Source organism: Pteronotus mesoamericanus, unplaced genomic scaffold (genome assembly GCF_021234165.1).
Source record: "Pteronotus mesoamericanus isolate MK-2021 breed Mesoamerican mustached bat unplaced genomic scaffold, CSHL_Meso_final contig_116, whole genome shotgun sequence".
Lineage (NCBI taxonomy): Eukaryota > Metazoa > Chordata > Mammalia > Chiroptera > Mormoopidae > Pteronotus > Pteronotus mesoamericanus.
In genome coordinates, this window is record NW_026555027.1 from 6698025 (window position 1) to 7851457 (window position 1153433).

The 1153433-nt window shown below is 47.5% G+C and overlaps 9 protein-coding genes across 15 annotated transcripts; 7 read left to right on the forward strand and 2 right to left on the reverse strand.

Moving 5' to 3' along the window:
• The first annotated feature begins 3993 nt into the window (after nucleotides 1–3993).
• Nucleotides 3994–55799, forward strand: PCP4 (Purkinje cell protein 4). Its single transcript, XM_054578494.1, has 3 exons — nucleotides 3994–4105; nucleotides 29218–29269; nucleotides 55401–55799. The coding sequence occupies exons 1-3, from the start codon at nucleotides 4097–4099 to the stop codon at nucleotides 55526–55528; spliced, it is 189 nt and encodes a 62-aa protein (XP_054434469.1). The 5' UTR covers nucleotides 3994–4096; the 3' UTR covers nucleotides 55529–55799.
• Nucleotides 55800–123309: 67510 nt separating this feature from the next.
• DSCAM (DS cell adhesion molecule) lies at nucleotides 123310–648213 on the reverse strand. Its single transcript, XM_054578507.1, has 34 exons — nucleotides 648171–648213; nucleotides 544927–545244; nucleotides 537455–537601; nucleotides 345088–345234; nucleotides 337218–337496; nucleotides 333381–333656; nucleotides 326662–326958; nucleotides 325660–325935; nucleotides 308575–308853; nucleotides 296661–296780; nucleotides 281046–281219; nucleotides 242484–242680; nucleotides 241373–241469; nucleotides 240439–240567; nucleotides 233951–234118; nucleotides 226894–226964; nucleotides 210038–210278; nucleotides 208327–208473; nucleotides 202122–202277; nucleotides 195770–195903; nucleotides 181472–181625; nucleotides 176756–176873; nucleotides 175250–175413; nucleotides 173351–173449; nucleotides 170123–170311; nucleotides 168710–169000; nucleotides 165236–165412; nucleotides 155670–155700; nucleotides 149527–149642; nucleotides 146222–146371; nucleotides 145923–145943; nucleotides 138252–138449; nucleotides 136614–136916; nucleotides 123310–123662 (listed from the first exon to the last, which is right to left on the reverse strand). Exons 1-34 carry the CDS (start codon nucleotides 648211–648213, stop codon nucleotides 123310–123312), a joined length of 6060 nt encoding a protein of 2019 aa, XP_054434482.1.
• Nucleotides 648214–823976: 175763 nt separating this feature from the next.
• On the forward strand, nucleotides 823977–891117 carry BACE2 (beta-secretase 2). The gene is made up of 9 exons (XM_054578518.1): nucleotides 823977–824276; nucleotides 851264–851352; nucleotides 857610–857826; nucleotides 861136–861264; nucleotides 862348–862482; nucleotides 864064–864165; nucleotides 868322–868471; nucleotides 873657–873825; nucleotides 890663–891117. The coding sequence occupies exons 1-9, from the start codon at nucleotides 823977–823979 to the stop codon at nucleotides 890914–890916; spliced, it is 1545 nt and encodes a 514-aa protein (XP_054434493.1). The 3' UTR covers nucleotides 890917–891117.
• Nucleotides 891118–913568: 22451 nt separating this feature from the next.
• Nucleotides 913569–928988, forward strand: FAM3B (FAM3 metabolism regulating signaling molecule B). Of its 2 annotated transcripts, none has more exons than XM_054576165.1 (8): nucleotides 913569–913704; nucleotides 918402–918545; nucleotides 919599–919722; nucleotides 919993–920051; nucleotides 920972–921022; nucleotides 922295–922382; nucleotides 923770–923902; nucleotides 928887–928988. In XM_054576165.1, the coding sequence occupies exons 1-8, from the start codon at nucleotides 913686–913688 to the stop codon at nucleotides 928974–928976; spliced, it is 708 nt and encodes a 235-aa protein (XP_054432140.1). In that variant the 5' UTR covers nucleotides 913569–913685; the 3' UTR covers nucleotides 928977–928988. The 2 variants fall into 2 exon arrangements, with proteins under 2 accessions (XP_054432140.1, XP_054432144.1); XM_054576169.1 differs by having other exon boundaries at nucleotides 920972–921019.
• Nucleotides 928989–933210: 4222 nt separating this feature from the next.
• Nucleotides 933211–965158, forward strand: MX2 (MX dynamin like GTPase 2). Of its 3 annotated transcripts, none has more exons than XM_054578528.1 (15): nucleotides 933211–933375; nucleotides 935435–935567; nucleotides 941046–941365; nucleotides 941922–942114; nucleotides 943431–943571; nucleotides 947821–947975; nucleotides 950508–950646; nucleotides 952150–952348; nucleotides 955821–955899; nucleotides 958384–958506; nucleotides 958772–958913; nucleotides 959747–959905; nucleotides 960372–960448; nucleotides 962162–962389; nucleotides 963396–965158. In XM_054578528.1, exons 3-15 carry the CDS (start codon nucleotides 941117–941119, stop codon nucleotides 963624–963626), a joined length of 2115 nt encoding a protein of 704 aa, XP_054434503.1. In that variant the 5' UTR covers nucleotides 933211–933375; nucleotides 935435–935567; nucleotides 941046–941116; the 3' UTR covers nucleotides 963627–965158. The 3 variants fall into 3 exon arrangements, with proteins under 3 accessions (XP_054434503.1, XP_054434512.1, XP_054434520.1); XM_054578537.1 differs by having other exon boundaries at nucleotides 933211–933367; XM_054578545.1 differs by lacking the exon at nucleotides 933211–933375 and adding an exon at nucleotides 935002–935063.
• An 8761-nt stretch (nucleotides 965159–973919) lies between these two features.
• MX1 (MX dynamin like GTPase 1) lies at nucleotides 973920–1002665 on the forward strand. 2 transcript variants are annotated; one of them, XM_054578558.1, is made up of 14 exons: nucleotides 973920–974055; nucleotides 975796–975922; nucleotides 980554–980746; nucleotides 981755–981892; nucleotides 982655–982809; nucleotides 983487–983625; nucleotides 984329–984527; nucleotides 986901–986979; nucleotides 988611–988733; nucleotides 989030–989171; nucleotides 992482–992640; nucleotides 995242–995318; nucleotides 996345–996578; nucleotides 1002070–1002665. In XM_054578558.1, the coding sequence occupies exons 2-14, from the start codon at nucleotides 975818–975820 to the stop codon at nucleotides 1002298–1002300; spliced, it is 1974 nt and encodes a 657-aa protein (XP_054434533.1). In that variant the 5' UTR covers nucleotides 973920–974055; nucleotides 975796–975817; the 3' UTR covers nucleotides 1002301–1002665. The 2 variants fall into 2 exon arrangements, with proteins under 2 accessions (XP_054434533.1, XP_054434542.1); XM_054578567.1 differs by having other exon boundaries at nucleotides 975796–975886.
• Nucleotides 1002666–1005705: 3040 nt separating this feature from the next.
• TMPRSS2 (transmembrane serine protease 2) lies at nucleotides 1005706–1039908 on the reverse strand. Of its 3 annotated transcripts, none has more exons than XM_054578598.1 (14): nucleotides 1039816–1039908; nucleotides 1031044–1031114; nucleotides 1028599–1028821; nucleotides 1023545–1023631; nucleotides 1022704–1022823; nucleotides 1018649–1018775; nucleotides 1017309–1017419; nucleotides 1014095–1014138; nucleotides 1013116–1013287; nucleotides 1011710–1011885; nucleotides 1011225–1011320; nucleotides 1009079–1009221; nucleotides 1008463–1008615; nucleotides 1005706–1007142 (listed from the first exon to the last, which is right to left on the reverse strand). In XM_054578598.1, exons 2-14 carry the CDS (start codon nucleotides 1031056–1031058, stop codon nucleotides 1007131–1007133), a joined length of 1479 nt encoding a protein of 492 aa, XP_054434573.1. In that variant the 5' UTR covers nucleotides 1031059–1031114; nucleotides 1039816–1039908; the 3' UTR covers nucleotides 1005706–1007130. The 3 variants fall into 3 exon arrangements, with proteins under 3 accessions (XP_054434573.1, XP_054434555.1, XP_054434566.1); XM_054578580.1 differs by lacking the exon at nucleotides 1039816–1039908 and adding an exon at nucleotides 1038865–1038886; XM_054578591.1 differs by lacking the exon at nucleotides 1022704–1022823 and having other exon boundaries at nucleotides 1039816–1039835.
• A 61986-nt stretch (nucleotides 1039909–1101894) lies between these two features.
• Nucleotides 1101895–1102591, forward strand: LOC129072662 (keratin-associated protein 10-8-like). Its single transcript, XM_054576174.1, is given in 2 exon segments — nucleotides 1101895–1102530; nucleotides 1102532–1102591. Coding segments are annotated over 2 exon segments (696 nt in total).
• A 1701-nt stretch (nucleotides 1102592–1104292) lies between these two features.
• Nucleotides 1104293–1104727, forward strand: LOC129072674 (keratin-associated protein 12-2-like). The gene has a single exon (XM_054576178.1). It carries the CDS (start codon nucleotides 1104293–1104295, stop codon nucleotides 1104725–1104727), a length of 435 nt encoding a protein of 144 aa, XP_054432153.1.
• The last annotated feature ends 48706 nt before the right edge of the window (nucleotides 1104728–1153433 follow it).

A 1153433-nucleotide genomic window follows, 5' to 3' on the forward strand; every position in this document is an offset into this window, starting at 1 on the left:
AGTGTGCAATAGCATTATGTCTTAAAAATGTAATCTATTAAGTGTATAATAACTAGCATTATGTCTAAAAAAACCCCTACCCGACCCTACCTTAATCAAAAATACTCCGTTGATAAGAAATGCCGACCATCATCAGCTCCTTCTGTGAATCCCAATCATTTTGCTGGGGTAGGGTCTTGCCTCCACATTGGTCAAAACTCAGTATCTGTGAAGTGCAATAAAGCAAGATGTGCCCATGTAGGAATTTGGGGGATACAAGTTGGCCCTTGATGTCACTCATTCTCTCTTCCGTCTCCTTTATAACCCCCTGATTTGTCCCGAACAATCGGACACTCTACTCAGCAAAGCCTTAGCCCAGCTTCGGTACCTCCACTCTTGTCCCCACCCCTGGAAACCCCGGCGATTGTTCACTACTTCTCACACCTCAAGCCGTTGCAAATGGGCACGTGCATCTGGGTTATGAGAAAGTTCACGTTTGCACCCGAGCCAGACGAGCGGAGCACAGGGTGGTCCTCTGTGTCCCGTCCACTTGTCCCTTCTGCCGGAGCGCAGCCTGCAGAACCCCATGTGGGGGCCTGTGTTGTGCTGGAGGTCCCATTCTCCACCCCCAGGGCCCCAACCAGACAGGTGTCCCTGGGGAGGGCGTGGCTCTGCTCCCACGTGGAAATCGAGCCCTGCTCCTCTTCCTTTTGGACGTCTGCACCCCCCTTTCCTTCCTCCGTTTCCATTCACCTGGGGAACCCTGAAGGCACCCTGCCTGGGCCTCCCAAGTATGAACTTGGAGGCCGGGAGGGGAGGGGGTAAATAGATAAGGAGGACGCTGTCAGTAGGTGCTGACCGGCAGACCCTTCCTTAGTTTGCAAATGATTCATGTGGTCAGGATACCTGAGTATATATAGATATGTATAAATATATGTAGCCCGTTTCCGTCGCTCTGTGAAATGTGAGTTATTATAACAAATGTACCAATCTTCCCATCGGAAGGGGCCTTGCTACAGACAATTTCCTGTGTAAAGTGGATGTAAATTAAGAAGCTCAGCTCCCACGAGCTGTAGAGACTGGTGTTTCTTGCTGCTTCAGGCTTGTGTTCACTCACGTCCAAGCAGCACATACAAGGGCTCCCGGCCTCGGCCTCTGCAGGCAACCCGTGGGCCCTAGAGCCCATCTGGGGACGTGTGGGCTTTCTGTCACTCACTGAGGTGGCCCTGAGGAATGTGGTTGTCCTGGAGGGGACGGCGACTGGAGGACAGAAGGTCGGGGGAGGAGGTCATAGTGAGTGGAGCTGAGTCAGGCCGAGACGAGGACTAACCGAAGTCGGGGTGTGGCGCCTGGCTCTGTACAGGGCGCAGGGGGTGTGAGGGGAGACGGTGCCAGCAGACCCTTGCCAGGCACATTAGCTCCCACCCCAGGACCGGCCAGGCAGTAAGACCCCCCTGTTCCTCGAGTCTCCCATTCTGCCACCTCCACTCTCAAAGCACTTTTCTCAAGTGCCCGCCCTCTTGAGAAGCTGTCGACTGCTCAGTGTCCCGGGAGCGAAGCCGGATCCCCGGCAATAACCACCCTGGGGGAAGTTGGAAGTTTCAAACCAAGTGCCCTCCCTGTGGGGTGTGTTTATCTCTCCTGGCTCCATCCTGAAACATACTCTCCTGCTAGAACGCCCTCAACAAAGAACGGTGCTCATGGCCTCTTCTTTGATGGTGATCAGAAGGGCTCCCGCTGTCTCTTTCCCACACTTTCATTCTTCAGTATGAAGCTCATCCACCCTGTTCTGGGGACTGGGGAGCAGGGCCGGGACCAGGGCGGCACAACCCTGGCACACGGGGCACGCTGGGAAGCAGGTGCCGACTCTCACATTTGAGCAGCAGCGCCAGCTTTTGCATGAACCTTGTTTTGCATATGCTCTGTACTCACCATTTCCTATCCTGCTCCAAACTCAAGGGAGTAGCTTCTGTGCGTCCAACTCGTCAGCTTGAAGAGTAGGCGACGCAAATATTCACAGGTCCCTCTAGGGCATTTCTATGTCAAGGTGGCTGCAAGGCAGATGTCTTGGGACTCCGCTGGGAGCAGTGATAGTAAGTCATTCCCTGGCAGCGAGGAAGGAGAGTAAGGTCAGAGCCTGGAGAGAATGGGAATTGCCACGATTGCTGGGGTGGAGAGGTGGTGGTGGGGGGGGGCGCCGGCAACAGAAAGCCTGGCACAGGGAGGCGTGGAGGTGGGGTGAAAACTCCATGGGGTGTGAAGTGAGAGAAGGGGGAGGTCAGGGTGCGGCCGCCCCCTGGCCATATGGAAGCCGGTGGAGGACATCCAGAGACGGGCTGTGTGTAGCACTGAGTCCACACGTAGCTGTGGACTGAGTCTCTCCATGGCAGGGTGGTGGCTGAGGCCCTATGAGGCATCTGAGGATTGTAACAACTACCCTGTTTCTCATTTATTTACCTACATGAGATATTTGGTAGCCATCATGTGGCTGTGCCTGTACCTCTAGCTGCCCTTGGCACCTCGCCCTTTGGGGTGTTTGCATGACACAGCATCGTTGTTCTTGTGCTGAGGCTCTGCTGGAATCTGGGACCAGCTGAAGTTGGCAAGTTGCGGGGGTCACCTGACCAACGATGGGCTGAGATGGGCAGCAACGTGCACCTCAGTTCTGTGCAGCGGCCACATTCCCCAGTCTGTGGCACCTGCTTTGTGAAAGTCAAGGTTCCACCTGGATGCTGCTACGATTCTTCAGGGTCTCACAATCCCAGGGCTGGGCATGGAGACTAAACCTCTTCATAGAGACACTGGGCGGGATGAGGCTCTCAGGCCTTCCACAGGCTCCAGAGTCAAAGCGGAGTCTTCTCAATGCCGGTGAAGTTATGAGCCACAGACAAAGCGAGGGGTGCTCCTCTCCTCTCTTGTCACAGTGAGACTCTCCAAGGCCACGTGCCGGTCCTGCCCATGCCCTCCCACCAGGGGTGAAGGGAGTGCCCGGGGCATGAGCAGGCTGGAGGGTTTGGGGGTGGGGGGAAGGAGTGGAACTGTGCAACTCTACCGACTGAGGTTTGTGCTGCAAAGGGCAGGGGACGCTGCAGGCACCCAGGAAACAGGGATGAGACAGCGCACACAGTAGTGCTTCAGCACTGCTTTCCCTTCGAAAAACAACCTTTCTAATAGCAAGACATGGAAGCACCCCAAGTGCCCATCAATAGCCTAGTGGATAAAGAAGATGTGGTACATGTATACAATGCAATATTACTTGGCCCTAAAGAAGAATGAAGTCTTACCATTTGTGACAGTATGGAGGGACCTCGAGGGTATTGTGCTAAGTGAAGTAAGTCAGACAGAGAAAGACAAATTCCATATGATTTCACTCATATGTGGAATCTAAAGAACAAAATGAATGAATAAAGGAAGCGGAAACAGACTCATAGATACAGAGAACCGACTGATGGCTGCCAGATAGGAGAGGGAGTCGGGGGCTGAGGGAAGAGGGCGAAGGGATTGGAAGCAGGCGTTGGTAGTTATAAGACAGCCATGCGGTTGTGAAGCAGAGCACAGGGAATAGAGCTGAGGCTCCTGTTGAACTGTGGGTCTTGCCAGGTGGGCACTGGAGCTATTGGGGGATCACTTTGTAAATTATGTAAAAGTCTAACCATTGTGCTGTATCCCTGAAAACTAATATTGTATTGAATGTCAACTGTAATTGAAAAGTAAAATAAAAAAAGAAAAACAAACCTCCTTTTCACTGACATTGACAAGTGTGTTTTCATGTGTTGAAATCCTGCTCCCCTGGAATGAACAGTGAGAAACCTGTAATATATCTCTGTGCTTCTGACTTTGACTTTCTAATTAAAAAAACCGGTCATTTCCTTCCCTCCCTCACGGAACCCGGAGCAGCGACTTGATGTGTGTTCCATCTTTGCTCCACTAGGTGGCTCTTGGTGCTCTCAGATATCTGCCAGGCCTTCAGACAGGTGAATGTATCTCATTGGCTCACGAGAGGCATGATGCCACCGGGCAGCCCTTTTTAAGAGAAAAGCCAGGACCGGTGGAATAGCAACCCCTCAGCAGTGCTCTCTGTGCTGGGCGGCAGGACCAGAGCTGCAGTTAAGGCACCATGAGCGAGGTGAGTGGTATTTCTACGGGAGGAGGGAAACCCCCGGCGGGGAGGGGGACCTCCGTTGTCTCAGAAAATGTGAAGAGGAACACACGAGCCCTGCCCCTATTGGCTTTGAGGACCAACACTATTTACAGCTTGCTTTGCCGGGCAAGTGCAGAAACTGGTTCAGTGTGCAACTTTTAAAATTTGCCTCAGAAAGCGAAAGGGATGCATCGTGTGCTTCCGATTTAATTGTGACTTTGGAAAGTGCTTTGGGTTTTAGCCCTCAGGAGAGAAAGCCGACTGTTGGAGTGTTTCACAAAGATCTGTGCTACTTCCCCTGTGTGTCTGCCTAGGGGACACCTTTCAGAGGGCTAGCAGGCAGGCAATGCAGGGGAAGCCGGCTTCTTGGGAAGAGCAGTGGGGAACGGTGTCCCCGCATGGCGCGGGGACACACAGGCTGTGCACACGACGTCTGCAGTTACTCTGAGTAGCAGGGAAGGACATGCAACTCGGTTGGACTGTGAACAATCTGTGTATCTGTGTGTCCAGGTCTATGGCTCTAAGACGGGAGAGACTTGGCAGAGGAGGAGTGACAATTTTAAATTGAAAGTCACTTCTCCGAATGTGTTTATACAGAATATATTTTGTTGGGGCACACTGACAGCTCACATTATCTTTTTAAAAGATCGTATTCCCTTTCTTTCAAATGGGGCAGATTTGGATCTAATTTGACTCTGCAACCGAGACAGTCCATTTTCACTTCCTTTTGGTTGGCACTTAAATAATTACTTTTTAAGATCTTTTATCTCCTCTGTTTTTTTTCCTTTGGCAGACGGGAGATCCTTTTTTTGGAAGTCCAGAGTAAAATTAACAACTTCAGAACTAAAATGTCTCCTCACTGCTTTTATCTCTATGATGGGTGACTTTTGATATAAACATGACAGAGAGAAACAGCAGGCAAAGCCCGATAAAATTTAGGAATGGGGTTTGGGAAGGAGCCAAAGGCTTGAGCGGGGGGCTGGGGGCGGAGGGCAAGCCTTGTGGGGGAGGTGGAAAGGCTGACACCCTTCCAACAACCACAGTTGCGTCCCCAACAGCAGCTCCACGGGTCCCGCGGTCTCACCTACCGTATTCAAGCCTCCCCACAACTCCGTGCGGTGGGTGCTTGTATTATTCTCACTTGACAGATGAGGAAACTGAGGCACGGAATTCAAGGTCAACTGGTTCAAAGCCACCAGGGGGTGGCAGAGCCAGGACTTGGGCTGCAATGCTGGGCAGCTGACTGCCAGGTGGATATTGATGTCCAAGTGCACAAGGAATTCTCTGCACAGCAGGTGCCGGAAAGGAGGAGGAGGAGCAGGGGCGGGTGGGAGCCGAGGAGAAGGCGGCGGGGGCCCCGAAGTGCGCACAGGGGAATGAGTTCCAGGCCTCCACTTCCCGCGCGCCTGGGTCGGGGGCTTCCTGCTGGGTCCTGGAGATTCCAGGACCTCGTCTATTTGTGTGAGGAGCTCACCTTGCTTGCAACGAGAAGGGACGGCTGTGTGCGGCAGGTTTTTATACACGACCTGTTAGTTTCACATGGCAGAAGGACTTGGCGTCCCGCACAGCCCTGGGGCCCCCTCGCTTTGATCAAGTCAGCTGCCAGGGGTTCCCCCGGAGCGGGGCCGCCGCCAGCGCTCCTCCTCGCCGGCTCAGCCGCCCCTCTCCCGCCGGGCCCCTCCCTGCCCAGCCTTGTGCCACAGTTCCGAGGTGCTCCCTTAATAGCGGGTCACCCTGGGACTTCAGCCAGTGTCCCAGACTCCCATGGCCAGGGTCACAAGCTTGTTTCTGTTGGACATGGAATTAGGGCAGCCCGGCCCCGGCATTCCACCAGACGAGCGGCAGGCAGGTGTAAGAATTCTCTGCCTTTGCCCTGCGAATCTTCAAAAAATCCCACAGGACGCTCGGTCTCCCCCTCAGCCGCCCACCAGCCCCTCCTGCAGCCGCCTCCCCCTCGCAGCACGTGCAGCCCCACCCTCCGGCCGCCTTCGGAGTGACCAGCTCTCTGGCTGATCTCCCAGTTTCGGGGAGTGTGCTCCTTGGAGAGTGAGAATTTGTCCTTTGACTAAAACTTAATCTGTTTAAAACATTTAATAAAGTTGAACAGAAGCTCCTTTCTGGCAAGAGAGTGAGAACCCTCCCCCTCTTCTCTCAAGTTTTTCTTCAGTTGGACGAATAACACGCGGCTTCTGGTTTTACGAAGTCAGGCAGGGATGGGTTTCAGATGATCTTTGTTGACTCGTGGACCTCATTACTGCACGGGCCAGAGCAAAGGATTTCGTCAGACGTCCCCTGACCTCAGGACGTATTTGAGTCTGGTGGGCGAGTAGTTCCTGCCCCACTGCCCGTCCTCAGCACCCGGGGCAGAATCCCCGAGCTCACAGCTGCCCGCTTGGGCCAGCGCATGAGCCCGGCTGGGTGGACGGGCCCTCCGAGGGCCACATGCCCCCGGGGGTGGGCGCCCCTCCTCCAGGCCCTCCAGCCTTGCCGGGGACGGAGGGTGGGGGAAACTGAGCCTGGAGCTGGCGGCTCCCTGGGTGGTTTTACAACACAATATCTTCTTTGTCCCCTGTGACAATGCTCTTTTAGGGGGAATGACATGTGATTGAAAAGAGCAGCTCAAGCATGGCAAGGAAAGTCAAGTCCAAATTTAGGGCAGTGCGAGAGCGCGGAGGCGGTCTGTGGGGGTGTCTAATTTACATTCCGGTGTTAAAGTACGTCAGACGTGCGGGGAGCAACCTGGGAGATAAGTTGGGAGATAATTTAGCAGGGATCAGAATGCAGGCCTCTGTGTATTAGCCCGGTCGGACACCCTGGCCAAGTGGAAGTGTACACAGCGTGTCCAATCTGCTCCCGCTGGACCCCCAGGCGCAGGAAGGGCAGAAAGGTCCCCTTTGTTTAGCCACCTGACATGATTTGGGCGGGGGGGGGGGGGGGGGGGAAAGAGTCCCATGGACAACAACAATCAGACTCATTTTCTTAGCCAGGTGTGTGGTTTTAGGTTGCTTTGCAAAAGAAGTTATTTAGAAGAGCCAGCAGCAAAATTTTAAGGCACAAAGGGAAACAGTTGGAGAGTTGATTTAACAATGTTGCACCACCACCGCCCTGTGAGTGAGGGGGTGGGGCTGGGGGAGCTCCCCGTTGCCCCACGTCAGCTGACAGCTATTAATTAGAGTGGGGACCCCTTTGGGACAGCATCCTTGCCAGCCTTGGGTTTGGCCGTCGCGGGCGCCTTTCCTCCATCGGCTTGGACGGGATGTTGCGACTCCGTGCCAGGGTTATGGCCGTTTCTTCCATCCAGACTTTGGCCACAAGAACAGGACTGTCTGTCAGAGGCGTGGCTTGATCACACCAAGGACATTTAAGGGCAAATCTTCAGACCCACATGTCTGTCCTCAGCACAGAACCAGAATCCACTGCCTTATATATCAAGTCTCTAAAGAAAGAAGAAAGCAGCGATACCGTGCTGGACAGAGATGGCAAAGGGAGGCTGCTCCCACTTAAATCCTGGGGAGGGAGCATAAAAAAGATACAATTTTTCCTTTGTCAAAAGCAGCCATGGGCCACAAAATATCATGTGACACTGGAGTGGGGCTTAGCTGGTGTAGCCGTCAGGGCACCACGCTGGTGAGACACTTAGTGAGATGAAACTGAGCTAAAGGGAGGAGGGTTCTGGTTTTAGCCCGGCGATGTGACGGTGAACTAAACACCTGCGAAGGGACGGGTGGTTAGGTTTGCAGGGAACCGTGCAATTCAGAGCAGTTAGGCCCAGATTCCGAGGGTGACCACGTAACACGTGGGCTTTGCAGCTAGCCCCCAAGGCCTCGTGGCAGAGGGTCAAATGACGATGCAATTTCTCGCGCAGCTTTGGCCTCGTCTGGGCGTGTAATGCAGTGAAGGTGTGGGAAGATCCAGCAAGGCCCACATGGTTTTGCTGAATCACAGTGATAGACTCCCTGCTCTAACTGGAGACAGCAGGTCTAGAAAAACACCGATTACTGCTTGGCTTCGAAGTTCGGCTTTTTCTACCTGGGAAGAGGCCACAGTCAAGCCTGCAACTGTGTCTGCGGGGCTGATGAATGCGGGGTAGGGGGGTGGGAGGGGGCTGCCCCCCAATTCGTTCCCTGGTCCTGCGTGTCACTAAGGAATGCGGCGGCGCTAAGAGCTCTCACTGTTTTTCTCTTTTGAATTCTAAGAACGACAGAGTACGAGATGTATTATTATTATTATTATTTTTCAGATAGAAAGGTTGAATAAATGAGTCACAATTGATTTTATTAAAGGCTTGGGGGAATAGTGTGATCAAGATGACAAGGGCTTTTGTGGTGGAAGGTGCCTTGAATTTATGATGAGCCCTTTCTCTGTGTTATTTTTTAAAATTCTGATTTCTGCTCTTGTGCTTTATTAGCGGCGCCCTCTTAGGTGGGCGGTGTTTGCAAGTTGTCTGCGGCCCCGCTCTCCTCCACCGGGCACGCTGTCCTCTTGGAACACAGGAATGCTGTCGTGAGCCCAAGCCGGGGGCTTTTCGTTAATTTAGAACAACTCTGGAAAGGGCTCCCTGCTGGGTGCAAAGAAGGCTTCTTGGGGATGCATGGGCACAGGTTTATATTAAGTTGGAGTGATATTTTAATAAAACACAGCATTAAAGACCATGCTGTAAAAGGGTTGCCTTACTCTCTTCGGGCTGCTAGAGCAAAATACCATAGCTGGGTGATCTGTAAACCGCAGAAATTTATTGCTCGCAGTCCGGAAGCTGGAAGTCCAAGACCAGGGTGGAGCATGGTCAGGCGCGGGCTCACTTCTGGGGCACAGACCTCTCGCTGTGTCTTCCCCTGGAGGGAAGGGGCGAGGGGGCTCCTGGGGTCTCCTTCATCAGGACACGGATCCTGTTCCTGGGGGACCCCACTGTCACCTCCTACTCAGCTGCCAAAGGCCGCACCTCCTAATGCCCTTACCTCTGGGTGTCAGGGTTTCAGCATAGCAATTTTGGAAAAACACAAACATCCAGTCCATAGCAAGTGTTATGGGCTGCATTTTGTTTATTAGAATTATCCTACCTAGGTGGTGAACTTCCTGAGGACAGGGACCACTTTACGGTGTCCACAGGCCTGGCTCCTGGTTTGGCATTGGGTGATGTTCAGCTGCTGGGTGAAGGAATGGATTTCAGGATATGGATTTGTCAGTGAATGTGACCAAGAGACCAGAGCCTCTTTTCTAAATGTTAAGATTTGTGGCCCAGGTAGGTTTAGAGAGGAAACATTCTGTCATTTTTCTTTGCTCCTGGTTTGAAACCTGTGTTTGCCCACTTAAATCCTTCTACATTGGAAATGAACGCATTGATATATATGCAGAACAAATGCTTTCACGGCAGGCAAAGGAAATGAGAAAAACAGCAGAGGATCTCAATAGAAAAACCCTTGATATTTTGGAAAATGTAAAGGAAAATAGGAGAGCCGAAGGAGGGATGGAGGATTTTAATATCTTGTAGTTCAGGGCTGTCCCCACTGAGACCACTTCATTTCAGATAAGTTCTATGAAATTCAAACAAAGGAGATTGTAGTGAGGAAGGCAGAGCCCCTGAACCCCTTGGAAAACATTGACTGTGTCGAAATAGAAAACCGCTCCGGCTGCGCTGAGCGAGCGGGGAAGCCGCGGGAGCGAGGCAGGCCTTGGGTCAGGTCGCTCCCCCTGCTGAGCCGCCTTCGGCCAAACGGCAAACTGACCCGTTGACAGCAGGATCTACCTGGGATGCAGGAAGCAAGTGGCATAGTTAAATATGCTAATTAGTCATTAAACATGAACCCTCAGTGTGAATATTAATTAAGACACATTTTAATTATGGTGGCATATTTAAATATTTTAAATTAATTTATATTTGAGACAGGGGTATATGACAACTCCTATGCAAAGGAAGACTGATTCGCACTTGTGCTCCTGGGAACTCGGACGTGGAGCCATGTACCCACGCCCCGTGCGGTCTGCCAGGGTCTGTCTCCACCTCCCTGCCTTCTCCAGGCACAGGCGCCACTGTTCTTCTCCCGGTCAGCGGAACGAAGTGAAGTGTAAATATGAACAGGGAACCATTTTCCATTCAATTTGGTGCAGGTGCCCTTTGGGTGTGGGTATGAGAATGTGCTATAGGTTTCTGTTTTGTATCATAAGCCAAGCCGCCTCGCCATGCCTGTTCATGGCCCAAACCTGGAAACTAGCATTCATTTCTGGGGCTGCTTTACATGAACGATTCGGATTCAGCATAAGTTATGCATTCCAGGCATCAATCTGCTTGAATATTGTTTGTGCCTTGCAAATAGCCTTAAATTTATGCTTCAGAATCTCACTGAATCACTTCTCGTTCCATTTCTGAGAGGGAAAGGCTTGGCCATATTTATAACGGTGCCAGCGGGAAAATCAATCACCCGCTAAATGCCGTTATTTTATATTATACTCTTCAACTGCCACCTTATAAATAAAAGGAAGACAAATTAGGATCATAGAGCAGGAAGGTAATCATCCACAAATGGAAAGCTCCCTTGCAAAACAACTAAGGGGAAGAAGCCGAAAAAGTGTGAGCTATTCAAATGAGGCAATTTTCCTATGGCAACGGAACTAGAACAGAGAAGAGAGGAGGTCATGTCTCAGGAAGGTTTCTGTCCCCGGTGTGAGGACGTCGTGGATTTTGCCAAGACTAAAATCTCCCAGGTCATGCATACTTCAGTCCTTCCCTCAGTGGTCTGGGATGTCCTCTGAATGCCGGTTTTTAAACACTAGTTTATGATGATCCGATAGCTGAGCTTGAACCGGGGCTGGTTTGAGGCTCTGCTTTTCCGGGTATTGCAATCTGGTCGTCTGCGGCGTGGCACGACAGAAGAATGGTCATCGGTCCCCGTAATGCCACTTCTGTGCCTCGACCAAGATCTAACAGGGTGACTAGTTATTTTAACGTTACACGAAACCTGAAAAGAGGTCCCCGGAGGTTGACAATCCTCATTAGCATTTGTCTTAACAGAATAAGAAAGTAAAAATATAACAAGGAAATAGGCGCTCTCTTTCTCCCAAGGTCTGTAGTTAAGCCAATATACTTCTCTATTCATCATGTGGCTAAGTTCCAATATTTAAAAATGAATTAAGAAATTACACTTGCTTTAAAATATAAGATTCTTACATATATAATTTCCTTATTAAGTAATATTCACGGATGGGTCAGAAGTTGTTAGGAAAGCATAACATTTTTCCTTGAGCGTGACAAATGGCTTATCGTACCTGAGCTTTTCTTTCTCACGTTTCCTTGCGCTGGTTTGACGCGCAGAGAAATAAATCCCCACCCATCAGCCGGTCCACCCTTGAGCCTACAGGTAATCACGTTGGAGCATCCAGGGTGCCGGTCTCTTCACCCCGTGGCATGAAGGGTCATCAGCAGACACGAGTGTCGACACAAACCGGCCCACATCCAAGGTGGGCGAGGGCATTGAGCCCGCCTTTAAAATTCCTCATCTCTTTATTTGTTTCAAAGAATTGTAGGTGGGGCCTGCAGCCGACAAAACATGAAGCCATTATGCTCGAGGACACCTTCTCGCCCGACAGGTCAGGGCGACCCCATAGGATCCCGCCCTCCCTTCGTGAGATCACGCTCCTGCCCGTTCTTGCCTTTGACATTTCCACAGTTAGCTGTCACTGTTGTACCAATGACCATCAGCGGGGACTCCACAACTGACATTCGCAGCTTATCGACTCTTTGGGAACCGGTCTGTCATCAGTCCCCCCGCCACAGCTCCAGGCCAGAGCGGTGGGTGGCTGTCCACAGTGGCCTTGCCTGTCACTCGCACAGCTGTCTCCACAGTTTTGAGTGGTGCCCCCTTTCAGAAAAAAATGATGAGCATGTATATACACAATATATTTTTTAAACTTCATGAAAGTTATGTATACGCGCTAATATATGAAGTGTGGGTATGAAACATACAAAAATAGATATTAAAAAGATAAATTTTTGAGCATGTAGACACAGTTTTTTAAAAATTATTTTGAAATTTGAAGTGCTGATATGCTAATATATGAAAGATAGTTACAAAACATACAAAAAATAAATATTAACAACATGAGAGAATGACGACGCAAACCATACTGTTAGATGGCTTGCTAATTGTAACGGCTTTATTATCCGTCACCAAAGTTTCAAGGTATAACACACACTTGCGAAGGCTAAAGGTAAATGGAAAAGCATGGAAATCTATCATTCCCGTGGTCTTGGTACCTGCGCCCCTTTTCGAGGCTGATATGACGATGGGTTTTTAAGCTCCTGTCGGTGCACAGGAAGCCATTCTCACAGTAAGAGGCCAGTCCGCGCTTCCCTTTTTCTGTTCTTGCTTTGCTGCCAGTATTGGTACTGTTTTCAGTCTGTGAACGTTTTATGCAGGAATTTTTTTATTGTGGTAAAAACAGATAGAGTGTACCACCTTGCCCATTTTTCAGTGTCGAATTCAGGAGTGTTAAGTTTATTGCCATGGTTGAGAAATAGGTGTCCACAGCCTTTTCATCCTGTGCAACCGAAACTCTACAACCCCCTCCCGGCTGCCCCCTGGTCCACGCCGTGTGGTTTACTTTGTGTTTTCATGAAGGTGATGACTCTAGTCACCGCGTGTAAGTGGAATCACACAGTGTTTTGTTTTTTTGCAACTGGCTTACTTACCTTTGCACAACGTCCCCACGGTTCATCCATGTTGCAGCATGTGACTGTGCAGGGATTTTTTAAAGCCACTTACCGACTGTGAGGAGATTAGTTTAGTTAAAGGAAGATCATAGGATCTGCAAAGCCTCTTACGGGAGCCCCGGGAACCACGCGCAGCAGCCCTTGGGGCTTCGCTGGGAGCAAGCCAAGAGGGAGGGGGTCCTGGGACTCCTACTCTTCCCTACTCACCAGGTGGCAATGGCAGCGCAACCCAGAGAGGAGCTATTGATTAAACCTAATTTTTTGCTTACTGATGTGAGATCTTAAACAGATATAAGTAGATATAAATAGAAATGCTAATGTTCTGCTCCCCAGGCACGGTTGCGAGAATTAAGCACCTTTCAACCCCGGAGGTGCTGTCACACTGTGATTTGGGCCATCAGAGCCCCGCTGGGGGTGTGCTGGGTACAGGGGCACCTGAACACAACGGCCCTGCCCCTCCCTGGCGTGCAGCCAGCCCGCCTGAAGGCCACTGACCTAGAGAAAGGCTGCCATTTCCAGGGTCCTACTTCGAATTCAGGGAACCAAAGGAGGCCAGAGTTGTCATTTCGTTCAAAGCAGTCATTTTAAAATAGAGAAGTGAGTGCCCAAAGGCTAATCTTGTTCAAAATCACAGAGCTTCTGAGGAAAAGCCAGTCCAGGTTTCACGTATACATTTCCTATCCTATTAAATTTCTCATTTTCTGTCATAGCCTCTATTCAACCCAATTTTTTTTCCACTTGTCCCAATTCCATTTAAGACTTGAACATGACATATATTAAAAATAATATTGTCCTGGATTTTTTTCTTAATAGTCTCCGGTAAAAAAGGACGACGACAGAAGCCTGGACAATGTCATTCTTTCCTCCACCAGGTCTTCCACTTTATTTTCAGAGTTAGGTGTCCACTCTGACCGCCTGACCCTCCCCTCCAGTCACAGAGGGAGAGGCCGGTGCTTGTCGGCCTCGTGGCTCCTGGGAACCGCCGCCCGGGTCCGAGGCCCCTGCCCGAGGCCCCTGTTGACCACGTTCTCTTCTGCCCTGCCCAGCAGGGTGGCCCTGACTTTGCATTTACACAAGTCTCCCCATTCCTTGCCTCACCCTCCAGGGCTCTATTGGCCTAAGAAAGAGCACCCTGAACCTCCAAACGAAACTCTTTGAAAACATTTCCTCAGGGAGTTGTGGCCCCTTCTGTGGTCAAAAGCATTGCGTGTATAATCGGTAATCACTTATTTTCTCAGCCATGTTTCTTTCCACCTTCTAAGTTATGAGACTTTAAGGGAAAGGGACTGTGTCTCCTGGTCCTGTTCATGTCCCCAGCAGATACCATGGAACCCACACTGATGGAGAAACCACTTTGTGTTGGGGTTTGTGTTGGCGAATGACTAACACATGGTTCTTCCCCTGCAGAGAACTTGTAGGGTGGCAGGGGGTGACAGAGCCACGTAAGGTTACCTGGGCTACAAGGTCCATACAGAAGACAGCTCTACTCACTGCTAGGACCAAGTGCCGGGGAAGCACGGGTAAGGGCCCTGGGCAGGCCTGGGCAGGGGCAGAAGGAAGTGGTCAGGAAAGTCTCCCCAGTGGAATCAATGCTTACAAACGTAGTGGCGCAGTATGATCTCAGTGGAACAATAGCCACATAACAAAGGGTTAATCTTGGAAGTCATGGATTTTAGAACCACATGAGAATTCAGCGATCTTCTGGATCAGTGCATGGATACATTCTATTAGGATGCCATGGCTGATTTCTAACTCCTGCCTAGTGATATCATTTGCTTTAGGCACGCCGGACATTTTCCCATGCTTATCAATGAATGTTGGGGGTCTATTGACTTCTCATACGTTCCTTTAAAAGTGGTAAGGGAAAATTCTGTTCAGTGCATTGGAAGCAGATTACATGAGGAGAGTCAATAAGATTTTTGGAATTGTGTGTATTGTTTTATCTTAAAAGTTCTATGTTCTAATTGTGAGAAATGTCTAAGTGAATTTAGCTATGCCTGTCATCTATAATCTGTGTGAATGTTAGTGTTTGTCCATAGCAGGAGATCATTGCACAGGTTGTATCTCAGAGCCCACGATGGCTTCTGCACTATTATTATTATTTTCTTCTCTCTGGATCTTGTTCAAAGCATGGGCTTATCTTATATTTATAGCTCTGTTCTCACATATGCATACGTCCTGTCAAAATAGCGAGATAACACAGTGCCAGGATGCAAATATTATTTCTGGCAATGTTCCATGCCTCCGAAATGGGGGCTATTTTACCTCTTTCCTGAAGATAACTGCTTAAAATAGATGTAGCAATTTGTCAAGTGCTTCTCCCAAAGACCTCCTGCAGGTTCATTGTTATTTTTTCATCTGGAGTCAATCTTTCTGATCCTCACAGCAGATTCGTCTCATTTTCTGGGCACTGTTCTGTGAATTTCCATGTCATCATTTTTTTTTGCTGAGTTCTTACCGAGAGCCAGATTTGGCTGGAATTCAGGCGAGAGCTCCCCTACACTTGAATTTTGGATGAGGATTTTGAATTCGCATGTGACAAAAATGTAAATGCAGCGTAATGTGATTTCCGAGCTACAAGCGGTGCCCTCAGGGGACCCTGCTCCGGCTCCTGTGTCCCTTTAGTATTACAACAAGGAGGCGGACACGAACTGAAAGGCGAAGCAGATCTCCTCAGACACAAGGCAATTTAAAAACAAGCAACAGTTCTGAAGCCGTGTGCTCTGTCGTCTGCCTCTGCAATAGATTTCTGGTGAGGCGACAGAACTGGGAGGTGTGAGTGAGCGTGCGACTGGGCCGCAGGGGCCGAGCCAGATGCAACGTGTGGGGCCCAGTGAAAGCAGACACGTGGGGCTCCATGTTAAACATTAGTAAGGATATCGTGGCAATGACAGAGCACTCAACCAAGCCTGGGGGCGGGGGGGCGTTCTAAGCTTGGAGGGGTTCTAGGCACAACTCACGCAGCTCTGAGAGTGGCCTTTCTTCTCCTGCACGCCTGGGTGAGGGTGGGGCTGTCTGGTTGCTGTTAGTGAAAAAAAGAGATGGGCAGATAGATAGACAGACAGATAGACAGACAGGTAGCCCACCTAGCAGGACGCTTGGACAAGAAACCAGACGATGGTGGCTGACCCTGCAGGTCTGCTCTGAGGATGAGTAAAAAAGTTGATTCAAAAACACTTGGAAAGTCTGTAACTTTCAAAGATCATATACATGCTAAACTATAACCCCCATGTGAAAATTCGCCCCCATTCCTATCTCAAAAGTCTTTACCGAGCGTCGGTTGCTTACGCAGGTGAACGCCTCAGCGGCCTGCTTCGTCCTGAGGTCTGCGTCCTACACTTGTCTCCAGTCCTCACCTTCTCTCCTTGAGTCTGCCATGTCAGGGGACACAGAGGGCAGATGTCTTAGGCTTGTTCCATTAAAGAAACTGTTTTGTGCTTGGGATGCAAAGAGTCCTCATCATAGGAAGAGCCAAGGTCAATGTGTGCAGATAGGAAGCACGAGCTTCCGCCGTCCCTAGCAGGTAGCCTTTAGCCAAATTACAACAGGAGTTATTTTCTAGCAAATTATGTTGCCCTGGATTTTGGAGCGATTTGAAGATAAACTCTGGTCAACATCAGCCGTGAAGGAGACAGAGCAGTGGGACCGAGTTGGAAGGTGGCGTTGGTGGCGTTGGTGGCGTTGGTGGTGCTGGTGGCGCTGGTGGCGGGGGCGGGGGGGGGGATTGTGCATTTCGTTTGCAGGGGGTGACGGCTAGAATGTAACCCTCCCCAGGGAGGGGCTGATCAAAGGATCCACGGAGGTTTTACCCCTGACTTCTAAGCTGGGCCTCAATTGGCTTGAGCTCCGACAGCTGACTGAGGACAAAGCATTCCCCTTTCCTCTAAGAGTACACAGCCTCAGGCTTCTGCCATGTCCTGAAGCTATTTTCGTTTCAGCTGAGTGCGGGAGGGGACCCCGGCTGCTTCTTTATTACCAAAAAAGAAAGTCTGTAGCTCGAGAAGCCTTGGAACACCCCGTCTTGGAGAAGCGCACTGGGTAGCCCACATGCCAGGGCAACATCTGCTCTCCGTCATAAGCAGGCGGTGCAGGGACTGGGCCCTAGTTTCCATAGGAGGAGTGTACGCGCCCACGAAGCTGGTTGAACGTGTGAAACAGAAACCAGGGGACCCAGGCAGGGGGATCGCTGAGCGGGAGCCGTCTGCATGCTCCTGGAGTCGTGACCTCGCAGGTGCGGGACACATGTCTGCAGGTGTGGTGTCAGGTGTCAGAGTGGATGCTGAACCCTGCGAGTGCAGTTGGTACCAGGCTCCCTGACAACCTTGTGATGTGTGTGTGCCCCGTCTTTTTCCCTTCAGCTGTCCACACATTCTTACGCACAGAATGTTGCATGATGTGAATTTCCACAGTGAGGAGGGTCAGGAAGCACAAGGGAGTGAGGCATGAACGTCTGTGCTGTTGGTGGCAGAGAGGGTTGTCCAAGTCCGGTCTTCCCTCCTCCAAGCTGGCGGCAAACGTGCAGATGCCCCGAGCCGGCCTGCCCAGATTCAAACTCCATCCCCTCCGCTTGGCTGCCCGACATCCTTGGGTGTGTTACAAGGCCTCTCTGTGTCTTAACTTTTGTCTCTACCACATTGAAATAGTTGTCGTATCCACCTCACAGTGTTGCTGCTGTCAAGTGTTAGGCTGTTTGCACGTGCAAAGACAGAGCCTGCTGTCTTGGTGCAAAGACAGGAAACATCTTTGCCAAGACTGGAAGCATCATTGTTCACTCAGCCCCATACGCGGCTCCTGTTTCACGGTGGTTTGGTTGTGTCCATTCTTCTGCTCGTCACTTTGTTCCCACGGTAAGGAAGTTGCGTTCAGTAGATCATAATCAGCTCAGCCGTGGTGGAGCCACGTGGCCGCGGGACGTGACCTCCCATGCCCAGCATGGCTGGCTGTGTAGGGGCCGCCGGCAGGGCAAGATTCTCCTGGCCACGGGGACATTGTCATTCTGTGGTCTTTGGCCACCCTTTGCCTTCATTTGATTCCACCCAGCACTGCGCTTCACTCGCTGTGTTGGGGACGGGGTGGGGGGAACGGAATGCTGATGTTACTGTTGAAAACAAAGCAAAGATGTGTCTTTCTCTGAGTCCAGTTTTCGTAATCCGGAGAAGCCACGTGTGGATTTTCTGACCTCACGTCAGCTTCCCTGGCCTTTGAAATACAAAAATTCCCACAAAACCATGTGATTCCAGAGGGGACAGGTAGGGTTGGTATTTTCACAAAGTTACACTACAGGTCCACTTAGTTCTAGAAGACTGGCCATTTGTATTGGTTTTTCCCTCACCATTTGTATAAGTTGTCTTTAAATTAGGTAGTTTAAGGTAGTTTATTGGCACATTTTGGTTTCTGCTTTTGCATTTATCTTTTATTGACAGCTTTCTATTTCCCTTTTTTCTCTTGGCATTTGGCTGGTCAGCTGTAAGTTCTCAGGATAGAGTGAAAGTAAATCTCTTCTGCCGTTTTCTGTCCAGCTTGCATCTGCTACCTTCTGCATCCACCGTGAGAAAAGACAGCCGGGGTCTGTGTGTCTTTGTCTGCGAGACTATTGTCTTCCGTTGAACCACAGCAGCCGCTCTCGAAAGCATCTGGCTTTTATACCAACAGCCTTTTTATTTTGAGCATAATCTAAGGAAGGACTGACAAGGAAGGTGGTTAGATGGAGAAGTGTTTCTTTGGAGAGTCTGTGGATGGAGTTAGACACACACACATGGTTGCAGGTCCCCTAGGTTCCCCAGGCCCCTTCCCCCTTTCTCTTCTGGTCATCATTCTACTCTCCTCCTGCATCTCCTCTTTCTAGAAAAAAAAAAATCACAAGCTGTGATTGGTACCAACCAAACCCATGAAACACATCCATGCCAGGGTCAGAGGCCTGGGAAACATCCATTGAAATTAATAACTGAGTAGCTAACAGGTAGACGCTGCTTACTTGGTGAAAAAAAAAAGATGACAAATACTAATATTCTCTCTTTGGATTCTCATAATAGCCATGTGAGCTGATACACATGTGATTTATTATCATCCCTGAAGAAGAAAAGCTGAGCAGGTGAGGAAGCCCAGGCGCGAGCCCTGAGATCGCTCGTTCGCGGTCATCCGGCCCCTCTGGGGCTCCTCCTGGTCCTCCACCTGCTGAGCCCCCTGTGCTTTCATCGCCTGGACTGATGGCGAGTGGAATGTAGGGGAAAAGGAAAGGCAGACCTCTCTTAAGCCTCTTTTCCCACTGCTTTGCAGTCAGGCTCCTTTTAGGGACCAGATCTGTGCAATGTGACTGGTTTTAAACTCAGTGAAGTCTCACAACCGGATGAGGTAGGTGCACTGCTACTCCCATTTTACAGAAGCAGCAACTGAGGCTCAGGAAAGTTAAGCAGCCAGCACAGGGTCATACAGCTCCTCAGTAACAGGGCTGGGACAGCCTGGACAGGCTGATTGCGGGACACTCTTTTCTTTTTTGGGTCAGGTTTATTGAGGTGTAATTTATGCATCATAGAAGTTACCTTTTTAGTTGCGTAGTTGATAAGATTAGACACATATAGATTACTGCACCACCCCCAAAAGTTCTTTTGTGCCTCTTTAAAGTCAGCTCCCCGCCCCCCGCCCCCCAGCCCCAGAGCCTGCATTCTTCGCCACTACGCCCTGAACAAAAACAGACCCAACCCATGATGCCAGGTGTTTACACTGTCATGAGAATTGCACGATCTCATAGGCTTGCAAATAAATTGCATCCTATGGCGACCATTTTCAAACCATGCTAACAGCTGCAGCAGTAGAACTGTTAGAAAATGACGGAGGGGGGACGATGGCATTTCCAGTCCTCGGCCCTTGTAAATCACTCCAAGGTCTCGAACAGCGGAGACGGCCTTCGGCGAGCGGGGAAGCCTCAGCTTCCGCAGAGCAGCCTCCGCGCCAGCCTTGAAGTGGATTTCTGACCTGCTCCTTGAGCCAACATTCAACTTCACCACCGGCTCCCCCCGGTCTGGGAACGAGGGTTGTGGCGAGGCTCTGGGGGTCCCACAGCTGCCAGCTGAGACCCCTGGGCCAGCAAGGGTCCTTTGTGCCACTGCTCTGCCCTGCCCCCCATGGATGGGCACCACGGAGGATGAGCTCTCACTCGGTGGGTTAGATGTAGTTTTTTGGTTTCCTCCTTGTGCCTTTATCTTCTAAGGTTTTCAGAATGACGAGATCCTCCTTTTATAAATAGAAATTTTAAAAAGAATGTGGGCACAAAGACATTTTTTAGGGTAGAAAATACTCATTTACAAAATATGATTGTAGGATAAAATATTGAGTTTTAAATCCCTAAACAGAAGGGTCCTTTTCATAAAGGGTCTCACAAAACTAGAGTGAAGCTAGTTGTTTCTATTACCATAAAGGTCAGGACAAAAATACCGGGAGCGGAGCGTGGGGTTCAAGGCAGGATCCATCCTTCGGCCAGCGGGGAGAATTAGAAGGAAGCGTAAAGGTTAATGCCCTTGTCGTTGAAGAGCCCCATCCATTTTTTTTAAACACTTTTTTTAAAAAAAGAAAAGGCAGCTAAAGTTCTCTTTTGACATTTGTGTCTACACCTTTAGGGATTAGTGAGTTTTTAATGTTCAATTTTTGAAATGTTATTAGGAGAATTATAGACGATTTAAAACTATCAGAGGCAAGAAACTAAATCTATCCTTTCCTTATCACAAAATGTTGGCAGGAAAGTGTCTTCTGCTTTTCAGAAAAATTCAGGGACTCTGATTTGGGAGAGGCCTTGAATGATGTGCCTTTGATGTATCCGTGAAGCCACCAGCCTAATGACTGCGCTGGCCCCCGGCGACCACCTGGGCCTGCTGGCCGCCTGGCTGTTTCTCTCGGTTCACTGTGCGTTCACTGTGGTTTCCTTCCTCTGCTCATTTAAAGCCTGACATTTCAGCTGAGAGACTCATGAGTCTTGTCTGTAAAGCATGAAACATAAAACCATAGAAACTTTTTTCTCCCCGGGCATCAAAAGAAAGCACAGGAAAATGCTTATCAGGATGCACTGAGGTCTTCGGGGACCGGTCTCCATCTTGATGTCTCTCCTGTGCTGGGTGTTGATTTTGCAAAGAATTTGCAATACACGGACCAGTCTACGCCAAAGACATGCAGCTTTGTGCTTTTCCTCTTATTTATGAGCCATTGGAGGAGCTGCTTATCACGATGCTACCATTTTGGGGGTGCTAGAAACACCGAAGTCATTAGAAATGTGAATATCAGATGCAACAGCATGAAAGGAAGATGGTACCGTGGAGAAAAATTACTTAGGAAAAAATGCATCACCAGAGGCTAGATGGCATTAAGTAGCGTTTGCTAACAAGAGCCTCTGAGCCACCGTGGAAATGAGATGGATTTTTCTTTCCATCTTTGCCAAATCTCTGCAACTACTTGGTAGACAGAATCCAATAGAGGGCAGGTGTTGGGAACAGAGGGCGAAATGCTCAAAGGTGCCTTGAAGCAAGTACTCCTGACACACAGAGGCTGTCAACTTGTTATTACCAAATCACACCTTTCTGGAGAACACGGTCACAGACGGACGGGTGGGGAGCACATGCCTCCTGGGAGCCTGGTCCCTGCCTGTGGCCAGTGGGAGCCAGAGGTTACGCTCTGTCCTCAGAGGGAGGGAACAGAGGTCAGATGACGGGTTTCCCCAGCAGTCCCCAGCTGGTGGGGGTGTTATCGCACATACTTCTTCTCAGAAGGTGGAAAGGCCCCCTTGACCCCACTGAGGTCCCTCTGACACCGATCTTAGAGCCCTCTTGAGTCAAGCTCTTACCCACAACATTGAGATGGTTGGTTTAGTCTCTGTCTGTCCCTCTGGGTTGTGAGCCATCAGGGAGAGAACAGGCCTTTCTTTGGGGGACCCTTAGGGCTCCGCCCAGCGCCTGGTGTTTTGGAGGAAAAGCAAACAGTCCATGCAGAGAGTCACCTCCCCACCTCCACCCCCAACCACGGGTGGAGTCTGCGCCTCTGACACTGAATCCGTGACCTTCACTGCCTGCCCATGGTTTTGCACGTGGGCAAAAGTACCTACTTTTGAAGATCTGCTTTTGAGGAGAATCTTACATTTCTTAGCATGGGAGAGGACCCAAGGCCTCTCACCGGGGACCTGCCCTGTGCTGCCGCAGTGAGGGGCTGACCCCAGGACTCAGGGGACCCCTCTCTTCCTCCCCTGAGGACTCAGTTACAGGCTGAACAGAAATGCCTCTGGGAGCCAGAGGCTGCGGGGGTCCCTTTGTTCTTTGTCCCCTTGGACCTGGCTCCATGAGGCTTGTGGACTTTTCTCCAGTGCGGCCAAAGCGAACACATGCATAGAGAAAGCTCTTCCCAATATGTGGTGGCAAAACGAGCTAGTGTCTCAGGGAGATGCGGGAAGAAAGGGTGGAGGGTGGGGGGTGGACCCTGGGGGCCCTGGGGATGACCTGGGGTCCTTACTGCTTCAGGAGGCCCTTTGTTCCCCAACCCTAATGAGCTGTTGAAGTGGCAACTTTTTAGGCAAGTCATATCTCACCAAATGACATATCAAGCCAAGTTCTTGGAAAAAAAATACAGATTTCTCCACTTCAAGGCTATAGGTATAGATTCAAAAAATGTTCTTGGACTGTCATTTCTACCCCAGATTGAACTGTCTGGAATTCATTGTATGTTTATTCTCTTCAAATTCCTGAAATAAAAAAATAAGCATCTTTCACTGGGAGCTTGCATGTCACACACACACTGGCGTCCTCCACAAGACGGACACTACAGCCCTGGGGCTCGTGGAATAAAAACTCTGAGAGGGGCAGTGCAGATCCCTAGCCTGCGATCGCAGTCCGCGAGGAAGTGGCGGGTGAAAGGCTTCAGAGATTGTGTTAGAATAATTTTCTAAAGCCTTGAAACCGCTCCACTGCTGGAATCTTTTCCTTGTGCCTGCCTCGAGCCTGGCGGAGCCACCCAGGAGCTTGAGGTGAAAGGAAATGTCAGTGATCCTGATGGATTTGGTCTTTCTGTTACATGTTGCTCTTTGCTTGTAATGGTTTTTGGCAGTATTTTTAGTGTTTCTAAAATATTGAATTAAGCTATTATCCTTTTTGGCTTCATTGAGGTGTCTATTGGTAAATAAAAATTTAATGTCCTTCCACAGTACAATGTGATGATTTGATACACATATAAACTGTGAAAGACTCCCACCATCACGTTGATTGCCACATCTGTCACCTCGCATATTTATCTTCCTTGTGTGTGAGGACATTGAAGCCCCACCGTCCTAGCACATTTCAATGACATGACCGCGTTATCAGCTGGAGCCATAATGTTCGATATCAGCTCTTCGGTCCTTGTCACCTTAGAGCTGAAAGTCTGTAACATCTCACCAGCCTCTCCGTATGTCTCCCACCCCAGACCCTTGCAGCCACCATTCTACTCTCTGTTTCTTTTGGTTTGACTTATTTTTTCAAATTCCACATATAAGGGATCCCGTGCAGCCTTGGTCTCGATTAGTAAGTTTCTTAGTGCTCCCCCACCCCCGACAGGGCTGAGCAAAAGCTGGGTTACAGTTGTTTGCATGGAAAAAGGCATGTGGGTATGACTATTCCAATAGCTTTAGTAACGCAAAAGGACGTAGGATGGCACAGTGCACTGAGGGGCTCAGATCACTGGCCTTCATTAGTTACACTTTCTCGTCGTCTTTGAAAGTCAGGGAACAAACCTGGATTTCAGGGACCTGCCTGGGTGAGTTCCGCTGCCTCTGAGGTGGTTGAACTCCATCCCGCTTGGCCCGCCCCTGTATTTTTGCCTAGAAATGCCTCACTCACCCGATCCAACCGTGACAGCTCCGAGAACAGTAAGATTTTGTGTGGCTTTCACAAGGGACCATCGTGGGCGGGGGAGTAATCAAGTCGCTCATTTTCTAAGGAAACCTAGGTCTTGTGCCCCACGCAGGCAGGCTGCTTTTGCGTCTGTTGGTGAAGGTCAGGAAAATGGCACGCTTTCTCGCTGAAGCGATGGTGTTAAGGCTGTGCCTACTGATGTGTGTGGTCAGACATGCCTTCATAGCCACCCCGAGCTCAAGGTTCAGGGAGAAGCGGATCTGAAGTCACGTATTCACTGCAACATTGGCATGGCCTGTCCCACGAGTGGAGCACCTCATGCAACGGGAATTGTCCGTGATTTTGCAACTTGCTTGTGAAGAGTCATCCAGCCAAATTTATGTGCTGAGTCATGCACCCATCACTGGGCCTATCCGTGAGCACCCCTGTGGGTGGCCAGCTCGGCGTGGGCTCCACAGACTCTTGCAGGTGGGAAGGGACAGCATGTCCCCTCCCGCGCATGGTGCACTGCGGGTCTCCACCTCTCCTCCTCCTGTCCTGGGGCTTCCTCTCTGTCCCTGTGCCGGTGCTCGGTTTGAGACGTTGTTCAGTTTCGAAGCATCGGGCATTGACGCTCTGTGATGCCTGTCTTGGACCAGAGGGAGGCAGGGCCAGGTGTCAATTCATTTGCCTTTTTCCCACCGGGGTCTGTCCTCTGACACAGGCCACACAGCCTGGAAGGGCACAAGACCAGCGTCAGCATGCCCCTGGCAGTGCCAGCTGGGTGGTGGACCCTCCTGTTGCTCTCTCTTCCCTCTTCCCAGCCTCCCTCCCTCCCTCCTTCCAGGCTCCCCATCCCCCATCTGCGGCACCAACGGCGTTTGTCTCAGACTCTGCTCAAAGCGAAACCGAACACATGCTCTTTGTTATTTTCCTGCAGTCCCTGCTGCAACGGGACTGTCAGGCAAAATGACTTCAGAAATTACACCTTCTTAACACCACTCCTGCCTTTTTATAGTTACTTGGCACCTACTAGATTATCAGAAGGAGCTATCGTATACTCACTCTCTATTTAGGTTCCTTTTAATTGGGAGCTTATTAAATTTTGAAATGCTACCTTGTTATTAGTTAACATCACCGAGGAAGGACGTGAGGCGTGCGTTGCCTGGCGCGCGCCTGAGAGGTCCCCCTCAGCTGTGACCTTTGCTCAGCAGACCCCCGGCTTGTGCTGGAGAGAGGGCTCCTGGAGCGCTGTGACTTTAACTTCCCATGCCGCGTCCTTAGGTCGGTATTTGGCATTTCCTAGAGGTGACATGGGGATAATATAAAAAGAGGTAGTTTTGATGAAAATGTGCTTGTGTTCTAACAAGCCAAGGGGTTTTTTATTTGTGATTCTCAGGGTGAATTGAGTGGAGTGCATTTCCTCACCCAAGACCCGGGATCCTTACAGAGGTCCTGAGTGTGATGTCTTGGTATCGCTGACGAGGGAATGCCAGTGGGCACAGAGCTGGCTTGAGCAGTAGGGACTCGGATTTCAGGCAGCCGACGAAGGAAGGGACTGTTATTCTCCTAGGCCCTCAGGAGCATGTGGAAGAAGGTGCTGGGTCTGGGTGGGGCAAGGTGACTCCGAGGGTCCCACACAGGAGTATTTCACGAATGTGAAGTCATTACGGTGGCAGTGGAGTGCAAGTCGACCAGAAGACCTCAATGAGAGCATCCATGTCAAGTGCCATGACAAGGGGCAGACAACAAGGAGCACAGCGAGATTCTTCTGGAAGCAGAATTGTAAGGAGAGCTCCTGTCTCTGGTTTTGCTGGGTTGAAACCATGCTGATTTTTTGCCTCCACTTGCTCCCCCACCAAAGAAAAAATAAGCAAAACCCTCTGTATCTCAACCACTGCTGTTCTCAGTGGCCATGTTGAAGGGCTCTCTAGATCAGTCTGAGCACGTGGATGCAAAGTCTGCTGATAAAAGGGTATGGAAGGCCCCATGTAGGATGCTCTCGATACACATGTGCTTGGTTTTCTAGATAATTTGGACAGTATATTCTACATATTTGCTTTAATCTGGTGATTGTGACGGTATATTTGGTCAGGGAGCATTTTCCTGCCTTCTGCATACCCTGAAATACTAAGCTGGGTTGATATGTAAACTGAATGACACCGTTGTGGTATTCATGATATCACTGAATCATTTCTGAAGTTCCTAGAACAGAGCTCGATACTCAGAATCTCTTATCAGGGTTTGCCCTGAAGACAGTATATCATGCCATTTCCGTTTAACATTTCATCTTATTTATTAGTCCCATTGAAATAGATGATATTCTTGAGATGTGGCTACTTCTGTTCAGTAGGTAACACGGGTTCTCAGGATGCTGAGCTCACAATGGGGCTAATGGATAGAGGAGGCGGGGTCTTCTCTCAGTTGCTGATAAGAGTAGGTGGGGGGAAGAGGCAGCCTCCCCCCTCAGTGCACTAACTTCTATCACCTTGTGAAAAAGAGCCTTTTCGGTACTGGACATTTGGAGAATGACATCCATCCATCCATCCACCCATCCACCTACCCGTCTGTCCATCCATCCACCCATCCACCCACCCGTCTGTCCATTCATCCATTCGTCCATCCATCCATCCATCCATCCATCCATCCATCCATCCATCCATCCACCCACCCATCCATCCATTTCAGCACAGCCTAGCTATGGGTTCCCATGTTACTTAAATTTAATGGAAGACCTCACAGCAATTCTACCATTGATCCTGGACTGTGGGTTTGACTCTGCTTCTTTGTATAAGTCAAGTGTTCTTAAAATTCTCTGTGGGCGCTCATGAAGTCTCCCTGACCCTCACACGGGACTCTCCCTACCTGCCGAGGGAGGCGCCCGGGCGATACTGGGAGGTGCTCAGGCTCCAGGGTTCCGAGGGAGGACTTCGAAGCCGGGGCCCCTGGCTTGGAATTATGAGTCTGCCACTTCCCAGCTGCAGGACCTCGGACAAGTCCTCTCCGTGCTCTAGGACGCGGTCTGTGAGGTGAGGCTGCTGGGGAGGACGGTGGTGTGTATCCCGTCAGGGGCGCTGTCAGAATTTTATGAGTCAGTGATGCGTGGGGGCCCTTGGAGCACGTCTGGCCGTGTCACGCGTGAGCTAGGACCACGCCAGCGCCAGCCTGACTTGGGCTCTCTTCATTTACTGATTCAGGGGAATTTCAACTGCCTCACCTGGTGATAAAACGATCATGTGTGATGACCGCCAAGACCCCGGGGACAGGAAAGCGCTCGGATGACTCCCCCATGCTCTCAGCCTTGCCTCAAAAATGTCATGAGGCCTCTAAGAATTCTGGAAAGAAGATGCTTTCAGTGACTAGTTCTTTTTTGTCAGGACCATTCTCTGATCTGAGATGCCACCCCCTCATGACACCCATCAGCTGCGTTCCGCACCATCAGATGAGACCTGATACAAAAACCCCATCTTAGAAACCCTGAAAAAAGGACTCCTTTTTCTCCCCTGTGTGCATTCCACTTTGGTTTTCTTCAGAGGTTTCTAAAAAGTGATCTTTTATGAAATGAAGTATTCAAGACTTTTTGAAAGGTGTCGATGTTTAAGGTATTTAAAGACAGTGGGGTTGGGTGCACACCTATTTTGCACTTGTAAGCTGTTAGGACATTATTCAGCTCTAGAACATGGTACTTTTAATTTGTGGAAACTGATTTTTTTTTTTTTAAATGAGGCATCTATGCATAATGTGGGGAAGGGTGGAGGGTCTGAATGCCGCCGACAGCTGCTATACTGCTGCTTGATCCTCCCCAGTGGTGATCAGACTTCCATCGAGCGCAGTGAACTTGAACTTACTGCTTTGTGTTTGAAAAAAGGAGTTATCAAAATAGGCGCAGGCAAGGAGAAAGGGGCATTTCCACTCGCGCATCTCCTCTCTAAGAAGAGTGATTTGGTTAGAATGGAGGTGGCCGTGGCGTAGGTTGCAGGCCGAGCACTTTAGGGAATGGTGTCCTGGCGTGGGGACCTCGCTGGGGTGCACTGAGGAGCAGCTGAGGTTTGGCGCAGAACTGCAACCTTCTCCCTCCATGGGAACATGGGAAAGATCTGGCATTCTGACGATTTAAGGTGTTCCAACCTAACTATGGAGAAGGGACCCACATTGATGTAAACTTTCCATCTTGTCACCTTTTCTTTCACTTCCTGCCACAGAGAAGTGGTTCCGCCCTTTCAGAATCAGACAGACTGGGGGCACATTTATGCTTCACATTGGCTAGGATTGAGGGGGTGCGCATGCCTGGGCGCTGGGGTTGTTAATAAACAGGAGACTTGCCTTTGCCTCTCTCGGGTTATCATCTGCGCAAGGCAATGAGCAAACACAGGAGGGTTCGCTTCATTAACATTAATCATTCACCCTATTTATTTCCACAATCAGAACCTGAGAGCAATATTTTCCCAGTCACGGTCGACTAAGGGACCTGGGAATTTCTCATGACGACACCACACTAATGGGAACTGATTAACTGATTGTTATGTCTTTGATATTATTTTTAGGCTGAAGTCTTGGACCAAAATACAAATTTTGAGTGCACTTTTATCTCTTAGTGGGAGTCACCTCCAGCGGTTTTCTCCCTGTCTGGTCCTCTGCCGTGCTTTCCAAGGTCCCGTGCAGGGAGTTACGTAACAAGGACAATTCCTACACAACACTGACCTCTGGGCAAGGAAGCCCCGTCTCCAGTCTTGACTGTGACCTTGGACAAATCAGTCTCCCTACCCAGTTTCATTTTATTTTTTCACCTCAAAGTTAGAGACGTTATATCTCTTCAATCCTTTTCACCTGAAAGCATATTTTCTGATCGTTACTGGAAAATTTGTTCGATAAGCTACTTTTCTCTCCCTGGCCTAGAACGATTAGCAGCATCAAGTTATTAAAAACAGTAGCTAAATAGCCTTGAGGGACATGCTTACACGTTTGCCTGTGTAATGCCTTTCACACAGCTCCTCACACGCGGACCGCCCTGCTTAAACCTTCAAGTTTAACCGTGAAATTGCTACACTTCCTGTCAGCCAGGTAAAACACGCAAGCGCAGAAGAGGCACAAACAATGGCAGAGAAATAACTCCACAGTAGGAGAAAGTGTGGCTATCAACATCATTTTTTTAGTTGACTAACGTTTATTTAAATAAGATGCTGGTGCTGTGATTGGAACGAAACTACAGCCAGCTGATGGCCTCCGTGGATCAAGGCAACAGCTCTGATCTTCGCACGGTTGGCACAGACCCTCGGCTGTTTCCCTCCTATTCCCAGTGAGGTTACGCTCTGCCAACAAGTCTGTCATCTGCTGTCCCTTGGTATGGACGAGGGAGGCTGGCCTGTGCCACTTCATTAAGTCATTTCTGGAGTTGCTCCTTTCATGGTCTATAAGCCCCTGGCTTTCAGCACCTGAGCAAAGGCAATACAGCACTTGATATAATGAAAGAGATTTGTGAAACAATAAGAGACAAAATAATTCTGAGTATATTTGATAACATTTTCTTTCCTTTTTTTTTTTTTTTATGCCTTTAGCGACAAGGTGCTGGGGCAACCAATGGAAAAGACAAGACATCCGGCGAAAATGGTAAGATGACATGAGTCGTTCATCTACTTATTGTTTTCCCCCTTCAGCCCTGGGCACACGACAGGCGTGGGTCACGCCTCCCACAGAAATCAGCTCCCTCTACGTCTGTGCTCCGGCTTGGAGCGGGCTCTAGCAGGTCTCTGTGAGCAGCATGGCCTGCTTTTACCGAGGGAGCGGAGCTGGCTAAATGCAGTGGCGGGAACAGTTCCCTCCACACAGCATGGCTCCCATTTGGGGCAACATGGTAATTACAATGCAAATATAGCTCTCTGCTTTCTTCATTAGGGCTGGTGAGAACCATCCCAGTTGTTGTGAGGATAAAATAAGATCAAATGAGATAGATGCTCTGAAAACTGTGAAGTGCTTGACTCCTGAAAGGAGGCTCTGAAGTCTGCTTCAGGCCTCCCCGCGCGCGGAGACCAGCGCTGGTCCCAGGGGAGGGGCAGTCACCAGAAACTGGAAGTGTGCAGTCAAGACCGGAGTCCCGGGACTCCCGTCCCCACCTGGGCTTTAAACTGTAGGGATGATCCTATCTTGTGGGAGAGGACACCGAGGAGCTGGGGTGTGACCAGCAATGGGCAGAACGGGGACTTGGGAGGAGACAGAGCTGGGAGAGTGCGGTTGTCCAGGAGGTGACTCGCAATAATGAAGAATGCCCGAGAGGCACTGGGGGCTTCAGTCACGGTTCCCGTGAGGCTGGAGTCTGGGCGTTCTCGCCTTCCATTCCTCGCAAAATGAACTCAAGCTTGGCGGAAAACTGGCCCTGCTTCCCCCTGGAAAGGCTCAGGCCTGTGCCGGCGCATCCAGCGGCGGGAAGTCCGGTCTCCCGTGTGAGCTGTGAGGCTCCCCGGGGGCCTGCAGCCCACTTTGGACGCCCCGTCATGAGTCCGAGCAACACTCAGGCACTAGAATGGTCCTCTGCACTGTACTCGCCTGCACCCTGCTGACTCGCCCAGCTGGTCTGGGCCATCCCGTTAGATAGGGCCGGGGCGGGGGGGGGGGACCCCTGGGGTGAAAGGTCATTATATCAATAAGGCGAGGGTTTGGCGCCCAAGAATGCCTTGATCAGAGGTGGCAGGGACGGCGGGGCAGGGAGTGAATTCTTTCACGAGCCTTTCCTGGTGCTCAGGGCTCTTCCTTTCCGCTCGCTCGATGTGACTTGGGGAAGGATGGACCCCCCGCCGCGTAGGAGCTTCCCGATTTCCCTGGTTCACAGAGTCCTGTCCATCTCTTCATTGGGGTTCATTTCCACAGACCCTCACAGCCTGGAATCGTGGGACTTCATAGGCAAAAGACTTCTCAGAGCCCCCCTACGGCACCCATTCTCAAACCTTTTGTTCTCACAATTTCCTTTTAATTCTTAAACATTCTTGAGGACCCCAAAGAATTTTTGTTTATACTGGTTATATCCATGGGTGGCTCCCATATTCGAAATTAAAATGGAAAAATTTAAAAAAGGTTTACTCGTTCAGTCATTAAAAATAAAGCGAGAAGCCTGTGGCATGTTACCATAAGCAACATTTAAAAATGAAGAATAATTATATTTTCCAAAACAGAAAAAAATGTCTAGTGAGAGAGTGGCAACGGTTGACATGTTTGCCAATATCTTCAATGTCCCTCTGCCTTCAGTTCATCGTAATGTCACGGGTCATGAAGCCGGAAAATTCCATGGCGCACTCAGGAGAGAATGGGATTTAGAAAAGCAAAATAAAAAAAAAAATAGCTTAGGAGTATAAAAGATAACTTTGATTTTGAGCACTCCCTCAAAGGAGGAGGCAGTCTCAGAGTGCCTGGTCCGCACTTCGAGAACTGATGCTTTAGAGGAGCTCCCGCACCGCCCTGGGGAGCCCGGAGTCTGAAGGTCCGGCACAGGAGTGCCCGACACAGGACGGGGTCCCTTGAGTTGGATGCCTCTGTTCCTCGGCTTTACCCTGGTGTAACATATGTCCTTCGAAGCACGTCTTTGTGCTCAGTGCTTTGCACCAAAGGGAATTGTCAGCAGTTACAGGAAGCATTACTTTCTGCCATTCCAAGGTATGAAATTTCTCTCAGCCAAAAATTGATCTGTTCTAGTGAAAACTCAGTGTGTCTTTTCTGGGGGTATAAAAATAAATTGAAAGGAATAATTCAAGATGCTATTTAAGCTCTTCTTTCTATAACTCTAGATATCAGAGGATATTAATTTCTGAGTAGAATAGGGAAATTTAGAATTAGAGATTATTTGATAGTTATAGAATAATCATGCTACATAAATTCAATTTATTATTAACATGTGCCATAATTTCAGACAAAACTGCTCATGTATGATGTAGGTACATGATATTTTATGATAATGTTAAGTTTGTGCTTTTTCCTCTAAAAATGAACAAAGACAGTAGTCATTGACAATCCAACAAACACGGGGGTAAAGACTTCTAGAAGTGGCCTAAGAGACATTTTTCTAAAAATATATTGCTTAATTTCCTAGTCTTAAATTCATCATATGAGAAGATTATCTTGGAATTCCTGTGCTAACCTAATATTACATCCCGCCGAAAATCAAATTATTTTACTCTGTTGCCACGGGTGTCTAGAAAGCTCGTTCGTCTTAATGTATATTTCCTACTCATACAGACGGGGCTGCCTACACGTGTTGAGAGCAGGGACCCATGAGAATAGCACTGTGAGGCAGCGCACATTAAAATGTTACGAGCCTCGGATGGCAGTCAGTTAATCGTAAGCAGTCAATTAGTCCCAAATTTCATTAGTCATCTGCAAGGCGAAGTGTTCTTATTTCAAATATAAATTTAATTTCGGTCTCCGTTTAACACTGAAAGCATGAAGATCAAGGAGTGAATTATGAGCGCCTTAAAACTATAATTTGGATCACGGAAGACACAAGTCAGGTACGTTAAAACTCCAGAGGGAGCTCAATTTTGAGGCTCTGCTGGAATTTTGTTAGAGTAAATATACCTCAACAAGACCATTGGCTGGGAACGTGGATTCTCATTTTTGTTGCCATGGTACTTACTGATGTGAAATACAGTGTGTATCCACTCCCATTCCAGGGTGCCCCCGACATGTGACATTTATCCTCTCTGAGCGCCTTTCACTTTCCGGAGCACAACCTCTGGAGACACAGCCCAGCAAATTCAGATGTTTTCCATTTCATCTGAGGTTTGGAGATAGGTTTTTCAGAAATATTAGGGTTATTATTATTTTTTTAATTAAAAAACAAATTCATTAGAATCTGTGGTTCAGAGATTTCCGTTCCCTTATGAACAAAGCACCTCCACTCCCTGATTAGTTTAAGCCAAGAACTTCATTTGTTTCTGACATAATGTCCTACGTGAGTGAAACGATCATAGCTGCAGTCATAGCTCCTCTGCTGCGTTAAAATCGAACATGTTCATAGATACAGACACAACTTTCTGAGTCTAGATTATGCCCCACCCATTATCCATTTAGAGACATTCAAAAGACTTGTTTGCATGACAGTAATTTTGCTGGATATCTTGCTCTTGAAACTTATCACCCAGAGAGACCCCAGAGTTAAATTTTTTTATTGACAGAAAAAAATAGAAAAACGCTGGAGGAAGAGTGGCTGCTGGGAGGCTGCCAATCCGAAGGGAAGGTTTCTGAATAATAAACCTCCAACAGAGCCTGCTTTCGGAGCCTGGAGGCTCGCCCCAGCTAAACTGAATTTCTAAAATGGGAACGTGTGTTTTTCCTGCCTTACTGAGCTGTGATACATGTGTTTCCAAAAGACTATGCCTTTGGAGGTGACCTGCAAACATGCACCTGATTTCAGTAAAAGGATCCCCTCCAATCCCAGCTGTCAGTAAATGCCTGGGAGGTGGCATTATTCTGAGCCGCCTGTGTGGCTGACTGCCGTTGTCGTTTCTTGGAGGTGTGAAGAGTTGATCAAACTCTCAGGGACCGTGCCTATTGTTTTGGAGAACAGACTGTGGCCTGAAAAGTTACCAGCAGGTGTGGGGACATGCTAGGAGTGCATAGATTTACTTCGCATCGATATAATTATGTGAAAGCAAAAAATGAACAGTCTGAAATGTTGTACTGGGTACCCTCCTCTCCTTGTTTTGAATAAAACCCAAACCATAGAAGTTTATTTCAACTTTAGATTGGAGCGCACACACATGTACACACGTCATGAATTTATTTCTCTGCTGTTGAATAGGTGGAGAGAGAGATTGATTGAGAGGGACCAGATTTGTAGACAGATAGATACGTTACTATTAATCTGAGCATGGTTTTTCAAATAAGAAACAAAATCCAATATTTATTCCCAAACCACTTTACACCCTCCCCTTGGCTCTGGATCACCCAGTAGATACTACCATTCTCCTCTTTGGTGTTCTGGGTGCCTGATGGTCAGTCAGCGCCTACAAACTGACTTGGGCAGCTTTTGGCCTGGGATCCACGACCACTGCTTCTTGGCTTGGGGACGTGTGCGGGTGAGGTTTCGTGTGGAAGGGCGAGATTGGCCTGGAGTAGGGAGACCCAATGAGGGGGTCCAGGACCAAGAAGCGATGCAGCACCAACCACCGCACTGGAGAGAGGTCAATTCTGGTGGAGGCTCGGCCAGGCTACGCTTGCTCCTGAGCATGGAACTCTGGGATGGAAGGCAAGAGGAGGAATGCAATCTTGAGAAAGGCTACATGCAGAGGGCTCATGCCCTGTATCTGTCTATAGCGCTGACATGACTTGGTTCTGCTGCAGATGGGAGCCCACAGCCGGCCCTGCAGATCCACGGCTTTTCTACAGGCTGTGTGCGGGTGTCTGGGAGCCCGGGGTCTGTGAGCCTCTGCTCCACGCGGAGCATCTAAGACACCAGCTCTGCATCAATCGCAGTAGGAGTTTAGTAGGATCTTGCTGTCCTAAGCTTTCTTGGAAAAGAAGAAAATGCAACTTAGAAGGCGGAGAGGCAACGTTATCGGAAACGTGCTGCTTAAAATGTGCACAATTGCACCTGGCTGTGGGAAAAGCACCTCCCTGAAGAGACTGGTGTTTAAGGTGGGCCACGTGCCCAAGCCAGAGAGCCTTCCATCTGCTCCTGCAGCTGTAACAGAACTGTGAGGCTCCGGAAGCCCAGGCCTCACCCGGCTGGTGCAGTGTGAGCACTGCCGTGAATACCGCAGACACGTGACGCCTTCAAGGCAATAAGTCAAAGGATTCTGATGCCCATCTGGGCCTCTTGGTCTTTTCTCTCCTTCTTTTTCCACATTTGAAGCGACCAGAAAGAAAAGTCAAAACAACAGTGGCTGAGATGCTAATGCGACTTTCAGGTATTATCGGTGGGATGTGTCCCTTGCGCTGTGGGCTCGGAACACTGAAGACTCTGTATTCCAGAGGGAAGATATGGTGCCCGCGTCACTTCTGGCTATTGATCCAGGTGGGAAAAAAAATAAAATTGTACTTGCTTATTAAAGCCAGCCCTTTAAACCATCAGGGTCTCCCCACAAAGCTGGTCAATGGTGATACTGTTCAAGTGAGAGGATTCTGTCGGGGGCGGGGGTCAGTTTAGGAATCAGTGTTGACAAGGACTTTATTACCCTCAATGTCAGTCACAAGAGTGAGTTCTCTCTTCATCCTTTAAGTTGAGCAGTGTAATAGCTTCAGCGTGTAATACCTTGGATAAACACAGTGCTTCTAACTCACCCAACATGCTTGACATGTTGTCAGCAGGAGGGGAGATTTGTGCCTGCTCCTCCTTATAATGCTCCCAATCTGTGTACATTGCACAACTGAAAATGCTCTTGCCCACCATCTTCTGTTTGATTCCATTGCAGACTTGGAGAGTGGGTAGGGAGGCCATGCCAGGCAAAATTTCTCAGGAAATCATGTGATTTTCTCAAGGTCACATCAATCGCAGGGGGAGAGCTTTGGTTGTCCGGCTTGCGGTCCAAATGCACCAGGTCGCCTTCATTTACACTCTGTCCAGAGCTCCCCCTTCACTGGGGGTCTTGGTTGTAAACTGGCAACTAGGCTGGCCTGTTGTCTGAGTCCGTGGATCAGAACAGCGTCAACAGGCTCACATCTTGGCCAAGCTGAAAATGGAGTCTATGCAACACCATAATCTCGTCAGTTTAGTTACCTAGCCTTGGGCAAGCACGTGTGATCTCAGAGTTATTACGGGGACAGCCATGTTAATTTTTAGGACTAAAACATTAAAGCGATATGTTAATTTTGGGGCATATCCATATTTTCCCTTCCTTCCTTCCTTCCTTCTTTCTTTTTGAGATTAAACACTGGATAACTTTAGACCAACTGAAGATAGAATTTTGTTCCATGTCACATGGAGAAGTCCCATATGCTTTAGTGAGAAACTGAAATTATAAATTATGCTAAAGACTTGTTGTTTAAGATTTGTTAAGCCTATGAAGCAGATTTACCGGAAAATGACAATCCTACCCTGAGGAATCCTGCCCCAGTCAGGAGATTTGGAACGTTTCATATTCTGCCTATCAATTATTAGTATGGAAATAATATTTTTCAAGGGCTTGAAAACATTTTACTTTTTGTAAGTAAGTGAAACACTGTTTTATTTATAGAATTCATTTGCACAGCGAGCAACTTTTCAGAACAGAGAACCAACTTGAATTTCAGCCTGGGCTGTGTGGTAAAATGGCTTCAACGTGGGTTTCCTACCGGTGGGCTCATCTGCGATTACAAAGGCATGTGGAAATGCTGATGCCTTTGGGAAAGGGTGCTCCTGGTCCGTGGAGCGGGCCCGATTGTCTTCAGAAACTGGACTCCCTTCCGACAAGTGGGACCTGCTCTCCCGTCTGAGCTGCGTGGGGCCAAAGGGGCCTTAGGGTCCCTGTGACTGTCCCTGGGACATCTTTCTGGCCACCACGGACTTGCATCTGTCCGGCTCCTGTCTCCCAGAGCACGCCGGGTGCCCCACGGCCGCTTCCTTCCCTTGTCTGTCCTCTGCTCCGAGCCTGTGATAAACAGGTGTCAGGCCCAGCGGGGATCCAGCCTGGGCCTTCCGCGTGGGCCCCTGCCCATGTCGCCAGCTGCGAGGGACCAGTGACGGGCGTCACACTCCAGCCTCTCTTTTCAAAAGCAAATATGCATCCTTTCTGTCCCAATGCGCCATCTCCCCCACTACTTTCCAAACTGCATCCCGGTTTACACACAGCAGATAGGTCACTGGAAACTGCCTGGTATGAAGATTAATTTGAATCTGATTTTCCAAATAAGGGGCATAAAACTCCCTTGCCCTCTTGGGTTTTCTGTACTTTTTAATGGACTTGGTGAACATTCCTGGATCGCTTTGTATATTGGTTGTAATTTTGTATGATTTCTGGTTTGGGGGCTTACTTTGTAGGGGATTAAAGATGGCCACTGAGCCTTTGACCCCTGGGGCTTCAGAGTCCCCTCCAGCTTTGTCGGGGCAGCCTGTGACCCCTCGGGCCAACAGCACAACGCAGAGAGGGGGCGTGTGACTTCCTGGTCCAGACCTTAAGAAGCTGGCAGCTTCCCCTTTTTCCCTCGGTGGGAGGAGACAGTTGCCACTTGAGAAGTCTGACCACTTTGAAGCCCTCGTGCCTGAAGGAAGCCTGAGCTAGCCGCCCAGAGCAGCTTCCGGAGAGATGCCCAGCCAGCCAGCCACCGTGCTGCTACCGCGGCCCGGCTGGCTGGCAGCGGGGAGAAGGTCCCCCAGGTGACTCCAGCCCCAGAGCCATCTGGCTGCAACCGCATGGGAGAGGCCAGCAAAGAGTGCCTGGCTGAGCCCACCAACCTACAGACTTGGAGGGGAGAATATTCACTTGTGTTTAAGCCGCTAAGTGTTGGGATAATACTTTCCACAGCAACGGTTAACAGCAACGTGCCGACACCGCTCATCCTTGCTCACACGGGCCGGTCCCGCGCCTCTCACTCCCTTCAGGTACATCTTCAATTGTGTTTCTCTTCTTTGCTGGTTAGAATATAATCTCTTCAGGATGCAGACCTTTAGGTCCTTAATAGCCAGAAAAGAGAAGTTGCAAAATAGTATGGACTCCAGCTTTGTTTTGCTTATTCATTCAATCAAGAAATATTTGCTAAGCACCTGCGCGGGGCTAGAGGTTGTAATAAGAGCTGGCGATGGAATATGTCAAAGAGCAGTGCAGGCAGAGTGGCGTTGGGCGTCCTCAGCAGAGAAGGTATCAGTCACAGTCCTGGGAGGAAATAGAGGCGCAGACCACCCGAACCCTTTGGGTGGCATTAACCACAAAACGGACTGTTTGCGAAGGTGTGTGCGGGGCTTAGGAAAGCCTTCCAAGGACGGTGTAGCACCGCAGCCTAGCAGCGGCCAGGCCGAAGGGAGGCGCCAGAGCCCAGAGAGGGCGCTGCGTGGGGGGGCGGCCCCACGGGGCTGCTTTCTTCCCTCCAAGGACACACCTGAGTTTCGGGCCATCTTGTAGACGTTCGGGGTTGCCAGATTTAGCAAATAAAAATATAGGATGCGCAGTTAAATTTCAGTGTCAGAGAAGCAAAAACCAATTTTTTTATAGTATAAATTTGTTCTGGAAATATTTGGAGCGTACTTTCACTATATTTTTTTTCCCATTTTTTAATCTGAAATTCACGTTTAACTGAACAGTTTGTATTTTATCTGGCAACCCTAGTGGAAAAGGAGGCAAGGGAATAAATTCCCAGACCTCCCTCCTTCTGTCGTCCGATTGCTTCTAGCATCTCCCCACCATTGGACAAATGCGACAAAGCCGCCGCAGCGTGGCTAGGAAGAGTGGGGGGCCCGTGGCAGGGGCTTGGGTGGGGCGGAGTTGAAAATTGCCCTGGTTCTTGTTCTGGGGCCTTGGGGCCAGGTCACCTGAGACCTCTCTCGGTCTTCCCTAATTAAAAAAATGTAGCCTCTTATGCTATAACGTTGCAGCTTTACAATGACAAAGCAGGAATGATTTTTGCAAACGAATTCTGGATTGCTTTCAGGAAAAAAAAAAAGAGAGAGAGAGAGAGAGAAAACAGAAAGTGCTCCACCAATGCCATCCTTTTATTTTAACTATGTAGTATCATCGTTTGGCTTAACATTTTTCAAGAAAGGAAAACTGTCAGAGCTATTTTTGAAAGATGATGTAGTTGACATTCTTAGAGCAATTAGACCGTCTCTGTGAAGATTAATGTGTGCGTGAGGCCCTCAGAAAGCCCCCCAGCCCCCTGCAGGGGGCGTTTGGAAAGAAAGGGAGGGGCCAAAGACAGGGGTGGGGGTCCTTCATAGGAATGTAGCCTGGACGGATGCTGCTCCGCATGGTCCCCAGCCAGCGGTGCAGACAGGAGGCGGGTAGAAGGTGCTGCCATGGGCCTGCGCTCCCCTGGAGAGGCATCGAGGACCGGATCTGCGGTCACTTAGGCCCCTCACCGAGTCCTCAGTTTCAGAACCTTGAGTTAAACTTCAAACTTGTGACTGCAACAGCAGCTGCTTAAAACCGGGAGCAAAGAGCATCTCTTTCTCCTCAGTCAGGTCTGGCCAGAACCCCCCTCTTCAGCCCTCTCCTTCCCCACGCAGCCAGGGACAGTGTTCTCTTGGGAACCTCAGGGGGGAAAACCCCCTAAAGAAATGAGCATTTGAGCCCCTTTAATGTAAACCATACTTTGGACATTCAGGAGGGAAAAAGGATAATTATTATTGTGGAATCTCTGAGTTTAGAATATAACTATTTATAAACTTCGCTTTTTCCAGCATTCATGTGACATTTTTATGATTACTGTTTTTTTTAAATAGAAATTGCCCCTTGTCATGAGCAAAAAGGTTAATTACTTGCACATTACTAGATTTAATTTCATGAGACAATAAAAATTCTATTCCCCTTGAAGGTTCCCCACCTCCTCCCCAAAATGATCAGAAGAGCTTCCTACCCTCCCCCTGGGAGCCCTTTGGGGTCTGACCATAGTCATCCAGTTCCGGCTGCCATGTCCCTTTTTCCTATTGGGACCCAGAATTGAGTGACCATTGATCAGCTGAAATATGTATTGGTTCCACAGATCCAGGTCGGGGCAGGGGCGGGGGTTGGGCAGGCAGCAATATGGCTGCCTTCACAGCGTTTACGAGAACACTCCAGTCCTGCACCATCATGGGAAACAGACGCCTGCCGCTATTTTTGTGCTCGGCAAGCGGCGCTTCAGTATTTCTAAAGCATGTGGCCTCTCTCTACCATTCAGTCATCTCAGCCCCCGAAGATAACTGAAAGCTGAACGGTGCTCGGCATTCACTTAGAACACGCAGTCTCCTTGGACGGCAGAGGGATGTTTCATGGCCAGGGGCTGATGTTGCCTCATCAGCCTCCTCCAGTGACCGCTCACTCAGGAACCGAGAGCCCCAGGCCCCGCTTTGGTACCGCAGAACTCACTGCGGCACGCAGAATTGCTGATGGTGCTGATTCCAACGAGACTGTGCGTCTCGTGCCTCCGGCTTCCTTAGACTTAGGGTTTGGGCGTTTTAAAGCCAAAAGCAGCCTGAATGGATGTGCACGCACCAAAACCCCAATTTCCCACCGGCCTATAAAGAAAGCGTTTTTACCGTGCGCCTTGACAATGGGTGGGTTGCCAGAGACGGCCCTCGAAGATGCCTGTGGTAGGTGACAGCACCTTGCCTGGCCATGACAAGTGCCCAGAATGTGCCTCCCAGTTAGTCACCTTCAAGAATCGTTTCTTAGGAATTTCGGGAGAAAATCAGGAAACGTGTAGCAGCAAATTTTTGCTGCGTTTATCCACGGATTAGCTGCCAGCACGCCACCGCCTCCTCTCCAGCCTCACTTGGGCATCTTAGTCGATTGCTTGTAGGACCTTCATTTTTAGGCCATTCCGCTGATGGCAGGACCTCTGAGCCTGCCTGGCCGCTCAGGCAAGGAGCCCCGCCCCAGCCGATTCTGTTTGCTGTGGAGGGTGGGGGAAGCGTGATTCCCCAGGGTTCCTCCTCCCTGGGGTCCTTCGGTTTGGCCAAAGGCTAACCCTGGGCTGAATCACCTCATCTCTTTGGGTCCCAGTTCCTCATGTGGGATGATGTTGTCTTTAGGCTCTTGCCTGATTTTGACACGTGATGATCCTGCGGCTGTCTGTGTTCTGGATGCTGTAAGATGTCTGACATCTTTTGAGTTTATTTTCTGACAACATTGAGGAAATATAGCCCGAATCCAAAGGAGAAATCCCCTGCTGATTTTGGTGCAGGCAGTAGAGGGGAAAGAAGGTTCAATGAATCAGATCGTCACTGGCCGTGAACATGTGATAACAACGAATATAACTATTTCAACAAAATGTGGGAAAATGAGAAAATTTGGTCGTTTATCTGGACAAGCCGCATTTTGATGACATGCATTCAGTTTGGCAATGAGGCTGCCTCCAGGGGAGGATCGGTATGGACAGCGGCTCACTCATCGCAAGAACGAGAAGAGTAGGGGTTCCCAAGGCCGAAACGGACCCTTCTGAGTGCGCAAAGAGGCTGCTGCCAGCGCTCCTGACACCGCTGAGGTCAGGCCCCTGCGGTTTTGCAGCCGGAGGCAGTCCGACCTTCTTTGAGAACCCGGACACCACTTCACGTGCCGACCTGGGCGGTGCCGTGGGGTGCCACATGTTACGGGGACTGTGCGTGGTGTCGCCAGCATGCGCCCTGTCCCATCACACGGCAATTGCACCTGGAGTTCCAGCTACTTCTTGAAAGGTCTCACTTGCCTTTTCTGTGAATCCAGCCCGTCGACGCCTTAAGTTATGGCAATATATGGAGGAGTTGAACTATAATTTTGAAATTATGAGCCAGGCTAATTTGTGCGAGGCTAGAATTGGGTCCTAGAAAGACATCGTGAGCTACCTGAAGACAAAATGTCCGGCGTTAGTCTGTTCACACATCTCAAAGTAGAACAAAACCATAAAATACTGGCAGGACGTGTGTGGGCTGGAAGGAGCCTGTTGGTCACCCTGGCCCTTCGCAGCGGGCAAAATGTAACCCCGGTGTATCCTCCTTCAGTTCAGCTGCAGATGGCTTCCGCAGAAGGTCAGGGCTACTGCCCTGCCATTGCTTCCCTTCCCTCATGGCTGATGGTGGGCATCTCCCCTAACGTTCCATCTGCATGCGCTTTGCCATCCGTGTTTTGACATTGGCCTCTATTAGTGTTCCCTTGAGCTGCAGTCACCAAAAATGGGTATATGTATTTTTTTAATCATTGCTTAAATTTTTGATCTAAACAGGAATATTTTTATAACTTCTATTAATAGAATGCTTCCAGGGATGATATGACAATGCCATTCCTTTGAAAAATTATGTTTTTTACAAAGCTGTTTCAAAATGGGATAATTTAGAGCATGTTGTCTGACACTGGCAGCTTCTCTCTCTTTGAAATTCTTGAGATAAAAATCCTTGGCTTTGTGTTTGGTCTGTCAGAACTTCTGGTCGGGCTGGCGTCGACGGGCTGCCCAAAGGGCAGGTGCCTGGCTCTCCTGACACAGTGTCACACGAGAGAGCAGGTTTGGCAGTGGTGGTGGCTCACAGACCAAACACAGCTCTCATCTGGATTTTTCTGAGCTCTACAACTTTTCTACTTCCTCGGAAAGCACTTCTTATTCCATTTCTTCTTGGAATCCGTTGTCAGAACATTATACTTGAATAATGCAAAAACTGAAGCCAAACTCTGCTGTTAGCTGGGCTTGAGCAGCTGGGGTACCCCATGTGGTTCAGCTTCCTGGTTCAGAACTGCACAACTTTAGTCCTCTGATGGGTGCTTGATTTGATTCTCTCTTTACAAATATGCGAACCTGGTTCTCCTGCTAAGTACAATAACAAAGTCCAAAGCTTAAAATGACTCATCCCCTAAAAAGCTATTTCCAACAAATCAGTAAGTACTTGGCCCTGAGCTCTTAAAATAGTGTCTGTAAAAAACAAAACAAAACAAAAAACAGAAGCGATGCATCTTTGCCTTAAACACATGGAGAGGGATGTGTAAACCGAGGCCATAGGAGGAGGAAACCAGGGCGCATACATCTTCATTTGCACAAAAATACATGCTTACAAACAGGCGCCCGCCTCTGTGCAGAACCCATCCCTGTCCTTAGGACGTTCCGGCTCATACCCTTGGCCACGTGCAGAACATTTGAATGAACTTTAAAATATGGAAGGCAGGAGCGTCTGTAGTCTTGTCTATTTCTGCTCCTTTTTCTTTTTGCACATGAAAAGCGTAGAGAGTGAAGTGAAGCACGGGACGCGGGACCGGGTGGGGTGCCCCAGCTGGTGGCAGCCTGGAGTTGGGGCTTTGGGTGGAGCGAGCGTGACTCAGCCTGGCTGCAGCGGGAGTTGGCATGGGTGCGGCTCTTTCAAGGCGCCACTCAGAGATGTGTACCCAAAGTCATGTTCTATACACAAGGGGCACACCTGCCTTATAGTCTTGTGCTTCTGAGAAAGCTTGTCATCCCTGAAAATCTGCAAAGGGAAGCACTAGTCGCCCTGGATGGGAGGCACAGGGCTGTGGGGCCAGGTGGGAATGCGTCTGTGAGGTAGCACAGCCCCTCGGCTTGGCTGCCTGCCGGCAGGGGTCCCGGAAGGATGCAGAGCCACCTGCCGGGCCGAAGCCCGATGCTGGTGCACCCCTGGAGACAGGCAGCTTCTGTGGGGCAGGACGCAGACGGCAAAGGAGCGGGGGAGCCCAGGTTCCCGGAGTCTGAAAACAGCGTTGGTCCTACTCCTTTTCCCATGTGTGTGTCTCGGTCGCGGTCCACGCTGCTCTCTGCAGCCCTCAGTCCCAGAACTGGACCAGGCACTGCACCAGAGCCCAGGTCTCATCTGGCCTTTAGTCTCACCGGTTTTCTCCTTCTTTTGCACTGAGCCCTAAAATGACTTCCATTGCCTTAGCTCCCTCTTTTCCCTGTGAAAGTCAAAGTCTCAAAGTGAGGCGGAGAGGTGAGTTCAAAACTTGGGCTCACATCGGGTTAACCAGGTAAACTAATGCCCCCTGCGGCAACTGGAAGATGTCCTGGAACTGTGATTGCATCTGACCTTTCTTTCTAATAAAAATGGAGGAATTTTATAAAATTCTCTACGGTGGTGAAATTTGCAGAGTTCAGTTCTTTAAAATGAGCGTTTCAAAGATTAGAAGCTGGTGCAGAAGTGAGTCCGAGGCGTTTGCTTCCTCTGCAATGGTGAAAAGCAGGCAATGCAAAAGAAAGAAGGAAACTCAAGTTATTCCAAAGCTTTAAAGGAAGAATCGAGTAGACCTGGGGCAGCGTGAAGGGTGGGCCCACACCTGCTCAGGGTAACGCTTACCTAGGAGCCACCTCTTGCTCACATTTGCTTCTAGATGTTCGAGCACTTGGAAGGTTTTCTACTTTCACAAGCCAGAAGGGGCAGATGTGGAGGGAGAAGCTGATGCCTTACAAGGAGAGAGGGTAATGCCAGTTAGGGAAGCCTGAGAGTGATGGTTGGCAAAGGTTACCAAGCGTGCAGGAAATATTTCTGTAAAACGTGGAGATTTTAAAAACTAAGTGCTATAAAGAAACAGCCACCCACATCAGAAGCTGGACAGGTGTACATATCAGAAGAAAAAGCATAGAGCTGTGAATCTAAAAATAGAAGGACTTTAAAAAAAAAGATTTTATTTATTTATTTTTAGAGAGGGGAAGGGAGGGAGAAAAAGAGGGAGAGAAACATCAATGTGTTTGCCTCTCGCGTGCCCCTACCTGGGGACCTGGTCTGCAACCCTGGCATGTGCTCTGACTGGGAATCGAACTGGCGACCCTTCGGTTTGCAGCCTGGTGCTCCATCCACTGAGCCGCACCAGCCAGGGCTAAAAATAAAAGGACTTTCAATGTGAGAGGTCACTAGCATTATGTGAGCTCAGCGAATAGCTGTTTGGGAAGCAGTGATTCAGGCAGAAGGCCAAACAGTGTTCCCTTCACCACACACACACCAGGGGCATTTATGAAAACAGGAAGGGGAACAACTGCCTCCGTAGAAGGAAGGCATTTCTGTTGGTGCAGATAACGTAATGTAGTGACGCTAATTCTGAACAATGTTTCTGGTTTTCGGTTCAGTAGTCATTGGTCCCCTAGTCATCACATCTGCTTTCTTGTTATCTTTGCAAACAGTTCCTTGGGGCGCAGTGTTGCTTTAGGCCCAGGCAGAGGCTATTTTGTCCTGTTATAACATTCCAAAGGTCTGAGACGTGAGATGTGGGACGTGCGGGGCAGCTCCTCCGGGAGGGCAGCTCCAGCTCCATTTTAAAAGGGCCGGTTTATTATTTTTTACATAGCCAAGGGAGGAAAACGAAGCCATACTATGTGCCTATGCACAGTGATGTAGCATTCAATTTCTGTTATCAGCTTGAAATGTAATGTTTTCAAATGAATTATACACTTATAACATATGGGTAAGTAGATGAGGTTCATCTATAAGAAGTAAAAATCCTAAAATGACAACAACTTAAGAACAAAGTTTATTTCTCTTTCATGTAAAAGGAATCTGAAGTTAGGTAGCTGAGGGAAGTCAGGGTAGTTTCAAGGAACATTAAACATCTATATTAACGTTTTTCCATCCTTGGTGTAAGACTTCCAACTTATGGTCCATTATGGCTGCTTGAGCACCAGCCATTACACCTGCATTCCAGCCAGCAGGAAACAGATGGAAACAAGAAATAAGGGCAAAGGGTGTCTGTTAGCTTTCTTTTAAGGAGGTTTCTTTTTACCTATATTATACTGACCAGAACCTAGTTGTGTGGCTACAACCAACAACAACAAGTCTGGAAACTTTGTTGTTGGTACCATGTGCTCGGTCCCAAATCAGGGGTTTTATAACTAAAACAAAAAAGGAGGTAAATGGAAGCTATGAGCAGACTCAGCCACGACATATTTCTGCTCATGGAGTTTCTTGAGCACCTACCATACTTGGCTGGCTTGCCTGGGGGGCTGATCTGCCGTGCTGGATGGCTCTTTGGTTCTCATTCCCCATTCAGCTTGACTTTGTTTTCTTGGTCAGAGCTGTGAAGGGCACACAGTGGTTTTTGTGAGTGGTTTGCTGCTAGGGTTAAGTTAGCTGCTGATTTTTGAGAAGGATTTTCCATCCTTTTTTCCACGTGTTCAGAGGAGGAAGGAAACATTTAGTATATTATTCTCCCCCTGAGAGGGGTCTCATTTACCAACTTTCATTCAAGTTATTCTCCAGTGAGTACAGCCTGCGATCAGGTCCCTAAAGACTTGGGGTCGCGCCTTTCCTTACATATTGCAGCCTGCCTGCCTGCCATAGCCCCCTGAGAAGAAGGTGTGCCTGGAAGAGATGGTGGTGCTGACAGCAGAATCCGCTCTGGCTCAGGTCTGGAGGAAGAGGTTTCCAGGCTATCAGCACCGCGCAGAATTTCCTGAAGGCAGAGGACCCAGCCTGGGCTGTGCACAGCCAAGGACGGTGCACATGGGAAACACTCCACTGCCCCTCAGGTCTTTGCTGCAGAAGTCACTGCCGCTGTCGCTGACTGGCACGCGGCATCTGGCACGAGACAGAGGATATCCCTGCAGCTGCCTCAGGGAAACCCAGCGCCTCTGCCTTTGAGCCACTGGGATCTTCCTGTCCTTGGCCAGCCTCCCCGGGGCTCACTTCTGCCTTTTTATGATCCTGCCTCAGTGCTCCTGCTTGGCCCTAAGCCCCAGAGGCTGAACTCTACTCCCGGGACCACCGGGGAGTGAATTTCCTCCAGGCTCCCAGCCTCTGCGCTGGAGGAGGAGCTGGAGGGAGAGCGTGGGGCAAGCCAGCCTGCACGCCAGCATCTCAGGAGATAACCCTGCCCTTGTAATTGCCCTCTACGCATGGCAATGTGGGCCGGGGTGTTTCCTCCCCATGCCCCTCTGAATACCTCAAGAGACAGACAAACCGAGATGCGTTATCATCCCTATTGCAAACACAGGGGAAGGACGTGAACCTCAGAAAGGCAAATCGGACCGCACTCAAGCGGCAGAACCTGAATTCGAGCTCTCCTTAGTGCGCCTGTTTCTATCATGCCTCACCTGCCTAGAAAAGGTAGATGTTTTGCCTAGTGTTATGTGCCGAACTGTGTCCCCCCTAAAATGTATGGGTAGAAGCCCTGACTGTGCAGTATTTCAGAATGTGACTCGATTTGGAGATTGGGTCTTCACAGATGTGATTCAGTTAAATGAGGCTGTTAGGGTGGGTTCAAATTTAATATAACTGGGTCCTCATTAGAAGAGGAGATTAGGATACAGACACGTGCAGAGAGAGGACCATATGAGGACGCAGGGAGTGACAGCCAGCTGGGCGCCAGGGTGAGAGGGCTGTCGGAAAGAACCAACCCTGCTGATCTTGGGCTTCCAGCCTCCAGAACTTAGAGAAAAACATTTCTGTTGTTTGAGCTGCCCAGCCTGCAGGGTGTTGTTACGGCACCTTGAGCTGACGAATACAACTAGGAACCGATTTTGTTTTTCTAATAGAAAAATTCTGGGCAGGTGCTCAGGCAGCCATATTGGACCACACGCAGGAAGTCTAACACCAGGGATGGAAACACCATCCATATGGCCATTGTCTTCTTTGTTCTCTTAATGAATTTGAGGAAAAGGCTGATCTTATCAGTGCTCATTCTTTTCCATGGATTCATTTAATGATCTAAATACCACGGCTGGGGAGTCATTTTATAAAAGTGAGGGGCATGTAGGGTAGGAACAAGAGAAATGGGATAATGAGAAGCAAGGGACCCAGCAGAGCTGGAAGTAAGCTCTCGTCATCAGCTGACCAAACCAGGCTTTGTGTTAACCAAAGGCCGGTGTGGACAGAAGAGACGGGTTCAGGGTGCCTCTCTGTTAGGGCAAAAGAGAATTTCTCTCAGAAAAAGCTGTGAGTACCAGAGAAAGTGCAAACCTGATAAATGGAAAGTTAGCAGAAATGGGAATTGCATTTTTATTTAATGCAGGAACACTTTAGATGCAGAAGGCCTCCTTGCCGGCTGCTGCTAATGTCTGACCCAGGCTGTTAATCTCTGCTGCTTAGCAAAGACCTGGAAAATTGCAATTCTCCGCACCAGCAGCCCCCATCTGATAAACCCCGGGCCAGCTGGCAGGAGCAGAGGCCGCTGGGAGGTGGAGCCCTGGGCCACTTGCTGGACACCCACCCTCCTCTGCCCAGCCGGGGAGGGATTGTGGAACCCAGGAACAACGGGCAGAGAAACTGTGTCCTCCTTCATTTGCTGGTTCTTAAAAGGACGTGCTGTCTTTGTTTTTTTCCTGGCATTTCATAAAGTAGATGCTCTATGCCAGCATCGTTAGATACCAGGCCTATAAATTTATTTTTATGATATTTTTCTCTTGGGAGGGATTGGCCTTTTCTCTCACACTAGAGGCCTTGTTCTCTGAGTATATTTTGATCCAATGTGAGGCTTAAGGGATAAACATTCCAATCCTTACTTGATTTTCTTACTTGTCTCTTGGCTTTCTTTGCCTCAAGGCCTGGGGTTGGGTCTCTCTGAAGGAAGTCCCGCCGGCTCTCCTGGGCCCTACCCGGCCCTGGTGCCGAGAGGGTGGGAGCCCTCAGAGGCTGGGAGGCAGGCGCTGAGTCCATACCTTACCTACATCAATAGCAACACCAACGACAGCTATTCACTCCTTCCAAGTTAATATTGCACTTGGGAAGAAGGCAGGACATTCTGAGAACCTGGCATTCCGATGCCCCATTGGCAAGGCGTACTTAAGTTAAATGATTGTTATTTCTTGATGGCGTGCGGACACATAGGTCCTTTTATAGGACACTCTGTGCCGCACCTCCTAATCAGGCGACTCCTGCTGAGGACAATTATATCTCAATTTACTGCTTAGGCGCAAATTTCTGATCTAAGGGTTAGACCTCAGGAGGTAATTTGTTTCCATAAAATAAACCTTAAAATACGGAGAGTTACAAATACATAAACGAAAGCCTTTACTGCTGTGGCTGGGTGGGTGGGTGGGTGCGTGTGTGTACGAGCGCCTGTGTTCACGACTTCTTGCTCTAGGTAAGGCCTTCGCATCATCATAGACTCAGTGACATATATATCTGCGTTCCTTTGATCAGCGTGGCGGTTAGTGATATATTTTGGAGTGATGTGAGTTTCAAACTTTTTTATCGTGCTTGGGCTGCTCAGGATCCACAAATATCTCTGTTTTGCCTTGGATGACTGTGTGTCTGTTAATTTCTAAAGAGTTTATGCTAATTACTTAGAGCCTGCCACTTAGATTGTGAATACATAAATCAAGAATAATTTTTTTCAAGAAGGGAAGACTAATTTTTCAAACAGTGTTGCTTCTTGCCGATGATGGGCTCCTGGTGCCCCTCCCTCCTGGGCAGGTGGGTGGTAGGCTGGCTTTGGGGACAGGTCTCCTCACATGCCCTACCCGACTGCTTTACCACATACTCTGCTGCTCATCAGTCCACTTTCTTTTTGGAATTTTTGAAATTCCATTACGTATTGGTGCGTGTGTCTTGTCATTTTTTATTTCCCCCTGGGGGGTGGGGGCAGGGGCTTGGGTTTGCTCGCTGCTCCCTCCTGACCCCTAGCTGGGCCACGGGCTTCGGCAGGCATTCCAGACCATTTACCAAATGGTGGGATTGGGTGGCAATTCTCCTGGAACGCCTGGTGAACAAGCAGATTTTGCAAACTGGTTGACCACATCATGGACTTAGACTTGGATCACTTAAGAGATTTTTTCCACCCTGAGCAACACGAGCGGGTCCACACGGAAGGCTGTCATCTTGGCCAATGTCTAAGGAGCTGAAAGTGACAAGATTTAGAACATGCCCTGGATCCCCGATCAGTCCTTGGCTAACACCCACTGGTGGAATCTAGGGTGACCCATGTTGTCATCTATGTACCTTTCTAAAATAGGGACAAAGGACATTCCTGGCAGCTCTCATGAATGGTTGCAGAAGCCAGACAAGGCAAAGAATACAGTGACTTAAAAGTCTATAGATCCCCAGTGTTAGGTTAGGTGCTGTTATGTGTCCCTCCAAATTCCCAGGCAAAAGCTTTGACCCACAGTCCCTTAGAATGTGGCCGAATTTGGAGACAAAGCCTTTAAAGAGGTGAGTCAGTTAAAAATGAGGTCATTAGACTGAGCCCTAATCCAATCTGACTGGTGTCCTTATAAGAAGATGAAAAGACACCAGACCATGGGAGGACAAAGCAAGAGGACGGCTGTCCACAAGCCAAGGAGAGAGCCCCAGGAGAAACCAACCCTGCCCACCTGTTGACCTTGGACTTCCCACCTCCAGACTGTGAAAGAATCAGTGTCTGTCGGTTAAGCCTCTCGCCTGCGGTACTTTGCAGACAAACACAGCTGCTCACTAGGAACAGGCTGATGGGTGTGGGGCTGATGTGGCAACTACCGTCCCTGTGCAAGACTCCGCGTTCCTCAGAATAGACGCCCGCATACGGGGTCTGAGGGCGGCAACCCATTCCCATCTGATGGGGGTTCGTGACAACGTCAGAGGCTCGTAATATTCATCGGGAATCGTCTTCAGCTGGTAGTAGTTCCTTCCCTTCCTGTGGATGGTCCCTTATGTTACATTTGCCATGAAATGATCTGTAAAAGAAAATCCACTGACGTCTATGAGGGAGGATGGATGCAACGCTCAGTAGAAGGTGGCTGTTATTACAGTGGCATCCTCAGGAGGGGCCACCTGAACTTTCTCTTGCAACGGAATAAAATACAAGACAGCAGGGCCCCGTCCTGGCTCGGTTTCTGCAAGGAAAACAACACAATATTCAGGAAAAGAGCATAAGAAATATCTGCAGTAAATCTGAACAGGACTGGCTTCCTTTCTGGAGGGGAGGGTGTGGCAGAACCGGACCATGAGATGTTCTGAGCTTGGGGGACCTCATTTCTCCATTGTGCCGGGCTCGCTGGCAGAGCCTGCGCTGGGTGTTTGTTGTTGGATGAAGTTTCTGCCCAGGGAGTGAAGTCTAATTGCTTGGGTACGTTTTGCAGCTGTGCTCTTCGTTCTGAGAGAGAGAGAGGCGGGGAGAGGAGACAGATGGGCACACGGAGGGTGGGTAAGGGGCGGGTGGATGATGTCAGCGGCCCAGCCTGATGGATCTCCAGCCTCCGTTCCTCAGACCGCCCCCTATCTTTGAGAACAGGTATTTCAGGGAATGGAGCTGGCCGAGTCTGGGTGAACTCTGAAAGGCTCAGGGCAGGTCCTGGCTCCTGCGGCACACAGGGCTTTATAGTTATGGGCCACTTCTCACCCCTGAGCTCTGTGGCCAGGACATCGGGTTTCCTCTTTCTCCAGGGGAGTTGGCGATCGCTCTCTGTTCGTTTTAAACCTGCTAATGGGTATGAAGAATCTCCTGGTCAGCTTCAGAATTTCTTCAAGGAGGGTCACACAGCAATGATGCAATTCCAGAGCCCTGGACAGAAACAAATAACAACGACTGTGTAATACTGGTCAGTTTATGAAGCGCTCTGGTGAAATACTCTTGTTTGCTCAGGCCGACAAATGGCCGCCTTTGGGAGCAGGGTGCCTATGCAGTTTGCTCACTTTAGGCAGCAGAATCCTAAATCAAAATGTCAGGGGGAGCCCACGCAGACCGCTTGATGAAGCCACAAGGAGAAGGATGAGGACAGGGCTGCACGGCCACCTGGAGGAGGCTGCTCACCGAGACCTTCTGTCCCTCTGACGGAGAAGCTGTGCGGGGCCCCCGTGCCTGCCGGCTACAGAGACTGGGCCCTGCTCTGTGCACTGTCCCAGGTTTACAATCATGGGGCCTCTGAGTCCTGCGCTGCCCGGGTCTTTAGGTACAGCCTTTGGGTACAGTCTCCGCGCTCTGTGCTCCTGAGCGCGGACCCCTGTCTCACTCCAACGATTGCCTGGGGGCGGGGGGCTGGCACAGGGGCCTGACTCGGCGCCCTCCCGTGTTTGAGGGACACGTGGCCGGCCCTGCTGGGAAGCCCTCCCTCCCCTCGCGTCTGGGCCCCGGGCATCCATGAACCTTGCCACCGAGCGGACGCAGGGCCCCGAGGCTGGAGGGCCAGGTGACTGCCACGTCCCCTCAGCTGCTTCGCAGTCTCTGCATGACCTTCCTGCCCTGCACCACTCCGCCTGAGGTTTGATTTACAAATGGCCTTGATCTGCTTGTGATGCTGGCACCTAGGTGGACGCAGGTGCCTAGGAGGGTCAGGCTTTTTTCATAAAGGATTTGACTTCTCCATTGACAAGATGAACCCACCAAGAGCCAGAGAAGTGGCTCAGCTTCCCGAGAGTCACAGAGACTCAGAGACGGCCCCAAAGCTGCTCTCCCCCCTCCACCGCTGCCTCCCCTCCTCCGGGGCGGGGCAGGGGTCTGCGGTGGGAAGGGAGTGGGCCTCGTTCCAGGGGCGGCTGGAAGGCACGGTCTGCCGGACGCCAGGCCTGCCTTACCCTCACGCCCTGGCCAGGCGCGGGTGGCCCGCACTGATCTGCACGGGGGCGCGAGAGCCCCCCCGCCGAGCTCCCTGGCATGAGAACCCGCATTGGTGGGGTTTCTCAGGAGCCCGCCCCTGGACACCTGTGCCCCGGCTCCCCGCCCAGGCCCTGACCACTTCCTGCCAGTCTCCCCCATTAAACGCCTCCTTATGTCGTTCTGACATGGCCGTGTCATCCATCGAGGGGAGGAATCTCCCGTTGCCTTCACCATGTTGTCTGTGGACAGCGCCCCAAGGAGGCTCTGCCACAGCACCTCCCAGCCCCCTCCTTTGAAGGCGTGGTGCTGGCAGTGAGGGTGAGGGACCCTTCCACAGGGAGCTGCCCCGGTCACCACTGCGGACGACTGGCTGGGTTTAGTTGTCCAGATAAAGGCATGCACTGGGCAGCTGCCTAGCGCGTTAATTAATGCACTCACTCGCAATGACCGTTACTAATTGAGCATCCAGTATGTGCTGGGCCCTGTGTGTGGGAGCTGCTGGGACAAAGCAGGTGACGTCTCCCCCTCCTGGAGCTCATACCCTGGTGCGGTGACAGACCCCAGACCAGGAAGCAGAGGGAGAAGTATTGTAAGGTAGTGACTGCCCCACGAAGAACCATGATGTGGGGTGAGGGGACGGGGTGCACCCCGTAGGAAGCACCCCATCCCAGCGCCCTTCCTGTTCCCAGCAGACACGGCCCAGGTCTCCTCTCTGGGCTTCAGCAGCAGAAAGGGCCCTTGGTGCTGTTGGGGGCACCCTGCCTCTGTCGCGGAGTGACAGTGGGGTGCGGAGGCTCTCAGAGGGCCACCCTGAGCCCTTCTGTTGGTGCCACCACCGCCGTCACAGACGGGGAGCCTTGGCAGGCAACTCGATGACTCGAATTTGCGCAGGGCCTGAGGCACCGCAGAGTGGCTCTGAGGACTGGGGCCTGGCTGCTGTCCCTCCAGGCCACATCCTTTGTCGTCCCTTCGCTCCTGCTGAGTCTGGGCGCTCAGAGCCGTGCTTTTCCAGCTCCCAGGATGCCCGTGCCACCGAATCTGATTACTTGTCCTTCGCCGCCGCCATCCGGTCCCCCTCCTCTGCCTTACATGTCCCCAGCTGGCTCACATCCCCAGCTGGCTCGGAGGAACGAGCGACAACGCTCAGCTTCCCCGGGAACGGTCGGTCTCAAAGTCGACGGAAAGTAACGATTCTTGAAATATTAGTGGTTTGTTTTTTAAACACTGTAATATTCTTCAAATGAGGCAGGAATCTATACATCACTTTTGGCTGAAGATATTAGTTTAAGATATAATTGTGAAATTTATTTTTATGACCTGTCCTTACTGTCTCATTATATAATCCCTAAATATACATAATTTTCTGCATTTTCATTTATCATTTGTCAAGAAAAAAATTGCTGGTTTTTTTTTTTGTTGTTGTTGTTATTCTAAAAGGAAAAAGATGAATCAGGCCCTTCAGAAAACCTCAGGCTGCTGCAACGTTTTAAATCTCTAAGAGGAATCGCCTGTTTCTTTTTGAATCAGTGAGTTTGTCTGCTTTGTGAGCCTGATCCAGCAGACACAAGGGTTCCTCAGAGGGGAAGGGACTGGGGATGCTAAATCACCTCATGAAAACGACAGTTCCCAGCGTGAAGGCGCCCCTACACAGATGTGACTGGTACGAAAGGGTCCGTTCCTGTTTCAGGTTTGCTGGACCCTTGCTCAGCGCTGTTGCCCAAGGGACGCTTCCAAGCATTGACTTGAGCCTCCAGAATCTCCTGCCCCTCCCGGGGGTCCTGCCCCAGAGGAGGACCCCGAAGAAAGGGGTCCTGAAGTGCCAATCAGAGAACGAATGGCTCCCAGATGCAGGAGACTATCCCGTGCATCCCCGGGGCGCTCATGGGTTAAAATAATGCCCCCCCGCCACCCGCCCCAAAGTCCTGGAACACTGATGCACTCAAAATCTCTGCTTTTATGGGCACCGGCAGCAAATCGGGGATAGAGGGAAACAATTCTGCTGATTTGGGTCACGGAGCGATCGGTCGGCAATGCTTACAAAGCCGCGTCCTCCCTCCCGGGTGCCGGTGTGATTGCAGAGCTCCCGGCAGGACCTGCTTAGGTCTAGGAGAGCGAGAGGAGGGAATGTGCCACGCAACCAGACATCTGCGATAAGGGCATATATACGTGTGTATAGATGTATGTATCAAAGTGTAAGATAGGTAAGAATTCCTGTCTTCTATGATCTTTTTATTTATCTAACCTATCATTTATCTCTTACTGACCTCTTATCTATCTGCCTCTGAGGCAGAGACAGAGAACAGAGCAAGCAGGAGAGAACAGCCTGCTTCACTCTGCAGCCCCCGCAGCACCCTGTGCCCCTTGGGTTGCGCAAACACTGTCATTTCCCACCACCAAGAGAGGCAGGGGACAAATGGGCCACCTGTGGGTTAAATGGCACACTCAGGTCACCTGGTGACAAAACCAGGAATAGAGCCCTGTCCCTGCCCTCCTGCCACGGCTTTCTGTCCAGCCTCAGGGTCCCTGAATCTCCTGTCCTCAACCTGGATGTGCCCCTCACACTGCCAGGCTCCGGGTGCCAGCCCAGGCGGCAGGGAGGCTCTTGCCCCAGGTGCCAAGGGGTGGCCCTGTCCCCAACTCTGCCGTGAGCTACCTCCAGACTCCTGTTTGTCACTTCATCCGTAGACAGAGTAGCTGAATTCAACTCGGACTGCGCTGTAGAACCACTGGAGAGCCCTTTGGAAAAGCGGGCTGCCCGGGCCCACCCTCAGGGACGGGACTAGTGAACCCCGTCTTGCTCTCAGGAGCCCTTCCCGCTGTGGCTGTGTGAAGAGGGAGCCCCGAGTCTGGGGTGGGCCCCGGGTCTGTATTTAAAAAATACAAGGGTGCCTTTGGTGACTCTCATGATTAGCTTCCACTGGGCTGAGGAGCTTTGAAGATTCTTCCCTTCTCTGACTGGAGCATTTTATTTATTTGTTTTTAGTGTTTGGCAAGAAGCTGGCCAGTGCTCGGTTAGGTGCATGGCACACGTTTTTTCCTTTTGGTTTTTCACGTTTTTTTTCACGTTTTTCCTTTGGTTTGGCTCCTATTGTGTTTTCTCCTGTCACTTGCACTGTGAAGTAGTCAAGTCTTTCTGCCTCAGCAAACAAGTTGCTGAGCCTACCTCGCTGGAATCAAGCGTTAAGACTTGGGAAGGTTCAGCCTAACTGTGAAGGTCAAAGGGCGACATCCATTTGTGACAGTGATACAAACAGAAGCCTTAATTCAATAAGAAAATCTCATTGGCTGTGGAAGTTTGCACGGAGACTCAATGATTTTAACTCAGAGCTGCTGTGAATATCAGCTACCATTGGGTTAATATCTGTTTAAACCGTAGCTCCACGAAATACCAGGAGAAAATAATAGCCCAGCTGATACGTTTAACACTATATGCAATATATGAACATGAGAAACAGAAAACCCTGCACAGAAAATGTCTGAGATGTTGAGACTGGGCCTTTGAGCTTCGTCGTCCCGGGCAGGTGTAGAGGTCACGCAGCCAGTGGCCAGCCATTTTGGGTGGGGTCAGGACACGCGCCCCTGGACTTCACTGTGAGGACTCAGTCTTGTGCTGGGGGTAGTGAGAGCCACGTGGGGGGCGGGGGCCGGGGGCCGGGGGGCCGGGCTCTTCCGCGGCTGCTGTCTGCCTTCCTGCTTGCTTTCAGCGCGGGGGTTGTCTTATGTCTGTGTTTCTCTTGCTACAGATGGGCAGAAGAAAGTTCAAGAAGAGTTTGACATCGACATGGACGCGCCAGAAACAGAGCGCGCGGCGGTGGCCATTCAGTCTCAGTTCAGAAAATTCCAGAAGAAAAAGGCGGGGTCCCAGTCCTAGCAGGGGAGCCCCCTCCTCGTCAGCCAGAAGACACCGAGCGCAACCATCATCTGTGGAGAAATTAGAGAAAACGCCCTAGAGAGAGATCACCTGCCCACAGCCCACACGCACAGAGGCCCCACGTTGCATGTACAGAGACCCCACCACTCTCCCCCTCTTAGCCAGGCATAGTAGACGAGGCAGCTGTGAGCGGCTTTATGTCTGTGTTCCTCTCCGATACCATCCCCTGCAACTGCTCCCCCTGACGTTGTAATAAATGGAGTGAAGATGCCTGATGCAAGCGTCTGCCTCTGTCTCTCCCTTGATTAACTGGGACGTGCCTCCCGTTAAAGGCCTGCGAACCAGGTGTCTCCTTTCTCCTTCCCTTAGGGTTGGAGCCGAAGCAGGTGCCTCCGGGAGGCGCTCTTCTGTTGAGGCCGAGAGGCCTGTTCTTAAACCAGTGGTCTCCTTGGGGAAATCCTAACTGCCCACTGGCGATCGCAGAGCATTTCCTGCGTTTGATGGGACTAAAGCGCTGTCCCCTGGGGTGCCAAAGTTCAGGAGCTTTACTGGGGGGGGGGTTATGACTCATGCAGGAGAGCGAGGAGGGGGAGGATGATGCATCGGCGTTTGGCACGTGTCACTCAGGTTTCTCAGCAGGCGCCTTTCAGGCCTTCGCACGGGGTGTCGCACCGATGAGGGCCTCTCTGCCACTTACCTGCGGGGCTCCTTCCGGCGGGGCTCCAGGGGGAGGCCATGCTCCTGTCTCCCCACCTCCCTGAGCTCCTCACACCTATTTGCTCCCTGTTGGGGCTCTTTGCCACCACCTGTGATTTGGAGAAGCTGCCAGCTTCCCTCCAACCCCACCTCTGCCCCTGCAGACCTCACAGGTAAGTTGCTTCGCACACCTTGCCTTGGAGGGCTCCACACACTGCCGGGAGAGGTCCATCATGTAGGGAGGACACAGTCGGGAGCCCGGGGCGGTGGGGGCGGGGGGCGCGCCTGCCTTGGGGCCGCGGTGGCAGGATCCCCCAGCCCCCACCTCCGGCTGTTGTTTGAGCTCTGCCACATGCGGACCTGTGTGGAGGTTGCATCTCGTCCTCGGCACCCCGAGGGGCTCCGTGACAGTGCGCTATACCCCTGTGGGGAATCCGATTTGTTCCCTTTGCCAGCTCCTCAATCAAGGATCCAGGTGGCATGGGAAAAGGGGTGGGAAGAGGAGGGCGGGGCCCCGTGTGTGTGTGCCTTGGTCACACACGCGTGCCTGGGGTGCAGGCGAACAGCATGGCGGAAGCCACGGCAGCGTGCAAGGCGGCAACCAGGGCGGAGGCGGGGCTGCTCCTGGCCGAGCCCTGTTTGCCATCCTGAGGGTGCGGATGCAGAAAGACGGGTGCGCTTGGGAGGATTAACTGTCTCAAAAAATCCATCTGAAAGTGTGTTTACTGTTTGGTGTCGGGATTTGTCCACCTGGATAACTCTCTGTTAGTGATCGGGGTGGGGGCGGAGCTCTGGGTTCTTCCGCTGGGTCTTTAACGAGAGAAAGACTAAATAGGATCGTTATGGCACGAAGAATGGCTTCAGCAGGATGGACCAGCCAGCCAGGGCTCCCTGCGCACCTGGTGGCCTGCGGTGCCCCCTGAAAGAAGGACAGCAGGTTGAGGGGACACTCCATAGAAAGCTTCCCGAGATGCAGATGGTACAAATGCCACACAAATTAGAAAGGCTCTGATGTAGTGTTCTCTGGAGTTCCCTAAAGTACCGATGGAAAGGAAGCTGGGAACAAACAAGAGCCTGTGTAATTCGGATGAACTCCCTCCCCACCCTGTGTTCCCAGCACCCCCATTGTTCCCTCAGCCTCTGAATACTTCACAGAAAGGAAGTAGGGCCTCCCCTACGGGGCGCGTCTGGCCCTGATGGCCCAATCTCCTGCTCGGACCCCTCGGGAAGCACGTCTGGTTTTACAGGGAGGTTGCTCCCCCTAGGGGGGCCGTCCCTGCCAAGCAGGAGGTCCTGGGCCCCCAAATTCTCAGAGGACAGGAAGCACTGCCTCAGCAGCGCTGGCCCATCGGTGCAGAAGGAGAGTGGGGCGGAGTGGGGGGAGGGCTGCAATGGTCCGAGAGGCCCCTCAACGGTTCTGATACATGCTTCTCATTCCGATCTCAGGTCAAGGGTACTTCGGGCCCCCTTTGAACCACAGGGACGAGTTTAATTTATTGCTTCTCAGCTGGGCACTGGGTATACTGAGCCTATGACCTCGTGGAGCCCGAGGCAAGAGGAGTGGCTTCAGCTCCCGGCCCCGGAGGGCCCTTCGGTCCCTTGGGCGGCAGTGCTCATCCTAGAAGGAAGAGGGAGTGTCCGCAGGGGGCGCCCGAGCAAGTTGGAACATCACTAATTGAATTTTGCTTCACGTGTGTTTATTGAACTTCACTCCGTGTATGTACCTGGTGCTGCGGCCACCCCTCACCGAGCCGCTGGCAGGCAGATGGGGCGAGGCCCAGACAGACAGACACGAAAATGGAGCAGTGCTGCGGTGGTTTGGATGGGGAGGCGGCTCAGCCGGGCTCAGCCGAGCTCGCAGAATCACCCAGGTCTCCCTGAGGAGGCGCCGCCCTCAGCGGTCCCTCGGAAAGATGGTGGGAGTCACCGGGCAGATGCAGGTGGGCACCGGGGCCAGGCCCAGGAGGAGGAGAGGCTCAGATGTGCAGGTCCAGAGGCTGATTTGTTAGCACACCCCAGCCTGGGGGGAGGGCCCCTGCAACCCCAACTTGGGCAGGGAGGACCCCAACAGCTGAGACTTACAATTGCATTTGTCTTTGACTTACAAGCCAGTTGGCCAAGTGGCTGCAGAGAAGTCAGTTACCTTGGAAGGCGGTTTACTTACTGCCAAGGTGATGATGGAATCTGCTTGGCGAGGCGGATGGAGACATGGTAGGAGTGAAAATGAGACGAAATCCCCGAGTGCCTGGCTCAGGGCAGGCGTCGGATAAACGGAAGCCACTAGCCACGGCAGACCTATGAGACAGAGTCAGTCTTTGCTTCTCTCCCCAACACCCTTTTCCTGGCTCAACCCAGCCCCGAGTTCCCGGGCCTCTGCTCCTCTGGCTGCAGGCTGGTGCGTCAGTGGTGGAAACCTGACCTGAGGGGCGCGCTCAGCCAATCAGAATCCTCCTCCTGTGAGTCTGCACTAATGGTCATGGGACACGAGCCAGGTAATGGCGAGAAGTTGTTGGACCGGGGCCAAAGCTGGCACTGTGTCCGGTCAAAACTGCAAAAAGCAAAGCAAAACAAACTTTTTTTTTCCCCCCAGGAAGTTTCAAAAGCCCATTTGGAGAGAAATACAAGAGGACGGATGAGAGGATGTGGGCTCCAAGCTCTACGGGCCCCCAGGAGGCAGAGGGCAGAGTAGGCTGAGCCAGTCGATTGGTTGCAAGGAGCAGAAACCCACTCACAGGGGCCAGAAAGAGAGAAGTATCCGGGGCTCACAGGCACCCAGGAATAGCACACCTCAGACACCTACAGAAGAAGAGAGCGCCACGCGCAGGTGTGGGGTTACACTAAATTCATAAATAAGTTGGGGCACAGTGGGGGAAGAACTGGTGTCTTTATAGCACTTTACGACTTTCAGTAAAGTTTTATAATTGTCTTCATATAGGTCTTTTTGTTCTCTTTCTCCGTATTTCATGGTTTTATTGTGCTTCCCGAGAGGGGGACTCTGAGTACAGTCTCTCCCCAACGCCTTCGCTAATGGGTTTGCTGTTACCTAGGAAAATTACTGGTATCGGTACACTTAATTCAATAACCACTCCCCTCACTGAACTACACACTATCTGATCAGTTTTTGGTGGATGCTTTAGGATTCCCAGGTTGATAGTCCTACCATCTGCAAACAACAATAATTTTGTCTCTTTTTTTCCCACTATTTTTAGCTACTTTTACTGTTCTTGCCTTGTCTTCCTTTCAGTCTATCCCTTTGTTTTGAAAGGGGCTTAGGGGTTGTTTCAGTCCCAAGTGACAATGGCAGACCATCTCATAAAGGGGTCCTCTTCATAGGTCCCCTCTTTGGGGTTGAGTGATTTTAACTTCAGAGGGTCATCTATTTTCTTGCAGTCTGTTTATTGTAACTTTGAATGAAAAAAATTGACATACCTTGCAGATCACCTTAGATACATTAGTATAATGGTAAGGGAAGATTGGAGAGAAAGAGTTTAGGATTGGAGCTTATTTCAGATTTACGTTTAAGATGAAGAGTCTCATTAATGGCATATTTAGGAGATTTCACTTGACTCCAATTCCCAGCATCGATCATTGTGGTGGGGTGTCTTGGTCAGGTTTCAATGTCTAGTGTCTTAGTCCAGGCTGCTATGAGAAAATACCATAGACTGAGCAGCTTAGACAATAGACATTTATTTCTCACAGTTCTGCAGGCGGATAGTCCAGGATTGAAGTGTCGGCAAATTCTGTTCCCCATGAGGGCTCTCCTTCTTGCTGGGGCCTCAGATGGTGGAAAAAGAGAGAGCTTGGTATCTTTCTCTTTTTTTAAAAAGTATTTTATTTATTTATTTTTAGACAGAGGGAAAGAGAGGGAGAGAAACATCAATGTGTGGTTGCCTCTCATGCACCGCTTACTGGGGACCTGGTCTGCCACCCAGGCATGTGCCCTGGCTGGGAATTGAACCATGACTCTTTGGTTCACAGGCTGGTGCTCAACCCACTGAGCCACACCAGCCAGGGCCTGGTGTCTTTTTTTCTTATAAGGACACTAATCCCATCATAGGCCCCACCCTCATGACCTCCCCTAACCCTAGTCACCTCCCAAATGCCTCTCCTCCTCTTACCAACACGTTGGGAATTAGGGCTTTGTCACGTGAATCCCTGGGGGGCAGACGTTCAGCCCAACATCCACCTTGGCAGGACCAGGGCTTCCATTTCTCCTGATGTCATCTGCTGTCATGTGATCTGCCTGAATAACACCTTGGACTCCATTCCCTGCCCAGGTGACACACTGTGCGGCTCAGATTCGCACCCACTGCCTGTCACCCCGTCCTCACAGTTGCGGCTTTACCGTTGGCTCCGTGTTCCTCGTGGCTGTGGCCGCAGACTCCGTTCAGTGCCACGCTGCCCTTTTGGAAGCAGCGTTCTTTCTGAACAGATATTTAATGGAATAAGAATTGCAGGGTGAATGACATGTTGCTATGCCGTGTTGGACCTCCCTGGGAGTTAGGGGCCCACAGGGCAGGGATAATAATGGATAAAGCAACCAGAGAAATGTCAAATGTCAGAGAAAGGGGAGCCACCCTGCTCCGGGTCCTGCAAAGCTGATCTGAATGTGGAGATCCTGAACTCCCGAAGCTCACCATTTTCAAGATTTCTCACTGCCTGTGCTTCGGGGTCTCTGTCACCTGAATGTTTAAGGAGATGCCAGCACATGAGTCACGGTTGCTCCCAAGGCTTGGAGGATTGCTCTCTGGTTAAGCTTCCCGAGCTTCAGTCTTTTTCACGGCCCCGCAGCCCAAGGGCCTTTTGCCGGCCTGGCTGTGAAGTCAGTCGAGGAACTTCGGTTAGCTGTCTTGTCCAAACACAGGCCGAGTCTTTGGCCTGGAAGATGGATTCCTGCACAAAAACACCCAGACACAGGGGCAATCACACAGCCCTCAGTCACACACCTCCCAGCCCTGACCAGTGTGGCTCAGTGAGCTGGGCGTCGTCCCACAAAGTGAAAGGTCGTCGGTTCGATTCCCAGTCAGGGCATGAGCTTGGGTTATGGGTTCGGTCCCTGGTTGGGGCAAAACCAATCAATGTTTCTCTCTCACAGAGATGTTTTTCTCCCTGTCTTCCCCTCTCTCTAAAAATAAATAAATACAATCTTAAAAAAAGAATGACCTTTAATCACACACCTTCTAGATGGGAGGTATCCAGGCCTCCCTGAGGCTGAAAATATGACCCTGATGCACGTTTCGCTCTGGTGCAGCCACAGCCCCGTGTCCCTGCCCTTAACCAACCACTGTGGTCCGGAAGCCACACATGGAGTGTCCAGCCCAAGACAGGAGAGCTTGTGGCCGACTCTCTGTCAACTGGTCCAAAGGCCTAGTTAGAGCTAATAACAGAGACAGCTAACTCCACTGAGCACCCAGTCACTTCAGCGGTCTCTCCTCTGATTTCTTTTTTTTTTTTCTTTAAAGAAAACAAGTTTTATTCTTATAATCTTATCATTCTAATAAAAAATATTATAACATTAGCTGCCTGTATTTCGGGGGCCTGGACTCCCTCAGGTGGGCCGCCAAGCGCCGCCTGCGGCCGCCAGCCCTGAGGCCTCCTGCTGCCCTGAGGTGGGTCTGAAGGCACACCCCCAGGGCCCCCCAACATCCTGCCCTCGCCCCCAAGCCCCTCAGCCAGGCTGCGCCTCATCTCACCTGCCCGCCCCCTCCTAAGGCCGGGCGGGCCCCAGGAGCCCCCTCTGCGCGCTGGGTTTGCCTCCCTGCACCCCCGCGCCCCCACGGCAGCCTGGTCTCGGCTCCGGCCGGAGGACAGCAGGGCAAGCTGAGGAGGGGGTGGGGACGCTGTGCCTGGCACCTCCGCCAGCATCACCTAGGGCCCTGCTCTCTCTGCCCCCTGCCAGGGTTGCAGAGGTGGGGACCAGCTTCCGAGGCAACTTACTGTCGCTGAGAAACACCTCCGATCTGGTGACGTCCGCCCTCCGAGGGGCTCCTGGTGCTTGGGCGACAACATGCTTTTTCAAAGAGAAATGCTGTCCCTGTCCCCTTGGGCAGAGCCATGGACAGGAGTGAGCATCTCAAAGACAAACCCAGGTTCTAGTTTCTTGGGGGCAGGAGCCTCCATTGAAAAAAATAAACAAATTCTGAATCATCTTAGTAGCAAAACAATGACAGTGAGAAAAAAGGTTGCAGTGCTTTGAGGGCCAGGGGCCAGGCCGTGGCTGGCGGCCCTGCTGCCCCGGGGGCTGGCGGAAGCTACCCCTGCGCCCTGGCCGGGGACGAGAATTCCAAGAGGTGGTGGTCTCCACACACATTCTCTTGCTTGTGCCGGTGGAGTGACAGCAAACAGTCAATTCACGTCACTTGTTCGGTTTCCCTGGAGTAAGGCATCTCTGAACAGGACACGGTTTCTGCAGAGCCCCAGGGAGCCGGATGCTGGGGAGGCAGATGCTGGGGGACCGGCCAGGGGCACGTCAGCCCGGCGCTGGGGCAGGTGAAGAGGGAGGCGGGCTGTGGGTGCGGGGAGGTCTGGCTTGCATCTTCTGGAGCTCTCGCTCCGTCCTTCTCTCAAAGCCTCTGATTTCTCCACTTCTCACCCATTCATCTCTTTCTAGTACATTCCTCTGTGGCAGCCAGAGCCATCTTTTAAGAATACGAATCGGACCATGTCCTTGTGTTCGTGCCCTCCTGTCCCGAAACTTGAAACTCTTCCACGACTTCCCTGGGCTCGTGTGGCCTGTGACCCCCTGCGTGGAGCCCCCTTCCCTCACTATCCAGATGGCTCTGTTCTTTGGATGCCCTGTCCTCCCCTCGCATCAGCTCATATGAGTCTGGCCTTCTGCCTTGGCATCTGCTTACATCCTCGCAGCCTCTGGTCCTGAGCTCCAGGCTACTTCCTGGAGCCGCTGAGATGAAGCTCACTGCTGGGAAAGGTATACCCCCAAGACCCGCAGGCCGCGCCCAGTAGAATTTTATCTCTTACCCACTGCAAGGCCCGATACTGGGGTCCTGAGTCATGGTCATTCTCCACGTGGAAGACGGCATCAAAGGAATGTAATGGGCGAGCCCAGAAGTGACTTAGGTCAGTGCCGCCGGTGGGAACGCAGGCCTGTGGACACACCCAGTTTCACAGGAAGCCGGAAGTGCAGTCTACGTGTGTGCCCAGGAGGTCGAGGCAACAGCTCGTGGTGAACACACTGCAGTTTCCGCCCCAACCCTCGCCTCCTCCCACTCCACACGGGAGGTCCCACAGCGCCTGCTACAGCTTTAATTTCACACGCGTGCATGTGATTCTTCCATTAACACTCTTCTCCTCCATTCAGCCCCTGAGGTCAGGCACATCCATTTAACATGGGGCTCAGCAGCTCGGCACATCCTTGCCGTGAGAGTGAACAAGCACAGATGTGCCCAAGCTTGTTGTGTGCACTTGGCGGAAAGCGTCTCCTCCAACGTATTTGAGGGCAGAGGGATGTAAAAGAATCCCGTGTTTTTATTCATAAACGGCCAAGAAAGGTCCTGATTAGGTCAGAGTTTGAAGCTGGCCTTTTCATTTTCCTTTTTAAGGAGGGTCTTCAAAAGCCAGCCATGTTGCGGATTTTCCTGTCACCCCGGTTTATGATGGATAGGCGTACAGTGGCGTTCAGGAGGGAGGGGCACCAAGGGCAGGTACCATTCTAGGCCACTTCCCTCCTAAGTGCCCCCCACCCCGCCTTAGTCTGTGGTGGCCTCAAGGACAGCAGGTGTCTAAACTCTACAAATCCAGGATCCTGCTGATCACAGTTGTTTTTTTTTTTCATATAAAACATTGCTTCCCCTCTCACCACCTACCCTCCTCGCTCGGGGAGCCCCTTGGACCTGCGGCCCGTAGAGCCAGGCTTTGGCCCGACTCAGTCACTACAGCGGTGATGTCCTGTGTCAGAACCAGAGCTTCCCCTGGCCTCAGTCTCCTCCTCTGTAACGTGGGTGTGTAATAAGCTCCCCAGGGTGGTAGGAGGATCTTTTTCTGTGCCACGTCTCCTGCGCCTTACTTAACACTTGGCGTGGTCCTGAAACTTAACAGTTATGCACATCTTAAATGATCACCCAAATTAACAGAGAAGCCTTTGACGTGGGTACCGGTGGGGGTTTTCTGCTGCCCGCCCGGGAGTTATGCACATCTTAAATGATCACCCAAATTAACAGAGAAGCCTTTGACGTGGGTGAGGGGACCCTGGATTTTCCTCCTCCCTAAGGGCAGTGCAGACATCTATGCCTGGTTGTGTAGAAACTGGTTGGGGTCCAAAACCCTTGTCCAGTGGTAAGGTCATTGAGGTGACTGGCAGATCACTGTGTCACCAGACATGGCCTCTAGGGATGGAAGCCACACAACACCCTCACACCCCCCATCTCGGTGGGGCCCTCTCACGCAGGGAGGTGTTGACGGCTGAAACCAGGGGGCAGCGTTATGGCATCTGCAGCGGCCGCCGAGTGGACAGCTGTGGGCGAACGCCACACAGGGAGGCGCCCTGCCTTGGAGGCTGGCCTGGGCAGCACTGGCTGTCACTGCCGCTTGTCTCACGGTTCAGGTGTAGCTCAGGCTCTTCCGCGTGATTTGATGGCTACCCGGCCAGCAGCCTCTGCAGCACTGGGCACCGAGCCAGGCTGACGGGCACAGCAGCCGTGGGAATGGCCTCGCCACTGCAGAGCGGCGAGCGGAGGCGGGGTGGGTGCCAGGCAGGCTCTGCACCGTTGTCACGTCCCCGCAGCCTCGCGGCCCCACAGTGCAGCCAGGCTCCAAGCAGAGGAAGATGTGCGTCTCTGTCATCCTCCTGGTGGAGGTGAAGGGAGGGGAGGGTAAATCAGGGAGCGAGATACTTGATTAATTCGATGGCCTCCCAGGTGAGCCTGGGAGGTGAGGGAACTCCAGGGTGCTGTCCGGAGTGGCTGGGCTCCGCTTTGGGATTGTTTGCATCTACATGGACTATTAGCCTAAAGTAAAAAGGCCTTTCAAAGCGAGAGGCAAACAAGCGTTTACTTGAGATCAATGAGAAGAGCTCTTCAGCAATCACTGATTCAGGCAGAAGCCCAAAGAATATTCCACTTAGGAGACAAAGACAAGGGGTATTGACGCAAAGGGGAAGGGCAACAATTACATCGATAGCAGGAAGGCACTTCCATGGGGGCGAACAACAGAGTGATGCCAGTCCTAAATAACGCTATCAACCTTCGTTCGGTCGTCACCGGTCCAGGAGCCATCACATCTGCTTTCTTGTGAGCCTTGCAGACAGTTCCCTGGGACACGAGGCCGCTCAGGCCGGGTCAAAGGCGATCGATCTTGCCCTGGTCTAACGTTCCGAGGTTCGAGGCATCAGACGTGCGGGGCAGCTCCTCCCTCCGGGACGGCAGCCCCAGCCCCCTTTGAAAGCGGCTCGTTTATATTTCTGGTTACAGAACACCGGCATTTTCCAGTTCCCCCGTGAGCCATCGGGCTCTCGATCCAGCTCTCATTACTGGGTATTCTCACTCTCACCCACGGCCTCCTTAGGGGCCTCGCATTCATAAACCAGAGAACGTTCCGGGCTGTAAGTCGCTGCAGGGAGCTCGTCCACCTGCTTCATATAAACAAGCAAAGCAAGGCTCGGGGAGACAGGAGGTTTGTCCGTGGCCACGCGGCCAGGCCCGCGCCCAGAGCTCTTCAGGGCCAGTGTGTCTCCTATAAAACTCAACCCACAAACAGGGCTAAGGCCACCCACCCCCCCCACCCCCATCAGAGACCAGAGGCTGAGCCTTTCCCCGGCCAGGTCTCAAGCGGCCCCTCGCTGGGCAGGTGGTGCAACTTTTTGCTAAAATTCCCCAGGCATGGAAGCGGCAGAAGAGCAGAAGCAAATCAACCGTGGGTCACTGGTAGCTATTTTAGTCCAAGTCTTAGAGGAGTGGAGGGGAGGAAGCGTGGCGGTGAGGACTGAAGCGCAGTGGCAGCTTCAACCAGCCGCCCAAACACTAGTGGCTCCCACCGGGGCCGCCTCCCCTGCGACAGTCTGGACCGGGCATTTCCAGGGCTGCGCGAGCAGCTCTTGGCGTTGGGACCAGGGCCCCTCCCACCTGGTCGCTCTGCCCTCCTTAGGCCTCAGGCCTCCCTCCTGGGCTAAGACGGATCTCCACAGTGTCCCCGCTCCAGTCCCAGGAAGAGGACGCGGGGCGGATGACTGGGAGGATGGATGAAGTGGGATCGTGCACAGTCCCTGCCGCATGGGTCACCTTCTGTGGCCTAAACTTGTGGACACGGGCATGGGCATGGCCCAAGCTCCCCAGGCAGTTAGCATCTGTCCTGGGGACGTGGGGCGCCTGTGCTGAAGCAGATGCTCTCTGTGCCTGCCCCTCTCCTCCCAGCACTGGTCATTCCAGGGGATGCCGTGTGACCTCGCGGGGGGTTCTCCCAGCCTGCACTCAGGGGATCCGGGAGCCCAGTGCTGGTGGGGGTTGACGGTCGCTGTCCCAGCTCCCTTGCCTTCCAGGCCAGGCCGCTCCACTCAAAGGCTGTTCCCTCCTGCCCCCCAGAGCTCCCTGGAGGGGCATCCCTGCACGTGTGCTCTGTAAGTAACCTGCTCCTCGATGCGCCCCTTGTTGGCTTTGCTCCCTTCCCGTACCCTGTGCCCACTTTCCTTCCCCTGCTTTCTTGGATAACCTCCCTGACAAACCACTTCCGTTCACATCTTTGCCTGGAACTTTTCTTCAAGGGGAGCCTAACCCCAGACATATGGCAAGGGAGATGTGTGGGCATTTTTAGCTAAACTCCAGGTTCCAAGGATTCTGGACCATATGGATCGTATGTTTTGTTTACATCATATTTTTCACAACCTTCCTTTATTAAGAAGCCAGCCTCTTAAGATGAAATTGGCTGAGAATTGACTCCGTTTTTCTCCATCCAGGGTGGTTTTGGGCCCTTCCTTGACAGAAGCACTGACCTGTAAGGGTGGAGGGAGGTGGAGTCGGACAGGGTAACCCATCTGCTTAGTGTCGGGTTCTGGCTGAATCTTGCGGGCACAAAAGAGAGACAGCACAGCCTCTGTTTCCCCTGGAAGGCTCACTCCACTGGGAGATTCCAGATGTAAGTATAGGAGAAGGCAAATAAGAGAGATCGGTGCAAGACCTTGACCCAGTGGAGTTCATATTTACATGAAAGCAAGGGTGTCCTTGAGAAATGACAAGGACCCCATGGGCAGGCTGGGAAGTCAGAGGCTTCTGGGACTGGAGAGGTGGGCAGGAGGGGGAAGGACATTCCAAGGACGAGGGTGACAACGCCCATAACAAGACCACACGTTTCTGCATTGGCCTCAGTTCCTTGGTCACAGGAAGTCCAGCCACGAAATCTTCCCTTCCAGCTTCGTGGGGAACCGCATACACATCTTCTTTGCTTTTTTCACATTAGCAGAATGTGAATTTCAGGTCACTTCGGGGACACCGCTTTCTTTGTTGATTTGCTATGACTTAGTGGTCAGGGTTCTGGGATGCGTTTGGATCCGCTTCTGCATCTCGGGTGAGACAGCGATGGTGTCCTCTCCACAAGTACAGCCCCTTGCCTTCCACACCCCAGAGATGTTACACACTGCTCACTCTGTTTATCCCAGGTACCACTTACTTGTTCTTTGCTGAAGCTCTCAGGGCCCCCTTGTCCTTCAGACCATTCTCAGAATGGTCCCTGCTCCCTGAGAACAACTCCTAGAGCCTGGTCCTGTCTTAGTCACCTTCAGGCTCTCTGCCTGGGGGGTCATTGCTTCCCAGGAGGCTCCCTGACACCTGGTGACAATACTTTGGTGGGGACACAAGCTCTCAGAGGTCCTGGCCACAGAGAATCGTGAGGCTGTGGTTTGTACAGAGCTGAGACCCTCTTAGCACCTACGCTGTTTATGAAGCACTAGTCCGGTTGAAATCAGTTCCATGTGGGATGAGACTGATTGTGGCCCTGTGGCCCTTCAGAACTTCCTGAGCCCTGTCTCTCCTCTTTTCCTGTGGTTTCTGAGCCCCAGGCGGACTCCCCAGTTCTCTTAATGGGCGACCGGGCAAGCTGAGTCGGTCTTCCTGAAGGCTATGTCTTCATTATCTTGCTTTAAAGTGGAAGCCTAATCTGGATGGACTCGGTCCTAGACATGGCTCCGGGTTTCCTCTGGCCCAGGACCACACTGCTCCTCAGCCTGGGGCATTGTCTCTCTGTGGGGTTCATGGACTTCACAGCGCTGCTTTGTAACAAGCGTGGGCTGACTTAGGCTCAGGGCCCCAGCAGGTGTTAGGGGTAAGGTGGGGTGAGCAGGGTGTGTGTGGGTCATTCTGTCTGGGACCCATATCCCAGAAGGATCCAGAACTTGATATACCATTGAGGATGAGGAGGTGAAACTCTTACCTCCTCCGTTTTCTACCTTTCCTACCATTCAGGTGGCTCTTCCCTTCTGTCTCATCTACATTCCGATCCTAGATCTCTGAATAATAATTATACTGCTGAGGATAATTAATGCTAGTGTAGCACCACCCCGCTTCTCAATGGCTGAATAGACAAGGAACATGTTTCTCCCTCCCATGAAGTCCACTGAGCATCGAAGCTCTCCTAGGCTGCTTTCTGCCCAGGGTCTGGCTCAGGGCTTCAGGCTTCATCTCTGGGGAGACTCTGCTTCCTTTGGGACATTTGCTACTGAGAGACAGAGCTGGAGGGGTTGCATGGTATATTAGTTTCTTAAAACATTTTTCTATTTATTGATTTTAGAGTGATGGGGGAGGATAAAGAGAAAGAGAACCATCAGTTTGTTGCTCTACTTATTTACACATTCGTTGGTTGCCTCCTGTATGTGCTCTGGCCAGGGATTGAACCTGCACCCTTGGCACATTGGAATGATGCTCCAACCAACTAAGCTACTTGACCAGGGCCTAGTGTATCCATTTTTTAGGACTTTTATTATAACAAATTGTCATTAACTGGGTGGTTTCAAACAACAGAAATTTATTATCTCACAATCGTGGAGGCCAATGTCCAAAATGAAGGTGTTAGCAGGGTCGGCGGCGGTGGAGAGGCTGAGGGAGACCTTCCGTCCTTCCTCCTGATGTCTGCGCTCCTGGCCACCATCGAGTCCCGCAGACACGCAGCTCTAGTCTCTGCCTCCACATTCCCTTGGCCCTCTTGCCTGTGTTTCTGTGTCTTTGCTCTCTCTCTTTTCCTCTTGAAAGACATCTGTCACTTGATTCAGGGCCTGCCCCAAACCCAAGATGATCTCATTATGAGATCCTGGACGTAATTACATCTGCAAAGACTTTTTTCTTTTTCCTTTTTCTGTAAGGTCACTTTCACTGATACCGATACGGGGCGTTAGGATTTGAGTATATCCTTTGGAGGCCCTGATGCAACGAGTTGCCCGTGGTTCGTTTCACTGCCAGACCTTGAGCAGCACACACGGGCGGCCACAATACTCCACTGGCCAGACGGGTCCCCCACACAGCTATCATCGCCAGGGGGTCTGGGAAATGGAGGCGGAGGGCACCTGGCCAGTCTCCGACACTGGGGAATGATCAAGAAGCATTTACCCTTTGCCCGGTGCCCTGTAAGGACTTTGCAAGGGCAGTCTTATTGTAATCATCTTCCTCCTCACAAGGGAACTTCCAGGTGGATATTCTTAGTTCTCCAACTTTCAGATAAGTAAGCAAAGGAAACACAAATCATTTTTGAACGATTTTGAAACCAAGGTCGTTTATAGGAGGCAGAACCACTGTTTTCACGGAGCAGGCTGTTTTCAGAGCCCACGTCTTTGGCTCCTGTGTGATGGGGACCCCAGCTGGATGGACTCCGGGCTATTTGTTCTCATGGGACGGCACTAACCTCCTTCCTCACGCGCCTACAGGCCTGTGCTCGGACCTGCCTTCCCCATCGCTGGGCCTGACCTGCCCGGAGCAAAGTGCTCGCTGGGCGCTGCCCTGAGATGCTCTCTCCTTCACTCTGCGAACAGTCTCAGTGTTCTTTTCTCCACAACAGCTTGTTCAAGGACACCTTGATGGACGCTGTAATACAGTCCAAGTTCCTACTTTCCAGTCTAGCAACTGTTTGACACCAATTGGCAGGAATGGCAAGGCGGATGTCCCCGGTTACTGAAGAAATGGCAAGAGGAGGAGCTGGCTGGTGGAGTCTGATGTGTGTAGGTCCTGCACAGCTACTGATGGCCTCCGAGTGAGAGGATACTGCGAATTCCCTCCTACTAGGGATGCCCATGGAGCTGCATTTCTAGCACAGTCTACCTCAAGCTGCAAAACATCAATCGGCAGCTTGTTTGAAGTGGATCCAAACTGCCTTGTCAGAAGAGAGCAATGCAGCTCATTGCGAGTCCCAGGCCCTTGCAGTCCGGCCACCAGGGAGAAGGGCACAGGGGTTCCTGCTGTCCCTTCTGCCTGGAAGACTTCCTGTGGGCTTGTGGCTGTGCAAAGAAGTTACAAAAGGATGCTCATGTGATTTTGTGCTTCATCACTGGCTATTGATCCAAACCTGTCTTGTACACACAGTAGAGAATAAAAGTACTTTTTTTTTTTTAAGAAATAAAGCCCAGAAGAGGAGTGAGGTCAGAAGAAGGGCAAGAAGAAGGAAGAAAAGACTTAAAGCAGGAGAAGAAGAAGAAGAAGGAAGAGGAGGAGGAGGAGGAGGAGGAGGAGAAAGTCAGGAAGGGAAAAGAAAAAAGGAAGAGAGAATAATTTTCCTTTAGTTTGGTTTGGGGGTGAAAGGAGACATTTTTCCTCACGCCCTTGACAAGTGTGTAGCTGGAGGGTGTCCTTGTCTGCTAGCAGCTCTGTCCCACCTGCCCTCGGTTTCTGCAGATGCGGCCCATTTCAGTATGGCAGCTGGAGAGCTGTGGTCAGTCCATGTGGGGGCACCTGAGGGCATGAGCCAGCGCCAGTTCAGTGGGTACCTGCTGAGTAGAAGACATGGTATCAGTTCTATAGGAACACAGAGCGAAGGATGCAATTGGCACACATAGTTCCTGCAGTCTGCTTGGGTTAGGCACAATGTGAAGGCATGACCATCTGTCTGCAAGAAGGCTGCTTTATAATGGAGGTGATAGACATGCTCACAAATCAGGCAGAAGTGTCAAGTCCTTTGGCAGACAGATAGATGAAGAATGGGAAGGGATTGAGAGAATAATTCATGGAGAGGTATGCATGGGTCTTGAGGAAAGCAAAGAACTTTGACCCATGGAGACAGGGAAAGGGAAATTTCAGGGAGGAGGCAGCCACAGGGCCGGGAAGACACTCTGCTGGGAGAATAGCAGCTGTTCCAATGTGGGAAATACGTGGGGAGTTTGGAGTGCTGTGCTGGCATCAAAGCCTGGAGACGTAGGGGGAGGCCAGGCCAGGTTACAGACGGCCACTCTGCAGAGATGGCTAGCGGTTCACCAGCCTGTCTTCTCCTTGTCTTGGAAACACATCCAGCCTACTCTTCCCAGCCTTCCTCTCAGTGAGATGTGGCCATGTGACCAGATACCGACCATGAAACAGGAACAGAAGCCATCTGCCAGGAAAAAGAAGCAGACACCGTGGTGAGTGGAAGGTGGGTTTGTGCAGCTTTGCAACTACTTCTTACCAGGCCAGCTACCGCCTGCGCCACCAGCGCCACCGTGAACACCGCCACCACCATCCCCGCCACCCCTGCCGTTATTGCAGGCAAGAGCACTGAGCGCACGTGTTGTGCTAGGTGTTGTCCCAAGGACTCTCACGTTTTACCTTGTTTCACTCTGACATCGACCCTATGAGGCGGGCACGATGGTGAGCTCCATTTTGAAGACGGTTGTTTACTCACTGGTGGTTTCCTAGGCTGCAGGGCTTTTAGCCTACCTATGCTTTTGCAGTTCTTGTAAGTCAATTCTCAAATCATTGTATTCAGGTAATGATTGAGGCTTTATTTTCCTAATCATGTTCGTCAAAAGTGTTGTAAGCCTTTAGTTAGTGTGGAATCGTAGACCAGTGTCTTTGAAGATGAGCACGTTCTCCTGCCGGTGGAAGTGGTTCTGGCAAAGTGCTACAACTTGTAGTTACTTAGCGTCCTATGACTCTAAAACTGGGGCACTAATAGCTGTTGCTTTTATAACTGTTCTTCACGATTATGACTCTTACTTTACGGATAAAATTGTACAGACTAGAACAAAAGGAACATTTTGTTTGAGAAATAAAATGAGGTGCTCAGAGACTTGACCTACAAAGGAAAGGAAAATTGATGAAGATGGGTTTCCAAACAAAATGTTCTGACCTGCGTGCCGAATCTCTTTGCCACTTCCATTAATTCCTTCCCCATCTCTGCGGTCACATCACTGATTGACCTTGCTCTTCACGCACGGACCCATGGCCTGTGTCTCTAATCTCTTTCTCCCTTCCTTCCAACCATTTCCATTTTACCTTCATTTTTATTCAGCTCTGCCTCCATCTCAACCACTTATCAGAGTACACATTCCTCCCCTTTTTGGATGCATTACCTGTGTGTTTTGGATAAATTTGACTTTAAAAAATGTTACATAGTTCTAGAAGGCTTAGAACAAAGGCAGCGATGCTCTGCGCCGCCCTTCCCACCTGCAGGTTCTGTCTAACAAAGGAATCGTCTTTCAGCTTTTTCAGATGTTTCTCTGAGGATTTACCACCGTATTTCTGAAACACATTTATAGGACAACTCTTAATCTTTCAGTTTCAGACATTATATAGGGACTCCTAAATGAAATATGGAAATTTACCTCCCTCTTGACCTTCTCTTCTGCTGTTCTATCTATATAATTATGTTCCAATCAATTTTGGTATTTTCATTATGTCCATGTTCATATAATACAGAGCTGAGTCATTTAATGTACTGTTGCTACATTTTCTTTCCCCAGAGTTAATATGTTTCATTTTTTCTTTGCGTAGGTGTTATAAATCTGCCACTATTTTAACCCCAAACTTTCCACCCAAAGTGTACCTGGTACTCAATATATCCAAATACCTCAAGTCATCTGTAGTTTTCTTCAATATTTTATTTTCCTGACATGTTCCTCCATCCTCTTGCTCCAGCAGGACTGCTGCACAGCTTTCAGCCTGGAGTGTCTGTCTGTCCCTCTCTCCTTTAGGCAACCACGTAGCCTTTCTCCTGTCTTCTGGCTGTGCTGTGTTTCTCCTCCTTGATTAACTTTCACATTCATGAAATATGTCTTTGGGTTTCCGCTATAAAAGAGTATCTGGAATGTGTATTTTTTGAGACTGTGCATTTTTAAAGATGTGTTTTTTTAACTTTGACAATTGAAGGATAGCTTGACTAGGTATAAAATTCTAGGCTGCGAATAATTATTTTCACACTTCTTATATTGTTTCTTCCCCTGCCTGTACTGATTCATTATTTACAGACAAATTCATTTATTAAGAGTATCACATTTTGTGATTTTGGTAATTACATATAACTGTGTAATCATAAGATATAGATAGTTCTAGCGCTCTAAAAAGTTGCCCCTCTACAGTTAGTCCTCAGGCTACCAATGCTCTGATTTGTATTACTATAATTTTTCCTTTTCCACAATTTTGTATAAATGGAATCCTATAGTTTTTAGACTCCTGTGTTTGTCCTTTGTCACTTATGATAATGTTTTTGAGATATAACCATATTATTATACGAATTAATATCATATTCTTTTTTATGGCTGAAAAGTATCCCATAGTGTAATATCCTGCCTTTTTCCTTCATTAATTGATGAACATTCAGTTTGTATCAATTTTAGGATCTTACTAATAAGTCTGCAATAAGCTTTACAAAGAAGTCTTAGTGTGGATATATGTTTTTATTTCATTTCTTTTTTTTTTTTTTTAGAATCAGTTACAATTTTTTTAAATTTATTTTTTCAAATACATTTGTCTCTTCCTACCCCCCACCACTTTCCCTTGCCCCCTCTCTCCCTCCTGTTTCATTTCTTTATCTATGAGTATGTGGGATTTCTGGGCTATGTGGTGAGTTTATATTTAGATTTGTAAGAAATGGCCAAACTGTTTCCCAAAGTGGCTGTGTGATTTTACATTTCTACCTGCAACTTGTACTAATTCTGCTTCCTTGGCAACGCTTGGTATTGTTTTCTAAGATTTTTGAAGGTGTTCTTTATTATGTTATTAGCTCCATTCTGAAGAAGAAAAATCAAATGCCGTTCTGATTTCCCATCTTTTTCTGTGCCCTGTAGGTTTTTCTCTTTATCCCAGTTTTCTGAATATTTATAGTGATGTGCTTTGAAGTAAGTTTCTTTCATCCTCTTGTACCAAATGTTTAAAGCAAACTTCCCAACTGGAGTCTCATATCCTTCAGTTCATGGAAATTTTCTTAAATTATTTATTTAGTAACTTATTCTACTGTATTTTTCTTTGAATTGCCTTTCAAAAACATCTGTTGTTTGGATGTTAGCTTTCTGGAATGATCATTTCACTTTGTTTATTTTTTCTTTCTCAATTTTCATTTCTCTTTAATTTTGTCTTATTAGATGAAAGATTTTTTCAATTTTTCATTGCTTTTATTGCATTTTCCATTTTCATCTCACATTTATAGTTTCTAAGCTCTATTTTTTTGTTGACTGAATGTATTTGCTTTTAATAACTCTCTATTTTGGTTTTATTAAAACAGTGTTTACCAGGATATTAACTATAGCTTTTCCCCCAAAGACATATTATTCTCCTTGTATCACCCTTGTTTCCTTTTCCTCATTTGTTTGGTTCAGAATTTATCTTTTCTTTAATGCTAGATCAGTGATTCTCAATCGGGCAGGTGGGCAAGCAAAGAGGAGAAGGCGGATTTTACCCTCAGAGGATATTTGGCAATGTCAAAAGATATTTTTGGATGTCATAACTGAAGAGTGTAGGGGCTGGGTCTGTTGCTAAGTGTTTCACAAATCACAAAATACCCTCACCCCAACAAAGAACTTTCCAGTCCAAAATATCAATAGGGGAGAGATTGAGAAACCTGCGCTACTAGATGCTTTGGTCAAATGTCTGCCAGTCCTTGGCTGTCTGTTCTTATGCAATGTGTGTTAAAAATGATCTGTGGGCAGAGCTCGTGGACTGGTGGGTTCAATGCAGAGCAATTTGGCTAGGTTTTCTCATGGCTCTTTGGAGGTCATTGTCAGAGCTTCAGAGAAACCCTAAACTTGCTAGTGTGAGTGTGTAGGAGGGAGAGTCTAAGCCGGGCGGCCTGTGTGTCTCAAGCAGAAGAGGAAATGGCTCGGGGGCCTCACCGTTGAGGACGCAGACTTTAATTCTCTTGATTGGCCCAGGCCATGACATCGGCTCTGCCCAGTCTGCCTCTGCGGTAGTCTCTCCAGGGAATAAACATCGGCTTCTGCCCAGTCGCGATGGGTAACCCAGGATGTGATGCCCTCGCCCGGACTTTTATCGATGCTCCCACTTCCAGCGACACCAGTCCCCTTAGTGCTCACCCGGGCTCCGGACTCGGCCCGTCCTCCTGGGGGATCACTGCCTCTTCCAGAGTTGACTTTGCTGCTTTCCCACAGCAGCTGCCCTTGAAACTCTCCCTTCAATGCCGATTCTACGGATGGCTGTCCCCTAAACCCTTAGTGATCGATCTCACCTCCCACCATAATATGAAGATCTCACCTCCCATTCCCACGCATACTGCAGACCCCTCTCCTTTTAGGGATGACATTTCTCAGCCCCTCTTCTTCCCCTGCTCCTGTTCATGAAGGCACGTCAGTCCTGGAGAAGGTGCACCATTGCACCTGTGTGGGATCAGCTCCTTCCAGTCTCTTTAGGAAAAGCACGCCATGATTTTATTCTTTTTCTTGAAGTTTTAGTTTCTCTCTCCTCATAGCCCTCCTTTTCCCTGTAAAAATATGGTTATGTCTACTCTGTCTTTAAAAACAAAAGCATCCTGTGACCCTGGTATTTCCTAGGACTCCTCTCCTTCGCGTTAGAGCCAAATTTCTGTTTAAAAGTTGTTGGCACTTCTCAAAAGCACTTACCCACCTGGCATTTGTAGCCTCCCCCCACCCCGTTCATCCTTCCACATGTCGCTGAGAGTAGTTTCACCTTGCACCCTCTCAGAGATAATCCCGCGCTTCCCTGCTCTCCTGTCCCTGCTCTGTCTCTTCCTCTCTCCCCCGTCCTGGGTCTTCCTCTTACTCCCGCCCACTGCCAAATGGAGGCATCATTTCAAGCTCTGCACTCAGCTTTCATCCTTTCTCCCCAGGACAATCTTATTTATACCCATGGCTTCTATTGGTTGGCTACGCAATCTTCATCATCAGCTTCCTAGTTTTCAAAGCTCAAGCTCCATATAAGACACACCCGAGGGAAGTAACCATTTTTTAAAAAAGATTTCGCAGAGGGAAAAAAAGATGGTAGCCCAAATATTGTTACAATGGCTAGATACGTGGTGGAGGGTGGCATGCTATCTGCCTCCTGCAGGTCCTGGGCGGTCTCCCATCATCCAGCGTGGGAAACAGCTTCCCACCTCAGCGAAAGACTCAGTATTTGAGCCCTTTTTCCACAGTAAATCCTTCCTTATTCTGCCTTAATTTGGGACCTTTTTAAACTTCTAAACTATTCACATATTCCTGTTTCCCAAATTACTTTGAAATTACATGTTACAGTCCATCTGTAGCTCGACCAAACAAATGTGGTCTTTTATTCTTTTTAAGTTCCAAGTGAAGGCACAGTTTCGTTAACTCTGTGACTTGGAGAACAAAGGAGCGAGGCCAACCTCTTCTGAAAGCCCCATTTGCTTGCACGCTCATTATGCTCCCAGCGTTAGGTCTTGTGGTTTCGATTCTTGGCCCTCGATCGCACTATAGTCACCCGGGGTGCTTTCAAAAAACACCAGCCCTTGGGCTCTGCCCCTTGACCAATTATGGGGCTCAGGCAGCCGTACTTCTAGCGGGCTTTTCATGTGAGCCCTGTGCGCAGTCAGAGCTGAGAGCCACGGCTCCCGTGGTTTTCCTTCTTTGTCCGACTTTCTTTCTCTTTGGGCCAAGACTCAAATCTTATCTAGTGGTTCTCAAATTTTTGCGTATCTTAGGGTGACCTGGAACACTATTATTAAGATAGATTTATGAGCCTCGCCCTTAAAATGTCTTCTTCAGCAGGCCTGGGATGGGGCCCCAGAACTTGTATTTCTAAGGGGTTCCCCGGTGCTGTTGCTGGCCCGGGAACCGCGCTGGGAGAGCCACTGCCTCGCTCTGCTGAGGGCGCTCGCCGTCGGGAGCCGTTTCCTCGGAGTGAGCGTGACCCGCCCGTCTTCACGTCGGCACCAACGATCCCTTGTCTTGGGCAACCGCTCCGTCTCAGTAAAACAGGGACCGTTGGTCGCCAAAAAGATATGTCCCTGTCCTAATGCCCAGAATCTGTGAATGTGATCTTACTTGGAAAATGGGGAGGATGAGGAGGGTAAAGGGGGTCAAATATGTGGTGATGGAGGAAGAGCAGGCCTTGACTGGCGAGCACACAATGCAACAAACAGATGATGTATTCTACAGTTGCACCCTGAAACTTACATAATGGTATTAAGCAGTGTCACCCCAATACATTTATTTATTTTTTTTAAAGAAAAGCATCTTTGTATATGTAATTAAGTGAAGGATCTTGAGGTGTGGAGATCATCACTGGATTATGTGGGTGGGCGCCAAAGCAGATAACAACCATTTTTTAAAAAAGGCGACACAGCCGAGGGAGACTGTGTGCACAGGAGAGGAAGCCACGTGCCCCCTGAGGCAGAGAGCAGAGTGATCGAGTCACAAGCCGAGGAGCGCCGGAGCCGCCCGAAGCTGGACGAGGCACGGTGTGGAGTCTCCCCTGCGTGCTCAGAGGCGGGGCGCCCCGGCGGGCACCGCGGCTTTGGACTGCTCCGGGACCCTGAGAGCAGGCATTTCTCCTGTTTTCAAGCTGCTGAGTTTGTAGTAATTTATCACCACAGCCACAGGAAATTAATACAGTGGCAGTCCTCCTACCCATTGCTCTCCTGTGGGGGGCCTTTCTTGTCTCTGGTGCCTCTCAAACGTGCAGTATTTTGGAAACACACACTGCCTCCCCTAGGACTGGCTGGCTGACTTCTGAGTCTATGACAATGCTTTCCAGGAAGAACAGGCCAGAAACCAATGGAGTACAGCTAATTGGATATATTAAAAGTTCTGAAGGTGATCTACCGTAGGTCATTAAGCAGCAAATGATGTAAATAAAAAAATCTATTAATATGAAACGGGACGCTTTGTTATGCAGGAGATGGCAGGCCAACAGTTGTGGATGGCCTGGCTGACTTTTTATGGAGCAGTTGTGCTCTGGGTACAAACACGGGACCGCATGGAGAAACCTGGGGCGTGTGCGCACGTCCTCGGCCGCGGGGGAAGGACTCCGACCCTCGACTCTGGGGCTGGAGGGCTTTCTGTGTTCTGAGAAGGTGTCGGCGCCTTCATGTCTTTGGGCCACAGGGCGCCAGGGCCCAGGTGAAGGGGCCGTGTCATCCCCCGGGGCTCACATGGTCAACTCCAGGTCCCCCTGAGCCTGTGGCCAAAATGCTTGGAAAAAGAAGGTTGGGATACATACAGAAGCTCCAGAAAGGGCAGGCTGCCCGGAGACAGTCACTGAATTCTGTGCCCTGGGCCAGCCCGGCCTTGGAACACCGGGCGTGGGTCTATAGGGCGCCCTGACAGGCGCTCTCTGCTTTCTCCACCTCTTCTGGGTGTTCTGCTGTCAACTCCTGGGGGGCTCTGGGTCCTCCATCCTTGCTGAGGTCCGAGCCATGGTTTCCTCTGGACACTCAGCTTCTGGACTAGTCTCTGAGTGCACCGCTGTGTGAACTACCCAGTGCGGGCTGCCCATACGTAGCCTATGTCCTGCGTATACTGAGCCTTGTTATACTTCTTCTTCTGCGGTTCATCAACTGTCTCATGTCCACTCTCCCGCATGCTGAGATTATGAATTATTTAAAGACAAGAATCTGGCCACTTGCTTTTTTCTAACTTTCAAAGCACCCAGGCCTGGCACCAGCACACAGGAGGATTTTCTCTGGTACAGACATTGTCACGGTTCCCCACCATTTGTTATTATTATTGACACTAAATAATAATAACAGTTCAGCTGGGAATTGAATGGGGACCCGTGAACGGGTCTCAAAAGCTGGTCCAGCATTCTGGAACAGGAGAGAGAGGACCAACACAGAGGGTGGCAGAGCCAGCGGCCCAGCTCAACACCTGGCACTGTTGTAGACATTCTGCTGAGTGATTGTTGCCAAGGGAATAGCCACGCCCGCCGACTTGTGATGGAAACCCCTGGAGGTTGTTGTGCGGCAGAGAGAATCTATTTTGAAACTCAAGTTCTGCAATGGCTGTTCTTATTGGGCCGACTTCGTTTCTGAGAACATGGAGGAAAAACTCTTAAATTATATGTTATGTCATGTCCAGTCCAAGACATGACCAGCCCGAAGGCCCCCAGTGTGTTTGAAAACCAGTGGTTTAGCCTAACAATTCACACACGAGTTCAGTCTATTCTCCAGTGTTTGCGAGTTCAGTATATTCTCCAGTGTTTGCTTTGGAAATTACCCCAGGGGGATGAGGTTGGTCTTCAGGGAAGATGCATCGTGGGTGTTGTGTTACCTTTCCCCCTTCTCCTCTTGAATCCTGGGACTTAGAGTCCTCCCGTGTGGCCCTCAGACATGACTGGCCCAGAATGCAACAGTGGGGAGTGGTGTTAAAATAGTGGTTTTTAAAGAGGGAGTGATTAACATAGTTTATAAAATGTAAGCATGTAAGATCTGATACTTAGTTCTCCCAGCTACATCTCCAGCCAGCTGTGGAGGATGAGCTTAGAGAAAAGCTAAAGTGCTATTGCTAAAAATAGAAACAACCTGTCAAGATGCGATGCGCAGGTGTTAACAGGCTCTGCAACCTTTTGCCTGTAAAGTAGAATTGTTAGTAAGCTAACATGCAGTGGGATTGTAACACACAGATTTACTGTTGAAACTTTTAATTTGGGAAGGCTAACATAAAAAATGCTTTGCTTGCAAAGCTATCAATAATTTAGATGATGGTTTGTCTGGAATTTATTTGCTGATTTTACTGAGGTTTTGGGGGAGAGTGACTGTTTTTGGAATATTGTTGAAGTTATGCTACATAAAGTCTCTAAATTGCAGAAAGGAAAGCTCAAAGGAAAAATAAAACAAATTAACTCCTATCAATGGAAAGACAATGATTTTAAATACTATAAATCTTGTATGTATTAGTCACATTGGCGCAAACTTAGGAAAACACTCATGTTGTTGATTCCTTATAAATTTCATTTGAACTTTATTACTTAGTTCCAAGTCCAAAGCAAATTTTGTACAATGTATTTATTATACTAAAAAAGTAAAAGTGTACTCAGGCTTCCTGCTAATAAAAACTGGCCATGTTCCCTTGGCTATTGTTCCAGGAAACTATTTCTAGAAGCTTACTAATATCTTTAAAGCTTAGAAGTACAAGCCAATGTCACGTAAATGAAATTAAGCTGATGACAAATTAGTTTCTTTCTAGTCTTAGCACTCTCAGTAAACACCACACAATAGATTTTTAAAAATAAATTCTGACCTTGGGGAGTTACAGTGCACGGTAGAATAAAACTACACAGAAATCGTATTTTAAAAAATTATGCGAGCTCACTAACTCTGACTTTGCTATTACGGATGGATACTGGCCTCTAAGCACTCAATTTAAAAAAAGCCTTAATGGTAAGAAAACTAAGTTTTTTGAAAAGAAGTGGATCTTCTGAGGGTCTCAAAGTTCAGTTTATCCGAGGATGAAGACGGTTCCATGACATGGGATTAAGCCATGGAGACGCATTTTAAGAGGCATCTAACCGTTCTTCGGTAAACTGACTCTCCAGGTGCCTTATATCTGCGCCCCCACCAAACCCTTCCCCCCGAACTTTTCACAAGTGTTCGTCCTCGCTGCCCAAGGTAGAGGTAACAGCAGTAGGGATGGATCACATGAGGCTTCTTTGACTGTTAAGGCAGGGTCATTACAAGGGGCAGCTGTGGGTGGGGCCGCGGTCACTACACAGGCGTCCTCGTTGCATTTTCCAAGTTACTTTTCTCTAAGTTGTCCCAGCAACTTGCCTCTCCCGGCTGATATTTTACAGATAAGCTGTGCTGTCAGGTTGAGCTGGATGTTCCTAACTTGCTTCTGTTTTGGAAACGTGCTGACCTGATGTTTTCTGCCTCGAATTTCAGGAGCGAGACGGATTTATTGGGAAGTTCAAATTCTGTAAGTTTTTGTTATCTTTAGCTGGGGCTTGGAAAGAAAATAGGCAAGCATTTATAAAAGGTGACTCTTCAAAGAATGTTATTTCTATATTTTTATTTTTAACAGTTTGAGGAGACCTTTTGAAAGACTGTTTTATGTCAGCAAGGAAGCTTACAGAATGAAACTCTTCTTAAAAATTAGAATGTAACTTAAAATCCCAGGGAAACGCATCCCCCCGCCCCCCCACCCCGCCCCGCCCGACCCCCCAGCATTTTAGCTGATGTAGGGAAACGGAGGAGAGGAGATAAAGTGTAGGACAAAGCGCAAGGACCGGGCCTGAGTTCTTTCCTCAGATTAGAAAAATGAAATAGCTTTTGGCTTTACAGTTTTTTAGAAAACCATTTTTACATCAAAAATCTTCACTTCCATTACATTTCAGAAATTGTCATGCGTGACCTTTTCTTGTACCTTGTAACTACCCAGAGTTCCCGGCCTTCAAGGAGGGCAGCTCCCTCACCATGGCTATGACCTTTGGTCTCTTCCACGGTCTCCCCCTGAATGTTTGCTTTTCACCTTCATGCACCCAGTTGCCCTGGCACCTCGCTCCGTGCCCCTCGTCCACCAGCCCTCCCTTATCTTAATTTCCCCGCTCGGTCTGGGTTAGACGAGCAGCCGTTTTAACCGTCCCTGTCTGGCGTCCTGAATGTCAGGACCCGCTTCAACGTCCTCATCCCCCGCTGTGTTTATTGCCTAACATCGATGTCATGGCCGTGTGCGTGTGAGCATGCGCAGTTGTGTGTGTATGTGTGAGTGGGGGCACGCGTGTGCCTTGAACACATCCGTGTTCCTATCATCTTGATGTTGAAACTTAGAGAAGAGTAGAGAAAGATACTCCATTACGTGGATTACTCTCAGCACCAAATTATTTTCTGTAACCTCAGCTGCAAACTCCTTGCTGCTCGACATTGCTCATCGTTTATTCTAGTTAATTCCCTAGCAAATTGCCCACAGGGGCTGATCTGTCCCTTTTTTGTTCTCTTCAAGTTTCAAACTTACTTCCTTAAGCTGCCTCCTTCTCTCAAGCTGTACCGTGTCCCTACTTCCCTAGGAAAATATAAAGCCTCCCTCACTCTTGGCCTCTTATATCTCGATATCTGAAATTCTTTTCATGCTCTAATATTTCAGAAGATAAAGTAATTTTCTTCCTTTTTCATCACTGGAAAATTCTCCACCATTCTCTCTTTGGCTATTCTGCCCAATTTTTTCTCTTTCTTCTCTTTGGGACACCAAATATATGCAGGTTGGACCTTCTGAGGGTATGTTATATATCATTTATGTTCTTAATTGCTTTTCCCACTATATTGTTTTCTCACTGCAATTTTGGTGGTTCCTACTATTTTTCTTCCACTTGGCTAACACTGTGTTCTGCGTGTCCAATGTGCTGTTAAATCTGTCCACTATTATCTCAACTTGAGAATTACACGTTTTTCAACTTTTAGATGTTTAGATGTTTATGATGTTTTAGATGAACAAAATTCTTCATCTTTTTGTCTATATTATAATCTTTACATTCATTTGAAAAACAATGTATGAATCAAGTTAAAATCCTTGTTTTTTATCTTCAATATCTAGTTTACCTGTATTTCTACTTCTGTGGAATGTTTTTGCTACTGATTATTGGCCATATGGTCTTTCCTCTTGGCACATCTAACTTTTAAAAATTTATATCATGGATAACAGAACAATAGAGACTGCAGTTGCCGGGAGAGGGTAAGAGACCGATCACCTCAGTACAATCAGGGTTGAGCTGAGTTGAGATCGAGCTGCAAATTTAGGGAGTCTCAGTTCACACCTGGTTCACCACTGCTTTAGGCTTTTGATGGAGAGCCCAGCACATCTTTATCTCAGCCTTGAAAGACCCAGAAAGTTCAGTCCTGCCCTTCAGAGGTTTTTAATTTAGCTTTATAACTGGACACATATATTAGTTATCTCTTTCTGTGTAACAAATTACCCCTAACTTGGAGGCCTACGAAAACAAACATTATTATCTCAGTTTCTGCAGGCCAAGAGTTTAGGAGCAGCTTAGCTGGGTGGTTTGGCTGAGGGTCACTCCTAAAGGTGCAGTCCAGATGCTGGCTGGGGCACGCATGGGCCTAGAGGGTATTATGCTAAGTGACATGTTGGTCTGAGAAAGACAAATACCATATGACTTCACTTACCTGTGGAATCTAAAGAACAATATAAATAAACAAAGAAAATGGAACAGACTCACAGATACAAAGAGCAGACTGATGGTTGCCAGAGGGGAGGGAGGATGCAGGGCTGGGTGAAAGAGGGGAAGGGATTGAGAAGCACAGGTTGGTAGTTACAGAATAGTCACGGGGATGTGAAGTACAGCAGAGGGAATAGAGCCAATGGTATTGTAATGACTGTGTGTGGTGTCAGTGGGCATTGGAAATATCAGCGGGGGGCGGGGCACTTAGTTAAGTATATGATCGTCTAACCACTGTGCTGTACACCTGAAAGTAGAACAAAATAATTGAGTGTCAACTGTTAAAAAAAGTAAAATGGACACAAGACATTCAATAATTATGAATGTTGGACATGGAATATGAACATTTGAGCCTGTAATAATAATAACAACTTGTAATAAGAAGCTGAAAAAATAAAAAAGATGTTGGCTGGGGCTGCCATCAAGCTGAAGATGGACCGGAGCTGGAAGGTCTGCTTGTCAGCTTCGTCACTCGCCTGTCACCTGTGCTCCTTTGTCCTCCCTGGCTGTTGGCCAGTGGCCTCATTTCTTCACTACATGGCCCATCTATAGGGCACTTGTACGTCCTAATGACTCAGCAGGTGGTTTTCCCCAGAATGAGTGATTCAAGAGAGAGAGCAAGGTGGATGTGACAATGTCTTTGTGACCTTGACCTCATGGCCTCCTGAGTCACGTTCCATCCTGTTTCCACATTCTAGTCCTTAGAGGTGAGTCGCTGTGTAGGACCCACCCTCAAGGAAAGGGGACTTAGCTCCACTGAAGGGAAGAGTACAGAAGCAATTGTGAACATATTTCCTATTGCCACACCTCCACAAACATTTTTCAAAATCTGGCAAACGTCTTCAGGTAAGATCTGCTCTGTGTAGGGGGTAGACCTTCTTGTCAGGCCGTGGTTTTTAAGCACCAAGAGAATGGAGGAGCGTTGTTTCCTGTTCTTGACCTTCCTCCTCAGTCTCCCACGTGGCTCCAGAGCTCAGAGAATATCTCCACGCCCTTCTTGTTTCTTGGTCTCAGGCACCTCATTTGCTGCAGGAAGCTTTTCTTGTTCTCTCAACAGAAGCTCTCTGCTTGTCCTGATCCTCTGCAGCCACCAGGAATAGAAAGTTCCCCAGGGAAAAGTGGACGGTCATCATCCCAGAATGGTTTTCCCATATTTGGAATCTCAGTTCACCTAGTCCTAATTGCTTCCCCAGTCATCTGATGCTTTAAAAATATAACTTTGCTCTTGATCCACCTTTCAGTGGTTGTTGCAGGGGGAGCGCTGGCCGGCCGTGACGGCAGCGTCCCACCCGACGCAGACGCAGATGTCTCTTTCTTTGGAAAGGAAAAACGTCCCCGTTTGCTCTCCTGTTGCTGAGTCCTTGGTGGGCCTGCTCGGTGGAGCAGATGCCTTTCCCTGGAATCCCCTTTGGCTCCTGGTCTTCTCTTCTGGCTTATCAACAGCCTTATGTCTTTGCTTTTGAACCAAATCTGACACCTTCCCAACCCTGACGCCTTCCCAAAGCTGCCCACGCTCTCCCCTTCCACTCGGGCTCACAGCTGTCTGTGCCTCATCTCCCACGTCTGTCCTTCCCGCTCTGGCTTCTGAGAGTTCCCTGGAGAGTCCTCAGCTGACCTCTCGACAAACTCTAGAGGCTTCTTCTCAGTGTCCCCCAGACCCAAACCTCTAGCCACTTTCACAAAGTCTCCCCTTGGCTCTCCCTTTCGGCATTTCCCTTGAGGTGCTCTTGTTAGCACGGCTGTCGCCCCTTCCTGGCTGCTCTCTCTTAATTTCACAACAACACAGGACTTCAACGTCCACTTGTATCTGAGTGACCCCAAATTCTCACCTGTAGCCTGTTACCTTTGCCTTGGGTAACAAGCTAGATTTCAAGGGCTCCTCAGATAGCTCCATAGAGTTGGACCATTATTATCTTAAAACCAATATTGGGATCTGAAATTTTATTTTCATCATCTCTATTCATTCTTCAAGACTCAGGCCACACTGCCTTTCCACCTGGCTTTGATCTCTGGCCCCCCAGGCTGCCCGGTGCAGGGTGGGGCGTGTCTCTCTGTGCGCCCCGTGCGTCTCCATCATGACGTTCGCCACCCTGCATTGCATCATCTGCTCTCTTGCTATCTTAGAATGGTAGTTCCTATCCAGGGGGGTTTGCACACCGCCCCCCCAAACCAGGGGAATTCGACAATGCCTGGGGACATTTTATGTTGTGACTGTTTGGGCACAGCTGCTGGTATCTAGTGAGTAGAGGCCAGGGATGCTGCAGAATATAACACGTGGCCCGCACAGCAAAGAATTATCCAGTTCCCAATCTGGTTGCCAGTGCTGAGAAAATTTGCTAGACTACGAGTCTTTCAGAGAAGATTCACATGTGTTCCTGGTCTGTGAGACAGAGGGCTTGATTCACTGCATGCGCCCAACAGATGTCTGTTCAAGTCCTGAAACGATAGAAACTCATTGGATACGAGGCCCTGTCTCAGCTTCTTTCCTACATTCTGCAATAACTTCGTTCCTTTTTGCTTACTAAAATCTCATCCATTCTCTATGATTCAGCTAAAACACTGGTCACACTCCCCGAGGTCCTGCATGACCCCTCTGGAGTTCCCCTCTGTCCCCTGGGCTCCCCCAGAAGCCTGCAGCCTTTGTCACTTCTTCCAGAGCAGTATATTCATCCGCTTCCACGGTCACCTCCTAAGTAGTCATCGGTCTCTTGGTTCTCAGTCTCTCCTCATCCAGAGGATTTTCTGGGTAGTTACTTGGATCCCCTAACAGGATGCAGAAACCAGTGGATAATGTCAGCTTTCTGTCTGGTGCCATTTGTTATCGATGATAAAAGGCCTCACTGAGAACTCCTGGTGTGCTAGTGAAGCCCTGTAGTATTTGTTATGTAAATTTCAACAAAAGGACTTCCAAAACCAACTTGTTCAACAACAACATCGCTGCAATTAACATATATCTTTCCATAATGATAAACAATTTTTATTTCAGTGGATAAATACCAGTATGTTTGCAAAACAAAAACAAAACTCAAGCATATCACTAAATTGCTCAATTTGGCTTACAGCACTGAAGGGTAGCAGAACATGTCGCTCTAAACTGTGGCCCTTTGACATAAGGATTATTTTGAGCTGAAGACAGAGCAGATGAAACAAAGCTCTCTGGCCCTGACGGGTGTGGCTCAGTTTGTGGTTCCCACAAAGGGAAAGGTCGCTGAGGCAACTGGTCATGTTTCTCTCCCTCTTTTTCTCCCTCCCTTCCCCCGCTCTCAAATAAATAAATAAATAAAATCTTTTTAAAAAAGAGAAGAGAGAGAAGCTCTCTCTTCTCCTGTTTGCCTAAAAGCGAGACATCAATTTGTAAAAAGTGCCCCCCTTCCCCTTGCTTCCAGGAAGGCTAGATGCTAATCCCTGGAGACAACCCTAGGTCTTTACCAGCCCAGAAAGGGTCTCAGAAGCCCCTTCGTAACCAACTGCGTTCACTAGCCCTTACCTTCCCCTGGCTCCCCCAAGTAGTTACATTCCCAGGATGTGCTGCCCTTGGAAACTCAAAGTCCTTTTCCCAGGTCTTAACGCTTCTCTAAAAATACGTTGGTCTTTTGGTTGAGATGCTGTATTCACCCAAGTTCTAACCACCCTTTCTGGTCACTCGTCACTGAGGATTCCCGTATGTGCACACACTGCACGTGTGAATAAACTTTTTTCTCTTGCTAATCTGTCCTTTGTCAGCCTGATTTATGGGGTTCCAGCCAATGAACCTAAGGTGGGTAGAGAAGAAAGTGGTTTTTCCTCCCCTGCAGCACACCTCTGAGCCTTTACGGACAAGTTTAGAAACACGGCCACACATTTAAACAAGCCCTGCGGGCTGGAGCGAGGAACACAGGGACCAACAACGGCTTCTTCCAAACAGGCCCGTCCTTCTCGCTGCTGCCAAATCCCTGCTCTTTGATGGTGGATTCGAATTTTTTGAAATTGACTAAAATCATTCAGAGTTGAGAATAGAGAGTAAAGGGGATTAGGCCTAGGCCTTCCCTGCAAACTAAGAATAGGGTTTAAATAAATAATTTAAACCTGTGTTTCTTGAATCACTTACATGCAAGTTAAGAAAGCCATTCCAACGTGGCTTTATATGGTTCAGCATCGCTGAGACAGCCCCCAGAGATACAAGGTGAGGCCTCTGAGAGCATCAGACTCACATTGGTACATATATTCTGTCACGGTCTCATTACCTTTTATTCATGCTTTGTTTAGAAAGTGTGTTTAAACACCTTGTGAAGAGGCAATGGTTCCTACTCTAATAGGAAAGACTAGAATCTTCAGAAGACTGGAGGGTAAAAAGAACATTCAACCTCTCTCTTGTGAATGACCTACAAAGTATTTCCATTGCTTTAAATCACAGTGTCGCTTTCCTGCCTCTGGTGAGGAACCTTCTAGGCATCATCGATTAGATTTCCCATGCTTCCAACACAAACGTATCATTGGGGAGATAAATTACATTTAGAAGCTGCATTTTTATTTCGATGATGCATTGCTGATTGACTTTACACTCAATTTAATAGAGTCATTATTTTGCTTCCCAGTGACTATGATGCGCTTCGTGCCCCAGGCCACAAGCCAGGATCAAGGTCCCCTCTAGTTATCAAGCTCTTTCATGGAGAAAAGAAAGATAATAGGTTCCCTATCCACGCCTTCGAGCCCCACCAGCTGTTTTGAACTCATTTTCATTTGTGCGCCACAATTAATGAGTTGTCTTTTCCAAAATAGCAACACCACTTTATACAAATTAGGTGTTTGTTTTTCAGCAGGAAAGAAATGGGCTTCCATGATTATGGTTTTAATGTTAGATGTTTAGTTTTACTTTACCTGTCAACACACACACACACACACACACACACAAATGGCCAACTACAATTCAAGTTCCTAGCACATCTAATTCTACAGTGCTGGGCTTGGATTATGTGGGCAATACAGTTACATATGGCCTCATGATTTACACCATTCATTTTGTGTTTTAATTTCTTTAATTTCTGAAACCATCCCTAGAGGTGAAGTAACTCACCAGAGATGAGAGAGTAGCTGAACCAGGAAATGAGAACAAGCCTTTTGACCTGGGTCCTCCTCCCTCTTCAATATGAATGGTTCTCAAACTTGAGTATCAGACAGATCCTTCTGAAAAAGGAAAGTCTTTATGTGGATCTCTGAGAGAAATACAAGGGTAAAATGCTGCCATATTGGTGATCACGTGGTCTAAGAACATTGAAAATCCAGAGGCACACATGAGCAACAAGGCTTTCAGAATATGCTCATGCTCTTCAAGGTTAACATCAAGGAGAAAACATAATAGAAAAGATAGTCTAATTTAGAACTTGAGGGCTCCCTCAAATTTATAAACTCTAGGCTGAAAAAAAAAAAACACCATGACTTACAACTTTCCTGAGTGAAGATGTAGAATTTACCCTCTTAATACTCAAGCTTCTTCAGAGAGCGTGAACCTCAATCTTCAAATCCAAGCACATAAAAACGCAACCTCATTTTTATGTGTATATCCTAAGCCCCCACTGAATGGTGGAAATGGGAAGCGTTCTCGTTCATGAATCATAGGCCCGGCCAGTTCAGGGATTCCTCTGGAGATCCAGGGTCTCCTCCCCTCTTCTCTATAATGGGGGGTACATCCGGGATGGCGGACTCAGAAAGTGCCTCAGCCTGAGTGGGAGGGGCAGCTTGTCCTTGGACGTCATTGCCAAATATTAAGAACTCCTGGGATATTCATGTTTCCATTTAATCAGGGGTCACTGGTCCACCCAGATCTTTCTACCCAGAGCCTTTGGCAGGTGTTCTTATCTTCCCCTTTGTCATCCACTGAGCAATTCGCAGCAAGGAAGGTGCTATGGTTAATTTTTTGTGTCAACTTGATGCCCGGACAATGTTATTTCTGGGTGTGTCTGCCTGGGTGTTTTCAGAAGAGATTAACACTTGAGTCAGTAGACCAAGTAAAAGTTCGCACTCCCAGGTAGTTGGGCCTGACCCAGTCCACATAGATCAAACAGGTAGAGGAAGGGTAAATCCTCTCTCTTCTTGAGCTGGATGTCCCTCTTGTCCTGCCCTCGGACATCAGCTCCCCTGTTTCTCTGGCCTTTGGACACTGGAACTTACCTCAGTGTCCTCTCCCCCATCTGGATCAGCCTTAGACTGATTGTCTCACTGGCTTTCCTGGTTCCCCAGCTTACAGACAGCAGGCTCTGGGGCTTCTCGGCCTCCATAACCATGGGAGCCAATTCCCATCATCAACCTCTTCTTATGTATGTCCCTACATATTCTATTGGTTTGTTTCTCTGGAGCCCTCAGGTTGCCACAGAAGGGACGCTCTCTGGAGAGTGAAGAAATTTATGGGGCTGTCCCTGCTGTCACTTCTGCATCAGACCACCTGGGGTGGGTGAAAATCTTCAAACGTTGGTCCCCAGTTAAGAAGCAAGGCACAGGTCACCTCTGCACTGGGTCCTCAAACTTCTCCAGGTGGGGAGGGGGAGGTTGTCATTTCCATTGTCATTAGCCAGGGCTCTTCAACAAAACAGATTAACTTTAAGGGCTTGCTTGGCTCATGCGATTGCGTGAATGTGAGAACCAACAAGTCCGAAATCTGTAGGTCAGGCCAACGGGCTCGACATTCAGGTGGAAATGGATGTTACAGTCCTGGTTCGAGCTGTAGAAGGCAGCGGTCTGGAGTCTCGGGCAGGATTTCTATGTTGCAGTCTCAAGTGTGAATTTCTTCCTCTCGGGGAAAGCTTAGTTCAACTGATTGGATGAGGCCCATCAACATTATGGAGGGTAATCTGCTTTACTCAAAGCCCAGCGCTAGAAATGATATTCACATCTACAAAATAGCTTTGCAGCAACATCCAGCCTGGTGTCTGACCACACAACTGAGCACCATGACCCAGCTAAGTTGACACATAATGTCAATCATCACACCCTCCCTGCATGACTTGGCTCTAGAGGATAGACCAGCCTGGGTATGGGGCCCCTTCTCAGGATACCCGATGACCACTAACTGCCAAGTATCTTTTCTTGTGCTCCTTCATCCAAGCTTGGGGACATAAATTCTGTCATAGTCTCATTATCTGTTATTCATTCCTTGTATGAATCCTTGCATGAGGTAAGAAAAACCAGTTCTCACTTTATCTTATGTTCTTCCAAATCAGTTGTTTATGGTATGAAATGTGTTCCTGTAGCTCCTATGGGATTGTGGCTTCTGTGACTCAAACAGCTGTTCTTGTACACTATGGTTTTCCAGTGAGTTGCAAAAGCTTATTTTTAAACTCAGAAGCTGCGAGCTGACGCCTTGGCTCTGCTATGTCATTGCCGCAGGAAGGGACCGTGGACAGGAAAGGATGCTGGGATGCCTGGGCAGCTGCCTGACCCGGCGGAGGCAGGACAGGGCACAGGGAGAGTCCCCGGGGATGAAGATGCTGAAGTTAACCAGTCACCACATCCGCGCTGCATTTCTGTGACATCAGACTGACTGCTGCTGTGCACCTGGACCAGAACCTTCTCCGTGGCCACCTTGGCCTCTTGGTCATCCCACGCCTACTGAGGTTAGATCTCACTGACAGGAGGTTGAATGGAACAGAAGGGAGCTCCCAATTTCCCCCTACACTTGATGACTCTCTGAGACAGGCTAGGGAATAAAGCAATACATTTCTTTAAATTAGAAGGAGAATTTCCTCATCCTCTCTAGCTGGCACTGTTCTCACAACCGCTGAGACCAAGGGCTTAATGAATTGGCACCTCTCCCCCCATAAATCCCTCTCCTACGGCTAGATTACAAACCCAAAGCCATGTATTTTTATCACTCATATCAATTATTATAATTATGTTTTGAAAAATGAGACTTCTGAAGCCCTGATATAGAATGAAGATCTAATCGTGTTGCTTAGAGTTAGTCCTCTGTGTCCCTCAGTGACTTTCTGGTTTGTCTCAGAACAAGCTGGCTGTGAAATATGGCATGTCTTTAATTGCTGATTAAAACTACCTAAGAATGAGGCTCTATTTCTTTGTTCAAAGACGTACCGTATTATAAAACTGGCATCTAAGGAGGCTCTCAATATTATTTGTTGAATAAACAAATACAAGTTAATAATTTAGATGCTCATATAAAATGTAAATTAGCCACTGAGTCACAGAGGGATGCTTGTCTCTATGGCTTGAACCGCTTGGCAATGCTGGCCCAGATATTGCCATATCCATTTCCCCCTCTTCAGGGCCATTTGTCCATGAGTGGGTCATCAAAACATCTAGGGTTGGGCAGGAATGAATTCACTGGAAGCTCACAGAACCAAAGGAAAGGCTGGAGGATCTGGTTCAGAGAAAGGACAGGGACTACAGTCGACTCAGCAGTGGGGCTGGAGCCAGGGGTCTCCCCGGTGTGGACAGCGTGGCCAACCCTCTGGCCACTCATTCCTGGACACCCAATGCCAATACTGACATGCCCTGGGGACAGAGGTCACTTGGACAGCTCCCTCTGTGTGGCAGCCACTGTGAGCAATTTTCTCCATCACCCCGGCATATTTGGGTCACACTCCTGGAAGCTGGGGCAGGGCCTTCTTCTTTGGCCAAGTGGGAGGCCCATGCCCACTCAGCAGCAGGCAGGGCGGCACACCCAGCCTTACTGTCCACCAAGATTCGCACAATGTGGGGCTTCCCCCCAAAGAATGCTCAGAACCCCAGGGAAGGAACCCCTGATGATATTTACTGCTGTGTTACAACTGAGTCTTGAACAAGTTTTAGGGGAAAGAACTCAGCCGAACCCCAAGGAATGCGACATTATGTTCACCTGGAGCCACCGACTGGGAGTTGGGGTTGTTATAAACACTTGACAAACATCGTTTATTATTGTCATTTTATTATCACCATTATTGATAATAAATCATGGAACTGCCTAGATTTTTAAAATAGTAGGTGATAACTAATTAATTGTGCCTGGGCTGGCCTTTGATAAAATTGTGAAGCAGGAATTTTGTCTCAGACATCCATCTCTGCATTTTCAACACTCTCCTGCCTGCTTCCTTACTATCATTACAAATTATTTGGTAATAATTATATATTACCAAATATATGGGCACTTGTGGCCTAGTCAATTTGACACATAAAAGTGAACATCATAAGCCCTACTTTTAAAAGGTGTTTTGAGTTCCTTGAGGCCAAAGGCTAATTTTTACTCTTTGAAATTTTTTTTTTGTTATTTGTTAATATTCTGCACCCAGTTCATTGATTGGATGAACCTGCACCAGGCTTAGTTTCAGTGCATGGGGACAAACTCAGTGTCTCTAGTGAAGAATCCTGTGCCCAGTGAGCCCAGGGTGCAGAAGCCAGAAGAGTCTGGTTTCAAGTCTTGTTTCTGCAATGAGGCAAGTGATTGACTGTCTCCATGTTTCATGGTTTTCTCTGTAGAATGGGAGATAACACTGTTACCATAGGTAGTTAGCTAATTATTAATAAGAAGGGGGAGCAAAGGGAATTCGATATTGCTCTTAATAAACTGGGGAGCATGAGCCTGTTTGTTTCACCAGGAAGCTACAGCTTCATCACATTTCTCTGCCAAGGAGATTAACACTCCTCCCTTTCCCCCTCCAATGCTGGATTGTTGGGGGGCTACAGAGGAAGGAGCTTGACCACTGAGGCCTGTCAGTCTAACTAGGAGGTGTGGATCTATCAAAAAAGCTTGTGAAAGTGTAGGAAGTTGATTGGTTCTTTTGGAAAAGCAGCTGGTCCGTCTCAAACCCAAGCAAATTTAATCCCAAGGGAACAAAGAATTTCTCTCTCTTTCTCTCTCTGTCCCCTACCCTGCAACACACTTGCCCCCAGCAGCATGTGACCATATGAGTTTAGCAGCTACAGGGGCCTGCAGCAGATGGTACGGGCTCCAGAGGTCCAAGCCTTAATACGAAGCAGAAACGGGACACTGGCCTACGCTTTGTCCTTGTTGAGGACAAGATTGGGCTTTTTCCATGGTGAAAGAGAGGGAGGTAGGTCATTGGAGACCCAGAGGGTGGCCTCTGTCTACACCTGAATAACCCGTCCGTCATTCTAGAATCTCCCGTGCATGGGGCCTCAGAATGCTTTCCTCGCGACCTAGTGGAAGAGCGTGATTTCCACTGACAATGACATTATCTATTTCCTGGGGTTGCTGTGAAGATGAGAGGGCAGGCAGGGGAAGGCCAGGCACATAGTAGGTCGTGGCAAGTGAGTAGGAGTAGGCAGATGCCTATGTAGTTAAGAGAGGAGGAAACCAAAATTGCTTTTCCTGGCAATGATCAAAAGTGGCAACTTTTTACACCCACTTTTTGGGAGCCCTGGTTGTGCCCCAAGCAGTATAGGGAAAGGGTCTTGCCCAAGTCACTGTCCATCAACCAGTCATTTAAAGGTTTTCTCACCATTTATCCTGGATGGCTTCCTTTAAAAGACACCCAGCATGCCTCCTTTAAAAGGATGAATCACTGAAAAGATGACCTTTGTGTTCTAAAGCAGCTTTTATCTGGTACAAACAAAATATTTGAAGTGCTAAGAAAGCCTTTTAAGTGAAGACACTCACTGCAGACTGGCATAGCCAAGGTGGACGACCTTTTAATTGCTGGCCTACTGACCTCTCAAAAATCAAGCCTAAAGTTAATTTGTTGAACAGTGTTCCTTTAAAGAGTTAGAAGCCATGCTGTATTTCTTTTTTATAACACATAGGGTTTTACTTGTTTAGTAAAATATTTGTTCCCTCCTTTAACACCCCCTTCCCCCCAGCATCCCTGGGGCTTGGATGTGGAAGTTAATTCTCTGGGGGTCAGGGCCTCTGCTGAGCTAACTCGGGGAAACAGATTAGCCTCTGAGACTGACAAAGTCTCCGAAGAAGCCGAAGGACACATGTTGGGTTTGAGGTTGCAGGTCACTAAAAGCCGCATTGGAGTTAGGGTGCTGTCATGTCTTCCTGCTAAGTTTCCCCTGGCTGAGTATTTCTGCAAGGCAACAGGAGATCATGGCTGTCTTGGGGGACACGTGCCCCTGGTTCTCACAAAGCAAACCGAATAGTCATTTAGGTGCAGTGGCTTTACAGGTATTTCATTGACCTTGAAATAGACTTTCACTTCCTTAAATTACTTCGTGAAGACACCCACTGATATTCTTTCATTTGACAAGTGGCCTTTCAGCTCTGAATGTCCCGGGGTCCCACGGCTGCTCCACAGCCTTGTCTGTGACCTTAATTCCAAGTATCTCTTTGGATGGAAATTTTCTGTTTCTCTCAGTCACCAATATCTATGCAAATATTCAGATTTGTCTAGCTTTTTCTAGTGTGTGGCTTTCAAAAAATTCAATAGACTGTTTGGCTGGTTGGGTTTCTCGAATTTTCCATTTATGGATGAGTTTGTTATCTACTTCCACTTTCTGGGAGTCCTGGTTGGCTCGAACACACCAAAGTCTTGAGCACAGATGGCCCGAGGTTTGGCCAGCAATCCCATGTCTGTCCAAAAGCACGAACCCTAGAATGTTTGCCATTCGACATCATCTCTACCCTGGAGCGACCCCTTTACTAAGTTCCAGACACACATACCACCTCTTGCAGGAGAGGGTCAGCTTCTTTTTCAGCTTGAATCTCCCTCCTCCTGGGATGACCCGCTCAGTCAGGACACACAGCTGCTCGCGGTGCCGCCGTCCCTTCACACAAAGCGCTGTGGACCCAGGAGGCCATTCCCCAGGGTCCTGCCATCCCTCGAAAGCATGAACAGTCAACTTCAAATGGAAGGAAATTGCTGCAGCCCTACATATTTTTGGCTCAAACTAGCTAAGGGCCATGAAATGCTGATTTTTAATATGTATATTTTTGCCAGAAGCACAGAACTGCCTCTTTACATTATTTCAGCTAACTTCCGTTGACGGTCTGTGGAAAGTGCCAGCTGACCTGAGTTTGTGGAGTGGCTTCACAGAAAGGGGCGAGCATGGTGAGCGGGAGATCTCTACTCGAGAGCATCTAATTAGGAAGCACCTAACCATGGCCTCGGTAAATTCTCCCGGGGAGCCTGCAGCGGGCTCAGGGCATCACTTTCCTAGTAAAGATTCAGAGCTTTGGTGAGTCATTAAAACTATGTCATAATCCTAAAGTCACATTTAGCTCTTGGGGAGAACGGAAGGCATGGTTTGGGGTTTAAAAGCCATTTGTCTTCTTAAGTGTGCATGTGTGTGTGAGACACAAAAATGTTTGGTAGGTGACCTGTGTCAGATGCCTCCTGCCTTGGCCTCTGCCCTGTAGTCTGCTTCCCCCCTACAGACATGTGCATGGGGTTTCATGCCTATAGGTTATTGTTTTGCTAGCTGACATGCTCGGAAAATTAATATCCCCTAAGCTTTTTAAAAAAACATTTTAAGCAAACATTTTAATAGGCAGCTTCTGAAAAGTGACAAAATTTCAAGACCCACAAGGATCTATGTTAAATAATGGCATGTGGGCTTCCTGAAGAGTTGATGGCAAGATGGTCGTGTCAGAGGGGTCTTCCCACCCCATCTGGTAGTTTCCTAGGGACACCATAGCAAATCACCGCAAACTGGATGGCTTACAACTTCAGAAACACATTCTCTCAAGTCTGGAGAAGAACGTTCAAAGTCAAGGCATCTGCACAGCTGTGACACCTCTGAGGACTGCAGGGGAGGGGCCTTCATCCTCTTCCAGCTTCTGGTGGCTCCAGCATTCCTTTGCCTGTGGCCACATCACTCCGATCTCTGCCTCTATGGTCACAGGGCCTCTCTTCTGTTTGTATAATCTCTCTCTTTCCCTTGTAAGGGCACTTACCACTGGATTTAGGGCCCATCTGGATAATCCAGGATAACCTTATCTTGAGATCCTTAACTTAATTATACTTGCAAAGATCTCCCCCGGCCCCGCCCCACAAATAAAGGAACCATGGTTCCAAGTGGACAGGTCTTTTGGGGAGGACACTCATCAACCCACTACTCCTCTAAAACCACAGCCCACAACAAAGGGGAAGGCCATCATACTGTTGTAACTCGATTTCTAGGATTTATCGATTAGCAAGTCAAAGCTTGTACCAGCAGAAACCTCACTCTGTATGGATTCTGCCTCCTTTCTTTTCCCCGAGATATTGTTTGGAAAGTCCCTGCCTAGGTTGCAGGTTGTGGAGGGTGACCGTGGGCACAGCTCTGGAATTTTTAGTATTTGCATTCAAACACTGGGATTTGAGGTAAATCCTTGAGTTAGGTAGTACTTCTCAAGACAATTTCTCATTCCAAACAAGGGGTTTTGTGAGTAAACATCCAAAATAATTAGTCTCAAATAATGGCATGTTGGCTCCCTCAAGAGTTAATGGAGGAGATCTTTGTGGTCTGAAGTGACTTCTGCTTGCCCCTCAAGCCATAGTGCGTGGTCCTCCCAGTGCGGCCCCTCAGGCAGCCCTGCTGTTGATCCTGCGGGGAGGGAAGGGTGGTAGGGCAGCCCACGTTCCCACGATGAGCGGGTCGGGCTCAGCAGGAAGAGATGAGGAGATGTGGACCAGGACGTGCGCAGCAGTGGCTGTACAGAGCAGGGCAAGGGTGGAGAGGCTGAAAGGAAAGCGTAGAAACCACAAGATGGCAGAACACAGGGAATGAGCCCGACCAAGGGAGGGAATGGAGGCTTTGGGACAAAATATTGCAAGGATGCAAACTCTCCCTCAGTATGTATGACATTCCAGAGTTTTCCTATTCCTGGCTATCAATAAATATGATAGGTCCAGTTGGAAGCCATGCTGGTCTTCCATGGTCCTGTAATTGTGGCTTTGGGAATCCTTACCTTGCTTGGCTTGTGAGGTGATCCAGCGAGTTGCCATAAAGCTCAAGCAGGACCTTAAATCAAGATACATGTTTTCTTGCTCGCCATCTTCCTTATGAGAATAAAGGCTCCGTGAGCACGGGGAGCTCATCTGTCATGCTCACTGTTGGGGATGGGATACCCAGTTCCTATTCTCAGTGCCTGACACGTAGAAGCTACTCAATCACTGGGCAATAAACGAAAGAATGAGTGGGGACCACCATGTTTTGTTTGTATTTTATTCAAATTTGAATGTTTGATTCTTTTTTGACTCTTACCACACAGTCTTTCCCCGTGTTTTAATTGTCTCCTGTCCATCCCATTAGTGAGGGGGTGGAGTCTCACCCCAAATCACACCCAGCTCACATTACCCACGGAGCTCATGTGTTATTTTATTCACATGGGTTCCATCTTCCCTGGTAAGAAACAACTTGATAATATTAATATAATATCATCATTATTTTCACTTGTTAGGACATTAGATTTGCTAAGAAAAGAGACTGTTGTCTTCAGAGTGATACTGTCACAGGTGGGCACAGGTAACCAGGTTCTTGGTGATCACGGACAAAAAATTGAACCGAACACACAGAGTTTAGAGCAGAAAGTGAGAAAAAGCAGATTTATGAAGCCACACAGAGCATGGGAGCAGGCCGACTCGGAGCAGAGTGGAGCAGAGAAGAAAGGAGAAGAGCCTACCAGCCGCAGCAGCCGCAGCAGGAGCAGGAGCAGCAGCAGCAGCAGGGCCGAACTCAGGGGCTAGAGGACTTTTATTCCTTAGGGTGGGTCTCCCATGATTTCCTTGATTGGCTACTGGGAAGAGGGTCCCACAATGCTAATTAATTATGATGAAGCAGGGGTCAGGTAGCATCTTCTGCGCAGGGGCAGTCCTGATTCACTAGGATTCAATGCTTCTCCAGATGCAGAAACTACCAGACTTAGGACGGGGTCTCTGCCCTTTATCCATGTTCTTTATCTCCTGGGGCACCTCTGGAGTTTCCTCCTTCCTGACTGTCTCCTGCCTCAATACTAAGTGAAGTTGAACACCAGCTGAGTCATTTTCTAGCTGCACTTGACCTGGGGAAAGTCACTTGACTTCTAATCTTAGCCTCAGTTTTTCATCTGTTAAGTATGAAGAGCAACATTGTTTACACAGATCGAATGTAAGGCAACGGCTTGTGTAGACTCTTAGCATGGTGCCTGGGGCACACTCGATGCTCCATAATCATGATTATTATCATGGCTATTGTGTGCCTGGTTCCTCTGAGATGTCTTAGCATAAAGCATCTATGGCTGTTCTTGAGAACATACTAGTTTATTTGTATGCATTTGAGAAGACGAGAAAGTCTACTGGGGATGGAGGAGCAGGTGTCTCGGCCATATTCCAAATCATAATGGCGTGCTCCTCTGAAAAAGAAGTTTTAAGCATTGCTTTGTCCTCCATAATTATGCATGCATACCTTCATAATTGCTTGAGAAGAAGGACTCAAGTCCCATGTCTTTTATTAGTCCACATATTGGCCATAAAGAATGGAGCAAACCCTTCTTACTGGCTGCCCCAGGGCCCCTTTCCTTCCTTCTTTCTCCCCGCCTTTCCTTGGCAGGCTCCTCCTCTAGTAGGCAGGTCGCATCTGTGAGAGGAAAGAGGAAGTCAGGGGCGATGGCCTTACAGCCCACTCGGGAAATCCGTGTCCTTTCTCTGGGGTTTTCAAGTTTAATTTTTCTTACTCAATCTTTTTACATTCTGAGCTCGCTGGCAGGGAGTGAATCACCTTCAAGATTATTATAGCATGAGGCTTCTGTTGGCAGAAATAATTTTTTGGAGCTATAAAAATCTTGGCAGAGTTTGAGAAACACACGGGTGGTCCCAGCCCATTCCAAGTGAACATTCTCCTACATCTCAGGAAGCAAACAATTTCATCCAGCCTCTGCTCGCTACTTCGTGACGTTGGAATCCATGGTACTGTTCGGAAGTCTAAGGATCCTGGGAAATCCACAACAACGAGAGGTCAAATTCCCAGTGAAATAGCCTAACTCTTCCAGTAAATGGATCCAACCCTGCCTTTTATTGTGAACACGAGAGACTGACTTTGAAGATCGGGAGATTTCTCTTGTGGATGCTGCTTGAAAGAGCATGTTTCCAAAATAGTCAAGTGCTTTGTTTGTGGAACAAATGGAGTTTTAATGGCCTGTAGTGTTTCTTGAATATTTAAGCTAATTGGTATTTTCCATTAAGGAAATAAGTACGTAGTAACCAAGAATTAATTCCAACAGCTGACCATTGGTATAGGCAGTTAATTTACACTGATTCTTGAGTAGAAGAAACAAATTGTCTTATCCATTTAGGGAATTAAAGGAGACCATTGTGTTTCTTTCACTTGTACCCACCAGAAGACACACTCCCCCTGCAGGCATCTGCTGAGCATCCATATGTCTTCCCAAGGTGTTTTCCAATTTTATTCCAACCATTAAGTGCTCTGCTCTCCATTTACTGTTACGCAGTTAGCGATAAAGTTACCCAATATGAAAAGTTTAGATTAAGTATGAAGAGTTGGATATTTATGACACATTGACTAGGTCCTTCAAGTAAGAACAAGGTCTTGCAGATGGCATGATAAACCCTGTAGGTCGCTATCATGTAGGTCAGAACTACTGTCACTAAGCCCAATTGAGTATGTAGATTTCAACATGTGTAGTAGGACTGACTGGGTGAGGGAGACAGATTTTTTTTCCTTGCACAATTGGACAAGGCAAAAGTAAAGGATTCTTAAGAAAGGAAAGGAGAGTTGATTTATTCTTCAGTCAGGACCATAAGAATCATGACTTGACCTCCTAGCTGGCTCCCTCAGAAACAACATGTTAGATATCATAGTTTCTGTTTACAGAGCTTGTCTGAAAATAGTGATTATTTTGCGGGGGGAGGGGTGCTATTCCTCAAGTGTTCCCTGCTTTCTGTTTTTCTTTGTAACCAGGAGTTACAATCTTAATAAGACGATCTGGACTGACAAGAGAGTCCAGCTACCTGCGTCTTGGATCTGGTTGGGCCGCCAACTAGTTTGGTGACCTGCTGAAAGTGCTCTGACAACTCTGAGCCTCAAGTCCTCATATTTGAGTGTCTACACATTGGACCAGATCATTTTCAGGGCCTAGTTTTTAAAATTTAATTCTCTCTCAGACAATAGCAATCCCTTCCTTCTTTCCTTCCCTCCTTCCTCCCCTTCTTCCTTCTTCCCTCCCTTTCCTTCCTTCCTTCCTTCCTTCCTTCCTTCCTTCCTTCCTTCCTTCCTTCCTTCCTTCCTTCCTTCCTTCCTTCCTTCCTTCCTTCTTTGTTCTTAGCAACTGAGGTCAAAATGTGGGAAAAGACACTAACACGTCTTGGGCTGCTGCTCTCTGCCCAGCACTGGTATCCTCTGGAATCTCTGCTAACCTCTCCAAACTTGCATAAGATTTTCCAGAATCCCTGTGGTTTCCATGTAATTTTGTTCCTTCCAATAAAGTCATTTTGCTAAAAGTAGATAGCTAAGTCCTATTTTTGTATCCTTGTAAAACTCCTCATAAGTAAATTTATAAATCATATAAATAATATTATTTCTAAATGTGTACCATGATTTTGGTTTGGGAAATATAATTTTTAGAGAGGACACAAAAGGACAGATTTAAATTGAACAGCCAGAGAAATAAGCTAAAAAAATTCAGCCTCTGAATAAGACAGAAAGATTTGATGAGGACTTGGAGTTCAATGACATTTGAAATGATTGCACGTGTGAGCTTTTGCTGTGGTCCGTTTGAGGGGCCCAGGTGTTTGTAATTCTCTGCCATTGGGGCACCTTCTTGTTCACTTTGCTGACCCCTCTCCAGCCCACCTCTTGCCTGTGGAGGGTGCTTACTGTCCTCTCATTCCCTGGGGCATGTCTCCTGTGCCCGAAAATATGTCACTGCCACCCAAGTGTACCACTCTTCCTGCCTGGTCTCTGGGAGCCCAGATCTAAATTTTCAAATGCCTGGATTGTGTTCTCCTGTGTCTTAAGTAAAAATGTATAGTTTGGCCCTCTCTAACACCATCCCCCCAAAGCCTTCCCACACCCCACACTCTAACCTCTGGCTTCTCTGAGGCCTGGAACATCTTCCTGATTCTCCGAGACAGCGACAGTGCCTGCCTCACCTCCTGTGGGGGGAATGGGAACCCCCAGACCCCCTGGCCAGAGGGAGGTCAGTGTCCCGGATGGTCCCCAGTTCTTGGCCCTCCTCGGAATGCAGGAGGCGGAAGGCAGGGGATGGGGTCTCAACCCCCTGACCCACGGGGACGTTGCTCCCCCACTGTGCCCACTAACTCCTGGGTGCTGGGCTGGGCTTCTCAGTTTGCAACCTGGATGGGGTCCGTTGAGCTGCGCTGTTTGATGGGATGAAATGCCCCTCCTCTTGCAGTTCCTCCAGATCCTCAAGCCGAATGTCAACATCTGTGTGGGGCAGAGCTGGCGCTGTTAGACCTCCCGACCCCCCAACCCCGCTCCAGCAAGCCCATGTGCCAGAAGGGTGGGGCTTTGCCTGGAAGTCAGGGCCCCTGACCCCAGAGCCACTGCCTCTGTGTCTCCCATCTCTGCGTCCCTGAACAAGTTCTTTCCAGGCCTCAGTTCCCGGACCCACAGCCGAGAGACGCTGATACGAACGCCTGCCCGTACTGCCCGTGGCGGTAACCCGCAGGGTCCGTGGCGACATTCCCGAAACGCTCGGACGAGTGCCTGCTCGAATCAGCACTACGCGTGAAAATAAAGAGCCAGTCGGCGACGCTGACTTGTCTTCTTAAGATTTGTTTTTCCTCCTAAAAGCATCAGGCAGGAAAACAATTCTGGTCAAGAGAATTCATTGAGGGTGTTGGAGATGACATTTGTGTTAGTTTGCTGACAAAGCCCAACTGTGGTAGCAAAGTACCACACACTGAGGAGCTTAAACGACAGAAATATATTATTGTCTTACAGTCTAGAGACCAAAAGTCCAAAATGAAGGCGTGGGCAGGGCTGGTTCCTTCTGAGGCTGCGGGTAGGGTGGAGGGACTCTGCCAAGGCCGCTGTCCTCGGCTTTTGGACGGCCGTCCTCTCCCTGTGTCCTCGCCTCATTCCCCGCTATGTGTGCCTGTGTCCACATTTCCCTTCTACCAGGACACTGGTCTCCTTGGACTAAGGTTACCCTAATGGCCTCAATTGACCCTGATTACCTCTGTAAAGACCCACTCTCTAAGTGAAGTTTATTGTGAAGTTTTGGGGGCTAGGGCTCCAACATAGCATTTTGGGGGGACCCACAATTCAGCCCGTAACATGTGACCATTGTTCTGGTTTCTGTGATTGTCTGGGGCTGTCAGGAATGAGCCCCCAGAGGGTTATCTTTCTCACCAGCACTTCCTTCTCCAACATGGACGGTTTGCATTTGCACCTGTGCCCTGGCAGCCTTTGGTCTTCCGCCACTTTGAATCTAAATGAGATCAGGGGTTTTTACAGGAGAGCTGTACTCTTGGTTTTGAGGTCATCTCAGAGTGGTGTTGCTTTAGTGGATTTATTTTTTTCTTGTCCAGCCAGATTGCTACAAGGGCTTGGCTTTCTGGATGAGGTTTTTGAGATGCTCAGATGTGCACAGTAGGCCGGAATCTGGCCCGTGTGAAGGCTGCTACAGAGTTGGAGAACAATCATGACTATTAATAATTATCACAGGGTGACTGCTCGGAGTCAATGCCATAGGCAGATTCATTACTCCTCTCAGCATCTGCTCACTAGAAATACAGGCATAAGGTCTTAAACGGACCAGATATTCAGACTATGCCTTTCTTCTTCCCTCCAAACCTCCCGAAGAACTCGAATCACTTTGTTGTTGTCCCTAGTGGGACTCCCTGCTTTTCATAAGCCGCTCATGATAATGTGGTCACTTAATGTATCAGGGAGTCAGGCAATACATTAGTCAGGCAATAGTTATTTGGGGGTTACTGGAGTCCAGAGAGGCGAGGGTGATTCACAGATAGAAGCAGCAAGGAGGCAGAAGTAGGGCTGTCTGCGTCGTTGACTCTGGGCTCCGTGTTCTGACCTCTAATTATACTCCATGCAAGTTGGCCATATTTACAAACTTCTGTCACTGAAGTTTTGGCGAATGTGCTCTCATGCACGTCTCTGCAAGGGCTTCAAGGAATCCTGCTGGACGTGCTTTTCCACGCTGCCCTGAGGCACGTACGTGCTGGGTGCTCAAAACCCTGACACTTTTGGGTGGTTCTCCTGTTGGCCAAACAATTGCCAGGGATGCTCAGTGGCCAGGATCCAGGCGTGTGGTGAGCCTGGCTGCCGTCTCTCTACCCGGGCGAGACCCACTGCAGCCTTGAGCTGAGGAGCATGAAGTGCGGAGGTCACGGGATCCCATTTTCCCCGTCACCTGTGAGCTTCAGCAAGGGAGCAGTGGACATGTCAGGGAGGTTCGCCTCCTCTGTCAGATGTGCTTTTTAATGAGTGAAATTACAAAACAAACAACACAACAGACGCAGACTCATAGATACAGAAAATGGACTGAGGGCTGCCAGAGGGGCAGGGGGTTTGGGGACTGGATGAAAAAGGTAAAGGGATTGAGAAGTACAAGTTGGCAGTTACAAGACAGTCTCAGGGAGGGAAAGTACAGAACAGGAAATATGGCCAATAATATTGTAATAACTGTGGATGGTGTCAGGTGGGCGCTGGCAATACCGGGGGGGTAGGCACCTTGTACAGTATAGGATTGTGTAACCGCTATGCTGTGCTCCTGAAACTAATAGAAAATAATACAGAATGTAAACTGTAATTGAACACAGATAGACAGACAGGCAAACAAACAATAAACAATAACCCAGAGCCCTGCGCTAATTTCCTAGGGCTGTGGAAACAAAGAACCACAAACTGGCTGAAGGAGGGAAGTCTGCAGCCGAGGTGCTGGGAGGGTGAGCTCCTCTGAGAGCCCGGGGAGAACTTTTCTGGCCTCTCAGCTACTCGTGCTATCTGTTGACCTTCGGTGGTCTTTGGTTTGTAGCCACGCCACTCCAATCTCTGCCTCTGTCATTCCATGACATTCCCCTGCGTGTCACTGTGTTCAAATTTTACTTTCCTTATAAGGACACCAGTTTTTGGAATTAGGACCCTAAATCAGTCTGATTGAATCTTAACTTGATTACATCTGCAAAGACCCTATTTCCAAGTAAGGCCACATTCCCAGGTTGGGGGTGGAGTTGGGACTTCAACACATCGTTTTGGAGGACACAGTTCAACCCAGGATGCCCTGTGTCATTTTCACGTGTACTCATTTGCTCTGCTTGGCTTTCAGAAGTTTTGTTACAACATGTAAAGTCCTAGAAAATATTGTCAATGATCTGACCTTGGGATTTTAAGGTTGGCTTTACAGTGGTCGATCATGTGCCCTTGTTGAGAGGGATGATGAAATAAAATTTGAAATGGGCTTTGTTTTGTAGGGATCATGTTAGTTGCCCAGAATATAGCTACCAAGTTGGCTGAACTCTAGACCTCGGCCATCAGGACTGGCCAACACCAGCTTCCTCAGGCCACACTCACTCAGGCCCACTCAGGCCCACTCAGACACACAGCAGTGTTTCATAGTATCGGTGCCAAAAATGTCCTGATACTTCCGTGTGTAGGGAGGGAGTGTGGGCAGGAGCACCCCTGAAGTTAAACAGTTAAGCAAGAAGCACTGAAGTTTTGTTAACAATTTTCTTTAAATTTTAGTGAGAGTTAGAAACTTTCATAAAGAAAGAACTAAGGAACTTTGGCAGGGGCTGACATCTTACCACTTTTAGGAAGTGACTACTGCCCAAAGTCACAACCCAGGGAAGCAGACTCTGTCTTCAGGGCTTCTCAACACTCTTGCCATTGGAAGAGTAGAAGTGACAGACCCTAGTGGTCCTGTTCAGCCATCCAGGTGGACATGGGACTGGCAAGAAGACCAAGAGAATATCCATTTCATCTTTTGATGCACTTGCTCTATGACCTTGGACAAAGCAATTTGATTCCCCCTTTTTTATTTTTCCCATACATTTGGCCCCCTGTACCCTGAACTACCTCCCCACCCCCTTCCCTCTGATAAGCACCATACTGTTGTCTATGTCTGAGTTTCAGTTTTATATCCCAATATAAGTGAAATTTTATGGTTCTTAGCTTTTTTCTGGCTGACTTATCTCACTTAGCATAATATTCTCAAGGTCCATCCATGTTGTCGCACATGGCAGCATTTCATCCTTTCCTAGGGCTGCGCAGTATTCCGGAGTATATATGCACCACATCTTCTTTATCCGGTCCTGTCTTGACTCCCTCTACTTCATGGAACTCATGAGAAGAAAGCTCACATCAGAAAGGCCCCCTTTGATGTTTGCCAGAAATATATAGCAAGACCCTTCAAGCAGTTTAGTGAGGTCTAGAGTGAATGGCCTTCTAGGCGCTCACAATGAGCCTTTGAAAATGCTCATTAGTGTCATCAGGGCCCCAGGGCATTGTTGAGTAAATGACAACTTTAGAAATAAAAAATAAAATACAACAAAAAATGATTATAAAGATCAAAATTTTATGTTAGCTTTTTAAAAATAGGTACCTGGGACTTTCTGAATACTTGGGCTGTAACGTCTCCCCTGTGCAAGCAATTCTCGCACAATCCACGTAACTGAAATGGCAGGTCCTGACACCGGCCTTGTAGCAAGTGGTCTGGACTACTGGGTGCTTCTTTATGTAAATATGTGTTTTGGGGCATATACAGTTAATGTCTCTGTGAGGTAAAAGTAGTGTTCACCAAAACAACCAATTTTTGGAGAATTTTCTCTCAATTAAAAATAAGGTTGCTGTGAATGAGGAAAAATGGCTTTTGTTATCACCTTAGAACTTACTTAGGGTCACAGCTGGGAGAAAAAAGAAAAGAGCTTCACGAATTGTGGGTCTTATGCTCCTACTATTGAGCCAATGACTTGCTATTTATTCTTTTGTGTTTTTTGATAAGAAGCACCCATGAAGGTGGCCTCAGCTTGAGCCCTAGGTTTACGTCCAAGTTTACAATCTCACATTTGGAAACTTGAACATATTCATTTACCCACATTTGCAACGCCGCTGCGCTCTTGCGAAGTGTCCGCTCATCGAGATGCTGACCAAGAAGGAAGCCTACAGTTTGATTTTCTCCCGCATCCGTCCTTCCCCGGCCTGCTAGGGTGAGCCCCTTTCCGCAGGTGGCAGCTTCCTGAGGGGCTTCGCGCTCAGGGCCGGCCTTCTGGCTCCGCCCTGTCAGTTTTTAGAACCCCCTCACCCAGGGAACTCAACACTCAGACCCTGGGCAGCACTGCTCTCACGCTGGGTTTGTAACTGGCCAGTCCTCTCCCAGAGCAGGTGACACCTCCTCCCCATTTGCCTCCTCCTCCTCACTCTTCAGGGCTCGGCACGGTGACTTGAGATTTTCCCCAGTGGCAATTCTGGTCTCTATACACATGGGTCCTTTCCTTTGCACACTGGGAAAGGGTTGGAATGACTTCAGCCTACAGAGCCAGTTGTTATGAAAGTTACACAGAGAAAGCATGTCCCTGTTACATGGACCCGTTGTGGGAGGCCCAGATATTATTACCAGAAAAATGTCCCCCCCATTTCCCCGGGGTCTCTCTGTTTTAGGTCCTTTGCCCGCGGCCCTTAAAAATTATGGCTCTCAATGGCAGAGTTTGGTGAAAAGGAAAGGAAGTATTTATTCAAAAGTTATACAGGTTTTGATTAATGGCTAAATGTTGCCGTTAAATCTCAAAATCCCTTTAGAACACCCACCAACACACACAGTCCTGCCTTCCCCACTTTGCCCAGTTAGGCCGGTCAGGGGCACCGTCCTTCAGAAGAAAAAGAACAGAAGTCCGAGGCTCGGCTAGGCAGGCCTCTCGCGGTTCCCAGCACCATCTGTTGTCTTGCTGCGATCTCCAGTTCTTAATTCAGAACCAAGTGGTACCTTCTCAGGCCCACGAGCAAGAGTCCTTTCTCCCCTTTCCTTCCTGCATGGTCTTTGCATTGTTCCCTCGTGGCGTGGAGCGAACCCCCTTGGAGCTCTCATGCACACGAACTGTAACCAGGGGTGGCGGCAGCCGCCTTCATGGCTGCTACATCTTGCTTTCTTGCTTCCTAAGCCACAGGCTCAAGGGAATCTCCATTCTGCTTCCAAAACTGCATGGTCAAAAGCCTCTAGTATGGCTGCTGGGCCTGGGTTTAAACCCAGGTGCAAATCCTCCCCGGCGCCCCCCCCCCCCCCCCCCCCCCATCTCCCCCATCTCCCCCGTCTCTGACTCCTTCGGCAGGTGCTACCACCGGCAGAGCTGCTTGCCCAGGTACATCCTGGGTTAAATTTATGCAAACCTTCCTGGTTAGCCTTGTTGACATGCAAAATAACCATCTTTGCATATGAGGTGGAAGCTGTCCAGCGTGAAGCCAGCCTGTCATTGGTATTCAGAGTAACCCTCAGGGGCCCGGCTCCCTGTCTCCCATCCCCCCTGGCCATCCTCCTTGGGTGGGGGAAGAATATCCTATATTTTTCTTGGACACCCCAATTTCTGGACCCCGTTACAAATCCCCTTTGAGGGGTGCTAGCTGTACCCTGCTATAGTTCCCACCCTCAGGCAGCTGAGGGCTGGGGCAGGGCCGAGACAGCTGGGTGGGGCTCACAGCCTCCAGCTACTTCCTCCTCACACCGCCTCTCCTGAGACGCGTTTCTTCACCTAGAAAGCGGGGATGATAATGCTCGCGTCCTGGGCCCCTGGGAAGGTTGGAGGGAACGTATGGCAAGCCCTGGCAAGCGGCGGCTTCTCTGCCATCATTAGGGGAGATGAGAGGTAATCACCAATAGTTATCTAGCAACAGGTGAGGAGCGCCGTTAGAGAAAGAGAAGGCATTTTTGGAGGTTCAGAGGAGGGGCTGTTTTCAGCGGGGATGGTCAGGAAAGCCTCCCCTGCAGGAAGTGGAACTTGCTCTGGGTCTGGAAGAAAGGTGGGGACCGTGGTAGCTACACCTTATTGCCTTGCTGGAACTACCTGTCCCAGAATTCCTCTCCCTGCCTGGGCTGAGTTAGGGGCCACAGGGTATTTGTATGAGGTTTTCATGGAGATGGAGAGGGTCCTTCAGCCCTTGGGAGGTCAATGCACAGGGTCCAGGCACGATCCTGGCTGCGCACGTCGTCCCCATCTGCTGGCTCTGATGTGCTGGTTTCTGCTGAATGTCCCCTCTGCTCCTCCAACTCCTGGACGGGGGGCGGGGCTTAGCTCCACGGAAAGGAATGCCAGCTTCTCCGCAGGACACCGCCCCGTCAGTGAAGTGGGAGGCGTAGAGGGGTTAGAGACGAGTGTAAGACCTCGAGGATGTGTGCCTTCACACCTGGGGAACCGCGGGAGGGCCTCACCTGCACGCTCGCCTCCCTGTTACGCTCTTGTGGCTCAATTCCCTGGGCTAAACCACGCCTTTGGGCACGGGGACCGGGCACAGGGTCTGCGTGCTGCTGGAAGCAGGCTTCCCCGTCCTCTGCCAGCCACAGAGCTCTTCAGGCAAGCGGCCACCATCCTCCGGTGGGAACCCGGGCCCCTCACCCTCTTGTCACTACCGGGCCTGCCACCCACATCGCTTCTCATTCAGTCTGTTCCTGAGTATCACCCGCATGTGGCCCTGCATGTGGCCCTGCATGTGGTGCCCTGTGCTGTGAGCATCTGTGATTAACAAGCCGCTCTCAGTCTTCTGTGTGCTGCGTCCAGGGCTGTGAGCCTGACCATGCCCGGAACGCTGTGGTGGGAAGGCCTCCCTCCCAAACAAGGTGACGAGGCGGTTTTCAAAGCAGAGCCCACACGGGTTTCAGCCTGTTCTCACAGGTTCTGGTTCCAGCTCGTGGGTTCCGCCGGCCTCGCTCTCCCCGATGTGTACCCGTTGTCCCTTCCCCGTGGCCTCCTCCGTGGACCTTAAGCACCAGGTCCACACATGAAGCCCACAGTCTGGCAGGGACCGTTTAGCCAGCCTCCAGAATTGCACGGGTAGAGGCTTGGACAGGCACTAAGCCTCTCTGAGCTTCACTGTCTTCATTTGTATAATTTCTGGGGATGGCAAGTTTATAGCACAGCCTTGTCTGAAATGTTTCTACTATTAAATGAAAAAAGACTTTGCGTAATATGTCACTACTTCCATAAACAGGGACACAGACACAGTGCTCACAGAGGCCCTGTCCCCCACAATGAGGTATATTAGTTCACTTACTTGTATGTACGGAATGTCTTTCAATTCACTTAATATTCCAAGCAACACTGTGAGGTCATTTCTTGTATTACCTCTTTGTTACCAATGAGTCACAGAGCGTTTAATAACTCACCCAAGAACTCAGAGCTAATGGCTGGTGGGGGCACTGGCTCAAGAATCCGGGCTTCTAGTCACTAGGCAATACTCTCTCAGGCTGAGTGAGCTTTCAGGAAAAAGGTGATGATGTGGTTGATTGATTGGCTGATTGATTGCTGGAAAACAAAAGCAAAGGAGGAATCCAATGGCAGGATCCATAGCCCAAGTGGAGACTTTGAAGGATGAAGAATAAGGGGCGAGAAGACAAAGTTGCGAGGGGACAGGACCGCTCTCTGAGCACCTGTATCCAGCTGTACCTGCAGCCGATCGGTCCTGTTCCCACACTTCTGCTTGAGTCAACACAATATCTTTCTTGCCTTAATCAAGATAGGCCGGGTATTGGCCCTCTTGCACCTGGAGACTGATAACTGACCTGCTCATGGCTTTTGAGTCCGGTGGGGAAGGAAGGAGCAACAGGCTGTCATTTTATGGTAGCGACCAGTCCCTATCTAGCTATCTGTATTCATCCTCTGAGGCTGCCATATGAGTTATAGCAAACAATGAGGATTTATCCTCTCATGGTTCTGGAGGGTAGAAGTCTAAAATCAACGTGTCCTCCTGAAGCCTCCGAGGGAGACTCTGTCCCTTGTCTGTCCCAGCTTCCGATGATTCTGGTAACACTTGCTGCTTCTCGACGTGCAGGCCCATCACTGTATCTGTGTCTCTGGCACTGCATTGCCATTTCCCTGTGTGTCTGGGTCTTTTCTCCTCTTGTAAGGAATGAGTCATGTTGGAGCAGAGCCCACCCTAATCGAGTATGACTTCATCTTAATTTGACTGCAGCTGCAAAGAGTCTATTTTGAAATAAGGTCACCTTTATAGGTGCCGGGGTTAGACTTCAACATATTCCGGGGGGAGGGCATAATCTTCCCTCTGTATCCTCATAGCTTGTTACTCGTGGCATGTGTGGCAGGGGACCACCTTGATATTTTCCCCTCATTTCCTCCTACATTTCCACAAGTGTTCAGGCAGCTTTCTCTCTCCCCGGTCCCATGGAAAAGGATGACAATGTCTAGAATAAACGCAAAATTCTTAACTTTGAGTTTCAAACTGGCTCCTGAATTCTGCTGTAAAGGTAGCAGTCTAAAAAACAAGGGATTTTTGTTTTGATTTATGAGAGCCGGGGTTTGTTGAGTGACAAAGGATCTGTGAGTTTTGACAGGAAAGCTTGGAGGGCAGAGCGTAGAAAGTATAAAATAAACCCAAATCCTGGAGAGGACACAAAGTATAATACAAGGGCAGCTTTCCAACTAGTTGCAAAAACAAAAAGCAAAAACCTGCACAGATTTGACAAGCAAGATGTTTTAGAGGCAAGGAGGTTAGAACTGAGCTCTGGGAAGTTATCTGAGAAGATCCCCACAGTCTTCCTCCTCCCAGAATTAAATCTCTAAAGAGGCAAAAATCCTGAGTGAGATTCGAGGAACCCCCTACGTGTAATCTGGGAACACTGCAAGCCTGTCAGGATGGGTAACCGATGACCTAAGATTGAGGGAGGCCTTTAGTGGAAGAGGCCCCAAGGCAAGGCGCTCAGGTGGACCAGAAGACCCATAAAGTCAGAATGGTGGACTGCAGAGACCCTGGCAGGGGCCACGGACTTGAACAGCAGCTGTCAGCATGGAATACCCAAGGATCATGAGGGACAGCTTCTCCGAGATGGAGGCCCATCCTCGCCCCAAGCAGCCTGTCCTCTGTCCCGAATCCTGTGTATATTCTCCCCACCCCTTTCCCCGCTCCCAGACTTAGGTTGCCACAAAGGCAAGGAGAAGGGAAGGGCAGGGGGGAATCCTCCAGTTAGAAAACCTACAATACCTACCTCCGCGGGCTGAGTTCTAAATTGAAAACAGCCAATTATTTGAACTGAATTTTTGTTTTCAATCATCAATTGCAATGGAGGTGGAGCTCAGTTATGGAGAAATAGAACTATTACATCTTTACAGACCTGACTCTTGAATATGTATATTAGTTTATCTATTGCTGTGTAACAAATTACTACACATGTAGTGGCTGAAAATGGTATATTTTGATGCTCTCAGCTTGTCAGCCAGGATTTGGGGTATGACGTGGCTGGTTCTCTGCTTTGGGGTCTCACCAGGCTGCAGTGAAGGTGTTGGTGGGGCCTGAGTCTCATCTGAACACTCCAGAGGAAAAACTCCACTTTCAGGCTGTCTCCGGCTTTCAGCAGAATTCTTTCGCTTGTTCTTGCAAGACCAAGGGCTAAAGGCTGCCCGCAGTTTGTAGGAGCCACCCACCGTTCCCCATCCCAAGGTCTTCTCCACCACACGGCACATTCCTTCTCGAAGGTCAGCTGGAGAGTGGGAGCGAGGCAGAGCGTAACGTGACCGTGGAAGTGACGTCCCGTCACCCTTGCCATGGTCTATTTGTGAGAAGCAAGTAACGGATCCTGCCCACACGCCAAGGAAGGGGATCACACACAGGGGCGAATGTCAGGAGGCAGGGATCGCCGGCGGTCACGCCCGGGACTCTCTGCTACAATCTGTGACGTTTTGAGCTTGCTGTGTGCAGTGGCTGCATGCAGTTTCCATTTCAGGGTGTGGGTTCAGCTGTTTCAACGACATCTTCTGTCAATTTCATCAAGTTCTGCTAAAGACTGTGTTAGTTAAAGAACCTCTCTATGGAATTTTATACAGCAGACAGGCAATTCCTGTCTAACTGTTGGGGGATGGAGAGGTTGAAGAAGCAGGGCCCCGTCGTGACTGAGAGAAGGGATGACTCCAAGGGTGTGTCATAGTACCACACCCCACTGGGGTCCACATTGAGTGTTGTTGTTGTTGTTGTTGTTGTTGTTTTTTAATTTACTGAAGTGCTATTCAATATCAGCTGGCCAATAAAAAAAGTCCAACACTTGAGAAACAAGGACTTGCTTTTATTACTTTTATTAAGTTGAATAAATAAGAAATAAGTGAGAACATGTAGCTACCTGACATTAATGACTAGTTAGAAATTTTAAACATGTGTCTTTAAGGGAGATAGCAGAACAGTTTCTTCCAAAATTTAAGCTATAAGTGCCATGATTTATATATTTTTGGTAGGTATTCTTTAAGAAGTGGCTTTAATTAGCTCTCCATTTATCTCCCTCCCCTTCCCCTTTCCTCTTCTTTAATATTTGTTAATATAATTAGTTTTATGAACCAAACTGGATCAAATAAGCAGAAGACATGATGTAAAATGGAAAAAAACTGCATGGAAAGGAAAACTGCATATTCACATACAAGCTGTTGGTCTAGAAACTGATTTCAGTATCACGGGCATTAACCCAATCAAAGGCCCCATGGTAGTGTTACCTTATGCCAATATATACATATATAACAGCCCAAATATTGAACCAGAGCTTGGCGTGACTGAAAGGGATGTTTGCTGGGACATAATCCATTGACAGGTGTTCCTTGGTATCCATGGCATTAGTAAGTGGGTCCAAAGGAATAGCTAATCACAACTGTTGCCATTTATTGAGAATTTATGTGCCAGGCACTGTCCTGAGCTTTTGGATGCATTAAGTTATTTCATACTCACCACATCCCTAAAAGGAGTTACTCTTATTTCCCCTGCTTCACAAGTAAGGAAACTGGGACTAGGGGAGCGACTGGCTCAAGGTCACAGGCGTACTCACCGTGGAGCCCAGATCTGGAACCAGCATTCTGATGGCAGAGCTCACGCTTCTAACCACTTTGTGTTAAGTTTCCTGCGGGGTTAGTGTAGGTGGGTAAGTCAGTGCAAAAGTGTTTGGAGTTGGTTAAAGACAAGCAAGGAAGGTCTCTTTGCACCTTTCCATTAAGTCTTGGTTCATCGCTTGACCGGAACACCCAGGTGTGGTTTGCGTTGGGGTGGTGGAGCGGTTTCCATCTGTACAATGAGATTGTAATGAACTACATTGTCCCACATGTACTGTTTTTGGTCCGGAGACTAGGTCGTGTTAACTTTGTGTGAACTGCCATCTTTTTGGGGGCCCTCTTTTGAAACATTATGCTCAGCTCATGTCAACAGTCTCTTGCCCCAGGTGATGGAGACGTGGGGCTCCTTTTGGCAGAGAGCTGGGGGATGAATCAGCACGAAGTTTCCCATCACGAAGGAGCCCTAAAAGGAAGCCAAACTCAAATTTCTGGAAAACCGATGTTAACGGTTCCACAGGTATTGCAAAACTATAAATATCTCATCGTCTGTCTTTGAAAGCCTTCCCTGCTAGTCCGTACGTTGGTCGCGTTAGGTTGTAAACCTGGGAAGGGTTTTACCATCAAAGATAGTGCTGACTTGGGCGTCTCCTGGCTGGGTGCGACCCCACTGAAAAACCAAACAGCCTCCCCTCCTTGGTGTCAAAGCCCTGCTTCTTTGACCCCTTCCCCAGCCTGTCAACCCAGGCGGAGGTGTCCTTTGCCGAGTGTCTGCTCTGGCAGTGTCCTGCCAGTTCTTCACGTGCGAGAGGCCCTGGGAGAGAAGGGTAAACCCAAAACAAACCTCTGCCTTGCTGGCCGCCATACACAGTAGTGGGGGCTCTCATGCTGACCCCCCTTGGCCTTCACCTTGGCTTGCGGGCAGCTACGGGGCAGACTCCCGAGGCTGGCCCCCGATCCTGCAAGGCTGCAGCAGAGCAGTTTGCCTTTCAAGGCGGTTTGCCCTTACACTTTCTCCCTTACTTCTGGCCATGATCGCTGTGAGCTGTACGCTGAGGAGTTCAGATAGTATTTATTCAGTCAACACCTCCCCCAAAGAAACCTTAATAAGATTAACAAGGAGAATAAGAACATTCCTGAATGAGAAGAATAACAATGGAGACATTAACATTTGCAATGCTACCTACTCTTATTTATTGTCAAATAGTTCTTGACCACCTAATACATACTAGACACTGGGATAGGAACAGGAGTAGGATGAAGAATAAGACCTCACGTGAGGTAGGGCTCCCGAGAAATAGAACTTGAGATGTAAATTTATATGCAAATAATTTATTAAAGTGCAAGCAGGAGAGAGCAGAAGGAGTGGAGGAAGAAGCAAGCTTGTGCTCTCTGGCAAAGACCCAGCTATGGACTACGTAATCCTTCTGGGAAGTCTGGGGCGTAAGTGGCAGCTCAGATTTTCCTGCATATTGAGGCAGCCGGGCTTCCCTGCAGTGGCTCAGCTCTCTCCGGGGGCGGGGCGTCCACTCCCAGGCACGTTGGCTCTCTCTTCTGGGAAATGCAATCCCAGGAGCTCAGGAGCAGTCCCCTGAAGAACGTCATTGGGGCTGCCTTTGGAGAAAAGCGCACAGACGCTGGGGAATGGGCACGTGGAAAGGAGAGCAAGAGACTGGAGGGATCTGGGTGGCGCACCAACGAGGTCCACGGCAGGCCACCCTTTGCTCACTTCATCCTGTCACGGCTTCCTCCATATTGTGGCCGATGTCATTTTCTGTGGAAAACTCGATAGGGGAAAAGTGAGTGGGACAAAATATAGCCCCTGATGCTACAGGGAAGGCCAAGGCAGGGTGCGTAGTCATCGCCTCTCCCCTGGCACCTGTGCCCGTCGCCATCAGCGAGAACCGCGGCTGGCCTAGGCGGCTTGTGGGGCAAGGCCACCCAGACCCTCATTCCTGAGAGGATGGAGCCCTTGGTGGCTGTGTCCATTTAAGGCCACGGTTGCTGTAACTGCCTGGGCACAGTTAAAAATAAAATCAAGGAGAACTAGCCCAACGAGTAAAAGAACAGGAAATCAGGAAGAAGGCAGTTTCCCTGGGGCTGCAGAAGAGGCCGACCGAAACGAGGGCTGCGAAGAGGCGATGGGACTGGCTGCAAGGGTGTCAGCGGGGCCTCCAGGACAGCAGCTGCAGAGGACGGAGAAGGTGGGAGGAAAACAGGGGCGAGGGGGTGGGGCCCCAGGGGGAGGAGCAAAGAGGAGGCCCAGGACAGTGTGTCTAGTGCGGGGAGGGTGGAAGGAGAGATTTCTCTTGATGGAAAAGACTTCAATATGTTTACATACAAATATGAGAGGATGTGCATGTGAGGGGGGGCATGAAGGTCTTTCCAAGGTGGGAGAGGTCAGGATCCAGAGACCAGACGGAGAGGTGGCCTGTGAGTAGGAGGGGGGCACTTTTTCTGCTGCCCCAAGAGGCAGGAATAAGGAAGGTGCAGCTCAGAGGAGTCTGGGGGTGAATGCAGGAAAAGGAGACACGCCTTCCGAGGTCCCCTGTGTTCTGGGTCGTCTGTCTGCTCCCGGTGTGGAGAGGAGATGGGCGTGGGTTTGCAAAGGGTCTTGAAGGGTTAGCCTGACCCTTGGAGACCCAGGTCAGCATCAGAAGCGCTGGCCTCACCGGAGCCTCGGAAGCAGCGCTGGCTCACAGAGCCGAGAGAAGTAAGCTACCTGCTGACCTGGGTGTCGTGGCGGGGCAGTGGGTGGGCCAGCGTGAGTGACAGGGGCGTACCCACCAAGAAGAGGCTTCCAGCCCTTTCCCCAATGATGGCAACTGCAACACACATCACTCTTCTGCAGACCATTACACAAGGCTTACCAGCACAGACTCAGACGTCTGCTAAATAGGATGTTTGGCTAGTGCCTTCCTAAAGAGGGGCTTTTATTTCCAAGGGACTGAAGGAAGGTTCATTTTGTCAATGCTGACTTGTGAGATTTTATGCAACATGCAGTGAAGTCTCTGTGACCTGACACCTTCAAATAATCAAGTTTCTTTAAGTTCCCGTCCCCTCCCAGGATAAAGAGCAAACACACAATACTTCGCTAAATTTAGGAGTTTATTAAAAAATGTTAAAATCTGTCCTAGACCCTGGGCTCCTGGACATTTAGAGCATCCTTTTTACATTTTACAAAACGTACGAATACTGACATGCACTTCGTGAGCATCACTTAAAAACATTGACCAGTTTTGGCTGATGTCTCTGCTGGGTGTAGAGATACAGAAAAGAAAAGAAAAGTGAGTAAAATGTAGCCCTTGCCCCTCACACACACGTCCAAGGAGCTCAAATATTTGCCCAATGAGATTGACATCACACCAGGAGGGACTTAGAGATCTTCTGGGCCAATCAGATGGCCAAGCACGTGATCTCCAGGCGAATTCCTGAAATTGTTGGTGCTAGACCTGAGCTTTACCGTGCAGTGTTCTTACTGTTACACCATGTACCTGGCCACCCCCCAATCCTCTTATAATCTGGCATCATTAAACAAACAAAATTTTTCATATTTGGCACAACGGGCACATGAGGTAGGCAGGTGGGCGAACACCTCTGGGGAAGAGTCATTGACAAGGATGGAGCCTGGGAGGTTTCCACGGCCCCGTGAGTGTTCCCCGCCTGCACGCCCCGATGAACTTCGTTGGGCGCATCTTCATTACCCCTGGTTTGATGCAGAAGACTCTACTGCCCCTAATGGAAACACCAGCACCTGATGTTGAGGATCTGCTCTTGCCACATGACTGTGCTGAATGCCAGCTGCTAAGGTCCACTACGTTGAAGCTCATAAAGAATTTTAAGAGAACCGGACGTTTTCATGGACAGCAGCGGACCTCATCCTGCGGCCAAACAGTCAGAGACGTAGGTGGAGTGTGGGGCGAACATCACGTTGAAATAAAGTCAATCCGAACTGCGCGTCTTTCCCTGGCTTGTGCTTTGCTTCACGGCTGCAGAGTGCGTCCCCCGGGCCTGTCGTCAGGTCGCCTTCCTGGGCAATGGCAGAGCAGGCTCTCACCGTGGGTGAGAAATGGATGCTGGAGGGCCGATGGCGTCGTAGGTGTTTGCTTCGTGTGTGACCACGTTGGGGCAGGGCGGAAGCATCAAGGACAGCGCTCCCGCTCAGGGCAAGGGACCTTGTTTCCCACATACCTGGGGGTTGAATGCCCGGTCAGCACCCCAGGACCATCATCACCCCATCTCAGAAATTGCACCTTCATAAGACACTTAAAATTCTGCATCTAGAAACAGGAAACAGCTTTTTCATAAAGTGCTCAAGTATTTCCCCACCGAGTGGCAGGAGGAGGTCTCTCCTGCACAGTGAGTCACTCAGCCCTTAGAGGGACCTCAGAGGATGCAGGACCGAGGCCATCACTGAATTAACTCTTTGAGAACGTACCCACGGGCAGCAGGGCTGGAAATGCTCTCTCCCCTCTGATTGCAATGCCAGGTGGACAGGGTAGGCAGCCAGGCGGGGGTCTGGCTCCAGGCCCTGCTGGTGCTAAGGACCCTTCTGAGCACCTTCCCCCCAACACACACATCAATGGGTGTTCCAGTCATTGTTTTCTGCGTGGAAGGGCTATCTCTTTGAGGCAGAACACAGCTTTTTCTGGCAGGCATGATGCCAGAGATTATAAACACTGCCTTTTCTTCTTGCAGTTGCTTTGAAGTTTCTGGGATACGAAGAGCTTTCTTTCTTTGCCAAGTGTTTCTTGGGCGATGAAATAGGTGCCCCTTGCCATGTGCTCAGAGCTACTTTCTCCAAGTTTTTTCTTTCTGAAAGTGAAAGACTGAAAAGAGGAAAAGACTAAAAACAGTATGCCCACTAAATTGCAAAAACTGTGAGCGAGTGGATCACACCCAGACGTCTAAGCTGCAGCGAGTCCTGGTACAGAGTGGAGAGTGGGGTTGGGGCTGCCCGTGCCTAGCTGGTTATTGTGGCGAAGCACAGAGGGTCTCACACCCTTCCCATATGCGTGACAAGTCGGCCTGCCACGATTCCGAACAATCAGGACTCCCGAGTCAGGGACTAAGTGTGTGATGACTCACCACCCAGCAATTGGCATGAGTTTCCCGGTGCCCCCAAGGCCCACAGAGTAATGCAAGCCCGCCCTGGTGGCCCTGTGCACACAGTAGGCTTGTGTCCCAGCTGAGAAACTCTGGTCTTAGAAAACCCCCAACTTTTTCCAACTCTACAAATATTGATCGAATGCCTACTGTGAGCCAAGTTCTGTTCTAGGAACTGGGGACACAAGTGAACAAAACAAAGAATCCTGTCCTCAAGGAGCTGCCATTATAGTGGCAGAAGACAGAGAATGAAAAGTAAGTTAATTATATAGTAAATTAGAGATGATCAGGGTAGGGACAGGGAGCTAGAGAAGACATGGGGGGCTGGCAGGAACCCCAGGAGCGGTAGAATGTGGTATTAAATAGGGTGTCCAGGGAGACTTCTCTGAGATCCAAGTGGTACGAAGATCTAAGAGGGCGGAGGGGCTGGTCCGAGACCACCCAGATGGACAGGGGAAATGAGGGTTGGAATGTCTGAGGCCAAGAAGCCCCACACATATAAAGAGGGGCTGTGGGCAAGTCTGCCAGCTTTTGCAGCAGAGGAAACCTTACGTTTATGACCCTGGTCAGCCGTCATGTCTGCCTCTGCCCAGCAGAGGCGGATCTCCATGTTCCAAGGCTACCTGTTCCGCAAACATCCTTGAAAAGATGGTGCAGGACAGAATCTGTCAACGGCTCAGCTCAGAAGACGCACACACACGTTAAAGACGCATGAAGGATAGCCTCTTAATGGTCATTCCCCACTCCCATGCTTGATGACACTTGAGTGACACCAGGAACCCTGAAGTCCATCTAGTCTTTAGCCCCAACTCACCAGGATAAGGGGCTCAGCCAGGCTCCTGCCCTTGTTTATCATCTAATTCTTCCCCAGATTGGGCTCATCTGGCTCAGACATTCCTTAGGCTACTCAGGAGCCTGAAACACGCGCGCGTGCGAGCGCGCACACACACGCACGCACGTACACACGCACAAACAAACCCAGTTTTCCTCAGGCCTGAAGACTTCTTCTTGACTGGAGCCCTTGTTAAGGGTTGCAAACTAAGGGATGCAGAGACCTTTCCTACACTCCAGTCTCATTCCTTTGGCTCTCTGTTTGCTGGGTCATTTTGGGCCCATGGGGTGGAGAAGTCACATGGGGCTCAGGACCCCTGGATATTCAATTGTTGACACCTAGTTTTCCCAAGTGGCCTTCAGAGAGCTGATGATACCCTCTGGGCCATGTTCTTTATGGCATTAAAAAAGGCTCTTGAGTGTGGACATACTGTTAAGTTCCTCTCCAGGGGTGTCCAACCTGTGGCACTCGGGCCGCATGCAGCTCAGGATGGCTGTGAATGTGGCCCAACACAAAATCATGCATTTACTTAAAACATTATGAGATTTTTTTGGTGATTACATGTTGCAATGTATTTAATGTGTGGCCCAAGACAATTCTACTTCCAGTGTGGCCCAGAGACGCCAAGAGGTTGGACACCCCGGCAACCTTCCTGCATAGATGACCTATAACAAACCAGTCCCTGGATTCCCAACCCCAGTCCAGTCCCTGGAGGCCGTCTGCACTCTTTCCCATCGCTGGAAATAGGTTCACAGAGTCCACACCTGCTCGGGAAGGCCTTGGTTTTTTCCTTACAAATCTCATGATGTTTTTGGCATATGGCCTGAGGTCCCAGGCCAGAGGGACCTTAATGGCGTGGTGGTCTCCTGCTTACAGCGTGGGGCAAAAGTAGGTCTGCAGGTGTTCGTATGGAAAGTACAATAATTAATAAATATTAATACAAGGCTAAAGTCTGTGTTTCCCATACTCGGACTGTAAACCTACTTTGGCCCTACCCTGTACTTAAAGGGCAGTTTAAGCAGAGGTATGTTTTCTGCGTCTTAACAGAGTATCGAGATGGGTAGCAAGGGCCCAAAGATGATGGGATTGGAGCTTGTCCAGTCCGGCCTGCGACCACTTTGTAACATCTCACTTCCATCTTTGCCCACCTCCACTTCTCCACCCTCTTTTCTTCACGGACAGTCATGGCCAATGTGGATACATGCAGACACACGAACTGATTGGAGGCATTTGGCTACCTGTAGCTGTATGAGCACTGAGTGCTGTGGCTTACCGGCCATGCATGAAGACCTTGCTCATTTCAGAAAGCGGGCATTTTTCAGGCCATCAGCCAGATGGATGCCTCAGAGGAAGCCCGGTCCATTGACCCAAAAGCTATTGTCTACTGACCCTAGACTTATTGGACAGAGGATGAAGAATTTATCTGAGCTTTGCCAAGCTAAGGTGAAGCAATCTGGCTACAGACCTTAGGTTAATAGGAAGATTCCTCCGAGACGCTATAAATCAAACTGGAGACAGACAGAGGTCCAGAGGAAACTTAACTATTATTACTGTCAAGAATGGTTCTTAAATGCACAGGGCCCCTTTAATCCACAGATCTGGACCTCTTAGTAGATGCAAGCGCTGCTGGGCCCCTACCTGAAAGGCAGGGAGGTGAACTTTTTGATACAGTGTTTACATGTCAAATCCATTTTAATGAGCATTTTCAAGGCGAAATTCTTAAAAGCAATCCATTCCAGAGGCAGACATGATGTAGAATTTTTTATTTTTGCACAGCTTGAGAGAAAAATAAAAAAAAAAAAGAGTAAACTTCTAAGTTGGGGGAATATAGAAGTTTTAGATTGAAGAAAGATAGAGCTTTAATTTTTCTCAGAAAGTAGCATTTCATTTCATTTGCATAAAAAAGCAGTCTTTGAGGGTGCAAATAATCAGCTCTCAACATGGATTAAATTCTGAAACTGTAGCAAGGAAAAAAAAACCCCCACATCCGTGGGGCCACCTAATGTTAGTAACAGCAGGCAGTCCTGACATGGTCCTGGGCCCACGACGCGGGCACTCAGCGTCACTGCATGTAAGTAGGCACACGGGCCTGCCTGGGAAATAAACAAAAGTAAGAAAAAGTGGAAAAGGGGGAAAGAAGGAGGGGAGGAGGAAACTATAATAGACAGGAAGGGGAGACGAGGGAAGAAATATCCCAACATGTTCCCAGATGGTGATACCTAGAACCAACCTATGCTTCAGAGCAGAAGGTATGTGTGCAGCCTGTTACCTGGGTGACTGAGCAGCCGCGGGTGTTTATTTGGTCACATTTTCTGTTCCGAGCCAAACCTCTGATGTAGAGTCCTGGCTATCTCTCCCTTTCAGGGAAGAGAGTCTGGAATGGTTGTTTGGGAGGATTACGTCCTCTTCCTAAAGCACACTGTGCAAGGGTCACACACGAAGAATGCAGTTCATGCTGTTCACGGGGAAGTTTTCTGTTAGGATGAGCCCCGTGGCAAATGATTTAAACTGAGAGGAAGGAAAATTAGTCAGATCTCAGAGGAACACAGCTTATGATTGACTGGTTTTCCTCTGGGTACAGGGGAGTGAATCGGAGGCGGCAACTACTAAGGTGGTCTACTGCAAACGGAGACACCAGTCACAGAGCAGCTGGACAGGTCCTGGGAGTAGGACACATGGATGCCCCCTGGCCTTCCCTTCCTGTCTCTGGCAAGCTGGGGCTAAACAGGGCTCTAGAGCAGCGGTTGGCAAACTTTTTTGTAGTGGGCCAGATGGTGAACATTTTCAGCCTTGCAGGCCATGCCATCTCTGCTGCAACTAGGTACTCGACGCGGCACCATGACATGAAACAGGCAAAATGCAAGCAGTGTGTGTGGCCGTGTTCCAATAAGACTGTATTTATAAACTCAGCCGTGAGCTGGATTTGGCTCATGGGACATAGTTGGCTGACCTCTGGTCTAGCTAGAGGGCCAGCAGGCAAAGAGCATCGCATTTGTGAGGCTGAGAATACCTAGCCAGCCCCTTGAGTGACTGAGACCAGCTGCATCTTCTGCGCTTTTCCCAGAAATTCCCAAGCAGTTCGGAGTGCGGGCAACCTCTCTGGTTAATCAAACTGGGTCCTGGGGTCGGCCCTGGTGTTTGCAAACACCAGCATCCATGGGAAGGAGGACCCAGTAATTGGGAGGAGACGAGAGAAGTAGACATCGAAATAAAGGCAGACGACCTTTTCTTCTTTATTTCGCTTAGACAAAATGCAAAGAGTGTCTCTTTAAATTAAAAAATAAACAAAAAAGAAAACCAAATCGATTCCCCCCTCCCCTTCACTGACGGCACTCATCCTAATTAACAACAGAAGCAGGTCAGATTGAGGACCCAGTTTCTAATGGGAAAGAAAGGTGTGCAAATGTGACTAAAGTTTCCCCTTGCCCATGAATCAACGTTCCCTGTAAATTCACAAAGAGCGTCGTTGTTTTTCCTGTTTTCTTTCTTGACTCGCATGTGACAGAACTTCCAGTTAGAAGGTTTCATTAGTCCCCCATGCACTGTGTAGAAAATCAGTAAAAATGCAATAGCCTGTGAAGATCATAAAACTGGACTTCTTTCCCAAAAAATCAGATGCCCAGGCGGATGGAGCTCACACTCAGACAGAAAAAAAGCAGGAGAGTCTTTGCACTGTCTGTGGTTTCAGTAGTTTCTTTTTTTTTTTTAATATATTTTGGCAATTTTCTTTAATTATAAATATTGGAATTCCGTAAAAAAAAGGTAGCTTTGATTGAATTTTTTTAAACCATATTTACAACCGCTGTCCAGTCATGCTGTTTGTTATACCAGGGTGTACGATTTTGCGTACGGATTGTTTCCTTTCAAATGGCCCCGGGAGTCGAGCAGCGATTCTTGGGAGCTGCTCATTTTAGCTGCCTGTCCCAGCTCTGCCCCTTCTCGCTGAGGTAATGTGGCCACGGCCCCCTGCTGCCACTGCTGTCCCTCTCGGGTGGAGGACGTGGAGGAGGAGGCTTCCATAGGAATGGGCTCGAGGACCGTGGGGCGCTTCAGGGTCCGGCTTTTCTGAGGCTCCAAGCATGCCTGCCCTAAACTCAGGTCCCTGCTGGTGCCTGGACCGCTTCGGTTCAACAAAAAGTCCATTCTAAGGTATGGAGGCAAGTGTATGAGGTCACCTGTAAAGAAACACAAAGAGCAGTTAGCTGGTTTCCTCACTTGGGAAGTGGGTGCCGAGGGCCCCTGTGTGCCCGTGAAAAGCCATTCAGGGTTCAGAGATGGAAATGTCACCGCACCTGGGTGAGTTTGCCAAGGCCCCTCGTCAGAGCTCGCTGCAAAGGCAGGTGGATTCATCCTCACCTCTAAAGGGCTGGCCTTTCTGCGGCATGTGAACTTGGGCTCTTCAACAGCACACTTTAGCCAGACAAATAGAGGTAGCAAGATTCTTCCAGAGCCCACAACAGAAAGAAAAACTACATCCAAGGCGACTGTGCACACTAGGGATGAAATGTGCTCAACCAAGTCCCATGCGCGATGGGAAAGGCTTGGGGAGCACAGGGCGTGGGGAGGGAGGCAGGGGCAACAAGGAAAAAGCAACGGGGTCCTGGGTTGAGTCTTGGCAGTTTCGCAAAACTGTATGACCTTGAAGCCACTGGGTCTCTCTGACAGCTTTTGGTGAAAATGGCCCGAGTGGCACTTTGGATGTGGCTCAGTGGAATCAAAGGTCCTTTAATTCAATGTGGCTTCATACAGTGCACTGGATCAAAGGATCAAAGCAAAGCCCAGTAACAAATGCCTTGATGATAAATTGGCATAAGGCTCTTAGGGAAAGGAATGCCGTAATTTGGCATTCTTGGGAAAAGGGTTTTTGTAACTTGCTGTATCGGATTCAGGCTCCGAAGCAACAAGGACATGAAGTCTGCCATGACAGACGCTGAGCTGGAAGGTCTAGGTGTGTCTTGTGACATGCATGAGTCTTGTTCCTGAAAAACGAAAGTATTTAATGTAAAAAAAAAAAAAAAAAGGAACCCTTGTGTCCCAAATGCCTTTTATGATGACATTGAAAATTCTGTTCCCTTATGATAGTGGATGTATTAATTCATTTTCTCTATTGGAGGTTAATTATTTGCAAACAAATACGAATCATAAAAGCATTAACAGCTGTCATTAAAAAATAAACTGGAAAATTCCTTGGTAGTGTGAAGAACATTTTACTTAAGAATCAGCATACTCTAATTTACCAAATTTGGAAATTTGTGACTTTTTAGATATCCAATTTCTCAAAGTGACTGTATTCCTAAGAGCCTAATAAGCAAATTATATTAATTTGCCCTTTTATTTATTAATACAACTTTTTTTTTAAATACTTGACTAAATGTGGAATTCATTTACCTCCAGGGTCATTTAAAAATGTAGGTCAAGAATTCCTTGTACTATTTCTGAGACCCAACAAAATCTCAAACACTTAATGTGTTTATAATGTGTGGTCACAGATTTGGGAATGAGTTTCTACCCCAGCAGCTCCCGTGGAATGAACAGGGCTTATTAAACCCCTGCAAAGCAGTCACATTTTGGTCCCAGCTGGATTACAGGATTGCTCAGGTCCTAGATTACATGGAACAAATGTGTGTGAAATCGAAAGACAAAGCCCACAATAGCTGCCCGCTGTCCACAGGGGTTCCCACTTTAGATTTAATGACCGAGAGGGCCAGGGTAGCTGGAAAAGATAGATGAGAACTGGAAGTCTCGAATAATGGCAGCAGCTGAGTGCCACCTTTTTCTACAAGGGCTGCATGTGCTTGCTACGCAGGTCTGCCAGGTACCCCCGAATACCCACGATCTCTGGGTGATCCAGTTTTTCAGGGGAAGCTTTATTAGGTCGTATGATGCTCTAATTAGCTCTTTTGACAGAGTGTGTTTCCTATTAGCACCCAAAGCAGCCCTTTCAACCGTGTGAATGCTGCAAATGAGCTCTCTTAATCATTTATGCACTTAGAAGAAAGCAGCAGTGTAATCGGTGGTGAGCATTGCTTATAAAAGGCATTTTGCATCCATTGAAATCCCACCCAGTGTGCTAGTCCAAGGACCACTTGGGAAACCAGTTTTCTAATCATCCATCCATTTTGTATGTTCATCAGACACCTACAGATAGAGACAACCCATGCACGAGTTACTCCAGAAACAGAGACGTGAAACAGGCAACTTGCATATTGGCACCTGCTTTTCTTAACCTCCCTGCTCTCCATCTGCCTGTTTCACACACGGGAGACCAAACAATGGTTCTAACAGTGGCGATAAAGAGTAGAGCCCTGGATGATGTTCCCAGCATCCATGTGCTATAAATCGGGGCTCAGTTTCCTCATTCATAAAATGGGACCAAGAGCAGACTCTGCACATAGAGCTACAGCGAGGACGGAATTAGACGATGCAGGTGAAAGTATACTGCCAGGTGTCTTTCCTCCTCGGAGGGACTGAGGTTATGGGCTGGAGATCTGCCAGGGAAATGAGCTGGGAACTCTTTTTTATACCTTTGTTTCTGTCTTTAGTAGGTGGATTAGTGTTTACCGAAAAGATATGTCCAGGTCGCAACTCTCAGAATCTGTGATTGTGACCTTATTTGGAGAAAGAGTCTTTGCAGATGTGATTAAGTTAAGGACTTTGAGGTGACAGAATCAGGATTTAAGGTGGGCCCTGAATCCAACGACTTGCATCTTCATAAGACACCACAGTGGGAGATTTGAGACACAGAGAAGAGGGAGGACGCCCTTTGAGTTGTATGCAGAGGTTGAAGGGGTGTGGCCACAAGCCAAAGAATGCCTGGGGCTACCAGGACCCAGAAGAGGCATGAAGGATCCTTTCTTAGAGTTCTAGGATGACACAGGGCTCTGCTGACACTTGATTTTGGGCTTCTGGCCTCCAGAACCTTGAGAGAAAAAATTTGTATTGATTTAAGCCAGCAAGTTTATGGTACTTTGTTACAGCAGCCACAGGACAGGAACGCAGACGTTCTTGGCTGGGGTGGGCTGGGGAACATCCTGCCAAGTCTCGCTGACAGTTCTCCTGTAGGGTGACAGTCCCTGCTTCCATCGACCACGGGAAAGGAGGAGGTTTCTCTTTAAGGACCTATTACAGAAGCCCACATGGTTGTGGCTTATGGGCTTCCCTCCTGCACTCTGAGCTCATAGGAGCCCCTCTGTGGGTAACCTGTTACGCACCCTTCCTTCCCCGCCGAGGCCAAGCCAGAGTCACTTCTCCTGGTTTCCCTGCTCCCTGGGGAAGCAGATGCTTGCCCAGCTGACCCCCCAAGACCCCTCAGGGTTAGATTGGAAGTGGCTCTCCTGGAGTCTTCACCAAGAGGGATCAGAAGCCTCTTCGAAGGCCCGTGTCTGATGGGCCCAGGCCTCTCCGCCCTCTGCGTGCTCTGTGGGGCACCACATGCGTAGCTAATTAGCCAGGACCCTCATTGAGCCCTTCCATGTGTTTGAAAGCAGAAGTGACCCAGGGGTTCAGGATCTCTTCCGCTTTGAATTCCGAAGTCCCCTCTCTCTGGTGCACGGGCCCCTTGCATGCAAACCTGCCATGGCTGCAAATTTGGGCAGAGCCAAAGCCTGGCCTTAGGGCAGTCTCCAGTGAGATCCATCATAGTGAAGTTCACGTCTGTTTTTCAGCCAAGATTTATAACATCTCTTATTTAACTTCCTCCTCCTTGTTTGTGTCCAGCTTTCCTCTCCACAGTCTCTCTGAGCTTAGAGATCAGTGAGATGGAAACACAAATACACGCACAAACACGGAAGCAGAGGGAAGAAACATGGAGGCAGGTCAAGGGAGAGATGGAAACAAGAGACAAAGAGCCACCCACAGAGAAAAGCAGATGGGAAAGGGGACAAGTGTCCTGAAGCACGGAACATGGCAGAGAGGAGTGGAAGCTATGAGAACAGATGTAGCTTAAGGTGACGAGAGGGCCCTGTCCCCAGGCCTGACAAGGATGGACACCTCCCCTGGGGCAGCTGGGTTACGGAAGCATCTCTCCACTTGTCCTGATTGGCCCCCCAGACCGCAGGCTGGGCCCCTTACCCCGTGCCAGTTGGGGGCCACATGCTCCTTGACTCACGTCTGGGGGAATGAGGGACGAGTTAGCCATTATTTCAATATTGTGCCTTTTTATGTGACATAATGGGCCACTTCTCAGCCTCCTGTCACTGCCCTCTGGGGGCCTTCGAGACCACTAATATTTCCAAAAGTTCAGACTAAATAAGTCAGCATCGATTTCTCCCTCTGCCTCTAACCGTCTTGCTCACTGGTGTTGCAACAACTCATCGCCTCTGGCCCCGAACCAGCAGAGATTGCCCTGGGGGTGCCGCCTCCGCCCACTCCCCCCCGCCCCCCGCCACCAGATACATGCTTGAATCTCGCCGTTCCCTGCGAGGGGGGCCTTCAGGCCAAGGGGGGCCTGACGGTGCGAGCGCTGCTGTATTAAAATCTTTCTCTCTTCAGTCAAAAACCAGGAGACCCCCCCTTCCTATCAGGAAAGCAAAGCTTCCTGTACTTTCCCAATATCGTCAGACGCACACACAAAGTTTGAATGCCTCTCAGCTTTGGAAGAAGGGCAAAATCAATACCAAAACAGAACAGGAATTAATCGATTCAGAAAATCTATAATGGGTGTACATTCCATGAATCTATTCTCAGACAATGGTTCCTGCCACTCACCCTGCGCACACCCGCGGAAAATGTCTGCAGCCTGGATCGATGGTTCCCAGCCATGGGTGGTTTCGCCCCCCAGGAGGTACGTGGTTATGACTGAGGACAAATGGGGTTGTCACAGTTGGAGGGCAGGGCTAGCTACTGGCTCCTACTGGACAGAGGCCAGCGACGCTGCTCAATATCCTCCTATGCACAGGACAGCCCACCAGGGGGGATGCTGCTGCTGTGGAGAAACTCTCATTGAGATGTCAGAGTTCATGTTTCCAAGTGGGTCCTTCTTTCACTGGAAAACATTGAACATCCCTCAGTCTCATCTAGTCCCCCAAGAGCTATGGCCTCAGCCCCTTATGGGAAAAAGTGAGGGATGGGACCCATGGATAGCAGGTGGGCGGCGGAAGGGGCGTGCGTTAGAGAGTTCTGAGCTCTGGTTCAAAATCCTGCCTTACCCTCTGCCTAGCTCTGCGACCCCTTCCACTTTTCATTCTTATCGTTGGTCAGTTGAAGGGGGCAGGTTAATTTCTAAGAGTTCCTTTAAGTCTAAAGGAAGCTTTCTTATGTTCTGAGCTAACTCACCTGTGCAAACCAGCTAAGCATATCTGAAGGAGGAATTTGGGGATAAGTAGGGAACCAATGAATGTGTTTCTGGGAGCCTCAAATTCCCAGATGCATTGCAATAGCCTGCTTTCCTCTTTATTAGCGACTGTGAAACATGCATAGGCTTTCCCAGCCAATTCCTGGGGGAATGAAAGCGACTCAGAGTCTCTAGCTAGGGGCTTACATCCCCCTCTGGGGCCACCTAAAAAGGAACTTTCATCAGTTTCTAACAAGGTTTGATATCTATCCTTGGATGAAGCTTGTTATTAATGCAAAATAAGGAGCACAAAATGCTAATCTTGAGTTCTAGCAATTTCAGTGAAAATCACACACATCAGACGTGCACTCACACTACAGCGTCAGAGCTGGTTGCAAAGGGAGCGTGCAGCCCGCCCAACCCAGATGCAGGCGAGACCTAACACTTCTTTAGTTTAATATTGATGAGACAGCATGGTAATGAAAACCTGTAAACCAACCTCTCTTGGTAAATGAAGCTTCACTCCCAAACAGCAACCAGGAAAAGCCCTAAATAAATAATGTGAGGAGGATATCAGAGGTCCACAGGCGCGGATCCTATTCCCACTCTTGGCTTGTACTTATAAGACTTCATGCATTTTTAAGAGTGCATCGGTACTGCCGTCCTCCTACTCACTGGTGAACTTTAAAAACCAAACTTGCATACAGAGCGGGGCTTAGAGTTTGTGGCTGCTCACAGTTCTTCAGAATTAAAGTCGTTTTGAACAAAAAGCAGGATGGGAAAATCTGCCCCAACTTTTAGGCAAGCTTGGGACTCATGAACAGGGACTTGGAAGGGCCCAGGGAGGAAGGGGCCACGAGGTTCAAAGATAGCTCCCAGGCGAGGCCCATGGGGACCCATACACTGGGGTCCCCTGAGGAGGAACCCTGGCTCAGACCATGAGGGGGCGGACCCTTCTCAACAACCCTGTGCATCTTGCATCATCCCACAGAAGGGAAGAATTAGCTTGGCAATGAGTAAATTCCAGATGGAGGAAATACACATTTGTAGAGTTTAGGAGGCCGGAGAGTTGGAGCCTAGAGACTAGGGGTCATGGCTGGTGAGGAGGATGAGCCCGCTGTCGCCGGTGTGGCTCAGTGGACGGGGCATCGCCCCACAGACCAAAAGGTAGTTGGTATGATTCCCTGTCAGGGCACATGCCTGGGTTGCAGGCCAGATCTCCAGTTGGGGGTGTGTGAGAGGCAACCAAAAGAGGTTTCTCTTGCACGTGGATGTTTTTCTCCTTCTCTTTCTCCCTCTCTTCCCTTCTCCCTAAAAACAAATAAGTAAAAAGTAAAAAAAAAAAAAAAAAAAAAAAAAAAAAGACAAAGCTGGCCTCTCAGAAGCTCAGAGGTCTTTACCCTGAGAACAGCAGGAGGCCGTGCAAGGGGGGTTTGACCATGAGAACTTGGCTACCTCACTTAAGTGAATGGCTTGTGGCTACGCAGTTTGGGAAGTAGGATGCTTTAGAACTGGGTGCCGGCCGTATCTGCACGGGACCACAGCCAAAGGCAAAGGTCTTTGATGTCTGCTTCTCACCCCATTGTGTGTTCCCAGACCTTCAGGTTGCTCCCGACTCGCCACAGCATCTCACTGGGCTGGGTAGAGTCCACGCGCGTGTGCGCGCGCGTGTGTGTGTGTGTGTGTGTAGGAGGGGTGGTGTCTGACTTCCATGAGCTGGCTGTTACCTTGCTGCTTCAATCCCCTCGTTGATCAGTTTGGGTCCTGAAGACTAAGGCCTGCTGCCTATGATCCTACATGCTATTCTGCTCAGCTGAGGAGACTATGGGAAGTATTAACACTTTTATGCCTTTGAGTAATACCAGTGCAACGTCTTTCTCCAGAGAAGACAGTCAATAAACACGCGATGCATAAATGGATGCAATTTGTGTTTCTGCAGAGGCAACCACTGTGGTGAGCCTCTGCCATCTGCAGCGCCAGAAGCGAGACGCTTCCTGCTGCTCACGCTGCAGGACACAGGGGCCCTCCTGCCTCTCCATCACAGGGCTGTTAGGCACAGACCTCTTCTGCGTCTTCCACCATCTGTGGGCTTCCCAACAACTACAGCTGAGCCCCAATAAGACAGCCAAGGAAAACAGCGAGCTGCCTAAGGGGCTCAGAAGTCAGAGAAAAGGCCGTGGGAACAAAAGAACACAGACTCCAAGCTGGAGGACACACACAGCAGCGGCTGTCGTAAGTCAGCACCTGGAGAGGCAGCAGGCTCGGGCCTGGGCGACCAGTGCAGGATGGGGCGGACGCGGCCGCAAACGCCCGTGGGCTGAGGGTTCCAAGCTGGGGACCCTTTGGAATAAGTCCTACTGTCACTTTGTGTCCAAGGGAAATCAGACTAAAACAAAAGCAGGGGCCTTAAAAGACAAAATTGCAAATATACATCAGAGAGATTTGTGTTTCTAACAGGGAACCGAGATGAGCACATTTGTGTATTTCAGTCCACCCAGAGCGAGCAGCGAAGAGCGATGCGCAGAGGTGTTGCTGCTGGCCCGGGGGGCTTCTAGCTTTAATTCTTGGGAGAGACTGAACATTTGAGAGATTGTGCGTTTGGCAGCTCAGAGGGAAGCCTTGCTGTCAAAGTCATTCCAGTCTCCCAGCCTTTATCTCCCTGCTTCCCTCTGGACCACTGCTCCCTGAGGACGTCTTCCCTGCTCTCTCTGCCCCACCCATCACTTAGATCTCAGCTCCTGTCTCATTGTCTCCAGGAGGCCTTCCCTGATCATCTTCCCCAAAATAACCCACTGAGGGCTTTCCCTCCTTCCTCAGATTTTCTTCCCTTCCCAGCGCTTACCATGATCTGTAACTATAGTACTGGTCTCCTTGATTAGGGTCTGTCTCCCCCAGGGAGGGGAGTGCCTTGAAGGTGGGGTCTTTGGGATCTTGTCTACTGCTGTATCCCCAGCTCCTAAAACAGGGCCAATCATTGAGTGAGCCCTCAACAGCTCTGCTGAAGGAAGGCAAGGAAGGCGAGAGCCCCGGGGAGGGGAGAGGCAGGGCTGTCCCTAGAAGGGCGAAGGGCAGAGCAGCAGTGTGCACGGGCACGGCGCCTGTGCGTGATGTGTGTGGTATGTGTGTGTTGCTCAGGGGTGTACATACATGTGTGAATGTGTGCATGCCTGTGTGTGCATAAATGTGTGCATGTGTGTGTGCAAGGGCATGGTGCCTGTGAGTGCATATGTATATTGCTTGGGTGTGTGCACACATGTGTGCATGCATTGTGTGTGCATGTATGTGTACACATGTTTAGGCATCAAAATTACACTGGGAAGGAGACCCTTTCCACAGCCCTTGGATAACATTCATGATAGACATTTCAAAACCGAATTTCAGTGATGTGTAAACCCTCAGGGGAGAATGCAAGCCCCAGTCCTGGGTCCCCAACTGCCTGATGCAAAGGTGAACAGGGAGGAGGGAACATACTTGTTTGAGAGCACTGGGCATGGCCTCGGGTCATGAGGGGGTCTGCAGAGCCCAGGGCCTCCGGTGGTGAGGGCGATGCAGGGATGGCGAGGTGGGGCAGGGGCTGCTTCAGCAGGGAAGACCTCTGGAGTCTAATTTTAATGCCAGAGACAGCATGAGACCCGCAGAGGGGACAGCAGCGTGATCCCAGGGAGGACTGAGAACGAGAAGGCCGGTGGAGGCAGCGGGCACTGCCTAAGCGGAGACCACTTGCCTGCCTTTCGCTCTGCACGCTCTTCTCTTTGGTTAAACACCCTCGCCCAGGAGAGGGTGAGGGCTTGGAGGACTGGATCCTAAAATTAAAAACCCCAACCTGTTCCAAATAATCGAACCGGTCATTTGGAGAACCAACCTGCTGGCAGCAGGCAGTGGTCATTTCCGATGGGAAACGTTAACTGCTTTCATCATGGAGTGGCTGGCATGCATAGAGCCCCCTCCAGGGTCCCAGGGCATATGTGACAGCTGAGCTCCATGGGGGTGACACTTCCCCTGCTGCCAGTGGGGCCAGGCCATATCAGGTTGCATATCTGGAGCTTTAACTTGATTTAAGTCGCTCTGTGCAATGACCATCTCTTGATGGCACAGGGTAAACATCATGAATAAAGAAGCAGTCATCCAAGAATGTTAGAAACTGGCTCAAGGTGCCACCTGAAACCAAGACGAGGCACTGTAATCAAAGGCTTGGAAGCCACCTTGACCGAGGGGAAAAGAAGCTATCAAACTTTCCAGCTATTTCTCAGAGGAACAGAGAGTATTGTTGGTTTGCTTTGTTTTCTTTTTTTTCATTTGCTTTGTTTTCTTTTTTTTCATTTGCTTTGTTTTCTTTTGTTTTTAAAGATGGAAACAGCCATCTCTTATTGAAGAAAACAGAACAATTGCACACATGGCATTTTACTTAAAAAAGACAAGTCCTAACAATGCAGCAAATTTAAAATTTAGGCATCCTTACAAATCTAAAGCTAGATTCTGTTGTCTGCCTCAGGTGTGGGTTGCCCGTATTTCACAGGGACCCCCCTTAACTGAGGAAGAGATTTCCTTTGGTTAAGACCAAGAACAGAAAATAAATCACTTTGTTTAAAGTTAGGCTAGAAGGTGACGTGCACTTGAATGTCCTCGGTATTTTACAAATAATTCCTAATAATTGCAGTGTTTTAACCAATTGGCCAGGCTTATAATTGCCACATCTATTTTCATTCACTTGATAATGTTTATTAAGCATCAACTCTATGCCAGACACACCGTTAGGAGTATATATTCAATTCCACTAAATTATTTAAACATACCTCTTGAATAGCTACTCTGTTGCCTGATAATCTGCTAGACATTGGGAGAGAAATATAAGACATGTTTCTTATCTTCCTGGATGCACAGTTTGGCCAAGTTCATTTAACTTGATCTGGATTTGTAGAGATTTGGGATTTAAATAATCACCAAAAAAGAGAAACTGATGACAAGAAGAAAGATGTTCAGAGATTCTGATGACCGCCGGAAGCCCACCCAGCCCATGAGGGGACACAGGTACGCAGCCCAAGGAGCTGCTGATTCTGACACAGCCTAGAGTCAACAGGCTGATCCACGGTCACCGTGGGTTTCATGCCCAGTGTCGAATTTAGCTCTATTATAAAGGAGCAACAGAAAGGCTTCCGGAAGGATGAATTATCTTTTTTTTTTTTTTTCTGAAAAGCCTCTTAAATGTTAACAATATAGTCATCAACAATGGATTAAAGTTTGTAGACATTAGGCCTCGCCTTGTGTTAAAAAAATTATTCCTACATAAGGTTATGAAACCATCGTAGTCTAAAAAGTATATTAAGATGATAGCAATGTACCCGACTTAGGTGTGGTCTTTCCATTGCTCTGCTAGAGGCAGGCGACTACATTGACTATATCGTGGAAAAGGCTTAAACTTGTTTCCAATATTAATCCAACAATATGAAGAAGTCACCAGAAAGAAACTCAAGCCTTTACTTATTTCAAGGCTGGCATAGACAGGACAGCCCCATGATGCAGGAGCTCACTGATGAAGGGCAAATGCTGGCTGTGTGTCTTGGATGGAAGCAAAGGAAGGAAGGCATGAACGAAGGAAGGAAGGAAGGAGGAAGGGAGGGAGGGAGGGAGGGAGAGAGGGAGGAAGGAGGGAAGGAAGGAAGGAGCCAGCACAGGTGAAGGTCTCCAGGTGAGCCAGCAGCATGTCTGGAGCCCACCACTGGAGCTCTAACAACATCAACAGGCAACAACAGAAACAACTGCTAACCACTTGACCTGCGTATGTTCCATCCATCCTACACGAACCCCACAGGGTAGGCACCGAAGTTGAAACCACAGAACCAGCTCAAAATGGTCCTCTTCTGTTTCTAACAAGGCCCAGAACCAAGTTTAAACCTTGGACGCACCACTCAGGAGTGACACTTGTGAATCCTTAACTCCCCCACCCCCACCTGAGAACCAAAGGACCAAGACATGCTTAGAACCTGACAGGACCCAGAGCCCTTTCAGAAGCAAAGGGCCTGCTGTCTGGGAAGATTCAGTGCTGAAACTCCTTAACTCTTGCTCTGAACCCTGGACGGGGGAGGTGGACGTGAACCTTGCTTCTTGTCTCCTTGCCATGCGACCTCGCAATCGGAGCTTTTTTCTTTTCTCAAAAGCCAGTGCCACAGTATAGGCTTCTACACGCGTCGGGCAGCAAGTGCTTGCTGGGTAATAACGTTTTGCCCATTTCCTCGATGCGGCAACTGAAGCCCAGCAAGGCTAAGAACATGACCACAGGTACACTTTTCTCGCCTCCCGTCCTCCTCACCCTCAGGCCGGACAGCCACAGAAAGTCATGGCATTTGTCCTATGTTTTTCTGCATTCCCCTTGCGCATAAATGTCAACAACAAAAAAAATTTGAAATAAAAACAGCCATAAATAACAACTCATTGTCTCCCTGAGGAGGTGGCTGGGATGAGAATAAATGAAGCCATCAGTCTTGACTGTCTGCTGGCATGGGTCTCTGACGCTATTTGGAAGATTAGTTGCTGGATAGACAATCCTTATTTTATGTATTTTTATGCATTTATAAGGCTCATTTCAGCTGGGCCGTAGGCCATAAAACCCAAAGGAATCACAGTAATTTAAAAGTGAAGATAAATTTTTGAAATAGAACCAGTATAGTGGCTTGGAAAATGGGAGAAAGAGAAATAAAACGGAAACTGGATTCAACAAGAAGGGATAGGTCAGTCTGTGAAGGAAAAGCGACATGCACTTGTTTTAGGGTGAAAAAGAAGTGATTTTTCAGAGAATATTTACAACTGGCTGCCTTGGTTTGGGCTCAGTCTAGGCCTGTGTCTTATTTGCCCTGTATGTTTGTTTGTAAACATATGAGTTGATGCTTAAAAACTGTTGAGTGTCCATATAAAGCTAGCATGTCTGGCTCCTGCTGAGGAACTGGCTCACACCAGGTCCCCATTTCTAGTCGGGATCAGTTGGGGGGAGTTCGTTAGGGTCATTTTCCTCTAGATGGTCACTGAGCTCTTAGCTCTTGAATCGTTCACGTCCCCCACTCCCTCTTCCCTGCCTCCTAGTCTCTTCGTTCGTCCGTTTACATGACCTGCCAGGCCCTGCACGCATTTGGAGCTGTGGATGTGCACCTCCATCCACAAACCCAGACCAGTCTTTCATGCTCGAGGCAGAGAACGTAACATGAGCCCGTTCCTGTCCCGCTGGGTAACTCAGTAAAGCCAAAGCCCAAATGCTGGCACACCGTAGGAGCGCTCTCCTCTGAATCCCTCAGTATGGAAGTCTTAAAACACAGCCCCGTGTTTTTGATGCTCCTCCCATTAAGTAGGGGGTGGGGGTCTCCCTCTCCAGAATCTGGGCTCTTTGAACAATAGAATATGGCTGAAGTGACGTGTCACTTTCTGGCCCGAGCCTTAAGAAATTGGCTGTTTCCGTGGTCCATCTTTAGGCACACTGGCCCTCAGAACACAGTCACCGTGATATGAGGAAGCCCAGGACACTTTGCGGTGCAGAAACCCACATAGGGCGGATGCAGCTCGCCCTCGCCCTCCCGCAGAGGGAGCCGCTTTGCAGCGGGCTCCTCCAGCCCTAATCGAGCGTCTCTGCCCCGTCTGACGCCTCTGGAACAGAGATGAGCGGCCTCCACGAGGCACTGAGCAGATTTCAGACTCATTAACAGGATAAGTGATTGTTGTTGTTGTAAGTTAAAAGCTTTGGGGTGGTTCACTGCACAGGAGTCAATAAACAGAACACCCAGTCCAAACACCAAGAGGGCTCTCCAGGCAGATGAGTGTGGATGGGAAGAGGCGCTTCCCTGTACAGTGGTGCGCGCATTTCTTTGCTCACCTGGCCGATGTGCCTTTGGAACCGCCATGTTCGCCACTCGTCCTCCATCCTGAGGTTTGGGGGGAGACGCAGTGAACCTGCAGATCCCCGATTCTGAAGGGGTGCTGGAGGTCAGACTGTCTGTGTACTCATTTGTCCCTGCCGTCAACTGTTCGGACGATGTGTCCGAGATGAAGCACTCGGTGATGGTGAACTTGGCGTGCCGCAGCTGCTCCTCCATCTTGGCGTGCTCGTAGGCCCTGGCCAGCTCTTCGTATGTGGAGGAAGCACTTTCCGTAGAGACCATGCTGCTCCGAGCGCGATCTGGGCCGGGGGCAGAGGGAACAAGACACGGGAGTTATCACCTTGGGTTTGCACAGCCTGGCCACCTTCTCGGGTCCGTGGCTGCTTCTCCCAGGTGGCAGCACGACAGTGCAGGAGCCCTGGGTCCTTGTCTGAGGACTGCCTTGTCACCTGGATGCCGGCATCCTGGGCTCAGAGAACACTGTTTCTCTGTCCTCCGGTGCCCCCAGCCTGGGACATTTCCATAAATCAGTAGTGCTTTCCCCTTAAAAACCTCTGCTTTTCATGAAAACAATTGGGACCATGCATAAATGACCTGCAGCGCCCCCTCCCTGTGACTGACGGCAAATGCGTCTGTGCCGCAGAGACGTCAAGCTCGTGGGTGACTGCTGCTCTGAGGGCCGGCTCCTCCAGCCCCGGCCTGGCCGGGGAGATGCGGCACATGGTAGAAAGGGAGCTGTGACTTTGTACGGAAACTGGCCACTCGGCGGAATGACTCCTGGTCTCCGGGACTCATTCTTTGTGTCTGCCACCCTTTATGGGGACAAGAACACCACCAGGTCAGAAAGTGGCACATCTGGCCAGAAGAATCTCTGCCTTTTAAGCCCGCAAGTTTCAAAGTTTGGAAGTTGCCTCTGTGGAACTCTGAGACTCTTCCAGAAGAACTAACAGCCATAAAAATAAAGCTACACGGTGACACTCCTCCCCTGGAGCACTATTTTTGCAGGCTATCATGCAGAACAAAAGAAAATGGGTCTTAAAATTGGCTACAGTTATTAGGTTTTGATATAATTTCTTTTCAAAATTTAAGATGGGGGAGGGGGCGGGTAGGCAACCCAGTGCTATTTTTAGGCCCTGACTTCCCTCAGAAGTAAAACCTTGGTGGTTGACGGCCTTGACTAGGTAACCTACCTTATAATCGACCTCGGCTTAAGTGTCAAATGGAGCGCCCTAGAGGGTGCTCTGCCCTCGTCATGCAACTCCAAGTGCAGCCTCTTAATCCTGGAGATGGCTGTGGGTCAGACGCCCTCAGAGTATAATCAGAAATTCCTGCAATCGTGTGGGTGGAAATGTAAAATGTCTGTTTCTGTCAGTGGGGTGGGAATGAAGAGGAGAACACAGAGTGAACCTGAGGTTTGGGACGCCTGCAAAATAGAGGCCCACAGTTCTGTGCTGCAGAAGTCACTGGGCCCTGGGTGTTGTCTGCGCTGCACAGCGTTTTGGTGTCTGTCAGATACATGGTCCAACAGTTTGAAAGTGACCTTGAAAGCGAGGAAGCAGGAGCCTGTGAAGAACCCTGGTGTGGGCTGGGCTCGTCCCAGGGTTGAGGAGCCGGGGGTGGGGGGCAGGCCCTACCTGTGTCCTGTGAGGGGCTGACGCTGTAACTGTCGCTCTCCTTATCCATCGATCCCGCCGCCCTGGGCGTGGGCAGCCTCCAGTCCGTGGTGAGGGTGTGTGCTGAAATGGTGGGGTGGGGTCTGTTGAGGGTCCACTGGCTGGCGTACCGGTTTCTCGCTGTGGGCCCAGCCTTCGCATTCCTCCTGGTGGTGGGATCTGGGAAGAGTCAAGAACAACGTCTGTATTGGTCTCTGGAGGTGTGTGGCCAGCTGTGATAAAGGTGCTGAGTGCAGTGCTCCTGACTGAGCCCCTGGCCCGCCCTGCAGACTCCTGCCTCCAGGAAGCCCTCCCTGACTACCTTTGTCCAGAGCACTCATTTCCTCTCGCCCATGGTCTGAGACTTTCATGCGATTCTTAAGCACTTAAATGAGCCCTGTAAGGGAAGAACGTTAGAACTGGACTTGATTGTTATGGATTGGAGCCCTGCTTTCAGCTCTGAAGAGTTTCATGATCTAATGGACATCACCTCAACGTTCTGAGAATCACCGACTTCTCTGATAGGAGGGAGCTCGGCCAAATACGTTCTAACGGGGCTTCCTTTCCACAGTTCTGCTGCCTTCAGGTGCTGTTGCGGGTTGAATTATGTACGCCTAAAAGATTTGTCCGCATCCTAATCCCCAGGACCTCAAACATGATCTTATCTGGAAAAACGGTCACTGCAGATCGATGCAATTAGTTCGGATGAGATCAGATGTGACTCCAACATGACTGGTGTCCTTATAAGAAGAGGAGACAGACGCAGGAGGGGAGAAGGCCATGGGACGATGGAGGCAGAGACTGTTGTCATAAGCTGAGGAACAAATGTCAGCAACCCTCAGAAACTAGGAGGAGGCAAGGAGGGATCACCTTGCAGGTTTTAGAGAAAGCACGACATTTTTTTTTGGACTTCTGGCCTCCAGAACTGTGAGACCGTAATTTCTGTTCTAAGCCACCCAGTCTGTGGTCCGTTGTTGCCAGAGCCCCAGGAAACTCATATGGCCGGGCGTCTCCCCCGGCATTGTTTTCTTATATTGACTCACTGTCTTGAGTATGACTTTTGTATTCATTAATTAAATTGCAAGTTCCCAGAGCAGAGGGATGATACTTTTTTTGTGCGAACACCTTTGGGCCTTTGCACGCACAGCAGCTTAACTCTTCAGTGACATTGTCTGAACTAGACAAAGACTTGGATATTCAATGTGCAGACCAAATGGTTAATGAGTATCTGGATTTCACTGTCTACCATCTTGTACAGCTGCTGCCACATGGATTTCACTTTCTCTAAATCCAGAACCAAAGGCAACCAGTCAATGCGGGGACCAAGTTCCTTGCTTGACTCTTTGGTGAGCTAAGGCAAAGCTGTTCTAACAGCACACACCGTTGCACACTGGAGTGGACCATGCATTGCCTTTTCTGGAATCCTGTGGAAAAGCGGAGAGGCTCAGTTGCCTACAATGATTTTTCTGGGCTCTAGCCAGAAGGCAGGATAAGATGCTGCATGGGCCTTTTCTATCTTTGATTCTCTGCTTCTCAAAGAAGAATTTTATGCAGTTACCTTTCAAAATGGTCTGGTCACTTCTCAACACAGCAGTCTATATTCACTGCTCAACACCAGTGAAGTATTTTAGAGAGAACAAAACCAGGAGGGTCAAGCTGCCACATGATTACACTGACCTGCTGACATGCCCCCCCGCCCCGAGCCTGGCTGGCTGTCCAGGGTCGGGGCTGGATGTCTCCAGGGGGCCCTCTGCAGAGCTCGCTCTAATGCCTGCCACACCGAGGTCCTCAGATGAAGACACACTGCCCAGGATCACTTTACGGATGAAGCAATGGAAGCTCAGAAGGAAGTGGCACAGCCAATAAGTGATAGAAATGGAGACCCTCCCTTTTGGTGCAGAGGTTGCCCATTACGTGACCGCCATGTCCCCAGCCTGCACACCCAAGTGCTCTGATACGGTGTCCGCATGACACCGGCTCATTTATAACTCCATGCTGGGTCCTGGCTGGCAGACACTTGGAAGTGGGGAAATGACTTTCTTTTTAAACGGAGGATTTTCCTCTTTGCAAGTCTCTAGTTATTGGACTTTGTCCCTAATCCATCATTCTACAGTGCTGGGGAGAGGAATTAACACAGCAGCTGAATCAATAGGTTTTAAGATTTCCTGGGTTATTAATAGGCTCTGTCTTGGTGCATATTCTCTGGGGCATTGATCTGAAGGCACATTTCATCCCTTACTTGCAGGATTTCATGGAAGACTTTATTGGAAAATTCTTTTTTGTTTTTTGCCTTGATTAGAATGTGAGTGAGTTATGCTAGAGTGACAAAGCCTCTGGACAGCAAGGTGTGAATGATGGTGGTATCTCTCCCCTAAAATGCCAGGGGAGAGGTTCTCAAAGAGACAGAAAAATGTTCTCATGGGCAGGAGGCTAAATGTCTTCCGGGCACTATCTACTTGATAAGTGGAGCTTAAATAAGTGGAACTTGTTATTTAAATGCTAATGAATCTTTTCCAGAAAATTACCCAGTCCCTTACATAAATTTTGAAAGTTCTCATTTTTATTATTCTTCGTTTCTTGCAACTATGGCTGTGGATCAGGTTCATTCCTGGTATGCATGCTTTTTGGGGAGGGGGTCAGCCTAACAGTCCCATTTCAAGGATGCTATTTCCATAAGCCCCCCAAAACCCTCACCTGCGTTTCCTCTCTGGTCAAGCCCACCCACCAGCGGTCAGGCAGAAACTTCACCCCCACGGCCCCTTTCCCCACTGAGCTCGCCCTGTGTGGAAAGTTCCATGGTTAAACAGTATATGTCAGCTTCTATACAAAGCTGGAACTCTTTTCACGTTAATGTGCTTCATTTCCCCTTTTTTTCTATAGATGAGGACAGCCTTACAGTGTCCTGAAAATGTTGGAAATATAGGTCATGATATTTATTTCTTTCAACCACAGCCTACAGCTCTCTTCTGCCCTGGGTAAAATCCTCTTAGTATACAGAATACTGGGGTCGTTGACACATTTTTTTTAATAATCAGGTTTTTGGAGCTGTTTAGTACTTGAACTGAACTCTTCTCTCTGATAGCTCCTGAGATAGCAGCTACAATAAAAATTTAACTTGATTCCACATGGAAGCTTCCTTTGTCTATTTCCTTAGCTAATCTACTACCCAAATACATGTTGGAATTTACTGTCCCCAAATAGAAAGTATTCTATTTGGCTCCCCAACATTGCAACATAAATACAACTCAGTGATGAGGCATCCTGCTTGCTGAACAGCTAGTGAATTAGAGGGTAAGTGATATACATAATTCTTGGCCTTTCAATATCAGGTCTGAACCTGAGTTCAGCTTCTGCCCATTGAATCACATCATTCTGATGATTCTGAACTTGGGATAAGAGGGTCTCTTATGGATAACAGGGTTACAAAAAAACATGTCATGTGTGCTAGGATAGTGGTATTAACCAGTTTTTATTCCCTGCTGTTATAGATGCCTAGGTCTCAGCTTTTTGTGGTCAATTTCCCAGCTATCTCAGGGGGAGGATGAAACTAACAGGACTGACCATTCCTGTCACTTAATAAACCAACGGCCATCATGAGATTATACATTGGACAATCCTCTCACTACATGTGTTTTTCTGCAGTGCTTTGTCTAATACCATGCTGGGTGAGAGAATACGTATCTTCAAAGTCTCAAAAAGAGATTCGATCCATGTTGTGAACGCTCCTTACTTAATAGATATTGGGATCTATTTGGTTCCTGGATGTCCTCTAAGCAGCAGCATCTCTACCTAAAGGCAACCCGGCAGGGTTGAGAGTGGGCGGGGGCTTTGGAGTTAGGCGGCCTCCGCTTGATCCAGGTTCACCGCTCCCTGGCCGTGAGCTCAGGGCACGCGCCTGCCTCCCTCACATCGGACGGACGTCTGCGGAGCCTTCGTGGGGCGTGGCGAGGTGAACGTGTGAGAGCGCTACAGGCACAGGGGAGGGCTCAGCAAATGCCAGGGCCTGGCCCATGATTCCTGAGTGACAAACACAAGGCGAGGAGCGATGGGACATGTCCTGTTCCTGGGAAGGTGCTGGCAGGCCATTTGACAGGCGGCTCGGGGCAGCCAGAAGCTCCATGCAGAGGGTCTGGCAGGAGGCAATGCCCATTTCCAATCATCCTAGGAGACGCCGGAGGACGAGGAGCCCGTCAGCAGTGCTGGTGGGACAGGAGCTGTGTCCCGTTCCTTTCCCGGGCCCAGCCCGGGTATATCCGGGGGCTCGGGCACTGCTCCTTGCCTGAGGGAATGAATGATGCATGAACGGCATGGATGAACAATTTAAGTTCTGGGCAGCAACCTTCTTGGTGAGTCTCTGCAAACTGTTTTGGGGGAACTGTGTACATAGTAAAAGGGGCACTTCTAACGGGGGGCGGAGATACACGCACTCGGCTGATCTGATGTCTTAGAAAATGGAGACCAGAGAGGGAAAGAACAGACTGCCCATGTCCGGTTTGCAATGCTAAACGTGCTTTCTTTTCATCCCTTTTACTCTGACTTCAGACCGGGACGGTCGGTGAATATTTCGGCGTGTGGACCTGAATGTTTATTCTGCGCCGAAGCCTGTGAGTGGAGCAGGGGCTGCTGACATGCACGGAGTCCCAGCTTTCGAGCGTGTCTGACCCACGTGGCCGACAGGGAAGGAAACGGGCCATGGACCCAGCCCAGGCCATGTGTTTCACAGGCCGAAAGAGAGAAACAGCCGATTGTGCGATTTCTCCCAGCCTTGTAATAAGAATTTGTTGCGACTCTTTGGCAAACTAATGAAATGCTTAGAAACATCACTTCCAAGAGGCTGTCACAGTCTAGTTTGCAAACAGTGTATTTTAGATGCTCTTCTTAAAAATAAAGCGTTCCCACAATGACAACACAGTCCTACCATAACTGGAATAGAACAATAATGTCCTTTGTAATTGAGGAAATAGACTGTAAATGAATCCCTGCAAATATGCCAGACTGCAGTGAGAAGCACCTGTTCCAGGGGCCTGAGGTGACACAGGCGTCACATCTGGGCAGAGGTGACAGGTTCAGTGGTGCAAGAAGCAGCCAGAGAACAGGGCTTCAGAAGGTGCACGGCTTTGGGTTCCGGGGGCAATTCTCTGGGTTGGGGGCAGCTGCCCACTGTCTCTATTTCTAAATAAAAAATGGGTGCCCTTAGTCCCTCCCTCACAATGTGGTTTGGGAGAGGATATTTAATAAAAAATGACTCCAAAGATCTTTTACTAATAGAGAATGTTCTGCAGACGCTGAATGAATAACTCCATTTTTGTTTTGAACTCGAGACGGATGCGTGAACTTGAGTAGATGCGCCTGCCGTTTGTCAGCATTATTTAGTGAAGTTCATCGCAGAGGGAAGGAATGTTGTTCTAAAAGCTGTCGCTGCTTCCATGGGACACGACCCTCAAGTGAAACCGCAACATGCTCAGAATGAAACGCAGCGGATCACGCTGGCCGAGAGGCCTCCCGAGGCCGGGCCCACCATCTCTCTGGCTCATCCCTTGCTGCCTTCCCTGTCACTCAATGCATTTCAGTGCCACTTCTGTCCCCAACATAACTTAGGAGCTTTCCCTCCTGCTCCCGCACCCTGGCAGGTCAGACCCTGGCCGTGACCTGGGTCGTGACTCCCACCATCACCTCAGGGGAGATCTTCCCAAAAGTCTCCCACCGACGTAGCCTCCCCACGTGTCCCCACACCCCTCAGCTGACTCACCATCGCATTGTTCTGTTCTATTTTTTCCTAGAACATATGGATATATGAAAAATGCATTAGGACTTTGTTTAATGTCTAACTTCCTCCACTAGAGTGAAACGAATGTCTTTTTTGCGTCTTACAATGATCCCTTACCACTGTGCACTGGGCCAAATGTAAAGTGAACCTTTAATAAATATTTTTGAGTCTGAATGAAGGGGTTCTTGAAGCTCCCCAGCCATGCTTACAATGTGATAGCCATGAGAGATGGGGACATGCCCGTCCCGTGTGCCCCCTCCTGCCACTCACGGCTCAATGGTTATAGCTTCTGCTTGCGACTCATATTCATGTCTCTGTGGATGCTCTGAATGTCTTCAGATCAACTTTCTCATTATCCTGGGGCCTACAGTGCAGTCAGAAGTTTCCCTGCTTTATTGCACCCCCTCCCAACTTGTCTGCTTACCACAAACCTCTGGGCACGTCTCTGCCAATCAAACACTGAAAGGGAGCCGAAAATGCACACGCCTTTCACCGAGCAGCGGGAACAGCTGTGCTGTGCACACGGCACGCTTGCAGGACCCTGCGTTCCTGTGCTGACACTTAGAGGAGTGTTCCTCCATGAAGGGGGTCCAGACCCCAGGCACCGGAATCATCCGGGATGGCTGCTACAATGCAGGGTCCTGGGCCCCGCCCTAGACCAGGCGTGCCACAGTCCCGGGGCGGAACCCTGTACCCAGGGGTCGGCACTGCGCGCAGGCATCGTGCGCGATTCTGATGCACACAGAACAGTGGAAGCCACTCCCTGCTCAGGTGTCCTGTTTTCTCTGCCTCTTTCCTATTCTTCTAATGTCTCTATTAACCACCATACTGACTGGGACAAGGGAAGGCTGAAATCCAGGGGCCATCGATCCAAGTCCCCTGGGATGTATAACCTGCCCCTGACTGAAGGGAAATAAGAGGCTCAACAATGCATCTGAGTGGTCCTGAAGTGGCCGGAGGCCGGGCAGGCGGATCATGATGGACAGCTGATCGCAGGAGAGCATGGTGAGGACCTTGAAGTAACTTTTAAGAGCAAGGCTCTCTAGCACACACACCCCTTTGCTAAGCTAATTCTCACTCTTACCCTACGCACGTCTCTAGAATGTACTGATGTCATCGAAGAAGAAAGGAGGTGAGGTTAGACAGGAAGGAGAAAGAAAAGGATTCCACAGCATGTGCTTGAAAACCAGTGTTCCAATGAATTTCATTACAGCTAAAACGATTTTCCTGCACGTTACTCTGTTACACACGAACCAACCGGTTTGCTTCATGAAGCTCAGGGCATTCCACAAATGCCTCGCACGTCCGAAATTATAAAGAATAGCTTTTAACACTATAATATTTATTTTTCTAACTGTAACACTTTAAGAGTGTAAATTTTTGCAAAGAGGGTGATTAGAAATTTAAAAGCTAGACATCAAAGCTTCCAAAATGATAATAATCAGGACCTCCATTTCTCAGCCTTTAAAGAGATTTAGGAACAATTTCAATTATGAAGGAACAAGAATATCTAATTAATAAGCTCTAGATACATATTAGGGAATTTAATTTAATTGAGGAATTAATTTCCATATATTATGTATGCAAATATTAATGACTTCACTGAGCAGAGTCCCCAGGTTCCCAGAACTCTATTTTCCTCAAATGGGGTGTTCAGGACAAAAGCAAGAGCTTTGAGGGCAGACAGACTGAGAGCTGAATCTTGGTTTCACTGCAGATTATGTGGACAACTTTGGGCGGTTTACCTAACTCCCTCGAGACGCAGTTTCCTCTCTGTAAAATGGTGAAATCGGGGCCACAGTATCTACCATATAAGTAGGTTCCTTGCAGGGTTGTTGCAAAGATAGCAGATGTGACATCCCAACCCTGGCACTAATAGTAATTACCTTTTTCTTTTCCTGCGTTGTCTAAATATAACAAATACACTTGATCTGAAATTTCTAGCACTTTCATAGTTAACCAGTACAAGAGTTATTGGTTATAACTGACACAATTTTAATAACAGCTTAGACGAAGCAACGAAATCTCAACGCCCCGATTAAAGATGTTCTCATACCCCCTGGTTTCTCAGGCATAGGGCCCAGCAGACTCCCCTACATTTTTGCTTCACAGGAATGAGGCAGTTACTGCATTGTCAGCATTGGTAACACCCACGTAAAAAAGTTTGTGTTGTTGGACCACTCACTCGTTCCTGGCCGAGCATCCGAAACGTCCACTAAGGGCCCGGTGGCTTGTGACACCGACTGGTAATGGACCGTGTGTGTCACCGTCAGGGACTTCTGTTTGGCTGCCTCTCCAAAGTCGGCATCCGTCAACAGGACGGTGGAGCGATCGTCTACAGAACAGCGAGGGACACAGAAAGCTGAACGTTCATCCCCCTTTAAATAACTCGTTGGCCTTCCCTGAATCCCAACAACAATAACAACCTCATCTAAAGCAACAAAAGCAACTGAAAATTCAAGCACTATGGTAGAATGGTCTAGAACTCCAGACGTTAGGGTTTTGCCTTGGAGCATGGCAAAGAGAATGTGTGCAGGGAAGGTGCTCCTCTCCCGGGACTCAGTCTTTTCGTCAAGGAATTATTGATTGGTAGGGCTGGGGCGGGGCGGCGGGGGGTGCTTTTGTCGCCGCTGCCTGTTTAATAGAGTTTGGGATTGATGTGTTTGTCAAAAGCTCAGCTGGGACATTGCCAGCGATGTCAGCTGCACCTGGTCTTGGGGCTGCCGTTTGAAGGACGCGCTGTTTGAGTGCTAGGAAACTCCCCTGCAGGGGTCTATCCTGGGGTGGCTCTCACCCAGCACTTGGCAAATGTTTGGGGTGGGGTAGGGGAAGGGAAGAGAATGGCCAGTCTTCAGAGTTCAGAATGCCTCTATTTTAATGGTTTTGAAATGTTCCGTTTCTTCCCACCTCTTCTGAACCCTATTGACTCTAGAACTTCCCTTAACTAACTTCTCAGAATGACTCACTAGACAGATTTCCCAGGTCCCACTGGTGTAGGTACAGAAAGGTTCGAGAGGTGGCGTCTGGGTTCAGATGAATGGGGAGCATCTTGGCGCTTGGAGGAGCAGTTGGTTGGGCTCAAGATTTTCGTTACTTTGTTGTGACAGTCTTCACACTTTCTTAAGAGCTTTTTCACTCCGAGGGAAACTCTGGTTAGGATATAGGGATTTTTCACGAATTCGGGCGCTGCGGCCTTGGAGGACACTAGTCTGAGCGACCGTTCAGCCGGGACCTAGCTACAGCGTGCCTTGACACGGAGTGGCGAGGTAGAAGTCACAAACAACACAGCGAGACTTCTGTGCCCAAAAAAGGCTCTGAACAGAACGAACCTTCCAAAACCCAGTAACTCAGGCTCTGGCAGGAGGGGAAAGCCTCTTGAAGTCAGAATAAAATTTCTTGGCACAGAAAGAGAGGGAAGGCTGCCAAGGTGTCTGCTGGCATCCCAGCTGGTGGCCCAGCAGAGGATGGTCCCCAGGCAGGCGCAGGGCTGCGCTTGGGGGGCTGGCCCGCAGCCTCCACTCACCCCTTGAATAGGGCGACCTTTCTACAGAGACAGCTCCTAACACTCGGACCCAGCACCACGGGCTGACCTCTACATTCCGTTCTCGTCCAGAATACGGCTGTGTAGTGGTTTCTCATGTGCAGCCCTGCTAGGAGCAGTGCCAATTATCTGCAGGGCTAGGTTACAAACTTTTAATGGAAAAATTCAGGTGCCTGTCAGTTTGCGAGGTTAACAATTCGTTCCGGGCAGAAATTAATGGTGCTTTCATATTGGATTCTTGCAGTCTGAGCCCAGAGCATTTTAAAGCATCGTATTTCTACTTCCCCAGTAATTAGAAAATGCCATCGACCAACTGTCAGCATCACCAGGAGGTAAGTGACTCTTGGTGACAGATGATCCTGTGAGGGATGTGAAGTGTATAGAGGAACGACGGACAGCGCGCTCTCTGGTTTGGGCTGGCGGGGACTCGCCACTGGGAGAAGAGGCCCCTCCCAGGCTCCATCCCGCTGCCTATTTTAACAGTCAGAGGTGGGATTATTAACAAAAGAAATATGGTGCCTTGTCCTGTTGTGAGCAAATTAATAAAATGTTGTGTGTTTCAGGAGGGGCAGTGCCCACTCACCCAACATGGGTAGTATTTAACTACACCTGGTTGATCGAGAGCCATGCTGGACGTGACCAGCCTTCTCCAGGGGCTGGAGTGCCTGGACCAAACTTGACTCCACCCAGGGCAGCCCAGGCCGCAGAACCCATGAGCCGTTAGGTCCAGATGCCTCTGCTCTTGTATAAGAACATAATAAAGCAGGACGGGCTCGAGGGGCAATATAGGTGCCCTGCCGACCTGGCCATTTACCAAGGCATTCCTGGCAGGAGGGGCTCGAGGGTAGGTGCCAGGACTTGAGGAGTCTCAGCCAAGCCACAGGAAAGGGTTGCCCTGGGAGCGAGTGCCGGCAAACACTTTCCAGAACAAACACAGAGGGAAGTTTGAAAAGAAGCAGCCTCCCTAACCTGCCTTAGATTCTGTTTCCATGGCTACTGGGAAGCTCCGTGATACGTCTAAGGCAAGGGGTTCTGGGAAGTAGCCTGTGGATATGGAAGCAGGCGGCTGGCGGGGGCCTCACCCTGCTTCTGCTCCTACCCATCTGCGTGACCTCGCAAGCTTTGTAACCTCTCGATGTCCCAGTTACTGAGTAGTACCTATTTCCTGTGTTGTTTGGGAGGGTTAAATTAAATAACGCCCGTAAAGTGCTTGTAAAAGTACATGACATTTAGAGAGCCCTCAATAAATAGGAACTATTCTTCCGATCATTATTCTGCGTGGAAACAGAGTCTCGGATTCTGGAGCAAATACAACCATCGGGGCAGGCAGCACGGGAAGGCGGACTTGGAGTGGGAACAGTCCTGAAGGACTCAAGGCCCCTGGGTTCTGGGCGAACAAGTCTCAAATGCTTTCCAGGTGTCCGTTTTGTAATTGTGGGACAAGGGACCTGGGTGATCTCCAAAGCACTGTGAAGAAACCTTCTAGAACATCTATGGGGTGCTGGGGGGTGGAGCAAAGAGGCCCGGTGCAAGGACGTGTTTGTGAGGCATAGAGTTTAAACATTTTCTTTAATGAAGGCCTTCATGGGGTTGATGAGGAGAGCATAGGCTGGGTCGTGTGGCCGTTCCAGGCTTATTTGGCCACAGGTGTTTGTCTTACAGAGAGGCACCAATAGCTCCCCGCCAGCCCCCGCCCAGGAAGGACCCAGAGTGCACCAGACTGGGGGAACTCCTCTCTCGGGTGACCTCTGAGGTGCACATAAGCTCACTTCCCCCCACATTTGCTGGTGCTTATTATTCTCCTCGGTAACAGTTCTCTGCCTTTTAACTTCTTTGCTCATGTCGCATTCGAGGTGGTCTCATATCTAACACGCCCCACCCCCCGCTGTGCGGGCTGAGAGCGCGGCTGTGGCAGCCGCACGGCACTGAGTCGTGAACATGCCCCTTACCGATGGTCTCCATTGTGTCTCTCTCTTCAATCAGAAGCTGAGCCCTGGGGATGTCGATGTGCATCCTCAGGGTCTGCTGCTGCTTGCTCAAGGTGTCTGAGGTCCGGGTGTTCTTGCTGGGGACAGAGTAGAGGGGAGGCATCAGCAATTCCAGGTCAGTGCCACATTATGCCGACGCGTACTTGTGCACAAACTTGGTTTCTTATCTAATTATGGGAATGCCTTGTGGCGGGGGGAAGGGGAGAAGCACAGGACAGAAGAATTTTCCCTTCATTCAAACTGTATTTGTTCATGTTAAATTTCAGCAGTCAGTTGTGAGGTTCAGAAATTACAAATTGTCAATAGAGACTGGTTCTCTAGCTATCAGTAGAACCTTTTACATTTCCCTTTTCTCGTGTAAAAGTCACCAACAACATTTTTATTTGTCAGATGTGAGCTCCTCCACTGAAGGCAAGAGGGGAAGCCTGGAACCAGCTGTTCACTGGGTGGGGTGTTTTGCTAATGGATTTGTAGCTGGTAGGGTTTGATTTTTGTTCTAGTAACCAATCATAAACCTTGTTAGCTTCCCTGCCATGGGTTTGGTGTTCCTAACCAATATTGCATTTTAGGATAGAAAAAAAATGCAATTACTGTAAGAATTTTGTCTCAAAATTTGTGTACCAGAAAATTACTCTTCAAGTGAGCTGCCTGTTGAAAGTAAATGAAAACAGGTAGTAAAACATTATAATCAAATTCAGTTACAGCTTGGGGCAAAACAGAAAAAACAAAGAAACAAAAAACCAACCCTGCGTGTTACACAAAAATACAAAAAAGTTGATAAAGGCTTTAATTAGCAATCTGCATTAGGAGAATAGGTGCTTAGTTCTTGGAGATTTGTCAGAATCAGGCCGATTATTAAAATGATGTTTACTAAAACGCCCTCCAGAAGCAATGGTCGTTCAGGTGATTCTGTCAGTGTGATGATCCATGGCATCCGGATCGATAATTGTCAAGGCCTGTTCTGAGGAAGACGTCAGGAGCCTGGTCCCCGCCGTGATGAGTTAGTGACAGCTAATGGAGAACAAAGGGGAGCCCCGTCTGCACCTCGCGTGCTTTTTGCTCTAAGCAAGCCTTCCCCAGGAGCCCGAGACCCTTCCTCGTCTCCGAGGACTCTCGCGCCCTCTGGCTGAAGGAATAGCCATCCCCTGAAGGTCAAGGTCACTCAAGAGGCCCTTTAGACCTTCCCACGGCCAAGTCCGTGTTCATATCCTGAATGTTTTATAATGGCCCTTTTGATCACTTGTGTACGAACAAACCAGCCCCTGGAAACGACGGCTTCTGCAAGGTGCAGGATTCCTACCTTGATCTTGAACCAGATTTCCTGCGCCACAGAGGAGTAACTGGGTTATGTAGCTAGATTATGCTAATTACGTGGAGCCCAGATTCAAACATTTTGGCCTGAATTTTTTGCAAGGCCTGTATGCTCTTTTAAGTTATCTACTTAACTAGGTTCCCACTTTATTTGCAGGTGTGTTTTTTTAAAACAAAGATTCAAATACTTGTATAAAAGGCAGGGCACTTGGGTGGCCCGGGGGAGGCCATTATGTGAGGCCCAGACAAGCTCTATTTCCCCCCAAACATACCGGAACTACTCCCCTGTGAATATCGGAAGGATCTGTTTAGAAACTTCACTAGGGACTTGAGCTTGTCCTTGTACCAAAAATAGAAGCGTGAGTCCTTTCCTCCTGCTCATCTTGAATAGTTATGAGGCAGCCAGCGGCTGCCCGACTAACCAGCGATGGGCCCAGGCGCAGGCTGCACTTCACAGTGAGGGGTCCGCTGTCAGACTGACGCAGGAAGCGGCTAAATGTGCTGCGATTGACACAGACTCAGCCTACGACTACGCTTTATGAACAAGGACAATCAAAGGCGGAGGCAGGCCCCTCCTCCCGGGACTGTTGCTTCAAAGCCCCGCAGGCTAGGGGCAAAAAAGAAACCCCCAAAACCAAAAAACCAACAAACCCCCCCCCCCAAACGAAAAACACACCAATAAACCTGGAGATTCAGGGGCTAATTGTTCCTCCCTCCCTTTGCATTTGCTGTCCGTTTGCTGAGAACACTCTGGACCCCACCCTCACCCCAGTACCCGTGTGGCTGGCTCCCTCCCTCCCTCCTGACAGGTTGGCCCCGTGGGGCAACTCAGGTTTCCTCTCTCTGCAGTCCTCCCCGTTCTCTGCTTATTCTGGTCTCCTCAGCACTCAGTACTCCTCAGCATGCATTTAATTGACTTCTCTAGTCCCTGTCTTTCCCATTGGAATGAATGTAAACTGTACAAGGGATGTTTTCATCTGTTCTGGTCCCTGTATCTTCCTAGACCTTAGAACAGGATGTAGCCAAAGTAGGTGCTCGACAAATACTTATGGGAGGTAATTGATAAATCATGTCGTTTCGAGGGTACAATGTGAGCTGAGTGCAGGTCTCAGAAGCTTGGCTTAAGGACAATAACATTTTCATTCTAAGTGAGTTATTAGGTCCCGACTACAGTGTTTCTTTAATCTTTGCTGCCATATTTTATAATCTATTGTTGTATGAAGGCTGATTCTACAAAAATTACAATAATTAGTCATTAAAACAATAGCCAACTTAAAAAACCTGCTGTTTGAAGAATTCTCATTTGTGACCTACGACACGATCCTGAATATTTTCATTGTGGTAACAAAAATGTTCCTTTTATATAATACAGGCTCATGCTAAATAGATTAGTTATTATTGAACCCTAATCTTCCACCACGCGTTTGCCACCTGGCGGGCTGACGGCAGTCACGGAGAACCCATGCTCGTCCACAGGGAGTGGCATTGCTGGGCTGAGCCAATAAACTACTAGCAGTTGCTATGACTCTTTAAAGTTTTACTATTTCCTTAAGCTCTGTGGAGAAAAAACCTAATGAATATGTCTGCACATCCTCCCCCCAACATGATATGGAAAAATCTGTAAATATACCAGAGTCAGACGTCATTGCAATAGTTGGGTGGGTTTTTTTCAGTACGATGTATAAAATGTATTTCGATGTGTATAAAAATACGAACATTGAAATCACTAAACTAATGTACACTTTCCATTTGAACCTTCTCTGCTTACAACTAGCCCACACTGGTATTGGTCCTAGGACAATAATCATGTGTTGGTTAGTGTCTTAAGGTTGGCTACTCTCCCTCTCAGAAGACTGAGATTTTGCAAAAAATGACTTCTGCCCTAATCATATAGAAGGAAAGCCCCTTCCATCTGGGCATGGTGGGTGAGTGGCTGGGGCGGAATGGACGCGTGTCGCGCGGCACGGACAGGGATGGGAGACCGCGCCACGTCGGGGAGCCCCGAGAGGCCGTCGGGTGGTCTGTGTTTGTCCCACACTTGCCTTGGCCTACCTGACCTGGGGGCAGCTAGCCCCACTGAACTAAACAGAGACTTCTTTGTGGAACTTGTTTGGGAGGTTCGTGTTACCTTCCTTAAGAGCAGAGGTGACGAAGCTAAGAGAAATTTCCAACTGTTATTTTTAGGTGAGGGAAGTTGGGCACAGAGAAGGAAAACGACATACCCAAGATCACCAAAACAGCTGGCGGCAGGGTCAGGCCTAGAAGGCAGGCGTGTGGTTCTGTGTTCTTACTGCACCAGCTTGCTAAATCCCCAGCTTTCTAAGAAAGCAGCAGCAAAACATTGGGGACAGCAACCTTATGGCCTCCTCTGTACCAATGTATGTGACTTGCCGAGATTCCACAGCCACCTTTGAAATATAGTTGGCCCTAGACTCACCAGGTAGGTGACAAGCCTGTTGTTGCTTGGTCTGTGAACCTGCCTAGTTCAGGCTCAACTAACTCTCCATGATTAAAAGCATTGCTTTTCCTTCTAAATCAATCCCATAAAAATCCCCCTATTTGGGGAGCTTGGAAGTTCTCTTCCTTTTAAGTCACTTTTACCCTTTGGAGGAAACCCACCTCAACTACCTAAATTGGGAGTAATTACTAGTTTCAACGTTCCTAATTTTATGTTGGCAATGGTCAGCTGGGAATACCATGATTAAGTCCCGCTCACACCAACAGGTGGTCTTTCAACCAAGTAATTGCCCTATTAACGAAGAAGGTGATGTCTTTCTAATATCTTGCTTGGGGCTAACGAGAAGGGGGAGGGATGCATTCTAGGACAGCAGAGGAGCTAATAAATACCAGACCATCCTAACTGAAACTTTTGTGGAACATGTCAGAAAACAGACGCCAGTGTCTCGGGCTTTGGACAGAGGCGTGCTCTGTGGTTTGGAACTGGATGGAGGAAGTGGCCAGGAGCTGCCTGCGAGGGCTGCAGGAGCCAGGCTGGGACACAAGTCAGTCAAGTGGACAGGAGTAGGGAGAGGAACAGGGCCCCGCTGGGCTGAGCAAAAGCCCTGCATGGTCTAAAGGGGGCACAGGACAGAGCTCCAGTCAGCCATTATCAGCTAGGCTGTGCCCCGTGTGGCCAGAGCATTTCCAAAAGTCAGGAAGCCAAAATTTTGTGTGAAATCTCTTGAGTTCTGAATGTCATCAATAAATGTACATTTCTAAGTCTACATGAGAACATTTCTTTTATTAAGTAGATAAGTTGTTTGAATCAAATGGCTGGGGCTTGTTTGTTTGTTGTCCAGATGCTTTGTCAGATTGGCTCAACGGAAGTTCACACGTGTCTGGGTGCTTCCCTGTAACCACAGAAATGTCCTAATACTCACTTAGCGAGCAAGTGCAGACTTTCACAAGAGCAGGGATTCAAGGTACATGGACATTTTCATAATCTTCTCATGCAAGTCAGAGCTCGTGTAATGTGATTGGATACCCGTTATGAAGGAGATAGTTTACAGGCCATTGGAATTTCTGAATTCTCCTCTGAACTCCAGATTCTGGCTACCAGCCACCTGACACTTTCACTGGATGCTTAAGAAGCATCTCAGATTCAACACGACCCATACAGACCTTTTCATTACTTCTAATTGACAACTTCCCTCCCCCACCCTACAAAAAAAGTCCATACTCTGCCTCCATCTTCCTAATCTTGGCAAATAGTACCAATGTTCATCTTCTTGCTCACACCAAATATTTCAGAATTACCTTTGATTCCTCCATATCCTTTATCTATAGCTCACATTGCTTTAATACATGGTGTGGCCAAGCAGAGATGTCTGCAGGAAATGTAATCCATGGGCCAGTGCTGGTCCACCTTGACCTTAGGTCTTCAAAGATACAGTGATTTGGGGCAAGGGCTCTTTGTGAATAACAACGAAGTACTAATTTTATATGCAAAGATGGGGGAGAAAATGAAAGCCAGCTGTGGTGGGGTTGGAGTGGGAAGAGACCCCACACCCCACTCTCTTCCTCTCCTACATGAGACATCCTAAAGTGGCAACATCAAGTTCACCCTCAGGGCCCCTGACATTGTTCTTACTTGGTTCCTAGACTTTGAGTATCCTTTTCCACTTCTGGTTTAATCATTACCATGTAAAAGGTTTATAAGGCAAATACTGGGATGTGTTCCATAGTTGTGAATGTTTACTTACTCAGCTAGCCCTAGTCACTCATCTTCTTAACAGAAATGACGGGGGGCAAGTAAAGCGCTGGGCACTGCGGACTTGAGGGTGACATAGGCCATGACCTCCCGGACAGGGCACGACTAGACATTTGCAGCAGAAGTTGGTGAGTGCTCCAGTGTGGGAGGGTGGAGGGGGGGCGCTGAAGGTGCCGTGGGAGTTGAGGCCCAGGAGAATCTTCCTCGATCAGCCTATTGCCTTGGAAGAGCACAGGGTCCCAGAAATTTCCTTCTGTAGTTTGCTCTTCACTGTTGTCTTGCTAACTCTCTCAGGAAGAAGGCTTGACCTCAAATGTGGCATATTTGGGTAGGAGCAAAACCAAAGCTACTCATTCACTAGGTGGCATTTTTAGTCCCAGTTTAATGGGAAACATGCTAATGGTTGAGTCCAATAAGCAGACAACTACCTGCGGCAGGTGTAAAAGTATAGTACTTGCTATGTTTTGGTGCATAAAATGGAGATTATCTGTCAAAAAGTATACATCATTAAAAAACCCCATTAAGGCAAGTTGTAAATTGTTCTTTTAAACATGATATCCAGAATGCTAGGTTTCATGCTTACCTCATGAGCATTTCAGCTAAGCTCTTTGCATCTGGGGAAAGAAAGTTAATGTTAGTACATGATAAACAACTCATTAACATTCACTTAGGCATTTATGATCAATATTCTACAGAGTCACATGACAATAGTCATTTTGAAAAATAATCACATACCCATATCACTACTAATTACCAAAAGGTTAGTGGGTTTTTTCTTTCTTTTACATGGGATCTATCTATCTATCTATCTATCTATCTATCTATCATCTAAATTACTATATATACTTTTAAATCACAAAAAGAACACCCTGGGGCCATAAAAATTCTCAGACCCCTATTAGAGGTTTTATTACAATCTACTTATTTGCCACTTTTACAAAACCCAACCTTATTTTTGGTAGTCAGAAAATTAACATTTCAAAAGTAATTCATTTATATAATGTAAACAGTACTATTTTTCTTATCAAAATATGAAAGTTAAAAAGCTTCTGGCACCATAGGTCATTTTAAAAGGCATTATTCTATAGTGCTGAGTCCCTTAGGTTGAATAAAGACTTGTATAATTGGCCTATCACTGTCTGGAAACTTAGATGCTATTTTAAACTCAGAAATAAATTTTTTCTTTATACTTTTTTCTCTGAGGACATTGTTTACCAAGATCTCATTACCACTCCTGACAAAAGTAATCCTGCCTAAAAATGATGTGGAAAAACAATTACACTTTTTTGATGACAACGCTTTGAAATTTTCATTCCCCTTAAAATATAATTAGTTCTTTTTACATATTTTGTCCTGTGAAACATGAATTTTTTTTCTTCAAACACAAAAGCCTTCTTTTTTTTTTCTCTCTCTCACTGCTTTCCAAAAAGTCATGATGCTAACCATAGTGTTCAATGGACAGAAGTTTCTGGAAAAGCATCTAGCTGACTGTGCAACTGGCTGTACACTGAAGAAATCCGTATGTTGGAGCATTTTTACCTTTCGTCTTTTGGGGGCTGACATCTAAATGCAATCATTTTCATGTGGGGGAACAGCGTGCTGTCCTGAGAGGTGAGGACAGTCACGGGGGCACCACGTGTGCTGGCACGCCCAGGGGCCGGAGCCCCGTTCTTCGAGCCAGCCGTGCCAGCTCCCACCGCAACCTCACGCCCGGGCCCCGGGTGTATGCACAGATGGGCTCAGTCTGGGAAAGGAAGCAGCTCTCTTCCACCCGACCCATATGGCGAAGCAAAGGAAGCAAAACAGCATTGAATTTCCCAGCTCATGTCTTTATATTTATCCGCAAAGACAAAGTAAATATGATGAGTTTCTTCTCTTCCTGAATGATTTAACACTTGCAAAGTAAATATATAGATGCAAAATGCCAGAAGCGTGGGAATAATTAGTTCTATGTAACCACCAAGCAGTGGCTAGTTCAATACTCTAAAAAAGAGGGGGAAATCCCAAGATGTAAACATTGTACTTCTGCTCCTGATTTGAAGGTAACTCAGACCCACGTCTTCAAAAGGGACCTGCTTTCTTGAATTTGCTCATCTTTTTTTTTTTTTTTTCTGTCCCTGTGATTTTTTTCATATCGGCATGCTAAGGAACTGCTGTGTCCGACAGGTGAGGACAGAGCCCCCCTCAAGTACTGAGGGGCCGTACCTGCAAGTCTTCTTTGCCTATGGCATCTTTGTTGAGGTTAACCTGGTCCACAGGTGTAGGTGCCCAAAGCCATTTTGATCTACCCTTCCCCATGCTTATCCTCTTAGAGCACATCCCTTCTTTTTAAGTCTTAGCTACTCTTTCTGATTTCACCTGATAATGTGAGAAAAATTGTATCAACGGGAATCTACTTCTTCCATGAGTTCACCTTGGAGAAGCTCTGGTGGAGTTTGAAGCACCAGTTGCCTTCAGGGACCATGTGTGAATGGCTTCCGGAGAGCAGGCCAGGCTGGGCTCCCAGTTAAGCACGCACTAGGAATCCGCATTGTGCCAGTTACTTTAGGACTGCTAGCGTGTGTCCCCTTGTATCAGTCTCTGCCTGGGAACTGTGTCCTTATTCAGCAACCAGGAAACTGGGACCCAGATATGTTCAGTCATTAGCTGCAGCTGAGCGGGAATTCGCAAACCACGTCTGTTGGTTGAAACTCCTTTTTCAGCACTATCCTTAAGGCCCTTTATACACAGAGTGGGATATGTGTCATAAGTTCAAGGACACAGAGGAGCCGAGGCCAAGTGCCAGCTGACTGATGGAAGCGAGCCCAGGAGAGCAACGTCTCAGGCTGAGTGAGCCTGGAAGGATGCAAGAGTGTCCCCACCTTAAGGGGAGCATGAAGCTCGGGGAGCACAGACTGGAATGGGGCGAGTGCCCCATGGCCCCGGGTCAGCATGCATTCCAAGGGCTGTGCAGCAAGGGGTCGGTCGGTTGGACAGGACAGAGCAGTTTCCGGGTGTGGCTGAGTTGGGGATGGTGACGACATTGCGGAGCTAAGGGGATGTGACTGTTTATTGCTGAACATAACCTGGAAGCTTTAAACTGGCCCGAAGGGAGGAGTGGAAGGCGGGCAGAGGTGGTGGGGGGTGGGGGCCGGTGCTATAAACCAGCACAAATCAGGCCATCAGAGAGCTTAGAGGGGGGATTTGTTGGCAAAGGTGACAGGCCGTGAGGGTCGGATTAGAGGACTGCAGATGACATCACGGCAGACAGAGGGCATCTTCATGGATTAGGGGCACTCGGGGTGCGGGGGCAGGGGGACGGCAGAGGGCCCGGGAGAACGGCAAGATCTGGCATATGCAGGGCAGGGTGCGAGGCTACACGGTCTATAAGGCTGTGTATAGGGTGCGAGGACAATAGTCTAGAAGTGGAAGCAGAAGCGTGGGTTCAAACGTACTGGAGCACTTAGCATATTAAAGCAAGATGCGGCCGTGAGGCAAAGCTGTCGGAGGCAGATTTGGAATCAAGTTTGGGACAGGTGTCAGGGCTGAGATGAGGCTCAGGGCCTTATTCATGTTCATGCAGGGACAGTGGGAAGCGACGCCAGACTCTTGGTCCCACCCCTACAGAGGGGTAAGAAGAGAATCTGTGGCAAGTTAGACAATTAAAAAAGAAATCATGGAATCAGAGAGTCTTATGAGCATTAAAGAACTTTCCAATCAGCCTCCTAATCAATGTTTGCATCGCTTCCCCAGTGCCTTGGATAGAAGTTAAAGTGAGCCGGGCCACCAGAGCCCCAGCAAGGGGTCCACGCAGTCACGGTGGGTACGGCACCCCACCTCTCGCTCCCAGAATTGACCCGCCTGTCAAGTCTGTTGGTCTCGCCCACCTCCACTGGTCTCCATGGGACTGTCACTTTATTCTGGCTCCTTAGCCCAAGTCTCATTTACTAGTCAACAGCTCCCTCCCTCGCCTCCCCAACGTCAGACTCTCAGCTCTCGAAGTGACGTCCACACTGCCAGAAGGGTGATGGATCTGAGACACCCCCTTTACTGTGTCACACCGGAGCTTTGAAACTCTCAGAGGGACTTCCCTGCCATGGAGACGCCTCAGCACAGAGGACCAGCCTTTGCATGATGGTCCCAGCTCTCTGTCCAGCTCTGCTGCCTCTCACTTCTGACCCCAGCCCTCTCTCTGAGCTCCTTACTCTTGCCTTTTCTGCAGAGAGCCCCTACACTGTGTTCCTCTGAGGCCATCCACACCTTCTGGAACCATCTGCAAGGCACTTGAATATGTCCCCATAGCTGCCATGTCTGCTTATTTGTGTCTACTTTCTCTTTTCTAGGTTGAAATCCCTAATTTTTCCCAAACACTCCTCAGATGGCATCTTTTCTAGGTACTTCTCTACCTGGGACTCTTCTCTGTGAAAGACCTGTGACATGTTATTGTCCTTTATTAAATGAGGCTGCGCCCAGAAACTGGTGATTTTTTTTTGAGATCCTCCTCTTCATACACCAGGGAGAACACGATGTTCATTACATGTGTTGCAAATGAATTTTCACAACATATATAGGAGACTTTATAAATATCCCTATTAATTTTATCTCCTTGGCTCCAGCCTTTCCAAATCTTTTACAATTTGGAGTCTCTCCCACGTGGATTCGTGCCAACTCAGGATGGGCCCAGCCTGCCTTTATTCCAGCCACAGCCTGGCGCGCCTTATCAGTCAGCCCTGCCAAAATGAAAATTGGGTTTGTCCGGGCCTCGGCGACCCCTGTCATTTCCTGGCTGTTCGCAAACTCTCCTTTCTATGACCTAAACTAATTTATTTCCATATCTAATCTCTAGAATTTATTGTCTTTGAAAATGGGTATGGAGTAGGACTATTTTCTAGTGCCTCTGATTATTCCAAGATTCTCTACAAAGGCCTTAGGATTATGTCTGGAAAAATCTCATTCACAATCCTAAAACATTAGGATTTGGGGGTCTACAGACCAGAACTCTAAGACACCTTCCTTAATCTTTCCAGTGGGGGACAAAAATCTTTCCCTTCAGTGGATTACCATAGCGGTGATTGGTGTCCATGGTATCCTGCTTACATTTGGCAATTGTGTTATAGTTCATTGTAAACATACTTTGCCTCCCTTACCACCAAGGGCTTAGAACTATTGTCTTATGCACCATCCCTTCTCCTCCCTCTATAATGACTAGAACATAGTAGGATTTGAAAAAAATCAATTTAAATAATTAGGGACTCTGATTATTTTTTTAAGCAATCCGAGTTTCCCCTTGCCCTCTTCCCTCCCTCCCTTCCTTTCTTTGTGATTCTGGTCCCCATTTTCTGGCTCGACTGGCCCTCCTCCTGGTGCACATCAAAACAGAGCAAATATTGCTACCTCCCATCTGTGCATATGAGAAAGTCATCTGAAGCCCCTTCTTGCCCAGCATAGCTAAACAGCCTTTTGTGTTGCCTGTCACATTTTTTTTTCCCCCACAAATTTCAGCTCAATATGAGATTTAGACTTGGTGACACCTTTCTCCAAGCTCCTTGCTGCTCCTGTATATCCATCCTTGGCTCCAGCCTCCCAATCTCCTGGGTTGGGAAATGATGCAGAAATACCACCAGGAGAATCTGTCTAGGGATGCCGAGACGAGGAAGGAAGGAGTTTCAAAAGTACAATTTGCTAACACTTGGAATGCACAAAGAGGGCGAGAAAATTATATCCAAAAGAGGAAGCTGGTGATCAGAAGGTGACTGGTCATCTGCCTTCAGGAAAGCAGTTTCATTTGGGGGTGGGAGTCACGGAGATTTAATAAGAAATTTAAGGCAAGGAAAAAAAAAAAGAATGGAAGGAAGAAGGAAGAAAACACAAGCACAGCACTAACGAGGTTCAGAGTACATGGTTCTGACCCCATCTAAGCCACACTTAGGCCATTCATCAGTTTGGTGATAAAGTCTCCAGCGTGCACACACCCAGTTTCCTCACTAACGAATGCAGGGTTGGCAAAAGTAACTTTATAGTTGTGAGTACATGAAATAGAGTTTATTCTTGTATTATTATTTATTAACTACCATATTACTTTCCATACTCACAACTGTAAACCCGCCTCTACCTGCCCTGTACTGGGAATGTCTTGCATACATGGCAACTCTACAGATCTGTGCCCTGGTCATGCCTACTTACTTTAAGTCCACTCAAGCCCTCATGTCTTTGGACTCCTAAGTGCATACTCCTCTCCCTTTAGGTTGTTAAAGTTCAGGCCAGTTTTTGGTCTTACAGATAAGGAGAGTTTTCACCTCATTTGCAGAGCAGATAAAAGCCATGTTAGAACAAAGAAAAGGATAAAGATGCCTCATGGCCCTCTCCTGAACCTCGAAACCACATTCTCTCTGGGAATGGCCTTCTGGACCAATTGGCTTTATAATATGAACCCATTTTGAAACAGGTTTAAAATAATAAAGGGAATAAAGGCACTTTGCCACAGAAGCATGGTCCCATTTTATATTATCCATTGATTTTTGTCTTTAGCTAATTTGAAGCCTTAGAAGTAGCTTTTTGGCTCGGTACATGCTGGCTGGTGCCAGCATAACTTTGCACCCTCTTGGGTAATCTCCTTAAAGGAGGAAGCTTTTAGTGATCCTGGAGTTTATTACATGACAACTTTTTTCAAAAAATGGGAATCCACTTTTTATAAGACTGGGGCTGCTGGGATCCTTGACCCAGCCAGTGACTCATCTGCTAACCTTGCACTTCAAAGATATAGAAGTGGGTAAATCAGGGCATGATTAAAAGCAAAATGCGGCTTCTGAACTCCTGGATAAGGTTATAGATTGAAAAAAAGTGTAGCACTTACAGACAATTTAGACTTTAGGAGGCTGCTGTGCTCTAAAATTAGTAAAGCACTCAGGAAGAGAGAATATAGGTTAGCTAAATTGCTTGAGTCCCATTTTCTCTCTTTCTTTCTTTCTCTCCCTTCCTTCTTTTCTATCTTTCTAAGAACATATTGTTGTATTCACCTAACTAGTTTGCTTGTTTATATGGTAAAACATACCCTGCTTATAAATATTTAGTCATTTCTGGCAATCAAAGTCAACAATTTGAAGTTGACCTTATGTAATAACTTGAACAATGCCTATTAGGAACACCTACAATATTTTTCTGTAATCCAAATTTTCTTATTTCTATTTTTGGTCCTGATCAGTGGTTGCTAAGTCAACATTTGTCATATTATTAGAAATGGCCTTACTTTGGACAATAAAAAATATTGTAAGAAGCAACTCTTTCCGTAGACTCTGTAGATACATTTGAACTCATTCTAAGCCAGGCCCAGAATTTGTGTCTTATGTGGGTCAGGTTGTAATTGGGCGATTCCACTAATGAACTCTGTTTAATAGAGAGGCACCTACGGCATTAAACTCTGTGCCTGCAATTTCCCTTTGTGTTGTTAATTAACATTTCAGGGCTCCTGCGGGGCTAACAAAGGTCTTTCTGGGGCAAGGCCTGGCCTTTCATTTACTCTGTCCTCTTATGGGACACTTCCCACGGTCATAGGAAGATGATCTTGTCCCTGATGAGCGTTTTCACTGCCTTGAGGGTGAGAGTCCCTAGTTCTGGGACAGAGTCTTGGTAATATTTTCTCTCCAGGACCTAGTCAGATTCTTATGATCAATGGAAATGGTTAAGAAGGTTCTACTATTGGGTTTTAAAAATATTACATCTGGCAGACAGTAGATAATCCATAGTGGCTTGGTGAATTGAATGTGTTTCCACGGATCCCCATTAAAACCTGCCCTTAGGCAGCAGACGTGCTTGGATACCGGCCTTTTGTGTTCTGGCTGCCCTCCTCTCAGACCCTTCACATGGAGTCTTTGCTAAGCTCGTGCAAAATGCAAGTGTGCAAAGGGATGCCTTTGTCCCAGGCAAGCTATTGCACTGGACTAGCTCCTCAGTGTCCCTCACGAATGCCTCCTCTTTGCCACAGCAGTAATTTCCTTCCTCCCAAAACCTTGGTGTAGGCTCTATCTTAACTCCAGCACATAAAAAACCAGAACCATTTCTGGGGAACGAAAGCCCATGGTCTCTGATGTGAGGTATTGCTTTCCTTCCAAAGACCCGCTACAAAACACGGTGTCCGAAAGTAGAGGCACCTACAAGATAAATGTCAGTCTTGGTACATTTTCTGGACAGAGCCCTTGCAAAGAGATAACTAAATTACAGGAATTATTAAGAGGGAAAATAAAGGAGGCGTGGCCCGCCATGAGTCTGATGTTTCAGCAAGAATCAGTGACAGCAATAGCTTCTTTCTTTGCTCTTGGTGAGGAAAAGTGAGGTTGGGGCACTGGCGTCGTAAGCCTAACAGGAACATAAAACGATAGCTGGGAAGGAAGGAGGAAGCAACAGAGGTGGGGGTGGGAGAAAAGGAAAGCTGAATTTGGCAGAGGGCGGTACAATGTTGGGAAGGATTGCTTCTATGTTTAGCCCATTTGCCACCACACCCTTGTGGTAAAATAAAAATGATTAATAAGAAAATTTTACTGTTGGTTTAAAAAAATAAAATATGGGCAATCTATAGTCTTCTAAATGCAACTAGGCTATCCACATGCCGCAAGGACCGACCCCCTTCTTGGTCTGTCTGTCATTGGTATCTCAATGATAATGTCCCTAGTGTCCAGGCTATGAGATTCTGTTTTCTGTAAAAAGGGGCTATTAAAATGTCCCTCTGGTATTTCAGTGCTGAACACGGTAAATGAAATCCAGCCCGGCTCACTTTATACTGAATTTCTCAACATATTAGGCAACATTATATTTTTGCAGGGCTGTATTATGTCGCTCTTTTTTTGGCCTCTCCTTTTCTCCCCAGTGGGGAGAATAATCACCTCCATCTTGTGTTTATGTAGAATTTGAAGACCAGTTTTAGCATTCGTGATGTTTATTTTGTTCTTTTCCTGGTAGATGCTAACGTGTCTCCCCGCTGTACTAAAGCTAGAGTTCAGTGACTCTTTCTTTCCATCCGTGCACATCAAACACCTGGTGCCGGTTAGGGTGTGGGGCTCACTCAAGGAGGGTCTGTGATTTCACAAGGTAAGTGGTTAATGTGTTAGAAAGGCTATTTCAATGGGATGGATGGTGCATGGGAATTATTGGGCTGCAGGAGATTTAAACGGAAGCACTGCTGACGTGTACAGATGGAGTGCAGGGCACTTCAGATATTTTAATTTGTTGGCAAAGTGGGAGCAAATTGAGAGTAAGATGTGTTAGAGTCACATGAAGAGGAGAGCTTTGGTAAGTGGAAACAGGCGGAAATGTCACCGTGTCCTGCTGCTCTAACTGGATTGTGGTCAAGTTAAGTTTTGACAGAGGAGTCGATGCTTTTCACGAATATCCGTGAGGTTCCGGGTATCACAGATGTGTTTGGGGCGGGGGGTGATCCCAGATTTGTTCCTTAAATGTCACTTTGGAGAATATACAGAATGCTGCATGATGCTGCTCCAAAGCGTGGGACAACTCATACATGCATCTTACCGAATGATGGCTCTGTTACATGCCCTGAAAAGGTGAAAAGAAAAGGACTTGGATACTTGTCCTGCATCGAGTTTCGTGTCTGGAGGAATGTGTTGTCCTCACACTGCAGAGCAAGGGCAAGTTAAGGGCTGTTGGCCAGACCAGACACCGTCTCGTCCCCGGAGCTCCGCAGAGCAGGGTGCTACCATCGTGGGGCCGGCCGACAGTGGACTCACCCGGCCTCCGCGCCTATTGTCCGGGATTGTTTTCTTAGTTAGAGTGAAACTCCTCCCCTGGCCTTTGGCTCACATTTCTATTCAGGAAAGTGTGTGTTTTCTGCTCAGTAATGCTTTACCAGAACCATCAGCCCTCAATTTCTGCTTCCTGCCAATCAACTAGTTCTCATTTCCGGAACACATCCGCTCGGTCTTCTGAAAGGGGGTCTAATTTGTGACATGACTGGACTGAAAATTAAAGAAAGTGGAGGTGGAAAACTCTTGGGAAAGTCACTTTCTTTGCCTACGGATACCCAGGATTTGGACTGACTCTTCCCTGAAGGCTCTGCCGTCTTGCTGAGGGGACATCGCAGGGGCAGGCAGTGGGAGGACCTGGCGCAGGGAGTGACAGCAGTGGACCCGGTGGGCGGGCGACAGCCCAGCCTCGACTCACCTCTCAGCCGCTTCAGCCTCTGTTCCCGCCTCCTCCTCCGCACCACCAGCAAGAGCACAAACAGCAGCAGGACCCCCACCAGGATGCAGGAGATAGTCACCAGCATCTTGAGCCCCTCGTTGGTCGTCAGCCCTTCTTCGCTTTGGACAACTGACTTAATGAGTGGAGGGATTGTACCTGAAAGCAGGGCCATGATGTTAGATGGCTCTTAATGAGGACGGCATGGCGGAGTTTTAGGGATGACGGGTTACGACAGTTGCGCCATGCGATCCCGGGTGTCCACGGTGATGGGGAATGAAAGGAGGTCCTTGTCTAGGTTCTCGCTAACTCATCTACGTGCTTCCTCCCTTCCTTCTGCCCAACTTTGAACTTGGTCTGCGGCACATCAGATCAGGATCTGCACCAAGGGTAAAGCACATTTCTTTGAAAGAGACTTCACTTTGCAACGTACTTCTGGGTATAGGCACTTTGGAAGCTTCAACTCTGGGCAAGATGCTTAAAAAAGCCACGTGCATTTACTTGGACTCAAATGTTACCCGCAGCACAATGGATAGAGGTTGTTTGAAAAATTGCATCAAAGAAGGAACAATAGTTTTGCCAAGTGGACAGAAGGGAGTCTGCAGGGAGACTGTACCAGACACCCTGGCTCAAAAAAGCTTAACGTCCCTTTTTGTCGGTTATACACTTGCTTTTAATCACAGGTATAAGACCGAATATACTTTAGAAACTCTCCTTTTAGGCTATAAGAGCTACAAACAACTTTTCAGAGGGGAACCATCCAGGTACCCAAAGCAAGCTGTCCTGGGAGCAGACACTGTTACACGGTGCTACGAAATTCAGATTACTTAGTATTCCAAGGAAACACCTAAGCGCACTGATCTCCGAGCCGCTGTAAGCTGCCTCTATGCAGGAGCTCAGTACAATGGTGCAGAGGTTCAAACACAGACATCCACATCCTGTGGGGCAGGCCCTTTCGCATCCTCCTTTATGTAAGACGCTCCATCCTACTCTATTTTCCATGTAAAACAAGGGCCAGGATGCCAGTGATGTAGGAAAAAAATGCAAAAATAATACCCTTTCCCTTGAACAAGCATGACTGTTGTCCTGCATTTGGGAAGCAGAGCAGGGATAACAGAATCCCAGTTCTCTGTGTGATCTGCTAAGGCCAAACAGAGAGTCCTTCCAACTTTGTAGTGTTTTTGACTGGAAACCAGAGTGTGCAAATGCCCAGAGCCCACATACGGGATGCAGGTGAGGATGGGTCTGCAAAACCAAGACTATACAGGGACAAGCAGGCATGTGGCTAAGGAAATGGCAGAGGAAAGAATCAAATAATGATGTGGAAGAATCTGAAATCTGACTGGTATAGATGTGAGGCTAATTGTTAATATTCGTTTTCCCCAAAATGAAGAAAATCTTTCAAGCAGATGTATCACAAGAGATATTAAAGCTCTATATCTACAGAACTGGTTCAAAGAGGCCTATCACTGCTTGGAAGGAAAATATAAATGTGTGCTCTCATTTCTTAGTGGAATAAAACCACTTCAGGTTTCAGAAAATTAAACGCAGCTCACAGGGCCTTGTCATGATTATAATCTACAGTCCTGGATAAAGTGAGAGCGTTACATTTTTTATTTTTAGATGACAAACATTTAAAATCTGTAGAGCACTTTCTGAGTTCAAGCCAGAGTTTCAAATTCTGCATGTGAGTGGTTCCTCAGTAAATGATTAGCTATAAACATATCAGCAACATAGCACACCGACTGCTCTGGCGTCTACGCAGACTTTAGAGACACCGCCAGTCAGAGTGTGATTACTGGAAGTCAATTAAAGTTAAGTCAATAATCTTAAGTGAGAAATCTACTTGCTACCAAACGGGTCCCTGCTAGCAAAGGACTTTGGGAGAGCCGTAAATACGAAATCAAGTGTGTGGTAAGGTCGGAGTCCTTTATTTTGTAAGACCAAAGTGCAAAACATGTTGGGGAGGAAGCACGTGGGAAGCAGCACTCTGCCTGTGTGTGAGGCATCGCTGAATGATGTCACGTGTAACTGAGGGCCAGAAAGCATCAGCCCAGGAGGAGAACCGTTACTGTCCTGGAGCTGGGCAGGTGCCCCAGGGCCACGGGGCACGTGCATTGCCTAGGGGACCCAGGCAGGTGTGACCGATACCTGGACAGCTTCCACCTGAGGACTGTCCTCCATGCACGAGCCCAGGCCTGACATGCTGGAGGCAAGCCTGCACCCTGGCTGAGGGGGGCTCTGCGGAGAAATGGCCACAGACAGGAAATTCGGGTGGTTTCCACAGTGGGCCAGAGGGGGACAGTCCAGGAGCAGATGTCCAGATGAGGACCCAGGCCACTGCATCCCATTAATGTCCTTTGAGTGTTTCTGAGGGTCCTTGGGTGTGTGGACCTTTTTTTCTTAGGACAGTATGACCCGCGCCCCAAGCAAGCTCCAGGGCTTTAATTAATGTCCCAAGTGCCCATAAGTAGAGGAGAAAACACCCTTTTGCCTGCCTGGTGGTAAATAAAATATTGGGGTGCTTGCTTAGCTACAGACCTTCTAGGCTAAGGCGTCCACCACTGTGGTCTGGTCTGATCCATGAGGGTGGGGCAGAAGGTGCTGAGGGGAGCTAAGCCGGGAGCCCCAAACCCTCTGACAAAGTGCAGCTGGTTTTGGCCTGTGATTAAAGCCCTGATTCAGTCACTGCCAGGCTGCCAGAATCGGCACCCACACACGGGTCCTGGGGGCTTTCTAAAGACCCCTCAACACATGCCCTCCAGTGACACCCTATCCTTCAGCTTCATTGGGTTGGACACTTGTTCAACTATCCCTACATGGCCCCTGAATAGTAGTGGTAGAAAACGAGGATAAAAATCGATCATTAGTTTTTGGTCACTAAACATCATGAGACCCCTCACCTGGGTTTCAAAAGGCCTGTGCGAACTCCCCACATGTGTGTGCGTGTGTGCACGCACCAACACCCTGTGACGTGATTCTACTCCCACCTGTGCCTCTATTTCTGCTCAGAGACTAATGTAAGCTCTTTTATCATGAAAAACTGGTTTTGCACATGCAGTTTGAGGGCTTAATGAGAGCAAAACAGAAAGTTGTTATGTGGGTTGCGATGGGGTGGGGAGGGGTGGGAGACAACAAAAGCAATGTTAGCTCACAGTCATCGACAAGGTACAGAACCACGTGGTGAAGAATCCTTCAACCCAAAGAGAATCGCTCCTGTACCAACACTCCCTAAGGACAGTCCCGTTGGCCCTCAGTCCCTTATTTCTGGGAGACAGCCCTGGTCACGTGGGTACAGTGAACTAGGGAGCCCTGGAGGGGGTGGCAGCGAAGCCCAGTGGAATCTGTGGGCAGCGGTCGCTCTGTGCCAAGGATGGATGTTAGATGGGAAAGAGAAAGTGAGCACGTGCACAGGTCCCGAGACACACATGGGGGGCACAAAGCCAGCCAGCTTACTGCCGTCGTAGTTGAGCGTGGCGAAGTTGGCCTGCTTCTCCGCACAGCCGGCGCTGTTGCACACCCTCATCTGGAGCTCGTACCACGTGGCTTCCTGCAGGTCGTACAGAATGTACGACTTGGAGAGAGAGGTCCGCTGGGCCGTGGTCCAGACCGTGGTCCCGAAGGGTCTGTACTCGAGCGTGAAAGAGGTGATGGGGCAGCCGCCGTCGTTCCAGCCGATGAGGTTCAGCCTCACGCGTGTGGTGTTGATGCTGGCAAAGAGGTCTTGCTCCTTCGAGAACTGGGGCTCTGTGGGAGAACGCACAATGGGGATCAGCTCATGGGATACATGAGTGAGATCCGCTGAAGGCGTCACACGTTCACCGCAGGCTCCCGTCTCCACCTAGGCAGGGAGCTCCGTCCAAGTTGGGGTCACTATTGATCGAGTCCTTATGGACCAGTGCCCTGTCTCCTACATAATGACTTAGGTGTGAGAGGAAAATTGGGTGGGCAGAGGTTACTTTTGTTCCCTGAAGAACAAAGCCATTTTCATGCATGCATATCCTTGAAGGGTCCTGAAGGATCCACTGGGCTCCCCTGTTTCTGGGGGTGGACTTGACTCAAGAAGACAGAGCCGGATTTGGGAATTAACAACAGGTATCCCTCATGATCTGAATGCCCCATACTAGAGCCCAGAGACCTCATGGAGGTATTTCTGCATAAATCAATCCCTCATCATCTGAACCCCTGCCACATGTTACCCGAAACTCAGCTGCCGGACCCAAATAACACCTCTGCCATCCAGCCCACCACACTGGTAAAAATTCAGATATGAGGGAAGCCTACAAAGACCCTCCCTTTACCTCCTCGCTTACACTCACCTACAGTTTTGACCCACCCTCTTCCTGGTGTCCCAGGGCTGCAAATTTTGCAGCTAAACACAATTCCCTCTTGGGTTCATCTCCTTAAAAGTCCATGTTTCAGATAAAGAGAGCCACGTCATGTTAAAAGTTAACAATCTATCCCAGTCAATTCCCACCTGAAGGCCAGGGTCTATGAGGCAACATGAAAGTTAAAGACAGAGGGGACCTGGGGTGAGAAAGGGAGAAGGTCACAGGAGAAGGTCAGAGGGTATATGTCATTTCTTGGCTGCCCAGCCTGGACAATTTATGTTGGTACAAAAGGCCTTGGTTTTCAAATAACACTCTTCTTTTTGACTGCCAATGAGAAATTGGGAAAGAAAAAGAACCAGAGTCCTCTGTAAGGACTGACCATCCCTCGCATTTTGCTGTAACACAACCAAACCCATTTTGGGAACAACAGAGTTCAAACACACAAACAAACTCTGTGACAGAGTTTGTAATTCCAACCCTTCCTCACTTTGACCTGGAAAACAGAGGTAATCTAGAAACAAGACGGAGGCATACATACCTTTCCCTAATGTTTTTGCTTCAATGATTTCACTTATGCGCCCGGGTCCCACTCCATTTTGTGCGGTGAGAGTGAACTTATACCAAGTACCACATTTCAGGTTTTCCAGGCGATAAGAGCGTTCGCTTGGGCTGATTGGAAAACTTCCCCACTGCTCACTGTTATCCTCCGAGTACTGCAATATGTAGCCTTCAGAAGACAAGAAATATTCAAAAGGGCATTATTTGCTTTCTACCAGGAGTTGGCCGATGCATTTTGTACAGATGGGAATCCTCAGAACTCTCAGGTCTTTGGAAGAGAACATCAGCCCTTTTCCTGGTTCCAGAAAAGTTAACCCAGGCTGGGGGAAGTGCCGCGATGACATATTGATTGGATAGGGAGGTCACACCGGGTATTACTGTGGCGGCCTTGCTGGGTGGTGTGGCGAGGGAAAAACCCTTGTTTGTCCATTCCATTTGGGAAGGTGTCCCAGGCAGAGGGAAGTGGACACTCAGTCTCTAAACATGGGCTCAGATCCTTGGGCGTGAGCATGGTTTAAAGCTGAACTATTTTGAAGAGAACCAAAGCTCCCGTAGAGGGACATATTATCAATGGCGGTAGGAATCTTCTCAATCACTGTCTGCTCAGTTCACAACCACGCAGAGAATCCACTTCACACCCTACAGCCTTCCCCACGTGGAAACGGGAGCCTGGCTTTGACTTTGGTTTGAAAAATCCCTCCGACACTTCATTTCTGCACATGACCTTGTCACCTCTGCTCCCACTACCACGGACAGCAACTGTCCATGTTTCAAGCTCTCATTACGTGCTGAGCGCTGTCCTCGGTCAGTTACTCACATTACCTCACGTGACCTATGTACCTCTTTTCTCCAAGGTGCAGGTGAAGACACTGAGGTCCAGGGAGGTTAGGTGACCATCCTACGGTCCCTTGAGATTCAAGTCCCAATGTCAGGATGTAAAGACCATGCCCCTCAGCCCTGTGGTCACCGAGACATCCTTCCCTGTTGCAACCTTCATCCCTGTTACCCCAACCACCTTCCTGGAGACAAGAAGACCCTGTCTGCTCCGTCCCTGTCTCCTACGCGGCCACACCCAGGTGACCCAGGACTGCCTGTCTGCTGCATGGGGTCCTTCCACCAATGGACTCGCATCTTCTCTCTCGCCCATGAACTCCATTTTCAACACTGGCAAAGTGCTTGTCCCCTCCACACTGCAGAGACTCCTAAACCCAAGCTGGCAGCATTCAGCTTTGTCCCAACCTCTCGCAAGGAGATCGTCCTTCTCTGATTCCTGCTTCCATAGTCACGGTCAGTATCTCCTCTGCTCCCTCTCCTCCTCCCCTCCCCTCTTTAGCCTTGGGGTCCCTCCTCCCTCCTGAGCCTCATTTTCTCTTCTGCGTCCCCGATCGTTGCTCCTTGTAGCTCCTTTAATACCTGACAGGTGCACGCTGGATCTGTGGGCTCCCTGCTCCCACTCATATCCTGACTTCCACACCAGCTCTGCCCAAACTGCCCCCTTGGTGCCCTGAACATCATGGGGATGGTGTTCTCATCCTAATCACCTCCATCGAAGCCACTTCTAGGAAGCTTTTCTAACCCTCGGTGACAGGAAGCCCCACGCTAGTGGCTCTGGCCACCGCCATGTTTCAGGGATCCCTGGTTGCCTTTGGAAACTTTTCCTTACCAAGATTGGCTTCATCTCCGAGTCCCTGAGCTCTGACACCCTTCCTGTATTACCCCTTCCGCACTCTAACCACCTGCAGAGCCAAAACTTCATTTCATTTCAGCCTAGAGCGCTGGGGCCCCTTGAACTCTTCCCTCGGGGCCCCATTTTTTTTTCCTCTATCAAAAGGTTCTCTAACCAGCCTAGAGCCTCTGGCAGATCATTTTAACAAGGAGCCCGGTCTCACTCAATTTCTGGCTTCCCGGCATACTTATCCCACTAGGCACCAACTCTGGTCACCTGTGATCCACCTTTCTTCCCAGCTGTCCTGCATCACTTGAGAAAGTCCTTAAACTGTGATAACAATGACCACTACAATTTGTGCTGTTTATCTGCAGCTGAGGCCTCCCTCCCACTTGGCAATGTCTATTAATGACTCCTTGTGCATTCACATGACAGCTGTTACAAATCTTGCCCACACTCTTCAAACCCACAAATGCATCCTCACCCCTAATCATCCACCTATTTTTAAATAATAATCTCACCTCTTTCTTTCCTAAAAAAGAGAAGATCCTCCCCTTCAGCCAGTGGAATGCCAAAAAATGTTGAACAACTGACTCTCGGGAAAACAAGAGCCTTGAATGGTAGCATTTCTGATTTCTCTGTAAATGCCCCCAGGCTGGCTGCAGACACCGAGTGCAAAGCTGGAAAGGGACAGAGCAGCTTGCTCTCATGGGCTGGAAGGAGCTGGAAGGAGCTGGAAGGAGGGGTTCGAGCACCCAATGGCTCCCTGCTAAAATGCCCCTGTGTTTCCAGTTAAGTTCTCACCCTTCCTCCTTCTCAAAGAAGGGATATCGTCTGCCTTTGGAAATCTAAGCCTTCCACCCACCCACCCTCATCCGCTCAAGGGCCTCTTTTGGCCACTCAACCCCTCGTGCCTGTGCATTTTCAGTCTCTTCGTCTGTAAGGACTCTTTTTCCTTGGTCTACAACTTGCTCAGAATGAAGTTTTCCCAGCTCCGCTTATGCTAGAGTTATCATGCTCTCTCATTCCTTCAGTGTAAACTTTTTGATTCCTTTATTCTATTCTGCTATATACTCATTACAAAAGCTCTGTGCAAATAGATTGTTTTCTATTTAAATTCTAAGTTCTCCACCTTTTAATACTTCATAAGAACAGTAACTAAGGTTACTTGCATGAATGATTGAGAACATGAATGAACAAATGAATGGATGAATGATATAATGACACCATGGGGAAGAAACAGAATGTAAAATCTTGGGGGAGAGGTTACCAAGTTTGCTCTTTGTTTTCTTTTTTCGCATTTGTTACTCTTTCCCTCAGGTCAGAGACACAATAATAATAATTTTGTGAACGGGATTCTTTGGATGAACAATGCATTTGCACAAATACCCTAAAAACTGATGTTTAGGTGATGGAAGAATTAATTATAGGATGTATTTTTTGGAGGAATATACTAACATAAAGTTATTGGGTGAAGATGTGTCCCTTATCGGCCGGTGGGATAGTGACAATCCATTATTGCGGACCCCCATCCCTTATTACCTCGGATGGAGCTGCCCCCATTGTCTCCAGGGAGCCAGGAGAGGGTAATGGAAGAAGATGTCGTTTTGGACACCGTGAGCCGAGGCTGATCTGGCGGCACTAGATAGGAAACAGTTGTTAGAAAACAAGAATTAGTTTTTCACATCGTTAATCTTCTTTAACAGTCATTTACCCAATCACTTTTAACAGCCATTTATTAAATAAGTGTTTAAGGATGCCAAAATATGCAATTCACTTCTGTCAAAATGTCTATTTAGTTGATATCCTGGGCTAAAGAGATAGAACAGAGTGAATCTATTATTTAAAGAAAACTCAACCACATGTCTACTTGGATTTCTATCTCACTCATTTCCTCGCCGATGTTTTGAATTTCTGAGTTGTCCATCACTAATTAAAATCTTCCTTAAACCTTCTAAGGGCGCATGCAGTCATTTACCCCGAATTTCAACCATGATTCAAATGAGGAAGGTAAGTGGCACCCACTTAGCTGCTCTGTTCTCAGAAGGAGGGAGGAGGAGAATGAGGGAAGAGGAGAGGAGCTTGTGGGGAGAATAATTGTGAAAGTTCCCACTTTTTGTAGCTACTCCCCCAAGACACAATGCACACACACAGACACTGAGCCCCGAAAATCGAAGATGCTCGCTGAGCAGCAGCACCTGAATTTCAGTGCTCATGAGGTGTGAAGAATACCTGCTTCTAACCGCTGAACCTTGACATTGTTTTGGATTAGCTCCAAGACAGAAACAGCAAAGAGATTCAGAATCAGGTTATCCAAATTATAGAGAAAAATCCCCATAAAATATCCTTCTCTTTTTCTGAAAGAAGCCTGATATATTAACCCAAAAGCATAAAAAATGGACCCATCTCTTTTGAGTTATGTTATAGTGTCTATCTTCTAAAGTATTTTGGAATTCTGACTTCAATCAACTTGAAATTTCAGATCAATTTTGCATTTTTTTAAAAAATAGAGTTTTTCTCCTCCTCTCTCCTTCCACTGAGGACAATATTAATTTTATTTTTACTTGCTGTGATTATGAATGTGATAACAGTTAAATCCACAGAAGCACACACTTTGATTTCTCTACTAATAACATATCAGTGTGCATCCAAATATGAACCCGATCAGCGGCCCTTTGCGATTTTACCCTGGATTTTAATTCACAGCCTTAGGTTTGTTGTGCCCTTTTTGTGTATGCTACTCAGATAACAGCTTGGTATTTAGCAGAGGGAAAAGGGGATGGGGGAGGTAGCAGAGGGTAAAGGGGGGTAAGTGGTCATGGAGAGGCTTGGCTTGGGGTGGTGAGCACACAATACAATATACTTGTATTGTATAGATGTGTTACAGAATTGTGCACCTGAAAACTATATAATGTTATTAACCAATGTCACCCCAATAAATTCCATAAATGTTTAAAAGAGAAAAATTTCATATGCTAGATTAAATATGCAATTAAATATTATAACAATACTAGAGTTTCAGTGTCCTTTTTAAATACTGCATGTAAGAATTTAGTTAATTGGCAGACATAAAAGACCTTGGTTCAGACTTTTTTGTGTGAGTATTTTCTGGGTTATTCTTATACATATGCAGAATGAACTGCACAATTAGGGAAGTTATTAAGACGGACTTTTACAATGATGCTCACAGGAAGGAAAATGAGACTAGCTCTCTGTATGCAAAAATGTAACCAGACTTATCTCTGGGATTAAGAATGCTTTCTCTTTTCTTTGCTTTGCTTAATTATATTTTCCAAAGTGAATATATATATATACTTTGCAACATGAAAATAGCAATTAGCTCTTTACAAAGGCTGATTTTTAACTTTGCTTGACTTCACTCTTTGCCTATAAGCAGGTGTACAAAAAATATGATTACAAATAGTCCCAAAAATTTTGTACCTTGTACTTGTAAGTTTAAAATGATTTCATCGGACCCCCAGTTGTTATTGGCGATGCAGCTGTAGTAGCCGGAATCTTCCGCCTTCACGGTGCGGATGACGAAGCTCCCGTTGCTGAAGACGCTCCTCCGCCCATCAATCGTTACCAGGCTGGGTGTCCCGTTACTGCCTCACAGGAAGAAAAAGGCACAGATTAAAGAAATTACAATCCAAATTAGCTCAGGTTGGGGTAGAGCATAAAGACTCTCTTTGAAGCAAACAATGCATTTGGAAGCTTGTATTCATAAGAAATAAAGCATGTTTGTATCATGAGACCAATCAAATGGAGGAGCTGTGGTCTTTGTAAGCAATGCTCTGTTGAAGTGAGGTCCACGTCGAGGGCCGGGATTCTGGCTCCTCACATGCGTCCACGCCTGTCACGTCCCCAGTGGGCCTCTCCCTCTTCCACCATGCAGGTACCCGGGCCTCCCTCTTTCTGGGGATTCCTTTTGTGGGGAGAAGTGCCATTTCGATCAAGTCATATATGGACAACTGAATTTTGGAATCTGTCCTAGATTCACTTCAAGCTGCCATTGTTAATGACTTTGAAATGGATTGTGGTACATCAAGGGGTGATGCGCTGAGTCTAGCATGAAGAGAGTTCCATCATCATGATAACCAAGGCCGAGGCCACGGTGGCAACTGTCCAGTCACGTGGGGCCATCCCGTCTTCTGAGAGAATGCCACCTGACCTTGGGAGCTAACGCCCTTCCTTTGGATTAACTGACTTTAAAAGGGATGAGAAGAATGGTCCCTGGACCAAGCCCATTATGTCTACCATTTATGTATTTAAGTGCTTTTCTCAGAAAATAGGTATTCTTCTGCATCCATTTTATATCAAATCTTGATGCTAACTAGTGAATTCTCAGCCCTTTCTATCTTAAATTCTTCCTCTGAATAGAGATGAAGCACTTGAAAAAGTTACACAGACACAATGCATCTCACCCACCTTCTCCCTTCTGTCTTTGCTGCTATTATTTTAATAATCACTACTGAATATGGAAAACCAGATTTTACATTAGCACAGTCCTAATGTATTCCATGTCTCACAGTGGTTTCTCAGAGCGTTTGAGTTAGGATTGGTTGATCCATTATCTCAGAAGAGATGGGTGCTAAGTCTTATATGACCTTGGGCGCATTCCTCTCAGTCATAGGAGAAATTTACATGATAAGGCACAGAAAACTTCCACAGAGAATATTGGGTTGGTTAGACACTTTTCCTTGCAACCCTTCTGTTATGAATTTAAAGGCTCTGAATTATAGAGGATTTATATAGTACATCAGCTCCTTTTAACGTTAAAGCCGAGATCCCTTCCCTCCCCCACCCTCTCTATCTGAGAAGAGTTGGTAGGTTTCCTAGCTTTCATGAGGGTAAGTGAATACAAAATTAGACCACGGGACCCAACACAGTGTGTCTGATATAATCCCTTAGGGCTTCAGGACAGGCATACATTGGGTTACTGGTTACCTGTCTTTCATCCATTTTACTGCAGGAGAAGGGTCCCCAACAGCTTTGCAAGGCAAGGCGATGTCTTTCATCCATGGAGTAGTAACGGTGCCACTGAAGGTCAGGATTCGGGCTGGAGCTGGGGCACCAAACAGAGAAGAATCCCAATGAATGAATTCCCAGGCTTGTCTACATGGGGGTCAAAATGGCTTTCCCCAATACAGCAACGCCCCCCAAAGGGGAGCACAGCCCTGCCTGCCAGCAACCCCCCGTCAACGCTACTCGCCTGCATCAGGACTCGCGTAAGGGATTTTCATTGAAAGAACATACAAATGGCCGACAGTCCCCGCTGTGGCATTTCCCCTCTTCTCTTGACTAAATGCAAGAGTCCAAATTAAATATTTGGGGCTTCATGAGCCCAGCAGCTCCCAGCTGCGTCTTCTACGAGCCCAATTATTTTTCAAAACACTTTATTAAACAATTTATCTCAACACCCCAAACTGCACATTAAAATATACCTTTAATATCAAAGAGAAGAGACAGTACAAAACATAAAGCTCCAAATGACAGGAAGAAGTAGAACTGAAACAACCCCCATTGATCAATTTTGTGGTACTTCCCTGATGTTATTACATGAACTTGATCTGCAGCCCAAGTGTTAAGGAAACTGTTTCAGAGTGGCCTCTCTTGAGGAACAACCATTTGCTTGGGACAGTGATTCAGATGCTAGGACAGGAGCATCTGCTGGGGCCACTGGCCCTTGCACTGCTCCAAAGTAGTAGGCGGCCCCAGAAGGCAGAGGGGAGAATACCCGGAGTGGGCTTGTGGGCCCAGCACGGGCAGGAACCCGGGCCACCTGCTGAAGTGAGACACAAAAGCTGACAGAGGCACCAAGACACCAGCCTGCCAGAGGCCAAGCTATTGGCCGACCTCTGTCCTGCACTGGGACATGGCTTTCAGAGACGCTTCCACCAGAGGCGCAGCCTGGCCAGGTGCATAGACGTGAAGACTGCAGGTGGAATGTGGCCCCGGTCTGATTCTGGGCCCCTGAAGATGGAAGCGGTGTTGGGGTCCCTGCACCATTTTGGGTTTGGGAGTTTGGGCTGGCCAATATGCGTAAGAAGGAGACTCCCCAGGAGAGCCCTGGAATTCTGGGAAAGGTGGGGCTCCCGAAGCCCACTCACTATGTGGTAGAAGGCTTGTCATGGAAGTCTACCAAACAGCTCTGACCTTTGTTGTTCTGAGCGCTGCGGGCAAGACCAGAGAGACAGGGAAATGCCAGTGGGCCCAGGAGCTGGGCCTGTTTTGTGCAGCCGATGTTACAGCCAAGCCCAACCACATGCTTGAAGCGTTGCTCCCTGATGGAGGGGAAAACTCAAGCTCTTCCTCTTTAGCACAGGGTGTTCAGAGACGGCGGGTGGATGGCGCCCTTCACCATTGAATAGGATGTTCTGGGGCAGAGATCACTGTATACACACATCTCTGGTTCTTCATCACAGTAACAAAAATATCCTGGTTAGGTAGCATCGGATTTCTGGCATTGGTGGTTTGGCATTTTCCCTTTCAAACCCTTCACATGGCCCTTTTATAGAATGAGGAATGTTCTCCAAGAAAAATGGGGACGGTTAGAGAAACCCAGTTAGAGTTAGGGGCTTTCAAACTTTGTAACAGCCCTCTCCTCACTGGGAGAAATAGACAGTAGTTTACACTGAAAAGCAGAAGTTGTACACCTATTGGGACGTGTGTGTGAGGGAAGACAAAGTTCCACAAAGTAATGTTTACTGTGTATTGTGCACATTCTGATATTTTCTACACTTTTGAAGTCTAGTCTAGCCTATTTGACTCTTTCCTTTTCTACTCCACTTCAGTTCTTTAATATGCAGGCTAGAACCCCTAGAATGAACTCCAGGACTTACAAATGATTTCCCATCAGCATTTTGAGAAATCCTGGCTAGAACTTCATCTTCGAATTCAACACACCCAGTTTCTAGAATTCCTGCCCATTTGTGGCAGTTGGAATTTGAAGGGTCTTGCTCCGAAATTCCAAAATAAGCAGCGGAACACGCCCAACCTGGTTTGTGAACTGGAGCGGGGAAGAGAATCACCTAGAACCTTTGTTAGAAATGCAGATCCCTCCTCTGGCCCTGTGGTTCAGTGACTCTCTGGTGGGCTCGGGGAGTCCATTTGTAACAAGCTCCTCAGGAGACTTTGATGGGAAACTACAGTCCACCTGCAAGCAGGACGTGCTTTCTGGTTCCTGTACTGCTCTCGGCCCCTTGGCAGAGGCCCTGGGCCTCTTCCCAGGACGGCGGCCCCCCAGGGTTGGGTCCAAGGTTCCCTCTGCCACTCTCTCCACAATAGCATGTGTCCTCTTGTTGAACCTAACTCTGGAGTTCGGACCCTGCTACCTGTCGGCAGGTTTGCCCCTGCTGGCCATCTGCCTGGATCCGCCCGCAATGACAGACAGACTACTCCGGTCCCTCGGCCGGGGGCAGCCCCGCCCCTCCAGCTTGGACCTTTCAGCTTTTCTGGTTTGCCAGGCCTGGAGCACCTGAGTGGTGCCGCCAGCCAACTGAGGTAAGATGGCAATGACTGGGATACCAGGTGCAAGGTGTGTGGCCACTCCCTCCCGTGCAGCTTCACTAAAGTTGTTCTAAAAAACCAAGTTTGTTACACACACACACACGATTGTGTCCCTCCTCTGGTTAAAACTCTACCATGTCTTCCCATTCCACCCGAAGCCCCTAACACGGCCTTGAAAGCCCAGCATGGCCAGACCCTGGCCTTCCTCCCTGGCTCAACTGAGACCCTCCCCCTTCCCAGCACACTGGGGTCCCGCACCCCTGACCTCCAACAACATGCTGAGCTCTTGCTAGGCTGGTGGCCGTCTAACTCAGGGACCACATCGTCTCCGCTTGCCATGCATTTACTCATCCTTGCGTGGCCAATCCACCTGCCACCTCCAATGATCTAAGTGATGTCTTCACATGTGTTTCTTCATAGCACTTAAAGCCATCTGCTGTTTACACATGTTTTTGTGATGCTTTGTTTGTTGACTGTCTTCCCACCCAGTTTTGAGCTCCACAAGGTCCTTAGCAGGGAGACTCCTGTGTGCTCAGCGAGCCCTGTCTCCTTTTCCGCGGGACTCTCTGCCTGGCTTCATTTCCCAGCTCTGCTTGGAAAACAGGTGGGGCCTGTGCCTTCACTCCACACAGCGGAGCACAGGTAAAATAATGCTCACATTTCCACAGGGCTGGCCTGTGCAAACGCTGCTCCAGCCCTGATGCCTTCTCTTTCTCTATCTACACGGCTGGAAATGAAGGATCCCAGGACTTCAAATCCTAAAAGAGGCCTGGATCCCCGAGTCACCACATGGAACAAGCCCCCCAGGAGAGCCCACCTGCCTGGCAATATCTGTGTTGGACTGTGTTATTACGTTGAGCGACTAAAATGTTCGCGGTGTTTGCTTCTGCAGTCAGGGGCCCCTGTACCCCTAGCATAGTGCCTGACATGCAGCAGACACCCAAAATCATTTACTAAATGACGAAATGGCATTTCACATCCCCACACAATTCCTGCTCCTGTGGAAGTGGCCGGTTGTTTGTTGTGACTCCTTTGAGTACGTCACATCCTAATATATTAGCCAGGCCATCTCTGGCTATGTCTGGAGATATAACACTGGACACACAGAAGGAGTGAAGAGGTAGAGCTAGTGCTAATCCTACGTCTATGTTGCAGTTCCTTTTTATCCCCATGGATGGTCATTGTTTTCTATATGTTAGGGGAGGCTGGCCATCATGACCAAAGAGTATAACTGACAAAAAAAATGCACTAATTAATTTTCTTACCAACTGTATGCTTATTTTCTAGCCGTATTCAAAATGTCCCCCTCACTGTTTCATTCTGCCTCTTTTGTGGCTATCGCGACTATAAGCACAAGAGCTTGTAGAGGTAACATTGGAACCTTGGAATGTTTATTTTCTCTTTCAGGCACCTGTACACCTTATTAGAAATAAATTGCCAATGTGGTATATTCCAAAGTCAGGGTGCCTCTCCTGCTGGCCTGGAATTGTGATGTAAATACATTTACTTATGATGAGTGGTAATTTAGGGGGAACCTAAACACCAGATAGTAGCATGACCAGAAGCAGAATAAGAATATTCTTCACCTGTACCTATGTGGTTTTGAGAATCAGTATAACACCTCACTGTGAAGCTATCCTATTGACTTACAGGAATTCTTTAATGACTTCAACTGCCCACTGTTAAGATCTTTGTTTATAGCATTCTATCAGCAGAAGAACATATGATTTTCTCATATTTGGGAGGTTCCAAATTCCATAGATGAAAATATAGACATTCCCCTTTAAAAAGTGTGACACGTGATTTTGAGGGAAGGAGAGTGTCTTCCGGAAGTTGCTGAAACAGGCACGCTTTTTCACCTGTGCAAAGGGGTGAGCGGGGGCTCCTTCTTCTGCTTTTCCCAAAGACACATCGCGTTGTAAAGCCACTCACCCTTAGCGCTGTGTTCACCTCTAGGAGGATTCTTTTCTGATTTTCACAAAAGCCCAGTGCCAGCTAGCAGCAACACTATCTCTTGGGCTGAAATGCGATAACATGTGATATTCTGGTTTACTTGATTTTTTTAGGGCACGGCAAGCTTCATTTCAGATACAACAGAGACTTAAAAACAGCCACATTGCAAGGGGAGCCGAGGTCCTAACCGCGGCAGCGCACCTTTAGCCAGTGGCTCCACCGTGATGATCTCGCTGCTGTTGCCTCTCCCGGCGGAGGTCACGGCCACGACCCAGACGCTGTACTGCCGGTTCCGGCTCAGGTTGGGAATTCTGTAGGAAAACGAGTCAGGAGAGGCTTCAAACTCGCTGATCACCTGTGAGAGGAGACATAAACATTCCCACATTCAAGGAGGCAAACGGCACAGGTGGATGTCCTAAAAGAAGGGTTATTCACGTGATCTCTGTCATAAGAAACAAAACCCACTTCTGATCCTTTTCTAAAAGGTTGGGTTTGCTATATACTATATAGAGGTATCACCCCATGGTCTACATTTCACTATGAAGTGGCTTTGGCAGCCACTGATGAGTAATTGAACCCTTCAAATTATGAAAACAGCCCACACATGTGTTTTTAGCGGAGCTGGCGTAGCAAGGACCAGGTTGATCCTCCTACCTGAAACAACCAAAAAACACCTGTTTTAAAGGCATTGCACACTGGGTAACAAAGGGCAGTGGTTTGTGAAATACGGAAACAAAGGCAGTAAGGTCTGTGGTGCAGGGATTGCATGTTTCTGGGTGTTTCTAGACCAAGGCACAGGGAAGAGAGCCCAGGAGGAGCCCAGCAGCGTCCCTCTGTGTTGAAGAGACAGAACAGAGAGACTGGGAAGGAGCTTGGTTCCCAGGACAGAGGGTTGCAAAGAGGGGAGCTGCAGAGAAAGAGGATTCTGGAGACCTGAAGAGGGTCCCACTCCCGCACTCAGCTGAGCAGATCTGTGCATGTGTATGGGGAGCTATCTGAGGCCAGAAGAGAATGACCTGGAAGGACTGCAGGTCCCAGAACTTGGCATTCACACAGGGCTGGGAATAGTGCCTGCTCCCACCAGCCAGACTGAAAACCCTAAAGATTCACAGGCATTGCATAGAGTGTAAGAGGGTCTTACGTCAGTGGTAGGGAATAACTAGTACTAGGTTAAGTCACACTGGTATTGCCTGACAAATATTAAAAGTAAGGTTTATAAAAATCAAATATTCATTAAGTAACTTAACCACATCCCAGAACAAAAGTAAAAAACATTTACAGGAATAAAAATGTGCAGTACTCGGCAAAGTAAAATTCATAATGTTTGACATCCAATAAAATGTTTTCAGGTATAAATCACCCAAATAGCCACCGACCAATGAATAGATAAACAAAATGTGTCGTATCCATACAATGGAGTATTATCCAACAAAAGAAGAGAATGACATGCCCATCCACGCTTAACGTGGATAAATTATGAAAACACATGAAGTGTATCATATCACTTGAAAGTAGAATGCGACAAATGAAACTTACATGCTATCAGGAAACCACTGAAATTACAAAATAAATTACAAAAGAGCAAAGCAGAGCTAATGAGCCAAAAAAAGAAGTAAAACAGAATTATAAAAACATTTAATGCATCCAAAGAAGGCAGAAAAGCTGTAAAAAGAAAGCAAATAGGACATAAAAAGCTGAGTGGTGAGATATGGACTTAAATCTGTACCAAAATACCAATAATTATATTAAGTATAAATGATTTAAAATCCTAATTAAAGGCAGAGATTGTGAAGATGGATATAAAAGCAATACTCAACTATATGCTGCCTACAAGACATGTTGTTCAAGTATAAAAATGCAAGTAGGTTAAAAGTAAAAGGACAGCAGCGCTATCCCGTACTAGCACCAATTTAAAAAGCCGGAGTGGCTATACTAATTTAGACAAAGTTGATTGAGGACTAAAGGATATTACCAGTGATGAAGAAGGTAATTTCATAATGATAAAGGGATCAAGTCATCGAGAAGACATAGCAATCCTAAACGTTTATGAACTTAATGACAAAGCTTCAAAATACACGAAGTAAAAACGGATGGAACAGAAGACAGACTGAGACAGGTCACGTCCTCTGTAAAGAAGCCGGCCGATACTAGGTCCATTTAACAGGTGAGGAATGCGTTGGACTGAGAGTTTGTGTTCCCCTCAAAATGTGTAAGTTGAAGTCCTGCTCCCTAACGGGTTGGTGTTCGGAGGTGGGGCCTTCGGGAGGTAATTAGATGGGTGCCCTTGTAAGGGGATAAACTGACCAGAGCGCTCCTCTCTCTCTCTCTCTCTCTCTCTCTCTCTCTCTCTCTCTCTCTCTCTCTCTCTCTGCCTTGTAAGGATATAACAAAAAACCCGGTAGCGGATCCTTACCAGACAGGGGATCTCAGACTTCCCAGCCTCCTGAACCATGGGGAATAAATATCTGTTGTGTAAGCCACCCAGTGTGGTATTTTTAAGAACTCAAATCTGACTAAAGCAAGAAGACGGAGGTGTAGTAAGTGACTCGCGGAGGCCACAGAGCCAGGCAAGGGCGAGCAGAGGCTCCAGCTCAGCCCTTCTGGTTCCCGGGCCAGAGCTGTTTCCCCACTCTCCACGCTGCCCATTGCAAGTGGCCACACATGGGAGGGACTTCTTTTTACCTTTCCGAGCTGCTCAGTGGACCTCTGAAGGTCAGTAAGTTGTGTAACCTACAATATCAGCTTGCAATTAAACAGGGGATGTGACTGTTAACTACATCTTTAATTGCCATAAATTCTAAGCTCCCTCAACAAAAAATGTCAGGGAACTGCCCACTGTCATGTGATTAAAGGGAGATAATAGAGCCCTTGCCCAGGTTCTCAGATGTCCATATGCGCTCAAGTGCGCATGCGTGCGCGTGTGCACGTGTGGGCATCTGCGCTCCATCTGCCCTGGGGCCCCCGCCCCCTGACACACTCCAGTCCCGTCTTGTCTTCAGAAAATCATGAGAAAAAACAATCCCTCTGGAAGTTCAGAGGGAATTTGGCTTGTTTCCTGGCAAAACGAGGCGATAATCCCAAGACTGTGTGTACTTGTATTCCATGACGTTCCAAGGCTATATTGTTGCCAAATTAATTTCACAAAGGTTAATGATGTGCCAGTTATAACAATCGCTCTTATTGAATGCTAAGCATCAACAGGGCATTAAAATATATTTACACAATGAAGGATTTCCTGTGACGACATCGATTTTAGTCAAAACTCAGGAAGTATCCCATTAGATACGATTCATCCTTAACTACCTCCAAAATAAGCATTTTAATTGATGTTTAATTTTTACCTGCGACGCAAGGCATGGCTAAAATCTATGATAAAGTGTGATTTCTTGTGCAGCAATATTTGTTTCACCATTTATTTAGAAGGTGGACCCAAAGCTAAGGGGAAAAAAATGTTTATTTAACATTTCCTTCTGGGTTCAGATGGAAAGTCACAGTCGAGCTGTTCTGAGGGCCCCTGTGGTTATTTGGGAGGGTCTGTTGCCTGGTCTTGCCACCTTTGATGCCACCACATCCCCTGGTGACTGCCATAATACGCACCATTTCTTCGGTCTGAGTAGAAGAATGAGGAGAAGGTTGCCAACTGCACAATTTAAACAACTAAAGTTTTATTAGTAATTTGTTTACTTCATAACTTATGTAACTGTATATTAAATGTGACTTTTGCTGTTGTCTTGAAGTTTTCGCTATGGCCTTCAAAGGTGAGGATGGTCCTGAATGAAGAACAAGAAATGTGAGACCCTGTCTTCAGGGTTTGCCCACCATCCACCTCTGGGTCCTATAAGAGGCTGAGTCAGACGGAGGATATTCTTACTGAGAGAGATATACACCTATATAACATGCCTTCTCTCTAGCTGCTTTTTAGGTTTTCTTTTTATTACCTAGGTGGGGGAGGGGGATTTGAACGCCAAGGAAACCGCTCAGAGAACTTGGAGTCTGGAAGGACACAGGGATTGGTGAGTCACAGCTGAGAAGGCTGAAGGCTAGTTGGAGCCCTGCTCACAACAGGAGAGAAGGCTGCGCTGGGACCGGCTGCCACTCCCCGTGTGGCAGGGGAGGGACGCTCACATGTGGATCCTGTAGGAGAGGGCGAGACTGGATGTCTCAGGAGAGATGCTCCCGGGCATGAGGTGCCTCCAGAACAGGAGTGTACTGCCCATTATCTATGATTTATTTTAAACCACGTCACTTATCTATAAATGGTGCATAATTCAACCATTGTTAACAATGGTTCAAGAGGTGGCCACAGGTAAGAGGAAAAGGATAAAGTGGGGGAAACAATTAATCAGAAGCTCACTCGGGGTAGTAAAGCAAACCTGATTAAATCCTTCTTAGTGCTCAGCCAAAAATGCTTGTTCTGCTAAAGAGGACTGATGCCTGTTGCTTCCTCAAGAAACCTTCCTCAGTATTTTCATATGAGCTATAGCAGCCTTGGTTATATTGACATTTCATTAACTCTCTGTTTATTGGGTACCAGATTTTCCCATGCATTAATAACCATGAGCTGTGTTTAGGCTGACTTGCTAATTTCTACACGCATTTCCTGATGTGACCCTCCCTTCCACATACTGGGAATGTTCAATGAGAAGAGATCAAGTTGATTTCTGGGATTCTCCTGCTACTTCAGCAAGGTGGGGACATCCGAGACCTTGACGCATTACACAAGCACGGGGGCGGCGGCGGGGAGGCGGCGGGGAGGGCGGGGCAGAAGGAAGCCGAGCAGAGCTGGACTCTCAAAGGCCACAGCACAGAGGATGGTGGCTTATAGAAAAGCAAACTCCCAACGGTTCTTACGGATTAATGAATCAGATACGGCAGGAGGAGACATTTGTGGGTGGGGAAGAAGACACTTTTCTCAATATTTAAATATACAAATATTTAAATTTCTTCTAGTAGATTCTGGACTCTCTAGATGTAGCATCTTCAGAGTTGACAGGGGTATCAGCCATTCTAGAAGATTTTATTATGCCCCAAATGTGAATTAATCTTGAATGCATGACTGTAATTGGGCTACGCTTTTGTTGTGAGGGCAGACTTAAGCGTCAGCTCCGGCCTCTGCAAATACAGGAACCATCAGCATGATGGAAGCTTTGGTGCCAGGCCTGTGATGCGCGGAGCCGCAGTTTCTGACGGGAATTCTGCCCTACAGCTCATTACGGCGCTGCTCTGCTGGGCGGTGATGAAGGAGATGGGACAGCTGTGGACGGAGGGGGGGGGGGCAATTAGCCCGTGCCTATCACGCCTGCTGGCCGCTGGAGGAAAAGCCGGTTCTTTCTCATCTAAAAAGTATTTAAACATGTTAATTCTATCAGAATCCAGAGTTAACCTAACATTTATTAATTAGCCACTCTCAATGGAAATGGTTCTAAGTGGCAGCCACATTCCTTATTTCTTGGTCTATCAGAGATCACGGAGTAAGGAGAGCAGGTTTTTCTCTTTGGCTGATGTCACATAACAGGAACAATCCACAATGTTCTTGAGGGAAGGCTTTGGTGCTCTTTTGGAGACACATTTAAAATATAAAACATTTATGTAGTCTGTCTCCTGAGCTATTCCCGATACTGTACTCACAAAGTTCTGTTCATGGCTTTTGCGGTTCGGTATCATGCCAACAGTGCCCCACTGGACGCATGGAGGCCGTGGCCGGTGAGGGACGGCCAGAGGCACAGGACACCTGGGCCTGCCACCCAGACTTTCTGTCCGGCGCATCTCCACTTCGGGGGCTGGTAAGAAAATTTACGGGAGAGCTCTTAGTGTCAGGCTTGGTAATAGTAAGAGCTCCTGAGTCCGTGCTCAGTGTGAATGCATGGAGTTCAAGTCCAGTGTGTGAATTATAAGGTAGGCGCGTGTCCCAAGGGAACAAGAAATGGCCATGGCTCGGCAAATGGAGGGTTAATTAAAATGAGGCAAAGCAGGATTCTGACACATTTCTGCCAAAATGAAATAAAATCATTTGAATTCTCTTTATAAAACTATTCCTGTTATAGTTGAGGACATGATTAATATTGGCAAAATGCCTAGGAAAATAAATGAAAACTTTATGAGTTTGATTAAAAAATATTTATAGCAAGTTTAAAAAAAAAGAAAAGACTTCTGACATGTTTGCCTCCCTAAAATTGTACCCAGAGTGGAACACGCAGCGTATGTATAAAAGGCTGCAATACCCGAGCCAGGCAGCTTACATCCCGGTGGCCTGCCTGTCTGCCTCATTGCGGCAGGTCTGGCGGGTGCAGGCGCGGGCGTCTACGGAACGTGACAGTGTATTCCTCAAGGAAGGTCAGGGTTTGCCGGAAGGTTCTCCTGCCTCAGTGTCACCCCAGGAGAAGCCTGGGAACAGTATCTCTGAGACCTGCTTTCCCTCCACGTTCACTTTGCCTCAGGGCTTTTGGTGAGGCCTTTCTCCTTACCAGTCTAAACCAGTAAACAAGATAAAATTAGCCGCCACGCGTTACTTTAAAGGCTCTTTGGTAATTTCTGTAAAACTGGATGTTTCCCCAATAATTGCTGAATTCATTCCCACATTCTACACACTATTTAGCCCAACAGATGAGCTTGTCAAGCCTCGTAAGCCTTCTCTAATCCCCTCGGTCCAGCGCCCTATGTGCCTCTGGTTCTCTGCCTCTTATGAGATCCTTATCTTTATTCCACTTTGGACAGTGGCCCTGCAAGTTCTCCGTCGGGGGGTGGTGCTCGCCTCCCCCCACCTCCACGTGCCCGCAGGGCCCTGGGCCAGAGCCCCGCACAGTTGGGACCCACTAACTGCTACCTGAGATGAACTCAGGAAATGTGTATTGTATTGAGAGCAGGTTGCTCAGATCTAATTATTCAGTGTGTCTGATGGATATTAAAAAGTCCACTTAAAATTTAATTAATTTTTTAATAAAAAACTAATTCTATCAAAGAACTATGGTGCTTTAAAAAGCTCTACATCTACTTATTAACATGCAGTTTAAAAGAAAAAACTCGAATGCCCTGATTTCGTAGATAGAATGTGCACAGCAGTGATTTTTGGAAAAACCTCTCCCAAAGCAGAATAAACAAAATGGATAGCTCTATTAATTATTGGGCAACAGCACTTTCAAAACATATAAAATCTTTCTTTTTAGTGGCAGAAAAATGGCCTGGCTTACCTTAAGAACAGGCAGTTAGCCATATCAATTTAAGATTTGCCTGTTTTTAAAATTCTTTACATTTTGACTCAATTTATTTTTATTTTATTTCACTATTTTCATCTCTAAAAGCAGATAATGACATAGCACAAAGATCTTCCTAAAGGTATCAGCAGGTGTTCAGCGCTTATGGAAAAAATAGTATATTAAAAATACTTGCTTTATCTGAGTCAGTTTGGGTGGTTTCCACTGCACTTTACTGAGATCCCTATAGTTGTTATTATTTATATGTGTGTGTGTGTGTGTGTGTGTGTGTATCTTCCCAAATATAACATATTTCACTTTTTTGCCTTTCAAAATAAAATCACAAGTGAATGAAAGTTGATATCCAGAAAAAGCATGAAAGAAACTAGTCTCTCCGTGTCACTGTTGAGATCGGGGCGCTGCCCTGTTAGCAGAGTGACATTCGGGAGCCTTGTATTTCCTAGGCTCTTTCTAACAAAGTCGCCTCATTTCCTTCGGTTTTCCTCATCCCTTCTCTGTTGTCGTGCCTTCTGCCACGCTGACGACCTATCTGTGAAGGTTCTTTATTGTCTCCACTAGATTGCTGTCACCTATTCAATATACTTGGCAAAAAGACCTAGTTTAGCATCCTCTAGCTTCTCACACGGAAGAAAGGAATTAGTGAGACTGGCTATTCGTGGTGACAAAAGGAATATAGCACAATATACAGTGCTGGTAAAAATAGCTATTTTCCTTAAGTCTTAACTGTAAAATATTTGAAGCCAGTTTAGTTCCTTAAATAGTGCCACATGTCTATGTCAGGCCAAATAAAAAAGATAAGATGTTTTCAAAGCCAGACTCCTTCAAAGCAGGTTGACCCAAAGGACGTTTTCCTCTGTGGCTCCGGGGAAGCAGCAGCAGCAGCAGCGGGGGAGGGGAGCTCATTCAGGGTGACGTACTCTGGTGTCCGGCCCGAATGAGTGCCATCGTCGCAAAGCCAGGAGACTTATTGGCAATTTATCTGCAAAATTGGGCAGGCTCTCTTGTGAGACCGAGCTCCAAATGAGATTCTCAGGGCTCGTTTCTTTTTTCTTGTGCTCCATAAAATACGGAATTGGGCTCAGGATTTTAAAGGCCAAGGTTTCTCTCAACTTCAGAGTGCATGTCACCTGCGTTTTGATCCATTAAAACGTCTGGACAGTTTCACTTGATGGCCAATAAATTTGACCACTACAACAAAAAAAGGAAATTAAAATACAGATTCCACAGAAAGATTGAGCATTTATGGGCTGGTTTGTTGAAAATGAGTTAAAGCGGGGGAGAAAGACCATTTTTAGAGGCCTAGATTATAAAAGATAACATGCAATTTCTCCCACTCCCTGAAAGAATCAAAGTCCAATAGAGCTATGTAAATTACAACATGAAAAATGCACAGACTATTTAGAACCATTTCCATCAGAATTGGCCATGAAATACTGAGGTTATTTCCAGGGAAACTTCCCGAGAGTTTTTATAAAACCAGAATTGGTTTTCATAGGTCTGGGGTGCTCAGAAGCAGCTCTCTCTCCGGGAAGCTTGTCTGGTTCTCTTCCCCCAGCCGCAGGAGGGCACACTCAGATGCTGAGCGCCAGAGCAAGATCTGGTTGGTCACAAGGGCGCCAAGAGCCCAGCACGCGCCTGCCACACAGAGGCACTCAGCCAAGCCAGATGTCCATGGACCGTGGCCACCTTCTTAGGCCAGCTTCTGGCATCTCCCTAATTCCTAGCTTGGAAATTACAGGAAAAAAGCCACCCTTATGAGGACATTTAGACAGAACCATGAAGAATGGTTTCCATGTCAGTGATTTAAAAGCACAGGCATTGTATCGAACGCCTTCTGAGAGAGAACACATCCCAAAGATTATCACACACTTTCCTGCCTTATTAAGCAGAAATTTCATTATACAGTTTAATTGGATGACTCACAGCCACAACCCATAAAATGTGGCTCAAAGCCACGTTTGCTGAACACCATTTCAGGATGACGTCGGGCCTTTTCTAAGGAGGGGCAGTGACTAAGCAGGTATGAGAAGAGGAAGAGGAGTAAAGAGACTATCTGGCCTCTGTGCTGACACCTGACATGGATACAAAATCATCTGAAATGTAAGCTGCCATTTTAAAAATTAAAAAAATAAAACAGATATTGTAGAGAGAGAATCCTCATGACCCAGTGTCACGGTGGGGATGCCATTTCCTCTGGTCACAACACCCTTTAATCAGGTAAAATCCTCCCCCTCCTGTAAGCCAGGGCTGTCCATGCGTCCCAAGACACAGCCTCTGACCCTAGAGCTGGTGCTCCTGTGCCACCCTGTGCTGTGCCTACCACTGCAGTGTCCTTTGTCACATCACACAGAATGGTGACCGCGTCTGGTACCGTCTCCCTCCCTCACACGAGAAACTCTAGAAAGGTGCCCTGTGCTTTCCCGCTGCAGCCCCCGGTTGTTGCTGGGGTGGCTCTCCAGACATTCTGGTTTCCTGTCCTGGGGGTACCCGCAAGGGCGGCACTTCCGGCCGGGAGCCCCTGTGACTGGGGAGGTCCTATGGTGACTTCTGGCCAATGTCTGTGTCAGACCCTCCAGAGATTTCTGTCCCTCTGCCAGGAACCCTGCCTGGGTCCTCCCCCAGCATGAAGATCACATGGGACAGAGTAATCACCTGCTCATGATGGACGTGAATGGGAAAGAAAAATAACTGTGGGTATAAGTCACTGAAATTGCGGGCTTGTCCGTTACATGTCTAACTCAGCTTCTCTGGACTGGAGGCCCAGAGTCTGCTCAGCCCTGCACCTCGAGGAGCGCTCTGCACCACTGTGGTGTGCGCAGAAGGGAATGATGCAGTTCTTGAGTGACCAGAGGGCGGGGGGGGGGTGAAGAGAGAGGGGGTCAAAGGTGACTCTCAGGCTTCTGGTTGGAAGGAAAAGGATACGGCTGGACCACTAGCTTATGAGGAAACTGAAGAGAACGGGGCGAGAATGCAGTTGGTTGAGGACGTGCGGGATGGGGCTGGGCCTCCATGAAGACAAGGAGAGCAGGAAGATGACAATACGAGACTGAGGGGCTCTCCGAGATGGTCAGGGTTAGAGATAAGAGTTTTGAACTCCTTAACTTCAGACAGTTGTTGAGTTATGAGAATAGGTTCAAGGATTCACAGAGACAGAAAGGACTACGGAAAGAGGATAAAGGAAGAGGATGGAAACTGCCTACGTTTAAGGGTGGGGTGTCCAGGGAGAGACGGCAGCCAAGAGAAAGCATAAAAGAATAACAGGAGGTAAGAGAGAAAGAATGGAAAAATAAATCTCTATGTAACCACATGCTATGCTAAGACTGAACATAGGAAGACCATTACCTCTTCCTAAGAGGTGGTGGGATTTTACAGCGGGGTGTCCACGTGACTTCTGAGAGGGAACAATGAGCAAAGCAACGAATGTCATTAATGTCAGTATACACGGTCAAGTCCGACGCAGCTTGATTCATTCCATTACTGCACCGCTTTTTGACTTGAGATTCCTGAACACTTCTGCTTCCCTGAAGCCCCTCTCTCTTGGCCTCCGCCCCACGACTTTATTAAGTGCAGCATTGGGAGGGTTAGGAAGCAGACGGACACCTGCTCCCTCGGACCAGAAGCCGTCTGGCCCTGGTGAAGGTCACTTTCCTTGATTCCCAGAAGACTTGTTAATCCTAAATTGTGGGCTATGTCAGGAGACTTAATTGCTGATAGGCTTCTGGATACGAAGGATACTGGTATATCCTCATTTGCTCACTAAGCAGCATCTACTGAGCACCTACTACGTGCAGGAACTGGGTAACGTTATCATCTGAAATGAGAACATCTGATGTGGACTCCAACTCATCACTACAATTGTTTTAGGCCTTCTCATTGTATTCTTCACCAGTGAGAAGTCTGCGCTATCTGACCTAACATGTCTGAGCTCGGTGCAAATCAGCTTAGCATTGTAAAAGAGACCATTTCGATACCCTAGTGCTTATTTAACATGTGATACTTCTCACAACCTGCTTTTACGTAGAAAGGAATAACACTTTCTTAAAGAGAAAATCCAGCTTAGCTACTGTTTACCCAGGACCCAACAAGGTTAGTTCATCTTTTTTTGGATTTCTGTTGCTCATCATAGTGTGTAAACCGATCATTCAAACAGTTACATGTTCAACTAATAGCCATGGTCCAGCATGTATGTGGATGCATCCGTGAATCAAATGAAGTTGAGTTTTTTCTGTTTGAATCTCTGACTGGGGAGGCTGACGTCTCCTTGCACTTGCTGGTCCCTCATGCTGGGACCAGTGTTTACCTGGTTCCACTTCCGGACAACCAGTCGTGGCAGGAATGTACAGTCTCTTGTCTGGCCACATACATGTTCCAAATTCTAACATCTTTCACTGAGCTGAACGGAGAAAACACCATGAAGCAAATGCATGTGATTCGACTCGGTATTTTACACGTTAGAGAAAAGGGCCTGTGTCTTTTAACAAAGTCCTTTTCCAAGAAAGGACCATGAATTGGGGACCTTGAGGGAAAATTTACATCAGCAAGGAGGTTACCTGAGGACTCTAATAAAGAAGATGAAATGACAGGGTGTGCTGTGTCTTGGGTTACCCTCCCACGTTCTACCTTCAGCTGTGAAGTCATGTCAGAGAAAACGCATTTTCAGATACAGGAGCGAGGAAAATCCATACGCAGAGCTAAGACTGCCCCCTGGTGGTCACCCTGGCACATAGGCAGACGTGGAAAAGAGAAGCCTCGGAAAATGGGTAGATCCAGTGCTCCAACTTAAAATTACAGAAACTAAACATGGGCGGGGGGCGGGGGGTTCTTTCTATAGGAACTTATAATTTCTTCTTAACTCCATGGGAAGAAGATAGAATAATAGATTGGATTTTCACATGTCCATCTCTGAAGAGAAGGGTATTAGTTCCCTCTGACCTTGACCTATAATGGTATTTTTTATTTAAAAATAGGCCTTGTATGGGAAATCTCTGTACCTCTCACTCAATTTTGTTGTCGACTAAAACTGCGAAAGCAAGTGAAGCCTATAAGGAGAACAGGCTTTGTGTTCTTAGATGGCGTTTGAGGTTGATGAGGAGCAACATGACTCTAGAGAGGGTATAAAGCCACCTTGGGGCCCCCTCACTTTACCAAGGCCGCCCAGAAGGCCACAGGCCCCTGTGACGTTCGCTGCCCGAGGCCCACCATCATCTTTAATGTGGTCAGAAGCCAGCACAGAGGCGCCCTGCTGGAAGCTGGAAGACATCAGCGGGGTGAGACATTCAGTTGTTACGTTCCAGCATTTCTAATGGACTTCATCCCATTACGTGTCATTTTTAGGAAGGGTCTTGTTGAGAAGGTACTGGGTTGCCCAAGCCCAGTTTTCCCTGCACATGGAGAGACTGGAAATCCCTGGGCAAGTAATTTCTGTTTAATTCCAAACGCTGTTTGATCGTGATTTCAGGATAGTAACTTTTCCTTTTCTTCTTTTTTTAAATTGTATGGCATTCATAGGCTGGTAGTCTGGGGACTAATATGCCCACAGCAGCCACCAAGGGGCTTGGTCATCTTGCCCCTCTAAGCCTCAGTCACTAAGGACTAACTTCAGATCAGCCAGGGTGTAGTTGTTAGCTTAGAGGTCAAGGCCAGACTGGGAAGCCTGACACAGTGAGACGCAGGTGCTCTCCATACCCTTCCTAGCCTGTTGGCGTCAAAATAGCAAATGTGAGTCCTACAGCAAATAGATCATTGGGTGAATGAAGAAAAGCAAAGAAGCATTTCACATTCTCGTGGAGTACGGGCATTCTTTACTTAGCAATGATGTTGTCTCTCTGTGGTGAAATGGTGACAATAATCTTGTCTCTCTCAGGGCTGATGAGAGGGGCCCTCGGGGAATCGGCTGTCTGGCTAGAGGAAGACAACCGCCCAGCGGTTCACCTGGGCTTCTCCATGGCCTTGCGTCTCTAGGCGGAGCAGGTGAGAATCAACAGCATGTTTGAAACCAAATAAGGAACCCCCCCAAAAGCTCTGGAACACACCTCTGACCATCTCACATTTAAATCTACTTCAACTCCAGACACGGCACTGCTGACATAGGAACAGAGGACATTCAACTTGGTATTTTCAGCAGACAGTTGGGCCTTGGTGAGCTGCCCACACACTCGCCCCCTGTGTCCCCCTGTTAGTTGTGGCCACTGTCTACAGTGCCACCAGGCCTTGGGGACCCCTACAGACTCTAGACTTGGGAAAACATGTCACTTTAATCAAAAGATCAATTAATAAATTAGTTTGGGAATGTTCTTCAGCCTTGAAAATGAAGGAAGTTCTGAAACATGCTACACCAAGGATGAATCTTGAACACATTATGTTGCAGGGATGTGAATGCACTTAATGCCACTGAACTGTGCACTGGAAATAGTAAAAATGGTAAATTTTATGTTACGATATTTATCAGAACAAAACCAAAATTAATTCACATATACCCCACAAATACTTATCGAATGGCTACACAAGTCAAATTCTATGCTGAGCACAGGGAGATGTAAAGATGGATCACGCATGGTACCTACCTCAAAATAAGTCACAGAAATTTCCATGAAAACATCATACATTTTGATGAACCATTTTTCTTTTCTTGTCTCTGAAATTCCCCTTTTGTATTTGGTCCAAGAAACACGTGAACTGTATAGGCGTTCTTCAGTGGTAATAATATTAATGATAATAAATATTGCACTTTGAAATATTCCGTACTCAAATTTTTAATTCCTTTATGAAGAGCTAAGTGGACTCTTGTCACTGTAGGGGTCCTAGTCCCTCTAGTACAATAGGGTTTGTGTGTGGCTTCTTCTTAGTGGAGGATGAGGCAGGGGAGGGTGTCGGGGGGGGGGGTGTGGGGGAAAACGGGGAGAGAGGAGGGAGGGGGAGAGAAGACAGGAAGTGTATTCCATGACAAGCCCAACAGCAAAATCAATAGGTGCTGTCCGCTGACTCTCAATTAAGGCACAATTAAGGCCTCCAGGTTTTGATTTTGATAAGCCAGCTGGCAGTTTTGTGGGAAGTCACCAAATAAACAATGATTCTAGACAATTGTATCCCTTATAATGATTCAGACATGTGTTTTCAAATGAGGTGTAAATGAGGATGCTACTTTGTGTGTGGAGACAAGAGGGGGAAAAATAAAGCTACAGGGAACACCCAAGTAGGCGAGAAACAAAGGGATGGAACTGTCCCCGGTGAGCCCTCGTGGCTTGTGGCCGAAGACGCGGGACAGGCCCCTGGCTATTTACCAACTTACTGTAGGGTAGGGGTGGGAGCAGAACACAGTGTACTTCCGGATGATGCCGTTCAGCTTGAGCGGGGGCAGCCAGGACACGAAGACCATGGAGGCAGAGGCCGCGGCTGCCTTGACGCCCGCGGGGGGACCTGGAACTGGACACAAGAGCCGCGAGTTTAGTTGTCACGGAGATGGAGCCTCCACCTGCCCTCGGGCCCCCTGCCGCCTGACATGACCCCCCAGCCAGCTGGGCCCCGACACGCTCCGCTCAGCTTTCCACGGGTCAGTGTTGTGGGCTGAATGGTGTCCCTTCAAAATCCTCATGGTGAGCCTCTAATGCCCAGGACCCCAGCACGGGGCCTCTTTTGGAGATTAGGTCTGTATAGGGATGACCAAGTGAAAATGTGGGCATTAGAGTGGGCCCTGGTCCAAAGTGACGGGTGTCCTTCTTAATAACAGGGAAAAATGGACGCAGACATGCGCAGAGAGGAGGTGATGTGCAGAGGGGAGGACGCAGGGAGAAGACGGCGGGGAGGGAGGCCTGGAGCCGGCTCTCCTTCCGGTGCCAGCGGAACCCGACCCTGCCCACACCCTGATTTGGGACTTCTGGCCACCAGAACCGTGAGACAATACATTTCTGTTGTTGACGCCGCCTGGTCTGCAACACTCCACTCAGTTACAGCAGCCTTAGGAACCAACAAAGATCATACTCTGAGCCCCGTGGAGCCCTGTCCTTGGTCATGGCCTCCAAGAGCCCATTTTTAGCAAGAGCCCTGTGAAATGCCATGGTGGACGGCAGTCTGCTGGGGGCGTGTTTTCTTGAGGCGCCCCCTGTCATTGGATTACGTTCTGGTAATGGCTTTTTTCCCACGAAGGTATAGGCAAGCTGGGGTGGTTTTCAGGAACCCATACCCTTTGTGGAGTGAATTTCTGACTCCAGAGCCAACTGGCTGTGGTAACGAAGGCAGCTGCAGGCAACCATCTCTTCTATGTCCCCGGCTGGGCTGGCCTTCCCTCTGCATTGCCGATCTGAGAGCTCACAGTCCAATTGCCAAGGGCATCTCCACTCGGCTTCACAGGCACCTTGGACCCACCACGCCCTGCGCTGGGCTCACCACCTTCTCTCCCGAGCCTGGCCCCCTCTCGTCCCCCACTGCGGGGAATGCCACTGCTGTGTCGTGTTTGCCAAAGCCAGGGCCCAGGCTTCTCTTCCCGCCTCTCCTCCGTCCCCATCAGCGGATGTGCAAGGTCCGCGTGCCCCTGAGCCCTCCTCGCTGACAGGCCGGGTCAGTGGTCGGGCTTCCCTTCTGGCTCAGTGTTGTTCCATCACATTGGGCCCCTTTTGAGGTCCCTGGGGGTGTCACGCTTCTCCCTCCCGCAGGACCTTGTTACATGATGGTTTGGCGTTTAGGATTCTTTCTGTCTGGCCTTGAAGGAGCCAAGTGCCAGGCTGGAGAGGGGTCACGTGGCAGGGACCGGAGGGCAGCCTCTGGGAGCTCAGGCGATGATGGCCGCCCCAAAGCCACAGTGAGCTTGGAAGAGGACCTGAGCCCAGATGAGGCCACAGCCCTGCCGACACCTTGGTTTCAGCCAGTGAGACCCTGCAGGGCAGGGACCCAGTTAACCCTAACGTGCACCCTGACCCACAAGAATGGGTATTATATTGTTTTAAGGAGCTGAGTTCGTGGTAATTTGTTATAGAACATAGAACATGAATCTATACAGTTAAGGCCTCTAATAATGGATTGCAACGTCCAACATCAAAGTTGGCATTCTGAAAATTATTGCCTTGGTTTGAAGAATGGCAGTCTATTAAGTACTGTATGGACACTTCATTCAGCTTCCTGTTTGTCATGATCATTTTTCTGGTCTTGGTGATTAAGCATAGGCAGTTGTGACTGTGTGCCTGTGCATGTATGGTGTGTGTTTGCGGCATGCGCAGTGTGCATGTGTCTGTGTCTCTCTGTGAGTGTGTTTATGGCGTCTCTGTATTTATGGTGTGTGTGTGAGTGTGGGTCTATATGTGTGGTGTGTGTATGTGTTTAGGGCATGTGTGTATGTATGTGTATTTTATGTGTTTAGAGTATGCGTGTATTGTGTGTGGTGTGTTATATGTGTTTAAGGGCATGTGTGTATTGTGTATATGTGTGTTGTGTCGTATGTGTTTAGGGCATGTGTGTATGTGTATATGTGTGGTGTGTTGTATGCATTTAGGGCATGTGTGTAGTGTGTATGAGTGGTGTGCTGTGTGCACATATGTGTGTGCAGATGTGAGCGACCACAGGATCCCCGCGAGCCTCAAATGCTATAGTGGCCTCTCTGAGCCGTAGGCTGATGCTATTGGAGGGACGTGTCCACTTTACAGTCACCGTAGGCAGGCAATGCATCCACGTCCCTTTGATTCCCATCTCCATGAGACCCGGAATTTCTGGCCCTCGCTCTTACTAGAGCAGTGGTTTCCCGACGTTCTTGAAAGCAGACAACTCTTTCAACTAGAGTATCCTGTGGGAAACCGCTATATAATTCCAGTGAAGCAGAGCGGGGAGCCCGGAGCCCGCCACCGGGCCCCTTGCTGACCCCGGAGCACCCCTGAGGCCCCGGATCCCGTGGACTTCAGAGGGACCCGGGCGGGCATCACTGTGGTGGAGGGGGCTCTGGAGTTCAGGGGAGAGGACCTGCTGGGACGCCGGGTGGGCTGTGCCGGCAGTGCACCTGCGATGGCCCGGAGCCCCACACAGCACGGCCACGCGCCCTAGGACTCTGCGCTCCTCAGCGGTGCTGACGGATCCATTAGAGGGCGCAGAGACATCCTGATGTCTGTTTGTTTTGCACTCACTCAGCTCTGCTTCCAGATGTCCCACCAAAGAGATTGTTAATCCCGGGGGACAGAGCACCGATCCCCTGGGACCCCTCCCACTGGCCTCTTCCCACGGACGGCCCTGCAGAGTCACGTGCAGCAGCGGCTCGCTCAGGAAACCTTGGAACATAAACGCGACCACCTCAGTTTACACACGTACAGCGTTCAGTCTGGAGGGAGAGGGTGAGGACGGGAGCTACCCTTTGCCACACGATGAAAGTAACACCTGCAAATGTAATAGACGGTTCGTGCTTCCTTTCCCCACAGCTTTGCTCAGATTACAGCCTTCGCAAATAAAATGGTCCGAGGATTACACGAATGCTTTAGAGTTCAGAATCAGTGGTCTTGTGTTCCAAACCAGAAAGCCAGATCAGCACTTATTCTTTTGTGTTCTTGTAGGAGCACATTCTTGTCATCTGGGCAGTCCTGGGAAGGGAGCCTGAAATTCGAGAAATTCTCATAGACGCTGAGAGTGTGTCCAGGGATTTGAGGCTGCGTTGATGGATCTGGGGCAGGCCACGTCTGTGGGCCCAAGGATACATCCAGGGACTGAGGAGTATGTCTATTGACCAAGAGTCCTTACAGAGGCTGAGAAACTGCTTAGAGTTCAGAACACTTGTCCTCTAACCAAATATTTCAATAGTAAATTATCTCCTGCAGAAGTAAAGTTTTTGTCTTATTTTTGACTCTATTTATTTTGTTCCATTTATTTATTTTTATACTCTTTTTTTTTGTATGGTTTACTAGCAAGTGATATATTTTTCCTTTTTAAGGTGATCCGTGACCTCACAATTTAAAACTCTAGGCCTCCTGATGCTTAGGGGTTAGAAACCCTAGTTTAAGTAATATATTGAGCACAGAGGATGAAACTGAGTGTTTGCTCTTAATATGCTCATACTTCTTCACTTGTGAGAACATCAATAAACTCTGAAATTTCAACCTGTGCCTAAAATAGTGCCTGATTGAGGAAGAACTTAATAAATGTTGGAAGTTATTATTTTACGGGAATTTTATCCACATTTTTATATAATTTAATTGAAGTTGGCAGTGTATTCCAAACTTCCAAACTGTAAGGCATCATAGCAGAATAAAAAACAGGATCCACATTCTCAATTTTATTATGCATTCCTTCTATGGTAATTAACTTTTGTCCCTTCTTTCCATCAGACACAAAAGTGCATTCGGTCCTAGAAACTGCCCAGTTGTCTATATCAGATTCAGGGTCTCGAAGGGTGGCTGGCACAATGTCTCCCCTTTTGTAAACTAGTGAATTTTTCATGTGAATCTGGGAGATCATTTCATTATTGCACTAGCTTTTCTGTCTTTCCACCCAATCTCTGCTCTGTTTCCTTTGCACAAATGCTGCTGATTTACCCCCCATAAACGCTGACACCCAGCCCTGCACCCCTCCTTGCCCCACACCCCTTCCCTCGGGCCGCTGGTGCACCCAAGGCAGGCCCCTCCACAATCAGCCACCTCTCCACACGCCATCAGCACTACCTGCGGAAGCAGAGAATTACTGGTTGACGAATTAGACTCTGGGTCCCAGGGTCAAGTTTTGAGGCAGAACTCTATGATTTCGAAAGATGGAGGATAAATTAAAAATTGATCCAAAATGACCAGTCAATAAGGAGCTGAGGAGAGCCTTCCCTTCTTATTAGATTTTGTACACTCTTCTGAAAAAAAATGCAGGTGTCAAAATTCATGTTGCCGATCACTTTGCTCTTTAAATAATAATTCCAGTGACATTCGTGTTATTGCTCAGCAATGCAAAAGAGTGATCCGCCCCTGCTCTGAAGGCGTTGAGATCAAATAATCAAATATCTAGTGTCAAGAACCATCCCACAATGTGTCAGATGAGGTGTTTGCACACATCACTTCACTTTTTATATCTTAATTCTGTCTGATCGTTATGGAAATCTTGTACGTGAAGACAGAGAAGGTGAGGCAAGGTGCCCGAAGCCCCACGGGCAGCATCTAGACAGGGCTCTTCATCTGTTACTTTTTAAAAATTAAATCACAGCCATCATCATTCAGGACATCGCTTTGTCGAACTCTCTTTAATGTATGACTTTCTCATGCATTGCGTTTTGACCAGAAATTTCTCTAAATAACCCAATTCCTTTAAGCAGAGTTGGCCGACACCTGCACATTCCTGGGAGAAATTGCTTCCATGTTCTCAAAGAAGAAAGCCCATGAGGCTTAATTTGTACGCAGGCCCTATGGCACGGGAAGGGCTAGAGAGCCTGGGAAAATATGAGTGAGGTGGATGGATGGGCTGCTCAGGGGAGCAGGGTCTGGTTTGCTGAGGTCAGAGCAGAGTGAGGCAGGAGGTGGAAGGCTGTGAGTGTCAGGGACGCGCTGTCAGGGGACAGAGACGCTGACAAGAAGAGCCTACTGAGGCCTCCGGGCATGAGTCCCTGGTTTTGCTGCCACAGGACAGACAGGGGCTGGAGCAATGGCATGTTTGACGTTCGATGTAGTGAACAGGTTCCACAGATATCAAACCTGCCAATATATGGCAGGTCCCGGGCGATGGGTGACAGCGCTCTTACCACCCCACCCACCCCCGTCCCCCAGCTTCCTGGGGAACAGAGTCCTGGAAAGAAGACAGACACATGCAGAGCCAAATCGGCCCGGAGCCCAGGTGTCCTGGTCTCACCTCAACACTTATCTCTGGCATAACTCTATGCTCTGCTTTGGAGGGTCCCACAAGGGGATCAATTTGACATCAGCTGCTCCTCCCTTTATTAAGGTGGAGACTGCTTTTCTCATTATTCCTATACTATTTATTAGACCTTGAACTCTTCTCCAAACCGGCTGGGATGAGGCCCCTCAGAGCTTCCCTTAAAATAACACAAAAAACTGTTCGTCATGTAGCTTTGGGAAATAGCCATTTAACCAAGTCCAGATTATGTGAAATGGCAAGAATTAATGGTCTGGCACAAAATGCACTGTGACTTAAAGTTTTACTAAGTCATCATGAATTCTTGTAAGAACTTAAACAATTAACATGAAGCTCTCAAATTAAGGGCTTATTCTCAAGTGATTCTAAAGCTGGCACACAATCACGTGACTCAGACCATTACATAATTTTCAAGAAGAAGGGCAGAAATAATTGGAGCTTACACTTAATGGCTGAAGAGTCACTACAATTATCCCAACAGCATACAAAACAGGTATGGCAACAGCTCTGGGATAAAAGGCATTCTTGCTTAAAATAATACTGGGCCCCCTAAAAAAAATTCTAGGGGAAGAGAAAAACAATGGATAACTCAAACCAAGGTGATAAGGAGGTGATGGTCTGAATCACAGCCGTGTATTTTGGAAGGGCAATGAAGAGGTTTGCATGGAGCGAAGTCAAGAATTAGGCTGGCGAACGAAGGCAGGCTTTGGGACCCAGGCTTCCCGACGATGGCTCCAGCTGGGAAGGCCGCCACCTGGCAGAAGCCCCTGGGTCCCCTGGCGTTTCAGGCAGGAACCGAGCTTTCCCCCCGACACCCGCCCATTTCTCACCATCCTCTTTGGTCCGGGTAAAGATCTGCTCGCTTCGGACGCCGTCTCCGGCGCGGGTAAATGCCAGCACCTGGATGCTGTAGTTGGTGTATTTTTCCAGCCCGTCCAGCTCCAGGGAAGGCTGTGTGGTGGTGACGTTTTTAATCTCGCCCAGCTCTGGAGGACAAGAAAACATGGCCTGGTTATCGTGGCTGTGGGCACACACCTTCCCCGGTGCTGTCCTTGATGGCCAGCACCAGGCCAAGTGCCTCCATGTGTCACACACCCCAAAATTACTCAAAGGAACAGTGCACATCCTTTCCATTTGGAAAAGCTCAGTCGTACCAAACTGCCATGGAACCCTGGGTGCCACATCAGGATGAAATCAGAGCAAGTCACTCCAAGTTCAGTGTGACAAACCCAACGTCGGCACCACGGTGGCCTCTCATAAAGTCCTCCGGCCGCAGCTGATCACACACGTCCCTCGCGCCGCAACCCCAGGAAGCTTAGGACCGCATATCGCTCACTCCGTAGACACATCTCTGCCTGCTCATTTAGAAGCTTCCGTGTAATAACTACGTGGGGGGACAGGTGGCCGCTGGACTGATGTGCTGATCGTTTCGTAAGGTGTGTAAGTGTCTAACCACTGTGTTGTACACCTGGAACTAATACGATACTGTATGTCAATTGTCATTAAAAATAAATTAAAAAAACTGCATATATTTAATGTGTACGTTTTAATGAGTCGGACACAAGCATACACTTTGGATACCATCAGGATAATCAAGATAGTAAACATAGCATCACCATAAAAGATAAAAAAGACTCTGCAAGTCGAGCTTCATTTTTTGTTTTTGTTTTTAAAACCTACTGTCCCTCATCGCGTATGTGCCATTAAAGGACCTCGGTTGGTCTCCAATCTCTGAGTTGAGGTGGATAAGCAACTCCCTTTACCAGGAGCGAACCTGCTCAGCGCCCTCACTGAGGTGACATGCTGCTGTGTCAGAAACGTGGCGTTTGCTAAAAATGCTTCATTCTCTGGAGGGGGATCAGCTAATAATATTCAAAGGTGGAACATTATGCTCTCTCCTCTCAGGCACATTACACGCGGCACTTTGAGAAAACTTACAATGAAGTGTTCATACCTCCACGAGTGTTCAGATTTTGAAACGAGCCACCTACGGAGGAGCCAGAGCAGGGGAGAGAGGCCTGAGGGACGGCTCACCCCTAGGGCAAGCAGCCGTTCGTGGGGGGTTGGGGACCGCCCGCATCCCTGCGTGGCCGGTTACCATGAGACCAGTGCGGGAGGTGGCGGTCCGGAGGGACTCCCCCTTGGTGGCTGGCTGTAATGAAGGCTGACTTGGCACGTGCTGAGAAAGCGAGAAGGCTGCCTGTTGTTTCTCCTGCTCTTTCTTGCCTTAGTAAGGATAACTGATGTGCTGCGCATCCTTACATAGGTGCTGGCACTGTTCTGGGCAAAAACTTAACTCATTTAACCGTTAAGAGAATTCTATTATTTCTACATTTTACAGGAGAGGAAACAGACAGAGGATCGATACCTTGGTCAAGGTCACAGAGCCTAGCACAGCGGCCAAGCACATGGGCTGTGGAACCACAGTGCGTAGCCAAAGGCACAGTCCACAGTCTCAGCCACTCGGCCATTGTCACCCCATGAAACTGTCACAGTGGCCGGATTAAATGGGCTTTTGGCCCCCTGGTTTTCTCCCTCTGACCTTTGTCTTTCTTTTCTCCATCCTTCTAGAGTATTGCACAGAAGTTCAGACATAAACGACCACCTATTTGCACTTATGGTGACCGTGGAGTCTCTTTTTTAATTTTTGTTTTTGGTTGTCACTGAAAAGATCAGCGTTGAAGTGTGCACAGGGGAAACGGCGAATTTAAAATAATGCAGGGGGTCGCTGAGGCTTGTCATCCACATGCCGGGGCCCTTGTGTGTGGCGAGGGCTGAAAGAGGAGTGGAGAAATGGGGCCCAGAGAGATGGGAGGGGGGTGCAGACACAGCCTGGGACTTGACATGGGCTAGAGGCCTGTTAGTACTGTGAGCAGGACGTAGACGAGTTCCGGGGGCAGGGTGCTTTGCTGGGGGGAGAAGGCAGGGCAAGGAAGGCAGCCCCCGCAAAGACATCTCTAGCCCAGTAGCCCAGTGTTCTGGGGAGGCCAGAGGGATGCAGGTTTTTAGGGGTCACAATTTGAAAGCTTCCACAGATGCTTATGAAAATGAGAAAACTATCCGCTCACGTGTGTGTCACTGTGTGTTCAAAAAGCCAACAACTTGCAGACCGAGGAGGGCTGGAAATGCTCCCCTCCAAAGGTAGGGTCCATCCTGGGTGATCATCAGATCTCTTCCTGCTATATTATTCATTTGTAATTTCCATTTTCCTGAACATGTTTGATACATGCCAATAGGATTAGCGTAAAACCCCCAAATGTTAGTGAAAAAAAGGGTGAGTATAGGTACCATAAGATCTTTTCAGATTTAGAAACTTCTACATTATGGCAAAGATCACATATACACGTGCACAGACACACACCTGCACACACATGCACACCGCATGCCTTCACACAGGGCACACACACAAACACACATACCAGCACAGACATGCATGCACACAGGCATGCATGCTGGCACACATGTGTCACACATGTATGACACACCTGCCCACAAAACATGCACACACACACGCCCACACACCCCACACACATGCATGATGCAAATATACACCTGCAGATACCCGCACGTGCACAGACACAGAGGCCTGTGTATACAGTGAACATGCACAGCACACGACACACAATGCATGATACATACACGCACAGATGCACGTGCATGCACACACATGCTTGCACACACAAACATGCACACACTGCACATGCATGCACACGTGCACAATGCATGCCTGTGCAGATACACACACTTATGCACACACACACACTCAGGGCAAACGCATCTAAGGGGACAGAGGGGTGGCACAGGGCTGTGCCAGGAGCTTGTTATGAGACCTGGACTAATTCATCGGCCTCTGGAGGCCTCTGTGTTTCTTCTCTTGTTTGCTTTTTCTTGAAAAGAGGCCCGGGGGTCTCCGCCTCACAGAGCAGGGGGCCCTGTGCCTGGACAGGACAGTGAGGAGAGGAGAGCAGTAAGGGGAGAAGGCAAATGGGTGCCCGGCCTTTCTAAAGAGCAGCTGTTGAACCAAAGAGTCACATCTGCTTGTGAACTACTACGCTAATTAGAATTAATATTTGGATGTTCACTCATCTTGGGGTTCATATTGTTTTGATGAACTCATTTGTCATGAACCAGGAATATGACTGCAGTCAAAACTCCCATCCCAAATTATCTCCAAAGACTTCTAAATCCACACGGCAGCCCGAACCAGCTGTGCGCACAACGCCCCTCCCGGCCTATTGGCCGGTACTCCCACGGCGGGCCCTCCACAACCGCAGGCGCGGGGGAGTAGGGAGGGCCACGGGCGAGGCCCACGCGGAGCGGCGCGCCGCCTCTACCACTGCGTGAGCCCTGGCGCTTTCTGCACGGCTCAAACACTGCCTCCTACCACCTACCCCTCGCAGCCCCGATAGGGTTTAAAAAAAAATAGGAAGTACAAAAAAGTGTACTCAGTTGGGCCCAGTGAAATAATATAAAATGAATATGTAAAATAAATGCAGACAGAAGACTACTCCTTTTACAAAGAGCTTTTAAAAATATTATCTGTTAGAACAAAACCGTTTTATGGATTGGTTTATATCCTCCCTCATCTCAAAGTGTTTTAAGGCAGAAAACAAAGTAGGAGTGGAAATGACCGTTCAGGCGCCGCCCACCCCTGGAGCAAACGCCCGGCTGGCGTCTAAAGGTTGCTTCGTACCAGCGTCCACCGTTCTGTCTTGAAGGAAGGCCAAAGGGATGAGAAGCAGCTTAGACTCAGAGGGCAGGGGTAACTTTTCAAGGCGTGCAATTTTCCTGGCCATCTCAGGCGAACTGCTTCTGTCAGGTCTAAAAAATTATTTAACTTTCTGATGATGATAAGATACTCAGAAATTTCACTGATGTATTGTATATTTAATCTATGCTATCAAAGGTCTATTAACCAATATTATTTCTATCAGATCACATTAACAATAACAAATTGCTTTCTTATACCTATTTTTGAAAATATTTGGGTCAATTGCTAGTCACAGTGGTAGTAACAACCTTTGCCTCTCCCGGCCCGTATGAGTGTGTGCGAGCGTGCGGATGTACGTGCGAGAGTGAGTGTGTGTGACTGAGAGTATATCTCGTTGTGAGGGTAGTATGTTTAAGTGTGTGCGAGTCTGTGAGTGGGAGTCAGTGTGCGTGTGTGCCTATGTGTGTATGTGTGAATGCAAAAGCATGTGTGTGCTTGTGGGCGTGTGTACATGAGAGCTTAGGCGTGTGTGAGGATTAGCAAGTGTGTGTATGGTGTATGAGTGTATACGTGAGTGGGAGTGTGTGTTTGTGAGAGTGTGTTTTAGTGTGTGTGAGTGAAAGTGTGAATGTGTGTGAGTTGTGCATGTGAAAGTGGAAGTTTGTGTGTGAGTGTGAGTGTGGGTGAGTGCATGTGAGTAGATTAATGTGCATGTGTGTGCAGCATGTCCTCAAGGATCATGGGCACCATTCTGTACACACTCACTACGTGCCGTGCGTCTGTGGAAGCTTCAGGCCCACAGCCTGGGGAGCCTGTGCGGAAGCACCCAGGGATTCCACGGGATTGCCTGCTACTTCACACGCCTCGTGTCTCAGAGGCGACAGGTGGGGCCTGGCTGCTCCTAAGCAGGCTTCCCTCTGAGGAAAGGAGCGTGGAGGACTTCTACACAGACATTGAGAACATCACATCGATCTTAGTACGGTGAGAAAAAGAGTCTTTGGGAACGCGCTGCATCTCCCAGCATTATTCATCTAAGTTCATGCGTTTGAATGTCTAAGTTGTGAAAGCTTTAAGAGTGTAGAGCTGAGTGAACCATGTAAACGTCCCCCTCCATCGCAGAACCAAGATGCTAACGGGCCGTATTAGCAAATACGAGTGATATGTGAACATGTGAAAGAAGAGTCACCACTGGATTCTGGAAAGACTTCTGATAAGAATAAGAATGGAATAATTTTAGTGTTAACATTGTCTTTAGGTGAATGTTAAAGGGTTCGATTTTATCTTGTTCAAGTTGAGGTGTAGAGACCAGAACGCATATATGCAATGATATCTTACTGTATTATGTCAATAACATAGATACTTTGGCAAATTTTTGTTGTTTTACACTTTACATCTACAGGATTTTCAGCGGCTATTTTTGGCAGGAGAGAGAGATGTTGTGAAAGAATCATCTGTTTAAAGGTGTCCCCCTGGGGGCTGCCTGTGCCCTGCTGGGCTTGTGGCCCTGCATTCAGGAGGCCCTCCGTCGCGCACGAGTCTAGAACGTCCACCCGGCAGATGCTGCAGCCTGCAGTCAGCAGGAGTCCAGCGCGGACAGATGCTCTGGGAACCTGTCTGCTGCAGGGTGGAGCGGCTGACTGTCCACAGGACATTTTCAGGGCCCCGTGCTGTGCAGAGTGCTACGCTGGACAGCGAGAGGAGGCGGGTCTGGTCCTCAGCCCAGAGAGGCGCGTCTGGTTACAGACATAAATGGCTAAGGCGTGGACACTGCTCCTTATGCAGCACATTATGGTAATGTTGCTAATGTGTCTTCTTTCCTCTCTTCCAGCATTGATAGCAGAGATCCCTGCAGCCCCCAAGGCCACTGACCTTCTTGGCAGAGCACACCCGGGGGCCCCGAGCAGGAGTGGGGCATATCTGGGGGCTCCGGCTGCGTGTGCTCACACTCAGAGGTGACTGTGTGCAAGGAGGCCACACCCACTCAGAGGGGCTGAAACCCCCAGGCCAGAGGGCAGGCAGGACCCAGGGGCAGTGGAGCAGGAGGATGTATAATTAGGAAAACACACCCATGCCTAGATTTTGCAAGCGCCACCCCCTCCTACACCTCCAACTGCTTGTTGGAAGGAGGTGATGCCTTAAACAGCTGCATACACCTGTTAAAATGCTGGATGAGAGATAAGCATTAAATGACGTGGGGAAAAGGGGAAACTATTCATTGATAAAGAAATGCCCGCCATGTCCTGAGCCCATATTAGGATGAGGGTCTGCAAATTCCATCACGTATCCTTTGGGGCAAACTCAAAGCCCTAGTTTAATCCTCTTACCTCCGTCCATGAGGTTGGCCCAGTAAATGACTCTGAACCCCTGGAGAATTCCATTCAGCGCTTCCTTGGAAAGTGTGGACCAGGATATTGATATGCTTTCTGGTGATGTTGCTATGGCTTGGACATTTTCAGGGGGGTAACTGGGCACTGAAATTAAATAATTAGAATCTGTAATAACGGTGGGTGGTTTTAGTAGTAGAACAATACTGAATGAGCAACATTAGTTTAATATTTCAGCGTGCAAGCAAAAGAAAAAAAATTGCACTCAATTCCCAAAATTAAGGAAAGATGAGTACCATGGCCCTTACACAGAGATTATGGTAACTCAGTAAAATATCACGCGTTCATGCACATGTCCTGATAGACCTCCCTAGTCTCTCTTTCCAGATGAACCCCTTTGCTCCTAAGGAGGCTGCCCCAGGCTTGAGGAGTGGAGAACGCTTCTGATCATACTACGTGAGTGAAGACCAGCGCTTGTCTGGTTTACTTTACCATAACTCTTGTAAATTGCTGCTTTAAGTTGCATTTACTTTGTGCAATACATTCCCTCCATTTGGTAATATCTGGCATGTGAATTGGAAGCCTAGCTATTGAAAAGTATTAAAAAGCAGACATGTAACCATAGCTTGTTCACACCTCCCCCCGCTCTCCCCAGTCCCCGCTCCCTTTCAATATAAAACATTCTGTCAGAGGAAAGAGAGGAAATGGACTAACATACAGGTTAGGAAAATATTGGAGGTATTTTATATGGAATTTGTACAAATCTTAAACGCTGCAACTAGGTGAAGGGACAGAATATTGACTGAAACACATGAAAAGTGAGCATTGAAGGGCAAACCGAGGGGCATATATATTTAATCACTAGGGCAGAGATTGTGAAGGTATAAAGTGAACCTCAGTCTTCAAGTTTCTAGTTATTTCAGACTTCTCTTTCAGTAAAAATTTTCAAAAATCCTAGATGTAAGTCATCTGCTTCCTCAAACCTATGGTCAAGTGGGTAATTGCACAAGAGATACTTTACAGTACAAGCTTTTTGCCTCAGTATCTACTATGGATTGCTGAAACTAACTCCATATCCTATCTCTGCACCTGAAACACTGCCTTTGGACCCCAGGATTCTCTCTGTCTTATCAAGCACTACCATAAACTGGAGTCTTTGCGGTATCTTCGCTACGTTGTTAACAGCGATAATTAATTCTTATGGTCACTAGGTGGCGCTCCAGCACCGTGAGATTTTCTCCAGGAAGTCCACTCCCTGTTCTCTGGTCTCAGATGCTTGAAAATAGAAAGCCATCATAAAAAAGGAAAAAAAAAAAAAAAAAAAAAAAAATCCTCCTTAACAATGATTTGGAAGAAATTCTTAGAAAATCGGATTTCTGCGTTCTGGTCAGACCTCTGCAGTCAGAGAGAGAGGGTAGGTTCACTAGGGAAAAGCCCAATTCTTGTTTTGAAATGAATGAGAAAGTTGCTGGAAAGGAAATGGATTTTGGCTTTTCAGTCAAGATGTGTCAGGGGCAGGAGCCAATCGATGCAGCCCTAGCGTGAATAAGGGCAAGCTTTCCCACCGGAGACCCGTCCCCACAGGCCCAGCGACCTGCCTCTGGCCCTGCAACGCCAGCAGGGGCCGGGCTGCGTGTGGGGGCCCCAGCGCCCCGACCCGAGGCAGCCCTGGAGGAAGGAACGCCGCACGCACCCGTCCGGGGGAACCTACCGTCCTCGAGGGTGGTGGTGATGATTTCCTGAGAAGAAGGTCCCGTCCCGGCCCGGTTGCACGCCTGCACCACCAGGCCGTACTGGGTGAACTTGTTGAGGTTGTCCAGGGTGTAAATCTCGCTGTCCCCAGTGGTGTCAATACTGATGATGTTGAACTGGAAGTTGCCTCCGGTGCTGTACTCGCGGTAACCTATCTGGTAGCCTCGGATAATCCCATTCTGCAAATGTTTCTTGGGAGCCTGAACAGGAGAGAAAAGGTTACACTCAAGAATACTCGACAGGAGGGAAACCAGCACCCACCCATTCGCTAGGGGACCAGAAATAAAACCCAATAACCACAGGAATAGCAAAAGGGAGGAATAACGGCAATGGCGTTATTCAAAGCCACTGCATGGAGCGCTTGCTCCTGGGCAGGTGCTCTTCCGTTTCCTGGACGAAGACAGCAGCTCTCGCCACGACCCTGCGACATAGTGCTGCCCCGCCCCCCCACGCTCCCCCTGTGACACAGGAGGTCCCACAAACATGGGGGACAGAGGGGGCTCTGGCGCTGGGTCCTGTGCTCTCTGCCCCCTGTCAGGAGGCCATGGCCGACTTCTCCGGTTGGTGGGGACGTGTTGTGAGAAGTGGGTTGTGTTTGTGGCGTCTCAGCGTCCACCAGCCATCACTCGGTCACCTGGCACAGTACACGGAGCCGGCATTTCGGCCAGATGGTTCTCAGCACCAGGGGAAAGAACTGATTTTTTTTTTTTAAAGGTCCCTGCCCCCTTGGAGCTTATACTCTGAGGGAATATTCCAGAATAAAAGTGCTTCCAGGTTGAGAGCTGGATGTGGAGAGGAGTCCACTGTTGATAGGAAGACTGCACTCTTTCATGAAGGCGTAAGTCACCCTGGAATCACTTTCTGGTGACTTAAACTGGGCAGGGAGAGGCTAGGCTTTGCTTTTTTTTTTTGCTAATGACAAAGGGTCTGCTGAATCAATGACAGAACAGTGCTGGCTGACTTGTTGGCCTTTTAAGAGAAACCAGACTCTTCAAATTTTCTGTAAGAACTACACCAAAGAGATGTTGTAAAGTAATGAAGTTTTACAGACTTTTAGGCAGTCAATAGCTATGTGTGTGTGCTTAAGTGTGCATGTGTGTATCTGTGTTACGTCTGTATGTGCTTATGTGTGAGTATGCATGCATGTGTGTGTGTATGTGAGTGCATGTGTGTCTGTATATGTATATTTCAGTTCAAACTGTGGATTTAGATCTCTCGGGGCTCTGAAATGCTTTCTTTGCCGGGAAGATGTTTAACAATTCGGCTGGAGAGAAGAAATAAACACTCAGGGAGCAATCGCGGAATCTGAAGTGTCCAGGTGTGTGCTGCCGGGCGGTGAGGGCTAGCAGGCTTCCAGGAGCCGAGAAATGAGAGTGGTTGGAGCAGGCCGAGAGGCAGACCCCAGCTGGGCATGGAATAGTGGCCCGCAGCTGTGGAAAGGGAGGGAGGGTGTGTGGGTGGGGCCTTCAGAAAGGGGCGGGGCTAGAGGGAGGGGCACGTGCCCTCGGCCAAGCAGCTGGCAGGCACCCAGGGGAGCTGCCTGGGAGGGCTAGTCTCAGCCACCTGCAAAATGTGAACGGCGGAGTCCACAGTGAGGAGGCAGAGGAAGGTCGCGAGCAGATAGCAGCGTTAATAAATTCAGCAAATACCTATGGGTTGGCCTGATACGCCCACCTCCCAGTGGAGTAGGCGTCTCCAGTTGTCTTTGGGTGTGAGCGTGAGCTACATGAGACAGAAGTGTAAAATCACATTTCTCTTTAGAGGAAGTTTTCTTGTTTACGGTTTTCTTGGATTCCGGTTGCTTTTCTCAACTGGTGTCATTTCCTGCATTAACACGGCGCTAACTGCTGTCAATGAAACAGCCCGTGACCTGCCCCACACTCAGAGCTCACGCCTTTGTTACCATAAGCCACTGCATCTGCGACCCCGATTCCACACGATTAACTCTAACTTTTCACTCTGATTTGACATCGGATATAAGGATTTTAGGTTTTGAGAATTTGGTTACCTGGAACTTGCTTTACCTAAACCACTGAATTGCATTTGTATCGTTTAATTAATACAATTAATTTTCCTTCAAAAGTCATCTGAAAGTGAAATTTAAAACAAAAATACTTCCGTTTCACATAGTTTTTAAATATTAAATTCAGTGATCCCAATATAAAGGCTATGTTTTCAAAATTTTAGGTTTATACCCATTAAGTATTCTTATTTTTCAACAGGCTCCCTATGAGGCTTTTAGCCCCCCTAAGACACCAAGTCAAGGTCTCTGCATGGGGTCTGCAGAGTCCTGGCCAGGGAGGAAGCCCCAGGGGAGAGAATGGAAACACCCACCAGGCAGTGTTTGCATCCAGCAACCAGTGTGGCAAGGCCTCCAGCAAGGAAAGGGACTTGCTGGATGACAGTTAGCGTCGGGCTTGTGGGGATTAACCTCGCCTGTGATCTATTTGCACAGGTAGGTGGAGAAATCTCCTTCCCCACCCCCTCCATGGGTAAAAATAAACATTCTAACTAGCTAAGCGGGATGGGCAACACCGGGGGTTTTGTTCTCTTTGGTTTCAATATTGTGTTAAAAATACATAAAACACTCCTTACATTTTCCTTAGAACTAAATTTTAATCCTGCTAGTTCTGGAAGGAGATAAAGGTTATTTTTGCTTGCTAGATTCTTTTGAGCCAGTAATTTGGACCATGTCATCCATTTTGTCTTTTCTTCCTAAAAAAAAATGAGAATTCCAGAGAGTTTGTTTGCGTGATCAACAAACAGGTGGGTCATGTGTCTTCAGTAGGGATCATTTGTGACAGACCCACAGATTTATAGCAAATCTCACCTTCTAGCCAGTCCTCTTACTACACATGAAAGGAAGACGTTGGAAAGTACGTGAATGGGAAAAAAATAGACCTAAACCCTTCACACGACAGTCAAGAATCCAACAATCTGACTCCCTTTCTCCACAGGAATAGAGGGTTTTCCCAGGCAGCGGGGATAGCCGAGGACTGCGTGCACCTTCTCTCAAACCCACACTTCTGAGACCTCACCTGCTCGCTGCTATGTTCCTCAGGCAAGGATTGCGGCTTTCCATGCGGAATTTCCCCCTTCCTTTCATGTACCTTTGGGCCCAGTAATGATCCCGACTTTTATGTGCCTCTGCTATCTGTCCTCTGCGGCCTTCTCGCTCCCCTCTGCAGCCTCCTATTTTTCCCCCTGTAGTCTCTCCAAATAGCCTCTTTCATCCTTCCTGGCGCCCTTTCGCCAGTCTCCAAATCCCTCCCAACCCCCACTTCCTTTGAGAAAAGGTCTCCTTTGATCTCCATGACAACAGTAGCACCTGTATTTTACCCGTCCGTCCAAACCAGCCTGCAAGCCGCCCGTGGCAGAGCCTTCGCGCTGCAGAGCGATGGTGAAGGCAGGAGTGTGCGAAGGCGCCCAGCCCTGTCACGGATGTGAGTGATTAGAACGGGCGTCTCTTCTCTGGAAAGCCGCCAGCCAGGGCCTGTTTCCTGCACGCTCCCTGCTCCCCTCCCCCTTCCCACTGCAGGCGACTGGGCTTTGCTCAAAGCCAAGATGCACCTGCCCACTGAGAGCTACAAGCCTCCACTGCGGAGCCTGGCATTCCAAGAGCACAGCATCACTCCTGCGTGTTGAGTAGTTCAGTTGAAAAATGCATGGCGAATTCCTTTTAGATTCCTCCAAACTCACGTAAAATGTAACCTGTCCCATTTCCCTTTGATTATGGGTGGGGGCCTGCCCTTGCATCTTTGTGTACTTCTTCCGGGCTCTGTCTTCCCTGCTCTTCAACATGAACAGCAGGAACGGAGCCCGTTCTGCACAGGGCACGGTGTGTAGGGGCGCCCCATGGGGCTCTGTGAGTCAAGTACAGGCGGTGCTTGCAGAGCTGAAGATTTGTGCATCATATTAGGAAAGGGATACGGGAAAGATGCCCTTTTCAAACAGAGCAGAGGCATCCCAGAGAAGGGGACATGTGCTCTGAGCCTGAAGGGAGACCTGCCATTGCTGAAGACAGAGCGACAAAAGCAATCAGCATCATGGCCATGCCCAGGAACCAGAGACGACCCAGACGTCGGGAGAGAAGCTCAGGATGACCTGGCAGGGAGGGGCTGCGGGACTTGTGGGGGGCAAGCTGGGGTGGCAGGCTCTGAAACCAGTGGGATCCCACCCTGACCTTCAGAGTCAGAAATGCAGGCTGGGCCAGGGGGCAGGCGACCTGTGTTTTAACAAGCCCTCCCGGGCATTCCCGCGCGTGCTGGAGTCTGGGCACCTCCCTCGTCACTGGGGAGTCATTAACAGGGTTAGAATCGGCCTCATTTGGGGTGGGCAATTTAGTTAAAAAGCAATGACTCTGCAGTCCCTGATTTTTCAGGTCACCAATAACCCAATTTCCTGGTCTCCCTCTGCAGAAACAAAGAGAATGCATGCAAACAGGAGCAGAGCCCTTCCCCGACCTGCAAAGGGACTCTTTGGCACACAGGGCTTGTTTCAGCAGGGACAGGTGCCTTGCTGGATAGAGCAGGGCTGCGGCCCTGCCGCGGACTCCCGGCGCGGCCTCGCTGGTGGGAGGGACCGCAGCTTTTGACGGAGCGATGTCAGAGAAAGCAGGCAGCTTGCATCATGGCTTCAGGGTGGGTTTTCACTTCCATCTCCTCTTAGAATTGCATTACAGTGACCCAGGGACATCCAACGTTGGCCCGAGGGCCACATGCTACCCAGGATGGCTGAGTAGTAGATTTACTTAAAACTCTATGAGTTTTCTTCTTTTCTTTCTTTTTTCTTTTTTTGTGATTACATGTCACAATGTATTTACTATGTGGCCCAAGACAACTCTTCTTCCAGTGTGGCGCAGAGACTCCAAAAGGTGGGCCACTCCTGCTTACACTGCATCCCGTGTTCATATCATAGGCCTTATACAGGGTATGTATGGCCACGTGGCCCCCTTCCCGAGTGTTGTTGTCCATTGAGGGCTGGAAAGGGAGAAGGGAGTGACATGTGAAATAAAAGGTGAACATGTGATCTGACAACGAGATGTGCTCAGTGCATCAGAGCTGCCTGATTCAGGTTTGAGGAATAATGATGAATGACTGAAGATTTGAAGTGCGCACTGTCTGCAGAGGCCAAGAACTTGGACTTGTAGCAAATAGTCAATAAATGCAAGTCAGACTTGGAAGCTGAGGCGAAGGTGGCAGCCAGGGGTGCGTGTGGGCTTGGAACACAGGTGTAGTATTTTCAAAACAGGGTCTTAGAAGGTTACGGGATGCAATTGAGGTTCAGTATTGAAAAACAGGACTCCATTTATTCCGTTTCTAAACTGTAGGGTGGCTCCCATTTCATTCATTCGTTCATCCGTTCATTCATCCAATCGACAAACATTTGTTGAATAGCTTCGCTTGCTGGGTCCCTCCTTTCTGTGAACTTTGCTGTCGTGTGCCCGTCACACTGTCCAGCAGCCACAGAAGGCCTTTCTCACCAGCCATAAAGGCTTATCCAGTGAGTGGCATCTGCCAATGGCCTCGCAGAGGAATCGGGGCACATTGCGGACCAGGCTTTGTTTTCTATGGAGCCGCGCTGAGAGCTGGACTCTGGGAAGAGGCCCCGCTGAACCCCAGGCCCTCCAGGGGTGCCGACTCCTTTTGTAGGTTCTGTTGCCAACTCAGGTAGCTCGCGAGGAGAAGGGGTGGCTGCTGCAGCTTAGAGAAGCTAGAAAGAACTTCTGAGTCAGCCGAAGTGTCCCAGAGGCTGGGAAGGAAGTGAGTCAGAGATGGCGCAGGATGAGGGGAGGTGCCCTGAGTTCAGAGCAGGAAAGAAAGGTGGAGGGAGGGGTCAGCAGGAGAAGTTTCTTAGGGCCAATGAAAGGTGTAGCGAGGGCCCAGCTAGGAGAGAATCCACCAGGAGACTGTGAGGTTTGGGGAGACAGGCCCAGCCTGCACGCCTAAGACTGTAAGCAGAGGATATTTCAAGAGAAAAGGGTTTTGGATTAGATGTCCAGACGGAGTGTGTACTAGTCCTGGAGCCTAAGGATGGGGCCCCAACTAGTTAGTGGTAGGTGAGTGGTCACAGGGCTTGGCCTCTCCCATGCAGGTTGGCGGGGGGTGGTGTCCAACCTAGAGGGGCTTCCTGTAGGTCAAGGGAACTCTTGGGGGTGGCGGCATGGCCAAGGAGGAAGGGAATAACTCAGCAAAGGGCCACAGAGATTTGGTGGGGAGACTGTTGACTCAGATCTGCTGAGCACGTGCAAAAGGCAGGGTGTTCAAAGGCGGGGAGGCTTTGTAAATGAATAACATGCCTCAACCTTGTGCCACATTGCTGCTTCATGGTCTTTGTCACTTTTGCTAAGTAGGGTCTGCCCGGGAGACCCGAAGAAGACATGAGGCACAGAAGGACCACTGAATGAACCAGAAGTGTCAGCGTCACACCTGGAGAGAGCTCCCCAGTGCTTTACACCTCTGCCTAATGGACAGGAAGCTACTTGTGACGTATTTCAGTGACACGTGGCTGCTCCCCGGTATCACCTCAGTTTAATAAAGCACGGTTGACACATTATGGTCCCAGAGCCAAGTCTGTTTGGCCACCTGTTTTAGTGTGGCTCTTAGCTAAGAAGGTCTATGTTTTTTATATTTCCAAATGGTTGCAAAAAATAAAAAGAGAGAGAATATTTTGCTCTATGTGAAAATCAGATGAGCTTCAAATGTCGGCGTGGCCATGTGATGACTTAACTGGGGCCTGGCCGTGCTCACTCGCCGGTGTAGGAGCTCTGTCTGCTTTTCTGCTATCATGGCTGAGCTGATTAGTAAAGACACAGACCTATGACCCACAAAGCTGAAAGAATCTACTCTCTGGCCCTTGGCAGAAACTGTATGCCAATCCCTTAGGACACAGTGTTTTGGCCCAAAGACACATGAGGGGTAGAACTCAGTGGGTAGGCAGAGGTGGAGGTGCAAGAAAGGCCAGAGTTTGGGCTGAGTGTTTAATAGAATTGGGTACCCTCTTCACTGGGACGGACAAGTCCTAACTTAGGTTCTAGCAGGAGAAAAAGTAAGGCTTTTATCAACAGTGGACATTTGGCCATGGACTTGATATCTGTCTGTCATTTAAAGCTTAGTGATGATGTAAGCATCAGATGGCGTTGCTCCAGTGCAGCTATTTACCTCTGTCTCTTATCTGTACGTGGGTAATGAAAGGCATTGGCCTCATCAACATGCACGAATGGTAAGGGGAGAGAAGAACATTGGACAAGTGTCTAGGAGACTACTCTGCCCATCGGGAACATGCTAGAAGCATTTGGACAAGGGAGCGTTCAAAGTAGGGGATGCCTCTCACACGTGCCCAAATCGGATGGAGCCACAGAGTCTGGACAGAGTCTGACATGTTCCCCAAATCACACTTTCCTTCTTGGGGAACTCTCACTTCTAAAAGTCAATAAGAATATGCCTCCTGAATTCTTCTGTTCTTTGCATAAAAACAGGACTTATTTCCAACTTTAGATTGTGACTGGCAGGGAAAACGAGAATGATGATATACTTTCAAAAGGTAGGATTGTTTTATTTCCAATGTTTCTGTGATTACTGATGGCTTCAACTTCAGCCTCAACTTAAACTTTTCAAAAGAATGTCCTAATGGGAGGGCTCCATCACAGGTGTTGAAAGAATGTAAAATCAGTTTTCAAAGTGTTTAATACAAAGAAGAGTTCAGCCTTTAAAAAAATTACAGGTTTCCTTGAAATAGAGTTGATTACATCTGGGAGCATGAGGTTAACTGTGTTTGGATTAAGGCCATGAACCTGAGGCATATATTGTGCTTTTCTCATTCTGCTCCACATTACCGTCCACATGGAATGTGGAAATTGATGCAGAGCAGTCTTGTAGGGCAGCAGGCTCAGGCTGTCCTGGCTGGAGCTCCTCCTGCAACAGGTGCTGAAGAACTTGGTCCCGCCCGTTTTAAATGATGAAAGTAACATCAGGTTGTTTGCCTTGCCCAGGAGAAATGTCTGCGACATAGCAGATGCCATTTGATGTCTATGGAATTCTTGATTAGATGTAGGTATTCCTTCATTTTCTTTGATTCTTTCATTCTAGACCTGTGCTCTAAGTATTAACTTATCTACCTCATTTGATTTCTCTGATAAAATGAGAAAAGTCATCAGCAGGTTGGCTTCATGACAGCTAAGAAAGCGAAGCACGTTAAATAATGTGTATTCATGCATTCACTCACTCTCTGGATACCATTCAATTTAGTTATCATCATGCACAGCTTAATGATGGGGACATGTTCTGCGAAATGTGCCATTAGGTGATGTCATTGCTGTGTGAACATCACAGAATACACTACCACAAACCTAGATGGGACAGCCCACTGCACACCTAGGCCATATGGATTATCACCTTTGTGTGTGTGCTTCATCATTGACTGAAGCAACAATAGGAACAGAATCACAGAAATGTAGATCACATGGAAGGTTATCAATGGGGAGGGGGAGAGGGGAGAATGGGGGAAAAGGTACAGGGAATAAGAAGCATAATTGGAAGGTACAAAATAGACAGGGGGAGGTTAAGAATAGTATAGGAAATGGAGAAGCCAAAGAACTTATATGTATGATCCACGGACATGAACTAAGAGGGGGGGATGCTGGAGAGAGCGGGGTGCAGGGTGGAGGGGGATAAAGGGGAGGAAAAAAATGGGACAACTGTAATAGCATAATCAATAAAATACACTTAAAAAAAAAGAACCAGTAAAACTATATATGCGGCAGTCTTTTAAATGTTTTTTAAAAATTACTACCTATCCATTCGTTATTTGATTATTTAAGATTAAAAATTGTATTTGTATGTCAGGTAAATTTCATACTATTTGCATTTACTTGGGCATCTTTGTTATCAGCTGCCCGGAGCTTAGAGGGTCAAACAGGAGGGTGAGGATCAAAACCAACCTACATGGTCTAAACTGATCTCTTGTCCTTTGTCCTCATGGGTATCAAGTCTGTGCTATGAGCTGAGTAGAAAGAGAATATACCATTTAGAAGTGTTTTTTATTGTCTATGACATAGTGAATAGGGTTCAAGTTTCAGCAATGACAAATACCATGACTTGCTCAAGGTCATTCTTATTAGATGTGGAGATCAGAGTAATATCTAATTTTCTTGAAGTTTAATCCTGAGTCCTTTTTATACAGTGTCAAAGTATTCTTATATGCAATTTACTTGCTGTAGATGCATTTAAATTATGCTAATCCTACTTTATACATAATGTAATGACATAGTGTCGAGTTATCTTTTTATATATACTCTTCATTTTTCACTGTAAATATTACATAGTCATACATATATGACTCTAAGTTTTCATAGCTAAAATTACTTACAGTATATTTAATAGATGATTAAGTAATTTTTAATATTATCCTGATGATAAGTAATTTTTACCCTACTGTCCTAACTGTAGAACTTAATAACCTTGTGAAATGTGACGTTGATATACTAATCCAGGAAAAACCTACAGCTGGTCATCACTAAAAGTCCCGAGTGGTCTTATAATAGCAGCCTCATAGTTCCTACTCATGACTCTTATTTGCATTTCCGGTAATATGTTCCCTAAGGAGAGGAAAAAAAATACCATCCTTGCCCCCTAACTTATTGTAATCTATTTATCACCCAACCACCTAGAACAGAACGATGACAAGTGCCTGCCCTACGATGTCTGACACCGGGCCAGGTTCACCCCGGCTCAATGTAAAGCTTTCAGAAGAAGCCACCTGAAAGGATTGCCAGCGGATGAATGTAGATGGCCTTGGTCCTAGTTTTTAGTCCAAGTTCAATTTATGTCCTGTCAGGGTTGATTAGCTGGAGAGGTACAGCCTCTCTACTGGGACTGAATGGAGACACGCTTCCTAGGCTGAGTCCCAGCCAACATCTCTTCCCAGCACGTCCGAGTGTCAGACCTGGATCCCGCACTCTTGGCAGCTGAGCTGCTTTTGCAAAGGTGGGCAGCATCTTCTCAGTGCACGCTGTGTCAGGGAACCAAGAGAACTGCCCGCTGAGGGTGGGAGGCCAGCCAGGGCCCTTGCGCAGCAGGCTGTTGGCTCTGCTCTGGGAGAGATAACTGGGTCCCTGGAGAAGGCCAATCACATGGCGAACCCAAGGAGGCTGATTCAATGGGCAGATGGACAGAGGTGCAGAATCTATTCTAAATGAGGCAGATAAGCAATGAATAGTTTCATTAAAGGTCTCTGTATATTTTACATATGCCCAAAAAACTAAGATGTAAATATAGTCAGGTAAGGCTTTCCAAGGAGTCCAGAGGTGTCAAAGGAAAAGCCCTTCTGGGTGTGAATAATTGAACATGAAATTGAACGCTGGGAGTGATTCACGTGTCTACTGAACAAAATTCACTGTGCTCGGACTGCAGATGTGGTGAACAAACTAACTGTTCCCTCCACCTTCACAGAGCATGCAGGAGAGTCACGGGCAAGAAGCTGGGAGAGAAGGATCCGACGCCCTATGCATGACCAAAAGATTTTGCCATTTTGGTTTTCTAGAGTCCCCTGTTACAGGAGAAATAGATCAGACTCGTTAAGATAAGAAGGTCTGAGAATTCCTTAAATCCTTGTAAGGCATGTTGGTCGTGAGGCTTTTTAATAAAGGTGCCATAAATTTCACCCTAGAACCAGCTGATTCATTCATAAAAGAAATGTAAACTTGCATAATTTTTCATAGCCTAAGGATTAAAGTGAGAGTTAAAAATTTAAGCAAAATTAACTCAAAGCAGCCCTTTCAAATTTCAACTGATGTAGAAACACAGGGTGTTGACATATTCAAGGTACCCTATGGTTATACTAATAATTTGGAGAGAAAATCATAGTAGGTAAACACGTAAATTTTGCCTGTTTTCTCTAACGTTAATGGGGCTGGGGAAATTTATAACATGAGGTTGGAAGGACTAGGAACAGAAACCAGTATTTGTTGACTCTTGCTATGCATGAGCACACACATCTCAGCTTATCAGTTGCTTAGAAGCCCACAAGGCAGAGTCAGACAGGCGGGGTGGGGGTCGTCACTCTGACAGCCCTAAGATCTTAGGCGAGTCCTTCCAGCCTCAGGACCCCCCTCTGTCCAAAACAGGGTTCGCCCAGTACAGAGGCCTAATGACGCAGTGCAAGCGAGGGAGAGGCACACCGCTTGGCAGAGGGGTGTTTCCACCTTTCCCGGGAACCCCAGGACACACCAGTGCTAGATAGAAGGTGCTCCTTTTCCAATGTGCATGCCATTTCTCGGACATGGACGGATCCAAATGTAGGAGTCAAGTGGAGCCTACTGCTTATGAAATCATTACGACGAAGGCCACTGGTTTTAAATGGCAGACTCAGTGTCTTCCCCACGGTTAGAACCCATTTCCAAAGCACACACATGACTGCCATCATATCTCAGCCGGCATTCCTGGGGGTTGTGGAGATACGGTGTTCCAGTTAAGAGTGTCCTGCAGGTTGCTGATATTTGATGACGTTCCTAAATACTCCATATTCATACGTTATGCAAGTTGTGGGTCTCTTCTGTAACATTGCTTATTTGAAATAAAATCTCAGCCAGAGGGTGGGATGCTGAGGTACAAGAAAGTGGTAAAATTATTGTCAGGATTTTTATCCTCAGTCATCAGCTTCACAATTGTTTTCAGCACTGCAATATTTAAGCAATTGAAAATTTCATATTCTGGGGGACAGTCTGTGGCTCTAAAAAATTCCTCATTTAAAACAAAATATTTATATCAATAGGAAAAAAAATCCCTGCCTAATATCTCTCTGGAAAAATGTTTTTGAGTTATCTAGAATAATTAAATATTCCAAAAACTGAGGGTTTTATTTTATAAGCCCATGGAAACAGCAGGCAAACTGTCTTTAATGTGCATCAACCTGGAAGAGGTGATTCTGAGACTGAGCAGAAGAGGCACCGCCAAGACTTGTTCAGAAGACTTAAATATAAGTCATGAAGCCAAAAAGTCCTAGAGGAAAACACAGGCAGGAAAAGTTCAGATATCCCACATGGCAATGTTTTTGTCGATATATCTCCTAGGGCAAGGGAAATACAGGAAAAAAAATAAACAAATGGCACTACATCAAATTAAAAAGCTTCTGCCTGGCTAATATAACCATCACCAAAATGCTAAGGGAGCCGACACTATGGAAGGACATATTTGCCAATGATACATTGGACAAAGGTTTGATCTCTAAGATGTATAAAGAACTCACTGAGTACATACCAGGAAGACAAACAGGCCAATCAAAAAATGGGCAAAGGACACAAATAGACACTTCTCCAAGGAGGACATACAGAAGGTCCATAGACGTATGAAAAGATGCTCAACATCATTAGCCCTCAGAGATGCAAATTAAAACAACAATGAACTATCACCTCATACTTTTCAGAATGGCCATCATTAATAAATCATCCAATAGGTGCTGGCGAGGCTGTGGAGAAAAGGGAACCCTAGTGCACTCTTGGTGGTAATGCAGACTGGTGTAGTCACTGTGGAAAACAGTATGGGATTTCCTCAAAAAACGAAAAACGGAACTGCCTTTTGACCCAGTGATTCCACCGCTGGGATTATATCTTAAGAATTCTGAAACACCAATTCAAAAAAACTTAAATGCCCCTATGTTTATAGCAGTGCTATTTACAATACAAGTGCTGGAAACAGCCTAAGTGCCCATCAGCAAGTGAGTGGATCAAAAAATTGCAGTACATTTATATAACGGAATACTAGGCAGCAGAAAGAAAGGAGGAACTCCGACCTTCTGCGACAGCATGGATAGAGCTGGAGAGCATTATGCTAAGTGAAATAAGGCAGGTGGTGAAAGACAAACACTACATGATCTCACCGATAAGAGGAATCTAATGAACAAAATAAACTAATGAGCAAACTAGAACCAGAGACGACGTGGAGACATGGAACAGACTGACAGTGACCAGAGGGGAGGCGGGAGGGGGACAATGGTGGAAAGAAGGGGATGGGACCAGTTAAAGAAATATAAAGGGCCCATGAATATGGACAACAGTGTGGGAATTGACTGTGGGAGTGGGTGGGGGGATGGGCAGAGAAGGGCAAAGGGGGAAAAATTGGGCAACTGTAATAGGATAACAATAAAAATGATAAAAAAAAATAAAGCCACAAAAACCCTAAAAAAAAGAGACATGCTCTGTCAGTATTCTTACACCTAGAAGATAGATTAGAATCAGAATTTTCTCTAAAATCACAATATTCTGTGAAAACCAAAGAATTCCTCAGTTTTACAATTTTCAGGTACTTAATCAAATATATTATTGTCAATAATGTGTAACTTCGAATATTCTTTCTGATTTTGAATAACCCTAGCAAGAGCATGCAGTAAATTGTCTTTGCTTGTGCAGAACCTTCTCTTTTTCAAAGGGTGTGGAGTAAGAACAAGAAAATGATTTCTTGGCTATCATTGTCTTCATTTTTATTTTATTTAGAACCACTCACATTATTTCTCGAATTCCTATTAAGGCACTGTTTAGCACTTTTACTTAACTCAAAATATGTAAAAGTAATTAAGAGCCCTTTCTGAGCCTTCATGTTGCATAACAATATCGGCAATTAAATATGGTGCCGGTTCTTGACATCTCCCTGTAGGCTTACATCCAAAGGGACGCGCAGGTGGCCTTTGTCTCTAGAATTTACCACAAACTGATTGGACCATTGCTGTTATTTTCTTTTCAGTAAATTATAGCAGAAACCCATACGCAAGTGGCCTGCCTGGCATGCTGCGCGTGCGTCTCGTGCCTGGGTGTCCACCACTGTATGATCGCGGGATTTCGCTGCCTATGAATGAGACCCACACTGTCTCACAGCCTGGTATTTGGAGGTCCTGACAGCACGGAGGGCTTGTCCCTGGCAGTTTCTGAAAGATGTGCTTCAGAGGCTGTGTGATAGGGAAGCCTTGTACTACAGGCCTCAAGGAAGGATGTCGCTCCTGACTCATACATGAACTCACTCATTTGTTCATTCGTTCATTCATTCATTCATTCATGCAAATGTGTCAGCCACAGGAAATCGAAGATGAGTGACTCTAAGGAGTGCACAGACAGCAGAGAGACGCAACCAAATGGACTGCAGAAACCACGGTAACACAGAGGATTAAGAGACTAACTCCACTTCACGCATGTTCACCGAGAGGGTCACGCGGGGCCAGAGTGCTGAGGAAGCAGGACTGGACAGGTGAGGGCAGGATGTCACGGACAGTGTGTAGCGGCAGAGGAGAAGGAGAGAAGATGCCAGCCGTGAGGATGGGCGCAGTCCCCTGTAGCTGGGGGAAGGACAGAGTGACAAACGAGAAACAGGGTGCTTCTGCCCGATGTCGAGTGACCTAGAGTGTCTTTGGGTTTTGGCCTCTGCTCAGTAGGCCACGGGCCAGAGTTGATAATTTCAAAATTGGAAACTTTTCTTTGTTGAAAGGAAATAACTGAAATATTTAAGAAGGGACAGCTGTTCATTTTGTTCAACAGAAGGTATACATTACAGAAGTGTTGCTGGTACAACGATAGTTACACAAATCTAACATCTACCTCCCGTGGTATAGAAGGCCACCCTCTGACCATTAAGAGGTTTAGCATCTAAAGTGGCTACTTCCCACCCAAACCTCAGGGCTCTTCTCCTTCTATCGCGCGCCTCTCCATCAAGCACATCTTTTACTTCTGATCAGTTGCCCCATGACCCTGAATGAATGAGTTTCCACCTTAGATGTCTTACTAAAAATTCCTGATATTTCCATCCTGGCTGCCTGAGGTGGGACTCTGTCCTTGGGATAATGCTATTTCTCCTTTTTTTTTTTCCTCCCTTCTTTTCCTTTCCTGCCACCTCCTTGCCCAAAATGTAAATCTGGGACGTTTATACATGAAGTAAATGCGTACTTTCTGCACCAGAGCAGACCCTACTTTACATATACTTTATGATGGATAAGAGCACGCAATTTGGTTGAATCAATGACACCCTTTCCTCACATAATCAGGCCAATGAATGGGCAGCCCTTATGTCATTTGGTGGTGAGATCCGCCACGTATCCGTCTCTGAAATCAGTCACTGTTCCGTGAACAGCATCTTAACAAATGGCTCATGATCTAATGGAAGCAAGTCTTCCTTTTAATGGCCCATGCCATGTTCATCCTTTTGACATTAAGAAGAAATTTAACTGCAATTTACTGACTTGGCTGCTGGTGTTTTTTTGTTTTGTTTTGTTTTGTTTTTAAATGGAGACAGGATGTAAAGCCTTTTAAAGCCTGCAAAGTTTCCATGTTTACTTATAAGAACTCTGAGGACAGACACCTCTCTCCAGCAGGTCCCTAAAAGCTTTAGGGGCCAGAGCAATTGCTGGTCTTTTTCGGGGCAAATGCACAAAGGAATGAGGAAGGCACGTGGGTGGAACTTCAGAGGTTCTTTCATTTAAGCTGGAGTGAGTCAGCGTTTCCTGTGTGGAGTGGCTGGGATGTGAGTAGGGTTAGGGCTTGCTGAGTGCCTTTTATGACACGGTGTGTGATGCTCACAGCTGGCAGAAGTGCTCACAAAGATGAATGGCAAGGCCTTCCCCCACCGCGGCCGCACTTGTCTGAGCTGCCGAACCGGCACACCGCGCTGCGCGCTGGAATGGCAGCTCACCGCCACAGAGGGGCTTGCTGCAGGTGCGTGTGTTAGCCCCAGAGGGGGAGCCCGCCCCACAACAAAAATCCTGCCTCAGAGAGACATTGGTCACTCAGTGACAGAGCTGATGCTCCAAGGAAAAACCCAAGGATAGGGTTGGTTTACAATGGTTATAAGAGGTGTGCGCCTGGAAAACCTCACTGGGGTCTGCCCCCTGCCCCCTCCTCTGAGTGAGAGCACAGGAAAAGGGGGAGGAATGAGGCAAGAAGAAAACACCTGCGATGAGGAAATCCAGAATTGGATCAATAAGTCTAACATCACGGATGTTTTGACCCGACAACACGCTCCAGGTAAAATGGCACTTGGCCCTTGGTAGTTGTCTCCAAGAGGACATTCAGGGACGACTAGTTCCCAAGGCAGGTGTGCCCACCAGGTGAGTGACACCAGGTAAGCTTCCTGGGGCAGTGACACCCAACGTGCTGGTCTGTGATGAGCTGGCACTGGAATAGGAATCAACGGCTTTCTTTATCGGGACTGTTTTGCTATGATACGAAATATCGGCTGGACAAAGCTGCAGGCTGCTTACTGTCATCGTCTGCATGCGGCCCGAGCTTCCTTTCTCTCCCAGCGACAGCCAACAAGCCCTTAGGGGCGAGTCTGCGCCTGTGGGCCACACTTGGGGACCACCGCCTGGGCTGCTGCAGCCTCCACAGCGCAGTCCCTGGTGAGGAAATGGAGGGCGTGCTCAAGGACACAGCTGGCCCGTGGCACAGGGAGGACTTCCCTCCTTCCTGCCAGCTCAGTTGGCTCGCTATGGCCCCGAGATCTGCCACTTAGGACAAGCGATTAGAAATGTCACCCCTGGGGTGGAGTCAGCGCTGCAGCCAGGCCCAGCCTTCCCACTGTTTGTCTGGAGACCAGCACTGAGAGATCAGTCAGGATCCAGAGAATAAAAACAAGCCACAACCACCTCACTGTCTGTGGAAGGAGAATTTGCTGTGAAAGTATTCGAAAGGTAGAAACAAATATTGGACTTCAAGAAAAGGGTTTTAACTCTAATTTTGCAAAACTGAATGTTAACGTCTTGGCATCGTAACACTTAACATGAGTGAAGTGCTCACACCCCAACAGAACACGTGCCAGGAAAGCAACAGTTTGCTCGGTTTACCTTCCAGGTGACCCTGATGCTCTGGGACGATATGGGCTCCAGGTGGACTTCCTGAGGTGGGCCATCGGGAGCTGAAAGACCAAAACCCACAGGCCGGTTAGAAGCGAGTTCCGCCGTGGACTGAAGCGCTCCCGGCAAGACGCGGCCCAGGAGCCAGGCCGTCTGAGCAGAGAGGTGCGTGTGGGCAGAGACTGTATTTTGCTGCGTATAATGAGCACCCATGGTTTTGTGCATGTTATACATGGGATTATTATGCCCATTATTATATCTATGGCATGTAATCATTTTACCCATGTATAATACGCACACTTCTTTTTCCCTCAAAAATCTGGGCAAGAAGTGCGCATTGTACATGACAAAACATGGTACGTCTGGCAGAGTTGCTGTGCACTAAGTTTACCCGGGCCTTCCTTGCTCCCGGGAAGGATGCCTCTCAGGCCGTCCTTGCATGCTTCCCCGCCTTGCCTTTGGCAACTTGGTTAATAAACTCAGGTGTGAACAAGTTAATGGGTAAAACAGAAAGTTTCTTTTTATAAAACTCTGCCTGTGGTGGCTGTTGAAGACCCTTCTCTTTACCTTAGAAATGTTTTTTAGTAACATGGCTTTGGGGTCAGCCAGGTGGCTCAGAGCTACTGAGGCAAAAAAAAAAAAAAAGGAAATCAAGGTTCTTCTGCTTGAGTCTCTTTGATCTCATTGGTTGTTTATATTTACCAATTAAAAATACTTGTTAATCAGAGGCTGCGGCCACAGATGAAAAAAAGCAAAGTTAAAAAAGGAAGTGTGTAACACACACACACCTATTTCTATTGGTTGTGTGGGTTCCCATTACATCCAATTATAATCAATTAACACATATTAGAAATGTACCGTGTGCTAAGTACATAGTGCAAAACTAAGGGGTGTAGAACATTCTTGTCCACCCAGAGCTCCTGACCTAACCAGGACGACTGGATGCACACACAGAGACCATGACAGCACACAGTCAAATGTCCTCTGAGAAGTGGAAGCAAACGGTGACCCAGTGGTCAGCAGAGAGAGACCCCTGTGGGTGAAAACGTGTTGTTGAATTGATGATTTTGCAATCACAGCAGCACAAAGCTCATTTCTGGGGACATGGATGCCCCTTTGCAGAAGTGCGAGGAGCACATGGGAGCTAAGAAAGCAGAAGTAGTGAATGTAGACACATTTTGAAGAATTTGCAAGTGAAAGAAAGGTTAGAGCTAAAGGTCCAATTGGATCTAGAGGCAAGGGCAAGGGAAATGTCTTTCTGTTTTCAGAGGAAGAAATGTTGACTAATGACATGATGTTCAAAAATGCTCCTCAACTGCACTGGCTGGTATGACTCAGTGGATTGAACACTGGCTTGCGAACCAAAAGGTCGCCAGTTCGATTCCCAGACTAGGGCACATGCCTGGGGTTGAGGGCCAGATCCCCAGTAAGGGGAGCACGAGAGGCAACCACATACTAATGTTTCTCTCCCTCACCTTCTGCCCCATCCTCTCTCTAAAAATAAATAAATAAATAAAAATCTTTAAAAAAGTGCTCCTTGACGTATGAGAGGTTTGTGTCCTGGTGAACCCCATGAAAGAGTAAAGTTTCATACGAAAATGTACTTCACACCATACCGTAGACTCTAATTGCTCACCGTGGTGACTGCGGTGGCTCTCTGGGAGCTGGGCTCCCTGCATCTGCCCAGCATGACCAGAGGGACGTATAGCACATCGCTAGCCCGGGCAAAGGACAAAATTCAAACCTGGAAGTACGGTTCCTACCGAATGCACGTTGCTTTCATACCATCATAAAGTCAAAAAATCGTAAGTCAAGCCATGAGTCAGAGAGCGCCTGTGGTTGCTAAGTTGATGGGTGTTTCGGTCTTTCTCCCTGAGTTCAAATTCTGAGTCTACCACTTGGAGCTTTTTTTACATTTTTTTGTTTGTTTTTGCAGATTACTTAACGTCTCTGTACCTCAGTTTCCTTCTCAATTTATATCATAATGTTATGAAAATAACCTATAGACACATGTTGGAGCTGTGGCCAATATAATTAGGAAGAAGTTTTTTTTTTTTTGCACTGAATTTTCTAAAATATTATAAGAAAAACTTTAAATTATGAACAAATTAGTCTGCTTTCACAATTTTAGCCTTTCCTTACAGCTCCAAACTATAATTTTTTCATGGGTCCTCACCTCATTGCAAACGATTTCTGTACAATTACAATTTAAGGCAGGTTGAATGTCTAATGCTGCAAGTATTGAAGATCAACTATTAGGTGCCCATTTATTTAACTTAACTTGAAAATTCTGTTGACACTGACATTTGAGAATTTATATACATGTTCTCGAAGGGAAACCGTAATATATATATATATAGAGAGAGAGAGAGAGAGAGAGAGAGAGAGAGAGAGAGAGTACTTTCTTCCTTTTAAAAACAAAACAGAATATTTAGCTTTTTCCTATGGGAGGGAAAGGCTGGAAATAACTATTAACGATGAATGTGATTTTCCAAAATAAATAATCAGTGCAATTCTACAGATGCCCAAACTGTTCAATCGGTAAAACAGTAACAAGTGAAAACTATATTTACAGTTCCTAGTGCTTTTACTAGACAAAGAAACTTACGAATTCTCTTTGGCTGAGACTACTGCGATGACTGACCCTCGTAATCGCTGGACCCACAGGCCTCTGCTCTTGTTTCCTCTTCAGGTCACCCAGGCTGTCCCCACGTCCCTCCCACCTGAGCTGCTCCTCAGTTTCCTGCTTCCCTGACAGCTCTTGGTGGCTCTCAGTGGACTGTCTTCTCTCTCTCTTCCAATCAATGACACCAAGTCTAGGCCTCAGCACTCCCTTCTGCGCTCAAAGTATTCTCCCCTCCGCGGATTGATCTCCTGGCTTCACCCAGAACGGGGAAGTTGGTCTGGGGAGAGGGTCCGCTGTGCGTGGGACATGCCGATCTGTGTCACAGAAACCTGGCAAGTCCGTTCACTTCTCGTCCATTAGGAGGCGATCTCATGAACTCCTGACAGTGTCTCCATTTTATCTCTCGGCTTCTCCTCTTTGGGGGGCTAAGGGCTGCGGAGGGGAGGCGGGAAGAGTGTGCTAGACGGTGCGATCTCTGCTTTCTGGCTGTGCCCTGAGGTCAAGTGCATTGGAGCATATGACATTGCATTTGTATACATTCTTATGAAAATAAGCTCGGTGTTGCAGAGCTGGAACAGTGCTACTTTCAAGTGTTAGGCAGGAAGACTGTGGAAATGGCAGCGATTCCTTCTGCACTAAGCTTTGCAGTGGACGATACAGTGGGAATCCTAAGCCCAAATGCCCTCCGTGGCAAGGCCTAAGTGAAGGATCTGTATACCTTTTCTGTACAGGGACAGGTAGTGAATATGTTTAGTTTTTGTGAGCTGCATGCGGTCTCTGTCACATGTTCCTCTTTTCCTTCTTCTTTTTAAAATGTAAAAACTATTCTTAGCTCAAGAATTTTAAGCGGACTTCAGTCCATGGGATCTAGTTTGCTGATCCCTTATGTTGAAGGGGGGGTGATGGTTAACTGGGGTGTAGGGCTGCCCTAAAATAGAACCACTATATACTTAGCTCCAGTGGATTCTTGCCCAACAGGCATTCAAGAGAAATTCAAAATTTAGAATTTTGACCCCAAATCTCCAGATTTTAAAAACTGACACCTAATTGGAAAGCCTTGTACAACAATAGCAGACCCAACCCAAACACCCACAGGCCCGGCCTGCTGTGTGTGCAGAGGTTCTGACCCCGGGTGCGTTCCACCCATCAGGACGGGGGTGGGGCACCTCCGCACAGGCCCGGGTGCTTCCCAGGGCCCCTGCCGGAGCTTTGATGGGTGCGCCGCCTTCTTTCTCCCAGCTTCTCCACCCCTCCACCTTCCAGCCTCACCTTTGCCTTTCCCTACTTTTCTTTCTTTATAAGGTCCTTCAAAATTTCCATGCGGGTTTAAGGCACCACATATTTTTTTCTCAACACACACACACATACAGTGCTCATTGTTACACCGATTCTGAGACGACTCTGTAAGGCACATTTATAAATACCCTCCCACGAATACTGAACAATCTCCTTTGTGTCAGCCACGCACGAGGGGTAGAAACATAAGTAGCACAAACGCTGTGGAGAAATGCCAATATGGCTCAAGGGCCACGGTCAGAAAGATTCCTACTCCGCGCTAGGGGCAGGGGCGTGAACGTCATCCAGGAAGACGAGTAGTTATCGCACTCACTGGGGGACATCCTTGACCAGGCTTTTCAAGGAAGAGTTCAGAAACGGAGACTCAGACCTTGGAGGGCCTCCCAGACAGGGGACACAGCCCCCATGCAGAGGAGGGGGCAGGAAAGGGCAGGCTGGCACTGTCTGGGGCCAAGGAAGTCCCGTGCAGCTTCAGATAGTAGGATGGGGGGCACCCAGACCTAAACACCTTGCAGATCTCATTTCTCCAGCCAGGGGGTGGGGAGTGAGAGGTGTCCTCAGGTTGCCCAGACTTGGGCACTATATTACCATGAAAATGGGTGGGATTCCAGAAGCTTCCACCCAATGATTTTCACTGCTTGAGAGATGAGCACCTCATTTGTTTGTTTTTTTGTTTTTTTTTTTTCTTTAGGGAAGGGGGACAGTTGGGCTGGGGAACGGTCATCTCAAGGTGGTTCCACCGCTGGGCGTCCCTGCCGCGGAGTGGCAGGAGCGGCCTGCGGCCACTGTGGGTGATTCTTGTGAGGGCCTCCTTGGTCAGGGTGTAGTTGCCCGCTGTTCTTTGTGAGTCACACAAGGGAAAATGGCTTTTGGATGTCAGCCACGCAAACCTACACACCAAGGCCCAGCCAGGTTCTGTTCTGGAGCTTTCTTTCACTCAGGCCTGCCCCCGCGCCCCTCACGTTTCCCCTTGGCTCATCTGCATGGGGAACGAGGGGCTCTGCGGGGCCAGACCGGCTCCCGCACCCGAGCAGGGGCTTCCCGCCAGCCTGTCTGCAGAGACGTGGGCAGCTGGCTGCGGACCTCCGCCAGGAGTGGCTGTTCACCTGGCCTCCTGGCTGGGGAAGAGAAACGCCGCCATGGCAACCGCCGGCTGCTGCAGAGGTCGCCCAGGAAACAAAGGAGAAAGCAACACCACCAGCATTCATGATGGCAGAAGGCGGCCACCAAACCTGGTTCCCTGGAGAAGGTCATTGGGATGGGCAGACGTAGAGCAGGGGTGAAGAGGAAGAAGGAGGGGCTGAGCCCTGACTTAGGTTCTGTTTTGGGGGCAGTGTATTGCCCCTAAATATCCAGCATGATGAAATTCTGGCGAGCTAGTGGGGTGTTTATATAAATATTTACATAAGATTCCATTTTTGTAGGAACATGCAAACATTGATTTCCTACATATCTGAGAAATGCAAAGTACTTTAAAAGCTTGGAATTTTGTTCACTTATCCAGTCTGTTTGTGGTGAGGACGAGAAAGCCACTGTTAAGCCCATTTTGCCGGTAAGAAATCACGTCGAGAATCCAAGTCTTAGAAGCGGCTCATCCCCAGACACTGAGGCATAACACTGTGCTATCACCCTCCCTTAAAAACAGTTTCCAAGAACAGATACATTCCAGGATTGAGAAATGAATGTTCATCTGCTGTTCAGGGAGAATTGTGAAGTTTAACCTATTTTCTTGAGGACCGTATTAACTACACATATTAAAAGAGTTAAGTTTTACATTTGTTTTGATCCAGAACTCCTACTTCTTGCTATTTAACCTAAGGAAATAATCTTGGAAATGGCAGAAGACATGCTGCAAGGATGTTCATCACAGTGGTGTTTATAATGAAAAATTGAACACAACTGGCATGCCTAACAACATGGGATTGGTTAAACCAATGGCCAAGGTACCAGTGCAAATTGCAGAGAAGCACCTAAGAGATATGGGAGAGCAATGTCTATATGCAATGCCATTGGCGAGGGCAACAACCGAGAAGCAGGTGGTGAAAAGGAAGCCAAGGACAGCGCTGCCAGATGAAACGAACCTCGTGTTGGACTCCCGGTCATCTAGGAATGATCATCCTAAAGGTTTTGCTGGAGAACTGAGGATCTGAGACTAAGGTTCCAATTTCTCCACAGCAGCGGGTAGTGAGTGGCTGATTAGCTCTGATTGTTGGTGGTGGTTGAGGGGGAAGCTAGCTCTGGGGATCAGACACTATTTGCACCTCAAGAGATGAGCCAGGCTGTGGTTCCTTACCTTTCCTTCCCCAGGAAAACCCAAGGGCAGCTTGCCTCCTCCTCTCCTTCTAGCAGGTGGGTTGTCAATCAGCTTTCATTGCCACTGCCTGATGGCTCAGTCCTCTACAAGCCAGTTAATTCCACCCCCTGGTAGCCGTGGGCAGACCACGGTGTTGAAGGGGGTGTACACATTTGTGTGTGCCTGCATGTGTGTAGGGGGTGAGCGTGCATGCATATGTGTGTGGGTGATGAAATGGGTTACAAAATTGACTTCTTAGGTGATCTCAACATGCTCATAGAGAGCTCTAGTGGCAGGATTACGGAACCTGATTTGCCTCCTTCAAAATGCTTATATAACTATCATCTAAGTTTTCAATAGTGACTATGACATACTTTGTAATAGGAAAAACAGCAATAAGGTTTCTGACAGCAAATACTGACATTTCCAGCCAAGGAAATAGCCTGGACGACCATCTCCCCCACTCCCCACACTGAGCACAGTCTCGCCATTTCCTAGTTCAGCCTCCCCTCTCCCCAGACAGCTCAGGGTCTTGGGCAAGACATCCACTCATGGCTCTTCTGCCAACCTGGATTTGTGCATCCAAACAAAGGAATTGTAAGAATGGCAAGGTTTTCTTTAACTCTGACTAGACGGCTGGTGGCACATGTCTTTCTTTTAAGTCTTAGGTGCAACAAGCTCTTTGAAGAGCATGCCTTCCAAGCAGGAGAGCACCATGTGCGTCTGTAGAGTGTGGAGCCCCGGGGAGCTCTCACCGAACGCCTGGTTCTGCATTAACCCTCGGAGCCCCAGAGCCAGCCCGGGATCCCGGGCCCCCAGCGTGGCACACGCACCTGCCTCGTCCGCAGTGATGGACAGCTCGTTGCTGGGCTCACTCTTGCCAATCCGGTTCTTGGCGTACATGCGGATGCTGTAGGTGGAGGAAGGGTGGATATCAATGATGGTGGCCGAGTTCAGCTGAGGGGAAACATCTTTGGTTCTCTGAGCAGAATCCCAGGAGTCTTTTGGGTTTTGTTTTTCAAAAAAGAAGAGATAGAGATGTGAGTTTTTTTCCTCTGCCTTTGAAAGTTCACAAGTAGGAATTAAAAACAAAGTTTAAAAAAAGAAAGGAAGGTCACAACTCAAAGTGAAATTCTCAATGCTTTGCTCCCAGTGTTCTGGTAGGAGGGCTGTTAGCGGCGGGGGTGGGGGTGGGGAGCAATGCACACACTCATTGTCTACACAGAGAGGGACAAGGGCCACTGGCACCCACGTCCAGGGACCTCTGAGGCAACACACCAGGTCTACACACCAGGTAGAGACCACAGAGGGCCACAGAGGTCTACAGGCATGACGTGCTGGGAGCTGACGCCAGTGACATAGAAAACAATAGGCCCAAGCAGTCATCACACAAGATAACAAAAGGAATTAGGGGTTGGACACTCCTCCACCAAAAAGAAGAAGTATTTGAAAACCAACAAAACCTTCAGCCATGTCAGATTGTTTTCTCCAAATGAAGAATGGTCAAAACAAAACACATATGAAAAATTAACCTCAGTGTCCAGTATAAACACTGCTTACCAAATGCCTTTCTCAATTCTAGCTTTTGAAATCATTTAGTCTTGGATCCTTTATTGGAGGCATGATTTTTCAACCACAGCTAATTTGAAAGGCAGAGCACGCCTCCTAGGAAGAGTTATTATTGAATACGCGACAATATGTACCTGCTGATTTTAGGGCTTCCACCAATCATGAGAATGTCAGGAAATAGGTCTTATTTCAGAAAGAGTCTGGGCAGGTGCTGATTGGGGGAGGGTGGTCAAGAGATGTCATTGATTATAGAGAATGAGAACCCCCTGAGATGGAGGACAGAGAGGGTGCTCACCCTCCCCCCATCCCAGGGTCCTCTGGCGTGGTGCTCAACACACTTGTAAGAATTTCATTGAGATTTTGTGTTCCCTGCTGGATTTTAAGCCCCAGGAGAGCAGAGAGAACACTTGCCATGTATAATGCCATGTCCCCAGGGGACACAAACAGAGCCTGACCCATAATAAATGAATGTTTAATAGACGAATAAGTAAACAGCAAACACACAGGCCTCTCAGCCCTGGGAGCGACCCCGCAGCCCTTCCCACATGGATGGTGGCTATGCGGTTCAGAGGGCTACTCTGCGCACAGGGAACCTTAAACACAAGAGCTTTTCTGGACTTGTAGGAAAAATACGTGGCCTCAGCCGACCTTTGCTTTAACTTATCAGGGAATAGAATGTAATAGAAACTAACAGTTAGTATTCCTGTAAAAGATAAAGTATTATTTGGGTCAAGAGGATTGGAGGTGGAAGAATATGACGTAAAAAGAGAAGATGCTGCAAAAAGTCAGCGGAAGAGGAAGACAAGGTGACTCCATAGAGGACAAATGAGGGGGAGAGATGTTTGTACCAGTGAAATGGCACGTAAATAGGAGCCCTTGTCCAAAGGCTAGAAAACCAGACCTTCTGGAGAAGACGTCAGAGACGAGAGAGGAAGGTCAGACCGACGTTGCAAGATGCAGAGAAAGTTGCTAATTAGCCCTACAAGGCTCATCACTTGTTGTGGGTGATGGTTCTGCCCAGGGCAACGTGGAGGTCTCTGGACCAGGCGAGGCCAATAAAGACACAGTCATCTTACTGGAGGATGTGTCTGGGAGGTGGCTGAGAGCCTGGAGAGTAAACATATGACCGGCTACTGATCACCTTCTCCCGTCAATCAGCTCATAGGATAGCCCATGGGGAGGTGGCTAAGGTGGGGAGTGCGGGGCAAGGAGGGGAAGATCCTTAGAGAACGGGCTGTGTTTTCAACTTCTTCCTTGACGTGATTGCACTTTGAAAGAAAGAGCTGATTTCAATGATCATAATGACAGAATATGGTTCAAAGCAACACAGAGTGAATTTTTAGCTGGAGGGCAGGGAGGTGAGAAAGAATGTGTTACCCTGAAGGATTTTACAATTACTGAATGGAGAAGGAGAATCTAGTGAAAATCCCCAAACGCACTCCGGCAAACTATGTGGCGTCAAAGGAGGGATAAAGACAGGGCAGCGGCTACGCAGAAGAGTCGGGAAAGGGCCATCTCAGACGCTGGCGTGCAAAGAGGGCGGCTGCGGGGAATTAACAGTGCACTTCAGACTGCAACGTGGGGCATGAGACACAGTCCCAGGGAGGTCCTGATGCTTTGGAGGATGGAGTCGCAAATCGAAATACAAATATAACTAGCAAGAATTTGCCACAGGCAATATAAAGATTTCACAGGAGGAAGTCCCACATGGAAACGCATACTCAGAAATTTAAGAGCAAGGATGCAGGCCCCAGCGGGGAGGGCTTGGGTGAGGACATGTATGGGGGAGCGAGGCGTGCATCGCTACTGGGCCTTCATGGAAGGTCTCCTTGCCCAGTGGGGAAGGAGAGGAAGCTTTTGAGATGCAGAGAGCGCACGCAGCATCAAGGAGGGTATAGAAGGCCCACCAGATGATGTCTGGGGATGGGGGTGCAGGCTAGGCTGAAGGGGAGGCTGAGGCTCCTAGCACCATGCAAGAGTGGGAAGCCGCTCCCTCTCAGGGCCTGGAGCCCCAAGGGAAGGGACCGCGTTGCTAGGGCAGACCAGGCGGGAAGCTCCAGGAAGCTGTGCGCACAGAACACAGCCTCTGCCAGGATTCTTGTCCGAATCCCCCTCTCTGTCTGCCGCTGGGGGAAGCTAACTGGAAGTCAGAGGGGAGAGGAATCTTCATGGTGCAGCCTACAGGATTCAGCCTCCCGGAAAAGGGCAGACCGTGGGTTCGTGGTGGAGGTCAAGGCAGCCGTCAGGGAAAAACGAGCAGCAAAGGGAACTCACGCTTGTGGAGTCGCCTCTGTTTGCTCAGCGCTGTGCGAGGCATGACAGTAGTGGGACATCTGTGGTCCCCAAATCTGTGGGCACACAGGAAACACCTTGGAGCTCTGACAACTGCATCCTGAGACCTACTGATTCTCTGGGGGATGGTGCCCGGGACCTGTGTCTTAAAAAAGTGTCACCGTCGAGGTCATTCTGGGGCGCAGCCAGAGTTTGGACAGGCTGCTTTATTTGACGGAATTCCTACAGCACCCAGTGAGGTAAGGATTTTGACTTTCACGGTGAAGGTCAACAAACTCAGATCCTGCGACATAGCTGGTGCGGACTGTGACCTCAGCTGTGTTGTCCCCGCAATCCAGGTCATTTTCCTGTATCATGTGGCCTTCAGGTGTTCTCTGCACGATGCCTAATAGGAACGAATGTCAGTTTTCCATGCATGTGCTGAAAGCCTCATAGGCTCAGATGAAGACTTCCTGACAAGCTCCTCACTTGGCTTACTGAGGAGGAGGAGCGACGCAGAGAGTTTGGCCAAGGGCAAGGGTCGGGGGGAGCTCCGGCCAGGAGCTGCGGTGACCCCCACGGGTGCGCAGGAACTCAGCGTGGGAGAGCGGTGTGCGGTCGGGTGTGCTCTTCGGTTTAGAAAGGAGGTCAGAGCGTTTGCTGAAAAGGTCCGCAGGACTCCCTGAATGCCCCAGAGAGATGGGGGCATAAAAGGATGGGGACATTCAGAATTACACTCCTGCCCCTGAAATGCCAAGTAACCCCTGTGGGAAAGGACTGGGGAGCCCACAGGAGCCAGCGTGGATCGTACTGGGTGCTCCCTGGTGAGCTCAGCTTGGGGGCCGGATAGCCTGAGTCAGGAGGATGGCAGACCATCAAGGGCTAATGTAAGGGGGTGAACGTGACCTGAAGCAGTGCCGGCAGAGGCCGGAGTGGGTGAGAGTGACCAGAAGGTCTAGAGACAAAATGTACAAAGGTAAGAGCAAGTAGATAAATCCTCCCCTCCCCCACCGCAATCCCACAGTGGCCGTATGCATACGAGAGCTTGTGCTTCCTGGCCTAGAAGTTTCTACCCCAGGATGCGGGAGACACTGAGGATTCTGAGAGGGGGAAGGAGTAGTTTAAGGAGCACAGAGGGTTTTAGATGCATTTTATATAGAAGCACTTTCGTGTGTGCTTGAGTGATACACTAGAAGCTGCCATTTCTTAGATGTTTACTCTGTGCCAGACGGCAGGTAACATGCTTTAAATGCATTCCCTCCTTAAAGAGAATTCGCCAAGTAGCCACTGAGTGCTGACCATGTGTTAGGTGCCGTGTTAGGTGCCGGAGAAATGGCCAAAACTAGACCTAAACGGCACAGGGAGCCCCAAGGGGCCTCCAGTCTGGTGGGGGCGCCGTGTGAATCAGCCATCACAGCAGCGACCCTCTTCCCAAATGGTCACATTCTGTGCTGTTTTTTCAGTGGACACGATTCAATCCACATCATAAAAATGTCAGTGCCCCCGGAGTGAATGAACAAACGTGATGCAACTCCAGTGTAAATAACAAAAAAGCCTTTGTGGAGCTAGACAGGTTTATCCTAAAATTATATATGGAAAACCAAGAAAACCCTGAAAAGAAAGCTATAAGGGTGAACTAGCTCTACCAGATGTGTCTAGCAGACTCGCTGAGCCATGTGGGTAATGATATGTTATTAATATGTGGGTACCCATTTGGGAGAAGATGAATTAGATCTGCATCTCCCAGAATACACACGAATGAAGTCATGGAAAGGAGATGTCAACTTCAAAGAGGGAGAGAAAGAAAGCACACAAGTACCAGAAGAAAACAGGGTGAACCATTTCATGGCCCCAATGTAGAGAACAGCTTTGTTAACGTGCCTCAAAATCCAGATGCAGTAAAAGAAAATGTTGAAAATTTTGAAAAAAGAAAACAAAAAGAAACAATCACAGAAATAAGGATGTGATTGCACATGGTGTCTTATGCTAGGAAGACAGGAGAGATGTTGGAGGAGAAGGTGAGAGGGCGGCATGGCCTCCAGGGTGGGCCAAGGAGGGGTCTGAGAAGGAGGCAGAGTAACCATAGTAACCGACTGGTCCAGGGAACAGGGCCTTCCAGCCAGAAGGCAGCCTGTGGCCTTTGAGGGACCCTTGTCACAGAGATGCTCTGGTGTCCCATTTCACAGAGGAGAATGGTGAGCGAAGCTAACCAGCGAAGGTGCACCACGGGTAAGACACAGGGCCAGCAGCAGAGCCAGGTCAGGCTGACGCAAGGCTCCCTGTGGAACCACCGATAGTCACCTGCACCTGGGAAGGACGGCTCTCCCTCAAGACAGGGAGGCACCAAGCTCCCTGGGAGATGACCTGGGCTGTCGCTCCAACAGCAGGGAGGCCGGTGATCCTGTGGTCAGTGCTCAGCCACAGTGATCGCGGGCCCATCCCTCGCTCTGGGGACTCTGTGGAACCCCCCCCCCCGCCAATTCGCATCTGCATTTCTCTGAGCTCTTTTGCTACCATCGGTTTCCAGGTCGTCCCCTGCTAGAACGTGCCTGCCTCGCCCAAGAAATACTCCCTTTCCTTCAAGACCTGAACCTCGGACCTTCCGCCTTTGGCTCATCCAGCCTTGTTTCCCTAGAACGGAGGCAGGGCCTCCTCCCATTGGCCCCCCTGGGATGCCCCTTGGCCTAGTTCCTGCAAGATCCCCGTCTGTCTGGGTCAGCGCTCTCCTCAGCCTGCCTGTCGGGGTCGCTGCTCCCCATCTCCCAGCCTACACCGGCTGTGTCACACTTCCCGGTGGCAGGGTGACAGTGTGACTCCCCTCAGGAGGCATCCTGGGGCCATGCATAGGCATCGCCTCACTCCTGGGTCTCCAGCCGCATCTGAGATGAGCCAGCTGAGCTACCCCATGCTTTCTACATGCATTTCCGGTCTGGCCAGTTACTTCCAGTCCGGCCAGTTGCTTCCAGTCCCAAATACCATTCGCAAAGGCACTATTCTTGGGCAAACTTGGTCTGGACCGTGCCCGCAAGGTGAAAAATAAGGCTACGATGTGGCCTCTGAGAACTCCGTTAACCCTTCACATGCTGAGGATGGGTGCAAATTCCTGTCTCTTTTTATGAGACAGTAAAAGGCCAAATGGGAAGTGAAAGGGCAGCAAGGGACACAGCAGACACGATGACCATGGCTGGGACCTGTCAGCAGCTGCCCCCTTGCTGGTCAGTGGCAAGAGTGCCAAAGCGGCCATCACGAAGCAAGACTGAGGCTCAAGGAGAGAGCGGGTAGAGCTGGGCCAACGAGGGGCACCTCCCCACAAAAGCACCACAAAAGGAAGCATGGCAGACTTTGAGCCAGAAAAGAGACAAATTGGGAAAAAGAGCCCCTCTGAGTTTCCTTGAATCCAGATTGGCTCTTACAGGGAAAATAAATGAAAATAAAAAGGTGTTAGAAGCGGACCTAAAGCAGGAGGAAATAAAGGACTTACCTGATTTGTTTTTGCATTCGATATCGTAGCCTGTGATGGGGCTGTTCCCGTCAAACCCCATGGTCCACCTGAGGGTGATTGTGCGTGCTTTCACGTCTTTGATCTCGATTTCGGGAGGGTCGGGCGGCTCTGTGCAGTCAACAGGACACCAGGGTTAGTCCAGACCCCAGAGGCAGTGGGATCGCTGAGTGTGGCTCACAGAAGCTTTCTGAGCATGCTGCATTGGAAGGTGCTTTTAATCTAGAAGCATTTACCCCCCCCCCGCCCCAATCTCATTTTAGGGAGGAAAAATCCCACTTTTCCCAGACTGCCAATCATCATAGCATTTGCAGAGCTGGGCTAAACGTGGAGGATATATTTTCTTTAAGATTTCATTTATTTATCTTTAGAGAGTGGGAGAGAAACATCAATGCATAAGAAAACCATGATTGGTGGCCTCTCTCATGCCCCCAGCTGGGGACCTCGCCTGTAAACCAGGCACATGCCCTGACTGGGAATCAATTTTGTGACCTTTCAGTTGGCAAGATGATGCCCAGCCCACTGAGCCACATCAGTCAGGGCAAACCTGGAGGATTTAAATGCCACCCTTCTAGTTTGGAATCTATAATTCAAAAACTATGTTGAGTTAAACTCCAAATGTTAAACTTCCCTTTTTTATTCACATCATCCAGGGTAGGGTTTCCCAAAATTGAGCAGAGAAGGAACGTGACGGCTGACTCCTCTGACCCAGTTCCTTTAAGGACTCTGTTCTGTGTTTGGGGCTGCCCCCTGACGTGTTCACGGGCACCGCGAAACACTGCTTCGGTGTATTCAATCTTTTTGGAGAATTAGGAGGTGCTACACAGCAACTGAGCCCATTCAGGTGCCTGAGCCTGGGTGTACACCTACGTTCTAAAACAGCCATGTTTCCCGCCCTCCGCTGTCTCCTTCCTACCTTGCACTGTGAGCTGAATTATTCCACGGTCCTCCCCATAAGAATTGATAGCATGACAGGAGAAGAAGCCAGAATCTTCTCGTACTGTCGGCAAAATCTACATGGAAAGCAGAAGGAAATCCATCTTATCCAGTAGCAAGGACTGAGAGAGCAACTGGAAGGGCTTTGGCTGTAAAAATCTCTCCACTCCCAGCACACACATGCATACATGGACACACACACACACCTGACATCAAATCATTTCAGCGCAACTGTAACAGTGCAGATGGATGTGTTCAATGTACATTAGTGACATCAGCTGCCAGCTTGTTAAATTGGATGCATACTTTATGTAGGATGTCAAGGTCAAGTTGATATATATTCCACATATACTTCCACCCACCCCTCCCTCCATGGTCTGCCTTTAAAGCATCCAAAGCAACCCTGCCTAAGGAAACAGATCTATAAATACTGCAATAAAGCCCCGATCTCATGGGATCCTTTTTAGAGGCGCGCCTGAGGACTGCTGGGTTGGACCTCGTGAGTGAATCGATATCCACGTTTCCAACACTCGGCTTTTTCCCCATGTGTGCACTTGGCATCGCCTCTTCCCCACGCTGAAGCATCACCCTGTTAACTACCAACTGTGCTAAATCATATGAGACAATAATACTTTTTCCCCAGCTTTTGTGATTCCATCTGAAGGACAGGATTTGGTTTCTCTGGATTTTTCCAAAGCAGCAAAGCCTTTTTCCTGGTAATATTTCCATCCCAATGCCCATCTAGCTTCTCTTTTTGTAGGAAGTGAAAACCTGGGACAGCATAGGTTGTCTCTCCTCCATGATTAACTGTCAGTAAGGGACTCTGTTTCTCACATTTTTTATTACATTTGGGTTCCACGCTGTGTTCATAATAATTTTACTCTGAATAACACTTAGGATACAGCAGCATTTTTGCAGGCTACTCACTAAGTTTCCTGCATGCAGGGCAGGAGGAATGGCGCTTCATGAATAGGCTCTGAAAGACGGTTTGCTGTTTATTTATCCCCCACACGTACCCACCTACATGGAAAGCCAGGCTCCCTCTGCCCATGAACTTAGACTCTGATCCGCGGTGTTTGCCATGCTTTTACCTGCAGAGTAGAAATCACCTCCTCTCCCACCTCCTTGGTGGACACAAGGTAGCGGGCCATTTCGGGGTTAATGATCCGGTCCTCCTTCTCCCAGCGCACGATGATGGGCTTCTCCCCGTGGGCTGTGCAGCTCATCTCCTTCTTCTGGCCCTGAGTGGCCAGGGTCGTGTTCGGGTAGGACGTGATCATCGCAGGAACTGCAAGCCCAAAAGGGACACACACTCACTCAGTGGCCGAGGCTCCCTGATTTTCCCCATGGTAATTTTCCCCTCAGCTAAATCGCGTTCAAGAGGTGTTTCTTCAAAATGAAATCTCTTCAAGAAACTGCTGAGCAAGGGTCATGGGGAAGATAGAGAGAAGGTGGCACAAAAACGACACTTGACTCAATGAGCCCTAAGTGGGCGTTGCCACGTGGCTTCGTGTGCAGAGGACGTTGCTCTCCTCCAGTCCCGTTGAGGGCAAACGCGGGCCACAGGCATGGCCCATGTTCCCTAGGACACAGAGGAAAATGACGGCACTTGATGATTCGGCTGGGGAGGGGGCTTCCACTGAGAAGTACGTTCCTCGTGCTGTTATCATATATGGTTCTAACTCTCACTGTCAACCATGGACAGGAAATCGTACTCAGCTTAGGTGGAGCCCTGATTATTGCTGACCCATCCCTGTAGTTACTTCCAGGTGTTCCCATTTCCCACAGCTCTTAGAGCCTTGGATAGTCGCTCAGAGACGTCAGACCCCCGTCTCCTCCTACGACTCAGGGCAGGAAGCCTCATCCCCAATTCACGAGAAAACAGGAGCCTGGATTTGGGACACATCTCAAGTTCCCTCTCCCCCACCTCAAAGTTCACCTCTAGACTTCCAGTCTTGGCAACAGGCGGCATGACATGAGGCTGCGCTCTCAGTCCACATATGACCTAGACATGCTGGACAACGTATAACAACCATCTTTTTAAATGCAGACTGTTTACAAGGACGTAAGAGAAAACCCAGGAGCCAGAAACCAAACGGGATGCTGGAAGGTGAGAGATATCATGGTGCTGATGCTTTGACTCCCAGAGGGCAAGGAGTTCAACGTGAGACCTCCAATCCAGCCTCCTCAAAGGGCTTGATCTTCAGAGCAAGAATATGACACATGTCCCCTGCCCTCCACCCCCAAATCCGCAATGACAAAGGGAGAAGGAAATGCACTGGCTTATGTTATGAATGAAAAAAAAGGGTCTCCCCTGGGCATTTGTAGCTGGTCTGACTCTACATAGGTTTGGAGTTAAATTCATGCTTAAAGGGTTAACCTGAGGCGATCTTAGCTTGGTAAGAGGCCAAAGAACCCAGCACCAGCAAGCACAAACACATCCACAGGGGTGTCCGACCTTTTGGCATCTCTGGGCCACACTGGAAGAAGAGTTGTCTTGGGCCACACATTAAAAACACAAACACTAATAAAAACTGATGAGCAAAAACAAGGTTTTAAGTAAATTTACAGTTTTGCTTTAGGCCACATTCATAGCCATCCTGGGCTGCATGCGGCCTGCAGGCTGTGGGTTGGACACGCCTGCAAGGACGCGGCCTCTGTGCAGACCCTCTGGAATTCTCCCGGATAAGCTTCTGCTGGACATGAGCTCCCAAACCAAAAGTAGAAAACACAAAGAAACAACGCACTGGAGAACGAGCACTAGCCCCTCCACCCCAAGGACTTCAGATGCTAGAATGAGCAGATACAGACCCTAAAATAGTTACGTACAAAATGTTAAAAGATATTTTAAAAACATGAGAAAGGAACAAGATGCTATAAAAAAAGAAAACAAGGAAGAATTGAAAAAGGGCCAAAGTCTATATTTTCGCCTGCTTTTTGCCTTATTTTCCCAGGGGAAGATAGACCCTTATTTCTAAGGTCAGGTTCATACTGGTACTCTTTAATGCCCACCTCAGCGACCCTCCAACGTTCCTGGGGCACCTGACCGTAGAAACCCCACGCTTTCCTCTAAGACTGGTACGCACTAGGGCATGTCTTCCCATGGCCTACCACAGTGGTTTGGGATAGCTATACCTTTCTTATAGCTAGGTGTTGCCATATGACTGAGCTTAAGGCAATGATATATCTGGGACTTTTGGGAGGCATGCTTAGCTGGCCAGACTCCCATTAGGCTGCCTCTACTTCCTCCTGTGCCAGCCTGTGATCAGGACCTGTTAGCTGGAGCACCAGCAGCCATCTTGGGCCATGAGGCGACTTGGACGATGGGAGCCTGGCTCCTTGGTGACACCCGGAAGTGACCCTCCTAAACCTGGCCTGCCTCATGACATGAGAAAGAAAGAAACCATTTTATTTATCCATTATTATTTTGAATATTTCTATAATAGGAGGCTGAGAATTGTTTTGAGCTGACCTTAATCATAGGTCTAGATACTTTGGGGAAATATGGCATATGTTCTATATTGAAAAAAACCAATTTTTATTTGATAGCTCTGCAGAGAAGACTATAAGGACATCGTTTCCAAAGCAATACCCAGTTGCATACTTGTCATTTTGGGTTGGGTGGTCAGCAGCCTATAGGACACGGTAGTCACTTATTTTGAAGCCTTACGTATGCCACTGGCTCACTGTGCCGCCTTAGACAGCCACTTAATCACGCTGTGCCTCAGTGTATCTTTTGTCAAATGGGGATAATAGTTGTTGAGAGAGTAAAAGAAGCCCGCCCACAGCGCGGAGTCAGTGCTATGAGAGCATACGTCGGTGGTGGCCTCACGGACTGGATCGCAGGGATTCCTTCGTGCCCCGGGAACGTGGGGCCTTCAGACAAGGAATGAACGTGGGCTTTGACTTGAGGCTCCTTTACTAAAGACATCTTCAGTTTGGGCTCAAATTCACTAACCAAATTTTTTTTCTCATAATGTCTGAGGGTTAAGTCCTGATAACGAAAGGTCCCAAAGCCACCACTAGTGACCTCAATTGCAAAGCCGTGACTAGATCTGCCACTGTAAGCACAAATTTTCTTCTCATTCTCCTTTTCAAAGCTGGGAAATGTGCATCAGAAACTCACATACATCTTAGCTTTGAAATGTGGCCCCAGGTCGCTCCAGGAAGCAGCTGGATTTCTGCAACCCCTCTTTTGGGCACAGAACAGGGACATTCTCGTTGCAAAGCTGTGTTCTGGAGACCAGTCTGGGCTAATGCCTCACAGTGTCATGGGAATCTAAAGGCCACAGAGAGGATTCCCTGTGGTCTGGTGTTGGCAAAATGGAAAAAGAAATTTGGAAAATGGCAGGGCATGAACAAATACTGATTTCCTGTGAGGACATGTCACGTGGCATGACTTCCCCGGGCCAGGGTATTTGATCTCCCTCTCCTCTGTGTTCTAATGAGAGTAAACCAATGCCAAAGTGAGCTCCTGTCCTACCTTAGGAGCTGCTGTGCAGGGGAGCAGATGCATTGTGAAGGCTGGTGTTCACCTGGCATGTAATTTCCTATTATTTTAAAACAACCAGCTAGAAGAAGGCATTGTTGCTCTCCAGGATAACACAGAATTGCTTTGAGGACTTGTTTTCTGCCCTTTTCTGTTCTTAATAATGAAAAACTTTGTTGCATTCTCCATGGGGGAAATGCCTTGACTTACTCATGGACGTTTGGTTTAGGTTTGCCCATCTTACTCTGCAGAAAATGCTTCTTTTTTTTTTTTTTCTCTTATATTTCTCCCTTGGAAGAGGGCCCCGCCAACATGAGCATATTCGTTCTGGTTAATACTTCCTGTATTTGGTCAGAAATATTCCGGCAAGCCCACGTCCCCTTACCCAAGCCAAGTATCTTCAGCCCTTTAAAAGAATGGTCAAAGGATTTGTGAAAAATGGATCTTTATCAGGGCTCTTCACAGTGCTGACATCAGAGGCTCGGCCTTTTCACTTGTCACAGCTGTGGATGCTGAGAGATGTCAACATATCAGCAGAGCAGTGCTTTCTGCATGGATTTCTGAAGTATAACACATGGAAGGGGTATGTAACCGGACCAGCACCTAGGACAGGCTGTACCCACCCTGCTAGCAGGAACAAAGGAACCCCAGACCAACAGGGCTCTGTTCAAAGGCTGTGTGCTGTGTGCTTTGCCTGCAAAATTGCCCCGAAGGAGGGCGCTGTGTGACTTTGTTACATATGAATTTATAAATCTCCTTCATAATCAGGATATCATCGAACAGTCTGCAGTCTTGTGGCAGAAGTAGGCCTCATATGACCTACTTTCAGGCAGCAGAAAGATGCAGCGACGCGGTGGCTCTGTTGGGACCAGCCAAGGAGAGCCGACTGTGCACACTGCAGCCCGGCCCCGCAGTCCAGGGACAGGACCTAGTCAGCCTGAAATTGGAGACGGAGGATTTACACCACTGAAATTGGCCAATGCTAGAAACCAGGACTACTTCCTCCCTCCATCCCCACGGCTTGTTGTCTGTCATTGACCAGCCCCCCGCAGAGAAGGTCACGTCCCAGTCCCATCACACCAAGGGCACTGAGAAGTGGGCGGGTGCACCAAGAGTAATAACGAACCTTATTCATAACAGTAAACCTACGTATACGAACAGTGCATCACTACGTCCGTGGACAGGTAATTCAACAATAAATCGACACATGCATCGATTTTTCAACACAAGGCTACAGAGAGAATGACAATTGATGCTAATTAATCATGGATATTAAAGATGAGTTCCAAAATATACTGTCCTGTTTTAATGGCTTCACCCATAATACAAAACTGGTTCAAACGCACTTTAATTTTATTCTCCCTCTCCAGCTCTGCTTAAAATACCACTGAAAAAGGAAGGAAAGGAAATACCAAGCACCCTGGCTAGACAGCCTGCCTGTCACGGTCATCTGGTTCATCCCTTCATGTTACAGAGAAGAAAAGGAGAAACCAGAGAAGAGGAATGAGCATCGAAGGCCCAGGTACAAGAGTCAACCAGGATCTGACTTAGTGACTCCTGCTCCAACACCATCCTCCTCCTCAACAACGACTCCCAATATAGAGGGCCACCTGCCTTCTGGATGCCCTGGACTTCCCATGTGTGAGCAGGAAGTCTCTCAGTCCCTCCGAAAGGTCAGAACAGAGGTGGGAGACAAGGGCGTGGGACCAAGAACAAGACTGTCCCAATACCCAAGCTGGACAACAGAGGCAGGGACACGTGGGCTTCCAGCTGGGAGGGTTAGGGAGGGAGACGTTCTGACACATGAACACTTGAAACTGCTCCTTCAGCTGCTTTATTTTTTAAATACCCCAGAACGTTTGACTAGGAAATATTCCAAACAAACAGAAAGGCGAGCGGCCACACGCCCACTGCCGGGCTTCCACAGGAAACGTTTCATGGGCACACCTGAACTGAAATGATTTTCGCCATTCTCTCCTCGGTCAATCAAAGTTCACTGAACACACGCTTTTCTTCATTCTATTTAATGTAGATGTAGGTGAGACATGACCCAGGGAGTGTCTCAAATGACAGGTGCTGAGTTGGCAGCCCTGTCCCTGAACCTGCTGCTCAGGGTGAGGCCCCGGGGGACTGGAGGCTGGACTCTGACTTGGGATCTGGTGGCCTTGGGTCAGAGCAGTGTCCCTGTGACACTCGCCATATCAGAAGAGGAGCTGAAGAAGCACTAGGAGCGAGCAGCTGGGCTGCGGCCTCACGCCATCTGGGGACACGCTGCCATGCACGGGCAAGGCCGCTGGCTGCCCCGCACCTCAGTTTTCTCACCTGCCACCTGGGGGAGCCGGGGTGGGGTTCAGGAATGATTGATGCAAAGCTCCCCAAACTACCCCAGCATGAAGCCCGGGCAACCCCGAGGCCTGTCCCAGCTCCGGTTCCCCTCGTCTGTCCCTCTTTAATCCTGACCCCACTTTCTTCACTTCCCTTTCTTCCTTCTCTCTTTCCTCCACCGTTTTAACCTCTCCAGCTCTCTCTCCTCCTCACACAATTCCACCGTAACAACAATAGCTAACGTGCATGCACGCTGTGTGCCAGGGACTTTCCCACATACCATGCGTGTGTTTACTCCATACGACAACCAGATGGGATAGCAATTGTGGCCCTAGAAATGGCCCAAGACATACTTACAAGTACCATTTTAAGTAGATTCTGAATTAAGCTGTAGTATGTGTGAGAGGTATAGAAATAACATTCCTAGCAGAGTCATCGCTTGTAAATTGATATTAACAGATATGTCTATGCACATCATCAGAGAGAGCCAGACACCAAACAACCATTTTCAAGGGGGAAAAAATGAAGATAAAACACAAGAGCATGTCAGCATTCATTTCAAACTTGACGTCTTATCTCCTCCCCCCTTTATTTATAAATAAAGAAGCAGAGAACTGGAGGGTTTAAAATTGGCTAAACTAGAACCTATTCCCCCTAGGCCCCTCTCCTGCTCCTAATCAAAAGCTCTATTTCATCTGATTTTTTAAAACATCAATATCACCATAAAAGTAATGCAGCTTCTTTAATCTCTGGGATGACGAGTCTCCCTCCCCCTTCTCCCTTTCTTCTTCCAGGTTCTGGGGAGGCTAAGCGGGTCTGAGCCAAGCCCCTCGTAGTAAATAATACATCTGTGCTGCCGCATCCTTTCTAGCCTCAGACCCCTTTTACTAAAATACGTGTCGTCCCAGCAGCGCACGTGTCCTCAGTAGAGAAGGGGACTCTACCATTAGGTCACTCTATGGTAGGATCGGGGAGGCAGGCAGCTAGCACACAACTTGTAAATGGAAAATCTAGGAGGGACCCAGGTCTTCCGAATCCAAGTGCAAAGGCTTCTTGCCTATTCACAGAGGAGGACCCAAGCATGGTCCCCAGGGAACAGGACCTCTGACTGCAGGGGCGGGGGGCAGCCGGAGCCCCCTTGGCAGCCCCTCCATCTGGGGCCGAGTCCATTCAGGAAGACCCTCCCCCACCATGACGTCCTGCAAAGCTCCATTCCCTCAGCTGAGAGACAGGCCCCCAGCATCCCTCCCGCAAGCCTGCCGCACATTTGGGAGATGACATTGCCGGGACTGACCGCGGTGCTCGTAGAACCCAGAGCAGGACGACAACATGGAGCCCTTTGTTCAAGCAGCAGGAAAAGGGTGCCATTCCAGTTCTGAAGTAGGAAGCTTTGCCTTTCTTCTGAGGCCTCTATTTCCACATGTCACAATGATTAATGGTTTCTATTTCACATCCTGCTCCCTTGGGCTTGGGGCGGGGTTAAGTGCTGACCCTCCCGGGCACCCAGGTCCTGACCTGAGACGTGGCTGTCAGGTACGTACGTGGGTCCCACCAGCTGCCAGGGCTCCCACCAGGTGACTGCCACACCCAGCGTTTGGATGGATGACCCCCAAGGTTCCCCGAGTCGCCCTCTGAAAGCTCTGTGACACTGCGGCCTCTGGGCGGGGAAGGCTGCCACCGTATGCCCTCATGGAGCCCAATCCCGACTTGCCGCCTCACACCCGTGGGTGAAGAACCCCAGAGATTTCGGGGTGGGAGCAGAGAGGTGGAGGCCCGGGGCCCGGGGACAGGCGAGATTCTATTCTGGGGTGGGGGCGCTGGCAGGAGGTGGCCAGGGCTGGGGTGGCATGGGAACTAAGGCTCCAGGTCCCCAGTTCATGCCCCACTGTTCCACTGGACTTCACTCATAAACACAGATTTAAAGACAAAATTATTAAAAATTTCAAGATGGCAGCCAAAGACCATTCGACTCCCAGTGCAGCGCCCTTAGAGGCTCAGCAACCCATGACACTGTGCTGGTCACATAGCCAGGACACTGGCCCTGGAAGCTGGTGAGGACCCAGCCTCCTAGGCAGCCGCCGCTGGTCCTGGTGGAGCAGAGCAGACTGGGTGCCCGAGGGCGGGAGGTCAAGAAGCCGAAAGGGAGCCGGTCTCCAGGGCAGGCCTTGGGCACGGCCAACCGCATCACGAGGACGGAACAGGGACCCGGGGGCCTCTTCTTTCTCTAGTGCTACGACAAAGGAAGGCTGTGCATGCAAAGACAGACCCCAACAAGATTAGCCCTCAGCCCCCTTTCTAACGTGGTGCTGCCTATCAACACAATCCGTTACTGTAACTGCGATCTGATCCGTACATCGCCTGGGGCTGCCAAGGAACTCACAGCTGCATTTCCCAGTCACAGCAACCGTGTTCTGCTCAGCAAACCTAACATGAAATTCACTGTTTTAACCACTTTTAAGTGGACTGTTCGGTGGCATTCATGTATTTCCGCTGTCATCTCCCCCAACTCAACCTCTGCAGCCATTAGACACTTACTGCCCATGCCCTGCACCCCGCGTCCCCCCATGCCTTCTGTCCCCGTGAATCTGACCACTCTAGGGCCTCATAAAGAGGAATCTCACAGTATTTGTCCTTTTGCAACTGGCTCGTCTCACAGAGCATAATGTTGTCAAGGTTCATCCACACTATGGCACGCGTTGGGATTTTATTCCCTTTTATGCTGCATTTGATTTATCCACTCATCCAGCGGCGGACTCTTGGGTTGCCTTCACCTTGTGGCTATTGTGACTGATGCTTCTACGCTCACTGGTGCACAAGCGTGAGTCTTGGAAATGTCTGCAGCAATTTGCTAGAGAAAACGGTTTGCCGTTCTGCGCCTGCTTCTTCATGGGCCTTCCCGGGCCCAGCGACTTTTCCTCCTTTGGGGTCTCTGCCTCCCAGCCTCATCTGCTTTCCTCATCTGGAAGAACAATGAGACCTGCCGCCCTCTCCCCGCCAGGCTCTGATGAGGATCAATGAGATTACGGTCGCGGGACCGCTGAGTGTGTCGGAAGGAAGACCCCCGCAGAAACACAAAGCGCTATTACCGCTGCTGCCGAATCAGAAATTCCTCCTGTCTACGTACTTACTGTTCATAAAAGTTTGAGCAAGTGAGGCTGCCTACTGGGCAGCTCTAATCCCCATAAAGAAAATGAGTTCTGCAGCCAGAAATTAATAAGTTCTTAGCACATACTAAAATATCTCCTTGGCTGCGTTACTGTGCTTACATAATGAAGTTACTTTGATTATAACCATTAATCAAATATGTGTTTCCAGGCTACTGTGGGCTGTGTTTGATGTTAAACTTTAACAAGATTGACAGCATCTCCACTTCCTGGCAGCTTTGCCAGGGCCTTGTGACATGATTAATTGTGTCAGCAGCATAAACATTTAAGTTTTGTATTATATTCGTTCTGAACTTGTTCCAAGTCACATTATTGGAAGAAAGTTGATTTATTTTGCGTGACAAGTATGAATATTAACCCCAAAATATTAAAAACAGTATTCACATAGATATAGGCAGGTCATTTCTTTCTTTTTTTTTTTTTTCTTGTCTGGTTATGTACAGAGATGCTGCATTTGGCTAATAAAACTTGTTAATAATTAGGTTAAAAAACTGTAAGTAAACTTTGATTTTCTGCCATCAGTGACAGTAAGAAATAAATTTAAAAATGTATGAATATAGATTATGTTGTTATGAAAAAGTGGACGAGGCCCAGAATATTAATTTGAAAAAATAATTATCAGGGGTGTGTTAGCCATCCTGCAAGACAGTCCCCCGAGGTCCTCGAGTCCCAGTGTGCAAACCACTCTGGAGCCCTCTTCTTCATCTTACTGGAGTCGTTGGTCTTTGTGACCAACGGACACGGCAGGGGCGGTGGTCAGTCACCGCGAGGTTAGGCAATGAAAGGACTGCAGCTTCCCTCGGGGCACTGAAGTTCTTTCTCTTTCTTTGATCACTGGCTCGAGGGAAGCCTGTCACCATGTCACCAGGACACCACGTGGCCCATGGACAACACCGCGAGGCATGCGTGTGTCTGGCCAATAGCCGGCAAGGATCCAAGGATGGCCAGCAGCTCCACGCTGGAGCTCAGACGTGCCAAGCCTTCTGCCTTCTAGAGCAGCCAGTCCCCAGCCTTTTTGGCAGCAGGGGCTGGTTTTGTGGAAGACGTGGAGGCGGGGGGGTGGGGGGCGGTGCGTGGGTGGAGCTCATTCATCTGCTGTGTGTGGGTCTGGCAGGAGTGGGGAGGTAGGAGGTGGAGCTCAGGCAACCTTCCCTCCAAGCGGGGGGCGGGGGGGGGGGTTGGGGACCCCTGTTCTAAAGGATTCGGATACAGTTCTTAGAAGGCAAGAAGTTTCCGTGGAAACAGAATCAGCAGTTTCCAGTGGTTTGGGGATGGATATACAGAATAGTTAGGTCGAAAGCCATGTTCTAACTTTCGAGCAGGCGCTCTGTGTTCAGCTGTTTAGCACAGACAAGTGAGGAAAGAGGAGGTAAATCACATCCCTTTAATGCTCCTGGTGCTGACCAGTCTCACGATCCGTTGATAGCAGCTCCCTGGTACTCAGGGCTGTCTCGTGGCAGGTCTGCTCAAGCCACCTCCCTCTTTAGGGCATTCCAGAAGCTTCTTCCACCTGAAGATTCTTGTGCAAGATGGACCAGTCCCAGGATTTTGGTCCTGCAATCCCCACCGTATTTTTAATTTCTGACATTTTCTCTTTTCTTGGAGGCCATGTTGACCCCTTGGTCCTCATTCCACATCAACATCCACTCCCCACTGACCCCTCTTCGTCTGGCCGCCGTTGCTACGTCGCCCTTGCTGGCGTACGCTGCACACGTGCTTTTGTTAATTCGGTCATCTATATTTGGTGGTATATTTAATATCGTTATCACTTTTTCCTGCATGTCTTTATCATTTGATTATGCTAGCATCAAGTCCTTTTAAAGGCACCTGGTGTACTAATGATGATGATAATTATAGCTAACATGAATTAAGTCCTCTGCTGAGAATTTTATGAGCTTTTAATCTTTACAGCAATCCTAGGAGGTAGGTGCTATTATTAACCCAATTTTAAAAGTGCAGTAATTGAGTGAGGCACAGACAGGCTCAATGTCTCAGCGAAGGTCACACAGGTAGTAGTAAGTGAGGGAGCTAGAAAATGCAGGCAGCCTGTGTTTTCCCACCGAGGCCGGCCTCTGCACGCAACTGGGGCGTCTCGCCTGTCTTCGAATTGTGTGTACGACACAGTCTTACTGTGTGTATTGTTTTGTGCTTCTTTCATTCTGTATTATGTCTGTGTGACAGCTACATTTATAATACATAGACATTATATATAATTTATATATTTATATTAATATTTATTATGTTATATAATTAATGTTAATTATAATCATATAGAATATGTAATTATAATATATGTAATTATATTTTATATTAATATATTATATATATACGGTGCCTCTGGTGTTTTCATGGCAGTCTACTACTTCCTTGCAGAAATATTTAACTATTTATTCATGAGGTTTCAGACTTTGGCCATCGCAAACAATGCAATGAGATTGTGAACACTTTTGCATGTGAACCCTGGACACTTATGCGTGGATTCCTCTATGGAGCATTTAGAGGGGGCAATTTCTAGTCAAGGCGTCTGCGTAGCTTTAAACTTACGAGGCAATGCTGAGTGGCTTTAGCGGTGGTTGTCCGATTGCGCAGTCTCCCCATTTACCTTTGCTGCTAATTTGCCTCCAGCAGTGTTTCCTCAAGAGTGGTCCCAACAGACGTATCACCCGGGAACTGGCCAGAAATGCACATTCCAGGGCCGGGAATCTGTTTGCACAGCACTCCAGGTGAGAGCCATCTTGGCAGTGGTCTTTACCTCCCCCTCCCCCACCCCTAACACACCCAGAGCCTTTTTGGAGCCCCCTCGCGAAAGGGCGCTGTGGGACTAGTGCAGGATTCCCAATGCGCAGAGCCGACTCCACGTTTTGGCTCTGCCAAGTCACGTGCTGTGAACTCGGGGGAGTGCGAGCCCTGAGCCGGTTCCTCAGTGGGTACCATGGTGACGCTCCCTCAGAACAGCAGCTGCGGAGATCAGATGCACGGCAAGGCCTCTGTAGATGGCCCAGGGTTTATATTATCCGTTGTTTTTTCTCTAGCTAATATTTGCCTCCGCAAGTTGTTTTCTAAAGTAGCTTTACATTCCGCCAAGACTGAAGGTATGTGCACGCAGGCAGGAACCAGAAGGGAAAACCAGAAGCGGCGCTGGGGTGATGGTGCCGTAGAGACTGCGAAGACGTAAATGCGATGGTGGTTTTTATGAAGCTGGGGCAATAGACGTAATACATTTAAAAGTAAATTACACTTTCGTAGGTTTTAAATGAAGTATTGATAGATTTGGTAGATAATATTTAATGGCTATATCCATCATATTATCTAGAAAATCGATGGCACAGGTTTAAAAAAATAAGAAGTTTCTTTTTAAGTGCTAAATTTTGGTACCTTGGTGTGAAAAGAATGGGGTGATGGTCGGCTTACTTTCCAAGAAGGGGGTTTTGAGTGGCATTTTCAAAGGGATTATCGCCACAGATCCATACAAGCTCTGTATGTGCATGTGTGTGCCTGGTGCCTGTGTGCATCTGTATGCATTTTCTATATGTGCATGGCATGTACTCACACATGCATGCTTGTGTGCACATACATGTGCATGGGCATGCAAATGTGAGCACATGTATGTGTGTTGGAGGCTTCGATGACAATTTCTGAGCCTCTAGAGCATTTGAATTATTTTAAATTCTTTCCTCCCAAATTTTATATGAAAGCCAAGACGGCGTGCATTTTTAATGCTATTTGTTAGAATACAAATAGACCACTATCTATTTTTTTCTTTTCAAAGAGCTTTCTCTCTCAAAAAGGAAAAAATTCAAAGCACCCGCGTGGTCTCAGGCCCTATTTTCCAGGTTTGCTAGAGCAGTGGCTTGTTGAGAGAGAAACTATGGAGACAAAAAGCGATGGCAATGATTTTGCAGAGGCGAAAACACCTCTTCTGGAAACACAAACACCACCAGGAAAGGCAGCTGGCGGGAGCTCAGTCCATGGCCTTTTCCTTCTGAATTCAGGGGAGAGGGGATTCTCCTCACGTGCTGAATCGTAAGATTAATGGCCCTAGGGATGGAGACGGTGTCCGAGCTCAGAAGCAAATACACCAGCACGAGTGAGTGCCACTGCGCACACGCTGGCATGCCTGCACACACACGCACCGGCACATGTGCACATGCACAGACACACATGCACACAGGCACACCAGCATGGCTGCACACGGGCACACATGCACAGATGGTTACACATGCACATGCAGTAGCACGGCCACATGTGTGCATGTACAGGCACACACTGGCACACACATGCACACACATGTGCACAAATAGCATGGCTGCACACATGTGTACACACACACACTGAAAATCAGCTCTTCCTCCTGCTTTGTGCTGTAGGCTTATGAGCTTCAGATCCAGGTGTACAATCAGTAGAGCCTCCCTTGGTACATTTGCGGGGTATTTTCCATGTACATGCTGGCAGGCGGCGACTCTTGGTGCCTTCTCTTTGTGGCAGTTGATAAATCTTAGCAGGAAGAGGTAGAAAGGAGCGAAGGACGTCTGGCAAAAAGCACTGTTAATCAGGACGTATTTTATGACCGAGCAGCGCGGGGGGTTTTAGATTTCAGAGGCTTGTGAAGCGACATGTGTAACTGTCCCTCCCCGGGGAGGCGAGCAGCCACTAATTGAGGCGGTGATGGCTCTAAATGAAGCAGGAGCCCGCCAGGAAGACTGAGCCCGGCGAGGGGAGCGGTGCCAGCAGCGCACGCGGGTGGCGCCCGCGGTTCTCCTGGAGCGCAGTTCCCACCGAACCGCCTCTGCCCAGAGACTGCCCCCGCGGCCTGTGTCTGAGTGAGCAGCCAGCGAACGACCTGCGATAGCGTCCCGCGGAAATCATCTCCTTCGGGTTATAGTGAGCTGTAACCGAAACCCCTCCCCTGAGTGGGTGTGTCCCTCACGACAAGTAGGGATGGAAGATTTCTGTCACTGCGAGTTGCTCCAGGGAACCGATGTGAAGTCAGGGAGCAGCTGTCTGCAGTCACCAAGAGTGGGGCTTTCAGACTGGAGCCTGCTTCAGAGCCACCTGGCGGCGTGCTAGGGCGCAGGTGGCTCGACCCACTGAGCATCTACCTGGTTCAGCGCGTCTAGGGAGCCACCCTGGAGTCCGCGTGTCTATGAAGGTTCTGTGACGGGACCCTGCTGCTGCTCTCTGGGCACCACACTTTGAGACCCACGGGCTCAGAGCAGTGGGAACTCCAGCTCTTAACAGCCTCTGACTCACGTGAACGTTGCTCTGTGGGTGTCTTGTATCAAAAAGTGTAAACAGTGGTTTTTAAAAAAATTCCAGCTAATGTCTGTAGCAAACTTTCTCAACTCTTGCTTCTCCCCTGATATTTACAACATTATTTAAAAGTAATTCAGGCGACTACTTAGAGGAAGAGAAGGAAGGAGATTGTGTGTATGATGTCCGAGCCAGAAACTCTAAGGTCAAGCTTACATAACAATTGGAAAATAGTGTATGGCAATAAACAAGCAGATAAATAAAACAAAATTAAAATAAAAATGGCAAACGGATAAAGTTATTGTTGCATACAACACAGAAAGGATTATCTTGCGATAGGGGAGCTTCTAAATATTAAAAATAACAAAACAGCTCAGAAGAAAGGAAACAGAGGTTATTTTAAAAATAGAAATAAAATTTCAATAATGAAATATCAAGAAACTCAATTTCTTTTGTGATGAAGTCACATGTTCATTTTTGCCTGCTGATGCAGGGCAGGCTGAAGACTGAAAGTGTTCAGTTTGGTAGGAGGTGGGGCCGCCGAGACTTGCAAAAGGAAAGGACAATGGGCAGTCTTTTGCCAAGTCAGTTTGGTCACGTGTGACACCATTTTGCGTGAGCACACCTTTCGACCCTGCAAAATTCCGTTCCTATAATTTATCCTAAGAAATATATTAGGTACAGTTTATGTGTAAGGATGCTCATGGCAACCTTGTTTGCAATATGAAACCTTTAGGCACAACATAAATGTTCACGATTGTTTGAATAACTACAGAGTTGTAGAATGCAACGTCATTCTGCCATTGAAACCCTGAAAACTATATTTCAAGTCCCTTAAAGCGGTATGCGCCAGTTAGCTCAGGCTGCCGTAATGACACAGACTGAGTGGCTTAAACAACAGGCATTTAGTTTCTCTCAGATCTGGAGACTAGAAGTCCAAGGCCAAGGGACCAGCGGGTCTGGTTCCCCCGAGACCTCTCTCCCGGGCCGGCAGAGGGCGGCCTTCGCACTGTGTCCTGTCCTCACATGGCCTCTTCTCTGCGCACACACAACCTAGTGTCTTATAAGGACGCCGGTCCTACTGGATGAGGGCCTCACCCTCATGACCTCATTTGACCTTTGTTACCTTTTCAAATCTCTGTCTCTAAATACAGTCACACTGGGGTTAGGGCTGCAACATACGGACGTCAGAAGGGACATGAGTTAGTCCATAAAGGTACTTATATTATTGATTGAATAAAAAAGGCCTATAGGCAAAATTACTTTTTTTAAAAAAAAGTGTATTTATGAACACCTTTCTCTCTCTTTGCATATAAATAGCTTTATATATAGGAATAAAAATTAAAATCTCTTAGAAGATAGTAATTATGTTACTAGTGGTGAATAATGGGTAATGCTCACTTTCTACTTTACTCCTTGTGATTTGTCTGAATATCCAATAATAAGTGCACTTTTCTAAGCAGGATAAATAAAACGTATTTTGTTTTTGACCTAACAAAACAAGCTTCGTGGCTCAAGCTTAAGGTCCCGTTATAAGAGCCCAGATTCCAGTATGAGCAGCCCAAGGGGCACCTGAGAAAAGGGCGGGCCTTTCCTGTCTAAAGGTCAATGTCGTTAAGCTGTGGCTGAAGCTACTTCCAGAGGCTGCACTGGAGGGCCAGCAATTTCAAGATCGAAGCCGATGGCCGCAACCCCACAAGGTTCCCGGCAGATCCCTGGGCGTCCCCGCTGGGCTGGCGCTCTCATGTGCAGCGCACTTTTCCCCATGAGCTCACACTGCGCATGCCCGCAGGTCCTGCGGGGAGAAGCTAGGAAGGAAGCGCCCTTTCCTAACGGGGTCATTGTTTGTCTGGTGTTGAGCTGCCTGAGTTCTTCATCTATTTTGGATATTAACCCTTGTCAGGTATATCATTGGTGAATATCTTCTCCCATTCAGGGGGTTGTCTTTCCGTTTTGTTGATTGTTTCCTTTGCTGTGAAAACCTTTTTAGCTGGTGTAGTTCCATTTGTTAATTTTTCTCTTGTTTCCTTGGAGAATATAGTCAATAATGTTGAGATAACTGGGTGCGGGGCCAGGGGGGTGCAGAGCGGGGACCGTTCTGCAGAGGGCAGGGTTGTCTGGCCACGTTGCTCTACACCCGAAACGGGTGCCGAATGGTGCTGAATGTAAACTGTGGTTCAAAAATTTAAAAAATAAATAAAAAAGAAGCACCCTTCTCTTCCACATGAAGGAACATTTGGAGCAAGGTGAGAACACAGGGAAGGTTCTCCTTCAACAGCTATTCTCCATACAAAGGCCCAATTCAGCACCAAAAGAAATTCCCTTGGGTTGCGCAGCGCAGACACGGAAAGGCAGCTGTCACCTCTCCTGGAAAATTTCCCATGAGCCCACTCTTGCCTCTTCTTCTCACCCTCGTATTAAAAACCAAACAGCATCCTGGCCGGCCTGGCCCAGGTGGCTGGAGCATTGTCCCATAAACCAAAAGGCTGCAAGTTCTATTCCCAGTCAGGGCACATGCCTGGGTTGTAGGTTCAGTCCCTGGTGGGAGTGTGTATGAGAGGCAACCGATCAATGTTTCTCTTTCACATCAATGTTTCTCTCCCTCCTTCCCCCTCTCTCCAATCAATCAGCATGTCCTTGGGTGTGCATTAAAAAAAAAAATTTCCATAAAGCAGGCTGATCTGACCCTCTTGGGCGACCTGAGAAACGTTTGCTGCGGGCAGTCATCAGCCCTCCACTTCCAACTAGGGAAGAAGCCCTCAAAACAAACAGCCCTCCAAAATAAGGTCTGACTGTTGCGATGGCTTTCTGGAAGCTCTAAGTGCAAGGTGGCAGACAGCTAAATGAAGGGGCACACTTTTGAGATCTTGCAATCAGCACTAATTGTAGAGACAAGGTCTGAGGGCTTGGAGAGGCTGCCTGGAGCCCCCGGGACAATGAGTGATTGTCCCCTTACGTCTGGAATGAGGGACTCTCGGAGCTGGTTGCTAGGGCTGATGAAGCCCACCGGCTTCCGCAGCGACAGCAGCAGCCTGTGGCAGGAGCTTGTTAAGGGAGTGGTGGGGGAGGGTGAGTGGAGGGTCATGCCTGGACCCATCTAGGATGGTGTCAGGCTTTGAACAAAATGACAAGGGGAAGGGGTGAGTGAGGAGCTGGTTCTTATTTTTTAGACTCTGTATAAGGAATGTCTTCCCATATTGGCACTTCTCTGCCCCTCTCCTTCAGTGTCCAGTCTTCCCCGGCAGGTCCCATCTGTGTGGGCTGCTCTGATGATTTATTATAAAGCCCCAAACCCCCTATTTTTAGCTGCAGTCCGACGTCTCGGGAAGTCAGCCAGGTATTTCCCACTAGATGGCCGTTGTCTCAACAGCGCAAAATGGAAGGTGGCAACTTTCCTTCCAGTGTCCCTCCCTGTCCCTGTTCCTGCATTGCAGGCTCAACCTTGGACTGATTCCAGGTCCCCAGGGCCACTCAGGGGCTTAGTCCCTTCAGTCAATGTTCATGGCATCTTTCAAACCAGAGGCGTTCTTTCTAGTCCCCTAGCTCAAGCCTTCACTGGGATGCCCGTGCTGGGCTGCGGTGAGTCCCTTGTCCGCCCCTCCCTTCCTTTCCCCCCATTCCACTCTCTTCTAACCTCGGCCAGGGTCAGCTTCTGGAGGTGCCTTTTTCAGTATGATAGTCTCTCACCTGCAGTTTACAGTGGCTTCTCACGACCTGTTGTACCATCGATTTTCATGGCTTAAAATCTGAGACATGGTATGGTCTTACTGCAGCCTGTTTCCAGTTACCAACTCCTTCTTTAACCAAATATTCTACTTTCCAATTTGAGTCTACCTTGTGGGCTCCTCCCCCACCCCACTGCCATCAATATGGTCTGGGAACATGCTTCTCCTTTCCACCCTGGCTGGTGGGCACTGCGTTGTCTTTCTGAAAGTTACCTCCGTCTCTATGGTCCAATTTCTACCCGCCCTCCCCTGGGAAGCCCCCACTGAGCCCACCCCCCAGCCCATAAAGCCTTTCCTGACCTCACATCTCCAAGATGAGCTCTGTTCTCTGAACTCTCATACCATACTCATGTCTCTATCGCCTATATTTTACATATATGTCCACTTTCTTTTTGTCCCTTGGTGTTAGTTTTTGGCATTACTTATTAAAAATTATTTATGTGGAACTACAGAACCACAGGGAGTGGCAGAAAGAGTACGGAGGCCTGAGAGCCTCTCGTCCGGCTCCTCCCAAAGTTGAGATTTTATGTGGTTGTGTGCACATCAAAGCCAGCAAACACTGGGACGTGCCTGTTAACTAGACTATACACCTCCCTTGGTTTTCAGGCTTGTTAAATCCATGTTCGCGTGTGTACGCATGTGTAGTTCTGCATAGTTTTATCTGGTTAGAGCTTTGTGCACCCACCACCACAGTCAAGACACAAAACCGTTCCTTTACCACAAAGGAGGCCCCTGTGGCTACCTCGGTGCCTTTGCCCCCGCCCCCACCCCACCTCTTTCCCTGTCCCTCAGCAGCCAGGACACCGCGCTCCATCTCCGCAGTTTTGTCATTTGAGAATGTTATACAAACAGAACCTTTGAGATCAAGTAGTTCTATTAAGTGTACCACCCGTCGGGTCCACGCAAGTTGCTGGGTGTATCAACTTGCTCATTCCTTTTCATCTCTGAGTAGTAATCCATCGTGTGGATGGACAAGGGATTTCCAACCATTCACCCGGCGAAGGGTTTTCCCCAGGGTTTGGCTATCATGAATAAAGCTGTGCTGAACATTCACATACATGGATTGTTAGGAACATACATTTTCGTGTCTCTGGGGAAAGTGCTTAAGAGTGCAAAGGCTGGATCGTGTTGTAAACGCATGTTTAGTTTTATAAGAAGCTCCCAAACTATTTGCCAGAGGGGTCGCCCTTTTTACACCTGCAACAGCGACAGGCCCGTGGCTCGTGGCCCAGGCGGTGGGTGGAAGGTTTCCAAGGGCAGCGTGTGTCCTCCGGAGCCCGCGGCGCCGACCCAGCAGCTCTGGGCCGCTTCCTGCAGCCCCTGCCCCGCCTCCCAGCGCACCCCTGTCACGTGAGCTCGTTTCCCCACGCCTCACGCCTCTCCTTTCCCCTCTCTCCTCCAGACGGCCAACTCCTTGGGGTCGAAGATTCTGTCTCAGCTCTGTAGACTCCAATTATTGGCATGTAGCAGGCGCTGCGTGAATATAGATATGTGTTGTGTAAGAATAAAATTCCGTTACATTTGTCCAAAGCAGGAAGAGAGGGCAGTGCGTTCGAAGGCCCAGAGGAGTGGTCGCGTGGCCCGTCTGAGCCCCTCAAAGCAGCTCCCGGGGAACGGGCTGCCGAGTGAAGGCCAGGAAGGGGCAAGACTGAAGCCTGGGACAGACCGCGAGAAGCCTCCTGAGACCGGCCAAGGAACTTAGACTTAACATGACGACATGGAGTAATTAGAAACCCAGGCACATCCACCTCTCTGTTGAAATGGAGTTGTTCCCATTTTCAGTCACCAAGCATGGCCGTCAGCATGGCCTCACAAAATACCTAGGCAGTTTTTCAGTGTGACATTTAAAAAGTCAGAACGTTAGGAATAGGTTGCTCTCACACATAAAGGTGAGAAGGGTTTCCAGATGTGAAAGCGACAGCATCGCCGGGAACACGCTTTGAGGCCTCCCTACCATAGGGGGCACTCAGAAAAGCCATATTCGCCCTTCCCAGCTGCTCGGACCGGTCAGGAACGGAGGACAGAGCCCCTGCCCCCTGCCCTGCTCCCGCACTGGGGTCCTGGGGAACTGCACAGGCATTTCCTAGACTTCTGATAAGAAGAAATGACATCTGGGGGAAGCAAAATGGATGCTCAAAATGATCCACAGAGTCATAGCAACATCCGGGCTAGGTAACTGAGAAGGCATTTGGCTAAGTACAAATATGGTGGGGGTATTTTTAAATTGGAAATGAAAATCTCTTTAAATATCCTACAATCCAGTTTACTTCTCTCCCCAAGAAACTGAGGCATCTAATCTTTCATATACAAATTGCTGATGTGCTGTAACCAACACTGTTTCAGACAAGATTTGGTTCAGGTACCATTGAGAATACATCTGGAGACCGTGAAACATCTTGGCAGTTTTGGACGTAGTCAACGGTTTAAGAGAGCGCTAAGGAAACAGGGCAAATCAATTTGATCCTCTATGAACACAGTCACAGTTATTTTGCAATGTTTTTTGTCTTTTCTAAGAACATTCCATCAGAAATGCGAGGTGTCAAGACACAGGCCATGTCACCCTTGGGGAGATCCTGTGACAGGAACCCAGGGTCCTAGCTCTCTGCTATACACACTAAGATCGTCCGCAGCACTGATAAATGAGTTTATCTCCATAAATAAACACTGATGCTTAAATAGGCCAAGTGCAGTAACTGGCAAGAAAAAAATCTAGAACTCTAACTTGAAGTTCTGATGTAGTGACAGATTACAAAGTTAAAAACTGGCTTTCACATTTTCTACAATGAGTACCTGAGATTTCATATCACTTCAAGGACACTAAGTAGGATAACTGTCTCAGAGGTTAGACACACACACACACACACACACACACACACCCCCCAGAGAATTTCCAAACTAAAAATGCCACCTATTTCTGAAAGATAACATGTCATTGTTTCTTGTCCTAAGTTGATTGATCAGTCACTTAAATATTCAATCCCAAATGTAGTTGACCATGGGCTCTTGATATATATAAATTGGATTGAATTACAGACTACCTTTTAAAAGCAGGTACAGTGTGTGCTAGGAACTGATGGCACATAACACACACGCAGTGTGCACATAACACACACTCAGGTAGTTTATTGGTAAGTGAGGAAAATCCCAGTCTGAGACAGGCCAAGTGCATGAAAGACATTGCTAGTTCTCAAGCCAACAACGCCCATAAATCATTAAAGTGCATACATGGCCATATGTGTTTTTCTCTCCTGTTACTGCCTGTATTCCGGCTTGTAAACCTGCCTTGACCACTGGCCCCCCGCCATGGTCTGGCGGCCCTGTGCTTCAAGCCCAGCACATCTGCTTTGTGTTTGGAAGCTCATCTCCACCTCAACCCTGTCCCTCCAGTCTCTAGCCACTCCCAATCCCACCCTCAGATATTCTACACATTGCCTTTTGCTCCCCTCCCTGATGCCTCCTTCTCATGTATTTCAAATGGCTAAAGTTTACCAGGTGTGAGAGAAGTTGTGGCATCTTCTTTTCCATCCCTGGGGTGTGTGGACTTGACAGCTCCCCTCCTGGAGCGCTCGGTTCAGTGGACATCCCATCAACCCTGAGACAGCACAGCCTTGGTGATGAAAATCTCTGTCGCCCAGGGGGCAAACGGCTTCTCCCTCCCCATCCCTAGCCCTGTCCTCCCTGGGGAACACCTAATCTTCATGGGGACCGCGGAGAGAGGACAAAGATGGCAGTCCCTTCATCAGCCTCCAGGCTGTGTTTGTGCCACCTGAGGGGAGAAGGAAGTAGAGGTCAGGGACATGGCTCCACTTCCCTGGCACCTTTTTGGAATCAAATACAAGTAGATTGGTGCTGCTCCACCGCCCACGAAACCCAGCGCCGTCGCTGTGTCCACGAATTCTAAGTGAAGCACGATGATTCCAACATGGAAGTACACCCAACCTTTTATGGATTTACATGTAGGATAACCTCCTACATGTAAATAGAACTTATACACTAAACACTTTACATGGATTCTCTCTTCTGCATCCACTCAATCTGAAGAGGTGGTTTCTCTTGTTACCCTGTTGTATAGTTGAGGAAACTGAGGCTGAGATAAAATTAGTATGTGGTAGACCTGAGATGCAAACCTATGTAGTTTGGCCCCTGGAATCTGTGCTCTTGACCTTATCTCAAAATGGTGGCTACTCCTGAAATAAAGAATACAAGTGACATGCACAGGGAATTTGGGGGAAAAGTGTGGATATAAATGTGAAACACATCATTTTATTTATTTATCATTCACTGCATTGTCAATATTTCCTTGGGCTGAAACAAAAATTTCTTGAATGGTGACTTTAGAATAGCTCAGTTCACTGTCTTGTACATATTTCGGGAGCCATGTTCATTGCTGAGAGAGATACCAAGCAACAGAAAAGATTTTACATGAACATAATGCAGATTCATATGTTTATGAAAGGAAAGAAAGCCAGATACAGCCAAGAGCTGGGGGAGGAGGCCGGAGGCAACAAAATGTCCCCAACCCCTGCAGTCCTCCACAACGACCTCACTGTGCCCAGTTGTGACACATGAACCCCGATCATACTCAAGTATTCAGATGCCTCTTTGAAGTGTAGCATTGTATATAAAAAACTTAACTGGCCAGTTTTGTTTTTCATATTTAAGCAATCTCTTAGGCTTGGGCAGGGAGGGGGAGAATCACTTCAAGGTCAAAGAGCCATCAATGCTCGGATGAAGTGTGTGAAGAAGTGCGCATTGACTCCATGGGCCACGTCTTCTTGGAGACTCAGCACTTGTGTTTAGAGGGCCCCAGGTTTCAAAGACGGCGGATACATCACTGGAGAACCACAGTGGAATCACGAGGTCCCCCCAGTCCTACTTTCTTGCACATAGAGGAAGGCAGCTCCTTTCAGGGAAAACACTACCTTACTAATTCCAGACAACATTTAGGGCGCCTTGTTTTTTAAACGGTGGCCATTGCCTCAGTTCATCCCATCCCATTTCTCCGCCTCGGAAATGCTTTGTGCTCTTTTGCAAGCACACAGTGAACAGAACAAACGAGCAAAATGGAACCAGAGACATGGAAATAAGGAACAAACTGACAGTGACCGGGGGGGAGGGGGGAGAGGGATAACGGGGGGAAGAAGGGGACGGGTCTAGTCAAGGACCACGTATAAAGGACGCATGGGAATGGACAATGGGGTGGGGACTGACTGAGGGAGTGGGGGTGGGGGGGCGGGGGAGAGCAACGGGGGAAAAACCGGGACAACTGCCATGGAACAACAATACAAAAAAAAATCATCGAGGGAAGGAAAGAAAACACCCACAAACAATTGTAGAAAGTAAACTTAAAAAAGGTGTTCTGAAGTCTGTGCTGTACAGCTCTACCTCCTCCCCCCACCTCTGCCCTCACTCACCCACCTGGGCACAGGGCCTCCTTGTCTTTCCTGCTTTTGTAAAGAACAAACTTCACAGTTTAGACACAGAGACTTTCTCATAGGCACCACCCGGTTCCCCCTGTTACACACGTCTCCCATGAATCACTCAGCGGACCGATACGGACACATTATTATTCAGATTCCCTTAGTTTTCACCTCACTTACATTTTCCCTTCCAGGATCTCACCTAGGACGCCACAGTGCATTCCCTCACCACGCCTCCCTGGGCTCCTCTCGCCTGCGACAGTTTCGCAGATTTTCCTTGTTTTTGGTGACCGGTGGTTTTGAAGCATGGTATTTTGTACAATGCCCCTCAGCTGGGATTTTTCTGAGGTCTTACTCATTATTAGGCTGAAATTATGAGTTTTTCTGAGGGGAAGGCTATAGAGGTAAGATGCCATTCCTGTCACATGCGATCAAGGTCCCACGCTATTAGGGTGACCTCCCTGTGGGAGCTGACCTTGGTCGCCGGGCCGATGTCCCGCGTGTCCGGTTTCCCCACTGCAAGCTGCTCCCCCCACCCCCTTGCTGTGTTCACTCTGTGGGGGAAGTCGCTGTGCACAGCCCACACTTACGGATGGGAGTTTTCCGACACCTCTTTGAGGCTGTATCTACATAAATTATTTAAATTCTTTTGCCAGGGAAATTTGTTATTTCTATTTATTTATTCAGTCACCTATTCATCTCAGAATGGACTCATGGACATTTATTTCGTACTTTGGATTATAATCCCATATTAGCTTATTGATTTCCTTGCTCCAATGCTTCTGGATTTAGCCACGAAAAGCTCTTTCATTCGGCTCCAGTGTCCCTTGACATACCACCATCACAGTTTTTCCTTTTTTCTTTCTTGTTTTCTCCTTTCTTCCTCCCTCCTTTCCTTCCTCCCCTCACTAGTGACAGCTGCAGCACATGGCGCCGGTGTGACGTCCCCCCTGTGCGTCAGCAGACCTACTACACCCTGACCGTGAGTCGGACAAAACCATGCCCCGTGGACTAGGGTCGCTAATTAGATATCTGTTGTTACAGCCCTAAAGACAGGAGGAATATGGAAAGGAGTCAAACCTAATGGAGCCCGAAATGCATTTGCTGAATCAAGTCAAGAGGCTCAGCCCCCCAAGGAACGCAGGCTTCTGGAGGAGCCACCAGGTCAGGCAGCGGGCTGCATGGCCGGGGCGCCGCGAGGGACGGGGCCCCTCACAGAGCTCTTACGCAGCAGCCACAGAGCAGAGGGGCTGAGTTTCAGAAACAAGAAGCCAGTCACTGTCCCTGCAGGGGGCTTCCCTGGCCACCACAAACCTCAATCCAATGAGACAATGCCCCGGAAGGGCCTGAGGAAGTGGCCCTCAAATGTTTCCATATCATTTTCCTCGGCAGGTAAGCGCCCTCTGGCCACACAGGGTGAGAGTTCAGTACAGAAATGTTTTAGGGAAGAAAATCCAAATTCTATCACTTCTTTGATAAAATAGTTTTTGCAGGGTAAATGTTTGTGAGCTATATGAGTGTTTCACATCAGATCTGTAATTCTAATTTTAATGTATAATTGAGTAATTGACTTAGGTGATAATGAGTAGAACTCTTACTGAGGTTAGACGCAATAATGTAACATTTAAAAAATTATAGTAATAACTAAATTTACTTGTAAGTTTAATTTACTTGATTTATAAAAGTTATTTGTATTCCTAGAAAGCTTTTGTCAGTGAGATAATTGGAGTACCTAAAAAAGGAAATCAAATATATTTAATTTATAAATACAGTTTAATCTGCCAAGATGAAAAATGAACTAAATTCATAGATGGGACTAATCATTACTCAGAAATCCCTTAAAAGAACTTGTTCAGATTTGCTAGATACATCTGGAGAATAATAAAATTTATGAGCCGAACTAAAAGTTAAGGGAATATACAGGGTTTCTATACTTATGACCTAAATAAATGGCCATATTCATTTTTAATGTCAGAGCAGTATTTAAAATAACTTGTTCTTTACTCAAAAGTAGCTGAGGGCACCAAGAAAATTAAGCACTTAAATCTAAGGAAGAAAATAAAGGTCATCTGTGATTCAGCGGCTGGAGGCAACCCCAGTCCGATGTTTGCCGACCGTGTTTGTAATGGCACTCTCTGTGGACACAGGCCTGCATGTCCGCATGCACACACATGTATTTTTATAGAAACGGAAACCCACGACATGTGCTTTTTTAAAATTATGGACATTCCTGCCCCTGGGTCCTGTGTTTCTCCGTCTCCCTGGCACATGTGCACAGCCTCCCTCGTCCCTGGGCGAGGAGACTTGGAAGCAGACTCTGTTATATCCTGATGCGTGGCCCTTCCCGTTTTTCCCTGTAACCATATAACCCTGCACACACGTGTACACATACACACATGTGCACAGTGTATGGTGTTCTGGTCACAATTTATTTAACAAGGGAGTAGTATTTCCTACACACATTTCTCTGCATATTACTTTTCTCATGTAACAATAACTCAGGGCAATTGCAAGTATAGCTGGGTTTTTTTTTTGTTTTATTTTGTTTTTGGTTTAGTTTCGTTTCTCCATTGACAAATCAATCAGTTACCATAAAAAAGGAAAAAATAACTGGTTGGACTGGCTTTTGTTTATTTATTTTTTGAGTCTGATTTCTCCGTTGAGGAGTCAAGTGCCTCTGGCTGACTTAAGGAACTAAAGTTGTCAGTTTGGTTTCATTTCTCCATTGACCAAGTTCGCACAGTGACCCCCCACTTTAATGTTATATGCAAATCTCAGCCAGCCCTCATAATGGTCTCCCAGTGCTGAGTCGGCGTCGGGGTGGGGGTGGACCTAAAATAATTAGCATTTCTTCCAGTTGACAATTTGTCCCAAGAGTCAGTTTCTTATTTTGGAACAAACTGCAGTGGAGGAGAAAGCCAGGCAGAGGGCGCTCTTTGAGGGCAGAGAGCTGAATCTTCTCTCTAAGCAAAGACACGTGCTTGTACAAGCAACACAATAAAATCAGTTATTTTCTCAGTATTGCCATGAATCTGCATGCATTTTAAATGTAGTCAAATAGTTTGTACTTCGCAATAAAGTCTTCAATTTTATGTCTTTTTTAATGACCCTCTTCTATCTTTTTGTGATTTTATCTTTCTTTATAGCACAATTGCCTTACGGCCAATTTGCTGTGTGGCAAAAATGCTTGTGACAAAGATGTCTATGGCGAAGATGCTTATGGTGAAAATACTGAACGTCTCTCTCTCCCCCTCTATCTTTGTCTGTCTCTATCTCTAGTTCTATCTCTACACCTATCTCCTATTGGATCTGTTTCACTAGAGAACAAAAACACAGCCCCTGACTCTGTTCACACAGGTTTTGGTAACGGTCATTGGGCTCTGAAGGGTCAGCACTACCCGTAACTGCTCCCTCTTGGTAAAAACTAAGAGCAGTGCCTGCTCAGCGCTGGCCCTGGGCTGGACGTAGCGTGCCCTGCCCAGGAGGGACCTGCTCTCTTTCCTCTCCCTGTCCAGTCGCTGTCAGGCCTACTGACACTCCTCGCTGACAGCGCTTGCCCTCCCCATCCCACTCCCCCTTTACCTGTGGTTAGTGGTGTTTATCACCCTGCATCTAGACTATTGCAACAGCCTCCTTTCTGGCTTTTTGTCTCCATTTCTATTCTACTCACTCCACCCGTTCCAATCCATCTTGTATATGGATCGATGTTAACTACTTTTCTGTAAACACCTCTCTGGTTATATTTTCTCTGCTTTCAATAGCATTCCATATCTTCCATAATTTGACAGTAAATTATATGTGCTTCTTCTCCAGCTAAAATATCACACGCTTTCTGGCCTCTGGGTTTTTGTTCAAGCTGTTCCCAACGCCAGGAATACCTTCCCCATCCCCCTCCGTATTTCTGCTTACTGCTACCGCACACGTTCTTAACGTGCAGCTCCAGTGCCACCTCCTCTCTGCAGCGTCCTTTGGTTGCCTCAGGTAAAAACATGGGCTTCCTCCCCTAAACTTTCATAGCAGATTGCCAGCATGATAGGCATGCCATCTGTGACACATGTCACGGCTCCCCTTTTAACAAGGTATTGGTAGCTCTCCCAACAGATCTGAGCTCTTCTCAGATCCGAGAGTGCAGGGGCATGGATGACTCCATCAAGACTTGCACATCTCGCACACAGTACGTGACTCCCTGTTAGAGGGATTCCCGAGTTGGGGGTTGCTCGTCACTGGGCACAGCCTCTTTGTCTGAATTGGTCCAGGCCCTCTCGGTCTCTTCCTCGAGGCTCGCTTTTTCTCTGCCCCACCCTTCCGGCCATAACCAAGTGCCTCTCCCCTGCCTCTGTCCTTGATGGTGATGCTGTATCACCAGTCTTGCTGTCGTAACCCGACCGAACACCCGGGCCTGAGGCTCGCCACTGGGCTGTCTGCTCCAGCCTGGGGTCATCCTGTGTTTGAATGTCCTCGCGTGTTCACGCCGAGTTGGGACACTGAAGTTCAAGAAGAAAGATCTTCCTGCAACAGTCCTGTTTTATTTCACCGTTTAGACGTCAGGAAATGAACAAATCATAGAGAAAGAGGGGAAAAAATGTGGGTTTTTTTTTTCTTCAGTAAAATAAAGTCTTTAGGGGAGCAGATGTGGGGGTTGAACACTGAGTTGGCTTGTTTTGCTTCGGTAAAGGGACCTGGGGCCCAAAGGCACATGCCCAATTTGGAATGTACTTCCTGTTCTTTTCTAACAAGTCAAAGGTAGTGAAGAAGAAAAGAAACAAGCATGTTTAACAAGGCTAGTTTCACATATATTACCTGCAAAAAGTCTACAAAAGCCAAGAATTTGCAGGGCTCAATGTAAAATGAAAATGCCGCGTTCCCCTGCCCCTGCCCGCATGCAGAACTGACGACGAGTTTCCAGACTGTGCCAGCACAGCAGGAATTCAAGCGTGCGCCTTCCTGGCACCAGGACGGCTGTGGCCGCACTGGTTGTCCCCCTGGGAAGCTGCCCTGCCTGTAACAAGAAGGCCTTTCAAGGTTCTAGAAGCTGCGTTGCTCTTGTGCCCTTTGTTCCTGCATTGCATTCTGGGACCGTGAAGAGGGCGGGGCTAAGGGCAGCTGAACCAGACCAGCATCTCTGGGGGAGAAGGAGCACTGCAAAGAAAGAGAGGAATTTGCTTCCCAGGAGCCACCATTACTTGTCATCCTGTGAATTTTTCCCGTGTCACAGAGAGGGCCTGCTGGGACAGTGACCCAGCTGGCCAGCAGGGAGGGAGCCCTGGGAAGCCTCCCTTGCATTTCGCTTCTGCGATGCTCATTCCAGACCCGCCAACCCCAGACTACACAGCTAATGGGAAGCAGGAAACACACACCTCCATGCCCCAAGGGATTCTTCTCTTCACATTTAGGCAACTCACGGAAGGGACCGATTCTCAGCTGCCGTCCGGACACTGCCCACTCCCTCGCAACCATCCAGTAGCCTGCGTCTTTTATCATACAGGCTCCGGCCCAACAGTTAGTGAAATTCACAATTGCGCCGCCTTCAACTATTCCATTTCGTGATTATTTAAGATCCTGTGCCTGTTTTGCATTTTTTTATGATGCAGACCTAAGAGGTCTCTGAGATAAATTCCAAAAGGATGGGGTGCTGGGTGAAAGCCTCTGACGCTGTTCTCCATCAGAGCTGGGTGAGCAGGAGCCGGAGGCAGGAGCGGTGCTCAGGGTGGGGGGCGGGTGCTGGGGGTGGGAGAGGCGAGGCAGGAAAGCCACAGAAGGGGCCGGACGTGCTTCATTTTTCTCCAGCAGCTAAGGCTGGGTGGACAGAAGTGATGTTTCAAAAGGCAAGGAAGCTCAGCGCTGCCATGATTTGCACATACAAGCGATGACATTCAGTGCTGGTAATTATTGAACAAGGCAGAGCTCATTTCCACTGATTGATGGCCAAGGGCTTGACCTCATGGAGAGCCTGATGAGAGCTAAGAATCCAGAGGATGGAAACTAAGAGGAAGGAGGAGGGTTGAACTGAGTCCCACCAGCTCCCTGGAAGCTGCTCCGTCCACCCTGCTGCAACAGGTGCAGCGTTGTTCTCATGACAGGAAGCTGCCACAGAATAGCTGGGAGAGGAAATCGACAAAGGACTGCTCCAGTGACTTTCAGAGCAATTTATCGGTGCTGTGTCTTGTGGCTGCCGCCGCCTATCGGGGTAATGACACATGACAGGGGATGAAAGTGCACGGACTCATATCCAAGCTGTGCTGATGGTCCAAGAGGCAGCAAACCGCCCTGGGAGCTTGCTCGTCCCTCTGAGCTGGGGGGTCTCATTAGGACAAAAAGGGGACTGTTATTCTAACAAGAACGAGTCCTTGCATCTGGGATCTTCTCATGTTTGCAGGATTCACCCAAACTCCTCCCGGATGCGTGGGAAAAAGCGTGGCCCCTGAGGACCCTCCACGTCCTCCCGTCATGCAGGGACACCCCTGGGGTGTCAGGCAGGCAGGGAGCCGACGCCTCCACAGGAGGAGGGGACTGGGTGAGGTCCCTTCCCACTGGGGCGTCAAGACTTCCGGGATGCAGGGTCCACAGCTTTGTGAACAAAGACACACAGGGAGCCAACCTTCCAGGAGGTTCCAGGAGGTGGTCCTCGAAGCAGCTGTTCTGAGAAGAGCAGAGTTGCGGGGCGTCCAGGGGTGGAGTGAGACGGGAACCCTCTTGGCTTCCTGGGTGCTGGGAATTGAGTTAGGGAAGCCCAGATTCGAGGAAGCCATGATCTCATAGGGACACCAGAGGGGAAGAAGGGCACCGCCTCTGCCACCACACAGGGACAGGGGCAGGAGGTGGGCAGCCCCAGGAGGAAAGAGTCCTCGAGGCACATTGCCTGCCCTGGTGCACGAACCCCACATTGGCGCTGGCTCCTGAGCGGGCGACCCGTGTGCCTGTGTCAGGGGGAGGCCCTTTCTGAGCCAGGCAGCTGAGCGCTGTCCCTGGAGGCCTGGACGCCCCCACAACGGACACAGGTTGCAGGCCTGGTGGAGCTGTGGTCTCCTTGTGGACCTTCTCCCTGCGCTGTGTTTGCAGAGCTTCTGCTCACAGTGACCTTGGCTTCACGGCCGTTGACTTGCCATTGGAGGCTGCACATGTTCTGGGCTGGGGACTGTGATTCCAGGGCTCAGGCAGGCGGACCAGTCTATGAGAGGCCGGGTGTTGCTGGGGCCTGCTGTGGGCTTCCTCTATGCTCCACCCGGGAGCCCCGACGTTCATCCTGGGCTCTGCGATATCGCTGGAAACTCCCTGCGTGGCCGGGGAGTTTTGGTGTTGTAAAGGGGAGTCGGAGGTGGGAATCTGGAGTGTGGGAAAAGGGGGGCATGGTTACTGCACTCCAGGATGTGTGGGGGAGGAATAAAAAATGCAAAGAGAGGGTAGGTATATGGCGCTGCACACGCTGGAAATAATTTTAAGTGAGCTTACCGCACTTTCTGCAGTTTGCTCATCATTGTTTTAAAATTCCAAGCTCATGGTGGATGTCGGTGATAGATGGCCTGCTAATGGAGTGCAAAATGCAGGCATTTTGCATTTCCTTGGGAAGATCCAACCCAGAATTTCTGAGTCCCCAGACAGCCTCACCGGGCCCCCCTTGATCTCCATTGCTAATCAGTGAAAGGGCAAGGCTCACACGAAGACAGCGCTGGAGGGCCGGCGAGGGCTCGGTGATGGCTGCTGTGCGGCTCTGGGCCGGGCTGCCGTCCTGCCCTCCTGCTAATGAGAGCGTTCGGAAGATTGCTGACATGCTCTGTCCCTGCCGCTGCCAGGGGTCATTAAATGTCGCTTCAAGGAAGGGCTACGTGGGCACATCCAAGACTTGGACGGTAAATGAGTGAGGGGCTGGGTGGGGAGCGAGCGTTACCTGCCCCAGTGCCTCCCAAACCCTCTCCTCCCTGCACCCTCCCCTGCGTCCCCGGCCAGCTGCAGGGATGGCTGAGACTCCTGATCCGCACCCTGGGACACCCTGCAAAGGCAGTGCCGGGCTCTCTGCAGGCCCCTGGGCTCCCACATCCTCGCCCTGGACCATCTCATTGTCCTTGGTTCTGTTGTCAGTGAAATACAGTGCAGAAGCTAGGCTGTGGGGGCCACTTGGTGGTGATTGCAAGGGACCAGAAGACAAAACTGGCTGCTGTGGAGAGGGCTGGCCATGGGATGGAGGTTTGGACCCCTAAAAAGCAGGTAGCAGACAAACACTGAGTGATAGAAAAATGTGGACAACAGGTAGATCAGAATAAAGGGTGGGTTATTCAAGAGTGAGTTCAGATGTTTCTAGTCATAGACAAGTGTGTGGGCACATATAAGCAGCGAGAGAAAACAGACCCCAGGAGATTACCAATATGTTTGTATCTTTTTCTTTTTTTTTTTTTTTTGGCAGGGAGAGATGTTTCCCGTCAATCCCGATGTGTCCTTCCTCATCCTCACGGGGTCAGCTCCGCCGGAGTAGCACTCCTTACCTCTTCCTCCTGCTGCCCTTGTTTCAACTCGTGGGACAGGGAGTGATTTACACTTGATGGCGAGCTTTGGAAGAGGCATATGCTGCTCTGCCCTTTCCTCTACTTTTCGGGGGGAGGTGGCAGCCCTAAGAAGCACGTGACTCGTGGCAGGCAGCCTTGCGGGCAATCTTGCCTCTGGTACCCATGCCCTCGTGGAACCCTTCCCCTCCAGTGTGAGCAGCACGTGGCACACGGGGCGGGCTGTCATTCCCACGATTAGGCTACACGGAAGCCTAGCATCCACCCTGCAGCCCTCCCTCCTGCCTTCTCCACCTGCGTGTGCGGTGAAGCAAGTGGGCAGGGCGGAGTCCCCCTCATTGCAAGGATCAGGGTGCCGCTTCCAGGCAGGGTAGGGAATGAAAAGAGATGGGCAACTCTGGCAGATCTTCCTCTTAAGAATAAAATCTATTCTAAAAATATCACTGGAGAGCTCCTCTTCCATGCTGAGGTCCAAAATTGCGTCTCATGCCCATCCTTAAATCAGTCACATTGGAAGGGTACAGGCTGCCCTTGGTTGGTTCAGACTGGAGTTCACCTCCGCTGGTTGAGACAGGTTAGGCTTCACCTGCTTGGCCAGGTGAGCCAGCTTGTGGGGAGCCTCCGTCAAACACAAGGCTCTGCGGAAGATCCCCGTTATCACGTGGTGTTCTAGGGCCACTGTGACAACGCACAACTGACTGGGTTCAAACAACAAACAACAGAAATGTATTGCGTCACAGTTTTGGAGGCCAGAAGTCTAGAATCCAAGCGTTGGCAGGACCGTGCTCCCTCTGAAGACTCCAGAGTCGCGTCCTTCCTGGCCTCTTCCAGCTGCCCCTGGCTTGTGGCAGTATGACTCCAATCTCCATCTACATGTGGCTGTATTCCCTCTGTTTGTGTCCAAATTTTCCCTTTTTCTAAGGACACGTGCCATATTGGATGATGGGCCACCTAGCCCAGTAAAACCTCATCTTTATTATATCTGCAAGGACATGAGTTCCAAATAAGGTCAAACTCTGAGATGCTCGTGTTAGAACTTTAACATACGAATCCTGGGGGGCATACGATGTAACAGCGAACACTAAGAGAAGGGGGAGATTGGGACTGGAGTCGGTGACACATCGCAGTCGCTAGATCAGCCTTCCCATTTCACAAATTCCTTACTAACCCCAAAGAATCTCTAGCTGCTGGAATTTCAGGCTCAGGGAAGAAGTAAAATGCGAATGTTTAGATGGAATATAAGATACTCTACAGGAAGGAGCCATGAGACAGCAGCCTCCAGCCACCAACCACCATCACCATCCATCATATACCAGCCACGAGCCATCACGCATGGACCGCTGTCCGCCATGCACCATCCGCAGGCACCACCCGCCAGCCACCAGCCATCACGCACCAACAGCGCTACCACCTTTGGCGGGGGGGTGGAGGGTCTTCCACCAGCTGACAGTTGCTGCTTACAGTTTTCTATGCTTAGTTTTCCAAGCTTCTTCCCATCCTCTACTTACACACCCATCCAGACATCCCATGGAAGCTACAGATATTTTTGACACTGGACTTCCGGGCGGAATGGTGAGGGCTATGGGGGTGTGTATAGGAAAAAACTCAGTGGGGGCTGGCGGACCCTACAGTTATGAAAATGCGTAAACTGGATGCTTTGACTCGGGAACACCTCATATTCTATTATAGGCACTGATTTGTCTTGTTGAGGAGTCTTAACCTGTAATCTGGAAATAATGATGGTGATAATAACAACCACCTCAGCCTCATCAATAGCTGCTTTTGGTCTGTACCTGCCATAAGTCGGGTGTTTTGCTAAGCGATTAGATGCAGTGGCCAAATACACGTGCAGGAGCAGAGCTGCCCTGGTAGCTGGAGGCGAGGGATGGGTGCGTGAGATGCCAAGAGTAACCGCCCCAGGAAAGCACCTGCTCCCGCCTGCTGAGGGATGCTTTTTTATGCTGCAGGCGGGGCTCACAAAGGCAGGGCAGCTGACCAAGGGAGAGCTGCTTGTGCACCACGGGCCATGGAGCCCTACAGGAATCAGTGTTCCTAGGAAGACCCAAGCGCAGATCAGCCATGGCAGAAAGTGGCTTGTCGGGGGGAAGGATGCAGTTTTGGCAGCTGGGAGAAGCATCGGGGAAGGCTCATCACTTGAGAGATGCAGCCGTTTGGGTAACTATCTTCTTACCACAAAATACATGCTCCCCAAACCCCAAGTGGCCCCTGGTCTGTGGGAGAAAGGCTGCGGCAGCCCGTGGGGGCCTGCGCTGAGGGGTGCAGCGTTACCCACCGGAGGCCAAATTTCCTCAAAAGCCAAAGTCAGTCCCCCGGTCTTTTCTGTCAAGTGTCCTTGACATTGTATGATGGTTGCATCCCTATTCCTGTGATAATTTTTGGTAAGAAATAAAATGGAATTGAGATAACAAGTACAATCAGAAATAAGACTACCAATAAAGCTAGAAGGATTGGTTCTGATTAGTTGTCTATCCCACTGATGGCTTGGCCTGACCATTCACTTCTAACTTGATTGCTTGATCTTTTCTCGGCCTACAGCCTCCTCCTGTCTGATTCCAAAAATGTTAAATTGCTCTGTTATTGGAGTAGTGGGTTTTGAGAACATTGGAGTAACGGTGAGGAAAATTCCCACATGGGAGCCTCAACGCGCAGTGCCCAGCTTCCCCAGTGAGCCCCCGGCAGCATGCCCTGCGGGTTGAGCAAGGTGCAGAACCCCGCACCGACCCGCCTGGGAGTTCAGAGTCTCATCTGAGAAGCTGCCTTCGTTTCCTGGAGTTACGCAATCAGGCAGAAAGTTCTCTACTACTGAACTGAGAAATATTTGTAGCCTATTTTATTTTTTGAAATGACTTCTAGAAAAGGGAGCCTACTTAACATTTTTACTTAACACAGTGCCATTTCCTTTCTGTCAATTTCTTCTTTCAGTTTGAAATTCCCAAGCACATCATTGATTTTCTTAAACAACCAGGACCTGGAAATGACACTGGCCATCAAGACTTCCTTCCCAAAGGCGCCGCACGTGTGCGCCCGCAGCGCACGGGCGATGCCCGTGCCTCCCTGTGGCTCTGCAAAGTCACGTCTCCTCTCCCTTCCTCCTGTCCTCTGGCCTTTTCATTTCCTTCCTCAGAATGGTTTTCTGGGAATGTTCCCTGTGCGTCGCGCCATCAGCATTTATGTTTTCTCTTCCTCTCCGGCCGCCAGGCCCGCGCTCCGGTTGTGTGCTGGAACGCACATGCACAGAGCTTTCTAGGTTATGGTGTCTTTTCCCACGTGGTATGCATTTGACGTTCATGATTCCCTGTGAGGAAGGCACGATTCTTCTCATTTCACAGGCTCCCAAGGGAAAGCAATCTGTTCCCAATCAGAGTGACCGGAAGTGGTGTGACCGGGAGCACCAGGTTCCTTGGGGCCACCCCAGAGGCCTTTTCCCCAGAGCCTGGGCCCCCTGTTGACTGCACACCCCTCACCCCTCTCCATGTCTGTCCATTTAGTTAGAGGACACTGTTGGTTTTCACGTGGAAAGGTACGGTTCCTTCCCCCCACCACCCAACGGGTGTTTTGTTTGGAGGCTACCACTTAAAGGTTGTTGAAATAGTGGTAACCACGTCAAAGTAGCCTTGTTACCATTTTTATGTAATAAACTTCAGCAATAGGGAGAAATTCTCTGAGAGGTAAAGGACTGTTATCAACTCTGAGGGGACGAAGCGGGGAATCACTGTCCCTTTTTAGTGATCCCATGCAATGTTTTCCTCTGTCGTGGGCCAGGTGTCCACGTTTTGCTGTCGTCCTGCCCGTTGCATTTTGAATAGGTAGTTTTTGTTGGTTTGTGACGGTTTCTGTGTTTGTGTGGAATGAGGTAAGTGTGTGCACATGAGTGTGGGTACGGTGATTTTTAGGGCCATTGAGAGGTCACAATAAAAGGAAAATGAGATGATCGTTCTTTCTCTTCCTGCTACTACCAGGAAGGCAGGTGGGCTTGGTGTGTGCTCACTGTGAGTGCATCGTATGCGTGGAGACACGTGTTGATCTACCACAGTGCAACAAACCCCCTCTGGTATCTGTATAGAAACAATAAAACATTAAAGATATCGTGCCTCATGTGCACTTGGTTCACGGCAGGCAAGAGCCCCGCGCCTTCCTGGCTGCAGTGCCAGGTATAATCCTGGTGGCACTTACAGGGGCGCGGATCCCCTGGGTCCGCTGCCAGGGGACAGCTCAGCGCAGCCAGGGCATGGGCTGTGCCCCATCCGGCTCCGAGCTCCGCCCCGCTGCCTAGGAGCACAATCGCTGCCCCCAGCAGCTGCTCTCGCGTCACTCCTTGCGCTACCTCGGTGAGTCCCTTTGGACCCACCTATCGGCTCAACAGACACACACAGGACAAGTGCAAGTTATCCCCGTGTTTGTATGTTGTTTTTTTAAAGTGATGCCGTTAAAGCAACAGATATATTCACTGTATATCTGCCTTCATGCTTCTATATCTCTTACTTAAGTTGTCTTTTAGTTTTCAGAATTTAACTATTATCAATTTAAAGGGTTAAAAATACCAGGTGCTTGAAGATGAAATAATCCATAAAGCCATCCCAGGGGTATGAATAACTGGTATAATTGTCACTTAACAGTGCCTCTCAGCTAATAGTTGGTATGGTTTGAGAAGACCTAAAATTGGCCAACTTAAGGACCATTTCTCTTTGACCTACACTCAATTTACACGTTTCCCTCCTGACCATTCACGTGTCAGGTACCACTTTCCCCCAGAGTGCCCTCCTGCCTCAGGCCTTTTAACTCCTCCTATCTGCTCCCTCTGTCCCCTCACTGAAGTGCCTCATTCTGCCTGTGACACTTCTACCTTCTGAAAAGCACCCACCGCTTCCCTTAGCACTGAACTTGGAGGCCACGGGTTTTCACTCTGAAGCCACCGATTCTACAAGCAGGTAGAAAGGCACCCTCATCATGCAGCCTCGGTGCGCTGCTCTGCATTCCGACACGGGGGCATCCTGCTGGACAGCAGCTGTCCCCACCCACGCTGACTGCCCAGCAGCCGAGAAAGCTCGCTGAAGGCGGGGATGCCTTGGGGGTCCTCCTGCATGCTCCGCTACCAGCACCGAAGCCATGGAGACGGCACGTGTGCGGAAAATCTCCCATGTCTACCATTTTAAGTTCTACTCTTCAAGGGTTGTTTTTCCATGAAGCTTTTCGTAATCCCTTCAAGCTGGAAGTTCTTTTCCCTTCTGAAAAGTGTACCTATGAACCATGGTTTATAGATACCTTCAATGTTGGTATCTATGCACTGTTGAATGCTTCACCCAGCATTCAGATGAGCAGCCTCTGTGTTCTTCCTTGTTATCTCCCCTTCCAAACATAAGCTCTTTAGTTTATGAATGCAAATGCCATGGTTGAGTGTATTTACATTTTTATAGTGTCTTGTATCTATTGGAATATATGTTTACATGTTTATACGGGATAGGAAAATGTTTTATACATTTAAAATACATTGAAGCAACTGCAAATTGTATGCCTTTTGTGGGGAAAAGATAGATCAACCTTGGCTCTCAGCTTTTGGGCTTTTGCAATAGTTTGGTCAATTTATTATTTTTTAAAATTACCATTTTAACTTGGGGTGTAAGTGATATAACAACTTGTCTTCAGATTCTTGCAATCAGTTCCTCCAGCGTATAAAATGTAGAAGTCAAAATGATGCAGTGGATATGTGCAAAATGTATTTTGGAGCAACTCTGTTTCAGAACTGTATTTTTTTCCATAATATAAAAGCACAGAAAATAGATAACTTGATATTTTCATTGTTCTGTTGGAAATAATAGACCAACTAGAATAAATTATTAATGAAATGTGTTACTAGCCTTTAAGTAACACACACACACACACACACACACACACACACACACACACACACCAGTAAAACTGACTTCTAAATACCATGCCCCTAATCAATGATATGTGAGAAATCCTTTCTAGCCTATCAATAGCACAATTGAAATAAAAGAGGGAGGTGATCAAAGCCTTGTAGTTGGCAAGAAATCACAATGTATCCGGTATAAAATTATATACATGGAGAAAGACCGAAGCCATTCACTGGAAACTCGATGCACAACCATCTGCTAATAATCAGTGCTCAGTAAACGTTGGTTCACTTTATGTCCTTTCTTTGGTGGTTTAGTTACCAAAGTATGAAAATCATTTCATTAGAGGGGGCCTTTTCTCTGAAGTGGGTCAGCACCAGGCACCCTAAGCATTGTGCTACACATTTCTGTCTTACAGTTGTGCATTTTTTGGTAAGGAGGTTTCTGGTTGCTTGATTTCGTAAGGAACCTAAAAAGGAAACCCATGGACAAGCCAGCTTGCAAATAATAAAATGCAGAAAATAGGCGTCTGCAACGAACACAGCTGAGGCCACGCATCGGGCATCCCTACGATAACACCAACAGGACAGAAATGCAGGCGTTATAGGCAAAGAGCCACTCATCTGTGAGGTTGCCCAGACCCTGCACCAATGACCATGGGGACAGAACGGAGAGAAGCAAGTGACTCCACGCCCCAGACACGAGGGGATGCGGGCACGCTGTTGACAACGGGCTGGAATTTGACTCTCCTCTTCCACTGCGTTTCTAGGAGGGCAAAACGTCAAAAACAGTTCTAGCCAACCGACATTTTGTTTTTGTCTGGTTTTCAACTAACTTTATATGGATACAATTGAAAATTGAAGCCCCCAAAGACCTAGTTAGGTAAAACAAAGCATTCGTCTTCCTTACTTTTCACTGTGAGGTACATGGACTTGCTGACGTCCGCGCCCACGTCGTTGCTGACCTTGCAGAGGTAGTAGCCACTGTCTTCCTCCACCACGTGCTTGATCAGCAGAGACCCGTTGCTGAGGACCTGAATTCGGCCATTCAGGGCAATGGGTTGGAACTGGGGAACCCCAGCACCTGGAACGAAAGGAAAAAGACGAACAGTGATATAAATGTGAATGCACATGGGGGAGGCAGGCAGTGAGCTCAAGTTCACCCAGAATAATAAAGAGAAGTGATTGATGTTTAACATAGAGCACAAACATCAGTCAGGGGGTCCACTATGTTTCTATTGGGTTTTCTTCCCTCCAACGTTGAAATTCTTGTTTGGAGAGAGATGCATGTAGTTAAAATGACAACATTTATTTCAAACTCTGAGATAAAGTGTAAGAAACCTTATGGATAGTTTCTACATAAAAAGACAAATTTAATGAGTGTTAAATAGTGTAGCTGATAAATTATTCTAAGACATCACAGTATAATGACTACAGAGGTAGACATCTGTCATGGCACTAAATAAACCGTGTCCCCAGGGACTTCACATGAATGCAAACACGGAGTGCTCCAGGGACATGACATGTGAAGACCTTGCTTGCTGTACAACATCTGAGTCTATAAAGAGAATGCGATAATTGCAGGTTTCTCTTCTAAGTGTGGTCACATTCCATTCTAGAAACACATGCACTGTTAATACCGCTTGATGCTATTTAATTAAATAAGTCGGCTCATTGTGCTAAAGCACCCCTCTCCTCAGAGTGCCCATACTCAAGGGGAAGATGGCACAGGTGTGATCTAATGTAAATGACAGATGCACATAAAACTATTTTGAAAAACATATTTTAGAAATAATGTAACAGAAGATTGATGCCTTGAGAGCCTTCTGGGGAAACGGTGATTGGGGTTAAATTGCTGCGCCGCTTGCCCCTCTGCTGGGGGCGGGGTCTGAACCTTAAAGGGCTGATAGGGTTTCTCTCGTCTCTGAGCCGAGACTGAGGTTTTGGGGAAAGGGCCTGGGGCGAGGGGGAATTCCACCTTCTGGAGAAAGCCCAAAGCGTGGGCCAAGGGCGTGTCCCGGAGAGGAGCCTCGGGTCTCCGTGGCCCAGGAACCTCCATGGGACCGAGCAAGTGAGTGGTCAGCACACTCCTCATGAGGGACACTCCATGCATTGCATCTGGGGACATGAGACAGGCAGACACTGCCTCCTGATGTCTCCCACCAAACCGGCTCTTTAGCTCTTGGTGCCCCCCTGGCTCCTAGGGACAGAGGCTGTGGCTGTGCCTTCCTTCCCTTATTTCTGCTCCGCCAAAGAGTTGAAGGGAATGAATAATGTCTGGAAGGGGATCTTTCATACAGAATAAGGAGGACAAGCGGAATCCTCATAACAGGTGGTTTCTACCAAAATAAATCTGCTAGTGAGGACAGAGGGAAAGGAGAGCTTCATTTCTGTTCAGGATGAAGACACAAAAGAATGTCACTTCCATTCTAACAACAAAAAAGAGACCATTAATCTAGAGCATTATACTTTTCTTTGAATGAATCAGAAATTTGAAGCCAGGGGCCACGAGGTAAAACTTAGTTGCAAAGAATTAAAAGGCCTGCCAGTAAATATGGGTTATATAAACAACTTCATCTTTGGCTCAGGATGGGAGTAGCAGGTAAAAACTAAAGATCTAGAAATAACTGTAATCTACCTCAGTCTCTACCCTGATATGCACCATGGCCAGAATTCTATAAACTATCATAAGCACACACACACACACACACACAAAAGCAAAAGAAACCCGCCCCCCAAGACAAAACCCCCCAACAATAACTAACAAACCAGAGAAGAAAATGTTAACAGAACTTTGGTATGGAACTCTAAGGCAGGAAGTTTATAATAATTATGATTAGCATTCAGAAACAGGTGGGGATTCAGAAAGAACATTAAAATTATGTAAAAGAAACAGGTACACAAAGAAAATGATAGACACAAGAAACACAATGGTAGATACAAAGAATTCCTTAAACAAGCTAATAAGCAGGTTGGACACAGCAGCGGGAATAATTTGTGAATACAAAGTGAGGTCAATAGAAATTGTCCAAAGTGGAACAAAAAGTGAAAAAGAGTGAAAAATATAGAACAAATTGTCCTAGAGCTCTGGAACAATGTAAAATATTCTAATGGTTATAGTAATTGTAGTCTCAAAAGAAAAAAGAAAGGCACAGAAGAAATATTTTAAATATAGAAAATTTTAATACCACTATCAATTAATTTAACTGACATTTATAGACCTCTGCACCCTACAATAACTGAATATATATCAGTTTGAGTGGACACAGAACAGCTATTAAAAAAGACAATGTTTTGGGCCATAATACACATTCCAATATATTTTATAATATAAAAATACAATAAATTGTGTTCTATTTTCACAGCAAAACTAAAATTAGAAATCAGTAACACAAATATATCTGGAAAACTCTCAAATATTTTTGTGTTATTGCTTATTTTTTAAAGTAGCTTATTATTTGCTACTTAAAATTGTTTAATCACTTTGTGATTAATTGACTTTCTGTCTTTCCTACTCCACAAAAATAAGGACCATCTTGCAACGAACCACTTTACTGTCAACCAGTCCATCAATGGCGAGGAAGATACAGCGCCAGCCAATCTCCTGGGTTCGCCCTTGGCATGGAAATCTGCACATTTACATGTTAAGATGTATTCCTAAGTTGCTTACTAAAAAACGTGCCCATTTTATTTCCAATAGTGCTCGCTGGGGTGTTTTTCCTCTTCCGCATACACTACTAATCATTTGAATCTTCATCATTACGGTACACGACTCGTTATTTTAATTTGTGTAATTCAGCTATTTTGTTGGTCTTTTTTCCTTGTTTGTTTTGCTTCTACCTAAACCTGAGCATCTTTTCACGAATTGCTCACGTGCGCCTGTCCTTTGGTGAACTGTCGTCCATCCTTATTCTTCGGCCATGAATTTTTCGGACTCTTTGTCTTTTTCTTCTTCAATTTCCAAAGCACTTTGGGTCTTAAAAGTGTTTCTATGTGCCTATTTTACAAAACTTTATTTTTGTTCTTGCTCTTTCAATCAGGATTGAATGGTGACTGTTTTTGGCCAACTTTTTGTCATCTATTGAGATGACCATATGATTTTTCTCCTATAGGAGTTGATTGTATGTTTTAAGGATCTGGTTTTATAAATCATAAAATTCCTTCTTATGCATGATATGTATTTTGGAACTTTAAAATAAAATAAAAAAAAGAAGGCTGTAATTTTTATTTAAGTGTTTAAATTGGGTACACAGTTTGAAAATCTGTAAAGGCTGCTGATGCCTCCCTTCAAGGTAACAGCTAACTGGGAGCTCGGTCTTGTTTAAAAGACACAAACTGAAAACTCAGAGGAATGTGACATTTAAAAAATATACCCATAAGGCAGCAAACGAGAGATTTCAAAGTGCTGTGGGATTTATAAATTATGTAAAACTGCGTTCCCAATTTTTAAAACTTTAAAAATCTAATAAAATGCTGATAGAATGTGAGAAAGTTACAAGACTGTTCATGTAAAAAAACCCACCTTTTCCTTTTCTCAAAGAATTTTCACCAGAAAAACACTTATAATATTTGACACATATATACTAAAAAATTGCAGTGTGAAATTCAACATTGTTAAGCTGCTTCCAACAGCTGAAAGTCTTATTTACTGGTATCTATCTGCAGAGAGAGGCTGCCTCATTATTAAAAGGTCCTAATGAGGACAGAAATAAAGTATAAATGCATTTGGAAAACATTAAGTTTTTTGTTTTTGTTTTTGTTTTTTTACCAGAAAATGAACCTAACACAAAGGTTAGCACCATTTATAAATTTGCTCCTGCTTTTGCTAAACAGAATAAGAATGAGCCCCTTCTTCCGCCGTCAGGACTGCAGGCCCAAGAATAGGGCGTGTTTCATTCGAGGGACATAGATTTCACCGTGAATGGACAGAATTATCCACTGTCCATTTTAAATTCGTCCTTTCTTGTAAAGAGCAAATCTTAACAGAGTGCATACAATATTCACAATTCTGTAATCTTGTTAGCATAAGGGAAGCACTTTGGGTAATTAGCTAGAAGATACACTATCACAACCAGAAGTCATTAATTAAAAAGCTGTCAATTTTCTGTGGACAGCTGGGGTCAAGTGGGGACAATTTTAATGCTCTACTACATGAAAAGAAAATGTTAAAGCATTATGTAAGGCACTTACCGAATTACTGGTTATGCTAATATTGCGTGACCTTTCTTAGTTATTGAAAAGCTATGCCTAGTTGTGTTCTCAAGGACTGGAGCAGAGCGAAGAGCAGGAAAGAATAGCCTAGTGTCACCAAGGGCACCCGCTTTGAAGGCAAGAGCACGCACCGTTCCATCTTGTCTTCCACTCTTCAGGCTTTGCTGATCTGCAGCAAGAGCCCTTGGCTAAGAGTCAGAAAAACAGGGTTCTGATGCAGTTCCTAAAACTGACGGACTATGTCCTTGAGCAAGCAAGGAGCTTGCTCTCTCTGCATCCTTGATTCCATCATATGTGAAGATAGAAGAAAATCTGCTTCCATACTATAAAGATTGTTGCTCACATCAAAGGAAACAAGATTTATCAACGCGAGTGTTAATGCCCATGTGCGAGGACCCGCAGCTGGTCAAGGAGCACCCCCAGAGTCCCTCTAGGAGATGGAATGAGCTGATTTCAAGTAGAATAGGCATACAAGAAGAGAGCTCCCTAAGCTCCCTGGATGGTACCCAAGTGGTCAGGCTGTAAGTTATTCTTTCTCTTCACCAAGGACCAGAAACCACCGTCCCTTTTATCCTCAGGGAGAGAATGGCGTTCTCCTGAGGATGGAGTTTGTTTTTCTCATGCAGGGGGAGGCTCTCCTTTCTCTGAGCAGAGCTGGGTTCCAGGGACTGAGCAGGTACAAAGACCGAGGTGGAGACTGGGGGAGGAGAGAACAAGTAGCAGTAGCAACAGCAGCTGTACCTGTTTCCGGTTTAGCAGCTGGAAATGGAACCCCAGCTCAGGGACGGAGTGCTGAGTTCTGAGCGTCCTGTCGTGGAGAAGCACCCAGAAGGGGACAGAGGCACCGTCCTGAGACACTGGCCCAGTTCTAGGCAGGAAAGCTACACCCAAGCCCTGAGAAAGAAGCTTCCATGTGCACAACACGTGCGTGTCACATTCGCCCGAATGTTTGCATCGGACATTGACTGCTGGCTCTCGGCACTACTGCTTCTCACTAAACTCTTCCCTAAATTGTAGGGGCTGGAAGCCTGGAAAAGCATTGCCCCCTGGTTCTGGTTTCTATTTCACCAGCGAGAGGCACTGAAGTACGATTTGGAAGGGGCAAGGAAGGAGTAACCGATGCCTCCTTTGGGAGCAGTGAGTCTGTGGAGGGGCAGACACCACACATCCAATGCCCAGAGGACAGATCGCTGCTTCAGGGCCTCAGGCAGCGGGAACCACAGGTGGGAGCCACTTCTCCGGGGTCCCCAGTCGCTCAACTTCCTGAAAGGCAGCTCAGTTCCCACCATCCCTCCCAAAGCTTTGCATACATCCAATTCCCTTAAAACCCTTCTTGATTAAACACCACGCCCTAAGCACGACAGCACAGAGGTTACTTCTTTAATAAATCTGAGTGTCATTCTGTTCACTGTGCGATGCAGTTTTCTCCCCTTCATTTCTTTATGTTTATACTCAAGAAGACTACTCAGCGGAAACAATGAACTTAGGCAGACCGGCGCAGTACCTGCCTGGGGTTTCTTACGAGTCGGTAGACCACTAATTGAGCACTCCGATTTCATGACTTTACCTCTGCACTGAATCTGCAAGGATCCTTTATTCTCATCAAGAGGATCTATCGGTACCTCACTCACATCTCAGAAAATGAAACCCTGAGTTGACATGATTCAGCACTTATCCATGGAACGTGTGATACTGGAGGCAGTTTAAGTGGCTCGTTCATGCTGACGTCACCCTGGCTTTGTATAGGGACTGTGAGCCCAGAGTATCCCCTGCAGCGCTGTCCATCACGCAGGCCTTCAGCCACCACTTCCCTGGAGCAAGGGATCCCCAAACATTTGCCCTCAGCGTGGCTGCCTCTGTCTACAAGAGTACAGTTAGAAAGTTCCCAAGGAAAGGCAATGAGAAAGAGGAAAGATGGAGGAGTGGACGGAGGGCAAGATGGGCCCCAGGGTCTGTCGTCCTGGTGATCCTACTAAGGATCAGGGAAACTGCAGCCTTCTTGGGTGGCAGTGTGTCCACAGTGGTCTTGGAGCAGCTCGCAGGACCACTGAGACTCCATTTATTTTATCCCAGAGGAAGGCAGAAGTTTTCCATCCCTGGTGAGTCTAAGGAAGAAATGAAAACAACATGTCAAACACTCATCCTCTCTGTTCTGCTCACCATCCTTTTCCAGGGACTCATTGCTGCTCAGTGAGACCCACTGTCCCCGCTTATGGAACCCAGGGCAGGGCTGCTGATGTTGTACATGATGGAGCCCCCTTCGGCACTGAGGTGGAGTTTGTTTTCAGTTTGTGCCACAACAAGGTGCTGCCTTATTGTCCTTTTTGGATTCTTTGAGATCTTTCCACTGTTAATTCAAGATTTGTATCCTGACGCATATTTGCATGCTAGTGGGGACAAGGATCACTGGTTAACAGCTGGGGCCCAATAGCCTGGGCAAGGTTGACGTATGAGTTTGGAGCAGATGTTGCTGGAAAGATCTAAGGGGAAAGCTGCAGGTCCAGGAACTCAGTGGCACAAAGAGGGCGAGCCCACGGGGCTGGAGGCTTGGGGCATATTATCAGCCACACAGGGCAGGACGAGAGGCGAGTCCAGGAGCAGAGATCTGGGTGGTACCTGGACAGGCAGGCAGGGAGGTGAAACTGGGTGGGTAGGACCAGGATTAGAGGACTGGTCCCAAGGAGATGACTCAGGCAGAGATCCAGTTTCCAGAACAGAGGTGTGGAGAAGACACTTGTTCTGAGCAAAGACTGAGCTTGCATTCAAGGACAATGTGAGTGGTCATGAGGGTGAAGAAATGAGGCCAAATGCTCTGGACTGTCAACCCAGGGGAAGACTCAGGCCTGGGGTTGGGGGCAAAGTGCAACCTGCAAGGATGTAGGGAGCAGGATTCAGGGATCGGAATGGGAAGGAGCTTTGGAGGACAGAGGACCAAGGACCACCCTGGCTGTGCTATGTGAACCTCTCATAGTTATTCCAGTGGGAAGCCTCCACTTTCCTAGAGGAGAAGCAGAGGACAATCTGAGTAAAGGGAGAACTTGTCTCTTGATTGTTTGCCCCCCTTGAGACTTATCATTTGAATGCAAAGCTGGAGATATGCGACACAGGCCCTCTCTTGACTGCTGAGGAAGAGGCAGCCTCAGTCACCTCACTAGGCAGGTCTGCAATTGGTGTTGGGAGAAAATGTGTCCTATAGTGAGACTGCTCAATGGACTTTGGCTTGTCCTATGCTGAGTGTTCTCCATAGCATTCCAAGACATAGGTCTTAGGACTGTAGAGGATCCAGGAGGTCAACTTGACCTTGGGAAAGAAGGGGTGCAGAGCCAAGGTGAGCCTCTCAAAGGCTAGCCCTTGAAGTAAGAGGGGGCTCCAGAAGGGTCACCTGAGCAGCTTGACCTGGTATTGAGCACAGTGTTTGTTTCTCAGTCTGGAACTGGGCACACTGCACAGAAACACCCAGAGAACTGTTGTGCTTCTAAACAAAAGATCCAAGTTCTATTGGCCCTCATCGAGCCTATACCAAGAGGGCAGGACTTTGGCAGGCAGGTTCATAACAAGCAGAAGAGGACACTTCTGGGACCCTAGTGGTAAGGGACAGCTAGACCCTCTGGTAGACTGCACCTTGTGGGGACAGAAACCTCCAATAGCTTTCTGGGGACAGCAGAAGATAGCTGGGCACCAAGCAAAACTGTTGTGCACCACGAACGAGCGATGGATTCTCTGCAGCCTCCAGAGAAAAAATGGAGTTGGGCGCTTTGGTCTTACGTGAGTATGCTACAACTAAGAGCAGGAATGACTAGGAGGAGGGCTGGGAAGAAAGTCAATCGAGAGAGCAAGAGGCAGGAGGAGGGTCCCATCCCAAGTGCAGCCCTATATATGGACTAGAGAGTGGAGGAAAATAGGGACTACGCCAAGCTAAGGACAACCTCCCTCTTTTTGGGAGAAGAAAGACGCGTGGACAGCTGCAGAGGCTCAACCAGCCCTGGTGGTAGGTGTAATGGCTGTCCACCAGGACACCAGAGAGAACCGAAGAAAATTGTAAGCAGGAGCTTATAAACACTCAATGCCACAAATACACAGAAAGAAAGCACTAGAGTTATAATGCCCACACAACAGGTCTGGATAAACGGAGACACTGTCTATTGACATTGGCTGGCAGGCCTCAGCATCGTCATCATGTTGTTCTCCTCCATGCTGCCATTTAAATTTATTACAACCCCCCAAACTTATCAGAATAATTTTTTGAGGAAACGCGATAAAATTATCCTCACGTTCATGTGGAAACCAAGTAAACAAAAATCCAGGTGCAACGTCTATGGCGGTTTTGAAAGGCAGAAGTAATGAGGCGAGTATTACTTTCCTAGACATTAAAATACATTAGGAAGAGACCAACCTCTGACTTGGCCACGATGCCAGGACAGACGGATCGGTGTCACAGTGGGAGGGACAATGCAAACACATGTATTTTCACAGAATATAAGGCAACTCAAGCCAGTGGGAAAAGGCTGGGCTAGTCAATGAATGGATTTAGGACACTTGTCTAACCACGTGAGCTGATGATGATGAGGATAACAGCTAATGCGTATTGACTAATGGCTAGGTGCCAAGGACCACAGTAAATGCTTCCTATGAGTCCTCTTACTAAATCATCAGGTTAATCCCCTGGTTCTCTCTGCTTCACATGTGGGAGAGCTCCGGTTCATGCAGATTCCGTAATTTTCCTGCAGGGACCCAGCAAGATGCTGTTGTGTGTGTCTGAACTTAGTCCCCTCTCTTAACTGATAATTTCTCCTGGATTCCTACTTACTTATTTTTCTAAAATAAAGTCCAAACTTAATAAAGCTTAATGTATAAACAATAGGATTTAAGGTTTAATGGTGGGAGCATAAAAACCAGCTTTTCTTCTCCTGGAAACCATACAGAAGCAAATGGAAAATATAAACTCCATTTGGTATGAAATTAGGCAGCATAATAGCTAAAATGTCACCCCTAAAACAGGGAAATGGGAAACCAACAGTGGACGCTGAGCAGTGTACATACAGAAAGACAAGGTGAGATGACCCATGCCTCATGACCCGTGACTCTGAACTCCTCAGCAGAACACGTGGTGTGTATGTGAGGGTGCAGCTAGGGGACAGCTTCAGCATCAGTGACCACGGTGTGCAGTCTGGGTGGGGTGGAGGCTTTCCTGGACCTACTGCGGGTGTGAGAAGTGGAGAAGGAGAGTTCAGAGGGGAGCCAGATGTTAGCACAAAGCAATCTCTTTCTGGTGGCAGGAGTTCTCTTCAAATGTGAATTCTCAAAAGGAAGCCAGGCTCTAGCAAAGATACTATGGGAAAATTGGAAAAAAAAAAAAGCAGACAAAGAATTCAGGTAATGAAGTTTCACCAGGAAAAGGTTCCTATGATTTAGATAAAAGCTTGGTGCAGCCACTGTGCAAAACAGTATGAAGGTTCCTCCAAAAATTAATGAAGACGCAGCAATTCTACTTCTCGGTACATACATGAAGAAACCTCAAATAATAATTTGCAAGAATATATGCACTCTATGTTCATCCCAGTGTTATTTACAATAGCAAAGATATGGAAACAACCCAAGTGCCCATTGATAGATGAGTGGATAAAGAAGCTATGATACATGCATACAATGCAATATTACGTGGCCATAATAAAGAATGAAATCTTACCATTTGTGACAGCATGGACTAGAGGGTATTACTCTCAATAAAATAAGTCAGCCTGAGAAAGACAAATACCACGCAATTTCACTTACACGTGGAATCTAAAGAATAGAACAAACACACCAAACTAAAATGGACTCATAGGTGGTGGACAGGGTGAAAAAGGCGAAGGCATGAAGGGATGCAACTACAAACAGGTGGTTACAGTATAGTCACTGGGATGTAAGTACAGCACGGAGAATGGAGTCACTGACATTGTGGTGACTGCCTATGGCGGGCGCTCGGGATAACATGGAAGCACTTTGTAGGGTACGTGATCGTCAGGCCACTAAACTGCACACCTGAAACCAGTACCAAATAGTATGGAATGTAAACTGGAATTGAAAAATAAATAAATAGAACCAGGAAACTTAAAAAAAAAAGTCACTCTATGAAGCAAGAGCTCAGAAAGGAATGAAATGGGAGCTGGCAGAACTGGAGAAAAATAAGAGAAAAATATAAACACAAAATGAAGGCAAAATTGGAGAGGACAATGGACAACAGAATTTGCTGGGGAAAAAATACATATGGACTCGACGTGAAAAAATGATAAACAAATCAAAGCGGGAGGACATGAGTTAAAACGTCAGGAAAAATGACACCTACAGAGAACGGGCGAAAGGGGTCCCCTGACGCCATGATTGGAGACCCTGCAGAAGAAACGAAAAGCACGGAAGAGAACAGACACTGACAGACACATCAAAAGATCATTTTTCTTAGAGAGAAGATGATTTGAATTCACCTACTGAATAGGCACGCCACTTCTGTGGGAAAACTGAGCCCCGGTGAATAACATCAAGGCACCGGCTGCAGATTTACTGGACTTCAGAGTCAGCTCTTGGGTGCACAAAGCATGATGAAGTCCCCTCTGACGGGCGTCCAGGCAGCCGGGCAGCCTCTGTTCCCTCCCGGGGAACCCTGTGCGCCCCTGATCTCCCACCAACTAAACTGACTTCATACGCAAAGAAGTAACAGACAAGCCACTGTGAACAAAGGAGAAGCTGGAATATGCCTCCGTGGGAAAAGTGCGGCTGAAGGGCCGGTGGTGGGCGCGTGGCTGCCTGGCAGAGGCCGAGGTGAAACTGAGGCAGGCAGGTGGTGGCAGACCGGAACGTGGAAGCCCCGACAGTGGAGAAAGCAGTTATCAAGAAAAATTAGAGTGTTTAGAAAACTGATCATTGCTTATACCGGAAATTGCTGGTTGTGTCTGCAGAGAGAGAGGCTCAGACTACGACCCTGATTCTAGCCTGTGTGGCTCTCCTGGAGTTTCTGCATTTTGGTAAGTGGCACCTCCACTCTCCCCAAAGACCTGGGCCTCCCCTTTGTGCCCTTTCTCTCATACCTGCATCTAGTCCATCAGCTAAATGGATTCAGAATCCAGCTCCTTGTCCCTCCTTCACTGCTGTGCCCCTGATCCAAGCCCCATGAGAGTCCTGGCCTCCCGGCAGGGCTCGCTCTGCAATTACTGTCCCGCACGCGGTCTGCTCGCAGCGCAGCAGGGCCGATGGGGTCCTTGGGAAAAGCAAGGTGGGTCGCACGCGTCGCTTGGACCACGAGAGCATCGCTGCCCTGACTCTGACCTCCACCCACCCCACCCTGGCAAAGCCACATCCCTGTGGTAATTGATAAGGAATTGGGTCTCCTGGGACCTCTAGCATCTGCTTCCTTCCCTCCTCCCCAGCTTCAGTGTTTTCCTTGTCATTTCCAGAACATTCCAGGCATAAAGCCCCAGCTTTGGCCCTGGTTGCTCCCTTGACCCGCAGTGTTCCCTCTGCAGACGTGCACACCGCACATCTCCCACCTCTTTTAAGTCTTTGCTCAGCCCTTACCTTCTCCTGGCCCGGCCCTGCCCTGCCAACCCCATCTTAAATGCAAAGTATTTCCCACTCCTCCCCCCACCCCAAAGCCCAGGCACGCTCTGCGTCTCCTCCTTGGAGTTCCCGTGACCAAAGCTTCCTCGGAGGTCGGAAGCGGCCCTGCCTGTGGGCAGCCAGGGAGCCAGGGATGGCCAAGCAGGCCGTGGGCCTGAGCGCGGGTGATCTCTGACGTCGGCAGCCTGCTACGGAGGAGGCTTGGTCCCCGAGACGCGGACTGAAAGCTGCTCCCTCTGCCATTAATGACACACATGTGCTCTGCTCTGGGTTTTGGGGGGCACAGATGAGGCCCACCATAGTATGAAGCCATGATTTAAAAAAAAAATTTTTTTTTCAGATAAGAGGCCTCGTTTGTTCATGTAAAAGGAAAAAAAATCAGGAGACAGAATTGAATGTCTTGGAATTCATGTACCCAGATCCAAGGTCAAAAAGGTAATCACATTATTTTCAGCAAAGATTGTTTCATTTCTGCAGTAGCTGCCCGAGAATCGCTGCGATTTACTCAGAAACGCTGCGGGCGCAGGAGTCAGTGGCTGCGTTTCTCAGAGAAACGGCTGAGTCTGTTCTGTCTGAATCGTTTCGTCCCGTGTGAAGGAGCTGCACCTATGCATGGTATTTGTTTACTGGAAAAATGGTCATTTTTCTTAAGAAATATCTTTATTACTTGCATAATTCTATAATATAAACTATCCTTATATTCTATTGGGAAAAATTAAAAAAACAAGCATAAATCTTGGTATTTTCTTGGTTGTAGGAAGCAGGCAATGCAGTAAACAGGGGGAGAGTGTGTCAACTAAAATCCCAGCCAGTGGTCCGTGCAGATGGAGGGCCATAGACATGGCTAACTCTTTTAGGCAGTAATTCTATGCATAGAAAAGTATCCCCAGGGGAAAAAAATGGCCACATGCACAAAGATCAATGAGAGAGAAGTCATTGCGACATTTTTATAACAGCAAAAAACTGGAAAAAACAAACAGTGAATTTGATCCTAACAAAGGCAATGTCCACCAATAGTGTTGGACACACCTAATTGCCACGCGTCCATCCTCCCCTCTTACTCAGTGGCGGAGCACAAGTTGTGGTTATGAGGGCAGCATGCTCAGTGACAACACAGCCTGCAGACCCCTGTGGCTCGGGGTGACTCAGCCAGGGAGATTCTAGCGGAATTGCTACACAGTGCATTCTGGAAAGATCCTACGAGGGAGCTGACTCAGGTGGGAGCAGCAGCCCTCGCCCTTCGCCGCCCCTCCCCCGTGGGGATGTGGAACTGGCCGCTGGAGCTCGGTGGCCATTTTCTGACGGTAGGAGATGCTCGCGGGAAGGAGCAGGACAGAGAAAGGCAGGCAGCGGGGGCCTCTGATGGCTTAGGGGGAAAAACAAACTGGTCCCGAACTACCTATGTCCAGACTCCTTGTGGCTTTAAGTCACTGAATTTGATACTAGTTAGATATACTTATTGATGTATTAATATAAACTCTACACAGACACCAAAAAGTCATATTGAACACCCATATTTGTTGCCATGGAAAGACATTCATAGTGTATTGTTAACTGAAAAAAGAAGATTATAAGTTAGGAATACACATGTGTATATGTACAGGTATATATACATACATGCACATACCTGTGTGTATATATATTTGGTTATTTATATTTGCTTGGGGACAGGCTGGAAAGGCTAAGCAAAAATGTTTGCAATCATCCCCTTTGGTTATCTTTGAATGATGTTATTTGAGGGGAACTTTTTAGAATTTAATTTGTTGCAGTTTACAATTTTTTCTTTGATTTTATATAACATATGAAATCTAAAGATAATAAGGCTACTGTAGCATAATGTGCACATCAGTATTGGGAAGGAATAAAAGGTATGCACTATCCATGACAGACAAAGCATTATTTAATCTATGAAAAACATCCTCACAAATAAATAATACATAGAGATGTGGGCAGGTGACATGGTTCGGACATTTTCCCACAGGGAGACAGAAGCGGTCAGTTATCATTGGACAAAACATTTTTAACATCATTAGTGGTCTGACTACACAAACTGAAACAGAAAACCATTTCACTCATCACATTGTGAAGGTTGAGAATAAAATGATCTTACGTAATTGGCAAAAATGCAGGGATACACACAGCCTCATATGGCTGGTGTGTGTGATAATTACTCTAATATTTTCCAAAGGGCCCTGGGCCCATACAGACAAACATCCTTAGTGTAGTCATGCTATTTTGCCGCTAGGAGTTTAGCTGGAGAAAGCAATCACACACACGCACGTTGCATTCACGGACACGAATGTTCACTGCTGTGGTGTTCACAGCAGTGAGAAACTGGACACGGTCTAAGGGAGAGACAGGGAACACCCACAGTGGCAAACCTCAGAAATAATTTTGAAGAATAAAAACACCATGGAAAATGCTTATGCTAATCACACATGCACATCTATATAAACTGAATTCCATGTATGATGTTCATTCGTTCCTGTGTAACACAATGTGGGACTTCACAGGCAGCCTAAATAAGCAGTCACAGGGGCAGATACCCCGAATGAATAACAGGCCTCCATTTGAGAATCAAGTGCTTTTCACACGGACAATGTTTGGGGTGTGCCACAGGGGAGCAGCCTCAGGAATGCCTAAAACTTCCCATTGATTCCGCCTTGCTCTTCAGTGGTGTCTCACACCTCCCCCCTTCCCCCTCCTCTTTTTCCCTGAAAGGAAATACACTGGAAGGGATTGTGGTAAGTGTGCTGCTTGTTTTTCTTCCATTGTTGTTATTTTTATAATAATAAAATAAAGCACGGTATTTTAAAAAGAAGTATCCAGAATATACATCATGATTAAACAAACAAATAAGTGCGCTCATAACAATTAAACATATATAGTGGGTCTCAATTTATTACAAAAATAGTAAATTTATTTATTTGTTTATCCCACTGGTATATATTTGGTCCTCAACTGTTTGATAAATTATTAAATGAGAAAAAAAGAACTTCCAATATGCCCGTATGCACTGTTCCGGAACCTTCCCTGAAGAAGGTGATGGGGTGGACGTAAATCATTTTTATAGCGTCTAGAATGGTTTCCCCATTAGTTTACACCTCACACATTTCTACTCATGCCATGTTTACAGTGCTGCCTCAGAAGGGAAATGATGCTTCGCCTTTGAAGGGAAAGCTTACTTAGGAATGCAAGTTCCAGACAGACTAGGGATGCATTTGTTTCTGCGTGTAACTTGCATATTCTAAGAAAACCAGCTAAATAAAACAATCCACAATTTTATATTTAACCTTCTAAAGCTTCTCAATCTCCTATGTGTAACTACTGGGGAAGTACTTCTCCAAAAGGAATAATTCTGATGATTTATACTTCTACTTTCACTCGTAGGGTTTCCCATGGTCTCCACACAGATCATGGTTATACAAATTTGGTAGGTAGCACAGAACTTTCCCAGGTGCTGCAGTAACTTACCTGAGTAACCTGCCTCCCCGTTCATGATCTTTCCCAGGGTTTGTTGTTATACCAGAACCGACACCTTTGTGGTCTGGATAAAAGCATGCAGGCTGACAGCTAGTTGTGTGCGTGAGACAAAGATAGACTTGGTGGGGCTGGAAGCATATCTACTTACAGGAAACATCTCTGAAAGGACTAGAGCCTCTCATTTAATCCTCTGGAATGTACACATGCTTGGCACATCACAAGCAAACAAGGAACTCCATACCTTTGGAGAATTTCCACACTATTGTGGGCACAGGGTAACCCTCGGCCGAGCAATTGAGGATGACGGCTTTGCCATAAATCCCATCCTGGTCTCGTGGCTGCACCACAAACTTGGGAGGAACTGAAAAGAGAGAAATGTCACCAGTGATTCAGGCAGGACCACAACTTACCAAAAGTGGGATTTTAAGAAATCTAAAACTTTAATGAACATTAAAATACAAAGATGGTTTTACATATATGGGAAATTGAAAAAAAACATGGTTTGCAATTTGGGACAAATTAGGGAAGCCGCCTCATTGCAGGCAACTTCTCTTATTTATATCAATGAGCTTCTGCGACAAAAGTTCCGTGGCACTGACGGAAACTAGACTCTCGAGTAGGGGAGTTGGACTAAGCCAAGGGAATGCGACGTTCTGTTTTTTGATTTGTGTTTTGGAAGATCTTCAGGAATCTACTCCATGGAAAAAGAATCAGAATCACAATTTCAAGAACAGATGGAACATATTTGCTCATCAAAGAGTAATTATCAAAAGTAAGTGTTCCTCTTGGTGTGAACTACTCAAAGCACTTGATATCATTTCTTCCCAAAACAGGAGATGAAGGAAGAATGGAAAGGCATTCCCTACAGGAAATAAAGAACACAGAATGCTCTGGTGCTTCTCCGGAAAATCTGACGAAGACACACAGACCGTTATCCCTGAGGTCAGCACCCTTGTGGGCCAAAGGGCGACGATGGAGGCTAGTTGAAGAGAGGTACCATGGTGCCTTTATAGTGTAGCTGTTTAAAAAAGCAGATTAAGTAGCCGCTTCTTTGGTAAATTTTGTCTGGTGCTGAAATAATTCCATCCCTATGTGAAACATACACACAGACTCTGTTGAAAACACGGCTGTCAAGAGAAAGCAAATGCTTTGAGTTAAGGTATTGTGATTTTAAGAGTATTCAAGTCTTCTCTTAAAGAGAAGATAGAGTCTTCTAGGAAAGGTAGCATCTGAAGGTGTTAGAATCTCATAATCTTTTCCAGCAGATCAATGATTAATTACGGGATGGGTTTTCTGCGAGGGAGGATTATGTGAGAGAAAATGGATTATATCATACATCTTACACCCTTGGCAAATATGGGTGCTCTCCCTCTCCTTTCCATAATTCCTTGGAGAGCTAACCTCGTCTGCCTTGCAATTTCTAGGTTCTTTACTCTGAAACAGAAACATGGACCTGTATGTACACATGGCAGGGGGCTTAGGAGCATATTGAAATTATATGAGCCACAGTGGAGATCACTCTGGCCATAAAACAAGCCAAGGAAGAGACAACAAACCAAGGCACAAGCAGCAGCCAGGGTTGGAACCCACTGCTGTATTTCTGGAAGAGACAATGAAGGCCAAGGGTGTAGAGCCAAGGGGTTGGATCTCCACTTCTGCGACTTCCAGTTGGATGCTCTTGTACACGTTATCAAATTATTTTGTAACTTCAATATCCTTATATGTAAATGGGGGACAATTATATCACTTATAGGATTGATGGATTAAGATTATACATGTTCTCAGAACAGTGCTGGCAAGTTATTAGGTGCTGTGGAAGTGCTGGTTAATTTAGGAAATGCAGGTATGTCCTGACTGAACAGTTTCAAGTTTGCAAATTAAATAAGTCACAAAGTCAGTGCATCTCTTCAATATTACTTAACCAGTAAGCAGTTTCACTCTGTTTAGATGGTATTCTGAGACAAGCATATTCAATAAATGTACATATATTTAAAATAAGGTGAGCAGGGATGACTATCTCATACAGAGAAAATTATTTCTAGGAAAAATGCTAGAGAATTTGTAGAGCAAAGCTTTCTAGTAAAAAATATCCATCAACCTCAAGGGTAAATCACAAAGTTTAAGACATGCCAGATAAATTCTGCCCAGGTGGAAGGAAAATATGCAGTCATCTACATTCTATGCTCTACTTGGCTCAAATTCTGCTAAGAGTAAGGAACCCCTTGTCAAATGCGCAGGTAACTAATCTCTTGTATTTCCCCTGGAAGAATGTCTAATTATAATTGATCCATGACCACTCCCCTTAATTTGGTTCTAATCCAAAGGGATGTCACTTAAGAACTGATCAAAGAAGTTTGCATGGGAAATAACCATTGACATATTTTAAGTGTAAGGTAATTACAGATGGAAATGGCCCATAAAATTGAGAATTATCTTTCATATCCCTCTCTTTCATCTCTTTGTGTCAGGTGCTAATGATTCCTGGAAAATACATCACAGATCCTCAGATTCTGTGTATTTCACTGCCATGCCCCAGTCACGGTGGGTACAGGGAGTGTGTGGGGAGGTACCGCACACCCTTTGCCTGTCTGGTTTTAGCACCCCTGGGCTGAGCAGTTCCTCACACTTTCCCAGGTTACTACACCAAGCCCACAAGTGTCTCTTTGCTGTCTCAGGGCCTCCTCTGAAGTCCTAAATGCTTATACACCTTCTCTGATGCAGCCCTGAAATGTGGGAGACAATCGTGCATCATGGAAGGACAGGAAATGAGGCGAATGCCCCATCTCTCCATCCTGCAATCCATGGGACAACTCTAGGACATATCTATGCCTGTGCTTCTCAAATATTAGGGAGCATGAGAATCACCCAAAGAGCCGGTTAAACGACAAATTGCTGAATCCCATCCCCAGAAATTCTGACTCGGTAGATCTGAGGTGGGATCCAAGATTCTGCCTTTCTAATCAGCTTCCAGGGGATGCTGATACTGCTGGCCCAGAACCCACGCTTGGAGAGCCACCATTCTTGGGGATTCCTTGGAGGGTTTCCACCCACCACAAATGAGCCTGTTGCCCACAGCGGCAATCAGCTTATTAAAACAACTTGGATGGACTTCTCCTCCTTTCTGGTCTCATTTTTCCATATTCTCTCGCTCTGAGATCCTCAGCCTGTGACAAGGCTGGTGACGGCGGACGGCGCTTATCTGGGCTACTGAAACAGCCTCCAAACTGGCCCACCTGCCACCTACCGCCCGCTTGAATCCATTCGCACAGCGACCTGAGGATCCTTCTAAGACCCAAACTGGATGGCTGTGCCTTCCCTGTTTAAAATTATCAGTGCATTTCCATTGTTTCTTGAGACAACCCAGACTCTTACAATATTTTAAATCTCTTTATGGCCAGGGTCCTTGGTCTCCAGCATTCTCTCTTGATGTTCCCCCGCTTCCAGGCTCTGCACCAGCTATTCTGAAATCTCCTCTGTTGTCTGGTCCCCATGATCACTCTTGCTGCTGGGTTTTCACACATGTTGCTGCAGTTCTCGGTTTAATGAATCCTCATTTTTTTATTACTATTAGCAATACTATTATTTTCATCTCAGATCAAAGCCTGCTTAGTCTGGGACACCTTTTCTGGTGCTGTGGATGAGCCTCAGTGTCTCCGCAGAACCCTGCACTATCCTAACACAGCCTTTACCACACTTGTTTTGAATGGGCGGTTTAACTGGCCGTCTCCCGCATCGGGCTGTGTGCTCTGAGAGAAGAACCACTCTTTTCTCATAAGCCATTATGTCCCCGGTATGGAGCCTTCTACTAGGACATAGAAAGCATCCTGCAAATACTTGTTGAGTGGACAAATAAGTAAACTGATATTATTATTCTAGTTTATGAAATAGGGAAATAGACCTTGTCCAAAGTGGCACGGCTCAGTTAATAACTCAGGGCAAAGTGACCCCAGTCCTCAAAAGTCCCAGAAGCACCGTTGAGAGAGGAAAGCAAAGCACCGTGGGGATTCTGGCCACAGCGGCACAGGGCCGGGGGGCGGAAGGCTGCCGAGCCTTCGGGACAGTCACAGTTTGGGCCAAAACTTATGATAAGACCAACTTCTAAATTCTCCGTATTGTCTGGATGCATAATTCCCCAGAGTTGCTGGCTTCCTCTTTTTAAAATTGCATTTTGGTTGCCTTTTGTCTTTGTAACAATCTGTCTGGTGTGTTATAGTGAGCATATTTGCTGATATAGACAGCTTTCTAATAGATAGACGTTTCCAGTGGGGATGAGGGTGATTAAAGAGAAGGAAGGGATATGTTCAATCAAGTAATTATGTCCCAAGAGGCAAAGTATATGTCATTTTTGACATACACTTATCTGAAGCACATAGGTAGATGATAGAGATAAATATTCTAAAACACACAAATCCTGTCATGAGACCCACATATTCTGATAGTAGCTGAAACCTCAGAGGGATCGCTTTGAGGAAGATTCCTGCTCATCTTGCTTAAAATGAGGTTTGTTTAAAATACAGTGACCTTTGACTTCATTTGTTTATTCAAGAGGGAATAATACATTTACAATAGGACAGGCATTTTCAATCTTAGATGCAGTCTAAGTAGCTGTATATTTTCAAAGAATGACTGTAGGGGTCCCTAGCTATGAACTGGGATGAGGATTCCATTTTGTTTAAGGCAAAACAACTGAAAGCTATTTGGTGGTGGCAGCTGGGGGCAGCATAAATAAATATTGCCATGGTCTACGGGATGGCATTTAGTCAAGATGGTGATTGGTCAAAGTCTAGGTAAGATTTGATTTCTGACACTGGAAACTAAAATCCCATGACTCCCATCACACCCAGAACAGAGGACCTCGCCCTGCCTTTAGAACTTACGGAACAGGGAGCGCGTTGGTCTCCGGTTGTCCTGGAAACACACAAAGCTCACTCTTGACCCAGGGTCTTTGTACTTATTGGTCTGCCTGCCTGGGAGTTGCTCCTGGCAGAGAACTCTGTGACTGACCCCCTCACTTCGGTGGAGTCTCTCCTCAAACTCCCTGGAATGGCTCTCCCTGTCCATTCTGTAACTCTCTGCCCTCTTGCCAAGCTTCATTTCTCATAGGACATGTAGAAAGATACCTGACATGGTTGGTTGGTTTCTTGCGAGCTCTACTGGAATGTGAGCTCTATGGGCGCAGGACTTGGTCCATCTCTTTTGATCACCGCTGTACCCCTAACACTCAGAATATCTATTCTAAAGTAAATGGTAATATACATTTGTTGGCAGAATGAATAGGTAAGTAAAATGATAGCATGGAAATAGTATCAGAAATTAGATCAATAAACATAGCAACAAGATAGTAGACTTGTATACTCTTTAGTTTCTTTGCTAGATAAAGGCCAATAAATGCCTTTTAGATAGTGTATTTGTTTTTCTTTGTGTTAACTCATCACTAAAAGCCAGAAACAACAGATGCATCATAGGACATAAAGAAGTGTGAGAAAAATCACTGATAAAAAATCCTCATGTTGGCAGCTTTCCTGTTGTGCAGAGCCAATAATATGAACCAAGGGGCAGGTGGCCCTGTCATTAAGTCCTGTCCTTTCCCTCCAAATGGCTTCATTAGTGCGCAGGTCACCCAACTGAGCATGACATTAGGGAGATCATTGGTCCCCTGTCAAGGTAAGCCACAGGGCACACACATGAGAGCTGAGAGTTCTTTTCTTTTTTTAAAATATACCTTCTAACAGTTAATTTATTTTAAATTAAGTCTGTATAAATCTTCCCAATGATCCAGGCTATAAAAAATGTGCTAAGCTTTATAATGACCCAAGGCCATGTAACCGCGACTTAAGAAATAACTGGGAATTGGGCCCCAAGTTCCATTTCTATCACACCCATTTATTCGACACCTCAGCTCAAATGTCTTAGTTAGGAACTCCATTTCCCATATGTAATTTATTCCCAAATGCTGTAGTTTCTTCAAAAAGGATTGACTGTGGGAGCAGGGGGGTGGGTGGGGCAGGGAGGGCAAAGCGGGGGAAATGGGACAACTGTAATAGAATAACAATAAAAAAATAATGTGCTTTTACCTTCTGGCCATGTTCCCAAGACCATCCTTCTAATTAATTGCCTGAGACTTGGCTTACCCTGTGGCCTCTCTTATGTGATGTGTTCTCAATCATGCCCCAAAGTCACAGCTGCGAGGTGTTGAAATCAAGATAAGGGGTAAAAGGAAAGCCAGAGAGACTAGGAAGGAAGCAGGGAAAGGGCTAGGAGCTGGGTGTACAGCCAGCAGACCTTCCCGTGGCTCTTTTGTTTGCAGAGCCACAGCCTATCAGCTGCCACCAGATGGGTCCTCCGCCCTGAAGGCAATGGGTTCAAGGAAACGTGCAATTCCCTGCCACTTCCTATAGCAAGTGTGAATGGGTTCGAGGCCACAAGCAGAGGAGCAAACTCTGACAGCGGCGGCCTCTGTGCCCTCGCTGGTGCTATTGATCTCTCACTGACTTTAGGAGATACGGCTGCACACCTCTGCCCTGTCTTTGTTCATTCTTCAAATGAGGAATAATTGGAGGGCCCTGCTGCCAGCTGGGTGATAGGGCCATACCTTCGTGCTGAAAGTGTGATTGCGTGTCCTTGAATCTTGCTTAGTAATTAAGCCTGATGATCTTTGCCTTATAATAGGTATTCTTAGTGCATTTATACTTAATGCAAGTATTTTTTCATCTACTTGTTTTCCATTTTTTTCTTTCTCTTTTTTGTTACCTTTTCCTAACTTTTTATGCTTTATTGAATATATTTTAATGTTCTCTTTTACCTGTTCTATTAATAGCTATTCCTGTTTGTTTCACTTTTGGTAGTTGCTCAAAGTTTACAATGTACTTATACAATTAACTAGCAATATGTCCAGAGATATTATACCACTCTATGTATAATGTAGGAAGAATTTTACAACAGTAAAATTCCATTTTCCTTCTTCTTGTCCTTAGTGATATTGTAGTTGAATATTTTATTTTGTATGTTATAAATCACACAATAAAATATTATTGTTTAAACATTTAAGTAATTTTAAAAGACATAAAAATAATAAAATGTCTTTAATATTTAGTCACACATTTATTATATCCTGAGATCTTCACTTCTCTTGTAGATCAGTTCCCATATCTGGATTTGTTTTCTTTTAGTTTCAAGAACATTTTTTAGTATTTATTGTTGTGAAATTTTGTTGGAGTTCAGTTCTTTCAACCTTTAGTTTGTGCAGAATTTCTTCATTTCTCCTTGTTTTTTTGAAGAATATATTTTGCTAGTTACAGATCCCTAGATTGACAACATTTTTCCTCCTCTGTCCCTTCCTTTCAGCACTTTAAAGATACTGTTGCTTTCTCTTCTGGCTTAATTTTTTTTCTGATGAATAGTCTGAGGTTTTCTTAATTGGTTCTTCTTCAATGGGTCTATTTTTTCTGTTAGCTTTTAATATTTTATCATTAGTTTTTAACAATTTTATTATGATGTGCCAGGGCATGATTTTTCTTTTTGCTTACTCTTCCAGGGTTTCATTGATTGTTTTTATATGTTGACATGTATTTTCATCACAACTGGAAATTTTCCAGTCAGTTATTACTCAGATACACATTTTCCCTTCCTCTTCTTCTGAGACTCTTACTACGCATAAGCTGTGCTGCTTCACATCGTCCCAAATTCACTGAGGCCACTGTTGGAAGACATGTTTTGGTCTTCCAACTCTCTGTGAAAAAATTGGGATATTTTTCTTGACCTCTTTTAAGTCTCAGTAATTTCTTGTTCTGTAGTATCCAATACCCTATTAAATAGAAGCAGTGAATTTCTCATTTTAGATATTGTGTTCAGATCTAGAATTTTCTTTTGGTACATTTTTCAAAAAATTATGCTCCCTCCTTGCATTTCCCCCTTCGCTCACTGCAGGCAGCTTTTCATTGGAATTCTGGAATACGGTAACTGCTTCAAAACCTTGCTTACTAATTCTGACATCTGTGTGTCCATTAGTCAACTGAAAAAAATCCTTTATTTATGGCTCATATCCCCCTGTTTCTTCCCACATTTAGTAATTGTGTGCAAGACAGTGTTGATATTCTATGCTATTGAGAGTGTGGGTTTTGTCATTTTGTTTTTAAGAGTGTTGAATGTTGTCCTTGAAGAAAGGTAATTTCATGGTGGGGAAGTTTATTTTGCCAAGGTTTTCTCCAGGCTTTTTAAGGACTGGTCTACAGCGGCCTTTATCCTTGGGCTAGATTAGCCCTACTCTTCGTATGTGGCCTCTCTGAGATTTCAGCCGAATTCCTCATGTGTTCTCTACCTTCATTAGTCAGAATCCCAACACTTTCAGCACTGTGTAACCTCTGAAATCTTTATTCATCTCACCTACTCCTGGTTTTTGTTCTCTGCTAGATTTCATGGAATCTCATCATATGCATGGGAAGCATGATGACCAGCTAAAGACTCTAAGGAAGCCGTATACAAAGATTTTAGGAATTGATTTTTAGATAGTTCCTTACTCCCCAGTACTCTGCCCTGTCAAACCCGGAGCCTCAATAGTTCTAAGTTCCCACCTCTGTTTTCCCCACACGGCAAGATCACTCTTACCCATTTAGTCTGTGCATCCCCTGCCATGGTTTGGAAAGTGCTGCAGATAGAAATCTGCAGTGAATTTGGAGTTCAACTCATAGAGTTCTCTTCTCTTATGGATCATAGCCCTGTGCTGCCTGTTCCACTGCCTGAAAATTATTGTTTTATGAATTTTTGTCCAATTTTATAGTTGTGTTCGGTAGGAAAATAAATGCATTACCTATTACTATCTGAGGGCCCCATTCAACAATTTTTTAAATGTGTATTCCAAATTAGTTGACCCAAAATTGCCTCCCTGAGATTTCCCACCATTTCTGTTGGTTCTACCTTCTGGCCCCTCCCCCACTATGGTTATTACTAGACCAGTTTGAACATGCTCTACTAATGCAAAGAATTCAATCCCAATTCACGAATTCAATGACTTTGATACTATGATTATCTCTTTATCCTGCCACACATTTTTTCCTCTCCGTTGATTCATTCCCATCAGTGTACCCTTGCCCCACATCCATCTTTCACCCCCACTTTCTGCCTCCTGTCACAGCACAGCACCTGAAAGTATGAGGATAGCTGTCTTTTCTTGAGTTTGCACACACTCATTCATCCGCCTTAAGCCCCATTAATCAGGCACTTCCTGTGGCCATGCCACTCTTCAAGGTCACGAGTAATATCCGTCTTTCTAAACTCAATGACCAATTATTGGTTTTTCTCTTCTGCTTTCAGTGGGATTTGAAATACTTTATTACCTTCCTCTCTTGATACATTTCCCATTTTGTTTTCTGGACCCCACAGTCCCTCCTTTTCCTCCTTTTTTTTGCTGGCTGATCCTCTCTGTCTCCTTTGCTGATTCTTTCTCTTACTCTGGAGCCTTAAAGGTTGGAATGCCTTGGGTTTGGACCCTCTCGTGTCTGCCACATCTCAGGGAAGGAGTTGTTTCCCTTCTCACAATTGCTACTCCTTGCATCTTCTCCACTTATGTTGAAGACAATTCCATTTACCTTCATTATAAATTCCTTTTTTCCCTCCTTTGCCACATTCACTTGAAAAACGTGCCTTGTTTGCTTTGCCTCCAATACATATTGCAAATGCAACTACTTCTCACTACCTAACCATCGCCACCTTCATTCAAAGCCCTTTCTATCTTGCCTGAACTTCAGAAATAGCCTCTTACCTATGATCCTTGTGTTCTGGACCAGTCCATTCATCACACAGCTGTTGGTGTGATCATTAGAAAGATAAATCGGGCCATGTGACTGACCTGGTTAAAGTCACCACTGACTGATGTGCACCTTTAGAAAAAAATATCCAGACTTATAAAATAGCGACATATTCAAATTACCCAGGGTGCTAGGGCTCAAACTTGGCTGTATATTAGAACTAACTTGGGGATTTTACAAATTATGGAAGTCTGGGTTTCACTTCCAAAGATGATTATTTTATTAGTATGATTGTAGTCTGGATGTCAGGAATTATTTTAAAGCTCTCCATATAATTCTGATGTGTGACAAAATTTAAGGACTACTTATGGGTGATTTTTGAAAAAAAAATGCTCCATAGAGCTGAGAGATGGACCTACTGCCAAAGATTATGATTTAATTGGGGTTTGCTGGCACCAGAAAACAGCCAGCAGAGATTTCTTGACTCTCCCAGGAGAGCCCACGGCGAGGTCCAGACTGGCCGCTGCCCCAGACCACCTTGCCCTCGGCTACTTCTCCAGTCACCGAGCTGCTTGTGAAGCGCATTGCTTTTCTCAGGGTTCTAGCCACAAAATGGGGCCTTAATGCTAATTTTACAGAAGCTTATTGAGCATATGTGGAGAACAACCGCACAAAGCCATCAATTAGATCGCGATCAACTGTATTATCCTAAATGGCTAGGCTCCATCGCAGTTTATCTGACCTTTGCCTGGGTCTAAAAGCCTCGCTGCCTTTCCTGCAAGGGGAAGTGATACAAAGGACACCCGTGCACCTTTTTATCTGGCATTTCTGTCCTCTGACCTGGATCCTTCAGAGCAGGTTGCATAGAGGACAGTCTGATGTACTGCTTCGTCCCTTGCAGGTCATGCAGCAGGAATCGATTCTTATAAGAAAACACTTAGTCTAGTCCCTTCCCCTTCTTTCCACTCATAGACACAGGCCACAGTGTGGGAGTTGACCGTGGGATTGCGGGGGTGGGATGGGTGAAGGAGGGCAAAGGGGGAAAATTGGGGCAACTATTATAGAATAACAATAAAAAAATGATCAAAAAAAGAAAAACACTTAGGAAATGGATCTTAAAAATGGGAAATAATTCAGGTATCCCAATTCTTATAATCAAAAGTGTAAGGTATGAAGAGAAAAATGTCATTTCTATCTTTAGTTTGTCTCTAACTGAAGACATTTTTCTTACTCATTTACTTGTGGACAATCTCTTTTACAAAAACAAAGTTGATTACTTCATATGAGTCTATGTGCTTCAGTTTCTTTTGCTGGCAAATAGGTAGAAAGCACATTGCTTTTCTGTCAGAAAGGAAGAGGTGTCATGGGGACAGGTTTAAGGACTAAGGAAGAACGCAGGCATCTACAACTCAGGAAAGAATCTGCCCAGATCTCTTACTTCTGAAGATGATGAAAATCATCCCCTCCTGGGAATTACACAGAGAGCCCAACGTTTGGGGACTTTTAAATACAAATAACCAATAACATAAATCTTTAAATTCATGCAGTTACTTTGGCAACGGGGGTGAATGTTGTACTGGTAGGTGAAAGCACACAACCCTTGGAGAACCATCACATCACAGACTATCCATGCGCAAGAGACTCCACGGAACACCAGCAGCTCGCCTTCCAGATGAGGAGTGTGAACTCTAACGGGAATGTGGTGTTTGAATGGAGATTTGAAATAAGACTGATACTTACATTCTAGGTATACTGAGACCCCCGCCAATGTTTTCCGCAAGTTAGACTATCCAATTTTAACTTTTGCATAACCATGATCACAGTTTGCTTAATTAAATGAATGTTGCAATAGCCTCCCAAAATTATGACAGATTTAATGCTAAACTGAAGAAGGAACAAAGAAAACCACATTTCTAAAACTGAAACAACAAATATAAAAAGCTATTCTTTTTTCACTCTTTAGGAAAACTGTGATATATGGCTTTGACAAATGTTTTTAAAAACCACCAAACTAAATAATATTATAAAAAGCACTACATGAAACAAACACAACACAGCAAGAGCTCACGGACTTTGGTCCTCAAAATCATTGGGTTAGTTTAGTAGGAAAGTCCTATTTCATGAATTAAACCCTACAGCTCCCATGTTTCCATTCACATATTTCTTTTTTCTTGAGTTCTACTCTTGAAACCTGTACACTTTTGTTAACCAATATCACTCCAATAAATTCAATAAAAAAGAAACTTCATTTTTTTAGGTAGATAAAACTTTGGCTTGGAGTTTGGGGGAGCTCACAGTTAGTTTCTATAGTTGTGTAATTTTTTAGTGGGATGACAGCAAAGTCTATGAATTCTAGGCGCACTTCCATAATAGTTCAAGCAAACACTGCAGCTGGGCTGCTCAGTCACTCACCTCTCACTATCAGCTGGCTCTGGTGCTCCACAGCCGCGGCCTCATTCCGGGCTATGCAGGTGTAATTCCCATTGTGCATCAGGGAGAGGTTGGAAATCCTTAAGGAGCTGGTGAAGTCAATGTTGTCAATGGTCACCCCAAGGCTCGCTGGGATTGGCCGGCCATCCTTCTGCCAGGTGATTGTGATAGGCAGGTCCCCTGAGACCACAACACAGGGGATGAAGACCCGCTGTCCAATGGAGAATCTTGGAAACTCAAAAGGTTGGATAAAAGGCGGAACTGAAAGAAGAGGGGAAAGGGTAATGGAGAAAAGATCATAGTGAGTTGTGTAAATATTCTACATTCTCTTGTCCTTTACTCCTTTTGCGTGACATTGAGAGAGGAATTTGGTCACTGCTACTATATATATATGAACCATAAGCAGATACAAAACTGTGTTCTCCTGTTATTTGAATTTTCTCATTGTTCTAAATAAAAGCATGGCTTGATCTGTACTTCAGCAACTATGCTTAATGTAATTCATTTTAATAAACTGTTTTTTAAATTCAATAATCATTTTGGAATGAAAACATCTCAGCGTCTGTTTTCTTCAGTGTAAATTCTGTGAATTTGGGTTTGGTTTTCCCTGAGGAACCTTATAAAATGATGTGTCCTGCTTGGCTGTTATCAGCACTACGGTACTGTCCCCACCAGCCCGTCCCCGGCCTTGGCCACAGGTCTACTTTAAACTTGTGGAAGAAGCAGAGATTCCTATTTTTGTTAAACATTTTCTTATGTCCAATGCCCAACTAACAGCAGATGTTAGTTAAAAATAGGCATTTTATGTTAAGATCATCACATCTTTATTCTGATCCCCTCAGTTTTACACATCCCATGCACATGATCTTAAGTTATGAGCTAAATCATCCAGGGGGCGTTTTCTGAGTGTGGAGACGAGACCAAGGTTCTAGCCTTCGGCCGCTTATAGACACGGTTGAGCTCACTCTGGAAAACCTTTTCCTGATTTAGTTTCCCTGACAAACTCCCAATTACTCTTCTTGTCTCAGGACTGTTCTCCCTCAGTACCTTGCTAGATGGCCTCACAGCATCAGAAAATGGTTTAAATGGAGCCAGAGGAGCCAGGTTTGAATCCTGCCGCGGTTATTTCGTAGCTCTGGGATCGTGGGCAAGCTCTCAGTGTGCTCCCGCTCCGTCTTATGGGGTAGCTCCTGACAGCCTCACCTCACAACGAGGGAACTGAAACTCAAAGTGTTGCTTTGCCCTTCATTATGGAGCTATTGTACTTCACTGTACAGTAAGGGCTCAGATCTTGTTGGGTTTTTTGTTTTTGTTTTTGTTTTTGCAGGGACTTAAAAATAACCAAGGGGCCAAACTAAGGTTATTAAGCATGCAATAGCCAATATGAACCAGTATATTATACTAGGTGATTTCACAGAATGAAGTTATTAAATAGCAGGATGTTTGTTCATTAAACCAATTGTAGTTTCACTGCAATTATCAACTTGGCGGAGATGTAAGAGATCCAGCTGAGAAACATCTGAATAGAAACCACTTATTCATTCGTTTGCTTAAGAAGTGCTTATTGTGCCCCTGGTATATGACTGGCAGCACTGTGTGAGCTGGGCATACAGCAATGAACTTAATGTAGTATCTCTGTCCAGTGGAGCCTTTGTGCATTGACCTGGGCTGTGGATATTGGTAGAGCACAGCTGTGGTTATTCTATCGTTTAATATTGCTGTTATTATTATTATCACTATTACTACTACATGCTTTCATAAGCAGCTGGGAGCCAGAACTCACAATTGCAAATACAGCCAGAGTTAGAAGGACTAGATGGGTCAAGTTAGATCTTACCAGAGAAGCAAACAAGCAAGCAAACAAAAATAGCATAAGGTAGACAAGTGCAACGTCAACACTGCTGTGGATTCTCAGTGTAAAGTGTGAGCTTTGGGTCTGTGAAGAGCTGACCCGATGTGCAGAGAGAAGGAGCTCAGGAGGACGTCCTACCGGGCTCTGGCAGGAGAGGCAAGCTGGCCCGCCCTGGGCTTACTCAGAGCTGACAGCAGGCAGAGGGAGCAGCAAAGGGGCCCCCATTTCTCTAAATCTTGATCCGAGTAGCATAAACGTTTACTCCATATGTAACTATCAGGAACACTTCATAATCTTCCCTTTGTAAATAAAAAAAACAACTACATTTCCTTCCTCCCCCCCCCCCCCCCCCCCCACAGAAATCTGGTTGTCCATCTACTTAGACAAACCCGGGCACCCAATGTTGGCTTGGGGCTCGTTATCTGAAATGCAGGTGATTTTTTAAAGATAAGAACTTTGGAGCCAGGCTACCTGAGTTTAAGCCTAGCTGTGCTCCTGAGTAAAGTTATCAGTGCCTCTCTGTGCCTCAGTTTCCTTACTTGTAACACAGGAAGTGCTGCTGTGAGGAGTGAATGAGGGAGCAGAGGCACTTGCAGACTTTCACACACGTTTGAATCAGTTTATTAGCACTGGTTCTAGTCCAAAGTCTTTAAGATGAGGAAAAAACAAAACTGTTACGTTGTAAGGTTACTGGGCAAGGGAAAGAACTCAATTTCTCTTATCAGTTGTAACAGGGAGAATGATCTTTTAAGGACTTACTTTCTACTTCCCAGATTAAAAAAAGACGGTAGGACATAGCATATTTTTCTCCTATCTACTTAGTAAGAAAACAATATGTAGGGCATAGGCTGCCAATAATTAGTACATATAGGAATATCCTCTTAGAGAAGAAGATAGTTATAGGATACAGAAAGGGCATGTAGGTACTGTTATTCAGGAACAAAGGCAAGAAGTAGCTACAGAAAAATCAGAGTTAAAAAATAAAATAAAAAGCCATGCTTTCTACAATTGCAAAATATCTGTAATGTATTGGCTTATAGAATTCTAAGGAATATCATTATAGGTTCAGAAGCAAATTTGAAAATGGAGAAGCATGGCTCGCACACAGGGAAAACACAGATCAGGCGGTTGACCCACTAACCCTACGCCTGCCACTCCCAGGGAAGGCCCTGGTTTGCACATATTTTAAACCTTTACAACACGCCTGCTTACCTCATTTCTTCCTCTAAACCAGATGCTGAGGATTCGGGCCTACGGATGAGGGCTCATGGATGGCATATCACAGGGAGCAAGAAACTAAGTGTAAAGTATCAAGAGCAGACTTGAGTTGTAACATGCACAGAAGTGGGGGAACATTCTATGCTGGGGCCCTTGAATACTCAGCTTTTATGCACTTAAAACAAAATCACAGTACTACGTAATTAAGACTCTGAATCTTAAGTTATAGTTAATGTATTAAATGGGAAAAAGATACGGCTAAAATATTTGAAAACATAAAAAAAACTTTTTCAAATAGTGACGAATTTCATGATGAAAGGAAGAATTTAATTGGAGGGAAAAGCCATTTTCCCAGAATAATATCAAAATCAGGTTTGTTACTTGTTGCTTTGCTGCCAACATTATATCAGGATGCACTTTTTAAAATGCAAATTAAATCTAGAGACCGATTTGTCAGTCCTATCACTTCGCTCCTCACTACAAATATCTCCCTCGCTTCAGCCATGAATCACAAGCCCGTTGTAGAAAACGCTTAAAAAAGTTTGGAAAGGGTCCCAAATCTTATATTTTACACTCATAAAATATAAAGATTGGAGGCAAAAAGTAAACCGAGTGATTCAAAAAACTCTTATCATGATTTTGGCAAAGCCACATCGCCCCTTGGAGACACATTGCTTGCTTCGTCTGGTTCATTATACCACCTTTTACAGAAAATTCTCTAAGACTTGTTGACAGCGAAAACTTGTGGTGCTACAGGAGCAGAGATTCCTCCGAATGGGACCTGCAACAGGTTTTGACATGCCCTTCCTACATGACGTGTGTGTACCTGCTAACTGTCACTTACTACCAGGCTAGTAGATCCCATTCCCTACAGAGGTCAGAGGTCCTTTTTCCGAGACAGCTCAGCGCCATCGAAGGCTGCCAAATGGTAACTCAGACTCTTCCTTTTTGTTTGTCAATTAAATATTCTTGTTCTTAATACTGTATAACTCCTCGGTTCCCTGCCTCCCTGCTTCCCTGCTTAATACCATGTAACCCCTTCCTCTGCTTCCCTGATGTACTCATCTACATCTTTGTTCCAGGCATCACCTCAGTGCCATTATTCCATGATCCATATTTCCACCAAAAACTCCTTCTCCAGCTTCCTGTCTGTTTGTGCAGTTGCCTGCCGATGCCTTCATCTGGCTGTCCCAGAAGCACCTAGGATTCCAAACCAAATGTATCATGTTCCCTTAAACGAGGCACCATCTTCAATTCTCTATTCCCATCTGTGCTACCCAAATGCCCAGATGAAAGAATAGTGCTCAGAATAATAGAAGTGTTCCCACTTGTTCATGTCTCTCTATCTCTAACCACCTTCAGGTGTTGCTATGTCCTGTCTACCCCACTTCTCAACATCTCCTGTGCCTGGCTGCTTTTCTTTCCCAATCACAAAATCCTCACCTTGTATTAAAACTTTTTCCATCGTATCCTAGTGTTTAAAGTCTTTCTGCACTTGCAATCATTTTATATGCCTCAACCAGATTAAGTATCCCCAAACTCTGGGGACCATGTCCCTCCGCTTCAACCACACCACTGCCTTTAGGATCAGGCAGGAGAGAAATGCTACGAGACCTGATACCTGTCTCTCTGCTGCCGCATAACGTTGTCCTACAACGTGTGAGAATCCTTTGTTTCAGCAGCGTTGACTCTGAGTGTGAGGGATCACGCCTCTCCTTATTTCTGTCCCATTCTCACCCCTCTCATCTTTATTCACTTGTTACCTGCTTTTGGAGGCCTTCGCAGGCCCTATGTCCCTTTGAGACTCCACTCCATTTCTTCTGGAAAGCTCTTTTTGACTCCAGACTTCCAATTCCACCTCACCCCCAGAACTGGTTAGATGTCCATCTTCTCTGCTTCTAACACCCCTCATGCATATATCTTTGACGGTGTTTCTTGAAATCAGTGCATTTCTCATTTGTTCTCCCTGTTCTCCCACAGCCAGCTGACAGTTTCCATTTCTCACCCGACACTGTTTCTCTCTCAAGCCATCTGCTACCTCCTGCCATGCATTAAAGTTGTTTGTCTGTAGGTCCTCCCACTCACCCCAACCTCTTGTTGGCAGACATCCTGTAATTACTTGATCTCATTAATAGTAGATGCACAGATACTACCTGAATAAATTAAAGAAATCATAGAAATAAAAAAGAAACCCTAGACATTCTTTGAGTTAAAAATTGTTTTGATGACAAAGATAGAGTCCAATCATATGCTGTGATTGTTTTCATTTCTTATTTGAAATATTGGACTAATGTCATTCTAGAAAGCAGAAACAATTTAATGAAACTATTTTAGCAAAAGGTGTTTAAAATGCACATCTACAGCTGTCTGACATCTGTGGAGCTGGTAGGAGTTGATGTACATGGAGACACGTGGCCCAGAGTCCTTTTTAAGAAAAGGTGTGCGCTCCAGATTCTGGGGGTGATGTCAGGTGGCATTCTTCAATAATCAGCCACTTCAAAAATGGCCCCTACAGAAAGCCACCTCACCAAGGACAGGTCCTTTTTAGGGTGGCCTACACCCAATGATTGACTGAGGAGGGCAATTATTCCCTGACTCAGGATAGGTCTAAGGGGCCGCTCTTGCTCCAGAGCTGGCTGTGGGGTTGGACAAGCCTGTCATTCATCTGCATTATAGCTCAACTTCAGCCCGGGCCCAGCCCCTCTTTCCTGCCCTGCTTCCACAGGTGTTACTCAATAGCACCTCCTTGATAACCACCTTGTATTCTCACCTCCACCCCCTTGAGACCATTCCCTGGAGAAGCCAACCTGTAAGAGTTTGCTTTACCTAAAGCAGGGGTGTCCAACCTTTTGTCATCCCTGGGCCACCCTGGAAGAAAAAGAGTTCTCTTGGGCCACACATTAAACACACAAACTCTAAGGAAAATTGATGGGCAAAAAAAGATTTTAAGTAAATTTACAGTTTTGTGTTGGGCTGCATTCATAGCCATCCTGGGGCACGTGTAGCTCATGGGCTGCAGGTTGGACGCCCCTGGCTAAAGTAAAAAAAATTGATCTACAATTAATAATAAAACTAGGTCTGCTTGAAAGCCTGCTTCTGTGTGCTCTATCCGTCCATTCACGCATCTGTCCATCCATCCACCTCACATTTATTCATTTTGAACTATGGTCCAGGATGAAGTGTCATGTGTACTGGGCTCCCTTTTAATAAGACTCATTGTAGATGGTTAGCAATAACTTCTTATTCTCCTGCAGAACAGAAGAGGGATGATAACAGAAGAAGGTGAAAACAGTGTAAAAGTTTAATTTTAAGATTGCTGCTCATGACCTATAAAAAGTCAGTGTTTGTTTTTACTCATTTTACTGTCTCAAATTCTGCCAGTGGTCAGTTCAGTTCAGAACTGAAATTCTGTCTTTATTTTTAATATAGGGTTATGCCTATTCATAAGTTCAGTAAGTATATGTCACATATAACTAAAATGAAGAAGAATTCATTGCTAATATTGGAATTAGCTTTCAAAAAATCCTAATGTATCAACTCAGAACAACAAGAGAGCATGGCAAAAATAAATCAAGACACATGTATAAATATTCAAGTGCATACAGGCCACACATACACAGAATAAAGGATTCCCAGAAGGGGAGGCCTGAGAAATAGGGTTCAACCAACAGGCCTAAAAACTTGGGCACACTTGAGATATAAGGAGGGGCTAACTCTTCTACAATAATTTTGAACAAGGCATTTTGGACTGTCAGATGGGTGATAACTGTAGAGTCATCAATATAACAACGTAAGTAGAAAGGTAAGCAAAACAACCTTTTTTCCAAAAATTTTTCAAAATTGCTAATTAAGCTCATGTGAGAAAATATAATAGAAATCTTTGGGGGGAAAATCCTTAAGGCATAATTTAGAATTATAAGGAAGAGAAACAAACGGTTATTTTCATCAGCTGAAAAGATATTATACAAATTAGACATAAGAAAAAAGACAAACTGTTTGGAATTTGGGGGTGTAAAAACACTAAAACTGACTCTGAGAAAGAGGACAGTATCTTCTTCCAAAGCACTTTCAAGAAACTAGGTCAACCAGATGCCTGCAGTGGGGTATGGTGGAAGGCATCACATGGTTTCTTGGGGTGATTCTAGTTCTTAGTCACAGGAGATGTTTCTTCAAGGTTTTTAATGGAAGGAGTTTTATAGCCATAATCATATTATGTTGAAATAAACAATTCTTTAACATTTAAAAAATAATGAACAACTTTAGAATTCTTGACAATTTCTGAATTTAATAATTAGGGTCAGCTTGGACTGAGGAGAATGGTTGTATTTCTCCTAATTGAAGACAATGATACATTTAACAGAAGAACTGGTAATAAAACTGAGTGGTTTTCTGATGAACCCAAACTAACCCATATCTCTAGTGTTTAAAGAAAAGCCACTTGAATCATCATAACATCAAGGAAATGAAACATAGCTCATGTTTTACTAATCCAAGTGGAGAATGGCTCATCTAGATGGGTTGTGATTATATTAATTTTGTTCCTATGGACTGCTGATGAAAGCAAAGCCATGTGACCACAAGCCCAGGTGATGACAGCCAGGCTACATGACAGGGACAACCAAATCACCAGCATGCGTTTTAAAACTTAGCTTCTTTTCCATTGACTTTCTTAAAATAAAGATTGTTAGTAATAGCAGGTTATTTACTTGAGGAGTGTTTTCCATTAATTTGACTTAGAAAAGGTCATCCTTCTTTAGAAGCGTGGTTATTAATAATAACTGACTTGGTGTGGCTGCATTTTGAGCACAATGATAAAATATGTCATGGTGAAGATGGGTATAAAAAGGTAGGTATGACTTTTAAACAAGGCTTTGTCAATTATTTTAACAAATTTCAGGACATTGAATTGGTGATATAGTGATTGAGAAATACTGTTAAATGCCTGAAAATAGACCAATAAAATATTCGCCTCTGTGTGTTCCATCCACACAATAGTCACATCAGCATAAATCAGCAAAACCAATTCCACAGACTGGCTCTCTAGCCTTCCAGGTCAGTGGTATGCCCCTGCCTCAGTCTCCTTCACTCTCTTGGTCTCAATGAAGCAAGATAGCTTTCAGCACTGACATGTACTGATTTTTTAAATGAAAGGGAGAGAGTGAAATCTTCCAGGTATTTTTATCACTTGTAAATAACTTGAAAAATTCAGGATCCATGGTATTTTGTTCCCATGTCTAGATCAATACCATACCAAGCAATTGGTTCTTTCTTGAATAAACTAGCAAATTCTTTGACTAAATTGAATAGTTAGTTCAAGGAAATGTATGTGCATGGAGATATGATTACAACATATTCATAACAGATTTCATTATAAAGCTAATTATCAGTACTTGAGTGAGTCTATCTAATGCAGAGTAAAGAAAGAGAACAGAAAATAGAGAGTAAATGAAAAATATGAACTACTAATAAGTAAAATCTAAAATTACTAACATAATTTTTCATATATGATTAAAGTAAGTTGATATAAGCTTAATTAAAATAAACATACGTGTTAAACATACATCAAAAGTCATATACACAAAGAAGATTAACAATGGGATTCCTACATCATAAAGGCCCCAGAAAAGCAAGAGTTCAAGAAATGAGAAAAGATCTACCAGGGAAATGTAAAACAAAAGGGGCAAGAAGAGTAATTTTTCAAACAGATGATAGATAACTAAAGTCCAAAAAATCAGAGGTAAATCAACAACTCTATCTGGTAATGTTAATAGTCTAATAACTGATCAATGAAGGGAATTTTAAAAAGATGTGATTATTAAATTTACTCCAATGCATAGAAAATTATGCCTAGCGACATAAGAAAAACAAATACTTAAAAAAAGAAACTTGCATAGAGAAAGCTTCAGCACAATGCACAGAGCTAAAATAGCCTCTGACCATACCACCATGGTATCTTGTTATATGGAGAAGAGTGTTGGCCATTCAACAAATGCTATGAGGAAAACTAACTCAATATATAGAGAAAGAAGAAATCGGACACCCATTTATACTATATTTACAATGCTCAGTGTAGATTAAAGACCTAAATGAGGACAGTGGAAATATAAACAGAGCAAATATTGAAGAACATGTAGAAATGTATCTTCCATGAGCTCAGAAACTCCTTAGTCAAGATCCCAAAAAAGACAATCAAAGACAAAGTTAAGAGACAACAGGCTTGGAAAAGATAAGACTTACGATAAGCAATTTGAGATATTATTTCTAAAAAATTAATAGTTTTCTTGAAGAAAGGTACCAGCTTCATTTTCTAGAATAAGAGAGGCATTACACAGCATTCTACCTGCAGGACAAACCTGCCTGGAAGAGAGGGTGCAAGCAGAGGTTGGAGCTCAATTCTGACATCCTTGTGAAAAGTAAAGAATGTCTCTTCTGTGGATGCTTGAGAGCACAGATCCTCAGCTCAGGAGAGCGAAGCCAGCTGTCTGAGCACATTTAAACAAGAGTTCTTCAGTCATTTAAAAAGGAGGGAGAGTGAAAGTTCCCCACTTTATCGGGCTTCTTTTTTCACATCAGGACATTAAATTAACACAGAGCATTTAAATTCCCAATTGAAATAACAAATTGCCACCAAAGAAATACATCTTTGATGTTTCACCTTTATGGTCCCCTACCAGGTCTATTTTCTCCCATAATATTCATAATAGAAACCATGCATGCCCTAAGTAGTTGTTGAAAATCAATATAATAATTTTGTGAATGACTAAAATTTATGGCAACACAACACCCTAGCAAATAGGACCCTAAATTAAACATTGCTCAACTTTAATAGGGCACCTACAGGTGCCCTATTTAATCTCTTTCTGAGACTTCTGGGTTCTCAATTTCTCCTCACTTCAGCCTTGGTTTCCCGCTGCAATGTAAATTACTTTTCTGAAAACTCCCTGTGGACTTGTATTGAAACCCAAAGATGTGTATTCGAGTCTTGAATATGTTACTGGAAAACTTTGAGCAAGTCTCCTGCTCTTTCTTACTCTGTTTCTTTGATTATGTTTCATCTACATTACAGAGTCACTGTGAGGATTAATTAAGGTTACACATATAAAGGTGTTTTGTAAATGATAAAGTTTAATATAAATATAAATAGAAGGTGACATTTTATCTAGCAGCCAATTAACTTCTGGCAGTGTTGGTCCCTAGCAATTAGAACACTCAATTAGTCACTGTTCAAGTTCAATGTGGCACCTAAAATGAGAAAGAAAAAGCTTTGAAATGTGTTAAATGTAACACTGCTTGTTAAACTGAAGTGAAAGAAAGGATTTTGACTTTCCCCCTACATGTTTGAAGGCAGCAAAACTGGACTTCTGGTTAGTCAATGCATTTCAGAACTGCTTACGTTTCAGACATTATTGATAATTAACATGTTATTTATTTTGATCTTTCAGTTTTTTTTCCAAGATTTCCAAGTCATGATAGAAAAAAAAGAAAAAAAAAAAAGAAAAAAGAAGGCAAAGGGCCATGATGACTATTACCAAAAAAGACATGACTAGAAAATAGGATTGTTTTGAAATGTCATCTAAATGCACACATGCACACACACACCTCTATTCAGTGTTGGAGATGAGCCTCCTAGAAACAAGATAAAAATTGTTTGGCCTCACCTTGCAGCAAACAAATGGGCCCGCTTTCGAAGGATGTTAACTTTCAAGGCATCATAACTTCACTTCTAAAATTATCTGAAAAAAGTATTCACTGTGTAGGCTAACAGCAAAGGTAATGGAACTGTATTTATTTATGTTAATAAAATAAGAAAGACTGCTTTTCAATCCTGATTTGAGGGAGAGTCAAAATCTCAGTTTTTTCCTGTAATTCAGTTGATTCCTTATCTTTTCCCCATAATTCTTATCATAATTGAAAACAGTAAAGATTATTAATTTTTTAAAAAAGTTTTGATGGACTACAATTTTGACCACCAGAGTGTGACTTAATTTAGACATTTCATTTCAAATTTCAGTGTTCAGAAGTCAATTTGGTTATGACCTTTCTCATGACATCTGAGTAAAGGCTAAGCTTGTTAATGGTATATAATTGTTACTATTTAATGAAAGTCAGAGGTTATTGTAAGCAAGACATGCAAGTGGTATCTTAAACAGAATTATTTGCAATATCTTTGCTAGGGTTCAATGCATATGAATATAACAAAAAATGCCCTAAGCTGACATATAAGAATCCAGAAGTTATTATTTTTTATTTGGGAAGTGCTGTGCAGGCTTAAACAGGCTGAACCCTACCCAATCAGCTTACAATTTCCTCTTTCAATATGTAGTTTCATTTGTCTCAAAAAGATAAAAAGATGAAATTAAATAAAAGTAAAGTAGGATATCTTGCAGTATTACTAGCCAACAATTGTGTTTAGTTTAGAAAATGCTCCTTAAAATGGAAGAAAATGTGTTTTGAAGCAATGATTAACAAAAAGCATATGTTCTCTCCTCTGCCCAGGCATTCACAAAAAACTAATTTACATCTAATGAATACCAACTGAACACTTATTTTTAGAGCAAGTTTTGTATTTCCACTTCTTGGCAAACCCATTGTTAAAGCTTTTCTAATCAAATGTTTGTAAGTGTGTGACATTCTCATAAGCTGGGGTTCATGGAGTGATGTGATATGTCACCTAGAAGGCCATTATCAGACACTTGCTTTGTTGTAAGTTCTGTTGGTGGTTGTAAGTTTCATGGAGATCTTTTGGTTTTACCATAATCTTGCTTCCATTGGGCATTCTGCTCTTTGTCTAATTTGGCGGCCAGGGGACACCTGACATCCTCCCTCCATCTGGCCCCCTCCCCCACCCTCCCTATCAGTAGTCTTTGCTTGGCTTCCAATACCTAATAAGGTTCTTATCTCTGGGCTTGGTTTATTTTAGGGAGAACACTCAGACATTGGATGCAACTCATTTTCTGAGGTATTGACCTGCGTAGGACCCTTCTTTACTTAGCACATCGTAATAAATAAAGTGAACACACATTCTTGAAGTCACTATCAGGCTTGGTTGTATTTTAATTCACTATCTCAATGTCTGTTGTTTTAATTTTTCTTCCCATCTTGGTAAGTCGATCTTGTCCCAAGCATGAAGTTGTGGGTGCAGGCCAGCAGCTTACCCAAGAACCTCACAGTTTTGGCCACTGTGATTGGTCCAGGACTGGGCTGGAGGCCTACAGGGAGCCAACCGAGTCCCTCCCCCAAATCTCCCTACGCAGAATTGTCAGGGCAGGGCTCTCTTCTCTCCTGCAGTAGGCTGTGGGCATGTGAGTCCAGAGATAGCCAGGACCAATTTACCCCCCATATATGAAGTTACTCTGAGGGGACTGACTGAGCCCATGTGCTGAGAGAAGCACAAAAGAGACAGAGAGAAGGTTCAGGTGCTCATTCCAGGTCTAGATCTGGTCTGCCCTGAGGCATAAACTATTTCAGCTCTTCCCAAAGATGGATTTAATACTTCCTAGAGGCTCCAGCCCTAGCTCCCCAACACACTGTTGGAATTCCTTTTAAGCTAGCTTCATCCAGCTTCCTGTACTTGGCAATCAATAAGGTCATGGTCAATACACGGACTTTCTAGATTAATCTAGAAAATTTAAAAAGATAAATTTAAATTTCAAGAAGTCCTTGCTTGAATTTTTGTCAGACCTTATCTTCAGATATTTGGTGAATCGGTTTTAATGTGAATCTGACTAAGGAAGTTATAAGTCTGTTTAAGGTGTTTTTTTGTTTTGTTTTGTTTTAATGGATTTTAGAGAGAGAAAGGAAAGAGGAGAGAGAGAGAGAAAGAAGACATTGATTTGTTGCTTCACCCATTCATGCATTCATTGGTTGATTCTTGTATGTGCCCTGACCAGGGATTGAACCCACAACCTTGGTGCATTAAAACAATGCTCCAACCCACTGAACTACCCGGTCAGGGCCATACATCTGTTTATATGATGTCAAAACCTGGAGTGAGGTATACAAAGTCCCTTGGTGGTCACACCTAGACCTGTGGCCTCAGCCATTATCTGTAACTTTACCCATTCTCTATTCCTGATGTCTCCAAATCTACAGCCCAGATCCCTAAATTTCACTTCCCCATATATTCCACTTCCTAAACGGATCCACTGGTTTGTCTACTGTATATCTCAACCTCAATACATCAACAACTTGACTTCCAATTTCTTCCCTTAAACTTCTCCGCTGCCTCTCTTGCCAGCTCTGCTGCTGGCAGCCCTGTTCCTTCCATTACTCAGGCCAAAACTTGGGCCTTATCCTTCCATCTTTATTTCCCTCATGCCCACATCCAATCTATCAGGAGTCTGATTGAATAGGCCTTAAAAATGTGTCCATTATCTGTCTTCTACTCGCCACCTCCACTTCTGTCTCCCTGGTCCACGCCTCCCCACCTCTCACCTGAATCAGCTTTCTAACGGGTCACCTTGCTTGTCCCTTCTTGCCCCTTAGTGTGATTCTCAGCACAGGAGTCAGAGTAGGATTTTGAAATCTAAGACAGGCCACGTGACTTCTGTTTAACATCATCCAATAACTCCCCCAACTCACTTAAAGGAAAAGCTCAAGTCCTTCTACCCCACGCCCTGATGTACCAGGTCGCACCTGAAATGACCCTGCTAATTCTGACCTCGTCCCCGATTCATATCCCCCTGTTCACTCCGGTCCAGGTTCACTGGCCTCCCCTGCCATTCCTTAAGCTTTTCAGTAACACTTCTGACTGTTTTGTTCAACTGTTCCCTCTTTCTAGGATGTTCTTTCCCCAGATATACGTTCGGCTATTGAGAACTCCTTTATACCTTTTCTTAAATCTCACCTTCTCAAAGAAGCCTTTCCTGACCACTGTGTTAAATACTGCAAATCCTGAATTCCCAAACCATCCCTCTCACCAGCCATTTCTGGCCTGATAACTATAATGAAAGACAGCACTAAATGATCTCATCATTTATTTGGCCGTCCTTGCAAAGGAGCTGCAAATGTATATACTGTATAATACATGCCTAAAAGAAAAAACTCCTGAAAACAAAAACTATTTGATTAAATTACATCCTTAAATCATAGCTATATCGGTGATAAGAGCCAATAACTTCTCCTTTGAGGCATCAGCTGGCCTGAGTTGGTTTCCATCACTTCAAACCAAAAGGATTAAGATTAATACAGCAATTTATGTTTGCCTGCAAAATTTTAAGAATAAGTTAATGATTCAAATGGCTTTTGTTTATGTTTTATGTCCTTTAAAAAATTGAAGTTAAAATATTTATGTCTCTCCAACGGCCATACTTCTGAAGATTTTTCTGAAAGAATTAATCTTAAATATAGACAAAGGCCAATGCATAAAGAAATTCATATGATGCATCATCCATCATGGTTAAATATTAGAAATAAACTAAATATTTAGCACTGGAATATATATTTTCAAAATGTAGTTTGCAGAGACCTAGGGGTCTCTTTAGGGGTTTTACAAGAGGGCGGCCACTTTCATAATAACACTAAGATGTTACTTGCCTTTCTCACTGTGTCAATATTTGCATAGACGTGCAAAAGTAATAGGAAGTGAGGCCGCTGGGGCCTTAGCACAAGTCACAGTTTTGACATCGAAATGTATGAGTAGTCAGGTATTGTTTACTGCCACACACTCCCAAATGTCTTTTTAAACCAGCTTAATTTAAGAACATTTGACAAAGCCGTAAAAATAATAATTTTAATAAATCTTGATCCCGGAGGTCACATCATTTGTAACGTTCTCTGTTCTGTGTTAACAAAATGGGGAAAACGCACAAAGCATGTCTGTTGCTTATGGAGTCAGAGTATTGACTTGGAGCAAAACATCTGTGTACTTGTTTGAGCTACAAACTCATCCAGCAGCCATTTTTCTTTTTCACAGAATTTCATCTGTTCTTTAGAAGAAGGTTGTCTGAAAACATGTTATTCATGCCCTGGGCAGGTGGCTTAGTCGGTTGGAACATCGTCCTGTACACCAAAAAATGTTGTGGGTTCGATCCTCGGTCAGAGCACATACCTAGGTTGCAGGTTTGATCCTTGGTCAGAGCACCTATGGGATGCAACTGATCAATGCTCCTCTCTCTCTCTCTCTTTCTCTCCTTTCCCTTTCCTGTCTCTCTTTAAAATCAGTAAACATATCCTTGGGTGAAGCTTAAAAAAACTATAGTTATTCAGTCTTATATAATTGGCAGACATTTTTCTGTAAAAGAAAAAAAATGAGTTTGTTGGTCCTATGATTGTAACCAATCCTGTTTGTTGCAAATAATAAAATTCAAATGTTCAATTAAAAAAATAGAATTTTGGAAAGCCTGTATCTGTCCCCATAAGCTCGACAGCTGCCCAATAGTTGAAACCCTGTCTAATGAGATCATGGTAAAATTCTGATATTGTATTTGACTTGTGTTGACATCTGGAAGGCCTGTAGAACTCGGCGAACAAATAATTTTCAAATGATCAACTTACTATGTTACAAAACCATATGTGGGTGAAAGATTCATTCAAAGGGCATAATAGACCAGTAATTTTAAGGTAAGAGTACCAAAAATTCATCGACAGGACTTCTCCTTTTCATTGCAGCTAACCTTGAAGATACTGCCATGGTATAATTTGCTACATGGTATTGAGGTCTATAAAGTGTTTTTATGGTTTATTCACTTGTTTTATCTGGTGATGGTTTTTCCTTCCCGATTAGAAGCAGAACTCCGAGAGAAAAACAGGCCTTGTCTACCTTCCTCATTACTGTTTTTCTAATGTCTAGAGTAATGCGTGGCATAGAGCAGATATTCCATAAAGGATGGTTGAAGAAATAAATACAACCACAAAACAAGCTTCCATGCGCTATGACCAGTCTGGTTTGTCAAAAATTTCTAATTATTTGAGAAAAGTCCTAAGATATGTGATTATTAAGAGATTCAAAATCAGCTATGTGCAGGTATATTTAATATATAATACATAATTCTTGTTACATAACATGTAACATATAATAAATTACCTAGTGTGTTGTGTGTCTATAGGCATTCTGAAAAAGACAACTAATAGGGTTTGTGCGCTAAGAAGGTCCGGAAAGACCATGATCAACCCATGCAACTTTGCAACCAGACCCTGACAGACAACTGTCGGGACCGAGGGAGAAGCCTGGACCTCCCGGGAAGGTAGCTTAGCAGGTCAGGAGGCTGCTTCCACACACTTTTGAATCTGTTTTCATAATACATTAAAGCTATTTTTCATGACCTACTTCAGGCAGATAGTTTACATAATTGAAATTTTTCATTTTATGTTCTGCTGAGGAAACTAAATTCAGGAATGGAAGAAACGGTTTCCCTGAAGCATCTGCCACGACAAAAGCTTGTGTCCTGAGTCTTGTCATTTCATTTGTCTTTACTCACAGTGGGACTGGAGGTGAGCCGCATGATCTCCTAAGTTTATCCTGAAGGTTAGGTTCCATGCCAGTCTATGCCATGATGTAAAGAATAAGTTAAAAGTCAGGAATATTTTCTGTGCGGTCCTTTAATCATGTCATTCCTACACTGCTGCTTTGCCCTGATCCTGTCCTCAGTAGAAGTTTACTTGCAGCCCTCACCCCTCCAGTTGGATTCTAAAAGGACTCACTTTTGAGAGTTTTTAGGAAAAGGAAGATTTAAAATTATCTGTCAAATAGCTGCATAACCAGGCCAATGATATGTTTCTTTTTTCCTAGGGTCACATTAAGTACACATCCCCTCTGGACCACCAAGCCAGATGTTCAAGTGAAAGGAAAGCTCTATCGACCGTGGGTCTGGTGACAATGCAGTAGCAGAGAAAACAGAGAGCCTAATGTAATCAATCATTCCTCCATCTTTATAACTGAGGAATATTAACTGTCTTATTTTACACGTGCAGGTTCTTAGATTATCATGCTCCTAACTGTTGAAACAGTTGAGCTAAGTAGCAGTGCATGGGGACAGAGAGGGGAAGGCCAGCCTTACCTTTGACTGTCACGTGGACGCTCTGGCTAGTGGAGAGTTGTGGCTGAACCAGCACGTTGCACGTATACTCTCCCTCGTCAACTTCCTTCTGCACATCTGAGAGTTTCAGAGTTCCATTGTTCTCAAACGCCACTTGGCGGTGGTTAAAAGGAAGCAGATTAGAGTTCTTATACCACTTGATGGAGTAGTACGGATAGCCAATCACACGACAGTGAATGTATGTGTCGCGCCCTGCTATTGCTGTGATATTTTTCATTGGCCGAATACTTGCGGGCCCTGGAGAGACACAAAGAAACTCTTGAAAATAATTTAAGGGCACCTCTTATGTGCAGAAATGGGTAAACTCTTCCTTGGGTTAAACACATAGATTGTTTTCATGTAAGGATAACTTTCTCAATTAGATTTTTCTGCATTTGGCATTCTCTCTAAGACGGCTTCATTTCCTTTTATTGTCATTACGTTAAAATGAACTAAAGGAGTGATAAGTACTTTGTTGTCTACTTCTATTAAAATGTTTTGAATTATATGAGAGGGGGCAATTTCACCCATAAAGAGTAACTAGTCTGCACTGAACAAGCATGCTCTTTTCGTGAGAACGCTGGTAGCGACTTCACGATTTAACTCTCTATAGTTATGAAGATGGAGGTTATGCCACGTTGCACTATGAATGTAAGTTAAATACCATGAAGGTTTCCCATGAATGTCATAGAACAGAAGAAGAGTGGGAAGGAACAAGCATGCAGAGCATAAACCAGGAAAGGATCGATCAAGTGAACACATTGAAGACTAAAACTGCAGAACAAGCTGACTAAAGAAACTGAAATGCCATTTCCGACATTGTCCCAGTCGGTGCCATTCCTGAGCAGGAAGGAAGGGATAGGAAATGGGGCGGGACAGCTACTCCGTTTCGGCATTCCAAGACCCAGGTCGGGGCATGCAGAAACCTTCTTTTCCACTACGATGAGTTATGTGTGTTTTTTGAGGAGCTGATTTGACAAGCACCTCTTACGTTTATTCGAGCCTGGTACAGGACGACGCCGGCCGAATTGTTGGCGGTGCAGCGGTAGACGCCCCCGTCTCGGACCTGAGAGCTGGAGATGTTCAGGTAGCTGACCACGTTGCCCTCCGACGTGATCATCTGGCTGATGCGGTGGCTGCCGCCTTTGAGAATTGGGTCGTCGTCCAGGGTCCACGTGATCGTGGGCAACGGAGTGCCCTTCACATTGCACATGAGGGAAACCGGTTCTGCCGGACTCACCACTTTTTCACTAAAGGCAGAAATAATTTTGGGAGTTCCATCTGCAGGAAGACAAATTATGGAAGCAAGTGGCACATACAGATATTTAAACAACTTCCAAATCTGCTTATTTAATGACTGGGAGGTAGATGTAATGCTTATTAACACTACAACAAACTCTGGTTTTAGTGATAAAGCTAAATTCCAATCAGAACTAGATTTCATTTTCAAAAGAGGTCAACACAGCAGTAGCAAGCTTTAATCAATCACTTGTATGTTTCCTTATTTTCATAATAAGAAGAACGACAACCCAGATAGTTACGTTAAACAACATCAACTCCCACGGTCTCCGATTCAAAACTGGACACCCCCCTCCCCCCACAATTGGAAGTAAATCCACACTCCCAAACCCCTCCCTTCAGCTTCCCATGTCTCCTCAGTTACTTAGGGATTGCTCACTGGGGAATTGGAAAGGATTAAAGGAGAGAGGGAGGGAGAGAGAGAGAGAGAGAGAGAGAGAGAGACTGTGATGATCTCATCTTCATTTTCTTATAAGAAATCATCTTTTATAGTTTCATTGACATGATAAGTGCATGTAAATTTCCATGAATTGTCCGTGAATGGGTGGAAAATAAAGTTTGACCCTTTCAGCATGTATTAAATATCTCTCTAAGTATCTTAAAGGAGGTGGCCATATACTTTATCATCCAACCTGGGACACGGTTGAGAATGAAATGGGTCTATGAATGATTATGCCAGGAGAGCAGGCACAACCCAAGACTGTCCCAGACAAACCAGGAGCATAAGCAGAGGGAAGTTTCCATGGGAACATCCCATATTTTCAACAATGACCACATTTTCAGATTCCATTATTCTTCTATTGTATATAAGGACTATTTCCCTCATATTGTATGGTAGTAATCACAAATGTATGTTTTTGTATATGGCTCTCCATGAAAAAAAGGGAAACACATGCATATTAAAGAGAAATGTATGAGTGGAAAGAAGAAAAAGTTACCAATAGGCCTACCAGCCTCAGGCACATAAATTAACATAGAGACACCTTTCTTTTCCCCTGGGTGTAAAGTGGGGCATTTTGACATAACTGTGATCATATGAAACAGGATTTCTGAGTCTGGTAATGACCGTTGCTGGAGGAAATTTTTAAAATTGGATTCATTTTCAGTGTTTATCCATAGTGAAAGATGATAATGAACAGATTTTATTTTTTAGTTTTTTTAATTTTTACTTTAAAACTTACATCTATTACTTGTTGAAAAATATAAGCAAAATACATGTGGGAAACAAAACTGAAGCTAGCTTGAAATTCCAGCACAGAAAAACAATTGCTAACACCTCCAAAAACCCTGGAAGCAAGAAGTACTCGTCACCCCAAATCTTGCAGCCTATCTGTGCGGCCAGCTGGGCAGGTTGCCGGGCGGACAGAGCGGTGTGGGGCGGGGCTTCCCTACAGCCCTCTGCCATCTTTTCACTGGCAAATTCCTGACTCTCAACTTCATTCCAGCTCATGTTTTGGGTGGCTGGAGAAGGCCCTGAGGTACGTGTTTCCCAGGAGTGTCCATACATACATGGCATCTTTCGGTGTCCTTGGATTGCAGACATCTGCTTTAACGGTCAAAGGCGAGAAAAAGGGCTTCCCAGTGTTACAACGAAGAACTTGGGGAACAATGCAGACCCTACCTCACCGCGCTCTGCATTTAGCTGGCAGAGACGCTAGGCGTCATCACATTTGTTAGCCTCTGTACATAATGAGCTCTTGGGAAGGTTGACGTTATCTTATTGGACCTTAGAATTCAATGTTTTGTTTTACAGATGTCTCTAGCTATAAATATCTTTGCACTAACTGGTACCCTAAGCACTGAAAACTCATCTTCTGAAATCTGTTTGGGAAAGTTTATACTATTTTTTGTAGATAAAGTTTACATGCAGAGACATGGACAGAGCATAAGTGTACAGAGTACGTTTAATAAAACGGGTACACCTATAACGACCAAAGCGATCAAGATGCGACACTTTCCCATGATTCCCAATGTGGCTGGGCCTCCACCCACCGTACGCAAGCCCTGTCTGATTTCTATCGCCATGTATTAGTTTTGCCTGTTTTTGAGCTTCAAAACTATGTAATCCTAGAGTGCGTAGTCTTTCTGGAGGCATATATTCTATCATAACTACAGCACAGTTAGCAAAATTAGCAGGGCTAACGTTGAGGCAGCACTATAATCTAATGTATAGTCCCTACCGAAAGTCTGCCAACTGACCAATACTGTCCCTTGTAGCTATTTTTTCCAGTCTGATCAGTGTCACACTTACCCATTATTTGTCATGTCTCTTTATTGTCTTTTAATCTGGAGCATTTTTTGGTGTCTTCTGTGTTTCTTCACTTTGACATTTTTGAAACTAGTTACTTGGTAGCCAGTTGATCAAACTCCGTTTGTTTGATATTTCTTTGTGATTAGATGCAGGTTGTGCATTTCTGGCAAATACTATGCAGGCGATGTTGTTTTCATGTGCTTATTGGCCATTTGTGTGTTTCCTTTTGTAAAATGTCTCCTCAAATTTTTTGTGTATTTTTATGTTAGACTGTCTTTGTTATTAATTTGTAGGAGTTGTTTATGTATACTGAATACCATTATATATGTACAAACACACACATGCACACATATAAGTCTGTACAAGTTTACCTGTACATATATATGTCTGCTATCTTAAAATGGTTAAGATATATTTGTCAGATATCTTACAAAAATTATATATAAGGTTTGTCAGACATATACATAGTATATGTTACATATAAATGTATGCGTAAAATATTTTCTAAGTGACCATAGTTACATCTATTTCATCTATATTTTATCTACATATATATATGTGTATATATAAATATATAGGTACACATGATTTCAACTTCAATCACATCTAGAAGTTAAAATAGTTGTTCTTCATGTGAAATATTAGAGCATTGCAACAAATAATTTCAAATAATTTATATTCTGTCCTTTGTGTTATTATATCTATTTATGTTATAAACTATATAATAGTGTTGTAATGTTATAATTTGTCAACTCTTTGAAGAAATTGAAAGAGAAAAAACTATTTTGCTAAATGTTTACTAAAATATTTATCATTTCTCACGCTCTTTATTCCTATAGATCTGAGTTTCTATTTTAAGCCATTTTCTTCACCCAGAATGAGGTCATTTACTATTTCTTAATATCCAGGTCTTTTGACATCATATTCTTTGAGTTTTTGTTTATTGAAAATATATAAAAGTCTAGGTTGACAGTTTTTAAAAAATCTTTTTCACTATTATAAGATCTCACTCCATTGTCTTCTGTTCTCCAAAGTATCTGATGAGAAGTCCTCCACCATTTATACTGATATCCCCCTTTATGGAGTATTTTTCCTCCCTTAGAACTATATCATGTTCTATTTATCTTTGGTTTTGAGCAACTTGACTCTGATGTGCCTGCATGTGATTCTCTTTGTATTTATTCTTCTTGGGGTCTGCTGAGTTTCTTGGCTCTGTAATGTTATTTTTTTATACAAAATTTTTGGAAACGATGGACGTTATTTCTTCAAATATTTTTCTTCTTCATTCTCTGACTCCTATTTTTCTGGGCATCTAATTATATGTATATCGGGTCCTCCGATTAATGTCTCACATGTCACTGAGGCTCTGCTAACAACATCTGGAGTCCCCTTTCTCTCTGTGCTTCAGATTAGAGCATTTATTTTACTGTCTTCAAGCTCACTAGTACTTTATTCCTCCTTCTTCAATCTTCCATTAAAGCCAACACAGCAAGTTTTTTCCTTTCTATTTGTTCCATTTTATAGTTTCTATTTCTCTGCTGGTCTTTCCCATATGTCCATTCATTATGCCAAAATTTTCCTTTAACTTACTGAACACATTTTAAATAGCTTCAAAGTCCTTGTCTGTTAATTCTAGTATCTGGATCTTCTCAGGATCTGTTTCTATTCCCAGTTTGTCTTTTGACCTCTGGTCACAGTATCCTATTTTTTTTTCTTTGTTTTGGATATCTAGTTATTTTTATCCTATACCTGGATTCTCCTTCAGTTTTTTTGAGCTCAACTATCAACCAAGTTTTTCAAGGAACTTCATTTTCATATTTCAAGACCTACCACTGTTATTTCCTCCTCCTTAGAATCTCCACTCACCACTCTCAATTTTCAGGTGATTCAACAGCTCCGACCTCTGTCCTTCTACACCTTAATTCCATAAGACTGCACTTTTCTGCCTTCTCTCTTGTGTTCTAGTCACCACCTCATAGGACTGGAGAATATCTTCAGAGGAAATGTGGTATCATCGTAGATATCACCTAATCTTTTTGCCTTCTTTTAAAGGCTGCATCCTTTCTGCCCACCTTTGGCTACCTTCTTCAGTGTCTGCACCTAGTTTTGCTTTTCCTATTTTTTACCTTCTTGGAGGTTTGTTAGTCTGATACAAACTATTCTATCATTTCAATAAATAGAACCTTTTCTCATTCTTTTTTTTTTTGTTGTTCTTCCATTTTCCAGTTATTCTGTTTTGATCTTGAATGTGTAAATATTGGATCCCAGTTTTCTTAGAGTTCCATTCCAGTTTCTTTGTCCTCATAGGAAATACTCCTCAATTCTTAATAATATCAATGGCCATCCTTAGTTCAGAGTATCATGAATTTTTACATTTATGCTAATCCATAGTATTTCATTGGTAATAATAGGAGGTTATATCTGAAGATACTAGTTAGACAGCATTTTAAGGCAGATACTAGATATGTGTTTGTAGTTCCATTTCTGCTTTCTGCCTCCTTTGCTACATTAGCACTGTCATCTCTCAAAAGAGAAAAATAAATTGAAGCTTCTTGTCCTGAATGGAAGCTGACATACGGCAAATAAGTCCATGAGTACGCTCAGTGTGCTACTCTACCTCCTTTTTTTTCATTCAAGTGACAGGCTTTTTTGGAGATGAAAGCAGACATTAATTTCCCAGAGAGACCTGAGTGTCTTTGAAATCTTTCTTGCTGTCACTCTGTGATAACCTGAACCCTTTCGACATCATTATGGATTATCAATACGCTCTTTAGGTTTTCTTAGGCACATGAGATGGTTGCCACGGTAACTAGGCCTGGTAAGGTAATCTCTCCCTTTTCTACAAAGAATCTAAAAATAGGGACTATGTAAGGACTACAGTGCATCATCATTAACAATCCAGCTCTGTACAAATTGATTACTTTCTGCACTTAATTATTATGTGGAACACAGTGTCGGGCATTTAATATGAGTTCCGTGCCTTTAGCTAATTTCATCTCTGCTTTGAAAAACTCATTGCCTGCAAGTAAATGCTTGAATCAAAATAAGAATGTCATTCTAAGCCTATTTATTCTTAAAAATTGACTAAGGTTAAAAAGGAAATTACAGAAATATCCTTTTAGCATCAAGACATATTTAAACTTATTTTCATACATAAAAGGATTTTATTTTTTTCTCCCTTTAGAATACATGAAAGTCATGTAATTATTTTATAAATTCATGACAGAAAAATTTTAAATTATATAGAAAGACACAGTTAAGACACACAAATATAAAGATGAAAGCTAGTTCAATTATGTGGTGATAAACATATGTCTCATTTGAATGTTACTTTACTAGCTTCTTTCCCTGGCTGATCAATAAGCTTGAAGACGCAAGTAGGCTGTAGACAGTTAAACAACAACAACAACAACAAAACATACCTAAAACCTCTTATTATACCACAACGTAATCCCTCAGAAACTGCATTCACCTAAATCTTGGAATATTTGGGCCCGACCAGGGGCAACCCTCTAAGCCAGATGGCATTTTTCAGCCCATCAAGCACGATATTGAAATACTGCCTTGCTTTTGGCCCTAGAGTTGTGCTTCTCGGCAAGGGGCTATTTTGCACACCTGGGGAGATCCAGCAAAGTCTGGAGGGATTTTTGGCTGTCACGGTTTGTAGAAAGGTGCTACTGGCATCGAGTATGTAGAGGCCAGAGGGGTCGCAAAAATTTAACAGCCCTCCCCCCAAAGAGCATTATTGATAAACTCTGGCCTAGAGGATGGTGAAGTGTCAGCCGAACCATAAATTTCAAAGTTTCAGAGGTCTGTATTGTGACAAGGAAGTTTAAACATGTGAGCGGGCAACACTTACGTTAATTAGCTTATGTTAAATGACATTACTTGTGTGACTTCTACCATGCACAGTTTTCATTTCATCAGAACTGATTCTTTCATTTGCCTGACCTATCTTGAAAAATTATACAGAGTTATTAGCTGGCCATATAGATAGAAAGGTATAGATAGGTATAAAGGTCAGACAGGTAAAGAAAGGTCAGAGAGGTATAGAACTGGGAGTTCTCAGGCCTGTTTCACCCTTTATTCTCCTCTCTGAGTGCTCTGGGTTGGGGCTCTTTTGCAGCCGAACTCCATTACGAGGCCCACTGACCTTCAAGGACCACCTGCACAAAGTCTTGAGCGGAGAGCTTATCCTTGCGCACAAAGCACTGGTACGCGCCCCCGTCACTTTTGACCATGTGATCCATTATAAGGTTTTCGTGGTTGATCCCTGTGATCCTCACATTTTTTCCAGGGTTGAGGATTTCACCGTTTCGGTACCAGGAGAGTTCCTGGTCCTCACTTCCTGTCACGCTGCAGGACAAGGAAACCTGGCTACCCACGCTGCTTTTAACTTTCCTGGGGCTGATGGTAGCTTTCAGTGGCTCTGGAGGTTTTGGGTAAGAGAAAACAAACAAACAAACAAAAAAAAGGTAAAAATATCACACATGTAGATAGCATTTCAAGAACAAGCTGGGCTTTTGACAAGGCGAGTCCCTCATTGCACACCCGCCCCGTAAGTTCTTGTGCTCAGGATTGCATTAGGGTGCGGCGGTGTGAGCAGACGCACCTCTTTGCAATATTTTACCTGGACTTATCTCTCTATGTAGCAAATGGACTAAGGTTGGTCAAATTGCTTTCTCACTGAATATGTGTGAGTATGAGCCCACTGACAATAAGAAATGCAATGTGCTGGTTACCAGGAGAGACAGAAATATTTGAGTATTTAAATCCTATCTGCCTTGTCTCGAGGTGAAGTGGGAGGGTTTGCTCTGGACCATTCTCACACACACATATACCCACTCGCATCCCTTATGTGGCTTAACCAGGACTCAACACAGCTGTAAGGAGACAGGCTGACATTAGAATTCGTGACCATGGAGCCGGGTTTGGTTCTGTTTGTTTGTTCGAAAGGAGGCTCACTGGTTTGCACAGGGTTGGAAACCTCACCCTTGAATTCCTATGTTTTCATTCAACAAACTCAATTCAGTGTAGCAAGCTTTTATCGAACATCTGTATACCAAAGATGGGTCTAAAAATCATAGATAAGACAAAAGTGAATAACATTTGTGGTGCAACCAGCATGTGCCATGAAGTTAGCAAACCTCTTTTGTACATTATTTAAGTCAGTCTTCCCATAATCCTGCAAGTTTTGTGTTTTCTCCATTTTGCAGAAGAGGAAATGGTTATTCAGGAAAATTAATTAACCAAATCCATTCAATAGGTAAATGGCAAAAGCCAGTTTTGTTTTCTGTTGTGTTTTTTCTTTTTTTTTACCCGTTATTTCTACTGCTCACATCGCCACACTGTGAAGTCTTTGGTTCCAAGGAGTTTAGATTTCTAGGTGGATAAGACAAATATGAGAATGAATTTAATAACCAGAAAAGTCTAACAGAGACATATGGTATGTGGCGGGGGATCACCAGAAAGTCCTCAGGAAGCAAGCACACATAAAGCTGCATCCCAGAGGCATCGCAGAGACTGGGGACTGCTGAACTGGGACATGGAGCACAGCCACGGCGCAGGAGGGGCTCCCGGTCAGTGTGGATGCCACACTGTGTCTCCGCAGGGGAGGAGCGGGAGAAAAGTGACAAAGACCTCCCGGGACAAGGCTGCAAAGAGCCTCCACGTATTGGAATTAGTTCAGAGGAAACGAAAGAAAACTTGCTAGAACTTTCAGAAGTGAGAGCTACAGTCAAGCATAGTTTTAGGAGAATGGATTGCTCACATTGTGTGGGGCAAACGGGAGTGGAGACATCGATCGTGGAGAGGCACTGCAAACAAGGAGACAAGGCTCCACCTGAGACAGGGCAGAGGTGGAGGGCAGAGCTGAGAAACACCAAGATTCAATCTCTAGGACCTGGCAGGACTTGGACATAGTTAGAAAAGCTTTAAAGAGGACCTTCACCTTTGGAGGGGGCTTGAGGGGGGAAGATGTCTGGAATAATGAGGAGAGCCATTTACAAGGTAGAGATGGGTGGAGAGTTTGGTTGGGACATTGCTCTTTGGATGTGCCAGCTACACATCAGATAGAGAGTCGGGAGACATGCTCCACTGGCATGCAAAGGAAAAAAAAGAGCGCAGGCTCAATGTTTATACTCATGGCTCTTTCCAGAGGGGAGGAATTTGAAGCCAGAAGAATAAAAGAGAGCACCAATGGCAAAGAAGAGATCACACAGAGATCTGGAACCCAAGAGAAGGCTTTTTGTCAAGAGAAGAAAGCAAGCAAGCAAAGGAGCAGTCAGAAGGGAGGATGGGAACGTTCCTAAGCCTTTGAGAATCTGTCCAAATGTGGCCGAAGAGTACAAGGATGAAAACGTACACTCAGAATGAAGACTTCTCCACAAATGACTTTATAAAAGTAGAGAGCGGTAAATGGTTTTACAGAGAAAGCAGTAAAATACTCTCAGTTGAGCAGAGATGGGGGAGGGGGATGGGGAATGGCTTTGGGGAAGGGCGTTGCATTGAACTTAGAAAGGTGGGAAGTTTCATACATAAAAGTATTTGAAGCCCACCTTCGAGGTGGAGGGGGCAACGTGACTTGCAATCAGGAAAAGAACGGGTTTGTACAGGGAGTAGGAAGAGTGGGGATGTAGCAGGTATAGATTTTTTTGAAGCAAAATGATGGGATGGATGACCAGGCAGGTTCACTCGGGATGCTTTCAATACCTCCAAAGATATAAGCGTTATTCAACAGAAAATAGGGAGCCATAAAACGTGTTTTCCACAGAGGAGATTTTGCCCCTGTGGGAATAATTCTCACTAGCTGTCCGATGCTTCATTATTTCCTGCACAAGTTTCCTCAGCAATAGAAACAGAACCGTGCCAGCATGATGCTCCGTCTCTTTCTAACCCCGGCCTAAGCGAGCTGGAGTGCTATTTGTGGGTCTCACCCGGGGCCACTGGCTCCAGACAGTCACTGGGATATTTACTTTAAGTATATTCTCCTGGGCTGGGATTGTGCTAAAGCAGTCTACACTCAGGGTGGCACTGAGGGGCACTGCCCTAACCAGGCAGAGGCTAGGGAAAAGCCAGGGTAAGGAAATGCCCCCATTTCAGTATCAGACTCTTGTGGTTTAGTTTGTTCAGTTTAGGTCAGTGAAATATATCTGTATCTATCTCTACCTATATCATCTCTATCTCTATCTCTGTGACACCATATATATAACATTTTATATTGGCAACTAAGAGCCATCTATTTTGACCAAAGTTCTGCTGCTCCATTTTGCCCAGGTGGCGCTGGGCACCTTATTGTGGTTTGGTTTCCGTGGGAGCCAAACTGAGGCTGTGCAGCGGGGTTAGAGCGCTGCCCCCCCGTGCTCACCTCCCTCGTTCCTCCGAGTCTGCCTCCAGCGTCCTTCGCCACACGGTCCTCAAGACGGTCCGTGCACGTCACCTGGGGATTCAATAGATCCACTATACTTGGGCTAAATGATCTATAATATTGAGTCCACGTCCAATATTTGAGTAATTTACAGCCTGATATTTCTGCTACATAAATAAATTTCTGCTAACTTACAGCCCCCGTTAGCAATTTAAAGTAGTGTCTGGAAGCAGGCCAAGGACCGCCACTGGGACCTGACTATGTAACAGCACAATCCCGCCCCTCTTCCTCTGTGAATTTTCAGAGAGCCCGGCCCTTCTTAATTCAACAGCTAAGTAATGTGATTCTGGGCATGCATCCTGGGGCCGAATGGGGATCTTGGAATTTTGGGAATGGGAATCAAACAGACCTGAATTCAATCCTAAACTCCAAACTCTCCAGCTGTGTAACCTTGAGTAATTTGAGTGTCAATTTCCTCATCTGCAAAATGGGGCTAATATCAGTCTCAGTAGGACTGTTGTGACGATTAATGGAATGCTACAAAGAAAGCCCGGAGGTCAGCTTGTCACAAGAGCTCCACCAGCGGCAGCCAACATCACCGTTGCAAGTTACCGTCCAACTTACGTTTCACGTACAGGCGGCCTATCACCTTAGCAGTTCCATATCTGTTGGACACTTCACACACATAGCTGCCTGAGTCCGAGGGACGAGTGTTCTCAATGAGCAGCCCCGTCACGGTCTTCTGGAACCTTCCAGAAAGTTCCAGGGGCATATTGTCTTTCAGCCAGCGGTAATCTGGCTCAGGGTGCCCAAGCGCTTTGCAAGGTAGCTCCACACGCTGCCCTGCCATGGCTTTGCGATGATCAAACCCATCCAGTATGGATGGGGCTGAGTTCGCTGGGTCTGCGGAAGGAAGAAACACTCTTAGAGACAGTGAAGGAGAAGCTGAAGTGGTCAGTTAGAGTCAGAAGGCCTCATGTATGATTGAAAGTATATATGCCATACCAACTATTGATATAGGACTTCAAGGTTTTGTATAGGAACAGAAAAAAAAATCTTATCTATGTAAATTTCTTCTGCTCAAAATTTGTAAGAGTTTGAAGTGGTAAAGTTTCTACTTTTTATCCCCTACCAAATACTAAGAACTTCAGAATCAGCATGCCTCCAGAGGAGCTGCCCTCTCAGGCCAAGAAATGGGTGATTTTGTAACCAGAGAACACTGGACTTCCCCTTTCAAGAGAGTGACAGTAACAGAAAGAGTTGTTTAACGTTAGTATATTTTATGTCACAAAACAGATTTTTACACATAGTTATTAAATCTGGAAGTGTTTCATTCATATATTTATTTCACAAATACTGTGGGAACCCTAAGTCCGGAACCAGCCCAGAGTGAGGCACTGGAGACACAGCGGTGAGCACGACAGGCAGGGATGCCCTCACGGAGCTTAAGCCCCAGACGGGCGGTGTGTGTGAGGCCCGCAGGAAACGTATTAGTAAACAATACGTGAAGATTATTTGGCTTGTAGTAAGTGCAATGAAGGAAACGAATGGGACCACAGAGTGAGCGATGGTGAATGCACTGGGGGTGGCGTGAGGGGCTTTAGAAGCGGCCTTCGCGGGCAAGCTCTCTGAGGGGATCATATCTGAGGTGAGAGGAAGGAGTCAAGGCATGGCAAAAATCAAGTGGTTAAATCAATAAAACAGCTTCCAGACTGTCAATGCTAATACTGCCCTCTTATTAGAAACTTACAATACATGATTAGCTATTCTACGAAATGACGTTCGGCCTGCATTTTGTAGCCTTGAGCCAAATATGGGAAAGGACAAAACCTTCTCAAGATCCGGGGTATGGAGACCGTTCAGCTCGATGTCCGAGCTTGCTTGGGGAAAGGGATGTTCTCAGGGATAGTCACGAAGAATGTAACATAGAGATGTTTAAAAGAAAACTCAATGATCTTGCCTTGCTCTCTCTCCTAATTCTCCCTGTTCAGAACAGCTCACACAGCCTCACCGGTCTCCACAAGGACATTACAAAACAGATGTGGACTCCTGACACTTAATTATCTTTGTCTCAGTCAGGAAAGAGGTATGACCGTTTGGTCCACCTGTAGTAAACCGCAAAGCAAAGAACTGGATTTCCTCTTACTTATCCAGTAAGAATCTCCTAGAAAGATCTCTTTAAGATGCTGTGATTCCATAGTCAGCCACCAGGGGCAGACAGCAAGCATGGATGAAAACGGGAAGGAATCCACTACAACTGTGGCTTTCCAAGGCGACCCCAGAGACAGAGATCCTTGACCAACTGGCAGCTCCTTTCACTTCTCTGGTGACTTAGGAGAGCAACGTGAATGTTCCATGGGATATGATGAGGGGACCTAAATCATCCCCCAAGGATCTGTGAGGGAGTTTCCAGGACTCTCCTGAAGTTCCATCCTTCGTTAATGGAAGGATTCTGTATTCCATAATTACATTCATGCACTTGTTAGACTGCGAGGCTCCGGAGGGATTAGAGGCACAAAAGGCCGCAATACCCGCTATGGAGCCCTTGTCCATACAGACCTTATGCTTCATTCTCAATGCTTAAGACAGGCTCTTGTGGTGATATTTGGTTATATATAGAATTAGTACAACCAAACAGCAGCACGGTATTTAATTTTCATCACTTAGTCTTCAGACATTTTATTTATATTTTAAATAGCTTTTTGTCACAAAAATTTGCAAGCTCACACAAAAGTAGTAAAAAACAATATAATGCACCTCATATATACATCACCCAGACTCAACAGGCATCAATATTTTCTTATCCTTCATCTATTTCTATATAGCCTTTGCTTTTGGTGCTAACACACTTGCGTCAAATCATAGGACCTGTGTTACCGCTATATGTTTCTCTAATAAAAATGAATTTCCTTATGTAATCACAATGCCAATATTATACTACAGTAATAATTCTTGGTATTATCTTTTCTATATTTTATATTCCTTTTTTTCCTAATGAGTGAAAAAAACCTTATGATTATTACAATTAAGTTAATTAAATCAGGATTGTTCTACAGTTAACATTTTGTTGCTATTTGTCTTGAGTCTCTTTAATCCAGAGCAGATTCACCTTCTTTTTTGTTTCATGTCTTTGACTTATTGAAGAAACCAGGTGAGTTATCCACAGAAAATCCCACATTCTGAATTTGTTTCTTCAGAGAATCATTTAACTTGTGCCTCTATTGCCATTTTTCTCATAAACTGGAGTTTACTTCCAATGGATTGATTAGATCAAATTCAACCTTTTTTTCTTTCTCTTTGCATCCATACAATGTGTGGCTTTCCTAAACTTAGGGGTGATGAATTGACCCACAAGTTCATGTGATAAGGTGTGTCTGAATTAGTTAATTTATTAGGGTTTGAAACGGTGATTTTCTAATTTTCTTTTTTTCCTTCATCATATTCAGTAGGTATACATATTCTGTAAATAAGAACTTAGCTTCCTGAACTAGAGTTATTTGGTTATCTTGAAACACAGTAGCTACTGGAAAGATGGGAGAATTTTTAGCTGGTGCCCTAGTTACCACTATGTAGACAAAAGAGATTCTTATTATCACTTTTGTTATTAGTAAATGTATATGTGTATATGGAAGTATATACTGTATGTGCATGTTGGTACATACATATTTCAAAAAGTACATATTTAAAATCATACATATTTACATACATATTTTTAAAAGTACATATATAAAATCGTAGTACACTCAAGAGATTTTTACATATTTAATGCTTATCAGTAAAATATAATCTTTTTTAATATTCAACTCAACACAAAAGTAGTCAAAAAATATAATGCACCTCATATATCAATATGATCAATATTGATATATGCTTTTGATCAATAAGAGTTCTTTTGAAAATTGGCTCCCCTATCATCTTGAGGAGACTTCATGAGTGTTTCAGACTCATCTTAAACATTACCTGTCCCAGATCTATGACCTACCATTTTTCCAAGGAGCCAGAGTCCCTGTTAGTGGAGAATGATATTTAAAGGATATTATAATTTAGGTGTTAGAGGGGCTGTGGCTATTGGTTGCCCATCATTTCTGGTTCTTAAATACATATTCAAAAAAAAAAAACCCAAAACAGAAAAACAAGTGTGCACTGATAGTTGAATTGAAGTGTGACATTTCAACAATTTTACTTTAATTTTTTGATTTTAAGCTTTATTCTTACACTAAAGATCTTGGTTTCAAATAAAAATAAAACAAATATGATTATTTTCCACCTTTCCTATTTACCTCTCACTAGAAATATAAATATAATTTTCAAAAATAATAACAATATTTTTATAAATAAATATTTTTTAGAAAAGAATTGTACTATTTTTAAAAATAATGTAAGTGAATTTTAACAATTTAAGTTGTATTTATCTTTAAAATACATTTGTCATAGATTTATGGTTAATATTATAAAGTTACTTTAAATAATTTTCCGTGTTTGGTTATCTCAACAACTTGTTATACATTTAGATTCATTTGCTTCAGAGTATTTCCCATTTTTAACATTAAATTTTTAATTGAATATTTCAAAACATTAAACATACACATGATTTTAAAGTTGAAACTATCTAACAAGATATATTCAAGTAAGTCTTCTTTACATCTATGTCCCCTCTATTATTTCTCCTAGAGGCAAACTGTTTTATTAGTTTTTAGTTTACCTTTCCAATATAGCTTTTCACAATTATAAGTAGATGCATACATACATTCCTCTATTTTTCTTAGGAAACAAACGGTATATATACTGTCCTTACCTTCCTTTTTTCACTTAACAATATACCCCAGAGATGACTCCACTTAGAGATCATCCTCATTCTTTTTTGTGTCTGTATGTTGCTTCATTCAGTGTCTGCACCATAATTTATGTAATTATCCCCTATTGACAAATATTAACCTTCTTATTTGTTTCATGTCTTTGACTTATTGAAGAAACCAGGTGAGTTATCCACAGAAAATCCCACATTCTGAATTTGTTTCTTCAGAGGATCATTTAACTTGTGCCTCTATTGCCATTTTTGGTTGCTTCCAAGGTTTTGCCAGCCTAAGAAATTCTTCAGATAGTAACTTTGTGCATAAGGCATTCTTTTGCCACTCCATCATTGGGAGTAGAAAATGTTATTAATATGATAATTATCCTGCATGGGGGAAGGTGTATTAATTTTAAAATGCTCAGAAAGACTGATCAAGAAGGTGAGGGGCAGGGGTTGAGAGGGCAAAAATCACCAAAGTAAGACATGCACAAGGGATGTCACTACGAAACTAGTAATCCAAGGTCACCTTGACCAATCTTAATTCCCGAATGATGTGAAGCTGAGCATTAGTCCTGGGAGGAGAGTCCTATTTCTGGTTTTCTCTTATTCTCATAGTCCTTTGACAGCTAACCCAAAGCATGGGGTGTTTATCATGCTCTACTTTGATGGGACCTAGACTACAATTTTTACCCTCCTAACACTTGTAAGCTTTCAAAAGAGTGTCTCATCATCTCAGGCTTTCATCTGTTCTCTAGAATTGTCCCCATTGGAAAAGCAGCCCTCAGCACCAGACTGCCTTCTAGCCACAGTTTTCTTCTGGATTTTAACCCTGTAATTGTTCACATTAGCTTCTAACAACTTTGAGATTCTTTTTTCACAAACGGCCTTTTTAGTTATCCTCAGAGAAAAAATGATTTGTCCAAATAATCTAGTCCTAGTATAGGAATGTCCACTTTTTTCTTCTTTTTTGAAATTAGATTACTTTGTTTTATCATTTTTTTAAAAGAAGAAGACGTGTTTATTATTTCTGTTACTGTTTTTTAATCTGTTTTCTATTTCATTAATATCTTTACATTTTCCCCTTAGAAGAAACTTGAATTTATTCCTTGGATGCTCAAATGATTTAGTCTCAATATTTACAGCTCATAAGTTTTATTAGAATATGTTGCATGTTGACCATTCTGGGTCCATTTCCTCAGGCCTCAGTGTATCACCTCAATATGTAGTAATATGTACTCTTCAATTACAGGAAATGTTCTTGAATTATTGCTTTAAATACATATTTGGACTTACAGTTTGGTTTTCCTCTTAAAGGACTCTAATTATACATGTGTTTTACCATCTTTTCCTGTCATCTATATATTTTTCCACCAATCCTTTTTATCTCTAGTTGTCTGATTTTCTACACATGCTTGCTTATGGGTTTTATTCCCACATAATGCTTTCCATTGTGTGTATTTGCTGATATATTCCTTTTAATTTAATTTTAATTTTATAACTACATTTTTTATATTTTATCTTAAATTATGCCATTTCATTGTTTCACTGGTTCATGTTTTTAGCCATTTTATTTGTGAACTTTATTTCTGAATTATGTTGTTTCAAAGTGTTAAATTATTTTCAAATACTAAATATTAGTTTTTATATGATTTGCAGATAATCTTTAAAATAACTTCTGATTGTTAAAACACTATTTGATCCATATTCATCTTTCACCTTGTAATAAAGTTGTGGAAGATTAAATCTTTTTTCCTTTTGTTCCATTTTAAAATGAGATAGGGTTCTTTATTAATTGGGAGAAGCTTCTTGTAGGAGAGGATAAAAAACATTTCTGGCTTTTCCCCTTGATATTACCACTAAAAGAACTCAAAATTTAGCCTATTTCTCAAAGCTCTACCTGCTTTGGGAGGGTTCCCACCTTTACTTATGTGTTTCCTAGATCACTATGTTACTTGCCTTCTGAGGCGCTAACCTCACCTTTTCATGATACATTTTTCTTTTATAACATTATATAAGATGGAATTCCTCTAGGGCATCCATGCTGCCTGAGCCTTCTCTCTTGTTATTGTTAGCGTTCTCTCTGGCTACCTTGATTTCTAAATCTAGCAGTTTCCCTCAGGGTGGGTATCTGTTCTTTGAAAAGGAGTCTTTTCTGAATACCTCCAGTATTTCTGAGGCCTTAGATCGCCACTGAACTGTGTGATCACTACCAATTACAGCCATTGTACTCCTCCTCAGCTCAGAGTTCATGCAGGACTATTTACAGGTTGTGATTGTTCGTAGAGGCATTTTCTCATTCTACTCCGCTGTCGCCCCTGGTCTTGTTGCTGTCAGCAGTTTGTCCATACCTACCCAAGAGTTTCTGGGGATTTCTATCACCCAGTTTTGTTGAAGGTGTCATACATGTGCTTTTCTTTTTTTCATTTAGTTTGTTCTGTTTTAATTTCAGTAGAATTTTGGAACCATTAAAAATTTTGTTATTAATATGTCTCCACCATGACCATGGGTATACCAGCCGTGCAATTTTTAAAATAAATGTAACTCTAATCTAAAATGAAATTCATTTACCTTTTCTTTCAAAGCTTAGAATTCTAGAAAAGTAATCTGCACTCTGTTCTCATTGTTCAGCATTAACAATTTCCCTTAATAGAAGCAACAAGACATAATAACTATAACAAAGGGGAAAGGAACAATTAACATGAAAAAACAGGTCAGAAAAAATATTTTCAAGTTCAATGGAGAAATCACTTACTTCTGTCATTTTTGGTGCAGTACCTTAAAAAACAGGTGAGCTATGGCTACTCTGAGGGGAAGGGAATCCAAGCAGACAATTATCAGGGATGATCAGGTGTCTAGGAGGCAATGGCTTTAATTATCCCCCAATGCTGAACAACTTTCCATCACTTCTCTCTCACAAAGCATCACTACCATCAAAATTAAGATATTCATCATACGGAGGAATTTTACATTGGCTAGGGCAAAGGTCAGATGTTTGGCACTTGATTTTCTAACTCTGAGATGGACTTTTCACACACCTAGATTGCTCCACGAAGGGCCAACACATCACCACATGCTTATTTGCTTGACAGATGGGCCAATAACAAGCCAATTATGAAGATGATGCAAAAGACTGGTATTCCTCAAAGGGTAAATCCCATCAAAGAGAGGACAAAACTGGCATGTTTATCATAGTGGAATCAACTGCTCCCAGATTTCCTTCACTCGAGAATGATACTGGGTGGGCTGGGAGGGCATGGATATCCCTTTACTTTTAGATACAGACAACCCCCAACACTGTAGACATCATCTGTGGGCCAAGAGGTGAGCTCCCTGCAACCCTGCTCCGCTCCCTAAGCTCTGCGGGGTGGGAGGCACCGTGGTGCTGGCGGGCAGTGTCAATGACAGGCCACATGAATACGTGCGGCAAGACAGTGTTGACTTCCAGAGAGAACTCAAATTGGGCCAGAAGAATTTGGAATGGTGCAAGAATGTGAAATAACTGCACTTGGAGTATCTATATTTGTACCGTATTGTATTAGTATTGATTAAAGGAAAAAAAAACAACAACCTGAGGTTGATAAAATATTTTGGGGAAAAACCCGAAGGCTTCATTGGAGCCATGAGTGTCACAATGCGAGCTGAGCCATCGTGGGGCATGAATGAAGAGCAGAAACGGGCAGCGCAGGCCCGGCCTCTTCTCACCTGACACAAAGAGTCGGGCGCTGTTGCTCTGCCTCGTCTCCCCGGTGTACCTGTGTCGCGTGATGCAGCGGTAGTTATACAATCCATCTTCGTTCTGTACATCTTTAATATACAAGGCTCCCGTGGATGTGATGAGAAATCTAGATCCTGAAACAGGGCAACAAAAGCAACCCAGTCACATAAACAAAGTCACTGAAGCACTGCTTTCACATGAAGACACCTCAGGATGGCTAATAATAGACGTGCGTGTTCATGTAAGGATCCAGCCAATTTTAAATTTTCAGTGGCCTCATTAGGAGTTTTTAGTATGTTGTTACATAATAAATATATACTTAGAAAATTGAATGCCATAAATTTTTTTAGGTCTATGTCATGTATTTACATTGCATCAACAGAGTGGGCATATAATCGGTATGTAACAAATTTAGCAAATTTTCTTTGATCATCACTTTTCTCTTAGCATGTGACAGATTATTTCTTTTGCAAATTTTTACCTCATATAAGTATAAACTTTGCCTCAGTTTAAAGTGTTTCAGTAAATGCACAAAAATAAAGCAATAAAGTATTCCACAAACTTCTCAGAAAAGGCAATCTGATTTCCCCATAACAATAATGAACACTTACTGCTGCATTTTAAGACAGAGATCAATTCCTCTCATAATCAGTGTTTTACAGTACTTTGCTATTTTGGTTGTTATTGGATAATAAAATTCTAAAGGTTTCATGCTATTTCTTAATTACAACTCCAATAATTAACAAGAACTATTGTTATTGTCATATTCAGTCATATTCCTTCTTATCGGCATGGGACACAGTGTTCTCTTACATGTGACCTGTGATTTTCGTAACCACAGAGAGCGTCATTCTCTTTAATCTGACCTTTTCTCCTTCTTTCCTTTTGCTTCACACCTAGCTCTTCCAGCCTAGCTCCCTGACTCGCCTGCCTTCCTCTCCCTTGCACATCCACTCCCTTAATCATTAAGCCCTTGGGAAAAGCAGGTTGTGATCTGTGCCAAACACTCTCAGGGACAAAGCCTGGGATCCGCTGAACGCAGAGGAAGATAACATCCAGCTTCGGTTGTGTTTGAGCTCCAGACCCAGGAAGCAGAATGACCCCACGACAGAACAACGGTCCCATGGCTGGCATGAGGACTGGAGGCAATGGTCAACCATCCTGCGCTCTAGTACAGACCATGACCCTAATGACGATTAAAACTCTTTTTCTCACCACGACGAATGATTTCCCCACTATAGAGCCCATCCCCTGAAAGCCATTGGGAGCCAGGTCTTTTGGCATGAGCTCGCCGGCATGACGCCATTTCCTTAAAAGTAAACCATTTCTTTCTTGGCTGCTGACTCCTGTTCGCATTTGATTGGGATTTAATGTGTGCAGGTGAACAAACCCTTCTAGTTCAGCAACAATTTCTGCTTGTATAACTCTAGTTGTACAGCAATGGTCAACATTCAGCCATAAATACCAGCGTTGCGTTAAGAAGGATGAGGATGATTTGTTTCTTTTGAAAGTGTAACTAATATTTACTGTACAGTTATAATTTGATGATAAACCAAAACACAGCAAAAGAATGAACCTCAAAGTGAGCTGTTGCCCCTACACAGTGGGTTCCTCAGTACACATTCTGCCACTGTTAGACTCTTTTCTGTGGAATATTTCTGCATCTGATACAATTTTAATTGAAAGAGAATGTGATTTTGTCTCTTTGGGAAAAGACTAACATGCCAGCAATTCATCGTCTTTCATTGTTTGTTTTCCCTAGGTTCATTTGAAACATCCTTGGGCTTATTTTAACCAGAATTTACCAGGGATCTTGACTTCGTTGATTTTAGGTCTCAAATATTTACATTGTGAACACAAATCCTGCAGTCCTTGGTTATTTCTTGTAAAGACTATACCTTATTCATAGATCAGTTGCTCAAATAAAATAAAAAGGGCTTATGATTTCTTACGTAAGAGCAACGTGAAAGGAATTGGAAAAGAAAAAATCATAAGACAAATACTGATCTAGCATGAGCTTTTCAAAAGAACACAAATTAAACATTGTATCAAGTATGTTTAAGCAATAAATTCACTTTTTAAACAATTCTGTATAGTTGTTTATTTTAAAATATGTTATAAATACACTAAATATAAGAATAGCTGGAAAAGCTAATGCTATATATACATTGCAGATATTTTCGCCTTACCCTCCACACAAAAGAAAGCAACTAAAAATACCTCTTACCAGTTGTCATATGTCATCACACACCAAGCACTTCTTACCAGTATATATTATGTATAACTGAAAAATTTTCCCTTTCAATATATTTTACATACTTACATAATGCTTTAATAACCAGATCCTTTAAGGTACAGAGTGACAGAAAAGAAGGACAAAACATATTATGCATGTGATTTCTGTCACCTTTCTAAGATGGAGTATTTTCATTAGAATTGACAAGCCATCGGCGGTGGCAAACGTGAGTGGAAGGCACTCTGCGGACCGTGGCGCAGAAGTGCCGCGAGAGGCGCAGGACGCGGGAGCGGTGCGCGTTTATTAACCCGCCGGTTCCTGCGAGGGCCCTGTTCTCCAGGCGCATTTAATTTCATTACTCACGTTGCTTCTGTAATAGCTAACGTTTTTAAAAACTCACTTAGCACGCAAATAAGACTCCCTGGAGACGTGTTGTTTGAGAAAAACATGAACCTTGTCTGTCTGAAACATTTTCTGAGACAATCGCATGAAGGGAGAAGACGTTGACTGAGTTATTGTACCTAATTCAAACTATGTCTGTCTAGCCCCTCACTCTCCCTGAAACCCTTCTCAAAAGTGATCAACATATTAAAACAAGAAATTAGGGTGAAAAATAGAAGCCTTTGGTTAGGGGAGGGCCACAAAGGCCCAGGGTCCTTGGGTAAAGTTGGAATTCCCGAGATCCATGAAACCTTCAGGGGACCATGAGGACACAGCAAAGCAGCTTGGCTCCATGGTGACCAGGAATACTTGTCACTGCACCCAGCTTCCTGCTTTACATCATAAAGGTTTTTGTATCATTTGAATTAAATGATCTCTTAAATGGGACTGACGAATGTGCTTTCATTAAAATAGAAAAATATTAAGATATAAAATATTGATTTAACATTAATACTAATAAACTGTACCCATGCACTCTGTCTCTCCATTACACACACACACACACACACACACACCCCTTTACTACTCAGAACCGTCGGACAACGTATAACTGTGCAAACCCAAAATTGTACAGGTAATTTTATTTCCCTCAGAGAACTATTATCACTTCAGATGAGAACATTTTTAAATTATAGCACATACTTTGTGTCATGTTAAACACATTGCCCATCCATCACCTGAACAACAGTGAGTGATTTGTGGGTTCAGGGTCATCACTGGGGACATTGATTACTGAGCTACCCTGCTCGGTTATTAGAGGAATGGCTTCTCAGCCTACCCTAAATGGTCCCCAGGTGTTCAAGTCCCTGGGTCTGCCTTTCACGGTTGGCCTACCCCCTCTTTCACTCCCAAGCTAGTTGCCATTGTTTCTGTCTGCTGTCAAAATCGCTGTCAACATACCCATGATGCAACGCATTCGGGATGCTGAGAGGTAGAAAGTAGACAGACCGAAGAAGCTGTCAGAACTTTACATAAACTGAGAGTAAATGGATTATGAGTAAACACTGAAGTGGTTCTCCAATGTTAGTTGACAGGAGTTTGTATGTTAGAGCCACTGAAATTAACCCCCAGCTTAGTACCAGTTCAGCCAGTCTGGCTAAGCTCAGCCCAGGGACTTTGGGGGTATGCCTATCTAGAAACATAAAATGACCAAAGAAAATGGGACATTGGCACAGTTAGGAATGTTGGGTGCCCTCAAGGTTAAAGTCTACAGCCACTTCCCTCAGGCTGTGGCAGGACCACGTCAGGGAGGGCTCCGTGAGCTGTGGCTCCTGAGGTTCGGAATCTTTGCTCAGTGAGGGGCTGTGGGGAGAGGCGCCACACAGGCATTATTTTCACATCCTTTCTGCAGTAGAAAGGGATATTCCCAGAAACTCGGGGACTTCCTCCATAAGTATGATCCCATCGTTTGAATGAAAATATTACCTGGTATTGAGTTGTGACACTTCTTTACATAGTTTGGGTGTTAACCCCTTGTCAGAGCTGTTGTTTGCCAATATCTTCTCCCATTGGGTTGGTTGCCTTTTTTGTTTTGTTGGTGGTTTTTATGCTCTGCAGAAGCTTTCTAGTTTGATATAGTCCCTTTTGTTTATTTTTGCCTTTACTTCCCTTGCCTTTGCAAATTCGTAATATCTTCTCTAAGACCAAGGTCCACAAGTTTAGCGCCTATGTTTTCTTCTATGTAATTTATTGTTTCAAATCTTATATTTATATCTTTGATCCATTTTGAATTAACTTTTGTGCATGGGGACAAACTGTAATCTAGTTTCCTTCTTTTGCATGTGGTTTTCCAATTTTCCCAGCACCATTTATTAAAGAGGCTTTCTTTTTTCCCTTGTATGTTTTTTACTCTTTTGTTAAAAATTATTTGCCTAAATACATGTGGGTTTACAGGCTCTTAATTCTGTTCCATTGGTTTGTGTGTCTTTTTCTGCTGATGCCATGTTATTTTGATGATCGTTACTTTGAAGTATAATTTGAAGTGGGGGAGTGTAATATGTCCAGCTTCATTCTTTTTTTCTCAGGATTATTTTGGCTCTTCAGGGTCTTTTGCGGTTTCACACAAATCTGACGATTTTTTGTTCTAGCTTTTAAAAATATCATTGGGATTTTGATGATGATTTCATTGAATTGGTATATTGCTTTGGGAAATATGTACACTTGAAACCTACGTAATCTTATTAACCAACAGCACTCCAATAAATTTAATAATAAAAAAAGAATACCCCATCATATTTGTCAGTATCCAAACATCAGATATGTAATCCGAAGTTTTCTGAATTAAATCATTCCTCATCCCTCATAGTTCATCCAACAGAAGGTCCTCCTGTTCTTTCTACTAAAATATATCCTGATCACCCACTTCCCCCTCTCTCCAGTGCACCACCGAGGGCCAAGGATCCAGCCTCCCTACATCCCCTCTCCTCTCCTGCTTCTCTCAACCCATCCTCCACTCAACATCCATGGTCTTTTAACACAGTGAATTGTTTAGAACATTTAGTGTCAAACAGAGATGCTACACCAAATCATTCATGGTGGACTATGCGATTCAGGCTTTGACCAGAGCTCTGCGAGCTGTTCCTTTACTCTCTCCCTCTTCCTCTGTGCCCCGCTGCACTGTCTCTTTAATTACTTTACCTGGAAGGCCCTGAACCCAGATCCCTACCTGGCTGGCTCCTTCCCATTATTCTGGCCTCAGTGCCTAAGTCAATTGTCCAGTGATGTCGGTCGACACTAACCACATTCATGGTCATGCTCAGTGTACTTGATTTGATACATCGATGTGAAGTTATCTTCTGTGTGTTGGAGTGGTTTCATATTTCTCTCCTGCACCTGAAATATCAGGAACTTGATTTGTCTTGTTCAACTTTTCTCCTCCATCACACAGAAAAGTGCTGGGCTAGGCCATCCGAAAATAGTTAAAGAGGTGGGTGGATAAAACAGTCTATCATCGCTCACATTCAGAAGGTCTCTTCTTAAGTTTGGGTAAAAAGAAAGCAAACTAAAATACCTCTTTTTAGGTTTCAACATGAACTTCCTCATGTATAATACATAAAGAGACTAATTTCCTCTCTTGGGGTGACTATAATATATTCTTACATAAAACTGAGCATATTTAAAGATTTTGGTGTTAATTATTCTCCCACTAGGTTCTCTGTCCTTTTCCTGTACAGCCAGGCTGTTTGACCTTCAATAGGGACAATACTATTTTCAGGGAGATTTTTAAAAGGATATTTGATTTTTCACTTAGTCAAAAATATATCGTAGGGTTTTTATTTGCTATTGCAATCTGAACTGAGTTAATAGTAATTAAAACAACAAATGGTTCTTCTAATTAGATGCCAAATGGTAGTACAACTCCATGGATCTTTCATCAGCTGTGCCTGCCGCCTCCGACAGCCGGCCATGCTGTGTAATGAAGCTGAGCTTCTCCTGAGCAGTTTTCATAACAGTTTCTGAAACATTAGAGGAACACAAGGTTCAAATCTAAGTTCTAAGTACGTAACACTAGAAATGAATTTCAGAATGGTTATCTTACATGTTTTAGTTTGAAAGTTAAAGTAGCATTAACTAAAATAAAAATGAAAATAGAAAAAATACGTAATCTATGCTAACTTTAAAGTGACCAGTTTCTCTTAATTCAGATGTGGATTGGAACGAAATTTATCAGCAACTCAGTTTGGTTCTGAGTTACGTCCATTCTGTGATGTGATGAGTGGGTGTCAGGCGATGTTTAGGCGCAGGCCTAAGGAAACTAGGCCCTTCTTGAGCGATTGAGTGACCTGGTAAAAATGGCTGCTGAAAGACAGTTACATCAAAACCTGTGTTGAAGAGAGAAAAAGAAGTAGTTTCTTAAGATAAGATGTCTAAACTGGTGTTATAGGTTGAATTTGGTTCCCTACAAAATTTGTAAGTTGACTACTAACCCTCGGTACATCAGCATGTGATCTTATTTCTATATATGGTCATTGCAGATGTAATGAGTTAAGACGAGGTCATACTGGAGAAGGGTGAGCCCCTAAGCTAATCCAATGTGATGGTTTTCCTTGTAAAGAGCAGAAATTTGTACACAGAGGCACCTGGGCCTTAATACTAATCCTAATCAGTGCCAGTAGATACCGCATGCTTAACATGAGCCATCAGTGCTCTACACATCACATGCTTTGGCCCATTTCATTCTCACAATGTCCCCAGAAGCCAGGTACTGTCATTAGTCCCATCTTTACAGATAAAAACGTGAGAAGAGAGGGTAAGTGACTGTGTCCTCATCACTAGAAGTAGCCCAGCCAGCACGATGCCCTGGGGTTGCGGCTGGGAGCTCAGACCCTCACCCACTGAGCCCCTGGCTCTGGGTCAGGGCCGGAGTGTGAGATAGCAAGGCCAGGCCGGGTGGGGGACAGTGGGGTGGGACAGCAGCGATGAACACGGAAATACACTCAAACTGAAGAACCAACGGACTTGGCTGGGGAGGAGAGTCCCCGCAGCACGGGGTCCGCGGGCCCCATGGGACTGACGGCGCGGACGGAGCAGGGAAGTGGGGCCGGGGTGCGCGCCTCTGTTTTAGGAAAGACAGGACTTCAGCCCTGCCCAGGCTGGGCCACCTATAGTAGGAGATTAAAGACAAGCTGTAGGCAGAGTTGTGGGGGCTCGGCATGTCAGGAGCCCTTTATGGGGATGGGTGCCAGGAATCCCCAGGGAGGAGAGAGGGCAGAGGGCCAGCAAAAGACAAAACAAGATGGGATAGAAAGCAGAAAGGTGTGAAATTATGAAAGTGGAGGAAGGAGAATGTCCAAAAAAGAATGTGCAAAAATCTCAGCTCTGCGCTTTCCTACCATTGTAACCTGGAATAGAAATAAAAACTAAAAGAGTCTCAGTTTCCTCTTCTGTACAGAATTCTGTACAGGTTCTGTACAATGGGGCAATATTACCTTCTTGGGGAAACTGTGGTGTTAAATGAGAATGTCCATGTAAGTGCCTGCCAGTGAAAGACACTCTAGGATGTTTATAATGTGCAATAAATAATGATGATAAAACATCTCACTTGCTAGATCAATAAACATAGTAAATACCTACCCAGACAACTTGTAATACATAAAATGAACTCAAAGAACATTATATATTATTGCCAAATGACATAATAGAATACCTGGATGGATGGAGAGGCATATAAAATTCCAGGATTAGGCAACTCAATATTGCAAAGATGTCTACTTGCCACAAATGAAATTAATTGCATGTTACTTGATTCCTGAACAGAATTTATTTAGACTTGGCCAAGTCAATGCAGATTAAACAAGATGCTAGTTTCATCCAGGAGATTAAAAATAATTCAAATACATATTTAAGCCCTGGCTGGGTAGCTCATTTGGTTAGAGCATCATCCCAATACGCCAAGGTTGCATATTCCATTCCCAGTCAAGACATACACAAGAAGCAACCAATGAATGTATCAACAAGTGGAACAACAAACCAATGTTTCTCTAAAATCAATCAATAAATTTTGTTTTTAAAATGCGTATTTAATAATACATAGTCTTGGCCAGGGCGTGGGCACAAGAGCACTTATGTGTTAAGTGTAAATTTGTGAAGCCATTTGTTTTTTTGCGCAATCTGCTAGCATATTCCACACATAAGAAATGAATATATTTCGATCCAATGTGCCCCCTTCACAGACTCGACCCTAAGGAAATACTTATACACATGCACACATCACTGTACGTGCAGGAAATGCACTGCAGCATTGTTTAAAAAATTAAAAATTGGAAACAAACCTACCTGCCAGTCCAAGGGTGATTTATATAAATGGGTACATTAGGGTGCATCCACACCATGCAGCCAGAGTTAGGTAACTGTATATGTACCTCGTGGAGCGATCTCTAAGGCGTCGCATAAAGTAACTACAGGACAGTATACAACATTATGTGTAAAAGACAAGGAATGTGTGTATGTGCGTATAAATTTGGGTATGTACATGAACAGAGAGGAAGGTGTCATCAGACATCTACCAAAATGTTAGCTGTAGTTACTTCTGAAGCCATGAGTAGATCAGGGGAAGGGGAGGGAGAATTCTGTTCATTTCACGGGCTCCTGGGTCTGGATCTCTTAAAAGGAGGCTCTATTAGTGAACTGCTTGTGCAGCTGAAGCTTATTTGGAAGAATGCTTCGGTGGGCGGTGAGCATATGGGCACGGCAGGCGGCGCAGCGGGGGCAGGTGGGAAACCTAGGGAAATATTTATGTTGGGAGTAAATGTGTCAAAATGGCCTTTTGTTTTGCTTGCTGTTCAATCTGATCACTTCTATGCATGCTTAAAAATGGGAGGGAGGGCTTTCAATATGCACCTTGGTCTTTGTCATCCTTCCTCTCCAAACTCCTAACCCCAAAATCCAATGCATCATGGATCGGTTCCCGCGATCATCCTGAACTGCCTCGCCAACACACAATTCATACCTAACTGCATACTGTCTGGTTGGCTTGCATGCGCTGGCCCTGCCTTCCCCAAGAGACAACGGCCTCTCTGGGGACAAAGTGATTCCTGTCCACCTTAATTACCTGCTCTTTCTGTATGTCCCCCTCCCCCACAGTGCTGCATTAAATGCTTGTTTAGATCTTGTTGACAGATGTATTCTGAATTTTCCCCCCAAATTGGCTCAGTATAATAAGGCATCCTATCGTTGGGGCCTGTTATATTTATCAAGTATCATCAAAGTATCCAAGGATCAAGAGGCCTCTGCCCGAACCTTGAGCAGCCTGGAAGAGGTCACTTGACCAGACAGGGTACATGACCTCTGCACCCAAATCAGCGAGCAATCCAGGGCTGGGGTTGATAAGGAGCAATTTGGTAGCTATATGTTTAGATTCTCTCAAAGCAATCACACTTAGACGTGTCTCTTATGTAAATAAAATTCTCTCAGTGAAATTCTCCTGCAGTTTAATGAGGCCCAATTACACACTGCTAATTTAAGCCCGCACACTGCGTTCCGACTGTACACCTAATTACCCTACTTAGGCTGCTAATGATCAGATCTTCGCTCTCGAGCAGATATTCGAGTCTGCCATTAATCTTTCCTCTAGTTAGATTTCTAGTTATTTAAAAGAGCAAATCCTTAGAAAAAAGAAAATTATGTTTTTAAATAAATTATGTTAAGGACTTAATAATAAAGAGCCACAGAACTTTATAAAACTTAAATTAAATTTATTCATTTACATGATGAACAAGACAGTTTCGCCCCTGACCTCTAGGACCCAATATTTTAATCTGGGAAAAAGACAAACACAGTAAGTAGACAAAGAAAACAATCACTAGCTATGAACTATGCTCTTAAGGGAATTAAGACAGGGAGGTTGAACTAGATAAAGAGGGGCTATTTAGACAGGGGTCACAAGTGTAAGGGTTTCTGTGGAGGGTGTATTTCAGATGAGGCACAGAGGATGTTTGAAACAGTAGGGCTGAGAACAAAAATGTAGAGAAAGCATGTGCAGAAGTCCTGAGGTGGTTCAAGGGACTGAAATAAGGCACATTTAAAAAATAGACTTGACTGTTACAGAACTGGCCCGAATGCTGGAGTGGGGCAGAGGATGCGGTCAGAGAGGAAGAAGAGGTGAGTTACACATTCTTCCTTGAAGACAGGGAGAGGAAGGGAGGGTGAGACCACTCAGCAGGACAGTGTAACAAGAGGGTGGCAGGTCATCTGCATGCAAAACCTCCCGTGTTGCTCTAGACAAATCTGGACTCATAGAAGGCCAGGCCAGGAGCAAAGGGGATGACCCTGGGGTGACCTTGATGGAGGATCCCTGTGCATTAGACCATAGAAGCCATGAACAGTAAAAAGGGGTTCTGGAAGGTCAAGGGGTCCGTGCCAGGACAGTGGTGGACAATTTTCAGATTGTGAGGCAAGAGGTAGACTCAAGAGAGGGAGGGGTCAAATTGCGGTGGTTTCAGGGAATGCAGCTGAGAGCTGAGTGGGGAAGACCTGAAAGGCCAAGGACAGATGACCCGCCCTGCCCTGGAGGAAAGCCGGCCCGCCCAGCAGTGAGGCGCCACGGCAGGGACCCTGGGGAGAAAAGGCTCAGTTTCCCAGCAAGAGGTCGCTCAGGTTTGTACTGGATCGCTCCGTGAGAGGATGTTCTGGCCTCTTGATGACCTATGTTCTTCCATCTTGTCCTTCCTGGTCCTCTCCTTTTTCCTCTGCCCCTCCCCTTCCTTCCCTTTTAAATTTAATTACAAACCACACACACAGACATACAAAGCTCCTCTGTGTACCCATTGCTCAGAATCAATCACTGTTAACACTTAACTTATTTTAATAAAAGAAAGAAAACTGTACAGAAGAAGGTAAATTTCTCCCTTTGATCCCTGCCCTATCCTATCTTTTTCTTCTAAAAAAGCCTCTCATCAGGAAGTAAGCGGTTGTCTCCCCGCACTACAGGTTTTGTTCTGTCAAACACATACATGCATGTATGAACTATATACATCATATGCTATACTTTTTTTCTTTTTTCAAATGTACATGAATAGCTTATTATTGAGCATGGAAAAACTTGCTTTTTCTGCCCAACATTATGTTTCTTTAGGCTCTGTCCATGTCGACACAGAGACCCCCAGTGCATCCTTTCTAAAGGGAACACGCTCTTATGTTGTATAACCCGTCATAACCACTGCAATGGACCTCGGCCAAGGTATGGACATTTTTCTTTTTGTTCGGTTCTGTAGCCCCAGCACCTAGAACAGTGCAAGACGCACATATACTAGGTGCTCATTAAATATCCGTCCAATGAATGAATAAATTCACTTATTCCACTTTAAGGTCGATGTCAATAGTCCACTATTTCAAAAAAAACAACTCTCATCAGGCAAACTCAGACAAGGTTTCCTCGGCAGGCATGTGAGAGTCTCACTGACAAATACCTGGATATGTAATCACTGGGTTGACAGGGGCTGTGTTTCCAGTTTTCCTGGGTCCCTTCAGGGCCACGTGACTACGGAAAGGCGTACTTGGGACACCGTGGGTCGCTGCTGTGGCCCAGCTGGGCGGTGCTCACGAGACCTCGGGACACGGGGTGGGGGTGTGTGTGCGGGGTTTTCAGAGCCTGTTTATTCCCAACTGCACCCTGAATAATGCTTTGTTTTTCCTTCAAAAGCATTATAGCCATTTAAAAAAAAGATAAACCTCTGTCAGAAAGAAGAGGTGGAGTCAGTCCAAGTAATAAAATGACCCTCAATGTGAAATAGTTGGGTAAATGATCCACGGCCAGGGCAGCGGTCCTTCCGGTTGCTGCCGTAATCACTGGCAACCTCAGCCTCTGCTTCAAAGCGCCTGGCCCAGGGTGTCCATGGTAACAGGAGGCCCGGGCTGGATCCCACCGCCCCGTGAGCGCCCTGCACAAACGCTGACGCACAGCGCTGTGAAGGCAACGCGGGCTCACGAATCCCACCCCGCGCCACCCGCGCCGTGGTAGCCTGCGGACCTTAACACAGTGCTTTATTCTTTTTTTGCCGCGGGTCACCTCCCAGGCAAATGTAAATGAAATAAAGCCTTTAAAAGGGAATAAACACTTGAATAAACATACGTGTTCTTTTGTTGTTTTTTTTTTTTAATTGCAATGTAATGCTCAATGGGCTTTTTAACCTCCTTGGAAAAATTAGAAGGAAAACTCTTAGAGGACCCTAGGTCTCTCCGCAGACTATCAGAATCTGAGCCTTGAAGCTGAAGGTACGAGGCTGTTCTTGACACCTACTGTGACCACGACTGAGTGCTCTGTGCTGCAGACGGCCTGGCGTTTATTTCAGAAGCTGGCTCTGCCCTGTCCCTGCGTGGAGAGCACCGGGTGCCCCTAGTGGTGTGTCTGAAGCACTGCAGCTTGGCCTGCACTCGCCGGGGAGCACAGGACTGAATGCCCGCGAGGTGTAGGAAACGCAGGGTGGAAAGTGCTCTCAGAAATGACGTAAGTGGGTTCCTGTGCATTTTGCAGTCCCTTAATGCTTCCTCATTAACAACAGACAATTTTTGTTTTATTTATCTATAGCCAATTCCTATGTTTACTCCTGCTTAGGCTCTGCTAGAAACTGGTGAGCAGCAAAATTCTATTTTTCAGTGGGTACCCTGTCAAATGCCTATTTAATATAATATGTGAGCACTTATTATTTTCAGTTGTCCATGTATTCTTATTAATTTAAATTGCATTTTGTTATACAACCATCTAATGAATCTTCTTTTAGAATATTGAGATAAAATTCTTCCTTGGATTGACTTTTGGTCATTTCTGTCAGGGAAATGTGTTATGTTATTTGGAATCTTAGTTTCCCACTTTTTTCAAATACTTTATTATGGCCAATAAGTTAAATATTATTTGGGGCAACTCTGATTTCTGACGATATAAAAATTACTGACTATGAAAAACTGGTATTTCTTGGTATTTGAAACTTAGAATGCTGGATAAATATAATAAACATCCATTTAAGTGAACAGCAGAGTTCTTAGGTAAGGAAAATCCTTAGGGATCTATCAATGAAGAGGGAACTCAACCCTCTAGGACAAGATCCCATGGATGAGATAGGTACTGTAGGACATTTGCTTTCCTCCTCAGCAATCAGAACAGAGAAGAGACAGCTTTAGTCCTCTGCAAGTTGAGGAAGCTTCTGCAGAATGATGCAACCTTGCTAAATAAGTGGACTGAAAAAAAATTTTTAGCTGACCTTGCCTGTCCCGGCCGGAGCCTTGGGTAGGAAACATGTCTCCGTCTCACTGTGGCTCCAGCCTTGCTCAGGTTTGGGGTTTGGACTCAGACGACCTCCAGGGTCTAGGAAGCCTCAGGATAAGAAATTAACAAGTGGGAATCCAGTTTCCAAGAACAATGACAGAAGCAAAGGCAAGTCTTCCCTGAAGGACTGAGCCACCAGGAATGTTTGCAGGTTAAGTCTAACTCCTCCTTCCAAAGCTGGGCTGCCAACCCCAAACTGCTGTACACATCAGAGATCAATTTACCATAAGAATCAGAAGAAACAACGGATACCTCAGGAAATGGAGTGGCTGTACATAGATTACTCAATAAATATTTTTGAAATGTTTGCAGAAATATAAAATTGAATCAAGAATAAGAGAAAGAAAAAAGATGTCAAAAAACCCCCCCCAAACAACACAACAAAACCCAGATATGTTAAACAATGAAATAGAATGCCTAGAAGTAAAAAACAATATAATTTTTGATAAAAATATTTAGCTTCATCACAGTTGGGGAGATGAGTGCACCGTGAAATAAATCTAAAGAAATTACCCAGAATATTGCCTACAGAGAAAAATAAATAGAGGTATGAAAGAGAGATGAACACTTGGAAGAGGGATGGGGATCTATACAGATAATTACAATTCCAGAAAGAGAAAATAGGGGAAAAAATGCAGACAAGCAATGGCTGGAGAAAGCAATCTGAAATTTTCCCAGCATTGATAAGAAATCAGTTTGCCAAAAGGATCATGATAATGATGACTAGTATGGTAGATCTAAAAATACGACGTGCCTAGGACAGCACAGTCGTCTTTCAGGTCGGGGGGATGTCAAAGGAAGCAGGGCGTTCAGCACGAGGCAGGTCAGTGACACACTCTCTGTACCTGAAGGGAAGCAGTCTCTTTAGCACCTTGTGAAACTGACCCACAAATTCCACTCCACTCTCGTCTCGACCTTGCAAGGCACCTACTTGCTGCCTGAGAAGCCAGACCATGTGCTTTGTGGTTTACAAAGGAGTTTTAAGATCATTACTTTATTATTCAATCTTCATAGCAAAACTATGGGAATAAAGGCCACTTGAACACCCCACCCCCAATCCACCACTAATGAGTCAGGCTGTGTTCTTTGAAAATATTTGATAAAAACATAAACATTGTCAACTTTATATTTTGAGAAATGTGTCCAATCTTACTAAAATCTGCTAGACTGCATTCCCATGCAAATGACCTACTGGCGTATGATTGTATAAATTCACCATCTACAGTAAGTGAGTCTTGCTTTTTAAAAATGTTTCCTACATTTTCTTCCCACATTTTGCCATGTAGTTGTTTACAAATCCATGTAGAACATGTTCATTTTATATTGGCTTATATATGCAATTTCCCCAGTAATGTAGTGTAGAATGTAACCATTCAGAAATCCATGAAGTACAACATGGTAAATTTGCTCTTTCTTTCAATCTAATTCAACATGTGTTTAATAAAAGTAGCACATTCCTTTATAAAGGATCAATAAAAATTCCTTGGGTTTTAAGATAATTTGCTCTTTTCTTGAAAGAGAGGCAAAAGGGTTTTCTCCAACATCCATTTTACTCATTTTGATATTTTCTGATAAATTATTCTCAGGTCAGGCTGAGAAAACTTCAACGTGTCATTTGAGCAAGGATATAATGAAGTCATTATAAATGTCTAGCACTGAAGCCACATTTCTTTCATTTCTCGATATTAAATTTTAATTAGAGAATATCTTTTAAATAACCAGCATTTTGTGGAGAAAAATAGCATAAATGAGGATATTAAGGAAAAAGCTAATGTTATAAAAAAGACATCTAATTCACAGACACTACTTTTTTCTGGCCCATTCTAAAGACAGTCCACTAAGTATAACAAATACCACAAAGGATTACACAAAACCAATGTTGAATCTCATCATAGAGCTCTTAGCATTAATACTTTCCAGGTACATTAACAAAATTTTTTGTTAAATTTTCCAAATCATTTTAACCATATGAACCAGTGGACAATGATGTTACCATCAAAACTGTAGTTGAAGTACAGCAGATACCTGGATTACGACAACATGAATCTTCACTTCTTTATCTCTCTTTCTTATTCCCCTCATTTTCTCTGTGGTTAGTCTACGTATCCTCACCGAACCTTCTGTAGACTTCTCAAACCTCATCCTAGAACAGTGACTAAAGAAAAGGAAATCCTGCATATTTCCCCCTCCATGTTTCCTGAACTTGTAATTATGTGAATACTATTTTTCAAATGTCTGCAAGTGATAAATAGATATATATATATATTTATTGAGATTCTAAAAATAATTTATTATCCTAGTGTGAGTAAAAGAGAATCAACATTTAATAAGTATATATAACATTTGATAAGTATATGCAAACAGCTATCAGACAGCCCTCAGGTGACCAGGTCAGAGGTTTGTCTATAGGCCATGCCATTTCTAAAATACAGTGTTTTAAAATAGGTACAGAACAAGAGTGGATTAGAAAATAATGCTCCTGTACAGAACAAACTAGCAAATATTATCTAAGAAATTATCCCAATAAAACTGAGAGAGTCACGATTGCATGAATTTATTTTACGTATCCTCCAGAGTCACAAATAAGGACAGAACACACGTTTTTATAATACCCCCATTCCAGGATGGAGCATAGTTATGTGTGGGTCACTCCAAACACTGAGCTCCCTCCCGGGGCTCCCACGGCCCCCTGTGAGAGGCAGCTGAAGAGGCACTTCACCGAAGGACCCCACAGCAACATCACAGCCGCTGCAGCCTCGGAAGCAACGGTTAGGACTCAGTGGGATTCTAAAACATGTGACAGGGGTGAAAAGACCAAGCACATCCACACCGGGCCCTGCCAGAAGCTTTAGTTCTTGGGATGCTATCAGTCACAGGTGAGCCACCAGGTCAAGGTTTAATCATGAATAACATTTTTAAAATACAAGATTCAAAAGGTAATAAAGCCTAACATCAAAAGCCAGCATTAGACGGGGCCATGAGATGATAAATATGCACAGAAGTGAACACGAGTGCGTCAGTTAGAAACCGCTCCAACCCGGCCCGCTTTATGTCAAGCGCAGGCCGCACGCAGTGCCTGCTGTGCGCGCATTCATGCGCCCCGTGTGGTTCTCCAACGCTCACTTCAGACTGAGGCCATCAAGGCCTTCTCAGATGAAAGGTTTAGAATGCCTTCCTATCTAGAGTCCAAGTTCAGAGAAATACAGCCTAGCGAATGAACTGGCCTTTCAAATCTCATTCACTTCGAAAAGCCCCACCTAGGAGCCTGGCGTGCGCCCTCACCAGACACGCCTGGGAGCCTCTCGTGGCCGGTCCACCGCGCCTGGCAGAGAAGGGCATTCAGTAAATACCACTTGCAAGAAAAGCGAAAGATGAATAAATTTCCACCAAGAAGTGAGTTGGGATTTAAACATGAAAAACACTTCTTGGGAGCTTATATTTTTTAGGAGGAGAAAATACAAAGAAAAGCCTAGCTTATGTTATTAAATTTATGTTACTGAGTATATATTTAAAAGGTATATAGCATCCATATTTTCATGGTTACAGGTTTTTTAAAATTTAAAATTATATTTTTAATACAAATATAATATAGCCACACTGAGAAAACTCCAAAAAAGAAAGAAATGATACAGAATATAATATAAATTCCTCCTAATTCCTCTAGCAAGGCAGGATAGCGGACCGAGAGCTGATCATAATTAATGTTTGTGTGTACTTCCTTCTACATTTTTTTCCTGCATATAGGTATGCAAATTCTGATAATGGAGATTATATTGTTATTTAGACAGTTTTGCATTTAGTTTATTTTACTTGATCTTTTTATTATGTGGGTACTCAGCGGATATTGTACAAACATTGCTAAATCATGAATGACTTCCTGTCATGAAAAAGTTTTAATATATCATTTTTATACAGTGTCATAATCCATTGGGTGGATATACAATAATTTAATTAACATCCCTACTCTTGGGTACTTCTAATATTTCACTATTATAATTAAAATAAAATAAAACTCTCCACATAGATCCTTATCTGTGTTATCCTAATTATTTCTTTAACTAGATCCCTTAAGTGAAGTTTCTGGTGCCAATCCTATCCTTTTTTAAAGAAAGATATTCAACTGGTGGATTTCTAGAATAGTTAAGGAATCAGTCCGACACCATGGTCGTGGAGTGGTTTGACACAGTGGCAGTCTGCTTGGGGTCTGAATACAGCCGTGGCCACTCTTGACGTCACTCAGAATGTTTGTGGATGCGGCTGGGTACAGAGAAGAACAGCGACCGGTATTGGTTACCGTGTTCCAGGCATTTCGCGCATTACGTCATTCAATCCCCTCACCCCTTACGAGTTGAATGAGGAATCTGAGGTTCAGGAAGGCCATGGCTGTCACTTGAAGACTAACGTTATATAATCCAGACTGCCCGACTCCTGGTGCCACACGCCCAAGGCTACAGTTAAGATGACCGAGGAGAGAAAAGGGGCCTCCACTGCCCTCTGTGCCTCTGGCTGCACCCTACCCCTGTCGGGAGCCCAGCCTGTAAAGCAGGCCTCCGGGTAGGGAGCTTTTCCCTTCCTGAGCCTGACCCCAGTGGGCACGGGGAGTCCCCCAAACCCCTTGCTCAGACAGAAGTCTGTACAGAAGAGAAAGACAGAGGAGGACAAAGCCATCTCTTCCCCAGAGGAGGAGAGGGTGGGAGATGCTATCTTGTGCTCAGTTTTGAAAATGGATGAATTTCACCCCACAGCCAGGGAAGAGGAGGATTTTCAACATAGAACTGCAGGAACAAAGGCGCACAAGCTCAATTTGTTTTTTGGGTGTAACTGGGGAGTCTCGGGAGATACTAGGATAAAGGTAGAGAAATAGGCTGTTCTAGATGAGAGAGGGGTTTAAAAATCAGTAAGTCCCGCCATCTTTAATGTGTATTACTTATTTCCCAAGGAGACCCACAGGCACATTTAAAAGAAAGGAAAGGTAGAAAGAGGTAATTTTGCATAGGGGGAGGCGGCGTCAAAAGATGCTCATTATTATAGTCAGCCTAAGTGTACTAAGTCTAGTTCATCTAATTCTCCAAAAGACTTGCAAGATTTTTGTGGCAACGCCAGCTCCAGTGAGAAATGGTAACATGTTATATTTGAACTTCCTCCTCCCTTTCTTTTCCTGGCTGGTTCCAAAAATAATTTGATGTGGCTCTATATTTTTAACTTGAGAAGAGGCTATTCCCGATATTTTACTTTATTTTTATTTTTGTTCTAATGAAAGTCACACTTGAAGACAGGAAATTTCTCTTTTCAAAGATCAGGTCTATTTTTACTTTCAGAATTTGTTTTTGGATGAAAAATTCAGTCTCTTGGTTATGAAGCTTTAAAATGAAGCAAGGCTTTCTCCCTAGAAATTGTTAACATTTTCCTCTATTTTAGGTTGGAACAATTGAGAGTAATTTGTAAGGTCATATTTTAGGACAACTAAAATTAGTGATAATTGGTTTAATAATACAATTTGGAGATTTCTGTACCGATTTCATTGTTGCCTTTGCAAGAAATTTCTCTTCTCTTTCTTTTTTCTTAATTAAATCACAAAACTTAGAAACAAAATAACTCAGAAATATGGAGACTTTGCCCTCAGTTTTATTGGACAAGCACTTGTTTAAACAAAGTAGTGAAAAGTATGTTCTAGGTATGTTACAAACATGGACTCACATAAAATAATTATACTTTGTGATGTGACATGGCAAGTGAAACAAGGTAACAATTTTTTTCTGTCTCTGAATGTCTCTGCTACGGGCATCCGTTTCTCAGGTTTCCATAGATGCGCCATGAACTCGTCCCACGGGGTTTCGCACAGGGGGCCGGGGGACAGGCGGTCCCCGGTCCGGGCGCTGGGATCAAAGCAGGCTCTGTGTCACAGAGACACCCCATCACCCCTTCCTCCCCGCGTCACAGAGGCATCTTCCTTCAATGTCTTCCTGCAGCGAGTCTGAAACTCTCAGATCTCAGGACCCCTGGGTACACGCTTACAAATCGTCAAGGACCCCAAAGGGCTTTTGATTATGTGATTTATAACTCTTGATACTTAGTGTGACAGACATGTAAAAGGACTGTGGACTATTTATTAATTCTTATAAAAATGAAATAGTAGCCATTGCATGTTAATATATTTTTTATTATTAACTTATATTTAACTTATATATGTTAATATTTTTTATTATATTAACATGCAATAGTAGCCATTGCATGTTAATATAAATATTTTTTGATAAATAACTGTATTTTCTAAAACAAAAAAAAAATGGTGAGAAGAGTGACGTTGTTTTCAGTTTTGTAAATCTTTGTAATATCTGCCTTGAGAGAAGACTATGCAATTATCACACCTGCCTATGTCTCTTACGCTGTGTTGTTTGGCAGGAAGGTAGGCAGCACAGATACGTGGTTAAAGAAAGGATTGTTTTAATAGCCTTTAGAGACAATTGTGGATCCTTTTCTTTGGTCTTGGAGGTTAGTTGCAATTGTCTTTTCTTACTCTGTTCCATCAAAACCCAGTGTTCAAAATTCTGCTTGAACACCGACAGATCTGTCACCGATGTATGACTGTTGCAATGCCGTGCATTAGCCATTTATAAAATACGGGTTCCCTGCATTATGCAAATCTTCTACATGGTGACACATTTCCAGATACAATGTAAAAGTCATATTTGTGAGTGTCATCACTGATCTCAGAGAAGTCTTTAAGTATTGGGAGGCTATCAAACAGGAAACGGTGGATAAAAGTTTGCCTAAATTTTAATTCTTTGCTTGAAAGTTCAACCGTTATCATTGAGCTCTCAGTTGTTTTCCTTGGAGTGACAGGCTCACCTTGGTTTGTTTTTAAGGAAAGGCTTGCTAAGTACATATAGTCTGATTAATCATCATTGCTCCAGCCATTGTTCTCTTAAGCATCGATGGCGTTCCATGACAGACGTGAGCAAGTAATTCAATTTGCAACTCAGCTGCACTGAAGCTTGTCCTGGCCATACCCAGCCTTCTCGTGCATGTTGCTGAAGTCATTTATGTAGGCTTCCCATACCTTCATATGGGATATGAGGAAGTCTTGTTCACAAGGGTGGAGACAATAAAATTAATAGTTTTAGGGTCGCATAAGGGACATTCTTATCTTTTTCTCCTGTGGGTGTGTGGCTGTGAGGATAGGATTCAATCCCTGCACAGTGTGAGCACAACTGGGCCCAGATGCTGGTTCGTGGTGAACATGGCGGTGCTCCCCAGCCTTGCAAATACCAAAACAGGGGAAAAGGAAGAGAATGTGTTAGTATGATTCTGAATATGCCTTTGACCTTGCAGGTCTCTACAAGTGTCTTGGAGACACTCGGGGGCCCAGGGCCATAGCCTGAGAGCTGCTGCTCTCCATCACTGTGGTCCAAGGGTGCTGTGAAGCGAAGTGGTCCCCTGGAGTGGCTCAGGGTGAGCAGGCATGATAGTGTCCTCGTAGCTATGTGCACATCAGCATTGCGTGTGGAAAGCGAAGCCTGGCCCTTCCCAAGGCTAAGCTGCACCATTTTGCCCATCTCCACCTCTGCAGAAAGCTGATCTGGTGACTTTCCAAGGGCCAGTTTTGCTAGATCTTCTTCTAGTTCTTTCTACAGAAGCCCACCCAGCGTTGCAGGCAGTGTTTCACACAGACAGATGAAGCAGTGCTGGAAAAGAAGCAAACTCCTTGTTCAACTCCCGGCACAAGTTGATAGGGAACTGCTATGATTTCTGAAGGTCATATAAATTTTATACTTTCTGGGACACATGATATCTGCTTTAGGAAAAAGAAAACTTCTAGAGCACATAATATGAGATGATTTCTAAGTGGAGAAAAGACCATTTTTCCAAACAGAGTAACATACCTGTGAATTTCCAAATGATATTGTTTTTGTTTACCTGAGGTTAAGCAGACTATGGTTCCCTGCAGGTAAATGAGATAAAAAAAAAAATGGGAAGACCTCAAAATCGATACTTTGTCCATTTGTTTTTAGCAACTATTTCTTAAGGGGAAAGTTCTAAATTCAATTTATTTTAAAATGTATATTTTAATTTTAGGAAAACAGGTCATCACTTTATTAACTTTTTTTAATCTCTTGAAGCACAAAAATTTAAGGCTGGATTTTAATGAAATGCTAAAACTCCGAGTAATATAGCAGGTAGCAATAAATCATCCCTTTACAGCACCAACAGAGACAAGAAAAAAATGAATTAGCAAATTTGAGAAAATTTGGAAGACATACGAGTCTTCCCTCCCCTGCATCTGAGTAATCCGCTATCCCAGCCCACTTAGTCACCTGTCCGCCTCCTCCATGACGCTCCCCAAGCAGGTGTTCACGCGCCCCCTCATGGGGTCATTTCCATAAAGCACACATCTGATACACAATGGGTGGTTGTGCACCCAACGAAGAAGACCTCAGTGATGCAGGATGATCAGGACGGATGTCAATATGAAACTTACCAATGTATATTACCCATGACCTTTTAAAATACCCCCAAGGAAATGTACCCGTGAGCTAGCCTACTTTAACAGAGAATGTTTGTTCAATGTTTTACGTATACATGGTTATAAATGTATTTTCCAAAGGAGAAATTAAAGACAGAGCTCCCTGGAATTGGATCCCTTGAAAGTCAGGTTTGTAGTTCACCTAACTCCACCCCCTGGGACCCTCCTGCCATGTGGGCGGTGTGCCAGGCTGATGCTGTTGACACATAGGAAGGTGTGGGTAAGAGAGGGCTGCCTGCAGGATGGCAGGGACGCCTCCCTGGGACGGTCTGCCTTCCTCAGGGCCATCTGCTTCACGTTGAGACACGGACACCATTGTTCTCATTGTCACAGATGTATGTGTACAAGGACAGCAGACACATGCACACACTCACGCTTTTCTACTCTCACGGGGATCCCGGATTTTGTCACAACGATACCAATCACCAAACCAGGTGATATCCACCCGAGCCTAAAATGTGGGTGGGGGCCCCAGCGTTGGCAGCCGATGAAGAGGTTATGCTCTGTAATAAAGCTCGTGTATTGATGGTCTCTTGAATATTTTTCGATGGTGCAGCAGTTATAGTTTTAAGTGCTCAGAAAATTTGATTAATAAAATATTTCAGAAAATAATATGAAATTCAGGCATTTCTGTTTTCATGACATTAATCATCATCATCATCATCACTGGGGCTACAATTTATTGAACCACCAGCTAAGCAGATGCCAACTAATGTGCATAGATTATTTAATTCCATCCCCGATGGCTCAGTCCCTTTAAGCTGCTATAACAAAAATACCACAGTTTGGGTGGCTTATAAAAAAAAAACACGACTTAATTCCTCCCCGTTCTGGGGGCTACAAGTCCAAGATCAAGGTGTCCACAGATTCAGTGTCTGGTGAGGTCCTGGTTTCTGGTTCATAGGCAGGCATCTTCTTGCTGCATGCGCACATGGCGGAAGGCATGACAGAGGTCTTTCTGGTCTTTTTTGGAAAGGCACTGATCCCATTCATAAGGGGGCCGCCCTCATGACCTCATGACTTCCCCAAAGCCACCCCTCCCAATCCTATCACTTGGGGGGTTATGTTTCAGTGTAAGAATTTTAGTGGGTCCCACATATTTAGTCTCTAGTACCTCACAAACTTGAGTAGAAGAGCTCTGAGAGGGACTTTAGTTTCACATGTTGACTCCCTCTGAGCTCAGACCTCCCCTTTTCTCTCCTCTTCTGTAAACACACATCAGTAACACCTCCCCGACAACTGTCTCACTAAGGGTTAATTTCAAAGAGATGTGTCTGTGGTATAAAGGAGGTGCTGTTGCAATCACTTCCCATTTGCAATGTTCTGAAAATCCACATGAATAGCAAAAGGGAAAGGATTCAGAAACCAAACTTAGCACAATCTTTCAGATTCCGTAAACAAGGAGAAGGTTGGAGATCTGTTAAATCAACAATTTTAGAGAAAGTGTGTGACATTGGATAAAATTGTGCAAATGAGTTCCTGAGGCCCACTCTTCCCAGTGGTTAGAAGGACTGTGTGCTCACGTGGCCTTCTGAGGCCTGGAGACTGGAGGTTGAGCACAGGCTGAGCGTTTCCTTGGAAACAAGGTGCTTCTTCAATACAGCTCAGGTCCCCTCGGATGTCACATTTTACGCGCGCTTGCTCAGTGTCTAGAAATCTGCTCTATGGATTGCACTTCACTTAAATGAATAAATATGGGGAAGAATGCAGCTGTTATTTATATATCCTCTTTTGAAAGTTTTACCATTGCTTAAACTCTGTTTAACAAATAAGGTTCCTCACCCACGCGGCTTATGCCCGTGGCTGTGAACAGAAGAATGAGTAGAGGAAGGTGTGCTCTTTCCTTGATTGGAGCTTATCACGCTGTCACTGTCGAGAAAGGCTCTTCAGTGTGTACACCTGACATTGCTTGATTTGTATTCATTCCCATTTGATTTAATGAATGGGCCCTCCTTCCCAGAATGGCTGATTTCCATGAGGTCTGCAGGCATACCCAGTGCACACAATCACACTTATTTTATGTGGCAGAATAAAACCACTGAATGGAGTGTTATTTCAGCCCCGGCTGTCATTTAGATCAAGAGGAAGCTTGCAAGAGCAGTGAGTCACAGGCGGAGACAAGCAGCCCTCTGTGTGCTATGGAGGAAGTGGGACCAACTCGGAGCTGCATCTGAAACATTTTTCACCCACGCATCAGGTTCCTCGACATAGATGATCTAGCGCCCAGGGGATATGAAATATAATCAAATGGGGACATGGCAAAAAAATGAATTTTGTTCCATAACAAAATACGTAATGTTAAAGTAGAATTATTTATTTTCACTCCATGAACAGATAGCTCCTTTATAATAGGACTCATGGCAAGCATGGGAGATACACAGAAGAATAGGACACGGTCCCCAGGAACTAAGAGTCTAGCAGAGAAGACAATCAGGTAGAAAGATGCTTTTCCTCCTGAGAGACACTGATGTTCTGAGGGCAGTGAGCAAAAGGGACTCTGGGAAAATATCATGGGGCACCTGGGTCAGCTAAGTGGGGGGTCAGAGGAGCCCCTTATCACTTCAGCCTTCTGAGACCACACCCTGTATAATAATAATGTTTAAATTTAGAATTTGTGCTATTTACCGTGACCTAGAATTATTAGCACTGGTGCAGTCTTGGGATAAGCCTTAGGGAGACATGTTAAAAATGGTCCCCGATAAATCAGGCCTCTCTGTGTCAATATTTCCTTTATGACCTGACTTTGTCTTGAAACCTAGATTCAAGGGGTGGAGTCTATGAGCCCCGTCCCTTGTATCTGGACTGGTCTTGTGACTCGCTTTGTCCAAAGAATGCCATGTAGGTGACATCATAGAAGTATCAAGGCCATCCTTTTAAAGGTACTGTATAGCTTTTGTCTTGGTTCAAGTAAGTGGTGGCAGCCATATGAAGGAGTCTAAACAATGGCGGTGGAAAGAGGCACATTCCATGTGGAAGGCAGACCTTGGAGAATGAGATGCTCCTTACAAAACCAAGGTCACCTGAAGGAGAGGTGAGGCTCCAGCAGCAGTGAGACCAGCCACTGGAGCTGGCAGCTGAGGACCTAGACAGGTGAGACTCTGCCTTTGATACTTCAGCCCCAGTCTGCGTGATGCCATGAGGAATAGGGACAAGCAGAAAACCATCCTGCAAAGTTTCCTGTCCCCAAGAATCATGAACTACGAAATCATGTTCATCTTAGGCATGACTAGTGAGTTTCAGGGTGACTTGTTATACATCTACGAATAACTTAAAACACACGTCCTTTCCGTGTGTGGACCAGATCCGATCAAGCCACCGGTGGTGCAGTGCTGTCTCTCAGGGATCCCATTAAAGGAACCCAGTTCTTTATAAGGCTCTCCAGCTACTTGATGGGTCTGTGTCCACTGAGTTGTTAACAACAACAACATTAACAACCATAAGAGACACTGGGCATCTTTGCTTAAAAGTAGGCTTGTACCGCTACTAAGGACCCAGCACAACATAAGCCCTGGGCTGCCTGACTACCCATCATGAGAGCACCATATGATTTCACTCATATGTGGAAACTAATGAAGAAACTGAACCGAAGGATTGATTCACATACTTTAGTGTGGAGTTAAATACTACATCTCAAATGTGCATTCATATAAAAACTTCACGGTGGAGACCAGCCATACCTCTGGCTATTGGATCTTGAGAGGCTTTAGCATTAAAAAGTTTCATGAGAAAGTTGTTGGTACTTTGAAAATTTTAGATTACATACTAATCACATCCACGGTCAGGCATGATAGAGTAATAAGGCCCACATGCACCCTTTCCTCTTAACTGGAGAAACGAACAAGGCATATGAAAGAACGGTTTACGAAACTAGAAAACCAGCTAGGTGGTCTGTGTGCTTTGCCCTCGTCTGTCGCCCAGGGAGAAGTCCCCAGCCACAAAGCAGGGCAGGTGGGGAGAACCCAATCAACCTGAGGGTCTCTCTTCAGAGTAAAGGGCACATAGACTCAAGTTGGAGGAGCGGGAGGCAACTAGAACACACGGGAAAAAATATCAGGTTGTTCATATACTCTAGTGATGTCAGTTTAAGTGCCCAACAATTAGCTTTTTTATTGTAATATAAGTGCCTGACATTAAAATTTTGGTTGCCAAGGTGTCCACTTCAAAGACATCCATCCCAGATAAACTCGGTGCCAGCTATACCACCAGATGGGGCACCAGGCAGTCCTGTGCATGAAGCTCCCCTCTGAGAAAGTCCTGGGTGACTAGTTAACTGACCCCTGTAGTGACCCACTTCTCCCTTCCCATGCCCTAACTCCCACGCTTGTTCTTGTTCTGGATTCTTCGCTAAGACTGCCAACATATTAATAGGATAATAAAGAAGTAACATGGACATTCTGCATATAAATTCAACAAATTAAATGAAAAGAATCAATTTCTCAAAAAAAAAGCCCCATGAGCTACCAATACTCATCCAATATGAAATAGATAACCTGTGAATAGTCCTGTGACTATTAAAGTAATTAAATTTACAGTTACACACCTTCCGCAAACATACCCAGGCAAAGATGGCTTCACTGAATGATGCATTCTACCAAACGTTTAAAAAAGAAATAGCAATTGTATATCATGCATTTCATTAAATAGGAAAGAAGGAAAGACTTCCTAACTTTATGAGGCCTGCATTAGCCTTGTTCCAAAACCAAAGATATTAAGGGGAAAAATATCCTCAAAAAACATCTGCAAGTTGAAGATAACACTAGACACCAGGAATGACACACTTGGCCAAGTGTGATTTTTCTTGGTTAGAGAATATTGGTTTAACATCTGGAAATCAAACAGTGTGATTTGCTAGATTTGCAGACTCTGACGGCACTGGAGATGAGGTGTGTCTGTCAGGTCCCTCTTCAGCAGAGTCCGCTGCGGCTGACGCGTTGGCTGGCTGCCGCCACCTGCCAAGACTTCAACCCACTACGGAATCAATGCCAAAACCACACTGTGACCAGATTGCTCACAGAGGATTACTGGGTACAATGTGGGTACTAAATAAGCCACTTCTGCTAGATGTAGGACACTTCTAACCAGCCACGATTGTTCTGGGTTCCTCACCTGCCTGGCTGAGAATTTCTCAGAAATGCACTGTAGTCAGTCTCCTCCCTGCGCCCCCCACTCCCCCGTCCTTTTCCAGGTATGTATGATTTACCCAGTGGTCTGAGAGCTCTCTCTACCTATGCCTGCTCCTGTAAGCCCTTCTTCCTTAACAAGCATTTTTCTCTAATACATTTTTTGCACATCTCTTCTGTTTCGGCAGCTTTTAGAAGATCCCAAATGATACACAGTCTGAAGGAGAAAAAAAAATATGATCATCTCAACACATGCAAAAGAAGAAAGACCAAATGCCATTCCCTTAAGATCAGAGACAAGGCAAAGATATCTGCTCTCAGAACTTTTGCAGTAGAGATCCCAGTCAATGTAGTAAGAAAAGAAAAAGAAATAAAATGCATGCAAATTGGAAGGCAACAAATAAAACTATATTCATAGGTGCCATGAAGCAATTTACCAGAGATACAAGAACTAAAATTTGAGCTTAACACGGTTACAGAATCAATATACTAAAAAATGAAATTGTATTTTTATACATTGGCAACAAAGAGTGAGAGATTAAATTTTTAAAAAGACCATTTGTAATAAGCATTAAAATCTATAAAATATTGATGAAATACAAGAGGACTTAGATAAATGGAGAGATACATCATGATCATGTCTTAGATGACTCAATATTGTCAAGGTATCAATTCTTTCTAAATTTATCCTTAGATTCAACAGAGTCCCAATTATAATTCTAGCAGCTACTGACAAGCTAATACTAAAATGTGTAAAACAAATTCAAAAGATAGAGAATAGCTAAAATGACTTTTAATAAAAACAAAGGTAAAGGACTTAGACTACTTGGTTTCAGTCTAATTATAGAGTTATGCAATCAAAATAGTAACTATGGGCATAAAAATACACATATAGGTCAATGGAACTGAATAGAGTCCAGAAATAGACCTACACATATAAGATCAATTGATTTGGACTGTGTACCTCAGTAATTCAAGGGGAAAGATTTTTTAAAATAAATTTGTGCTAGAAGATGTGGTTGTTCATATACAAAATAACTTAGATATGCATATGCCAAAAACTGGCCTCAATTATCACCTCAAACCATATACAGAATTTAACTTAAGTTGATTGCGGGCCTAAATATAAGGGCTAAAACTATAACACTTCTAGAAGAGAACATTGGAGAAAACTGAAGTGACCTTGGGCTATGCACAGATGTTTTATCTATGACACAAAAATAAACTAGAAAAGAAAAATATTGATAAAATAAATTTTATCACAATGAAAACCCTTTGCTCTTCCAAAATTAAGAAAATGAGAAGTTGACTTGCAGTTTAAGACTGCATACATACAAAGCATAATTCTGATAAAAAATGTGTATCTAGAATATGCAAAGAATTCTTAGAATTCAATGGTAAGAAGGCAAACACCCCCATTAAAAATGTCCAAAGTATTTAAACAGACACTTCATCAAAGAAGACACATGAATAGCCAATGAGTGTATGGCAAAGTGCTTAATATCATTATCAGGGAACTGTGAATTAAAATCACAATTAGATACCACTCACTACATCACTCCTAGAAAAACTATAATTAAAATGTGCTGCTGAGGAAGTGAGACAATTGGACTTCTCTTACATTACCTGAGGGAATGCAAAATGTTTGTAAATAACCTACTTTTTCTATATGAGATACACACTGAGATTTCCAGTCTATTCTTTCTTCTCTCTCCTGAATCTTTTTTTTAATGCTGGTCCTGAAATATAAACTAATTTTATAACCCAGCAATGGGTTGCATCCTGCAGTTTAAAATAAACTAATTGAGTAAGCCATATAGGTTTCTCCTGAAAATCACAGATTATTATAATCAAAGTGCAGAAAAGGTCTCAAACAAGTTACCCACATGCTAACATGAACCTGCCTAAGGCTACAAAGTGTTCTGATGAAGCAGCAGGTGAATCTTGAGGCCGAAAAGCTAGAGAGATTTGTCAAGGGATAGGAGGAAGGCAGGAAGAGATATTGAAAAGTTCCACTTTATTCAGCATATTTATGAGCGTTCATGAATAACTGAAAGAAAATTTTATTATCCTTAATAAAATATAACCACTTACATATAGCAGGACTTGTGATATACAAGGTCTGCCTGGAAAAAGTTCAGCCATTGTTAATATAATAAGATCCATTTGTGCAACATGGGTGTAACCTGGCAGCCAAGGAGAGGAGACTGGAATGCACATGCATAAACAATGATGACTTCGCTGGACTAGTCAGTGGGGGCAGTAGACGCCATTGAGTGGGCATGTGTACTGTGGCTATTGCATTCAAAATTACTGAGGGAGTGGAGCAATGAATCTGCATCAGATTTTGCATTAAGTTTAAACATTCCCCCATGAAAACTATTTGGACAATTGAAAGGCCACAGCTATGAGCAAGCAGCTTTTGGCAGCCTCATCACAACAGCATGCCTGCCTCATGCATCACATCTTGTGCAGTTTTTTAGCAAAACATCAAATCACCCAGGTGACTCAGCACCCTTCCTCCACCCCCAACAACCCAGACTGGTGCTCTGCGACTTCTGGCTTCTCCCAAAACTGAAAGCACCTTGGAAAAGGAAGGGATTTCAGACCAGTGATGAGATTCAGGAAAATACGACGGGCAGCTGATGGCAATTGGGAGAACTATGTGAGGTCCCAAGATGCCTACTTTGAATGGGGCTGAGGCGTCATTGTCCCCTGTACAGTGGTTCTTGTATCTTCTTCAATAAATGCCTCTCTTTTTCATATCACATGGCTGGATACCTTCTGTACAGACCTCACATTCCTGAAACTTTTTCCAAGATCAAGTCTATAGATACAAGGTGGGATTAGTGGAAGCAAAGGAAGAAACTACTCAGGAGAAAGGAAAACACCTAAAATTTGACTTGGGCATGTTTTATATGTGTTAGGCAATCAATAAAACTTACTAATATTAACACTAAAAATTATTTTTTAAAAGATTTTTCCAACCAAAGACTTTGTAGTTATAATTAAATGAAAAAGTCATTATTTTATAAGTTATAAAAAATAGTTATTATAAAAAAGAAAAGCAAATGGAGTTGACCTAAAGTCTAGTACAAATCGCAGCATGACACGCCTAATGTAGAAGCGTATTGTCATCTCTGTTTTCTACAACTCTCTGAGACAGTAACACCACTGTTGGACTGTTTGTACTGCAAATTCTGTTAGTATACTAACTTCTGGACGTATTTGAAGAGGAAATGGATAAACAGTGGAGAAACCAAAGAATTGCCCAGGACTCAATATTTACCGTGCAAGACACTGGAGAGACAGACCAGGTGTTCTTAAGGAGCCCAGTGCAGTGCGGTGCATTGATTTGGAGACTTTTTCTGGACTGCGCTGCTTGGCTTTAACTCTCCAATTCTGACCAGTCCTTCAAGTCTGGGTTCCCTCTGACTTCCCTGCTTCTTCCTGGTGCCTTCACCCTCCTCTACACTGGCTTCTTCCCTGTCCCAACTTCCTGCTCTGCGCCAATCTCTTCACCTACTGCGTCCCACCCAAGGTTATGCTTCCTGTGCCTGTGTGTGCTTTAGCAATTTAGAAGGGGAAGAGCCTTGCAATTGTTTGCAGAGCTATGCTAATTAGCACTCTGTGCCTATTAGGGTCTTGTGTTTAATAGGTGCATGTTGAATTCCTGTCTCATAAACAAAACAGACATCTCTTTGATTGCATAAATGTTATTGTTTTGCCAAAATGAGCAGGCAAATAGTATGGAGACAGGAATGAAACCTACTCTTTCTATTTTAAGACAAAGTCATGCCAAAATGAAAAATAATAGTTTTCAAGATTTAAGGGTAAAATCATGATCAGTAATTTGCAAGGAAAATTAAAGTGATTTATATTAAGGTAAATTTAATTGCTTTAATTAATAAAATCAAATAAAATAATAAAGATACTGTATTTAAAAAGCACAATACTATTTCATGACTGATGGTGTCTAGGCATAGTATTACAGTACTCTCTAGTGGTCGGATTCTAGAGTAAGATGATAAATCCAAGATTTTTTTGAAAGGCAAAGAGTTCAGTGTACATAACATTTCAAATATCATTATTTAATGAAAATTCTGTGGAAAAAAATCTGTATAATTTAAAAATTCAAGAACATCTCCTGTAACTAACAGCTATTGTATGCACGAATCAAAGGACTCGGAAATGCTAAATGCTTCTTCAAGTTTCTCTCTTTTTTAATATTTTTATTGTATTTTTTTCTATTACCATTTAGTCCCCTTGTACCTCTCTATCCCCCACCCCACAGTCACCACACTGTCATCCACGTCCATGAGTCCTTTTCTCTTTTTGCTCAGTCTAACCTTCTGTCACCTGACAAAGTGACATTCATCTGATGGGACAGAGTCACGATGGTGTTTATATTTTCCTTTCCTACATGGCCACTCCTAACTGAGTAGGAAATTTCTCAGTTACTCTTTTAGCAGTGTTGTAAATCTGTAGGTATAAGTAGATAGCTATCTTCATTTTAATTTTGCTTTCATTTTTATTGTCAATATATAATATTTCATACAGATTTTGTTCTTTTTTATCAAATGTCACTTTCAAGACATAACACAGGATAAATGATTGATTTCTAAATAATCAGAAAGATTTTGCAAAGAAAGTGAATTTCTGGATATAGCAGAAAACACATTAGAATTCATTTCAGAAATATGAACCTAAGTTAATTATGTCTAATACATTGAATTTGATACTTGAAGATAACAAAAATAGATAGCTTTATAGATATATAGGCATGTATACATGTACATATATGTATGTATGTATATATGTATCTCCATGTTAGACCGTAAATAACTCAAATTTTTCTTACTATTGTAGAGTAAAATTAAGCTACAGTAGTCACCAGAGATTTCTGGTATGGTTCTAGGTTAATTCAATTTAACTCAGCAAATAATAATCACTGTGCTTAATAAATCATAGCTCCAAGAAAAATGCAAAGAATTTGAAGAAAAATCCCTGTCAGACAGTTAAGTTTTCTTAGGAAATAGGCATGGATGACCACAATAAAACATAACAAGCTTTGTCATATATATCATCTCATTTATTCTTAAGCAGAACACTTGCCCTCTGTTATGATCCCCATGTATGAAAAATGACAGTGAGGATACAAATGGTTAAATCTCTTTCCTAAAACAACTCAGTGAATGAATAACTCAGCAGATGCAAGCCTAGATCTTTTGCTTGACTATGTGTTCTCTTTCTGCCACACATAGGCTTCTCAACAAAAGATGGGATAGCGTCCCTGGGACTAACCACTGATGTGCTACGGGGCTTTAAAGAGAGTAAAAATTTCCATGCCAGCCACCTCAGACTCTGGCAAACTGTCCACTTGGGAAGATAGGAAAATAGTGTAGGCTAGAGAGAGGTATTCAATGAAATTACTCTAAAGCCTCACATGCCACCTGAGCCAGACACCCTGTATAAAAAAGCTCATGTTTTAATCAACCAGTTTTGATTGAAGCTCAAATTCAAGGTTAAGATGCTGAAGCAAACAAACTATGAGTCTAATTCTTAAGGTTCTGTAGCTGGGAATAGGAGAATTCTGTAACATTCTGGGGAAGATATTTAGGTGAAGTGTGATTAGAGCCGCACAAACATGGGATTTATTTCCAGTGAAGGCAATCCCTCTCTTGCGCAGGCCCTCCAGTACTGGTGGGCAAACGTATGAATGTTTTAGCAGAGTACAAACAGTAGATGGCTTTAGAAACATCTGATTAATTATCCCAATGTAAAGAAGACACTGCATACATAAAAACTAGAACAATCTGCTAAAATGAAAGAATAAGCTGAGATGAGAACAAACTGGGTAGGCATGAGAAAACATGATTATTAAATTAAAAACTTGAAATAGAAGATGAAATATTACATAAAGTTGAATAAGTGGGACAAAACAAAAACCTTAAAAATCAAGAGTAAAAAATTAAAACACTAATGTAATTTAAGACATAAGAACTGAGCATGAAGAGCCAACCCATTTTGGCTATAAATCATAATAACTGAAAATTTTAAAAAGGGGGAAATAAATAGTAAAAAAAAAAGTATTTAGGGGCTCACAAAATCCTGTGCTTTCAGATAGAAAGAACTCATGAATTAGCAGGTGATTTTATTCAAAATAAAGGAGTCCTTAAACATATGGAAGACATTTTGAAATATAGGATTAAAAAATCTTCCAATTATATAGGCTGATATAACAGATTATCTATAAATGGAGCAGTGTATAGAGCTCTCTGATCAAAATTTGATACCCATCCATATTATCCTTCATGCATGAGAGCAAAGAGGTTTATTTACATTCAAAGTCTCACCAGTTTTACCGCCCATGTGCTTTTCCTGGAAATACATTATCATATCTTAACCTATCAAAGGACTAAATAGAGAACTCAAGAATGTACTGCATGTCTTACAATAATGCAGCTAAATATAAAATACATCAAAATATGTATTATTGATATGCTCATGAAACTTCATAAAATAACCAATCAATTCTACCATCACTTCCACCCCCACCACCACCATTGCCATTACCATCATCGCCTTGTCAAGTTCCAGACTCTTCGCACTGAATCAAAGCACTAGCAAGAAAAGAGTAACTAAATTAAAAGGACACTAATTTACTCACCTTCCTCTTGAGCAACACAGATCTTTTATTCTTAGTTTTTAAAACTAGAAAAATATGTTTGTATATGTTTATATAAATATGTAGAAGTAATCATGAGTAGACTAAAAAGTGAATGCATGCCTTTCAAAACTCTAGCAAAAAAGCAGTAATGAAAACAAGCTCATATAGAAAATTTTAAGAAAAAAAGGATGTATTAAATATATTAAGAGAATGAAAAAAGGACACGATGAAAACATTAAGCACAAAACAAAATAACAGGGACCAATTGCGATGACTTTATAGCTCAATGAAACTCATGTTTTCAAGAAGATTGAATAATATGAAATAATTGCAATATAAAAATTCATAAAATAACCTGGGATATTTCCTGATATATAAGATATTACATATAACCAATCCCAATTTTCACTTTAAAATAAGTCTGCATGTATATAAAAGTCTAAAAGGAAACAAACATGCGTAGGGGCTGGACTGTGTCTCAAGACCTGTGATTGGTGGTCTGTGATTTTATTTACTTTATCCCTTTCAAATGTAAATTTGCTAAAATGAGAATGTATTAAATTTATAACCAAGAATATGTATGTGTATGTTTTTCCAGGACGGTAACAATGGAAATCCTGAGGAAAACTGAAGGAATGACGTTGAACTTCACGGCACAAGGAGAAAGATCAGAAATCTGTAGATTGGAGGAACAGAAAAAAATCACAAGGTCTGAATCTCATGCACGTTGTTACGGGTTGAATTGTGTTCCCCATAAACTCCCATGATGAAGCCCTCAGCCCCAGTCCCAAGAAAGTGACCCTATTTGGGAGTAAGGTCTTGGCAGGTTTAAGGAGCTGAGAGGAGCTCATCAGGGTGAGCAATAATCCAGTACGACTGCCTGGGGAACTGATTAACACGGGGCATCTGACACAGACTCACACGCAGGGAGAACACCATGTGATGATGAAGGCCAAGATCGGGTGATGTTTCCACGAGCCAAGGCGCCCAACGATGGCCCAAAACACTAGAAGCTGGGGAGAGGATGAGACAGGTTCTCCCTCACAGCCTCAGAGAACGCCAACCCAGCCCACACCTTGATCTTTGACTTCCAGCATCCAGAACTGTGCAACGGTACATTTCTGTGGACTAAGCCGGCTTGTGGTATTTTTTTTTTATGGAAGACTGGTGCAGAAGTTTAATTAGGAGAGACCCCGGGAACTACTAAACCCTCAGGCACAATATCAGAAGCGTCGCCTCACCAATTTTTAAGGTCATCTGCGAGCCTGACAATTAACACGGCTATAAAGAAAGACAGAGGAAGCTGCGTCTTTCAAAGCCTCAAGAAAGCTGGAGAAGAGCTCGCTCCACCACTGCCTCCAGAGAGGCCTCTCACCTGCACCCTTTGCCCTGCCCTTCCTCGCCTGGTTGGCCTCACTGCGCACCTGCATGTAGAGTCTGAGCTTGCCCCTAGGCCTGCTGAGGCTGAGGCGAGAAACCAGGTGAACAGTCCCTGCCCACGCCGGTCAAGGGGAAGACTGGCCTTCAGGCAGCTCCGGCAGCTGGCTCAGACGGCAGCCCGCGCCCTCCGTCTGCCACCTCTGCCTGCCTTCGCGGGCGCCTTCACGCAGAATTGCCCTGTGCTTGGGGCATTGGTGTGGGCCCTTTACGATGTCTCTCAAGTAGAAAAACTTTGATTTCAAATAGAACTGTCCTCATCGGGGCTGCCGAGCCTGTGTGATTTTGAGGGGTACTAGGAACCACAGTCATGTGCCCAGATCCTTCTCCCAAAGGCCCTCAGCTTTGGAATTTTCCCCAGGGAGGGTCCTATCTTTGGGTGTCAGGAGTGATAAACTCAGGCTCCCGCCACTTACTGCTTCAGCAGAATTAGCACCCGAGGAGGTGAAACCAAAGTGGGGAAGGGAAATGAGAAGCATGTGGGTTTTAACGATCAAGGCGTCCATAATTCTGGCGGTGATACTGCCCCAGCAGCTCTGTGGAGAGGCCACCTCTTTTCGTGGGCGCCCTGCCGAAGGGAGGCTGATGGGAAATCCGCAGGGCCCCCTGCTTTCCGTGCGCCCCCAACCCCGCGACAGAGCTCCCGAGGCTGTGGCTTCCCCGCCTGGGAACAATGGCCGATGAGGAGGCTCTGAGCGGAATCCCACACGGACGAGATAGACGGGTCCTGTGACGCTGCGCCATTAATGGCCCACGCCATTATCTGTCTCTGTCTTCGGTGTCATACCGGGGGTGGTAATCGGGGGGTGTCCACTGCCTCGAGCCCTGCTCACGCCCGTGGCAGGCATTACTAATCCACTTCCATACTCCTTCCTGGCGGGCCCAGGAAGGCCGTCAGGGCGCCCCGCAGCCCTGCACCCTAGGCAGCCCCTCCCAACCCCACGGGGCTGGCCCTTGAACTGCAACTCATTTCCAGTCTTGGCTTAGAAGGCACATCCCCTAAATGCCCAAAGGGTGTGTGACATGTCTGGTTATATTAATTGCATGGATAAAAAGCCTTATTTTAACAGCCTTCATGCAAAGCCTAATTTTTAGGATTTTCAGTAACAACTGGCAGAACGCACACTTTTTATTTTATTTTTTCCCACACGAGACAGCCACAGAACCAAAATCTCGTTGCTGCAGGTTTTCTCAATAGTTAAAGGTTGTGCAGGAAAAAACCCGCCTTTTAGGTATGCTATCATTATAATATGTAATAAACCTCAAAAATATGCATCTATAGACATAGAATACTGTTGTCTAATAATGTCTTTTACTAAGTAATTATGATCACACAATTTTATCAGTAAAGGTTAAGTATCTTTATCTGGGCTGAAACCGATGAAATTAGTCCTGATGTAATAAGTACCATTTGTCACTGTTGGAGCAGGAGGCGTTGACAGGACAGGGATGTCTCCGTGGCAACCCCAGGCTTCCATTTCTCTTTCCTGTAACCTTAGACACTAACAAGGCATCAAAGTCCGGGAGGCACTGAAGGTATTGCCAGGGTAATTTGTTTACCCTTTTCTGACTTTGCCAGGCAGTGGCTGCGGGGAGAATCTGGAAGCATTTTGCATGAAAGGGTGCCTGCTCCCGGTGTTGACTCGCCTGATGAAAATTTTGAACAGAAACGGTGTACGTGCAGTGGCAGGAACAAGGAAAATCACTAATTTTTAATTGACTCGTTATCCCTAAAGCTTGAGAGAGAGAGAGAGAAAAAACACATAGGCGAACAGAATATAGATTTCTCCGCTTCAGAATTTACAAAAATAAATATCCCGAAGCAACGCTGTAGGTTCCAGTAAAAGTGAGCAGTTTTAAGGAAGTGTTAGCTCCAGCCCACGGCTCCGAGGAGGACACTGGGGGAACAGAGCGCCTCATGGGGGCGCCTTCGCAGCTGCGCGTGAAGGGGCGGAAAACTGCTCCGAGTCTCGGCTCCGCGCCAGGGCCCCAGGGTTCGGCCTCACAGCTGAGGCCCTGCAGCCCCCGAATCAGCGGGAGCTCATTTTCCAGCCAGAATCACACGGAAAACAGGGGCGCACCATTTGAGGGCTTCATTTGGACCCCGATCGGTGGTAAAGCACAATCAATAATGGCACTTTATAAATGTTCCTGCTACCAGTCTTACTGGGCGAAGACCCAAGAGTGGAGGATTGTGGGCAAGAGAGGAGGCGGGTGCTGGGATACAAATTTAGAGGAAAACTGCCAACAAAAATTTGTATTTTCTTTCCCATTGCCCTTTATCTTTTTATAAATATCAAATACCAGATTTCCCATTTAGATAAACTAATCTAAAAATAACAATTTACTTCCAAAAATATGAAGTTAAAATGTAATTACTCTATTTTTAAAATTTGTATGCATGCATAGCTCGACGTGGAACATTGTTCGGGAGCAGATACCTTGGTAGCATGACATGCCTTTAAAAACGTATGTTTTTGATTTTTCCATTTAGATTTTACGTTATAGATTGAATTGCATCCCTTCCTTCCAAAAATGTGTTGAGGGTCTAATCCCAGCACCTCATCGAGTGGCCTTCCTTGGCGACAGGGTTCTTACAGAGGTGATCCAGGTAGGACGAGGCCGCCAGTGCTGGCTCTGCTCCAGTGTGACTGGCTGGCATCCTTATAAAAAGGGGACATGTGGGCACAGGGCCAGACAGGCAGAGAGGGAACGGGTGTGAAGACCCAGGGAGAAGGCGGTGGCCGTGCGCCTGCGGAGCGATGCCGCTCCGAGCCCAGCGGTGTCCCGGACGGCAGACGGCTGGCCTCCCCACGGCGGCGCCGAACGTTTCTGCTGTTTCAAACCGCGTGGTTTTGGGTAATTTTCTCTGGCAGCCTCAGAAAGCTAATACAGTTTACCTTGGATTACAGTTAACTATCTACTTCTGGAGTGCCATGCCAATTCAACCTCAACAATAACGCCATCCTACCATGTAGTAAATGACGGAACTGAGGTCGGAGTCACTTAAATGAATGTGAGGGACAAAAAGTTAATGCTATACTGAGATTAAAATTCTCTTTCCCTACGTTTCTTGTTCATTTCACAAACAGATTAAATTGGATTACAGCCATTTTTCTGCTCTAATAAATTCTGAGGTATATATTTACTTCAAATCCTGTAGTTACTAATCAACATTTTGTACATATACATACATGTATATACATATACACCAACACACATACATATACATATATGCACACATAGATGTGTTAATGTGCACGTGTGTGTATATATGAACACACATATACACAGGAATATGTTTATAGAAGTTACATATGTTCAACATATGTTATATATGTATATATGTATGTTTTCATATATATTTAGGATGGGGCAAAAGTAGGTTTACAGTTGTGAGTATATAAGAAAAGTTTACTCTTGTATTATTATTTGTTAATTTTTGTATTATTTTCCATATGAACAGTTGCAAACCTACTTTTGTCCCACTCTGTATGTGGCATTTTGTTTGGAAAAGGGGAAGATAAGGAAAATAAAATTCATCCAAGCCCAACTTCAGACGTTATTAGATGACATCAGCGGACAATTATTTCATTGCAATCAATACCGCAGCTTTGCAAGTGTTTGCAAAATACCAGTCACAGTGTTACATTGAGAGACTTCAGAAAAGCAGTACAGCACCTAATTTAAAAGTGCAAACTCTGGACCCATGCACACTGGGCTCTCCTCCCAGGCAGCATTCACAGGTTCCTAGAATTGGGGGTGTGGGCCTATTTTGGGGGGTCATTATTCAGTTTACCAGGTAGGGCAGAGCTAATTATCTTACCCTAATGTCAAATGCCCCTTTTCATTGTGGATCCAGAAAACGAGCGATGAGTAGCTATAGTAAAGAAAGAGAATACTAAGTAACCTTCATTCTGCCTCACATCAACTTATCAAACCTCAAGGCAACCTTCTCGCCTACATGTGACCCTCTCTGTTACACAGATGAGGAAACTGAGGCCCAGAGGGTCACACCACTGCACAGGTTCCAGAACTGGTGAGCTGGGGTTCACGTCCAGGCCACCTGAGCCTGAAGCATCTTCTTGTAACCAGAACCACACATGGCCCCCCTTGTTTATTCTTTTTCCCTCGTATGCAAGGCAGATTTCTGCTGTAACTGCTGCACAGTTTCTGTGCCTCAAGTTCCCAGTACCCTCCAGGTACAACAATCAGTCACGCATCCATCAGAAACAGCTTGAGGGCGGGGACACGCACGCATCAGCATCAGCCGTTTGAGGTGATGCAAGGGGCTGGTGGGCCGAGGCTGGCGCCAGCCTGTTCCCACGATGCCGCTGCTTAGACGGCCCTCCAATCCTTGCACACAATGCATTTTCCTTGGAAAACTGCTTTCCTAAAATCCAAGTATCAATGAAGGAAAATGGGAGCTTGGAGGGGGCTGGTTCTGTTCGCACTGGTGGCTGGTGGCAAAACCAGCATTCACCGTTCCCGCTGTCCTCCTGCCTAGGTAAGTGATTAGCAAAGGCAGGACAGTGTCCTCTGAGGCAAAGCCACAGGGTTTTACCCGGAAGGGGCTAGTGGCTTTCGGGCCCCTCACTGCTTCCTAACTAGATCTTCCCCTTTTTTAAACTATTTTTATCTCTCAATTACAGTCGTCACACAATGTTATATTAGTTGCAGGTGTACAACATAGTGATTAGATATTGCTATCACTTATGAAGTGGTCACCTGATAAGCCCAGTACCCGCCCGACACCACACGTCTGACTGGCCTTCCGTCCTGGCCTTCCCCCTGGGACCGTGGCCTTGCATCTAAGTCGCTTAGCTCAGGCAATTCCACAACTTTCCTGACCAACCACTTGTCCCTACTTTCCTTCTCCAGGGTGTTTGCACACATCTGGTAACTCAGGGATAGGTCACACCTATTCTCTAACATCAATGCCACACAAACTCCACCAGGAGATGATATATTTGTGGTTCTACTAACGGGTACGTGTAGGAGAAATGTCCGCCCTGTCCACTGGCACAGCCAGAGCCGGTGCGGACACACGGCTCGTACGCAGGGGGAGAACACCGACGTGCCTAAAACAGGGATGCAAAAACGGTAAGTCATGAGCACATGTAAAACAATACCTCAGCTTCCCACCAAAGTCCCAGGCGTAGCCCTAATACCTATCTTGAAAAATAGCAATAAATACATATCTATGAACAATTGACTCTAAAATAAATGAACAAGCAGAACAGGAACAGACTCACAGATATGGAGAATATTTTGAAAGTGGCCCGATGGGAGGAGCATTGGGGGCGAATGGGTCAAAAAGCTGAAGGGATCATGAAGTGCAAGTTGGTAGTTACACATGATTACAGGGATATAAAGTGCGGCACAGTTAATACTGTTCTAGTAATTGTATGGCGTCAGATGGGTACAAGACTTATCAGGATGCTCGCTCAGTAAGTTATATAATGTCTAATCACTGGGGTGTGTGCCTGACACTAAGAGAAGGCGAAGGGATTAGCCAAAGAACAGACACGCATAACTCATAGATACAGACAGCAGTGTGGTGACGGCCAGAGGGAAGGGGTGGCGGGGCGGGCCGAAGTGGGCAGAGGGGGAAATGGGGCCATCTGTCACAGTGTCGACAATAAAAATAAAGGAAGAAAACAAAATGAAAAAAAAATAAAGCAATTGAGAGATTGTCCATATATATATAATATACATATTATATATATAATAGTGTCAACTGTAATTTAAAAAATTAAAAAATGGTGATAAAAAAAAACAGATTACGTGACCTTCGAGGCTCACATAAGCAGCTGAGCTCAGAGCCCTACTGGACACTGGCAAGGCCAGGTTCTCTCTGGGATGGAGGCTCAGGGCATACGCTCTTCAGTAATGGGTCCTTGTAAGGGCATGTTATGCAAGAAAAACAAAGTGAGCAATTTCCCTAATCAGGCCATCAAGTGGGAATAATTAACAAAGTAACAGAGCAGCACCTCCATTATGATTACAGAAAGCAATCCCAACACGCCCTGCGTGAGGAGGAGCGGACGGCCCTTTGGGTGTGCGACTCCATGGTTCTAACGCCTGTGCTCTGCCAATGCTGAGGGCCTGCTTCATCTGCAGGGGCCGGCAGGAGGCAGGTGGCTTCTGCGTGGTTGCTAAGGTAATAGTATGTGTGTAATACTTTATAGTTGTAAGCTGAACATTTCACCTAAAATGCCATATGCTGTGCTTAAGTGTGCTATTGTCATGTTACAGAATTATATGCTTATGATTTTGTAATAAAATATTTTGTAATAAAAAAGCGGTGTTATTTGAGCCGGACCGTGTATTTTATGCCATTTTTTTCTGGAGGCTGGTCATGTGTTCTAATAAAACCAGTGTATCCTGCAGATGAAAGCGAGGTATCCTGAAACAGAAATACCTTTTTCTCTTTGCACAAAGTTGCCAGGTGGACTAGCAACAACCCTTTTCACCAGGCATTAGCTCTGTGTCGTCAGGGAAATTGCTTAACCTCTCTGGCCCTCAGTCTTCTCATTTCTACATTGGGGATGGATATTAATATTACCTCCTGCATTGTGGGGCCAGTTTGAGAATTCATTTAGAATAGGCATTAAGGCACCTGTGATAATGTCTGCAGAATAGTAGCTCTTCTGATTACTAGTTCTTACTAGCACCACCAACATATACTCAGGTAAAACAGAATCTGAACGTAGACGATCACTTCTCAAAGATCCCTGCGAGAGAATATCAGCCAGCCCAGCCCAGGCCTGGATTAGACTGTTCAGCTGCTAACACAAATGGACTAGTGTTGAGTCTGCCGGAAAGCTCAAGTTCAAAGTAGAAAAGCTCAAGTTCACATTCAGAGAAAGATACGTTTGAGAAGGCAGGACTAGCACTACCTCAGAGGTTTGAACAGGAAGAATTCAGTGCTGAGCACCCAGTGAGCACGTGCCGGGGACCTCCGAGAGACGCTGGCTCTGAGTGCCCTGCACCCAGCAGAGCCACTGAGCCCTCCTCACGCATGTCTCCTTCTGCACCTTGTCCCGACACTGAATGTCTCAGCCTGCACCAGGCACGATCATCGACCTGGCCCATTAACTTTCACTGAGGCCGAGTCCTTGGAAAAGGACTCTGAGCTCCAAGCCCTTCCAAGTCTTCTCTCGTGTGCTGGCAGGAGGTGGAGAAAAGAGAGACAAGGCCCAGCAGCTGGCGTCAGCAAGGACTCCTGCTCTCCCCAAAGCCGTGGACTCTGAGGGCCTCTTACAGCATTGGCCTTTGACCTTTGACATAGACACTTGCTCCCTCTGACCATATGGGACCCCAGCAAAGGCTACCTCATCAACAAGCTTAAAGCTTAGGAAAGTCAGGTGGGGTGAATATTATAATATGTCTTGTTTAGGGAAACCCAAATTAAGTGTGGAGGAAAAAAAACCAGTATTTGATTGTAAGGCCATCTGGCTACAAGGTAAAAAATATTCTATAAACATAAGTTGTTGGGACATGGCCCTGGCTGCTGTGGCTCAGTGGATTGAGCACCAGCCTGTGAACCAAAAGGTAACCAGTTCAATTCCCAGTCAGAGCACATGCCTGGGTTGCGGGCCAGGTCGCCGGTAGGGGGTGTGCAAGAGGCAACCACATACTGATGTTTCTCTCCCTTTCTTCCTCCTTTCCCCTCTGTCTAAAAATAAATAAATAAAATCTTTAAAAAATTTATTGTTGGGGCACGTAGCTGTCACATTACTGACATTATGAGTCATGACATTAAAGGCAATGATGAGACTGGACTCCTAAATTCCAATTCTTTGAGCATTTGACCCATTGTTCAACTCAATGAAGGATCTCAAGGGAGACACATGGAGGAAAGTGATATAATAAAGGATTAATGGCAAATGTTACAGGCTCTTGAGTCCAGAAGGCCCAGGGCAGAGTCCTTGCTCAGCCTCTCTGAGTCCCAGTGCCCCCCGACTGGATGAGACTACCCCGTAAGGTTGCAAAGAGGACTGAGTGAGTTGACGTGGGGGAATTCTGTGTGAGCCATTCCTCTTACTAACAGTTGCCATTCCTGTTCTTAGACTGGGTGGGCCACCTGGGGCCTTGAAGACACTCTTCTGGCTGAGGTCTGGGGCCTAGAATGGGAGCTGGCTCAGGGCCTCCTCGGTCCTAACCCTCACACCGGCCTGCCGCAACCGGACAGTCCGTGCCTGCCAATCGGGGGCCAGAGATGGTGAACCCAGGGGACCACCCAGATATGAGGAAGATGAGTCTGCCTGAGTTCTAAGTAGACCAGGTCTAGGCCCTGACCCGAGGGATTCCAAGGAAGAGACAGCAGCGGGGCCCTCTTCCCTGAAGCCCACCCCGGGAAGGCCGAGCCCCAGCTGTGTGTTTATTCCCCTGGAAGTCCCCTCCTTGGTCCACTGTTCATCCTCAGCCTTCCCCTTTGTCTGGCGACTGGAGGCTTAGAGTCCCCAGCCTGTAGTTGTCCTGTACCTTGAACAGGTGGGTTCACCAATCATGACTTAGTTACCCAAGCGACGAAGAAGTTTGTCTTTTTTCTTTTTCCAGTTCTGTTTTGGTAATAAAGACAGTAGATGCTAACTGCTCCACTTATGGAGAAGGGTGAAATACATAAGGGCAGACTTACAACTGTAAATTTAGGAGGCCATTTACAACTTAACTGCTTCCAGAAGCATCCTCCTCTGACCACGTCCCCCGAACTTCCTCAGTGAGCTTCATATTCCAAAACACAAATCACCCCCCGTCCCTAGCCTAAAAGATAGGACTCGATGACAGGATAATAAAATTTAAACTCCTTGCCCTGATTTGCAAAGTCTCGTGTGAACAGCCTCAGCCTTTGGTTCACCGCGCTCACCCACGCCTCCTCCCTCTCCCGTACCAGCCTCTCTCCTGCTTCATGTCCTTGCACATGTGGGTCCCTCCACTGAACTGGTCCCGAGCTCTCTGGCAACATCCCAGGCGTCGGTTCGCTACACCCTCCCGCCCTACCATAGTTCTCTTTCACTGTGCCCTGTTTATGTTGCTTTCCTAACATGTCTCAGAATTTGTCGTATTTATTTGTTTAGTTACCAATGGCTGTCTTCTCCCCTGGATTCGGGGTCCACAGGGTAGATGGAGGGATGAACACAGCTGAATAATCTCACCTACCCGAGAGAGGGTGCATGGAAAGGGACCAAAACATATTTGCAGAGAAAGGGGATTGCTATATGAATATATTTGTCAATAGAGAAAGGGGATTCATAGTATATTGTTGAGTTAAAAAAAAAAAGGTCATTATTAAAAAGTTACATATCATGTGATCTCTTTAACAATATTCGCGTAAAATATCCACGTGTAGAGCTTTTAATGCACTAGACATGTATAAGAAAAGGCCAGTCTGAGCATAGAGGCCAAAGCAGTCACAGCACCCATCGGAGTTTGGGGACATTGGAGTGACTTGATTCTGTTTTTAAAACTTACTCATCTGTATCTCCTACTGGTTTTTCAATAATGGGCATGTACAGCTTGTGCATTACATGTTTTAAAGCATAAAGAGCAATTTAGAATCCCGGAGTTATTCGAGTGTTGATTAATGTCTAGACTCCCCAGATGGACTATGTCCTTTTGATGAAAGAGACCCCACACGTGCTACACTGGTGAATCTCTTTTTCCGTCCCTCCCCGCTGCAGTGTGGTGTGTGTGTGAGTCCATGGAACAAAAACACGTGAACTAGCCGAGGAGACAGCACCATCCCCGTTTCTGGCCCACCAGCACTCTTCTGGGTTATTTCCTCCTGTACGTCGCTCACAAACCCGTGGGTCGCATAGTGCTATTGACCATAGGCATCTATATCTGTCTCAGGAAGGCCAGGCTTTCGTGAGTCCTGGCTTATTTATGGACCTCACTAAATCTGCTTTTTATACCAGTATAACACACCAACTCATTCTAAAATAAAAATTTTAAGAAAGGTTTTCATTAAAATTTGCATTGGGCCTATACCCCCATCCTATTCCTTCCTTGGTCTATGGATCTATACCGTAATAGAGGATTGGTAAAACTATTGCCCCCCAAATCCACTTTGGGGGGCAATATTTTACAATCTGGCAATACTCTTTCATCTTCCCACGGCCTCACTGTACGTTAGAGAGGGTTGAGGCCGCAGGTGGGTTGGGGGGGCCACTCCTGCGGGTCTGTGTTTGCAAGTGTGCCCCTGCTGGGGGGGCTGGCTCCCCATGGCCCAGCCTCCCCTGATGAGAATTCTCCGTTATCACAGTAAAATCCGGGCATCGTCCACTACTTGTAAGTCCAAACAAAGAGCACCATTATTTCTAAAAAGGAAAACCACAGTAGCAGCCTGTGACTTTTCACTTTGGTCGACCTAATCCCACTGACAAAAATCACGAACAAGAAAAGGCAAGGTCCTAATAACGATACTGGACGGAAGACGGGCACTGTTTCTCTCTGGTTTTGTGTCAGTCTTCCTGTCACAGTGATTACAGGTGACAATGGCATGAAATATTTTAGTGTTTTAATTACTAAAGCTCCACATGATGCTTATATTCCCATTCACTTTACAAAGGTAGCAAATGGCATTTGTGCCAAGCTTCCTGGCTGTTAATCCAGTATTTTCAATGAAAATTTAGAAGAAGCAAAGGGAAAAAACACTTCAATACCTTCACTTTGTGTTCATTGAGGATTCTCTTAAAACAAGAACTAGTGTACAATACTAGAGAAAACTACTGCTTTTTCTCTGCTTTTTTCCCTCTTGCCTTTGCAATATCAACATGAGCTACTCATTTCTTCGTCAGCTTTAAAATACGTCCAAGCCAGCTCGTGGGAGGATCCGCAGTGAGACTGGGAGGCCAGGCACACGAGATTGCAGCCCCTCGATAATTACTGTTTCTGCTGAAAGTTACCAATAATATTACTGAGACAAGGACGTCCTGAGCGGCCCTCATGCAGGCAAACTTCAAAAATGAAATTTGTTTTTACCTCTCTATACCAAAATCAAGGTGATTAAAATATGGAGAAAAATGCATGACAGATGTAGATATAGAGCAGTGAATATTGGATCGGCCAGAAAGTCTGTTTGGTTTTTTTCCATACACTAAAAGATGCATTTTTCATTTTCACCAATAACTTTATTGATTTGGGTATCTTGTATGGTGGCTATCTCTTGCTCTTGGCTTCCAGTGGGGAGAGGCCAGGGGTGCTGCTAAATACCTTCCAATGCATAAGACAGCCCCACAGCAAAGAATTATTTGGCCAAAATGTCCACAATACCAAGAAACTTTGCAAACCAATTTTGACATATTTAATCAGTCACAGCACCTTTTCTATACACTGTACAAATCTTTTTTGTTTGCATTTCAGTTGCATTTTTGCCTTTCTTGAAATAATAAAGCATAGTTCACCAAAAATGTTGCATATTTTCTTCCATCTTCAGTTATAAAATGGCTGCACAAAAACTCACCAATTTGGTACATTTTTTTAACGCAAGGTGAAAGGACAGCTGTCAGAATACAATCTAACAAAATTGTTTCAAATCACATTAAAAACCACTAAGTACTACTAGAGCTATCTTATGGAAAAAAACTAACCAAACTTTTTGGCCGACCCAACAGCTATACAAGAGTTATCTAGAAAGAGAGGTACCCTGGGAAATACCCTGTAAACACATCAATCTGACTTGGAAAATAAAAATTTGAAGTTCAGTTATTATCCGATACAAGCTGGTTTGGGAGATGTGGGCACACAGGTGTCAGTGAGGTTAGGTTATTTTTGGGAAGCTAAGAAACTAAAGCGATAGCGCCTGCAGCTCTTGTTTGCTGTGTAGACGTGTATTTACAATAAACATGAGTTTCAATAGTTTTTATAATAACCTATAGTATTATACAAAGTATGAAATACATTATCTGGCTATGGGTGTTGAGCAAGACTTTGTATTTTGTTACATCGAGCACACGATAGGGGACTGAGGTTCAGGTGAGCAGCGAGCAGGGCCAGGCTGCGGACGACAGCGTGTGTGAGTTCTTTACCAGGAGAAAAAAGAAATGGGATGTGGCAGGACTGAAAATGTTTCTTGATGCACGATGCGAATAATTTTCTCTCAAGACTAACACCTACTAATGCGACTGCAAAAAATGGTTTGATCTAGATTGGTGCCAAATGCTGTATTCTATACAGGAACATGGGGCAAGTCTGCAAAATTCTGGCTGGGGCTGAAATTAGTAGTTTATGTCTCGGTTGTTCAATTAGATATAACTAGATAATTCCATATTAAATTCAGAATGACATTAAAATAAGTTCTGGTATTTCCAATCTTTCCTTTCCTACTACAAGACGGAAAGATGGCTGCCCGTTTCTGAACTGTCAGGGTTGTGGGTGTGCATGTGAGTGTGTGAGTGTGTGTGCGCATGATTGTACACTTATGCACACAAGTAATATCACACACTCATGCATAGAATTGTATAAAATAAAGCTTAGTTAATGTATAAACTTCCTACCTGTGTTCTGAGCTCATGGGATTGTTATGTGATGAATATGCTCTTTTTCTCTTTTGGACTGTATTCTTTCTTGCGAAGATAGGGGGATGGGAAGACTTCTTGAAAAAGCAATGCAGAGTTCTGTCATATTGTCTTATGTGTGACATGAAATTCCATGGCATATGACACCAGGAAAGGTCATGCTGACAAGCTGACAGCTGCAGTTCCAGTGGATTTTGTAGTACAGCTGGAAAATGACTTTATGTCCTCCCTACACAAAATGCCTGCAACAACAAAATGCGTGTTTTCCTCTGCATTTTTTTTTCTTTTATTGATTCCAGAGAGAGAGAGGAAGGGCGAGAGAAAGAGAGGGAAATATACATCAATGCAAGGGAGAAACATTGATTGGTTGCCCCTTGCACACATTCCGAATAGGGACTGAACCCACAACCCAGGCATGCATCCTGACTGGGAGTCAAACCTTTCGGTTTCTGGGACAGTGCCCAACCAGCTGAGTCATTCTGGCCAGTGCTTCCTCTGCATTTTCACAAATGCTTCAGAGAGCTTCCCTTCCCACACCGTCCTCCAGCCATCTTTGGAGACCATTGCCCATCTCCTGATCCAGGAAGTTAGGAGGAGAAATCTAACATCCATCTGAGCACAATGTTAGAACAATGTCAGTAAGTGCCTATTATTGTTCCTGGGGATGAGAGATAAATACAAGCAGGACCTCTGAAGTGCTACATCTCTTCCCGTAGAAATGGATAATAATCAATTGAGAAACATTTATAGAGCAACTTCAAATGTCTGAAGCCCTGAGGCGGGAGGCCGAGCAAACAGCCCTTGCCCTGCTGTAAATGATGCCGACTGAAAACACGAGGGGGGGAGCTGATCACTCACTAATAAGACTGAAAAAGAAGTGACAGCCTTGGTTCTGGACTAGCGAAGACTGGTGTCTAAGTGCAAAAAAAGGGAGGGACGAGCCGTAAGAGAGAGGGATGAGCCCTTGGCTGGGACTGTTCATAAAATGTGAAAGCCATTCCACGCGCCCACAGGGCCCCGATGTGGGAACAATGTCTGTACGTGGCCCCAAATCCCCACCCAACTGGGATGAAGAGAACGGCATACTAATCAGTGAATAATATACTAAATGGAAAAGTCAAGCCATTGTTAATATAATGAGAACAGTTTGAGCGACATCGATGTACCCTGACAGCCAAGGAGAGTGGAGTGGAATGCGCATGCGTGAATCATAAGGTCCTCACTGTACTCGTCAGTAGAAGCAGTAGATGCCATTGAATGAGCCTGTGTACTACCAGGCCATCACATTCAAAATGATTGAGGGAATAGAGAAATGAATCTGCACCAAATTTTGTGTGAAGCTTGAACATTCCTCTGCAGAAACTATTTGGATGACTCAGAGGCCACAGCTGTGGGCAACTGGTGATTGGCAGCTTCATCACAACAACACGCCTGCTCATGCATCACATCTCATGAAGAGTTTTTTGTTGAAATATCAAATCACTCAGGTGACTCGGTCCCCCTACAACCCATATTTGACACCCTGCGACTTCTGGCTTTTCCCAAAACTAAAATCATCTTTGAAAGGGAAGAGATTTCATACCATCGATGAGACTCAGGAAAATACTATGGGGCAGCTGATGGTGACTGGGAGACCTGTGTGAGGTGCCAAGGGGCCTGATTTGAAGGAGACTGAGGCGTCATTGTCTTATGTACAATGTTTCTTATATCTTGTATCTTCTTCAATAAATGTCTTTATTTTTCATGTTACATGGCTAGATACCTTCTGGATAGACCTCATATTTCAAGGCTGTGGCAGTGTACATGAATAGGCAGACAAATGGAATAGAAAGGAGAGACTGAGAAGACAAGTATAAATGTTTAGCACGTGATAAAAATGGTATTGCATATCAGTGGAGAGTAAAACAATTATTCAATAAATGGTCTAGAGCAGCGGTCCCCAGCCCCCTGGCCATGGACTGCACTGGTCCAGGGCCTGTTAGGAACTGGGCTGTGAGTGAAGTTCACCTAAGCTCTGCCTCTTGCGCCCCCACCCCACCCCTCGGTCCTATCCCTGTTGCCCAAAAGTTTGGGGACTGCTAGGTTGGAACGTCTAGAAAAAATGGAAATTGCATCCCTACTTAACTCATCAAGTCAAAACAAGTTCCAGAGATTTAAACAACACAAATGAAAAATGAAATTATTAGAGGAAAAAGGGGAACTTTCTGTTATATAACCTAAGATAAGAAATGTCTCTCGAAGTATGGCACTAAACTGTAACATCCTAATCAATTTATAAATCCAACCGCATTAAAAAATACTTCTCTAAGGCAAAACTGAAAGCAAACAGAGAAAAGGTTTTATAATTCCTATTTTACAAAAGAGAGAGTTTCTTAAACTGTGATGAAATCCTAGAAATTAATCAGTAAGGCTAAAAGCAACCATCTAAATGAAACATGAAGGAGGGACATAACTTGATGGTTAATTGAAAAGGAACTATGATTGCAAAGAAGTATATGAAAAGATGCTGGACTCGTTCATAATGAGAGCTGTTATTCAAGTGTATGAAATACTGTTTTCACCCGTCACAATGTCAGAAATACAGATTCTTGGTGACATCAGCCAGCCAAGGATGTGTGGACACTCACATACGGCACCAATGGGAATGAAAATGGATAAAAGATCTCAAGAGACAAATCTGGCAATATATATCAAATTTTAAAATGTATAATACTTTTGATTCAGGAGGTTCACATCAAGGAATTCATATAACAGGGACAAGGGCTATGTACAAACTTACTAATTTATAAGAATATGAGTTACAGCCCTGTCTGTAACTGCAAGAGAACTGAACACTAAATATTCATTATTAAAGAATGGCTAAATGAACTGAAGTACATTCATAAGATAGAAACTATACTGCTATTTAAAAGACTGAGAAAACCAATGTGAATTAAAATATTATTCAGAAAGTCGTGAGTTAGAGTCTACCACTTGTTCAAATAAGTTACATATTTGCATATGTTTGTAAAGCCATGGAATCTCGCTGAAAGGACACCAGAGGACTACCTCTGACGTGGCGTACCGGGCGACTCTGGCAGAGCGTGTAACAATAATTAAAACTTGAGGATAAAGATCAATTAAATAATAAGTAATTATAGATTAAATCTGTGTGTGAATGTATATATGAGTAAGAGATAGACCATGTCTTGCGGTTAAGACAAATCAAATTGGTTTTTAAAAAAATTTTTGACATATCTTTGTGTCCTATGACAATTTTATGTGAAAGAGTGAATGCTCTGTTTTCAGGAATATAGGAGGCTTCTGGAGGCACATATTCAGAAGTGTGGACAAGGACATGAAATTAGTAAGCCTATCAAGTTGAAAGTGATTGAAGAAGCCTTGCGTCCTATGATTTATGCCTTGGTCAGGCTTACAAGAATGTCACACCAAAGCCATCCGTGTTGTCCAATACTTCCCTCACCTGGGCGAGGGTTAGTGGCTGAAGGTGGCTCATGCAGTCCAGAGCTCAGGGCCACCTGTGTGGGCGGGGTCAACTGCAAAGTGACGCCCTAGGTCAGTTCCCCATCTACCCTTCCTAAGCGTCCCTCATTCGCAGCCCAGCATTAAGGTTTCTCTCAGTCATGAGGCTGGCGCTGTTTTTTTTAAAAATTAACGTTATTAATTCAAGGCTAATAAATAACCCATAATCTAAAATCAGCAGTCTTGCAATGCCACATTACAAGGAAAATTATAATGAATTCTTTGGTTCTGTTCAGTCACTTTATTTTCATTGTGGACATTGTACGGTTTTCCCTCCCCAGACTCTGGCTGCCATGTTCAATTTTGTGTAGCCATTTCTTTTCTGGTAGTTCCTCCCTTTAACGCATCAGAGGGGGCAAAATATAATTGGAAAGATCTGTAAACGGCAACTTTCTTTTTGGAGGTTTAACATAATTGGCATGAACTCTGACCCAATTTGCAGCATATTATCCCATCAACGCAAACTCTTCTAAAGTTCTGGCCTCATGTGTCAAAAAAAAAAAAAAAAAAAGTGGACTGTTCATGTGTCACAGAAACAAGCTCCTGTCAATGCTGTGAGACCACTTCGCACAAGGGGAAGGGACCAGCAACGGACCGCATACCTGGTTTCCATTCTGTTCTAGGTGCAGGCATTAAATAATTCACTCCTCCACGGCAAGCGGGCCAGCTGGGTCCTATTTTCCTTGCTGCAATAATGGAGAAGCCGAGCACGTGTAAGCCACCTGCCCAAGGACCCAGACCTGACAAGGTGTGGAGTCAGCCTTCGCTCCCCGGTCCCCTGGCTGCCTGCCCCCTGAAGCTGTCACCACATCAGATCCTGCACTCAGGGGGTGATGTCCTGTCCCATCATTTTGCTGGAAGGGATAGTTCTGAGGAGCTGAGAGACAGTCCAGAGTCCTGGGTGCTTGTGCGGGGACAGAGCTGGACTGAGCCCCCTTTGCCGACCTTTAGTCACGTTGTAGAAGCTTTGTGTTCTGTTATGTCACTTCGACACGTCACAGTGACGAGTGTGTCTGTGCATAAATATGGGGAATGTGGACACTTTGCCTCTCAATTCTTAAATTTAGAACACAAGATTACTTCACAGTTGAAAACATATGTTTCTGAGCTGATGGGTGTGAATTTTTTTTCATAATGAATCATATTTTAAATTCATGGAGAGCTATATAAAGCAATCCCACAGTAATCTTTTTTTTTTTTAAACTGAAGAAAACTTCTGGGAAGTAATCATCTTCTAATCCTATCGGCTACCAGATCTAACTTCCATAAATTTGTTTCAGTTAATTGGAGGTACGCATGCATCTTTTTGCATTGGATATATTGTTTTTTAAGTGAAAGAAAAAGAGTGGTAAACTTCATTTTGAAATGATTTTATCTTGGGTTTTTCATTACTAGGTCTGTGGGAACTTGAACATTTGAGATGATATTGCAAATATGTCCAAATCCAACACAGGAACAGGGGATTTGGTTTGTTTCTTTTGTATATGTTTTTCAGACGGGATGGTTTATTTTTAACTTCTGTATGTTAATGTGTTTTTGGTTTGGAAAAAAAAAAAGCCCCTAGTCCTCATATCTCAAAACAATGACGTAATGTGTGACCTCTTCTGACCCCTTCTGGAACGCCCCCTCTCCCCAGAGGGGCGCCCAGCGCAGAACAGGGCTGCAGGCTCCCAGGGCCCCAGGACAGAGGCCGGCGGGAGAGAAGGTGCGCGGCTCCCCACAGCTCGTTCGCCCGAACGCACCGGGGCACCGGGGCCCCAGGTGTTGGAGTTGCTAAGGTCGTGCAGCTCAGCCTCTTGGTGGGCTGTGAACCTGTTTCCCCGCAAATAAGACATTCCATTTGGAACACTGATTTATTTGAGCAGAAGTATCAGTCAGTCCGGGAGCATGAAAGACTGGTTCCCCAATCCGGCAGAGACTGTGCTCAGAGCAGCCGTAGTAACTCGGCTTCCCTGCCGGCAAGAATGCCCAGCTCATCTCAGTCAGCGGCCATGAGCTCATCAGCTAGACTGATATACAAGAACAGACTGACCTGCGTTCGTGGAAGAGAAACACATTCTTATTGGACCCACAGATGATGAAAGGTATAGTGAATGTGCAGTTTGAATATAGTGAGACCAGTGTTGGAACGCATTAGGAAGCTCGCTGAGAATCCACTACTGAAATGAGTGACTAAAGGGGAGGATGCAGGAGAAGCCATTCTCCTAAGGACAGCCATGCCTTCCAACAGGCGGCAAGGTGACATGTGGCCACCAAAGAGGGCTCTGTGGGGCTGGGGTCATCTATAATGTGCATTGTACAGGTCCCACAAGATCCAGGTACGCACGTCCTATTTCTTCAGCTTATGGGCCGAGCTGTGTCCCCCAAACCATATGTTGAAGCCCCTAAGCCCCCACTCCTCAGAATGCAACTATGAGCCTTTAGATGGAGATAGGCCTTTAAAAAGGTCATTAAAATGAGGTCGTGTGGGTGACCCTTAACCCAGTGACTGGTGTCCTTCTAAGAAGGAGAGATTAGGATACAGACACACACACACACACACACACACACACACAGAATTGACATGTGAGCACACAGGCAGAAGATAGCCATCCACAAACCAAGGAGAGAGGCCTCAGAAAAATCCAGCCCTGCCAACACTTTGATCTTGGATTTCTGCCCTCCGGTACCGTGTGATAATAAGTTTCTGTTGTTTAAGCTGCCCAGCCTGTGGTACTTTGTTTTGGCAGCCTTAGCAAACAACTGCAGATGATCCTTGAAACACACACACACACACACACACACACACACACACACACACAGGTCTAGAAAATTCCAGAAAATGGTCCAAGAGTTGCTCTTGTGCAGCTCAGAATATTCCATCCTATTGTTTTCTAATTGTTTTTGTAGGCAACACTCACTTATCTTCATCTGAAATATTAACAAGAAAGATATACAAATAATCCCATAAAGAAGCTAAAAATTCAGCAGCAGCCGCAGGAACTCCCACCCTCTCCAGCCCCTCCCCCACTGAGCCAGCTCTGCCCCTGGGGCTCCGGCAGAGCAGAGTTTGAAAAATGCTCCTTCCATTCTGGTGCCCGGCGAAGATCTAATATGTCAGCAAATTACCTCAGCTTTGCACACTGTCATTAATCACGGTTGTCACGGGGGCTAGCGGCACTCCCCCAGACATAATAAATAATGATGACCGTAGGCTTGTGCAGGCAGACCATGTATGCGTGTGTGTGCATTTGTGCATATGTGTAGGGGGAGAGGTCCAAGTCCATTAAAGACAGAGGGAAACGTTGCTTTTGCCACATCCTCTGACAGTCCCTGCCAGGAGTCCCCCAAACCCCACCCCCTGCCCAGGAAGCGTGGCTCCTGCAGACATGGGGACATCAGATCAAGAGGGCCTGGTGACCTTCAAAGGCGTCTCAAGGGCGGCTGAAGATTTGCATACCTCCAGAGAAAAAGAATGCCCGCCCCTGGCCGGACCATCCTCCGTTCTGGGGTCTGAGGACCTGAGCTTTCAGAAGCTCCTCCGAAAGCGCGGGGCTCCGCCGTGCCGCTGAGTTTATTGTGGCTGAGCCTTCAAACTCTGCCTGGATCTCAGTCTCCACATTCAGACCTGTGCCCTTTGGAAGGACGGGACCGGGGCACACCCTGTGTGTGAGGGCTGCCTGGGCCAGGGATTCCCTCTCCTGCAGACTCTGGATTAGACGGGGTAGGCAGGCTTCTCCCGGACTGGACCCCAGGCCGCCCTCCATGGCTGCAGATTACAGTCGGGGTGGGGAGGCTCTTTCTGTCTCCTTCGTCCCAGCCAAGGCTTTGGGACCCTGCTATCCTCAGTGGCATTATCAACCTGCTTCCTACTGGGTGCTTGCTTTTGCACGCAGAATGGTCTGCCTATTCATTTCAAGTAGTTTCAAGTTTCCTTGGCCTTTCATTTCATTGATTTTGTCGGAGATACAAACTAGTTGTTATGTTATTAATTATCCAACACCATAGGCCACTTTATTCCATACCATGTTTTGTCTGTGTGTGGATACTACTTCACTCCCCAGCTGTACTGTGGGCCTCCTGGGAGAAGGAACTTTATCTGAAATGTGGTTGTACTTCTACTGAAACATCTCCACTTGAAGACACTGTGCCCAGATTCATTGATAATTTTAAGAGAGCAGTACAGCGTTGAGAAGGCCAACTGATGCTGAGTCTGAACTCCCTCTAAGCCATTCATTTCTGCTGTGAACTTGCACCATTCCTTAGCTTTAACTTTCCTGAAACTCAGTTTCCTCCTTCGTTAGACGGGGCTGATGCCACCCTCTGGGTTGTTATGAGGTTTAAATATTTAGGCTGCAGAAAGCACAGCTACGTGGCTGGCACACAGGAATGGATTTATAATAATAATATTGATGACGGCAAGGATAATGCTGGGCATTGCAAATATTTAGTAAAATGTAAATTTAAGATAGAGTTCGCTCGCAACTTTGTCAGCTGAAGTGTTTGTGGCCTTAACTAACCAACCAAAGAGATTTTGAGTGTGTTTATGCAATTTGAATCAATATGATCAATGCAGTTAACCACACACCAGGAAGCAAGCTCGAGGGGAAGTTCAGAGGAAGGAGTTAGAAGGTTTACTTCCTCACCTTAGCCCAGTGACCGTAGTTTTGACAAACCTAGACCTTTCGACCTCATGAAAATAATATTATTTTTTAAAGTATGTATTTTTATGTTTAAATGACAAAGTATATATTTTCATAACATAAAATTGGAAGATTTGGAAGAGCCCCCAAAAGAAAACAACAGTTATAGAGTACTGTGGAAAGGTTATAAGTACATTTTTAAAATATATATCACCCACATAATACCCACGAATTAAGAGGAATATGAAAATAATCTATTTTCACTGAATAGTCTAGGAAAATAAAACAGTTCTTTATCTGCCACAGAAAACTCAAACTTGATCTAATAAAAGTTAAGAACCAAAGAAAGGAATGGGAGAAAAGAGACCTCATTCTTAAAAAAAATAATTTAAAAAAGGAGAGAGTAAAACAAAAAAATGATAATGGCTAAAATACTACTTATCTGCTAGTCTTTTCTATAGCAGAATGTTGTCATTTCTCTGATGTTCAGCACTGGAATTTCAAAGGGATGTTTCATTTCTGTTGATTTATATGAATCACCTATAATTATTTCCACCATATGTACTTACATCCTCTCCAGTGAACCTACCCATTAGAAGGAGGATTCAAACCCAATGTTTCACTTTCTTCTGTTTTGGAAGAAAAATGAAAACCTGCAGTACTTGATGTGCTCAATTACAGATAGTGTCTATCAATCCTCAGAGGGAGGTTCTTAATTTGAACACACGTTTACAATTATTTTGGAATTTTACTGAAATTATATATTTGATTTAAAATCCAGACATGTACTCCCATTTAATTTGTTAAAATTGTGCTCTGTATTTTATGAGGCAGAGATGATACACTTTCCACAGTGACATTTTTTTCTGCCTACTTAAAAAAAAACTTCCAGTAGCGTAAAATACTTAGAGAAGAGTACATTTGTTTTAAGTGAACGGTCCGATTGAGTTTTCACCAGTTGACCCTACCCAGGTAACCAACAATTACATGGAGACCCCATAAATGACCAGCTCCCCTGAAGGGACCCCCCGGGCCCCGCCCCCCCGGGCCCTGCCCCCCGCCCCCCACCCCGTGTGTCTGTTGTCATCACTCAGCCTCTCAAGCCAGCCGCTCTCCAGCAGCACAGGTTAGTTTTGCCTGTTTTTGAACTTTGTATAAATAGAGCCACACACTACATACTCATTCATGTCTGGCTCCTTTTGCTTAACACTGCCTTTGTAAAATTCACCCACCTTGTATGAACTTGCTGGGGGTTCGTTCCCATTTCCTTGTAGCAGTATATATTAGGTGACCGTATGTCAATTTATCTCTCCGTTTAGCTGTCGGGGGAAATTTGGGTAGCTTCCTGTTCAGAGCTGTTTTAAAGAGTGCTGTTAAGAGCATTCAAGTACCTGTGCCCCATGAACAAAGGTAAATATTTCTGTTGGGAACACACCTGGGTATGGAATGGCCTTGTCACAGAACAGGCACGTGACCACTTCCTAAGATAGTGGTAGTTTTCCACAGTGGTTGCACTTGCCTGTCTTTTTATATGCCAAGTGAAGTAGTAAATTATAAAAATACTGATATACTAAAATTATGGTCATTTCTTCATTATACACAATCTTCCCTATACGTGGAACATCCTAAAAAATCAATTCTTGGCAACAGAGAGCATTTATAATTTCAAGCGAACAAAAAATTATCAGTCTAACAATGTTGACTACTGCTAATACCACCATGACACCACAACTACAACAACATAACAAGTCACAACCATACCCCTTCTCTGCGCCAGGCCCGGGGCTAAGTGCGTTACGGCAGCAACGCATTTAATCTTCTCCATAATCTTGTAGAGTCTATGACTGTCCCCAGTTATCCATGATAAAACCAGAGGCATAAACTATGGGTGATGACCAAGATCCCAAAGCTCCCTGGCAGGCCAGTTGGATGCTAAACCCAGCTCTTTGAAGCCCAAAGCTCCTGATTCCGCTCCTGGAAGCACGTGGGGTGGGTTGTTAACACCAGATAAAGGGAGGGGGTAATTAACATATGTTCTTCTGGGATCCCTCATGTGGTTATTTTGGTAGTCCAAAAAAACATCTCACACGGGACTCTGAAATGGGTTGTCATAAATGTTTCTCTTTTAACTGTAAAATTTTGTATTCTGGCAATGAAGAGACTGAAATGAAAATGTAGGTTGCTAACATTTTAGATTTTATTTTCATATGTGCAAGCGCACATGCCCCTTCACACAGACATACACACATATCTAACGGTCCTTTGTAGCAGGTAAATGATAGCGATGTGTGTGAGCTAAAACGAAAATACGCACATGCATCGGGCTTCCTCTTGCTGCGCTGTTTAACTTAGCAAAGACAAATGCTGTGCACTTACACACTCCCCTCACACTGGGTGGCAGAGACAAACTGCCCGCACACAACATGAAGAAGCTAGAAGCTGAGTCGTGGGGCCAGATACAAGGTCGGAGGTCACGTCTGCATGAGTTGTGTCCGGAGCCTGCTCTGGCCTCAGGGTCCTGTGTAGAAGAGGGGTTGTTCGCTTTCTGTGCGTGCAGCTTGGCCAGTACAAGTCACAGAACTATGAAAGCCTGAGATGAGCCATTTCCCAAAGCCTTCAGGGGAGGGTAATACATTCTCTCCCTCAAGGTCCCTACCTTTAAACATTTAAATCCTGTTGAATAAACAGCATGTCAGAGGCTGATGTGGTCAGTTTGTGGGCTCACATACAGGAAGTTGAATTCTGCGCATTACAAACTGAGGGGACTCTTAGAAACATCACAGACTTCACTTTCTTAACACCTGAAATATGGTCAAGATGAATTTTCAGCCATCATGGAAATCACATACATTCCATATTAAAACACGTCAAATATGTAATGTATACGATTTTGATGTTACAAAGTTGGCACTGTTGTTGTTGAGAGTTATTAATTCAGGGCTCATGACTAGACTATGTTACTATTACAGGATGAGGGGCCAGACATTGTGAGCGCAAAAAGTTTAAGTGGGAATCTGTGCGAATGTGTACCCTAGAAACAGACTTCCGATAACTTGACCTGAAAGATAGTATTGGTTCAAAGACAAAAGACACTCTAGACAAGAATGTTTATGTATTTTCTCTCTGATGCAATCGAAAAACTTTTTAGTCGATCTATGAATTATATTGATTTGGAAAAGAATAATGTCTATTCATTTGGGGGGTGAGAAACACTTCTTTTTTAATCCTCACCTGAGGATTTATCCATTAGTTCCAGGGAGAGAGGAAGGGGGAGAGAAAAGGGGAGAGAGAGAGACAGAGACAGAGAGAGAAACACTGATATGAGAGAAACATGAATTGGTTGCCTCCCGAACATGCACCAACAGGAGACTAAACCCACTACCTAGGCAAGTGCCCTGACCAGGAATTGAACCTGCAAACTTTCAGTTTAAGGGATGATGCTCCAACCAATAAGCAACACTGGCCAGGGCAAAGAAACAAACAAACAAACAGACAGACAGACAACCTTTTAAAACTATCAAATTCATTTTAACTCCTCCCACAGAAGCCCCTGCAAGAGAAGCTACTACAGAAAACTCATGGGAGCAAAGGGCAGCCTTGCTCAGGAATATGAAATGTACTCAATGTCCAGCATTATTCAGTACTGGTGGAAACGCCAAAAAAACTCAACAAAACTACAAAAGTACAATTTTCTTCTACCTTTTTAGAAAATGTACAATTAAGCCAGAACAGTAAATTATGACAATAAAAAGCATTGTCTAGCTCACATGCACGGATGCCTAGTTACTTCATTAGAATTGGGGTTGGGGTCTCCATTATTAACTCTCCTGGGAGGATGGGTATCAGGTACCTTGGAGGAAGGAGGCAGCTGAGTGTGTGACAGCAATTTCCCGAAGCCACGAGCAAACAAATGAATGACTGAGCAAGAATCAGAAACAAAAACCATTGTTAGTGACACAAGGCTATTCCCTCACCCCACAGGGTCCATGCAAGGTCCCCAGCAGAGCATGAAACAAGATGTCTCCAACGTTGCTGAAGCCACTTTAACTGAAGTCACTCGCAGAGCAACACAACTCCATGGGAAGGACAAGAGTGGTCTTCTTCCTTCCTGTGAACTCGTTTCTCATTTATGCACACATGGAAATGGCTCCACAGTGCCCTTCTGCGGGATTCTGGCACAGAGAAGCACATCACTCCTAGCCTCTTTATTCACAGAAGCAGATTTCTTCCCTACATGTCATAATTTTTGATACGGCCGTGCTAACCACCATTCTGAACAGAACTACTGTACACTTACCTACTCTGTGAAGCACCTTCTCGAACAGGTATTAATCTTATGCCCTTATAGCTATGGAATAGCATAACTAAGTTGGGCATGTTTCCTTTGCACCCATTAAAAACCCACGCCTAGCCCCCCAAATAATAAAACCAACAACTGCTTCGGTTATATGTAAATATTACACACTGGCCTTTCCTCCTTTGTCCTTTCTAGGTACAAGGTCTCCCCTTGCCTTGCCTTGCCTTCCCTTCCCTTCCCTTCCCTTCCCTTCCCTTCCCTTCCCTTCTCCCTTCCCTTCCCTTCCCTTCCCTTCCCTTCTCTTTTCTTTTCTTGTAGAGAATTTCTCAAAGTTTTTCCTTGCTACAACACAGATATCATTTGAAGCAACTTCAGGTTTTTGAAACTGGACTAAAGGGCAACTTTTTCGGTTTTGAGAATCAAGGCCGGGGAAATCATAACATTTTGCCACTCCCGGGAGTTACTTCAGAAAGAATTAGAGCAAAAGGTAACACAGCTTCCCACAGGCTGGGCCCTAAAAGGGGAGGGCGATAAATGCTGTGATTCTAGAATTTTTGATTCCCATAGGCCCCAGTATTTATTGCCCAAAGAATTTCAGCAAAACAGTGTCTAACTTCGCACCGGGGCTCTGCATCTGCAGGGGTGCAGAGCCAAGCAGCCTGGAGACTAGCGGGTGGGGTGGCTGACTTCCCACAGCTGTGCGCTTGCAAATGAGGCGATAATTTGCGAAATGCTACCGGGGACACTAATGACACACAGCCTGCCTAACTGTGAAGTGTCATTAAGGCAGTCTTGCTGTGCTACGGATGTACTGGTTTTCAAAAATACATCTGATTTGCTTTTTCTATATTGACCAACTGTGTCAAAGACAGCTCATCAGAATCGAGAGCAAATTAGTTGTGACTAATTTTTTTAAAAAGACACACGATTCTTCTTAATTTCTGGTAGGTTAAGAACATATAATAAAATTACCTTTGATGTGTGTCCATTAATTTCAGAAGTTATCTTTCTTTCAAGCCGTGCCACAGGTGACCAGCGACATGTCACCTCACCATCCACAGGGGACAGGGAACCTCGAACCTGCACAGGTCAGGGTTTCCCAAGTCGGTCCATTTTAGATGGTTGGACAGATTTCTCAGATCCACAGAAGAACAGCAAAGAAGCATAAAGGAGGGAACCGTGGCAGCAAAATCTCGACTGGGGGATCTCGTGGCCCGAAGGTAACAGTGAATGTTTTCATTGGTAGGCGACCACATCCTTTACACAGGGGCACGTCAGGGGCACTGAACGGTGGACTTCCACCTGGTCATTCTGCAGCAAGCACTTAACTAATCTACTCTCCGTGACTGAGCGGACATGAATGATTCAGACCATGCTTTCAAAATGTGCTACCACTGGCATTTATTGTATACGTCACTCTTCTCTCAACAAAAATTCATCACTGTCCACTTGTGCTCTAAGAACTCAGATGGAAAGATAATTTGGCTATTTGCTGTCCATGAAAAAAAATAGGAGTATACATTTGCATAGTTTCGTGTCCGCTAAATGGAAGCTTGTTTCTAACTTGCATTTCTAGCTAATGTTGGAAAAATGCTGACATGATCTTTCGAAGTGCTATAAGTTTTCAAACCACTGTAGTTGTGAAATATAAAGAACCTGATTCCTGAAGGATGGTGTCCTCCTCGGTGTGTCGTCCAATGTCCTCATAAAGCTGAGCACACGGTAGCCTGCACAGCACAGGGTTGAGAATGTGAGCCTTGGCATTAGAGCTGGGTCTGAATTCTGCAAGGGGTTCAATCTTGCTTGCCTTGTTTCCTTGTTTGTAAGATGGGAATAACAGTAACATTTGCTTATTATTGGGTTGCCTAAATACTCAGCACCGTGCCTGCTTCACCAGTAGGTGTTCAGGAAATATTGGCTATTGTTATCACCAGATTGCCATTGTCATTTTTATACGAGTGTCTGATGCCACCATTTCTAGCTCAGTGAGCTTGGAAAGTTTAGTCTACGTCAGTGAGCCTCAGCTGGCTTATCAAAAAATGGGTAAGACCACCTGCTCTGCAATGCTGCTGTGAGGACCAAACAAAGTATGGAAAGCGTTGGACCTAGTGACTGACCCAGAGACATAGGGTCCTGAGTTCTACGTCCTGTGTAGAAGGGTATTTTGGACAAAATTTCTGAAAGACCGGAAAACTGGAGATATTGTTTGACTTCTACATAAGTCATTGAGCTATCATGAAAGAGATGTTTACCATTGTTTAGAATCTATAAGAAATTACATTTTAGGATTACATGTATATATTACAATATGCAATCTTTTATTTATGTATCCATCATTTATATATGACAAAGTTAGATTATAAAAGGAGAGTAAACACCATTGCAGTTTTCAAACAGAACTTTAGAATCCACAGAATGCCCACAACTGTCTAAGAGGGACGGCTAATTAGAACACAAGAGAGTTTCTCATCACAATGTGATATGCGGTCCACTCCTCATCTAAGAAGGGAGTTGGAGCTTTTCCTACCATCATGGTGGATGGGAAATATTCCTGGGAACAAAACACATTGGTAATTTGCTATTAAGTGAAATCTTCTAAATTTACCAAAGCTGGAAAACAGACTACATTGAAATAAATGTATGAACACTTACTATTTAAAAATTAAGAAGAAATCATTAGATCTGTTTCTGTGGTCATCTAGAGTAAACAGAGCGAGTCACAGTATGTCTGGCATGTAGTCAGCTGCTGAGGGGTCCCATCTCAACAGTACAACTAATTCCAGCCACAAAATTGGTCAGGGTTGAAGAGCTTTGACAAGAACAGCCAATATCTTCGCTGCCTGCTCTCATGCCCTCCTTGCTCAGATATTCTGATTAAAGCAAACAAAAAACCAGGACTCTACTACAGACAGGATGAGAGTAACGAGAACCTTCCAGTTTGGGCCAGCCTCTAGACCAAAGGTCTCAGGTCTTGATTAAGAATCCAACCACTGGCAAGGATGTGACTTCGGTACCACATTGGATGAGCCTTGTATCCATATGCCCGGTAATTGATGGGAAAGTTTAGAGAAACAATTAGAGAATTTAACTTGATTTCTCCATTGTTTTTCCCCAACCAGATCTAAGACAATTGGGCCAAAGGAGCAGAAATGTAATTAAGTTCAGTAAAGAGTGCTTAACACCTACCAGGCGCAGAGGAAGGAGTTACACCAGGGCCTGAGTTGGAGGTGCAGGCGGGCCCATCAGCTGCGGGGAGCAGCCCAGGAGCCCTGGGGGGGTTGGGGCCGAAGGCGCTAGAGGTTGCAGGGAGGAATGTTTCAAGGCAAGATGTTGCTTGTTTGTTACTTTCTGCCTTTTTACTTACTAAATATTTTGATTTTTAAAATTTCTGAAACCCTCTTAAGTTCAAATGTTTTCTAATCACAAAATGCATGGTCTTGTTTCATGGGAGACATGGGCTTTCTGGGGATAAATTGCTTATTTTGGTAGAAGTTATTTTTTATATCTTTTGGTTGATTGACACTCATTCCTACTCATCCTTCTAGGAACCTTTCAGAGCAGATACACATTTTATAGGGGGCAGTAAGTGCCCCTGAAGGCTTCATCGTTTGAATGGCACAGCCAGCATGCCAGCTCTGCCATTTTATTTTTCAATTTTTTTTTTGCAAGTCACATTTTCATGGTAGTAGATACAACCCTTAACCTTGGCTATCTATCCCATATCCTTTATCACAAAAGGATTCCAGAAGGGTAAAATAGCACCCTCACACCTAGTAATTTGCAGAGAATTAACAACAACAGTAAAAAAAAAAGACCTACCAATTAATAAAGTTCGTGTAGTCCCCAGAGACTTATAGCAGCTCAAAGCTGTCACCTCCCCAGGAACCAAAGGGCCAATAAGGTCCAACAAGAGCCACAGCTTAGCAGGGAAGGAACCGTCTTCTCCTGCTATCCAGTCTCCGTTGGTGCCTCCCATTAGTTGAGCCCAACAGGAAGCCAGCTGTCAGGGGACCCCCCGGACTCCTGCCCCCCGCCGGGGCCCAGAGCAGGGTGCAGGTGGGTGAAAGAACAGACCTAGGAAGGAGTATGGGAGACGGGTGGCCAACAGTGCTCTTCCCAAGCAGAGCAAGTCAAAAGCAATGGTGGCTGCAAGGAGGCTCACAGAACCTCTGGCCATCAATGCAAAGACGGATCGCTTCACACAGCCTGCAGATGAGGAGCCGCCGCGTCTCCTGTGTGGGGCTGCCCAATTTAGCTGCCAGAAATGCAGGACGCCAGTGAAATCTGGATTTCTGATAAATGGTATGGGATTTCAGTGTAATTATGAAATGCATGAGACTTGGGATATGCTTGTACTGACATTATTTATTGTTTATCAGAATCAAATTTAAGTGGCACTCTGTATTTAATCTGACAGCCCTGTCTCTTTGTATGACGTTATTACTTTTGTCCCAAAGGACAAGAGCAAACCACGAGTTTCCACCAAGTGTGTTATATTTAGTATTTATCCCGTGAGTTTCCCATTTTGGCTTCCTTCTCCAATTTAATTCTTGGGCCCTCCCTTTTTAAAAAATAATGCTCTCTATTTTTATTCATTGCAATATATAGAGATTGTCTCCATTGAGAAGGTACTGATTCTATTCCCATTGAGGTCACCCATAAATTGCCTCTTTTCTCATGAGAATATATCTTTTTTTAAAAAAAGGCATTAGGCTTAGTATTCCGTCACAAGGCACTGAAGTTTTGTGTCTTCTGTGTATGAATGGGAAATGCAAACTTTTAAAAAAGCCCTCATTTAGGAGTGCTCAGTACACAAATTTATAAAAACAATACAAAAAGCAAGCAAGACTGCAGTCCCACAGCTTGAAAGGAGTCCAGAGGTTTGATGAAGGAAAGGGGATCTCTGGGATGAGGTCTAATCCTCACTTAGACCATGAACATCCTGGGAACCCTGCTTTCATGGTGCCTACACTGTGTGGCTCGCCATGTCCACGGTGGCAGAGGCTGAGGAGAGGGCCCATCATGGCCAGATTGTCCATCGCTTTTTCATTCATTTGATTTCACCCTTAAAATATCATATGGCTCCTTTAGAGCTTTGCTGATGGTCTTGCTGGTTCTTCAACAACACAAACCCACAGCATGCTTGGGAGACAACCGGTCATACTGCCAGATATTGAAAAATGCATTTGACATCTGTTTGCCCCTTTATGTACAGGTCTCTGAGCTACCTCTGTCTTACCATATAGTTGCTCTTATTTTCCCTGAAAATGTTTACATTAATTGAAGCCTTAAGAATCTTGTTCTCGGTGTCTCATCCTCCTAGTTTAAGTTCATCATGAACTAAATTGGCCCTGAGCACAAGGCAGATCAACCCCCCAGGGATCCTCCTCTGTGCCTTTTGGGCCCATTTAGAAATGTGCCAAATAATTCATGACCCTCAAGCAGCCTTTCAGAATTCATAAAAATGTTCGATGATGCGCACTGTCTTGCTCAGGCTTCACAGTAGACCCGCGGTGGACTGTTTCCCCGGTTTTACAGAAGAGAAAACCTGCCAGGTTGATAGCAAGGGGGGCAAGCAGGGCCGACGGCAATGCCAAGTCCAAGGGCAGCTCTTCCCTTGCAGGGGTGCCGAGGCCATGCACGATGGCCTTGGTTTTAAGTGACCTGGTCACAAATTACTTCAGTGGAGAAAGCGGTAGCCTATGATTACAGAATCTAATTTGAGGCCTTTTTCCTGGCTGTCATCAGTTCTCATACACAAAATGAAAGGACGCCTTAAGCAATTTGCCGTGATCAAAGCGCCCCACCAGGGAGCGGCCCAACAGACGCATGCACCACTTAGGCACATAATTTTCATACAATCCAGTGAAATAGTTTTAACGAGTGGTCTTTTAATTTTATATTAACTCATTCTGGAAGTGCACATTTTGGCATCCACAGAGTTATCTGGGGGACCCACACACAGACACACAATCTGGTCCTTAATGATGCAACTCATATACCAAGAAGCCCTGGAGCCCAGGCTGTTAGGGCTGGAAGGGACCAGAGACAATGCAGCCCGCAGATCTCAGGCAGAGGTCTTGGCGGCCGGGTCATGTGCACATGAGTCCAGAGGTTTGATGAAGGAAAGGGGATCTCTGGGATGGGGTCTAATCCTCACTTAGACCATGAACATCCTGGGAACCCTGCTTTCATGGTGCCTACACTGTGTGGCTCGCCATGTCCAGGGTGGTATAAGGATAGCGCACAATACCAATGGCTCAGAGTTACTTAATGGTAAGCAATCTCACATCTTACTTAATATTAAATCAAACACATATAATGCTGCCAAGAATGAAAATCCACATGAATTTTTAAGACTGAATACAGGTTTCACAGATGGTTTAAGCTGGCAGCTGGCTGCTTTGGGCAAATCCCAAATCCTCGGGTTTTACGTCACACTGCCCTTAGGGGTTGGCGAATGGAAAGGTGCAAGAGAAACGCAGCCTACTCAATTAGCAGATGAAAAAGCCTTCAGACCCAGACACGCTCTGCCTAAGAGAGATGTTAGAATGAGCCGTTTCTCGGGATGCCAGGCCTCCCCTCTTTTTGTACGATGATGTGCCTGGTGTCCGAATGGTCGAGTACCGGTAGATTTCTTCTGGCTACAGCGTGTGAAGGGGGCGATGTTCGCATGCTGGGAATTTCATAACAACACCGAAAACTAGGGGGCTTAACTGATGGTTCTAGAGACTAGAAGTCAGACCAAGATGTCATGGGGCTATGATCCTTCTGAAGGTGCTGGGGGAGGATCTGTTTCCGTCTTTTCTCCTAACTTCTGGTAGTCCTTGGCTTCACGTAGCATTTGCACTGTGTGTGTATGTGTGTGCGTGTGCGTGTGTCCAAATTTTCCCTTTTAATAAGGACACCAGTCATATTGGCCTAGCGGTCCACCCTACTCTAATATGACCTCATCTTAACATAGCTAGTTACATCTGCAATGACAATTTCTGCATAAGGTCACATTCTGACATGCTAGGGGAGAGGACTCCAATGTAGGAATTTGCTGGGCAGACAGAACTCAACCCAAGTCTATCTGGGCCCAGACTTGATGAACCAGGTGGTCCTGAGACATGGTAGCCAGTTTCAAAGACCAAGATGAACCCTTCACTCAGACTGCCTTAAAATTCTCTGCAAAATTCACTGTGACCATAAAGTATAAGGTTTTCAACGTGATATCCATGCAATCCTGAAGAGTCTATAATTATTTAATTTTGCCAGTCTCAGGTCAAAATATGCAGGAGAAAAAGTAATAAAGGCTTGTGCGAGCTGCCCATAAAAGAGCACCGATCCGACCTGTTGGCACCGTGTCATCTCCTTTTGAGATCCCTGCCTAGTCATCAAGTGATGAGCAAGAGACAGAAAGTTCCCTTCACTCTGGAGTTAACTCATCTCTTATTTGAGGGGTTTAGGTTTAGATTTATTCCTATTGTCTGTGCTTTCCTGCATTTTTGTTGAAGCGTCAGCTAAATCACTGTAACTGGACGCTCAGCACCTGGTCTGCAGGAAGCATAACGCCTGTGCAGTGTGTTCTGGCTTCAGTGAGATTTCAGCCTCTGCCCATCTTCATGCCTGACAATGACACTCGACTGTCCTTCCTGGCCTCCCCTTAACCATCTTCCACTGCTGGAGTCATGAGGGTTCTCTAACAATGACGATTTTTTAATCTTTTGTGAAACTTTTCTCCTTTCATTGAAAGGGAGGTTTATACTGAGTAGAATGTGAAAAATGCGATTTCTACTGCTGAGCACAATTAGCACATTTTCCCTCACAATAAACATGCCACCAAGAAATAAGCGTTGTGATTTCAAAGCAGTAACTTACACCCATTAGATGTCAACTCAGTTCTGTTCCTATGGTTCTAGGAAATGAGACTTTGAAAAATCATCACTTAAAATAGACTTTAATGTCACATTGGAATATTTAAATTAACAAAGACTCAACAAAGACCATCTTTCAGAGCAAAAAAAAAAAAAAGATTTTTTTGACTCAGCAAGATTGAGATATTCACAGATATTCCAGGGTGAACTTTTCACATCAAGGTGAGCTGATTAGTAGCCCTGATTTTCTCTGCATCTCTCCATGTAACATAGCATATCCACAGGTTCTGGGCATTAGGACCCAGATATCTTTGGGAGTCACTATTCTGCCTATCACATATAAATAAACATTTGATAAATGGCTCCCTTTATGATGCTGTATATTTTGTATGCATTTGGAAACACCGCTCTGAGGAGGGCCCCACAGGCTGCGTGGGGTTGCCAAGGAGCTCCCGGTACCCCACGGGTTACGGGCCCCTGACACAGGTGAGTGAGGCTGAGGACTGGACGTCTAATGAAGCATCGGCCACAAAGGCGCTTACCCATATTCACTGTAAGCCCCACTTCCAGCACCTTCCACAATAAGAGGATTTATTATATTACCTTAATAGATGAGGAAACCAGGGTCTGGAGAGTGATTTGCCAAAGGCCACCCCTCTGACGAGTCGCAGAGCTAATTCAAAGAGTGCTCCACTGTCCGCTGAGCGGAGGTCCCCTCTCAGGTCCCTTTCCATCACAGTGTGCCCGCTTCCTGTCTGACATGCTTAGACTAACAAAAAATTAGTATTAACCTCAGCCCACATATGCCCCCCTCATACACATGCACCTGACCAGAGTAGAAAAATATTTTTGGAAAAAAGAATAACAACCGCCAGTCACTTCTGTTGCTAGCTTTCTTGCATTATCAAAAGAGACCTTATTAATATGCATCTATGATGAGGGTACACATTTCTCTTGCTGCCACAGTGGCCAGAATGAACTAGTTAGCCAACGCTGAGGCTCTCAAGGTGCAGGTGGGACTGACCGCGCTACCCACACACGTGGCTTTGTCAGCCTATTACCTTCTTCAGGCGGCTGTAAGATCGCGCAAATGAAAATGCACTGAAGAGCTGGAAGCTGGATCTTTAAGTCTCTGCCATCGGTCTCTTTATTTGAAGGATACAGTCAGGATTTTATTTCCTCTGGGTTTGTCAAGTCACAGAGATCTTGTGACTTGATCTCTTGTGACTTGTGACAAGGCCTGTTTCTGTTTTCAAGCTGATAGCATCACCACTGGAGGGCGTGGAACCCTAGCGGGTACACTAAACTGCAACCCTGACTTCAACCCTGATTTATGGCCATTGTGGATTGATTAGCATTGATTATCTCAGTAGTTTATCAGTGCCACTGGTCCATGGACTAGCAGGGCTTCTCTTCCAGGTTTTCAAAGGGAAGGTGCCATGGGATATTTTATAACAACTCAAGTTTCTCCTTGGCAGCTAAAGGGTCTGGTAGAACTGACCCAAGGGACAAAGACATGTCACCTCACTGTTCCATCGGCCAACCCGAGGGTATCACGTGCGCCAGGTCTGAAACAGCGCGGGAAGGAGAGAGAAGAGGAGGAAGGAGGAGAGGGGAGGAAAATGAAAGAGGGTTTTGCAGTCATGGAAACCACACCTATACTGGGAGGGAGGCTGGCTCCTAGGCCAGGTGGCCATCAGACTCAAATCATGACCCCAGTAATGGCCCCAAGGACGCCGAGCTGGGCCGGAGGCCTGCAGCCCTGCCTCAGGGGAGCAGTGCCCCTCTCGCTGCGAGCAGAGGTCTCTGTGCAGGGTGCTCTGCTTTGCCGGCCTGCATGAAGCTGCCCAGGATAAAAGCAGGCTTTCCACTGTCCGTACAGTTTGCTGCCCGGTTTTGTAAAGCAAAGGATAACCGCAGAGGCTACAGAAGCTACTCCAACATCGAGCATAAAGCCCTGGCTGAGGTGTCAGGTCCCCGAGCGGCACAGCTTCGGGGCCACCATCCACGCTGGGCTCCGGGTGAATGCAGGGCACCCCTGCTTGGAACAGCGCGCCCCACCTCATTATTTCTCTGGAGGTGAAACCCTTTTCACGGCTTGGTTTGGGGTTGGAACTGCATCCCACAACCTGTGTAGCCATCTCACAGGCGGTTGCTAGGTGGGGGAAGCTTTGAAGCACCTCGAGGGGAAAGGTGAGAGGGCGCAGGTGCAGCGCGCTACTGCGCAGGAAGTACAACTCGGCCCTGGCCTTCGGAACCCAGGGGCTGTCAGAAAGTCAACGCAGTTTCACAGGGCAGTGCTGTGCCATTTCACCTGGCAAACGTCAGCAGAGGGACAAAGCTCTTGTTGTAGAGGTGAATGTCCTCACAGGCTAACAGGTTCTTCCAGTTATTTTTAACTTGTTTATTTGGAAAGTCTAGTGATGTTATAATTCACTCATAATATTCTAAAAAAAAAAAAAAAGAGTGGAGCAGTCTAAGGAAAAATTCATTTCTCGGACCTGAATCCTTTTCACTAGGGCTTGTTGCTTCCTTACGCTCCGCTCATGGAATTCCAGAGACCACCTCTAATGGCGAATGCCGTAATGAGGTTTCTACACTTGATGAAGCCTGGGAGTCCCTTGATTTCCTCACCTGTTTACAGGAGCGCTTGAGTTACTAAGAGAACATGCTGTTGCTATGATATGAGGCGGCTGTCAGAAACTTCTAGCTGTAAAGATGCCCATTAAATTGCTCTTTGGGGAATCTTGGCTCATCACATCCCAGCACTCGGGGAGTTGCTTAATGATCGTGACAGGCAGGGCCCCTCATTTAAAATCCCACCGCGCATCCCGTGCCCTGTCCCAGCGTATGCGGTGATAACAGCGCTCCTGACCTTTAACACTTCACCAAAAACTCCATTCATCAACGTGGATAACTATGAAATGAGCAAACTCTCTATGCTGGGCTCTTTTTCATTCAGAGAGATGTTTCATATGATGCCAAGAACCGTTAAACGAAAATGCCGCGATAGAAAACCATCCACAGTGAAATCAGGACTGAACACAATCCTCTTGAACTAACTCGTGCTTCCTTGGACTAAAAGCTGTCCTAGGAAAGCTCTGTTACTGATCTCGGGCATGCTTGCATTTCAAACATACGTAACCCATTTCCTAAGCTACCCTGGAAATCTCAAAGACAACTGAGCCTTGTCAAGGTCACCTTGCCACTGGTCACCACCAGGCTTGCCCGTACCTGGAGAGTGACAACCCTGTCACCTCTGGTTTTCCAGCCAGGCAATAAAGAAGGAGTTGCCCAGCTAATGAGAGCGGCAGTTCGAAGGTTGGACGCCACATTCCCGAACCCACCACTGCCTGCAGCTTCCCTGATAAACATGGGAAATGGCAGGGGGAGCAGCTGGCCCGCCGTCAGACAGGAAAGATGGACAAATTCAAGGGGGTGCGGCTAGTTATTCACACCATCTCGCTTCCCAGGCAAAACGGAGGGGTTGGAACAAGGTCTGCCTCCTTCAAAGATGAGGTATAAATGGCGTCTGAGCACAACTACCAATGGGAAGCAGGAGAGGAAGGGTTAGCAGCCCTTCCTGCACTTGTACTCCCCAAACGTTGAATCTGGAGATGGCCAAAAAATGGTGGTTATCTATAACAGAAGGAAAACAAAATGTTTTTGCCGTGCTGTGTCACTAAAATATTCACTCCAAATATAATACGGAAGACATTGATCTGGCGGTAATCAAAGGAGGGAACAGGTATTTGACCCTCCTGTTACTAAGACATTCACCTCAAATTGAAAGCGTGTCATCAGAGAAGTCACACTTTGATTTGAAAATAAACTTACAATAACAGTGACCATTATCAAATGCCAGGGCCTGGCATGAGAAAACCGCCTCACACAGCATGAGATCCTGCAGCTCTTCCGCGTGACGGCGGAGCGACAGCGGCAGCTCTCACACGGGGACACCTATGCTGCCGTCTGCACACAGGAGCTGTGTCAAGCACTGCTCACATACGTGTCCCGTCTTTTCATACAGCTGGCATGTGTAGGAGCTGGTCAGATCTGCCCGTTAGAGAGGCTGGCCCATGGCGGCTTCCTCGGCATCCGGGATCCCTTCCCCTACTGCGCCCCACCTTCGCGCGATGCCTCCTTATGGCGCTGCCCCAGAAAAGCACCAGTCCCTGGGCCTTTATCACCAAAAGGCCACAGCTCTTCTCAGTGGGGTTGTGGGGAAATAGGTAGGTTTAAAGATGAATTTTTTGGTTTTTGTCTTTGTTTATGTTTTTCTTTCTTCTTCTTCTTTTTTTAAAAAAAATTTTAATCCTCCCCCGAGGATGTGCTTATTGATTTTGGAGAGAGGGGTAAGAGGGGCGAGAACTGATTGGGTGTCTCTTGCACACGTCCCTGCAGGGGGACCGATCACGCAACTCAAGCATGTGCCCTCACCGGGAATCAAACCTGTGCCCTTTCGGTTTGAGACAACGCTCCAACCAACTGAGCCTTGTCGGCCCAGGGCTTGTTTCTGTTTCTCTTAAAGTGGAACAACCTGAAATCAAGAGGGCATATTTAATCAAATTGTAGGGAATTGCAGGAAGAGATGTATCACACTATCAGCTGGGGAAGGAGACTGGTAGCTTTGGGTACTTACCATTCTGAATCACTGAACTTACCAGAGCAAAAGACATGGCTTTTGTAACTTTTGGAAAATCAACTAAATAAATCAATAATGAAATTAATAAGTTAAAACATGTTGAGGCTCACACTTCATCCATATTTTAAATGGGAAATGACATGCTATGTATAGCCCAAAAGGAAAAGGTAAAAGATCCCGAAAGTTTATTTTTGATTATTAGAGTAACTCAGTTAATTGTTAAGTGCAAACGAGCAACGGTAAAAAGATCCCGAGCGTAGGGTAATTTAAATCAAATTTAAAAGACCCTAACTAAAAAGTTGGGCATGTGAACATGCAGAAAGCAGCATTTTGACAGGAAGAATAATGGCAACATGATGTGAAGGGCTGGTTACTGACTGTTACGGATTTGGTAAAAACGAGACCAGCACACGGGAGAGCAGCGGAGTGTCCGATGCGCACAGCTCCCCTCACTTCCTCTTCAAACTGCAACTTGTCCTCATTGAAAAAAGCTGTCGTTCCCCTCCCCACCGGCCCCACCAAATTCTGCCTGTTTTTGGACATCAGTATCGGTGGTTAGTGTGTGTCCCGTAAGAAAGGGAAAAGCTTTCACCGGAGCCTCAGGCCCCGGAAGCACAGTCATTTGCAGCCAGAGATTCCAAGAAAAGAAAACACTAAGCAGAATGTAAAAGGCATGTGGTCAGTAACCCTGAGTGCCCAAGAGGACACCAAAATTCTCCACTGTTTCCCAGTAACCTCCTGATGAGCAGAAGGCCTTTTTCCCAGATGGTCTCCCTTTTACATCAGTGGGTGGAGATATGGTGGGCAGAGCCTCGTTGGCTGAATAGGCCTATGGAGATGAGATTTTCTTCTCTTCAGAGGGGGTCATAGGCGGCCTGGTGCAGGGGTGATATCTCCCCCTTGTTCATCTCGTCAGAGCCGAGGGCCTGTCCCTGATTCCCCACGGGGCCTGTGCACATTCACCCCAAAGGCAAATGTCACTACGAGGTGGGCCCCGATTGACAAGGAAGGCCAGGCACAGACCTGATCAATAAGCAGAGCTTCCAATACAGCAGCTCGCCAGTGAGAATTCTGCGAAAGAGTCACGCGGAATTGCATCAAAAGGCAGGAGTAAGGCCCAAGAACAACGACTTCATACTTGGTGAAGATATCAAAATTTCATGCATGCATGGTGAAGCAAAATGAAACTGGAATAGAAGGAGAATTTTATAAGAAATGCGCAGAATATTTTTTTTATGTAAGACTTCAAAACTGCCCCTAAAATATTCCAAAGTAAATTTTAAAACAATCACTATGGTATCACTATATTATAGCTAAATCTAATATAGAAACAAACTCTATCTGGGCTATACTTCAATAAAAGGCAACCGAATTGAGGGCAGAATTTCTTAATTTCATTAAAGCTAGTATTTTTATCACTGATATCTAATATCTGCATAGTCAGAAATGACTAGTGTGCCTTCTAATAAATCCTTCTTTTAGGAACTAAAATATATTTTTTAAATATCAAGTTTTCAAGACATTAGAGTCATGCTTATTTACATATCAGAAAAAAACCCAAGAAATTTATGTTTGAGAAAGTCATTTCATGCCTGCTCTATAGTTCAAAAACTCCATAAAATCCCCAGCTTTTAAAAAATGTCAGAACTGTCTTATGTTGTACACACATATTAATAATAAAAACTAGATTTATTTGGGAAGATTTCTATTCATTTGTGTAATTCTATTCATAACATGTTGCTTCACAGTTCATAAGGTGCTTTCCCCCATTTGAGGCACTGTTGGGAGAGGAGAGGCGAGGAGAGGAGAGGACAGATATGCTATACCCATTTTACAGATAAAGAAATAGAAATTCCATAACAGCGCCCAAGGAAGCACAGCTGACGAGGAGTGATGTTAAAATATATTTATACATGATACAATTAAAAATAAATTGAGGTTAATGTAAGTTATTCCATAAATTTCTTTATTACAGTAACATATGACTTCCCACTGAAAAAGAAATATACATTCAATGCATGTTACTTAATCACAAAAATAATCAAAATGAACATGATCTTGCTTATGTAACTTTACCACTTCAAAGAAAAGGCATCTTCAACTAAAAAGATAGAAAGAGAGAGACCAGAATTAGGTCACGAATGTCCCTCCCAGTTCCAACATTCCGTGAGTCTGTGAAGTCTATAATTCTCACTGAATAAAGTTATGAGCGTGTACTTCCTCCCAAAAGCCCCCTGCACATCTGACTGTGCATCAGCCCCCTTTTGCCAACCTGAAAGGTATCAGATTGCAGGAAAAGGCCTGCTTGCAGAAAGAATTCTCTAGAATGAGGACAGTGAGGGAGACAGTTGCACAGGTATGCAATACGAGGGGCTGAGTTTGTCTGGGCAAAGGGATCAACCAAACAACAGTCTCCCTCCCATTAAATTCCATTCAGTGACTGCAAATGAGAAGAAATCTGTCTGTCCATTCTATCCTGACTGAGCCCTGTTCTGTCTCACAAAATGACTGAGTGTATTTTCCTTCATAACTGTCATGTCACAAGAAACAATGAGACGCCTACTCCATTTGGTTACCCTATTGCTATTGGGGATACAATGGCAAGTGAACAGGCCTATTCACTACCCTTCTGAATCTTACATCTATTAGTCAAACTGTTGGAAATAGCAGGCACACGGTGATGTTGGGGGATCTAAACTGTCAGAGTCAATGGAATTTAAGGATCCTCAAAGCCTGTAGAAGGTGCAGAGGAGAGAGTGTAAGGCCGTCTTCATGTGGCCTCCGTTATCCCATGTCCACCTTCGTCCAAGGACGGGGGCCTCCTATAATTGGACATCCTTCAGAAAGCATCCACTTCCTGACTACTTGGTCCATCGATAATGGGAACGGTCGTCCATTTGTACTTTTCCACGTCATCTTTAAATGTTACTGCACATTTTATCTTTATACCACAAGTATATACCTTTTTGTAGTTACGTGCTTTGACCCCCTGTTCGCAGAGGGCGGTCGCCCCTCCATTAGAGCAGTTAGCACACAACTCTGTCCCTGGTGGCTGCTCTCGGAACTGCAGGGAAGGACCGCCTAGTTCCAGCTTCCAGGCCGGCCTGTTTCCTTCTCAACCTAACCTGTGTCTCAATGGTGCATTAAATGGGGCTCTCGTGCTCCTCTCCTCCACCTTTTTGTTATCACCCCTTTCTTTTTTCTCTTATTCCTGCTTCTCTTCCTGGCATCCTTGGGTCCTTTGTTACTACCTACCGTACTCAGTCTGCCCTCTCTTTTTGACTTCTCCCTGCCATGAGTAGTACTGAATTTTACCACGTGCAGGGAGGAGTAATTATCTAAACAACAAACACGGATCGTAGCAGGAGGCTCTCATCGGGGTCACTTATCATCTCTGAAGAGAGGCCATTTGCCCCTAGACAGGAAGAGGTGGGTACTTCAAGGTCTCTTGCCAAGATAAAAGGAGACTACAGTCCCAAACGTGTGTGCACGCTCCTTACATAGGAGCGCAGAAAGCACAGCGGGTAAGAGAATAGAATCCATCTTGAAAACAAACAAAAATCTAAGAACAAAAAACATGCATATGGGTGTTGAATAAATGGAGGGAGTACAAGAAAAATAACATATTTAGAAGTAGAATTTTAAAATCAGAAGACGTATGTTAACAATGAAAAAAAAAACGTAACGCAGTGAAATATGGCCTCACTCTTTTCAGGAACTACATCGCAGACTGGAGGAGGGAACAGAAAGGCACTTCATAAATTCCGTAGCCTTGGGTCTCAAGACTGCCAGGTAAACAATGCCGTGATAGATTGCGCACAGAATGCACAAGTCCGAGGCCATCTGCGTGCGCGGGGACAGGTGTCAGCTGCGTGTAAACTGGCAGGCATATGTTCTTCTTCAAAAATTTGCTTTTCGAAAACTAAAAGCAACCTCCTGAAGTAATTTAAGGGAAACAGTGACAAGTACAAAGAAAATCCAACACACATGGGAAACTGTACTCCCTCCTCCGAAAGGGCTGGAGTAGAGCCGCCGCTTTGGTCCTGCGAGCTCCGTTAACAATTCCTGAATTGCCTTCCCCACCCTGCCAGGGTCCCACGTGATGCCTCTTCATCCCAGGGAAACCGGACGAGTTTGTCTTACTAACTCTATTACTTCATACATACTCCTCTTAAAACACAGCTCATTGCTAGGACTCTGAATTAGTAAGAAAATGCCCCAGCCTCCAACTCAACACATTAGAATATTCAGAATTTGAGTTAGAAGTTTACCTTCTCATTCAAAATCAACCACGGGCCTCCAGGATCTGTTTTCTTTCTTGTCATGGCCGAAAACCGATAGATTTCAATAGACAAGAGTCAGACAGGTTGTAACAATGTATGTGCTAATGCTCTGAAGCAATATTTAATGGTGTAAATATGATGAAAAATACTGACACCATTTAAATATGAAAGCAGATTTTTCTTTCTTTATCGGACATAGTGGGAGCGTGCGCAAATGGACACTGCAGAACAATTTGCTTTCGTTCCTTGTTTTCTCTCTTGCACTAGTAAATGTGATGTGTGTAAAATAATAGTGGTTACTAAATCCTTACTATTACTGGTTTATTTACAGAGCTGAGGAAACCCCAGCTCTCGTCTCCAATGAGAGATATGAAGGTGCTGAGTGGGTCACCTGATCATCCGATCCCAGAAGAGTGGTAAGGGCGTGGCCTGGGAAGGAGGAGGAAAACGAGGGGTGTGCAGAATTTGTTTCTATTTCTCCTTAAAGAATGAGGTCCGAGCCTTTATTAAAATCTAGAGTTTCAATACTTATAGGTTCATCACTTCTCTAGTTCTCAAAATAGAGTGGAACAAAAATCATGAGCCTGTGAGTACTGAAGATCTAGATTTTAATAAGGGCTCGGAACTCATCCTTTAAGGAAAAATCAAAACAAATTCTGCACACTGCCTCTTCTTAAGAACACTATTCTCTGCACCTTTCTGAATGTATCCAAGCTTTTGAAGTAGTACCATTTCTAAAGCAATAGTTTCTTAACTTTATTTCTAGAAATTATTGTTTCATCAAGAAGTATATACTCAAAGCCCTGGCTGGTGTGGCTCGGTGGACTGAGTGCCAGCCTGAGAACCCAAGGGTCACAGATTAGGTTCCCAGTCAGGGCACACACGTGGGTTGCAGGCCAGGTCCCCAGCAGGGGGCGAGCAAGAGGCAATCACACATTGATGGTTCTCTCCATCTCTTTTTTCCTCCCTTCCCCTCTGTCTAAAAATAAAAATTAAAAAGAAAGTATATACTTCAGCCCTGACTGGTGGGGCTCAGCTATTTGGGTGTTGCTCCACAAAGTGAAAGATCACTTGATTTCCAGGGCACATGCCTTGGTTGCAGGTTCGATCCCCAGTCAGGGCACATATGAGAGGCAGCTGATCAATGTTTTCTCTCTCACATTGATGCTTCTCTTCCTTTCTTTCTCTCTCCCTTCCCCCTCTCTAAAAATAATCTTTTTTAAAAAGCATATACTCCATTAATGTTTTACTTATAATTTTAAAAAGGAACAGTTACCAAAAGGCCACGATCACTGACAGCATAGCTTTCGCTTAGCCTGGCCACTGGGTAGCAGCTTGTCACTTTCCTCCATCACTTTCCGCTTTTCCCTAATAACAGCAATTCTTCTTCTCGCTGCTGCATCCTGATCTGAGACTAACTTGCATACCTGGTTCCTCTCTGCCCTCAAATATTTCCAAATTATCTTCTAAGACTCTAAGGGCAGGCTTTTATGTAACTATGGCACAAAATGATCGATTTTAGAAAATGAATATTTAACTGGAAATGTCTTTGAATTTAGTAACTTACAAATGCTATTGCTATAACACTTCAGTCAAATGTAAAATCACTTTTCCTTATGTATACAGCCTCTTCTGACTCCGCACTGCAAGGAACTAAACAGAGTGAAGTCTTTTGGAGGGAAAAGATTGGCCCCTCCTCATTCCCACGGGCTCAGGGGCCCCTAGGAGAACCTCATACCCACCACATCCAGAGACGGTGTCTGCTGATCTCCAACGTTACTCGTCCGACCATAAAGTATCGTGTGTGTCTAGAACAATACAGGGTGGGGCAAAAGTAGGTTTACTGTTGTTGATATGGACAACAATATAGTAATTAGTAACCATAATACAAGAAGAAAACTGTTTCACTCACAACTGTAAACCTCCTTTTGCCGCACCTTATATATGAAGTGATTCTCAGTTACGTTTCCTGTCAAGAAGGCTGATATGACCCATGTACTTGGGAGCATATTTTTAAAGAATTATACTAAACTTCCCCTGACACCCCATGCACGAATAAACCTGAAATGTTACCCCCAACTCGGTTTATTTTGAAAAATGTTTGACATTTGTGCCATTGATTTGGATTTTAAATATCCAGTGCTAACATCCAGGGACATGTCAGGTTGATCATGGGATCCCCGAATCATGTAATCCTTTTACCTCCCCCCGACCCGTGTCAAATAGAAAAAAAAAATCTTCAAAAGGAAAACAAGACTCTCCAAATTGACTTCTATTAAAATTAATTTTTTAATAACTGCTTGGTTTTATCACTACTTCCCAAAATTCTAATTAATTCTAACTCTAAACTACGTAATTATAATCTTTCTGCTGAAATACAAATTATCTGGTGCCCTGGGGTGAACAAGTTAGAATGTAGCTTGTGTTCCATTCAGCTGTTTCTGAGACCATGGAAACCTTACCACAGCCCCGGGGGCTCCCCGCCCCCTAACACAGGCTGTTCCTGTTTCTTCCTCTTTAGCAAGGAGACAGCACCAGAGCTGACAGTTGGCATCCGGGCGGTTTAGTGCCTCTCTCCGCAGGGCTGGGAGGGGCGGTGGCACGCCAGGTTATTTTTGGCCAGGCGCTGCGACACACAGAACCTTCAGGAAGCTTCATTTAGTCAGTGGTCTAAGTGGCGGCTGATGTACCTGCAGAATGTGAATTAACGTTGCCGTGGAAACAGAACAACTCTCCCTGGCCCTGTCAGAATCCATCTCTCTGGGCGACTAGGCAGGGGTCAGAGAGGAAGGAAAGGCCAGGTCCTGGGAGCCAGGGAGCGAGGGGAGCGGCTCTGCCATGCCCAGCCGGGGTGGAGGAACCCAGCGGGCTTTTTCTGTGTTCACACACGTTGTTGCCTTTATTTATTATGTTTTAATAACAATAAAATAATTGGGATAGGCCTCAGAGATACAAGTTGATATCCATATGTGGAGTCTAAGAAAACAAGAGAAACGAAATGCTCTACTTTAGGAACTAAGTCAGTACTTGTGAATTGCTGTTACCCCCAGACTCTCAGCCTTCAGGAGCCCCTTCAGCCCCTGCAGGCACACAGGGATGGGACCAGCGGCTGAGGTCACCAACCTTCCGGTCGCCTAAGGCCCAGTCTGCCCTGACTACTTTGGGGGACAATAGGATATGACCATTTGCTTTCTGCTTGTGCAAAGGGAATTGTCGAGACTCAGTGTGATCAGCAGATTGGCAATCTCTTTTTTTTTTTGTTTTGTTTGTTTTGTTTTTTAGGGACTAGAATCTTATCCAGCTTCACATATGATTTGTTTTTTTCCTGAATGGGAAATAATTGTTTAGTTGTCTGCTCTGGTGGCCTTTTTTTAATCTCAACATGATATCTCGGTGTTCCCACATGTCTGAGATAGGAAGGGCTTAAGTTAAGTCCATGTTTCCCAATGTTATCATTTAGAAGAAAACAACAATAAAACCTGAAAACCCAGAGAGACTGGGCGACTTCAAGGTCACAGAATTAGTGAGATGGCCAAGGCCGGACTCTAGGGCTCTGATCCAACGGGTGCCTACGCTGTCAGAGCACGGTCGCCCTGGCGCCACCGTGCGCTGCCCACGTGTCCGTGAGCAAGCTGATCGCCTTCCCTGTGCCCCCGTGTTCTGATCTGTTGAACAGGGACAAAATTAGCACCTCTATCTGGGTTCATCTGAGGATCAAATCAGATAATTCATGGGAAATGCCTAGCACAGTGTCTGGCTGTTGGTAAATATTCAAAAACCAGAACTCTCAGTATTACTACTAATGTTCTTGTCAACATTTGCATCTTACATGTGAAGACTAAGTGATAAAGGCTCGAAAAGACTTCACAGGAGACAAAATTCTGCCCCTTCCTTTTTTTACCTTTTGACTCTTTTACCCACTTCTCAACCCCCCAACCCACTGTCTCTGGCAACCACCAATCTGTACTTTGTTTGTTGGTGGTAGTGGTTTGCTTGTTTTTGTTTTTAATTCCACTAATAAGAACGTTTCTATGGTATTTCTCTTTCTCTGACTTATCTCACTTAGCATATTGCTCTTGAGGTCTACCAATGTCCTAACTGATAAAATTTCATCCATTTCTCTGGCTGAATATAATATTCTAGTGTGTAACATAGATCTAGGTATAAATATAGGTATAGGTCTATCACAATTGCTGTATCCATTCATCCCCTGATGGGCACCTACGCTGCTTCCACATCTTGGCTATTGTAAACAATGCTGCAACGAAAGTGGAGTTGCTGGCTCCTACGGTAATTGTATTTTATTTTTTTAAAGAAACCTACATACTATTTTCCATAATGGCTGCCTCAGTCTACATTCCCACCAAAGAGGGTTCCATTTTCTTTACATTCTTGACAACACTCTGTATTTTCTGATAATAGCCATTCTAATAGGCTTGAGGTGATATCTCATTATGGTTTTGATTCGCTTTTCCCTGATGATTAATGATGTCGAGCATCTTTTCATGTGCCTCCTGGCCATCTGTATGCCTTCTTTGGGAACACATCTGTTGAGATCTTCTCCCCACATTTTAATTGGATTGTTTCTTTGCTATGGAGTTGTGTAAGTTATTTATATGTTTTGAATATTAACCCCTTTTCAGATACATACTGTGCAAGTATTTTCTCCTGTTCAGTAGGTTGCCTTTTCATTTTGTTGATGGTTTCCTTTGCTGTGCAGAGGCTTTTTGGTTTGATGCAGTCCAACTTATTTATTTTTGTTACTTTTGCTCTTGCTTTTGGTGTGAGATTAAAAAAAATCATTGTCAGGACCAATGTCAAGGAGCTTACTGCCTATGTTTTCTTCCAGGAGTTTTATGGTTTCATGCCTTAAGTTCAAGTCTTTCATCCATTTTGAGTTAATTTATGTGTGTGCTATAAAGTAGTGGCCTGGCTTCATTCTTTTGCACGTGGTTGCCCAGTTTTCCCGATACCATTTATTGAAGAGACTATCTTTTCCCAATTATATATTGTTGGCCCCTCTGTCATAAATTAATGGACCATATATGTGTGGGTTTATTTCTGGACTCTATTCTGTTTCATTGATCTAAGTGTCTATTTTTGTGCTAACAGAGCCGTCTCCTGTTATTCAAGGGGGTACGTCGTAAGACCCGAAACGTCACCAAGTACTGAACCCTGTGGGTGGTAATTTTTTTCCCATAGATACACAGCCTTTACAACCTCTCTTCGGCATATCCAAATTGCCAGTATCACTGCTCTTGCCCTTTGGGGCCACTATTAACGAAAACGAGGGTTCCTTGAACTCAAGCACTGCGACACCGTGACAGTCCGTCTGATAAGCAAGGGAGCTGTAGCGACTGATGAGCATGCGCAGTGGGCATACGCTAGACAAAGGGCGACCCACGTTCTGGGCAGAACAGAGCCGAGCTGAACGGCACAGGGTTCCATCACGCTACTCGGAATGGCTCACACTTGAACACTTAAGAATTATTTCTGGAATTTTCCCTTTAATATTTTTAGACTATGATTTACTGTGAGAAAACATGGAAAGCAAAACCAGGGGTAAGAGGGAATGACTATGCCATACTTGTTTTAATTGCTTTAGAATGCAAATCTCTGTTTGCTTTTTTTAAATTGGACAGTAGCAGATCCAAGTACTCTCTTTCTTTTCCCTAGAACCTAAAACCTGCCTTTCAAGGCTGCTGTGTAAGATCTTTAGGGGCCCATTTCCTCCACCGACTCACGGGGAGGCTGACCCACAGGATCACTAAGCTGTCCCAGGTATTTCTAGGATGTCGTTTCACATTCAGTTTTTAGTCTTAATATGTGTTCGTTAGCCCCTTCCACCCAGAACCTTACGCATTACAATTCAAGCACGTGGAGATAGGGCTGTGCATATAAGAACAGTCATTAAATAGGAGCCAGCGTGATGTCTCTCTGCTTCCCTCTATGTCACATGACTTGGTGGTGTTTCTGGGGGCTGCCAGCCTGTGTTCTTGTCATGGCAAAAAAGAAGGTCACGGATATGTTATCCTTGCCGACAGGGCCCAGGCTTCCAGTTCTTTGTCACTGGGGATTTGCAGCTGCAGCCTGTCCCTGCTTTAGCCTGGATCCGGCCCACGGGTCTCACCTGGAATCACCTGTTAGACTCTGCACGGGACTCTAAACCTCAGCTTGCAGTCCCGGCCCCGGGGCCCCACGGTCTGCTGGCTGTACCCAGAGCTGACAAACCCTCGGTTCACAAGGACATTGGTACTTAATGCAGAGGGAGGGCAGACGCCGGGTCCAGTGGGGCAGGGGCCCGGAAGGGATGGGGAACCTTGTTAACGGTATTACTGGCTACGGCGGCAGCAACGGCCTCCCCGTATGAGCAGGAATCTGTGTGTGCGTTCTAACGGGCCTGTAGCTTAGAAGGACGTCACCCTTGTGTTCTGACCATTCGCAGGAGACCCCAAAGGCCGGAGACCTGCCCGGCTTTGCTACTTAGATGAAGCACAGGCTCCAGCATCACTGATGTGGCAGCCAGTTGGTTAAAGAGTCCTATAGACCATCTCGCACATATTGTCAATGAGGATGAATTTTAGGAGGCAAATCCATTCATCATAGCACTTAAGAACCTGGTAATGTCCAAGGAGCCTTCTATTTTATTCCTCCTAGATGTGTGCATATACTCCTATCTGTGGTTAGTTTTACATGTCAACATGGTTGACTATCGTACCTGGTGATTTAATCAAACACTAATCTAGATGTTGTTGTGACGGTATTTTGAAGACGTGGTTAACATCTACAATACGTTGACTTTATGTGAAGAAGATTATTGTTGACAATAGAGATGGGCTCAGCTGGTCAGTGGAAGGCTCTTAAGAGTAAACACCGCTTCTTGGAGAAGGAGAAATTCTGACTCAGGGCAGTGACATACCTCTCTGGCCTGACTTGTCAGCCCTACGCAACAATGAAGCAGAATTGTCACATAGGCATGAAGGTAATAAATCAATAATATGAAAATATTCGATGAGCAGTGAACACAGGTAAGTTTATGTTTCAATTATGCAGGCTGTAAAGAGCTTTGAACCTGAAAATAAGAAACCAAAACTCTGATGAAGGCTTTATATTTATTAATTTTGCTGACCTTGGAGAAGTAACTGATAGAGGGAGATACATAGATAGGTAGGTAGAGATAGAATATGCACATATATACATATGTGTATGTGCATATAGCGTGTGTGTATAAATGTGTACACATATACATCCTATTGGTTTTATTTCTCTGGAAAACCCTAATGCAATGTATTTTTGACTAATGTTTGAATTAAAAAAACAAGAAACAACAAAAACAGGCACCGTCGAAACTTAAATCACCTGGGCAACTTAAATCCAATCATAAAACACGCAACTTGCCTCCTTGCATCGTTCTAGACTCCAAAATTTGTAGCCCTTGCCTCCTAATATAAGCAAGTAATTACCTTCTTTTGGGTCTATCAGCTATTGGAAGGCATTTAACTCCTTGGAACTGGTGAATTTCCTGAGTGACATTAGCCACTTGTCTGTCCTGCACTATGCATGAAGTAGATGAGCTGGCCACACAGAGCCTTCTTGTTTCCATTGGAAGAAATTCTGTGAGCCACAAGCCTGTAAACTTCAAGTTGAGTTTCAGCGATGCCCTGAAATTCAGGAGCCCTGCGTGTCACCAGCTCTGCCTGACTTCAGCTGACTTTCTTTTTCACGAGAAAGTGATTCTTTATAACAATTACAGCAGGTCAATCAAGGGGGCAGGAATAAATGCGATGCTGCTGCATTCCAGCAAATATGTTTTCCATTACAGTGTCTCACATCCAAGATTGCTGTCAACAATTTAACTGCCTTAAATATGTTCACGCTTTTATAAGTTCTTGAGGACAAAAAATAAAATCACCAACATTAAACTGAGAATGAATGAAAAAAAATTCAGGAGTAGTCCAAAGTAGGTTTACAGTTGTGAATATGCAATTTTTTTTCTTATATTATTAATTATTGTATTACTTTCCATATGAACAACTGTAAGCCTACTTTTGCCTACCCCTGTATAGAGTGTGTATATAAGGCATCACAAGTAATTATATTTGAGTTAGCACATGGTAACTGAGCAGAATGGGCTTTGTTTGCTTAGCTGCTAATAGACTCTAACATAATAAGATTTCAAGAGGTTCTAGAAGCTTTTTCTTTCTCTGTGCTTTCACAATCATACAATCCCTACAGTATCTACAACAGTGGTTCTCAACTGGGGCCAATTTGCCCTTCTGGGGACATTTGGTAAACATCTGGAGATAGTTTTGGTCACAGCTGAGAGTAGGAGGGTGGCTGATACTGACATCTAGTGGGTAGAGGCCAGGGATGCTGCTAAATAGCTTAAAATACACAGGACAGCTCTGCTTTCCCCAGAACAAAGAATTACTGGCCCCAAATGGCACACTACGGCTGAGGCTGAGAAATCCAACCTCAACCCTGAGGTCGAGAAATGCCCTAGAACAAAATTAGGCACAAAGGATGTGCTTTCCATCAGTGTGCATTATAATTAAACTGAAGAGGAAGGTAGACCTCTTGACTGATGTAAGAGTGATCCTGGGCGATTAGTCGAGAGAAAACCGGTATCAATTCACCGTGCAAAATGGCACGCTGTTCTCCTTAGGAGAGGAGCTATGCAAACAAAGCCCGTCTCAGCTCAGTTGCCACGTGCTAACTCCAATCCACACAGAGGGAAAACAGTGATGCAATTTGTTCCACTTGATTATCGTTCATTTTGCTCAACAGCGAAGTCAGATTTGATGTTCACGATCACCAGGCACAAGTCCTACAAAATGTATCTAATAAGAATGCAATGTCGTTCTAAATGCCTTCATTAATTTGATTTTTCCCCTTTTAAAACAATAAATATTGATAACGAAATCTGAGTCACATTGTCTCTTTGGGCTTCGGTTCCTCAGTTTTAAAGATGGAGCAGGCTACATGGTGAGTCTTTTCAAACTGGAGCTTTGAACCCTGGCTGGAACACAACAGACATTTTCCCTGGAAAAGGAAGCAAAACTGGCCAGCTAGTATCTACGGTTGCTCATGAGCAAAGCAAATTTTACTTTAGGAAGGTATTAAATCTCTCTCTATGGGGGGGTGGGGTGGGTTTTGGTCAAGGGTTTGTGGGACTCAGATATCAAAGGCTGGCAGTGGGGAAAATGCCCCGGTCCTCCTTCCGCCGCTTGCAGTTCTATAGCGCCGCCTTGGTACCAGGGTTGGGGACAGCCTGGGGTTCAGGGATGAGGTCGGTGAGTCAATGGTATGAAGACGCTTAATGAAGAATGAACGCTGAAGGGCCAGGAGGAGGTTGGTTTTATGATCGGATCGCATGTAGCTTTTGACCAGGAATAAGAGACCAAGATTCAGATAATGGCTATGTATTTATTAATTCTGTTGACCTTGGAGAAGTAACTTTACTCCTGTTTGAATTTTCTAATGAGCTAATGCTGACAAACACCCAAATACTTTTGAACTTTTAAAAACTCATTATTTCTCAAGAACTTTAATGAATGGTGAGAACTTGATCAGATAAAAGGAGTTCAATTTACCCCAACGTTGCCAGCATACACTTCTAAAAAACAAACAAACAAAAAAACTTTCAGTGACAGTTTGGTCCCTAAGAAAATTTAGATCAAGAATACCTTAGAATTTTCATGGGCACTTTTTTTTAAAAAAAGTAAGCTTTATTTTTACGATGTTTTCAAATATTCTTTCACATAAAAATATCAAATTTGGAAAAGTGACAAGAAGATATTCCAAAACTTTTACTGTTATTTTGGTTATGGGAGAATTCTACACATAAGCATTACCTTTCTCCCTTTCCTTTTCTATGTCTGTTTCTAAACTTGTACATCAATTTTGCTATTGCAGATACACTAATGCACAGAAGTAACATAAAAAGGATTTGTGAAGTCTTCTTTTTCGGCTTTGATTGGTAAAGGAATTCAAAATATTAGATATTTCACCAAAGTTTATGTAATGGTAAAAACTGTACTACGTATAATCTTAAATGTATATTATTTAAGATCATACATATAAAATGATACACACACACACACATAGATATATGTATTTTGCCTAGAGTGGAGGTTTTTTTCAGCATTTTTTGTTCCCATTCTTTGTATGCAATATGTAAGCTCAACACAGAACTTGGGCTAGTAAACTAACTCATTCTGGGTTTTTTGTTTGTTTGGTTGGTTTTTTGCTCAAGTTTTCTCATGAAGGATGACTTGTTAGGCTCAGGGAAAGCTTTTTCTAAAAATAGGTGAAAGGGGCATTTTTTAAAGAAATGCATTATTAAAAAGGCCCCCAAATGACACGAAATGAACATTATTTAGGTAACAAGAGCAATGATACATTGCCAACAAACCTGTCCCTGAATGAATCCGTGGTTTGCTAAAATCTTAAAACAATAATTTTTCAGAGCGCATTTGGTTTTCAACACCGGGCCTTCTGCGCACCAATGAAATGTCCGGCCTCAGTGTCTTGGATCTGAACAACTATTTTTAACACCATTTCCTCTTTTCTCCTGCTTTGTTTATTTGTTTTCTGACAGGTCTATATGTCCAGCTGGTCTACCATGAGGGACCTTCCAAGCTCACTGCCCCTTCCTTCCCCAGGACGCTTTGTTCCTCCGGTCTTCTCTTTCCCTTCGGGGCATGGCCCGCTCTGGGGTGGGCGTGGTGTCTCACCCGGTAAAAAAGAACAAGGACTAGAAAGTCAGGCAGATTCAGCTCCTGGCTGGGCAACCTCACAAAGTTCTCTCAATGCTTTGAGGCACCGTGTTCCAGTTCCAGCCGAGAGGGGACTTCCCGCAAGCACCTGAGAGCCTTCTCAAGCCAACAAACAGGACTGGGAGCGCTGGGGGTCAAAGCCGCGGGAGCAGCCCTCAGCCACAAGTACACAGGTTCCCCGCCCCTCAGGCAAGACCGTTCTGAAGGATGCCCTACCAGGGCCCTCGGCGTTCCCAGGTGGGACTGAGCCCCAGTTATGGTAGGCAGTGACCCACGGGACGCCACTCCTTTCACTGGCTTCTTCTCTTCCCATCTCCTGTCCCCAGGCCCTTCGCATCTGTTCTGATGCTGCCTCTGAAATTAACTCAGTTTCACGCTCAGTTTCTTGTCTCAGGGTCTCTCTGCTTTGGGGGATCCGAGCCTCAGGGAGACCCCATCCGCAGCTCAGATGGGGAACAGCCTCCAGATGCAGAGCTGTGACTTTCCGAGGTTTAGGGGACACTCGCCTTGAGCCCTCTGAGCCCTGGGCAGGGACTATGCTTTTTCAGGAGGGTCCTGAGTATAAGGCAAAGGGCGAGGACATTGTTCACACCTCGCTGGCGACTGACCACTGGGGCCACTGCTCAGTCACTCCCACTCTGCTTTGGCTTGCTCGGGCCCCTGGGGGGAGCTGGGAGGGCTACTCAGGGGACACTGGTCCTGTGCTGAGAATATCCAACAGCTGGTCCATTGTCGTCTGCTTTCCAGCGGCTTGGAAGACAAGGCATCTGCCAGGAGAGGGCTGGGGTTAGCGCTGGCCCGGGGGGCGGGTAGGGTTGGTGCTTAGAAGACCACAAGATCATTCTGAGCACCTGCAGGGGGGCGGGGAACTCTGCAGACCAGATTTGGAGGCAGCTTGGAGAGAATCACATGGGGTGGCTCTGTATCTTGCATTGGCCTAAAGAACATGGTAGGTAAAAGTCACTGCAGCCGCTGAAGGTTCAAGAGCCTGAGGTGCCTCGGCACTCCCTCTCTCCCCCCCATCTCTCTCTCTCTCTCCCCCGCTCCATCTTTTTCTCTCTCCCCTGCCCCCCCTGTTTCTCTATCTCTGACCTCTGCCGAGATGCCCTGTGGACGAGCCCAGGTGAGGCTGCTGGGTGACAAGAGACAGCTGGCCCAGTCCCTCCCACCACCATGACACACCTTCCTGACCAGCAGCTGATCCCAAACTCACGCCTACGTCCAGCTGGGCCCAGCCCAAATTACCAGCCTCCAGAACCGTGAGCTAAATAAGCAGCTCCTGTTTTAAACCACCGAGGGGGAGTGATGTGAGGTGGGGGCGAGCACTGTCCTATTCTGGAGCGAATCCAGTGTGGCCGTCTTGGGAGGCCTGATTTGGCTCTCATCGCTCCTGGTGCACAGGAAACAGGAAGCCACTGCCTCTAAAGGAGGAATGTCTCTCCTTTCTCCCTGACAACTGCACGCGGCAGAGCTGAGGGAGCGAGAGCGAGCCTCTAGTCCGGTCACCTCCGACACTGCCACAGCGTGAAGTGACGCCTGCCGCCAGCCGTTCTCCATCTTTGTGTCCCCAAACGTCACAACCCCACTTTAAAACTCTGAGTTCTTCCATGGCAAAAGCCATAGTATTCCTGCAAAGTCCCCATGATAAATTATTGCTTTCACTGCACAGAAATCTGCATCACAGGAGCATGGCCAGAGCTGACAGGTCCTGGGTCCCAGTGAATGGGTGAAATTCCAGAACTCCATTATACGCCGGAGCTCTCCTCTTTCGTCCATGTGGCTCAAATAAGATGTGACAGACACAAGGCAAGACTCACCATATAAAGTGCTAAAGCGGGTCCTCTAAGAACATGATGGGCCCATTCCGTTACATTAATTCCTGGCCTCTGTTATTTTATTAACACATGTTTTACGTGTTTAAAAATAAATGTTTTTTACAAATAGAATATGCATAAACATTTGTCCTAGATTTTCTAGGACAACCTTGATTTAAAATATCCCTTCCCTGCATATACTGCATCACGGTCTTCCTTGAACTAAAAGAAAGAAGTGTTTGGACTGTAACTGTCGTGTTCTGACGTCGCTGACACCGTTGTCTACATTACTGACAAACTGTGTGTGCTTGTGTCTCATCATTCTAATGAAATGGTCAGCTCCTTAAGGTTACAAGGACTTGAAGGGTCCCATGGTTGTTTAAGGATGTGGTAAACACAGTGGTATCTCATTATTTTGGCTTCGTAATGATCAAAACTCCCCTCATCTCCGCCTGCATGTGTGACTGGATCCATGTATGAATGTATGTAAAAATTATTGTCTTTGTGTTGTCCTATATGCATATAGACACACAATATTTTAAATATTCCAAACATATTTAAAAATTGGTTCTATTTCCCCAGTTTTCAAATTAAAGATCTGAAGCACAAAAACCAATGTAAAAGCACATAATAGGAAACGAATCCACCTACCTATCCATTTCCCATCTTTTCATTCATCACCCCCCATCCCCCCACCCCCCACCCATCCACCCATCGGTGTGTCCATCATTCTGTCTATCCGTCCATCCATCCCTCTATCTGCCCACCAACTCACCACCCGTTCACCCATTCACCCGTCCATCCATCCATCCCCCCACCCATTCACCCAAACATCCACCCACCTGACTATCCACGGCTCCCTTATCCACCTTGGTTTGTTATTTCTTTACGCTACTTCAGCATGCCATCCCCCACCGTATTCTAGCTGCTCAGGAGATAACTTCTTGGAGCGAGTTCTCTAAAATGAGTCCTTCTGATTGTTTTTGATAAATCCTCTGTAAAATCTATCTAGTGTGTTATAAGCTTGATCTAACTTTCATGTGGTTTGATATTTTAAAATTCACTCAAGTGACTTCATGCCTATGTCATTCTTATGGGAGATCAAAAGTTTATACAATAGAGGGTAAACGCAAGACCAGTGCTCTGTATTAAAATAAAAATTTAAACAGGCAGCTGCATGAGTTTTTTTATCCATTGAAATTAGGATATTCCCAAGTTGTAGTATGTAAAATTTTTTAATAAAAATTGACTTCTTATAACCAGATGAAGAAATTTGACCCCAGGTGGCAAAATCAATTCAGATTCCTTTTGACATTTTCTAATCTTTGGATTTTTCTAGGAGCAAAGTAGTTGTACAAAGATTATATTCTTGGATATTAATTATTTTGAGTAGTTTCCACAGGGAAAAAAGTAAATGTCATTTGTGACAGTTCAGGAGAAAGTCAAGGTTTTACTTTCTTTCATTCATAAGAAAAATTGAAAAATAGAGCAACTAGAAAACACACCATCTCAACCGTACGTCGCCACAGGGGACCTTCCACGTTAAGAGAAGAACCAGGTGATCAGATGCGCAGGCCCAGCTTCCGGATGTGGCCTGGAGCTCCTGCCGGTGTCACCAGCTCTGTCATTTCACTGTGTAGGCCAATGGCATCTGTCACTGTGTTCATATGTGTGAACGTAACTCATGAAGTGCTACCTTGACCAACATCCTTTCCATCTAAAGTGCATATATCCTGCCTATTACCTCGGATAATTATTTAAGGGTGATATACATTTTTAAAATTTACTCTATATTGTTTATTTTCTCTATTATTCCTTAGCTTTTGATTTGAATTAACGGCTGGAACTGTATCAAATAATAGGCAGCCGTAATGATCTCTCCCAGCATTACCTCTGGACTCATCGTAGCATTTTAATTGAGTCTTTGAATTTATGTTCAGCCATCTAATAGAGAACAAGGAAAAGAGAGAGCTGCCGTGTGAGGGGGGATGGCAGGCTTTTGTGATAGACGTACCTCGGTGGGGTCTGGTTACCCGACAGCTGGTCAGGGTTAAGTGCAACCTTTGACACCAAGTCCCTGGCTTTTAATCCTGTTCTGCCGCTTATCCCTAAATAACCTGCATATTTCCTTATATTCTCTGTGCCTAATTGTCCTTATGTGTAAAATGGATATAAGGATACTTCCTATCCCAATGGTTTTGGGGAGAATTAAATGAGATAATACACATTTCAAACAGAGCTACATGCAGAATAATAAAACAATGTTTACTCATCTTACTACAGCATGTAGGAACTTGGGTAAATAATTTCCCTGATGTATATCCTCCTCCATAAAGTCAGGCAGGAATAGGATCAGAAAACTAACTGTGGTAACATGTGGAGTTTTGGGCAAATATGTCTCAAGGGGCATAAGTCTCCTTAGAGCCTTTGGTCTGTGTTTACTAGACAGGACATGAGATTTAGGATGTTTTATGGGGTCAAAAGTTAAATTATCAGTATCAGGCTGTGAAGATTCGATCAACTTTAGATGAGTATATATTTTTAAAAGCATATTCCTCTTAATTCTTACCAGACATTAACTGAACATCTACTATGTACCAGTCACTGTCCTGGGAGCAGAAGGATGTATAAGGAGAGTCAGCTTCTGCCTTTGAGAAGCTCAGAGTCCAGTGGGAATGACAGGCAGGAAAATACGTAAGATGCCCAGGGCTGGCAGCTGTGCCATGGAGGAGTTGCGGGCAGATAGACTCTGCCTTCGTCTGACACAGAATTCCATGGTGGCAGACTTGGATGTGGTTTTAAAGACATTTATCAGAAAATGATAATGTAGTGCCATGGAGGCAGCCCAGAGCAGGAGATCTATAACTGAAGTTGGACACTTGTCATTTACTTCAGCTACCTTCTAGTGACATGATTTGGGGAAAAAGTCTGAGCCTCAGATTCCACATTATTATCATTATTTTATTATTTTCAGAGAGAGAGAAGGAGGGAGAGAGAGAGAAAAAAATCAATGTTGTTCCACTTATTTATGCCTTGGTTGATTCCTATCTGATCCCCTGACCAGGGATCGAACCCACAACCTTGGCATATCAGAATCATGCTCTAACCAACTGAGCCAACTTGGCCAAATTCCACATTATTAATATCCAAAGTGTATAATGTCCCCTCAGGATGGTTTTTGAGGATCAAAGGATTTTTCAAAAGAACTTATAAATTGGGAAATAAGATGAGCTTTTGTGGAACAGGGAGTACAATCTATTGTCATGTGACACACTGTTATCTTGTTGTGGGGGAAGCTGCAGCAGACCCAGGATCCACAGCATGTTGTGTCTTTGTGACAAAGTGCCCTGGCGCAAACCTGATCCCAGAGCCAAGCTCCTGGGCACCAACATTTAACCCAGACACCATATAATTGTTATTACCTTCTTTGTTTTTTTTAAATGTTGCTTAAAAAAAATTCCAATCATAAAGGTAATTCAAATTCACAACAGAAAACTTCAAAAGACAGAGTAAGGGAATAAAGATGTTAAAATGTATTAAGTTAGCTGTTCTCACTAAATACAGGTGCTGGTCTAGAGCTTTACAATATTAACTTAAAAAAAATTTTTTTTAATCCTTACCTGAAGACATTTTGTCATTGCTTTTAGAGAGGGAGGTGAGAGAGAGACATTAATTGGTTGCCTTCGCTTACGCTCCCCAACCAGGGATTGAACTCGCAACCTAGGCATGTGCCCTGACCAGGAATCAAACCTGCAGCCTTTCAGCCTACGGGAGGATGCTCCAGCCCACTGAGCCACACCGGTGAGGGCACACAATATTAACAACTGAACTCTCCAGGTCACCCCAAGAGGTAGGTGCCATTATTGTCCCCATTTTTCAGCTGAAGAAACTGAAGCTCGGAGAAATTAACTAATTAATTTCTCCCAGGGGCCGTCACAGTCTGCAAGCTGACACACATCCTTCGGGTTTCTAAGGCCTTTGAGCACAGTCCCACAGCCGGGGGCAGACTGGCCCGTGAAACAGTCGATGGAACAGTGTAGCTCTGAGGTGGGTGTGGTGGATAACAAACAAAGAAGATTATGATGTGCCATATGCTGTTAAGGTCATGGGAAGTCAGAGGTGAGGAGGCATGTTTCAATGTAAACCAGGGCAGTTAGGGAACTTTCTAGAACTTTGGGTTTTCCCCTAATGTAAGAGAAGGCCACCAGAGGGTTGTGAGCAGAAAGTAAGATCTGACTTATATTTGTTAAAAAAAAATCCATCCATCCACCCATCCTACTGAACAAGGTACTGAAGGGGAACAAGGGGCGGGGGGGGGGGAGGCAGGACTTATTCTCACAGGTGAATCTGGGGGGAGGGACACAATTCAGTCCTTAACAGGTAGCATTTTCTTTTGTTTATTTCTTCTTGTGATGTTAGATCTGCCACATGTGAAAGGACAATTTTTTGTTTCCCCACAGTTAATCAAAATTACTGCCCATTTCTGGAAATACTTGCGAGGATAGGTGGTATGATAGTCCAAGTCTGTCCTCCGTCGGTCTGTCTGTCTCTTCCTCCCGGCCTCCCACCTTCCTTTCCTTTCTTGTAACACAGATGGACCAAACCATGCTGAGCAGACTTGGTATATCCAACCTCCAGTACTTCGGGCCCTGAACTGAAAACAGGCTCGCCATCGCTGTGATTGGTAGTATGAGGTCACACTGGAGTAGCGTGGGCCCCGCTCCCCGTAAAGATGCAGGCAGAGATGGGGTGATGCTTCTACTAGCCCAGGGACGTCAGAGATGGCCAGCAACTGCCAGAAGCTGGGGAGAGGGCGGACCAGGCCCTCCCTCACAGCTGCAGGAGGAGCCAGCTCGCCCACAGCTTGATCTTGGACTTCCAGCCTCCAGACGGTGACATGACACATCCTTGTTAAGCCACCCAATTTGCGGTACATTGTCATAGCAACCCCAGCGGACTGGCACCCTCCCGAGCCCCTCCTGCATTTGACAAAGCCCCCTTCTTTCTTGCATGTGGCCTTACAGCCCTCTGCGGAGGGCCCAGAGGTGTTCATCTGTGGACCTCAGCGTGTTCAACACATGCTAAGTGGTAGGTGAGTGGCTGAGCTCGTGGGAAGGGGTGGCTGAAGGAACAGATGTAGAGTCTGGCCAACACCAAGGCTGGGTAAAGAAAGTCTGCTTGACGGGTAAGCAAATAATGCAGGTTACCCTCACCTTCGGTCACTGGCCCCAACAAGGTTTTATGCCCCGTCATTTCCAGTTGAGAGGGATGAGAGGATCCTTGTTTAATGCAGAGCACATCACAAGGAATGGGGGAGCATGGGGCACCCAACGCAGAAGGATCAGCCCCCCACCCCAGCCCGATGCCATCCTATGGGACCAAGGGCTGTTGGCTATACCAAGGTGGGCGGCTTCCTCAACATGTGACTTAGGATAACAACGCCAAACTATACAGTGTCCATGTTTAAAATCCCCCTCGGAAATGATATCATCTTTAAAATGAACTCTCATTTCTCTATTTTAGTGCTAAATAGAACTTGACCCCAATTAAAAAGGACGCCATCTCTCAGCACGAGGCAAAATTGGGCATTGATGCTGGGTCTATTTTCCGTGTGTGCCATGCATGGATTCGAGAGCCATGGTTAATTTTTCTGTCTTGTGTTTTCCTCTAAGTGTGCTCTCTGGACCACCCGCCGGGAAAAGCATCAGGGATGTTGTTTTCAAATCAGATCTAAAGGCCCCTCAGACTGACTTGTTCCATGAGACAGGGGGTGGGGGGGGGCGGTGGACCCAGGGTGCTCAGGGGGAGGGAGAAGCAGGACAGTGCTGTGCATGTGAATTAGCCACCCAGCTGGTTCCCAAAGGTCAGGATGCATTTCTCCAGGTCCCCTCCTTCTTACACAGGCACAGTCAGTCATAGGGGGTGGAGGCGGTAGGGTAATTAACTCATATACTAAAGACAAAGACTTGCTCGCTCTTCATAGAATGAAAAAGAAACACAAAAGCACTTTTCACAGGTTAGGCTCTGGGATGGGAGAGACCCTCATGACCGTAGCCCAGGGGTTGTTTGGGGATCGCCCCCCCCCCCATACACAACAGGAGTCCAGGTTTGTCAGAGCAGCGCTGGGGTGCCAGGGGGACAGCACAGGGGCTGGGAGGGTGGGCCAGGGGGCTGAACTGCAGCCGCCCCCTTGGAGCCAACCGGAGCGTCTGAGGTGGCTCACCTGCTAGAAATACGGAATTTCGAATGAGTTTTATTTAAAACAAGGATTTTATTGCTTAAAGACAAGCTTGAAAGTCTATGATCACTTGCAAAGCAAACAGAGCCACGGCGAGAAGGACCGTGGCTGAAATCACCTATAATTAGTGACAGAGCGAGCACTCTGTTTTCCTTCCGGTGTATGTCTGCTTTTCACAGGATGCGCGAGGATGTTGAGGTCGGTCAACTGAAAAGAAAATCTGATTCCTGAGTTTTTGACCAAGGCAAACCTGGCCTAGGTGTCTACATTCAGTTTTAAAGCACATTCTCTATATGTGGAAGTCACCCAGATAATTCCTGATAGGTCTCATTTTACCTAATGGCTTTTTTTAGTGAAAAACATTTTTCACAAATAGTTATTTACAAATATTTTTATGTTTCTACATTGTCTGAGGTGCTATGGAAGAAATATGATTTAAAAAAGAAAGATAACTGTCCTTATGTGCCTAGTACCTATTATTGCAGTATAAACAACTTTTTTTTTAACATTTTTATATTTAGTTGCATTATGCATGTAGAGTGCTTTATTCTCAAGCGTGATCATCCTCAACATCCTCATTAGAATTCAGGAATTCTTTAAAAATATTGACTGATTGTCAGCTGTTGGACTTACAGGTCTTCCCTTCTACCTGTGAGGCCAGTGCACCGCCCCCTCCCATGTACAACCAAAACGGAGAGAAAACAAAACATTCTCTAGTCGCCATTTCTTTCACTGAACGCTAATTAAGGTCCATTTAGATTCTTGAGAAGATAAAGGACAGATCAGACAGTTCCTCTAAGAAGCCTCCAATGATTTTCCAGATTCAACCAATCCCCCTCTCCCCTGCCTCCCGAGGGCTCAGAGATTCTGCCCCGACACGAGCCATGGGCTTCTACCCGTCAATCTGAGGAACCCAAGTCTCCCTTCCACCACCCTGCGTAGTGCCGGGGCTGTGAGAACTGTGCTTCATTTCCTTGGCGTGCATGTCCCACCCTCACTAAATGTGGCCCTAACTCTTCCGAAGTGTAAGAAGCAGCTTGGTAAGGAGCGAACAAATAAAATCCTCTAGGACACAAAGGCTCAAAAATGTAAATCCGGAAATGATTGATACTAAGCAAACATTTACAAAAAGAACCCCTCATCTACCCTTCCATCTACCATCCATTTGTTCTCTTTTGCTTTATGTCAAATGTCCCCATAGAGCTGGCCATCCTTTCTGAACACCTGTTCCCACCTGGATCGATTCCAGCCTGGTTTGGGCCACATTGCTCCCTCCACAGGTGATCCCGAGCCAACCGCCTTCCCATGGACAGTGCATATTATATTTAAAAAATTATATTAAAAGACGAAATGTCAAAAGTGAAACTATGGGAGAGCTGAGAGAAAATGCAGTTACATAGCAATATACTCTACTCCAGGAGAGGGCTTTCTCTACGTAAAAACAGTAATGAATGCCATTAGTTTTACAGGCCATCATCATCTTTATTTTGATTATCTGTGTTGTCTACATATTACAGAAAGACATGTATACATTTTCAATAAGAAAAAAGCAATTCACATTAGTGCCCTGAACTAACCCAGGAGTTTCTGTGGCGGAACCTATTTTAATATTTACCTCACGCCATGTTTTAGTAATAGATTGCAGGTAAACTTTTCTTTGAAATTGGACCTGTGCAGAGGTGAATTTATAAACAATATAAGATCCATGCTAATAAGCATCAGATGACAGAGGTTGTAAATACATAATAAATGACAGAGCCTAAATTCAAGCATTTCTAGGGAAGAATCCCCACAGGAGCTGTCTTCACAAACTGCTGTTCACACCTTCCCTTTTGGTTTCGTTTACTTCATAAATTAGAAGTTACTGTCTCCCTCATTAGGTGAAGAGAAGCCGTTCCTGAGCTGAAATTTTAGCGTGTTGACTAGAGGGCGTTTTAGTGTGTGCTCGCCGTCCTCCAGCAGGGGATTCATAATTCACAGGTGTGGGTTTCCCTTTCGGACAAGGTCTCACATCTGAGGCGCTCTGCATGTATGAATTTTGAAACCTAGTGCAAAGTAAGAGACTACAGGCAGCCAGACAGACACTTAAAAAGTCAAGATACAGTTAAGGCAAAGACACTTTGGACTAACATGTGCCATCCTGTGGGTTTTCAGGTCTAGATGTACATATGCATATGTGTGCACATCAACATATATATTATAAGACCTAAGTCCAACTTTTGGCAAATTGTGGTGTCATTATAACTATTGATAGGAGCCTTAATATGGAAAAAAATAAGACTATCTTGAAAGAAAAATCATTTTCCAGTCTATTGACGTCCACAAAGACTTTGAAGAAGAGCACCTAAATTTAGCCACATAGACGGCCTTCAAAGTAATATGAAGTAGGCATTTTGGGTAAATTTAATGTATCTTTGCTTTGGACCTGGTCAGTGTCACACTGGACGGCGGCAGTGTTTGGTGGTGGCCTTCAGCATGTCTCTGAGAACAGGAGGAATCTGATTAGAACAACGTGGTAGCCATGATACTCAGGAAGGATGTCCCCTGCGCACGTCAGTGGCTGGGAACAAAGAGCGAGCCAAGGAGAACACGCAAAAGAAGACGGAGAGAACGGCACTGCGGCTCGGAGATCCCACCAGGGCCCGCCCCTCTGAAGGCACGGGGCGTCCGGGGCTCCTCGGGCTGCTCACTGAGACCGTCTCTCCGGGGTCCCCCCAGGCACTCATTCCCATTGCAAGAGGTGCTTGATGATTCCAAATCTGAGAGAGTTTCAAAAATAAGCACTTAATCTCCAAAGAGGAAAGTTAAAATGTCCTTTATAGGCATGGTTGGAAATGTCCTACTCACCGTGAATTGGAAGTTGGAATAGAAGAAAACTTCAGGGTTAAGAATGTCACAAGGACAAATGTGTTGGCCTGGGGTCTTCTGCCACACAATGCAGAAGTCAGATGGATGGATTTCAAAATGTGGCCACTGGATTCTCAGGGCTGTGGGGATGGGGCCTCGGGCCGTTGGGGGTGGGGGGCTGTGGCAGGGAAATGTCATTTTCTTTCAGCCAGAGCAGTCTTAGTTTTAACATTGTATATATTTGGTGTTCATTTAAGAAAACAAGAAGGTCTCCTGTGACTTTAGATTTGTGGGTTATTTTTAACCCTTTGGATGAAGGTCATTCACTTAAAAGCATGATTGATTTAGCACAAGTCTGTATAAGACTACGAGACTTTTGCAGAGATGGCTGGTGCGGTGGCAGCGTTGTTGTGGCGGCCGGGGCTGGCCTGGGGGCCTGGAGGATGGTTTACGAAGGCTGACACCCTGAGGGGGAGCATTTCTGCGTCAGGCCCCGGCCAACCCCCTCCACATTCCCCTGGAAGGCCAAGCAGAGAAACCAAAATGGAGCCACGCGCAGCCCACTCCCCGTCAGGGGATCTGTGCCACCCTCTCTGTCCCCAGCCCCGCCCACCCCTGGGAGGCTGGGACGTGGCCTCCCTCTCCTGTGGAGAAGGCCCAGCATCCCCAGGAACACAGCTGCTGCCTCTCCATCGTCCCTTCCCCCGCACACACCACGCCCGCCGCAGCCTGTCTTTTCCTCCTCAAGCATCGGCTGTGACAAAGGTCTTAGCCCGGCTGACCAAGGGAGACATGAAACGGTGGCTCAAATTCACATCAGCCAAGGAGCCGCCCTGCACCAAACCTGTCTCCTGGAGGACCTCAAAGCAAATTCTTCAAAAGCCTAGTGCAGCCGTCTCCTTCCCAAAAGCCTGCATTCAGCTGTCAGGCCACGTGAAAACCGCTCTCCTCAAGGTCACCGTTTTAGTGTGTTGTTTACACATGGAAGCAAAAGAGGTTTGCACACCCGACAGAGCACGGAATGTGGAGAGACAAGACACAAAGTCTGTCCTAAAGGGAAAATAGGCTGCAGAGGAGGAGGAAGGGCCTCCTGCCCCATCCGCACAGCCACGCGAGGATCAGAGGATCGGGAGGGAGCGCAGGTGCCCCTCCTGTGCTGAAGGGCGAAGCCTTGCCCCTCAGGGGACCGCGTCCCCAAAGCTGCCTGCCACCCAAGCGCGGGCTCAGGAAAGGGAAGGAACCGAGTGCCGGGCCAGTTTCCAGGGGGACCAAAGCTTCCTCCATCCTTCACCTGAACATCAAATTGTCTGAGTGAGCTCACAGGGCCTCAGCCCCATTTCCAGGAACAACGGGACGTCCTTGTCCCCACCAGGAGCAGCCGGGAGAGGAGTGTGAGCAGGGGCGTGCACACAGCACCCCGTACCCCCGCCCCGGCATCGGGGAGGAATCCTCGCTGTGTCATCAGCAAGGGGCGCCTGGCAGAGGCAGCCTGGCATATGGCGTCTCCAATTTTTTAGTGACAAGTGGCGGCGTGTAGCACAGAGCCGCACAGGAGCAGAGAAAGAGCCGGTTCCTAATCACTCCCCGTTGCCCGCACCCTCAGGCAGAATCATATTGCTTTATGCAGATGAGTTCATAACAGTTTCTTCAATTTGGCTTTTATATATATATAAAAAAAAAGCCAGCTCCTCACACTGTGTCAACAGCCACCCGAGGGCCTACCGCTTTACAACGCGAGTGTATTACTATTTAAAGACAAGCTTTTAGCTGAACATCGGAGCTGCCTTCAGAGTTTAATTACCGCCCTCCCCATGGGGCCCAATGAGCCAGCGACTCCTCCCAAGGGGGTTCTGCTTGGTGATGATCTTTAACTAAGTAAGTAAATGCCAAACCAGCTCAGCTTAAAGTGCCCGCGTCAAATTTCCCGCACGGCTGCAAGGCTGTAGGTGACTGGTAATGAGCCGTGAGCAATTTAGGACCCTGGGTGATTAATTTCCAATTAAAAAAGAGTAGTAGAACATATATATAATAACCTAGTAGAATAGAATGTACATTATATATGATACATACTATCATACTACATAGGATATATGAAAATACATATTACATTTTTATTTCCTCTTCAGAATTACCAGGGAAAGAGCTTAATGGCAGAAGCACACTCCTGAAACCATTTCCAATTTTATTAAAGCAGTCATTCAATTCCGACACCAAAAGAGAGGCTTCTTCTCTTGAAATCTTGCCTCAATTTACTGAGTTGGATGAAGCAGGGTTGAAAGGCAAAGGTCACGGTTTCTTCACATCTTGACTCAGTAGTGATCATTCAGCGGGCGCTTTCTTCCCAAGTCCCAGAAAGCAGACATGATTTTGGGGTATAGAATTGTCTTTTAAAAGACAAATTAACATGCCAAGAGTAGTACACATTGAAATTTTATCTGAACATGGTCCAGAGAGTTAAAATCTAGTGCATTTCCCAAAAGCCATCCAAGTGTTGAAATAAGGTAAAATATAAAGAATGGCTTTTATCTTCTTGTTTTGAGAAAACACAAAAACAAATTAGAGAAGAATTAAGGCATAAATTCAATCTTTAACTAAACCCAGTGTGGCAGAACATTCCTAAGGTATTGACTGAGTGGCAAAGAGGCCAAGATATTTAGTTTTCATTCCAGAACATTCCAGAAGGTTCTTTGGTCATCCGTTTTGAAATTTGAAAAAAAAAAAACCCACACACACTCTCAAGGTTGTAAAGCTATGAGGATGAAGAGAATGGCTAAGAAGGATAAGTAGTCGTCATTGTCTGATGGTCTCTCAGCATTTGTGTAACTAAACAAAATAAAATAAAGCTCCCAGAAGTGTTTACTTATGGTGCTGAGTCAGATAAATTATGTGTTTATTTAATATGGATGAGGAGTGAGAGAGCTCATCCTTGGGAATGGAAGACCCAGGATCTCATCCTGCCTCTTCTAAATAATGTGTTACATTTTGGGACAAGTCATACTCTAGCTTCCCATCCCTCCTTTTTGAACTAAAGGACTGTATCTGTTATATTGAGCTAAGCAAATGGAGAGAAGGGGGAGGCAATGGGCACAGGGCAAGCTACTTGGAGGCACATCCTGTAAAAAGCTGCGGAAAACTCCTGCTCAATGAGCTGACAAAGTGTGGCAGCTGAGTCAATACTTCCCTGAATCCTCTCAGTGTGGTACATGCAGTAAGTCCTCACTTGACATCGTAGATAGGTTCTGCGACTTGAAGCAAAACAATATATAATGCATCAATTGTACCACAGGCTCATTGATATACAAGTAAATGTTAAGTTCCTATGGCATTTCATCAATGCTATAACAAAACAATGTTGAATGAAATGCTGTTACTCAAGGACCTGCAGTATAAAAGTAAATAAGTGAAATGTTGAATTAAATGACATGGAAATATATGAAATAATGAAAAGTTAAGTAAAGAACCTGGCTTTACTGAATGTCTAAAAAGTATCAAACACTGTGGTTGGTCTCACTGACGAATGAACTGAGCCCTATCAGAAGGCCAGTCCTATCCTAGAGGAAATGTCCAATGCCATCCAGCTGGGAGTTGGTCATTGATCCCAGCTCCAAACCAACCGTTTAGCCCCAGGTTTGACACTCAACTTGACTCAACCCATACTCTTTCTCTGAGCTGACCCCCAGGGCCTTCTGTCCCTCAGTTCCTGCGTTAGACATGTTTTACTAAAACCTCAGTGAAACTTTGCACAGTCTTTGGAAAACCCCTGGCATATAAAAATTTGTTTCTCATCAGAATCACGGTCAAGAGACTCTAAACCCTTGTCACTCTGCTCACAATATCCCCTTCCTCCTGCTCAACAAGATATTCCAGACGAACACACCACACTCTCCGTGGAGTGCTTTTGTAGAGTACCAGGTGCCCAGCTGGCCTCACGGCTGTACCAGAGGCTTGGTCCAGGACAGCTGGTCAGGGGCCTCGGGTGAGTGATGGGGAGGGGGCGCGGCAGGTGGACAGAGGGCTACCCTGCATTCTGCTCCGGGGTTAATAAATTATGCAGAAAGTGCTAAGAGTCCCTGAAGCAAGACCACAGGCTGAGTGTTCATCAGAGTCCACAGTTCCTAAAAGAGGGAGTGTCCCAATAAACTCATCCTCTGATTGGCTGATCATCAGGTCAAGGTGGGGCTGGAGTCAGCTGACTCTGAGAAGGGCATGCTCCTTGGGTTCAGGGTATATAAGGTTGTTCTGCTGGCCCACCAACCTCTCCCCAGCCCCCCTTACCCAGGGAGGGCTGCATTTGTCTTCAGCCTACAAAACACTCTATAGAAGGGGTGGCAGCTGGGGGCGTGGGATCCAGAAATGCCAAAGCCATCTCTTCAAAAGGGAGCTGGTCTCCCCAAAAGGGAGCTTCTGGCCACCCCATGGAGAGTCAGGGGTGAAGAGTCAGGATCAAGTAAGGAAAACAGAAATCCCTTCTTAACAGAGAGAATAAGGACTGTTAACCAGATACAGGAGATGGGAAAAGGCCCAAAGGAGACCCTGCAGCCCCGGAGTTGGGAAATGCAGGGCTGAGAGAAGAAAAGGGAACAGGTCGCCTACTGGAACCTAGAGACTGGAAGAAAGGGGCCCTGGAGCTGGACTTGGACCTACCAGGGACTTACTAGGTGACATCTTGGTGACTGGCAGATGCTGGACTTCAGGAGCCCAGAAGAGAAACCTTGTCAATTCTGACCGCAGTCGAGGATGCTATTGGCTGACCTTTGCACCTTGAGAGGGTGCGATGAGGCTGGCTTTGCAAGTGCAGACGCGACAACCTCTGCAAACTAAAACTGGATGAGACTCCAGGGGCCTGCGGCCCCTGCAGGGCAAAGCTGACGTGCTACTGATAGAAACAGGGGTCCGTGAGCGGGACTCCGCCCCTTCTCTCTACACCAGCCTTACAGACAACCCCAGTAGCCCCTGCCGTCAGAGCCAGGAGGAGAAGCGGTGGCGAAGGGACAGGCAGGGTGCAGAGCCCGAGGCCAGGCATGCCAGTGCAGAGGGGAGAGGGTGGGTTGGAGCAGAAATACTTAATCACACAATGAAAGGGTCCGACTGACTAGCGATGAGCTTATGTATTGGTTGTCTATTCTATGGACAAATCCCCACTGGTCTGCAGCTGAAAATCACAGCCCTTCATTTGCTCACAGATCTGTGCATCACAGAGGACTGTGGCCGGGTTCTCTGCTCGGGATGTCACAGGCTGAAACACAGGCGTCGCCAGCCTGGGTTCCCTTTGGGGGCTCTGGGGAAAACTCTGCTCCCAAGCGTATTCTTGTTGCTAGAACTCAGTCCCTTGTGGTTTGGGGACTGAGGTCCCTATTTTCTTGCAGGCTGTCAGTTACGGCCTGTTCTCAGTTCCTGGCCACGTGGCCCCCTCCTCCCAACTTCTTCTCATTTGCTGACCTCTGACCCCGGTTTAAAAGGGATCACGTGATTAGATCAGGCTCACCCTGATAATCTTCCTATTTTAAGGTTGGCTCATTGGGGACTTGGATCAGACCTGCAGAGCCAGGCCCTGTGGGTCATGTAACATCATCACAGGAATGAGGCCTCAGCATACTCTCAGGTTCCTGCCGCACTCGATGGGAGAAAGCCAGACACGCGCGAGGTCTTCGGGGTTCATGTTAGAATTCTGCCTTCCACGCCCAACACATAGGAAATGCCCTCTGTTCTTTTAATGTGAAGGATGAGGATTCACAGAGAATTACACCACGCATACAAGATAGCCCCAAGCTAAGTTCTGGTAAAAGTTGAAGCTAAATTCTTAGAAGAAACACACTCTGATCAAAACATTGACCTCTTAGAATACGGTGAATAAGAAGTTAAACTGTGGGGCAGGAGCCGCTCTGTGGTCCTGCTGGTAGCCTCCCAATCAGGGCCGCCTGACGTCCACGGCGTGCAAGCCGGTGTGTGGGGGCAAGCGGCAAGTGGGCCGTCCATGGCTTCTCTGCCCGTGAAACGGCATCGTTGAGCTGATCTAGGTCAGGTTTTCGAGGACGGTTTAGCTGTTTTTCTAGACTGAGAGGCAAGGCTGAAAAGGAGGAGGCGCAGCGCCACAGGGCATCAGGAGCTGGCTGCCACCACCCGTCCTTGAAGGAGCACCAGGGTTCCCGAAGCAGAGTAAAAACCAGCCCGATAGAAAGGGTAAAGATCCAGAGTGAGAAAGCCAGAAAAATGCCCGCAGCCATTAGGTCGTTCCTCGCCTCATCCACAAATGACAGGAGGCCTTCAGCTCTGCAGTGACAATCGGGTGACGGCCTTCAGCTCACGGCGTCTCCCAATGCAGACTCAACCGGGGACCCCCACAGGGGGATACGGTGGTTCTCCAAGGACCCTGTGTGCGCCCACCCACTGGGCTCCTGGAGTGAGCAACGTCTAGCACCTGCCACGCTGCCCCGGGATCCTCTGGTGGTAGAAAGGCCATCTTCTTCAACCACCTGATAAACCACCTGATATCCCACCTGAGCGATTCCACTTGCCCGGTGCTGCCCAAGGTTGGCTGCCTCAGGCGCTTTCACCCTGAACCACATTTTGAACTGCACTGGAATCTAATACAGCCGACCAAGCCCGGGGGAAAATTCTTTTGTTCCTTTTATCGACAGAAACTGGCACTTACACAATCTTTATGCATTTGCACCGTTCGCCCGCCTTTGCGAACTGATTTCACTATGGTTTGTGTCCCCTAAGCAGTTTGGAGACCACAGTTGTAGGTTGTGTCCTTAAAAAGCTTACTTTATACACAGTGGCATAAGGGGCATTGGGTCCTACGAGTAAGGACTCCTGATGTATTACTGTGATTGTCGTAAAAGAACATTACAGATCATCTGGAAATGGTTTTCTAACTTTTTTTAGCCTAGGATTAGGAGGCAAATCCAACCCGGAAATTGAACCATCCCTAAATCGCATCGTTGTTTATCGGATTACTGCTCAAAACCATCTGCACTTAATTGTTAGACAACAAACCATTTAACAATCAGCTTGTTTAAGGGTCCAAGCCTCATAGAAACAGTCTCAACTGGTGGATAGTTAAGAATATCCCTCCATTTCTTTCTAGATTCTAAAGCTCCCACAAGGGTTTTGTTGATGCATTCGAGCAGGGCTGTTCTGAATGTACTGGGAGGCTTATCCTTGATGTCTCAGAAAGGGCACCTGTACTAGCTGAGGATCATCTACTCCCTTCTGAGAACTTCCAGTGAATTCTAGAGACCCACACAATTTGTCTCATTTGAATGAGCATTTCTCACAGAAGGGCCGGGCGGTGGCCTGGAAGGCAGTCCTCCCGGGCTCCTGAGAGACCATTCTGTGTGGAAGGCGCCTCCTGAGCTGTACGTGGAGGGAAGGCCCTGCTTTAGAACATGCGACGCAGGAAAATACAGATGTTCCTTTTCTTAATTCTTTGCAAACAAATAAGATATGTTTATATTATTAAACCAAATACATATTCGACTCTTTCCTAACCAATCCTTCCTCTGCCAACCAAAAACTGTGATACAAAGAGAAGTGCAAAACACTTCTCTTCATTCTCAAGATAGCATATCGGTTTGCACCCAAAAGCACATCGCAAACACTTGCCAGCAATTCCTGTTTCTGTTCTCCAGTTCAGTTCAATTTGTCATTTTCTCCTGGGTTATTTCTTGGAACATCCTATCACTGAAATAAGACTATTAGAAATGGAAGGTTCCTGAGAAACCACTTAATTCAGTTTGCTCCTTCGATATGATAAACGGAGGCCCAAGGGGCTACCTGATTTGTCTGGGTCGCAGCACGAGGCGGAGCCAAGCGTGTGAGAAAACCAAGACACCCGGATCCTGTAGCGGGTGCTCTCTGTCTTGTCAATTGTACAAGTTTGGGTTGTTGGGTGTTTTGCTTTGCTTCTTAATTTGATTGTTTGGTTTTTTATGCTGTTACAAATTGTTATAGTGAACCAATTTAGAAAGGTGAAGAACCTGATTACGAGCTGAACACAACTGGAGCATGTCCTGGTGAGGTCATATTAAGGGAGAAGATCCAGAGGCAGGGGTAGCTACCGTTCCTGTAACAGCAGAAACAATGAAGTATTTTTTAAAAAAGAACTTAAAATTGTTTCTTCATTCAGAAGTTTGCATTAAGCTTTCTCATATGATGTTTTCCATGAAGTTTTAAAACTTATCATCTTATGTTCACTTCATGTGGAATATAATTAAATTAAGAGCAGAACTCTGAAAAAAAAAAAAGAGTGAACACAAGACGGGTGGAGGCACCCTGGAAATGTCTGTCTCCGTGGGAACGTTCACTCCTGGCCAGTCCCGGGGGGGTGGTGCTGTGCGAAGCCAGCCCCTCAGGACCCCTCACGTGTCTCACCGTGTGGGCAATTCTGCGGAAATCAACCAATGTTGACAGTTTAACAGCCATCCAGTCAGCTGTCACCAGGTTTCCACTGTGTATGGAGCAGAGTGTTGAGCAAAGAGTGAGGACAGTAACCCTCACTCAGAAAAGTATCCAGAGATGATCACTTCAGCCACAGAGACACGTACCTCCTCAGAGGATGTCTTCCACTGGATTATGGCTTTAAAAATTACAGAGATGAATCTCGTTTTTAGGTGTTCTTGGAAGATGGCAGGCCAGGCTCTATGTGAAATAGAAAGTGCACTTTGGGACCCTTCTGTAGGACACTGAGCATAATTTCTCTACTCTCATGATATCTCATAGCTTTTTTGTAACCATTAGCACATTGTCCTAGGACTTATCATTAACACACTGTGTTAGAATTGTTTATTTATTTTCAGTTCTCTCCTTTACACTGTGAGCTCCTTAAAGAGAATGTCTCATTTATTTTTCAATATCTAGCAACAAGCCCAGATCTTAGCAAATAGAAGGCATTCCATTATTGTCGGCAAATGAATGGATTGATGAATAAATCAACTAATGAATCAATGAGCAAATCAATGTGTGAATGAATAACATGATAAATACCTATATTCCAAAACACTTTATAAATTATTAATGTGTGTATTTTAAGATTAAGTATTCAGACATCGCTATCTCTACTTTTCAGACGACAATGAGGTTGAGTGACTAGCTCTAGTTTGTACAGCCTTTAGATGAGAAAGCCAAATCTAGAATCCAGGTAGCATGCCATCCGCTCAGGGAACCCAGGGAAGGTAAAAGGCGCACGTTATCTTGAGTGCTTAAAACACATATACCTTTCCTCAAGCGGATATTTTATAGATGTGTATAAAAATGTTTTAATGGTAAAACCCCAAAAGCAATAACCATTCCTTACTACCAGAAACCTATCACATATTATCTCTACAAGACTGACATATTGAAGACACCATTAAATTGGCTTATGAAATTTATTTAAAATTAAGATTCCATTGCAATAGTACTTTTTAATGATGCCAAAATAAGAATCAGAATGAAAATTTCATCATCAATTCAAATAATATTCTATTCAGTTACAGAAATAACATTAATTTAACTTTCTCATATAAAATTATTACTATAATTGTGAATACAGGACACTGACAAGTTTGTAGCCAACTCTTGTTCTCACAGTAAAACATTTATTACTTTACTTGGGAGAGAGAGGAACCGATTGAAAAATACCATTAGGTATTGAAGAAACATTACTGTAAGTAAAAGAAAAAAGAATGCATAGACTAAAAATGACATTAATATTTTCTTACTTGCTCTAAACTTTTTTCTGCCTCAAAATCAAGATCATTAGATAAAATCACCACTTCAAGGGAAAAGGTGTGTTTGACGTTAATGGTGATATAACATTTAGAAATGAGATTATATATACGTGGATATCTTGCCAGAACATGTCAGAAAGATCCACCAGGCACTGGATCAACAGAGTTTGCCTGTACGGATTAGGAATGCCAGCTTCGTAATCTGTGGTTTGATTTATGGAGGCATTTAACATCTGTGCTCTTAGGTATGTGCCCACAGACAGTATTGTAAAAAGACCCCGTGTCTTTCCACGGGTGACACAAGTCTACCTAAGTGACTAAGAACCGCAGATCATCCAGAGGACACCCAGCCCTTCCTCCGCTTCAGGAACTTTGCGTCACAGACTTCTCTCACTGAGAAAAAGATGCCATCACCTGATTGTATCTTCCTCAGCTGTCTCTAAAATAACCTAAGTTGCTGTCATTTATAAAGTACAGGCTCCTGTCTGGTAGGTCACAAGTAGCTCGAGATGGTGACTGCGTTTGCACATAAAGAGAAACCAGATGGCACACCTACAAGCGATTAACTGAAGCCCCACTACACACATAACTCACAGCAAGACAGAAACACTGAGTGTTCGCTCCGTGACTTAACATCCACAAGAACAAACATTAGAACATCTCCTCTTCACATTGACTGTAGAAGCGGTGATCTTCTTTCTCTAAATGGTGAGACATCGGATGCTATTTTTACCAAGTTTTCATCCCTTTTCACATACCATCCTGGTTATTTCATCACCTTTGGAAATAGTTTTAAACCTTGATTGTTCCTGGCGTACAATCAAGTACACGGAGAAATGTCCTTCACGAGGGTTTGCCGCAACACAGGAATTTATGAGCTCACACGTAGATCTGATAAAGAGGCAGAAATCATTTTTATTATGCACATAAAACAGCTCCCAGTTAAAGGACAGCCACATTGCCCCCTGACAACCTGCCTATGTCATTCCAGAAAATAGCTTTCTTTTTAAAGGTAACCTTAGAAGAAATGTAAAGTTTTAAGATGGAAACTCTTACAACACAAAGGTAAGGAATGTGATTAAACAAAGCCAACAAAAGCACCAATGGGAATATCCTAGCGAAGGACAATGCAAATGTAGACAAATGATTATAAACAGAATAAGAACTTAGGAGAAATGTCCTCTTGTATTGCAAAGGCCTCACGGGACCCACAGTCTTGTCAGTTTTTAAAAGTGAGTGTATACCTTCCTGAGCGACACAGAGCCGCAGGAGGTCTAGAGTGCAAAGCCACGTTGAAAATTTGAGACTCGTCTTAATTATAAAGAAATACCTCAACCCTAACTATAAACTAATGACTAAATAAGACCACATTTTATGGGAGACAACCAAGGTGAGTGGTTCCCTCAGTGCCTTTTACTGTAGGAGGAGAAGAGGAAGAAAAAAGAATGAGACACATGTTGTGCCGTGTTTCATTTCTTTGAGGAATGAAGAAAATCCATGATTAGAAAAAAGCTATGTTAAAGCCAACAATTACCAAGAAGAGAAAAAAAGGAAGATGATTGTGTGTGGATGACAACACCGAAGAGGAAGATAAGGGAGAAGAATGATTTGCTCGAAAGCTGATGGCGACCAAGTGAACATGTGCGTTGCAAGGCTTTTTGGTAAGGTGTTTAAAAAGCAAGTATTACTACCACCTCACTGCTTGTATTTCAAAAAATCCTGTATATGCCTCTTTGAGAAATATGTTTATGTATGTACATAAACATGCACAAGCATTACACATGTGCTTATTTTTTAAATGGTCAACCAGACAGAATCCCTGAAAAGAGAAATCAAGTCCTAACTAGCAGAAGGGCAGAGTCTCCATTTTTGCTGGGGAGCTTGACCCCATAGTCCTTGCCCTTTTCCAAGACTTTCTGATTGTGTGCGTGTGTGTGTGTGTGCTGGGAGGTCAGCAGACATCTAGGCATCTGCATTTTTAGGGTTCTCTGTGTGATTACTATGCACTTTGAAAAATCAATGTTTTGAGGATGTCAAAAGCTCTGTCTGAATGTTGCTAAGACTTAAGCACCCAGCAACTTTCCCTTTGGAAGCACAAAGTTCCCCCCGACCAGGCAGGTCTGGACAACGCCCCCCAAGCTGCCTTCTACTCCCTTCCAATGAGAAATAGTGCATCTGGCAAGGAATCCCTGCAAGTGATGTTGGGGAGGGTCACTCCATCAGGAAAGTAATTCTGGCGACCACCTGAGCAGACCTGAACAGGTACTTGCAGTGCATCGGAGCGCCGTCGGCTTGGGGCTGGGGCTGGGGACCGGGGAGCCCCGTGTGCAGCTGCTGCCCAGGATTGCCTGGCATCCTCTCCGACCCTTCCGTGGCACTGATTAGAAACGAGCTGGTTTCCGACTCGCACTGGTCACTTTTTGAGACTTCCCACTGCGACCCTCTCTCTGCGGTAGTTGTTTCCCAGTGGTATTGTAGGGGAACAACCCTTTATTTCTCTTTCTGCCCAGCAGTTAAGCCAACTTGAATATTAGAACTGGTCTCAATTTTGTTTAACAAAGCCAACAGCTGACAATCTATTACCCTTTGGTGCCTCTTGGCTATCAGTCTATGGTCAAGAAGAGAAAAATATTTATCTGTTCCTTCATGCCACCAAAATAAATCAGAATTGCTTTAGCTAACAGCTTTTGAAAACCATACTAAAAATTCTTCTTAATATTATTTTTGTTATTTCTCCCAAGGCCCATTTGACAAATTGTTTCATTGCTAACAAAATGAGAAAAAATATTTAAGAATTTTCATTGAAATTTTTGATTCTTGTTCTTTCCATTTGCCATACAATGTAGATAGCTCTGTAATTTGATAACTTTTCCCCTCGTGGGTGTCAGTAGAAAGTATAAAAGAAAATGATGAAAATTTTCCCCACATGAGTATAGAAACAGAACCCATTAGAAAGACGTTCATTGAAGTTTGTGTTGTAGTTCTGGGGCCTGATGGTCTCATTTACACAACAGACAAATATTGGCAGGCATAAAATATCACTGACTGAGGACCTACAAGTCATACCAAAGCCCTCTTATTACACTATCTATTGAAATGGAGCAGGACAAAGATACCCGAGTACTTTGTGGCTCTATAAAGTCTTTTGTGTTTTTCAGAATTGTCTGTTTTTCAAACTCAGTGCTTGCCAAATGCTCATCCCCCATTAAGGAAGATGAGGCGATGTCAGACTTGAGTGGCAAGATTCTCAGGGAGTCCACACATGTTGCCTCAACCCAAGGAAGGGTCCTTCCTGTCCCTGTGACCGAGGAGGTGTCCAGACAAGCTCGGAGTGAGGCTGGAGGCCCAGCAGCCAGGTAGGCAAGGCCACTGCCTGGGGATGCCTGTGGTGGGTGGGGAATTGGAGGGTGTGATCTGGAAATTCCTGGCCATCTCCAGATTCCATGACCCCATGTTCCTGTCAATATCCTCAAGCACCTTACGGTTGACCTTGACCCCATGTTGAACCAGGTGAGGACATGGTGTCTCCAGGTTCTCTGTTCTTAATATTACATCAACACTGGGTCATCTTTATTTATTCGGATTACGCAAGGAGTCATGAAGAAAAATCTGAAATGGCCATCTCTGATATTGCCAACCTCAGATGGGACAGTACAGTATAATAGTTAAAGGCTCAGGTTGCATTGATAAAGAACTTGGCTGGAGTCTGCACTGCAGCGTGACCTCCATGTCCACACCTGACCCTGTAGAGACCCAGTCCCTCAGACTAAATGTGCAAGGACCCACCGCTCCCTGGTGCAAGTATAACTGACAAAAAACAAGTTCACGTGCATTCGTTGAATATTCGTCATTTCATCATCTCTCCAAGGAGAAAGGCCTTAGGAAGAGTGTAAAAGGCCTTGTTTTCATTGAAGTCTGTTTCCACTATTTCCACAGAGACAGAGCACTGTGTTAAGGCTGCTGTTTGAGACAATCTATTGGGTGGCCCATCAGCTTTTGTTGGGTGAAAAGAAACTCTTTTCCTCTATTTTCCTCTGGCTCTTCTTAAAATGGTTTACATCTTAAGAAAATATGGGATTCATGAAGGCTTGTCACCATGAGATGGTTTTCTTTCTCTTTCTTTTTTGTTTCAATCTTAGTTCAGATCCCCGCTCTCCAGGTGACACCATGAAACAGAATGGTGACAAAAGCAAGCAGGCCAGGCGGTTGTTTCCACTTGGGGTGGGGGAACGGGAGGGCAGGTTGGATTAGTTGCTGAAACTGGTTAAGGAGAAAGATGAAGGGAGCCTGAACTGGGGCCCTTTGCACACATTTCAACTCTTCATAACAACTGGGTATATTTCATTTTTTAAAACTGTTCAATTCACATGCTCTCCATTATTTAAAAAGGACTTCGGTCATAATTGGCCAAACTTGAAAGCAATCAAGTTATCTCAGAGCTGAATGGATTAAAAAAACAAACAAACAAACTACAACAACAAAAGAAAACTGTGGTCGAGACAATGGAATATTATTCAGTGATACAAAGAAATGAGCTATCAAGCCCTGAAAAGATGTCAAGGAAACGTGAATGCCCCTCATGACGTGAAAGAAGCCATGCGAAAGGGCTGTCCACTGTATGCTTCCCGCTCTATGACATGGCAAGAGAGGCGACGCTGCGGAGACGGTAGAAGGGCCAGGGTTGCCAGGGGGTGGGAGGGAAGGGGCACAGAGGATGCTAGGGCAGTGAAAGTACGGTGCACAACTGTACACAGGTCGCTATACATTTCTCCACGCCCACAGCGTGCACACCACCAAGAACGGATCCTTACGTAAACCACGGGCTCTGAGGGGTCATGGCCTGTCAGTGGAGGTCTCACCGATTGTAACGAATGTACCCTGTGGTGGAGGGAGCGGATGGTGGGGGAGGCTGTGGCTGTGTAGGTCAGGGGGCATATGGGGAAATCTGTGTGCCATCCCTTCTATTTTGCTGTGAACCTAAAATACTTTAAAATATAAAGTATTTAAATTTAAAAAAAAAAAGAGTGTTCGCTGACTTTTTCAAAGACAACACCAACCTAGCCGCCTGTCTATTTTACTGACTTTGCCCGCATCCTGGCCCCTCCCTGGGAGACGTGGATGTACCCTGGTAACATGCTCGTTTGAACTCCTACATCCTCCCCACATCGCACCGCGAGCCCCTCCTTGGGGAAAGCTGAACTGTTTACCTCTAACTCCTCCTCGCCAGTCACTTCCCTATTTATCCCCTCTCATCATCTTCTCTTCCTGAACGGATTCGCTACCACCCCTGGAAATAACAGCTCATTAGAAAGTGATCAGAGACTGAGCGAGCAATTGAATAAAACTACACAAAATTATACAGATCCTAAACCCGGTGGCCCAGGATGGATCTGAGCATGGGATGCTGACGTCCCGTATTCACTATGGTGCGGCCGGAAGTCACCTGGGCGGCCTTCAACAGGGAAAGGAAACGACTCTCATCACACCAGCTACACATAGAACCTCCCTCTTGACCACACAGTGCCCCGAGAAAATGACCATTAGAGGCAACGCTGGTGGACCTTCAGCAGCCCACACGCAAAAACCGACAGAGAGGAGAGAGAGATGTTAAAATGAAGCAGGTGAAGCCTCTAGCTGCTGGAGACCATGGCGGAGGAAGCAAGGCTGACTTCTCCCTGAGAAAAGCTTCCACAAAGGTGGGAGAGAGCCCACTGTTAAGGACAGTGACACCGTCTCAATTGACAGGACTGCCAGGGTGCTGCTCAAATGGAAACCACTCAGAGCATGATCTATTTGCCTAGAATGGTCTGGCCATGTGTCCTGGTTACCTCCTCTGTCCCTGGTTAATCCGGGGCAGAACGGTAGTCACCCTGCTGCTGTGAGACCCACTAACACACAGCAGAGAAGCAAAGGAAACGCAATCCAGGAGTTGACAAACTTCTACTAGATCAAAAAGATCACCTGGATTTTGAGGGGGGAAAATATATAATGAGGTCTGTCCAGGAAGTATCCAGCCGCATGCTGTGACTAATAGAGACATATTTGTTGAAGAAGATACAAGATTGTGCATAGGACAATGTTGCCTCTGTCCCCTTCAAAGTAGGCACCTTGGGACCTCACACAGTTGTCCCAATCACCATCAGCTGCACTGCCATATTTTCTGAATCTCATTGATGGTCTGAAATATCTTCTCTTTCAAAGATGATTTTACTTTTGGGAAAAGCCAGAAGTCGCAGGGCACCAAATCTGGGCTGTAGCAGGACTGAGTCACCTGGGTGATTTGGTATTTCACCAAAAAACTCTGCACAAGACGTGATGCGTGAGTAGGCACGTTGTCTTCACGAAGCTGCCAACCACCAGTTGCCCATAGCTGTGCCCTTCTGAATTACCTGAATAGTTTCCACTGAGGAATGTTCAAGCTTAATGCAAAATTTGATGCAGATTTGTTGCTTTACTTGCTTGGTCATTTTGAATGCAATGGCCACACAGTACACACGCTCACTCAGTGGCATCTACCACCCCCACTGACTGGTACAGTGAAGTCCTCATTGTTCACCATGTGCATTCCAGTCCACTCTTCTTGGCTGCCAGGCTACATGAATGTCGTGTAAACCCTCACTGTTATATTGGCAATGGCTGGACTTTTTCCATTCAGACCTCACATATATTTAAAACTTCCTAGTGGATGATCCCCTCTTGTTTATTTAGTAATTCATGGTTTTTAGTTGCATGTTTAGAAGCAAAGCTATAAAAACACAAAACACAACAAAAAGCCTCCTGAACGAGCGCATTCCAGTGGGGAAATCTGGAGGTGGGATGAAGAGGAGGCGGCGGCAGTGGCTGCGGCTCCCTGGCTCAGCCTTTCTGTCTATCAGCAATGCCCACCCTCTGCCCTGCCCTCTGTTTCAAATATCAGACCCTTAATGAATACCACATTCACGGCACTTCCAGGCTTCTAAGGTATGGAAACAAAAACCCCCATAAAACATCTTGGGCAGTTCTTCCCCCTCAAAACTTGCGTTAGAAGAAAACACAGATACCGGGGGAAACAACATGCTCTAGGGTACTCTTCAAAGCAGACCATCTACGGAAAAAAATAATGATCCTACAGCATGAATTTCCCCGTGAGGAAGAGAAATGAAAACAGTGGTAAGTTTGCCTCACCGAAGTTCTCTGCGCAGGATGGGTAATTCATCTTCAGAGTGAATGGAGGAAACAGTTCCAATATTTACACAGGAATGAGCCAGGGTAAGGGAGGCAGGGCTGCTGTATTTTTTTTAAAGATTTTATTTATTTATTTTTAGAGAGAGGGGAAGGGAGGGAGAAAGAGAGGGAGAGAAACGTCGATGTGTGAGAGACACATGGATCGGTGGCCTCTCACATACTGCCAGCGGGGGACCCAGCCTGCAACCCTGGCATGTGCCCTGACTGGGAATTGAACCCACAACCTTTCAGTTTACAGGACGATGCCCAACCCACTGAGCCACGCCAGTCAGGGCAGGGCTGCTGTATTTATTCAGTGCCCTCCTCCCACCTGCTTCCTCCTGTTTCTATCACCACTCCTGGGTTTCCTATGTCCTATTTAATGCCCATACTTGGAGACAGCAGCCTCCTTCCTATAAAGTGGGTTAGAATCACAAAGCTCCTCTCTCTAAGCCAGCCCTCCTTCATGGGATTCTTGTCAAGGCAAAATGATGGAGACTGCAAGACATGAGCACGCATATCAGCACTTTATCAACAGTCTGCAAAGGTCCACCCCTATGGGTTCCATTATAGTGCCATTTCAATGGGCTGGTACCAGCCTGGAAACCTATGGGACCTGGTGTTTCCATTACAATGGGGGCTCTGCTGGGCCTGCAGGTGAGGGTGGAGCTGAGGTTCAAACGCCCTCTGTGTGAGGACCAAGCCTACGTGGGGAATAACGGCACCAAGTTTCCCAAGTCTTTAAATATCCTGTTGTGTTGATATAGATGAGACACCTGTTCATTATTATCAGATTCCAAAATCTAACTCTATTTAGCTTATAACCATGAATATTTTGTACCCAGTCTAAGTGCAGACTGAATTTTTCAAGAATGTGATTACAGTGTAATCGTGACATAAATGAAAGGAAGTTTGTCTTTTTCAGCTCAGAACTTTTCTGAGAATTTCACTCTTTCAAAGGCGACAATGGCACTACTGAAAATAATAGACAGTACTGCCTTCTTACCCAAGTGACGTTTAAACACGTTTGAAAAAGACTCGTATACAAGTCCTCCTAGCAACACAGTTTATACCTCATGAACGCGTAAGGAAAACGTGGTGTGTCCCCACACTGGGGTACCATTTCACAGGAAGGAGGAGCAACGTAGATACAACCTCAGAAACGCTATAGGTGAAAACAACAAACATAGAAGACCACCAATGCAATATGAGTCCAATTGCATGAAATGTCCAAAGAAGACAGATTTAGGGGACAGAAAGATTAGTGGCTGCCGAAAGCTGGGCGTGGCATGGGGAGCGAATGCTGCTGGGTGTGTAATTCCTTTTGGAGGGGTGGATGGAAATGTTCTAAAATTAGGTTTTGGTTATGGTTTCACTAAATATACTAAACATTACATTACTATAATATACTAAACATTATAAATATACTAAATACACTAAACATTAGCAAATTGTGCATGTAAAATGGGTGAATTTTTGATGGTATGTAAATCATGCCTGAATAAAGGTATTAAAACTCAAGGTAATGAATGAATTATAATCTAAAGAGAACACTTGTAATAAAAATGGGTTTCCCTGCGTGCATGCGCAGACCCAAGGGGCCAGAAGCTGGCCCCTCTGCACTGACTCACTCCGAAAGTGACGTCTCGGAGTGCAGACCCTGGGGGTAGGGAGGCAGGTAACATTACTTACAAATTTCACTTCCAGAAGTAAAGGGTTATTCCAATGTATGTGCTATCCAAATGGAGTTTGGATTTATTTTTATTTTTTTAGAGATTAAAAATGTTTATTAAATTATTAAATAAATAACAATATAAAAAAAAGGCAGAAAGGGGCAAACAAATGTAAATTCCTAGCATACTCAGGAAAGTGGTAAAAGTCATAAACCATATTAGAATGTAATAAGCCCAAAACACATGTCATAACTTGTAATGCAACTTTTATACAGCTTGCAAAAGAAGTAAACGAATGTGCAAATGAGGGAATGACACATTTATAAAGATTTGACTCATTCAAAAGGAGGAGGGAAAGTGGAACATAAAATACACAGGCCAACTACAAAACAAATAGCAAGATGATAAACATACCAGCATAAACCCAAATATGTAAGTAATCACATCAGATGGAAATGGACTTCATACCCCAATTAAAAGACTGAGAAGGACACTTAATAACGGGGGTGGGGGGGGGGAACAGAAATTAAAACTCAAATAACCCTGTCTGGTGTGGCAGTATCGCTGGTTCGATTCCCAATTAGGGCACCAGCTTGGGCTGCAGGCCAAGAGTTTGGATTCAAGAGGAGTAGAAACCAGTGGTATTTTTATTTGGCACACATTCTTGCAAAGTTTTGGTCTCTATTTTAGAAATCTTGGGGCGAATAAGTCACCCAAGATCATGCCAATGGTGGAAGGCAGACCTGGACCCATTCCTGGCTCACCTGCTCCCCATGGCCAGTCTCACAGCACCGGGCTGTCCCCAGCCTCCCACGGTGCCTCCACTCAAGGACACACCTTAAAGCTCTCACATCTCCTCAAGCACTTTCCTGCTTTTCAGGTTGAACAAATGCATTTGGCTCTTAAGACCTACTGGACGAGACCCTTAGCCTACATTGGCAGATGAAAGGGGTATTAAAAATTACACAAAACGGGGCAGGGGGGAGAGAAATGGTCCCTGGGAAGGGCAAGGGGGATCTGAATGGAACCCAAAGTTGTAGGGGTCAGACTGTGCAGTGGGGTGCAGAGCTCCCCAACCCAGCTGAGAAATTCTGAAAGGCTCCCTCGCGTCCCCAGCCCCCAGGATTTCCTTCCAAAGGGTCAGGCTTTGCACCTCCTTGGCCACAGATGTTTGGACCCAAGGCTGACCATCGGGGGAGGGGTGTGCCCTGTGTGGCATGTTGAATAGCAGACCCTCCCCCTGGGGGGTATGGATAGGTGACTTACGAAGGCCATCTATGACACACAGAGGGCAGAAGCCAAAAGGCAGGCAGACAGAGCCCTGAAACAGGATGAAAAGAATCGAGCTGCCTTTGGGAGGTGGAGGCAAAGAGATCACAAGGAGGCATAAAAAAGCCAAGGCACCGTGACGGGTTCACAGAGCCCTAAGACAGAGGTGAGGACCTCCCAAGGACAGGGTCCCAGTGTCTGTCATGGGCTCCAAATGTCTTGAAGTTTTTTTGTCTTGACTCAAAAATGCACAAGACTACATTTTTTACATAATATGTCCAAACTTTCTTTAAGGCAGAATTAGGGTGAACAGTACTTGGCATTAAGGAAAATGGGCGTGCCTATAAGATGTGCCTCCAAGGTGAGCATCTGGAAGCTGGAGGGGAGGGAGGCAGGGCCGGGTAGAGAACAGGGAGAATGCTGCTTCCCCGAACGCATTACCCCAAAGTGGTGTCTTTTCCATAGTATTCTAAGGTGATATGCTGTTAAGACTATGAAGTGAAGGCACAAGGTGGAAAGCAAGGAGTGTAGCCTTGTCCACGTGCACTCTCGTCTGCTGGCCAAGGGACCAGCCACACCTGTTCTCGTCTCCCAGGGTTGCTGGGCACCCGTGACTGAATGACCGATGTGGCCCGGGAGACTTACGTCCCTTGACAGCTTACCTGCCATCCAGGGCAACTGGATGAGAAGACACTAACTTGGAGAAGAGAACAAAGAGGAGCTTCTGCTCTTGTGGAAAGGAAGCTCCCTGGAGCTGCATGAACTCCCGGGTCAGGGTGGCGATCAGGGCCTTTGAGCTGACTCCAGGCTGGCCGGGACTTCAGCCCTGATGGGTGTCGGTCCCCACAAAGGAACGCTGAGATGCAAACGTGCTCATGATTCCGTCCTCACAGAGGTAAGTCCCCCACAAGGAACGCCCAGGCATAACTAACGTATCAGATTTAAGCTGGAATTTATTTGCATAAAACTCAATTGCTGTCCCCACATTGTAAATGGATTCTGAATTATCACCAACAGCCACACGTTCGCCATCAGTGCCTTGGAGACTTCAAGATGGACAGAAACGGCAGCTGCATTTCCCTATCTGGGGATGGGCTCCTGGTTCCGGTCCACACTCATTTTGAACATCCCATAAAAAGGCAAGATTTAACTTGAAGAGAGGGAAAATATGGCCTATGTATCACTCCCAGCCACATGTAGGGAAGCACAAAGGTCTTCCTCCCACACCTCATGCTGGGAAATGCATTTATTACAGCTCCCGCCCATTCCCCACATGCAGGGCCCTCACCCCTGACTCACACCTGCAACAGGCGAACCTTCCTCTATGAACTTCGCACACTAGCTAATAGAAGCTTCATGAAGAAGGGCACATACATAAAGCTAAAATGTGAATTCTCACACTGAAAGGGGAAACATTCCCCTTTTGGGGAATTTAAACCCAGTCTTCACCCTCCACCCCCGCCCCCAATGAAATGGATCGTTTAGCTTTGTCCTTTCCACATGTTATTGTCCTAAAATTCATGGGTCAGGGTTTCCCAATTAGCTTGCCGTCAGCACGTGCTTCAGGACTGCGCAGAGCACTTGGCACGGTGACGCGGGGAACTGCAGCTGGGACAGCCAGTCATTCCTGGGCCTGGATCTTAAGATGCTGGCAGGATGCCACGCCCTCACATCTTCCCCAACACTCCATCACACAGAGGAGAAGAAAGACTAAAGTCATACAGAAACCTTACCAACATCAAGGGAACCCATGGAACCTGCTCCTCATTGAAAGACAGCTACGACTAACCCTTTGACCTCCAACTGTACCCAAGTCGTTTAAAGCCCTCCGCGAGCCCTGATGCCCTAGGCTCGGGTTCAGCCCAGTCTGGCTTTCCACATTGCTGCTCACCACCCAATATGCTCTCCACGGCTCAAAAGTCGTTTCAATTTATCATGGGCTGGATTTAGCAAATTTATATTTAACTGAGTTCCCAATTATTTTTAATTCTCCCTGTAGCGCAAAGCAGTCTACATGATGTGGCAGAGAATGCTTTCAAAACGACCTTATTGTCCGCAACATTTGGTGGGTTGATGCTGTGTTTTCTCTGAAAACAAGTCCGTCAGCCAGGAAGAAAGGGAAGTAGCACCACCACCACCTGCGCTGGCGCTGAGGGCTTCATTCTGCCCCTTACTCTCTTATGCATTCATTCTTTCACTCATCCCTTCGCTTCAGAACCCATTCACTTATTCACTTCATTCATTCATTCAAGCATTACTCATTCATAATTTACTTAAAATTTATTCATGTAGTGCTCATTCACTCACTGAGGCATTCCTTTAAGAATTCACTCACTTAAGTAGTCTATCAATCATTCAAGATTCATTCATTCATTCATTCATTCACTCATTTACTCATTCACTCAGTTATTCATTTATAAACTCATTCACTCAGTTGCTCAGTCCTTCCATTACTCCTTCATTCATTCAGTGAAACATCCATTCCCTAAGTATCCATTCACCAGTTTCTCATTTACGCACTCGTTTGACAGATATGCATCATACGACCACATAGAGCTGGGCGCTGTGCAAGGTGACAATCTTGGCCTCATCTCTCCTCCACACGGGTCTCTATGGCAAACAACGAGGGTGGACAGGAGCACAGGTTGAAGGTGCCCACATTCCATACATAAGCATCTTTTCTTCAGTGTGAAGGAGAAACGTCAAACAACAATAAAACAGCAGGAAAGGTGTCGGCAGTAGTGCTGGGAAGGGCATGAGGCTGTGGGAAGGGCTGTGTTAGGACATTCGCTGTCCTTCCTACATAAAAAATGATTAAAGATTACAGTTTCTGACTGCATCCATCAGTATAAAGACAAATATAACCTGGGATGGGTTATGTGCATTTTTTGCTTCTGATTTTAAAAGAAATTAAAAGATTTTCATAGGCTCCCAAAATCGTCACAGTCCTAGACACTTTGCCTACCATGCGGGAAATAACTGGATTTGGCAGAGTCCCTCGTACCAATGGGCTGATCTTCCAACATCTGTTAACTGCATTGCCTTGCATGAGCAGCTCACTTCTTCTTCTTTTTTTTTTTAATTGATTTTTAGAAATAGAGGGAGGGAGAGGGGGAGAGAAAGAGAGAGAGAGAGAGAGAGAGAGAACACCACATCGATGTAAGAGAGAAAGAGCAATTGGTTGGTTGCCTCTCATGTGTGTCCTGTTTAGGGATCAAACCTGCAACCTAGGTGTGCAGCCTGACTGGGGACTGAACCCACAACCTTTTGGTGCATGGGACAGTGCTCCAACCAACTGGGCCACCTGTCCAGGGCAAGGAAACACCACATGCCTTTGTTGCTAGGATGGGGAAAATGGAAATGATAGCACCTGGCTTTGTGCTTGGGACATAACTCAGACCCTTTGCTTCTGCTTCTCCTTTCCCAACCAGATGACAGTAAAAAATATACTTTACTCTGGAAGCCAATGGACACTAATGGTGGCAAGACCACGGAAGTCTCTCCTTGGAGGCTCACAGGTTGGACCGGGGTGCCCAGCTAAACACCTCTCATGAGGTTGGAGCCATTTTTGTCAGTTACCTACTCACTACTAAGCAAACTAGCCAACTGGTCCCACTTCAAGAAATGCACTAAGTGAGATTTTTTATTTCATCTTTTACAATAATTCTCCTTATACGCCAAACTTCATTTCCCAGGCCTTATCTCCCTTACTTACCACGTCAACACACTTTGTCACTGACTTATTATGTCATCGTCTGTCTGCCCTTACTGGGACATTAGCTCGACAAGGGCAAGCAGTGGTCTGTTTTGCTTATGACCATGTTGTTATTCCCGACATTTAGATCGGTATCAGGCACAACATGACTTCTTGGTGAATATTACTTGGTAAAGCAAATTGGTTTGAAAATGATCAGAAACACTAGTTTGGAAAACATTAAAATTCAGCCTTTAGGATCTTTTCTGATCCTTTCTTTGAGAATTTTTTCCCTACATAACTACAGCGCTTGACCTAGTATTTCCTGCAGTGTAGACGACTTTTTCTGTCTATCCTCTTTCTGTTTAGGACTTGTAAACGTTTTTGTCCTGAAGACTCCAGCAAGGGACTGCAGAATGCGTGTGCACCGCCCTCTCCCCTCCCCTGTCAAATCCTTTTTTACGTGCCATAGCTCCTTATCTAAATTTTACATCAGTTTGACAGTTTCCCCTAAGTCAGGAAGAACAGAGAGAGCATATGAGCAAAGTTGCTGGGCTAACTTCATTAAAGCAGGGGGTGTTTGAGGATATGGTTCAGATGGATATTTTTCATTAAGATTTTCTGGTCTAGGTGAACAAAAGATAGCAACTCTGGACTAATAATTGCTAGTATCTTGAGTGCACGAACTTCTCCCTTTCCTACAAAGAAGAGCTGAGGTTCAGGGCTCTTCCCAGAGTCCACTGCCACCTCACAGACACCAGGATGTATATTCAAGGCGATGCGTATGGTGATTTCAGGTGGGACTTATGGAATAGGCAAAAATATTAATAATCCTATTTTCTTCCTTATGGACTGTAAACATATTTCCATCTTTATTGAAAATGTTAACAGTTGCATTCATTTTTTATTATAAAATTAATAGATTCACACTGGAAAAACTCTGTAAATATAGAAAAGTAGGAAATATAAAAGGACCATGATCACAAAATCATCTCCTGCAAAAACAAAGTGTGTTCGGTTGATATTTTGATGAAGACCTTCTAGGCTGTTTGGGGGCGGGGAGCAGAGTGACCTGAAGTGGCCCCCCGAGTGCACGCGGGGCAGCCTGGATGGGAGCCCGCGGGAGCCGCGACCCCCTTCTGCTGGCAGAGGGCTGCGTCTGGGTGAGGCTTCCACCCCTGACGGAAGGGACGGCACCTGCCCACGGCCCGGGGCGTCTCCAGGTGCTGGGGGCTGGGAGCTGGGAGCTGGCTGCCTCAGGCAATTTCAGCAGCACCAGATACTAAACCCAGATCGGAGGCTTATCGCCGTACTCAGGAGACGTTCTCGCTGTTTTATAAGAAAGGAGAGGCCCAGGGTACAGAGAGGTTCCTCAGCTGACCCTACACATCGTCTAGGAAACCCAGCTGCAGCCTGCGTCCCGGTGGGATGAGTGGAAACCCTCTCACTTTTTGGCTTACGTTTATTCTCTTCCTTCATGTTCCTCCCCACTGTGAAATCTACTCTTCTCCACTGCGAGAGTTTTATGTGTTAACTGATAGCCAGGCAGTCACACCAAGTTATTCAAATACAAGCCTAGGTGCTGCTGTGAAGGTGTTTTGTGTATGTGGTTAACACCAACAATCCGTTGGTTTTAAGTAAAGGCGATAACGCAGGGAAATCAGGCTGAGCATCACCTAGTTAAACGAAGGGCCTTCCAGTGGAACTGAGGTGTCCCTGGGGGAGGAAAAGTGCTGTCTGGGGACAATAAATCAGCTCCTGCCCCAGAGTCCCCCGCCTGCCTCGCCTGCCTCGCCTGCCCCGTGGGTTTCAGACTCACCCTCCCTGACTCCGTACTGTGTGAGCCAGTCCCTGGAGATACATGTCTATCATCTATGGCTCTATCTATCATCTATCTATCTATCTATCTATCTATCTATCTATCTATCTATCTATCTATCTATCTATCTCCTACAGGTTTTCTTCTGCCAAGGGCCCTGACGGACTTGACTGATACACCCACCATGCCCCAGAGCTATATAATAACTTTTATAAACTTAAGTTCTGTATAATGAGAAATGTTCTTTTTAGGTTTATGAAGCTTAAGGGTATTTTCCCCATTTATTTTCTTTTTTGTTATTCTATAACCCCTTTTATTCCCTAAACTGGATTTAAGATATCGACCCAGCAAGATGTCATACATTTATATATCATAACATAACACATAGAATATTTCATACTACATAACTGATAAATAGCAAAAGAAAGTTTATGGTAGGAAAGTAAAGAGGCAAGACTATATACAGCAAACACAATAAACGCCCAGCACTGGGAGAAAGGCAGAAAAGCTGGGACAAGTCCTTACCAACCTTCCTAGACATTCACCAAGTACTCTGGAGTGACCCTCCAAAGGCTAAGGACAGTCCCCTAAGGAAGACAGAGAGGTCCCAGGTGCAGAAAGCCAGGAATGAGTACAGAGAGCAAAGAGAACACTCCAGAAACTTGAAAGGCTGGCAGGCAGGCTGTGATGCAGAAAGAGCACTTCCCTGGTTTGGAGAGCTGGGGGCAGACCCTGCAAAGCACAGAGAGATCTGAAGATTCTGGCTGGTGCTCAGATCCCAAGCCCTGAGCAGCCAAGTTTCAGCCCCACCTTCCCCGCAGGTGAAGCCCCAAGTGAATCTAACTAAAGCGTCTAACTACTCTGCAGCAGAGCGCGACCAGTGCAGCTTTGTGTTGGGCTGACTCAGCCCCACACCAGGAGCCTTGCAGGGGGCATGTCCTCCTCAGGAGGCAAATATTGCTTATTACAACCCCAGCACAATGGTTAGCATGAAATAAAAAATCACAAGATACAGAAAGAAGAGTGGGAAAATGGGGCTCATGTTTTTAAAAGGGAGCTATTTATGGAAGCAAATATGAAAATGCCCAGATGTTAGAATTATCACTCAGGGACTTCAAAGTCATGATACTGAAGGATCTAGGAAAAACACGTTGACACCACGTGTGGATAGAAAGGAGAAATTTCTTCAGAAAATTGGGACCAGTAAAAGTACAACTCAGATGAAACTATCACAATGGAATTATGTGATATCAGAGAAGAATTCAGTTGAGGGGTTAATTAGCAGACCAGACATAGCAGAGAAAAAATATCAGTGAAATCAAAGGCAAGCCAATAGATACTACCTAGACAAAAGGGATACAAAATGGAAAAAAAAAAAGACAAAGCATCCAAGACCTGTAATATACTATGAAGCAATATCAATAACTGGAGTCCCAGAAGGAGAAGAGATAAATATAGGGGAAAAAATATTTTAAGAGACAATAGTAAATAATATTTAAATTGATGAAATATATCAACATAATCCAAGAAACTCAGCAAACAATAATTATGATAAATTAAACCAAAAATATAAAAATCGTATCTAGTACGTCAGATAAAAACCAAAAATGAAAACAAAATTCTTAAAAGTAGTCTGAAAAAAAAGCAATGTCATATGCTGAGGAAGGGAGTATAAGAAGAATAATTTCTCACAGCAGAATAAAATTTTCAGTGCCGAAAGAAAAACAGCTGTCAATATAGAACTATATATTTAGCCAATATATACATAAAAAATGAAGGTTACCTGTTCTGTCAGCCAAAGAAAAACTCAGAGATTTTGTAGCTACAAGAAATGCTAAGAGAACTTCTTCAGGGAAAAGGGATGTAATTCCAGATAGTAACTCAGGTTTGCAGGAAAGAATTAAAACCGCAGAAAGTACAATACATGGTAAAAATAGAGAACCTATTAATTATCTTGAATATGTGTGTTTTTGTGTATACAGATAAATATGTTTTTGATATATGTAATATACATTAAATATAGATTTAAGCTATAATTTTTCAAAGCTAAAATAGTAACAATGTGTGAGGTTCACAGAATACAGGGCAATTAGAGAGTCCAAGGGATGAGAGTGAGGCAGATGGAGCTATACAATTGTGAAGATCTTACATACTGTAGACCTTAATGCAATTGGAAATTAGACAACAATAAGTTTAAGATACATACTATAATTTCTAGCAACCCCCCCAAATAACAAAAGTGTATATTCAAAAAGTTAAACGGAGTAAAAGAATTACTTGATCATTCAAAATGAGGCAGGAAATAAGAGAAACCTATACCAATACAAAATACTTTAACACAGTCATATTGATAATTACATTAAATATAAATGGACCAAACAGCACTTGAAGACTAGATTTTTTTTAAAAAAAGGCAAGAGCCAAATATATGCCTCTTTCAAGAAGCACATTTAAAACATAAAGGAACAAATGGTTGAAAATAAAATGTTCAAAAATAATACATATCCAAGGCTATGTTTATTTTAGATGTAGTAGAATTCAAGACAAATAGCAACACCAGAAATAAAAAGGAGCATTTCATAATATTAAGAGTCACTCTATCAAGAATAACAAACCTAAATTTATATTAACCTCACAAAGAGCTTCAAAGCACATAATGAAAAATTGACAGAATCGAGTAAAAAAAATATAAGCCTACATTTATAGTGGAAGATTTCAACACACTTCTTCTTATAAATGACAAAATAAGTAAACCCAAAATTGAAAAATATTTCATAAAAGATTTGAGTAATATTTCCAACCAACCAACTTAACAGATTTAGGATTTATAGAACACTCCACTGAAAAATTGCATAATACAGATTCTTGCCAAGAGGACATTAAACAATAAGATAAATCATATTCCTGAACATTTAAAAAACTCTCACATCTTAATAATTCACATTAAGTATGTTATCTGACCAAAAATGGTATTAAAATTAAAATCAATAAAAAGAGAGCTTTAAAAATAAATATTTGGGAATATTATGCCAACCTTTCTCATATTAGTCAAACACTGAAAACAGCCCAAGAGTCTGACAATAGGAGAATGGTAATTTTTCTTTTTAAATGAAGGACCAAACTTCACAAGCTGCAACATGTGTGAATTTCTTAAGTATTATATTGAGAGATATAAGTCTGGTACCAGAGAACGCATACAGCGGGATTCTGTTTCTATGAACCAAAAATGGGTAAAAACTGCTCTGTGTTGATAGAAGCCAGAAAGAGGCTGCAGCTCGGGGGTGGGGGTCTGGACACCGACTAGTAGAGGGAACGAGAGGATCTCCTGTGGATGGAATTAATTGCCATGTTCTATGTCTCCTTCTGGGTGGTGTTAATAGGAGTATATCCAAATGACAAAACATGTTAATCTGAAAACTTGTCACCAGTACGCTTTCTTGTATATAAATTAAAACACAAAAATCAACTAAAAAGAACTGAATTTCTGTTTAATGTGGGAGACCATGGACAAAGTTAAAATGGTGACTATAGAAGAAGATATTTTGATGTCTAAAATCAACAAAACTTAATTTTTTAAATATATATAGAACACCTGGAAATCAAAAAGAATAAGACAGAAACCCTAATAGTAATAGAGCAAAAGATATTAATGACCAATTTTTAGAAAAGAGAACCCATAGGTTCAAATGGATAGATAAATCCTAAAATTATTTTGTAATCAGAAAAAATAAGAATTAAAATAGTGAAATACTTTATGGCTTTCATTTATCAAAAATTAGAAAACCAGATATTTCCAAGGGTTGGTAATGCTTTGTAAATAGGGTGAAGGCCAGTGTAGTCATGATGCAGAGCAATCTGATAACATGTAGTCAAATCCTCCTGTGCGTATCTCCCAAAGAAACTCTGACAAAGGTCTAGAAAAAGGCAAATATGAGGATATTCAGTGTAGTGATATTTATGTTGGTGGGATCTTAAAGATAATCTGGGGAGGAAGATAAATAAAATGTGGTGGTGACAAACCAGAGTGCCATGTAGCTGTAAGGTAAAAGAAATTCAATTTACACGTAGCAGCATGGAAAAAACATCACACATGTAGGGCTGATAAAAATAAAACAACGAATGACATCATTTGAGCATGTAAATGTAAACCAACATTTGCACAAAACAATACACAATGTATAAAAATACATACAAAAAAGATGAAATTTAAACACATTAGCACATTTAAAATGAGCCCCAAGGAACTGGACAATGGAAATAAACAGAACAAAGGGGGAGGGATTCTCACTTAGACCAATGACCAGCATGTCACAACATGACAGCAGGCTCCTAGTTTCCTCAGAAACTAAATTCAAAGCAAAAACCAAACGTCAGACTAGTCATAGAAGAAAACGGAACAGTAAATTAAAAAGTTGATATGAGTCGACATGAAATTGCCCCAAATGCACAGAGCAGTAGAGTTGAACACTACTTTAATAGGAATCTTAGAAGAAGACAATGGTAGAGACAGTATTTGAAGAGATAAAACCAGGATTCCAGAATTTATGAACAACATGACTCTTCAGATTCCAGAAATGTTTCAAGCTAACCTGAATACATGTTTTTAGAAATTAATGGTTTGACTGTATAAAATGATAGACCATCACAGCATCAGAGAAAAATACTAAAACCTATCAAAGAGAAAAAGACAGATTACTAGCAACGTAAGGACAAATAATTCAACAGCTTAGTTCTTATAAGTAATCCAATATGTGAGAAAATAATAAGGTATCACAAAAATTCTGAAGAAAAGTAAATGTCAATTTAGAATTTTATACCCAGCTATAGTATCAGCCCCAAATGAAGCTCAACAAAAATCTTTTGAGGCATAAAAAGGATGAGAGAACTTATTAGTCTCAGATCTTCACTGAAGAAACTATTGAAGGTCATACTTCGGCAAGAAGGAGAGGAGTACTGCAGGATCAAGGGGCCTTTGGCCGGTGTGCCCAGTGTGCTCAGCCACGCCCATCCTTACTGGCCAGGCCTCTGCCCCAACTGGTGAGGGTTCATTCCATCCCAGATCGCAACTATTCAGACCATCTTGTTAGAAGTAATAATGAATAAAGAAGACAAGACTAGGGTAGTATATCTAAATAAGTATTAACTTTTTAAAAAGACTAATGGGGATATTAAAAATAAGGTAGAATTAAAATTCTAGGAAAAAAACCAACATGGAAAGTAGAAGATAGAGATTATAATTAAAGAAGTCAAGTTCAGGAGAAGGATAAATATGCTCACTAACTTTGTAAATGAAGTATAGGTGGTGAAGTCATTAGGTTAACCACAAATAATAGAGGTAGAACATGTGAATTGAACACCAGTAGAAGAAATAAGACAAACTCTGGCAATCTAATGGTCAGGAGGGATGTCCCATAGGGTAGGAGAAGGGTCAATGATGAAGTGGGATGAATGGAAAATACCAAATACATCATAAATCCAAGGAAATATAAATGGACATAAATAGCCTATTAAAAACAAACGATGTATTTAAAATGTATTTTGGGGAGTGCAGCTACAGGGTTCAGTAGAGAAATTTTTTTCCAGTAGAGAAATGTATAGCTTTAAATGTACTTTTAAGAGACTGAAATACTGGAAACAAAGTAATTAATATTCAATTTTATAAGCTAGAAGAATGAAGTAAACGCAAAAATAGAGAAGAAAGATTTCAAGTGTAAACGAGATTAAAGTAAAATGGAAGTTACATTTTTAAAAAGGGTAATATAGGAAAAATATTTCAACAAGACTCAAATATCAGATGGGAATGAAGAGGAGACACAGCTATGGAGGAATGGCAACAGATCAGCTAAACCACAAGGGAATCCTTCAAAGGAAGAACATAACACTTCGTCCTCTCTCACAGGTGTTCTGGGAGTGTGCTGCAGGGGTGTGGAGTCTAGTTGGTGTGCTGACACCCAGAGGCCACCTTCTGCCAGTCCCAGGTGCTGCTACTGCTGGTGCACTACTCTGAGTTACGGGGCTCAGCGCCAAGTGCAGCGCCAGCAGCGGCCACATTGCGCCTTTTTTACATCATATTCCCACCGCACTGAGGTGAGGATGATCATCCCTATTTTACAGGTCAGGAAATAGAGACTCAGGACTGCAAGTACACACCCACGTTTGCTCAGCTAATTGGTGGGGAAGCTGGGTTTCAAACTCAGGTTTGTCTCCTTCTCAAAAGCATAATCCTAAAACTGCAGCAACTTCCACGGGTTCCCCCCAGTATGCGTGTAAGGGAGGTGGGATGGGGAGAGAAACACAAGGAAATGTCAGGTCACCATGTAGGTTTTCCTTTGCTCTTGTCAGCTGTCACGGGATATTTTCCCACAGTTGCGGGTGGGGGCCCACTGCGCATGCACGTCTTCTGGGGTTCCCTGAACTCTGAACACGTTGGCCTTATCCAGAAGCAGATGAAAAGGCACTGAGGTTGGTCATTCATAGCTTATTCTAGTTTATTCTTACTCTCTTCTAAAGCTTAACAACATCTTCATGTCAGAATTTATTTCTTTGAATTTTTCCTTTAAAAAATATAAACAAGTAACTCAGTCAAACATATTTTCAGTTCCAGAGTCGCATTTTGTCCTCTGAGGATGCTGTAAAATGTAATTGATTGGAGCCACTGCTTCTTCTTAATTCCCTGGTCCCATATGCTGGTGGGATTAGCAAGCACTAGTGAAATGTGTCTGAGTCACAGGTAGTTTACTTCAGATAAATGTCCTTCTATAGTTTAGGATTATAGTCCTGAGGTCCAGGATAGAACAGTAACCAATCAAGACCTCCTTGGACAGGCTGCCTAGTCCTGCAACTGTAGTACGTAACAAAAACCCCACAAAGTAGCTCATTCGTAAGTTCGTTCTGTATATCCCAGTGGCTGATTCCATGTCTAAATCCAAATCTGCATGTCAGACAATGGCAAGAGATGTACAATTGTGTTGGAATAATGAGAATCTTATTTGAAAGACAGAAATCGTGAAGTACCTATGTCAAATGTTTCCACTGTGACTTTCAGGTTGTAGCTATTTTATTTTCTTTTAGTTTCAAAACGGAAAAAAAACACATGAAGAAATACACCCTCATTCTTTCTCTCCCCCCTCCCTGTCTCTCCCTCTCTCTCTCTCTCTCTCTCTCTCTCTCCCTCCCCGCCACACACACACACACCACAATTCAGGAAGAAAGATAGTAGTCCCAGCAAAAAGAAGAACAACAATAAAACATGCATAGGTTATATGTCATAAACATATATGTAGCAAACATATAACCTCTGTAACAATTCCCAGGAAGTGTTTTTAAAATGCACCATTTATTGTAGAAGGACAGATAGCAATGTGGAGAAATAGATATGCATGCACACAATAAATATTTAAGGGATTTCCAGTCATTGTGATTCTGTACATATCCCATGCACATGACGATAAGATCCAGAGAAAATGAAACTCTGGTTAGATAACATATGGCCTTACTCATAAATATTTACTAGAAGTTGAAATGGTGTTCTGAACACTGCCTAACTGGAAGCAAAATGTCAGTGTATAGAACAAAATATTTGACATTTGGAAGGGAGCGGGAGTGAGCAGAACCTTCACCCTGGGCCAGATGGAAACACAGGTATAACTTAGAGTGGCTGTCCTTAAGTAAACGAAGGGGCACAGCCTCATGCGGGCGGCACACTGACCCTTGAACAGTGGAGAAGCAATGCAATATTTGGAACTGACTATTAAAGTCATAAGTAGATGAGAGAATTGAATTAAACTGACTCCCAAATTTTAGAAAGCAATAAAAGAAAAGAAAACCAGATGAAGGACAACTGACTCTATATGAACTATTAAAGAAAGACTACTTAAGAATTTGGAAAAGTACAAGACGGAATCAGAAAAGAAAGTCTATAAAACCAGTCCTGTATTTTCCAAGAGACCCATTTTATAAAAGGAAAGCAATGGCATTTGACGGGCTTTGCCAGCAACTCAAAAGGCTATTTGGGCCAAGCACATACTGTACCATCTGAAGCATTCTTTAGTTTCTAGGCTGAGGTCAGATTATATTATCAAGTCCAGGCTTGGTTTGATTTCCATTGATTTGATGTTGGGTCACTCAACAGCCAGAGAGTCGCATGTGTGGCTTATCAGCTTTCACAACTAAAGGCCCTAAATGAACCCACAGATGCGAATGTGCTTCTGGGAAGGAGTGGTGAAGGGAATATGGGTGCCTCCCCGCCCTCCACCGCACCCCTACACCTGCCTCAGCTGTCCCCAGTGGTCGCTTCCCAACATCACCCTAACTCTGAGGGTCCCCAGACCAACCAGAGGAAAGGGCAGGAGAAAGCAGAAAAGTGCAAAGATGAGAATATATTCTAATTTCTTAAAAATGTGAAGTTCCTTTTGGCTCTAAAAAAAAAAAAAATTCCTTGATTGTTTCCAAAACGTTCAGGGAACCCAGAGACTAACTGGATAGTCTCAGGAGGTCGCTGAAGGACTGTGCTCACGTGCACGAGCAAAGAAAGAGTTCTCCTGCAGGGCAGGACGGCGGGCGTTCTGGCGCCAGCTCGTGTTACGGGTGCCGGGACGAAACCCCAGAAACACTGACTGACCTGGTCTTGATCGCCTTACGCGGGACACCGCCATGTGACCCATGAACATGGTCCCTGAGGGAACAAAGGAGAAGGAAAAGGACTCATGGACAGGGACGACAGTGTGGCGATTGCCGGTCGGGGAGAGGAGGTAAAAGGGGACTAAATGGTAATGGAAAAGAAATACAATAAAGATTTTAAAAAGAGGAAGAAAAAACACCCCCCTTGTGAAAGAAAGTCACCAGCTTAAAGAACAAAAATCCCCAACGTTCTCATCACGTCATCGTCCCACGTCCATTCCATTCTTGAAGGTGACAGAGTGGCCCGGGGAGGATGCCCACTCAGCAGCGGGGCTCCCAGCAGCACGTCGGCCACCGAGCCTGTGGCTCGCGTTCAGGCTGAGCGATTGCCTCTCAGAGTAGGACCATGGGCGTCACGCGGAGCTTTGTGAAAAAAGAAAAGACTCAAAGAAAGTAAAATTCAGTAATAGAAGATGTCTTTCCTCTCGTTTTGAAGGGTAAGATTATTATGCCTTAAGGAATGAGGCACATTGCTGGTGCGGATGGGAGTATGAGGGGAACACAATTCTGCCTCAGTCAGAGAAAGACCTACGGCTTGGCCCCCGCTGCTCTTGCGTGTCATGGAGCGATCTGTGAGAAGGGCAGCATGGGAAACTCAACCCTGCTCCTGGAGCCCTCCTGCCGGCTCCTTCCCCAAGGTCAGGCAGCGGCGCAGGCACCGCTCAGCAGAGGCACCCAGAGCTCCAGCCTGAAAGCCCTAGACGTGAGTCACCTCATGGGAGGGGTCCCCGGTCAGGCCTGGGGAGACAGACAAATTACATCTATTTCGCAAACCCATCTGCACGTCACATGAAAGCGAGTCATGAGGATAAGGACCAGAATCAACTCCCCTCTCAGGGAGGGTTGGGGGCGGGCAAGGAGGTGCTGGCAGAAGTGTGAAATCAGCGAGCGTTGCCGAATGGAAGGAAGACGCAAAAGGTGCCCCTGGCGAGGTGAGGAGCCGTGGGCAGTTTGGGAGGTGCTGACACCCAACAGCACCACCGGCCTTCACTCCATCCCCATCACTCAGGGAAGAGGCAGGGGCTCGGCAAAGTCAGGTCCACAGCCCCCCAATGTCAGACCACGGGAACCCCTGGGAAGCTGTCACAAGTGCAACGTGTGGGGCCCTGTGGTCCCGCGGAAGCTCTGGAGCTAGCAGCTGTGAGCCTGGGGTTGTCCAAACCCCGCCTGGTGGTTCGGGTGGCCCACGGGTGTACAAGCACCGGGACGTCAAGGGCGGCGTGTGCTGGAGCCCCTCAGACCCACGAGGGAAGTCCATTGGATGTTAGAGAAAGAGGCTTCAAAGGACACATAGTTAAAAATTATTAGTATTCATATGTCAACAGGGCTTTTTCCTTAATGTATGAATACAATAGCAAGAAACACAGATGACTTCAGAGAGGGTTTCTTGTTCCTTATTTAGCACTAACAGGAAAAGGATCCCGCGCAGCTCTCATGAGAAGTGACTGATGGGGACAGGGCATCCCGTTTGATGGTTCGATGTCCCGCAGGCTCAGGGGATTAAGGAGGATGAAGGAGCTGCGTCCTGGGAGGGGGCTCGCAGAAGCCCGGGCCCCAGGCTGCTGTGAAGAACACGACGTTCTCGCCTGGCACTCCTGGAACGTGGGGGTGTGCGCCTGCCCCTGGCTGTTTGTGAAGTGGGGCTCTGATGGAGGAGGTCTGGGCAGGGTCTGCGGGGCAGCCTTTCTGACTGGCTTCCAGGCAGCACCGACAGCCGCACGCACCCCTGCAGGTGGCTAGATGTTTCCAGCGACATCATGGTAGGTGTGTGCCCAGAAGGCAGGAGGGTGTATTCAGAGGCCCGTGCGTGTACCCTAGTGCTCCAAGAAACCCCCAAGCACGGACTGAAGGGGCACCGCCTCCTCAATGCCTCTGTGAGCCTCAGTTTGTTTCTCAGTGAACCTCTGTTCCTACGAGTCCCCTGTCCCAATCCCCAAATCGTAACATTGAACCGCAGGGCAAGACTGGACTTCAGAGGGCAGTACGGATGACACCTGGGGCAGCAACCACATTCGGTGGCATCTCAGAAGAAATACACAGCGCTCACCCCATTGCCCCAAATTAAAAAGAGCAGACGTGTGGCACAAAGGGCCCGCTAAAGGGAAAAATCTTTTCTAAGAATTAAAAAACAATCTAGTAAAATCACTGGACTGGAAAAAAAAAAGTCAAAAACCTAAATAACAACACACACTAAAAGGACAATGGCAGCTTTGGAAGCAAATTCATAATAACCACACCTGCTCTAAGCCCCTCGAGGAGACAGGAGCCCTTGGAGAAGATGCAGGAAAGGTCACAGAGGGCAGGCGTTCCCCGGAAAATGGCCTTGAAATTGCCTAATTTTTAGCTTCACGTTTTTTTGACCAGAAAACTAGGGCCATGTCTGAGCCTACAGCACACGATTTTTCATGGTGCAGTCTGTGCTTTAGCTCACAATGGCGTATTTTTCCCTCTAAAAGTGCTTATTTGCACACTGATATTTTAACAAGGCATTCGCAAGTACAGTCATTATATCATGTTTTCCATGTTGGCAAATGTTTTCCGTGTTTATTAAGCTTTAGACAATACTTTCTTCCTTTATTTAGATATCCTTATTTGTTACTGAAGTAACTGTTTAGAAACTGGAAGTGCATTGTTTGTTAGAATACAATGGAGCCTTGAACAAGGTGGGTTTGAACGCTGTGGGTCCACTTATGCGAGGATTTTCTTTTTGGTAAAAGCCCGTATGTTTTCTTTTTTAATTGAATTTATTGGGTTTCATTAAGGAAGAAAAGAGGATGTGTAGCCCATAATTGTCTGCAATACCAAAAGAGTGAGAATGCAAGGTCTTTATCACAAAGGACTAAATTTGCCATTTCTGAAGTCCTTCCCAAATTCTAGTCAAACCTCCAAGTAGCATTATCTCTGCTTAACACATATCTATCATTGAAATCTTATAAGAATAATCAGCTACATAAGAACTTAAATTTTTTAAAGATTCTGTAATTTAACTTTTAGCCCATTGAAATTGAAATATTCTGTAAAAATCAACATTTTCTGAGGTACAAGCCAGGGTTTTCTTTGCACACACTTGCAAACCCTTCAGGCTTGAGCTGAAGTTGAAAGTGAAACATCTATGTGCATTTGGTCCCGAAAGTCCTTGTCACCCTCCCAAGAAATTTCCGCTGTCTCAGTGGACTGGGGGAAGATCAAAGCCCCACGCTCCCTGAGCCTGGGTTTTGGTTGCTGCCGAGAGTCAGTCATTTGATTCTCCAGCACAGGGAGCTGCTACGGGTGCCATGCTGCCCCCGGGGTTAGGACTTTACCTTGTTCCGCCTGGTTCCCTTCCGTGGGACGCAGGCGTTCCAGGTACACAGGCCTTTGCCAAATCGATACAAGGAGAATCTAAAATGCACACTGCTGCTCAGCATTTGGAAACAGGAAGCCTTGAAAAAGCCAGTCCCTTCTCCTCCTGCCCCGAGAGTGAGTGACATGGGGCACAGCTGTCAGGCTCGCCTCTCATCATTCCCGATCTGCACTCCTCACGGCGTATTCCTGGGGACCTTGGTGGCCCCTCAGCCGGCTCCAAAGTCTACTTCCACCGCATTGCATGACCTCCTGATATTATATGTTGTCACATGTTCAGGAGAAGTTACTTTGTGAATGTCACTTGGCTAATATCAACATTGGTCAGAACATCTCTAAGTAGGAGGAATAAACTTGTAATTAGCCTCCGAAAGGGATCTGGATGATAAAAGCTTTTATAAGCAACAGCGGATGTCATAAGTTTCAGCTAATGGTGACAGGAAGAAATTATAGGGACACAGTTATTTTTTTTCAGCAATAGATTCTACTTCTTGAAATCATGGAGACTATCTTTGTTTTGCTATAGATTCATCGAAAAAGATTGATAAAAATGCCTGACTAGCAAAGGAATAAATAATGATAATTTAAAATATATAATTGTAGTGTAGAATGCTCATAAATATTCTAGTCTTTCATTTTCCCATGTGTAGACAAAAGAAAAAACATAGGATTCCACACACCCCCACTCTGGGTAAACTATTCAATTTGTGCTATTCCACATGTGAAAAAATGTTTTTAACAAGAAAAATAACTGAACAAGAACAAAAGGAAATTATTTTGACTGAGGGAGAAGAAAAACTTTATCTTCATAAAAAAGAAAATGAAATCATTTATGCAAAGAAAAAGAAATCACAATCAATTATCCTTATTCTGTAGACTTATTTTCAGGAGCCAAATTTTCCAACTTAGTAATTAGGAACTCAAGCTGTATTTACATGGACAGGAGGAGTAACACGTGATGTGTTACTTCACGTGACACATCAGAGCCTGCTGGCGTGGCCCTCTGCTTCTCGGTGTTGTTTCTCAAAGACCGTGAAAATAGCGATTATTCCCACAAAATTGCAATCTAGCGTTAAGTCAGAGTTCCCATGGGAATAATCAATAAAGAACCATCAGTCTACCCCACAGCTCTCCCTCCAAAATCTGATTTCTATATTTTGGTAGTTAATGCAGTACAATTAACGTTTCATGCACACTTCCTTGCCAAACAACATGAGAGGATATAAGGTATCTTTTAAGATAAAAGGTATCCCACCCTGGCCAGCATCACTTGGTTGGAGCGTCGTCCTGCAGACCCAAAGGTTGTGGGTTCGATCCCTGGTCGTCAGCATGCATACCCAAGAAGGCAACCAATCGATGTCTCTTTCTCTCTCCACCCCCTTCCTCTTTCTCCTGAAGCAATGAAAAAATATCTTCGGGTGAGGATTAAAAAAAAAAAAAGATATAAGGCATCCCATTTAAGGAAAGAGAAATAAGCTGGTAATTTTTAGAATCATCTTCAGGGATGGAAATAACATTATCAAATGCATGCAAATGAGTACAGGGTTTGCAGTGTAGCAACTGTAAGCAAGACCATTCTCATCAGTAAACTACTGAGAAGGACCTATGTAAAAACAAGATATGCAGGGCGGGGCAAAAGTAGGTTCATAGGTGTGAGTATGCGAAACAGAGTTTATTCTGGTATTATTATTTATTAATCATTGTATTATTTTTTACATAAACAACCTGCTTTTGCCCCATGCTGTATTATATTCTTTCATCTTCGGGTGGCTTATGGTTGGAGAATATACCCCAAAATTCTATACAGATGAAGTGGCTCTATATTTTAATCCACCATTATGAATGAGCACATCCCTTCTCTCCCCGACCTCCTGCCACCCCACCGTGGTACAAACACCCTTTAAGGGTGCAAACAAATCTGAACGTGGAAGTCCCCTCCTCCAGAGCAGTATTAACAGGGCTGGCAGGCAATGTCTGCCATTTTATAAGGGAGCCCACATGCTTGACCTGAAGCCCCAATGAGCCTGAGAAATAGACCCAGAATGAAACACTTTTCAGCCCCAGAGGAAAGATCAAGCCTGGAGTCAAAGGTCTAGATTCATATACTGAGTCAGCAGCTTATGCAGAAGTGTATAAATAGAAACTCTTAACATAATGTGAACAATGACACTTTGAAGAATGTGAGTTTCTAATACCTCCATTCGGTGCTCCAGCACCAGGTCCACTTTCCTCCCCCAGCTTGGGCACGCTGACCCTTCGTGGAGTCTCCACAGGCTACCCCCACCCCCCACTGCCCAGTGCACTGAGACCTGGGGTCACATCCTCGCTCTGCCGCTCGGCCTCTGTGCCAGCTCCGAGGTGGTTAACTCAACTCTCAGCCTACAGAGTCCTCATATGTAAAGTGGGGGGATGACAGCCCCAACTTCACCGAGTCACTGAGAGGAGAAAGTGACATAACATACTTAAAACGCTCGGCATAGTGCTGGGATGGCCCCCCATCGGCTGGTGGGATAGCTAGTAATAGCAATAATATCACTTGGAAAAACCATGTCTCAGAGTTAAAAAAACCCCAAAAACCCAAAAAACAAAACACTGAAAAACTAACAAGAGACCATACCTGGCGTCTTCCTTCTTTAAGATGACTTTGTTTTGTTTTCTACATTAAATTTATTGGGGTAACATTGGTCAACAATATTATACAAGTTTCAAGTGTATATTTCTAAGATGGATGATTTGCTACTGCATTGTGTGCCCACCACCCAAAGTCAAAACCTCTTCCATCGCCATGTATTTGCCCCCTTTACCCTTCACTACTCCCCACCCCGCTTCCCTCCGGTAACCACCATCTGCCGGGCCTGTGAGTTTCAGTTTGACATCTCACATGTGAGTGAAATCGTGCTCGGATTGACCTCTTTCACTTAGCATAATGTTCTCAAGGTTTGTCCATGCTGTTGCAAAAGGCAGTATTTCCTCTTTTCTCATGGCCGAGTGGCATCCCATTGTATGTAGGTACGGTGCCTTCTTCAGGTGCCCTTGGTGCACTCTCTCAGCCCTGAGGCCCGGTGCACGGTCTGTCAGCCTCATTTCCCAGTTGAGGAAACACCTGAGGGCTGCTGTCCGGGCTGAGTCATCCTTCCCTGGGGGAGGCCAGGGTTCTGCTCGCGCCTCCAACCCTTGGCCTCTGGAAGAGGAATTGCAACCACCCATCATCATTCATCTTATATAATTTGATGTGTCTTTGGGTTCTGGGGACCCAGCAGCAGTGAGCAAAGCAGCACAGGTCCCTGTCCTCAAGAATGTCCCTTCTGGAGACGATAAGTAAATAAGCCCCCGGAGCTGTGTGGCGCATCGGGAGGGAGCGCTGCCGCGGGATGAGAGGCTAGGCTGAGGAGGGTGGCAGCCAGGGCAGGGAGCAGGGACTCCGGGGGAGACAACGGGCGGCTGAGCTCCAAATAAGCAATGGCTTTGCACAGCGCAAGAAAAAGTCAGGGGTGATCCTCTAGTGCTTCCAATGTCCCCTTTTATGTAAAGAATTTTCTGACTTTGTCAATTCTTTGACACCCTCTTCAATTTCAGAAGGGTGGTGTAAAGAAATAGGTTCCCTGGGTTTACATAAAGTAGCACAAGCATTTGGGAAAAAGCCACAGCCATCTTCCAGGCCAGTGACCATCTTGTTTCAGAACACGGGACCGCGCCTAGAGAAGTAGCGAGGCCCCTGGACGTCGGCCTGGACTGGGGCAGCAGCTTGACCCCAAGCCTTTGGACTTTCGCTCCCTGTCTGTTCCTTCACTCCCCTGTCCATGAAGGGAAAGGTGGTTCCTTGGCCGAGCTCTCTCACGGGCAAGAAAGAGAATGTCTGTGACCTACAGGGCCCTCCCTCACTGGGGAACCACCGGAAAGCCTGATTCCGACCGATGGTTTTCATTAACAAAAGAAAAACACAAGCACAAAATATTAAAGAAAGCAAATGTAGGCACAGGGTCAAGATTTCAGCAGATGGGGTTCATAGGCCAAAAAAAAAAAACAACAAAAACAAAAACAAAAACAAGAAAACCCTCTTGAAGTTCCCCATCATTAATTACCACCTTTAACAACTGTTTAAAACTCTCCATCACGTCGACCTGATAAGGGTGGCAGGAAGGAAGCCACGGATCCTTCCTCTGAGGAGGAAGCGATTTTGAAGCCCAGGAGAATGTGTGTCCCTGGGGCCCGCGACTCAGCAACAGCCGTGCCTGCCATCGCCAATGAAGAACCGAGCGCACACGCTGCCTGAACACATCATATTGTTTTTTATAAAGCACGATTTGTTAAAAGCCTCCGGACTCCTGGGGCCCATATATGGAATTCGATTCAAGTTGGAAAAGATCATTTAATGTGAATTCTGTCACAGTATTTCACACATTTGAAACACCCAGGAGGACTGTACTGGGAGAGCCGGTGCTGCTGTGAGACGTGAAGGGCGCGCCGGGGTTCAGGTACCCGGGCTCACTCATTCAGGACGCGCCCCGCAGGAAGCCAGGGCGCTGCCGAAGTGGGCTTACGCCCAGGATCTCGAGTCATTGCAGGCAGGTTGCTTGACAATGGGAGGGACATATGAATTCTAATTTAATAACTTCCATTGCAATCCCTTAATCTTATGCCAAGTATGCAGGGACTCAGTGAATGGTCCAGGAAAAACGTGCCTTGGATTTATATGTCACTTAACGGCTTACCAACTACTTCCCTAGGAAACTAGCTGGATCCTCGCAGCAAATCCCAAAGCAGACGCCAGCCCATTGTACAAGGGAGAGAACTGGTTGCCCTAGAAGTTACACCATCTGCCCAAGAAAAACGCAGGGCCTTCCTCTGACCTCGCTGAGCCAGGACCCTCCCTCACAGCCGAGCTGCCCAGTGGCACTCAGAATTGCTCCATGTGGCTCATTTAAGGAGAAGGTCTGCACCTGTCAAGAAGGGGATACTATCCCATTATAGTATTAGCACTAAACACAATTTTAGTGTGCATTTTATACACATAAATGGGATATTTTCAGGCAAGGAATTAGCCTCAAAATGAGATTGTTCTCCAAGGGGTTCTGATGTTCTCTAAGTCAAGGTACCAGTAAAGACACTCTATAAGGACTGGAAATCGCCATGTATATAGGCTAGGGAAAAACTCCGTTAGCTCATGGTTGTATGGGCTTGTGTCTCAATGATGTTTTTAATAAACTGAAGAGACTCAAATCAGCAAGCAGAAGGGCCAACTGGGCAGACTCAAGGAGTATTTTTAGAGCCAAAGGGAATTCACATTTTTTAAAAAATTAGAATACATTCTTACTTTGTATGTATACGCTACAACGTGCTTAACCATTAAGTTACTGAGGGACGTGGTGGGTGCTTCTAGTTTGGAGCAATTATGAATAAAATTTCTATTAACATTTGTGTGCACGGTGTTGTGTGGACATTGAACTCATTTAAGTAAATACCTAGGAACAATGACTGATGGATTATGTAATAAGACTATGTTTGGTTTGAAAGGAGCTGCCAATATATCTTGAAAGTAGTTCTACCATTTTGTATTCCTACCAGCAATGAAAGGAAGTTTCCATTGCCTTGCATCCCTATCAGCATTTGGTACTTTTCTCTCTTTCTTTCTTTCTTTCTTTTTTTTTTTTTTTTTTTGCATTTTAGCTATTTTAATAGATATGTAGTGGTATCTTTTTATTTTGCAATTGCTTAATGATATAAAATGCTTAACATGTTTTTATATGCTTAGTTGCCACCTATGTATATTTTTGCTCTTTTTAAAATTGGATTGTTTTAATAGCGTTGAATTTTAAAGTTCTTTATGTTTTGGATGGAAAACTTTTTATATGTGTTTTGCAAATATTTCCTCTCAGTTGGTGGCTTGTCTTCTGATGCTCTTAACAGTGTCTTTTGTAGAGAACAACTTTTTAATGAGATGTGATACCCATTTTTTCTTTCATGTATTATGCTTTTGTGGTTCTATCTAAAAATTCATAGCCGTATCCAAGGTCACCTGGATTTTCTTCTATATTATCTCCTAGAAGATATATAGTTTTGTATTTTATATTTAACTCTATAATCCATTTTGGATTAATTTTTGTAAAAGAAAATTTTGTAAAATTTTTATTAAATTATGTGTCTAGTTTGCTATTTTTACATGTGGATGCCCAATTGTGTTCAACACCATCTGTTGAAAAGACTATTTTTTCCCATTAATTGCTTTTGCCCATTTGTTAAAAACCAGTTGAATATGTTTTTGTGGATCTATTTATGGGTTCCTTATTCTGTTCCATCAATGTATTTGACTATTCTTTTGCCAGTTCCACACCGTTGCCATCACTGGAGGTCTTTAAGTCAGGTAGTGTTAATTTTTTCTTCTACAATATTAGGTTGGTTCTTCTGGTTCTTTTTCCATATGAACTTTAGACTCAACTTGTTACTATGCAAGCAGTAACTTGTTGGGTTTTTATTTTTTTATTGGGACCGAGTTGAATCTATAGATCAAGTTGGGAAGAGCTGACATCTTTGCAAGGTCGAATCTTCTGATTCATTAATATGGACTATCTTTGTACATAGATCATTGATTTCTTTCATTAATGAAAGAAGGTATTGTAGTCTTCTTCATATAAACCCTGTTCATATTTTGTTAGTGTAATTATTTGGAATTTTTTAAATAGACAATTATGTTATATGTAAACAGAGACAGTTTTATTTCTTCCTTCTCAAATTGTATACCTTTTATTTCTTTTTCTTATCTTATTGCGTTAGCTAGGATTTCCAGTATGATGAATAGGACTGGTAAAAGTGGGCATCCTTGCTTTGTTCCCAGTCTTAGAGGGAAAGCACCTATTTTCTCACTGTTACCTATGATGTTTGCTATAGATTTTTTGTAGATTTTTTTAAATCAGGATAAGAAAGTTACCCCATATTCTTAATTTTCTGAGAGTTTTTTAAATCACAAATGGATGTCATTTTTATCAAATGCATCTATTGTTATGAACATGTGTATATTTTTCAATAAGCGGTTAGTATGATGGATTATATTAATTGATTTTCAAATGTTGAACCACCCTTCAATACATGGAATATTATAAATCAAGTTGATCGTGGTATATAATAATTTTATACATTGTTAGATTAGTTCTAGTACTGTTGAAGAATTCTGTATCTCTGTTTATGAGAAATATTGTTCTTTAGTTTTCTTTTATTGTAATGTCTTTAATCTGGTTTTGGTACAGGCATACCTCAGATATATTGCAGATTCAGTTCCAAAATACGACTATAAAGCAAATATTACCATTAAATAAGTCACACAAATTTTTTTGTTTCCCAATATATATAAAAGTTACGTTAAGACTACACTGCAGTCTATTAAGTGTGAAATAGCATTATGTCTGAATAAAACAATGTACATACCTTCATTAAAAAATACTTTATTGCTAAAAAATGCTAACCATCATGTGAGCCTTCAGTGAGTCATAATCTTTTTGCTGGTCTCACCCTTATATTTATAAAAAAAAAAAATGCAATAACTGTGAAGCACCATAAAGCACATTGCAATAACATGAGGCAGGCCTGCGCTGCGGTATTGCTGGTCTCATAGAATGACTTAGGAAGTATTTCTTCTGTTTCTGTTTTTAGGAAGGGATTGTAGAGAATGGTATCATTTCTTCCATAAATTGTTGGCAAAATTCACCAATGAAACCATCTGTACCTACTGTTGTCTTCTGTGGAGCACCGTTAATTGTTGAAGTCAACTTCTTTAACAGATACAGCATTATTCAGATGATCTATTTCTCCTTGCATGAATTTCAGTAGTTTATGTCCTCCAAGAAATTATCTCATTTCATCTAAGTTACCTAATTTATGGGCATAGCGTCTTTCAGAACTTTCCTTTGTTATCATTTTCAAGTCCATGGGATCATTAGTGATGACCCCTCTTTCACTGATATCAGCAACCTGTGCCTTTGCCATTTCCCTTGATATCTTAGTGGGAAGGTCCACCAGTTTGAGCTTTTCAAAGAATTAGGTTTTAGTTTTACTGATTTTTTTTTCCTATTGGCTTCCTGCTTTCAATTCAATTGATTTCTCTCTAGTGTTTCTTTTCTTCTGCTTCCTTTAGGTTCATATTGCATTTTTTTCCCTCTAGTTTCCTAAGTTGAAGACATGATGATTGATTTTAGATAGTCCACTTTTTCTCATATACCTTCATGTTAGAAGTTTCTGTTGAAGAAATGTTTTCAATGCATCCCACACGTTTTTTATAAGCTATATTTTCATTTATTTCAAAATGGTTTTAAGGTCCCCTTGAGACTTGTTTTTCATTTACAAGTGTGTTTTTGTTCTTCAAATATTTAGAGATTTTCTAGCTATTTTTCTGTCATTGAATCAAATTTAAGTCCATTGCAGTTTCATTTTATTGTAGTGTGAGATCATATATGGTATGTGTTCTATGATTTTAAATTTGCTGAGGTGTGTTTTATGGCTCAGAGTGTGGTCTCAGTGAATGTCCTCCCGGAGTTAGAGAAGAACAAGCACCCTGTTGCTGAAGTAAGTATTCTACAAAGGTCAGTTTGATGTTGCAGTTCCACGATGCAGCTCGAGCCTGCTGCATCTTGACTGACTTTCTGCTTGGACACTCTGTCAGTCATTGATAGGCGTTGAGGTCTCACTAACAATGGATTCGTTTATTTTTTTTCTTGAAAATTTTATTTTTCCACCATTTATTCCTTCTATAATGTTCCTCCCTTTTTATGTACAACCGAGTTTCTGAATTACATCATTTTTTTTTTCTCTCTGAGGAACTTCTGTTAACATTCTTACCAGGCAGTTCACCAGGTCATCTGGTGATAAATTCCTTCAGTCTTTGATTGTCTAAGAAAATATTTGTCCTTCGTGCCCTTGCTGGTGTGGCCCCATTGGTTGAGCATCATCTCATACACCCAAAGGTTAAGGGTTTGATTGTCAGTCAGGGCACATACCTAGGTGGCAGGTTCAATTCCTTGTCGGGGCCTGCAGGGGTGCAACCAATCGATGTGTCTCTCACACAGAGACGTTTTTTTCTCTCTCTTGCTCTCTCCCCCCTTCCTGTCTCTCTAAGATTAATATATTTTCTAAATTTTTTAAAAGAAGATATTTGTCCTCTGCTTTTGAAGAATCATTACATTGCCATAGAATCCAATGTTAGATGTTTTTCTTTAACACATTTCACTCCACTCTCTTGCTTGCACTGTTTGAGGCAAAAGGCCTAATGAATTCTTATCCTACTTCCTGTACAAGTAAGGTATTTTTCCCATCTGACTTCTGATTTTTTTTTCTTACTTTGGTTTCTGCAATTTGAATATGATGTGCTTAGATGTACAATTTCTGGATATTTATCCTACTAGATGTGCTCTGAGCTTCTTGGATATGTGATTTGGTGTCATTAATTTTGGAAAATTTTCAGCTATTGTTTCTTCAAATATTTCTTTTATTCTGCTTTTTCTTCCTCCTCTTTCTGGCATTTGCATTATGCATACATTACAACTTTTGTAATTTTCCCACATTGCTTGAATATTCTGTTCCTTTCTCTTTCTCTCCTTGCATTTCTTTTTTTTTTCTTCTTCGTTGAACAATGTTTTATTTAACTTTATAACCCTGACAGGGCAGAGTACATATAAGTTGACTGTTCAAAGAAAATAATTCTTTTCTTTTTTTTTCTTCTTTTTTTCTTTCTTTTTAAATACATTTGTCTCTGCCTCCCCCCCACCACTTTCCCTTGCCCCCTCCCTCCTTCCCTCCCTCAGCTCTTCCCCTTTGGGCATTTCAGTTTGAGAAGTTTCTATTGACATATCTTCCAGCTCCATGATTCTTGCTTGGCTTTGTCCAGTCTACTAATGAGCCCATTAAAAGTGTTCTTCATTCTGTTACATCGTTTTTTATTTTTGGCATTTCCTTTTGATTCTTCCTCAGAGTTCCATCTCTTTGTATCACCCATCATTTCTTGCATGTTGTCTACTTTTTTTCATTAGAGCCCTTAGAATATTCATCGTAATTATTTTAAATTTAAAGTCTGATAATTCTAACATCTGTGTCATACCTGAGTCTGCTTCTGACTCTTGCTTTGTCTCTTCACATATATTTCCACTTGCTTTCATTCCTTATAATTTTTTTGTTGAAAGACAGTCACACTATAGTGAGTAATGGAAACTGAGATAATTAGGCTTTTAGTGTGGTTGGAGCTGAGCTGTATTTAATGTTTGATGTAGCTAGATGTCAGAGGCTTCAGTATCCTCTTTTTATTTGAAGTCCTCTCTCCTGGGGTCTTTGTGTTTCTTGAGGAATTCCTTCTTAGAGCCTGTGTCTGGTGACTCTCTCAGTTGTAATACACTACTATTATTCGGGATTTCTGTGGATGTGCTGGGAAGGGGTAGGGAGAGGAAGCTTTCCATAATTTTATGACTACATCTCAGGCTCAGTATCCCTGAGTCCCTCCCTGGGTTGTAACCGTCAAAAAGAGTTTGTTTATTTTTGCTAGGCTTTTCCCCCTCCCTTTATGTCAGAGAGGAGGAAAGCGAGAGGGGACTGCCATTGCCTATTGGCTCTTTCCCGGGTCAGATGAGGCTCTGGTCAAGTCCCTTGCCTTAGAAGCCAGGACTTCATTATCGACGATGTGCCAGGGTTATTTTAAAGGGTGACTTTTCCGCTCCCCATGCTCAAGACAAGAAGGGATTCTTTTCAGATCACCATGTGAGGACATGGTGAGGTCCCTGGAGGTAAAACCCAGGAAAGAATGGGGACTTCCAGGACATTTTAACCCTCCAAGTCATTCACACTCAGCCGCTAGCAGTTTGTCAAACTCCGTTTAAATGTTCCTGCCCCTTCTGCTCCCTGTAAGATAACCTGGACTGCCATTCTCCATTTGGGTCTCTCTCCAGACCTCAGAGTGGCTCTCTGTCCTGTGACCTCAATTGTCTGATGAATCTTAACAAAGTCATTGATTTTCAGTTTGTTCAGCTGTTTTTCTTGTTCTGCATGGTGGACTGGTGACTCTCACACACATCAGAGCTAAAACTGAAAGTCAGCAAACATTTTCTATAAAGGGTCAAATATAGATATTTTTGGCTTTGCAAGATACACAGTCTTCGTTGTCACTACTCAAGTCTGCAGTGCAAATGTGAAAGCAGCCACAGACTCTATGCAAATGAGCAGGCATGGCTGTGACCCAATAAAATTTTACTTACAGAAACAGGTGGTAAATTGAATGTGGCCTGCGAGCCATGATTTGCCGGCCCCTGCTCCAGTCTAAAGGTTCCATACTGAAATGTCATCAGGGGCCAAGGTGGCTGCCGAAGTTGGATGGGTTTTAAATAAAAAAAAAAAAAAATAAGCCCTCATTGGTGTGGCTCAGAGGACTGAGCACTGGCCTGTGAACCAAAGGGTCGCCGGTTCAATTCCCAGTCAGGGCACATGCCTGGGTTGTGGGCCAGGTCCCCAGCTGAAGGGGTGCGAGAGCTCACCGATCAGTGTTTCTCTTTCACATTGATGTTTCTCTCCTTCTCTTCTTCACTCCCTTCCCTTTTATTATTTTTTAAAACCTTAAAAAATTAAAAAATAAAATATTCTTTATTTGTATATTAAACATATATTCCTCTGGGTCTACAAAAAAGATGCTGTGTCTCATTTTTCTTGAAACAAATGCTGTCCCTTTCATACCAATGTGGCTACCACAAGTTATTTAAACTTCTAAATTACCGTAAGGAAAGAGCCTCCCATTGTGCCTGTAACTGGTGACTGACATTTCGCCTCCGTGTGAGGGACCCCCCGGGGATGGTGAGGACACCGATGGCCAGGAGAGGAGCGCACGGAAGGGGACAGTGAGAGAGAGGGCCTGCGCTGGGAAATGTGCGGGTTTTCAAGTGGAGCTATTCATCCACATGATATGGAACCCTTGACATTTGAAATCTGGGCCATGTCTGAAAATAACTTTCCTGCATCATACAGAACAAGCCACGTAGACCAACACAAATATTCCGTCTGGCTCAACTTGGCTCTTGGCTGTTTGTCCTCTGATCTAGGCCAACCCCGAGTTGTACCAGAGGGGCGCCAGGAGTTAAAACTTGCCCAATGTCCCACCGCACTGAGATGGCCGAGTGTGACGTGGGCTGTCGCTGCCCAGTAGACCATGGGGCAGTTCCTGTCAAACGTGCCATTTGGCCTCCACAGAATTAACGTTTCCCTGCCCGGCATGGAGTCTGGCCACCGCATGATCTTCCGCTGGTAACACCAACGATCCCTGTGCTTACATTCTTAGGCAGCTTTTAAAATCAACTAACTTCATAATATCTTTTTTTTCCCAGAGAGTACAATTATATTTCACTTAATCAGCAAAGAACTAATAAAACAATCACAATTATGTTTGTGCTGTGAAATCACAGCAAGATAAATGGTTCCAATCAGCCGCAGGAAGTCTGCAAAGAACATCTTATTCAACAATGTGTTTCCACTTACCCAGAGCTGACTTCCCTGTGCAACCCAGTCCTGTTTAATGCAGACTTGGTCTAGAAAAACAAAACAACTTACATCTTTCTAAGGATTTCAGCTCAATTTTTTTTTTTAAGTAGAAAGCAACCCTCAATCATTTAGGGGCAAAATGAAAACAGGTGATTAGCTAGAGCGTTCTCGCCCTGATGGGTCTCACTCCCTATGCCCTGTCTCGGATGGGGGACAAAGTGGGTGTGAAGCGGGAGGCCTATGTGACCTCGCGGGGACTGACTGGGATGGGACAGGCGGGAAGTGGAGCCTTCACCGGGGTAGCTGCGGGAGAGCTCCGAAGTGCATTCACGGTGGCCCTTCCTTGTGATCCATTAACTCAAAAGTTCTTCCAAAGAGAGAAGTATCGAACTAAAGGCTCCTCGAATGCCAGGAAGAGGTTGATTATGAAATGCATACAATCGTAATGAACCTGACCCACAGATTTCCACATCAAGAACAGGAAGAAAAAGTTGTTCTTAAAACCTGGTGGCATCTCATTACATGTCATTGCTATGACCTTGGAATGCCATAGAAGTATATTGTAATGGAGTTAGGTCTAGAGACTGATATTAAAAAAAAAATACACACACACACACACACATATGATGAAAAGAACAACAAAATGCTCTGCAATTAAATGCTGTCAATAAAATTAGGGGAAAATGGCTAGATCTTCCCAGAAGAAACAGAAGAGAATGCAGCCCATAATACACCAGCATCAAGGTATATTTAGCTTTGCCTAAGCTGGCATTCTAAGGACAATAAGAGATATGGCTCATAACAAATGGTTATGTGGCCGGGTGTCTGAACAGGTTTTGAAAATGTAGGTCAGATAAAGCTAAATGGGTATTTTTACTATTAAATCTCTGAGCGCTTTTGCTCTGCTGGTATGCTTTGCACTCTCAAAAAGAGATCTCTGCTACGAAGTGATTTTCAAATCTATTGGCCACCAAAGCCGGTATTCAAACTCACAGATCCCAGACTTGCCCAGAGAAATGTTTAAGAGAACTCAGTGTGGGAAATACTGATTTATTTTCTTTGTTGGCAAACTTAAATAATAACTTCACATCCTAAGGAGTTAAACCTTCCGTTTTCTTAAATGATGCAGCAGTCTTGGTTCCAAGGGCACCAGGCTGCCTTTTTGTCTCTCATTCCTTAGATTCATGTGTTACTCCTCTGAGCTACCATGGGGTCACACCCAGGGAAAGTCTCGCGATCTTCCTGGGGAGAACATTTTGACTCCCCGGGGACAGTTCCATGGGGAGAACATGATGAGTTGCTTCAGGTTTCTAAATCAGTGTTTTCTTTCCTGTCTGGTCAAGGAAGAGTTAAACTATGCACCTCATATGGAATTTTTAATGCCAGAGGAAGCAATTAAACAAAATTGTTGTCATAAAATTGATAATGAAGCGAGATAGAACACCTGGTTGGATATCAATTAATACCCTTTTATTATGTTCTGCCTGGCTTTCTTTCTTCCTGCGTGTGTTGATACTCAGGCTAGGGTTATTGATGATTTATAGCGAGAATGGCAATTAAGATTTATGCTCACAGGAAATGCTCTGCATCTCTGCTCTGTGTAGAATAACACAATGCAACGTTCCTTCTAATCACACAGTGGGGAGGGGAGCCGAACCTCCACACGTAAAAGGAAGAGGCTCAGAAAGGGGAGAGCTTTGTTGGGAATGAGGGCAACCTCGACGCTGGAGATACTGATTGGACAGGAAGGAGAGCTCTAGAATGGAAACACTTTATTGGAATTAGGTGGTAATTGGAGGAGGCTGGTATTGGCTTTGGCAAAGAGAGTGAGCAGGCTACTTCCAGGATGAGAAGGAGGTAGTGAGGCCATCATGATGCCTCCAAGTCTGGTTAGTAATTTTATCGTTCAGTGTTCTTACAGCAACATGGTGCTCTTACCAGGCCATCAAAGTGGGTCACAGTGCTCAAGGGATAAATTTATAAGACACTACAATTCTACCTTATGGGAAGATGGACAATTTCCCAGGCTCAAGGGAAATCTTGATGATCACAGAGCTTTAAAACAAAACTGAGGCAAGGGTCCTAGTCCAAACGGCGATCTTGAGGATTCTGTGTTGAGAAATGATGCATTCACATCTTCTGCCTTTCCCACCAAGTGAGAACATACTTGCCATTTATGGGAGAATGAAGGAAATGCACACATTACTGGCAGCCTGTTCAAGGGAACTGCAGGGCAGTACAACCTTCCCCTCACACCCCATCTCCCAGACACTCCTCTGCACACATTATTCACCTGAGGCTGTATGCTACCTAGGGTTTGCCTCTTCAACAACCTAAAGCAAACTGGAGAAGTAACACAAGCTAAGAACCAGTCCAGCCCTGGCAGATGTGGCTCAGTTGGTTAGAGTATTGTCCAGTGAACCTCAGGGCCGCAGGTTTGGTCCCTGGTTGGGATGCATATGATCACTATTCCTCCCTCACATTGATGTTTCTCTCTCTTTCTTCCTTTCTCTCTAAAACCAATGGAAAAAAAGTCCTTGAGTGAGGATGAAAAAAAAGAAGAAAGAAACAGCCCAGTTCTGGCCAGGTAGCTCAGTATGTTAGAGCATCATCCTGACAGGCCAAGGTTGCAGGTTCAATCCCTGGTCAGGGCACATATAAGAATCAGCCAATGAGTGCATAAATAAGATTATATAAGGTACTAGGTGCTCTTTGAAATAATTCAGTCCCTAACCCCTCACAAAGGCTCACAGGTTGGGAACTATGGGTCAAACATTCCTGCAACTGGACAAGATTATCCTTATAAATTTCCTTAAGTCCTTTGAGTCTGGGAGAATAAAAATTAAACTGAAATACAATTAACAGAAGTTAATTTCTTTTGAAGGACAGAGTGTTAGAGAAATATGTAATTATGTATTTTCTGTGAATAGACTATCTACCCACCCAAATGATACCAGTCACTCTTTTGGGGACAATCACACACCCATCCACTATGATGTCAGGACTAGTCATAGGAGTTGTTTTGGCCTGTGACGTGGCAGAGCATTACCCAAAAGTAGACAATCAACATCATTTAACTTTTAACCAGGGCTCTTGGAGGACGTTCAGTTGGGAAACATGGAGAACGCAGTCCGTGGTCTCTGACCATCTTCAGGAGGGGGAAGAGGAATCAGAGAGAAGGGGCGCTGGGGACACAGGACAGCAGGATGTCAGATAAGAAGGGGATTCAGAGGCTGGCCAGGGAGCGAGGGTCCCGCCGAGAACGCAGGTCAAGCAGCTTCCAGAAGAGAGTCCCTGGGGGCTGGAGCCCCGGCCCTCGTTCCCTCCTTGTGTCCCCAGCTGTACTTTGTATTGTCTTGACTTTGGGGAGCACTTTGAAGAAGCAAGAGCCATATGACTGCGCTGGGGCAACACGGAGCCAGCGGCGCTGGAAAGGAGCCGAGGAAGTGACAGAAGGAGAGTCCCTGCAAGGATGTGTCCGCTCGTCTGCACCTGAGGACATCACCTGAAGGATGGTGGGTATGAACACTCCGACCATCTGCTCAAGGTTTTCATCTGCACCACTTTTTCCTCTGATTTATCCTGAGGGAATTCATTCCTAGAGATTTTGCAAAATAGCTTGGCGGGGGGAGGCAGTTAATTACACATTTCCTGGTCATTGCCTCCATTCGTTGTTCCATATCGATTTGCTTTCCAAATCGCTTTAAATTGTTTATGGAAATCTTCCTAGTCTGTGGTCCTCCCCTATGTAATATATCATCACCGGAGAATAGAAAGAGATGCCGAATGCTAGTCATGTTCATAGATTCCCACTCCGAATGTGACATGTGGGCTTTGGACATAGAGAGGAATGATTTCTTTCTATAGCATCTGTCACACGGCCATGGGGGTACGCAAACCCTGCGCAATCAACCGTGGTGGCCCGGGGAGGCAGGTGATGACTCCGCAAGATCCAACCGCATGGCCCGCCCTCACGGCACTTCTGGGCGTGCGGTGTGTGATGTGTTAACATCACACGCACTCGCCATAGCCCCGGCGCCCCAAGACAGCCACGGCTCCAAACACGTCACCCCGTTCACCTTCAGGATGTCGTAGAATGCCGATCCTTGGCAAAGAGCAACTGAATAAATCAAACAAGCAATCAGTAAAATAAAATACATGTACATCTAAAACAATTATTTAGAAAAATTCCAGGTTAAAGAAATGTATTGATTTCAACACATTCGTTTAATGCCTGTGTATACATCTTTGTGGCCTCTGTAGGCACACAGGCTGGTTCTATTTGCCAATTAACTGAGTGGGATGAAAGAAGGGGTCAGCAAGAAGTTGGAGATGAGATTGCTACCCACGTGAGGATCAGGTAGGATTGTAAGGTAGGAACAAGTGCATGGGCACAGCCGAGCAAAAACTTGAGGGCCCAGGTGAGTATGGGAGGAGAGGTCAAAGGTATAAGATGTTTGGGTGCAGGTACCTTGGAGAGAACCATTTACCGAGAACACAGGCTGGAGGCCTTTTCTTTTTTTCTGTTTTTCTTTTCTCTCTTTTTTCCCACCCAGGAACAAAGACTAATTTATTTAAAGGAAAAAAAACAAACAACAAAAAAACCACCTAACAGCTATTTCTTCTTAAGTATTTTGGGATATATTCCTTAAAAAATACAAGTCTCAAAGACACAGATGTAAGCATCTCTAGTTATAGGTCCCAGAAGAATGGCCATGTCCTTGGTCTGCCTGTGACCTGTGCCGTCTGGCCTTTGCTGGGCGCACAGACTGGTCCCCAGTCTCTTGCCACAGGGGCCAGGCCTTTCGCACAGCAGCCTGAACTCCCACGCTCACCCTCCACTTCCCAGCCGCACGGCATCTCTGCCTCCTCCGGAAGTGTTCACTAATGTTCCACTTCCTGTCTGCCTGGAAGGCTCTTCCTCCAAATATCCTGGTCTTTCCCCGTCTTGTCTTTGCGCAGACATCCCGCTCTCCAGGGGCCTTCCCCCAACGTCCCCATTTAAAGCTGAAACAGCCTCCCCCTCCCATCACCCCTTCCCTGATCGGATTTTCTCGGCATCAAATACCCACATCTTACAAGTTTATTTCAACAGCTGTCCATCTTCTTTCGCCCCTGGAGTGCGAGCTGGGCAACGACAGCAACTCCTGCTTGTTCTACTCTCTATGGGTCCCCGTCCTAGATGGCGACCGGGGGTGGAAGGATGAAGGCATCGGGGAACAGCTTGTGTGGGGGTCTCAGTGTAAGGAAGAAGGGGCACCGAGAGACGGGCAGCCACGGCAGAACAGAGAGGAATCAACAGGCGAGAAAGGGGATTGAGAGACACAGGAGCGAAAGGAGGGAGCCGGGAGGGACGGGAGGGAGGCGGGGCAGATGGCACCACAACCCCCAGGGCGTGTGAGGCCCAGAGTGTGCCCACAGCGGCGGGATTCAGAGTTCAGGGCTGGCGAGCTTCCAGAAAGGGGTTTCAGCAGAAGGGTCCAGACTGGCACATTACTACGGAGTTAAAGGGAAGATTTAGGAAATCAAGTTAATGAAAATCATTTCATTGAAGAAGAAAGATGGAGTGAGGGAGGCCGACCGGCCAGCAGGTCTTGGCAGCACAGAATCTGGAAAGAAGGCTTGTTACCTTAGAAGTTGTGGGTGAGCATATTGCGTGTGTGCGCGCGCACGTGTGTGAGTGTGAGTGTCTATGTGTGTCTGTGTGTCTGAGCACGTGTGTTGGTTGAGCAGGTGGCAAAAGCCCAGCAGGGATTGTCTTTTCAAGTACATAAGAACCAAACCATGTACCATAATTCCTTTTATAAGCAAATGAGAGAAATTAGCATGAAATTAAAATGCCATTGACACTGTGAATTTTAGTTTCTCTATTTCAATTCCAGGAGATAAGATATCACAATGTCCACACTTCAATTTATTTAGGACCTTGTTCGATAATTATTTCACGATAGCGCAGAACTAATTCTCTAAGTCAAAAGAATTGACCTAAACATGGCATTGACTCAAACAGACAATAGTAGGAGCAAAGGGAAATAAATAAAAATAAAATAAAATGCCCTGCATGAAAAAGTAAAATAAATGAGGAACCCTGCAGGACCCAAAGTCAGAGGCAAAATGAATGCTCTGAAGAGGAAAATGCATTTTATTCTAATATTCTCTTAATAGATTTTTAAAAACATGATAAGAAGATTGAAAGAAGCCTGGTTAACTCTAGATAGATTATGCAAATTCTCGTTTCATTTCTCTGCTTCTGGGTGAAGTACCAGCACCATTTTGAAAGCTGCAAACCTGCAGCATCTCCTATCTCAGCTCCCCAGCTGGCGAGCACAACCAAAGGATTATGCGTAATGCGCCGATCGGCAGCAGGGCCGGCTGTGTGGAGCTCCAAAGAATCTCGGGACTGCAGTTCCCGGGGGCTTAGAACAAACATTTTTAAAATACAGTTCCATGGTTTTCACCAGCTTATCTCAACCAAGAGGTTAAATATGCTCTGTCTGCTGCACAGGGGTGGGCAGGGGAGAGGGGGTGGGGAGGAGAAGAGAGGGAGAGAGAGAGAGCGGGGAGGAGAGAGAGGAGTGTGCCGCTTCTGCAGCTGGGCATGAGGATGACTTTGACTCTGATTTTAGGTTATCTCCTGAGCACTAAGGCCCCTTCTTGCCCCATCTGCCCTCTTTTTGGAATGTGAGATTACACCAGTAAAAATTCCACACCAAATTTTAGCATAATCATTTTTCAGGGCAGTACCTCTGACACCAACAAACATGTCTCGCTATCGACCGCGTGGGCTGAGAGGAAGGAAGCGAGGGTGTTAGGCTGTATTTCCGCCATCTCCTCTTCTCCAAGTCCAGTGGTTTGGCTGGCGGGGGACGGAGGGAGGCCCTGCAGTCTGCATATTTTTAGTCTAGGATTCTCGTGAATGTTTTTCACAACCTCTGATTCAGTAAATACTCCCTAGCTTAAGAAGGTGCCTTTCAAACTTGCGTTCCGGAGATTGAGGCCTGCCGCACGTTCAGGTTCCGTTCAGAACACCCCAGAACCCAGTGATCAGCGCAGAATAGAGCCCTTCTTCATCACTTGGACACTGCCTTTGTCAGAAGAAAGTTCCAACTCCCCATGTGGAGCAAAAAGAAGGATCCACATAGAACTAACCCGGAACTATCTGGACTTGCCGGAATAGTCATAGGCTGGGGTATCCATAGGCTACCTTTTTCTGTTGAGCACGTGTGATCACATTCAGCCTCCTTAAGCTAATCTCAGAGACAAGGCAACATATACTAGGAACAAATAAACTACGGCTACGCTTGCTTTAATGTGTCCATTTGTATTAAACAGAAATGACCAAGGAAGAGTCTTCTTTTCTCCCTTTGCCTTCTATGTAATCGGTGCTGTCAGAGCTGACTACCCGCATGTCTTCCTGAACCTTCCAGTGGAATACCCTTGATAACAAGGTGCTAACAGGGGCACTAACAGAACCCTGAATATAACGAAACTAAGTGCAGCATTAACAAGCATGACTCAAAGGTGGTCGTCTGCTTGGATCGTTGCCAGCAAAAATGACCTCATGAGTCCGTCCCTGGATATGGATTCAAGACTATTAGCCCCAAAATAAATTGCAATTTGAAGCAGAATTACTAGCCCTGGGTTTTAATATTGGGGCAGCAAGTGGAGCGGGAGTTTAAAATTCAGATTAAACAGACAGTCACCATCTCCTCTGCAAGCAGGGCGAATTCAGATGGTTCTGCCGGCTCAGCAGCGCGGGGCTGTAATCAGGGAATGGGTAGGACTCACTGCTCACCAGTCGGGTGTAAGCTTTAAACGAATAACTCAGCAATTACGGGAAAAATGAGCAGTAATTACACCCATTTCACTCGCGGCTAGACAGATGGAACATTTTCTCCTCGTTATTGGCAAACTGTCACGACATTTATTTCATTTTTACTGTTTACTATTTGTTGTACTTTGATTAGGAGTAATTACAGGCTAGAAAAATATGAAAAACATGAATGACGGGTATTTTTTTAAAAATAGAAGGAGGCCTGTCTCCCTCTCCCCGTTGACAGAAGTCTCATTTTGGATCCTGTTGAAACGGCATCAGCATTCTCGGGGCGCTCTGAGGCAGCCTTCGCTCTGGAGGGCGCTGCCGCAGAGAATGTCCACGTTCACTCATTATTCCAGCCACCAGAGCCCCAGGGCCCCCTGCGTTTGTTTTCTTACGGCGGCCCCTCTAGGCCTCCCACGCGCCCCTCTTGTATCCAGAGGTCAAAGACTCACCTGGGCCTGGAATAAAGTGAATAACGCAAAACATAACAGTGCTCTTGTTTCCATCACTTTGAGGAACAATGTTAATATGCGGTGTCCGGTGAACAACAAAGACTTCCCCCCAAAGCCCTTTAGTACAAGGGACATCGATTTGAAGGTTACATGACATTTACATTTTAGTTACGAACAAGGCATCAGCCACGTTGGTGACACCAGTAGAGGCGTTTATTTGAATCTATTTTTAGCAACCATGTTTCTAGCTATATTATTAACTTTTAATTTAGGGGGGGCTAGAAAACTGTATATTTTAAAAGAACCATTAATGACAGGAAGGCACATTTAAAATTACTCACTGAACATGGGTTTTAACAAATATTAAACATGGAATCGATTTTAAAGTAAGTGCCTGTGTGTAAAATAACACGTTCTCCATTTGCACAGTTCTTTGCGCTGCTTCAAAACCACTGTTTGCGTGCATCATGATTCCCGAAGGCACAATTCCAAATTTGAAGTCCCATGGCAATCCCCGGAGAAGTAAAAGCCATCATCCTCCGCAGATGGCCCCCACAAAAGCATGATTTTGCAAGGAAAAGAAAAGCTTCCTTCTTTCCTAAAAGGCATACTTGAAAACATCTGAAAAGTGGTTTCTGGCACCCATTTTTCTTAATAGGAAAAAGAAAAAAAGCAAGCCCATGCCTTGTCTTACACAGGCTCCATATCGATTCATGGAAATGCCATGTGCTAATGCACGGCTCCTAGTGGCTGCATGTGCTACTCTGCTGTGCTACAGCAATGCATGGAATTGATTAGCTCCCTCGACGAGCCTTCGATGGTGCCGCTACCAGTACACAGAATGCAAAGCAGGGGTGAGTGTGTAGCTGGAGGAAACGCACCTCAAAGCAGCCATCAAGAGGGACACCAAAAACAGCAGTGGAAGAACGATACTTGGTGGGGGGGCGGTGGAGCTTGAGGGGAGAGCTTGAGGTGAGGATGCTGCCTCTTTCAGGGGATGCTGCAGCCTGCTGAGTCCTGGGCTTACTCCCCAGGTGACGTGCTCAGAGCTCACGCTGCAGCAATAACCATGCGCAACTTGCCAGGCAGCCGGAATCAGACAGCCCTGGACTCAACCCTGGTCTCTGCCCTTTCCCACTTGAGTCACCCTATGCCTTCCCTCTGTGACCCACACCTTCCTGTTAACGAGGGAAAGAGTAGGGCAGCTACCCGTCCCTGTCTTTAATTGTATGTAAACTGCCTCATAACATTTTAGCTGAAAATGTACTAGAGAAAATAATGTAAAGCTTCTAAGAAAGTCCGTTTGGTTCATGGATAGCCGACGATTAGTGGACGGGTAAGCGGGAGACGCGGAGGCTGGGTATTCTGGGAAGCCAGGTTATAAGGCCAAGACAGGCCTAGGAAAAAAGGAAAGGTGGAGGGGAGAGGTTCCTGAGACATACGTCATGTGGGAGAGATCCTTAGACACATGTCATGCATGCATGGGCTTAATCTGCCATTAGTCACTCATGTAAATATCCAAAAAGGCTTACAGAGAAAGAGGCAGAAAAACAAACAGAATCAAATAGCTCCTCCTCTTCTCTGTCCTTCTCTCCCCTACCAAACACCCTGAAGCACACACCACACACACTCACATACCACACACAGGCACACACGATACCCACAGACCACGCATACACACGCATGCACATACCACACGCCAGGAGGGAAGCAGCTGTGAGATGAGCTGCCAAGAAATTCTACAATTTTTTAAAACAGTAGGTGGAAGCAATTTAGGAAAACATTTCTGCTTTCAGGAAGGAATACAAACAATGAGATCACCTAACCCCAGGCGTCCGGGTAGGAAGGGAGCAATTGCCCCAAGCCCTGTGGCGGGGGTGGGGGGGGCGGATGGCGGTGGGGAGCGTGGTCCTCGAGGAAAGTACCCTCCCCCCCGCCCCCCGCCACTGTTGGTACATAAGGGAACACTCTGCACAACACTGTATGTGTGGAAGCCAGTGTTTGTGTTCCTCTTGCCTTTACCACATGCACACGGAAGGGTTTTCTTCATGAGAAGAACAGAGGATGTGGAATGAGGATAAGGTGCATCCAGCCAGCTGCACAACGGTCTTGTGGCAGCGCTAGTGTGGTCTGTGTGGTGCACATTTAAATTTACGTCACTGCCACTGCACAGGTGATAAATGTAAAAGGGGAGACCATGAGCCTCCCCTGTAGGAAAGGTGCCGTAAGCATTCACGGGCACTGCCTCTTCCTCTAGGAGCTCAAACAGGATGGTGTGTTTCCTGGATTAATGCCCACTCAAAGGGACCTATATGGACACACAGAGAAACAGCCGGGGTGGGCACACAGAGGGACGACCACCTGTAAACGCAGGGAGAAGGTGGCCACTCACAAGCCAAGGAGGGAAGCCACAGGAGAGCCCACCTGCTTTCACCTTGATCTTGGACTTCTAGCCTCTAGAACTGGGAGGAAATAGTTTCTGCTGTTTCAGGCCCTCGGGCTGTGGTACTTTGTTGTGGCGGCCAGAGTTGAGTGAGGCATGTCTGTTCTACCCACATCTGCCCTACGGAGCCTGCCAGGCTTACTGTGCACAAGGGTCATGGTAGATCTTGTTAAACACCCAGCTTCCCAGTGTCCAGCCCACAGATTCTCATTCAGTAGGTTCAGAATGGGGATTCAGGCAGAAGGAGGGTGGTTTCAGAACTCTACTCGGACTCTACAAGCTTGGCTGAACGAGAAACACCATGTGTACTACCTGCTTGATAAACACGTTCTGGATGGGTGGATGAACCAACTCTTTCTAACAAGAGTGCAAAGCCAAGATGTGATGGCATGTCTCACATCAGCAACAAGCGTTCTGGGAAAAGTTGGGGCCATTTCTCTGCAGTTTGGACCTTCATTAACTCGTGCATGAACCTGAAACGCTTGGGACATGAAAGGATCAGACTAGTCATTTAAAATCTGAGGGGATCTATGGTATTTTTCATTTAGAAAAATATATTTTCTTAAAAGCACAACTGCAAGATTTTTAAAAATTATTTTTGAAGTAACTAGAAGCCAGGCAATCTCACTTGTCTATTAATTTTTACAAATAAAGATACATGAGGGGAAAAAAAGCTTTGTTTCAACTTTAGGTGTGACCGCAGAACAGTGGGAACTGTCATCTAGACATTGTTCTAGAATAAGTCTCACAGGCTCTTTCATGAAGCTGTCATGCAGTCTCTTCCTGCCTCTCTTCTCCCTGGTGTTTCCCATTCCTTTCTCCCGTGGCAGTTGTTGATGTCCTGGGAGCTACGGCGATTAAGAAAACTGTTCATGGGCACAGGAATGCCAATCAGCACCTTTTCTCATGGTTGTGATGATATACTACGCGACCTGTGTGCTCAAAGCCACGACGACACAGGAAAGAAAGCCCTGATAAAGAGCAGTGTAACTCATGAGCCACGAACACAAGATTTTATAAGAGAGGATGCTACGTAACGATGAGAAGCAGTGTAGGGTAGAGGGCTGTGAACTGAATCATCGGAACACAGTGCGAATGGGTATGATCCATATCTGTGCCCTTCTAGAAGCCGTCACTAGTTACTTAAGGCTTTATCCACCGGTAACACGAGCACCAACAGGACAGAGGAGTCCTCACATCTCATGGCAAGACAGCAAGGACACAAGGTGTTCTCTATCCTGGTTCGGTGATAAACACATCCTGATTGTCACTCCCACAATTTACAAAACACTGTCACAGTTGGTGGTACTGGGCGAAGGGCCTAAATACCACGTGGTTACTATACAGTTTTTTGCCTCGCTCTTAAATTTGGCTCAATTTAGCAAGGGGAACATGGGCCCTTTAACATGGAAGCCTATGTATCTATTTATCGTAGTTTCTTACTAAACTAAGGGTAATTCTTGGGGATGGGGAGGAGAGGGGAGGTGAAGGGAACGGAGGGGGGAGAGAAGAAGGAAAGAAGGAGCCATTTACACTAAAACATACTTTGTTCTGTACATGGAACATTCCAAAGCAATGGATTATTTAAACAGTCTTGTGACATTAAACATACTTCCTCTACAAGTATAATAGGCGCAACATGGATAACGTATGATGAAAACTATGTGTCTATTATAATCCCGATGCTTCTAGCCATGGAAACTAAAGAGATACCCTTCTCGGGGAGGAGGCGGGGCTACCACGATGGCTGTTCAAGCCGATGAGGGAAGCTGACTGAAAGAAACTCCATGACTAAAGCACAAGAAATACGAATGGGACACAAGGCCAAGAATGTAATCCCTGGAGCAGTGGACGTTCCCTGGATAGCCTGACTTCCAACTTTCTGCTTCCCAAAGAGAAATAGTGATTCACGGACTTGGTCTAGAGTCCGTTTTCTTGTCCAGTGAACTTCACGAATTTAGTCTCTGGGGTTTGTTTCCTCTCTAAGTTTATCTTAGTTTCTATTCCTTGGATACAATATTGAGAGATGACAGAAATGCTGACCTCAAACATAAAGTATGTAAAAGGAAAAACTATCAGGCCTAAAGGACCAGGGGAGGAAGGAGGACACAAAATAAACATGGTAAGTGGAGAGCTGGCTGTGGCTGAATTTCACCGTGGAAGCTGGGCAGCCACCCAGGTCTCCTCGGAGTCTCCGTGGAGCTCCGTGCCCGTGTGCACATGCGTGGGACAGGAGGCGCGGCCCTGGTCCAGCGACCCCCGTGTTCTTTTAGTATTTTCTTCCAAAGTGTCTCTTTAATCTTAGCTATAACCCTCTGCATTCATGTTGAGAACCTACAACATCATCAAGGTGCACAGTTGTTCAAAGTTTACTCTGGGTTTTTAAAAGAGGGAAAGTTCAAGCCGTGTCTATTCACTGTACTACGTCACTTTTCCTTGTGGCAGTGAGTTTCCCTGCCACTGTACTGGGGTCTGCATCGCAGGACTTGTTACAGTTCCTAAGATTTGCTCCCATGTTGTAAGAGCAACTATCTGGGCCTTAGCGTTAAGTGTACAAGTGCTGTTTCTCTAGTAATTATATTTGTGTCCTTACTTCTGTAAAGTGTTTTTTGAGTCTTCTGTAATGTTTCTCTGTCAGATATGTTTGATAAAATAACTGTAAACAGCTTGTTAAATATTTCAAATCTCACATTTCAAAAAAAACCTGATTAAACATTAATCTTAAATGAATGATACAAAGAACATGATGTATTATGGCAAATTTTATGTAAGTTTTTATTATTGTTCAGTAAGTTTGACTGACCTCCAAGAAATCCCATTATGCAAACCACAGTCCAAGGTCTGGCTCTCCTGTCTCACAGGGCAGCATTGCTGGGAACAGGACAGAGGTTTCGTAGGGCCATTTAGTTATAACACAGAACCTCTGGTAGACTTGAAAGATAAACCACATACTGTTTCTACAATCACGTCAATTCAAGATATTCCTTCAGCAACTATTTACTTTCCAAACTCATCAGATCATGGTAACTGACAGCTATTTTTCATTTCATGACTCAGAAACCCTAGGACTTTCAACACAAATAAAAATGCAGCTGGTTTATAAGAGACTATACATCTGTATTAAAAAATCCGACTCTGAACATCACCCAGCTGTGTCTAAACATCCAGATGCTCTGGAATCATCCATACGTGTGTCTCCCGCATTGAAAAATGCCAAATAATGATCGAGTGGGCAGCAATGTAATACATGGGGCCGCAGGAAACATGGGTGTTAGCCAGAGAATACAATGAGTTCAGCTGGTACACACAAGAGAGCACACACAGGCTGACAAAAAACAAACAGGAAAACGGAGATGGCACAACTGGTATTGGTCATATTCTTGCAATCATAAAAAACAGGACTGTGAAAAAGTGGAATAAAAGATTCAGTAACTACTGTGCTGCCCGTATTTCCGGACTGACATTCAAATATTCAATGACCTGTACAATTATATAAATCATTAATTAAATTAAAAAATAAACTCCGACTACATATACACATCTGTCCATACATCCACACATACCCCCCTACACCCACTAAAACTGCTCAGCAAGTATCTGAAACTACAGTGCCAGTCACCCACCCAATCATTCCAGTTCTTCTGATTTTAGAAGCTGCTGGAGTGAGGGGTCCCTGGGTGTGAATCTCCCAAGCTGAACAACGGCCCTGGCTGAGCTGGGATTGGGCATCATCCACTTTCATAACTTCCCCTAGGTCACTAGTCTCCAGGCCTCTGCACCAGGTTGCACAGGACGTGTTGGAACTAGAAGTGCCCCGGATACCAGCCCTTCCCATGTGGCCTGACCTTAAAGGGCTGGGGTCTGGCTCCCAGCCCCGACTCCGCATCAAGGCCTTCATCCCCTCACCTGTTCTACCATCAGCACCACCTCTGGACCAGCCCAGAGGAGCCCCCTGGATGCAGGTTGGAGGAGACCATGAACTGGCTGAGCAGTCCTTGAACTGAGTATCATCACTATGAACTAAAGAAATGAGGATCCCATCGCTCAGCTCGATGTGGTATACATTATAAATAACAATGAGCAATATGAAAAGAAATAGCAACTCTAACACCTAATATGTTTGTGGTATAATCATACCCAATATCTACATAAAATATGTCACCTTTTAAACCCAATCCCCGATGCAATACTCCTAAGGTTAGTAAGAATCTTTTTGTTTTCCTTACAAATCATATGAACCACCTGGGGAATAACGCAGGAGATATGCAAGCCGGAGATGGAAACGGATACGTAGAAACAAGGATGTAGAATTAAACAGAAACAGTAGCATTTCTCTTTGGACATTGATAGAGTCACACATCACAGGTTTCATGTTGCAAGGGCACCCACCCCATTTTGACTGCTCTCTGTACTAACTTCCTGTGGCTGCTGCAACAAATTACCACAAATTTGGTGGCTTAACACAATACAAATATATTATCCTATAGGTTTAGAGATCAGAATGCAATGGATTTAGAGGCAGTGAGCTAAAATCAAGGTGCTGGCAGGGCTGTGTCCCAGCTGGGGTCCCAGGGGAACGTCTGCTCCCTTCCTTTCCAGCTTCAAGAGGCCGCCTGCAAGCCTTGGCTTGCAGCCCCTTCCTCCATCTTCACAGCCAATGGTGGGGGCTGAATCTTCCTCACCTCCCATCCCTCTGAGCCAGGTCCTCCAGCTTCCTCTTTCCTTTATAAAGACCCTTGTGGATACTTTGGGCCAACCCAGATAACACTGGTACCCTCCCTATCTCAAGAGCTTTAATGACACCTGCTAAGTCCTTTTGCCACTTAAGGGACCATAGTGCCACGTTCTGGAAGTGAGGACGTGGACATCTTTGGAACCCATTATGTGGCTGCTCGTACTCAGTGAGGAGCAGGCTCTGGCTCAGGGGCTGAGATGCAGCTGTGAATTGACACGTCACCTCTGCCCTCAAGGCGTTCTCAGTCTGGATGGAGAGATGGGCGTGGCTATGTGTTTGCACCCTGTGAAGGCTGGAGGAGGCAGGTTCTGAAGCAGCTGGAGGGAGAGAGAGCTTTCCTGCAGTGAACGGTCCAGGGCAGGCCGCACGCATACAGCCAGCCAACCAGGAAGTGGACGTGTGGGGAGGACCCTGTCTCTCTTGTTTCCCCTTCGGGGAAGTGACGCAATCTCACTCCCCTTTCATTTCCTCCTTTTTACCCCCTTTTGAAGGCTGCATGCTGTCTTTCTTGGGATTTCTATGTCATTTTCACACGCAAATGGTAATGACCGCAGGTCCCTTCAAAGCCCTATGGTGAACGCTTTTCATCTGTTTTTGCAAACCCGTAGCCAAGTCCCATTGTGCTTGAGTGAGAGCCATTATCACCTGATCTATTAGCAGCTGTCAAACAAGCTATGAGTTATTTCTCGGCCCCAGCTCCACGTTGACAGGGAAAAGCCGAAATGCCCTTTGAGGCACTTTGACACAGAAAGCGTGCGCCGGTCCAAGCGCGCTATCTTCTCAGCTCGCGAGAGAACGAGGTGGCCATTTCCGTGCTGCCACTGCCCGTGTCTCCCTTAAAACACTGTGGTGGCTGCCACCTCGCGACCGTGAGCTGCCATCCTGTCATTTTTCTCCCCAGCTGTCTTTGAGGCTGGCCATTGGAAGGCTGGAGTTTCATTAGCTGGGACATGGGGACAAAAATGGCCGTGCTGAGGCATTTCAGGCCCACAGTGGAGCAAGCAAGAAACAGGAACGAGCAGAATGTTACCAGCTCAGAGTAAGTGGGGGCCGACGGTTGGGTGCACCTTATTTTGTCTCATCTAACATAGATCAGAGCTGAAAACGTGGGAGTTGAGAAAACTAAGTGCCCACCAAATACAAAGCACTGTTCTACATGAACCCCTTGATGGTAAGTACAGGACCCCCTAAATTTTACATTTATCGAAAAGAAAAAAAAAACGCAACCATTTTAAAAATTAAAATACGGGCTTAATAAAGGTTTCTAAAGGTTTTCTAATGACTCTACTAACCAAATCTTGTATTGTGTAACCTAGTTATTTTGCAGGAATGAGTTGATTTGGTATCTACGCTCTCCATGCAGGTGGCTGTCTTTCTGGGCTGCAACGAAGCGCATGCAGCCCCTCAGCACGATCCTGCACGGGCCGAGGCTCCCGGGGAAACGAGCGGTGTTCACGGCCGCAGGGCCGCGCTGCTGGCCTCCGACCCAAGGTCACTGGGAGGAATACATCGATAACTAGCCCTTAAGGTGGGCTTCTCCGTTGGCCCAATTATTCGGGCCATTTTCACAGAACAACAGGACAAATGAACCAGAGTACAACTCTTCTTAAAATGTAAAAGGAGCTAAAAGCCACATCAGGGGGCTAGCCCAAGTGCCTCTCCAATTGCAAGGGAAAAAGTAAGATGGACCAAGTTCAGGGTTTTATCTCACCTGAGACGAGGGAACCAGAGAGCTGCAGGCTCTGGGGACCGACTCTGAAGCGACAGCCCCCCCGTTTCCCAGAAATCACACAGACTGGCAGGCATCTTCTAGAATGTGGCCATCAGATGAGAAAGTGCTCAGCAAGAGAATCGATACTATGTTGTAGTACAAGGTGACACACTGTTAGTTGTTTGTACGCAGAGACTTTCTGGGAGGATAGACAACAAACAAACAATAGGCACCTGTTTGAGGATGGGGTCTGCAGACCTGCGGGGAGCGGAGGGGAGCAGAACGAGACTTTTCTGTATTATTTTTAAAGAACACTTTTTGAGTTTTGAATTAAGAATGTTTTACCTATTTCCCGAAGTAAATAACATAATCAGAACCGGCCAACAGTCACCTCACTTCAGAAGACGCTACTTCAGGGGAACAAACTGGTCAGGTAAGGTGTTCCTGCCAGGAGCTGCCACCAAACAGCTGTCCCCAAGGAAGAGCCCCTTGGCAGTCACAGAGGAGTTGGCTCACTTGGAGGTTTCGCCAGAATGAAGCCAATCCTGGCAGAAGAAAACATTACAGGCCCCCAGGTGTCCCCTCCCCCGCCCCGGGTTCGCCACGTTAGTGTTCCATTGCGGAAACTGTCTAGCTCTGCGAAGACACACGGACACGCAGGCCTTCTAGGCGTTTTTGTCCGGCCCTGAGACTGATGTGCCCCTCTGACTGCTTCAGCAAAGGCTGACCAACAAACTAGGACGGGGCTTGCACTTCATACGAGTCAACGTCATGGTGCAGTTGAGCCAAAGTGACACTCTAATAGGTCACAGTAGCTGAGAAGGAATTTTATTGCAGATCCTCACCATGGGGCATCGTGGGAATTCTACAAGAATCTTCATATTCATGAAGCTTAATTATAGCAAAATTGCCAATCTGTAAAATGCGGCTGCGTTTGAATACTGCTTTCAAGTCTGGAACATGAACAAGGAAACTACGGTCCCCGGGAGACACCCCTGCCTGTTGTGCAGAGAAGCACAGGGAGAGCGGATTAGGAGGAAAAGGAAGGGAACTGAAAACAGATCAAGACGCACTCTGTGTACCCAGGAAAATGGAAACGCCAGTCACATGGAAGGTCTGCGTCTGTACTTGTAATCAGCCATGATATTCAAATTGGTGAATAAAGAGTCCAGTAAAATCACGAATTTAAGACATTAGTCCTGAAGATAGTACAGATTTAGTTACGGAGATAAGTAGAAAGTTGCAGAGGCTGAGTGCACATCCCATCTGTTCAGTAACAGCCCAATGAGGCTACGGCTTAAAGTCCCTGCAATAATCAACTTGAAATCTAAGGGCTACTTTGGAGAGGAGTGGAGCATCTTGAAATGACTGGGATGGAGGGGTTTGGCAGCGTAGGAACAGGACCGTCTTCAGCACTGCTTTGCGCACCGAGGTGTGCCGATGTATCGTCAAGGATCTAAAATACATACATCTCTCTCTCTGAGAAAAAGAGAGGCAATTAAAACGCTGGCAAGGCAATGATTTCTTAGCAAGAAATAATCTTTGCCTGTATGGATTCTTCCCTTCCCCCTTTTGGAAGGAAACTTGGCTGTGTTCTAGTTCATATTAAATGAAGGATCCCATGGTATTTCATGGCCCTTCCTGCCCAAAACCGCCTGAGATTCAGATGAACCCATCCATATCCGACCCCTGCCTATCCCTCCATCCATATCTATCAACCTATTATTATCTGTATCTTATTCATCCATCCCTCTCTCCATCCACAGTTACCTACCTATCCATTTATCCATATCTATCACCTATCTATCATTAATCCACATCTACCTCCTGACCTACCTACCTATCCTCTATCTATCTATCTAACCTCCTCATGTAGACAAGCATGGCTGTGTGCAATGTACCCTTCAGGCGACCTTTAAAGCCAAGGCTGATGAAGAAAACCAAGATGGATGATATCTTCAGATAGGTGGTTCCAAATCACTTACATGTAAGTAAAAACCAAATACATTTCACAATGTAAAAAAATCACTGTGAATACATTCATTGCTTACAAGAGAACAGCGAGCGTAGCGGGACAGCATTTGACACGCCCCCAGCAGCGAGAGCCGCAGCTGCCACTCACGGAGCGCCAGGTGTGTGCTGGGAACCACATTCGGTGTCTTTACACCCATCACTTCCTTGTGTCCTCACAACACCTGAGCAGGTAGATGGGGTCATCTCAGGGAACAGGCCCTGGAAGTTACAAGGCACAGTGTGTGCTCGGCCGTGAGCAGCAGAGCCAGAGTGTGGCCGTAGGTCTGTTTGCCCTAAAACCTGAGTCCTTGAAGACTGTGTACACAGCCACCTGTCTCCGGATCCTAACAAAACAACCAAAGAGAGAAAGACAAAGGAAGGGAAGGAGGGACGGAGGAATAGAGCAATCCGAGTCAATGCTGGAAAACAGGAAGGACACCATTCGTTGGCAGAGAGTGTATAACTTTATAATATAACAAAAACAACAAGAAACGTCTACAACCTATCTGCAATTCTGATGTCGAAAAATATCTGAAAACTGAGACAGTATCCTCATGATTCGCCTGCCAGCCAAACCTGGCCCTAACCCTGATGTTCTGCAGAAATATAGGCACCGTTCTGCCCCCATGCTCCCTTGGGGTGGGGGTGGGGGTGGTGTGCAGAACATTCAGAATACGCACAATATCGATTGTCTGAAATTGGAGATATTCTGAAACACGTTTGGCCCTCAAGGTTTGGGTAAGGGCTGAGGGCTTGGAGTGACCACTGGCCCAAGGAGTCCCTCTGCTGTAAGATGTCCTTGACAATCAAAGCAACCCGAAAATAACTTGTGATCCAAGCCAAACCAACAATGGCAGAAACTTGATGAAAAAAGCAGCATACATCTCAATAACCGATGAAAAAAGCAGCCTGCTCCATCGCAATGAGAACCCCGAGCAGGGTTATCACATTAGGATCTGACATCATGCGCTCTCCCCTCCAGGCTAATTTCATAACCCAGTTCAGTCTGAGCCCAGGGCCAGCCGCGGCTGGACCCTGATTACATTTGCGCCCCCAGGCTCACCCACCCTTGACCTTGAGGTTTGGGAAGTAGAATATTTCCCTGCAGTTTCTGTAGAAAAACAGGGAGGGTTTGGAGGAATGATGTTCAAGAAAACTAGAGGTGAATCTTAAAATATATAATTACATTTAGATATATTTTTAAATCCACCACATAACAGCTTCTATGGTTTAAGAGTCATAAGTAGGTTGTAAGGATATCAAAATATGCATAGAAAATACAAGCGGGACTTTTATTCTACATAACATTATTATTTATGAAAAAAAGGATAAAATGTGGCAAAGTATAAACCTCTGTCTCTGTATTGAGTTGAAGTGCCTGTTTTATTATTCTCTGTCTTTTTCTGTTTATTTGAAATACACAAATTTACTCAACTGTCTTTTCAACAGAATACTCTTCACTGAATGCCTGCTCTGTGTCAGGCACACAACCAGATGAGGGAGAGAACAGACAGCATTCCTATTTGAAAGGTTTCATAATTAAAATAACCAATTATATTAATTTACTGCATCTCCTTAGAACTAGAAAACAAACGGACTTTTCACAGCATAGATGAGCATGGTGTTGGTTCGCGTCATTTAGTGGAGGTTAGGTTATGAAACAGTTAATGATCATAGCTTTCCCTATCAAAGTGGGTCGGGCCCCAAACTATACGAAAACATGGGTGTTTTACCAGGCAGAGAGGACCAGAGATTATTGTGATATCTGTTATAAGCAGGCTCTCTGTTTTAGGGTATGAACAAGGGGCAAAAGACAGTATGAAAATGGAGAAACATTTAATTCCATTTTCCAAAACCAGGCCTACTTCTTTGAGCAGAAGTTCCTTGCTTTGTCAGTAAGTGTAAACCATATAGTAAATAAATATTTGAAGACATAAAACTACAAAATGGAAACTTTCATTAATTAGAATATTCCTATCAAGTTATTTTTATTTTTCCCATGTGCTTATTGGGCACATAGGATTAGAGCATAAATATCACACACCCAGGCCCTCGGTGGCCCACGAGGTTCAGGCCTTGGTAAGAGCCACAGAGAAACCCTGAGAGCCTGAACTATTAGGTTGTTAAAACAATTTTAATGGGACAAAAATATTAGAGGTTATGAGCATCTATAATCATCTAAGAAACAAATGTCTAAAGAAAGTTCACTGTCAATATTTCTTTCTGAGAAGGTCTACTCCTGGCTCTCTTTATCCCACAGTTCTATTGATTTTCTTCCTTTTATTTACCATCTATCAAAATTAATTTCATGACAGATGAGCCCATCCACATACTGCGTCTCCGCCTCACCCGGAAAGTGGCAGGTCGGCGCCTGGGAGCAGGCTTCTGTGAAGGCTGCGCTGTGGCCCGAAGGACCGCGAGCCAAACCTCACCTCTCGGCTCCCATGAGTGTGTAGCTGGAGAGGCTGTTTCCATGACAGGCCTCTCTGAGTCTTGCTCTATCCCCAAATGCGCCATTGGGATTGGTTTTACCCCTTTCACTTAGGAAAAAAATGGAAGTAAAACAATGAAAGCCACAGAGTACTCACCAGAAGCCCAAAATTTCTGGAAATATGCAGGTGCTGTCTTTGGTTATCAATGGGTGTGTGTCTGTGCGTGTGTGTGCACGTGATTGTGCGTGTGTCCTGTTATATACCATGCTGCACACAGGTCAGCCTCGCATAACACGGGGCTGTCCACGCTGCCACCCCTTTCACTCTGGTTTGTGGGGCACCGGGTTCCCCTGGCATGAGACCACGGGTGCCACCACTACAACCCTAGGCACGGTGGGTGGTTCACAGACGGACCCATGACATGGGCGCATCCCAGGGACTTTGGAGAAGGGAGTCCTCCCCCGGTGGCGAGCAGCAGTGGGTGAGCAGCGCTCTGTGCCTGGCCTGCCTGGGAGCCAGCGACACCTGGGGACGTCCCGGCGCAGGGAGCCTGGCAGCAGGAGTCGGGTGTACTCGGGTCAGAGCTGAGGGGGGCCCTCCTCCAGCGGGGCCTGACGGAGGCCACTCCTGGAATTTTTAGTTGTGTCAATCAATAACATCCTTCTTGGTTCTTGCTTGTCACTTGTCATTAAAAGAGTCCTGGCTAATACAAATTATTGCCAAAACCCTGAACTCAGCTTATTGCTGCAAAATAAATAAAATATGGTACTTCTGAGGTACAAGTGTATAGCTTGCTTATAAACATCTAGTCATACGCCAATCTGCCCAAATATTCTCAGACTATAAAAGATGCACCAATTACATAGTCATCTTCACAAAGCCAGTGTTCCCCTCCTTAAGTGTCTGTCCCCATGTGCAAATGCCCCTGCCAAATGGGTGTGGGGAGGTAGCAGATGCAAAGTGAGCAGTCAACACGAGCCTGTGGGGTAAATCTGTCCTGAACCATGATTTGAATGGCAAGAAGGGACCAGCCATGCCCTGTGACTTCCTGGGGACAGAAAATTCTCATGGCAGATGCGAGGGGGAAGAAAGCAGATCAAGGGGATAACAATCGACTCAGTGAACAAGAAGGGTGTTATGGGAGGGCTGTCCTCTCCTCACTGATGCCACTACAGGTTCCTGGTCTCTGTCGGTTCCTGCCTCAGGGTCCTTGAATATTCTGTTCCTTCTGCCTGGAAGGTCTTCTTCCCCACCTGCCTCCCACCAACTGAAGCAACTACGTGCCACTTTCTAGGGACACATCCCTGAACTCCCGCAGACCAGGTCCACGGCAGCTCCCTCGTACACCTCCCACCCCCTCTTCCATTTCTGGCTGCTCTCACAATTACACTAGGAAATTGTTTGCATGATTATCTGTGGCCTCCCCAAGACCACAAGCCAGCGAGCTTAGGAGCCCGACAGCACTACTCACTGTCCCGCACCTTGCACGCCTTCACGCCCTGCCTGGTTCGGGGTGAAGCCTATTACATACTCGCTGAATGAATCCCTGAACAAACATGACTAACAGGCGCGGTCCTAGCTCTTCTAAGGACAGAGAACTTTGACGACTATGACGTTGGATGTGAAGACTCGGATGGGAAGATTTCAGGATGGTGGTTCTATACGGAACAGCCAGGTCCCCTGAATAGCTGGTGCCGTCCATCCTGGTGTCCCAAAGCCTCAGATGTTCCCCAGCTTCCGCAACACCTGCACCCCTGGCTCACATCTGCCTGAGGACCAGCCGTGGACCACAGATACTTGTGCAGTTTGCTGTTCCTTCTCGGTGGGGACCTTCAATCTTCTAATGGTGACCTAGGGAGAGGTCAACCACACCTTGAAAACGCCAGATAAGGCAGCAGGAGCTTTTCCTCCTGTCCTGGACTCTTCCCCCACACGCTAGAGATTTCCGTGGTAAAACATTCTGAGTGTGGAGATGGAAAAGGGCATGTTCTCCTCCCATCTTTATCGGCACGGTGAGGTTGCGTTGGGGAGCAAATGACAGTGTCAAAAAAAGCAGTTCTTAGCAAGAGAAACGTATTCTCATCCAGGAGCAGTTGTTAAAGCCTCGATTTCTATTTTCATGTAAACCTGCTGCCAAAATATAAATGATCACTGTGCCGAACACTTGTCGGAACTGCATGCCCATCGTTTCCATCCGCAAGCGTCCAATTTCAGCCCCTCAGAGGCAGCCATCCATTCAGGCCCCTCCACTCTGAGGTCTCCATGTTTGTTTTGTGTTTATCTTACCCATCACTTATTTTTCTATCATCTATCCCCTTTTTAACCTTCGTCGTCTATCACAGATATACACTCATCTTCCTCATACTTCCTTTCCAATGCCTTCCTCAGTTTACCGAGGCGTACAATGCCCTTTTCTCCGTCCGCTCAGTCGGGAGCTGGAGCACCAGACCGCGGTCCTGGGATGAAGCTACTCCCGCAGGACGTACAATGTCTGAAAATGGTCAGTCACTTCATGCGCTTGCCCAGCCAACGTAGCCCTGAACTCTCACTCCCGTGAGCAGGGCGCTGTCATGATAATTCCCCCAATGTCCCTTTCGTCTCTAAAAGACACGCTCATGACCGAATCACATCCGTGGGCTCCGTCACCCAGAATGACAGACACATGCTCGTCATGTCTGTCCAGGGTAGGGGCCTTCAGCGCCAGCTGCATATTAAACTCACATGGACAGCTTTTCAAGAGAGGCGTGCAGGGCCAAGCCTGACCGATGACAGCAAGTCTCCAAGGACAGGGAATCAGCCGTTATGAAATCACCCCAGTGGTTACAATGGACCGTAGGACTCACGGTGCAGCCCTCGGACTTGCCGGTTCTGCAACCCCTGGGAGCGCATCAGAAATGCAGAGCCTCAGGCCCTGCCCGGAGCTAGGAATCAGAGTCTGTTTTAACAAAATCTGTGGATGATCCACGTGCACACAGAAATTCAAGAAACACTGGACAACGGAAGGTCAAATTTCATGTTTTGAATGAAGAGATTGTAACACAGTTAGGCAGCCTATCATATCATTGTTGGAAACTAACAGCCATGTGACAACTTATCTATAAGGTGTAAATCGCTCCAGACCACCTGGAGATGGCAAAGGACTGGACTTCCTTTCTTTATGCTAACCCCACCAAAAGACATTGATTGGGAAAGAACAAAGTTCAAAAATGGGGGTGAAGAAGGGGCAGGGTGGTAGAAAGTAGTTATGCCTTCCTCTCCCTTCCATACACACACCAGACTATAAACCCCTTCCTTGGACTGCGGGGACCATGTTTCTTGCTTATTCACAGCTACATGCACAAAGCCACGTACAGGGCTTGCACATAGTAGGTGCTCACTAACTATTTATTGCATAATTTGGTGTCCTGAACAGAGGATAGCTTTGTTACTCATTTATTTTGAAACAATGAAAAAAATCTCTTCACCCTTCAGTTTTTTGCTGTTTTCATCTATATGATCTGCTGAAATTATTTACTCTGAGATACAAAATACTTAGCAACTTAATAGCTCACTCATAAGTGACATGTGATAAGCAGACAGACACAAGGAAACTCCATGTATTTAAAAGCCCTGAAGAAGAAATGGCTGAGAATAGCCTAGGAAAAAATAAAGTCTCCACACACTAAACAAGAATTCGTTAAGGAGCACACTCTTCTGCGTACCATGTACCCAGGTGGCAATTAGTACACCAATATCCTCCACGTGCTCACATTCAACAAATACCCACTGAGTTTACACTAGGCACCAGCTACTCTTTAGACATTAACAAAACTGATCAAACATATCCCTGCTTCTTGTAGCTCCTACCACAGTGTTAAGGAAAATAAAAAATGGTAAAATAACCACCTTTTTTTTTCCCCCAAAAGGTATTACAATTTTAAAGTCTATGATTTACTTGTTCTTCATTTTCTAAGGGCTGACTTTTTCTTTTTTAAATATATGGCCATAATAATAATAATAAAAACCTACCCAAATTCAATGCCATCAACTGCATTCTTTGAACAAATATGAGGACAAAATAATTCTTACAATGATTTTTGAACTTGTCTCTAAAATGCAATGTTACACATGAAACTAAAGTTAATTCCTCAAAGGTCTATCTATGAACAAGTTCAATTTTCCCATACAGTTATTTAAAGGGAAAAGATGCAATAATTTCTTCTAACTCTGGTAAAATACATACAATATAAAATGTATTACCTTAACCATTTTTAAGAGTGCAAGTCAGTAGTGTTGAGTATTCAGATGATTGTCCAACCAATCTCCAGCTCTTTTTGTTTTATGAAACTAAAACTTGATATCATTAACCAACTTTCTACTTTCCTCCCCCCAGGCCCTGGCCCCCGCCATTCCATGACGAAGAATCTGATCACTCCAGGTACCCCACATAAGTGGAGTCACACAGTGTTTGTCTTTTTTTGTATCCGGTTCATTTCACTTGGCCTAGTACCCTGAAGGAATAAGCTGTAGCATGGATGAACAATTCTTTCTCTTTAAGAGTGGCTGTATGTATCCCATTCTGGTTAGCCGGCCATCTGTCTATGACTAGTTGCATTGTTTCTGCCTTTTGGCTATTGTGAATAATGCGGCTGTGAACATGATTGTGCAAATATCTCCTCAACAACTGATTTTAAAAAATTAGTCTCCAGTTGCTTTTGCAAAGGTGGCTCACCACTCTCTCTGAAAACAAAACCAATTAGTACAGAGAGAAGACAAGTCAAATATATACATATTTTCATATAACGTGTCCAAAAGAAAATACTTGGTCTTCATCAAGTAACATTGCTATTCCACGAGGAGAAAATGCATCCTAATTTAAAAGTTAAATCTAAGAAAAACTAAGAACCTTACTTTGCACTACAAAAGCATGGAACAAGTTGGAAAGGACATGATTCATATCCATGTTCGAATTAGAAACATGACCACATAAAGTTTCTCTAGGGAAAATTGATTATAGTCCGACCACATTTACTTTCTTGAAGAGATATAAAAGTTAATTTTCCTCACCACTTGATTTTAAAAGAAACGTTTATAAGAAGTATTTGGAGAGAGATCAAAGAAAGCAAAGAAAAGGACCCAAAGGTTGAAATTTGTAAAACTTCTAAAAAGAGGTTGAAAGAATTTCTCCTGCAGAAGAAATGGCTGAGAATAGCCTAGGAAAAAATAAAGTCTCCACACACTAAACAAGAATGAGGAAGGGGGTGACTATGGGCAAAGCAGGAAATCGTTTCAACTTATGAAGATGAATAAAAGACAACTTGGAAGCTCCATGGAAACGAAACCCAGAAGAGTGAGGAGAACATAAAACCATTTCTCCAAGAAATCACACTCAGACAAAAGAGCAGAATGGGCTCTTGACATTTTTACATGTAACTTAAATAAATTAAGCCAAGTTAAAGAGCAAATAACTGCGAGGTGTCAACTTGTACCCTGAGTGTTGGGGTGGGGGAACTAAGAAGAGCCCACGCTCTCTTTTTGTCTCAAGTGCCTAAACCGTTCACTTCTCCTTTCTGGCCTAACCTGAATACCTTTCCTACCAAGAAAGGTAGGAAATGAAATCCAAATCCAATAAAATCTTTGACATCTAAAAACTACATTCTAGAGAAATAGAATGTCCAGATTTGTTCTTCTTGTGAGCGTTGTGTGTCCTGTGAAAACACCTAGCCCATACTTAATCTTTAATCACTAAATGAAAGGCTTAAAGGAACATTACGTTTATATAAATCAGCTTCAGTTGCCTTAAATTCTGAAGTAACACAGGGCCCAGCAGAAGTAACGCCTGCTTGAGTGTGGTTGGTAGGGTACATGAATGTCTCGCACAAGATGGAGAGCAATTTGAATGTTTCACCTAAAATGTCATATGGTGTGCTTCAGTGTGATATTGTTATGTTACAGAATTACATGCTTATGATTCTGTAATAAAAAGGGGTGTGATGTGTGCCATTCCCTATGTTTCCCAAATTACTCTTAAGGAGTAAATAAAATAAAAATCACCATGATTATTTAGGATTCGCAGGACGTGCTCCGTAGGTAAAGAACTCTGTGGTATATCCTTTCCCAATTTTTTTTTGAATCCAGACCTATCAGATTTCTCCTACCCACGTGGTTTCTCCATGGATGCAGTTTGGGCAAACAGACCCTCTCTTTGACCTGAGAAGGTACACGCCCCACCTGGAGGAGCGGCGCTAATTTTAAAGGGCAATCTTTATGGTTCTAGACTTGTCCCAGAATTGCAGAGCTCATAATCAGCAGGAAAACAACACTCCACAGAATGTCTCATTAATTTTTAAAACATGACATTCATAATCTGCCTAGTCCTGGTTTGATGACGTGCCAGTTGCTCATGTTTAACTGTGTACTCTGAAGATTCAAATGAAAAAAATACCACATTTTCTTACACAGGTGCATTTTCCTCAGTTTTTCATCATAGAGTGTTTTGAATGTACACAAAAGACGAAAGCGAGCATAAAAAGCCTCCGTGTACCCATCACCCATTGCAACATCGATCAACTCTTGCTGCATGCTCCCCGAGTGCACCAGATTAATTTGAAGCAAGTCCCAGGTACCATAAAGGAGTTTTTTAAGAACTAAATATTGGTTAATGTTTGTTACAAAGAGTAAGGAAGCCACAAGTTTTGCCCCCAACATTTATATGCACATGAATACACATGTACAAAGGGCATATTTATTAAAACATGTCAGTCCAGTGGCTTTTGATTTTAGCCTTATGTCCCCAAATTTGTTTCATGGCATGACATAGGCGTGTTGATGGAGCCCTCTCTTGTTCAGTTACTGCTGGTAAGGACTCAGTAGACATTATTTGTTCCAGGCAACGGGGACTGATATGGTGGCATACTTTTGACTGTCAGATCGGTTTGATCCACACAAACCTGTCAACAAAAACAGGTCAGCAGGTTAGTGCAGAGAAGGAAAAAAAAATCAATAAACCTTTGAATTAATCATGCAGCTGTCAGAGAGAATATGGGTGCACAGAATGAAATGTGTACGTACGTATGGCCTACTTGCTTTTCTTTCTTCTACTTTTCTTCCATTTCCATCTAAAGTTCAGTCCCTCCTGTAGAATTCTGTAATGGAGTTCATGCACCTGTCCCTAATTTATAGCTTCTGTCCCACCCAATTCTTTTATGAAACAACTTCAGACCAAAGATAAGTGAGTCACATTTAAATCCAAGGAAAAAGTGCATTCTAAAATGCTCTTTTTCCACCAGTCTTTAAATTCCAGCCACATATGAGGACAGTTACTAATAAATAAACTTCTTTATAAAACTGGAGTTTAACAACCTGTGTAATAACCTGCCATACACAAAGAATTTTACTGAACATTTACATGAGTTCTGACTCTCCTCACCTTGAATATCCCTTCCGTTACATATGGGGTTTAAAATGTTTGACACTCATGCTGCCTCAGTTTACCAGATGCTCCAAAAAAGAAGTATCCTCAGTCATGTGTCCATAGACTCTCTGATTTGCCTTCTGAGTAACTATTTCACTAGGTACAGATAAATAATCTATGAATCAAGTCACTATTAGTAAAACGTAGCCTAACAGTAGCTCCTGAATTTAACATAGAATGGATATTCGGATATTTTTTCCTATATGCAGCAAATAGGTTGTAAATTTGAGATTATCTGTAATGAACGTACAATAAATGTGTGTGTGGGGGGGGTATGTGTATAAAAGATTTTAGAGGGAGGGGAAGGAAGGGATAGAGAGAGAAATGTCAATGTGAGAGATAGACATCAATCAGTTGGCTCTCACATGTACCTCGACCAGGGACCAAACCTGCAACCCAGGCATGTGCCCAGACCAGGAATCCAACTGGTGGCATTTTGCTTTGAGGGATGGTGCCCAACCAACTGAGCCACACCAGTCAGGGCAAATGTGTACTTAAAGTACATAAAAGCAGTTTTCTAGCTTCATTATTTGTCTTTAATAGACAATTATGGAGGCACTTATATACCACCCACAAAAAATTATTTTTAAAAAATCCCAATATAAAATTAAAAATATTTAAGATAAATACTTTGGTAATTTTGATAAAAGACAAGAGAGACATACATGGATTCATCTTCTGCATCAACAAAGCAAATCCAGTGAACAAAGAACAAGAGGTTGATGAAAAGAAACCTGCATTCCCACGTTCAAGGTCACGGACAGACCATGCAAGGATTCCAGGGGAAGCCATTCATCAGGCCTCAGAGAAACCAGAGGGCCTGCGGGCCCCAAATCAGCTTCCGGATTCCATGGGGACCCTTCAGTGCAGCATCGTTGAAGTCATGGCCGGCATCGGGCGTTTCCGTTTTCTTCACTTAGTGAACTCCGCACAGGAGGGAATGGTTGAGACGTATATGGGTATTTTTCCCTCACTCAATGGCAGGAGAGAGAGTAGAATTCAGCAGAAGAGGGAAGAGCTGGGACACAGATTGGGACAGAGGCTGACAGGAAATGACAATGCAAAGTTTATAGGCCCTGCGTGAATTCTGTGTATCGTTTAAAAATTATCCGCTGAGATTAGGCTTTTCTATTCACGGTGAGAATGTGTAACATAGACAATGTTTTAAAATCCCGAATCCTCGAATAATTTTTTAAAGCACAAATTACTGAACTCGGAATCAGAGCTGTAGAAACAGGTCACGTGCGTCCAGATGGCGCGCTGGCTTTCTGCGGAGGGCCCGTGCCTGGCTGCCTTCCCTTTTGGGAAATAGCCATCCTCCGTTTCAAGTTCATTTGGCTTTCTCAATGATAGGGTTTCAATTCAAACAGATAACAATGCCAAGAACTAAAAATTTCAGCATCTAATTAGGGAGAGGGGAGCGCAGTATGGCCTTTCTTCCCTAATATCATCTGTAGTTTGAAAAATGACTTGATGAAGGCTTTTTATAAAAACCCCTTACTTTTCCTGGTACAAGCATAATTGTAGTGAAAGTTACTGGCACAATGCAACGGCCACAAAAAGAGGGAGAAAATGTATGCAGAGCAAAGAATCAAGGAAGCAAGGAGGAATGGGAGGTTAGAATAAGGGTGAGGCTGAAGACATCGACATGAAACTTAGTTTAAAAGAGAAAGACACTCCCCTCTGGCTATCAGAGTGTTTAACATGGTAGGAGCCCCAGTGAGTGCAAGCGATGAGTGACAAGTTTGAAAGGTAGCAAAAGGGGCCCGAAATTCACGCAAGTTTGGGGGCTTACGTGTTTTTCTGGGGATCCACTGTTCCCTAGAACATGTAGTAGTTTTCATGATCCCTTCCCTGATCCAAAAAATGTCAAGAAATGTTCATCTAAGGACATTTACACCTGTAAAGGAGTATATATGGGTGTATTTTTTTTTCAGAAATTATAATTAAACATTCCCAGATACATGGCATATTGCTTGCATCAAAATGCTTCATAAGTATTTGATATTGAACTAAAACTTTGAAACTCAGAATTAGAAGTCTACCTCCAAAGGATTCATTTTGAGAAGGGCAATTTTCAATAAAATTCTTTTACCTCAATCGTTAAAACCACCCCATGGGCCCTGGCAGTCTCCGCAATAGAGTAACCTACTGACTTCAACTGTCCTGTCCAGTGCGCCTCGGGCTCCACTCTGCCCTTTTCAAACGGGTCACAAAATGGCAAATGGCAACTTTAAAAAACAATGCCTTGTGCATAATAAGGGCTTAAATGACAATAGCAAAGGAATTTTAAATTCCCGGTGCAAAAACAACCTCCACAAAATCCCAGGTTGAGTCCCCACTTGGCCACTCACTGCCCTGGAGACTCTTCCTTCACCATGAAATCACTTTCCAAGGCCATCTGGTGGGTGATAGAGATGGGCGGGTGTTCCAGGCACATCCCCGGCCTCCGCTGGCCCGCGTGGGCAAACCTACAGGCTAGGCATCGCGCGTTCCTGCCGCCCACCACGGGACCTTCTCAGGGCTCCCCTGCCAAGGTCAGAAAGATGCTCCCGTGTCCTCACGCACAGAAGCTGTACACTTTTTAGGTGCAGCTTCATCCGTTGGTGGGGCACACTGGTCCCTAGTTGAAATGGGCACCCCCCGCCCCCACCACACACACACAGAAGCCGTCCATATAGAGCTGGACTCTCTTTATTTACTGAGTGTGCATGTGTGTGTGTCTACCCTTAGAAAAACGAGGAAAGTCTCAGGCACAGTGGCGTGGCCATGCATCCAGGACATCAGGAAGTGCTGCAACATGTCTCTGCCAGTCTTGGCACGTGAGGATGCCCAAGGACTTGCGCACCCGCCCGTCCTCAGTGCTGCATGTGAACAAATGCTGCAACATGGAATGGGAAGGAGGTTTTAAACATAAAATGACCTCGTGAAAATCAAAGGTGACAGCTTAGGCTTTGGGGCTGATTTAGTCTTGGGGATCTGGCACATCTGTGTCCCTCAGGACGGCCTATGTTGCGGGAGCCAGCTGTGAGATCCCGGCCGCCCCATTTGCCTGCCGGATACTCTGCAGCGGGAAGAGAGCAGGTGAGAAACTGTATTTAGAAGTAGGAAAACTAGAAGAAAGTGAAACCTTCTTAAAACATTAAGGATAATTTGAAAGAAAATAGCACCACCATTTTGATGGAAAAGTTGCTCATTCAACATTTATTCCGTAAATATTTTTAAGTGCCTACCATGTGGCAGACATCAAAATGTTATACTTGGGTCAATGGGAAGAGACGATTTTAAAATTAAGAAATTTATTTTAATCCTAAACAGTCTCACCTATTTTTATTTTTCTCCAGTGGTGCAATATTGTTTCAAATAAAAAACAAACCATTAAGTATATTGTCCTCAAGTCACGATGAAGTGCCCCTAAATATGTCAAATGTCCAGATGGTTATATCTAGCTTGGATCATACCGTGTTAAAAAATGGTTCTCTTGCTTAAATATGTCCCTACTCTCAAGCTATGACTGTTATAATTTTTTTGTCATTCAGTTGACAATTTTTGTTAACCCTTAGGCATTTATGCACTGTGGGAAACTGAAAAAACATTTTCAAAAAAACAAAAAACAAAAAAACAACCCTCTACTAGAGAGTGAGAGTTGCAGGACAGGACCTCGGACAAATTGATGGAATCTCCTGTGCCTCAGTTTTCTCACCTGTAAGCGGGGCCCATGAGCACAACCACCTGGAGGGTGGTTGTGAAGTTGTTAGATAGAACTTGACATACATTGTTAGCCATTTAATAACCCAAATGTGTGCACGTGTTTTAATGTAAGTGCAAACCTGCCCTGCAAACATACCCTGGTTTATCTGTGCTGGTTAGGGCACAAAAAATAAGACCCTTTTGTTCTAGTTCATGGCTCATTTTACATCATCCAGTTTCTGTTTAAAAGAAGAAAACATTTAATCATGTAAGGAGTTGCTTATTTTGATAAATGCCAACAGACTATTGGTTCAGCAGCACACTGATGCTCTTGCATTAAAATGATAGAATCTAGGGTCATTTACTCATGACTCCTGGGGTATGTGTCACATTTTAGTGATGCTTCTGAAATAGAATCACTTGATGTGAATCCGTAGCAAGCTTCACAAGAATAACCAGTTTATTGGTTTTGAAACCACGGAGTCTTGAGCACCAGCAACAGTGTCCCCCTAACCTTTAGAGGGGGGAAACACGGGACTCAGATGCCAACTAGTGCACTGCACAAGGAAATGGCAGCATTTCTCAGAAGTGGGAGAGCTCATTGCATCGGCTTCCTTCATGCAGTCTGTCACTCAGTAAGGCATCAGTGTGACCCAGAGAGTTAGGCAGCGCAGTGAGGTAACACGAGCAGTTCAGGAGTTGCAGAATTAGATTTAGAAAGTGAGATGATATGCACATTACCTGTACTAGTTAGCTAGGGCTGCGTAACAAAATACCATAGACTAGGTGGCTTAAACAATGGACATTTATTTGCTCTCACTTCTGGAGGCTGAAAGTTCAAGAGTAGGGTGCTGGTACGGTCAGGTTCTGGTGAGATTGCACTTGCTTTCTTACTATGTTCTCATATGTCTCTTTCTTCTTGTAAGGCCACACTCCTACCAGGTTAGGGCCTAACATTTATGACCTCATTAAACCTGAATTACCATCTAAAGGCTCTATCTCCAAAAGCATTGGTAGTTAGGGCTTATGAATTTGGGTAGGGAGCCCAATTCAGTCCATAGCATGATCTGAACACGCAAGCTTTGCAGTTTGCCTACAGTCCCTGGCATCTTGGCTCTGGACCATCATGATTCTGTCCCCGTCCTGGCCCCCAGCCCAGTCTGACACAGGGCGGGCTACATCAGCTGAGGGACAGGCGGCTGCGGAGTGGCTGCCAGCTGGCACTCTAACACAGTTAGGGCACAGGAGCACTCTGGTATCTGCACTTCTTGCCAAGGACTTCTGCTTTTTGTTTTCTCCCTTTCAAACATTATTTTTATTTAAGGATCTCATTTAATATGCATTTATCAGCTCTCTATTACATGTCAGACAGGAGACAGAAAGATGTAAAATGTGCATGAGAGGGGGTCAAAAAGGAATTGGAGGGATGTGTTAAAATCATGGATTGCACAGTGTCCTCCCAAAATTCATGTTCTTCCCAGAACCCCATAATGTGACCTTAATTGGAAATAAGGTCATTGTAGATGTGATTAGTGAAGATGAGATCATAATGGAACTGGGTGGGCCCTCCGTCCAATATGACTGGTGTCCTTATAGGAAAAGAAGAAGAGACACAGAGACACACACACACACGGGGGAAGACGGTCATGTGACAACAGAGGCAGTGACTGGAGTGACGCATCTACACCAAGGAACACCAAGGACTGCCGGAACTACAAGAAGCTAGCAGGGAGGCGTGGACCGAACTCTCCCCACCAAGACTACAGAGACAGCCTGGCAATGCTGAGATGCTGATCGCGGGCTTCTAGCCTCCAGAACTGCGATGGAATGCGTTTCTGTCATTTTAATGTATGCTGATTATCACCTAGTTTGTGATATTTTGGAAATGAATAGTTACCATCTTTAAAAAAAAAAAAGAGTGATGAAAAGGCAGATTCCTGTTTGGTTGGAGGTGGCAGGAAGGGCACAGGCAGTGGGGAACAAGCAAGCCCAGGACAGAAGCCAGGTCCAAGGTTAGAATCATCTCCGGTGAAGTGATGGACGAAGGCCTGGGAAGAGATAGAATGACCAACTAAGAAGGTGGAGACTAACAGGAAAAGGGAGCGGGGACTGAGAGTTTTGGGGTCTACTTACATTTCGGAGCAAGAAAGAAAAGCTAAGCAAGGAGACAGGGATAAATGGTCAGAAAGGAGAAAGTCAACCAGGACGATGTGCTGGAGCTTCCAACCAAAGGAGGGCAACCAATGGAGGAAGGACATCAGCTGAGTGGATTCTGCAGGGAAGTCAGAAGGAACTTGCACCAAGAGATGGCCTTGGGATTTGACATTAGGAAGTCATGGGTGACCTTGAAAATTTAAGTTGCTGGAGAATGTAAGAGGCATAGCCCAAATCAGGAGAGATTAGCCATAAGAGTGGGTCTAGACTATTAGTTTAATAAGTGTTCCAGAAAAAATAAAAGAAAACATACGGTGGACCAAATTTGGCAAAGGACAAGTTTCTTTAAAACTGGGGGACCCGAGCACCTGTGTCAGAAGAAACACAGTAATTGCTAAAGAGATGATGGTAGAGGCGAGAGAAGGGGGAACTTGATGAAACCAGGTCCTAGAAACCTCTGGGGAATCGTGACGACAGCATTGGCTGGGGGGTAGACTGGGAGGAGAGAGAACATGTCATCCTGCGAGAGAAAGGAACATTAATCTAGTATCTGAGGCGGGAGGAAGAGCTGAGAGGCCTGGCTTCAAACTCTGCAATGTAGAAAGATAAGCTTTGAAGACTAGAGAGTAGATCCAGGAGGGGCAGGGAATGGGGCACTTAAGACACTGAGAAGCTTGGCCAAGCCACCTTCAACAACACAAAAGGGATCCACAGAAATGTCTGAAGGTCTGGAGAAAGAGTGAAGGGCCAGTTAACACCAGCGGGTGTGAACGGTCCATGTACCAATCCCTAGCAATGCTCGCCAGGTGGGAGGAGGGAAAATAAAATGGCGGCAACTCCCTGGACTGGAGCCTACAGGTGATGGGGTTACTGAGGAGGGAAGAAGTAAGGTGCTAAGTTTCATTGCCCTGTCCCATCTGCTCAACAGTAAAGCCACCAAAGGCTAACAATCACTGGGGCTCTGCCTGGAGATTTTCTAGAGCTCCTGTCCCCAACCCACCTAGTGAGGGACTTTCCTCCCCTTGGTCCAGCCCAGAGCAAAGGAAGCAGCATCAAGACCCCCATACAATCCACATATATCTCAGGTCTTGACTTCATGTTGACCTCCTATTCTTTACGTTTATAAATTTTTATATTCAAATCTTTATGTTTAAGAAGTATGCCTGTAAATCTTGGATACTACTTTCTCATAGCACGGCACATTGCCTAGACAAATTTTGATTATGATATATTATTTTAGCTTGGTGACTATGATAATATCAATAGTATTATTGTTACCACTGCCTGATACTGTTTTGTGAATGATCCTGCTATGAAAACTCACAGATGAACAAGAGACCAGAAAATAAATCCAGGTCCAAATTATATCTGCTTGACTTGGCTGACCATCTATTTATGTCTAGAAAGAACCAAACATCAGAGGAACAGAGGAGAGCAGGCAGAAGATCTCTCATAGCTAAATATAAAACTAGGTTTACATTTAGGTGAAGCAAGGAAAGAATCCGGGTCAGTGTGTTTGGGGATTTTAAAATAATTTGGGGTGAGCTCTAATTAAAGGCCGGGAATACCTGGGCATTAGGTGATCAAGTCTTTAGAGTGTAGAGTGTCTCATCCACTTGCTTTCTCCAGCATTTGGTGCTGGGCATATTCAAAAAGTGAGTTGAATGAGTGAAAAAATGAGCCACCATCATTGAGGAAACTGAATTAGAGAGGAAAGAGTTTTGAAGGCAAAGGCCTTGCTTGCCAGGCTGAGCTTTGTCTGGCACCTGGGAGCCAGGGTTGCCCTAGGGCGGTGCCCACCTCAAGGGTACGATTGGCTCATGGTGCCCGCGCTGCACACAGCGCTGTGTATGCTGGGCGCCTGCCTTCCTGCCGGGAGGCTGAAATTCATGTGCGTGCCCACCAGGGGGTGCCTATGGGACCAGCCCCAGATAAAACCCTTGGGCATCCAGTCTCCAATGAGCCCCCCGGTAAGTGGCATCCACAATGGTCGTAACAGCTCCTGGCTGGCGGAGGGATCTGTGTGGCTCTGCAGGGGGAGAGCTCTTGAAGTCTTGTGCCTGGTTCCCCCCGACCCCGCCGATTTCTCCCACCAGGCCCTCTCCCTTTGCTAATTTTGCTCCGGGTCCTTTCCCGGTCACAAATCACAGCCGTGAGGATGTCCCCGCGCCACGGCCTGGGGACGCGCCCCGTGCACCGCTGACCCTCTGACAAATGCAGAAAGTAAAAATTCTGTGAGATTCGGTTTAAGGAGGAAAAACATCACTTGGACCATAGTGGGCTTGAGAAATGGAATATTCAGTTTGGAATTTTAATGCGCTGCCATTTTGTTGGGAAGAGACCAGTGAGAAACCAGCTTTTATCCATATGAGGAAACAGAGGCAAAAAAAAAAGAGGCTTTTTCTCTAGGTCACACAGCTGACCTTCATTAGAGCTGCAGTTAGGGGTCATGTTTCCCCGTCACACCTGGAGTAGGAAGTCAAGGGGCGTTTTACACACACACACACACACACACACACACACACACACACACTACTCTTAAGATCCTCCAGCCTAGCTACCACACTTCTATGGTTTTCTTTCTCTTAAACAAAAAAAGAATATTACGTTAACATGCCTGTCACAATGTGTCTATCAAGATGTCCCAGCAGTTCAGAAGTCAAAAACATATTTTGGGGTAGGGGGTGGCTAATATTTACAATATGCATTTTCCAATTTTGAGAAGGGGACTTGGTCTTCTTCCCACAGGCTGACACTTACTAGACTTCCTGTTGGCTCTGGATCTTTCAGGATCTCATTAGGGGGTTATTTTCAGAGTAACCAACTTGAGCCACTCCTCTAACATGACCTTCATTCTCAGTGTCATGAAGAATGTCCTCCAGATCCGTAAACAACCCAGTTTTTAATTACTTCCAGGTGGCAGCAGAGTAACATGCAAAAATGAATTTAGTGAGCAATGGACTTTACTGGCAAAACTGCAAGCAATTAGTGGCTTTAGGAAAAGAGACCAAGCCGCTCCTTTCCTGTGAACTTTCACGTGGAATACACCGGGATGGGCAAGGTAGGTTTGCTGGGCCAGCGTCACCGTCTGCGGAGTTATTAGAGCTACTGTAATAACCATAGCCTGCATGTTTTTTCCCCCACAAACAACTGTAAACCCACCTTTCCCAGCATTTTCTTTCAGTTACCTCTCTCCCCAAAAAATAGCATAGTGAAAACATTTCATAATTCCCCCCCTTTAAAACAAAAAAGATTGTATTTATTTTTAGAGAGGGGAAAGGAGAGAGAAAGAGAGGACAAGAAACATCAATGTGTGATTGCCTCTTGAGTGCCCCCTACTGGGGACATAGTCCACAACACAGGCCTGTGCCCTGACGGAATTGAACCAGCAACCCTTTGGTTTGCAGGTCAGAACTCCATCCACTGAGCTATACCAGCCAGGGCCATTTCTGTTTTCTAATTGTAGTCTGTTGCATGCCTCATGCACTAAGAATAATTTCCAGTGTTGGAAAAGTGACTCCTATTTGCTGAAAATCAGATGATAGAGAGAGAGAGAGATAGACAGATGAAAGAAGGAAGGAAGGAAGGACAATGTTCTGTACGATTTCCCTTTACCCTACCAATTTGTTTTCAGTGAGTATTACAGAAATGCTTCTTTGATTCTGCTACTCCCTGGTACCTTTAAATCAAAGAGGGCGCTTCCCGGTCACTATAGGTGTGTTCCTTAAATTACGTTGATGTTGACCTCATTCCCTTTACTCATAAGCACCTTGAGGGCAGAACTGGGTCTTATCGCCATAGCAACCTGAGCAGCTCTGTAGCAGGCTGCCTTGAAAATGCTCAGTGACTAGAAATAACATTAAAATATAAGTGCCTTAGGAGGAGGGAGCACGGCCTCCCAGAGCCCTCTGTCACAGCTCCAGAGCACGCCCACACTGACACACCCGCCATGACGTAACCTCGCTGTCCCCAACAGTTGGGCCCCTCTCCCCTCCCAAAAGACAGTAGACCCCATCAAACCTGATCTCAGTTCAAGTCTGCTGGAGCGTGCTTAAGGGAAACCTTGCCTAATTGGGTTGACTGTATCTATAATGTATTTTTTTTCCGAGATCCTCAAATATTCATGGACTTTCCTAAAGGGCTGCCTCCCTCCCCAGACAATCATTTGAGGGTGTGTGTTCCGAAGCACCTTGCCCACGTACCCTGGTAGCCCTCACTCCCAACACAATGCAGTCCTCTCTCCTTGGGGCTCTCTAAGGGCAGAAGCCCTCTCTGAAGGGGCCCTAGGATAGGGACGCTTCTTAAAGCACAGGCCCTGCCTTATCTAGGATGGCCAGACCCACAGGAGGCATCCAAGGGCTACAGCAGACGTCTCATGTGAAGTGCTAGGCTGATGTCCTTTGATATTTAAGGTGGGCAGGACGTTGTTTGCTTTTATCGAAAACACAGGAAGAAAATAATTACCCGAGGATTTGAGCTCACTGATCCTAAGAGATAATGCTCTCCTTGGCTCATCACTAACAGAGGTGTCTGGATGGGACATGTGGTAACGGCAAATCGGGCCAGTTCTAAAGCAGGGAGGCAGATTCTCAGGATGAGTAAAACGTTTGCCTTCTCCATTTTCCAAATCTGGTCCCCCTCGGGCTGTGTCTTTGATGTTAATGTAGCTAAACCCTCAGTGAGAGTCTCAGCGTCTTATCTGTGAAAACAGATGCTGGACACAGGGCTCTCTCACTGCTGGCCTCCCTGATTGGGAAGAAATTCACGCCAGGCCATTGTGCGAAGCCCAAACCTGAAGCTGTTGTTATTGTTCTTTCCCCAGATGGGGCCTTAGTGTCCTTCTATCTCCACATCAGGAAAACCTACTGAGGCGCTATCCAAACTCCTCCATGTTTACTGGGCTGCATTCACATGCTGATATTTAAAAGACTCCCCTTTTAGCTTAGAGAAGTCATATGGCTGTTTTAAAGAGGCATATAAACATTACCACTCATTGTCCTGGCTCACTTTGGTGAGATAAGAAGGCAGTAGTTCAGGATCCATCATAGGAATCGAGGACATTTGATGGCAGGGTGTGCACCTGTCCCTGAAGTATCTTCCCTCTACACGTTTCCAAGCCTCCTAATGCCCGTTGTTCCAGAGTCCGAGAGCGAAGGCCACAGTCTGGTACCTGGTAGCCCAGGGAAGGGCCCTGGTGAAGAGCCCAGGCAGATGGCAAAGCAGAGGGAAGACAGCATCAGACCTCCTTAGAAGCCTCTCCTTCCCCTGGGAAATTACCCGAGCCCTACGTTTACACCGGTCTCAGTCAGCTTGGGCTGGTATAATAAAATCTAGATTGGGTGGCTTAACCAATAGACATTTATTTTGGTCAGTTCTGGAGGGTGGAAGTTCAAGATCAAGGTGCCAACATGGCCGGGCTCCGGTGAGGGCCCTCTTCTGGGTTGTAGACAGCAGCCTTCTCACTGTCCTCCCGTGGTAGACAGAGCTCTGGTGCCTCTTCTTATCCAGATACGAGTCCCATCATGAGGGCCCCCCTTCATGACCTAATCTCATCCTGATTACCTCCCAAAGGCTCCATTCTCCAAACACCATCCCATGGTGGGGAAGGGTAGGCTTCGACTATGAATGTTTGACACAAACATTCGGTCCATAGCAAGACTACCGGGGTATTCTTTCCAAAGACTGTTTAAAATAGATGAACTTATTTATGCCCTTAATATCAGCGACCTACTGACTTCATGTGACCAAGAGGCACAACCTGATTCCTTGGAATTCTCAGCCTCCCCTGGGAAGAAATCAGTGCACGGCCTACCGTGCAATAAGCTGACCAGAGCAGCTGCTGAAGTGGCTAATGAAACTTTGCACTTCACATGGAAACCCAGACTGACTCCTGATGGGCACTTCTCTCCCCTGTAAGAAGATATTTATTTTCTCATCACCAATAAAGAGCAAAAAGTAGTAAGACATTCCAGTGGAAAGCGTTTTGTTTCTCTTTACAGGAATACACCATTTTAACTTTTTTAATTAAAAAGGAATTTCTAGATGGCAAACACCTATTTACCTCAACCAAGATTTCTGAAGAGCCCTGGCCTGGAACATTTGCATAAGCCCAATGCTCAGCTATTAAAAGCAGGCCTTTGCTGCTCTGGCCTCCCACGAGGGTGCTCTGGGGCTGGGAAGCTGAGGGGAGGAAGCAAACACCCCTGCGCAGGCAGCTTTCTGCCCGTTGGTGAGGACCACGAACTCCCAGCCTCCTTAGATCAGCCAGCAGCGCCAGCCCTCTAGCTGACTCTCCGCTTACTGCTTTAGGAGACTTACACTGGCTGGTTTGCATGGCTGATGGAGTGTATGACTCTTCCAGGTGCAGAATCAGAACTCAAGGAACCCGGGAGGCTGGGACATCTTAGAATCCCAGAAAGAGAGAGGTGGGGTGACAGCCACTGCCAGTGACTAAATCTAAACTAGTCCAAGGAGTCACTGGGCCTCTCAGCAGATTCACAAATCAGAGACATATTAACCTTTTACAGACCATCTGCTGAGCACACAGCATCTGGGATGTTGCTCCTGGAGCTCATGGCTAACGCCCCAAAGCCCCTTGGTTTCCGGGGCCTCTGTGCTGCTCCAGGTCACGCCTACAGGCAGACCCAGCAATTCCATTCTGTGAATTTATGCAAAGAAAACAAAGAGGACCTGAGGTCACACACACGCGTAGTAACGCAGAAAGACACAGGCACTCCCGTGTTCGCTGCGGCCTTATTTACAACGGCCAAGGCACAGAAGCGGTCTAAGTGCCCGTCAATAGATGAATGGACAAAGATGCGGTGCATATATGCAATGGAATACTATTCAGCAATAAAAACAAATAAAATCTTGCCATTTGCAACAACATGGATGGACCAAGAGAGTGTTATGATATGTAAAAGAAATGAGACAGAGAAACACATACCTTATGCTCTCTCTTATATGTGGACTCTTAAAACCAAAACAAAATGGACTCATACAGACAGAGAACAAACGGATGGTCACCAAAGAGAAAGAAGGATGGCGGTGAGAAGGGGAAGAACGGTGAGGGGAATTGAGAATATAGCCTCTAGTTATAAAGTAAATAAGCCACAGGGATGTAGCCTGCAGCACTGGGAATACAGTCCATAATCTTATAGCAACTTCGTACAGTGACATATTGTTACTAGGCTTTTCTTTCATGGTGATCACATTGCAAGGTAAGTAAATGCTGAGTCACTCGGTTGTACACCTCAACTGAATATAACTTTGTATGTTAATTACACATTAGTAAAAAAAGTCCATGGGCCATGCATGTGATTATTTCCTTCTACGCTTTCCACTCTGTTCCACAGATCCACACGCTTATACCTGCACCAATGCCATGTGGTCTGGATTCCTGCTGCTTTGTCATAAATTTTGAAATTAGATGGTGTATATCCTCGAAAAAAAATAAAGAAGAAGAATCCCCGTGCCTCCTGACCCACTCAGCCCCCGGGGCCTGGCAGAGGGAAGTTCCAGGGAAAAGCCCTGTCCTTTGAGCCTCCCTGTCACACTCGGGGTCTCCACCGGCCTAGACCCCCGAGTGAGGGAGACAGCACATACTGCCCCGAATTCTCCCCTCCCCGAACCCGTAAGAGCTGACTCTGGGCTCAGCCAGGTGAACTAGTAACAATCAAATCTCTCCATCTGCCATCAAGAAACTAAAATGACCTCTAAAGAGAAGCAATTAAGACCATGCACAATGAACATTAGCAAAGGGAAGTGTGCAAGGGAGTGTCTACTCTGATTATTGCAATAATTTTTAGTTCTTAAATGCAGTATTTTTTCAATATGCTACCAAATATGATGATGAATCAACATAACAGCCAGAAATTTATTGTTCAGTGAAATGTGAGGGATATCAAATTCACTGTAAAGATGATATTAAGGAAAGCTGAAAACATCTATTACATCCTAGTTTACTGTGATATACTTTAAAGACCAAAGATTTAATTTTTGATTTGGACTTTTTTAACAGTTTAACGATATTTTTCATTGTTCTTATATTATAACATATATTGTCTAGCAAATTAATATCCTGAAAAAAAAATGCTGTGTCACTGTGAGAGTTTAGCTCCAATTTCTTATCTCTATAAGTTGACAAAATTTGGATAACTTTCAAGAACTACATTAACGTGTGTGCATGCGAACTTACATACACAGCCATACCACATGAAGGAAAGCAATCATTTGTAATCCGTTATACCACATTCAGTGCTCAACACGGCTCTTTTTTCCAAAAGCGCCAACAGTCATCCTCCAACAACATGCACAACAGGCAAACTGAGCCTCGGGCCCTCGTGGCCTCTCCAGGTAAATAGTGTGGAGCAAGGACTCAACAAAACCACCGTCAAAGAAGGAACGCATCTTCTTAGAAGCCAGACTTCTGTCATGTCATTTGTGGAAGCCACAAATAAGCCAAGAAGTTACTTATATACAAATATACATATATTTCAGTGCTGAATAGATATTCTGGTAGAATCTCCAAGAACGAGGTCAGAGACACCACATAACTCAAATACCTTCAAAAGGGTCAGCGTAGCATGAAACTGGGGCTTCCATTTCCCAGTGCTGAGTTACAGACTACTGACCCTAAGTGTATTGCTGAGGTCTCTAACAGACATGACCATCCTACCTCCCTATTTCCAGTGGCACAAATAAAACCACAGCTTCCTTATAAAAGTAAAATACAAGTAACTAATTTCTATCCATCAGCCAATTCACTGAAGAATATCAGAACCAAGCCACGTAAACCAGTATAAAACATTGATGTGGCATTTAATCATAAACTAGCATCAGTCTTAAGTATACTAGTTCTTCATTACGACGCAGGCACGGAAAGGAGGGCCGATGCATCTGAGCAACCTGCAGGTTGGGCGCGCTCCAGCCTGGAGGCCCGGAGCCTACCTGAGATGAGTGAAACAGTGTCTTTCTCCCATGAGACGACGGTGATGTACGCCTCCACCGAGGAGGGGATAATGCACTTGAAGACCGCGACATTGCCTCTCATGGTTTTCTGGTCCTCCACACGGACTGTATAGGGCTCCCGTAAAACTGGAAGACAGGAAGAAGACCCGAGGTCACACACACACACACACACACAAAACCTTGTTCTGGGAGCATCTCGTTTGAATACACACGTGGCATCTTCCATATATGAATTGCCTCAAAGTGATGTATTGAAAAGATTTTAAGCAACCTCCGTCTCATGTCTTGAGGACTTTCACTTCATTAACAATAAGCTACACTGTGTACTAAAGTGCAAGAGGACATCTAAACAGAGCTCACCCCCTCCCCCAGGGCAGCGGGATGTAGGAAATAGCTTCAGGTAGAAGTGAGGGGCTTAGAAAAATGCCCTCTGAGGACCAGGAAAAAATGTTCAGACTATGAAGACAAGGAATTGAAAAATTCTAGAAAGGCAACCGCTCCTGGAAATCCTGGAAAACTGTATGACAATTAAAACAACTCTTCATAAATGACATTTTAATGACAGTTGCAAAGCAGTTTGGGAAGCAAGTATCCTGCTTCCCGTCACTTAGAAAAGGGTGCTGATGAGGGAGCTGTCCAAACCCCCCTCCAACAGCAGGAGTATCGCGACAAGTGCTCTTGGGGACTTCCATGAATGAGGGGCCTGGGCGAATGGCAGGGTAGTGTTGGGGTTCAATGCTCGCCCTCCAATCCCAGCTGCCTGGGTTCAAATCCATGCCCCACTTACACAATGGGCAAGTTGTCTCTTTTGCCATCTATATGATAGGGATTTTAATGAAAATATCTCCCACATAGGGCAACTGTAGCAACTCGGTTATTGTGTGTAAAGCTCCCTCAACAGGCTGGGGAACAGTTACATGAATCCACGCCATCTCTGCTGAGGGGAAGACCTCTGTCCCCAGGAAAAGGAGTCATGCGTGTGTCTAATCCAAGTCACAGCTCCTTGGAACTCTGCGAATCTGGGCGCCAAGGCCGATTTCTCCTGGGGATTCTTGTCCTCCCATATGAAATGAAGGTGTTGGGATAGGACGACCTTCAAGGTCTGGATTTTATAAAGCTTTGACTTTCTAAGACTATCCATAGAGACAGCTTTTTGTCAACTAATCAGCTCTCTTAAAATTGTCATCATTTATTGGAAGAAAACTGCCATGAAATTAATTTCACAAAATGAACATTATCAACAAAGATAGGAGTAGTTTCAAAAGGGCAATGTCTTCATAGGTAGAGGTAAATAATGCTCCCTTGTTTTCTGTTTCCTTTTTTCCCTTCTTCTCGTTTTAGATTTTTTTTTTTTAACAAGTCCATTGTTTCTACTTTGTTGGCTTGTTATCCATAATTCTGTTTGGTTATTTTAGTGGTTGCTTTGGGTTTTATGGTATACATCTGTACCTTATCACCATTTATATTCAAGGGATGCTCTACAACTCCCCACATAATAAGAGAGCACTGAAATACTGCACTTCTATATCTTTACTCTAGGCCTTAACGCAATTGTTGCCACCCACTTTATTTGTACATGTGTTACAATCATTCCCCACAAGATGCTGTTATTGCTCTGTTTAAACAGTCAATTATCTCTTAAAGGATTCTAAACAACAAAATATGATTTATTTATCCACGTAGTTACTTTTTTCATTATTCTTCTCCCCTTTCAGTGGATTCCATCAGGTGTCATTTTTCTCCTGACTGCAGGACATTTTTTTAAAGATTTCTAGTCACACAAGTCAGTGGCTGATGAATTCCTCCAGTTTCTGGGTGTCCAAAAAGCTGGTATTTCACCTTCATTTTAGAAAGATGCTCTGCGAGCACATTTCTGGAGTCACAGAAGACTCGTGATTCAGTGCCTCAGAGATGCCACTTCCCTGCTGCTCACACGGATTCTGACAGAACCTGTCGTCCTCTTCACCGCTGTTCCTCTGTGTGTCACGTGTCCTTGTCCTCTGGTGTTTTTGATGTTCTCTCTTTGTCCTTGGTCCTGAGCTGTTTTATTATGAGGCGCCTCAGCGTGGTTTTTGTCATGTCATTTGCACTTGGGTTTCTTGGGGTCCTTGGACCTGCGGGTTTATAGTTTTCATCAAATTTGGAACATGTGGGCCAATAGTGCAACTATTTTTTGGTTTTATCATTCATTCCTTTGGGGACTCTATTTGAATATTAAGCTATCTGAAGCATTTTTCAATGTTTTGGAATAAACAGTTTTTAGATCAGTGTCAGGTTTACAGAATGTACAGAGAGTTCCCATAGACTCTCCCTCAGTACCTCCTACAGTTTCTCATTCTTAGCATCTGAATTAGTATATTTTTATAATTAATAAACCAATATTTATACATTTTTATCAACGAAAGTCCACAGTTTCTATTAAGGTGCACTCTGTTAGTTCTATGAATAATGCCACGTGTTCCTCAGTGAAGCATCGTCCAGAAGAGTGTCACTGCCCTAAATACGTCCCATGCTCCATCTGTTCACCCCTCCCTCCCCCACAACCACTGACCTTTTACTTTTGTAGCCATAGTTTTGCCTTTTCCAGAATGTTACGTAGTTGGAATCAGACAGTATGTTGTCTTTGCAGATTGGCTTCTTTTACTTAGTAACAGGCACTTCAGGTTCCTCAATGCCTTTTCATGGCTTGATAGTTTACTTCTTTCTATCACTGAATAATATGCTATTGTATAGATATACCATAGTTTATTGTTAAAAATATTCTTATACTTTATTCAAGACTTTGCAATACGAGTTATGACTCTTCCAATAGGGTAATACATTTTGCTTAACTCTCAATGCAGCCAGAAGCGAACATTGACATTAAGAGCCAATAAGAGGGTTGGTGGATGGAAAATTCCTAAGAGGAGACATCAAGGGTGGGGGATTCTCCTTGAAAGTGGGCTAAAGGCTTACACATCACAGGTAAGATGAGGAACTTGATCACATATTAAGAGTGATCAGATATCAGATACCAGAGATGACGGATGACTTCGCAAGAGTCTTACTAAAACTGGGCCCAGGGAAAACAGGCACAGAAGGTCAAGATCAAGGGCTAGTTAAGAAAAGGGCTCGGAGGAACCTGAGAAAACTTCAGTCAAGGACAGAGTCTTTGCCATTATCCATTCACCTACTGGAGGACATCTTTGTTGCTTCCAATTTGGGGCAATTATGAATAAAGCTGCTATAAAAATTCACACGTGGGGCGCTGCATCCTCCTTTCCTTCGGGCAGCAAATTGGTGCAATCATAAGGCTCAGCAGGTTTTTTCCAGTTTCTCAAGGATCGCTGTCCTGCACTGTGGGATGGTCAGTCTTGAGAACTGCCACTTCATGTATTTTGCTTGTTTTTGGTTGTTGCAGTTTCAGATCAAAGGGCAAGTTCAGGCCCTGCTCCTCCATCTCGGGCATCATCAGGAGTCCCGGTCCAAGGTTATTCAACCACAGTTGACAAAGTGAAAGACAATCACTAGAATTTTTTTTTTACTTGCCCCATTGCTAAGCAGTAAATACAGCATCAGCAAGGTACAGTGCCACTTCCAGTGGCCCATCTGCATTCCGGTCCTTCGGACAGAAAGAGGACAGTATTTTATTTGATAGGAAAGCTAAGATTGCTGGTTAACGAGACAGGATGGACGGCCCTTTCCTCTTTCACTGACACTCAGACCTAGGTCAGCGTGCTGAAAACTGTGAAGAATTTTTGCCCTGGACTGGTGAGGCTCCGGTGGTTGGAGCGTCATCCGGTGCACCAAATGGTTAGGGGTTCGGTTCCCAGTCAGGGCACGTAACTAGGTTGTGGGCTCAATCCCCAGCTGGGACACGTACCAGAGGCAAGTGATGGATGTTTCTAGATGTTTCTTTCTCTCCCTCTCTCCCCCCACCCCCCCCTTCCTCTCCCTCAAATCAGTAAGCATGTCCCCAGGTGAGAATCTATTTTTTCAATTTTAAAAAATGAATAAGAATTTTATGTGCTGCCAAAGGAGTGACTGTGAGGCCATTTTACCCAATGGCTTATTCCAGGGCAACCCCGACACTAAACGAACGGGACTCAGGCATGTCGGACGAACTGAAACACAAGGCGATGTCCCATGCGTCAGCGTTCATTCCACTCAAACCTGCCCGACAGTCGTCACTGGGCATCAGACGCCCCTCAGCTGTCCTCATGCAGAGCCACCCGGTTCTGTATCAGGATCTACATAAAAATGGGGAAACCAAGTTTTCCAACCTCCAATACACAATCTAAAAAATTATTGCAACCACAATGTGCTCAAAACGAGGGGGTAGAATTGAGGGCGGGAGGCGGGGGGAAATGGTGGCCGGAAAGCGGAGCCAACCGTACTTGAACAATAAAAAATAAATAAAGGAAGGAAGGAAGGAAGTAAAATTAAATGAGAAAAGACATTTCCCTGGGGCGACGTGACTGTCCACCTTGGAAGTCGGACAACACGCAGCCCGGGCTCTGCCTGCGGGGCGCCTGCGCAGTGGGGCGGCGGGCGTCGGGAACGCCAGCCCTTCGGCAGCCACAACGTAACCGCGTGGAAGGCGGCGCGGACTCCAGACGAGACGACGGCGTTTCCAGCTCCGAAACTCCCACAGCCTTGCAAAACCCATCCACGCAGGGACAGATCCGGAGGACAGCGGTTAAAATGGGAGTAAGCGTTCCGCGCCTTGGTCCAACCAAGTACGGAGCAGGGAAACTGGAGGCAGAAATAGCAGGTTAACACATCCAGGCATGGCTGTTTGAAGCTCCAGGCTTTTCTGTAAGTGGTACCTCGTAGTCCATAAATGGGTCTTTTATGACACATTAAAAAGACTCTGCAGCCTGCCAGGTTACAGGCGTTTCACTGAATCCCCCTGTTGTTAGGGACAGAGGTCCCCGCACAAATTTCATTTGCTGGATTTTAATTATTTGGGGTATCTGTTTTTCATACGTCTTGATTACTGCCAATCTTTTCCTTCCTTTCTTAAGTGCATTCCTGGGCAAGGCTTGGAACTCATGAGTATGTCAGGGAGGTCAACACACGTCTGGGGAAGTGGCTCGCTGGCAGAATGCGTCACGGGCTACTGAGTGATCGCTCACGTCCAAAGGCTCACGTGCAGACGTTTAGAAACATTTCATATTTCGCTCACGTTTGATGTCTTCCAGTCACACGTCCTCACCCGCTGCAGAAATGGTAACACACTCCCGGCTACCCGGTGCATAAGACCACAACCGCAGTCTCGTTCTCTTTGCCCTGCCATCACGCTAAGTCAGTCTACCAACATTTGAAAGGCTAGGTTGGTTTTGAGTTTTGGTTTGTTTGTTTTTTTTTTTAAATTAAAACACTTGGCTAACTGGAATCTAGCTGTGTGCTTTTTTTTTTCAGGGTTTTGTTAAATCTTTAGAATGACAGAATAGGTCCTGGATGTACAACTTCTGATGTCTATGAATCAGAGGCTGTGTTCCCAGGTTGGCTTGCAGTGATGATAATTTAAAAAAAAAATACATTATGGTGTTAAGAGGAACAAATGAATTCAAAGTTTATTCATTGGCAACATTGCAGCAACATGTGACATAGTCAAAAATGGTAACAGTGCCTTTTTTATCTCACAGAGAAGGCAAGAACATGAGGCTGAGTCTGCTTCACTCGCATACCCATCGATGCTGTGGTTTTATTCCAGCTCAGGCCTCAGTCTACTTTTGTCTGTCTCCTCCCCTCTCTCCATGGCCCACCTCTGGGACAGAGTGTCCAGAGGAAAGGGACAAGGAGGGAAACAGAAAACAAACACACTAGGTTTGAGACACTGGAAGTTTGAGTATTAATTAGTCAAAATGCAAATAAATTTGAGGTATAATTTGGACCTTACCAGCTTCCTGTCACTAGTTCCAAGTTTTAGTTCCAGCCATGTGAGTGGGCACTCCGCAATCCTGTCCGGAGATGCTCCCACATCTCAAAGCAGCCATCAGCCGTCTCAGATTGAACCAACGATAGGATTTTCATTGGTTCTCAGCTGATGGTGTTTTGTTTGGGCTTTTCTTTTCCCTCTCCTGAATTTTTTACAATATCCTCACAAATATCATAATACCTGGAACAGAGGCCAACTTTCTATTGCACATTTTTACAGAACTTTCTCCCTTATTCATGTCTGACTCTTGCATTAGGATGTGAGTTCCATGAGGGCAGATTCCATTTAATTTTCCCATAAACGAAGTCTGTCCAGAAAAAGTCCAGCCATTGTTAATATAAGGAAAACAGTTTGAGCAACATTGATGTAACCTGGCAGCCAAAGAGAGTGAACTGGCATGCACATGTATGAACAATGATGACTTCACTGTACTAGTCAGTGGGGAGAATAGATGTCATTGAGTGAACATGGGTACTGTCTGAGCATCGATGTGTACTGTGTGGCCGTCGCATTCAAGGTGACCGAGTGAGTAAAGCAATGAATCTGCATCAGATTTTGCATTAAGCTTAACATTCTTCTGCAGAAGCCATTCAGATGACTCAGAAAGCCGCAGCTGTGGGCAACTGGAGATTGGCAGCTTTATCAAGACAGCCTACCCACTCATACATCACGTCTCATGCAGAGATTTTTCTGGTGAAACATCAAATCACTCAGGTGACTCAGCCCCTCTACAGCTCAGATTTGGAGCCCTGCAACTTCTGGCTTTCCCCAAAACTAAAATCACCTTTGAAAGGGAAGCGATTTCAGGCTATCGATGAGATTCAGGAAATCACGATGGGGAAGCTGATGGCACTTGGGAAAATTGTGCAAGGTGCCAAGGTGCCTACTTTGAAAGGGACTGAGGTGCCATTTTCCTATGTACAATGTTTCTTGTATCTTCTTCAAAATATGTCTCTATTTTTTCATATTAGAAGGCTGGATACCTTCTGGACAGACCTCGTATTCCCTGAACCCAGCAGAGTGTCGGAACTTAATAGAAGCTCACAAAAATATTTGCTGAGTGAATATATTCAAAATGACCCAGGCTTTGTATCTCAAACTTCATGTTAGTTTCTCAGAAGGACTTCCCCCAATTTTCCAAGCGTCAGGTGATGTACAGAAGCAAAGTTGTAAGGGGTTTATGAATACACTGGACATTTTTTTTTTTGGCATGTTGTTGTTCAAATGGCAAAAATGTGAAGTGAAAATAGGAATCCCTCCGTCAGAAAAACGCGAAAGGTGATTATTTACAAGCATTTGCACGTTTGTTTCACTGAGAATGAGAACTTGTAATTTCATTATTTTTTTTCGCAGCAGTGTCATGTTCTCTGAAACCCAGTCGAGAGACGCTCTGTAAGGAGTCGTCGGCTGTGTCAGGAGGAACGAATGACAGCGTTCTACTGATTCCCAGCTGAGGACGATTTAACGTTCATCACTGTCCCCCACCCAGGCAGGGGCAAAGGAAGATCACCTGAGGACTTCTACTCACCAGCCTTGATGTGGACATCCTGACTTCTAATTTTCCCTGAAGGATTTTCAGCTGTGCAATAATAAGTATTATCATGGATTAAGGTACTAAAGCTTGAAGGAGGGAAGGGGAAAATTTGGAGAGTGCCGTTGGGGTGGACGTGGCGGATCCCGGGGACATCGTAGATCTCCTCGCCCGTCGCCAGGTACCATCTGAGAGACACAGGCGGGATGCCTGCGGCCGGGCAGGGCACCAGGGTCCCCGTGGTGCTCGCGAACACTACCTCTTGCAGAGATGCATTGACAAAGTAGAGGCTGGAGTGAAGGTCCTCACCGAAAACTGCAAGGAGACAACACAAGCATGGGTCAGGCAAGCGCTCCGTCTGACTTGACTTTCTAGCAGCCTGGCCAAGGAGGTCCTCGTAAGCAAACATCACAGGGGGTGACTAAAACTAAATAATTCAAAATTGCCCAGCTGACCACAGACAGAGAGGCTGGGACTGGAAAGCCATCTTCATTTTGTATTTTATACACAAGCTTCTGTGTTTTCCAGGATCTTAACTTTGAACAGATTACTCTCCAGTCCCACGCCCTTTGCCCTGCTCTGTACTGACCACTACCAGGATTTATATTTTGTGTTCATCTTTGATCGGTCTCCCTCTAGAACGTGCGCCCTCTGCGAACCACGTACTGAGTTGCTCACCCCAGGGAACAGAGCCTAACGCGTAGCACGGGGAGGCTAAATGAATGAATCACTAGGTCCAGTTGCTCGGATCAAATGGCGCTGGCAGGGAGGGACGCAGAGAGCTCATTTGAAATGGAATTAGCCACAATTTTCTAAATTAAACTTGAAGATCATATGTAAAGCATTTTAAAAAGCAAATCTGGCTTTCTGAAAATAGTGTCCAATCCACAACGCATTTTTTAATTGAAAATAGGTAGCACTAATAAAGAGGACTTGGACAAAAGCATCATTTAAGTCCATCAGACTATGACAGTTTCCGTCTCAGTTTTTGTATTTTCTAGTCCATCTGCCTACATGCCTTACATATATAATTATACTATAATGTGCCTACGTAAAATACATAATTGTTATAGACTGCTTCATTCTTATAACATTATTTCATATACGTAATTTCACTTTCCTATATGGACTTTACAAGTAAATATTAGGGGATGAACATTTCATAATGGAAAAAAATACAAGAAAAATCCAAAGCCAGCGTGGGGAAGGGTTGAGGGTGGGAGGGGAGGGGAGGGTGCGTGGGGCAGGGGAAAGTGGTAGCGGGAAAGTGGAGACAAATGTATTTGAGCACTAAAAAAATACTTTAAAAAAATAAAATAAATTTTAAAAATTGTAAGCAAAGGAAGAAATCTAAAAAAAAATACAAGAAATATATGTAAATAAAAAAAGACAAGGCTATTAACCAACTTTTTTAAAAAGCAATTTATATAATATGATTTTCTAAACTATTTTCCTAATCTTGGTTATTTAAATGGTTTCTGCTTTAATTACTAGAAATAAAATATCTGTTACGCTGTTCACACATATTTGGCTTTTTACTTCATTTATTGAGCACCTCCACTGCACTCAGTGACAAAGAGTTACGAAGTCTCATTTATGCGAACAAAGGAAAGTCAACATCAGGAACCCTCAAATTAAGCAAAATATATATAAATGCCACAAAAATCTACTTTGTAGACATTTGTGTTTACACGTGACTGTCTCCAAACAAATTCCCACCCAGCCCCATCTTCACAGGAGATGAAAGGAGCCCTGGATACTTGGAGTTCACATCACCGGGCAGAGATGAGGATAACATTTACTGAGCACCGACGCTGAACCCGGCAATGCTGTGAGACTGAGGGGCTTATTTCATTTACTCTTCGAACAAGAGTTCTGCCAGGTGATAGTAGACTCCTCTCGGAGGTAGATAATTTGGAGATTTAGAGGCGTTATCACTTGACCAAGGACCCAGGCCTAAGAGGTGACGAAATCATCTTTCTCATGAAGATTTCATTTGCTGATATAGTTACTTTTCTTCGACAAAGCCTAATCTCGGGGAAGCTGTGCTCACGAGCTTCGGTATTTTCTAGCTATCTTCCTGGCACACCCACCTACTTTCTCGTGGCCTCCGTCGCTGTGGGGACCCTGAGTGTGCCCCCTGCGGGCCAGTGCTGACACGCCCTGGGCTGGGAACGCAGAGTGAACGCCACTTGTCATGGGAGGGCAGAGAAAAATGCACTTTATAGAAGTGGATTTACTCCAAGAGAAAACAGGGGTGTTCATCGGGTAGTAACTGTTTGATAGTTTTCTTTTCCAACCAAAACCAAAATCTTTAGGAGTGCTCCATAAATCAGAATATAAAAATTACTGCTAACTAAGAAATTGGTTCAGATGGGAAGCATAGTTATGATTTTACTTTTGAGCTTTCTAGGAAACTGATATGACCCCAGACATATCATCCAGAGCAGCTGACTGCCCTCCTTCAGGGCTAATTAATTCCACCTCGGTTCTTTTTGGTTCCCCCTTCCCCACATTACTTATCTGTCAACTGGACATGGCTCATCTGAACTAAAAAAATTGACACATTTGAATTTATTCTTCTGCATCACAAAAGTGGCCTCGTTAAGAATAGCAAGTCTTTGAAAATGTGGGTATATATAAAAGATATATTTATATATTAAGTAGATAGTTTCCTATTGTAAACCACATTTCAGGAGCCAGCTTGTGAAATTATTTAAGTGACTGTGAGAAAAATGCAAAATAAATGTTTAATCCTAGTAGTTAAAAAGATAAGTGACCTCTGGGGAATTGCTGTAACTTCTCCTTACATTTTTTTTAAGGTATTTCACATTAGTCTTTCTATTTCACACCATCGGATTTAATAATGTAACATAAACTCATGCTCTAAAATACACATCATATGGCCACAGGCGAAAAAAAAAAAAAGAAGAAGAAGAAAGAAAACTCAACTATATTCCAACAGCTTTTGTTTCTTCCATCTAAGGGACCATCCATCTGCTTAAATAATAGTATTTCATTTTATGGAGCGCTGCACGCATTTTAAATACAGTAACATTTGCTCCCTCCAGAAAGTGCACAGGCAGTCTTAAAGTGAATTACGTATGTGTATGTGAAAGCTCCTTGAAAGTTACTGCAGTTTAATAACAGAAAGCTACAGAAAACATCTGGCACAGCCCTGTTGTCTGACTCGGGTCTAACATCCGGGGGTACGGACACCGAGGGCGCTGAAGGAGGGGCTGGGCCGAGTGTGACTTTCTTCGCAGATTTCTCCATATTTTATATCATTACAACAGATGGCATAACCACGGCTCTAGTGACAACAGGAAGAAGAATGGTATGCTAAAGAGGAAAACAAGACAACATCGCTTTCTCGGAAATCCAAACAGGGCGAAAAGAAGAGATGAGGCGGAAACGTGGCAGGAGGCAAGGCCCCAATCCTTCCTTCATGCAGCAGTCTTTGCTGAGCCCTTGCCTTGTCCCCAGCCTGGGGCAAGGTCCCAGAAACCCAGACTTGTGAGAGTCACAATACTGCTCCCAAGGAATTTCTGGTCTAGGGGTGCATGGCTGGCAAATGATCGATGATAATTCTTTGGCTGCATATTTGGACAGAATAATTCACAATGCACTCCAGGAGGGTAAGTGATAGAGAAACTGACCCACCCCGGGGAAGAGGAGAAAGCTTTCCAGGGGAAAGAGGGGACGTAGATGCTACACAGACAGCATGAAAATGTTAAGATGCTGAGTTGTCGTAGGAAGGAGCGAAGTGAGATGTGGGAAAACAGGAACGTCGGGGCAGAACTAACAGGGATGCACACTGCTGGAGAGGGAGCCGGAGGTTCTTTATATGCGCTCATTTATTCTCTGCATGGTTACTCAGCAACTACTAATAACCTGGTGCTGTGCCAAGGCCTGGGGCCATCCTAACAACCAAGGCTTTAAAAGGGATCTCCAGGAGCTTACATTTCAGATGCTTCTTGAAAAGTCTAGATCATAAGGGTGTCAAATCTCACGCTGAAAAGTAGGAGCTTAATTCTATAGGCAATGAATGGGGAGTCCCATCCATAGGGTATAGACCTAGAGAAATGAACATGTGCATCTACACAAAAACCTGAACACAAATGTTTAAAGCAGCATTATTTATTATTGCCCAGGGTGCACACTATTCAAGTGTCCATCAAATGAAGAATGGATAAACAAAATCTGGTATGTCCACACCATGAAATTTTACTCAGCAAAAGAGAAGTGAAATACTGATACATGCTACCGACATGAATGACCCTTGATACCCTTATGCTCATCCCCAAAAAGCCAGTTATAAAAAAAAAAAAACACATCCCATAGGATCACACCCATATAAAGTGTGCAGAAGAGGAAACTCTGGAGAAAGAAAGGAGATGCATGGCTTCCGCAGGGCTGGAGGTGAGGGTGAGCGGTGAGGCATAACTACGGGATGCAAAGGTTCCTTCTCGGGTGATTCAGAGGGACTAAAGTTGACCCTGGTGAAGGTTGTACATATCTGCAAATGTACTAAAAACCACTGGGTTGTACAAATGGGTTGTTTTATTGTATGTAAATTATATCTCAATAAAGCTGTTTAAAAACGTAAGGAGTCAATGAACAGTTTGACACTGAACAAGCAATTTCCCAGGTTGTAGTTTTACAAAGTGAATGCTGGGGGGAATGAGGAGTGACCACCACAGGCAGGAAGTCGGGCTGGGCTGCCGCGGCAGGGGCGGGGGTGGCCTAGGCCTCCCTGAGCGATGCTGGTGGGAAGGAAGGAGAAAGCCTGGCTGTGCAGACGTGTCTGATATGCCCCCACCCGAATCTTTGCTCTGGGGTGCAGAAGTCATGAGAGCGAGGACAAGGAAAAAGCCAGTATGATCCTAATTTAAGAGCTTGTATCCCTGGTTGCACAGTTACACCTGGAATAAAAACAGAGAACATACGAGGCAGAGTTGGTTGGGAAGAGAAAGTGACAATGTTTTACTAAGTTTAAGAGGGCACTGTTCTTGGGCCACCCACTAGCAGGTTAGGAACAGGGGTCCAAGACCCCAGAGAGAGACTGGGCAGTAAGGGAAGCTGGTGCCCATCAGTGGGTGAGACATACCAAGGAGGGGGTCAAGAACCAGGAGACACGCAGTCCAGAGATGAATCCTCGGGGAGATAATTTATTAATGTATTCATATATAAAAATTGAATGAAAGATGTGACCAAGGATTGCACCCCCAAAACATAATGAAATCCTGCAAGTCAATAAAAAAAGATAGTCTAATAAAAATGGGCAAAAGTCTTGGACAGCCACTTCACTAAGGCCCATATATAAGTTATCAATAAGCACATGAAAAAAATATTCAGAGTCACAGTCATCAGAGAAATGCAGATAAAAGGCATGAGGAGTTACCCCTACATACCCATTTCAGTGACTACAATGGCAAAGACAGAACATACTGTCTCAAGAATATAAAGGAACAGGAATCTCATAAATTGCAGGTAGGAATGTAAATTGATAAAAATCATTGTGGAGAACAGTTCATCAGTGACTACAAAATCTGAATGTATTGCTGAAAGCCTGTGATAAAAAGAAAATTCTTAAAAGCAGCCAGATTTTATTAAACATACATTTATACACAGAGAAACAATGAATGATGGCAGACTTATCCAAAACAACACATGCCAGAAGACAGTGGGAAAACAATTTAAGTATTATTTAAAAAGAAAAAAGACATCTACCAATCTAAAATTCTATACCCAGCAAAAGACAATATCTTTCATAAATGAAGGCAAAACAATAATGACCCTTCAAACATTCAAAAGCTAAGAGAATTCATTGACAGTAGACCAGAAATACAAGAAATGTTCAAGAAACTCTTTCAGGTAGAAGGAAAATTGTTTCAGGTAGGCATCTGTGACTTCACAAAAGAAACAAAGAGTGCCCCCAAAATGGTAAGTATGAGGGTAGATATTTAAAGAAAGCACATTTCCTCATTCTAAAAACTCATCAATTTACTGTTTAAAGCAAAAATGAGAATAATGTATTGTGGGGTTTAAAACACACAGAGAGAGAAAATGAATGACACTATAAGCACAGAGGCAGTAGAGGTGACAGAAATGACAATCTACTTTCGTAAGCTTCTTCTGCTACACATTAACTGTTATGCAATAATATTATTTGAAAGCAGGCCATGTTAGTTTAAAGATGTATACTGAAAACCTTAAAGCAGACATTTTAAAACAAAAACAAAAACAATGACGTAGGAAGCTGAAAGGACAGGGGGTCTAGTCTGGGAGGTAGAAGACAGGAGTAAATTCCTCAACAGCTGATGTTTAGGCTGAGACTCACAGAATGAGTAGTACTGGGCAAAGGATGGTGACGTATCCCAGCAGAGGGTCCAGCACAACAAAACCAACTTAGATATTAGCCAATTAATGTAGATAATGTGATCATTAAAAAATACTCCAATAATCCAATAGGAGACGAGACAAAAAAACAAAAAACAAAAACAAAATATGGAAACTAGATGGACTAAACAGGAAACAATGATCAAGATGTTATATTGAAATCTAACTAAATTGACATTAGGCCATTAAATATAAATGGCCTAAACACTCCAATTAAAAGGAGAAATTATCAGAATAGATGAAAAGTCAAGACCTAACTATATGTTCTCCAGAAGAAACCCACTAGAAATATATTTTTTAAATCAAGTAGGTTAACAGGAAAAGCATAGAATACTACACCATGCTAACATAACTTAAAAGAAAGCTTGAGTGGTTATATAAATATCAAGTAGGTTTCAGGATAAGGAAAAAGTACTGTGATCGTTATTTTCTAATAATAAAATGCTCAATTCTTCAAGATGACAATCCTAAGTGTTTATGTACCAGCTAAGAGAACTTCAAACTACAGAGAACTGAGAAGCAGGTTTCTTTCTTTTTTCGTGATACCTGCCATTGGGATGATAGATCAACGTGTTTTTGTTGACTATTAATCTGCCTTCTTACATTTTGATGCCAATAAATTGCACGTACAAAAAATCCGATCTTCTCTCTCATGCCTATGGCTGGTTTCCAAGGGTCCGTCCACACTGGCCTCTTCAGCGCCTTGGGTCCCTAGACCCCTTCCCACCTGAGGGCCTGCAAACATACTGGACCCTCTGCTGGGATACGTCACCATCCTTTGCCCAGTACTACTCATTCTTTGAGTCTCAGCTTAAACGTCAGTTGCTGAGGAATTTCTTCCTGGTCTTCTGCCTCCCAGACTAGACCCCACATCTCCTCAGCTTCCTACGCCATTCTTTCCCAGCTCTTACCTTAGTTGTTTCGTGTGTGTCTCCATACACACTATATTGTGATCTGCAAGAGGGGCCCTACGTGTAAATGATGTAACTTTATTCCTGGTACCTAATGCACTGAGTAGTACCTAAAAGCAGCCCTCAAAAGGGAATCAATAAATATTTAAGAATAGTGTCCATCAGTAGATGCGTGGACAAAACAATTGTGGGGCATTTATACAATGGAATACTACTGGGCCATAAAAAAGAAGGAAATTTTCCCCTTTGCAACAGCATGGATGGGCCTGGAGAATATTATGCTACATGAAATAGGCCAGCCAGAGAAGGACAAGTACCGTATGATTTCACTCGTATGTGGAATCTAATGAACAAAATGAACTAACAAGCAAAATAGAGACAGGCTCGTAGAGAGCAGGTTGGCAGCCGGGGAGGGGAGTCGGGGTGAGGGGTGGAGAGACTGCGAAAAAAGGAAAAAGGGCTCGTGGACATGGACAACAGTGTGGTGCGGGGGGGGGGGGAGGGGTTCAGGGGGCTAAGTGGTCATGGAAAATGAAACGATAAAACGAAAATAAATAAATAATGTATATTATGGTTATATATACGTAATTCCTTTAAAGCAACTATTTTTAAACTTTACTTCATATGCATCATCTATTATAATCTAAATTCCATTATATAGATGTCAAAGAACAAGAGTGGCTGAGAGAGAGAATTTCTCAGATATTATAAGAAGAACACATTTATGAAACTTTAGCTACTATGTGTAAGAATGTTCTTTTTATCCAATATTTGTACTGATTTTGCAACAAGGAATAAGAGCTCAATTTTGCTATGTGTTTTACAAATCTCTGGAGCAAAAAAATAAGAAAAATGTTAATGTTTTACCCAGAAAACGTCTAAGTATTGTTTGCAATATCCTTCCAGAGAATTATTTCCACATGTGTATAGGGAGTTCATTCAGAGATACAGCCTCTGTCCCTTGGATGGATGACGGTTGCTCTCGCTAGCATTGCTGGAGGTTAGGTGTACATTTTCAGAGAAGAATAATGAGTAATATATAAGTAGTTTGCTATGTTCTGGCATTTATATTTAAGCGCAAAGGTTTCAAAAGGCATGAAAGTGGCTGGTGATTTGGAAAGAGCAGAAGATACTCCGGGAATTACAATTATAAGCTGCAAAGCACATGAATAAACCAAAATAATGTAAACGACTCCTTAGGATTTGGGAGCATAAAATTTGGGAACGGATATAGAAGAAGTTAATGAAGAAAGAGGGATGAGTGCAAATTCACATAAGGAAGTATAAATGAAGCAAATCATCAACAAATAGAGTGGGGAAAAAAGCTAACATTATGATACTGTTGACAAAACTGTTTTATACCGACTAAAAAGGCTTGGTGAGAGGGAGAAAATTACAAAAAAAGACTAGCAAAGGGATGGGCAAAATTAACTGAAGCCAACTCAATCACCTACCCTATGATCAAAGAAGAAAAATGAATTAAGACTAGGGGCTTCAATGGTACCTCGACAGGAAAAAAATGTAAAATCTGAGTCCAGTAATGAAGCCTTAAGCTCCAGTGTTGAGTAAAAGAACAGGAGTCAGTGATAAAAATGACACACATTCTTCTTAATCTCATTGTTCAGCACCAATTTCTTTGGCTAGAACCCCACCCTGACCAGGGGCACTTAACTTTTCCATTTTCCTCTGGCCTGAGGACTGACATAGTCTGAGTTTTAAAGTGATTTATTTTTCAGGTAGTGCCTAGAATTTACTTGGCGTGTTAGTAGCAAAACGAATGGCCGTTCTCCATCATTGCAGTACGCCGCAAGCCCTAAGGGACCACCTCCTGAATGAGCAAGCCTCCTAGAGGGCTGCCAGCAGCCTGAGCTGGTCCCCACAGTGTGCCGCCCTCAGGGAGGGACCCACACCCTGCCCTCTGAGGCTGCCTGCATTCTCTCCAGTTCCTTGACCTTCGTTGTCTGTCTGCTGCCACCGGCATCTCACAGCTGCTGACCTCTGACCTCTCTCCTCTTTGTCCTGAGGACTATGTGTCATTTTATTTACTATCACCTGAATGGGGCTTCAGGGGAAGATGGGTGAATGGTGACAAAGCAGAGAGGCACAGTTGCCTTGTCCTACGAGCAACGCATAATGTCTCCAAAGCAGTCACAAGAAAACACTGTGTCTGGGTCCCAGGTATGACAACACCCCTCCATCTTAACCACAGGACCCGCCTGACTTCATCGCCAGCCATACCCTCCTACCAGCTGATCCAGGGTGGAATGTTTTTTGCCTTTGCTTCATCAAGATAGCACCCATTTATGTGACTTTATTCATCGCTAAAACATTTGTACCTTGGATGTACCAAAGGGGACAGTATCCTCCTTGTACACCATCGGCTTACACAGCACTGAGTACCTAGATAATGCAATAATACCATTCTTAATGCTTAAATACCATTCAAGCCAGGCCTCTGTCGGAGGAGGAAGGGCGTGTCTTTGGGACAAAAGGTGTCACCTTCCTTGGGGTTCTCCAGAGCTGACACCTGCTGTCGTGCGACAGGAGGCAGCCAGGGGCCTGCTGTTTTGCTGCTCTGGGCAGGTATGTGCCCAATTACAGACAAACGCATGCGGCTGACCTGGAATCCCACACCCAGAGCGTCAGGGCAGTAAGCAAAGACATTTTCAGATAGATAAAGACCAAAAGGTTAATTGTCATGGACCTCCTTCAAAGAGCTACTGGAAGGTGAATAAAAAGGCAGCAAACCAAGAAAGAGGAATATGTCGCACACAGGAAACAGCGCCTCAACCACAGGTGAGAACCTCAAGCAATTTCCAGAGCGACGCAAAAATTCCAGGGTAACCACTGGGCAGCAGACACTAGTCGGGGTGAAAGGGCCCACAAAGAGGGTGCTCGGACAGAGGCTCGAATGATAAATGAATAAAGAAATATCTGAAGACCCTGACGTATCTGCAAGTATTAAAAGGAGCGCTCCGCCCTGCTGTAGAATCTGGGGGATGAGTTAGTTACATGTGCAGTGAAAACCAAGTAAACAAAGCAGTACCTGACTATTAATTAATCCTAGGGAAAACACAAGGCTATCATAGAAAGGAAACGTGTTTATAATGCTCTAGGTAGCTCAGCCGCAACAAATGTTTACAGAGTTATCATAATGTAAACCCTAAATATCGATTTAACCCCCATGGTAATATCATTATATGGAAAAAACGGAAGATAAGGAGGAAGGGCATTCACAATCCATAAAATTAAGTTCAATAGATGTATAAGCCTAAAATATAAATAATTTCAATGCAAACAGAGGATTTGAAAATACAGGAGTGGGCAAAAGTAAGTGTACAGTTGTTCATACGGAAAAATGATATGCAGGTTATCATGGTTATCATAGCTTTATTAACTCAAAAAAAAAGTCTTAAAGTGACTGGATACCTAGTTTTGCCCACCCCAGTACAGACCTGAATCCTGGGGAAAGAGCTTGGAAAGGAAAAAATGCATCCTGGACCGCCTGCCCTTCTACCTCCACCAGCCAGCACGGAGCCCGCTGACCCCTCCACAGGCTCATTTGGGAGCCTCAAACACTTAAGACTTTAGAAACAAATTCTGTTGACTGGAAGCCGGTCGGTTATCCGCCCAGCTTCCTGGCCTGCGCAGTTACACCCACAGTGGGGGATCCAGCAGCCTTAACATACCAGATTCAGATCATTCCTTGTCTTCCTCCTCTTCCAAGCAATGCTCTTCCCCATTTGTTAGTATTTCAGAGAGTGCTAAATTAGAGCCACAGAAGGCACATACACAAATATTCTATTCTTAAAATGTTTGTTTTTAAATGAAAGCGCTAACAGCCACCTATCTTTACAGTGGCTTAGGCCCGCTGTGACGCCCCTTTTTCTCATTCCTTAGATTCACTACATCAGGAAGTCCTTCCGCTGCACATTCGGAACAGACTGAGAATCGGATACTTGCCATCTCTTCCACCACCTCCCTGGTCCAAGCCTCCACCATCCCTCTCCTGGATGGTGTCCCCTTGCTCCCTCTGCCATGAACTCTGGCCCTCCCCCCCGCCCCCCGCCCCACACACACTCTGATCCATCAGCCTGAGGGACCCAGCTAAACATGTCCAGTTAGCTTTCTCCTCTGCTCAGAACCTTCCAGGGCCCCCATTCGCTCCCATGAAAGCCAACCTCTCTCCGTGGTCCACGCTCACTGGTCCTTCTCCAAGGTCATCTCCTCCCGCGTGTGTTCCACGGCAGCCTTCTTGCTGCCCTTAGACTGTCCCTGCAGGCTTCAGCCTCTGGGTCTTTGTATGTGCTCCTCCCTCTGGCTGGGGTGCTCCGCCGCCCGGCTCACCCCCTCAGCTCTCCAAGCCTTCGCCCAGGCGCCTCTTTCCCCCGAGGCTTGCTCTGAGCACAGCGCCCACACCACAGCGAGGACTCCCAGCTGCCCCCGTCCCTGGTTCCGTCCATAGCGCTCACCGCCTTTTAGTGTGCGGCGGAATTTCCTTGTGAATTATCTTTTTTGATTGTCTCTCTCTCCCGTTCAAATATTTCTTCCTAAAGGGTAGATATTTGGTTGGTGTTATTCTCTGCTATATCTCCATAAATACTCCTTGAAAACATGAGTGTTGGGCTCAGTTCAATTACATGCAAATACATCTCAGAGAAATACAACACTTGACAATGTGCCTTTGGCTGTAAGAGACTCATTAATTCCACCTGTATGTTTACAGAGCCTCTGATCCATTCCAAAGCATCTTCTCCCACCACCGTCTTATTAAATCAAGGGCATGTTTTGCCCTTACACCCTGTACTAGGTGACAAGGCGGATGCCTAGAGGAGGGAAGGGGGTCAGTAATCCAAGGCCTCTGAGCAGTGCAAGGACGAGAGGGTGTCCCCTTCACTCAGGAAGGTACATCTCCACGTGACATCATTGTAATCTCTAATTACGTGGCTTGTTAGCCTCATTTCTACCAAGACAGTCTCAACAGTGCATTACTAAACTTTAAATTGAGTTTCAGTCTGTTATCATGGCCTTTGTTTTGGTTGTAATTGAATAGCTAACATTTATTGAATGTGTATTATGTGCCAGGACTATGCAAAGTACTTTAATGCAAAATTTCATTAACCCTCAAAACAAATGTTACAGGCAGTTATCATTGCTATTTTCATATCAGAGATGAGAAACCACATGAACCCCAAACTCTGTAGGAAGGAACACGCCTGGGATTTGATCCCAGGAGCCATTTCTGCAGGGACTCAGGCATGTTCCCAGGTCCCCAGTTCCCTGGTTCCCAGCCTAGGGCTCAGACCTTCTGAGAATAGAGAAAAATAAAGGCTAATCCTGGGCTCTCTCCTCAGAAGGGAGTCAAAGGCACCTACAATTCTGTGTTTGGTTCCTTAAAGGTCAAAATCCCCAAGTTAAAACACCTTTGATCTGAACATTGCTGTAGAACAATGATTCAGGATTCTCGTCACAAGCTGTGCTGGGCTGGGCGCTGCATTTCCCAAGGCTCCTTGCAAACAGAGCCTTATACACCGAGTCCTCACCGTCTCCCATCTCTGTCATCGCTTCCTTTTAGCTAGACTGAGGCTCAGCAACGATATCCTTAAGCTAGAACTGCCCCCAAAAACCCAAAATGCTGCCACTGAAAGGATCATAACACTTACTTTCTTTTTGTTTTCTTTCTTTCTTTTTTTTTGTTCTAGAAAAATCCTAATTATCTACCTGGGCGTACTTCTTCCCCAAATTAAAACTGTGATTAAGGATTGAAACAACCAAACCAGAAAATGCAATTTTCAGAGTGGTTTCCTCTGAAGATGTCCCCTAGGCCCGATCCACGGTGAAAAATATAGCACGTTCCACACGCATTGTGGCGTTAGTGCTAATTTACAGCTGTGCGGGCTTTTCCCTGGAGGGGCTAAACCTCAGCTGGAATTCATTAATTTTGACAGTTTGCCTATCACACTAGAATGGATTCGCTGAGTCATAGGAACTGGGAAGAGAAGAATCACCGCCTCCTTGTTATTAAGTATTCATAACAGAATGGGGTTTGACTATTTTCAAGGCAACTAGACACGCTATTAATAACGCCAGAACCTATGCACTGTGGCGTGGGCTTCACCAAGCAGAAATCTCACAGATGCTCGAACCCCTTCCCCGATACACATCCACCGGCTGTGCAATGGGCCGAAGCGGCCCTGGGGCACAGGAGAAGGGAGTAAAATAGACTCTATTGTCCCACATTGGATATTGGACATGATTTGGATTTGACACCTCATTTGGGCAAATGTCCTGGAGGCATATCTCTTCCAGAGGTTGGAGCTGGAGTGAGTGGCTGGCTGTCGCCAAATTAATTCTCCAGGACATTCTTAAATTTGAAGGAGTAAGACTTTTAAAATAGTTCCTTCACGATGACTTCTGAAAATCGAATTGAGTTGTAGTGCCTGAAAGTTACTACTGGAAAATTTTAAATTAAACTAACCTGGTATCGCTCATTTCCAAGAGGGAGCATGAAGACAGGGCCCATCACAGCCCTTCCTGGTGTTTGACGGCAATCAGATATTATCAGTAAAGACAAAACCGTTCTAACCTTAGATGGTTATATAGAGGAAATAATGCCCAGTCTATCAGAGCCCAGCATGCTTTCGTTCCGGCTTGACTTTCTCCACGTGAAAATAACCCGGGGTGGAATGCCAACAAGAAAGTTACCAAAGCAACGCCACGTGCAGGCGAGGAGAGGGGAGGCTAGCACGGGACTCAACTCCTCCAGCTTCTAAATCAGTTGTATCCTCATTGGCATATTTTGGGACGGCTGCCGTATCATATCCACAACCGGGGTGCATGCGACTTGCTCACGATTCCCGAAGCTCACCGTGGATCCCATTAAGAAATATTACAAAGCAATCCTATTACTATTAGAAAAAAATTAGCCAATAGAAAGTAAACCTTAGAACCCATGGTTTAGGAGCCATCACAAGAGCTGCTTGCATGTTCGCCTATTTGGATCAACTCTACAATCTTGAAAACAAAGTAACTGAAATATTGTTGACCCATTTCTTTAAGACATAAGAGGCCAGTCAGCTACAAGAATATTGCAGGCACCGAATTTCAATTTCAGTAAGAAAGTGGGTGGACACGACAATGTGAGCTATAAGTAGAAATGTCTGAAGAAGTATTTAGGAATGAATCCAAGTCAACCTTACAGAAAAGCTGAGTTCTCTCAGCATTAGATTGGTCCTAACATTGCCTTATTTAACTTTGGTAGTAGTTACTGAAACAAAAATAATACAGTGACAACCATGATAATGAGAATAATATTAACAAAAAGTAACATTCATTCAATACTATCCCAGGCACTGCTCATTGCCTCCTCCAGTCCCCTATCGGCCCCACGAGGCAGGTGCCACTGTGGTCCCCACGCACAGAGAGGAAGTTAAGTCAGGATAATGACAAGGTACACACTCTTGGAGGGGTGGGGGAGGGGGAAGCGTGTCAGTCTGCTCAGGCTTCCATAACGAGATACCACAGGCGCGGGGGGCTGAAACAACAGAAATTGATTTTCTTACAGTTCTGGAGGCCTGAAGTTCAAGACGAAGGCGTCACAGGCTTGTTGCCTCCTGAGGCCTCCCTCTTCGGCTTGCAGATGGCTGCCTTCTCTTGATAGCCTCGGTTGGTCTTCATCGCCTCTTTAAAGGCTATTTCTCCGATAGAGTCAAGTTCTGAGAAGCTAGAAGTCAGGGCCTCAATGTAGGAATTGTAGGGGGCACAACTGAGCCCTTACCGGAGGGAAATAAAGATGGTGGAGGCCTGAAAGGAGAACTGGAGCAACTGGATGAGATGTTCTCGTGGCCCCAGCCGCTTCCAGAAGGAGGTGAGGGGGAGGCGGACTTGGCCTCCATGAAGACAGAGCGTCCAACTGCGGAAACCGCCCAGCATGGGAACATTTATTGCAATGTTTCCGCTGTCATTCGCTGGTGCTGCCGTGGGCCTTGAAGGTTGATTGGACAATGTCCAGGTTCTCACAACTTTCCATTAAGAAGCATGAAATAACTGTAGGGAGGCATAGTTCTCTGCCTTGGAAGAGATATATTGATTCCGTAATGTGATCCTCTTGGAAAATCCTTCGGTGAGTGATGTGGAAAGGGTCCTGTGATTAATTACATATTGGCTCTCATCCTTAAAATAACTTATGGACTTACTGAAACAATTTCAAGTGAACATGCTTGGCAAAATAGGTTACTTTCGTCCCTAACCTAGTCCTAATTAGCTACATGTATCATCTACCTGGAAGATTATAGCTTGAATCCAAGATCGAAGCGTAAGAATGATGAATTAAAATCACTTTTTGAGAGGAATCAAAATGTGAAGAAGGCAGTAGATGTGACTATTATCACTATTTAATGATGCTCTGTGCTAGGACTGGGCGTGGGGCCAGCACCACCAAATGACGATCACTTGCTATTGTTCTGCTACTTTTAAAGTCTGCTTTCTGTGCTGGGGAAGATCTATGCATTTGGCAGCTCAGGTGACTGTATACAATGATTTGGGAAAATTACATTGACAGCTAACGTTTCATATGGAAAAAATGTTCACATCCATTTTCCTTTTAGTATCTGAGAAATGCATTCTCTACGATCCATCCTAGGCTTCGCCCACAAGGCCACACTACGCCAAGGGCTGGGATGGGCACTGGGCGGGGGAGGGTACGGGGATGCATGTGGGCACCTGAGGAACTCAAAGCCAGGCAGCCGCTGCCCTTGCTGTCATCCACGGGTGAGAGTAATGACAAGGGAGGATGGAGGAAGCGGGAAGGAGGCGGAGTAAACGGAGCTGGGACAGGGCCACAGAGGGCGGTGGCCGCTGCCTGCTGGGCTCATGAGGGCACTGGGGAAAGGGCTGCCCGCGGGCTACTGGGCAGTTTCAGTTCCCCACTCCAGGCCTTTCCTTCCGTGTAGAGGTTCCTTCTACAGGACTAGTGGTTCTTTACTGGGGGACCATTTGGCAATGCCTGGAGATGCTGTTGATTGTCACGACGTGGGGTTGGGTGGTGCCGCAGGATCTAATGAGCAGAGGCCAGGGACGCGGCTAAACATCCTACAATGCACAGGACAGGGTCCACAGTAAAGACCGTCATCGCGCCCTCGCTGGCGTAGCTCAGTGGACTGAGCACCGGCCTGCGAACCAAAAGGTCATTGGTTCAATTCCCAGTCAGGGCACAAGCCTGGGTTGCGCCCCAGCAGGGGGCATGCAAGATGCAACCACACATTGATGTTTCTCTCCCTCTCTTCTCCCTCCCTTCCCCTCTCTCTAAAAATAAGTAAATAAAATCTAAAAAAAAATAGAACCCCAAAGGCCAGCGGTGCCATGGCTGAGAAACCCTGCTTGGAGTGTAATACCCACAGACTCTCTGTCCTTCCCTCCATCACCTCAGGCAGGAGGCAAGGTGGGGAGAAGGAAGGGCCGCACCCCTCGCCTTCCCTCTCCTGCGGGCCCCTGTCTGCAGGGACCGTGGCCCCCCGTCTGCTCTGGGGCTCAAACTGAGGCCGTCCTGAAAGGAATGTATTTCCATCTCCATCTCGCTCGCTCTCACGCCAGGTGTGGGAAAGAACCCGTATGTCTCATCGGCTTCCCTCAAATCCCAACATCAGTTACTCTGACATTTAAAGCACAAGACAGACCTTTAACTACACTCTCCAAATGTCAGCACTTAATAAACGAGGAGGAGATCAGGCTGGGCGAGGGCTGAATTAGATGTGCGTGGCTCGGGGTCATCTGGAGAGGCATGTGTCCCCTAAGGAACTCGGAACGTGGCTGGAGATGAAACCGAAGGCCCCAGGTCCAAGGGAACCCTAACAGAGGCTCTCGGCTTGAACAGCTTCTAAAGAGACCAGACTGTAGGGCTACCCCAGAAGGGCCTTAAATGTGGTTCCTTTCCTTTGTGTTGGATTTATTGGGGTGCCACAGGTTCACCAAAGTATACACATTTCTGGCACACGATTCCACAGCACATCACCTGCATACTGTATTGCACTTTCCATGATGGGGGGAGGGTGGATGGAATATATGCTTTTGATTTAAAAAATGTGTCACTGTGTGGTGATAGAGGTTAACTAGACTTGCTGTGGGGATCACGCCACAAGGTATACAGCTACTGAAGCTAGGTTATGTTGTACACCTGAAACTAATATCCATCATCATCAATTATATCTTTATTTAAAAATTAAATTCTATTAAAATCAACAATAATATTTTGTAAATGATCAGGAAGCACCTTGGAAAAGGCTTCTTTGAGAGTCAATGCCCAGAGCCTAGAGTCAAGCCAGGAAGACAGAAGGTCTGTCCTCTAAGGACTGACCACAGGGAGTCACTGCCCTTTATTCTCCTTCTTGTAGCGGGAGCCCCTCTGCCCCCTTGAAGGTGAATAGATTTGCTGTGAAGTCTGTAGCCTTGTCTCTCTGAGTTCAGTTAAGCCTCCCAACTCAGCATGGCAGTCAAAGCTTGAATGAGGGCAGTCAGAGCTTGAACTGGACTTTCTGGGGCCTGCCTTTCAGTTGACATCTTATTTCTTCACGAATGCCATATGGGCGCTTCCCAAATGATGGAGGTGGTTTTTCTGCTTGTTTAATATATGCAATCTCTACCCCACTCTGGCTCGTCAACTTGATCCTCTAGGGTTTCCAAAGGGTGAGGTGTCGCCCCATGTACTCACATAGAAGAAAACAAGCATTGCGCTTTTGAAGGGGAGAAGAGTAGACAAAGTAAAAACCTGGGGCTTTGACTTATCGTCTTCATTTGCATCTGTGACACAAGTAGTAGTGTCTGTTGGCCTGAACTACATGTTGGTCGAAAGGAAAAGAAACCAACAGAGACAAGAGGGAAGGAGGGAGGGGTGGGCAGGGGAAAAGGAAGGGAAGGGGCAAGTCAAGGAACGTATAGCAAGGACTCATGGACAAAGCCAAAGTGGGGAAGGATTGAGGGGGGAGGGGGGCAGGTGAAAGTAGTGGGGAGAAGGCAAAGACAAATGTTTTTGGAAAAATAAATTAATTAAAAACAAAAAACAAAAAACAAACAAAAAAAACCCTGCTAAGGCCTCCAGAGGTAAACTGGCAAAAGAACCATGCTCTCTCTTTTTCCCTTGTCCATACGCCGGTTAGTGCCTGTATCATCCTGTTATATTGACCCCTGTGCTTTTTCTCACCCATTAGAAGGAAAGTTCCAGAGAGGCAAGAATCAAATCCCATTCATTGCTTTCTAAATACTTAGTGGAGTACTGGCACAAATTCAGACATTGGTCATTGAACTGAATTCAATTGGGAGGTTATATGAGCAGACAAGTCACAAAAAAGGACAGATAACTAGTTAAGGAACAAGTAGAATGTATAGCAGTTAAAGAAATGCACCAAAAGCCACAGTGTTTAAAATGCACTTGCATTCATTTGAAATGAAAGGTGCGCACGGTTTAGAAAGCAACTTGGTAACAGGTGTCAGGATCCAGGGAAAAAATGATGGAGACTCCTGCTTCCTGACACCCTGCCCTGGGGCATCTTAAATAAACGGCGCCTCCACAAAGCCTGTTGGGATCCGAAAGATCTTTCATCCATCATTTCCTCTTTGGGGAACCTATTTTATAGTATTAAAATTTACCATTGCTGGGGTACCTAACCACAACTGTGCTAAGAAACTTTAAATGTCATTCTATCCTTTAATCCTCAAAAGACAACAACAACCTGTTAAGAATGAGAAACAGGAGCTCCTATATTTAGCTAAAGTGTGAATGACCACAAAGGCCACATGGCTCAGGAGCGGCAGGGCCTCGAGTCAAACCAGACCCGTGGGTCCCCGCCCAGGCTCTCCTTCTCCAGTGCATCCCGGGGTTACACGCTTATGTAGCACAGATGATTTCTGCACCGATTATCCTTCCCATCCTTCTTAAAACCCTACGAAGTTGGAAATCATCTAAATAAACCGTAAGAAGAAAAATGATTAACTGTGGAGCATTAGTTTGGTGGAATATTACGGATTGAAATTATATTTATAAAGACTATGAGGCACTACAGAACTATTTAAGATACAACGCAAGCAGAAAGCAAAATTGGGAGTACACTGTGATTGCAATTAGAAGAACAAGTTTACACGGCAAAAAAAAAAAAAGACTGTAATGGATGCTCTAGAATTATGGGAGTTAGGACGACAGAAGATATTTTCCCTTCGTCTAACTTCTTGATTTTACTAATGGATGACTTTTACTAATGGATTTCTGGAGTTTGACTGTTAGTTAGAAAGGCAGGTTTTGATTTCACTGTAATCCCTAAATGATGCATTTCATAAAGATCACACATTTGCTAAAGAGAGAGAGACACAGCTTTATAAGGAAATAAATCAACACTTTACCCAGCTACGGGAGACGTTTGCACTTAAAAGCTCAGCAAGCTCTCTGGGCAGTGAGTCACGTGTCATGGACCAACGACTAATGACCGGGGCTGATGGCCCTGAGTCACAAGCAAGGAGAGGGCAACTGGGGGTCAGTCTTGCCTGCCTCAGTTTCCTCCTCCTGTGAACTTAAATCAGGAGGGGTCGCCCAGGGCAGCTCCTTCCTGTGTGTCTGCTTCACCTGACGTTTGCGGCACTGACCGACTTTCTGCCGACATTTCCTTGGACCGTTGTGTTTGCTGGCCTGCTCTGTTGGAGCTCTGTTTAGCGGGAGAGCAATGGGAGCTCGGGCAATTTAATTTACCCAAGGCTCAATTTATCTATCACTAAAATGGAACTAAAAACCAGCCAAAGTTTATGCAAATAGGCATGTATATTTAGTGTTATTTCTGGCTAAGACATGTTCAGCGAAGGGTAGCTAGTATTGTTAGTACTAAAATAGTAGCAATAATAAAGATCTTAGGCAAATTTCATTTGCTTTGCACACTTCAGCTGAGGGAGGATTCTGTCCCCTCCTCTCATTGTCTGTCCTTATCTCAGGCAGATCTGGACAGGGGCTGACAGGACACAGAGAAGCCAGGTCTGAGGGAACGGAGCAGGGAACGGGCCTCTGCCCAGAGACCTGCGTGGGGGCTGAGTAGTGACCGAGACGCTGGTATAGGCAGGGGTGTCTTCACCAACAACTTCTCCCTTCCTTTTATTACTTTAATACCAGTGCACTGGTTTGCAGTGTCTGCTATAAGAAATACCAGAGGCTGGCGGCTTAAACAACAGACATTTATTTTGCTGCAATTCTGGAGGCTAAGAGGGTGATTAGGTTTGGTGTCCTCCAAGGTCGCTGTCCTTGGCTTGTGGATGGCCACTCTCTCTGTGTCCCCACGTGGTCATCTTCCCTCTGTGTGTCCATGTGTCCTATTCTCTTCGTCTTAGGAGGACACTACTCATATTAGATAAGGGCCCAGCCTAATGACGTCATTTTACCTAAGTCACCTCTTTAAAGACCCCATCTCCAAATCCAGCCACGTGCCAAAGCGCTAGGAGGTAGGGCTTCCATATACAAACATTTTTTTTTTCTGGGGGGGGAGGTTCATAATTCAGCCCATAACACTGAGGATAAAAGACAGCTTTTATTTCCTACGGTCACTGCAGTCACTGTGTCGCCGAAAACGCAGGTGACGGTTTTCTCCAGCAAAGAAAATCTTCCAGATCTGGCAGGCAGTCTAGTGTCAGTTGCTCATTTCTGTTCAGTCTGCAGTTTTCAGACAGGTTTTTCGCAGCTGGTCCGCCACCCCAGGTGGGGACTTTCGTGGGGAAAGACCAGCTCCCGAAGAAGCAGGTGAGGCATCTTCTCGCCCCATTGAAACCAAGAGCCGCAGCAAACCTTTGCTGGGCAAGCTCTTCACTTTGCTAGCCTCTCCCTGCGAAGTGTGTGCGGCCACAGGAAACACCCCCAGCCCTGGGGCGCCCTTCAGAGCCACTGCCTGACAGCACCTCACACAGGGCTCTGCACGTTTTGATATAAATGAAACTCAAAGCCCTAGTAAGAAGGACAAAATGCTACAGACGGCCTCCTGCCACATCGGAGACAGGGAGCTGCAAATACGCGGTTAGCGTTGAGCTGGCCCATGTCTGACCTGCTGGCAAAAGTAAAGGGAGCGGAGTGAGGTGGGCGGCTTGGTCAGAGACCTAGAGGCCAGTGCTGAGACCCTGCCGGACACTCAGCGCAGCCCCGCTAAGGAGCTGTCCGCAGGTGTCCTCTTCCCCACCCCCTCCCCCTGCAGGAGAGGCAGGACGGGCTCCTCTTTACAATTCAAGATTTCCACAGAGCATCAAGCCTCATTTACATCTGAGTGCTAATTACCCCAACCGCACCAGTCTCCGCAGCGCCTGAGTGCTGCTGGGTTTCAAGAATGCCCAACTTCCGCTTAGAGAAAAGGATGGAAGGCGAGGGTTGGGCCATCCCAATTGGAGTGAAGGACTTTGACCCAGGCCAGGCAGGCTGGGGACCACACGCGCCTGGGTGGTAGGGACACTGTGGGTGAAAGGAGGGCCCAGAAAGACAGGAAGCGCAGTCAGCAGAGTTTGCCTGGAGGCTTTGAGATAAGTGGTAAGACCCTGCCAATGTCTCCTGTAATTTACAAGGTCCTAGTCCAAAGAGCAGCAGTTGAGAAGGATGCTAAGCTCAGCAAATCTCGGATGGCTGTCGTTCACCAAGTCCAGGTGAATCAGCCCGCAGTCTCTTTGTTGAAGTTGATTCAAGCTTTCTTAGTTCTGGGGCCACTGTGTGCTCTGTGGGTAAGGACAAAGGCTGTTCCTCTTGCGGGGAATTTGGTGGGGAGAATAGAAGAAGCTCCAAAGGTCATCTCAGAGCAGCGCCACCTACAGCCAGAGCCAGGACAGTGATCGCTAGTGGAGGAAAAAGATGAGCACAAAATAGTGAAAATGGTCCCTTGTCTTTTAGCGGCTGTGCCTTCGTGGCATACAGAAAAGATCAAGCATGGTGGACTAGAGGTTAACAATGCCTGCCTTGACAGGTAGGACAGAGGAATGAAAGTGCATATTTAAAATGCACAGAGAGGCTGCTTAATATCTTTTATATCTGCATAAACAGGTTCGCGTGCGCACAGGCACATACACACTCTCTTCCAGAATGGCATCCCCTCCCAACTACTTGGCCCTGTGCATAACAAAGAGACCTATCTACTACCTCCCAGAGCAGTGGCTCTCAAAGTGTGGTTCCGCAGACCCACAGCATCAGCCTGACCTAGGAGCTTGTTAGATATGCACATCTTAGCCCCAACCACCGATCTATGTTATCAGAAAACCTGTGCTTTAATGAGCCCCCCAAGTTATTGTAACACACACTGGAGAGCCACTAGTCTGGACCAATGGTTTAGCTACCTGGCTGCACAGTAGGTTCATCTCGGATATTTCTACAAAGCATAAGTACCGTGCTCCCCACCTCCACCAAACCAAGTCAGTCAGAATCTCCATAAATAGAGTCCAGGCCCAGAACTTTCTTTCATAAGCTCTCTCCCAGGTGATTGGAATGGGCAGCCACTGCTGACAAACCACTGCTCTGCGTCCCATGGGTGAGGAGCTGCTTAGTGGTTCTCATACTGAACGTTCACCCCTCCCTTCCTTTGCTTCCTTAAATGCGAATGCCTACTGTGTGCCAAGCACCGCAGTAGGCAATGGGGGTATACGACACCATGGACCATGTACTTCTGGAGTTTATAGTCTGGTGGGCATCACAAAAAGCTCACCATTTATCGCCACACAAGGTGTGCACTACACAACCCCCATAGGTACCCTTCCCATCTTCACATGCATCCTGTATAGCCACACACAACATCTGAGGTTGAAGCCCAAGGCAAACCTGGCACCTGAGGGTATAGAACATGTAAGTTCCAAGCCTCTGCAGTTGACCCTGCCAAAGTCTTTACAGAAATTCCCAACAATACCAAGGCCAGTGAATTGATTTGGCATCACTCTGTTATATATAATTACTACATTTATTAATTTCCAAGGGACACTGAGGGTTATGACTTTGCTGAGCATGGTGGCTTTATTTTGTAATGAACTGGTACCAATATCCAGCGTTTGCACTTTGAAGTTACTTTATTCTTACTGGGGTTGGCAAAATAGCGGCCCCCAAAGATATCCAGGCCTTGACTCCTGGAACCAGAGAACATCTCCTTATAGGACAACAAGGACTTCACAGAGGTGATTAAGTTAAAGACCTTGAGATGGGAAGATTATCCTGTATTACCTGGGTGGGTCATAAATGCAATCCCAGGGGTCCTCGTAAGAGACGGACAGAGGGAGATTTGATAAAGAGGAAAACACTGTGACCACCGTGGACAAGATGCTGGGTTTCTTGGCTTTAACACTGGAGGACGGGGCCGGGGCCCAGACGTACAAGGAAGGGAGCTCTAGAGTGGGAAAGGCGGGAGAATGCTCCCTCGCCCATGGCCCTGCAGGGGATGTGACCCTCCCGACATCCTGACCTGGCCCAATGACACTGAGTGTGGCCCTCTGGCCTCCATAACTACAAGAGAATAAGTGTGTGCTCGTGATTACTTGCTACAGCAGCAATATAAAACTGATACACTTATGTATACCCAAATAAAGAAAGTTCTGACGAATAAGGGTTTGAGAGAGAAGTTAAGAGCAAGTGAAATTTAATGACCTCCCCCACTGCCGCCAACCCAGCTCTGGTTGGCCGGGCTCTGTGCTGGTCACTTTACATGGATCAGGTCTCAGGCTCACAAGAGACATGCGAGAAAGGTGATAGCATTATCATCACCACCTCCATTACCACCACCTTCTCCTCCTCCTCCATCTTCATCATCATCGTCATCATCATCATTTCAGTTTTAAAGATAAAGTTAAATTACCAAAAATGTTAAGTAATGGCCCCCCAAATCACTCACCTGGTAAGTGGTAGTCTGAGTTTGAACCCATGTCTACTTGACTCAAAAGTACAATTTCTAAAATACTGTTTCCGTGAAACAATGAACACTTAGAGTCCCTGGGAATGGCTTTTGCACTGAGGTCTCAAATTCTACTCTCATTAGAACATAGCAGGCGACCAGTTAACACTCTTTATGACCTAACAGCAGCGTGGCTGAAGCAAGTAGTTTTGAAGAGCTACAGAGCAGATGTTACCAAGAGCGACCCGAAAGAGCAGCCCACGCCACAGACACGGTTTATACAGAATATTAGCATGGAAAATGCCGTTAATTATGCCCCATCCAACACCATCTTACCCAAAAGAAGTAGCTTCTGCATCATCAACTTCTGGCAGCACCTCTGTCAAATCTGAGTTGCCATTTCCATCCTTGTTCCCCTCCCTGACGTCATAGAAGGCATCAACCTGCTAGACAGGTTCAATTTCACCTCCCTCCAAAAAAAGGGCTATGAGGGTTTACTCGATTGGAAGGGGAAAAATCCAATTTATATCAAAAACTACATATATGAGATGAAGAAAAATTATTAATTTTTATTACAAATTAATTTTATGCATGTTATTTTATAAATAAAATGTATTCATGGCATGGAAAGTTCCTCAGATGGGGTGCTTTTATCCGGTCAATACTTCTCAGTAACTCTCACAAGTGCTCGATCTAAGGGACGCTCCTCAACATCCCTCGGAATGTGTCTTTGCCTTTATGATAGAAAGGAGTTAAAATTCCCAAATTCAGTCAATCAATTTCAAAGCAAAGTCCAACAGAAATAACAATAATTCTGGTACCGGACGTTTCCATAGCGATTCCTCTGTACCAGGCAATGTTTGAGGGCTTCACAGACAGTAACTCTTTACTCTTCCCATTCTCAGGAAATATTTTTCTCATCCCTGTTTTGCCAGTGAGGAAACCAAGGCACAAGGCTACGAAGAGGCAGAGCCAGAACTCTATGCTAAGCATACGGTCTCCAGAGTCTGGCTTCTTCAGCACAGTATTTTAATGTCTCATCAAAATTCTAAAAGGACATTTAAAGAAACTTGAATTTCTTACTGTAAAATTTACCCAAAATCTAAAGAAGGGAGAAGAGCAAGGACTTGCCCTCCTAGAAAACAAGACTGATTATGAAACCTTGGCAATGAAGTCAGCATGGAGTTGGCCCAGTGATAGATTGGTGGGCTTCTGGAACAAACTAGAGAGGCCACAGATCCATACACACATGGGAACCTGATACATGCTTGAGACAGAGGTAACCTGACAACACATGACACAGAGGTATGATGGGAAGGAAAAAGGAAATAATTCAATTAATGATTCTGGGACGATTTGCTATCCAGATGGAGGTAAATAAAATTTAATCCCTGTCTCTCACCATACAAAAATCAATTCTGGCTTAATTAAGGCCTTAATGAAAAGAAAGGCAATGCAAGATGTTCTAGGGGGAGAAAAGGAGATTTTTTTAGTAGGAAAGCATTTTTTTAAGACACAAAACACTAATTAACAATTGTAAAATTAACCTAAGATCACCTATTCATCAAGAAAAACAAAAAGGTAAAATATGAGCTACAAACTGGAAGATATTTACTGTACCAATAACAATATAACTTAAGAAGAGTTAGTATAAAGAATACTGATGAACTAAAAAAGAGAGAGAGAGAGAGAGAGAGAAAGAAAGAAGATAAATAACCCAATTGGGCTAAAGGCATTAGTAAGCATTTCACAGAATTAGAAACATGAATAGTCCATACACATATGGAAAGATGCTTAACTTCATTAGTTAAAATGTAAATGTAAATTAAAATTAAATGGGAGATGTAAATATCACACACAAAATTGATAGAGTTAGGAAGTCTGACAGTACCATGTGCTAGGAAGGACATGGTGAAATGGAAATGGAAATATGCATGGTTCTGTTGGGCTTCCCATCAAGATGGCACAGTAGATAAATGCTGTCTGTGCTCACCACCTCCCATGACCACGTCAAAATTACAACAGAACTACAGAACCATCATCACTGAGAGCTGCCTGATGCCCCAGTGAACAGAAGTCCTATAACTAAGGATATACATAAGAAGTCATGTTGAGACTGGTAGGAGGGGCTGAATGGGCTGGTCCTAGACCCACGTGTGATAGTTAAGAAATGGGAGGGGTATCTCGGCTGTAATAGTCCCCTCTGAGGGTCAGGGACCCCAGCCCTAGATCAGGTTTCCAACCTTATGGTTCTAGTGTCAAAAGAGAAGTCCCCCTAACTTTTGGTGAAAACCAGCAGGGATTACGGCTGAGTGAGACAGAGGGCTTCTGGAGTCCTAGGTGTTCCTGCACACGCACTTCCTTGCTGACAAGCTCACTTGCTCTGAACTCCAGTGCTAGGGCAGCAGCTCAGAAAGCACCAGGGACATGCAGGGAAAAACTGAATTGTCTGGCTTCAGGGAGAGGGCTGAAGGGGCAGCTCTGCCTGGGCAGGCACAACTGTTCCTGTGTTGAGCCCTCTCCCCACCCAGCCTGCAGGAGCAGATGGGTGCCAAGTCTGAGTCTCCATCAACCTGGCTAACACTGTTCAACCTCTCCTGGTGATCCCCTGAAACCCTGTCCCACCCAACTTGCTTGCCTACCCAAGACGCTTCCAGCAGTTTTTCCATACAAACAACCTGTCTTAGCTCATGCTACAGACTCTCCTAAAGACTCTCAAAGATTCACAGATCCTGGACAAGCAGTGTCTGGCCCTGGAATGTCCTGCACCTCTTGCTAAGCAGCCCTAAGCCCATCACTAGTGGCAGCCAACCTTGGTTCATAGCTTAGCCTCTTCCAGGCACCCCAAAGCCCAGCACAAAGAGCAATAATCTGTAGATCACTCAGTAGTGCCTACCTGATGATGCTCGGCCAGGCAGAGGTAGCAGTTGACTTTGGCCCGTACCAGAGCCCCACCCAAGAGGCCTCAGAACCATCATGCCCAATGGCCAGCTGCAGACCATATCAGAGCACCACCCACCACCTCCACAAATGACACACCCAAATGGTGGACTCAGCAGGCACTAGAGCCACACTAAAGTGAGTCCTGCTCTGTGTGGTCAACCCCCCGCACAACAGCTCCTCTACTATAGTCACATCCATTCCTATGCCCATCAGCCTGAGGGTCAGTCCCCACATTGATGTGCCAATAGCAATCAAGGCTCAATGACAACAGAGCACACAGAACCACACAAGAAATACACCTGAGGCACCTGGCTCAAGCAACCAGGGAAACTGCACCACTGGGCCCCATAGGACATATACTACATAAGGCCACTCTACCAAGACCAAGACAAATAACACATCTGCTTAATACATAGAAACAAACACAGGAAGTCAGGCAAAATCAGGAGACAAAGACACAAATCCCAAATAAAAGAACAGAACAAATAAGAAAAAGAACTGAACAGAATGGAGACATACAATCTAACAGATGAAGAGTTCAAAACACTGATTATAAAGATGCTCAATGAACTTAGGGGAAGAGTAGATGAACTTAGTGAGAATTTTAACAAAGGGATAGGAAACATAAAAGTAGAAATAGAAAACAAAAAAGGAACCAGTCAGAAATAAAAAATACAATAACTGAAATGAAGATATTAGAGGGAATCAACAATAGATCAGATGAAGTAAAGGATGGAATTGGCAACTTGGAACGCAAGGTAGTTAAAAACTTTCCTAACCTGGAGAAGGAAATAGACATACAAGTCCAAGAAGTACAGAGAGTCCCAAAGAAGAACCCAAAGCAGCCTGTACCAAGACACATTATAATTAAAATGCCAAAGGAGAAAGATGAAGAGAGAATCTTAAAAACAGCAAGAGAAAGCATTGTTATGTATAAGGGAGATCCAATAAGGCTTTCAGCTGATTTCCCAGAGGAAACTTTCCTGGCCAGAAGAGATTGGCATGAAATATTCAAAGTGATGAAAAGCAAGGACCTAGAGCCAAGATCACTTTACCTGGCAAGGCTATCATTTAGAATCAAGGGAGATAAAGAGCTTCAAAAACAAACAAACAAACAAACAAACAAAAAAACTAAAGAAGTTCATCACCGTCAAACCAGTATTAGAAAACATTTTAAAGGGACTTCTTTAAGAAGTAGAAGAAGAAAATCAAGCAAACAAATAAAATTAGAATAACTACATGTGTATCAATAATTACTTTAAATGTAAATGGATTAAATATTCCAATCAAAAGGCATATTGTAGATGAATGGATAAGAAAACAAGACCCTTATACATGCTGCTTACAAGACACCCACTTTATATCAAAAAACATACAGACTGAAAGTAAAGGGATGGAAAAAGATATTTCATACAAATGGGAACACAGAAAGCTGGGGTAGCAATATGTATATAAAACAAAAGCTATAAGAGACAAAGAAGGACCGAGCAAATCCACTTCTGGATATGTATCCAAAGAAACCCAAAACACTATTTTGAAAAGACATATACACCCCAATGTTCATTGCAGCCTTATTTACAAACACCAAGATATAGAAACAAGTGTTCATAGATAGATGAAATGGATAAAAAGGTGACACACACACACTCACACAAAATGGGATATTACTCAGCCATAAAAAATGAAATCTTGCCATTTCCAACAACATGGATGGACCTAGAGAACATTACGCTAAGTGAAATAATTCTGACAGAGGAAGACAAATACCATAGATTTCAATTATAAGTGGAATCTAAAAAACAAAATACATCAACAAACAAAACAGAAATAAATGCACAGAGAGGGAGAACATTTTGATGGTTGGGAGAGGGAGGGATGGGGATAAAGGAGACGAGATTAAGATGTGCAAATTGCCAGTTATAAAAACAGTTATGGGGATGCAAAGTACAGCGTAGGGAATGTAGTCAATAACATTGTAATAGCTGTGTATGGTGTCACCGGTACTAGAGTTATTGGGATGATCACTTCTTAAATTATATAAATGTCTAATCACTATGTTGTACACCTAAAACTAATATATATTGTTTATCAAGTGTAACTGAAAAATATAAAATTATTTTTAAAAAGAAATATGCTTCTGTTGGTAGTATATACTTATACAAAAGACACATAAACCTGTGTACCATATCAAAGCCTATTAATAATAGAATATATTATTTACTAATTATGTATTTAAATCTATCATCTAATTTCCATTTATGTGACCAGAGATATTATGGAGAAACTTTCCCTTTTTTCTTTTAAATCATCAAATTGCCCATCTCTACTAGATCATTCCTAATAGTATATAAATGCCTGAAATGTTATTTCTCCTCTTAATGGCTCCACTTTCCATTCCAGCCTCCTTTTCTTGCATTTTAAGCAGATTTTCGTCCCCATGTCTCCATCAAAACTATTACAGAACTATTCTGCTCTTACAGAAGTCGGCAGCGACCCCCACGTCCCCCGGCAGGATACTGACGTCGCTGCCCACGCCCGGCTTCCCTCCCCCCGACAGGAAGACTCTCGCTGCTCCCTCCTGGTCTGCTTTGCTGGTTCTCTCTCATTTCCTAATTTCTAAATTTTGAAGCATCCGAGCATTCAGTGCTTGGACCTTTCCCATTGTTATTGATACATACTCCCTGATGAGCACACCCATTCTGGAGGGTTTTAATAGTTATCTCCAGGCTGTTGGCTCTTAAATCTCTGTTTCCAGCCCTGACCTCTGAACTCAAAGCTTCTACACCCAGCTGTCTGCCTGCACCCCGCCTACCTCAGTCTCCCCCAGGGTGTTGACTCAGCATCACAAACAACACACTCCTGATGGAGCCCCTGGTCCTCTCCCCAGGACCTTCTCCTCTCTCTGTCCCCCCAGTGCCCCTGCCACCCTGCTTGCTCAGCCTGTGGCGATGACGGAAACTAGGAAGCAGCTGTCGCTTCTTCAGTCACCCCAAATTCAACCCATCGGAAAATCCCAACACTCAGCCTTGGCATCGGCTGGAAGCACGCCCGCCCTTCCCCACGTCCATGTCACCTGTCATTAGCAGGACTGCCATGACCCCTATCTGGTCTGGTCGCCTGGCTCCGTGCCCCACCCCCCTCAGGTCTACTTTCACCACAGTCGCCAGAGAAACCTTGTCGTATGACAAGTCATATAACATCACTCTGCTCCAACCCCTGCAGTGGGTTCCTCCCTCTCTGTCCTCGTCCACTATGGGACCCCCTCTGCTGCCCCTGCTCTGTCACAGCGACCTTCTCACAGCACCTGAAGCTCACAGAGTCTCGCAGCCGGGCGGGCATCAGTGCCTGCTGCCTGCTCCGCCTGGAGAGCTCTCCCCTCCCCCAACACCTCCACCACCGTCTTCCTCACCTCCTCCAGCTACTCACCCAAACGTTCCCTTCTTGGCCCCCCATCTGAAACTCCACATCTCCCCTAAAATCACTCTTCCCCTAACATTACTCTTCTTTGCTGCCTCCTTTCTCTCTATACCCCAATTATAACACGACAGGCTACGTATTCTATTTATCTTCTTTATTCCTCCCCTTTCATCCACAAGAATTCAGCCACCTTAATGCATGGGGTTTGGCTATTGTGTTCATTCTATCTCCCCAGAACTTAGAATCAATGTGCAACACACAGTAGTTTCCCCCAAACTTATTTGTTGGGCAGATGAACAAACCGTACACATCATCATGGATAAATCTCAAAGCAATAATGTGAGGGAGAACAAAGCCAGTCCCAGATGAACACCTCCCCTGCGGTTCCAATTACATAAAGTTCCAGAGCATGCACATCTTAGCAAGATACTATTTAGGGCTACAAGCCTATGTGGCACTAGAAAGAAAGGCGAGGATTCACTAACGTCGAGTTCGGGGAGGGGTCCCTCTGTGGGAGGGGTCGTGATTGGAGTGGGGACATGGGAATTTTCAAGGACAGTCTCTTCTGTTTCTTAAATTAGACAAGGATTCCCTACATGCTTACATTTCATCCGTGTAGCCAAGTTTTAAGTTGCATTTTAAAAAGACAAGAGACGTCATTTGGAGCACATCAGACCACATCCCCTCTCCAGATCCCATATTCGCAATAGAAATGGCCCCCCCATTAATCTGATGATCGGTTCTGTTTATTTGGCTGTATTATAAACTCACTGTGCAGCAAAACCAGGCCACTTTTGCTTAGCTCCACAGCCCAAGTGGGTGACAAAACTCACCTCAAGGGACTGACCCCCAAGAACACTCAAGGCAAGAAGAAGGTGAGGTTTCTCTCTCACCTTGCATCCCACAACCGCACAGTGTCCTGGTAACAATGAAAACAAGGACTGATTCATTCCACAGACCTCGGGGTTTTACTTAGTATTATGAGCATCAGTACCCTGAAAAGAGAATGGGTCCCTAAAGACTTCATCAAGAGCAGGGAAGGGTGCTTCCTTTCTACTCTACCCCTCCTTTTCTGAAAGGCTGGCTCAGCACTTCCTCCTGCCTTGAGCAGCGGGTCCCGCTCCACTCACATGTGGGTCCTCAACATGCTCACGCAGCTGAAAACCACGCCGTGAGTCAGAGACACCATTAAATGTTCTTTCTTAGGAAAATCACCTGTGGCTCTACTGCCATCTGACAATTTGGCATGAAGACCAAGACGACCTGAGGCAATATGTGAGAAGAGGTGCAGTTAATTTAAAATATTGTTACAGCATGGGATAAGGACACAGGCATTCAAGTGAAGCCCTGTGATAGAGCCTGGGGAAATAAATAAATAAATGCATGAACGTACAAAGGAGGGAGGGAGGGACGGAGGGAGGGAGGTAAGGAGGGAAAGGAAGTGGAGAAGATGAAAGAAGGAAAGAGGGAAAGGAAGGAAAGAGGGAGAGAAGAAGGAATAAAAGTGTTTTGGTCAATAGTAAAGCCACAGAAATTACCACATAATAGGCACTCAAGCCTTGGCTGGTGTGGCTCAGTGGACTGAGCGCCAGACTGCAAACCCAGAGATCACCGGTTCAATTCCCAGCCAGGCACATACCTGGGTTGCGGGCCAGGTCCCCAGTTGGGGATGTGTGAGAGGCAACCACACACTGATGTTTCTTTCTCTCTCTTTCTCCTTCCCTTCCCCTCTCTCTAAAAATAAGTAAATAAAATATTTTTTAAAAATTAAACACCTGTCAAATCAAAGGAGGAGTGGACTGGATATCAAATAATGGATGTCAAATGACAGGCGAAAATATGGCCCCAAGTCTCTGTCACCTTGTCCAGTGTGCCACACCGCCCTTCAGCTTTCACCGTGTGAAAAACTCAATTAAGAAAGCATTTCGCCTCCGTCTCTTGCCTGCCTGTCTGTGCGCCGGCTACATGGCAGGTGTTTGATAAGCGCTCCGTGTTACTTCATTAGTGCATGTTTGGGGAGGGTGTCTACAAGAATCAATCCAAGTTGGTATATCAGGAGGTTTTCCCTGGTCTGTTGGATCCCAGAAAATGGCCCTTCTCCACGGAAACTTTGCTTATAACTGGCGAAACCAATGTGGCAACACCAAGACCTGTATCTCCGGGTTACAAAGAGCCTTGGATTGGTCAAAACCTTCCCTAGCTCAGCTCCAGTCCTTTGCCCTCCAGAACGGCACTGCCCTATAAAGCAGCCACCAGCCACACGTGACTATTAAACTCAAGCTCATCACAATTACGTAACATGAATGATTCCACTCCTCAGTCACTCTAACCACATTGTAAATGCTCAGTAGTCACATCCGCCCAGTAGCTCCCAGCCACTAAATGGCTTAATGTTCTAGAACCTTTCCATCATCCAGGTATCACCTGCACCTGGGACTGTGCCCCAGTGGCTGCTTAGGATAAGCCAGCTAGAAATCTTTACAATTACAGAAAGGGCTAAAATAATTTAATAAGGATTATGGAACTAAAAAACAAAAGACATGAACCATGGTTTTAAAAGCAACAATATAAATAAAGCAACATTTATTGGGGATAGAGGATGAGTAGATTCTCCACCTAAAGATGAAAGAAAAAGTTTACACAAAGAGTAAGCCAATAAAAATGACACTCTTTAGACTTGTATCACACTGAATTGAAAGCCAGTGCATTGGTCAAGAGACTAATCCATTTACAAACTAACTGGATTGTTAGGTGCCCAGTACAATCAGAGTAGCCTTAGGTAGCCCTTCCAACTAACGGTAGTACATGCTTTTAAATAACTGTAAGATGAGAACAGTCATCTGAAATGTCCTGTTTAACCCCCTTTGCTATTGTAGAAATGAGGCTGTAGATCAAGCTAATGGAGGACACGCACGTAATGTGCATAAAAAGGACAATTGGAAGAGAAGTACAAAGTTAACAACATTAACTTTGTAGCATGAATTAAGACAAAAATCTGAACTGTCCTTGGAGCAAAGCTGTCCCCAGGCCCTGTGACCACAGTCCATGGTCCTGTAGCTTGCTGCATTCATGATGCTGAAAGGTATGATGGAGACCCTCACCTGGGCAGAAACTGAAGGGACTGTGCGACGTGCTGTCCCAGTCTGTGTCATTGTGAGACCCCTGCGGGACAAACACTGTTGGCAGCAGAGCGCTGTGGCAGTGCCAGCCCCTCCCCGGGACTTCTGCTCCCGCTTTCCCTCTGTAACGCACTCCCTCCTCCTCTGTCCCATTCCGCTTCTGCACCTGCTCGCCATGTCTGCATACAGCAGACTGCAGTCGCTTCTTTCTGCTGAACACCTTCTTTTGGTGATAGAATCCCTACTCACCTTTTGTTTTATAGTCAACAATTACCTGAGCTTGCCACTTAGCCTCTCTGCATTTCAAATTTTCATTTGAAAATTGTAGGGGGTTGTGCAAGGCCGTGACATTTCTCTCATTTTCTAGGGGCATGAAATCTATGAACACAGTAGTGACAAAAATGAAAAAGAATAATAGCAGAGTCTTTCTTGTCATGAGGCCGGTTTCTCCTCCTCCAATGCTCAGCTCAGTGGGTGGGACCAACATCTTCACCACACCAAACACATGGGAGCCATGCCCCATCCGTCTGGTGGCCTTGTCACTACGACAGTCCTGTCCTCCTGGCTTCCTCACCACTCCCTGCATGCACAGGACGCTCTACCGGGACCACTGCCGCAGAGTCCTCTCCACTGTCACATTTCCAATCGGTTCTCTGCCTTCTAACAGGTATTTCTCAGACACACTTGCAATGTGAGCAACACTTTGGACCTACTAAATCAGTCTACCTCTGGTTTCTCTCAGAAGAAGGCCCTGAAACAGGGACTCCAGTGAAAGCAGTTTATTTAGAAGGTGATTTCAGAAAACAGAGGCAAGGCCCCTCGTTGTCAGGGCGCTCGGAGAGCCAGCATACAACCACGCACCTCAGCCTGCCTGAGAGGCTCGCGTACGGGCCCCCACCCCCACAGACATGGAGGGGGGGCTGCTCCCAGGAGTCAACGCCCAGGCTCGCCTGTCTTCCAGGGTCTTCCTGAGGGGAGCCCCCAGGCACAGTGTCGCCACTGCCCAGAGCTGGAAGTCCTCCTGACTACCTGCTGGAAATGCTAAGGACGGAGACATTCGGGTGCCAATAGCATCTGCTACAAAACCAGGCATTTTCATTTCCTCGCTGTCCTGTGGCTTCTTCATGCACCAGGCTGGTAGCAAACATTGCGTTGGACTTGAGTCCACGGTAAGCATTCAGTTAGAAAGCCAAGCTTTATGGGGTGGCGGAGAGGAGAAGGGATTTTCTGATTTCCCAAATCCTCGTCTAGTAAGGGCAAGCATAGTTGGGCGGTCCGGTGATGGAGTCTGGCTGAGAGACCAGGGAGAGGGGCCTCAGGACAGGGTTCCTGCAACATGGGGAGACGTGGCTGTTGTCTCAGTTCCTGAGTGGGATCTTAGTGGTGAGGGAAGAGCTGGTCTGAGAAGTGGAAACTCTTCATGAGCAGCGGAAGAGACCAAAAGGAGAAGGAAGCTCTGCCATCCCGAGAGGCCACAGCAGGATGGGAATGGCGGGGTGACAGAACACGTCGGAGCAGGGCTGAGGGGGCACGTGGTCACCCATGGCCGCGGCGGGAGGTGCCGGAGGTCCCCATGCACACAATCCCTGCGCACGTTAGCTGACATGCCCGTCCGAGAGCAAAATGATGTGTTAATTAAAACAGATGCCATTTAATTAGCAGGTGCAACAGCCCCAGCAAACTGCTACAGAGAGCTAAACTCCTCATTCAAAAGGATCTTTGTAAACTGAAATTAATATTTAAAAAAAAAAGGACTTCAGAAAATTGGGTGCAACCTAAAATGTTTGACTCTGTTAGTTTGGAGAGGAAGCAGAGGTGAGCGGGGAAGGGCACTCGGGGCATCAGACCCTAACGGTGCCATCGCCACCTCTGGGTGCGTGGAGATGAGAGCAAAGGTGGGCAGTGCGCCTGCCCCTCCCCCGGTGAGGCGCTCTGCAAAGGGCAGGGAGGGCCGGCCCTGGGACCGCCAGCTCCTCCCAGCCTGGACGCCACCGGGCCCTGTCCTGGTCCCTGACCTGCCCTCCTGCTTGTCCTGTTGCCTCCACGGGACCTCCCGGTCTCCACGACGTCACCGGCCAGGCACCAGGCGCAACTCTCCCCGCGGCCCAGAGCTCTGTGTGCACCCACTGCACCTTTCTTATGAGTTGTTTACTCTCTGTGGCATCTGTGGCCACAAATGGTGATCTCTAATTAAGAACACTGAGACAATAAAAGAACTGTCCCCCGAGAAAGGAATTTGAGGCTCTAGAAAAGGGGGGTGGAGTTGGAGGCATCACGCCAAGGCAGGAGGACACCCCCCTACACAAGGCTGGAGTTGACACCTCGTAGGAGCCTTTTTCTCTGGAAGAAATTAGTTCAGGGCCTCTTTGCAAGAAATAGGCTAAGAATCTGCTGGACACTCCTATCAGAGGGGAGTTGATCTGCTTTGATGTCCACGCCCAGTGCTGAGCCTTCTCAGGACTCAGCCAATGTGTTTTATTCCACTGAAGCCCGTGGACGTTCTCCACCTCCGGCTCTGCGTTTCCTCCTCCAGAGGCCCCTCACTTCGCATTGCTCCTCGTCCGCACCACTGGCCAAAGTGGGCAAGATCATTAGCTTCCCCCTCTCGGTGCTAATTACACGGCCTCATTTGCCCCACGCGGCAGCCACACCCCCACCCTGCTCCCCGGACCCGCGGGAGGCAGACAGCCAGCGCGCCAGTGACAGCTGGCAAGCCAGCCTCTGGGAATAAAACATTTTAGCACTTCATAAATTTCTAACAAGGTTTCAAATTGCCGCCGTCTCCCTCCTCTCAGCTCTGTCAGCTCGCAAAAGGAGGGGAAAAAGGCTTATTAAACCTACATCGCGAAGTGCTGCTGGAGAGATTGCTACTTATTAAAAATAATGAACTGCTAGGACCAAATTGCAGAGTAAGGAAATGCTCCCCATTTCCCCCATAGAGAAAACTGCAAAATAGATCCTTCCCGTCTTACACGTATGTGGTACAGATGGCTACATTACCAAAGAACTAAGAACATATCACAGCACAGTATCTGAGAGAGGACATTCTTCAGCCCAGTAGAAGGTGACATAATACACGAAACACTGAGAGACTGTGTGACAATACTGAATATGAACAGTAAGGCTTGATGTCATTCCTAAAGTGGGTCATTTCAGATTCTTTTCCTGCGTGTCCTTTGGCTGTGAGGAAACGGTGGCCGGTGAGGATTCAGCGGAGAGAGACAAAGCCTCGCCAACCTCACTGCCGCGACCACTTCCTCATGCTGGTCCCCACCACTCGTTTGACAAAATAAGCACCGCCATAAAGCCTCCCAGTGCCGTGGCTCTCCATGTGCAAGGAGAGGTGTTTGACAGGGACGATGCCCGCCCTACGAGGGCTGGGGGCGGGGAGCACTGGAGGGAAAGAGAAAGGCGAGCCAGCGACATGCAGAGGCATCCTACCACCGGCTGGAACGTGGTAGAAAGGCGAAGGGACAGAGGTGTGCAAGCTGCCAGCTGGGAACACAGTCCCAGAGGCGAAGCCCAGCACCGGCCACACGGTCAGTAATGCGGCGATAGCTGCGTGTGGTACCAGACTTATGGGGAGGCCACTGCTACGTTACATAAATGTCTAACCACTACGTTGTACACCCAAAACTAATGTAATATTGTGTAGCAACTGCGATTTGAAAATTTGTTAAAAAAAAAAAAAAGATTAAAATAAAAAATGCAGCAGCCCAGTGGGACGGGTGAGTGCAGAAAAATAAGAGAGACAATTTTAAAGACTTCCACCCTGAGGAAAGCAACATTCCTGTCGCGGCCGGCCCCCGGCAGCGACCAGAGCTGCCTTCGGCCCACAGCTCATACCACGACTCCGACTGAAATAAGGGGACTGAAATGGACACGCGAAGGGGATGGGGCAACGCTAGAGCATGGACGGATCCTGCCAGGGCTTGGGGTCCAAGTCCCTTTGAGCAAGGACACCCCAGGCACAAAGCAGGTCCCGGGAAGCCAGCAGCTGCTGGCCCCGCCGAGGCAGGCCTGCACGCCCCGCGCAGCGGCCGCCCGGTTCCCCGACGCTTTCTGCTTCCTCAGCCCGCGTAGGCTGCCCTGCAGGACGACACGGCCTCCCGTGCGAGCTTCCGCAGTGAGGGTCGCAGGAGATGCCAAGGCCCCGCGCTCTATTGCCATGAGGGAATACAAGCCCTCCTTCAACGTGCCGGCCTCGCCACCGTGCAGCTCAGCGCCCTCCGGACGGGGCATCGCACAACAGCTCCCGGCTGAGTTTCAGATGCCAGACGTCGCTTGGTATGAATTCCAGCCCTGCTGATATGTGGTCCTGGGCATCACAGCTGGTTGACAGGAGGAACTGCCCGTTCTGCAGATGGCGGCCCCATGTGACATTTGGGGTCTTTTGAGCCGTATTACCCATAGTGACTTGACATCGCCAGATTGCCAGTTGTGTTCTTTAGTTCTCTCTCTCCACTACTATATGGAGATATAGTACTAGGCTCAGGGGAGGTCACTTCATAAGTTATACAAATGTCTAAATATACATCTATAGATAGGAAAATTTATCTACATATATATCTATATTATAAATATATATTATATATCTATATAGTAGTGAAGAGCGAGAACTATACCTATATAGTAGTGAAGTATATATATCTGTACATATATATACACACACATATATGTTGTATGTATCTATACACATGCACATATCTATTTATTTTTCCCCACATGCACAGAGGTTTGGTGACAGGGTCAAAAAGAACAAAAAAACAAACAAACAAGGGTAATAAAAAGTGTGACTAAGTAGAAAATGACTTAAACACTTTGACATTGACTAATAATGGCAAACAACAAAAATGTGGATTTTTAGAAAGTCATCCAAGCTTTTCACACATAGGCTGTGACCTCACTAAAGAAAATAAGGCCACCCCAAGCCCATTCTGCACTGGGGATTGACTGCAGCACTGGGCCACCAAAGGAGACCTACCCGCATCCCCCGCTGCTTTGCAGTGACACCGCCTTTGGGGACCGCGGTGTGATCATTCTGAGAACAGCATCGTAACATACAGTATATTCATCCCGCTTTTCTGCAGGGTTCCAAGTGGCTTTATGGGCATTGTCTGGTCTCACGCTTGCACCAATCACCTCTTGCCTTCCACAAACAGAAGCCATTGTTCTCTGCCCCTCCCAGCAATTCCTGCAGGCGTACTTGGTGAGGACGAGCCAGGTGAGCGGCCTAGAGCTGGGCCAAATGTACAGATCAGACCCGAGTCTGATCACTTGCATCACACACCATTTCCACTTCCAGGTATGAGCAAGGATCGGTGAACGTCATGGGGTGGTCTTTCCCTGGTCAAGGTGGGAGTCCATCTGCACCTAGAAGCCCTGATGCACTTTGGTGGCCCGATCGGGAAGGGTTTCAGGTAAAGGCACGGTTCCCAAGGCACACACTGACCGTGACCAGAGGAAACCAGCGGGTACGAGGGACACAAGTCGATCACTGAACTGTGGGCAGGGGCTGGGGGTAAGGACGGAGGAGCTTGTGGAGGAGAAAAACACTGCTTTTCTTCTCACAAGGAAGGTAGAGGTCTATGTGAGACAGGGTTGGAGTGGTTGAAGTTTACCCAAAAGGGGAGGTTATCACAAGGATCTATACAAAATACAGTAGGTAAAGACCTTTCTCAATGTCAGGGTGAAGTCTTTTGGGGGTTAAAAAATCTGTAGAGGACAGTGGGGGTGTCGTTTGCTCCCAATGACTCACTGGAGTCTGTACCTCAGAGGCTCACGGGGTCCTGCCCTGCCCTGTTCTGCCCTCGGTCATCTCCTCTAAGGCTCCAAGTGCCAAGGTCAGCCCCCAGTTCCCCCCACTGCCTCTCCAATACATCCATTCACCAGGAACATTCCAGAACAAACGGTGATGTTTACTTCTTTGTGATAACCGACTTGTTCTCCCATAAATATTCTTAGTCATTTGAATGGTCTAAGCAACCTTCTGGAAAAGATGGCGTAGAGTCGTCAGTGCTCCTAATGCTTCCAGGCTGGCCGACTGCAGAGGGGCCTGCTGGGACAGGGGCCAGCCGGGGAGCTGCCACACGCCCTGGGCAGGCAGAGGCGCTCTGCTATCTCGGGCCCGGGGACTGCCTGGCAGGCAGAGGCGCTCTGGCTTGATGCTGTAGGACAGGGGCCAGCCGGGTGCGCTGAATACAGGAGGGACAGAGGGGCTGTGCAAGGGAATGAGCCTTCCTCAGCAGAAGAGGCACGCAGCCCGGGAGCGGGCGGCGGGTGTCCTTGCAGGGCCTGGGTACGTGCTCCGGCTGCTGCCATGGCTCAGTTAGGAGCCGCAGTGGCAGAAACTGGATGGAGGGGGTCACCCGGGGAGTAGAAAGCAGTGAAGGTCATCTCCAAGAACAGCATGACTTTAGAAATTTTTCTGGAATGTGGAATTTTGAAAGTGTGTGCTGCTCCCTAGGACAGTGAACAAGTTTCCCTTTCTTGGCACCAACACCGAGTGAGACAGGGCACCTCCTAGCCCCCAGGGCTGAGAGGTGCGTTTCCAGAACTTGCTTTCTCGGTCCCCCAGTGCATGGTTCATTTGCATCTCAACTGTGCCTCTATGTAAATCAAGCACGCACTGAGGACGGGATGGCGATATAATGGGGAGCCGGCACAGTACATTTTTTAGTCTCAATTACTTTAGGTAAAACTCTGAAACCAATTTGTTTGAGTTGTGATGCTATTGTTACTGCCTCAAAAACTGTTTTTGATTTGGAAAGGCATTCCAAGTGGGTACACTGGGACCGCAACCTAAAATCGCCAGGTAATTTAATTTTACATGCATGTTTTATTCCCAGGGAAACGCATGTGTTGCATACAATGGACAGAAAAAAGAAAGACAGACTGGAGCTGATAATGTCATCTTTATGTGAGTGTTTTTTATTATTTCATAAAATGTGACCATGTTAATGGGACGGAGGCCATGAAAAATATTCATTTTATGCTACATAGGCTGATACCGTAAAGTAAGAGGCTGAGATTGATGGAAGAGATACAGAATTTTTATAATAAGGATTGATACAATGTCCTGTTGTGTTAACAAAAATTTGTTCCTAGTTTTTGTGAGTAAAAGCTGAAAAAGCAATGCAGTGGTAACCGCCTCTTTCCTCGCAGTTCAGGTATTTCGGACCTGCATCCTACCCCTTCTACTCTTCACAGTCTGCGTGGAGCCCCCGCAGACTGAGGAACTGCCCGAGCCTCCCCGAGCAGGAGCCCTGCCCGTCCCAACAGCCTCTGTGGCTTTTGAGCCCCTCCTGCCCAGTGCCCTGTGCCTCTGAATCGCAGACCCCGCCTTCCCAGCTGCAGGTAGCTGCAGCAACGGTGGGCAGCTGACACTCTACCACACAGCACGCTCTGAGCGTGTCTGCCGTCATGCAAAGTGGTCAACACTTGTCACCCATCAGGACCTATAACAAATTCCACAACTTGACAGGATTTGGACTAAGAAATCATTACTGGCATTAGGAAGCCATGGCAACTCAGCACAGTGTCCCCGTTCCAAACCCGTGGGCCCATCTCCTGGCTACCATGGGTGCTACAGCCACGGCCTCTCCGCTTCCCCTCACCCGCTCGCCCCAGAGCATGTCTGTGTCCAGTGAGAACGAGCTCACCCCGAAGCCTACTCCCCACTCCTCCCAGGGAGCCCACAGTCAGTAATTGGCTGACAAGTTCTTGAGGTTGGCACCACTGCCCCAGGTGGAACAAATCCTGCAGGACACCTGGTGCTCCAGAGCTGTCCGGAAAGGGCGGGCCGAGTCCAGTCTCCCACTGAAGCCACGTCCCTGACTCTCCCAGGTCCCAGCACTGCCCTTCTCCAACGGACCGCCCACTCACCTGCACAGCGACCCCCTTCTCAGGCTCCGCCTCCAGGGAACCAACCTTGTTAGGTCCCTAAGGCTGCCATAACCAGTTCCATACAATGGGGGGCTTAAAACAACAGGAATTCCTTATCATGCAATCCTGGAGACCAGAAGTCTGAAATCGCGGTGTAGGCAGGAGTGGCTTCCCCGGGGGCTCTGAGCAGAGGAACACACGATGCCCTGCCCAGCTCCCGGCACTCGTCAGCTGTCCTTGGCATCGCTTGGCTTGTAGACCCCTCATTCCAATGGCTGCCTCTGCCTTCCCACGGCATCTTTCCTCTGTCTAAATCTCCTCTACATTCTCTTACAAGGACACCCATGACTGGTCTTGGAGCCCACCTTAAATCCAAGATGATTTCATCTCCAGATCTTTACTGGATCTGAAGACCTTATTTTTCCCATTTTTAAATAAATTATTGGGGTTACACTGGTCAGTAGGATCACACAGGTTTCAAGGGTACATTTCTACAATACAAGATCTGCAAACTGCACCGTGTACCTGCCCTCCAAAGCCAAGCCCTGCCAGCCTCTGTAACCGTATATTAGGCTGCTCCGCCCTCCACCCCCGCCCCTCTGGCAACAACCACATTGCTATCTGTGTACATGACTATCAGTTTTATATTCCATATATGAGTGAAATCATATGGTTTTTAACTTTTTCTGACTTATTTCGCATAATGTTCTCAAGGTCCATCCGTGTTGTCACAAATGGCAGTATTTCATCTGTTCTTACGGTTGAGTAGTATTCCCCTGCATATATGCAACACATCTTCTTTATCCAATCCTCGATCACAGGGCACTTTGGTTGTCTTCATGTCTTAGCCACCGTGAACAATGCTGCAATGAACATACGAGTGTGTATATCTTTGCAAATGCCTGTGTTTGAGTGTTCTGGCTACTCAGGAGAGGGATTGCTGGGTCATATGGCAACCCAATTTTTTGAGGACCTGCCAGACTGTTTTCCATAGTGGCTGCACCAGCCTACATTCCCACCAGTCGTGCATGAGGATTCTCTTTTCTCCACACCCTCTCCAACACTTATTATTACCTGTCTTATCGATTAAAAACCATTCTAACAAGTGTGAGGTGGTATCCTATTGTAGTTTTAATTTGCATTTCCCTAATAGCTAGTGAGGTTGAACATCTCTTCATATATCTGTTGGCTGTTTGTATGTCTTCTTGGGGGGGCTCTCTGTTCGGGTCCCTGTCCTTTTTTTAACTGTATTGCTTGTTTGGTGTTGAGTTTTATGAATTCTTTATATATTTTACATATTAACTCTCTGTCAGCGCTCTTGTTTGCAAATATCATCTCCCATTTGGTCAACTGCCTTTTTGTTTTGTTGTTCATTATTTTCAAATTAGGTCAGATTCTGAAGTTCCCAGTGAACATAGATTTTTGGGGGATACTATTCAACCCATGATACCAAACTAAGACGACTGAGCAAAATACATACAAGGCAGGGTGAACAAGAGGAGGCACAGAGTCCCTGATCTCTCTGATGCCACAGAAAGACACACTGGGCTGGGACACTGAGGGACAAGCCACTGTGGCTGTGAGTTCCAGGGAGGTCCCCTCCATGATGCTTCTGTCCCCTCCTACAAGGTGAGGGTGAGCACAACCCTGCAAAGCAGGGGAATAATCAGGCCGCTGGAGCCCAGGGCATTGTGGGCAGAGATGCCAGCTGTTTGCAGCAGTTGTTGGGGAGGGTGGGATGCCCAGCACCCAGGAGCCTTAGGGATCCGCTGGAAGCTGAGTTCAGGTGCACCGCTCCCCCAATGGTAAGGAAGTCATTGGTCCCCTGAGAAGCTGAAACTGGGTTGAGTGCCCCTGGGAACAAAGGGGAAAGGTGCCAACTGAGATACCATCTGGCACACAGGAGAGAGCCCCCTGAGCTCTTTCAGATCCTTGTCCTTTTTCTACCACATCCTGAGAGGACAGTCAGCCCAGGCTTGGCTACTGTGAGGGCTTTGCCATAAAACCAGCCTTTACCTTCTCTCTCAGGTTCTAATATAAACTACAGAGTCAGAGATCATCAGTGTGGCAAAGAGAAAGACTAGCATATTCACAATGGGCCGTGTAATCAGAGGCAGGCAGATAAAAAGTGGTCATGCCCAGAACCTCGCCGAACAAAGCTAATGCTGGGATCCAGAAGGCCGACCATGTGCTTCACGTGAAAGGTCGACTAGACGTGGTCTCCAGAACTGCCTGGAAGCCTCTGTTGCCCCCCCATTCTAGTCTCTAGAAGGTCCACCTGGGCAATAGTTCTCTCTTTTTTTTTTTTTTTTGTTTGATACCTGGTCATGAGGATCTTAACATTCTCACTCCCAAATGGATCCTTCCTAATAAACTCTCATAACTTACAGTGGCATGAATCAGTCTTATTCCAGTGCATTAAAATGAGCCAACATAATACACCACAAAATTATGTAAATAAAATTAGTTCAAATGTGTAACATCACATTAAAAACCTTAGACATAAATAAAGCATCTTCATACGAGATGCCACATTAATCGTTGCTTAGTCTTACTTGTATTTCAGATGAGTCCAAGAATCAGCTTAAACATCTGGCTATGATTGCTTACAAGGCTCATCTCAGATCTAAATAATCTGGGAAAAACACAGGCTGAGATAGGTCTTGTTGCTATTACTTATCTGTCATTCATTTATTCAGTATTTGTTCACTGACTAGAAACTAGAGAAAAAAAAATGATAAGCAAAATCAGATATAATTACTATCCCAACGGCATTTAGGTTTGTGGGTGACACAGATTTAGCCAGATAATCTTAGAAACAAAAATAAAATTACTTATCTGATAAATGCTACAAGGAATAGATGATGCTCTGAGACTATTTATGAGGACAGTTTTCTCTATTCTGGGGTTTGGAGGCATGTGGATGGAGTAGAAGGAAAAGGAGTCACTTAACAGTAGGCTGAAAATGCATTTAGAAAGAAAGCTATTTAGAGCTTTAGAGATCAAGGTAAGGACCCTGGTCTTTGTTCTATGGGAAATTAGCATGCTTAAAGCAAGATGTCGATATGATGAGACTCTTCTTTAAAAGAAAATCACACTGGCCTTTTAAATCAAGATGGTAGAATAAGTCTATAACCTTTCTCTCTTCTCTCTCAAACCTTCCTTTCAATAAGAGTAGCGGCCTAAGAGAAAGTGAGGACATATCATTATGGCCAAGAAAATAGCAATCAAGAAATTTCAAGACTCTGAAGTGCAGACCTTCATGCCACAAAGCAAAGACAGTGATGCCATGGGCCCCAACCACTTACATAACACTCCCAGTTTCTCTCCCTGTTTGCTCACACTTGGATATACATGCATAACCAACAGCCATTAGACATTCGAGGGAAGCCCACATCATAAAAGACGACAACCAAGGGAAATCAACAGGAAAACCTGAACTCTGGGTGAGACACAATTCGGGGGGGGGCGGGGGGGGGCGGGCGGGAAACTGAAGTCATCATTTTCACCGTTATCAATATCTCTACCCAGCGAGGAATTCTAGAAGATCCTTCATTTCGAAGGCAATGATAGAATAGCGATGGGGAACATGAGTGACATGAAGAGAAATGAAGAATAGAATGAGAAGGCCACATATATCTCACCAGAATCTCAGGAACATAAAAATGAATGAGAGGAAATAATTAAAAGGAAAATGATGGTAAAATCTCTGGGACTGACAGAAAACATAGGTCAAACTCCCAAAAGCACTATACACTAAAATAAATTAAAGTAGGATATGTAAAAAGAAATTTATATTTAAGCACATTTTGATAAAATTACAGGACATAAAATACAAAGAGAAGATAAATGCAGCCAGAGTAAAACAACAAATCACCTATAAAAACAACTTAAATGACAGCTGATGTCCCAACTGCGCCAATAAAAGCCTGAGGCGATGATATACAACTTTCAAAGCATAACCGGAAAATACCAGACATTGTAGAATTGTGTACCCAGCCAAGTATTCCTTCATGGAAAGGACGAAGTAAGGACAGCTAGAACAGAAATGGAGACAGCGTACCACAGAGAGTGGAAAGAAAGGGAAGTCTGAGTTCAAGAAAAGGGAACGTGATCCCACAAGGACGTTCTGAGATCCAAGTAAGAATAAACAAATGGAATGATAAAACTGTAGGCAAAAGTCCAAAAAAATATTGAGTGAAGCAATAATAAAAATAATGCCAAATTTGGAGGATTAAAAAAATGAAATGCAGACGTTCCTAGAACAACAAGAGCAAATCTGCCTCGAGACAGGTGACCAAAATCGAAGTGCTCCCGCAGCCTGCCGTCTTAGTCCAATCAGGCCGCTCTACCAGAGCAGCATGGCCTGGGTGGCTTATAAGCAACAGGCATTTATTTTTCACAGTCCCGGAGACTGGAAGTCCCAGTCACAGCACCAAGCCGATTCGGCGCCTGGTGAGATCCCTCTTCTGTCACAGAAGGCACCACCCTGCTATGACCTACCATGGCAGAGGGGGCTCTCCGGGGTCTCCTGCATAAGGGCACTAATCCCACCCAGGGGGGCCCTACCCTCCTGACCTAGCCACCTCCCAAAGGCCCCACCTCCTACTACCATCGCCTTGGGGGGTGGAATTGCAACACAATTTTTAGAAGCACACAAACATTCTGTCTTTAGCACCTGTTTTGTTTTTGTGGAGGAGGGTGGCTGAATTAATGTTTAACCATATTAAGAATACCATACCTCTTGCATGCCATCCAAATCAATTAGTTTTCCATCAGTGTCTTTTTTCTTTAGTGCTATGTCTACTTTATATATTAGTTTGTAAAATGTTAGTTTGGTCTCATCTTGTTTCATAGGAACCATAGTTTTCTTAATCAAATTGGTTTTTTAATTAATTGTTTTCCTTTCTCTTTGGTTAATTCTTGTTATTTGAAGTTCTCTTACAAACAAAACATTGCAGTTTCCTCTTTTTCCGTGTGTTTTTCTTCCCAGATGGGTTTCTCACATGTCTTTTACACACATTTCTTTGCTTTTCTTTCTATGCATTAATTTTGCATAGTTCCTGAACAATTTCTCTCTATATGAATCATATTTAAGTTGAGCAGCTCAAGCGAGACCTATTTCTTTTAGAGTAGGTAAGTTTTCCCTGGTTCTCCTCTTACTTTAACTGATACATGCTGCCCTTCCCTTCGGAAAGTCTGATGTGTACCGAGCTGATTTGCCTTCCGTATGCTTCTCTGAAGCTGAGATCATTTTGCAGCTGGCAGTGGGGGAGCGGAGTCGGGGGGTTGCTTTTGGGTGCTGAGCTCCAGATGGCCTATAAGAATCTGTGACTGAAAGTCCCAATCTCTGCTTCTTTAGCTGTCATCTGATCCCAAGTTCAGTCCAGCCAGTCAGAGACAGAACCGATGTGTGCCAGAGAGAAGGGAGTCTGAGATTCAACTTGTTCTCCCCAAAGTTGGCCTGGGAGACTCTGCACCAGAAATGGTAAACCCCTCGCTGCCCCCAAAGTCACCTTGCCTTTACTTTTATGTCTGGAGAAACAAGAGAGGACAAAGTCATGGGTCTGGGCCTGGCTGGTCTGCAGAGGATGAGGAGGGTTCCTGAAGGGTTTTCTGTATCCCTTTGCCCCGGGCCACAGGCCTCGGTGGCTAATTGTTTTCTCCAGCCAATGCTTTCTGCTGAATGCTTGTTTATCACTAAGTGGGATTAACTATGGGCAATTACAGTCTAGCTACCTCCCTTCTTCTCCTTCCCACAAACCAATAAAAAACATAATGCTTATCTCCAGTACTTCTTCCCTCAGGATTTTTCAGGGGGTAAGATGATTCCAGAATGCTCCTGTGATATCTAGTAACCCAATCTCCCTCTAGGGTTGCCAGATTTAGCCAATGAAAATATATGACACCCAGTTAAATTTAAATTTCAGATAAACAACAAATAATTGTAAAATATGAACATGTCTGTTATGGGTTGAATTGTATCCCCTCCCCTACATTCTTTTTTTAACTTAACCTTGATTACATTTTTTCCCATTACCATTTAGTCCCCTTATACACCCCTCCCCACAACAATGACCACACTGCTGTCCTTGCACATGAGCCCTTTTCTGTTTTTGCTCAGGCCCTCTACCCGCCAACCGCCCCCGCCCCCGCTCCCCGCCATTGGTTGTCATCTGCTCTCCATCTAGGAGTCTGTCTCTGTTTTGCTTGTTAGTTCAGGTTGTTCATTGGATTCCACATAGCAGTGAAAATCCTATGGTATTTGTCTTTCTCTGACTGGCTTATTTTACTTGGCATAATGTTCTCCAGGTCCATCCACACTGTTGCAAAGAGTAAAATGTTTGTTTTTTTTTTATGGCCGAGTAGAATTCCATTGGGTGAATGTTGCAGTTATCTGACTATGGTGAAGTCCTCACCCCCAGGATCTCAGAATGTAACCTTGTTTGAAATAAGATGATTGTACACATACTTAGTTAAGGTGAGGCCATAGCAGAGCAAGGTTGGCTGGCCACTAAGCCAAAATGACTGGTGTCCCTACAGGGGAGATTTAAACACAGACACACACACAGAGGTGACACCATGGGCGATTCGGATGTCACAGCTGCAAGCCAAGGATCACCTGGGGCCACGGGGAGCTGGAGAGGCACATGAAACAGATGCTCCCTCACCGCCCTGCAAGAAACCGACCCCGCCGGCACCTTGATCCGACCTCTGGCCCCCCGACTGTGAGAGAGGACACCTCTGGTGTGCAAGCCGCACAGTCTGTGGGGCTCTGTGTGACAGCTCTGGGGAACTGACACCGCGTCCTGTGAGATGCTGGGGACACACTTACATAAAAGAGCGTTTCCTGTTTACTGAAACTAACCTAACTGGGAGTCCTGTCTTTTTGTTTGCTCTGTCTGGCATCCCACCCACCCCCATTAGTCCGCTTCGCTCCCAATCTGGTGGCGGTGACGACGCTCCTGAAGTTTTCAGAACTGCCCGTTCAACTTCCCGGGCCAACTGCTGGGGCGGCAGCTGTTTCCGGAGCCTGCTGGCCGCTCCTTACCTGGACAGGGCCCACGTTTTGGGAATCTACCCTTTACTTCCTGCCCTGTCCTTAGTTTCTGCCCATGTCCACTTTGCCATGCTTTGCTTGGTACATTCGTGCTCAGGGGCAGGAGGACCCGGGCCTCACGCTCACTTTGCCGTCTCACCTCAGACCTCATCTCCAATGTAATTACTCTGAGGTGTTAGTGAAATTTAATAAACACAGGTGGACTTGCACAAAGTTGAAAGTGAGCCCTTGTGGCATTATTTTAATGTGTTTTTGAAAATACCTCCCCAGCCTTGTTTATGCAAAGGATAGAGAGGACAAGCTCTCAAGTGCTGGTTCACAAGACTAAATACGTACTATCTATATGAGCATTAGAATGTTCTGGAAAGTCAGGAGCATCAAGGTGAGGTATTATGCCAACAGATAACTGGAAGAGCAGCCAATGTTTATGTAGCTCTTGCTGTGGGCTACATGTTGTTCTAAGTGTTTTATATATTTAATTCATTTAATCATCACGACATCATTATAAGAGAGCAAAGAGAGCATTATTATTATTAACCCCTCTTACAGTGCAGGATCAGAAGCAAAAAGAAATTCAGTAAGCTGCCTAAAGTCACCCCATCCCTCAGCCACACAGCCAGCATTTGAAGCCGGGTGTTCTGGCTCCAGGCTCCCCGCTCTCTCCCACCGTGCTCTGCTGTCTCCTGAGTGATGCTGGTGGGTTAATATGTGCAGTACCTCTTACATTTGCTCACAGGGATGACCTAAGTGTGTTCTCATCGTAGCTGCCACTTACCCTGAAGTCTGGCCGGGCCGGTTCATTGGATAATTATGGAATACTGTCTGATTTACTACAGAAGCTGCCTGGGAAGACTTCCAAGTGTCTTCCATCACCCAACTGCATTTCTTATGTAAGAAGTCAGAGGCTGCCGTTTAAATTTGTGTCATGCATTATTTATACCCAACGCCCACAATAACCCAATGGAGTTGTGGAAATGGCGGCGTGGGGGTAGCTCTACTGACCAGATTTGCTACCAACTGCCCGAGGGAGTGTGGGCAAGTGACTCATCTTTCCTCTGCCAGTTCACACGGTGCGGGGGGGGGGGGGGTGGAGGCATAGAAAAGCTAACTGTTCTACAGGGTCTGACAGAAGTAACACCTGCTTCAGTGTAGTTGGTAGAGTAATAATAAGGGTGTCATAATTTATAGTTTTAATACAAACACTCCACCTAAAATGTCATATTGTGTGCTTGAGTGTGATAGTGTTATGTTACAGAATTACATGTTTATGATTCTGTAATAAAAGATTTTCTAATAAAAAGGGACATTACTTGTGCCCCTTCTGTGCCAGCCTCTCTATTTTACAGTCATTTGGGTAGATGGCTTCCCTCACTTGGGAAGACTTGAGTTCAGACAATACTCTTTAGCCTTGCAGAAAATGGGACACCAGCTTCCATCTTCAGATATTAACATCACAGGCTGAAACAAGAGGTGCACAGTAAACATGTTTTCTGTCTTTGAAGGGAGATTTTTAAAAAGACAGAAAAAGGAAAAGGATAAGAAAGAAAAATCCTAATGCATGTCTTGGGCTTATAACAATTAGGGTTACCTAATTATTCACAAGAGGCTCTTCCCTATGGATCCAGCTTCCCAGAGGCCCCCACAAGAACAGCACAGGAAGTAATCAATCAAAACCAAACAGTCGAGTCCAAGCATTGGGAGGCGCCTGACCAGGGACTGGAAGCTTTGATTGGAGCAGCCGAATGTATAACCTGTTTCTAGCCCTTTAAGAGTTCCATCTAGAGGAGGAAATAACAACTAAATGACAAGTGAAGGGATTTTTTTTTTCATGATCCCAAAGAAGGAGCAACTATATTACGTTAAAGTAGAGAATGAACTCCAGGTACTCATATTCAGACTATGATCCTCAGAGAGAAAAAACTTTTCTGTGAAAAGACTGCTTTGAATTTGATAGTCACGGTCCAAAGCAACAACATTTAAGGTCCACTAGTCTGATTGTTTCTTTGCGGCAACAATTTATTTTCCTGTCTTGACATTTCAGGGAAAGAGGAGCCAAATGTGAAGAATGATGGACTGATGTGTATCCTCTCAAAATGCATATGTTGAAGTTCTGACCCTCAGTACCTTAGAATGGGACTATATTTAGAGACAAGGCCTTAAAAGAGGTAATTAAGATAAAGTGAGATCATTAGCATTGGCCCTACTTTAATATGAATGGTGTCCTTATCAGGAGAGATCAGGACACAGACACACACAGAGACAAGCACGTGAGGACACGGGGAGAAGAGAGCGTCTACACACCCAGCAAAGAGGCTACAAAAACAAAACAGGCTGTTAAACACTTATGTCTTGAGGCATCATCAGTGTTTTTAAAATAACTCCGCAGTAACATTTTCTACTTCTTCTTGCATGGTACATTTTCGTTAAGTTTCAGGTAGGTCGCCGTGTCCCGTGCCTGTCCCGAGGCTGACCACGGCAGCCCCAAAGTCCCCTGCCTCCATGAACATCTCTGAGAAAGGTCCAGGCCACAGGGCTCGTCCCCTGAACCTGTCAGGAGCCAGCCGGGGGTCTACTGGCATCGTTCTCTGTCCTCTAGACAGAGCCGCCAAATTGTTGTGAGAAAGGAGAGGGAGAAGGAATGAAAACGGGCCTGGGACGAGGCCCAGTGAAAGAGCAATATCCCAGTGAGGGAGGAGGCATCGCTGAGACAGCCCACAGCACGTGGCAGTTTCCCCCACGTCCCGTGTGGATTTACAGCATGAGAGGGGTGGTCGCTGGTCCCTCTAATTCTGACCACCAATGACACATGTCATTGCAGTAACACGCAGAGCCATGTATCTGTTGTCACTACAAAGAGTTGGCCATGCATGTGGGAAGCAGTAGGTGGGGTGAGCTTGGGAGAGCGGGGTATGTGCACTCACGCACATACGTAAAATAACGAAGCACTGGAAGGCCTCAGTTCTGCTCTGGGAGAAGGGTCTTTCTTTAAAAGACTTGACGTGGAAAAGTAATTCTCCACTGGGAAACAAAGGAAGGACATTTACAGAGTCACATGGAACAAAAGAGTAAAGGACAAACCTCCTAAAAGCGGCTCTCTAGAAAACCAGAGCGATGAGCGAACTGGGTAGAACCAGCCTGATGAGGCTCACTGGGTGGCATCTGCTCACACATGAAACAGCATTAAAACATCTTTCTCATGTCCACTTGCACTCAGTTGTTGAAAAGCAAATGACTGTAATGCTTTGAGGACATCCAGTTTGAAGAATCCATTGCTTTCCCCAAAGTAGTGGGTAAAATTGCTTTGCCCTCCTTCTTCTCATATCCACTTTGAAAATACTGGAAGGGTTAAATTTGACGCTGTGTATAATCTGATGAACGTGCCGTATTTGGGGAGTTAATGGAAAAGTTTGTCTTGGCACGAGTTTTTTTTAATATGTCCTCTCACGTGATTTATGAGAAAATACATAGAACATGCTGTGGATTCATTTCTAGAAATGAGTCAACGTTTATTAACAGAATCCTTCATAAACACATTCATTCTAAGGGAGGCCATATCATGGCATATCTTATTAATTCACTGTTTTGGGTTACGCACTTAACACACACAGTTTTGTCCTCTCGTCTGTAAAACCTCAATGCACGGAAAGATAGTTTCCAAGCAAACTGAATGAGGCTGCACCAAACGTTCTTTGGGAGTAGAGACCAATGCGACCAAAGTGGGAATAAATTTATATGAAGGCAAGGCCTTTGTTCTGAGCACAAACATCAAGCGTCCCGGACAAGGCTCTGAGCTATGAACAGGAATCTGCACCTCCTACTCCCCATGATGCACACGTCCACAGGAAGCCTCAGTTTGAGGACCTTCCTGACTGGCTGTGTATTGTTGTCCAAGAGTTGCAATAACACGCAAGCAAGAAAAGCCTGCAAGTGAAGGGAAAACAGGGCCTGCCCACGCTTCCTTCAATGAGCTCATGTGGAATCGCTCTCATGGGAAACTGCCTCCCTAGTCCCAACATGTTCCCAAAGTTCCCTAAAACAGGGGTCCCCAACCTCCGGGCCACGGACCGGTACCGGTTAGGGCCTGTTAGGAACCAGGCCGCACGGCAGGAGGCGAGCTTGAATGTAATGAGCTTGAATCGTCCCAAAACCATCCCCTCACCCCCAGTCTGTGGAAAAACTGCCTTCCATGAAACCAGTCCCTGGTACCAAAAAGACTGGGGACCGCTGGCCTGAAACAAAGAGCAGGAATGACCTCCACAGGCCAGCACCCTTATCACAATAACAGCAAGAAAAACCTTTCACTGACAGAAAAGAGAAAATACTGTCTTTCCTATGCCACCTAAATCCTCACCTCGTACATGTGTTTCTGAGTCACCCCAAACTCTGGGGCGTGGCAGCTCATGAGATGTCCAGGGTAAACGAACGTCCATTCATTCACTCAGACGCTCAGCCACTCATCCTGACCTGCCTGTGAGATGGCAAGAGAAGCGCTGGGCATCTGGGACACATCCCTCTCCTTAGCGCTTAGTCAGAGGGGTGGGGACAGTCAAGTCATCAAAGCCTCCAGCACAATAGTGCCCGTGTGTGCCCTTCCTCTACACACGCCTATCAGTGTTTTCCACTAAGATGATATTCTGCCCTGGTTGCTGATATAAGCATTATTTTATCTAAAAAAAAAAAATCACCTAGAGAAAACTTTCAGGAACACTGTTCCTCCCACCACATGTGCTGAGTCCTTGCAGCTATAACAAGGTCCATGAGTCAGCGACATGTGGGACTTTATAATAAAAATAAGGATAATAACATATTTATAGAGTACTTACTTAGGCTATGTCCTAGATATAACTCTAAATATGTATCATCATATTTAATGCTCAATGAAACTAAAAATTAGATTTTATTGTCATTTTGCAAGTTGGGAATCTGAAGCTCAGAGAGGCTAACTAATTTTCCCAAGAGGACACAGCCAGCAATTTACCCACCGGGATTAGAACCGAGCCACGCCCAATTTCAAAGCCAAAGGGCTCAGTTCGAAACTCAAGGCAGTTTTAAAAACATGTTTATCACTGAACTTCCCCCAGCACAGACACAGCCTTCTGCTATTCTGTAAAGATCATATAGGTCTAGTCCAGGAAATACAGGCTGGGAAAGTCTTTCACAAAAACCAGAGTTAGCACAGTGCCTCAGACCCGCATTTCATAGGGAAAAGCCCCCGTGATGCGGGGTTTGGGGGACCTTCAACGGTGACAGCAAGTTTACTTTTTATTCTTTTTTATTGCTATTCTCTTTCAGTCGTCCCAACTTCCCCCGTCTGCCCTCCCCCCCAGCCCTCCCCCCACCCCCCCACCCCCACATCAATCCCCACACCGTCCTCCATGCCATGGTCATTCACACGTGATCTTTTTTTTTTTTTTTTTTTAACATAAAGCTTGCACTGTGGTCACTCAGTGGGTCACAAAACACGTTCAAGGTTTCCTCCAGAACGGGGACATCAGCTACACCCGCTGAATTACCTGTCTTTATTGACAGGCCTCTCTCGTGTGTTACATAAACGTCAAATAGGGCCTGCTCCAGACACACAGCAGGCCTCGGTCATCTCTTCCCATCATCACTCACTGGCTGGTCCGAATGGACACACACTTGCTCACATCGTGCTTGGGACCTGTGTCCTCCATCATCCCTCATGAAGACCCACCTTCCTAGACCTGACTTTGGGTGGCGAACACGCAGTCAGCGCACAGATACTGTGTGGCGGAACTGAGCCCCTGAAACCTGTATAATTTTGTTAACCAGTGTCACCCCAATAAATTCAATAAAAAGGGAGAAAAAGATTCCCCTTTCTTGTAACGTCAAATCTCTTGGGCTGTCCTGTCCTGTTTAAAATTGAACAGCGGTTCCTCTTAGACTCTGCTCGCCATGGTTGATGCACCCATACATACTCACTGTTCTCCACCCACTCTGAGCCTACTCACTGAAGTCCTACTATGTGCCAAGTAGTTCCATGTAACTTGAGGCCCTTCACGTTTACAGTTACGATCTGCTCAAGCCAAAATTAATGTGCACTCAAGGGAGGGAGCCATTCTAGCATTTTCAGACACAGCACTCTAGCCACACGTAGACTTAGGGGAGCGGAAGCGTAGGACCCAGAAGACATGGACACGTCAGGCTGCAATAGTCATCTTCTCCCCTCCTTCCCCAATGTCATGCTGAAGAAATCAGTTTGAGGTGACCGTGCACGGCAAACATGAGGTAGGAAAAGCAGCCGCTGACACACGGGCACTGCGCTGTGTACGCAGAGTGATCACCCCCTGCTGGCTGGCAGAGCTGCCCCCAAGGGACGGAGCCGAGCTGCGGTACAGAAGCTGACTGTCTCCGTGTGTCTAACACCCCAGCAAATTAACACCAGAATCCAAAACGCCTTCCACTTCCCTCACCTCTTCCAAGAATTCCTTAAATGTTCACGACGAACTAAATGTGTTTAGCTCTGAAATGAATACATGCTATTCACTAAAAAAACATTATCACACAAATGGGTATGGATTTTTTTTTTCTAAATCCATATCTCTGTGTTCTGAATAAAAATAAGTGTTTGACCAATACTCACAATTTCTATTTAATCTAAAAGCGCAACATAATGAAAATTCTGGCAATAGAGAAGGGACCCTTTGTATCTTATTCGAAAAGCAATCCTGTTCCCCTTTGGGTTAAAGGGGAACTGTGGTTGGTGGGACAAAGAACATCCATTTTATAGTTTCATGGGAGGAAACGCTACCATTGCCTTCCCAGCCAAAACGGAAGCAGAACCATGACCTGTTAAAAGCAATTGTACCTCTTACCCATATTGATCTAGTTCTTCTGTTTCATTCTGGGTCGGGACTGCTGGTTATCATCTTCAACTTCCCTGCCCTAGAACTAATAATATTAGATGACGTCTGGCAATAGCTATTTTTAACCACATTCTCCAAACACCAATGTCCTATAAATTCAGGGATTTGAGCACATAATATGCCTGATTCTCTGGAGAATATTACATGTGGATTTTGTGTGAATATTAGAATCCATTTACTGTAAAAACATATGGAAGGGATTCTATGATGATTTCAATCTAAAGCCAAAATCCAACTTCTAATTTAAACCAGATTACTGGAAGGACATTCAGTGATCAACCAAAAAGATTAGCCATTTTTATATGGTTTTGTGGTGTGATGTAACAACATAACAGTACCATAGTTCTAGATTTAACCATTACAAGAATTGTTTTCCGCTTAGCAATCAGAATCAAAATCTAGAATTTCTACTGGAAAAATATTAATATTTTTATGTCATTGCCCGGAACATAGCTGGCACTCAAGTTAAAATGATAACAAAACATTACTAAGAAACTGTGATGGTTATTTTACTGTAACTGCTTCATTTTACCCTTTGGAGTAACTAGAGGACATTGCACACCGTCTGCTGGGAGGATATTGGCAGGTCAGATGAGACTGATAACACTTTAAGGCAGAATGAACCCAGAGAAGCATCGAGACAATCAGGAAGATGAGAAAGGACCCCTGAGAGCGGATGAAAACAACTGCGATGAAAATGAATCACACTTTGGGGGAATAACTCAAATCTTAGTCCTCTGGTTGCAAGGAAAGAGTGACAGCAGTGGAGAGATGATCTGAGCGGGACAGTAGATCCGGCCTAACACCTGCTCAAGGACGTCGTCCTGCGAGATGTGACGATGAGGACGCAGAAGTCGCTCTGCGGCTTGGTCAATAATTGGGGCAAAATTCCATAATCATAGCAGCTGCTTCCTTATGTCCTGAAAAGCTGCCTAGGTAATTAAAACGTCACACATGATGCAGAAGAGCAGATTGATTTTTCTGCTCTACTTCTGAAGTCAGATGTTCATTCCCAGACTCCACGCTGGGGGCCTGGACCACGCACGCTCCACCTGAAGGCCTCAGGTGTGTGTCTCAGCTGATGTAGCATCCTTAGGCCTCGTTTCTCACTCCCAGCTCGGGTGAGCCTTGGCAATTGAGGCTCAGTAAAGAGACATATGGGTGATTCTCATTCTTCCCAATATCAGAGGTTCACAAGCCACTATCCAGAATCCACAGAAGCCTCAAACCTTTTAGTTACAAACCCCGTCCCCACGTGAATGTTTACCTTTATTGAGCTTACCACGGGTGGCTTTTCTCATGGGCCTGGATTAAACTCCGATTTATCTTGTACATAATGAAACCCATCAGGGTCCTGACAGCTTGTTCTCCTCTCTGTGAGGGAATTCCTTTCAGAAATCCCCATCCAGGTATGTGCTTGAAATTTGATTAAAGAACACGACACGGGAATCATTCATGCAAATGATTGCTGTCAAGGCTTTCTGGTGCTTGTATTCCCATTATCCTATTACGGGGAACCACTGCAACAGGCCATTGGGGTTGGGTGACGTTTGGAAAGAATAATCACAGGTGTGTGTACACACACAGTGAACATGTGACATTTCTAGCACAGTAAAGGACTGAGATGTCTTGGATGCTACAGGATACAGCATAGTCAGTAATTTACATAAAATTTTCTAGGGATCATATAAGAAATAAATAGTAAATATTCTGCTGTTTGTTATTCGTCCAGTATCCACAGTGATGCTCCCTGCAATGGGGAAGACGTTTTATGGAATGTGTTTAGCACTGACTGGCCCGTGGAAGCAGAAGCTTTATGAGCCCTCGCAGGGATGAATGAAGGGTGATATGCCTTTATCTCTGTCTGTCAAGAGGCCCTAATAAATCGAGGAGGGAAAGAACATGCAATACTCTGTATCTTCGTAAACATTCATGGCGTCATTAGTTATTTATATAATAAATAGAACAACAAAATATGCCCTTTTTGTTCTCGGAGTCAGGATAGTGAAATGGTTTCTCGCCCTGTCCCTAAGAGGCTACGTCATCATCTGAGCTACAAATAAAGCTGCCAGTCCCCCCACTGTCTTCATCCCGACCTCAGAAACCTGGGCCACGGGGCACAGAGCCACTGGCGAGCTCTCCTCCAGCTAACCAGGCACAGATCAACACATCTGTTCTGTCCCTCCAGCCCTCGGCTGGTCCAGCTGAGGGAACTAAACCTGCATCCTCTGAGAGCATGAATTGGAAAGGGGCAATGCACTCATGCCGCTTGCGGCCCACCTGATGTTCATTAGATGGATAGAAGGTGCCCACAGAGATTAGCACGTGCTGTGGGTTCAATCGCGTCCCTCGAACATTTGTCTGTGGAAGTCCTGTGCCCCAGTGCTCCAGAAGGCGGCCTTGTTTGGAAACAGGATTGTGGCGAGTATAATTAGGCAAGATGAGGTCATACTCGAGGAAGGTGGGCACCTACCCAACGTGACTGCTATCCTTATCAACAGTGGAACTTTGGACATGGAGACATGCAAACAGGGAAAGGCCACATAAAGATCAATAAGCCAAAAAACACCAAAATTGCCTGCAAACCAACAAAAGCTAGGGGCGAGGCCTGGAATTACCGCCTCGCAACCTCCGAAGTCTGGCCTCCAGACTGTGAGACAATAAAGCTCTGCGGTTTAAGCTCCCAGTGTGTGCACTGGGCCACGTCAGCCCTGGGAGCGTACGCAGCAGGTGTGCTCTCAGTTAACTTAACCGTAATGTAAGGACCACCTTCCCCCGGCTCCCACGCTGTGGCCTCAGCCTTTCGTTCCTCACAACTTTAAGAACAAGAGTATCACCGAAGATAAACCAGGCTCTTCACATCAATGAAACAGGAGCAACTCATTGACCTTGCAAAGGCTAGTCCCCCCCAAAAAGAGGTGCTGACCCACAAACCAAAGACCCCATACCGTTTGCACTGAGTCAAATGATTTGATAAGGAAAATCAGGATCAAAATAAGAACTTGTCTAAATTATAAATTTGGAAGCCAACTCTTTGGTGCATACCTGATATGATATTGATCAAATCCTATTTATTATTAAGCCCACTATAAACCAAAAAAACTCTCAACTTCATATGCAGATGCGCACAAACATGTATGTGTGTGTCGATGTGTGTGGGTTTAAACATGCATCGACATGTATGCATGCATGTGTGTCTCTGTGTGGCCCTGCTAAGAGGCTGTCACACACAATGTAAGGCGGTACAGAGAAGACCATGCAGCACACGAGAAAAAACACCAGGCTGACATGACAGGCAAAAACAATTTAAGTAAAATTAAAGCTTTACAGATGGCTCCAGGAGCACGCCAAAGGGCAACTGTGCTCTTTGCCCAAAGTCAACCAGATCCAGTGTCCTCATTCTCCACTGCGATCCCCGGCACACAAACACACTCCCTCACACACACGCCCACACTCACACTCACAGTCACACACACACACACACACACACTTAGCTGCTGACCCTCCCGTTACTCCCCTATCACATAGAAGTTTTCCACACGAGCTTTCTCCACCTCCCCTTTGTGCTTCTCTTGTTCCTATAAGGGCCCTTCTCCACCCACAACGCTCTGCACTTCCCAATATAAAACCCCTTGGTCTTCCGGGTCCTCCGCTGCTGGTTTCCCTTTGCCCAGGCCACCCAGGAAACCTCACGTTGATGGCCTCCCATCTGACACAGGGGTTTCCTTCACGGAGAGTGGAGGAGGTGAGAGGCTTGGGAAAGCACACAACTACTTTTAATGCGCTATTGTTTCCTTTCCTAAACAACGTTCAAAGTAAACATGCTGCCTGTCACCCTTTCGAAAATTCAGATTTCTGGTAAGAAGTCCTGAGGTCTTTTGGACTTTTGGGTGTGGGTCCGCTTGCTCAGGGATCCAGCTGATTCTTTAAGGCTCAGAACAAGAGAACCGTGGCGAAGTCCCAGTCGCTCCTCAAGGGCAGAGCACTGGGCTTGGATGCCCCCTCAGCCCTGGGCAGAGAGCACGGGGTTCACCCACAGGTTCAGGAGAAGGGGAGGTGTTGGGGTCTGCTCAGGGGCCACAACAAACACCAGTCAGTTAATCCTCACAGTTCCGGAAGCTGAAGATCCAAGATCAAGGGGCCGACAGGCCTGGTTTCTGCTAGAGCCCTGTCCTTGGCCTGCCGTGGTCATCTCACTGAGTCCTCTTCTCTGCACACACACCCCCCTGGTGTCTCTTCCTCTTATAAGGACACCAGTCCTATTGGATTAGGGCCCCACCCTCATGTCCTCACTTAACCTTAATGACCTCCTTTAAGGTGTGACCTATCCCAAATATGGTTACACGGGGGGAGCAGGGCTTCAACTTAGGAATTTTGGGATGGACACAATTCAGTCCACGATAGGAGGGATGACCAAGCATGTGACTGAGTGAGGGAGGACAGAAATCTGCTACCGGGAGTCACAACGCTGATTGTCTTCAGATGTTGCTCGGATCGTGACAATGGGCAGTGAACGAGCCTGTGACATCTGGAGAGGAGGGGACCCTTACGGGCCAATTAAAGAAAGAAACACCCCGCCGTCCAAACAAAATACATCCATGGGCTGAAGAATATCAGTTTTCAACCCCTATTGAATTTCTGGCAAATTCCAAGGTTGGTTGAGGGCCGCCTCATCGGGAACGGAGGCCCCGCCGTTCTCTGGCTTTGTGTTCACTTCGTGTTGGTGATGAGAATTCCTCTATGGGCGGGGGGAGGAGGGGAGCTGATTCTTAGCACCAATTCAGTTCCCCCAGATGCATATGTAGCAACAAGAGGTAGACTACACATGTCACTTAATTCTCTTCAAGTTGTACTTTTGGCCGTTATTGCCCACAGTCAGAATAGAAGGAACACATTTCTACAGCCTGAACTAAAACGTAAGTCAACAGATGTGTGCTTATAGTTAACAGACAATACCAACTGTTAATATGCCAGATAGATGGCACCAGATTCTTAGTTCCTTGGTCCTCAGACAGACGGCAGGCAGGTTTTCCAGCACCAGCCTATTTGGATCAACGAGCGGTAACTACCCGAAGTCCTGTGACCAGGAGGATTCTGGGGTTCAGAGGGAATGTGCCAAAGCTGGTGTTCCCATTAAGTAGCATTCTGTCACCAGTGGTGAAGGGAGGGCTTCGCAGCCCCAGGACACGGAAGCACAGAAAACAAGCCAACTTTCTAAGACACTCTTGTCTTGGATAATATCCAGTGTGGCTTCAGCCAGATAAACCCCGCCCTTCGCAGGTGCAACAAGCAGAAACGTGCTCTGTGGGCCTTTACGAGGTGCACACATGCAGAGAATGAAGTGCGTACTTGGGCAGAGAAGAAAATCAAGATCTGGTGGAATAGAAGGAGCACTCCCACTCTATGATTTTAATATAAAGCCCAAAAAACAAAGGTTTATTAGTTTTGTTGCTTGGGAGGTTGGCGGTTAGTATTTTGTGGTTTGTCTTAAAAAAATTATCTCCATAATAAGCTTATTGATTTTTTTTCCTCTTGAAATAAGTAATATTCTGTGGGAAGAGGCCAACCTTTCTTGGCGTGACCTCTTTTTTTTCCTGGAGATTATTAATTTCTTTTTAATAGACCTCATACTGCCAAATCAAATTTTTATATCACAAAGGGATTTACATTTATCTTGATCTGCACTCTCTTCGTCGTCTATCAAACTCCGCTTAAGTTTCTAATTGAAATAATTTTTCAAGTGTTGAGCAATAAAGAGGCAGTAAGTGATATATTTAAATTATTTATTCAGCTTATTCATTATTAATTCGGTTTTGTTCCTTGCTGCACAGTGAGGCTAAGCTGATGCCTTTGATTTTCAAATCTTTTCTATCATTAGACAACAGTAGAAGTGGCTGTTTCTTCCACCCCACTAGTGTTTCATAGGTCTCTGGGCACTCGGGCAACATCGATTCAAATCACAGTGTAATTTAACGCATTAACTTTGTTTTGCAACATGCAGCTAAAAAACGGAGTGGTGAATACAGCGTGCCCATTCCTAGTCAAACTGGAAAAAAAAAACACGACCCACCCACCTGGAAAAATGAGCCTTTGCATTAAGAAAGTCCAGGTCCTTCGGCATTGAAGGACTCATGTGCCTTGGCCTACACCTTCCCTTTGATTCCCTATGACTGATACATCTCTCACCTGCATTATCAGCAGGGGTGTCCAACCTGTGGCCCGCGGGCCACATGCAGCCCAGGATGGCTGTGAATGTGGCCCAACACAAAACCATAAATTTACTTAAAACATGATGAGATTTTTTTGTGATTACATGTCACAAGGTATTTAATGTGTGGCCCAACTTCTTCCAGTGTGGTGCAGAGATGCCGAAAGGCTGGACGGACAGCCCTGAGTGGCTCCTCGGCCAGCTGATCTGCTTAGCTGCTGCGCAGGGTACGTGAAACCCTTTGACCGGTGCCTCTCTCTGCTTGTCCCTTTTACAGCACAAACTCATGCTTCAAGTTGAACGCATTATTTTCCTCTCACCCAAACCACGTTCCTAATCACAATCCCTCTTTCTATGGCGGTGTGGTCATCTTCAGACGTCCACAGTCACTGGTTCTAGTCCTCCCCATAGATACACACATCCCAACCCCGCCACTCCACTGCGGCTCACGCTCCTCCGTAACCTCTTCCTCTGCCAAGTCCCCAGCCGCTGGACACTGACAGCCTTCACACACTACCCAATTGTTTTCTCCTAAAGCCTGGGAACTGCGCCTGCCCTGCTCACAAACCTATGATGATTCCCCTGGACTCACTGAGCATCCCCAAGCTTCCCACACTCCTGTTGTTTTGGGCTGGATCCTGCCTTCGCAGCCTCATCCACAAGCACTTGGCAACTGGAGGTAAGGAATGAGGGTTTACACGTGGCAGACACTCATGCTCATAACCTCTCATTCAATAGTAACTATATTATATATCGTCTGTCTGGAAAAAGTCCAGCCACTGTTAATATAATGAGAATCATTTATGCAACATCAATGTAACCTGGCAGCCAAGGCGAGTGGGCTGGAATGCGCATGTGTGAACAATGACTACTTCCCTGTACTAGTCAGTGGCGGTGGTAGACGCCGTTGAGTGAGCATGTGTATGTACTCTGTGGCCGTTGCATTCAAAGTGACTGAGCAAGTAGAGCAACAAATCTGCATGAAATTTTACATTAAGCTTGAACATTCCTGCAAGGAAACTACTCGAATGATTCAGAAGGCTGCAGCTGTGGACAACTGGTGACTGGCAGCTTCATCACAACAACATATCTACTCATGCATCATGTCTGGTGCAGAGCTTTTGGCAAAACATAAAACTGCCCAGGTGACTCAGCCCCCCTACAGCCCAGATTTGGTGCCCTGCAACTCCTGGCTTTTCCCAAAACTAAAATCACCTTTGAAAGGAAAGAGATTTCAGACTATAAGTGAGATTCAGGAAATTATGACAGGGCAGCTGATGGCAACTGGGAGAACTGTGTGAGGTCCCAAGGTGCCTACTTTGAAGGGGACTGAGGTGTCATTGTCCTATGTACAATGTTTCTTGCATCTTGTATCTTCTTCAATAAATGTCTCTATTTTTCATATTACATGGCTGCATACCTTCTGGAAAGACCATATATATTGCAGAGAGAGATCTATAGATATATAGATATACAGATATCTGCATCTGCTCCCTGAACTACATCTGGCATACACTGGATCCTCATTAAATATCTGTAGAATAAATGATCAAAGAATGGGTCACAAGATAAAATAGGAGAATAGACAAGAGAAATCAGTGATATGGTACTAAAACTAAAAACTCAAAATATGTGATTGGAAGAAAGATTAATTCACTGGCTAAAATTATTTGTAAAAAACTGATTGTGTGATAACCTACCATCTAGAAAGGCAGGTGAGTGCCTAACCAAAGAAATGGCCTCAAGTGACCTAATCCCATGGTCCCCACTAGCCCTCTGTGTGTCCCAGGTGTCGTGGAAGAAAGAGGGGGCATCTTCCTCCACCTGGAAGATAGAACAATTTGGTAGTGAGGATCAGGGTGAGGAACAAGAACAAATACAACAACAATTATCATTATAAACTTTTTTTAACTTCTCCTACATGTCAGCTACCATGTTCTGTCCATTTCAGCTCATTCAGTCCTGGAAACAACCCTGGGAAAACAACAAGAGCACAGAGCTGCCCAGTGGCTGTGGAAGACTGTGTTCTTGTCCCAACTCTTCACCCCCTTTCCTGTAGGGGGTGGTACCTCCCCACCTGCAGTCATGTGGGAGGAGTCTAATTCCCTGCCTACTGACTTCAGCTTTGGCCATATGATTTGCTCTAGCCAGTGGCATATGAGCAGGTATAACATACGCTTATCCAAGCAGAAGTTGTAGGAGCCACTATAGGTTCCCAACAGATGTGGGGGAAATAGCATGCCCCAGATAAGGCCACCTTCGGGGTACATTCTAAATGGGAAGATCTGTGGCCAATGTTCAGCCCAATACCTCCATCATGTAATCAAAAAATAAATCTTTGTTATTACTGACTGTAGAGACTTGGGAGTTGTTTATTACTGTCCCAAACTTAGCAATGGCTGAGCCAGTGTTCACACCCAGAGCCTACACTTCTATCCATTACAGTCTTCTGTCCCCTTAAGCACATGCCCTATTATTAGAAGAGGCCCAGAGTCTACTCTGGTGGGCTCTGTTCCTGTTGTCCTGCAAGCTGGAATCAGCATGCTGCTCCAGGTGTGGTCCATGGGCCCGAAACTGCATGAGCATCACCTGGGAGTTGGTTCAAAATGCAGAATATCAGCCTCCCACTCTAGAATCTGCTTTTTAACAAAAATTCCAGGTGATGTCTGTTCACACTGATGTACAAGAAGTGCTGTCTTAACACTTCTGCACAACAGCTATGCTTCATGAAAGGGGAGGATCAAAGGCCCATCAATTAGAAATGGAAAGGCATGAGCCATGCACATATTTTCCTCACCCCTCAGAGATCAGAGGGGGAAGAGCCATGTGCTGTAACCACCATGATATTATTATAAAACTTTCCAGTACTTTCTCTAGCCACAAAATAACATCCTTCAATGGAGCACCTCCTGCCTCACTGCTGGCTATGCTGATCTCTTGTTCACAACCCAATGGCTTGTTCATTGAACAAATAAATATTACGGCCTATTAGTTCTCATTGGAGGCTGTTAGCATATGAAGAAAAGACACATTGTGCTTATCTTTACTTTCCTGTTCCAAGATCCCACTAGTGGTTTTAGCACCTTTTTGAGGAGTGACACTGACCATTAACCATAAGAATAAACACCACAGCTTCCCAAGCATCATGATAAGTAGAAGATGACTATAACCCTTACCCAGTCCTGAAACCCAATGGTGGGGAGCCGGAACATCCAAGTAGTAATGGAATTGACTCATGATTTTTCAAGATGGTGGATGATACAGTTAGGACAGCTACCCAAACACCTGAGACATGTTCTTCCCAGTGAAAACTAAAGTTTTTGACAGGCTGGTTTATGAATAAATTCATGACGTGAGACATTTTCTAAATGTCTGTTAAGAACTGTTTCAAAATGAAGTCATCAAAATTACTGCAAAATGTATACTTGAAATTCAAACAGCCGGGGGAAAGAGTGTGCTTGTTATGTAGAATTCATTACCAGGGAGTATTTCGGAGTTCAGCCTTTATAAACATTTGTTGAGGATTGCTTTTACACAATTGTTGGGAACATAAGCAAAGAGAGAGCCGAATCGGAAACTTCAGAAGCCCAGCATTGTTTTCAGCTTGTTTTTATTTCCCTGCCTTGTTAGGGAAAAAAATCATTCTTTTTCTTTAAATTTTAATATAATTGAAAGGATCTGGTATTTGTTTCTAATTTATCAGTTTGTTGTTAAGAATAGGCACATCACTTTAATGTGGAAAATGGAAGCTATATACCAGGGATTTTCTTTCATGATCATGTGGCAGTAAAGGAGACCTTTCATTGGATGCAAATTACGTTTCATAGGTATTTAATTCACAATATAAGTAGGTGCACATTCACAGAGTCACATAATATTGATCCTTATATACTTTGACTTCAGCCTGGAGCTACTACAAGATGAGATTACATGGTAAACAATCAAATTAACCAACAGAGGAGATTTTGTGTCAATAATATGCTAAAGGAAATAAAAAAGACTATTCTTAGCATAGAATGACCTAACTAGTAGGTTAAGAATTGGAAAGACCACTGTCCCATCTGCTGTAAAAGGAGAAACTAGTATACCAGCAGAACTGAAGAAAATCAATTTACAATGAACAGAGAACAGAAATCACCATGGACACAGCCCCCCCCCCAAAAAAAATCCAAACAGTTTAGAGTACATAAAATTTAATAATATTTATATATCAAAAAAGCTAACCATAAGCAAAATTACAATGCAAACAATGACCTTCAAAATTTTACATATCTGTTAAAAATTAATAACCCTAACCCACAACAACAAAAAGGTTGCAAACCTATTTTTCAAATAACATATCAAAATAGAAATGGGCAAAGCAAATGAACAGGCAACAACAACAACAAAAAAATTCCAGGGACAACCTAAATTCACAACAATAGGAGGAATGGCTAAGTCAATACTTATAATAAAATAGAATGCTATGGAAGCAGGAAAAAAAAAGACAAGTACCTACCTTGAATACCTGACAAAAAAATCCCCAAATATTAACAGTATCTATCTCACATTGTAGAACTACAACTGCTTTCTTGGCTTTGCTTGTGTGCTTCAGTTGTTGTACAAATTTTACATGTTCAGTATATATTGTTTCACAATTAGGAAAAAAAATATCAGCATTGTAAAAAAATAATTAGACACTGAAACAATTTAGATCAAAGACTTTAGCATGAAGTAAGAGGTAAAATTATATTGTCAATCCCATAAAATTATAGCCTAAACAATTGCAATATCTTACTTCCAAGAGTAAACTGGCAAATTCTGGACAAATGTCATTACCCTACACTGACATTTTTTAGATATCAGCAGCTATGCTTGTAGGCAAAGGACACTGTTAAGTCACACGTGTAAGGAGATAGCTTGGACCCAAAGAAAAATTCCACTTCCTCCACTCTGAGTCTGCGTTTGCAGGGGAACATCTGCCCTATTCTGGAGTGAGTACAGTTGGCGGGATGAGACCCCTTGGGCTTTCAATAGGATCGTGTCTCCCAACTAACTTTGAAACGGGAGCTAACACATCAACTCAAGCTCATTGCTTATACTGCCTCCCCTTTTCCAGAAAAACCAATCATGTAACTTCATCAGGGCATGGATCATTAAACATAAGAAAAAAAATTAAAATACACTACTGTATGAATTTCCAGTTGCCACTGTAACAAATAAACACAAATATGGTGGCTTAAAACAACACAAATTTGTTTCCTACAGTTATGGGGGATGGAAGTCCAAGATCAGTTTCATGAGGCTAAAATCAAGGGGTAGGCAGACCAGTGCACTCTCTGAAGGCTGCAGGGAAGAATCAGTTCCCTCATATTGTCCAACTTCTTGACGCTCCCTCTCTTCCTTAGCTTATGACCCTTCCTCACATCATTCCAACCTCTTGTTCCATCACCCCATCTCCTACCATCTCTCTAAATGTCCTCTCTCTTAGAAGGATGCCTGTGATTCTATCAAGCCTACTAGATAATCCAGGATAATCTCTCCACATCCCCGTATCTTAATTTAAACACATTTAGAAAATCTCTTTGGCCCTGTAAGGTAATATCCACAAGTTCCAGGGGTTAGGACTCAAACACCCTGGGGCAGGCAGCAGCATTACTTAGCCAACCACACCTGCTCATCAACTAGGCAAGGCCCAACAACCTACAGAATTCTCTGCAGAGCAGTACTTTAGCACATTTTTGCTGATATTTTAGAATCATGACAAAGTATAATCTTCTCCAGAAGTATTAAACTGAAGGTAAGTCAAGTAAAATGGATTTCCAGAAGGAAAACAAATACTTGTTCTCAAACTTTGCCTTCTTTCTCCACGTCTTGGGTGAGCACTGCACAGCTGAAAGCTCACACGTTGTTGAAGACCATTACGGCACATCTGCCATATGGTCGATACAGATGTGATCAGCAGCTTTTGTTTCATGAATGCCAATGATGGCTTTGACTTTCCTATGGCCCCTCTTTGCCGAGAGCAGTGAAAGATTGAGACACCACCTGCCACGCAGGCACACGTGCGCCGTTCCCAAGCCTGAGACTACAACTAAGGACAACTGAAGCGATCAATAGAGGTTACTGAAAATCTGTTAAATAAAAACACAATGTGGCAGGCCAGGAGACAGAGGCTGATGCTTCCTTAGAGATTGTCTGCCACCCCCGCCAGTAAGGGATCTCAAGCCTCCAACCTTCCCCCTCTCTTTCTCCTCATAGTTCATCACCTATAAAAGTGACATATTTGTGTCTCTATGATCACGGGACCTCTGAGTTATTTGCTGAGTAAGGAGTTACTAGAATGTACAGACACTTAAATACTAACGCCAGTTGGAAAGGTTAGTAAGGATGGGGCAGGGAGAAACGGAGAGGTTGGGGAAAGCCACCTTCATGCCCGTGTCTGGACCCTTGTTGGAGAAAAATCACCCAACTGGAAAGATTTGTCACAGCAGATGCACGGTCGCTAATCTGCCCACATTCCTCCACGTGTCCAAGGAAAGTTTTCCTCTCCCGTTCTCCAAAATGGCCTTCCCCTTCTCTATCCTCCCCCGGCCTCAGACCCCGACTCTCGGGAGTCAGTCTTCCCTTCCTCTACAGAGAAAAGGGGGATCCAGTTGGTTGAAAATCCCTTTAACTGCTTCACCACCCCCACCACCAAATCTACCGGCGCGCCAGGATCCAATCCCTTCTTCCCTCATGACACGTTCGGTGAAAGCGCCCCTCCAGCTTTGTCTTCAGGGAGGTGGCAGACAGGCCTCCTGGAGTCCCACGTGTGGGTGTGGCCTTGCACGACTGAGTTTGGTTCCGAAGCAGGAGAGCCCGGAGTCTGCGCACTTTCCTTTCGTGGAAGCACAGGGGGTGTTATCCCAGGAGACCAAGCTCGGATGGGCGCTCAGAATGGCAAGGAGCCGGCTTCCAGCCCTGCCTAGCTTCCTCTTGGCTACCCAGGTCCTCCTGGCTTCCTGTTCCCTCGACCACCATTCTTTCTGCACGCACTGGTCACCGTCTCAATACGCTCAGGCCTGCCCACTGAGTGGGTTTCTCCTCAACCCACCTCCCACCCTGCCACCCGACCGCTCCCTCCCCTCCCCACGCCCGGCAGGCCTGCCCCAGGAGCCGCAAGCTCCCCGCTCATTTCTCAGTCGCTCAGCAGCCCACTCTAACCTACTTCCCGCCCTGCCTGTCTTGATTTTCTACCATCTCCAGCCGTTGCTTCTCAGTCTTCTTTACTGAGGCACCTCTCCCTGCCCCATCCCACAGTGTTGGCCTTTTTAGGGTTCCCATCAAGGCCTTCTTCGTAGCTCACTCGACACTTGCTCTTTGGAGACCTCAGCCATACCCACTGGCTAATTCGCCGCCGGTGAGCAAACTCTCACCTTCCCCGGGCCCGTCCCCTGAGCTGCAGACCCATGCTTCCGACTGCTCTTTGGCCCTCCACTTGAATGTATTCACAGGCATTTCAAACCAACTAGGTCCACAGCTGGACTTAGGTTTTCTCCTTCCTCACTCCCCAAACTGCTGTAACTGCCAGTTCCCGTCATCGGTGAAAGGCTCGCCCACCCGGCTGTCCAAGCCGGATTCTCCTAAATACATTTCGAATTGGTGCACCTCTCGCAGTTGCGCTCCTCGGCCCTCGTCCAGGCTCCTGTCGCCTCTCCTGGTGCGCTGTAATGACCTCCTACACCCTTGTCCGGAATCCTTGTCCCTCTCAAACTCATTCTCCACTCTGCTACCTTATTACCTTCCTATAATAACATAGCCACGTCACTCCCTTGCTGAAATGCTTTAATAATTGCCCAGTGGCCTTCCAATAATCTTTAGTGTGAACCAACTATCTCTTTCTAACCCGGCCACAACTCACTTCTCCAGTCCTGTGACACCCTTCTCCTGTGTCACCCTCCCTGTTGCTGGAAAGGTCCTTTATGTTTGCTTACCCACATCCCCTCTCCACTCCCTTCTCCGGCAGTGAGGCTGACCTGCATGGACGATGCCAATGAGCTGCCCATGCCCTCTGACTTCTGGTGGCTCAGTTATGAGTCCCCTGGCTCACATCCTCATGGTCTCCTTCGCTGGCTGCCTCCATCAACCACAGATCACGCCTCCTGTCAAAGTGAGTCTCTCCTTCCAGGCTCCAGGAGCCACTCCACCCTTCCCTCCCCTAAACAGGCTCATGGACAATGACAAGTCAGCCACCACGGTACCCAGGGCTCTGCGCCTCCCTCTGTGCTCTCCTGACACCCAGCCACCTCTTTGTAAATGGTCCCCTTATTAAATAAACTCTCCTGGTCTTTTCTAACCTGAGAGCATCGGCCGTTTTCCAGTGGGATTCTGCCTGGGGTCCCCTCTGCACTGCTAACCATTTCTGTGAGCCTTCCATATGCCACGTGTTGTGTCCCTGGCGGCTTTGTCACAGTGAGGCTGGTCCTACTGCCCTGCATGACCCACAGGCTGCATTAAGTCATCCACGGAGTACTCCCAACGTGCGGTCTCCTTTGCCGCTGTCGTCCTCTGAAAGGCTGCTGTTGCTGACATATCTCTAATGTCAGCTCCACAAGGCAAGGACCATGAGGGTGACATCCAAGTCTCCCAGTGCCTGGACCCCTGCAGGTGCTCGATAAACATGTGTTAACCAAAAAACTCATTTCTCCAAGTGTATCCGGTGGGTATCTGATGATATTTCAAGTTTCATGTGAGCTCTAGACTATGAAGCAGAATTGCTACACAAACAGCTTTGGATGACCTTGGGTGAAAAGTGGCATCATTTATTTCCAAATCCTAGAGGTACTCAAAATTCATCGCTCATTTTGACAATCACGAGGTCCGAAAAATTAATAAGTGCTACACAGTATGTACCAATGCATTGGCGGGCCAGATTCCCATTAGTTTCACTGTCCTAAGACAGCAGCCTTGCACCGCAGACCCAAGGTAATAGAATAAAAAGGGCCATAAATATTTGATGAGTGGTTTATTGTTATTATTGCACTTTGTTGCTTACTGACTACTTCGCCCTATGGTGTCCAGTTCCTTCCCTTTCAGGAAAACACCTGTGTCCCACACACCTGCCGCCTAAACACGGGTTCTCCCACCCGGCTTTTCTCCGGGTCAGCCTCGTAAGCCCTTGGCTGGCCACTTGGGAACCAGTTCCTGTCCTTGGTCTTCTGGTGCCCCTTAACTGTTATCGACCACATTGCAGGTGCTTGGTCCTTCCATCCACACTCTCCTCCGGGGGACACCTCCACGCCCCAGAGAAAACTTCAACTCACTCCAGATGAGGGGCCACAAGACTCCTAGCTCTTCCAACACACCAGGAAGGGGGAAACCTTGACCTAGTCATACCAACTGACCGCAGAAAGACCCAGAGGTATCAACAAAATTAAAGGGGGCACCTTCAAGTGGATAGAGAAGTAGCAGCGAAGCGGCACCCACAAAGTGGCCATGCTATGGCAGGGCCCCAGAGGAGAGGGAGGAGAACGCACAGGGTGAGGGCACTGCGGAGGGGGTACAAGAGCCTGGATGCCTGCGCACCTCTTCCATCATCCAGCCAAGGGACATTTTCACATATGACAGCATGTTATCATGAGAGACATTGCATCACAAGCTGCCAGCACCCTTTGGCCACATGCTCAACGGTGACTCATCACCCACACCTGTGGACTTCTACATTGCTCAACTTTCTCTACAGTTTTTTTTTTTTAAATAAAGGATTGGAATGGACATTTCACCTAATAATATATACAAATAGCTAGCAAGCACATGAAAAGATGCTCAGCATAATGCCTTTACAAAAATGGGAATTAAAGCCACCATGTGATACCAGTTCACATCCAGCACCATGGCTCTAAAAAGAATAATAAATAGTAGTAGCTATGGCAAGGATGTGGAGAATGTGGGAATGTAAAACAGTGCATCCATCTCCAAAAACTTCTAATTTCTTTAAAAAGTTTCTTTAAAAAGTGAAACAGAAGTTTACCATACAACTCAGCAATTCTAGGTGTAAACCCAAGAAAAATGAAAACATAGGCCCCACAAAAACTTGCATACTACCCTGGCTAGGTTGCTCAGTTGGTTGGAGCATTGTTCCATAAACCAAAAGGTTGCAGGTTCAATCCCCAGTCAGGGCACAGACCTACGTTGTGGGTTCAGTCCCCAGTCGGGGCGCATACACAGGAGGCAACTGATCAATGTTGCTTTCTCACATCGATGCTTCTCTCTGCCTCTCCATGCCCTTTCTCTCTCTCTCAAATCAGTAAGCATATCCCCAGGTGAGGATTGAAATAATGTTTTTTAAACTTTTATACAAATGTTCACAGCAGCACTATTTATAGCTGCCCAAAGTGGAAACCATCCAAACACCCACTAACTGGTGTGTGGCACATGGTGTGTGGAACATCCATATGATAGAACAGCACTTGGCAATAAAGAGGAATGAAGCACTGATATAAGCTGCTTCATGATGAACCTTAAGACATTATGCCAAGGGAGGAAGCTGGTCAGTAGACCATGTATCATATGATTCCATTGATATGAGATACACAGGAAAAGCCAATACAGAGAGCAAGTGAAAGGGGTTGTCACCAGGCTGGAGGCTGGGGGTGGGGATGGGAAGTGACTGCAAATTTGGGGGGCAAAGAAATATTGTGGGGTGGTTCTAAAATTTGAGCACGGTAATACTCACACAACTATGTAAACTTCCTAAAAATGAATGAATTGTTCACTTAAAACAAATGAATCCCATGCCAGGTAAATCATACCTCAATGAAGACATTAAAAAGAAAATTAATCAGATGAGCCTTGTGAACAGACCCCACCTGGCCACAGTCTAGCCACAGACTAGAGCTAGTTGAGATGTGTCTCTCTCCCCATTAAACGTAATGCTTCTTGTCAGCTGGCCTTCACATTGTTGTTATAGTCATAGCAGAGTCCATTATAGTTATTATTTAATAATTATTTGTTGAATTGAACTCTAGTAGAAGTGGGGAAAAAAAGGCATTTTCTGGACATTAAAACAATATTCTAAGCCCTGGGCCAGGTGTCTCTATTGGTTGGGAGATCATCTCATACGCCCAAAAGGTTGTGGGTTCAATCCCTGGTCAGGGCATGTACATGAAGCAACCAATCGGTATTTATTTATTTAGTTAGTTAGTTATTTATCTATTTTTCTTTCTCTCTCTAATCAATAATAAAATATCATTGGGTGAGGAAAAAACAATATATTGTTTAAAATAATGCTTTAAGAAAAAGGTTTCACAAACCTCTCCCTCTAAAACAGTCCCTTGTAAGCCGCTGACGAGCACAGTGCAGGGAAAGTGCAATGGCTGGGGTGTGAGAAGCAGACATGACATTTACCTAAAGACCCAGCAAGCCAGTCTCTGGAGAAAAGCAATTTCAGAAAAGGGGCAGCCGAGCGTCCACAGCTCCAGTCCAGCGCGCCAGAGGCCGCGGGCGCCTCCCCGACACTGTCAGATTACGGCCACATGGCTGGGCTCCTGGACCAGGAAGGCCGCTGGGGCTGCTCTTCGTTTTAGGGATGTAAGTTATGTTCTCTCCGGAGGCTGGACTCACTGGAAGTCCTCCTTGGCCTTGGAGGCCTGACAATTACTCTCAACGGGGAGGTTTTTAACTGGGAACGTAGGTGGGTGGGTGGAGCGTTTAGGCTTTGAGGCCGGCGTGATCTGGGTTTGAATCCGGCCCCGTTTGCTATTTGCTGCGCCAGCTCTAACCCCCTGCACCTTGGTTTTCTCACTTGTACAATGGGAATAATAATAAAATCTTCTGGCCTTTGCCAGTTTGAAATGAGAGGATGTGCCGTGACTGGCGTAGGTAGGAAATTCCCAGCAAGGTGCCGTGGAGCCCCCAGGAAGCAGCATGTCACTAAGTTCAATGGACAGAGTCCTGGTGCACCCAGTCATCAAACAAAACCAGAGGCTTGGCATGCCCTTGGCCAGGGTTCAAAAGTCCTTGCCTGTGAGCATCTGCCAATGAGGAGAGAGTCTGATTTTATCACTTCCAAGCTGGAACATGCAGGCTTAAGGAGCAAGAATAAGAGTACCCTGTGATATACAAAACACACAGTGGCTTCTTGAGAGTGTTACATGTTAGCCAGAACCCCCAAATTAGTATTTGAGGCTGTACATTTCAGAGAGCCTTTACTTCAAGAGATCATTTCTATCTTAAACTTTGACCCCCCCCGCCCAAGAATAAATCCTGACTTCAGTCGGCCAAGGGTCTGATACCTATGATTGGCAAATCATGATTGACAGATGTCAGTTGACTTAATTATTCCCACAACTTCACCAATGTGACTCATAAAGGAAAGTATACTATAAAGACACTAAAGCTTCACCCAAAGATGGGCCTCGCCAGGGACAGATTCTTTCCTCCAGGAATTGAGAAGGGCGCCCATGCCAGACAACAGGGAAAGGAGGTCAGCAGAGAGAGCGCGGAGCTGACGCAAGGGCAATGCCTGTGGGAGCCGGGAGACCGGGAGAGCAGCTCGCCCAGTTTTGGGTCCCCTTTCAGGTCCAGCCCTGCTGTCTCTTCATGAGAAATCTGTATCTCCCACCTAACCTCCCTGTGGGTTGAGTCAGGCTGGGTAGACTTCTTGATGAGGACTCCCATGGGACATGCAGGGGGACAGGCATCCAGGACCATTGTACACCCACCTGGGTAATTCACAACCACTTCGCTCTCCATTTGAGGCACCGGTGCTTCAGTGAGAATGGAATGTTCCTTCTCCATCCTCCAACCTCCTGGCACTGGGGGGCAGAAATGATGGCTGATAAGGGAAGGCCCATAGAACAAGGCAAGGCTGTGAGGTCTGCAGAGAAAGTGTCGAATGAACAGAGAGTGAAGCTGTCCTTAGAGGGGGGACTATCCAAGCAGGGGCAGCACGCGGCATGACGGAGAGCGCACAACAAATACATGACAGCCAGCAACCCTCCCAGACCGGCCCGGCCCGGCAGCCACTCTTCACAAGACACAGACCTCGCCCTTGCGCTGCAGGTGTTCGGGTCAAAGACCACTAGCAGAGCACGTAAAAGATGGTGACGGCCAGCCCAGCCTTCTCCGGGGGCCTCCCGGTGCTCCCCACTTCAGCTCCTGTGCCCTGTCCCCTAACAGGCGGACACCTGTTCCTGCCACCACAGCCCCCAACAGTCACACATGGGGCAGCCCTGGCAGCTGAATTCCCACTCACCTCCGTATTCTCTTTATGAATACAGAGGAACGATTTTTGCCCACACCCTTAGGGCATGGCTATTTGTGGGGGGCAGAAGGCAAAGATGGACTTCGGTGTGGGCCGTCCACTTTAGAAGTGGCTTTAGAGTTCCTAGTGGCTATGCCTGGACAATTGACTATATGGGTCTGAAACTCAGAGTGGAGCTGCAAATAATAAGTTACTGGCATGTGTTGTATCATCCAGGAAAAGAGGATAAAGACAGAGGAGATCCTGGAACTGAGCACTAATGAATTGTCACACTTCATGGCCATGCATGGGCTGGCAAAGGAGAGGGAGACAGAGACCAGGAAAACAGGAGAAAGCAGGAAAGTGAGGGAAGTTGGAAGACAAAGAGAGAGGTTGTTTCCATGAGAAAGGAATGGTCACCAGCCTTGAAAAGTACTGTGAGGACTGAAAATTGTCCATGAGCTTGGCAACGTGGAAGTCACTGCTGACTTTGGAGTAAACTGTTTCCATAAAAGGAAAGGGCTGATTGGGTGACGAGTGAGGACAAGGTAATGACATGGGGCCAGTGGGTCAGTGCGTGCAGAGATGTCTTTGGTGACATTTGGCTTTGACGTATAAAGACAGAGAAAAAAAGGACAATAGAAAGTGAAGTAGACAAAGAGCTCACGTGTGTAAAAATGGAGACAAATGCATCCTAACTAGGACAATAGAGATGAGGGAAAAAGCAGAAATGAAATACCAGCTCATCCCACAAAAGGTTGGGGGATGAGTTGATGGACAGTGGACCCACATCTCTTTGACCTGAAGACCATAATTGGGCAAGAAGCCAATGAGACCAAACATAGTCATTAATCTCAATAGCTGTGGCACATGCAGACCGGGGTATGGGGCGGGTCTGACTCACTGAATCTTTAGGTCACTTGCAATTTTCCAGTGGTCACATAGACACAGCTGAAAATCACTGCTGCAGCCAAGCGACCACAAAATACCCAGGAAGAAGCGGAAAGCAAAGGCACTAATAAGCACATGTGACCAGAATGTCACTGGAGCGTGCTGATAAACAGCTTTATTTGTGCCCCCAAAGGAGGGGCTGGGTATGCCAACTGAGCAATTCTCATACACATGAAGAACCACAGAACCATGCAGACTCTCCAGCTGTGTATACACCCAATTGCTCCCTAAAGAACCTTTCAGAAAACTTTTTCAATGTTTAACCTCAAGCTGAAATGCTTGAAGCTTTACGAGAGTTGTCACTGGAATTTTAAGAGCAATCAGTGCAGGAACCCCACCTCAGTGGAGTAGGACAAGGACCCAAGTTAGAAATGCTGGAATCTCTCCTGAAAAGGCGTGCTATGAAAAAAAGAAATAGTGCTTTTTCTCAGGTACCTCTAATAGCTATTTTTAGCGCTCACATGGAGAAGTGCATTGATGAGGAAGGGAGCTGTTTATCTCTACTGTGTTGGTACCGAAGGCTTGGCAGCCACATTGACAAATAAACAGTTCATTGACAGCCAAAGATTATAGTCAGTCTTGGGGCAGGGAGGGAAAAGGATATAAGGAAAGAGTAAGATGAGATGTTGACCTGTAGACGTGACCGACTGACTCAGAACCACGTCGCTGCAGCTGTACAGGTGAAATAAAACATTAGGACCATCCACAAGGGGCAGCGAGGCAAGCCCAGGAGCGGGAAGTAGACCAGATAACTAAACCATCCCGGTGCTTCACACTTCAATTATTTAATAGCAAAAGGAAATACTGTGAAGGCCCATTTATCTCACATTCTTATTAGTGGAAAAACAACTTGTAAGGCAATTGCAAGGTTTAAAAATGTGATGACAATTTACAAGTCCAAATCAACACAAATAAAAGCCACATATCAACTATCCTAAACATGATTCGACCTGCTTCTGAAGCAAAGGGCTCCAATGACACACGACAGTGACGGGCAGGCAGTCACAGCTGCACGGAGAACAGAAACCTAGCGTCGCCGACCCCAGCCTTCCTGTTGTCGCCATTTTGCTTATTTCTAGTTGCAGAAACAAAAAGCAATCTTAACGCACCCTGAATCTAAACTGTATTTGTGCCCCATGAGGAGCTTATCATTTGGTAATTTTGGGGGACAAACTGTATGATGATGAATCCAAGATTCAAGATGATGGCAGCTTTCCTTGCCTGCCGCTCCTCCCTCCCAATACACATACCCCCCCCCAAAAAAAATTGTGAGGGGAGGGGGTTGATCATCTTCACCAAGAGCTGCAATGACAGGAGAGAGCCTGTCACCATTTCATCGGAAGTCCTGAGCGTGCTCCCAGAACCAACACCCCAGCCCAGCGCACAGCAGTTCATTATTTTTAAGCAACACAACACGGTTGGCTTCAGAACAAATCTATTTTCTTGAGAACATATACCTTGAGTCTGGAGAATATATACCTGTATTTATTTTTCAATTGTTCAAATAACATTTCTGGGGGTTTCAACATACGGAAATGTTCCCAGGATACAGCTAGAATACATCCAGGAGAAGAAAATTAGAAACAAGATCAACACCGACTTTCCGGCTCCACTCCTTTTAGAACGTCCCTATTATATCCGATGCTAAATGTTGGAGGTGAATTTCACAGCATTTGCAACCACTACACTCACCTGTGCGAGAGGTAGGGCTTGAAAGCTCGTACAGCTGAATAATAGGTTATCCTTATTTAAAGATATGCAGTGTTAGATTTTTTTTTCCTGGTGCCAACAATTAGGAATACATACTTCCTGTTTCTAAGCAATTTCAAGTTTAATTAGGATTCTCTAAGCCCCATTTGTCTTAACAATTTGACAGCTCTGGCTTCCCCTTCCACACCCACACTTCGCCTTTTTTTACACCGTTCCCCGTTTGTAGTGTTTCATTCCGTATAAACGCCAGGAGGGAAAGGAAGCAAGAACAAGTGCAAATCAGATCCCTGTTTCTCCTCTGAGCATGCACTTTCAAGGCACCTTTGATAAAAGGTAATTTTCCCTTGACTGACAATTATCTCTAAGTTAATTATTAATGCGTCCTATTAAAATATGCATGCTTGAGGGGCTTCCATGGGAAGAAGAATATGACATCACAGGAAGAGTGTGCAGGAGAGCACCCTGTTTGACCATTTAAATTAGTTTCATCATCCATAACAAGTGTTTAAAAAGCAGAAAAGCCAGCGTGATGCATAATGCATTGTGTCACGATGCATAACAATTAGGCCTGCTCCCCGCCACCCCGTCTCCCAAGACTTAAAAATCTCTCCGAGTAAGCACTTTGTTCTAAAGGCTTTGACAAAAATGCCATTTAGGGACTTTCAAATTTACAGCCAGGCAATTTGTCATCATTTATATGAGAGGGGGAGAAAAGGAAAGGGAGCGCAAGGCTGTGCAGTTCACCACTTCCCCACCTCCTGGTGACCGAAGCTCCCCAGGACCTGCATTGGAAAGAAGGCGCTGCCTGTCCCTGTGGGCCCACAGCCTTGCAGAAGCCATCCCCCCACGGGATGCATTGCTTTTCTTTCAAACAAACAAGAAACTCACATAAGACATTTTTGCCATGCTCAAGCATGAGCAGAATGGTTTGTTCTTGGAAGAGCCGGAGTTAACTAAAGGTTCAGAAATAAATTCCCAACTTCATAGGGTTCCTCCAGTTCCCACCAAGACTGAGGTTAAAGGAGAGACGCCATGAAAGACATTCTTTATTCTCAAACCTTTTTAGAACATGTGATAAAAATCTAAACTCACCCTATATTTATAGAACAACTAAAACCCCAGGAAAAATTAATGTTCACAAAGAAAACAGATGATTTTTGGATTAAGATGTTGTCACTTTTGGGTGATCAATTATTTTATTAAAAAAGTGCTTTTTCTAGATTTAAAATGAAGCTTAGATCTAAAGTACACATGTGATATTCCCCCACCGAAGTAGGAAGAAATCAGAATTTGTGATCAAATAAGCCGCGTGCGACATACTTTTCTCCCAGCCACTCATTCCACACTGAGCACCTAATGTGCGCCGGAGTCTCTGCCAAGGCCCAGGGCCACTGTCCAAGAAAAACCGGAATGGGAAACAACACAACAGCAAGCCTCCTGACAGCTGAGTATTCCAGGATGACAAGAAAGGGTTAATGTAAATGATTTAATGAGTGAATGATTAATGGAGTCCAAAAGGCAGATTCAAGTAACCAGAAAAATTCTCTTTCAGCTAGTTTAACGTTTTATCATAATTGAACACAGCTTGCCTTGAACCACAGCGCTCCGCGGGGCCGCGCCCAGCAGCGGGCACTTTCCGGCCCGTGTTACCTTTCCCAGGCAGTAGAGGCAGCCCTTGCCACTGAAACATCTTCCTGGGCTTTCTCCAAAGACACCCAGTCCTGGGCGGAGAATGTAGGGTCCAAACGCACAGTGGCTGTGAACGTGTTTCTAGCTGCAGCTGCATTTAGCAGCCACTACACCACAAATTCAGGGATGTCGAGCTGCTGCCAGGTAACTACTGATCCTCACTGACTTCAGATATGAAGTACCCATCTCGGTTGCCCATGCAGGTGATTGTGGGCCGGGCTCTTAGGACAAATGGCACAATCTAGCATCACACACTGAGCTGCTCTGACCTATACATTCCTTTCCAGTTTCCTCCAATATCCTTCCTTTTCATACACTTGGAATCACATAAACTGTCCAGAGCTGGGAGGCAAGTCAGCGTGGGTTGAATCTCAGCTCAGTCCAAATCACACTGTGTCTTATGAAAGTAGTTCCTTGACATCTTTGCTTCTCCCTTCCCTCCTGTCTCTTAAACAAAAGTTTGGCAGGTGGTTGCCCAAGTCCCTTCCATCTCTCATTGCCCTCCGTTCTGGAAGACTTACACCTGGAAAAGCAGGATCTCATTGTCAGGAATGGAATGAGGTGAGAAGGTGAATCTTTGTGGAAGACGACGATGTGTGTTGAGACACAGAAATGAAGCCTTCCTCTATGTGACCAGAAATATAAAAAGCACTTGAGTACACAACTAGAGCCATAAATGCATACTAAGAAAAAAAATACAAATCATTATCTTAAAGGTGAAGTCCGTAGCCATGAGAAAAGCATCAGAGAGGAAAAGCAAGAGGGAGGGTCTTTGGATGCAGAGCTCAATGCAACTGGAACCCAACTCCATGTAGAATTTACGCCAATTAAACATCAATGACCCCCAGGGCTGAGGGTGAAAATTAATGTTAACGTCCTTATTGAGCAATAACTGTTCTAGCACAGAACAATTGGTTGTGTTTCATTATGCCTTTAACTCAGTTGCTTTAACATCGAGTATCAATGACCTAGTAAAGCAAGTACCTTTACCACAACATGACAAACAGGTCTATTCCAATTTTTTAAAGCATCTCCGCCATTTTTATTTTGTCAAGTGGTCATTTTTGACTTTTCACATCCTATGAGTCAGGGCACTTCTGATTTGATGCTTTTATCTCCCTTGGAATGACGACCTTCTGGTCCAAGCCTTCATGTTCGGTTATTACAGCAACAGCCTAGCCGAGTGTTCTTTCAGCTCTTCCCAGGTTTCGGTCGTTCCTTTATGTCACTTCCTGAACACTTTTCTGAAGGTGCCACTCAAGGAGCCACCGTAGTAGACATATAAAAAAAATAGAATCACTCTTTTTTTTAAGAAGGAACCTGTGAAATAAGAAATGGAAAGCTGTCTAGGAGTGAGTCTACTTTAAGTAGAGGAATACTACAGCAAATCACTTGGACATTCAGATGTGTTTACTAAAAATAAAAAGCTAGTAGAGAGCACATATTTAGGAGTCAGAACACTAAAATATAAATTGTATTTGCTTATTAAAAGGATTAAGGTGAAGGTCTCAGGCAAGACTACATTTGACTAGGTTATAACTTTGATTAATAATTAAAGATCTTTTTTTTCCTGGCACTCCTCACACAGCATGGTAAGGACCCTCTTCTGGTCAAATCCTCGGAGCACAGATGTTGCCCACCCTCCCTGCAACGCAAACATCTAAGGTTTGGGCAACATTTTGGGTAATTATAAAAACATAAAACCTGGCTGGTATCAGAATTCTGAGAGTCATAAATTTTACCATTTGTAACTGACAGGGAACTCACTGGGTTTTTATTTTCTCTCTTTCATTCATTCATCTTTTCCTGCTGAAAACTAAAACTCTTTACTTTCCATGTTGCAAAAACGTAGAGCCAACTCTGGGGTGTGAAATAGCTGCAGTCGCTGCTGCCGCCCCGTACCAGCTGTTTGCCACGAGCGCGAATGCCCTAGAAGTGCTTCTGTTTCCACCCGTCTCACTGTAGTGTGACACTGAGTCTTTCCCACGCAACCTTGCTCTGAGCGTCTTTGGAAGCCTCTTGCTCCTGCCTGAATTTTGCTTCTCAGCCTCCTACAGAGCCATAGGTCAGTCTCCAAATTCATAGGACTCACTTCTACCTCCAAGCCTGCAAGCTGCACGCACATATGCAACACACGTGAGCATACACCATTGCTGTCCAACACCCACCCCATGCCTCAGATTGCTGCCCGGCACTGGCCCATGCCTTGCAGAGTTCTTCTGAAGCTTCTCCTCTTCCCAGAAGCCTTCCTTGATTTCTGCTAGCTAAGTTTGCGCCCTCTTCAACTTTTAAATTTAATGTCTTTCCTGAGCCATAAGCAATGCTGTTTTTAATCTAACTAGACTAGTTTACCAAGTTTACCTCCTTATTGTATGAGTTTATACCTCAGTTTTAAAAAGATCTTATTCCCTTGTACTTGTTTCTGTCATAATTCCCCAATGGAATGGCCAACTCCTTAAGGAAAGAAATCATCTTTACACTTTTCTTATCTTATTCCATGTTTCATGAGGGCATAACACAGGCATAGAAAATATTGTCAGGTTAGTTAAGAAACACTCTCCTTCTGAGATAGCCCATTAGTGAGGTAATGTTGGCTTCATGATCAGTCATCAGTGATATTCTGTTACAAATTATCAGCCACTTCAGATAATGCCTGTTTGTCATAATATGCATCAAGAGATAAGATATAAAATAAGCTGTTCCTTATCTTTTCAGTTTTAAAAATATAATTCTTTATCAGTAAGTAAAAAAGCAAAGGAGTTTTTAGATAAGTTATTATAAGAAATAATTCTTAATCTAAGGACACAGATTATATGTGTCAACAAGTGTGGAAGGGGAGGAGAGAAAGAGAAGGGAGAGGGATAAAAGATAAATTAAAAAAATAAGTCACACAACAAAAAAATGCACTCATGGACATAAACAAGAATATGGTGTTTTGGGGGGAGGGGTAAAAAGGCACTAAATGGTAATGGGAAAAAATATGATAAAGATTAAATCCAAAAATGAGAAAATCAATATGGAATATGAACTGAGTTGTGCATTATTTTGAAGTTGAAGTTACACTAAGTTAAACTTTACTGATTTTAAGAACAGAGAGACCTCGGAAGCTCTTGACATGAAATACATGATTTAGCATATTTTTTAACCATATCATAGATTTCTATGAAGCATGGTATATAAATAAGAAAAAAATGGGTATTTGGGAGGTGACTTTTCAAAGTGCTGCCTCTTCGGTTAATTCAGTCACGTTGCATGACAAACATTATAAACCGCCATGGCTGAGGTTTGCCCTTCACCCTCTGATGGCTACAGGGCACAAACAGGTGCATAGCAAAGGGAACCAAAGTCGAGCTCATGACCCATAAAATAACAGAGGGTGATTGGTACAGTGGAATCCTAACCCAAACTCCCTGTCGATTTTACATTTTTGTGTGCTTTACTGTCAAGAGAACTGTGAAGGAATTCGGAGGAATTAGAATTGTTAGATACCTGTTGATTTAAGGTGATTAATCTCCCAGGCTGTATCCCCTGATTCATACGTACTGCAGTCCAGTGTTTAGCATCTTGGGGTTCTGCTGTGATAACTGAACTTCCGAATGGCTTTTCTTAGGTGCTATAAAACCTTGCCCATGATTTCATCATCATACAGTTTGCACGTGGGCCAATGTCACAGAGACTCAAAAAAAAAAATAATATGGGTAGTAATCAAGCACAGAAGGCCACAAACCTATTTGTGCCTTTAGTTTATCCCTAAATCCACACAGGAAGGGGCTCCCATAGGGATAACGTAGGCCTGGCTTCAGGAGTGGTCAACCTTGGATTCTCCCCACTGATCTGCCCCTTGGCCCTGGCCTCCCACCTGCCCGTCCCCACATCTGGCAGCACCCCAGCAGCAGGCTGCCTCTTCCCTGCTCCCCGGGGATGGCCTGCGACTGGTCACCCTTCCACCAGATCTCAGCTTCGCAAGCTTTCCTGTGCACCCCAGCCGAAATACAGCACTGATCATTCATATGACTTTGAGATTATGGGTAAAACCCATAAACCTCAAATTCAAATTTAATTTGAGATTTTAAATTCACATGCCTCCATATTCTGCACCCTCTTCCATTTTTAGATGCATCTTCCACTGTGACATTGCACGAAATTTAATGGAGCTACATGCCTCTCCCCCCCCGCCACATCCAGGAAGATCTCTGCTTTTCGCTTTTCTCTCTGCCTCTCTGTGCCACCCACCCACAAACATACACATCCTGAAACTGCCTTCTGGCCCCTTCCAATAGGCTAATCAGAGGCTGAGTCTGCTTCCATAAACAGCACAGAACTTCCTCTGCACACCCAACACAGCAACCACCGTCATGTGCAGCCTTTTTGTGGCTGAGAGCCTGTACTAACTTCCTTGGAGCTTTGCCGTGACCTATAAAAGACGGAATGAATGGTCTTATTTCTAGAGCCGTCCTCAGTAGAGTGATTTGCCCTCATTTATTTATTCAACAAATGTTTCTGGTGCAACCTATGTGTCAGGCCCTGTCCCAGGATCTGGGGCTGCCATGAGGGATAACACAAAATCCCTGCTCTCTTGGAGATTACAGTTTAGTGCATATAATAGGTGCTCAATAAATATTTGCTATAAAGTTCTTGGACCAAATATCTTTGTATTCCCCACAAGGTATATAATATTTTTATAATTATATAGATATTCAACAGTTGGCTTTTCTTAAGGAATTTTTATACTGATGCCTCTAGGAGTGGATCGGAGTTGAAATTTCTAGGGGCTAATGTTTGTTGACCTTTCAATCAGTATGCATGTCCAAATCTTCTACATAAAAAACTCCCAGCATACAGAGAAAGACTGTTGCTCCTCCAGGAAAAATACAATATGAAATAGAATTAAACAGAGAGCAATGATATCAGGCCCCTAAGAGTTATATTCCTCTGGACAGTATTCATTGATTCAATCATTCAGTCACTGACTCCTTCCTAACACCTGAGGTCTTCAGCAACTCTTCCAGGTGCCTGAGACATAGATAGAGGTGAGCACAATAGAAAATGTCCCTACTTCCCAAGTTGGAGGAGGCAGATGATAAGCAAATGAATAACTACATTAGCTCAAGCACCCATAACTACCACACAGAAACACAAAGCAAGGCAGGGAGAAATAGAGTTATCACAGAGGCCATGTTATTTTAGGTCAAGTGATGTTGGGAGGCCTGCCTTAGGAGGTGATCTTTGGGCGGAGAACTAAATGAAGTAAAAAGGCCCAGGGCAGGGCGTTCCAGGAAGAGAAGGCAGTGAGTAGAAAGTTGCTCCAATAAGAACAAGCTCAGGAGGATGAAGAAGCACCCAGAGGCCAGCACGGTTGACGTGGCGGGGAGCAGGGTGTGTCCAGCCTGAGCCGGATCCTGCAGGGCCTCCTAGGGTGTGGTAAGCACCCTAACAGGCTCTGAGCAGAGGACTGACAAGGTCTGATTCACAGTTTAACCAGGTCCCTCTGGCTACAGGGCGGAAATCCGACTGTGAGGGTAAGTAGAAGCAGAGAGACCTGCTGGCGGGTTCTTGCAGAGACCGGGCGAGGGAAGAGAACAGCTCAGATGGAAGAAGTAGAAGAAAGGGTCATGTTCCGAAAGCAGAGTCCATGGGATTGGCTGGTGGCTTGAATGGCAAGGAATGGGAAGGAAAGGGAACAGCAAGGATAACTCCACAGTGTTGGTCCTGAGAAGTGAATGACGTGATGTTCAACTTTGATGACTGAGACATGGGATGGGATGGGGCAGATGTTGGGGGGGAACACCCAGCAGTTCTTTTTGAGGCAGGTGAAAGCTTGAGATGCCTAGGAGATTTCTGAGGGGAGAGAATGAGTGGGCATTTGGATTTGAGAATCTGACTTTTAGCTCAGAGGGCAAGTCATGGCCATAGGTGTGAATATGGAAGCCACCAGCGCATAGAGGGTGTCTAATGCCTCAGCCTAAATTATGTTATGGGGAGAGTAACCACAGATGGGAAGAGAAAGGAAGAAAAAAGAAGCAAAGGGCAAGAACAGGGCTGAGAACACAGCCCTGGGGTTTTGCATCATTTGGCTTTGATTGGAGAGGAGAAAGCAGCACACACAAGGAAAATCCAGGGAGGTGGACCAGAGACCTAGAGTGTGATCCCCAGGATCCCAAGAGAAAAGAGTGAGTCACTGTGTCCAAAGCTACTGAGAGGTCAGGCAGGGTGAAGACTAGGACTGCGGAGGCCATCGGTGACAATGACAAAATCAGTTTCAACACAACTGTGAGGAGGACCCTGATCAGAGTGCGCTGGAGATTTGAGAGGCAGACGTAAAGGGTCTAGACAACCCTTCTCAGAGAGCGCAGGCCAGCGCCGTCTCTCGCCTGCAATGGGACAGACACAGAAAGGAGACGTTGCTGCAACACTCAAGCGTGTCATTAGTCGGGTAGAGGCAACTTCTAGTGCCATTGAATCCACGCGACGAGGAGCACATGGAACCGCCTCAGTACTGGGCACGTCCGGAAGGACCTTGCCTCCATCGGCAAGAGACTGGAAATTGACAAACTAACCTTCCCCTGTCTTAGCCTGAGAAGCACGAGCACAGGCAGCTCTCTCCAGCTGTTTTGCTGTAAATTGTGTAAGAGAAACGAAGCAGGTGAAGGGAATGATCACCAGATAACGGGGCGGGGGGGGGGGGGTGTTAGTGAGTTTTACAGTTAGTATAAAATGTTTACAGGAAAGGTAACACTGTTTCAGTGCGCTACTCCAAAGACTGGAAAAATCACAAGGTGCCTGAGGGTTCGATGGCATCCTGGAAGGCCAAGTCCTGGGGCGGATGGGAGATGATGAAATTCTGGACTCGGTGAAAGCCTCCACCTTCGAGGAGAACAAGGCCGGTGCTTCCGCCGCCACGGAGGGAAGGCGATACATACAAGCCAAGGTGCAATATTAATTGTTGCCTTGACATCTGGGGAAGTCAGAAGGACCTCAAATGGCCCAGCCATCCATTCTCCCCATCCCCTCGGCCCCCACAGAAAAGTCCCCCAGCCAACGACCCTCATTATCAAAGGGACCAGGCAAGGCTTCTGCCTATCCCAGAGTGGCAGGTGTCAGTGCCTGCAGACTTGTGGAATTATTCAAACAAGCCAATCCCATGCTCCCCTGAGAACCCAGGGGAACCCAGGGTAGCCACGGTCCCCTGGGGGAAATGGGTCACAGGAAAGCTTGTTACAGAGAAGGTGCATGGTGAGCAAGCCACCTGGCAGGTGATGCACAAGGAAAGGTTTTGAAATCACTACAGGCTGTAGCCGCCTAGCACTGCCTACGAACATTTGGAGGGGTGACTCGTTAATACAAATGCCACGGAAATAGATATACGAGGATGTGGACACAAGCCACATGTCGGGAAGTGGAGGCTATAGGCATTTAGTAACGTGAGCTAGGAAGCACGTGCTCAACGATATTTCGGTGACTGAGCATCCTATCTCAGAAATGAGCTGAGATTCTAGAAACACTGTAATTAAAACAAACCCTGAAACTCACCAACTGTGCCCACATTGCCACATTTTTCAAGCACCTTCCTCCGAGAAACATAAGAAAGCAATGTTTGCGCTCTGGGCCACCCCAGCTCTCTGAGATCTCATATTTCCCGTTCTTTGGATAAGCATCGCCATGTAAAATTGTGTGTGCGCTCAGGACCCAGCTCAAGTACCAGGAGCTCAGGAACTGATGAGTACAGCCTGGTAGCCAGGTATAGGAATTCTGGAATTAGACTGCCTAGGTTCAAACCCTGCCCTCGCCATTGGCTGAAAATAAGACTTCTGGGAAGTCTCTTCACCATTGTGTGCCTTAGTTTTTTTCCCCAGGTGTAAAATGGGATGACATGAGCAAGTGTCTCAAAGCCTTGTCTGAGCATTAAATGAAATGATACAACAGAACGCTTAGCACAGTTCCTGTTGCAAAGTAAGACACTAGTGAGTATTGAAATTATTATAAATATGTTCACCCAGCCCTGGCCAGTGGCTTGGTTGGTTGGAGCATCATCTTGTACACCAAGAGGCGGCAGGTTCAGTTCCCAGCCAGGGCACACACCTAGGTTGTGGGTTCGATTGCCAGTCAAGCCGTGTACCAGAGGCAACTGATGTTTCTCTTTCATGTCGATGTTTCTCCCTTTCTCTAAAATCAATAATAAAAAATATCCTTGGGTGAGGATTTAAAATACATAAACAAATGCATAGATAGGTTCACCCATCACTCAATTAAAAAAAAAAAAAGAGGCTCTGTAGGCATGATCATAGCCATGAACTTCAGGCTGCTTAGCCAGCAGAGAGGACACCAAACATCTTTTCATCTCTGTGATCAGGCCCTTTGTGGACCACAACCCGCGGTTTGTGATATGGCTGGTAGAATAGCAATGAAGGCGCCCTCCATGAGAGGGGTCCAACTGGGGGATCCAGGCCATGACCCCATGAGAACCAGGCAGAGTATGCAGGGCAAGGAAGCCCATCCGATACTAAGTGGAGCCCCGCCACCTCCCAGCCACCAGCTAAGGGAAGCTTAGGCCAGCGCAGCTCTGAGCCCTGACAGAGCTGGGCTCTTTTCATCACATCCACGCAGCGGAGACTCCTACACTCCCTGGAAGGCCAATAGGTTCCGTGGGAGGCACCAGGTTGGACATCACCTAAATGTCAGAGACAGGAAGAGTGTCACCATACTATGGCTCTTATGTGCCTACACATACACACACATATACACGTATGCTCACACACATATTATTGTTACTAATCACAAGAGTTTTAAGTTCAGTTGGTGAGAAGGCCTTGGTAGGATTGTCTATACTTCTCAAGAAAAATGTCCCATAGATATTACTGTAAAATAATTCAGCTGCAGGAATAAGACTAGGACTTGTATTAGCAAAACTGATTTGTGTCTTTTTTTATTTTCATAAAAGCCCCAACTGATACAGAACTCACACTCAATATGTGTCTCTAATGACCACTTTCAAAAATATTTTTATCTAATATTTTGGCATTGAGAAAATCGATGGTCAGTTCAGGACAAATGAAATGTTCTTAAATATACTTCAAGACAGATACTCAATTTGAACTTGGAGGTCAGTAAATATCATATAACGTAACATAAATGTAACATAAACGCCACCCCTCCCCCAATTTCACCCTTAAGCTCACTATCAACAGGACACGACACCACAAAACAGTCCAACAACTAAAATGAATGAAAGTAAGTCACCTTCTCTTACTTACCTAACTGAACTCCAGTAAGTGAATGGGAATTGTTGACAAGAAAAAGTAAATGACCTTTTCCCATTTATACACTGACTCATAAAAATTGGCATTTTAATTTTCTCGAAACAATTCTTTATTATTCAACTTGAAAGCAAATTTAACATAATCATTTTCAACGTCAAAAAGAGTCAGATGAATGCACGCGGCTGTGTTTGGAAGCTCTGGGCATGCCCGTGACGTGAAGAAAACGAAGCCCTCGAGCCAGGGTTCCCATCCGACCGCGAGCCCATGTTCGCGCTCTCCACACCCTGATCTCATTTTCTGAAAACAGACATGGAAAGAACGTACTTGCTGGACTGTCTCAGCGTGAATGGAGTCCACAGAGACCAGTGGGTTTGTACACAGCTGCAGGCGGAGGCCCTGTTCTGCCATTTAACAGCTGTGTGACCGGCAGCACCCGGCTTAACCCCAGCTTAGCTACAGTTCTGACCATGACGACACCACCTCCCTGCTTCGAGCATGATGGGAAACACCATAAACACTCACAGTACTGCCTTGCATCCAGCACTCAACAGTGTTGGCTATGTTACGGACATTGTCATTGTTATCGTGGATCATCATCGCTATACGGCAAGCCAAGCGCCTATATACTTTAGACGCTCCACACATGTTTCTTTTTACTCTCATTCTTTTTTTCTATGGGAGGAAGTATAAGCAGGACTTCTTTCAAGAAAACCAAGAGATTTTAATCTCTACAAATGATACTGCGCAATTTTTGGCCTGGGGAGATGTGAAAATCTAAGCAGATATTTACCCTCCCTATCATTAGTTCTGACAGATCAGCGGTTCTTAGGAGGCAATATGTTGGACCAGTGATATATAGCTTCATTTGTGGCCATTCCTAAGTGAAAGATGCTGTAAGTACCAGTGAGATAAAACACATGCACACTCTGATATTTAAAAAAAGAAAAAAAATCTATACAGCCCTGACTCACCAGTGTGGCTCAGTGGGTTGGGCATCATCCCACAAAGCAAAAGATCATCAGTTTGCTTCCCAGTCAGGTCACATGCTTGGGATGCAGGTTCGGTCCCTGGTCAGGACACATGCAAGAAGCAACTGACGGATGTTTCTCTCCTCTTTCTCCCTCCATTCCCTTCTCTCTGAAGATAAATTTTTTAAAGTTTATTTAAAAAACTATACATATTCTAAGTACATTTCTGGTAACCAGACTACCCCATTATGCTAATACAGAGTGAAAAAAGCAATGGGTTATAAAAACAAATCCAATCATTGCTAAGCTCCTCGGACTATAAAATGAGCCATGGTAACCCCTTATCCAAGAGCAGAAATCCATTAGTGGCAACACTACCTTGAAATTTCTCATGTCCTTTCCTAAATACTCTTAATTTTCTTCTATCAGAAAGCATTTCACAAGCATCTTAATTCAACGAACCTCAAAATCACCTAGACTGGCGTACCTGCATGGAAAAACACACTCACAAAATGACCACCAATACCTTAAGCCACGCTATTCAGAACACCAGACCAACAAAAACAAAATGGTGGAACAATTCTTAAGGAAATACGTATCTGAAATAAACACAGAGACACCGGTCCACGACCGACACTGGGAGGTGAAAGGAATGCAAACAGGGAGGCCAAGGTCCCTCCCCCAGGAGAAAAGGCTCGGGTACCAGGGAGCATAGAGCTTCCTGCCCGCCAGGCCACACCCTCCTCTTTCGCCTTTCTCCTCGTCTAATGGCTTCAAACAATCACCGCTTTCTCACTAGGCTTCTGCACCTCCCAGAGGCCTCTGTGGTCCAGCCCCTGCCTGGGAGAACAGGCTGTAAGAACATGCCCTCTTCCTTCTCCCAGGCAGCGAAGATGACTTGCAGAGCTTTGAAACCAGAAACCTGTGTCTTCAGGAAGCACGCGCCTCTGTCAAGCCGCGGAACAGAGTGCTCCGGGCACTAGGGAACCAGGCGAGAGGACACGCAGTCAGAGCGCTAAGCACACAGGATTAATAGAATAATAATTTAATCATCTGATCACACGCTAATTAGCATAGTCACTTGAGGGGATAGTGGCTCTAGGAACCCCGGAAGACTTTGGCATTCATCATCTTAGCGACTGACGAAAAAGGGCCGAAGATTTTGTTTTTCTTTTATTCATGAAAAAAAATAGTACATAGAGTTTAATCAGTGACAATCATTACTACAATAGCCATGATTTTTGTAGTCAGAGAAATTACAATTGAGATTTAGAACCACCTTCCTTCTTGAGGCCTCTCCAGGATCAATCGAGCATCCATAGAAAAGGGTGAAACTGATGTTCTATTGTAGCAACGAGGCTCTACGTTACTTAGGGCTGTTTCTCAACCTCAGCACTACTGACATTTTTGGCCAAATAATTATTTGCTGTGGGGGCTGTCTTATGAATTGTAGAATGTTTAGCTGCATCCCTGGCCTCCACCCACTAGATGCCAGTAGCAGCCCCTCCTCCCCAGAACTGTGACAACTAAAAATGTTTCTAGATATTGCCCAGTGTCCCCTAGGGGGTGAAATTGCCCCTGGCTAGAACCACTGTTTTAATGGAAGAGTGAAATTTTTCAGAAGCCTACCCTTTTAAAAAATGATCCAATCATAAAGCAGGGTGGAGGCTTTTAGACCCACCCTCCAAAAATAATAACCCTAAAATAAGTTCCATGGGGTTTTCCTTCTATCTCACGGCTCTGTTCAGAGCTTCATAATAACCCATGACGTCTATGCCTGTGCACTTCAGAAAAAAAAAATCATTAAATGCCAGTCTCTACCCATCCGGACTTCCAGGGGCAGCCATGAGGGGGACACTCACAGGCTCCAGGACACTGTGTGTGCCTCCAGACTACAGCGAGCCCTGAGCAGCGCAGGGACCACAGCAGTGCCCCTCCGCCTGCCCCTGGGACAGCAAACCACCTGTGACTTAGGAAATCAATACTGGAAGCAGCAAAGGCCGCAGACCTCTGGGTAAATATCCCTTTCTTCCTACACGCTCACTGTGTGAACGTAAGCGCTGATATTTGCTCCGAGTTTCCCCGGAGGGAGGGAGGAGGGGGAAACTGAGGATGAGACTAAAGACAGCCCCACCGTCCCCTGCAAACGCGCCCGCACTACAGCAGCGAGCCTTACCGTGCCTTGGCCGTGGGTCAGACTGGGCCTGCCAATTAATGTCCACTCTCACAGAGAGAGGTTAGAAACCTAAGGGAAGCGTACTCAACTCTTATTAAGGTAAGTGATAAATATGTACTCTGGGTTGAGGTCATTAGATCTAATAATAAACCTGAGCCATGCAATAAACCTGAGTTTTGGGGTTTGTTTGGTTTGGTTTGGTTTTTTTTCCCTAAGGAACATGTTTAACCATTTACAGCTACTCATGGGTCCACAACAGGTCACTCAACTTGATGAGTGGAGTATCTGAGCCGTTGCCAAGGGGGAGAGAGGAAGAAAGGTCAGCCTACTCCTCCAGCAATTTGAAAAAGAACAGTCTGTACAACACTGGGTAGGTTGGGAAAACTTCAAATCCGAAAGGAATCATGAGGTATTTTAAACCACCCTCTTCTACAAACTCCCTTGGCAGAGCCTGTGCCTGCTTAGCACTGGCCCTCCCCGCCCCCCTGTTTGAAAGGAACATGGGCGTCGGAGCCCACTGTGCGGAGAAGCGGCTGCTGCCCTGGTTCGTGTGGTTATGAGTAAGCAGAAATCACATCTCTTCAGCCTACGAGGTCTTTCATGCCGTTTTCTTCTAAAGCTAGAAATCAAAACAGCCGCTCTGAAAGATAATTTCTATAGTGAATCACAATAAAACCGCCAAAGCATTATAACATCAAACTTGTTTAAGATGCCTAGGAGGGAGAGTTATTTTTAATATGATCTAAAATAGGATCTCAGGACACAAAATGATATTTTTAAGGTTCTGAATTTAGGCTTCTCTCCAGCACACATTCCAGTCTATTTTAGTTCAAAAATTAAGGACACTGTGTTTTGAAAGGATTATTCTGCCACTAATAACTGTCCTCGATTTTATCGTATATGTGACAAGGTTTAAAACACATACATGTGCCTATATGCTACTTTCTCTTTTTATGACAACCTAGGATACATACTTCATATAATAAACACAGCCAACTTGGGGTCATTTACCTAAAAGAAGGGAGCCGAGGCCAAAATATCCAAATGAGCAAATGATCCCAAGTCATTTATACAATATCTGGCTGTGGAAGAAGCTTCTGCACCCATACTTCAATGAAACCTTGTCTTATGTTCCCACGCCTGCATCAGAGCAAAACCTCTGCCCTGGCTGGTGTGGCTCAGTGACTTGAGCGCCAGCCTGCTAACCAAAGGGTCACTGGTTCGATTCCTACTCAAGTCACATGCCTGGGTTGCGGGCCAGGTCTCCAGTAGGGGGCGCACAAGAGGCAACCACACAATGAGGTTTCTCTCCCTCTCTTTCTCCCTCCCTTCCCCTCTCTCTAAAAATAAACAAAATCTTTTTTAAAAAAAAAAAAAGAATAAAGCAAAACCTCAAGCTGCAAACAGGTTCCTTTCCCTGCCCTGTCCCCGTTCACCCTGGCTCATCTCTTAAGCTTGTTCCATCCAGGAATCCAAATAGTTTCCCACTACTGACCTCGTGCATGGAGCTATGTGGTCACATACAGGTTTCAAAGGGATTCTCTGCTGGAACCTCAGCTGGGATCCATGCAAGAGAACTCAATGGAACCAAGTCCATAAGCAAAGCTCATGCCAGCAATTAACCCGAAATGTGCTAAGACAATTTAAAAAATGGTGTATATACACACATATTCATATTTATATATGTAGATGCCAATATGTATAGATTAGATATATACATAAATCATTCTCAGGCTACTAGCATCCAAATTAGAAGTACCACAGGAGGTACTTCCGTCCACTCATGGTCTTCCCTGTTAGCAGCCCCCTCTGCCACTCTCCCCAAGTCTATCTAACCTGCACACACGCCCCTCAATACATCGCTACTCAGTACAGAGTTCTCCAACAATGCGTCACGGTACACTTGAAGATTTATTGGTTTGACTCTCTAGCTGTGTCTGACCTTCTACTTCAAACAGGGGCCAAGCAGCCCCTTTTTCACGTGGATGTTTTTGCAGAGGCCAATTATGGGTCATCTGGATCAGGAGAATAACACAGATTCCTAGGCCACACATACCCCGTGGCTGCAGAACCAGACTCTCTGGTGGTCAGGCCTGGGAAAGCTTATAACAGACTATATAAACCACCAGATGAGCCCCACGCATAGCCAAGTTGAGGGGTCCCTGAGGGGGTGAGGAAATGATGTCAAAGACCTAATTCAGAATTAGATCCCGGGACCTTTCAAACTACAGCCTGTTCCCAAAACAGTGCTGGCAGCAGAATCTGCGACAGGAAGCTCAGGAGGGGAAAGGCCCTCTAGGAAGTCTCTGCATCTTCTTCCTCTCTGACCCAGCCCACCTGGGAATTGTGTCCAGTGCCCTGATCCTCACCTGGGAAGGTCCAGGTGTCCAGAGGGACATTAACTAGCACGGGGCTCAAGGTGCTCACAGACGATGGCCCTGAGGCACCCTGCCGCTTCCCTCTGCCTCCCGCTCCCACGTTCCTATTATCCTGATGTGGGGGCTGGTGCAACCCCTTCCCCCACATCCATGGTCTTCTCTCCACCTTTATTCCCATCACCTCTAAGCACCTGATACCACAGAAGCCTACGTCCTCAACCATGGGGTGAGGGGGCGATGGGGAGAGAGGGAGGAAGGCGGGTCCCTCGTGACTATTAATAACAAGAGGAGGGTTGTAGTTGGTGATGTGAGATCCCACAAGGCACAGAGGAACTAACCACTGATCAAAGTAATTATCCAAAACAAATACCAAGGGTCACATCTAGGTCAAATCTTTCCTACCCATGTTTCTGTATAAATATCCATCAAGCCTATTGTAAAACAGCAGCCACCAGAGATGTAACAGCTCCTGGCTGTGGTGAACCATGATTCGCACCCACCCTTCTGGGAATGAACCATCCTGCCTGCTCCCTGCTCGCATGTCAAGGTACCAGGCAGCGACCGCTACCCTGGGTTTTACCAACCTGAATAACTGAGGACAGAATTCTGCTCCTTAGAGAGCACGTCCCAGTTTTTACAGACTTCCGTTTCCCTGGCCAGCGGACGAGACAACTGACTACCCTTTGCGAGAACTGGCGGTGGCCAGGTCCTGCCGGCTGAGAGCGATCGCTATGGCGCGCTCTCGGCGGTTTCGAGTTGCCTGCAGAGCCAGCGGTTGGAGGGGGGTCTTCAGTGCCTTCCTGAAGTCTCACATGTAATATTACAAAGCATTGTTATTTCCACCCTGGCAGCTACAAATCAGTTATTAAAAATGCTCTACCGCTGATATTAAGAAGTAAACACTGTAATTGCGCAGACTGGGGTTTGGGGTTTTGTGTGTCCTATGGGAACCCAAGATCAAATCATGCCCCAGGGGGGCCGCCGGGGAGGGAAGAAGTGCATCAGCAATTTCTCTAATGAGAAAGTACGTTGACTCCAAAGTTTCCACAATACAGCTCAGGGCCTTTATGTGGGAATAAAAAAAGGGAATAAAATGTAAAAACACAGAGAATTGCCATGATTCTAATTATCTTCAGACTGTGCCATTGTCTTTACTATAATGGTGGAAATTTTCCAATCACCCTCAAGTTGGTATGGTGAGTAGAAAAGCAGGGCTCATGGGAAAAATCAATGCTTTGCTCAGTACTAGGAAAAGGCATCAGTGATAAGGGTCTCCATGACCACCAGCCATTTCAAATGGCACGGCCCTTCAGTGTGTGACAGAGGCTACCTCCGCCAGCATCCTGCCTGCCTAAGGCAACCCATTCACCTGGCTCTAACCGCAGACCCATGTGATCATGGTGATGGCCCCAGGGAGACACAGAAGGCACCCAGGGACTCCGAGGTCGTCCGGCTTTGGTGGGAGTGTCATAGCCACGGTTGTTGGGCAGAAGCATCCACTGCTCTGAGAGTCCGGGTGTCTAGGAAGAACTATAAACTGACTTTCACTGAATTTATGTACACCACGAACTGCTTAAATTCTGTGTAAAACCAGCAACAAACATTTTCCTGTTTCCTCATCTTAAAATTAAAAGAGGCAAGGCTGCTCTGAGTCGAAGCTGGTCATTAGATCGTTCACATTTCTCTCCGCCACCTCATCCAGTGTGCCCACGCCTCCCATTTTGCAGATGATTCTTCAAAATATAGAAGACGAATGCTTTTCACAGCATCAGGCTGGGGGTGGGGGTGGGGGTGGGGGTGGGGGTGGGGCCTGGCTTTGGTCCATATTTCCAGCCGGAAGACCAGCAGTATTGCCATACAAATTGGAGGATTCTACTCTTAATAGAAAACACAGCCCACATGACACTAGTGCAACCAAAATGTCACGGGGAAGAGATGCCATCCTGAGGAGGAAGGCTAACTCATCTTTAAGAGTGTGTTCTTTTTCCCTTGTCCAGTAACAGTGATGTCAATCAAGGAGGCTGTGGTGGTGACGTCATCCACCCCATCTGAATGACCAATGAGAAGAGCATAAACCACAATTTAAATCTCAGAATTTAATATCTGGTTAACACAGAGGAACCAGTGATGATCACAAGATCCTAGATTGGAATGCTTCCCTCAGTAGCTGCTCTACCAGAAACATGCATGTGAATTTTTCCAGAAAGGCAGAGCTTATGGTGAAATAAATATTTGTAGCAGGGTTGCAAATGCAACATCTGACCGTCACACACGGGCAGTTTCCATATAGATACGAGTATGGGCTCCCTACCCTACCCCCCGCCACCCAAGTCTGACATGGACTTAAACCCTGAAATCACTTCTGGAAGGTTCTGCAGAATCAAAGTGATGTCTCCATTTTTCAGCAAGGGTTGCTCTGCTCTTTTTCCTCCTCCAAAAATTCTGCGGCGTGCCAGGAGGTTGGGGGAAGTCAGCACGTAGTGTGGAGGTGATCTCTCCCGTCTCCGATTCTTTCTTTCCTTTCTCAGCAGCCGCATTCAAAATGGGTTTTCTATAAATAGGACTGCTTGGTCACTCTTAAATCTTACTCACTGTCTTCTGTGTAAAAATAACTTAAGCAGAGACGCAGGCAAGATTTATTAGTCCCCACCATCCTGTCTCTCCGTGTAGTGGCCTCTTTCCTTCTTCTTCCCACGTCTCTGATCTCGTCAACCCCTGTCATCCCCTCTCTGGTAAATCAAGACATATATTTCCATAATCCAGGGGTTTAAACACCAAGAGTTAATCCAACTCAATGGTTTTTTTCTAAATCCTAAGTATCGATCATCATTGAACAAACACAGATCTCCAAAATATAAAAGATGGTAAATACGGTAAGCTATAAGACACCTAACTGACTCTTGTATTTGAATAAAAATCAAAATTTTAACAATGATAAAAACATATTCCTATTATGTTACTTTGAAGAAGGAACCAACTTTTATATTTAGTTCTGCTGCAAAAATAAGAAAATAATAATGAGAAACACATTAAATAAGTTACTTATGAAAATAGTTGGGGTTTTTTTTAAGATGATTAAGGCCTAAGAATTCAGCTTCATTTTGATGTCCTAGGTGGCTCTTTGATGGAGAAATGAATTCCCAGGAACCCCTAAGAAAAAATCCCATGTGTTGGCTTGATGTTTATGACAGGTTTTCTGAATGGGCAGGACATTACAGGTTGTAGAGGGTTTTGAACCTGCCACGATGCAGAACCCACTTGAGATCAAGGTGTTCACTGCATTTCCAAACTTATTTCTGTGACACAGGAGCCACCCCACGCAGGAAGAGCACCTAAAGCAATCCTATCACATGATGTAACGATGGCAAAGTCCCATCACAGAGTCCAAATGCAAATCCCTTTTGGAAAAGAGAAGAAAATACCCCAGAAATATTTCTCCAAACTAAACACCCCTACAGCCATGGAGTCAGTGTGTCCAAATGAGATGGAAGGAGCCACGGAAGCCACATGGTGGCTTACGTACCTTTCTCACAATGTTAGAAATAGACATCAGGGTAGGGGGGAGCAGATGCAGCAAGGGAGGAGGAGGGAGAGGCAGAGGAGAGGAGAGGAAGGCCCCTTGCAGCATCAGGCGCTTCTCCACACAGACACTGAACAAGGATGCGCACCTTCTCCACGCACACGCTCCGCACCTGCGCGTGAAAGAACACACCCGGGCATCTCAGGAGCCTGACCTGTGGACCTCACTATCCAGGGAGTGGGGCAGTCACTAACCAAATCAGCACCAAATAAACGGAGTTACACATTGCCCTAGGCATATCAAGGGTATGCGCAAGGTTTCACAACAGAACGCAAGGCTGGCAAGGCTGGCGTCTCATCTGGGGGAGCAGGCGTCTGACTCAGCCCTCCCGAACATCCTGATCGGAAGCTCTCTAACCCCTGAACCCAAAACCCATTTGTGTGCGCCTGCCCCACGGTGCTTCCTTCCTGCTACCTCGGTGGCTGCTGTGTCACCTGCAGAAGGCTCCCCTTGGGCTGCATCCTGGGAATTCAGAACTGCACAGTGGACACGTCAGGCTGCTGGAATCTCACATCCCCACTGTCTTACCTTACACCGTACATGTGGTAAGGAAAAAGCAACTTCGAATTTTTTCTCATTTTCAAAATATGAAAAAAAAGAATATAAATATAGTGGGGGGAAGGGCAGAAAGAGGTAAGATGAGAATTTCTGTGCTGAGCTCTCTGGAACTCAAAGAGTTAACACCCGGTCCTGGGGAAAAGCTGCTGCCCAATGTCCCTGGGGTGGGTGAGGGGGCCCTGGCCCCTCAAAGAACCACCGCAGCCAGGAGACTGAGGGACTGCGGAGGAGCTTCACCCCATCACCAGCAGCAGGAGGAGAAGCCAGCAGTGCCTCCTGGAATGACATTGGAAGGTCAGCCAATCAGGCGCGGGGCTGCTCCTCGAGCTGCCACCTCCTGAGGAGCCGCACACACGGGGCAGGGCTCCCTAGCCAGCAGGAAAGGGGGTGCGGGCCCGCCGGCCCCCAGACACCTCCTCTGCCTTTCTATGGACCTCACAGATTTCAAGATATAGCTCTGCACACAGTCCTCGTTGGCAAAATTGGAAACAAAGATGGTCGGACCCTGCCTTGCCTGCCGTGGCCTTGGCGTTGCTCCTGTTAGAATGAACTCCCTGACATGGGAGTCTGGGCACCGTGAACCTGAGCAATCAAATCATGGGGAGGAGAAGCCTCCGGCCGCCCCGCACACAGCGTCTCTCCCCGTGAGGCAGCAAGGCTGCCTGCGCGCTGAAGGCTTGCTGCAGCAGTCTGCTGAGGTCTGCCGCCCACTAGTGTCCTACGGCAGGGACACAATTGACATGCAGGTAGCACCACCTTACCACCTCCCAGGCCGCCGATGGAGCCGGTCACCAAGAGCCAGCAGGCACTTCAGGACAGCAGCCAAGAAAATGCCCAGACGCAGCGGTCTGCACGCAAATGCCCCAGGGCCCTGCCTGCTCTGCCCGGTGCACCAGACACACGAGGGAACCAAGAACATGGGAGTCTCTGGAAATGCCGCTGCCTAGCCCGATGTGTTCTTTTCCCTGCCTGTTAATTGTGAATGAGGCACATCCTGCAGGGTTCAACTCATTTGGTGAAATTTGGATGCCCTGGATGTGAAAATGCATCCGCTGAGCGATGCATCCTTTCATTTTCCAAACACAAATGTCCAGCCTGCTGCAGTGTTCATAGGTCTCTCTTCATCAAACGACCCCTCCCATCTCCCTCCCCCTCCCCCTGCCCCTTCACATCCACTTCCCACGCACACTGCACTGAGTCTCCTTAGGAAACACTCATTGCACCTCATCCCGGGCACATCAATGATAAAACATTCTGACAGCTTCGCGGAGGCCCAGGAGTTAGGGCTTTGGATTAGCATTTCTTTTTCATCAACAATTGTTTTCCACACCCGCATGCTGCATTGTACCAGTTCTGTCCAGAGAGGCCCTGATCCCCGGAGGCAGCAATGAACTGTGGTCACACCAAAGTGGCACCCAGGAGAGAGTCCAGGAGTGGGGAGGGATCGGCTGGCATTTATTAAAGGTCTGCGTGACATTTTGTTTTCCTACAGAGGGCATTTTGCCGGTGCGAGAGACCTAGAAATTTTAGATGACCCCGGAAATTCTGGGGTGAAATTGAATCTGCTTCATAAAAACAGGGGAGGGGGAGGAGGAGGGAGGGCCCTGAAATTAGTCACCTGATACCATCTTTTACTTACATATATTTACATGAATTAAAGGAAAAAAAAAATCATCTCAAAAGCCCTGAAAAGTGCATTTGTACTCACGAAGGTCTGCTTCTCAATGTAAATAAAATACCAAGTTTGTGGCATGTAAATCCTTGTCAAAATGAGCCAGTGATGTCTGAGAGGCTCTGGACACCCCACTCTCTGATGACCATCCCCCCCCCACGCCGCACCCTCTCCAATGTCCACAAGCTCCCTGAAAACAGCAACACAGCAAAGCGCCAGATTCCAGGGCTCAGAAAAAGGCAACGTCAGGGACACGTGTGTACATGAAACAGAGATGCAAGGGTATTGACAAAAATACATCCTATGGAATAAAGGTGCTTCTGACTCATTATGCTGCTCAGTGGAGGTCCGTCTAGGCTTTTAGCAAGAATCCTATTTAATCTAGACTGTGCTTGCTGGGGTTAAAACCCCGAAAAATTGTGATAAAACAGAACGCAGAGTGATTCTGTCCTGAGGAGACATGGAGGGACGCGTGTGGCTGTGAGTCTGCACACACATGGACTCGTTTCCTTCACTGTAACCAAAGGTCTCCCGTGAGTGTTTCTGGAATATTGCAGAACAAGTGGACTGCTTTAAACGCGATGACCGCCCCTGATCAGGTGAGGTAATTCATTCAAGGCTTTAACCCATGACGTGCTGTGCTCTGACTTCTCATTTTCACCCAAAACACCTTCTGCAGCCTGTCCAGCCACCATGTTCTTATTAGCAAATAAATGTACATCCCATTGCATCTGTAGGACAAATGCTACTGTCTACTGTTAAAATGCAGATATATCTTATTTTGCCAGCACCCCACATGCCAACCTACATAATCTTTTACAAATAGATATTTTTAAATCATGTCAGACCTTTTGGGGTTTGTGGCCTAGCAGTAATCAGTTTAGGTATTAGAACTCATGGATCCTTTATCACGCACATTCGGGAATTTTTCAAAATTTAAGGAGACCAAAATATGACAGTGGTTGGGGAAAAAAATTTCTCCATTTTTTTTCCCAGGTCTCACTCAGAGAGGCAGGCACCATTTCATTTCCCATTTTTGGCTGTGGTCCTATGAAGAGGCAGCACTCAAACCAGACTCATTTTATTTTTGATGTGACTATATATTTTATGGCCCTTCGCACAGTGTGCATTGAACATTGAGCATCATTCATTGAAAAACTCTTTAAAGCTAGTTTCCCCCAAAATGCAAGAACTCAATGCTCTATAGTCAGGCTTTTTTTTGGGGGGGGGGGGCCTTGCTTGACCATATAAAGAGGGGGCCATTTTTATGTAAGAGAGTCCCACAGCCTGCCAGCGCATAGGATCAGAACACATTATCCAGCGATGCAAAATATTCATTTGCATGTACAATCTGTATTATATTGTGAAATCTGCCTGTATTCATCACAGTGCCGGTCAGGGTGATTATCAATCACCTTAAAAGGCCTTGAGAAAGGTGTAAGAAGGTAATGCTCACAGAACTTGGTATTCTGCACACACATATGCTTTGCACATATTTTCCACAGAGTAGCATATCTGAGGTTTTATGCAATTTCTCAGTATATATGATTCTGTTATGATTATTTTAGTACAAAAACTGATTCACATATTCAGAGCACCGCCGTATCAGAGGCTGCATGAGCCATCCTTCCACACTATTTTTGTCATACAGAACTATGAAACCGTAAAATAGACACTGATTGACTGCCAATTACAAGCACAACCCCTTTCGTCATCCTGAAACACACCTCCCCATAGGATGGAAACGTTATTTCATCCTGTAATCCAGGCCTCTCCTCGGAGTCCGAAGATGAACACCCTGACAGGTGCGACAGGCTGTCAAGGGGCCCTGGGACACGGCCGTGAGCTCTCCCGCCCTCCCTGAGTCCCCTCAGCAGAGCAGCACAAAGGGCCCGCGTCCCGAGGCATCGCCACCCATTAGCCAAAGCAGCTCTCTCCCCGAAGGTAAATTCCCAGGAGGCTGCCGATGAGGTGCAGTGCCCTCTGGGAAAGACGGGTGTCATGTCAGAACTTGTTGCAATTCCTTCCTGCTAGGGAAATCTCCCAATGAAAGTTTTCAACACTTTGCTTTAGGTTATATCAGAGAGCAAAGTAGCATTTTAACGTGCATTTCAGGAGAGCCCTCTTTCAGCTCTACCTGTTCTGTCATCCTTTTTTAAAAAAACATTTTACAAAGTTTACGCATTTCCTCAGGCCTATTGGTGTGTTGATTTTCTAATACTATCCAGAAAGGCGAAGAAAATGCACCCCATGCAGCGAACGCTCAGAGCTTCCCAGTGCATTTTCCAGGAAGATCTTAGAGCCTCCCCTTGGCTTCTGGTATTTTCTCACAAGGGCGAGATTTGGTCTCTCTCTCTCCCCCCCCCCCCCCATCTCTCTCCCCTCCTCCCTCACTCCTTCTATCCCTCCCTCCTCCTTCCTCCCTCTCCTGGGGAGGGGATTCTGCTTAATGCTTTAATTTCAACTGTCAGCAAGTCATACATTTTATGCAGATTTGTGTTCCAAAATTTGAAATAGGAATGGACGCTGTAGCTACTCCCAGGCGATGCCAAGTGATGACAATTTCCTCTCATTCCCAAATAAGAGGAAGCCATTCATACACGTAAGTTCATGTTTACACAGTGACGGGCAGCCGAAGGGGCAGCCACACTCACTGACTGGGTCTGACTCAGTGAAGAGCAATGGCTTTGCAAATACCCAGGACGAGAGCCTTGCAGAACGTAATACTGGGTCGGTCATGAGGAAGGCAAGGCTACTGACAATATTCACTGATTTCATTGCTACAACTACACAGGTGTTTTTAAAAATTGGTCCACATTTCAGATGATGTAATGCTTATGAGTGCATATTTTTCCATAAATGCCAGTGAGGACAGTGTAGTACCAAGGGGGCGGGGGAGGAAGGACAGAGCTTTCTTACAGCCTCCACGGCTGCTCGGGATCAGCTGTCACGGAGTCAAAGCTCATCCTTTAAATGCTCATCAAGCTTTGAATCCAAAGGCAAATGCTCTTAATTGACCCCTCCACCTGCCTGCACTTGGAATGTCACCTTCCTTGGAGGTTGTCGTGTGTCGAAGTGCCCATCTCCCCTTCTCTCCTCCTCTCCCCGAACCGGGTGGGTTCTGAACGAGGCGGCTACCTAGTACTGGAGTTAGCTCCAAGCTGTCACTTTGCTAGGTTAGCTTCTCTGAACGACTAGAGAGCAATTTTTCCCCTGGCCTCTCTTCACTGCCTCCTCTCCTCCCCGCAAAATAAAAATAATTTAAAAATAAAAGCATGAAGATGTAAGCAAGCCACGATGAGGAAACCAGGGAAAGACTTCACCCATGCACCCAGACGCCCCCCCCCCGCCCCCTTACTCGGGTCAATACAAGAAATGAAATTCATCACAAACCGAAAGGCTCACCATTCGCGAAGCTCTGGAACAAGGAGAGGGCCAGTATCCACATGCCCCTGCTGCTCCCCGGCCTCCCGCGAGCGACGCGCCGGCCTCGCCCCCCGCCCGGCTCCGCTCGCTTGCCACCTGCCCAGGGGCCGCCGCCCGCCCGCCGCCGCCGCTGCGGAGCCGCCCGGGCACGCGGCGCGGCCGGGCTCCGGGGCGAGGGCTGCGCTCGCCGCGCGCCGCGCGCCTGCACACCTGCCCCCGGGCGCCGCGCCCCACGCTGCGGCCAGCGCGGGCCCGCCGGGCTGCAGCCCAGGTGCGCCGTCAGCTCAGGGGGCCGCCGGCAGGTCGGCAGGTGCACACAGCCGCCGACGCGGGCGTGAGCTCATCCCGGGCGCCCGGCGCCCCGACTGCACAGCAAGCGGCCTCCGGTGCGCCGGCCCCTCAGCCTCCACACCCAGGCAGCAGGCGGGCGGGCAGGCGCATCTTTCCTCTCCTGCGGCCCGAGTCACAGTGCTCCCTGCTCACCTTCCCTGCCTGGGAGGCGCGCGGGCGGGCGGGCGGCGGGCGAGGAGCGAGCAGCCGAGCGGAGGCGAGCGGGGACCCCTCCCCTGCCTCTGGCCGCCGGGGCGCTCTGCAGTCTTAAAGCAGCAGCGGAGAAGTGGAGGCGAACTGGAGGCAGGACCGGCGAGCGCGCAGCCACCACACACTCACGCACAGTCATCAGGATGCATTTCTTAGAGGCTTAAATAATCGTTTCAACAGCCGATTATTTTTAGTTATTTGCTTGCCGGTTGCAAATAAGATATGGTCAGGGGTGACTATTCCAGAAGGTTGTCAGCTAAGCAGAGGTGACCATAAAATGTTAGCAGTTTTAATAAAATGTGCAGCTGGATTCAGACTTCGTATTTACTGTCATAAAAGTCCAGTTCATTTGCCTGGAGGGAATGATGCTTCCAAATCTTTACTGCTACTATAAAGATCTCTATGGTTTCACCAGCTAATTTTTAATTATCTCCAATACATTGTAAACTACAAACACAGGCAATTCCAATTTTGCTCCCTGAATGGTGGAGAGGGGGAAAAAAAAAAAAAACCCACCACCAAACCCTGATTAAAATTCCTGATAACCTGAGTAATTCCAAACATATAACCCCTCCCACATTACTGTGAAAAGCCAGTAGTATGATCATACGTCCTGAATATTCTTTAAGATCCTTGAAGTCATAACAATATTCAAATAAAGGCTTTAAAGGGGGCACGCATCCGTATTTCTTCACTTTGCAAAATAATGCCCCACAGGGCTGGATTGCACCCCAATTTAGGATCCAAGGTAGAACACCGAGAAGCAGGGCGGACCGACTGGGCAGGAGCATTTGGGCCAGGGGGTGGGTCTCATGGGAAATGAGCGGGCTTGCTGGGTCCTGGGTGTCCTCTGCCCCGGCCGCCTGTGTCCCTCCAAATACAAAAAGGGAATTACACACACCTGGAGCGGCTCCCCCATAACAGGAAAAGCAAATGATGAGGCAGAAACAAAATGGTGCTTTACCCGACTTGGGCACAAGATGGCCAGGCCCTGTGTACAAGGAAGGGCCAGCCGAGCCAGTGATGCTGCGAGCTCGCCATCACTCTGCAGCTGCAGGTGGTCACGTGCTGCTGCCCACTCAGGACCTCAGCCCAGCCCCGCACCGTCACACGCCCCAGCGGCCTCCGGCTTTGCCTGCCGGGGCTGCTCACAGCCCTCCCTAAATGCAGTCCGGGAGGCACGTGATGGGGTGATTTCCGTTGCTGCACCCGGCTCCCGCACACGTGCAGTCCGTTCGCAGATTCCTACCGGCGCGCCCGCCATTCACGGAGGCTCCACTCAGCCTTGACGTTCGCACTCAAGCCCCGAGGTCAGGCACACCTGGGGTCAGGCCCCGCGTGGCTGCTGACCACGCCCGGGCCTTGCGCACAACACCTGCCTCGTCGTTCTCGTCCGCAGAATGGAGATCATCAGAGTCTCTAACTTACAATGGTTGTAAAGGTCTGACGGCATATTCCTAGCATGTGGTCACTCATAAGTGACAGCTGTGGTTATTACTGAGGTTGGGAGCAGGGCTCACTGTGTGCAAAATGAAAAGGAGGGGCTCCTTTTTCAAAGAGGAAAAAGGCACCATTACACATGCTGAAATACAAAGCTTATCCCCTTCTTGCTCAGTGTCACCGTCCTTGTCATGGTGTTTTTTACTCGCTGTTTAATGTCATGCTTCCTTGGGCAGAGGGGTCATCACTGGTGACTGCATGTGACTCAGGGCAACACCAGTGACCCCCGGTCTACCACCCTCCGTGGGACCCATGAGCTGTGGTCCCCATCAGGGTTGAGGGACACAGTCCATCCCCCTTTCCCGCAGACCACTGCCCCAGTGCTCGGTGGCTGGGAGATTCCCCAAGGACCGCAGTCCCCAGCTGGGAAGCACTGTACGCAGGTCAGAGGTGGGGAGAGGCTCACCCTGCTCAAGACAGGTGTGGACTCTGCCATGGGAAGGGTGGTCTGGGGCAGGGACAGGGGCTGCCAGACCCCACACTAAAATACCACCCGATGCGGGTACAATGCCCAGCTCCCTGCGTGCATTCCAGGCCCCCACCGGGCAGACTGAGGGTGACCAACACAAGAACCCAGACCGACTCTTTCAATATGACCTGGTTGTCACCCTGTCGGAAAGCAGCAGTGATTGCAGAATGAGGGGGACAGAGGCTAGTCCAGGCTCGGGGCGCTATGGGGGTGGGGAGTGGTGAGCCAACAACACCTCCTGAGGAGCCATCAATGCAGGACTGAAATTAATTTTTAAAACTAATAGCAATTTCAAGGTGTCAGCTACAGAGCATTTGACCCTGAGGGCAAGCCCTTTCGGCGAGGGTGGGGAAGGGGTTCTCAGTGTACGTATTGGGTTGGCCAAAACGTCTGCATAGTTTTTCCATAAAATAAAAGACACATTTTTTGTTTTCACCAATAACTTTATTGATTTGGATATTTTGAGTCGGTCGGCTGTCTCCCACTATTGGCATCTAATGGCGAGAGGCCAGGGGTGCTGCTAAACATCTTCTGATGCATAAGACAGCCCCACAGCAAAGAATTATTTGGCCAAAATGTCAATAGTACCAAGGAACTTTGCAAACCACTTTTGACACATTCAATCAGTCACAGCACCTTCTCCATTCACTGCACAAATCATTTTTTGCATTTCAGTTCTGTTTTTACCTTTCTTGAAATAATAAAGCATAATATGCTGAAAATGTTCCGTGTTTTCTCCCATCTTCAATATTAAAATGGCTGCACAAAAATTCACCAATTTTGATAAGTTGTTTGCTTGTTTGTTTTTAATGCACGCATGACAGCTGTCAGGATACAATCCAACAAAATTGTTTCGAATGAAGTTAAGGACAACTAGGCACTACTAGAGCCATTGTAAGGAAAAAAATAAACGAACTTTTTGGCCAACCCAATACACTTGTCCCGCCCCATGAAGCCAATCCTCTGTGATTGTCTGTCTAATGCACCAGCCACAGACTCATTGGTTAATTATCTAGAATCGGCCTAACAGAGCACCAAACTCTTTTCACAAATATTATTAGAACATAGTTCAGTATAAGAACACATCCCATGAAATTGTCAGCTCCATGAGCAGATACTGCATCTCTCCAGTTCAAGAAGTTGTCCCCAAAGCCTGGCGCGGTGTCTGGCATGTGGACTTGACCCATAAACATCTCTGGGATGCAATGCAGATTTCAAACACCCGTGGAAAGTGGCCCATGCTCCAAGATACATACTCATATAGTGCTGTGGACATTTCTAAGAGAAAGTATGCTTCATACCCACCCTCGGAGAAGTCTTTCGGAGACAATGGCAACTGAGCTGAGCCTTCAAGTTCAGTTCAGATGTCAATGTGAACATTGAATCAAGGCAAGGGACATCCTACCCCGATCCAGTAGATATCAGGAAAAGCCAACTTTTTTAGACACCTTCAGGTTTAATGTGCGTTGGTTTTAAACCTCCTCGGGGCTTACCCAGGTGAAATTTGAAGGCCACTCCAAGTTGATGGGTGGCGGTTATAATAAGCAGGGGAATTAGCTCGTTGGGTGTCCACACCCACCCACCAGCACCTTAAGAGTTTATGTAGAGTCCTTAACAGGGTCCAGTCATGTATGGGGTCTGGATGGTCTCAGCAACCCCTACCCTCTCAAAGTTTCATCCTTGCAGGCTCCTAGTACCAGAAGGAGGGGTGGAGGGCGGGAGGCAGGAGCCTCCAGTTTCCCCTTCCGGCCACCAGGTCACTGGGCAGTCTGGTCCTCTTGATGACCGCCTCCAACAATGCAGTTCTTTTCTGTGCCCCTAACTGATATAACACCTGGCCTCCCAAAGATCAGCCTCTGGCCTGAAAGCCTTCCACGTGGAACTGCTGCCCCCTCACCCCGTCTGCCTACAGTCAGCCCTCCTAGCAGAAGAGAGGCAAAGGCCAAGAGACTACGTTTGTGCCCACGTCAATGACACTAAGTGAGAAACAGCACACTTTGGTGAGCAGCCTCAACCAATGACATGGCCTATTACTCCTCTGCTTTTTGTTGGGGGATCAAGGGGACCTCCCTGGAGTGGTGGCATCTGAGCCACATTCTAAGGAGGGGAGGGGTCGCACGCAGATGGGATGCGTGAGGAGGCATTTCGGGTGGAGGCATTAGTGGCCACAGTGGGACGGCTCCCTCCTTTCTGTCACGTGTAGTTAATTCTGACCCAGAACATAAGCAGTGGCCAGTGTTAGTGTCCTCGGGCTGCTGAAATGAGGACCACAAACAAGATGACTTTAAAACAACAGAAATGTACTGTCTCATGGTGCCGGAGGACAGAAGTCTCAAGTCAAGGCATCGGCAGGGCCTTCCTTCCTTCCAGAACTTGTAGGGGAGAATCCTTCTCTACCTCTTCCAGCTGCTGGTGGTGTTGCAGCGTCATTTAGCACGTAGAGGCATAAATGACTCTGTAAGACTCTAGGCTCTGTCTTCACGTGGTCTGTCCCTGTGTGTGTCTCTGTCTCTCCTCTCTTCCTATAAGGACAGCTGTCCTATACAAAGAGGGACTCACCCTAAGCCAGGAAGACCTCATCTTAACTAATTACATCTGCAACTTGTAATGACCCTACTTGTAAATACGGTCACATTCTGAGGTCCTGGTGGTTAGGGTTGCCAAACCATTTGAGGGAGACAGAATGCAACCCATTACAAGATCCAAGATGCCTCACATCAAAAGGCAAGAGAGAGGCATGGGAAGGGTTTCCTGAGAGAAGGGAGCATGGACTTGGATGAGGACTCCAGGGTCTTGCCTCCTCTCTCTTGCACCATAGGCCCCAGAGGCCCATTCGTGGCGCATAGGCCCAGAGGAGAAGTCCACAGCTTATCCTGGAGTCTCAGGTTCTTCCCCTGGAAATGAACAATCCTCCCTGCTCTTCTTATCGTAAAGGGTATAGGATCTGGCTTTGATAAAGATTACAGAGAACAATTGCATGAAATCATTACTGTCCACAGCCGGACGTTTAGAAGCATTTTGAGTAAATTTATTACTTGACAAAGTCTCTTTCTGGCTGCTGGAGCTTTGAATTGAAATCAGACATGATCAGACCTCTTGGTCTCAGAACAGCAACGGGCAGTGACCGTCAAGAGTGTCGGCAGTGGCCCGCCCATTTTTCCCACAAATATTTGGAGCATGCCTGCTACCCACGGGTCTCTGTAGTGGCTCCTGAGCATTTGAAGATGAATAAGCACGGACCTGGAAGGGCACCAGGGAGCCTCAGGGCTGCTTGAAATGGTCCCTGCCTGGGTCTGGGTGGAAGCCACGAGGACACCTACACGTGTAAAAACTCATCAGGCCAAAGTGAAAACTAGTGTGCTTTACACACTTTATTGTATGTAATAAAAATGACTAACACACAGTCCCTACTAATCTCACAACTTAGCAGGGGATTCAGATAATCGGTTAAGTAATTTGATGAGATAAGCTCTGTGATCAGGAGGTGGCACATCTACATCTGCTAGCTGGAGTGCGCATGTGTGCATGTGCGTGTGCGCGCGCGCGTGTGTGCGTGCGTGTGGGTAGGCACGGAAGAAGATGAGACCAGTGTGGAAGGACCAGTGCAAAGAGGTATTTAGACTTTATCCTGAAGGTAAGAGGAAACCACTGGTGTATGGTGAGGAGAAAGTAACAGGATCCGATTTATGTTTTGGAAACCTTCCCTGATAAGGGCTCAGTAGAGAATGACCTGCAGGATTTGAGAAGGACACATGGAGACCATTAGAAAATTAGCCTGAATCCAGATGGAAAATGGTTTAGACTTGATGAAAGCCATGGCGCTGGGTTGAAGACACTTACATCTATAATATTGGAAGGCATTTAAAAGGTGAGATGATAAGAACTTAGCGATACTACTAAGAGCGATGACAGGTGCTGTCCATGTCAATGCAGCAGGCCGTCAGCTCATCGCTGATGTTCACTCGGCATCGGCGTGTTGCGTTCCATGCCAAGTCTGTACATGCTTACTGAATTCGGTTCTCGTCGGGAGGTAAGTGCTGTCAGCGGGACTCCCCTTCTTCCGATGAGGAAACCTCGGCTCCGAGGCGCCCAGACACATGAGCCGTAGCACCCAGCCAGGCAGGGGCAGCGCTGGGCCTGAATCCAAGCCCAGCGCTCTAGGGTCTAGGAAGGACTGGTCTTCTCTGAACAGTGGTAAGAGATAGGGCAGGAAGTGGTGAGGGATAGGCAGGAAGTGGTGAGGGATAGGCAGGAAGTGGTGAGGGATAGGGAGGACGCTAACATAACTCCCAGGGCTTCATCTGGGACGCCTGTCTGGTCAGAGGAGCCACTGCCCAAGGACAGGAACACGACCATCTCTTACAGGCTTTTAATGCTCCTCTCTACTTCCACCCTGACCCTGACACTCTACTCTCTATAAAGCAACCAGTGAGATCTTTTAAAACACACACACACACACACACACACACACACCGGATCCCCTGGGCGTCCTGTTCAAAATTTTCCACTGCCTTCTGGTTTTTCACAGCATAAAATGCAAAGCCCTTACGCGGGCCCTCTGCTCTCTGCCGCCGCCGCCGCTGCCACCAACGCCACCACTGCTGCTGCCACCAGCCTTCCGGGTAGATCTGCTACATTTCCACTTGCAGCCTTGGCACTGGCTTCCTCGATTTCCCTCACACACAACCAGCACACGCCCACCCTCTCCGCCCAAGATGCCCCCATAGCTCTCTCCCTAATGCCATCACTCCCGGCGCAAGCGCTTTCTCTTCACACAGTCTTTTCCTGCCTACCCCTCCCCCCAAAAAAACACTTCTACGCTGTCAATATTTATCCTCTGAGTTTTACATTCTCTATATTTCTTTGTAAACATATGGATTCGTTAATGGGCTCGTCCGCCTCTACAAAAAACGTCACTTGGTCTTTGTCTTCAGCATGGCGTTCGCCACACCCGCAGCAATGCTCAGCATGTAGTAAGTGCTCAGTGAGGAAGTGCTGAATGATGAAAAAGAAAGATTCAGTTTTCGAGGGAAACCTCACAGGAAGCAAAACCGCACAGACCTTCAGTCGCGTCTCCTCTGTTTCCCTTCCTGAGAAACACGCAGGATTGGAGTAACAAAAAGGACACCCAGATGCAGGGGAAAAACAACCTTCCTACCTGTCAAATAATCCACCTTGCATAAACATTTCATCAAAATAAATATTTCTTTACTCCCTACTGGGCAGGTGGCTTGCTGATGGGCGCTCTAACAAGTTCTTTTTCAAATGAAGACAGTTATGGAGCCTAGGGATTTGAATTAGAAGAGAAGGTCAAGGCGGGGTTGGTATCAAATAGAGTTTAGAAGCAGCGAACACTTCAAAGGGAAACGTCAGCCTGTGTGGAGAGCAGACCGCGATCACGCGGCCCGCTGGGATTCCGGGGAAGGGAAGGAGGCCGGTGGCGGACGCAGGCCGGTGGCAGGCGCAGGCTGGGCGGGGGCCGGGGCCGGGGCCGGGGCGGGAGAGGGGGGAGGACTCCTCCCGCGGTGTCTCTCATTCCGGCCCCCTGTATGTCCGCCTGGGTCTAAAACCAGGAACTGCCAACTGCCGCCTCTGGGAAGACCGGTGTTCACGCAAAATTCGCGCAGATGCGAGGAGTCCGAGGCGGCTGTGCTTTGGCCCTCATTACAATGGCCTCAGTTCTGAGTGTGGACGAGCTATGCCTATGGGGCTTCGGCACTGGGTGTGGCTTGAGGGCCGCAGTAGGCAAAGCAGGCCAGGCCCAGTGGGTGACCCCCGTGTCCCCGGGCACATCTCAGCTCTGTGGTTGCATGAGCAGCACTCACCAAACACCATTGGGGGAGTAGCGAGGAAACCGCTGAGGGGCCACTAGCACCCAGGAGGGGGCAGACAATGGACAGGGAACAGCAAGGGACCAAAACCGCAAGTGGGAAATGCCAGGGGAACAGGCCTTGTGTTCCCATCATGTGACGTGGGTCGGGAACAGGGTGGGGAAGACAAAGACTGCGGGGCCAAGGCCCTGGCAGGGCCCCATGGAGCTGTGTGGCCCTGGACAGTGGCTCAGTCTCTGGCCTCAGGTGACCAGCGTACTCCCATTGCCTCGGCCACAGGGCACTTAGACGGGTTACAGCAGGCGCAGCGCCTAGAACAGTGCCTGGCGCGCGGAGAGCACAAAGCCCCGGAAACGTCGGTGACTGCGGCTGTTATTGCCGCCGCCTTGGTAGTTGCTGCTGGTGGTGAGGTTTTTGTGGCCGAGGCGAGGATGGAAGAGCAGAAGAAAAGAGCGAAGTGTGAGCAATAGGTCAGAGCAGGACCCCGGAGGAGACAGGAAGAAGAAGCGAGGGAAGCAGCAAGAGGTGAAAAAGAGAAGAAAATTAACAGGAGGTTTCCCTTTGATTTACGTGAATCAAATTCTAAAGGCTTTAGAGAAGTCCGACAAAGTGCGGGTAAGATCATCTCCAACGCTGATCTCGTTTCAGACATATTTACGATATACTTAATGTATAAACTAAACAAAAACGTTTAAATGATTTAAAAATTTTAAGCCAACCAATGCCGACAGGAGAATATCCTGGAGAAGGTATGTCTAACCCGAGGTCCCGGGAGGCACTTTTACACAGGACAGGACCCCAGGAGCGGTCACAGACAGCCGGCTGCAGGCCTTCTCTGCAGAACGCAGCGGAACCGAGTGGAAGGCCAACCCGCCTTGGGTCTGGGCCACACTCACCGCATACAGGACAGATAAAGTCCTAGTGTCAATAAAAGACTGAATGCTCACCAGCTGATAACCTAAAGGCCATCAAGCCATAGGAAAATGGGCACATGACTTGAACATGATAGTTCACAGGAGAGGAAAACACCACAGCCGGCCACTCGGAGATGTTCCATCACACTCATAGGCAACGAAATATAAATTTAAATAACAATTTGACATGGCTTCTCACCACGAAACGGAAAGGATTTAAAAAAAGTGGAAATGTGATATTTTCACAGCTTTATTTTTAACAGATTCTGGCAATATGTATTTTTGAAGAAACAAAATGGAAAAAAAAGATATACACTCACCCTTCGACTTAGCAATTCTACTTTTAGAAATCTATTCCACTGAGGAAAAAGAAAAAACTAGTACTTAAAGATATTTGTACAATTCTATCCACTGCAGCATTATTTGCTGAGAAAGCAAAAAAAGGAAGGATAGCCCTGACCTGTGTGGCTCAGTGAGTTCTTTGTCATCCTGTGGACCGGGAGGTCGCTGGTTCGATTCCCCATCGGGGTGCATGACCAAGGTTGCAGGCCAGGTCCCCAGCAGGGGGTGTGGAAGGGGCAACCGATCATGTTTCTCTCGCACATCGATGTTTCTTTTCCTCTCTTTCTCCCTCTCTTCCCTCTCTCTAAAATCTTTAAAAAAAGAGATAAAGATTAAAAAAAGAACATTATCTGAATGCCTGTGAATGAGGAATGTTGGATAAATTTTAAAACATGAAAACAGCGGAACATTATAGTTAAAAAAAAATCAGTAATGTGAGGACATTTTCACCACATTAAGAGAAAGGCAAGATGCAAAAAAAAGTTTATAACTATCTCATTTTTTGTAAAACAAACCTTACTAGAAACTGTGTGTGTGTGTGTGTGTAAGCAATTTTGTAAGCATGGAAAAATGTTGCATGACAAATGTAAACTTCTGTTACCTGCTTGGGCTGAGGTGGGGAGAGGACACAAAAGAAGGGAAAAAAATAACTAAAAGAGGAAAGAAAGGGGTTCTTTTAGGAAAAAAACAGGATGTCTCACATGAGTTCACTTATATAAAATACAAATGTCAAATTAAAATGCTAATGGTAGTGTGCCGTGAGATACCAGTTTGTTCTTTATACTTTTCTGAGTTGTGGGATCTTTTTTATTTTCGATAAGAATATCTAAAATGGAACTAGAAGACACTAATGAAGTAGTGTCACGTTGCAAGCCTGACGAGGTTGCGGGCTGAGGGGGTGTGTGCTGCATCCACGCGCTGACGCCAGTCCTTGGGTCTCTCTTATGGCCCCTCCGGTCCTGCCTGGCCGGAGCCTACTCACACCTTCGGGTGGCTGAGGACAGGTCCTCTCAGCCAAGGAAGGCCCAAGGGAGCAACGACGCAGCACTCTTAGTCCACAGAATAGGTGATGACATATTTATTCATACCCATTTCCATGTGAATTTGCCAAATTTTAAGAAAAGGTTGGAAGAACTCTTGGTGTTTGCAAAATATTTTATATTCTTTATTACCATTCTGTGGGAACAATAAAGGATATTGCTCCAGGCATGGGTATGCCACAATTAAAAATTAAATACTATTTCCTTGTCAGAAGTATTAATAGCCTTTGAAATCTATGATGAAGATAACCTGTTAATCTTCGCAGATCCATTCCAAAGTGGAGGACAGACCCAGACTATGATCTATCACTAGCACAGCTGTGCATTTGTTTAACAAAGACTTATCAAGCTCCTGCTATGGGCTGGGATGGCGGGCACACAATTTACATGGCTGAGCAAACAGCAACCGCTTTGTCCATGGGACTCAGTCAGCACTACACCCATCCAATGGGAACGGCCATCTCTCTGGCTTGCTTCTGAAAGCAATTTATTAAATCCTAACTGATTCGTATCCTGCTGTTGCCTTCAAGAGTTCTCTTCTCATGCAATTTACAACCGTGGAAAATACCAGAGGTACACACTTATGCAAAGAGGTAAGTGGATGAATGGTCATTGAGTGATGTTTACAACAGCCATTGAAAGTAAAAACTCAAATATCCACTATTGGGGGCCCGTTATAGAAATAATGGTGCACCCAGACAGTGGAATACTGTGCAGCCTTTAAAAAGATGAGTCAGCTTTAGCACCCGTTTGCCAAGATCTCCAGAATGGTTTGAAGTGAAAGAAGTTGGACAGATAAAACAGGGGTGCTGTGTGTTCCCCCTGACATAATAAAATGTGTATGCATGTGCTTGTTCCCACACGGGTAAACGACTCCTGGAAGGGACAAGAACTATAGTCCACGGTTCCGTCACAGAAAGGGGGCGGGGGTAGGACACAGGAGGAATACATAATTTCATGAAATAGTTTTTCCTATCAAATAGACATTTTCTTATTAATTTTATTTCATCTGACTATGCATATGTATACTTTTTCAATGAAAAGTCATTCGCATTAAAAAAGCTATCAATGGGCTCTAAGTTATATCTATAGTTTTGTCCAATATGTCAGAACTCAATGAACCAACCTGTCAACTACTAGCCACATGTGGCTACTTACACTTAAAATGAATTAATTAAACTAAAAGAACAATTCAGTCCCTTCGTGGCTCTGGCCGTGTTTCCAGTGCTCAGTGATAGCCGTAGCCAGCGGCCAGGACGTGGGTGGAGCAGCTCCCACACACATTTGTTACTGTGGACAGTTTTGTTGCGCAGAGCTGAATACCCTTCTCGAACCTGGAGGCAGAGGATGTTTTTTGAAATATCTAAGCTTTTGCTCTTCATAGCAGAGTTGATGCAGAAGAAAAATACAGAGCAGATTTTACATTATAGAACAACAAGACAGGTGTTTCCTTAAACATAACTCGCATCTCTCCCTCTCTCACACTCTTTACCACCAGCAAAGTGAGACGCTCATCCCTTTAACCTTTTACCATGTTGTGACTTAAGGCTCTATGTTACTGGCACATCTTTTAAGTATTATGATGCCTGGGTGCTTCGGCCCCATGGAAACCTAGATCATCCAGTATTTATTGATGCTATTTATAAGCACAAAGTAATAAAAAATAAGTAACAAGCCAAAAATCATCTGGATTTTTCATTATTGTATCAATGCTGGTACCTCTTCACTTTTGCAGGTCCTTCGCTCCTCCTCTTACTTAGGTTTCTGAGGTCCTTTGAGAATCTGAGAAGCCACAAGCGCAGTCCCAGATGAGAGTTAAGCTTCGGTAACTATGAATCCCGAAGGGGCATTGTCAGTTCAGTTGGCTCAATAAACCACAAGGTACCAGTGAATCAGTTAGCAACTGCCCTTCCGTTTCTTCCGACAATTTTATTTGTGTTTCTTAATCAGACTGGTATACACTTAAATCTTCTCTAGCCACTGGAACTGGGGCCTTGGTCAGCCCAATGCCCAGGAAGTAACTCTTAAGACTCAAAAGTCTTCTTCCAGTTAGGGAAAGATAAGTGCAGAATTAGCTCTCACCCTTGCCCTTCAGAAGGATGTGAAAGCAGCTGATGCGAAACTTCTCTCTTCCACCTACGGAGCAGCCTGAGTCCCCACCAACAAAACCTCAGATCAGCATCTGGCTGAAGAGCCGGCCTCCTGAGAACTCTCAGGAGTGGACATGTGCACTTCATCTGTTAATAATAGTACCTTCAACACAGAGCCCCCTCCCCCAGCCATCTGTTAGGTCGGGGGTTTCCACAGTCAACCACCAGAGGAAGGAGTGTGGCTGAATACAAATGTTCTTTCAGTCAATTTCTTTTTTCTACGTTTGGACTTCCTAGAGGAAACTGCACTGACCCATCTTAGAGGAGAGAACTTAGAACCCACAGGGGAAGTTCCAAGCTATGTATGTACCTGCCAGCAGATATTCAGAATGACCTTCTTGCTACCACAAGAGGAATTTAAATCTCCTGAGGCTGAGCACTCTTTGCTTATCCGCAGACTTTTATGAGAGTTGGCTTAGAATAGCAACATGATCTGAACTCACCGCATAGGAAAGTGAGACAAAGGCAGGCCTGGTCCAGCTCACAGAGAACACCCTGTCCCAGGCCAGGCGTTCCGTCAGCGGAGCCCTGAGACAGGCCAGGGGAGTCAGGATGTGGTAAAAGGACGTATTTCTGCTCTTCGCTGCTGCTCAAACTGGAAAAACCCGGCAGATACAACCTCATTGTGATCGATCGTAATTTAGAAGATGTGAAGGGGCGAAAGATGGTGGACTCAGTCTTATTTTTCTCTTTATCTACCAAAGTGGCTCTGAATACAAATTAAATAATTACGGACAATTTCACATTTGCCAACCATTATCCAATCCATTCCTATGGGTGATTTTTAAGTAAACAGCAATGGTTCATTACTATGGTGCTGACAGGTAATGACGTGTTCTTTTTAAGTGAATTTTCCCAACACATTTGTCTTTTCTATGATGAATGTCATGTACACAAATAAAGATTAATAACATCAACTTTAGAGTCAGAGAGATGAGGGCTGGAGTTACTGGTAATAGGACCTTAAGCAACTCACTTCATCTCTCAAGACCTCAGTTTCCCCGTCTGCAATGTGGGAATATTAACAGCTCGCCACCGGTGTGGTTAAACAAAGAGCCATCTCTGCACACAGTGGGGCTGGCACAGCAGAAATGCCCATGTGGTGATCATTTTGCAATATGTTCCTATGCCAGGTCCTTATGTTGTACACCATAAACTTCTATAACATTATATGTCAATTATATCAATGAAAATGGGGGAGGGGACTTACTAGAAAGCGACAGTGATCAAGACAGGGTGGTACTGGCAGAAGGACAGACACACAAATCAACAGAACAGAACGAGGAGTCCAGAACTGGTGAGCTGGTTTTCAACAAGGGCACCAAGACGATTCAGGGGAAAAAGAATAATCTTTTCCACACATGGTGCTAAGACAATTAGATATTAATATGTACAAGAATAAAACTGGACCCGTTCCTTACATCGTACACAAAAAATTAACTCAAAATCCATCCTAGACCTAAATGTAAGAGCTACCACTATAAAACTCCTAGAAGAAATCATAGGAATAAGTGTTTATAACCTTGCATTAAGCAAAGTCTTATCAAAAGCACAAGTGACAAAAGAAAAATACATAAATCAGACTTCATCAAAATTAAAAGCTTTTGTGCTACAAATGATATCATCAGGAAAGTGAAAACACAATCCATAAAGTGGGAGAATATTTCCAAATTATATATCTGATAAGGGACTTGTATCCAGGGTATATAAAGAACTGCCAACCCAATTTGAAAATAGGAACTAATTAGACATTTTTTCAAAGAAGATATGCAAATGAACAATAACACATGAAAAAAATAATCAACATCATTAGTCATCAAAGAAACACAAATAAAAACTTCAATGAGATACCACTTAACTAAGTGTTATAAAGAGATAATAACAAATGTTGGCAAAATTGGAAGTAATTGAAACCCTCATTTAGCGCTGCTCAAGATGTGAAATGATACAGCCACTTTGGAAAACAGCTTGGCAGTTCTTTAAAAAATTAAACACGGAGTTAAAATATGACCCAGCAATTCCAGGCTATCTCCTCAACAGAAATGAATTAGATATTCATATGTACAAGAATAAAACTGCGTAAAATTGCATAAAAACTTGTGTACAAATATTTTAAAGACATTATTCATAGTTTGTTTTGAACCATCCCGCCTGGTTTCAGGGACTGCAGCCTTGCCAACAGGCAAAAGGGCTTCAAGGCTGGAGCTGAGCAAGGAGGCCTTGGGAAAATAGGTCACTGAGGAGACAAAATCTGTGCCCCTGGCAGGGACTGCGCATCACCCTGCTTGGCCCCAGAGGATGGCTGGTTAGGCAGTGACGGATAAGACCTCTGATTAGTCAGTGACGGGTAAGATGGCAGGGACAACCTAAGACAGGCACAGTTACATAGCGGCCATCAGGGAAGGACCTGGAGGACACAGAGAAGGGACAAAGGACCCTCACCCCTCAGCTTTGTCATGGCCAGAGTCCTCATTTTATCTGAAAGAAGTCTCCTTATCTCTTGGCTGCTCTGCTCCACCCACCCGACCAAGTCAATGAAAGAATACTAAGGGCAGGTACAGCCCTAAACTGGATCGGGCGGCTCCCGGGGACAATTAGGCCTGGAAAAGGAATGCATTAAATCCTACAAAACTTACTCTGCTAAGAACGCCCTCGAATTAATATGAGTACTGATGTTTGGGATTTGAGCATAGGATGTGATCAGTTTCCCAGGTTTCAGGGTCGAATGGGTACCACCCTGTCTACCAGACCCTGACCTGAGGCAAATCTCTGTGTTCCTGCAGTTGTTATCTATGATCTCCATCTGTTTTCTGTAAACTTAGCCTTTTGACACTGATTGGTGAGCTTTGCATGCATGCTGTATACCTCTGTGCAGACTGCTCTCAAAGAAAGCCACTTCAAGAGAAGGGCCGGGGACATTCTCCACTAGAGGGAATCACGACCCTCTTTTCCTGGCAGACCAAGAGTGTCTGGAACGACTTATTTTCCTCCATCCGCAGCAACCTGGGGGGACTCTGCGAGAACAGGCTATCCCCATCAGTAGTTGCCCCAAAAATGGAAACAACTCAAATGTACATCAACTAATATGTAAGTAAAATATGGTATATCCACATCATGAAATATTACTTAGCTATAAAAAGGAATAAGATACTGATGCATGCTACAATATGGATGAACCTTAAACACACTATATGTGAGGAAGAAGTCAGTTACAAAGGACCACATGTTATATGATTCTGTTTATATAATATGTCCAGAGTAGACAAATTCATAGAGACAGGAAAGAAATTAGTGGTTGCCTAGGGCTGGGACGGAGGGTAAGGGGAGAACGGGAATTGACATCCAATGGGTGGGTGTTTTTGGTGGGGTGACAAAAAATCCCTACAATTAGATGTGATGATGGGTATGCATCTCTCTGAATATCCTAGAAACCATTGAATTTGTACACTTTATATGGGAGAATTGCATGGTATATGGATTATATCACAAAGTAGCTATTTTTAAAAAGGCATAAGCAAGAGGCAGATAGTGTTACAGACCACATTTCCCCAAACTTCTCAGGGAGCATAGAAGCCCTTTGCTTTCTAAATCACATTTCTTCACCTTAGAGCCATGATATGCTTCCCACGAGATCACGTGTTTCATCGCAACAGCTCAAGATCTCTTAAAAGTATGTTTAGAAACAGAGGAAGAACGCAAGTTCAACTAATTTTTATTTACAACTTTAAAAGCGTAAGGACGCAGAGTCCACACTGTGAGTGCTGGTTGGCCGCCCTTGGCCCTCTGCCCTTCCCCGCCCTCTGCGCCCCTCCCCTCCCCGCTGCGTCCTCCACGCTCCCGGGGGCTTTGGCTTCCCGTGGGTTCAGCCAATGGGGACAGAAGGAGCAGACCAGGGGGCAGGAGCGGGGAGCCTTCCCACCTCACCACGGAGCCCCTCGTGCCCGTGGCCTGCAGACCTCAGCCGTGCCATGCGCAGTTCTTGTAACTCTCACGGGGGCACTGTGACACCCTCCACTGCCATCGCCCCTTCATTGGTAGGAGTGGAACGTCTCTCTGCTGGCACCGTTCCTTAGTTATGTCATCATCTCCCCTTGGTGCCCCCCTCTGGGGACACGCTCCTTCTTTGTGCCTGCTATGTTGTGGCTGCCAGGGCCTCCACAGAGCCAGGACATTTCACATCAGTTTTTTGCTGCTGGGGTCAAAGGAAGAATCTGATCCCCCATTCGGTTTCTTCGCATCACATCTGACCTTTGGTGTCCGTGTGTCTGCAGACAGCAGTGCCCCTGGCCTTTCAGATTCACGTTGGCAGGACGGGCCGTGCAATAGGTCGGTTCTACGGGGTGGCTTTTGGCCTCTGGTTTTTAATCAGACTAGAGACCCTCTTAGCAGGAACAGTTTTGCCTTAAAAGTCCAGATCCTCCTCCCAAATGAATTAACTGTATGGTCTGGGGGCCTGCTTTATAATCTCTCAAATAAAATAGTAAGAATCAAAATGACTTTTAAAGTCCGTTGTCAGGCAAATTTGGTATCCAGATAATATTTGAAGCTCTCTGGACACACACTGAGAAGTAGAAACCTGAATGCCGGGCTTCCTTCCGGTCCTGGCCGGCGCCTCCAGCAGCCACCTCTGCCTTTGTCCATGAAACTGTCCTCAGGCCCAGCTCAGGACAACACAACTGTCTGCTGCGATTTGTCACCGTCACACCAACAGCTGCCGTCTCTCCTCGGGATGCGTAACAGCGCACCCAGAACTAACAAAGCCACAGAGAAGACAGGCCTTGCTTCCTATGCCAAATCTCTGAAGAACTTATTTTTAAAATGATACAAAATAAAACATTCTGGGTTGTTTTCTTGTGGGTGAAAAAATGCATTTGCTCTGTTTTTCTTTTAGCTGTTAGTGGCCTCTGTTTATTCCATTCCTTCAGGTCATATAATATCAGATCCTTCACTAACGCGTTAGCTAGAGATGCATTTAGAAGCTTTTTTTTCCCTAGAGCAACTACAATGGTCAGTATGGGGACCAGTTCTGCTATTTCATTTATCACGAGGCTATCTTCCTGTGCTGTACACAAAGGCTGCCTGCGAGGGAGGCCTGTCACAGCGACAGTGTAATTGGGGGACCCCCAGGCAGACCCCATGTCTGAGATCATCAGCCCCTCCACCAGCCCCTTTGCTGTGGCTGGGTGATCTTTGCATCTGGGTTTTTCTAAGTGTGCATCTACGTTTGTGCAAGCATGGAGAGAGACCTCGGTCACCAACTCCTGTTGGTTTCCTCGGGGTAGGGGTGGGGGTGGAAGGGACTTGGGGAGGACAGAGATTATTAACATTTCAATTTCGTCGTTGTATTTGTTTCAACAGTACAGACATGCCTCGTGTTATTGCCCTTCACTTTATTGCCTTTCACAGTTGTGCTTTTTTGGGTTTTTTTACAAACTGAAGGTTTGTGGCAATCCTGTGTCAGCAAGTCTATTGGTGCCTTTTTTCCAACAGCTTTGCTCACTCTGTCTCTCTGTTCTCACATTTTGGTTATTCTCATAATAGTTCAAATAATAATGATGATGAAAAAAGATTGCTACTACTCACTGAAGACTCAGGTGATGGTTAGCATTTTTAGCAATAAAGTATTTTTAATTAAGGTCTATACCTTTTTTTTTTAGATATAATGCTATTGCACGCTGCATAGACTACAGTATAAACATTAGTGTTCTGGAAACACAGTTTGGAAAAACTGCTTTCAACTATGGCTACATTTTGCCATGTATAATGCGTACCCATGTTTTGGGGTGCATTATACACAGGATTGTCATACCCATCATTATACCCATGGTACGTGATCTTTATACCCATGTGTAATGTACATCCTCATTTCCCCCTCAAAAATTTGGGCAAAAGACAGTGCATTATATGCAGCAAAATACAGTAGGTCCTGACTGATAAAGCCCAGGCTCCTTCCATAGCATAAAGGGACACGGAGACCTACATCCCAACCTGGAGAGCATCCTCTCCCCTCTTGCCGCTGTGCAGACATGCGCAGGGCCAGCCTTGCGAGACATCCACAGCAGCCCGAACACCACACGTATCGTGCTGGTCCCTCTGCCAGAGGTGCCCTTCTGACCCTCCTCCTGGGGAGATCCTGCCCTTACCCTCCCGGACCCTGTTCAGATGTCGCCTCCTCCCACCCAGGCTGAGGCCCAGGACTCTCCCTCGTCTCCCACGTCCCCACATCTCCTCGGGGGCCATCAAGTGCACCCGTGCTTGCATCATGCTCAGGAGCATCAGGTCTTTAGCGACCACCCCTCCCCCTCCCCCTCCCCTGTGAAGCCCCTTACAAGTGTCCTCCTGCTGAAGCCGCCCCACACTCTCAAGGGTAAGGAAAATTCTTCCCCCATTTCACTAAGTGGGAACCCCAACTTTGAAAAAGTTACAAAACTTGCCCAAAGTTACATGGCTAGTGGCTGGTGTGGCCAAGATACCAGGCCTGACGGGTTAGCTCCGGGCGCCCACAGTCTGCCTGGCGGCCTGATGTTGCGAGGCTGCGTGAGCCTCTTCTCTTCATACCTCCTGGGGCTGGCCGGGCTGCTGAACAAATGTTTAGGAAGATGTTTAATAAATGATTGTTGAACAAATAAAGGAATGCCTGGATGACTCAGAAAGATTTGATTTCTTTTAGTTTCTCACTATTAATACATGATAACTTCTGGGCAGGATCCCATCTTGATCCCTTATCTGATTTCCTGACAGAGCCTCTGTTGTCAGCAGCTGAGCAGGGTGACCCACGTAAACATTCCTCAGGGAGTAGCTGAGACGCGAACACTGCAAATGCTGGTCTCCCTGCTTTTTTTTCCCTCCTGATGCCAGAAGCATAGAGGCTGGACGTGTGGGGTTTGGGAGGGTCCCGTGTGCTGAGAAAGCACAGGTAACCGCCGCCACTCCGCCATCCTGGTTGGCACGTTGTCAAAAATCAAGGAAAGTACCTCGTCCGACCTCACTTGCCAAAATGTCCACTGTGCGCCCTCGTTTTTGGCTGCTGAGGCAACAAGCTGCCTTCAGGTGCACTGTGTCAAATCAAATTCTCAGCAGCCCAGCTCTTGTTTGCAGGTAAGATAACACAGACCCAGAAGGCTTAGTTGAGATGACTGTCAACTAAAGGATGGGGAACAGAGCTGGCGATCCTGCCAGGATCTCTCGGCCCCGATCCAAACCTCCACCCTCCTGTAGCGCCTCCTTTCTGGGCGTGGTTTCCATCACCACAGAGGTGATTCCCAGGAGAGAGGGTCTGGCTTTGCTAGTTTCTCTTGTATACTCCCACCTCTGGGTCAGTTTAAAAAATGGATAAAGAAATAAAAGAGGCCATAAGGTGGGCCTCTGAGCAAAGCTCCACCCTTCGTCATTGAGCCCCTTCGTCTCCTGGAGAAGGTGCCATGTTTGCTCTCCAGGCTCAGGACCAGGGCGGAGCCAGGGGATTCCACGGGGAGAAATGGTATCCAGGAGCAAGTGCTTCGATTTGCCATCAGAACCTTCCACTTGATTTCCGGGAGCAGAGCTGCGTGGAGGAACCGAGGACTAGGATTAGAGAGAGGATTCTAAGTATAAAAGAACCTGCATGTGTGTCTCTCATTGGGCATGAGGAAGGGAGAAGAAGGCCAATCCCTTTGTAATAAAATGGAACAGCTGAGTGTGATAAAGTGGGGGTGTGGGACCCTGGATTTCGGTCTTACCTCAGTGACTTGTATGATTAGGCATAAATCACAGAACTTCTACAACCCTTGACAGGAAGTACCTATAAAAAGGAATAATACCACTTGTGCTTTTTTTTTTTTTTTGGTAACATATTGTTAAACTAAAAACGTGGAATATTTGAGTTATTGAGAATATATAAAAGCGTATAAGAATGTCAGATTATTATTAATTCTCTATTTTATTATTATGAATTAAGAAACAGAAAGAAGAAAATGTTTTTGCATATTAATATTTAAATTCTGAGGGTTAAAGCTTTTTAAAAAATAATGTCATGGTGCCCCGGAAGCCATTATTTGTTTCCACATTGAACAAAATTAAGGAATGAGTAGTGTGGATTATTACCCATCTGTTTGTGCAAACACAGATTAACATTTTCTCAGGAAAGAATGATTAAAATTTTTTTGAATCCATATTCCTATTTGTCAATAAATCCACAACAACAACAACAACAAATAGCTCTAAGATTCCAAAAGGAAAAATCTCCTCCCACCCCACCTTTAACGTATTTTTACCCAAGGTCTAAATGACTTACATTCAATATTCCAAGCAATTGTGATCTACAGAGCTGATAACTTTAACAGCATTGAGAGATAATTCACGTATCCTACATTTCACCCATTTAAACTGTACAATTCACGGAGGTGAGCTACCACCTCTAAATCTAACTTAGAAGATTTTTGCCACCCCAGAAAGAAACGCTGGACCCATTAACCTTCTCTTCCCATTTCTCTCCACTACCACCGCCACGCCTGGGCCCTAGCTGGGGACCATTCTACTCGCTGTCTCTATGAATGTGCTTGTTCTGGACATTTCATATGAATGCAGTCATGCAGTATGAGACCTTTCGTGTCTGGCTTCTTTCACTTAGCACAGAATTTTCAAGGTTCACCACGTTGCAGCATGCATCAGTGCTTCGTTCCTTTTCATGGCTGAATAATATTCTGTTGTATTTATCTTCCACATTTGGTTTATCTGTTTGTCAGAAGATGGATGCGTGAGTTGTCTTTACTTTTTGGTTATTATGAATAATGCTGCTATGAAATTCATGTACAAGTTTTTGAGCAGAGGTTTCTTTTTATTTTCTCAGGTATATACCTAGGAGTGTAATTGGCTGGGTCATACAGTTACTCAGTTTTTACCTTTTGGAGGAACTCTAAGACGGTTTTCCAAGGTGATTACACAAGTTTACACTCCCACTAACAATGCATGAAGGTCGGGGCTGATTTCTGAGGATTCATCGCTAAGCCTCTCTCTCAGAGGCCATGTGGCCACATCCCCCTGCTATGTGAGCACCAGCAGGTCACCTAGTGATAACAGCAGTAGAACTGTGCCTTGGGGAGGTTCACATCTGCCAGTTAAGGACCCTGCGTGGGCGGAATGCGCCGACTCCTGCAGGGCACCAGCCCAGGGGTAGCAGTACACAAGCCACAAGCCTGCCGTGGCTTGTCATCGTGCGAAAACCGCCAAAGTGAGAAAAACATATGCATTACGAAGCAATCGTCCTTCGCTGGCTCCAAAACAGACCGTCCACCCGCAGAAGCGCCGGGCTCAGGCAGACAGCCACCGGCTTTAAGATGACGGCCAACAGCTGCCTCTCTTCTCTGCCCTAGGCACACACCAGGAAGCGCAGGGTTCACTCAGGAGCTGCGGGTTTGTCCCCAGATATTCACAAGGGGACAGCATTGGGAAGACTGTCCATCGAGGAGACCCAACCCGCCGGGAGAAAAAAAGTGGTACCTTTCTGCCGGAATTGAAAACACTGGCTCACCTGGATGCCTTTCCCCACTACAGCGTCAAGCTGCAGAAGGGCGCATACCTGCGTGACATGTGGTTGATAAAAGACCAGCCTGAAAGGAGTGTGACCAGAAATAGTCCATTTCCGTTCCTGTTCTGTCCAGGAAAGACTCCCTGCTGAAGCTCTGGAGCCAATTGAAAAGCAAAACCAGAAAATGGGTAGAAGCAACGACCCTGTGGGCATCGGCCCTAATTTAAACCCCACGCGGAGCACGTGCATCCCATGTGCCCCTTGCCGGACTCCACAGCCAGCTGTTCCAACAGGCGATTGAACATGTCTAGTTAGTGCAGCCCCAAAATCTGTCACTTTTGAAGCACCCGGGGGAGGAACCTGGCGGGAAATTGAAAAGACTCTTCTGAAATGTGCCCAGCTACTGAGTGGCAGTGGGCGATGGGAAGGCAGGAGTGTTGAGAAAATAAAAGGCCCATTTATTGCAAGTTAGATTAAGCTGTGGCTTTGCTAGTGAACCCAGTTTGAAAGGTGACAGAGGTGTTTGCAGTTTCTTTATCAGCTTGTAACACAAAAGGGCCTAAATCACTGAAATCCTTTTTAGAAGCTCGATGTTCATTTTATGACACTCTTGAGTCATGAAAATCGAAATGGAGCAATACCGGCAGGGCGGTGACCGCTCACCTGGGCGAAGCTCTGGAACCGGGAGAGGGCCAGCATCCACGGGCCTCTGCCGCTCCCCGGGCCCAGCGTTCCGCCCGGCTCCGCTCACTTGCCACCTGCCCGCCCGTCTCTGCCACCGCCGCGGAGCCAGCCGGGCTCCGGGGCGAGGGTTGCCCGAGCCGCGCGCCTGCACACCTGCCCCCGGGCGCCGCGCCCCACGCTGCGGCCAGCGCGGGCCCGCCGGGCTGCAGCCCAGGTGCGCCGTCAGCTCAGGGGGCCGCCGGCATGTCGGCAGGTGCACACAGCCGCCGACGCGGGCGTGAGCTCATCCGACTGCACAGCAAGCGGCCTCCGGGGCGCCGGCCCCTCAGCCCCCACACCCAGGCAGCAGGCGGGCGGGCAGGCGCATCTTTCCTCTCCTACGGCCCGAGTCCCAGCGCTCCCGCTCGCCTTCCCTGCCTGGGAGACGCGGGGCCCCTCCCCGTCCCTGGCCGCCGGGGCGCCCTGCAGTCTTAAAGCAGCAGCCAAGAACCGCGGCGCCCGGGAGAGAGGAACAGCAGGAAGCGAGTAGACTCAACCCGAAAAACGAAAAGGACTGGCGTGCACGCTGAACGCAGGGCCCTTCATATCGCAGTCCCCCCTTACGTCATGGTTCAAAGCACCTGTTTTTCAAAAGGCTAAAGAAATATTATACCGTACTTAAATGTGCCATCTTTAAGACAGGTGACGGGAGTAAACAGCCTTGAGCGCCGCACCTCCCCTCCGCAGGGAGCCTCAGCGAGCTTCCCTGCGGCTCCTCCGCGACAGCGCTGCGGGGCCGGTAGCGGCAGATTCGGCTCCTGGTCCGCAGGCGGAAACATTTGGAGAAGCGAGGCCTGGCCTGGAACAAGCAAGTGGCTGAACAAAACTCAGTCTTTCCAACCACTGGCCATTGTTATATTCTGTGGATTGCCTACATTTCCTAACATTTTTTTTTTTTTTTAGGAAACCTTTCCTAAATTCTTTGTGGATCATTCCCTAAAGGCCTAAAAATACACACTTATATTGTAGAAGCTAAAGAATTTCCCCTATAACCATGAAGGACACCAGCTCCCCTCAGGAACCTGACTCGTGTGGCAGGAAAGGAATTGAGTCCCAAAGGACAAAGAATGGGAGGGGAGATGACCACAGGCACAAGATTCCGATACATTTTGAAAAGCCCGGGAAGGGGCTGGGCTAACTGGTAGGGGGAGAAGCTGGAGCCTTTGTTGGTGGGAAAGGGGTCAACAGGGACTGGGGTGGAGGGCCCTGGAATGACGAGGGACCTGGAAGCACTAGGTACCATGAAGGGGCCACTTTCAGAAGCAGGGGTATCCCAGGTACCTCTTCCCCAGACGGCCGAATGGGGGCTTCTCCCAGGTCCCAGCAGGAGACTTACATAAACCAGCAGAGAGCGCCTGGATCAGTTCCCAGGAACCCTGTGGATGGGGGTGGGTTGTCATTCCTGACACAAGGAATTCAGTGGAAATCCACACCCCTCAGCAGACAGGCTCCCTTCCCCTTGCTGAGGCTCCCGAAGGCAGGCAGCCAAACATCCACTACTGTCACCTTCCCCGCCCTCCGTGAAATTGCTACCTGTCCTTGAGGAGGTGGCCTTCAGAGGAGAAAAGACCCCCGATGGTGGCTTGGGACTCTCCAGGGGAAAAGCCAGGTCTCCAACCAATGACCCTGGAGACAGGCCCAGTCCGCGACAAGCCCCTCCTCCCACCCCACACGCAGGGCAAAGACGTGTAGTTTACTGTCAACACTTGGATTATCTCTCTGAAATATAAATATATAGCCAAGGATCAACAGACACTTTAGGAAAGTCCCAACCTAAGCAGAAGGAAACTGAATTTTTTTTTTTTTTACAATTAATGTTCCCAGAGAAATAACCAAAACATTTTCAACCATGAAACACGAATATCATGCTATGAAAGGATCCCTTTTAAGAGTGAGCTCTTGGAAACTGAAAATACAATGCAGAAATTTTTAAGATCCATAGGATTGGAAGATCAAGTTGTCAGGAAGTTTCCCAAGCAGGAGAGCAATGACAAAATAGGGATGGAAAAAAGGAGGAAAAAGTAATGGAAAATGAATCAAGGAAATCCAATATCTGAACTATGGGACTCTCTGAAAAAAAGAGAATACAGTCTATGGAGAGAAAAATATGATGAAGAAAGTTATTCAAGAAAGGTTCCCAGAACTGGAGGACGTGAGCTTTTGGAAGGGAAAGGCACAGTGAACACACAGAACAAAAAATGAATTAATTAACTAATTAATTAAAATTCCAAAGCACTTCATTATGAATTTTATGACCACCAGAGATAAAGGAGAATACCCTAAAAGTTTCCTCAAAAGTCCCACTTTGAAGGGTCACGATCCAGAAAGGCATCATGTTTCTCAACAGCAATCCCAAACCCAGAGGCTCAAGATCTGAAAATCCACGGGGAAAATAATTGCTAGCCTGTCCCAATCTCCTGGCGTCAGTGTGAAATAAAGATGTACAAAAAAAGAGTTCTAAAGTGTTGTTTCCCATGAATCTTTTCTTAAAAAGGATTCACCTGCAAAACTTCACCAAAGCTGGGGAGAGAGGCAAGAAAGAGGATGACTTGCCCCACAACCTCCCCCCGGAAGAAGGGACTCCTACAAGAGAGAGGCTAAGGACACCCCCAGCAGGGCTGGGAAGGGAGGTCCCGGGACAGGCGCTGACAACCATTGGCTAGTGCAGCTGGTCCATGTTGGAGCAGGGCACAGAGCGTTCCAAGGGGGAGGTTTCCAAGAGAAAAAAATTGCTAAGAGATCATCTGATGTTTGTGAATGAATGGAGGGAGTGATAGTTCTGTTTGAATGGGTTAGACTAATTAATGGCAGTTATGCAGAAAGCCAAGCAAATGGAAGGCACGAAGCCCCTATTGCCTCCAGGAATGACAGAATATGTAGGAGAAAGGAAATGTAATTGTAGGACTGTTGGCTCAACGGTGACTGATATGTACACAGTGGTTGTAGAAACACTAAAACTCAACCAAACAGAAGTTACCACGCAGGTATGGTGGGAAGAAGTCTGTGGTAGGAGAAAAAGATGTATGAGAACTAAAACTCCATGATCCATAGCGGGCAGTATAGCCCACTCTGTCTTCAATAGAACAAAATGAAGAAATCGCAATATGAAAAGGTTGTTGAGAAACATGGAGGTGAGTATTGGGGGGAGGGAAATAAGACTTAAAAAGTTGAAAGTAGCTCCTGAGGAGTCTAAGTTGGGTATAGGGAGGGGTAGAGTAAGGTATCCCCCCCTTTCTGAATCTAGAAATGCTAGAATAAAATGGCTTTTTCTAAAAAAAAAAAAAAAGTGTTTAAAATAAATCCGCCATGCCAGTGCTGGGTGGCATTCTTTCAAGGCTAAGGAATGACCGAGGTGAGCTTGCCTGTCCAGGTCTGGGCACATGGCCCAACCCAGGCTGGTCCTTCGAGCGGTTGGGCTCCACCTGGTGGCCGATGCCTGCACAGGGTCACCTGTTGACAACGATGGTTCCTGGGACTCCCAGGAAAGTGGCCACCGTTTGCGAATTCTCCTGGCAACTGGACAGACACTTGTTTGAGGGGGTTTGATAGGAGGAAAGTGAACTGAAATCATGAAAACAGGAGACTCGTCCTTCTCCTTCCCACTTTTTGAATAGGGGTCTCCTGCCATTTCGCCTCTTGGTCTCAACCTTCTCTCCTGCCCTTTGACCCCCTTGGGCAGAGAATCAGGGCTCCCCTTATATCAGAATCTTCTAAAATCACTGTTTATTGCTAGTTCATAACAGGAGAACCACTGTCTTTAATTTTAAACAATTCCGAGTCCCTATGTTACTGTTAGAAAATAATAAAAATAATAAAATGTTTATGGTACCAGAGGGTCCTAAGCGAGGAGCATCTGAAGGGAAAGAATCACCAACCCAACTCAGCTGAACCGTGGACCTCGTCATGTGGGGTAGAGGTGGCACCTTCCAGAAGTCCTTCCCTGGCTCCCTTTCCCTTTCCTATTTGCTAGCAGGTTTCAGCTAAATGTTCTCAGTTTAAAAAAAAAAAAGTGACAACATATTTTTTTAGCAGTCCCAAGGCAAAAGGCAAAATTGCACAACTTCTGTGTGTGATCAGTTCAAATCTTTCCAAATCATTCTTTACAGAAAAAAAAAACAAAAACTGTTTTGTCCTTTTGTCATCCTCCAGTTCATTATTGCTACCATTCACACACATTTATTCAGTGAAATTGTACAAGAGGCATCACAGTCCATAAAACGGATGCTCAGGGGACCAGGGCTGGTTTTTCTCCCAACAGTGTAAACCAGCATCAGAGTCTCCTGACACGTAACAGTTAATGTCATGAAATAAACAAAATACTGCGACTAAAGGAAACAGTTCATTTTAAATCAAGAAGAAATGTTATAGGGCATTCAGAAATTTTATGAAGCCCATAGCTTGTTGAGCTTTGATGACCATATTTTGCGTGAGGCCTGCCAGACACGTCTGCAAACACCACCTCCTTTTCGCCTCGTAACAAGCCCAGGTGAAAACTCTTATCAGTCCCGCCCCCCAGAGGGGTTAATAACTTGCCCAGGGTCACACAGCTAAAAATTGGAGGAGCAAAGGTTTGAACTCAGCCTCCGACTTTCCCCTAAATGCCTCAAGACAGCAGAGCAAAGCAGCTAAGACCGTGCTCTTTAGAGTTCAGTGGATTTGATTTTAATATCTGCCTCTGCAACCTTTGGAAATCTCTTAACCACTCTGTGCCTTCTTTCTCTTCATCCATGTAGGTGTGATAATACCTCCCACACAGGACCGAAGTGACGACGAAGTAAGGTGTTTGTAAAGAGTTTAGATCATGGGAGCACTAAATAAACATAGCCAATTTATTTACTGTGTTGGCTACATTTTCCTGTATTTAGTCAGGTCCCCATTATCCACTGTGTAAATGATCCACATCAAGGGGCGTCATGTGAGGCCCAGGAAGCAAGGGGATCACTTCCTGGGCCTCACATGACGCTCAGGACAAAGCGCGTGCCCCCCGTATGTGTCTCAGTGCGTGAGAAGATCAGAAACGGTCAAAGGCAGGGGCTGCCGTGGGCGGCCCCCTTTCTCCGGAAGGATCAGATAGTAACTGTTTTAGGTCTTAAGAGCCACATGATATCAGTCTTAACGGCTTCTCTCTGCCTCCACAGGGCAAAAGTGGCCACAGGCAACACAGAAAGGAGCAGGCAGGGTTGCCCTCGCATCAGACTTTATTTATGGACACAAATCTATAGTTCACAAAACTTTCTCATGGCACAAATATTCCTCTTCACCTTGTTTTCAACCCCCAGCCTAATATATTAACTACAGACATGACACCGTCGAGGGAGCTCATGCAGGCAGGGTTTGGTCAAGGACTTCAGTGGCTGCAGGAAGTGGGGGGAGGGCAATGATATCTGGTCACGGTCAAGAATTTGCTTAAAGGAAACAACAAATCTGAAAAGACTTACTTAGCACAATGCCTGGTACTTCTTGATGCAGACTTTTTTTAAAAAAAAATTATTTTTCTATATAAGCAGATCATTGCTTCGTAAATGCGACAGGCTGCACTTCAGTATCCCACCCGCAAACTGTTTGAATATAATGCAGTCTTTATGATCAAAGGCCGTTTTCAGGATGGAACAGCCGGCTCTGTCACCTGGGACGCAAGGTCACAACCTATGGCCTCCCAGAATGCCTTTCAACAATTCCGCGGTGCCTGGAATTTCTTCATTGGCATATCATTTCTGCGACTTGGATATCTGCTCTCCGATAGGTCTCAGTTGCAACTGCAGAGAGTTGCATTTTTCATCTCCTTAAGCACATACACTTACTGATTGATGTGAAGGCAGAACTTCACAGAACTGAAATAGGCCTTGAATCCTGAGAGGAAGGGAGAAAAGAAGGAAACAGCACCCTGCGAGAGGGGTCCGAATGCCGGTCCGGGCCCTCAAGGTCAAACTCATCCAGCTTCGCCTATTTGTTCAGCAACAGGGTCCTTGTTCTGGACATCAATTTTCATAGCGGAGAGGTTTGTCTCAAAAAGCTCACAGAGAGATCTAGTTAAAAGAATGTTGGATGGCAAGCTTGTTATGTTTAAAACATACAAGTGCTTTATAACGCCAAGGCCTAAGATTTTGGTGCATCATAATAGAAATTTAACATGCTATCTAAAAACATTTAAAGGGTTGGACTTGTTCTTCACTATTTTCACATCTAAAAATATTTGAATTTAAAGAACTCATTTTGGGATGTGTGATTAAGCTTATTTAATTTAATTTTAAGTGATTTTTAAGTGATTTATTTAAGTAAGCTATTTTAAGCTTCTGAGTGATAGATTATTAACACCATTTTTACCATCCCTACCTAAGTGGATTATGAAAATCACCTTATAACACATCCATTCGCAAGTCATAACAGTCTTACATATATCCTGAAAGCAGTGAGTTTCAATGTTTTCTTGTCCCAGTCATGACTCCAGAGTCACCATTGTACACCTTCCTCATGATTCCATTCATTGCAGGTCACCAGCTCAGTCCACCTTACAGAGGCCTGTGTCTGGAGAAAGGAGAAAAACAGTTGTGTAAAGGACTGAAACGGCTTCTATGTGATTTGGAAGCAAAGTGCCCTAAAATCCATAAGCCACAAAATAACTTATATCAAACAGCCAATGCGGAGCGTGGCGTTCTCGTGGCTCTATTCCACTCTGTCCCCGTACTTTTTATAGCAGTGTCATTGCGGTGCTGAAGCGCATTGCGTGCTCTCTGGATTGTCTAACAAATCATTAGGTGTTACCTTTGAAAATGACTTCTAAGCTGCCATTTCTGCTTGTAATTTTATGTCAAAGGGTAAGGAAAATTGAATCAGGCCATCATCTGCGAGCTCCGTCTCCCGCTGCATAACCCCCCGGAGCTCAGGACAGCAGGCCAGGCAGGACCCCGGTGCTTGATGACCACACCCTGAGGCTGCAGGTTAGAGGCACGGGAAACACTGTTTTGATGCTGCCGTAAAACTTTGTTAATTTCTAATTCAGCACCCGATGGGCTGGGTGCCGAATTAGGAATCACTGATACACTTTTGGTTGGCTTAGTAGTAATTTGCTAAATTTCACTCTCTCAGAAAGTTTTGCCCACAGACATGAACCTTTTATTTTACCTTTTTAGTAGGCACTTGGATTCAAATATATAAGGCTAAATTTAAAAAAAAAAAAAAAACCAGAAAACAAAAAACATTGTACAGTATCTTGACGCTAATATTCAGTTTCCCACTCTACTCGTTCACACTATCATCCAGATTTCATTTTTACATGCTATTTTATATTATACCATATCGTATCTTCTTGTAAATTTAATTGGAGGGTGTTTTTAGAACTTTTGCGTGGCTGCTGTACTTAAAGGTTGCAGGCATGTCGCATGGGACAAAGTCATGTGACTTCCAGCATTAACTTGATTTGATATGAAAGAAGTACCAATACTCTGGGTGGAGGAGGACTTACCAGGTCTGTCCAGAAAGTATCCATCCATGTACTATGAAAAGTAGAGACATTTCCTGAAGAAGACACAAGAAACATTGTACACAAGACAATGATGCCTCAGCCCCCTTCAGAGTAGACAGCTTGGCATCTCTCCCAGCTCTCCCAATCACCATCAGCTGTGCCATCATACTTTCCTGAATCTCATTGACAGTCTGAAATCTCTTCCCTTTCAACAGTGATTTTAGTTTTGGGAAAAGCCGAAAGTCACGGGCACCAAGTCTGGGCTGTGGGGGGGCTGAGTTGCCTAGGTGATTTGCTGTTTTGCCAAAAACTTTGCAATAGACGTGATGCATGGACATGAGTATTGTCACGATGAAGCTTCCAATCACCAGCTGCCCATAGTTGAGGCCTTCTGAATCATCCAAATAGTTTGCATGGAGGAATATGCAAGCTTAATGCAAAATCTGATGCAGATTCATTGCTCCACTCCCTCAGTCATTTTGAATGCAACGACCACACAGTACACATGCTCACTCAACAGCATCTACCGCCCTCACTGACTAGTACAGCAAAGTCATCATTATCCATGCATACACATTCCAGTCCCCTCTCCTTGTCTGCCAGGTTACATCGATGTTGTGCAAACAGTTCTACTTATATTAACAATGGCTGGACTTTTTCCAGACCTCATATAGTGATGACAATGGCAGTGATGAAAATGATAACAATAATAATGTGATATAAACTTTAGGGGCAAACAGGTATGCAAATAATTTTAATCCTGAAGACAGTGAAAGACAACTGCACTGCAGGCAAGAACACCTGGGAGGTGAGGGCAACAACAATGGTAGCAGAGCCAAGTTGTCCAGCTGCTGGGGCTGGTCCAGACACAGTGCGAGCGGTAGTCAGCCTTCAGAGGTTCAAAAGCTATGAATGTGTTTTGGCTCTTTGCCATAGCAAGAACTTACCTACCATACTTTCCCTTTTTCGATTACAAGCGTCAGATTTTCAAGTGCAGGGATTCTGACCTGTGCCGCCATTCTGGGGAAACTGAGTCTGGAATGATCATCATCACTATCATCATTTTCACATTCCTCTTTTTTCCCAACAGATCATTGCTCCGAAGGTATTATTGATTTCCCCATTCTGTCATTTCATCCTGGCCCCTCCTCCTGCCAAGTAATAAAATACCACCTAATGTCCTTCTGAGTAAATCAGTGTCAGAGTCAAGCATTAATAGTACCTCAGACTTGGATTCTTTACCAAATATCACAATTAGTGGCTGTTTCGCTGGAATATTAATGATTCATTAACTACACACCAGTTTCCCATTAACTGCTGATCTCATCGCTTCCATGAGATTTTATTACAATACCACAGCCAAGTGTCCAGCATTTAGACAGGACCCAACTCGCAAAGGAGAAATCAATCAACACATACAGTTTCAGGCAGTCTTCATCCAACTCAACTGTATTCACCAACGGCATGTGTTTTTCAGGTTCTGTTTCTGAGCTTTGTGACTCACATCAGGCAAATCCGTTAATGCCCTTAAGTCTCAGATTTCTCGTCTGTAGAATGGGGACAATGCCCTCAGCACAGAGTGTTTTGAAAGGGTCGATGTTGGTGGGTCTGTGCAATCAGCTTATGGAAGGGGTCAAACTTGGGGAGGGTGTAATCAGGAAGCAGTCTTACTTTAGTAACGTACCATGATCTTCGAACTTGCTTTCAAGTCCCTGTTCCTCCAAGTCAGATGAAATCTCTGAGGAGCCCGTAGCTTTTCTTGTCAATTTCAGATGTCCATAAGGCCTCATTTTTTATTATTAAAAAGTCAGTCTAGTCTAATTCCTAAATTTCAACCTCCTAGTGATTTTCCCACAGTCCAGCCATGACGAAGGTTTGAAAATCTACAAGGCAGACAGAAGGGTGTTTTTCCCTCCTTCCTTGATCCTGTTCTCTCTGTCTCTTCTCTGACACCTTTGGGATTAAGCGAGAAGGAAGTATGACAACTCATGTGGCACCTAGCAGACAGGTAGCATGGCCAAAGTGGTTAGGAGCATGAACTGCAAAGCTGATTCTCTGGGTTTAGATTTCTAGCCTACCATCCTGGTCTCCAGTGTGCCACCTGCCCTGCAAATTTTGAAAATGCCAGCCTCTTCATCCCACAAAAATTCACAAAAAATTTTGTGAGCCAACTCCTTAAAATAAACTTCTCTTAAGTGTACGTGTGCCACCATCTATCTCTCTGTCTGTTCATCTATCTAATTTATAGCTGTATGTATACTACATGAAGTTCTGTTCAGGAAGTATCCAGCCACATATTATGGAAAATGGAGACATTTCTTGAAGAATACACAAGGTACAAGAAACATTGTACACAGGACAATGACGCCTCAGTCCCTTTCGAAGTAGACACCCTGACACCTCACACAGTTCTCCCAAGCACCATCAGCTGCCCCATCATATTTTCCTGACTCACATAGATGGTCTGAATTCTCTTCCCTTTCAAAGGTGATTTTAGTGTTGAGAAAAGCCAGGAGTCACAGGACACCAAATCTGGGCTGTAGCGGGGCTATGTCACTGGGGTGATTTGGTGTTTCACAAAAAAACTCTGCATGAGACGTGATGCATGAGCGGGCAAGTTGTCATGATGAAGCTGCCAATTACCCACAGCTGCGGCCTTCTGAATCCTCCAAATAGTTTCCACAGAGGAATGTTCAGGCTCAATGCAAAATGTCACGCAGATTTGTTGCTCTACTCCCTCAGTCATTTTGAATGCGATGGCCACACAGTGCACATGCTCACTCAACGGCGCCTGCCGCCCCCTCTGACTAGTACAGTGAAGTCCTCATTGTTCACCCATGTGCATTCCAGTCCTCTCTCCTTGGCTGCCGGGTTACATCGATGTCACACAAGCCATTCTTGTTATATGAATAATGGCTAGACTTTTTCCAGACTTTATATACATATGTGTGTGTGTGTAATCCCCAAAAAGCACTATTTCTCTCTTTCTCTGTATGCACGTGTGTGCACACACGCACCCTGTTTGTTCTGTTTCTCTGGAACTCTAATGCACCCACCAGTGCTTCTCCACCGCCAGAGCAAAATGTCAACACAGTGAAAAAGACAATTGGCATCTTTGTATTATATTAAGAAAAGTGTGTCGATAATAGGATAACATGAAATAACTTGTAGTGTCGTAGTTCCCAGAAGTCCAGGCCCCGCCCTGGGGAACTGCTGCCCAGACCCTTTTCCCTCAGACGACTCTGCAACCTCCAGCCCTTCCATGAGGCCAGTCACTGGGTCTGCCCAAAGCCGATTAGCGGGAGAACTCGGAGGCTGTGAGGAGAAGCAGGGCTGTCCTGACAAGCCCCTGAGCTCCTGGTTCCTGGGAGAAGCACGTCCTTGAGCCTCGTGCTGCTCAGCCTCTGGCGCCTTCCAACGCCATTTCCCTGGGGTGCCCCTGGTTCAGAAGTTTTTCTGATTAGTCTATTTGTAGACAAAGTTCTCAGGATTCCCGTTCCTGCTCTTCAGGTATAACAGTCATGCATATTTTATTCTTGTGAACTATGAGAAATTGAGCCATCACGGCATGGGAACAAAACATGTTCTTTATGCCCTTTTTGTCTCCTCAAGACTCTGCGTGTGTGGGATCAAGTCCGCGCTGTGCTGGGAAGAGGCCGAGCAGGTACCCCGCCTGTTGGCGGGGATCTGGGGAGGCCCTGGCCCACAGCCAGGCCACCCAGGAAGGAGGAAGAAGGGGGAAAATTCCACAGTTGGTGGCAAAACAGTCTCCTTGCCTGGGGGACCTTGAGCACTCAAGTTATTAAATAAAGCAACCCGTCTGGCAGTTGGCTATGAGAAGCAATTCATACCATTGTAAATGGATTAGTGAAATGCAATGCCTTTCACATTTCAGTTTCAATTATTCCAAATGGGCCCACGATTGTTAACTTCTGGAATTGTTTTGGATGTCTCTCTAGAAATGCAAAATGTAAAAGTTTCTTGCTTTGTGGCTTTGAAGAGTGTTTCCCCTTCTCATTCTTTTCCTTCTTTGCTTTAATCCACACTTAGCATCCGGTTGACCAGCTTTCCCATTTGGCTATGAGAAGGGGGACTCATTTATGCTCTTTGGGAGTAAAGGTTTACTCAGTAAAATGCCTGGAGGAGGGTCTGTGACTGTGCCCATCTGACATCCACCTGGTGAATTCTGACAAGAGCCTGGTGCTAGAGAGGAAGAGTCCCTGTCCCCGGGACCTGCCGCATGCGTTTCCTGCAAGAACTGTGGTTACACTCAGAACAATAGCTTTGGAGCTTGCTTGCACCTTACCTGAACCTTTCTACAGAAGTGACATGGGGTGACATGGAATCCAAGGAGCAACTCCAGGGGTGATCATGGACCCAGGGTGCAACTGCTAGTGGGCAGCCCAGCTCGTCACCCAAGGGTGTGACCACCTAGGACAACCCTGCCCACCAGAGGCGCCTTTTGGCTGGAACGCACTGGCTCACTCTTATTCACGCACTGCCCTTCAGCTCAGTGAGCAGTGGGCAACCACCGTTTGTATCCTTTCATGCTCGGAGGCTTTGAAAAATGACAGGCTAGCCATAAAAGTCAAGCCCAAATGCAAATAGTCTATGGCCTGTATCTGGAGGGGAAATTCTCTGTTTTAAATGTGCTGCTGGGAAGCAGAGAGACATTCCCACCTGCCCGGGAGAATCATGACCCGACAATTTCATTCATTGGGGGTGCTGGGAGAAAACAGAACCAGGCCACGCAGAGAAAAGCGAAGGCGACAAGAAGCACTAGGGCCTGTTCTGTCACAAAGGCAGGGAGGAGAGGCTGCGGGTGCTGGTGGCAGTTGTCCCTGAGGGAGGCCAGGAAACACCACGTGGATCGCTGAGAAAGACACTGGCAGGGTCAGGAAACGGGCAGCCGTGGAGGGCTGAGCGAGGCCAGGAGGGGTGGTGCCGCCGGGCGCTGGACTGGCCAGGACCCCGGTCGCTTGTATAAATAACTACGAGAAACACTATCCCTGCGGTGGGAGTATCTACAAATAAATAGAAATGTATTCCTAGTGCATGCACGTTGCCAGCCGTCACCACCTAGCAGATCTAAAACGCCCAATTTAAACCAGCCTATTGAAAGTGGCAGAGCGCCAGGGGTTACACAGAACCTGCAGCCGAAGGTCTCCGGGCTCCTCCAGGAAATGCCTGGCTCTGAGTTTTCTTTTAATTATTGAAAATCCCAGATGCTCCACATGTAAAGAGATTAACATATGCTTCAGGGGACAAGGACTGTGAAATGTAATCTCTCTCCAAGCCGTAGTCTGAGTTCTTGATTTAAACACATGTGATTCTTCTAACCACTTGAGAAGCACCACCCAGCGTTGGAGTAGCAACGAGGTATTTCTGTCCCATCCCCATCAAACACATCACTTCTGTCCTCCAAATTTAAAAAAATACTCCCAACCGATTTTCTAGCTTCAGGTCAAAGGACAAAATGGGAAGCGCTCTTTGAGGTTACATTTCCACTTTTTCAAAATTCTTACGCCTTCTCGAACAAACCTCATGCTGGATGGGGAAGAAGCCGCCACGCTCCCACCTGTGTTGACAGGCAGGCAGCACGCTCCCCTCCCTGCACGTGACATTGAACAGGAGCGGTTCAGATGGAGTTTATTCCATTCGCATTTCAGGGTGAGGTGAGGGAAAAAGTGAGACACGCCTGCTTATTTCTGTCGGCAAATGTCAAAGAGCCCACCCGCCTTCTAACAAGGAAACGCGTGATGGGAAGGAAGACGCTGAGCATTTCAGGGCTGACGTGTTAGTCCTCAGTTTGTAAGCCCCTGTGACTTAATGCTAATGCAAGAGCAGGTATGAAGGGAGAGAGAATGCGAGACCTTCAGAGAGAGAGTAACTCATTTAAAGTCCTAGCAGAGCAGGGGCCCTGAATACTTTATGCTATTTTATCAATATTATGATATGACAATGATAAAACTACTAAGATACGAACATTGATAACAATAGGATATAGGCAATACTATATTTTATTTTTATATTCCAATCACAGCTGCCAGTGAGGTTCATTGTAAGTTTAAATTTAACTCCTCCCAGAGTGGAGCTTGCCGTTAGCGCCTCCGTAATTAGATGATTATAAATCACCTATTTAGGAATAAAAGTGATGCTGTTGAACGATGCGGATTAGCCATCTACACTGCCTGAGGTCACTTTCTGTCCCCCTTGGGTATATTGAGTCTCTATGTTGTGTGTGTGCGCGCACATGTGTGTGTTCCCATGAGCTGTAATTCTGCCCCATGAGTCCGTTCCCAGGCTAAAAGCATTGAGTGCTTTCAAAAAAGAGCTCATCTGGGTGCTCCAAAGATCCTGCAGGGTTTAGTGTGAAACCACAGCAAGAGTGAAGCCTGGCTTTTTAAGTAAGCTCTTCGCTGATGAGACACAGTGAAGCCACATGGTGGGTTAGGTGTAGACGGTGAGTAATTAAGCAGCTTGTGAAACCCTGGCAAAATTGATAGGTGTATTAAGTAGAGAAAGTATTGTGAGTCACCTGTAAGACATGTCAAAGTTAGATGGAACAAATCCTTAAAATTTAATGTATGAATGGAGGCTCTGCCTAACAGCAGCAAAGGGATAGAAACAAGTCATGACCACAGCACCGCTGGGCTGATGCTGTCTTCCCCAGACCCCACCGCCTGTCAGTGACGGCCACTATGGCCTCTCCCGGTCCCAAGGCACGGCCCGGAAACACAGGTGAAAACCACGGCTCCTGAAGGGGCCACCGAGGCACAGCCGCGCCGCGCCCGCCTGCCTGCCCACGGTCCCTCCAAGGAGCGGGTCCGTGTCAGCGGACCAGGCCACCTCGGCTCCGTCCTCACGGCCACAACCTCCGTGGGAAGGCTGGTGTGGCTGAGGACAGACGGGACGCAGGAGCACGCTGTGGCCGAGGCTTCAGGGAGCTCACCCTCGCACCCGCTCCGAATGCGTCCTCTGACCTCTCTCCCTGCCCTTTGGGTTAATCAGCTGTGGATGCCAGCGTCTTAATTCGAGCATCGTCTGTGCTCCTTTGACTGCGGCGTCCCGGGGACGGGCTGCCTGGGGCCATCCTTGGGGCTCCTGTTGCATCAGGGCAGCGTCCTACCCAGTAAGGGTTTTTCTTCATTTCTAATTGTGCGGAATTTCACTGTATCTTCAATACTATTCATCAGAGGGTATTTGTGGAAGGCTTTTCTTTGTGATCTAATACATGACCATGTTTTCCAATGTTGAATATGAACTTAAAAAAACAGTATAGTCTCCAGTTTATAAGGGAGCGGTTATGTCCACGTTTTCAGTCTAGTGCAAATGGTATTTTGCCTATATCTTATAATATCACAATTGTTTCTGATAGAGTTGTGTTAAGTTTTCTCACCGATATTGTACATATGTCCACTTCTTCCTGTAATTTCCTGAGACCGGTAGATAGATAATTGAGTGGATTCATTCTATAGTTTGTCTTTTTTGTGTGTATGAAGCCGTGTATTTCTTAGACACACGCAGGATTGCTCGTTCTCGGGAAAATATTTGTTCTATCACTAAAGCATCTGTTTTTGTTCCTGATGGTGCTGTGCACCTTAAATTCTAGTTTGCTGACACGGCTCCAGCTGCATCAGCTTCTTCTAGGTCAGTATTGACTGCCCTGTCTTCTATCCAACTTTGCTTCCCATCTTTCTCCCACTCTCTGTTTACGTCTGCCTCTTCCCCGGATCATGTGGATGAATTTTTAAAAGTCCATCCCTTTATTTGCTGTCTTTTTAAAGAAAACATAATCCTGCTATATAATAAGTTAAGCCACGTGCAATTACCAATATTCAAATACTCTTACATAAAACAAAGGCAATCTCATGTCGTTCCACCTGCTATTTCTTGTGACATATTTTGATTTATTGCCGCTATCTTATTTTATGCTGTCATGCTTATTGTTTCTCTGTTGTTTTCTTTTTTTTTTTTTACCTCCTTCTCTGCCTTGTGTTGAATTGATTTCTTTATTAAGCTTTCTTTACCAGTACTTATTTCCGTTGGTTAGAAAATTACAAATTGTTTTCTGTTCTTTGGTTGTTACTCTTAAATTGTTAATGCACAAGCCTTTATAACTTTAATTGAATACAGTTTTTTTGTATTTCAATAGCTCTAGCCGGCCCCTTGATAAAATGAAGATGATTTTCTCTTACCATTTTTGTCCATTTTTAATTCCACATTTATTAACCTGAAAATAAAATACTGACTTTTAGAGCTCATCGTCAGTCAGATTTACGTGTTTTATGCGATCTGTGCTCATCAGCTTTTTGCTTGCATCTCAGCCCCTCCCCCTGGCTCATTTGTGTTTTGCCAGAGTGTATTTTGTAGCTGACCTTTCAGCCAGGATCTGTGCTTGGTGACATTTTGACTCTGCAAGGGGGGCTGAGAAACACAGGGCTTAATGGGCCCAACCACAAACTGGGGTTCCACCAGCTTAGGAGACCGCAACGACGCTGCCATGGCCCCAGCCACGTGGGTTCAGCGAACGAAAGGTCACGACCGTGTGTTCCAGGAAGAGAAGTCAACATCTGGTAAATGCTTTCCTGCTCATCTGAGCAAGTAAAGAATAAAGCCTGAAAGATATGTCTTCCTGGGAACACCGAAAATACATGAATGGCTGTCTGGGTGGCAGGGGAACAGCAGCAGCATCCGGGTAGGCCCCCTGCCCTGGTTTTTGTCCCCCAAATTCACACACTGAAGCCCTGACCCCGCGGTGTAGCTGTGTTTGGAGACAGGGCCTCAAAGGAAGTAATGAATGTTAAGTGAAGTCAAAGGCCCTGATTCCACAGGATGTGTGTTTTTATAAGAAGGGACAGACACTCTGCCTCCCCTTCTCCTTCTCTCGATGCACAAACCCTGAGAAAAGGCCGGCTCAGAAGGCGGCCATCTGCAAGCCAGGAAGAGAGGCCTCACCAGAAACTGAACTGGTCATCAGCTGGATCTTGAACTTCTACCCCCCAGCACTGTGACAAAATAAATGTTTGTGGTGGCCAGCCCTAGCTTATGGTATTTTGTCATGGCAGCCCAAGCAGACTAAGATCCCCAGCATCACAGCGTATTGACTAGCTGCCCCTGGAGCAGACTGAGGCCACCGCCCAATGTCACAGGCACAGGCTGGCTTCTCCCGACCGAGAGCATCTCTGACAGCACCGCCTGGCCACAGCCTTTCTTATGTGTGTCAAGGTGCTCTGAGGTTCCACGGAGCTAGCAGCAGTGAAGCCAGAAAGGTCCTATTTTTACCTGAGCGAGCATTGCAGCACACAGCACTTGTGCTTAGGCAAGCAGCTTCCTCGGGATCACAGAGCTGGTGAGCAGGTTCCAAATCTCTCTTGACTTGTTTTTCACTCTGCTACCATGGGGACAGGAAGTCATTAGAAAGAACAAGTGCCTGTTAAAGTAACACTCACAGGGGGCTCGAGACATGCAGGACCTGTGTCTGCTGCTCCCCTAATGAGCTAAGTCACCTTGAGCACTCCCTCCGTCTACACCCTGCTCTCTCGTCTATATTGAGCAGCGTGGTTGGACCAGGTGACAACCGGGGCCCTTTTCAGCACTGAGAGCCTCGTTCTCTCCCCAGATATGAATTGGTGAGTTTCACCTGGATGTTCTTTTAGGCGTGGGTTCTGTTAGCCATCCCTGCCCACCTGGTAAGGTCCGTGCTGAAGCGCATGGGGCTTTGATGTGAAGGAGCATGTGTTGTCTGTCATTTATGTAAATGATTTCTTCTTGGCTTGGAAATCAAAGAGTTATTTGAACTGCCGATTCTACACCCTCTGTTCAGGATACTTTAGGACACGGCCCCTCATTGTGCGTGGTGGGGGGCGCTGGCTGCTGGTTCTGCTCTCATGGTAGGCTTGTCCTGTGGTGTCAGGAGAGGGGGCGCCTGGGTTTTGTCCTAACGGAAGGGACTTGGAAGGAGAGGAAGTAGGGAGTTACAGAAATATAACGGCAGCATCCACTTTTGACCTGCTCTCTCCTCTTAATGCCTCATTAAAATAAAACCAGTGGGCACTGGCTAGGTGAAGACGGGGAAGGAGGGTCTTTCCCCCTTGGACAAAGGCCTTGTGGGAAGAGGAGAGAAGCAGCATGTTGAGGAAACAGAAATGTCCGTTGCATCTGGTTTGAGTGAGCCTGTGCCAGACAACACACGCCCTGCTTGGCGAGAAATGGAAATAAGCTGGGTTGGTCTGCGTCTTCCCGGTGACCGGGGCAGGCAGGGCTTTTTGGTTTTCTTATTTATTCTTAGTTTGTTTTATTTTTTAATTACAGTTTACATTCAGGATTATTTGGATTGGTTTCAGGTGTACAGCATATTGGTGAGACAATCATTTCACAAAATGGCCGCTCCAGTATTTCCACCGCGCGCCACACGCAGCTGTTACAACATTATTGGCTCTATGCCCTGCGCTGTGCTTTACAGCCCTGGGACTGCTCTGCACCTGCCCATTGGCACTTCTTACTCCACTCGCCTTTGTGACCCCTCCCCGCGCATCCCCTCCCCACTGGCACCCCTCAGTCTTACTCTCTCTATCTCTGAATCTGCTTCTATTTTGTTTGTTCGTTTATTTTGTTCTTTGGATGCCACATAGAAGTGAAATGACATGGTATCTGTCTTTCTCTGTCTGGCTTATTTCATGGAGCACAGAGAGGTTTTAAGCAGAAGAGTCACAAGACAGAATCACGTCATGAAAGGTCACGTGGCTGCTCTGAGCATGTTGGGGCTGCTAGACTGAGGGTCTGGGAACTCTGCACAGATGGGAGGTGTGGAATTACTGGGTGTAGGGGTATTGCGTGAGCGACAGGGGGCTTTGGGAGTGGGGATTAGCGGGGTCGTTCACTGCCTCAGAGGACTCAAGCCTGGGAGGAAAGCAGTTCCGTTGGAGATGCAGAGCCACAGGTGCGGTAGGGCAGGTAAGTGGCGCTACTTAGCAGAACAAGTGTCATCAGCAAACAGGTGGAAAGATGGCAGGTGACGCACAGAGAGCAGGTGAAAGTGGTGGGAACAGAATCTGGATTTCAGCGGAAGGAGGAGCACATGGGGGCGTGGACGTGAGGATGGTGAGTGTGGACAAGATGTCTCCTAAGAAGAGACATACGGAAGTATGGGGTTGGGGAAGTTGCTGCTTTGTTTTGTTTTTGTTTTCATAAAGGACAAGCTGGGATTAGCTGAGGTGCTTTTCAAGATGTAGCAGAGACAAGAGTCTCCCTTGGGTCACTCCCCTGCTAAAACCGTAGCCCGTCACCAGATACACATGTCTCAGCGTGGCATCGGGGACTGTCCACAAACCAGCCCGTTGCTGGATGAGTCATGCCCGCCCCCCCCCCAAAAAAAAAGATATGTCTGTGCCCTAACATGTAGTGTCTGGACTGTGAACTTCTTTGGAAATGGTGTTTTGGTGAATGTAATCAAGTTAAAATGAGAGCAGGCTGGATTAGGGTGGGCCCCAAATCCATGACTGGTGTCTTTCTACAAAGAAGGAAACGTGGTCAAAGACAAAGGCACACCCTGGGGGAGTGCCGTGTGACAACAGAGGCAGAGACTGGAGTGACGCTTCCCTACGCCGGGGACACCAAGCCCCGCCGAGACCCACCAGAGGCGGGAAGAGCTTCCAGAGAGAGCACAGCCCCCCGGCAATGTGACGTGGGACTTCTGGCTGTCAGATATGAGACACAATACCTTCTGTTGTTTTAAGCCATTCAGTTTGCAGTCCTTTAGGGCAGCAGCCCCAGGAAACTGACACACAGCCTGCCGCCCTGTCACTGCCTGTTTTTCTCCATCCCTGCACATGGCCCTGCAGCCAAACGGGGCTGTGCTCCACCTCCTGCACCCCCTGCCCCTTCCTGCCTCACCGCTCCTGTGGATTCTCCCCTCCCCCTGCAATGTCTTTTCCCTACCTATCGCCTTGAAATTCTCCCCATCCTTCAAAACCAATGTCTGTCAAGCTTCAGGTCTCTGGCTGAGTCCCATCTCTATGCCCCATGGCGTCTTGGGGCAGGATTGCAGCCTTGTTCACCCGGGATGGCAGGGCACCCTTTGCTCCCAGGTGTCCTCAGCCACCCGTCAGCCTCTGAGAACGCGGATTAAGCCACCTTTTGTCTCTGCCTCCCCCACACTGTTGAAATGGTATGTCCATAAGGCCTTGCCAGGAACACAAAATCTCCATCAGATAATTAAATAGAGGGAATACAGTTTGGAAAATTAAACACAAAGGTGTTTATAAGATTGAAAGAGCACATAAGGGGAAGTGAGGGAGCCCAGAGATTAGCAACACAAGGAACAAGGGGAGGGGACAAAAGCAAGAGAGGAGCCACCAGCAAGACGGGCTCCATGGAGGACATGTAGCCGATGCCAAGAGAGAAGATGAGCAGCGCCCTGGCTCCCTCCTTCTCTCTGCAGGGGCTCAGCCTGAATGAAACCAGCCAATGGCCGCAAGCTTGGTTGTGGGGACAGCCCCACAGTGTTGAGGAGCAGAGCTCAGAATGGCCAAAAACTTGATCTGACAGCGGACAGTGCCCAGTATATATTTTAAGGGCTGGAAACTTCGCAGGAACTTGATTGAGTGAATAACTAAAATCATTAGCTCACAACTGCTGTAGGAGCCAGGCAGCGAGGAGAACACAGCAGGCTGCAGGAGACAGGACACCTTGTGACAGAGAATTTGCCGCGCCCTGTGGCAGGCAGAATAATGGTCATGAAGGTGTCCACATCTCAGTTCCTGGTGATGACATCACCGACATGGTGCGAGAACATGCAGATGTGGTTAAATTAAGGACCTTGTGAGAAGAGGATTATCCTGGAGCATCTAAGCAAAACCAGTGAAATCATAAGGGTCTTTATAAGGGAGGCAGGAGATGAGGGGGACAGTAGGAGATATGATGAGGGGAGCAGGCATCAGGGTGATGCAAAGAAGGAGCCACAAGCCAAAGAATGCAGGACACTTCTAGAAGCTGAGAAAAGTAAGTGTCTCAGTCAGCTAGACCTGCTATGACAGAATACCACAAACCAAGTGGTTAAACAACAAATATTATTTCTCACAATTCTGGAGGCCGAAAGTCTGAGATCAGGGTGCCAGCATGGTCTAGTTCTGGTAAGAGCCCTCTTCCCCATTGCATATGGCCAACATTTACTTGTCCTCATATGTTAGAGAGAAGTAGAGCTCTCTGGGGTCTCTTTTACAAGGGCACTAATCCTGTTCATGAGGGCTCCCTCCTCATGACCTCCTCACCTCTCAAAGGCTCTACCTCCTACACCATCACATTGAGAATTAGGATTTCAGTGTATGAATGTGAAGGGAATGCAAGCATTCCAGCATAACAGCAAAAGAATGGATTTTCTCTTGAAGTCTCCAGAAGGAACCAGCTCTACTGCTATCTTGAGTTTACACCCCCATGAGACTCATTTTGGACTTCTGAATTCCAGGACTGGAGGACAATAATTTTTGTTCTTTTTAGCCATGCAGTTTGTCATAATTGGTTACAGCAGCCACAGGAAACTAGCAGAGGCCCTTAATAAAAGGGGCATCAGACACAGAAAGAGAGAAGAGGGGTTGCTAGGTTTCATGTGAGTCAAGGGCTCAGGCCTTAATGAATATGGTAGTTCCAGGGGAAAAGACAAGACAGAAAGAGAAAAAGGAAGACAAGGAAGTAGACAGGAAAGAGACCCACCGGTCCGTCATGCACACGCTGGGGAAGTCAGAGATCATGGGTATCATGAGGCAAGAGAGAGGCGCCTTTAGACTCCTGGATGAAGAGTGTGCAATTCCTGTGGCTGGTAGGAGAATATTCAACCCTCAGACTGAACTTACTGTAACAATACTTGGCTGTGCCACAAAGACCCAGCTGCTTGCTGCGTGGAATGAGGTCAACACCCAGTGCACAACAATCCCCTTTTTGCTTTAATGTCAAATTGATTGATTGATTGATTTATGAGAGGTGTTCCTCTTGACCTGCATTGTCTAACACTTGCTTTGATTTTCCACTGGAAGAGCCCATGTGAATTCAGCTTTTTCTACTGGAATAGGTAATTTCAGTCAAAAAAGAAAAACACATCAGGCTCCTGTAAAAACTCTAGGTGGACTCTCTATATAATATTTTGATTTCCTTGGGTCTTAACAACCATCTGTTATTGTTCTTAGCCGAGACCACTCGTTCATTGGGTCGCCAGGCAGCCAGCATGGAATTTCATTGCATTAGCATGTTTTCTTTAACTTTTTAAAACTCCTGTTGGAGACTCTCCTGAAATTAACCTTGTTTGGTCTAAAATTACAGCTAAATCCACCTAATCCCCACAGTTCTGGTAAAGCCATTGTCTCTAACATTTTAATTTTTTTAAAAGTGCACTTGATTACTTTTGAAAGCACAGTCCTGACTGACTATTTCTCTCAGGGTTGGAACCAGGGTTGAAGGAGCTGACGAACGCATAATTTTCATAGCACACCCACTGTGTCCCATGAGTGTACAATGTCACATTGTTAGCGCTTTCTGTGGCATGGGTGATGGACGTCGGTTGGGTCTTTACTGCAAGCAGACCCCAATTAGTTGGCTGAATGTATTATTATAACTGAATGTGATTTTTTTAAAGTGTCTCTCCCCATTTATATATTTCATCCTTTCAAAATTTAAAAGATTTTATGACAAGTTCCCAGGCTCATTGATGGGCACAATGTACCTGAGTTTTTTGTTTTTCTTGTCACGTTTAAGCCTTTTTATATTAGTGATTTAAACCCTGTTGGCATTGGAACTAGCAAGAAAGGTAATATTTGAATATATTAAAACAGTTTGACCTCTTATGATCATAATCATTATCACTACTGCTTTAGAGATGTGAATTCTGATTTCAACAATATACTCCACGACACTCAGGGCACCAAATAAGGCCACCTACTGAAACAGAAGGAACCAAGGACTGAAATGCAGAGTGAGCTGCCAAAAACATGAAAAGTGATGTGTTCAATCAACCAGCACAGTCAGTTTGGCACATAGTAAGAATTCAGGAAATATTTGCTGAATGAAAGAAGGTAAACTAAATTAAAATTGGTGAGTATAAGGAATAATGGATCCATGAGATAAAATTTTCATTAATACTCTTCCATACAATCTTTGCTTTTACAAAGGAAAAAGAAAACATAAAATAAGACCTCCATAAATTGCGGTGGCATTCAAGTGCTGTACAACATGTAATGAAATCTTTGTTGCCCTTAAATGTATTGCTCGTAATGTAGCTGAGACTCTCTAAGACGTGGTTCATCTCTTTATTGTTCAAGTCACAGCTCAGGGAGACCGATATCTGCTCTGCAGTGAAATGGATTTACAGAAGGGAATTTCCGAAAGGGAATCAGAGACCGTCAAATGTGGGTGTTCAGCAGAGGAAAGCAGAGCGTGGGAAGCTTGATTTTTACAGGAAATTTTTTTCCTGCATCAGGTGTAGCACAGCAGCCAGTGCCGAGATGCACCGAGCTCTACGCGTGTGAGTCAGCATCAGAACCTTACTGCATTATCTGAACCTTTATGATTCAGCTTCTTCCAGTGACTGGGTAACACGTTTCCATTCTTTCACCTCTTTCTGGCCTGTAGGGAAATTACACATAAATCAATATAAGGTTGATTAAATACTAGCCTGCTTGGAGGGAAAGTTTTTTTCAGGTCTGCTTCAAAAGGAGCTGATAGATCCCAAATGGCATCACACCCTCTGGCTCTCACCGGAAGGATCGCCTCTGCGTGGTGACAGTGGCCAAGAAGACCAGATAAGTATTGAAATGCCATTTCAATGTTTAGAGGTCTTTCACACTTGCCCACCCGCGCAGCCATAGTGGTGTCTAGACTGATGGTGACTCAGAGGGTGGCCGGGCAGGGATGTGTCTGAGATGAAAATAACGAGTGGACCCTCAAAACGTAACTCCTGTGAAGCTGCATATTTTGGTCCTCACCTTAGGACGACGTCAAATAGAATCCAAGTCGCATGAAGCCAAGGGTTACTGTAGCTGTTCTATCAACTATTGAAGCCCAGGTGCTTGGAACAGTCCAGAGCATAGAACAGGGACTTATGATATTTTATTGAGTCAATTAAAGGTATTGAATAGAAATTTCTTTACTAAAATTCTTCAAAAGCTGAAACCTCTTCTACAATTCTTTGTTTCTTTACTCTCGCTCATTTTTCCCTCTCTGTCTTACCCCCACCCCACCCCGAACATCGTGGTGTGTTAGTGGCCTGGGGCTGCCGTGACAATTTGCCACCAACTTGGTGGCTTAAAGCCACAGAAATTTATTCTCTTACAGTTCCGGAGGCCAGAAGTGTGAAACCAGGTGTTGTGAGAGCTGGCTCCTCCTGCAGCTTCGGAGGGAGGATTCTCCCCTTCCCTTTCTCCTCCTTTCTGCTGTCAGCCCTTGGTGCTCTCTCGCCTGTAGCTGAATCACGCCAATTCCCACCCGCTGCTCCATACCATGTCCTTATCTGTTTGCTTCTCTTCTCTTCTAAGGACACTTTCGTTCCTCTAAGGCTCACCCTAAACCAGAAGGATCCCACCTGAGACACTTAATTACATTTTCAAAGCCATTTTTTCTGAATAAGTTCACCTTCACAGGTTCCTGTAAACATATGTTTTGGGGGTCACCAGGCACCTCACCGCAGTGGTATCTATCACGCGTTTTAGAGTATGTCTCTGATTTCTCTCCCTGAATTCCCCAAATTCCTGCGAACCCCGCCCCCACTGGCTCTTTCCCTTTCTCTTCTTCCTCTTCCCCAGTGAACGCTTTTTCTGTCCTACGTGAGCTGGTGCTCAGCACGCACCCCCTGCCAGTCGCCCGTCTTCCACAGCAGGCTTAAAGGGGGACCTCCTTCACAGGCGGGGCCCAGGGATGCGCTGGAAACCCACTTTACTCTGTCAATGGCATTTCTTTTCCACACAATCTGACAAAGAAAGAATGCAAAGACTATCTTTTTTTATGCTGATGACAAGAGATATCCATTCTCAGTTGACACATGAATTTCCATGATCATCTGTCACCAAGGCTGAGACCCTCTCAGTGTGAACATCAGGATCTCAGAAATTAGTCCTCTTTGGGATGGTCTGAGGGCTTCAATTTGCAAACCTTCCTTGATTCTTAAAAATGCAGTGATAATTGTCCAACCTGATTAACAATGGGTTCTTCCTGTTATTTTGTGGCCATGTTCCGACTTCAGCTTGAGTGCACTAGAGAAATAACAAAAGCAAGCACTAGAAGGTTGTGTGTGCGTGTGCGTGTGCCTGAGTGCCTCTGTGTCAAAATATACATACACACATGTGTTTGCAGTTTGTTGACACCCCAACACCTATTCTCGCATTTTTTAAAACATCTGGCTTATAGACCTGATGAGATTTTGGACTTGAAGTTGATGCTCTGATGGGGCAAGACCTTTGAGCCTTTAAGATGCATGAGGGGATGGACGTAAACCCTGGGGACCGCAGGACAGGCTGCGGCAGGCAGAACTTTGGTCCCCACGACTCAGGCTCCTGGTGTTATGCCATGAATATGTTCCATAAGATGGCACAAGGGACATTTCAGGTGTAATTATGCTATTCGTCAAGTAACCTCAAGACAGAAACGTTACATGAGATTATTTGGGCGGACCCAGTGTAACCAGAGGAGCCTTTCAGGTAGCAGAAGAGGAAGTCGGAGACATTCAAAGCAGGAGAGAGGTTCAATTGCTGGCTTTGAAGATGGAGGGGGCTTCTAGAAACTGAAAATGACTTCTAGCCTTCAGCCAGCAAGGAAACAGGGATTCTGTTCTGCCAATGCATGGAACTCGATTCTTCCAATACCTGAGTGAGCCTGGAGAGAGAGGGTCCTTCCCCAGAGCCTGCAGATAAAAGCCCACCCTGGCCAACACCTTGATTTTGGATCTGTGAGGCCCCGAGAAGAGAGTCCAGCCCTGCCATGGTAGCCTCCTTATAGACGGACCTGTGATGTCATAGATTTTGTGTCGTAAGTTAGTGGTAATGTCTAGAGCAGCAATAGAGAACTAACATGCTTTCTCAGCCATTGTGAAGGAAAAGGCCCTTCTCGTCAGCCAAGACAGTCCCAGTCATGCTGGCCACCGATACTGTGCTGGGAGCAGGTGCAGTGCCTTGAAGGGAAGGCTCATTTGCACACGACGCACCTTGGGCGGCATCATCATCACGCTGCACAATACCATTCCACCTGCTGCGTTTCAAACGTGCGCGCTTTCAATGACATTTTATTTCACCCTAGACATTTCCCCTCTAGCAATCACTGTCAGGTAACAAATTTTACTTGAACTAAGACTGAGGCTTCAGATTTTTATTCAAATTCTTTTCTCAAGCAAACTGTAAGCCTGGGGCTTTCACCAGGCTGGGTTCTGCATGGCTGCACGGGACCTCGGACGAGGGAGAGGGAAAACTGCCACAGGGTGTGGCTGGGGGAACCTACCACCAGGGTCACAGAGAGTGGACGAACTGGGTCCAAGAATGACACTAGAGGGTAGAGCCCGAACAGGTCCCCGGAACAATGGTATGCAGCCATATTGTTGTGCAGATTTTATTATTTTGGGGGCCACCCTGCCACCTGCCCTCCCTAGACCCTATTCTGCTCCATTTTTCTGTGGAGTACTTATTTTTATTGTAATGCTCCATGAAGACTGGGATATGCGTCTGCTTTGCCCGCCGCTGCTTGCACCCAGCTTCTAGAGCAGCACATACAGTACGCCTGCAATAAAGTATTCACCCAAAGAAAAGTGAATGGCCAGGTTTAGGTTTCAAAAGTTTGGAGGGGGCAAGAGTGGCTGAAAGGGAGCCCTGTAGGAACCTAGCCTAGTAGTTCCTTGGAGCAATGGCAAGGGCTGGGCTAAGGTACTAAGTTCTACTCTCAGGAAGAACTATGCCACATCATTTACAGGCATAATATCAGACACAATGTCCTTTATCATCAATGCCACATCGCAAGTTGACTCTCATGGTATGTAGTAAAATAGTAAGTGATGGTTTCAAATATTTATTACATTTATTTTAAGTATAATGTGTTTACGTGTAAGTTAATGTCATTTGATTTTTAATAATTTCATTTTCATAATTTGATACCTAAAACCCAGCTCAAAGCATTCTGGGAAATTTCATTATCAGCTGCCATGAGACAGGACAAGCCAACTCCTGCGCTTAACTCACACGGAAAAGAGAGGCCCCGGGAACGAAGCCAGAAGCTTGGCTCACGTACCTCGGAGGCTGGCCTGTCAGTCACTCTGAGAGGAATCGTCATGGAAAACCAGGTCAGTGTGGAAGGGGAAGCATTCAAATGGGATCCTGGCATTAGCGTCTGACATGTCAAGTTGGACGTGTCCATCCAGCCTCCAAGTGGCGATGGCCAGACAGCAATCAGATGCACCCACCCGGACCAGCTCCGAGGATGGCCAGGGAGGGAGAAAGGAAGCCGTGGGCGGGGGGTGGGGGGCAGGGGGTCCCGGGGAGACAGCGTGTAAGTGAGGGAAGAGGAGCTGGGCCCAGGCCTCACGAGACTGCACTGAGCAGCTCGATAAGGACCAGCCTGCAAATGAAATCAAGGGTAGTCCACCCAAGGGACAAAAGGACCTCAGACAAGTGCCACGACAGGGCCCAGTGCAGGGGCCGCTGCCAGATGAGGTCACCGTGCAGAGAGCTACCAAGAGGCTGAAGTAAGAGGAGAGCGCGGGTTGGCTGATGGCTTTAACAAGAACAAGTCCGGTGCAGTGCGGAGGGGACTCCATCCAGGTCGCAGGGACTGAGGAGTAAACCTAACGTCAGGAAACGAGAAAATATCTTTTTTTTCCCAGAAGCTTGGCTATAAAAAGGTGAAAATGTGTGGACTCTCATGTGCAGTAATGTAGGGTTGAGGAAGTGTATTATTTTATGGGAAATAAAAAAACCTTGTTCAAATCGAAAAGTCAATGGATAGAAGCCAGCAGAAAAATACAAGATTCAAGGGAGAATTGAAATAAGTGATAATGTCATAAGAACCTGGGAGGATTCCAGAAATAGACAAAAATGCGTGGACTTTATTATGTTTAGGGTGACATTTCATATTATAAGGAACTTAATAACCATTTAGGAAAAAAGTTATGAATCTGTATTTAAATTCATAAATCGAAACAAATTCCCAAATTTTAAAAAAATGCAAATAATAAAAGTATCATGAATAAGCATGGAATTGTTTTTAATTATCTCGAAGTTCAAAAGCCCTTTTAAGTATGATACAAAACCGAGAAGCCTGAAAAGATGGGTAAATATGACAACATAATTTTTAAAATCTACATAACAAAACACCATAATCAAAGTAAAAGACAACTGGAAAACTCCAAAAAAAATTACTTGCAACTCATATCACACACAAAGGGCTAATTTCTGAAAATAGATAAAACCACCTATAAGGCCAAAAACAGGCAACAAATCAGTAAAAAAAATAAACGCAGAATATAATAGTTCTCAGAAAAGAAAACTCAAAAAGCTCTTAAGTGATAAGCAGTGTCACCCCCAGAAGGAAAAAAGTGCAAAATAAAACTACACCAAGATCCCATTTATTATTTATCAGATTAAAGAAATAAAATGTTTGTTTACACAGTAAATGTGACAAGGAGTAGGGAGCAGGCATTTTCATACAGTGGCTGGTTCAAGTGCAAATTGGCAGAGCCTCTGTGGGCACAATTAGGTATTTAAAAATCACACAGGAACTGACATTTTGAACTTGCAGCTAAACTCTTGGGAATTTATCATACAGCTTTGACGAACAACCTGCTCTATATTCTTCATTCTTAAGATGTGTTTTAGAAATTGGAATGAGTTTTACAAACAATGCTGTGGCTTGTTTTAATTAGTGGCATTTTCCCCCTTCTTTCATGACACATGAAATAATAGTGTGTCTTATTATGAAGGCATCTTAGACTAGCTGATGTCAGTTTGTAGAATATGGTTCATTAGAGCAGGATTCAGGAAAGATGATGAAAGTGCGAAGCACTATGTATGATTGCTACGATCCATGTAGAATACGTGACCTACAGCTGTAGTCTGTATTATGTCTGCATTACTGGACGCATGTGCTATTTGCATATGCATATGTGTGATGCACATTATATGTATATATATAACGCCCACTTGCAGTTTGCTTCTGTGTGTCATAGCCCAGCCACCTCCAGGGACGGGAGCTGGGTGTCTGGAGGAAAGAACTAAAGAAAAATGACACACTCTCTTTTATATTTTGTAAATATCATGCAAATGTGTCATGGAAAAAATGATAAGACTGAATCATCTGAAAATGAATATTATTAAAAATTAAAAATGTCCTATTCACACGGCAAACCCTGCTTTGTGGGGGCTTCACAGTGACACTCACCTTTCGACTGACTGTCTGCAGGGAGCGTTTAGCCCTGGGCCTGGGGAGGAATAAGGAAAGGACATTGTGCCACGGAATTTTCTTCATCAGCGTCTAGCTATGGCAGGAAATCCTTTAATTCAATAACTGAATGTTCTTTCTATTGTTCTATAATACATTTAGTATCACAAAGTCCCTTTAAAAAGTACAATTGTGGGTGACCGGGGTGACAGTCTTTAGAAGTGAATCTAGTTCTAGTAAATTTTTTAAAAAACTCTTATTCATTTTCTTATCATAAAAACAATAACTTCTTGGGGGGGAAAGGAGAAGGAAGGAAGGAAGGAAGGAAAGAAGGGAGGGAGGGAGGGAGGGAGGGAGGGAGGGGGTGGAGGGAGGGAGGGGTGGAGGGAGGAAGGAAAAGGGAGGGAAGGAGGGAGGAAACACTGCAGAAATTGCTACCCTAGACACTAAAAATCCCTTTTAGCAAGGGTGGACGTTAGGAGTTAAGGATGTGGCCGTGTCCAGGAATGCCTGCTGTGAACTGTTTTTTAAAGAACGGCAATTTTACATGTTGACAGGGTTATCATGACCCAGCTAATGTCAACAGTGGCATCAAAACATCTGTGTCAAGTTGTCTTGGAACAGTCTTGCCTCCTGTGCAGACGGTGGCCGTGACCGGTGCACATAGGCGGGCAAGGTGTTCCGCGTAGGTTTGCAAGTACCTTGAGGCCAGCTCTGTATCCTCACCGCCCACCAGTGTCCCTGGCACAGGTGGGAGGTCAGTAAGCACTAACAGGACACACGAGGAAGTGTCACGGGATATTGCAAATCCCACCAACCTGGGGGCCGGACCCTACACCCACATCTCAAAGCCCCCAAGTTGAGGGGTCTGAACAGGTCACCCATGCCTCTGAGTCCGTAAAGTGACATAACAACATGGTTCTTGCTATGGAAATTAAAAAACAGTCTACGCAAAGGTGGTCACACAGCTCCAGGAACAAAATCAGGGCACCGTGTGTTCTTGTTCTGATGACAACCACGGCCGGGAAGGTATTCGGGCCGATGGGCAGAGCCAGGGTGCACAACCCGGCCGGGGCTGGGAGGGCAGGCGACCACGTGTTATCAGGGCAGGACGCCCTTCAGACAGGGCTCCACCCAGACACCCTGCGCGTGCGCAGAGGACCCACCACGTCCAGCCAGCGAAGAAAAGCCTGCATTCTTGTAGCTTCTGTTTAAAACAAAGAGGGCACTCCTCCTCCCATCTGCTGAGCGCGCTGGACAAGCCACCTATCTGCAAGGCCTGGCGGGACTGCACGCTCAAGGCCACGGATCCCTCCTGAGCCCTTCGCCTCAGGCCCCGGGTCAGCCGCTGGGTCAAACCTTCACCTCCGACCCGAGGGCTGCTCCCTGCTGCCTACCCTGTGACTCTTTATAAAATATAAGTGAAAATGTAAGTATATAAAGTATAATAAAAATATAATAGACAGTAGACATCTATATTAGGAACCCTAATACCAACCCTAAATACTTATATTGGGAAACATGTAAATCCATTATGACACGTTCCTTTGGTATCAACATTAAAAACTTCAGATAACTGTATCAGTTTATTTTTTATTTAAGTATAGCTGGTATACAAGATTATATTAGCTATATTAGTTTCAGGTGTACAATATGGCGATTCAACATTTTTATACCTTACAATGTGATCACTCCACTAATTCTAATAATGATCTGTCATGGTGTAAATTTGTCACAATATCATTGACTGGATGTCCATCGATAGATGAATAGATAAAGATGTGAGATATATATATGTGTGTATATATATATGAACATGAATACACAATGCAATATTACACAGCAATAAAAAAGAAAGAACTCTTGCCAATTGCATCAGTGTTTATGGGGTCCTTCCCTTCTCAACCAGGCCCACCCTCATCTTGAGTGCTGGACACCGTCCCCTCCCGCTTCTTCAGGGTCTTCCTTTCCATCACTTGGATCCTCTCTCCTCTGCATCAGCAACCACAGAAAGACCCCCTTTATTCTGGTGCTTCTGCCACAAAGAGCCGAAGCCGCGGAGACTCCGAGGCCACCGCGGGAGGAAGCCCCGCCCCAGCCGCGTTCAGCAGCCCGCGTCCGCCCTGGCTTGCCCCACCGGGGGTGGCTGCACCCACCTCCTGAGGCTGCTGTGAGGGCGGTACTGGCGGGCCTGGCCCAGAGTAAAAGCACAGTGGCTACTGTAATTATGTTTAAGGTTGTTTTCGTAATTCAACTAAATAGTACGTGCAGGTGCTGCACACTTAAGAGAAGGTCACACACATTAGGACGTCAGCTCTCCCCACCGCATTTCACAGCCCTACCCCAGAGGCAAGCGCGGTCACCGCGGCACGAGTGCCCTGCGAACAGACATTCCGTACGCAGGCAAGGGAACTGTCCACGTGAACGTTACATGTGTAACAGCCTCCCGAGGACAGCATTCTGGTTCTTGGTTTTTTTCGCTCCAGAATTATTTTGGAGATGTTTCATGTCAGAATGAAAGACTTAACTCATCCTTGTTAATAGCGGCCACCCAATAAACACATCATAATAAATTTACATGTTTCTTAATACAGATACTTAGAGTTTGTTTCTTTTTTCTATTAGCTCTATATTATTTTTTAGAAACCCACAACACTTTATGCAAGTATAAATTTGCGTGCTTGGAAATAGATCTAGAAATAAATGACTATGAGGAATTCTAAGTCAAAGGAGAGCTACACTTATTTTAGAATTAAATATATAAATATTAACACATTATTAGTAATATATTGCTATATTAAATGTAAATATATAAGTATAGATATAAGTAAATGTAATTTAATTAAACATAATTAAAGTTTATAATAAATATTGCCAAATTTGCCTTAAGAAAAGTACAATGACGATCCTCAGCTGCAACACAAGAGCGAGTCTCCTTCCTGCCTTCCTCCAGAGGGGCGTTTCTTTGACCGTCGTCGATCCGAGAGGGGAATGATAGAGCCAGGATGTAATTTAAATTTGCAGGAATCTTAATCTGCATGTGGAGGAACACATATCCATGTGCGTAAGAGCTATTTGTATTTGTGTTACTCCACAAAAATACTCCAAACTGTATACTCTTTACTCAGTTTCTAGTTTATTACAAGTATTTTCTCACTGGTTTGCTAGCAAAATTAACTCCTGCCTCATGATAAAAATTGCAAACATTTTTGCAAAATTGTACTTGTTTTTTGAATTTGTTTGTGATGAAACACCCAAGTCTGAGTGATACATAGTCAAATGTATCAATCCAGATCTTGTGTAATATTTAAAGAAGAATTTCTCATTTTGTATATTTTAATGTTTTTGTTTCTCTTTTTTGTATATTTACAGTTTGAGCTATTTAAAATATGTTTTATACAATTTATTTTTCCAAATACTATCTAGTTATCCACAATCCTTATTTAATAATTAATGTTTTCCTCTCTAATTTAAAATACCATCTTTAAATTCTTAGATTTAATTGGGTCTGTGCATAAGGCTCTCTTTCACTTATCCATTTTTTTCTATTAATTTAATTATTGCAACTTTTTAAAATTCTTTTTCAGAAAGCTTCTTTGCTCCTCCATTTAAAAAATGCTATTAGATTTTTATTGCAATGGTATTTAATGCATAGATCAACCCAGGAAGAATTAACAATTGTGTTATGCAAAGTCCTGTCCAAGCACAAAGTTTGCTTTTCTGTTTACCAAGACAGCTGCGTTCTTCCACAGTGTTTTAATGTTTTCTTCATTCTTATACTCAACCCAACAACCTCTTTTCAACAGTTGCCAACATCCTACTTTGTTTCTTTTACACACACTATATATAACATATATATAGAAATGTATACAGAAATATACAAGGGGAGACCCCCACAAAAGAACAGAATTCTCTTCTGGAGGGCAGCTCCCTTGCAGTACAGGCTTCCCCCACTAGGTGAGTGTTCTAGGAACCCATCTGGGTCAGTGCACCACTGGCGTTGTTGCAAGAGTCTGTGTTCGGCTTTGGTGAATTTTTCTGAGGACTCCTTCAATGTGTCTGTCCATTTCATGATGGTTGATTTATGCGTGCACCTGTCCACACCGTGCTGAGTGTTCAGCAGTTTTTGACCAAAAATGGCATGAACCTCATGCCTCATCCTCCCTATTCACCCAATCTCAACCCAAGTGGTTTTCTTTTTGTTTCCCCAGATGAAAAAAAAATCCTCAAAGGGAAACATTTTGCTGATATGGAAGAGGCGAAGCAAAAAATGGCAGAAGCACTAAAAGACATCGAAATCAACGAGTTTAAACACTGTTTTGAGCGGTGGAAAAAACTCTTGATGGATGTATTGCATCAAATGAAGAGGACTTTGAAGGTGACTAAAGTTTAAACATGTAAGAATACACAATTTTTTATAAATAAATACCAGTTTTCTTGGGTCCCCACTCATATATAAATGTGTATGTATATACAAAACATTATATATAATAATAATGTAATATATACATAATGTTTTAAAGTATATTGTAGAGATCGTGGCTCTCCAAAAAACAAAAATATCCCTCTACAAAGACACAATCATTATCCAACATAACAAAACTAATCATTATTATAACACCCAAGTCTGGTTTTGCCCTATTAATTTTGAAGCACTGCACTGCCCACTTCCTGTGCTGCCATTTGGAGACTATGCCCAGGCTGCCAGGGACAATTTTTCCTTCAAGACTCAAGCCTCCTTTACCCTGAGCTCTAGCGTGCCTCCTGGCGGGGGCGTGAGCCCCAAGTGGAAATGAACCAGAACCACTTCTGACACCTTTTGCTGCTTTCACTGTGCTTCATCTGCTGGAACCCTGATGCATGTTATTGCCAAATTTGATGAAGATGATGTTATTTATTGGGAACAGACATCCTAGAACTGGAGAGGTACGTTGGGCTCATGAGAGCAAATACTCAGGCCTTGGGTTATGTTTAGTTCTTTTGCTCCTTTTGGCAAGTAACCTGCAGCACGCGTCTTGAGTTACTCTGGTCTCCCATGAACCGGGGGTAAAACATTTGTCCCGCCTACCTGCAAGGTTGCCACGAGGCTCAAGAGTAAATGAAATGAGAAAGCATTCTGCAAATTATAACATACTCAGTAAATATTTTAGTATCAATAGTGCTCTTGCAATGGCCCTTGATAGACTAAGCGGATGGTCAGGGAGAGCTTCATGAGCTACAATGCATCGAATAAGCAACTTGCGTTGACGCAGGTTGCTAGGGACTCAGTTTAGCAAGGCAGTTGGGAGGATGGTTTCTGAAGGCAGGGTGTCTAGTTTGGATTCAGCAACACCTCTTTCTCCCTGTGTGAGCGTCAGCTTCTCTAACCTGCGAAATCTGCTTTAGTCCGTGCACTTAATTGAGGTAAGGATTAAGGAAGAGAAGCCTATGACACTCATCAGCACGCCCGCTCGATGAATACAGTGTCTTTGTCACTGTTGTCCTGTTTAGGTGAACTCAGTCAATTAACAGAAGGAGAAGGGAGGCCTGGGAGGAAGAGCATCTAGACCCTTCTCTCCATTGTAAGCGAAGGTCTTTAGCCATGGCGGTCCAGACTCTTGACTCACTCCTTCTCACTAATTAAATTGAGAGGAGATCAATTCAAAAACAAGACGTGAAATCCTTAATTAGTGGTGGGGACTAAGACTGATTAACATATGGCAATGCTTTGTAACACTATTTGGAGGACGCCCATGGGCCCACAGCGCTGTTCAGTGAGAAAGGACCGCGGTCAACAGGCCAGCAAAAGCCTGAGAGCTGAGAAGAGGGAAAGGGAACATTCCTTCTGGGTCTCCCTTTGCCTCTCCAGCTGTGCAGATGCTCTGCCCAGAAAACAAGGGGACTGAGTCCCTAATATTTGTGTCCTTAGCTGGCAGTTTCCCACAAAACACGGACCAACCTTGAGGCCACAACCCTCCCCACCAGCTAACGCCTCTGTCACGCACGGCTTCCTACTTCACACCCAGGTTTTCCGCCTGTCATTCAAGCTCTTGGTCATTCACCGCAGCTGGTTCCGGAACCATTTTGCAGAGGCCTCCAAGAACAATGCATATTGGTCATCTCCGTGTTTACTGCCCCGGAAGGGTCTCTTGGATCTGCCTTGGTTACAGCAAGAAAGAGCCACCCCTTGTTTGGGGGTGCACCTTTGTTCTCTCTGATTCTTGAACCTATCAGTTATTTACTTCCATTTTTTTTTTCTAAAAACCTTTCACAGTATAAATCGTGGCATGGAAAATGGTGTGCTCCCTCTGGTTCCAGATAAGGAAAGCTGTAAATAATTTAAAGTTTCTGCTGTGCAAAATTACCCAAACAGAAAGTACATTTTTTTTTTATGCTTGGCACCAAGGAGAGGAAAACAAGGAATTGTGCCAATTTTCCTACAGGTGAAATTTTAGCTGCTTTGTAAGGTAAGCACTTTGACTCTGGAATAAGTAATGTAATGAGGTTTCTTGCAAGGCAAGCCAGCATTAATGTGGGGCGATGGGAATAATGGCCCGCATTTACCTTACTCAAAAAAAAGAAAAAGACTCACAAAATTACTGATTAAAACCCAGTGCCTGGGTCATTGGGCCATGCCCTAGAGCTCAAAGATTGTGCTCACAAGTAGCCCTTATACCATCACAACTGCCTGGGTGAACACACCAAACTTACATGAAAAGATGTTACTCTATTGCGCAAAATTCGGATTTATATGTTACATGAAACTCCGTAAGCCGCTATGTCTGGGTGGCCTATTCTCCCCCCTGAAATAATAGGTTATCGTAAAATGGGGCCACGTCCGGTTTCCTCTGCCCCTCTGTGCAGCACGAACTCCTCCAGAGATGGCCTGTCGTCTCGGCAAAGGCGGCGGGATTTTTCTCCGTGATTCGGAGTTAGCATGAGACTGGTCATGCTCTATCCTTAAGACCAGAACGCCTCAGAGCAAGAAGAGAGGAGCCATCCTGCTCAGACGTTTCTCCTTGGGGAACCTGTCGGGAGTGTGTAGTGCGAAGAGAAACAGACTTCCGATCTCCCGTTCAGACACCGTGCTGGAACGAGGGCTGCTCCCCAGGCACCAGACCCGTAGATCCCATGTCTGCTCCTCAGTTTCAGATCTCTGGAGCTTGTGATCCGGGAAGGGCTCAGTCATAGGGTTTTATAGAGACAAAGCACAAGGACTGGCAAACGACAGCCAAAGATACATCAAGGATCATAATAAAAATTGTTTGCCAACAGGTGCTAACCATCGTCAACCGCATGTGACCTAGAGTTTGTTTGTAATGGTAGCGCTCTATCCCTCCCTCGCACAGGGCGCTAGCTTCAGCCTTAGGTGCCAAGCACTCAGCCTCTTCGCTCTCCCAGCCCCAGCGGTCTTGCAGAATGTCTGATGGCTAAACCCTCCTGAGCAGATGTTGAAAAGCACAGTATGATGAGTTTGGCTGATGTCTTCTACAAAAAAAAATAAAATAGAAGAAGAAAGGAAGGGAAGAAGGAGAAGGGAAGGGAAGGGAAGAAAGAAAGAAAGGAGAAAGGAGCGAGAGGGAGGGGAGGGGAGGGAGAAATTATTTTTTAAAAAACTATCTCCTATAAAACAGCCTCTACAGCTGAAGTAGGAGGGACCCTGTGGGTTTCCCCAACTACAGGAGACAAAAGGATAAATTTTAAGTTATTTTACCTGCCATAGCCCCGCCTTGCTCAAGGTCTTCCACAGTTCCAGGGTGTCCCACACAGCAGCTGGCACCTGCTGGCAAGCTTGCCGCACCCCCACCTCTCAGTTCTGACAGAGCTTCTTCTGGCAGACTCGCCATGACCCGGAGCAGGCTGCGTCTTTGCTGGATGCTCGTTGCCGTTTGTAGTGGCCACCTTCATTCAGTGTCTTCCTCCTCCGTTCAGTGATAAACTCCAGGGGGAAAGGGATTTGATCTTTCTTTTCACAGCCTCATCGCCTGACCAAGCTGGTCACTGCTCAACAGCAATTGTCAAATCAGCGAGCTCAGGGCACCTCTTAGAATACTTTTGAACTCAGTTACGTGCAGGTGACCCAGGTTCTTTGCTCTCCTAGAACGAGGAGGATGCTGAGCCTTTTCTTAGCTTCTTCCTGGGTTGGCCATGTGCTCAGCTATCAGTTGGATACTTTAAAAATATCTACGTATTACTTTTTTAAAAATTCCAGAATGAGTTTCTTGTCACATGACTCTCAGAATAGAGAGCTTGATAGCTCATCTTTACAATCTACTGCCATTGTCTCTGTTGCTCTCCGGACAAAAGGGGTCTGACAGCCTGCTTTGTCACCGGCCTCCTGAAAAATGGATGCAGAGTGAATGGCTGCTCACACTTGGGGAGTTCAGCGTGGATGACAGACAGAATCCAAGCTTAGCCCAGGTTTTCTTATCAGCAAAGTCTCCCCAATGAATACGTAAACCTCCTAAACAGAGTGTGAGTAATATATTTAATATGTTTCACCTTCAAGCTTTATTTCACATAGTGTAAACACCTGCTTCCTAGTAGCCTTTATTCTAGGTATTCAGTAGCGACCTACAATAGTGCTTTTTTCCTTTGGAAATCACTTGGAGCAAAAATAGTGCAATTGGAAAGAATCGTAGAATGACTTTCCCTTCATTTTTATCCCTATTTTTCATGCTCCCCAAGTGCTAAGAATGTGTGACGACTGTGCTTGGCCAGCTCTGAGCCCAGGGTGGCTGGGCTGGGTGGCTGTCTGTGCTGCGGTGGCAGAGGCCTCTATGCCACATGGGGACACAGAGCTGCCAGTCACTCAGGCACCAGTGACAACGCCCTCCAGGCTGATTTCAGGGGACTTAGTAGGGACCCTCCACCAGAGCCACAGGGCCGCATTCCCACCAGGGCATAATCCTCAGGGCAGGTGATCGTTGACTCGCCCAGGCTCCTCCTAAACTGTAAACGCACGATGGCAGGAGGGTCCCCTTAATCAATACCTCGCCCTAACTCAGGAGAATTTCCTGATCGGGTTTGTGGGACGCCTTCTTGTGGGGCGTGACTCAGGAATGCCTTTGGGACAAGTGGCCTTGCTGGTCTTCTGTGTGACAGGCAGACCTGCCTCACACAGATGGTCACAGAAGGAAAAGAGCAGGTAGCCAAGACCCTAACATCATCCCTAAGTCCCCAGAGCCCCTGGAAACGGCTGGGTGTACAGAAAACATGTGTGTGTTGTGGTGGCGTTGGGTTTTCCGGGTACGTGTGCCTGCAGACTTGGGACCCTGGGCTCACAGCGTGCCTTGGGAAGGTAACTCACAGCTGTAGAGCGAGTGATGGAACCCCAGAGAGATTTACCGGACTCTGGAAGTATGTTTCCATTTCAAGGAGAAATAAGGCCTGGGAACTGGGAGGCCTCCCCAGGGCCCCGAAATTGGACCCCAGGGCTCACGGGACCCCTGAAGGGGGGTGTTCACATTCCAAGAGGTTATAATGAGAAGCAGGGGTTCCTTTCTCTTCTACCCCCAGGAACAAAGGTTTTTCTCTTTCTTTTGGGGAAGGGAGGGGAGAGGATGCGTTCTTCACCCAGATGCAGCCTTTGACCTTTGCGTATGTAGACTTTCGGTCTGGCTCTCATCACTCCACCCAGGGGGGCAGAATTCAGGGTGCTTTCTAAGTGAACAGGATTATCTGTGTCCAATCCAGAACTCCTCAAGGACACTTTCCAAATAAAGTCTGTGAAGATGAATATTAAAACTCAACAGCAGTTCAAAGGGAAAACTTATTCCTCTTGAGCTTCATTTGCCGCCGGTTGAGGGGAGTGAAGGGCTGGTTTGAAGGGAGAGACTGGGGTCACTGGAGGGACTTCTTGGTTGATTTGGGGCTGTTGTCAGTGCTGTTTTCTTTGCCACCCATGCAGGGTAGACGTTAAGCCTGTTTCATCAGGGTTTCTCAACCTCAGTGCTTCTGGTGATGCAGGCTGGGTAAGTCCTCGTTGCAGGAGGCTGTCCTGGGCATTGTAGGAGGCTCAGCAAGAACCCTGGTCTCTGTGAACCACATGCCAGTGGAAATATCCCCGCCTCCAAGTTGTGACAACCAAAAATGTCTCTAGACATTGTCAGGTGTCCAGCAGGGGGCAAAATCGCTCTGGTTGAGAATCACTGTCCATAAATGCACAGGTGACGCCATGTCTACGCATCATGTAGCACTAGCCACAGGTGACAGTGGAGGAGCTAGTCCTATGCACAAAGAAATCAGGTTATTACCTATTGATCTGCAGAGGTCCTCCTAGACACTCCCATAGGTTAGTTTTGGTTACACTTGAACAGTAGTAACCAAAGCTTTTACACCACAATGATAAACTGGACCTGCAACTGCCCCCGGGAAAGGCCTTGGTTGTATAGGTGCACTTGAAAGACAATGTCAGAGTAAAGAGCTAACATAGCAGATGCTTTTTTTTTTTTCCCCTGAGACCAGCATTTGATGGAAGAGAAGGTATCAGATTTCTGCGGGGGGAAGGATGAAGGGATTAAAGACCAAAGGTGCCAAAGGTGAGATTCACTTAATAAAAAATTTTGCAAAGAATGAGCACCACTGAACAATGAAATATGTAGAAAACAGAATGCACAGCACTGGAAATGGCCATAAAAATCAGCCCTGTCTGGGATGGGACCTGCGGTCCCTGGGTGACCTGTTTCAGAGCACAAACTCAGGGCAGAGCGTAGTTGGCCTGCGTGAGGACAGGCAAGCGGAGCCCCAGCAGCCAGCGCCTCTCCCTGGGTCCTCCAGTCCTCGCGCGGACGCACTGTCTGGACCACAGGTGTCCCTTAAATCGACGTTCCTTACCTAAATGCTTTTCTCCTCCCCTGGAAGGTAAGTTGTTTTGGGCACTTCCTTGTCTTCACCATCCCTATTTCCGCTGAGGTGCAAGGCCAGCATCTGACACAATAGGAGGATTGGGAAATTAGGTGAATCTGTGCCCTGGAGAAGCGTTGTCTTGATTAAGCTCGGGGCAGAGCATGTGCCATGGCTGTGGCTGCGCCCCCAGGTTACAGGTGTGTTTCAGAAGGTCCTCGCATCCTGGGTGGGCATTCATACCGGCACGTGGACAGCCCCCAGGACAGCAAGGCTGGGCGCCATCACCCACACCTTGAGGGCTCTCAACAGGAAGGCAGCAAAGCCGCACGGAGAACGTACTCTGGGGAGGTGTGTGAGCTTTCTCTGCAGCATAACAAATTACTGCCACCTGAGCGGCTTAAAGCGCCACCCGGTTATCACCTCACAGTTTCTGGGGTTAGGGATTGTCAAGCACAGATCATCTGGGTCTTCTGCTCAGGGTCCTTCGGGCTGCAGGCAATGCATCAGCCAGCCCTCGGTTTCATCTGGAAGCTGGACCGGGGAGGACTTCACTTTCAGTATCACGCACGTGGTTGGCAGGATTCATTTTCTTGAGGTTACAGGAATGAGAGTCCCAGTTCCTCCCCGGTTGTGGGCCAGGGGCTGTCCCCAGCTGTGACAGGTACCCACCGTTGCCTGCCACACGGCCCTCCCCACAGGCAATCCACAGCGTGGTTCCTCAAGACCTGCGGGAGAGCAAGAGCTGGCCTCCTAGTGAGACAGAGCCCTGTTACGACAGAACGTGGTCCCAGGGGAGACATCCCCTCTCCTTTGCCATATTTTATTCACTGGAAGCAAATCATAGACCCCACCTGGACTCACTGGAAGGGAATTTCACGAAGGCATATACCCTGGGAGGCAGGTTTCATTGGGAGTCACCTGGAGATCTGTCCACCACAGCAGGGGATAAAATAGCAAAGAATCGTAACATCTGTCCCCTGCACAGCTTCCCTGCAGCTGTTTGCAAGGGACGTGGTATCATTGCTTTGCAACAGTTATGGTTAGTCTGCATTGAAGAGAAAAACTAAGGAGAAAAAAGTGAGCAGCAAGATGGTGTCCCCTTCTGCATGCAGCTGGTCCCAAGACAGCAGGCCTCCAGGCTGGAGAGCAGGGTCCTACCTCGTTCTCCACACCGACCTACTGCCTGCAAAGGATGGGATCGGGAGTGGGTGGGAGGAGGGAAGATGGGCCAACCACTTCTGAAACTCTGGATGGAAATGTTACAATGTCAGAAGCTTGGGGTGTGGGAGGAGACCCAAGACCACACTCACTCCCCCTTTCCCACCCCTGAGCAGGACCGAATGCCCTTGGCTTGACCTTGTGCAGAGCCGACATCTTCATTTGGAATGAGGGGCCACGCATGGAAGCTTCTGCTTCTGGAACCCTGGTCCATCCTCCCCTCGTCCACTCTGACCAGTTTCTTTTGGACTTTTTCTTGGAATTCTGTCCTGACCTCGCGAGAAGTACGCTTGTTCGACCACGTTGGTGCGCTTCCAGTCCCCACCCCCATCCGCGGTGGCACTAAGCACAAAACGTTTCCTTCATCAGGTAAATGTAATCGTGAGGCCGGTTACTCAGCTTGCCCAGTCATTCCAAAAGCTAAAAATAGAGGGAGGAAAAAGTCCTCCCAGCCACAGAAGTAGAAGCGAGCCACGTTCTAGAGCTTTCTATGCAGTGATTTGTCAAAGCGAAGCAGCCACCGTCTCTCGCTTCCTGGAGCGCCAGCTTCTGCATGAGCTCCTTTTCTCCCTCCATCTCCACCTCTCCCCGCCCCCACCACTCACCAAGATGGTTAGTTGACCTCATTGCATCAGTTAGAATTGCTCCTTCTCCCCATCCCCCACCCCAAGTACCCTGTTTCTCAGTGAAGCCACAACTGAAGGTGTGCACATGGCTTGTGGCCCACTAGGACTATGGCATTGTTTTCCCTCTTATTTTCACAGAAGTCGCTTGCAATTTGTTTTACCTCTCACTGCCTATACATTTCTCTATTTCTTAGTTTGAACTTTTCGGAGGGGAATATTAGCAGGCATTCCATCAACTTTGGCATCGTGGATTTGTAGCTTGGTAAAAGTCTTCAAAGACATCAGCCCCTCCACTTACTAATGAGGACAGTGGGAATGATGTTGTTGAGTAAATTGCCAAGGGTCAGGTGTGACTTTACATGAGCGGAATTAGGTCACACATGAACCCTTAACTTTACCAGACCCCAGGCTAGCTTTATGCAGACAGCCCTAGAGACAGCGGACTGCCAGTTTATTGCCACTGGTGGGGAAACAGGGCCACCACTGAACCTCAGCTCAGGGGAACCTGAAAGGTGCCTCTGGGGTTGACCGCCGCCTTCTCACCTGCGTCCTGCATTCTTCATCCTCTGTCTTCCTTATCTCCCTGGGACCCATGCTGCCTTGCAATACCTGCACCAGACCCCTTCGCCCTCGCACGCTGCTGCCCTTCCTCCAGCCTCCGAGGGACTCCATGTAGTTCATGAGCCACCACTGACCCTCTCCCCTCAACTTGACCTGTGACCCATGCAGTCACGCCCGGCTAACAGCGACCTGACGAGTCCTGTGCCCTGTGCACCGCGTAAATATGAGAGCTGTGGCTGACAGAACGCCCATCGGGCGCCCAGCGCCGGGCTTGGTGCCAATCATGTAATCGCCACAAAACCCCTGCGCTGTAGATGTGATTTCCGCCCCACTCAGGGGGAGACTGGAGCTCAGCGAGGTCAATGACTTGCTCATTCTCATCCTCTAGTTAAGTGTGGTGTCCGGGTTTGAACCCATGTCTGACTCCCAAATCCACGTTCTCTCTGTCCTGGCACAGCATCCCAATATGCCTGGAATTTTCCAGGACTTTATTGATTTCAGACACTCTGTTCCTTGGGACCCTTTAGTGCACAACCACAAGCCAGATTATTTATTCTCATTTGTATTTGGGAAGAAGAGTTTCCGTATCTGTGTGTAAAACTAGACTCACAATTCTTCACATGCACACACGTGAATTCTTAGTTCACACACACACACATCACAAAAATGTGTGCATAATACTTTTCCATATTTTGAACAGGCAGACATTTCAAGCTTAGGGAACCCCCCAAATGAACAAAGATCTGTTCGCAGGGACTCACTGTCACTCCCTGCCCGCCCGCCATCACCGTGCGCTCCAACCACTGCGAAGTCACGTGGACTATTTGTCTTACCACTTTCTCAAGTGCTGGACAACTCACACCCTTGCCAGGCATGTTGCAAAGCGAACATGATGGTTTTCTGGTGCATCTGCAGTGCGCTGACCTGATGGGTATTACAGGATATTGAAACATTTGGAGATTTTTTTTTTTTGAAGTTAGTTTTTCTTTTTAATGTTTTCCCTTTTGTTCCGGAGTTTCTCTCCCCTGTGTGTCATTGGCGGTATCTTTTTTGGGCTGCCTCCACCTAGCCCTTCGGGGCGCTGCACTGAGTGTCTCCCGTCCTTCATGCTATTTCTAAAGAAATTGCCATTTTCTGGGCTCTAATTAAAGTGCCCCCCAGGACACACCAGTTTTCTTCTGCTTCGTGTACTGTTGTGTTCTCTGCGCCTCTTCATGGATGCTGAAGGCCGCTCCACCACGTTGCCTTAAAGGGCCATAAGAACCACCGGTAGATGAGCATTTATTACACCTTTCAAAGTTGGAAACACCAATAGCAAATTCCTGCTCTTCTTGACAGACCAACTCTGAACATGTGGGGTAACTGTGTATTCCCTGCCGACTTGATGAGCCCGTAGATGAGGATTAGACAGCTTGGCTTGTGTCTGCCACCAGAGTGGTCCACACGGGCAACGGCCAAAATGAGAGAACTCTATTTTTTTCTTATTAAAAAATAACAATCTCAGTCTTTGGATTCCAGGTAGATACACTGAGACATGGCAGACCTATAGGACCATGATGAAATTTTTCTATAAAGCTGGGTAAATTACACAACTGCTGTTTTTAAAAGGTTGCAGCGCCTTGGGAGTGAGGAAGGCCAGAAGGACCGAGCCTCCCAGGGGCAAGGGCCCCGCTAGGGGAGGTAGGAATGGCTGACCCTTTTCTTCTCTCGGCATCTTTGCCCGGCCTGGACGTGGGGTGAAGGCCAGGCTTGGTCCAAAGCGAGGGGCGTTGCTCGTGGACGTGGGGCAGCCCACCGTGGGGGCAGCGATGGGTCAGAGACAAGCAGAGCCCCTGAACACACATGTTCCCTGTGAGACACTCGCTGAGCTTGGCAGCCAGATTCACACACGATGGCCCCTTCATACTGTAACCCACAGCTTAGGAGACCAAGTCCTATTAGAGACAGAAGCTCAGCCACCAAAACCAAGCCAGTCCCCTCTCAAGTCACTAGCCATGTTGGAACTTGTGTGAGGGGAGAGCTAAGCTCAGAAACTCTGAAGGGCAAAATATTCAGAGCTGAGGAAACAGAGACTGTCCATCAGACGTCTGGGAAAGTCACGACCCTTGAGGGGCTCAGAGCCACAGTGGAGAGAGATTTCCCCTGGGGCCTTAGGAGACGACATCCCACGACAGGGAGGGGCCCTGCAGAAAAGACAAACCGGATAGGTGAGACATTTGCCAAATTTCCTGAACTTGTATAAGGTGAAGGGCTTAACATTCCCGAGGCACAGGATTTTCTGGGATGAGACGATCAAGCAAAAACCAAGGAGCACACCCAGGAAACAGGAATTCAGCAGACAGGAAAAAAGTCTCGCTAAAACTGCAATTCAGCGCCAACTTAAGGCATCACCTTAACTGCATTGAAGTGATCGGCCCTTCATCCTATATGCTCACAGAGGATAAGCGAGATGTTACCTAAAGCATGTGTGATTTTTTTTTTAATACTTAAAACAAGAAACATCTAAACAAACTGAAAATTGATGACTTTGTACGATATATATTGACAAATGTTTCAGTAATATTTTTAGAATACTGATATCCGTTTTCAGTCTTCCCATATTCTGGTTTTTAAAAAAAAAAAATGTAGTCTTTGGAATCATTCGTTGGAGAATTAATATTTTCTTTATTGCCTAATATATGATTAATAGTTTGCCTACCCCATGAATACATTCACTTAATAATGAATGAAGTCCGATGTCTTTTTTTCAAAGTGAAGGAGAATAAAGATCTTCTCAGACAAAGACTGAACGAATTCACGGCTAAGAGATCAGTGCTACAGGAAATGGTAAAATCAGTTCTTTGGGGAAAAGAGAAATTGTGCAAGTCAGAGACTGCACTTGACATAAACTGAGGAAGACTCTCGTCTGGGCTGCAGCCTGTCAGGCTGGATACGGAGGTGAAGAAAAACATGCTGACGAGGAGTTTGCTTAGCTGAGGATGGTCCGAAGTTGTATTTACCGCACCCAGTATGCGTGGTTTGTAAGCACTGCCTGGTCTTGCGAAAAGGCTATTTCGTGGACCCCTTAGCTTGCTCTTGAATTCAGAGGCCCCCAGCAGTGATGCTGACATAATTCTCATTACAAGGTGGCACCGTAAATACTATTGTGTGCTTCTGGCTTTTGCCCTTCAGAGTTACCCCAGGGAAATCTTGAGAAAAATACCTTCTAGGCGGATCATTTTCACAGTGTTGTGTTATAAACGCACCCTCAGGTCCAAGCAAGGTGCACCGCAGCCTTCAGCAGCTCCTGATTGGGGACTTGCTCCCAGCTGTCCTCTGGGACCCGCTTTCTACGTCACTGGCGGCACCCGACATCCCCCGGGAACGTCAAGGTGTTGGCCCACTTTTGGAACTAGCATTTAGTCAAGAAGACTCACACTCCACCCTGTTCAGGAGCTACTCATTCACTTAGGGGGCAATGGGAAAAACAGAGCCACATTTCATCCAGACTCTGGGCGAGGCTAATACTCTTTTGCCTACGTTTTGCGTCTGTAACACGGGTCTGGGATGGTTGCCTCCCAACACCCATGAAACCAAGCCCTGGTGCACCGTGCGCGCCGGTCCCTGTGAGCTCATCGTTGGGGCTGTGGGCTGCCGCCTGCCCCAGGGTTTGATAAGAATTTCCACCAGGTAGTATTAACGTTAGTTATTTTGCTCCTGACTAGCAACTCCTGGGAGATTTCCTGAGTTAAAGCGAGAGGGTTGTTACCCGTGGATGTAATTATCCATGACTACCTTGCGGCCTGCGACCGTGGACAATGGATGGTACAAAGGATGGGTTCTGGTGGCCGAGTTCCTAGGGGTCCCTCCTCTTGCACATGAAACTGTTCTTCTCCACTGTAGGCGATGACATTCCAAAGCTCAACCACTCATGCTACAGATATTTCTGTGCTGTGTTGACTCCTCCAGATGAAATGGCAAGTGAAACGAACAGGCACCACCTTTCCCAGAGCTCATGGTCTATGGAGGGTGTGGATTTTCTGAATCCCTCCAATGTTAACTGCAGCCAGTGTTAGGATGCAAAAGCGCAGACTGGGTGGGAGAGGAGCAGGAATCACAAGACACTGGGAACTGGGGTCCTGGAAGGAGGCTTCCCCGGAGAAACTACATTGACTCCCGGGTCCAGAAGGACGAGAGGAGCTCAGCTGAGAGCAGGCAAGATGGAAACCTTCGGGGGGCGGGGTGCGGGGTGGGAGTCGGTATGTAAGCGCAGTGCTGGCAAACCTTTTCTGCTAAGGACACCTGGGAAACATGTTCGGCTTTGCAGGGCACATCTGTCACAACTACTCAATGAGGGAGCCGTGAGAGCAGGGTCAAAGCTGAGGATAAGGGAGGAACAAATACCAAGAAAAACATATCAGGGTGCAGCCCCCATGCAGCTGGGCCAGAGTCGACAAGAATGAGGAGGAGGCATAGGGCAACGGTTGAGCCTTGCCTCAGATAAACATCCTGACCAGAGAAAGACAGAAGAGGGGGGGCCCAGTAACAGCCTTGAACCCAATCAACAGAAAAGAAGCTGCCTAAAGTAGCCTATCGCTAACTGCCACTTCTCGCCCTTGTATCCTGCTTGCTTGCTCCGCTTATGTATAAAAACCCTAGTGCCTTAGCAGCGGCGCGCCCTTCGTAGGTGGAGGGTCTGCCCCTGCGCAGGTTCATTTGGCGAACTTATAAAGCGCTTGCGAAAAGTCCTGTGTCCTGGAGTAATTCGAACAGCGGGGAACGTAACACTCAACTCTGCCGTTAGTGCACAAGCCATAGACAAAAAGCAGGCAAACAGGAGCGGGACGCTGACATTTGAATTTCGTGTGATTTTCAGGTGTCACGAAATACGCCTCTTTGATGGTTTTTTCCAACCAATTAAAAATATAAAGGCCTTTTTAGCTCACGGGTGCCCAAAAACAGGCAGGGGACCGGATCTGGCCGGGGGCCTGTCGGCACTGACCCCCAGGGCATGCCATGGAGGAGGTCATGGCCGGCTGCACACAGTGTGTCGGACAGGCCTTTATGGGTAGGACTCCACAGTTACAAACAAGTGTGTGCGCAGCTCTTTCTTCCCCGGAATCCACATGCACATCAAAACTGGTATTTGGTAAACTATTAAATGCTACACAAACATCGGCATTCTATTACAGTTGTTCATGGTTTTCTCAAATGTTAATGTTGCAGCCAGGGAAAACGTATCTAAATTACTGCATTTGCACATAAGGAAGTTGCGCAGTTGCCCAAGGTCAAGGGAGTGTTCTTCGGAGACCTCATTTAAGAGTGATTCTTCTCCTCCGTGAGGACTGTGTCCTCCAACTCAAACTGCTTAAAAATTCATTCCCAGTGGCTAATGAGTATCAGCGAAATAGGGAGTGTCCCAAGATAGCGTTCTTCTCCTCAGGAAAAAAAGCTCCGGAGATCTGTATACATTTCCATGAAAACTACAGCCCTGGGCCTCATTAATTCAGAGAGTCAACAACTAGTGAGACTATTGGGATGGGTATTAGTTGAGAGGAAAACAGTGAACAGAATCGATAGGACCTATCCTACGTGGAACTTGCCGTTGAGAGGGACGCCGATATTGCCTGATCACACACAATGGGTATTGTCAGCGCCAAACAAGAAAGGTGTAGGAAGCCATGAAGCAATTAAACAGGGCTCACCATCCGGGTTGGGAGGTTGGGGTGACCTCTCTGTCCTGTTGACAGGGCAACTCTGAAGGTGGAAAGGGCTTAAAATAGTGGAAAAACGCAGCCATGGTCTTTGGGGCCACATACCTTGAGGACAACTAGTCTAAGGCAAGGCTGAAACTCCAACAAGGGCGGATCCCTCAGGTCCTCGTTGGTTGGGATTTTATTCTGGGAGAGTCCCTGCGGGGGTCAAAGCAGGAAAGCATCGCTCTGATGATACATTTTAACAGGAGGAGAAGAGGAGGGCAGGGCCTGGGTTGCTAACGGCAACTAGATTAAATGATGTTTCATCATAGGTACAAGAAGGCTGAAACCACTGGGTTCTTCACACTGCAGTTTCATTTTCTGGCATATCCAGGACAGGAGATGAAGGTCCTGCTAGACTCCTGCCCTTGTTCATGAACCAACTGGAAGTGAGCACAGGTATGTTGAGGACCCAGACCACATGTGTGGGACGGCACTTAGCACTGCAAGAGGTTCCAGGTGTGAGGTCCCTGCTTGCCCAACCTTGTCTGAAGCTGTAGAATATTCAGGAAACAACTCCATGTGTGAGATTTGGAAATATGGCACTTCATGTTTCAAGAAAGCCCCGTGGGATTTTTTTTATTGAAAGGTATTTTCTTTCTCACACAAAATAAAGTCACGTGATGTTTCATGGTTTCTTTAAAAATTCTTGGAATGTTAAAATAAACTTTCCTTCCTCCCTCTATTTTCTGTAGATATCTTTCCTTTGCTTAATTCATTCTCAGAAGATAGGACATAAGGCACTACAGCACCCTCTGAAGGGTCACCCCATTGAGTTCAAGAAGGGTTCTTATAATGTACTACCTTTTGCCGGGTATAATATGTGCCCATGTGTTGTGAGTATTACACATGGGATTATATTATACCTACTATTATACCCATGGTATGTAATCATTGTACCCATGTATAATGTACATCCTGACTTTTCCATCAAAAATTTGGCCAAAAATCGTGCATTATACACAGCAAAATATGGTATCACCAGAACTCTGAATATCACCCTCACTTTTCTCAAAAGTTAAAGAGTGAACATGCCCAGTGATAAACACAGTAGTATCTTGCTTATAAAATATATGTGTCATCATGCATGGTGATGGATGCTAACTAGACTTAGTGTGGTGATTATTTTGCAATGTATACAAATATTGAAACATTATGCTGTATATCCGAAGCTAATATGTCAACAGTATTTCAATAAAAATAATAATAAAGGAAAATGAGGTGTATATATTATTTATTAAAATGCAAGAACAGTTATTTAATGTGGTGTGAAGGAGGAGGAGCACTCAACATAAAAATATTCTCATCCAATGCGCTATGTCCTTGTTCCGCCCAGACTCTCCCTAGAGGTACTGCTTCTGACTCAGAATGAGAGCAGAGGGCTTGCTTGCTAACTGTTGTTTCTATTATCCTGCTCACTCAAATGGTCAGCGGATCAACACTGACATTTGGCACCTTGCACTTAATGCCCGAATTAGTTCCCTCGGGCTGCCGTACCCAAGTGCCACAGACTGGGCGGCTTAAACAACAGAAGTTTGTTTTCTCTCAGTTCTGGAGGCTGGAAGTCCAAGGTCAAGTGTCAGCAGGGGTGGTTTCTCCTGCGGCCTCTCCTCCCGGCCCAAAGACGGCTGCGTCCTCGCCGTGTCCTCACATGGCCGTCCCTCTGTGCGTCGGCATCCTGATCTCCTCTTCTGAGACGGACACCAGCCGGATTGTGTTAGGGCCACTCTAGTGACCTCCTTTTACCTTTATTACCTACTTAAAGACCCCCATCTCCAAAAAAACTAGTTCCATGTGGGATTAGAGCGTCAACGTATGAATTTAGGGGTGGACACAATTTATCCCATAACTGTGCCCAGTAAAAATGGAGGCATGTGGACACGGCCAGAGGAGGGAACCCGGAAGGGTCAATGTTCCCAAGAGCCTAGGCAAAGAAAAGGCAGAAGAAATGCAACGCGAAGCTCCTGCCATTGACCTGGGCTCCAGGATCCGTCCCATGGGCAGACGCACAGCACAGAAGGGGAGGTGGGAGAGGGGTGAGGAGAACAGGAGCCCCGGTCAGTGGACTTGGCTCAAACACAAAGGGACGAAGGGAACAGCTAGGACTGAGTTGGAGAGGCTGAGCATCATCCCTGCTGTTCCTGCCATGCCTGTCCAGGAGAGGAGGGAGGATTGAGTCAAGGCATCGCCTTCGTCACCAGGAGCCATACGTGTTCACTGTAAAACTGGGGGGCTTCTCCAACACTCTAGCTCCCCAAAATGCCATATGATGGCCATGTGAGTAACTGACCTTCATTCACTCAGATCGGGACTCATATGTTACAAAGCCCATGCCTACAATCTGGTCGTTGCGAGCATGTGAAAAGCAGATGCTGGGCATAATAGAAATCTAGAGTGCTGTAACAACCCTGCCAAAAAGGGAAAAATACAATTAAAAAAGTTCAGCCTGGGCGCTGATTTAACAAACCCCTAAAAATGGTCAACTTGGTATCTCCCTAAGAAATTTTTTTTCCTGCTTGAGGTAACACTACCACCACCACCACATCTAGTTCTTATGCATGTAGAACAGCTGGGTGCTGTTCTAAGAGCTGAGCTACTATAATTCATTACTGTTTACACATGGGCTGAGCAGAGGCCTTGACCATCCACATCCCATAGAAAAGAAAGCATCCTGAAAGCTTCCCATGGTAAGTGGGAAGATCAGGGTTTACCCCGGGCCATTGGGCCTCTGGGGCGAGTACCCACTGTCCACGCTAGGGGGATGGCCAAGTGACTGGGCATTAGCCCTGGCAGAGGCAGTTACCTAACTTCTTAGAGACTCTGCTCCACTGGCACACGTGCAAAGAGGCTAATGGGTACAAGAGGCGAAAGTCGATCCTCAGCAGACTGAGGCTTGGTGAATGATTGATAAAGACAGCTTTTCTCACTCAAGGTCAGAAGCCGAGTTGTACCTTCCACATGGCCAGCACTGTTCTTCCTGCCAGAACAGCCGGAACAAACACGGTCAGGGCTCAAGACACACACGTGGAGCCCATTAAAATCAAACAAGAGAAACAAAGGAAATAACAGAGGGACCGCCTCTGCTTGGACAAGTGGTTCTTCACGGTCTCATGAGACAAAGGCTCTACGCTGCACCTGTCAAAGCTGCCACCTGAGTTAACCAAGCTCTTTGCTTCCACCTGCCCCAGTCAGTAAATCACCTCCAGCTTTGCCTGGGATGCCTGCCGTGGGTGCGACGTTGCTATGAGTCCCTTAAGTAGGAAGACAAATGGAGCCACCGAGCTGAGCCGCTGGCTTGAGATCTGAAAGAGCAAATTGGGGGAAACAGCCACCTGGCGCACACCAAGCCTGGGAAGCATATCAGAGCCGATTGGACGACTGACTACCGCCAGTCAGCAGACGGGAGGGCCCAGAAACACTCAAGGGAAGGGCTCATCAGACTGAAAATATAGAAAAGAGCCCATTGAACTTGCTTTCGAAAGAGAGCGATTAGGAATTAATGAGTCAGCCAAGGGAGCCCTGCCGATGTGGCCACGACACAGGGATGCAAGCGACATCCTTAAGGCCACATCCGAGAAGCCCGGTCTCATTGCCGGGTTATTCCCAAAGAAATCAAAGCCCAGCGTGATGTCATGTTTATCTTGACCAGGGAGGCAAGGATTTACTTAAAATGCTTTTGTTAAAAAATAGTTTATTCCTATGTTTTCAATATTTCACCTCATAGTTGTTCTACAAATAAAGGATATGAAAATGTAGCTTGAGGGGTGGTTCATCGTAAGGGGAAAAAGCCATTTAATTTATATAAGCCCAAGGTTTTTACAGGAGTTGCAAGCATTTTTTTTTTCCTGCAAGAGCCAGTTAAGGGGCTGGCAGGGCCCTCCTGGGGGCTTCCTTTCTGCGAGGACTGCCAGCGCTGCTCCCGCGGCGCGCCCCAGCCCCCGCGCGGGTGCAGGAGCGGTGGACGCTGCCCCCAAGCGCACAGCCGGGGCGTCTCCACGAGGTTATCCTGGCCTGCTGCGTGCAAGCCCCTCTTAATTCCTAGCAGGGGGGAACAACCTAAGAGCTATTTTATATATATAAATATAGATGCAGGTAGAGAGTATGGAGATCTAGAGAGAGGGATGTGTGTGAGAGATGTGTACATATGTGTATAAATATAAAAATGTGTGTGTGCCTGGGCCTCACACACAAATATAAATAGATTAGATAGACACACAGAGATAGAAGATAGATAGATAGGTAGATAGATAGATGATAGATAGATAGATAGATAGATAGATAGATAGATAAATGAAAAGTATCAGACACAAATGATAAAACTTGCATTTCAGCAGCTGGGACTCCAGGAGCCTGGCCTTCTGAGTCTAAAGACAGAACACCCCATAGCAGACCGGGCTGGGAGCTGGAGGCGAGTTAGGGCGGGGAGCGGGAGACGCCTGGTACGCTTTCTTCCTTGCAGAACGCCTGCCACCCCTGCCTGGCCTTCTGAAAATCTCCATCTGATCGAACCTCAGGATCCAGCTCCCGGTGCACGAGGATTACAAAGGCAGAACAGCGTGTTGGGCCGCCCTGACAGTGTGCGTTTAGCAAAATCTAACCCTTGACAACTCTGCAGTTCAAACAGCGCAGGTGTCTCAACAGGTATATTGGAAGATCAAGAAAGGGATGGAAGGGAAATCTGAAAATTCAAGTAGACTTAAGAAACTATCAGATTAGAAAAAATGAGTAAAACTAAATTATATTGTCTAGGGATTCCCATCTGAGAGTTCAACTACAAAAAAAGGCGAGGGAGCCCTGACCCGTTGGCTCGGTTGGTCGGGCATCATACTGCAAGGCAGGGGGTGGGGAGCTGGTTCAATTCTGGTCGGGGCACATGCCTGGGTTGTGGGTTCGGTCCCCAGTCAGGGTACGTTCGAGAGGTGGATGATCAATGTTTCTCTGTCACGTCGATGTTTCGCTCTTTTTCTCCCTCCTTTCCCCTCTCCCTAAAAATAAAATCAAAAGAAAAGAAAGCCATAAAAGTCAGGACAGCAGTTACTTTGGGGGATCTAGTGTGTTGGAATAGGGCACATGGAGAAGCTTTGGATGAGGGCAAAGTGTTCTTTTGACTTGGGAGTTGGGTGTTAGTTTCAAGTGTATTCATGTTAAAGTGACTAATTAAGCTATGCACATGTTTTGTGTGGTTTTCTAGAACTCCTGTGTTTAACAATACAATTTTTAAAAGCCTTTCCCCCCTCAAAAAACAAAAAAACCATTAACCTAGGTAACCTTCAAAGTTGTCTTCCTCCCTGAAAAAATAAATTTGTTTTCATCTACAGGGTTAAGTCTTTGGGGGGGTGGAAGATAAAAAGGTCAGGATATGGCTTTGGGGAAGAACATAAAGCAAAAATAATTAGTACTATTGATTCAAGGCCACGTCAAGAGAATTTCTTACAGAATCAATTCCTCAGTTTTGAGGGTTAAGATACATGTATGATCAATGAGAAGTGCAAAGAGCCGAAGTAGGTAAATCTAGCAGAAAAAAATGTTACTGGGAAGACCGTGAGTTTTCTAACCATATAGAGGTCATGCATAGCAAATATCAGACCACAGCCTATTTTAAAAGTCAGGCTATACCTTCCAGAAATTGGGGCTTTCTACCAGAATTGCCGATAGACTTGCAAATCCTTCACTGGGGACTTGTACACGGGGCTTCCTAGTGATTAGTCTGGCTGCAGGATTGAAAAGGGCTCATCTGTGAGGCATGGCAGAGACATTTGATTTTCAATACTATCAGTCTTGACCATCAGTGTTTTTGTCTCATGCACTTTATTTGAAATATTTATGCAAAAAGTAATCTACCACAATGTTATATTCTAAAGGTCCCTACGCTCAGTTAACTATATTCCTCCATTGGCTGAGCAGGTGGGCTATTTATGGCAGAAGCCAAAGGGTTGGCATCATCTGCGATCCTCCGAGAGAAGCCAGCCAGCAGGACAGGAAGTGTGCTTTAGCTACAAGCAATCCAATTTACCCCGTTGTCTCCTTGGATTAAGCGTCAGCTCAGCTGGTCCAGGCACAGGGTTGAATCGAATTAACAAGGTTACTCAAAGCCTGAAATCACTAAGATAGAGGAATGTTATTCGTAGGATAATCTTATTCCTTATTTTCAATTAGATTTCTTTTGTTTTCTCCAAAGTAAATTAAAATGCTTTATTAAAATAAAGAAAACTTTCTCTAGAAACTTCTCAGTTTACAAACACGGCACATACGCGGGAGACCGATATCTCCTGGCTGTCTTGTCCAAGGCCCAGATGGAGACATTGGCCCATGAATTTCTAAGGCCCTTGTTACTGAGGACAGTCTTGTTGCCTCTGAGATTCCAGATCAGCTGCAGACAATAGAATTTGGGGGGTGGAAAGGAGGACTCAGAAAAATAAGAGGGAAAATGTGGAAATGGGCCAGGTGAAATCCAATCATATAGTACAGAGGACAATATTAGACAGGCTTTACATAAACATTTTGTAAGATGTATATGCAGAAATTAGCTTTTATACTATTTGGGTCTGGCTGTAAATAAAGCTCCCGAATGGAAGTAGAAAAAGAAAGCTTGAATCGAAGGTTCTCAGATGTCAGAATAATCTTAGAGGTCACCCAGTGCAGCCCAGCCCACCACTCGCGCGAACTCCTTGCACCACGTCTCTGACAAACTGTCATTCGGCTGCTGAGTAAGGACACAGAAGGAAGGACCTGGGAGACTTGAAGATAAATAACACTTGAGCTGGCACTGGGAAAAGTGATAAATGAAGTCTGTCTTCATGGCTCCCAGGCTCCCAACTCTATGCCCTTTCTCCTCTGCAGAAAATCTCTTTTTCATCTGCTTCATACCCATTTATATTCTTGCTGGGGAACCTTTTAGTTAGTTAGAGTTCCAAAATGGGATGCACTTCCCTGTGTGACAATGAGCTCCCTGTCACGGGAAGCAACCAAGCCAAAGCTGCAAAGCCACAAACCAGGAACACTGCAGAAGTTCACTTAGCAGGGAACCAGGACTGAGGCCCTCTATCCACATGTTAGTTGAGGCTCTTATGACATCAATTGTGCATGCTGTTATAAATTCAACAAATCTTTGTTTGCATTTTACAATAGACCAGGTACTATGCTAGGCATTACCAGGAAACTGCAAGCTAAATAAGTACAGATGCTTTATTCATCACTCTACACTCAGCCTCTTGGATGGAACAAAGTGCTCAGTATTTGCTGAATCAATCAATCAGTCATTGGTACAAATCTAAATAATTGTTAGCTAAGTGATATAATCAGTTTGCTGAATGCTCAGTGCCAAAGTTTTCGTAAATGGGATTAATAATAACATTAACCTCTTAGGCTTATAAGAATTAAGTTTAAAAATACACACTCCTGCTTTAGCTCAGGGAAGAGTAACTGATAGAGTATTTACACTCTTGCCATTAAAACAGACTAGAAATAAAACATATAAAATAGATATTTTCAGACATTGGATGATGGACGCAGCACAGAACTGCGGTTCCTGGTGTGAGGGCAACAAATAAGGTAAGCGCACTGGCTTTCCTGCTCTCCTTGCGGAGGAAATTTCCAGACCATGGGACAGGGAGGGGACACCCAAAGAGACCCCGGCCACCTGCCGAGCCACGGGGAAGATTATCCTTCAGGAAGCACGTGGCAGCTAGAACTGGGGGCGCAGGGTACCCGAGAGAAGGAAGCAGCTACATGGAGAAAGAGCTCTAAAAATCTACATCTAGAGTCCCTTGAATGTGACTCTGCATGTGTCCAGGGTGAAAATCCACAAGGCTGGGCAAGGAAGTTACCGGGGAAAGAAAACTATTCTGTGGTAATTACAGGCTAAAAAACTCCAGCGCTCACATATGACTGTGAATTACCCAGGTATCCACCAGACAGAGATCGTTCGCTGAGCCATTGTTGGGCCCGGGGTGGGGGGGCGCGGGGGGTGGGGGCAGGCATTGCAGACAGCAGGGGGCCGTGTCTTAGTAGAGGGATAAACCAGCCCTAAAAATAGGCTACTCTAGACCTGTTCCATCATATTTTCTAAAAGACCCCCAGAGAGTCCCCCCAGACCTTGGGCTGCAGAAGACCCAGACCGCAGCCAGCCCCAGGGCGGAGGGAGGACCGCCCCGGAGCGAAGGCCCCGCATCTGCATCAGAGCTGAAACCTCGGGCACACCTGCTTGCGGAGCCCCAGTGCTGACAGCTCTGGGGAGGAAATTCAAAATGAAATTTCTTTCCTCTCACTCTGTGTCTTTTAAAGAGGATTAATTGTGTTTACCGAGCGTTGGTTGGAACTGTGTCATGCAGCTGAAACAACTGTGCTGATTGCCCAGACAGCCCAGTCAGGGAAGCTTCCGTTCCTATTATCAAGCGCGGGATGGGGTGGGGGGGATGTTTCAAGAGGCCCCACAATGAGACCTGCACTAACCCTTCTCCCCGGAGAGGGGTCTGCTCATCCGAGGGGCCAGACTGAGCACTCAGCAGTTCCAACTCAGCCCTGATTACGTGCCCCTGAGCCTGCTGCTGTCGCAGGTAATCAACCCTTCCCCGCCGTGCGTTGAAAGAGACTCAGCTCTGGGAAAGGAAACAGCAGAGGTGCAGGAAATCACCGTGCACCTTCCACTGGGATGGGTCCACTGAACCTCCTGATGAGACCTCTCAGGGCCAGGGGAGGAATTCTGAAAAACAAACACAAACGAAAAACAAAAGCAAGCCTCATGGAGCTCCTTTGCGGCAGGAGGGCCAGCGGCTCAAGCATTGTGCCACCGTGCACACTCATGGATTGTGATTTCGGACAACTCCCCTGTTTGAAGAGGCTGTCTCAAGAGGGTTCATTTGGTTTCTAAAGGTCTCGTTGCTTTAATTCATGAAGAGCCCCAACGACTGCTTGTGATGAGAAAGACCAGTTCTTTCATTGCAGAGCTAATGTTCTTTATTGTCTTATTTCAAAGGGTTTTGTCATCGTTGTCTTCAAGGTGCAAGTCGGTCTTTGGGGCAGAAGCTCACCCAGCAGCTGCCTCGCTCATGTCAGAACCAGAAGCATCTCAGCCAGGCGGCCCGCACCCCGCTGGAAGTGGGTCACGGGGAACCCTGGTCCTTAGTGTGGTGGCAGAATAATGGCCCCTAGAGATGCTCCTGTCCTCCTCTTTGGGACCAATGAATATGTCACCTTACGTGGCAAGAAGGAATTTACAGCTGGCATTAAGGGTTTTGAGACGGGAAGTTTTTTCTGGATTCTCTGAAATGGCCCTGTCTAATCACTATGATGGTTACAAGAGGGAAGCGGGAGGGACAGAGACACAGGGATGTGACACTAGAATAGAGATTTGAGTACGAGCGAGGAGAGAGACCAAAGATGCTACGCCACTGGCTTTAAAGGTAGAGGAGATGGCCACAAGCAAACAAAGGCAGGTGACATCTAGAAGCAGGGAAAGGTGGGGAAACACACCTCAGGGACATCGGAAGGAACCAGCCCGGCTCACTCCTCATTTTGGGACTTCTGACCTCCAAAGCTGTGAGGCAGCAAATCCGTGTTGTTTTAAACCACTAGGCTTGTGGTCATTTGTCGCACAGCAATAGGAAACTAACACGCTGAGCAACCCTGGGAAAAGCTGAGAGGCCCTGCACAACTGCCCCCTTCACGTGGGCTCACGGTCACGGCCACTGCCGTCTGGTTGCGTAAGCGTCATCGCAGTTGCTGACACCACCAAAGATGGGCAGCCTGGCATCCCAAACAATATATTTTTGAAGTGCAATTATATTCATCAGGCCTGTGCTCCATTTTTGGTACAGGTGTCACTACATGGGAACTAAATTTGAGGATCCTTCTTAAACTCCTCCCAGACGAGGTTATAGAAATCCCATGGACGTCTGGGGGAACTACTTGGCCCCGTCTTTCAAAGGTCCCTGCCAATGAGAAGCAAACTCGGAGAGCGTACGGTGCGTGAGCGTGCAGCCGCGCACTTCTCCTGCTTACCGCCGCTCGCCTTAGGAAGGGACAGCACCTTCCCAGGGACTGAAGTTCCAGAATGTACTTTCTTAAGGTAAGACTCGAGGGGATAACAAAGTGACTAGAAATGAGAGAAATCTACTTTTCTCAGACCCCAGTTTCTACATAGACCTGCGTTGTGTAGAGAGTTTGTTGTCTTTCCCTCATCATCTGACTGGTCAACAGTCCCCAAGACGTTGATGGTATGAGAATGTGTCATAATGGAAGGGGATTTAAATTGCTGTGCAAACAAGAATGCTTGCTTGCAAACAGATCCCAAGTCACTCAGCCTTCCGGGCTGATCTCTCACAGTTGGACTAAAGACTAGCCAGGGCCTGTCTCGTTGGTCACCAGCTTCCTTCCCACTCATGTGGCAGACATCACTCGTTCATCATGGTGCCTTTCCTCAGGCTGAATGCAGTCCCGTAATGCTCAGCACCGCCACTAACCAACAAGCGTAGAGGTGAACCCCCAAGGAACCCTATGTGCCAATCCTGGGAAGAGGAAGTGTATCTATGAAAATCTCCTACTAACGCAAAGCATCGTCAAAGATAGTTCATCAGTGGGCATGTGCCCTCCGCAGCCTTCCAGATGGGAGTGCTTCAGCCAGCACCATCAACCCTTGGAGAGGCGGTGGAGAAGCAGCCTACCACAGGTCAGTAGGAACACACAGGCCTGGCCGGTGGGGCGCCTCCTAGCTTGGGAGCCAGGTGGACTCGCCCAGCAGGGTGGGGCTGATAGAGGAAGGGGAGGGAGGAGAGAGAAGAGGCAGGAAGGTGCTGGGGAGAGATTTTCCAACTTGACAATGTGGCCCAGTGCCAGCACGCCTGCTAATGCAGGAAAGGTGGGGCTTCCTGCTTCGTGGCCACATCCATTCTCCTCGCCAGTTCACGGACCTCCCGTGACACCCTGTTTGTTTAAGGGCTAGCAAATCATTTCAGTTGCCATGGAAACCTCCAGCCTCGTCTAGTGATACCATTAAGATTTCAGTGAGCTATGCCGTACAACGATGGTCCATCAGTTATAAAGGTTAGGGCATCCCAGTGCTTGCGGTCTCCACTGAAGCCATGATTTTTCATGAAGGCGGGTTTGCTCCGTGACTAGGGAGGGATGCACTCAAATTCTGGCTGAAGGGGCAGAGAGTTGATTTCACAGCATCTCATGTGCAGGAAAAGCTGATTGCAGGTTTCTAGAACGTGAACATCACAATCTAGTCTGATAGGCACCTCCCTTTAGCTCCCTCTCCAGGTCCGAGAGAACAAAAGGTAGCAAGGTCATGGCAATTAGACCTGGCGACATGGAAAGCGGAGACTAAAGGACTGAGCTAAAAAGTCAGACTGCCCCTCCCCGTGCTTGCATGTTGCCTTAGAGTGTCTTATTTTTCTTTCATTCATTATTTAGATATTAAAGTCAAAGCAGAATGTTGAGCTGGATCATTCGTAAAACTATAATAATTCATTTCTCACTTAAAAAAACTAAATAATATCAAAGTGGGGAACTGATTAAAACAAATTATAAAATATCCCAACGATGATTGCAGACATCAACAATGTTGTAGAACCATCTTTAGAAATGACAGTGTTCAAATTTTAAGTGAAAAGTCAGTTTCCAAGCTATACAATATGACGCAATTTTTAGTGATTTGTATGTGCATGTATAAGTTGAAAATTATATAAATGAGAGTGCCGAAAGATGGAGGAGGTGATGCGTATTATTTTACTTTTTCTTTATTTTCTGATTTTTTTTGTTAAAAAGATGCATCCTTTTTGTAAAAAGGAAAAAATTAAGTCCTCTAATGTTCAAAAAAATTTAGTAACTCTCATAAGCCTATTTATAAAAATAAGCCTGTTATACTGTAATAATAGGCAGGAGAAAAGCGGCTAAACACATCCTCTGCTCCCCTTTAGTGCACTGATGCTCACGGCCAGAAACTAGACAGGTGCGTGTCCTTAACGCTTCAGGTTCCAGGGGGGTAATCGCCACCACCCCCATCATCGTCACCACCATCATCATCACCAAAACCTCCATCGTCTTCACCACCATCCTCATCATTATCATCCTCATCACCGTCATCACCACCATTATCATCCTCTTCATCATCACCACGACTATCATTATCACTACCATCACCATCACATCGCTATCCTCCTCCTCCTCCTCCTCCTCCTCCTCACCACCGCTATGACCTCCAGGCCCACCGCGACGAATTCAGTGCTCACTGAGCACCGACCCTCTGCTGGGGGCTCCTGCATCCTGCGGTTTCATGCAGTCAAATGCAATCAGTTGGAAGAAAACAGGCTTTTCCCAGAAATGAGTAAAGATCAGGGTGTTTGGCCCAAACCTGCTCTACTTCTGGTAGCTGAGAAACCGTTATATTTTCTCTCTATTTCTCCAGCATTCCTTGCTGGTACAAAAGAGAAAAGAGCAAAAAATAAGAACTGTGTTTCCATCTAAGTTGCCACGTTCAGAAAGTGAGGCACGAACAGAAGTCCTCAGCACAGTGAATGGAACACAGGGAGGGCGCTGTTGGAAACAGGAAGAAAATGTGAGGTGGGGGGTTCTAGAAAGGAAAATCAACTGAGCGTGTGGCTTGAGCATAACGTACATTATTTGCACCCCAAGAGCCCTTCCTGGGATCTTAGCATTGAGGGCAACATAACCTTTTCTTGGCAGCTTCTGTGATGCTTGTGTGTGTGTGCGTGTGTGTGTGTGTGTGTGTGTGTGTGTTGCGTGGGCGTGTGGGATTCTATTTGATGTTTTCGGACTCATCACGCACGTGCACGCACACGCACAGGGCCACCTTCCTTTCAGAAACATGATACCAGAAAATTATTCAATGTAGTTTGAATCCTGGGCAGCAGGACAATGAGCCACCTGCAGTGAGGTAACCAGCTGTCCCCGTTGGGCACAGCCCTGCCCCTGCTGATCTTGGTGAATGAACGGTCAGGACGCCTGCCAGAGCACAAGAGCAAGGGAGCACGGCCCTGAAGAGGCAGGCAGGGTGCTGGCCAGGGTGGTTAGAGGAGAGGAGCTCTTCAGCACACATGACTGGGAACACGGGGAACAGTCATCTTCAGATCTCGACATGTTGGCAACGGCAGGAATGCTGCAGCAAAAGAGGAAGTTTCAGGACGAGAAGAGGGAACAGTGGAGAAGATAAACACTGAACAATGAAGAAGGTCTGCCTGTTGTGCATGGCATTTGAATGTGCTTCTGAAATGCGCTTTTTTTTCACAAAATATGCATATTGTGAAAATGAATGGGAAAAATATACATGTTGATGCATTTAATAGGGGCACAGGCCACGCTCTACCCCCTTTTTCTTCTACATCTTCTTCATCAACACACTCCCACGCCTTTCTCGCCTCCACGCTGCGGCTTGTGCTCCAACCCCAGGAAGAGAGCGGCAGGGGTGGGCGCTGCTCCAGGGCCCTGCCCCGCCCCTTCGTAGGCACTAGCCAGACTGACCAGGGCCGCCTTCTGCCAGGGGAAGGGGAATCCCTGGACCGGTGAGGAGGGGGCACTCATCCTCCCGAAGGCGGGACCTTACTTCTCACCCGGCCTCTGGCTCCTCATTCTCCCTGCACTTTCGCTGCCATTATGTCCTGTAGCAGAAAGTTGAACAAGCTGAACCAAAGCCCCACCACAGCGTCTTGATGGATGAATTTGGAGATGCCCCTTTTTTTCATACTTGCAGAAAAGAGAGATTACAGGCATGATGCTTTATGCTAGAGGCACGCATAACTGTTTTGCCTAGCAAAAGCAAGTCTCAAATATCAAGAAAAAGCGTTTAATAATGCAGATGAATAAAATATGGAGGCAGTAAAATCCAGTAGCCTCCACACAACCCCACTACCCCACCTCAGGGATACAATTGCATTCGTCGGTCAGTACGCCTGGGTAAACACCTCTTTGGTTTCCATTTTGAAAGCGACATTTCCCAGAAAGCAAGCCTAGACAACACATGTAAATACGGCACTGCATCCATTACTAAAGCCAAATTGAGGGTTTAGGTACCTCCTTCAGCCCACAGGCTCTCTCCTCTGCAGGTGAGAATAGCCCTGCACTGAGGAGTAGGGGCAGTCACCATGTAGGTACTCCAGGAATGTAGCCTTTATGGGAAATAGAGCCACAAGCAAGAAGGCTGCATAGGTACAAAACTGTTAAAATGAAAAAAAAGGAGACAGACAAAGACAGATTGACACCTAAAGAACTAGTCAACGTGGACAAGGTCTGAGGATGGTAGAGAGGGGAAACAGGCCAAACAGAAGCCTGCTTATTAATTCCAAGCCAAAACAGCAGCTCTTAGGAAGAAACTGGGGGCATTCCTGGGGAGCCCTATAACCGTAGGTGCATATATCTTCCTTGTGTAACATTTTTGGTCTACAATGGGAACATCGAAGAAATCTCAACACACTTATCTTCTTACTCCAGAACAGTAAAGAGAAAATTAGATAATAAGAGATTGATTTTTAAATCCAGGTTTAAACTTTTCCAAACTGTTAATTATGCTTTTTTTATTCCCACCATTAACACAGTGTACAAATTTTGTTGTAAAATCATTATTGTAATTTGTCTCTAGATCTCTAGGTGGATCTTGAAATATAAAAATCAATAAAATCCAAAATAATGTTATAATAAATTTTCCCTTTTGTATGGATTATATTTTTTTCTGGAGTACTTAATAATCTATCTATCTTGTAATGTCTGCTTTTATCAGATCCTTACCATCATCTAATGTTTCAAGAACATTTTCAAATATGCAGAATCATTTTCCTTCTTTTCACTTATCTTTATGATGGAGCCTTTTGTTCCAAATTAATCTCCCTCTAGTTCTGCTGCAGAACTATCAACCTGGATAACATCTGTTCTTCCTGGACCTTACGTCTTCCACTTTTGGCTCACTCCCCTGTTTTGCTGAAGCACATCCTTGTATAGTTTTGTCACAAAGGTTTCTTACAAATAGAACTTCTGGATTTTTGCATAATCTTTCTTCACACATAGTTGATAATTTGGTTGAATATAAAATTCTAGGCTATAAATCACTTACTTCAGAATTCAGAAGGCATTCCTCCCTGTCTTGTAATAGTAAGTTTCTTGTAAGAATTCCACAGGCAGTTTGACTCTGTTCCTTCGTATGTGAACAGTTTTAACTCTTTGGAGGCTTTCAGAATCTTCTTTTAGTTGGCATATTTTGAACCTTCACTGCATTGGGCCTCCATGTTATCTTTCTGGTGCTTTATGCTAGGATAAGAGGATGATTTCAGAGGACATGTGCCTTTTTCAGCTCTAGAATATAATCTTCTAATATTACTTCATAAACTGGTTCCTCTGTGGTTTATTTGGTCTCTCTCTTTCTGGAAATTCTCTTAATTTCCTTTTAGCCCTTTAAGTTGATCTTTGGTGTTTTTGAGGTGCTTGTACCTATTCTTATCCCTTTGTTTTATTTGGGCCCCACTTTATAAGAGAGATGCTTGCTCTCACTGTTAATTAGTGTTAAATTTTGAACTTTAAAAATGGTTTGTTTTTTTTTCCCATGAGATCAGTCTTATTCTCTGATAGTCTTTTTTAAAAAAAAAAAAAATCTTGTTTATATATTATGGATTGGATACTATCTCAAATCTCTCTGAGGACACCAATTAGGATTTGTAAAAATACACTTTTATTCCTTGAGTTACTTGTTTCCTCCTGGGTCATCTATTTTGGCTTGTTTATCTTTGCCTTTCTCCTTTGCCTCGCAGGCTCTCTTCAAATGTTCGGACCCCTTGTTGTCCATTTATATTTTAAAACACTGCAGTGGAAGAGCTGTGAGCTCTACCTGTAAAAAAAAAAAAAAAAAAAGGCCCCTTACCTGGAAGGTTTCTCTCCAGCATGAGCAGGACAGAAATAAGCTATACTACTGGGGCCCCAGAATGCATTGCGTTGGAGCAGTAGGCCTGGCCAGCTGCCCTGCTACTTCTCAGACAATTTGCTCAGTTTCCTTAGTCCAGAATGCTTTGCTCTGTTGCCTAAGGGGTAAACATCTGCCTACTGGCTCTTCTGTACTCCAAGGGTAGGAAGGAAGTTGTTAGGGCTTAACTCTTGGTTAAACCTCCCACCTCTCCCTTGCACCCCCAAATGTGTCTGAGTTCAAAACCTCTGCGGGAGCCTACCGGCATTCACACAGACGAGTAGTTTGGGGTCTCTTCCAGGTACAGTCCCCTTGGGACCTTCCTCTCCCTGATTTAGCAGTCACTATGACTCCGCTCATTTTCACTTTCAGGGAACAGAGAGGAAGCTGTCCTTCATTGTGCCCCTCCAATTCTCTTTAGGGTTATAAGCTAATTTTTTTTTTAATTTCTTTACTCTCTTTTTAATAGGATTTTGAGAGGAAAAGAAATGTATGTATGCTCAGCCTCTCCTTCTGAACTAGACGTCATTTTTTGAAGTAATTATCTTCCCTCAAAAAAGGAATAAGATTTAGCCAATTATTTTTAAAAATCAATTAAAATAAAAGATTCCATTCAATGACATTTTCTCGGGTACCACTTTGTTCCAAGTATCGTACTGGACTAATAAAGGGATTTACAAACTAGTAGGATTAGAGATTTGGTCTCTGCCCCAAAGGAATTTATATTCTGCTACAAGTGACAGATGTTCATCAACATGCTGTAACTGTACATTTGACTGTATATTGACTTTAGGAAATGAACAAATATATCTGAATGCACCCACATATGGTTTTGAGTACAACATCCAAATTTGGCTGCAAAAGTAGGAGTGGCTTGTCAGGAAAAAAAAAGAATGGCAAAAGGGAGAAAAGGTGGCATTCCAGGGGTAGCGGCCTTGGACTCTGGGTAAGCAGAGGGAATTCATGGCTTTTAAATTTATCAAAAGAAATCTGATGGAAGTGGCGAGTCTACCATTAGATGTGATATTTGCAGCCAATTGAGAATGTTGCACTTAAATCCATGCCTAGGTGCATTCAGATATATTCGATCATTTCTTATAATCAGTCTACAGTCAAATGTACATTGTAATCCTGTTGTGAAAAGTATGATTTTATTTATGAAGGTCACGATACAAAAAAATAATCTGTAGTATTACTCAAGGGTGTAGTGACTGAGAGGGGGCATAGACAAGGGCTTTGGGAGTGCTGTACAGAAAATGTTTTATTTCATGACCTGAGTGCAGTTCACATGGGTGTGGATGCTTTAGGAAATTGAACCCAGCTATATTCATAAGTTTTCTAACCAACATTTCATCAATACACCTATTATGAAAAGAAAAAGATTAAAAGAAGAAAGAGGGCAAAATAGTTCCAATTTCCTTCTCTTCGCTGTATGGCAAGAAGAAAACCTAGAGTGAAGAACATGAATTCCTTGGAAACAAGAACTGCTGATCACAGTATTTCTGGTACCTGGAATACCACCTGTCCCATAGTAGATGTTCAGTGTGTGTGTGTGTGTGTGTGTGTGTGTGTGTGAGGGGGGGGGAGAGAGAGAGAGAGAAGAAGAAGAAGAAGAAGAAGAAGGAGAAGGAGAAGGAGAAGGAGAAGGAGAAGGAGAAGGAGAAGGAGAAGGAGGAAAGGGAAGGGAAGGGAAGGGAAGGAAGAAGAAAGAGGGAGGGAGCGAGAAAGGGAAAAAGAAAGGGAGGCAGGGAAGAAAGAATGAAAGCTCTGTGTGCTCAGCACTGAGAGGCAGGCTTCCTTTGCTTCTCCCGGCTGGCGCGCGGACCTCAGCCCTCACGGACGCACTCCCCGCGAGCGCGCACTGCATGCGTGCACACCTCCACCAACGGTGGCCGCGCTCCGTCTCCCACAGCAGGAACTAATGAGGTCGGAACTGTTTTCTCAGGTGTCCCTTAAAGGTATGTTGACTGAAGTCATTTCTCACCCTCCGGCACCCATCACAGTGGTTTGTACGTGGCAGGCCCAGAGCCAGCATAATGGGGAACTGATGGCTGCAGAGAGTGATTACCTAGAGGGTGTAAACAGGGGAGACAAATACCGGTAGATTTTCCTGGAAATGTGCTGAAATCCTTCTAAAAACACCAGCTCCTCTGCTGAGCTCGCCATGTGCATATTCCTGGACTTCTCTTCCCGGAAACCTCCCAAATACGTTGTCTCCATTTCCCTCCTTCCACCCGCCCTGGTAGGAAGTACGGAAATGCAGCCTCTCAGGTCGGGACCATGAGCTGGGTAAGAATCCGTTTGGTGGGATGAGCTTTCCTTGATGCCTTGCAAAAGGAACGCGAATCCCAGGCGTGTGGAGCCATAGCAACCTCTCCGGGCTGGGCTCCCGCGAGCTCCGCTCGGAGGGGCGGGAGAGCTGGGGGCTCGCCTTCCTTTCACAGGGAAACGGAGGAGGTTATGCAGAGAACAAGCAGCTGTAACGGTTTCCCTGAGGGGGTAGCATCCTCAGGCCTACGGAGCATTTTGCAGATTTTCTTTATGCATTTTTAATCAATTCTAAGCTACTTACAAATATGTGCAATTACTTTCTGCACTTCGCTTTGTAATAAGATTTAATGGCTCTGCTACAGTCCTCTGGGTGAACATTGATAACCTGACACTATGATTTACAATTTCGCTCCAGCAGAGGAGGTGGGTATAAACTGACGGGGGGAGGTTTTAGAGGGAGGCGTTGGGAGAGGTAGGGGGTTAAGGGAACCATAAGGTGGAGTTATTTTAACCTTCAAGATACCCTCCATAAGAGAGATCAGAACATCTCATTTATTTGCCACAAAGTATCTGATTAAAAGAGAGAGAGAGAGAGAAGCCCAGGCCACTAAACTCTCTTTCTTTAAAACGTTTTACAGATTATCTTAAACAGAGAGGCCCAGAGGCACCCAGAGAGGCCATCCGGTCCGTTTGCACTTAGGTATGAATGTCCTCCAAGTGTCCTTGACGAAGAGAGTGTCTTCCAGCTCTCCAGCCACTTGGAGGACCCGCGGTTTTCACCCCCACGGTACATGCTGATCACATTGTTATGTAATGAAGGGAAATAAACACAGGTCACGTCTCCTGTGTTCGTGTCCCGTGCCAGCCACTGCTCAAAGTGCTGGACATACTTACAAAACCCCAACGAGCGAGAGGTTGTTGTCATGCCCGTTGCAGATGAGGACACGGAGGCAGGAGACTGCGTTTGAGCTTCCCCCGCCCCCCCCACCCACCCAGAGGCCAGACCATCACGGTGCCAGTGGCAGCTCAGCCTCGCCCGCCGTTCCAGGACAGCAGGCGAGCACACGGCCGGCCGGCGGGAGACTCGGCCCACCCTGAGCCACCGCGCCCAGCACTTCTCTCCATCCCAGACTCGAAGAGGCCCTGTGGCCTGCCTGGGGAAGCAGGGACTGGGCAGAAGGCCCAAGTCCTAGCTGCCATCGCCAAGTTGCTGTGCAACCAGGTAGCCAGTTTGGGGCTCGTGTTCTTTATCTGAGAATGAAGGGGGAGGGGTGAGCTAGAGAGCCTCCCAGCCCCTGTTTCAGCTTCGCCACGTGTGAGTTTATGTGACAGGCATCTTCTGAGAGTCCGCTGCGTGGTGGGAAGCAAAGACAGCTAAGGCCTTTGCCGGGCACAAAGAGTCTGAGCTGCTCCGTGTGCAGCGGTGTCTCTGACAAAGATCCCGGCTCAGAGCCCCATCACAGACCTGCCCTGAAATAGGGCAGATTTCCTACTTCCCCTCTCAGGGCAGAATGCTCTACTGCCAAAGGCTCCTCCTTCCTCTCCCCACCAAGTATTCCTGCTGTGGCGGGAGCCGAGTCCCGGGGAAGGCCCAGGTTAGCCTCGGGACCCAAAATACCGAAACAAGTGAAATCCACGTAGGGTCCGTAGGCTCCTGGCACTGACGGTCCCTGCTCTGGCCTACACACCGTCCACCGGTGAGCCCCTCCCCTGCCTGTGACTTGCAGCCTGTCGGCCGCCATGGCCACGATCAGCAATGACTCCCAAAAGGTCGTGAGAACCGCCTTTGGCTCCCAACACGGAAACCGGGGCAAGCATCCAGCGGCCACTCGCCCGCAGCCTCAGCACCGCAGGCGGGGGGAGGGGAGACGGCCTGGGTGAGGGGCAGTGCTGGCAGCTGGGCAGCTCAAGGCTGTCCAAGTAATGAGGGGCGTTTCTAAAGGTTTTCTCTAGAAGTGAGACACGCGTTAACGTAACTGACAAGTATAGTCTGAGTTGTCGAACTTCAAGTTGAACTCATTTCCTTTCCTTCCACTTAGATCCAGAAAGGCTTTTATTAAAAGGTGCGTGTGTGAGGTTGGGTGCGTGGGCAGGCGTGGCGAGAGTCTCAGTCTTCCCTTGGGAGCCGGAGAGGCAGTAAACGGTGGGAGAGAGACCGTAGGATCGGGGAGAGGAGGGATGGGGAGTAAGAACAACAGATGAAGCCAAACCGCGCTGGTGTGCCTGGGCTGCTTTGGAGGGTCTGGGAGGGGAGCTGGAGGGACAGAAACTTTGACAGGAGAGGGTTTCCCCAGCCGCAAGGCTGGTCTGAGCGTGGGCGGGGAAGGGTAGGCCTTGGTAGGCCGTCCTCTCGATGGACTGAGCACCCCCACTGGTACACGGAGAAGTTAAAGCTCACTGGACGTGACAGAGAAGTTGGAGGGGAGAAGCAAGGGCTGGTCAGAGCTGCACAAATTGGGGGACAGGGGGATCAAAGTGGCCAGCGGAGTTCTCCACCTGAATGCGGAGCCTCACCCTGGCCAGTGTGGCTCAGGGGATTGGGCACCAGCCTGCAAAACAAAGGGTCATTGGTTGGTTCCCAGTCAGGGCACGTGCCTGTGTTGCAGGCCAGGTCCCCAGTAGGGGGCGCTCGAGAGGCAACCACACATGGACGTTTCTTTCCCTCTCTTCCTCCCTCCCTTCCCTTCTCTAAAAATAAATTAAAAAAAAAATAAATCTAAAAAAAAAATGTAAAAAGCAGAGCTTCTTAGACAATTTGCCTGCTCTGGGAGCAATTACCCACCACAGCCACACTTTCCAGAAACCCTGTCAGGGGGTTGGAGTTTCAATTACTATGGTCAAAAGGAAACCATCCACTTAGGGAAACAGCTCATGCAGAACATTTGCTGGGGACATTTGGGCAGTAATGTCCTAAATGGTGGTCATGAAGCAGATGCTTCCTCAAAAGGCTGACATTGAGCTCTCAGGATGGCTTCCCAGCTAGCAACTGCAAAAATTACAAAACCAAGAAAACTGCTGTCCCTTCCAAAAATATGCTTAAACCAATAGCATAGACTCATTCGAGCACCTTGCAGGGCCTCGTCCACTTTAAGGATTTGACAATTTGATTTTCTCACAGAGAGACTCTCTCGCTTCACAAGGGAATGTGTGGAAAGGAAGTCATAAGTGCTAAGTTTTCCTAGACCTTGGACCTCAGAAAGGCCCACGACTTGCTCAAGGTAACAGCCAAGCCAGGCAGAGTTGGAATGTCTCTCAGCTTGGCTCTGACACCTGTTGACCCTCTCAATAATGCAACGGCAAAGGGGCTGTTGTAACTCCATTTACAGGCGAGGAAACTGAGGCAGGTAAAGTGTCCAAAGACACAACGCTAGCAGGAGAATCAGAACTCAAGCCTAGGTTTCCAAAGCAACAAATAATTTCTAAATAAAATTTTAAAAATACTATTTACATGATTAGTCAAGACTAGTTGGTTGTTTGTTTGTTTGTTTCCTCCCTCAGGCCGGGGAGGCAGCCTAATTTCTCAAAATAAATGTGCACATCTCTGCTCTGACGCAGCAGAGATTCCCCCTCTGGGAGTTCTTCTGGGACGTGCCACAACTGCCCCCCACCCCGCTATGGACACAACATGCCTTCCCCGTGGTCACTTCTCTCTGGCTCCCGCATATATAAAATGCTGGTCACAGAAGTTCTTTTCCCTATTAAGTCTAGATCTCACATGTCAGGACTGGATGATATTTGGAGAACAAATCCCAGAGATCTTGGGGATAATGTGACATTGCAGGGTATCACTAGAGAGGAGAGAGTTGGCTGCCTGGTACCCAGTCATTTCAAAATAGCTATTCCTCAAAGATGAGTAAACCGGGCATCAGAAAGCTTCAGAAACTTGCTCGCCCTTCCCTGCTGGGTAAAGGTGGAATTTGTTTTCAATTCTAGGCCTGTTAGACTTTGAACTGTTATGTGTTTTCATGGAAACCCATCAAAAGCCCGTGCCTTATAACTGGAAGGTTGTTCCCTTTAACATCCAGTCATGAGATAAACAAGTCCTGGGGATGGGATGTGATGAGTATAGTTAACACTGCTGTGCAGTGTAGTTGAACGTCACTGAGAGGGTAGATCTTAAATGTTCTCATCACAAGGAAAACAAAACTTGTGACTCTACAAGATGATGGACGTTAACTAAACTCAGTGCGGTGATCATTTTGCAATAGATGTATGTCAAGTCACGATGATGCACATCTTAAACTTATACAGTGTTTATGTCAATTAAATCTTAAAATTGGGAGGGAAAACTATGTACAATATAACCCCCGAAAATTAAATGCCTAGGAATAAGTCTAGCAAAATCTGTCAGACCACATTACTAAGAAACGGCAGAAGACCTAAGTCAATGGAGAACCATACAATGATCACAAATGGCAAAGCTCCATGTTGTTAAGGTGTCCACTCTCCTCAAACTAATCTATACGTTCAGCAGAATCCCAACCAAAATCTCAACAGGTTTTGTGTGTGTGCACATGTGGAAACTGACAAGGTGGTTCTAAAATGTATATGGAACGCAATGGCATTGCCCTGTGTTGTCCTGCTCCAACAGTGAACCTGGAATCAGAAATGCTCTGATCCACCTCCAATCTCCATGCTGCTAACACCTACGTGGAAGCAGATCCCATGCGGAACAGGCCATCCATTCTTTCGTTGAACCATTTGTGAATGAATTCTACAGTCTTTTTTTAAACACCTACTCCCTGCCAGGAACTTGGTTAGATTCCCGTGATTTCAGTTCCTCGGGGATTTCTGCCCTCAGTCCTATGGAGTTGTGAAGAAGCCTCTCCTAGCCAGCTGGGGCACTCCACTGCCCAGCATCTGAGGCCACCTTAGGCCATTGTCCCTGTGGAGCTGTCTGATGGCTATAGCTGTGTGACTCACCTCACCTGAGACCAACAGAAGAGCTGCTCAGCTGATTGCAGCAGACCCACACAGTCTTTGGCAAATGAAATGATTGTTTTTCCAAACCACCAAGTTCTGGAATGGCTTGTTAAGCAGCCATAGGTAAGTCACCCAATGGTGGACAATTGGAATTTCCAGTTACTTTGGATTTGCCAAGAGCTGAGTCCAGAGTCCCTGAATTTTGAGTTGCTGAGACTTTGAGACTCTGGGACTTCAATATGTTGAAACTTCAATATTTAACAAGAACACATGTGCCTGGAACATAAGTGAAACAGGATGTGGCAGGAGACTTGTCTGAAGAAGCAAATGGGAGCTTCATGTGCTCTGAAGGGCTTGGCTTTATCATGCAAGTGACAACAAGCAGGAACATTTTACTAAGGTGGGCCAGGCATGACCAAGGCTGTATATTAGAATGATCTCTTTGGCAGTTCATGGAACCTGGATTGGAGAGATATAAGACTGACTGAAGCTTCGGAACCACAAAATGAGGCAGGATCTTGGAGAGACGCAGGGGCTGAGATTACATGTTGGAAAGATGAAGCGTTGGATGTGAGTAGCCATTAGATCAACATTTGCACCCAGGTGGAACTTCTGGGTACGCGTTCACTCCATCTGGGTGAGTTATCAAAAAGCATACATCTCCAGGCCCCATCTCAGACACTCTGACCCAGGTGGACAAGTGTAGACCCCAGGCATGAGTGTTGATTCTTTTGGAATGCAACTTAGGTGGTTCTTCAGTGCACACGTGGTTGAAAACCATTGGATGAGATACACCAATGACTCTGAAGTTAGAGGCTGAGGTTGGTGGTAAAGATTTGGTTAAAATCAAAGAGAGCAGGCAGAGGGAGAAGAAGATGGTCTCTGACAAATGACTGGGAAAAACCAACTCCTTCTTAAGGGTAGAAAGAAGAAGAGGGGCCATTTTTGGGAACAGAAAGAAGGAACAAGCCATCAGAAAGGTGGGGAACCAGGAGGAGATGGCAGCGTCCTGAGCCAGGGCAGGGGAGCAGGGCCTCGATGGTAGTTGGTGCAATGGATGTGTATGCAAAAACCTCCTGTGTAAACCGTAAGCCACTCAGGCCAAGCAAACACGTTCGCCTTTCCTACCATGTGCCACTGTTGCCCTGGTGCAGGGGAGGAACACAGTCCTAAACCATCTGCAAGGAATGGCCATCCTATTTTATTGATCATGTGCCATTTATTAAATAAAAGACCTCCTGCAAAAGGGTAGATTTCATTTGATGAAAAATAAATGGAAGAGCCCCAAACGAAGTACAAACACAAGTATAAAATCCTGGGTAATGCATTGAAGAAAAGAGTGTGGCAGGAGACAAGAGGGAAAATTAATTTCTAGTTAGGTACAAGCCTGAATAGTTATTATTAGTTTTTTAAACTGTAAGAATGTTAGATTGAATAGATTTCATTATTGCTTCATTTCTTCTTTTTGTAATTGTAATTCTAGAATCGTGGCTACCTGGCTTTTGTTCAGTGCCTGCTTGGGTTTGGGTAGGTGGAGGGTCCTATCTTCCTCTCCCTGCCAAGATAGAGAAACCCTACACCATCCCTTCCGCTGCTTTGCACGGGGCAGAGGGTCCCGAAACCATCCCAGATTCATGGCGGGGTGGGGCTCTGGCTCTGCGAGAGAAGCTGCAAAAACTTAGTGGGCATTTTGTTCTACATCCACAAGTCACTTGCTAGATGTGCAGCAGAGCAGGGTAAGGATTTGGGAAAAGGCTTGGTAGAGGCAGGGGATCCGGGCCATACCGGTCTGTGGCGTGCCGCTCTAGCAGTGTGCTGGAGAGAGTCTACACCCCTAGTTACCATAAGAGCGGAACAAGCCAAATGTTGTCTATTCATTTTACAGTATATACTTTTCCAAAAAGTGGAAAAGACAATAATGATCAAGTTTAAAAATGCAAAAACACCCCTAATACCCTTTTGAAAATACCCCTAAATAAGGCCAATATTGTGCTGCCGGTGATACACAATACGTATGCACAGGACAGTTTTTAATAAGAAAATAAAATTGAAATCAGTATTATGCATGTGTGTGTATGTATGTATAAATATATGTATATACACACACATATTCAATTGTTTTAAGTGGGTATAGTCATTACCAGCCCATGCTTCTGTGTTGGGCAGACTTAGATTTAATCCCATTCTAATTATTGACTAGCTGTGTGAACTCTGGACAAACCTCTTAATCTCTATGGCTTCTGCTTCTTTGGCCATCCTACAGCCCTACTGAGAGGACAAATTAGGGGGGTTTCAAGTTGTGATGGATGGCAAGAAACTACAGTAAGTTTTTAAGTTCTTCATCTTTGTCTTCATCTTCTTCCTCCTCTTCTTCCTTTTCTTCTTCACCTTCACCATCGTCAGCATAATTAACATGAAACAAGCCTTTACACTGTGTTAGATGCTGAGCTAAAAGCATTCTTCCTATCAAAGAGGAGGCAGGACCTTTGGGCATAACTTTTAAGGTGCTGTTCATGCTGTATGAACCTAGGTCCTTGTTAATTACCTATAATTACCTGTGTCTATTTTCTTTTGGGCCACTCTCTTTTCTCTCACCTATGTGTGGATGCTTCTCTTTTCTTTCTTTTCCTTTTTTTAAATTTTTATTTTAAGTAAAACTGTTCAGCCTCTGCTCTGTGGACCTCCATGAGGCCAATGGCTCATTGGCCTCATGGAGCTACAATTTCTCAGAGAGAAAAACACGAACACTTAAAACAGGTAAACACCCTAATAGAGTTGGCCATTGGTTCCGCTCTGTGGGGATAGGAGGAAGCTTCATGGAGACGGTGACTTTTGCTCTGAACCCTAGAGATTTATCAAATGAATAAAATAAGGCAAGGAGCTGGCTGGGGAAAATGTATGGGTCGTAAAGTGAAAATCAGAAAATGAACGTAAACCCAGCGCAGAGAGAGGCCTGTGTGCAGATGAACACAGTGTCTGGGATTTGACAACCAGGTGTGTGAGGCTCGGGAATCAAATGGAGACTGTGCGAGACAAACACCAGCAGATGGAAAGGCACGAACAGAAATCCGCTCCCTACCAGCCCACCCTCATATGTAAGACAGTGGAGGAGCGGGTGGCCCTGATCTTCCATCTGGTTTCTCGGGAACTCAGTGTGTTGAGAGAAGGAGGCGATCAAATCCTCAAAATATTTGGCCTTATCACACATTGAAAAGTTGTTCACATCGCCTACTGGTTCTTTATTTAATAGAGTCTAAAATGCTTTAAATCACGAACAGGAGTCCTCTGCATAAACAAATATGGTAATGAAGTTGAACTTCACACAGATTTTTTTTAAACGCAATTTCTGCCCGTATAGTCAGGCAATTGCACAATCCTAATTGTGCAAAGTCTAGCTCAGGGTTTGCTTTCAAAGATTCCTGGGCTGTGGGCAGCTCGAAGGGGAAGGTGGAGGCAGGGAGGCAGGAAGGGCAGCTGGAGGGGCAGCTGGGGACGGTGGGGGGGGGGGGGGCAAGTCTCCCCAGCCGGAGAAGATGGTGCCTCCCTTGGCAATAATTTTTGAGTCCTCTCATGCCCCTATAAGAGAACAAACGACTAATTTTAAGCACATGCTTCTAAAAGACAAATAACAGCATTTACAAAATTAAAGAAACTCCAAGGATGCAAAACTGTGGCCAATTATGCTGCAGCCCAGAGTGACAATGACCAGCTGACAGTATCAGCCTCATGAAAAGAGCCATTGTAATTGAGCCTCTGACAGACCCCTAACTGGGGCAGCGGGGTGCATTTTAATTGCTGATGCTGGCATTTATTTGATGTGCTTGGTCTGGCTCAGCATCCTTTTATAGCCATCCTCTCTGACCACAAATCAGGTACCAATGAAAAATCAGCCACGACGTCCTCCATCCTAGAGGCAGTTGTATTGTTTTAAAGACATCTGATGTTTAAATTTTAATGAAGCTGGAGCTAGGATGGAAGCGCGGTGAGCAGAAAGGGAACCTGCGCTGGAATAAACAGGTCAACAGGCAGGAGGGAGGGAGGGAGGGAGGCAGAGGGAGCCGGTGTGAGCCCAGAGCGAGACCTGCGGGTGGATGAAGCAGCAGCCGAGCCTGCTACGCCGTTGGCCGGAGGCGGCGGTCGGAGCGACAAGATGGCTTCGGAGAACTCAGCAGGCTGGGTGCGCGAGCCTGCGGGGACAGCCTGACGTGAAGTCACCGCGCGGCACTTCCGTGCGGCGACGTGTCACTGCATCCGAAGGCGGCTTGCTCCCTGTTGGGGGCGGCGGCGCAGCGCCTCTGCGCAGGCCAGTGTGTGGTCTGGCCCCTCCGCGGGAGCCTGGCTTCTCCTCCCGCCCTGCTGGCAGTTTCCCCGAAATGCAGGGCGCACCTGGCCCTCAGCAGACTTTGCCGGTGCCCGAGCTCCACTTCCCTTCCTCTCGTTTCAAAAACGAAATATGGCCCGGAGACAGCTTCGAGTTCGGCTCACCGGCTCACAGCACATACTTCTCTCTTCAGATTTATCTACGTCTCTACAGGCGGCGGTCCTGGGCCATTTGCAAAAACAGAAAGTTCTGACTTGGTAAATATTTTATGATGTGAATGCTGCAGCAATTTTGAATGAGAACTCCTACCAAATTTCCAGAAATAACTTCACTTTCTCATTACAAGCAAGATTCCTGCTGTTTGGAGGAGGGGAGACGTTTTGATGTCCAAGGAGCTCATCATGTGCCGACCTTGAGAGGGGGCTCTGGTCACCTGAGGGACCTTAGCCAAAGACTAGCCTTCTGGCCTCAACAGGGACCCTTCCGGTGGCAGCTGTACCTGGGAGATGTGAAAGGGGTGGGGGTGGGGGGCACATCGCCTGCGCGGGTGGACTCCCCACCTGGAGAAATTAGGCTTGAGTCTTACCTGGGCAAACAAGGAACTTGACCAACCTTCCTTCCTTCCTATCCTGACCCAAGTCAATGGAGTTAGCTGTTTGGAGGGGGAAGGGTACAACTGGGAGCTCCAGAGAGAGGGGGCAGGGAGGGGTGATTGATCCTTAGCTTAAATACATCAGTCAACATCTTGAATCCTAAGTATTTAAAGAGGCAAATAAAATGTGGCAAAATGGGAAATCGAAAGAGGAACGCCCTTTGTTGCTGTATTCTCACATAAGAGGAAAATGAAATTGCCTACACTGACCCAGGAAAGGGATTCTTAGGTAAGAAAGGGGCGTCTTCAAGAAATGGTGAAAGAGGCTTCTTACAAATCAGTACCCATCAGCCCTCAAGAAAGAGGCAGAGACATTTCAGTGTCACAGGGAAGCGGTGACCCGGAGCCGGACAATGGTGCCCGGGAGGCTGCACACAGAGGTTCTCCAAGCGTGGTCCCTGGACCAGCAGTATCGGCCCCACTTGGGAACTTGCGAAAAAGGCAGATCTGGGGGGCCATGCCCCAGGCCCACGGAACGAGAAACTGCGGCTGGGACGCTGAGAGGCCAGCGGGGACAGGAGCCCTGGACAGATTTCCTTCCCCTGATGTACTCCTGGGGTCCCTGGGCAAGTTCGTGGAGGTTCAAGGGAAGGCTGAGGGCCCCAGAGGGCCGTGGAGGTGCCCTCCCTCTGGGCAGGACCTGCCACCAGGGCCTCCTGAGCTGCTGGCCCAGCCGCTGCCCACACAGGACTCATGGCAGCCAGCACCTGAGGCCGAGCTCTCCGGGGCAGGCCTGCAACACAGCCTCTGCGCAGGGCACCCGCCACAGCGTGGAGACTTTCTCTCAAGGGCGTGGCAGTCTGAGGCTCTCCACGCCCACCCACTCTGCCACTCGCCCCCCATCCCTCCCAATAACCCTTTTGCACCCTCTCTTCTACCTTTTTGGGAGGCTAAGGGAAGAAGGCCTGAGAGCCATCGTGCGCCCAACAGTGAGAGCCCCCTGTGCACACACAGGCTGCGGGTGCTGGCTCCGGGGGCCCCACCCTCCCCACTCTGTACAAACAACAAAGCAACGCTCTGAGCTCTTAGGCACCAGCCACCTCCAAATGCTTCCCTGGCCATCACTCATTTAATACCTACCTCGACCCAAGGACGGAGGCTACTCGTAGACGGCAAAACTGGCATCCAAAGAGAGGAGCCAACCTGTCTGAGACCCAGCTGAGCACTGGGAGAAGGGCTCCCACCCGGCTGCCGCACAGCCAGCCTCCCGCTGGTTCACGCGCGTCCACCTGAGGGCCGGGGCGGCCTCCTGCCCACGGACTTCCCCACAGCGCCCAGTACATCAGCGGCAGCCAGTGAGCAGTTAACAAATGAATAAATGGAACCTTGGCATCCCGAGGTTGTAGGATCCCAACCTTCGGGCGGCCGCAGCTCTGTGTGGGGTGTCCTTGGGTCCCTATTGGCCCATACATTGAGGGAAAAAATTCCTAGCATGTTTATGTAGAACGTATTTTAAAAGGTATTTAGAAAACATTGTGGTGAATGAAATAACGTTCATGTAAGAGGTTGTTGAGTTCATAGTCCTTTTCTATGTGCCATTTCTATTCCTGTGACAGCAGATACTAGAATACAAGACCCTCAGGTGAGGTTCCATGACACATTGTCACTTTTTTTTAAAAAAGTCATAATATTGGAACATGAATCAGAAGGAGAAGCTGGGGAAGGAGAGGAGAAATGCTGGAGAGGAGGAAGGGACTTGGAGAAGGAGAAGGAGGAAGCGAGGGTGCAGAGAGACCATGTTTGGGGCAAAAGCCATCACGAGGCTTCTCCTCCTCCCTCTTACGTAACAGCCCACCTTCCATGGGCTTTACCCCAACAGGGCTCACTTAAGAACATTTTGATTTGATTCATCGAAGAACCACCGCCCTGACTGGCCAAAGCAGAATTGGAACTGGAGCTGTACTGGAAATGTTTGAGAACTCGCTTCCACCTTCAAAATGATCAGACTTTCCTCCAGTCGTGCTGGGACGCGATGAATCAGCAGGAGTGGAAGCTCGCACACGCCGCACAGAGAAACCAGGCAGAAGCAGAAATGCAATTTGCTTCCTGCATTACCAGCAATAAGCAATCCTTTATATCATAATGTAAGATCTAAAAATAGTCCACTGTAAATTTGGAGCCCTCGTACGTAATGAAAGGAGGCTGCGCATAAAAGCTAGTTATTCATTTATTCTCTGCATTAAAGGCTTCAGCAGTGAGAGCCCAATTACCAAAAAAGACCGGTGGGAAATTATACACAATACTTTTTGTTTATTACAGAGAGACTTTTTGTTCATCTCTCACTAAAAAGAAACTTTGTACTGACTCATGTAACTCTCACATGGCAATTCTTCCCTCTGAATTTTGGTCTCTCACAAATGACAATGCAGAAAAAAATAAAAGGGAAAAACAGTGATTTTTTTTTTTTGAAAGACAGGATCCCTGCGTTATGAAGAGCTGTGAATGGCTCTTTTCATGGCCATGGGTCAAGCCTGCAGCCTTGGAGACGATGGGCAAGGCCGGAGCGGTGCCGCTGAAGATGCAGCAGGATCATGACTCGGGAAATCTGGATTCCAGTTTAGGAGGGATGATTACTCTCCAGATTGTCTTATGAATTCTGGGCGTGCTGTGCAAACTACTCTAACCTTGTCCACTCCCTGCCATTGTGGAGACAAGGAAACAGCGGAGTGAACTGCAGGGTGGGTTCTCCTACCCAGCCCCTGGGACAATCCCCAGCCTCAAGTTCCTCTTCTGCTGAACGAGATGGGTAATAAGATCACATCTGAGACACCTTGAGCCTCTGCTACTATAGGACAATCCCCAGGGCCTTCCCAGGAAGCCAGATAACTAAGGAGAAATAAAAGAAGTCGCACGCGCCCTTCAACATTCAACAATGCCACTTTCTGTTCTTCCCGATCCCCAGCGTCCGTGCCATAAGATAATTTGCGACTTTGCCAGGCCTGTATTTGGTTGCCAGCCAGGAAGCTGGCATGTTGGAGCAAATTATTTGGCTAGAGAATGAGCCTGCTGACCACCCAGCATCCGCATTTGCAGAAGCCCAGGTGGCTCTCTGCTCCCTGTCACCGTGAGTAGCTCTTGGGCACTGATTGAACTCTTCCTCTTCCCGCAGGACTGAATGGCCACAGAAGCGAGCCACTGGCTAGGGTGGGGATGGGGACGACCTCGGGGAGCAGTCGTTCTTTCTTGGAGCCCAGGCACAGGGTGCATCAGAGTGGGATGATGACTCAGTGGGGCTCGGGCCTCTGGCCAGCCCGCCCGGGCCCTTCCGTGGGTGCAGGTAGGCATTATTGTTGCATTTGAAAACTGGACTATGTATTATTAACGTCTCAAGACACATTTTTAAAGAATATCAAAGGTCTCTCATGTCAACTTCTCCATCCTTATGATGCCTAAAATTACCCACAATGAGAAAGTGATTTTTTGAACAATGTGTCTCAATCATGTGGATGTGATACGACTCGAGTGTTCAAACACAACAGCTAATTGGAAACATATGTAATGCTTCCAGTTGGTTCTTTTTAATATCAAGAGTGATTCAACAGGCCTCCCTGTGGTCTGGAAATGCTAGGATACAGTCATAAATGTCACACTGCACTCACGAGGAGTGGTCACCAAAGAGGTGAAAGTCACGAGGGAGGGGAAGAACCTGCCACCTGCCTTGGCACCAGAACACAGGGACTTCTAATGACTGTGGGGTCTCTGGTCTCAGCCAGAGCTGCTGAGCAGACCCGGTCCCCCAGCTGCCCCAGTGACTCAATTCCCAGGCTTCTCACTGTCTCAGGGAACAGTCTCTAATAAGAGTTACATCCTGGGAAACCGGAGCAAAGCACAGGACTTTAGAGCAATAATTGCCAATATAAACACCCAAGATGATCAGTCAGAATGTAAGGAAATAAATAGGACATACATATATCTCTATGAGTTACCTACATGTAGCTAAATATATTTTATATATTTACATATTCATATATAACATATTAGATATGTATATTATAAATTATATAATTCTATATTTTATACTTTTATATATTTATATATGAAATATATTACTAAAGTTTCATGTATATAATTACATATGTCTGTATGCACATATGTATATATGAGTTAAAATGATAATACATCAAAGTAAAATATATTACTATAGTTGTATTTATATAATTAACTAATAAATATATGCATACTGGAGCACACGCTCAAAATTCTTTCCAAATGGTTTTGTGCAATCAAAAATGCTTCAGATTACCTGCCTTCACCTGACACAGTATTTTTCTCAACTAATTTTAAGATTGGGTTGGCAATATTTCCCTATATTCATCTTGCAATCAACAACAACAATCACAGAAAACCCAATAAGATACTCTTCACTTAAACTATGTTAAGCCAGGTCTCTCTAGACTAGTATCTGAAAAAAATACTTACTGAACAGAATATCATAATTTCCATTCATCCTTATTTGAATTTTACCCGTATTTCTTGCTGTATACAATACACTCCTGTGTATAATGGGCACCCTCGTTTTCATGCGCATTATATACGGGATTATTATACCCATGGTATGTAATCATTATGCCCATATATAATGTGCATCCTTATTTTTCACTCAAAAATTTGGGCAAAAAAGTGCTCATTATGCATGGCAAAATACGAGATTTTATTGATTTCTGCCCACTACTTTTGCCTGTTGGGATGAACACATGCATGTGTTTGTCCTCAACTATGTTAAAACAGGAAGAAATATATTTTTTTAAAGGCTGGAAGAAAACATGTAGCTTGTCAACAGAGGTTGTTCCAGGGTGGTGGGTTTGGGGTGACTCACTCTACTTCTTCATATTTTTAGTCTTTTGAAATATTCTACAATGATGTATTTCTATACCAGTAAAAAGACGAACATTTATAAAACAAATGTTCGCACTCGGCCGGCCACCCACTTGCCTCCCTGCCTCTGGGGTGGTGTGGGTGTCCCCGGTGAAAGCTCTGTGTTCATAGAACCTAAAGCACAATGCAGGATTTGACATATAATTTGATTTGGTTTTAACAACTTATTCCCATTAAATTGTCACAATGTCAAAGAACAATAACATTAACAAAATGTATATATGCAAGTGTGTGTGTACAGGACTGGGCAAAAGTTTACAGTTTATAGTTGTTCATATGGAAAATAATACAATAATAAATAATAATACAAGAATAAACATCATGTTTTGCATACTCACAACTGTAACCCTGCTTTTGCCCCACCCATATGTAGAAATGCATAAAACGACACTTCCCTGGAAGCGAACATGGGCCAAGGGCAGGGCGGAAACAGTGCGTGCGGTGCATGTTCCGGGAGGTGCAGAGGTAACCTCACAGGGGCGGGGAGGCGGGTCTAGTCCGTCTGACTTGGTTTGTGGGGAGCAAATCCACGCGGCTCCTGGGGATGGATACCCCGTTTCAATGTATTTGCAAGCCACCTGTTATCCACTTCTCATACGAGTTCTTGATTTACAGATTAACAGTTAATTCACTTCAGAAAGAACGTTTGGCTAAGCCCAGGTCTTACTCCCTGAGCCCGACCGAAGCCGGTGTACTTTTCTCGAGCTAACCACAATGCTATGCTCATAAACATTGTGCAGCAACTTTGATTGGAACAAAATAGTGAAGCACAGTTACCATTTTTTTTAACTTTTTTATGAATGATTCAAGATGTCACTGGTGAGATCTGCCATTACCAGCACAGCTGTGTCACCCACCCCCCTCCACGAGCCGTTGGTCCGCCCACGGCCCCCACTCCTCCCCTGGACACACCGAGAGGAATCGGAGAGTGGCCGATTCTGCCCAAATCGGCCGGACAAGGCCGCCGCCACCACGAATGGCTGTGTCGCTTCCTCAGAGCTAAGGGAAAGTCCAAGGCGCCCTACCGAAACTTTGGACGGGTCCCCGCTGATAAGCAGAAATTGCACTGCGAGTGTTTTTAATTCTTAGAACGTACACGCTATGACCATAGGCACCCGGATTGTTTCCCAAATGCTGAAGGTGCTGAAGGAAAACAATGAACGTGACTGGAACCTGGAACATTGGAAGCAGGGGACCCAGGCAATGGGACCGCGAATGCAGGCGGTAAACCTGAGGTGTCCCCCGCAGCATTCTGACTGGCGGCCACGGCAATAGCAGTGAGAAGAAACCAGCCTTTGGGAAGAAAATAAGATCCTGTAGGGATTCCAAATTGGTACGAGAAATACATTATTGTGTTTCCAAAGATGAAAACATTCACAGCGTGGATTACAAATACGCCGCTATTATCAATGACTCCGCATAAAGGGTGTTATTATCTCGATTATTAAACTAGCAGCTTAGACGGCACCATTCTGAAGCGATTGCACGGGAGGGAGAGGGCAGCATCGGCCTCTAATTAGAGAGGACACAGGGCGTCCGGGGGCGGCGGAAGCCAGCAAACAGAGCTGGGAGCCAGAGCAAGGCCCCAGCTTTGGTCCGCTGCTTGACCAGAGAGCGTGCAACGAAGACCAGCTTTGCACACTCACATATGATGTGCACGTCTCACTTCGTGCAATCAAAATAGGCCTATGCTGTGCTTCTCTGAAAGAATTGCATGTAAATAAATCTTTTTGGAGAATCAAGTTATGCTTTAGGTGCACCGGGGAAGATAATACATACAATAATGGATTTTTTTTTTTTAATTTTAAAGCACAAAAATATCAGTGATTAGGGATAGCAAGTCTGCACGGCTCATCCATGAATCCAGTTCTCATTTGGTTTTTAAAACAGGATGTGTAAAATCCCAATGACAGGAAAACCGGTCATGATTCCTTCTTTTGTAAAGGAAGGAATCTTGTGTAACAGGATGCTTTGTCCTGGAGCTTGCGTTTTGTGTGCTTGTGCCTCAGAGGGCGAGCCGGGCTGCTGCGTCTGGCAGGCGCTGGCCTGGTGAGATTGCTGCCGCAGCCCCTTCCCGACTTAGGTGATGAGGCTGCGGGGAGCCTAAACGAAGTGCGTCAATGGGTGCAGGAGACACAATCAAGAGACGGTGACGACAACCCTGCAATTTGGTGGATGACTGCGCGCAGGAGATGACGACCTCTGGCATCAGAAACCAGCCCACGGGGGCCCAGATAACTGCACTATGCTGTTGTCATCACCAAGTAATTGGGTGGTTATGGCGGGAAGCCAGGGTGGGGTGTGTGGACAGGGAGACAAGGGGTCATGGCTGATTCCGTCACCGTGGACATGCCCGAGGGCTGGGATCGCCTGGGGCTTTTTACACAGCAACCTCGTGCAGGTGTAGAGCCTCTGAGAAAGGTCTCCAAGGCCCTGCTGACTGTCACCAGCTCTGAGGAGTTGAGTCCCTAGATCCAAAGGGGTGGGCAGAAGCGCTGAGGGGTCCCCACCATGCTGATTCCCAACCACATGCCCAAAAGGGGAAGCAGGGTTAGCCCAAGCCAGGGCTTCCTCCCTAATGCCACAGGGAGCCGGACACACACCCCACACCAGGACACTCCACTTACGCACAGCAGAGCACCAGGCTCAGCCAAGGCTCCACTCAGCATCCGAACGTGCAAGCTGACTGCCCGGCTCGGCCACTGGAACCGGCTATGAAGAAGAAAAGAAATCCAATTCAAATAAAATGTTCAGAAAACTTACTCATTAAAGAAAATTAACAAATCACTATTGAAAATCCGGAGAAAAATTAAATTATTTTCGTAGATACTCAAATGCACACAATGACAGAAAACTATTGGCTATCAAAACTGAGCCTTAAAGAAAAATTTACACTCTAAAAATTCTAGTAGAAAAAGATCTACATTTGTGAGATATATATATATATATATATAGGTATATAGATATACGAGAGAGAGAAATTTTAAATCCGGATTGGAACATTGAAAGGTATAGCAAGAAAAATTGTACTCTGTTGATACAAGGGATAGAATATTCTCTGCCATCAAGAATATGCTGGCCTGAATGTGCTGAGGGGCTGGACAAAAAAGGGGAAGGGAGTAAGGAGTACAAATTGGTGCTCACAGAACAGTCGCAAGGATGTAGAGTATAACACGGAGAATAGAGTCAGCAACACTAGAATAACTACGCACGGTGCTGGGTGGGTACTGGGCACATCGGGATGGTCACATCGTAAATTAGGTCTCTCTCTAACCACTATGCTGTACACCTGAAATTGATGGAGTATAATATTGAATGTCAACTCTAACTGAAAATTAAAAAAATTAAAAATAAATTTTAAAACTCTTTTTAAAAGACTATATTGGCCTTTTAAAAGAATTAGCATTGGACCTGAAAGTGTTTCTAAGAGACAGGAAAATTACATATTCACATGACCATGCCCGACGTGGATAAGTTACCGCTGCTTTTCATTCTAAAAACATGACCCCATAAGAGGTTGGGCGCCGGCTGGGTAAGAAGCCAACAATGTGACTGATTCCTGTGCCACCTTTTCTTTAGACCTATGTCACACGTGTGTACCTGTCACCTTAGCCCGGGTCATATTTTCTGGGCAGAAATGACACACACCAGAAGCACTAGATCACTTTCGTGTTAATTGCAATCACACAGAAAAACATAATGTGCTGCCAAAATATTCACAGGATAATTGCCCCGTGCTGACAAGATAATCTCCCCATTCTTCCCAAACAGAATTGTGCGTCCCACCTAATTACTTCACAGCCTCCTAGGCCGGCCTGTGCCCGAGGCCCAGCCAAGCTCCTACCTTTCCATGTGCAGCTTCTCTCTGGGCCGCACAGGAAGTGTGTGAATATGCCAGAGATTTGACCGCCGTGTCTCAACCTCAGCACCACCGACACATGGAGTCAGATGATCTTTTTCTCATATGTATGTGCATCGGGGGTGAGGGAGGTGTTTGAGGGGGTCGACTTCTCTGTGCATTGTGGGATGTTTGGCAGCATCCCTGGTCTCCTCTCATTAGATGACAATAACATTCATCCACACCCAGTTTTGACCACCCAAAATGTTTCTGCACATTGTCGAATGTGCCCTGGGAGGTAAAATACATGCCCCACACTGTGGCGAGCCACTGGGTTAGATGCATTTGCCCAGTTAGTAAGAAGGCCTTGCTTTCACCCAGAGCACACACCAGAAATAGAGAGACGTGCCTGTGACCTCCGTTATCTTGGGGTCCTTTTCTCTGTGCCTCTCCCCACGTCTCCTGGAGCCCAGGGCCTGTGGCCCTCTCCTGGCCGAGCCCAGCTCCAAGAAAGTGCCCTCAAAGATACCCAAGTCCGAAATAGCTGTGCTGCCTTCCACGTTCTCCATGACGCTCCCTCACCATGACATGGCAACCGCACACCTGGACCTTCTCAAAGACTCTCTTCCACCACCATTCCTCACCTTGGGCCAGGGTAAAAGGGAAAGCACCCTGAAAAGTAAAATATAAGTCAGTAGTATTTTCAATACTCAAGGGAGTATTTGATGAAATTTTAGGAGACATGCACAAGTGAACAGGAAAATAATTTGGGGGTGAGAACACTGTTTGCCAGATTCCTTGCCTAAGGCTTGCCTTGCTGAGCCCTGCCAAGACTCTGGGGTGTAGGAAATTCCTCAGATTCCAAGGACAGTCCAGCCCTGCACAAAAGGAACAGTCTGAGTTAATTCTCAACCCTGAATGTATTTGCCTTAGGCTGCCCCTGAGTATTTCGAGTGGTAAGTTAGGAAATTTCCAAAATATTCTCAACAGATCAGTGTAATTTGCTTTAAAATACAACTGCTAAGAGCAGATGCAACTGTCTTAGAGCATGGATCAGTAGTTGTTTCATAAAGAGGGCCAGAGAGTAAATATTTTGAGCATCAGTGGTGATAGAGTAGCAATTGTTCAACTCTAGCTTTGTGGAGTGTATAAGAGCAAATGCCTATAAATGAGTGTAGCCGGGTTTCAATAAAACTTTATCTACAAAAACAGGCCAGGGGCCAAATTTGGTCGAAGAACCCTAGTTTGCCAACACCTCCCTTAGAGGCTCTTTCTCGTTCATGCATCCAGCACTGACTGAGCGTCAACTCATAAACCAGGCATTGGGAGGCGCACTGGGGCTCTAGCGGAAGTGGCATACTGACCCGGCTCTTCAGAGGCTTGCGACATAACTAGGACGACAACATGCAAACATCAGACACGGAAAAGTGTGAGGGATGTGGTAGAAACCCAGAAGCAGGGATCCTCTCTCCACCTGGGCATGGCAGTGGAGGGTGTTGAAATAGAGGCTTCACTACAAAGGTGCCTGAGCTGCTGATCCGCTGATGGAGACGTTGTTTTCCACAGAGGCCACCTCTGCGCCCCACTGGCATGCCTGAGGTGCCCATCCGTGTCTACCAGCTGGGGCTTCCCACCCAGCCATGCCCAGAGGTCACCTGTCTCTCTCCTGGGGCTCCGGTGCTCCCAAGAGGCTGCCTTCTGACAGGCCTCGTCAGTGATTTAACCCACACGCTTTGACCCTCCTCACCCCCGCCACAGGCCTGACAAAGTGAAGGACCCGGATGTTGCTGGCCAGAGCTCTTTCTCCACCTTCTTTGCCACCGAAGCACCTGACTCTTAACTCACTGGAGAGGCACCCTTCCAGTGCTCCTGTCTTACATTCCTGCTCTGTTTTCCTTGTTTCCGTTTGTGGACTCGATTGCAGCACTTCGGAATTCCAGCTCAAAACGCAAATGTATCACATTTCATCATATTCATCAAAGCCTCCTGATTGGCCAACCTTCCCACTGCAGAGCTGTGATTGGACCATACTGTAATTCCTCCTTTAGGACAGTAGCTCCCTGCATGACTTAAGAGTGAGAGAACATGGGGCAACACTGTTTTCCTGTTCCTAATCACAAAGAGTAGTGGCATCGGAAGTAGAAAAAAGTTACTAGGAAAGAATAAAAACCACTTTCCGTTCGCTCCCCAGCCCAGGTAGTGAATGCCTGCTGATTAACACAGTTCACATGTACCTCTGGTTACCAAAAGTCTGTCCAGTGCAAAGTCATCCAAGGATGCACATGGAGAAAATTGATGCATGGATATTAGTAACAAAAACATTAAGGAAGAATGGCATTAACAGCTTAAATTAGTTTAAAACAGCCGCAATGCCGCAAGGCCACTCCATGGCTGCCTTTTTCGGGTTTGCCTTGGAGAAGTCCCGACTTTTTAAGCAGGGGAAAACATTGGAATCCTGAGGAGATGAGTGGAAGGCCTTTGGTTTGTCTGCTCTCTGCCCCGCAGACCCTCTGTTTGTGGAAAAGGGCAGAAAGATGGGGACCTGTGCCTGGGTCACTGGGGCACAGGGCAGAGCACGGGGCGGAGAGCATCTCTTCCTATTGTCATGGCCACAATGTTAGTGAAATGACTCACTTTACTATGACCATTGTCGAGCAGACACCTCGAACACAGCACGCCTAACGCTGAACCTTGGTTCATCAGCCCCAACGCAGCTACCCCCAGAGCCCTCGCCGCTCCAGAAATCTGTTCTTCTCGTTGTTCAAGCCCAAATTCCAGGTGCCATCTTTGTCTTCACTCGTTCTCTGCATCCAGCTCAGCAGTATGGCCTATTGGCGACGTAATCCAGACCTATCCAGCAGTCTCTTTGTACTGGCACAACCTCTACCACAAACGCCCCAACCTAAGCCGCTCTCATCCTTCACCCCAAACACTGTACACACTATTATTGGCTTTCCCTCTTGCTCCCTCTGTGGTGTGGGTTTGATGCAGGAGCCAAAGACTAGTACTTTTTCTTTAAAGAACAAAACCCTGGCTGGTGTGGTTCAGTGGGTTGAGCACTGGTCTGCGAACCAAAGAGTTACTGGTTCGATTCCCAGTCAGGGCACATGCCTGGGTTGTGGGCCAGGTCCCCAGCAGCAGCCATGTGAGAGGCAACCATGCATTGATGTTCCTGTCCCTCTCTTTGTCCCTCCCTTTCCCACTGTCTAAAAATAAGTAAATGAAGTCTTTTTAAAAATAAAAAATAAAATAAATAAAATTTAAAAACCAAAAATCAGATCTTGTCTTTCCCTTGCATAATCTCCCCATGACTTTCTATTCCACACAAAAATATACAAAGTCAGACAGATAGTGAAATCCCAAGCTGCCTGTGATGTTCACGAGGCCACACCCACTCCTGGACTCAGCCCCTCCCTCTGGCCTTGTCTCCAGGTGCCCTCGCCCCAGGTCCCTGCTCTCCAGCTTCCCCGCTCCTGCTCACTTTAGCTCTTGCTGATCCCACCTTGGACACCACGGCTCCTTCTGACCTTTCAAGGGTTTCATGGCCTAACTTCATCTGCGTCTCTGCTCAAATGTCACTTTCTTAGAGAAGTCTTCCCTGACCACCTTGTCCAGTCCTCCCTTCTCTCCTCCACCTCTTCCCCCTGCTCCTTTCAGCACATGTCCGTGCCTGCAGCTGGGGCAGCTTTTTACCTGCTGACCTGTTTATTTTCTGTCTCCCTAGCACAATGGCAGCCCCATGAGGATCGGGATCTTGCGAGTCTCATTCCTTATTAGATCTCCTCAGCAAGGAACAGCGCCGGCACTGAGGAGGAGCCCTGTACACTGGTAGGGTATTTGTAGAAAGGGAGAGCGCATCCTCACAGCTCACCTGCAGTGGCCAGCACGGTGCTCTCTCGCTGTATTCTAATCCCTGCGGCCCTGTCTGCCCCTCCCCCAGCTGGGCCGTAAGGTCCTCAAGGTCAGGGAGTGTGCATTCTTTATCCCCAGCACCAAGGCAGTCCATATATATTGGGTGTTTGAATAGATGGATGGACAGATGAACGTACTAGATTAGAAGAGTAAGAATTATGCCCAGGGCTGGCCCTGGAGCCTATGGTTTGACGGGTAAGTTGATTTGATTTTAGAAATGAAGTCACCAGTCATCTCAATGGGCCACATATATGCCATCCGAACTGGTCATACAGGAACAAACTAAATGAATTTTTGAAAATTTCTATGTGTTGACATGTCTCACCTTCCCCTAGATTGTCATTGGCACTAGGGTTACTTTCATTTTTCAAAGCCTCTTGTTAGTGCCCAGTTCCATCTCCCCAGCCTGTGCCTTAAACAATAGGAGGGGATGTGCCCTGGAACATTCTCTGAAAGCTGCCCTCACCTTCACAGCAGAAAATACAAAGGGCCCGAATCAAACAGATTCCCTCTCAAAAGCTCATTCTAACATAATAAGAGGTAGAGACTAATGTGTTGATTTTCTTCTGGACTCGTGACCTCATTTCCATCAGCACTCAACAGATCCTCTGTAGGCCCTGGCCCAGCATTCATTTGTGTGGCTAATTTAGCTCCCATTGTCATTTTTCTATGTCCCGATAGACTTCTTGATAATTTGAGGCTGCCCAATAAACTTCTAGCAACCTTGCCTTTTTTTTGGTGTAAAAAAAAAAAAAATCAAAAGACAATTACCTAAACTAGATATATTATTTGAAGAAAGAAAAGGGAGAAAATGAAGAAAGCATGTAAAATACAGATATTTTAAAGTACGGTTGAGAAAACCAGCATCCAAACCATTTGTGTGAGAATTATAGTATTTTCCATTTAGAGAAGTGGGACAAGTTAATTGCACAGTTCCTGTGCAATAAACTACGTGGTAATTACACAGAAAACTCCCGTGGAAACCGTAGTAATTACACTGAACTAAAGCATTCTAAAATAGACCCAGAGTTACCAAGTCCGCAGACAATGGAAAGATGTTTAACCTGTACTTCAGCTTCTTGATGTGAATACAGCATCGTCAATGACTTCTGATGCCCATTTCTGAAGATAATTATTTTTAAACGTAGACATCTTTCTAGAAATGGTCTCTGGCACATTTTCTTTCAAAAAATCGGGGTGGGGGGCGGGGGGGGGGCTCAGTGAAAAACTACCAGGCAGCAAGAAAGTTGACAGTAATTTCCTGTCTAAAAGAGGTGAGGATCTTCAAAGAAAAATATTAGCAGTCTCTCTTTTCAAAAGGAGTTTTTGGTTGTTGGCTCTCATTTACATACTGCCTGTCTAATGTGAAAGGAGGCTGTGTCAGAATAGAAATGGCTAAGTTAAGAAGTGAACGGCACAGTACATTTTGCACAGAACAGGGAATTTTCTTGGGAATTAAAAGGACTGTTATATAGCCAATCCCCCAAAAGGCTCAAAACAATCACCTTTTGTAACTCTGTTTTACGAAACTCAAGTGATTGAGCTGGAGAAAGAAAGGGGGGATACGTGGATGATGGGGACTGTCGAGCCCTAAGAAAATTGGCACGGTGAAAAAATCATGGAACTAAGCTCCTGGCATCCTGGTTCTTAGCACTGCGTGGTATGAAGCAACTTACTAACCCTTGGGCCTGATTGCATTAAAAAGGTCAGTCTCCCTCACCAGACCTGACTTACTTAAAACTGGGGTTTGGGGTTCCAGAAGGAGCAAGCTGAAGGTTTTCAAGCATCTCCAGAGTTTCTCTGTGCATCAGTAGCTTTTTGCCACCCACCCATCCTGCCAGACAGGATTGAAAAGCTAGTCTAAAATGGGTGCTCAGCTCTGCTCTGCAGCTCCATTACCAGGTCTACCAGTTGGCTGCGGCCCAGGGTCTAGACCGCATCAGGCTGGATTTGCAATTAGTGCCAAGGCCTTTGTGAATTTAATTTTATAGACATTGTTCTGCTAGGTTGATGCCAGGCTCAATGATGGGCATGAGAGTAAGAAATGGGATTAGAAATGAGCAAAACCAGACAAGATGGGAATGGGAAAATTTCTAATTGCACATAATTTAAAACCTTATTTGTGTTCAGCTCTGGCACAGCCAGGCAAAGCCACAGAGAAATGCATTTAGTCCATAAATGGTTCTGTTCAGCCCTGACCTAAGCTTCCTCTTATCCTTGTCAAGGGGGGAGAGAGAGAGAGAGAGAGAGAGAGAGAGAGATTGTTTCCAGGGCTGTGGGCATCTCCATAGATTGGGAAGAATCTTGAGGACAGAGAATGATCTTCTGCTGCTTCTTTGTATTTCAGTCAATGCTAGTTAACTGAATAAATGAATGTTCAGATCCGAGCAAAGACCCACCACCTATCACCACAGAATGTTTGCCTTTCGCCAAAAAGACTCTGCACAATCTGTGAAGGCAGGACTAACTAGAGAGTGGCCTTTTTTTAAATGGATGACAATCAAAAGAGAACAGTTGTCAGAATTAGCTGAATTGAGAAGTAAGGGCATTTTGGAATTGCTGCAATTGCTCCAAGTCACGCAGTGACTACAGGTGACTAGAAAACAGGATTCCAGGAGCCTCTCCCAAAGCTCTTTTCAGCACGTTGCTCAGGGCTGGACCAGTGTTTGCATCACGCTGCTGTTTCATGTGTGTCTAAAGTTAATGTGGCCATGATTTCTGAAGAACCTATGTCTTTAGAGAGATAGATGATTCTGTGTGTGTCTACAACAGACAGAAACCAATTCAACTTTCCTAAAATTACTCCAGAGTAATTGCTAGTGAAAATTATTAACATGAAACTTCTCCTTCAGATTTATTTTCAAAGAAGTATTTTATATTGGCCACTGCTATAAACCAAATCTTTGCATTCCATGTTTGTATATTGAAGCCCTAATCCCCAGTGGGGTGGTGCTGGAGGTGGGGCTTTGGGAAGCCCTGGGGTCATGGGGGTGGAGCCCTCCAAGTGGGATTAGTGCCCTTAACAAGAGGAGACACTAGAGGGAGCTCATTCTCCCTCCACCTTGTGAGGGCCCAGGGAAAAGCCGGGCTCCCTCCTTAAAACCCAACCATGGTGCCTCCCTGATCTCAAGACTTCTGGCCTCCAGAACTAGGAGCAATGAAGGCCCGCTATGTATGAGCTTACCAGTCTATGGTATTCTGGCAGAGCAGCCGAGCTGACTGAGACAGCCACGTTCTGGAATATGGATATTAATCGGTCAATACACTACCTACTCTGCTACACCTTAGCTCCAAAATAGCATCAAGCTTTTGCCTCCAGAGAAACCATGGACAGGAGGGGAAATCCTGGAGTCCCTTGCTTTAGTCTTTCCCTCATGGCCTGGCCTGGGGGTAGGTCCGGGTCGCTCAGGTGCTCACAGGTCAGACCGACCCCAGGACAACAGGAGGAGGCTGATGGAAAGAGACCTGGACCAGGCGATTATTGAGTCCACGGAGAATCCTGCCGGCCCAGTAAACCCAACCAGAGGCCACAAGAAGGCAGCCTTCTCACCTCGGCCTAGAAGCCAAGAACTTGGACTCTACTACAAATAGCAAAATTTTAACTGTATGTTAAATAATTAATCTTGCAGTGCTCTTTAGTCCCTGGAGCCTCTTCAGTGCCATCTGTTACATGAGTCTCTCACACAGCCCTGTGGGCTCTCCCCTCACCTGCCCCTCTGTCTTAAAGGGACAGGACCATCTGGTAGTCGGAGCATGGCCGTAAAGGCCACTTCCTGGACTCAGCTCCCTGCTGGGCAGCTGTACCGAATCACCTGGTTGTTTGTGCCTGTTTGCTCATCCGGAACATGGGGATGATGGCCAAACCTCCCTCCCAGGTTTGGGGCAAGGAGGAACAGGGAAAATGTTTATAGCAGGTCTGGAAATGGTTAGTGCTCGGTGAACCTTGGCTCTCATTTTTTACCAATTATGACTGAAGAATCTGTCTCAGCAAAGGGGCTCAAATACACGGGGATGCGTTCCAGAGCCAAGCACAGAACTACTACTTTCTGAATCCTATGGCTGATCCCGATCAGTGACCAGGGCAGTTCAGGTCACTCCTGAGAACTGACTTTACTTCTCCCTGTGGAAGAATAGGTAGATTTATGTAATAATAACTCATTTTTACAAAGAGAATCACTCTTTGGACGACAAACCCCTGGATGTTATACACATATACAAGATATACATGCATGTGTACATATACATATGAGGGGAGACACCAAAAAACCAGAATTTATAAAAATCTGTGTATTTATTCTTACATGTTTAAATTTCGATCACCTTCAAAGTACTGTCCATTTGATGCAATACACCTATTGAGGCTTTTTTTCCCACTGCTCAAAACAGTTTTTGAACTCGTCAATTTTGATATCTTTTAATATCGTTTTTTGTTTCACCTCTTCCACATGGGCAAAGCGTTTCCCTTTGAGGACTTTTTTCATCAGGAGAAACAAAAAAAAAGAGTAGCTTCAGGCCAGATGGGGTGAATAGGAAGGGTGGGGCACGTGGGTCATGCTGTTTTGGGTCAAAAACTGCTGAACACTCAGTGCATTGTGGGCAGGTGCGCTTGCAGATCACCCATTTTAACATGGTCAAACACGTTGAAAGAGTCTTCAAAAAATAAAATTCACTGATGCAGAACCCAGCCTCTCACAACAGCGCCAGCTGGCACACTGACACGGATGGGTTCCTAGAACACTCACCTAGCGAGGGAAGCCTGTACTGCAATGGCCCCACCCTCCAGAAGATAATTCCATTTTTAGGGGGGTCCCCCCTCATACATACAATATATTCCATATGTATATATACATACTTACATGTTTATATTTGCTAATATAAAGGTAATGGCAAATGTAGAAAATATGAAAAATATAGGAAAGTATAAATGTAATTAGGAGTTATTCCCAATCACATAATCTCAACACTGGGCAAAGTCACAGGTGGCATTCTGGGACATGGCCTTTATAGTCTGGGATTTTTTAATTAATTAATTTATTTATTTATTTTGCCTAAATACACATACATTTTGGGAAAGATGCACTGTATATACACAGCTCTGCCTGACGCTCTTCTCCTCCTCTCGGGGACTTTCCTGACATGCCACGTTAAGGAGCTATGCGGTTTCAGGAGACAAACTGTGGGAGGAAGATACAGGCGTCTGGTGCTGTGTTTTTTCTCTTGGGGCTTTTTGGGGTCTGAATCACAAAACTCACCCATGGCAACCCTCCCCTCCCCCCGCCCCAGTGCCTGGGTTAGTCTCACTCTGTCTGGCTGAGGGTTTAATCCCAGAGAAGTAAACAGCTGGCGTCACCCCCCCGCCCCCAGGACCTGCTAAAAAGTGAAACAAGCCAGTCCCAGAAGGGCACGAGCACAATTCCCCCGTGTGTGGCTTCTGAAGCGCTCAAAACCGAGAGTGGCCGAGAGTGCGTGGTGGATCCCGGAGCGGGGTGGGCGCGGGGGCGGGGCGGCAGGGGGGAAGGAAAGACGGGGCCTGACTGTTCAAGGGCTATAAAGTCTCAGTCGCGCAAAATAAAATCGTCCCCGGGAGCCCCCATACAACATCGCATCTATAGTAACAATACTGTCCTGGGCCCCGAATTTGTTCAGAGGCGGGTCTCATGTTATCTTTGTGTGTTTAACCACATGAAAAATAATAAATAAAGACAGAAAGGGCTACTGAATTCTGCACACAGGCTGGCGTCCTGCAGGTGCCCTGTTGGGAACAGCGGAGGTGAAGGGGTCACCTGGGAACGTCAGCCTCCCTGGCAGCAAGCTCACCGCCCCCATATCTGGTGGCGGCTCTATCCTGAAGCCGATATATCCCTCCATTGAGTCTGCCCAGGTCTCTCCACTCCTGGGTCATCTGACTTTCTGTTGCTTGGTAACTAGAGCACCTAATTATTCCACTAGGAGGTCAAAGAAATGTCGGCAACCCCATTACATGGACTCAAGACAGCCAGAGGTAAGGCAATGATTTGCATAAAGAACTTCATTTTCCAGCCACAGATAGGAAAGAAGGGGAATTCCAAAGTTCAGAGCATTTTTGCTAATATCGAAGCAAGATCATCCCTAAAGTGGTTCCAAAAGGATGAATAACAGCGCCTCAGAAGAGATGGTTGGGTTTTTATTTTTCCTTTTTGTTTTGTTCTTGTTGTTTTATCTTTAACTCCAGAAATTGTTTATAGATAAGGAGTAAATAAATGGTCAAGAAGAAAAAGTGCTTCTTCATGTTAGATAGTGGTGTTTCCTAGGAAAGGTTTGTTAAGGATTGTGGCTTTTTCTGGCGTAGATTTTTCTTTCTTTCCTTTCCCCCCCCCCCTCTTTGTATTTAAGCTGAGTTTCCTTCTCAGCTAATTCTAAGTTATCAGGTTTAAAAATAATCAAGTTATCTTTTTTTACTTTCTTGCTCAACAATCCCCCCCATGTTTATCTGGCCATCTGTGGCTATAATTGCCAGGGGGTTACTTCCTAAAGAATTCTTCTGGGTACTGTGGGTAATTTGCTGAAAATGTCCCATCTGCCTGCAAGGGGACTGGCCTGCCATTCACAGCCGGGTCCACTCTGGGACCTCGGAGACCGGAAGCCCTGGGTTCCTCCTCATCTCCTAACACTGCGGTGCGCGGCTGCCGGCGCCCTGCGGACGCGCTGGGCAGTGGCAGGTCCTCGCGTCCACAGTTGATCTCCACACCGGCCCAGGCTCAGGAAGTGCCTCTCGGTACTTCACTTTCCCGAAATCGAATTGAACTCCATACCAAAGTTGGGAACAAACCATGGGTCTCTCTCCCTGACTTGGGTGGCCCCCAAGAACGGTCCACCTGGCTTAAAATACCCAAATAATGCTGTTACTTGCCCCCTGGGGCAAGAAGTCTCGGAATCAAAGAAGGCCCTGGAAGAGAGGGGAGAATTATTGTTCTTCCTTGATGATTACTGTCACCCATGAAACTTAGTGAAAAGTTTACATTAAACCAAAAACATTATCCGGCTCCAGTGTTCCTTAGATAGTAGGAGCTTGTTTGGTAAATGCAATTTACTCTCTGCACCTGCCTCCCTGTCTTCCTCCCTGGCTCATAGGCCACAGTGATGAACTAGGAACTCACTGGCCCCCTCTGCTGGCAGCGAGGAGTAAATGGCCTGGCTGAACCAGCCACTGGAAACCTCACTGAGTTACGGCTATTTTTCCTGCAGAGCCATTTTACTTAAATCTCTCCTTTACGTGGAACACTCTTCACTGCCCAGAAATATCCCCGGTGACCTACAGAGGGCAGGAAGTGATTTATTGAAACGTACATGTGAAAAATGACACACCGGATGGGACAATGGGGGCACTGAACTGTGCGCTTAAAAATAGTTAAAATGGTACATTTTAGGTTCCATGTATTCATCACACTAAAAAAATGACACCCACAAAGGAAAGCAGTGTCAGTGAGGACAAGGGGAATGAAGAGCGCAGTGTGCTTAGGAATCACATGTGTAGCTGCTCCGCTCGAAGCTTCTTCCGTCACTGCTGGGCAAGGGTCCCCATGGCCTGGGGCGCGGAGGGGTCCCGGGGGGCTCCACAGGCCTGGTGGTCAGGGACACGGTGGGAGGCGTCCCTCTGTCCCTCCTCGCCATCTGCCTCCTCGCTCTTTCCAGAAGGTAAAAGAGAGACTCACGGTGCCCCCGGAAATGGCCCTACCTATGTACCCAACCCCATTATTTTTACGGTTCCAAGAGTGGTAAGGGGCTTGGAGAAGAGGCCTCAGGCGTTTTGCACAGTGGAGAAAAGAGAAGAGGGAGGTGCAGATGACCCACGTTCGGAGTCCCCCAAAGAAGTTTGCTCAAACTAGGAAGATTTCTTAACTCGGGAGGCCAAGTTCAAAACAGGGAACAAGTGGGCCTGGGCCTCCCTGCCCCTGTCGGCGCAATTCTCCCCAGAGGCAGGGGACAGTCAGTGAGAGGACCAGGGGTGGGGGGGCCAGGTGGGGAGGAAAGGAGAGGGAAGGGAAACCGAAGTAGGAAAAGCGAACAGGCTAGAGGCATGAGAAGCTGCTGGTCTACCTTGACCACCCACGCACTCTGCGTTAGATAGGCTGCTGCGCGTCCAGGGTCAGGGTGAGGCCAGGAGCCACGTTTGCCCTTGGCCATGCAGAAGGTGGGGCTGTGGGTTTTGGAAACAGCCGGGAGGCCAGTCTCAGAGTGTTGAAAGGGTGCACGTATGTGGGCGCACACTGCGCAAATCATTAGATTTCTTTTTAGCAGGTAATGCACATCAAAGGAAAAACTAAATTATTAAAATATCTCTTAGTTTATTCCTTCAATGGAGCCTTTATTTTAAACTCTAAATTTAATGTAACACCCCAAATATGGTATCATTTATTTCAAAAGAGAGAGGCAGAGGGTTGTCTTTTTCTAAAACCCAGGAGAAAACAGGATAGTGAAAAATTTGGCAAGATTCTGGTGAATTTACATCTTACTCGTCACCCGTCAATGCCACAGCCTGCAGCACCCATAAAAATTAGGCTGAAGACAGGTAATAACAGGAAGCTATAGGTCACCAGAAGGTGGATGTCAGCAAGCACCTCTGGGACACTCAGTGGCTGAACATCAGTCTCCCCTGCGCCGGTGCTGCCTGCAAACTAACTCCCGGCACCTTGCAGAGACGCAGCGCATCTCCGAGCCTCCCATGGGCCTGCAGTCTCACAGATCCAACTGATTGCGTTTATTAAGACAGACGCCACCTCAGACTTGTGCCAGCTCCCTCACATCCCCCTGAACTGCCACGCCCACAGGCTACAAACCCTTTGCAAACTTTGTAGTAAGAGGGACAAACTTTGCGCGTGAGATTCGGGAGAACACATGCAATATCATTAAGCCTCAGTCTGGATTCATGAAACCCAAGGGCTTGAAACACAACATCAGTGACAAATATTTGTAACACACGACATCGTGAGCGTGGTGGTCACTCTGGATCTTGAGACAGGCTTGTTCAATTTTCTGAGGGAAAAAATTAGAAACTAGAGAATTCTCAGAAAACTTAACTTTCCTACAAAAGACTAGAAAAACCCATGGTGCTTATGTGGGATAATAAAGCACAAATTGTTACTCTTCTGTGTTTTAAAGTCAACATAAGGGGAGGGAGATTTTATAGCAATTTTGGTTTAGGAACATTTGAATAAATGTCAGAAAAAGTCTTTCAAATAAACAAATAATAAAGTCAACTTAAAATACCATTTTATGGGAAAAATTATGAAATTTTCTATTTTATCCAAAATTAGGCAACTTATCAAATCAGCATTTGATTTGTCAATATTGACTTAATAGTGAAATAATGGGGCAAGGGGAACCGAACAAAACTAAATCATGCAGATCCCCGTCTCTCCTCAAAATAGCCCCGGAAGTTTTCATGCATCTCACTCAGCAGCATTTAGCAAGTGGGCCTTCAAGAAATGTTTGTTGTAAACGCAGTGATCCAATTAGATATGTTATAGCAATCATCGAGACAAGTGTAAAAAGCCTGAGAAATTTTGAAGAAAGCGGAAAAATTTAGAAACCATCTGGAAATCTTAAATAGACGATGGTATAATTATTCAGCTGTTTAGAAACAAGTCCTTAACAAGAAAACTTAAAGCTGGTCTCTCATTTTCTGCTAAAATAATTGTTTGTTTTCATATCTTACACCATTGGGTTTTGTCATATGACGAAGTGCCAACCTCCCTCTCCCTGTGGACAGATCCCACAGGTCAAGTCACGGAGTCCACATTTAGAGACCTTCAGGCTCTTAAGTCCTCAACGTGGAATTCACCTCCAAAATGGCCACTAAGTCCGCCCTTGAAATGACGGGGAATGGCAGTTGCTCTTCCCCTCGTCGTTCAAGTTCCAAAAGCTGAAGCTCCTTCCCTTGCCTGTAGGGGAGGTCCCCACTCAGGCTTCCAGAATCATTCCGTGTCTAGTGGAAGGAAGGTGAAGAGGTCCCAGTTCAGTAGCTGATGTGACTGGAAACAAGCCAGTGTATCTTCCAGCACTTTCCCCAGTGCGTGAATTCTGGGAAATCCTTTTGAAAGTCATTGCAGGAACATGAGCAACGAGCTAATGTCCTGCCTGCTCTTGTGTCTTCTTAGATCCCTATCACTAAGCCCCACCTTGAGCCCAGTTTCCTCCGACTGGAGCCCAGCCACTCAGCCGGTTCTCCCACTTCCGGATCATAGATGCGCTGGACAGGCCCCCAACCTGCACCCGAACTCTCCGTGAGCTCTGGCTTTGTTTGCACTGCGACATCCTTCACCGGCCTCCCCTACCCAGCAGTGCCCTGGACCACCGGGGGTTCTTGCACTGGACACCGACTGTGAGCTGGCCTTTGTTCTGCCCCCAGCCCTCTTCCCCGGGCGGTGTTGTGTTGCCTCTGAGTCCAGTCCACTGCTCAGACCCTGACCCCGACACAATGATCCTTCTCATTTACTATTCTAACCCTAGTATTGATTGTGCTGTGACCAGTGACCTACTTTCTTCCAGAAAGTCACCAACTTCCCCGCTAGAGAGAGTTCCTGTCTTCCCATCCACTGGCAGGTAGCACACCCTGGCCTACCTAGTATTCCTTGTGCTTCCTTCTTCCTTCCTCTGGCCCACGGTAAGCTCTTTCTGATCTTTAATTCCAAGAACCCAGTAGTTTGTAGAAGGACCAAGGAAGGCTAGAGAACCACTAGGTTGCAGAGATAGCTCCTTAAAAATCTAAACTACAGTTCTACCCCTGTGTTAGTCAGATCAGGCTGCTACAACAAAATAGTATAAACTGGATGGCTTAAACAGAAATTTCTTTCCTCACCGTTCTGGAGGCTAGAAGTCCAAGATCAAGGTGTTGACAGGGTTAGTCCCTTCTGAGGCCTCTCTCCTTGTTGTACAGACAGCCATCTTCTCCCTGCGGCCTCACGTGGTCAGTCCTCTGTGTGTGCCTGTGTCCTGAACTCTTCTTATAAGGACACCAATCAGATTGGAGTAAGGCCTCCTGAATTGGCTCACTTTAAATTAATTACCTCTGTAAAAGCCGTCTCTCCAAATACAGTCACAGTCTGACACACCAGGGGTCAGATCTCTAACCCATGAATTCCCAGGGGACACAGTCCAGCCCATAACCCCTCCTAAGTAAACTAGAGCAAAAACTCATCAGATCACCCTGCTCACACAGGCCTCCGGGCACACAGAGCCAGAGGCTAAATGCAGTGCGGCCTCCCAGAAAGTCCGTTTTAATTCACACCATGTTATGCCTAGGAGAAAATGTCATCAACGTCTTTTGGAGAAGAATAAAAATTTTGAATAAAATTTTACTCTGAAAGCACTGGACTTCAAAATAAAATTTGTACTGGCCTCACACCGCCGTAGTCTGGATTCTTAGGCACCCTGGGGGTATAAATCCTCCTTTCTTCTTGTGCAAAAATTATGGGGAAAACTATGGAGAAGCTTGAGGAGCCCTAAGTCTTTCTCCAAAAGAGCACCCGTTACCAGCTTCCTGACTTCCGAATGCGTGTGGGTCATTTTGATAAGCAAAACAAAAGTCCCAGAGCTGCCAAGGGAGTCAGTGCTGGTGACTGCGTGCAGGTTGGCTGAAATTTTTCTACTCAGATAGGAATTCATGTCTTAAATCATATCCCCCAGGTGCAGAGTATATTTTAGTTAATTGGAGCTTCTAAAATTTTCTGAAGATTTCCGTCTAAGAGGAAGGTTGGAAATAAGAGTCAAGCATGCCCCCTCTGGCTGAGGAGGTGTGTTTCTAAGATGCTTGGGATGGAACACGAAAGAAGGTCCTCACCAGAATGCACTCCCAATTAAATTTTATTATGACTAATATCAGTGCTTTAAAATAATTAGCCTAGCCCTGGCTGGTGTGGCTCCGTGGACTGAGCGCTGGCCTGAGAACCAAAGGGTCGCTGGTGTGATTCCCAGGCAGGACACAGGCCTGGGTTGCAGGTCAGGTCCTCAGTAGAGGGCACATGGGAGGTAACCGCACAATGATGTTTCTCTCCCTCGTTTTCCCCCTCCCTTCTGCTCTCTAAAAATAAATAAATAAAATATTTAAAATAAAATAATTAGCCTAAAAGGGAGTATGTGATATCTTTATGAAAAAATTAATAGTGGATATTAATAATCTAAATAAGTGGATATTTATGCATGTTTCTGGTATAAATTAGTATAATACAGTACACCTAATATAGTAGATATACCAGTTATCCCTAAATTCATCTATATATTCAATGCAATTTTAATTGACCTTCCAGCTGAATTTTTTATGAATTCAACATAATTCTTAAATGTATACAAAGCCATAAGAATCCACAAATAGCTAAATGGATCTTGATGATGAAGAACAAAGGTAAGGATCAGGTGGACATGAGAAAACTATTGCAGTAAAAGCAGTGTGGTTCTGGTACAGATTTGGACAAGGAGACCAATGAGCCACCAGAAGGAGCTGAGAGGTAGCCCCACATCAACTTCATGTACAATAAAGGCAGTGCCATGGAGCAACGGTGGAAACAGCAAGTGCTTAGTAGATGACTGGTGAGAAATCACATCGCTAAGGAGAAAATTAAAGCTGCATTGTCAGCTAATGCTGTGTAAAGATTTAAACTTGAAACCGTTTAAAAAATCTAAATGTTTGCCCTGACCAGCATGGCTCAGTGGGTTGGGCGTCGTTCTACAAGCCAAAGGCCACCAGTTTGATTCCAGGTCAGGGCACCTGCCTGGGCTGAGGAGTCAGTCAGTCTCTAGAGGGGGTGCAAGCTGCCAGCAGTCGATATTTCTCCCATCGCTGTTTCTTCCCCTCTCTTTGTCCTTCCCTTCCCCTCTCTCTAAATATAAGTAAATAAATAAAACCTGTTTAAAAATCTAAATGTTAAACATCATTGCAAAGATGTTAAGAATATGTTTTCATGACCCAAAATTAGCACAAGACTTTCTAAACAAGAACCAAAAGAATAAGCCATGGAATAACGTATTAAGGGATAGATTTGGCTACATCAAAATTAAGGCCTTTTGTTAAGTGAGTGTGGACAGAAAAGGGGTCACACACTAAACCTGACAAGGCCGGGGAGGCCTGTGTGGCTGCCTTACAAACCCAAAGGCCTAAAGTAACCGCACAGCATGGCCTGAAATTAAAAGCTTTCTAACTGAAAGCGGGTCATGGTGGACAGGCAAGTCCTAGGCTAGAATCTTCCCTGACAAAAGTCAATCTTTACTGTCACTGAGTCTCTCTATTGTCTTTTTGCATCTATGATAACATGCCTTTGGACATCAAATTTCCTTATTCCGGAGCCCTCAAGGCACAGACCCTTCACCAGAAGAAAACCACAAATCCCTTCTTCTTGTTGTTATTTGTGTTCATTCTTGACTGAGAGCTATCCTGACAACTATCCTGTGTAAAAGAAGTCTGTGTCTATCATTTTACTTTTTATCCAATCCAGGAGGTTTCCCCACTTTGTTTACTCCCTCCTCCTCCCTAATCTGTCACCGATGGATTTCTTCTAAACCATGTACATCTTCTTTTTTTATTGTAATGTATAAAATAAGGTGCAAAACTGCCATTTTCTAGAGCGTTTTCTCAGTCCATTGAGGTTTTGCTTCCTGGCAATTGTCATCAATTTCATTCAAATAAGCTCATAAACATTCTTACAGGTTTGAACGTTTCTTGTGTTGACATGAGAAACACCACAGTTACCAGAGAGATGACAAACTAAGAGGAGCTATTTATTGCATCAAAAATCAGCAGCATGTTAATGTCTAGAACATACAAGGAGTCTTGTACATCAATGAAAAAGCAAACCCTAGAGAAAACCGAAAACCTATAGAAAAAAACACAAAGAAAACATTACAGAAGGGTATGTACAAATGGGCGTCAAAATCATTAATGATCAAAGTAAAAGCACAAGGAGGGACCACTTTACAGACCTATTATATAATACCCAGAGTGGGAAATATTTGGAGACAAGGAAACTTTCTGTCCTGCATGGCTTGCTCTGCAAGATGCATGAATTTTCAAGAACATACCATAAACACATTAGGGAGACTATGAGAGAAGGAAGAAGAAGAGGGGCCAGTATAAGGAGGGAGGGGAAGAAAGATACACCTCCCACACAGCAACAATGAGATGTGCCACGACCTGAGGTGTGCCATGCCCCCAGCTCTGCCCTAGAGGAACAAAACAACAACACACGTCACCTTGTGGGAATCACATACATGATTGACAATCATCGTGACATAAGACCTTCCTTAATGAGGAGCGCCAGAGACGAGCTAGATACATGCCAAATCCCTATGTGCCTCCCTGGACACAAGGAATATCTATGTTTTCCAGCCTCTTTGGCAGTTCTGTCGGGACCGTCCCCCTGGGCTCTGGTCATTGAATGTAGGAGCAATGCCACCTCCACCTGGCCCTGGAAGCGTCCCCTGCGGCCCTCCAGGCTCTCACTCCCAGCCACAGGGCAGAACATGAAGGACTCTAAGGGGACAGAGCTACATGACGAGGGAAATTTGGATTCTTCAGTGAGCCTTTGGAAGAGCATCACCCTAGAAAGCCACCTGACCACATCGGACTCAAGTGAATGAGAAATAAACCTGTGTTGAGCCACTGGGATAAGGGAGTGATTTGTTTTTAAAATTAACCTATCTGGACTAGAACAGGATTCTGTCAAATCTAGTTTGAGCCTCTTTATTGAAAATTAATAGATAGAGGATAAATGTGTAGATATATAGATAGATGAAGTATACATGCTTGCGTAGCTCCAGGTAGGTTTGAATCATGAGAGAGACTCGGGTTTAGAGGTGATAAAGTTAAAGAGGAATTAGCATTATGATAGTTCAGTTCTCAGGAAATAAATTAGAAATCTTCCTTTCTTCTCACAGAGCAACACTCCAGCATGCCAAAAGTCCTCTTTAATGGAGCCCACGTCCCTGTGGCTAAAGGCAACTTAAAGGATTTAGTAAATTCACCCACAATACCAGACAATTCTCTGGAAACATCTAAAGTAAGAGTTACTTGAAATGTACTTTCTTATGTTAAAAACACATGCTCCCCTTTGCAGAGTCTATGGCATTTTTTCTGAAATGACATGCATGAAGAAAAGTAGAAGGAAGTTGTTCTAAATAGTTGAGAGAACATGGAGATTGAGGTTTGGGATTAGTGCATGTTAATCCCACTTTCTCCTCTTCAGGGTCACACGAGTCGATGAATTTCCCTTAAATTTCAAAGAGTGGTGCAGAATTTCCAGACAATTTTGCAAGGGAGACTAGTAGGGCCTTTTTATTGCAAGCCTGCAGTGAAGTCTTCAACAACCCATGTCTTTCCTCTTCCCTTCTCACAAACTAGGGATCTTGTTTCTCATCACTGGGCTGAATTCAAGGTGTTAGCACAGCCGTGGTCCTTCTGGAGTGTCTGGGGGAAAATCCTTTTCTTGTCCCTTCTGGCTTCTGGTGGTTGCCACCATTCCTCGACTCGTGGCCTCATCACTCTAACCTCTCCATCCACAATCACATGGTCTTCTCCTATTCTATCTCAAATCCCCCTCGGCCTCTCTTTTATAAGGACACTTGTCACTGCATTTAGAATCCACACAGAACCCCGAATGATGTCCCCATTTCAATATCCTTAACTTATTGACACCCACAAGGTCTGTCATGTAAGGTAACAGCCACAGATTCCAGAGATTAGAAAGTGGACCTCTTGAGGGGCTATTATGCAACCCACCAGAGTCATCAATAGAGATTTCTAGGGGCGCAGATGAGAACATTTTTGGGAGCAGTAGACAGAGTCTGACCAGCTGGCATAGAAACCATGACTTCATGAGAAGTTGAAGCCAAACTCAGACGAAGAGTTGCCTGTGAACTCTTGCATCTCCTGCATAGCCCCATGACATCTGTTGCCCTGGCTGGTTTCCCAATACCTACACCGTGAACCCGAGAAGCCAGAAGAGAATACGGTTATGGTCTGGTTTTCTTGGCAGTGTTGTGGACATCTGTTTTGTCACTCAAATTTCCTAACATGTTAGTTCTATGTAAAGCCCAGGATCACAAATGAAAAACAAGAATTATCTATCCTGAACCTTTATTATCTGAGGGGCAACGTGATGAGCTTTTGGTTATTGGACGGCCCAGGGTCAAGGACATATGGTGGCGTAAGAAAAATGTCAGGCAACCTGAGTTTGAGTCTTCAGTTAGCTGACTAACATTCCCGTTTCCCTTTTTTCCCCTCATCGGCTGTTTACATTGTAGCCATTTCACACTCTCCACACGTCTGTAATAGCTGCCGTTTTTAAGCACCCACCATATGTCAAGAATGGCTATGTGAAGATGACTCAGACAGGCTTATGAAAACTTGCTGTCTACCGGAGCATGTATGCCTAGTAGTTTGTATAATTCCCTTGGCTTTTATACCTCCAACAAGGTACCTCCAACCTCCTCCACCCAAGAAACGATGGCTCACATCTGGCTCCGAAGCCTCCTAACACCCACGTACCCACCCACTTGATGTCTGTGAAGACTCGCATAAAGGATGCCAACAAGCCCTGGCTATGTGAGATGCAGCAGTAACTGTAGGGAGAAAAGAACTGGTATTTTTCCGCATAAAGCAGTAAATTACAAGGCTCTTCACCTTCTGAGCCACAATCACACTTGCTAGCTCACCAATCTTCTGAACAAGCATGAAAACACACGGGGTAGTGTGAAGGGTTGAAGAGGAACCAGTAGAAAGGCAAGAGGTGCTCTGTTTGAAACTGGGACCCATTGGGCCTGTGGGCTCCTCAGGGAAGCCCAGCGATGCTCGGGGGGGACCACCTGCACGGGGCGGGCTTCCCAAGCAACTGCGACACGCTCCCTGTGTGCGCGCAAGAAGAGGGGAGGGATGAGAGGTTAAATGGGAACATGTGCTGGAAGATTACACCTTAATCCCCAGCCATCCCGCTGCCCTGCTGTAATTACATGCCATCAGATTCAGAGGCCACCAGATGTTCCAGGCCTAAGCCAGGAATTACCCAGCGGGCCGCTGTCTTCGTGAGTGAGCGCCCCGACTGCAGGGCATCGCTGCATGGAAACTGAACAAGAGGGAAACATCTTTAGACTTGTTCACGGTGAGAGAAGGGAGGGAAACCAGCATATGAGCTATTTTCTTCCCAACCACAGGACCACAGCATAGGATGCAGCTGGTGAGCACAGATTAGGTCTTAGCCCAGGCCCTGCTGGAACCTGTCCTGCAAAGCCTCACCGCTCTTTTGAACTCAGAGAATTCCTGTTCCGGCTGTTACTTTGGGCGGCAATTTTATGTCATAGGTCATCTCCCCTTAAAGAAAAAACTATCTGAGAGGCAGTCAATAAAAAGCAGCTTATTTGTGTTCCATTGATTTTTGTGATTATTCCCAGGAAACGGTTTAGTCCAGATTCGGAGGGGAGGGGATGTTCCCCTAAAACTGAGAGTGATGACTGGGCTACATACATCTATCCGATTTCCTCTTGATTCTACAGTATCATAGAAGCATGGGCTGGTTTAAGTCATATATATATATTTGTTTAAAGATCTGATTCTAATTAGTATGGAGTAAAATTCTATTAATTAAACAGTCTTTCTTCACTCAACTCTTGCCTCCTCCTCCCAGCCTCCTAAGCTCTACACAAGCTGCTGTCCCAGGTAGGAGACCCACCTCTAGTTTCAGATGCCAGTCAGTGCCCTGACCACGTAAGCTGGGCGTCTTTAATGCCCTAGGAAAGGGGTAGCCTTCTAACAAGAATGACACAGAATTCAAGCTGTCACCACGGTAGCTGCCAATCAAGGGAAGGAAGACCCTTGGATTAGCCCAAAATTCAAAGATTATTCAAGGGCAGACCCTGAGACCTGGAACGGAGGGTTCTCTTCCCCTGGAAGGAGAAGCACCACCATTTCAGATGCACGCCTCTCCTGTCTGCGGGAAAACTCCGGGGTCTCAGTTCTGCATGAGGGTTGTTTTCTGTGACATGATTCAGCGCACGTAGTCCCAAGTCGTGTCTGCATCCTCTCTCCTCACCGGCAGGTCTGGGCTAAGTCCCTACAACTCTTCCTGTGGAGTGTCTTTCTCTGGGCAGGCACAGCGGAGATGTCTCCAAAACAACTCTTACAGGGCTGCGCCAGCTCTCTGGAACAACCACAAAGCCTAGTCTTATGGTTCTTTGAAAATGAGCCAGGTAAATGTACCAGCGATTATTTGCATGCGAGCCAGAGAACTCAGGATGCGAGAATCCCCCGCCCAGTTTGGCTGTGCTGCTGCGAAGCAGCGAACACAGAAACCAGCAACTTTTTGCTTTTTTTAATATTTTTCCCAGGAATGCCCTGGGGCTGTGGCAAGTCCTCACTCTCTCCACGCATCTCCCAACTGGACACCACCAGGAGGGGACCCAGTCGAGGCAGCGTGGCGAGGAGCTGGAGGGACCGCGGCTCCCAGATGCCACTCCCGACCTCCCACAGGAGCAGGGCCATCGTCGGATTCACTGGTCTTGCCAAACGCAAGAGCAGGGCCCCAGCACCAGGCGTCCGACCTGGCCTCCTACGAGGCTGAGAGCCAGGGGCCGATGTCAGGGCTGCTGCACCGCAGAAAACGGAGGTCGTGAAAGAGTGTCAGAGAGGCAACACCCCACAAGGGAAAAATGCCTATGGCCAAAGTTAAAAGGTGGGTTCAGGGGGGAAGTAGTCACTCGTGTGTTTGGGGAGCAAGGGTTTCCTGCGGGGTGTAGACGCTGTGCTGTCAGGGAGGGGCTGGAGGAGCAATGGCAGCACAGGCGAGCACAGACGCGGGATGAGGGTGGCCACGGAGCGGTGCTTGTAACCACGGGCGGCAGTCATAATGGGAAGAACCTACATTCGTGTGTGACACAACTGCTTTTAAAGCCATGTGTATGCGATGATATTGAAAGACAATTACAATGTGTTATTAAACTAATGAAAGGAAACTGTCAAGACAGAGAAGTAGTCCTGGCTGGTGGAGCTCAGTGGATTGAGCGCTGGCCTGCAAACCAATGGGTCGCTGGTTCAATTCCCAGTGTAGGGCACACGCCTAGGTTGCAGGCCAGGTCCCCAGCAGGGGATGTGTGAGATGCAACCACACATTGATGTTTCTCTCCCTTTCTTTCTCCCTCCCTTCCCTTCTCTAAAAATAAATAAAAGTCTTTTTAAAAAATTTTAAAAAGACAGAGAAGTAGGTACCTGGGTAAGTAATTAGGAAAAGAAGGAGAAGGAGGAATAAAAAGTGGCTTTGACAGTTAGGAACGAAGGCCCATGAGGGGTCTTTGGGAGCAGAGACTAAAGGGTTTAGAATTTGGTGGGACACTCACATTTTACTTCAATGTGAATTTGTTTGAATTTATTAGAACAATGTTGTTTGAATTTGTCAGAACGATTATGTATTTATGTATCTAAATTTATTTTTAAATTATATATCCAACTGAAATAATTAACATTTCTTAATATGGTTAGAAGAAAAGAATAGAGAGAAATGAAAGCGAGGAAGTGGCAGGGCGTCGTCCTCTGAAGCTGGGGTACACGTGCGTGTCTTTCTTGTGATGGCCTGCCTTTGAGACATTCTTTTGTAAAGTAAGTTTGCATAAGATGGCACCATTCAACATTTAGGTAAGTAAAACAACCACTACATTTAAGTGGGAAAAACAACTACCTAAATGTAGAATTTCAGCATTGAAGCCGACACCTGTTGCCAAAAATCTCACCTGCTCCTCCCAGGGGACAGCGTCCCTCTCCCAAAGCCCTGAGGGCCCGGCCACAGCACCGATGGTCGGGCTTCCTAGGTATGTCCCTTCGTGTCCTTTGCTCTTTTACTGCTGGACATGGAGCCGGGGGTCTGGTGCTGCACAACTTTTGAGAGACCTTTAAACCATCACTTTGTTTCAATGATTTGTGAAACTTGCTTTAACTCTCAAGAGAATAGTCATACCAAGCAACCTATAGAGAGTCCTGGGATTATGAACCAGCAGGCTATTTACAAGTTGGATTTTCTTATTTTTCACTGATGACAATGCTGAGGATGATGGTGATGATGATGACAACTAACATCCACCAAGCGCTGATCCTGAGCCAGTCTGTGTCTCAAGACTTTTATGAATTCAAGGGACCTCACAGCTCTCCCACGAGGTCAAAGTTACTATCTTCCCAGGCTGCAGACACGGAACCTGCGGCACACTGCGTGACCACAATGGGGGGATGGGAGGGGGCGGGGCGGGGGCGGGGCTTGGAGCCCCGGCGGCCTGGTACCAGGGTCTGCAAGCTGCCTCACTGAGAGCGGGCAACTCTGCTTACCGCAGGTTAACTCAACAGCGCAGCACGAGCTGGTCTTCTTCCTGCTGCATCCTTCCTTTTGTAGTTCTAACCACAAGCCGAGGCACGTTGCGTGACAAAGAGGTAATGGCAGAGTGCCCGCCTCCAGCAGGCGCCCCCGTGTTCCGACCCGACTCCATGAGCCTGTGGGCTCCGCGCGCCGGCGCTGTGGGGCCTGCGGTTAACGGGAAACAGCCAGGCGCCCAGCACAAGCCAATGAGACGAACAATGTCTCCTTTCTCTCCTTCTACTCTCTAGTGCACCCTTTGGAGATATGTAGAAATAGCCTTACTTTCGAGAAGAGGAAACGCAAGGTGAGAAAGTATAAGAAATCTGTCCAAGATCAGGGAGGATAATTTCAAAAACGAATCAGACAGAAGTGAGGGACATCTTTAAACAGTGCCCTAAAAATACCTAAATATGTCTTTAAATTCCCTAAAAGTGAATTTCGGCATTCTTCCTCCCCTTCCCACGAGTCATGGAGCGATCTGAAGGTGAAAAGGTCAGCCCTTCGCTGGGGCCCAAGACAGAGCGCTCCCTGAGGATGGAAGTCCCTTCCCGGCGCTCCTGCTGCGAGGCCTTGACCTCCCTGCATTTGACGTAAAACGGGGTGACATTTCCCACGAGAGTCAGAAAACCGCATCCAGCTACGACATGAACCATTTCTTCCGGGCCGCTGAGCTTTGGGGCAGCCTGGCTCTTCCCGGAGCAGCGGCCGCCACAGGTACGGCCCTGCTGTGACCTTCCTGTGCCCGCGGAGGCCCTGCGTGGGTGGCAGCAGCCTCCGCACACTGGGCCGTGGCATCGTTGCCCTCCATAGGAATAATACCATCTTCCTGTTTTTTTAATTTTTAAAACCGCTTGACTGAGGCATGACTGGCTTGCAAGAAGCTGTACATGTTTAATATATATCATTCGATGCGTTTGGAGATAAACGTATGCCCGCCATCACATCCTCACAATCAACGCCCTGAATACATCTGTCACCTCCCAGTTTCCTCCCGCCCTCTTTATTTGTGGACGGAATTGGAACACAACATAAGCTCGGCCCTCATAGCAAAATTTGAAGTATAGACTACAGAATTAGTAACCTGGAGGACATTGTGCTGAGTGAATTAAGCCAAATAGAAGGACAAATACAGGATGGTTCTGTAGATAGTTGGAGTGTAAAGTAATCCAACTATCTACCTGTTTTTGAATGAACCAGGTGTGGGCCATGTAGAACATCTCATTTAACTCTCACAACACCCCCGCCCCCATTTATTCATCCATTGAACAAATACTTATTAAACTCTTTTGATGGCTAATGACCAAGAACAGAGCAACGAACCAAACGGGGGTGGCAAATCAGAGCTTACGGATCAGGGACGGATGCAACAAGCAAGGGAGCTTTGGCAAAGTGCATGCAAATGTTATGAAAAAGTCCGTAGGGAGCACCATGTGTGGGGTTGGGGACCATTTTCAAGAGAGAGTGAAGTCGGTCGTGATGGACGGATGACAAGAGTTGGCTTGGTCAACAAGGGATGGCGCGGAGGGAGAACCTGGTTGCCCGGGGAGCGGCAAAGCAGGCTCCTAAGGACAAAGGCTTGTCTTTGAGTTAGAGAGACAGGGGAGGGAGAAAGCAAGAGTGGAAGAGCAACGGGCCCCATGCCCATGGGGGTGAGCGGCCCACCCCCATAAGGTTCCGAGTTCCAGAGACAAGGCATGGCTCCGGAGAGAAAGGCGTCCCCCAGCACGGGCGAAGGCGTGGGGAGCCTTCGAAGGGTTTAAGCAAATTGAGACGTGGCCACATCTGTATGGTTGATGGGCCGCTCTGGCTGCAGAGGACAGGGCGTTGGGAAGGTTCATGTGTGGAACCAATGGAACCAGCCGGGAGCAGATATACGAATACAGGTCTAAGACGATGGAAGAGGGGAGTTACTATGACACAGAGAGAGCTAAGTATTGCAACGATACTTCTAGTAACAACACAAGGAGGTGAAGGATTGAATGTGGGAAGTGGGAGGAAAGGGCAGTCCAGGAAGATACCCTGGTTTCTGGCTTGGGCAACATGATGGAAGATGTCACCGTATTCCCTGAGATAGAAGTTTTAGGAGGTAAAATGGGGTTGGGGACAAGGAATTCATTTTCATCTGAGACACTGTTGAGTTTTGAGACATCCATGGCACAGCCAAATGGAGTTGTCTCGTGAGCAAGGGAGGCTCACTTGAGCGGAAGCTGGGGAGAAAGATCTAGGACGTAAACCGCAGTTCGGGACGTATCAGGGTGGGTTAGTACTGAAACGACAGACGCGCCTGAGACGGCTCAGGACGTGTGCAGGTTGAAAAGCTCCGAGGGTCACTGGCATCTGGGAAAAGAGGACGAAGCCACGGACCCGTAAAGAAGGCCCGGCAGAGACGCAGCCACGGCCCCCAGCGAGTGTGCGAGCGCCAAGGACCTGGGGTGAGCATGTTTTGTGGTTTTGGAGATTTTTTAAATTTACAGTAAAAAAAACCCAAAAAACCAAACATGTAATATAACAACTGCCCCTGCACTCTGTTAGGAGAATTGATTAATACTTATCCTATTTGTTTTGCTGTTCAGTAAGATGGATAAAATATTTCAGATAGAGCGGAATTCTGTTTCTTATTGCACTGTGACTCCGCCCTTTTCCTTCCCTTCCCACATGCAACCACTGCTCTGAATTTGTATGTGTTCTTCCAATCGACCTTTAATACCTTCCGCAGGTATGTCTTTGGGCAGGAAGAGCTGTGCTTTGAGGGTTGTTGCATTCTATAAATTCTATTAAAAATCAAGAAAAGTAGGTAAGAATGTGTGCAATCAATGACAGGCAAATCATAGTGACTTAGTTGCTTGCTCCAACTGCACATCCTCTGAAGTCCGAGGGATCTGTATGTAAGTAGTGAAAAGCACCAGCTAAGCACCTGGTTTTCTAAAGCGTGTCTCTGCTGGTCTTGAAAGCATTTGCAACTGTGGTTTTTAATGTGCTGCCAGAGTTACTGGCATTTGTCACATGCGTGGGGCTTCTTCAGATGCCATAGCAACATGCCAACATCAAAGACTTTTGACTGGTGACTGTCCTCCTTCCAGATGGCTTAGGATTCCAAGTGCTGGTGAGTTTGCTTCTCTATGAGCACACAGACTTCTGACTAATCAACTCTCCATAGAATGAGTGTGAAATAATCTGTCATATCCGATATAATGGTAATCAGTGACCCTCATGAAGCCTGCTCTTTGAAAGGGTGTCAATCAATCAGACACTTAAGGTTTGGCCACCCATCTATAGCTCCCTAATTGGTAAATGTGCTTTATATATGTCCGAGAGGGATGCAATTAGAGGAAATAGCCATCTCTTTATATACATTCTGGGAAATGGCAGAAACCCAACAAAGTCTTTTGAGGGGAGGCATATTGCAATATGCTCAGGACTCAGCCAAATTAGAGCGCTGAGATTCATCCAATAAGAGCTACAATCTGTCACAAACTGCCATTTATGTTGGCAAAACGTTCTTTGGATGCTCGAATAATGAAGGGAGTACCCCGCGCCGGCTCCACTAATTGGGGCGGGGTTTGCGTTTCTCAACAACAATCAGCCGAGCCAGTGAGCCAACGGGGCAAGGATTCTGCTGCATCTGCCTCCTGCCCGCGGTCAGGGGGTAGCTCCCCTGCCCTGCCAGAGTCTGCGCTGGGAGGCCTTTCACAGCCAAGGCCGACCCCCGCAGGAGCTCCGCTCGGACCGCAGCGGGATAGGGAACCAGGCATTTGGGAACACGGCGCTTGCTGTAGTCAGAGAAAAGTCCCCAGCCAAGGAGCCACCGGGAGCCTAGGGTTGCCCCAGTGAGGTGTCTGCTTTGGGGAAGAAATACCTGCTACTCCTTCCCTCTTCCTTCTGCTGAAACCAGCAAAGTCTGCAGCCTCAGGACATACATCCGTTCGGTTTTATTTTGACTGAGGTAAAACGAGCCTAACAGAAAGTTTATCATCTTAATGATTCTGAAGCATACAGTTCAGTGGTATTAAGCACATTCACTTTGCAGTGCATCCGTCTCCGGAACTTTCCATCTTCCCAAGCTGAACTCTACCCCCACGAAACGCTAACTCCCCTTCTCTCCCCCCCCGCCCCGCCGCCCCACCCCTGGCAACCGCCATTCTATTCTACTTTCTGTCTCTGAATGTGGCTCCTTCAGACACCTCCTATCGGTGGACTCACACAGTGTTTATCATTTTGTGACTGGCATATTTTGTTCAACACTGTGCCTTTAAGATTCATCCCTATTGTACCATGTTTCAGAATTTCCTTCCTTTTCAAGGCTGAATAATATTTCACTGTATGTATGTATCCCACTTTGTTTATACATTCATTTGTTGCTATGGGGGGGTGAGCACATGCCAGCAAGAAAGTACAATGGGACAGAAAATAAAATGAGACCTCTGGATCACATACATACACACCCAAGGAGAAAAATGAGCTCATTTGGCTTTATTTTGGGCCAGCCTACAGCGTGCACGGGGGAGAATCCTCTGCCTGACCCGCAGGTGTCTGTCTCTCCCAGCCGCCCAGGGCTGATGCCACAGGCACCCCTGTGGAACATCATGTTTTTGTCCCCGGTGCACCCAGGACTGAGTGGCACATTGCAGCATTTCGTCCTCTAATGGCCGGCACAGAGCAGCAGCTCGTCAGCTCCCGCGTTCTTGGTAATGGCTATGTGAGAGGTGGTAATTGCACGCAAGAATTAGTGGGGACAGAAGGAAGGGAAGATGAGGGCGGTTCTGAACCCTGGCGCCCCTCGTCGCAGAATAGCACTTAATGGAGGCGTCTGTGAAAGGAGTGAAAGGGCACAGACTCCCGCCGCCTAGTCGGCCCTTCCCCCAGGAAGGCGGGGAATGGAGGCAACGGAGAACAGGAAGAAGCAAGTGCCTGTCTTTCCCAGCGCCCAGGCGGGGGAGAGCGTGCCCCGAAGAGCTGGCCTCCTTTCTCACCCCAGACCCCTGCGAGCAGACTCGCGACTCCGCCACGGATACCTTCCACCCGGGAAAGCTGAGCGTCCCCAAGGAAATACAGCCAAGTGGTTTAAGAGCTGTTGTTGCCTGAAGAAGGCACATCAAAAAACCAAAAAATACAGATACATGGAAAGTGATACGTTCCATTGTCAGCCGCATGTAATTTTCTTTTATCTGTGTAGCAGGAAGTGTCGGTGGAATTAGGAATGGTCCGAGTGTTCGCGGTGTATGTCGGCACCTCAGGCTGAGCTCCTGCGACCACGGCCCTGTTCCTCCTCGTCTTCCCCTGGGGGGGGCCTTTCTGACTTTTAGACCCCGGTTTCAACGTCGCCCCTCAGAGAGCACTTCCTGAACCAGCCACCACCCTCTTTTCTTCTGCACGGCACTGAGCATTGCCTGATATGTCCTTGTGTGCCCGTTGACTGATCTAATTCCTTCTCTAGAATGCGAGCCCCGTGAGCAAAAGCCCCTTGCCCATCTTGATCCCTGTGTCCCCTCAGCCCCCAGAACAGCATCTGGCACATACTAGGTGCTCAGTGAATATTGCGCAGAGTCCGGCAATTCTCCAGAAGGGCTGAGTGTTGGATGCAGATGGGTGATTTCCCCATGACTGAGCCTGGCCACGTTTTCTACAGAGAGAGGAGCATGGGGCGGACAGTGTCAATTTCCTGCCGCTCAGCAGTGAGCACACCTGTAAACAAAAAGGTAAAAGGAGCCAGGGCTGCATCCCGGAGGAGCTGCCCCGCCCGCCTGATGCCTCGATCCTTGGAAGCTTAGACCAGGGCGAGGTCACTTTTGACCCGGCCTGAGCGGCCTCATGCCTCAAGGAACCGTTTGCAAGGCTCACAAGAAAGCAGATGTGATGACTGCTAGCTTAAAATTGTTTTACTTATTTAGAATTAACATGATTATGGTATGTGATCTGCAGCAACAGCAATGTCTTCCTTTTATCGATGTCATTGTTCCCCTTGCCTTTCTCATCAATACCCCTCACCTTTGTCTTCAAATTAGAACAGCATTTGGGCTTCTGCCTGAATCAGCGCTCCCCAAATAGCTGTTCTCATCGATCTCAAGTAAATGCGTGTTTGCGTCTAATTTTGAAAGGCCTCTTTAAAGTTAACACACCTGCTCTGGTGTCCTACTCTGCGACCACCTGCAGAGCTCTTTTCAGAGGTTCTCCTTTCAAGTCAGCGCAGTATTAAGTATTCTCAGTAGAGGGCGCTGGAGGGACGCGTAGGAGAAACAGGCTGCCAGCTATTTCTGGCAGAAAAAGGGGTCAAGGCGTAGGTGTGAGGACATCCTGCGGGACGGACCCCAGACTTTGGCCCAGAACTCATCTCTCTGAGATCCTGCAGCCTCGGCCTGGTGACGGGCTTCCTCCCCTGCCACCCCACGCTCTGGAGGGCTCCTGCCGCCGCCGCTCCGACCCCCGGCTCTCCTGGGAGTGCTGTCTGATTTGCTGGGCAGCTGCAGACCCGCTTGGGCCTGGCCGAACCAGCGCACTTCCTGCTCTGCGGGGGCCGAGCCACGCCCTCTCCGGTGGGACCAGAACTTGCGAATCTGTCCTTTCTTGGTATCCCCCTATGCCTTATAGTTACTCTTTCATCATAGCCAGAGTTCTTTATGTTAATTCTCTCTTCTGCCCACTCTGGCTCTCTCCTCAGTAGACTCACACTTGCAACCACAAAGGCTCTGCTCAGGGCATGTCACTAAGTTGTTCTTTGCTGGGACGGCTCACTTATTTGGCCCCTGGGGTCTGAGCCCCGGACCCCAGGGTGGCCCACACATCAGTTTGTGAGAGACAGGGAGGAAACACCTCATTGCTTAACAAATTTAACTTGGTTAACGAAGTTAGTCAACTAAACAGTGTTTTCTTCTTTTTATTTCTCTAGTTGTGGTGGGGAACCCAAAGGTCAGATAGACTAGTGAGGATAGCCGCTAACCCTTACAGAGTGACGAGTAACTACCAGACCCCCCTCCCACAAGCAGCTGACACAGACTAGCTCATTTAACCCTCACAATACTCCAGTGGTGTGCATTACTGTTACCACCTCCCCTTCACAGATGATGAAACAGAGACCCCGGGAGGTAATGAGACTAGGTCAAGGTCAGCCGGTGACTCGTGGCAGAGGCTGGACTGGACTCCAAGCTGTCTGGCTAAGGGGCCGCATTCTTCATTGTTTGCGTGCAATGAGAATATATTCCCATGAAACAAGAGTTCACCTTTTTAGGAGAGAACTTTTGAATTAAAAGATTCACATTAAACACATTACTGTAATATGATTGTCTGGACAGGGGTGAATGGGAGTGGGGATGAAAACAAAAGGAAATGAACACATTGATGAATAAACAACAAAATAAGAAAGGGGTGTGCAAAAATGTGTGCAGTTACGTAAATGAGTGGGATTGACCCAGCGCTATGTGTGTGTGTTGGTGCACGACAAATGCGTGAGGTTTCAGATGACAGTGACAGTGCTGGTGTTCAAAGTAACAGTGACGGCATTCAAGATGGTGACAACAACGGTGTTCAAGATGACGGTGACAGTGATGGTGTTCAAGATGACGGTGACAGTGATGGTGTTCAAGATGACGGTGACAGTGATGGTGTTCAAGACGGTGACAACAACGGTGTTCAAGATGACGGTGACAGTGATGGCGTTCAAGACGACGGTGACAGTGATGGCGTTTTCTGCACCAGAAAGACCAGAGGGAACCACAAGCGAGAGCAGATGTGGCAGGAGGTGTCCCCGCCTGGGTGAGGGGCTGCCTGACACCTCTCCACCATCACAAAGCAGAACCCCTGGAATGTAGGCTCCATGGTGGTGGCCGTTTTGTTAGAGGCTTCCTACTTCCTGAATGACTGAGCTAATGGAGCCGGGACGAGTGTTTCCCCGGGATTCACGGGAGGCCGAGGGCCTGAGGTCAGGGGCATCCGCCAAGAGTATGGAGGTAGCCATCTAAATGGACAGAGAGAAAATAAAGGAGTTGCCTATTTAACACAAGCCTCTTGCTTTTGTCACATAGTGAATATAAATCTTTCAAAGAGCACATGTATCACCAATCACGATTTTACATTCAGTTAGGGGATGAGCCCATCAAGTGTCCAAATAAGCCCTTTCCCATTAGCTCTTCCATCCTTTTTGGCGGAAAGGGAGGGTAGCCAATATTCAATACCCAATCAACGTCAGGAATTGATTTTAAATGCTAACAGGAAATAAGCGTACATCAAGCAAAGATGATCATCTTAGAAACAGTTCTGTCTGCACTTCCCTCTTCCCAGAAATACACCCCAGCACCTGACTAGCATCCGCTTTCCAGAGCTAGCACTAAATTAATATGTGTGCCCATAAGATGCCCTTAATAAAATCTTCAGCGAGACATTTAAAAGTCAAGCACACAGGAGTATTAAAATTGCCATCCACACTCGAGCACATGACAAGTTTTCTAAAGTTAGTGCCGTCTCTAGCACTAATTTGGTCTGTGTGCCTTAATCAAGAAATACTCCACGCTTTTCTCTCTCCTCTCATGCTTTCAGTTATGCCAGAAAAGATCAACTTCCAACATCGCAGAAGGTCTTTCCTGGTGTTTCCAAGTGGCAGTTGAAATCTTATGTATAATATTCCATAATTGCTGAACATCTGGCCTGACCCCCGTTTCTTGGGGATGCAAAGAAACACAGAGACCTCCGCCAAAGCACCAGTCGTGAGCGTCGGCAAGCTGATATTTATCACTTCCCGTTGGAACTCATGCGGCAAGCACAGATGTGATTATATAATTACAATCAAACATCAAACGGCGACCAGAGTGTGAGTCTTGAGTAACTCGTCCTGAAACACACCGAGCTATTTATAATCACACCGAGACTGGGACGTGGAGTCAGTGTGGACAAAGACAGACTCATTTCTAGCTCAGGGACTGAGACTTAAATGAAGCATCGTGAAGGGGCAGCTGCCAACTGTGGGCAGAACAGCTCCGCCCCGCCCCCACACCGCCACTCCACCATCTGCAGCCCGGTAGGTAGGCGAGAACTCAGGGCAGTGTCCTCACAGAAAGGGACAAGCCTTTGCAGGGCACGGCTGGTAGCCTAATGCCACCAGCCATCTGACAGAGAGAGGGGATGCTGAAAAGAGCCCTAAGAACGCCTTTCTTCTCTTCGCTTGCTGGGTTGCGTATTTTAACACCTTTCAGAGGCGTGGATACCAAAAGAGGAATTTTGGAGGCGGCCCTGGGCTCGGGGATATGAATAAAATAGTGCATGTCTTTTTTTCTTTTTTTAAAGATTTTATTTATTTATTTTTTAGAGAGAGGAAGGGAGAGAGGAGGAGAAGGAGAGAAAGATCAATGTGCAGTTGTCTTTCGCACGCCCCGTACTTTCGCACATGCGAGCCATGTCCCCCGACTGGGAATCGAACTGGCGACCCTTTGGTTCGCAGGCTGGCACTCAATCCACGCACACCAGCCAGGGCTAAAATGGTTCTCTTCATATTGACAGAGTTGGGTTTTATTTCCAAGGAGGGAAAATCAAGAAGTTAAATAGGCAAGTAGTTTATTCCTGAAGGGAATTAATGTAAAGACCGAGGGATCATTGCACAGACTCACCTGGTTGTTCAGGTGAAGCTAAAGCGGTGGCCCCAAGATGTTCACGTGGGCCTGGTTCTTCACTCAGGCCGCACTGTGTGAGCTCTCGTCAGAGAGGCCTGGGTTTGAATCCCACCTCAGGGTGACTTTATTCCAGTCACTTCAATGTATCTGTGAAATATACTGTAGTTTGACAATAGTTGTCATTCCTAGTAATACCTTCAATTCCTCTAGGAATTTTGCATTAAAGGTCCCCAAGCTTCTGAGTCCAAGGAGCTGAGCTGAGATTTGGTAGACAGATGTTGGAGAAGAATTATTTTAGATACCAGAATGTCCTGACTCTCATGTCCACAGAATGAGCTCACAAGTATCCCCTCCCTTTCATCATGCATCAGGAGGACGAGAGGACGAGCCAGCCTGTCCCAGACCCCATTCCCCAGGTCATTGTCTGGACCCTGTTCCGCCTCTTTGCAGACTCCGCCTTTGGAAGAGTTCTCCTTTGGTTCCATATCTAACGCGTCAAAAATCGTAAAGAATCATTAGCTTATTATCACCAAGGCATTAATATTGAGCAACCTTCATATCCACAAGACTTTTCTACTGAGTCTGTTGAACAAATATTTATAAGCCATTCTATTAGTTTCCTGGGGATCCCGAAACAAATTACTGCAAACTGTGGTTTAAAACAACACATATTTATTGTCTCGCAGTTCTAGGAGTCAGAAGTCTAAAATCGAGGGCTTGGCAGGGCCACATTCCTTCTGGAATCTTCAGGGAGCATCTGTTCCCTTGCTTTGTCCAGGCCCAGTGGCTGATGCATCTCTTGGCTCATGACCTGTTCTTCCACCTTCCACGTTCTTCACTCTGAGATATGGGTCCATGATCACGTCACCCTTCTGTGCTCTATCACTCCTGCCTCCTTCTTCAAAGGACGCTGTGACTAGCAGGCACATCCAAATAATGCAGGCTAACCTCCATATCTCAAGGTCCTTAATTTAATCTCATCAACCAAGTCCCTTTTGCCATATAATGTGACCTGTTCCCAGGTTCTGGGGACTAAGATGTGGGCATCTTTGGGTGGAGCCATTATTCACCCTGACACAGCAATCACCCATGAGCCTATGTCTCTTTAAGGGCTCGAGGTGCACAGACTTAAAATCCCTGTCTCCGCCTCCTGATGCTTAGCATGCAGAGGGGTCAAAGGGTGTAAGTGGTACCAGACTAGCCCTCCCACCATAAATCACTATAAGTCCATGAAACCACTGTTTGCAGATGCTAACATCAAGGACAGCAGGATTGAGATTTCTGAGAGAGGAGAAATGAGGGGAGCCCTGCAACTGCCCCAGGTCTGTGCCTTCAGCCACTCTCCAGATGACGGCGTGGGGAAGGCAAGCCCCAGCGGAGCACAGCAACCTCGCTCAGCGGGGAAGACGAAGGTCGGAGCCGCGGTGCCAGGACACTGAGAACGCACGACCCAGAGTGCAAGGCGGGAGGGAACCCCACAGCAGGCACTCCAGAAATCTGAATAGGGGGCCCCTTGAGTCCAGCTGCATACTAAGCTCTGGGCCCACAGGAGAGCTCCACAAGGCCAGGCAGAGAGCAACTACCAGGGGCCCCTGAGCCAGACATTCTGGGCCTTGCAAAGAGCTGGAAGCATAGGTGTTCCAGCTTGCTGGAATTAATAGACCTCAATGAACACCCTCAGTGGACACCTCAGAAATGTCACACCCTAGAAACTGGATCTCTAGCCCTGGAGGAAGAGCTGTTCTATACCCACCCTAACAAAGCTTAAAAACAAACCTTGAATGAATTGTGTTGGACTAAAGTTGATCAGCCCCTTGCCAGAATGAAACTCAACACTCTTTATGGACAGCGATATAATCCAGACACTTAACAAGCGAGCATCCACAATGTCCAGCATGAAAGTTAATAATTAGCAGGCATGTACTAATAAAATGGGACCTGTTACCTGGAGAAAAATCAGTCATTGGAAAAAGACCCAGACATAACAAGAATTATGGAATTAGCAGACAGGACTTTAAAGTCATTATTATAAATATGGTCACAGAGTTAAAGAAAACACATGGGCACAATGATGGGACATATGGGAACTCTCAACAGAGAAGTGGAAACCATAAAGCAGAACAGAGTGGAAATTCTAAAACAGAAAAACATAGCGTGTGAAATAAAATAGTCGCTGGCTGGATCTAACGGCAATTTTGACACCTTAGGAAAAAATATCATTGAACTTGAAGACTGAGCAACAGAAATTATCTAAACTTAAAGACAAAGAGGAAAAAAGGCTGAAGGTAAATGAAGAGAGCCTCAGTAACCTGTCAGACAAGATAAAGTCATCTGATAAACAAATAATTGGAGTCTGAGAAGGAGATGAAAGAGATATTAGAGCATAAAAAGTGTTTGAAGAAAGAATAGCCAAAACGTTTCCAGATTTCTTGAAAAACAGAAACCCACAAACTCCTAAGGAAAACAAACACCAAGGCACATTGTTACCAACTTGCTGAGAACTAGGGATGGCACACCATCCTAAAATCAGCCAGAGGGAAGGAAAGGCACGTTATATACAGAAAAACAATGGAAAGATGATAAGAACACCCTTTTTTTCTTATCAGAAAAAAGGACATAGCTTAATGAAGAAACCATTTTTAAAAAACAAGAAGAATCTGTCAATCTGGGATTTTATATCCAAAAAAAAATCATTCTAAGATAAAGGTGAAATAAGAGTGCTTTCCAGACAAACAGAAGCTAAGGCACTTTGTCTCCAGCACACCTGAACAAGAGAAATATTAAGAAAGTTTTTCCCAGACAATGCAGTGACGTCATGTGGTAATAGATATTCACGAAGAAATGCAGAGTTCCAGAAATGGGACGAAATAGATAGAAATGAGGGTAGGTATAAAAACTCTTGTTATGTCTACGGCCATACCACCCTGAACATGCCCGATCTTGTCTAAAAGCTCTTTTTAAAATATAGTATCTTTATGACTTCATGAGCTGGTAAAAGCAAAAGTAGTAACGGTGGGGTCATAACATTTGAAGGAGTGAAATGCATGGCGTAAATAAAGAAGCCACACGCTGGAAGAATTGTACTGTTGAGCAATCACTAACAGAGAAGTCACTGGAAGGCAAGTAAAACAATCTGGTGGGAAAGACAGGAAGATGACAATTCCAGCAAAATGCCATTGTCAAGGTCAGCAACAGGACAAGCACATCATGAAAGGGGCACACGGGGCGAGGGCAGCCAACGCAGACCTTTGTGTTTATAAAGACTTTTCAGGGCGGGCGTCACAAGCTAAGCTGCAAAGCAGCGGTTGGCCAGGCCCAGGGAGCGGGACCTGGAGGGAACGATGTGGGGGCGGCTCCGGGGAGAGGGACCGTGCAAATGGGCCGAGCAGTGAGACCGCGGGCGCCTACAGGAAGAACGCTAGACGCCCGCATGTCTGCCGCAAAGACAGCAGATCTCCAGCTGGAATGAAGCACGTGGGGGTTGAGGAAATGACCTTGAGAAGGGGAGGGGCCCATGCACAGTGCATGGCTGCCACTGTGGGCCCCTGGGCCCAACCCCGCTGGGGGGGTCGGGGAGACGGGGTGGTCGTGCCTTGGGGCTGCCCTGCCGGGGCCGGGGGGAGGAGCTGGGCGTTTACCCCGCCCCCCATCCACCACGGGTGAGGGGCTGCTCTGGACACTGCGACCGCCTGGCAGGTTCCATGAGCCCCGTGCTCGGGCTGTGCAAAGGCCCCCGGGCAGAGAAGAGGTGTGAGAGTGAGCGCCACCCTTGGGTAACGTGAGGGGCTGGGGAAGGCTTCCAGGAGGTGCTGGTGCATCACCGTCAGCTGGTCAGGTGAGGAGGGAAAGGAAGCAGCACCTCCCAGCAGAGGAGCAGCAGTAACCGTAGCTACTAATATTTGTGTGTAAGTTTTGTTTCCCACCAGGTGTAAATTCTCATGTGATAGGGTTAAAGCTTATTCGTCTTTCTTTTTTTTTTTTAACCTTTTGGAAGCATTTTTTTTTTTCTTCTGTGCTGGGCTAGAAAAATCTACGGTCGAGAAATATGAAACCCGGTATAAGGTAAGTGACTGGTCTACCCCCGTTCTAGCCTCAGAGAGACAAGGCCACCAAGAAAACATAACCAACCTGAACCTCTTATCACCACAAAAAAAGTGCCAGAATGTTTCCAGGTGTGTAACTTTGCCTAAGAGAAGCCACGCAGTTGGTTTCTTTAAGAACTTTATTGTTTTTGCACAAAAGAAAATATTTTTAATTTTCAAAATTTAAAGCATATAGAATGTACACATTCTGAAAGGATTGCATCATACATGCTAATTTAGTATCTTTTTAAAAACATCAACAAAATGTCATAGATGGCATTAATAACCACAAACATATTTCTAGAATGTTCTAGAATATCCTATCATGTCAGGTTTCTTTGGCTTTTATTTTTTTAAACCTATATTTACCTTAAGGCCTTTGAAATGAGGTTAACGTAAATAAATATTTGCTTTCTATTTTCTTCAGTCCTTTGAATATTTTTTTCCATTTTCTTCGAATTAGGAGGCGATTTTCCTCAAACAGTGGCCCACACTTTGGCACCGGCGAGAACAGGCGACCCCACGACCTTGCAGGTCTAGACCAGTCCTTCCAAGCTGGGGCCCTGAGGGCCAGAGAGCTGCTCTCCCCAGAGCAGGTGGCATTCTCTGGAAGCAGGTCGGGCCAGCCCTACGTTATGCTGACACCTGCTGGTCACTTCGGGGCCATCGTGGGTGGTTGGTGACAGCTCCTCCAAATGGAAAGACTTGCGGAGCTGTTGCCCCTGAGGGGGCTGCCCCTGGTTTGTATTCCGTTTCCAAGGCTCTCGTCGAGGCAGGTACCAACGACTCTCGGCAGCCACGTCTGTAATCGAGCAGACATCTCTTGGGCTGTTGCTTCTGTGCCCCTCTGTGTCTCCATTGCCGCTGTGTGTCGTGGGTTGGCAAGCCACATTCAGACAGCCCTGCCTTCGGAGCATCAGCAACAGAAAAAGTAAATACACAAAAAATTTTCAGACTGTTACCCAGTTACCTTATGTTCGCAAATGATCCCGGAGCTGAGCTCTCGGGTCTTCAGAAGAGGAAATAGGAGCGGCGGGGGGCAGAGAGGGGAGGCACATGGCGGAATGATTTTGAGAATACCTTGCGTCGAACACGTGCCCTTGAATTTCCGCCGTGCTCACCCCAACAGCGTCAGTGGCATCGCAATAACCAGCCTGTCACAGAGACGCCCGTGGCAGAAAACTGTATTGTTATTTGCCGTTCTGGAAAATAGCTTCGAATTTGTAAGGGAAACTTCCAGGACCCGAGTTCCCACAAAGAGAAACACCACCTAGAGGATGGACTCCTGCCCCTGACCTTTTTGTGCGGGGGTCGCCCCAGGCTTTTGTCCCTTCTGCGACAGCGGTGGTCACAAGAAGAAACTAGATGCCGAAGTCCGTGACACTAGGTTCAAATTCCCTCCCTGCCCCTCACCCACTGGGAAATGGGCAAGTAATACCGTCTTTCGGAAGTTTGCCCTTCCACACCCATTTCTGTAAATACGAAAAATAGCAGATGATGCAGAAGGCGGTTGTGAGGGCTGAGGGGGAACATGCACAGCAAGTGGGGACCGGGCGGAGCCTCCTGGCACATAGTGGGGACTCCTCCCCCAGAGCCGTGCAGCAGGCGCCGGCTCCCCCTTCCTGCCTCATCCTCTGCTCCATGAGCCCCAAGACCTTCTAAGCAGAGCATCTTCCCCTCCCCCTCCAGCCAGGGCGCTCCTCGCTGCTGCACCAAAAACACTCCTGACAAGCTCACCAGGGACGCGCAGGTGACTTTCCTGTCCTGATTTAACTTCTCAGGATTCCATGACACCCACTTACCTCATCTGCCCTCATTTTCTGCATTTATAGCTCAGCCCAGCCTCTCTCTGAGCTCCAGCCTCCTTTGTCCGAGTGTTCACAAGATCTCCCTTTTGGATGTGGCACTGGACGTATTTCAAGGGTCACCGCACATCCTCTCAGCCGCCTTCTGCTCTGGCCATTGGCGCGCCACCAGCGGCCCTCGGGAGCAGGTGACAGCACCGGCCGTGGACCCCGGCGCATCCTGGCTCCCCTCCCTCCCCAGGGCTTCTCTGTGGCTGTTCGGAGCGCACTGGCTAGGCCAAGTGGGAACAACAGTGATCTGGGACAGCAGCGGGGGTGGACGTGCCCTGGGGTGACCCCTGAGTGGGGACGGGAGCTGGTGGGTGATCCAACCTCCCCCCTCCCCAGCAGGACTGAGCCCGGAGGCTGCCGTGGGAGCGCGAGACCACACCCCCGCAGTGGCTTTCCTCCTCCTCAGTGTCACATCTTCCCAGTCCCTGGCCTCACGTCCCCAAATAAATCATGTGCATATATGCTCTTGTCACAGGGTCCCCATTTAGAGGGAATCCAAATTAAGTTACACGTGTCCTACGTCCCTAAACACAACAGAAAATGTCACTTCCCCACCCCCACCTCAACCTATTCACCTTCCCAACTCAGCAAACGGAACCACGTCTCCCGTCCCTGAAGTCAGCCTCAGCGTCTCCGTCGACCTTGTCTCCCACGTCGACCTTGTCTCCCACGTCCAGTCCACCGGCGAGACCTACCGCTGGAGCGTCAAAATGTCCCCAGATCTGTTCACCTCCCCCTCCACCACCTGTGTGAAAAGACGCCCCCTACAGTAACAACACAGCAGCCCCAAAATTGTCTTCCTCCTTCCCTTCTCAGCCCCCGACAGTCCTCCCTCCCTCTGTCCGGCAGGCAGGGCGGCCTCGGGAAGGGATACATCACCGCTCTCCTCCGATCAATACCCTCAGACGGCATCCCCCTCACTCAGAACAAGGTCCCTGAGCCAGCTCAGCTCCAGAAATATTCGCTCTCTGCTGTCAGACGTCAGCCACGGGGCCTTCCTTTGCCCCTGCAAACCTGCCAAAACCGGGCCTTTGCGCTTGCACATTGATCTTCCTGAGACGCTGTTGCGGGCTGATCTTCACCTGGCTGGCTGTTCCTCATCCATCAAGAGTCAGGGAGCTCCTGCTGCCTCTCTGCTCACTCCACGGCCTCGCTGACCCTCTGGGGCTCACCTCCATGAATGCTCTGTTGGAAGCAAAACAGCACTTTTGCTTTAAACCTTTTGAAAAAGCTGGGTAAAGACAACCCAGAAAACGTGTTTCTCTGGCCCATGAGCATCTCCTCTGCCCTGGCCATGGTCCTCCTGGGGACAAAGCAAAACCCCGCAGCCCAGAGGGTCTGGGCACCTTCCCTAAGTAAAAGTGGTGGCAGAGGGGAAGATGTCCGCCAAGGTTTCTAATCGCTTCTCCCCAGGTTCCCAGGACGGGCGCGCCGCGTGGCTGAGAACTGCCAACAGGCTCTTTGGAGACAAGGCTTGCGATTTCAACTCATCTCTCCGAGATTCCTGCTGCAAACTCCCCCAAGCAGAGGTGGAGGGGCTCGGCTTCTTCAGAGCTCCAGAGGAGGCTGGAAAACACACCAGCACCTGTGTAGTAACAAGACAGGAGGTGAAATTGCAGAGTTGCTGTCTCCACACTCAGTCCATGAAGTTACTCATCTGGTTCTCGTGAATGCCCTCAGCACCCCAAAGGAAGCTGGGAAGACTGGTTTAACAGACAGCAGACTCAGGGAAGACCATTCAGTCACCAAGAATGAGGAGAGGCCTCTGCAAACGATAGTTAATAAATCTACTCTTAATATGTCCTACACAGGAGAAATAGTCACCAAAATCCTGCTGCTGCCTCGTGTCGGCAAAGAGCTGACTGTGATCATCATGCTTCTCAATGAAAGCGTCGCTCTGGGAACGAGGTGGGAAAAGAGCTGACTTCCGAGAAGTTCGCACAATGCGCCGGGTCGGAGATAGTGGGCGAAGGAGAGCTGGAAGCGCTCCTCCGTCGGTTCTAGCGGGACGGGGTTATGACGTGGAGGATGCCCTTCGGGCTCTGGGCGGCACTCATGCCTTGGAGCAGGACAGGGAAGACTTTTCTGGAATGTGACCCCAGAGAGAACTGCTTCTGCCCCAGGTCATGCCCAGGCCCTTTGTAGAGGTCAATGGGGAAGGCAGGCGGCTGTGGCACCACGTGCCGCTTGGCTGCGCAAGGTGCTGTGCTGACCAGCCCCTCTCTTCTGTATTCCGCGGGGTGAGCCAGCAGTGGGAATTCTGCCCTGGGGCCGCTTTGCCTCCCCTTAAGGAAACAGTCCGCCTGTGTAGCCCTTCTCCCGTCTCCTACGGACCCACTTTTCCCGTGATGCTTCACAAGGTGCCTGAAATCCAAAGTGACTTTTGATGACAATCCAAAAATAAAGGGCCTCATTTTGAAGCCCCTCCCGCTAACAAAGAAGAGTTCGCGGACGGGCCACCTCCTGGAGGCCCCAGGGTGTCCAGCAGCCCACCCTGCCTCACTGTCGGTGGCAGCACATTTTTATTTCCTTCGTGGGGACCGTCGCCATCTGTCGTTACTTTGTCCGTCCAAAACGGATGTCAGCTCCCACACCAGAGTCCAGCCAACCCCCCGAACACACTGCCCCCCGCCCCGTCTAAATGCCCATAACGCCTCTTGCCTTCCTCACGCAGGCAGACGCACACACTGCCATGAGCTGCACTCACGTGTCCTCTCCCCACCTACAGCGAAGCGCCACCACCGAGCCCGGCCTCGGCCTGATGCGCGTGAAGAGCAGGCACAGCCCGCAGCCGGCCCCGCGTCCTCCCCACCGTCTGACGCCACCCTGCCCACTGCGCAGGCCCAGCGGCCCCACGGGGCGCCCACCTGTGTGAAAGAGGCTGCCGGTCCTCAGCACACTCGGCTTCCCCCGGCCCGTTCGCGGCTTCCTGGGGACCCACCACGTCGTTCACAGTCCCCGCCCCAGGACTTACCAGGCCCATGCACAAACTTTTCCACCAGGTGATGTGAGGCCACATCGGTCACCCCCGTGGTATTGAATGCTACCAGTGAGTGTGACCACACAGGAGACACAGGCGGTCTCAGGAGATCCTGAGCTTTCGGACAGGTGTGTACATAACACACGCACACACTGCACACAGCACATGCATAGCACAGGCACAATGCACCCAGGGACATACGCACAGGCCTTCCACTCATGCCTGTGACCCAGAGGCCCTCACGGGCGCGTGTAGTCCACGGGCCCCCTCCACTGCCTGCCACCCCTCCCTGCCCCTGCTGCTTCCACTCTGGGAAGCAGCCATGGTTCGCGCTACATTATTCAGCCCTGCCTTCCAGCTGCCTCATCTCTAGAGTGAGCAAAACCCCGCCTACTTCACATGTTTGCGAATTAAATGAGACGCCTGGGTGATCGCTCCTGCTGTCAGATGAGCAGGGCCGTGGGCGCCTTTGCTGGGACCAGGGCTCCTCAGAAGGCAGAGCCAGAGGCGGCGTGCTCACAGCTATTGCCTGAGCAGAGTGCGTAAAAGCCAAGAGCAGACGGAGCAACAGGAGAGGGAGGTCAGGCGCGGGGAGGCTGGCGGGGACAGGTCAATCAGTGAGCCTCTGCCACAGGCTGTGGGGTCCGTGGGAGAGCACCCCAGAGGCCTGGCCAACCCCACTGGGAGGCAGTGCAGGGATCAGGGGCTCCAAGCACCGCAGGTGGTGCGGGCAGGGGAGGCGGGTGGGAGGGAAGCCCCGCTGGCAGCAGGGTGCGGTCTGTGAAGCGGGCAGACCCGCCCGAAAGAAGAACGCAGGGCACAAGGGCGGTCACACGGGTCTGAAGGGGAGCGGAGTCGTCCCCGGCACACCCTGGAGCGCTGCCCACCCAGCGTTCTCTGCTTCCTTTTCTTTCTAACCTTGACTCCTGTCCCCTCTGCCCTTCTCAGCTGCTCGGGGAAAGCGGGTTAAGCGTGGGCGGCAGAAGGTGCTGCCGGTCCCACCAGCAGCCTTTCGCCCCACCGGGCGGAGGGGCCCCTCGGAGCAGGGGGCGCATCCCCAGCGCTGCTGACGCTCCCTGGCCGGGTCCTGCTGCCGCGCCACGGGGCTGCTCCGTCGTAACCATGCTGTGTTGTTGTGACCGTGCTGGTGGTGACACGTTGGTGTCCTCGTGTTGCTTCGTTGTTGCCGTTTGAGTCCCGGGGGCATTGAAAACCCAGAACTGTTCAGACATATGGAACCTTCCAGAACTCCGAACATCAAGTGTGCTGTGCCCCCTTACCTTTCCCAGTCCCAGGCATGTGCCTGACACACGGTAAACAAGGGCTGATGGGCGACGTCCCTGGAGAGTTACCATTATTAGATTAAAAGTGAATGAACCGCCCCAACAGGCAGACCCTTGCTCGTTCATGTAGCTCGGGCCGGAGGCCACCAGGCCAACGAAAGCCGTGGGAGCAGGTGAGGAGGCAGCGCGTGGGAGGGCTCCTGGCCCGGGGGCATCCCTGCGGAGAGTGCCACCCCGCCACCACGCACAGGTGCCCGCCGCTGGACACACCGTCCCGGCAACCCCTTCCGTCCCACCCTGCCTGGCACAGGCCCTGCGTGTCCCGGGAAGCTCCCCCAGTGCCAGGCTGTCAGGAGGGCAGAGTTGGGGGAGGGGGACGCTGGTCCTCCACCTACTACCCAGCTGGGTGCTGCTCTGTTAAAGGCTATGGCCTGACTCGCTGGGCACCTGAGTGGGAAATAACCGCAAGGGTGTTCCTTGTACCCGTTTTTCAGGAGAGAAGCCGCAAGAAGGGGGAGACCCAGCTTTAAAACCAGCTTGTAGTCTCCCAGCAAATCAATCAATTCGGAAAGGTGGGCGGAACCGAGCACCCCCGAGCCCCGGAGCGTAGCCTGAGTGCTGGCACAGGCGGCCCACGCCCTGGGCACTTTTGGTCCTCCCCGGGGGGGGGGGGCAACGGTGAATCTCGGGCCCGGGCAGCCGTAGGGCCTCCCCATCAGGGAGCGGCAGCTGCACTAGGGATCTGCCCCTGGTTCGAGGCCCCCACTACATGGACACAGTCATGGGATACATGAGAGCCAGGAGTCCCTCAAAAGAAGGGTCTCCCAGGTCCGGTGGCTGAGACAGCAGCTTCCTCACTCCCGCCTCCCCCTCTCCAGGCCCCAGAGAAGGTGTGAGGCAGCCTGTGGGGCGAGGGCACTTCCCAGAGGGGCAATGGCCGCAGATCCAGCATCCGTCCCCTGGGCGGGCTCCAGGCAGATGGTAGACCCTGGGCTCCTCAGGCCTGGTAGGGACCCGGAGCTCCCCCAGGGCCCTCGGATCTGAAACGCTGGGAAGACTAGTGAGTACAGCGGGCACTCAATGGAGGTCAACTGCCCAGCAGCCCTGGCCCAGGCGTTTTGTCCCCAGTCCCTCATTCTCAGGCTGGCTCCACGGAGAGGCATCAGCTCCATCTTACAGAGGTGGAAAATGAGTCTCAGAAATGGGACCGAACCCGGCCAGTGCCATCGATGGGTTTGAACCCAGGTGAGTCTAATTCCCAGAAGAAGGCACAGCGGGGGTTTCCGCCTGCAGGGGCCAGTGACAGAGACCCTGCAAGGAAAAGGAAGCACGTGGGGGCAGGCGGGGAAAGAGCTCCGACAAATCCCTCTGTCAGTGTAGGTAGCTAGATATTAATACAGGAAGGGAACAAAGGAAATCAGACATCACGAAGTATAATGAACTAAGGATCATAAGCCCACTTGCTCCACCTGGAAGCTACCTACTTGCTCCCGCTGGAAGCTTGCAGCGCTGCCCTGCCAAGGGGATTAGCAGATTAGCACCCCTCCCTTCCCCCACGTAGGGAGCTGTGCCGTGGGGGAGGTGCTTCTAGGGGGCTCACACAGTAGGAGCCAAGACTGGCGACCATGGAGGCCTGTCTGTCCAGCCAGGGAGGAGGATCCCATTGGATAAGGGATACAGGGCCCTGGAAGATCGAGGAAACAGACTGACAGGGCTGGACCTATCGGAAGACTGTGAACGCGTGGAGAGTAGATTGGTTAGTTTGAGACGTGCCTGGTCCTTCCCGAGCCCAGCCCCAGATAACAGGATCCCCGTTTGAGGGAGAAGCCCCTGCTCTCACCTGCTAACCCACGCTTGCCTCTCTCCTCAGCAGCTGTGTGGGACTAGCAGCTGCCTGTGCCTGCGCCCCAACCCCGCCCCCCCGACGATGGTGACAAAGGCTGGAATAGACTAAGCTTTCACATGAACTGAACCGATGGCACAGAACTTTTGGACCTTGGCCTTTGTTTTGAGCTTGATGGAGGGGAGATTGGACTTTTTCTGCAGCAGGACAGATGAATATGGGACACGGAACCCAGGGGCAGCCTCCTCTCTCCACCCCAGATGTGAGTTTCCCGAAATGCGTTTCTCGCAACTCTGTGAAAAAAACACCCTCTCCCGGCAACACCTCAACGCTTCCCTGCGGGCTGTGGCTTGTGTTTGGGACGCCTTCCACGTGGCACCTCCCGCGGCACTGCTGCCCGCCCCTCCCCCACGGTCACGTGCTCAGGGGCAGCTCTTTTCCTGCTCCATGTATGGCTGGTTCCCAGGGCCTAGCCCCTTGCCTGGCTCTAGCGGGTGCTCAATGAGTGATCAATCAATCAATCAATCAAACGATCCATAGGATGGCTCACTTGCATGAGCTAAGAAGGGAAGAGCCCCAAAACTCCGGATTCTGCCTCTTTACTTTCACAGAATTAGTTCAAATTGACTATAATCATTTTGAACATCTCTCTCTCTCCCCCCGCTCTCTCTCACACACAAACACACACACACTTTCGCAAAAACCTACCCACCTACTTCTTGAATTACAGGCCGTGAAGAGTATAGGACAGGATATGGGTGTTGGAGGGGGAAATGCCACAAGAAATTAACCAGTTTCTTCCCATTCCCTCCATCTCCAAACATCGTCTTGGGATGTTTGCCTCTTGGGATGGGGAAAAAATCAAAACTGCGTCTGCATCTGAAACCTCACAACTGAAAGGGGACCGCAAGGCTTTCTTTCTTACTCTTTGCGTTTTGAAATTGGTTCAGAAAGATATTTGGGATAAACCGCTGCCCATCCGCCGCCCGGCCTGCGCTCAGCAGTGCGCAGCTCAGCCTGGCTTCCGGGGACCGAGGAGGGGATGACAACGCTGCCCAGCCCACGCGCTGATCGCCTTCCAAAGCAGCCTTCCTGCCACGTGGGCTTTTGGCTTCCCCAGTGCAAACGCCTCTCTTGCTCACTGCCTAGAAGAGGCATTTGGCAGAAAAAGGACCCCACGGTGTGAGTGTGCCGTGATGTTGCCATCCTGGGGGGGGCGGGGAGGGACCTGGCACAGGAGACAAGTACAGTGAGGCAGGTACAGTGTACCCCACAGGACACTGTTCCCCCAGACGCCCACCTCTGGTCGCCCAGCCCCCCGAGCAGCCGCCTCTCTGTCCCGCGCTACCCACTGCCAGCTGCTGGCTTTACAGCCTCCTCTCACACACACGTGCCAGGCCTGGCACTGTTCTGAGGGCCTCATGTATGTGAACAGTATACAACCTGCAGGTTGGTATTACTATGACATCCATTTGACAAAAGATGAGATTGAGGCGCAAGTTAAGGAACTTGCCCCAGGCCACCCACTGGGCAGACGGAAAAGCGAGGATTCCCCCCCAAGACCCGGGCTCCAGACTCGTTCACGTGCTCCCCCAACACACGGAGCTCCTTTTGACCTGAGGGGCCCCTCAGGGCCCAAAGTGGCCAAGGAGCCAGTCAGATCGCCCTTCTGTGAATGGGAGAGCGTTAGAAGCTCACCTGCAGAAGCTTCTTTACCCAGGGCCTTCCGGAACCGACTCTCTTCCATTTGTCCTTGAAACTGGGAAGCAGGGGGAGATTTTTCTGTCTCCTTTAAACGAACACACATGTGTCAAGGGGCCCCTGTGTTCCAGGCTATCCCACCCTAGTCGTTCTAGAGAACCCAAGGCAGCCCTCCTGTTCTTGCTGGGCTCCGAGGACGGCCGGGCAGACCAGGCCGGGGCGGGCACGGCCTGTCTGGGAAGGAGGGGGGCTCCCCAGCACACTCTGAAGCCAACGGTTGGCAGCTGGCAGCGGACAGAACGTCAGAGAGGCCGTCTCCCAATGTTCTCGGTTTTGTTGCTGTTTGTCACCACTAACATTTGCTTTGCGGATAACTTTGATATTTGCTTGGTTATAAATGCCCACCTGATGCCCAAGGAGTTGTCGGCCCCAGGGCACCATGACCTTAAAAGCACTTGGTGCTCGATGTGGGGGGAAAAAATCAGGGAAGATGGTTGGCTGTGTTATCATTTAGAGAAAAGAGAAGAGGTGCTTCTGAAAAGAAAGGGGTGCAGGAGAGAGAGAGAGAATTGGATCTTGAAAATAAGTACGGACTCATGCAAGAACGGCCAAGCTGTCCAGGACGCCCTCTGCTCACTGGGGGAAGGCGGGAGCCGTGGACAACAAGCTGAGAGACAGAGGGCAACGTGACCCAGCCAAGTCGCATCACCGGGTCAGAGAGGCCATGGCTGGATCCGTTGTGTACGGTCTTTTTTTCCATCACAGAATTTTTTTATCCAAAGAAATCTTGTGCAGAAACCTATCTAGAGCAAGCAAGCATGAGGGGTTTCCCTCACTGACCCAGGAATTTCAGGGCCAGAAACCACCACACAGCACCGCAGGGCCCCCTGGCCCGCCTGGAGGCTGGGGCTGGCTGGTCACTGGGGCAGCAGCGTGCCCCACACTCCTGGCACTAATGTTCAGGGTTGGGGTCGAGACAATGGCCCCGCGCTCCTGCTTCAAGGCAGCACAGGCTCACGCAGCCTCATACTTTGCTTGGGGACAGAAATGAGGGCCTGGAACAGGTCCCTCGTCAGGATTCTTACATGAATGTCCTAGGGCTGCCTTAACAAATGGAGTGGCTTAAAACTATAGGAAGTAGCCCTGGCTGGTGAGGCTCAGTGGACTGAGCACCGTCCTGCTAACCAAAGGGTCACTGGCTCAATTCCCCAGGCATGCAATTCCCCTGGATTGCAGGCCAGGTCCCCAAGAGGGGATGTGTGAGATGCAACCACGTATTGGCATTGCTTTCCTCTCTTTCTCCCTTCCCTTCCCCTCTCTAAAAATAAATAAATAAAATCTTTAAAAAAAAAAAACAACTACAAGAACTTTGGGTTGGCCAAAAAGTCTGTTCAGTGTTTTCCATAAAATAAAAGACATGTTTTTCATTTTCACCCATAACTTTATTGATTAGAATATTTTTAATATGTCGGATATCTCCCTCATTGTATAATGTTGATTGTTCTCAATTAATGTCTCAGTCTCATCGCTATCAACTTCAACTGATCTACCCAACCACGGAGCATCGTCCAGCAAGAAATCTCCAGCAGGAAGCTTCACAAACCATTTTTGACACATTTGATCAGTCACAGCACCTTCTCCACACACTATACAAATGCATTTTTGCATTTCAGTTGTGTTTTGACCTTACTTGAAATAATAAAGCATAATACGCCAAAAATGTTACTTATTTTCTTCCATCTTCAATATTAAAATGGCTATACAAAAATTCACCGATTCTGATAAGCTTTTTTAAATGCATGCTGATGTGATAGCTGTCACAACAAAATCTAACAAAATGGTTTCAGATGAAGCTAAAGATAACTAAGGGCTCCCAGAGCCATCCTACGGAAAAGACCAAAGGAACATTTTGGCCAACCCAATACATCTGCGAAGGCCCTGTTTCCAAATAAGGGCATATCCACAGGTCCTGGGGGGAGAGGGGTTAGTGCTTCAGCATATGGATTTGAGTGAGGCAGGGACACAAAATTCAGCCCACAGCAATCCTTTTTCCACATTTAAGGCAGATTTAACTGATGCATTTAACAGTCTCAATTTTCTTGCTTCATTTCATGAACAAAGGGGCTTTTTTCCTCACTCCAATTTATTTGTTTAGCCCTGACTGGTGTCTCTCAGTAGGCTGGGGGATCGTCCTGCAAACCAAAAGGTCACCGGTTCTATTCCAAGGTCAGGGCACAGGCCTGGGTTACGGGCCAGTTCCCAGGTTGGGGGCATAGTTTGGGGCGCAAGAGGCAGCTGACCGATGTTTCTCTCACACAGCAATGTTTCTCTCCCTCTCTTTCTGCCTCCCTTCCCCTCTCTCTAAAAGTAAATGAATAAAATCATTTAAAAATAACCGTTCAAAAGCAAGAAGATTCTCTAGATGAAGAAGCCCCTGGCTGATAATGCGGCCAACACACTTTCCTGCAGCTTCTCTGAGAACAGGCCTCTGTCCCAGCCCCATCCACTCCACCTCCTTCCTAGGACGAAGTGCAATGTGGGCTCTTCAAGCCCTCCACGGGGACTGGGACAAGGGTCTTTCTTCAAATGCCCAACGTAGGAAACTGAGAGACCGGATAGCCCCTGGTGGAAAGAGGGAGGGGGCGGCTGAAACCTCCCAGGCCCCGGAGGCGGGTCTGGGCACCTTTGTCTGCAGGGCACCCCAGCTGAAGCAGCAGCAGCAGCTGGAGCCCTGAGGGCGTCACTGGGCGCCTGCGAGGCCGGCACAGCGCGTCACCTGTGGTGGGCCTGCCTCCCCGGGCACCCCACCCGTCCTGGTGCCGCCCTGGAGCCACGGCTCGCCCCTGCCTCCACCTTTACCCTGCGCAAGGACAGCCACTGTGCGCAAGCGCCACAAATGCGGCCACCCTGCCCTGGAGTGCCCAGCCTCTGGAGATGTCGCCGATGTCATCGGTGGGAGGGCTTTGCCTAGTTTTTGACAAGTCAGCTCCGACTGCGTGACTTAGAAGCCAGTCACGTCTTCTATGAATAGCATAGTCTGACAGGTTATTAAAAGCACTCGCAGGTGGAGGGAAGTCTTCCGTGGGTAAATGAGGGAAGCTTAGAGGTGTGTTCACTTCCTGGGGCCCCGCGGGGCTGTGGTTTGCCCCGCAGCCAGTCATCGGCTCGCGATCCTGGCCACTCCGCTGTCCCCCTGATCTGACAAGCACAACCTCAGCACAGAGGGTCAAATGTCTACCCCATGTCAGCACAAATGGCCAGCGTGAAAGGGTGTGCTCAGGGCTTCCGGCCGTGGGTGCGGAAGTCGGGTCCAGAACCTTCCAGCCTCCGAGCCGATTGGCTTCACCTGCCAGCACTGCACACGCGCGCTCGCCCAGCGCGGATGGCTGGGCGCTTTGGAGAAGACTCCCATCAGATGATTTATAAACATCCAGATTGTTCTCCTTCCAGGTAACCACAGGATGGATCTGGCCCCTGATCCAGCCGGATTTGCAGACCCTCTGAAAGCAAAGGTCTTCTGAATCGCCCCTGTGCACACCGTGAAGCAGAGTGGCCCTGCTTCTCATGCCGGTCATGTTGGCGTTGACATTTTCAAACTATTCACAGAATAAATTGTGAGTTTTTCAGTTTGTCCTTGGTTCTCGGGCTGAAGCGGTAGGAAGAGGGGCCGAGGAAGCAAAGTTGCCTTGGAGGAGGCCATGTGCCAGGGTTACGATTTGCCCCAATTCATAGTAGAGGGAACTGAGGTCCGGGGAGCTTGAGAAACGTTACCCAACGTCCCTCAGGTCGGAAGCGGTGACACCAGGATGTTTGACTTTCAAAGCTGTGCCCTTTGTATGATTCCAAACTGCCGTTTCAATGGGATCCTCCAGGCCTTTGTGAAAACTAAGTCAGCAAATCGGCATGTGCGTCAACAAATCCCACTCAACAAGGCAGCTGTGGGGGGGGGGGGGGGGAGTTCCTCCTGCAGGACCCTGAGGGTGCAGTTAATCCTTATATGAAGAATCAACAAGGCAGGACAATCGACGGTTGTTGTTGTTGTTGTTGTTGTTGTTGTTTTACCCCAGTGAACGCAGTTTGGAGATTGAACAGTTTGGAGATTGAAGATGTGAAGGCAGCTGTGGCAAGAGGACGATGGGGACCCAGCTGACCAGGGCACCCGGGAGAAAACGCTGGGCAACGCGAAGACTCCTGTGCTCGTGCGGGGAGGGCCCTTCCAGCTCCCGGGGCTGGAGGGGACCTGAATATTTCAGAGTTCATCTAGAAATGTATGGGCAAGAAGAAAGCATGACCAGTCACAAACTGGTTTTTCTGGTTTCCTCTAAAACCTCAAAGTGACCTCAGTGGCCCTGGGGCTCCAGCAGGCCCTCCTGACCTGCTGGTCCTCCCCAGGACTCTTGCTAAAGTGTCCTCCTTATTGTCACCTTTCCCCTCGTTCCATCCTCACCCCAGGTGCCTCTGCGCCTACAGCATCGCTCCTGGGCTCCCTGGGGCTCCCCTCTGCTGAGCAGGGCCCTGTGCCCACCTCCTCCAGGAGCTCACAGCACATGGGGCTCCGAGGAGCTCTGGGCAGACAAGACCTCGTGGTCTCTGTCCAGTACAAAGGGCATATTACTGAGACCATCTTGATACCAGTGCTTTGAATAGGATAAGCAGTGACGATGATTTTCTTAAATCATCAGCTTATGTGGCTGCTCTCATTCATTTTTCAGGAGAAATTTCCAGAAAGCCTCATTTCCCAGGGCAACAGGGGAGCCCAGCCAGGCCCTGTTCTGCCCCCTTAGGAGCAGCTGGCCTACCCCCGGTGCCACACCAGGGACAGCAGAGCCACCAGAGACTGAGTGTGCCAAAGGGTCAGCACCCGTGACTCATACCGGAGACAGAGCGCAACACACTAGTGGGAGGCGTGGGCTGGGGAGTGGAAAGGGCGTGCGTCCTGGGGCCGCCTGAAATGGGCATGAAGGGGGTGCCCTCGTGGCTGTCCCTGGAGGTGGGGGAGGGGACTCCGGCACACAGGCACCCGCCTTTTGTTTTGAATCTATATCCAGAAACCATCCTTCTAGGAAAGAATTGAGGTCTGCACTAAAAACTGTCAGAAGAGCCTCAAATCCAGCTCCAGCTCTGCTGCCTGTGTGTTATCTGAGATTCCAGACAAATCACTCCACTGTGTAAGCCTCAGTTTCTTCAGCATGTAAGGTAGAGACAGTAATTCTGCTCCCCCTACCTCGCATGATCGCTGAGACAATGCAATTACATCGTGAATTGAGTATTTTTTTAAAAATATAAAGCACAGTAAAAACACGACGTATTTATTCTTGCCCTGCAGTAAAGAGAAAAATGAGAGTAGCTGGTGTCGTTATATCCACATTCTCCTCCTAGGCTTTGCGACAGCGAAGATGTGGGAGAGCGTATATAAACCCCTAAACGCTTTATTGTATTTTGATCAAAAAAATATTTTTTAAAATATGTGATGTCTGAAAAAAACCCAAATGTTTATTAAAACCTAATCAATGCATCTTTCGAGAAAGAATCCAGGGTCTCCCTATTTTCACGGGGCTGTTGCGAGGAGCGAAGGGCTGCGTGAAGCTGGAGCCTCCTGGGAACTCTGAAAAGCCACTCCTGTCCGCTGCTGTCGTCCTCAGCGGGGTGAGCCAGAGGGCGGCAACGGGCTGGCCCTGTGTGCCCCCGAAGGGAGGTAATCAACACGCTGCACGCTAAGGCAAGAGAAGGCGTGGGGGGTCAGGATGGCAGCCGTGAGAGGGAGGGAGGGGGAAAAGGAAGGGGGCACAGAGTGCACAGAGGTCCCCCGGGCAGGAGAGGGCCCCCCTCCCCTGGCCCCTGATGGACAGATTCCCTTTTTATTTCTCAAAAGACTAGACTCCGGGCCACACTTGAGCAGGGGACCTCCCTGAGCAGAGGACAGAAACACCAGGAATGTCTGGCCCGGGGAAGGTCAGGAAACAGAACTTAGGTGGCTGAGAGCACGTGGCCTCCCGGGGGACTGTCCCCACCGAAAGCTCCTTTGTTCTCACTGGTGGTCCTGCTGAGCAGGGAGGCCGAAAGCTTCTCCCTGCAAAAGACCAATGGATCATTGACCTAATTGGCATGATAAAACTGGCATTCCCACCGGGCTCTGAGCAAGGAGGCCTCTGGGAGCTGGGTGTGGACCTCACAGGCCCTGGGCCCTCCCGCCCTCCCGTGGACAGAGCCAGGAGAGGTGCCCGAGGCTCAGAAGGGCACCGGAAGGGTCCCCCGGAGCAGGGTCTGAACGACGGGCTCCTGTAGGCTCAGGCGGCTCCGGGTGGCCCCGTGCCTGCCTCTCCATGAGGAGTTCGGTGTCATCGTTCGGAGATGTGGAACTCTGGTTCCTTCAACTCAACTTTGTTCTCCAGGATTCAGGCACCTTGGCCGCTTGATTCTGGGAATTGACTCGCGTGCCTGGAAACACCCGCTCTCTGTTGTTCCCTCAAAACAAAGAACGGAAACATAAGAAAACCCTTTCATTACCTGGTACAGTGCTACACACGTGGACTCCTCAGAGGGGAGATAAAAGCCGGGGCTTGTAGCAGCGAACAAAGAGGGATTCATTGTCGTCACTGCTGAAAGAAACGCACAAAGCAGACAAACCAATGGACACCTTTTTTTGGAGCCTTTTTCAAAATCTAGCCAGGAAAAAGAAATTTTGCCTCCAGGGAAGGAAAAATCCGTGGGAGACTGAACTTACTCAGATTGATCTGATACCCACTTCCGTATTTTTCAAAGGGCCCCCTCCCCACCTCCCCATGATGGCCCTACCCACGGAGGCAGGGGGCCCTGGGGCAAGTGGACATTGGCCACAAGTGGGATTTCCCAAGATGCACCTGGTCATAAACCAGCCCGAGCGTCACTTGAGTGATTTTCAGCCCTTCCTGCGGCCCCGAAGGTGGGCTGCAGACAAGGCCCGGCTGAATGTTGAGGGGAACACAATGGAAAGTATATGATTATCTAACCACTAAGCTGTGCACCTGAAACCCATATGAGATAATATTGAAAGAAAAAAACACCTGGCTGATTTTCAGCCCTGGAGACCGAAACTCCAGGGCACAGAGACTGTGCCCCCGTCGGGGGAGGACAGCCAGGCCAGCGGGTCCCTCTGAACCTTCATCAGTGAAGTGGTTGGGATAAAAGGGAAATATTTGCAGGCAAAATGTGGTCCAAGGTTTATGAAGTTCTCCGGTGGGTAGATTCCTCTTGGATAAACAAACACGGTCAGTGTTCCCCACACCCAAGGCACTTTGTGCGAGGTTAGGGGCAGAGGTGCTACTGTAGAAATCAGGGTGCCTGGGAGCAGCTGTAGATCAGTGGGGACAGTGATGAACCCCCTTTGCACGGCACATGGCATAACTTGTCAGTTATCATCCTCAGGGAGACCCGGCAGTGTCCCCTAAGAAGAGCCACCTACCTCCTCCCCTCGCTCCAAGGACCCAGAGAAGGTCCTAGCCCATCTCCACTGACAGTCTTGAGAGAACAGCCTTTTATTCCAGAGCTGTCGGCCCCAGGTCCAGGTCTGAGCAGGGCCAGGTGGGACCGGCATCAACACCCTGAGACCAGGTGCTCCGTGGCTCACGGCTTACAGTTCATTCAGGGGCTGTCTGCTCCTGTGTGTGTGCATGTGTGTCTGTGGTGCATGATGTGCACACGTGTGCTGTGGGGTATGTGCGCAGGCGGAATGGAGGAGGGCAGAGGCCGCTGTGGCTGGGCTGGGCTGGGCTGGTCAGGAGCCTCCGAGAGCATTAGGACTTGGTCGTGTTTGTCAGACTGGAGGAAAGATGGAGCCTGTCTGAGCTGCTGCCGGGAAAGTGCCCCCGATCGCTTCCAGCAACCAGACGCAGAGCTGGGAGCCCAGGGCGGAGGGGGAGAGGAAGGAACAGCAGCATCTGAGCCCTCGCCCTCCACGAAGCGACGAGAATGAGGGTCCTGTGGGCTCTAGGGAGGGTTAGAACTTTAATATGTGAAGTTCCTATTACATAGTAAGAGCTCCAAAGCATTGCTAGATAAGCCCTTAAAGATCAGTTAATTGTGCCCTGTAATAGTATTACTTTACTATTGTAAAATATTCCTGCAGTGACATAGTTTATTCAGGCATTGGAATAATCTATTCTTCCTATCCTCCAGAGATACACAAATTAGAAAGCACTGCTGTTTTCTTTAAGTTTGCATAGGATTTCACATTTCACAAAATATTCTCAGATACAAGATCATCTCATACCAGGTTCCTACCCAGCACTTACTCTTCGGGCTACATCCCGACTCTTTTGCACCCTAGTTTCCACTTCTGTGAAACTGGTTTGATGGTTCATAAATGACGTAATAAAGTGCACACCTGTGTACACAGTGAGAGCCTCATAAATGTTAGCCAGCCCCCCAGGCGGTCCCACTGGGCAGGTCTCCTGCATTACTCAGAGGCTTGGCCCTGGGGCTGTAGGGCCCGTGGGCCTGGCTGACAGGAGCCGTCCATGACAGGGAACCTCAGGGCGCGCCAAGGAGTTACAAAGTAGAATCTCCCAGCATCCAGAAGCCGGGGCTACACCCGCATCTCCCCGTGCCCCCTGGCGGGAGGTGCCGTTGAAAACCACTCCCCCGAATGCCCACACCCAGATCTGCTCCCATGAACAGTGTTTTCAGAGTAAATATATCTTAACTTCAAAGAACATGACTTTTTTCAAAGACGTTTTAGCACAAAATAGGTCATACGGGGAATAGGCATAGAATTTGGGAAATACATGGACTTAAAAGAATTATAGCTTAGAAAAGTGTTGATTTACATACACATACCAAAGGGGAATTACAGACATTAATATCCTAAATAGTTACTGACAAAATGATGAAAACTGGTATCATCAATCTTTTGCCTAAAACGTATCAATAAAAATCTTAGTGCCCACTCACTGGAAAAATGACCTGAAACCCTATACCATTATCACTCACAAAAGTTTTGTTTTGGGGGATGTTCTTGTTAACATCTGCAGGACAACAGACGAGGCTCCCGGGGTCCTCAGCGCGCCCCTCCAGCCTTTGCTCAATAGGCGTTTTCTTCAGTCCGCACCTGGCGTGTCCATCTGGGCGAAGAGGAAGAGCGGTTCCCACCACACGTGTTGGGCCCAGGCACCGCCATTTTCATAGCTGGGTACATGGTTCTGCCCAGGAGCTCGGAAGCCAGCAGCCTCCCACTCACAAGAGCAGCAGCACTGGGCTCTGGGGCGGCCAGCAGGGCTGGGGGACCGCAAGAGCAGCCTGCAGTGGCATGAGGCACAGCAGCAGAGGGGGGCCTGGGGACAACCTTGGCGCGCTTGCCTGCCTTCCTTCCTTCCTTCCTTCCTTCCTTCCTTCCTTCCTTCCTTCCGTAAATGCACACTGAACCCCTGGGGCAAATGAACCCCTGCTGGAGGGACCTGAATAGGTCCCCTCAATAAAGAAAACAGGTAGAGTCGGTGGCGGCCCTCCCAGAGCTGATGTGCTGATGGAGGCAGGTACGCAGGGAGACCGAGAGCAGTGAACAGAATGCACTATTCATTTTACGGCTTGTTATGAAGTGATAAGCTCTACGGAGGGAAGGGAGGAAAGGAGGGAAGTGGGGGAGGGAGAAAGGCTGGTTGGAAGATAAAATAGTAGAGGAGGGTAAGGGTCAGGGAGTGCCTGGACCAGGGTCGGGGGAGAGGCGGTGGGTGTGATCGCAAGGTGACAGCGGTGACCCCTGAGCAAAGCTGGTGGGAGTGAGGAGACCAGCGGGGAGGCTAGGGCAGGCGGGAGACCACAGGTCGGACCAGGGGCAGCAGAGGAATAAGAAATGGGTGTTCAGCTGCTGGAAAGCTGGGAAGGTAGAATCCACATGATTTCTGATGATTGGACGTGGGGTGTGAGGATGCTAAGAGCCCAGGTGCCTCCCAAATTCATTGTCTGTACAGCTGGGAGGGCGAGGTGGAGAAGTCTGGCGGGTCGGGGGGGGTGGGGGGTAGGGCAGGGGATGAAGCAATCGTTCCAGTTTGATCTTGCTGAACCTGAGATGTCTATTAGAGACCCCTGTGGCTCGTCAAGGGGCGAAGGTTACAGAGTCCTAGGCCTGGGGGTTGAGGCGGGGACTGAGCTGGAACTCTAACCTGGCACGATACTTCAAGCCATGACTCTGGGTGAGAAGCCACAGGGCACAGCAGAGGACCAAGCACGGCCCCTGGTATCTCCAACTGCAGGGGCTGAGGAGAGGAGAACCGGAACCGGACGAGGGACCCCAGGGGACAGAGGAAGAGCAGGGGAGAGACGGGCGGGGAAATCAGGGGGGAAGAGAGTGAAGGGGAACAGCCAGCCCTGGAGCGAATGCCAACAGAGACTCAGGTGGATGGACTTGACAGCTCACCAACTCCATCTGGGGTTCGAGCCAAAGATTCTTTTCATACCCTTGATTGTCCTTCTTGGGCTGTGAAAGCTCGTCCCCCAGAGGGTTCACACTTTGTTTCCATCAAGGGACCCCTTCGAGTTCAATGTCCAATATGGTGACAACCGGGAGGCAAGGATATGGGCTTATTTACTTAGCCGTGAACTTCGAGTACAGTGACCCAGCCCAAGGTTATCGCAACGTGTCAGAAAAATAAAAACACTCCGGCCATCACATTCCCAAACAGAAAGAAGTTCCCCACCCAGTCGCCACGTTCATAAATAGACAGCAGCCAGCCTTCAAGAGCTGGTAAGGCAAGGTTGTTTCCATTTCAAAGGGGAAGAGGGGCATTAACGTTCTAAACCCTTACAAACTACGGGGACATCGGGACATTTTCTTTCAAAACCAAATACAAGAAAATAATCTAAAAACATAAAGGAAAAGCCTAGATAAATCTGTTGCCCTCACAATCATGCTGAAGTTACATGGCAGCTCAGTTGCTCTGGCGCTGAGGTCTAGCATCTCCCTCCCCGACTGTGGGCAAGTTCCTTAACTTCACGGGGTGTCAGGTGCCTCATGCAGAAATTAGGGTGATAATGCCCCCTGCCCATGGTTGCACAAGGGTTAACTGAGACCAAGTGTGTAAGAGCCTGGCATGAGGCAGCTGACAAATAGAAACTGTTAGAATGGTGACTGCTTGACTTGAAATACCCCTAAAAAGATCAATTTCCACCCCAGGTCTCCCTCCCCCAATACCCCAGGAGGCCACAAAGTCCTGTCCTGCTGTCATCGCTGGGCCTGCCCCCGCCCCTGACGGAAACCCCCACTGCCCCTCGTGGCCCTGAAGGGAGGGTCCGCAGATGAGAGCACCTGGTCCCCGGCCGCGGAAGTGCCCCCCGCCCCGCCCCGCCCCGGGGAGCCTTGTTCTCCTCCGCACACAGGGAGAGAGGCCCTGAGCCCGAGCTGCGCGGCTGCAGGCGGCCACTGAGCGCAGCGCTCTGTTGTCTTCCCGGGGAGTCAGTTCCCACGCCTGCTGTCCGAAGAGGGATCTTTGCCGTCCCACTGTGAACACCGTCTGCTTCCTGCTCTTTGCCCCTAAGGAGAGTTTTCATGCGATATTGTTCCTTGCCAGGCGCTTTTTTTGTTGGCTCTGGGCCTGCCCCGCCCCATCTAAGGGGGAAATGCCCGGAACCCCTTCCTCCCCACCCCATAGAAAAAGCAAACAAACTCCACCCTCCAAACCCAACCCAACCCAAGCCTGGTCAGCCAGGCTCCAGCTGGCATGCTCTCTCGGGGACAGGGCGCCCCACCTGCCTCCCCCCGGGTCCTCAGGGAAGGGGTTCTACCACAGGACTCCACAGAGCTCAGGTTTATCACAAGTCAGAGAAAGTCGATATTGCAAACCCAAATGGTACATTGGAAAGGTGCCTGGCAAGTTTCTAAAATGGCCGAACGGAAGTCCTAAGTTTTTAAAACAAAAAAATAAATAAATGTGGTCAAACCTCTGTTTTCCTATCACCATCAGTAATAATTGTTATTAATTATGATAATAGCTAGTAACTATTAAGCGCTTATGGTGTACCAGCTCTATAGGAGGTGATGGGCGTGTTTTATGGCTTAATTTTAGTCTCCAATGACGTGCGCTTTTTCTCCCCTCTTACGTATGAGGAGGTCATAGGGCAGCGTGAAAAGGCAGGGCAGCAGGATTCAGTCCCTGCGATGGACGAGGGGTCCCCCCTCCTGCAAACGACCCTTCCTGGATCTCCCCCACCCCCTCATGCCGGTGCAGCCCACCCTCTCCCAGGCAGACCCCTCCTCCCAACTGAAAAAGCTTGGTGAAATAATCCGGGATTTTGGTTCTCAGTGGTTTTGGAATCTTGTTTTTCACATCGTGCCTCCTCAGTTACAAGAAGCTTTTCTTAACAATGATACGAAACCCCTCAATTCATAGTATCAACAGACTCAGATTCAAGTCTAAGTTTTACTCATATCATTGGTCTCTTTCTCATCAATTACACCTTTTTCTTGAATTCCTCCTTCTGAGTTGTTTTTTTCAATTGGTCGAAGCATTTCATGAGTCAGATCTTTTCCAGAAATGGTACATTCCTGTGCACCACACTTTCCTCTATTGGTCCCACAGGAAAGGCAGGCTGTTAAATTAACCTGGGCTTTGTTCTACCGACTTCCGTCATGTAGTCTTCCAGAGACACGCCCATGCCAGCTGGGCACACATTTTAAAAAAAACAAAACAAAACCTCTCTCTTGATCCTTGGAATTCCTAAGTGTCTTTTAAAATAATTCCACCAGACATTTGGGGAGCATTTTCGATCCGACGTCCTCAGCTCAAGGAAAACACCTTGTTTCTTTGATCTTTGCTTCTCCTCTACCATTTCCATTCACCCTTCCTGGAACCTGTGTCGCAAACCAAAGAGAATCTCCTGGTTTCCCAGCTCCATAAATTGTCCCTTTGTAGTCCCCACCTGTTTGCCTTTTTGCTCTGGGACTGTAACACTTCCTTGAATTACGTTGAGCTGAGTTGGTTGCGTCAGCTCTTAGCTCTGTCCATTCCACCATTGACCGAGTTTTTCCTTTATCCTCGAAAATTATGCTTTGATCTCCAAGAGTTCTTTTTTGGGCTCCAATTGCTCATATTTTAACAACCAAAGCTCTTATTTCCTTCCTTTAATAGCTTCTGAAATTTTCCTCAGGGAGAAAGTATTAGAAGGATGTGTTAAGTGCTCCCCACTGCTCAGTGGCTCCACGTAAGAGAACCTCTCGTTGTCTGCTCGCATGTACAGTAAAAGCTGGCGCAGAATCTCTCTGCAACCAGTTCTGCGGTGGCATGGGGGTCTTTGGGAGAGAATAGAGAGTGGAACTGAGGGGGGGGTGAACAGCCAACAGGCTGGCTCTGGGAGTGGTGCGGAGGATGGGGGGAGGGGGCCCAGCTAAGAACCATCTCACAGACGGTGGCTGCATTTTTGAGCCAGGTAGGTGGCCATGGGCCCTTTAGGTGTGTAGGCAAAGGCTGGGGGCCACTGTGTGGAATTTCTGAGGTTTTTAACAAGTTCTCCCATAACTGCTGCAGGCTTGCCCACCCACACTTCCAGCCACTCTCTGCTGCAGGGATTTTCAGGGTGTCTCTGAGGGCTGAGGGGAAGGCCAGAGAGGTTCACAGCAGACACCGGGCATGTCGGGCCCTCTGCTGCTGCCTGCGACCCTCCCCACCTCCTTTGCTGCGGTACCCGAGGGGCACACAGCCCTGCCCTCTCCCCCTGGGTCCCTGCTGCCTGCTGAGGGCCCTGCCAGATCAGACAGATGCCCCTCATCCCATGGAAAGGTGTCTGGCAAGTTTCTAAAATGGCCGAACGGAAGTCCTAAGTTTTTAAAACAAAAAAATAAATAAATGTGGTCAAACCTTGGCCATGGGTGCCATCAGACGCCAAGGGCCACGCTGGCTGCTCTACACATGGGAAGGTCCTTTGCTTTCCTCTACTCCGGCCCCTGCCAAGACGACCCAGGATGGACTGCTGCACCCTGAGCTTGGTTTCGGGGGTCCACATTGCTTCTCTCTCCAGTGGGGGATAAAACTGAACCCACCAGGAGTTCCGAAGCCCCATGAGGACAGGAATGTCCCGGGAGGGTGTGACCGTGCAGCCCCCCAACTGTACCCCACTGCAGCCCAGCTTGCATTGCCGCCTGCCCTTTCTTCCTTATTTTTTCTCCTTCACTCTTTTTTTCCCCCTCCAAGGAACTCACAAAGGACAGTTCAAGCCTCACAAAGGGCAGTTCCATTCTCCAAATGGCCCCTGTCAAAACAGACACTTCTGTAGGCACTCACGCAAATGAATTTGTCCTCCTTCAGACATCTATCAGTAAAGGGAAGCGAAGGCGACTTTCAGCCGGGGACCAAAATAAACGCAGCACTTTGAGGGCGCCTGTGCAGCCAAATGAGTGGGTCCGCGCCAGCAACCCACTTCTGATGACGCCGCTGCTGGCAGCGACATTAATATTAATTAATTGTGATGATGTAAAAGACAACTGTGAACTCCAGAAGAATAGGAGAAATGGGGAAAGGGAGTCTGCTTTCTCCCCATGGGACCCTCACCAAAGGCTCCCAGCCTCTGGGATGAGACGTAGGAGCCATTCTCATTGCAGCAAGGAAGACAGGAGAGTGAGGTCAGAGGGGAGAAGAGGACATCGGGACCAAGCCCTGGAACCAAGTAAAAAGGAAGGACGACGTGCAGATCGGCACCTCAAACCCCAGCTATTCAGAGAAGCGGGCAATAGGGATCCAGGGATCTCCCTGGCCCATCATCCTCTGTGTTTTGCTGAATGTCTGCCTCTTGGCCATGCCGTGGTCTTCAGAAAGGCCCATCAACGGCCCTAGCCCGTGAGAGGAGCACAGACCGGGAAACCAGACCCCAGATTTTGAATCCCCTTCCCACCGCCAGCAGTCAAATATCACCTCTGTGCCTCAGTTTCTCATCTGTGAAATGGGCATGCTAATGGTACCCCATGATAGGGCCATTTTTAGAATTATGTATTCCATTCAGCACACTGCCTGGCATGTTCCCCACCAACCCGTGTTATTTCGGAACCTGATTTTATTCATAGACATTGCAGCATGTCTCTGCTGGACGAGAACACTTACACACACACACACACACACACACACAATACCATTATTACATCTAAAAATATTAACAATAATTCCATAACATCATCCAACCAGTGTTCAAATTTCTCCAGTGTCCCTTCAGCACCTTTTTCATCGTCTTCAAATCAGAATCCACATAAATTCCTTTAATGGTAATGGATAGATAAAGCTCTCGGAACGCGATAGATCTAGCGCAGAGTTTGACAAACTTTCTCTATAAAGGGGAAGACAGTAAATATTTTATGTTTCATGGGCTACAAGCCCTCTCTTGCAACTACGTCCACAAATGGCTATGGCTGTGTTACAATAAAGCTTTATTGACAAGAACAGGCAGCCGGCCGCATCTGGCCCCAGGGATGACGTTGCCAAGCTGCGGTGGAGAGGCTGCGTCAGATTCAGGTTTCCTTTGCTGGAGAGAGCACTTCGCGGGAAGCCCGGTGCACTGTCACCTCGACCACAAGATGATGGGTGGTCCCTCTTCTTTCGTGTGTGATGTTGTCAGCCCTGTGTGTTGAATGCCCAGATCTGTTAGCTTATTAGAGACTGTGAAACAGCCATATTCTAATTCCATCCCCCCTTCTTCATTTCTTAGCTGTGATTTTTCTATAAAGAGAAAGTGCCGTTCATCAATTATTTGATTACAGTGAGGTATAGTTTGTACAGGAAAGTCAAAATAATAAATGCTGGATTCTCTTCCCTTCTCTGCCCCTTTTTAACAAGAAGTGGGGTTCTTTAACATTCTTCCAAGATAACCAACACACTTTTTAAAAGAACACCGTGAGGGAAGAGGTTTTGACACAATCGAGGTGTTTCCGAGCCACCGCAGTCGTTGCTCTTCTTGTTTCAATTGTACCTGCTCAGCCCCGCTTTCTGGCATGGTGAGGTGACCCAGGGTCACCTCACTGAACTTCTGCTCTGGCCCTGGAGCCTGCCTCCTCCCGGAGCCCCATTTAGAGTGGAATGGTGTTTAGAAACCCTGATTTGGTCTCCAGAGATGTTCCTGGATTCTAGGCCTTGTCAGTCAGCATAGCCAAGGAGGAAGTTTTTAAACATGAAAGACGTTAGAAATACCCACTGAAACTTCCCAATGAATCCAGACCCACAGAGCTACTCAACTGGTCTGTCTGACTTATGGCTCCTGGGCTGGGATTCCAGGGTCACCAGGGGAGCTTTTAAAACTAGCAATTCTGGAGCTGTCCCAAACCAACAGCCAGGGAACCTCCAGGGAAGACAGGCAGGCAACCCTCGCCCTCCTCTACTCCCCCCCCGCCCCCCGCCCCCCCCCACCACTCCCGCAAACACACCCTGATTCTGCTGAACAGCCGGCTTGGCGGGCTTCCCACGGCAGTGACCTAGGTGAGAATCAGGAGCAATGCCTAGGCTGCCAGTCAGTTTGTGGGCGGAGTTTTGTCAGGTGAGGAATGAATGGAGGATGAGGGGGCTGTGTTGGGAAGCACAGGCAGTGACCAGGAGGCACTGCAGAGGGAGGATCAAGACAAGGAACAAAAGCAAGAGAGAGAAGGAGCTAGGAGGCAGGTGGAAAAACAAGACACTGATAAGCTTCCGATGGCTGCAGGTGGCCAGTGTCCTTTCCCTGCTAAGTCTGGGAGGAAAGGTATCTCTTGATCTCATCTGTGTAGGGACCAAACAAAAACATACTTTTTCTCCCGACTTCTAAGTTCCTCTACCTTGGTTAGGAATCACATTAACAGAGGAAAGTCATATATTAATACCTGCACAAGGGGACTTCACATAAGCATGAAAGTTCCAAAGACAGCGAGTTGACACGGGGTATGTATGACATTTCAGACCAAGGAGAGAAGGTGGGGAGAACGGGGGTCTTAGCTTTCAGGAGAGAAAATGGCGGGGGAGGGGCATGTTGCAGGTAGTTGAGGAAGAGCAGAACACAGGTGGCAGGCACACTCTTGCTGGGCCACCCAGAAACCAGGGGACACAGCATGGGGGCAGTCACAGGCTCACCGTGGAGCCTTCTGCCTAAGGCTAAGGCTCCCTTCCTGAAACAGGTTTTTCTACCTGACTCTGTTGGGCAGGAAAGGGGGGAAGGCCAAAGGCCCTCTTTCTTTCTGAGTCTCTTTTTAATAACCAGCTTAAAAATCAATATCCCAAAAGGCACAGCTTTATTTTCCCCCGGGGGAGGGGTGACAGCACAGCTTTAGTCCCTGCAAACGTAAGGCTCAGCTCTTGCTCCGCCTTCTTCTCTTTGTTGTTAACACAGTGCCCGAGGCAGGAATGGTCACATGCTGACTGACCATGACTCACCACACAAGACACAAACGTGGAACCCGAAGAGAGATAATACAAAACACGGGTTTTCCAAGGAGGTCTCTCAGCTCACAACTATACTTATGATAATAAATGTTGGGTAGAATTTTCCAGACACTTCCCAACAGACAGAATGGAGGAGATAGGAGAATCCAGCTGCCTTCTATTAAATCCAGGCAGAGATTTGCAAAAGATGTAAAATAATGTCATTCTTCTCACTATTTTTTAAAGTATAGTATTAATTAAAATGTTATTTATGTTGCTGTGTAATGGTATTATTATTATTACTATTAAATGCATTGTTACCTATTTTTAAAATTTGGTAACTATTGGGGTCCTCAATTTTTAAGAGAATTAAGGGGCCCTCAGAACAAAAAGCTAGAGATGGGCCGGTGTCACAGGACGTCAAAGCCCATAGCCACAGTGGTCAGAGCCAGGGAACACCAACCGCGAGGACAGCGGCACTGGCCAGTTACCGCACATTTCTGGGACAAACCCCTGGCTAGTTCCATGGGCAGGACGTGGGAGCCTTTCTCACCTTTAGGGATGCGCTGAGTGACCAGGCTCCTTCTCTGCAAGGAGGCAGGGCTTTGTTTCCCCAAGTGGACCAAGGAAGGGTATGGCTGAAAATGGAGGTGATCACAGAGGCTGGGGGGGACGGGAGAGGGGAAGCCTAGGATGCAGTGACGGACAATGGGCCAGCGTGAAGAGGGTGTGGGGGGGGGGTGCTGTCCGGCAGTGAGAGCTCCCCCTCTCCTCCCTCCTCCTGCGTGGCTGCCCAAGAGCATGGGAAGGGGCTTCTTTCTTGGAGACGTGCCTCGGAAGGAGAGGAAGAAAAACCGATGCTTCCCCGCCAGGGGGCTGACACACATGATTCCCATTAAAACACCCAGAAAGAAAATCATTGTTTCCCAAATCCAGCCAGCACCACCCTCCTGAGCGAGGATCAAGAACTCTCAGACATTCGTAAAAATAGAGTCCACCAAGGGGCCGGTCATCCGGGGCTGCCGCTTCGGCGCGCACTATCTTCTGATGAGACACCTCCGCCACCTAAGGAGACTGCATCGGCTCCTCTGCGGCCAGACCCTGCCTGCCCGGGCCCCGGCCCACCTGCACTAGCCCTCTTCAAAGGAAAAGCTCACGCCTACACGAGATGGAGCCAGGGGGTTCATGAAGGACAAACCTTAATTAGACTTGATTTTTTAAAATTTCCCTTGTGGCTCTTAATTATGAGAGAGAGCAAATGTCTCTGATGTTGAACTTATCAGTCACGTAAGTCCCTATATCAACGTCCTCAATGCATTCCATGTGCTTTGTATAAGGTCACCCTCTTCTGAGAGCTGCCTAAACGGCTTTTCGAACCCCTCCAGACTGGACACTGAGGAGTATGAATAATCATTTTTTTTGTAGAGTACACTTCCTCCACAACCTTGATTTTGCAATATGAATACATGAATGTAATAGTTCTGGAATAACTATGCAGATTTATGGGGAATATCAATTTAGGTTGTATCAGGGGACCCAACTAGGCCTTTCTTGGTGTGTGGCTGGGGATTTGTTAAAGTTGGGATTTAGTTTGGGGGAGATGTGATTTACGGTTAAAGTCATCTAAAAATCAATCCAGCCGAAGCGCTCTGACACCAGGGTCCCCGGCAGAGCCAGACCTGATTCTAAAATTAAGACAGGAATAAAAATCAAATCCTGAGTAGCAGTGACTGGAAAGAGCAGTGAGGCGGGAAGCTTTGCTCCAACCTCCCCACTGTGTGAAGATGGGCTTGTTTGTTTTTGTGAAACGCCCGACATAATTCAGCTGGAAGAGAGAGAAAGGTTTCCCTACTCCTGTTTCAGTAGAAATCGATGGACTTAGCTTGCGTAATTGTCCTCCCTGCCTTTAGTACCCAAAATAAAATAACCCTTATTGCTTGAATGACCGAGCGCATCTCTGCGGACCTGGTGTCTACGGCTAAGCAAGCATTAATTAGATAATCCGCCGCCTGGAGCCGCGGGGCAGAGGGGAAGATGCAGCGGGACCGGGCGGCCCTGAAATTGGATGTTGACAGCAACTTGCTAGGTGGACTGAGGGCGTCCTGGGAGCAGGGAGCGAGCGGCTCCAGGCAGCATCGAATCCGCATCACTGAGGAGCGTGGGGCCCAGAACCCTCCCCACCCCCTACCTCCCATCCGCGGTCCAAGCCAGCTGCGGACTCCACGCCCTCCCCTAGCGGGAAACGGTGGGCGCAGGGCAAGAACCGAGGCTCCGGCAGAAGCAGGAGCGACCAAGCCCCCACCCCGCAAATGGTCCCCGGGTTTTCCACGGAGAAGTCTCCAAAGCTCTCGCGCCCTCGCCTGCTTTCCCCAGCCAGACCTTGACCCTCCCAGCCTCCACTCGGACCACTTCAAAATCCCTCAGAGGCCGAAGTGGGGACGAGGAAGGGGGAAGGGCCCGGAATGGGGGCCGGGGGTGGGGATCCGCGCGCGGGAAATGCCCCAGAAAGCGGCCAGACTCCGGTGGGCTGAAGGGCGCAAGAATGTACTTGGCGAGGGGAGGCGCAGACTCGCTGGCTCTGCGATGCTCGCGGCTCCGTGACGATTCCCTACTCTCCTCTCCGACCCCTGAGTCCCCCCCGGCAGCCCCCGCGCCTGCGGGGCGGAGGACGCGAGCGGGGCGCCCTCGCGCGCGGGCCCAGGGGTTCAGTGCAGGCCCTCGCTTCCCCTTTAAGGGTTCCCGAAACTTTCCCCCCTGGAATCAGATGAGCCTCGTCACATCCGTTGGCCGTGGCCGCCGGGGCGCGTTCCGAGGAAGTTCGGGACACGAGTTTCCCCGGGAAGAGGCGCGGCCCGAGACCTGCAAGGGTGGGCAAGGGTGGCCCGCGCGGACCCCGCGGACCCCGCGGACCCCGAGTCGCGCCGCGACCTTGGCCGCGGGGGCGGGGCCCGGCCCTTGCGGGGCAGCCGGCGCCCGCCAGAGGGGGCAGCGGCGACCAACTTGCTCAACTTGGAGGCGCGGGCTGAGGCGGCTCCGGCGCCTCCTCCTCTTTCCTGAGCCTCCTCCCTCGGCCCTCCTCCCCTCCGCCGTCGTCGCCGCCGCCGGCCCGGTGCGCGCCCAGCCCATTCCCGCAGCCCGGCGCTGAGTCGCTGAGTCGCTGAGTCGCCGAGTCGCCGGACGGGACAGGACGGACCGGGCCCGGCGCGTTCCCCGGGCCCCGCCGCCGGCATGGGCGCGCTGGCCCGGGCGCTGCTGCTGCCGCTGGTGGCCCAGTGGCTCCTGCACGCCGCCCCGGCCCTGGCGCCGGCACCCTTCACACTACCCCTCCGGGTGGCCACGGCCACTAGCCCCGGCGCTGCGCCCACTCCCGGGCCCGGGCCCCCCGCCCAACCCCGCGCCGACGGCCTGGCGTTCGCCCTGGAGCCCGCCGGGGGTGCGGCCAACTTCTTGGCCATGGTGGACAACCTGCAGGGGGACTCTGGCCGAGGCTACTACCTGGAGGTGCTGATCGGGACCCCCCCGCAGAAGGTAGGTCGGTGGGCGCTAGCCCGCCCACACGGACCGGCGCCCTGCGGGTCCCGAGGTCCCTGGGCTGCCGCCGCGGGCTTTTGGGGAGCTCGTGGGAGCGCTCAGCCGAGCCCCGGCACAGCTTAGGATGATCCCAAAGCACACTGGGGGCGGGGAGCGCAGGGGGTTCCGCTGCCAGAGCGGCGGCAGCCCTGTGGGGGTGCGGCCCAGGGGTGCACGCACGTGTTTCAGAAGTTGTCCGTCCCCACCCCTGGTGGCCGGGCAGCGAGAGGAGACCTGTAACTTCCATCTAAGGGGGATTCCTTCTGGCGGGCTGCACCTCCGTCCAGTGCGGAGACGGTGCCGTGGGCCTTGGACGCGCTGCTGCTATTCCGAGGAGATCGCTTTGTGTTACTATTTACACGGCCCCTCCCCGCCCGGGCGCGCTGCATCATGCTGAGCAGGCGGGTGGCCGCCTCCAGCGGCGCAGTGCCCTTGGAAAGGGGTTTCTGTGTGAGCCCCGCGGAAAGCTGCGGGTCCGAGGGGCGAGCCGCCTTCCCTCCGTGCGGCTTTCCTCCCCCGGAGGCGGCTGGCTGGGCCGCTGCCTCCGGCCTCCTTCAGCTGCCCAGCCGCTCTGCACAGAAGAAAGTGGCTGCACACGTGTGTGAAAAGTGTTAAACGCTGCAAAGCCGCTGGGCAAACAGACCCGCCGAGCTAGGTTTCCGGGGACCCAGTGGTCTCCCAGCGACAAAACAGAATCAAACAGCTTTCTTTTTTTTTCCCATTCTCGGGATGGTTTTCATTTATTAACACTTTTTGTAGCAAGAAATGAGTGTCCCCGGGCTCGGGAATCTTAAAACAAATAAAATCCCAGGAATCGACTTAGACGTCCTCCAACTTCCTAATTGAAGTGTGATTTGAAGTCAAGCTGTTCCTGTCAGGGGAAGACACTGTCTGAAGATACTTTATTTTTACTTTTAACATTGTCACTTGCGTTTTAATTCTGCTATGACTCCCCCATAAATAGAACAGACTCCTGACTTTGCTGTAATTCTAATTAAATTATTCAAGACTTTCTGAAGAGGGAAGGCATGCCATGCTAATTCCTTTTAAAAAAGAAACTCTACTGAGTAACTTCTGTACTTGCTTAGGTTTTTTTTTTTTTTTTTTTTGTAACCTTCAAAAATGCATTCCGCTCCAAACTTTGCTTCCAGTTGCCCTTCTGCGGAGGGCTGTCTGGGATCTCCCCAGGGCTGGAGGCTGGGGGGCGGCACAGGAAGTGGGAGAGGGTCAGCTGAGAAGGCTTAGCCTGACCACAAGATGTTGGTGCTGGTAACAGCACCCACGTGAAAGCATGTGCTGCTGGGGAGAACCTTGTACATTTTCTTTTTAATAGCAGCGTTGTTGTTTTCTTTTTAAGAGTTTATTTATTTATTTTTAGAGAGCGGGGAAGGGAGGGAGAAAGAGAGGGGGAGAAACATCGCTGTGTGAGAGAAACGGTGATGCCACCAAGGATCAGTTGCCTCTCCCACGGCCCAGCCAGGGGCCTGGCTCACAACCTAGGTACATGCCCTGGTGGGGAATGGAACCCACGACCTTTCGGTTTGCAGGGACCAAGGGCAGCCCACTGAGCCACACCAGTCAGGATGACCCTTGTACATTTCCCATTTCACAAGATACTGAGGATGGACCTCTTTGGGGGCCTAAGGACAAACTTTTGGAGCAGGCCCTGAATGACTCTCCATTTGGGCAAGGTGTGCCTTCATGCACAACTCCTGCTGGTTGTTGTGGGTGGGGGGGGCATTCTCCCCCATGAAATCCAGCAGATTCTGGGCTGCAATGAATGGGTCCTGATGCCTTTGTCCCCTCAGAGAAGAGGGAGAGGGAAAAAATCCTCCAGAAGAATTGAAAAAATGCTACTCTAGGGCCTCTCAAAAAGAAACCAAAGAATGTCATAAGTAATAGCTTGTCTTTATTATTTAACCCAATGGCCTTTACTTTAAATGAGAAAGTTTACATTACAGGAATGTATTGAGTACTTAATATGTATATCTTTTCCTGGCCCAAGGAAGTAGTTCATTCAAGGTTTGTCAGTTACACATTAGCATGTTTCCAGGGAAGACTGTTTTTAACAATGCAGATTTAATTTTTACATTTGACAGGAAATGAAATATTCTGTGCCTCCTTCTTGGCCTGATTTAGTAATAAGCTGCTTTATAGCAAAATCTATGTGTGCGATCTTTCCAAATGCCTACTGTAAACTCTTACGTGATCATAGTGACAAGTACATTAGGGTTCCTTTATTCCCAGTGTCCCATGAAATGTCTGACTACCAGCAGGGAGTTTGCAGCAGGTTAGATGGGCAGCCAGCCATGGAGCGACTTCTGAACCAGGAGTGAGCTTTCCTGCTCTCTCATGGCCAAAGGTCACGCATTTATTCTCTCTGGATTCCCTGAAGCTGAAAATAAAACTTGCTTATGTGGAGAGAAAAATGGAATTGTAAATTCAAGCAGTGAAGAACCAAGAGTTCTTCAAGAATGAAGCAATGGTCATAGATCAGGTGAAGGGCTCCCCTCTGGGCAAGCACTGAGCTGTGTGGTACCTGTGCCGCTGGCCCCGGGGTCCTTACAACCACCTCCTGGATCTCCTGCGCATTTAGGGGATGGGAAGACCGGAGCTTGGAGAGGTGGAATGACTTGACCAGGGCAACAGGACCAAAAAGCAGAAGAACCAGAAATTGTGCTCAGGAGCCGGATTCCAGCATCCAAATTCGGAGCAGCCTGCTCCCTCACGTTCCTGCCTCCTGGCTTCTTTTCTCTGTATTTTGGCCTCAAACTACCCTTTCCAGCCAGAGATCCCTGAACCTTACATTCCAAAGTGTTAGGGATTTAACCTGTGACCAAGACTGGATCCTCCCACCCCTGCTGTTTCCCCTCCCTTCTGGGCATAATGAACAGTTGGATGCAGGGATGCGCAGGAGAGAAGGCGAGAGAGAAGATTCAACAGGAACCCAAGCTCCGCAGGCCCTCCCCTGCCATGGGAAAACCAACTGTTGGGTTTGTGCTGGTTCCCTGAGTGCTTTAATCAAGAACTGAGGGTCCTTTGTTCTGCCTGACCCTCTTCAAGGCATCGCAGGCATGTGCCCGAAGCCTGGGTAAGAGCAGGACCCTGTTGGCAGGGCAGTGAGGCGGGTGTTTGGCACCATCATCTGACTTCTAACGGGAGAGAACCAGCATCTGCTTGAACCGTGCAATTTGGTCTTATTAATAATAATATTGGTGTTCTAAAGTGATTATAATTACAGCAATTTCCATGATAAAAAAAAAGGACTTTCATGTTAACACAATAAATCCAACAGAAGATGCTAAAGGTCTCCAGCTACATGCCTTGTAATGGCTTCAGAAAGGCGGCTGGGGTTTCTGTTGAAAGATTTTCTGTCACCTGCATGAATGCAGATAAAACAGCAAAGTAATTTTCATAGTTAAACATTTGAATACAAAAAAAATAAATAATTTAGGGGGCTCGCGTTTTCATCATGGTGCATTGGCTTGACCATCACTTCGTACACAACTTGGGGGGAAGAATTTGGACTGAAAATATGAACTCCAGTGTAGGAGTTTGTCTGTTGTGGTTCAAGCCATCTTCCAGTGTCCCCAAATTACATGATGCTTATGGCCAGCGAGGCTGAAAAAAGGGGGGCAATGGGGGCAAGAAGAGATTTGATAGAACAAACCGAGAAAGCAAACAATGAAGGAAAAGATTACTGGGTTAAAAGACCCAGAAAGTCAAAACTAGTTCTCACCAGCTTCAGTGAGTGAAAGGTGGCAGCTTCTGAGCTGGAGAGAAAGGATTCGGCATCAAAGGCGCCATTCGGAAGGACTGCAAAAGGCCAGCCCGAGACATCCGCTCAAATCAGCTTGGAGGGACAGAGTCTGAGAAACCATTAACAGCCGTAATATTAATAGCTAAACCTTTCATTCAGGCATATTACGCATTGGGCACCATGCTAAGTGTTCTGCATAGATCACCTCATTTAATCCTGGCAGTAGCCCTTGAAGTATGCACGATTATTTGACTTCATTTTCAGCTGGGGAAACTATGACTCAGGGAGGCCAAGCAATTTGTCCAAGGCCACACCAGCGAGCGGCAGAGCTGGGAGAGCAACCGGGCCTGCCCCGTGAGCACCGCGCCACAGTGCCTGCCCTGCATGTGGGCTCCCTTACATATCCGCCTCCATTAGCTGTGAATGCCGTGCGGGGAGTGGGAAGCGGCCGGGACTGGTTGCAGGGGCCTGGACACGGGTAGCATCGCTCCAGGACCGAGGGCAGGTGTGCAGCCTCCCTGTGCTCTCCCTTCCTGCCCCGTTAGTGTTCTTGGAGTTTTTCTTTTCCTGCAGCTGCTGTAAGACATGACCACAGACGAGGTGACTTAAAACAACAGAAATGTATTCTCTCACAGTTCTGGAGGCCAGATGTTCAAAACTGGGGTGTGGTCAGGGCCCTGCCCCCCCCCGCCCAGGGCTCCCAGGGAGGGTCTGTCCTGCCTCTCCCAGCTCCAGGGCTGCCCCCAGGGCCTGGCTTTCCTTGGCTCTTAGCCCTCACTCCAATCTCTGCCTCCATCGTCACGTGACTGACTCTCCCTGCCGTGTGTCTCAGTCCCTGAATGGGGGGCCGCCTGATCCAATGTGGCCTCCTTTTAGCTTGATGACATCTATAAAGACAGTTACCGGGGTTTAGGACTTCGATGTGTCTTTTTTTGAGGGAAGGGTACACATTTAATGCACAAATGTGCTCTAAGTTTACTCTGTGTATTTTTCTTTTCATTCTTGCCCATCTTTTAATTGCCAATAACTGTGATTTGGAACTCATATGTCATTTTCATTGAAAGCAGTAGCAAATGGTGGTTGTGGCACTGTATTCACAAGGAGCCTGTAACAAAAGCCTACCCCGGGGGGGTACAGGTGAGTGGCAGGATGAAGAGGGATTTTTTTTTAGATTCTTTTTCTGTATTTCTGTGTTGGTTTCCTCACTACAACAATTTTTTTTTGGTTGTTAAAGATTTTATTTATTTATTTGGAGAGAGGGGGGAAGGGAGGAAAAAAGAGAGGGTGAGAAACATTGAGGTGAGAGAGAAACATTGATCGGTTGCCTCTCTAGGTGCCCCGACCAGGGACTGAACCCACAGCCCAGGCACGTGCCCTGACCGGGAATGGAACCGGTGACCTTTGACTTTGTAGGATGATGCCCAACCAACTGAGCCAGTCGGAGTTGCTCACAATTCTGAAGAGTCTCTTATGTTGCAGTAAATCTAGAATTGCTGGAATGATTGCATAATGTGGGACAGGCCCATTCTATTTGTGCGAGTTCCCATCCCTGGCATTTACATACCTATGACGAATACATTCTCAAGTTGTGAACAAGATAGATAAAGAAAGGCTTGAAAGCTTGTATTTCACGTTTGAAAGACTTTACAAGGCATCTGTCACCCCCGTTCAAATCTGGTACGTTGGATAGGAAATGCACACCTTTTCTCCTAAGTTCATCCTCCCACCTGACCCAGCGCTGTCTTGCTTCTGTCTGATTTCCTTTGTCCTAGGAAGGTGGGCTTAACCTGCTCTGGGCTTCCTGTTTCCTCCTGGAATGATTGCTGACGCCTTCTACCTAAAAACCAAGACGGAAAGGTCAAGGCTAGCTGTTGCTTTTAGTGACTTCTCTTCCGTGGTAGTGACTGGCTGTGTTGGACCCCAGGAGGGGAACTTCGAGGTGGTGTTTCTTCTTCCCCGTGGTGTCTGGCTGTATGCCTTAGGGTTTATTTTATATCCCAGATGCTGAACGGGCCAGGTCAAGCCCTTGGTCCCTGGATTCTGCATCCCCGTAGCCTGAGGGCACGGTTGGTGGCTGCTGGCTCTTGCCCCCACCCCACACAGAGTGCAGCAGGAGCAGGCACCCGAGTCCTGTGTGGCTGGGAGCAAGGCACTTGTCCCTTCTACCTCAGAGCTCCTTTTACCACTAACAATGGGCCTTCTGCTTACACTTGGCCCCGGTGCCATCTGTCACAGATTCCTCCTCAGTCTCGCTCTGTTATGCTTGTCCAGCCTGGACTGGTGTTGACACTGGGGCTCATTGTACGTTAGTGACAACAGATACCACCTGGAAGACAGAGCGCACCTGTGAGGCAGGCGGGTGGCCCACCGCGGCCCCCGCACCTTCGAGCACGCACGTGCATGGGTGTAGCATGAGCGAGGGCGCGTGTGCGGGCCGCGGGCTGGTTTCCCGGGCCGTGGGGGATCTGTGTGTGATGCACAGTTGGACTGCTTGTCACTTGGCTCCCCTTCGTCCTTTCCCATCCCAGATGGACTAATGGATTTTTTTTTTTTTTTTTTTTTTTTTGCCTATTGCTACTCAATTTAAAAAAGGGTTGCTTTTTGGCTCTTGGAATTCTCAAAGAGGAGAAGCTACTCTCCCAGGGCTGAAATGTCCACGTTCAGAAAACAGGCCTAGTCAGTTTGGTTTTGAGTTAATACGTATTGTCCAACACAGGCCCGGGGGCAGATGTTTTCATATCTTTGTCAGTCGGCACATGACATCCCTGTACCTGGAAACACACTATCTCGGTGCTGCCACTTGAGGACGATGAAGGGGGCTGTTTGAAGAGAGAGGAAGCAGCCCGTCATTCCAGGGAGCCGAACAGGGAAGGGGAAACCTCTCCTTCCATTTCCCATTGGGCTTCACGCAGCAGAGGGGGAGTTGTTCCCTGGCCTGCTGAGAACAGCCTGGCACTCCCACGGCACGCCTCCAGCCCCGCCCAAACACACCGGGATACAGGGCCGCTTGGTTTACGGGCCACGTAGGCGCCCGCCAGAATCTGAAGGAAACAGCTCGCAGAGCAGCCCCCTCGGGAGGTGGTGCCTGGGGAGAAAGGTGGAAAGCATTGAATCCAAACCTTTTCCTGGCAGCAGAAAATGGCGGGATCATTTGGCGAGGGTTCCAGAAGCCTCTGCGGGGCACCCAGAGTCCTTTCCACCACCTCAGCTGCCTCCTGGAGAGACTCATCGGCGTTTTCCAATTGGACAGGCTGCTGGGGAGCAGGCAGAACTGTGTGGTTTGCACAGACTTTGGGGATTAGGCATTTTGGGTGCTGATCACAGGTCTGCGGCTTGCCGAATGCAGGGTGCGGAACATGAGTCCAACCTCTTCAAGCCTCCGTTTCCTGACCTGTAAATTAGGCAATTTGACCAGGGGATCTGAGATTCCTTCTACAAGCACTAATGCTCCACCAATAGAATCTGTTTTATTTGCAAGGGGTTTTAGTAGCTTTAATTTTCCTCAGTTGTATGCACGGAAGGCCCCTAGCGATCTGTTCAAGTGCAGAATCTGGGTCAGAGCCAGGGGGAGGTGGGGAGGGCGGGGAGGGCAGGGTGCATGGTGCTGGGTCTCGGGCCACAGCTTGGGTTCTTGCTTCCCAAAGCCAGCGGACTGCTGTGGCAAAGGCTAACAATGGCATATGGAGTTGGTTAAAAATACATACTCCTGGGTCCCCATTCCGACTTCCCAGGTGAGACCTGCTGCACTGGAGCTCAAGAGTCTGCATTTTACTGTGCTCCCCCTGCCCCCGCAAGCAGCCAGCCCGGCCCCCCCGCCCCCGCTCTCAGACACTGTTTGGAGGCCATGACAGAGACGAGGTTCTCCTCTGTTCTGGTTTTCTGTGCAAAATGGGTATGTTTTTCATCTTCCTAAATACAGTTGTTCCTCTGCCCACTTGGCAAATCTCCACCTCATGCAGATTGTGTTCCCGAAGCTTCCTCATGTTGGCAGGGCGGAGCCAGGAGCCAGGTTTCTTCTGGGAAAGTGCTCTAAAGCCCCGCTGCTCAGTCTCTGCAGATTTCTAGTTTCACAGAACAATAATTTATAAATCAATAAAAATGAATTACTAGGAAGACAAAATTTAAAAAAAAAAAAAAAGACATGCAGACGCAAACGCCACTTCTTAAATTATTAGATTCAGCAGGCATCCCATTTCTCTATTGCAGGGATTTTCAACGGGCGCGCTGCAAGAATTTTTTAATAATACCTGGCTGTTATTCAGTCGGGAGCACTGACCTTTTTTCCCTGAGGTTGTCAAATAAAAAAATGACAACAGCCAACACAGCTCCGGTGTGAATGATTCAAAATTATACCAGTTTTTTTTGTCAGGTCGACAAAAAATTATATTTTTTGCTGTGCCACAGAATTCTAGTAATTAGTTTATGTGTGCCATACAATGAAAAAGGTTGAAAATCGGTGCTCTATATGCACTGATCTCAAAGTTTCTGGGGCTTCCTCTCCTCTGTGTCCAGGCAACTGCACCTTGTTGCTGGATACCCTGTTGTGGCTTAGGTTACCTTGTTGCTGATGTGTAGCTCTTTGTGGATTGGTGCCTTAGCAGAGCATTCAGAGCTCTAAAAAGTGTACTTGCTGGACAAATTAAAAGTTGTTACAAATGGGTCCATTTACGAATTTGTTTGGGGGCTTCCTCCCGTCAGTGGGACAGGGGTTATTTTTGCTAAAGCAAGCAGGAAATGTGGCCCTGTTGCATTCTGGGACTCCCAGCCCTTCATGAGGGGCTGGGACTGGGGCTTTACGCCAAGGGTGGCAATTGGTCTGACTCAGTGGTTCTTAAACCAGGCAATTGTGCCCTCCAGGCGACTTGACACTCTCTGGAGACCATTTTGGTTGTTATAACTTGGGTGGTGCCAATGGCATCTAGGGATGCAGTGCACAGGACGGCCTCCCCTATCCCACACACGCCTACCTGTCCCCGAATGTCAGCCGCGCCAACGGCGAGAAATCCTAGTACCACAACACACCAACTCTGCGGGCCTGGGAGCAGCTGCCCAGAGCGGTGCGGGGAAGCTGTGTGTTAGAAGCATCTGTTGTGGGCAGGAGTAGGGCGTGGCAGCACCCCGACCCCTGTTGACACCTGTTGATCTCCTCTCCCCCATCTTTACAGTCCTGTCTTTTCCTAACATCATGTTCCTCTTGCCAGATACAGCAAGGAATGGGGAGCATTAAAAATCACTTCTAACTGGAATGATTGGGGATTAAAGAGAAGAAAGGATTTTGAAGTAGACTCAAAGAATGTGCATGCTTTCATTCCTTCGGCATATTTATTAAGCCCCAACTATATGCCAGGCCCTGTCCTAAGCCCTGGGAGGCAATAGTCAAGTCGATGAAGATGTTCCTTGCTTTTATAGAACCTGTGTGCTTGTGGGGAAGGCAGACTGTATGAAGGTAAACAGAGTTTTAGGTGAGTGCTAGGAAGACAGTGCAACCTGGCAATGGGTGTGGATGTGGGGTTGGGGGGAGACTTTTTTAGAAAGGACTGTTCGAGAAGACCTTTCTGAGGTGGTACAGCCTGGGGCATGAGAACAGAAGAGGGGGCCCAGCCTTGAGAGGTTGGGGGAACCGTGTTCAGTTTGAAGCCAGCCCAGTGAAGACTCCACCTGGGAATGGGAGCAGACTTCCCTTGTGCCTGGCTTTGGGAGCAGCTCCTCTTTCATTGACTGTACAGTTGTGCATTGGGGTTAAATTTCAGTAGAACAAAGGCCTTACAATGAGTGTAAACACAGCCTGTGAGTGACTGGAGACACGGAGCCCGGCCGTCCTGGATCCGTGGGCCGGAGAGCGTCTCCACGCATCCCCCAGGGTCCTGAAGCTGTTTTCACATTATCTTCTACATTGATTTACATTCTCTCCTACACTGAGGTCATTGATAAGAAACTGTGATGTCTGATTCTTTGTTAACTGTAGATGAGATATTGAAGTATAAGTGATATTGTAGATGTGTTGTTATTCGGCCTGGTGTTCTGAAATTTCATGACAGTGTCTTTGGGTGCCTTTTTTTTATGCTAAGCACTTGCTGAGTCTTTTCTGTTTAGAAGCATGGCACTCAGTTCAAGAAAATTTCTAGTAAAATCTTTGCTCTCTCTTTTTTGACCTCCTATTATCCATGTGTTTGGCCACATAGCTTGGTTCCCCCTGCTTTGTATTTGTCTTTTAATTCTACTCTATATTCATTTCTTCTGTCTTAACTTTCATTTTCAGCAGCACTTTCTTTTTTCCCTCAGTGTTTTTGTGGTGGTGGTTGTTGTGCCCTGTTCTTGTTTCAAAGTCATGTATCTTCTGTTGCGCTGAGGAAATTACAATTTTCTTGAAGTTTTTGTTCTGCTTCCTGCCTCTTCTCTGTTGTCTTCCATTGCTTTCCTTGGGGTGTTTGTCAAGGTTTCTGTCTCATAGTAGAGGCTTTCCTCAGATACCTGGTGATCATTGGCTGCCCGTATTTAAAAGAGAAGCGTTCGAAGGCCAGCTGGAAGTTCATAGCTCTACCCTATAGGCAGGGGATAGAGTTAATTTTCGCTATTTATATCCTACTCTAGTTTTTGAAATGTGGGAATGATAATGATTCTGTCACCTGACCTGTGGCAGATATTTTCAGTTGGGTGATCAAACCAACATGCCTCCCCAACACTCAGAGTTCTCTCTGGCCTGAAGCTGTCACTGCAGCCTGCTTTGTGACTAAGGACACAGCTGGGGACATGCATCTAAGGGCGGGATGGGGGGGGTGGCGGGAATCTTCTGGGGGAGTTCAGGGAAAGCTTATGTTTTCCTGATAAAAGTATCAGGTATGACCAAAATGATTACTTCTCCTCCTCCTTGCCTTTGATAAATATGTAAGGCCTTCAACAGGGACAGCCAGCTTCTGACCTTGAGTGAGAGGTCAAGGGGGATGGCAAGGACCTGACACTGGTTTTCCCTGAGATGTTGATCTAATCCCAACAATCCCTAGAGACTTCTTGATTTAGAGAAAAACAAGACTCCCTTGTTTGATCCACTCTAAATCTGTAGTTTCCTGTTTACTTCCAGCCAGAAACATTCCAAATGATGCGCCATCATAACTTTTTGAGGAAAAAAAGAGATAACAGTATTTTTTTCTTTTTAAAGTTGAAGGCAATTTGCCATTCCTCTCCTGGAAATCTCCAGGAAAGACAAGTCTAAACATCTTTTATTATTGTCTTTGTTGCTGTTATGAGCCAGATGCTTAGTTCCAGTGGCCAAGATGCAGACCTTGTCACAGGCGTCTAAATTTTGGTCACCACAAAAGGAGCCCCAGATGTGAAGACCACCAGAGGGGGTTTGTATGAGCTAGACTGGGCTTCAGCAAACTACATCTGCCTGATTCTGTAAATGGAGTTTTAGTGGAATACAGGCATACTGCTTTGTCTTCCTGTTGTCTGTGAGACAACACATACTGGGAGGGGGAGGTGGTAGCTCCAAGGGGCCCACTGAGTACCCCATAAAAAGAAGGTTGAGCATGTCGACATCAGCCATACCCAGAATATTCCAGCCATGAAGTCCGATAAGGATGTTCTTCCCTTTACTCCTCCTTCCGTCCTAGAGAAATCAGAGACATTGTCATGAGCTAAATGGGGACATAGAAATGAGCCTCACCACGCCTCCCCTTCCCTTCAGTAGGTCTCTGAATCCAAGACAAGCCCATGATATTGGATGACAGATAGCAGCGTTGGTGTTAGATAGGACTGGACTTATAATTCCTAAAAATAAAGGTATTACCACAAAGCCATTAGAAAAATATAAGCTTTGCCTAAGATTTCATTCAAGGATGAAAAAGAACAATTTATAGAGCTTGTTTGAAGGCAGTTGTGTGACAAGGAAAAGTGCTATTAAAATGCTATCTCATCATGCAAACCCTGCAGAGGGAAGTTCAGAGATGTCTAGCCAATTTCCATATGCATTTATCCTTTGACTCTGAAATCCACTTCTGGGAGCTTGCACAAAAGTTACATAGGGAAAAAAATATGAAAAGCAATTCACAAGTCTATTCATTGTAACATTCCTTGTACTATAATAGCAAATGATTGTAACAACTTGAGCATTCATCAAAGAGGAACTGACTGGGGTGGAGGGACGGACTACACCATGGAGCGAGATGCAACTGGAATGAGCAAGGACTCGCTTAGAGAACTTCCGGTGAGGAAAGCTGGGTGGAGAAGAGCGTGCATCACTGTGTGTCTGTTCGTCTAAGAGAGTGGACACACTTGCGGAGGCACCTTGCTGGAGAGGCTGTCCAGGGCAAAGGCCTGCAAAGACGGGGAGATTGTGCAGCTCAGCGAGCGCGACCTCTCTTCCCTCCCGTGTCCCTTTGCTCGCAGCCTGTTGCAGCAGTTTGCAGACTTAAGCACTTTATTGCTCTGGTTTGCTTTATAAAACAAGACCTCTAAAGGAGAGTTGCAGGCTTTTCTTGCCCTGAAAGCCGCAGCCCCAGAATGCCTGGCTCTTATGGTGATCACAATCAGCTGACAGAGGCATGCTACTTAGGAGGTAGTGAAAAAAAAAAAAAAGAACACCATTAAAATGTGTCCCTCTGAGGTGATATTTTAACACCGAGTTAAAAACTACTTTCCAAAAGAGAATCCAGCTGTGGAGGGAGTCTTTGGAAGATATGTCTAAACGTTACCATTATTATTTGATTTTCTACTACCAAAGATGATAGAAATTTGCTACCAGCAAAACACACACACACCCCCACACTCCCCCCCCCTTTGAACCTTTAGCCTGGAAACAGAATTGGCGACCCATGTAAAAACCTTCCAAACAATTCTGATCCTGAAAAAAACAAACAAACTTGCAGATAAGTAGTACCTTCTGGTTCATTTGCTAGAACTACCTATGGTTGTTAGGGAAGATGAGTGTTTACCATTCACTATCCCCATTTTACAGATGAGGAGACTGAGGCATGGGCGGTTACATTGCTGAGGCAACACAAGGCACGAGGGCAGAGCCAGGGTTTGAAAATGGCGCCCGACTGTGCGCTCTGAACCACCGCGCAAGCGGCCCGATGGTGTGTAAGGTATAGATGCAAACACACACACAGATGGGGCTGAGTACTGAGAAATAGCTTTTCCTGATGGCACAGTGAATCCAAAACTTTTCAGCCATTAGTCTGTGAGAATTCAGGAGCCTTTGTAAGGAGAGGGGGGCCTGGTTCCATTCAAGAGAAACTGCCCTTTGCTGAACGGAGCCAACATGTGTTGGTACTCAAGTCAGCTCTTGGAAGAGCGCAGATGCTCGGCAGATAGCTGTTCTTTTGTCTGTGCACCGGGCTGCCCGTGACACTTGGCCTTCTGGAGGACATGCTGGCTGCCTTCTTTAATACGCTCCTCTGCCACAGCCGCCCCAGAATAGAAGGGAGTGGGGCGCCTGTGATCAAGACACTTCCACTTGGGGCAAAATCATGACATTCAGGCGACCCAGAAGGGAGTGTTGACAAACTATTTCGATCATTGAAAGCTTGATTGAACCCTTTTACCCCCTCACCAATTAGCAGGTATGGATTTCACCCCCTTGAGTTTTAGCACTGCCCGCTTTTTTACAGGAACAATCTCAGAAGTTATGCTGAAGCGTGGCGTCCGCTCATTGTTTTCCGCCTCCCTGCGGTCATACCTCCCTCTTCCCCACCTTCTTCCACTGGGAGCTGGAGTGGGGAGGAGGAGGAGGAGGACCTAAGCGAGGAAAAGGTCCCAAGGACCTCTCTGTGTGGGTGGTGGCAGGAGACATCAGACCTGGGTGCTGGATGAAGATGGCCCGCCCAGGGGACTCCATGAGTAGGGGCCCTTCTGTCCCGTGTCAGGGTGGCCAACTCCCAGGAACGGTACTGCTCAGCTCCCTTTTCTCCTGGCTCTGGATCAGACCCATTAGGATGAAAGAGAAGCCCCATACACCTCCCCTTCCGGTTTCAACATGGCTGCATTTCCCTCCACAGCAGCAACTGCTGACAGCAGGTCCCTTCCCAGCTCTGGCTCCTGCCCTGCCCTTTCCGTCCAGGATGAGATAGTTCTGGTGGCTGCTGTGGGGGCTCTGAGTGCCCTAGGCTGTGCCCGTCCTAGCCCTGCCTGCTCCCCATGGATAGCCCTCCATCGCCCCTCCCGTGACCCCTGGGAGAACCCCTCTCCTGCTGGGCTCTGCTTATTAGCACAGCTGGTGATAAAGACAATGAGAGCAAAACTTTGTTTCGTTTATGAGTCCAACCAAAAATTTTAATTCAGGCCACGGTGTATTCCTTCGTCAGTTTGTAGTGGATGTACTGAGCTGCAGAAGGAGCCAAGGTCATTGCTGAATCTGTCTCCGCCGCCGCCGCCTCCATGTTCGTGGGCCCGTGGAGTTGGACTGAAACCGCATGTGGTGCAGGGTCTCAGGGCTGTATCCCTGTGTGTGCTGGCCCACCTCCTGCTATGGGCTGAACTGTGTGCCTCCAAATCGTATGTTGAGTTCCTCACCGCCCCCCCAGAACCTCAACGTGCTTGCATTTGAAGGGAAGGCCTTAATAGGGTCATTAAGTTATAATGAGGCTGTGAGGGTGGTCCCTAATCCTATTTGACTGGTGACCTTAAAAGAAGAGACGATGACACAGAGAGAGAGAGAACCCAGGTTGTGTGTTCATGGAGGGAGGACCAGGTAGAGAGGCAGCGAGAGGGCAGGTGTCTGCGAGCCACGGAGAGGGACCCCGGGAGAAGTCAGCCCCCCAGCACCTCAGACCCTAGCCCACAGAGCTGTGCTGGAAGCGACTCCTGCTGCCGAAGCTGCTCCAGTCTGTGGTGCTTCCTCACGGCAGCCGAGCAAAGGAACGCACCCCGCTGCTGTCCCAGCCCCAGCGGGGATCCTAATGCACAGGCCCTTCTGGCTCCGCCTCTACCCTCGCTCGGATTCCAGGGCGCAGGTGGCTCAGGCCCCCCACCCCTCCTGCTCGGCGCCCATCACCAGACCATTTGAGGTTGGCAGGAATGGGGGGCTCTCTGGGATAGAATTGTCTCTATGCTATGATGTCTCCCCCGGCTTATTTTCTGGATCATAAAAACTATTTGCCTTACTAAGCCTTTTGTTCTTCAGTAAGTGGTTGTTACTCTAACAGAAACCCACCGCCCCCCAGTGCGCCTGCTCTCGCCACACTGAAGGCGACGTGAAGAGAAGCACGCTTAATAGAGTTAAGTTTGTTTTTCACAAATCAAGACACTTCCACTTGGGGCAAAATCGTGACATTCAGGCGACCCAGAAAATTATGGCTTCTTTTACAGCCAGTCCTCTGGGGCCAGGACCATCTAGCTGCCTGCCCTTCTGAGCTCTTGGAACAAAAAGGATTGAAATGTTCTATACGAAACCTGGCACTTAAGAGCACAGGGCTTTCCGCTGTGGCTCTTACCGTCTCGTCTCCGTCTCGGCACCTCATTGATCTCCAGCCCTGGTGGCCCCTCTGGGGAGAGGACTTTTGAGACAGAGCAGCCTGTCATATGTCCATTGTATCCCGGAACTGAGAGGTGTCCTGGGCGTGCAAGGGAGGGGGCATAGTAACACCCTGTAGCGAGCTGAGCGGCCCTTCCTAAAAATCAGAGCTCAGGCAGCAGTGTGCGAAAATCTGGGTTGGTCATGGACGAGATCATTTGAGTTAATATGGCCAGTTTCAAAGAGTAATCAATATTTCCCAAACTAGCAAGCCCAGCATGTTTTTTCACTTTTTTCCAGGATCATTGTCAGTGACTAAAACTAAAACTTGATTGTTTTAAAATTTTAGTTGGATGCTACCAGGTAGAGGCCGTGATTGGACAGGGCAGGTGTATTGGAATGCTGAAAAACATCTGTATCAAATGCAAACTGTGCCTTTTGACCTGTGCTGGCTTTTATATTGTTTTTAATGTTTTAGGGAATTGTGAGATCACATAATACAATTTTTACTAAGAATTATTTTCACAGGTCTTTGCACTGAAGGGCAAGTGTGGCTGTAATCCAGTGTTTGCTGTGCATGTCATGACCTATTTATTTATTTATAGTTGATGTATATGGAAATTGGTAAGAAGGCGTTTGGTCAGTGGATTGTTGGAAGCTGATATGAGGCTGGATAGTGACGTTAAATGCACCCTGAGAAGCTACTGTGATGGGGGAGGGGCAGGAAGACTGTGCCGAGGTTAATATGTTGCTTTTTTTTCCCTTTACATAACCTCCTTAGTTTCTTTCATCTCTAGAATTTTCTGGAAGATTTCTGTGTGACTGTCCTAGACCCTGATTAGGAAAACATCTGCATTTCGCTGGCATAGAGGGAAAAGAGAGGTGTATCTGTCATTGTCCCTCTGGGCTAGCATTCTTTCAAAATACCTGGACACAGTAAAAATGTGGAGATCAATGGAGATTTAAGGAGGTTCCTGAAAGGAATTTACTTGGAAGGGCTTTAAAAAATTTCTTTAGCAGAGAATGGTATCTTTGATCACTATAGGCCTATTAAAATACTTTTTTTCCCCCTCGTGGGTTTAACAAGGAAAAAATATCAAAGCCTCTTGCAAACCACATACAAATAGCGTGTTTCTTCAGGGGCCGGCCTGACGTTAGCGCGTGGCGGCGACCTCGGGGGCAGTGGCCGTCGGTGCCGGTCGCGGGGTGGGCCGACCGGAGCGGTAGGCACGGAGGGTGTGAACCGGGGTCGCGTTCCGGGTGTGAGGAAGGGGTCAGCGGGAGAGCCAGGTCACAGCATTCCCCACGGAACCGAACAGGAGGGGCCGCGGGTTACCGGTCATTACCACTCACACGCTCTGTGCAGACATCACTTAACTAGAAGCTGCTTGTACCTTTGTGGCACTTAGGACACACTTTCTGCTTTCACAGCACTTCATGATTGGACTGCACATGTGTTTTCATAGAATGGGCTCAGAGAGGCCGACCCTGCAGGCTCCTGGTGGGGCGGGGGTTAAATACAGCACAGTCATGGCCGGCCATCGGGAGGCGCAGGTCAGAGGAACGGAGTGTGGGATTGGCCGCCGGTGGCCCTGTTGGAAATCTGCTTTCCTGATTCTTGTTGTATGCAGTATTAACACCAGTGATCGCACCTTGACAAATATAATAAACCCAAGGAATGATTTTTTTAAGTGTGCCAAGTGGCAGGGGAAAGGGCTGAGACAGGAAACATTCAAATCAGTAGATAAACCTTTCATGAATTTCTTCCCCACTGGTCCTGCAGTCGATTCAACAGACTGAAAGTCATTATAAAGAGAAAGCTGGTCTCTGGTCTGAACGGTAGGGGGTGCATTCCATAAGGGACACCATATCTCCTTCATCCTCATGGTCCAAGCATGTGGTAGCTGCTCACTGAACATGCACTGGGAAAAAAAAAAATCCTCCCAGAACACGTGAAACAGGCTTTTGAAGAGATCTTTGTACACCTGTGGTCAAGCAGCGCTACTTGCAATGGCCAGAAGGCGGGGCCAGCCCAAGTCCATTGATGGGTTTTAAAAATGTGGCAGGTGCATACAATGGGTCACTAAAGGAAGGGCCGTCTGACACATGCTAGAGAGCATGGGTGAACCTTGGGGACATTATGCTCAGTAGAATAAGCCAAGCACTCATTACGTACATAGAGGAGTCAAATTCATAGTCGGAACATAGACTGGTAGGTGCCAGGTGCTGGGCGAGGCAGGAGGAGGACCTGTTTGATGGGGACAGTTTCAGTTTTACAAGGTGAATAGAGCTCTGGACATGGCGGGGGGGACACGTGCACAACAGCAGGAATGGACTGAACTGTACACTTAACATGAACTGTACACTTAAAAATGGCTCAGGTGGTAATACTTTATGTTGTGTGTATTTTACCGCAATTAAAGAAATGAATCTTAATAGCTAGAATAAGAGGAGTAATTGTTTTATAATAATAGTAACTTGGAAATCCTGCCTGTTGCTGCACTTTATCTTTCTTTTTTATTTTTACACATGTACTAAAAACTGACAATATTTTAATGTTGGGAACTTGAGTTAATCCCATTTTTTTTAAGAAAGTTCAGATCTGAAATGGTTTTTCTTTTTTTTTTTAAACTCTTGTTGGAGGATTTTTTTTTATTATTATTATTGATTTTAGAGAGGGAGGAAGGGTGAGAGAAACATGATGTGAGAGGGAAACAGCAATTGGTTGCCTCCCTCCCACACACACCCCAACTGGGGATCGAACCCGCCACATTTTTGGTGTACAGGACGACACTCCAACCAACTTAGCCATGCGGCCAGGACCAAAATGGCTTTTCAATTGCGTTACCAACTCATAAGCAAAAGGGACCCTTTAGTGAACCTCCAGAAATATCTTGAGAGTGAAGACATTGAAACTTTGAGGAGAAACTGTTCAAACTCCTTTGGAACATATGCAGAAAGAGCTGATTTTTAGCTAAAACGACAACTTCTAAAATCCCCGAAAAGGCGGGAAGGGTTTTAGGGAGTGGTGTTAGTTTTCTCTTTGGGGAAGAAAAGACGAGCCTGCACTCTAATAGACATTTCCCTGCCTGTCCCCTTTCCCCCATAATCACCAAAATATGGGGACTACCCTACTTTTGTCCTCTTTGCTAAGTGCTTTCTGAGAAGCGGTTTAGTGTGAACGTGGGAAAAAGGGATCATTATCTTTACTGGCGTCTGTGAATGAGGTCCAGCCTTGTGACTCTCACTCCTGACTCTTTAAATCTCCGCCTTCATTCCTCCACCAATGAGGTGGCGCCCTGCCAGTGGGTACATCGTGTGACCTCGGAGGCCGAGGGAAACGCCTGCAGCCCAGGCAGGGGTGTCCAGGCAGGGACAGCCAGGCGCCGTGACATCCTCCACGGCAAGGGTGTCTGCCCCCTGTGCTCTTCTCTGTCCCCCCAGCCCCCTCCCAGGTTTGCCTACAGAGAGAGAGGGACCTGCCGAGCTCATGGAAACATCCGGACCCCTGTCACTGAATAAATATCCTCTTGCAAAAAAAATGAGCACTTTCTGGCTTCCAGCTCTGACTCCCAGGAGCTTAGCTTGGCTGATGGAGGGCTGCTCGAGGCAGTTCCCCCTTAGCCCCTGCTGGGCTTCCCTGTCTGAGAGGCCGAGAATGGGCACTGGATGTTGTGATCTCTGAAGATAATGCCGCCACGGGCAGACACCTCCCGCAGGGGCGGCACTGGGTGCTCCGGGAGCTCTGAGCCCAGCGGAGCGGCAGCGCCCGGCTCTGGCCCCGGCTCTGCTGGCCCCGGCCCAGGGGCAGCGCTGGGAGCATGGTCGCAGCCCCGGGGCTTGCAGGTGGATGTCACCTCCGCGTCTCAGCTGCCTGAAAGGAGAGCAGGAGCTCGGAGTATGAAGTGGAGCGAGGGGGAGTTGGCTCTCCCAGGTCCGCATGAGACGGAGCTGGGAATCCACAGGCGGCTTCCCGGCGGCGGTGGGCTTAGAAGATGGTTGGTTTTCTCTCTATCTCAAGGATGCTGTAGTGCTATTGCTCCTCTGCTATTAAAAAATGGCCTCGGAGTCCAGGAGGCTGTGAGATTGGAATTCCCTGGACTCACCAGGACCCCGGGGAGGGCACTGGACCCGAGAAACCCATGCCAGGGAGCTCAAACTCACTGGACCTAAGTCTCTTGGGACAGGGTGGCCACACTGATGTTTGGGCACCATTCCTTCGTTCAACAACCGTTACTGAGCGCTTCCTGTGTGCCCGGTGCTGTGCTCAAAGCTCACAGCACGAAGCCACAGGGGTAATCCAAGGAGTAGCAAGGGAGAGAGAGGGACATGAGCAGCTTCAGGAAGATTCCAGAAGTAGAAGAGACAGGACATGCAGATTCACGGAGGTGGAGGCAGAGGGAACGGGAATGGAGGAGCTTGGGCACCCAGGGGCCAGAGTGACCTGCTGACCAGCAGGGGGAAGAAAAGGCAGGCAGAGCAAAAACCATATTGGGGACCCTGGGATTCCAGCCGAGTGCGGACACTGCCCACCCCCGACCCCCAACGGGTCACTCGCAGTGTGTCAGTGCGCGGTCACGTCCCCTTCGGCGCCGCCTGCTGCAGGAGCAGCCGCCGTGCACCAGGAAGGACTGCTGAGCACACCCACCGGGCCTGCGGCTCGCGCTCACCACCTCTGGTCCGCGCCTGGGCTCGCCCCGCACAGAGACGCCAGGGAGGCCTGGTGGGACTGGGATGCAAGCTACGTTGGCACAGTGATGAGAGAAGCCAGCCCTGTGACGACAGGAAAGACAAAGTCACGCCGCCCCTTCAGACACACAAAAACACCCACGTGTGCCGGGCACGCGCCTGGCTGCCTCGCACAGACCCGTGGGCTCCTCAGAGCGGCATTCTTCCCGATCCCACCGGGCAAGTGAGGGCCCTGAGGCTCGGGGGGCACGTGCAGCCCACCCGAGACTCCGCAGCCCACGGGAGGCTGAGCCAGGGCTCGGGTCCAGGCGTCCCAGGCCCTCAGCTGGAACTGTTCATGCTATCCTGCCTTAGGCAGTGCAGGGTGCACCCAGGGACCGCGGTGGGGGCGGGGGGAATGAACTCAAACCAGCACCCTGTGAATGGACAGTCCTTGCCAGCACGTTTGGGCTATGGGGGTGCGATAAATTCTCGCCACCTTACCCTTTCTGCTCTTCCCAACAGGGATGGGTGGTTTGAAAGGTTTCAAAACTTCGGGTGCACCTCTCCCCCCGCTGCCCCCGCCCCCCGCCCCTAGCACACACGCCTCCACCCCAGGGACAGGTTTCAGCTGCGGAGGCTGTGGCAGCTCTCCAGTCCAGAAGGATTCTGATCTAGTGACGACTTTTAGGCTCTTCAAACAGGGACCCCACACCCCCCCTCCCGCACTCCAGGTCCTGCTCTCTCAGCAGCCACCTCCTCGGCCTGTCTTAACCTGCCAAGCCAAGGCATTTTCTGGGAAACGGCCGCCACGGCCAGAACCAGGCAGCCGAGCCTGGGTGCCTCCCCCCATGTACTTGGCGAGCTGAGGCTTTTCCAGAAGGAGCCAAGGAGTCTGCATGGTTCTTGACTTGCGTTTTCCAAGTAGGGCACACGGTGCAATGGTGGCAGCACAAACGTGTGTGGGCACACGCACGTGCAGAGCCCGAATAAATTGCACCGACAAGCTCCCCTCAGCGAAGTTCTCCCACATCTGGTTGTGTTAAGTGGAGCCCTTTGGAAACGACTTATAAAAACAACCTTAATTTCAGATTGCAGAGAAATGGCGCATGGCAATTATTTTTGCTTTCTTCAACAAGATGTGCTTAAGTAAATGAGATTCATTTCTCGAATTGAAGCGCTGAAAGGACCTGATTAACAAGATCGGCACCGACAATCACGTGTGATAACTGTGGGCAAACAGCCGGCGTGGCTGGGCCGGAAAGGACGCCGCTGTGGGTTATCTTGCCGGCAGCCTCCGGCAGATGGGCCGCTAATGTAATTAGGAATTGCTGTGTTAAATGAGCCATTATTTAAATTATCTGCTAATTTTCCTATTAACCTGCTGAAAAAGAGACAGTGATATCCGAGAAATCTTGGGCTACTAATTGGTAACTAGATGTCTAGCGTAGTTCTTTACCACAACGTTTTACCTTATCGCAGCAATTAGCAGCTGGCTTTCTGTACAGTGACTAGCTGACACATCACAGAAGGTTAAGAAGGGGCCATGGAGGCGGACAGTCTGTGTGTGGGCTTCAGCCAGTGGGAGCCGTGGGGCGTGCTAGATGGTTCTTAGCCCTGGGAAGATCTTGGCTTTCCTGACCATTCTGCGTCTTGTACAGGATCTGAGTGAGAGGCTATTTGGTCTTTGGGGTGCGTAAGGCAACGTCTGCGTGACTCACCCTCCCCTGTCTCTCTCTCCCAGAGGCCTTCGTGGAGGAGAGGGAGGGGAGGCAGGAAGGACAGGCATTGAGGAGCAGTGGGCGCCTGGGCTCAGTCCCACTGCAGGGACTTCTGGGAGGGGCGCACTCAACACCGTCCACCAGAGGAGCGAAGAAATAGAACCCTCACGCCGTCAAGCCGCTGTATGTTTGGGGTTGAGAGCCGCCCCCAGGACCACTAGCTCTGTGATCTTCACTCCGGGCCTGCCTTAGATGCTGGACACTGGACGCTGGACCTGGTGGGGTCACTCCTGCAGCTAGAGAAAGCCGCCAGGGCCCATGGCGGGCACCTGGCTTCTAATGTGGGTCATCCTTGGACATTTAAGAGGTGGTATGTGTTTGTTTTCTAGAACAGCTGGGGCATTAATAAAGGTAGTCCATCCTAGCCAGTTCTAAAAAAATCTAAATAACTATTTTGCACACGTGTCGTGAATTTGACCTGGTGAATTCTCTCTGGCTTCTTTCAGCTGTTTTGCAGGCGCGGCCTCTTATCTGCTCTCCCTCTGCTCCCACGGGGAGCTCGCATGCTCTTCCTCCCCGTCTTAGGGATGGAGGTTAGTGGATTCCTCTTGTCCTCGCTCTGGGGACCATCAGAAAGAGACAAAGAAAGAGGACTTTGTCTTCAGACAATATAGGAGCTCACTGAGGGAAAACATAGACAGATGGAAGAAATTCGAAGGCAATCAAAGACGTCACCAAGGGTGACAAAATGCATCAGAACACAATGAGAAAAATAATGCCCCACAAAGTGTTTCAGTTTAAAAGTGAATGAGCTTTGTCTGCGCAGAGCAAGGCATAGTGATAAGGTCCTAGCTGTCCGCAGGAATATTCCAAAGGGAATCTTCCTGAAGAAGCTGTTGGACTCAAATCACTCTGGATCCACCCCTTGGGCATAGGTTCCTTAGGACACCATGGAGTTTGTCCTGGTGGCTACCAGTGACTGATCTCAGTCTTTCCACCTCCTGCTGAAAATCGGGTGTGTATTCAACACTGGCATTTCTCGCTGACTGAACTGAGACCTGCAGTTAACCCACATGACTGTGTTTACTCCTCCCAAGTGCCCCATGAGAATGGCTGATCAGCCCCTTCCTAGGATGAGGGAGCAGAGAGGCACAGGTAGGAGAAGGCTCCTGCCCAGACACATGAGTGGTGGAGTGGCCCTTGACCCAGGCCCCGCGTGCCTGTCGCTGCTTGGCAGAGTGAAGAGTCCACTGACGCGAAGGCAGCACTCAACGTGGGAGAAAAAACCCAACCACATTCGAAATGTGTTCAGTTCCCGCCCACATGTCACGCGTGCGTAATGGTCATTCCTGTTTCGTGACTATTTCATAAACTCTTATTATACGAGTTTTGGTAGGACTGCCAGGGCTGGCAAATCCTGCCAAAGAAGAAAGGTTTTGTTTTGGGGGGATAATAGAATTTTCATACATCTTCTTTCTTGTCTTCTATGATAGATTGTTTAAGATCTTTTGCCCTCTTAGTACGTTGTGTATAATTGGTAGGTACATAATATAGACTTGTTTCATAAATGTACCAACACGTTACTTTTTCTCAGAATATGCATTTCTGCTACTTAGTCTCCGGAAGTCTCCGGAAGTCTTAGTCAGCGGAAGTCTCTCTATCCCTGAGTCTCCGTCACTTACTCAGTGACTGTTTATTGAGCGCCTACTAAGCCCTGGGCACTGTCCAAGGAACTAGAGAGGAACTGATGAACCACACACAGGCCTCATTCTCACGGAGGGTGCCCCGTGCTGGGAACATCACCTGGAGAAGACAGCAGACTCCAGCGTGAACATGATGGAGCAGGGGCTGGGGAGGGAGAATTCTCAGGAGCCACGTGTAAGGTGTTTCCAAGAGCGCAGCTAGCGGAGGGAGACCTCGGCCACAGAGGCTGAGAAGGGAGGGCTGTGGGGGGACACCAGGAAGGTGGTGCTTTTGAAGCTTCCAGGAGGGGTGATCCGTAGTGGCCAGCGGTGCTTGAAGGCTGGAGGAAGTGATGGTGGGGTTAGTGTGCATAGGTCGCTGGTGACCTTGGCTGGCCGTGAACGGTGGGGCAGAAGCTCCATCTCAGCAGGCTGTGGAGAGACAAGAACTGAGATGGGAGAGACCCCGCTGATGCTTGGCTGGGAAGGCAGGAGCGGGAGGCAGTGTGTTTGGCATGTTTGAACAAGTGGACCACAGATTTGCCCTGTCGACTCCTGCACTTAGTCCTGAACCTCCCTGAGTCTTGGCACTTGGACCGCAGGTGTGTCTTAGGGCAAGGCCCAGGGACGCTTCGATTCTTCCTGCTGGACCGTGGCTTCCCCCCATCTCTGCTGCTTTCCCTTTTAAAGGTTTAACTTCAAAGCCCTTTCCCCTGTCACTCAAGACACTTTAAGAAAAAAATCATGCATTTCTGCATCCCTCCGTGTGGAGCATGGATAATATCTTTCTTACACGCTTCTGAGTCACTTTTAGTGGTGCTGTGTGAGCGCAAAACATTCCACGAATTTGAAGCTGTGTGTGTATATGCAGTGTCTCTTGTAGGCTGAACGAAGTGTTCTGGGGTGAGATTGTCATGTGCCTGGCGCAGAACCCAGGAGGCAGGAAGTGATTTTGGAAATGCACGGGATAAAAGAAGCAGCAGATGCCGTTGCCAGCCTGTGGGCTGGGGTCAGGTGTCCGGGAGAAACCTGCACCCGGAGCCTCTGCGTTTCGGTTGTTTTACAGTGGTTCGTGTAAAATTATAAGGCAAGCGGCATTATTGTTATTATTTTTCCTTTTCAGTTGATACTACCTGCAGTGAGGAAGTCACAGCCCTGGGGAGAAATCAACCTGTGAAGTGTCTGTTGGCGGCATTATCAAGCAGGAAAAGGTGTTAGCTTGTTTGCTGCTCAGAAACATGCCTTGCAGCCCAAGCTGGAGTGTTTACTGCTCCCTGGATGTCCGTCCCTTGCCGGACTTTGTGGCTGCCTCATTTATCGGGGTGATTTGTCTCCTCACATCATAGGCCCTAGGAATGAGCGAGGTGGTGGTGACCAGCTTTGCCGAGCTGTTACCCCGAATTGAATTTTCTTGCAGGCTGACTTCTGCTGAATTAGCTGGGGAGGTTGTACAGAATGTCTGGGCAATTAGGAGCTGTCTGTGCAAAACAACACAGCCTGTGTTTTGGGGAGCTTTCTCTGCTTTTGGGCGCCCTGCCTCTGCCAGGTGGGGCCAGTGCGCAGCGTGGCCGGATCGTGAGGACAGGGGTGTGGGCGAGGATGCGGTTCTGATGTGAAGCAGAGGCTGTGGGTCGAATTCCACATTCAGGGAAGAAGAGTGAAATGTCTGCCAAGACAGTTCCCCGTCACTGCGGCCATTATGCCAAGGACAATAGTCTTGTGTCCCCGTCGACCACGCCCGGTTGCGCAGGAGCTCGGGGTGGGGATGCGGAATGCCAGCCTGGGAACCCGGCTGCCAGGCGACCTGGTCTTGGCACAGCGTCCCGCTGGGCTGTTGGCTGTGTGGTGGCCGCCGAGACCCAGGGAACCTTGGCTCTGATGCGAATCTATGCTTTATGATCTGTGACTTTTAATGACTGAGAAAGGGCGCTTCTCACTGCAGTTTTTTCCGGGAGCTCAACCTGTCTTGACTGACAGCTGCACCCTCCTCTCTGAAAAGCCTGAAATTCCCTGACTTGCTTCATGAAGGAATTCTCTTTTAAAAAATTAATTAGTTAATTAATTTTTTAGAGCGAGGGGAAGGGAGGGAGAAAGACAGGGAGAGAAATATTGATCCGTTGCCTTTCATACACACCCCCAACCAACAGGTAAGAACCCGCAATCCAGGCACATGCGTTGACCTGGAATCCAACCAGTGAGGAATCCAACCAGCGACCTTTCACCTTTTGCTTTGCCAATGACGCCCAACCCGCCGGGCCACACCCGTCAAGGCTTGGAAGGAATTCTGTTGTTTTATCCCCGCTTCCTCCTGAAACCTTTAAACCCAGGCTATGGCGGCAGTGATGAGGGCTCAGGGCCCTGTGAGTTCCATCTATTAGCTTCCGTCAGCCGGAACCAGACAGCTGCTGCTAGGACAGTGTCCTCAGTGCTTGACAAGTTGCATTTGGAACTTTATGCGGATGATGGATAAGGTCGGAGCACTTGCTGTTTTCACGGGGACCGGGAGTGATACCGCAATTTAGAAGAAGAAATAGGCAGGGTCCAGCAGAAGCAAGGCTTGCTTGAGTGTGACTGGTAGGATAATAACATGGGTATGATAATTTATAGTTTTAATTTGAATATTTCACCTAAAATGTCATATGGGGCGCTTGAATGTGATAGTGTTACGTTTCAGAATGCCATGCTTATGATTTTGTAATAAAAGATTTTTGAGTAAAAAGGGGTATTCTTTGCGCCGGACCCAATCTATTCTGTCTTCTGGTCTTCAGCCCGGTTCCTGGCAGAGGTCCAGGAACCCTTGGAAGTTCCTCAGTGAAGACAGTGACAATGGAGTCTTTTGTTATTCACAACAAGGCCCTTTCAGCCACACCCTTGGTACGTTAATGAGCTGGCTTTTGGGAAGGGGACCAAAGCTGGCACTCTCAGCCTCACCTCCCACGAGGAGAGTGGCTGGAGGTGGAATCGGTCGCCAATAGATGAAGATTTAATCAGTTATGCCCAGTGACGAGGCCTCCATAAAAATCCTAAATGATAAAATGAAAACAGAATGTGATGAAGGAAGGGGTGGGAACTGCAGAACCGGGAGGACTGACCGGGAAGGGCATCAAGGGACCTTTCAGGAAGAATAGCCTGGTTTGGGTGCCTGCCATGTCTCAAGGCGCTAGTGGAAGATCTGAGATCTTGCATTTTTATTGCATGTAAATTATACCTCATTAAAACTCAAGTGTGATGCTGCAGACAGGTGTTCCCAGGTGCTGTGCAGCAGAAATGTGGGAGCCCCGTGGGGTCAGGATGTCCAAGTGAGATTGGAAAGGTAGGAGCTGGTGACCCCTGGCAGGTGACAGACCTGGACAACAGCCCAGGGGGAGAAAGGGCTCTGCCTTGTTGGTAGCAGTGGCTTTTAAAGGAAATCGCGCTAAGTCGTGGAGTTTGTTTTCTTTAAGGCTTGCTGTGCGTCCGAGGCAAAACAGCACCCCTCCCTGCTCCAGGCTTCGGACTGGGCTGCATTCCGATGTCAACTTCATAACAGCTTTTCAAAATGTTGTCTAATGGATGTTTTTCCAAGTAGTAAATTGTTAGTAGTTAGTTTTTAAAAGAATTATTCAAGAGTATGGCCTTATTCAAGTAACCTGATGGTTTCTCTCTTTTCCCCTTAAAAATAAAAGCTGCAGATTCTCGTTGACACCGGGAGCAGCAACTTCGCCGTGGCTGGTGCACCGCATGCTTACATAGACTCGTACTTTGACACGGAGAGGTGAGTCCTGGGCCTGTGACGGGGCCTGGCCGGGTTTGGGGGCACCACACCCAACTTCAAGGTACCCAGGAGCCAGACAGCCACTGATCTGTTTCATTTTAAGGAAGTTATGTGTATGTGTATAGCACACAGCTATATGCATATATGTTTGTGAGTGTGTGTATAGTGTATGTGTATATGTGTGTATATAATTGTGTGTATGTGTTACGTTTGTGATATGTGTGTATATGTGTCCATTCCAGGGAAATCCATAAGGAATTCTAATAGTCTCTGTACATTTCATGAGATTCACTTTAGATAAATGCAAGTCAGACAGCAGTTTTGTAGGCACACCCGAGCTGTGGGAACGCATGTCCTTTGGTGCTCACCGGGCCCTCTGGCGGCGGGTGGAGGCGGGCTCAGGCAGGGACAGGGGTTCTGGAAGCGTGTATGAGGTTGTCTGGGGCAGGGGCCTGAGCTGATTTGAAAGTCACCTTTGTGTTGCCCGTAGTTTTTATAGGGAATTTCTTTACAATGCCTAGAAATGAAGGACAAGTGTAATGTAACTCACCTACATATGTAATTCTAATTGCCCTGATGTAATTATAGGGGAGAATAAAAGGAGGTCATTTGTAGAGAGGGGATCAGTGCCTCACTACGTGGGCACTCTGGTTCGACTGCAGCAGGAGACACGCGAGGTAGGGGACGCTGTGAACCCCACCCCAGACACAAAGCGCCCAGGGTAGACTGATAAAAAGCAGATTGAGATAGACTCAGGCACCCCAGAGCAGCTTGGGTTCATGATGTGATTTTCCAAATCGGCAAAGAATCTCAGCGAAGCTTCCCCCAGAAACTGCATTGTCAGTTTCATCCCATTGGCACGCCTGTCATTCAGCCTCCGCTGCACCTCCTCATCTGCAAGTATTGCGGAGATTTTCTTTGTCCCTGCAAAACATTCCTCACATCTTGGCCTCTGTCCCCAAAACTGTCTTTCTTGTAAAGAGAGCTGTTCTTCAACACCGAGTTTCTTCTTAGCTGAACTAGGCTAAGGTGGCGCATCTCTGAACCGCAGGCAGGTTCCCTGCTGCCGGCTACGTCCCTGCCACCACGCAGAGAGTCACATCCCCTTCTTTCCTCTCCTGTCCTGCTTTTCCATGCTTTCACACACTTCATGTTAACACAGATTTATTATCGCACAGCTATGAACTATGTATGAATGTAATTCATTCTCTGTGTCAGTTACCTATGATTCACTCATCGGATGCTTTCAGGTCGCTTTGGAGTTGGCCTACGGTACACTTTCCACCGTGGCACTTGACGAAAGCCAAGAGAACATTCTCACTGCTTCTCTCAGTGTTTCCCAAAGGTTTCTGTCTGAGGTGCGGCTCTGGGCTGTGATGTTCCTGCGTTTGCTTGTCTCTCTGATCTCCCTGAGTTATAATAAGGGTTCTGTTGGGTTTTTCAGCCTCTGATTCAAGTCCCCCGGACTTTGGGTGTTCAAGGTTAGTGCTTCCTGAAACATTTGCCCAGTAATTGGAGATCTGGCCTGGGGTTCTTTGACAAGATCCCTTTGATTTATGGCATGAGGCGTCAGGCTGCCGTGAGTCCTTCTGGTGCCTGTTCCCATCAGAAGCCCGTTTCTCGTGGTGGTGAATGTTCAGTGAATTACCGCAGAGCAAAAAGAAGACGGTGTGTTTTGAAAGGGATGGCTTCTTTTTCAGCCAATAAAACAGCCTCCAGCCAGTTGGCTTGATGAGAGAGTCAATACACTCATCCCTGTGACCTACTAATCTATTCAGGAAATTAAGTATATTTCTATTAAAATTTCTCCTCCCGTATCCACCTGGGGTGAAGCCCACAGAGCAGCTGTGGTGAGGGAGCAATTTTTTTCCCCTCCGCTGATGCTTGTAAGTGGAGTTAGAATATGAGAGAAGTACCTGGTGACCTCCTTAAAGAGACTGAACTGGGCCTCCTCCGTCCGGGTGATGATGGCAGACGTTCGTGCCCAGTCCTTTAGATGACTTCTCGAGCCTGCCCGTTGTCTGCGTGTCCAGAAGGGGACTCGCCCTGTTGGAGCCCAACGGCATTCGCCCTTGTGGAGAGTGCTGATGACCCACCGGGTGGGGCCGGCTAACCGCGAGCCCCAGGGCCACTGTGACCCGCCGTGCGGGTCACTTCCAGAACCGCGGAGGAGTCAGAGGGGTATCTGTATCTGATCCCCGGGTCAGCCCAACAACCCTGAAGGTAACCCTCTGAAATGTGCGGAAGCACCCCAGGGAAGTGTCAGCAGATTCTTCAGGACCTTCCGCGGGGCAGGGGGGCAGTGACTTAGGGGAAGCAGAGCTGACCCGAGGACTCAGCTCTCGAGCTCTGCCCTTGCACCGTCTCCACATTCTCTGAAAACAAGTCCTGTTCTTTTATGACAGTAAAATGTGCTGGACTCTTCTCCTCAGCTCAGTTGATTTCCCTTTCCAATCCCGCATTCCCTGAGCTCTCTTAGGAGAGGGAAAACGTCTCCTGAATTTGCTCCAAAGTGATTTTATTGCTGTGAGTGGACTTTTTCCTGGCTCCTCACATCTCTGATTGATTGCTGTTTCTAAGCACACAGAACGGATGCTGCAAAGGAGAAGCCAATCTGGGCTCTCTCTCTCGATTTGGTTAATTAATGTGCAGAGTAATCGAGAGCCAAGGCCTTTCAATGCCAAGAGTGGTGCGTTAGAATGTGGAGAGGGAGGGACACATTTGTTTTTTAATTTGGCGCTGGAGACAGTGGTTAACGACTCTAAGAGCTGCTTACCGTTCATCTCTGGGGCTTTTGCTCTTTGAGGTGTAGTTTGAGGATCCCAGGGAATATGAATTTAGGATGACTTTCTCTGCCATTATCTAGGAGTGTGCTTTCCTCAAGGGTAGCCATTAGCCACATGTGGCTATTTAATTTAACGTTAAATAAATGTTCAGTGTTTCGGTCATACCATAATCACATGCTAAGTGCTCAATAGCCACCTGTGACTGCCGTATTGGGTATCAGTATAGCCTATTTCTTGCAGCAGTGTCTCTTGAGTGGTGCTGGTCTGGAACACCACAACTTTACCTTTTAGAAACCTGTAAGGTGCCCTGGCTGGTGTGGCTCTGTTGGTTGGAGCAGCATCCTGTAAACTGGAAGATCGCAGGTTCGATTCCCAGTCAGGGCACATCCCTAGGTTGTGGGTTCAGTTCCCCAGCCGGGGTGCATGTGAGAGGAAGCCAACTGATGTTTCTCTCTGTCGTCAATTTTTCTCTCCCTCTCTCTCACTCCCTCTCCCTCTAAAATCAAGGAGCACACCCTCACATGAGGATAAAAAAAGAAAGTAAGAAACCAGAAGTCACGTGACCCACCTCCCTGGCCACCTTGACCGTGGCTTCTCCCACATCCTTTCCCCTGTCCGCGGAGGTGGTTGGACTTCACAATGAGACAGTATTCAGTAAGAGTAACACTAGAGAAGCATTTTCTAGGGAAAAAAAAAAGTCACATTTTTTAATAGTTCATACATTGAATAAAGGTAGCAAGTGATTAGATAATTATAAAAAGAGCAATTTTTGTGGAGTACCTGCTGTCTCCCAGGGTTTTGTTGTAAATGCTCTGCAATAGTCACTCTTTTAATCCTCAAATTAACCCTGCAAGGTATGGTACTATATATATTAGCCCTGTTTTTAGGTGAGGAAACTGAGGCACAGAGAGGTTAGATAACTTGGCCCCCAGTCACGAAGCTGATAGGTGGTTGGACTAGTATTTAGACCTGAGCCTTGTAACCCCAACTGCCTCTCATCTCTCTGCAAATGGCAACCAAATATCCTCCCCAAGAAGGAAATAGCAACCTGGTCAGAAAGCTATAGAAGGCATACTCAATGGCTGTTCAGGCTCTTACCATTAACCGTAGCAGATTCTAATGTTTTTGATAGCCCAGACACAGTAGAAATAAAACAACTTCTCAAAAGAAAGTCATGGTACTTTCTACTGTTTTGGGGGGGGATGGTGGGTAACGAGTCTTCAAGATCGGGAGTCAGCAAATGCGGGCCCACGGGCCGCGTCAGACCTGCTGTCTGTTTTGTAAATAAAGTTGGATCAGAACACCGCCCAGTGCATTTGGCAGGGGCTGCTTGCTCATTATCCTTGCAGAGCTGAGGGGCTGTTAACAGTTGTAACAGAAGTCATGTGACCCACAGAAGCTTAAACATTTATTTTCTGTCTCTTTACAGAAAGAGGGTGCCGACCCTGAGCTAGATCGCGTTCTCCAAGCATTCCAAAATAATTAGCATCTTCTGTTAGCAATGGTGTATTTTGGAACTTGAGCGATGACCCCAAATTGTCAAAAGGGACTGAATAATTTACTATTTGTGTTACTAGTCAGCGTGAACAAGTGCAGCCCCAGCTGCCTGCCAAGCACGCCGGGACCTCCACCGGCCCTAGAGCTTGGCATGTCACCCCCCCACCCCGGGTGCACACCTTTCCGCAACCAGACGCTGTACGTTACCTGTGTCATTCTGGGAGGGCCCCCGGGCCTGCCCACTCTCACGTTCTTGCCTGGGCCCACCCTTGTCAGGAGACGTGTCCCCCAAACGTTTGCTTCATGCTGCTCTCTAAGGGGTGTGAGCTAACATAGTCAATATTAAAGTGACACATGCTTCAAAATTTATATTTCATTACGAAGTCAGGATGAATAAAAGTTCTCCCAAATTTGCCTGCTAGACATTTTAAAAATAATTTCCCCCCTAATTATGAAAGGTGTATATGCAGAAAATGTGGAAGCGTCCCCCCCAAAAAGCCCGCTGCACAGTGCAGAGGTAGCCTCTGCTGATAGCTGAGTGTAGTCAACGGTTTTGAAGAAGAGTCTGCCACACCACATACATAAGTTTGTACCTTAATTTTTTTACATCATTGAAAATGTCTTAGTAAGTACTGTTTTTTAGTGCTGTGTAATATTCCATCATATGGATGTATGATAATTTACTAATAAGCAAACTCCTTTTCACTGGGCATTGAGGTGGTTTCTACTTATTTGCCATTATCAATAAACCATAGCGTCTGTCTTTGTACACATACATCTGTCTGCATCCTGGGTGTTTGCTTAGGACCAGATTCTCAGAAGTGCCATTTACTGACTGAGATGCCATCATTTTAAAACTTCTCAGATGCGCAAAAAAGGTCTTGTCATCTCTGACTAAATTTCCTTCTGACTCCAGAGAAGGCAGGACTCATTTGTGTGACTCTAAAACAAAGCCTTGTTACCACCCCTGTTTCGAGACTTACTATTAAAACAGTGGAACGAACAGTGCACGCCCACAAGAACACTCTGGAATTATCTGTTTACTGATTTGACATTTCTCTTTGGAGCCGCATCGCTTTCCTCATGGGAATGTTCTTTCAGTGCCCAGATTTTTGCCCAGAGATCCCCCTTGGTCTCTACTCTGTGTGGTCAGTCTGCCCTCCCCGACCCTGCTCTGTTCCCAGGTTAGCTCTTGCTGCTCTCCGGAGTTTTATGTGTCCCCTTGCCTACTGTCTGTCCCTGTTCCCTTTGCCCTGTCCTTCGTCTTACCCTGTTCCCTTGTCGTGCCTGAGTAACTCCTCCCCATAGGGCTCCATGCACATGAGGCTGGACACGGCGTTACAGTGACTCGTGCCACAGCATGCCATTTGCTTCATCCCCCACATTTTCCCGGGAGTCTCCTCAGCTTTGGGGCATTGGAGGGGAGCCTCGAAGGGACCCACGAGACCAGGAGGTCGTGTGGGGCCTGAGGAGGAAGGCCCACAGTGTTGGCGGGTGTGGCTCCATCTTTTGTCACACTAGTCGTTTGTATCAATTTGAACCCTCGACCGCTGCTGGTATGAGCTGGTGGCACCCCGCTCTAGGCTGCTAGCCCCTCCCTGTGTCACAGAGCAGCGATGCAGGGTCCCCGCCTAGCCAGGCGACCAGGCAGGTGCCCGAATTCCGTGGTGCCTTTGCAGGCTAACACGGTTAAGCAAAGCAGCGGACCGATGGCCTGTCCCTGGCACACAGAGAAGCGTTATACGTAGAGGCTGCATGTCAGTCCCTGTGTTTCCTTACACCGGGCACAGAGGACGCTGCTCCCCAAACCGCAGCAATTACATTTTGTGGGAAATGCCGCTTTGTGGCCAGGAACGCTGTGAAGAATCGTTTCCAGTTGATGCTGAGTTTAGCACAGCTGTCGCCACCACGACCAGCTGTGTCCTCAGACACGGACACCCAGACCGAACGCCACGCTTCCTCTGCTTCCTCCAGGTCCAGCACATACCGCCCCAAGGGCTTCGATGTCACCGTGAAGTATACACAAGGGAGCTGGACCGGCTCGGTGGGGGAGGACCTCGTCACCATCCCGAAAGGCTTCAACAGCTCTTTCCTTGTCAACATCGCCACCATCTTCGAGTCAGAGAATTTCTTTTTGCCTGGGATTAAATGGAACGGAATCCTTGGACTTGCTTACGCTGCCCTGGCCAAGGTAAGATGGATCCTGGGATATCAGTAAACTGAGTGATGTGAGGAGGTTCTGAAAAACCCATCAATAGAGGGGCCGGCGCGTGGGCCCAGGCTGTCTGAGACGGTTAGTTAGAATCACAGGGTTGAAACAGACCCCTGGGCCCACCGTTAATGAAATTTCTAAGCATTTTAACATTAAAGGTACAAGGCACAATTCTTTGAACCTTCCTGCAAGATATACTGATAATGTTACTTTTTTTGCTTGCCTTTTCTTTTTATCTATTTTACTCGTATAGTTCAAAAATATTCTATTAAGAACATCTGAATCGCTTTGATCGTGGTGTTGTCTAGGAGTTTTGGTTAGCGTAGGATTAAAAGAAAACACGTTTACTCAGTTCGTGCGTTCGCGTGAAGACGGAGCCCAGGGGAGACACTGGGACCTCTGCTGGGGGTGGTGGCCCGAGCAGGCCGAGAGGGCCTCAGGCTGCCCCCCACCCCGTGGCTCCGGACCACCTCTGGTAGGACACGTGCCCCCAGAGCACCGACAACCTGAGAGCCTGCCCTGGGGATCCCCGGCCACTTGAAGGAGTAACGCGCCCAGGAGGACGTCAGAACCTGGCTTTCACCAGCATGGGAACCTTCACACAGCAGGGGAGGACAGACTTGAACGGTCTCTCATGTTTTGACTGGGCCGACCGAGGGGAAGCCGTGCTGGTGTGCGGGAGGGAGGCTGGCCTGCCAAAGCCTGGAGAGTTTCCACCGGGAAGGGTAGCCAGAGGCAGGTGGGTTGGGCTCCGGGGGCGCCTCTGGGCAGGACACCTGAGCAAAGCAGAAGGAGGTCACCCCTCCTGCCTGTAACCGGGCACCACCACGCCTTGTCACTCCGGGTCAAGCATCGAACCAGAGCCAAGTGGGAAACAAAAAAGAAGCCTGGTCACAGGGGCAGCAGGCCTGGGGACAACAGGGCCCCACTGGTCCATGAGGATCCCAAAGGGAGAGCTTGTTTTCTTGCCTCCTGAGAACTTGTGTTCCAGCTCCAGTTCCCTAGCAAATGGAGCAGGCGGGGGGAGGGGAGGGGAGGGAAGGTGGGGGCAGCAAGCCAGGTGGCCCCAGCCCTGTGGCTGCTCCAGGAGGAAGAATAGCCCACGAGACACGAGGGGGAGAACATCAGACTCCCGCACCCACAGACTTTGTAAGGCCGAGCTATCCCCACTTTCAAGGCATGCACACAGAGCGTCGGGGTCTCCCCCTCGCCCAGGGCCACCAGAGCCACTGCGTCGTGTCGCACTCGGTCTGCGGGGCCCAGGCCGCTTCTGGAACCCCTTATTTTCTCAGCACCACAGGCCAGGCTTAATGGGAGACTCACAAACCGGTAATAACGTGCATTCCTAAGTATGTTTTCACCGACAGTGTGACCTTGGGCAAAACGTGTCATCTTCATGTGACTTTGAAAATGAAAGATATGGGTATGACGGTTTTTATGCTGATGATTTGGGAGATGGTAGAGAAAGGGATCTGGGATTACTAATCTCCCCTTGGCAATAAACTACTTGGGACATTGGTGGGGGGGGCGGTGGCTGTCCAGACCCCCCCGTGACCTTCATCTGTGAGATTCCAAGATTACCAACAAGGGGCTCCACATCCTGGGAGCTGAGGAGACAGTACTAGTGTGTCTAGGTAGCGAGGCCGGCAATGGGCCAGGCAGGGCGGTCCGGGGCGGTGGCCGCAGTTTCTGAAGCAGGCTGAGCAAGCAGGGGGCAGTGGCCACACTGCGTGGCAGTCCCCGGCCAATCCCAGATGCTGCCCTCCAAGGATGTGTATTGGAACCCCCCACCGGGTCTCTCCCATGGCAGATGCCTGGGTCCAACCACATGCCTCTGAATTGAGGTCTCTTGGTTGTGGAAACGGTGCTCTGAAACCTGTGCAGGGATCCTGGGCAGAGTCCTACTGAAGGATGACTTGACAGAATAGTGCCAGACCTCCTACTCCCTGCCAGGCACTGTGCCGAGTCCTTCATGGGACACCGACCCATTTAAGGCCCAGCACAGCTCTGGGAACCTATTATGATCCCCACTTTACAGATAAGGGAACAAAGGGGCACGTCACAGGGTTCGCAGGGGGTGGAGCCAGGATTCAATTCCGGGCAGCGTCCCGCTTCCTGCCTCTCCAGAGATGGACAAAGGAGGACACCAGAGTGGGTCAGCACCCGGCCCCACCCATTCAAGAGACACCTGCGTCTCACTCTCGGACCCAAACACAAGGGGCTGCGACCAAGATTACACAGAGATTGAACCGATTTCTCCCAGATCCGTAGGGGCTGAGTGGAAAAGACTACAATGAACTCAACAGATGGGAAGATTTATATCTATGAGATATAGATATCAGCTATATCTATACTGGGGCTCTCTTCTTCCCCCGCTCCAGAATTGCAGATAACAATTTTATTATGTTAAGATAATAAATGCTCATGACTTTGGTAACCATAGGTGGTTGGAATGTGCTTATAGCATCTGTGCTTCTGCAATTAAGTTCTCTCCAAGAGCTAGCAACACTCACGGTGACTAACTCTCATGTCTCCCAGTTGTCAAAGCCAATATCTAAACGCAAGTCAATGGCCCTCCCTTATGGCCACCAGCACCCGTGGTCCACCTCCAACTCCAACTCAGAGCTGTCCGTAAACCGTCCCTATTTCTTCTGAGTCCTGGAGAAACAGGGGCCTCCTCTGAATGTAGGGCTACATGTAAGGGAGGCACAGAGTGAAATGCGGCAATGGGAATAATACAGCTTTTCAACTTGAGGAGTATAGTGTGGTTCCTTTTCTGCGATACCCTGCTCACCAGAGTTCTATAGACAGCTGGCCCAGCTAAGCTGTGTGCCATGGTCTGGGATCTGAGATGACTGTCTCCTGGGCCAGTCACCTCTTATACAACCGCGGCTGAAAGAGGTCAATGTGAACTCCAGCCCCGAGAGGCCCTGTTCTCTCCTTCCTCCGAGATGTCTGCAAATAGAATCCACCCCCTGCCTCGGGAGCCCACTTCCACCTCTTCTAACGCCGACCTCCCAGGGCGGGCGCGATGATCAAGGTGACAGCATCCTAAGAGCTTCCGGAAGGGGCTCTTATTTTCACAGCACAGCCATACCAAAAGGAAAAACACCCAGTGGTAGGAAGTGCTGTTGGAGGTTTCTGAATTATCGTTGAGGGTACTTAACCATAAGCTTCATTGTTTAGCCATGAAAAAATCTAATACAAACATCAAGTGATGTCTACACGGGGTCATCCCCCATGTCGACTGTGAGTCATGAAGCGCTGTCCCTTTTCACCCTCCTACAGCCATCAAGCTCTCTGGAGACGTTCTTTGATTCCCTCGTCACACAAGCAAAAATCCCCAACGTTTTCTCCATGCAGATGTGCGGGGCAGGAGGGCCCGTAGCCGAATCCGGTACCAACGGAGGTAGTCTTGTGGGTATCTTTTAGTCTTAAAGAGGGGAAAACTCACACATTGTTGGGGCTCTTTTTTTCTGTTTAAAGATGCTTATAGAAATATTTTTATCTTTCCTACTCATCCCACCCTGCGAAAGGTGATTCTCGTTGCTTCCCCCAAATTCCATTAAAGCTTTTTAAAATTTTCCTTTGAAAGGTCATTGCTTTTGATGGATGGGGGAGGGGCAAGAGAGAAACAGTGGGGGATGTAGCCGGTGGGCCTTACCCTGGGGCGGAGAGGCAAAGGGGGACACCTGTGATTTCCTAAGTTTGGAGAGACAGGGGCACCTGTATATCCTTTCTCTCCCTCTGTCTCTCTCAACAAACACATACACACAGCAAAAGTGTTTGTTAATGAAACAATCATTCAAGGCCATCAGTCCTGAGTGTCCCTTTAATGGAACCTGCACCCAGATGTCTAAAGTAGGAGGTGGCAGGAGGATGCACAAGAGGGGGCCTCCCCCGGGCGGGTGCAGCCCACCTGACACCTTTGCCCTCCAGCTGTGAGCAGCTGGGCTGGGCTGCTTCCCTTTGCTAACAGTACCTCTGCCCTCAACACCCGTCTACCAGCCCCTTCAGGGAAGAGGGTAGCCGAGGAGCTGAGGGCTCAGGTTACACAGTTTTGCAAAATGAAGTCTGGATTGAGGAAGCTCCATTTTGCTCTGCTTTGCATGCAGATGTGTGGGGTAAGAGGTCACACTCGGTCTTCTGAGGAACTGAATGACTGTCAGTCTGGGTGGTTAACTGTTTCACTGCATTTCTTTGGGGGCAAAATCTCCATATTGTAAAGCTGGAGTTACATGTGCTTCCTTGAGAGTAGCAAAACCACCAAAGCATCTTGATTAGACTGGGGCAGAATTCTGCTTGACCTTTGGATGCATGGCCCCCAAGCATTCCCTGTTTAATTTTCAAGCACATGTATTTGTTTTGTAATACCAGACTGAAGTGAAAGTACTGATTCCAATGAAGGCTCGCCTTACAAGTAAGTGTGTGCTGCTTTGTGTAACAGGTTATATGCCTATGTCTTTTTTCTCTTATCCCTGTGACCCTTTTCCTTCCCAGGTCCTGGGTGGAATCGAACCAAGTTTGTACAAAGGAGACATCTGGTATACCCCGATTAAGGAGGAGTGGTATTATCAGATAGAAATTCTGAAATTGGAAATCGGAGGCCAGAGCCTTAATCTGGACTGCAGAGAGGTATCTATACTGTGAGCTTGTTGCACCTATCAGTCTGTGTGTGCCTGAGTCACCTAAATATTACAGCTGGGACCTGAGTACGAAATCAATGAAGGTATATTACATTGCAAGATAAATCAGAGATTCGTGACGTTAAAAGTTACAGGGACTTTTTGTATGGCAAGTTTAAATCAATGACCCCTCTCAAAAAAAAAAAAAGAAAAAAGAGTTTTCTTACCACCACTTGGCTTCAGGGGAAAATTAGCATAAAATGGTGAGTGAGAAGAATCTAGAGCTACACCTTTCGCCATTCATCTTGGACTGAACTCTGTTGAAGAGGATGCATTATACAAGTTTTTATCAGTGTGAGGGGACAGAGGGGAACTAAAAATAAGCCAAATTAAGCAAAAACTAAATCATTAGCTTTATCTATCCTTCAGAGCCACCCACCCCCCACCACAGGATGTCATTCTCGCTCGAAGAAAAGTTATGCTCTCGGGATACGTACAGTGTATGCTAAAAGGAGGCAGGTGTGCAGAGCTGTGGGACCAGAGCTCTTGAACCTGTTCACATCCTCTCCCTGCAGTGTGGCTTATTTGTGGCACGTAATGCCATTATGATCATGGTGTCTTGAGGGAGTCTCCATCTGCTACAACATTTTCAGGACGGTTTATGAAAACCACCAGCATTTCATTATACGGGGTCTGGCAGAAGTAACGCCTGCTTGAGTGTGGTTGGTAGGATAATGATGTGGGTGTAATAATTGATAGTTTTAATTTGAACACATCGCCTAAACTGTCATGTGCTGTGCTTGAGTGTGATAGTTTTATGTTACAGAATTACGTGCTTATGATTTTGTAATAAAAAGGGGCATGACGTGTGCCAGACCCGGTATTCCTACCTTATACCGCCAACCTTTTCATCCCTTCCTTTCATGTGCACCCTCTCAGTCCGCCCCAAAGGCCCATGTACACAGACGCCCTGAGAAACCCATGAAAACTCGATAAATGATGGTCCATCCCGCTGTGATAGTACTAAGTCCACAGATCTAAGTTGTCAAGAGGCACTTATTTGCCATTAAGGAATCCAGTGGTAGAATCCAAGGGCCTACAATAAAAGACAAACTGTGTACGTGTGTGTCTGTGTGTCTGAGCAATTCTCTTACTGAATGGGGCTCTGGTTCTCTTTTTCCATTGGTGCCATTATGGAGAGCTGACTTTGTGTGATCTGTGTAAATGCCATTGAATGTGTCACTGCAACCTCTGAAGACAGGTGGGCCTTCCCTCGTCGCCCATGGAACTCCTCTCTCTGACAAGGGAGCTTGGGTGCCTCTGCACGAAGGGCAAGCTCTGCACAAGGCAGGCTGCTGATTTTGGTCACGTCACTTCCCTGGCCTTGGTTTCTTTATCTGTGAAATAATGAACATTGAGCTAAAAGATCCTTGGTTTCCAAGCTCTGGGAAGATAAGATTAACGGTAGCCACCAGGAGGTCCCATGGCTGCCTGAGTCAGAGTATCACAGATGCACAGTGGTGGGGGGCTGGAACCGTGGGGGATCTGGAGCGCTGTGCCACTCATGTGCCCTCCCCCACCCTCCTTCTAGTATAACGCGGACAAGGCCATCGTGGATAGTGGCACCACGCTGCTGCGCCTGCCCCAGAAGGTGTTCGATGCAGTGGTCGAAGCCGTGGCCCGCACGTCTCTGGTGAGTTCTCAGGACGCTGGGGGATCTCGGGAAACCCCAGGTCGTGACCACATGTGGGACAGAGTCACCATGTAATCCTGTGGCCTCCATCTGAGGATTTGGAAGGGCTGTTTGTTTGTTTTGTTAACTTGTACTTATTAAGTTCACAGTCTTATTCTTTGATGGTAACCAGCAAATCATTCTTCGGTTTTAACCTGGGAGGACTTGGATCAAATAATAGTGTAGTTGGTGCAGTACATTTTTTTCATCTAAGAAAATAAACACTTGGTAATATACCATCTTAAAGTAAATAGTAAGCCAGGAATATGCTTGTAGCCTTAAAAGCTAAAGAAATAAACCAAAAATCCTACTCCTTTTAGGTCTTCATTCAAGCTGTGAGGGGATTTTAATTCTGTGAAAAAACGAGATTCACAGAAAACGAGGACCAATCAGCCCTTATAATGATTACAGGATGGTCATGCTCAGTAATCCAGTGAAATCCTGGTCAAGGACAGTATGCCTTCTGGGGACCTGGCTGACGGTATTCCCAGTGCAACCCCAGCTTTCCAGTCCAGGGCGTCCGAGGGGACCAAATGGCATTGATTGGAGAGAACACAGCTTTGGGGGTCAGAGGGAACTGCATGTACCCTAATGTCCATCACGTATTAGCAGAGGGTCTGGGGAGGGGCCTTGTGCCCTCTGACAGCCTCCACGTTCTCAGCAGGGTTGTTCAGAGATTTGGGGTCAAGAGCCTGGCCCAGCACGTGCTCGGTAAAGAGAAGGTTCTATCTGATGTCCAAACCCTGGTGCCGCTCCGGATTGAGGGCCAGATAAACATTTCTCTCAGCTTCTTGGGTATTTTTTATAAGCATCTGTCCACACGAGGCCACCCTTGCAAAGTCACCAAAAAAGGAGTGTTTCCTGTACTGACTCAGGCTGACGATCTCGTTCTTCCGTTGGGATGGCCGAGTACAAAGAACAGTTGATAGGAGGATGAAGAGCAGTCACTTTATTACAGGTGATGACGGAAACCTGGGGAGGCAGAGAGGGCTTGTTGTCCTGAACCACAACGTCAAAATTCTACATCTGCCACGGGCAGAGCAGCAGACAAACCAGAAGAACGCAGCCGGAAAATAAACAAGAACGAACACAGAGTCCTTTTCGGAATGAAACAGTCTTCAAGGCAGCAGCCCAGAGTAGTCTAGTATCTGCTGAATCAGGGGGAAAAAATGGCTTTGAAGTTGTTAGAGCCTTAAATTTAGCAGGCCAGCTGCACATCAGACCGTGCTGGAAATACAGAGCAATCTGCTGATTTTCCTCAACAGTGACTAAACCCTCAGCAGAGCGAACACGAGCATCTTCTCATGGAATGTTCCGAGCTGCACACACTTTACCGCCGTGCCAAGGAAAGGCTCGAAGCATCCGGAGCCATGAGGACGCGGGGCTGTGGCTGACAGGCGCTGGCATTCCTGAGGACATCGTAGCATGTGTTCGGCAGCAGCTGACTTTGGAAGAAAACCACGAGGTGGAAGAAAATTCCGAAATGTGTTTGCTTTGTTGAAAAGAATCCCGTGATTTCAGTGTCTGCGTCAGGGAAGAGAAGCCTGGGTATGGGGCTGGTCCTGGGCTGCACGGCTGCGGCGCGAGCTCAGCAGGGGTGCGTGCTGTTTCTGTCTGTCTCTTTGCATCTGGACAAAAGAAGTGTCTGTTCTTTCTCTCTGCTGGGTTCATCGAAGGCGCTCTCTTGGCTCGGGTTTTCTTTCTGGCTAAGGACGGGGCTGGCTTCAGAGAGGAAAAACAAGACAAATTTTGCGCTCTGGCTCCTGACGTGGAATGTCGAGGTGGGATTTAGCAATGAGTAGTTGGTAGGTCTGTGTTCTGAAATGAGCTCGGCGGGGGTTTTGTGTTCGGGGAGACCTGGCTCCATTTCTGCCCAACAGTGGTGCCCATGTGGCTCAGGCTGGGTTCTTCCGGCCCTAAAATGCAGGAGAAGCAGGATCACTTGTGCGTTATGGGGACTTCTGACATTACAACTCTGCGACCTGAGGTCAAAACTGTCCCCCACGTGGCTCAACCCCTGGAGGTTTTCCAGGATCCTTTGGAGGCAGAAGGTCCCCCATCCGGCCCTGGGCTGTGCCCCGGAGGGAAGCTGCTCGGCCCCTCTGAGCTTCTTTGCCTGCGGTTGGACCGGCTCTAGTGCTGACGTTGGAGCTCTGGAGGCAGGCCTGGCCACCTTTCCAGCAAAGTGACTGCCCCGCCCCTTCTCAACCCGGCTGGCGAGAGATGGGTCTCTACAATGCCCATTTCAAATCGACTTAACTGGTATAAAAGGAGAAACCATACTAATGCCAGCCTCAGAAATTTTACACATCACTCACGAACAGTCCAGAGGGACAACCTTCAGCGGACAAAGAGGCCACAGTATATTTTCTCCCTTTGTCTCCTGGGAGGCAGGGAGGGCCGGCACCTGCCTGTGTGCTTGTGTAGCACTGACACCTGACATTCATCTGCTGACAGCACCGCTGAGTCCTCAGTCCTCACCTGGCTCATCTCCACAGCGTCCTGGCTTGCCCGCCTCGGCTTCCTTCACACCCTCCTCCTGGCCTTCTTCCCATCCCTGGGCCCTGCTTCGGTGGGGGGGTCTCTTGGGCCGTCCCATTTTTCTGGGTGGGGCCTAGGCCCCCCCTCCTTCCTCTCTCCTAAGTTGTCCCATCCACAGCCACATCACCGCCCCTTGCCCTGCCTTCGTCCGTGGGTGACTCTGGAATTCAGCTGTTTCACCCTGGCCCTGCCCCTAGACTTTGGCTCGGGAGAACAAGCGGCCTGCACACCGGGATGCCTTAACCAGAGCCAGTGCGCCGCAGAGCTCCGATCTCTGATAAGTGATTTCTGATTCATGCACTATGGTGCCCTGGTTCTCTCCCAACCTGTTCGCGCTCTGGCCCCTTCCTGACCTCGGCACCATCGCCCACTGCCGTCTCTGCGTCATCAGGCGGGGCGGGGCCTCTGCCCTGCCCTCCCTCCCCCAGCATTCCTCACCAACGCCCACTCACCCTTCCACTCTGCTCAGGTCCTTCTGCCTCAGGGACACTCCCTGGACAAACACCTCCCTTCCTCCCTGTCAGTAGCCTCCTAGTTCTGCCCCCACGTGACTGGCCATCATGTGAGCAGGGCTCTGTGCTGGAAGGGACGCAGATGCTCGAAGAGGGGCCTCCGGCACAGCCCTCCCTGTGGGAGCCGGCAGCACAGGGCAGGCCCACCCAGGCACCTTCCCTGGTCCTGGTGAGATGGCGTGGCTGGAACGTGCAATTAACCCTACGCATTCAGCAACTGGTGGGCGAGCGTGGGTGCCACTGCCCTTCCAGTCCCCTGATGAGAGGCACAGGAGGACGATCTGCATTCCCAGCCTCCCCCCTACCCTACTGCCATTCATATTTCCTGCAAATCTTCCCTGAGTCTCTCCAACTGGCTGGGTGTTAGGACCACAAGGATATGCCAACAGCAGGCCTCCTCTGTCCTGAGAGGACTCAGATCCTAGTGCAGGAAACAGAAGTTAACGAATCGCAATAAATGTCCAACTGTGACTGCTGCAGGAAGGGGACACCCAAGAGGGATCCAGCATTATGTGGGGGATTCCGGGGGGGCTTCCTGGATGAGGCGTCACCTGAGCGGCAATCTATCCGGAGGAGGAGAAAGATGCGCCAGAAGCGCTCTGCACAGGGGGACACTTGCTGGGCACAGGAAAGTCCAAGCAGAGGTGATTTCAGAAAGGCCCTTGGGGGCCACGTGTAGGATCTGGTCTCTCTTTAAAAGGGCCATTGCCAACTACTGTGTTACCTTGGGCAAGTCACTGCACCTCTCTGTGCTTTGGTTTCCTCACCTGCAAAGTAGATGGCACGATGTTACCTCGCTGATGGCGGTGTCTGAGGGTTAAAGTCATCATTCCTGCAACGCGCTTAGGATGGTGCCATGCTCCACGTGCCCCAGGAATTTTAATCATTGTTACTCGGTCATCGCTGTCCCTCTTCCAGAGGGCTGATGTCTCCACCACGCTGTCCAAATGAAACGTTGTTTATCCCCACGGGCATCTGGCAGGGTGACAACGAGTGCCGGGAGCTATTTCCTGTAGATGTGCGAGACTAGTCCTTGTTTCTCTCGTGATCCTCTTTTTGTCTAGATTCCAAAATTCTCTGATGGTTTCTGGACGGGATCCCAACTGGCATGCTGGGCGAATTCCGACACACCTTGGTCTTACTTTCCTAAAATCTCCATCTACCTGAGAGCCGAGAACTCCAGCAGGTCCTTCCGCATCGCCATCCTGCCTCAGGTAGGAGCTGGACTTGTGCTTTGCTCTCTCTAACGCGTAGCATGCAAAAGTAAAGCGCTTCATGCATAATGGGTGTGTTTCGATGTTACCTTCGCGTTAGCACCGAGGAGATGTACGACGGTGCTGCAGACCGAACAGCCACGAGAACCAGCAGCCTTAATCAGTGAGCGTTACCTCCTGCTCAGGACCCTGGGCAGGTCTGCAGGTTGCACAGGCTGGCTCCCCTGTGGTTGGCTGCGGCTAGGCTGGCCTTGGTCTAGGATGGTCTGCCTCTCGCATTCCTGGCGGCTAAGTCAACGGGGCCGTTGTCTCACCATCCAGCAGCTGACTCACGCAGTGGTGACAGGTCCTGGGAGAGAAGAAACTCAGGGCTCCTGAATGTAGGCCCAGAAGGAGCCGCCCTCCCTGCATGGTGCTGCCCACACAGGGCCAGGCCGGCCCAGATCCCCAGGAGGGGGAGCAGAAGCCACCTCCCTGACGGGAGGAGCTGCAAACTCACATCACAAGGGTGCGGCGACAGGAGAGGTCAAGAATTGAGGACATTTTTGCAACATCCACCACAACACCAACATATGGGTCTTTCCTACTTACGTATAAATAGAGAACAAAACTGGATTCTCCGAGAGGAAGGCATTATTATTTTTCGGTATTCCTAAATCATTGCTTCCTGCTTCATCCCGAGCATCTAATCATATAGACCAAGCTCTGCCCCTTCCTCATGTTCTCACCTCGTCCTCGTCCCCTCCTTCCAGCAGCTGTCATCACTCACGTCACTCACGTCCCCCTCCACCCCCTCGGGAACCTCCAGGGTGCCCTCCAGGCAGCCCATGTCCCCACTCTGTTTTTGTGTTCATCTCCCTAAACTACAGCTTTCCATCCCACTATTTAAGTGCTGATAGTCTCCTTCCCTGGTGTGGCTTTCGATGACCTACCTCCACGCTGGACCCTTCCACACCCTTGATCCTCCCTCCGTGCACCGGTCACTGTGCCTGCCCCCACCTCCTGACCCCTGGACTCCACCCTCCAGGCCGGAAATGCCCTCTGGTCCCCATTCCATCTGTGTATCTAACTCCCTCCCAACCTCTAAGACCCAACTCAAACAACCCATCTTTGGCCGAACCTCTGCTGAGCAGAATAACCCATTTGTGAGCTTGCCCTTCAAACTCATAATGTATGTTTTCTAGATGGCTCTTCTGGCCTGGGGTCATCTCTTTAGGATGTATTTTATGCTCTTGTCTTTTTCCTTTGACTTCCGTTTTCTGAAAAAAACACACACGCACTTATATTTCTTTCTCAATTCAATTAAATCTTTTAAGATGAGAACCCTGCGTTTTAAAGGCCGCCCCTAACACAGCCCTAAGGGCAGGGCCCAGCCACTGTGGGTTAAATGGATGAGTCACTGTGTCTTTGTTGTAATCTGGTGAATTGGGAATAAAAGAGCGGGGGTAGGGGATGGGAAGGGAGGACGAATTTCAGAAGAAACAAGTAAATGATAATACTGCCGTCCTCCCTTTCCAACTCTGTATGGGGGGAAGGGTGCGTTCCCTTTGGGGAAAAGACTGAAATACAGCCCAGCGCGTGTCGCCTGCTCTGAGGATGGAGGCCGGCCGTAGGCGCTCTGCGCTGCCTGTGACTCACACTACAGCTCTAAGCGGGTCCCTTAGCTCTTTCTGTGTCTGCCTCTTTAACTATAAAGGAGAAATGATAGTACAATATTTGCCAATGATATTTTCTGAAGGCGGCCATATCCTTGGGTGAGCAGCACTGCAAAGAGTGATGTTAGAGGGGTGTGCTTTCAGCATCTTTACAGTAATGTACTCTTTATGATGACACTTTGGTCCGCCAGCCATCCAAATGCGGTCATCATTTCATCCATGTGGCTTGGAAGTGCAGTGGAAACCTAGCTGGGGGACAGAGGTGGATGTGTGCTGAGAGACAAGTGGCATGTGGGTGGCTGGCAGAGTCAGGGACTCCTAAGGTGCAGGAGAAAAAAGCAGGCATTAAGGGGAAAAAGCTCTTACGCCAGGGCAGGTGATAGCCATCAAAACCGAAGGTTCACTGGGGACAGTCACCGCTTTTAGGACCCAGCACTAAGTGGGTGTGGAAGACAGGGAGGCAGCTTTAGGAGGATCGCATCCATTTGCCTATCTCTGCGTGAGAACTCAGCCTCTTTCTCACGTATGAGACAGTGGACTTTTTTTTTTTTTTTGGTTGACTTTGACATGTTCACATTTTTGGTTTTTAAATATCAACTTTCCTCACTGGTTTTCGTTTGTTATTATTTTTTTAATTCAACATCGCCCCGTGTGCTTTCCGTCGCCCAGGTAGGAAGGACACGGATGCACAGTCCTGAGCAGCCACCCGATGAGAACCTCACAGGCACCCTCTGCTGGTGACTCCCCCCTCAAGGACAGCACTGAGGTCATCTCTTCAACCCCAGGCTCTGCAAACCTGAGCCCTTTCCTAACATTTAGGGCAATCACAGGGCTCCTTGTCACCAAAGTATTAGACCAGGGCCCCTGCCCGGGACCTTTCAGGCACCAGCAGTGGGGGCTGGGCATGTGGCCGCTAGGGCAGACGAGACTTGTATCAAAAGCAACAACCTTGGGCTTGGTCTGTCACCGACACCATTTTCCAAAAATGCATGAGCTGAATCCTCTTTGGCTTGTTAAAAAAACCAATCCCCAGCTTGCAGACAAATTCTGATTTTTTTTTTTTCCACATAACTCTATACATGTAAATAGTTTCAGTCTAAATAGCACTGGTTGGTCTGTTTGTGCTCATTTTAGTTTCAGGAAGACAGTTTATTCTGGGATCCAGAAACACTGAAGCTTTCCTAGCATGTTACAAATTTATAGTCTGGAGTTCTTATTCGAAGTCAGCCAGGGGACACAGAAAGGACAGAGTAAAAGATACAAATTTCTGTCTGCATCAGTAGCCTCAGCTTGTACTTGGTAATTGGTTGGGTTTCATTGTGGAGTTAGTTCATTCAGGTAGAGGGGTGTGTGTTTCTGTTTCTGTGGCAGCTAAATGCCCCCCTGACCTTTCATTTCAGTTGCTCCTCCTGAGAAGCTGTACATTTCATTTAATACCGATCAAAACTTAGCTCACGCATTCATTTTACATGAATTTCTTGAGGCCTTCCTATATGCCTGGCATAAGTGAGGTGCCCAGGCGCCGAGCATATAGTGAGGGATAGAAAGAAGGATTCTTTGCCTGGAAGAAGGTGTACGGACAGACAGACCGATCCGTGCAGAGTTCTGTCTGCTGAAACGGTTCGCTGGACACAGCAGCTGCTTGCTGTCTGGCAGCCGGTGATGCCAGGAACGGCCACCCCTGTGTCCCTGCTCCCTCTCTGCCTTGAGGCGCTTCTCCCCGCAGTCTTCCCTGCACATGAAGTACACCGGCGGTCACCGTCCTCGGGCGTCAGTTTTATCCCATGCGTTTTCTCCAGCACAGCTTCTGGTTTCCTTTCACGTTCCAATTTTTCAGTGCTGTTCTAGGGCTTCCCAATCTAACGACCTGCACTCCGACCAATTAGCCCCCCACCCCACACCCCACCACCCCTACTCCCCACCCCCGCTCGCGTCCAGTCATGAAACGGCAGCCCCCGCCCCCAGCCCCACTCATTTCAAAATCCCTACCTCTCACATTCCCACCAGCCACAGGACCCAGGGCCGCCCCTCTGTGAGTCTCAACTTGTTCCTCCAAGTTTTTCTTAGTGCTTTTGCCCTTTAGGGCAAAGTCCTTGTCACTTACTTAGTGCTATATTGCTTTTTTTTTTTCAAATATTTGTCATTATGTCCTCCTAAGCCACTCTCTTCTCTTAATTGCCTACCTGTTAGTACTTGGCCATTAAAAAACAGAGGGCTTGTTGTTACTGATATGATATTGATTTGCTCACTGAGGGTTTTCAGTTTTGACTCAAGTCCCCAGAGACTCCTCAAGGGCCACCTCTGGTATTTATTTAACCCTGTCCAGCCCTGCAGGGCATGGTCCTCACACTGGCCAGAACTTCTCGGCTGGGGGTGCTGTGTCCTCTCTTGACTGTGATGGCTTCTGCCTCTCATGCTGAGCAAGTCACCTCACTTGTGTCATGCTGCCTCTCGGACAGAGGGTGACACTGTCACTTTGGAAAGGTGGCATCCTGGGCCTGGTTAGGAACCTTTGTAGCAGACCGTGCAAGAAGGGGACGGTGATGGCCTGGACGGGGGTGGTGGCCATGGAGAAGGGGGAAGTGATCGCGTCAGGTTCCGTTTCAAAGGACGGCTGAAGAGACACTGACTCAGTGCCCCGAGGCCTGAGGTGTGGGTGTGCCGTGCACTTACAGGGGACCTTGACAGAAGAGCAGATGGGGCAACAGCCTGTTTTTTTTAAATGTTACACTTGAGATGCCCGCTGAGTGATGGGTGGGCAGGTGGACAGTGTGGCCATGACTACAAGGATCTGGGCTGGACGTAAAGATTCGGGTGCCTCAGCCCAGAGCACAGGAGATGTCCTGAAGGCTGTGGGCAGTGCAGGTCCCCCGGGAGGGACGATGGAGAGGGAGCCAGAGCTCTGGGGTTCTTGGATGCTGACAGGTGAGGAAGGCGATGCAAATCCAGTCCAGGTACCTGCGAGGGTGCAGCCAGTGAGTTAGGAGGAAGAAGAGAGGACCCTGCCTTAGAGACCAAGCAAAGAGTTGGATGAGGAGAGAGTTAGAAGGCCAGCATTAGCGGCAGAAGGGACCTGTTGGAGCACTTCTGATTTGGTCTTTACTTACCTGCCTCCCCCATAGATGGCACACTTTGGTGGCACAGAAGCCATGTCTTACTCATCCTGTGTTGCTGGTATCAAGGATAGTGTCTTGGCCATATGAAGTGCTCAATAAATAACTGGTGGGCAGATGGACGGATGGATGACTAGATGGATGGATGGACGGATGGATGATGGGTGGATGGAATCTTCTTACCATTGTACCCGTGTGCAGTTACAGGTCGCATACACGTTTCTGTCACTTTCAGTTATGTTTGTCACCATGCTTATGATCTCAACTCCTCAGTGGCAGGGCCTGTAATTTCTTCCTTCTCTGCAGCACCCCGTAGCACCTGGGAGGGTCCTGAACACACCGTGACCATGACAATAGTGTGACGTTGCCTGATGTGCTCTTTTTCTCTCTTGTTCCTCTTCCCTGTTACACAAACAGCTTTACATTCAGCCCATGATGGGGGCCGGCCTGAACTACGAATGCTACCGATTCGGCATTTCGCCTTCCACCAACGCGCTGGTGATCGGTGCGACCGTGATGGAAGGCTTCTACGTGGTCTTCGACCGAGCTCGGAAGAGGGTGGGCTTTGCGGCAAGCCCCTGTGCAGGTAAGCGGCGCTCCCATCAGACAGGGCGACGGAGCTAGAGTGCTTACGTCAACTCGCTCACTTGGAAGCACTTCTTGGTCAGTCAGTTGCCATTGAATTGATTCGCTGCTGCCCGTTCCCCGTGATCGAAGGCTTAGCGATACAATGCGCTGTGTGTTGCTGAGAGGAAAGAGTGAGGTTACCTGGGTATGACTGCAGCGCAGGACTCGGCGCGTGGCAAGCGCTCAGTAAACGCTGGCATCCCGGTGCCCTCTCAGGTTAAACTTGCTGTGGCACCTCGTCCCAGGAATAAAAGTACTCCAAGGGGCCTGGGGGAAGGGCACAGTGTTTGACAGTGGATGCAAAAGGGTGAAGGAGAAAATTCATAGATAGGCTGTGAATAATATCCCCTCAAAGAAATCCTATGAAATAAGAAGTAAATGCCCATCTTCACTAGTTCTCGAAATGAGACCAAGGAGCCCATTTTCCAATAGAATTCCTTAGACGACATGGCACAAGGGCGGCAGAGCAGCGTTATTCTGCGAAGCCTGACTTGAGGCTCGTCCAGGTCTTTGGAGACACCGGAGGAGCGCAGTGAAATGGGTTGGGTGGGTAAGCGCCTGACACTTGCAAATGCCTTCAGAGGGGACAGGCGGCTCGGGAGGGAGTGTCCCCACTGCCCATGGTTTGGTGGGAGGATCGGGTATTTCTGACCAACAGCCGAGCTACCAAGGAAAAGGCAAGTCATAGATGGAATGCGGGAGACCAGGGGAGAAAGTACAGGCACAGACAGCTGTTGGAGAGCCACCACGCCTCCAGAGGGCGTCAGAGGGCTGGAAGTGTGTGGTGCATCGGTCAAGGTCAGGAACTGAAGGAAACCCTAAGCTGTGCTCCTAACATGCCAAGGGCTGGAATAGCGAAGCAAATGGGAGGTAGAAAAAAGAGCCAATGAGAAGGAGGCACAACAGAAGAAAATTGGGGGTTATAGTGAAATACAAGATCACCATGTAGTGAAAGAAGGGAAGGAGGAATTTGATGAAAGCCTTCAACCTGAGATATACTGTATTTTGCCATGTATAATGTGCACTTTTTGCCCAGATTTTTGAGGGACAAGTAAGGATGCGCATTACCCATGGGTAGTACGCGAAATGCCTTGTAGCTGTTCCTGTGTTTTGTAATTACTTGTTACGTAAAATTTCTTGTACCATAATATGTTCAAAAATAAATGCCAAAATTCCTTTATAGTACAGAAAAACAAGTATCTAAATGTAAATAAGTAAATAATGGAATTAAAACATAAGATTTTTTTCCCCCAGAAACTTGGGGCCAAGAACGTGGGTGCGCATTATGCACAGCAAAACCCGGTAGGCGCAGGACAGGCAGGACTGCTCACCGACCAGCCAGACCCTCACTCTGATCTGAAATCAGCCTGAGTTCGGGGGGAGGATGGTGTGCAGGCAAAATGCCGAGCACGGCCCATTTATTCAGTGTGGGGGGGGGGAGATTTTCTGCTCTTACTCCTTACCACCCCCATCGTGGTCTTAAACTGGGAATTCTGGGAAATACAGTAGGTGAGCGAGTCTTCATCTTCCTGGGTGAGCACACTCGTTCCTGCAGAGTTAGTTGATTTGGAGAGCAGAAGAGAAATATGAAAAGGGAAAATTACATCTGGAATCTTAGGCCCGTTTCCTGTCCTATGTAAATAAAATCACCCAATCCACGTACATATTTGCGATGTGGTGATGTCCCTTCTTAGATGTCAGTGCGGCGTTCTTTGTATTTGTGACCAGACTCGGGGGCCTTGGGACTTGTCATTTTTTAATCTTGGTCATGAGTGAGTGGGAACCTTTCACAGGGGCATTAACTCTTTCAGTCTGTTTGCTTTTCGCAAAGGGGGGTCATGTGTTAGCCGGGGCTGTGCAACCAGAAACGCCGCATCGCCCAACGGTGGCCGTTTTACTTCTTTTAACCCAGGGAATCTGAGAACCAAAGCAATTTCCCCCACAGTTCCTGTTCTCTCGTTAAATACTATCAAAGTCGAGGCTACTATGGCAACAGCGGTCACATCGTCCACTTCAGTTAATGCTGCTGAGATGTCATCCCCGTCTGCTCCTGAGGGAAGTGCTGTCGGAAACAGTTACAATATTAAGTGTTTCTAGGCAGAGACGTTCTCCTGAATTTCACCATGAATCCTTGGATAGGTGCTCTCAGTCAAGTTTGTTGTGGCTATTTTTTTGAAAATGTAGTTAAGGTTTGGGTGCTCAGCCATTCGATTTTAGCAGTGGGGCGAACACACTGCTGTCTCCCCTTCAGTGCCAGCAGCTTAGTCATTAAAGCCATCGCTTGGGGGCTGCAGTTAGGAGCCAGATATTGGTCTGCGGCTCCACAATCAGCAGAAGAGATAGCCTGCCCTTTTTTTCCATTTCAAAGCATTTATTTTTCATTTATAACATGTTCTAAATAACAAAGAAAATGCTTAAAGTCACACAGAACTGTATGCTATGTACACACATACAGAACACGCAGGTTTAACAAATGCAAACATGCTGTCATATTTTCTTCAAATGTTTGTCATAGAAATAAAAAAATAAGTATAGTTAAAGCCCCACCTCACCGCACTCCCTAGAGCTACCCTTTCTCCTGAAGTTGGTGTATGTTCTTCTCATATTTACTGTACGTTTATAATTTCACTGCATCATTACAAGTACCCTGGGTTATTTTCTATTGCTGTGGACCAACTTGTCCCCTGTTTAGCACTTTATGAGCCTGTGTCAGGAATTGAAGGGGGCTTAGCAGGGTGGTTCTGGCCCAGGGTCTCCCCTGAGACTGCAGCGCCTGCAGGCTGGAGGGTCCCCTTCCAGGCTCAGTCATGTGATTGCTGCCAGCACCCCTCCTTCCTTGCCACATGGGCCTTGCTACTGGCCCATCTGAGTGTCCCCTAAATGGGTCCGTGGTCACCCCAGAATAAGTGATCCAAAAGAGAGAGGGTGCAACAGAGCATCTAAGACAGAAGCCAGTCATTTGTAAACTAATCTTGAAGTGACATGGTGTCCCTTCTGCCCTATTCATTTGGTAGGTGGGTAAGGAGAATACACAAGAGTAAATGCCAGGAAGTGGGCCATTGAGGGTTATTCTAGGAGCTGACGATCCTATACCTATAAATAAGTATTTATGACAAAACATGGGTTGGTCATTTGGACTTCTCGGTATTTATTAATTTATAGGAACGCTGTTGTATGGTACATATCCTTTGTCAACTTGCTTTTGTTGTTCAACATTACTTTTTCTAGATTGCCCACATTGCTACCAGAGCTAGGTCGTTCGTTTTGACTGCTGTATAGCATTCCGTTGTGTGAGTATACCCAGGAGACTCACCCAATCCTGCCTTGACTCACATTTTGGTTGCTCCTAACATCTGCAGCTCTAAACAGTCCTGTGGTGAACAGCTTTGTGCACAGGAATGAGGTCTTCTGGGAATGGAATTTCTAGATGATTCGGTGCTCCAATCAGAGTCACTGGTTCCTGTCAAATTTGTCTTCAAAGTAGATGGACCGCCAGAATCATGTCGGAATTTCCATTCCATCAAAGGATTATCATAGTTGTTTTGGTGTTTGAACGACCTATCTGTATGAAATAGTATTATTTTAATTGATTTCTTCTGAGATGACTTAACTTTTGTTATGTTTATAGGGTGTTTGCGCTTCTCTGAAAGTGGATTTTTCTATTAACTCCTTTTGCATGTTTTTCTACTTACCCTTTTTATTGATACATGTGAGTTCTTAAACATTGGAGATTAATTTTTCTGGGTTATGTGCATGGTGTGAATCTCTTTTTAATCTCTCTGACCTTTTTTTACTTGTTTTTGGTGTCTTTTATTTACATTTTTTTCTTAAATTCAGTGAAATAAAATTTACTAATCTTTCTTATGGCTTTTTCTCTGCTCTTATTTAAGAAATTCTTCCTTAATCTAAGAAAATGGTTATTTTTTTAAGTATACTATATACTTTCTATTTTTTTCTAAAATGTGACGTAGGAACTTAATTCTTATAAGGCTATTCAATTTCCTCAACATCACTTACTGAATATGTAGTTTCCCCTCTGATTCTTCTAGATATTTTATTATGAAAAATCTTAATATATATTGGCCATTCTCTCTTCATCTGTGTTCAATCTCTTTAACCTATTTAGTGAATTTTTAATTACATTAACTACATTTTTTATTCCTAGAAATACTATCTTGTACTTTTTCAAACATACTAGCTCACTTTTTTGTAGCGTTCTGTAATTTGTTGTAGCTTGTATTTTCTTTATATCCATTATCGTTTTTAATTTAATTTGAAAAGTTGCCTGGGTAATTTTCAAGTGCTACAATGAGCTACACAGCGACCCACTCAGAGACAATCATATGAGTACATAAAATGCTCCTTCATTATTATTTTTTCAGCCTTATCATCTTGTGTTCTGTGGAGGGTTCCTAATTTATTTCGCCCGTCATTACTGGTAGACGTCTGGGTCGTTTGCCGTCCTTCAGTGGATACCATTTATATATGTCTGCTCACACGTATGGACGTATACCTCTAGTGAGATTGTTAGAAGTAGAATTGCTGGGTTAAAGGGCATGAGCATTTGTCATCTTGATGAGTATTGTCACATGGGCTCCGTAGAGGTCACACGGGCTTACATCTGGCTGAACAAGCCCTCTGAAATACCGGTTTCCCCGGGCAACCTCGCCAGCTTGGTGTTACCACACTGCAGGGAATTTTCCCATCTGATAGTTGGAGAATGTTATCGCAGGGTCAGTTTAATTTGTTTTACTTTATATGGGTGAGGTTGAGTTTATTTTCATATTTCTAAGGGCATTTGTCCTTCCTTTTCTGTGAACTAACCACTCGTATCTTTTTCCCATTTTTTTTTCCTGTTGGGTTTTCAATTTTTTGTTTTTTTCTGTAGGAGTTCTTTATGTGATTAAGAAATTAACCATTGGTCTGGAGAAAAAAACTATAATTCCTGTCTCAATGTAAATTATTTTGGAACATAATGAACTTTAATATTAAACGTTTACTTTTATGTATTTAAACATATCAATCTTTTGCTTTAAGGCTCTTAGGTTTAATGTCACATGTTAAATGGCCTTACTAAAATATTTTGTGATTTATTCAGGAACTTTTATGTTTGATTTATTTTGGCACAAAATGTTTGTATTAAACTGTTTCACCCCAAGATGACACCCCATTGTTCCTACAGCATTTATTGAACAATTCATCTTTTCTTTACTATTTTGAAATCCCACTATGATTTCATATCAAATTCCAGAAAATATCTCAGATATATATTTATTTCTGGATTTTCTATTCTGTTCCATTGAGGTGTCTTACAATATTAGTTTCCTTTTATTATTTGTCTTGTCCAAAACTTCCCTGCTATTCTTTCTTAATTTTTTTCCTTTGTGAACTTCTGAACCAGCTTGTTTAGTTAAAAAAACTCTTATTGGTAATTTAGTGACTTTTTAATCCTTTTAAACACAGCTATTGTGTGATCTCAAGCAGACTGTTCTTTACAATCTCCTTGATTGGTTTAATAACCATCTCCTGGATGGTTAATCTCCTCGTCTTTACGTCTGCTGACTTGTTCTCTCATGGTGGGTTTTTTCTCAGTTGGTTTGAAACTTTTTTTGTTGAGTTTATTTCATGGGAGCCCCCCCAGCCCCCACGCCCATGCCCGCTGGGAGAAGTCAGTGCACCTTGGGTTGTAAAAATGTTGCTAATAAGCAATTTTGCATTTGCTTCTGCTGGGTTCCTCAGATCATAAGAACTTCACAATTTCTACACCAAGCTGTGCAAATTTAGCTTCCAGCCACGGGATCTTGTGGTTGTGTCTTAGAGGCTCCATTTCTCGTGGGAGAGTCTTTCTTGTCCTCCTCACCCACCCTCCTCAGACCTTGGACAGTCAACCTCCCATGTTGGTAGAGTTTTCTGACTCCTCCTGCCCACGGACCAGCATTCCATTGGCCTCCTGGTTCTAGGGTCTCCTTGATGCTTCAGTCAAGTCTTCCATCCCTTCTGCTCCCCCTGCCCCAACCCCTCACCACACACACACCTGGGTTTCCAAAACCCCAACCCTGGGGCCCATTTCTGGACTCAGCTACATATTTAAAAATTGGAAATTATATTTTATCCACATTTCTCTGTGTTAGAGCTGGATGCATTTCCACCTTTGTGCCAACCAGCACGTGATGGAGCCAAAATCTTTGGGAGCTGCCCTTCCCTCCCAATGTCTTTTATGTTGGTTGGCATAATAATTTGTGTTTGACAGACATCATTTAGTGTACAGGATGTGGCTTCCCTCCAAGGGTTGGGGCAGGGCCGGGAGGAGACCAGTGAGTGAGAGCTCTTTGACAAGTCTCCCGGGAGCTTTTGAAAATGCACGTGGTGTACATCCTCACCTCCTTTTCCAGCCGGGTTCTGTTGGGATGGTGGTGGGTATTTTGGGAGAAGATCCCCAGATGCTTCTGTTGGGCTGCCTCCTTTCAACTCTCCCTCCCATCCCCACTCCTTCAGAGAGTGGCTGTTCTAGTCTCAGATCAGAGCCAGATGAACAAGGTGGCTGTCACCGTGTGTCATGGAGCTGGCCATCCGGGATCTTCAGTGCCCAGTCTCATATCCCGGGAACAGATATTGAAAACTGGAGCGCTTACCACGGCCCGCGTGTTTCTGGGACCAAGTGCCCTGTGGCTAGGAAAATAATCAGGTGTTAAAACTGACAACCCTCTTAATGTAGTCAAAGCTTCTGAAATACCACCCATCTTTTTATAGCTGGAGGCGCTCAGCCCCGCCCAAGCTGTGTAGGTTTCAGCTTAGACAACTGGAGACACATCGTGGACTTGGCAGTCGTTTCGCTGTGAATTTTCTGTGCTGCAGGTTGAAAGCAGATCATCTGGTCCGTGTTCATGTGTAAAAATAGGAATGTTAGCTGTTCAGAGCAGAGTTGCAGAGACGTGCTTCTGCCTTCTACTTAGAATAAAATCAAAAGATGCCAAAGCCGTGGGGCCCCAAAGGCAGAGAGGCCCAGCAGCCCTGCAGCATCATTTGTCAGGAGAGAACTCTGAGCGCCCACAGAGAGGGGCTGTCACGTGCTTGCGCAGCAGAATGGCCCTGGGTCCGGGCGCCTGTTCCGGACCTCCAGAACACTCCTCAGAAATCACCTCAGTACCAGATTGCTGGTCTAGGGAAACAGCTCACTTTGTTTTGCAGGCTATGGCAGAAAGATCCGACAGGTGTAATTGTTATAGTTGGGAAATTGGCGTTGCTTCCTCAGGCACTCAACATCCATGGGTCCTGATCTTCTGGGCCACAGGACAGAGGAAACACGTCATTCAAATCTTAATCCAGGACATTGGTGAAAGAATTAAAAATAGCAGTGTGTTAACAGGTGATTCTTAGGAAGCAATGATCTTACCCCTAGCACTGTGCTAAGTGCTTAACTTCTTATTCACTTGGTTAACCACACAAGACGATGACTTGTAGGTGCTCTTATTAATACTACGTGCGGATGAGGAAACTAAGGGGCAAAGAAGTTACGTTACTTGGCCAGGATGACACAGCTCCTAAGTGGGAGCTCGGATCCATACCCCAGGAGCCTGACCCCAGGGTCCATGCTCATAACAACTGCTTATACTCTAGTCTCTCCTAAACGAATTCAATAAAAAATTAAAATCTATCCTCTGACCATAGAATTAGTAGTATACAAAATAAATGTTCCGTGATGGCATTCCAAGAAAACATCCTACAGGTGTATTTTTTTTAAAGATTTGTTTTATTTTATTTTTTTAGAGAGAGGGGAAGGGAGGGAGAAAGAGAGGGAGAGAAATGTTGATTGGCCACCCCTCACACGCACCTCCACCAGGAACTAAAATGGCAACGCAGGTATGTGCCCCGACCAGGAATCGAACCAGCGACCTTTTGCTCTTCAGGATGATGCCCAACCCACCGAAACACACTGGGCCCTACAAAGAAGTATTTTTGAATCAATTTTCCTTTAATGTTGAATAGCTAGTTAGCCAATGTGAGGACGCGGGTATTTCCAGATTACGCAGTATGTCTGACAACATATAAATTGGTGCTGGTTTACAAAAACCTTTTTTAAAAATATATATATGACTTTTCTGATTATACAAGTAACACATGCACATTGAGGAAAATTTGATTTTGTTGGGGTTTTAACATTTTTTTGCCTCTATCTGTAGCATATATAAGAGTGTGTAACTCAGACGTGCCACTTGAAGAGCAGTGTTAAAATCAATCCCTAGGTACACAGGATCGCTGGGGTTGGTTTCGTTTTTCTTTTTTAAACCAAAGGTGATCATATCACCTGTGTTGTTCTTTGACATACTTTTTTGGCTATCTCGTTCTTTCGATTTTTTTTTAACAGCTTTATTTAGATATAAGTAGTATCAAAGGGACAGTTTCTGTTATGGGTCACAACTTGATACGTTTTGCATATCTATACGCCCTTGAGACCATTATCACATGAGACCTTAAGTACTTCTGTCAGCCCAGAAGTTTCCTTGCTTTCTTTCATTCTGCCTGCCCTCACTGACCCCCCACCTCCCTCAGGGAACCGTCAGCCTGCCTTCTGTGGAAACTACAGGTTGCTTTTCACTTTTTAGAATTCCATATAAGTAGAGTCACGGTATGCATTGCTTTTGTCTGACTTTCATTCGGCACAGTTATTGAAATGTACTCATTTTGTTTCATGCAGTAATAGTTCATCCATTTTAACTGCTGAGCAGTGTTTAATTGTATGGATATACAACCTTTGGTTTACCCTCATTCGCCTGTTGAACTTTTGGGTTGTGTCCAAGTTTTGTGGCTATTCCAAATAAAGCAGCAATGAACATCAGTGTAGAAGTCCTTGGGCATATCTTTTCATTTTCCCGGGGTAAGTCCACGGAATGGAATGGCTAGGTATATGACAGAGATACGTTTCACTTCCGAAGAAACTGCCAGACCGTTTCTCAGAGCGGCATCCCCACCAGGAGCGTCTGAGCTCCAGCCCCCCTATAGCCTCACGAGCATCTGACATGGTCGGTGTTTTTATTTTACTAGATATTTGGTGACGTCTCACTGTGGTTTACTCTGCATTTCCTTAATGACTAATAATCTTGATCATCTTTTCACGTGTGTATTGCCATTCACACATGTTCTTTGGTGAAGCATTTTTTTCAGATTTTCTTTCCCATTTTATATTGAATTTTCTATTGTCTCATTATTGAGTTTTCAGGGTTCTTTATGTTCAGAATGCAAATCCTTCATGAGAAATGTAACTTGCAAGTATTTTTCTCCCAATCTTTTCTTGTCTCTTAATATTATCTTCCAAAGAGCTCTTAATTTTGATAACATAAAATGTATCATTTTTTTCTTTTATAGTTGGTACTTTTTGTAATTGTAACTAAGAAATTTTTTGCCTAACTCAGGGACATTTTCTCCTGTGTTTTCTCATAGACTCTTTATAGTTTTAGAAATGTGTTACTTAGTTTCTGGATAATTATGGATTTTTCCAAATATCTTTCTGTTATTGACTTCAAATCTACTACCACTGTGGTCAGAGAACATAGTGTAAAAACAAGCCTTTTTAAATTTATTGAAACCTGTCTTATGGACTATAATACAGTCCATCTTCGTAAATATTTAATGTGCTCTTGAAAACAATGTATATTCAGCTGTGTGGGTGGAATATCCTATAGAATGAGTTGTCATTCAGGTCAAGCTAGCCAGTCGTGCTGTTCAGTTAGGCTAGATCCTTACCTTTTTCTGTCTACTTGCACTCTCTATTGTTAAGAAAGAGATGTTGAAACCTTTGGCTATCTTATTGGGTTTGTTGGTTTCTCCTTGCAATTTCACCTTTCTTGTTCTTTGTATTTTGTAACTCTTACTAGGTACATGAACATTTAGTACTGTATGGCCTGTTATGAGTTGAACATTTTATTGTCATGGATTACCATCTGAACCTGCTCTGTCTAGTGTTAATATAGCCACTGTGGGTTTCTTTTGATTAGCATGAGCACAATACATCTTTTTCTATCCTTTGTCTTTTAATATATTTGAGTGTTTACATTTAAAGTGGACTTCTTGTAGGCAGCATGTAGTCATAAAATTAAACATTTCTTTTTATCTAATTTGACAATCTCTACACTCTCGTTGGGGTGCTCAGACCACAGATTGGCAGACAGCAGCGCGCCAGCCAACTCTGGCAAGCAGCCTGTTTCTGAACTAAGAATGGTTTTTACATTTTTAAAGGTTTATGTAAAAACAATCGAGAAGACTATATGCTAGAAATCCCATGTGGCCCAAAAAAGCGTAACATATTTTCTGTCTGGCCCTTTAGAGAAAAAGTTTGCCAACCCTGGGTTCAACTGTATTTAATGCAATGATTGATAAGGTTGTGTCTACCATGTTACTGTTTATTTTCTCTTTGTCTTATCTGTTCCTTTCCCCCCCGATTTCTCCTTTTTTCTGCCGCCTTTTGGATTGAGTACTTCTATTTCTTTTCTTCTCCTTGGCCAGTTTATTAGCTTTTGCTCTTTGCTGTGTTACTGTAGCAGCCACCTTAGGGTTTAGAGTACACACCTTCGATTTATCACTGCTGCTCCCTGCAGTAAAAGAAGCTGCAAGAGTGTGCTTCACTTTCTCCCCTCTGCTCTCTGGGCTCTTGCCGTTATACACTTCACCTACGCGTATGTCGTGAGCCACCGAGGATGTCGTTACTGGTCTTGCTTAAGTCAACTATCTTCTTAAGTATGTACAGTTAAGAGTTATTCCTGGCGTTTGTCATTCCTTTGTGTAGCTCTGGGTTTCTATCTGATACCATTGGTCTTCTGCTTGCAGGGCTTCCTTTAGTGTATTTTATAGTGCAGGTCGGTTGTGATGTTTTTTTCTTTTGTTTAGCTTTAATGAGGTATAATTGAAAAATAAAGGTTATCTATATTTCCGGTGTTTTGAGATACACATGCATGGTAAAATGATCACCACAATCAAACTAAGGAACAAACTCATCCCCTCACATAGTTACCATTTTCTTTGTTTCTTTTCTTTTTTTTTTTTTGTTTTGGTGGTGGTAAGAATATTTAAGATCTACCCTCTTAGCACATTTTAATTATGCGATACAGTACTGTTAACTCTAATCACCAGGCTGTACGTCAGATCTCTGAACTTACTCGTCTTGCATACCTGAAACTGTATACCCTTCTGCTGATGTCTATTTCCCTCTCCCCATAGCCCCGGCATCGACCAGTCTACTCCTGCCTGCTTGCTCTGACTACTTTTAGATTCCACATGTAAGTGAGGTCATCCAGTGTTTGCCTTTCTGAGCCTGGCTTCTTACCCTCAGCGTAATGTCCCCCAGGGCTGTCCATGTTGTCACAAGGGCAGCATCTCCTTCTTTCTTAAGGCTGGATGATACTCAGTGTAAGTATGTATGTATGTGCATCCTCTTGTGATGAACTCTTGCAGCGTGCGTATGTCTCGAAATGTCTTTATTTTATCTTTATTTTTGAAAGATACTTTTGCTTGATGTAGAATTTTGGTTGACAGGGTCTCCCCCCACCCCATGTCTTGTAGCTTGTATTATTTCTGACATGAAATCATCTTGAATTCTTTTTGTGTCTTTGTGCAAAATATTTTTTTCTCTCTCTGCTTTTAAGATTTTCTCTTTATCACTCGTTTTCAGTGATTCACTGGTAGAGTCTGCTTCATGTTTCTTGTGCTTGGAGTTCTTTGAGCCTCTTGGACCTGCGGTGTATAGTTTCCATCAAGTTTAGAAAACTTGTATTAGATCTTCAAATATTGTTTTTCCACCTCTCATCCCCTTCTCTCATTTGGGCAGCCTAATTGCATGGATATCTAGCCACTTTAAGTGGTCCCGCAGTTACTGATGTTCTCCCTATACATTTTGCCTCTCTGTATTATGTTTTGGATCATTTCTAATATGTTTTCAAGTCCACTAGTCTTATTTTCTGCAGTGTATATGCTGCTGTTAATACCACGCAGTGTCCTTTGCATCTTGCATATTGCAGTTTTCACATGTAGAAGTTTGGTTTAGGTCTTTTTCTATAACTAATATGAGCGCTGAGTTGAATTCTTGGACGCCTTGCTGGTGTGCGAGAACCGCTTGCTGGTGTTAGAGCTACCCCCCACCCACACTGGAGTTGGGCTCAGGAGCCTGAAAGAGTGCAGTGCTTTTGTGTCCTGACAAATACTCCTGAGATTTGTTCTTGATTACAGTTGAGTCGCTTTAGAAAGAGTTGATCCTGCCTTATCTTGCTTTTAGGCATTATGAGATGGGGTCAGAGGCATGTTTAGTCTATGGCTTACAGGCAAAAGACTCATAGTCCTTGAAGTGATACCCTGTGAATTGGGCTTGTTCTTTTTTCTTTCTCTCTAGAAAACAGTGAACAGGAAACACTTGGCAATAGGCACCACTCCCAGCCCTGCATGTGAGCCCCGAGCACAGTCTCTTATGGCCCTCCCAGCGGGCCTTTCGGCGGACTTCACTCATTTGTCCGGTCAGCACTCAGCTGGGCTGAAGGGAGGTCCCCTGGGCAGCAGGGGGTTTCCCTGTGTGCGGCCGTCCTCTGCGCGCTGTTCTCCCTGAAAACTCTAACGGTTTGTTCTCCCTCTGTCTCCCCGACTCGGCGAGCTCTGCTGGCCTGCACCCGCGTCTCTGTTCCCCGGGCCACAGCCTAGGAGCTGTCTCGAGTCCGTGGGCCGGGCGCCTGTGGGAGTCACTTCATTTCTTTCTCACCTCCCAGGACTTACCGGTTCTCCCTGCCCAGCTTCCAAGATCTTCGGTCTTTTCTTTTTTCCTCCCATATACTTTGTTCATTTTTTTAGTTATTTCAGGTGGGAGGGTAAATCTGGCCCCTCTTACTCCATCCCACCTGGCAGTGGAAGTGGTTTCAAGTGATTTTTAATGTCTGGAGGGTTAGGGCCTTTGCACTACTATGTATGTTTCACTCTCCTAATTGCATTTGTTAAAGCACCTCTACTTATAAAGGAAATGTAGTTTAAAAAAGACAAACGACCTACTGTGAAAAGACGTTGGCAGTGTAAGAAAGCTTTACCATATAAAGGATTTGTAAAATCAATGAGAAAATGATAGAAATTATAACAGAAAAGTATAAATGGCCAATGAGTGTTTTTTTAAGTGGCTTCCCCCACGAATAAACAAATAATCGTAGGCATCACGGTTTTGGGTTGAGGACCACCGTTCTTCCTTACGTTTCCAGTGCTGGTGAGAGTGGGCAGAGGCCATTGCCATCTGCCTCCGTGGGCGTGGAGACTGGCTGGTCTCTCTTGTGGGCGATTTGTCAGCAAATAATATGCAGATGCTTAAAAGGGAGCATTCCTTGGCCCATCGTTCTACTTTTAGTGACTCGTTCTGAAAAACTTAAAGGTTATGAGCAAAGATTTAGGGACAAAGGTTTCACACATCAGTATTTCTAGTGGAAAGAATACTGAAAACTACTTAAGGGGCCATACGTAGGGATTGGTAAGCAAATTTAATACATCCACAATTTGGCTTTTTTTGTGTAGTCTTAAAAAGTAGTATGGTTCTGACATGAAAAGATTTTTATCACGTGTAAAGTGAAGACAGAGTTTACAGAACAGCATGCCCTACATGACCCTAACTTAGTTTTTGGTTTTGTTTCTTTTTAAAAAAGTGATGTGTTAGAAAAGTTTGCATTCTAAAATATGAATGTTGATTATTTCTGAGTGGTGAATGTATGTGTTTTACTTTCCTTTTACTTGTATTTTCAAGTTTTCTACCATCAATATGTCTGATGTTGCCTTTGCAATAAGAGTAGGCTTATTTTTAGTTCTCACCCTTGTTTGTTCAGTATTTGCATTTTTATGCTGTAGGCCAGGGATTGGCCAGCTTTTACTTCCACAAACAGCCAGGTGGTAAATCCTTCAGGCCCACCGGCCAGATGGTCTGGTCGCAGCTGCTCCGCTCTGCGGTTGTAGCAAGAAAGTCGCCATAGACAATATGGAACTGAACGAATGGGGCTGTGTTCCAACAAAACTTGATTTGCAAAAAGAGATGGCAGGCCAGACTTGGCCTGTAGGATGTCTTTTCGCACTACCGCTTGGGCGTCTGCATTACATGGAGACGCACCTCCCCCTGCTCTTAGGTATTGGCAGACTTGTAGTCGTTGCTTTTCTCTCCCAGCATAATTAGATAAAACCATGACTCTACGTGTGGAATTCATGTTAGCAAGAAAACGTATTGATTAAAGTTTTCTTTTTCCGCCTCATTTTAAACCATTCCCTTAAAACCATTATTCCATTGTTATTTTGACTTGTTCTTTCCTCAGTCAAAAAAGGGTCTTATTCGATAGCCCCTAGGGTCCTGAGGCTTCAGTTACAGAAAAATTAAATGCTTGGCAACATGATTATCTGGTGCTTTCTGCAATTAAACATGCACACAGTGGATAATGAGGGCTTTTTATTTTTCTAAGTAAAACTTCAAACGCCACACAAATTCTGTACTACCGAAAGGGGCAGATAAGTCTCGTGTAGCTCAATAAAATACTGATAATCCCCAAAACTGCTTTCAGAAATCATCTCAACTGCCTCCCCAGTTGCCCAGTCAGAGCACCATCCAAGCAGGAGCCCCGGGCCGGTCTTAGCTCGGTTTCTCTTGGTTCACCATCCACGCCATGAATTCGATGGTGCATTCATGAACCACTCTTGATTCTGGGTCCTCCGTCCACTGTGGGTATCACATGGGACAAGTGGGGGTTGAGAGGAGCTCCGGGGCCAGTCTGACCCACGTGATCATGGACTCTGTTAAGACTGTGGGTCATACCCTGGCTGGTGTGGCTCCGTGGGCTGACGCCTGTAAACCAAAAGGCTGCTGGTTTGATTCCCAGGCAGGGCACACCCCTGGGTTGCGGGGCAGGGTCCCCAGTTAGGGGAGCGGGAGAGGGAACCACACACTGATGTTTCTCTCCTTCACTTTCTCCCTCCCTCCCCCTCTCTCTAAAAAATAAAGTCTTTAAAAAAGAAAGTGTGGGTCAGGCCGATGTAAGGACACTATCTATGGCAGAAGTTTTTGTGGTTGTTTAATACTCTTTTTAAAACATTTTACATTTAAGTATAGTTGACATATAACATTATATTGGTTTCAAGGGTACAATACATCCCCTTGACATTTGACATTTGACATTTACACACCTCACAATGCGATGTCACCACAATGAGTCCAGCAACCCTCTGTCACCGTGCAAGTGTCACCGTATCAACAACATTCCCCTCCACCTTTTTCACACACCCCCCTCCCTCCTCCGTTCTGGCAACCATAAATTTGATCTCTATTTCTTTTTTTTTTATTTTTTAAATTATATTTTATTGATTATGCTATTACAGGTGTGCCACTTTTTCCTCCCCTTTATTCCCCTCACCCTGCACCCCGCTCCCTCCAGCATCCCCCGCCCTTAGTTCAGGTCCATGGGTCGTACATGTAAGTTCTCTGGCTTCTCCATTTCCTATACTATTCTTAACCTTCTCCTGTTTATTTTGTACCTTCCAATTATGCTTCTTATTCCCTGTACCTTTCCCCCATTCTCCCCCTTCCCCCTCCCCCCTGATAACCCTCCATGGGATCTCCATTTCTGTGATTCTGTTCCGGTTCTAGTTGTGTGCTTAGCTTGTTGTTGTTTTTTTAGGTTCAGTTGTTGATAGTTGTGTTTGTTGTCATTTTATTGTTCCTAGTTTTGATCTTCTTTTTCTTAGATAAGTACCTCTAACATTTCATATAATAATGGCTTGGTGATGATGAACTCCTTTAACTTTACCTTGTCTGGGAAGCACTTTGTCTGCCCTTCCATTCTAAGTGATAGCTTTGCTGGATAGAGTAATCTTGGGTGGAGGTCCTTGCCTTTCTATTTCTATGAGTCTGTTGTTTGTTTGTTTGTTTGTTTGTAATTCTACACTTAAGTAAAACCACATGGTACTTACCTGTCTCTGACTTTTTTCACTCAGCATAACAGCCTTGGTGGTCCATCCACGTTGTCACGAATGGCAAGATTTCATGTGTACGTGGCTGAGTCATAGCCCATTGTTCATTTGTACCGCATCTCCATTCGTTCGTCTGTAACTGGACGCCGAGGCCGCTTCCGGATCTCGGCTGTTGTAAAGAATGCTGCAGTGAGCACAGGGGCTCATAGGTCTTTCTGAATCAATGTTTTTGTTTTCTTTGGATAAATACCCAGAAGTGGGATTGCTGGGTCGTATGGTGCAACCATTATGAAAAACAGTATCGACAGTCGTCAGAAAACTAGAAGCCGAACTTCCATGGGGTAGAATTAGAACCCGCTAGAGAGCAGAGCCCAGGTGACTACCGGGGAAGTCCCCGTGGCCCAGGCAGGCTCAGCGGAGCTTGTGGCTGTGGACACTGCCGCTCTCTTCCCTTCTCCCGCCAGCCCCGGGGCTGTGCCGCGGGGCACTGAGCGACGCCCACCTGCAGGGCCCCGCAGCCCTGCCAGCCCTCCGCGAAGCACCTATGCTCCTGTGTGCGCCCTCCTACCGCGCAGGCCCCACACCTGCAACCTTGAAGTATGCTGTCGCCCCAGCCACAGGGGACTGGACCCGCTGAGGCGCGCTGCCACCAAGACACCCCCTCCCCACTCACCCAGGGCACGCTCAGGTGCTTGAGCCACTGGCGCTCAAGTGCTTGAGCCGTTGGAACCCAGTGCCAGTGCGACCGCGGTTTGATAAAGCCTGGGGCTCGCTCTCTTGTCGCGCGTTCGAGACGGACTGCTCATTTCACAGCTGTGGCTCTCCCCCTTCTGTCTCCTCAGAAATCGCGGGTATGCCGGTGTCTGAAATTTCTGGGCCTTTCTCAACAGACGACATAGCCAGCAACTGTGTCCCCGCCCTGCCTCTGAACGAGCCCATTTTGTGGATCGTCTCCTACACTCTCATGAGTGTGTGTGGGATCATCCTCCTTGTCTTAATCATCCTGCTGCTCGTCCCGATCCGGTGTCAGCCGGGCGCCCGGGACCCCGAGGTGGTCAACGATGAGTCCTCTCTTGTCCGGCATCGCTGGAAATGAAGAACGAAGCCTGAACTTGGGCTGCCTTGAACTCGGCTACGAAGAGAATTAAATTCCAAGCGCAGCAGGCAAGGGGTCGCAAGGCCAGGTTTCTTCCTCTGTCCGTTAGTCTTAACTCTCTGTTCTGCTCCCAGATGCCTTCCAGATTCACTGTATTTTGATTCTTGATTTCTTAACTTCCTTCTTCCGAGAAAAATGATAATAAAACAAACCTCATTCTAAACCAAAACAGAGTGAATTGGGCTTCAGACTTCCTGTGACTGGTATACCAAACCGTCTTGATGTGCCTCGAGATAAAAAGCAAGCCTCGGCTGGCGCTCCTCGCTCCCGTCTCTGGAGAAGTGAGCGCATGTAGCTTCTCACTCTTCCCGGCCGATGGGAAGCTTTTTGTATGAATTGCACTTAACAGTATTTTGCACCAGGCGTCAACCAGGGTCCGAGCGGTCCAAGGAGACTCACAGTATGACTGCAGGAGAAGCAGCCGGGACCTGAAGATAGAGCGGCCTGCCCCTTCTGAGTCGGAAAGAGCAGCAGGCCCCTTTTCTGGGTCTTTCTGTGCCCTAAATGGAGGTCATCACCCAGCGGTCCTCACCAGCCTCTTTTGAAGATGGGACACCTTTGCCCGCCACAGTGGAGTGAGAAGGAAGCCCACCCTTTTGTACTCGATGCTTCCGTAGTGGTGTTGGTATAAAAGTTTTTAAAAACTACCTCTGTTGAGACTCTGCCCAGGGTCCTAGCCCAGGTTGGGGTGCAGGGGGCCGGTTCCAGCCGTTGCCCTCTCCCGAAAGAATCCTCCTTCCACGGGCCAGACAGAAGTGGTGCTGAACCGCACGCACGTCAAGGACTTCCATCACCACGCCGGTCTTTAGCTCAACTGCGTATCTTACTCAAAACCAGTAAATAGCGTTTCAGTGAGAAAAACAAATTCTATGTCACTAGCTTAGTTGTTCCTTTTTCCAAATCTTCTTTGATTTTTACCCTTTAGATAAACAGGGAAAGGGCTAAACGGCTGCGCGCCTGACCAGCTCTCAGGGGAAGGAAGACACAAGACATACAGAGGACTTGGAAGGACCTTCTAGTTATTCCCGTGCTTTGGAACCATGGGCTTCGACTTGCCGAACCCTCCAGACTGGAGCACACCCGTGAGAATCAGCTTAAAAACAAATTGACTAAGCCGATGGCCCACACGTCCCTCCTCTTGGGTGCCCCTTTGGGTGTGCAGCACTATCCTTATTTGGAGAAATCTTCTCTTGCTATTATTTGAGGCCTTTGCCAAAGAAAAGCAGAAACCTGTAACTCCGTATAATTAGCCTTATATGATCCGATGTCATGAGGAGAAGGGTTCAAAGCCAGCATCCCTTCTCTCTTGTTTGTGTGCCAAGTTCAATGTTCACGTTGCTTTGCTATTGCAAAGAGTTGCTATGTAATAAAGTTCCGCTGGAAGGGCTAACTGCGGGGTCTCTCTTCTGGCTGGAGTGTTGTTTGTGTTCCCCACCAGCTCCACGTGGGTGTCTCAGCTCTCTGCTTTGCTCATGGGATCCCTGGGTCACCTTCATCTTGAGAAATAGTGGACAGTGCCAAAGAGATGGGAGGTCACTTACACATGTCACGGTGTCCTCACAGACTCTCTGGCTCTCACCAATCCTTGCGGAGAAGAGCATGAATCTTTGTTATTCACAGTGAAGTCAAGCATGGCAGGAAGAAGCCCCTCTTGGGATGGGCTGGTGAGACAAAATTTATCTGATGCTCATCATCATGGCCAGTCTGAGCTAGTTGAGAGGTAATAATTGAAAATCTATTTCAGAGTTAGGAGTCTCTGGAATGGTCATTCTCTTCTTGTCCTACCAGAGTTTCCCCGGGCTGCAGCTCTGTGGGCCGCTTTGCATAGAAATGAGGGCAGCACCCGTAGAGGGGCCTTCCCAGGTTGCTGTGAAAACTCCCAGCCCCTGAAATAGAAAGAGGCAATTGCAGGTGTGGGCTGGTTAGTTTTCCTTCTTGTTTCTTCTCTGCAGGTGTCCTTCGTTCTATTGGGTTTCTGGGCCCAGAATATTTCTATTGCAGCCAGTTAGCAGACGCTGTTCCCAGAATGCATGATAATAGCAAGTTAGATTTCAAGCTAGGTCATTTGAATGAAGTTCGCTATAATTCTTTGTATCTTGTATCAGATTTCTCCACCTTTTCATCTCCGATGTCATTGAATGTGACATTTTAATGGGAATACTTAAATTACAAAAAGTATAATTTAGCGACAGGAATGAAATAGACAATCGAATGTGGGACATTTTCCTGGCAGGCCTTGCTGCTGAAAATTGGACTTTGAGTCAAAATCCTGTTAGTGACTCTCACTTCCTGGAGTTATGTAAATTGAGACTTAGCTGGGGGGTGGGGGGAGGAGCAGGGACCTTTGAGGAGGCTGGCTTTCCAAAGGAAAGGACGGAGCAGCCCTGCTGGAAGGTGGTTCTTTACGGAAAACTGCAACTTAGGTGGCTGTCCAACCCTTGTCAGCTCTCTGATGGGTAATGGATGCTTCTACATAAACAATACTTTTTTTTTTCTTTTAATCCGGTGATGCTTTATATTCCTGATAAGGTATTTGGAAGCCTGAAATGAAATCCTGTCTTCAGAAACTAAAGCTGTTTATGAAAAAGAACACGAAGCAGGATGGGAACTGAGTGGGGTTTTTTCCCCCCTTGGAAATTTAAAAGCACCTCAGGTGATGGGTCAGGGATCATCTGCTATTTCCAAAGCTCGATTTTGTATTTCTTCTGCACCTAAAACAAGTCTGCCACGTGGGGCAGCAGAGGAGTTCCCCACACATTTTACCTGATTCGTCAGGCGGGGCCGAGGCTGGGTTGGAGGTAAATGTGGGGTTCATCGCGGTTCAGAACTCTGAAAGTCCCCAGCAGCGCACCGTCCACTCCGCGGTCCTTTGGGTCATAGATTTTGCAAAGCAGTTGTGATTGGGAGATTGCATTATCTCACTGAAGAGGCAAGGAAGGAGTATTTCATTATTTAAGAGGTTCCCTGAGAGAATGAAAATTTGTTAATTTCCCATTTCCAAGTCACCACGTGGTGGAGCTGCCAAGCATGGTTTCGTTCTAAATTCTGGCCTCGTGCCACTGGACGTCCCTGGGAATAAATTACTGCCCTACAGCCTGCTTCATCAGCAACAATAATCTAGTTTCACAGGCTTCTTCCTTATTAGTGGAAACCAGATCATTGCACGGGATCCCAGGTGCATTCTCACTTGCACAAACTTATTAGAAGTGATTACGAAACTGTTAAGAATTAAGACTTGCCAGTAGAAGTGTTTTTTTTCATTTTTTTAGGAAAAACAACTACACACCATAAAATGTTAAAACATGGTTTTGCCAAGAAAGATACAAGATATTTAGTGCCAAGAAAACTGCACACAACAGAGGTTATTGTGTACATTTCTGGTGGTTCCTGAGAATTTCATATTTGAACTGACCACTGTATACCCATTAAACAGCGCACGGGAAAAATCCATTTTGAGAGCAGGGAAGGAAAATTTGTAAAAAAGTATGTAACAAAATAAGCAGAAGTCGCTCTTTTGACAAAGTAGCTTTAATTCTGGGAACCTATAGATTTCTTTGACCTTTAAAGTGGTTGAATCCATTGGAGATGTGAATTATTTTACACAGTCACACACCCCAAACTTCGGGAGCATTCCAGCTGGGGTTGTGAGCCCAACGTGAGCCTGAACAGCATTGTTCACCAGGTGCTGAGCACCGTCCAAGGGGCCACGCCATCCTGGAGGCCACCAGGTGCTGTCCAGGGTCAGCAAGCTTCAGTCGGTATGCTCTTCAAGGGACTCTAGTACGCACGAACCATGCATTTGGCCTTGAGCAAGCGCCCCAGGCCAGCGAGGTCGTCACCCTGGGCAGATGGAGACAGCCTGACACCACAGTCGCCTGTATTTGTGCAAGTGACAGCAAAGCCAGGCCTGGTGGTGGCATCTGTGCGTCTGCCAAACCTCGGGTCCCCTGAGTTACTGGAATTAAATACAGGGCAGGGCAAAGGTAGGTTTACCGTTGTTCATATGGAAAATAAGCCAGTCATTAATAAGTAACAATCCAAGAGTAAACGCTGTGTTTTGTGTACTCCCAACCGGAAGCCTACTTTTGCCTTGCCCTGGATGAGTGTCTCGAGGATGCCCACTTTCAGTGCTTTCTCACCAACCCCGGGCTTCCTGGAGGGCTTCTTACAATCAGATGTTATGTGCAGATGGCCAGCGTTCCTAAACGACGTCTCACAGCACGCTTGCTCTTAAAGAGTGCCAGTCAGCTACGGGCTGGGCCAAGCAGCACAGAAGGGTCCCTGCAGAACGCAGATCCAGCCCAGGGCGCAAGCAGCTCCAACACACCTGATCCCTGATGCTCGTGGGCCTCCTCACGTCCCAAGTAAAGCCCCCTGGGGCTTGTTGGGGTACCACTGCTGAAGCAGTGGTCCTGGAGGTGTCCAGTGAGCATCTCGGGATACAGAAAAGACGGTGATAAAGTATCTGTCTGGCTCCTGGATGCCTGCTGGGCGGAGTTTGCCTGAGCCTGTGAAGCAGTGGTGGGAAGTAGGCGGTTTCCTTCGCCGGTGGAAAACCATTTGCATCAGACCAACTGGGTGGAGTCAAAATTGTAGGTTGCACACAGGGGTACCCCACGGACATCGATCTGAGTAGCATATTTGGCTAAAATAGATGTATGATGCTATAATTACAAATCACACAGATTTATAAAATGGATTTTGAGCCCGTTGAGCCCAGCTGTCATCTCACTGGTCACCCACAGGAGGCTTGAAACCTCGTGTGCCTTTGCAACCTGCAGCCTCCTCGCCGTTTGTGTTTTCCCACAGAACTTCCTTCACTTCGGTTGGAATTTTTGTATTTTTATTCGTGATGGCGGCACAGATCCGAATACCGTGAGAAGGCTAGTGTCTCCAGCAGGCAGCAGGGCCTATTTTTTCCCTGTTAAGTGCTGTTTGTGCAGGTGGTTGGAAGTTTGCTGAGATAACTCGGGTTTCAACTTGCTTCCTTTGACCTGTCGGAGTCAAATTTCCCATGAGCCTCACATTTCGAAGTGAACGTTTCTGAGAGAAAGTTAAGAAAACATGAAAGGATAATCCTTTTGCGATAAAGAAAAAATGATCCAAGTTAATGAAGGATCTATTCTTCTATAATGAAAATCACCCAGAATGAACTTCCTTAACTTCAGTTTCTTATACAATTCCATGTTCTTTGTTGCTGGTGGTATCAACTTGGAATATTTTTCTCACTTTCCTAACTGTAGATGCAATGTTCTTATCAGCGAGGTTGGAAATTCTTAATGTTGGAATTAGTACCTACAGGAAACTGAATGAGATTTGTCATGTAATAAAAGCTGAACTTTTGTAATCTAAAATAATGTATTTCCTACTATTTCTATTAATTGCACAGTTAAATATACTTCAAGTTTAAAGTCCCTGGGTTCAGCCATTTAAGGCGGCCACTCATTTTTTTTTCTTGAGCAGGGGGACTTTGCTACTGCGTTAATGGTGTTTCCGTGCGGGCGGAAAAGTAGCAAACCTCGTATTATAGGACGGACGCTAGAGGGCGCGCTTCGCAAAATGTATGGTGTGTGTCTCATTAACAGCCTTTAATGCACAATTCTTAACTTGGAAATGCTCAAGATTATTTTATATCTCCCTTTTGGAATGTTCCTCTATTTTTAGTACACCATGTCGATTTAAAGTTGTGATAGGACCCAGAGTTGGAGTGAAGAGGTATTTGCTCCATCTCAGAAGAGGCTCAGCAGACGCCGTCCAAACTGTTGTGCACATCAAAGCTGGAGTTTTCTAACATCGTATTTTTGTACTTGTATGTTCCACCCATTTAAGAGTAAAAAAAAGACTTTGGTTTGTTTGAATAAATAATATTCACAATTTGTTGGGTTTGGAATTTTTTTAACACTTAGTTCAAGCCGCGCTTCTGGGGCGGCAGTGGGTGACATGCCACGGTCCACTACTTCATGTGGGTCCTGGACAGGATCACATATAAAACTGAATGGAGGGAGGGCCCAGGCTCAATCACTAAGATGTCAAGCGTGGTACAAACGGGAGAAACATAAAGTACACAGGAGCCTGAGGCCCATCCCGGGAGTGGAGAGAAACACATGCAGAAGAGACACCCAGGAAACACATTTAAGTGGTCGTAGGGCAGGACAGGGTATTCAGGCTACTGCTGGAGACTCAATGTGGCCGGATGGGAAACACATGTGCCCCACCCCGCACACAAACAACCCTTCTGAGAGGAGATGGTGTTCTCCAAACTCTCCAGGCAAGAAACCAGCTCCTAGTTGCATGCCAAGAACAGCCAGAAAAGTGTTTGTCTTGGGAGGCCACCTAGCTCCCTCCACGTCCAAAAGCAAATCTCTTTCTCTGCATCACACACTCACGAGATGCTGACTCACTCCTTCCAGACACGCAAGGATCCTGCTGAGTGGGTCAGTCTCTAGAAGGGGATGCATGGAGCCGGGTGAGTCAGAAATAAAGAATGGTAACAGACTTCCTCCACCAGCCATGATCTAGTTGCTACACTGAGCCTTGAAAAATACATTTCTTTCAATGACTGGACACTTTTTGTTTGAGATACCCAGAGAAGATTAAAAAAAGGAAATTTCAGAACATTATGAGCAACATAATGTGAGGCAACAGTTACTCAAAAAACAATAGGATATGTGCTTTCTAATAATGCAGGAGATCACTTGATTTGAGGTTTCGCTGGTTTTCTATGCTCATCTGTTATATTTTGCCATCTGTAAACTCTGGGTGGTCTTGCAAATGTGATTTTGCATGTTTGTCACTAGGTGGTGTTGTAGAACTTTGTGGCATGAGTTTGTGCTTCTATTTTTTTTTTTTTTTTTTCCCCACTGTGGCTTTTATCAAGTGTATGTATACTATTAAACTACAGCCTAGCAACTAGTCAAAGCTGTCCAGTCCTCCATTCTTCTCTAAAATACAATCCGCAAAATATGCTCGCTAGATGTCTAGTAAATCTTGGAGGTGATCCACAATATGCATCTCCAGCCCTGGCCTGTCTACCTGTCTGTCCCACAGGACAGAAAACTGAGTCACAAAGGTGCCAGAAAGACTCCAGGTTCTCCCTGTTGGTGGCAGAGTCCAGAGTCAAAAAACCAGCTTCTCTGATTACCAGACCCATGGTCTCAACCATTAATGCTACTGTCTTCATAAGGTTAAAAATTGGAAATTGAAAGGAAAATAATTTTTTTAGATTAAGAACGCTATATTCTGCAGTCAAAATGAAACCGGAAAAGCCCATGTTCGGGCTGCCTGTCACCTCCCAGACCCCATAAGCAGAGACAGGGATTGGATCTTTACGGGCTCTTTATTCAGATGGCTGGCGATCTGAGAGGATGGCGGGTTTGCACCCTAACCGGCCATCCTGCATTTCCTTGCAAGCCAGCCTTTTTATAACAGAAAACAAAGTATGCTGAAGGGTTTGGAATTCAGGGAAAATTACATTTTAAACAAACTGCAACATTCTCGCCCTGGGTAGTCATCCCTTCCTGGAACACAAAGTCACCGTATCGGTAACCCGCTGTGCCCCAGGCCAGAGGTCATCTTTAGTTGCTTTAGCTTTAGCCCAGCTGGCCATGTGTCTCTCCCTGGAGCCTAATGGCTGAACACCACCTTGATTGCTTGTGGTCTCTCGAGGAGCACAAAGATCAATGGCTGTGATTTCCCGGGTCAGCGTGGGCAGTATCTGGAGCTTCTGAAACAACAACTTTTTCACATGCATTTTCTTCTTAGGCTTATTAATTTCCTGAAACTAAAATTTTCCAACTTTTGAGTCCCCCATCAACAAAGCTAACAAGGGAAAATATTGGAGAAGATATTTGTAACAAATACATAAAGGGGGAAGCTAACATTTATTGAACAGCAAATTCTAGACAGACATATGAGCTATATTACGACATCCTCAGAACGGCCCTATTGGGTACACATTGTGACTGAAAATATTTCTTTAACCCTGGGTGTTCACCATTATATTTTTGCTGATTTCCCCAATTACCTCTGGATTGGATAGTTTTCTTCTGGTAGTTTCCTCAAAAAGGACTTAGAGAAATGAAAGTTGCTAAGTCCTTGCTTGTTCAAATTATTTGTAACCTTTATACATGAAGAAAATGTTGGCTGGATATAGAGAAGCCTTGTTCTGAGTTTCTTTTCTTTAGCTTCCTGTAGCAATGACATTGCTCTCTTCTGGTGTGAACGTTGCGTGGGGAGAAGCTGAGTTGGCTTGCACATCGCCCCTCTTAATTTAAGTGGCTTGACATTTTTTCCTAGCTGCCCAAATGATACTTTTCTTATCTTTATAGCCCTGTGAATCTAGGAGAGAACTCATCCTCACCACTTGGGATCAAATTTCCTGTGTCAGAAAATTTGAATATTCCTTCTGATCCTCCTCCTCTTTATGTAGACCTCAATTACACATATGCTAGATCTGCTTTGCTTATCTTCTATATCTATCATATTACAGTATTTTAAAAATATTTCTTTATTTTCATACACTTTTTTACTTGTTTCATTTCTAAGTACTGTGTTCCTTGCTATGTTTTCATGAGTATCTGTTTCATCCAGGGCTTCTTCTAATGATTTTATCTTTTCCTTTTGTGTTGAGTTTGGTCATCTTGAATTTCACCTCCTGTTATTTTGCTATCTTCCTCCAATTTTAGCATTTCTTCATTATGAGCTTCTGTTGAAAAAAACTGATCCAATAAGTTGTTGTTGTTGTTTAATTTGTGATAAAATGCATGCTTTTCATTTGCTCTCTGAAAACCTTTTTCCTGGTGAATGTTCTTCATTTGATGGTAAGTTTTGCTACTCTTTTTCACTTTTTTAAATAACATTTGCTCAACAATTCTGCTTGAGATCCTTTTTTAGATCTGTCACTCACTCACCAGGTATTTGCAAGAAGTTCCAATGGGGCTAAGAAATAGGCTTCATCCACCAAACCTCCCAGGTCTCACAATATGAATACTCAGTCCTTTGCTGCCAAACGAAGAGGACTGTTTTCTGGAAACTGGAACACGTGTGTGCATCGTTTCACAGCCCTAACTCTTGTGAGTCTCTGAGAGACGCCACCAGCCCTGTTCTCTCTTCTTCCCTTTTCCCATTGTTGAAAAGAAGGAACAAGGCTTTCATGCTGCAGGATGAGCCCCTCATTGGGGAAATCGAATGCTTTTTGGTGCCTTCTGACATTGGCTGTTGCTGGATCCTGTGACCATTTGCTGTTCCTGGTCTCTCTGCCCTACCTTACTTAGATCAGCTGCTTTTGGAAGCTTCTACATATTCTTATCTCTCCCTCCTACTTTCACTAAAAAGGCAGGGTTCAAGGCTTCTGGTTTATTTCTTGTTTCATTTTTCTTGTTTCTCTTCTACAATTTGCAAGAGGGGAAGGAGGAAATTGCTGACTTCCATGTTCATACCAGAAGTTTGGCCTTTGGTTTCTATTGTATGTATTTCGACATCACTTCAATTTTTTTTTTTTAACTACAGAAATGTTTTTAGTTTGGTTATTTAAATATTTTTAAATTTTTTTATTGAAACTTCAAAATTTATTAAACATATTCATTGCTGTGCTATTCAAGGTAAAAAAAATAAGTGATCTAACTGTCCAACAGTAAAGAAATAGAGTAATTATCACACATCTGTAAGGTAGAATCCTCAGCAACCATGTAAAATATATTTTAGTAATTTAAAGATCAGGAAATGATTATATTAAGAGGAAAAAAATAACATAAACTGGGCAGTGAGATCAACAATTTTAAATGCACACCCACACCCCCATGTACACACCTACAGATACACACACAGAGAAAGAGGCCAAAGCCTGGAAAATAACGCACCCAGAAGCTGAAGCAGTTATATCTAATGGAATTACAGGCGATTTTAAATATTCTTTTAAAAATTCTGTATTTCCTAAATACAGGGTGGGGCAAGAGTCAGTTTACTGTTGTGAGTACGCAAACCACAAAGACTCTGCATGAACTCTGTATTATTATTTATTAATTATTGTATTATTTCCCATATGAAAAACTGTAAACCTTTTGCCCCACCCTGTATATCATATTTTCCTTTAAAGATTTTGTTTATTTTTAGAGAGAGGGGAAAGGAAGGAGAAAGAGTGGGGGAGAAAGATCGATGTGTGAGAGAAACATCAGTTGCTTCTCACGATCCCCAGCTGGGGACCCAACCCTCAATCTGGGCATGTGCCCTGACCAGGAATCGAACCAGTGACCTTTCAGATTGCAGGCCAGTGCTCAGTCTGCGGAGCCACACCAGCCAGGGCTGTATATCATACTTTTATAATCAGAAAACTCTATGCAAAACATATTTTAAAACCTTGCTCAGTCTCCTTTCTGTTCCTCAAACCTCTACCTGTTAGGTTTCGTCCGGTCATGATGGGTGGCCCCCCCACCCACCCACAGCCCTGGCAGGAAACCGAGCCACTCTTAGCTCTTCCTCTTCATTCCCCACACTGACCTCCTCATTAATCCTTTTGGTTCTCCCTCCAAAAGAGCTCAAATCTCACCCCCTCGCCAGGCTTGTTCTAAAGATCTGTCTTCCAGATTCTTCAGTTGGTTTTCCTTATCTGTCTCCTAGCCCTTCACCTCTCCCACCAGGAATCTGCCTTCTCTGTGGTTTGTACCACTCCCAGCTCGCATGCCAGCACTGTGCCTGGAGTCAGGAACGGCCAACAAGTTATGTACTAAGTGGCACACAACAGCCTCCAACAACTAAACTAACGCTGGCTGTGCCAGCAGCTTTGGGCTGGCTGAATCTGTCCAGTCAATAGATGTGGTTTGAAGGGTGAAGCAGGGAGGAAGCTGACTCTGTCCAGCACCCACCACCCAGTTCCAGCCTGAACCAGTTCTCAGCCATGCTGAGTGAAGGACGATTTGTTCACCCCAGGTCCCCTGCATTCAACCATCCAAATAGCCAGTTAGTGTTCTGACCAACTGAATAGCGTTAAGGGCAGGAAATGCTCAGATGTTAGTTCCCACTTTCACTTTTCCATTGGATCTTTCTGACAACTTCATTAGGTGGCTGGAGCAGACGGCATCCCTGGGTTATAGGAAACAGAGTCTGTAGGGTAGGCTCCTTTCCTGTGATGATATCCAAATTCACGCTCCACTCAGCGGAGGATGGGATTGGTCACCTGATGTACTAATGTGATTTGTTAAGTGCTTGCTCATTGTAGCGGCATCTGCTTGTTGGTAAAATTGATTTTTTCTGAGCATCCCATATTTTGTCAACTGTGCTTCGTCTCCTTGGCCCCGTTATCACTTGGGGTATCAAGTTGGCTCTGCCTTGAGAGCATCACTGTTTTCATGGGTGAGCTGAACTCTGCATATGTGAGGAGGAAACATCCACAGCCACGACCCTGAATGCCAGACACTGAAAGGAGAGCCAGGCATCTCTGAATCAGTATCTTATTTATTGATTGCATTTCACTCACTTGAAACAGAAATTGCTGCAATGGAGGAAAAAAGATATTCAATAAAACATTGACCTGGGTTAGTATAAGGAAACCTACATCTCAGTCTTGCTGGCCCCACTCAGGAGAAAGGGAGCTGGACCCAGAGCGATGTTTGCTCTCGCTCTCTCCCCGTCCCTCCCTCGCAGAGTTCCCTACATCAGCCTTCTCTTGGTTTAACAGATGCACAAATCGCACCGGGATCTTGTGAAAATATACCTTCTGGTTCGGTGGGCCCGGGGCAGGGTCTTTCTGAAAAAGAGATGCTGCTGGTCCATGAGCCCCGTTAAGTAGCAAGGTCTAGGTTACCTCCGTTCCCCCATCCCACCTTCAGTAAACACCCTGCATGGTTACTGCCTCCCATCATCCTTCAGACCCCAGCCTGGACTCACCTCTTCCTGGAAGCCCTCCAGGCTCTCCTGAGATGAGATGAAAACTGATCATCCCCCATGACAATGTCGATTAGCTCAGCCTGTATCCCATGGCTGCTGGGAAGCAGGCAGTGAGTGCTGTCACCATTGTTCCACAAGAATCCTGCTCTATGTCTGGCCAGGGGACAATGAAACTGTGGTCATCCCCCTGTATCTGCAGGGGCTTAATCCTAGGACCTGCCTCGGATGCCAAAATCCAGGGAAGTCCCTTACAGTAGAGGGATTAGTATTCGCGTACAAGCCCCTCCTCCCCTGTACCCCTTGAAATCTTCTCTAGGTTGCTTACAATACTTAACACAATGTAAATGCTATATAAATAGTTTGTTGCACTGTATTGTTTAAGGATCAACTTCCTCGAGTTTTTTCTGGAATATTTTTGACCTGCAGATACAGAGAGCTGTCTAACTCTTACGCATCAGTGAATGAGTGGTTGGTTACTTGCCTAAATTTGTCTAAGCTTTTTACAGTCTTATTAAGATATTTCCAAACCCCATATGGCAGAGAAACCTAGGTGCGTGTGTGTGTTCTGTACCATGCGTGTTGGTTTCATTCTTGGAGAGCTGCGGGGACTGTCCCCAGGAATCCGCCCCCGCCGCCCAGCCCCTCCCAGGCCCAGCCACCCTCCTGTGTACCCAGCAGGGAGTGGCCATGAACTTACCCAACCGCCCTGAGAGGAATAAGGCCGCGGGCCTGGGTTATACATATAGTGGCCCGGAGGGGTTCTTCGTGATTCCTGATGGTCAGCCTTGCTTTCAGTATCCAAAGACCTTTGCTTCTCCTGCTCTTGGAAACTAACTCACACTCTGAGACTCAGGCCAGCTGTACACCAGCTTCCATGATCAAGCAAGGGAAGGGGCCCTCTGACATCGCTTGGCCATAAGGTGGGGGCGCTTACCCTGATAGCGCGGGTTTGCGTGACAAAGGTCATGCCTTTGCTTACTTTTCTGACCCAGCACTTAGCCTGCGGCCTGACCGATAGGAGTCACTCAATGGATACTCTTTTGTTGAATATATGAATGAATGAATGAATGAATGAGTGAATGAATGCACTTGCAAAGCCGAACTCTTAGAAGAATTAGCAGGGATTAATGTAAGCGGGGTTGTTTTACGTCTTTGAAAGAAAAGAGATGAATCCAACCAACAGAACTACCCCCCAAGGGGAGTGAAATTCTCAGTCCTTGGCTGGGGAAACTTCAAGTACCTTTGTAAAAAGCAGGTAAATATACAGTGAATCAATCATCAGAAAGGAGGGAGGAAAGGAAGGCATGGTTCCTTCAGTTGTCATTCAGATAACCCTCATGCTTATCTATCTGTTTGCTCACTCATTTATCCAGTCATTGAACAAATATTTGTGGGGCGCTGACCGTGACCCAGGCCCTGCGCCAGGCCCTGCGCCAGGCCCTGGCGATTCAGCTGTGAACAAAAGACCCCCATCCACGTGCAACCTGCAGTCCGTCGGAGAGGGGCTTACATTCCGGATGGTAAGTTAACAAGAAAATGTCTGAAGTGACGCCAGGTAGCGCTCCGTGCTAGGGAGGAGGGGCGAAAGGCAGGGAACAGAGGGGGAGCGATGGAGGCAATGATGGAGGGTTGCTGTGGATAGAACCAGGGCCCGTTTCCATGGTACTTCCCACACAGGCTGCCCTTCGGTAGCCTCCCCGCCCTTCAAAGTTCACCTTGAGATCTGCGGTCCAGCCAGCTCTCACCTGCACAGATGTCAGGGGAGGTCAGAGGGAACTCCAGGTGCTGTTCTTCCTGGAGACGGGCCGCGGGGTGCCAGTCGGCAGGTCTGGCCCCCATTCCCTACTGCGCCGGCCATGCTCCCTGCTCACCCTGGCCCCCCCAGGGCAGCCCCTTTCTCCTACATCAGGAGAGCTCTGGCCTGGCATTACTGTAATTTTCAAGGCATCGACAAGGGAGGGACAGGAGAGACAGCTTGTCTCTGTGACAGCAGCAGACGCCTTCATCCAGCTTCCTGGTTATTACAGTCATTCAGTTTCCCCTTATTCAGCTGTCCCCACCTTAGGTACCTCTCCCCTGCCCTCCCTGCCACTTGGTTTAATGAGCCCTGCTGCCAGGAACCAAACCACCATAGGTCATTGTCCAGAAGGTTAGGTGACTTCCGGGTGCTTCCCACCCAGACACCCTGTGGCTCTTATCTCACATCATCTGGATACAGATGATTAAGTGCTATTTTAACAAACTAAGTGCTTCTGGAGGGCGGCGGAGGTGAGGGGTGGGGGCACTGGTGGCCTAGCAGCGCTCTCACACATTCACGGGCACGCGCCCTGCCAGGCACCTTGTGAAAACCAGGACTCCCCTTGGGGCGGGGGCGGGGGGGCCTGCCCTTCTAACAAGCTCCCAGGCTTGTTAGTGGTGCAGGAGCTGGGACTGCCCACTGAGCATCAGACGCTGCAATAGCCCCTCTCCTCCCGTGCTTTACTATCGAGTCCAGTGGCTCCAGCTGGGGGCAGCTGTGCCTCCCAGGGAGACAATTTCTGGAGTCACAACGGGGGAGCTGCCCCTGGCCAAGTAGTGGACAGAGAACAGGAATGCCGCTAAGTGTCCGACCATGCGCAGGGCCACCCCCACAGCCAAGAAGTCCCTGGCCCGAAGTACCGATGGTGCCCAGGCTTAAATCCTACATGCTAACTCAGTAGCATCTAATTCTGTCTGTACACTAGAGTTCCCTGGAGTTCTAAAAATGTGAGTCCTGAGGGTCTCTCCCAGACCATGACATTGGGGTCTTTGGGAGAGGCCTCAGGTTCTGTACTTTGACATGCAGATGGGGACTCCAACTGCACTCCCGCTGAGAGCCAGCTGCCTCTACCAGCATTGACTATAATCATAAAAATCAGGGGCCGAGGAAGGGGGCTCGTATTTGGGGGCTTTCTACAGTCCCCACAGTTGCACAGCACACACTTTTACTGACACCGGCCGATGGGGTGTGGAACAACCCAAAGACACTGCCTGGGGGCAGGGGGGTGGGGTGGGGAGGTGAGAGCTTCTGACTCCGCCCAGGCGCAAGGCAGTGCTGCCTGGGACTCCCTCCTTCTCGCCTCCTGGTAGCTCCGTTCCACGTGACATCGGCCATCATTGGCCTCAAACACCACAGGGACTACAGGGGTGCTTTCAGTCCATCTCTTTGGAATCCATGGAAGTGGACGGTTAACAACAGCCGTCACTATCATGTGATGTTGCAGGTGAGAAAATGAAGAGCCAGGAGAATGACTGGACGAGCTAGAAAAAATGGCAGAGTGCAGAGTGGAACCTAGACTATGTAAATTCATATCAAATAAAGTCTTTCTTCCATTGCTTTCCATAGCGTTTATTTGTTCGTTCATTCATTCATTCATTCACTCATTCATTCATTCAAGATGCATTGACAATTAACCACGGACCACGTCTCATTTTAGCTGCTGGGTAAACAAGTCTTAGAGAGTCTTTGCCTACCAGGAATGCACAGGTTCATGGGTGGGGAATATGTCTGGTACAGATCATTGCAATACAGTGGGACAAATGTCCCTAGAGGAGCCCAAAGAAGTGGGCCCACAGTGCCACGGCCCTCACCCTGAGTCCTACCAGCCATGTGACTCGCCACACCTCTCAGGTCTCCAGCTTCCTCAGCTGTATGAAGGGTGTAAATCCTGTCCTTCCCGGATGGTAATGCAATTACAGCAGGAAGCCATGGGGGGAACAGGGCTAAAGTGAATGTTTCTGTTATTCATCCGCCTGCTGCATCAGGATACTGTATTGGAGGAACAGACAGACTTGGTCAATAAAGACTTGAAAACATGTTTCTCCCTTTAGAAAGAAGACAGACGTTTTTATTAAAGAGGTTTTTGAAGTTTTCTTGTTATCCCTAAAAAAGAGGTGCGTGTGATTATTTTCCACCCTACCCAGAGCTGTTTCACCTGATGAAGGAAAAGCCGCTCTGGGCTCACGTCTCAAAGGGAAGTGTCCGTTAGAAGAACAAAATAAGCCCGGTTTGTTCGCATGATTTTTCTAAGACGGTGTGACCGGGGACATTTGCCTTCCATTCCTAATCAGATATTCTGACTTGGCTCCGCACAATGAGGTCAAGAACAAACTATGAGAATGTGTTTAGTGTTTTTATTTCTCTCAGAAAACAGCACAGAAAGACTATGCTGATCAAACACCCCTTAGCTGTCAACATTGATGTCCACGACTGTTGGAGGTACTACACTGTGGACCTAAACAAATCAAACAGTTATTTTACCAGCAAAGAATGGTAACTCTGGATATTCGGTCTAATGGCAAAACCATAGGCAAGTGTGGAGAGCAAAGGAGAGGATTATTCTTTTTTACAAAGGAAAAAGGGAGTTGGGAGGGGCCGTTACAGAGACCACTGGAGGAAAATGGGAGTTCCAAGTGCAGCGGCTATTTCTTGGCTGAGCTGTGACGGCCTCTCATTGGCTGGGCTGTTGCTGGGCAAAGATGAAGTTTTCCTTCCTTCTACTGAGGTAGTAAAATAGAAAACATCTTCCTGTTGGAGACAAGGTTGCCTTTTCCTACTTGTGGTTGTTGAGAATGAACCGTAGAGCATGAGAGCTCCCTACAGGGCCCTCCCAACTCCAATTTTAATTGAGGTGTGTTTCCTTTATTAATTTCCAGAGCATCGACCCCCTTTTCCTGGTCCTTGTGGCCTGAACTCAAATTACAGTTACTGGCAGGAGCCAGAAGCATTGTTTTATGTAACAAATTTTGTTCCAAAAGTACCAGTTTATTATTAATCCCAGATGAATCCAGTTTGAGGCCCTTGAAGATCGTGCAAACATCACCATTGACAAGTCACTTAACCCAAGACTCTCAGTTTCCTCATCTGCAGATTAAGAGTTTGGAGGGCAAATTCCACGTAAGAAGCCTCCTTCCAACTCCTGGGAGGTCATGTGACCCTAGGTTTGGATTAGCCTGCTCTTATAGACTGAATCTTGTGTCCCCCCCCAATTCATATGTTGAAGCCCTATCCACACCCCAATGCAACTATATTTAAAGATAAGATAACTAGATTTAGATGAGGTCATGAGGGTGGAGCCATCGTGATAAGATTAGCACCCTTATGAGAAGAGGAAGAGACACCAAAATAAGCTCTCTCTGGCACACAAAGAGGTCATAGTGCAATGGCAGCGGTCTGCAATGGAGGAAGACAGACTTCACTAAGAACCTGATCTGCAGGCACCTTGATCTTGGACTTCTAATCTCCAGAACTAGAGAAAATGAACGTCTATCGTTTAAGCCGCTGGTCTGTGGGATTTGTTACAGCAGCCCAGCTGACTTGTACAACTGCAATCAAAGAAAAAAATGCTTTGTTGCAGCACGATTCACAGAGGCCAAGACATGGAGACAACCGAAGGACCCTCCGACAGAGGACTGGATAAAGAAGACACAGTCCATAAATGCTCTGGAATACTGCTCAGCCAGGAGAAAAGAGGAAATGCATCCATTTGCAACAACATGGGTGGACCTTGAGGCTATCAGGCTAAGTGAGAAAAGTCAGCCAGAAAAAGCTAAGAACCATATGATTTCACTTTTATATAGGATATAAAACTGAAACCCATAGGCACAGACAAAAGATGGTGGTTTCCAGAGGGAAGGGGGTGGGGCGGTTTTACAGGGTGAAGGGGGCCAACTATATCGTGACAGATGATTTGACTTTGAGAGGTGGGCACGCAATGCAAGATACAGATAATGTATCAGAGAGATCTATCGTTGAAGCACAGTTGAAGTATAGTTGATACAGTGTATGATCTTGTTGATCAAGGTCACCCTAATAAATTTAATTTTAAAAAAATAAAAAGAAGAAGAAATGCTTGAGGAGACTGAACTAAGTGAATCCTGGACTGTTTACCAGATTTGCCTTTTAGCAGCCATTCATTCAACATTTAATTCCTGAGTGTTTCCAGAGTGCATGCCCCAGCCTGCAAGACACTGGGGACATAGAGCGAGAAACACAGTCCCTGCCTTCCAGAAACCCACAGGCCAGCAGGTGCCGCTGACATGTAGAGTCATTTAACCCCACTTCATAACAATTCCATGAAAATGCTGGGCATGGGGACATGGATCAGAAGTCACTGGGAAGCATTTTTCTCAGAAAGAGTTTAAGATGGAACTTAATTCTAATGTACTTCAACTGAGGCTCCTAGAACTGTTTTAAAATTTGCTTTTAATGAGACTCGATTATAAAAGGGCTGCGGAGAGCAGACGGAAGCTAAGCGCGCACTTGAGGAAAGCCTCCGGAGATGTGATGGGTCCACGTGGGCCAGTGCATCGCCAGAGCCCTAGCGGGGGCTTCGTGGGGGAGAGGGCTCACATGCCACCCCCAAAGTGGGCATTACAGCGCCCAGGCTTTTTACATGTACTTCTCAGCCCCGGGAACTTCCCTCAGGCACTGTCACGGAGTGTCATTTGGCTGAGCAGTTTCAGCAAGCACAACCCCAGGAAAGCCTAAGGCAGTTGGAGGACCTGGGACAGGGCCGCCTGGAAAGGCTTCTGTGGGCTCCTCGCGCCACTCGTCGGGTCTGCGCATCAGGGAAGGCGGTGATGGACCCAAGGAAATACTGCGGACCAGTACAGGCGGGAAGGACCCTACGCGACACGTTGGGGGAGGGGGGTGGAAAGACAGAGATGGACCCAACAGCCACACATGGCGTCTGTGACACAGGAAGGGCCCCGTAAAGCAACCGCTTCACCTGGGTCCATCAAAGCGAAGGGGCACGTGGGGAGCGCGTGGAAGACACGTGCCGCAGGGGGCGCCATCGACCGCGCCGCGCATGCGCACACTCGGCGGGGATGGCGCGCGCGCAGCAGCATGGACTGCTCTTGGGGCGCAGAGACTGGAGGCGGCGACTGGGTGAGGCAAGACCGCTGTGGAGGTTTGGGTGGAAGTCACGTTGGGTTCACGGGCACAGTCATACCTGGGCCGGGCCAGTGTCCATTGGGAAAAAGGACAGCCCCGCAGGCCGGGACCCCAGAGGTTGGAGGGGACTGTCCTGGGGTTCCTGGGGGGAAGCCCTAGGGCCTCCGGCGAGGCTGGTTATGGGAGCAGGGGATGCATATGAGGGCTGGACTCCTTTAGATCCCTCAGCCGGCGGGAAACCTGAGCCCTTCCGCACCCCGCTGGGCCTGGGCACAAACCGCAGGCAGGTCCTGACCCAGGACCTCTAGGCTGGCGTCCCCTGTGCTGCTGACCCCACCCGGGGGCAAGGGACCAGAAGATGCCGGGAGGGAGGGGTGAGTGCTTAGGGATCAGCTCCTCATGCTTTTCCCTGGAGGTTTTAGCAAGATACCCCATGAGCAGGTGGGGGACCTCTGGAAAAGAGGCGTGGCAGCAGGTCGGGGGCCAGTTAGGTGCTGTCAAGGGCAGGGGTTGTTGAATGATGTCCCTTAGAAGCGCATGACATAGGGACAGGTAGGAGTGGTGGGTGGTGTGGGACTCCAGGTGACTTCCGTGTTAGTGAGGGGATTGAGTGCGTGGGGTTCGAGGACCTCCTTGGTGCTTGGTTTCCCCTCCAAGGTGTTCAAATGGTGGTTTCCAGGCTTGATCCCTGGCATCTTGAGCGCTCCCACAGCCCCTGCGGGCAGGCTAGGTGCTGCTAGGCTGAGCGAGAGGGCTGCCTCCTTTCCCAGTGCCTCACGGGACACAGAAGAGAAAATGCTCTTGGCACCGGTGGCGGGTCCAGGCAGGATGCTCTTGGCTTGATGAGTGACAGCTGGGGAGACAGGCGAGCCGACGGCAGCCCGACACAGGTCAGGGCTGCGGCAGTCCACCCTGTGAGTCGCTGCATTTCAGAAATACCTTCCACTGTTCTCCATTTAGCATTTTTGGACTCTCGCATGCATATGCTGTAGAGATATTTTGTTTTGTTTTTCCCTGAAGGTCTTACCTTTAAGACATTTTTTTTTTTTATTCTTTGGAATATTCCAGGACAGATGTCATAGAGTGTTTCTTTGGTAATCCCCTCATAACGTTTTCTAGATCAAAACAAGCTTATCTAGTTTTTCTTTTGATTGCTATGACAGTGAAAGACACAAGTAGCCCATTAGGGTAATAATAGTGACCATTTGTAGGGTGCCTCTCTGCATTGCTCAATGCACCTTCCTTCTGTTCTCTCACCCCTAAGATAAGCGTTGTGACCCCCATTGGCTCACATCCCAGACCACAGGACGAGGAGATCCTGGTCGGTCTCACCCAACTTCCATGCTCTTCCTCCTCACAATTTCAGCTGATGCCGGCAGCAAAAGCTGTTTCCTAAAGAGTGGCAATCAGCAGCAAAGAGTGGAAATGAATTTTGGCACTGGGCTTCTGCTTTGGTTTTGTTTCTCACCCAGTTGGCACTCCAAGCCAGGTGCAAATCATCAGTCACAGAAGGACGGTGAGGACAAGGAGGAAGAGCCGAGATGTGCGGTGCACTCTTGCTTTGCCCCTTGAGTGCTTGGGTCACTCAGTTTGGATACATCTTTATGAAAGGGGTCATGGCACTCCAGGAATCTAGGGCACCGGCTGCAGAGTCTGGGCCTTAGGAGACCCGAGGTTCTAGCTGAGTGGCCGCAGGCTATTAATGTAGCCTTCGCGCCCTTCAGCTGCTCACTATACCAGAGAAGGTGACCAGGGGCCTGGCGCTGAGCCTAACATTCCATACAGCTCAAGGGTGCACGCAGCAACGTCCATCTCCAGACCAGCCACTCAGACCCTGTACATTGTAGCACTGAAAGCTGTAGTGGCCAAAACCTCTTTCCCCGTCTCCAAATGGACCCTCCCTTCTGACAAACAGGCAGCAATTGCTCCAACCACCCCTTGGAGTTGTTTTCTGTGTCGCTCAAGTTCACGAAAATCAGGTGCCTTTTCTTTCCACAAATGAGGCGCTCCATGCACAAGGGCCTCTTGCATGTGAAGTGTGAATTCTGCTTCAGAGTCTTCCATCCACTGCACTGGCGAGGAGCACTGTGATGATGCAGAAAATCAGTAGGCGGTGATTTGGGCTGTGGGATATAAATCTCCCCAGTCACAATAACAGGGGCCAGACGCAGTCCAGAACTGTGGACTCTCCCCCAAACCTGAAGGGTTTGTTTCAAGGTGGATTTCCGTGGCCAAGGGTGTGACCCAGCTCTCGGTGTCTGCAGGAACACCTTTCCAGAGAAAGCCCCAAGTCCCCATAGATTATCTGCACAATCACACCTGGGGCCTCCAGGAGATTGTCAGAGAAACGATCCACAAGTAAGAGCTTCACAAATAGAATAACCTAGACCATTTCCAGAAGCGCTTCATCACACCAGTGAGTTTCCCCATGCTCCTTCCCTACGCTCCAAAGAAACCACTGTTCTATCCTCTCCCGCCATAAATTAGTGTCATCGGTTCTCGAACCTCATCTACTGGGGGGAAAACACAAATACATGGAGACTAAACAACATGCTACTAAACAATGAATGGATCAAAGAGGAAATCAAACAAGAAATCTAAACTACTTTGAGAGAAATGAAAGTGAAAATACAACTTTCTAAAATTAACGGAACACAGAAAAACAACTCTAAGAGGGAAGTTCATAGCTTTAAAGGCCTACTTAAAGAACCAGAAAATCTCAAATAATCTAAATTTACACCTACAGGAACTAGAAGTGGAAGAACAAAGCAAACCCAAAGTAAGTAGAAAGAAGGAAATAACAAAATTCAGAGTGGAAATAAAAAAGAGAGAGTACAAAAGCAAAAGAAAAGATCAGTGAAAGCAAGATAAATAAAATTGACAAACCTCTAGCCAGACTCATCAAAGAAAAAAGAGAGCCCAAATAAAATCAGAAATTAAAGAGATTCCAACTGGCACTACAGAAATACAAAGGATTATTAAACGACAGTAGGGACAATTAGGTGCAGACAAATGGGACAATCTAGAAAACAATGGATCGATTTCTAGAACCTTCTGAGACTGAACGAGGAAGAAACTGAAAATCTGATTAGACTGATTACTTAGCAATGAAATTGAGGCAGTAATCAAAAAACTCCCAATAAACAAAAGCCCTAGACCAAGCAGCTTCACATGTGATTTTTACCAAACATTCAAAGAAGAATTAACACCTATCCTTCTCAAACTATTTTTTAAAAAATTGAAGAGGGACACTCTTCAAATACCTGCCAGACCCAACCCTGCCACTCCCTGGCCTCTGAGTAAACAAGAAGCCCTGCAGAGCTGACACCAACCCTGGGGCCTAGGGATTGTCCTTGTTCCATTCTCCCTAATCACCAGCCTCCCCCGACCCCCCAGTAAAGAAAGTAGCAGGAGGCGGTGCACCCAGGCTGGGCTGTGATGAAGCAGTGTGCGAAGAAGCTGATCTGGGGGAAGCAAAGAGCCCTAGGGTGGTGGCCCAGGGCTCCTGGAGCTCAGTTTTGAAGTTTAAAAGACTCAAGTCCCATTTATCTTTGCAGCCATTTCCCCTTAGGAGACATTAAATTGGGGCCTGGGTCCACAAACCATTAAGAGGCGTAGTGTCCTCCCTTCAGAACAAACCCTGCGCATTCTGTCTGGTCCCCAGTCGCTGGGCAGAGAGCTCAGGGGCGGCAGCCAGGGAGCTCTGGGGCTCCACCCAGTGCGCATGCTGGGCAGCCAGGGCACTTCCCAGTCCACACCTGCCTGGCCCTGTGTCCGCCTTTTGCCTGCGTGCCACCTGCTCCAGAGCTAGTTGCCTGGCCCTCCTCCTGTCGTCCTCATAGCTGGTAGGAGGCCCCCAGCCGCCCAGGAGCCGCTGCCTACCTCCAGGAGGGCAGGCAGCAGCGCCTGGACGATGCGCTCAGTGGCTTTTGGTGAGTTGCAACCCCCACCACCAAAGGAGGAAAATGGGGACCCCAGTCAGGGCAGAGTCGCCCCTTGCAATTCCACCTATTGAGCCAGAGGGTGGGGCTGGCGCTGTGGCTGATCTTCTCTCAGATCTGGGACTGGGAATGCAGAAAGCGAGTCCAGCAGAGGTGAAAGGGGGGGTGCGCTCTGAGCAAGTACCCTACAGCGTTTCCTCGGGCTCCCCCTGCCTGTTTCCGCAGGCGCAGCTGGGATTCTTGGCAGGGGAATCAGCGAGTGTGACGTTTAGGCTGGAAAGCAGGTATTTGGTGAGCGCAGACAGAGCAGGACGCAAGGAGCTCCGAGGAGCCGGGCGGAGCAGGGGGTGGGGGTGCCTTTCCTGGGAGAGCAGGTGCCTGCAGGGGGGCCCTGGGCCTCCAGGGCCAGCGGGGCGCTGCTGCCTGCAGTGAGGGGCACTTGTGGACTCCACCTGGGGTTCCTCTGCTGAGGCAGGAGTCCTTAGGTGCATGTCCGATGAAGGGACAAGGCGGCGGCCCTTTTCAAGTCACTGGAGGACGTGGGTGGGTGAGAAGTGGGGACTCATTGACACGGAATGCCCCATTGTCGGAGTTTCTGACTGTCCTAGCAGCCTCTCTTTATCGGGCTGATTTTATTTTCTCCATTTATCAAACTACTTGAGACTGGGATGTTTGGCAGGAAAAAGGAAAAAGGGAAAGAAGAAAAGCAATTATTCCCTCAGTCATATTAACCCGCAAAGCCTGTCTTTCCAACGCTGGCCTCTGCCCTCTGTCACGTGCCTGCCTCTCTCTACAGGCGTCCTGGGGTTCAGGTGCAAACCGCCCGCCTCTGTCCCTTCCGAATCGGTTTTGCTATTTTCTTTCTGCCATCTGAGGAGTCGGGGGCCCTCCTGAAGTCAGGCAGCATGTCAGGACAAGAAGGGATAGTTCTCTTGGCCTCTGTAGAGGTCACCGCCCTGTCTCAGGTGGCAGGTCGTCAGCCACGAAGTGTTTGTGAGACCAGTACTTCCAGCGCTGGCATCTCTTGTGTGGTCCCACTCCAGAAAGTCCTACACACCGCCTTTCTCCATTCCCAAAGTGTAGGAAAGCCACATTGTAAGGCTTTTTTATTTATTGTGTGAAATACTCATGTTTCCTACAAAACCGTTCGTTTATGAACTGTTTTCGGGAATTTGGTGGATTGTAGGGTAAACGGGGGGAGGCATAGGCCTCACTTTTGGGAGGAGAAAACGCCTCCGTTGGGGTGCTGACTTTCATTACGGACGTCCCGGAAGAATTTTTCATTATTTCCATATTGCATACTTATCGTTTCTGTGGTCACTTAGTAGAAAATGCCGAATATTGTGAGATTGCCTTCCCACCCACAGCTTTTTCTCACCCCCAGCCTCATGATTCACTCGTGGGCTCTGAGGCTCCTTCGCCGACAGCTGTGCTATAGCACCAGGTATTTGTCTGGGGGTGTGCGGTTGGGAGCGACGTCAGGTATGCCAGCACGGAGCCATGACGCCTTTGATTTTGTGGGCTAAAGGTTTAACAGAGATCCTGAAAGCGGCGCTCCGGTGGCTGCACTCAAACACCAGGTCTGGCTCACGTGGCAGCTCACGGTTCAGGTTCAGTGGATAAAATAAGTCAAGCGGCCAACACCCATGATCTGTGATACACAGTCATCCTGGTTCCTCAACATGAGGGTGTCAGCGTGTCAGCCCTTGCAGGTGGGTTACCTGGCAAACCTGCTGTGGTGTTCAGGCTTGGCGTTGCCCAGCCCTTCCGCCATAAAGCCTCCGCCAACAGGACAGTGACGACAGTGGACACCGAGGCCAGTGGAGCCCGGAGTCACAAAACAGCCCAAAGTATGGTCCATCTCCCCCCTCAGCCCTCCTGGCCCCTCAGGGACATGAGGTGCAGGTGTGGCTGCCTCTGAGGTGAGAGCGTTCGGTTTGTGTTGGCCAGGCTGCCAATGACCAAAGCTTCCTCATTCCACCTCGTCTTTGTCTCTCCGGGTTGAAGGAAGTCCCAGCCTTCAGAAGGGCTCTCTTCAGGGCCCCTGGACTGGAGGGGTGGCGTCGCCCCGAGGCCTCCCTACCAGCAGTTGGTTTGAGGACTCTTCTCCCCACCAGTGGTAGTGTTCAGGGCCAGCCCGAGACCCCCGAGGGTCAGCAGGTGGGATGCAGGTAGGGCGCACACACACAGGCGCCCACACACCCACAGATGTGTGTGCGGGCATACGCGCACACACGCACACACCGCGTGTGACTGAGGGTCTCAAGGAGGAAGCTCACTGACTTCCTGGCTGTGCTCAGAGCCGGCCTTTGCCCTGAGGAAGAGGCACGTGGGAGGATGTGGGCCCATGGTGCCTTTCTTATCTTACAAGAAAGGGTTGGATTCTGGTTACACAATCACAGAAGGCTTCTGGACTCCTGGTCTTTGGGTACTTCTTCCCCCGCCTCACCTCTGAAGCTGCTGGGCTCACTGCCACCATGGTGGGTCCACCCAGGGCCCAGGAGCCATCTTAGCAATGTCCCTGGACTCCCACCTTTCCCAGGATGAATCCTCACCCCCACCCTCTCTGCAACCACCCGCAGGGACTGAGCTCCGGGTGCAGCTGCTTGGCCCAAGGGCAGGCTGGGACACAGCGCCCCGGTGCTGCCTGCCTGCTCCTTGTCCCTCACCTCATGGCTCCTAAGCCTGCTCCCTGTGGCATCCTGGATGCATCTGTGACTTGTGTCAGACCCGTGCGTGGGTCACACATGGCTCCCCACCAGCCAGTGCCCCACCTTCACTGCCGGACCTGCCCCCCCGTCCCTGGAGTGACTCCGGCTCTAGGTCGTGGCTCCTCCCAGCCACCAGGAAACCAGGCTGTCCCTAGCCTGGAGGTCATCGGCGACACCCCTCGCCCAGCCCACAGATACTGTACAGCCTTCCTAGGAGCCCTGAAAAGCACGCAGGGACGGGTGGTCCTTGCCTCGCAGCTGGAGACAAAACTGGGCCTTCCTTCCGCGTGGCTGTCCTTTACACATTTGAAAGGTAGCATCGTGCTCCCTTTTGGTTTTTTCCAAGCCAGTCTCTGGTTTGCCAACTTCCTTCTTCAAACGTGACACTTGGATAAAACAGTCCAGCTGTGACCCGGCACACACAGGACACAGTGGGCCATTGTTTCCGCCGAACCTAACACGACCAGCGCTGACTCAGGTTGCCAGCAGCTGCCTCTCCCAGCTCTCCCAGCGTGTGCCCCATGGCACTTTCTGGGACATCATGCGGAGCAGTGCACTGTCCTGCATGTGCAGGCGCAGTCCGGCAGGGAAGGGACCCTCGGGGAGCCACACCAACGGGGCGTGCGGGACGCTGCCTTGGCAGGGCCTGCACCGGCCGCAGATGCATGGCAGGCCGCACGGTCGTGGGGCCACGCAGTGTCAGGGAGCCTTGGAGAGGAGGGGCGGGAGGTGGGGGGACAGTGCAGGAGAGCACCCCGAGGCAGAGGGACAGACCCTCCAAAGCAGGGTAGCAGGAGGGGGCCCCGGCCACAGCAGGTCGGCGCGGCTGCAGCGCAGAGCCCCTGGGAATTGCAGCAGAGGGACCTCCATACTCAGGGTTCTCATTGTCACCTGTGGCTGCTTTTTCCCGCTTTGCAATGTCCCTTGAGTCCTAGAAATGGCAGTGGCCAAGTGGCCCAGGTCATTTGCATCAGGAAGCCCTCCCCGCATAACATTCTAACCACCTTGGGGACTGTGTGGTTCAGAAAGTAGGAAAAATTATTGATGCTGAAATGCGTACTTGCAAAACAAACAAATTTTCAAGTGGAAACAGGAGCATCCAGGTCCCCAAGCGTGACTGCCTAGGTGCACGAGCCTCACGGGCGCACAGACTCGATAAAGCCCAGCGGAGGAGGACCCATGAACGGCTGCGCTCCCGGGAGGGGGGCAGCAGGTGCGGGGAATAATGTCTCTGCGAGCTATTAAGGAGGTAGAATCAGAAAAACCGGGCAGCAGATTGCCTGGGAAGGGACACGGGGCTGTCCCCCAGGCCTCCGCGAACCTAGGATTGGATAACACCTTCTCCTTAGGCATTGAGGGCGACACCAGAGCCAGTCAACCCGACAGGTGATTTCCAGGCTTTTTTTGCTGTTGAAAACCTGGAGCGTCCCCGCAGGCTTGTCTCTGATGACAATGACAGGTTTGGGGACGTCTGCCAGTGTGAGGGGACAGTGGCAGTCTCACAGGGCACCAGGTGCAGGTCCTCAGCGCTGGTGCTGCAGCCCCGCCCTCTGAGGTCTGAGGCGCTTCCAGGAGCAGAGTCAGACCCAATGGTCACCAAGGGGATGGGCCACTTGCATCTTGTAGGCCCATGTCATACAGGTTGGCTCAAGAGGCCACTCAAGGAATCGATGACATGAGCATTCGAGGAGGTTCCAAGTCCCAAACCAGTAGCAAATATAAAAGCGTGGCCTTGAAAACATTCATTAGCTGCTTTGTGTCCTCGGCTTCTGTCTACCTCGAGTGCCTGGTCTCAGCAAAGCCAACTAAGTCATTGCGGTTGCTGGGCCCTTACCTTCCCCCGCCTCCTGGGAGTAGTCTCTCTTCAGAGCATCCTGCTGACGCCTGTGTGCGCAGGCATGGCAGGGGGTGGGGGGCAGGTGTTGCCACCCGATGGCACCTGCCCTGGGCATCCACATCCCATCTGTGTGTCCGCAGGCACTCTGAAGGCGGTGCTCTTCATCTGCGCGTCCGTGTGCGCCTGGTACTCCGGGGCCCTGCTGGCGCAGCTCATTCCAGACGTCCGCCTGTCCGGTGTTGCGTACCACCTCCGGAGCATCAGCGAGAGGCCAGTCCTCAAAGGTCAACGCTGGGTCCGGCAGACAGGCTGCTCTGCAGCGCCGCACAGCGGCGGGCCTTGGGCTCTGGCCACTTCATGGTGATGGGGAGGACCAGGAGGAGGAAGTATCTGCTCCTTTTGCTTGGGCACCAATCCAACCCTGGCTCCTCCCGTAGGAAACTCCCAGGCAGCTCATGATATTAGGGAAGCAGAGGAATTTTACGTGCAGGTTGTGTTAAGTGAAAATACGCGTTTGGAATACAACTCAAATTGGAAATTACAAAATAGCCATTAAAAATGGCACTGGATAATGTGTGGGGCGCTAAAGTCATAATCTGTACCCCTTTTCAAAATCTCATGGATAGCTATGCTGGTATCTTTTTAATACAGAAATAATTATACAAAATTAAACAAATACAAAAAACTGAGTAACAATAAAAATTTTTGGTAAAGCTATTCTTTATCGAATTGAATTACCTTTTAGAACAAACAAACAAAAAAAAACCCAACTTTGTCAGAATTGACTGTGACTGGGGTGTCGGCATTTGATAGTGTTTCCATGGTGAATTTGCCCAGAATCAGACAGGTGAACTGCAAACAGTCCAGGGCAGAGCCCAGCGCCCCGAGCGTCCTTGCCAGTTCAGGGCACGAGAGACCCCTCATTCTCCCCGTTTTTCCCCAAATCAGAACCCTGTCCCGGATAGGGCTTCCTCTCTGAACTGCTGCCGGCACGAGGCGTCTTAGAGGGGCCCATGTGCAAATACATCTGGCGAGCCACGGGCAGTGGTCCCCAGCTCTTAAAATCACTAGGCCCACAAAGCATCGTCTCCATTGTGTGCATTTGTTATTTTAAGACAAAAGCAGATTAAGTTAACTATGTGTCTTTAGGGGAATGTCTGAAGCTCCTAATCAAAACTGCGACTCCTTTCCTATTTCTGGCCCCCGCCCTCCTCTACTCACAACCTGGGGACGTGCGGGGGTGAGGTCCTGGGGCAGAGTGGCTGCGTTCATGGTCACACAGTGGACTCTTCTCGGTAAAGCCTTGCATGACCCTGGTATGTTCTTGTTCACTACAGCCCCAGTACCCAAAAGGCAAAAATGTGACCACTGGTCCCCGTGCCCGGTGAACACCTATGCCTACCGGTTGCTCAGCGGTGGGGGCAGGGACAAGTACGCCAAAATCTGCTTTGAAGATGAGCTGTAAGTGCCAGTGTGGAGAAGGAAAGCCTTTGTCTTAATGCTAGGGTGAAATGCAGTTTCCAGGTTCCGCATGGGACTGGGTCTACCGGGAGTTGGGGACAGGTGGGGGTGGCTGTCCCGGGAGCTGGCTCAGGCCCGTGCACGTCTGCAAGGGACCAGTGCAGAACAATGGCTGGGGCGGGGCCTCTGCCGAGACCTGACCGGCAGGGAGGGGCTACCCCCTGCCTGCTGAGAAAGGCATTCTTTCACTAACGTTTATTTACATTTCAGGCTCATAGGAGAAAAGGCTGGAAATGTTGGGAGAGGAATAAATATTGCCATTGTCAATTGTAAGTCCTTAAATGTTTTCTTTAAAACTTCTCTAAAAGCTCTGTGATTAGATTTTCAAAGGCACCCTGGGTTTTCAATGGTTTTTGCACTGGATCTAATCTAGGTTTTATTTTAATGCATTTTTCAAGGATGTATTTAATTATTTTCACAATGCCTCCCTGTACAGATTATCTATCATTCCTATAAAAAAGCCTGAAACCAAATATAGATTTTTTTTTTAAAAAAAGAAACAAACAAAAACAAAGGACTGACAGAGGCAGGGTGAAAACCATCCAAGCAGACCAGGGCCCACAGACTCCCCTGGACATGAGCCCCATTTTGCTCTCAGATTCCTGGTGGCCCAGTGACTAGGGCCTCAGGGGAAGCAAAATGTGGCCCCTGCTTAGGCCTGGGAAAAAACGTTCTGTCAGGATCTTCAGGATCTCCGGGATCGAGGGCCACTAGGGACCCCTGACGATAACCACCCTAGCAGGTTTGGGGAAGGGTTTTCCTACTGCGTCCCTGGAAGCAAGCTGAGCACACTGTCCAGGGACAGTGGGGCAGGAGGAACCCAAGGCGAAGGTGCCCCCTGTGATCGGGGGAGGGGAACCCCAAGTACGAAGCAGAAAGGGCTGAGGGGGGAACTCAGGCGTCTTTGTGGGAAGAGGTAGGGGGACAGGGAAGTGTAGCATCAGATCTTGTCGCCTGGACGGAAGTTGTAGAGCCGCTGAGGGGCCCTGTCTCTCCACCCCGCCTGGTCCCCGCAGTGAACCGCCCTCCCGGCCGGCCAGGCGGTGCCTTCAAAGGCTCTGTCCTCGTAGCTGCCAGGCTCACCCAAGGACACAGGGAAGACGCAGGCCCCGTTGAGAACTCTGGTGCCACAAACCCACTGCAAGTCCCAAGCGAACTTCCTTTTAAAAACTGTTCCTTTTATTTTCAGATACGACTGCGAAAGTCATAGCAACACAGTATTTTGATATGTATGAAGGTGGTAAGAAAATTCTTTCCTGTTACCATGTAAATGAATTATGAACCTAAGTGAAGATTTTTAAAAAATAAACAAAATGCCAAACATTCTTATTTTGTCTGCTGAGAAAATTGTCAGAAGTTCATGTTGAGTATTTTAGAATCACCATCCATAGGTCCTCTTAGTCTCCGAGTTCATGTAATACAGTTTAAAGGCATTTTCTAGAAAATTCCTTTTCTCTGGCCACACGTGTCCCGGATCTTTCCCTTTTGTCCCCTCATTGGATAATGGGAAAGAGACACCTTTAAATCAGATATGTGTAAAGTAGTGGCCCCAGCAGCCAGCCCTGACTATCACCGGCATCACCACCCCGTGTCTGGTGCCCAGGGGCTCGGCGCACCCCCCCTGGGGCCCTCGGGGCCCGCTCCCCTTCAGCGGCCTCTCCATTCTGGGCGCTGGGTCTTGGCGACAGTTGTCCGTCAGGATATACCAGCCCCTTTTATTTTTATTTAACACTGGGAGCTACTACCGTATTTTGCCATGTACAATGCACACCCATGTTTTTGTGTGCATCATACATGGGATTATTAGACCCATGGCATATATTCATTATACCCATGTATAATGCGCATCCTTATTTTCCCTTGAAAATTTGGGCAAAAGAATGTGCACTATACACGGCAACAATATGGTTAAAAAAACAAGTCTAGAAAGATAAGGAGAAGAGTAAGGACACGTGCCGGGGTGCCACTTCACGGGAATGAGGCAGTTTGCTCTGCAGACAACTTAAGCATAGCTGTGCACAGCAGGCCCTGGTGGTATGTCAAGGGGTCTGAGGCTCGCCTTTCTTTTCACCTGCAAGGCATAGACAGGCCTCTCGGCAAAGGCTGCCCCACGCAGAGGCTGGTCTGTATCCCCATCTTGGTTCTGCGCATGGTACCCGGAGCTGCCCCGACCTGAGACCCCCGTGCGTGGGTCAGGGCTGTGTCGGTCATCGCAGAGGGCGCTCCGCCTATGCTGCTGAAGTGGCTGCTGGTTTCAAGATCCATCAGCAGGATCTTTCCGATCTGAACGTGTCCTGACCTCAGCTGGCCCCACCCTGGAAGCCCAGCAACAGTTTACTAGTAAACTGTTTACTAGTAAAGAGCTAGCTTGCCATTTGTGGGGTCGAGAGAAGGGCTTTAGGAGTCAGAGGCTCGCAGGGGACAGAGTCACCAGGGGCAGAGGCGGCTCAGCACACAGGACAAGAGTCTCAGTTAATTGTGCTCCTAAAACTGGTTTGCGTTGACCCAACAGATAACTCTGGAGCCATGACAAAGTTTATTCAAGGCGCTCCTGTGAACTCCCTGCTCTTCATGGTGACCCACGATGACGGCAGCAGCCAGTGAGTGTGTGCAGCTCTGTCGCGGCAGCCAGGGCGGGCAGGGCAAGCTGGTGGGACACAGGGTGCCAGGCCTGGCCAGGGCCCCGCTGCGCCCTCGGGGAAACAGCAGGGCGCCAAGAGGCGAGACATCCCTTCAGGGAACAGGGATGGAAACGGGGCACAGCAGCCCGCGTTTCTGAAACCACGCCCAGCCAGTGGGGCTCCTAAGTGCTGGAAGCCAAGCATTATGTCCAGGTAGCACACAGAGCCCCCCCTGGCCACCCCTGGAATAGCACAGCCAGGAGGGCTACGCCCGCGGAGGCACTGACAGAGACGTGAAAGCATTGAATGGAAACATTTCTCTGTACGTGGAGCCAAAAAGGAAACCCACACGTGCATGCACACGCACAGATGCAGTGTTTTCCCTGGGGAGCAGCTGATCCCACCCAGGCTTCCTGCCCTGAGCCCTCCCAAGTGAAGGTGCGTCTTCTCTGCTGAGCTCCCAAGAACCTCAAAGCGCCACGCATTACTGTGAATTTCCAACACAGGGCTCCTGAATACAGCATTTCCCAGAGTACTTTAACCTCAGATTTTTTTTTTTTTTTTAAGATTTGTATTTATTTTTAGAGAGGGGAAGGAAGGAATAAAGAGAGGGAGAAAAACATTGATGTGTGAAAGATACATTGATTGGTTGCCTCTTGCAGGCCCCCGAATGGGGACCTGGCCCGCAACCCAAGCATGTGCCCTGACTGGGAATTGAACTGGAGACCTTTTCGGTTCACAGGCCGGCACTCTGTCCGCTGAGCCACTCCAGCTAGGGCAAGATTTTGTTTTTAACAGAACCTCTTACCAGATGGAAGTTTTTTGATGTATACTTGGAAAAACTCAGACTTAACTCAGTTTAGAAAATTCAAAGTTGTTACTTTTTTCCTTTTCCTTCCCTTCCTCCTTCTTTGGCTTCCTCTTCAGTTGCACCCTTGTACAATGGTAGTAATTTTTAGATTTTTTTTTTTTGATACTGGCTTTTCTGAATAGGAAACAGGTGGTTTTGGCCTTTGTTTTCATATTTCACAACACCTGCCATCTTAATCTTGCGGTCAGCGGAAGGAGGGCCAGCCAGGACCGGAAGTCGCATTGTCTGAGTGTGGGGGTATGACTGAACCCAACAACACCAGGGCTTTTCAGAGCTGAGAGTTTAAAGGCTGTGCCCCAAAATGAGTCTTAAAGAGGCCTGCGTGTTGCCACATGTTTAACTAGAAATCTGACATACTCAACCAGCATATAAACTCAGCCTGATTGCACCCCAGGAGATGGGTCGCTTTAGAAGCCCCTGTCCTAGGACAAGCACAGTGTGGAGCACAGGGGTCCCTGCATGAGATGTTCAGACACGTCCCCCTCTGTCCCCCAGACTGAAGGAAGACGCCAAGAAGGCTATAGAAGGACTGGGAAGCAAAGAAATCAGGAACATGCGGTTCAGGTCGAGCTGGGTGTTTCTCACAGCGAAAGGCTTTGCACTTCCTGCAGGAATTCAGAGAGAGAAGGTGAGTGGTTGTGTTGTTTTTTTAAGCATAGTTGGCATATGATGTTACCCAGGGTCCGGCAGAGAGCAATCCTGTTGAGTGCGGTTGGTAGGGCATGTGGATGTCTCGCACAAGATGGACAGCAATGTAAACATTTCACTTAAAATGCCATATGGTGTGTTTGAGTGTGATATTGTTATGTTACAGAATTGCATGCTTATGATTTTGTAGTAAAAGATTTTTATGTAATAAAAAGGGGGCGTTATTTGTGCCAGACCCTGTATTGGTTCCAGGTATGCAATACAAGGGATTCAACCTTTACATACCTCACGGTGTGATCACCACGCCAGGTCTGGAAACCATCTTTACCATGCAAACTTATCACACGGGGAGTGGTTTTTAAATGTCATTTCCCACAGATGGTTAGTATAGTTATGGGCTGTGATCTGAAAGGCTGCGCATCGGTTACAACTCCCTGTCTCTGAATACATCCCTGCCTAGAGCACGTGCCACACAGGGTGACGCAGAGATGTCCCCGGCCTGACCGCCCGCTTCTCCCTGGAGGGCTCCTCTTTCCTCGGCCTGGAAAACATCCCACCGTCCACTCAGTGGGTGCTTGATCCATCCTTCCAGGGAAAACCGTCTGCGCCAAGATGCTTGGAAACCTTCCCCCGCCCCCGACCTTAGATCAGCAGTAGAAAGGCACTTGGCTGAAATTTCAATTCTCAAATCTCTTTCAAAGTAGGAAATTCTGAATGGGCTATTGGAATTGATTTTTCAGTCGCGCCTCCGGGGCCCCGGCATGGGCGTCGCGCAGCACTCGCTGTTCAGGTGGCTGGGCGGCCATCCACGCCTGTGCTCCTGGAGCCTGTCTGTCTGGCAGGGCCAGCGCTCAGCGCTGGATAAGCACAGCTTTTGCTGTTGTCATCACCTTTTCATGATTGATTTGAAGTCCTTTTATTTCTCGAACTGAGGGAAACAGCAAGAGAATGAAGTTCTAATGTGTTAACTTGGTTGCCTGTGAAAACAACAGCTGACGGGTGTGGACATGTCACAGGATTTATAAGCTGGCACCTGGGACGAAGATGGTGCAGTCTCTTTCAGGCCGGCTGCCCTCCACAGTGGAAGGGGAGGGAGCTGGCCGCCGGCCAAGGAGCGAGACCTCCGACTCTTCCTTCAGAGAAGGGTCTTCTCTTCTTTCCATGAGACAGACACTCAGAGGAGGCAGAGGGTTGAATGTCCCCAGCGGGGGCCGCAGGTGGCTTCTGACCTCAGGCGAGGACATTCGATCCCAATGCCCTGCTTGCACTGTCTGGCCTAGGGATGGGCCTGGGAAGGAAGGCACACAGAAGCAGGTGGACCCCAGATGTGGAGGAGAAGGGGGCTGTGGGGCTGCGATTCCAGTGCGGCCGCACAACCAGTTAACTCGTGACGGATGCCCAAGGGAAGCCCTACAGCATCTCTGATGCCGCTGTGGTCGCCTTCCGGAAGCTCGGAATTCGTGGAAACTTTAGCGTGCATCTCAAAGAGCGTGTTTTCTCTGTGTAACTCCCATACCCCTCCACAGCCGGGGAGCCAGTCCTGGAGAACACATCAGGAGCGTTTACCTGCGGCCCCTGCCTAGACCTCTCATTACCAATGATCGGGTTTGGACACCCAGTGTACTTGAGACCTCATGGGCTTGTCCTAATGAGTGAGGCAGTCCCTAGACTCTGGGTGGTGGCTCTCCCTGGGCCACCCCTGCCTGGACCTGCGGGGTGTGAAGTGAGCCAGGCACGGCTGGGAGAGGGGGCTTGGTGTCCAGGGTCAGATTTGCCAGGGGCCACATGTGACCCTCAACAGCCACTTTGCCTGAGGCTTGATTTTTCTGATCTGTGTAATGAACTAAAAGCTAGGCAGTGTTTCAGTAGCTGCGATGTGGGTGTGCGCTCCTTTGACCCTTGGCCTTCCTCGGGCTGACTCTGTGAGGTGATACAGGACCTTCTCCTCCACCCCAGGTATGATCAGTATCGATCTGGCATCTTCCGGATCTCCAGCCTGTATCTTACCTAGCTGTGTGGCTTTAGGCAAGTTACCTAACCTCTCCGTGTCTCAGCGTCATTCCCTGTAAGAAAGGGATGACGACAGCTCCCCTATCACACGGGAATCGTTGAGGATTGAGGGAGAGCGCCGTGTGAGGCTCAGTGAGGAGCCACGCGTGGACTCCTGTAATTCAGAGCAACGGGGCCTTTCCCGAGCTTCCGCTGCTCTTTCCAACACCCTCCCCCGCAAACTGTCCTTCCTAACCTGAGCCTCCCCCCAGAACCCGGGCCCCCAGGCCAACTGAACTAGAATCTCAGAGGCTGGGGTCCACTTGGGGGTTTCTGATGTGCGGGGAGGGTGGGAAGCCACAAGGGGTTGCTACCTCACCCTCACTAGGTTGACTGTAGTAACAAAGACATCCTAAGGTGGGTTCCCAAGGGCGTGGAGAATTTCAAACCTTCCTGCCCTGCTGCAAGAAATGTAACAATAGAGCTGCTTGGGAAAAAATCCTGGCCACTTCCCAAAACTGCATTGATTTTTTTTCTGGGAAAATGGAGGCCTGATGTGCCCATCCAAGCTCCCCCTTAACACCCCAGCTGGCTTTTATATAGATGTGGACAAGCGGATCCTAAAATTCACGTGGAAGTTCAAAGGATCCGGATTGCCAAAACAGTCCTGAAAAAGAAGAACAAAGTTCCTACGACTCACACTTCCCATCTTCAAAACTCGCTACAAAGCCACAGTAATCAAGACGGTGTGGTACTGGCGTAGACAGACCTATCAACCCATGGAAAACAATCCAGAAATAGAACCTCACTTTGTTTCAGTCAGTTGATTTTGGACAAGAGTGCTGGAACCACTGTACGGAGACTGAGCGGTCTTTTCATCTTGCAATGCTGATGAAAACTGGTCATCCACATGCAAGAGAATGAAATTAGAGCCCTGCACCACACTGCATGTGGACATTAAGTCCCCATTAAACTCTTAGAAGAAAAAGTAGCCATAACTCTTTGTGACCTCGGATTAGGCAGTGGTTTCTTATATACAACACCAAAAGCATAAACAACAAAAGAAAAATATAAATTGCATTTTATCAAAATTTAAAACTTTGGTGCATCAAAGGACACCACCAAAAATGTGAAAAGATAACCTACAGAATGAGAGAAAAACATTGCAAATAATGACTTATACCCAGAATATATAAAGAACTCTTACAGCTCAATAATAAAAAGACAAAGAACCCAATTTTAAAGTGCACTGAGGATCTGAATAAACATATCTTCAAAGAAGGTATACAGATGGCCAATAAGCACACGAGAAGCACATGCTCCTAATTGACCTTCAGGAAATGCAAACAAAAGCCACGAGGAGATACTGCCTCACCTTCACTAGGTTGGCTGTAATAACAAAGACATCCTAAGATGGGTTCCCAAGGGCGTGGAGAATTTTGAAACTTCATGCCCTGCTGCAAGAAATGTAAAAATAGAGCTGCTTTGGACCCTTTCTCAGAAAAATTAGGCGTATAGTTACCAAGTGACCTAACAATTCCGCTCCTAGATACACACCCAAGAGGATGCAAACACGGGCACAAAAAAATGTGTACATGAACATGCATAGCAGCTTTGTTCATAGTAACCAAAAAGTAGAAACACCTCAAATGTCTTATTAATATATAAAAATATATAAATAAAACGAGTCACAGCCATACCCTGGAGCACTGTTCAGCCATAAAGAGGAGTAAAGCTCTGACACATACTGCAATGTGGATGGGCCTTGAAAACTCACTGGGTGAAGAAAACAAGCATGAAAGACCACATACTGTTCCTTTCACTTACCACATTTTGTCGTGTATAATGCACACTTTTTTGCCCAAATTTTTGAGGGAAAAATAAGGATGTGCATTGTACATGGAAGTGACAGAAATACCTGTGTCTGTCCTTGTGTTTTGCAATTATTTGCTACATAAAATTTCTTGTTCCACAATATGTTCAAAAATAAATGCTAAAATTCCTTTATAATACAAAAATACAAGTATCTAAATATAAATTTAAAATTGAATTAAAAGATTTTTATCCTTACCGTCTGGGCCAAAAACTTGGGTGCACATTATACACAGCAAAATATGGCATATGAAATTTCCAGAATAGAGAAAATCCATAGACAGAGAAAGTAGACTAGTGAGTACCTAGGGCTGTGAGGGATGCGGAATAGCTGCCCGTGGGGGTGCGGCTTCATGTTCAGGTAAGAAAAACGCCCTCAAACTGATGGCGAGGGCTGCATAGCTCTGTAAATATGCTAAAAAGCCATTGAAGTGTACACTTTGGTGAATTTTAGAGCATGGAAGTTATATCTCAAAGCTGTTATATAGAAAGGATGCATAACTAGAAACCAAAGTGTAGAATGCATAGTATTCTTTTTAAGCATTAAGTTAAGGCGCTCCGTTTTCTGCGCAACAACTGAGGATATAAAGGACTAAACTCGCATCAATGTGAACACGCATTTGCTGAGCGAGGAATTCTGCAGTTACCCTAAAAGTTACATAGTTCAACTCCCCAAGAACTGAAAACTAAACATTACAGCACTGCTGTTTGGTACAGCAGCTACCAGCCAAATCTGTATTTACACTTATTACATTACATTTATTACAGTTAAATGGAACGTAGAATTCAGTTCATCACTCATACTAGGAGCATTTCAAGTACTCAGTAGCCAAACGTGGCTCGCGGTTACTCTATTGGACAGTGTCAATCACAGAATGTTTACATCATTGCACAAAGTTCTGGGGCTGCATTAACACCTGGTTCAAATAGTATTTGGAAGCACGTAGAGAGAAAATCAAGTACCCAGAGTGTGTTGGAGCAAATTCCATTCTAGGAAGCAATACAGAGAATCACTTCCTAGCTACAGGACTTTGCTCATAGCTGACACAAGAAACATTTGTTGATTAACAAATAGATAAAATTCCTTTCTTTCTTTTCCACAGATCAACCACTCTGATGATGCACATAACAGATACTTAGGCTGGCCCGCAGAAATACAGATAGAAGGCTGCATACCGAAAGAACCAAGCTAACGTTATGTAGACTTAATAAATGTGTTTTTTAATAGACAAATGAGTCGTGGGTGACCCGTGAATCTTATCCAACAGTCAATATTTGATTTTTTGGGTTTTGTCATCAACCAACCAATATTTGCTGGTTGTGTGAAATCTTGGCTCGCCGTGTATGTACGCCCATCTATGTGTAGTGAAGATGTTAATGAGGAGGAAGGCGGAAATGGATGGAAATTGTTACATGAAGGGATTTAACCCGGAAAGGAGAGGGTTGAGGGAGAGGTAACCACTGCTTGTCTATGTGTGGAGTTATTTGACGATCGGCTCTAAGTTTGACCCACAGTCCAGACAGCTCCGCAGAGAGGAAATCTTGGTCCCCTTGTCCTGGAGCGTCCCCTCAGCTGGGAGAGCATCTCCCGGGAGAAGGAGCAGCGGTCAGAGGGCTTGGCAAAGCCGCCGTGGTCGATGCCACCTGAGCCCTTGAACTCTTCCTGTGGGTCCATGAACTTACTCTTCCGTTGCACAAATCTGGCGCCTCCTGCCACCAGGAGGACCGCAGTGAAGGGACACAGTCGCTGCATCCCTGCAGGGGTGTGACTCCAGGGGCGAGCCCTGCTGACCAGGGTGGGGAGGGAGGCGCTCCAACAAGGCAAGGAGGGTCTGGCCGCAGGAGGGCAACCGCACAGTGCACCTCAGGCTTCCTGGAGGACTCAGCACCAGAGCCACGTGTCCGAGGTATGCGCGCGCTGAGAAGCACGGCCAAGGGTGCACCTGATTCGGGGTTAAAATGCTCAGGTCCTTGCCGGGCACGCATTCTAACGTCTCTCCAGGCCTGGCTGCTGGGAAAGCTGGGGGACTTTGAGGCCAAGGTCACAGCGCTTCTCTGAGCCTCCCGTTCCTCATCCGTAAGATGGAGGCTTTGGGATAGATGAATGAGTTCAAGCATTTTTATCAGCAGAGCTCCTTTAAAAAACATGGTAGCACAGGGTGGCACCCTGAATTTCACACCCTCACCCTATCAAGCCACCCAAATCGCAGTGGCTTACCACTGCACTGACTTCTCCCTCCAGTTACACGCGGGCCACAGGCCACCTTCGGCTGGGCCCAGAGCAGGGGGGCCAGGCACAGAAGCCAGAGAGCAGAAACCCACACGCCCCCGGAGCTCCCGCCGGGGCCCAGGGCGAGCCCCACTCCCCCACACCTGTTGCCCAGGCGCATGGCGGCCGTGCGGCCCTGGGCGGGGAAGGGCGCGTGAGCCTGGGACGCAGTCCCTGCTGTTTTCGGTTTTGTTTCATGTTAGCAGTACTTATGCTGAATTTACTCCTGGGCCATCAGTTTTTGTTTCTTCAGTTTCTTCTGGGGTATCTTTTCCTTCTGTGCGACCTCTTCTTCCGGGTTAGGAACAAGCTGCTCTTTTTCAGTGGGATCATCTCAGTGTGGTGAGGACAGTCCGTGTGTGGGCAGATCTGCCCGTGCGCCTGTGAGTTCTGAGCCGCCTCTTGGGAGCTTTGTCCGCCTGGGTGGGCTCAATGACCAGAGAACCTGCATCTAAACCCTTAAGCTCAGCCCGGTACACCTGCTGAGTCCACTGTTGCACCCACAGAATGGTGCACATCGCTTCGGTAAAGTAACATCCTTAGATGCTTGGTGGCTTTTCAGATAAGCATACCCTTGATGGCCGGAGCAGTTTCACAAGCGTCCTCAAAATGAACACGAAGATTTGAAGCTCTTGATGTGCATGATTTTAGGGGGTTTTCTGGGCCACGGGAATAGCAAGCCATTTTCAGAGGCCACTCCTCTGCCTCCGGGCAGAGCCGGGCTAAACGGCTGTGAGCAGCCAAGCCATTTAGCCTCCGGGAAGAGCCGGGCTAAACGGCTGTGAGCAGCCAAGCGCAGTGCACAGGGCCGCAGAGGGGCGGGGCCCACAGCCTCCTGCCTGCGCGCCGGCCCCTCGGGGAGCGGGGCCCCGCCCAGCAGAGCAGTCTGCCGGGCTCACGGCCAGGGCCCCTGGCTCAGGCTCCAGGTGCGCTACGTTCTGTCCCCCCAACATTTCTAAGTTGAATCTTAACCCCAGCATCTCACAATTTAGAAACAAGATCCTTGTAGTTATAATAAGAGCGAGCAGGGGACCCCTATGCCAGGATCATCATTGTCACCCTGATTCAAAGGGGACATTTGGACACGTGCCCGGGGAAGGCCAGGTGAAGAGGAAGGCGGAGCCCAGAGCGATGCCTCTACAAGCCAAAGAACCCCAAAGACGGCCAGCAAAGCAGCAGGAGCTGTGGGAACAGAGGAGCAGGCCCTCCCCTAGAGCCTTCAGGGGTCGGGGAGGCGCAGAGCCTTAGACTTCTGGCCTTTAAACTGGCGAAGGATAAATCTCTGTTGTTTCAGCCACTCAGATTCCAGCGCTTTGAATGGCGGCCCCAGGGCAGCCACACAGTTCTCTTTAGGTTATAAGCTCTTCGGTTCCCACGGCATTCCTGTATTTTCTAAACAAGTAGGAGGGGCTGAGCTTGTATTTTCTTTTATTTTTCTCCCTTCCTTTTCTTTTTTACTCCAGCTGAAATTATACCACTTTCGCAGCAGCGTTGCTCTTGCTGCACTGTGCCGGTCAGACCCCAGGGGACTCCTGGGCACGCAGGTTCAGGAACCCTGCCTGGGGAGGGCAAGCTCCCGCGACGCCCCGGTCCCGCACCCTGTGGCAGCTCGGCAACCTTCCGCTCAGCTGCCACTGCCGCTGTCACTGGTGTGCCTCCCACAGGGGGCCCTGGGCTCTGCACTGTCATGCCCTGCTTCCCACCTGCCTGGGCACTGAGCCCTGAGACTGCCATCCCTGGGCCCCAGCTCTGCGGAGGGGGAGGATACTGTGGCACGCTGCCACCTGCCGCTCACCGGAAAAGCTTGGAAGACGTGTCAAGAACCAGAGACCCCTACCAAACCATCTTCCTCAGTTGTGGCCTTCATGATATTTCTCTCCCAGATTTGTGTTTTCTGCCTAAAATTTCACTTTATTCCATTAAACAACCTGGCGGTCAGCAGAATGGCCTCCACAGCAGGACCCGCTCTGCGGTGCCCGGCCTGCGCGGCAGGTGTGTGGCTTGGGCGCCGTTGCAGCGTCTCGCTCAGCAGGCTGTGTCCAGCGTTCCTGGGCAGCAGTGGGATGCCCTCCGCCCTCGTCATCGCCCCAGGGGCCCCTCCTCCGTGCTCCCTGCTCGCTGCCACTGCTTTCAGAGCCTGGAGACCACCAGGGGGGTGAGGGTGTCCCCCCAGCCCTGCCCTGTGCCTGCCCCCTACTGGGAAGCCTGCTGGCCCTTGCTGCAGGGGCAGGAGTCAGGGGTGGTAACCGGTCCCCTTTCTGGGTTCCAGGCCCCCCGAGTCCAGCCGCAGAGCATGGGGCCACTGCTGGCCAGGCAGCAGGCTGCCGAGTGCCCGCAGCGCAGGGCTGGGGACGGAGGGGAACGGGCGGAGCCCAGAGGACGTGCAGGGCCGGGACACCACCCCCTGTGAGACAGTGACAGTGGTCGTCTGTTTTTAGACATCTCTCCAGGTCACAGAATGCACAACACCGAGAGTGATCCCTAAGGCAAACTGGGGACTCTGGGTGATGACAATGTGTCACTGGAGGTTCATGGATAGCAACATGCGCACCGCTCTGGGAAGGCGGGGGAGGGTGACGGTGGGGGAGGCTGTGCGTTGGGGAGGGCAGGGTGTGTCGGGGAAACCTCCGCGCTTTCTGCTCAGTTGAGCTGTGAACCTAAACTGCTCTGAAAAAGTAAAATCCATTGTAAAGGGGGCGGGGGGGGGGTGGTGGCAGGGAGCTGCCCCGGAGAACAAGACTTAGACTGGCAGCAAGCACCGATGGCCCTACTCCAGAGCCAGGGGGAGCGTCCCCTCCGCCCCCGCCCCCACCCTGCCCAGCCGGAGGCGGCAGACCTGGCCCCTCTCCAAGGCAGGCCCAAAAGATGGGGGTGGGCACAGGGGGTGTGCTCGAGGGGACCGGGGCCCTGGCTCTCTCCCCCGGGGAGGAGGGCTGGGAAGGCAGGCACTTCCTGACCCCTCTGGGCACTTCTATTCTCAGGCTTCTGCGACTGGAGCCGGCTTGCCTCAGGCCAGCCTGTGGCATAAGGGTTCTTGACATCACGCTGGAAAAATTTCACAGCACAACTCCAGGCGATTTTGAGAGCACATTTATTAAAAGTGGGGACAGTGAAACAAAGGAAGGGCTTAGAGCAGAAGTAGCAGTGTTACAGAGAGATCGGACCAGGTCACTAGGGGCAGAGCAGTCTGCTGGCCTCCATGGGGAGTGGCCGTAGGAGGAGTTTGCCGAGGAAACGGTAAATGGTCTAGGCCCTGCATTAGGAGGCGCTTCTGGTGTGGTGTTCCGGCAACAAGGACCTCCTCCTGAAGTCTGAGTGAGTAGGTGAGCCTCGGAGGAGGGATGTGCCAGGGGGAGCTGTTTTAATGGGGAATGGAGGGTCTCCCAGGTGTCCTTGCTAAGCTAGCCTCGCTCTGTCCAGCTCCAAGGGTGCCTTCTGTTAAAAGAAAGAAGCAACAAGCTGAAATGCGCACTCGTGCCAAGCCCACGTCACCAAACCGAGCCTTAATCCATAACCTAATTGCAGTTCTTTCCCAAGAATGCACAAGTCCTAACTGGTCAGTCTGGAATTTCACAGTCAAGAGTAGTAAGGTATTCTGCCTGACTGGTCCCTTCCAACCCCCAACGAAAGATGCCACAATTCTCTTTTTCCCCTTTTGTCTATGAAAACGTTTCACTCACCGCAGCCATTGAGAGCTTCTCTCCATCTGCGAGATGGGAGGCTGCCCCATTCCTGAATCATTAAATAAAGCCAATTTGATGTTTAAATTTACTCAGCTGAGTTTTTTTAATCCTCACCTGAGGCTCTGTTTATTGGTTTGAGAGAGAGAGGAATGGGGCGGGGGAGAAGGAGAGAGAGGAACACCGATCAGCTGCCTCCCTTATGGGCCCGACCAAGGATCAAACCCACCATCTAGGGAGGTGCTGGACCAGGGATGGAACCCACCACCTTCCTGGCGCACTGGGACAGTGCTCCGACCTCCTGTACCACCCGGCCGGAGCTACTCTGTTGGATTTCTTTTTTTTTTAACACTCATGTCTTTCCTGGAGCAGTCGAGGGGCTGGGCCCGTTAGAGAAGGTGTCCATGATGAAACAGAGAACTGTCACTCTGCAGAGTCACTGGGTCCTCCTGGAGGACCCAGGTCTTCAGCTCCCACTGGGACCCTGGTGTGGTTGGGTCAGTAGCAGATCCTAGAGGACAGACCATGAAGACACCGCATGACCCCTAATGCCAGCATCTTCACCCCGCTGCGGTGGCTCGGTGGATTCATCAGCCTCAATTCCCAGACCAGAAGGTCGCAGCTTCAATTCCCAGTCAGGGCCTTTCCTGGGTTGCTGGCCAGGTCCCCGGTTGGGGATGTGTGAGAGGCAACAGGTCAATGATTTTCTTCCTCCTTCCAGTACTAAAAAAAGAAAAATTATTTTTCTAGTCCTCTAACTTCCTTCTTTAAAGAAAAACTTGCCCACAAGATTAATAAGTGAAAAGGTGCTCACGACTTTTTTTTTTTCCTTAATTCATAGTGTTTTGGAAAGGAGGGCGGGAGTGGAAACAAGACAGAGGCCAGCTTTCTCCCTCCTGCCCTCGCCCCATGTCCTGGGGGCTCCGCTGGGTTTCCAGCCACTGCTGTAGTGGTGGGAGAGCTCGGGTCTCCTCCACTCCCATCAGAGCTTGGGGCAGGGGAGCCTTGGGAGTGGGGGGCCTCCTGTCTTGCGGCAGGGGGAGCAACTGAAGACCAGAGGATCACACAGGCTCAGGGCAGAGCTAGGAATAGAGTTAGGATCCAGGCGGCGTTCCCAGCCTGATGTGTGAGGTTTAGCCTGGCCCCGCCTTGTTCCCTTTCCACCCAGCTGAGCGAGAACTCTCCGAGTGTTACTGGAATCTGTGCACTTCCCCTCGTTGGGTACAGAGAAGCAGCAAAGGGTGACTTCTGTCTGGTGCGGCTCTGGCATGAAGCAGGCAGAATGTCTCAGGACTTTCAAGTCATGTACTTGAGTAAACAGCCCATGCCCGGTGAGGTCCAGGACAGGAGTCACACGCCCAGGGGCTATTTACATTAATTTGAGAGAAATAGTAAAACCCTCAGCTCCTCGGTTGCACGAGCTACATTTCAGGGACTCAGGGGCCTCCTACGGCTGGCGCTGGACAGTATAGAATAGAACATTCCCATCACTATGGAAAAGTCCCATGGGATGTCGCTGCTCTGAGTCCTTGGCTCTCCAAGGGCGACCAAAGGCAGCCTCCCCCGAAGACTCGTTAGCAATGCAAATTATCGACTACGCTCCCGAGCCCCAGCCTCAGTCCCGGGTCGGCCCTTCTCCTTTCTCAGAACCCCTGGGGGATTCTTTGGAAGAAAGACACTGATCTTTCGGTTTCATTTCCAGGGTCAGGACACTGGTTTCGCTTCTCTGGCCGTCTGTGAGGAGTGGTGTGATTCACACACCAAATAAAAGGGCAGCGCTGGAAAGCAGAGAGGTGATTTTCGGATCTCCGGATCGCTGTCCTGACGGCTCACAGGTAAGGGCTGGGCTGGGCTGCGCTGGGCTGGGCTGGGGGTGGGGTGGGGTGGGGGGCTGCCTTACAAAAGATGCGACTTTTCCTTTAAAAAAAAAATTTTTTTTTTATTGATTATGCTATTAAGTTGTCCTGACTTTTCCCTTTGGTTCCCCCTCTACCCAGCACCACCCCCCTCCCTCAGGCAACCCCCACAACTATTGTTCTTGTCCACGGGTCATGCTTGTACGTCCTTTGGCTTCTCTGTTTCTTGTACCGTGAACTTTACATCCCGTGGCTATTCCTGTAACTACCTGCTTGTACTTCTTAATCCCCTCACCTCTTCACTCCAGACATGACTTTTTCAAAGGATTTCCTGGTAAAACTGGCCAGTGCCAGAAAGCAGGGGCCATAAGATAAATTTCTGGTGCTGCCCTACAACCCTTGTGTGGGAGCTGTTCCCCTCGTCCCCCCCACCCCAGCTTTGCTCCGGAGGACACATTCTAGAGAGGGAGGGGCTGCTCTGGAAGCCCAGGACGGCTCTCCTTCCAGAACCTGGCTAGAGCCCTTGTGGCATCTTTGAGGTGCACGCATCCGGGTTGGGGGGAGAGTTTTGCACCTGTGTGATACTGTGATTTTAACAACAAGGAGTATGTTAACTATAGTCGCCAAGCAGTGTGTGTTAGAGTCCCATAGCTGATAGTACAGTACTGAGTGCTTGAACGTTGCCAAGAGAATAGAGCTTAAAAGTCCTCCTTGCCCCTGCCGCAAGAAAAAATTGTTGTAACCATGCATGGATGTTAACTAGACTTATTGTGGTGTTTGGTTCACAAAATAGACAGTATAGAAAAAAAAAATGGTATATTTTTTGGCCTGTGTCCCCGTTCTGTCTCAGGGCTCTTAAAGCCCTAGGAATTTCCTAAGTGTAGAGAATGTTGTCTTTTGTTATGTTAATGAGGCCACTGAGTTGGAGCTGGTCTCCAGGGAACAAACCCTGTGATTAGAGTGTACAAATGTCAGCTCCACCCCCCACCCTCCGGGGAGTGGGAATACTCTGCCGGCAACGCTGGAGGTTGAATCAGTCGCTGGTAGTCAATGATTTCATCGGTCGTGCCATTGTTTTGAAGCCTCTATAAAAACCCCAAGGATGGGGTTCGGAGAGCTTCCTCACTGCTGAACGCATGGGGATTTGGGGAGAGCGCAGGACCTGGGGAGAGTGTGAGAGGCCCACGCCTTTCCCCCCACCCCTCGCCCTCTATGCTCCTCCGTCTGCCCACTCCTGTTACGTCCTTTATTATAAGCCAGTGATCTGGTAAGTAATGTTTCTCTGAGTTCTGTGAGCCGCCGTAGCAAATTATTCAAAACCAAGGAGGGGGTCGTTGGAACCTCTGATCTATAGCCAGTCGGTCAGAAACACAGGTGTCAACCTGGACTTGCCCTTGGCACCTGCAGCGGTGGGCTGGGGCATGGGCCGGCACGGTCCTGGGGAGTCTAGTGTCGTCTCCAGGCAGACCGCCTTGGGGCCATGGGGGAAAAACACATGGGGATTGGGTCAGACTCAGAGCCTGTTATCAGGGCTTCGGGAGCCCTTTGGTGACGGTGGTGGCACAGGGCCACCCTCCTACGGGGACAAGTTGCTGATTTCCAGCACTCGCTGATGCCCTGTTGTAACACGTGTTAACTTAGTAGGCCTTCCGAGTTTTACTTGGAAACATTGATGCCCAGTGTTCCCAGCAAACGGTGGCATCTGGGGGGACAGACTGGACGTAAGTCATGGAGGATTAGTGTCCTGGGGCTGCAGTAACAAAATGCCGCAACTCGGGGGCATAAACGGCAGAAACTTATTCTTCCCGGGTTTGGAGGCTGGTGTCCAAGGTCAAGGTTTTGGCAGAGTTGATTCCTTCCGAGACTCTTCCTAGAACCCTTCTTGTCTCATCCAGCCTCTGGCCTCTGCCATCCATCCTTGGCATTGTTTGGGGAAAATATCTCCAGGTGCTGTGTGGACCCTTTGGGTCATGCCACCCGCAAGAGGAAGAAATCCAGGCCACCTGGTCACCCATGACAAGTGAGCAATTCTGGCAGATTTCCCAGGACAGTCAGACAGCTAGCTGTTCCCTGCCCTTCACAAAGAACGGTGAGGTTAAGCAGAAGGAAAGTTTAGATTTGGGTCAATGATTAATCAATCAATTTCACTTGCATCTCTCTTTCCTGGAGACGATGATGAAATCTCAGTGAACGAGACTGCTGTGGTATTCTGTTTTTAGGAGAAACTAACTCCTCATTAGTAGGAAAGGAGGCAAAGGACCCCCACAGACCCACCTGAGGGATCACGCAGATTTAGCCCAAGATGCCAGGCCCAGAGAAGTATGTTTCGAGTTAACGGCAGCCCTCTCCTCCCTGCAGCGCGGCCTCGCCAGCAGAGCCGGCCAGTGTGCGTCCCGGAGGCCAGGCAGGCCTGGGAATGGGTGCAGGGCACTGAGATCCAGGCCTGTCGGCCCCACCGTGACTCCTTGCAGGCGCAGTGACGCCAGTGTGGGAAGCTTGAAACAGCCCGAAGGAAGCAGCTCGAGGGGGAGGGGCTGGCCTTCTGGGGGCGTTTCCACAATCCACCTGTCACCGGTGGCACTCTGCCACGTGGTTCCAAAATCGGAATAGTTTCACTGTTTCCTCGCTATCAAAGTGAAATATCGTCCGTGGGTATGCCATGGCTATGAACTTCCAGCAGGGGGCGGTACCCCAATTGCTTAATTTGTCTGAACTCCCCTGCGCACCTGCAGGAAAATTCGGGATGATGTAACTGAGGGGTGCAGAGTGCACGCTGCTGCCTGGGGCCCTCCAGGAGGACACAGAAGAGCTCAGCAAGTCCTAAGCCCCTGGGACTTTGGCCTGACCCCCCTCCTGGAGGCAATGCAGAGACACAGGGAGAAGACTAGCCACCCACAAGCCAAGGACGGAGGCCTGGAGCAGATTCTCCCTCACAGCCTCAGACGGAAGCAACCCTGTCCACATCTTGATCTTGGACTCCCAGCCTCCAGGACTGGGAGAGAACAAATTCCCACTGGGGAAGCCCCCGGTCTTGGCGCTTGGCTACGGCAGCCTCAGTGAAGGAGCGCCCTAGGCTAGGCAAGTTCCAAGTGCGGGGTTTATTTGGGCTCTCGTGGGTGACACAGACCCGTGGCGAGGCGGTGTGGGCTGGAAAGAGGGACCACGCCTGTTTTAATCCATGAGGATCATAGAACAGAGTAGAAGAATTTTGTCAGCTGAATTTTGGTGTTCCCGTGATTTTGAAGGGCTAGGACATGCATTCAAAGAAGGCTACAAAATACGAACTAAGACCTGTTCTACCTTCAGTCACATGAGAGTTCCGCAGGGGGAACGCATCCACAAGCCACATCCTCCCCACGGAGCACAACATGGCATTCTCCGGTCCCCAACACTCTAGCCTCTGCCAGGAAGGCTCCTCCCAGAACTCAGAGTCCTTTGCTGTTTGGCTTGTTTATTTCGGGCCTCCCTGCTGGAATGGATATGCCAGAAGAGGCTTGGTTTTTGCTGCCCCTTGCCTAGAGTGCCTTGCACGGACCAGGCCCTTGAATTGGTTTCCTGAGGGGGTCCTCACCAAGTGCCCCAGGCAAGGGCAGGTAAACGGCAGACGTGTATTCCTCACAGTCTGGACAACAGAGGCCTGAGGTCAAGCCGTGGGCAGGATAGGTCCTTCTGAGGCCTCCCTCCGTGGCATGTAGACAGCTGTGTCCCCCACCCCCACCCCGTGTCCCCATCTCCTCTCCTCATAAGGACACCAATGATATGGGATTAGGGACTGACCTAAGGGCCTCATTTTTACCTTTTTTTCACCCCTTTAAAGGCCCATCTCCTATAAAGGCCCACTCTGAGGCACCGGAGGTTAGGACTTCAACATCTCAATGGTGGGGAGGGGGCGCACACAATTCAGCCCGTAACAATCCTCAATGAGTATTTCTTGAATGAATGAGTGAACGAACGAATGAATGAATGATGCCTTTTTCTCAGTAAGTCATGACACAAACAAAGCCGTGCATGTGCACATCTTTTTCAAGGAAAGGGAAAATTTCAGCCCAGCATTCAGGGAAGAGATGCTATAAATACAGAAAAATCCTTTGGGGCCACACTTTTTAGGGACTTTTTCCTGAAAAAAGGTCACAGAAATTTCCAGAAAGGGTATTGACACAATGAGATCAGGGCCCAGTAAGTCAGCCCCTCTGTTCAACGTCAGGAGGGAGGGAGGCAGGAAGGGGCTGAGGGATTGCAGCTGAACACGGAGCAGAAGTGGAATTTCCCAAGTCCAGCTGATGGGCCGCAGGCCATGGAGACTCCAGTCCCTCCGCCTGCGTTAGTGTCACGAGGCTGCTGTGGCAAATTATTCAAACCTGCAGGTGAAACAACAGAAATGGATTGTCTCCCAGCCTGGGGGCTAGAAGTTCCCGATCAAGGTGTCTGCAGGGGTAGCCTCTTCGGGAGGCTCTGAGGGAGGATCCATCCCACGGCTCCTTCCTAACTTCTGGTGGCTCCTCGGTGTCCTTGGGGCTGCGGCCGCATCACTCCAGCCTCTGCCTCTGTCTTCACATCGCCTCCACCCCTGGGCCTCGGTGTCTCAAACCTCCCCTTGCTTTTCTCTTATTGGATGTAGAGCCCACTGTCATTTCTATAGCCTTACCTTAATCCCATATGCAAACACCCTTTTTCTAAATTAAGTCACATTCGTGATTCCAGGTGGACATGAACTTGAGGGGGTGGAGGAGACACTGTTGAAGCTACTGCATCTGTCTTCCTAGACGGAAGGGGTTGCGTGCGCGGTATGGGGGAAGGGCTCCTCTCAAGAGTCACCCAGCTTGAGTCTGAGTCCTGACTTCACCAACACTTGGAGCTTCCTGTACTTCAGTTTCTTGACCAGGAAAATGCAGTTAAGCAGCTAACACATAGGGCTGTTGTCAAAACGAGTGTCTTGGAGCAGCATCGGGTGAGGCGAGCCCTCCATACACCAGCTCTTTCTCAAGGTGCTGCCTGTACCTGATTACATGCCACAGGTGCTGAGAAATGACACCCCAGCCCTCACCCCTCCGAGACTCCCCGGCCGTCTGGCCGACACCGGGTGACAAATGGTGGCGTGAGGGCCTGAGAGATGCTACCTACCTCCAGCTCTCCGCACCTGACGGTCTCCTGCTTGATCCTGAGCCACAGGTGTCTCAGGAACGGGGGGACATCCACACTCTCCCGTGGAAATGTGGAGTCCACGGCCCCCGTCCCCAAGCCCTGGGGGCCCATGGAGAGGCCACTTGTTCTCTGTGCCTGTTTGCCATCCAGAGTCCCTCCCGCAGACAGGGGGCCTGTGCTGGGACCCTGGTTTCCCCCGTGTCTGCACAGCGGGTGGGCTGTCCCGGGGCCTCAGGAGCTGGGGCTGGCCAGGTGCAGCCCGGGGGGAGACTGCTTGGTGACTTCGGGCCACCATCCCATTCTGTGTCTCTGCAGAGCTTGGCAAGAAGATTACAGGTGCTGAACAGCAGGGAACGCACCCACTGGCTCCACCTGGCCACCAGCTGATGCCAAAAGCCCACAGGTCCTGGCCACAGCAGGGACACAGTCAGCTTTCTTCCCAGCACCACCCAGAAATAGAAATGAGCTTCCAACCAAAATTCCAGCCACACTTTGGTACCCCAGGGGGACAAACGAGGTCCCCCCCCAACAGGCAAGGGGGAGAGAAGGACCAAGCTCACCTCAGCAAGAACTTCACCTCCATGACATTGAACCCTCAGGCCACAGGAGAAAATAAGAGCCAACAAGGGACAAAGGTGAGTCAGAAGGAGGACGTTCAGGAAGGAAGCATTCTAGCCACTAGCCCGCTACCTGCCACGTCACAGTTGGTTCCCCCCCGTTCCTCCAGACACGCGCCCACAAATACCACAGTCATACCCAGCCTCGGGGGCAGCGATTACCTTCCTTGAAGTGAGTCTAGGGGCTTCTGTTTCATGTTTGGGGGGTCTCCTTCCAGGAGATTTTCCTCCAGCTGCTCCTGGCACCGTCACTATTGCCAACACTTCCCCGGCTCTGCAGCCCCCGGGCCCAGTGCCTGCCTCTGGCCGGGAGTTCCCACCTCCTGCTACCTTCTCTCTGCTCAGTCAGGCACCTCCTCCCCCCGCCAGGCATCCCTGCCTCAGCGGAAGCACAGCCTCAATAGGAACCAGACAGGGGGCTCTCCCCGGAGCCCCACCTAGATCCACCTCCCCACCCCCATCCCCGCCGCTGCCCACGGCCCAACATCAGCAGATACCCAGCTCTACAGCAGTCCCCACAGCAGTGGGGCCTTATCAGAGGCCAAGAGTGTGAAATCTGTTCTGCCTCTTCCAGGGGCCCGAGACCACCCTGTGCAACCAGTATGAGATGAAAGTGCGCCCCTGCATCGACCTCATCGACTCCCTGCGGGCCCTGGGCGTGGAGCAGGACCTGGCCCTGCCTGCCATCGCAGTCATCGGGGACCAGAGCTCGGGCAAGAGCTCTGTGCTGGAGGCTCTGTCGGGCATCGCCCTCCCCAGAGGCAGCGGTGAGCAGCCCGCCCGCCGCCCATGGGCCCCAAAGCGCCCGTCCGCAGGGCACCAGTGGTATCAGCCAGGCTGCCAGGGAGGCCCCCCGGGAGGGTCTGGAGCCCACAGCCTGGGCGGAGGCCTGGGCGGCCCACGCTGCCCCGAGTTCTCCAAGTCCACTCTCACATGGCCAGAGCCATGGCCGGCCCTCAGTCAGCCAATGTTCCTCCTCCCTAGAGATTTCTTCCCGGATCGCATTGAATTTGTAAGTTTTGGGTGACGTGCGAAGTCCTTCCGAAGAATTTTTCTCAACGTTTTAAGAAGCTATTAGCCAGGATCGGGTGTGATAGGACCCATGTTTTGATTTAAACAATATAAAGGAGCTGTTGTACAATTTCATAAAATAATTAGCAAGGAAAAAAAGCAGGAGAAAGACAGTGTCCTCACAGTGGGGAACAAGGTCCAGCCTGGGCCCCCCTGCCTCCTGTCTCCTGTCAGCCCTGCCCGGGGCCTAACCCAACCAGACGCGGGGCTAGGAGGCACAGATGCCCCCCACTCTGCCAGGGCTGTCTCCCGGCCCAGAGGAGAGCGTGGGGATACCAGAGAGCTGCACAGCCTCCCGCAAGTCTGCCCATCAGGCGCTCAGCCTGTGCTCCCTCCGGCCACAGGCAGCCTGGTCCTTGTCTGCAGGGGCTGCAGGGAGGTCCCCGTTAGCCAGGCGCCTGGTGCTTGAGAGTGGGAGCCAGGGGCAGGGACTCCTCTCTGCCCTGGGTTCAGCATTTTGGGGGAGATGAGTGACAGGGACAGCCTGGATGCTAGTGGCAGGCATGTGACCCCAGGCACGGCCCCCAGCTGGGTGAGACATTCTCCCTACGGGATGGTGCTCATTCATGCTGCAGGCACTCAGCCCCAAGATGCTCAGGGCAGTTCCAGCCTTTCTGAGCTCCCGCTGCAGCGGGGTGGGGGTGGGGGGCTCCCTCCTCACCCCATGCCCCCACAAACTGCGCTCTCAGAAGTTCCTTGGACCCTACCCTCCAGCTCCTCCCTAGGGAGGGTTGGGTGACCATCGTCACCCAGTGGATCTCACTGCATCCCTCTGTCCCCTTCCTGGGCTGCCACCTGGGCAAATGCGGGTCCCGAGGCCAACGCCCAAGGTGTTCCTAGGGTCCAGTATTGAGTGGGGGCATCTGGATCAGCCCCTAGACAGGGACAGGAATGTCAGGCGAGGCCTCTGGGGATACTGGGCCAGCTCCTGAGGTGTGGGAGCGAAGGGCACCTTTGACATTTGTTTTTAAAGAAAACTTAGGGTGTTTGGAACACTTTCTCTCTCTCTCAGGAATCGTAACCAGGTGTCCCCTGGTGCTCAAGATGAAAAAGCAGTTCTCCAGGGAGACCTCGTGGAAGGGGAAGATCAGCTACCAGAATGTGGAGCTCCAGCTTCAACAGCCCTCCCAGGTGGAGAGGGAAATAGTGAGAGGTGGGTCGCCGCACTCCCCTCCTCCCTTCCAGGCGCCTCCCGGCCGGTGCCCCTGCTTCTCACACTGTCCCCTCCCTCCACCTAATTCCTATTCTTTCCTTGGGTCTCTGTCTCCCCTCGCCCCTTGGGAAGCGTCCCCCGCGGGACCCCACCTTGCACCCCGGCTGTCCTCACCTGCTGTCCTCATCGCCGCCGGCCTGAGTCGCTGCTCTAACCTAACACCCGGCTGGCTGGCCAGGGACCCGGTCTCCATGCAGCTTCCCCAACAGGGACCCCAGCCACCCGTCACTCCCGGAAGCCCAGCCATCCCCTGCTCTTTGACCAAAGTTTACCAAAGCTTGAGACTAGTTTCAGGTAAGGACAGAGTGATAAAAAGGGCCCCTGTGCTCCTGGCGCCCATTTCTGCACCCCCTGAGAGGGGCCCCAGTGATCACCGCCCGCCCCGACACGGAGCCTGCCGGCGCCCCTGCGCGGCTCCTCCTTCCCTGCTCTCACTCTGACCTCAGCCAGGCAGGCAGAAGGGACATTGATCATAATAAGAATGTCTGCCAGCACCGCCTCCGTTCCAGGAAGATGGGCTTTTCCTATCAGGAAACAGAGAACTCAGTACTTGAGGAGGAGGCCTTTCCATGACTTCCTGGGCTGGGCTCTTGGAGAACCCCGTATCTTTAGGTTCACCGGAGGGATCCTTTCCAAAATGGAGAGGTCCTGGCCCCAATCCTAGTGTTTACCCCTAAATACAGAAGCTGTTGGGACCCTCAGTTGGCAAGTCTCCTAGTTTGAAATTACGGAAGCGCCTTGGCAGGCTATGCCCGCAACAGCGGTCCCGGGGCTGCCTGACATCCTCACAACCTGCAGTGTTTGTTGAGGCCTCTCCTGAGGTCCACGGGCATGACCAGGAGGGCTGGGCGCTCACCGCACGGCAGAGCTCCGCGCGCACAGGTGCATGCTGGGTGACGGTTTTGTGTGAGAGCGCATGGTAAGCAAGCCATCGCTGGGGCATCTGTGGAACAGCATCCGGAACCCCCCTCTGTTGCCGGTGAGAGTGTAAGTTTGTGCAGCCACTTAGGAAACTGGCAACAGCGGCAAGGGCTGGAGTTGTGCACCCCAGGACGCACTGATACTCCACTCCTGAGTATCACCCAGCCAGAATGGGCCCCAAAAGCCAGGTTCTCGGATGCTCACGGCAGCCGTCCCGTGACGGCCGCAGGCTGGGAGCCACCCAGAGGCCCAGCGCAGTGGACTGGTTCGAGGTGTTGATGCACGCGCCCTCCGCTACAAGCACCGATGTGCGAGTCTTACAAGTGTAATGTTGAGTGAAAGAAGCCAGGCACAAGGGAGCACATGACTTACGATTCCATTCTTAATGAGGTGGGACCCCATGAAATTGTCGTTCTCAAATCGAAAATGGTCCCATATTAGCAAATTCATTTAGCTCAACCACATATGTAGTTCAAAAATGGGCAAAAGGAATGGATGCTGGTAGTTGTCTGGATAGCGGTCGCTCTCGGTGGGGACTAATGACCGGCGGCGGGAGCAGGAGGTTTTCTGGGGGCCAGCCATGTTCTATTTCTCAGTCTGGATGTCAGTTACCCCTGTGTATTCAGCTCATGAAACGCATTGAGCCTCACATTTAAGACAAGGAGTTCTTTTCTGTACATATGTTACACTTCATACGAAGCTACGAAAATTGTATCTTAAGTAGTGACTACGAAATAATAACTGAGGCAGGAAAAGTATACGAAGGTGCAGCCCTGGTGTCCCACCTGCCCCTGGTTCCCTCTCTACAGGATTAGCAATGAAATGGCATTGCGGCTTAAGCGGCTCCTGAGATTCCCGGATCAGGGCCTGGATGCAGGCGAAACGTGGGACCACCCGCGGATTTCACTGCTGTGTCCGGAAAGGCGCCAGCATGTCTCCCGCCAGCTGAGGCCCAGCCATCCACGTGGAGAGAGCCTGTTCATTGATCCCGGGGTAGCACCCCCTGGAGGTCACAGCCGCCCAGGCTTCCCAGGGCACCTGTACCTCCAACTTTGGAGTCCATCAGGATGGACCTTCTCAGACCCAAAGCCCCTGTCAGGAAGAATTGGCCACAAACACAGCATACGCCCAGAGAGTTTAGTGTGTTGCAATGGTGGACTCAGTGACCAGCAGAGAAGGACGTTCCAAGATCCGCTTTCTGCTCCAGGGAGGATGCAAAGGCACATTCTGAGAGGGGAAGGAAGGTGGGAGGTGTTGAGGACACATACCCTCCAGGACCAGGCAAGGAACTGGGGAGTTGTAGGGAGCGTCTCCTCACGCTGTCATGCTTTCCCTGAGCTGGTGACCAGTGACCTCTGTGTCCTTGTCTTGTCCTTGGCGTGCATGTTCTATGTGTCCTCCCTGCACCTAGACTATCCTAGGCTCCCACTGATTTCTAGACGTTTAAAGGTTCTCTAGCTCCTGGTTTCCCAGTGTGGGTCCTGGGCTGTAGCAGCGACATCACCTGGAGCTTTTTGGAACTGCAGGATCTCGGCCCAGACTGGCTGAGTCAGAATCCAGGTGGTAACCAGACCGCTGGTGTGTCTATCCCTTGCATTTATGTTCTGAGAAACCGTGATCAGAGCAGGACCGGATACATGATTTAAAGGGCTCAGGGTAAAATAATCATAACCAACTCAGTATGTATTATAAATGTGTAGTTTGGGGTATATGTGAAGTATGTAATAAATTGTATATAGTTCTCAAGAAGTCTTTTAAAACTCCTAAAGCAAATAATCTTTTTTCAGATAGAATACAAGAGAAGAAATAACTTTTCTTCCCTTCTTCACAGGACTACTTCCTTTTCCTTTTCCTTCTTTTAATACCTCTTAACCCCCAAAGGACAGCACTGTAGGATTACTGCTATTTCATGACCCAGGATAAACAGCAAATGCTATTAAACAGTGACAATAACTATTATAAATGTACCACATTTGGTTAGGTGATCTTGTTTAGCCAAGGTGTCCTGCATCCTGGAGTTTCCTCGCGGTTCTTGCAGCAGGTTCTGGGGTGGCTAGCAGTGGACTTTGGGAGAATGTCCCCTCTTGGGTGTCTGCTTAGCTCCAGACGGACCATTGGTGACTAGATGAGCTCTCGTTACCAACAGACAGAAGGAGGCTTTGCATGAAGCATCCTGGATTGGAAGGGTATCTACACTGCCGGGAACACACCTAGCAGGGGAATTTCGTGTGTAGTGTTTGTCACGTGTTTCTGTGTTAGTGTATACATTTATGTGTGAGTGTATGTATATATGTATTTGCACGCATTTACATGTGTGTGTTAAAAGAATTGGGCAGATACAAACAGACAGAAGACACTAATACTGTCCTAGAACATACACACATACTATATATTTATGTGTACATCTGTTTTTCTGGCCATGTAAGTCATTCATACTTCTATTAGTTTTCTATTGCTACATAACAAATTACACCAAAATTTCGCAGCTTAAAACACAAACATTTCTTCTCTCGCGCAGTGTCTGAGAGTCGGGAATGAGACGCGTCGGCCCTGCGGCTCTGGCCCAGCGCCCCCTGTCGGCTGCAGTTGCGATATTGGGTGGGGCCATATTATCAGGAGGGTCGCCAGGGTCCTTGAACTCGCTCTCATGCGGCCTTTAAGAGGAAGCCACTGTTGTTTCTTGCTGGCTGCTGGCAAAGTTGCCTTGGTCCCCCATGACTGTGGACCTCTGTGTAGGTACTTGGCGTCCTCCTGACTGGGCAGTTAGCCCCCACCCAGAGGGGAGCGTCCAGGAGAAAGGAGGAGTAAGCCATGGTGTCTTCTATGACCTTGTCATGCTGTTGCTTCACTCACTTCTATTCTGCAGACATAAGTCCCTCTATCCAGCCCTCACTCGGGGCTCCCCCTTTCAGGGGGAGGGTTGTTGAAGAATTTCTTGACAGATTTTAAAGTTATTGCCATACCCAGTGAAAAATATTTAAAGACATAAAGAAAAAGAACGGAACCGCCTCTGCAGTTTCAATGTGAACAAATTGGTATGTTTTCCTCTAGAATTTTTGAGAGTGCCTGCCTATGCTACCCCTGTATACACAGCCACCTTGGTGGCCCCGGATCGCTCCGCAGGTTTCTGGGAAATGTTTTCTCAGCACCAGGGCCTCCCGGAAGCTTCTGTATTCCAAATATAAACTATCACCTTCAGGGACAACTGCTTTTTTTCAGATGGGTCGTTAATTTGGACTCTGGGTTTCTCCTCTCTTGGCCTCCACAGCCCAAAACATCGTGGCTGGGAGCGGAGTTGGCATTAGCCACGAGCTCATCAGTCTGGAGATCTCCTCCACGGACGTCCCAGATTTGACGCTCATCGATCTTCCCGGCATCACCAGGTTGCCTGTAGGGGACCAGCCCCCAGACATTGGGCAGCAGGTGAGCCTTCTGGAGCTTGGGGATGGGCCAGGTGGAAGCTGGGGTGACTTTGAGATCTCTGCCGGCCATCCCAGGGGTCTGGTGTGCCTTTCCAGCCCTCGTTTTAAGTGGTTGGGGAGGAGATTGGGATAAGACCCCCTGGGCCTGAGTCTCATATTCCAGATCTGATGAGAGAGAGCCTGGCAGGTCAAGGGAAGGTGACGTGATTGGACTGGGGGTGCATGGGACAGCCCACACCCTGCCTAACCCATGACAATATCAGCCCAGTGTTACCAACTGTCTTGAAAGTCAAAAGAATCCAGAAATTTGCCGTGGCTGGATGGTTCAGCTGGTTAGAGCATCTTCCCATAAACCAAAAGTTTGTGCAGGTTTGGCTTCCCATCAGGGCACATACCTAGGTTGAGGGTTTGATTTCCATTTGGGGCACATGCAGGAGGCAACCAATCCATATTTCTCTCTTACACTGATGGTTCTCTCCCTGCCTTCCTTTCTCTCTAAAATCAGTACATGTATCCTTGGGTGAGGATTTTTCAAAAAGACAAAGCGGCAGCTAGAATTTTGGATTTTCACATAAAATCTGCCAATTTTAGCAACGATTTTTAAAAAAAATTAACCCTACATAAAATAATCAGAGCGTGGCCTGTGATCTCTAGCCGGGGAGCAAGGCCGGCCCAGTGGGGAGGGAAGACAGCCCTAGAATAGACCAGGAGCTACTATGCCTGTTGCCTCTTCTCCCAAGGCCCTTCCACTTAAAATTACTTAAGGGCACAGTCTTACTGGGATGCCTGAGTCACACCTGGTCTTCGGGCAAGGCCTGTCCTTGGGCGCTCCAGCCCACCCTGCCCCTCTATGTCTGCACCTGCCCTTTTCTCTCCCTGACATGCTCTCCCCACCCAGGCTTCCACATGGCACCTTCTCATTTCCTTCAGGGCTCTGCTCAAATGCTACCTTATCAGGATGCCCTTCCTGGTGTCTGATACCCTGCACCTGGCCCTTCTGAATTCACTTACCCTCCTTATGGCGTGTTCTTGGCCCGTATTCCCTCCTGGGGTGTCAGCCGTCGGGGGGTTGCCTGTGCAGTCCATGCTGAATCTCTAGATCCTAGACTCGGCTCAGTACCTGGTGGGCACCCGATAACCATCTGTTGCATGAATAGGTGTTCTCTCTGGGGGCTTCTCTCTCTAAGCAGACATTGTGGGGAGTGGTTATCACGCCCCAAGAGCCTGTCAAAATGTACACAAAGGAGAGTGTGTCCCACAGAGTTTCCCAACCCAAGTCTATGTCACTCCTAGGGACATTGGCAACGTCTGAGGCATTTTCGGTTGTCACAGCTTGGGAAACTCGGGTTGCTACAGCATCCAGTGGGTAGAAACCAGAGATGCAGCCATATACGTCATGGTGTATCAACAGATTTATTAATACTGTTGATAGAGCTGAGGCAGAGAATCCTGGATTTGGGGCCTGCTCACTTGCAGAGGTCAGCCCGACTGTCGCACGGGTATGGCAGAGGGAAGAGGCACCAACAAGAAAACTTTCGACTTAAGGGCAGTTAATTTTACAGCTCACTGATAAAGGTTGATCATAACTTTATTCAGTTAAATTCTTCCATGGCCAAGACTAAACTGGGCCTGCTTATAAATAGAACTCATTCAAATGAGAGAAATACAATAAATACAAATGTCATTTTTATTTCACCCCAGAGCTTAATTGTTTGCATGATGCTAGTCTGTGCTTCTGTGATGGAATTTTCCTATTTTGTGGCTAATTAAAATAATTAGGTAGGGCATTGTATGAGCAAAACTATGTATACATTGTACCAAACTTAAAGAAACATGTACTAAGGTGCCAGCCTTTTCCATGGTTATTTGTATCATTCATGGGGGAGATGTTATTGAAATTTGTCATTTTAAAGCTTATGTTGCCCACATCTCCCTTTTGCCTACAAATTCTAAGAAATGTTATTGTATTTCTCTCATTAGAATGAGTGAGGCTCTTTCCAAAAACGAGCTGCAGAAAAGTCATTAATATTAAGCATAAACATGTAAAGATGTTGCTATCAGATGTTGCCGGCTATGAGTGGACACTGAGCAGCTACCACTACGGGCGCTGTGCTGAGCTGGATTCTGCAATAAGGTGCCACAAATTACCACACGGTCACCCCTGGGCTTCTGGGGCAGGCACAGCACATAAAACAAATCATGCTAATAGATTAACAATAATCTCAGAAACCTCCCAGAAGAGATCTGGAGAGGAAAGAGAGCTTTCCTCTGGCTATGAGAATCAGAGTCTTCAGGAGAGAGAAGCAGTACCAACAATGGGCTTTGAGGAATAAGTAGGGAATCAACAGAGAACGCCATAAGGGCTGGTAGGGTGGAAAGTCCAAAGAAAGGGGACAGGCCAAGCCACAGCTCAGAAATGTGAAAACTGGGTCATGCTCTGGGACGACCTTGCTTTTCGTAATGATGGGGAAGTCTCGCTGTGTGTTGGGTGACCAGAGATGTGTTCTTCCTTTGTGTGATTCTTTGGCTTCAGGTCAAAGCACTCATCAAGAAGTATATCCAGAGGCAAGAGACCATCAACCTGGTGGTGATCCCCTGTAATGTGGATATCGCCACCACAGAGGCGCTCAGCATGGCTCAGGAGGTGGATCCCGAGGGAGACAGGACCATAGGTGAGAGGAAAGAATCAAGCTTCCAGGAGACGGAGGGGGAGGGGGAAGTCCTCACATGTGGAGAAGGTCCTGGAATGAGGTCTGCTGTTAGAGACGCCCACATCCTGCATTAGATCCAAGTGCAGTTCCAACAGAAGCTCCGTGGGCTCAGGCAGCGTCCGCGCGGCATGGATGGGTCATCTTCACGCACAGTCAGGGTTAGATGAGTGGATGGAATTTGGTTTTTCACTCTCCTTCTTCTCATCCTTCATTTGCATCCATGAACCATCCTGGGTGGCGGTGGCTGCACAGCTCTGTGACTGTGCTCAGTGCCACTAAACTGTACAGTTAGTTAAAATGACCTGGAACGTTCTTTCTCCGTCCACAGGGCTGTCTCCATCCTCTCATTCAGAGGCCCTCTCTGTCCATCCAGCCTCAACCTGTATGTCCAGCCTGCCTGTAGCCATGTCTTTGCTTTTATTTTAATTCCCTGCATAGCACTTACCAATATTAGATACTTTTTTTTCTGGCATGTTAGATGAAATTATTTGGCTTTTTCCCACTAGAAGATGGAGTCAGAGACTTTGCAGTCTTAACTGCTGCCTCCTCGACACTGACAGTAGGCTGCTTAATGAGCATTTGTTCAGTTGATATGTATGTATAATGTATTCAGGAATAAATAAAAGAGAAAAAAAAATTAAAGCATCTAAAAATTGCTGTCAGTGCACCTGCCACTAGGGGCGCTGTGCTGAGCTGGATTCAGCAATAAGGTGTCGCAAACCACCACAAGAGCTCTCCCCGGGGCTTCTGGGGCTCAGTGGTTGGATCCTTAAGTGATGCTTATGGGCTAATTCTGTAGATGGAGGCATGACAAGACCTCTGCTTCAAATTAAGGCACAGTATGAGCGGGCCCTGTCTCCCCAGGTTGGGGGAATTCTCATGACAAGCTTCCATTTTTGTTACCTTATTCCTTTTTCTCAGAATAAAGTACCATGATCTAGGCTTCAGTGGATGATTGCTGGTTCCAGGGAAGGGCATTCCTGGCTGTTATCTGTCCTCTCAATGGAAGGTGCAAACGTAGGTTCAGAGATGCCTTGGTCTGCTAGTAACATGGAGGTCTGTGAGTATAGGCTATGTGCTCTTAAATAACACCTAAGGGTAAGAAAACAGAGAGAGAAATTCAACTGTTCAAGTGCTGGGAAAGCTTCCTAAAAACATGGCTATGGCGCTGATCAGTTGGGATGATGCCAGCGCCCGAGCGCAGGCACACAGCGGGCGCCCCACAAACCTTTGGTGAGGAAGTGGCACAGGGCAGTTAGTGAGCTGAGTCGGGGGGCGGAGCGAATATGAGGGGTGACGATGGAATGAACGAATGAATGAATGAATGGCTGCCAGACACGGGGCCATAAGGCTGCAGAAGACTTTGTTGGTCCTGGCCAAGAAAGGATCCCATAGCCCCGCAGGGTTCAAATGTATTTGAGAAGAGAACTGACCTTTCTGTGTCCTTCTTCAATCATCTTCCAGGGATCCTGACCAAACCAGACCTAGTGGACAAGGGCGCTGAAAAAAATGTCTTGAATGTGGTGCAGAACCTCACGTATAGTCTCAAGAAGGGCTACATGATCGTGAAGTGCCGGGGCCAGCAGGACATCACAGAGAACCTGAGCTTGGCAGAGGCCACCAAGAGAGAGATGACGTTCTTTCAGTCACATACGTATTTCAGGTGAGGTTCTGCAGGGCAGCCCTCGAATTGGACTCTGTGGAAGTCAGCCCCACCTACCAGAATTGGCCAGAGTAAGAACCCAATTGCGTATAAAAACCATATGGAGTAGCAGAACGTATTCTTGTCTTTATTTTAGTGTTAAATTCATTGGCTTATTTAAATAAATCATGGTTTTGTGGGCTCCGATGATGGGGCTGATTAAAAACTGTAATGTGGCATTTTACAGAGCATAGGGTGCTTTGGTTTTCCAAAATGCTTTCATTTGTTTTCTCATTTGCATTGAACAAAATCGTAAGAGATACATATGGCAGGTGAGCTTCTTCCCATTGTTACAGCGAAGGGTAATGAGGTCAAACCACTAGTAGAAACAGGACTGGAAACAGATCTCCCCCCTTCCAGAAAGCAATGTCGACCATCATAAGTGGCGCACACTAACACCTGCTTGAGAGCCTGCAAACTCACTGGTTTTATGAAATATAAATTATTCTGTAGAGATGCCGCAGTTGTCAAGACACTGGGATTTTCCCCACTGCATTGGGCACTGTGCCCTTTTATTTTATTCAGGAACTTGATGGTCACTCCTGCTTTAAGGAGAGAGACAGTGGGTGACCAGAATGTGGGCAGACCAGGTTAGCTACTAGCCGTGTGCCCTTGGGAAATGGCTTGACCTCTCCAGGCTCAGAGAGTGTCACCTGACTGCCTCCTAGGACTGTGTTTCGGATTAAGTGCTAGGACTCACACAAAGGTTCCGGTGCACACCAAGAGCCCACCCTTCATAAGTACCACCCAGGCCCTCCTTTCTTCCGCTCTGCCCCTGCCCTGAATGGAAGAAACAGCTTATTTGCAATAGCATTGGAGACCTGCAAGGAGACGGAACTGCTCGCTGAGCAGAGAAAAGATTCTGTAATAATCACACCCATGGTTCTCAACCATGAGCAGCAGAACCTCCTGGAGAGCTTATTAAGATCCAGCTGGTTGTGTCCTGTTCCAGAGTTTCTGAGCTCTGGGGCAGGGCCCAAGAGTTTATGTTTCTCTCAAGTTTCCAGTCGAGGCTGATATTGCTGGTCCAGGGATCACACTTTGGAAAGCACTTCTCAAGGGTTTGGGTCCAGTGAAGTCAACTGTGGGCTCTATGTTGTTCTGCTTTCTCTAGAACTTTCTTGTGCTGCATCACTGAACCCGGATGCCCATTGATTATCAGCTGCCTAACCCCCCCTAACCCTGGCACCCACCATTCCACTTTCGGATTGTGTGAGTGGGACTATTTTCCTACATAAGTGGAATCATGCAGTATTTGTTCTTCTGTGACTGGCTTCTGTCACTTAGCATAATGTCCTCAAGGTTTATTTGTGTGGTCACAGAGGACAGAATTGTCTTCTTTTTTTAAGGCTGAATCCTATTCTATTGTATTGTTAAAATCAAATACAAACAGAAGCCGGACTTGGAAATTCAGTAGAGTAGACAAATTCCCAGATTAGCCACACAAGCAAAGCTTAATTTAGCTTATTTTACCAGACAGGTGAGCGCACACAGCAGTGCTCCTCTTGTTTATGCTTCTGAAAAGCATAATCAAGGCTTAAATTGTTCCCTAGAATTGATGTGAGGTGCCCACGAGCCAATTTCCTTATATTTAAGAAAATTCTAGAACTAGAACCAATCACGTTGAAGCATAAACTGTTACTGCTTTCTCACTACATACACTGCTTCGTAACAACAAGTCCCTGAGCCTCACTCCATGTTTTGGTTTGAATGCTCCTGATCTGCAAGGCTCCTTGCTGTGTGCACGATACCCTTCTACTGATCACTACTTCCGGGACTCATTGGTTTCGCGTCTTTTTTTTCCTGAAATTTTGACAGGGTGTATATACCACATTTTCTAGATCCACCCATCTGTCCATGGATGTGCAGGTTATTTCCATGTCTTAGCTATTGTGAACGTAGGAATAATACTGTTACTTTGAGATCTTGATTTGAATTCTTTGGATAAATATGCATACGTGGGATTGCCTGATCATATGGTTGTTCTGTTTTTAATTTTTTAAAAAGAGTTTATTTATTTATTTTTTAGAGAGTGAGAGGGACAGGAGGGAGTAAAAGGAGAGAACATCAATGTGTGGTTGCCTCTCCAGCGCCCCCCACTGGAGACCTGGCCAGCAACCCAGGCCTGTGCCCTGACTGGGAATCGAGCCAGCAATGCTTTGGTTCACAGGCCAGCACTCAATCCACTGAGCCACACTAGCCAGAGCCTATTTTTAACTTTTTGAGAAACTGCCATACTGCTTTTCCTAGTGACCACCATTTTACATTTCCACCAGCATTGTACAAGGGTTCCAAATGTTCCACATCCTCACCACCCCTTGTCTTTTGTTGTTTTTTTTTGGGGGGGGGTTGTAATATACATCCTAACAAATGTGACATGCCATTGTGGTTTGATTTGCATTTTCCTGAGGGTTAGTGATGTTGAGCATCTTTTCCATATACCTGGTGACCAATTACAGAGTTTTTTTTTAAGAAATCCTTATCTAACTCTTTAGCCCATTTTAAATTGGATTATTAGTTTTTGGAGGTTTTTTTGCTATTGAGTTTTAGGAGCTACTTATATATTTTGAAAACTAATGCCCTATCAAATACATTGTTTGCAAATATTTTCTCCCATTTTGTAGGTTCTCTGTTGATTGTTTCTTTGCTATGCAGAAGTTTTTCAGTTTGATTTAGTCCCACCTTAGCTTATTTTTGCTTTTCTTGTCTGTGCATTCTGTGAAATCATTTCTAGGACCAAAAGCATAAAGATTTTCCCCTGTATTTTTTTTCCTAGGAGTTTAACATTTCATGTCTTAAGTTTAAGCCTTCAATAAATTTTCAGTTGACTTTTGTGTATGGTATAAGGATCCCACTTCATTCTTTTGTACGTAGTTATAGTTTTCCCAATGTTATTAGTTGAAGAGATTACCCTTTCCACATTGTGTATTCTTGGCACCATTATCGAAAATCAGTTGATCGTATATGCACAGATTTATTTCTGCGCTCTCTATCTGGTACATGTCTGTCTCTATTCTAGCACCGTACTTTTTTGTAATAGTAAACTGTAGCTTTGTAAGATAGTTTGAAATCAGGCTGTGTGATGCCTCCCACTTGGTTCTTCTTTCGCAAGATTGATTTGGCTATTCAGGGATAAAAATTTGTTACAAGAAATAAAATACCAGTTTGGACAAGTCCCTGAACTTCTATGAAGTTAGGTTTGTTTCATTTTCTTGGAGGTAAAACAGTCACTTACTTCATCAGCTTGCTGGGATGATGTAAAGAGAATGGGAAGGTAGCCTGGCCAGCACCAGGCTTGCCTTGGTATACGCTCAGCTCGTAAGGAGCAACTGTCTTTCTCGCGATGCCGTGCATCGCCGCAGAGGGATGAGCTCACCTACCTGCTTGCGAAGCCCAGTCCCGTCCTGAATTCATGTGCGCTGTCTCATTTCAGGACGCTCCTGCAGGAAGGAAAGGCTACGGTGTCCCGTCTGGCAGAGAGACTCACCACCGAGCTCATCTCGCACATCACCGTGAGTCAAGGGGCGGTTGCAAGTTACAGCAATTGCAGCCTGTTCAAGTCCTTCTCTCGGTCACGAGGTGCTAAGACAGGGCACTGATCTGTCCAAACGAGCGAACAAACAAGCATGTTCCAAAAACCAGTTGCTCCCTCAGAGGTTCACAGGAAAGCTTCTGAAACAGCTGTGCAATCTTGAACCAAAAAGCTGAATCAATAATTTGGGGGAAGTGAAAAGAGGAATCATAATACCAGCCCAGCAGTGTAAAACAGAATGAATACCAAGGGGGCCAATGTTTTCTCTTTTCCACACACTCTGAACACTTCACAGTCTATGAAACACTTTTCCAGCCTGAAGCTTGTGAGGAGGACGTGCTCACTTTTCACTGATTCTCCAAAATGGGCAACTGCAGACATGTCATTAGAGATGGTACAAGTGTGGCCCACTGCTTCTTGAGAGAAAGAATATTTGAAGGGCTTGCCTGGACCTTAGTTCATGAGGTTGAGCACCATGGCAAGACTGAAGGTGAGCCCTTAGAGCAGAGACGATCCCAGGGCTTGGGTTCCAGTCCACGCTAAAGTGCATGTCAGACAAAAGCAGTGAATACTGTTGAGCCAGGAAACACGTACTCAAAACATACTTGGTTGGAAGGAGTTCTGAAACTGTAGTGCACACAAGACTCACCTGGGAATTTTGTTAAAACTCATGTTCCTGGCCCTGGCCGGGTGGTTCAGTTGGTCAGAGCATCATCCTGTACACTGAAAGGTTGCAGGTTTGATTCCCAGTCAGGGCACATACCTAGGCTGTGGGTTTAATCCCCAGTCAGGGCACTTACAGGAGGCAGTCAATCGATGTTTCTTTCACACCGATGTTTCTCTCTCTCTCTCAAATCAGTAAATATATCCTCGAGTGAGAATTAAAAATAAATAAACAAAATCTAACATTCCTCGCCCCAGACCCAGACTTTCTGAGTTAGCAGGTGTAGAGCGGGGCCCATGAATTTGCACTTGTAAGTTCCCAGGTGAGCGATGGAGCACACTTGGAGGTATACTGATTCTAGTAGAATCCCCTCAGTTTTCCGAAGGAGGCTTGAAAATATATAACCCTATCTAACTGAAAAAAATATTATTTTGCAAAAAGATGTTGCATTTCAATAACTTTTTTGATCGCACAATTCTCAACATTTACATATTTCACATTAAATTTTGAACTTAAAATTTGTGATACTTTGATCTTTAAAATTTATATCAAGGCTCAATTATGTTCATTATAATTTGAAATATCAAAAAAATTTAATACTTTTCTGCCTATGGATACAAATGGTCCAAGATAAAAAAAAAAAACACAACAAAAAAACCCCAAACAGCCCGTGAGGCCTTGTTCACTCCTTGGTGTCCCCCACCTTTATCGTCTGCTTATGTAGCCTTGGCAAAAACCTCCGGGAGCTCATCCTGCAGGGCGGGCTGCGGTGACCTCGGGCACCGAGGCAGATGGAGGCCGCTGCTCACTCAGGTGCCTTTACATGCACTGGTCCCCTGCATGGGCCGTGGACATGACGAGCACGGTGCAGATTGGAACTCTGCCACTTCCTAGCTGAGCAGTGGCATGAAGCAGTTTGCCTCTCTGAGCCTGAGGTTCCTCCCTGGTAAAAAGAGGCCGTGGAGCCGCCTGCTTTGTGCCGTGTGAGGCTGGCCTGCGATGTGGAGGGCATGGACCAGCACGGGGCCCGAAGACAAGCATCGTGGGGCCGCTCCAGGTCCGTCCTTCTCCTCGGCTTAGTTCTCGTCACGTGACACCCTTGACTGGCCAGGGCCACCCAGCCTGACCCTGACACCCAAGAGATAGCCTCTACCAAAGCTCCGCTTATCGGTTTATAACCTTCAAATGATCCCCGACAGAACATTTGACTACATAAAGCTTACGTTGTAGTCAAGTCTAATTGTCCTCGAAATACAAAACACTTACCCAAACAAAAACCAAAACCTGTCCACCGCCTGATGCCTCTGCACTCCGGCTGCGTGTCGGAACTCACTGGCGAACGGACACAGACGCTCCGGCTGGAGTGCACCCCCAGCATGCCAAGCCCTGCCTGGGCTCCTTTACACGCCTTCGCCACACCAAGCTTCGAAATAAAGCCACACACAGAACTAGAAATTCTGCATCTTCTCGAATGCTCTCAGGTGGGATTCTGCTCCTCTACCCCAGAAACCTACCAGCTAATTTCAAGCTATGGAGTTTCTTGTTTCTTTTTCTTTTTAAATTACTTATTTATTTTTTTAGAGAGAGGGGAAGAGAGGAGGAAGAGAGGGAGAAAAACATCGGTGTGTGGTTGCCTCTCACACGCCCCCTACTGGGAACCTGGCCCGCAACCCAGATGTGTCCTGACTGGGAATCATACCAGCAACCCTTTGGTTCTCAAGGGGGGCACTCAATCCGCTGAGCCCCACTAGCCAGGGCATCAAGCTGTGGAGTTTCATTGTTTGCTATTGTTTTGTTCAGAAATCCCTCCCACTCTTAGAAAATCAAATAAGAGTGTGCCTCCAGAGCGCGACGGAGGAGCTGCAGCACTGTGGCGAGAGCATCCCCACCAATGAATCTGATATGATGTTCTTCCTGATTGAGGTGAGGATTTCCGGGGTCTCCCCGTGGCTGCCCAGGCACCAGATCCCTCGGACTGGCCGCATCCTTTCAGGTGGCCTCTCACCCCTCAAAGTGGCCCTCTGAGCTTGCCCGCTTGTGCCCTGCCTGGAGCCCTGTTCATCTGGGAGGGGAGGTGGGTGGGCGGGTGATCTGACCTGCCAGCCCCCGGCACCACACACTGCTGCCCCGCATGCCGGCTCTTCAGGGTGATTACAGCACAGATTAATGACTTTTACCTCATTTTCAGAAAATTAAACTATTTAATCAGGACATTGAAAGATTAGTAGAAGGAGAAGAAGTTGTAAAGGAGGAAGGGACTCGCTTATTCAACAAACTCAGAGAGGAGTTTAAAAACTGGGCACATATACTGGATATCAGTACCCAGAACGGTAAGTCCTGGGGCAGGGCTGCCCCTAAAAGCAGTGTCTTATCCCCCAAGGCTGGAAGCTACTTCCTGCGTGTGAAAAGTATGCAAAAAGCTAGCATGTCTGTCTAAGAGATCCTGGGTCCCTTAGTCATCCCTGACCCCTTGCCCCTCCCCGCCATCAGCATGGGCCATTGCCCTCACCAGGTCAACAGAAAACAATTCCTCTTTCCTGACTTTCTTCTTGCATTATTGATTTGAGTTAGACGACTCCACTTACCCCACTTCTCCCTTCTAACCACCCTTAGTCCAAGACCCAGAGGTCAAGGCTCGGATACAAATCTGTGTCCAGCTGCCATTCTGCTCCAGCCTGGACAGCAGTAGGCTGCCTGTGCGTGTGTTTGCGTGCGTGTTTGCATGCATGTACACAAGTGTGTTGGCGTTGTATGCACGTGTGTGCAAGTGTTGCATCTTTGTTCATTTTGGCACCTGATAAAAGCAGCACTGTTCATTTCCATGGTAGAATTCCTCCAACCCTAGTCTGGCGGAATTCTTGAGAGACCTATAAGTGAAGCCAGAATATGTCACCTTCTGTTTTGATTGAACTAATCAGATTTTTTCTATCAACTGTAAACACTAAACTTCTCTCTTGGGATGATGACTTTCAATGGAAACACATTTGTTAAGAATAAGATTTTGTTTCTTAATAGTCACTGTCAGACCATGTATTTTTCTCTTTTTTCATTATTAAAAAGAAACCATTTAAAAGCATTGCCTTTGGGCACCTACAAGGAGGTAAGCAAGACTTAAAAAAATATTTTAAACTTTAAAATGTCTGTGGTTGGTTTTATGTTGCAGTTAGTAAGATTATCCGTGAACAAGTCTCCATATATGAAAAGCAGTACCGTGGCAAAGAGCTTCATGGGTTTACTAGCTACAAGACGTTCGAAATGATCGTGCAACAGTACATCGAACAACTGGTAGACCCCGCAGTCAGCATGCTCCGAACGGTTGTAGGTAAGGGTCTCTCACGAGCACCTTTAAGTGACCCTCCCAGGACCTCCCATGGGTCTCAGTACCTTGGAGGAAGAGATCGGGATGCAGTTACGAAACACAGCCTGGGGATCTTCTCTGCCCATTCGGGGAAGGAGGGCAAGAGTGTCCGGGAGCTTTGTCTAATCAGACCTCCCCCTCCACGCAGCTGTGTGAGGAAGAGTCAGATGCTAACCCAGGGGAGATCACACACTCCACGAAAGGACAGGAAATTGATGGGACCTGCTCAGGGTGGGTGGTGACCATAGGTTTTGTGTCTCCCTGGGACTATGTACCATCCCCCCTTGTCTCTTGGTCTGTAAATTTGGGGAGCAGAGCCTTTGAATAGGTTCATGTACCCTACCTGATTTCTCTTCCCTGAGTTTTTAATCCATTTTATTCCCACCTGCATTTCACTGATGTATGGTTTTTTTTTTTTTCCTTTGGTCAGAGATTGTCCGGCAAACTTTTTCTGACACAGTCAAATATCATTTTGGCGAATTTTTCAACCTTAATCAAACAGCCCAAGTAAGTACCCACAGTTCATCTGCTGTTCCCCGTGCTGATTTATCCAGGCCCACCCTTTGGAAGAAGGTGGCCGTGCGCCGTCACTGGGAAGCATGAGGCCAGGGCTACAGCTGCAGGTGTGCAGGGCCAGCGGCCTGAGCAGCAGCTGCTGTTTCGCTTTCACTCTGATCTTGTTCTCTCTCACAGTCCCCTGCAGCAGGGCAGGACACACCTGAACCTAGGGCTGTCCCCAGCGACTGAGTGGTATTTTCGATCTTTTTCCCACACAAAGGATAGCATTGTGTGGGTTCGCATTTAGCAACTCTCCCTGAATCCCACTCTCAGCACAGGAGGGTCTGGGTACAAACTTGTCCCTGCCCAGGCCTGCGCTGTGGGTCAGCACCTCATTCCACAGCCGCCTTTGGGTGAACAAGGAGAAGACTTTCTGTCATTTCCCCACAGTACAACTTCATTTCTTCTTTCCTTCCTTTTGCCAGCTGGTGAAAACTAAATCTTCCTTCTGAGCTCTCCAACTTTCCCACAGGCTGCGTTTGGGTCCTGGGGTTGCCTCACCGTGGAGTGGGTGACATGTCTGGTCCTTGATTGCCATGTCTCCCTGCTGGCCGCTTCCAGGGCTTACGCCTTCCTTCCTGGGCCTCGGTGGTTGGTCCCCTGGGTCCCCTGTCCTTCCAACTGAGGGGCTGGTTCTGCTGAGCTCTTTCTAGCCTGGCCAGGGCACAGGAGCACCTGTTGCACGCACAGGCCGCCCTGGGGCCAAAGACACTGCAGCACCACCAGGGCCTCCAGCCCTTGGTGACATCCTCAGGTAGCTGAGAAGTCTCATCACAGCTCCCTGTACAGCACGGGAGCTTCCAGAGCAATCCGAGGCCACCAGCCCAGATGGCTCCCTCTGCCACTGTACAGTGCTCCCGAGCCTCATCAGAGCCAGGGGGCTTGTCACCTCCCATGTCATTTCTCTTAAAAGTGATACACAGGCCATTTCTGCTTTCAGGCCCCACACCTGCAAGGGGAAATGCCACATACATAGTTGTTTGCCACATACACTCCAAAGAGAAAGAACCAGCCCCTGTGAAACTGACTGGTTCATGCTCTCTCTCTCTCTCCCCCTTTCTGAGATCGGTCTCTGTCTTCAGTGCACAAAAGTCTGTTTGACACTCAAAAGCCAAAAAGTGACTTTTCTCTACTACATCATCTGTTCCTTTCCCATAATGCCTTTGACTGTGGGGATGACGAAGGAGTCACAGGATTTTGGGCAAATGAAGAGAGCAAGATGTTACCCCATTGTGTTCTTTGCATACTGGGGTTATTTCTGAAAGCTTGGATTCAAGCCAACTAGAGAGGCAAGAGTGATAGACATAAAAATGTAAACTGAGCCACAGTCGGGGAGGCAGGAAGGCAGTGCCATGAGCTGAATGGAGGTGAGGGCTGAGAGAAAGAATGGGTGGGGACCGGGGCAGGGGCAGGGGCGGTGGGCACAGGCAAGCAGCGCAGTAACGAAACACGCCGGGGAGGATGCAGTGGGGACTTTCCGAAAGTCACCATTAAAGTCTCAGGGCTCCTTGAACTTAAATTATTTTTAATTCTGTGTTCAACCTCATAGCATTTCCTGAGTTGTTAAAAGAACAGGGTGGGGGTGGGGGGGAGGGGTAGAAGGGTAGGAGGGTAAAAAAAAAAAAAAAAATGGTGACATGCTTCTCTTTCTCATGCACCCAGAGCAAGGTGGAGGACATAAAAATGAAACAATTGGAAGAAGCAGAAAATATAATCCGCCTTCAGTTCAAGATGGAGAAGCTCGTTTTTTGTCAAGACCAGATTTACAGTGTGGTTCTGCAACAAAAGCGGGCACAGGCTTTTAACCCACTGGGAAATGCTTCCCAGACTCAGGATCCGGCCACTTTCGCCCTCACCGAGATCTCGATGCACCTGAACACGTACTTCTCGGTGAGTGTGGGCGCCCGTGGCCTTGGTCGGGGCGTCTTAATTGACAGCTGCTTAACTGAACGAAGAGGGGAGGAACCACTGCTGGGTGTCAGACCCTTTCTGTTCTGATAAACAAACGACTCATATATTATCTCATCTGCAATTGTACAGAAACCCTATTGAGACAGTTTTCATTAATTTGCCCTGAATCTGGTTCTTCATGTGGCAGGACATGTACTCAAGAGGAATTCCAGCCTCAAACTTCTTTTTATTTTATGATATGCATAAAGTACACAATTACCATTGTCAGAATACAGCAAAATACAACCAAAATACAACCAGCCTTACTGGTCGATGTTTAGAAGGCATTCAGCTCTCAAAGGGCCGGAAACTCGCCAGCTTCACAGAACAGGGATGAAATTCCTTTCCCTAGGCTTTTGTGACCCAATGAACTTCATGGTTTCTAAATGCCTCCTGCCCCATGCATGGCCTAAGGTATCAGGACACACAGAAGGGAAGGTAGCTTTCAAACTGCAAAGAAGCCCAACTATTGAAGCCTTGAATCCCTTTCTTAATCAGAATGAAGAGTAGAGTTACCCAGATGTGGAGTCCAGCTTCCAGGCAAAGTGGATATGCCCATGCAGAGAGGGCATGGGGTGAGGAATGAAGGGGGTCCCGATCTGTTTCCGGAATGGAGCCAGGGGATCACAGGGCCAGGAAGTCTTATGGAGAGGTTGAGAGGGTTGGGAGGGAGCTCCTAGGAAGGCTGGGGTGCCCACAGTTTGCTTTGGGTTTGCTAGCCTACCAGGTGCATTCTCAGTGCAGCGAGAACACCTAGGTAACAAAATTGGGCAGCCCAGATAGAAGCTTCTCAAGGTCTGATACTGAACACTGTAGTGGGGTGGGCGGGACCACCAGGACTTTGCAAAGCGGCCATGCGTGCATCCAGAACCCCAGGTCTTCTCTGCACACCTGCTGGCCTCGGGCCCAGACCCTTCCAGCTGACCCTTCTTTTCCCCTCTTCCAGGAGACCAGGAACCGTCTTGCCAACCAGATCCCATTCATAATTCAGTACTTTATACTCCAAGAGAATGGCAATTGCTTGCAGAAAACCATGTTGCAGATACTACAGGAAAAAGAGCGCTATTCCTGGCTGCTTCAGGAGCAGAATGACACTGCTCACAAGAGGAGAGTCCTTAAGGAGAAAATTTACCGGCTCACGCAGGCGCGGCGCGCTCTCTGTAAACTCTCCTATTAAAGGGCATGGATAGATGGAAATGCAACAATACTCTGGGGTTTTATCTCAAGTATGTTTGCTGTGAGGAGAGGCGGTGCAGGAACTGGCCTCTCATCTGGGGCGAGCCTTTTCTGTTACTGTCTGTCTGCCTTCGCTATGCTGTACTCAGCATCAGGGTTTAGATCTGAAGTCCACGGCCTCCGGTCATAGCTTTCTTAATTCCTGCTGTCATTCTTTGTTAATTTGTCTCCCCCTACCCATCAGATTAGGAGACCCCAGAGGGGGAAGGTCTGTGTTATAGTCGTCTTCTGTATTTCCAGAATCTTGCATGGCACCTGGGATATAGTAGCCACTCAATAGATGATGTCTCATTGAACAAATGAAAGGTGGAGATTACCGGAGGCCATGGCTTAAGTCAACCTTTGGTTGCTGGGGATGGTGTCCCTTAGCTGGTCACTTTCAGATGCATGAGGTCATGCCAGCTGCCATGATTATGTTTCCCAAACCCGCAGAGAGAATCCGTTCTGAATGATACTATTATTAATGTATAGTTTTTCCCTAGTTGTGACAAGTTCCCATTGCTATATTTGTTTTTTGTTTTTACTTTTTTATTGACCTTATTGGGGTCACATTGGTTTTATGTTAAATCTTAAAGGAAAATTAATAATAAAAACATTGTTTAGAGAAAAATATAGGGCTCCACACCAGTGACCATGTCTAGATTGGAGGGTTATGACTAATTTTATTTCCTTTTTCACACCAAGTGATACCTATCGGATACAAAGTTTAGGAGGGCTATGTGGAACCATTTCTAAAAACTACCTGACCCAGAGCATGTATTCAGAAAGGCCATCGATTCTTCCCTCCATCAAAGACGTCTTTTTTTTCTTTACCTCTAGGTCAATAGGGCAGCCTTCACTCCTGAAGTTCTTCAGCCAGCTCTTAGTTCTTGGGTACTCTTTGAGTCAATTTTGTATATGGTGTTAGATAAGAGTCCAATTTCATTCTTTTGCTTTCCCCACTCCATTTGTTCCCCAGCTCCATTTGTTGAGAAAACTCTCCTTTCCGTCATGGCCTTGATGCTCTTGTCAAAAATAATTTGACCATATGCGCAAAGGTTTATTTGTGGACTCTCCATTGGTCTGCGTGTCTGTCCGTATACCAGTACCACAGTGTGGGTAGCTGCAGCTTTGTAGGAAGCTTTGAAACTGGAAGTGTGAGCCCTTCGGCTTTATCCATCTTTTTCAGAACTGTTTGGGCTATGTGTGGTCCCTTAAGATTGCATATGAATTTTAGGATGGGTTTTCTCTTTTTCCTCTCTGCAAAAAAATGTCGTTGGAATTTGATAGAAAGTGCATTAAATCCATAGATTGCTTTGGGTAGTATTTGCATCTTCACAATATTAAGTCTTCCATTCCATAAACACAGAATGTCTTTCCATTTCTTTATGTCTGTTTTAATTTCTTTAGGCAATGTTTTATAGTTTTTACTGTACACGTCTTTCACTTTGTTGGTTGTTAGTTCCTAACTATTATATTCCTTTTGATGCTATTATAAATGTAACTGTTTTCTTAATTTTCTTCTCAGATTATTCATTATCTTGTCTACAAAAATGCAACTGATTTTTATGTGTTGATTGTGTATCTTGCTACGTTGTTAAAATCATTTATTAGTTACAACAGTTCTTTTGTGGAATCTTTATGGCTTTCTATATATAAGGTCACATCATCTGTGAACAGAGATAATTTTATTTTTTTATCTTGCCTAACTGCTCAGGCTAGAACTTCCAACACTACACTGAATGAAAGTGGAAAAAGTGGGGATCCTTATCTTATAAAGTTATTCTGATTTTAAAGGACTTTTGTTATATTGAAGTTAAAGATGAAGAGAATTTCAAAGACAAAACATTGGTCTTAATTTAGGTATCCTTCACTCTTTTTTTAATTTGGCCTTTCCCTCTTATTTTATGAGTTAGGCCACATATACACATAGTCAGTAGCAGAGCTAAAGAGAAGAATCAAATCTCTTCAAATAATAAATACTGTTGTAAAAGTAGTCTGAGAAAAATAAGGTCTGATACTAAATATTTGTTCCATAAATTGTATTTGCAATCTTTCCCTAAATGTTCAACATGTTTCACACATATGTACACACACACACACACACACACACACACAGCCTCAACGGACACTTCCCATTTCCCACCTCAGGGCTGATCCCAAAATCCAGGTTTGAGGCATCCAGGGAAGAGGCTTGGGGCCACCCCAACAAAGTGCCGCAAACAGGGCAGCTTAAACCAACAGAAGCTTCTTCTCTTACAGTTCTGGAGGCCAAAAGTCTAAAATCCACATGTTGGCAGGTTGGTTCCGTCTAGAGCTCTGACAGGGGCTCGGTCCTGGGCTCTCTCCTGGCTTCCGGTGGCTCCAGCCATCCCTGGTGCTCCTTGGCTTGTCGCTACATCACCCCGGTGACTGCCTCCATCGTCCCATGACATTCTCTGTGTCTCCCTAGAGCAAATCTCCCTGTCCCTTCACTTTTAAAGGTACGGGTCATTGGATTAAGAGTTCACCCTCAACCAGGATGATCTCACCTCAAGATTCTGCAAAGATTCCACTTTCAAATAAGGTCTGCAAAGACACCACTTCCAAATAAGGTCAAATTTACAGTTTTTGGGGTTTGGGATTTGAACACGTCCTTTACAGAAACACAATTAGCCCAGCAGGTCAGAGCATGGAGTGGGGTGGATGGCCCATGTTTTCCTTAGAGCAAGCTAACTGCTGCAAAGAACACTTTAAGATCTCTGTGGCTTAACACTACTGGGTTCCCCACTCACCTCATGGCTATTTAGGGTGGGTTGGCAGGGTCCTGAGCCACTCAGGCCCTTCAGGCACCAGCTTCCCTCCATCTAGTGGCCCCACCGTCGTGGGGGCTTTTGAGCCTCAACCAGACCCTCTATAACTGGCAAGAAAGGGTAAAGGTTGCCAGGGAGGTGCTCAGGATCCAGGCCTGGGAGCAGGGTATATCACTTCCACACTCCGTGGGTGGAACTCAGGCCTGTGGCCACACCTAAGTGCAAGGCAGGCTGGGAAATGTGGTCCAGCTAAGCAGACAGGAGAAAGAGGGAACAGGATTTGGGCATTGCCCCGCCTGGCCCTCTACCACGGGTGTGTTTCCTGCTCTCCCTTCTTATCCCAGGTCCACTGCTCACTCGCCCACGCACCACCCCCCACATACACACTCACGTGCACGTGCGCACGCGCACAATGTTTTCCTCTGTCAGTGTTACCGTGGATCTGCGGTTTTGTTCCTAACAAGTGAGGAAATAAAGGAAGACTACCTAGATGTAAACAAGAGAAGTTAGTTATTCCCAGTCGACTAGCAAGGGAATAAATTCCCATCACTTGTGTTTTGGGAGGAAGCTCAGAGGCAGGAGAGGAGTGAGCAGCTTCCCAGTGGAGGAAAGGAAAGGCCCCCGCTGTGCCCCAGTGAAAGCTGGGGGCTGGGGATGCTGGGCGGCAGGGGGCTACCTAGGAGGCGGGCGTCCTAGGTGGTTGGTGAGGGTGCATATTTAGTGTCTCTGGTTGGTCCTAACTTGAAAGTGAGAACAAAAATTAGAGAAGCTATCAGTTATTAATGAAGTCCTGGATATTCTGGGCCAGTTGTTACGGGGGTTATCATTTGGCTTCCTGACATGGTCACTAGGGATGGCAGCCTGACTTCCTACGTGTCTGACGTACAGCAGCTGGCTCCCTGGGCTGGGTGCTGCAGGTAGCGGGTTGGCTCTCTGGGCAGGCTACCGCGGGCTGTGGGTCAGAGTTCCGTGTATGCGTGGTTTGGCCATTGTTCCTGTGTACTTTCACTTTCTCACAGCTGACGTTACCTGGCGGGACCTTCCTTTCTCTTCTGCCCTGAACACTGTAGACCTGCTTCTGCAGATGAACCTACTTTGATCCAAGTATCTGACAATCTCCCTAGGCCTGAGAGCCACGCCTCCCCGACCCAGCTCACTGTTGAGGCTACCCTGAGGTTCCTCACAGGGGCAGAAGTTGCTCTTTTGGTCAAGGGATTTGGGGGAAGGTGTGTTTTCCCCAACGGCGTTGCAATGCAACTGAGGAGTATCCATGAAAAGGATGGGATACACAAGTTTGATTTTCCTATCGGGTCCCTATCCCTTGAGGTCCTAAAATGCCCCTTTTCTAACACACTGTGACATGCCGTACTGGTTATCTATTGTTACATCACAAATTACCCCAAATTGTACCCCTGAAATTTCTTAGCTCATAGTTTCTGTGAGGGTGGTCAGCGAGGTGGGTTGTGAAAGAATTCACAAATGGAAGAAAATGCAAATAGTGGAGTTTTTGTTTTTACTTTCCCAAGGGAGGAAACACGCTGAGCGTGGAGAAAGGCAGTAGCACCAGCACCAGCACCAGCCTCAAGGGACTTCGAGCTTTTGTCGGATGATGCGGTGGCTGTCGAGCAGGATGTCTCAGTTGGGCTGTAGTTTGTTTCCACGTCATCTTTGGGTGCAGTCCCCCCAACGCCCCTGTGATCATTGTGGTCTAGAAAGTTCCCAGAGACTGCACCTTCAGGGCGCTCCCAGTAATATTTTCTAGTCCTGAGGATAGAGGCTCATAAAACAATTAGGGTCAGTCATGCTTTCTGAGGTCCAGCCAGCTCTGGGAGAGAGGGCCTGAAAAGGGGCCTTTTGTCCTATTGGTTTCTTTGGACTTGGAATTCACACATGGGGCTCAGCTGGGTGCCTCTGGCTCAGGGTCACTCATGACGCTGCAGTCCAACTGTGGGCCAGGCAGCTGCATGCTTAGCTCTCTTCACTCAAGGCTCTGCTGCAGGTAGCGGGGTGGGGGGGCAGTTTAACTAGTGGCCCCCCCCACCCAAGGTAGCCAGGCCCTGGTCCCTGGAACCTGTGCGTGTGGCCTTATGTGGAGAGTCGGCCTTACGGAAAGCCAGCCTTTGCAGAGCTGATTAGGTTAAAAATCCTGAAAGGGAGAGATAATCCTGGATTATCCAGATGGGCCTGAAATGGAATCACATGTTTTCACAAGAGGGTGGCAGAGGGAGCCCTGACTACAAAGAAAGTCATCGTGAAGATGGCACAGGGAGGGAGGTTGGAAGATGCTGGCTTTGAAGATAGAAAAAGAGGCCACAAGCCAAGAAATGCAGGAAGTACAGCTCTAGAAGCTGGAAGAGGTAAGGCAAGGCACCTTGCATTGACCCCCCCCCCGGGGGCGGGGGCGGTGCGGCCCTGTCAATACCACGTCTTTTGCCCCGTGAAACTGATCTTGGACTTCTGGCCTCCAGAACCAGTAAGAGAATAAATTCTGCCTTTTATAAGCCACGGAGTTTGTGGTAATTTGTTACAGCAGCCACAGGAAACTCAACACAGCGTCCAAGCACACTCACCTGGGCTTTAGGCCCTCAGTGACAGTGGGGTAGAGACATCGGTTCTTTATCATCACGTCACATATTGGGACTTGGCCACACATCGCAGCCCATATGAAAGGTCTATAGAATTATCAGGATGACCACCCAACAGGGTTGATGCTCCACAACCAAGAGGTGGCATTTTTAATCCAGAGATAGAGCACTGGGGGCTCTCCATAAAAGTATAAAACATGGAGCTCAGCTGCGGCAGAGTGGGAATGAAACAGCCTGAGCTGGAATTTAAAGAATTGATAGAAATCTTGTAAATAAAATGTATTTGATTTCATTTTTCTTAGAGCTGCCCAAGTGATTGTGATGGCAGGCAGGCGTGGGAATGGTTCCTCGATGCAAAAGCAGCTGCCTCCCACAGCGGCACCTGGCACACAGCAGACACTTTAGAAATGTGTTTTTGAGCAACGAAATGGCTGGCGGGTAATTGCAATGGCAACGTAGAGAACAGGACCGCAGGAGAACGTGAAAAGGGAGGGGCTGTAGGGGAAGCCCTCATGCTACCACTCATGGCCGATGACCTCCAACAGGAACAGACCTTCCTTCCCACCTCCAGTAGGAAGATGTTTTCTGCTGTACCGCTCCAGCAGCAGAAAGCAGGTTCTTTTTGCCCGGCAACCACTCAGCCCATTATAAACCACTACACTTCAAACTCCTACTTTCCTCCAAGGTGCTCTTTGCTTACAACAGCCCCTTGGAATGCCCCCGTTTTCTCTGTAAAAGAACGTTCCTCTCCTTAGTTTTCTGGCCGTGCGCATGATTTGCCGTTGGACTGTGTGTCCTGAATTGAAATTCTTTATTGTTCCCGAATAAATCCCACGTGGCTGGAAAACTATCTGGCTATTTTTATTTTAAAGGTCAACAGGACCCAGCTTCCTTTTCTCACTATCTGTGTGATTTTCGGCAAAGGAATCCGCTTCTCCGAGTTTCCATATCCTATGCAATTGGTTTTTGTGATACTGGAGATCGTGCGTGTAGAGAAATCAGCCGACCACCCAACAGGGTTGATGCTCCACAACCAAGAGGTGGCATTTTTAATCCAGAGATAGAGCACTGGGGGCTCTCCATAAAAGTATAAAACATGGAGTTCAGCTGCGGCAGAGCGGGAATGAAATAGCCTGAGCTGGAATTTAAAGAATTGATAGAAACAACAGGCTGGGCCAACTCCCATAACCCCCTGGGGAGAGGTCCTGAAAGGCAGGTGAGGCATGCTACTGCCTCCACCGTGACGAGTTAACTTTTTAAAAGATTTTATTTGTTCATTTTTAGAGAGAGGAGAAGGGAGGGAGAAAAAGAAGGGCAACATCGATTGGTTGGTTGCCTATTGCCTCTCTTCCGCATCCCCCCATCTGCTCGCCAAACCCGCCACACAGGTATGGGCCCTGGCTGGGAATGGAAGCTGCGACCTTTCATTTTGCAGGCAATGCCCAATCAACCGAGTCACACCTGTCAGGGAGAAAAATTAACTTTTACAATGTGCTTATCACCAGGCAAATGCCAGAACAGGTGGCTCTGTCCCAGAAAAATGATATTGGAATGGCCACCGAACTCCCCCAGGGACAGCACCTTGGGCCACGTGTACACCAAGCCAGGGCCCAGGGCCCTCAGCTGACCTCCCTACTGGGTGGCCGGGGCAGACAAGAATGCAAAGCGGGATCTGGACCGAGAAGACCAGATAATAGTAAGCTTGCGGGCGCCAGCCTTCTCGCACTTGAATTGCTAAAGAAACACCCGGGGAAATCCCCTTAAAATGAGACTCGATTCGGTTGTCTTGGGGTGGCCCCAGATCCTGCAGCCAATGCTGCTGGCCCGGGGACCACCCTTTAAGAAGCACCAACCTAGGTCATAAACACAGAGAAAATGAAACGGGGCAAATGACGCCTGACCCCGTACCGGTGCTCCGGGCGGGAGAGATGGCAGGAGCACGCTGTTCTGCCCGTTGGCCAAACCAACCGACGTAGGCACATTATTCCGGTGGTTAAGGGCCGTCCCGCAGTCCCATGTTCCCCTCTGACCCTCTCTCCGCGCGGCACCCGAAGTGTGTCCAGAATCCACGGGACCTGGAGCAACAGCGCAGGCGGCCGGCGTCCTCCGGGCTCCGCGCCTCCCCCAGGCCCCTCCCTCTCCGCCGCGAGCCACTCCTCCTCCGGGCTCCGCCGCCTCCCCAGGGACCTCCACGGCTGCTTTCCGAATTTGCAAGCCTCCACCTGCCCGCCCCTGCCCCTCTCGAAATCGAGAGGGAAGTTATCTTTTCTTTCTGTAAACCAAGGAAAAGAAATCGAAACCGAATCTGAGTTAATTAGGAAACGGGAGATGGTGGAGGAGGTCTGGGGAAACTCTCCGGAAGTCACCTGAGGACCCCTTCTGCAAGCCCAGAGCGAGTCCTCCTACTCCTTCATTCATTCACTCATGCCTGCAGTCATTCACTCACTCTAGAAGCATTTATTGAACACTATGCTTGAAAATATACTGGATTCCAAGTGCAACGGAGAACGCCACGCCTCTGTTCCTTCCTGGCGTTGACAGCCTGGCGTTCGGAGTCACAGAAGCCAAAGCAGTGTAAAGCGGCCATGCTTCGAGGGTTGGGGGTGGGGAAGGAACCCTGGGGCCCCCAGGGAGCAAGTCTACTAAGCTTAGAGCAGGGCCGAGGGAGGCTGCGTTCTGCAAAGTGGCGCAGTGGCAAAGGGGGAGAGCAGGCCTGCCCGGAGGCGACCCGCACGGAGCAGAGCAGGACTGTCTAACCCGAGAGGGGCCTGGCCCCCCGCAGCAGAGCCGTAACAGTGTGGAGGTGTTCTCACAGTCGCGCCTTCTCACCACTGAGCTGTCTGCCCTGAACACCGGTTCCTTGGCTACTGCACCCTACACTGGAAACGCCTGTTGGCATTGAAAGGCACCGACAGCCATTAGTTGACAACCTTTACTGTATTTTTACTGAATTACAAGCAAGACACACCACCTGGGCTCTTGAAGGAACTACCTTAAAATCCGAAGTTAGAAGCAGGGAAAGTGCCCAAGGCCTGGGGAGGCACCGTAATTCAGGAGGCGTTTGCACCTCCTGGGAGTCAGCGGCTCCTTACCTTTTGTGCCTCAGGCACCTCCCTGGACTCCCTGACTCCCGGGGCTGGCTGTGGCTCTTTCTCATTTCGCTCCCTAGCAGGGGTCACTGGAGAGGGCCTCCTGCCTTTGGGAGGCAGCATCCTGTGACAGAGTGGGGTCTTCAGCCCAGGACCGCCTGGCGCACACTTTTCCCTGTACTTGAGCAGCGCTCTCAGTCCCATCCGCAGCCCCAGGGCGCCCTTTCACAGCCCCCCAGGAAACGCTGTGGCTCTTCTCTGGAACTAGGAAGTAAGTGAGCGCGTGAAGGGGACCCAAGTTTTGCCACCCTGCTGCCGCCTTTTGGGGGGATATTGCTTTTAAGCTGGTTATTAAAAAAAGAAAAGACTCAGAAAGAACCTTTTACCTGCCTGCTTTGTACCTAATAGGTTCAGATGGAGAGACGACCTCCAGGAAGGCGATCTTCGAATGCTCACCTTAGTCTAATTTGAATTAAAGAAGGTAAATAGAGAGCTTCAGTCAGGGGCCTGTTAGCTAGATCCCCCTGTGTCCCATTGTTTCGGGCTTGCGCAGCAAGAAGTTGCCTGCCATTCTGCTTTTTCTCAACGACCCATACACCACCCATTCTCCTTTTCTCGTTTTTCCAAAATGTCATAAATACCCGATGTGGCCTAGCTGCCTGGATTCGTCACCCTTATGTGAATGCCCCATGCCCATATATTAGAATTTGATTTTCTCCTGTTCATCTGCCTTAGCCCAGCCAGAAGGACTTAAAAGGTGGGAGAAAATGCATTAATTTCTTTTAGCCTTTACAGAGGAAACGTTCTCACCCTGCCCCTCCTCCCAACAGGTGGGTGGTCTGACAAAGTTTTCTCATTAGTTACAGGACAGGTGTTCTCCCACCAGGCCACCCAGGATGGCATTGCCCGGACCTCAGCAGCGAACCTCAGGCTGTACTGTGGGGCCTCTTCCCATCCTCATGGAGGCAACCATGTTGAATATGTTTCCATCCAGGCTTTTCCTGACCCCAAAACTTGGAGCTAGGCCTGATTTGGGGTCTTTGGGTGGAGTGGGGGCAACCCTTCCTAATCACAGGAGTCTTTTGCGGGGGGGGGGGGGGGGGCGGCGGGGGGGGGGGACGGAGGGAGCGGCGGGATCCTTGTTGTCAGGGGAACTCTGAGCTGAGCTAAGGAGAGTGGAGGTAGACTATACATTTTCCAAAAGGAAATGTTACTCCCCACACACTGAGTCCTTGCAGGGAGCGCCCCCGTTCCGTGGGCTTGACCTCCATCCCCACTTTCCACCCATTTCCACCGCAGAGAAATCAGAGGAGCCAGGGAGGCTTGAGGTGTGCGAGAACTGAGAGAGGAGGAAGATGCCCTGGGTGAGCGGGGAGGAGGCGATGCGGATGGCTTCATTTACCTAAAATGCTTGAGAAGCCCTGCTGATAGAACGATCGCGGGGCGGGGGGGGGGGGGGGCGGTGGACCTCCAGCAGGAATTTAAGGCCCACAATGACTGCCAATGCGTCTGTTCAGAGACCAGGGGTGAAGGCGCCCTCTAGGTTCACGGCTACGCTCAGCTTTCGATGACTCGCTTTCAGAGCAGCGCTTCCCCAGCAGTGCAGCAGACTCATCAGAACAACTCAAGGTGCTGGTTACAGCGCCAGTTTCTGATTCAGTCGGTCTGGATTAACACCTAGGAATGTGGATGCTGTGCTGCCGGGGGCACTGTTGGAAAGCCTGGGGAGCCTCCGCCTTTGGGCGTGACCACCGCAGGCAGTTAGGTTTCTCTTTTGAGCCTTCCAGCCCCTCCCAGCTTCCAGACCGAGCAGTTTCGTTTCCCTGCGGGCCCCGGAGGGCCGTGGTCGAGGGGCGGAGCACGGGCTGTATACAGCTGCGGAGCGACGGGCACCCTGACTCCTGGCTGCGAGCGCTAGGGAGAAGGTGAGTGTCGCGCTCCCGGGTCCGCGCGCCTCTTCCAGCCTGCAGGGTTGCGGGGCGGGGGTGGGGTGGGGAGGGGGCTTTCAGAGAGGGCCTGCAGAGATAAGCTCTCGGGGTGTGGGCATTGCGGGGGCTGGTAATAGTAATAATAATAGCCATAACAATAACGATGTTGCCGGCTGCACTTAGCGTGCTTGATTCTACCTCAAACCTTCAGGCTGCTGAGGCTTTTGGGTGACCGACCAAAAACGCCCTCCGCGCCTACCCCCATCCTCCACCAACCGGCGGCTTTTCTGCAAAAACTTTACATAAAATAGTTTGTACTTCTTGTCCTGGCATATTAACGCGGAACTGATGTGGATGGCAATAGAGAGGCTCCTTGAGGGCAGGGACTGTGGTCTTCACGGATTCAGAGTTCATTGGGTATCTTTCCTGTGCCAGGCCAGGTATGATCAGACAATGCTGAAAAAAGACACAAAACTCCCAGTAATTGTATTTGTTTGTTTTTCCTCACCCAAAGGCATCCTTATTGATTTTTCGAGAGAGGGGAAGGGTGGGAGAGAGAGAGAGAGAGAGGCAGAGAAACTTCCATGTGAGAGAGAAACATTGATCAGTTGCCTCCCCCAAGAGCCCCAGTCGCTGGGCGGGTCCCGCACCCCAGGCTTGGGCCCTAACTGGGAATCGACCCTGCTGCACCCCACGGAGCCACGCTGGGCAGGGCGCAGAGTAATTATATTTAAAATCATTCGTTGCTGAGACTATGTAGGTCTCATGGAGACAAGAGAAACATGGAGTCCCTCGGGCATTGGATCTATGGAGAGTTAAGTGTTAACCCGCAGCCTTGTGAAAGGGATACAAAAAAAAAACAAAAACTACAAAACCATCAAATGTGAAATGTGTTGGAGGCAGAAAGTAACTCTGACCCTCCAATGGCTGGCGTTCCCTTTTACTGATTGGGAATTTTTTAAATTGTAATACCTTTTGGCATCTCTAAAGCCACAAGTAAATGTAATTGACCTGAACACTTGTTCCTTGAGGACCAGAGGACCCAGAGTAGACAGTGTCATAGCCAAGAGGGAAGCAGGACAAAGGGTGTGTGTGTGGGGGTGGGGGGAGAAACAGAAAGGAAATGTATTTATAAACTCAGCACAAGTTTTTCCAAAAGTATGGGGTTAGGGAATGACTTTCCAGATTGCAGAATTCCCTAGTACTCTTTAAAATTGATCACCTTTCAAGATCACCTTTCTCTCCTTTACAATAAAAGGACCGCATCCCTGTCTCCTCCCCGCCCCCACCCCACCCCCCTTTTTTTTAACCTTGCCCTTTAAACTGCACAAATACTGAGAAAGATAGCATAGCTTTTGGAGAAGAGTCCAGTGAAAAGAAGTACAAAGACCATCAGAAAAAAAATTACTGAGTCATGCAGAAAATTTAGTCAGGGGCACAAGAGGCACCTGATCGATACTTCTCTCCCTCTCCTTCTCCCGCCCTTCTCCTCTCTAAACATCAATAAATAGAATCTAAAAAAAAAAAAAAAAATGAACCAAACCTTTGGGGTGTGGTCTGGAAGCACATTCATGAAGACCACTGAGCGGGCGGTGCTGCCTTTGTCTTCCCCTGACGTTTGCTTCCTTGGGGTCCTCCTGTCATTTTTTGTCAGTCAGTAAAGGGCAGCTGGCTCGGTTCCATGATTGAGCAGACCCGGCTTCTGACTTGCGTGTATCCTGATCTGCTTGGTTTTAGGCTGAACGGATAAAGGGAGATAATGGTTTCTACTGCCGGGCAAACGACAGAACCCAATTCAGCCTCTACAGCCAATCATGAAGTATCAACTGTAAGTGATGATATGTCCAAGAAAAACATGGAAACAGTAAGTTGCTGCCTGAAAATCACTGTCCGTGCGATGTGAGCCATGTCCATTTCAGGGCCGCCCTTGTGCATAGCGACGCCCCTGGCCGCCCCCGGAGCACTTCCTGCAGCCTCGTGCAGATGTTTCTGCCTTAGGCAATGCCAGCTGAGGTGCAGGGAAACCAGGCAAGATGCTGATTGGCTCGTGTAGGAATTAGCCTGGGCCTTTGGGCCCCAGGAGCCCTGTGTTACCGTGCGTCTGTGTCGTGAGTCAGTCTCCAGCTGCAACCTTTTAGGCAGTCATTGTGACATTCCCACACAAGGTAGCCGCGTAGTGTCTCTTTTTCCCGGATTCAAGGCATATTTTTGTGGAGAACCCAACTTGGCTTCTGGAATGAATCCAGCCTAAATTTGACCCCCAACACTGTCTCTTGCAGCTGCGTGATCTTGGCATTGGTCCTCCCTTTAAAAGCCCAGGTTTCTAGATCCTAGAGGGTACGATAACAGTGTTTACTTTATGTGGCTGTTGAGTGAATGCAGAAAAGCTCCTTGTCTTGCTGTTACACATTTGAAAGCCACAGATCATCAGCTTCATCCAAGTTGACTTCCTTTTCATAATCAATGTTATCAATATTTTATGCAACATTTAAAACCATGTTGAAGGACATAGAAAAACAAAAGGTCTACCCATCTTCCCACCTCCCTAATAGAGCTGTCTCTGGCCTGGCCCCAGCTGGCCGTGAGGAAATTAAGAATTCACACAGCTCACGCCCGCTTGCTTGGAAGTGGCTTCCCCTCTTCCAGGCAAGGTGAACAGAGTGTGTCTTGCGACCTGGCAGTTCTACTTCTAGGTGTAGACCTTGGTTCTCAGAGTGCGGTCCCCACACCAGCAGTCTCAGCATCGCCCAGGATGCTGGATGTTTGAAATGCAGACGATCACACCCCCACCTGCTCCTCTCCTAGACCCAGAGAACCAGAAACTCCCTGAGTGGGGCTTTTTACAACAAGACCTCCAGATGATTCCACTTGGTGCTAAAGTTTAAGAACCAGTATGCAAACCCTTGCACATTCCCCTGGAGAGCTGTGCTCCTAACAGCTTTGTTAATAAGCAGACCCCAGAACCGACACAGACGCCCATGAGTGATAGAATGCGTACAGAGACTGTAGTGTGCTCATGCGGCAGAATTCTATATAGCGGTAAAAAATGAACGAACCAGGCTTCTAGGCATTCAGGTGGCTGAACCTAAAAACCAATAATGAACCAAAGAATCAAGTCATAGAAGAAAGGTGCAGTATGATTCCATTTATGTAAATTCCAAAGCAGGCAACAATGAGCAATGTATTGTTTAGGGAAAGACGGACAGGTGGTATAGCTCTGAAGAAGAGCAGATACGTGGTTATCACAAGCCTCAGGGTGAAAGGACCCTCTGCGGGGGAAGGGGTACTAAGAGGACGGTGATGGGGGGCAGTATGTAGAGTGAGTGTCTTCAGTACTGGGAATATGTGTTTTCTTAACCCAGGTGGTTGGCACATGCATGTTTGCTAATTATTCATCTTTCATACACTCTGGTGAACGGACAATAAAAGAAAGGAAAACAAAAAGAACCTAGAAGGAGGCTGATACCGAGGCTCCTCGTGAACACAGAGGCTCCCCGGCTTCGGGCACGGCCACTGCGGGCTTCCCCTGTGTGGTGTGCTCCACACCTTTCTCAAGTGGGGTTACTAGAGAAAAATGGCACGTTGTTAAGAACAAACAAAAACTGCAAGGGAGATTTTTGTTCAAGACTATTGCAAAAGTAGAGAGAGATCAAACTCAACATGGAATACAAGAACAAATGCAGCTTTTAGGCAGCAGGCAGGGCGAGGGAGAAGAGGGAGGAATACTAAGAGGAACTTGGTTAGGATGGAGGCAGTCAGGGAGGAACTTGATTAGCTAGGGAAGGTAAGGGATTTAGGATGAACTGGCTGGGCAGGAGGCTGAGGGGAGGGCTCACAGGAGCCCCGTTCAAGGTTGGCTGAGAGAGCCCTGGCCAGTGTGCACCCCTCACGCCGGACTTGGTCAGTGTGCCCCATACGTGAAGCTGTGAACTCACGCACTCGGTAAGGCGGTAGTTTTCAACCCAAGGCAGTTTTGTCTCTTGGAACATATAGCAATATCTGGAGATATTTTGGTTGTCACAACTCATGGAAAATAGTGAATAGAAGCCAGGGATTCTGCTAAATCTCTTAAAATATACAGGATAGCCCCCCCACCACAAGGACATGTCTCCCCCAAAATAAATGTGTCTTCTCACCATGATGTAAAGGAAATATTGTAGTAAAGTTTATGTATATTATAAAGCATATGCAAAATAGGAATTAAAAAGGAAAAGATAAAACTAAACAAAATTATGTTCTCACTTCTTAATCGGGTTGTTTTCGCACTGTTGAGTCTTAAGAGTTCTTTGTACATTCTGAGTACAAGTCCTTTGTTGGATACCTGCTTTGCAAACATTCTCTTCCACATTGTAGCAGTCTTTTCATTCTTTTAAGAGCCTCTTTTAAATATCTGATGTTTTCATTTTGATGAAGTCTAATTTATCAGTTGGTTCTTTGATGGATTCTGCTTTTGGAAACATACTTAATAAACCATAGCCTAATCCACAGTCACAGAGATTTTTTTCCTATGTTTTCTTCTAGGAGGTCTGTAGTTTTAAGTTTTGCATTTAGATTTATGATCCATTCATTGTGAGTTAATTTTTATATATGGTGTGATCATGAGAGCGGGACCCCCCAAAAACAGAATTCTCTTCTGGAGGGCAGGCCCCTTGTAGGACAGGCTTCCTCTACTAGGTGAGTGTTCTGCGAACCCATCTGTGTCAGTGTGCCCTCTGGTGGTGTGGTGAGAGGCTGCGTTCAGCTTCGGTGAAGTTTTTTTTGAAGACTCTTTCAATACATTGGCCCATTTCGTGATGGGTGGGTGATATATGACTGCACCTGCCCGCACTGCGCTGAGTGTTCAGCAGTTTTTGACCAAAAACACCGTGACCTCCATGCCTCACCCTCCCTATTCACCTGCTTTCGCTCCAGTGGACCTTTTTTGTTGTTTCCCTGGATGAAAAAAGTCCTCAAAGGGAACATTTTGCTGATGTGGAAGAGGTGAAACAAAAAACAGCAGAAGCACTAAAAGGCAGCAAAATTGATGAGATCAAAAAAATGTTTTGAGAACTGGAAAAAACATCTTGACAGGTGTATTGTATCAAGTGGAGAGTACTTGGAAGATGACTGAAGTTTAAACGTGTAAGAATAAATACACAATTTTTTAGAAATGAATTCTGGGGATTTTGGGGTCCTCCCTCATATAGATATAAGTTCTTTTCTTTCTTTGCATGTTGATAATTTGATTACCACCATACCATTTGTTGAAAAGCTTATCCTTTGTGCACTGCATCACCCTTGCATTATTGTCAGTTGTTCATATATGTGTCAGTTTATTTCTGGAATATGTATCTGTTCTATTGACTTCTTTCTCCATTTTTATACCAGTTTTCACATTGGTTGGGTTACTGAAGCTTTATAACAATTATTGAAATATGGTACTTTAGCTCCCTAACTTTGTTCTTCATTTTCAAAGTCATTTTAATTGTTCTAGGAGTATTTAGACCATTTATATTTATTGTGATTATTAATATTAATAATTGGGTTTGATAAGATCATTTTGCTATTTATTTTCTATTTATCCTATCTGTTGTTCATTTCTTCTTTTTCTACCTTCCTCTGAATTAACCAAATATTTTTTATTTCATTTTATCTTCTTTGTTGGTTTATTAAGTAGAAACGCTAAGAACTGTCTTAATGTTTATATTAAACATCATTAACTTATCAAGTGTTCCTTCGGAAGATATTATACTACTTCATATTTATCATGAGAACCTTATGATAGTTTGCTTTCCTGTCTCCCTTCCCAGCCTTCATGCTATTTTGGTCATGAATTTTAGCTTTACCCATATCATAAACCCCACAATACATTGTTATTTTTGTTCAACAGTCAAATATCTTTGAAATATACTCAAGGGATTTTAAAGGGACAGTAGTTACCATTCCTGGTATAGATTCCTTTGTGTCGACGAAGACCACCATTCGGTGCCATTTTCTTTCCGCTTGAAGGAATTTAACATTTCCCATAGTACAGCTCTGCTGGGGATGGATTTGTTCCCCTTTGGTATGTCTGGAAAAGTCTTTATTTCACCTTCATTTTTAAAAGGTATATTCAGTATTTGAAAGTGCTGCTCCACTGTCTTCTGACTTGCATTATTTCTGATGAGAAATCTGCTGAAATCTCATCTCTCTCCCTCTGTGCAAGAAACACCAATCTCTGGCTGCTTTAAACATTTTCTCAGTGTTGCTGATTTTGAACAGTTTGACTAGATTGATGTCATTTACTTTATGTTTCTTGTGCTTGGGGTTCAGCGGGTATCTTGGATATTTGGGTTCATAGTTTTCATCAAGTTTGGAAAATTATTACCTATTATTTCTTCAATTTTTTTTCTTTTCCTTTCCCACCCTCTTTTGGTAGCTTGCATAACCTGTATGTTAAGCCAGTGGATGTAGTCCATCTTTGATGCAACATGACCTGCAAGTCATGGCCAAATTCTCTGGTTCTGCTTTCTCCAGAGGCTCGAGCACCGCCTGTGCAGCCAGTACGAGGAGAAGGTGCGCCCCTGCATCGACCTCGTTGACTCCCTGCGGGCCCTGGGCGTGGAGCAGGACCTGGCCCTGCCCGCCATCGCAGTCATCGGGGACCAGAGCTCGGGCAAGAGCTCCGTGCTGGAGGCTCTGTCGGGAGTTGCCCTCCCCAGAGGCAGCGGTGAGCACGTGTCCTCTCTTACCCATTGGCTCCAGCTGCCATAACAAACCAGCACAGACTGGGGGGCTTGAACAACAGAAATCTGTTTCTCACAATCCTAGAGGCTGGAAGGTCAAGATGGAGGGGGCAGCAGGCTTGGTTTCTCCCAAGGCATCTCTCCTTGTGCAGAGGACCATCTTCTGCGTCCTCCCCTGGCTGTTGCTCATTGTGCATATGTGCATGATGTCTCTTCCCCCTTTTCATAAGCATGCCAGTCATATTGGTTTGGGCCCCACCCTTATGACCTTATTGGACCTTAATCACATTCTTAAAAGAGGACCCTGTCTCCAAATACAGTCACATTGGAGGTTGGCGTTTCAGCATGTAAATTTTGAGGGGGGCGCAGTTAGGTCCATAGCCCTCACTAATTACACATTTTTGTGTAGCCTGCACTTTGTGGAAGGTCTCCAGCACATACACATGGGTCCCCAGCCCAGAATTCTGAACATCTCTCCTGAGCCCCTCCCAAGAGCTGACTCTCCATCTGGGAAGGAAGGATTGCGTGCTGGTTAGTGGTGCTCTCTGAGCCCTAAGGCCAAGGCTACCGGCGAGGGCTCACAGGGCACAGGCACACCTGAGATGGGTCTTGACATGCTCTGGAGGTGGAGGATGGGTGAGATTTGGAGGAGTTACAGCAGGGTGCCTGGTGGGAGCTCTGTGTCTATTGGGGGGTGATGGAGGCTGTTTGTATCAGTTGCTGTTTACTACCCGAGCCAGTGGCCAAACACTGGGATGAAGTGAGAAGCTTCAACTGGTGGCTTTCAAGCATTAAGGAGCCAAAAATCACCACAGATGGACATTCAAAGTGCACATTCCTGAGGCCACCTCATGCATCAGAGTATGTGAGACGAGTGTTTGCAGTGTGCGTAGTCTCCCAGGTTACATAAAACTTGAGACCCACTGGTCTAAGGCCCCCACAAAGGACATTTATGAGCCGAGTGTAGAACTGATGTGCACGTGGCCTCCTAGGTATTGTGACAAGATGCCCCCTGGTGCTGAAACTGAGAAAACTTAGGAATGAAGATGAGTGGAGAGGCAAAATCAGTTACAAGGATATCGAGATCAACCTTTCAGCACCTTCAGAGGTAGAAAAGGAAATCAGCAAATGTAAGTACCCTGTGTTCATTCATTCATCCTCGCCTATTCAGATGTCAGGTCAAACCATGTGATGTGGGTAGGGTCTGCCTACCACCCTCTCCTTCTGGGTCTGCCTTGCACCCTTGGGAACGAGCCCTCCCTCCCTCCCTCCCTCTCCCAACCCCTCTCTCCCTGCTGTACAGCAGACCCCAGCTCCCTTGTATTTTCTCTTCTTTTCTCTCATTAAGACCAGTGCTTTTGGACAAAATCCGACGTCAGTAATATATTGCTTTGTATGTAAGTTAAGTATCTGAGAATAATGTGAATTTTAAAGTTTAAAGTTTGTCTCAAAATATTGAGGGCTTTTTTCTTTTTTTAACTCAAGGGCTTTCCCACCCCACAGACCTGATACAGAGGAACTGGGGTGGCTCTTTTCCTCCAGGAGCAGAATAGATGTTTACAGAATCCTTGTGTCAACTGATTTGTAGCAGGCCTCAGTAAATATAAACCACAGAGATTGTTTGAACAATTTGAAACATCCAAAGGGAGAAACTACACTTGAAGTTGATACAGACAAAGGAGTGACACAGTTAGTTGCTGCTAAGTGTGACTGGGATGAATAGATAACTTTTCCTTATTGACTCTAATTTCTTCCTTGCCTGTCATGTAATTTTCAATCATTTTGGTAAGGTACAAAAGTGGTTCAGAGGTGTTGCTTTCAGAGGATTCACTATAATGAGTAACTTTTGTCCTAAGTGCTAAGTTTTTCTTTTTTCTTTTCCTCTTCTTTAGGCCAGAATATCATTGCTGGGGAAGGGATGGGGATCAGCCCTGAGCTAATTAGTCTGGAAGTCAGCTCCCCACATGTCCCAGATCTGACTCTGATAGATCTTCCGGGCATCACCAGGGTGGCTGTGGGCAATCAGCCGGCCGACATTGGATATCAGGTGAGACCTCAGGCACCATCCTGACCTTGGTCTTGGGGGTAAGGGAGGCTGTATTAGATTAGAGCAGTGGTGCATTCAGGCTTGAGGCTGAGAGGTGGCTATTAGGAGGTGTCAGTGGGGAATCTGGAGCACAAGATGGTTGCAGTCTCCTCCATCAAGTCAGGTGGAGGCTTTTCTGGAGAGAATGAGGCAAACAGGCAAAACTAGAGATATATTTCCTATGTTTTGTGTTTTGCACAGTGACTCATTTTTGGTTGTAGTCACATTTTGTGACAAATATAAACTGACATGTATTAGGAAAGAGTCTTACGTGGGAAGAGAGAGCATTAGAAACAATATAATGATATTTCCGTATCAGCGACTCTCATCATGTGGATAAGTGATTTAAGAAAGAGCCAGTTCTTGTGGCATCTTGTTTTTCATTGAGACCATCAGGTCTGAGGTTTTAGAAGGTGGTTGATGAGTGAAAACCTTGGTTTTCTCTGACCTCAGAGTTCTTTCTGCCACAAAGAGCTCAGTTTCTCATAACTCTGGCTGAGGAAGTGCCCCTAGGCTTGTGTTGGGGGCTCATTTTGTGTGCAAAGGAAATGCCTCTGGGACTCCAAGGGCCTGAAGCAAGTTCAAGGTTAGTACCCATCTTAACTCCCACACTCTCATTTTTTTTTTTTTTTTTACAGATTAGGAGACTTATTGAGAAGTACATCATAAAGGAAGAGACCATCAACCTGGTGGTAGTCCCCTGTAATGTGGACATCACCACCACAGAGGCGCTGAGCATGGCTCAAGAGGTGGACCCCGAGGGAGACAGGACCATAGGTAAGAAGAAGAAAGAACCTAAAAATGGTAGGTGGTCAGATAGAGGAAATGTGTCCCTTGAATCCAAATGGGTGTTTGTTGGCACACACGCAGGGTGGAGGGTCTGACCTAGCAGATGCGAACTGCTAAGATGTCAGGTCCCATGCCCACAGAGACTGGATGATATAGGTCAGATTGACCCTTGTTGGCCACAGGTTGGCTCATAGCCCTTGTCTGTCTGCTTATAAAAGGCATGATGAGCTCAGGGGATGGGGAAAAACCAGAAAGTGATTATGTCACTTAACAGTGAACTTGAGGTGGAAAAAAAGAAAGGAAGGACATTATGACACATGCCAAAGCATGGGTAGCTTTGAAGACATTTTGCAAAGTGAAATAAGCCAGATACAAAAAGACAAATACCACATGTATTAGGTCCCTAGAGGAGTCATATTCATAGAGACAGAGAGGAGAATGGTGGGTACCAGGGGCTGGTTGACAGAGAGAAAATGGGAAGTTAGTGTTTAATGGGGACAGAGTTTCAGATGGAGAAGAGGGAAAGCTCTGCGCCTTGCATCTAGGTTCTGCAAGCCCTCTTGTTTGCCCTCCAGCAAGGCCAGGGGGGAGACATAGTCAGGAGACTCTTCTCCCCCAGGGGAGTAAGCTGTCCACTGCTCACTCCAGTGAGGCTGTGAGTGTCCACTAAGCGAAAGGCTCTGGTTTGCAGGAATCCTGACAAAGCCCGACCTGGTGGACAAAGGCACCGAAGACAAGATAGTTGACGTGGCACGAAACCTCATCTACCACCTGAAGAAGGGCTACATGATCGTCAAGTGCCGGGGTCAACAGGACATCCAGAACCAGCTGAGCCTGTCCGAGGCTCTGTTTAAAGAGAGGGCGTTCTTCAAGGACCATCCATATTTCAGGTACGCCTGGCTCTGTATTCCCAAGGTCAAACCCAGACTAAGGACCTTTGTCCTCCCTGGGAAAACTGCTGCTTTCCAGAAGCAGGTAACTGCGGTCTGTGTATGAGTGGGTTTGTTTCTTGACAATGACTATGGGATTTGCCTGGAGGAAGGCTGGAAGAATTCACATGCATGGCAAAAAAAATAACTTTTAAAAAGTCAAATTTAAAGAGCAAACTCACTACAATGACTTGAACAGTATGGTGCTGGAGCCAGAATAAAAACATAAATACAATAGAATAGGAAGAGACTAGAAAACCCAGAAACAGACCCAGATCCATGTATGTGATATGTGATAAGTGTGGCATTTGAAATCCATGAGCTACATCAGTTTGATTATTCATCGGTGGCATTGAAAAAATTGTTTACTATTTGGAGGAAAAAATAGAATCATGCACTTACTTAACACGTTACATCAAAATAAATATCTGTTGAAGCTTAGAGTTTAGAATCTAGGATAAAGATCTTTCTATCCCTAATGCCAAAGGCAATTTTTTTTTAAAAGGGAAAGACTGATAAATTGGTTAGGTTTAATATACTGGGAAGATGCAGAGTTGCCAGGAAAGGCGGTGCCTGGCTCTCTCCCCTGCAGCTAGACAGCGCAACCTCTGTAAGGCACTTTGGTACCAGGCCAGTAAGATGTCAACAAAAAGGTGCTTGTGGAATGTTGAGGCCCCTTGTGTGCGCACACGTGTATGCAGGTGGAGCCTGCAGGTGGGACTATTACAGTCAGTTCTCCCAGAAGCCTGTGGAGAGGTCTTGTTCAGGATGGACAGGTGTGTGAACAGACACTTGTACACCGCTGTGCACAGCAGCACTAGTCACCAAAACAACTCAAGAGTCTATCGATGGATGACTAAATAAACAAAAGGTGGCCCATCCATATGATGGAATATTAGCCTTAAACAGGAAGGACATTCTGACACCCACTACGGCTTGGATGAGCTGTGGGGACGTCATCCTCAGTGAAATAAGCTGGTCACACAAAGACAAAACTATGCTTTTTATCAGGTCCCTAGAATGATCGCAGTTGTAGAGACAGAGTGTACAAGGGTGGGTGCCAGGGGCTGGGGGTGGGAGTCGGGGCTTCGTGTTTAAGGGGGGCAGAGTTTCAGTTTGGGAAAATGGAAAACTCTGGAGATGGAAGGTGGGGATGGCTGCACCACAGTGTGAATGGGCTTGGTTCCCCCGGACTATGCACTTAGCAATAGTTAAGATGGTAAATTCGACATCATGTGTATTTTACAATCAGTAGACAAAGTGACAGGTGTGGAAAGTGAAACTTACATTTGTGTGTAATCTCACAAATAGGCCTGTCAACTCCTGTTTCCCTGCCTTTTTATCCTAAAAAGTTTTTGACATTAAAGCCCTGTCATACCGCACCCTGGGCACATCGATTCGGATTGAGCGAGAGCAGGGCTTGGCCCCTTCCTCCAACCAGCCTTGGTTTCAGTCCTGTCTTGGGGAAGGATGTCCCTGGTTCAGTGTTCCTCCGCACGCCTAGGCAAATATGGGTCAAAATATTTTTATGAAGCCCTATACCGATATGCATGATATATACTTATATTGGGTTGGCCAAAAAGTCCAATTAGTTTTTTCTGTTAACTAAAAGACACATTTTTCATTTTCACCAACAACTTTATTAATTTGGACATTTTGAGTATGTCAGCTATCTCCCGCTGTTGGCTTCTAGTGGGTAGAAGCCAGGGGTGCTGCTAAACATCTTCCGATGTATAAGACAGCCTCACAGCAAGGAATTATTTGGCCAAAATGTCAGTAGTACCAAGAAACTTCACAAACCACTTTTGACACATTCAGTCAGTCACAGCACCTTCTCCATACACTGCACAAAAATGCACCAATTTTTACTTTTTTTTCAAATGCATATATATGCATTTGAAATGTATAGGACAGCTGTCGCAACACAATCTAACAAAATTGTTTCAGATGAAGTTAAAAGACAACTAAGTGCTACTAGAGCCATCGTATGGAAAAACTAAACGAACTTTTTGGCCAACCCAATACATGTCATACACACAAGAGGGTGTGTGTATGTGATGAAAACTTAACAATAGGTGACAGTATTTTTGTAAAGACACACTGAACATATCAGCTGGAACAGGATGTTCTATACCAGTTTTGAATGATCCAAATTTACTAAAATGCAGTCATGATTCTATACGACCCGGTTCTGAACATTGGTGGGGTCCCAGCTGCAAGACATTCTGTCCATTTGGAAGCTGGTAGATTTGCTGTGACTTCCCCAGCAGCACAAAGCTGACTGGCATCTCGTGGCTACACCAGGATGGACATGCGTGTTCTCTCCTCTTGTAGGGATCTCCTGGAGGAGGGAAGGGCCACGGTGCCCTGCCTGGCGGAAAAACTGACCACTGAGCTCATCGAACACATTGCTGTAAGTACGCGGAGAACTGTCAGTTCTCTGGGTAGAACCCTACTGACACAAAGCTGCACTGTGGTGACGGCTGCAATGTCATTGTGCACATGGAATTCCTGGGGACCTTTGTGCAGACCCAGGTTAGGTTCAGTGGGTGTGGAGTGCAGCCTGAAATCCTCCATGGCTGGAGAGGGGGACCCGGGTAGTGTTGGGGTTCTTGTCAAAGGACCACACATTAAGCAGGATGCTAACAGACTGTATCCACTTAGCTGAATTCAAAATCAAAATCTTCTCAGCATTGCACTAACTCTTCCTTTCTCCTCACTAACCACCATTGCCATGTATTGGTAATTGTAATGATCGTGTTTCGTGTCTTAAACTTTTCTGGTTCTTTTCCAATCTGTCTGGACAGCCTCTTGCTTTTTCACATTTTCAGTCCTTTTAAAATATGTCTTCACACATATTTCTATTGTATCTTGAACTTGATGATTCCAGCATCATGTGCTGGGTCCTGCTGGCCATCACCCACGTTGTCTCGGGCTGGCCTTCTGACTGTGAGCCTGCCTCTCTTGGAACTTTACCTGTGGGTGTTTATGGAAGCCCGCATTCAAATGGGGTTTCTTCAGGGAGAGGCAGCGTTTGCTTCTTCAGACCCTTGGTGGGGCTTCCAGCTTGAACCACTTTAGTTTTTTAGCTTGAGGTTTTGGGGGCCATTCAGCAAGCGTGAATTTGGGTAGCAAGCCTGTTTGAGGGCGGGCTTGGCCATGGAGATCTTCCTTTCCTCTCTGCCTGGCCCCAGAGTTTGGGCATTGCATGCAGTCCACAAGACAGGCTGGCGGGCAGAACTGTGCCTACCTTACTGTCATGGCCTAGCTGTTGGGGTCCCAGCTTTGTGTAGAGAGAAAGCGCTCGCACATTCAATTCTCACCTGGAGCCAGCCCATGAGGATTTCTCCTTTACTTCGGCACCAAGTCAGGCTCTGAGCACGGAGCTCAAGTTTTCTCCCCTACAAACGCCCTTGAGGCTCAATCTGGTTTTCCTCTCGTGTTTGCAGGTGCCCACTGTCAGCTAGCTTTGGCTTCTGAGTGTCTATTATAGACCTACCAGCTCACTGACACATTTCAAGGGGTGCTTGTGACATGTGAGCCAGTGTTTTCAGATGTTTGCAGTGGAAGACGGAGCCAGCACATGCAATCAGCCATATTATTAGTGTCAAAAGTCCCTGATAGCTTTTCATCTCTAAACAACAACATGAAAGTTGCTGAATCTCAAATCGTTGCAACTGCAACTTTTTCAGAACCCGCTAGACAAGTGGCTCTCTCTAACCTCCCTGCAGAGTTCGTGTTAGTGGATCAGGAAAGGAATTGTTCCTTGCGTTGCTTTTACAAAGCCCAGGAACCATGCAGCATGGTCTTCTCAGCGTGGCTCTGCGGCTCTTGGCACAGGAGCAGGAGAGCGAGCAGGCCTGGGGGGGGGGGGGGGGGGGGGGGGCACAATGCTCTCTCTCCTGGAAAATCTTTCTAGAGGAAGCCAGGAAGTCAAATGTACTGTTCAGCTGCCCTGCACCTTGCAGAAGGCGACCTGAAACCTTCTCTTCATTCCCTGTTCGTATTTATGTATTTCTAATACTTTCTCTCTATGTTCTTCAGAAATCTCTGCCCCGGTTAGAAAGTCAAATAAAGGAGAAGCAGCAGGAGGTAGCAGAGCAGTTACAGAAGTATGGAGTGGACATACCAGAAGATGAAAGTGGAAAAATGCTCTTTCTGATCGATGTGAGTGCTGCTTGTTGCATCATGTTGAAAACCACATGTAGAATGCATGCAAGGGGCCAGTGCTTTATGCACTTCTGTCTTTTTCTGCCCACTGAGCACCAGAAAGAGGCCGGGGTTGAGGGGCAGGGGAGAGTGGAGAGTGGGGTGATCTGATGGCCACGCCTCCCCTTTCCCATTACTGCACAGTGGCCCGTAGGCCGCGAAGAGTGACTCACCCACCCACAGTGTGCATACAACCTCCAAACCCCCGCAATGCTTGTATGTGCAGTATCTCCACTTACGTTTCCTCTTCACAGAAAATCAACATGTTTAATGAGGATATCTGCACTGTAATAGGAGGGGAAGAATTTGTCGGGGAGAACGACATCCGGCTGTTCAACAAAATCCGGAATGAGTTCTGCAAGTGGAGCCAACAGGTTCAGTCAGATTTCAACAAGGGTGAGGGCAAGGCGCCACTGCTAGCCTGGCGTGTCGGGGGGCAGGGGGGCAGGGGGTGTAGTTGGTAAGGACAGTGGGCATGAGGAGTTAGTGATGCGAAGGCTGTGTTCGCTCTGTTTCACATTGTGAAACTAGGGCCGATGAGCATCTATTTCAAATGACCTTGAAAAAGGCTTCTAGAAGAATCAGTGGCTCTACATGGTATGTGTGTCCCTTTCTTTCTATTACAAGTGGTGAAATAACCCAGATCGATCTTGGTTAATGCCACGTTCTTGAAGTGGGATACGTATCTTAGTGGACTTTATAGTCACAGCAATAATAACAATTAAAAAAAAAGAAAAGCAGTGTGCTAGTGGCTACTTTTGCATCATTAAATCCTCAAGAGTTGGAAAAAGGTAGGAAATGTGGCCTGAATCTTTTTTTTAACATTTCAAGGAGCCTAAAGAAAACCCTATGTCAGCCAATGATAAAGCTGTAGCAGTGGAGGGGAATGCCTAGTAATTGTGCTTTCATTCAAGCAGAGCAATGGGGCTCCCCAATTTATTTCAGCTGGGCCGAGGTTCAAAAAGACGGTTCTTGTCTCTCCGCGACGTATGTGGGAAAATCTATACGCAATTTTTTATGTAATTCTAGGCCACACCTTTTGAGTCCATTCGTTCCTTGGCAGAGGGGCAGAGGGTAAGACGGCGTGGGTAACTGTCCCCAGTGGGGGAAGACAGGGGAGCTCGCTTCTGGCGTGGTCACTGCCTGGCCTCCCGTCAACAGTGCAGAGCCTGGAACCCCTGGCGTGTGTGTTCTCACGTCAGCAAGAGACCTTTGCCACCCCTTCCGAGGAAGAGCACAGAGCTTGATCCCCACGGCCCCTCGTGGGTTGCTCAGCGAGCGTGTTACAGCGCCAGTGCTCATGGCGTGCAGCCGGGGAGGAAGGAGCTCTTTTTTTTTTTTTCAATGCTAAATTCCTCCCAGCCAATTATCAGTTACATATTGCAGGATACTCACAAGCAAGAGAATGCGAACCCCTAAGTCACCCCCTGTACAAAAATTAACGCAAAATGGGTCAACGCCCAAAATGTAAGAGCTAAAACTGTAAAACTCAGAACATAGGGCTAAATCTTCATGATCTTGGGTGAGACAATGGTTTGTTAGATAGGACGCCGGAAGCATGAGCCAACGAAGGGAAAAGTAGATAAATTGGGCTCCATCAAAATTGAAAATGTGTTTTTAGGTAACAGAGAATGGAAGGAGATATTTGCAAATCATAGATCAGATAAGGTTCAAGTATCCAGAATATATAAAGAACAAGAAGACAATCTGATTTAAAGATGGACAAAAGATTGGAACAGGCATTTCTCCAAAAATAAGATATTTAGGTGGCCAATAAGCACATGGAAAGAAGCTCCGCATCATTAGCCATCAGAGAGATGGAAACCCAACCCCCAATAAGATCCCGTCTCCCATGTACCTCCCATGTACCGGGATGGCTGTCATCAAAGAGACAGATGAGAAGTGTTGGCAACAATGTGGAGAGATTAGAACACTCCTGCACTGCTGGGGAAAATGTCTGTGCTACAGCTACTTTGAGAAACATTGTGGCAGTTCCCCATAAAGCATGTGATCCTGCAGTTTCACTAGTGGCTGTATATGCAAGAGAATGAAAACATCTTAGTGTAAAATTTGTCTATGCATCATCTAAGCAGAATTATTCTTAAGAGCCAAAAAAGCAGCCACAGCTCAAATGTCCATCAATTGATGACTGGATAAAGGAAGTATGGTATATTCATATGTACTAGTCTGCCAGGGTGCTATAACAAAGTAGTGTAGACCTGTTGTCTTATTCAACAACAGAAATTTGTTGTTTTACAATGCTGGAGTTTAAAAGTTCAAGATCAAGGTGTGGTCAGTGTTAGTTCCTCCTGAGGCCTCTCTCCTCTCTGTGTAGGCTGGTGTCTTCTCCCTGTTAGGACTTCAACATGTTAATTTTGGGGAAACAAAATTCAGAGTATAACTCTATGCAATGGAATATTACAGAGCCATAGAAAAGCATGAAGTACTAACATAGGCCACAACATTAAGCCTGAACACCCATGCTCACTGAAAGAAGTGAGACCCAAAAAAGCCACATGTTGCAGGATTCCATTCATATGAAATGTCCAGAATAGACAAACCCATAGAGGCAGAAGGAGATTGTGGTTTCCAGGGGCTGAGGAGGGGGGATGGGGAGTACCTGCTGGTGAGAACAGGGTTCTAGGGGCGATGGAAGTTTTTGAGGATTGGAGAGAGGCGATGGTTGCCCAACTGTGAATGTACCAAAAACCACTGAATTGTGCGCTCTCCGAGGGTGACTTTGAAAACACACAGATTGTAGCCAACTTTAAAATTTTTTGAGGAGGAAATATCTCCTGACCAAGAAAAGATACCTCAGCTACCATCCCTGGTTAGTTCTTCCAAAAGAGGACCCAGAGCCCTGCTGGATTTTCTCCCCTGTGGGGGCAGGGAGGATTCTCCACAATCTCATATAGTGAGAGTAAAAAGAACTCCAAAAGTATAAAGAAAACATTAAGAGGTTTTAGTCTAGTAAACAGTGATACCGTATCACATGATATCATGTGCTCGAGTTCTCTGTTGCCCCATTTGATCTATACATACTTCTTACTTGTGTGACAGTACACGAATGGCAAACAAGTGCCATGTAACTTTTTCCAGATGGTGTTTATGGTCAATCCTACTTTAAAACCATTTTTTAAAAATTCTTTTAGAAAGCGGGGAAGGGAGGGAGAAAGAGCGGGAGAGCAACGTTGGGGCGAGAGAGAAACATCGCTTGGTTGCCTTCCACACACGCCCCAGCTGGGGACCAAATCCACAACCCAGGCTGTGCCCTGAACCAGGAATTGAACCGATGTCCTCTGGGTTCACAGGACAATACCCAACCAACTGAGCCACACTGGGACCAATCTTACTTTTTAAAGGACCGGCAGGTCCTAAGATTCTATTAGGATACAATTGCTTTGGTAAAAATCAAATTGGATTTACGACATTTTATACTCCAGTAACTTTTTCAGAATCTGTCTGCACCCCCTGCTCCCTGGCGTTACACCCTGCCTCTGGGCTTGCCCCCTCCACATGACCAAGGAAAAGTATGTTGAGACCTGTTCCTTTATTGCAACCCCTGATAGTTTCTGATTTGCAAAACAGCTTTGACTGTTTCCCTTGCTCCTCTGTGCTTTCAGAAAGTCAAGGATGGTGTTGTTTTTAGGAAAAACTGCCATGTCATTTTTGTAAAATAATTCAGAGCTCTTCTGTCTGGTGGTAGGTTATCAAAATGTCCTGAGGAAGATGCAGCAATTTGAAAATCAGTATCGTGGCAGAGAGCTGCCAGGATTTGTGAATTACAAGACATTTGAGACCCTTGTGAGACAGCAAATCCAAACACTGGAAGAGCCAGCTGTGCACGTGCTGACCACTGTCACTGGTGAGTCCCCGCTTTTGCTTCTAGGACAGCATCAGGCTTCCGAGCTCTCCGCGGGGGTGTTCCCCAATACCAGCAACCAATACCAGGTAACCCCGAAGTAAACGGCCAAAGTGAGAGGCAACATTATTTCTTTGAGTTCCAAATATAAAAAGAGTTATTCTGGACACATTGACTCAAGCAGAAGCCCACGGAGTGTTCTGATGAGGACGCTCACGGTGAGGGGTAGTGAGGAGAAAGGGAGGGGGAGCAGCGACATCTGCGGAAGGGAGGCACTGCTATCGGTGCGGATTACGTAACATAGTGATGTTCATTCTAAACAATGTGTTTTTAATTTCCAGTCCGGGGGCATCCTATCTGCTACCTTGTTATCCTTGCAAACAGTTCTTTACGGCACAGTGTTGCCCTAAGCCCAGTCCAAAGGTTATTTTGTCTGTTTTAACATTCCAAAGTTTGGCATAAGACATGCAAGGCAGTTGCTCCATCTTAAAGTGGCTCCGTTTCTCTTATTTTTTTTGCAAATGCAAGCAGTTCTCTGATCCTCTGTACATCACCGAGGTATTCAACAGTTCAGCTCAGGTTGGACACTGACTACCCGGAGCTGGCACAGCATCCACAGCTTAAGGGCTCGGTGCCACAGCACTGCCTCGCTTCTGGTGGCAGTCACCTGTCACCTGGAAGTCAGAGTTCCTGTACTCTCCCCAGGGGCGATAATTTGCTGGAACAGCTTGCAGGACTCAGGACCATACTTTACTTACCTTTACTGATTTATCTTAAAGGATTGATGATAAAGAAAGCAAATGAAAGAGGATACATAGGGCAAGGTCTGGGGGTATCCCAAGTACAGGTCCCATGGAGTTGGAGGCCACTGCCCTCTTGGCACATATTTGTGTCACTAACCTGGAAGCTCTTCGAACCCTGTCACTGAGGAGTTGTGGTGGAGGTGTAATCAGTGATCTCATAGGCATAATCAATTATTAACGTGGTTGTCATCCCTCCTCCCTGTCCCACTCCCCAGAGGCTGGGGAGCAGAGGAAGGCTGGGCTGAAATTCCAGGCTCCTAATCAAGGCTTGTTGTTCCTGGCCGCCATCCTCCACCCTGACGCGATGCAGGGTCCCCTAGAGTCCCCCCATTAGAACAGGAGATGCTCTTACGCCCCAGGAGACTCTAAAGGATCTCAGAGCTCTGGGTCAGGAGCCAGGGATGAAGACCAGATATATATTTCTTGTGACACAACACTTCCGTGCTGCCCCCTTGCTGTGGCCACTGCCTGGTCTCAGAACATCTGCCCACGTGAAATCTCGGAGTGTTTGGAGCCTTCTTTGGATGGTATTACCTTTGTCATGTGTAGATAGGGAACTGTCAGAAGCCCGTGAGGACAAGTGCAACATTTTATGGTAGCGACCACCCTCTTTTTCACGTGCTTTGCTCCTTGGTTTCTGGGGTGTGACCAAATCTCTTCGTCCGCTCATCTCCTCGTCTGAGATCGTGATATGCAGCCTCCAACCGCCTCCTGTGAGCAATAAGTAATAATCTGCCATGCATCCCTAGGCAGCGGCCTCAGGGCAGCTCATTTTTTTAAATGTTTATTTATTTTTAGAGAGCAGAAAAAGGAGGGAGAAAGGGGAGAGAAACATCTATGTGAGAGAAACATTAATTGGTTGCCTCTTGTATGCGCCCCGATAGGGGACTGAGCCCACAACCCAGGCATGTGCCCTGACTGGTAATTGAGCTGGTGACCTTTTGATTTGGGGGACAACGCCCCAACCAACTGGGCCACACCAGTTGGGGCCTTATGACGGCTCGTTAAGAGATGTATTTCTAATAAAAGTTTACTTTTTGGCTGAATAATTAGATACCGACATCTGGCATTGTGTTATGTTGGCCTCTCTATCCACTCCTGAAGATAATATGCAGCGCTAAGAGTCTTATAGTCATAGAAGTAACTTAAAAACATGTGTGTATGTGGGTGTATTTAAACGTCCGTTTTAGAAAGATAAGCTATGGAGTCAATAAAAGATGTTCTTCTTTTTTAAAAGATTTTATTTATTTTTAGAAAGAGAGGGAGAAAGAACAATAAAAGATCTTTAAGCATAAAGATATTGTATATCATATTAGGATAAAATTCTGTGAGAAAGTCAAATGGAAACAGAGATTTCAAAAATACAAATAATGTGAATTTTCTGATTTAAGAGCCTGTTAATGTATTTCTGTTCATGTATTTCTTTTCAAATACGTAATGTGGATGTTTAGATCCCACTGATAAATTTAAAAGAGTGATGTATGGTTTCACTACAAAATATTGATAGATTTATAACTTACTAGAACTTATATTCTTTGCAACTATTTATACTTAGGACGAAAACTTTAAATGTCAAATAAGTATGCCCAGGGACATTTGGGTTTTAAAATTCTCCCAGGGCGTTCTTGAACAAAAACATACGCCTTCCTCCCATAGCGAAAACAGGAGAGGAACGAAGTACGGGGGTAGGGAGCGATGGATGGGGGGCCACTTTTTCCCTGCCATTTCATCCTCTTATTTTTTGCAATCTATAAAGGTGATGCATGATTCTGTGGACTTTTTCTTGTCTTTCTTTCATCAGAAATGGTCGTGCATGCCTTCACAAATGTATCCAAGAGACATTATGAGGAATTTTTCAACCTCTTCAAAATCTGCAAGGTAAACCTGACGATTTGTTATTAAAAAAAATTAATGCTGACACTAGAAAATAGATTTCTTGGATTAAGACCATTGCAATTTTATTGTATATTTGGAGAATCAAATAATGAAACTTAGGACTGAATCTTCCTAATCACACTACCAGTGAAGTCTGGTTAAAAGCAATAAAAGACTCAGGGAGAGAGAGACTGAGACAGAGACAGGCCTCTGGTGTCTCTTTTTGTAAAAGCTCTAATCCCATCGTGAGGACTCCACTCTCAGGACGCAGGCCTACAAAAGCCACCCCGTCAAAACCATCTTTTGCTGTGTCTAATGTACACTCGTGTTTTTGTGCACATTATACACAGGATTATTACATGCATTATTGCACCCACAGTATGTAATCAATATACCCATGTTATTACGTGCGTTATTATTTTTCCCTCAAATACTCGGCCTAAAAAGTGTGCAAATTGCCAGTAAGACTAGCTCCCTTAGAAGGTTGTGAGAAACGAAAAAGACAATGGTGAAGATGCATCTCACTCCATGGTGCTCACTGAGGTCTGCGGGGGTGGGGGTGGGTGGTGGTCCAGGTGTTCTCAGCTTCTGGGTAGAAAGTTTCTCTAAATGCCAGGAGCAAAAAAAGACAGAATTAGACTAACTTAAATTCATCCCTCATCTTACCCCAGTGAGCTTTCTGAGGGAGGCACACTGCTTATCAGATGGAAAAGCCCATAAAAGGGGACAGAAAGCAGCTGTCGCCTCAAGCCCTAAAACAGAGCTCTCTGGGTTCCCAGACTCTGGGGACCAGGGGTCTGGTCGTACGTGTGGCGCAACCTCTTCAGGAGATTCTGATCCTCTGAGGGCGGTGGAAACCCTGTCTGGGATAAGCTAGGGTGGGGCGCAGAAGGCTGCTCCAAAGTAGCATGCTGTTGTAATTCAAGTCGGAGAACCTACTCTCTGTGCCCTTTATGTATGATCTGTTTTCCTATGACCCAGTGATTCATTTCCTGAGGGAAATTTTATCTTGTGTCTCTTGTGCATTAGTCCAAAATTGAAGACATTAAGGTAGAACAAGAAAAAGAAGCTGAGAAGTCCATCCGACTTCACTTCCAAATGGAGCAGATTGTCTACTGCCAAGACCATGAGTATCAGACTTGGTTAAATGCGGTCAGAGAGAAGGAATTAAAAAAAAAGAATTCAGGCACTATGAATCCTCAAAACGACTCTCCAACTAGCTTCCTAGATGAAATCCTCCAATACCTGATGGCCTACCACAAGGTGAGTCGGTGCATGCCTCAAAGGTGGTTTTCATCTCATTTCCGGTCTCACTGTCTGTACGGTGCCCGCCGGCCAGCTCCATCTCTCAGCGCTTTGTCAGCCTCCATAGAAACAACTCAACCTTAGATGACAAGGACAGGTCATGGCTTAGAGCCAGCCACTCACATCTGGTGTTGACTGGCCGTCGGCTCCCAGCTGAATTCCTTAACCTCTCTGAGACTCAGCTTACTTCTCTGTAAAATGGTATCTCCTCGTAGGTTTCTAGTGACTATTCAGTGGGATGAGTGTGCCTAAGTCCCTCAGCGCAGCAGTGCGATACAATGGCGGCTCACCCTGTGGAAGCTGCTCATGGAGACGCGTGCTTTGATTGCTACTCTGTATTTCAAATCATATGACGGCTCGTTTGATTCATCCCGGGAAGGCTGCACAACTCAGTTGAGTGCACCTTAGTGAGAACCACTGTGATATGTAAAAATCAGGTCAGGTAGAGCCAATAGGCATCTCTTGCTTTAGCAGGTGTCTCCATCAATTGACTAGTCGTGTGTTCAAGGCAAGGTTTCTCACGCTTGGCCTCCTGGGACCTTGCGGAAATGCAGGGGTGGGCCAAGATTCTGCATTTGTAAGGGGCCCCCAGGGGATGCTGAGACCGCGCTCTGAGCCTCCGAGGGGCAAGGCTGGAGCCCAAGGGTCGAGCGGCGTTCCCTGCAAACACTAGGAGGGGGCGCGCCTGTGAGGGTAGCCAGGGAAGGACAGGACAGGAGGACGCTGTGTGCCTTGGCTTCTCCTGCAGTCAAGCGTAGCTCCTGTCTGCCCCCCTGCCTCAGAACCTGTTAGAGGAGGCACTGCATGCACACAACGCGACAAAGAGAATGAGGGACGGTGGAAAGTGGGTCTCCCACCCTCTGTGCCCCGCCCTCCCCCAGAGGCTGCAGAAGCAGCCTTCCAGTTTCTCTGTATCCTCTGTGGGACAGCTTACATCTGGGTGTGATTTATGGACATAGGCAGACTGTTTTTACACCCAGGCTAGCAGAGTGTACTGATCCGCATCTCGCTTCTTGTCCTGTCCCTTGGCAACTGGTCCGCTTCGGTTCACCTGGAGACGCCTTATTCTTTTTCATGGCGGCTGAGTCTCCCCTTGTACGGATGTAGCCTGTTGAGCCATTTCCCTATTAACAGACATAGTTTTGTTTCCAGCCTTTTGCTGACACAGGGATGTTGTAGTGAGGTGCCTTGTTCATACATCATGTACCTGGAGGATAAAGGTGTGTCAGTCAGGGTTGTACTATGGAAACAGAACCAATAGGAGGATATACATGTAGATAAAGAAGTGCATTTCAAGGAACTGGCTAATGGATTGTGGGGACTGGCTGGACCAATCAGGAAAGGCAGGCTGGAAGGTCTTGGGCAGGAGTTGAAGCGGCTGTCTACCGGCAGGATTTCTTTCTGTTTTGCTTGTAAGGCCTTCAACGGATTGGATGAGGCCCACCCGCATTATCAGGGATAATCTCCTTTATTCAAGTCATCTGATTGTAGATGTTAAGCACCTCTACAGAACACCTCGATTGGTGTTTGACTGAGTATCTGAGCACTATGGCCTGGCCAAGCTGCGCCATGTAAGTGACCGTCACATCTGGGGTGAGGATCGCACTTGCTTTCCATTGATAAGTATTAAATGTAGAAGGCCTTTCTCTTCCCACACTTGCCCACTTAGTCTTTACTGAAGTTGTTGGGTGTTTTGGATGGTATGATAGGTGAAAAATGGCATCTTGCAATTTTAATTTGCATTTCTCTTGTTAGGATGAGATACATCTTTTCGTAACATAGGACTTATTTCTGTTTCCTGTTCAGTGAACTGTCCATCCAGTCAGGGCTTTATTTTTTTTTAAGAGAATTCCTGTTTAAAAATTTTATTTTTAGAGAGAGGAGAAGGGAGGGAGAAAAGGAGAGAGAGAAACATCAATGTGAGAGAGAAACATCAATGGGCTGCGTCTTGTGCGCGCCCTGACCAGGACCAAACCCGCACCCAGGCAGGTGCCCTGATAGAGAATCAAACCGGCGACCTTTCTCTTTGCGGGAGGACGCTCCAGCCCACAGAACCGCACCCGGTCAGGGCTGGTCAGGGCTCTCTGTACCGTGTGGTGTTAGCCCCTGGAGCTTTGTGAGGCAGACAACTCTGAAGTTTGTCATTTGCCCTCTGGTAGTGTTTATGGTGGTTTTAGACCATGCTGAAGTTTTCCAGATTTGTGGGTTGGATTTAAGAGCCATTTCTTTTTGGGCTTCTGTGTTTTCTGTCATACTTTGAAAGGACTTTGTCTCTCTGAGTTTCACAAAGAAAGTATTTTCTTCAAGGAACTTATTTCACCTCTCATATTTAGACCTTTGATTCCTTTGGAATTGTTTGAGGTCAAGAAAGAGATTTGCTCCAGGTGGTTGATAGTTGTCTCAGTCCTGTCACGGAAGAACACTTCTTGTCCCCCTCGGTGGGTAATGCACCCGTTTCACACGCTCTCCCTGGGTATGTTGGTCTTTTTCTAGACCTTGAATTCTGTTCTGTCGGTCCGCTGTTCACATGTCAGGATCAACATGATACATTAGTAGGTCTTCATATAACGTTTAATTATCTAGTCCAGAAAGTGATCCCCTATTGCCCCACATTTCTTTTTCTGATATTGTGGTAAAATATACCTCACATAAAATGCACCATTTTAACCGTTTTGCCGCATATGGTTCAATGGTATTAAGCGCCTTTGCACTGTTGTGCAGCCAGCCATCACGCCCATCTGTCTCCAGAACTTTCTCATCTTTCTGAACTGAAACTTTGTTCCCCCTTCCTCTCCCCCACCATTGTATTTTGTGAGTCCACGAATTTTCCTATTTAGGGACCGCATATAAGTAGCCTCATATGACATTTGTCCTTTAGAGTCTGGTTTATTTCACTCACATAATACTCTCAAGCTTCATCCCCATTGCAGCGTGTGTCTGAATTTCCTTCCTTTCTAATGTAGAGTAATAGTCCATGGTATGGACGGACCGCAGTTCATTTACTCATTCCTCTGCCCACGCCCATTGCGCTGGCCCAGCCTCGGGCTCCCCTGCACAGCGCCACTGTGAGCGTGGGCGTGCAACTGCCTGCGCTCCCCCCTCTCTGCACATACTCCTGCCTGTTCTTGTTTGTTTCCGCTTTAATATAAATTTTAGAATGAGCTTGTCCATTTCCTTCTGGAAAAAGAAGTGTTCGTATTCTCGCTCGGATTACACTCACTTTATAGGCCTGCAGAGCGAGAGCAGATGCCTTCACGACAGTAAATCTTCCTGTCCAAGACTTTCATGGGTCTTTCCATTTCTAAGGGCTCAGAAGGGTTTCATGTTCTCTATATGCAGATTGCGCGCCTCTCTGCAGTTTCTTCCAACGTGTGTTCTCGGCTTTGTCCTTCCTGTGAATGAGCCTTTCCTTCTACTCATATTCTCTTTGCTGTTGGGGGATGTATTTTCTATCGTTACACCCCTCCCATTGTCTGTAGTAGCTTAGAGTCTTCCCCGTGAACACTCATCCTCCTGCAGTTGGTAGGAGCTTTCTGTTCCCTCCTCGTTCTGCTCTGGAACCTCCGATTTCCTTTTCTTGCCTTGTCAGGTCCCTTTGGTGCAACTTCAAACAATGGTGAAACCAATAGGCATCCCTGTCTTGCCTCCAATTTTAATGGGAATGCCAGCCACCCTTCCCCATTAAGCGTGATTCTCACTGGCTCAGACCAAGATGTTAGCGGGCCTGTCTTCCCTCGCGAGGCCCTCGGGGTGAAGCTGTTTCTTTGCCTGGTCCAGCTTCTGGAGGCGCCCTCACTCCTTGGCTCAGGGCGCCTCCTCCACCCTCACAGCCAGAACGTAGACATCTCTCCTGCTGTGTAGTCACATGTCCCTCTGACTCTCCTGTCTGCCTCCCTCCTTTGCATTGGGCCCACCAGATAATCCAGGATCATCTTCCTGTCTTGATGTCAGCTGATTAGCAAGCTTCCTTCCACCTGCAGCCTCACCTCCCCTTGGCAGTGAGAGTTAACACATTCACGGAATCCCTGGCGGGCACGTTTGGAGCCATCATTGTCGCCAGCACATGCATCGTTAAATGACTTGGACTCCCCTGGGACAGTGATGTGCACCGTGTCCTTGTGACCACTGGGGAGAGGTCCAGAGGAGCTGGTTTTCACCAATCAAAAATTTCTTCCCATCTACCAAAGACAGTTTCGTGCAAACACAGCCCATTCGTGAGAGTCTCTGTGTGGCAGCAGCTTGGCACCAGTCAGGGGGAACTTCTGCCTCCAGCCTTGCTCACCAATTAGGTCCCCTTTAGGAAAGGAGTTCCTGCTCCCTGTCTAACACATGCTGCTCCCTTTTCCACCCTTCCTCCATCCCCTCCTCCCAGGTGGCTCTGCCTGATGGCCACTGCTCTTACTGCATGTGGGTCAGGGGCTGTATGGTATCTATCTCCTGCTTTCACCCAAACTTTGATGTTTGGGACAATCTCCAGGGGAATGAAGAAATGACTCTGGCAGCCATGTTGATACCGGAAGTCTTGAAAGATATTTCAGATGCCTGATTTTGTCATCCAGATATTAGCCATCCCTTTTGGCTTGCATCCATTCTCCAACATCAGACTTCAATGCCTGTGGCCCCCAATATTCCTGCTGGATGCCTCCTACCAGCCTGTCTCTTCTCTTCTTTCCTCCATTTCGGTTTGGGAACAGGCCATCCTCCTGGCTCACTTCCCTTCTGGAACATGTAGCATATGTGCCCTGTCCTTTTTGCTGACCCTCTGGATTAAATTCCCCTGAGAGCTTATTCTACCCTTGGCATCTTTCTAAACTTTTATCTTTTAGCTCATTGAATTTTTTTAATTATCACATGAGGCCAGGTGCTAATATTTTATAGAGAAGGAAAGTGAGGCACAGAGAGGTCACAGTGCTTGCTAAGTCGAGTGTATATTAGCTTCCTGAGAGAACACTTGTCTTAAGAAAGAGAAAGTTTTCACTGACAGGTGGGGTTGGGGGCTGGGGGAGAGAAGGAAGGATTGAAGGCATCTTTTAACCTGCATAGAACTCACAGGGCTTCTTTCTGTGCCTTTTGATAGCCTAGCCTCTGTTCTGCTAAATAATCTTAGCGTTGATTTTTTTTTTTTAAGTCATAAAACCTTTTTTTGGCAGAGTTGTGAATAATTTGAAAGTGTAGTTTTTGGACTCTGACCATTTACCTTTTTGGAGCACATTTTACCTTCTTCTGTCGGAAATAACTCTTTAATCGTTATAACAAACCTGTGGGAGTCTAGCCGGCCCCAGCGTCCAGGCCGGTGCCTTCTGCCCTCTGGGGTGGGAGGGTCCCTTGCTGCCCTGAGCACAGAGGTTTGAAACCTGCCAGGTCCAGGTCCCTCCGGGTGCTCATGTGGTGAAGAGGGAGTCTTTCCCTTACAATGTCCCATAACCCCTCTGGGTACTGCTCCTTCCAGGAGGCCAGGAAACGCCTGTCCAGCCAAATCCCCCTGATCATCCAGTTCTTCATCCTCCGGTCGTATGGCCAGAAGCTGAACAAGGCCATGCTCCAGCTGCTGCAGGACAAGGAGAAGTACGACTTTCTCCTCAAAGAGCGCAGTGACACCAGCGACAAGAGGAAGTTCCTGAAGGAGCAGCTTTCACGGCTGACAAAGGCTCGGCGCCAGTTATGCAAATTCCCTGGTTAAATTGGGCTCTGTCCCACCTGTGTCTCCATGGCCCCTTTCCCTGAGAGGTACCCTTGTTAGTTGCCCACGCTGGTCGCTTAGTGGAAAGGACCTACTGGGAGGCTGTGATGAGCTATTTGGTGTCTCGCCTGAGACTCAAGGGCCCATCCTCATGAAGGGTGTAGTTTAGGCTGGATGGATGATGTCATCTTCCCACAGACTAACACATGTGAGCACCATGGCACAGCTACTTCCTGGATTTTTTCCACAACTTTTCACTCATGTGATATTTTTGGACCATTAGTATCATGTATATGAATGCCATAGGACTCTTACCTCATCTGTTAGTAATAAACTCTTTCCAACAGACATTTCTCCAACACTGTTTTTATTGAGGAGGGAAAGCCTGAAAATGACAGCAGGTAGGAACCCTGGGGAGCCGATGCGATGCTGCCCCCTGTGGCGGGGCCAGGTCAGAACAAGGAAGTTGAGTAAAGGATGGTCCTCTGGTTACCTACCACTGTTTGAAGGGAAATGAGGGATGAAGTAAAACAGCGCGGAGCAAGTGGTATTCATTGTTTATCGTGTGCCCTGATCGAGTGTTCAACTGGTAAATCCCTGGGCACCTACTTGGAGTTAAAGACAAATGCCCAAGTTTGGAGAGTGGCCAGCTGGCCAGTGCTCGTGGGGGCGGGGGGCATCCAGGAAGAAGAGGCGGTGGAATGTTCACCATGGTTACGCTAGAGGAGCTTGGCACTCATGACTCCTGGTCTAGTAGGGGTGGGGACACTCACAGGTGCCAGCCACGCCAGCTGTGGGGGAGGACACTGAACAACGGGGCTGTAGCTGGGGGAGCAGGGAGTCCAAAAGTACCTGTACCATGTCCTTGAAAGTGAGCTGAAGCATCATGAGCCTGGAGGAGTGGCGGCCAGTGGACAAGCAGAGAGATGAGGTGTGTGCCCGCTGTGCTAAAGAGGAGGACCCATGAGCAAAGGCTTTCCGGGGAGACCCGCTCTGCACGGCCAGCAAGGGCGGAGGGCGCCCTTTCTGCCGAGGTGTCCAGAAAGGAAGGGCTTCTGGCCAAGCTGAGCAGCTGCTTAGCGGTGGGCCGGAGAGGTGAGCTTAGTTACACCGTCCCCTGCCCCCTGCCCCTGCCCCCCACCAGATCACTTCTGACACTCCATGCTGTTCAATGCTTTGGGACAATATCAGAATTTACTTACAAGAGGGAATGCCAGGGAACAGTGCACCTCAGAGGCGGCACCCTTGTGCCTCTCCTAGGTGGCAAACACTGCAGGTTGATGCAGGACCAAGTGCTCACAGGAGTCAGCTTGACTCATTAAAAGGGAACGCTATACCAATATGCACGGACTTTTGTAAGAACAAGGGTAGGCAGGCAGTGCATTCATCTCCAGTACTGGGCATGTCCCTTTAGGAGGCTAGCCAGCTTCTCACCTTGGTGCCTGGGAGCTGGCACTCCCTCATGGCTGGCCTGAGTAACTAGTCCAGTACCAAGCATCCTCAACACTGAGCAAAAATTCTCGTGGACCAGGAACACAGAGGGCAGTGTTGCCAAGTGTTCTTTGCTGCTATAAATGTCCTGGTAGTCGCAGAGAGCGTGGAGAGAGACAGTAGTGTGTGCTCCAGATGGGGAATTTACCTGGTGGGGCTGGGATTGGGGGGGGGGGGGCGTTGTTTCTGCTGGGGACTTGGGAGATGTTCACAATTTCTTTCCTTTTGGCCAAAAAGAGAGGTGGCCAGGGATCTCCCAGGCCAGTACTGTCAGCCATCAACAGGGGAGAAGATCACTGTCTCTCTTCCCAAGTGTTCAGGACGCAGGAAGGGAAATAGCCCTGGAGTCCACTTTGGGTGACTCCTTCCAAAGGCAGCAGGACTCGGGCAGGGAGTTAGACTGCCCCTGAGGTCTTCCACCCCGCCCCACACCCATGAGGGCCCTCCCCAGATTCTGCTTTCCAACCTGTAGCACCCACTGGCTGGAAGGTCATCAACCCGTACAGAATATATTCAAATGCCAATGATGCCCACTCATGGAACCTTCCGGGCACGTCTGGGGCTCAGCTGACCCACAGGATTGGGCTGAGTTTGGGGCAGAGCACAGTGAGGGGCTGGAGAGAACCGGACTGACCGAAAGCCTTCATTTTCCAAACACAGTCTCGGGGGCTGCAGGGGCTTAATAGATGCTGTGGGGGGAAAGGAGGAGAGGGAGATGTTGGGCACTTGTTCAAATGACTTAGGGATTTACAGTTTTCCTCTAAGACGCTGTGGGGCACCTGCCTTTATCACTGTCCTTCCCAAGCAAAAGCAAGGACAAAAGCACTCCAATCCGACAGCAAATCCTCCACCAGGTAGCAGTAAAAACAGCAAAGGGGAGTGCCTTGGCTTCCCATTTGTCAGATCCCACCTTATTTTCCTTCGGGGGGGGGGGGGAAGCGTCTGAGGGGTGCGGTGGCTTCTCAGGAAGTGACAAGCCTGCAATGCAAAGCGGTGGCTCACACACCACTATTTACGGAGCTAATCCTTTTAACAGGAGAGGGCTGGCGCCTTCCTGGGTTTCTTAAATGTTACTTTAGAAGTAGCACAAATTCCAGCCTCTTCTGAAAACGTCGGGAGCATCGGGAAAGTGAGCTGTGGAATCTGCTTCATCCTCCCTGGGCAGCCAAAGAGACGGAGGGCTGCAGTTAGGGGCCTTGCAGTTCCTCCCAAAGTCAAGGCTCCAGACGAAGCCTTCGTCTCAACGGAAAAAGGCTCTGAAATCAGAGCGGGATTGCGGGATGGCAAAACTGAAAGAGCGGGGAACAGACCAGATCCCCGTGTAAAGCCAGATGCTTCCGTTAACAGCTCAGCGGGAGGTGAATCCCAGCCTGCACATATTTCAACGCCCAGAACTCCCTGCCGCCTGGCCCAGCTGTGAGAAGCAACAAAAGGGTCAGCACAAATTACACACTTTCATTATTGCTCGTGCATGCACTTTGCTATTAGTATTTTGGGTTATTTTACGTTAAGTGAATTAATTTGTTTTTATAAAGCTTTAAATATAAAAATATCAGTATTTCCCTAGTCTCAGCATTCTGGCTAGCTCTCCAAGTGAAGTCAGCCCCATCCTATGGGAAAACCATTCACAAGATAAATCCAAAGTGAAAAATGGAACGGAAAAGATTGTCAAGTGCCCAGGTGGACGTTTTCAGATGCATACTCCATCACCACTCCCGATCTCTTATTTGTGAATTTGCCTCCTCCCTAAAAGTCAGTCATAACCCGCAATTCAGTACCAGCAGCGCTTTGGTGAACATGGCGAAAATCTAAGCGCACACCCTCAGCTAAGGTAGAACAGGGCTCAAGGCTCGATGAATATTTGGAAAAAAAAAAAGTATAATTTATTTGTACAACATTTCACAATTCAATTTACAGTTAAAAAAAAAAGAGATACAAAACAGAAGACAAACAGGGGTCACATAAATAAAAAGGCGCATTAGCGGAGGGACACATTCTCACCATGACAACGCTCATTAAGACCCGGCTTGGGGGGCAGGCACCTCAGCGCTGTGTGGTGGGAAGGCCTCCAGGGACGCTGCTGCCCCCGAGGCCCGAGGAACCCAGCGTCCTGAGAATGGGGCTGTAGAATCTTCCATTCCGAGTCCTAGCAGGAGGAGCGCGTCACTCTTGGAAACCAGTGCGCAGGACCGGAACCTCGGCAGAAGTCGTCGGAGCAGAGCACTGACCCACCCCTTTGGCAAGTCAAGCCCAACCCCCCTGCCCAGAGGAACCTAGGGGGCCCGAAGGGGCCACGCGGAGTCCAAAGTACACTTTTCTCTCTTTTGTCACAAGCACGCTGCTGTTCTTCAGCAAACTCATTTCCAGAACATGAAAATAGGAGCCAGTCGCTTGTGAACGCAGCTCGAATTGGCAAGGACAGTAGTTTCAAAGAACCAAATGTAGCAACTACGTAGAGGCGTCACAGCCCAGATTCCATGAGCACTGAGGTAGTAACACGTGGAAACAGTGTACCTTGAATCACACATCCCTGATTTCCCCAGGTGACTGCAAGTTCCGGTGATTAGCAGGCGGAAGAGGGTCAGCACGGAAGAGCGCTTGGCCCTCCTGTGTGTCCACTTCTCCAAAGAGGCCGGGAGGCGGGCCAGGGAGGGGGGCGAGGGTGAGGCTGGTGTCCCGGGGCAGAGCTGCATCCAACTGCCGTGCCCACCTCCGCAGTGAACCGCCTGCGATGGCGGCCCTTGCTCCACGCGTTTTCTGTCTGTCCACTCACCACCCCTGCCCCCAAGAAGAAGAAAAGGCTTCTGATGACCTTTCCAGTGACAATCAAGTCATCACCCATTAAGGGCTGGTCCCTTTATTTCCAGCCACCATCCAGGGCTGCTAAGAAGGCACTTAAAAAATGATCAGTGAAAAATGCTGGCGGAGGCACAGGTCCTGGGGCTAGCCCGGGTGGCCCTCCGTAGCAGGGCCCTGGAGCAAGAGGTGGCTGTCCCACCTGGCTTTGTCTCAAGCCGTCCCACAGTGGCTGAGAGGCCCCCAGCTCCACAGACATCCCCTGGGCGGGCTCAGGACAAAGATGCCAGTGGCGAACTCCATCCCCTCTGCCCTGTGTCGGCCTTGGCACCCCTTTTTAGATTCGAGGTCAGCGGGCATGGCCCGAGGAGCAGCCACCGTGGCCTGTGCAGAACCGGGAAGAGTGCCAAAGTCAGACGAGTTCACTATTTAATCAAAATGAAAGGACCTCTGAATCATTTCTAAAGATACATATGCACAGGGAATTAAACATCAGCCCCTTCATTTTATCATGGAACGATGTCAAGGACTGGGCCAGACCCATTAGCTGTTTGCCTGTACAAGAGGAAGAAGAAATGATGTTATTAAGATAAATGAAAATAGAAAACTATTTTTCCCCCTATATTGACGAGGTACTCATACACCAAATGAGCCAGCGTGACAAGGCAAAAGGACGTGACTTTCCTACAGCATGAAGGTCAAGGAGCTAGGCCAACAGTGGGGAGGGGGATAGGGTGCGTGGGGAGGCAAACCGCTTTGTTCGGCTGGGATGTGGGCCTTCCCTGGGAAACCAAGCTTGACTCAGCCACTGATAGACATCGGGGGTTTAACAACTCTGGCTCTTCGTCCACAGTCTCTCCTGCCACCCAGCCATTCACTGGAGGGTCTGGCCGTGCCAAGCCATCGGCTGTGCCCTGGACACACCATACGGCTTTTTCTCTCATGTACTGGACAGAGAGCCCACCCCTTGGCCTGGCTCAGCTCCCAGGCCCCCAGCCCCACCCGCTTCCCTCCACCATGCAGCCCCCAGCAGGACAGCTGGGTTGCCTCTTTCCAGCACGCAGCCCTTTGCCGGGTGCGACCTCCCAGCCGCTGGGGGCTCTAGAAGGTATTAGGCCTCGTGGTTGAAACTTGGGGGCCAGGTCAGGGCCTGTCCTTCCCTCCGCAGGCTGGAGACTTGAGAGGACACAAAATAGAAGCTTGTCTTTCACCAGCAGCCCGGCCCTGGCAGGGGCAGACCCAGTGGAGGCTGCCAATCCTGGGGCTCCTGGTGCTGAGAACGTGTGGCTCTCGCCCAGGATGCAGGCAGTGCCAGGAAGAGGCCTCTGCTGAGCAGGGTGGTTGGGCTGGGCATCCCCGAGGAGCCCCTGGGACCTCCCAGCTCCACCGTCTCTGTTCACACTGGAGAACCCCTGCTGGTCTCTCCGCCCCCAAACTACAGGACCTGCCCAGGGCGCACTCAATAGTCCACAAAAGGACAGCAAAGTTACCACTCGACTAGCTAATTTGCGTCCCTGTACTCTTTGCCCTTCACCAAAATTTGCATCTGAGGAGGTCTGGGCGCAGCCGCCTGAGTGAGGACCGTGCCAGTCAGCAGAGCACAAGCCCACGCATAGTGTGCCCTGCCAAGCGGAGCCCCAGATCGGTTCCCTGAAGCACCCCTGGGCAGCACGCAAGTGACACCCACCAGTAGTGACAGGTGGGCACGGGCAGGGGCGGGCGGGGCGGTGCTCAATGCAAACCATTGTCAAGAAAGGCACCGTGTGCGCCACGCCCACGGGTGGGCAGCAGTCAGTGCCCCGCCATGAGCGGGACACAGCTCACAGACACCTGGGCTTTGACACAACATCTCCAGCAGGAGGACGGGACAGTTACCCTCATTTGCCGATGAATCCAGTCTGTAAATACTGTCACGTTCCCATACACTCCTGGTCTGTTTGCCTTGGCACAGCCGGATCCCCAGCTCGTGTCCCCAATCAACCACCAGACGCTGCTCTTCAAAGTGACCAGAGGACCACCACTGTCACCCTGGGGACGCAGCAAGGAACAGAAGTCCAAATGACAACCGCGCAGACACCACCAACCCGGCACAGGTGTATGTGTGGCTTTCGTATCTCCTCCGATAGGTAAGAGTGTATATAATACATCCCCCAAAGAGTCGATGCCAGCGATGAATTTTAGTCTATCTCCGCTAAGAGTTACTAAATCAGGTGGTGTCGGTATTTCAAAAATCATCAAAAACTTCTAACTCTCCCACTGACACTTAGCATAAAACCCTTTCGGAGGAAGCAGTGGCATGTGGGTGTGGTTGGTAGTACAAAACCTTTTACACCACAGTGTGACCGTTAGCTGCCACGATGTCCCCCAGCTGCCTCAGAGTTGGCTCCGTGTCCCAGGGACATGGAACCCTGTCTCTCGTCGAGGGAGAGAAGGGTTCATCTGCCCAGTGGGGTAGACAAGACCTGGAGGTTCAGCAAAAAGCTGCAATCACCTGGCAGGAATCCATGGTCCCCTGCAGGTACCCGGCACAGATCATGGTTGGCGTGATGAGGTTGTTGTAGACGTATCTGCTGTTGCATTGCACGGGGTCAATTAGGGGCACCATCACAGCGTTCAGCTCGTCCGACGTTTTCCCTGAGACCGACAGACCGTGTCATGGTGGAATCCGGGCAGCCAGCAACCCGCACAGGAAGAGTGGACCCCCGCCTGGGGACAGGCACTGCAGGCACTAGACAGGGAGGGCCCTGACCCCCAACGCGTCCCTCCTTCCTCCTCCCCAGCCCTCTTCTGGGGAGCCTGGGCCGCCCTCGCAGCGGGCGGACTGTGCTGAATGCAGCTCTAGATCCTGGTTTCAGGGAGAAGACGCCCTGCCCTGGGGGCTGTGGAACCCGCCCGGGTCCCCGGAGCATCCTCAGTCATCGCTTAATGGCTGGGCTTTGCAGCAGCACCTGGCCTCCCTCACCGCTCCCTCTTCACCGGGCCGTCCCTACCTAAAGCGAACCAGCCTTTCTCAAACCCGCACCCTCCTCCATGCACTGTCTCCCTTCTCATACTTCTCTGAACAATCACAGGCACCTGCTGTCCCCGCTTCTCCCCTCCCACCCTGCTACCTCCATGGCACGTCTTTGGGCACCATGGGCTTCCTGTGCTGAAACAGAACCTCACGTCGCCATCCTCACCGCCAGCATCCCTTGGTCCGGACATAGTGCCACCACCCGCCCGGGGCTCCTTGCCACAAAACGGGCAGCCATCCTCCCTGGACTTGTCACTCTGGCCCCTGCTGACATTCAATCCAGCAGCAGATCTGGTGGCCCTATCCCAAAGCTACAAGGTCACTTCCTCTACGCCCACATCCAGGCCTGAGCCGCCCACTCATCAAGGAGACCACGGCAGGCGTCCCCTCACCCTCATGTTCTGTCTGCTCTTGCCCACATCCTTGCTGTGATAGCCATCAGATTATGTCACTCCTTTGCTTCAATCTGTCCAGCGCTCCCCATCTTGCAAGGAATAGAAGCCGGGGTCCTGACCACAACCCATGAGGCTTGACACAATCTGGTCCCCGCCCGGCCCCTCGCCCCTGGCCCACCATGCCCCCCAGCCACACTGGCCCGTCTGCCCCTTACACATTCTTGTCCTTAGGATGTCAGCTCAAATGTCACCTCTTCCAAGAAGACTTCCCTGACCACACCCCCGCCCAGCCCTCTTCGAAGCAGCCACTGTTACGTTTCTGGTTTGTCTGACCTCGTCCTGCCTCACATATCCAAGGAAGAAAGCGAAGTAAATTTCTGAGGGCAGAGATTTCTGTCTTATTTTGCTCACTGGCACATTCCCACTGCAGCAAGTGCTCCACAAATTATCTGCTGATTTTCCTTTTCAACTTGGCTGCTGGACAGCCTTGCTTGCTACCCAAAGGCTGAGAGGTAGTAACTTCCTTTAGACGCGGTACCCACTGCCACCTTCTCCTGAAAAGCCCCCCATCACCCAGCCCTTGTTCTCTGCACCTTGTTCTAAGGATTCATTGTATGTGTGCCCTGAATGCTTTTAGGAAGAAGGGTGTGAACAATATATAAAATGCTCCTCTGCACCACTAGGCACTTCCATGCTCCACAAAGATGAAACAGCCAGGGTCCTTTCAACTGAAAATTATCTGGGATGGAGAGGACTGATAACTGAAGGAAGCCGAGCAGGTCCACTCTGGGGGCGGGGGCACCTCATTCCCTCTCCCTCTGGGTGGGGGCGGGACAAAGGCCATCACTGGCCATGCCTGCCCACCCCTACCAAGCCCATTATCTCTCGGCCATCAGAAGGCAGCCGACTTCCAGGGTGGCCTGTTGGCAACAGTAAAACACGCTCCCAGGGCGATTTTATACTCCTCACACTTGCAAAGCCTTTGTCCTGCAAAAAGCGGTTTCCACACATTGGGCCATTTGACCTCAACACGAACATGGTGTGTTAAGTAGGGCAGGTGGGATTCTTCCCATTTGGCAGGTGGGGCGACTGAGGCACAAGGACCAAGAGCTGCCCCACGTCATCCAATCATGCAGGAGCAGAACCGGGATGGAAGCCCGGGCCTCCCGCCCCCACGCCCAGTGCTGTGTGGCACAGGACCTGCAGACTCTCGTGCCCAGGGGCCTCACCTTTCTCGTAGGTGGCCCCCCACCCGGAAATCCAGCAGGGCTGCTTCGGCTCCAGCCTCAGGCCTGGGTTGGGCAGACATACAGGTTTCACTTTGTCTGTTTCAAGAAGAAAACACACCGTGAGCCAGTGGGCAGGGGCCGGGGAGCCTGCTAGACACCCTCCAGCGCACAAGACAGCCCCCCGCAAAGAATTAGCCAGCCCCAGATGCCAGCGGCATGGTGGCCGAAACCCTTGTCTGCGCTCTCCTGTATTGATTAAATTACCACTGACCGAGGAGGAAACACAGAGGGGCACATTTTCGGGTGACCTGGCTTCTGCTGAGCACACTTCTGTCAGCCAACCCTGCCGCCCCGCCCCGCCCCCTACCTCAACACAAATTCCTACCTTCTATTATCACAACACAGGTTTATTTCCAATCAACCACTCCTCCAGATTTAGTCAAAGTTGTTTGCACACCCTGAGCCCCACGAACAAAGGAACGTACCGTTAAAAGTCAGAGGTGTCTGCAACTTCATCAGGGCGATGTCATTGTTCTTGGTCTTGGAGTCATAATTTGGATGAGAAATCACTTTTTCTACCCGGTAGCCATGCTCATAGGTCATGAGATATTGTCTCAAAATTCCTGCGAAGGCCGTCCAGTACCGTGGATTGTTCAGCGGCCTGGAAGACAGAGGTAAACACCATTCACTATCTCAAAACCACAAACGTGAGGCTCTCACTCAAAAGCCGTCCGCTGGTGCCAAAGGTCCCAGGGCTGACACGACCCGTCCAAGCCAGCGAGGCAGGCGAGGAGGCCTCGGGCTCCCCTGCGCCCACCTCAGCCTGGCCTCCCCTGCACATCTTCCCTCCTTCTGGCCCCTGCTCAACCTCCCGGGGGGACCCCGTGCCTCTTCTGAGCTGCAGTAGCAGCAGCTCCAAGAACGTTTTTTCTTGGACCTAATGCCTCTCTGAGGTTTTAAAACTCATTTCCAGCAGGACTGGATCTTCCCTACCTGTATATGCTAGGGCATTTCCTGACACACAGTAGGTGCTTAATACGTGTGTGGTGCTGGAGAGACTCTAAGTCCATAGCCATCCAAGCATTACCTTTATCGAGGGGTTTTCCAGTAGGAGCGCCCCGAATCCTACCAAGCCATCAGAGCCTGGGGTGGGGGGGGGGAGGGAACAGCCTGGGGATTAAACACGGCTTCCCTCGCCCTCTCCACAGCCCTGGGGAGGAGCGGGAGCCCGGCTCACAGGTGCCTGCGCTGCCGCGCTAGGCGTGCACTGCCCGAGGCCATGCAGCCGAGCCAGGCCCAGCCACACTCTAAACCAGCAAAATACCTCTGATGAGTGAGGTTTCCTCAAAAATCAACATGTGACCCAAAGATTCTATGTTTTGAAAAAAAAGGAGGAGGACAGTATCTTCCACAAAAGTGCTAAGGCTAGAAATTAGGGTGCCGACCCTCGCCTCCCAACCTGGCTGTGTAGTGGGCTACCCTGCAGCCAAGGATGCTTCCCCAAGGCCCAGAGAACTTTCCTGCAGGGCAGCGTGAGATTCCTGGGCGTGCCTGAGTGCGCGCTCTCCGAGGCTGATCATGCAGAGGGGGCCAGAGCTCCCAAGGTGGCAGGAACGGACAGTGACCTCCCAGCCCCACCCTGCATCCCTGCTCCCAGAACCCTGCATTCAGTGGACGCCGCATACATGCTTGCTGAGGGATAGGCCTGGCCACGTTTCACGTGCAGTAGCTCATCTGACCCTCCCAGCGATACCACAAAGGAGGCACCATTAGGACCCCCCAATTATACACAAGGAAACCGGAGCTTAAAAGGTCAAAAGATTTTGCCCAAGGTCACATGGCCCCAGAGTCACCTCCAAACCCAGGAGCCCTCATCCCACCATGCACATACTCTTCCACGCAGTGGGCGGCTGTCACAATCCACTCGGGGGTGATGATGGAGCCTCCGCAGACATGGACGCCCTGGACTTGCAGGCTGACCTGCCAGGGCCAGTCCCCCGGGGCGGCACTCGTCCCGCCCACGATCCGACTCTGCCGGCCCATCCTCCTGTTGACCCCGCACTCTGAAGGCGACAAGCACAATGCAGCTGGTCAGGAGCGGGACCCGGGCCCCTGACCCACCCCGACACCCACCCGCACAGGGTGCGTCCCGACGGCTCCCGTCCCAGACGTCCCACCAGGCTGGTGGACAACCGCTGCCGCCTCTTGTTCCTGTCGGTTTGGGGTCTGACTTGTAGAGAACATGCCCTGGTTTCTTTTTGGTCAGAGGGATGAGAAGACACTCCTCCAGCTCCCCGGGACCCCTCACCACCACCCTGGGAAGCACCACTTCTGCTGACGCTGTGATTCCAGACACCCAGCTGGGGTCCTGCGTGCCCAAGGCCCTGGGGCCGGCTGGAGCCCTAGAGGGACTGAATGCTCAGGATCCCTGAACAAAGTGAAGGAGGGATTCCTCCTGCGTGCTGGTCACACTCCCCGGCAGGTGTCTTGTGGGGCCAGAGGGTGGTGGCACAGGCACCTCTCTGGGTACCTAAAGGAGCTTGAGCACAGCCCAGCCAGGAAGTCTCACCCCTTCGACCAGAAAAGCTGAGCTTTAGGACCAAGGAACCTGAGCCCCTAAAGGGACAGGACATGGCCGTCCCAGAGAGAACACGCAGGGACAGAGCCTTCCCTGCTGCTAACGGGTTTGGAAACCCTGCGCAGCCCAGACTCAGCACGGACGGCACCCACAGGCCTCCGGCTCCCCGTCGGGTGGCTCAGGAGTGCAGCCTCCCCTCTCTCCTCCTTCCCAATGACACGGGGGTACCTGTCTGAAGGTACAGAGTATGTCCTTTCTCGAAACACAAAAAGGAAAAGCAGGACTCCCTTACCTATACAGCGTAAAGACACCACGTTTTTTGAAGAGCAGACATCACTGTGAAAGAAGAAAGAGGATGTTGGTCACAAAGACGCAGGAATGAACATTTTCTTCCGACGTCCTCAGCCCCCTGCCTCCCCGTACATGGCAGGGCCCTTGGTTGAGGGCTCGAATCAGGAGAGTGAACCCGTACGGGGGCAGTGGCGAAGGGCAGACGCCGAGCACGGCTGCACACCCCAGCTGTGTGAGCGCGCGCGAGTTACCTAGGCTCTGTGCCTCGGTTTCCCATATGCAGAATGGGCTGATTGCAGTACCAGCTCATCGGGTGGTTTGGAGGGTGAACACGCAACAATGCCATTATTATTATTATTATTATTATTATTATTATTATCCTCACCCGAGGACATTTTTTTCATTGCCTTTTTAGAGAGAGAAGGGGGAAAGGGAAAAGTCAATATTTTTATTCTGGAATTTAAAATCATCTTCTAATATTTTAAGGGAACCACTGGGACACTTCGGGTTTTTTATGACTGTTTTACACCTATTGCACAGAAAACAACGCTGTCAATTATTTACCTGGGAGCCGAAGAAAAGAAAGTTACTTGTTCAGAAGGTAAACATTCGAGGGGCAGGTGAGAAAGAATCAACACGCATTCTGCGGCACAGCGACGCACTTCTTCCCAGTGTGCTGAGGAGGCACGGCGCTGCCCCTCACCTCCCGGCACTCAGAGCTGGCAGCGGCCCACTGCGCACAAACGGACACAGCGGGCACCAGCATCGGGCCAGCCCTGCTTCGTGAAGGAGCAGGAGACAGACAAGCCCGCCGCCCGCTCCTGCCGGGACAGACGCACCACGAACCTGGTCCACACCAGGGCCCATCTGCTGGCTGCGGCTAATCTGCCCGTCCCGGAGGCAGCCTGGCTTCCCGCCACCCCTTTTAAGAAGAAAAAGCACTAAGATACCCATCCAAGAATCACCCTCAATTCCTGACAGCAGCCAATCAAAAGAGAATCCCTGCTTCATTAAATCTTCCCTTAGGTGACCAAGCGCAAGCCCAAACCCTCGAAGTCCTTCACGACAGAGACCTTCCAACAGAGACGCTCCGCAGTTCCCAGGACTAGGAGTGTGTCCTGGTGCTTTCTGGCCAAGGGACACTGGCAACGCCAAGAGAACACATGCCCATGAACAGATGTTTTCTAGAAATCATGAGGCTGATTCTCCTTTACAAGGCAGCACCGCCGTGCGGCCCCGCAGGCGAGCCCCGCTAAGAGCCAAGAGACTCGGATGTGGACACCTAAGAAACGTCCAAACCTGTAAGAATTTTTTAATGAGTTTATTTGCACCAAACTGATGTCAACTGCCAGGAAGCAAAATCTCAATGGACTGAGAAAACACGCCAGAGAAGGCCAGTTTTGCACCTTATTTTATTACATTAGAATCAGAGGCGTAAGCGGGTTCCATGAAATGCGTTGGTGATGGATGAGGGAGATGGGAGAAAGCAAAGTGGGGAAATCTCTGGAACTAGATCAAGGGAAACAGAGACACACACTTTTTTTTTTACCTTGGTGAGTATAGGATAGTGAAGAGTTAACAATTAACACGATGACAATTGATAATAACAAGGAGGGGATTTGTGGTTTCTATGCTGGTGCTGATTGTGCTTTCAGGGGTCTGGAAAACAGGAAATTACTTTGATATTCCAAAGGTCTGTTGTGCAGTATGTTATCTTAGATGCAAAAAGGCAACAGACAGGCTCAGTTAAGATAAAGATTGGCCTTTGTTAGAGAAAAATACCACCCTAGGACCTGACTACCTTCCCTGAACTACTTTTAATTAGGAAGTTTTACTTGCAGACCCTCCTGTGTGGTTACTTGAGGTCTCTTGAGTTTGTAAAGCCTCGCTGCAGGCCTCCCCTGAGCTTGTCAGGTTTAGCATGTGGCCCCTTTTTCGTCCATAATATCAAAGGGCAACTTCTGGAAGCCAGAGGAAAGTCTTCCCCTCACCAACTACGGACAGGACGCACCACGTGCCAGCGGACAACCTTCTCTCCTTTCCTCCAAAGGCCGGAGCCCCGGCGTAAGCTGCCAGGGCTCTCACTGAGAGATGGCAGCCTCCCTGCCCCGCTCGGCTCTCAATCCGTGCACGACCCAGGAAGACAAAGAAACACTCAGCCTTTGCAAAGAGCCCAGGCAGCTGTGTTTAGCTTCGCTCTCGTGGGCCAACCGCAGCCCAACTGCTCTGATGGGTACACCTGGCAGTGCACGCCCCTCCTCCTGGGCTCACCCGTCACATTCCCTGGGACAACCAGCCTCCAGAGGAAGTCAGCCCCCCAGACACCTGGCCAGGAATGCAAACCTGCTTCCAGCCTCCCACTCACAGGAAAGGAGGGGCGGGGTGATTAATGCGCCCTTCCCTGAAACAGCACCTGGCCTGCAGAAAGGGGATCGCCTGGCTAACCACCTGGGGAGCAGTGAGAGGGACCTGGGAGCTGAGGAAGGCTTATTCACAAAGGACGCTGTGTCTTTTACACTAAAGAACATTCTGACAATAATGACCCCAGGGAGACTGTAAATATTTTAAACATGTGCAAAGCAAGTCAAGTGGCTTAAACCCACCCCTCCCCCACCCCCCTAACAGGTTAAGCTACCAACCATGGGACCCGCTGTTTGGGTTCATTTCCACCCACAGGACACACACTGCAACCCACGCAGGACCACAAGTCAGCACAGCACGGAGGCACGGGAAATGTTGGCTGAACTGAACTAGCCGCTGGCTCCCTGACCCCGCCAAGGCATCAGGTGACACTAGGCTTGGGGCTGGGGGACCGACCATCCCTGCTGCCCGGGGCTGTGGGGATTCCTGGGAAGCAGGACTTTCAGCACTAAAACCGGCCAAGTCCCTGACAAGCGGGGTGAGTTGGTCACCCTGCTGTGACCCGGAGGTGCTCTCGGTTTCTAGATAACCTCCTCAGCACACAGTAGGTACGACCCTCATGTCCAGATAGTGAAGAAAATAATGTGGACTATCCGTTTTGCAATGTCATTCAATGCCATCAAGGGGAGAGGGCACAATGAAATGGCACGTGAACCTTGCTCCTTACAAGGAGAGCTCAACCAAACCCAGCATCACAGCTCAGAAGGGCCAGGCTGGGGACAGCGATGCCCCGTGATGCCGCCTGCCATTCTTGTTACAAAATCTTTCAAAGGAGAACAGGAATCGCCCAGTACCTGTGGTAGAGTTTCTTATACAGATCGGTGTGGCCAGCACTTATGTTCAGTTTCATAAAGCTGGTGGCCCCGCTGTCATCTGCTATTCCTTGGCTAGAATAAAAACTATTCCTAAAAGGGACAGAAAATCGTATTTAAAATTCCGGTTACGCCGTTAGCGATCCCAAATCCTGTGCTATATCACAATACTCCTCCTGCGTGAACTTCAGATTAAGAAACATGCCTTAGCATTTTGGAAAACAAAATCACAAGTTCTAAACAAGTGACTGTGTGATAACCATCTTTTGATCTGTTAAACCTGAAGTGTCAGGTCAAGTCTTCCATCCATCACGTTTCTAATCGAGTTTGGATTAGGATAAAGAAACGAAAATGGGGACAGACTTATAGATGGAGAGCAGGGTGACAGCAGGGGAGGGGAGAAGTTAGGGGGTGGAGGGACTGAGCAAAAAGGAAAAAGGACCCATGGACGTGGACAACGGTGTGGTGATTGCCGGGGGAGGGAGCTATAAGGGGACTTAATGGTAATGGAAAAAATACAACAGAGATTTTTTAAAAAGAAACAAGAACAAGGATGTGTATGCACATAGGATCTAACAAAATTTACAGAGGTTAAAATGTCCCCAGTTATAAATGCAGGTCCGGGACAGGGGCTTCACTATGTCATTCAGCCCTGCAGTGGGCGATGGCATTTTGAAGTGTTTCATTAGCTAAGGTGCCAACGTTCTTATCAAGTGGTCACACAGGGACACTCCAAGGAAGAGATGACTGTATTAAAATCACACAGCCTTTCCTCGTGGAGCCAATGGCTGCCAAGCATGTGCCAGGGACGCTCTGCTGAGCCCTGGCTGGGACTCCCTGGGAGGGGACACTCCCTTCTCCTCCCTCACCTTCCCTGTGGCTGTGTGCAGGAGCGAATTCTCTCCCGTGTGAATCTGATGATCAATTCTCTCTGGTTCAATAGCCTTCATTGCCTCCCACGTGCATGCTGCGAAGGCGCTGCAGGAACTATTCTGCTGACCTACACCATCCAGCCCACCCCCAAGCTCACCCCACCCCCTGCCCCCACCCCGGTGTAGGCCCTCCCTCAGCATCCTGGACCCTGGCGACCGCAGCACTGGATGGCCCTGAGTAACCAGGAGAGGATGGAGGACGACACAGGGCGGGGTGGCAGGGCGCCACGTCCACCGGATGAGCAGCTCTGGGAAGGAGATGACTGTCCACAGCTAGCACTTCCAGGGAGGGGCAGCGAGAACCGCCAGTCTTTCCTGGGTTTCTGCTGCCTGGCGCTGCCCCCGGGGCGCCCCCGCTCCACCCGCGAGGCCGTGCGGCTCCGCACTCACCGGTAGCCCATGTCCTGGCACGCTGCCCGCCCGTAGCTCTCGGTCCAGTCGTCTAGGCACACGGGGTGCCAGGACTTCCTCTGAAACGAGTACACCTGGAGGATGAAGTTTGGGCCGTAGAGACGAACTGCGTGAAAAGAGACGGCCCGTGAGTGCCAAGCGATTGGCCCAACCTCCGCAGGAGCCCCCGCTTCCCCAGGACAGAAACGCGCGGAGGTGGCCGGGTCCCGCTCCCTGAGGCGCCGGCCGCTCCGGAGGGATGCCACCAATCTCTCCTTTCCCAGCTGAAAGGGGCTCTATACCCAGAACAATCAAAAATAGCGGTTCAGACAAAGCCGTGTACGCAGGTGTTCCCAGCCAAAAGGTGGAACCAGGCAGAAACAACCCAGGCATCCGCCAGCAGACAAGTGCACACTATGTGGTCCATGTGCACAAAGGAATGCCACTCGGCCACAAAGGGGACAGAAGCAGCGACACACCAGAAACATCCGTCAACCCTAAAGACGCTGCTGAGTGACGGGAACCAGGCACGAGGGGCTCGTTCCAGCGCTGTGGTGCATCCAGCATAGGAACTCTGCAGAGACCCAAAGGAGGTTAGTGGCTGTTTAGGGCTTAGGGGCTGGCAGGAGCGATAAGGGGGTGCCAGCTCAAGGATCCCTTCTGAAGCAACAAACATAGTCTAGACTTGGTCACAGTGATGGCCACACCTCTCTGAATAGGTAAAATCCACGGAATTGCACACTCCCAAAGGATGAATTTTATGGTAGGGGAATTCTGTCTCAATAACGCAATTTGCAGAAATAAATGAATAAGAGTAAAGGTTTTTGAAAAATGCTCTTTCAATAATCACTTCAAGTCGCACGTGGACCGTCTCTCGCCCAAACCCTGGGCCCAGCCAGGGCACCCAAGGATGTGCCCAGGACCTCGTGTAAGGCTCTGCCTCAAAATTCATCCACATTTTGCCCAAACCACTGCTTTTCAGTTGAAAGAGATCACACTATATAAATACAGTGTGAGCCCCTTCCAGTTCCATTCCTTTCTCTCCCTAGAAGTAGTGGCAACTCCGAATTCTGAGGCTGTTTCGTTGTGTGGGAGAACGGTACGTGGGGACTCACAGAGTGGAGCCCTACATGACTTGGGTTGACCGGAGCATCATGTGAAACCATGCTCTGTGGCTTGGGGGGATGTGTGTGGGCTAGACATGTCAAATGCAGGACCGGCCATCCTCAGGCCTCATTGCCCCCTCCTGTCCGTGGCCCCTGGCTTGCTGGACGGCCTGACTGACCTTCCTCTGTGAACTCTCAGCCTCGACCTAACGATTTCCCAACACTTGGTGATGAGCGACTCCGCATGCCACATGTGAGCTAGCCACGTGTTCGGTGAGTGGATAAACACACTCTGCCGGAGCCGGACAATGGGATATTATTCAGGGCTAAAAAAGAAATGAGCAATCAAGCCATGAAAAAGGGGAAACATAAATGCATATTAACTAAGGGAAAGAAGCTAATCTGAAAAGGCTACATGAAGTAGGAGTCCCACTCTAGGACATTCTGGACAATGCAAAGCCATGGAGACAGTAGAAAGATCAGGCGCTACTTGGGGTTGGGGGAAGCGAGGAGGGAAGGATGAACAGGTGGAGCATAGGGGATGTTTAGGGCGGTGAAATTACTCTGTATGACACTATAAATATGGAGACATGTCATTATACATTTGCCCACGGTATCGAGAGTGAGCCCTACTGTGACCTCAGGACTTTATTTATAATAATGTATCAATATTGACCCATCAATTGTAACACATGTACCACACGCGTTAGTGGGCCAGGTCCCCAGGAGGGGGCGCTCGAGAGGCAACCACACATTGATGTTTCTTTCCCTCTCTCCCTCCCTTCACCTCTCTCTAAAAAATAAATAAATAAAATCTTAAAAAAAGACATTTCATTTTTGATTTGTGGATAATTTGGGAGATTTTTTCCCCTTCCAACTATCGGCATTCAGATGCTGACTAGGAAGACAGTCCATGAACCAGTGAGCTGGTGGCTGGTCTCTAGCAGGCTTTGCTTTTTTTTTAAGCATCATGATTTTTTTCATTTTACCTACGTATAATGGACAAATAAAACTTTTACAAAAAAGTTTTTTATATACGTATTTGAGGTATACAACTTGGTGTTTCAAAGTCTGCATGCATTGTGAAATAATTGCCAGAGTCAAGCAATATATGCATCACTTCAAGTTGTTTCTTTGTTTCCTTCCCTCTTTCCCTCCTGCCTTCCCTCCTGCCTGCCTTCCTGCCTTCCTTCCTTTTGTGGTGAGGACGCTTACACCTGCCCTTTTAGCAAATCTCGGGTGTCCAAAACAGTATGTTAACTGTGTCACCTCCCGTGGTCCTTCCGTTCCTCTGCTGACGTTTTAACACTCACAGAAAGCACAGCAATAGGCGTAGAAAGCAGAATGAATGTTAAGAATATGCATATTATATATTTACTTATGTATGCCCTTGGAAAGAAAGCTCTACACATTCTGGAATGTTCTCCACGGGCTGAGTGGTGTTCTTTAATGTCCGAAGACGTGCACCCCGTGGAAAAGTATTTCCACTCTACAAGGTCAGATTAGAAGCACATCACAAGTGTGTTCTGCTCTACTATAGATCACATGCATCACGTTCGTCTACTTTGTTTTATATGCATAATCGATATGGAAATTAGATAGTACCACCTTGAGGAGGACCTTGCCCATGACAAATGCACGACCCTCCGATGCTGAGGTTTACTTCTGGGAAAGTTTCCCACCATGTGCTCACGTACTTGGCACAAGCATGTGACAGCGAATGGCTGGCAGCACTAAACTTCTACAGGGAAGAGACTGGTAACGAGGGCACATCACACAGGGAGCTCTGGGCAGCTGAGGGAAAGGGGGAGGAGCCCGTGTCCCGATTCCAGGATGCTTGTCAGCAAGTGCCACGGAGTCAGCTGGCTGGGAACCACTGGGAAATGGCCTTAACATGCAAACAATATTTGCTTTTTTTTATGCAAAATATAAGAAGCAAGACACTCATACTAGTTGTCTCCAAGATAAACCGTAACTGGCTGGTGAACAGGCATGTATGTATATATATGCAGTGTGTCTGCATGGCAGTGTGTGTTTGTATATGTGGTATGCATACATGAGAGTGTGTGTGTTTGTATACGTGGTGTGTCTACATGAGAGCGTGTGTTTGCATATATGGTGTGTCTATGTGAAAGTGTGTGTGTATGAGTATGTCCTTTATATGTGTATTTGTATACAGCCTCAAGAACCCCCCACTCCATGTAAGAAAATGGAGACAAATATTATCTATCATCACTAAAATAAAGGTAGGCACCATGTCGAAAGTTTGAGGAGTGTGCAAACACTCCCAACCGGGAGCTCCTGGCACAGAGTCAGAGGCATTCGCTCAAGGACACAGGTGACCACGCAGGTGGGAGAGGCCGCCCCGGGACCCCGGCTTCCTCAGGGAGGAATCCCGGAGCCAGGACGGATGGCACCTCCCATACAGGTGGCCCGACGTGGAAGCGAGGATGTGCAGGAAGGGAAAGCTCGCTGAGGAGGACCGCAGGGGAAGGAAGGTGACCCCCAAGTGGACGGTCTTTCCCCAGCGTAAATTGTGTGAAGCACTATCGGCTCACAGGTATGGCTGTCCGTGACAGCAGTCCAGCCCCGGTACACAAGCGTCACTTCCCCTGTGACAGCCACAGAGAGCTAGTGTGTGCTCCAGTTTGCATATTACCCCGGTTGCTCATTTTCACTGCTGTGCAGGGACATCCTATGCAGACGGGAGTGGGCATGTCCCAGGAACTGGTCCTGTCCTGTCCCTCCCACTGCTGTGTGATGCAAGGCGAGGAGCACACCCTCTCTGAGCCTGTCTCCTCCACTGAAAATTGGGGTTAACCCAAGGGTCCAGGTAGGGACTCAGGGTGGAATGGACCTCTGTGTGGGACACGGGCCTGCGCCATCACGCCCCCTGACATGGCGGACCCCGGCCCCTGGCCCCTTGGCTGTGTGCAGTCCCCCGCTCACCGCACTGGTTCTCGTCCTCCCCGCGGGGACAGTGAAGTATCCCATCGCACCAATGAGAGGCGCTGACGCAGGTCCCCGAGGAGCCGCACTCCATCCCCGACACTGTACACTTGTTCTCCGCTGGCAAAGAGATGGGAGGGAGGCACCTGTCAGGCTCAGAAGCCAAGGAAACCGCCTCGCACCCACTAGAGTTCTGTCGTCCACCCCTGGAAGAACCCTTCCCCTGAATTTTAACAGGGAGGGGACACGTCCTTGCTGCAACCTATCACAGAAAAAGGGGCCGCAGGCCAGTGATGCGGAGCCCTCCTCTGAGGGCGAGGGAAGACTCCTGGCCTTGGACAGGCGGTGCGTCTTCCCTGCACGGCCCGAGGCTCATGGAAAAGAGCTGGTGCCGGAGGGGCGGGGGGTGGCAGCACACCAGGCCAGCAGCGGCCACAGCGGTACACACTGTGATGCAGGGGACCGGGTGTGGCCCCAAGGCGGGGAACCTGTGCTCAGAGTGCCAGGTGGCACCGAGTGCCCCAAAGCACTGGGTAAACTTGAAATGCTTCTCCCACCATGTGTCAACACCACCCAAATGGCACGGGGTTAGGGAGAAGCATGCCACCCAGACAAGGAGATTGCTAGCTTCCAAGAATGGCTACGCATGCCTCACTGTGACTAAACAGAAGCAAAGAGAAGGCAGCTCGTTTTGTAAGAAAGGAAGGTCAGGAAGGGCCATGGGAGGGACCCCCATCCGGGAGAGCAGAGCCACGGAAGCGTCAGCACACGGCGACGCCCGTGCACCCAGCCCCAGCCTCGAGCCGCGCCCTCCCCAGCTTCAGGGTGGCTCCATACTTACTGAACTTCCAGAGCAAGACAGCGGCTACCACGGCCCCGGCGAGGACGGTCACCAGGGCGGCGGAGATGCACAGCGCCTTCTTCGTCTCTGAGGGAAAGACACATACTTACAATTTATTGCGAAGACTTTTTTGAAGTGACACGCTCAAATTTTACCCACTACTTTTATGAGATGGCCTATCAAGAAATAATCATTTTGTATGCACTTAAAAATGTGACTTTTAAGGGTGTATCCTCGGAGGTCTTCACTGCTCCATTAAACTAAACCTGATGCTTTTTGGAGACCAAAAGCAGGAAGCGATGATATAAAGCAACGCGTAATAAAGTTAAGCTCTTTTAAAAAGTATGGTCTTCCCCTGGCCAGGCAGCTCAGTTGATTATGGCATCATCCTGATGTGCCAAAGCTACAGGTTCAATCCACAATCGGGGCACATACAAGAATCAACCAATGAATGCAACAAGTGGAACAAGAAAAATCAATGTTTCTCTCTCAAATCAATAAATGAAAACTTTAAAAAAATTTTGAAGTGTGATCTTTAACAGGGGAAAGAAGGGACAGGGTCAAGGGACGTGTACAAAGGACACATGGACAAGGACAATGGGGTGGGGATTGTCTTTGGGAGCAGGGTTTGGCCCAGGCAGCGGAGAGCGATGGGGGGGAAATGGGGACACCTGTAATTGAACAGCAATAAAAAAATTTGAAAAAAAATAAGGTCTTAAAATTGTTAAATCAATGATTAATGTAAAGGATTGCCTGAAAGGGTAAAAGTACTTTGCTTCAGCATAAGTACAAGCATAAGTAAAATAATAATAATAATGTCCCCCAAATTGTCACCCTGTCCAGGTCAGTGGTACTGAAGGCAGGAAAACTGTCTCGTTCAAGGCGGTCAGTGAGTGATACTACGGACACACACTGACCTGTACCAGCCACTAGCCACGCGTGGGTGTTTGCACGTCTGTTAATTGCAGCCCAATGACTAAATAGTTAGGTAAATTCAAGTGCTCAGCGGCTCCTGGGGGCCACGGGCTACCCTGCTGTCACTGTGCCAAGTTCTGCCAGGAAGCGCTGGCATCGGCCCTTCAGTCTGAGAGCAGCAGCATTTTCAGCTAAGAATGAAGACTCTGGGAAAGGTAACCAGTGTTCGGAGGTCAAAGTTAACTGACATGCTGCTGTGGGTCAGGAGGTGAGCCCAAAGTTGCAGAAAGGTTCAGAGGGCAGCTCCAGACACCCCGATGCCCAGCCGTTCCTCCGTGGGGCGCAGCCCCAGGCCCAGGGGTCCCTCTTCGGAAGGAAGGCGGAGAGGTAGAGGGCAGATGGCGGAGAAGGCATTTAAACAGACCCTCCAACCGCCGCGGTTTACCCAGGAGGACAGCAGGCTGGAGAGGGAGACCGCATGGGGAGGCCTGGTGCGCCCCCAGGTACACATTTGCGCTCCCGAAGGCAGGCAGGGCAAGTTCAGCTCTGGAGTGGACAGACCGGAGCTGAGCCATGGGGTTGGGGCTCACAGCCACGCCTCTGGATGTTATCACATTCTTCGCATTCCAGTCTGTTCTCAGGCTGTAACAAACAGGCTTAGGGACACCTGGGGAGCCTGCGGACCAGTTGCCTGGCGGTGGCCCATCACCAGAGATTCCGATTCAGATGGGGACAAGGGAGGCAGGAATCTGCAGCTCTGACAGGCGGGCGGGTGAGGTCAAGGCCACTGGTCTGAGGAATGCCAAGTGTCACCATGCCACATAGCAGAACTTGGCCCACAGTGACTCCGTCTTAGGCAGGCAGCCTGGAGTCAAAGAGGCCGCGCTCTCTGGAGAAATCCCAAATGGCCCACTGGCCCAGGATAGTCGTTTCCTTTGGGCGATTTCCATGTGTGTCGCTTTATTTAAGAAAAAAGACAGCTTGCCTGGCGGGTTAAGGGATATTAAATTGGGCAGCCGTAACCTCTCGGGTGTGCGGCAGGCAACTTGCCGGCCCTCACGAGGAGCACGTGGGCAGTGCGTACTCCCGGCCTGTCTTGGATGGACAAGCATTTTACAGTCTGTGTCTGTTCGGTCCAGACTTGACTCAGGACTGGCTTGCAGCCGTGTCTGCTGTTGAGTTTAATGATGACCTCCTGTTCACTTAGCTTTATCCTTATCAATTTAGTCGATCGCTGGTTCAGCCCTGCTGTTTCTAGTGCTGACTCTCAATAGCACCACAGGCTGGTTGACCCTCATTCTCCAAAACCTAAATTGCGAGATGTGTATACACTTTGATTCAGTGTGAAACACCCGTGACTGTAGCTAATGCAAACAGATGCATGAAGTCCAAGAATGCCCCCTTGTACTCCCGATGAGGAAATCTTCTGATTAGTGCTAAATAACTTGAAAAGTCTTATCAGGGCTCTGACGAGGCTACACGCTGCACAATTCCAACTCTGACACTTTGGAAAAGACAGGACTATGGAGACAGCAAGAAGATCAGTGATTGCCATGCGTGGGTGAGAGAGAGAGAGGGATGAACAGGTGAAGCACAAAGACTTTTAGAGCAGGAAATTATTCAGTAGGGTCCTGTAAAATGATCACGGGCACATGTCATTATACGTTTGTCAAAACCAACAGAATAGAGGATAAAAATGGTATCACTCTAATGTAAAACTAGGACTTCAGTTAATAATAATGTATCACTATTGGCTGACCGATTTGAACAGGTGTCTCACACTGAGGTAAGACAACAAGAAACTTTGGGGGTGAGAGAAGGAAGTATACATGGACTCTCTGCACTCAAATTTTTTATAAGCCTAAAACTACTCTAAAAATAATAGTATGTTATTTGAAAAATACTTCCAAGGCCAAACATTACCCTTATAAAATATACAGGATCTGAGAGAAGTAAGGCCTGCTTGAGTGCGGTTGTGGGGTAATAATATGGCTGTTATAATTTATAGTTTTAATTTGAACATTTCACCTAACATGTTATACGGTGTGCTTGGGTGTAATAGTGTTATGTCACAGAATTACATGCTTACGATTTTGTAATAAAAAAGGGTGTTATTTGTGCCGGCCCCTGTATGCTTTATATGGTATAAGCCAACAAAATGTTCTAAAAATAATACCAAGGTAAGTTCAGTAAGCTATTTTAGAGTTTAAAAGGCAATTTTGGAATGCAAAATCATACGTGTAGGTTCATAGTCTTCTCTTACAAAAGTAACTGACAAGAGATTTATATTCCTGTCCAGCTGCCTGTGGTTACCAGGTTTTCCCCCGGAAAAGTAAAAACATACGCGGGCTCTTTCGGTCGGCCTGTGTTTTAGTCACTGGTACGACTACCACCCGCTAAAGGTGCTGACCTCAGGAAGGGACCCCTGGTTTCTGAGCAGGGTCCTCTCTCTTTAGGAGGCAGGTACCACTCTCAGGGGTTCCTTAACCCCCTTCACCTGGCCTCCTTCCCACCACCCTGGCCGCTAAAGATCTCAGGCTAGCATCTCAGCTGGATCCTTCTTGGTTTGGGGCCATCTTGTGCACTGGAGGATGTTTAGCAGCATCCCTGGCACCCACTCAGGAGATGCCAGCAGCAACCAATTATGCCCGCCGCCAATTATGACAATCAAAACTGTCTCCAGACTAACATCCCTGGGGATCAAAATCACCCCTGATTGAGGACCATTGGTCTCCACCTACCCAACCACCACCAGAAAGACAGCGTGGGAGACAAGCATTGCCTTGAGCAGAGACAGTAATGGAGAGGAAAGAAGAAGCTCACAGGAAAGGAGAAGAGACAATTGAGGGGGAGGAACCAGGGAGGGGCAGCAAATGCTGGAATAAAGGAGACCAGAAGTTGGCAAAGAGAACGAGCAGCCAGAAGGAGCCCCGTGAAGGGGGAGGGAAGCGGAAATGCAGGAGTGACGGCCAGTGCATGTTGACAGCTGGGGAAGTCAGCCAGGGAACAGGGGTCCCCAAATAACACAGGTGCTATTTCAATTATTTATGCTGCAGGGAGCCCATGCAAATTCACTTTATTATTCAGCGCCAGTTGTATACACATGCATGCACATCTCCCCAGATAGAAAAAAAACGCTGCCCATGCCAACGTTAGTTGGGACAGCCACTGCACTGGTCCTAGGAGAGGACTAGCTGTTCCAGTCCACTGCCCCACTGGGCAGTTCTTAGCATGAATGAAGACAAAGAAGGGGTCTGGAGCGGAAGAAGACAAAGTCAAATGCAAAGGAGATGAATGAGAGGATATAAGAGATGTGCGATCAAATGACGAGCAAAGGAGCCCTGTCTGGTGGGGCTCAGTGGATTGAGTGCCCACCTGAGAACCAAAGGGTCACTGGTTCGATTCCCAGTCACAGCACATGCCTGAGCTGCAGGCCAGGTCCCCAGTAAGGGGTGCGTAAGAGGCAATCGCACAGTGATGTTTCTCTCCCTCTTTCTCCCTCCTTTCCCCCGCCCCCAAAATACATAAATAAATAAAGGCTTTTTTAAGAAAAAGTGATGAGCAAAAGATACAGGGTCATCGATCCCTTAGCTCTCATCTCTATGGCCCACATAGGTCTGTCTATTGGTCATTAAAGCCAAGACAATGTCACATCTCAACAACCACACGAGCCCCTTCATTGCCTAGATACAAAATCCTCATTGAGCATCTTAACCACAACGGGCTGTATGTGTCTAGTGCCCTACACTAGTGCACCACAAGGGAAGACGAGATAGTTTATTCCTGCATCCAGAGCTTGCCGTTTATTTATTTAAGATAAACAACACAGGCAAGGAACAGTGAGAGGAGCCCATCCTGAGAGACCATCCTGGGAGGCAAAGCTGGGACAAGGGAGTTAAGGGAGCACCAAGATCTTTGCAGCCCACACTCCCGAGAAAGGCCCCAGGGCAGGAGGTGACACCTGGCAGCAGCCAGCTTTGACACAGAGGAGGGAAGGGGAAGGGCACACTAAACAGACCTGCCCCCGCAGCAGGGGAGAGCTGGTCACAGAGCGGGTGAGGACAGAGAGCCCGCTAGAGAAGACGATGGACCCCAAACTTGGGTTCCATTATAGGAAATAAATGCAAAAAGGGTCCTACTTGAGGTGCACGGTGTCCCCGATGGGGATTTGGGCTGCGTGCGGATGGCAGGTGTCGAAGTGCTCGTCAGAACCCTTGGGGTGTAGTGCGGTACCGCGGGTGGGTAGTAGTGGGCCGGGTACACCGAGAAGGCTCTGGCGGCCACGGCGGGCTGCGGTGGGTACAGGCTTTCAGGCTGGTATCCGTGGTTTTCGTAGTAAGGCCCGACGCCTGGTGGTAATCCCTAAACAAGTAAAAAGAAGATGAATAATAGGAAACCCTAATGACCCTAAAGGTTGAAGACAGGGTCTGGTACAAATGACACCCCTTTTTTATTACAAAAATCTTTTATTATGAAATCATAAGCACGTAATTCTGACATAGCAATATCACACTCAAGCACAACACATGGCATTTTAGGTGAAATGTTCAACTTAAAACTATAAACTCTTACACCCGTACTATTACCCTACCAACCACACTCCAGCAGGTCTGCCTTCTGCCGGACCCCGTACACCCCCTGGCACTCGGACAACACCCTGGAAGGGGTCAGAGGATTCTTTTAGGGCGTCTATAATTACGCCAGAAGCTAAACTTACCTAGAGTAAAAGCTAACCAGATGTGTTAATTAATCGTCAATAGAGAGTAGTTTTGTTTGTTTGCTATTCATTTTTTTTATTGAGGTATAATTGATGTGTAATATTATATCAGTTTCTGGTGTACCACATAATAATAATTTGATATTTGTACAAACTGTGAAATGATCACCACAACAAATCCAGTTAACTTTCATCACCACACAGTTACAATTTTTTTTTCTTACGATGAGAACTTTTAAGATCTATTTCCTTAGCAGCTTCCAAATATGCAATCCAGTACTGTTAGCTATAGCCACCATGTTGCATCACGTCCCCAGGACTCATAACTGGCAGTTTGTACCTTTTTGACCCTCTTCACCCATTTCATACACTCAGTTTTTATGAAAAAGTATTTACGTCTGGGAATGAGTCAGTACCTTGAGAATGGGGTGCCAAGTGATGAACTAGTGATGCCAGAACTATAAAGACACCCATTTTGCAGAGACATGTGAGTAACAGAGGTTAAGAAATTTACTTATGCATGTTATTTGCAAATTCCTTTTCTATCTCCTCTTATAAAAATGTGTCCTGTTTACTCACCATCTCTTATTAATGGGCATGCACCTGGTTTACAACGGGGGCTGCTTAGCAGTTCTGCCTAAACAATTTCCTTCTATAGCACATGCATTTTTTTGGAGAGTATGGGGACTTCTGTGGCTATGTCCCTGTGGGCGGAATTTCTGGGCCCAAACCCCACCAGCCTACAGTCTTCCCCACATCAGCGGCCCTCAGTCACCCACTGGCTGGGAGGCCACACTTGCCCCATTCTCAGCACCTGAGGTCCCCATGCAAACCTTCCCGCTCATTAATTTCTCCGCCTATTTCTTATTGATTGCGATTTCAGAGAGGACTAGAACTCTGAACAGAGGCAACACAACGCTGAGTATTTTAAACGGAGCCTCCAGGGAAGCGTGATTATAAAGCAGTGAGCCACTGGCAGGTTCTCAGCTTAATAACTCACCAACACTCTCCTTCAGAAGTCTAAAGATTATGCATCTAAACCAGAGCTGCAGACAGGAAGAGAAAATGAGATGCAATCTCCCATCTAAATGGGCCACCAGAGGCAAAAACAGGCAGCACGTGTGTGCGGCCTCTATCGGAAGCATCTGAGAACATGCCGTCCACCCCGAAAGGCTGCCGCAGGCTCGGCCGTTTGTCCCTGCGGGTTCCCGTGCAGTAGACTGGAAATTTAAAATGGGCCCAGGGAATACATATATACCGGTCACAAGTAAAGGAGTGTTGGGGGCCTGGGGGACAGGTGTATTTTCCAGATATAGGATCTAGAAAATGGTTGTTAACCACGTCCCTTTACTAAGTGCACCTACTCCCAGGTATACAAGAGGTAAAATGAGCCAGTGAGAAGTGACGGTGAACAAGGATAGCGCATTTGTCTCCCATGGGCGGCGGTGGGGTTCAGGGAGAGCCCCGTCCTGGTGTATCAGGAAGCTGGGCCACACAAAGGTCTGCTGGCCCAGCCATGCTACCCGCTTTCCCCCCCTGCACTTACATCCTCTTAGCACCATCCTGCCCCCCCAACGGGGCCCTGTCCTCTGCCCCATCCCCACCCTCAGAACAGGGAGAGAATAGGCCAAGGGGAGGACCTACCTCTCCCCACACCCACCCACGGCTTTGAGGCCCTCGTCCGTGCAGCTGCTGTGTGGCCACACCTGACTCCTGCTCACCTGTGATGAATGGAAACCCTTGGCCAACACCCACGGATCATACGCAGGCCCGACAAACAGCTCTGAACGTGCTGAGCAACACACGTCCCAGGAAATAACAGAAGGAAACAAAGAAAAGTCCAGGAAGGTAGTGGTTAATCACTTACTGAGTTTAAAGCCATCCTGACTTTATCAGCTGCATCAGGTAATGGTAGGTATTTGGAATGTTCAAGGTGATCTAGAAGAAAGAATGATAAGACTGTAATATTTCCATACCAGTTAGCTTCTGGGAGATCATTTGAGAAAGAACTAGAAGGCTGTCTAGGTGAGAGGTGCCTTTCTCCGGAACCAACAGCCATGCCCTCCCAACAGCTGGTCACTGCAGAAGTCTGGGGACACAGCCACGCCCTCCCCTAGGCGACCTCTGCCTAAAGGAGATTCTGGGGACCAGAAGCACACACAAGGTGACTCAAAGCCCCGGGTTCAGCAGAGGCTACAGGGAGGCAAACCCCTGGGGCCAGCTCCCAGCACGGCCACTTCCTGGAGGTATCCCTGGGCAACAGCTGGACCTTTCTGAACCTCAGACAGGACGGATGGAGTCACGGGCACTGTCTTGTTCATTGCGGATTCAAAGAGAAGGTGCAGGCAAAGCCGGGCGCGAGTGACGGCAGGTGCCGTCAGACGCTGCCTCACTCGCTGCTGCACAGAGAGCACCCGCGGGCACGAGATGAGGGAGGGACCTCCCGCCCACCCTGAGCAGGTGGCCTAGAACTTAGCACCAGGTAGAGGCCACGCCTGACTTGTCAAAGAAGCCATATGGAATCTTCCATTTCTCAATAAACATATGTAAAAATTAAAATAAAACAAAACGCATCCACACCCACCCACTACTCCATGTACTGGCTTAAATCCAGAAATGAAAGAAATTCAGAACTAGTTCTTTGGACAGTTTCTCAGGAAAAGAAAGCCCTGGGCCGTCTGTTTGCTGATGTCTCTGAATGGTCCACAGTGAATTGTTCCCATCTAGAGAGACCGCCAACCTGAAAAGCTCTATAGGGAAGCCCCATCTGACGTCACTCTCGCTCTTGTGAGCCAACAAGGGCCTTTCCCTGCTTTCTGGCAATGACCACAGACTGTTGCGAGGAGGTCACGCGTCCACCGGCCACGCCTCCCCCAGACCGCGTCCCAGTGAGAAAGCTCTGGGCTTCGAAGCTGGTCAGATCAGGTCTGCCTATGTTCCAGCTGTAAAGTGCCAGGTACACAGTAGGTGCTCCAACGGCAGCAGGCAGCACCGCGTGTGGTGAAGCCTGTGACCCCTGGGACTAGCCTCTGGACCCAGGCCCCAGCTCGGTCCTTCACTAGCTGTGACCTGCGGCAAGTCAGTTAATGTTTCTGGACCTCTGTTTCCTCGTCTGCAAAAAGGAGGTAATAGTAACACAGACCACCCGGCTGTGGACCTCCCGGCTGTGGGGGGTGTGAGGTGAGCTGATGCCAGTGAAGCTCTTCATGCCTGGCACACAATAAATGCCACAGACATTTCTCTTTTATTTATTTTTTAAGATTTTATTTATGTATTTATTTAAGAGGGGAAGGGAGGGAGGAAGAGAGGGAGAGAAACATCACTGTGTGGTTGCCTCTTGCACATCCTCTACTCGGGTCCTGGCCTGCAGCCCAGGCATGTGCCCTGACTGGGAATCGAACCCTTTGGTTCGCAGACCAGCACTCAGCCCACTGAGCCACACCAGCCAGGGCCTTCTCTTATAAATAAAAGTGGTTGAAAGGCTGATAAATGTTGAGCAGTCTGCTGGGGGAGTGGAGGGGAGCCACTCACGGCATTTGCAGATTTGCATCTGGTAAGTGCTCCAGAGCTACCAGTGAGAAGTCAGCGAGCTCTGGGAATCCAGCAAAGCCAAAGGCAACAGAGCCTGCTCCAGCACAGCTGCCTTGCTGTCCTCTTAGCAAAATTATTATATGACTCACTAACCTAAAAATAACAACAGGCCCTCACTGGTGTGGCTCAGTAGACTGAGCACTGGCCTGCAAACCTAAACGTCGCCGGTTCGATTCCCAGTCAGGGCCCATGCCTGGGTTTTGGGCCAGGTTCCCCAGCTGGGGGTGTGCGAGAGGCAGCCAATTGATGTATCTCTTGCACATTGGTCTTTCTCTCCCTTTCTCCCTCTGTACCCCTCCTTCTAAGAAGGAAATAAATACAATCTTTTAAAAAATAAACTAAAAATAACAACATGCTATGAAAAAAAGAAATACAAGGATGGTTTTCTCATCCTGGGAAACCTTGGTGAATAGAGCCCCTCGAATGCACCAGATCATTTATTTACTCTTCATGTAGATAAAATATAAGAACCAGTTCATATTGATAGCATTGAGATTTTTTAAGATTAAAAAAGAAGTTAATAGCTTTCTGGGCAAGAAGAAAAAGAACTGATCAGTATGCAAGGGGAGGGGTCACCATTTAGAATGTAAATATACCATTTAAGCCTTTACATGGTGTGATTATCACATATGCATACACCTTTCCTGCCTATGCCCCCTAAGCAGAGAGCCTTCCAAGACTTAACATCTACGCAGTAAGCTCCTCCCCACTCTGGTCTAAGCAGGAATAAACTCGTCGCCTTCCTAAGATTACTTTCAAAAGAGCCCTGGCCCAGCAAACATTCTTGCCCCTCTGGTTTGTCTGCTCTGGGTGGCAGTCACTGCCTGTGCCTCTGAGCTATCTCACCAGTTATAGGTTTGGATGAAGTTTCAGGAAATGAACATTCGATCCCATTGGCGGCTTTCCCAGGTGAGGAGCCCTCTGAAAGGAATCGATGCTTCAAATCCAGGCTTCCTATTCATTCAAGATCCCTAACAGTGAGACAAGGAAGCCGGAGCGGAGAGGAAGGCACACAGTGGGCTGCGGCCGTGAACGGTCCAGCAAAATCCCGGGGACCCAGAGGAACGGCCGGATATTCTGCCTCATCCAGCGATCCCACAGCCCATGAGACTCAGAACCAAAAACACCGAGCGCGCCTAGAGAAGCTCCCCCGACTTTGGAATAGAAGACTGGACTTGTGCTGCCTACATCGTTCTCAGGCCAAGCAGAAGGGACAGGAATGGCCTCACAGTGGAGCTGGGTCTGAAAGAAGACCCCGAGAGCACCTTCCGTCCGACTCCTCTCTTCGAACGGCCGGCATGTCCAGGCCCACGCAAGACAGCAAATCTCCAGCTGGTTCCTGAAAGGAGCCAGGCCCCTGAGACGGCAGGAGAGAGAGAGAGAAAACACTGCACCGTGAATGTCCTTTCCTGTCATTTAAAGGACATGGGTGATTGTACCTCCTTCCAAATGCCAGCCACAATGAAGCACTTTTCCTTTAAGTGATGAAAAGGCAAATTATGTTTCCAAGGTCCTAACCCCACCGTGTTGTCAACCAGCTCCAGTGTCCTGTGGGTGAGTCACATCCCAGAACACGGTCGTTTCGGTCCGCTGTGGGCCTTCCTTTCAGGGAGCTCAGTCACACCTGAGTCACCTGCGATCGTGCCGTGGACTACTACTAGCTGCACCTCATGACCTAATAGAGCTATTCCCAAACAAGAAGAGTCTCTTCCAATAGTGTCTTTCCCCTGGACATCCCAGCATACAGTGGCTAGAGACTAATTTGGAAAATCCCCAAACTCATACAAACAAGCTCAGTCTCCCAGATACTCCCACCCAGGGGCTCAGCGCTGTTCCTTATAACCAAGGCTCCGCCCACCTCACCACTCGCCCCCAGTCACGCATTCGCTGAGGCACAGAGCCCCACTGGGTGCCTTCAAGGGGCTGCAGGTGTGACAGGCCCATAAGGCCCACCTTCCGGGACCTCAGATTCTATGTCCCTTCTTCAAACTCCAACGCCAGCAACCGCAGCAGATATTCCCTATCCAATGGACAAATGACCCACGAGAGTCCCTTATGCCCAAATGCTGAACAAAATCCCATTATACAAAAAGATGCTCTCATATCCATTGGGGACGTCATACACTGTTAAAGTTCACAAGCAGTGGTCGATTTAACTAACAGTTCAACACCAGCACGCATAAGGGAAGTGGACAAATGGCACACACAGTGACAAGAGAGACAGACAGAAACAGACAGACATCACCTCAGGAGAAGCATTGCCTGCCATGTCCTCATTTCTTTTCTGATGAAAGCCTCATTGTTCCAACAAACTTTTTAGGGCAGGCTTTGGGTGTGGTCCCTTTTTATTTTTACCTTTTTTTTTTTTTTTTAAATCTAGCTGGTATCATCTAAAGGAACTATTCCAGTATTCTTTGAGTTCCAAAGGCCAAATGAGTAAGGTGCAACGTAAGAGCGAGAGAGCTGATAGCCTGTAACTGCACAAAACCCCACAGGTTCCGGGGTGCAAAACTGAGCGCACGCCGAACGCGGCAGGCGGTCCCCAGTGCGTGCCTAGCGTGACGAACGGCCCAAGGTCTCTCCAGGAGGCAGTGGACAAAGGCCACTGGCTAAAGAACTTGCTCCCCTGGATCTGTGAAACAGGGATAATGTAAGTAAGCGGGGTTGTCCCAAGGACGTGCCCAACACACGAGGGGCGCTCAGCAATAACACGACAGCAGCTAGGATCTGCCTTCCTCTATCAAAGGGGCTGTGGTGTGGAAACGGGGCTCTGTTTACTCTGTGTAAATCTAAAAGACAAAACCAGGATCAAAATGGTCAGAGTGTCAGGAAGGTGGGCTTAACTCAACCCAGGGAAACCATGTTTCCAGCCATAAGAAAGTTCAGATGTCCACTGGGTTGCCTTGGAAAGGACAGAGCTATCAATCCTAAAAATGTTTGATTTAATACTGGCAGATCATTTCTCAAGAATATTCTAGAACAGAGCTGGGCTTTCACTCGGAGGCCAGACATGATGACCTTCTCTTCTGTGTGGTCAGAAACTCGAAGAATGAAACCCACCCTGCCTAGGAAACCCAGATGCAGGGCTGAAATGAGGTCAGGTGCGGCGCCCGGCCAGGAAGGCCCCTTCAAAGGCACTGACCTTAGAGGGAACCTGACGCTGGGTCGCGAGCCACATGTGAACCAGCAGCAATAAAGACTGGGCCTCGTTTCATCTTCCAATTCAGCCCTCACTTGGAAATATGTTTCTAGCGAACGTCCACTAAACCACCATTGCCACGCCCTGTCTCCTCACCCTCCTCGAGCGCCTAATTCTTCTGTCCATGCTGTCCTTGCGTGAACTTCCAGCTTCAGCAGACACACCCGCAAACATGCGGTGCCTCCAAACATTTTGTCTTATCACATTTCTGCACCCACGCCCGCTCTTGAATGCCGCCCTCCCTCCACCCCGCACGGCTGCCTGATGGCTCCCTTCCATCTGGACACCCAAACCAAATGCCTGCCATTGTCACCTAGAGAAAATCCTTTCCACCTCCTCCCTGGCTCACGTCCAATAAAAGCAAAAGCATGGCTTTGGGTCACCTTCTTTCTTCAAGCTCCCCTACCACAAAATCAGTCAGCCTTTCTCCCGAGGTGCTTCTGCTGCCGCCGGTGACAATTTCCCCACGTCCCAGTTCCTCTTCTCCTGACCACTGTCCAGTGGCCAGGGCAAGCCAGGTCCCAGGCTGGGCTCTTCTCCATCCTGACCTCAGACTCCTGCTCCAAACGGTCCCCAGGCTGCCTGCGTGAGCAGCCCAGCCCTCTGCGAGCCTCGGGGGTGTCCCCTGGAGAGGGAGTCAGGTCAGCGTCACCGGGGCACCGTGTTTCCACTTGCCTTCTGCCAGGGCCCACTGACCTAGGGACCTGCAAGCCAGATCTTCCCAAGCTGGCCACTGGCGCTCCCGACCGACCCCAAGCCAGGAAGGGGCGCAGCCAGCCCAACCCCATAGGATCTCATCTTTTAGGCCCATGCCCAGAGGCCGCCAGATTGTCCTGGAGCAGACGACTCTCAGAGGTCCCTGGGAGGCACCCTGGAAAGTAAGGAGGGGCCAGGAAGAGCTAAGACGGCTCAGCAATTGTGGGACGTGGGCCGCCCTGGGGCAATCCAGAGCAGCAGGAGGAACGGGTGGGCAAGGCCTCGCAGCCTTGAATGCCCCTCCTGACCCTCCTCGACACACCCGTTCCTGGCAGCGACAGCTTCCAATCCTTAAGTGACCCAAACGAACCAGTTGATAAATTGACCCTGTCGTCTTCCCTTTCTGCGTCCACACCCAAGGCTTAGACTGGAGGGGTATTTTCCGGAAGATTTCGAAAAATAGACTCCCTGCTCCCAGAGTCTGCTGCAGCAGCTGGAAGAGGGACAATGATCCCACATTGTTACAAAGCTCCCCAGGGCTCCTGCCCCAGGTTTAGGTGGGAAAGAGTTGAGAGTCACCAGCACCGTGCGGGACCCAGAGAGGGGCGTCAGGACACTTATAAGATGACGATTATTACTGGCACAATGTCCTGTGTGTGTCTAGGTCTTTGTCTATAAGACATTTCAGCAGCAACTTGTCCCTCGATGCCTCATCCCCCAGGACGGGCAGGCGCACTGCGGGGTCCGGGGCACCCTGCCAGGTCATGCTGGAAGGGGCCAGCACACAGCCCTGCAGGCAGGGGGCTGGTCTCAGGTCGGGGGGACATTGGTCTGGCCCACAGGCAAGCCCCTTTCATGGGAGGACCCCCAGGCCTTGTTCTCAGTTCTGCTTTCTCCTTCTCCCCACTGGCTTTCGTGCATTCACACCCCCTCAGGAAGGCGAGGGACGAGACTCTTGTGCCAAAGGCCAGAGCCAGGTGGCCCGCCCTCATCCCCAGCTCCCCTGGAGGAACTTGGACAAGTTAGCTCACCTCTCTGTCAGTTTCAATTGCATTAAATATGCAAGGAATAATGCTCCTCTAAAAGAAAGAGCCACAGCCGTATTTGCTGTTATTCTAATACCCGCATGGTCAAATTTGCTCCTGCAGCTAATGTGACTGACCTGGGCCAGGCAGCCAGGGTGTGAGGTGCCAGGCTCCAAGGCACTCCAGGAACAACACAACGCCATTGTTAGAAGGTTGCCCTTGGGGGCATCAATAAAAAGGGAGGTGCTGGGAAACTAAACAAATGTCCAAAAAAGCCCATGCTGCTCACCTGCGGCTGGTTTTGAAAAACAGAAACAGAGGTTTGAATGACCAGTCTGCAGGGTGCCCAGCCCAGGGGACGCCCAGCTCCTGGGGGGAATGTTTGCCTGCTCAGGGGAGCCCCCGCCTGCTGCTCTAGCCGCACCTCCCCAGTAGGGTCTGCCGGGGTGGGGGATGGAGACACGTTTCACCTCCAGTAAAGCCGGAGGAGCAGGCAGCCACCTCTGGTGAATTCCTGGGGGGCTCCCCTTTACCTGGCCCACCAGACTCCCCGCCTCACTCAGCCCAGCGGTCGCCTAGGAGACAGGGCTTCTTCAGTGCCTGTGCACTCAGGTCCCCTGTCCGTCCCTGGAAACCTCCAAGCCACATTCCGCGGCCCGGCCCTTAGTCCCTGGAAATTGGCTCTATTCTCACTTCCTGGCGACCCTTCCCACCTCCTCGGCAAAGTCAACACCCGCCCCCCCCCCCCACCGCCACCCTCACTTTAGGTTTTCTAAACATCTTGGAAGGCCTCTTTGCTGCCCCTGTAATTTTCCGTTCTTTGGGTGGCTTTCCCCAGCTGTGATCGCCAGGAACACAAGGATGAGCGCTCCCCTTGGAGCCCTTTGGCGGCCTTCGGCGCCCCTGACCTTAGCCCCAGGATTACCGAGCGTGTTTCAATCGAAGGGTGCTGCAGCCTCGCGGAGGGGCCCTGGGGAACCAGGCCGACCAGGCCGAACTCGGGCACCCGGCGCCAGGCGCCCCAAGGAGCCACTTGAATCCCGTCCCCGGAGCCCCCGCCCTCCCCAATCAGGCCAGTCGCCTCTGCATCCGAAACGGGATTTCAGACCACTGAGCTGTGCGCTCAGGCCGGGCGGCCCCGTGCGGCACCGGCTCAGGGCTTCGAGCACGTAAATACCTGGTCATGAGCCAGTGCCGGCGGCCACCCGCAAACAGGGCCTCTGTGAGTGGACGCGCAAACTTTTAGGCCGTAAAGCAATTCTCCCGCAGGGACCGTGGAGGCTCGAGCAAGGTGCCCATTGCCTGTCTGGCGCGCTCGGCTGCCCGGCCGCTTTCCGGAGTCCGGCATGCGGCGGACCGAAGCTCCCGGGCGCCCGGACTTCTCCTGCAGGGAGCGCGCGCCCAAAGTCCAGGGCCGCTCCGCCCGACCGGTTCCTGCGGGTGCCCCGTGCCCAGGTGGCCGGCTTAGATCGCCGCTGCTGGGGCGCGGCAATGGGGCTCGGGCTAAGGGCAGTCCCTCTCCGGAGGCCGCCGAGCAGCTCGTGCCTCGCGCGGGAACCCTTCGGGAGCCTTTCCCCACCGTCCCAGCCGCGCCGGCCGTATCGCTCCGGGCATCTCAGCGAGTTTCCAGTTTCTCCCCACCTCGGGAGGGAACCAAGAAGCAGGAGTTCAGGTAACACTCCAGGGCTGCTGAGATTTTCCCGAAACAAAGAAACGGATCGACAATCCTCCCGCTTCCTCGTTCCCGAAGGAAAAACGTGCACCCCTGGTCCCCATCTCGGGGCCACAGAGAGCAAGTGGCGCAGGAGCCGGTTCCGACCGAAATGATCTGCCCCGAGAGACCCCCGAGGCACCCTCTTCTTGGATCAGTTGGCCAGGGACTCACGGGACAGCCTGCCCCAGCCGCGTGATGCCGGGGGCCTCCGAGCGGCGCGCCGAGGGGTCCCAGGCGCGCGGCATCCTCCAGGCCCCCACGGGGGGCGCTTCGCCCGGCTCAGCTCCTCCCGTCCGGCACCTGCCGCGCTCGCGCTGCGCACATCTGGCTTCACCGCCGACACCCCTGCCGAGCGCAGGGGTCGCCCTCGGCGCCCAGGAGCCCTCACCCCGCACCCCGCACAGAGACACTCACCTGCAGATCCCCGGACCCGGCGCTCCCGCCCCTCGGCCTTCCGCCGCCTCCGCCTCCGCCTCCGCCTCCTACAGAGCTCGCGTCCTCCTCTGTCCCGCGCGGGAGTCTCCGAACCTCCCCAGCACTCGTTTTAATCCCGGGAGGCGGCGTCCCAGTGCCCAGGGCGACACCCCCAGTGCAGGTACCGGTCACCTCTGGCGAGGGGAGGGGAGGGGATGGGCCGGAGCGGCGGCTCCCGCGGGGCCGGTCCGGGCGGGGGCGGGGCGGGGGCGGCGGGAGGAGGCGGTCCCCTAGGGAAGCCGGAGACGCGCTGCAAGCCCCGGCCCGCGGCGGGACCTGGACGGAACTTCGGGACGGTCCTCGGGCCTCGTTTTCCGACCCGCAGTTTAGGACTGGGGAGGAGCGCTTCTCCCTCCGCAAGTCCCTTGGACCTCGTCTGTCACGGGCGCTTCCAGCCTGAGGACTCGATTTGGGTTGAGGAGGGGAGTTCCGGCGAGCGCTGGTTGAGACCCCTTGTTAAGACCAGGAGCTGCTGCTTCGCGAGGGCCTGTAGACGCCCGGCCCGAACCTGGCCCCCGAGCCCCTCCTGGCCTCTCTGACCTCCGCCAGGACCCAGGAGTCGGCCCCCGGGACCGTTGGCCCAGGCACCAGCGCCGAGGACGCAGTGCTGCGTGCCCAGGACCGTCCGTAGTCCTCCTGGGCCTCCTTGCTCTGCCCTCGGGTCGAAGTCCCTTCCCCCTCCTCATGCCGTCCCTAGAAGTGGCGCTAGGACTTCCTGCCCACCAGAAGCAAGGGGACAGCGGGTGAGGAAAGGAAGGGAGATAGATAAACCTCAGTCCAGAAGGCATGGCACCCCGCCCCCACTCCCATTAAGAGACTCCAATACTGTTTGCAATACACCAAATAATGTGGATTACGTCAGCATAAGGTGGAAACACCAGAAAACCGACTTCATTCCAAGTCACATGCTACCTTGGCTCAGGGCTCCTTCCTGGGCTGGCCTCCCTGGCAGCTGGACTTTCCTAGTAAGCTCTTCCCCCCCCTCCTCTGTCCCTGCCCCTTAGATCCACAATAGGGGATTGTCCTGCACAGGCCCCAGTCCTACCTATCTCTCATACTTCACTGGCGTCCAGCTTGTCCTAAATAGAAGACCCTCCAAGACCGGATAGGCCAGGTCGGGTCCTTTTCTGGTGGCCATTCTCTTATTTGTTTTGAATAGTGTATTCGGAGCCCCCTAGGAATGAATGACACCATTGTTCCCCAAACCCCTAATGTCTCCTCCACACCAGGGAGTCTGTGTGTCTCTGCACTCAGCCCTCCTGTGGTGGTGGTTTTCTCAGCATCATTTCCCCTGCTTTTGGCAACGTTCTGGAATTTTTGTTGAGGTATGCACACCCCCCAGGAGCAGACCACCAGCTTGGGGAGCCAAGTCTGCTCAGTGGTCCTAGGTTGGTAGCGCCCCAGGCACAGGGCAGAAGCACATTCCTCTCCCGTGGAAGGCTGCCTGCAATGGTTAATTTCATGTGCCAGCTCAAGTGCGCTAAGGGACCCCCAGACAGCTGGTAACATGTCATTTCTGGGTGTGTCTGTGAGGTTGTGTTAGGAAGGGGGTTAACATTGCAGTCAGCAGACTGAGTAAGGAAGATCTGTCCTCCCCAGTGGGGTGGACATCACCCCATCCTTTGAGGGTCTGCACAGACCAAAGAGACAGAGGGAGGGTGGGTTTGCTCTCTTTGCGCTCAGTCATCGGCACCCCTGGCTCTCAGGCCTTTGGGTTCACACTGAATGATACCACCAGCTGTCCTGGTTCCAACTTGCAGATCACAGGTCTTGGGACTTCTGGGTCTTCAAAATCATGTGAACCAATACCTATAATACACACACACACATGCCCTGTCAGTTCTGTTTCCTTTGGAGAACCCTAACTAATACACCCCTTAACCCAGGAAAAATTCCCACACAGTCACAATCCCAATGATATTTAATTAAAAGCAATTAAAGTAAGACATAAAAATAGGCAAAACGGCAAGCAATGTAATCATAGATGTTGCTATTATTAGACACAGATGAAAAAATAAGTATGTTTACTATTTAAATAAAATAAAAGAAAGAATCCAAAACATGAATAAGAAGAAAAGACTGTTTAAAATTACCTGGCAGAAATGGGGAGAATATGCTAAAGAAAAATTTTAGAAATAATAATGCAAATTTTCAATAGCTGAAGAAGGAATCAATGACATGAAATATAAACCCAAGAAATTCACATAGAGGGACTAAGTTATTTTTTAATTATATAAAAAAAAGAAGCTAAGTGGTATGAAGAATAGAGTATGATGATCTAAAATATGTCTAATTATATCTTCAAATGTGATAATAAAGAAAACAAGGTGGAAACAATATTTGAAGTAATTATGTTTGAGAATTTTCCAAAATTGATGACAGTCATTAATTTTTAGATTACTGAAGCAAAACAAATCTCAGGCAGGAAAAAAAAAAACAACAGGAATCCACAGTTAAAGATAATATAGTGAAATTGTAGAAGTACCAAAATAAAGACAAGAGCTAAAAAGCATTTTGAAACAAAATGTCCCCAAATGTAAGGCAGAATATGGTAGAATAAAAAATTTAAAGTGTTGGGGAAAAATGATTGTCAACCTAGAATTTTATATCCTGTACAAAGATCTTTCAAGAAAGAAGGAAAAGACATTCCCAGACCAATCAAGACAGTGTTGACCACAATAACAAAACTTGAAAAGGATGTAGTTCAGTAAAAAATGAAATAATCCTCAAAGAAAATGCAAGAGGAAATGGTGAGTCCAGAAAATGGAAAAAACAAAAAGTGGGTGGACCTAACCAAACATGGACAAAATCAACAACACCAAATGAAAATGTTTAATTTGCAAAGGTAAGGAAATGACAATAGCAATAAAAAGTAGAAGTAAACTACTGGAAAATAATAGCATGGATACCTAGTCTCATCCCAAGTGGGATGAACAAAATGAAGACATTTCAATGATGGCATTATTCTGGAGAAGAATAAAAATAATGATTAACTTTAGACTTTGTTGAATGTATTTGTTAAAAGTTTAGTTACAAAAGAATAAAAATAGAGTATATATTGATTGTGTCTAAATCTAAAGTAGAAACAAGGGGAAAAAATTCAAGGAAACCAAGTGAAATAATGCAAAAAAGAAGGATGAAGGGAGGAGGAATAAAACTGAACCCAGAAAAACAAGACAATTCTTAATGTAGAACTACATACAAATTATCAGATTATCTAATTTTTAAGACAGCTGTAAGTTATTTATGAGACATATGTAGAATGGTCATACATAAAAGAAAGTTGGTTTGGCAATATTAATATGGGACAAAATAGACTTTAGAATAAAAAGTTGCATTGAGAATAAGGAGAGTCATTTTATAATGATAAGATAAACAAATCAGTTGAGCAATATAACAGTTGTGAGCATGTGTATACCAAACAACATATTCTCCAAAATATTTAAAGAAAAAATTTCTAGAACCCCAAATTCTTCAAAAATTCATCATCCTCTCTCATAGTCATGACAGGTCAAGTGAACCAACCAACCAACCCACCAACAAAAAACAAAACAAAAAAAACCCAGTAAAAATATAGAAGATTTGAACACCACAATGAGCAAGTTTATCAGTGGGCATATATAGACACCTACATGAAATAATTGGCCAGGTGGTTTTCCAGGTTATTTCTTAGAAACAGCTAAGAACCATACTATTCCAGAGTTTCAAAAATTCTTCAAAGGAATAGAAATACAGAAAATACTGTTCAACTCATCAATGCCTAAAGCAGGGAGGATAGTTCAAGAAAAATTACAAGCCAATCTGATTCATAAATATAAATGTAAAAATCCAAAACAAATATTAGGAAAGTGCATCTAACAACATCTAAGAAAGATTACGACCAAGGTGGTTTATCCTAGGAATGTAACATTACTTTAACATTAGAAAAACAGCTTTCAGTATATTCCAATACAATAACACATTAAAACAGAAAAATTGTAAAGCCATCTTAACATATTTAGAATGAGCATTTAATAAAATTCAACATGCATCCATGAGGACTTTGCAAAAAGTCCTTTGCAAACGTGAAGTAAAAGAAAACTTTCTTACCTGATGAAAGACATCTATATAAATGCCTCAACATACCCTTAATGATAAAATGAAAAAGATTACTTCTAGAACCAGTCGGCTCAACATTGTATTGAACGTTTTAGCCTAGGTAGTCAACGAGGAAAAGAAAATTAAACTAATGAGAATTACAAAAGAAGAAACAGTTCTGACATTACTTGAACATATGATTGTATACCTACAAAAACCTCAAAGAATCAAGAGTAAATCATGAGAATTAAGAAAGTTTAGCTACTTATATTAGATAAATAAAGAGGAAATACACAAAAATAACTTGCATTCTTCCATACCACCAACTAAGTGCAAATTTTAAATGTACCACTGACTGCGAAAATGGTGGTGTGGTTTGGTAGGAAAGTGTCATTCTTGACGAGGCATGTCACAGTGTCTGCAACTCAGTTTCAAATGGTTCATCAAGAAAAAGCCACCGGTGGAAAAGTGTTAATCACTGTTGGATATGGGAGAGGCTGTACATGTATTCATTGTACTAATCTTCGTGTCTTCTGCATCTTTGATATGTGTCATAAACAGCTGAGAAAAATACAAATGTATACCACTTACATGACAACAAAAAAGTAATCACCTTAATTAAAGAGATCTACCAAAATATGTGAAAACTACTATGGAGAAAATTATAAGCCTTCACTGAAAGGTATTAAAGACTGAATAAATGGAGAGATACGCAACCATGGGTAGAGGATACAATATGATAGAAGCTACAGTGTTACAGCTATTGTCTCTTTAAATTGACCTAATGAATTTACTACAATTGCAACCAAAATTCTAATACATCTGTATTGGAGTGCACTGACGAGCTTAGCCTAAAATAAACATGCAAGAGCATGAAAGAATAAAGGGCCAAGAGTCACCAAGACACAGTGGGAGAGCAGCAAAGACATGGCAGGATTATTCCCAAATAAACCATCCCGTTCAGAAAATCGAAGGTAAGAGACCGCGTGTGATGACGTCATTGTAGACGCAATGGAATGGTATCGGTGCTCGGAGAAGTAGCGGCGGGAAAGAAGGGAGGGCGTGGAAACAGAACCAGGTGTGTGTGGGGACGGGAAGGCCACGGGGGCGCGCGGATCAGCGCAGCAGTCTCACGGGAAAACCCATTCTCCAAATGGAAAAACGTGGAGTTAGCGTCCTGTATCACGTCCTGCACATACATCAGTGCAGGCGAATTGAAGACTGTAAGTGAAAATGAAGTGTTGGAACTTGTAGAAGATGCGGTGGCTTTGCCCAGGGGCAGCTTCGCCAGGATGTATTTCCGGTTAGGCTGGACCGCGGGGGCTCCTGGGAGACTTGGCAGAAATGAAGCAGGGCCAGTTCTCGCTCCCACGCCTTGATGCTGATCAGCGGACTTGCCTCCTCCCAGGAGGCAGTGGCCCGGCCTGCTCACTCCCCTTTCCCCCACATCCCCTGCTTGCCCAGCTCCTCCACTGGCTGTGTGTTTAGCTCTGCGATGGGAGAAGCGGACTCCCTTCCCCACTCCAACCACCCGCCCCTGACGCTGCCTCTGCAGGACACCCTTGTGAAGGTCAGGGCTGCTGTCTGACCCTGGGGGCTTCCGCTCATGTATATGGGTCCCAGCTTGTCCTGGTCTCCCCGATTTTAAATGTGCTGTGGACGGAATGATGCCCCCCACCCCCGAAATCATATGTTGAAACCTTAACCCTAATGTAACTCTATATAGTAACAGAGCTTTTAGGTAATTAAGGTTAAATAAGGTCATAGAGTAGATTGGTGGATGATAGGATGGATGGCCCTTATAGGAAAAATAGAGCTCCCTCTCTCTCTGTCTGTGTCTCTATCTCTCTCTCCATGTGCGCACCCCAAGGAAAAGCCAGGAAACATCCTCACAGCAAGGAGACATCCATCTGCAAGCCAGGAAGAGACCCCTCACCAGGTACTGAACAGGCTGGCATCCTGACCTCGGACTTCCAGCCTCCAGAAGAGCGAGGAAATAAATGTCCGTTGTTTAAGCCACCCGCCCTGTGGTATTTTGTCAGACAGCCCGAGCCGCGTAAGGCAGCCTCCTTACGCTGCCCTGTGACCTCCAAGCTTCGTCCTCAGATACCAAGACCAGAATCAGACAGAGGCTGGTTAGGCAGCTCCCTCAAAGGCACAAGGTCAAATCCTCTAACCACATCCTTCTACGGACGCCTGGACACACCTCATTGCAGTATGTGGAACAGGTGATAGCAGCAAGGAGGCCATCAGGCAGAGTGAAATAAGCCACACACGAAAGGACAAAACACCGTGCAGTTCCGCTTACGGGAGGTCCCGGGAGCGGTCTAATGCGTAGAGACAGAAAGTCGATGGCGGGGGCCCAGGGCTGGGGGGGTGGGGCGGGGGACAGGGAGCAAGTGTTTAATGGGGACAGAGTTCCAGTTTAGGGAGGTGGAATGTTCTGGAGATGAGTGGCCATGATGGTTGCATGAGAATGAATGTGCTTAATGCCACTGAACTGCACTCCGAAAAATGGTTAAAATAGTAGGTTTTATATAATATACATTTCACCCCAAAATCAAACAAATGCTAAACTGGCAAAAATAAAGTTATTCAATACTGTGTATAGCCAAAATTTAGTTAGCTGGAGGGAAGGCTAAAGGAGGGAAGAAGAAAGGAGGAGGGTCTAAATTGGTATATCCACTAGGAAAAACTCGTCAGTATTATGCAGTAAGATGGAAGACAGGCAAAATTTCACTCAGAAATTCCGCTCCTAAGTATGTGCCCTGAAGAGTCTTGCAAGGTGCCCAGGAGTTCCCACAAGAACATTCACAGAAACACTATTTCTATCGCAAAACCCTGGAAACAACCCAAATACTGACAGGAAACGGTGGTATATTCATACGGTGGAATACCATGCAGCCATGAAAATGGGAAAGCCGATGCTATGCCCCTGACCATAGACGAATCTCCCAAATTCGGGGCATTCATGTAAAGTTCTGAACATTCAACATTAAATGATAGCTAGTTTAGAGGCATGCGCCTATATGGTGAAACCGAAAAAGAGAAAGTAATGGGTAAACGCCCGATTCAGCGGATTCAACGTAGCGACTTCCACCAGTGGGAAGCGCCGGGGGTGGAAACCGGGTTTTGGACACAATGATATTGGTGACAATGTGTTTCTTAACCCGGACCATGACTCCATAGGTGGTCACTATTTTTTCTGTATACCTGTTGGCATTAACTATATTCTGTTGTACGTATGGAATATTTCATTCTTTTACAAATAATGTATGTATAATCATTAGCTGTTTTTAGAAGGTCTGCACCGGGAAATGAGTCCCGTGATAGGAATAATGGAACTTTTGATCTTTGGTCCCATGCTGCTTAAGACAGACAGTAATTCTGTGAGGTTTGAGGTCAACCAGCTCCAAGAGTCCCATGGGTGCGCATAGTCAGACGAGCAAGGGGGAGTCAATAAGTCCCCTGAAATACAGGGCACAGGAGACTGAGAATGTGTTCCTAGGCAAAACGACGTAAGAGGAGGTCAGGCACTTTGTCTTCAGAAGCCCTGGGAAGCCACCTGTCAGGGAGCCCAGGCCGCTGGGGTGTCCCTAAGAGGTGGTCGAGACCCTTGCTCACTCAGCCGCGGAGCAAGAGCTCGCCTCCCGCGGGCCCCCTCACACCGTCACGTGCCTTTCACAAGTTCTCGGGAGGAATGCAGATCCCAGCAGTTCAAACAAGGAACAGGTTTTCAGTATTTGTTGTTTGTCATGGTTGAAGCAAGTCGGAAGGCTTGGCCCCAAGGTTCAGCATGTCCTGGGTCTAAAAAGAACAATTACCTTTTACTAAATGTTTGCTGTGCCAGTCACCACACTTGTGGTGAGATGGGTACATTGATTTCTCCACAGCTGAGGACACCGGGGCTCAGGGACAGCGCCTGACCTGCCTGGTCCCACGGGTGGGCTGCGGCCAGAGCTGGGTTTGTGTGAATGACCGGCCCATGGGCAGCTGGATCAGAATCAGGGGCCTGGACTCTTGTCACCAAGACTTGGGAAGGGCCCCTGCTCCCCATCTGTCCCCAGGGACCCCATGTCCCATAGACCCCCTTGGCTTCAGAGCCCAGAAGGAGGCCGTGGTGGGGGAGAGGGCGTGCAGGGCTGTGGGAGGGCCAGCAGCAGCGGCCACGCCTCTTTCTACATCCTCCTCCCGTGCCCTGAGTCCCAGCGTCTGACCTTGGTCCTCTCCGTCCCAGTGCCCTCACCTCCACGGGGAGACACCCCACATCGGGGCGCTGGCTGATGTGCACTCACTAAGATCAGCAGGTCCCCTTAAGCCTGGCTCTCGGGGCTAAGTTATAACTTTGTCCCCAACACACCCAACTCCTATGATGGAGGAAAAACAGGATAATTGAAAAAAAAATTCCACTTGGAAAGAGAAGGAGAGGCAGCAATTGGTGGCCACCTGCCCTCTTGTATACCTTGCCCTGCAGGAAGGACCAGGACTCGCTGCCCTGCGGTGCTGAGAGACCCTGGTGGCTCCCAGCTCTGCCCTGTCCCTTGGTGGGAGGGCAGTCCCTGCCGTGCCTGGCAGTGACCCAGGCCGGCCGCTCCAGGACGGCCGCCGGGCTTTCCTCAGCCTGACCAGGCTCCTCTGGCGGTAGGTCTGTGGCAGGCTTCCCGGGGCGCTGGTTCCCGTCCACTGGAGTTCTGGTTGGACAGGCTCCCTGGAGCTAGACCTAGCCTTGGTCCAGCTGGCCCTCACTGGCTGGCGTCCTGTTGGAGAGCAAAGGGTTGTGGGTAGAGATCCCACTGCCCGCCTCAGACCTCCCCTGTCCCAGCCAGGCTGGGTGGACAGGCACAACATCTTCTGGCCTTTCACACGACTTTGTGACTCTTTCCTTGCATGGTGCTCTTTCTCCTCTAGAGTCAATAAACTCCTGCACTAACAGGCTTGTTTGGGATGTAGGGACAAGTGACACAACCTGGCACCTCCAAGAGTATGGACTCTCGGATTCTATCCTGCATGACACCTTGCTGCGTGTGCCCAAATGCTCATCGTGAGCACCCACCGCGATCCTAAACCCGTCCCCACCCTACAAAACACACTGCCCTGAAGAGAGTCACCTAGTCTGGGACAGCTGCCCCTCTCTGTAGGCGGCCTGCACCCAGTGACCGCAGACTGGAACCCTGCCTCCCCAGGAGGTGGCTGAGGCGCCTGCGGTGACCGCACCTCAGCTCAGCGCTTTCCTCTGCTCCACTCTGCTTCCTTCAGTCCCCAGAGTGGTGACCCCAACAACACTCCTCAAGAAGCCTCCTGCCTCCCAGGAACCCTGACACAGGGCAGAAGTTTCTTAACCTCTCAGTGCCTCCGTTTCCTCCCTTGTAAAACCTCATAGCCATAGAATTAGGTTGACATGAGTGACAACATCTAAAAGGCTTAAAAGAGTATCTGGCACCTACTAAATGCCCAGTTACTACCACTGCTACTGCTGCTACTGCTACCCCTACTGCTACTGCTGCTGTTACTGCTAGTAGCACTGTTACTACTGTTACTACTATCGATGCTGCTGCTACTATTGCTACTGCTACTGTTACGGCTGCCGCTGCTGCTCATACTACTGATACCACTGCTGCTCCTACTACTGCTGCTACTGCTGCTACTACTAGAACTCGGGACACACGACCTTCCTCTAAAACATGACCTGTGATAGCTCTTCGCAAGGCGCCTTCCCTGACTCGGACTCCATCATTACTCTGGTGTAGTCTAGACTCTCAGGATGGCTCCCATGGCTCTGAAAACCGTAAATTAAAGGTATTCACTTCCTTCGCATCATGTGAATCAATCATTTTTCACCACTCCGTTCTAGAATTAACCTCCGATGGATGCACCATCAGCCTCCGCCTGGTGAGTGCCGGGCTCTGAGTCCGGTCCGACCACGTTCTCACTGGGGACCGTCACAGGCTCTGCTGTGACCTGAGCCCAGGAACCTACCCTCCTTCAGGAACCCAACGGACTGTGTTCTCTCTGCCTGGTGGTGTGAAAACTTTTTTTAAAATCATGTCAAAACTAATACTCTTATTACACCGTTAAATGCCAACATTTTAGACAATAAGTGGTGGCGTAATTGCAGACTCCCGGGTCAAGTGCAAATGCTAAGCCGGTCTGCCTGCTGTGCCCTTTCGAGCTCTTCAATAGAAGCAGTCCTGGCTCGGACAGCAACAGTTCATTGTTAAGCAAACTTCATGAAAGGTCAGCCTCTACAGTTTTATTTCAAGCCAACATCCTGGACTTTCTGAAAAGCACTGCTTTGAATGCCAAGTGAGATAAGTCAGGGCTGGTGAGGCATGAAGGTGAGACCGCTGATAGGGATCCTTTTCTTTTAAGCAACATGATTTCCAGGAGAAAAAGACCGAAGACTAAGGCCAGGCCAGCAGCCTTGGCAAGGGAAGGGGGAAGGGGAGACGGAGGCAGCGAGGGGCTGCGGTGTAGACATAGGTGCTGCTTCTCCCTCCTCCCCCCAACGACACACACACACACACACACACACACACGTGTGCGCGCAAGCTAACTCGGCAGGTGCTCAGAGCAGTCTGTGGGGCCGGGCAGGTGCCAGAGGGGCATGGAGTTGATGCTTGGGGTGGGGCCCACGGCGGGGAGGGCACCACAGGTCTGAACGCTGCCCTTTCCACCTCTGTGTGGGTCCACTTTGCAGAGGGGGTGCAGGATTTCACCTGAAGAACCTGTCTTACAGCTTGAAAACCTTTGCGGGCTGGGTCAGATCTTGGAGCTTCCCAGAGCCATCCAAAGAGCCTGGTTTGACCTCAGCGCGGGGTCATCTGTGAGGGTGTACAAGGGGAGATAAGGTAGGTTCACACATCTGGCGCCTGCCTGCTTCCCCTGCCCCACCGACCCAGGTTCACGGCAGTTGGGGGGCCTGCTTGCCTGTGTCTGCGTGGGAGTGTAGGGGGGTGCTCGGCATGGGGCTCCCTGAAGTCCAGGGTGCCAGCTTTAAGCTTTATTCGCCCCGAAAATCATCTTCTACCCCCTTTTTAAAAGAATTTTATGAAAATGTGTTTCTAAATGAGTAGTACGGTTTTTGTTATTCATTTAAGAATGCACCTTACTTAAGTCTTTCAAGTGAAATTGAAATACAGTACCAAACGTAACTGTATTTCTAGGAAATTTATCCATCACATGGGCCACCCTGGACCTGGCTTATGAGCTCTGGGTCTCCACCTTCTGCCCGCTCCCCCGCCCGCCCAACACAGCCAAGCCTCTTCAGGCACACCGATGATTTGAATAACTGTTTTCTTTGAAAAGAGAAATATTGAAAATATTATTTCATTCGTAACATGTTCTTAAAAATCTAAAACTTAAAGTTTTTCCCCCCCACAAGTCTCTCTCATCATAAAACATGCTTATGGTTATGCTTTCATGTATGATTTCTTTATTCTGGATAAAAAGCACACAAGTGATTTTAAAAAAGAATCTAAGCCAGCCAGGGCCATTCTAGCATCTGCCACTGAATTTATCACCACTCACCAGTCCCTTCGTACCCAAAGCCCCTGCGACTCTGAGCCAGAAAGTCGATTCAGGGAGCGGCACGGCACCGTTCCCTGCTGCTGTTGCTTTCCTGGTTACGGCAGTGTCCATAAAACCCGGAGTCTCTTTCTCCCAGGGACACACCATGTCCCACCAGCGGGGGCCGGTGTGAGGTGGACGTGCGGCCCCAGGTCTCTGGACGGGGGCAGCGTGCCCAGGGCTGAGGAGGACTCTCTGGGTGGCCGGCAGCTGGCAGTGGCCGCCTGGCCCGCCTTCCGTTTCCGGGGGCATGAGGATGCGCCGGTGGCAACTGTGCTGAGTTATCACCCTTCACGTCCATGGGCAGAACAAGCCGTAACTGATCAATAAGCAGCATAGTCCATTTTGACTTGAATGCCTCTAGTTTAATTGATTTTGAATGCATGACATGCTAAGTGCAATTTAAATATACATATATGTTTACATATATGTGTGTGTGCATATATATAAATATATATAGATACCCAGGGTGGGGCAAAAGTAGCTTTACAGTTGTTCATATGGAAAATAATACAATACTTACATAATAATACAAGAATAAACTCAGTGTTTTGCATACTTGCAACTGCAAACCTGCTTTTGCCCCACCCCAAATATATGATATGTGTGTGCATGTACAGGGTCCAGCACAAATAACACCCCTTATTTTTTTAATTACAAACTCTTTTACTACAAAATCATAAACATGGAATTCTGTAACATAATATCACACGCAAGCACACCATATGCCATTTTATGTGAAATGTTCAAACCTAAGCTATAAACTGTTACACCCATGTTATTACCCTGCCAACCACCCTCAGGCAGGCCTTACCTCTGCCAGACCCTGTATTTTTGAAGTATCCAAACACACAGATACTCCTTTCTCTCATTGGATTTTGGAAACCATATCTGTGTTTGTGAATCTGTACTTTAAAACGCAAGAAAGGAAACCATCCGTGCCCAACCTGGAACAGCTTGACCTTCCTGTCGCGGGAGGCCCAGACAAATGACTTGATGGCCCAGGCCAAGGACTGGACCATCCATTACTGAAAACCCCGCAAAGGCCCACCAGCTCCTCGATGGGACACAGCAGCAATGTACACCCTAAGCGTCTTTGAAGAGTCTCTCTTTTTTTTAATTCTTAGAAGGGAAGGGAGGGAGAGAAACATCGATCAGTTGCCTCTCCTACGTGCCCCAACTGGGGACCAAACCCACAACTGAGGCATGGGCCTGGACCCGGAATCAAACCGGTGACTTTTCGGTTTGCGGGACGTCATCCAACCCACGGAGCCACACCAGTCAGGGCTCGGAGAGTCTTTGAATCGCTGCCTCACACTCCATGCCTGGCTGTTTCCACCAGGGTCGGGGTTGTAGCACAAACCGCGGCCCGCCCTCATCACCCCCATCCTCCCCCGCCCCCCCACCCCACAAGCCGTGCCTTCACCCGATCGCCCAGTTTTCCGCAGACCCCACCTGCCTTCCCTGCCCCGTCACGATGGGCTCTGCCTTGTCACTCTGACTAATAGCCTGGGCTTTGTCTTCTTGTCTGTGTAGTTAGCTGGGGAGCCTGCGCCTGACAACAATGGGCCAGTGCCATGTAGCGAGACAGTGATAAAGCACTCAATAAAGCTAATAAAGAAAATGAAACAGTGGTCATGTTCCCATTTGTCAGGCTTTCAGTGCGGGGCACAAAATGCCTGCGGTAACACAGTAGATCATTCTGCTATCAAGAAGGAAAAAGACGAAAATTCACTCTCTCCTTTACCGACCACGTCCTCGAAAAAAGACGGCACACGGGGAGCCGTGGTCCCCAGTGTCAGGGAGGAAGCTCCTCGACCCTCTTGGTTCTTGGTTCTTGGCTGGTCTAATAATCAAAGAGACATGACACAGGTTAGAGAGAGAAAGTAACCAAATTTAATCACATACACATATATGGGAGCTCCGCGTGCAGGAGAGGCTCAGAGGCAGAGAGGGGATGGGGGTACGGGGAGGGGCATTCTGAGCTAAGGACAAGGCAAGGCACCGTGGGGACATCGGAAGCTCACTGCAGGGGAAGCGCAGTTTGGTAATCAGTAGTTTGCCCGGCAACACACATAGGTGAAAAGTCATTTCTGTTGATGCATTTCTCCTGGGCCGGGCCCCTAATTTAAATTCTTCTCAGTGGTAAAGGCGGAGCAGAAATTTCTCTTGAGCCCGCAGGGTCTCGGTTGCTTTTAACTCGAAATAATCCACATACCACAGAGGCATCCTTTGGAGGTGACTCATTCTGAACCACTACCCCAGTAACCCGCTGCCAATGTCATGAGAGGAACTGGAGATCACCCCCAGCGCGGGCTGCGGGTGCTGGGGTGGGCATGAGAGCGCCCACCTGTGGAAAGGATAACAGAGAAGGCATCCAGAGTCATGCTGGGGGAGACGCCCCGACCTCCAGGGACCCCTGAGGTCAGAGTCTTCAAGCTCAGTAGTTAACTTCTGTCGTTCCGAGGCAGATTGCTTAACTTCTCTGATAATTAGGCATGACAACGCATTTCTGGATGACGGTGGATTACGTTATGATGGCAGATCAAATTAGCCGGTGAACGAGGAGACACTTTATAAATGCGAAGAGCTAGGAGGCTACAAGGTATCATCTGCCTTAACACGCGGAGACAAATCACACAACCTATCTGGGTGCGAATTTAGGCAAATCAGACCAACCCGGGGCCAGCGTGGGCTGGGGAGGGGCAGCCATACCTAGTCTGTCATGCGTGGTGTGAAGGTTCGCCGCTGCCCGCCACTGGGGGATGCTCTCCACATGGGTAGTCACGAGGGATGTGAACGCTACCCTGACCGTTTCCCAGCAGATGCCAGAAAACGTCTTGGGGAAAAGATGATTTATTCTAATTCAGGTGGAACCACCAAACAAGCTCATACGGAGACTTCTTGCCCAGGCACCGTCTGTACAATGTAAGAAACTAACTCTAAGGCAGCACTCTCCTACCGGTGGTGTGTCAAGTTGAATCACAGTTTTATATTTTAATTGTTCTTTGACTTAAATGTATGACTGGAAGTCAAAAGAAAGAGCATCGATCGCTTTCCAAAAATGTGTCAAGCAGCTTTAGATTGATCTCACTGAGGACATGGACCAAACCAGGCATGACGTATCTTACTGCAGAAACACAGAGAATTCTAAAAACATCAAAGCTGACATTTTAAAATGGGGAGAGTTCGTGTCAAATCCAGCTTTCCAGGTTCTCTGTAAAACCGGGGAAATGGGGCTGACCGCGTGCCCACCGTTCGGATGGGGCAGAAGCTGCCTCCGTGGGGCCCAGCTGTGGCAGAGGACACCCCAAGCCAGAAAAGGGGTCGTGCCACTCGGGATAAAGGACGGCACGGCCAGCTGCACAGTGGACTTACATCCCCTCGGGTGAAGGTGATCACCTGTCTATACAAGAGGAGGTTGAAACCATCAGTCTCCACTTAGCAGGCAGAGCAAACCCTCCCCTGCCCCGCTTCGCTTCCTCCCTGAAAAGGGAAGGTCCCTGCCCTCTCAGCAAATTCTTTCCTTCCTTCATTTTATAGCCTTTACAAGTATACAGTACTCTCTAAAAGGTTTTCGTAGAGCTTTTGGATTCACAAAGCCACAAAGAACCACTTCTCGTCCCTTCCCTCCCTCTGTCACCTCCATCACCAGCTCCCCTCTGACCAAGGAAGGGGCAAAGACAGTGTAAGACGGTGTATGGGCACGTCGCTGGAAGTGTCCAGCCACACAAGACACCATCAATCATACCACTGCATAGGTGACCACACGGACTTGCTTAGATCAGTGAGATTAAATGAAACATCAGAGTTTTAACAATAAAAGCATTTGTGGCCTTACATGGAATGACAAGGAGGTGACCCAGGAACTTGAAAATCATGAAACAATTGCTTTGTGGCAGTGAAATGGCAGAAGTCTATTCACAGTGGACCAGAGCACAGGAATTCAGGGCCATGTGTGGAGAGAAAGGAGCTCAATACCAGCAAGACTTCACCTTCATCTGATGGGAAGTAGAAAAACAGCTAAAACAAACAAAACAGGAGAATATGCCACTGAGAAGAAGGGTTGGTCAGCCCCAGAAAATTAGAAAAATGTCATCACATGTATGTTATATATATGTATGAGGTCATATGCATGTACAAGGTCGGTCCAGAAAAAGTCCAGCCATTGTTAATACAACAAGAATGGTTGTGCAACATTAACGTAACCTGGCAGCCAAGGAGAGTGGACTGAAATGCGCATGTGTGAACAATGACGATTTCACTGTACTGGTCAGTGGGGCGGTAGATGCCTTTGAGTGAGCATGTGTGCTGTGTGGCCATCGCATTCAAAATGACTGAGCGAGTAGTGAAGTGAATCTACATCATATTTTGCATTAAGCTTGAACACTCCTCCACGGAGACTATTCAGATGACTCAGGCCGCAGCTGTGGGCAACTGGTGATTGGCAGCCTCATCACGACAACGCGCCCGCTCATGCATCACGGGTCTTGTGCAGAGTTTTTCTGGTGAAACATCAAATCACCCGGGTGACTCAGCCCCTCTACAGCCCAGTTTTGGTGCCCTGTGACTTCTGGTTTTTTCCAAAACTAAAATCACCTTTGAAAGGGATGAGATTTCCAGCTGTCAAGGAAATTCAGGAAATTACAACGGGGCAGCTGATGGCAACTGGAAGAACTGTGTGAGGTCCCAAGGTGCCTACTTTCAAGGGGACTGAGGCATCATTGTCCTATGTACAATGTTTCTTGTATCTTCTGCCTACTTTATAAATGTCTCTTATGTTTCATAGCACATGGCTGGATACCTTCTGGATAGACCTCGTGTGTGTGTGTGTGTGTGTGTGTGTGTGTGTGTGTGTGTGTGTGTCTGTGTGTGTGTGTAACGTGTCCAGTCATTCTCACACTTCTGGGCCCTGCCTCAGAGAGCCTGCTTCGGTGGTTCCGAGGTCCAGGACATACCTGTCCCTCCCTACTGGTAGTCTCTGGGCGTGGGGTGGCGAGGCTGCCTGGGAGGGGTTTTGCCTCTAGTGGGGTCCCATCTGCAGGGAGAGGGCCAGCCCTGCTTGGCGACTTCACTGGGGAGCCCTCCTGGCCTCCGTGGGCACTGCCTGGGTAATCCATGCCCTGGCGCTGGCTGTCTTTTACTAAATCAAATGTTATTTGGTTTGTCTGAAATGCCACATGGCGGAATGTTAAGGTTTCATTAACACGAACACAATGTGTACCCGATCTGTCTATTCGTTTTCTTCGCTGTGCAGCCCGGCACTGGGATTGGCGGCTCCGGTGGCCAGCGGGGCTGCTCTGTCCCTTGGAGGAGAGGCTGCGAGCAGCCTCAGCACAGTGATGTTGTCGCACATCAGCCGCGCTTCCAGCTCCTTGATGTTGTGCACCAGGAACTTCCGCAAGCCCCTGGGCAGCATGGGCTTCGTTCTCCTGTTGCTCCCCTAACCGATGTTGGGCGTCAAGACCTGGCCCTTGAGTCTTCTGCGCCCCTTATTGTCAGTCCCTCCGGGTTTCCACCTGTTCCGCTTAATTTTGACTCACTGGCCTGGCTGGTGCAGGGTGAACTTCTTGGTGAACTTCTTGTCTTTTTGACCATCTTGGTTTCACGAGGGGTGTGAGGGCAGCCTCAGTGCCAAGTAAGAGACGGCTGCCATCTCCGTAGGCAGCGCCAAGGAAGAGCTACTAACTCACATTTTAAAATCATCAGGAAAGAAATGACATTCACAAGCCTTCCTAGGCAGCCTGGCTTTGACACTGACGCTGGGACGGTGAGTTTAAAATTTGAGTGAAGCAGCATTCTTTTGAAAGCTCCCCCCTTGGTCCTCAGCCTGCTGCCCCTGAAATGCCCTCGGGGTGGAGATTAAAAAAGGAGTGGATTTAAGTTCCGTCCCATGACACATAGTCAAAGGGTCCACATCTTGTGTTTCCCAGGTCATGGTGAAAGCCAGCTGGGCTCTGCTTTTAAATGTGGTGGATGAGCAGTGGAGACATTGAGTGGGGAATCCGAGAGGGCTGGCCTAGGGCCGGGGGGCTGGGGGCACGCTTAAGGGGACAGAGGGGTGTGGCGGGTGATGGGCAGAGGAGAGAATTTGGGGAAGGGATGGGAGCAGAATCCATCGTGGTGCCTCCCAACACAGGAGCAGGAGGTGGCGTTGGCTAGAGAAGGGTGAGGCGGGACAAGAGGCAGGGAGAAAAATACGCGGTCAGGAAGACTTGCGGCCATTGACAAAAATAGCCTTGACTCGGGAGATGGTTTTGCTGGAGCTCCCTCCAAGAGGACACGCCCCTTGGACACCTCTGATCCCGCAATTACCTCTGTACTGAGATAAGGGGGTCCTCCCTAAAGAGGGGCTGGCTGGCCAGTGTGTGCAATTCAAGCTGGTCACATAAGAATTTTTCAAGTCAAACAACTGGTTTTAAACCCTGGCACTGTTATCCAAATTCCCTAACCCTCATCCAAGATAGGGGACAAAAAGTGCCACCCTACAGACTATAGGAAAGATGAAAGGATGCGAGGTGGGTAAAGACAACAGCACCGTGCTTGCTAGATTCTGAATAAGGGCAGCCTGCTATCATCATACTTGGCGAGCATCTGACCATTGTCAAGACGCTTGAACAGGTGCTCTCCGGGCCCCAAGTCACCCATAAAGATAGAGAGGCAAGGAGTCGTCCTACTTTGAGAGAAGAACATTGAGGGCAGCTGAATGCAGGAACAAAGGGAACAGGCAAGGGGAACCAGCACAAGGAATTGAAACCCGAGGGCCAGGTGCAGGGAAAAAACCTCAGGGCCAATTCTCAGAACCTGGGTGTTTTGGTCTGGTTGTTTGTACACTCTAGACTCACACTTTCATCCATGGCATTGGTGATGTTGACCTAGAGCTTGACCCCTACCCAATGGTAGCTTGACTTCTTTGTGCGTAATGCCTTCCCTCCTCCTGAAGTTCAATAAGAGGCAGGGAGAGGAACGCACACACCTTCTTGTGTTTGGCAAATCCCAGCCTAATGTCATTTCCTGTAGGAAGAAACTCACTAAGCACCATTTGGTCAGGGAGGAGTCTGAGAAGACAAAGGGATTTCACGGTATTGGTTCTTGTTCACTGGCAGCGAGTGGCACCCAAAGCAACTGAAAATAAAATACTTTAGAAGGAAGAGTTCATGGTCAACACTTTCAGAAAATAATCCTCTTTGGTGCCGATTATATTATGTAATTACAATAAGTATTTAATTTTAAAATTTTTATTATTTATGATGAAATTATAATCAAGTAAGTGCTACTGAATGTTTGTTTTCTCCCACCGTTCCAATTTTATATATTGAAATTGTCACTCCTACGGCACCAGTGTCAGAAGGGAAGCCTTTGGGAGGTGACTAGGTCATGACAGCGGAGCTTTCAAGAACGGGATTCGTGTCTTTATAAAGGAGACCCCAGAGAGCTGCCCCCTCCCTTCTGCCACGTGAGGTCACAGGGAAAAGACGTCCACCTGTGAACCAGGAAGAGGGACCTCCCCCAACGCTGAATCTGCCCCTGCTTTGACCTTGGACTGCCAGCCTCCAGGGCTGCAAGAACTAAATGTTTGTTGTTTGAACCACCCAGTGTGTGGTGTTGTTTATTACGGCAGCTGGGATGGACTAAGAAAATCGGTTTGATTTCTTTCTTTCTTTTTTTTGTAAGTTTGAAGAGGGTTTACCTTCCATGTGCTTGGTACTTGAATCGTGCTTCCTGAATGTGGTCTCCTTAGGCTCCGGGAATGGCGATGAGAGTTAGGCGTCGTCAGCCTTGTCTTGCGGAAGAGGCGGAGTTTGAGCACGTTGTTCAGAGTTGCACGGTGGTCAGCCCTGGGCCAGGATCGGGGAGAGGGGAGGGCATGGACCCCAAGCCCACTGCATGTCCTCCAGTGTAGCTGGGAGTTGGGCTGGGCCCCCATGTGGCCAGGGGGCTGTGCTCCAGGTGAGAAAGACATGGGAGGGGCTCCAGGCCGGCTCCCCGGTTCCTGGGGATGGTGGCAGGGGAGTCACGCCCAGGCACGAGCCCTCTGTTCGCAGCCGACCAGGCATGGTGGGCGATTGGGTTCCTGTAGTTCCCAGTGGATGTCTAGGCCAGGGAGACAAGGCTACCGGTCAGGTCCCTAGGCGAGGCGCATGGCGCCTGTCCCTTCTTGGAGTTTGTTGATAGCCAGGAGACATGAAGAGCTGGGAGCGGGGGAGGGTGCTGGCAGAAATCGGGGACTCGGAGAGGGAGAGAAGGAACAGGAACTCAGAGTGAGCCCGACCTTTCCTCGCCAGCCCGGCCCTGTAGCCTGGTCGGTGGCTGGGCGTGAGGGGCCTGCACTGCCCCTGCCCAGCACCTGCGGGAGGGAATCTGGGTGGTCTGTGTTTACTTCTATGAATGATTCCACTTCTTTTCTTTCCCTTTCTCGCTATGTCTCCTTTTCCCACTGGCAGCCTGCAGTCACCCAGAGCCCCGCTGGCTGGTTTTTCCAGTTGGACCAGAAACACCGGCAGAAGCATGTTAACCCCTGAGGTTCATGAGGAGAGATTCCACCTGTCTGCATGAAGGCGAGGACTGAAGTTTCCAGGAAATCCAAGTTTGTGTTCCACGTCCCCAGCTTCCCGTGGGGTGTCTGCATACCAGGCACGTGGCCCCGGCCTTGGCCAGTGTCCTCCTCTGTGCGGGGACTTGGTGAGGTGTCCTGTGCCAACGATATATCTGAAGGGGCTTTGAAAAGAGAAGAAAGCACTAAACAATACACAGAACCAAACATGAAACCACAGCCCCAACCCGCAGGGACAGGGAACTGGGGGCAGGCGGGATGGACTTCCTTGGATTTGGCTCATTCAAGCTCTTCGCTGTGTCAACAACGGCGAAAGAAACCGGCTGTTTACACAAGACCTGCTTTCCGTGCTGTGGAGCTAGACCCGTACCACGCAGGGCCAAAGCTTATACAACTTGGGAGAACGTTCATGAAGAAGGAAGATACAAAGTTATAAAGACAAGAGCACATCGAAAGCAGACATCTATTTAAAATGAGGAAAGCAACCACAATGAATTGAAAATTCTATAAAGCTAGCAGTACCGCAATATCACAAATCCAGGAAAATAAAGTAAGGCTTTTATTAACTTTATAATAACTCTGCAACCATACTTTTGGGCTACAGACTTTTTACTTCTTATAACAACAACCCCAAAACAGCATTTCTGCCGAGAGAATGGCATGGAGAGCGCGGCAGGTTCCGGCTCCCTGCATTTGAAAACGTTTCTCCCCTCCCCGCCCACCAACGTGCGGCGCTGGGCGCTGTGGGCAGACGCCTGGCCTGCACCCTTGCACCCCCGCTGGCCCTGGGGGTGGTAGGAACATTCCCGGAAGCCATTCCCACACCTCACAATTAACAACAAGTTCCCAGCGCATGACGGCAGACAACAGAAAAATTGCTCATCCCAGCCGACAGGCATGCCCACCACAGCCCTCCCTTAGCCCCCATCCCAATCAGCCCGTGGCGACTGCAGCATCACCGCCAGACCTGACGTGGAGGGAAAGCAGGAGCAGAAAGACAGCGGTCCTTACGAGCACAGTTTACATAGCATCTTCCTTTGGCAGCGTTTGCAAAGTGTTCTGTCCTGTGAGCGCCCTCCCAGGGCCCCCAGGTTTGCCGCTGCCTTAGCTGGCAGGCAAACCCTGAGGGGCTGACCTTGCTACCCGCCAAGCCAGCACGAGCCAGCTGGCAAAACCTTCCCCGGGACCCCGCCGAGCCCTTCCAGCCTCTGTTCGGCTGGAGACAGAGGAGACAGGACCAAGCACAGACCTGCACCTGAGATGACACCAGGTGTCTGTGCCTTGATGTATCCGCTGCCTCACTCGGTTACTTAGAAGAAAGGCATTCGTGGCTTACTGACTTTCTCTACCTATTACTGCGCAGGAACCACACGCAGGGTTATGCTCCAGGGTTTTGGCCTAATGAGTCGGAAGGATGGAGTTGTCATCCATCAACTGAGGTGACACGTGGCAAGTCCGGGGGGAGATCATCGGCTGAGGTGTGGACAAGTTAGATCCGCGGTACGTAGCTGACACTCAAGTAGGGACACAAGCGTCTGGAGCTGGGAGAGAGCTCTGGGCCACAGGCCCTAATCCTACCTACTGGTGTCCTTATAAGAGGAGGTGGGGACACGAGAGAGACGTCCAGGTGGCTCGTGCACAGGCCGTGTGCCCATCTGGGGAGAAGGCGGCCATCGGCCAGACAAGGAGAGAGGCTGCAGGAGAACCAACTCTGCTGACACCTTAATCTCTCACACCCAGCCTCCAGGGCGGCGACAGGAGACAGTTCTGTTGTTTACACTGCTCGGTCTGTGGCACTGAGTCACAGCAGCCCGAGCAGCCCGCTGCAGCTGAGGCCGTGGGAGCCAGGGGGAGTGGGGCTTCGCAGAGGCCGGGATCCATTCTGATCATGACGTCCAGCGCCTCTGAGGGTCGGGTCAGAGAAGGGCTGACAACGTCCCTCCTTCCCAATCGGTGCTTTAACATTTTTTTTTCCTGATAATAAACAGCAGGTAAGTGCTTGCAAGTAGCTCAAATATTGCAGAAAATATAAAGAAGAAAATAGAGGCTGCTGCAAGATCCAGCACTTTGAACCCTTTTCGTTGTCTGGAAACTCACAGCGTGCAATAAGTCATAACTTGTGCAAAGAGAAAAGAAAAGGAGGGAGGCTGGAAAGCAGGCCCCAGGCCATGGCAGGGCAGCACGGAGCAAGGGGACAGGCCGCGAGTGGCCGTGGCACCGCAGGCTCAATAACACAGGCTCCTCCCCTGAGGCCACCACGGGCCTAGGGGTTGCTTCCTGGGGGCCGCGGAGACCCTGGAGATGCATCCAGAGAGATGAGAAGCCAGAATCAGACTGGGGACTTGAGACACAGACCGGAATAACCTACAGACTTCCCTCCTGGGACGTCCTCAGGAAACCGGTCCCTGCGGCCCTGGCACAGGGAGCTTCAGCAGGTCCCCGCCGCTGGGAGCGGCTCCCCGGTGAGGGCAGGCCTGGGGCCTCAGAAGCGGGGGCTGGTCCTGGCTCTGGGGGCGGGGGAGGCAGCCGCAGGAATCGAGGGCTCCGCCGGGTATAAACTCACCTCAAAGACGCTGGGCGGCAAACTCCACTGTGAACTCTAGTGCTGGGAGCCGTGCAGGAAAACTGACCTGCGGGATATGCCTTTTCTCCAGGCAAATTAATTTCACAGGAGACCTGCGTGGACTTCATAAGAGGGGTGTAAGTCCGTTCTTGAGGCAACTGAGGGAGGAACTATGTTTTCCCATCTGGATTTTATGGTGTCCTGGAGAACGGCTTTTGCATAGGCAAGAGGCGATTTACAAACACCTTTTCTGAAGATTTAATATTTGATTTATCAACAGTTACACATTTCAAAACCTGTTTTATCCTTAGACTTTTATGATCAATTTATCTTATTCTACATATAAATGTGGAGAACATTGATAATCACTTGGGATGGTGGGCTTCAAAAACTCTGTTTATTAAATGTTCTTAAACATTTTGAATTACATACCTTATTTTTATTTTTGTTCCATGTTCTTTAATTGCCTCACAAACAAAACTTCTTGAAGCACTTAGGAGCTTTTAGACAACCTAAACCTATAAATACGGTGATGTGTAAACTGTCTTAAATATTTTAATACTGTTTTAAAAAACTCAGTAAAATTCTTTCTTTCTGCTTGATGTTAAAGATCTAAATCAATTTCTCAAAAACATATTAAACTGGGATCACAAGACTAATGTGTTATATTCTGGAATAGTCTAAATTCTCTTCACCATCAGAAGTATTTTGACCAGCAACCCTACCCAGGTCATTCCTTAACTTGATGCTAATCTGTTGGTACTCTGGTTTTTTCATCGTTTCCACTGGATTTGGAAGGAAAGACCTCTGTTTTGTGTGGCCTGAAGCAGATACAATTTGGGGGTCCTCTGTGAGAAAAAGACAAATTTATGAACATATATGCCCCTGATGCTCATTGCAGCATTATTCACAGTGGCCAAGGCATGGAGACAACCAAGTGTCCTGTGACAGAGGACCGGCTAAAGAAGACACGGTCCACAGACACGATGAACTACTACCCAGTCATGAGAAAAGAGGACACGCTGCCATTGGTGACAATGTGGATGGACCTGGAGAACGTGACACAAAGCGAAACAAGTCAGTCAGAGAAAGCTAAGTGCCGTGTGATTTCACTCAGATGTGGAATGTAAGACCGAGATTCGTGGGCACAGACAGCAATGTGGTGGTTGCCAGAGGGAAGGGGGTGGGGAACAAAGGGGGCCTAGCACCTAGGGTGACAGAGGATGGCCGGACTTGGGGTGATGGGCACACAGCGCCGGCACAGATCTCGTATCATAGAAACGTACCCTTGAAACCTATGTGATCCTATTATCCAGTGTGACCTCAATAAGTTTAATTTTAAAAAAATGTTTACAAAAATAAAAGGAGAGAGAGAAGTTTCTCTTGAGCCAGAAACTAAAATGGCCTTTCACTCAAAACAATTTGCATCCCACGTAGGGGCACGTAGGGTGACTTGTTCTGGGGCCCTGCAGCCCAGAGTGTCTCCGACTTGCCTAAATTCACGTCAATGCTACACGTCCCCAAAGATCAAAGGACACTGACCATTAAAGGCACCTTCATATAAAGAAAGTCAGAGAAGATTTAATGACTCAGCTTAAACAGTCCAATGTGCACTTAAAAATATAAAAGTATTAATTTTAGTACACACATTTAAAAAATTCGATGCCATATATAAAAATTCCAGATTCCATATTGCCATTCGATGAAGCCATTGCATTCAAACTTTACCATGACATCTGTCACCCCATTTCCTTGTCGCGACAGCCACCACCCTTGAGCTAATGGTTCTCTAGAGTCCACTAATGGTCTTTGGTTTTGTCCAATTTCTTTGAGCCCCAGCAAACTGACTCAAGCAGCGTGTTGTCACTAGAAACTTTATCCTACACTGTTAAGTATCCCTTTACATAACAGGAGAACATTATTTCTTTTTCATTCCTTTTGTGGATGAATTTATATAACATAGACACCCTATTTCTTTTAAGGTGGCCTTTTAATAGCTTGTTTTTAACTCCCTAATCCTCTGAAGGTGAAATCATACGGCCTGGAATAATTCAATCAAGTTAAATATCTTTCCTTCTTTATCTTCCCCAAGTGAGCCAACCAGGTGGCTCCGCTGAGCATCCCAACCAAGCACTGACTGGGGTCATTTCAGGCCGCTGTGCTTCCAGGAAAAAGAAGCTTGCTTTGGGGGGCGGGGGGCGGGTTGGGGAATGCAGCTGGTGTTATATTTCACAATAAAAACATTATTTTGAAAAGCAAGTGCAAGAGCCCTAACATATGAGGAAGTTTATAAGGACTTATATACTAGAAGGCAAGCTAATCTTTTCTGAGGGACGATTTTTTCTGGGGGGGACACTTTATTCAGAGATATATGTGGTGACTGTGATCCCTGAGGATTTTGATTTCATGGCACCATTTTTGTTGTTTGGCGTTGGCTGTGGTTTTCAGTTGCTGGCATTATGCTCTCTATTTATAAATTACTCTTTCGTTAGTTACATTATCCATGTAATGTGTTTTGGGTTGTTTGGTTACTTAAAGAGTAATGCATCAGTAGGGTTTTTGAAGTAGCATTTTCTAATAACTACACCCTGTCCCACTGGCATTCAACGTGGTCCCCGGGCCAGTCCTGAGGTGCTTGGGGGGAGCCTGCCCCCGCCCCCGCCTGGGAGCCTGCTGGGGCCGAGAAGACGCGCTGCCAGAGTCGCGCAGATTAGAGCAGTCATGTGTTTTCTCAAGGAAAGTAGACTGAAATGATTGGTTATTTGACATTTTACTCAGCATTGTTTATACTGCCGAGTAATACATAGCGGTTGATCTTGTTCTCTAAGGGAGGCATAAATGAATGTGGGGCGGAGGGGAACATGCCTCTTCTCCTCCTAGTCCTTCTGGCCACTTGAATAATTAAAGTGACATAGACAGCCCTGATCAGTGTGGCTCAGTGGGTTGGAGCGTCATCTCATAGCAGAGAGGTCGCAGGTTTGATTCCGTCAGGCCACACATACCTAGGTTGCAGGTTCGATCCCCAGTCCAGACACGTATGGAGGCTACCAAGATGCTTCTCTCTTGCATGGGTGTTTCTCTCTCTCCATTCCTCTCTCAAAAAAAAAAAAAAAAAAAAAAAAAAAAGGCAATGAAAAAAATGTCCTTGGGTGAGAATTAAAAAAAGAAAGAAAGAAATGGCATCAGACAGATTAACAGAAGAAAATAATTACACTTAATTCCATACATGCTTACAGAGGTTCCATAAGAAGGTGGGCCCAGGGATGAATTGGGCCGCTAAGGCTTCTGTGCCAGTTTGAGGAGAAAGGGCGCAGTGGTTTGGACTTCAAAGCGGGAGAAGACTATTGACATGGAGAAGCAAATGTTTGATAAACAAGCATTTCCTGGGCCAGCTGCAAAATGGGACACAGAGAGGACCTTGGTCAAGCAGGCCTTGCTGGGTGCCCCCCTTCCCCGCTTGTGTATCACACTAGTTCACGTTAAACTGCAATCACCCACAGGATAGCTCCCTCCCTGGAGCCGGTCCTCTGCTAAGTCCTTTTAGGCAGTGAGCGGGGTGGTCAACGCTTCCTTCTGAGTCTCGTTTCTTTAAAATAACCAGCTTAAAACAATCCTTATGCCGAAGAGATGTATTTCAGGGTGACAGGTTCCGTTCCCCCAGAGTATACATGTCTAGGGCGAGTTGAATATTGACTCTTTCTTCTTTTTTTTCTGGTGCTGTCACCAGGCACCTTTTCCACTGCAGAACGCAAGCGGGTAGAGGCTGGCAGAAGTTGGCCTTTGCTCTAATTACGTTTCTTGGGATCAAAAAAAGATTGCCAGTTCATTGCTCTTTAAATTCTTACTTTTGATTTCTACTTACTGTGATATGTGCACAGTGGCGAGCCTGGCTGTGTGTGGAGACACACACACACACAGAGGCACTGGCACACACATGTACACATGCTCCTGCACATACATGTGCACACACCCCACACATGTGCCCTCCCACATATATGCAGATATGCATGCGTGTGTGATCAAACATGATAACACAAACAGGCACACACATGCTCACATACAAACACCCAGTCGCCCCTTGCTTTCTTTTCAACAATCCTTTCAGTCAAGAGTCACCCACGGAGAGCGGGCGAGCTTACCTTTTCCCAATGACAGGAGAAGGGAAGGCAGAGGGAAGGACACACGTGAAGAAGGGCCATGACAAGTTCCATGTGCTCCATATGCATCACCCTTCTATGGTTAGATGGAATGATATGAGATGATGCACGTAACTTTTCATTTCTCCTCTCATGAAGAAATTACTTGAATAATACATCTTGAAATTAAACACTAAAAACTGCCTCAAGGTCCAGTTCCACAGGAAGGGAGAGAGGTTGCGGAACTTGGCGCCGGACGTTGTTGGTGTTGGGCCCATCCCGAGCAGCCTTTGATGGCGGTCAAAAGCTGTTGCAGGCAGACCGAGTCCTGCAGAGACAGTCCCAGAGCTGTGCCCCAGCCCAGTCAGGTGTCCCCACCAGGCAGGGACGTCCTCAGGAGACACAGATCTCCAATCTTCAGGGCGACACTCAGAGATACTCATTCTGTTTTAACAGAGGGCCTTTTGCCTCTTGGTAATAGTCTTGGAATTTGGGACTTAGGAAGATTTTAGGAGCCTTCACCTTCAGATAAACAGGGTCCTCTTTTTAAATTGAATTTACTGGGGTGACATTGGTAAATAAAATTATATAGTTTTCAGGTTTACAATTCTACAACACATCATCTGTATTTGGCACTGTGTGTTCACCACCCCAAGTCAAGGCTCCTCCATCACCATTTACCCGCTTTACCCTCTCCCACCTCCCCCAGCTCCCTTTCCCTCTGGCATTCGCCATACTGTTGTCTGTATCTATGAGTTTGGGGGGTTTTATTTTTTATTATTTGTTATTTTTTTTGCTTACTCCTTCACCTTTTTCACCCAGCCCTACAACCTCCCCCTGCTCCCAACAGTTACCAGTCTGTTCTCGGTATCTAGGAGTCTGTTTTTATTTTGTTTGCCTGTTTATTTTGTTCATTAGACCCCACCTATGCGTGAAGACATATAGTGCCTGTCTTTCTGTGACTGGCTTATTCCAATTAGTGTAACATAAAACATGTCTTCTGAACTGCGAAATTCTGTCACCTGCCAGGCAACATGGTAAAGGGAGTTGTCATGGAAATACACCCTGACATTCACCATGTCATCTTCGGTCCTTTCCCAACTTAGCAGAAGTTGTGGTGGTCTCCTGTCACCTATTACAGCAGCCCTGCGATTGGAGGGTGGATCTCAGAGCTAGAAAACCTAAGCCAATCACAGAAAGCCCAGTCTCCTTGACAGTAATTGGTCAGAACACCCCTGTGTCAGCCAGTCAATACATGGCATTTTCCTGATGGACAAAAATTGGCTCAGAGGTGGACATGTGACTGATTATAGCCAATGAACCACCAAGGAATGTGGGCTGGTAGCTTCCGGAAAAGATTCCTAAAAAGATGACCCCTTTCTCAGTGTCTGTTAACATGAATTCACAGGTACTGCTGGCAGCCGTCTGACACCAACCACCTTTTGGAGGAAGCTCATACTATGGATGGCAACCTGCAGACATAAAAACACTGTGATCTTTGGTGACCGTTATTTTTTTTTGTCTTTAAACCTGGCGAGGTCCCAGTAGATGGCACATTAAAACTGGGATCATTTGGTAGCGTTCAATAAGCTAATAGTTTTAAAAAGGTACAGCAGTGCCCTCTGGGAGTTGGTATCAGTGGCAGCGGCAGCTCTGTCCTGGTCCCCGCCGCTTGAGTCCTGAAAAGAGAAAGAAGGCTTCTGGGACTGGGGGCAGAGAAAGCTGCATGGCGGGGGCTTTCCGAGGCAGTGGGGCCATCTGCGGAGGCTGTAGCTGGCTTGAGGGGTCCCTGCAAGGCAAGAGCTGGGAGACTGAATGCCGAGCCTCACTCCCTACTCAGCTAGGATCTCCTGCTGGTGTTCTCCACGGGCCGAAGGCAGCCAGAAGCCCATCCAGGCAGCCTGCTGGGCCAGACAGCACTGAGAGGGCCAGGGGTGGGGGTGGGGGAGGGGGTGGCTGGCGGGGATCAGCAGGAACAGGAGGTTTCCAGCACATCATAGAACCACCGGACCAAGGACAGCAGGACCTGGGCTGCAGGATGGTCACGTTCTTCCTTTTAAGCCACCTTGGATGGGTTTTATTTTCTTCTTCACTAGAATACTCACCATACAACCAAGGGCCCACCAGGACCCTACCTCTGATGCAGATTCCAGGCTTTTAGCTGCCTGCTGCTCACTCACTTATCCTGTATATTTAGGGTAATTGTTAGAGCCTTTCAGGCATTTTTCTTGTCTACCCTCCACCCCCTCTCCTTGTTCTCTGTATCTATAGGTCTGTTTCTGTTTTTGTTTTGTTCAGATTCCACACATAAGTGAAATCATATGGTATTGTCCTTCTCTGTCTGACATTTCACTCACTATAATAACCTCTAGATCCATCCATGTTGTTGCAAATGGTAAGATTTCATTCCTTTTTGTTGCTGAGTAATATTCCATTATATACATGTCATATATATGACATTTTCTTTATTCTTTATCCATTCATCTATCGATGGGTACTTAGGTTGCTTCCAAATCTTGTCTATCACTTGTAATGCTGCAATAAATGTAGGGATGCTTATAGCTTTTCTAATTAGTGCTTTTGTTTTCTTTAAATAAATACCCAAAAGTGGAGTTGCTGGTTCATATGGCAGTTCCATTTTTAATTTTTTCGCAGAAACTCCACACTGTTTCCCACAGTGGCTGTACCAATTTACATTCCTACCAGCAGTATACGAGGGTTCCTTTTCCTCGCATCCTCGCTAACACTTGTTGTTTGTTGATTTACTGGTGATAGCCATTCTGACAGTTCTGAAGTGATATCTTATTGTGGTTTGGTTTGCATTTTTCTGATGATTAGTGATGCTGAACATCTTTTAACATGTCTCTTGGCCATCTCTGTGTCCTCTTTGGAGAAACGTCCATTGAGGTCCTCTGCCCATTTTGCAATTGGATTGTTTGTTTGGGATTCGCTGTTGTTGTTGTTGTTTCTTTTGGTATTAAGTTGTATGAATTTCTTATGTATTTTGCATATTAACCCCTTATTAGACATATCGTTGGCTAATATCTTCTCCCATTAAGTAGGTTGTCTTCTTGGTTTCAGTTGACTTCTCCGTTTCTTGCCCCCCAAGCATCCTAATATACATACACAAAATATTTTATGTACATAGCGGTTCTAAAACAAAAGTAGCATTGTGGGCTACATGAAAGAAAATGAGGAAACTCTTTGAAGGGGCAAGAGCTACTGGCTTCCAGGGGTCCAGGCCCGGACACAGGTAGCGCCATCAGAATGCCAGCTCTCAGGCGGGAAAAGGCACGAAGCACAACCTGTGCGGCAGGAGCCTGGGGCCAGCTCTGTGTAGGAAACAAAGGGAAGGGCGTGGCTTCCCTCCCAGGAACAGAAAGCTGGACTGCTTTCCAAAAAGGCTGTGTGCTTGACCTTGAAAGCAGGTGGAGTTAACCATAAGCCTACCTGCCAGAACACAGGAGAGAAGAAGGAAGAGCCCTAAACAAACAAAATCAGAGGAGATTGCCAAAGGATGTTTCAAATCATAGGATAAAAATAAATGCCTTGAAAACCTTTCTACTAAGTGCAACAAATGAGAGACTACTTCTGAGGAAATCTAAATATTAGAGCAGTCAACAAAGGACTTTAGCTTAGTGGGCGTGGTCCAAAAAGAGAAGGAGACAAGGATAACAATAGACACAAACAACAGGAAGCATAACAACTCAGGCAACTATGAATTAAGGAGTAGATAAAAAAAATGATTCCTTGGATACTCCAGATAAAAAAACTGTAAATATTGAAATAAAAACTTAAAAAAGAAAGCAGAATACACCCTAAAGTGGACCCAGTTAAAGAGAAAATTAGAGAAATAGGAGATTGTACCATAGGATTAATGTTAACAGGCAGAGAGACAAAGAAATGAAAAACATGAAAGAGACTTAAATAATACAAAGCATAAGATAAGATCCTCCAATATACATCTAACGTGAGTTTCAGGACTAGAGAACATAGGAAGAGGTGGCGGAAATATCCAAATTATAATAGTGATTTTTCAAAACTGAAGAAAGATGTGATTTTCCAAGTAGAAAGATAAGACTAAGGAGCAAGCAAGTTACCTAAAAATAAACCCACAGTCAGACACATTGCAGTAAAAATGCAGAACTTCAAGGACAAAGAGAAAATCTAAAGGCTTCCAGAGAGAAAGAACTAGGGAAGCTACACAAATGAAACACTCATTAGACTTCTCAGCACCCACATGGAAGGTGGTGAGCGAAAACTCTCAAAAGGCACAGGAAAATGTCTTTCAACCTACAATTCTGTAAACAACCCAACTATTATTAAGAATGAATGCACAATAAGCACTCTGGACTTAAAAAGATTGAACAGTGTCACACAGACTTCGACAAAAGAACCACAAAATCAGGGGCTCTCAACCCTGATGATTGTTAAAACACCTGGGGACATTTTATTTATTTATTTACTTACTTTAAAATATTTTATTTACTTACTTTTTGAGAGAGGGGAAGGAAGGGAGAAAGAAAGAGAGAGAAACATTGATCGGTTGTCTTCCGCAGGTGCCCCGACTCACTGGGGACCAAACCTGCACCCCAGGCATGTGCCCCCACTGGGAACCAACCCCGTGACCCCTCGCCTTGCAGTACGATGCCCAACCCACTGAGCCACACTGGTCAAGGCCTGGGGAAAATTTTAAATCCCAATGCCCAGGGCACATTCCAGAGCAACGTGTCAGTCCTTTTTAGTCTTCCTCGGTCATTCCAATGTCCAACCAGGGTTGAAATCACTGTTCTACCTAATAATTTTAGGTAGATGAAAAACAAAACCAGATTTTACCAGGAGCACATGAATCAGTAACCTTCATCAGTTCCTGTCACGAACTATTGCTGGCGGGAGGAGGGGCAAAAACCCCCTCCGTAATGGTGTCATTGGTTCAGGGGAGGGAGTTATGAGACAGGCTGAATTTCACTTGGCCCCTTCTACTCTTGGGGCTCCCTTCCTGCTTCAATCCATAGGGAGGAAGGCCTCAGTGACAGCAGCTTTCAAGTGTCCCCAGAGGCAGCCAAGTTTGGGAACCCCTAAGTCGGGGATTCTCTGTGCCAAGCTCACCAGGAGAAGCAGAGAAGGCAGAAGCATCAAGTCAGATGACCCATCCTGGAAACCTCTTAGAGATCATGGGTTGTGTCTTTTAGAAGATACAAATAGGGCTCATTTTCACAATGACAGTAGACAAAGAATTCATGCGTTAACTAAAGTAATGTTTTCTGAACACGTTGGGAATATCTAGAGAATTTGTAGATAATTGAAAGAATTGCTTACTCATATTCCTTTTGGGTCTACTTTTGCTTTTCATATCTGGAGGGTGACTGTTGTTCAGCACCCTTATCTTAGTTGGAGGACTTGGAGCAAATCAGCTTATCATTTGGTAATGTTATTTCCTTAAGAGCTAATTTAGTTGTGGAAGATAAGGGGGTTGCCTGAGGCTTCCACGGAAGTCAAGCGACCTTTGTCCAAGTATTTCATTTTAATTTATTTCCACATATATACAGAGCACCCGCCTGGACATAAAAAAACACAGCATGGAGAAGGCAGCATTTCTGCCCTGAAACTCCAATTTTGTCTCAAATGACCGTGCTCAGAACAGGCGCGGCACGCGGCACTGCCTACAAAATCAGACTGACACCGCGGCCCCCGGGGACAAGCTCGTAGGAGGGTGTTGTTTACAGGGGCCCTCAAACCTAGGCTTTTGATAACACGGCCGTCTAAGCCAAGGGCATTTCTGGGCTGTGGTGAGACCCTTTCACTAAAATTAAAGCTGGCCAGCTTTTGAAGGACTCAGGCGTTTCCTTTTATAAATTGAACGTTGCTGCCCAGCCTCTCAGTGATTTCCACACTGCCTGTGCATGAAAAGCCCGCGTGTGTGGTGCCAATTGTGGATCCCCTGGGTCTACCCTCAGAGGCTAAGTGGGTCTGGGGCAGGGCCTGGAATCTGCATTTTAAGCCAGAGCTCCACTCGGCGGAGCACCGCGCCATTCGCTGCAGGTGTGCTCCCTACTTCCTGCAGGCCCTCCCGCACTGCCACCAGGTGAGTCTCCCGACACCGACAAGCCCCAGGTGAGGGTTCACTCCTCCAGCGCCCTGGCACCCGCCCTACCGCTGAGTGGCCGCTGCAGGAATAAGAAATCATAATATTTGTTTCTTTCCTGGAACACTTTACGAGTTTCTTTCCTGGAACACTCCAGAAGCTTTGCCGCTGGAAACTCACTTGCGGTAATGGCTGTTGCTATAAAAGGCTGCCCAGTCCCAGGGTGGGGACGCAGCTAACAAAGTGCTGCAGGGAGATCTGCGTTATTTGTCGTCTCCGAGAATGTTGGACTGTGTTGATTCCCTCTTTGCAGGTGGGGAAACTGAGGCTAATGATGGCGACTGGCTTGCCCAGACCCTGGCTCTGAGACAAAAGCCACCCCGTGCACTTTAGTCCAGGAGCTTTACTATGTCTCCTTTTTGCTCCACCAGACTCTTCCAAGATCATTTTCACCACACTTTCCCACGTTTAGGTGCATGGCAAGAGCGGCTTCCCTCGTTTTGAGGGCTGCCCCCAGCACAAGAGCTCTGTGGTTCGCTGACTGTCTGGGCCAACAAGCCCACACAATTTGTTCAAAGCCTAGGGGTGCGGCCCAGCTGAGGTGTGGAGGGTCCCCAGCTCCCCTTGCTGGCAGAGGGACTCGACCTTCGACCCGGGGCAGAATCACTCCCGCTTCTCAGGAATGAAATTCGGCTGGGCTGCAAATGCACCTCTCGGGTCTCAGGGATGAGCTTATAGCTCTCTCACCCTCTGCCTCTGTCTCTCAATCTCTCTCTCACAGGCACACGCACACAAACGCACACACGCACACACGCTCCTCCCAGATCAATGGCTTCCATGGGGCGATCTGGCCAAGATCACATTTCCGGAGGGAGGACAGGAAGGTGACCCAGGTCCGCGTCAGCCTCACCCCCACCCCGTGCCCTCACTGTCCCCCAAGGGATAAGGGAGGGCCAGGGACTTGGACTGGAGGCCTCCACTGTGGTAGCCAGAATGAGCCCTGGGTGGGTCGTGGGCTCCCCAATCAGTGGAGAGAAAGTGCTCTTCAAGGAAGGTGTTCTTCCTAGATTTTCACTCTCCTGCAATTTCCACTGCGTTCCAGAGGGCAAACCACGGAGAGCAGGGGGCGGTGAGAAGCCGCAGTTGGCAATGCCGTGCCCAGAAGTTGATGGGAAGGTTGGAAAGCGATCCTGTGAGAACTGGAGGGAACCACAGGGCTATGAGAAGGGGACATGGAAGGGTGACAGGTGGGAGGAGAGCCTCGAAGATGCAGGTAATGAGGCTTCCCACCAAGGTGGGAGGAAGAAGAGGATGTGAGCAAATATCGCTGAGACAGAGACGCAGTGGGGAGTGCTGGGCGGGGACTGAAGACAGGCTAGCGGCACGTGGGGCGTTTGCACACGGAGGTCTTCGAATCACACATACCTCTCCCCCCTCTCCCCCGCCTTCTTCTTCTTCTCCTCCTTCTCCTCCTTCTCCCTCTCCTTCTTCTTCTTCTCCTTCTTCTTCTCTTTCTTCCTCTCCTTCTCCTTCTTCCCTTCTTCTCCTCCTCTTTCTTCAGCTCCTTCTTGTCCTTCTGTCTCTGCCTCTCCTGAAATAAAAAGCTTCACAGAAAGAAGTCTATATTCATTCATCTTCCCTTTGAGTTTAGGCTTGACCCACATTTCCAGCTGGAGGATCCAATTTTCTGTGAAGCAGCCCATGTAACGGCGCCCATCCCCGCATCTCCTGGGTGCAGCTCGCGGCCTGCTGTCAGGCAGTGGCTGGGTGGGACAGGGTGCAGCTGGCGTGCGGTCCGACCTGAGCGGGGCTGGAACTCTGACCCTGGTCACCGTCACCTCTCCCAGGCCAGCGTCTTGCTGAGCATGCTGAGCCCTGGTTGCGGGATCCCAGAAGCGCTCACCATGCCCTTGCCCTCTGGGTGACACCTTCCTAGGTGCCTTCCCTGCGTGTAGCAAAATGGTTTCCTGCGGTGACTGGCGTGTGCATGAATCACTCGTTCCTGGAAACTAGAGCTGAGCGTGGCTCCCCAAACGCCTGCAAGTTTCCTGGTTGTTAAGGGTGGGGTTTGGAGGGAGTGCTGTTTTAAAGCCCTCTCTTCAAACGGCTCTTGGTGGATACTTAGTGCGGCCCGAACGTCCTCAGGACGTTCCCACCGAGCCTTCCTCCTGTCAATGGATTTATCGTCCTGTCAGCTCAAGGACAAGGTACCTGGACGTGCTACGGCCAAAGGATTGCCCCGACCCCCGGCGCCTCTGTGCAGAGCCCCTCTGTGGTCCATTTCCCCCACTACCCCTTCCTCGGCCCCTGGTTCTGCCACAGATTCCTCACCCCCACCCCGACCCCGCCTGAGAATATGATTCGAAGGTCGCTCTTGAGCCCTGTGGTGTTTCAGTCCAAAACCGCAGGCGGCCTGGTGGTCCTCGTGCACCGTCTGATGTAGTCTTTCAAGCAGCTGTCAATGCACCTTTTACGTTATGACCCCAAATGTCATGTTTAAAATTAGCTGGCAGAGGTCACCGTTTGTCATTAGGATCTCCCTCAAAGGATACAAAATTCAGGGCTTTTGAAATTGCCTGTGTTCTGGGACCCACTTGCTCTATTTGAACTTTATAAAAGGAGTTATTTGTTCCTGTCACAACTGAACAGAAGTGATCACAATGCAATGAAGACTAATGGAGGAAGTGCCGATTTTTAGATGGACTTCTAGATTTTATGCGTGGAGACGTACAGTGAGAAAGGAAAAAGTGGTGAACTCCGATGTCCAAGCATGTCCCCTCCTTGATGAGCCCCGTCAGTGGTTTAGAATAAGGACGAACCCCACGCTCAAGCTCATCCCCCCCAGCCATGCTCACTGCTCAGTCCCTCCGGCCTCAGGAATCCTGCCCACGCGGCTCCTCCTCCCTGAACACTGTTCCCTTCTCCCTCCCCTTTGCCTGGATCACCCTCACTCTGGCCTCGGAACCCTCCTTCCTGGGCTGGTGACGGACGCTTTCTCTGACCTCCTGATGGGCTCCGGTGGGTTGACGCCATAAGCCTGTAGCAGGGGGCTCTAGGCTGAGTGACTGGGCCACCAACACACCCTTTTATGGATGAGGAAATTGAGGCTTAGAGAGACCAAATCTGTTGTCCAAAGTCCAAGGGATGGTGAAGAGGAGACTCAAAGTCTTTTTTTTTTTTTTTCAAAATATCATTTATTTATTTTTAGAGAAGGGAAGGGAGGGAGAGAAACATCAATGTGAGGTTGTCTCTTGCACGCACTCCACTGGGGACCTGGCCCACAACCCAGGCATGTGCCCTAGACTGGGAGTCAAACCAGCAACCTTTTGGTTCACAAGCCAGTACTCATTCCACTGAGCCATGCCAGCCAGGGTGGTAGACCCCAAATTCTAAAGCCAGGCTCTTAAGCATTGAGCTAAAGACTTCCCAACGTTTTCTTAAATGAGACTTGGCTTTGGCTGAGTAATGCAGGCAGTTGTCCTAAAACTTACGTCCCGCAGGGCTCCTGGAAGCCTGATTTCTAACCTCAAGAGAGTGACCTAGACAGGGCTCTCCTGGAAGGAGCGGCCTGGGGGCCAGCTCCCAGACCCCCTAGGAAATCTTGAGGAGGGCGGGAAAAATGGGCACCGCAGTCCACGCAGAGCGAAAGCATGTCCTCTGTCTTCCCTCATGTGGGAGGGGCTTTCAGCTGCTTCCACAGTGAAACTAAAGGAATGAATGGACTACTGAGTGAATGAATTCTATCAGCCTCGCAAGGATACCCTGGGTGCTACTTTTAAAGATTGGTTTCCACGGTAGGCAGGATTCTGCCATGAGGTGTAACTTATCACAGCCCTTATCAGTCTTTTCTACTTGAGTGAGAATTAGAATTGACCTGCCTTCCTCCTGCTCGTTGACAGGGCGCTGGATAGAGGATGGAGAGAAGGGTGAGGGACATCTGAGTTCCACAAGCCTGAGGGATCTAATGCACCAGGAGGGAACGGAAGGGCCCCGAATACAATCTCTGTCCCATTTACAGTCTTTGCAGGGTTGTCCCACCTCAGACGAAAACCCCAGAGAAACGACCAGGTATCCAAGAGCCATAAAGAGTTGGAACCCAAGAAAGACCAAGTCTGTCTTTAGGATCAGCACACTTCTGCCACGTCCTCCTCTGGGACAGACAGCACTGAGCAGACATGCTCCCCACCCAGGGGACATGGGTGTGTGTTCCTCCAGGAGCCCCAAGAGGCTCCTGTGCGCTGAACCGCCCTGCCCTGAGGTTTGGGTGTCCCCAGACAGTGCATCTATGTTTGAATGTGCTCTAAGATGAGAGTGACCAGGTCACCCCTCTGCAAACACAGCTTATGTCCCTCAGGAGACTTAGTAGAGGGGGTTGAATGACATTCCAGCTGTTCCACAAGGAGGCGACGGGTAGAGTGTACGAAGCCCCCCTGTGCTCAGGGAACAGCTGGGAGGCAGGTGACCAGTGGGGAGCTGGGGGAGCGCCCTCCCCGCAGTCCGGGGCCTCCCAGCGCCTCCTGGGCTGCAGACGAGCGTTTCCTCTCCCCTTCACCAACCTGCCTGCTCCCTCCCTGCTCCCTGGGCACTTTGCTCATTTTCTTTCATCACCGGTGGGCCCTGGGGGTGGGGAGTGCCCTGGGAAGGGGCCTGGGAGGGGACAAGCCCAAGGTCCCAAGCTGTGGACTCTGCCAAGCTGTGGAACAAGCAGTTCTGGAATTTACCTGTCTGCTTAGTCACTGACTGGCTATGTGACCGGAAGCCAGTTGTCTGCTCAACCCATTACATAAAATGAAAATAGCACTCCGTACTTTACAGGAATGTTATGAAACAAATCTAGTATTTTATAGCATTGTAAAATAGTCTGAAACTCCAAGTTCCTGTTATAATGTTGTTAAATGTAATGTCAACTTTCATGAACTACCTTGATCCACCCAGTAAGTGCTGGGCATACAAGTGCCTGAGAAATAAACTCACTGTGCACTCCTACGGTGAGCTTGTTATGTGTTAGAAGGGAAAAAAGGTCTTATGAGAAGTCATACCACAGGGCCCAAAGTCACTGTGTCTGTGGTCCCCAAATCCTCCAGCAGAAGGTTGAATTTGAAGGGTTGCAGTGTCCCCGCTGAGGAGAAACACAATGGTCAAGTTCTCCAGAAATCACACCTTTAAGCCAGGCCCCCGAATATTCATATAGGTAAAGTTCTAGAAAAATGAGCAGTTTATGTTCCGCCTCCACCCCCGCCCCCTCCCCCCAAAGTCACAAAACTCACAAGGAAAGCTAGTAACAACAACAAACGGCAAGATCAGACGCACAGAGACTTCAGAGCTTGGAATGATCAGAAGTCTATATCATGTGTATGCTTCCTTCGTATTGAGAAAAAGAAAGCTTGAACATACGAGTGGATAAAAAAGCAATAGTGCAGATGTTAAAAGCACTACATGGATCATCCCACAATTGAAATGATAATAATGAGAATTGAAAACCTCCTGGTGACAGGGAGGAGAAAGCTCTTCCTTAGAGCTCCAACCAATAACCAAGAAAGGGATGAGAGAAATGGAAAATCTCCATTTGGCCAAGAGCACAGAAATCAGTGTTTCAAGAAGACTCATCAATGGGTGCTAAAATTAACGGGCAAAAATACAGTAAGAGGCAGGATACGTTGTGGGAAAGTATCTCCCCACAGGCACTATTAGGGGCGAGGAGGGAGAGTGACCTGATGGCAGACATCACGTGACCAAGCGATTACAGGTAATACCCCCAGGAACAGGACACCTGACACCTGAGCTTCCTGATATGATGCACCGGGAAAGGCACACATCACTGCTGAAGCATTTTTGCCCAAAACACATAACCTGAATTACATCACGAGGAAACATTAGAAAACCCAAACCGAAGGACGTGTTACTCAGTGACTGGTTAGTCCTCCTTGAAAGATCATAAAGTCAAAGAGAAAAAAAGATAAGGAAGAGCAGGTTAAAGGAGACTGAACAGACATAACAACTACATGCAACGTGTGATTTTGGACAAGAGAAAGGACTTTTGTGGTAAACTGGTAGGATGTGAGTAGGTCTAAAATGGGACTTTAGCATCGTACCAATGTCCTGTCTCGAACTTGCTGATATGCTGTGGTTGGGGAAGATGCTCTCACATGGGGTAGCTGAGTGAAGGGTATACAAGGATTCTGTGTCCTATTTTTTCTTAAAAGATTTTATTTATTTATTTTTAGAGAAGGGGAATGGAGGGAGAAAGAAAGGGAGAGAATCATCAATGTGGGAGCGAAACATCAGTTGGTTGCCGCTTGCGCACACCCCTACCAAGGGACCTGACCCACAACCCAGGCATGTGCTCTGACTGGAAATTGAACCTGAGACTTTTTGGTTTGCAAGATGATGCTCAAACGAGCCACGCCAGTCAGGGTCTATGTCCTATTTTTGCAACTTTCTTGGACGTCTGAAATTATTTCAAAATGAAGAGTTAAGAGATGAAAATGTTTAATAGTAAGGTGAAGGATACATTTAAAAAAAAAAACTATTCAGAACCCAGCTCTGGAAGAAAAAGATTTGGAAAATAGGGACACTGAGGCATAAAAGATGGAATGAGAAAATCTACAGTTACCTAATGAGAATTCCACAAGAAGATAATAGAGAAAATGGAAGAGGTGCAATATTCAAAAAAATAATGGCTAAGAACTTTCTAGAATGATGGAAAAGAACAGCTCTTAGATCCAGGAAGACAAAGTGACTCTGCTGGTAAATAAATTTTTAAAAATCCATATCTAAACTGCAAAGTGCCAAAACAAAAATAAAATTTATGTTCATAGAATCATACTCAAACTGGGAAAAAGCAGGGGTGTTCACTCAACATGTCAGCTCCACATTAGAAAAATATGTAAAAGGAATAAAAATTAAAAAAGAAGTAAAATGACATTTATTCACAGGTAACATAGTTGTGTACCTCATGTAGAAATCATAAGGAATCTACAAATGCAAATGACTAGGACCAGTAAGTAAATTTAGGAAGATTTCCGGATACAAGGTCACTATGTTAAATAATCCACTTTTTCTGTATATTAGCAAAGAAAAATGGAAAATTAACTTTAAAAATATCACTTACAACAGTATTGAGAATAAAATACTTGGAGACAAATTTAACAAAAAAACATATTATACCTCTCCACTGAAAAGTAAAAATCGGCGCTGAGAGAAATGTAGAAAGACCCCATATTCATGGCTCAAGATGCAAACGAAGCAGTCCTCAAATGCACGTGTAGATCAAATACAATCCCAAACAAAACCCCAGCAGCAGAACATTTATGTAAAATGCATCAAGTTAACAGTTTCCATCTGAAATTTTAATTCTAAAACTCACGTGGAAATGCAATGGCCCAAGAGTGGGGGGGGGGGCGAGGACAGTTTCAATAAGAGCGACTTCAGGGGACCTTCACTACTTGACTTCAAGGCTTTCTTTAAAGCTACGATCTAGATCTAGACCGAGTGGGACTGGCCTAAGGATGGACCAGAACAGAGTTCAGCAATAGACTCATGCTTATCCGGTCAATTGACTTTTGACAAAAGAGCCAATGAATTTCAATGGGGAGAGGAGAACCTTGAAGCTGGAACAAAAGATTTCCGCCGCAGGGCCTCACCCCTCCCTTGTAAGTACACAACAATGAATTCTCAGTGACTTACTGACAGAAACATGGTAACCACAGCTACAAACTCCTATTTGGGGGGAGGCAAGGATTTTTTAGGCAGGACCCAGAAAGCACTAGACGTAAGAGAAAAAATGGATCATTTGATGTCATCAAAATCACAAATCATTTAGACAATGAACAGGCAACACGAAGACCGGGAGAAAATATATGTAATACACACATCTGACAAAGAAGTTGTATCCAGAATATAGAAAACACTGTTATAACTTGATAATACGATGAAATCATATAAAATATAAAAAGACAAATGACCCAATAAAAATGTTGGCCAAAAGCTTGAAAAATACCTCACATGAAAAGATATACAAATGGTCAATAAATACGTGAAAAAGTGCTCAACAGCATTAAACATCAGGAAAATTCAAACGAACACCATAATGAAATGGCTATGCCAATATTGACCTTGTAACATTAATTAATGTTAATAGTAGTGTTACCGAGCAGGGGCCTGGCCCTGAGGGGGTCTGCCTCGGGCCGACTGTCACGTGTGGGCTCTTGACTTCGTGTAGGAAAGGTTTCGCTGCACGAGTCCGGGTCCTGTTGCGCCGTGAGGACGTGTTCGCTAAAGCTGGCAACAGCGAGACAGGGAAGAGCCTAGCACAGAAGACTCAACAGGAGAGCCCAGGCCGGGCTGCCTCCGCTCACTGCAAAGTCAGAGAAAATGGGACTTTGGGGACAGGAACAAGCCACCAGCTTCGCATTGCCTTGGCGGTCAGGAGATGCGGCCTGTGAAGCAGGAAGAGGGGGAAGAAGGAGGGGAAGGAATGGCTCAGGCTGCTCCCCAGAGGGAGAGCGCACACTGGGTCCTCTCTCTCTCCCGCCCACGCCCAGGTGGAAACCTTAGGGGAGGCCTCAGAGGAGGGTCTTAGCAAAATGTGCTCTGGTTCCCCAGGTGCACCCTTTCAGGGTCATGGTCCCCTCTGATGGGCCAGTGACAGGGCAGGGGGTCTTTAGTCACTGCGGTTGGTCCTGGGTCACCCACCTCGTTTCACTGCTTTTCCAGGCCTGGAGCGGAAACACAACGGAGACCTAGCTGTCATCTGCGGGGACAAGGCCAGGAGAGCAGCGCGGACCCCTCCCAGGCGCCTGGGGTCTCTGTCCTGGGGACTTTCTGCATCTGGCTGTTAATTGCTCGGCCATTGTGTTCAGCTGTCTGCCTCATTTTCCCTATTTCACTGGCCAAGGAATTTTCCTAGCTTTTTACTATCCCGTCTCAGGAGTAATAGTCTAGCAGCCAACAAAATGGCTAAAATGAGTAAGACTGACAACCGGAAAGCTGCCAAGGACATAGGGCAGTCGGAGCTCTCAGGCCCCGCTGGAGGGGCCTAAATGGCACGTGCGCCTCGGGAAGCTGTTTGGCAGTTTCTCAGAACTTGCACGTGTGCCTGCTCAGTAATTTCACTCTGAGGTATCTTTCCCCAGATAAAAACTGACGTCCACAAAAAAGACTTGTATGTGAGTATTCATGGGAGTTTACTCATAATAGCTATATCCAAATGTCTATTAATAAAAGAATGAATCGATAAATTGTAGACTATCCATACAATGGAATAACCCTCAGAAACAGAACAGAACCAACCAGCAATACCTGCAACAAACATGGGTGAAATGTAAAAACCCAGACACAATAGCACGAACTGCACAAGTCCACTTACGTGAGGTTCTAAAATAGACAAAATAATCTACGGTGGTTATTTTCAACCACCTGGTTATAATCAACCTCTTGGAGAGGGTGCAGAGGTCGCCTGGCAAGGGGCAGGAGGGACATTGCTGGCGTGACAGAGACATCCTGTGTTTTGACTGGGGGTGCATTGTTGCAGGCATGCTGAAGACACAGGGTGCCCCCCACCCCCGCCAACGCTCCCACAGGGGACATGCGAAAGCTCATGACTTACATAACTGAGGTCTCTGGGCAGGGTGGGGCTGGCCTCCAACCAAGTCCACAACGTCTTGAGAGAGCGAGCTCAGCGGCCAAGCCTGGACTTTATTGTGCTTGGGGACGGGATGGAGCGAGGGTTCCTGTGCCCAGACAGAGGCTGGTGTGGTTTCCCATTCCAGCCGGTGCACCTGGGCAGAGCCCAACCCAGGTCTGGGGCAGAAGGGGAAACTCGAGAGCTGTCAGCCGCCACACATCAAACATAAAGAGGTGCCAGCTCTTTATTGCACACACCGAGCTGTAATGCAGAAGAGGACTGCGTTTCACTGTATGTGAATAACACCTCTGTCTAAAAAACAAAACAGTGAAAGAAACCAGATAGTGAACATCAACCAGACTGACAGTAGTTTCTTTAAAAACAATAATGAAACCCCAAAGAAACGCAGTAATATCTTCAAAGTACTTAGAGAAAAGAGCTGGCAACCTATTTTTCATACTCGGCAAAAATATCTATCAAAAATAAGGGTGAAATAAATACATTTTTCAGATGAACAAAAACTGAGAATTTACCGGCCGATCCCATAAAAGGAAACTTAAAATATATTCTTCAGCAAGAAGAACAAGTTTTCCAGATAGAAGGTTAACGATGCAAGAAGTAGGGTGAGCAAGGGGAGCGGTCACCGCAGAGGTAAATCCAACAGAACCTTGTCTGCGCGCATCATGATGACCTGTCCGACCTGGAGCGTTCTCAGCAGCAAGAGAAAACAGCGCCACAATAACGTAGTCTGCAGGCAGAGTGACAGAAGTCCAGTGCTCTGAACACCTCGTGCTGTTTGAGAGAAGGTAAAGGCAGCCACCTCATTAGAACATCGTGGTGGGTTGAATATGGAAATGGCACCAATTCTGTGCCCATCTGTACCCACACTCTTTTCCATGTGACTTTGCCACTCTTGCCTCTAAGAAGCAGAGTCTATTCTCCATCCCAGGGTCTTGGTGGGCGTTTGTGTCTTGCTCTGGTGCACAGGACATGACCTAGGTCTCCAGAGATCTTGCACGCCCCCGTCTTGGGAGCCAGCCATGACAATGAGCCCAGGCCAGCCTGCTGGGTCATGATCATACATGGCCTGATGGTCCAGCCAACCTCCAGCCTCCAGAAGCCACGTCACCCAGCTGGCCTGTAGGTTGCCCTGGACATGTGAGGGGACCTTCAAGCCCAGCCTAAGTACTGACGGGCAGACTCTTGGGCTGAATAAGTGATTATCTTTTTTAAAAGATTTTATTTATTTATTTTGAGAGAGAGGGGAAGGGAGGAAGAAAGAGAGGGAGAGAAACATCAATGTGTGGTTGCCTCTCAAGCACCTCCTACTGGAGACCTGGCCCGCAACCCAGGCATGTGCCCTGACTGGGAATCAAACTGGTGATGCTTTGGTTTGCAGTCTGGTACTCAATCCGCTGAGCCACACCAGCCAGGGCTAAATGATTATCGTTCTAAGGCACCAAGAATGAAGAAGTTTCATTATGCAGAAATAATTCACTGGCACAACTGTGCTAAGCAGTTAAAATATCTGTGTCTGCAAACTAACATTATAACATTCCTTATTAGAAACAACAAGAAATGACATGTCCTTTAGGTGTAGTTTTTTAAAATTTATTTTTCAATTACAGTTGATATACGACCTTGTGATTAGACATTTATATACCTTACAAAGTGATCACCCCAGTAAGTCTGGTACCACCTGGCGGCACACGTAGTTTTCACAGTGTGACTGGCTGTCCCCCTGCACTGCACGTCCCTGCGGCTGTTTCAATAACTACCAACGAGTGCTTCTTAATCCCTTTACCTCTCCCACCCATCCCTCCAACCCCGCTCCGTCCTGGCAACCATCAGCTTGTTTTCTGTATCTGTGAATCTGTTTCTGTTTGGTTGGTTGGTTTATTTTGGTTTTTTTAAGATTCCGTATACAAGTGACATCACATGGTATTTGTGTTTCTCTCTCTGACTTAATGTGTAGTTTGCTTCCAAGCTTGCAAACCTTTTCTCCATCATTTCTCCAAATCCACGGTGTAGCGTTTGTATTGGAAAGAGTTCTGTGCACACTGTCAGACCTGGATTCAAGTCCTGGCTCGCCTGTGAACTGGCTGAGCGGGACACCCCTAAAAAGGTGTGGGGTGGGGGCCAAAATACAGATGGCGGCGCCGGTCTCCAGGCTGGCCTCTTCACTTTCCACCCCAGCTCCATCCTCCCTGAAAAGGGCCTGTGCCCACGTGGGTGGGCGCCAAGGGGCGCCAACGTCACAACACGACCGCCCCGGGGCCACCCCGCGTCCTAGGATGCGCACATCTGCTTCTTGTCTGTGCCCAGGATGAGGTCACGCAGGGCCAGCAAGTGGGCTCTGGGCTCTCTGGGCAGCACCTTCCGGATCCCAGGCTCCTGCCATGCAATCGAGCTCAGACCCTGGGTGGGCAGATACCTTGGCCCGCAGCCTTCTTCCTTCAAGGGACGGTTGCTCAGTGGGGACCAGAGAGGCCCTGAAGCACAGGCCAGAGCAGGGGCCAGCAGCTGGGGTCTGAGGGCCCTTCCGACCCCGAGTGACCGTGGAGAATAACATCGTCTTCCTGAGCATCGGTTCTCATATCTGCAAAATATAGTAAAAATAATCGCTCTATGCACCTTAGTTGTGTTAAATTGTGGTTTAAAAAAGTACAACATAAAATGTACCATTTTGAAGTGTAGTGTTAACTGTGTTTACCTTGTACAAGAGATCTCTAGAACTTTTCACCTTGCAAAACAGAAACTCTGTCCCCACTAAACAATAACTTCTCATTTCCCTCCTCCCAGCCTCTGGTAACCTCTTTCTACTTCTGTTTCTATAAATTTGACTGCTCTAAACACCTCATGTAAGTGACATCTTTCAGCATCTGGCTTTTTCTGACCCACTTATTTCATTCAGCATGATGTCCTCAAGGGTTATCCATTTTGTAGCCTGCGTCAGAATTCCCTTCCTTTTTAAGACTATAATATTCCACTGTCTGTAGAGACCACATTTTGTTTGTCCATTCGTCTGTCACTGGAAATGTAGGCTGCTCCCTTCCCTTGTCCATTGTTGAATAATGCTGCTATAATTTTGGCTGCACACACATCTCTTGCGATCCTGTTATTAATTCTTTTGGATAAGTGCCCAGAAGTGAAATTGCTAGATCATATGACAGTTCTACTTCTTATTTTTTGAGGACCTGCCATACTGTTTCGCATAGTGGCTGCTCCGATTTCCATCCCACCCACAGTGTACAAGGGTTCCAATTTCTCCACATACTTGCCAATTCTTGTTGTTGTAGTCTTTTTGATAGTAGCCATCCTGACAAATGTGAGGTGGTATCTCTTTGTGCTTTTAATTTGCATTGTCCTAATATTTAATGATGTTAAGCACTTTCTATATGCTTGTTAGTTATTCACATACCTTCTTTGGAGAAATCTCTATTCAAGTCCTTTGCTCATTTTTAATCAGGTTGTTTTTTGTTACCATTGTTGGTCAGTTGTCAGAGTTCTTTATGTAGCCTGGATATTAACTACTTCTAGATATATATTTGCAAATACTTTCTTCCAGTTGCTACGCTGCATTTTCACTCTGTTGATTTTGCCTTTCAACTCACAGGTTTTGTTTTGGTTTTGTTTTTTAATGGCTTTACTGAGGTATTATTGGCATATAGTAAACAGTGCATATTTGAAGTACACAATTGGGTTAAGATCTGACATATGCGTGTTTTGATATAAAGGTTCTTTTGGTGGCAGGACACAACCCACTGACCCTTGGAGAGATGGAAGACAGCTCTTTCTTACTGAGAGCTGCCATGCAGCGGTGGCACTTAGGGACAGGACCACAGCAAGCTGGGGCTGTGGGGGTGGCTTCTGCATGGCAGGTGGGTGGGGTCAGCGAGGTATCGAGGGAGGGTTCCCTGGAACGTGGCCAATGGGAGAAGTTTTGCAAGCTTAAGGGCACAGGGCTGTCCCCAGTCTGATTCCTGGCTTTGGGGCAATGAGGGCAGGTATATTGTGGCCCCAGAATGTGAAGCCTGAAAAAGCTGTCCAAGAACAGGAACCAAGTGATCTCTTGCCAGGCCTAAACACTGGGTCAAGACAGCATTTCATATATTTAACTAATATCTAACTTGTTGAATATTTATATTATGCATATATATTTAATATATATCCCAATTAAAAATTTTTTTAAAGGTTTTACTTTATTACTTATTTTTAGAGAGGAAGAGGAAAGAGGGAGAGAAACATCAATGTGTGGTTGTCTCTTGAGCGCCCCCTACTGGGAACCTGGCTTACAACCCAGGCATGTGTCCTGACTGGGAATTGAATCGGCGACCTTTTGGTTTGCAGGCCAGCGCTAAATCCACTGAGCCACACCAGCACGGCCAATTTAGAAAAATGTTTAAATTTATAAAAATTCATTTTAGAGATATATATATGTATACACATATATAAAACCCTCACTATAGTCAGATGATGAACACCTCCACCCGCAACATGTCCTTGCGCCCCCTGGGACCCATGCCCATTCACCCCCTCCCACCTCTTTCATTTCAGCCAGGTGTTCGGAGGTACCATCCCCCTGGATCATCTTAAGAGCTTCAGCGGTCAACATATTTAGGGCCACTCAGGTGACTTGACGCTGAGCTGTATTGCTCATGGGAGGGCTGGTTTTTGCCCCCTTACTCCACACACGGGGCTCCCAACCCAAAGCTTCGGGAGTCACGGAGACCCTGACTCTGGGCGGCCCCGGACGGCTGCTCCTGCCCGCCTGCCTCACCAGATGGCCAGAGCGCAGCTCAGCTTCCTGCTTCCCCTTCCCGAATCAGCAGACACCTCCGGCCAAGGGCAGCCGACAAGTCTGGCCAAATCTCTCTGATTTCCATGTTTGCCCGCATCCTCACCCATACCATTGTACCACCTTGGGGGGGCTCCAATTCCTCCCGAAAGGGTCAAAGACATTCTATCCAGTTCACGGGTGTTTTCACTGGGACCATTGCGCCAGATACTCTGTTCAGTCCAAATAACCAGAGTGGAACGCACTTAAGCCCCTTGATGAATAAACGTGAGCTGTCATGCACTGTCTTTTCATGACTATATCCCTCTAAGTCTTGGTCAAATAGTGCTCCATACGTCATGTATTTATATCACAGTTACGATCCACAGCCACCCATTCTCATAAACTCAGGACCAAAGCGTTAGTTGTGACTCGCACGGCAGCAGTGGTTGGGTGTGTGTTCTTTGTCATTCGCTCAAGGTTACCCTCTGTAGCCCACACTTCGCGCACCAGGAAGCGGGTTACTAATTCCAACCCAAAACACGCAGAGGGACGGACTGGATCTGAACCAGAAGTTGTTAAGTCTGTTAAGGTGACCTGGGCCCAGAGTTTTAAGAGAATGTTTGTAATACAAATATCTACCTACACCTACACCTAGGCCGATGAGGGTGGGATGTTGGGCGATGGCGGGGGAAAGAGGGACCTTTGGCCCAGTTAGTCTCTGCCAGAGGTGGTGGTGGGTATAGCGGTAAAGTCGGGGCTTGAAATGTCCACGGCAAACTTCTCCAGCCTGTTCACTCGGCCCCTCTGACCCCAGTCTCCCTTCTCTCCGCTCACACAGAACGCCTGGTGGCCCATCCTCCCAGCTTCTCTTCCTGGGCCGTTGGAAGATCTAATGTGTGCTGTGCAAAGTTCAAGTGTCTGAGCGCAGAACTGAGGTCTGGGTGGGGTGGGGCAAAGCGGCTTGGCCGTCAGAAGAACACGCTTCTGACGAGGGGAGCACACACTGCAGGGGGGCGTGGCTTCGGCGACGTCAGCGGCGGGGCCTGTGGGGTCAGACAAAGACACGCAATATCGTGATTCAATAGGATTTCATTTTGAAGTCTAGAAATTTGGGGGCGCTCAGAGATGGGAAAAATAGAAAAAGGACTCAGGATTCCCATTAAGTTCAGGGGTCTTTAGAGCTAAAAACAAACAAATAAAAAAAAAAACCAAAGTAAAATCTAACCAGATAACAGGGCACATGAGGGGAGACCACAGACCTCCAGGAGAAGATGGAAGAATTAATTAGACTCTTCTCAAGGACTCCGGCTGATGATCTGCCCTTGCTTAATTTCTAGAATCCGCGCCATGGTGAGTGCATGAAGGGGCTTAGAGACAGACCAGAGCTGCTAACCGTTGAAGCAGGGGTGAGGCTGGATGAAGGCAGGGCGGGGGGAGGAGGTGTGGATTGGAAAGGGCAGGGATCTCTGGGCCAGCTGTTAAGAGAGACGAGGGGGATTTTAAAGTTTTCCACGTGCTATGGGATAACTCATTCTATGTAGAGAGAATTCATGAAGAATTAAACACCCTTTTCCTTTGTCTGAATATTACACTTTACCAGGCTGAGCTATACAGAAAAATTGGTGAGGTTCCCATTTGGCATTTTGACGTTCTCTTCAGCTACAGTGTAAGACCTTGGTCACCGGAGAGAGAAACCGGAGCAGACGGGTCTGGCGGGCCAGAGGGAAGCGGTTAGAAGTTGATCGCGCCAGTCTGGGAGGGAGGAGAAGACAACAGGGATTAGGGCTGGGGCAGGAACATGGAGAGGAAGCCTTGGAAGGTCCAGGTGGACTGGTTTGGGGCGTGAGAGACGGAAAGGAGTCCAGGATGGCCCTCGGGTTGTCTAGGGCCCGCTGTGACAGGCAACCATGTGACAGTCCATCATCTCTGCTCACTCAGCTCACCTGGAAAAGAGGGAGGGAGAGGGAGGGCAGAACAATCGGATTAGTGAGCCCACCGCACTTAATTTCCCTCGCGGGAGCGCGGCCGCAACCCAGAACCCCGCCACTCCCCGAAGACAGCTTACATTTCCTTGTGGAACTGTTACAGGTACACCCTGCAAATATCCCTCCTTATCAGAAAAGGTTTATTGTGTTTTCATAGCGTCTGTTGCTGAAGTCCTCAAAAATTTACAAATCTCTTCACTCAGCTCTAAGAGTCACTCATTCTGAAAAGAAGAGGAGGAGGAGGAGTTAAGGCAGGTCTGCTTTCCTGGGCTCAGATACTTCTCTGAACCGCACCTAAATTCGTCTGGATTGGGGGCTTCATGCTGGCGGGGGCTTCATGCTGGCAGGGGCTTTGGGCACCCAACTCACTGTTGTCCTCTCAGGGGAACAAGGTCTGGGACATAATTTGTGTCATCTACACACAGAGGCTGACATCGCCAGCTGTCTGTTCATTAGCAGACGCAGCTGCAGCGGAAGCTAGAGGCTGTTAGGGCCTGGGGTTTGCAGGCGGGAGGCCTGGGCTGTTTCTCCTGAGGAAATAATTCAGAACCGCATGCAGGACTGTGGTTTCTGGTTTGGCTCAGCAACACCAGCAAAGGCCTCGATGAAACCAGTGGCTCTTCAGGCTTTCCCTCCTCTCGTCCGAGGTGTCTGTGCCCTGACTTTAACCTGCTGCTGAAATCCATCCCAGCAACCTCTCAGGGCCCACAGGTGCTGGGGCCTCCGATTCCTCAGGACAGACAGACCAGCGGGCTCCCCAGGCGACGGGGCTCCAGAGGACCGCCCGCCTTCGACGGGGCCATGGAGGCCAGGCTGGGAGGCCCAGCTGGGGAGAAGAGGAACTCCTGGGACGTCCTCCTTTGGGGCCAGGCAGAGGGCAGCCGCCCTGGGAGGGACAGGAAGAGCAGCCCCCTGCACAGCCTGGAGAAGAGCAGGGGACAAGGCCGCGAGCAGAGCCGGCCTCTGTTTCTGCGGCTGCGCTCAGGGCCCACGAGGACTCAGGTCCCTGACAGTCCTCGCGCCTCCCTGCTTCACTGACAATAACCCAGTTTCCCTCTTCCTCAAAGGGCCATCCCCTGTGACTCAGCCAGGTGTGGGCCAGACAAAACACCCCTTTGCCACCTGGGGAGGCAGAGGGGTGCAGCCAGCCACGTGAAGGCACTGGGCCTCCTTGGTGAGTCAGGGCGCGCTGCTGGCTGACGACACCGCTGGGGCCACCAGGAAAGCCGCTTGGCCAGGCCTGTCCGGACTGCTTCCTCCACACCCTGGGCAACGAAAAGAGACGTGCTCCCTCTCTCTGTGTGTCCCTCTCTCCCTCACTCCCTGTCTGTATCTGTCTCCCTCTCTCTCTCTCTGCATTTGGGATGGTGATCAGGCCAGAAGATGCTCCACTGGGGAACCAATACAACAAACAGCCAAGCCACCCAAACAAACAGCCGTGCTGGGCGGTTGCCCCAGGGCCCGCGGCCCGTGTGTACTTTCAGGGCAGGGAGAGGGCTGCGTGGTGCCCGCTGGTGACCCGCTCGGCCGTCCCCAGACGGGCCACTCTGCTCTGCCTCTGTTGACTACTTATCTCTCTAGTTCCAGAGTTGAAAGGCTCACAGACATCCTCACATGTGACTATAATAAGCGGAGCCAGGGAGGGACGCAAGGTCGCAGGAAAGGGAGGACGTCGAGGCTGTGGCCAGACCCTGGGATCCACCCCCCAGAGGGACGTACCCCCTGCCTTCAAGGGGACCCAGAGGCCAGTGTCCACTCTGTAACCACCAGTTCTTCAGCCAAACATGGTATTTCCACATGACCTCGATGGCCTCTCTGTCATAGCTGTTTTTCCTGCCTCCCCATGGCCTTGAATCTTGGGGGCCTCTTACCCCAGGGGGCAGGCCAGCCCTTGGTTTCGGAACCCAGACCTTCCAACAAGGCCAGGAGTTGGAGCTTGAGATGACGGAGGCAGGCAGTTAGGGCCGGAGCTGGCACCCACGTCGGGGGACATGGGGCAGGTGGGGCTGTGGAGATGCCGGGGGTGGCAGGGACCGGCGTCTGGGCCCAGCGGCTGCTCACCGCCTGGGAGGCGCCAGCTGACATGGCAGGAGCCAGCGTGCAGGCTCATTCAGCGGAGCGGCCCTGGCCCACCACCCGGAGATGCTGCCGGGTCACGCTCAGGCCCTACCCACTCCCGCCCCCGACCCCTCAGGGTCCAGGAGCTGAGCGCCGGTTAGTGTGAGTTAGGGAGCAAAGAGCTATGACGTGCTCTTTGTCCCCCTTACACATCTCGTGTCCTGTGTTCTGTTTGCTGACTTGCTGACATGCCAGGACCTCCGCTGTCCTCTGAGTTTGAGCTCGGGGCCTAGTCTCCCTCCCATCAATGACAGTGGGACAGAGACCCCGCGTCCTTCAGCCTGTCTGAGCGAGGATCTCCTTATGGGTGTACCAAGCAAAAGGAGCAGCCGTCCGGGCCTGCGGGGCGGAAAGGCACTGAGGAGGCTGCCAGCCTGTCCTCGGGCAGGCTGAGCAGTCAGGGGCCTGCGGGGGGTTCGTGGCCCCCAGAAGCACTGTTACTAATGGGACTTCCAGCAAGGAGAGCCCAAAAAAGCAAACGGGGGTAGGGTCTACAGACCAGGAGAGGCCGCTTGGAGACACAGCCATTGGAGAGCAGTCCTGGATGGGACTCTGGACACAGGCAGGTCCTGTTTAGGGGGGACACGTACAGGTGTGAACTGAGGATTTGGGGACCTGCTGACAGAGCTCCTCACCCACGATAGGCCCTGTTTTCTTCTGGTGCACTTGGAGATCGTCACAGAGCGCGCGGCCTGGGTGAGTCCCAGGGCAGTGCCTGGCACGTCACCAGGGCACTGGTATCAATATTTGCCATTCATTGTTGTATTTTTTTTCCAAACAATAGACGCCTCTGAGATTCAGGTGTTTACTTCAGAGATTAAAGTGGGTCAGGAAAGTTGGATCCGGAAAGGTGTTATGAGGGGCGTCGGGTTTCCCCACGGACCATGGTTAAAAAGCTAGCACATCTGGGCCGAAACTCCGCACAACGCAGGGCTGAGTGGGGTGGAGGGGGCCTGGGTGGGCCATGAGAGCCCTTGGACCCTCCTTGTACCAAGGCCACTTCCCAGGCCTGGAGGTGCCCGCCTGGGGCCAGGCCCTCTGTCCCTTCAGCCTAGCGGAGCGCCATGCTAGGTCCCAAGCCAGGGAGTTCTCCAGGTTGGCTGAACAGAATTTCATTTTGCTGAAAGGTGCCAGCGTCCTCAAGTCTTCAAGGCTAAAATTCTAACATTCCCTGAAGAGTGGGAGCATTTGGTAGTGAGACCCTGTAATCCTTGCAAGGCACAAAGAAAATACTGCTTGAGAGTGTGCGCCAGCCCCCTCCCCCCACTGAATTTACTGTTTATTAAAGCACACACCTCGCCCCTGGGCAGAGATTCTGCTTTCCCCACTTACTCACTGGGGCAGACACCATTAGTTGTTGACCTAATTTCTATTCCCCCATATCCTGACCAACAGGGCCTCAAGTATCCAGGCAGCCAACCTCGTGTCCAGCTAAAAGTTTCCACCTTTTCAGACTCTCTCGAAGGTAGGGATGGCCACATGACACTTCTGGGAAACAAGACCTAAGCAGAAATCTGCTGGGGTTCCTGGGAAAATTTTTACTTCCCTGAAACAGGTATTGTCCTTTCTTTTTCTATTTTTTGCTTCCTCCTTGAAACACAGAAGCAATGCCCGGAGCTGCAGCAGCCATCTTGTGATCACAAAGCAATGATCCAGAGAATGAAAGCCAACATTAAGGATAGTAGAGCAGAAAGATGGAAAGAGCAAGGGTCCCTGGTGGCATCATTGGATCCCTGCCTTCACGTAGGGCCTGGGTTTGTCAGGGTGCATGTTATTTGCAAGTGAATTATCCCAGGACATACCAGAGTTTATGCTGGAGGCTTATAATGAGATCAGAACTTACCTGGCTTGAAGTTACGAGGACATTTTGGCCAGTTACTGGTGTGTTGTTCCAGGAGGGCACAGGACACACATGATAAAGACACTAATGGGACCGCCTGGATGAGAGCCAACTGCTGAGGGGGTGTTGCAAGGTTTTGTCTGTCCCCAGAGCCCTTCACCTGGGGTCGCAAGCAGTGGGATGGCCACCAAATCCTGTGGGGTCCACGAAGAAGCTGAGCAACACAGAGGCAGAATCTCTGCTTCTCTGGACCTGTTTTTGTTGGTTTGATTGATTTTCTTTTGTTTCACTATAAATTAGGGTTTCTTCTTGATCTAACCTTCTTTACACCCACTTAAGGAGGGCAAGATGGCCAGCTGATGGAGGACGAAAAGGGAGCGTGATTTTCTTGGAAAACCTTTTCCAACTCTGATAAGATAACCATGTTGGGGGTGGGGGCAGGGAGGTGTTTCCACATCAAACAGAACTGTTTTGTATCAGAGAAGTATTTTATTTTTTCTTCCTGTTTTACAAGTGTAACTGGTGTTGACATGAACTCAGTTACCCTCAACCCAAATATTTACATTCCTGGAGAATTAGTCCTGCTCTCGTAACCGCTGGACCATTCAGGGGACAGCCCACGCAGGGAAAGGAGGCCCTGCTTGGCTCGGAGAAGGCTGGGGCTACACAGGGTGGTCACGCCAGGCCTTTGACCACACTTGCCCAGTGAGCCTCCTGAGATATCACAGAGTGAGCCCGACCTCGTGGCCGCCCTACAAACACTCAGCTTCTGGCCAGACCCACCCAGCCGTGTTCCGTGACCAGACCAAGCGGCAGGACACGGGTCACGGGTCACACGTGGAACACCCGTCTGTCTCCTTCTGGAAGAGCTGCGGGACTTTTAGAGCATTGCCAGGGACACCAAGCCCCATTGCCACTGGGAGGCAGGGTGCCAGGGGTTGGGGGAGCAAGCACACATGCCCTGGACACCTGCTCTGTCCTTCCCGCCGGCCCCTCGACACCCCAAATGCAGCAGTGGGGGGCATTCTCATCCGCACCTCGTACTGATCGGCAACAGAAGTCTTGTTTCCGTTGCTCCCGCAGACAACTCTGACGGTTCATAGCACGTTTGGGGGCAGGAGGTGGAGGAGAGAGGCTGAGGCTTCATCTCTGTAACAAGAGAACCACGCCCACCCCCATCGGGGCGGCCCCTCCGCACTGTACGGGCCAGGAAGTCAGGGCCACCGCACTAACTTGAAATCTCTGGCTCGCAGCACGGTGCCTGCATACAGTAGTTGCTCGATGCGTGTCTCGTTGAGACACTCCTTTTGTATTTGAAATAAAGACATAGTTTTGGGCTTTGAAGGAAAGGGCTCCTTTTGGCTTCTGAAACCCAAAAAGGGACCTGGTGATGCTACAACAATTTAAGCTCCTGGACTTTAGCTTTCAGATAATTAATTCGCATCCCACGGTGTATGAGGTTCATTCACAGTGGGCCATTCTGGGGCAAAGCACTAAAGGGTACACTCAAGCCCTCGACAGGCCGTATTTTATCAAGACCAAGCTCTCACCCACAGTAAGATGCCCCATTATTTTATGGACCTCGCAGCAAAAGCAGCAGCTATCGAGTAAAGGCGAGGATGTGTCATTTTTTGGCAATTGTCTCACCATTTTATTTTATTTTATTTTATTTTACTTTATTTTATTTCTGAAACATCAGCGTGTGGTTGCCTCTCGAGCACCCCCTACTGGGGACCTGGCCTGCAACCCAGGCCTGTGCCCTGACTGGGAATCGAAGGGGTGACCCTTTGGTTCACAGGCTGATGCTCAATCTACTGAGCCACACCAGCCAGGACTCTCCCCATTTTAGAGATGTTAAAATGTGGCTTTGAGTCCATGACAGATAGGAGTTATCTTGGGTTGATGTGTGGTATCATGTTGGACGAACCAGATTTACACACATGAAATAAATGTAACGCCAAGACCACCCAGCCTTGCGAACTTCCTGGTTGGGCATAGGAGACACATGTCATAGGAATTTGGAGGGAGAAATGCCAGCTGGTGCTGAGGAGGATCGGGGAAGGCTTTCAAAATAGGTGGAGGTGTTTGCGTCCTGAAGGGCGAAGCTGAAGAGGAAAGGAGAAGCCAGACCGTGGCACCGTGGCTGCTCTCTGAGCTAAGGCAAGAGGGGGAGGAGGGGGTGTGGTGGGCAGGGGCAGGGGCAGGGGGTGGTGAGGGGCACAGGGCCGTGATGAGAAGAATGTCAGCCCACCTGCACCGGACACTGGGCACGTACAGAGCCGGAGGGTCCCCGGAAGTCCTTCCTGAGACAAGGTTCATGAACAAATTTTAGACTCTGGAAGAGCTTCCTGGGGAAATTGGTAAAGGAGAAGGGCAAGCGGACCAGAGGACAGGAAGCAGTGAGTCCTGCCTGGGCTCCGCCTGTGCCCATGGCGCTGGCGTGGACAGTCCACCTTGGGGGGAGCAGGCTGGGCTCACGCCTGCAGGTCTGGGCCTCTCCAGCCTCCTTCCTGTGGCCGGAAGAAGTCCCCAGGCACGGGGACTTGCTGAGGTGTGTGGGGAGTGACTCTGGCAGCCTGAGAGCCATAAGATAAGGGCTGTTAGAGGCCTGAGCAGGGGAGGGGGAGAGATGCAGGCGGGGCGGGGGCAGGGGGGTGGGCGGAGAGCATCCGCTGCTCCCCTGCACAGGGCAAGTGTGAGAAGCACTCGGAGGTTGACCAGGTCCTCACGGGGACACTGTTAGGACCTAGGAGCAGGCTCGCGGCATCTGCGTAAAGCACTTCATGCGTTTGTCCATTCACAGGGCAGTCACTTGTTTTTATCACTCTTTTCACAACAGCCAACTACCGAGACAAGGACATGGTTATACAGTAAAGGAAGATGAACTCAAAGGGGAAAAAACAGAAACACCAGTGAGCTGTAAAAATTTTCAGCTGTCTTTTGTTCCCTTTGTTCTACATAAAAATAGATAGATAGATAGATGATAGATGGATAGATAGATAGATAAAAATAACACCATAAGAAAAGGTTTAACACCAAAAAAAAGTTAGGAGAAAGTAGCTACTACTCAGACCACAGAAAATGTGCTGTGTCCCTAAATTTAAATGCTGCTGAAAATCAGGGAAGAAAAAGGTCAACAAATCAACTTTTTTTGATGAGCAAGAGATATGAACAGCATGTTACAGAAAAAGAAATCCAAGTGGCCTTAAACGTACAAAAACGTGTTCAAACTCATATTGAGAGAAAGGTAAGTTTTTAAGAAAGACATACTATTTCCCAGCTATCAGATTGGTAAAAAGTCACAAGCCTTTGGACACATTCTGTTGAAGGAACTGTACAAAAGTCATCCTGGGCTGACCGTCACGGCTCAGTGGGTTGGGCATCATACTGCAAACCAAAGGGTCACCAGTTTCAATTCCTGGTCGGGGACATGCCTGGTTTGCTCAGGGCACATGCCTGGGTTGTGGGCCAGGTTCCCAGCTGGGGTTGTGTGAGAGACAACCAATGGATGTTTCCTTAGCACATTAATGTTTCTCTCCCTCCCTCCCCCTCTCTAAAAATAAATAAATAAAGTCTTTAAAAAAGCCAAAAAGGCATCCTCACACACTGCCTGTGGGACTACAAAATGGAAGAAGCAGTGCAGAGGGGAATTTGAGGTTGTCCACCAAACATACAGCATGACCCTGTGATAAATAAATAATAATAATGAATTCTAGGAATTTATCTCAAAGACACACTGTCAAATTATTCACTGCTGTCTGTCAGTGACACCCACCCCTTGCTGCTTTCTTCAGAACAGGTAAGTCCCGAGGGGAAAGCGACTGAACCTCAGCAGGAAACTGGCGGCCTAAGCCAGCCGCGGTCGTGCACGGAGCGCTGTGCCGCTGCGGAAAGGAGCGGGAGGTCTCGGGGACGCCGCAGCGTGATCGCCAGGCTGTGCCGGCACGTGTGAAATGCAAGGTGCAGATCAGTGTGTATCATAGGCCACTCTTTGTGTAAGAAAGGGGAAGAATACACATCTATTTTTGGTTATATTTTAAAAAAACAACAACAATGGAAAGCGAAACCAAAGCTTAATAAAGCATTACCATCAGGGAAATAAGGGAACAAGGGAGGCACCGGGCTGCCAGCCAGACCTCGGTGAAGGGGCCTGGCGGGGAGCCGCAGGAGGTGGTTTTCGGAACGCGGAGTGCCCGGGGAGGTGGGCGGGACTGTGGACAGCCAATCAGAGGCCGGACGGCGGTGTGCGGGAGCTCCCCGGAGCTGACTTGTACTAGCCTGAGTAGTAGTTAATGGTTGTTAAACCATTGGTACTTTATACTGGGTGCAATCCAGGTGTTCCAGTCTGAGGACTGCCTCCGACCCAAGAAGTGGGCAAGGGATCAAGACTTTCTACCGCGGTGATTGCCCTCCCCCTTCGGACCACCCACATTTGATTTCTGTTTTTGTCTTTGGCTGATTTTGAAGAGTGTGCGAGTGATGTGCTAGCCTTCCAAAGAAAGCTCGTGATTTATGGTGTTGGCCAGTTTCCTTGGTGTAAATTGTAAACCCCAGAAGGAAGGACCCTGCAATCAGGACGAGCGTGCATAGCAATGCCCCGCCCGGTCCCTCCCCGTTCCGGAGTCCATGCACACAACAGCGCACCAGGAAAGGGGACGCCCTAGCACTTTCAGGGCTGTTGAGCCCTGAAAATTGAGATGGACGCTGGAGCGCTGAAACCTCATTATGGGCTCCCTGTCAAAATGAGACGTAGGGAGGGCGGGTAGCAAGTGGAGTCCTGGCTACATCCAGCTCCCAGTGACTCCTCTGGGCCCACAGACAAACCCAGTGGCCATTCCTGGGTCCCTGGATGTATAATTGAACTGGACGTCCTTGGTCATTGATGCGCCTCCTACCATTCATTACTGGGCTTTGAGGAAGGAGGAGTCATACTGAGGGAGGTGGGGTTGAAGCTCTGAAACTCCTCTCCCACCCCCACCTCCCCACCCCCCAACCCTGACCCAAGTCAAGGTAGTGATTCAAAACAGCGATGCCCCCTGCGGGCAATGGCAGCAACTGGTGCCACCTTAAAGGCCTAAAGGACGTGTGTGTATGTTGGGGGGGCAGGTGTCCTCATAATATCTGCAGCCTGGCCCCTGGGAAAACCTGACGTGCCTTGGAGGAGACCGGACGCAGACTCAGCCACGTAGTGTCCCCGCGGCAGCCGCTGTGGCGGATGAGCTGTGTTTTCTGGAGCAGGGGACCCGACACTCCCCCGGGACGTGGTGAAGACACGCTTCTCCTCCCTGTCACGGAAGGGGCTCATAAAGAGTTCGCGTTCCTGTCAAACAAAAGGTCTGCATTTATGGCTTTGTCCCATCCTCAGACATAACGTACTCAAAATGAGATCTGAGTCTCCAGGACATCACAGGCGTCCACTATAGCAATGACCTCATGCTATTGAACCCTCATGAGCAAGAAATGGCAAGTGTATTGGAGGCCTTGATAGGACACGTGTGCTCCAGAAGGTCGGAGATAGGCCCTACAAAGATTCAGAGGCCTGCCACGCGAGTTAGATTGCTAAAACTAGTCTGGGGTATGCTGCAACATTCTCTCCAAAGTAGAGGAAAAAGTTCTATGCTTTGTGGGCAACACCCGGAAGAAGGAGGCACGTTGCCTGACAAGCATCTTTGTGTTCCGAAGGTAACACAGATTCTACATTTGGGAACACACTTTGACCCACATACCAGGCGATGGCAAGTCAGCCTAAGGTAAGAAAGGAGTCAGCAGCACGTTCAGGTTCTAGGGCAAGTTGTCCCTAGTGGGGCCAGTAGACCACATGGTGTTGGGAGTATCAACGGTGGGAAAAGGGCTCCGTGGAACCTGTGGCACCTCCCATGGAAGGGCCACTACTCAGAACCTGGAGATGTTGACGCAGTCAGACCACTTCCTGCAGCATAGTAAAAGCGTTGTACACCACAACCAAGTGGAATCTATCTCAGGAATGCCAGAGTGAAAAATATGGAAAACAGTCAATGTAACGCACCCTGTTGATAGAATTAAGGAGGAAATAAAAACACAGGATCATTTCAAATGATGCAGGAAAAGCACCTGACAAAAGTCAACATCTTTCATGGTAAAAACACTCAACAAACTAAGACTAGAAGAGAACTTCCCCAACCCCATTGAGGACATTATGAAAAAACCACAACCAACACCATGCTCAATGGTGAAAGACTGAAAGCTTTCTCCCAAGATCAGGAACAAGACAAGAATGGCTACTTCCACCGCTTCTATTAAACATTGTATTAGAAGTCCTAGCCTGATAAGTTAAGCAAGAAAAAGAAATAAAAGACATCCAAGTGAAAAGGAGAAGTGAAACTTACCACAAAGCTACAGTAATCTAAACAGTGGACTGCTCATAAAGAGACATATAGAACAAGGGAATAAAATTGAGAGTCTAGAAATAAACTTATACATCTGTGGTCAACTGATTTTCAACAAGGGTATCAAGTGGGGAAAGAATAGTCTCTTCAACAAATAGTGCTGGGACAACTGGATATTCATATGCAAAGAATGAAGATGAACCCCCTCTTACACCATATATAATGGTTAACTCAAAATGGATCACAGACCTAACTATAAGAGCTAAAGCTATAAAACTCTTAGAAGAAAACAGAGGGGTAAATCTGCATGACCTTGGATTTGGCAATGGTTTCTATATGTGACACCAAAAGCACAATCAAAAATATATAGATAAATTAGATTCATAAATATCAAGAAGTTTTCTGTATCAAAGGACACCATCAAGAAAATGAAAACACAATCCACAGAATGGGAGAAAATATGTGCAAATCACAGTAATATTCAGAATATATAAAGTACACTTATAACTCAACAACAAAAAGAGGAACAACCCAATTAAAAATGGGCAAAGCATTTTGACAGACATTTATTCAAAGAAGATATACAAATCGCCAGCAAGCACATGAAAGGAATCCCAGTATCATTGGTTATAACGGAAATGCAAATCAAAACCACAACAAGATACCCCTTCACACTCACTAGGGTGGCTATAATCATAATAATCAGATAACATGTCAGCGAGCATGTGGAGAAATTGGAACCCTTGTATAATGCTGCTGAAAATGTAAAACGATATAGCTGCCGTAGAAAACAGTCTGGCACTTTCTCAAAAGTTAAACATAGAGTCACCATATGACCCAGCAATTCCACTCCGGGATGATATTCCAAGAGAACTGAAAAAGAGGTGTTTAAACCATAGTTTGTACAAAAATATTTATAGTATAATTATTCACATTAGCCAAAAGGTAGAAACAACTCAAATCTCCATCAACTGTTGGATGAAGGGATAAACAAAATGTGGTCCATCCACACAATGGAGTATTACTGACACATAAAAAGGAACAAAGCGCTGACATGCGCTACAATGCGATGAACCTTGAATACTTTATGCTCAGTGAAATGAGCCAGGCACCAAAGGCCACATATGGTGTGATTTCTTTAAGAGGAAGTGTGCAGAATGGGCAAATCCATAGAGACAGAAAGCAGAGCGGCGACTGACAGGCGCAGGAAGGGACTGCTTACTGGTACAGGATTTCCTCTGTAGTGGTGAGAATGTTCTGGAACTAGAGAGGGGTCAACGTGGCACCCCACTGTGACTGTACTAAATGCCACGGAGGACACACTTCAAAGTGGTGGAAATGGTAACTACCATACCGTGTGTCGCCACACACGCACGGCAGCTGCCGCTAAGGGCGGCCGAGAGCGAGGCCCCCACGCTCAGCAGCCCTGGCCGAGGTCCGCGCTGTCAATCACGGCTGATCTTACAGGTGGGACGCCTGCGCTTTCATCTGAGAGACTTCAATTGTTATTGAGATCGAATAGATATGCCCATGGTTATTGAACATTCGAATGATTTGAATTTTGTACTTGATTGTTTTGTATCTTACCCTGTTTTGGTTGTAAGGACTTCTTAATGTTCATACTAACCTCTCTATCATGCATGTGGCAAATATTTTCTGGCAGTTCAAGATCTTCCTTTTGTACAGCAAAAATATTCCCTTTGGGTTTTGACTGAAATGACACTGACAACGGATTGACCAGGGAAAGTGAAGGACGACGCAGCCCTGACCTCGGGCCCCCAGGGGACGTGCGTTGTTTGTGGGTTTTGTCAAATTTTACTATCTCTCTCACATCGGACCCTCTGAACAGCCCTCTCAGGTACATGATGGCCGCCATGATGGTGGCCGGACATCTCTCGGACCACGTCCCCACACGGGCGCAGCTGGCACGGCGCGGGGCTGTTAGTGGCCGTGAATTAATTTGTCTCACACCCGGTCCCTCCAGGATCAGAACCCATGGCAGCCACTCAGCAAACACTTGCCACATATTTTTCACAAGCTTTCGGAAGCCAAAAAAAGAACAGACAGGGAAACAGAGTCCTGCACCAGACTCACGAGTTTAATGAGTAAAAACTAATTATAGAAAATAAACCGGCACTAATGAGGGCTTTCCCACAACCAGTCCAAACACCAACAAGGAAGGGAGGGCGTGTGAGCCGCCTACTGGGGCGGCACGCACACCCGGGGCGGGGGGGATAAAAGCTGCGCACCCCCAGCACCCCCCGCACTCACTCACCTTCCCACTCGCACCCTCCTCCCAGCTCACCTCAGCCTCACCGCCCCGCCATGGCCGCCTCCACCCGGTCCGTCCGCTCCAGCAACCTGAGCTACGGCAGCCGCGTCTGCCTGCCCGGTTCCAGTGACTCTTGCACCGACGCCCCCTGGCAGGTGGACGACTGTCCAGAGAGCTGCTGTGAGCCCTCCTGCTGCGCCCCCAGCTGCTGCCCCTCCACCTGCTGCACACCCCTCTGCTGTAAGCCTGTCTGCTGCACATCTGTCTGCTGCAGGCCCGCGTGCTGCACACCCGTCTGCTGCAGGCCCGCGTGCTGCACGCCCGTCTGCTGCAGGCCCGCATGCTGCACACCCATCTGCTGCAGACCCGTGTGCTGCAGGCCCATATGCTGCACACCTGTCTGCTGCAGGCCCGTGTGCTGCACGCCCGTGTGCTGCAGGCCCATATGCTGCACGCCCATCTGCTGCAGGCCCGCATGCTGTGTGCCCGTCTGCTCTGGGGCCGCCTCCTCATGCTGCCTACCCACCCCCTGCCCCTCGGCCTGCTGCGGGCCCTCCTCCTGCGTGTCCCTCATCTGCCGCCCCGTGTGCAGACCCGCCTGCTGCGTGCCCGTCTCCTCCTGCTGTGGCCCCTCCTGCTGCCAGCCCAGCTGCTGCCGCCCGGCCTCCTGCGTGTCCCTCATCTGCCGCCCCAACCTGCTCCCGCCCGGCCTGCTGCATCCCAGCCTCGGCCCAGACATCCTGCTGCTGACCAGCTTGACCCTGAGCTGCTGCCCCCGCTCCTGAGCACAGTCCTCCTCTCCCCGGAGCCCCTGCGGCCCCTCTGCTCATGCCTGGACCTCCCCTCTCCCATCGGCGGACACACAGGTGCTGCCTAGTGCAGATTAAACATGCCACCTGCACCTTTTTGAGAAAAGAGGACCCACAAATCCCTCACCAGGGTGGAGTGCAGGCCCCTGGACTCTCCTCTGCAGGGCTGGCTACTTGTTTTCTATGTGACGACGGCTAATTGTTATAATCAATAAAATGCTTGTGCCAGGAAATGTGTGTTTGGTTTCCCTTCTTCCCCTGAGCTCCTGAGACTCCAACCTGGGCTGTGGGTGCTCCATGTGGCGGAAGCCAGACCATAAAGACATGTTCTCAAATCCGAGGTCAGAGCAGCCGAGCAACAAGATCTGAGAGCGATGCCATCTGCATACTCGTCTCCCTTCCCGACCCCAGTGGCCCACCCTCCCCGCAGTGGACAGCCCTCCAAGGAAGCGGGCGCAGGTGCCGGAGGCAGGGACCCCAAGGGGACGTGGGTCTTGCCCACACCCGGCCCCTTGCCCATCCAGGTTCGGGGTGAGTCGAGGAGCAGCAGAAATCCTGCTGGCCAGGACTGGCAGACCAGCACCAAGCATGGGCCTCGCTTCCCTGGGAGAGAGGTGCTCGCAGAGAGGAGCACTTGCATGCTGGTCTCGGCACAGGGGCCGACGCCCTGAGCGTCAAGAGGACCCTGTGGGCCCCAAGAGGAGCGCAAAGCTCATTCTAGACATCACTCTACTGAGGTTTCAAGGCCTCATTGAGGAGGCACAGACAGCTGTGTGCAAACCCTCAGGATTGTAGAGGAGGATGAGCCTGCAGTCTCAGTGGACCACTAGCCAAGACATCCATTAGACTGACCAGGCAACACTGGGTGCCCTACTTCTCCCTTATTCCCTCATCAGGAACAGACCAAGGAGGACCATAGGAGCAGGAGACCAGCAAAGGCCAGGCCGACGGGACCAGGAACGGAAGGCATCTCCATCCACTCATTTATTCCCCATCCTGGAAGGTTCACGGGGCAAGCACGTCTCCAGGGCCGGCACACGGAACATACCATTTGTTGCATAAACAAGCACTTCAGGTTTCGCTGTCACACTGTCCCTCCCACAAGGTCTCAGCGAGCTCGTGTACAAGCAGCCCTAGGCATCTGCAGAGACAGGCGAGGCTGCCGCCGGTGAGATATCCATTAACAAATGGGCCGCAGGCCAGATCCCTACGGCAGACTTCGGTTTGCAGGCTCCTGCTTTAACGTTTCCCGAGCCGAATACAAGTCCAGCCTACATTATTGCCTCAGGTCTTCGTTGATGGCACGAGACAGAAACGACTGAGAGGACACAGCAGCACCCTGAGATGAGCCAGAGGTGCTCTGTGTGCGACAGTGGCCTGGGGAAACCCTGCGAGGCCCACGTCGTCAAACCAGATCACCCTGTTTACAGAAGGAGAGCCGGGCCTCAAAGCCAAGCTTACACACGGGGGCCTAACACAGGGCAGCGCGTCCCAGGAAGGCGGATGCTGGGGAAACGCGCACACAGCCGCGGGGAGCAACAGTCGTGCTGGGACGGCCGCGGCCCGGGGAGAAAGGCCGCCAGGGAAGGGCCGTGCAGTCACCGCCGCCCTCCACTCCCACACCGGCCAGGCCCACGGCAGCATGTGCCACACCAGCTGCTCCGCTGGCTGCCAGGCTGGCTGCTGCTCGCCCAGCCCCTGCCAGTCCTCCGTGTGCCTGCCTGTGAGCTGCAAGCCAGCTGTGTATGTGCCTGTGAGCGGCCAGATCACCTGCTGCGTGCCCATGAGCTGCACACCCACTGTGTGCATGGCGCCCTCTTGCCAGTCCTCCGTGTGCCCGACTGTGAGCTGCAAGCCCACCATGTGCACGGCCCCCTCCTGCCAGTCCTCCGTGTGCCCGCCCGTGAACTGCAAGCCAGCTGTGTATGTGCCTGTGAGCGGCCAGATCACCTGCTGCGTGCCCATGAGCTGCACACCCACTGTGTGCATGGCGCCCTCTTGCCAGCCCTCCGTGTGCCCGCCCATGAACTGCAAGCCCGCCGTGTGCGTGGCCTCCTCCGGCCAGCCCTCTGGGTGAGTCCAGCCCTCCTGCCCCACCCTGGTCTGCAGACCCGTCTCCCAGGGCACCCCTTCCTGCTGCTGATCGCGAGCCTCCTGCCCAGCTGCTCCCCCTGCGGAAGGGGCCACACCTGCCCCTCTCCCACCCTGAGTCCTCAGCGGGCCTCCAGTTTGTACGCGTGGCAGATGAAAAACGTGTTCAATGAGGCCCCTGAACTCCGGGACGGGAGTGTGGCAGGGTGACCTGGATCCCATGCGACCCTGTGCACCCCCTCGGGGAAGCCCTGGTGCTCAGGGTCCTCCTCTGCCTCCTGGAAACCTCGCCCCGGTGAGGCTACTGAACCGTGCTTTCTCAGTGCAGCTCGTCCCTCTGCTTTACCTTCATGTAGTTTTGAAGTTCTCCCCCTGGAGGTGGATGCCTTCCTCAGCACAGCAACCCCTCCTCAAAGAGCTCCCTCTCCGGAAAGCCCAGCTGAAGGTGGGGGCCCGTGGTGGATGGAGGGGTGGGGGAAGGCGCCGTCCCCACGTCTGCCACCCAAGACGGTGTAGGTGGGAAAGGGCAGAGGAAAAACTTCCCTTCGGCTGAGTGGAGGACGGAAAACAGGCCTGGCCCCAGGGTCCCTGGTACCCTGAGGGATCCTGACAACAGGGCGGCTGGAGACTCACAGTGACCCCCACACACGCAAAGCGGAGTCGGGCTGCCCCGGCGGGACTGGCAGGGAGTGTGAGAAAGCCTCGCCCTCCGAGCCCCGGGGCCCATGGCTGCTCCAGGCTGACGACACCGGGCCAGGATGACAGCGAGCCCTCCTGCCCTCGACTCAGCCCGGCCAGCACCACCGCTACGTGCACAACACCCCTCTCCACTGGGGAAAGGCGGACATGCACAGGGGACCCCTCCATGTGCCAGGCCCCAGGGGCAGCTGGAAACTGAGGGCAGGGCGAGATCACGGCCCCTCCTCAGTTCTTGCCCTGCACACAAGGTGCTGGAAGGTCGCCGTGAAGGAATCTGAAGACTTTGGTGTCCCCAGTGTTCTTCACAATAAAAACAGAACCCAAACCAAGGTCCACACCTGAGAAGGTTGATTTAAACCTCCCCCACGCACGCACTGGTGACCTGGCAGAGAGGAGGTGCATCCATATCCAGGAGGAAGCGCTGTCGCATCCATTTCAATTACTACATGGTATCTGATACTCAGCCAGACCTTGGAAGGTATACAAAAAAGGCAGGGGATAATCCGTTTTTGAGAGGCAAAACAATCAATGCAATTGGACTCAAAATGACCCAGATGTTGCAGTAATCGGATGAAAACTCTAGAATAACTAGAATAAGTCAGGCAGAGAAATAAGTCAGGCAGAAAACAGCCTTGGGGCCAGGCCTGTTTTCCATCCTCCACTTACATTTATGTGTAAGCGAAAAATAAACCATACTCACAGATGCAGAGAACAGACTGGGGGTTGTCAGAGGAGGTGGGGGAGGGGGGAAATGGGTGAAGGCAGCCAAGAGAGACTCCCAGTTATAAAATGAGTGAGTCCTGGAGATGTATGTATGCCATGGTGACCATTAAAAAGAACAAGTTAATATATTTAAAGATATAAAAGAAAGTTGCAAATATGAACATAAAATGAGAGTCTATTGAAAGAGAAGGAAGGAACTGACTTGAGGGAAACATATAGAACTTCTAGAAATAAAAATCAAGTCATGAACATTAAAAACTCAGTGGATGAGTCCAACAGAATGATAGACACAGCTGAAGAGAGAAGCTGAAAAGTCAGAAGGCAGTTGAGAGCTACCACCTGCCATCCCTGCCTGGGAAGTGTGTCCGGACAGCTCACGTCTAACGCCTGAGTGGTCTAGGGCTACACGTGCCTGGTCCGCCGCACCCAGCCAGGGCAGCTCCCGGGGGGTCACTGCGGCTGCCTCGCGGCCCCCTCCTCCTGAGCCCAGCCCTGCTCTCTTGCTCTCCAGATCGCCTCCCGCCTTGCACACCAATACCTGGGGACCTCCAACTGCAGCAAAGGACCCCAAAGCAATGACCACCCCTTAGCGATGAGTGGAGCCCCGGGACCCCGGATAGTGGTCACTAAATCTCATTTCCCACAAACAAGGACCTGGTGCTCCTTGGAGGAATGGTAACTTGCCAGGAAACGGAATAAGCAAGATGACGAATCTGGGACACTTTGACCCTCAAAGCGAAGAAGCTGTCAAAGACGACGGAGAGTAGGTGAAAAGGACACGGGAGGCAAGTTGCAGGGGCGCCCTCTGAGCTCTGCTGAAGGAATAACTTCATCCTCCAAAAGTACAGCTCCAGCTACAGACTGAAACACACCAAATACATAAAACTCCTTAAGTGCTTAAAGATACGCAGTTTTATACATACACACACACAAAATACATACATATATATATACATAAAATATATATACACAGATACAATACATACATATGTGTGTATATATACATATACATAAAATATATATAATAACACCTCTCTCTATATAGACACACACATATTATATGCATCTGTGTGTATAATTGGAGATCAATAGAGGTTACCAGGATACCAAAAATTATATTGAAAACTGATACAAAGGACAGAATAAAAGGACAGACTGAAGCGTGTATCTGACCTTTCCTATAAAAGCCGTATTTTAGGCAACCAAATATGCATTGAAGTTATTTTTTGTAGAACGATTTTAGCCAAAAACTGTAGAAGGAATGACATACTTACACAATCGCCCTTTTCCAGACCCAGTGACGTCGTGAATCTAAGGTGCGATTCTATGTGGTGGCTGAAACCGAGGCTGAAAGGCTCAGGGTATCAGACTGTCAACACCTGATCCAGGGACCAAGCTCAATGCCCCAAACCGAGGCAGCCGGACGCCGCTGGCCTCTGGATATGCTTCCGGGGCCACGCACGACACTTCCTGGGAAGCGGTCCTGTCGAGGGCGGAACCAACATGCCAGCCGGACTGCAGACCTTCTCCCACTTTACAGGAAATATACGAGAGGAGGGACATTTTAAGTAACACCTTAGGGACACAAGCCACCTAATCCAGCATGCAGGGAGCACCCAGGACACATCATCAGACTTCCGCAACAAGTGAATGCGGCAAGAAGAGCAGCCCATCAGTAGGGGCCTAAGGGAAGCATCACCCACATGCTGGGTGCAAGCCACGTTGGGGCTCCGTCCAATCTGGACACATCAACAATGTGTCGTTTTTTAGACAACCAGAATAAATTAAATAGATTAGATTAGCACTGTTCATAGCTTAATGGTTCAATCTTGTACAAATGTTCATAGTATATACATTATATAAGTATAATAGACACACATGCCTACCCACACATAGGTTTTTATAATGCACTTATGCCTAATTTGCCCCTTTTCATAAAATATCAAGGACTTCTTCCCGTGTCCACACACATAGATCTATCTATACCATTCTTCTTCTTTTTTAAAAATCCTCACCTGAGAATATATTTATTGCTTTTAGAAAGCGGGGGGGAGAAACATCAATATGAGAGAGAGATATTGATTGGTTGCCCCTCACATGCACCCAACAAGGATCAAACCTACGGTCTAAGTATGTGTCCTGACCAGGGATGGAACCCAAAACATTTTGGTACATGGGACGACACTCCAACCAACTGAGCCACCCAGCCAAGCTCTACTCCTTTCTTTTTAATGCCCCCGTGTAGTATTTGATTATATAAATATGCCAAAATAACATTATTCCTCTATTAATAGTCTTCATCTTGTCTCTCTTTCTGTTGTTGCTATCATAGTGTTATCATAAACACATTTACATCTATCTTGGTGCAAACATTTCTGTTATGCTGATTTCCAGGAGAAAATATCCATTTAAAAAAATTTTTTAATGTACTTTTTAAAAAAGATTTTCTGTCTTTATGTTTAGAGAGAGGGTAAGGGAAGGAGAAAAGGAGGGAAGGAACTATCAGTGTGTGGTTGCCTCTCACGCACCCCTACTGGGGACCTGGCCTGCAACCCAGGCTTGTGCCCTGACTGGGAATCGAACCAGTGACCCTTTCATTGGCAGGGCAGCACTCAGTCCACTGAGCCACACCTGCCAGGGCAAAATATCCTTTTTTTTTTTTTTTTTTTTTTTTTAGAAAAGGGAACATGCTAGGAACATGCCGAAGGCTGCAGTCAGTGCTCAGCAGAGCTGCCGATCAGAAGCTGGTCACGTCTCCCATCTCCAGCACTGCCCCCAGCTCTGGGGGCTCTTCTTCTGAGGTGGTGCCATGAATGGACTGTACAAGCCTGGGGGGTGGGGGTTGCTGCAAAGCGTCCCACCCAGCTGCCAGCTGCTGCAGGCATTTGAGACCTACCGTCACTGACTCGGGATCTGAGCCTTCCTGGGGTCGAGCAACGTTTCTGAAATTGGCGTCCAGTAAACTGATGGAGCCCGTAAGCCACCCCCGACCGCACACACACTGGGCAGTGCAGTGATGAGGTGATAGCGGATGAGGAGGCAGAGGAACGCCTCCAGGGACCGCTCCTGGTAACACACACCGGCCACACCCAGGGGCTTCGAGGTCCGTTCCATTGAATCGAGGACGCGGGAGAAGAGAGGGCAACAATGCCTCTTGAGTGGGTGGCCCCGAGAGAGGCTCCCCTGTCTTGTCTCCTTCCAGGGGACCATGGGGCTGGCCTGGGACACGAAGGCTTCTTTTCTGGTATCTCCTCCAACCTGTTTTGTCCATCTCTGCGAAGGAGGTGTTGCCTAGCAACCGAAGAAGGGCAATGACGTCCTTGGACTATTCTGTTCCACTCCTGCGACACTTAACTCTGGTTGATTATTAGCACAGCCTGGAGAGGTGATAACCTACCTTAAAGAAAAAGGACTCCTATATGGTCACCAAGGGGCAGAAGGGGACCTGGGGCATGGCTTTGGAAAAGCGCCTGATCTATACCAGATTTTCAGTTCTCAGGACAAAAAAAAAAAAAACCCAAAAAAACAACAAAAAAAAAAACAACCTTTCTTCCTAAACCTGCAAGATTTCTTGGGCAAGTGGACAATAGGTGTTAAGAAAACTCTTTGAAATGTGAGCCATGCCATTTACTTTCTAATCTGCAAAGCTGCCGTGCAAATGTGGTGTTGGCCAGTCTGCCTCCCTTGACGTTCAAGGCCTTTATACTTTGTAAATAAATCAGGCAGCTGCAAAGTAATATGGTGCAAGTAACTGCCATATAACAGATATAACACTTGTGGGCCTGCTCTGTCTGTTTCTATAAGAATGTGTTAATAATTTACATTTTAACTAAGGGCTCCTATGGACAGAGCGGTAGAAAGACTTTTCAAAGAGCCATTTCTACCGCAGTGTAAGTAATCCTAGATAAGCTTGGGTACCTTGGGAACTTTAAGGTATGCCCTGGGGAAAGGTAGGTTGGCTGCTCTCCTCCTATAGTAAGCTGGCACCGAAGCACCCCTCTACTCGTTTACACAAAGAACAGAGATTTCACACCGCTCACGCGTCTAGCTCAGTGCTACAGGACAAGCCATGAGAAGTCCTCCAACCTGCAAGTAGAAATTTCTCAAAAAAAAGGAAGGGAAAGAAGCCCCCCCACATTCCTACTCCCTGGAGAACCACTGCTGAGTTTTTGGTGTGTTTTTAAAAATTCTTTTTTCTGTAGCATGAGTTTCTGTTGTTGGGGGGTGGGGGATATGCTTGTTCTTCTTCTAAGGTTGAGGTCATAGCGGTGGTATAAATTTGTTTCCTGGTTTGTTTGTTTGTTTTTTCCCCTCAGGAAAGCCTTGCTTGTGACACGGACCTGTTCACAAAAACAAATTGCCAGGGTGGCCCTGATCCTCCCGTCGCGGGTCCTTGGTACCGCTTGTGCGATGCTCTGCTATTTAAAACAATCCCCTGTATCGGGTCGGGAGGAGCCCTGAGAAGTAACGAATCGGAATTCAGGTGCCAATGATGGAGGCGAGAACTCGGGGTCTCATCAGGCTCTGTCCCTCCTTATCAACATGGGAAAGTCACCTTCTCTAAGTCCCTGCGTTATCCACCTTTAAGTGGCAACACCAACAGGGCAGACACCCTGAAGTGAGAGGACGTGGACAGCAAACGCAGGGGCTGGGACGCAGTTACAACTGCGGGGTGCCAGTCCTTGCTGTTTCTCCCCGTCTCCGCCCTAATGAACAGTGCAGGGGAGGCCAGGCTCCCAGACAGCCCTCCATGGCCCTGGTGTTCACATCCTGGGTCGTCCCTGCCCCTTGAGAGGGGCTGGACCTAGTGAACCAATCACAGCAAGAGTCAGAGGATGTTACTTCTGTGATTAGGTCTTAAGCCCGACTTCTGTCTTGTGGGACGCCTGCTCAGCCTGCACCAGGTATTAAGGCGAGCAGCCCGATCAGGGAGTCCCGGGCCCACGTGGCAAGAAACTCAGGGCATCCTCTAGCCAGTAGCCAGGGGGAAACTGAGATCTTCAGGCTAACAGCCGGCCCTAGAGGAGCCGAATCCTGCCGCCGAGGGCTGAGTGAGCGTGCAGGGGCATGCATCCCAGCTGCCCCTTGAGATGACTACGACCCCAGCCGACACCTTGACTGTGACCTTGAGCTCCAAAGAAGACTCAGGCGCATGCCGTGCCTGGATTCGGGACCCACAGAAACCGCGAGATGCGAAGCCTTGTGCCGAGCCGCGGCTTTCTGGGCTGCTTGGTGGTGTGGCCGTAGCTAACACAGAGCCAGGCCCTCTTGGTGCCTGCAGAGTTGCCTGTTCAGCCAACGGAAATGCACTTCATCAACCCGCTTATGTTTATTAACGCCTGCTGTGTGCAAAGCGCCTGTGGGGATCTAAAGTTGAAGTAAGAGCTGGTCCTGCTCTTCAGAAATGGTCAGCCCCCGTGGTGTCTGCTGGAGGGGTGATGGGGATCACCAAGAACTGTGACGCTCAGGGCCAGCTCCTGCAGGGCAGATGCTCTCACAGACAAACAGGGCTGAGGATGGAGGCGGGGCTCCCCTGGCGCGTCGGCAGGACTGTGCACCTGGTCCCTGAAATACTATGGGTCTAGCTGCTCCCCCAAGACCCTTCAAGTGCTCCCATGGGGACCTCCCTAAGGAGGTAAGCCCTGGATCAGGGGGTCCCCAGGGCCCTCCTCCTGCACACACCACAGCCAGTGTCCATCTGATTGGCTGGTGCCAGGTACCATGAGGTTGTCGGAAGGCCGGGCCCCATCCTGGTTGAGTGAGAGGCACAGAGGCCAGCCTGTGCTAGACACACCCAGTTTGAGGTTATGTGGTGTGGGAAAGGCCCCAGGATACATTCTCCCTGCTCCTCCCACAGCCCTGCCAAGCCTTTTGTCAAATAGAAGGAGACAGTCCTCCCTGGTACATGTTCAGGCTGGAGGCAGACGAGGCAGCGTGGGCAGAGCCAAGTGAGGGGGCATGGCCCCCCCAGTGGCAAGGCCTGGCTCAGCCCTTGCGAGACTGCACAGAGGAGCTTCATATTTCAAGAAAAAAAGAAATCCTGGTTTCTGTCCCAGCAAGCAGGTGTTAAATTAATTAAACAGGACGGCCATGACACGGAGGTAGCCCCATGCCCTGGCGACCTACGTCAGCAAACCAAAACCTAAGCCTGTAAATGCCTCTAGGTCACAAGTTCGAGCCACGAAGGACGACCAATGACGAACAGCCTCCTTCTTTGCTTCCCACTCTATGTGAGTCTTTCCCCGGCACTTCCGGTTTGGTGCTGCCCCATTCCTATCAATTTTTGCTCAGATAACCTCAAAATGTTTACTATGCCTCCACTGATGTTTTACCACAGGAGAGGAGCCGTACCTGGGAGCCAGAGCGGCTGTGCCCAGCACCCTGGGAATGGGAACAGGTAACAACAGCACCTGGGAGGGGTCCTGAGTTTATTTCACTGCTATTCAAATGAGGAGAGTGAGACCAAGACTAATAAAAGTAACAGCATCATTGTTGAGAGCCAGGCCGTAGTCCGGTACACTACAGGCACTGTGTCTCTTAACCCCAGCAAGGCCCCATGGAAGGGGACTCCTATGAGCCCAGTTTATAGATGGGGCCACTAAGCTACCGCGAGGCTGAGGCCCTTTCCCAAATTCCAGAAGCAGCAGAGGCAGAGCTGGCCTGGGACAAGGGTGGCCCCAAGGCGAGGATGCCCCGACTTATCAGTCCCGCCACGAACCAGGTCTCAGACCCATGAGCGCTGGACACCCCGCTCAGCCCCTCCCCGCACCTGGAGCCACTCTCCAGGCTGCGGCCAGGCCAGGCTGCCCACCGGGGCGTCCTGAGCGTGCTGGGGAGCAGCTATACCAAAGCTACTGTCAGGCGGCAAGGCCCGCCCCAGGCAGAGGCTCCCCGGGCCGCGGGTGGCCTGGGCAAGCTGCTGGCATGCCGCCCTGCCGTGCTGGCTGGCGGGGCTTAAAAGCAGTGGCTGAGATTCTAGACGTGTTGAAGCCTGACACAAGATACCAGGGAGAAGACACCTCTCGCTCAGGGCATTGTGCTGGGATGGTTTTGCTTTGGGATTTCTCACTGTCTCAAGTTAAGGAAGTTAGGGCTCCGCATTCCTGAGGTTTCGCAGCCATTCCCTGGAGCAACTGGCAGGGTTCTCTCCTCTCCCCGTTCCCTGGGGAAACTTGCTTTTTTTTTTTTTTTTGCAAAGGGCTCCAGCTATGCTGAGCAGCTAAGTCTGATGCTGTGCACGCCTGCTATGCGGGGCTTCTCCCCCACTGGTGTGGGGTGCATTGTGTCCCCCCAAAAGATACAACCAAGTCATACTCGCCAGCACCTGTGGACGGGACCATATTTGGAAATAGGGTCTTTGCAGATGTCATCAAGGTGGGATGAGGTCAGGCTGGAGTAAGGTGGTCTCTAAACCTAAGATCCGATGTCCTTATGAGAAGAGCACAGGCAGACCCACAGAGAGAGGCCTTGTGAGTAATGCAGCCCCGCGCCAAAGAACGCCAAAGGTTGCCAGTAACAGCAGCAGCTGGGACAGAGGCCAGGCCTTCTCCCCAGGAGCCCCTGGAGAGGGCGTGGCCCTGCCGACACCTTGATCTTGGCCTTCCAGCCTCCAGACAGGCAGGCGATAACTTTCTGCTCGTGCAAGCCCCCCATCCGGTGCTGCTTTGGCCTGGCAGCCCCCAGACACTCCTACCCTGAGTGGCCCCACTTCTGCCAGGATCTCTGCGGCCCTTCTCCCTCATCTTCATGTCACTTTTCTGTGACCCACTGACAGGGAGCCTTCTCAGGCCACGGTGGTCGCACGCCTGCTCGGGCTGAGCGTGTCAGCCCCTGCCACAGGTTCACGTGGCACAGGACGCTTGTGTCTTCAACTTCACAGAAGCTTTGTGAGTTCCTGAAACAGGACAGCCTAACGGGGACCTGGGTTTGGGAGGGTGGACCTCCCCAAGCTGCAGGGATGGCCTCAATTGTTAGCCCAACCAGGTGAGTCCGTCCCCTTGGCCCTGGAATCAGTGACCGTGGCCTAAGGTCGTCAGTGACCAGAGAAATGGGTCCAGAAGCGAGCCTGCAGCCCGCTTCCTGCCATTGAGACATGAGCACACTCGCTTCCTGGTGTAGCCGTGGGAATGGTATCCTGCCAAGTTCATATCCACCCAAAACCTCAGCAGGTGACATCGTTTGGAAACAGGGTCTTTGCAGATGTAATAGGTTAAGGACCTGAACGAGGTCATCCCGGATCACCTGGGTGGTCCTGAATCCTACTACCGGTGTCCTTTTTAGAAGAGGAGACACATGGAGAGGCAGCGATGTGGAGACAGGGACAGAGACTGGAGCAACGTGCCAGCAATCCAACAAGCACTGAGGGTGGCCGCAGCACCAGAGGCCGGGAGACAGGCCTGGGCGGAGTCTCCTCGGAGCCCCCGAAGGGAACTAGCCCTGCCCATGTCTTGATTTCAGACCCCTGGCCTCCAGAGTGGTGAGAATACATTTCCTCGTCAGAAGCACAGAGTTTGTGGTAATTTGTTGCGCCGTCCTAGGAACCTAATACACTTGGGCATCGCTTTGCCTATAAATCTAAAATATACCCCTTAAAAAGCCCCTGTGGTCATAGCGTGTGAACAGGCAGCCAGAAGACCTCTGTTCTAATCTCCATCATACTGTCCCATGGCACCTACTGCCCCTGAAGACAGGAAGAGGTGCTCAAGAGAGGAAGTGCCAGGCTGGGTGACATCGGAGTCCCTCTATGCAGAGACATTCACATTGGCACATGGTGGGACCTGAGAGGCCCTGGAAGAAAGAAAACACTTAAAGTCAGAGTTGTTACTGACTTTTGATCAAAAGAACCTTTTCTTTCATCTAACACTTAATATATCAGCAAAGAAGAAGCACAGAATGTAGTTGGGGACACTGAGCTCAAGGTGTAGATGTTGGAACCAGCCAGACAGCAGAGACTTGCCGATGTCTCAGGGTTGGTTCCAGAACTTGCTTCTCGGCGTGGGTCCATGCTGTAACATATTAACTTCCTGGATACAGAAGGAACACTAGGATGTTTGGCCAATCTGAGACAAATGCATGGCCTAACGAAAGTCACTTGGTTCTTTTTTTTCAACACAGTGTCAAGTTTAATGCAATGCATAGGATGTGGATTTCAGAAAAAAAGATGTGAATGTGAACTCTGCAGGTTTTCTGTGCCCTTTCTCCATACCAGCTCCTCCTTGGCTGAGTGGCTGAGTTCCCAGGTCAGGACGGGGGAGGGCTGGGTGCAGGGGGCTGGGGGCTGGGCCCTGGGCCCAGGCCTGCACAGAGCTGAGGTGCCGTCAGACCCAGGGGCCGCGGGAGACGGCTGGTGGGGACCGGCTGTGGGCAGACAACATACACTGACCTCCAAATTCGGCGCAAAGAAGATAAAATGCAATATTTGGGATATAGGGAGTTAAATAAAATATACTATTCAGATCAATCTTACCTGCTTTATTTTTTAACTTTTTTTGGATGTGGCTACCAGAAAGCTCAACATCACCCCTGTGGCTCCCACTCACAGTGGGCATCCTATTCCACCAGATGGAGCTGCGGCCGGACCTCGGGCTCCCTCCCCCGGGGGGGCCCCTCCCAGGCTTCCCGGACGCTTTCAGCCGACAGGGCCTGGGAGATATAAGTGCCGCGAGGCTTCCAGGGCTTCTCACGTTGGGCACGGCACGGGGTCTAGACTGGGGCCTTGTGAGGAGAGGCGCTCATTAACATCTTTAGTAACAATGGCTCGCACAGATGGGGAGCCCCTGGCCGGGAAGCAGAGTCCCCATTTTCCTCCTCTTTCCACACACTCTGCTTTATGGGGCGCGGCGTTAATGGCTCATTAGTGTTCCAGTCTCCCCCCTGCCGGTGGAAGCAGGTCTCTGCGGAAGGGCATGAAATCCTTGGTGGGTTGTTGAAGGGCAAGGGCTGCATTCCAACTTTCTAGGGCCCTGTCTGGCCCAGCACGGTGCTGAGCGTGTTGCAGGTGGCCTGGAAATGCCTGCCGGTAGAAGGCAGGCACCCCTGGTGGCTTTTCCACCAGAACACATCCTGCTGATAGACAGCCATGCAAGCTCATTGGCTTCCCAGGGGCCTCTGTGGGTTGAAAAGCCTTCTGTGATTACAGTCCCACCTTCTCGTATGAGCAGAAGACGTTGCTGTAGCTGTCGGTGGTCCAGGCCCCTCCCAGCCCTCTCCACCTTCAAGAGGACAGAGGAATTGCAGGGAAGTGGGGGAGACTTGCGGCTCTTGGCCAGCAGGGGGCATCATGGTACGTGTCTGTCCCCTCCCTGGCTCAGCCTTGCTTCTTGAAAATAGACGGTAGGCAGAGGCCTTTTTCTGAGAAGTTTTGGGTGGTACTTGGGGGCTTTTGTTTGTTTTTTGTTTGTTTGGTTGGTTGGGGTTTTTTTGAGGCCACTGTTCATGGTGAAGAGGGATCACAAGGACTTGAGGAGATGTGTGGGGTCTGACCAAAAATGTCCAACCACTGTTAATATAATAAGAACGGTTTACGTGACATCGATGTAACCTGGCAGCCAAGGAGAGTAGACTGGAATGTACATGTGTGAAGAATCATGACTTCACTGTACTAGTCAGTGGGGGTGATAGACGCCAATGAGTGAGCATGTGCACTGTGTGGCCATAACATTCAAAATGACTGAGCAAGTAGTGAAATGAATCTGCATCGAATTTTGCATTAAGCTAAACATTCCTCCACAGAAACAATTAGGATGATTCAGAGGCCACAGCTGTGGGCACCTGGTGATTGGCAGCTTCATCACCACAACGCGCCCGCTCATGCATCACATCTCGTGCAGGGTTTTTTTGGTGAAACATCAAATCACCCAGGTGACTCAGCCCCCCTACAGCCCAGATTTGGCGCCCCGTGACTTCTGGATTTTCCAAAACTAAAACCACCTTTGAAAACGAAGAGATATCAGACCTTCTGTGCGATTCAGGGAAATACGGCTGGAGAGCTGGTGGCGATTGGGAGGATTGTGCGAGGTCCCAAGGTGCCTACTTTGAAGGGGACTGAGGTGTCGTTGTCCAATGTACAATGTTTCTTGTATCTTCTTCAGTAAATGTCTCTATTTTTAATAGTATATGGTTGAATACTTTCTGGACAGACCTCATGAGTCCACTTTCTGAAGAGGATTCATGCCTGTTTCAAAGTAAAATGGAGCCGTGGCCAAATAACAGGAATGCATTGAGAAGTGTTCATGGAAAGACACTGACAGGACTAGTACGATACGAGGGGGTAACAAAGTAAAAAAAAGAAAGACATTGGGCACCCATGAGCAGGCTGAGAAATACCCAGCATGGGTCCATATTTCAGGAGAAGAATTAAAGCATGTATAAAAAATGATCAATTATATATCAGTAAATCGTGTTTGCCCACTCCTTCAAGGACTAAGCGTTTACAAGGCATTCCAGAAACTTCTCTGAGGCCTGTCTTTTCATTTTCATTTACATTTGTTTGTGTTTTGTTGTGGTTTTTTTTTTTTTTTTTAATTTATCAAGTCAGTATTGCAAATGCCCGCCTTGGACGATGCCTTCCTTCTCCTCCAGGCATTTCCCCGCAGGGTCCGTGGGCAGCCAGAGGCTCGCAGCCTGGAGCGTGGCCGTCCTCGCCCCTGCACAGAACGCATCCCTCGGGCACAGAGGCACAAACACCAGCCTCCAGGTCCGAGAGTTAAGAAATGACAAAGTTCTTGCTCACCTTTTAGATACCACTCTCTCACCATGCCCCCAGCACCTGGCGCCCATCTTTCTCTTCTCCACAGAGCACCAGGGCCCCTGTGTTGGCTCTGGGGCCCGGGACCCCCCTCCCCAGGGTCGGAGACCGGATTGCTCCTGTCTGACGACTTCCACCTTTGCCTTAAGTGCGTTACATCTGTAAGACGTTGTGTATGCCATTGTGTTTTATATCACCTTGATTTTTCAACTGCATGTAATTCTTTCTTTTAAATCCTCACCTGAGGATATGTTTACTGGGTTTAGAGAGAGAGGAAGGGAGAGAGAGAGAGAAACCTTGATGTGAGGAAGAATCGTTGATCAGTTCGCCCCCTGTGTGTGCCTCAACCAGGGATCAAACCCGCAACCTAGTTATATGCCCTGACCTGGGATCGAACCTGCAAACATTTGGTGAACAAGATGACACTCTACCCAACTGAGCCACCCAGCCATGGCTCGATTGCCTCTAATTCTTATAAGAGCAAGGGAAAAGCAATAAAATGCTTGCATCCTTGTACACACACCGTTCGATAAAGACAGCAAGCTCTCGCCCTAAGCTGCTGGCCAGTGGAGGCACCTCTGGATCCTGTGAAAAGGGGCTTGAGGGTCTTGATGTGATGGGGGAGGTGTGGTGGTCCGCAGGCCAAAGGCAAAGGCTCTGTGCCCGGCCGAGCCTCAGCCCCTCAGGGATGCAGCCAGCAGCCCCAGCTCCCCCACACACGTGCTGTGAACGGGCCTGCTGGTTCTCTACGCAGGGAAGTTGCACCAAAGGCAACTTGCCTCAGACAAGGAAGGAAAGGCCCTTCAGTGACTCCTGTTTGCTGGCAGCTGGCTGAGCCTGAGCAGGACAGGCTCCTGGGGTCTGAGCTGCAGCTTCCAGACGAGGGAGCTCTTCCCCTGCCGTGACTAGTGAGTCCACAGCTTCAACACCAGGCGAAGCTGGCAGGGATCCAGCCCTCCCGGGGCCACCTCTACTCACACAGGTCCAGGAGCCCAGGGTGCGAGACATGGAGTGGCGATCCTGACCCGGAAGATGGGGGGCTGTGGAAATTCTGAAGCCCGTCTCTTATCTCTTTGCACACACGGTCCATAGTCTTGAGCGTTCAGGAAGGTCACGTGGACGTTCCCTGCCCTTGTCCTGAGCACTGCAACATTAAGAGACGTTTTCCTCTTCTTTTTTTTTTTTTTTTTTTTTTAGGAAAACTGGACATTGCTAAATGCCTTGAATCCTAGTCTGGGGTCGTAGTCTTTCCGTACCTGCTGAAGGTTAGGTGAGCTTGCGCAGAGAAGGATTGCAGGCTGAGCTCTCCAGGGACCTGGCATTTGGGGCAGAGGGCCTGTCTCAGTGGTTTGACACCCCCGCCCCCACACACCTTCCCATACGCACACTCACACTTACACTGACAGTAGGGCCTAACTGACAGTAGGGGGCGCTGTAGCAGCATGACCCACAGCCCCGGTGCCCGGGGCCTTCCAGCGAGCCTGGCCTCCGCCCCACGGAGGGTGCTGTGCAGCTGGATCTAGGATGCATCCGGCTCCGAGGAAAGGCAGCGCCTCCCGGATTCCTTTCCTGCCCTCTGCCGGGAAGCGCCCCCTGCCCTGACACACAGCAGCTCTAGCCGCGGGACCTGGATGGGGCTTTGATCTGGATCCCGGCATCGGGAAGCTCGCTGTCACTTGGGCCTTGGAGCAGGCCCAAGCGTTCCCGTTGGTTCCCTCCCCTGCAGTCCTCCCTGGAGGGGCAGCGAGGCCAGCCCAGGGCCCCAGGATGAAAGGCCCATCTCATAGGACCAGGCCTCAGGCACCCACGCACAAACTGCACGTTCCACCTTCTGGACGCTCTGAGAGATTTCCGTGATTCTGAGAGCTTTCACGCATACTCGTGAGTTCACAGAACGGAAGCTCCCTTCGTTCCTCTCCTTGTCACTTATTGTAAAGCAGCCCTTGCCTACTAGTCATTCCTTAATTCACCCATCCACGCTTCATTCACTCCCAGGGTGCTGCGCCTCCTGCTGGGATAGAGAGGGAGCCATCTGAGCCTCCAGCCAGATGAGCCCTGGGAGCCCCACCCAGAAGGCGTGTCCAGAACCCAGAAGACGTGTGAGGAACGGAGTACTCAGGGTGCGACTTCTCTAGCCTCTGTTGCTGTATGTGGGAGAGACAGAACACCCTTGGGAATGGAATTTTTGTTAAATATAAGACTTCATTTTTTTAGAGCAGTTTCAGTTTCATAGTATATTTGAGAGGAGGGTACAGAAATTTCCTTCTCCGTAACCCACATTTGCATAGACACCCTGTTACCAACATCAGAGTGATACATTTTTGACCAAGGATGAACCTGCATTGACACATTATAATCACCCAGAGTCCATAGTCTACATTAGGGTTTACTCCTGGCGCTGTGCATTCTGTGGCTTTGGGCAAGTGTATAATGACATTGTATCCACCACTGCAGTGTTATACAAAGGACTTGCACTGCCCCCAAATCCTCTGTGCTCTGCCTGTGCATTGCTCCCCCACACCCTGTGGAAACTACTCACCTTTGTTGTTGCCACAGGTTTGCCTTTTCCAGAATGCCCTATAGTAGAAAGCCACCTCAGATTGGCTTCTTTCACTTAGTCATATGCAGTTAAGATTCCATCCTATTATTTCATTGCAATGCCACACGGCCTTTTAGCGATGAATAGCGTCCCATTGTCTGGAGGGGCCACAGCTCACCCGTTCACCTGCTGAAGGGCATCTCGGTTGCTCCCAAGTTTGGGCAATTATGAATAAAGCTGCTATAAACATTGTGTGCAGGTTTTCACGTAGACATAAGTCTCCAGCTCTGTTGGGTAAATACCAAGGAGCACAATTGCTGGATTGTATGGTAAGAATATGTTTCGTTCTGTGAGAAACTGCCAACATGTCTTCTAAAGCGTCTGCACCGTCTTGCATTCCCACCAGCCCTGAAGGAGAGCTCCGGTGGCTCCACGTCCTCACCGGCACTCGGTGTTGTCAAGCTGTGGGACTTTCGGCGTTCTAAGAGGCGTGCAGTGGTAGCTCATGGTGGTTTTAATTCGCATTTCCCTGATAACATATGGGGGGGGGGGTAAAAAGTTAATTAGCCAACCACTAGGATCTGCCAAAGACACCAAAAAAGTTATTCCTTCATCAGCAGATATGTGTTGAACGTCATAGATGGTTTGAGGTTCTGTTAACATATGCACATATGTTAGACAGACTGCTTGACAGGTACATCACATATTTTTTATAAATACAGAAACATTAAAAACAACCTGGAAAAGGAGGTCTGTCCCTTCAAAAGCCATAAGAACAGAACTTTGCATCATACATTTTAAAAAAATGTGCTTTGAAAAACTGCACCTGTGTATTCTAGAAACCAGTATTCAAGCAGGTATTGCAGTCTGAATAGTGCTACCCTAGAAAAGAGAAATAAAGATTTATAGAAAGCTTATCCATCGAGAGACGTCAGTGGGAAGGCAGACTAGTGCACCCCTGGAGCACAGGACCGGGGCGCGGCCAGGCATTACACTTCCCACACACTCCTTGATCCTTTGCTGCTGCTCGTAAATCTCTTTTTCTTCCTGAGGCAACAGAATTCACTTATCTTAAGGTAAATGATAATATATTCTGTCCCATGAGAAAATGTTGGGCAATGGGGAAAAAAAAAAAAGGAATTAAGGAGAATAATTTAATTGTGAAATTTCATAGAAGCTCCTGAAAGAGATAAAGAAGTAATAGGACTAGTATTGTCCTGTAATAACAACACTGTTTACTCGGTGAAATTAAAGCAGATGTTTATTATATTGTTTAACATCTGTAGCTTTCCAGCTCTGGTCTCATCAGTAATAACAGGATGGGAAAGACACATGAGACGATACATGGCAGGTGATGGATTCTGAGCTGAAGCAGCCGCGTGCCAGCTGGCGGTGGACAGGGTGGGACAGAAAGCGGCCTGAGGTCCCCAGCCAGGAGATGGGAGCGTGGCCTAAGAGACTTGAAAGGAGGTGACGGAGGATATTTGGGAAGGTTAGAGCGTGACGTGTACATTGCCATCAGTTTTGCGGACCAGGGTGGCCTGTTCGGGGCTGGCCGGGTTGCTGCCTCCAGGGCGCGTGGTCCAGGGAAGGTGATGCGTGGGGTGCCCACCTGGGATGGGCAGGTGGGAGGAGCCCCGTGGGAGCCGACACCGGGGATAGGAGAGGGAGCCGCGCAGGGAATGGAGACGCTGTCCTGGTAGAGGACCCCAAAGATCCTGAGTGGGGAGCAGCCTGGCTTGTTCCAGTCCCCCAGGGGCCCTGTCTGTAGGCAAAATAACGACCCCCAAAGTTGCCCACATCCTAATTCCTCTAGTCGGCAGATATGCGACGTCCTGTGGCCAAGGGGGATTCCGGTGGCAGGCAAAACTAAGACTGTTCAACATAGGGAGGAGATCCTGGATTAATCACAAGGGTCCTTACAAGTGTGAGGACCTGACCCCGGGTTGCTGGCGTGAAGGTGGCAGAAGGGGCCAGGAGCCAATGAATGTGGGAAGCCTCTGGGAGCTGAAAAAGACGAGGAAGCCAACTCGGCCCTAGAGCCAGCCCTACTGACACCTGACCTGAGCCCAGGGAGATCCGCTGCAGATTCTTGCCTCCAGAGGCATAGGATGGTACGGTGCATGCTGTGTAGACCGCTAAGTTTGTGTTAGTTTGTAACAGCAGCAGAAGGAAGCTGACAAAACCACTTTCTCCTTGACTAAGTTTGAGTAGAGCACCATGAAGTGAATAAGCATGCTTCTGAACGGGACGCTCTGAAAATCCCCAGGTCCCGCCCTCTGCGGGTGAGGGTGGGGTAGGAGGTACGTGATGCTGGGTCACCAGCCGTCTGTGCAGGGTGGGGCGAGGAGGAGGCGGGTGGGTCCGCGGCGGGGAGGGCGGGTGGCTCCTCCAGCCAGGCCCTGAGCTGTATGAGGCCCGTGGGGGCTGCCGTCACCCAGACCCAGCTGTGCACCCCGGCTCCCTGCTCACCAGCTGTCCAGCGCAGGGCGTCTGCTCAGCCTGGCAGGGTCTCAAATTCAGGGTCATTGTGGCCGAGGGGGAGTGTAAAGCATCCTCACACTGCCTGGCTTTTAAGAGCAGCTTGAGCAATGGAAGTTATTGTTATTCTTTGCACATTTACTTATTGTTGTGACAGAGAAGCCTCGCCATCTGCCCTAAAAGGATGTGAGTCAAAGCATATAAATCAAGACAGTTACATTAAAGTTAAAAATGAGAAAAGAAACAACGGAGAGAGAGATGCCCAGGGGCCTGCAATGAGCCAGTTCCTGCAGGGGAGAGCTGTCTCCTCCTTCCCAGGCACCTTGTGGGGAAGAGGTCCCGCCTCAGGAAGGGCAGCCCTCACCCGCACAACGCTGAGAAATCCCAGAAGTCATTGCAGATATGCTTATGTGTCTACGTGTTTGGGTAGGTTATACCTTCAGGTGGTTTAACTATATATTCAAATTTGTATACATATTATGTAATGCACAAATATACTCACTACTTATTATACATAGAGTGAAAAGTCTCCTCAATGCCTACATCAGCCCGTCCCTACACCCTCTCCCTTAGTTGCCTATGCATCTTTGAGTAAAGATGCTTTCAAGAGCTTCGTTGAGTAAATACAAGCAAATGAAAAACAGGCACCCTTATTCCCCACTCTCTTTACACAGGAGCCAGCCCGCGGTTATGATGCGGGCCAACATTTACGAAGTACTCACCCACAGAGGCAGGGGCCCCAGGACCTTCATGCATTAGCTAATTTAACCTCCACAGCAGCACAGGGTGGTAAATAAATTACAGACTCTGCTTCACAGATGAGGAACCCAGGCCGGGGGAGGTTAAGCCACCTGCCCTTCACCACACAGTCAGTATATGGTTCGGGGTCTGGGCCCTGCGTGGCCACCAAACCTGTCCCTGCGGAGCTCACCTGGCTTTGCTCTCTCCGTCTCTTTCTTCCTTCTGTCTTCCTTTTTCCTTCTCTTTCTTTAATTCGTTTATTTTTTAACTGAACAATCTATCGTTCCTTAGTATATTAGTTTCCTATTGCTGTTGTAACAAATGACCACAAATTTAGCAGCTTGAAACAACACAAGTTCATTATCTGGCGGTTCCGTAAGTCAGAGGTCTGCAGAGGGCCTCACCGGGCTAACGTTGCCACGCTGGCCGGGCTGCCTTGCCTTCTAGAAGCTGGGGGAGAATCCCTTCCTCTGCCTTTTCAGCTTCTGGGGGCACCCACATTCCTTGGTCCCCGGCCCCACCCTCCACCTTCAAAACCTCAGCCAGGCCCCCATTTTTATCATCGCAGCTTCTCCCCTCTTCTGCTTCTTGTGTCCATGAAGTACCTGTGTCGTGACACTGGTCCCACCTGGGTGATCTGGGACATTCTCCCCATCTGCAGAGTCCCTAAGCCACGCAGAGTGACCTCCTTCCAGAGAGGAGGCTGCGAATGTTGGGTGGGGGCTGTTGTTCTGCCTTTCACACCCAGAGAGTCCCTCGGTGGGGGACTTCCTCTTTTTTTTTTTTTTTACAGATAAATAATATTCCATAGCAGAAAAATTCTATACATGTGTTTACCTACTCCTCCATTAATGGGAATTGGGCTTCTTTCCAACTTGTCACCGTTATTAACAAATGCTGCAATGAATGATCTTGGACATAACTTCCTTTCGCAGGTGTGCAGGTAGAGATGTCGGGTAGGTTCCCACAGATAAGATTATTGGGTCAAAAGAGATGTGTGCCTTTGTAATTTTGGTGGAAATGGCCAACCTCCCTCTGATCTGAACTCCCACCCGCAACAGAGGAGAGCGCGTCTCTACGCCTCCCTGGGGGGTCTCCCTTCCAGCACCAACTGTGGCCGCTCCAGCACCATGTTGCACACACCTTCACGTGGAGCTCCGTGGCTTTTCCTTCTGGGTTGGCAGGAAATGGGGAAAGTTCTTAGGTCGGCTCCAGACAGAAGTCTAGGAGTTTATTACTCGGGAAGTAATTTATGTGGGGGCAGAGCAAAGCTAAAAGAGTTTGTGCTTTTTCATGATTTTTAACTTCCAGCAGTATGAAAAGTGGAAAATAAAAACAGACGACCGGGCTTTGAGACGATGTCTGTTCGGTCATCGACGTGTCAAAGATATTTTTGGCAGGAAGTAGAAATCAGTCAGGTTCGCCCAAAAACACCGATTCCCATCTTTTGTGTTGCTGATTGAAAGCAAACAGAATGCCCCAGTTACGGATGCGAAGACGACCGCCGTCGGCACCAGGGGTGGCACCATGGAGCAGAGATGGCCTCGTGCTGGGCAGCCTGCCTGTGGGAAAGGCCCAGAATTTGAATCTGCTTAATTAAGTCTAGGACCAGCATTTAATTAGAAGCTCAAAGTTCTGCTCCCCTGTGAGAAGGTTTTAGAGGCCTGGGAAATTCTAAGAGATAATATGCTGTTAATGCGTAGTTGCGGCAAGTGAAAAACAAACAGCCCAGGGTCCAGGGAGGGCAGCATGGCCAGATACTGCCCCTGCCGGCCCCGTGCCTCATGCATCGCCCCTGGGACCGCTCCCTGTGGACCAAGGCGGAGGGCTCTCGGTGGTGGGGCCGTCTTCCTGCACAGGCCAGACCTCCAGGCAGCTCTTGGGTCTAGTCTGAGGCTGGAAGGACCCCGAGTCACTACCCTCTTCCCTGTGACAACATCTTCCCACCCCACTACTGTCCTCGGGCCTCCTGCCTCCGTTTCCTTTCATAGCCCTTCTGGGGTCTGGCAGGATGTCTCGGGGACCCCGTCACATCCCAGCCAGCTCTTGCTGGTCCCCAGTCTCTGGGCTGGACCCCCCGCCCCAACTGCCACCAGCACTGGGGCCCCATCCTGTGAGTGGAAGAAGCCATCCAGAGCCACAGCCGAGCGGCAGCCAAGAACCCCGCTCCCTGGCCCCGCCCACCTGCTCAGACAGACTCCCGTCTCCCCCCAGACCCGGCAGCCCTGTCGTGCCTGACATTCAGCTCCATTTTCCTTGAACCACTGCTTCTTGAACTTGGATATAGGGACCCCCCAAAGGAGAACTTGTGTGAACTTCCAAGTTTTTGTTGAATCATTTTTATGCTACTTATAGTGTAGCAACACTAGAATATGCATAACTATATTACACACATAGCTCTTATGTAACTATAACCAAAGTGACCTATAAATGAAATGAAACAAAACTACAACACGAATATCTTTCAAATTAGCAATAGAAACTTAATGTGACGGATCATGCTATTCTGTTAAAACTACACCACCAATGTTGGGTTTAAAATTCTCTTTTAAACATTTATATTTGTGTTTTATATTTAACTTGTAAACCTGATTCCTTTGAGTTTGAGATTAACGATTCTTCTGAGTTATGGTTGTTCTAAGTATTTCCTTTTCTTCAGCAAGGAACGCACTTTAACCTCTAATCCACTACAGCAGATCATCGAATGACACCGTCTTGTTTGATGTTGTTTTGTTACCACATCGACGACAGGCTGCAGAAGTTGCACTCCTCTCGTTATCAGTTCACCTGCGGTAAAACTGCTTTTGTTACTGGCCATTCCTCTCAACGTCCCAGGCCTTACTGAAGAAGACAAGCAAGGACTTAAATGATCCTAAAAACATGAAAGTTCATCCCAAAATAGAACAAAAAAGTAACTTGTAATAAGAAGGTCCACCCTGGGTTTTCTCCTACTATACTCGCTGCTAATGAGCCGCTGGGCACTCCTACAGGAGGGGCAGAGCCTGCCATCGGTCCTGGGGAGGGCCGTCCTGCTGCTGGGGAGAGGGCGGAGGTCACTGCTCCTCTGGCCTGTGTCTGGGTGACCTTGGCTGGCTCCGCTTGGCCAGCTACAAAGCCTTCATGCATATGTTCGGCCAATGGGATGATGAAAAACCCAGTGTGGGAAGGTGACAAGGTCATGTGGAGGCGGGGGGGGGTTTACAGCGGTCATCCGCGTGACTCACTCCATGTGCACATAACACAGACACATGCACACACATGGGCACCCTCGTGCGTGCACACATTCCCATGAGAGCACACACGCCCACTTGACTTTGTTTAGTTACCCTGGATGAAAAAAAGTCTTCAAAGAGAAACGTTTTGCCGATGTGGGAGAGGTGAATAAAAACGGCAGAAGCACTAAAAGGCATCAGAATCAGTGAGTTCAGAAACTGTTCTGAGCAGTGGAAGAATCGTCTCAATAGGTGTATTGCATCCAAAGGAGAGTACTTTGAAGATGACTGAAGTTTAAACATGTAAGACTATATACACAATCTTTTATAAATAAAATCCTGGATTTGGGGGTTCCCCCTTGCGTACGGTAGAAGAGAGACAAGGGGCACACAGTCCCACACGCGCCGTTTTGTGCAGCAGACGGCCCCGCGCCCTGCAGTGCGGTAAGTCCCCCGCTGGGGGCCGGATCCCTCCCACTCAGCTGGGTTGGGGTTGGGCCGTGTAGCCCTGGGCCCGACGCTCTCAGCGTGTGGCAGCGCCAGTGAGATGGCCGTCACGGAAGATGATGGCCCAGACGACAATGAGCTGAGCCTCCCGTGTCTCCCACCCTCTCCTGGGGCTCACCTGCCACCCCTTCTGCCCTGAGCGCCCTGAGCTTGCTCACCAAACGCACTTCCAAGCTGCCCTTCCCTCCGCGTCAGGTCTGAGTCAGGACGTGGAACCTCCCTCTGGTCTCCCTCACGGCTCCGCGGGTGTGGGCATCTCCAGCCGGTGTCTCTCGGCAGAATGTGAGTCAGGTCCGCCCCTGAGGTGGTGACACGCACACGTATGTTCCAGTTGGTGTAACACACATGCACACACAGGCAGAGCCCAGAGCCCTGGGAGTCCAGGACAACTTGAAAAGGAAGGACGCGGAGACGTTCCGACTTCACTCGCGACTCTTCAGGATCTCTGACACAGCCTCAGCCCAACGTGTTCCCTGGAAACACTTTGATGAATGTAACTGAGCAGGAAGCCTCACAAAATTGCAAATGTACCCGCCCCAGGGTAATCTAAGGTGGCGGGAGACACAATTTCATGGGCCTAGCTCTTGAGGTGGGGTCACACAATGATCAGATGGACTGGTAGTGAGTTCGGATCAGCTCCAATTTTTAGGAATTTAAAGAAAATTTTTTAAAGATTTTATTTATTGATTATTTAGAGAGAAGGGAAGGGAGGGAGAAAGAGAGGGAGAGAAACATCAATGTGTGGTTGCCTTTTGTGCACCCCATACTGGGGACCTGGCCTGCAACCCAAGCACGTGCCCTGATTGAGAAATGAAACAGTGACCCTTTGGTTCTCAAGCCAGCGCTCAGTCCCCTGCGCCACACCAGCCAGGGCCAAGGTTTAGCCATTTTAAAGCTGTGCTTTCTTGATAGAAATTACTTAAATTTTTAAAGGCTCATGCTCTTCATCTGTAAAATGGGTATATTACTTCTTAATCTATAGGGCTGCCATGTGGATCACACAAGATACTGAACAGAGCTCACGTAGCTCAGGCCTCACCTGTGATGTCATAGTCTGTACATGGGACCTCCATCTGCTCTGTCCCCTCAAATGAGAGGACAAATTCACAAAGTCCCCTATCCTTTCCTATCGCGGTCTGGGGCAGCATGGTAATGCTGAGGATCGAACGCTTCAAGTTTCTTCTTTCTCCCCTCCCCGCCATGACCTCACTATTTGCTAAAAGTACTTTGTATAACTTCTCTTTTACTGTTTCTTGTAATATAAAAGTGATGGCTTTAAATCAGTCTACATTCACTATTATTTTGTCTTAGTTTCAGGTACACTGCCTAGTGGTTAGAAAATCACCTCCTTGAATGATAGCTTTGTTTAGTCGACCTTTGCAACAACACCTCCAAGGTGCTCAGACAAAGAAAGGACGGGCCCAGCCAGGCTGCATCAGGCCCTGGAAATCACCGGCTACACTGGCAGAGATCGATCTGTGAAGACGGCCACTGTGCCTGCCGCCCAAGGACGGAGAGCAATCACTTTTGGCAAAAGCTCTTCCAGCTACATTATTGGCATTTACTCTCCCTATATCTTCAGCTAATGGTGACCCTCTGCTCTTTGGGATCAGGCAGTGTCAAATTGAACTTGTACATGTCCATTTAAAATCCATTTTGCCAAAGACTCTGGTAGAAGCCATGTGCAATATCAGGAGAAGAGCCCCACTGTTTCCTGGGTTTGCTGGTCTGTCTGAGGTGTGGGTGACTTCTCAGCTTCCTCCTCCATGTAATGAGAAACTCGCCCAAACCCCTGCATGCCCCAGGGGCCAGCAGGCTACAGCTCCGCCCAGAGCTTGCTTATGTAAATAAAGTTTTATTGGGACAGAGCTGCCCTCGACCCACAGACCAGATGTATTGCCCACGTGGCCCCTTTTGCAAGACAGCGAACTTGAGAATTTGTGACAGAGACTGTATGGTCTTCAAAGCCCAAACCACTTCCTATCTGGGCCTTTACCAAAAATAAATAAATTTTAAAAAATTGCCAATCCTTGCTGTTCTCCAAGTATGCATTAATCATTTTATTTCTTTTTCTTTTTCTTTTTTTTTTTTTTAAATAAATGTTTAGCCCTGGCTGGTGCCTGGGTTGTGGACCAGGTCCCAGTAGGGGGTGCGCAAGAAGCAACCACACATGGATGTTTCTCTCCCTCTCTTTCTCCCCTTCTTCCACTCTCTCTAAAAATAAGTAAATAAAATCTTTAAAAATAAATAAATTTGTAAAACAGTTTTAGGTTTACAGAAAAATTGTGCAGATGTAGGGGGCCTATATACAGCCCCCCCCCCACCTATAACTCCTCTGCAGTGACACCTTCATCCGTGTGGTACATTTGTTGCACTTGATGAACCAATTTTGATACATTATTATTCATTAAGTCCACAATTCAATTAGGGTTCACGCTTAGGGTTGTCTGGTCTAGGTTTTGACAACTTATTTTACTTCTTCATTTAAAGCATATCATTTTTATTTTTTAACTAGAAAAGCAAAGGTTCTCCTGTCCCCCCATCTGACTTTCCCGAGGGCCACAGGAACACAGCAGGTGTGTGTGCTCCTGAATCGGCTCTGTGCACACGGCACTTGCACACATGCGGGCCTGAGATTTTCTAAACAGAGTAGTGTACTAGACGAGGGGCCTTGAAACTGGCTTTCCACTTACCTGTAGTCCGTGGACACCTTCCTCAGGTTCCTTGATGGCTGCAGGATATTCTATTGAATGCCAAGGTTTATTTATATATTTTCTTACCAATGGACATTGGGATACAGTTGATCATGAACAACACGGGTTTGAGCTGCATGGGTCCACTTACACATGGATATTTTTCAGTAAATTTACAACCGGTCCTCCATATCCCTGGGTTTCCCATCCAAGGATTCAACCAACCACAGACTGAAAACAGTATTTTTGATGCACGCCTGGGAATCAGAGGGTGGAGAAGGCCGACAGACTGCGTTGTTCTATGCCATTTTATATAAGGGACTTGAGCATCCTTGGATTTGGGCATCTGCAGGAATGTCCTGGAACTAATTCCCCACAGATACCGAGGAACACCATAAGTTTTGGGGGGAGTCCGAAGTTTATACTCCGATTTTCAATTATGCAAGGGTTTGGCCTGCAAACCCCAGTGTTGTTCAAGCGTCAATTTTTCTGCAATGCTGTGTGCTTACGATCAAAATTGCAATGAGTATTCCTGTCCATTCATCTAGAAGCACTTGGGTAATATTTCTGTAGAAAGGATTCCAGGAAGGGGGTTTTCCCTCCAGAGAGGATGGGCATATTTAACTTTGAGAGAAATAGAACAAAACTCCATCCAGAAAGGTTGTGGGATTTGCGTGCCCATCCTCCCACACAGAGCATGGGCTGAGAGGCAAATTGTAGGTCCCAGGGCACCAAGAGCATGAGATGGAGTGTTCCCAGGGGTTAGGACAACCTGCAGAGGCTTCCTGGAGGAGGTGGGCTATAGAGGGGGTCTATCCAGATAAGAATCCACCCATGACTGAGTCCTTAAGGACCATGAGGCCACAGGCTGCTCACTACAAATTACACCAAGCATGTGCCTCCTCGGGAGAGTACTTTGTAGTGAAGGTTGGAAATTGGGTATAAACGGCACCCTTTCTGGGGTGGGGGCACAGGCATTGAGGAAGGGGCACCATTGTGGGCATTCCCGAGACCAGGCCCAGCCTGCCCTCCCAGGCACAGACCTGCAGAGAGGGCACTGTGCTCCAGCGCCATCCAGACCACAGGTACTCGTGGCCCTGGCCTGTCCTGGGCGCCTGGCACGGTGGAGAGAGGGGAGAGGAGAGGAAGAGAAGGCCAGGGAGAGAGAAAAGTAGAAAGGAGAGTGGGAGGAAGAAAGAGAAGAAGGAAGGAAAGAGAGGGGAATGTGTTGGCCTTCCTGTACTCCCTAGTAAGATTGAATAAAATGTCAACAGCCACTTATTCATAATAGCCCCAAACTACATACACCTCAAAATTACATTAACAATAGAATGAATACCTGGAGGTATAGTCACCCAGTGGAATATTACACAGCCCTGAAAAAGACTCACGTACTGCCACACAAAACACCTTGTAGGATGGGAGGGCACAAGGGCAATTCTGGGGGCTGGCAAGGTCCTGGCTGCCCATGGTCCTTCCCAGCCTGAACTTCCCCCTCCCCCTTTCCTCCTTTCTACTCCCTTGATCTTGGTGGGAATAATTTCCTGATCATAATTAGCACCTAAGCGCACCTCCCTAAAAAGCTGTCTTTTCTTTTTCTTAAGGCAACGTGGATGAACTCCCAAGGCAGTGGCAGGTGGAGGCCACGTGGAAGAAGTCCCACAGCGGTGACGGTGAAGCTCACACTATGGTCACTCTGCTTTGAGAGCTCCCACTGAGTTGCACTTTTTTGTTTTGTGCGTGTTCCTCCGTGTATGTCATATTTCATGCTAAAGAAAGTCCTCCAGCTTTAAAAACCTAAACCTACTGGTTTAGTCCTGCCTATTATACTATGTCTATAGCGTATGCAATATGTAGTATACCTATATAAGTGGGTGTATATACACATGTATAGAGAGAGAGAAAACAGAGATAAGCATATATGTACTGATAAACACCTATGTATATGGGATATCTCTATTTCTATAGTGGGTACTATATATAATAATGAAAAGAAACAACAAGATGGACAAATGCCACTACACATGTCAACTTTTGGGGGTTCTGGGTGAGGCCGCCGCCCCTGCCCATGGGTCCGGTCGCCGTGAGTCAGGACTGCAGCGCCCAGCCTGGCGAGCACGGCCGTGACATGCAGCTAATCTTCCTGAGAAGCCGCTCACCATCCACTCACCCATAAAAGCCCTCGAGTGACTCACAAAGCTCCTTACAGGACTCCTGAGACGTGCATGAGGCAGAGCTCATGCTCTAAGAAATGATGAGCAATCCAGGCAGCTATGATTTAAAAGGAAAAAAAAAAGTGTTTTCATTACCCAGCATTCCTGAAGGAGCGGGAAGGCGTGGAGGCTGTGTTGACAGGATCTTAGCTGTTTTTTTCCGAGGGATTTAAAACTGTTGCACAATCGTTAGCACCAACAATGACATCGTGACAACCACAGTCACTGTTATCGCTCCATACCCACGCGTGAACTGCTGATGGTCCGAATTGTTTCCCCTAAAAGCTGGAATTTTATTCCAGGGTTATAGCTCCCTCTTTCCCTCAAAAGGAGTTAGATTCCTAGGGCTGCTGTGTCGCAAAGTACCTCAGACTGGGTGGCCTAAAGGAACAGATACCAATTCTCTGTCAGGCTGGAGGCCAGAAGTCCAAGATCAGGGTGTGGGCAGGGCTGGTTCCTTGAAGAAGTTCTGGGGGAAAACCCACCCCTTGTCTCTGACCCAGCTTCTGGGGGTGCCAGTCATTCTTGGTGCTCCTTGGCTTGTAGAGACATCCCTCCGGTCTCTGTCCCCATCTTCACATGGCAGTACCCCCATGTCTGTCCAAATTTCCTTCTTTCGTGAGGGCACCGGTCATGTTGGATTTAGGGGCCACTCTAATCCAGCTTGACCTCATCTGACCACAATGACATCTGCAAAGACCCTATTTCCACATAAGGTCCCAATCACAAGTTTGAGGGGTAAGGCATGGACGTATGTTTTAGGGACACAATGCAACCCGGAACATCCAGGAACAAGAGACATGGACACTCTAATGCACGGAGAGTTGCACACAGGCCCCCGGCCTGCGGGAGGCGCCAACAAGGAGCAGCTGAGCTGTTGGCTTGGGAGTGGCGCATGGCAGGGAGCCCTGTGTTCTGTGTCATCAAGAAGGTATTTCTGAGATGCAAGGGAGCTTCAGCTTCCCATGTAGCAGGGGAGCCAGAGAGGCCCCCCAAGTGCAGAGCTGGTTGGGACAGAAGCCCAAGGAGGCCCAGCCTGCATGTGGCCACCCAGCCCCATGCCTGGAGGAAGCCGGCAGGGGAGGACAGCAGCCTGCGCAGTCCCTGTCCTTGAGCAAAACGTGATGCTGCGATGCAGGGTCAGTGTCCTGTGTGGCTGAAGGGGTCCGTGGGCCCAGGCCTGTTCGTGGGTCTGTTGTGGGTCTCGCCTCAAGTGTGCGAAAGTGCGCCGTCGACACGTGAGGGGCCTGCCATCAGGAAACCCATCTAGGCTTGTATGTCTGTACTGTTTATGGGCCCTCTTTAAGGCAAAGAAAACAAAAATGATTAAATCAAAATGAGGTACAAATATGAATTCCTTTTAAGAATGCCAACAAATCGCAAGAAATTACTAGAGCTGTAGAAATTCAGGTGCCTCCCTGTGCAATCTCTTCAGGCAATTTCCCAGAAATGCTGCCGTAACTTGCATCCTGCCCTCCCCTCTCACCCCCCCCAACAATTCCCTATGGCTCTCAGCCCTGCGCACCCACGGGGCCTGCAGACGAGGGCCCTGGGGCTTGGGCTCATTTATTCCCAAGGAAGCTCCTCTCTACCTGGGAAGGAGGTGTGCTCTCAGGCCTCCAGGTAGAAGGGAGCAGAGGGGTGGGGTGGGTATCAGCCTCTCAGTGCAGGAGAGGGCAGCACTCCGGCCGGGCCCAGAGGTTGGAGGTGCCCGTGGCCTGGGAGCCAGGTCCAGCCAGACTGCTCTGACCGTGTTCCGCCTTTGCCTCTCAGCCTTCGCCTGCTTCCCAGGAGCCCCACACAGAACCTGCTACCAGGGAGGGGGCTCCCCCAGCAGCAACATGCAATTAGTGCCTCTTTCCCCCCCAGCTCCCAGAACTTCCCTGGCAGCTCATAAAGTCACAGCACAGCTTGAAAGCACGTTCTGGGCACCCCTGTTTTATATCCCTTCTAAGGTGGGGATATAATCACATCCCACTGCTGTGATTCTGCCAGATGAAAGGTGCTGGTGAACGGGCAGGTGTAATCGGGGCTCCCTGTCGTCAGGGCGGAGCCGGGCCCCCGCTGGATTCTCCCAAGGACCACCAACCCGGCAGGGGCCAGCCGGCCTGGGTCGGGGGGCAGAGTGGAACGGGGCCCGAGGTAGGAGAGCAGGCAGGCCGGGCTGCCCCAGTTCTCCGCCCTCTCCCCTCCCCCCTCCGCTCCTCCGCCCTGCTCTGCCACCGGTCTGTCCAAGCCCCACGGCCGCTGAAGAGAGAAGGTTGGCCCAAGAGTCCCAGGAGGGCCGCTTATGTAGGACACGGGGAAGTGGGGGTGCCTTCCTACACACCCCACATTTAGGCTTGGCCCTCCTGAGCCTGTTACCTAATGGCCCACAGTGGGGATTACGGCAGAATCCCAAATCACTTCCTTAAGTCCCAGAATCCCATTCATTTGTCTGTCCATCCTTCCGCGCATTATCCATCCATTATCCAATCCTCATTCATTATCCGTCATCCATTCATCATCTGCTCACCACCCATCATTTATCCATCGTCTCTCCATCCATGTATTTACCCACCCATCATCCATGTATCTACTCATCGTTCATCCACCATCGTCCATTCCCTTAGCCACTCACTACCCATTCATCACCCGTCACTCATCACCCACCCGTCTCATCGAAAGCCCTGAACCTCTGTTAACGTGCCAGGCGTTCTGCGGGTCCCTGGAGCTACAAAGGCTTCCGAAATCAGAGTCCTGCGACCCCGGAGCCCTTGGTCTCCTGAGGAAGCAGACCGAGCACGTTTGACGGGTGTCATCTGCGGTCGTGGCTACAAGCAGTGTCACAAGCGTGGCACACCTGGTGAGTTGCCACCTCCACCTTCATTCTCTTGCTCTTAGGCCTGTTTCTCAACAGCCCTGCACTCCAGGCAGGGAGCGCCCCTCCGCCCCGCGGCCCCCTCCCTGCTCCGAAGCCTGGGAACCTGGGCCCGGATGAGCAGCCGGCCCTGCCTCGACTGGTCTCCACAGGACTTCCCCCGAGGCCACAGCCGCTCAAGAATGTGCTACGTTTTTCTCATTTTAATAAAGGCAGAAAGGGTACTTCTGGGGCTAGGAAGGCCAGAAATCACGCCCTTTCAGGTACATTCTTGGCTGCGGTGCTGGGGCTTGTGGGCGTTTTTGAGGGAGGGAGCTGCTTTGTTTGGGAATTTACCTCTTTGACTCAGCCTGAGGCCTGCCACCTGACAGGCCGGCCCCTCTGCCAGGGCCTGGTGAGAACTGGGAGCTCTGCTAAGCATTGTGGGGGGGTGTGTGGAAGGGCAGCTGAGAGGAGGGGAGCCTGCCACAGCAGGCAAGGGGTGACACAGGCCACAGGCGCTGAGGCCCAGAGCAGCAAGGAGGCAGGAGGCCCCGGGGGTGACGGCAGGCAGGCAGGCCGAGGGCGAGCTGTAGCCAGCAGGACCCCTGAGGCCCTGCGGGGCCTGACGTGGTGTTTTCTTCTGCCCAAGGAAAAAGCTTGGCCTCCAGACTTCACCTGTCTCAGTTCCAGCCATGACACACCGAGTGACTTAGGAGGCGTCACCTGCCTCCCCACCCCCAAGTCAGGGCGCCCTCCCCGTGTGTTGTGAGAACAGGGGCCTCCCTAATGCTTATGTAAGTGAGGCCGGGCGCCCTCTGAGCGCTGGAGCAAGGCTCGCCCAGGGGGACAGACGTTAACAGAGGGGCCCTTCCCTCCGTCTCTCAGGAGCAGCCCGGGACCTTGGCCAACGGCCTCCATTTCTCCCAGGCCCAGCGCCTTGCCTATTAAACGGTCGTACCTCCAGCAATGGAATGGCCTGCAGCTTCACGGTGTCAGTAGACGCATTTGAGCTCCCAGGGGAAAGGCACCGAGGAGCTAGCTCTGAGGTGTGGTTAGAAGGAATGGGGCCTGCGATTGGGTCACCCTTCACAGCTGCAGCCTCCGTTCACTTCACCCAGGGCCTCCGCCTCCTCCCCGTCTCCTCTCTGTCCACCTCGCCACTACCGCCCGCATCCCTTCCCATCCTGCCCCGCCTGCAGGCCCCTCTCGCACTCTCCCTCCCAGCTTAAGACCCCCCACCCCCCAGCCAGCATTCTGCCTCCAAAGGGATGGCATCCCAGACGAGCAGAGCTGACAAGGCCCTAGGGACCACTGAACTCAGATCCCAGACCGCAGCGGTGGGATCAGCCGGGCGGCTCTCCTGGTGGTCTTTCCGGTGGTCCCTCATGTGGCTGCAGTTAGCCGGCGATTCCGCTGGGGGCTGGCCAGGACGGGTGCCAGATGGCCAGGCCCCTCTCCCTCCGTGCAGTCCCGGGGGCCTGCCCCTTCCATGCCCTCCCGGGAGTTTTCTTCACGGGGCCTCAGGAAGACTCGCCAGCCTGCTTCTGGGGCGGCTCAGAGCTCGGGCGCGCTAAAGTGGAGGCCGCCAAAGTCTTATGGCCGAGGCCCACGAATGGCCATTTCTGCTACATTCTGTGGTGAGAGTGAGTCAAGGGCCGGCCAGGTTCCAAAGGAAGGGACTTTGCAAGGGCTTGGACGTGAACGCTGAGAGGCGTGGTCAACAGGGAGCCACAGATGTAATAGGTGGGAACGGGCAGAAATGCAGGTTACCAGGCCCTCCAGACCCACGCTGGGACGCGGGATCTCTGGGGCCAGGAAGCTGCAGGCGCGCTGGCCCTCACTTGATGTAGGAGGATCACGGCACTTTGAGAACAAAAACCCAGGGCTCCGAGGCCACTGAGAGGACGGCGGCTTTTGCTTCGTGTGAAGCTGGACGCCATGGAGGGTGTGAGTAAAGCACTGGAAAGAAAATCTTACTTATATAGAAGAGCAAAGGCACACGAGAGGCCAGACTGGGGGCGGGGGCTGCTGTTCCCACGACGCAGGTGAGAGGGATGAGGACTTGGACCAGGTGGAGAGGTAGAGACCGGAGGCGAGACCAGGTCTGCGTCTGCTCGAAGGTGGAGCCGGCAGGACTTCCCGCGCGTTGGGTGTGGGCTGTGAATGGCATGGGGGCCTGCAGGCAGGCGCCTGCTGCTGCGTCCAGGAGGCCCCGAAGAGCGCAATGGCCAGGCCTAGCAGATACAATGGGTGTCGTTTTCAAAAGCCGCGATGTTTTGGGTGATGTGTTACCCTCTGCTTCCTCTCAGCTTGAACTAGAAGTATGGCCCTGCCGTGTGCTGAGTCAGGGAAGAAGCGAGGTTGGGGAGCAGCAGGTGACTAGGAGTTCAGTTTGCACCGGTTACAAATGAGATGCTCATAAGGCATGGGACACACAGACAGGTTGCAAATTCGAGGGAGATCGAATGTGGAGGGTATAAATGGCGGAGTCGCACGCAGATGTGCAAAGGTCCGAGACGGACGAACCCCCCAGGGAGAGGGCATAGAGGAGGGAAGAAGGGAGCTGACGCGAGGGAGACAAACCAGGAGATGGAGAAGGACGGCCCTTGGGGCAGAAGGAGAGCAGAGTATGACACCCTTGATGAAGCAGAAAATTTTATTTTAAAAGTCAAAAGATGACTCTTGTACATAGCCAGCACCTGTCAAAGATTTATTGATCTCGACAATAAGGAAGCCAGTAGGGTGGTCAAGCAGGTCCCAGAGCTATAGAAAGAATGAAAGATTATAGTGTCTGATTGAAGGCGCGTCATCATGTTGCACAGGGCTCCCCAGTGTACTTAGCTGTGCCCGGCGGGTGGTCTATTGGTTAATGAACTACTACCATCTCTACAGGACAAAGTCCAATTATGGCACCACCCAATAAAATCATCTGCATCACCATCAGTTTTCTACAAGTTAACATGAACCTAGTAGAGTGGTCAAGCCTCCCAATCAACGGAGAATAGAACAAAAGGCACGCGCCCGAGGGTTGCTGGTGGCCTCCAGCGCGCTTTGGGGTAGCCCTCCTGCAGAGCCGGGAGGTCACGCACCACCCTGAGAGACAGGAGAAGCGCGCCCATCCTTCCACCTGGGGGCTCCCGGGGACAGCGCAGAGGGCCCACCAGAGCTTCTGCGACTGGCTGGACTTTCCGGGAGGGAAGGACGGGCCTGAACCAGCCAGATTCAGAGGAAAGGGATTTTTCTCATGGAACAGTCTTCAGGGAATTCAATCAGAAAGCCATATTTTCCACTCGAAACCACAGGACAACTCTCCAATGACACGGAATTTCCTCAGATGAGTGTAGAGGTTGTCGGCGGGTGGCCTTGGGGGGCCTGTCCTGTGGGCTAAGGCCTGAAAGCAGAGATGGCCAGGAGCGCCATCAGGGCGAGCACTGCGATGTCCTCGGGAGCAGTTTTTGTGGCAAAAAGGTCATTGGTGTGTTTTTTAAATTTGAGATTACTGTCAAGTGTGCTGTTTCACACTTTAATATCCATGTACAAATAATATCATGTACAAATTTAGTGAAATGCTTTGACATTTTTCCACTTAAATAACAAGTCTAAAATCTAAAACTCAATAATATAACTTAAATCTAAATCACAAGGACCATTGAACGGGTCTTACAATGTGCCAAATTCTCTTAATACAGGGCTTCAAATACTTCCACATGCCGAACCTGCCCAGTATTTTCATTATAAACTTAATCCTCCAATATGAACCTTTGTGGTCGATTTACTCATCATTTACGTATTTAATTCTAAGCCTTCTTAGTATTCAAACAACTCTTGCCAAATAAGAAAAATGTACCGTCTAGGGCAAAGGCAGCCTCAGCTTCCGTTTGAGAGGAAGAAGTCGCTTATCAACCACCGTGGGGTGGGGCGGGGGGCGGGGGTGTGCGGGCAGTGGGGGTGGTGGTGGAGGGAGAGGTTCTCAGCTTGGCGGGCAGCCCCTCCCCCGAGATACAGGCAGCCCTGCAGAGCCCTAGGGGAGGCACGGGGCCCCCGCGTGTGGGCCCCCTCGGGCCCCACTTCTATCCAGATGGAGCCTGCACCTCCCCGTGACAGTTCCCCCACTGTCCCTTTTCTTCTTCCCGTGTCATTGTCACCCTCTGCTTTCTGGCCTGACACACAGCCATACCAACGGTCTCTCCGCCCCAGGTCCCTGCGGCTAAGGTCTGGCCGGGAAAGGAATGGGACGTGGAACGGGACGTGGAAAGGACAGTGTCTACACGGCTCCTTGGGAGAGCACCCCCTCCTTTCCTTTTCTCTTTCCTTCTGGCTGGAGCGGGAGCGGCCATCGGGACCGCAGGGAGGGGGCCACAGGCCGGGGAGGCCAGAACCAGACCTCCCACCGCGATCAGACACAGCCAGCCGGCTCCCCCTCATGTTGCTGTCTGGCGGGGCCACAGCTGCTGTGGCTCTCAAAATGGTCCCCCTGGGATCCGGCACACTATTATATGGCCGCTTTGTCTGGCTCCGCATTGACAACCCAAAAGCCGTGCTGTCAACGGGATCAGGGGGCAAAAACCCCAGGTAACGCGGTGCCCATGCAAGGTGACGAGTCTGTGGGTGTCCGAGGCCAAGAGGTGGGGAGCAGCAGTGCTCACAGCGGGAGCAGCAGGGATGCGCTGTTACCCAGGGCAGCACGCCCACAACCGCCTGCCTGGAGAAAGCGGGGGGAAGCCGATAGGAAACCCCAGGGCCACGGAGAAGGACCCCTAGCGCCGGGGCACCTCTGCCCTCCCTTCAACCAGCCGTATTTCCCAGTACCCGTGGGCAGGGAGCCACGGCGCCGCAAGGCCGGACCTGTACTTCAGGTGCTGGAATTACTCATACACAGAACTCTTCATTGTTATGTAATCCTGGACCTAGTTCAGCCAAAATATTGAATTCTCTTCCAAAATTCCTTTGTTTTTCAAAAGTCCCGAGTTAAGGGACCTTGTTCAGGAATTGTTCAAATAAAATGGTTTTACTTGAAGGGAGAGAACCATTGATGTGCAAGGGAAACATCGACCAGTTGCCTCTCACGCGCTCCCAGCGCGGATGCCTGACCTGCAGCCCAGGCATGTGTCCTGCCCAGGAGCAAACCGACGACCCTTCGGTTTGCAGGATGACACTCAACTCACCGAGCTGCACCAGCCAGGGTCAGATGACTATTTAATAACAGAAAATGTCCATGACCTGTGAAAAAAAGTTTATATACAGCATGATCCCAGTTTTGTAGAAACATTTATTTGTAGTTTTTAAAAGCTAAATTTTAAGCGACAACGACAAAACGATTCAGCAATAAAGATTAATAATAAGCCCTGGCTGGTGTGGCTCAACGAACTGAGTGCTGGTCTGCAAACCAAAGGGTCACCAGTTCAATTCCCAGTCAGGGCGCATGCCTGGGTTGTGGGCCAGGTCGCCGGTTGGGAGCGCACAAGAGGCAACCACATATTGACATTTCTTTTCCTTTCTTTCTCCCTCCACTCCCCTCTCTAAAAATAAATAAAATCCTTTTTTTAAAAAAAAGATTAATTATAAAATTAAAAAGAAAAACAGTTTGAATCCATGTTCACCCAAGGAGTTTCCCTTGATTCTTGTGGAGACAGCTCCACAGAATTAATTAGGGATTAGAAACCCCTACCCTGCAGGCGCTCGGGGCCGCAGGTGGAGCAAGCATTTTAAGGCTCCTGATTGCAGAACTTACAGGAAGTGTGCCATGTCCGCCACTCAGCGCCTGCAGGAGGAAAGACTGTCTTACGTGGATTCAAAAAATCCAGAAAATTTCCCCCTGACTCAGGCATTTAGTATCCATTTGACCTTAAGCAAGTTATTTAATCTCAGTTGAGGAAAATGAGATAATGCAACTTTCCTCCTAACCCCCAGGATGACTGCAAGGGTGGGAAGAGGAGAGGCGAGCGAAGGTGCCTTGCAGGCTGCAAGCGAGGGAGCTCGGTGCTGTAGCTTCGCTGCGACCAGGTTCTTTGCTTCATGGAATGTTTGCACCCACTGTGTGGCCTCGCCTCACACACCAACGTTGACCTGTAAGAGAAAAAAAATATCCACATTTTACTATGTTTTCTAAAACCTGTTTATCACATTAAGGTCAATCAGCAAAGGCTCGTAACTCCATATAAACCTCAGGAATTGATTTTTGATCATGCACAGTGGCTAGGCCCCGACTGAGCTCCCCGGGAGGAGGTTTGCCCTGGGTGCGTCCCAGGCGTGTGTCAACAACAATGTAAACGGAGCCACATTAAAACGGAGCCAGACCTGCCACCCCAGAGGAGCTGCCCCGCACGTCTGATGCCTCAAACTTCTGGAACGGGGCAAACTCACCATGGCGGAGCCTGTGCCACCCTGTGATCCAAATGTAACAAGAAAGCAGATATGGTGACTACTGGACCGAGGCTCACAGGGCTGAAAATTAAAGACGTTTAAAATTAGCATCGCTATGTTATGTTACCTGCACCAATAGAAACACCTTCATTCTATGGATATAATTGTTTCCTTTCTCATCAATATCCCCCACCTTTGTCTCCGAATCAGAACACTCTTTGGGCTTCTGCCTGAGTGAGTGCTCTGCAAATTGATCTCAAAGGAATGCTTGTTGCCGCTCAATTTGAAAAGCCCTTTCATTTTCAGGTTGAAGCGTATCTATCTGCCTTCTCTGTGGGGTGAGCGTGGACGAGCATGGTTTGGGCAGGTGCAGCACCCTCCTTGGGCATTGCCTGGCCACACAAACACGCATCTCCATGGTGCACACAAAGCACAAGTCCATGCTCCTTGTGTTCCTTTCTTGGCCATTCCTGAGGCGGTCAACTCCTGTGACCTGCCACCAGGGCATGCACAACAAAGGCCCTGGGCTCAGACGGGCGCCAAGCTCAGCCTAAGCTCCGCTACCAACGTCGTGGCTCTCTCAATACTTTCTGAACAAGGAACACTGCTTTTCCATTCTCTGCTGGGCCCTGCAAATTCCGTAGGCAGCCTGGCTGCCGCCCCCCACCCCCCAGCCCAGCTCCCACACGTCGATGTTGTCATAGAGATTGAGGTTTGTCTTAAGAAAAAAGCCTTGGAGTCACAGAAGGAGGTAACGGAAGAGCAACGGAGCAGGTAGAGAAGCAGGTCTGGAGCGCATGGATGGCGTCCTGGCCCCTGCATCCCTCCTCCCAAATCCCGGGTAGGGGCAGGGAGAAGCCACGGAGAAACAGCTCTCTGGTCTTCGAGACACTCCTGGTCACAGTTCTGAAGTCCAACAAGGGGTCAACATGACTATTTCATGTCGATCTCAAAATACAAAACAACAATGTGAAATCTGTTTTCTCCTTTTCTGCTGTGAGTCGTCTCCAGCCGTCAGCACGGGAAACGAAATGCTGGGGGTGAGTAGTTCCGGTCCGGCTTGGCTGCGTCCTGGAGACCCTTCGGCCAGCCTGGGGCTCTGGCCGGGGCAGAGCCCCTCCCCTGGCACCTTCCAGAGACTGAAGGTCTCAGGGAAGATCTCCTTCCGGCTGACATCTTACCAATGTATAAAATGATAATTCTAAAAGGAAAGGGGACCAAAATGTTCGTGACACCTTCTCACTATTTCCAACAGACCCACAGACAAAGCACACATTTATAAGTGGCTAAGGCCTTAAAAACAACTCCAGTGCTCTTAGACCCAGGGTGCCATCTGTGGTTTACAGGTGAGGAAAGAGAGGACAAACCAGCAAGGTGGAATAATTTGCCCGAGGCCACACAGCTGGTGGTAGAGCCGGGCTGGAATCCAGTTGTCTAGACTCGGCCTGAGGCGGAGCAGTCAGCAGGACAGCAGGGCAGGGGCAGAGCCAGACGCCAGCCCAGAGCCAGCTGCGGGCTCCCGAGACTCACTGGAGGTGACCCTCTGGCCTGTCGCCCAGCCCTGGGGAGCCCCGCCTCCCCCCAATCAGCACTGAGAGGCCGGAGGGCAGCAGGTCAAGGGTGGAACAAGATCTGCATTGGATTCGAGGCACCTGTTAGTGAGTTAGTGCGGAGGTTTTGTTGCAAGATTATTTTCATTTTTTTTATTATGCAACATTTTTTAAAAAGTTACTGAGAGACGGTTCACAAGCCATGTCATTTACCCATTTAAAGTATATAGTTCAAGTTTTTAGCATATTCACAGTTGTGCAGTCATCACCACAGTCGATATTAGAATATACTCATCACCAAGGAAACCCTGCACCCCCAATCCCGCCAGCACCCGACAGGCCTAGGCATCCACCGATCCACTTTCTGTCTCTATGGATTTGTACATTTTGTACTTTCCACATAAATGGAATCGTACAGCATGGGGCTTTTTGTGACTGGTTTCTTTCACTGAGCATGCTGTCCTCAAGATTCATCCATGATATAGCGTGTGTCAGAATATCAGTCGGTCCTCTCCATGGCTGGATGACAGCCCGCTCATGGCTGCTTCGCTCTAGGGCTACTCCCCCCAGTGGCTACTCCCTCCTATGTCTACTCCATCCTGTGGCTAGTCTAGCCTATGGCTACTACATCTTAGGGCTAATCCCTCCTATGGCTACTCCCTCCTATAGCTACTCCCTCCTATGGCTATGTCCCATGGACCCACGGACAGGTGTCCTGCTTCCCCCAAAGCCAGGCAGCGCACCCAGGGAAGCTTCTCCCAGTGCTGCCTCCAGATGCCAGGCCGTTCTCTGGGACACTGGAATGACCTGGCTCTCAGACTCTGGGGGCCTCTCTGGGGCTCACCTGCAGGGTCTTGCTGGAGGCTCACCCGACAGCCTTCTCTGCCTCAGACACCCTCAGTGACGGGGTCTGCCATGCCCTGGGGCCCGAGTGGCAGGACTGGGGACCGGCCCAGGCCTGCTGCAGCCTTTCGACGCCCTGGGCCCTGCCCTCCGCAGCAGCCCCACCCGCCACCCCCAGGGCACAGAATGAGCTGTCCCCACACCCAGGGGGCCAAGCCAGCACTGCGCTATTGTCTCCATGGCAGGAGGGGTCAGGGTGCAGTGGCAGGTCCTTAACTTGGGAGGGACAGTTTACGGTCCCAGTCCCTCTAAAAAATGCACCAGTATGACTGGTCCTGGAACCTTTGTAGGGTTTGCCCCTTTGGGAGGCTTCGGTCTTGTCAAGGCATCTGAGTACTTGTCACTCCTTGCTCCTCGGTCCTGTCAACATGCTCTTGTCATTAAGTCCCAGCAGGCCCTCAGGCTCTGTCACCCCAGGGGGTGACTCTCTCAGGAAATGTCCTTCAAGGGCCACCTTTTGCTTTAAGTTGCTGATTAATAGACCGGAGATGATCATTTTTCTTTTTTTTTAAATATATATATATTTTTTAAGATTTTATTTATTTTATTTTTAGACAGAGGAGAAGAGAGGGAGAAAGAGAGGCAGAGAAACATTACTGTGTGGTTGCCTCTCACACTTCCGTACTGGGAACCTGGTCCCCGGACTGTGAACTCAACTGACGACTCTTTGGTTCGCAGGCCGGCGCTCAGTCCACTGAGCCACACCAGCCAGGGCCGCTTTTCTTTTTGAAGCTGTTACTGGTCTGTCCAGTGACCACTCCCCCTGCTGGACATCTTGCTATCCGGCCACATTTACCCACGGAACAGCCCCTTCTGTTTTCACCAGCTCCGCTGCCCACCTTCCAGCCCTCGTGTACTGGGGTCCTCACTGCCGCCCCCCGGGAGCCCCACCGGGGAGTCTCACGTCCCTGGGGCCAGAGCCTAGTGGGACCGGGGGACATGCTTTTGGCGGGGTGGGGGAGGGGTGGGCAGTGTGCTGTGGGAATGGCCGTGGGCGGGAAGCAAGAGGAAGGGGGAGGGGAGGGGCCTGAGAAGGGGCGAGGAAACTCACACCTCAGCCTTGTCCTCCCTGAAGCAAGGAGCTGTGGGCTTCAGTGTGGGCCAGGAAGTCCCTGGAGTGGGAGTCACTTCTAGGAGCCCCTATCTGGCCAAGGGCAGTGCTCCAGAGAGGGGCCACCTGGGAGCTGTGGCAGCTGGGTGCAGTCTGGGTCTGGGCGGGAGCCGCCACCTGGGCTGGGCCCTGTCTGTGGGTGACCCTGAGCGCCGGTGACAGTTCAGAGCTTGCGTGCAGGAAGGTGGCGCTGCCCCACTCTCTCTGCCAGCTGCTGCAGGGTCAAAGGCCCACAGGGCCAGGCAGGTATATAAAGTTTCTTGTACAAGCAGCTACGTGGCCTGCGGTGGCCTGGACCGGGAGCACCCCTTTTCACCCAGTGATGTTTGAGTTTCCATTTCATCTCCCAGGAGGGACCCCACCCCCTGGGCACTGGGGCCAGGCAGGCCTGGCTCATGGACTCCAGCCTGCAACCTCGGCCACTCCCACGTTGTCCTCCTATTTGACAGCCTACTGACCTCGCCTTGACCATGCCAACACCCTGGGGCGCCACTGTGGCTCATCAGCAGGGTGGCCCAAGAGGCTCCCTTTAAGCTTTTTAAAGTTGTTTTTTTTTTGCAGTTAACAAAAGTTCAGAAGCAATGCGCATTTGCTTTCAGAAGTTTGAGACACCAAGACATACATACAGCAGCCAAGGCCGGGCCTTTGACTGCTGGACAGCGACTCCCGCCCCTCGGTGAGCCGTCCCCTGGCTGTCCCCCGAGCCGGGTCTGTACCCCCCCACACACACGTGAACGTGAACATGGCGTCATGTTTGGTTTTCATTTCCTGAAACTGGACTCATACTGTCCCTATTGTTCTGCCATTTGCCTTTCCTCTTATCCATGGCACATTCTTCACGCCACGGCCCGCATGCCTACTGGACTCCCTTTAGCCACCGTGGGGGGCCTCCCTGACGGCTCTCACCAGCCCCCTTGGGTCTGAGCCTTTATCCCAGGTCTGGCGTCCTGCGAAGGACCAGACACCTGCATCTGGAGGTTTTCCAGGTGATTCTCAAGCTCAGCTGGTTGAGGTCCACCTGGGGAGTACTCCCCTGCCTCCCTCTAGTCCTCTTCTCGTGCCCGTCAGCATGTGACCAATGTCATAATGAAACCTTAGCCAAGTTCAGCTGCCTGCCACAATGAAAGCCAAACTCGTGAGACAGGTGCTAATGAGAAGGAAAGGGATTTATTCAAGTGCCAGAGACTTGAGGAGACAGAGGACTCACACTCTCAGAAGCCCATCTTCACATCTCAGTGCAGGCAGGGGGTTTACAAGGAGCGGGAGGGAAAGCAGAACAAAGAGACCGGGGGAGAGGCTGTGGGGCGGGCAGGCAGTGTCCTTGCTGGCCCCTGTGTGGATCTTTAACATCAGCATCCTGGAACCGGTGCGTGCCAGCCAAATGCCTGCAGTTGGGTGATCTCGTCACCCAAAGTTGCGGTCACATGGCCGTTTCTTGTACAAGCAGGAACCAGGACTGCTGACGCCTGCAATGTGCCTATAAAGAGGCTGTCGGAATGTGAGTTCTTTTTATCAGTCTGTTAACACATTTTATTCTAATTCTGTCATGGTAAGTCAGAGTAGTATAAAGTTTTAATTTGCTGTTACAGTATCTGCCAGAATTTTGTCACATGCCCATGGATGGGGCTAGAGAGCCCCCAGCAGAGGGTACAGTGAGGGAGCCAGCATGCTTAGCCCCCTGGGCGTGGGATGGGGTTGGGACGGGTGGTTTCTTTGTCCCCTCAGGTGATGCTGGGTGTCCTCTGACAGCAACGTAAGGTGGAAAGCCAGTCGACAGGCAGGGAGCTCGGGCCTGGGCCTGGGCAGAGGACAGAATGTCTAGCTCTCAGGGTCCCCGTCCCCGTCCACAGAACGGCTGCCTCTGCTGAGGCGCACAGAGAATTGGGGACAGCACATTATTCTCCCGGAGTCTCATGACTCATGACCAAACCTCGCCCTGCACTCAGTGGCCCCCACAAAAGCCCCAAGAAAAATGAGTTCACAACGGGGCCTTCTTTTAAACTCTCCCCTCCTTCCAAGGAGAAAACTGAAGCACAAAGAGAGACCTGAAGTGTCTCCTTATCAGCAGCCTGATATGGGGCTGGAACGTTGGCCAGAGCCCAGGAATTCAACAGGAGGAACCTTCTAGGGGACTTGACCTCGTTAATCCGATGCCCAGAATCTGATCGGAATCCCTCCTCTCCTGCCCAGCTCCCCCTGCTGGGCCCAGAGCCTCTTTCTGGAATTAGCACTTGCCCCAGGAGCAAGTCTCTGGGGGCAGGGAGTAAGTGCTGCGGTCCGGGCGGCAGGCGCCCTCCTGCAGGCCTGCCTTGGAATCCGCCCCACCGGTCTCCAGCCCACAGGCAGGATTTCACCTCCAAGTCTCCTTGTCTGTCAGCTGAGATCATATTGGGTTTTTTTAAAAAGGAGCTTCGGAATTAGGGGATGTTTGTAAAAACAGTTAGGACAGCATCCAAGGAGTGGGGAATGCCCAAGAAAAGGGCGGAGGGAGGGAGGAATGCAGGGAAGGAGGGAGGAAAGGAGAGGGAGAAAGAAAAGGAGAGCTTTACCCTGAAGTAAGTGTATCAAAAGGAAGAAGCAGCTACCTGGACCTTCTGTGGCTACAAGCCCTCCAGCCCTGTCCCCTGACATTCTATGTCCCCATCTCTCCACGGCAGCCTGGACGGCACAAATGTGTCACTCCATTTCCAGGTAAGACCTGTGAGGTTTGACCCTGCTCCTGAACTTTTCCATCCATGTGCCCGGCGATGACCCCTGGCCTTTGTAAGGAGCCCGGGGTGTCTCCTGGGGGCCTCACAGCACTCACACACAGGGGTGTCTCCTCGGGAGCCGCACCTGGAGCAGCAGACGCTCCTGAGGCAGGTCCCCTTGCTCGCCCTGGGCCCCGGCCCGGTGTGAAAGGACCCCTCCAGGTGGGGTCGCTGGCTCAGACCGAGAGCGGCAGAGACCTGCTGTCCTTGGCCTGAAGCCAAGGCATCTGAGGCTGAGTGACAGCGTCTGCACCGTGAAGCCAGCCAGGACCCCAGCAGGGACACCTGGCTTCTTGTGTGGCCAACGTGCATTGCCCTCCTCGTGTCACTGGGACGTGTTCTTCCCGCCATCAGCGTTTCCGGCAGAAGCGGCGGCCGCGCGCCCTCCAGGCTCTGCACACGGGAGAGACTAGCACAAAGCTCACTTCTCTTCTGCACAGGTGACCGAACGTACGGGGGTGGGCACGCTTGCCAGTGACAGGGTGCTGCCCACTGACATCCAAGCTGCCCCACTCCCTCCTCTATGCTCAAGGAGAAGACATTCTCTCCTTTTCATTAAAGGGACCGGTGTGTGTTCTCTGAAACCTGCGGAGGCCACTGCAGGTGGAATCGCTTCCAGGGGACACTGCGGCACCCACGGGAATGACCACCGCACTCTGGGAGACGTTACCCACGCAGGGCATTTCCGCTTGCCCAGCAAGGATGCAGGAATGTGCTTAAAATGTGCATGGCCACCTCCCGGAAGCCTGAACTTCACCCACTGCCTCCCTTCTTGACCCTTCCGGAAGCTGCTGTGAGTCACGAATAGTACATCAGAAAAAGCAGCGTGTGTTCTAAGCAGAGGGGTGATGAGAGGCTTGGAGTCTCTCTTGCTCTTTAACTCTCCGCCAGCGAAAGGGTCCGATGGTTCCTGCACCCACAGCCTTGATAATGGTGACTTCGTCAAAGAAAAGCACTGGGTCCCACCCACAGGGCCCCACAAGTTCACGCTATGGACTAAACCACCGAGACAAAACACCTTTCTTCGCCATGGCGTATAAGATGCCTGTCTGTCTGGGCCCAGGTCGGCCCCTCTCGCCCCGAGCCGTGCCTTCCCCACCAGGGCTTTTCGCTGGGTTGCCCTCAGCAGCGGTCAGCACACGAGTCAGGGGGATGGCCAGGCACTCAGGGCGGGAATTCGCACAAGTCCTGGGCTCCGCTCGGCCACCGCTGTGGCCACCACTGAGGGGAGGAAGCAGAGGCCCCGACAACGTGAAGCAAGTGGCTGCGCTGGGTGCCAACCAGCGTGTGTACAGAACAAGCCGTGTCCGGCCCGGTGTGCAGGCCCTGGATGAGAACTGCCTTGGGCTGGTCACCTCGCCAGCCAGCGGGGCCTCCCTATGGAGGCGAGACAGCTGGGAGGTGGGCAGGAGCAGGAGACGTGCTCCATGTTCAGCATCTTCACAGGTTGCTCTAAAGAGACAGAATTGTGCTACAAAATCAAACAGCTTCAAGGCCTCTGGCGTCAGTGCTCTTTAAAATGTCCCCAAAGGGCTTCCTGTGACTTTTTTGCCCAAAAAGGCAAGGCTGTTGGGAGCAGGAGCTCTGCTCTGGGGGGAGAGGGAGCGGCATCGTTTCAAGCAATTTTGCCCCAAGTTTTCCACTGTCTTTTGGGTAAGAGCCCCCAGGATCCTTATCTCCCTATAGAGAGGCTCCCTCCCGGCCCTTCCCTGCTTCCACCAACGCAGGAAGTCAGGCCCAGGGGCTCCTTCCAGACTCGTGTGTCAGCATCGGAGGGACACCGGCTTCAGGGGCCGGCTGGAGACTGGCAGGGGCGGGGTGGCCGCGCCAGGCGCCCTGGTTGTTCCAGCAGCAGCCTGCCCTTGCCCATGAGCAGAGCCCACGCTCCCTCTGGGGGAGCAGCCAGTTACCAGGCTGGCTTGTTTCCATGGAAGGAGGGGCTGGTTGCCCCGAGTCCCTGTGGTCACAGCACCAGCCCGGGCAAGACCAGCCTCTGCTGGGGTCCTGTGTGTCCACGGGCAGGGCACCCAGGAGACCTCCGCTCGCCAGCCGGCCCTCCCATCGACGTGGGAAGAACTGCCTCCACACTAAGTGCCACCTGAGCCAGACACACGGTGCGAGACGGTGGGGGCGAGGGGAGGAACGGGGTCTTTCCTTGTTCACCACCTTTGTAACCCTGGCAGGAGACATAACCCGGTTTACACGGGGGACACTGATGTCTCGCAAAGCCAAGGCCCTGGGCGTCCTGCAGTGCGGGGGTGGAGTGGAGATCGAGGGCCCCCAAGCTTTGCTCTCCTCCCCACGCTCCTCTGCCTCCCCAGGTGACGCCCTGGGACACTGGCGTTCACCTATGTCACCCCTGTGCAGGGAAGCAAGAACAAGCCAGCAGAGGGGACTGTGGACAGGAAGCCCACCTCCCACAGGGCCTGGAGGGGCTCCGCTTCCTGCTGGGCTCTCCCTGGGAGTCAGAGGGGATGAGCCCTCTTAGCTTTCCCCTCCACCAGCCCCTCCAGCACGGGCTGGAGCACCCCGTGGGAAGGATCTGCTAAGATCGTAGCAGCGCCAACCCCATCCTCCCCCGGGGGATCTCCAAGGATGGCCTCACCTCTGTCGCCAGCGACAGCCAAGGACACAGGGCTCGGCCGGCTCTACAGACAGGAAGGAGGCATGGGGGACACCGGGGCGGGAAGAGGAGGACCCGGGAGGCCGGGCACCGCCGACCCCTCCTCGATTGGAATGCCTATTGCTAAGCATCCATCAGACACCTTCTATAGGAACAACGTCTCCCTGGGCGCAGGGGCCAGATAAGTCGGGGGGAGGGGGAGCGTAGGGGTGGGAGGGGCGGGGCAACTCCCAGAGGGCCTTGATTTCCAGGTTCAGGGGGTTGAGGGGTTTTTCCGTTAAAAAACAAACAAACAGTGTCTGGCCAGAGCCAGGCCCAGGCAGATGAGGGGCTAGAGGCTGAGGCGGGGACAAGCTGGCAGCAGGGAGGACGCTGGCCCCGTGGAGAAGAGGCCACGGGGTAGAGATGGAGGCTCCTGACGTTTTATGCCGGAATGCTTCTCAGATTAATACGTTAAGAAAACACACGTGGGCCCTGAGTGGCGTGGCTCAGCGGGTTGGGCGTCGTCCCACAGAGCGAAAGGTCACTGGTTTGATTCCTGGTCAGGGCACAGGCCTGGGTTGTGGGTTCAGTCCCCAGCCAGGGCACGTATGAGTGACAACAATCCATGTTTCTCTCTCACATTGATGTTTCTTTCTTTCTGCCTTCCCCTTTCTCTAAAAATAAATAAATAAAATCTTTAAAACAAAATAAAAAACGACACGTGTGGATTCCAAGGGAAACCAACAATGCTCGAATACAGTTATCAGAGTGTGAAAACCGCCGCGAGAAATCGCAGCGCCAGCTTGCCCCGGGCACGGCCCCCTGGAAGGCCAGGCCGCCGCATCTCCAGCCGCTGTCATGGAGGGGACAAGAGGCAAGTGCTCTGTGACGTGCAAACTTCGGTGACCGCCACAGCGATGTGGTCCCAGGCACCGCTCATGCTGTTGTGTTTGGTGTTGACATTCAAAATGGAGGAAATTCTAAATTTCCTTTAGAAGTCAGTAAAAATAAGGTGTGATTTTATTTTTTCCCCAAGTTTAGAGTGGTGAGGCCAATAGGTCTTCGTGAAGGTCAGGGGCGTGAGGTCATCCGGACCCTGAGGCCTGAGCGTCCTGGCACAAGGTGGAGGCAGCCCCAACAAGAATAGAAAAGGGCTGGGAGGAATCCTAGTGTTTGGGCAGCAGGAGGGGGTGAGGTAGGGGACTCCTGAGACCATTTCGTATCCTCCCCACTGTCCCACAGGGAACCCAAGGCCCAGAATGAAAAAGCGGCTGGTTGGGAGCAGAATTTCAACCCCACCCTGGCACCCTCACTGCCTGGTCCTGCTCTTGTCCCCAGCCAGCCCAATGGAGTCAGATGCCTGACTTAGTATTTCCAGGACGACAGGAAGGAGTGGATCCACCAGGCAGGTGTTTGCAACGGGAATAAACATTGCCAGCCAAAGCCCGCAGCACTTAGAGCCCCCAGCAAGGATGAAGCCCCCGGAGGCCCCAGAGCCCCCAGCTCAGACCAGATGCCAGGGGTGCCCGGAGCCAGCTCTGTCTTGAGGTGTTATCATCTGGCTGCAGAAAAGCATGTTCTCCATGGAGGGGCAGGGGAGTGTGTGGAAAGCTTCCTTCAAAAGCATCAAGCTTTCCGCCCACCCCAAGAAAGAAATGCCCAGGCAAGGTACACCTCGCATGCCCCTGAAGCTACAATGGCCACCCAGTCGCAGCTCAAAGATCCCCAGAGTCTGTCCCGTTTAACTGAATTTTCGAACCCCGCCAACCCTGATCGGTACTGCCTGGAGCGCCCCAAGTCCCCAAAGGAGCCCCCAGCCATACAGGGTGAGCATGGGAGTCCGCACTCAGGGGTCCGTGACGGGAGGGCAAGCTGGGGGAGGAGCTGCGGGAGGGGGGCAGCCTGCGTGCCTGTCACCACGTCTGCCGGCTGCCCCCAGCCCCGGAGGCCTCACCGCCCTCCCACCAGCTGGCCGGAGCCAGGGGCCCAGTGTCCTGGTTCATAGGGCCCTCCAGCCTGCCCTGTCTTATTGGGGCCTGTGGATAATAGCCCTTGCCTCACAGAGGAGGGGTGGGGATCCATGACTTCCTGCTGCCAAGCGCCCGGTGTGGATCCGCTGGCCCTAGAGGGGAGCCCAGTGTGCCGGGACGCAGCCCCTCTGACTGACCGCCGTGGGCCTCGGGAGCCGGCGGCCGGGGGCCGACCAGCCTCCACCCCTGAGGCCGAGCCTGTGGCGGCAGAAGTTTCCAGCCCTGAGAGTTGGCTCCCGCTCCTCTGCCCTTGGGCTTCAGACACCTATTATTTCCAATCCCATCCAGAACTTTCCCGTGTGCAGCCGCACGTGCTCAGGCCTGGGAGCCTCGAGCTCCGCTGGACAACGGCTCACCAGGCAGACGCACGAGGGCCCCGGCGCGAGGTTCTGGGGAGCAAGCTCAGCACCCACCTTCCCAGCTGTGTCCTTGCCACATGCCGGAGCCGCGGGACATCCTGCCACCCCTCGGTGCCGTGTCTGGAGAGCATGGGACAGGAGGAAGCTGGCTTTCTCACGATGCGACTGCCATTCATGGTACTCCGGACTGTCCTCGATGAAACGGCTGTTCCAAGGTGCCATTAAGTCACCCAGGCGCTACAGTCTCAGCTCCCCAAGACTCATGACCTGCTGGGGCACTGCCCTGCCGTTTTCTCAGTCACTCTCAAGCACGTCTCCAATCGAAGAAAAAGGGACCTTCTGTGAAAGAAAAGCAAGGCCTCTTCGATCTCCGCGGGAATGGTTCTCCTCTCTGCCCTCCCAGGGCACAGGCTGCAAGCCCGCGGACCGCGATGAGCGGGCGTCCTGGCAGGCGCCTCTGCTTGAGTCACTGGGCTGCCGCGGGCTGGGCCGCTTTGGCTGCAGCTGATGTTCTCACAGTGCGGGAGGCTGGAGGTCCAGGATCAAGGTGTCAGCAGGGCTGGTTCCTTCTGCGGCCCCTCTCCTCGGCATGTAGACGCTGTCCTCTCCCTTCGTCCTCACATGG

What these genes read in the sequence shown, in the direction of transcription:
- PCP4 (XM_054578494.1), top strand. An exon ending in CAAGACATCCGGCGAAAATG is followed by an intron (nt 29,270 to 55,400) that starts GTAAGATGACAT and finishes CTCTTGCTACAG; the next exon opens with ATGGGCAGAAGAAAGTTCAA.
- DSCAM (XM_054578507.1), bottom strand. Translation starts at nt 648,213, where the DNA reads ATGTGGATACTGGCCCTCTCCTTGTTCCAGAGCTTCGCGAATG. An exon ending in GTTCCAGAGCTTCGCGAATG is followed by an intron (nt 545,245 to 648,170) that starts GTGAGCCTTTCG and finishes GTCTCCTTGCAG; the next exon opens with TTTTCGGTGAGGACCTTCAC. An exon ending in GGCCAACCTCATGGACGGAG is followed by an intron (nt 202,278 to 208,326) that starts GTAAGAGGATTA and finishes CTTGTCCTCCAG; the next exon opens with AGCTGGGCGAGATTAAAAAC.
- BACE2 (XM_054578518.1), top strand. Translation starts at nt 823,977, where the DNA reads ATGGGCGCGCTGGCCCGGGCGCTGCTGCTGCCGCTGGTGGCCCAGTGG. An exon ending in GTACCAACGGAGGTAGTCTT is followed by an intron (nt 861,265 to 862,347) that starts GTGGGTATCTTT and finishes TTTCCTTCCCAG; the next exon opens with GTCCTGGGTGGAATCGAACC. An exon ending in GCATCGCCATCCTGCCTCAG is followed by an intron (nt 868,472 to 873,656) that starts GTAGGAGCTGGA and finishes TTACACAAACAG; the next exon opens with CTTTACATTCAGCCCATGAT.
- FAM3B (XM_054576165.1), top strand. An exon ending in ATCTGCTTTGAAGATGAGCT is followed by an intron (nt 919,723 to 919,992) that starts GTAAGTGCCAGT and finishes TTTACATTTCAG; the next exon opens with GCTCATAGGAGAAAAGGCTG. An exon ending in CACGATGACGGCAGCAGCCA is followed by an intron (nt 922,383 to 923,769) that starts GTGAGTGTGTGC and finishes TCTGTCCCCCAG; the next exon opens with ACTGAAGGAAGACGCCAAGA.
- MX2 (XM_054578528.1), top strand. Translation starts at nt 941,117, where the DNA reads ATGCCAAAAGCCCACAGGTCCTGGCCACAGCAGGGACACAGTCAGCTT. An exon ending in ACCTTAATCAAACAGCCCAA is followed by an intron (nt 960,449 to 962,161) that starts GTAAGTACCCAC and finishes TCATGCACCCAG; the next exon opens with AGCAAGGTGGAGGACATAAA. An exon ending in ACCTGAACACGTACTTCTCG is followed by an intron (nt 962,390 to 963,395) that starts GTGAGTGTGGGC and finishes CCCCTCTTCCAG; the next exon opens with GAGACCAGGAACCGTCTTGC.
- MX1 (XM_054578558.1), top strand. Translation starts at nt 975,818, where the DNA reads ATGGTTTCTACTGCCGGGCAAACGACAGAACCCAATTCAGCCTCTACA. An exon ending in TGCCCTCCCCAGAGGCAGCG is followed by an intron (nt 980,747 to 981,754) that starts GTGAGCACGTGT and finishes GTGGCCTCCTAG; the next exon opens with GTATTGTGACAAGATGCCCC. An exon ending in AAATGCTCTTTCTGATCGAT is followed by an intron (nt 988,734 to 989,029) that starts GTGAGTGCTGCT and finishes TCCTCTTCACAG; the next exon opens with AAAATCAACATGTTTAATGA.
- TMPRSS2 (XM_054578598.1), bottom strand. An exon ending in TGCCAGGACATGGGCTACCG is followed by an intron (nt 1,017,420 to 1,018,648) that starts GTGAGTGCGGAG and finishes TGTCCCTTTTAG; the next exon opens with GAATAGTTTTTATTCTAGCC. An exon ending in GCCGCCCACTGCGTGGAAGA is followed by an intron (nt 1,011,886 to 1,013,115) that starts GTATGTGCATGG and finishes TCTGTCTTCCAG; the next exon opens with GCCGCTGAACAATCCACGGT.
- LOC129072674 (XM_054576178.1), top strand. Translation starts at nt 1,104,293, where the DNA reads ATGTGCCACACCAGCTGCTCCGCTGGCTGCCAGGCTGGCTGCTGCTCG.